Source organism: Podarcis gaigeae, assembly GCF_964106915.1.
Source record: "Podarcis gaigeae genome assembly, chromosome: 4".
NCBI classification, from domain to species: domain Eukaryota; kingdom Metazoa; phylum Chordata; class Lepidosauria; order Squamata; family Lacertidae; genus Podarcis; species Podarcis gaigeae.
This window is the reverse complement of record NC_139677.1, coordinates 14920822-16074254: the sequence shown is the minus strand read 5'-3', so window position 1 is coordinate 16074254 and position 1153433 is coordinate 14920822. Positions and strand designations below refer to the sequence as shown.

At 42.8% G+C, this 1153433-nt stretch overlaps 5 protein-coding genes and 1 pseudogene across 11 annotated transcripts; 3 read left to right on the top strand and 3 right to left on the bottom strand.

Moving 5' to 3' along the window:
* Positions 1 to 206748: 206748 nt before the first annotated feature.
* GPC6 (glypican 6) lies at positions 206749 to 974818 on the top strand. 2 transcript variants are annotated; one of them, XM_083735305.1, is made up of 10 exons: positions 206749 to 207875; positions 440414 to 440572; positions 634086 to 634477; positions 790082 to 790247; positions 917901 to 918031; positions 929619 to 929762; positions 939222 to 939251; positions 968942 to 969078; positions 973146 to 973321; positions 974180 to 974818. In XM_083735305.1, exons 1-10 carry the CDS (start codon positions 207713 to 207715, stop codon positions 974383 to 974385), a joined length of 1704 nt encoding a protein of 567 aa, XP_083591431.1. In that variant the 5' UTR covers positions 206749 to 207712; the 3' UTR covers positions 974386 to 974818. The 2 variants fall into 2 exon arrangements, with proteins under 2 accessions (XP_083591431.1, XP_083591432.1); XM_083735306.1 differs by lacking the exon at positions 939222 to 939251 and having other exon boundaries at positions 206935 to 207875.
* On the top strand, positions 349386 to 349781 carry LOC310842763 (large ribosomal subunit protein eL27 pseudogene; annotated as a pseudogene). The gene has a single exon. The product of its transcript is annotated as a large ribosomal subunit protein eL27 pseudogene (transcript).
* An 11691-nt stretch (positions 974819 to 986509) lies between the features above and the next one.
* On the bottom strand, positions 986510 to 1006394 carry DCT (dopachrome tautomerase). Its single transcript, XM_083735308.1, has 8 exons — positions 1005885 to 1006394; positions 999833 to 1000132; positions 998907 to 999007; positions 996741 to 996907; positions 994461 to 994640; positions 994244 to 994379; positions 990041 to 990242; positions 986510 to 987957 (listed from the first exon to the last, which is right to left on the bottom strand). Exons 1-8 carry the CDS (start codon positions 1006180 to 1006182, stop codon positions 987776 to 987778), a joined length of 1566 nt encoding a protein of 521 aa, XP_083591434.1. The 5' UTR covers positions 1006183 to 1006394; the 3' UTR covers positions 986510 to 987775.
* Positions 1006395 to 1019817: 13423 nt separating this feature from the next.
* Positions 1019818 to 1038333, bottom strand: TGDS (TDP-glucose 4,6-dehydratase). 4 transcript variants are annotated; one of them, XM_083735343.1, is made up of 12 exons: positions 1038164 to 1038331; positions 1036537 to 1036603; positions 1035433 to 1035501; positions 1035015 to 1035105; positions 1034243 to 1034385; positions 1032246 to 1032344; positions 1029802 to 1029861; positions 1029210 to 1029253; positions 1028397 to 1028562; positions 1026075 to 1026133; positions 1022502 to 1022599; positions 1019818 to 1020643 (listed from the first exon to the last, which is right to left on the bottom strand). In XM_083735343.1, exons 1-12 carry the CDS (start codon positions 1038250 to 1038252, stop codon positions 1020564 to 1020566), a joined length of 1065 nt encoding a protein of 354 aa, XP_083591469.1. In that variant the 5' UTR covers positions 1038253 to 1038331; the 3' UTR covers positions 1019818 to 1020563. The 4 variants fall into 4 exon arrangements, with proteins under 4 accessions (XP_083591469.1, XP_083591471.1, XP_083591472.1 ...); XM_083735345.1 differs by having other exon boundaries at positions 1036537 to 1037477; positions 1037666 to 1038315; XM_083735346.1 differs by lacking the exons at positions 1019818 to 1020643; positions 1022502 to 1022599 and adding an exon at positions 1023909 to 1024595 and having other exon boundaries at positions 1038164 to 1038333.
* A 1385-nt stretch (positions 1038334 to 1039718) lies between these two features.
* GPR180 (G protein-coupled receptor 180) lies at positions 1039719 to 1063753 on the top strand. 2 transcript variants are annotated; one of them, XR_014563393.1, is made up of 10 exons: positions 1039719 to 1040102; positions 1042313 to 1042471; positions 1046368 to 1046568; positions 1049232 to 1049412; positions 1052072 to 1052121; positions 1054487 to 1054644; positions 1057057 to 1057248; positions 1058174 to 1058251; positions 1058822 to 1059131; positions 1061948 to 1063753. XR_014563393.1 is itself a non-coding variant. In XM_083735322.1 (9 exons), exons 1-9 carry the CDS (start codon positions 1039964 to 1039966, stop codon positions 1058978 to 1058980), a joined length of 1317 nt encoding a protein of 438 aa, XP_083591448.1. In that variant the 5' UTR covers positions 1039719 to 1039963; the 3' UTR covers positions 1058981 to 1060078. The 2 variants fall into 2 exon arrangements, 1 of the variants encoding a protein (XP_083591448.1); XM_083735322.1 differs by lacking the exon at positions 1061948 to 1063753 and having other exon boundaries at positions 1058822 to 1060078.
* A 39388-nt stretch (positions 1063754 to 1103141) lies between these two features.
* SOX21 (SRY-box transcription factor 21) lies at positions 1103142 to 1107477 on the bottom strand. Its single transcript, XM_083735357.1, has one exon. It carries the CDS (start codon positions 1105663 to 1105665, stop codon positions 1104808 to 1104810), a length of 858 nt encoding a protein of 285 aa, XP_083591483.1. The 5' UTR covers positions 1105666 to 1107477; the 3' UTR covers positions 1103142 to 1104807.
* Positions 1107478 to 1153433: the final 45956 nt, after the last annotated feature.

The window sequence follows — 1153433 nt, the reverse complement described above, 5'->3', positions numbered from 1 at the left end:
CTTTGTCTCATGCCTGGAGACAATAAACACTTTGTTACTTTGAACTGTGCAGAAGAAGAATTTCCCCCTTAACTGAGGACTCTGGAATAAGCTGTTCTGCTGGGAGCAGGAAATCTCTGGAGACTCTTCTGGGGTTCCTGATACTCTGCAGATGCATCACACTATTGCAGATATTGAAGCAACTGGATGCATTGAAAACTGACCCCTTTTGGAAAAAAACATTGTCTAGACCCATAAGTATTGTTCCAAACTTTGCTTGCAGAACTTTCTTCAAAACAGAACAAAAACCATAGTGATACATAGAAAATAGTTGCATACAATATATTGTGCATGTCCAGCACAGGCTTAGCATCTCAGAAAAAAATTACTTTTTACAAACTGTGTAATCCAATCTGTGTGTCTTTCCCATTCCAGCCTGTAATAGCCCTAGGGCCATGCAGCTCTTGGACAGCTATTATCACATTCTTTGTTGTCTCTGTGGTGTCCAGAGAAAGACTAGCAGGCAACTCCCTTCAAGATGGTGATTTGGAACTGAATACCTTACTCATTTGATTGAAGGTTAAAAACACGTATTAGAGCAGAGAACATCACAGTTAAGTATCAACCAGGTAAAGTTCAGAGAGCTCTCAGCCATAGAAAATACCCAATGTTAACAATACAGTTAAACAAGTATACTTAACACACACTGGTTGAGGCGTGGTGAACTACCAACTGACTTCTACAAGTCAGCAACAAGCTGCAACCACTTAAATTCTAGACAAAGAAATACTAAGGCTCAATTACTCCCACAAGCAACACTCATTGATCTGAATGCCCTAAAACTTGATAATGTGTGGACTTTCTGGAGTTACTCAATAAATGTCCCCTACAGTCACTCAGGAGTTCCTCCATTTATTCTTGATACTTGATCTATTCCAAGGTTGTTACTTGGCACAGAAAAGTGATCTCAGGCACAAATTAGCTCCAGCCTCAGAGCTGAATCACAGGTAGCACACATATTTGCATGCATATGTTTGCAAGCACACCCCTTTTAGGAATAACCCCCAAAATAATCTGCTTTACAATATCTTATATCAACAGCCTTCGTGCAGTTATGGTAGTCCCATGCACATTACTAAATCACCTCTGCCTATGTGTATGAAAACTGTGGGATGCAATCCACTGGTGCAGTCAAATGCAACATTCCTTATTTTCCTAGAGTGGGCACATGCAGGGGGACATCCAGTCAGTGTAACTTCCTGTTTCACTGGCCTGGAGCTTCCTCCCCCTGCATTTGACCAGGGAGATGGGCATGGCCCTGGATGACTCCATAAAAGAGCCGAGTCATGCAGACATTTTCTCAGTTCATCTTGATACTGCTGCTTCCATCCTGCTCTCCTGCAGCCATTTTGTCTTAATGTAATTTTGCTGTCTGCTGGCTCTCAGCCAGCAGCACATGAATCCAGTCTCCATATGAGATGAACTCACACTTTGTTTATGTAACAAAGTATGTACTTGGTTTATGTAACCAAGTAAAGCTTGCCTTTCAGGGATCAAATTGTGAACTGAAATGTGAGTAAACTTTTTGTTACTTTACTCAGAAAGACTCTCGGGTCTTTCTTCTTTTAAGAGGGATTAAAGGCGACACCAGGAAATAATCTTAACCAAGAGATTCAAACAAATGTGCAAACTAACTTCCAGCTATATTGAGAAGAATTTGCTCTGCTGCATCGCTCATTAGCATGAGTGAAGGAAAGATAATACTTATTCAATATGTCCTGTCCTACGCTCCTTAACATTCCCACAAAAGCCTCCTCACCAGCATCAGATTCTGGTGCTTTCTCCATTTCACCTGTTGCTAGCAGTGCAACAGTTGCATTTGACAACTGAATACCAGGATGAAGTTGTATGTTCCCATGGAGATACTCCACTCTCCTCGCCTTCAAAATCCTGACTGAGCTACAAAGCTTCACATGTGCGTCATCTAGCAGGAGTATCTTCCATGATGAAAGTATAACTCTAATTTTGCATGCTGTTGCATCAGTTTTCTCAATATATGTAATGAGTTCACCTGTCAGTGGTTGTGTCCTGCTTTATGCAATTCCCTCCCAGAGAGGGTCACCTGGCACCTCACACTATGGTCTTTTAGGTGCCAGGCAAATACAGTGGTACCTCGGGTTACGGACACTTCAGGTTACAGACTCTGCTAACCCAGAAATAGTACCCTGGGTTAAGAACTTTGCTTCAGGATGAGAAAAGAAATGGTGCTCTGGCAGCGCGGTGGCAGCAGGAGGCCCCATTAGCTAAAGTGGTGCTTCGGGTTAAGAACAGTTTCAGGTTAGGAACGGACTTCCAAAACGAATTAAGTTCTTAACCCGAGGTACCACTGTATATGTTCTCATGTGCCTTTTAAATTTAATTATAATGATACTTCTCAGTGTTTATATATATCTAAATTATTCCCCTAGCTGGTTTTATGTTGATTTTAAGTTGTTGTGTTGGTTTTACCTGTCTTTTATTTATTTGTAATAGGTTTAAGGGGTTTATATCAAATATTGTACTGTAGTTTGCATTTTTAGTAGCCTGTAAACCACCCAGAGAACTCAGTTATATGGGTGGTAGATAAATGTAATAAATAAATAAAATAAAAATCCAATGTGTGAAGTGACAATGATGCCCATCATCTTTCTGAGCTGACTGCGATGGGACTGCAGTACAGATACACTTTGCATTTGAGCTTTTTCCATATGTATTTACAAAGGAGTATGAATTTGCCCTGGAAGTGGAAAACATTTCCATCCCGGCTTCGCCTTTGTACTGCTGTTCTCTTCACGGTCGTGTGAATGGCTTGAAGCAAATGTCCAAGGGCACCCGCCAGCTCTTAGCTAGTTCTGCGAGAAAGAAGATGTATTTCACTTAGTAGAGTGCATTCACCTAGAATTGCATGAGGAACAATACCTTTGACATTTTAGTGAAAGTTAACTGCCTGTAATAATAGATCAAGCCAGGTCATTTATAGCACATTGCATTATCCAATTGAGTCAAATAACTCACTCTACTGGAGATGAGTACCTCTAGGTGGGATGAGGTCTATTGCATGTGTAAGAGTGAGTGGGGGAGGGGGAGGACCCAAGTTGGGAGTTTGAAGAGAAATTGCTGGGCCTAATTAGTCAGTTGGGAACAGGGCTACATAATAGAGGCAGGATCTCATTTGAATTAGTTAACCAGCAAAATCTCTGGTGGGGGGAAAGAAAAAGCTGGAAGGTTGAAATTCTAATAGTAAAATAGACCCAGTGCTTTCTAGGCAGAACAATGAAGCGTGCTTGGTAGAGGGCACAAAGCCAGGAGAGAGTTCTGCATGAAGAGCAGGATGAAATTACCCCATTCAGACGCTCCCCATTCGGCTTTCAAGGCAGGGCAGTAGGTGGTCTGACAATGCTTTGATAATGGGACGCAAGTTTGTTGAAGTTTGGAATGGCTTCTCCAATACCTTTGTAGTTAGGAAGATCATTGTCTGATATGAGAGGAGGACTGGTTTCCATAAGAAGCCTGCTGGATCAAACCAAAGACTCATTTTGTGAAGCATCCTTCTCTCCCTCTCCCCCCAATTCTGGAATGGGAGTTGCTCCACTCTTATGCTGCAAAAGTCATGTGAGATCAGGCTCTCACAGCAGTAACCCATACTGCAGCTCCTTTGGATGAGAACCCCCACAGTGATTTAACATCACAAAATATGCAGCAAAGCAAAGGTGGGCTGTTAGACCTTTAAAACATGTCCTTCCAAGTTGCTTCCAAAGTTCCCCACTTCTCCTACCATAGAAAAATACTACACATTTGGAGAGGTGGGTCCATGTATGTTCCCCTGAAGGCATTTAGAATCCTTCTTCAGACTTTAAAATGGAACACAGGCAGATCTGAATGAGGAGATTTCACCCCTCCCATATCCAAGAATCTCCTGATGAGTCTGCTGATTCTCCAGAGAGAAAGGGGCGGTGTTCTGCTCTCTACTTATTCTGCCCCAGCACCACATCAAAGAGTCAGTCAGTCAGTGTGTTGGAGAGAGAGAGACTGAGTGTTAGAGATTGTGTGTATAGATAAGGTTGCTCCTAAGAGCAGCTGTAGACACTCAGTGAAGTGCAGCATTCATTTATGCTTAGACCTCATTAAGCTCTGTATATAGTTGTATAATAGTTGTAGATAGAATAAAAGAAGTTATTCTACAGAGCTGCTCTCCAAGTCGTTTATATACTCTGCTAGACTCTGCTATGCTCTGCTGTGCGGCGACTGTCTTCTTGTGGGAGTGAATCCGGTGCTCACAACTCTAAGCTGTGAGTCCACAGCACTTTGACCTGTTCCTGTGCAGAAGGTGGTCTCTGGAAGTGCTACCCAGCTCGCCTAGCCCAGTCGGGGCTGAAGTGTGTGAGTCCAGTTGGTGGCACTGGCTCAAGGGCGATGCTGACACTGAAGAGGAGGTGGCCTTATGGTGACACTGGGGCCATGTCCCTTCCCATTTTAAGTCCACACACGTGGACTCAAATACACGAAGAGGGTTTTCATCTGAATTGAAGCTACTTAGTTCATTTTATGTTCTTTTTTCACACCACCTCTTTTCAGGTTTGTCCTTTTCTATGACAACACTGAAGACAGCGCCTTTTCTGTTTCTCCAACTTCTCCTTGTATACTTCAAAGTTCCAGATGACCCCACCCAGTTCTTTCATGTACACAAGGGATAAAATCAAACCTTGAAGAAGACCACCTTGAAGGCTCCATGGAACCACAGCATTCCCCAAGCATCACCATCCAAGTAGAACTGGAACCACAGCAAAGCAGTGCCACCCAGAAGGATACCATGGTCAATGGTATTGAAAGCTGCTGAGAGGTCAAGGAGAATGAACAGGGACATATTTCCTCTGTCACTCTCCTGACACAGGTCATTATACAGGGTGACCAAAGCAGTTTCTGTGTAAAAACCAGGTCTATGTATCTCCTTATAATATGTAGGTTAATTCTGCAGCTGATCAGTTTGACACTAAATCACATGTTTTTCCAGATCCTTTGAATATATAATATGCTGAGCATGTATAATGCATGCGCTCAATCCACAGAGCAATACTCCTGGACAAACCCCACTGAAGTGGACAGGGCTACTGAGGGGATAATGCTGTTTGAATTCCTCATATCACTGTAAAGATTCTATGAATACTATTAATTAAACATCTTGAAAAATATAAACCATAACAGGATGTTCGGTAGTAAGTATTTCTAGTTTAATCATGAATTTATATGTTGCCAAAGGCAAGAAAAGGCAAAGAACAATATGTGTTCAATGAGAAAAGATGCTTCCCTCTAAGCAATTTCTCCTTTTACTGTCAACTGTTTGAAGCCAGAAATTTGGCTGGCTTATTTCAAATCAAATCGTGAAATTTAGCCCTGCCATCTTGCCGATTGAAAACTGTGAAGCAGAGTTGGTTCCAAATTAAAAAAAGAAATGGAGATGGCGTGATAACCAAGATTTTACTGGAGACATGCCAAGCAAACAATGGACTCATCAAAGAACTATTATGGTGTCTTTGGTCATTAAGCAGACTCCTCTGATGCACTAGTCTGCTTAATGACCGAAGACACCATAATAGTTCTTTGACGAGCCGATGCACTAGGGACGCGGGTGGCACTGTGGGTTAAACCACTGAGCCTCTTGGGCTTGCTGATCAGAAGGTGGGCGGTTTGAATCCCTGCGACAGGGTGAGCTCCCGTTGCTCGGTCCCTGCTCCTGCCAACCTAGCAGTTGGAAAGCATGAAGTGCAAATAGATAAATAGGTACCACTCCTGTGGGAAGATAAACAGCATTTCCGTGCTGTCAGGGGCTCAAGAGCAGAAGCACAGGGAAGGGAGGAGATGGAGAGCGAAGGGGAAGAATCCGAGGGGAGCGTAGGAGAAGATGACAGTGGCCCGAGAGATTCCATGAGCCTCTCCAGCGAATCGGAAGATTCACAGAACGGGGCGCTGGTGGCCAGGGCAAGGGGGTTCCCAAGGGGGACACTCCAGGAGCAAGGGGCCAGCGGGGACTCCCAGAGCAGCACTTGGAAATCAGGACCAGCTTCCCCACCAGAGCATAGTGGGGGGGGGAAGAGTCCCAGGTATCGGGGCCAGCGTATCCCCCACCAGGGAGAGAAGATGAGTCAGGGCTGACCACGCCTCCATCGGAGAGTCAGGCAAAGGAGGGGAGGTCAAGTCCAGCGAGTCTCCCGGAAGAGGGAAGCAGTGACAGAAGCAGTGTAACGGTCAGGAGGAAGGTCACTGGGTTGGCGCGAGAGACAAGTTCAAATGTACAGGAGCGCGGGACAGCAGAGAATGAGGATTGGGAACCAGGTCCTAAAGCCCGCCGGAGGCAGGGGGAGGAGTCAGGCGACTCAGCGTCAGAAGAGTCCAGAAAGGGGAATGCCCCAGCGGGCAGGAGGACCCAGAGGAGGAGAGAGCAGCGGAAGAGGTGGAGCAGGGCTAGGATCTTAAACTGGTGTCAGGGGAGAGGAGATTCAGACGGGACTCCAACGGTCTAGGGTTTAAGACGTAGAGCTGCGCGCTGTGGCTTTGAAATGGAAACAGAACTTCAATAAAGACTTTTGTACATAACGACGACCTGGCGTTGGTCCTCTGTGAGCTGGGACCTTGGGGCAGCTCTGACACGTGCGCTGCTCTGGTTCGTCAGGAGTGGCTTAGTCATACTGGCGACATGCCCTGGAAGCTGTACTCGGCCAGTAAAGTGAGATGTGCGCCGCAACCCCAGAGTCATCCGTGACTGGACCTAACGGTCAGAGGTCCCTTTACCTTTACTGATCCACTATGGTAGGCTCAATGACTTTGAGTGTGGTATGTGTAGCCCTGTTTCTTAGCACCATTATGATTTACAAACACACCAGTAACAAAAAGTTTCAAATATCCCACCTATTTCTTAGATATTATAAGAGGCAACAGGAAAATGTGCATCTTGGCAGTGTGGAAGAAGTGAACATAGTGATTTTGCCCACCCAATGGGGGAATAAACCAACCCACAGGCATTACAATATCCACATTCTAGATGTACTCTTTTTCCCCATTCAAGTTTCTTTCTCAGGCTCTGTCTGAGGCCATCATGCCCAGACTTGAGACTCGCAGCCTCTCATCAGACCCACTCTTATTCAGCAGCAACACATGCTGGCTGATTGCTGGTTGAGCTACTCATGAGCAAGCAGACTCTTCTTCCCCATGCTGCCACCATTAAGGGAAGTGCTCAACCCTGCAGGATGCGCTTGTTTCATAAATTGAAGGCCTACTTGATTGATTTCACACACGTTTCTGAGAGCATTGCTTATGTCTACAGAGCAAGTGCCATTGTTGGGTGTCTGATGGGACATGCACGTAAACTTGTCCCCTCTAAGGGAAATAATTTGCTATTCATAATAAAGGTAATCATTACAGGATGCCCAAATTACTATATATTTTTAAAAAGTAGTATAAAACACTGACAACTGGCCTCCACAGTCACTTATGGACACACTGTTAAAACCGTGTATATGGAAGACACTCATACTCTGCTATGAGTGATCACCAAAGAAGAAAAAAGAAGACTGGTGGAGATACTTATGAATTGCAGCACCATTACTAAACTAAAGCACCTCTTGGCTGGTCTTTCAAACTCATTGTTCAGGGGATTTCCAATCATGGTTAATCTCATGTAGCAACTGTCCTCCAAAAGAGAGCTGGTCTCCTCTCTTTATGTTTTGTATTTTGTGATGTGCTTCTTCAGCTTCTGACAATTCCACCATTGAATGGGGTGCTTTTTGAGAGGTCTATCTTTTTGAAAGACAGATGTTGGCTCAGCCCTTTTAGGGGCTTCTGTTATAACAAACACCACCCATGGCTGTCTTGTCTTTGATACATTCAATAGAAGATGCCACCTTATGAAGACGGGCTGTGCTGCTTCTGACTCCAGCATCTAACCCAGGAGAAAAAGACTGCTGTGTACTGGGACTTTATACTTAGGCTACCTCAGATTTATTGCACATATTAAAGTAGAAATACTGACCAATAAAAAATAGGCTGCACTTCAGTACACACATCTAGCAGGCAGTCTCTCCTCCACAGAGAAAATTCCAGATTAAAAGAGACCCAGGCAAAGGTATTTGGGAAAACAGTAAGACTTTATTTGAAGAAAATAAAAAAATTGGCCTAACTTTCCAGAATATTTCCTTGTAAACTTGGGGTGGCTTGTAAAGTTGAAACAGTACAGATATAGGCTTGGAGCTGATGATGGTCCTACTCAGAGTAGACCCACTGAAATTAATGAATGTAACTCAATTTAGGTCCATAAATTTTAATATATCTACGCTGAGCCTCAGGGCCAGCCCCAGACACTTTGGCACCTGAGGCAAATCAGACATTGGTGCACTTCTGGGAATTGTACTTTGTTAAGAGTACTTAACAACAGTCCTAGGAATTGTAATTTGCTAATGGTGCTTAAGAGAGCAATCTATCACCACACTGCCGCCCTTTTTAGTGAACCTCAAAAAATAGGGTTGAAGATAACACCCCCTTCTATAAACTGTTTCCAACTGCCTGACTCTAAATATCTTTTCACTGTGTTTTTGAAATTTTGTTTTGTTTTTCCCACCTGTGGGCATTATAGGAGTCTGTTTAAAGCATGTTGCATGTTCTTGGGTATGTGAAAGTTACATACATGAAATATTTAGGTTTATTATTTCCAGGGTACCCAGTGTGAGAGACTATGGTGTCCCAGAGAATTTATAACTCCTGGGTGGAGGACAGAGGTAGGCAAGTGGCTGATTGTGCCCTTTTCAAACATAACTCACCTGTTGTTGTTGTTGTTTAGTCGTTTAGTCGTGTCTGTCTCTTCGTGACCCCATGGACCAGAGCACGCCAGGCACTCCTGTCTTCCACTGCCTCCCACAGTTTGGTCAAACTCATGCTGGTAGCTTCGAGAACACTGTCCAACCATCTCATCCTCTGTCGTCCCCTTCTCCTTGTGCCCTCCATCTTTCCCAACATCAGAGTCTTTTCCAGGGAGTCTTCTCTTCTCATGAGGTGGCCAAAGTATTGGAGCCTCAGCTTCATGATCTGTCCTTCCAGTGGGCACTCAGGGCTGATTTCCTTAAGAATGGATAGGTTTGATCTTCTTGCAGTCCATGGGACTCTCAAGAGTCTCCTCCAGCACCATAATTCAAAAGCATCAATTTTTCGGCGATCAGCCTTCTTTATGGTCCAGCTCTCACTCCCGTACATCACTACTGGGAAAACCATAGCTTTAACTATACCGACCTTTGTTCGCAAGGTGATGTCTTGCCATGGCGAAGGGGCTTGAATAACTCAGAGAAGCTATGAGCTATGCCATACAGGGCCACTCAAGATGGACAGGTCATAGTGGAGAGTTTTGACCAAACGTGATCCACCTGGAGCAGGAACCAGCAAGCCACTCCAGTATCCCTGCCAAGAAAACTCCATGGACAAAGACAACTCACCTAGGAGTGTAAATTAAATGCAGTTTGCTTTTAGAGGTGAATCTGAATAATTGGCAGTTTCCAAAACGATAGAAGAAACAAAAGACAGCCATCCTTCAAAACTGAATTTTGCAGTGCAGTTCTCCAGCCAAGTAATGTGTCAAAAATGCATTTGCCCAGGCAGGTACATTATATGACCCATGAGAGTAGGAAAATAACAGGACTGCACGGAGAAGCGAAACCTGAAAAGAGGAAGTGGCTGCTTTCCTGCATTCTGCCTCAGGGTCTTACTGCCCACCCTCCTGTACAATGATGATGGGATAAAATCAGGCCAAATCTTTATTGACAGCAGCATGCAAGACAAGGGTTGGCATGGCATTGGTTCCCAGGATCATCTCATCATTCCACAAGCCCCATGTTGATGGAATGGATCCGCCCCAGATTTGGACCACCCCAAACTCATTCCATGGGAGTTGGCCAGTGTTGAACCTTGCTGTGATGCAAACTAAGTAAGCAAGCTCTCACTGGGAGACCAGGCTGCAAATTCCAACTAGGCAGATACCAAACCCAATATTAGGGGTGCCTATCAGTTTGCATTTCTGAGTGCAGAAAGTATTGATCTGATGTGTAGAGATCTTTCCTATTCTATTTAATTCAAGAGAGTTCTGGAAGCTTCTCTGTGTGAAAGAAACAAACAGAACGTTCCTGATGTTTTGGTTATACTTTCAGAGAAGCTGAGTACAGCTGGCTTAAACTGGTTGTCTTTATCTCTTTCTCCTCAAGGTCATGCTGACTATAAAAGTCAGCTCAGAAGGAGCCTGGGTTTCACTTTATCTATTTATCTCTCTTCCTTCTGGTGTGGTGTTCTGTACATAGTATGCTTAGTGTTAAGGTTTTAGACTTATTAGAAGTTATTGTAAGTTTACGTTAAGTCTGCTGCAACTGGATTTCTTATGGACAGTGCCAGTTCTGAATGTATGGGATTTGTGACCATTTTGCTCATTTGCCTTCAGCAGCAGTAAAGCTCTGCTGGATGGAATATACCGTATTTTCCCCTCTATAACAGATTTTTTCTCCTAAAAAGGAAGGGGAAATGTCTGTGCGTGTTATAGAGCAAATGTGTGGTCCCTGGAGCCGAAAAATCATGCAAAAATCAAATCGCGGCACTGCACGGAGAAGCGAAACCTGAAAAGAGGAAGTGGCTGCTTTCCTGCATTCTGCCTCAGGGTCTTACTGCCCACCCTCCTCTGTTTCGTTGCTGTGTTTGCTGAAACGGAACAAAGAGCAGGGAAAGCCCCTCCCCTCCAGGCAAGCAGAGGGGAATTCCTCTCTGTGCTGCTGGGGGAGAGGGAGAGAGAGAGGGGGAAGGGAGACAGAGAGGGGGGAGGGAGAGAGAGAGAGAGAGAGAGAGAGAGAGAGAGAGATGGCTGGCTTGGGTGGGGGAAAACTTTTGCCTTTCTTTCCTCCCTCCCGTTAAATCCCTCTCCTGCATTCTTAGCCAGCTGCTTCTCTGCACACCCCTCTCATGTCCCTTCTTTGTTTTTCCTTCGCTCCCCACTTAAAATGTGGTTACAAAGCATAGATCCACATGGATCCTCAGGATCTTTGCATTGGGTCACCCCAAATTCACCATCAGATCACATAGCATGTCCATGGCTAGAGCCTACCCCCCAAAATCACGCACCCACTGTTGCCTGGGGCTGCAATGGTGCAAAAATGTGGTTACAAAGCATGGATCCACAGGGATTCTCAGGATCTTTGCATTGGGTCACCCCAAATTCACCATCAGATCACATAGCATGTCCATGGCTACAGCCTGCACCAAAAAAATCACGCACCCACTGTTGCCTGGGGCTGCAATGGTGCAAAAATGTGGTTACAAAGCATGGATCCACAGGGATTCTCAGGATCTTTGCATTGGGTCACCCCAAATTCACCATCAGATCACATAGCATGTCCATGGCTACAGCCTGCACCAAAAAAATCACGCACCCACTGTTGCCTGGGGCTGCAATGGTGCAAAAATGTGGTTACAAAGCATGGATCCACAGGGATTCTCAGGATCTTTGCATTGGGTCACCCCAAATTCACCATCAGATCACATAGCATGTCCATGGCTACAGCCTGCACCAAAAAAATCACGCACCCACTGTTGCCTGGGGCTGCAATGGTGCAAAAATGTGGTTACAAAGCATGGATCCACAGGGATTCTCAGGATCTTTGCATTGGGTCACCCCAAATTCACCATCAGATCACATAGCATGTCCATGGCTACAGCCTGCACCAAAAAAATCACGCACCCACTGTTGCCTGGGGCTGCAATGGTGCAAAAATGTGGTTACAAAGCATGGATCCACAGGGATTCTCAGGATCTTTGCATTGGGTCACCCCAAATTCACCATCAGATCACATAGCATGTCCATGGCTACAGCCTGCACCAAAAAAATCATGCACCCACTGTTGCCTGGGGCTGCAATGGTGCAAAAATGTGGTTACAAAGCATGGATCCACAGGGATTCTCAGGATCTTTGCATTGGGTCACCCCAAATTCACCATCAGATCACATAGCATGCCCATGGCTACAGCCTGCACCAAAAAAATCACGCACCCACTGTTGCCTGGGGCTGCAATGGTGCAAAAATGTGGTTACAAAGCATGGATCCACAGGAATTCTCAGGATTTTTGCATTGGGTCACCCCAAATTCACCATCAGATCACATGTCTGTGGCCACAGCATGAAGCCCAAAAATGATACATCCACTGTTTCATTCAGAATGTTTTTTTCCCTTGTTTTCCTCCTCTAAAAACGATGTGCGTGTTATGGTCAGGTGCGTGTTATAGAGCGAAAAATACGGTAATTGCCTCTGGTCTATTTTTGGGGAATCCTGTAATGTATTTAAGTTTATACTCAGCTAGCTATACATTGGAATCTGCTCTGAATCAATATTAAGTAGAATTTCATGACAATGCCATGGTCAATCTTCCCCTCAGGCCCCTTGTATGGTCCCACCCTATACTATGTTGATTCTGTTCATTGCTATTTCCATCTTCAACAAACAATGTTTTTCTGCCTAACAAAGGAAGGCCATAATTTCACCAAAAAACCAATTAAACATCAATCACGCTGGGAGGGAAGCAAATGTTTTTTGGCCCTGTCAACCAGCCACCCAAAATTGCTCATTGAAGGCTCTAACCCAAGGGTGTGTGGGCAGGAAGATGCTCCAGGAGAAGCAGCCTTATATAGGTTTTTCTCTCCCTTTTGCAAGGGGCCTGTCTCACATAAAGGATACGGGGCAAAACCTTGCCCAGTATTTAGGTGCAATGTATGGGCCATAGCACCACTAGGCAAAAGTGTCTCAAGCTTATTGGGCAAAGAACAAGGCATACAGGGCAAAAAGTTTCCCAAAATGCCTGTTCTAGTGAAATGACATGCAAAAACGCATTGTGTTAGAGAAAATTGGAAAGAAAAATGTGCACCCAAGAAAAAATTTCCATTAAATGCTGATTCATTTTAATGAGCTTCTTAAAATTTAATTGTTATTGAATAATAATAATAATAATAATAACAATAATTTTATTATTTATACCCCGCCCATCTGGCTGGGCTTCCCCAGTTTGAAGTAAGTCAAACAAATCAATTAAAAAAAATAGAAGCACACAAACTTGCAAACTGTTGTGGAAATGTGGAGAACTCAATTGAAGACTGGAAAAATGAGAAATTGTGAGGAACCAAAACTGAAAGATTCTCTCATCCCTAGTAGAGGATAAGCATATTGAATAGTACTTCATGGCTGCAAATTTAGCCTGTCTGAAGCAGGGCATTTTCTCTATATGTGAAGGCTCCCCAGGCAATTCAGAACTCTGATTGTTCAGGATTCTAAATCACGCAGGGAACCTTGTTTCATCACTATATTGACAACTAGAAAACCCTACCCAAATAAACTAATGTATAATAAGCCAACCCTTAGCTAAGTATTAATCTTATCCATCAATGTCAAAGCAAAGAGGCAAGTGAGACTGAAGTCCTTTGTTTCCAAGTAAAGTGCCTAGTTTTGTTCATTATTCATATTTGTTTGCCTACAACAAAGACTCCTTGTGGCCAGATCTCTGTATAGTATCTTGAGGAAGTGTGTGGGAGTGCTTCACAAAAAAAACCCCAGCTTGAACAATCTGAAGAATAATAAGAGTGCTGTCCAATTTATGTGTATGGCAAGGGCAGGATGAGAAGACGGGCAAGGAATGTGAAATGTTCGAAATGTGGTTTGTTGCAAACATGGGGAGGAATCACACTCTTCCAATCATTCTGTCAGCACTTTCTAAAGTGGAGACTTAGAACCAGGGGAAGGGCCAAACGGGTTGTCAGGAGAGGGGCCCACCTCAATATCACCAGATTTCCCAAGGGCAATGTCACTGCTAACCAAAACTTCTCTTTTGGGGGGAGCAAACAAGCTCTCATCTCCTTGTCAACACAAAGAAGCCTTTCGCTCTTCTGATATTTGTCAGAGTTGAAAATCCCTGCTCACAACATTATGTCATGGAGAACTGTAGAAGAATACCCAATGCTCTTGAAGAGAAGTGTGGGTAATGTTTCTGGTAGTATATCCTAGACAGATACTATACTATGCTATTCTGAAATGTTTATTTGATTGTCCTTGAATCTTTCTGCCACACTTGCCATCCTCTCTTGCCACACCAGTATAAAAAGTAAAGGTAAAGGTACCCCTGCCCGTACGGGCCAGTCTTGCCAGACTCTGGGGTTGTGCGCCCATCTCACTCAAGAGGCCAGGGGCCAGCGCTGTCCGGAGACACTTCCGGGTCACGTGGCCAGCGTGACATCGCTGCTCTGGCGAGCCAGAGCCGCACACGGAAACGCCGTTTACCTTCCCGCTGGTAAGCGGTCCCTATTTATCTACTTGCACCCGGAGGTGCTTTCGAACTGCTAGGTTGGCAGGCGCTGGGACCGAGCAGCGGGAGCGCACCCCGCCGCAGGGATTCGAACCGCCGACCTTTCGATCGGCAAGTCCTAGGCGCTGAGGCTTTAACCCACAGCGCCACCTGCGTCCCTTCCACACCAGTGTACCACACCCTTTAAGAACCACTGGCCTAGTTGACAATTACCCTTGGTCCGGCTGATAATATCTCTGTTTCATTGTTTCTTGTGCCTTGCACATGGTGACAAACCTGTTGCTTTTCTCTGAGACCAAATTCATGCCCTGCATGAATTAGAGAGAGAAGTTTGGTTTTGCTTTGAGACTAATTTCTGCCACAACGTTTGTTTCAACCTCTTTCTATATGGTACTTCCAAAATAAACCATTTTTTTTTGAAGGGTGCTGTTGGGTTGGTTTCAATTTCTTTAACATTAACTACTGAAGAAATATTTAGCATCCAATGGGGACGCAGGTGGCGCTGTGGGTTAAAGCCTCAGCGCCTAGGACTTGCCGATCGAAAGGTCGGCGGTTCGAATCCCTGCGGCGGGGTGCGCTCCCGCTGCTCGGTCCCAGAGCCTGCCAACCTAGCAGTTCGAAAGCACCTCCGGGTGCAAGTAGATAAATAGGGACCGCTTACCAGCGGGAAGGTAAACGGCGTTTCCGTGTGCGGCTCTGGCTCGCCAGAGCAGCGATGTCACGCTGGCCACGTGACCCGGAAGTGTCTCCGGACAGCGCTGGTCCCTGGTCTCTTAAGTGAGATGGCGCACAACCCCAGAGTCTGTCAAGACTGGCCCGTATGGGCAGGGGTACCTTTACCTTTACCTTTATACACCAGGTGCTGAAGATAAAATGACTTTCAACACAGCACTGGATATTTTACTGTATTTAAGGGTGAATTGTTGTTTTTCAATGCCTTGCCCGCTAGCAAATTCACATTTGTGTTTGTGTGTTTTTTAAAAAGGTATGGTCTTTCATTGTGTGGCAAGATCCTTCCATGTATAGAGTTGAACACACAGCGGTTACTTTGTGCATGTTCTAATGAACGTTTGTATGTCATAGGATGATGCCACTTTCCTGATGCATGTTCATGTCAGCCCTTCTGAACATCTGAAAAGAGCTTGTGAGCCAAGAAGACGTATGATGGCACTTCCCTCCCTGTCTATCTGTAGTGTATCATAGCTAAAAGACGTGTGTACATTATTCGTCCTGTTCTGAAACTCCTCCAGCTTCCTAAACATTTCTTCCCCCACAAAAGTAGCTTCTGTGTTCCTACTCTATTCTCAGGGTGCCTCCGAATTTCTTTATAATTTTGGTGGTGCTGGGCTCAGCTGTTGTGGAGTGCATGTCTGTACTTTAGTTTCCATTAAATTTTTCTCCAGCATTTGCAAACTCCCAGGCTGCCTATTCTTCCTGATCTAATAAGAGCCCCTTAGGAAGAGTTGCTTCTAGAAATCATCTCCTGAGCTTTAATTGAAGCATGGGAAGCCAGGGAGTCAGACTACCGAACACCTGAGATCTGTGTGCTTGCTGATTTTGTTTTTCAGGGGATGTCTTAGTTTTTTTTTTTTAAAAAAAAAAATAACCATCATTCCACACTGATTTCTTTGAAAGGGCAAAGACTAAAAAATAACAATGAAGAGCTTTCAGATGCTTGGTGGGCAGCCTCCCTGCCTATCTGCACTTACAGGAAAGTCCATCGAAGGACATAATGAGATTTTCAGAAAGCAGGGGACCTGGGTACGCTGAGGTACTTAGATCTCCTGGGAGATGATATGTAGACTGAAAGAAAGGACACTCACAAAACCTTTTGGCCAATTTGGAAATAACCTAAGGACAACCCCCATAACCTATAGAAAAATTCACCTATATTTCACTTTGCCTTTCATAATTTTCAAATGTGATTTCTTTTCTCTTCAGTAGATGAGAAATGTTTGGGGTTTTTTAAGCAGAAGAAACTTTTAGCAAAACACTATTTACCAGTGCTCTCATTACCAGTCAAGTCATCCTAAAGAAATATGGAAACATACACATACTGTAATTTAATACTAGGTTATTCCCTATAATTTAATCATGGTGTTCCGTTGCGTCAGAGGTGGTTTAGTCCTGCTGGCCACATGACCCGGAAAGCTGTCTGTGGACAAACGCTGGCTCCCTCGGCCTGAAAGTGAGATAAGCGCCGCAACCTCATAGTCGCTTTTGACTGGACTTATCTGTCCAGGGGTCCTTTACATTTTCAATTTCATCTCAATGTTAAAGAAAGGCCTTTCTCCCCTCCCATTCCATATAACAAAACACAATTTGATCCTTGATTTTTCTTCTTCAGTGACAGATCTTTATGTACATAATGCTGGCATGTTCACCTTCCCTATTGGCTTCAGAGGCAGACGTATTTCAATGGCTCTGTGGGGTTGAGGCAAAGCCTCCCTCTCCCAAATGCTCACCATATCGTGCCTATGCTGCAACAATCCAAGACCCACTAACCAGAGAGTAGGCATCCCTGAATTCAACAGGTCTTACTTCTGAGTAGACATCAGACTACTTTGCTACATTTCTAATGCCTGCATGGGATACACTATATCAGCCCACGAATCCCAGCATGCAGCAGCAGACTGAATGAACACAGAGTTGTGTGGAAGAAAGTTTGTGCATGGTAGAAGTGTGGTGCTGAGCAGAGGAGCTCCATAAGGCATTACAAACTTAGAAAGCAGGGATTGAAACATTTGGAGAAACTCTGTATTATAGAAGCTGTTGCTTTAAGAAACAATGGGAGCGAGAACCCTAGAGAAAGCAAAACAGAAACTGTCTTGAGGGAGCAAAGAGTTAAAACCCAGTCTTATAAGGTATACAGGGGGGGCAGCTGTTGTTGGGTCCCCAGCTGCAACTCCCATCATCTCTAGCTAGCAGGACCAGTGGTCAGGGATGATGGGAGTTGTAGTCCAAAAACAGCGGGGGATGCAAGTTTGAGAAGCACTGGATCCTATGCATGTAAATTCAGAAGTAAGTTTCACTGGGTTCAATTGAGCTTGCATCCAAGTAATGTAACTTGAACGCAAGTTACATTAATTAGTGATAGATATTCACAGCTTTGAAATTAAATTACAACAATTTCCCATTAGCATGAAGTTAATCTGGTTCCAACAGTGAGCAGATCTGCGAACAGTGGCAATTTCCCAACCAATTGCTGTTTCAATCGGGATTCTTTTACTTCCTACACTGTTGGAAGTGTATTTTTCACTTTGCAGTTCATGCAATGGGATTAGACAATCCTATCTCGATCATAGTCTGATTTAAACTAAGTGAACATGGCACATGTACATCATTTCCAGAGTGCAGACCCTAACATCTCATGCCCTATTCCCCCCGCCCCAATTTCTTCTAATATTACTTTTTGTACTCATTATTTGGTTGGAGAACTGTATCACAAAATTCAGAAAAGGGCAAATTTCAAAGAATAGCTGTGTTTAGGCTTTATTTATTCAAAAAAAAGGTGTAGATTTGCGTTAAAATGTGAATTAAATCCAAATTTCAGCCTGTGGTCAGTGTAAAATCCCTGCATATTTTTAGCGGTTTGTGTGTGCAAATTCTGCTACAGATCATCGAGGTAATTTAAAATGCAAGTATTCTAACCAATTCTATTTTAGCTTGTGGTACATGACTAAGCATATTGCAAAACACTCAGGTGATACGAGTACTACTGGTAAGGTCAAGAAGTGCAATTCGACGTTAAGACTTGAGTAATGGCTGAGGTCTGAAAGAAGTCACATTTAAGCTTAAAATGTCTTGCACGTTTACCATCAACTTACAGCTCCGGCATTGTACAGTGGATGCAACAAGGTGGAAAATGGAATAACCAGGACCTCCTGCAGAGCTCAAATTTACAGGAAACATTGATGAAGCCCAGAGAGGTTTTAAACACAGGTTTGACCTATATGTGGAATCAATTGGAGCAGAAGTGAAATGAGACTCTTAGGTTTGCCCTGCTTGTTAGGAGTCTAGGATCAGGCTGGTCTTGATGTGTGGAGCAGTTACATGCCCTAGCGATAAATCAGTTATTGTAATGTGTGTCATGTTGCGCTTGGAGAAATAAAGAAAGAAACAGCTGTTTCTCGTGCAGGTATAAAACAACATACTAGTGCAGCTATCAAAGAATGCATTATGAAGTTGAGATTAATCAGTGCTGTCTTGACATTTCAACATATGTTAGGACCGCTAACAAAAACTGCAACAAGAAGAGGCCATACCTTCTAACATTTTTGGGATGGAAATAGGGACATCCTATTCCATCATCATCATTTTACCCCATCATTTTGCCCCACTCTGTAGCTTCCAAGAAATATAAAAACATACTAAAACATTAAACATTTAAAACCTTCCCTATACAGTGGTACCTTGGTTCTCAATTGGCTAAGTTGTTGAACAAATCGGCTCCCGAACGCCGCAAGCCTGGAAGTAAGTGTTCCAGTTTGTGAACGTTTTCAGAAGCCGAACATCTGACACGGCTTCCCATTGAGTGCAGGAATCTCCTGCTGCCAATTGGAAGCCGCACTTTGGTTTTTGAACAGTTTCAGGTGTCGAACGGACTCCCGGAATGGATTAAGTTTGAGAACCAAGGTACAGGGCTGCCTTCAGATGGCTCGGGGGTCAGATAACTTCATAACCTTCAAAATTTCTCCAATGAAAATAAGGACATCCTACCAAAACCTTCGACATTTTTCTGTTGAAAATGGGGATGTCATAAGGAAAAAGCAGGATATTCTGGGGTCAAATCAGACACTGGGATGGCTTCTCTAAATACAGGACTGTCCCTGGAAAATAGGGACAGATGGAGGTTCTAAGAGGCACTAAGTGAGAGAAACAATTTCAAAAGGACCTACGTCTTGTTTGCAGCAATGGTCACAGAGCACAATATGTTTAAACTTTTTTCAGTGTCAAGTAATCCAATGTCATCAAAACAGCTTCCTGTTTCTGTATGGTTTGGAGGTTGTGAAACTAAACAGTAGTTTTCAACACTGGCAGCACCTTTTTACGAAAGGCCTAGGAAGAACAACATATGATTTTCTTTTATATACTTTACTTCATGGACCTAACTATATTGTCATATGGCTTCATTCCACCTTAGTGCAGAAGCTGTTTGCCCCATGGTGTGGAGTGGCTGGGGCAATCCAGTCAGATGGGTGGGGTACAAATAATAAAGTTGTTGTTGTAGTTGTTGTTGTAGTTGTTGTTGTTGTTGTTGTTGTTGTTGTAATGCTAGCTTCCCAGCAATAGGGGTCACTGCTGCTTGCTGGGAAGGGTTAGATAGTGGGAGGTAGGTGCAGTGGGGGCACACTGGCGGAAGCATTGAATTTGCTCCCTTGTTATGCCAATTCCATCCCAAATTCCCCTACTCCCCCCCCCCCCGTAAGTGGCAGTGACCCCACCACTGAAAGCTAGCATTAGAGCTCTGCACCACCAGGAAGGCTGTTTCTGCCTTCGTGGTGTGGTTGCCTTTGGCTGCTACATCTTTGAATTAAGCAAGATTCAAAGCAAATTTGGTGGGTTATTCTTATAACAGACCTTAGATCACCTCACTAAGGTGATAAAGTCAAGGCAACTTCTTCTGTACCTGACCTGTTAATTCATCCCTTGTCCTTATCAGACACATACTTGCTTCATTCCCCTATTCCACCTTCAGTAGTCCAGGGAGGGGAACAATGTGAAGGTTCAGCAGAGCGTTATGGGAGGTAGAGGTAAAAGGTAAAGGACCCCTAGACTGTTAAGTCCAATGAAAGGCAACTATGGGGTGCGCTCATCTTGCTTTCAGGCCGAGGGAGTTGGCATTTGTCCACAGACAGCTTTCTGGGTCATGTGGCCAGCAGGACTAAACTGCTTCTGGTGCAACGGAACACTGTGATGGAAAGCAGAGAGCACGGAAATGCTGTTTACCTTCCGCAGTGGCACCTATTTATCTACTGGCACTGGCATATTTTTGAACTGCTAAGATGGCAGGAGCTGGGACAGAGCAATGGGAGCTCACCCCATCATGGGGATTCGAACCGCCGACCTTCTGATTGGCAAGACCAAGAGGCTCAGTGGTTTAGACCACAGCGCCACCCACATCCCAGATGGGAGAAGCCACTGTTGGCACAACTTCTGTCATTGCACATGCGCCAGCAGAGCAATCACATTATTCTCCAGGGCTGCTTGGGAGTTGTCAGTTGCCTGTCAAACTATGGCCAATGCTTAGATTTCTGGCAATGCTTTAGTCCAAGAGGTAGCTTTACCAACTAGGCTGAAAGCATGTACTGTATTCTACTCCCATTTTCTTCTGTTTGATATGTCGCTCCTTTATGAGTGTCTCCTGGGCAGCCAGAAGCCTATTTCAGTCTCAGGCAAGATAACAGAAATATCTCTACACGACTTGTTCTTCTTCCAGAGGTTTTTAATTTATTTTAAATGGGGCTGATTTTGACGTTGTTGGGATTAGTTATTGTTTTAGAACTGAGAGCATTTTAGTTTTCAGCTCCCATCTTTTATTATTAGTCTTTAGACAATCTAACTTTCTCACAAAAGAGGAAAATGATGCATTGTTTGTTTTACAATGATGCTAAGTTTGCCTTGCCCCAAACACTTCTATAGCCTGTGCCTCATCTCCTTGGCTTGGACCTCCCCATCACCCACCCTCCATTTTTATGTTACTGGAGGTGGTTTCAATGGAGAGGTTCAGTCTAGGCCAGGAGATCCACAGGCTTCAGTTGCTACCATACGTGGGTGGCCCATCTGAAGCATCTGGGAGATGTCTCAAGTCCAATAGCAATGATTTAAATTTTAGGGCTTGCCAGAACACATGCTTCAGAGCTTTTTAATAAACAACACCTATCGTTCAGGAGGGGGAGAAAGAGAGTAATCTGGAAAAGGTGCCCTCGGAAATGTCTTAGGCTAAATGAGTCTTTTATTTTTATCCTTTGGGAATGATTTAATACGACTCCGTTTTGCTCCCAGTGAGAAGCTCTGGTCTTGTTTTTCTCTGTGTCTGGAACAAATTGAAATAGCTTTGCTGAACCAATGGGTACAACGGAGCCTCTTGCCCAGCAACGATTGTTTCATGACAGGCTTTTCAGACCTTCTCATTCTTCTCCCTTTGGGATAGTTCTGTGGTTTCCATGCCATTAATGGCAGACTTGCAAAGCACAGTCTAGAGTCAGATGTTATTATTGTTGATCTGATAACATCTAATCAACTCTTTCCCACCACTGCTCACTTAAATCAACCATTTGACTGGGATCTTCTACTACAAGACAGAAACAGAGATCTGTGCTCTCACTCTGCAGTTCTGCCATGTTTTGGAACAGGAGCACCCAGTGTTTTGAGGTGGGTGTTAGCACAGCCACACTCTGACAACAACCAGTTGGTTCTATATGTTGCTGTTGTGGTGGTGTTAATTTATTAATTAATTAAATTTCTATAACATCCTTTAACCAAATTTCTAAAGGCAGTTTGCAGCATAAAAATACAAAATAAAAACACAAAATACATAATAAAAACAAGAGGAAAGCAAACCAATAAGCTCCCTCCCTCAAGCACATTTAAAAGGACACAGACTGCCTTTGACTTCAGGATTTTTCAGTCTCTTGTTGAGAACTGGCTGTTCCATAGGCAGCCTCCCAAGGTGTGTGGGGGTGTGTGTCAAAATACACAAACATAGAATTTTCTTGTTTTAAACTCTTAGTAACCATACTTTGCAACAAGGAGGTTTTGTAATAAATTCAGGGGCAAGCCAAAGCAACCAAACCAACAGACTTCAAAATCCCATTTCTCAGTTCTACTGAAAATTAATTGCACTGAAATGGGCTTAGCTGTTGCTGGATCTAGCCCTTAATGTTCAAAATCCACTCTGGAGGTGCTCCCATGCATACAAATTTTATCAGCTTCTGTAAAGAGGGGGAAATGGTATAGCTGTTTTTAGATATCTGATTACAGTGAATGGGGTGGTGGGGAGAAAGAGATACCTTTGTTTTTAACAGGTCTAATTTGTTCCCAATAATGAGTTGACCCAGAAACACAAGAGTGGCTTTGAAACAGATTGGAGTTACAGATACAAGCATAGCTGTCAACTGTCCCTTATTTGGTGGGAAACTCCCTTATCCCAGCGCCGTGTCCCGCTGCTGTCCCTTATTGATGATGTCCCTTAAATTTCCCAGGTTTCAAAGGAAGCAGCTCCTCTCTCTCCCTCCCTGCTGGCCAGGGAGGAGGGAGTGTCCAACTGTATTGCTTGGCTGCCCCGCCCACCCCCCTCCAGCCTTCTCTCACCAGCCTCGGCCCCCGGGAGCCCCTTCCCGTCGGGACTGGCGGGAGCTTCAGACCCTTCTGCCGCCATCCTCCTTGCAGCCGCCGAACTGAGCGTCTCTGCCTGGGGCCTCCCCTCTGCCCGCTGCCGCCGCTCCCGCTAGGCTGTGCTGCGGCTGTGCTGCTGAAGGACCCGAATGAGATGGGCAGCCTGGCGCAGCCTATGAATTGCTGAGGAGCTTTGAGAGGAGAGCGAGGGCAACCACAGAGAAAGCAGTTCAGAGAGAGGAGGAGGAGGCGCAGGCAGGTGTTCCAAGGGCTAATCATAGAGGGGGAAAGCGGATGAAGGACCGCAAGCGCTTCTCCCATAGATTTTTAGTGGTAGACTAGCATAGATGGTCTGATCTGCAGGTTTACTTTGGGCGCTATTTGCCCCCCCCTCTTCCTCCTGCCCACCTGATGGAACTGAGAGCTGCAGATGGAGCACGAGAGAAAAGATACAGAACTGCAGCAGCATCTTCGTAGCTTGGACTTCGTTTTGCACAAAAAGTGGTTGCTGCTTGTAGTTATTTAATTGCAGTGTTTCATCAGCTGGTGTCTTGAGCAGAAACCTCTGGAAACAAAGGGCTAAAAACTGGTGCTGCTCTCCAAAATTATCTGGTCCCTTTTAACTTCGCATTTCAACTGGTTGACTAAAATCCCTTATTTTGGCTGCTGATCCCTTATTTTCGAGGCTGCTGGTCCCTTATTTTCAAATCTGCAAGTTGGATCTTAAAATAGATCCAAAATTGAAGTTTAAATTGTGACTGGCTGTGCTGTAAATGGCACAGCCTAGAATAGTCTCACTCAAATACTGATGATGCTGTCCAGGGGACCATTCCACAATAAGCAGTTTGTCAGCTGAACTCGGAAAACTAAGCCTAATAATGCAAGTAAACAGGGCACTTAATGATGCAAGCCTTGGGAGCAAGGTACTCAGTTACTCAGTAGTCTTTTAAGGCCTGTGACTCTAATAAAGCTCCCATAGAAAAACCATATTTCCTCCCCAAAGAGCAATATCTTTTTTGGCCATGCCTTGGTGCAGAGAGGAATGTGCTTTGAAAAATGACACCTGAATACAAAGCAATGGAAATAGATTGAGATATGAAAGACATAGGGCCTGCGTTTTACTTGAGAGCTTTGGCTGTAGCACAGAAACCATTTTTTCCACTTATTCCAAAGTGGCTGGGTTTTCATTGCCTGTTCAGTTCTCTAGGTAAGAATCTGCCAGTGGTTTGTTTGCTTTCTTTTCTTTTCTTTTCTTTTCTTTTGACAAGGTCACTTATGCACAGTGCAATTTATTATTTATATAGCACCATCAGCATGCAAGGATCTTTAATGTCTTGTTAAAGGACAGTCCTGACAAGCTAAGATACATTTCTGAAGTGCAAAAAGAAATCAGCCATATTTCTAAAAATCAGCCCCTCTGCCTCTTTATGCAGGTAGCAACAAAAGACGAATTGAAATATATATATGGATGGAACTTAAATGATGAGAGGCCTTGGATGAAATGCACTGACCAACTCCCAGAAGGGTTTCTTCATATTGTCGATGCACGGAGAAATCTCGGCTTGGCAAGCAGTGAAGTGGAAGTGAGCAATTAGTTGCACAACCAAATTCCCTGTAATTCAGGGTTACAAAATTTAACCCTCACAGATATGCCCATATAGATTGGGCTTTCCCAACCAGGGCCGTCTTACCCATAGGCACTAGGGGTGCCGGGCTCTCAGGTGCACCAGGCCGAGAGGCCGGGGCCGAGATTTGGAGAACGGGGATTGGGAAGAGCCGACAGCAGCTGCCGAGCAGAGCAGAGCCCGTCGGAGCGCCGAAGCGCTTCTGCTGCAGGCAAGCGAGGTGCTGTGGCAGCCGGCTGGCTCCACCCTCCTGCGCGCCTGGGATTGGCGGGCTGTCAAGAGGCCCACCCAGAGCTCTGCTTGCCCCCCAGCCCCCCCAGCCTTGCTCTACTGCCTCCTCTGCCTCAGGCTCCTCTGTTGCGGCTAAGACGGGCAACCCTTAAAAAAGGTCAACAACTTTGGGCAACCTGGGGGGGAGCGCCGGGTGGGTCTTTGCCCTGTTCCCAACTTGATACATACCAGGTATTATACTACAGCTTCAGTCAGTCGCCGCTGCTGCCTTGGGCTCGACCATTGTTGTACTGGGCTGTGCCCCCCCCCCCCGGTGCCCTAACTATTTGCAATAGTAGGTGGTGGGAATTATAGCCTGAAATGTCTGGAAGACATGATGTAGATAGCTCCTGCAGCATACCACACAAACACAAGTAAACTGCCTTTTACTCCTAACTCCTCTTATCAATTTTATTTTTGTGTTATCTGAACCCCTCTTTTTCTTTGAACAAGCCCAATAAGTTATAGCTAGTTAACATGTTTTGTAAATCCCCCCCCCAAGATTTAAACAGGGCACCCTGAATTTACAGAAGCAGCTTATTCCATTTCCCTGACATTTCGCTGTTAATTTCTGCATTATCTGTGAACTGTCACATGATGCAAAGGCCACTTCTGGAAACATAACAGAATATAGGGCAAATTCAGTGCTCATTTGTGTGTGCTTTTTTTAAAATCCTGGAAGCAAATAACACAGAAATGAGAGGTAAAATTGTGCTATATTCCACCATAACTCCATGAGTGGCTTTTATGTTGTGTGAAAGCTCAAATTAACAACTTGGGGAAATGGAAAAAAATGGCATGTGAATGCAGCCTAAGTTAACTTAAGGCCTACATAAGATGAGTGGTTTGAGCATTTGAGGAGTTTTCATTGAAGACTGTAGTTAGATCTGCATTTTGCATTCTTTCCAAACGTACTTTCTTTCTTTTTCATTAACTTGAGTAGACAGGCTGGTATGAAATATACTGGTCATATGACATATTTTTGTAAAACAGATACGTGTGTGCAGAAAACACAATTGACTTGTCTGAAATTCATCACGTTTATTTACAGTCTGGAAATCTAATTTGGAGAATGGGTTTGAAAATTGTTTATACCTGGAGGGTGGAATCCTTCTGACAATAAAAGGATTACATGGCAAGAACTCCTTCTCCATTTCAAAACATCTAGAGAGCGGGGGAGAGAATCTCTTTGCTTCATTACCTATACATCACACTTTGCTTTCAAGCATTATAAATGTGACACCTTTTTTGTCCTTGAAAAGCAGCTGTATTGTTACGCCTTTGTCCCAGATGGTGTTAAATGACAAGAGGAGAGTCGCAGAAGCAATTTAAGAAAGTTGCTTAAATCTCGACAGGCACATATTGTGTTCTGTATTGAGAGCTGGGAAGCGATGGTTCCTTCAAGTCAGAATTGCACATGGCTTTTGAAGGTTTCCATGGGATTCAGCTCTTATAGTTGTGTATCCTTTACTTTCATGGTTTTCGCCTTGTTAAACATGGGGGTGGGACTGCCTTTCAGGATCTCTGTTGAATTACCAGTTCCCGTATGAGTACGCATGTGTCCAAAGGGAGGGCATATCCAATTCCCTCTCATCCATCCATATAGAAAATGTCAGGTCACCTTCTGGTTGTCCCCATGCTGTGGGAGGGATTCCAGAGCATACTGGTAATTTAGATTTGCATAGATTGAAGCACTCTGTCACCCCAGCACATCAAATCCACTTAAGAAATACAGTCTTTTTCAACTAGGAAAGTGAAGGGGAAATGCAGTCAAAAGTGTGGGAGGAACCAATTATTGATGCATACGCAAATCAGGATGGATATCCATTGTTGTGTAAGCTTCCCCCAAAATAAAAATCCTCAGTAAACAGATCATTTGGAGAAGCCTATAAACGCATGACAATTAAAACCACAGGTTTATGAAACAGCAGGCACTAACTCGGTCTTAAGCAATAGTGCCAAGTTCATCAGAAGAGTCTCTCAAGACAATAAGCATCTTGTTGTTCTCTTAACAAGATATTGATGCAAAGTGCTTGCTCCCTGCTGTGGAATTCTTCAAAGGGTGCAATGTACCACTTGATCAGAGACTTCTCCCTTGTGCTTAGGGATCTCTAACATCCAGTCCAGGGCTGCAGCTTGCAGTACTGCTAGTAACATCAAGAGTCTTCCACTCAGGCACTTGCTTCCCAGGAGCCTAGGGGTCACCTGGGACGGAGAGGTGGTAGAGACTGCAATGGGAATCCTTGCCCAGACAGTTTAGGCTGGGGAGAGACACATGGTCTTTGGAAAGGAAAGGGATGATGGTTCCCTCAAGATGGTTCATCTGGTTTTCCTTCTTTGGCATTACCATACGACAGCCCATGAGGCACCAGGGCAGACTTCTCCCTTTCTTCCTCCATACGCAGCCCAACCAGTGCTTTCCCACACATCTCCGTCTGGCTTTCCTTTTCCGGATCTCTCTTTCTTACCTCTTGGGCCAACCTTACCCTAGTATCTCCAGCTATCCTGTCTCTCCATCTTCTGTGTCATCAATACCCATCTGAACATCTGACACCATTTTAAGGATACAACAGTGACTTCTGGTGCTGTTCCACCCTCCTGGATTGGCTACAGCTGGTCTCCTTGCCACTAGGGCTGGGCGATACCTGGTTTTCAATATCACAATATATCACCAGCTAAACATCACAATATCTTGATATATCTGTGGTGGTGGACAGCCTTGCTGGGCCTCCCTGTGGCAGCAGAGGGTCCTGCCAAATCTCCCTGCAGATGTAGCCCTACAATGAGCTAACCTATATCAGGGGTGGTAGTCTATAGACACATGCAAGGATTGGTAGTTCAGAAACACATCTGTAGCTCTATTCTGGTGCTTGTGGCAAGAAGAAGAAGAAGAGTTTGGATTTGATATCCTGCCTTTAAGGAGTCTCAAAGTGGCTAACATTCTCCTTTCCCTTCCTCCCCCACAACAAACACTCTATGAGGTGAGTGGGGCTGAGAGACTTCAGAGAAGTGTGACTGGCCCAAGGTCACCCAGCAGCTGCATGTGGAGGAGCGGGGATGCGAACCCGGTTCCCCAGATTACAAGACTACTGCTCTTAACCACTACACCACACTGGCTCTCACCACACTTAGAATCTTGCGACTGTGAATCTTGTTTTGTCTCAATTCAGCTGCAAGTTATCAGGTGTTGTAGGACTCTGAATTCAAAACACATGATACATAAAGCACCACAGAGTAAAGGAATGCTAACACCCCAGTGTCTTGAATGGGATTTAAAAATGTACAACTGTGAACTGGATTATGACCAGCTTCTTTAAACAATAGCATGGAATTTGATACAATTGTAGATGAATATTGAGGGCAAGTAATTTTACTATAACATAGCTGAAAACCTTTCTAACCATGATCAATGATTATTTTAACAGTGTGCTCATGCTGCGATGACAATTAGGATTTTAGATAATGCTATCTTTTGATATCTGTGCTTAGAAAGGATTCCTGCTGGTCTAATGAGCAGCAAAATATGTAGTGCTGTGTTTGTGCTTAATTTTAGGCATGACCAAAACTCCCGTGGGGGATTTTAATCTGATCTTCTTCAAAACAATACCAACTCATTATGTTCCCATAACAAAATGAAAAAATGCACGTCGTTCCAAACTGGCAGGTCTACATGGTACATGGAGCTGAGTCTAGGAACAGGTCTGGAATAAACCTTGTTAGAATGGGACACATTAAGATTGGAATATGTGTTTTCTATGGCTGCAATCAGCACACAATTAGGCTGCTTAAATCCTGTTGATTTAAGCACTATTGTGGAAAACATGAATAGTGTTTATGTCTACTTGGGTACAAGATTTCATCATCTCTCTCCTCTCTCTCTCTCTCTCTCTCTCTCTCTGTGTGTGTGTGTGTGTGTGTACACGTCCATAAAAGATGAAACCTTGTACACAATTAGACTTAATATATATAAAACAAAACAGAATTTCTTGACATCTCTATAAGATTGCAATGGGCAAAATTGCAGATACGCATTTTGGAAATGTCAGTTGTAAAAACCACCCTTCAGAATTCCCTCCATCACATTGACCCATCACATTCTCACAACCACTTGCTGTTCTTTGATACATATTGAAAGTAGGTTGGCTCCTCTTTCATTCCAGTTTTGGTTTTTTTTACATTTGTGTTGGATTTATTTTAGACTATTTGCCTTGTGTGCTTTTGTCCAAGCACATACATTGAAAAAGTAACTTAAAACATTGAGTGAGCGAGTGAATAAATCTCTCCTCAGATGAAGGGTGAATTTATATAAATCATTTCTGAGAAAATATCACAGAAAACCTCTAATTTCCCCATGGTTAATTTGTTACGTTTGACCATTTCCGAGAACACTTTTTCCTGAAAATTGAAACATAGGTAGAAGTGAAGAGAGACTATTCTAACTTAAGAACAGTATCATGGCAACACTTTCATAGGAATGGGGAAGAAATTTGATTCATTTCACATTTAAAGGCAACCCTACCTGATTTGATATTTCCAAAACCAAGTGTGAACCAAAACCCAGCCAGTCTTCGAGATTCACACTTTCCCGAATTTTGCTGTACAGATCTCCAGCCAAGTTATGCAAATAAAAATGCATATACTAGGCTGAAGTGTGCACGAAATGGCATATATTAGTGAAAATAACAAAAAAGTATATCAGGGGGGAATTATTTGCAAAATGCATATATACATATTGCACAATACAAGTGTATATTAGGAAAAATGTTTTCCTGAATCAGCGTGTTTTTACATGAGTAGAATGTGTCCTTTTATTTAAAATGCATCTCTGGGTTATTTGTGGGGCATAGGAATTTGTTCTTTTTTTTTCTTTTCAAAATATAGTCTGGCCCACCACGGGGTCTGAGGGACAGTGGACCAGCCCCCTGCTGAAAAAGTTTGCTGACCCCTGGTTTAGAGCCATGTTCTGAGCTGGCATGACAAAAGAGAAGGAGGAGGAGGAGCCTAGTCACCTTCCAAAACAACTACTCTATTCCGAACTTAAAAATGGGAAGCATAATGCTGGTGGTCGACAAAAGAGTTTTAAGGATTCTCTCAAGGCAAATCTTTAAAAATGTAGTATAAACATTGACAACTGGGAAACACTGGCCTGCGGGCACTCCAATTGGACAACAGCCTTTACCCAAGGAGTCATGGGCTTTGAAGATGCTCAAACTCAGGACAAAAGGGAGAAACATACTAAAGCACGCTATGAGTGATTGCTAAAGAAGAAGACAGAGAATTTGCAGATGTGTTTAGAGACATGTTCTGAGCTAGCATGACAAAAGAGGAGGAAGAGGGAAGAGGAGACCACCTGTGTTGTTATTTCCTTGTCCTGATTACTAGAAGAACCATAGCTGAATGGTAGGGCATCTGCCTTGCATGCAAAATGTCCCAGATCTGGCATCTCAGCTAAGACTGGTAATTGCCTCCATTTGAAACCCTGGAGAGCCATTCCCCAGTAGATGGAATACTAAGCTAGATGTGGCAGTAGTCTGACTCCATATATGGCAACTCCCTGTGTTTTTATGAGTTTTAACCCATGCTTACAGCACTGAACGTTCTAGAGCTTAAATTCTAGGATAAGGTTTCTTGATTCAGCAATGTCTGCTGAGCTGAAATTGGACTAAGAAACAAATGCTACTTTGCACTTTGAAAGATGAAGAAAACCTTGCTCTCTGATCTGTATCAGCTGCTATCAATATTTCAAAAGCGGGTCACACATTTATTGAGGCTGTTGATTGTGTTTTTCCCACTTCTACAGGTATTTTTAATTAAAAAAGAGGTGTAAGTAAACAGATCACATTCAATTAATTCCCTCCTTGATGATCTGCTGAGAATTCTTTTAGCCTCTCTTCTTCATTATTATTTTAAAAGAAGTGTTTAATTGGGTTATCACATTAACAATAGTGCTGTTCTGCTACATTCCTGACCTTTCACTTCTGGTGAGGATACCTGTTGAGTAGTTTGGAACATATTGGAACCATTGGAATGTACTTGGAACCATTATGAAGGTAATTTGGCCAATACTCTCTATTTTGCCTTGTAATGCTGGTGGCTTCACTAAAGCCCACCAGCCAAAATGGTGAAACAGATACTGATGGTCTACATGAATTCTAAAATCTCATGCTTGAATATTTCCCACTGTAATTAATGGTAATTATAAATACTTCAGTTATTTTAAAAAAACTTTATTAGTAATACACTTGAACTGAAAATAATCAGTTGCTCAATAAGTGATTTTCCAACTCTGGAGTTTAAGAAAATCCAAACCATACCTCTGCTTCCTATCTGAGGACTGGATTCCTAAAGGCTAGTGGGTGAGAGAGCTTGTTTGCTTAAGAGAGGCTTAGTAAGACCCATGTGGATAAATTGATGACCATGCATACAATTAGCTAAAAGCATGAACTTCCATTGGATTTAATGTCCAATTAAACATACATGAATCATACTGAACATTTTATAATTGGATTTGCTTAGTGGTATTCAATGACTAAGGTAGGGTGGCCATATTTCAAAAAGTGAAAATCCAAACACAAATGCTGTTGAGGTTTTTTTTTTGGTCTGAAGTAGTTGGTCATATGGCAACCCTAACTAAAGAGTAGTAGAAGTCTCAAGAAATATAGACATAGAAGTAAAAGTGATAGACTTTAGCATTCTTAATTCTGTGTTGAAGCACGGATCTTAATCCCTCCCTGAGATGACTGGCCTTAGTATGGAAAAATGGAGCAACTATCTCAGGCAGCAGCCAACTGGCTATTAATCTGGAATCCCAAGCATGCCAGTCATGCTCCTTGATTGCTGAGGTTTGGTGGTAGTGGAGACAACGCCCACAATAGTAGGCTAACATGTTTCTGTAACCATGGAAGTTGCATTTAAATGCTCTCATTTGGAGCCCCCTGAATGCCCTAATACACACACACAACACCTGCAGCTCTTGTGGGTGGTGAAGTTCAATGCAACCTGGAACACTAGCAATCTTTGGCGTCGGTATAGATGTGATCATGTCTCCTTCGATGAAGGTGCCATGGTCCGATCAATACGCTCTGAAAGCCAGGATTGATTTTCCACCCCCACCCTGCTTAGGTGGCGAGCCAATTTGGGCTAGCCCGCAGGGGCTGATGGACCCTGATAGATTCCGTCAGGCCTTGCGGGACCTTGCTCCCCCTGGCGACTCATTGACTGAGCTTGTTGAGGGCTGGAATATCCAGCTCCTAGCAGCCATCGATGAGATCACACCTAGGCGCCCTCTGCGACCCCACAGAAACCGGGCTCCCTGGTTTACCGAGGAGCTTCGGAAAATGAAGCGGGACCTCAGACGGCTAGAACGAGTATGGCGGGGTGCCCGTGACAGAGCCTCAAGAACATCTTATAGGGTTTTATGAAAACCTACGAGATGGCAGTGAAGGCTGCTAAGAAGTCCTACTTCTCGGCCTCCATTGCTTCTGCTAGCTCTCGCCTGGCGCAATTATTTAGTATAATTAGGTCTTTAACATCCCTTGAAGGACAGCCAAATTTAAATAACAATTTGACACACAGCTGTGAGGCATTTGCGAGCTTTTTTGCGGAGAAGGTCCTGTTGCTCCGCCATGACCTCCCTGCCAATTTGGATACAATAAAGGAACTGGAGGCCCCTCGACTGTCCTCGGGTCCAGTATTGGACCACTTTGACCGGATATCCCCAGCCGATGTGGACAGACTCCTCCGAGCTGGAAAGCCCACCACCTGTCCTCTTGACCCGTGCCCGTCTTGGCTGATTAGAGTGTGTCCAGATGAGGTGCGGGCCCCCCTGGGTGATATCATCAATTTGTCCCTTGGCACCGGGATATTCCCAGGGGAACTGAAGGAGGCAGTGGTGCGTCTGCTCATAAAGAAAACATCATTAGATCCCTTAGATCTATCCAATTACCGCCCGGTTTTGAATCTTCCATTCCTGGTTAAGGTGATTGAGAGAGCGGTTGCTGAACAGCTTGGTAGGTTTCTGGATGAAACATCGGTTCACAATCCATTCCAGTCCAGCTTCCACGCTGGTCATGGGACCGAGACGGCTCTGGTCGCCCTAACAGATGATCTCCGCAGGCAGCTGGATCGAGGCAGGTCGGGGCTGCTGATTCTTCTAAACCTGTCAGCAGCCTTCAACATGGTCGATCACGAACTCCTGGACCACCGCCTTGCCGCCGTGGGGATCCAGGGCACAGTCCTTCAATGGCTGCACTCGTTTCTCTCTGGTCGGGGACAGAGGGTGGCGCTTGGGGGGGAATTGTCATCACACCACTCATTGATGTGTGGAGTGCCTCAGGGTGCGATTCTCTCCCCAATGCTTTTTAACATCTTTATGCGCCCCCTCGCCCAGCTTGTCCGGAGTTTTGGGCTGGGTTGCCATCAGTATGCTGATGACACCCAACTCTATCTGTTGATGGATGGCTATCCTGACTTGGCCCCAGACACACTGACCAGATGTTTGGAAGCTGTGGCTGGATGGTTACGTGGGAGCCGGTTGAAGCTAAATCCTTCAAAGACAGAGGTCCTGTGGACAGAACGATATGGGATGGGGGGGGCAACTCCCATCTCTTGCAGGGGCGCAATTACTGCCAGCATCGTCCGTTAATATTTTGGGTATAATCTTCGATACCTCCCTCTCTATGGAGGCGCAGATTGCAGCTATAACAAAGGTGGCATTTTTTCATCTCTGCCAAGCTAAGCAGTTGGCTCCTTATCTCTCTCGCCCTGACCTAGCCACTGTGATCCACGTGACGGTCACCTCCAGACTGGATTATTGTAACTCGCTCTATGTGGGGCTGCCCTTGAGACTGACCCAGAAACTCCAGTGCGTGCAGAATGCCGCGGCGAGACTCCTTATGGGGTCTTCGCTGCAAGATCATATTCATCCGGTACTATACCAGCTGCACTGGCTCCCGGTGGAGTACAGGATCAGGTTTAAGGTGCTGGTTTTATCTTTTAAAGCCCTATACGGCCTAGGACCCTCGTACCTACGGGACCGCCTCTCCTGGTATGCCCCACAGAGAAATTTACGGTCTGCAAATAAAAACATCCTGAAGATCCCAGGCCACAGAGAGGTTAGGCTGACCTCAACTAGAGCCAGGGCTTTTTCAGCTGTGGCTCCAATCTGGTGGAACGCTCTGTCTCAAGAGACTAGGGCCCTGCAGGACCTGACATCTTTCCACAGGGCCTGCAAGACAGAGCTGTTCCACCAGGCCTTTGGTCAGGGCGCAGCCTGACCCCCTCCTCTGGCAATCTGCACAGAATTTTGCTTAATGGTTGCCATCAATTTGATTTTAATTAATTTTATAATGAATGTTTTTAGAATGTTGGATTCTTTTGATTGTTGTTAGCCGCCCTGAGCCCAGCTTCGGCTGGGGATATAAATAAAATTTATTATTATTATTATTATTATTATTATTATTATTATTATTATTAACTACAGTAAATTGCTGGCCAATAAAATTGCTGGACTATGGTTAGGTTTAGGGGGTGTATTACTTTTATTCTTTTCTTTATATGCACATTCTTGTAATCCATAAAAAAAACATGTATCCTACATGTCGGGAAAGATAGGTAAGCAGGCTTTGAGTGTATAGGCTCCAAATCAATTACAGTTGTTTTAATTTCCATTCTTTGTTTTTCATCTGTCTTTTCCTTCCTGTAGCACTTCACAATAAGTAGCTCCACTGAATGAAGAACAAATGGAAAGCTTTGGAAAATAAAGTTATATTTTTAAATGAGACAATGAAACCCATGTGCATTGCAAAGTAATTGATTTTTCTTTAATTGCGATGCACCCCTCTGCCCAAATCTTGACAGCTTCTTTGGAACATTCATTTTTTTTAAAAAAAACACCACAATTCTTAAGGCTCTTAGGATTAGCTTTTTAATTTGTTCTTCATTAACAAAGTAAGCGGCTGTCACATTTTGACTAGTTAAATTTCTCAGTTTCATTCGCAGCACAGCGATGATGCATTGTGTGCGACAGTCATCTTGGGTGTTTCGTTTTATAATCTAGGATTTGAGACAAATGGTGGGGTTTGCAGTGCTTAATTTTTGCAAGTCTTTCTATCTGCTCATCCCTAGATTATATTCCAAATCCAAAGCCCTGTTATATTTCAGCACCTTATTCCTGTCACAAGAAGTAACAGAAGCCAGCAATGTGCTCCATGGATGAATGGAGTAAAGCCCCCATGGACTTTTCTGGAAGAAAATAAAGGGGGCACAATCTTGGACAAAGCTGAGAGGGACAAATCTTAGTGATCCCTGGAATGCAAACTTCTGTTTATTCATGGTACTGTTCATTTCCACAGAGAAGGGTAAAGAAACCCCTACACTTGGAGACAGTTTGGCATGGGTAGAAACTGTGTCGTCATTGACACTGCATAGCCAGTCTTCATCCCACAGGTATCCTGTAGAGATATACTGTATTACTGTGTGCACGGACCATCATTGACGTCATTGTCTATGGCGGCAGAATAAACTGCTAGCTCTGACCATCCACCTCCCCTATTGATTTCAAGACCTTGAAAGCTAAAGACTATCCAGGAAAGAACTGGACCATTAAAGGGTAAACCTAAAAAGGTAGAGGTAAAGGGAACTCTGACCATTAGGTCCAGTCGTGGCCAACTCTGGGATTGCGGCACTTATCTCGCTTTACTGGCCGAGGGAGCTGGCCTACAGCTTCTGGGTCATGTGGCCAGCATGACTAAGCTGCTTCTGGCAAACCAGAACAGTGCACGGAAATGCTGTTTACCTTCCCGCCGGAGCAGTACTTATTTATCTACTTGCACGTAACATGTTTGTAACTGCTAGGTTGGCAGGAGCAGGGACCGAGCAACGGGACCTCACCCCGTCGTGGGGATTCAAACCGCCGATCTCCTGATCGGCAAGTCCTAGGCTCCATGGTTTAACCCACAGCACCACCCATGTCCCAAATATCTAAAGAAAAGTCACCCAGAAACTGCTTTGGCTCCAAAGGCAGCAAGGAAAGATCATTTGCCCTGAAAGTCACATGCCTCTCCAAAGAGGACTACGAACCCTTCAAGGACCATTTTAAGCAATTCTAGTGATGGAATAGGACATAGCTTTCAAAGACTTTAGAAACGAAATCATGGAACTGAAAGATTTACCTACCAAATTTACTGAACTGTCCACTTCAACTAATGAACACCTGGAACTAGGAATACGCCATAAATCTGCTATTAAAATACTCACTAAATCTTACAACTTTGCATGGAGTCCTGAGAGGATCAGAGTAGACATGTAATTTAAAGCTGGAAGGTGTTCCTGCAGGCATTGAGAAAATAGAAAGCCTTTTTTGTTAACTGGCTGAACCAGCAATTTCCAATTGATAAGGTATTTCCAATATCAGCATGGATTAATGTAGCAGGTAGCTTAAAAATACCCTTGAACATATTATGAATAGTCAACATGGTTTAAGAACTGGTGTTCCACAGTGGATTTCGTGCTCTGTTGTTATGACATGCTGCACACGGAGTGTTTTGAGAGGAGGAAAAGTCTGATGAGTTAATTATCGCTAAAATGTATTAGATGAATATTTTTACACTTCAATATCATAGCTAGCATCTACAACTGGTTGATTGCAGAGATGTGAAGCTGCCAGCAGGTCTGCTCCTTAGGGAATCGTGCAAACATCAGACAGGGTTTTTGATCCACAGGCGGTGTCCTTGTAGCTTTTGACAACCCCCTTCAAATGAATACGTTGATAAAACAGATAAATGTCTCTGCTTCCAAAATCTTCTCCCACTGGGAAAAACAAATTCACACTCTGTTTCCTAAATATAGTAATTAGGGAGAAGGAGAGGTGGGGAGGCAAACTGAGCAATGCCTTCAGCAGGGACATGCGCCACAGAAGAAGGGATTAAAGTCTCAGAGAAAAGAATCTGGGGACTCCAGCAGTGAGAGTCAGGCCCATTACTCTGTGCCACCAAACTAGCCTGGCAGAGGAGAGAGGATTTGAATCTGCCCTCTCTTGTTCTTCAGTGTCTGCTTGGAAGAAGTATGCAAATACAGTGGTACCTCGGGTTACATACGCTTCAGGTTACAGACTCCGCTAACCGAGAAATAGTGCTTCAGGTTAAGAACTTTGCTTCAGGATGAGAACAGAAACCGTGCTCTGGCGGCGCAGCAGCAGGAGGAGGACCCATTAGCTAAAGTGGTGCTTCAGGTTAAGAACAGTTTCAGGTTAAGAACGGACCTCCGGAACGAATAAAGTAGAAAGAGAAAGTGAAACCCAGGCTCCTTCTGGCCTTACTTTTATAGTCAGCATGACTTTGACAGAAGAGATAAGAGAACCAGTTCAAGCCAGCTGGGCTCAGCTTCTCTGAAGGTATAACCCAAACATCATGAAGTTTCTTCCACACAGAGAAGCTTCCAGAAATTTCCAGAAACCTCTTGAATGAATTAGAATAGGCAAGATCTCTACACATCAGATCAATACTTTCTGTACTAAGAAATGCAAACTCACAATTTGTGGGCTTCAGGAGGATCAAGACCATGGGGAACAAGGGGAGATTTAGGGCTTCCCTCCCCAGCTGCGTTTGGGAAATCCTTCTCTCCACAAGCATGACAAATAAAATAGGGAAATTCTCACCTCAGGCCCACTGAGGTGCATAAAAAGGGGGAGAATTCCATAAGCTCTATTTTTGTTCAAATAGGAAATGAGTCAGTCAAAGAGCCCATTGTCTGTCTCCCCTAGTGTGGTTGTGAGCCAATATCAAAGGCACTTTGCCTCTGAGTACTACTTACAGGATCATGACTGATGGCTGTTGTGCTCATGTTCTGCTTATGGACTTCCCATAGACATCTGGTTGGCCACCATGAAAACCTTTAGTCTGATCTAACATGGCTTTTCTTAAGTTCTCATGACAGCGGGTGGAACCAGTGTAGCCCTAGCTAAATAGAAGGAAATATGGCTCATGTTAAATCTATGAGTTCCCGTTCAAGGTCCTGCTCTCTCTTTGAAACACAATCCCAGAGAATCAGGAAAAGTTCTGACGCTGTGGATGACTGAAGAAATGGGAAAGCAGTTAATCAGAAACATAAACTTCTAAAAGTTTAGCAAGAGGCATAATGTCCATAATTATGTATCCTGAGAGTAATTTACTAGGTATATATATTTTGCACACATGCATGCACACAGGCTATTCATCTTTGAAGGGTAAAGAAAGGAAAAGAATACAAAAGACAAATTGAAAAATCGATATGTCAGATCGGTAGACCCGAGCTTCTGTATAATATGTCTGTTCCAGTGCAGTAAAGCTTACCTTCTGAATCACATATGTATTGACCTAATTACATAAATATTGACTTGTCTTTATATGCAGCCCTTTTCAGTCTCCGTGTAACCACAATGTCAATATTTGTTGCATGTAATAACACTCAACTTCAACTTGTTAATTTTGATTGATAGTTGTACTCTTTGAATTCTAATACTGCGTGAAGACTAAAATGACAACCCTACTGTTGCAAGATACATCTCTGTCTCCTTGTAATTGGGATTTGCTGAATGAGGCATCTGATGAATCATGGAGAATTGTTATTTTGGATTATATGCTGGAAGCATTTCTTTTGTAGAAGACATGTTGTCTTTAATATCTAAAGTGGGAACTGGGAAGCATTCAAACTGGTGGAATAGACCATTACATGGTTTACATGTTGAAACAAGTACTTATTTTATTACAACAAATGGATTTGGTTCACAGGGTTTGTACATCAAAAGGAAAGGAATCCTTTTAGCATCGTAAGTGGGAAGGATCTTGTTCACCAGCATTTTGAATAGCAGACAGGGAATAAAGCACAGCTCAACATGCCAGTCAGCCCCTGATGAATTCATTTTGTCTGCCCCAGTCCAACACTTCCAAACTTGCTTGCAGATTGGAATGCAAATCTCAGTCAGATTACACATTTATCTGTATTTTGCAATGCAGTTTTGGTGCACAAAAAATAAACACAAAAATATACATTTTACATTTTAAAATGTGCATACTTTGAGGGGGAATGTATTAAAAGATGTGTCATTCTTGATGGAAAATATGTATTTGATTTAAAAAAAATGTGTGAAAAGAGCACAAGTAATATATTGATTTTTCGTATTTTCCAGAAAAAAGGCCCAAATGTTGTCACATTTTCTCTTAGGGGAGCTGTTCCATCTCCTTGATCATTTTGGCTGCTCATCTCTGAACCTTTTTCAATTCTACAACAATCAATTTGACATGATCACATCGCAGATTTGTATAATGGTGTTATGACATCAGCAATTTTACTTTCAATCCCTTCCCTAATAATCCCTAATATATAATCCATCCTTTTCACAACTGTTGCACACAGGGTTCAATTCAGACCTCATTAGCCTATATGAGGAGCAAGGATTTTTTTGGCTTCAATGTGCCTCACTTTACACTTGTTTACATTGAACCATATTTGCCATTCTAATATCTATTCTCCCAGTTTGGAGAAATCACTTTGGAGCTCCTATAAATTGCCTTTTTCTTTTAACCATCTTGAACACAGAATCATAGAATTGTAGATACCCAAAGTCTCATCTAGTCCATTGCCTCAACTAGTTCATGCAGGACAGATGGCCATCCAACATCTGCTTAAGCACCTCCAAGCAAGGAGAGTCCACCACTTCTCACAGGAGTCTATTCCACTGTCAAACAGTTCTTACTGACAGAAAGTTCTTCCTGATATTTAGTTGGAATCTCCTTTCTTGTAACATGAATCCATTGGTTTAGGTCCTATCCTCTGGAGAAGGCTTGCTCCCTCTTCCATGTGACAGCCCTTTAGATGTTTGAAGATGAGAATGATGGATACTCAGAACATTTGATTTCTGTGAAATCCAAAAGAAACTGACTTGATGAACACCTCGGAAGCAAATGTGAGGGTCAAAATGCAATTATCCATCAGGTTTTGTAGTCATTTAGTGATGCAGTTCTTATATGTATATAAAATACCAAAATGCAGCTAAAATACATTTTTAAGTGTGTTTGTGATACGATGCATTTATGTAAGTATTTTGTGCATTTTTAATAGAAGATATGGATATAAATGTGAAATGGAATAAAACAGCCTGGTAAATGTGAAATCGACTTAGACCAGAAGTAGACTGTTCTGTCCATCTCTAATAAGAACAATGGTGTTTCACATAAATCTACAACAATGATCCCTTTTTTATGTGTTAAAGACCACAGGACAGTTACCAGGTGGGAGTACACATGCTCTACATTCCCTAAAGCTGACAGTATCAGAAACTTTTCATTTTTATTCAGGAAGCCATCTTCACGGTGTTAAGAGACAAAAACTTGAAAATGTGATTCACAAAGGTATTCCTAAACCAGGAGACAATTTTAAACCATTACAATGATTTCTGAAAGGATGGCTTTGTGATCTCAATTTAGCAGCATCAGGCCTTCTGTCATTAAAACTGGGTGGAAGTATCTGAAAGGGGGAGGCTGGTTCTCACATTTGCCCCCCCCCAGCCACCGCCAGTCTGCCAGCAGAAATGGAACACCATTAAAGTGTCAGCAGGTATAGAAAAGTTTAAAAGAATATGAGGATCAGGCAGAGAAACTAGGACGGGCGTTTGAAAGCAGCCAGGCTCATTTGAAAGCAGCCAGATTACAGAATCATTGCTGGTCTGTTTGTGTGCAGGGCAAGGGCTCGCTAAGGCATTTGAAGACACTCAAATATTACTTCAGGTACCCAGAAATAGAACTTTGTGAGAATGGTGTATGCAGCTTGTCTTTTTATTTATTAAATTTATATTCCCTCACTGTGAGGCAGGATTTAGAAGGCGATTGGGCCTGATCCGGCTCTCAGGCCTTAGTTTGCCGATCCATGCCCTAAATGGCCTCGGCCCAGTATATCTGAAGGATCGTCTCCACCCCATTGTTCAGCCCGGACACTGAGGTCCAGCTCCAAGGGCCTTCTGGTGGTTCCCTCACTGCGAGAAGTGAGGTTACAGGGAACCAGGCAGAGGGCCTTCTTGGTAGTGGTGCCCACCCTGCGGAACACCCTCCCATCCGATGTCAAGGAAATAAACAACTATCTGACTTTTAGAAGGCATCTGAAGGCAGCCCTGCTTAGGGAAGTTTTCAATGTTTGCTGTTTTATCATGTTTTTAATATTCTGTTGGGAGCCACCCAGAGTGGCTGGGGGGGGCAGCCAGATGGGTGGGGTATAAGTGATAAATTATTATTATTATTATTATTATTATTATTATTATTATTATTATTATTATTATTAGACAGCCCACCTAACTCAGGAGTTGGTGGATTATCCATCAATCAACTGCCTCCTGTCTATGTTTGTCATTTACAGTGCGACATCAGCTCAGAACCCAAAGCACTAGAGCCAAAGATATTTTACTTCTTGAAGCAAAGGATGAGATGCCTCCCTCTCCCCAGTCCACCGAATCCTAGCAATCGGATCTCATCCTGCACCACACCCAAGGCAGTAGAGGAGTTTAGGAGACCAAGTGCATGCTTCTTTCTTGCACTGCTCTGTCATCTAACAGAGCAGAATGGCTCAAGAAGAACTGCTAGGGGCATCTGTGCCATTGCTCTCCATCATTTGCCACCTGAAGTGGTTGGCTCATTCTGCCTAATGGTAGGGCCAGTTCTGCAAAGCATTAGGAATTAAAACGTTTGCCAGATACTGTACATCACTATGAACGTGTCTACAGTGTAAAGATGAACCCATACAGTACCTTCAGGCACTATTGACATCCCTGCATGGTGTCCATCAAATTACGACGGATGTAGGTATTTTTCACCCACTCTAAGGATTCTAAAATTTGAATCAAATCCATTGGCAGGGTGGTGAAAGCAGCGAAACAAATGTACTCGCTTCTGCAACACCTGCTTAATTTGTGGAATTTGTTGCCAGAAGATGTGATTATCGCTCCTGGTTTAGGCGGATTTTTAAAAAGTAGACGTTTATAGAGGATTAGTCTCTTGCAGTTATTAGGCATGACAGAGCTTCTACATAAAGAGACATTATCCCTCTCAACAGTGACTGTTCTAGGAAAAGAGCATGGAAAGGCTGTTACCTAAATGCCCAGCTTGTGGAATACCTGAAGGCATCTGGCTGGTCACTGTGACATAAGAAGCGTCCCAGTGAGCCATCTCATTCAGCGTCCTATTCTAATAGTGGCCAACCAGATGCCATTGGGAAGGCCACATCAAGTTTTGAATGTAATCGCACACTTCCCATTGTGATTCCTAGCATCTAATATTCAGAGGCACACTGCCTCCAACAGGTGAAGGTAAAGCAAAGCCATTATGGCTAGAGATCACTATGGAAAGCAGGCTACTGGGTTAGACAGAATGCTTTCTTGATTCAGCAGGGATCATTTTATGTGCTTATGTCCCCTACAATGCATAAGTACCGCAACTCCCCATTCAATTCAGGAATGAATTTCCAATTATTCAGTCATTTAAAAAATGAACATTTCTTGGCTACAGTGATGTCCTTCTGGAAGTCATGAGTTCTTTTCATCCTAATCTTTTAATATCCTAAGATTTGTCGGATTTAAATTAAAGTTACTCAACATTTGTCAAAGAGATTGACTGTAATTGCTGAAGATATAATGAGCTGGACTAGGAAGGATGATAGATTTCAGTTTAAATGAGAAGAGGGTGATGAGAAATATTAGACACTTGCAGAGTTGTGGCAGTTCATAGAATAAAAGAAAAGGAGGGATGATAATACTGTAAGTCAAGGGTCAGATTTTGCCTGCCATGTTTATGGGGCCATTATTGAAGCTAGTACAGGATAGCTTGGTTAAATGAGACAGCCACCATTGTTCTGTTGTGATCATGGTGTCATGAAAAACTGAGCCAGCCGTTTCAAGGCCCTTACTCCAATTCATAAAATGAAGGCAAGCGTTAGTTTGATCTTACTTTAAGTTGTGGTACGGAACAGGTTAAATCCTTGCACAACAATGAGACAACAGCCTTGACTGTTGGGCCACGGGATCACGCTTGGCTGTTTGGGCCAACTGGGGCGAATGGCGTGATCCCGGGGACTTATAAAATGCGGCAGCACAACGGGGGTGGGGCACTTGCTTCACACTGCCGAACAACCACCCACCCTCCCTGTTTTAGGTCTGCTGCTTTGGCCTTGCTTTGGATTGGGTTGCCTGCTTTGGAGCAGATGCTGGGTAGGATTTTTTTCCATTTGACAGACTGGCTTTAGCCACTTGGTTTTTGCCTACCCTCTGAGCAATCGTCACAACTTTGTAAGGTTTGGTGGTTAGTCATTGGTTTATAGAAATGTGCGGGAGGGGAGGTGTGGCCATCACCTGCCCCTCCAGAAATAGGGTATTCCGGTAAAGGAATCTGAGGGTCCTGGATCTCGTCTGAAGCTTCAATCGATCTTCACCGATGTTGCTCCCTCGTTTGGTGTTTACCCTTTCAGACTGCCAGCCAGAGAGGCAGGAGTCAGTTATAGTCCCTGACCAATGCCTAGGCCAATACAGCTCAATTTGTTTTGTAATCAATAAAGTTGTGGCCTAAATTTTGCCCAAACACTTAAACTAAAATTATGTGTCCGTTTGAAGTTATAAATAATAATAATAATAATAATAATAATAATAATAATAATAATAATAATAATAATATTTATACCCCGCCCTCCCCAGTCAAGACCAGGCTCAGGGCGGCTAACAACAAAAAATAAAAACAAGTTGATTAAAATACAATTTAAAAAACAAGATTAAAATACAACATTGAAGCATTAGGATGCAGCCTTTTCACAGGAGGAGAAAGGAAAAAGAAAGAGGGGATGGGAATCAAAGTGATTCTAAGCCAAAGGCCAGGTGGAACAACTCTGTCTTACAGGCCCTGTGGAAAGAAATCAGATCCTGCAGGGCCCTGGTCTCAAGAGACAGAGTGTTCCACCAGACCGGAGCCAGAGTTGCAAAGGCCCTGGCTCTGGTTGAAGCTAATCTAATTGCCTTAGGGCCTAGGACCTCTAGGGTGTTGCTATTTATGGACCTCAAGGTCCTGCGTGGGGCAAACCAGGAGAGGCGGTCCCATAGCTACGAGGGTCCTAGGCCGTGAAGGGCTTTAAAGGTCAAACCAGCACCTTAAATCTGACCCTGTACTCCCCCATACATCTCTCCAAATCCTTTTGAGCACACATGGGAAACATTGGCCAAGCTATGACTCCCATCACTCCTGGCCATGGTCCTTGCTTGCTGGGACAGTTAAGAGATGTAGTTCAGGAAGATCTGGGGGCTGGCAAGGTTCCCTATATCTGCATTTAAGTTTACAGGCCAGTAGTTTAGGTTCTCTCTGTGCCTACGAACCTGAAAGACCGAATGCAACATCCAGCCCTTGCCACCACTGCAAAACACTCAATGAGTGTTTGTGAGGCTGGTTTACACCTGCATACACCCAATTTTCTTGCTTGCTTTTCCCTAGAAATTCCTTTCCCCTAGAATTACTATATTTTGTTTACTCCCTTTTATAGAGCAGGCAGACCACATTGCCAAATAGTTCGATTCTAGGGTTTCCCCCCCCCCCCCCCGTCCAGTGATTTTCTCAGAACTGGTTTGAGGCAATTATTCTTGTATTAAAATTGCAGCAGCACTCTGTCCAAAGTGGTTAGGCAATATGCTATTGAGGTCCTAAGAGGCTACTGTGCCTTTAATCAAAAGCTTCTTGTTTGCAGATTGTGCCATTATTTCTCTTCCTGTTCAATGCTGCATGGGATGTGTTTGTAGATGTGTGTAGGGGTGAACTCTGCTTAAGCAGCCAGCTTCGTTTTTCCATTGGAAGAGGAAGCTTTTTTTGTTTTAAAGAAACAACAACTAAAATATTGCTATTTCACTGTTTTTAAATTGAACATAAATAAATAATGGAAAGAAACCAGTCATCGAAAAGAACAAAAGATGACTAATTAAGGGACAATTAAGGGTCTATTCATCACCAATCACTCAGCTAAATTAAGCAGAAAGCAATAAAAGAGCTGAACCTGCAGGTAGGGAACTTTAATTTAGTGCTGGATAATATAGTGCTTTATTAACTGCTTTTCCATTTGAATTAGGCTTCTAGCTAATTGCGGGAAAAGTTCTAGCACTGTAGACATATTCACCTGGGGAAGCAGCCATACCATTTTGCAGGGGAAACGATGGGTGTGAACCCAAAAGACGGTAAGAGAAGATGAATTTCTCGGGAGCACTTGTACACTCAACCTCCTGCTTTAAAAAGCCCAAATCCTGCCTGACAAACAACTAGCTCGTGTGAGTCGTATGAACTAGCTGCCTTGATTCCTACATAAAACACCTCTTGTTTTTCTCATCATTAATCACATTTATTATCATTCATGTGTTAATATTTCAGAATCTTTTCCTTCGTATGAAAGTAATTCCTATTGATCTTGGCGGGATTTGCAGTCAACAAAGCAGTAATCTATTAGAGCGATTGTAGTTTGGTGGCCATTTCTGAAGGCATTTCTCACAAGCTCCTCACAAGACTTTTAATCACTCCTTCTCGGCCCCCATACCTTACAACTTGTAGCTGAGTGCTCTATACCACTCCAGACTCCAGTGATATAAACAGTGCTCATTGTGCCTTGCTTTGAAGACAAAAGCACAATTACATCTTGTCAAGGCTGTACAGAGAGACTACTGATGCCACAGAAAACTCTATAAAAGACTGTTGAAAACAGGCCCTCTACAAGGGATTGTTTATACATGAGACTATTACAGCCCTGTATAGCATATCAATCAGAAAATGAATATAGATGTCACATAGATTAGGCAGGGTCATTTCACACATTATAAAACAACAAACCTGGATTTGCTGCTGATTTCTCACTCCTGGCTCCTTGATCTCTACAATTCTATGATTCGTTTTAAGTGTCAATCTAGTTTGTGAATACAGATACTCTATGATCCTCTCAAAAGAATGATTAATCATAAAACTCTATAATCTCATGTAAATAGGGCACAACTCTACAATCTTGTGTACGCACATTACAAAATTACAAGTGCACAGAGTAAGGTAAGAGGGGGAAAAGAAGAAACAACAAAAAATAGCACCCATGTAGAAAAGAGAACAGAACAAAACGGTATCTTGTATATTACCAAAAGGGGGGATATTGTTATTGTAGTTAACCAGACCTTAAACGAATATTGTCATGTCTACAGTCATGTAGACATGTATTTAAAAACCCCACAATGGCCAATGTACCAAACCATTTAAAAGGAGTATTAAATGTAAAACAATACAAGATTTGCATTGTCCACTATATTTCCTGTTGAGTCCTTTTTTCTTGGTTTTTCCATCCCATACGGTATTGACGTTGTTTGACTTCAGCCAACAACCCTGCTATTCAACAGTTATAAAGTACTTTACATATTCTGTGCATGAAACCGTAGCAATCCAATTTACTGCTAATTCCCAGTGAATTGCTTATTGTTGTTTCAGATCTCGATTCAATTGTTGAAGCATCTTTTGGTGTGGCTTGGTTTTCTTTTCTTTTTATAAAAAAAAGTACAGCCAAGCAAGGCTCAGTGCACCTCTCACGTTACAGCAGCTGGTTGCTTACCCATTTTGTGCCTTCACATTTGGTGAAAATTTGTCAAAATCTGCTTTCGTTTTGCACCAAGAAACATGTGTGAATAGTCTGCCAATGATGTAGTTGTCTTCGGAATCTGCATTTATTTTAGTTTGCTTTCTTTACCTTTATATCCCACCTTTCTTCCATTGTGGAACAAAAGGCATGTGGTTCTCAGGGAGTCACCCATTTTAAACCCACAAAACACTTGCCCTCCCCCGGGCCCTGGGCAACCCACGCTTGACCTCTGGTTCACTCTAGTCTTTAGCTGAACTCAGGACCCCACGATTTGCAAACATATGTTTTTTGCCCCTCTCAGTGTTACCCCTATTTTTGGCACACCACCGTCCTCTGATTTATGTAAGGGGCAAGGCTTTAAAATCATTGCTTGCTGATGACCAACTTACATTTTTCATGTAGTGCATTCTTCTTTTTAGGGCTGACCAGGTCAAACATCTTAGTTGACATTAAATTCTAATGTATTGCCTTTTTCTTCTAGCTGGTTTCACTACATTTCAACATTTAATTCTATTCCTTACCCCATTGGTGGCTAAAATTATCTTGGTCTTAAGGCCACCTACACTCTTGGCCATATTATCACAGTCCTTCTCCTATATCTGTTTATTATAAGGCTTCTAAAGGTAGAGTTGTTGTAGCCATAAACACCATTCTTGTGGTGTGACTATTTTGCCACCCCAGCCAAAATTTATGGAATCTTGAGGGTAAGGCAGGGAAAAATGAATTGGTGGATGATTCCTATGGTTTTCCAGGTCAGGGGGTAGCTGTCCTTGCTCCCACCCCCCAGATTTAATACCCCAAGTCCCTGACATATTACTGTAGAAAGAAAACAAATTCAAGGAATCGTAAAACAGACCGATAATCTCTTCTTTGGGTCTCTAACCCCTATTTAATTGATGGACTTCATGTTTGAAGGCTCCCAGGTGAATCTCATTAATTCTGTTGGTTGATTGTAAATTGTTATCTCCTCTGACTTTACAGAGGTTAAGGCAAAATGTTATCAAATCTAATTCAGATCTGGCCTGGAACAGTTTCTCACTTTAAGTGATCACAGAATGCGCAGACAGATTAGTGGAAAGGGTGCTTGAGGCATGCGAAGGAAAGATGTATTATGTGAGTTTTAAGATACGACACACACACACATACACACCCATCTACAAGAACTGAGTGCTTCTGGGTAAAAAGAGTACTTGTTCACTGAATTTTTTAACTATGCAAAATAAAATTCTATAAGGAAAAGGAAATGTGGTCAAAGTCCAAAATACAGCTGTGATGCATTTTTGCATGGCAGAGGTGCAGAATATTTGTCAGCCCACATTCTCTTCTGGACCATTTTCCAGGGGCACATACCTGTGGTGAGTGGCATCAGAGGCAATAAATAATAATGGGTAAATCAACCAATGTGAATTTAACTTTTGCACAGTAGGCTAGCTTCTCTGCACACCCATAAATTCCTCTCTAACCACCATCCAGCAAACAAGAAGTATTATAGTTGAGGGCAGACAGGAGAGTGCAAAGCAGGATTGGTGAGGGTTGTTGTGGCTCAGGAGGGTGTCCATTGGGAAAAGAGACCCAAGGACCAAAAAGACTTGGAGAGACACATCTGGCTTCCAGGCCTGAGGTTCCCCATCTTCTGTCAGGTGGCAGTAAATAAGCAGATCAAATGAAAGGAGCTTCTTACCAGTTAGTTTCTTTAATAATCACAGCGAGATGCAAAGGAATGCATATCCCTCTAAAAATGGTTTGTTGCTCCCAGTAAAGGTTCACCCCCTCCGGCCCCATTAATCTATGTCACTCCTACGTCGGGTAATCTGAGCTTGTTGCCTCTGTGCTTTCTGTCCTATCACTCTCAAAGCCCATCTAGTCTTAGGTGAAGGTGGGGATCAGGAATACTCTCTAAAGACAGTGAATCTGCCAGCTGTCTCTCTCCTGGTGTTTCCTCTTCTAGCTGCTCCTCACCCAGTATTTCCCAGCTTCCCCCCTCTGGACTATGCCCCTCTGCAAACCATTGTTCTAAATCAATACTGTCCTCCTGCCCTTGGGAAGGTTCAGAAAAAGGGAGAGGCTCCCACCATTCATCCTCAGTCCAGTCCCTGACATCCTCCCTGTACTGTATCCATTGAGGAACCTGCCATCTTAGACACTAAAATCAAATCTATGCCTTGGATAAAAGAGAAGTCAATGGCTTGGACTTCCACAAGGGATGCTGTTGGTTTATATGGTGTGTTGGGAAATGCTTGTCTAAGCAGTTGTGTTGTGATGGCCTGGGATTCAGACTCAGAGGCTAAACCTGAGGAATCCCAGCCTGCACAGGATTCCCCGCCTCCAGAACCAGCTGAGCCGGGGCTGGGGCTTGAGCCTGAAGGGTCCTCTCCTGTGCTGGATCCTCAGGTGCAGGCATCAGCTGAGTCTGCTCTGGCTCCTGAGGTGAGGGAGGACCCATTGCCTGCAGGTGCTTCACTCTCAGTCAGGGGAAGCTGAGGTTGCCTTTGGGTCTGGTAACCCTCCAGCCTCTCCTGAGCTGCAGAGGCTCAGGGCAGAAAGGTGGAGGGAACTAAGTTCCTGCAGGAGGAGTGCTCATCTCCAGGCCAGGAGAGGCAAGTCACTTGTGGACCGGGGCCACCCCATGCCTTGGGGCAGATAAAAGCCAGCCAGCCCCAGTCCCAGGTTGCGGGAGCAACATTGTTGGTAGCCTGTTCCTGCCTGCACCCTGTCCTGCTCTTCTGTCAGAGTTGCTGACCTCACCCGACTCCCTGCCTTGGACCCCGCTACAGCTTTGATGGACAGCCTTCATACCGCACCCTCGACCTTGGACTGAACTCGGACCTTGTTGCACGGTTAAACCTCGGGACCAGCACATACCAGCACATGTGCCTTCAAGAGCTGGTAGAATGCCAATACTGATGGGACCTCTCATATTTCTGCAGGAAGAGCATTCCACATCATTCAGTGGTGCCACCAGTGAAAAAGGCCAACTCAACATGAGAGATGGAATTCCTAGTTGGAAGCACTTCAAGAGGAGCATGAATCTGAGGCAGTGTACATCTTTAAGGGCAGGCCTTTTAAATCTATCTGCTGCACCTGTAGAGGTTAATGAGACACATGTCTTCAAGTCTCACTAGAATGATCTGCTCATGAGAGCTGAGAGAAATGCAACTATTTGGGGGTGAGAGGATTTGCATGAGCAAATTTTGGGGTGTGTAACAGAGGTTTGGCACCTCTAACAGCAGCTTGCTGATACCTATCCCCATTAGTGCCCTCTACCCCTCACATCCCTGCTATCTTGACACAGTTCAGATACAGAGTCTGACTTCTATATGTGTGAATTAACGGTTCTGCTGCTACCAAGTAATATGTTAAGACACTTGAGCACACAGCTATGCTAAGGCAAAGCAAGTTTTTCTCCTCATCTTCCCTGCATTCAGAATGCATTCATTGCCTTATAGCAGTTCTGAAACTTTGGGGATTTATTGATTTTTCTCTCCAACTTAAAAGGTGCATAAACAGAACCAACTTAGTTAAGCTTGCAGGCAGTACTAATCTTTAAATACATGCCCATCTGTCATGATTCCTCCATATATCTTTTACTGTCTAGTGGTTTTGAACCCGGAGGGCAGTTTTAAAGCCCAGGTTTGATCATAACTGTCTCTTGTAATTATATGGATTTTGGAGAAGTCCAAGGAGAAATCTACCTTCATTATAAATTTATATATAATGCTAACCAGCCTTCCATACAAAGACAGATGTGGTATCTATAGATATTGGCATTGTATATGACTCCACCTGGCAATCTTCCCTATAATACACTGCTCCATTTCCATCCTAGTTAGGGATATTGCAGAAGTTTGCCCAAGCCTAGCTGGGCAATTGACTTTCAGGTTTCTTAAAAGGTTGCCTACATGGAAATGTGAGCTTTTAAGATGTCTTCTTGAATCCTCCCACATCTCAGATCAATATCCAGACTGGAGAAGGCTCTCCTCTTCACTTCCTCTCTCCATAGTCACCAAAGCAGCTACAGTGTCCCCCCTCCCCTTCCCATTCTGATATTTTCCAGTTCCCAATGTCTGCTAGGGATAGGGGAAGAAACTCAATTCTGTTCACATTGAAAGGCAACCCTGTGTAATCTGCACTCTCTGAAACAGTTTGGGAACTGAAAGACAGTCGTTCTTCGACATTCACGCTTCTTTGAATTTTGCAGTGCAGTTTTTCTGGCCATGTAATGTGTACCAAAAATGTGTATATTAGATAAAATAACATATAAGCATGCATCGTGTTAGAAAAAAAAATGCTTTGCAAATATGTTTGTATTGGGCAAAATTGCATGCAAAAATGGGTGCATCAGGAGAAATTCTTTCTGAAATGGTGAATTTTCATGGGGACATATTTTTTTTAAAAAAACAAGCTTTTCTGGAAATGTGGAAAACTGAACTTAAGACTGAAAAATGAGAAACTGAAATATATTTGTTAAAAAACCAGAAGCCTTTTTGTTAGGTATAAAAGGTGAAGAGATACTAAGAGAAGATAAAATACTTTTTATGTATGCAATGACGATAGTGAGAATGCTACTAGCCCAGAGATGGAAAGAAGAACTACCAACAAAAGAAGAATGGCGGACAAAACTGATGGAATATCCAGAAATGGCGAAACTGACGGGGAAGATCAGAAACCAAGAAGATCAAGTATTTTTTAAAGTTTGAAGTAAATTCGTGATTGATTTAAAAAACCACGTAATTTATTTTAAAAACAGTTAAAATCATTGGCAGGGTTGTAATGACATTTGTAATGCAGAATTGACTATGCTAACTGAAGATATGTAATAGATGGATAATAGTAAAAGATGCAGAAAACTTAATTTTTAATATAGAACCCATGGGGGGGGGGGAGGAAGGAGGTCCGAAGGTTCGAGAGAACCTTTTACTTTAATGTTTGAAATGTTTAGAGATAAAATGTATAAAAGTGTGTAAAACCATTAAAAATACTTTTAAAGGGGGGGGGGAGAAAATTGAGAAACTGAAATAAATCAAATTTGAGAGATTTGCAATCCCTAGCTAGCCATCATGCTTGGTTATCATAACACTACACCATAGATCAAAAAGTGAGAAGGCTGGTGGTGCCACCACATTCCCGCCATCCCTCTTGAAATTTAGGAAAAGGGAAGTAAGAAGAGTTCTTTGGGATTTGGGGGTGAAGGGGTGGCACAGGAAGAGACAGTGAGAGGGAGAGAAAGATGCATTTGATGGTCCACTTGGATTCACTCTATTTCCTGGGTTAATCTTTAAAGGTAAAGGTACCCTTGACGGGCAGGGCCAGTCGTGACCGACTCTAGGGTTGTGCGCTCATCTCACTCTAGAGGCCGGGGGCTGACGCTGTCCGAAGACACTTCCAGGTCACATGGCCAGCGTGACGAAGCTGCATCTGGAGAGCCAGCACCAACGCCGCACACGGAAACGCCATTTACCTTCCCGCTAGAAAGCGGTCCCTATTTATCTACTTGCACTTAGGGGTGCTTTCGAACTGCTAGGTGGGCAGGAGCTGGGACCGAACGACGGGAGCTCACCCCGCCGCAGGGATTCGAACCGCTGACCTTTCAATCAGCAAGTCCTAGGCTCTGTGGTTTAACCCACAGCGCTGTGGTTTAACTCCACAGGAGTTCTTTTTTTAAGTAAAGAACTCCTGGTGCCAGGAGAGTCTCATATGATTTACCATTCTCTAATAATAGAAGAATTCTTAGGTAGCGTCATAAAAATTAGTAATAATCCTACACGGATATAATCTCCCTGTAGAGGGGGAAGCATATTATTACAATTTTATTTTTAACATATGCTGTTGCCTATGATTATTTAATCCTGAGTGGCCTAGTTACATTTCCATTTATAATTTATATTTGCTTTTGAAAAAAAATATAAACATATAACAAAGTCAATTTCAAAAAAACATATAAAGAAATTGCTCTAAATCTCAGGACTTTCCCCCATGGGTCTTAATGACAATATTTACAACTGCATATCAGTCTGTTATCCAGATATTTTTATCCATCTAAATTGTCCATAGTTTCTGTCACGTACTTTACAAATGCGATTAAAATTCTGCTAAAGTTTTCAACTGCTTACAATGGTCTCATAAGCAAGTTATATCCCCCCCCCCCATTCTTTTCAAAGTTCTTGTCCTCTTGGTTTCTGAGCTTCCCAGTTAATTTTGCCATTTCAGTGCAGTCCATCAACTTGATTTGCCATTCTTCCCCGGTCGGGGCCTAGTTACATTTCCAAGACCTGGACATGGCTACACTTTGTTGCATACAGTGGTACCTCGGGTTACATACACTTCAGGTTACAGACTCCGCTAACCCAGAAATATTACCTCGGGTTAAGAACTTTGCTTCAGGATGAGAACAGAAATCGTGCTCCGGTGGCACGGTGGCAGCAGGAGGCCCCATTAGCTAAAGTGGTGCTTCAGGTTACGAACAGTTTCAGGTTAAGAACGGACCTCCAGAATGAATTAAGTACTTAACCCAAGGTACTACTGTGCTTATTTAGGAAGGATAATTTGCAAAGGAAAAGCAGTGTGCAGCAGCTTTCTCCTATCCTGGTACATGAACCATATTTGCTTGACAACTGCTCATCTAGAACAGTGGTGTAGTGTGGGTTGTCGGCACCCAGGGCAAGGCAAGTAATTTGCGCCCCCTAACCTGTGGATTTGCGCCCCCTAACCCGTGGATTTGTGCCCCCTAACCCTACCCCCAGTTGTTGCGCCCGGTGCGGCCGGGCCCCCCTGCACCCCCCATGCTACGCCACTGATCTAGAACCACAGTTGGGGTATGTGGAACTGTCTGAATGTAGGTGTACAAAGTGTGGTTAATCCTCCTCCTTCTGTCTATCACTTTAGCAGACAAGTGGCAACTCAATTTAGAAATATATGTTGCCCATGCAATGTATAATTGTTGCCTGTCTATCTAGGTCATCTACTCACAGCAAAATAAACATAGATGCTGCATTTAAATTCAGAAAGCACACTCTCCCTAAGCAGTTATTGTTTCCATGTAGGAAAGGGGGGTGGGATGGGGGAGAGAAGCAAGACTTGTAAATTGGTTCTCTAAGAGCTACATGGCTATTTTCCAAGCTGAAATTTGAGGGCAAAAAACATCTGATGCTGGGAGAAGCAACTCCCTAGAGATCAAGAGGCTCCAGCACTTTGTTGCCAGATTCTAGATTGCAGATGAAAATCCAAGGGGAAACTTGCAAATAGCTACTATGTCCTTCCTTCCCTCCTTTATCTGAAAACTTAAAACGTTTGGCCTAGTTTTCATTGAGGTGACAAATCTAGGGCTCTACCACTTCAAAATCCAGGTAGGGATCCACATGGCTGAATCCACCTTCCATACCCCAACTCCCTTCACACAGAAAACAAGCACTCTAGTCTAGCCTTTCTCCCGGATATGCTAGATTTATAAGAACTTGTGTTTTTCCTTCCGTGATGGGGAAGCATCCCATCATGTAAGGTACCAAGTGCAGTCTGAAGAGATACAGTTAAGACACAGACTAACCACCATACTGAGAAGTAAGCCTTAGATAGTGGTCATCTTGTTTAAACAACTTTTTAGTGTGCCTCTAAACATATGGGCGTGGGTGGCACTGTGAGTTAAACCACAGAGCCTAGGACTTGCCAATCAGAAGGTCAGTGGTTCGAATCCCCATGACGGGGTGAGCTCCCGTTGCTCGGTCCCTGCTCCTGCCAACCTAGCAGTTCAAAAGCATGTCAAAGTGCAAGTAGATAAATAAGTACCGCTCTGGTGGGAAGGTAAACGACATTTCTGTGTGCCACTCTGGTTTGCCAGAAGCGGCTTAGTCATGCTGGCCACATGACCTGGAAGCTGTACACCGGCTCCCTCGGCCAATAAAGCGAGATGAGCGCCGCAACCCCAGAGTCAGCCACGACTGGACCTAATGGTCAGGGGTCCCTTTACCTTTACCTTTTAAACATGTGGGCAATAGCAGACAACATGGTAGGGCACCTGATTTCTAGTCAGGTGTGTTGCTACTGCTTACAGGGAGGTGGAAAAGTGAGGTAGCAATATTATTACCACCTATTTTGGTACTCTGAATTCTGTGCATGTTCAGAAACACTTTTTGTCTTGCTTAACATATGCCACTTTTCCTTTTCCTTTCACTTACACATCTCTAATATATATATTGTACTACACATATACATATATTGTACTAATGTACTACACGCGGTTACATCCATCAAATGACCTACAGAACTCTGATTTCTGCTTTTGATGATTTGAGCAACTCAGACCTGTGCCATATGGCACAGGAGTGAAAAACTGGCCTAATGATATCAAGGGCAATGGTTTGCTCCAGGGATGATTAAACAGGATATGGAGGGTTAGATCTTTAAGCACCTTGTGCAAGCTTAGGGCAGATTAGCTCTGAATGAAAGCAGTGTGCTTTTTATTTTATTTTGTGGGTGTGTTTTTTTTTAAAAAAAATCTCCTGTTCAACGTTGTTGTGATACATGAGGGCGATGCTACACATTACATTTTCAAAAACATGGTTTACCACCAAGGGTGCAGGGGGCATATCCTGAATCTCTGGTGAGTGTACATATATAATATACATGTTTCAAAATACCTGGTTATAGGTGTACTCCGAAAAATGTACTAGACAAAGAAGCTTATACTTAAGGCCTGAGTCAAACACTGAGTCAAACATGAACATTTAATAGAAAGAGGAAACTCTCATTGCAATTTTCTCAGAGAAAAGAAGTGCATTGGCTACGTAAACTGCTTCCAATTTAAAGAAAAAAGGAAAGCAGTTTCTGGGAATAGCAGCCAGGAGTGGGAGTGCTTACCTCTGCTTCTTCCAAGCTCCCTCCTCCTCCAAAAAGAAAGAAGCTAATTCTGTAACAACTCTTGTTTTTATTGGTGTATTTTATATGGCTTTGCAATAATATTTAGCAAGGCTTTTGCTGACTGATCTGCTGATTAAAGCTTGCAGCTGTATTAAAACTGAATTGTTTCTGCCAACCCAAATTTGGCCCTGTTCCCTTCATGAAAGAGGACACACTATCAGCAATTCTCAGTCATTTAAGTCAGCAGGCAAGGTCATATTCTGTACACAAACATATTTACAGACATCCAGGGAACTCTTTCCTGCAAATGCTAGGCTCCAAGCCCCACTGAAATAAATGGGATTTAAGTATTTCATTTCATTCATTCTAGTGGGGCTGTAGTGTGTGCGTGATCTTTCCTGCTCATCTTTCAGGTTAAAGGTTTTATGTGTGTTGTAACGTGGGGTTTGTGATTTCAGCTCTTCTTGACATAATATGCTGGAGACAGTTCTCTAGTAACACTTCTTTATTAAAGCAAACAAGACTGAGACCTGAGGAGGGGAGAGCTACATTTATAGGGACAGGGAACTAGCTAGAAAGGATACATTTTGGAGGGAACAATATCAGGCAATCACAGTCCTGCCTTTTGGAGGAAACCAATAAGACAGAGGATCCAAATACAGCAGCTTAAATGAACCAATAGTAGCTGTACCCTCTGGAACCAAAAGGCAGTTACTTTACCCTAATGCAAATACAGACAATAATAATACAGATATAAAATCCTTTGACTCAATACACAACAATGTGTATGGGTGGTCTGGTGCAAAACAGCACAGGCTACTGCGTATTGGATAGTTGCGTGGCAAGACCCCCAAGCCCATCCCCCATTAGAATAAAGAAATTCACACAGACATGGATATTTTTTTAAAGGTTTTTGGGCAAAATTCTGGCCGCAACTATTGATTACAGGAATGAGAGCGGTATTGGCTTAGGCATTGGCAAAAGACTATATCTGACTCCTGTCCTCTTTGCAGGAAGTCTGAAAGGGTCAACCACCCAAAGGGAAACTGCTTCGGGGAAACCCGCCTGCATCTCCCCTGGTGTTCCCAGAGGACTGGCATGGCCCTAGCCCCTCAAGCAGACTTCGGACAAGATCCAGGCCCCGGATTCCTTTAACGGAATACCCTTGAAATGGAGGGGTAGGCGATGCTGACCTCCCCTCCCCCATTCAACAATAAGTCAATGCCTAACTGCCAATCTTACAAAGTTGTGACGATTGCTAAGAGGTAGGCAGAAACCAAGTGGCCCGTGCCAAATTCCTACCTGGTCCCTGTCCTAAGATGGGCAACCAACCGAAGTTCAAAGCAAGGCCAAAGGACACTTAAATTAAAGGGAGGGTGGGCGGGGGTTCGGCAGCGCAAAGCAGGAGCCTGGCACACGTCACACTGCTGCTTTTATACTTTCCCCCACAATCACCCTTCAAAATGATTGGGCAACAGCCCTGGGTGATTGTGGTGTCACCCTGAGGTAAGGGTGATAGCTCCACCCACACCAGGGTGGGGTGGAACCAGTTTGAGGTCCTTCCCCCAACTAGGACCATGTATTAAAATGATCCCATTTGCAAAGAAGAGGGAATTTCAGCATGTGTAAACCAGCACAGGGACTAGTGTATTTTTCATCCCTTTGTCAAGTGTGTGCTGACGGATCAAGAGTCTCATTCAACCCACCCCAACATTCCTCCATTCCAACCAATATGCCCTGTTATCCCCAACTGCTATTGGAACAACTGGTGGCAGAGGGGATGAGGTCCACAATATCTTACGGCTACTTGGATGCTCTCACAGGATTGCAAACCAACCATTTAACCTTATGATTGTCAGCTCCGAAATAAGTCTCATTGGGGGGCTGTAGAAAGAGTGGCTCATTGGTGAATGTCACAAACTGATTGGATGCAGAGGAACGGTGGGCGGAACTAAGCTGGGGAACCCGCAAGGAAAGAAGGCTTAAGAGCCGGGGGTATTGGTGGTGGGACAACGATGAGAGGGAGAAGAATGGGAGGAGGTGTTGGAAGCTGAATAGGTAATAGGGATTAGTGAGTGGGGGGAGTCAGAGAAGTTCAGAATCAGGGTCAGAAACTGAAGCAGGAAAGAAAAGACTGTTTATATATGCAATGATAGCTGCCCAGATGCTCTTAGCCCAAAGATGGAAGAAAGGCAAAGTTTCTACCAGAGAAGAATCAAGCTGCTGGACTATGCAATGACTGGGAAAATCAGAAATCAGGAAGACCAAAACTTGAATAAAGAACAGGGGAAATGTACAGCTTATCTTGGAGACCCCTGTAAACAGTTGAACTCTTTAGCAGGATTCTAGAAGAAGAAGAGTTTGGATTTAATATGCCGCTTTATCACTACCCGAAGGAGTCTCAAAGCGGCTAACATTCTCCTTTCCCTTCCTCCCCCACAACAAACACTCTGTGAGGTGAGTGGGGCTGAGAGACTTCAGAGAAGTGTGACTAGCCCAAGGTCACCCAGCAGCTACATGTGGAGGAGCGGAGACACGAACCTGGTTCACCAGATTATGAGACTACCGCTCTTAACCACTACACCACACTGGCTCTCTAATAACACTTGTAAGGTAACAAGTACTATGGACACAATGGAGAGTTAAAAATTGGAGTGACCTAAAATATGCAGCAAAAAAGGATTTGTAATGGAATCCATGGAGGGGTGGAGGAAAGTCTAAAGATTCAGGTGAATCTTTCTAGATTTGTTATTATTTTTGATGAATGCAAATTTTAATATGTAAAACCAAATAAAAAGAAACTAACTGAAACAGGAGGGAAAGGAGGCCAAGAGGCAAAGATGAGTCCAGTTGGTGAAGGGGCACAGATGTCTCTTCCTCCTACTGCAACAAGCTCCCCTCCCTACTGATCTCCCAGAACAAGAAGAGGCATGAAGTGAGTGGAGGAGCTTAGCTCCTTGCAGGCACAGTCCCAGATTGCTTTGGGAAAACCTTGGAGAGGAGGGGACTTAGGCAGCGGAGGAGGAGGCAGGGACCTTCAGTCTCAGCAACTGCTTCATGGGGACAAGACCTGCCAGAGGTGAGTAGCTGGGCTCACAGGAGCTCCTGTTTTTGCTAATAAAGAGTTAATGCCTGCAAGGTATGATTTATTGCTATCTTGCTCTTGTCAGTGGAGCACTTGCTTTGCCATTCAGAAGGTCCCAGCTCAGTCACCACCACCTCCAGGTCGGACTGGAAAATACATCTGCCTGGAACCCTGGAACCAGTGTCAGTGTAGAAGATAATATTGAGCTAGGTAGACCCATGACCTGACCCAGTATAAGGCAATTTTCTAAGCAGCCTTGCAGTTCTTGATTCACTTCTCATTTAAAAGTGAACTAGCCTAATTCACACTTTATGAGACAATACATGAACTGAAACACAGCCAAGCTTGTGAAATTCACATTTCTCAGAATTTTGCACTGCATTGCTCCAGCCAAGTGACACCAACAAAAAGGCATTTGCTAGGGTAAAGAGTGCACAAAAATACATTTATTTTTGAAAGTAATATTTTAAATGCATTATATTGGGAGGTGGCTTTGCAAAAACCTATATATTAAGCAAAATGGCATTCAAACGTGTGTATTATGAGAAATTCACCAATGACTTTTCATGAGCATTTTTCTTAAAAATTGCAAAGTAATGTTGACATCTAAACTTCAGATTGGAAAAATTAGAAACTGTCATTGACGGATTCACCCATCTCTGTTTAAAGGGCTACAGTCCCTATAGAAGGGTGTTCTGGGAGATAAGAAGCCAAATGTTGCTTGCAGCTAAGTTGATGGAGGGAACCTTGCTGTCTCACTCCCTTCCCTGCCCTCATTGGTCAGGTGGAATGAGAAGCCATGAGGCATCTTGATTACATTTTAACTCTGCTACATAGCCACTGATCCAACAAATGCCGTCTTCAGAAGTAACCAGGAAAACAACAACCGAGATGCCCATAAATTGCAGATGTAACAGCACTTACCAAATCAATATTTTGCATTTGTGTTGGATCATTACCACTTTTACTGACTTTATTTTGTCAGGGGGTGGGGAGAACATTTTATTTTCAATGAGTTGCATGATTAAATATAACATTTACTGTGGAACGAGGCACTAGGAAATCTGTCTGTTTTAAAAGGTTGTAAAAGAGGGGGTCAATAAACAGGGAACTCTGAAGGAAGAGGAAACATCCACCCAGTTAAATCCTTGGAGAATACTTCCGAGTACAATGCAAGACAATTCTCCCCTTCTGCTGCCGGCAGAGCTTATTAAAATGGCACCGAAATTGCACGATAAACCTAACACGTTAAATAGGCAGAGACAAACGTTTCCTTCAGTTTCCCTAAGGACCCAAATCTGCCTGTAGCTGTTCCTTCAATTGCAGCTCACAAGTGGCAGAATTCTATACCTCAGCCGTCGACAAACAGGTGCCTTCTAGATATTGTTGGGAAACGGCTCCAGCCAGCCTGTGTTTGAATTGTGGTTCGTGTTTGAGCTGTAGTCCAACAACATCTTGAGGGCACCAGGTTGGTGAAGGGAAAAATCAAGTCCCACTGAAATCAGTCAGGCTTACTCCGGGAAAGGGGATATGGGTTAGCCATCCAAATATCCCCGGTAAAAGCAAGTGGTGGTTTTGTATGCAAGGAATACCGTCTCCCAAAAGTGGAAGTGAAAAGGATGAGATCCCTTCATAAAGTGTGCATATTCATGCCTCAAGGAAACACTTCATTAGGAAAATCAAGACTGCATGTTGCAAGATGAAGCGCCCAGTCTTTCTGATGTCAAAGGTTGCTGCACACACAGCATTATTCCTATATCGAAATGGTTTCAAAAACTGCGGAAGCTCTGTCTGATTAGGATTTGCTTTCAGTTTGTTGGCTCCCAATGAGCCCGTTACATTGCCAGACACTGGTCCAAGAAGTCCATGACCTCTCTTTAGACAGATGACAAGGCAGAATGGAGCTGAGTGTCATCTGCATACAGAGAAAGGAGGATTTCTAAATAATGTGTTGGCATCTTCCGATAATTTGGACAATACAGCACTTCCAGAGTTACTATTTAAGTAATAGATTCACCCATCTTTTTAAGTACTAGCAGTTTTGGGAAATGGTTGTGAAGAAAGAGACACACTTCTTTTTTCAAGGATCCACTTAGTGTATGTTGTACCATCCATATTTCCTGTAAAATGCTCCGTAAGGTTAATGAAAAGCAAAGGAAGCACAAAGGCAGATTCAAATCGCTGCAACAGAAGCATGTTGCTGTTAGATGCTGTAAGGCTTTAATGGAGTTACTTAGTTTGAGCAGGGATAGGGAAACATCTTTGCTCAGCTTTCAATCCTTTGAACAATGTATATACACTGCTCTTTTCATCGACTTGAATAATGGCCCTTAAAACCTTGCTAAATCCCTTTGTTTGGGCTTCCTGCATGAAATATTTTGTTAAAGGAGAGGTGTATTAAACAACATGACAAACCTTACACATGGTTTCAAGCCCTTGTCTGCAGATCCCTATAAAGAAGAGGCTAAATGGGGATCACCAGATTGACTGAAAACATATTGGGATGTAATGGATTGCTTGAAAATATATCACAAAATGACACAAGAGAAATACTCTGCCAAAAGAAGCTTTTCTTCCCCCTTGGGTGGCATCAATTTATCTGTTGGGGCCAGTCAGCTCACTCTGTTTCATTCATCCACAGAACTGAATTACTTGGAAGAGCCAGGATGCCATATGGTATACCAGAGATCTTGCCTAATAAATCTAGCTAAGCAGACCTTTCCTTCAAGCTGTTGTGGGTGGTTTTTTGTGCGAGTTTTTTAATGCAGACTACTGGTTGTTTCAAACATCTGGGTCTAACAATGGGGGCAGTGCTCATCCTACAAATGTATTCCGGTCCTCTATTTTCTGCATCGTTGACTTTGAGTGTTTGAAATGATATTTTGCTACCGCCTCATAGCTATCTTTATGAGACATTGGAGAAATAAAATGGAAAATGGGATGTAAGCGTTGACAAACTAGGACTGTTTTGGAGGATTGCTTTTTGTCTTTAGTATTGCAATGAAGGAGAAAATATTTCGGTAATAAAACTAAGTGACAAATTAAGTTGGTTGTGTGTGTGTGTGTGTGTGTGTGTGTGTTTAAAAAAGAAAAAATGTCATTTCCACATATGCACTTTAGTAAATATTAACTGAGAAGAAGCTGTTACTATACATCTAGCTCCTAAGAATTCATGTCCACAGTCAGCAGGGATGAAATTATACTGGGGCACATTCTCCGGTAAATAATTCCACTTACTTCACTATATTCATTACTTAAGGTAACCAGATACAGAATCTCAAAATGCAAGATGATCTGTTTGCATGTAATGCACATGATCCACAAATGGTTTTAATCAAACTGCTTGAATGTGTTTGGACCAAGTGAAAGGAAAACTCTGCATGCTCTGTATTAATAGCATGTTGCTTGAGAACTGAAGATACTGAATATAGGTTGAGGAAGATTTATTCAATATATATTTAATATTGTGAGTGTCTGGAGGCAGTTGGAGGATGGATGGTGGCTAACAGATTGAGACTGAATCCTGACAAGACAGAAGTACTGTTTTTGGGGGACAGGAGGTGGGTGGGTGTGGAGGACTCCCTGGTCCTGAATGGGGTAACTGTGCCCCTTGAAGGACCAGGTGTGCAGCCTAGGGGTCATTTTGGATTTGCAGCTGTCCATGGAGGCGCAGGTCAATTCTGTGTCCAGGGCAGCTGTCTCCCAGCTCTACCTGGTACTCAGGCTGAGACCCTATCTGCCCGCGGACTGTCTTGCCAGAGTGGTGCATGCTCTAGTTATCTCTTGCTTGGACTACTGCAATGTGCTCTATGTGGGGCTACCTTTGAAGGTGACCCAGAAACTACAACTAATCCAGAATGTGGCAGCTAGACTGGTGACTGGGAGAGGCTGCCGAGACCAGTCTTGAAAGACCTGCACTGGCTCCCAGTACGTTTCCAAGCACAATTCAAAGTGTTGGTGCTGACCTTTAAATCCCTAAAAGGCCTCGGTCCAGTATATCTGAAGGAGCATCTCCACCCACAACGTTCTACCAGGACACTGAGGTCCAGCTCCAAGGGCCTTTTGACGGTTCCCTCACTGTGAGAAGCCAAGTTACAGGGAACCAGGCAGAGGGCCTTCTCAGTAGTGGCACCCGCCCTGTGGAACGCCCTCCCACCAGATGTCAAAGAGAACAACAATTACTAGACTTTTAGAGGGCATCTGAAGGCAGCCCTGTGTAGGGAAGCTTTTAATGTTTGATGGATTACTGTATTTTAATATTTTGTTGGAAGCCGCCCAGAGTGCCTGGGGAAGTGCAGCCAGATGGGCGGGGTATAAATAATAAATTATTATTAATTATTATTATCACCATCATCATCTCAGGCCATTCCCAAGTAACTTGGGACACTATATAGCTGCTCCTGTTTTATCCTCACAACAGTCCGATGGAGTAGCTTAGACTGAGAGAGTGCTGTTCCAAGGCTCAATTATGTTTCCCTCCTGATTTGCACTTTCTGGACTAGAGCACAGTTTGGAATGCAGTTATCCTCCAGTTTTTGACTTCTGCAATGTTTAAATATGAGTGAACTTCTGCGAACTTTGCCTTAAAAATGTACCAAAATGCACATAAAAACCCTGCTACAGGGTAAAAGATGCATGTGCTTTACAGAACAGAATCTGTACTCTTAAGCTGCCTTCAAAATATGTACCAAAAATGTGAATTCTGGGGTGGATGTACATTCACAGAACGATACTGAGCTGCATGACCCCCACCCCCCAGCCGGAACTCAATTCCGGCACCTCTCAAGTGGGCGCCATTGCCATGATAAGAAAACAAGGGAGGCATTCATGATGAGTGCCGGCACCTCTTTTTCTAGAAAAATAGCACTGCTGAACTGGAACGGAACAGATCAGACTTGCAAATGAACCGATACTCAACCTTGTTGATAATTGCATCCTACCCACCACCGACTTCCCCACCAAATGTCCTGAGCAACAGTTCCAAGGCCCATGTTCAACCAACAGTTTGGAGGACATTTCATGTCTTTGTGTATGTTTCAAGAGCTTGTAGCAGAGCGGTTCCTTTTAAGCAAAAAATAAAAAAAAATACATGTTTCTTTCTCTTGACCCAGTTATGTTCATTATTAATAATTGTTCATCTCCATGGTTCACTACTTTGTTACCACTGGGTATCCCTCCAGCTGTCTGAAGAGCTCCTTGAGATCCACAGGTTAAGAGCTGTTGTGTAGTGATTTTTATTAATGCTCTTAACCATATTTCCTCAGGTACTCTTCAGATGAATAACCACTGCCAAGTAGTTCTTCATCATCCCCCAGGAAATCTCTTCTTCTCCTAGTGAGTCAGAAGAACTAAATTAATTTTTTTAATAAAAAAATATGGGATTTGATGTAGTGCTGACTGTACACTGTATGCCAGGAAAAAAACAGCCTTGTGTCATGGCTGAGGTAAATTGTCAGGATCCACGACCACCATTGCTAAGTGATATATCCACACTGGGAAGTCCACCATGGCAATTAGGAACAGTGCAGTCATGTCTTCCTTTATTCCACCATCTCAGAAGCCTGTTGTCAAGCTGGTGAAGCTCTGTATTCAAGGCCCTTCCTTTGATCTCTGCTTTTAATTGTGAGCCACGCTATATCAAATGAAGGTCCATATCCCCCTTTTACTCCTGTGGGTTATCTCAAAACAGCTACAGCTTCCCCTCACTTTTGGACAAAATAGATGGAATTTGCAGACAACCCCCAGTAGGTTAAACCTGCAAATTTTCAGAAAAATAGGTCTGGGGGCTCTTTCTGGGGTAAGAGAAAGGGATTCACTGTCCTCCATATTCTGGGGCAGTTGTCTTTTTATACCTTAAAATAATTAAGAGGTGGCTAAGTGATTTGTATTTTGGCTTAAACATTAAAACACACACACACAGACAGACACACACACATACACACAGCTTCACAATGACCAGCTTAGTTTTACTGGTGTTTGTTTGCATTGGAAAAAATGTCCTCCAACAGGTGTTACAAAGTGAGGCTATCCTAATCTCTATTTTAACAAAAATAATTATAATAATTCAAAGGTCTTCAATGCTCCAGAGGTAGCATTTAGGTGGCTTGCTTTTTATAAAGCCCCTGGACCTAGACAAGTCGTCTTGTTTTCTCCTCATTTCTTGCACTAGGAATGCATCAGATCCCAATTAAGTTATTCTGAAGTTGCACCACTATAAGCCAGCTGCCAGTGCAGAGGAGCCACAATATTGTGCATCTTGAATTTAAGTATGTTGTTACAACATTTGCCATAGGTGGTGTACCTGCAGCTTGGATCAGGGGAGGTACATATGCATAATAATACTTTATTGAGGTCCAAAGACTTTCAAAACAATTTCAGAACTAGATGCAGTTAAAACAACCAGATAGACAGATGGAAGAAACCAAGGCAGTCATTTTGTTTTATCTAGGGCATAATGATCTTTGTTTCTTAGAACCTTGCCACGGCCAGTGTAATATCACTTGACCCGTCTTCCAAAAGATATTTAATATGGGAGGCTTTGGATTTTCCTGGCAAATTTGCCAGTAAGGGTTTGATCACTTGATCTCTTGCTTGCTCATATTGCCCACAATGCAGTAGGATATGCTTCATACAATCGACGTCCTGGGAACATAAACAAAGCCTATTCCGAGAGGGGATTCCTCTCAGTCTGCCATTTAGAACTTCCGAGAGAAATGCATTTAGTCTGGCTTTGGTAAATAAACACCGATAAGGTATGAGGATATCTGAAAGTCGAGGTACATATGCATATTAGGCAGATACCTTACTTTGCCTCATTGCAGCTCTGGGCTGAGAGGAGATGTTTGTTTTCCTCTCAGCCTAGCACTGTGATGGGGCTAAGGTGTGTGCCTATGTAGGCATATGGGTGTCCTGCATATGTGGTGAGTTTATATGTGATTTGTAGGTGTGGTGAGTGTGTGGGTTTTTTCCAATGGCCACTTTGGCATGCAGCCCACGAAGGCTTAGCCAACCTTGAATACAAGCTTAGCCATCCCTCTCCTATGCTTTTATAGATTTTGGTGAAATGATGGAGCTGGCTCCAATAGAGTCTAAGGTATCTGAATGTTCTTTCATTTGATAAATAAGGAGTGGCACATATTCAGTTTCAACTTAAAATTGTCAACAATGTAAGAGATGTGTAAGATATTTTGCATAAGATGCATTGATCAATGTTGGAATACAATGAGAAAAAAACAACCCTGCACATTTCTTAAATGAAACATCCCATAGAAATGAAGAAAAGGCACTTTGGCTTTTTTAGTTTAATTGCCAGTGTTAAAATGTCATTTTTACTCTATTGTTACGATGGACAGGGGATTAATTAAAAGACTGTTAGAAATAAGAAGTGTAATTAGAAGACCTACACTTTTCTTCTTCTTCTTTTTTTTAAAACCCTCAGCACTTAGTTATAGAAATAGTTGTGAACTAATCAAAATAGAAGACAGTTATAAGAGAAATAAAAATATTTGGGTGACCAACAAAGTCCCATAGTTTTAAAACAGCCGTCATGCAACTGAAACATACCTGGAGTGACAATGAGACAGAGCTTTGGGCAAGATAGCATTTTCATTCTCCCAAGGAGAGGAAATTAATATATCTCCTAGGTAAAGATATGTTGAGGTTGCAACTTTTGATTTTTGAAAGTGTTTTTTCCTTAACTTGAAACCCCTCAGGTTAAATCCCTAGAGAGGCTGAGGAAAATAATATCTGTGAATTCCTATATGAAATCACTGGTTCCATATGCCCTGGAGAAATTCACCAGTTGGAACTTAGACTGCGTGTGCACCATACATTTAGTGTGTGTGTGTGTGTGTGTGTGTGTGTGTGTGCATGCACACCACGAGCTCTAGGAATGCAGCTTACCTCTCACAATCCCCAGCACCCTTAATGGAATATACTTCTCAGGATTCTTGGAGGGGCAGTGTGCATTAAATGTATTGTGTGTATGCAGCCTTAGCGGTCCAGTAGAATTCACAGTTATCCAGATAATAATAATATAATAATAATAAATTTTATTTATATCCCGCCCTCCCCAGCCGAAGCTGGGCTCAGGGCGGCTAACAACAATCAAAATAATCCAACATTCTAAAAACATTCATTATAAAATTAATTAAAATCAAATTTTAATACTGAGACACTTATTAAATATATCAAGATTTCAATATATATTTTGAGAGAAAATGCACATGAAGGGAGGGAGGCAAGCAAAGCTTCTTCCAACCACACTCTTCCCTAGGAGTGAATGATGTGATGGGGTACTGACCTCCAACCAGTTGCATTATTGCTGCTTATTGAGAGGAAGAACAAAAGGGGAAGTTAGTAGTGAGGTTGACATGGTGCAAATTCACCAGTGAAGCCAGTCTGGTAGCCCAGTCAGTGCATTTACACTGAGTCAGCCTTGCTACTGTCTTCCAGTAAGAGCTGCCTTGGCCGATAAGAGCAGCAATACACTTGATAGGAGGAAAAGTGAATGGTGGTACCCCAGCCCAACCATCTGCTCCTGCTCTTCATTCTCTACACTCCCTGGCAAAAACTACCCTGTGAAAAGGAACGGGAGAGTGAGGGACTAGACAAGGAAAGCAGACCTCAGACCCTGTCACCACTTAACTGCCCCCTCTCCCACTAGGGCCAACTGATACCCACTGAGCTGTAAGAAGGCAACTGATGACTTATTACATTATTTACTTGCAGTTTTATTAAAGTATTATGATTTTACTTGAGCGTCATCTTGGAAGGGTTTTTATTCTCAAGGGCAGGACATAAACATGGCAGTACATAATGAAAAAGAATAAACAGATTTGTATTATGATTGTATAATATAATTACATTATGAGAGGAAAACACACACATAAGTATTATAGCATCTCTTTAAATATGTGGGTTTTCCCCAGAGGATTTCTGAAATTACAAACTACTGATTAATGCTGAAACAGAGCAGATTCAAATTATGAGCTACATGCAAAAGTGATAGGGACTGCAAATAAACAGAGCCAGCCATCCCTAGACTATCTGAAGTGACAAAGGGCAGAATTTGAGCGTCCCATTCTGCATGAGGGAATGGGCTTGACTGCAGTCTATTGATTGCATAGGCTTCTCTTTCTCTGCTCATATCAAATAACTAACACTCCAAAGGTAAAATGGAAAGCTTTGAACAAACACAACCCTCGGAACACTGCTGTTTCTCATTCTCTCCATCCACACAAGTGATCCCCTGAGTCTTAGCACAAGATTGAGTGGGAGTCCGAGAAATGAGCGTTGCAAAATGTTGGCCTTAATTAACTACAGTTTGAAGAGCAAATAAAAAAAATACCAATAAGGAAACAAATAGAAAATCTAGCAGCACTTTTAATTCAAAAGGCAGATTGGGTTGCCTCTTGGACTTCTGTTTTAAGCTCTATGCAACTCACGTTTAACTGCAGTGGCGTCTTGCTGAGACAGTTGCTTCCCTGAAAAGAAGTCCTAAAACTCCTCTTCCAATCTGTGCATGAGGGATGTCATTGTGGTGGAGCCAGTGAAATGATACCTTCCCATGCAAATGTTTCCTGGCCAGGAGATGAGGTAACATTTGCAAGTAAAGTGTTTCTCTGGTTTCTCTGCTTGTATGGTTCCTTCAGGTATACATTCCCAATGTGGCATGAGATTACACCACAGAGATGTTGCACCTGTATTGTGGCAGGCATGTGTGAATCAGGGACACGAGGGATCAACAACAGCTGTAGAAAATTTGCCAAATGCAAAGGCAGTTGCACAGGTTGATATGATATCCAATGCATTCTGAAGAAGAAGAAGAAGAAGAGGAGGAGGAGGAGGAGGAGGAGGAGGAGGAGGAGGAGGAGGAGTTTGGATTTGATATCCCACTTTATCACTCCCCTTCAGGAGTCTCAAAGCGGCTAATATTCTCCTTTCCCTTCCTCCCCCACAACAAACACTCTGTGAGGTGAGTGGGGCTGAGAGACTTCAGAGAAGTGTGACTAGCCCAAGGTCACCCGGCAGCTGCATGTGGAGGAGCGGGGAAGCGAACCCGGTTCACCAGATTACGAGTCTACCGCTCTTAACCACTACACCATGCTGGCTCTTGAACAACACAAATACCACCACTACCCTGAATAAAAATGGATTTGCAATCAAATTCACACCATTTTGGGCAGCTTTCCTTGTGCCGTGTATGGATCAGCCGAGGCAGAGTGGGAAGGAAATGTATTATTGCTTCCACTCATCTAGTTCTTTGTTACATCTCAAGCAGCATGAGATAGCACCACAGGCAATCAGATCCTATGCTTCTGTAAATCATCTCTTCCTACATTCATTGAAGGGAAAATTCCAGCTGTTGTGGATTCTCTTGCCACAAAAAAACAAAAAAACTTACGAAGTGGAAACCTATGCCTAGTAAAAGCAAAAATATCCATTTTTGTGCAATATTTAAAATAAAAGAGTCCATGAAAGGCAAGTACCTCTCAACACTCAAAAGAGTTTCTACTGAAGTATAATCCTGCACACACCTTTGTGGTCCCATTTATAGGTCACGAGGGTCATTTTGGCAGTTATTTTCAGGGCAGGAGAAATTGTAATTTTCAGAGACAGGAGGTGTCTTACTGGGGAAAGTAGCAGCAAAAATTTTTCTCCCTCCCTGTTTTAAAAGCAGATTTCTCACTATAGAAACAAAGGTACTTAGCATTATTCCAGGGGTAATGGGGAGCAGTGACCTTTACCACCCTGTAATGTCCCTGGACGCAGGTGGCGCTGTGGGTTAAAGCCTCAGCGCCTAGGACTTGCCGATCGAAAGGTCGGCGGTTCGAATCCCTGTGGCGGGGTGCGCTCCCGCTGCTCGGTCCCAGAGCCTGCCAACCTAGCAGTTCGAAAGCACCTCCGGGTGCAAGTAGATAAATAGGTACCGCTTTATAGCGGGAAGGTAAACGGCATTTCCGTGTGCGGCTCTGGCTCGCCAGAGCAGCGATGTCACGCTGGCCACGTGACCCGGAAGTGTCTCCGGACAGCGCTGGCCCCCGGCCTCTTAAGTGAGATGGGCGCACAACCCCAGAGTCTGTCAAGACTGGCCCGTACGGGCAGGGGTACCTTTACCTTTACCTTTAATGTCCCTGGAAAGGAGAGAAGTGGCTATTCAGTACAGCAGTAACCATAAGAGCCTCTTCTACATATTTCCGCTGAAGTTTTCGATTATGAAAAATATCTGATCTTATGGATGCAAAGCACTACAGTCATACCTTCGTTGTCAAACGCCTTGGTACTCGGACATTTGGCTCCCAAACGCCACAAACTCGGAAGTTAGTGTTCCGGTTTGCGAACGTTTTTCAGAAGCCAAACGTCCAACGCGGCTTCCGATTGTTTGGAGGAAGCTCCTGAAGCCAATGCCTTGGTTTTCGAACCATTTTGGGAGTCGAACTGATTAAGTTCAACAACCAAGGTACGACTGTAGTTCTAACTGGATTTGAAATACAGTGGTACCTCGCAAAACGAAATTAATTCGTTCTGTGAGTTTTTTCGTCTCGTGAATTTTTCGTCTTGCAACCCAATGCACCCTGGGTATTAACGGTTTTAAGAAAAAGGAAACAAACTTGCAAGACGTTTTCGTCTTGTGAAGCAAGCCCATAGGGAAATTCGTCTTGCGAAGCAACTCAAAAAATGAAAAACTATTTCGTCTTGCGAGTTTTTCGTCTTACGAGGCATTCGTTTTGCGAGGTACCACTGTATGTGCATCATAGAAGTGAAGGTTCATATTTACTAACTGGATACTCCCACTCCAGCTGGGTCAATGGTTTTGATATTTGGCTCAGTAAGCTCCTTCCACTAACTCTATAGAATATAACAAACTCAGTCATTTTTGTTTACTAAAAGGGGATGTTAACAATTGATGAATGGGCAAAAGGACTAATTCAAGCTAACATTTGAACATTCAGAGCTTCTAGCATGTAAGAATATAAGAAGACCTCTGCTGGATCAGACCAAAGACGTGTTCACACAGAGGTGAACCAGATGTCTATGGGACCCACAAGTAGGATCCGCCCCATTTGCGATTCGCAGCAATTGTGCCAAGTGGAAGAAGCCTATCATTATGATGCATTTTCAAGGCGACTTTTTACAAAAGCAAATCAATGTGCAAATGTGTAGAACCGAAGATTGCAAAAATGAGAAACTGAAATTGACAGGCTTCCCCATCTCTAAATAGGACTTCCGAGTTACACGTTCCCTTCTCTATCCTCCCGTTCCAGATTCAGAATGAGACCAAGAGAACCTGGGGTGACACCACAGGGTCTTAAACAGAGAGATAATATGCTATGAAATGGGAAGATAGCTCTAGGGATATATCAGGCTTTAATCCTAAACTTGCCAATATCAGCAAAAAAAATATGGTTGCACCAAATGGCATGCTATTGCAACACCTACAACCTTAAATTAGGAAAATTCATGAAATTATGGAATGGTCAGGTTTATGAAAATACCACCAAATATTTTTTTTAAGCTTTGAAAAATGCTGATTATCTTACTGAAATGAAGAAAACTATAAACAGAGACGTGTTTTTATAGCGTTCTACACAATTTGCTGTTTCTTCTTGGATTATAGGCACTCAACATTTATGCATGCGCTTATGTTTCATAATAAATCTCACCAAAAAGATTAAAGCACACAACAGAAAACTAACAAATAAAAACAGGATTGATTATCATTCTTTTACAGGTTGGTCCACAGGGCAAAGGCTTTCTCACTCTACATTTCTACTTATTTCAGAGTGTTGAAGAAGAAGAAAAGTATTTTCTTCTGATTCCTCAGATCTCGATTCTCTGATATATAATGCATGCTCTGCTTAAGTGTATTGGACTGTGCCTTAGCTGTAATGGGTGTTGGGAGGGTTGGGGATGTTTTTTTGGATTTTGGTGCTATGTAATGTATTGTGAGTTGCAAGTTGTATGACTCAAATCATAGATACCATATATTAGTCTGCCTTCCATTAACATATAACTCTGTAGCATCTCATATCATCAGCAATGTTGGATTAAGATTACTATTTTCCCCATTGGCTGGCGCTCTCTCTCTCTCTCTCTCTCTCTCTCTGTGTGTGTGTGTGTGTGTGTGTGTGTGTGTGTATTCTCACACAAATGCATTACATCAACCCCTCTCCCAGATCCTATGCTCCCCTTCTAAGCTGGTCCCATGAAAGTATATGAAAGCTGAGCTATGCTGTTGACTGTGTAATGCAGTGCTGGGAATGCATCCAAATTTGTGACTATTCTTTCATGATCAGCACTTCAGAACCGGATAGATAACAGATCAGATTTTCAAGGGAGAGGAACACAAAGCAGTGCTTCTCTATGATGCTTTGAATGCTCAGGGACAAGGAGTGGTACCAAAGAAGACATAACCTTTAGAAAGGATCCCAGATTGTTCTCTCTGTAAAAAAGTAATAATCTGTTTACTTGGCTCCATTTTGTTCTTCACAATTCTTCTTCGCAACAAGCAACAAGCGTTCAGATAGGGTTTTGTAGTAATAATGATTTCAGCTTATGTATGCAACTGAAAGTTTGCCGACGAAGATGCATTGTCGAGCGTCGTCTAGGTTTTATTTATTTCGAACCCTACAACAGTAGTTTAAGGGCTTCATATTACTAACCCACAGAGAGCGTTGCTGGGGTGTGTGTTTGAAAAATAAGGTTCACTGCTTTCCTCACTCAGAAATCTGTAGTGTATCTGGGAAAAAAAGCAGTCAGACAATTTGTCTTCGCAGGAGGAGTAGATTACAGAAGCAGTTTGGAAGGTGTGGGGAGGTGGGACTCTGAGACGAGCTGAATATGAACTGGGTTGGATATCAGAAATAGCGTTAGAAATAGCTTTCTGGTGCTGTTTGTGTTCCACCGTTCCAGAAACATACCGTGTGGGATGATGAGTGTCAGCTAATAAACATGACAGCTCCAAGAGGGAGTCATGAATTGATGGCACAAGCAGCTGTTAAGTATATCCCTGTACCGAGAAATCCCACAAGATCAGCTTGTGAGATTTATAAGCTGTGCAGAAGGTGCCAAGATGTTAAACATGAGGCATTTTTTTTTAACACTAGTCCAATCAGGTGGCTGGCTGAGGAGTCAATCCTTTCAATGATCCTTTCAAGACCACATATGATTATTCCTCAGTTTATTCTCTGGCAAAGTCACTAGCTCTGCACACTTGAGTGGCTCCAGACAGAACAAGATGTTATGGAAGATTCATGGCTGCCACTTGAACAGCAGGCCTGCCTCTCTACGCGGCCGCCTCTTTTCTTCTGTAACTTCCTGCACTATAAAGATGTGTGACAAGTGCTCTGACAAGGGCCTCTCTTGAAGACACACCAGGTCTCCTGACTGAACCTCCTGATCTTAATTGCTTTAACTGCTGCTTCAAGTTTTATGCCACTTTAATGTTCAGCGTACATTTTAATTATGGGTGTTTATTTTAAAGTTAAAAGGGACACAGGTGGCGCTGTGGGTTAAACCGCAGAGCCTAGGACTTGCCGATCAGAAGTTTGGCAGTTCGAATCCCCACAACGGGGTGAGCTCTTGTTGCTCGGTCCCTGCGGCTGCCAACCTAGCAGTTCAAAAGCACATCAATGTGCAAGTAGATAAATAGGTACCACTCCAGTGGGGAGGTAAATGGCGTTTCCGTGCACTGCTGTGGTTCACCAGAAGTGGCTTAGTCATGCTGGCCACATGACATGGAAGCTGTACGCCGGCTCCCTCGGCCAATAAAGCGAGATGAGCACCGCAACCCCAGGGTTGGCCACGACTGGACCTAATGGCCAGGGCTCCCTTTACCTTTACCTTATTTTAATGTTTGGATGGAATTGTTTTACTATGGATTTTATTCATGCATGCCCATACTTTTATAACTGGCTTTAGATGGGAGGCGGGTGGCGCTGTGGTCTAAACCACTGAGCCTCTTGAATTTGCTGATCAGAAGGTTGGTGGTTTGAATCCCCGCAACAGGCTGAGCTTCTGTTGCTCCATCCCAGCTCCTGCCAACCTAGCAGTTCAAAAGCACACCAGTGCAAGTAGATAAACAGGGACCACTGTGGCGGAAAGGTAAATGGTGTTTGCGTGCGCTCTGGTTTCTGTCAAGGTGTCACGTGTGCCAGAAGTGGTTTGGTCATGCTGGCCAAATGACCTGGAAAGCTGTCTGTGGACAAACGCCGGCTCCCTCAGCCTGAAAGCGAGATGAGTGCCACAACCCCAGAGTCGCCTGTGTCTGGACTTAACCATCCAGGGGTCCTTTACCTTTTACCTAACTGGCTTTATACTTGTAAACTGTTCTGAAGGCATTTGGGGGCAAGTAAGTGGTAAACACACACACACACACACAACATAAGCATATACACACGCCTGCATATGTATTTCAAGCAGCAGCCAATGACATCAAGAAGGCCAGAGAAACTGCTACACAACGATGTCACAATATTTATATTGAAATTTTTGAAAGTTTAGAGCACTTCATGTATCTTATCTAGGTGATTGTTACAACAGCCCTGTATGCTAAAGCAGGGACAGAGAAGCTGATATTGACCATATGTTGTTGGACTCCAATTCCTATCATCCCTGTCCATTGGTCATGCTGTCTGGCTCCTACAGAGTTGGAGTCCAACTCCACCATTTCCCCCACTTTACAGTCAGAACAATATTATCTTTGCCATGTTACAAATGGAAGGGCTGAGGCCAGGGATGTAATTTCTGCCCCAGAATGAGGGTTTTCACAACCAGCGCTGTTTCTGTTCTGATACAGTTCAACTTCCACTAAGACCCATATTATTCATCTCAGTGTGTACTATGGCCAAAATGTGTGTAATTAAGGGAAATATCTAAAGCAAATTGCAGACCCCAAAATGCCGCATAGTGAATACTGGCTGCATTCACTTGTGTGACTTATTGTGCCCTCCCTAAAAAAGGGCACGTGTTGCAGTGAGACCTGGAGACTGACCTCCTTGTTGAGGGTGGGTTTATTGGACAGCCACAACACCCGATTGGTAGGTCCTTCATTGCTGGGTTTAATCTGGCCAATAGGGTGCAGTCTAAACAGATCAAAGGACCTATATAAAACCAATACACATGTCCCAGAGCTTCCTTTTCCGGCTCATGCATCAGAACACCAATCCACCTCTCCCTACTTTTAGGGCATTTTTTGATTGATCTTACTATACCGTCATGTGTCATCTGTCATTGGGACAGGGGCACGGCAGGAATTTTCCCCAGTTGGCTGATTGGCTGTAAGCATTTGGGTTTCACCTGCCGCATAGCAATTCATCACAACTTGTAAGGCTGAGGATAGGCACTGGTTCATGTGATAGCGATAGGAGAACGGTCTCACCATCCCTATGTGAAGGGTATTCCGTTAAAGGAATCCAGGGACTCAACTTGGTTTGGTCAACCCCTGAAAGGGGGTTGTGCCCGTGCCTGAGTCCAGGGGAGCATCTGGGGAGTGAACAGAGTCTGTTCCCAGGCTTTTAACCTGCCTCAGGTTCACCCTTGGCTGACCTATGATAGAGCTCCCTGCAAGGGTGTAGGGAGCTAGTCAAACCAGAGCCTATGCAACCACTCACTTTTCTGTAATCAATAAAGTTGTAGCCTAAATTCTGCCAAAAACCCAACCTAAAATTTGAGTCAAATGTGTGTTTATACAGGGGGGAGGTCTCTGGATCTGAACACACAACTGTTCCTGGTCACTGATGAATTGTGGGCATTTCCACTCTCATTTCTGTTTCTGCAGAATACATCATGCCTTTGCTGAGACTGAGAGGACTGGAGCTTACCTAAAGGTTTCTAGTCAGTTGCTGGCTGAACTCCAGAATTAAACCAGGAATTTCCTATTACATTCTCTTAGCTACTGCAATGCTCTAAATATGGGATGAACATTAGATCTGTATGCGTAATAATATAGTTCTAAGCTACTGCTCCTTTTCTCCTTTTCTTTTTGTTTGCAATTCAATCGTGAATATATGCAACAATATCTTTTTAAAACTTGCTATATGAATGTTGTCATTCCCTAGAGAAATCCACACAAACTTAAAATGGTGCATCAATACTGGCACAATTCACAATTCATATTTGCATCCTGTTAAGGATGATCTAACTTTTCTAGAAGTTCTCCACACCAGAAATCTGTGCTAACCCACAGTGTTTGCTATAAGAAAGAGGAGTCACATGTCAATGTCAGCCTTCCCCCATCCATCCAAGTTCGACATGCTAAATAATGCCCTTTTTGTTAAGCTGAGTACACATGGACCTACATCAATAAGCTTCATAAACCTGACTCTGAAAAGCTTTCATTTAACCTTTCTGCTGTTCTTTTGGCAAAGAGGGCCATTTCAAGATTACAGCTCAGTATGAATCACAGAGGAGAAAATGCTTACTTGTTCTTTCAAGATGTAATTCCATTAGTAAAGTTCACAGAAAGAAAATAACTACCAGAGGACTGAGGGTACCTAGAAAGTTACTATTAGAGATGATTGAAAATACGTGGACCTCTGCTTCATTTCAGAAAATAAAGGCAAAGAATGTATTTTTCTGAAAAGGTTGATCTTTTGTTTTAGGGATGGCCAAACACTATATGTTCATGGACCACTTTATTTTCTAGACACTAGTTGTGGGACCAAATGGATGGTCAGACTCTATAATAAAATTGGCAACACAGAGCAGTGAGGGTATCATGGTGTCAGAGCACAAGGACTCAGATGAGATGATGGGGGTGGATTTAGGCAATCTTTCATAATATGGCACCCTGTGCAAGGCCAAAATTGGGCACTCCCAAATGGATCTTCTCAGTTGTGGAAATTCTTGATTTTGAATCCCCTCAGCTCAGTGCCCTGTGCAGAGAAACTCCCTGCACCACCCAAAATCCAGTGCTGGGTCATCATTTGGAGAGGAAAGGATGAGAAAGGAATGTGCTAATGAAGTGGAAGATCAAAAGTGATACTTGTCTTTCTCATAATGTAAATCGCATATCATTGCAGTGGAAATTAAATGAAATGCATATGGTTTTGGGATCCCGATTTCAGAGGATTGATAACCATATGTCAGGAGTGCTCTGATGGTGTTTCCTGCTTGGCAGGGGGTTGGACTCGATGGCCCTTGTGGTCTCTTCCAACTCTATGATTCTATGAAATGGAAGGAAGCCTTTTATTTACGGAAGGGGTTGTGATCCAGTGGATCCCACTGGTGCAAGAAGAGGGAGGCAAATTTCACTAATAAATAATAGTATATTATTTATACCCTGCCCATCTGGCTGGGTTTCCTCAGCCACTCTGGGCAGCTTCCAACCAAAGATTAAAAATGCAATAAAACACCAGTCATTAAAAATTTTCCTTCAGCCTTCAGATGTCTTCTAAACATCAGATAGTTGTTTATTTCTTTGACATCTGATGGGAGGACGTTCTACAGGGTGGGCACCACTACCAAGAAGGACCTCTTCCTGGGTCCCTGTAACTTCACTTCCCTCAATGATTGCCCCCTTTCCCCTGACTTTCCCACCCAGTGTTCTGGAAAGGCCCCTCAATCCTGTGACCATGTTAATATTGTAAATAGCTTTTCTTAAAAAAATAAAAGGTGAGGGGTGTGTGTGCAAAGCACCTCCAGGAGAAAGGGGAGATTGGCAAATGTCATATCTTTCCCTTCTGACAATGGGAGCTTATCATGAGCAGAATTCCAGTCACCAGATCCTCCCACTGGCAGAAGGAAACACAGGATCCACGCAAAAGTATTTATTTCCTTACAGTTGGACTGTAAGCAACGCATGGAATCTGTAAGCAACAGTTTTCACCACATCCTAACCCTAACCTGGTGGACCTCCTATGGCAGGTCCCCAATTAATTGCTCCTACCAATAAATAAATAAATAAATACAGTCGTATCTTGGTTGTCAAATGCCTTGGTACTCCTCCGTTTTGGCTCCTGATCACTGCAAACCTGGAAGTGAGTGTTCCGGTTTGCAAATGTTCTTTGGAACCCGAACATCCAGTGCAGCTTCTGTGGCTTCCAATTGGCTGCAGGAGCTTCCTTCAGCCAATCGGAAGCTGCACCTTGGTTTCCAAACGTTTTGGAAGTTGAAGAGACTTCTGGAACAGATTCCGTTCGACTTCCAAAGTACCACAGTAGTAATATAATATCCAGAGAGTCAGGACTGATATTCCTGTAAATACTCCTCTCAGTTCTCCAAGTGTTCCAGAAACACTCCCATAGAGAAGCACTCGGAATAATTGAAGTGTCCTTATGCTCCTAGAAAGATTTGAAAGAACACTTGGGGACAAGAAAAAGAAGCAGCTGTCACCACTACTGTCCTTGCCAAACTCTCTTTTTTGCCCCCAGAGACAACAATACTGCTGATGTGCCCACAAAAATCTCTCATTTTTGTCATGGCAGAATAACTGGCGGCATGGTGTTGCCCTATTGGCCAGCAATTTCCCACCCCTGTTTTAGTTCTACCTACTGCAAACAAAATAGGGATGTAGGTGGTGCTGTGGGTTAAACCACAGAGCCTAGGACTTGCCAATCAGAAGGTCGGCGGTTCGAATCCCCGCGATGGGGTGAGCTCCCATTGTTCAGTCCCTGTTCCTGCCAACCTAGCAGTTCGAAAGCACGTCCAAGTGCAAGTAGATAAATAGGCACCGCTCCGGCGGGAAGGTAAACGCCGTTTCCATGTGCTGCTCTGGTTCGCCAGCAGTGGCTTAGTCATGCTGGCCACATGACCCGGAAGCTGTATGCCAGCTCCCTCGGCCAATAAAGCGAGATGAGCGTCGCAACCCCAGAGTCGGTCACGACTGGACCTAATGGTCAGGGGTCCCTTTACCTTACTGCAAACAAAAACTGTGGAGTGAACTGAGTAGGTTCCTTACTAATTGTAGAGATTTCTTCAAAAACTTTAGACCAAACAGTTTATTAAACTAATGTCACCGAAACTCCTTAACCCACTAATTTCACTCAGTGATTAATTGAAGGCCAGTATCCTGTTTGATATTCAGCAAAACAACCCCAGATATATTATTCAGAAGAAGAATGGGAGCTTGAGAATGTTATGAAGTTGCTAGATCTTTTAATGTAGAGAGCAAAAAGAAAGCAAGAAATTATGATTTTGAGATCTACACAGATCTAAAAAGAAATAGAACTGTAGAGCGATTTTGTTTTGTTTTAAGGTGTGAGTAGGGAAAAGCAACGCCTGAAGCAACATTTTTTGGCCCACTCCTGATTCTATCATTGCTGGATCACTTCATTGCCTAAACTGCGCATAAAGAGGCTTGTATTGCTTTCTAAACAGGGGGTGCACATGTTACGCAGTAGCAACAAAGGCACTGCTTGAAGCAGGTCCCTTGGGTAATTTATTGTGCATAAAACACTGAAGTAAGCCAGAGTGAAAATTTATTTAGAAGAGAAATAATGAAAGGATGTGGCAAGATGCTTCAGCTCTGCATTGTGAAAATTAAATGGATATTGGTGTACAAGTCAAGACAAAGATGCTAACTATACAGCTTGAGGAAATATTCCTCTGGTTTCCATTTATAGAATCCCAAACAGTGGGCTGTATCCAATGCTGCATGTGCAGAATCCTGCTCATGCAATGGGACGTTCCCATCCTCTCCTCACAACATGCACCTTCAAAATCCATTCCTCCAAGCCAATGGTTCTGCTGTAGCCTTATTAGACTTTACCGACTGGCGGGGTCTGCGTTGCTCCCGGGAGGGAGGAAGAAAGTCAAATGACACCAAGGTTGATTCAGAGAGAAAGAGTTTATTCTGCCCTCCAGGAGGCACTTGCATGGTCAGTCCAGAATAGCAGAAGGCACTTGCGTGGTCAGTCCACAGCAAGTCCAAAGAAATGAGAGATTTCATGCAGTATATATATCCTCCAGGCACCCTCTCCCCCTTTCCCTAGGAATCCAGCCACGTCAGCTTATACATGTAAGTTGACCCCACAGATGTTACTGCTCCTTACTCTTAACCATAAGAAGGTTTTCCTCTTCCTGGACTCTTGACCATAAAAGGGTATTCCTGTTCCGGCACTCTTATCTTGGGGTAAGAAGGTCACCAACTCGCCTGGCGCTGTTCCCGGACTAGGTTTGTGTGTCAGAGTGTGGTCAGGATATGAGATAAGACCCAGACAAGGCATCCCTGCTCCACTGGAACAGTCAAGGCCATACATTGCCGTCACGGACTGATAAAGGAGAGCGCTTTGTTCATACAGCTGGGTTCCTGTTATGCATTTGCTCAACAGCTCAAGTTAATGCATTTGAGAAATGCTCCCTTGGAGAAGGAAAAATGCAGATTTTGGGTCAGTTTTAAACTGACTGCACAGAAACCCATTCCTTCACTGCAACCGTCTGGTTCATATTTTGATAGTGCTCAGGGGCAGCAGGGCAGAGGAAATTAACCATGATCATCATTTATTATTTATACCCAGCCCATTTGGCTGGTTTTCCCCAGCCACTCTGGGTGACTCCCAACAGAATATTATTATAAATAATAATAATAAAGCAATAAAACATCAAACATTAAAAACTTCCCTAAACAGAGCTGCCTTCAGGTGTCATCTAAAAGTCATATAGTTGCTTATTCCCTTGACATCTGACGGGAGGGCATTTCACAGGGTGGGTGCCACTACCGAGAAGGCCCTCTGCCTGGATCCCTGTAACTTCACTTCTCGCAGTGAGGGAACCCTCAGAGCTGGACCTCAGTGTCCGGGCAGGATGATGGGGGTACGTGCATCACCAAAAGCAGAAAATAGATAAAATCATCTGTCTTTTATTTCTTATATGCTTTTTTCTAACTTTTAGTATTTTTACTAATATTATATATTTTATATTTGTAAGTAGAATGTGAAGGGGGCCTTACTGTGTCATTACTTTCTTTCCCAGTGCTGCAGGGTAAACTACAATTGTTAGAAATACATTAAATCCGGTTGAAAAGCCTTATGGTGCTTGTCTTTGTTTAAACTCTTGTTTGTTATACGTAACAAGGATCCAGAATTTCAAGTTTTGTGGAAAAACAACAGAAGGGCCATAGGTATCCCTGCTCTAGGAGATAACATTTCTATTTTTTCCCTCTTAAAAACCATCATCTATTCTTTGTAGTTAGCTTGTATTTAGAAGCTGAGAAATAGCTGTGGGATGTACTGCAGAACGAAAATGTATAGATTAAGATCTGAAATAGCATATATATTTTTTTTACTTTTGGTACTGTTCTACTTTTTACATAATTTTATGTCACTTCCGTGGCTCAGGGTGCACAAAAAGTTCCTTAGAACAGAAAGGTCAAAAGCAGAGAACAATTGTTCTGCAGAGAGACCAAGAAATTCTTTTTTCTAAATGCTTCCTGTCTTGAAGAAAAGGAACAAGAAGAAAACTACACACACCCTAAAGCCACAATTTTAGAGGTGTTCACACACACACACACACCCCACACACCAAGAATCTAAAATAATAACACCTGTGAAGTTTGGACTTACTAGTTATTAGAAGACAATAAGAGCAAGAAATGTTTCAAGAGAAAACATATTCTGGCAGTGAAGGCTGTTTCAGTTTTTGAAACTACTGAAGAAACTAATGTCTGGATTTGAATACTAATTGATTTTAAATTTAAAAAACAGGTGTTGCTGGTTTTTTTACATTGGTTTGGACTAACTTAAATTCTGTAACCTTTAATTTTGTCTAATGTAATTTCAGTGAGACTAAACTGTATCTTTGCCTGGATCCAAGCGTTTGTATTTTTACTATAGGTTTTCTTGTTTTTTGGTTGGAGAGACATTCTAAACTGTCCTGATGGCACCATTAAAGTATTATTTCCCAAGCATTAACTTAACACTGTGAGTCAAATTCAGAATGAGATAAGAGGTTGTGTAAAGCCCTTGCAGAAACTGAAATTGCCTTATACATAATTATAGATCTTTTACTAATGTGCACTGGTATAATATAACGAGAAGTCTCACCCAGAGTATTTTACAGCAAAGAGTAATCTTGCTCATTTGCTGACTTGCACATTGTGCACTTTAAATAGTTTCTGATCATATATATTCTGATAATATTAAGTTAAGAAATCACAGTGAGAAACTGCATCTAGGTATCATTTAGCCTCACAGATTCCTGAGGAGGCAATAATACTTTCATGTTACAGCCTTTGGTGTAGAAGATTGTGCTATTGTTTCTTTCTAAACTAATGATTATGATAGACTAGAGCAGGCATAGGCAAACTCCGGCCCTCCAGATGTTTGGAGACTACAAATCCCATCATCCCTGGCCACTGGTCCTGTTAGCTAGGAATGATGGGAATTGTAGTTCCAAAACATCTGGAGGGCCAGAGTTTAACTATGCTTGGACTAGAGGGTTATCTGGTGTTAGGGGAGGGGTAGTACATCTGGTAGGGGACATTTTGTGTTTCTGGGGTGGTAAAGGTAAAAGGTAAAGGTAAAATGTAAAGGTCAAAGGCAACTATGGGGTTGCGGCGCTCATCTCGCTTTCAGGCCAAGGGAGCCGGTGGTTGTCTGCAGGCAGCTTTCTGGGTCATGTGGCCAGCATGACTAAATCGCTTCTGGTGCAATGGAACACCATGACGGAAACCAGAGCACACGGAAACGGTGTTTACATTCCCACCACAGAGGTACCTATTTATCTACTTGCACCGGCATGCTTTCGAACTGCTAGGTTGGCAGGAGCTGGGCAGACCAACGGGAGTTCACCCCATCACGGGGATTCGAACCACTGACCTTCTGGTTTAGACCACAACGCCTGGGGTGGTATGGCCACCTTGGGTCCCCACCCTCCACTCTGTTCTTATCTGTGGCTACAAGAAGCTGTCAGCATGTGACAGCAGCCACATACCAAGAAACAGTTTTGACTGGCCAGCTAAACCAGATAAGGGTAGTTGATGGGTCTCAAAACCTTGATGAGTTAGGGACTTCCCCTGCATGCAAAGACAGGCTCTGGTGGATTGAGCAGACAAGACCAATATTGGGTCCAGTGATCAAGAAGGTGGTTTCAGCCTGTGCTGTAGAGGGAAGTGAGGGGCAGATGAGGCTCATCAACCTGGGAAAGTAGTCCATCTAGGAGAAGGAAAACCTTGATGCTAAACACCCGCTGCCTTGTGGGATATCTCTGGGAAAAGAAAAGGCAATTGGTTCACCTACCTCTGCAATATCTACGGTGATTTGCAGCAATTCTCTTTTTTTCCATATAATTTTTATTAACAACCCAATCAAATCACATTAATTCCAAATTACAAAGCCAAATTTTCAAATTTTTGATGGGGGTACCCATACTTCGAGCTCAGAAAGGGATTCAAACATCTCTCTTGCTGCTGCTTTAATATTCACAGTTCTGTCCAAATAGTATTCACAGTTCTGCCCAATCTTCTCTCTATTGTTTTCTTCATCTTTTTGTTGTTATTGTATATTCCTTTCTTTGTGACCTCTGATAGTCTCCACAAGCGGGTTAAAAACAAACGTTGTTATATCCTGTGTGGATTTTCTGTTCCTCCAAGAGCCATATTCAAACAGACAGACGCCATTTCAACACTTCCGTACAAAGCATTCTTAAAGTCTGCCCATTAATCCTCGCAGGCCTGTCACTCTCTCCTCAAACTTCTTAGGGGGTTCTGCCAGGTCAAACTCACATTCCGATATAATAACAAAGCCGTGGTCTCCTCCCCCTCGGTCGTAAATCCACCAGGCCTGCTTCCTAACGAGTCTCTTTTTGTAACTGTGTCATTCCAAAGGCCTTTCATTCCATTCCAAATATTTCACAAGCCATGTCTTTGATTAGTAATTCATTTCCACACAGTTCTTAATCATTCTGCTTATATTCAGTAATTGCAACGATTCTTCCGGGGGGGGGGGGGTTGTTAGGTAATCACATAAGATAAAAAAAAAGTTTCCACCCACATTCCGTCCCGTTCCAACATACCGACCCTTTGATGTGTCTTCTTCTTGATATCTTTTCCTGTTAAATCCAGCCGTCTCTCCACTTCACAGAGGTCACTTCAATTAGCAGTCTTAACTCCCATTCTTCACTCAAAATATGTGCATTTGCTTCTCTCTCTAATTGTTTATTTTGAGTTGGTGCAACCAGGCCGCACGATCAGATAATGCATCTGGGAGAGCCGTCCCACGCGAGTGCTGTGCGCCTTGTGCCCTCACCCCCTTCTTTCGAACTCGGGGGTGATTTATGGCAACCACAGGTGAGGCAGTGTTCCCCATTCCCTTGGGGTAACAAGGGAGGCTGCATACTCCCATATCAGCCTCTTAATTACCTCGTGTGGGCCGGAGAGATGGTATTGTCGGCCATCTTCCAATGCGCCCCTAGCGGCCCCCGATTTGCAGCAATTCTCAAGGGTTTCAGATAGGGAAACTTTTCAGCCCTATGGAGACTGAGCCTGGATGCAAAGCACACGCTCTGCCGCTGAGTTATGGTCTTGCTCACCACAGAGCCACAGCCCTCCCATCAGCCTCGCATGGGCTAACAGATTTCTGTATTCGTGTGAAACATTTGCCATTGTTTAGTGCTTCAGCAACACTCACATTTAAATAAATCCACACAGATTCTGATGCATTTCAGCTGTTAAGAAAGTTCTGCAGATTAACAGGGATTTCCAGTTTGCTATCCTTTCCATTTTGCTGGATTTGCTTTCAAACCATTTTAATAAGAAGAAAAAAATAGCAGACATAGATAAAGGATCCTTTTAAATGAGCTAGTTAGAATTATCAATTCCTTTCAGCTTTCCTAAAGCCTTTTAAAGGCCTCTGCAAGCTATGGACATGAGGCAGGTGTAGTTTGTGGCAGAACCTGCTGTGCCTCCATCTTCCTATGTTCATGCATTATATATCCATTTTCAACGTGTGAGGACTTAAGATGAGCATCAGTTTGCTTTTTAAAAAATAAACCAGGAAGATTGCCAAGTGTTTAGAATATTTTGTACTCCCCCCATGACCCAGTATGATGAGCTATTTCGTTATCATACAAGTCAGGAATAATGTCTGTATATGCGTGACACTCAGGGACATGGGTGGCGCTGTGGGTTAAACCACAGAGCCTAGGACTTGCTGATCAGATGGTCGGTGGTTCGAATCCCCGCGACGGGGTGAGCTCCCGTTGCTCAGTCCCTGCTCCTGCCAACCTAGCAGTTTGAAAGCACATCAGAGTGAAAGAAGATAAATAGGTACCGCTCCGGCAGGAAGATAAATGGCATTTCCGTGCACTGCTCTGGTTTGCCTGAAGTGGCTTAGTCATGCTGGCCACATGACCCAGAAGCTGTACGCCGGCTCCCTTGACCAATAAAGCGAGATGAGCGCCGCAACTCCAGAGTCGGTCATGACTGGACCTAATGGTCAGGGGTCCCTTTACCTTTACCTTTATGTGTGGCACTCAACAGTCCAGACACAGATTCAGAGGTCAGAACTATATTTTGTCACACAGCTAGACTGTTTCATGGGCATAAGAGCTCCATGGTTCTGGACCACATGAACTTTGCAAGGTTAGCGCATTAGATACAAGACCCCAAAGAGAAATGCGACCTTAATCTCCCCATAGTATCTCCCCACACATTGATTTTATTTTCCTGTATAATTTGCCAATGTACGAGAAGCTGGTGTAAAGGAAGCTGGCATAAATTAAACTGGCTTAAAGTTATCTAGACCCAACCCCGATTCAACAACAGGACCTCTGCCTAAACCTACCTAAACTTTGCAGAAGGAAGATTAGCACTCTGGGGATTATTCCCAGTGTGTTAATTAATGGATTATTATTGAAAGATTAAATGGAAGAGCAGTGCTAAAGACACCTATACCTGCTATAATTCTGTATATAAAAAAAGCCTTACTGTCTGTGGTCTTAGGAAAGCAGAATAACACAGAGAAAATGCAAAATGGCAATGATCAGATGATGCCCCTTAAAGGGTGAGTGAATGAAACATGGTTATTCCACACTACGGTGGATAAAAATCAATGATTTTTTTTAAAGAAATAAATAAAATACGATATTCTAAAAAAATCAGATTTTTAAAATTTAAATTGGATTTTTTTAAATAAAATGCTTTTGGGGGGAAATCTTTCTAAAGATAGTTTTGTATTTAAATTACATTATAGTCAGGAAAGAAGGATTTGTTTTAAGTTTTTCATGTGTGCTAAAACTCAGTCTATGTTTCTGTTTTAAAAAAATTGCTTAACCACACCAATTAACAAACTATAATGTTATTGTTTTCGTTAAATAAATTGTTTACATTGTTATTACGGAAATGATTATTTTTCTCCTACCAATAAAGTACAGCAGAAAATATAAACAGCAAGGAGATGTGTCCACGTGTTTCTTATCGATAGAGAACTGCAGGGCATGGAGCCTTGGCATGCAACTACCAAAGGCCTGGGAAGACAGAACAGTGTTGCATGGTGCCTAAATGCTAGCAGTGTGGGTACTGGGGTGTTTCTCTGGGGAAAGCATTCCACAGATGTGACAAATACAGAGCCTTACTTAAGGCATGGGCAGACTCATGCAGGAAAAGGCGCTCATTCAGATATTTGGATGCTGCAGCTCAATAGCTGCCCTCGCTGTGGTTCTTTAGCATCAACTGTACCTTCAAATCAGCAGTAGCAACAGCAGCAGCTTCTGAATAATTCCACTTCCCCAGGCTTTTCTGTAACCTCCAGTTCTTCCTGCTCTCCTGAGCCACCCAACAGAATTTGAAAACATACTGAGGCTCCTGCAAAGAGAAATGTGCACATATCTGCAATGAAAGGTGAACTCAAAACCTAGCACCCACCAAAAATCTAAATAAATTCTGCGGAGCCCGAAGAATGAGGCAGAAAAGGTGAAGTTTATTTTGGAGAGGAAGGAAACTTTTGGAATGAAAAAAAAAAGGATAGATTTTGGTCCAGCACTAATTTCTGATGCGTGTGCTTTTTAGTATAGTAGGAATTACCAGCAAACTGCCTGGAAGAGATAGAAAGCCTACAGTTAAAGTTTATCTGAACTGAAATTCAGGGATGAGGAAGCCGTGCCCCTCCAGATGTGACAGATCACACACTATGTTATTTCATCTTGGTTTTGTTTCTAATGTGGCAGCCATGCCTGAGTGCATCAGCTCTGTAACTATGCAGTCCTTATTTGTGCTGCCCCAAATTCTCCTGCGATGTGCATTTTTATATGGACAACGCAATATATTATGCTTCTAAGAGAGAAGCTCTTTAAATATTTTTCCATTCAAGTTTTTTAATAATAATAATAATAATAATAATAATAATAATAAAACCCATTGCTCAAGGTAATGTTGTAACTTGCAGTCCGAACCGGTGATAAATACAAGCAACTGGGGGCGGGGATACTATACTATACAGTGGTACCTCAGGTTAAGAACTTAATTCGTTCCAGAGGTCCGTTCTTAACCTGAAACTGTTCTTAACCTGAAGCACCACTTTAGCTAATGGGGCCTCCTGCTGCCGCCGCGCCGCCGCTGCACGATTTCTGTTCTCATCCTGAAGCAAAGTTCTTAACCAGAGGTAATATTTCTGGGTTAGCAGAGTCTGTAACCTGAAGCATATGTAACCTGAAGCGTATGTAACCCGAGGTACCACTGTATACGTAATCTGTTCTGGAAGACCGTTCAAGTTCTGAAATGTTCAAAAACTGAAAACCCAATAACCAATAGCTAAGCCTCAGGATCTTGCACTCAGTGGAAGCCACATTTCATGTTCCACTTCCGAGGTGTGTTCGAAAACCAAAGCATTTACTTCTGGGTTTACAGCGTTCAAAAACCGGAATGTTCGTCAATGGAGACATTCGAAAACCGAGATACCACTATAATTATTTCTGCAAAAAGGGTCTCTCCTTGCCAAATAATATGGTTTTGTTTTGCAAAAGAGGATCTTAAATATTAGAGCCCTGAGATATGAACTGTCCTGTGATTGAATGAGTGTAGCCACACATGTACTGAAAAAGCAATGCAAGTTACTGGAGAAATCCTCCAAGACATTGTAATGAGGCTGATACCTGAATCAGTCTAGTTCCAGTATGTGTTATTTGTTCAAGCATTCAGCATCCATAAATCTACTCCACCCTGTTTCCTCATTAATCTGCTTTTAAAATAATCTACATGAAAAATTGCATTTATATATGCATATAATTTTAAATATATTTTCTCTCAAAATGCATATTTCTAGGTAATTTCTATCAAAAACTGAGCATTTTAGAAAGTATCTTGTTCATTTTTATTTTTGGAGCAAGGAACATCTGAAGTGCGTGGAAACCAATGGGCAACTAAGTTTCCACCCTCACCTTCCTTTGGGAGTTGTGGATCATGCCCACAACATCTGGTTGGCCATATCCCCAGACACTGAAATAAGAGATTTAGCACCATCAGTCATCTTTGTGTTCACTTTGCCTGCTCCTATTCTGTCCCCAGTTCTGTAGCATTGCAGTCCAATCAATGATCACTCAGCTCAGCTTCAAACAGATGACCTCAAAAGACCAGAGTGCAATTCAGTGATCTGAAGCTGTCGATAAAAAAATGCCAGTTTTGAGAAGAACAAATATTGCTCTGTGAGCAAGTGTTATCAGATTGTGACCCCATTGTGCAAATTCTTGGTCGGAGTCAGTGGGATGCATGCACCCCTTTCTTCAGAAATTATTACAGTCAATATTAATTAGAACCAGCCATTCATCTGATAGCGAGCTTACAGCAAGCGGACTACAGTTCAAAATTGTGCTGTACTTGCAGTCAAAGGAAAAACAGTTCTTTTCATGCCTTTATTTCCTGTCCAAATGCATTTGAAAAAAATAAATTATTAGAGAGTTGAAGCAAAGAGGTAAACAGAATATAGAACTGAGTTGTTTATTCCCCTAAGAAAAGCTCACCATTTTTGCTCTGCACCCCCCAAAACAGGGCTTTCCATTCTACAAAAAGCTTAATGTTGACCTGAACCCCCCAAAAGGGGTAGAGCCATTCCAATTTATAACTCCGTGAGATCACAGTCTCTTGGGATTTGGTCACCCCTGTTCTGGAGCATCATAATACCAATGAAATACTGTGTTAATAGTGCCCTACTTTCTGGCACCAACCATCCAAGGATGAGCAGAACAACCACAAAGTGATGACCCAACTCAGACAGCTGTTCCCAAAGGATATTGTGGTTTGTGGTCTCAACAGACACTGAAAGGCTGGAGAGAGCCAAGAGAATTGCATGCAGCCTGTCTCATACCACTCAACCGTCCCGATTTAAGTGGGACATCCCAGAATTACAGAAGCCATTCTGGCTTCTAATTGGATCCCGGAGTGTCCTGTATTTTGGTCCAGTGCTCTGACACAAGTCAGCTGGCTCATGCCTCAGCCCAGTATTCCTGAATGAGCATCTCCACCCCCATCGTTCAGCCCGGACACTGAGGTCCAACTCCGAGGGCCTTCTGGCGGTTCCCTCACTGTGAGAAGTGAGGTTAGAGGGAACCAGGCAGAGGACATTAATAGGCAAGATGTTAAATTGTTTTTATATGCAACATATGCGGCAAGAGTATTGTTAGCCCAGAAATGGAAACAAAAAGAAATTCCGACGAAAGAAGAATGGCAGACGAAATTAATGGACTATGCAGAATTGGACAAAATGACAGGAAGGATTCGAAACCTGCGGGACCAGAGATTTACAGAAGATTGGAAGAAGTATATGAATTATTTGAAGAGCAAATGTAATCAACAAATTACGCTAGTAGGACTACAAGAAGTTTTGTAAGGAGAAATATACGAAGTGTTACAAAGTAGAAAAAGATAGAGATATTGGTTATGAGTTTGAAATGTAATAGGGAAGATAAGAAATGCATACTGAGAGATTAGATTGGAAAATTTTCAGACAGGATTGATGGAAGTCAAAAATTTGAATAAGATGTAAAAGTATGTTTAATTACTCTTGAAAATGATATGTTAAAAAAATTAAAAATTATATATATAAAAATAGAGGGAACCAGGCAAAGGGCCCTGTGGAACGCCTTCCCATCAGATGTCAAGGAAATAAACAACTATATGACTTTTAGAAGACATCTGAAGGCAGCCCTGTTCAGGGAAGTTTTTAATGTCTGACCACAGCAAACTATGACAAGTTCTTAAAGAAATGGGAGTGCCTGATCACCTCATCTGTTTCCTGAGAAATCTCTATGTGGGACAAGAAGCTACAGTTAGAACTGGATATGGAACAACTAATTGGTTCAAAATTGGGAAAGGAGTATGACAAGGCTATATAATGTCTCCCTGCTTATTTAACTTATATGCAGAATTCATCATGTGAAAGGCTGGGCTGGATGAATCCCAAGCCGGAATTAAGATCGCCGGAAGAAATATCAACAACCTCAGATATGCAGATGACACAACCTTGATGGCAGAAAGTGAGGAGGAATTAAAGAACCTTTTAATGAGGGTGAAAGAGGAGAGCGCAAAATATGGTCTGAAGCTCAACATCAAAAAAACGAAGATCATGGCCACTGGTCCCATCACCTCCTGTCAAATAGAAGGGGAAGAAATGGAGGCAGTGAGAGATTTTACTTTCTTGGGCTCCATGATCACTACAGATGGTGACAGCAGCCACGAAATTAAAAGACGCCTGCTCCTTGGGAGAAAGGTGATGGTAAACCTAGACAGCATCTTAAAAAGCAGAGACATCACCTTGCCAACAAAGGTCTGTATAGTTAAAGCCATGGTTTTCCCAGTAGTGATGTATGGAAGTGAGAGCTGGACCATAAAGATGGCTGATCGCCGAAGAATTGATGCTTTGGAATTATGGTGCTGGAGGATGCTCTTGAGAGTCCCATGGACTGCAAGAAGATCAAACCTCTCCATTCTTAAGGAAATCAGCCATGAGTGCTCACTGGAAGGACAGATCCTGAAGCTGAGGCTCCAATACTTTGGCCACCTCATGAGAAGAGAAGACTCCCTGGAAAAGACCCTGATGTTAAAGGCAGACTTTAAGACCGATATTTTGAAGGTGCTTGCTGAAATTAAACAGAGTCAAACCAATGTAGAACATAAGTTAGAACAAGTAGATAATAGGATTGGGAGATTGGATAAAAAGATGGACGAGACAGTGAATGAACTAAAAGGCCAAATAAAAGAGATATTTAGGAGAACACAGCTCAATGAAGAAGGATTAAAAAAGACTAGATCGGAGTTAAAGGATATTAAAAGAGAAAAGGAAAAGATGAAAGCGGAAGTGATGGATTTAAATAAGGCACAGGAGGAGATGAAGGATATTATCGCAATGAATGAATTGAGGCAGAGGGAGGTGAACTTAAGATTGAGGGCGGTGCCAGAGACACAAAATGAAAATGTTAAGGAGAAATTAATAAAGGAGTTAGCGGAATGGATGGGGATGACAGTCGAGGAAATGGCCAAAAATGTGCAGAGTGCATTTAGAATGCGGGTCAGTTCAACAAGAGTAAAGAAATATACAGGCGATTGCCTGATAACATTTAAGGATAAAGAAATGAGGAATAAGATACTCTTAAGGAATAGGGAAAAGAGATTGAATATAGAGGGAAATTATATTATTATCTTTAAAGACGTCCCAATCAGACTACTTAAACGTAGAGATTCTTATAAATTGTTGGTGCAAGCACTGAAGAAAAATAAAATTGAATTTAGATGGGAATTCCCGGAAGGGTTATCCTTTATATATAGAGGCAAGAAGCATAAGCTATCAAACCAGGAGGAAACCGGGAAATTCTTGAGGAAATATAAAGAATTAAGGGTGGAGATGAACGGAAAGGGGGGAGCGGAAGGAGGAGCCTCAGGAGAATCTGAATCAAAAGAAGAGGAGGAAGGGGGAGGGAGTGGACCGGACGAAGAGACAGAAGGAGAGCTAGAAGAGGAAGATCCAGGAAATTTATAAAGATAAGGAAAATTTAAGGGAACAATAGAAACAATGGGGTTAAAAATCTGGAGTTGGAATATTAATGGGATGAACGACAAAAAAAAAGAGGAATAAAATTGAACAATATCTGAAAAAGAAAAATCTAGATATTATTTGTCTCCAAGAAACGCACGTAGCAAGAAGGCACAGGAAAATACTGATTAATAGGAGGTTAGGAAATGAATTTGAGTCTTTGGACAAAGAGAAGAAAAGAGGGGTGGTTTTTTATATCAAAAATAAGATTGAGGCTAAACCAATATTTAAAGACGAAGAGGGTAGAATAATAGGGGTCCGTATCAATTGGCAAGGAGAAAATTTGGTGGTAATTGGGGTATATGCCCCAAATGATAATAAGTCGGAATTTTTCAAAAAATTGGAAGAGAAAATATGTGAATTTGTCGATCAGAAAATTATTCTAATGGGTGATCTGAACGGGGTGGTCTCTCTAGAAGCTGATAGGTGTAGGGAAGGAGGAAGTAAGAATGGGAAGCTACCAAAATCCTTCTTCTCAATGGTAGATAACGGTAATTTGATAGATATTTGGCGTCTTAAACACCCACTGGATAAACAATTCACCTTCCACTCCGAACCAAACCAGTCGTTGTCACGTATTGATCAGATATGGATCTCAAGCGAATTATGCCCAAGAATTAAACTAATAGAAATAAGACCGAGTGTATTCTCAGATCACAATCCGATGGAGTTGGAATTAAAAAGCCTGGAGCCAAGAACTTTTAGATGGAGATTAAAGGATTATCTGCTGGAGGATCAAAAAATTGTTGAGATAGCGCAGGAAAAACTAAAGCAATATTTCATGGAAAACCGCGGTAAAGGAACAAAAGCTAACGTAGTATGGGAAGCAAGTAAGGCAGTAATAAGAGGTTATTTTATCCAGCAGAATGCAATCAAAAACAAGAAGAGAGAGAAAGGGAAAGATGAGATTTTGAAGCAGATAATGGCAAACGAACAGAAATTATCCCAAAAACCCAATTGCCAGAAAGCAAAAGAAAATATAAAAATTTTACAAGCTCAATTTGCCACAATAATAAACAGAGAGGTGGAATGGAATATAAAAAAATTAAGACAAAAAAACTTCGAGTTTGCAAATAAGTCAGGCAAGTGGTTAGCATGGCAAATTAAAAAGAGGAAGGAAAGGAGCACAATAAACAAAATAAAGGTGGGAGAGGAAGAGAAATCAGATCCTAAAGAAATTAGGGGAGAGTTTCTCAATTATTATAGAAGATTATATTCCCACAAAGAGAAAATTAGTTTAAGGAGAATAGAGAGATTTCTGAAGGATAAAGGGGCGAAAAAAATCTCAGTGGAGGAAAGACAACAGCTGAATACCCCAATAGGAAGTGATGAAATAGAAGACGTAATTAAAGAGTTAAAGAGGGGAAAAGCCCCAGGTCCTGATGGATTCACCGCAGGTTATTACAAAGAGATGAAATCCATTTTGGTGGGACCTCTGAAAGAAACTATGGATAACATTTTAAGGAAAGGAGAATTCCCAGAGACCTGGAAAGAGGCATACATTACGTTTATCCCCAAGCAAGACGCAGATTTAACTCAGGTCAAAAATTATAGACCGATCTCACTGCTAAATGTAGATTATAAAATATTCGCGGGGATCCTTGCAAAAAGACTGAAGAGGCTACTATCAGAGACTATTCATAGGGATCAAGCGGGATTCCTGCCAGGACGGCAGATGAGAGACAATACAAGAAATATAATTAACATGCTAGAGTATTTATCTGTCAAGATTAACAAACAGGCCATAATGATGTTTGTCGATGCCGAGAAGGCATTCGATAATGTTATTTGGGACTTTATGTTGAAAAATTTAGAACATATAGAAGTGGGGGAGGATTTCTTTAATGGAGTAAAAGCCATATATACAGATCAGAAAGCCAAGCTGATTATCAATAATATAGTGACAGAAGAGATAAAGATACGAAGAGGAACAAGACAGGGCTGCCCGCTCTCCCCGCTTCTGTTTATAATGACCTTAGAAGTACTACTAAACTCTATAAGGCAGAACCAAAAAATAAAAGGAGTGTTAGTTGGGCAGAATGCATATAAGATCAGAGCCTATGCGGATGATGTAGTTATAATGACAGAAGAACCAACAACTGGAGAGATATTAAAGGAGAGATATTAAAGGAATTAGATCAGTTTGGAGAGGTAGCAGGGTTCAAATTAAATAAGAGTAAAACAAAAATAATAGGTAAAAATTTGGATCAGAAACTAACAGAAACAATTCAACAGCAAACGCAAATAGAAGTGGTTAAAAAAGTGAAATATCTTGGCATTTGGATAACACCTAGGAATATAGATCTGTTTAAGAATAACTATGAATCGACGTGGAGGGAAATAAGAAAAGATTTGGAAATTTGGGGAGGGCTGAAACTGTCGTTTTGGGGAAGGATTAACACAATTAAGATGAATGTGCTGCCGAGGTTGATTTTCTTATTTCAAACTATCCCTATAATTAAAGGAAGCCGAATCTTTAAAGAGTGGCAACGAGTGTTGTCGAGATACATATGGCAGGGAAAGAAACCTAGGATTCAGTTTAAACTATTAACAGACATAAAAGAAAGGGGGGGCTTCGCCTTGCCGGATGTGAAATTATATTATGAGGCGGTTTGCCTATGTTGGGTCAAAGATTGGGTAAGGCTAGAGAACAGGGAATTATTAGACTTGGAGGGTTACGATAACAACTTCGGCTGGCACGCCTACTTATGGCGGGATAAATGGAAGATACACAAGGGATTTGGGAATCATATTTTCAGAGGACCTTTAGTTGAAATATGGGATAAATATAAAAATCTGTTGGAACCAAAAACCCCACATTGGCTTTCACCTCTAGAAGTCATGTGTGCGAGGACTATTAATATGAGAAGTAAATGGGCAACATATAACCAGTTAATAATTAAAGAAGATGGGAAATGGATTGTACGACCATACGACCAGGTTAAAGAACATGTCTATGACTGGTTACACCATCTCCAGGTGAACCAAATGTTCAGGAAGGATCTTAAAGAAAGAGGCTATGCAGAGAAGGAATCTAAGTTTCAGACGGAGATTATAAACAAAGAAGAAAAAATTGTTTCGAAAATGTATAGGATACTGTTGGATTGGAGTTTAGGGGATGAGGAGGTTAAGTGTGTAATGATTCGCTGGGCAAAGGATGTAGGACATAATATACTATTTGAAGATTGGGAAAAACTCTGGAAGGAAGGACTAAATTTCACGGCGTGTGTAACGGTAAAGGAAAACATAATGAAGATGTTTTACAGATGGTATTTAACACCTATGAAATTATCGAAAATGTATAAGGTGGATAACAAGTGCTGGAAATGTAGGGTTAGTGAGGGTTCCTTCTATCACATGTGGTGGGAGTGTGGAAAAGTTAAACAGTTCTGGGAAAAAATCTATATAGAACTGAAGAAGATTTTAAAATATACGTTTCCAAAGAAAGCAGAATTTTTCCTACTAGGTATATTGGGTTATGAGATAAGAAAAGAAGATCGTAGATTAGTATATTATGCAGTTACAGCAGCAAGAGTAATGCTGGCCCAGATGTGGAAAAAGCAGGAGACACCAACGGTGGAGGAATGGAGATTTAAGCTGTTGGATTATATGGAATTGGACAGACTTACAGGCAAAGTAAGATACATAAGAGACCAAAAGTTCACTGAGGATTGGGGAAAATATGTAGATTACTTGGAACTTATTAGTCAAGGGAAAATAACGCTAAAGGGATTTAGAGACGCACTGTGAAAGATTGTGAGTTATTGTTTAAAGAGAATAGGAGACTAAATAATATGTAAGGTTAATATACACTAAGAAACGTATATAAAAAGGTACAATGACAATATATACTAAGAAATGTGTAATTTAAAGTGTTACTTCGAATGATTTTCGGGAAAGCTAAAGGAAGTTTTGAAAATGAAGATTAAGAAATGTGACCAAAGTGAAAATTAAGTTTTTATATATTTCTCTTACTTTTATCTCTTTCTTTATCTTTATTTGTCTGTGTAATACTTTTACTTTTGTATGTTTATATGTGTGTGTGTGTACATATTCTTTACTTCCATGAAATAAAAATTTAATGAGGAGGAAAAGACCCTGATGTTGGGAAAGCTTGGGGGCACAAGGAGAAGGGGGCGACAGAGGACGAGATGGTTGGATACTGTTCCTGAAGCTACCAGCATGAGTTTGACCAAACTGTGGGAGGCAGTGGAAGACAGAAGTGCCTGGCGTGCTCTGGTCCATGGGGTCACGAAGAGTCTGACACGACTAAACAAAATGTCTGATGCTTTATCGTGTTTTTAATATTCTGTTGGGAGCTACCCAGAGTGGCTGGGCAAACCCAGCCAGACAGGCAGGGCAAAAATAATAATGATGATGATGCCAGATTGCCAGGCCAAAAGGCACTCGTTTTTTGGTCTCACGCTCTCGCGCCAATCAGCTGGCTCCCACAAGAGCTCGGGACCAAAAAGCAAAAATCCCAATTTTGATCAGTGGGAGAGTATGTTGTCTCTTTCCTGGCACAGGATGTCCAAGGAAGTCTAAGTACAAAAATTGGGGCTGCACCCTGATGGAAGGGATCCAGAACTAGTTCTACTCAAGAGTTCCTGGATCTGGTCAGCAACCACTTTATGAGCCGGCACCTTAGTCTTGTCACCTAGGACATCCCCCCCCCCCCCGCAATTCATTCAGAAATTACGGTTAAAAGCAGTAAACTTAGTTGCTGGAAACTTCAGGAGGGGAGAGTCCTCTTGCACCTAGAACCTGTTTTCAAGTGAAAACAAGATGCTGAATAGTTGGATCACTGGCCTGATCCATCATGTTTTTCTTATGTTATTAGTAGCATACGGTGGGTTGGGTTGGGGTGGTAGTGCTCACCTGACCTCCCAGCAAAGGGGCAAAGCAGTGCAAATGCCATATAAATGGTAGACCAGCTGGGTAAAGTGTGCCATGTTCCTGAAGATTGGAGATTTCCTGTGTCCACGATTTCAAAGAATGCTAGGAGTCAAGCTCAAATCATTAAGAGAAAGGTCAAAAAGGTTCAGCTTTGAAGAGAACTCTCGAACAGGGTCTCCCATTTATAGTTTAATGAGAAGTCTGTTAACCTCTGAAAAGCCAAGGGATAATTACAGCAGATGTGTAATGCTGAGGTTAACCTTGAAGCACTCTGCAGAGGGGAAATCAACATGTTAAGAGAATGTTTGGATTGCTAGCATAAATAACAGATTGGTGACTTGAGAAGCCCACAGGACAATTTACAATGGCTTTGTTATAAGGTAAATTTGAGGTCTCGGAATTGTTGGAATAGCCCCATGGTGGCTTATAAGTTTGAGAAATGTAAGTAAATTGTCTGGAATGATTACCAGTTTAAGCAAAGGAAGGCAGTTGGTTTGTGTTAAAGTGCTGATTAAAAAGGAAATATGGCCAGGCAGCAAATTTCTATGTCAATTAAGCCACTTTGGCTGTAGGCTTTGTAATTTTTTTTCAAGCCTTTATGATGTCCAGTCACATTTGCTTATCTAATGACTTTAAAGACATTTCAAGGATTTTTTTCCTTTAGTTTGCTCCTATGCCTATTTTTTTAAGCAGAGGAAAGAATTAACAAATTTGAAGGGGAAATGGTGTGTGATAGATCATTTGTTTAAACTTACACCAATCTTGATTACTTCTGAGTGAAATTGAAAGCTCAACATGTGTGTGTGAATCAGGGCCTATGGGCAGAAATACCTACACCAGTAACCCATGGACCCACATCTATTTTGTGTTGCGCATATTCCCTTATCCCCACCTCCTAGTCAGACCATACATTTAAAGCCCTGTGATATGACTTTAAACAATCATAAAAAGGACCCCTGACCATTAGGTCCAGTGTTGGCCGACTCTGGGGTTGCGGCGCTCATCTCGCTTTATTGGCCAAGGGAGCCGGAGTACAGCTTCTGGGTCATGTGGCCAGCATGACTAAGCCGCTTCTGGCGAACCAGAGCAGAGCACGGAAACACCGTTTACCTTCCCGCTGGAGCGGTACCTATTTATCTACTTGCACTTGACGTGCTTTTGAACTGCTAGGTTGGCAGGAGCTGGGACTGAGCAACGGGAGCTCACCCCGTAGCAGGGATTCGAACCGCCGACCTTCTGATTGGCAAGTCCTTGGCTCTGTGGTTTAATCCACAGTGCCACCCGCGTCCCTTTAAACAATCATCCTTCCCACAAAGTATCCTGGGAGCTGTAGTTTTTTGAGGGTGCTCAGTGTTGTTAGGACGCTGTAGTTCTCTTCCAGAACTACAATTCCCAGAGTGGCTTAGCAAGCATTCCCTCTTCACAGGAAACTCTGGGAATTTATCCTTCCATTTATCTTTTGGAAGACTCAACTGATGTCATTTCTCCACCACCAATAGCTCCCAAACATTCATATCAAGAGTGATATGAATTATCAAGGGAAATATTAAATCATAGAGTGGACTCATTGAAATTAATGGACTTTGGTGATTTCAATTGGTCTATTTTGAGTATGACAATGCCTCTGGGATGGATCTAGACTGACGATGCATTCCTGTCCATGTCTTTTCTTTTTTTTTAAAAAAATGGAGATTTTGCAGACCATTTTTTTCAGAAATATACAATAAATTCCTCAAAAAAGAGCAACGGTTAGAATAGTAATTGACATTTGCCCCTACTAGTACTTCCAACATTATTATCTGGCAGGGCTTAAGTGCCTAACTTGCAATAATTTAACTGCCAGTGCATTTTCAGACATAGAAAAGGTGATGGGGGAAATGTTACTGGCTACATTTCTACATGTTTGATAGCTGTTAAAGGCTTAGGAACATCATTGATATAAAGGTTTTCGGCCCTAGACAGTAGGCTTTATATCTCCACTTCAGCTGAAGGATAAAAAAGGAGAGTTGATTTGTAGGCTCACATTTCTGATTCAGAAGATCCAAAAGCCACAGAGGTCATTTGTGTGTGAGATGGGATTTCCTTTCAAAAAGGTTTGACTGTTGGTATTGATTAGGTGCTCTGACATTATAAGAGAGCCGTTCATTAACAAACTTGGAAAGGTCACAGATTGCCTTGGCTTCAACAATCTCAAATTCAGCAATAGTTAATTGTCTTCAATTAATTCAGAACAATGTTCTGGATCCCCCCCTGTTTTCATGTAAGTGTTCCTTGAGGTTGTGGGCAAGCTCTCTTAACTATCTGTGGTAAAATTGCATGGTGTCTTCACAAAGTATTTAAAAAATGAAAAATGAAAGAGTGTTTTCATATAATCCATCATGTGTGCAAGAAGTATTTGCTTTTTGCTCATATGTTTCAAGCAGATCACACACCTTCCCTCAAGAATGCATTTCTGTTGCAGGAATTTTACCTTTCTTTCTGAATAAAGAAAAACCTCTTTCGAGCTACATTTAGATTAATCATTTAAACCATTTTGAATCAAATAAAAGGTTTCCTCTGATTAACGAGATGGCATATTTTACTTTCGTAAAGAAATATTTTACTCAAGTACTTGCAGCTATTGCCATCTTCAAAGACACATCCCCGCCTGAATCAAGGAGACTTGCTTCTTTAAAGATGATGTATGCTCTGCCATTAGCTAAAACAAAGCATTTTATTTAACTGATGTGATCATATAATTTTCTTTCAATCAGTCAATAAATCAATTAAAATTTCTTTAATCAAGAGGTGGGCCGACAAAATTTGTATCCAGCAAAAACGTGATCCTACCTCCCTGTAGAAAACTTCCAGAGAGGAAGTCATGTCAGTCTTCTGCCAAAACAGTAAATATTCTTGGTGGCAGTTTAAAGACTAAGAGCTAAAGTGTTCATGGACTTAAGCCCATTTCAGCAGATGCATGCTGATATTCTGTATTAGCAAATAAAAACACATGCAAATGAAGACAGAGGAACAAATGAGCTGCGTGGACTGGGGCTCCATTGGCCAGCCATGCCCTGTCATCATACACCCCTTTGTACCCAATGTTACTTCTTTAAGCACAAACACCCGCGGAAGTAAAGTCTTGTTGTTGTTTAGTCATTTAGTCATGACCGACTCTTCGTGGCCCCATGGGCCAGAGCACGCCAGGCACTTCTGTCTGCCACTGTCTCCTGCAGTTTAGTCAAACTCATGCTGGTAGCTTCGAGAACACTGTCCAACCATCTCGTCCTCTGTCGTCCCCTTCTCCTTCTGCTCCCCATCTTTCCCAACATCAGGGTCTTTTCCAGGGAGTCTTCTCTTCTCATGAGGTGGCCAAAGTATTGGAGTCTCAGCTTCAGGATCTGTTCTTCCAGTGAGCACTCAGGGCTGATTTCCTTAAGAATGGATGCGTTTGATCTTCTTGCAGTCCATGGGACTCTCAAGAGTCTCCTCCAGCACCATAATTCAAAAGCATCAATTCTTCGGCGATCAGCCTTCTTTATGGTCCAGCTCTCACTTCCATACATCACTACGCACACCTAACTCTGTGTGCTTAATTTTCCATGGTATTGGGAGACTTGATTGCATAGGATTCCTGATTGTCTGGAATTCTACATAAGAATGTAAGAAAAACCCATTGGATCAAGCCAAAGTCTCCTCTAGTCTAGCATCATGTTCTCACAGTGGCCAAACAGATGTCCATGCGAAGACTGAAAACAGAACCTGAGCTCAACAGCGCACTCACTATCAGTGATCCCAGCATCAGCTGGTTTTCAGAGGCTTACTGTTTCTGACACTGGCAGTAGAATTACCATGTAGTATCGACTAATAGACTGTCATGGAATTCTACTCAATATTGATCCAGAGTAGATTCCATTGTATAGTTAGCAGAGTAACAATTTAAACATGTCGCATGATTCCCCAAAAATAGATCAGAGGCAATTGTATTTTATCCACAAAACAAGGGCATACGAAGGGGAGCGGAGGGGGCGGTGTGCCCCAGGTGCTACCCTGGGGGGGTGACAAGATGGCCTGCTGCCTCCCCCCAGCTGTAGAGTGGCCGAGGGCACGCATGCAGTCAGTATGGGCACTGCACGCATGGCATCCATATGGGCTGCCACTCAAACATTGATCGTACTGGATGCCACACATGCGCAGTCCGTACGGGCTGCTGCTCACGCGCAGCGTCCGTATAGGCTGCCACTTGCACAATGACCGTACTGGCTGCCACGTGTGTGCAGTCCGTATGGGTGTCGCACATGCGCCACCGGGTGGTTCACCCTGCCCCTTGGCATCCTGCCCCGGGTGCCAGAGAGGGTTCCTCTGTGACTGCCAGCAAAACTTTACTGCTACTGAAGGCAAATGAGCATACTAGTCACAAATCCATTCAGGATTGGCACTGTCCATAAGAAATCCAGTTGCAGCAGTCTTCAACTTACAATAACTTATAATAAGTCTAAACCTTAACACTAAGTATACTATGTACAGAAGATTTATAATGAAATGATTTTAGAATGTTGTATTATTTTATTGTTGTTAAAGGTAAAGGTAAAGGTAAAGGTACCCCTGCCCGTACGGGCCAGTCTTGACAGACTCTGGGGTTGTGCGCCCATCTCACTCAAGAGGCCAGGGGCCAGCGCTGTCCAGAGACACTTCCGGGTCACGTGGCCAGCGTGACAAAGCTGCATCTGGCGAGCCAGAGCTGCACACGGAAACGCCGTTTACCTTCCCGCTGGTAAGCGGTCCCTATTTATCTACTTGCACCCGGAGGTACTTTCGAACTGCTAGGTTGGCAGGCGCTGGGACCGAGCAGCGGGAGCGCACCCCGCCGCAGGGATTCGAACCGCCGACCTTTCAATCGGCAAGTCCTAGGCGCTGAGGCTTTAACCCACAGCGCCAGCCGCCCTTATTATTATTATCACCACACCAGATATTATTATGATCACCACACCAGAAGGAAATGAAATAGAAAGAAAAAGTGAAACCCATGCTCCTTCCAACCTTATTATTATACTCAGCATGACCTTGATAGAAAGAGATTACAAAACCAGTTTAAGCCAGCTGTACTCAGTTTCTCTGATAGAATAATCCAAACATCATGAACCTTCTGCTTGTTTCTTTCACACAGAGACGCTTCCAGAAGCTTCCAGAACTCTCTTGAATTAATCAGAATAGGAAAGAACACATCAGATCAATACTTTCTGTACTACGAAATACTGTACAAACTGACATAGACTTCTCTTCCATGAATTTGTTTAAACCCATGCAGAGTTGTATGTGCATCAGCATCGCCTCTGAAACTGTTCATGTTCCTAATGCAGAATGTGACCAAAGAGGAATGTAATATCAAGGCATTGTACTCCTCACATATCGATGAGCACAGGAGTAAGTTTGTCTGAAGAGAGCATTAGTCTGTGACATTTCTATATAAAATCTGTACCTGCAGAAGATAAGCCCAGTGATAACTCACAACTGTTGGAGATAAGCAGTGTCCAGTGCACAGCGGAATGATGAAAAGTACGTGCCAACATGCTCTATATTACTTTATTTACACTTCAAAGCTGGTAATTTACAGAAAAACATTTTCCCTCTGCCGGAGCAGAGAAAGGCATCCTCTCTCCTCTAAAGCACGGAGAGAATCACACTGAACTGCAAAGAACAGTGAAAAACAGGAAACCAGTGTACGTCACATCCAGTCTCCTTTCCCGTGAGAAAACCCAACAGCACTTGACTGCGGAATGTAAACATTGTCTTGTGACAAGCACTTCGCTGCTCAGTGAAGGAAGCAGAAACCAACATCCTCCCCCTTTCTGTGAACATCACTGGGCAGCGTGTTCGTACAATATTAGTACAAACCCAACTTCTGCACATAGGTACAGTGTTGATCCCTTGATACAATCTTGGACAATACATCAGCAGGAATTTCATTACCTGGCATATAGGACACCGTTACGAGTCCCTTTTGAATACGTTCCCTAGCATGTTGCAACTTCAATTGCAAGTGCTTCGTGCTTTGCTTACAACCTTCAGAATTCAGCAAAGCCAAACATGCTTTGTTGTCCTGGTAAACCTGGATTGGACATTTGACAGGAATTTTCATGTCTTTGCACAATTGTAACAACCATTCACAATCTTTAAGTGAATAAGACAGTGCATTCAGTTCAGCTTCACAAGTACTTAAGCTAACTGTTGTTTGCTTTTTGCATGACCAATCAAATAGACCCTGATTGTACTTATAGCAAACTCCAGACGTACTTTTCCTGTCTGTAGTGTCACTTCCAAAACTTGCATCTGCAAATATCTCAAGACCACCAGACTTCTGATTGTTAAATCTCAGCCTGTAATGCATAGTGCCTTTCAAATACCGCGCTATGCGTTTCAGAGCTTTCCAATCCTTAACAGTAGGATTGTTGACTTGTCTGCTTAGCAAATTACAGCTAACAGCAATGTCAGGTCTTGAACATCTGGCAATGAAGTTTAGCTTGCCTAGCACACTTCTGTACAGTGTAGTGTCAGAAAATGCTTCTTCAGTGTCATCTACCTGATAACCTGTTGTCATCGGTGTGTCCACAGGGTTAGCATCCATCAGGTTTAGTTTGCTTAACACATCAGCAATTTTACGTGACTGGTGTACTAGAATGTTACCATCTTGATCTCTCTCTATTTCCAGAGATAGGTAGTTGTTTACCTCACCAAGATCTTTCATGTCAAAGTGCTCTTTCAATTGAGCTAGGGCATTATTGTACATTGTGACATCCTTCCAAAAGAATAAAAGATCATCAACATAAAACAAACAATACAGTTTCTTTTGCCCCTCCTCTTTGACAAATACACATGGATCAGCTTTCCCTTGTTTAAAACCTAGAGAAAACAATACTTCAGTGAGTTTTGTGTGCCAACACCGTGCACTTTGTTTGAGACCATAAAGGGACTTCTTCAGAGCACAAACAAATCCCTGTTTTACCTGTACGCCATCAGGTGGAAGCATATAAAGTGATTCATCTAGAGATCCGTACAGAAAAGCTGTATTCACATCATGGTGACTAATGTGTAGATTCTCCTCTGCAGCTAGCTTGAGCATAAGCCTAATGCTCTCATACCTCACGGTGGGTGAGTAGGTCTCGTGATAGTCTTCACCTGGTACCTGTGCAAAACCTCTGGCTACCAATCTGGCTTTGTGTCTGACTATCTTGCCATTTTGATCTGTCTTCGCTTTGAAGACCCATTTGCTTCCAAGCAGTTTCATTCCTGGAACTACTGGAACAAGGTCCCATGTTTTGTTCCTTTCCAAGGAATCAAGCTCAGCCTTCATGGCATTTAACCATGGCTCAGCTTCCTTTGAATCCAAATCCTGGATTTCTTGGAAACTTGAAGGTTCAAACACCTTCTTGGAGCTTTTAACAGCTATTACTGCTATCTTAGCAAACTCATCAGCAAATCTCTTTGGAGGTCTGCCTTTTGTTGCTCTCTGTGACCTGCGAATTAGCCTTAAGTCTTCAATACTCTCCTCTTCCTTCTTAGGAGAAAAGTGACCTATTGTGAACAATGGTTCCTCCAATTCTTGATCAGAGCTTTCAGAGGGTCGCATAGAGGCTTTCGCACTCTTGAAATCCTCTGAATCACCCGATTCAGTTTCAGACTCAGAATCAGAACCTTCATCAGTGGGTGTGGGTTGTTGTGGTTGCTTTTGACTATCCTCAGTCTCATCACTGTCATCAGGATAACATTGGAAAATTCCCACATTCTCCCCCCACTTGGCATTGTACTCAACACTTCTTGTGAGCTTAATTGTCTTAGAGTCAGTCATCATTATTCTGTAAGACCCTTTCTGATAACCTAGAAAGATACCATGCAATCCACGCTTGTCTAACTTGGAGTTTTGTGGTGAGTGAACCCACATGTCAGAACCAAAAATTTTCATGTGTTTGATGTATGGCTTCTTGCCAAACATCTTCTCATAGGGGGTACAACCAATCGCTGAAGATAACCTGCGATTATAACTGTAAGTGAAACATGAGAGAGCTTCGGCCCAATAACTCTCTGGAAGATTGGCATCATGCAGCAAGGTTTTTAACCCTTGAAGCAATGTCTGATTTGCTCGTTCCGCAAGTCCATTCTGCCATGGCGAGCGAGGACTAGACAAATCGTGTTGAATTCCTTTCTCAGTCAGAAAAGCTTCAAACTGCTGAGAAGTGAATTCTCCCCCGCGATCACTGAAAAGAGTCTTTACCTTCTTACCATGCACATTTTCCAACCAAGCACAGAATTCCTTGAACCTAGGAAAAGCCTCTGATTTCTGCTTGAGATTGTACACATAAATATACCTGGAAAATGCATCAATGAGAACCATGAAGTACCTGTTTCCACCCAAAGAGGGCGCTAGTGGTCCAACCAAATCAGCATGAACAACCTGGTATGGTTCTGTAGCTTGCCTACTAGACACCTTACCTTTCGCAGCCATTTTTACCTTGTTTGCTGCGCATGCCTTGCACTTCATGTGGTACCTGCAGGGTTTAATAGTCATACCTTCAACCAAGGCAGGCATTTTAGATACTGCCTCAAAATGCAAATGACCAAATTTTCGATGAAAATCATGAATACATTCTGCATGCAAACTTTTGTTAGAACCTGCAATGCAACAAGTGTCATCCTGCACAACATCATCAAAATACAAAACATACAAACGATCAACATATTCAGCATGCAATACATAATCATTTTTCTTTGTGATGATGCACCTTTTGTTCTTAAAGGAAACATCAATTTTCCGCTCATTCAGCTGTCCAACGCTGAGCAGATTATGCTTGGCATCTGGCACATAAAGCACATCCTGTATCGATAAGTCCAAACTGTGAAGAACAACAGTTCCGTAGCCTTTACTGGGGATTGTGTGGTCATCCGCCTGGTGAATCGCACCTTCCTGCGGTGTAAAAGACACGAACAGTCGCTTATCGTTGCACATGTGGTGGGTCGCCGCTGAATCAACAACGAAGAAAGATCTAGACGTCTTCTGGACCTCTGCAACCTTTGGAGTGAAGCGTGAGACCATTGCCTTGTGCTGCGTTGTCCTGGACACCGGACCTTTGCCTTTGCCTCGGCCTTTTCCACGCGATGAGCTTTCGCTGCGCTGCTCTGTCTTGGCCCTGGGATATCTGCATTCCCTCTTCATATGGCCTAGACGTCCACACGTGTAGCATTTCACTGCCTTCAAAGCTTTGGCGCCATCTGGTGGTTCCACTGCACTATGGGATGACGTCTGTGAAGACTCCCCCTTGCCCATGCAGCTATCACCCTGGCGGTCTGCTTCATTCTGAATCATGGCAGTATCACAGGCTACTCTGAGTTGAGCATTTGGCTGATTGGCATCAAATTCCCCACTTGCCTCATCCAGCCTTCTGCAGCTAGCCATCATGACTTTGGCATTAGCCTTCTGCGTCATCTCTGCTGCTTTAAATCAGGCTGCTTCATACAAGCTGTGTCTGTGTACAGCTGCTTCAATCCAAAAGCAAATTCAAAAACAGCCTCTGCTTTGTGAACCTGTGCCTTTCTGCTTAACTGCTTTGCTTATCTGCAGCTGCTTCAAACCGCATTCCAAAGGCAAGTTCAAAAGTGAAAGTTCTCTCTGCTGTCTTAAATTCATGCTGCGACACTGCTGCAGCTGCTTTACTTTCGATTTCCCCCAGCATAGGAAAAATTTATCCTCCTAGCCTTTTGCCTGTGCCACGGCAAAACCGGCTATAAAAGTTCAAAGTCCAGCCATAAAGCCATTAATTAGAAGCTGGCAGGCTGCCCGGAGCAGTAGCACATACCTCATCAAATCATCTTGACGCGCAGAGATATCGTCCGATCCGGCCCTCTGCATTCCGATCCTTTGCCGGCACTCCAATTCTTTGCTCCTTTGTTCCTTTGCCAGGAGCCCGACTTCTGGAGTCCATTCTCAAAACACTGCATTTTTCTGGGCCCGGAACCAAATGTTGGAGATAAGCAGTGTCCAGTGCACAGCGGAATGATGAAAAGTACGTGCCAACATGCTCTATATTACTTTATTTACACTTCAAAGCTGGTAATTTACAGAAAAACATTTTCCCTCTGCCGGAGCAGAGAAAGGCATCCTCTCTCCTCTAAAGCACGGAGAGAATCACACTGAACTGCAAAGAACAGTGAAAAACAGGAAACCAGTGTACGTCACATCCAGTCTCCTTTCCCGTGAGAAAACCCAACAGCACTTGACTGCGGAATGTAAACATTGTCTTGTGACAAGCACTTCGCTGCTCAGTGAAGGAAGCAGAAACCAACAACAACATCCAATTACAGCCTGGATGGGTGACCAACTGAGAGCTATATGTAAGCCATTCTGAGATCCTAAGACATAAGAGTGGGAAATCAGTGACAATTTATATATGCATTGTTATTAAAGCGATGTGTGAACCAGCCATGAGAATGTTTTTTTAAAAAAATATATATATTTGTGGGTAGGCAGCTGAACAAAGCGTGACTAACAAAAGCAGCTAATATAATGTTCATTTCTCAAGTGGTGCTATTTCAGTGGAAAATTCTATGCTGTCATAGAGGTATTCTGAACAGCAGTGCTTATTACTATGTTTTATATAGCACCATAGGTTTATAGTCAGAAAATACATTTAAAAGGGCTAGGGCCATAGAGGGCGTATGCAGTGTAAAGGTAAAGGGACCCCTGACCATTAGGTCCAGTCGTGGCCGACTCTGGGGTTGCGGTGCTCATCTTGCTTTATTGGCCGAGGGAGCCAGCGTACAGCTTCTGGGTCATGTGGCCAGCATGACTAAGCCGCTTCTGGTGAACCAGAGCAGTGCACGGGTCATGTGGCCAGCATGACTAAGCCGCTTCTGGTGAACCAGAGCAGTGCATGCCGTTTACCTTCCCACCGGAGCATTACCTATTTATCTACTTGCACTTTGACGTACTTTCAAACTGCTAGGTTGGCAGGAGCTGGGACCGAGCAATGGGAGCTCACCCCGTCGCGGGGATTCGAACCACCGACCTTCTGATTGGCAAGTCCTAGGCTCTGTGGTTTAACCCACAGCACCACCCGTGTCCCTATGCAATGTAGATGAAGTATCAAATCAAATCAAAATGTTTATTCGGCTTTACGCCCATCATGAAACACAACACAACAAACAAATCAAATAAAACAGCGGACTCGTACAAACCACAAATAGTATAACACAAATCACAACTCACAAGGACAGATATTAGCCATTCATAAGAAAAGTTTAAGATTAAGATTAAAAAAATTTGGCACTACACTAAAATCAATATCTGATGTCATTATAGAAAATTCTTAAAACTATCAATAATCAGCTAACATTCCATTCCGTCTCTTGTACGAGAGGACGGCTGTTAGGAATTTAGCAACCTGTAGGGTAATATAAGGATCCACATCTTGAAGAACCCAGGCAAGATGTAGGTCTACTGGTTTGTCAGCCGTAGGCTGGATTATGGGGTTTAGTATACTAGCACGGGCTGAACTGTACAAAGGGCAGATAAACATAACATGATGTAGAGATTCAGCTGTTTTCATTTCACAAGCACACATTGAAGGGACTTGGCCCTTAGTGAATCTATGTCTCAGCACGTTTGTTGGAAAGACATTGAACCTAGCTCTAATGAAGGCATATCGGTGGGACGCGGCCATAAGCGATGTTAAGTAGGACGGAGCGCGGTAGATAGGGGTTATGCTGAATTTAAACGGCGAACAGGCTCCACCACCAGCTACGAAATTTTGGTATAGCTCCACATCATCCAGCCTTTGATTTATACACCTTTTTACCACATTTAGATCCAGTTTGAGCAATTCAGTGGGCGAGATCTCATAGGACAGCAATTTGGCATGGATTTTTCCTGACCACAAATTTGTGAAGTCATCTCGCCACATGCATTGAATGAGATAGTGGTTCAGGAGTTTATGCCATAGGGATATCCAATAAATCAAAACTCTCCTCCATATAACTAACTCCACTGAGGGGATCTTCATTTCTAAGCGAATAGCCGCATTACTTACGCATGTTGGTAATTTTAGAAGTCGGCGTAAGAATTGGCTTTGAAGTGACTCTAAAGGTGAGAGGTTTGCAAAGGCAGCCCATAAAGGAGCAGCATAAGCCATTGTGGCCATCACTTTGATCCTATACACTTTCAAGGCCGCAGGGATGAATAAGGCCCCCTCAGAGTAGAAAAAACGGAGGAAGGAATGTGATAGGGCTTTTGTCTTGTTTTGAAGATATTCAACGTGCGCTTTCCACCCTAAATTATATTGAAAATAAATTCCTAAATATTTAAATTTATGTACTTGTTCGATTTTCGTGCCCTCCAGTTTCCATGAATAAAGTTTTCGACTCCTTGAAAATATCAGTACTTTGGACTTGGTGTGGTTGATAGACAGATGATTAGAATGGCAATATGTCACAAAAATCTTTAGTGCCCTCCTTAAACCCACTCTGGAGTAAGAGAGTAGTACCGCATCATCTGCGTAGAGAAGTAAAGGACATCGGTAATCTGCTATACGAGGGGTGTGGATAAATTTTTGTGAGACGACTAATGGGTTCCTCATATCACTGATAAATAAGTTAAAAAGAAGAGGCACTAAAATACAACCCTGGCATACACCCTTGTTTACTGGCACTGGGTTAGTCACGTCTCCGGCAGGGGATAATCTCACCCTGGCCACGGACCCAGCATGAAGTTGGGAGATAAGCCACAGGAGCCTTCTATCTATTCCCCAACAGGCAAGTTTATCCCATAGTAATTTCCTCGGAAAACTATCAAACGCAGCTTTCAAATCTATGAAAGCTGCGCAAAGTTGGCCCCGTCAAGGTGTCGAGTATTTCCGGGCTAAGTGATAAAGAATAATTGCCTGGTCTGTTGTGGATCGGTTTAATCTAAATCCAGCTTGCTCATGTCCAATCAGGTCAGCCTCAACTGACCACTTCATCAACCTTGCCAGCAAAAAACAGGCATATATTTTCCCAATGGACGATAGCAGACTGATATTCCGATAATTCCCTGGGTCACCGGGAGGGCCTTTTTTGTAGATAGGAATTATAATGGCCTCCTTCCACTTCCTGGTATTAAGCCCGTGGCATTTATTGCATCGAACGTTTTAGCTAAAATCCCTGCCCACCATGCAGAATGAAGCTTTATAGCCTCAACAGGGACCAAATTTGGCCCAGGGGCCTTACCGGTTTTCAGCTCAGCTATCAATTCTAGGAATTCAGCAAGGTCGGTATTGGGCCAGACGGGAAGGGGATTAGAAGGTCTCCAATGAGTGGCCGGAGCTTCTGCCACTGAGAAATATTTTCTCAGGAACTACTCCCATGTAGGGGCCGGGATCACCGTTAAGGGATACTTCGTGTTTCTTCCCTTTATTAAGGACCAAAATTTCCGGGAGTTATGAGATTTTGAGGCAGAAATTATAGTCTGCCAACAATTTAAATGCCATTCCCGTTTGGCCGATTTCTGGGCCTGTTTGTATGCTTTTTTAGGGGCTGTAGCTGAAGTATTTATTCTACTGTTCAGACCTGGATTCAAAACCCTATTCATCCACCCATGGTCATGGCTGACCACAAGCCCATCACTAATTCTCAGCCTGACTTAATCTCACAGGACATATGTGAGGATAAAAGCAGAGGATCCCATGTAATTTACCTCAGTGTCAGCCCTAACATTAGACAAACAGAAGTGTAGGGAAAGCAATAGCCTCTGAAGCTAGCCTGCTGCCTTCCAGTGGAGAATGCTAGCTTGTTGCCAGCAAAGTAATACAGTCATATCTCGGGTTACAAACACTTCAAGATGCGTTTTTTTGGGTTACGGACTGCCGAAACCCGGAAGTACAGGAACGGGTGACTTCTGGGTTTTGATGGCCGTGCATGCACAGAAGTGCTAAGTCACGCTTTGAGCATGCAGAGCAGCACCAAATCACAACTCCCATGTGTGCAGATGCGCCCCTGCGGGTTGCAAACGTGCATCCCGCACGGATCACATTTGCAACCCGAGCGTCCACTGTATTCAGCTGCCAGACTCATCTTTATCTTGTGTTTCCTTCTTTGCAAACTGGGAACCAAAGCACTCTGCAGTGCAACATTTTTCTTACAGATCCAACTTGTGTCTTTATAGCATATTTGTGCTAGTCTATCATTCTACTGGTGATGGACTTTGCATGCTGTAAAGGTAAAGAGACCCCTGACCATTAGGTCCAGTCGCAAATGACTCCGGAGTTGCGGCGCTCATCTCGCTTTATTGGCCGAGGAAGCCGGCGTACAACTTCCGGGTCATGTGGCCAGCATGACTAAGCCGCTTCTGGTGAACCGGAGCAGCGCATGGAAACGCCGTTTACCTTCCCACCGGAGTGGTACCTATTTATCTACTTGCACTTTGACATGCTTTCGAACTGCTAGGTTGGCAGGAGCTGGGACTGAGCAACGGGAGCTCACCCCATTGTGGGGATTCAAACTGCCGACCTTCTGATTGGCAAGCCTAGGCTCTGTGGTTTAACCCACAGTGCCACCCACATCCCGATGCATGCTGTAGGGTAAGGTAAAGGACCCATGGATGGTCAAAGGCTGTCCATGGGGTGCAGTGCTCATCTTGCTTTCAAGCCAAGGGAGCTGGCGTTTGTCCACAGACAGCTTTCTGTGTCATGTGGCAAGCAGGATTAAACCACTACCGGCACATGTTGGAAATGTAAAGAAAATGAAGGTACATTCTTTCACCTTTGGTGGACGTGCCCAAGGATTAAGGCTTTCTGGGAAATGATATATAATGAAATGAAAAAGGTATTTAAATATACCTTCCTGAAGAAACCAGAGGCCTTTCTCCTGGGCATGGTCAGCCAATTGGTGCCAAAGAAGGATAGAACATTCTTTATGTATGCTACAACAGCAGCAAGAATACTCATCGCAAAGTATTGGAAGACACAAGATCTACCCACCTTGGAAGAATGGCAGATGAAGGTGATAGACTATATGGGACTGGCAGAAATGACTGGCAGAATCCGAGACCAGGGAAGAGAGACAGCGGAAGAAGATTGGAAGAAATTTAAGGACTATCTTGGGAAATATTGCAAAATTAATGAATGTTAGAATGGTGTTGGTTTAGAAATTAAGTGGTTTTCAGCTGTAATGATTAAGTAAAAAGAAAAGAAAGGTTGGAAACTAAATGAAAACTAAGAGTGAGGACTTGCTGAATTAATAATTAGAAATTGGAATACAAAAAGGGGAGGTACGAGGAGGTCTGGGAAGTAAGTTATAAGAAAATAAGGAAATGAAACTTTACTTGTTTTTAAACTGTTTTTTTAGTTTTGTATTTTTTATTTTTGATATTTTTTTCTTTGTTGTGTTTTATTTTTCTGTATACTTTTTGAAATGTTAATAAATATCTTTTTTTAAAAATAAATAAACCACTACCGGCACATGGAGGATTGTGACACTGGAGAGTGGCAGACAGCAGGGTAAGCTGGGCTTGTGGTGGCTGGGGAAGCAAGACGGATTGCAGGGGGCAGAGCGGGAATGTAAGAGGGGCAGTGGGGGCAAACAAGAGGGGTTTGCCGGTAGATGTTGGGTTGTTGAAGTGGTTGAATGAGCAAGGGTTGTGATGGTGTCTGGGTTGAGCAAGAGGGGTACCCTGCAGTGTAAAGGGAACTGGACTAGTGTCAATGGGGCAGGTTCAGCGAAAGGACTGTCAGGGTGCTGTGGGTGAGCTGCAGAGGTTTAGCAAAGAATAAGGGAAGGGGCTTAGGAAGAGGTGGCAGGGTATGGGTAGGAGAGTTTGGATTTGATATCTCGCTTTATCACTACCCGAAGGAGTCTCAAAGCAGCTAACATTCTCCTTTTCCCTTCCTCCCCCACAACAAACACTCTGTGAGGTGAGTGGGGCTGAGAGACTTCAGAGAAGTGTGACTAGCCCAAGATCACCCAGCAGCTGCATGTGGAGGAGCGGGGAAGCGAACCCGCTTCACCAGATTACAAGTCTACCGCTCTTAACCACTACACCACACTGACTCTCCAGGAGGGCTGTTGAGAAAAGCAGGTAGTGTTACGTTAGTGGTATTTTTGTTGATGGAAAAGTAAAGTGATTAAATTCTATAGCTACCATCTTGCACAAAGGCGTTCTAGATTTCACTGGAAACCGCCCAGCAAATTCAGCCTTATTTTATGATGTCATATCTGCCCTGCCTGTGTTTCAGTAAAGGAAGAAGGGCTTGTAAACCAGACAATCTATTTTAAATCCTCGAGCTTTGAGAAGCAGTATTTCAAAGGGCTGCCGGTAATAGCAATGATACACTGTCAGTAGGTAGGCTTTAAATTTATTTAAATAAAGTTCTCTCTCTCTGTAGGGGAAACTGAAAGAATGATTTTCAGTCACAAAGATCAAACAACCTGTTAGTGAACTGCAAATGACAAGTGCAGTAAATTGCATTGCAAGGTTGCATTTCAGTTGTATCGTCAGCTAGCAGTAGTGACAGGAAGTAATATGAAGATGCCAGCACATTTGTCTTAAGCAGATAAATATATAAATATATATTTAGAGACATTGGGGAGGGGGAAGTTTTCTCTAGCTGATGTTATTCAAAATAGAATAATTGAAAGAGTTTTGTACAGTAGAAATAAGATTGTGTCAGTTCTGCTCCGTTTGTACAACTTTGTAGAAAAACAACTGGAAAATACGTAACACTTCAGGAGAGGAGCTGTCTTTTTAAAAAGAAAAGGAATTGAAATCTTTTATTTTCAGGAATGCAAATAAAATAAGTATAGTTCTGGATGATGATGATGATGATGATGATGATTTCAAATATAATCCTTCTCCTGGGCCACAGTCCAAGGAGCAACCACCTAGAGTTTCCTGCTGCTCCTAATTTTTACAGAAAAATTACATTTGCTTTACAAAATTGTTCTTTGATGTGATTAGCAAAATCCTCAATGTTTCAAAAATCCACCTCATCTGAATTTCTTTGCAGATTTTAGATTTACAAATTACCCAGATTTACAAATTACCCAGTCTTGTTTCCAATCCATTTGTCATTTAAAAGGAAACACTGACACAAATTTTGTATAAAGCAATGTTTGTGTGCAGTTTGCCACAGTTTACAGTTTCTCTGCCTCTTCCCCACCCACAGTACATTTATGGCCACTGATAAATCACTGGCAGGAAACGGCGGGGGGGGGGGTCAACATTGGTTTTGTTTTTTGTTTTTTTAAATATATTTTTATTAAGGTTTTTAAACATAAATGCAAATATAATGAACAATGTAACATATATCATAACATAGTTTCTTAACATCTTTGGACTCCCTCACGTCTCCCGCTCCCACTTGCATCATTATCAATTCTTGCCTGCAATTTATCATCTTGTTTACATTCTTATGTCCCATTCATTTAGAATATAATCTAATAATTCTCCCAAAGGTTTATGATTTTTCCTCAATCTCACTTATCATCCTAATTGCATCTAATTTAGTGGTGGTCAATTATTTATGATCTAGCCTCCATCTTAACATTCAACCAAATTACAATACTTTTTTAAATAAATCTTAAATTTCTTCCAATCTTCTTCAACCTTCTCTTCTCCCAGGTCTCGGATTCTGCCGGTCATCTCGGCTAGTTCCATATAGTCTATCAGTTGCATCTGCCACTCTTCCAGTGTGGGTAGATCTTGAGTTTTCCAGTGCTTAGCGATGAGTATCCTTGCTGCCGTTGTTGCATACATAAAAAAAGTTCGGTCCTTCTTTAACACCTTCTAGCCGACAATACCCAAAAGGAAGGCCTCTGGTTTCTTAGTGAAGGTATACTTAAATACCTTTTTCAGCTCATTATATATCATTTCCCAGAAGGCCTTCACTCTAGGGCAGGTCCACCAGAGGTGAAAGAATGTTCCATCATTTTCTTTACATTTCCAACATTTGTTATCAGACAAATGGTATATTTTGGCAAGTTTAACTGGGGTCATGTACCATCTATACATCATTTTCATTACATTTTCCTTCAAAGCATTACATGCAGTGAAGTTCAGCCCGTTGGTCCACAACCTTTCCCAGTCCTCAAACATGATATTATGCCCAATGTCCTGTGCCCACTTTATCATAGCCGATTTAACCATTTCATCTTGTGTATTCCATTTTAACAGCAAGTTATACATTCTTGAAAGTACCTTAGTCTTAGGTTCTAACAGTTCTGTTTCCAATTTCGATTTCTCCACCTGGAACCCTAACTTTTTGTCATTTTTAAAAACTTCATTAATCTGAGCGTAGTGTAACCAGTCTCGCACTTTATCCTTCATTTTCTCCAAACTCTGCAATTTCCAATTGTCTCCATCTTTTTCTAATATTTCCCAATATTTTGGCCATTTGGCCTCCATATTGGGTCTTTTTCGGGCCTTAGCTTCCAGCGGTGAAAGCCACCTTGGAGTTTTATTTTCCAATAAGTCTTTATATTTTGTCCAGACATTAAACACTGCTTTTCTGACAATATGGTTCTTAAAGGCCTTATTGATCTTAACCTTGTCATACCATAAGTATGCATGCCAACCAAAAGCATTGTTAAAACCTTCCAGATCCAGAACGTCAGTGTCCTCGAGAAGTAGCCAATCTTTTAGCCAGCAGAAAGCTGCGGCCTCATAGTACAGCTTTAGGTCTGGCAGGGCAAAGCCCCCTCTTTCTTTCGCATCAGTTAATATCTTAAACTTAATTCTGGTGTCAACATTGGTTTTGTATGGTTTTTACCAATGTGTGTGCAGCAGCAAAACGCCACGCAGAAAGATTTCACCAAGATTTCTTATTCTTCAGAGTTTTATGCATGCATTCATGTGTGTTGGTAAACTAAAGAGGAGAAAGCTAAAGAAAGCTGGTGAAACTGCACATGCTCCAAGTTCAGAAATAATTTTAGAGCTTCTATTTAAATTATGGCATCTTCACATGTGTAGAATGAGCTCCACTCTGAGGCAGGTCTCTTGTCAACACTACTGACAAGCAAGCAAAGATGCACCTCTTTGTCCAGACCTTTGAGGAGTGGCAAGGTGAACAAGGTGTACTCAGTATCAAGAGAGAATTGTTTCCATTGATGCTGCCGGGTGGCTTTCACTATTTTCTATTTCAGGGTACTTATAGCTGGATTTTGTTTTAGCCTTTGCATTGTAGATCTGAGTTGAATGCTTATGCATTTCCTGCCCTGGCAAATTTGGGTGAAATGCAGACTACTCTTAATAACTTAATAACTAACCAACTAACTACTGGAGCACTGGAATGTAAAACAGAGCACATCAGAGACCAATAAAAGAAGGGATGAAATGGAGTAGTAGGGAAGGAAGGAAGGAAGGAAGGAAGGAAGGTTCTTGAGTTCTCAAGTATACATGCTCAACATCACTTAACAGATTAATTATGCCCTAACTGTTAAGAGATTCGGAGAGTACTCTCGTTCCTACACTTTCTATTTTTAAATAGATATTCTAGCTAAACCCAAAAGAAAACTACGCAAAACTAAAGTAGGCACACCTAGGGATAGACAGAGAAGGCAGAGGGCCTTTTTAGTAGTGGTGCCCTCCCTGTGGAATGCCCTCCCTTCAGATGTCAAAGAGATAAAGAATCGCACAACTTTTAGAATCCCGAAGCCCTGTATCGGAAGGTTTTTGAACGCTTTATGTTTTCCTTATGTTTTTAGATATGCTGTAAGCCACCCAGATGGACAGGTATTGTTGTTGTTGTTGTTGTTGTTGTTGTTGTTGTTGTTGTTGTTATTTTACAAATCTGTCCAATTTGGATCCTCTCCATTTCTCATTTTTTTCAATCTTAAATTTAGCTTGCCCTATTGATCTGCACCAGTTTGTTGAAAAACGAATCAAGTCCTTGTAAAAAAATTATAAGCATTTGGGTGTGCCTTTCTCCTAATAATGCTCATACAATTTTGCCTACTAAATACACTTTCTGAGCAATCTTCCCTAAAACAATGCATTGTCGTATGCTGTTTTCACAACTAGATACCTGCTTTTATGCACACTTTCCCCTAACATATACATGTCCGTGTCTGTGATTAAAGCAGTCTTTCCTTGATGGCAAGATGGCAGGCAGCACATCTTCTGAAACAAGAAAGTGAGGCTGAACAGCTGAATCTCACTCAGCCCATGATGGAAGAAAAAAATAGGATATCCCTACATATCAGAAGCAAGGCAGGACACAAATATATTGGGAAACAAAAAGGGCTGTTGAAACAAGGAGGAAAGAAGACCAAGCGTTGTTATATGAGGGCTGGACAAAAGGGGGGAGGTTTACAAGCTCCTACTCAATGACTCCCGGAACTCAGCTCTCACCTGCAGAAGCTGTCAGTATGCAACAGCAGCCATGCCCCAGGAACAGCTTTGACTGGCCAGGTAAACCAGGTGAAGGGAGCCAATGGGGTCTCAAACCTTCAATGAGTTAGGAGCTTGTGAAGACAGGCTCCTGCGGATTGAGCAGACTAGACCAATAGTGTGATCAGTGGTCGAGAAGGCAGTTTTGGTGTACTCTAGAGGAAAGTGAGGGGCTGATGAGGCTCGTCAGCTTGGGAAGGTAGCCCAAAGAAAAGTCCAATCCTACTTCCTCTACCTTGTAGGATGGATGTCTTTGGGAGAAGAAAGGGCTAAGAATTAAACCCTACACAAATCTGGAGTGGAATCCCTAAGACAGTTGGGTGGCGCCTTGTACACCTCCTTCTAGCAACTCCTGCAGCCGAGCTGATGCCAAACATATCGCTCTGCTTTCCTTTGGACCACACCAGCAAGGCCAGGGGTGTCGGAACCACAGGATGGAAATCCAGCTGAACAGGCCCCAGCTGGAGCGTCTCCCTTCTCAGCCTTGCAGCTGTGGAGATCCATCAGTCATCCTCCTCCGACATGTGTCTGCGACTCATGTTGCTGTGCGTGAGCACACGTTACTCAGCAGAGTAAACACACAACAGATCTAGGCTACATTTATTGTACATAAATCAGGACAAGGAAAACATGGCTTCTCTCCTTGTCGTTCTTCTTGGAGAGAGAGAGAGCACAAAAGCAATACAGAGAGGATGTTCCGCTCACGAGTCTCCAACAATCTGTGCTGGAATGTAAACAGACATGTGACATGTAACAATCCCACACATCTGCAGCAAAGGGTGGAATGGAATTCCCAACTGGGTGTGTGTGTGTGTGTGTGTGTGTGTGTGTGTGTGTTGTTATCTGGACAGCCCCGGACCTCCATACACACCACCTAGGCTTGTGCCCCAAAGAGGCTGTTCGACTTGACCCTGGGAGGTGCTCCATTGTTTCCTGAGGTAAACTGATGCCAACCAACCAACTCTATTACTTCTTTTCTGTCCCTTGAGGCCCTTATTTATTTTCTTCCTGGGGCTTTCTTCATGCAATACACAATGAATATTAAGAATGGAAAATGCATATATGGGGGAGGGGGGAATTAGGGGAACTTACACTGGGGCGCCAGTGGTTTTCCAATCAGGATTTAATCCACATTATACCCACTTAGGTAAAACTAAACAGTGGGATCAAGAGCTCCCTGATCATGAATTGAGAACATTTCTCCTTTGCTTCTAGCTCCACCACTGTAGCCTGAGCCATCCAGCAACTGTGTAAGGAGGGAAAGGGTGATTTGGCCAGGAGATTTGGCAGTCAGTAACTGGTATACAAAATTGCAATTTCACATATGCTCAGTGGCATTTGTAAAAATAGCAGGCTTAATCGAGGAAATGCCAGCAGGCTGGTTTAAATTACATCCTTTGCGTCTTAGGGCTCCGTTGTTCATTGCAGATGTGGTTGAAGAGTTCTTCCAAAAGCAGTAGCATGACCGAGTGAGCTTTACAACAGATTACTTGAGTCCATTTTGGAATATTTACTGCCACCTGAACTATTTGTTGTGAAATTATAAATGAGTCTCTTGCCCTTTGCTGTACTTCTTAGGACTGGGGAAAAGGCAGCCTAGCTTTCCCAGATCCCAACACTGCATCCAAACAAATTTCACCTATGCAATCTAAAAATCCTTCACATTTGATGTTCATGCATGGAAAACCTAGGGGTGCCGATCAGAAGGTCGGCGGTTCGAATCCCTGTGATGGCGTTTCCGTGCACTGCTCTGGTTCACCAGAAGCAGCTTAGACATGCTGGCCACATGTCCCAGAATCTGTCTGTGGACAAACGCCGGCCTATAGAGCGAGATGAGCGCCTCAACCCCAGTCATCTGCGACTGGACTTAACGGTCAGGGGTACCTTTACCTCTTTAAGACTTTTAAACACACTTGTAGTAGGGGGGATGGCCATGTAGGAAGGTGAATTTCTAATTCTATTTCAACTTCCTGCATAATCTTTGAATATTGTGTTGTTTTTATGATGTTAGCTGCTCTGAGCCCGGCCTCAGCCGGGGAGGGCGGGATACAAATATTATTATTATTATTATTATTATTATTATTATTATTATTATTATATCTGAAGTGCATTCAGCCCCCACCTAGGGTGGATCTGCTTGTCATTGGCTCGACCTGCAGTTGATATCCCTGCCTTCTAGCCTATCAATCCCAACGGGGCACCCATCACTACTGCCGCGAAGAAATATCTCATATCACCAAAAAGAATACGATGGGAACGTGTGAATAGCCTGCCTGTGGCATTTGCCCTCCTAGGTGGGTCATCAGGAAAGGGTTAAATGAGTGTGAAGTGATTGGCCTGTGGGAACCCAAGGGGAGGAGTTAGAGTTGGAGTTGGAGTTGTTGGGAAGTCAGTTGGGAGTTGGAGAAGGAAGAGGGAGGATAAGTCTGTGGGTTGGTCTAGTTTTGATGTGAGAGCGTGAGTGAAACTGTTAGGAGGAGTCAGATAGACAGTTGAGATAATCAGTTAGAAGTTATTAGGAAGGTATAGGCTGGTATAGAAACTAAGGATAAGAAACTTACAAGAAAAATTATCTGAAACCATAAACTTGTTCATGCTTATAAAATAAACTGATTATTTGTTTTAATGTCAACAACTGTCTGGACTCCGTGTATACCCAAGAGAAATGGGTTCGTGGCAGCGGGGAAGCAATCACAGTGGTGGCACAGGGATCAATAGACCGTCAAACGTCCGGGGACCCTGTGTGATCGCCACACTGCCCTATTAGGCCTAGTGGTGAGTGTCAATAACTTGTGGTGCTAAAACATTTGAATGGTAATTTGGGGGTGAGCTATTCTCTCATTGTTAGGAGTTTACTGACCACAGCCATTCAATTCATGCAGATTTGCAGCTTTCATTACAGACTCTATGACATTATTTTTCAGTACAGTGATTCTTTGATTTGCCTTGAATGTGACATGCAATCTTTTAGTAAAGGCTCCTGGTGGGTCTGCTCACACAGCAAGCTCTGGGCAGCCATACCGTGTTGTCACATTTTATTAGGAAGTGGCTATCTTGTCACCACTGTTGACTATGTGTGGACAAGCACACAGGAGGGTATTGGCAATGATATTAATTTAAAGGGCAAGAAAAGAACCATCTGGGAGTGTCCAAATGTCTGCTCTGACTTACTACACTACTGTGAGGTCACAACAAGCCCTCAGCTTCTAGCCGAGCACACAACCCAGCAAATCAGCTTTATCGGAAAGATGGTACTGCAGCCGCCATTGAGACTACTTGAATTAGCTATTAGCTAAAACAACAAAGATTTTTGTAGCTTAAGCATTAACATTGTTTGCTTTTTTTCCTCCGTAATAGAATAGCACAGAAACTCTGCAGTTTCTTCGAGGAAATTGATCTGTACCAAACTCATGAATCAAGCCTGCTTCATTCCCAGGAGTTCACAAGTTTTAACTTTTTACCAGAGCTTTTTTTTCTGGGGGTACACAGGGGTATGCATACCCCTAAACATGTTGTGACTCCAACAGGAGAAGAAATTTTTAAAAATTAAAATTTTAGTTTCTTCTTTAGCACATTGAATCATCAGTTCCATTACTACTGCTGATGGCAGCCTCATTTCCTGTCATGGTGTTTCCTGAGTCTCAGACGGAAGCGAGCATTTGATGTGTGAAGTAGGAATTGGAATCAAGCATGGTGATTGGTCATTTTCGTTGTTACCACCTCTGATGGTGACTTCCTTTTCTTTCCGGGTGTTTCCTGAGTATCAGATGGAAGCAAGCATTTAATGTGTGAAGCAGTGTGGAATGTGCATGTGTAGTGTTTTACTGATGAAAGTTTGGCTTCAATAAGAGGCAGTATTTCAATATGAGTAGGAAAATTACTATTTTTCACCAACACCAAGCAGAGGAATTGGGAAGATGCACACAACCTCATGCGAATGTGGAAGTTACAGTGAGCTGGCAGATGTGTAATATGAAGTAATGCATGCTCTCTGTACTTTTGTCCACTTACTGTATTTGTTTTTCCTGATTTGAACGATAAAATGCCAAAAAAATTGTCAAAATGAGAATATCCCCAAAACATTTTTTTAGAAAAAAGCACTGCTTTTTACTACTACTACTACTACTACTATTATTATTATTATTATACATGAAGACATGGTGCACCTCAAGCTCACAGTCAGGAAAAGAGGGCAGGTTTGCTACACCTCCAGTGACAGATGGAGCTCAGCCATAACAGCAAACCAGTCAGAGACCGCTGACTACCTGAAAAAAGCAAGAATATCCACTTAGGGTTACTGCTGCTGAGAAGTCTGTTCACTCTCCCTGGTGTGGCGAAATTGTGAGCCTGCGGTGGCTTCCCACAGGTCTGATGAGGGGACTCAGATCGCTGGGATCCTGCCTCAACGGGTGAGGGGGTTGGTCAGGGTGCCAACTTGAATAAAATATTGGTGGCCTCTGGTAAGCACCACCCTGCATAATCGATCACATGATTATATGAACACACACCATTTGAACGGTGATGCCCATCAACTTTGGGGGCCCCCCTCAAATATTTTATTGGTGGGCAAAGACCCCTTGGCCCCTAGGAGTTGGCTCCTATGGGGGTTGGAAAGCCCACCCCCGCAGCTATCAGGAGCTGCCTGCATGATTGGCCAATGGCAGGCAGGCTTGGATGCAGGGCTGGCCTTGGGGGTGGATTCCCTCAGGTCCACTCCCAGGGTATTTATGCAGCCTGTGAACCATCACCAGGTTTTCGTCATCATCTGAGAAAATTCCATCTACCAACATCGGCAATGTGTAGCATGGAATAATGCAGTTGCCTGTATCAGCTGAGTAATTTGCTTAAAGTTTAGTCTCCCCCGCCCCTTTTCATTGGCATTTAGGACCATCTTTTTCACCTTCCCCATACTTCCTAAAGTGGAGCATATAGTGAATTTTGCTGTTTGGGTCAATGGCATTATTTGGTCACATTTTGTAATTCATTTTGGTACTTTTTGTTTTGTTTTGTTTTTTGAGCTGAGAATCAATTCCTGTATTTCAGAGAAGTGCCAAATCTGAACGATAAGTATGTTCTGATCAGCACATTAGTGCAGGAGGTGCTGATCAAGTCAATTGACATTGGAATTCACACTAAAATGAATTCCTTAAGCAACCATACTACTCTAGGAGGGCAACAACTAAAAGGAATTTGTAAGTCACCAGTTTAGAAAAACAAGATGGACTCTGAAAGTGGAAAGTGGAAAGTAGAAAGGAAAGGATATTTTTGATGGCATACAACCAAGGAAACGGGGGCAATTGACAGGCCCCCCCAGCTGGCTCCAGCCCACCTGCCATTGTGCCGGGTGAACTCCAGTCCTTGGTGCAACATGAATCTGCAACCCCAGCTTCAGAAGCTAGGGCACGCTACTCAGCAGAGTAAACAGAAGTGGAAGGAGAGGCTGTGTGAGCATATTTACAAGCAGTTTATTCAGCGTACATCAGGACAAAAGGAAACATGTCTGATCTCCTTCGTGTCCAAAGCAAAACGGCAAAAGCCTTACACAAACAGAAGTTGCCAGCAAGCTGTGCTGGAGTGTAAACAGGCATGTGACACACAACAATCATGCCTGTTCCTTAAGGTGGAATGGAATATCCCAACAATTTTATCTGGGCTTTTGTCTGAACTTTTGCTTGGGTACCCTTCCCTGGTTGAAAATATATGCCCAAGCTCTTGTTAGTTCACAAAATGAAAGGTAGGTAGTGATACTGCTGAATTTTCCAACTAGGGTCATTTTGCCTGCTCTCCAAGGTGATGATCTTGGTCATACATTTAGCAGGTGGTAGACTGCATTTTGGATAGTAAGGTAAAGGTAAAAGGACCCCTGACCATTAGGTCCAGTCGTGACCGACTCTGGGGTTGCGGCACCCATCTCTCTTTATTGGTCAAGGGAGCCGGCGTACACCTTCCGGGTCATATGGCCAGCATGACTAAGCCGCTTCTGGCGAACCAGAGCAGCGCATGGAAACGCCATTAACCTTTCCACTACAGCGGTACCTATTTATCTATTTGCACTTTGACGTGCTTTCGAACTGCTAGGTGAGCAGGAGCAGGGACCAAACAACGGGAGCTCACCCCGTCGCGGGGAATCGAACCGCCAACCTTCTGATCGGCAAGTCCTAGGCTCTGTGGTTTAACCCATAGCGCCACCTGCGTTGCATTTTGGATAGTACCTTTATGCAAATAGTAAAACCAGAAGTTTTAACCTTAATATGCTCATTTCAACAAGCAGGGAGGTTTGGTTGTTGCTCCACAATGAGCAACACTCAGAAATAGTTGAGTGGTAACTAAAAATAGGAACATATCAGTTGTATTATTCTTGGCTTGTTATGCTAATATTTTGCATATTTGTCATGGTTACTCATGCACGATGCTTTTATATTGTTGAATAAGTAATACAACTGCAAAATTACAACTGTGTGGTCTTCTCTTTCAAATCTAGGCCTATGTTTTCTCTTTCAAAGTTGTCATTTTATAAAAATAGAAAGGGTTATTTGGAGGGAGGGGAGAAATTCACAGGACAGAAAGAAAAGTCCTCAATGTCCTGGAAGTTTAATTGTACCACAAGGAAGTCCAGCAAGTACCACCAGCTGCTGTGTAGCAGATGGCTATCATTAGTGAGTGATTTTTGACTGCCATCTTTCAGAAACACATTAAGACATGCTTCACAAATTCTATGCATGGCCAGATCATCCAAGTATTCTCTTTGTATTAGCCCTCTGAACTACTGGCCAGTTGGGAATGCTTAATTTGCGCTTCCAGCTTCTTTTGACAGCTAGGGATGAGAACGTAAACACAGAATGCCCCAGCTTTTTGTCGCTGTTGACTAGTGTTTAGATGGTCATGCTGATATCTCTCCACCATTGCATTATTACACCCATGATCCTTTATGATGGATTTTAGCCAAAGAGAGTGGGAAGCAGTGTATAGGGCAGACACAGCCAACTATAAACAAGCAAATGAAATACCATCTCCACGAAGAGAGACGGAGAAAAGTATTTGAGATTAGCTCCTAAACCACTACTGAAAACGTGTAATTAAAGCTGTAATTCTAAACATGCTTACTAAACATTATGCCTCATTGAATACAGTGCTGCTGCTTATACTGTGGATGGATGAGCAACCTTATGCCATTTATTTAAAATATTAAAGGCTACCTTTTAGGAACAAACTCTCTTGAGGAGTTCTCCAATGTAGTTTGTGGTATCCAGAGCAGCAGTAGCAGATTTCTGCTGGCATAGCAAAACTTCTGTTCACTTCCACTCCCCTCCCTGCACCACCAAAATATTGTCTGGAGAGTCCTCCTGCCAAACTGAGTTTGAAGGCGTGTGTGTTTAGGGTAATCATCCTCATATAACCAGCATGTTTATGTCTAGCTAATACATGAAGTGGTTAATGCCATAGAGTAAGTTGTCCTGCCAGTCTTTCCTATGTCACTTCCTCTCACCTTGGGAGAAAATGGGTAACTAGGCCTTTTTGTCTACATGTGAGTTTGGTGTGTGAGGAGCTGTGCGTGACTTGACCACTTATAAACACCATCTCCAACTCCTCGAAAGATTCCATCAATGGTTCTCCAAAAATTTTTACGCATCACTTGGGAAGACAGGTGAACTAATGGCAATGTACTGGAAGAAGCAAAGATCACCAGTGTCGAAGCAATGATTCTTCAACATCAACTTCGTTGGACTGGTCATGTTGTGCATATGCCCAACTATCGTCTTCCAAAGCAACTGCTCTATTCCAAACTTAAAAATGGGAAGTGTAATGCTGGCGGTCAACAAAAGAGGTTTAAAGACTGTCTCAAGGCAAATCTTTAAAAAGTAGTATAAACATTGACAACCAGGAAACACTGGCTTGTGAGCGCTCTAATTGGAGAACAGCCTTTACCAAAGGTGTCATGGGTTTTGAAGACACTTGAACTCAGGATAAAAGGGAGAAACATGCTATGAGGAAAGCATGCTTGGCAAACCCTCACCATGGTCAACTCCCACCTGGAAATCTATGTGCCCACTGTGGAAGGATGTGTGGATCCAGAATTGGCCTCCACAGTCACTTATGGACTCACTGTTAAAACCGTGTTTATGGAAGACAATCTAACTTAGTTACAAATGATTGCCAAAGAAGTGAAGAGCTGTGAGTTCTGGCACTTGTCAGGTGGGCGCCACTGCCATTATATGAGAACCAAGGAGACATTTGTGGTGAGTTCCAGCACCTCTTTTTCTAGAAAAATAGCTAGGTCTATCTATCCTACTGCTGTCCACCCTGACTAGCAGTGGATCACCCTTCCCAGTCCTACCTGGAGACATTGGGGACTGAACATGAAGCCTTCTGCAATCAAAGCAGGTGCTCTGATATATGGCCCTTTCCCCCAATTCAAGCTTGAAATCTACTTTTTATGCTAGAGAAACATGAAGAATCTTGTGGATGATGCACAACTCCAATAGCTATTACTGTTCTTTTAAAGATGTTACCTTTAATGATGTTACAGTTATTTTAATGCTATAACTGTTGCTTTAAGAGGTGCTTTATTTAAGAGGTGTTTATGGAATTGCTCCCATTCCAAGTCCTATACTGTTCTTTACAGTTATTTACTGAAAATACCTTCTGAAATTGTCACATGAATCTTGACAGAGCATTAGAAACTGAAAGAACATATTGCATCATTTCCAGAGCATTATTACTTTTTTATATAAATAGTGGAATGATGATATGTAGAAATTTAATGTGAAGTTTATTAACAAGTCTGCACACCATGGATTCTCAACTGATTTTTTTTTGTTACTTCGCGTATTTTGTGCTATTTAAGATGTGTAAGCCTAAATAGTTTAAATTAATTTCATTTAGGCTTTTTATATCAGTTTTTTATTAGCGTGGCAGTTTTGCTAATGTAGCATTAATTGTTAATGCATTTTAATGGAATTCTAATTGGTACATAAAAAAACATACTCCATGCTCAACAGAAGACTGAACTTGCTCAGTCAAGTATCAAAGATTGGCTTTTGAGTTACTTATAATTGCTTCCCCCCACTCTTTTTTCCCCTTTTTGGTCTGCAATCCCAAACATACTTACTAGGGACTAACCCCATGGGACATGCTTTCGTGAAGACATGTTTCGGATTGCAATGCACAAGTCTATCCAAGCTCATAAGTTAGATAAGACATAATTGACTTGAGACCCACCAAGCTACTAACAGCATCCTATCAGCCATGACTAGTATCCTACTAGGGGCTCTTCTTATTTTAGCTGCCAGGCTGGTACTTTAAAAGCAAGTGGATTGTCAAGTATCTAGCAAGGCATGATACACAGATGATGGGTCACTAGTTCAGCAACTGCAAATTAAATATTTGCTGGTTATCCCAGATCACACTTCCTTTCTCACCTAGTGATGGGGCAGGGGGAGTTTGACCCATGCAGATTGAGTTTCTCTTCTATATTTTTAGAACATTACGTCCATTGGTACCAAGAAGACCAGAAGGCACCAGGTGAGCCTTTTTGAATGGGTTATTCCATAGCTGGGGTGCCACCACCAAAAAGTCCCTTATTCTTGTGGCCACCTGCCTCAATTGACTTTGGCATGGAGACATGGAGTAGGGCATCTGAAGAGGATTTTAAGGTTCAATCACGTATATAGCAAGAACATGATATTTCCCGTATCTTGGCTCTGTGGACTACTGAATAGACACGCAAAGGATTGCTCAGTAAATTGAGCTACCAATTGTTCACCTGTACTCTAAATGCTGCTCATTTATGGAACTTGGCAACATGCTGGAAATTCCATCAGTTTAAGAAACCCACATTCCTAATATATTTTGGAATTTTGGAGATGTAGAATACTAGACTATCTCCTACACCATCAATTTTCTATAACATGATACACAAAAACAACCCCACAAAGCAACCTCCTGGAGAACAGGCTCCCTTCACCATCAACAGCATCACCCACCATTTACTTGCCCATTCACTTTTTACATCCACTTTTTTCAAAAATGGAGCTTTAAGTGGGGAGAGCCACTAAGGTGTTTTCTGCTCCAATAAGTTTCTATATTTCTCCCATACTGATTAAATTGATTTTCTCACCAAGTGGTTTAGGAAACCTTTATGTACTTTTGGCTTTTCATGCCATAGATATGCATGCCAACCAAATCTATTATCATGACCTTCTAGATAATAATAATAATAATAATAATAATAATAATAATAATAACAATTTTTTATTTATACCCCACCCTCCCCAGCCAAGGCCGGGCTCAGAGAGGCTTACAAGCAATAATAAAAACAAGATGAATGATTACATCTTAAAAACAAAAATAAAATACAACATTAAAATAATGGAACATTAAGATATTAAAATGTAGCCTCATCGCAGGAGGAGAAGGAAAAGAAAGGGGAAAAAAAGAGACATCTAAGATATCCATATTCTTTAAAGTAACCCACTCCTGAAGCCAGCAAAGACAGGATGCCTCATAATATAATCTTAAATCTGGCAGGGAAAAGCCACCTCTTTCTTTAGTATTTCTTTAGTATTTAGTATTTCTTTCTTTAGTACAGTTAACAATTTATATTTTATCCTTGGTTTCTTCTGCTGACAGATAAATTTAGAAATATCTTTCTGCCATTGCTTGAAGTGTCCTATTCCACTCATTAGATTACTGGAATTGATTGAAATAGAAATAACATTCTACAGTTCCCACAATCCAGTGCTTAGCCAAAACCAAGTAGCTGCCCAGTTGCCAATGCTGAGAAGGGGTGAAAGGGAGCTAGAGTTCTAGCAGGACCAAAGGCCAATGGTTGTGAGTGATGGTGGTAGGGGCTCAGGCAAGGTGCTGGTGACCATCTTCTACAAAATGACTTACAAGTAGTAAAAGCAAGCATCTATTATGTCAGGGGCAAAGAATCTCAGGTCTAGGGGCCAAATGTGGCTCCCTGGCCCTTTTATTTGTCCATCTCTTCCAAGTTTACATCCCTCACTGGTCCTCTGATTGCTTTACCATGTAAAATGCATATTTCAACTGGCAATGCCTCTTATTTGGATGGAGGATGGAGAGTATGGGGGTGTGAGTATGCGTCAAAACTATCCTCCCCTGCAAAGGAAAATTTGAGTTTTGTTGTCCCATACGTTTTTGCTCCTGGCCCCACCCACTATTAGCATGTGGACTCAGTCTGAAAATGGGCATTTGGAGTCTACCTTCAAGGGAGGCCAGGTCTCCAACACCTGCCACATTTTGTAGAAGCCTTTTGGCAGCCAAAGTTTCCCAAACTAGGTAGGAAACGTGGTGCTTGCTGAAGTTCTCCTCCTCTCTCACCTGAAATGGCTTTCAAGTTATCAAGCTTATCATGCTGTAGATAAAAGCACCGTGGTTTGTTCACGCAGAAAGCTAAGAGTTCTGACTTGTGAGGGAACATGAACCAGTGTAGGTTTCGACATCGCTTGCTATGTGGATTGGACTGGAAACAACTGAAGTCAAGTTCTTTCCCACCCCTTCCAGATAAGTGGATCATGGGAAGCACATCATTTCATCACTTCTCCCTCCCCCTTCTCCCCATGCCAGCATCTCTTTCCCAGAAACTAGGGCAATGCTGTTCTAGGAAGGAGCGAAGCAGCCTCCCACATGGCCCAGGGGCTCCTCACATCACCACACACTGCCAGGAGAAGGGTGCCCATATTGAACTATCCATATTGGAAACCCCTTAGGAAATCTGGGTTATAAAGCATAGTCTTGATAAAGTGAATGCCTGTTGTTTGGCTGCATCTAGCTGGAGGTCGGCTTGTGTCCTCTGGGTCTAGCTGAGTGGGACAATGTAATTTTTCATGCATTTAGAAATTATAATTTAATTAAGTCCTGAATGGTAGAGGGCTTCCAGAATGAATTAAATTGATTTTCTTCCCTCCCACGCTGGCAGAACAGTGGCAGCATTTCAACTCCTACAAGGTAGCATCTTTTGGCTCCACGGAATTGGCTTCTTCTCCAACTATTCCGACTCTGTGTTGCAGTCAAATGATGATATGATTTCCACCTTAACACTGTCACAGAGTTCACACCTCATCCAACAGTGAGTCTTAATTAAACCATTCAGTGATCTGTAGCGTGTGCCTTAAGCAAAGGTTCCACGGAACACTTAACATTTCACTAAGGCAGTTATTAACTAATGGTAAAATGAACACACAAAAACAATTGCAAGCTAATGAGTTCATGTTGAAGAGATCAGCAGACGGCAACAGCTGTTTAAGATCTAGAAAAGGTTGAAATAGCAATAGGATTAGGAAATTAGGGGCAAATGTGTAGTCACCAGGTTTACTAAAATTGCACTCTAGGCTTCCTCTTCTCTTGCTAGATCTCTACATTTTCTGTAACTCTTTCAAGAAAAGCTCTGTTTGTTGTCCCAGTCACCACAGAAGTTGTGTGATAATCTTCCCATGTGAAACTCCTCTGAAACCCCATTCAGGTGTTGGCCCTTAGTTATATTCTAAGCATATGGTCGAAAGTTGAACCCTGGCACAAGGGGAGAGGGGACCTCTGACGCCTGGGGCCAAGGGTGCCAACTTAAATAAAATATGGGGGGGTGTAAGCCCCACCCTGCATAATCGATCACATGATGTGGTGCACACAGATCATCTGAATGGCAATGCCCATCAAATGTGGGTGGCCCAGCCCCCTCAAATATTTTATTAGGGGGAAGGGACCTCGGCCCCTAGGACGCGGCTCCTATGTTTTGGGCTGAGTCCCAGCATGAACCAAGTGCCAGCTTTTCCGTATTCCAGCACAACCTCAATTAAATCATGTAATTTTATGTATGCCAAAGACAGGATCTTCCTTTGTGTGATAAAGGCATGGTGATATTCCTGCACAGAATTTTAAAAAACCAAAACAAACCCATAAGCAGTCTATCTGGCTATCTAAATAGGGTTGCCAGGACTGAGTGAACACATATCAAGTAAGACCATCACTTTTTCTACTCTTGTTAAGATCTGTATACGGTATATTTAGAATGCATTAAGTCTATCTTCCCAAGTGAAGCAAGTGCTTAGACAGGACACTGATGACTTCTTAATGGTCATTGTGAAGGCAAGCAGAAGGGAATAAAAAAAAAAGACCTGCCTTCCAAATATTTTCCAGTGTATTTGTACTTTAAGTGGCCAAGTTCAGTAACAATGTTGAGAGACATCACACTATTTTCACTTGATCCTTTCTGCTCGAGTGTCAATGCGCCAGACACTTCAGAACAATATGAGTTTTCCTCATTCCTATTGACATTGAATCAGCATTATGAGATAGGGATTCCTCTGCCTTTATGGACATTCCATTTAGCCTCCATGGGATTCCCAGTGACAACCAAAAATGTATGTCAATCCATGCTCGCAGCATAAAGGCTCAACTTACCAGCATTATTGTAATGCTGATAAAATGAGTCCTAATGACTCTGTGGGAACCAAATCTGATTAGGGAGATGAGCTATCAAGCAGAATAAAAAAAAAAAATCATTTTGTGTCTCTGCATTCTAATAAGGAAAAAAGAGAGAGCTTCTCTGGTGGTTTTAGATTGTGTTAACTAATGCAAAGAGCTAGTTGAGCAATTCTGTTTCCTCTGCTCCTGGAACCTCTTCTTTCTATCTTCTTTTCAGTATAATAAACACATTTTTGGATAACCTAATCTTTTCTTTTATATTGAAATAGATAGATATGAAAGCATTTCCAAACATCTCTGCTCTGTACTTGGCCCAGATTAGATAGCATTATTATTATCCAAACCAGTCAAAATTAAGCCTTTAAAAGAAGTTTTTTTCAGATATTGAGCCATCTTTTATTGGTTCTCTTTAGCAAAACAAGTAACAGCTGGTGGTGGTTCATTTCAAGACTTTTGACAGAAAAGTTGTACACTAATGTATTTCTAGATGACAGCATTTATGATAGAATTCAGCCTCAAAACCGGTTTTTGTCACATTCAGATTCCAACTTTGTGTCAAATGGTTGCTGAAATCTGCAGAAATTTTATGGCATATGGTAAAACTTGCATAGCACAGTACAGTACAGTATAATGGTTTGAGAACTGAAAATTATGTTGTCCGGAATATCTGTTCAATCAAAAAGTATTGTTTGCTTTCGGTGGCTGGGCTTTCTTAGAGGTCTTTAAAAGTAGCCTCACATACAGAGCAATGCAGAAGTCAAGCCAGCTGGTCCTCTCTGCATACATAACATGCTGGCTGCAAGGAAAAATAGGTATAGAAAAAGGAGAATTCCTGGATGCCAAGATGCAAGTTTGGGGCAATTACTCTCTGGCTTGGCTTTTGAAAAATATGGAGTCCACGGTACTTAGCCAATTTGGAACCACTGCTCTATGGTATTAACTTCTCCATGCATTAATTACATTTAAGCACATTAGTAATACAGTCAAAGCTTGGTTGTCAAACGTAATCCATTCCAGAAGCTCGTTCAGCATCTGAAATGTTCAACAACTGAGGTGTGGCTTCCAATTGGTTGCAAGAACTTCCTGCACTCAAGCAGAAGCCATGTCAGATGTTCGGCTTCCCCCAAAAAGTTCGAAAACCGGAACATTTACTTCCGGGTTTCTGGCATTTGGGAGCCAAAACGTTCAAAAACAGAGCCATTAGAAAAATGAGGTTTGACTGTATGAGGCTGGTTATCTCACATAACAGTGGCCAGCTTGTCTCTGTCCACAAGGGAAGATAAGTGGTGAATCAGTCTTAGCTGGTGCACAGAAGTTTCCAGATACAATGTGGTATCCAACAGCAACCTTAAACTTGAGCCTTTAGCAACAGAGGAGGAAACATCCAGGGTTTCATCCCTTCCTCTGTCTCTGCCTCTTTCTCTCCCTCTACCTTTCCATCAACAATCTGGCAACTGCAAAAGCAATCATTCATTATCCTCACAGAGTCTACTGCACCCAGTGTCATTCATACCAAGCAATGGTGGCAGGGAGGGGAGAGATAAGCAGAGCGGAAGGAGAGGCCTATCCCCTTTGCCTCTTTTCAGTCTTGCTGTCACCACTGCACCTGCTCTTGCTAGGTGAGAAGTGTGAGGAGTAAGGGAAGAGAGGGCGTGTTTGAGGCACCTGGTGCTAGGTGCCAATTCCATGGGGCCCTGGGTGCCTGAGCACCCACAAAATTCCCCGTGGGGCTGGGCACCCACAAATTTCAGTGTCAGGGCCATGCACACTCCTCCTCCTTCTTCTTCTTTGGTGATCACTTGTAGCCGAGTAAGATTGTCTTCCATGAACACGGTCTTAACAGTGACTCCGTAAGTGACTGTGGGGGCCAGTTCTGGATCCACACATCCTTCCACAGTGGGGACATATGTTTCCGGGTGGGAGTTGATCATGGTGAGGGTTTGCCAAGCATACCTTCCTCTTAGCACATTTCTTCCTTTCATACTGAGTTCGAGCATCTTCAAAGCCCATGACACTTTGGGTAAAGGCTCTTCTCCAATTGGAGCGCTTACAGGCCAGTGTTTCCCAGTTGTTGGTGTTTATACTACATTTTTTTAGGTTTGCCCTGAGAGAGTCTTTAAACCTCTTTTGTTGACCACCAGCACTACACTTTCCATTTTTTAAAGTTCAGAATAGAGCAGTTGCTTTGGAAGATGATAATCAGGCACGGTGTGACACCCATAGGCCCGGGCACCCATGGTTATGGGGCCAAGCTGGCACTCCTGATTTGGTGGTGGTGTGGATTGCTTTGGGGGATGGGAGTTGCATCCATGAATGGAAAAAATGACCCCTGATATATGTATGCATGTCAAAGGCAGAAATCAATTTTCTTTTCTTTTCTTTTTTAAAAAGGTAGTTAATACATTCATAACAATTGCCATCATTCATATGCTTCTTAAGTAATTCTTACAAAGGTTGCAATTTGCAAAATGACTGGTGTTCTTTTGTACTGCAATTTATATCTCAATGCATCCCAAACCAGACCTTTGTCATCCTGAAAATTCTGTTCATATTCTCCCCCCCCCCCCAAACTTGGGATCTCTTGCCTGCTCCCAGTTAAAATTTGAAATTGCACTCGCTAGTGTCAAGTTCACAGGAGCTGCTGCTTTGCTACCAAGGAGGTTACAGCATTAGCATCAGGAGCATCGAGGTGGCACTGTTCTTTGTGTTTTGCTTCTACATCCACCCTCAGCCCAAATCTCGTATGATTATTGAACTCTCCTGCTGCAGGTCCTTATGACTAATTCATAAAGCCCAAGTTATCAGGGAGCTGGAATGAGCAGGCTCTTTGGTCGTTCAATTTATCACTTCTTTCATGGGAAAAGACATCTGATTTTACTCCAACTTTCCTTTTTTTAAAATAGGAAGCCTACCAAGCATGAATCATTCCTCAGCCATCTAATCATTCCTGCCTTCTTGATCCATTGTGTAATTATAACATCATAGTTCCATTTGCGTTGGTCTCTCACATTTTAAACACTCAACTTCAGATACTTATAACTTCCATTAAAATCATCCCAGAGGTCTAATAATCCCTATCTCATTTGAAACTTAAATTTGATTCACTCTTCTGTTCTGATCTTAAGGCGGCATTAAGGTGAGGATGAAGGGGGTGTTTCCTATCTAAAAGCTGTTTTCCATTATACTTGTATAACATTTTCTTCATGCTTCATTCCAAAGACAAAGAGGGAATGTCCCCCATATTCCACCTTGGAGTAAAAATAAATGCTTGTTAATTATCTGATGAAATCTAGCCTGGGAGGAACTGGGATGTATACAAGGGAATGTCAAGTATTTCACAAGCTCCTGTGGCATCTAAAATATTTAGGTGAAATGTTCGGAAACCAAGGCACAGCTTCCGATTGGCTGCAGGAAGCTCCTGCAGCCAATTGGAAGCCGTGGAACCCACATTGGACATTTGGGTACTATTTAATGTGCTACAAGTCTGTTAGTTTTTGCTGTGGCAGACTAACACAACTACCTCTCTGAAATAATATTTACCGTATTTTTCACTCCATAAGACACACTTTTTTCCTCCTAAAAAGTAAGGGGAAATGTCTGTGCATCTTATGAAGCCAATGTGTGGTCCCTGGAGCCAAATTGCCCAGGGGAGAAAAGCAGATCATGGTTTGTTTGTTTTTTGTTTTTTTTAGAAAAAGGGAAGTGGGTGTTGAAACAAAGCCGCTGATTGGCAAGCGATCGGGACGGAGATAAGGCTGCTGATAAAAACAAGCAATGAGGAGAGAAATTAGAAAAGGAGGCGCAAAAAATTGCTCCAGCTAAGGAAAAGACACTAAGGCAAACAAGAGAGAGAAGGGAGGCTAGTGATAAAGGAGGCTGCCTGGGAGGGGGGAGGTAAAAGCCCATGGATCCTCAGGATTTTTGCATTGGGTCACCCCAAATTCACCATCAGATCACATAGCATGTCCATGGCTACAGCCTTCACCAAAAAAAACCCAAGCATTCACTGTTTCGTGGGGCCGCAATGGTGCAAAAACGTGGTTACACATGGATCCTCAGGATTTTTGCATTGGGCTACCCCAAACTCACTATCAAATCACATATCATGTCTGTGGCCACAGCATGAACCACAAAAATCATACATCCACTGTTTCTTTCAGAATTTCCCCCCCTTGTTTTCCTCCTCTAAAAACTAGGTGTGTCATTGTCAGGTGCGTCTTATGGAGTGAAAAATACGGTAACATTTGTGAATTGTACCGGTAATTATTATTCCACATCAGGAGTGGGTACCTGGATCTAGCCAACTATCTGAATCCTTGGTTCTCCCAACCCCAGTGGGTTGCTACAACATGTGGGTGGGGATGTCAATCACCTGGCATCACTACACTATCAGGTAACCTATTTTGCTTTTGTTGCATGATGGGCACTGACTTCCAGCCTGCTTCCTGCAGAGGTTGGCTGTGCTACTGAATTTCCCAGAGGAGACTTGATTAGCAGAGCTGATCCAGTGAGCTTGAAGCTGCCGCCTATCAGCTGATAGGTGATCAGGTGTTGTTGTACAAATATATTAGCTGATAGGTGGTGACATCAGGTCTGCTGAAGCCTGTCCCACCTTGGGCAAGTGTCAGATTCATTAACAAATTCCCCATTGGGGAACTCACTAGTGCACATGTGATCCCAGCAGACCTGTTCTCACTGCCCATCAGCTGAGGGATTTGATGCCTGGTCAAAACTATCTTCTTTTAAGAGAACTTTGCACCCTGAATGTTTCCCTGATACTCTGGAAAGAAGATAAAAGTCCTTTCAAGAGAAGAATGGCAAATTAAACTGTTGGAGTATGCCAAATTGGCAAAATTGACCAGGAAGCTCAGGAACCAAGAAGACCAAAACTACAGTATAATAAGGAATGGGGGGAAAATATAATTTATCTTGGAGACCACTGTAAACAGATAAAAACATTAGCAGGATTGCAATAACACTTGTAATGTAACGGGTACTATGGAGCTAATGGAATTATATAAAAAAGGGATTACTGAAAGAGATGCAGTAGAAAAGATTTAACAACATTACCCATGGACGGGAAGGTGGGATGTCCAGAGATGTGGAGGAATCTTTTAATTGTGGATGTGTGTTGTGGTATTACTATAATTTTATATTTGTAAAATCATATAACAATCATTTCAAAAATAACTGAATAAAAAAGAAGGGGAGGAATTAAAAAAAAGAATGTTTCCCTGATACTCTATGTTATTATTATTATTTTGAGATTTTACATATTGGGATTTTAAATGTTGGAGGTCTAATTAATACGTAAAATTCCAAATAGTGTATATTTTATCATTGTATTTTTTAAAAAAATAATATTTATTAAAAGTTTCCAATTACAACCAAATAAAAAACAAAACATCCAAATTTAAAATCTTGTTTTCCATAACATCTTTCCAGGACTTCCCCTCCCCTCCCCCTCTTGTATTCCAATTCTTACTTATAAATTCAGCAATTTCTTATCCCAAATTTTGAACTTATTGTCATTGACCCAATTTAAAAATATTTTCCCATCTCCTAAAATCGACCTGTTCCCTTCCACGCGTTCCCCCCTTTAACATACATTACAGATTAAAATATAATGAAATAAAATGTAGTTTAACACCCTTTGGATTCCAAATTTCCCTCCCCCTTTTCCCGGTTGCGTTCCCAAAATTTATCAACATCTGATGTCTTCCTGGAGCTCCCACAATTTATTTAAGCCATAGTCCTTTACCAGTCATCTTTAATTTCGAATGTCCAATCTTGGAAGGAGTCTGTCTCAAAAAGGCCCATTTTTTCCATCCAGATTTTTATACATTAGGAGTAAAAACTCCAATTTTATTTCTTTAAACCTTTCAGGTCTGGATGTCCCAAATGTTCCTTCTTTCAACTTTATCCAATTCTTGTTATTCTTGTTATTCTTGTTGTTCTTGTTGATCTCTCTCCTTTTCTTTCCCCCCCCCTGTTTTCCTGCACAATTGTTCTAATTCCAAAAGCTTCAAATTCAGCTGCAGAGGCTCTGTTATTCAGGAACGAAACATAATGCCAAGTCCCTTCCATTTTTCAATAGATAAGTCTATTGTCTTCTGTAGTATGTCAGCCTCTGTAGTCAAAATAGTGTTCCATTTCTGCAGTTTCCCAGGAGATAGAAAGTTCTATTCAAATTCCATGTCAACAACTTGTAATATCCCTCGGCTCCTCTAGGTGGGTTGCAATAACTCAGTTCCCTTCCAGATCACCCCAATCAGTCCAAATAGCTTGTTATTCCTTGTTTTAAACAATTTGTATCCAATTTATAACAAATGTAACCGGCAAAGTCCTTGTAACAAAGTTCTCATTTTGTTCTTCTGCTTTGACAGCTCTTTGACAGCTGTCAAAACCTCTCTTTGTCTTCTCCCGGCGCTCTCACAAAACGCTCCCAGGGTTCCGGGGGGGGGGGTACTTTTAAATCAATTCCACTTTTCTCCTCCAGCTCAGTCTTATAGTTTCTTATAGTCGCGAAATTAATATCTTTGTAAAAATAGGGTTGCACTCGATCTTAGATGTCAAATCCTTTGCTTTAACTCCTCTACAACAGGGGGGGGGGCTGACTTCCTTTTTGCGCCTCCCCCGCTCGCTCCGAATTTTTTAAAAATTTGTCCCCCTTTTTAGTCCAGGTTCCAATTACTCACGGGTTATTCTTTTAGGTCCAGATTTTCAATAGAAGAAGTCAGCGCTCTCCGTCGAATGGCATGCGGCTTCGCTCGGCAGGGGAAGCGGAGGACTCAAAGCACCACCCCCCCCCTGTCACCCGTTCCGTAGCCTTTAAAAAGGCTCCTTCGCGGGCCGGGGGGAGCGCAAAAGGTGCCAGCCGAGTCACCATGTCCATGGGTTTCAGCGCCCATGGTTTTTGAGGGTCCCCGCGTTGCCGGCGCGGTAGGACCCAGCCCCTGCCGAGCAGGCTCCCTCCGGAGCTCGGAGGGAGTCCGCCATTCGGCGATGGCGCCAACCCGGAAGTCCCCTATATTTTATCATTGTAAACCACATTAAAGTAGGAAATATATATATAGGCAACCACAAGCCTCTAAGAGTTGTAGGGATTTGGATACTGAGGAAAGGCACAATATAGATGTTAAACAGAAGAACCATGCAATTAAAACAATTCTCCCTTTCCTTTGTTGGGTACAGGAGAACAGAAGGATGAGTCAGAAGAGCCTGCTTAGCTAAACTGGAAGCGAGGAATTTCTGCCTACCCCAGAGCCAAGTCTTTTTCAGCTCCTCAACTCTTGAAGAAGATGACCTTGACTTATCTCCAGAAGATGCATAAAACATAAGCCTCTCCTTTTTGTAGCAGTTGTTGTTTGACTTTTTAAAAAGAGGAAACTGTCTTGTGCATGAAAAACATAACTCTCTTCTGATATACTTTGATATAAGTAGTGACCTAAAGCTCCACAATAGCTCTTCTTTTGAGAAGGGGGTGAGCTTGGCTGGGTTTTAAATATATGATTTTCTGTCTATAAAATGCCCTCATGTATAAGACACCCCCTATTTTGGGGGACTCCGATTTAAGAAAATGGGGGGGAGATAGCTCAGGGTTGTTGAGCTTTTTTGGGAGGGTGGAATTGCCGGAAATTGCTCACCTGCCGCTGATGATCACATGCGTCGCCGAAGACCTGCAGTCACCAATTGAGGCAGCCACAGAGGCAGCCAATCGCATTCAGTCCTTCACACAGCCACCAATCAGCAGCCCTACTGCTGCAGAAAATCTCCTGCTCACAGCTGCAATCAATTGCCCAACCTTCCTCTGCACTGTCCATGTATAAGATGAGGGTAAATTTTAAAGCTAATTTTCTAAGAAAAAGCCCTAGTCTTATACATGGAAAAATACAGAACTTGCTAGAGAGATCAGTATGAGAAGCAGGAAACAGCAAGGCAATCCATTCATTGCAGGTGTATTCAGGGCCTCTGATGTATTGATTCAGATAATCTAATCCCTGCAAAGCCCAATGTGCTCACATGCAGGTCATCTTTCCTGGTCATCTTCCAAGCAGGTCCAGGAAAGGATGATATGAATGACATAGAGAGCAGCTGCAGCATTTATTGTGCTGTACTCCACTTAAGTTGGATGGTTAATGTTATGTTATAATGGTTTTTAATCTAGCGCTGTCATGATATCCAAGAACCCCTTTTGAGAACTGCTGTGGTTGACGATGGTATACAAATATGGAATGCAAAGAGGGCTTAGTTTGCTAGCCATGATGGACCATTGAAGAGCTCCAGATTAACTCTTTTATGATTATATGTTTGATCTGAAACTGCTTAAAGCACTTTGTACATCAAGAAGGCACACCGCCATTGGCAATATTGACTTCATCTAGAGTGGTTTTAATATTGGCATATATACACACTTTCTCATTTGATTATCATGCTTTCAGCTGCAGTGGCATTAGAAGTCTACCTATCTAAATTCCTTCCATTCTCATTCAGTTTTATTTTTAGCTAGATATTTCAAGTCTCTGTCCCTTCCATTTTCCCAACTCATCATGTACTCTATTCATCTCTCTCTCTCTCTCTCTCTCTCTCTTATAACGTATTCTTCCTGTCCTAATTCCTCCTTGTCGTTCCCTTTGTTTCATAACACTTTCTTGTCCACATCTCATTATCTGTCCTATTCACTGCATATGATTTTTTAAAAATAGAGAGAGAACCACAATTTTGTGAAGTCAGCTCCTCAGCTAGGCAGGTCTGAGAGTTAAGAGAATCTTTCTTCCCATTCCGTATTTTAAATAGGCATCAGCAAATGTTGGTTGGAGACATAATTGATTCACGTGTTACTGCATAGAAGCCATGATCCAATTCCATGCTACTCTGGCTTTGAGGAACCATACGACAAGGGTCAGTGGCATGTTTCTTTGCTGTATCAGTGTCTTTTCTTGGCAGCTGGTTGTGGTGGGGCTGTCAGGGCAGGACTTTGGAGCAGAGGTCTGGGGGTTTTACACAGCAAAATTAGCAGAGCTGACTTATCAATTTTTAAAGTAAATAAAGTTCTGCACATTATCATTTCAAAAGCCCCATTAAGGCTGGAGTTTAAAATGAGCTAAGTACATCACTGGCTGGTTGATGTTTCTCCATATGCAAGTATGTTTTGTTCCTCCGTACATTCCTCTGGGAATGTAAGTTGCATTATCAAAGATACCAGATGGGCGGGGTATAAGTAGTAAAATATTATACCAGCCTGCTCTCTGAAGGTTCTCCAACCCAGATTGATGTCAGTGTGTGAATCCCATGGGGGTACTGCCCATTGATGGAAAGCTGATGAATAGTTTCACTCTGAAGATGTTTCAGCAAACTATAATTCATAATACTATGAATTACATGTAAAGGTAAAGGTAAAGGTACCCCTGCCCGTACGGGCCAGTCTTGACAGACTCTGGGGTTGTGCGCCCATCTCACTTAAGAGGCCAGGGGCCAGCGCTGTCCGGAGACACTTCCGGGTCACGTGGCCAGCGTGACATCGCTGCTCTGGCGAGCCAGAGCCGCACACGGAAACGCCGTTTACCTTCCCGCTGGTAAGCGGTCCCTATTTATCTACTTGCACCCGGAGGTGCTTTCGAACTGCTAGGTTGGCAGGCGCTGGGACCGAGCAGCGGGAGCGCACCCCGCCGCAGGGATTCGAACCGCCGACCTTTCGATCGGCAAGTCCTAGGCGCTGAGGCTTTAACCCACAGCGCCACCTGCGTCCCCATGAATTACATGTAATGAAATGAAATTATGAATGATCATTATACAGATGAGAATGGAAAATACTGACAGACTGAAACTATCCTGAAATCCAGTTCATAGTTGGTTGCAGTGCTTTTTTTCTGGGAGGATGAATCTTTGTACTTTTGTCCATTTACTGCATTTATTTCCCCCAATTTGAAATATAAAATAGTGATTTTCTTGAGTCAAAATGAGAGTACCCCTAAACATTTTTTTTAAGAAAAAAAAGCACTGGGTGGTTGCATGATTGAACTTAGTGGCATTTAAGCATCAGTGTACACCAGGTGCTCCTCACTGGATTGTGTCCATGCTCACAGTAGACCCATTGACTTTCATGGGCATAACTATCTGAAGTTCACTGATCTCAATAGGTCTACTCTGAGTATGACTTCACTGTGACCAAGTAGAACAAACATTGATAATAATTAATTAATCCATCAATTAATCTTCCAGATGGAGGCTATCCCTTTAAACACTTCATCAGCAAAATCATTCCTGTAAGGAATCCCCAAGGAATATTGTGTCTTCATTAGCAATCAAAATAATATTCTTTCCCCTCTGGGTACTGTTTTGCAAGCTGGTTCCATTCGAGATGTTCTATTTTGACGAGAGCTGATCAATTGATCAGAGTGGCAGTAGGTAAGGAAGTTGGCAGGTTAGAGGAGACTCGTTCTCTAATGAGAAAATGTTGATGTTTACTGATTAATGGAGATCAATTCACCCAATTTCTGCAGAATTAAATTTGCTCAGGTTCAATTCCCCCTCCACATATATACAGAAATCAATGGATTTACCACCAACCGACCAAGAGGCTGTGCTCGGTTCAAAGTGTCTTAAATGCTGCTAGCACAAATACAGGATAATTTTCAGGATTTTTTACATTGATCCAATGCTACCTCCTCTTTACATACACATATTCCACCCTGCCCACTCCCCACCTATGGAAACATTTCATATTTGTCTTTCAAAACAGGCAAATGTCCCTATTTTACATAGGACAACATATGTTTCCTAAAACTGGAAATTTTCTTTCATAATAAAGTTACATTAGAACTGGGAATTCATTTGCATTTAAAGCAGGGTGGATTCGATTAAAATCAAATTGATTTAAATCACGATTTAAATCAGGACCGTATTTTTCGCACCATAAGACGCACCCACATAGTGGCTGGATTCCTCTGGAGTAAATAGGGGGGACGTGTGTTCAGGTGCTGCTCTGCTCCGCTTTGGAGCATTAAAGAGACGCATCTTAGTGAGGCATCTAATCATAAGCCTGCATTTTTATCAGAGCTTATATATTTCGATCAGGGCCTGTATCTTAAAATGAGCTTAAAGATTTTCAAATGTTTCATGCCAGGCAGAAGACTAAAAAAACCTTGGCAAAATGTTTTCCCTCCTAAGACAAGGGGGCCCCCTGATTTATAGCAGAAAACAATTCTCAAAGTCGTAAAAAGGGAATTACAGGCTGAGAGCCAAGGTTACACTGACCCTACAAATTAAGGGTTGGTAAATAGTAAAATGAGCCATATCTTCTTCCTAAGTTTAAAAAGGCCAAGAGCAGTGAAAAAGGCAACTGGCTTGGCTGGAGAAGAAGAAGCTTCTTTCTATTTTATTTTGAGGCTGGAAACTGTTCCTTCCTTTTCACTTTGAGAAGGTTTAATTCTTTTAAAAGGCTACCTATGATAATGTATGAAATATATTAGCTTAAATGTAATTATGCAAAGGATTTAAGAAATGCTAGATTCTTATTTCATAGAGTCATATTGCAATAGGAGACCAGAGGGGCAAATGAGCCCAGCCTCCTGCCAGACAGGAGACGCCATCAAGCACTCCTGATATATAGTTGTCAGGCCTTTTTGTTTAGACACCTTCAAATGAAGGAGATCTTTCAATGTTGATGTGAACTAAAGATCCTTGAAGATAAAAATTTAAGATTAACCATCTGTTTTGGAAGGCAATAGGGCAAGGAGGGCAAGAGATGAGCTGGTAATTAAGATTCCTTGTTGAGACACATGTAAGATATATTACTACTTATTTGTCATTTATAGATATAAGAATATATAGCTGTTTGTGTCCCATAAAAGGACAGAAGGAAATGGGTGTATCTTTTGTGATTGGTTCTAGCAAACAGCCAATAGGAATTTCAACCAGGCTGATTGGACAGAGGCAGCCACAGGAGGAGCAAGGGGGCTGGATTAAGGAAATATAAGTGCTGGCCAGAATGGCAGGAGGCCAGGCCAGAGCTTGGTAACCATACCACTGTGCCTCTCATTTATTTGTCTGACAAATAAATAAATTATTATTTTAATTTCTCTATTGCTGCGTTGAATATTTCATTCCAGCTAAGCGTTAACCACAAGCAGGGTGCTACATTAGAGGCTGCCGAAAGTGCCCTGCAGGGGGCTCTGGCCACATTGGAGGGCAGCCTGCACCCTGCTCTTGCCCGTGGCAGGGAACCCTCAGCCCTGCCAGTGCTCACCCTGGCGCATCTGCCCTCCTTCTCCCTTCTCCTCTCCTACTCTCCAAGCGGCCGCTCTCCCCTGCGAAGGCAGCCGAGACACCAGCAGTCGGCTGGCTGAGAAGTGCGTATGGGAGGGAAGTCCGCCTGATTGACAGAGGCTGCTGCCACTGCCACTGCCACCGCCTTCACCACCACTTCTACTGCACAGCGCAGCCTGGCCTGGCCTGGCCTGGCCTGGCCTGGCCTGGCCTGGCCTGGCTCGGCTCCAGGGAGGCGGTGGTGGTGCAGCAGTGCTCTGACAGGAGGGCTCTTCCCCGGCGCCCCTGAACCCCAGCAGCCTCCCCTCTGGAGCCTTCCCTCCTCCGTGCTGCACGATCTGCTTTTTGCCCCTGCGCCCGGGCGATTCAGCTCCAGGGACCACACATTCGCTCCATAAAATGCATAGACATTTCCCCTTACTTTTTAGAAGGAAAAAGTGTGTCTTATGGAGCGGTGGTCAGTAACACTTGATTTAAATCATATATATTTTTACAGGAAGACTCATTCTTGCTGGTATAATCTCAATATTTACAACCAGGTGAAGATTTCACTTTTTAAATAATAAATTTTCAGAGCAGTTTTTACACTTATATCAAAAATTACTGATTTGGTCATGCTATTAGAAATAGATAATTATGAAATTATTGTGAGGTTTAATAAGTTAACTGCTTATATTTGGACAACTTTTCTGCTGTACTTTATTGGTAGGAGAAAAATAATCATTTCCTTAATAACAATGTAAACAATTTATTTAACTAAAGCAATAGCATTATAGCATATGTATCCATGTTTGTTAACTGATGTGGTTATTTTTTTTTTTTAAAAAAGAAACTTAGACTGAGTTTTAGCACACATGAAAAACTTAAACAAATCCTTATTTCCTGATGAATAGCCTTTGGACTATAATGTAACTTAAATAGAAAACTATCTTTAGAAAGATTTTTCCCCCAAAAGCATTTTATTTTAAAAATCCAATTTAAATAAAAAAATCCATTAAAAAAATCATTGATTTTCATCCACCCTGATTTAAAGGTAAATATGCTTAATTCACACATTTCAAAACCATACATGAACCGAAACAGCATTCAAACTTTGCGCCCCTCCAAATTTTGCAGTGCAGTTCTCAAGCAAAGCAATCTATACCAAAAAAAAAAAAAAAGAGTATATACCAGGGCAAATGGTGTGTGAAAGTGCATGTATTAGTTTTTAAAACATTAGTGGGAATTGCTTTGCACAAATATGTATATTAGGCATACATGCATGTGTACTTTAGGAAAATTTCACACCAAAATATTGGTTTGCATTAGGATATTTTCTTCAGCGACAACAACAAATCACAAACTGGTGTGGAAATGCGAAGAACTGAACTCAGGATTAGAAAATGAGGAATTGAGAGAAACGAAAATGGACAGATTCACCCATCCCTAAGTTGCACGAATGTTTATGGCACCAAAAGAAAATATTTATCTCTGTATTCTGAGAGGCACACAGGTTTTGAGCATCTAGAACAAATAAATCACAAAATACATGTCCCTTTCCAAACCGACAATGTTTCGCGTTACCTTGAAGAGCTGCCATGATTATTATAAAGAGTTACTGCAGATGAGATCTCTCCTAGGGAAGCTTGGTCTCTATGTAGTACCTCTCATTTTAAAATGTAGATCCCAATGAGAGGGCTATGTGGCTTTTCCATAGTGCTGCATGTTAATTAAAAAATTTATCTCTACAGAACTAGTCATGTCAGAATTTGCCTTTGGCAAAAGGAGGGAAACACTGGTCGTGTATTATGCATGGTAATTATTATTGCTCTAAGCAAGGAAAGGTCTGTCCTGTTTAAGAAACTTTTTATGTACGTATGCAAGGCTGTGGACGTAAGTAGTGTGAACTACAATAAACTTTGGCTACTTTGTCCCATTCAAGATAATGGATTTAATGTGTGGCTGCATAGCAGGTAGGTTTGCTTGTTTCTGAATTTATATGTCACCATTCCTCCTGAAGGTGTCCAGGGCAACTACATCATTATTATTATTTCCTTGCTTTTACTGTGTCTGTAAAGGGTTTTTTGTGTTACGTGTTTATTTGCTTGGTTGTAAGTCACTTTGAGTTGCCTTGGGCAAGAAAGCGTGACTAACACTCTTTATTAATAAATAATAATATTCATGTTGTTGTTATTAATACGGTGGTACCTCGGTTTCCAAACGTAATCTGTTCCAGAAGTCCGTTCGAGTTCTGAAACTTTTGAAAACCGAAAACTGAAAGTGAAAGCCTCAAAATGGAAGCCTCAATATGGAAAACTCAAAATGGAAGGTGCGTTTCCTGTTTGACTTCTGAGGTGCGTTTGAAAACCGAGACATTTACTTCCGGGTTTCCGGCATTTGAGTTCTGAAACGTGACTACGGAGGCGTTCAGAAACTAAGTTCAGAAACTACAAAGGCGTAATTAAAATATATTCTAAGAACAGCTAAAATATTCAAAAAACAGCTATGGTTAAAAAACATTGTACATTGCACCCCAACTAACAAATGTCTGGATAAACACACCTACCAAGCGTAAGTACAAACAAACACAATTTGTGATGTGGCTGTCTTTTAAGGTGTTGGCTTTAAGTTTCCTTATTTTGTGGAACAGGTGATATAGGCTGAACTCTGCTCTAACAGAAGCAGTTTTTTTAAATGGTTAAATTTCCTGATCCCCTTTTGCAGAACAAGATAGATAATGATTGCTATTCCAGAGTGAAACCAGTGGAAACTGCAAACAGTGTACAGTCATACCTTGGGTTGCGACCGTGATCTGTGCGGGAGGCATGTTCGCAACCCGCAGCACGGCATCTGCGCATGCACGTGACGCAATTCGGCGCTTCTGTGCATGTGTGTGACAACATTTTGTGCTTCTGTGCATGTGCGAGTGCCGAAATCTGGAAGTAACCTGTTCCAGTACTTCTGGGTTCAGCACGGTCCGCAACGCGAAAACGCACAATCCGCAGCGTTCGCAACCCGAGGTATGACTGTATTGGGTGTAAAGGCAAAGGCTTTCTAGTTTAAACACTGAGAAAATGGCATGTTTTCTACATGTATGGGAGTGTAGAACATTCTGTCGTACCCAAGCATATAGCTAGTTGCTGAATGGAACATATTTTCATATGTGGCAACTGGTTAACAAAAATCAAGGCAGGTGGCAATAGATATGCAATAACATGCCTATATTGCAACACAGACAGTGCCAGCTGTACTTCGTAGCAAGTCAAGTAGATTAATTTCCTTTCTGGCTCATAGTTACATGACACCTAGTGACCTAACAACGAATTGCTTTACAATGCTTTACAATGACTGTTCAGTAAACTGCATGGGAAACAACAGAACTATTTCATTGGAAGACATGTGTATGCCTACTGATGTTTGATTTTCACTGCAAAAGAATATCAAATGACTTATGGGAACAAATATCAATAGAACATGCATATAGCTAATATTAGGGGAATGTTGGAGAATGCCAATGAAAATAGAAATAGGAGGAGAAATTGCCAGTGTTTGCTTATTCATCCCTGTCTGGAAAGGAAATCAACCCAGGGAATATGATTAGCATCCACTGATGTTGCTACTTTCAGCCCACAAACAAGTAATTGATCATTTCCCCCATTTGTGTTGCTTTTCATTTTGCCATGGCAGATAGTGAGACGGATAGCAAAGGTCTGGGCAGAAGGAGAACTGCAGTGGAACTGAAACAGTGCTATATGGGATCAAAGAAAAGGATGCCTTCTTAAAGCACTGGCTGCTATGCATTCATCAGTCATGTTGATGCATACCAAGTCAGAACACTGGTCCTTCTTAGTTCAGTATTGGGTACACTGACTGGCAGGAGAGTTGTCCAGAGTTTCAGCAAGGAGTTTTGCCAGGTCTACCTGAAGGAAATGCCAGGGATTGAACCAGTGTGGTGTAGTGGTTAAGAGTGGTGGACTCGTAATCTGGTGAACCAGGTTCACTTCCCTGCTCCTCCACATGCAGCTGTTGAATGACCTTGGGCTAGAGTGTTTGTTGTGGGGGAGGAGGGAAAAGGAGAATGTTAGTCACTTTGAGACTCCTTAAAAGGTAAAGCTAAAGAGACCCCTGACCATTAGGTCCAGTTGTGACCGACTCTGGGGTTGAGGCGCTCATCTCGCTTTATTGGTCGAGGGAGCCGGCGTATAGCTTCCGGGTCATGTGGCCAGCATGACTAAGCCACTTCTGGCGAACCAGAGCAGTGCACGGAAACACCATTCACCTTCCCGCCGGAGGGGTACCTATTTATCTACTTGCACTTTGACATGCTTTAAAAACTGCTAGGTTAGCAGGAGCAGGGACCGAGCAATGGGAGCTCACCCCGTCGCGGGGATTCGAACCGCCAACCTTCTGATCGGCAAGCCCTAGGTTCTGTGGTTTAACCCACAGTGCCACATAAAGCAGGATATCAAATCCAAACTTTTCTTCTTCTGCTCTACTGCTGGAGGCTACAACGCATCCTCAGTTCCCACAGCCCCATCCACAGTCTCTCTGGCCTTACTGGGAGATGCTGGGATTTGAATCTGGAGCTTTCAATGTTGATACACTGAGTTACAGCCTTCCAGTTTGCACTGTGTTGTACACTAGGGTGATTTGAGTTCTCAGATTTAATGAAAACAAGAATGAAAATTCTGATCTTTACCAGAGCTTTCACAATCAATTAAGAAGGAGAAGACAACGGTGGCCATACACACAAACTCAATTTTTCAGTTATATCATAAAAGCAAATTAAAATACTTTGAGCTTGACCCCAGCAGCACTCAGTACTGTAGCTTTGATTGAAACATAGTTAGCAAAAGCTAAAAACCCATTCCTAAAATTCCAGCCATGTACTTAAAGGCAGCGGAGGCGGTTCACTCGAGTTGTCTTGTTTATCAAAATAATTGGTCTGCTGTTTCTCAAGTGCATTGTGGTGATCGAAGAACATCCGCAAGGTTTTTCATTACATAAGCAGTCGTGGCATTAGCAATATGGCATGACTGTAGGTAATGCAGATTGGAAAGCATTTGATGACAATTTAATGCTTGAAATGTAATGAATAATTCAGCCTGTGGATCCTGAGAATCATCTTTCTTGCCACATTATTAAAACTATATGGCAGAGATTATTGTTACAAGATCAAAGCAAAGCACTTGACGAAATAAAAACTGACATCATAGGCCAACACCTTTTATAAAAAACATTATTTTGCTATCTCTTTGAAGAATGCCTTTGACAAGATGGGAATACAATGTACCAAGTCTATTACCTAATTTAATCCTTCACCATTTCCCCTGAAGTGCTGCATATTGCATCACTGGTTTGTTTTTTATTTTTATTTATTTATTTTTTTTGGATTTCGTTAGTTTTATGAAATACAGAAAAAAGAATAAAGAGCATATTATAAAAGTAAAAAAAGAAAGTTACAAATTTTCTTATTCTTTTTTCCAAATCTACTGGACTTCCCCACGTCCTCCCAACCCTGCATTCTCTGTGATACATAACATCTGCAATTTGTTAACTTGTTTCAATACTTATTGTATCTTCCATTTTATCATGTTACCCAATTTCAAATATATTATGACCCAAATCATGTACGTTTTCATTTTAACACAATAAAGTTGTTTCATTATTCTATCTCTGACTTCTTGTACCTTAATTTCCATTTCTTTAATTTAACATTACTGAAGCTAGAATTTCCTGAAAGGTGCGTTTTTTAACATTCATACAATTTATAATGTTTTTCCAAATAGTCTTTAAATTTTTTCCAGTCCTCCTCGATTGTTTCTTCTCCCAAGTCTCGGATTCTGCCAGTCATTTCGGCCAGTTCCATGTAGTCCATCAACTGCGTGTGCCATTCCTCCAGTGTGGGTAAATCTTGTGTCTTCCAATGTTTTGCAATCAGGATCCTTGCTGCTGTAGTAGCGTACATAAAAAAGGTTCTGTCCTTCTTAAGCACTCTCTGGTCCACCATGCCCAGGAGGAAGGCCTCTGGTTTCTTGGGTAAGGTAAATCTAAGTACCTTTTTTAGTTCATTATGAATCATTTCCCAAAAGGCCTTCACTTTCGGGCAGGTCCACCAGAGGTGAAAGAATGTCCCTTCCGCCTCTTTACATTTCCAGCATTTATTATCAGACAGGTGATATATCTTAGCAAGCTTGACTGGGGTCATGTACCACCGGTATATCATTTTCATAATGTTTTCCTTCAAGGCACTACATGCCGTAAATTTCATTCCGGTGTTCCATAACCTTTCCCAGTCTTCAAACATAATGTTATGCCCCAAATCCTGCGCCCACTTTATCATGGCGGATTTGACTGTCTCATCCTGAGTATTCCATTTAAGCAGCAGGTTATACATTCTCGAAAGTAGTTTACTTTTTGGTTCTAACAGTTCTGTCTCTAGTTTCGATTTTTCCACCTGGAATCCCACCTTCTTGTCTACTTTAAAGACCTCTTGAATTTGTGCATAATGCAACCAATCTCGCACCTTGTTTTTTAGTTTTTCCAAGCTCTGCAACCTCCAATTGTCTCCAATCTTTTCAATAATTTCCTCATATTTAGGCCAATTGGCTTCCATATTAGGTCTCTTACGTGCCTTGGCCTCCACCGGTGAGAGCCACCTCGGAGTCTTACTCTCCAATAAGTCTTTATATTTTGTCCAGACCATTAAAATTGCTCTCCTGACAATGTGGTTTTTAAACAGTTTGTGCACTTTAACCTTGTCATACCACAAATATGCATGCCACCCAAAAGCATTGTCAAACCCTTCCAGATCTAGGACATCAGTGTTTTCCAGTAAAATCCAATCTTTCAACCAGCAGAAGGCTGCAGCTTCATAATATAACCTCAAGTCTGGCAGGGCAAATCCCCCTCTTTCTTTCGCGTCAGTTAGTATCTTAAACTTTATTCGGGGCTTTTTGCCCTGCCAAACAAACTTGGAAATATCCCTCTGCCACTTTCCAAAGCATTCCACCTTGTCCACGATCTGTAGGGTCTGAAACAAAAATAACATTTTTGGCAATACATTCATCTTTATAGCTGCTATTCGGCCCAACAAGGAAAGTTTCAATCTTGACCACGTTTCCAAATCTCTTTTGATTTCTGACCAACCTTTCTCGTAGTTGTCCTTAAACAGATTCAGATTTTTGGAGGTCAGATACACCCCTAGGTATTTTACTTTTTTAACCACATTTAATTCTGTTTCTTTCACGAACTCATCTGTTTCTGTAATTGTCAAATTTTTTGCTAGAACCTTAGTTTTTTGCTTGTTCAACTTAAATCCCGCCACCCGACCAAAGCCCGAGATTAATTCTAACACTCTTTTAGTACTAGAGACAGGCTCCTGCAATGTTAATACCAGGTCATCTGCAAATGCTTTCAATTTATATTGTTTCACTCCGACCTCAATTCCCTGTACCAACCGGTCCTTTCTAATCATGTTCAATAGCACCTCCAGAACTGAAATAAACAATAGGGGGGATAGGGGGCACCCCTGCCGTGTCCCTTTTTCAATTTTAAACTCCTCTGTCACCACATTGTTTACTATCAATTTCGCTTTTTGTTCTGAATATATTGCTTCTATTCCATTTTCAAACCCCCGCCCCACTCCCATCCCTTCCAAATTTTTCTTCATAAACATCCAGGAAATATTGTCAAAGGCTTTCTCCGCATCAACAAAGATTAACACCGCTCTAGTGTTAAGCTTTGTTTGTAAAAGCTCCAAAATATCAATAATGTTTCTTGTGTTGCCAAACAAATGCCTACCAGGGAGAAAGCCAGCCTGGTCCTTATGGATCACTTCATTAAGCACTTTTTTAAACCTACTTGCCAAAATGTCTGCAAAAATTTTGTAATCCACATTTAGGAGTGAGATGGGGCGGTAGTTCTTAAGCTGGGTCTTTTCAGTTTCTAGTTTGGGTATCAATGTGATGAAGGCTTCTTTCCACGTTTCCGGTGCCTTCCTCCTCTCCATAATCTGGTTACAAACCTCCAACAAAGGTTGTATCAAATAGTCCTTCAAAACCTTATAGTATTTGGAGGTAAGTCCATCGGGGCCTGGAGATTTGCCTAATTGGAGGTTCTGAATGGCGCTTTCAATTTCTTGCTGTGTAATATTACTAATCAGGGTTGTTCTGATTTCCTGAGGTATTTTCTGTAATCCGTTGGTTTTAAGAAATTGGTCCACCTCCGAATCTTTCTGTGGCCCTTGTGAATAAAGCTCTTTGAAGTATCTCTGGAAGCACTTTCTAATTTCCTCGGGTTTCTGTACCATTCTCCCTTCAATCTCTAGATTTGTAACTGTATTAAGTTTTTGTCTCTTTTTCAACTGCCATGCTAGCAGTTTCCCACACTTATTTGCTGATTCAAAAGATCTTTGTTTCATTTATTTAATTCTCCATTCCACCTCTTGATTTATCAATTTCAAATATTGTGCTTGGAAAAATTTCACTTCTCTCAGCACTTCCTTCGACTTGGGCCTGGATCTTAGTTTTTTTTCTCCATCTCTTATTTTTTCCAATATCTTCTCCTTCTTTTCATTCCAGAGTTCATTCTTGATCGTGTTTTGTTGTATTAGAAACCCTCTCATGACTGCTTTACTTGCGTCCCAGATTATTCTTTTTTCCACAGTGGTATTTAAATTTATCTCAAAATAGTCCTTTAAAGTTTTTTGGGCCTTCTTAACAATCTTCTCATCCCTTAGTAGGGTGTCATTCATTTTCCATCTGAAGGATCCGGTTGTATTTAGTCTGAGTTCCATTTTCAAAGCATTATGGTCGGAGCAGGTTTTTGGGCAGATTTCCACCTTTCTAGTCTTAGGTGCCAGCCCTCTAGTTATCCATATTTGGTCGATTCGTGTCCATGTCAGATGAGCTTCAGAAAAGAAAGTCCCTTCTTTTCCTAGGGGGTTCTTAACCCTCCATATGTCAATTAAGTCCACATTGTCAGTCATTTCAAAAAAAGTTTTAGGTAGTCTGCCATCTTTCGTTATGTTAGCACTTTGCGACTTATCCATATTTCCAGACACAACCCCATTCATATCACCCATCATGATGATGTTGTTGTAGTCTAGGTAGTCCAGCATAATCTCATGCAGCTTCCTGAAAAATTCCGATTTTCCTTCATTTGGGGCGTATATTCCTAATATCAGAAATTTTTCTCCTTGTGTCTGAATTTCAATCGCCAAAATTCTGCCATGTTCATCTTTAAATAAGAATTTCGGTGACAGGCTCTCCTTTGCATATATCACCACTCCTCTTTTCTTCACTTTGTCCGAAGAGATGAATTCTTGGCCTAGTCTTTTATTAATTAACACTTTTCTGTGGAGCCTTGTCACATGCGTTTCTTGCAGGCAAATAATGTCCAATTGTTCTTTTTTCAAAATATGAAATACTTTTCTTCTTTTCTCCGGAGAATTTCCGCCGTTTATATTCCAACTAAGAAGCTGCAGCGACATCCTGGTCTAATTGGTGGGTCTACAATGGGGTGTCTAGGTTTCCCTCCGATCCCGGAGGTGGTAATGTTGGTCCAGATCCAGGCGGTGTAGGCTTTGGAGATGGTCCCGGTGGTGGTGGAGGCCAAGAAGCTGCAGCTCCTTTCTGGAGGTCCTCCTCGTGGTCGTGTAGGAACTTCTGTTGGTCCTCCGGTGTTTTGATTCTTACTTTCCTTCCTTTGTAGGTAAATGATAGTCCTTGCGGAAACTCCCACCTATAAGGGATTGTGTTGTATCTCAACAATTTGGTCAAGTCTGTATAAGTGGTCCTAAGATCCAAAAGGTGTTTAGGTATATCTCTATAAATTTCAGCCTTTTTACCTTCTATCTCCAAAGATATTTTGAAATGTAGGCCTAGTATTTTGTCTCTTTCCTCTCTCGATCTCAAAATAACCAAACAGTCTCTGGACTTGTCCTTCTTTATCAATTTTCCCAGTCTAAAGGCAGTCACAATTTTAAAGTCCTTATCTTCCTCTATCCCCCAGAATTTGGAGAACAAAAGTGTTAAAAATCCCTGTAGATTTCCTTCCTCCAGTTCTGGGATAGCCCTTAATCTGAGATTATTTTCCTTCCTTTTCAATTCAACCAATGACAGGTAGGCTTGTTGTTCCCCTACCTGTCTTTTCAGAGGCCTTACTTCCCCCCTAATCTCATCAACCTTTTTGTTCGCCTGTTCTGCTTTTTGACTAGCTTCCACCGCAAGTTTATAATTTTCAGTCGTTGCCCCTTGCAATTTTTCAATTGCCTGAGTATGATGAGAAACTTGCTCGGATAATTTAGTAATAGAGGATGTAGCTTGGTCAATTTTTGATGATTGATTGTCCACTTTTTGATTTAAAATTCCAAGTTGTTCCAAGATTTGTTTCAGGACTATTTCAGATCCTCCAGTTGCCATATCTTCTGCAGCAGGCTCTACAGCAGGCTCTTCAATTTCCACCTCCTGTGCTGTCAGCACAGTTGGGACGGATGATCTTCGTTGATGAGATAGGGTTGTTTGAACAAGTTGCCCTGGTTTCTTTTCTTTTTCTTTAGCTTTAGCTGCTCTTGTTCTCCCTGTGCCACTCATTCCACACCTGCCTCTGTTCAAGGTCAAATTTTCTTTTGTTTCATAAGTTAGACAAAGTCCGGAATGTAAACAATTTAACCACAGAGAATCACAATAAAGTACAGTTCCCAGGCCTCTATGTCTCCACAATCCTCTAGGTGGGGGTATTTCAAAGTTTCAAGGAAGGAGAGAGCTCTTGTCCGCCATTGAAGTTCTTATATTCCCTATGTTAAGTCTTTAGTAGTTCCAGAGCACAAAAGGAAGTTTCCACAGGCTTTCTTTGTCTTGAAGAAAAGCCACAAGGTGTCAAGAAAGGTCCCAGCAACAATGTTTAAACGTTAGTATCTCAGTCTATGTATCAGTTAAGCTCCAATAACAGTATCAGCAGTTTGACAGTTCTCCTTTACACACTGACAGCCCGATAACTGGGTTGTCCCTTTTAACTCCACATAGCTCAAAATTAGGAAGAAGGTCCCAAAAATAAGATCCACAACTTTTACAAAGATTTCCTGCTTGTCTTTTCACTACAAAGTCTGTCAAGTACACCCTCGTTTTACTTTTACAGTCCCTTTTAAGCGCTTCAGCGCTCTTCTGCGCAATTGCTTTAATCTGGTTAGCAGGATCGGGAGATGGACTTCCTGTTACTCGCCTCCCGTTTTCAGCCGAATTTCAACCAAATTCCCAAGTTTTTCCGATGTTTAACTCCCCTTACTCACGGGTATGTAGCAGCCAATTTTGATGTTTTCAAGAAGAAAGGTCGGCGCTCATCAGCAGCAGCAGCGCGGCTTTGCGTCCACGAAAAGAGCGATGAACTCACAGCACCGCTCCCCCTTTCGCGTTCCGGAGCCCCTTACGGAGCTCCTTCTTCGTTTCTGGGGGGGCTTTGGGCGCCCGCCGAGTCCCACGGCCGCAGGCTCGCTCTGCCTGCGGTTTTTCTTAATGGGTCTCCGCTTTGCCGTAGCGGACGACCCTTTTTCGCGGAGCCCCTCTTCACTGAGTAAAGAGGACCGCCATTGCTGTTTTGCGCCGCCTCCGGAAGTCCCATCACTGGTTTGTTTTTTAGAGGCTCTTGAAACAGTGCCTGCCCTTTCTGGTGTTTTTTAAAAATAAATAAATGAATAAAATGACATCAACAAACTTGTATAATTTCAAAATTACAATATTTGCCTGTGCTTCTGGACAGCAAAGAAACCAAGAGGAAATCAGAAGAAAAGGAAATAGCATAAGATATGTACATAAAGTCATACCTCGGAAGTCGAACAGAATCCATTCTGGAAGTCCGTTCAACTTCCAAAACATTCAGACACCAAAGCGTGGCTTCTGATTGGCTGCAGGAAGCTCCTGCAGCCAATCAGAACCCACGGAACCCACATTGGACATTCGGGTTCCAAAAGAACGTTCAAAAACTGGAACACTCACTTCCTGGATTCAATCATTCAGGAGTCGATTTGTTCAAGAGCCAAGGCATTTGAGATCGAAGGTACGACTGTAATTTGCTTTGTCTTAAACTTTGTCTTAAACACAATTCTTAAACTGAACCAAATGGTTGTACATGATCCTATATCTTGGAGTTCCACCACATAACAACAACAACATTAATTTTCAAAAAAATGACTTCTTTCCCTGTTTCTGAAAAAATCAGCTAATAGGATCATGAACAAAATTTTATTTTATTTTATTTTATTTTATATGAGCTGAGGAGTCAGTAAAAAAGGAAACAATAACCACATAAGAACAACAACATTAATTTAAAAAAAAAAACGACTTCTTTCCCTGTTTCTGACAAAATCAGCTAATAGGATCATGAACAAAATTTTATTTTATTCTATATGAGCTGAGGAGTCAGTAAAAAAGGAAAGGTAAAGGACCCCTGGATTGTTAAGTCCAGTCAAAGGTGACTATGGGTTTGTGGTGCTCATCTTGCTTCAGGCCAAGGGAGCCAGCGTTTGTCCACAGACAGCTTTCTGGGTCATGTGGCCAGCATGACTAAATCGCTTCTGGTGCAATGAAACACCGTGAGGGAACCCAGAGTGCATGGAAATGTTGTTTACCTTCCCACCACAGTGGTACCTATTGATCTACTTGCACTGGCGTGCTTTCGAACTGCTGGGTTGGCAGGAGCTGGGACAGAGCAACGGGAGCTCACCCCATCATCAGTATAACCAGCTGCCTGCAGCAAAGACACATGATACATGACAGGCGTATGCATCAACCCAAAACGTAAATCCTATATTTGTAGCAATTGGAAGCATCTCCTTGAAACCCGCTCTTTGAGGCTCTGTGGTTCACCTTTAAATGCAAACGGAACTGAATTCATTCCCCAACCCTACCCAACAATGACCACATATTATGCGGTCGTCTGAAGAACCCCTGTGAATGAATGCTTGCAGAGCTTTTCCACAGCAGGGGAGATTCTGATTGATTGAAAGATCCACAACTGCATGCAAAAGGTCCCTTTTTGCAGCCAGAAGATATATAACCAGAGAGGTGCATGGCTGGCGCACAGGTGAGCGTATTTTGAGACCACTTGTCCACCTCACGCATTCTTTCAACATACAAGGGGTTTCAAGTGAAACACTATTATTCGTTTGTAAATCCGCAGGCAGGGACCTGCTAATTTCATCTATGTAAAGCATCGAGCTATTTTAAGCACATAATAATTATTGTCATCATCTTCATCAACAGATATCATCTCCGCCTTCAATCATTATGGTGTTCATTTCATGACATACAGCAGATATGCTAAAACTGCCTCTTTTATGTGAAGTGATTGTCAGCTATCAAATTCCAGAGTTTTAGTTTATCTTGCTGGTTTGTTGCTTTTTAAGCAAGCAATTCTGCAGTAGTCCTTTAGGATGAACACACAGGTTTGCAAATACAGAATGGAAATTCAATCACTGCATATAAATACATATACTTCATCATAAGTATATCTGCTTGTATGAATATTTCACATAACTGTCACTTAAAACTAGCTTTCAATCTGAGTAATATCATTAGCTCTTTTCTTTCGCATTTTCTCTCTCATTTTTCTTTCAATAAGCTCTAAATAATTACAATTCCAAAGGAAACACTGAGCATTTTGAAAATATTAAAAAATGGAAACCGTAGATGGTAGTAATGTCATCCTTTTTGAATAGATTTAATCCTAGTAATATGAAATGATGTGACGTTGTTATTGTGATACAAACTATAACTTGCCTTTGTTGACATGCCATGCTACCTTTTCCGGGTAGACTTGGAAATTTAGTCGAACGTAATCTGTTCTGGAAGGATGTTTGACTTCCAAAATGTTCGATTACCAAGACGAGGCTTCTGATTGGCTCTCGCAATCATAAGAGCCAATCGGAAGCCGCTTGCCTGCTATGTCAGACATTCGGCTTCCGAAAAACGTTCAAAAACCGGAACACTTACTTCTGGGTTTTTGACATTTGGGAGCCAAAACTTTCAGCAATGGAGACGATCAAAAACTGAGGTTTGACTGTATTGTGGGTATCTGTTTTAATCTTGAATATATTACACACCTGCTTTTCACTTCAGTCGATGGATATATCAGAGAAAAGGAGCATTGCGGAGCCCTATCACAACAACTATTTGCTCACAACACTATTTGTTCACTATTTGCTCAGTTAAATCTGGATCGGGACCTTAAGAGTTACCGTATGTTATGCTGTTGTCTTCCATTTCTTCAGCAAAATAGCAATAAAAAATCTATATACCATTATATCACAAATGTTATATTAAGGAAATACACCCATAATACTAGTGAAATAAACTCAGCAAACAAATACAGTGGTACCTCAGGTTAAGTACTTAATTCGTTCCGCAGGTCCATACTTAACCTGAAACTTTTCTTAACCTGAAGCACTACTTTAGCTAATGGGGCCACCAGCTGCTGTTCTCATCCTGAAGCAAAGGTCTTAACCTGAGGTAATATTTCTGGGTTAGCGGAGTCTGTAACCTGAAGTGTATGTAACCAGAGGTACCACTGTAAACAGACAAGCCCCACGTTTAATGAATACTGGAATCTCTTTATGCCTATGGTTTGACTCACCATGTGATCCATGATTAATCCTGTCAAATACATGGGCAGGAAACAATTCACCAAATTGCCCAGATAAATATTCAGCATAATCATTTCATTTCGTTCACTCTAATATGAAAATTCCATCGGCCTGACAGGGGAATCCATCATATCACTTTTCTGTGTTTGTAGCACAGAAAACTTTCAGGGCAGCCCAAATGCAAACAGTACCACATACATTCCTCCGTTGATATTTTGGCTTTGACCAAAGAAACAGGCTTTTATGTGTTTTTGCAGCTCGACGTAGGTGGCCAGAACATGTGTTTGCACTTCAGAGCCAATCTTCCTTGCCAGCATTTTTGAAATCCGCCCAAGGTTGTTAAAACAAAAAGAAAATATGCTTTCCTAAATTTGGAAGTAAGAGCAGAGGATCTTTATCACAACAGCCACATCTCGTATCTTAAGGAAACTCTACAAATTGCAACGGTGGTCTTCAGGTCATGTCAGGTTTCCCTCAAAACCATTTTGTCCCATCATTTATGATCTCATCTTGAAATGTCAAAGAAGTGTTGGGCGTTTCTAGGGCTCTCGTTGGACTAAGTGCTGCAGGGATGTATATAGATGCTAAGAGAGAATATATTCATTAGATATTCTCTTTCCTTCCTCACGTTTGTGACTTCAGCGGAGGGCATCCCTTTTCACCTTAAAATGGAAGCCTTTTAGTTTAAGTAATCCAGTTTGATTTAGGACAGGCTGGATTCTCCTGCTATCTCCAATTTAAAACAATAATCACACAGAAAGTCTCGTAAAAGGTAAAAAATTAAAAAAAACCCAACAACATTTACTCACCCAGCATTTCTTGTTAGAAGAAAAACAGGTAACAGCTGGTTTTGTTCAGTCAGATTTAACGTTATAATCCAGTTTAATCCAGTTAATCCAGTTACAGACATACTTTAGTCTATCTTAAAATGGTGTCTGAGCAATGGAGCTCAGTCATGCAGATGTTTCAGATTGCTGGAATGAGGTGAAAGAGGAAAGAGGAAGTACCTGGCCAGGTGAGGGGATTATATGTGACTACAGCATCCTCCTGTCAAGACACAGTGGGAGTGTCTCCCAGAGTTCTCTCTAGGGAATTTACAGGAAAACTCTGTGAGCTTCAGCTGTTGTCAGGTGCCTGTCTAGGAACCATGCATTGTTGGCTTGACTACTTTGTAAATATCCCACAAGTGCTACCTGGATGGTAGACCTTAGTGTGCTTTTCAGACTCCTCTGCAAGAAGCAGCTGCCATATGGCAGGTGTACAAGATTTTCCTCGGCATACAAATGAAAGTGGCAATGATCTAGGGTGGTTTCTTATATATCACCCCAACACACACAAAAAAAGAAGAAACATCACTGAAAAGACAGAAGAGGTCACAGAGCTGCCTAAAACTTGCACATGCCAATTTATATGTAGAGGTGACATTTAACAAATAATAATAATAATAATAATAATAATAATAATAATAATAATAATAATAATTGTTGCTATTTATGGACCTTAAGGTCCTCCGTGGGGCATACCAGGAGAGGCAGTTCTGTAGCTATGAGGGTCCTAGGCCATGAAGGGTTTTAAAGGTCAAAACCAGCACCTTAAATCTGACCCTGTACTCCACCGGGAGCCAGTGCAGCTGGAAAAGCACTGGGTGAATATGCTCCCATGGCAGAGACCCTGTGAGCATTCTGCACCTGCTGGAGTTTCTGGGACAGCTTCAAGGGCAGCCCCACGTAGAGCGAATTACAGTAGTCAAGTCTGGAGGTGACCGTTGCATGGATCACTGTGGCCAGGTCGGGGCGGGAAAGGTAAGGGACCAAATGCTTGATGCGGCAAAGGTGGAAAAATGTCGCTTTGGCTGTTGCTGTAACCTGCACTTCCATGGAAAGGAAGGCATCAAGGATTACACCCAAGCTCTTAACGGAAGGCAATGGCACTAATTGGGCCCCCTCAAGAGAAGGGAGTTGGTTCCTCATCCCCATGCCATCCCGACCCAGCCAGAAGACCTCTATCTTTGAAGGATTTAGTTTCAATTGGCTCCCACGAAACCATCCAGCCACAGCTTCCAAGCATCTGGTCAGTTTGTCCGGGACCAAGTTAGTGTGGCCACCCATCAGCAGATAGAGCTGAGTGTTGTCAGCATATTGGTGACAACCCAGCCCAAATTTAAATTAATATAATTTAAATCAAAATGCAGTGCATTATAGTTGGGGGGAAGACTGTCAACAAATTACCTGTGTGCTTGGTCATTCCTCTGTCTGAGTGCTTAACGCTGATGGATAGTTTCCCTTTTTAGGGTTCTTTATATTTAAACTGAACTGGGACCTTTCAAATAGATGACTCCTTCAAAAAGAAGGCTGTCATTTGTACAGCAGGATGAATAGACACCCTAAAACAAGATCATGAAGGGGGGAAAGTAATGAAAACAGGAACATAAAAACATTAAGTCTGTTTTGAGGCCTTGTTGGGTGCTTATCTTCACAGGAGTGCAATCTTGCCTGTTGTTTACACAGAAGCAAGTCTCACTGAGTTCATGAAGTGGGTCTTACTCTCAGGTAAGTGGACAAAGAATTACAGACATACAGTCGTACCTCGGAAGTCAAACAGAATCCGTTCCGGAAGTCTGTTTGACTTCCAAAACGTTCGGAAACCAAAGCACAGCTTCTGATTGGCTTCCGATTGCACAGGCATGCCGGAAACAATAGTGGAAGCTGTGCCAGACATTCAGTTTCCAAAAAAAGTTTGGAAACCGGAACACTCACTTCCGGTTTTCAATTGTTCGGGAGCCGAAACGTTCGACTCCCAAGGCATTTGCATTTGGGAGCCGAGGTATGACTGTATTGCTTTAAGATTGGCCATTTCTGTGAATGCTGCTTAAGCTATTTGTGGAACATTTTTTAGAGTTTAGCCTTGTTTCAATTCAGCAAAAGGCCATGCTGACTTAACATCTGTCACGACCAGCTTGTTAAAAACAAACAAACAGCTAAGGAGTGGGCTGTAGCCCTGATCCAAACATAGCAGTTTATGGGCGTGTGAGAAACGACGCAAACAGCAGAAGTTTTCAGTTGCAAAACCAATAATAGGCAAATTGTATGCACATACAAAGCCTCCTTTAGATTCCCGTCCCATGTTTACACATTTTAGGCCCCGTCTTAACAATGCAAGTTCTGTGCAAAGAGCTGACATGTGGATCTCATCCGTTTGCAATGTACCTGCAAATATTTTGGTTGCTGGAAGCCAAGTTCGGGCCCGGCAGGATGCATGCATGCTCTGGTACTTGGATTTTTCTTTGTTCTGATTAGAAAAAATTCTTGAAACGCAGACTTTGGGTGGAACGTGGTTATTTTTCCAGTTTCATTCGCTGGAAACCTGCTGTTAATGGACAGAGCCAGCAGCCAGCAGGCTCAAGGGTGGACTGCCTGGATCCTGTCCATTTCTCTGGCTGTTTTTTAAGCCTTTGTTTTTCTATTTGATGTCTGTTTTATAACAAATGGCTGGCTGTGTGAATCTAAAGGGTCTCATCTTCCATGATCTTTCCCAAAGGGACGCGGCAACAGCTGAAAGTGATTTGGCAGTATGTAAGAGCATTTCTGAGTAGTGTCCTTTGCTTTGAGGGATAGCTTCTCCTTGCCCAAGAGCCATTCTATGGAATCCCCACATTCAGAGTCACAGCAGACTCTAGGTTTGAGGGAGCATTGGGGGAAACATCCTCCAGTGTGTTACCTCCACTGTGTGTGGCTGTGGTGGTCATAGTCCAAACCATACAAAGTGGCTGGATCTAGCCACCATTTTAATTGCTCAGAGGGACACTAGGTTGGAATTATTGTGGGAAATTAAAAAAAAACTAGGAACCTGGGCTACTCAGGGATCTGGACCACAAAAAAATGTTAACCACAGGAAACCCAGGAAAAGCATCAACAGCAGATCCTGCCAAGCACCAGCTGAGGCCCAAGAGGCCAAATCCTGGTCCTGTTCGGAGTAATCACTAAACACAGCTTTAATAGGATTGTAGCATACAGGAAGTTGCATGTTTCCAAGTTCTCCTCTGTAAGAGACTCCTGAGAGTACAGATAAAAGATAGTCTTGCCTTCTCTTTGATGGCATAGTTTCTGATGTGCAGAGATTGCGTAAGTTTTTATTCATTCCCTCCTCTGTGTGAGTGAGACCTGGTCTGGCAACATCTGGAGCTGCAGTACACGAGCATTGAGATGTTCAGTGCCTGGGTGAAGAACCAGTTAGATTCCCAAGCTGCTCTGTACTCTATGTTGCTTTTCAAACCATAGTCTAGGAAAACCATGAATCTTCAATGAGATGATGAATAAAGGCAAATGGGTGTTCCTATGAAGATAAATGGCCAATCACTGCCAATCTTCTTCTGCAGTGTATAGTCTTGAGAGAGAGAGTTGGGTGCTTTCTGGGACAAACACTCAATTCACCTGGGAGTACAGGAAGCTGCCCTATTTTAGCTAAGACCATTTGTTGATCTCACTTAATATTGCCAGGGACAAAAATGGGAACAGGTGTGGTATTTGCTGCTGTTGCTGCTGCTGTTGCTCGCAGCCCACAAACGGAAAACGTAACAGATTTACTTCCCTGCTCCCATTTGCAGTGGGATAGAATAACATACTGGCAACACTATTTGTGTAACTGATTGTGTAAATTGCGTAATGTAATGATTATATGGGGTTGCTCGTGCGTAAGTTGCCGCCACTCCTGGCTAGGTAGCCTGGTTAAACCTTTCCTGGCTGGACAGCCCTTCACTTTGTGGCTGTTCAGTCGCTAGCAGAATCCGTCAGTGGGTGTTTCTTGAACCTCTTCCAGCAAAGAAGTTCTTTGATGCCAAGTCTACGCCTACTTTCCCTGTGCGGAAGTCTTCTGCGCAGGGTGGTTGTGGGTAGCGGAGGACCTGTGTTCTCCCCGCTGGTCTCCGGTGAAGAGTCCTGGAGCCCTCTCTCCGATTCCCCCATCCACCCCCCTTTATCCCTGATGTTACGCTGATTTCCTTCCCCAGCCGATGAGTTCCCTCTCTCCCTGCTTGGCCCTTCTCCGGCATCGCTTGGGAGCCTTGCCTCCACTTCTGGCTCCGATGTCAGTTCCCTGACACGTAAGTTATGTAATTTCACCACATCAGACAGCAAGGTGAATAATGTAGTTGTGGGCGGGAGATGAACCGCAGTGGTACAGAAACATTGTTGCAGGTGATAAAATGCAAGGTGGAATAGAAAATGATGCATCCCTGCCACAATAGCGGCTAGGATTTTAAAAGCCCCAAAATGGAAAGACGACAAGATACCAATGAAAGAAGAATGGCAAGTTAAACTTATGGAAAATGGTGAAACACTGGAAATCATATCATTTACAGAAACATTGTAAAGAAATGGACTCACTAGCACAGTTTGAGTAAACACTTACAACTAACAATAAAGGGTAAGAGATAACAATAAGGAAATTAATTAAATGTAAGATATAACTGGAAGGAAATTTGGTATAAAATGATAAAAATAGAAGAGCATTCAGCTATAAGATGGGAAAAAAGATAAAATTAAGCAGAAGTAGCAAATAGTTAAGGAACCAGAAGGGGAAGTTGAGGGAAGTCATGGGGTGGTTATTATTATTATTATTATTATTGTTGTTGTTGTTGTTGTTGTTGTTGTTATTATTTCTTTTATATGATTAATATGTTGAATATAAAATGTAAAACTTATTAAGAAAAGAAAAGAAAATGATGAATCCCTACTCTCCAGATCCTACTCTCTATTGTTTCATCATCTGCAAACTATTTCTTTAAACTGGATATGACAAAAACTGAACCAGTAACTTTCTACACTACGCTCTGATTCTTCAACATGATATGACAGAGAGGTGTCTTAGAACACAACCCACAATGCAGAGGCATCCCTCCATAGACAACTTAATGTAGAAGTGTTCCCTGCAGTGCCATGGAAACAAGGGATCTGAGAATAATTAGGAGGGTATCAAAATTACCTAATCAATCAAGTCACCATTTATTTACTGCTCTCTTTTGAGATTTCTGCCCTACAGGACTGCATTGATAAAGTCATCTACTGCCTGCTACCCTCTCAACTTTGGGCCTTTTAAACTTGAGGAACAGGAACGAGGAGCTGCAAGGACAGAGGGCAACAAAAGAGCCGTGAGTCTGATTCACCATAGGGAAGATGCCATCAAGTCTGCCTGTAATTGATGCTGCTCTGTTTTGAGCAAAGCGCTGCTCACTTATGGGATCACCCTTGCTTTGAATACTGCAATTGTCCCATCTTTCTTGTGCAAGCCTGCCCTGTCCTCTTCCAGTTCTGTGCCTCCCACAACAACCCGTCTTCATCCTGCCTCATCCCTCCTTCCCACTCATTTATCCAGAAGGGCTGGGAGACTATTTTCCAAAAGAATTGATTTAATGCCTTTTTATAAGTCTTCCTCCTAGGGGTCTCCATTTCAAACCCATTGGATTTCTCATCATTGGGCTGAGGGGGTGGGGATGGACACACACCCTTTTTCTTCAAAGTCTTCTATGGAAAAGAGTGTGTTTTCCCCATTCTTTTGTTGTTGTGATAATGCACGATGTTTTGTGATGTATTATGCATGCCATTTTGCCACTTTTATTAATTTATATCTGCTTCCCCCTAGAGCTGTGTGTGGATGCCTGTGCGCTGTTCTGTTTAAATTTTTAAGCAGAGCTCAAAACTGTCTGCTGAACAGAACACAGGATGCTCTGTTGCAGAGAGAGGAAGGATAAATATCCCACTAGGACCACTCCCAACTGAGAACAGGAAAAAGAAAAGAAGCAGAAGTTCTGGCTAGACTGAACCTCAGTGGGCTGATGCAGAGAAGATGGAATGTGAACATGAAGGAGTAAAGCAGGGGGGGGAGGGTTTGGGGTCCCCCCCCCCCCCACAAAAGCCAGTTTTAGCTGGTCTTATAATATTCTTGCAATCATGTCCAGGCATCACAATACACACATACGCTGCCTGTTATTTCTGGAAGAGATTTTAAAATATTTTAACATGTGCCAGAATCGATGTACTCTGCTGCTTCCACCTAAATAATAATAGATAACAGCAAAATTAATAATAATAGTAATATTTTAGAAATTGAAAAATAAAGTAATTTGATGATGATGATGATGATGAGATACTTTACCATAAGTAGAGAGGGGAGAATCTATCAATTTTTGTATTATTGAGAAATCCCAGACGAATAGCTGTAGGTGCAGCAGTGGCCAAAGAGATGTCATAATTTTGTGTAGTTTGGTCCTTAACTAAAATACTTCAACACAGCAGCTGTAGTATGTTCTTTCACACCATTAGCCCAAGATTCATGGATTATGAAGAACATTAACCTTATAACCTTCTTTACACACAGTATCTGTTTAACCTCACAACTACCAGCACTTTGGGGGCTGTGAATCACAAACCACTTAGCTTGGATTTGTTGGACCAGGTCAGTTGTAGTCACATTTTCTTTAATAGCTGAAATCACTTTGCACAGAATTGCCAGCTCGCTAAATGCTGCTCCATATGCATTTTGTCCATTCTTGCAGAACATCTGTCAGTAACGTCCTACAAGATCCTATTTCACAGACAGGGAGATAAGAGGATATGATCTGAGAGAGAAAAAATTCATGGCCAGGCGAAGATTTGAACCCACAACTTCTAATTCCAAGCTGAGGGCACATCCAGACATTCTTATGCTGTCCCACATGCCCAGTCAAAAGCTTTTGTCATGGGCTGAAATCAATATGGGGTAGTTGTAAAAATGTGGCACCTCTCCATATCCACCAGTTCAAAACAACCACTTAACCATGCAACTGGTTGTTTATAGTTAATGTTAAGGTTACCAGACATCCCCTTTTCCTGGGGACAGTCCCCGGATTTACAAATCAGTCCCCTGACAAAATCCTATCCTTCCTACTGAAGTTGAAAAGTGTCCCCGGATTCATTGGAAAAAATCTGCTACCTTAGTTTATGTTAAGTATAATGGTTTGATTGACACTGAAATGAGAATGCCTAAATGTGTATTGGTGAAAAGGTTTAACATGGGAATTTTCCATGAAGCTATATTGACAACAAGAAGAGCTCTCTCTGAGCTGTAACTAGTTAATGATTACCTGGTGATTTTTATTTTTTTTATTCATTGCTGAGAGTGAGCGTTTGATCATGTGATGAAGGTATTGAGTCGCAAATCTCCATTTTGAAAGGGAGTTGCCTTTAGTTCTTTGTTTCCCAAACTCCATGGAGTGAAAGCTCTTCTGAAGGGAGAGTAAATAACCTAAGGCAAATGGAGGCTGGAATGCAGGCTGTGGGGAAAGACAGAACTCTGCTTCGAGGTCTGTTTGGATTATTTCATATTTTCTAAGATGCTGAGCCTATACTGGACAGCCCAATACATTGTATGGATATGTTGGATGTATATTTTATGTTTTGTTTTGAAGAGTTCTGCCAGTAAAATTTTGAATAATATTTTTATGGGCCTGGACAATGCCTGGCTGCCAAAAGGAGTCAGTTCTTATGCTTCCAGTCACTTCAAACTGTACAATATTAATATCTGCAACAATCTAATATACATTATGTTGCAGTACTGCACATTGAATGAGTAGGACACAACTTAGCCCTCTGAAATAACCAGTTTGCAGAACATATGCTGACGATCAGTTAACTGGGCTGCTTTTCCTAATGTATCCATCAATTAAAAAACTCAATAACACATAAAATTTCCCCAAGGGCTCTTATCACAGACTCCAACTAATGGGGAACTTGCTGCTTTCTGGTTCTCCTCTCCTGAATAAATTCTCTATACCTTAGAGGATATATTAATAATGAATTAGTTCGCTTCTAGTCCTCCACAGTTCAGAAAAACTATCTTTTGAGTTATGCTCCTAACCATGTAAGTTCTAGTAGTTAATCAAACACAGCAATATGCTCCCCTGGGACACTGACCAACTCAGTCTGCTGGTTCCAGATTTGGATGCTGATCAGAATTCAGCTGCCAGTCAGATTGTGCACTTCTGCAAATGACGCACATGAGAATGCAGATTTGACAGGGGAAAGTGCTCTGAAACATGCATTTTAAGGAAAGAATCTGTCCAACATGTGTACAAAGTGTGTCTCTTAATGAAAGGTACGATTTCAATAAGTGTTTGCTGAGCATTAAAAAATCCACAAAAAGCAGGATGAAACAGACCTGTGACGAAGCACATGTAAAAATGACATGGAATGGATTAAGATTCATCTGACCATTCCTATTCTTAGCTCCGCTTCAGATTCTCTGATCCTTCATCTGAGGTTGCTTAACTCTCCAATTAGAGATGGGTGGCTCTCCACTGCCCTAAGAAATGTCACAAGCCTTTTACCTCTTTTGCTTCCCTTTGAAATTCTTCAAACATTTCACTCCAGATTGGTGGGAGGGGTATCTTGGTAAGGTTGTCATCTGCTTCTGTATCTTCAGTTTGGAGATCAGAGTCAGAACTCTCTAAAACTCGGTTTCATTGCCACTATAAGAGAACAAGGGAGGTGTGTTCAGGTGAATCCTGGCACCTCTTTTTCTTGAAAAACAGCACTACCACCAACTAGTAGTTGGGTGTGGGTTTGCTCCACCACGGTGTGGAAGCAGGTCTTGTTTGGCTTCCTTCAGTGTACAGGTGAAATCTACTCTCCATGTGACCTGTTGGAGCCATTAGTGTTGAGGCAGGGGAGACAGCCTATAACAGCTTCCTTCTGCAAGGTCACTTCCTTCTCTTCCTTGCAGTTGCATCCTGTCATCCCTCTTAGAAAAACACTGGGGCCTAATTTGAATAGTAGAATGTCTGGCATCTGGTGGGCAGGGCTTTTGTGTTGTGCTCCGGAATCGGCCCCTCCCTTCGGGTGTTCCGTTAGAGAAGCCAGCTGTCATTCTTGCTTCCCCCCTATGCTGTTGTTTCAGTTTCTCTCAGGCAGCATGCTATTGTGTGGACATTTTCTTTATTATTAAAGCTTTGTTTGATATGTAGGTGAGCCGCTTTGCCGACAGAAAAGAAACTCTGCTGAGAATAGTGGAATATCCTCAACTTGGGTGAGTGAGAGGATATTCCCAGTCTGACAGGATTTACTTTTTAATCACCACCATGTTAACTGCTTACAATTGCTTTGTTGGATTTTATAGGTATATAATTGTGTACATTGATATAAACTGATCTGGGAGGCAATTTGACCTTAAAAAAAGCAGTCTAAGCCTATTATTTAAACGGTATATGACAAATTGATTAGTTTTTTAATCAACCCCCACCCATCCTCCACAACAATCCCACCCTTGAGCAGGTGGGAAGTGGAGCTGAATCTTCTTCTTTTTTTGTGATCACTCGTAGCCAAGTAAGATTGTCTTCCATGAACATGGTCTTGACAGTGAGTCCATAAGTGACTATGGAGGCCAATCCTGGGTCCACATGTCCTTCCACAGTGGGGACATAGGTTTCCCGGTGGGAATTGATCACAGTGAGGGTTTGCCAAGCGTGCCTTCCTCTTAGCACATTTCTCCCTTTTGTCCTGGGTTCATGCTTCTTCAAAGTATATAATGCCTTTGGTTAAGGCTGTTTTCGCAGGCCCCAGTGTTCCCCAGCTGTCAATGTTTATGCTACCTTTTTTTATATATTTGCCTTGAGAGAGTCTTTAAACCTCTTTTGTTGGCCACCAGCATTACGCTTCCCATTTTTAAGTTCGGAATAGAGTAGTTGCTTTGGAAGATGATCATCAGGCATCCGCACAACATGACCAATCCAACAAAGTTGGTGTGGAAGAATCATTGCTTCGACACTGGTGAACTTTGCTTCTTGCAATACACTGGCATTAGTTCTCCTGTCTTCCCAAGTGATGTGTAAAATTTTTCGAAGACACCATTGGTGGAATCTTTCGAGGAGTTGGAGATGGGTTTTATAATAGGATTGGCGTGAGGCACAGTGATTTTAGGGTGCTCTTTTTTTTTTTGCCTGTTTCACTCTGTTCTGAATTTGATTGGCTTGTGATGGGATAGGGTTTCATCTGACTGTTTGCTTTATTGGCCATTGTCCACAAACAGGTGACCATTTTAGATACCAGTCAGCCTTCTGGCACACATTGGGTGAAGGACACACCACTAAGCACGGCTTGTAGTTGATTGGATTGGGGGGCAGGCTGCTTCTTGTGGGTCCTCATGAAGCCTGGCAGGCACCACCTGCTGAATGCTGAGCAGTGGGCGAGGGGGCCTATGGCTTCCCAATACCTATGGCTTGGGTGTTGGGAAGAATTTCTGCCTCCCAGCACATCTTATGCCTTCCTGCACTTCTGTTTTAGTTTGGCACAAGTCTTCCTTGTGATAGAAAATCACCTTTAATTGTATCCCTGTTTTGAGCCCTTATTCAAATTGGGGGGCAAATATCCCAATCTGAAATACTGCAGTCACGCTCAGTCAGTATTGACAATTCTGAGCTAGATGGACCAAGGACAGCTTCCTATCTTCCTATCCATGAAATCAAATGTGTAATAATTTTAGTCAAGGGGAGATTTTCCAAACAATTTATTCACATGCCACTTTGCTTCTTTTCATCTTTGTATATCATTACTTGCTTGCTATTCCAATTGGCGAGAGAATGTTTCTCAAATATCAGATTATTTGACTATCCACCGTTCCATACAATTGTTTTAATTGTGTGCCGCAACTCACCACTTTCTCTCTCTCTTTTTAATTGATCCATGATAATCAGTTAGGGTGTTATTGATTGATTGGTTGGTTGGTTGGTTGGTTGGTTGGTTGAAATTTGCTCTAGCCATTTTCACTCCAGGAATTAAAAACCATATGTGTGCATTATACCACTACTCTAAATAGTATAAGCTTTACATAGAAATTAATGAACTGAAAAGTCAGGATAAGTCTGAACTAATAAAACAGTGAACATGATGGTTTAAACAGAATCATCTGAGATACCACTGACTCACACGTAGGTCAAATGAATTATTTCAACCATTTGAGTTGAATGATCTCAGTTGTCTTTCTCATTCTTATTTTTGGGAGTCAAATTGAATCTCTTTTTAAAAAGTCCTGATTTTTCCATTGAATAAAGAGGGCATGTATAATCCAGCACTTCTTAAGTCGTGCTGATTTCAATGAGATTTAAGCAAATGTTCGATGTGAAATCAATGCAGCATGTTTAAAATTGGTTGTATCCTGTCTGCCTCTAGCACCCCCATCTCACCTAGGCTTTGGTCCCTTCTTTTAAGTGGGTCTCCAGACTATAGAATTATCGGTCACATTCTTATTGCAGTCTGACCTTGTAATTTTTTGAGCTGGATGGAAACAAATGAACTGTAAATTACCTGGAAAGACTCAGCCAAGATTTGATGGTTGCTAAGATACACGTGGTGCAAAGGTGAAACTGTAAAAGTCAGTTGTTTGAAAAGAAATGGCAAGCTTGATCACTTTTGGGAGGGGTGTGTGGAAATGGCCACTATAATAAATTCTCAAGACAGTTTCAGCCAGGAATTGCTTTCTAATGGGTATCAGAACAAAGTTTGCAAATGATCCCCTTGTCCTTATCACTCATGTGCTCATCCCTTCCTCTTGTCAACCCTACGACCTTGCCACAAGCCTGGAATGGTTTCTCATGAACATAGGGACGTCCTAAGGAAAAGTGGGACATTCAGGGATCAAATCAGAAACCAGGATGGCTTCTGTAAATCACAGACTGTCCGTGGAAAATAGGGACACTTTGGAGGGTTCTCACATCCTTAAACAATAATTGTCAAAAGGAAATACTGCTAAAATATTATTCAATTTTTCCACTATGCACCGGCTACAACTGATGACACAGTGGTATCACATCTACTGTGGGCAGAACTTCACAGCCACTTGACTCCATATGTTCTGTAGCTGTTAAGGAAGGTAGTATGAGCTTAATTCTTAAAAAAAAAAAACAAAAAACAAAAAACCAAGGGCTCACCTATATTGGTAATCAAAAAGTGTTTTATATGTGTTGTATATGCGTTATAAGGGACACGGGTGGCACTGTGGGTTAAACCACAGAACCAAGGACTTGCCGATCAGAAGGTTGGTGGTTCGAATCCCCGCAATGGGATGAGCTCCTGTAGCTCAGTCCCTGCTCCTGCCAACCTAGCAGTTGAAAAGTACATCAAAGTACAAGTAGATAAATAGGTACTCCAGCGGGAAGGTAAACGACGTTTCCGTGTGCTGCTCTGGTTCGCCAGAAGCGGCTTAGTCATTCTGGCCACATGACCCGGAAAAACAGTCTGCGGACAAATGCTAGCTCCCTCGGCCAATAAAGCGAGATGAGCGCCGCAACCCCAGAGTTGGCCACGACTGGACCTAATGGTCAGGGGTCCCTTTACCTTTACCTTTATATGCATTATAACACTGTGACACCAGATGGCACTGTGGAGTTCCGTTTTTGCCAACCCAATTTCTCATACAGTGTTATCTCGGGTTACAGATGCTTCAGGTTACAGACTCCGCTAACCCAGAAATAGTACCTCAGGTTAAGAACTTTGCTTCAGGGTGAGAACAGAAATCGTGCGGTGGTGGTGCGGCAGCAGCAGGAGGCCCCATTAGCTAAAGTGGTACCTCAGTTTAAGAACAGTTTCAGGTTAAGAACGGACCTCCAGAACAAATTAAGTTCTTAATCCGAGGTATCACTGTACAAAGTTTACAACATGTTTAACTAAAACACGTCATTGATGTGTCTAGCTCCAGTGCAAGTTATTTCCATTCCAATCTCCACAGTAAAAAAATTCCAGGTTTGCTGTTGGCATAAAGTATGCAAACTCTGCATATTTTTTTCTTAATTTGTACTGCTGTGTGTGCTGATTTGCTTGGCCACGGGATGGGCGAGGGCACTGAAGGCCTACTCCCACTCCCAAGGAAAATATTCTCAAGCCACTTCTCTAGTTTCTGTTATTTTACAGCCTTTGTATACATTTCAAGCAGCTGTAGGATCTGGGAACTTCCTCTGTTCTTCAAATGAAGGCTGAAATTCTCAGAAAGCTGAATTCTGCACTCACAGAACTTTCTTCTATGCCTCTGGAAATCATGGCTTGAAAATGCAGTGCTGGTTCCAGGTACACAGTTAAAAATTAGGAGGGAAGGATTCAGTCTTCTCTGTAGCCTTTTTGGTCATAATTCTGTTTTCTACATTAATCTATGCTTTAAAATAAAATTTAAATATGTTTTAATACGTTCTTCACAAAATATGTCTTTATAAACATATTTTCTCTTAAAGAACATATTCTGGTCTACTTTTGCAGCTGAGAAGTGCCTAGTTTCAAGCATCACATGAGTCCAATAGGAGCAGATCAGGTCAAGCCATATTGGGACACACAAACTTTAAATTTCTCGGGTATTCTGACTAACAGTGGAAATAGTTAATATGAAAAACAAAGGTTTGAGCACATGGTATCATACTATGGGGCTAGGGTGAAATGGGGGGCATTTCAGTGAATTTCAGGGGTCCATTGTTGTCCATTGGTGTGGACAAAACTTTAGACCACTTTGATGTTCCATCCTTTTTTGGTGATCACTTGTAGTGGAGTAAGATTGTCTTCCATGAACACGGTCTTAATAGTGAGTCCGTAAGTGACTGTGGAGGCTAGTTCTGGATCCACATGTCTTTCCACAGTGGGGACATAGGTTTCTGGGCAGGAGTTGATCAGAGAGAGGGTTTGCCAAATGTGCCTTCATCTTAGCCCTGTGGAATGTCCTCCCATCAGATGTCAAGGAAATAAACAACTATCTGGCTTTCAGAAGACATCCGAAGGCAGATCTGTTTAGGGAAGTTTTTAATGTGAAATGTTTTATTTTGTTTTTAGTCCTCTGTTGGGAGCCGCCCAGAGTGGCTGGGGAAACCCAGCTAGATGGGCAGGGTATAAATAATAAAATTATTGTTATTACTATTAACTCATTTCTCCCTTTTGACCTGAATTTGAGTATCTTCAAATTCCATGACACATTTGGTAAAGGCTGTTCTCCAACTGGAGTGCTCGCAGGCCAGTGTTTCCCAATTGTCGGTATTCATACTACTTTTTTTTTTAGATTTACCTTGAGGGCATCTTTAATCCTCTTTTGTTGACCACCAGCACTACACTTTCCATTTTTAAGTTCGGAATAGAGTAGTTGCTTTGGAAGACGATCATTAGGCATCCAAACAACATGACCAGTCCAACAAAGTTGATGTTGAAGAACCATTGCTTCAACACTGGTGATCTTTGCTTCTTCCAGTACTCCGGCATTAGTTTGCCTATATTCCCAAGTGATGTGTAAAAAAATTTGGAGACACATTGATAGAACCTTCTGAAGAGTTGGAGATGGTGTTTGTAAATGGTCTATATTTCAAAAGTGTACAGTAAAGTTGGTAGTACAATAGCTTTGTAAACAAGCATTTTGGTTTCCCATTTTTAAACGAACATTTGGCCTTTCAAAAATTGAAATTTCACCTCGCCCAACAAACAGGTATACTCTTCCAGGAGCTAGGACATAACTGTCAAGCGTCCCTTATTTGGCAGGACAGTCCCTTATCCTAGCGCCATGTTCCGCTGCTGTCCCTTATTGATGATGTCCCTTAAATTTCTCAGGTTTCAAAAGAAGCAGCTCCTCTCCCTCCCTCCCTGCCAGCCAGGGAGGAGGGAGGCTCCAACTGTGTTGCTTGGCTGCGTTGCTCACCCAATAAGAAGTCTAAGAACGACTGAGGGGTGGAGCTTGCATGCCTTGTGCTGATCAAATCGGCTGCATTGCCTGGGGACTCGCCTTTGTTCAGCGCTTCCCAGCGGAGAGGTGACAGTGGTTTTCCTTGAGGCTTCGTTTGGCTGCTGGCTGGGCTTTCTGCCTTTGGCTCAGAGGGGCTCAGAAGTTGAACATACCTGTGCCCGGAAAATCCCTTATTTTGGCTGCTAATCCCTTATTTTCGAGGCTGTTGGTCTTTTATTTTCAAATCTGTAAGTTGACAGCTATGAGCTAGGATTGTCTGCAGCTTCCTGTTCAATGAGCCCTCAGTGACAAATCTGGTAATGCATGAAATGCCAGAATCTGGTAATGCATGTCATGCCAGAATCATGCTGTTCACCCTGCAAACTGTCTTTCCTGTTGTTCATTGCAAAGTTTTGCCATTATTCTCATCGGCTATTCTGAGGGCACTTGCCTTCTTTGTGTAACATGAGTCACTGTTTTGTCAATACTGCATACAAATCACATTTTCCAGTTAGTGACCTCAGTCTTCTAGCGTACTATACCAGAAAGCCTAGAATAAATGAGGCAGAGGGGTAGCTGTATGCAAGAGTAGGTGTCCATATTTGTTTATGTAGATGGCATGTCTTAATTAGCTTATCTGTCTTTTGGCGGTATGTTCAGGAGTAGTCATTCGGCTGAACTTTACTTTGCAACCTGTTCTGTCCTATTTGTGTAAAATTTGCATAAACAATACAACTATAATTATCCATGTTTCCCACCAGAATTAGAGGAGAAAATTACTAATTAATCTTATTTACACGAGGATGAGGTTAATTAGCCAGGCATACTAATGCTTGCTATCCTGCTATATTGCAATGTGTCATTCCTATGATGACGGTGCAAAATATGATTTTTACAACACTTCGCTGAAGTGTCTGCAGCTATGTAGCTATAGCTAAATTTCCATCTGGATTTTCCTTAAAAGAGCAAAAACAAAACCCTTGGGCTGAGGTTGCTTCCAGGTTAGCTGCTTGTTGAGCATTCATCCTGATTCATTTGCAGAAAGTTTCTGTTGAGGTTATGTGATGTTAACTATTTTATATAGCACTCATTCCAATTTGTTTGCAGGGAGGTTAGATGAGGTCATAACAATATAAGAAGACCCTGCATCATTTATCCCTTAGTTCCATTCATTTCCCTATCACTTTCCCTACTGCAAAAGTTCGTTTTTTGGGAGGGGGGAGGAGCAGGTCGGTTGCACTAGAGTCCTGAACCCACTTTGTGCATCCTCAGTCTACTGGCATGCAACTGAATCCCACTTGCAAAACAGCACTTCCAGAGGGAAGTGCCCATAGTTCGATAATACATAGTAAATAGGTTATAATATCAGACACAGATGAAAACAGTGTGGAAAAGAATTTGATCTCTGTCCCAGACAGTGATTATGTTTTCCCCATAAGAGTGAATGCATGCCAACTTATCTAGAGAGGAAAATCAAAACACTGTGCTTAAGGACAAAACTGTGATGGTAAAAGTAAAGCTAAGGTAAAAGACCCCTGGATGGTGAAGTCCAATCAAAGGCGACTATGGGGTTGCAGCGCTCCTCTCGCTTTCAGGCCGAGGGAGATGGTGTTTGTTCACAGACAGCTTTCCAGCTCATGTGGCCAGCATGACTAAACCACTTCTGGTGCAACGGAACCAGAGCACATGGAAATGCCATTTACCTTCCTGCCACCTATTTATCTACTTGCATTGGTGTGCTTTCGAAGTGCTAGGTTGGCAGGACCTGGGAAAGAGTAACAGGAGCTGTGATGGAGGCAAAACCCAAGGACCAAGCCTTCCCTGACTTAAAGTGGGCAGTGTCTCTCTGTACAGAGCATCTGTCTGGTGAACAGTGGCAGAAGATCAGAGAATTGTGGGGCTCTTTTGGTACAACTGTGTCCCTGCCCAAGAGAATACCAGCCTAAACTTGCCAAAATGGTCTGGTGGCAGTATCAAGGCCAGTTACACTGACCCAGTTGTATTACTCAGAGTAGGTCCATTAAAATTAGTGTCTACAAGAAAATAAGGCCCATTAATTTTAATAGGTCTACTCTGAGTAAAAGTTAGTTGAAGACAACCTCTTTTATTGAGATATTACAGTGGTACCTCAGGTTACATACGCTTCAGGTTACAGACTCCGCTAACCCAGAAATACCTCAGGTTAAGAACTTTGCTTCAAGCTGAGAACAGAAATCATGCAGTGGCAGTGTAGTGGCAGTGGGAGGCCCCATTAGCTAAAGTGGTGCTTCAGGTTAAGAACAGTTTCATTAAGTTCTTAACCTGAGGTACCACTGTATACACATCATATTTTGTCAGTCACAGATATAGAGCTTCATGATCTAGACACATGAGTTGGCTACTCGGAGATACTTCAGGGTAATGAAGATATTTTTTAGAAGAATCTACCCTAAGTCACTAACTGATAAAGGATAATTTGAAATGCAGATATCTTCTGACAACTTTATACATCATCACAACCTGAGTACAGCTGTGGAGTTTGCTCTTTTTACGGAGTTTTCATGTTCTTCTCCATGCAGTTGTAGATAAACCCAAACTTTCTCTCTCTCCTCTCCCCCACCCTCCACCAAAAAAATAAAAAATCCTCTAGAAGCAATAGGAAAAGAAAATATGTGTTTGATTTAGAAGTCCTATTTGGGCCAAATGGACTCCAATAAATGGGGCACTAGTGTTTTAAGTATGTGCAAGCTCATGAGTCCTGTAGATTGAAAAAAGGAATTATGAACTTGAAAACTGTTTTTACGATTATGTCAAGCGTGTGTTTTGTGCGTATGCTGTCTGTGTTCTTAGCATTCGCAATCACGGCAGAGTGAGCTGAAGGGCTTCACAGAATGTGAAAGCTTGAGGTGTGAATTGCACCCAAAGGATTTATCCTTCTAGTATCGGCAATAACAATAGAGAACATTTGTGCTTAAGTGACACAAATGGGAAGAGTACACAAAAAGGAAGACTACACAAATAATTTACAACTTTAATGTAAAACTTGAACTGAAGTATCTCCTGGGATCACGAAGTGGAAATGGCATCATGAGTAAATATAACAAATTATTAGATGAGGCATTAATTTGTGCAGTTTCCTGTAAAATGTTGTTTCTCTTTCAGGTGGCCTATTGGTACATACGCTTACGACTCAATCCTGTGAAGCAGGCCAGTAGCAAATGAGTGGGTCAGGTTAAGCATCAGAACGACTGCACCAGTGTAGCATTGTAAATTGTGGTATTATGTATTAATCCCACTATTTCTTGAACAAAAGCATCAGGTCCAAATCTCTTGCATTCTTATCATTGAAATGAACAGGGATTTTTTCAGCCGGAACTCGTTGGAACTCAATTCTGGCATCTCTCAGGTGGGTGTCATTGCCATTACAGTGGTACCTCGGGTTACAGATGCTTCAGGTTACAGACTCCACTAACCCAGGAATAGTACCTCGGATTAAGAACTTTGCTTCAGGCTGAGAACAGAAATGGTGAGGTAGTGGCAGCGGGAGGCCCCATTAGCTAAAGTGGTACCTCAGGTTAAGAACAGTTTCAGGTTAAGAATGGACCTCCAAAACGAATTAAGTTCTTTACCAGAGGTACCACTGTATAAGAGAACAAGGGATATGTTCATGGTGAGTTCCGGCACCTCTTTTTCTAGAAAAATAGTGCTGGAAATGAATAAGAGAAGCAGAAGAGCCCGGTAATATGTTGTGTGGGTTCTAGGTAACACAAGGCAACATCAAGATCAAACAGGCTTCGCTGAGTGTTCCTTGGCAAATAGACGTTATCAATGTTATTAGCTGCAGACAACTATGTAATAGTGAGAAATTGGAAAACAAGATGGAGGAATCAATCTCCTTTATTGGCTTAGTGCTTTGTTTACATGAATCAGGACACAACACAGTTAATGAAACATAGTAGGAGATACTTTAGGATAAAACTGTCAAAAATGGCTCTTAGGACCCATGGTGACGTAATTTCATGGTGTCCTCAAAAATCTTGCCACATTCTCCACAAAGTCATTCCTACAATTATTCAGCAGATAAGACACCCTGGAAGAGTCAGTGCGATAAATCCCCTCCTTCAATAAGGGGCCCAAATACTTATCATATATATTTGCATAACATGGGCAATAAAATAAAATAAAAGTGTGTGATGGATTTGACCTGTTTTGGCAGTAGGTGGAACATGTCAAGAAGGGGAAATTGTAATACGGCACTATGCTGTAATGGAAAGATTGACAAAGTAAGGACAAACAATGAGAAAAACAAATATGGAAGCTGACTTCATAGGATAGTATTATGGATTCATTCTGTCAAGAACTACAGTGGTACCTCTGGTTGCGAACGGGATCCATTCTGGAGTCCCATTCACAATGTGAAAAGCCCGCAAGCTGAAGTGCCATATCTGCACATGTGTGTGGTTTGATTTGGTGCTACTGAGCATGCGCAAGTGGCGAAACCCGGAAGTAACCCTTTCCGGTACTTCTGGGTCGCTGTGGGATGCAGCCTGAAAAAACATAACATGAAGCGGACATAACATAAGGTATGACTGTGTTGAAATGGACAGTTCCTCAACACCTTTACAAGAACTTTGATGGAGAGACTCGATAGGTTGAAGCACTAACTGAATAGCTCAGTTGGTAGAGCAGGAGACTCTTAATGTCAGGGATGTGGTTCGAGACCCACGTTGGGCAAAATATTCCTGCATTGCAGGGGGTCTTGTGATCCCTTCCAACTCCATAATTCTGTTAATTTCATGGAGTGGTGCATTTCTTTTCATATTCTCACTACATAGCATGAAAATCTTAAAAAGCATCTTAAAAAGTAGAGACATCACCTTGCCAACAAAGGTCCGTATAGTAAAAGCAATGGTTTTCCCAGTAGTGATGTATGGAAGTGAAAGCTGGACTATAAAGAAGGCTGATCGCCAAAGAATTGATGCTTTTGAACTATGGTGCTGGAGGAGACTCTTGAGAGTCCCATGGACTGCAAGAAGATCAAACCTCTCCTTTCTTAAAGAAATCAGCCCTGAGTGCTCACTGGAAGGACAGATCCTGAAGCTGAGGCTCCAATACATGAGGCCACCTCATGAGAAGAGAAGACTCCCTGGAAAAGACCCTGATGTTGGGAAAGATGGAGGGCACAAGTAGAAGGGGACGCCAGAGGACGAGATGGTTGGACAGTGTTCTCGAAGCTACCAGCATGAGTTTGACCAAACTGCGGGAGGCAGTGGAAGACAGAAGTGCCTGGCGTGCTCTGGTCCATGGGGTCACGAAGAGTCGGACACGACTAAACGACTAAACAACAACAACAAACATGAAAATAAGAACAATGACAGAAATGGTAGCATAGTATACCACACAAACCAAACCAAATACGACTTCCTTGTCGTCCCCCCCCCCCGTGTTGTTGTTATATATGTGGGCAGGGGATGACACTTTTTAAAGGATATGCTTTAAAAACCTACCTGCCCTTTGAACTATCATCAAGGTACAGAGGCAGCTGTTGTAATATTCCCCTGCTCATTCCATTCATTCAGTGGGTAATTAGGATTCCTTCTCCCTCTTTTCACCTGCAACAGCAGCATGACAGGAAGAAATTCTACAGATGCAGCTTTTCCCAGCAAGGCAATTCCCCGGTGCTTTAGATGTTGAATGCTAACCAACCATTAAATACACACAGTCTCTGTTGGAAGATGGTGACCTAATGGGAGATTCAGAACAGGTGCGGGTTTAGGTGAAGGAAAATAAGCCCTGAAAGAAGCACTAATTAAATGTTCCCCCTCAAACTGCATCTGTTCCCCATCTGCATCACTCATGCAAGTGAATTGGCCAGAGCTATGTAGGACTAACCCCCTGGCGATTGGTGCTGATGTTGCTGCTGCATCAATGGTGTAAGGAAACAACAGCAACGAAACCTCTGGGCAATGTGGTTCTTAGCCATTTCTCTGCTGCTTTTTTGCCAACGAACAGCAGCATGCCCCATTCCTTCAGTTACCCCGAAATAATATCTTGAAAGGACAGGGGATGCCTGTGAAATATACTCAGAGTTTTGCAGTGATTTCATGCTCTTTATTGCAGCTTGTAAAACAGTGATTGAATTCCCTCCCCCCCAAAAAAACCTCAGGCCTTTATATTATTTACACAATGAGTCTAGTCTGATTGGCTGATTCTGTTTCCTTCCTGGAGCCTGATTGGTCTTCTCCTGCAGGCCAATCAGTTGTTGCATTCTAGGATCCTACCTGCCTATTGTTCTAGGATCCAAGCTTAGTACCTAAGAGCCTACATGATTAAATGGTTGTGATAAGAACCTCTGATCATGTAAAGCAAAGGTAGGAAACTTCCCCCCTCTCAGGGGTCACATCCTGATACTGGTGGAGTCTAAAGGAATAATGGGTGGGGCCACTGGCGGAGGAATGGGGGGCGGGGGAGCGCACTGCCCCCGGCACCATTGGGGAGGGGGGTACCATCACAACCACCCCCCTGGACATGTTTCACGATCCCAAGACGCACACCACACCCCTGTGGGCAGCGCCCCACACCCCATGGATGCACGCCACACCCCCAGGATGCACACCACGCCCCCCACGGGCAATGTGCCATGCCCCCAGGACATGCACCAGCCAAGCCCACGCCTGCTCTCTGCTCCTGGTGCCGAAACATGCATCTTCGCCACTGGGTGGGGCATAGTCTTTGTTATGTATTCAGTGGTCTGTCTTTGCCTGAGCTTGAGTCTGGACTCAGGATTCTGAGCTCCTGTGTTCCGATTCGATACATGATGTCCAATCACAGAACATTTCAGGATATGGGCCTCTGCCATTGGCCCTTGAACTCTGAGTCATGATTCACAGCTTGGAAGTTTAGACAGCCAATAATGTTAGGAGTGGGAGTGGCCCAGACCTCCAGAAAAGTATATAAGCAGTTGCTTTGCCCCTGTTTCCCAGTTATGTAGTTCAATAAAGGTTCTTGCTGTAATCACTGTGTCTTGCCTTGTGGGAACCCACCTACACTTCAGTTTTGTTCTTTCATTCTCTGTCACTCCCTCTCCCCGCTTCTCCATCTTTGCCACACACATGAAATTTGGCTGAGAGACACATGAAAATAGCCTGCACTGTGATCCAGCCAGTAGTTACTCTGCCAGCTGAAATGTAATGAGCTCATGTGGCAAAATTGATTTCCACCCCCTGACAATGCTCTGGAAAACAATGTGACTGACCCCAAAATACAGAAGTGGGCTATCTTGGATCTACACTTTTTATGTGGGGAAAACATTTATACATCTTTGCAGATTTGCAGGCTGACCTTTTACCAATCAAGCCTTTGAATAATAAATGCTATATTTTTTAAAGACGTTTTCATTAAGCAAGTAGGTCAGTGATAAACTCAACATTTCTGTGCTGTTGTGTGAATGCTAAATGAAATTCCATTTTAAGATATGCAATTTGCTGAAGGGGCTTAGAGGGAAATTATTAAATTAGACTACCGTGCAGTGTTTGCACTGTGTATTTTCCTGTCTTTCTATCCATTAGTGAAATTGACTTAAATGGTCAGCATGGTAAATGGTCTGAATGAGCTAGCTGATATTAAAATTCTGCTAATTAAACTAATTTCTAAATTCACCTACTTGCTTTTACCAAGGTCACTTCACCAAACAGCACAGCAAAAATATTAATATTCTATATCCCTTTTATTAAATCGGCTCAGAAGGATTAACAGAGAAACCAGATTGCTCTTCAACACTTAACTTTTTTATCCATTTGGTCCATTTTACTGAGTCTCTGGCTCACATTTTGCTCTATCAAAAATCCCATAGTTCCACAGATTTGGGTACTGGGCACACATTGGATGGGGGGAGTTGTCTTCTGCAACATCTGCAGAGCACCACATTGGTTGCCTGCTATAAAGTAGGAACTGATGAGCAAGAGCATTAAAAAGATAAACACAACCTGTGTGTGATGAAAACGCTAAATGAAGGGCCTCATTGCTTGACTTGATGTTTGATTAATATTTGTATTTGATTATGAATATCGCAGCCAGACTAGCTTCCTTTTTAGCTTTTGCTTGTTTTGCTGGTCTATTAGAATAGAATATGCTATCACCTTTTGAGATCCATTCTGTTAGCCCATTCTTAAACATTGGCCTGGGCCCAAAGAACCACATTACTAGTGTTGTGTGCACAAGGGAGATTTGGATTTGTGTTTCTCTGACAGATATCTCCCATGCTATATGGCAAATCTCTTTCGAAGCTGAGAAGAGGTCTGGGAAAGGTAATGGTGCTCCATTGATCCAAGATGGAAATCCGTATTGGATGCTTCCAGATTATCACTATTTTCAGATGGGATGAAATCACATATCGGGCAAGTTCAGGTTGTGCAATAACAGTTGATTGGGAGGTCTTGCCCAACAAACCCACTTCCCTCAAAATATCAGACTTTTCACAATAGAGGTAATGATGGAGAAATGCTGATAAGTGTGGGCTAACACTTGCTTTGAAACAGCAGCATCTAACCTCCCCACAAACAGCAACTATTCCACATTTAAAGTGTGGAATTGGCCCATTTACTTTTTTATTGTCTACTTTGACTGGAAGAAGCTTTCTGGGATTTCAGACAGGGGATGTGAACCCAAGGCCTTCTGTTTGCAAGCAAGTCCTTCAGCACTGGACTACAGCTCTTGACTAAAGCCAATAAAAATCTCAGACCTAAAACAATCCCATGCAGAACTGTGTTACTAACAGCTAGAATTTTGAAGTAGCTATTCTGCCTGGCATTAACTGGCATCTGAAATGTTGGTACCTTCTTGGGAGAGGTTTATGGTAGTTCAGGGGAATCTGAAATCACGCAGAGAGAAAGGCAGGAGTAGAAGTTGCTGGTGGAAAATGTTTCCATAGCCATGGTTCTTAAATGTGTGATAAAAGACAAATAGGGAAGATACCAGATCTTCCTTTGCAAAGCCTAGTTGTGGTCAAAAGAGATACAAGAGCGATTCCTTTGCTATTGTTTGTATTTAGTATGGATACTTGTGAGGAAGAAATTGAGAGAAAGGCAAGAGGGCCTAGAAAATGGGATTTAAAAATAAGAAACATTTTTCTTTTTAACCTTTCCTGCTGCCTGTGTGTTAGAAACAAGCTTCACAGCTTTGTGTTATACCTTCATTAATTTGTGGGTGCGTCTTCCACATTCTGTGCTGCTCTGCTTATAGCCCAATGTCAAGTGTACAAACACAATCTGGATTCCTTTTGGGCCAATTTAGGTTAATGGGAAATTAAATTATGCCAGTAGTTCCCAAACCTACCCTCCACCCCCGCCCCATGGACCACTATTTTCATCTGTTTTCAGGTGGACACACTATGGGGTAATGAAGAATCAATCTGCAATGAACTTTCATTTGTGGAATGAAATCAGTTTCTCAAGAAGCACTTTTCAGGGACAAAAAATATATATATGCAACAGACCCAGAGTCTGTGTGGACTATTTAGAAAAGACAAATACTCAATCTCCATTGATTCTAGAATAAAATGTTCTGTGAACACACTCAATGTTTGACTTGATGAACAAACCACCTGGATCAACCACTGCACCAGGAGACAGAAGAGATGTCTTCAAAAGCTCTGCTGCCTGTTCCAGAGATAATGAAAGAGTCATTTAGCCACCACTTAAGAAGGTCTGTAGCCTTGCAAACACATTTTGTGCCTATTTTCAAAAAATCACGTGCTCTTTTTTGAACAGCAATGGCTGCATATTGGCATGGCCTATGCAAGAGTGTTTAATTAGGCATGCTGTTTGCATGGGGCTTTCCTGTCCTTTGCAATTAAGCCAGAATAATTGACCCTCTGGTGTCTCAGATCAGAGAACTTAATCCACACACTTCTCTAAGCAGATGATGGAACTGATATTCAAATTATGTTCTGCAAACGTGGAGCAGAGTCGTGTTGTTTAAATTATCTACATAACAATAAAGGCTTCAACGTGCCTCTTGAGTAAACAGTTTGGCTGAACTAGTAAACCACGCTGTGGAAGTTCTAAATAAATAAATAACCCTTGCTGGTGTAATACATTCCACACTAAGAAAAGGTAGATTATGTTACCAATATAATTACTGCAACTCAAGCAAATTGGCTCATTTAGCATAATTTACAGTTCAATCTAAGACATGAACTTCAGATGTAAGTTTCACTGAGTTCTATGGGGCTTCCTCACCCTAATGAGTAGGATGCGGGTGGCGCTGTGGTCTAAACCACTGAGCTGCTTGGGCTTGCCGATCAGAAGGTCAGAGGTTCAAATCCCCATGACAGGGTGAGCTCTCGTTGCTCCGTCTCAGCTCCTGCCAACCTAACAGTTCAAAAGCACACCCGTGCAAGTAGATAAATAGGTGCCACTGCGGTGGGAAGGCAAACTTTGGTTTCTGTCACGGTGTCCCGTTGCGCCAGAAGCGGTTTAGTCATGCTGGCCACATGGCCCAGAAAGCTGTCTGTGGACAAATGCCGGCTCCCTTGGCCTGAAAGCAAGATAAGTGCCACAACCTCATAGTTGTCTTTGACTGGACATAACCATCCAGGGGTCCTTTACCTTTTTTTGACCTAATGAATAGGTAATGGGGCTGCAGATGTCAAGAAGCACCAGCCCAAGTTGGCTGAAGTTCATAGTCCCAATGAAAGCTTGAACTTTCAAGAATTTGATGGAATGCACAACATTCTAAGTCCCAATGACTGTAGAGAAAAGGAAGAGAGGGAACAGCAAGAGGGCATGATGCCTCTCCTTTTTCTCTTCCTACAGATGTGGATTAATTCTCACCAGGATTTTATCAGCCCATTTCTACTTCATCAGTGCTCCTTCGCGGCTATACAATTTTGCCATGAGATTGGATTAGCCCTGTGTGTTGGGTCCTTAAGCCCCACAAAGTTTCCCTCGTTTCCTCATCTGACCACTAAATAATTGCTACTGTATTTCAATCAAAAAAAAATAGAAGGAAAATGTTGAAAGCAAATAAGTACTTTAAAAAAAAAACAGCAACAACAACAGAATACATGCCAGCTGTTTAGCCTTTTAATGCAAACAGAAATTAATAACTCCAGACATGATGTAATTGAAAAGCAAATAGCAGACCAGAGACTCTTTCTACAATGGCAAAAGTCCACAGTCAACCTCACTAAAGCTGAAGACTGACATAACATTTTAAAAGTGGCTTCAAAATACCCTCACTGGGTTCTATAAAAAAGGTTTTCTTTCTCTCCCAAGGGAATTTCTGAAAGAAAGAAAGAAGAAACTTCTACAAGTTTCTACTGTTGTGATTTTGAACTGGGGGAAAGCAGGTGTTGAAAGTACCAATTGGCTAGCACCTTTGTGACATCAGGTGCATTTTAAATTGCCAGAGCTGTTAAAAAAAAAAGTAAAGTTGAAGAAGGTATGTGTAAACCTATAAGATTTGTCCAACATTTCAGTCTTTAAATATCTTTAGTGAAATTATTGGTGGCGTTATATATTATAAAGAAAAAAGTTCATGCATAGCAATAGCAATGAATTGCGTGGCGAGTTCCCGCCTCCCCCCAGTGGAAATAAAGACACAATACACTATTATTAAGGTTAACGGGCTAAAATTGGCCACATCTTTGGCTTAGGCATTGGTCCTAATCTAACCAACTATCCAGCTGAAGGCCGGGAAGGGTTAACACCAGCAGGGGGAGCCCTGCTGATGTACATCAACTAGGCACTCCCCTGGGGTCACCACTTGGGAGCGTGCCTTGGGCCCTGGCCTCCATAGGCTTCGGACAAGGCCACGCCCCCCGGAGTCCTTTAGCGGACTACCCTTAAATCACCGGGGGAGGGGATGGCACTCCTCCCCCCATTCATCTACATAACAATACCCTGACCAATGCCTAACCGCCAAACTGAGGAAGTTGTGACGATTTGCTACGAGGTAGACGAAAAAACCAAATGGCTGGTGCCAATTTGCCTAGCAGAAAAATTCCTACCAGGCCCCTTAACGGTGACCAATCAAAGTCCATAGCAAGATCAAAGAAAAACCTAGAGGGTGGGTGGGAAATTCCCCAGCTGATCAGCGGCAAAGAGGAAGCTTCTCTGCCGCGCTTGCCTTAAATGCGGCAAGCCACACACCCCAAGCCCGCCAATTGGCTGGCCAGGGAGATGACGCAGCAGAGGATTCCCCAGATCGCGAGGGGGTGGGAGCCCGCAACACCACCACCTCCCTAGGGTCGGAAGTGGCTTTGTAGTCTTTTGAATCTCAGAAGTACAGGTTGAGATGGATAACATCCCAGCAAACAGGAAACAACTTTGAGCAATGGGGAATACTGAGAAATTTGATGTCTGGGTGGCAAATTTGATACTGATGCTCAGCTACAAGCAGATCCATAGGGTAATACTGGAAACCTAACTCTTTGCTCAGCAAAGGAAGAGAAAGCTAATGAAATCATTAGCACTAAAGTAATTAGTTCATTAGTATAATTTAATAGGAACAAATGAACACTGCTTTTATAAGGGCAAATCGGATGACTTTAGTCCATTAAATTCATTGGAGCAAGAGTGCTCATTTATAGAGTGGTAACATCTTTTTTTTATGGCAACCCCCCAAAATGGATTTTCAATAGGCATCTGTGGATTTAGAATCCATTGTAAAGCCAGGGCTATGGTGCAATATCGAGAAACCAGTACCTGAAAGTAAGGTAAGCTGTTCAAGAGAACCTTCTGTTATGTTTGGTTACACAAGTTTTCACAAAGTTCAGATCAATATAATTTCCTGGGCAGGTTAATAGGTCTGGTCAGCAAGTTAACCTTTGTCAGAGGGAAGAAGCGGGAACTAGCCTCAGTCTGGTGTTTTCTCTAGACCCTAACATTTATTTACTATATTTTTTTTATTCCCTGCATTTCCCATGGGGATTTCACAAGGCAGTATAAGAACAAGAAGTTGTAATATGAAAGCGCATCATAAAACAACAAGTGATAACAATACAGCAAATCTGGGCCAACAGAATCAGCAAATAAAGACCAGGTGATTTTATTTCCACGTAGTCACAATCATTGACAGTTCTTACTAGCAGGTCTACTTCCTATGGGAAGTGATATTATGGCCTCGTACACCACTGCAAGTGTGAGATGTTCCAGCGGCAGTGCTTACCCAGATTTAGTTTCTTTTGGAGGGAGAGATCTCTGGAGACTTGTGATATTTGTGTAGTGTTTAGGTTGATTTTTGCCATTTGCATTTATGCAAGTGGAATATAAATGGAGACTAATAGCTTAGCGCTCATTCAAGAACCAAATCCATAACACCAGTTGGATCCATAGGGGGAGTCCAGACAAATAACATTTGAGAAATCTAATAAATTGGACATTTTTTTTAAAAAAAATCTTTATTTAAAATTCAAAAAGTACATAATTATATGTGCACTAAACATGGTGAGATATAACTAAAAGAGAGAAAAAGAGAAAAAGAAACAGAACCCGTGTATAAGGGAAAATAAAGGGAGGAGGGGGAAAATGCAAAACTGTATATTTTACATATTTGTTATTGTACTTCACCAGATCTTAACCTATTGCAGTATTTGTAAGAATGGATTCCAAATATCATTGAATTTGTCTATTGCAAGTCTGTGTTTATATGCAAGTTATTTATATGTTGCAAGTTTGTTTAAATCTTCAATCCAGTCATAGAAGGGAGCCACATTTTTATTTTTCCAATTCATTAGTATCAGTCTTTTTGCTGTGATAAGGGCACAGAGAGTCCACTCGTATTGTCCTTTTGTAAGGTTCCATGTGCTATATAATTCAAGAGGATATTTTGCTCTGTAAATGTTAGGTTGTTCCGTACAGTTCTGTTGATAGTTCCAGTTATAGTGGTAAAAGGTAAAGGTAAAGGTACCCCTGCCCGTACGGGCCAGTCTTGACAGACTCTGGGGTTGTGCGCCCATCTCACTCAAGAGGCCAGGGGCCAGCGCTGTCCGGAGACACTTCCGGGTCACGTGGCCAGCGTGACATCGCTGCTCTGGCGAGCCAGAGCCGCACACGGAAACGCCGTTTACCTTCCCGCTGGTAAGCGGTCCCTATTTATCTACTTGCACCCGGAGGTGCTTTCGAACTGCTAGGTTGGCAGGCGCTGGGACCGAGCAGCGGGAGCGCACCCCGTCGCAGGGATTCGAATCGCTGACCTTTCGATCGGCAAGTCCTAGGCGCTGAGGCTTTAACCCACAGCGCCACCTGCGTCCCAGTTATAGTGGTACCTCGGGTTAAATACTTAATTCGTTCCAGAGGTCCGTTCTTAACCTGAAACTGTTCTTAACCTGAAGCACCACTTTAGCTAATGGGGCCTCCTGCTGCTGCCACACCGCTGAAGGACAATTTCTGTTCTCATCCTGAAGCAAAGTTCTTAACTTGGGGTACTATTTCTGGGTTAGCGGAGTCTGTAACCTGAAGTGTCTGTAACCCGAGGTACCACCGTTCCTTCTGCCTAAAATCTTTCAGTCTATGACAATGAAAAAATTAGAAATTCTGCAACAAAGCAAATTAACAAGATTGAGCATCCACCTAGACTAGTGATGGCCAAACTTGGCCCTCTAGCTGTTTTGGGTCTACAGTTCCCATCATCCCTGACCACTGGTCCTGTTAGCTAGGGGTGGTGGGAATTGTAGTCCAAAAACAGCTGGGGGGCCAAGTTTGCCCATCACTGACCTAGACCATTTGACTGATAAAGGATATGGTCTGTGTAGCTGATATACCTTGATCATCATTAATACAATCATTGAATTGTAGAGTTGGAAGAGACCGCAAGAGACATCTAGTTCAGCCTTCTGTAGTGTAGGAATCTTTTGCCCAATATGGGGCTTCACAGCACTATTTATGCTAATACATTGGGATGCATGGCAATATGTATTACTGTTAGTACGTAACTAGAGTTACTGTGCTACCCATTGCTGGCAATGCCTGGAATGGACATTCTCCATGGACCTGGCATTGCGTGGACAGGCGGAGTCCCCAGATCCCGAGTGGTCCCCCCCGTCATGTGGAATAACGACTCTAGACAACGTGCTATGGGATTAAATTGGCCACAACTTTATTAAATTTCAAATGTGGGTAGACCTTGGCTCAGGCATTGGGCGTTCTCCCTCCCTAGTCCCCAGCCGGGGACCTAGGGAGCATCAGGGTTATCCAGTGTGTGGGGGGGGATGGGCCAGCTCTGGAGAACATATGTTCAAGCAGAGATAGCCGCCCCCATTACACCGCCGCAGGGGAGAGCAATGATGACCTTTCGGCGTACGGCCAAAGCCTCCCTTCAATAATCCCTTTAACGGGGAACCCTGGTATCGCCGCCGCAAAGAGGAAGATGGACTAAAGGATTCCGCCCAAGGCCTGATACCGCCAAAGTTGTGACGTTTTGCTACGGGAAAGGTGAAACCTGCCAATGCAGGGAAATTCCTTTCCGGCCCTTTAACAGCGACCTTATCGTAGCAGCGCCCGCATACCTGTGGAGACAGGTTAACCTGCAAAACCTATGAAGAAATATTAACCTGCAAAAGAAGACATTAACTGAGGGTGGGTAGGGTGGGAGAAGCTCTGGAGCCAAGTGAGGATTACCAATTAAGATCCACCCTCTATTGTGTGGGCAGGTAATCCCTCCCCTTACCTGGCCTGGTTTCCCCGGCAACGCTTCCCCCAGGTGGGATTGGACAACTCACTGGGGTAGGCGGGGACCTCCAGGTATCCCACCTGAGGGAAGGCAAAGCCTATGCTGATGGGGCCACTCCAGATCCAGGGCTGCACGCGTCCACGCAAAAGGCACCCCCCGTTTTAAGTGGGGAGCGGTCATTACATGCAACAATGGGGGTATGTAAAAGCCATCACAAAGCAATTCCAGCTTTTTCCACGGAAATTTCTGTGTGAAACTACATAGGGTAGACATGAATAGGATTTCTGGAAGTCTATAGGCGGAACAGAAGGCTGTACAAAATGGAATCTGGCCAGACAGGACAAGGGAGAATTGGGATTTTGTCTTTTTATTAAAAAAATTTCCAGTACTACCTGGGAGCCCACTAATCTTAAGAGCAAACAAGCGTTTTAACAAATGGGGAGAGGGAAACAAATGTGAAAGATTTCCTGGATGAGAAATAACATTTGTACAGTACTTGTATTACTTGTCTTGACTTACAAGGGAAATGGAATATGCAGCTCTTGAAGGCATGTGTTATTTCCAAAACAGTGCTTTATAGTAAACCAGCAACTGAGATTTGCTAACCTTGATTTTACATGTAAAATCCATTGGATTTTCCTGTGGGTTCAACTGGTGCAGAGTCCTGTGTGCTCTCCTGCCAGCAGAAGAGGCAGCAAAAAGATGTTACGAGGCATCTTTGCGGAAGCTGGTCAGTCTTACTTGCGAATCAATCCCTGCTATTGAGTTTGTGCAGAGCTGGCAGACAACTAAAATGGAAGCATAATTAATTTGGATTCCCTCTGGAACACTTACGCTTTTTCCATACAAATGGGGGGAGAAGAGGGAGGAATTGCACACTCTGGTCTTGGCTACCGTTGTGGAAAAGAGTCAAAAAGCTGGCATGGGCAGAGGAAGAGCCTGCAGTTGCCTTGGTAAGGCAGCCTTGAATCTTCCCTTGTTACCTTTATGCAAACATGGGCCCAAGATTCATCTTGAAGGTTCCATAATTTTCCAAGTTTCTATTGCAAAAACTGAAGTCAGCAATTCTAATAATTACGTTTTGCTCACAGGGTGAATAGGCTGACAAGGTATTAATTTCTGGATAAGCGTTCTTGAATCTCAGTTCCTTATATTGAAAATCTCTCTTGTGTGTGCGCGTGTTTTTAATCATTTTGTTCATATCTAGCATTTTCAATAAGGATAATATTTTAAACTGAAGCTACCAGCTCTGCAGATGTCCTGCTGAAAATGATGACATTTATCCAATAAAAATAGTGATGTCCTATTCAATAGTAGTAGTAGTAGTAGTAGTAGTAGTAGTAGTAGTAGTAGTAATACCCCACCCATCTGCCTGGGTTTCCCTAGCCACTCTGGGTGGCTTACACTCAGCATATCTAAAAACATAATAAAACATTAAACATTGAAAAACTTCCCCATACATGGCTGCCTTCATACATTTTCTATAGGTTGCATAGGTACTTATCTCCTTGGCTCATGGGTCACATAACTGTGTCATTTTTCTCTGCGTCCACATTCCCTCGCTCAAGTTTAAGATAATTTGTTGCTATCAGTAACAACGGTACTCACAGCCTGAACATCAGCAATAGAGGGAATTATGACAAATACTGCTGATTCTGGTCAGGGGTCCCTTTACCTCTGTCTGTCTGTCTGTCTGTCTGTCTGTCTGTCTTTCTTTCTGTCTGTCTGTCTATCTATCTATCTATCTATCTATCTATCTATCTATCTATCTATCTATCTCCTTTATTGGCATAAAAAAGTGCGTTGTATACATGGATCAGAACACAACACAGTTAACAAAACATAGTAGGAGATACTTTAGGATAAAACTGTCCAGACATTGTGAGGTACAAAGATGGCTCTTAGGATCTATGGTGATGTAATTTCATAGCGTCACTCAAAAACCTTGCCACATTCTCCACAATGTCACTACTACAATTGTACAATTGTTCAGCAGATGGGAATATGGATGGAGCTGAGCTTTGGGCAATGGCCATCCACCCTGTGAAAACAGGATACATGCTCATTTAAGAAAAGGTTGAATAAATACGGGACTAAGACACAACCCTGTTTTACCACTTGGTTGGCAATGATTGAGGGGGGGGGGGTTAGCCTGCCTGCCTGGGAGCATCTCACCTGGCAGCATGTGGAGGTGTGTAGTTTTCTGATGAGAAAGAGTAACCTTTCATCAATGTTCAATATGGACAGTTTGTTCCGGAGCAGCTCCCTCAGGATTGAGTCAAAGGCTCCTTTTAGGACCAGAAACACTGTATAAAGTATTTGATTAGGAGCGCTAGAGTATTTATTCACTAGGTGGGAAAGTATGACTCAATGTTCCAAGGTGGTTTCGCCCTGGCAAAAGCCCACCAGCTCAGGGTCTGGTAATGCAAATTAGGACATCCCAGAAGATGTTTAGCATATAGCTTCCCCACTATGGAGAGGAGGCTTATTGGTCTGTAGATGGATGGTAATGTGTGCTCCCCAATTTTGTACAGTGGTACCTCGGGTTAAGTACGTAATTCGTTCCGGAGGTCCGTTCTTAACCTGAAACTGTTCTTAACCTGAAGTACCACTTTAGCTAATGGGGCTTCCTGCTGCTGCGTCACCGGAGCACGATTTCTGTTCTCATCCTGAAGCAAAGTTCTTAACCTGAAGCATTATTTCTGGGTTAGCAGAGTCTGTAACCTGAAGCGTATGTAACCTGAGGTACCGTGTATGTTGGAACAATGATTGCGCTTGTTCATGCCTCTGGCATAGGTCCAGTCCTATCTATGTCAGTTTGCATTTCTGAGTGCAGAAAGTATTGATCTGATGTATAGAGATCTTTCCTATTCTAATTTATTCAAGAGGGTTCTGGAAGCTTCTCTGTGTGAAAGAAACAAGCGGAAGGTTCATGATGTTTGGGACATTCCTTCAGAAAAGCTGAGCACAGCTGGCTTAAACTGGTTCTCTTATCTTTTTCAATCAAGGACATGCTGACCTTAAAAGTAAGGCCAGAAGGAGCCTGGGTTTCACTTTCTCTTCTATCTTGTTTCCTTCTGGTGTGGTGTTCTGTAAATAGTGTGCTTAGTGTTAAAGTTTTAGACTTACTATAAGTTATTGTAAGTTTAAGTTAAGTCTGCTGTAACTGGATTTCATATGGACAGTGCCAGTTCTGAATGTATTGGATTTGTGAACATTATGCCCATTTGGCTTCAGTAGCAGTAAAGCTCTGCTGGATGAAATATTTATTTAAGTTTATTTTATTTGTTTGTTGAAGTTGTTACTCTGCTAACTATACATGGGAAACTACTCTGGATCAATATTGAGTAGAATTCCACGACAAAGCTTTCTTAGAAGATGTTTGACATAGAGCAGGGGTAGGCAACCTAAGGCCCGGGGGCCGGATGCGGCCCAATTGCCCAATTGCCTTTTCAATCCAGCCTGCAGATGGTTTGGGAATTAGCATGTTTTTACATGAGTAGAATGTGTCCTTTTATTTAAAATGCATCTCTGGGTTATTTGTGGGGCATAGGAATTCGTTCTTTCTTTCTTTTTCCAAAATATAGTCCGGCCCCACACATGGTCTGAGAGACAGTGGACCAGACCACAGCTGAAAAAGGTTGCTGACCCCTGGCATACAGATTCCCTGCTTTGGAGAGGGGCTTATTGGTCTGTAGTTGGATGATAATGTGTGCTCTCCCTTTTTATATATTGGAACGATGACTGCGCTTGTCCATGCCTCTGGCATAAGTCCAGTCATATCTACCCTTGTGAATAGGTTGGCCAGCAAGGGAACCCACCAGTCAGGGTCTACAGTGGTGCCCCGCAAGACGAACGCCTCGCAAGACGGAAAACCCGCTAGACGAAAGGGTTTTCCGTTTTGGAGGCACTTCGCAAAACAAATTTCCCTATTGGCTTGCTTCGCAAGACGAAAATATATTGCGAGTTCCTGCGGGTTTTTCCCCCTTTCCCCCCCTTTCCTAAGCCGCTAAGCCGCTTATCAGCTGATCCGCTGATAAGCCGCTTAACAGCTGATCGCTAAAAGCCGCTAAACTGCTAATAGCGCTAATCTGCTAAGCTGTCAATGGGCTTGCTTCGAGCCCAAGACGAAAAAACCGCTATATGAAGAGCCTCACGGAACGGATTAATTTCGTCTTGCGAGGCACCACTGTATTTTAAGAAGATTGGGACTTATGCCATCTGGGCCAGCGGCCCTTAATGAACTACAGTTCCCAGAATTCTTGAGGGGACTATTTCATTTTGTTTGGCACTATTAGAAAATCTGAGAGGAGGGCTAGGTGATTTCATTAATTCAAAATTGATTCTTAAAGTTAATAAACTTTAGTCCACTTCTTGGTGGTATACTTGAAGGCAGGCATCCCCAAACTTGGTCCTCCAGCTGTTTTAGGACTACAATTCCCTTCATCCCTGACCACTGGTCCTGTTAGCTAGGGATGATGGGAATTGTAGTCCCAAAAACAGCTGGAGGACCAAGTTTGGGAATGCCTGCTTTAGGGGTAAACACCCAATGGAATCATTTCTTTTTTCTTTTCTTTTTAAAAAGATGTTTATTGCAATTTTGAACAATAGAACAAACTTCACAATCAAAACCAAAAAGAAAAAAGAAAAAAAAATCACAATCAAATAAAAACAGAAAAGATGCGATACAAAACATAAAAAGTAGAAGAAAAAAGACCTAAAAAAACCATATAAATCCAGTTTCTTACTTATTATTTTCATATCCTTCTTTCCTGACTTCCTCACATCTCCCTTTTCTGTGTTCCCTTTTTACACAATCATATTCAGCAGTGCCTTACCCTTTTTCAGATCTTATTCTGTGTTATACCTTTCAACTATTATGTCTCCAATTTTTCCCCTTATAACATTTTGTTTAAGTTTGACATAATATTATTCTAGCTTTTTCATCCTTATTTCTCATAAAACATTTTTACATATTCCTTTCAGCTATGTCACTAATGCCATATTGTCTTTATATCCTGCATCATTTTAACATTCAAACATTTTGCAATGTTTTTGCAGGTAGTCTTTGGAATCATTTCTTTTTTCTTGTCCAATAAGTTGCAAATATCATTAGCATTTATTTTAACTTGATGAATGTCCTTCACTTAAGAACAATTTGTATTATTTTAAAATATTTAATGTAAGTCACTCAGAGCCTTAGGAATAAAGCCAGTTATAAAGAAAATTAAATGAATCAATTTTTTAAAATAAATAAATAAAAAAGGGGGGAAAATACAAGTTTCTTCCAAAAAAATAGAGTTGGGAAACTGCAAATATATTTAATTACCTTCTCCTTGTGCATAGCCATACTTGTTTTGAATAGGCAGCAGACTTGCAATTTGAATAGGAAACATGAAGGGAACCTAAGCTAAATGTTGATAAGAATACACAGGCGATGTACAGCATTGATTTGGATATGCATCACAATATCAGCTTATCTGCTTTTGCAGATGAGAATTCTAAGCCTGCAGTCTCTGTGCTCATGAAGATGGAAGTATCCAAAGAAAAAAAGGAGGGAGTTCAAGCAACAAAATATTGGGGAGATACTATAGCTCAGTGATACTGCATATATGTTTTATGTAAAAGAACCCAGGAACAATCAGCAGCAGCTGTAGCTAAAAATAAAACAAAAAACTGATAAAGCAGCAAATCATGAGAAAGACCCATATCTGTGACCCTGGAGAGCTGATGTGAGTCAGAGTAGGTATAATAACTGTACAATTACTCTGACCCATTCGAAAGCAGTGTTCTGTATTTCTAGACAAGATCCCAAACTATATACTAGTTATTCTGCCAAATGATCTGAACAAATGCAGACAAATACCATATTTTTCGCCCCATAGGACGCACCGGCCCATAGGACGCACCTAGTTTTTTTGGGGGGGGGAAATAAAGAAATATCTTTTCCCCCCAGGTGCAGGGCTGGGGTGGGGGAAGCCCGAGCTTCCCCCGATCCCAGCCCCCAGAACAGGCTGCTATCCGCAAGCCATGGGAGAGCTGCGCGCGCGAAGCCGGAAACCTGGGGCATGCTGAGCTTAGTGCGCCCTAGGCTTCGGGGTGCAGGCAGCTCTCCGCAAGCCGCGCAGCTCTCCCACGGCTTGCGGAGAGCTTCCTGAAGCCTGGAGAGCGAGAGGGGTTGGTGCGCCCCATAGGACGCACACACATTTCCCCTTCATTTTTGGAGGGGGAAAAGTGCGTCTTATAGGGTGAAAAATACGGTAGATTCGGCAGCTTTTGTGTGAGATACATTCAAAGTTGAATCTGAGGTGTGAAGAACTAATGGAGATTTGCTCTCCAGGCAAAAATATTATCTCTGATTATAAGTGTGTCTTGACAGTCACAATGCAACTCTTTCTCTCCCCTTGCTCTCCTGGCACCTTCCTTAACCTTAGTTTTTTCTCTTGCAGCGATACTCCCTCCTCCAAATCGCTGGGATTGGAAGAGGGCTGGTAAAATGAAACCATCTGATTATAAACTAGGCTTGTCAGTTGTGACAGAGCTCCCCCTCCTGATCCTCTTGTTTTAAGCCAGAGAGATAAGTTTTGTTTCAGCTAACCTGCTCCATCTCCCTGGCATTTATATAGTTAGCTTGGAGACATCGTTTCACTTTTAGTACAAATTTGTTATATCAAGAAATCTAGCTTTCCTTAGACAAGTTCACAAACTGCATGAGGCATCTATTGTTGAGTTAAAAGCCAAGAACCATCCAGAGCACAGCAACTATATAGCACTTTACAATGCCAGTTGCAGAAGAAGAAGAAGAAGAAGAAGAAGAAGAAGAAGAAGAAGAAGAAGAAGAAGAAGAAGAGTAGTGTGGATTTGATATCCCGCTTTATCACTCCCCTAAGGAGTCTCAAAGGGACATGGGTGGCGCTGTAGGTTAAACCACAGAGCCTAGGACTTGCCGATCAGAAGGTCGGTGGCTCGAATCCCCACGATGGGGTGAGCTCCCGTTGCCCATTTCCTGCTCCTGCCAACCTAGCAGTTCGAAAGCACGTCAAAGTGCAAGTAGATAAATAGGTACCACTCCAGCAGGAAGGTAAACGGCATTTCTGTGCGCTGCTCTGGTACGCCAGAAGCAGCTTAGTCATGCTGGCCACATGACCCGGAAGCTGTATGCCGGCTCCCTCGGCCAATAAAGAGAGATGAGCACCGCAACCCCAGAGTCAGCCATGACTGGACCTAATGGTCAGGGGTCCCTTTACCTCTAAGGAGTCTCAAAGTGGCTAACAATCTCCTTTCCCTTCCTCCCCCACAATAAACACTCTGTGAGGTGAGTGGGGCTGAGAGACTTCAGAGAAGTGTGACTAGCCCAAGGTCACCCAGCAGCTGAATGTGGAGGAGCAGGGAAGTGAACCGGGTTCACCAGATTACAAGTCCACTGCTCTTAGCCACCACACCACGCTGGCTGGTTGTAGGTCTGAGATTGCAGTGGCAGAACTTTCAGTTGGGAGCATGAATGATTGACACAAAACAGCATTTCCCAAACTTGGGCCTCCAGCTGTTTTTGGACCACTGGTCCTGCTAGCTAGGGATGATGGGAATTGTAGTCCAAAAAGCTGGAGACCCAAGTTGGGGAAACACTGACCTACTAACAAAATAAAAGGGGGATCTAACAAGATCCACTCATTGTCAGAATTAATGTTCCAATTTGGTCTCAGATTCCCCATACTTCTTTTGAACACTAAAGCCTGCATGATTCATTAGGTTTCCATTCATTGTGAAACTAAGATAGCAAATTATATCCTTTTGTAAATGGAATCATTACAGCACTAATTTACAAAATATATTTAGCCCTTTGATGATCTTTTGCAAAGGAGAAAAAGGAGCTCCATATACTTTTAAACACATTGCCAATCAGTTATCATTTAAAAACCGTATTACTTCTTGGAAAATATTTTTGTGTACATCTGATGTCCAAATTGGGATGTAGTCGCACACTATGGGTTTTCTAATTGTCAGAAAGATTAAAGCTTTAATGGAATGTGTGAACAAGACATAATGGTAAATTGCCTTAAATTGATTCACGTTTTAGTTCGACATTGTTCTAGCTCAAAAGCAATGCAAATCAGCTTGTCCATCATGGGTGGCTGGCATATTAAATGTTCTGTTGAGTAATGTTGCTATAACTTTTTTGGTGTTTCTGATGGTGGTATACATACAGAAATTACCAGTGTGGGACTACAAAGCCCTTGCAAACATTTTGAAGACCATTGAATTGTGGGCTTAACTTTCAAAGGGAGGTTAAAGGACTAAAATGGAATGACATAGCTTTTTGCTTTCTTTCAGGAGAGTTGGGAGTGACCCATAACTGCCCCATAACTGTGTGGTATGGCCAGTCAGGAGCACAGTTGGGAGGCTGGGACCAAGCAAACACAATGGCAGAAGTGCTATCATTGGGTCTATGAACCTTTTGCAGCACAACCCTAAACATGTTTACTCAGAAGTACATTACACTCTGTTCAGTAGGGTTTACTCCAAAGTTTACCTTCCCGCCGCAGGAGTTCCTATTTATCTACTTGCACTGGCGTGCTTTCGAACTGCTAGGTTGGCAGGAGCTGGGACAGAGCAACGGGAGCTCACCTCATCCTGAGGATTTGAACCAACGATCTACTGATCGGCAAGCTCAAGAAGCTCAGTGGTCTAGACCACAGTGCCACCCACGTCCCTTGCATTTCCATGCATTTCCAGGCACTCTGGTTTCTGTCACGGTGTCCCATAGCGCCAGAGGCAGTTTGGTGATACAGGCCACACGACCCAGAAAGCTGTCGGTGGACAAATGCTAAAATGTGCACAAGATTACAGGCTTAATTACAGCACCTCCCTGATGACTTCTGGCACCAACCCTGAATAGAACGAGAATCCTGAGAGGAGACATGGCATGGGGGTAGGCAGTAGGAAACCTCTTAAAATATTTGGAGGCAAAGGATAGGGAGGTGGAATACAAAGCAAATATTTAGAGCACTCCCAAGAATCTTGGGAACTGAATTTTGTTAAGGGTGCTGGGAATAGTAGCTATGTGAGGGGTAAATTACAGTTCTCATGATTCTTTAGGGTTGCTTTAAATCACAGAACTGTAGAGTTGGAGGGGACTCTGGGGGTCATCTAGTCCAACCCCCTGCAATACAGGAATATGCAGGGATCGAACTTACAATGTTGGCATTATTAGTACAGTGGTACCTCGGGTTAAGTACTTAATTTGTTCCGGAGGTCTGTTCTTAACCTGAAACTGTTCTTAACCTGAAGCACCACTTTAGCTAATGAGGCTTCCTGCTGCCGCTATGCCGCCAAAGCACGATTTCTGTTCTCATCCTGAAGCATAGTTCTTAACCTGAGGTACTATTTCTGGGTTAGCAGAGTCTGTAACCTGAAGCGTATGTAACCCGAGGTACCACTGTACCTTGCTCTAACCAACTGAGCTATCCAGGCTTTAAATGTATGGACAGCTGCGACTACATTTTCATACAAATCCCCATATAGTTGACATCCTGCTACTTTCTTCCATTATTCCTTCAATAATATTCATGGTTTACATTTCCTAAGTTCCTTAGAACTAGATTTCAACTCATTTTCTGTAGGCATATTAAGAATGATTGATGAATATTAAACACAGAAAGGTTATGTCAAATGCTATGTGGGCAGGATGAGCAATCAGGAACAGACACTTTTAGGAGAATGGAAAGAAAAATGTAGGTTACTTGCTCAGGACTACTGTGGTACCTCGGGTTACAGAAGCTTCAGGTTACAGACACTTCAGGTTACAAACTCCACTAACCCAGAAATAGTACCTTGGGTTAAGAACTTTGCTTCAAGATGAGAACAGAAATTGCATGGCGGCGGTGTGGCGGCAGCTGGAGGCCCCATTTGCTAAAGTGGTACCTCAGGTTAAGAACAGTTTCAGGTTAAGAAAGGACCTCCAGAACGAATTAAGTTCTTAACCCGAGGTACCACTGTATATATTATGAAGCTGGACAAAACCTTTAGTTCAATTCAGCTGCACTCTTCTTCTTCCTTAAATTATTTAGAATGCAGTGAAATGGCTAGATACAAATTCAATAAAACATGAAATACAGCACAAAGCAATACATAGTATAACAATAGCATAAAAACTCATCTGCATCTTAGTGCGAACATTTCCTAATGAACACATTTTTGCAAGCCATTTCCCCAAATATAAATGCATATTATGTGTTATTTGCTCCAGCAATATGCATTTGTAGGCACACTTACCTATAATATACACATTCTTGTACATATTACCTGGTTGGAGAACTGCATGACAAAATTCGGTGACGTGTGAATTTTGACTGAGAGCTGTGGTTTGTCTTGTGTGTTCTGGGAAATTCAAATTGGAAAGGTTCACATAGAAATACGAATCTCAACATCTTTCCCCGCATCTCTTGCTAGTGGGTGACACATCAGGGCAGGATCCTCCACACGTGTTTGACTCTGCCAGCTTCCAGTGCCAGACCCAACCTCCCTTGTCATACTTAACTCTGCTTAATGGCAAACATATTGTCTCAGCTGTTCCTTGCAAGCATGCATTACCATTTCCTTTGCCCATGCTGCTGCTATTGCTCAATCCACATCAGGGGAGCTTTTTAAAATGGACAAATAAAGAAACTCGCTATAAACTCACAGGGCAATTTGAAACTGTGCTTTGTGCAACTCTGCGTGATTGTTCCTGGTAATATATCTTAGAAAATGAGGACAGGAAGAACCTGTGATGGCTGCCACTTTTTTTCAGGCAGCAAAGGGATACAGAGAATGCGCAAATGCTCAGCTACATCTCGTCTGAGGCTTTGCGCTAACTGTTCTCGACTCCTTCTGAATGCATGAGGCAATTCTCTGAAGGGGATCAGGAAAAGATGCCAGAGCAGGTGCTCAGCACCTCCCTGACTGCTCTCCCCCCCTTTTGTTCCAAGTGTGGGTCTCTGCTTTGCCAGGAGGCAAAATGCCAACCCACCTCCTCCCCTACAATGCGGGTGGCTATTTGCCCAAAATCCCTTGCTTGGATTGTTTGCATTGGCAGGCCTTTTGCTCCCCAATAATCCTTCTTTCACGTGGGCCCTGGGTTTTGTTTCCAAAATGTTGACTCCCAGGATGACAGCGAGCATTTCCAGATGATTTGCTTTGCATGCAAAAGTTTCAAGGCTCCGGCTTCCTTCTCCTCCTTCCTTTGGGAAGAGTCATGGCTCAGTGCTGGAGCATCTGTCTTGCCTGCAGAAGGTGCCAGCCAGGCTCAATCTGTAATGAAGATGATGATAATTTTATTATTTATACTCCACCCATCTGGCTGGGTTGCCCCAGCCACTCTGGGTGGCTTCCAACACATATATAAACAGAATATAACAACAACCATTAAAAGCTTCCTGGTACAGGGCTGCCTTCAGATGTCTTCTAAAAGTTGTATAGTTCTTTATCTGCTTTACACCTGATAGGAGGATGTGCCACGGGGCACCACTACTGAGAAGGCTCTCTACCTGGTTCCCTGTAACATCACTTATTGCAGTGAGGGAACCGCCAGAAGGCCCTCGGCACTGGACCTCAGTGTCCAGGCTGAACGATGGGAGTGGAGACATTCCTTCAGGTATACTGGGCTGAGGCCATTTAGGGCCTCAAAGGTCAGCACCAACACTTTGAATTGTGCTCAGAAACATACTGGGAGCCAGTGAAGATCCTTGAGGACCAGTGTGATGTGGTCCCGGCGGCCACTCCTAGTCACCAGTCTAGCTGCCGCATTCTGGATTAGTTATACTTTCTGAGTCACCTTCAAAGATAGCCCCATGTAGAATGCATTGTACTAGTCCAAGCAGGAGAAAACCAGGGCATGTGCCATTCTGGTGAGACAATGTGCAGCAGGTAGGGTCTCAGCTGGCGTACCATACAGAACTGACTTTATCTCCATGGACAGTTGTGAGTCCAAAATGACTCCCAGGCTGCACACCTGCTCCTTCCGGGACACAGTAACCCCATTCCAGACCAGGAAGTCCCCCAAACCCACCTGTCCCCTAGAAAATGTCTCTGGGCAGAATTGAGAAAACCCCAGTTGAAACCCTATCAAGCCACTGCAGGTCAGTTTGGACAACACCAAAGTGGAAGGATCCATGGTCTCATTAGGTACAAGGTGCCTTTCTATGTTCCTATTTCAGTCACTGTGAGAAACTGCAGCAGCCTCATATAGAATCCTCAGCAAGTAATTTCTATTTCAGTCCAAGTACAGAGTTCTTTCTGTTTTCCAAAAAAAAAAGTGTCCCTCAAGAAGAAACCTAGCAAATGCTGTTCCCGATTGCTCATCCTACCCACACAGCTTTTGACATAACCTTTCTGTGTTTAATATGCGTCAGTCATTCTTCATAGATATGGCCACAGAAAATGCTTCAAGGCTCCAGATTTCTCACCCACCCCCTTCCTTTGGGGAAGAGCTGTAACACAGTAGCAGAGGGACTGCTTTGCATGCAGATGATCCCAGGTTCAATCCCTATAAGGTTGGAACAGACTCTGATCTGAAACCCTGCAGAGCTGCTGCCAGTCTGTGTAGACGAAAGTTTCTTCAGCTGTTTTTGGACTACAACTCCCATCACTCCTGACCACTGGTCCCTGTAGCTAGGGATGATGGGAGCTGCAGTCCCAAAACAACTGTCTATGCACCTTTTGTGTATGGAAGTGAGAGCTGGACCATAAAGAAGGCTGATCGCTGAAGAATTGATGCTTTTGAATTATGGTGCTGGAGGAGACTCTTGAGAGTCTCAAGAACTGCAAGAAGATCAAACCTCTCAATTCTTCAGGAAATCAGCCCTGAGTGCTCACTGGAAGGGCAGATCGTGAAGCTGAGGATCCAATACTTTGGCCAACTCATGAGAAGAGAAGACTCCCTGGAAAAGACGCTGATGTTGGGAAAGATGGAGGGCACAAGGAGAAGGGGATGAGAGGACGAGATGGTTGGATAGTGTTCTCGAAGCTACCAGCATGAGTTTGACCAAACTGCGGGAGGCAGTGGAAGACAGGAGTGCCTGGCGTGCTCTGGTCCATGGGGTCACGAAGAATCAGACATGACTAAACGACTAAACAACAACAACAACATGCACCTTTTTTGAGCTTCCTCCAAACAGGGGACAGCTTTTTATGAGCTCCCTCCTTTTTTCTTTTTTTAACTGTAGGCTCAACCTCTTTCCCATGGTCTCAGTAATGAACTTTTATGTGCACCAGACTGACTTTCTAATTACTCTGGTTGCCAGGGTATGAAATAGGTTTAGCAAACAGCCCAGTGTTGGCTCGGAGTACGGCCGTAAAGTTGCCATTTACTCCTAAGAATCAAAGTAACATGCTATGTTGCATCACGAAGGTTGCTGCAAGGAAGGCTAAGACTTCTCCAGTCATATAATAGTAGTCAGTCCTGGCCCAGTGGCCAATGAGGGAGGGGCTAAGTCTCTGTAAACAGACCAGCCTGAGCTGCATTGCCACCTGCTCCACAAGGCATTTGGAATGTGAAAGTTATGCTTCTCCACAACACTGTGAGTCATATTCACAGGGACATTGACAGCATCTTAAAGTAGGCAAAATGTCCCTTGGCTGATGTTCAGCAATACCTTTTCAGTAATTTCTTTTCTTTCTTTCTTTTTTGGGCAGAGGGAGGCTGACAAACTGGGTCTGCCCAATTTCACTTTTCTATACAAATATTAAAGCTGAACCCTGTCAGTGGGGTAGGAGAGCTGAAAATAATGTCAATTTATTTCATATCTGGCAACCAATGCTCCCATTTGGTTTCAGATAGTATGTGGGTAGATGAGTCTAAAAACTTGGACACAAATTTCCATGGCCCTCTAGAGGCTATGGTGGCACATTTACCAGAATACTCTATTCTGACCAAACTAAGCCTCCTAGAGCACAATTTACATAAGGTTTAGTCTAGGCAGAATTGAATATACATCTCCAGAGTTAATGCTTAATACCTTACTTCTGGTAAATGTGCCACCATAGACGCTAGACAGTTGTGAAAAATGGTGTCCCAGACTTTGTAGACTTGTCTACCCATGTACTATCTGAAACCCAAGGGGCTCATTGGTTGCCAGATGTGAAATATATTGACATTATTTTCATCTCTCCTTCCTCACTATATCCTCTTTTTCACCTGGTCATCCTACCCAGTGCCAGATTTACGTATAAGCTAAACAAGCTATAGCTTAGGTCCTCACTCTCTTGAAAAAACAAAAATTGAAAAAACAAAACCTGGATGTACATCTCCAATATAAAATAAAAAACAAATAAAAGAAAGCCTATATACAGCAACAGTGTTTTGTGTTGTGTAGGCTCCTATGACGTAAGTAATGGGCCCCGCCTGCTAGCCTGCTCACTACAATATCACTGGTTTGCTCATTTCTATATACAGTGGTACCCTGGTTCTCAAACTTAATCCGTTCTTAATTACCATATAGCATATATTCAACACAAAACAACAATGACAATTGTTGTTGACAAAGGACAGCTGGACATATAAAGGGCCCCATTACCTTCAGTAGCTTTGGGCCTCATCAAACTCTTCCTTTAAATTCCTGGGAGTTTACCTTAGTGAAGACCTCACTTGGAAAAACAATATAACTCAGGTGGTTAGGAAGGCCCAAAAGAGACTCCCATTTTCTCAGGGTCTTGCGAAAGAACAATGTTAAGCAACAACTGATTACCTCCTTCTACCGGTCCACAATAGAAAGTGTCCTCTCATATTGTATCACAGTGTGGTATGTTGGCTTGACAGAAAGTCTTTACAGAGGGTGGTGAACACAGCACATGATATCATGGGCTGTCTCCTGAGCCCGCCAGATGACATCGCAGGGGATCGTTGCCTTAGGAGAGCGAGAAAAATTCTCAGGGACGATTCACACCCTGGCCAGCACCTCTTTAATCTTCTACCCTCAGGCAGGAGATACAGAAGTATAATCAGTTGTAAAAAAGGTAAAGGTAAAGGTACCCCTGCCCGTACGGGCCAGTCTTGACAGACTCTGGGGTTGTGCGCCCATCTCACTTAAGAGGCCAGGGGCCAGCGCTGTCCGGAGACACTTCCGGGTCACGTGGCCAGCGTGACAAAGCTGCATCTGGCGAGCCAGAGCCGCACACGGAAACGCCGTTTACCTTCCCGCTGGTAAGCGGTCCCTATTTATCTACTTGCACCTGGAGGTGCTTTCGAACTGCTAGGTTGGCAGGCGCTGGGACCGAGCAGCGGGAGCGCACCCCGCCGCAGGGATTCGAACCGCCGACCTTTCGATCGGCAAGTCCTAGGCGCTGAGGCTTTAACCCACAGCGCCACCTGCGTCCCCTAATCAGTTGTACCAACAGGCTAAAAACAGTTTCTATCCATGGGCTGTTAGGCTGCTGCATGGAAAATAATACAGTGCAACTGACTGGGATGATACTGCATAAGGAAAATCTGACTGTGTGAGGTGTGAGGTCATCTCTCTCATTACATTATCCCTAATTGGCTGGGGCACAGAGGAGAAAACATGGTCCTTCCACACAAAAAGGGTACAACTGATAGGTTTTTAGGGGCACTTAGATAGGTTTATCTTCCCAAAAGCATTTTCACTAGTGATAATTTTGCTCAGCTCTAATAGAAAGTCAAAGGACAGCATGCCAACAGCTTCTGACTTTGCTGCATTTGTGGGAAAGTGCATGGCTACAATCTTGTAGATCAGGGGTGTCCAACTTCCAAGAGACTGTGATCTACTCCCACTATAAATAAACTGGCAGTGATCTACCCATTGGATTGGCCAGATTCAGGATCGACCAGGGACAGCACACGATCGACCGGTAGATTGCGATCGACCTGTTGGACAGCCATGTTGTAGATGATATCCACTTAAAAGTGAAGTAAGTTTTTTTGCACTTGCCATCACGTTTTCACAACTAATAGATGCAGCTGTTTGGTCCCACCAGAGGTATTTGACTGCACATCTTTTGCTTTCCCCTTATCTCTGACATTAGAATTGCAAAGTGGTGTGGCAAAGCCTTTAGTCATACTGACCAAAAATAGCCAGCTGCAACTTTGTCCTCATCACAATTACAAGATGACTTGAGTCACCTGGAGTTTCACATCAGGCAATTCACATAGGAGAAAACTCATCATGACCACCATGTCACAGAAGATGAGATATGGCACAGTTGCTGCATGGGGATTTAGCAATGAGTTCAATGAGGCTTAGCTTCAGGTACCTGTATATACCAGGGGACCCCAACTATTTTGGACCTTGGGGATACATTTGAGAATACAGAAAACTGCCGTCAGCATCAGAAAATACCCATTTCACAGAAGAAAAACTGGCTACGCTCAGATAACTGCCTTCTCAAAAACAAGCTAATATTGACACCACCCAAAACAAACAAAAGCAGCCTCCCCCCCAACCTCACCCCCCAAACAGACAACCCTCCCCAAAAAATTGCCACTAAGCCAAAATTAATCCACCTTTGGCAGGTCTTGGGAAACTTTTGCTCTCCAGTTCCTGTCCCTCTTGGCCATTTGTTGATGGGACTTGTAGTTCATAACAACTGAAGGATCAAAGGTTCCCCACACCTGGCTTAAACAAATAATATTGGAAGGCAAGGAGTTATTGCTGGGTGCCAGGGGGTGTCTGGGGGTCCTGTAGTGGGCAAGACACTGGGGACTCCAGGACTATAGGAGTGCCCTGTACAAAATAGGAGAACAGCACAACCTTATGCCTGTCTGCTCAAAAGTAAGTCCCATTCAAGGAAGAACTCGAACTCAGGGCACAGGACACAACTCAGTGTGGCAAGTGAGTCTGGCTCTCAGACTGGGCAAGCAACCTAGCGCTTTCCTGAGAATGCTGAACTGTGTTGGCACCTCTGGGAGCTGGTGATGGAGGTTTTCCTGCCTCCTCAGAGGCAGATGGGACAGGCAGAGTATCCCTCCCCCAGAGTCTGCCTCAGATAGCCCTGGAGATGGAGACAAAACTTGTGCCTTGCGCTGCAGGACTTGTGGGGAGATGGCATGAGGCGAGAGCAATATTTCCCCCAGGATCCCCTTGCTTGAGTGCTCCCAACACCAATAGAGATCTTCCCAACCCACTGGATCCATCCCCATGGTCTTCTGTTGGCCGCTCTTCCTGGCCCACCCGGGGCCCTTGTTATGCAAGGCCCTACAATTCCACATGCTCCTAGAAATGTAGCCTGAATTGGGGCATCTTTATTTCAAATCTTAAGCAGGTCTCTTTTACTCAGCTCTAATAGCAATTGTAGTGGGACACAGGTGGCCCTGTGGGTTAAACCACAGAGCCTAGGACTTGCCGATCAGAAGGTCGGCGGTTCTAATCCCCATGACGGGGTGAGCTCCCATTGCTCAGTCCCTGCTCCTGCCAACCTAGCAGTTCGAAAGCACGTCAAAGTGCAAATAGATAAATAGGTACCACTCTGGGGGAAAGGTAAACAGCGTTTCCGTGCACTGCTCTGGTTCGCCAGAAGCGGCTTAGTCATGCTGGCCACATGACCCAGAAGCTGTACACCGGCTCCCTTGGCCAATAAAGCGAGATGAGTGCTGCAACCCCAGAGTCGGCCACGACTGGACCTAATGGTCAGGGGTCCCTTTACCCTTAATAGCAACTGTAATAATAATGCTAATAATGGTGTTCAGTAATCTACCTTGCAGAATTGCTGTGATTATGGGAGGTCAGCCTAATATTTAATAGGCTACAAATAGAGGCAAAGGTATAAATCACAGCAACATGTAGTTCCAGGTGATTCAAGCAAGTGAGCCAAGCTACTTGTTCTGCAGGATATGAGAAGGAGAGGGTAATATACCCCAATCGTACAGCCCTCCTTCAGGTACTGTAGATGGATTTGGTAAAACAGTCATCCATAGCCTCACATCTGGCAGTCAGTTATAAGGTGTCAGGGGCAGACTTTGGTAGTAAGGCATCCTGTGCAGGAGAATTGCCTCCACTGCCCCAAATCTGGCACTGAAGGTGATCAAGTGACTGGGGTGGAGGGAATCCAGTTGTGCCTGCTCCTGTTCCTTTTTTTATGGAGCGGTATAACTCAGTGGTGGAGTAAATGCTTTGTATGCTGAAAGTCCAGGTTCAGTCCCTGGCATTTTCAGGTAGGGCTGGAATAGACCTCTGCAACACAATTCTGAGTTAGATGGAGCAAAGCTTTTGCTTAGTTTAAGACAGCTTCTCAGAAGCTTTTCACTGTATGATACCTGGCCAATGTCTGCACACCCAGGCATTGTTAAGGAGGGAGAATAAAGGACTGATGAAAAGCAAAGTTGGTCACCCTCTTTATCTCTGTCCCTGTTGTCACCACATTTCCTAGGGCACTGCAAGGAAGAAAAGCCTGAGCTGCTACAGACGTTGCTGCACTCCAGCCCTCCCCCCCACTAACCATTGGTCATGCTGGTCACTGGGAACAACACCAGCAGGACCACAGCCGCCGCCCCCAAATCCGTGTATCACTGGAGATAAGCAGGGTACGATTCCCCTGCTTAATGTCAACATGTCCCCTGCTGAGTGGGATGGGGGGACCCCACTTACAAGGGTACCCTTGTTATTAACTTGGGGAGGGGATGCTAAGGGACCCCCCATCCTTTCCGCGCATGAGCCCCCCCCCCCCGTTTCCTAATGAATAAAGTGGGGATGCTCTGGGCGATAATATGCGTTGTGGGGTTCCTCCCCTCTGGAGAGAGCGGGGCGTTCTTTTCATTTGGGAGCGGGCAGCGTTGGCCGGCGGCCGGGGGGGGGGGGGGGGACACGACTCGGAGTCCATCCCGGGTTTTCCTTCGCGCTCCTCCTCACCGGCAAGCCGCCGCTGCAATGTGGAGCACGTTCCTCGGCCGCTCGCCCGCCTGCCCCGCGTGCGCTCTTGTCAGCTCCCTGCTAGGCTGCCGCGGCCGCCTGTTCTGCCAGGAGGCGGTTGCTGCTGCTGCTGCTCTGGGCAGGCTGCGCGGCGCAGCGGCTCTCCTTTCCTGGATGTCCGCCTCTCAGCAGCACCAGCAGCGCAGCGCGCAACAGCCAAGCCAAGCTACCCTCTCCAGGCTCTCCTCCTCCCCGTGCGTAAAGCCAAGCCAGCGGCTGCTTCGCCATCTCCAGCCTCCGCGCCGCACCTCCGGGCTTTCCGCGCTCCCGGGCGCCGAGGATCAGCGCGCCCCACCACCAGCGGCGTTGAGCCGGGCCGGACTTTAACGGGACCCGCCGAGGAAGGAAGAAGGGAGGAGGAGAAGGAGGCGGAGAGACGAGAGAAGGGGCGGGCGGCTGCCGCCTTGCCTCGTCTGCCTCGGGTGCGCCCTCCTCCTTCGCCTTCCCAGCCGGCTTCGCAAAGTTTGGCCGCGACGGGAGGGGGGCTCCCGGTTGCTCTTTCCCCCGCGGGGGTGCGCTCTGTTGAGGCGCGCACGGCTGCGCAGGACTCGGGGCTCTGGTAGAAGGCTCTTCCGTGGGATTTATCTTTCCAAGTGGATTTGGCGAGGGGCTCTCTTTTTTGGGATTGAAGGGGGGAGGCGGGGGTGAAAGAAGAGGGGTGTCTCTTTTCTTTCTTTTTGGTCTGTTCTTACCCCCCCTTTTTGGGCATCATGGTTCCTTGGATCGGGGCGCTGCTCGGGGCGCTGCTGGGGCTGCTGCTGTCGCTGCGCGCCGGAGCGGCGGACGCGAAAGCGCGGAGCTGCGGCGAGGTGAGGGAGGCGTACAAAGCCAAAGGATTCAGCCTGCTCAACATCCCCTACCAGGAGATCGCAGGTAAGCACCTGGGCAAGGGGAAATCTCGGCACTCGCGTAGCCATGGGGCTGCCTTCGTTCCTCCCCCCCCTTCCCCAATCACCCCCGGTGAAACGCTCGCTTTGCCTAGATATCTCCCTCTCGCTCCCTCTCCCTTCTCCTTTCGCCTCCCAGGGAAAGAGAGCAGTGCCTTTTCCACTCTGCTGCTGCTTAGGCGATGAATTGCCTCATTGTGCAGTGAATAGAGAATCCGTTTTAGATTTCCAAAGAGACCAACAGGGGGAAGAACGAGTTGGGGAAGGGGGGCGCGCGCAGAGAAGAGACGGAGATATTTGGCAAGATGTTCACTTTTTTCGCCTGGGGGGAGATGTGACAAGAACAGAGGGAAGGCTGCCCTCCCCGCTCTTTTCAAGTTCTAAGTTGCCTTCAAGGAATTGCACAGTGGAACGCAAGTTTCTAGTCCCTTTTAGATGGTGTAAATGAGGCTGCCTGTTGCCTCTTTCATTAAAAGAGCGGGCCTTCGTGCTTGTGGCACAGCAGTCTGCCACAAACTACAGAAAGAGAAGGACCCCAACTTGTGTCTCGTATTTGTGTGTGCATGGAGGGGGTGTCCCCTTTTTTTTTGCACCTGGCCGGCTTTATTAAGGGGTCGTGACAGTTGTCCTTTGCCAGTAGGGTGTGCTCTGCCTCGCTCAAGAGTCTGCTTACCCCTCTCCAGTGGAGCACCTGTAAAAGCGTTGCTTCACCTGGGAAAAAAAAAGGGAAATAAAACAACTGTAGACTTCAAACTATCTGGGGGAAATGAAAAGATTAGGGGCGTGAGTTACCATGAAGATCTCCTGAAGGTCCACCTTCAAAGCCAACTAACGTTCTGAGTTGCTAAGGATGATTAGTTATCCCTTCCCTTTTAGCACAGTAATGGTATGTCAGGTTTTCTCTCAAGCCTATTTCTCTGCTCCTTGCTGTCCTCTTATCACTGCTGTATCTTCAGAACTCAGTGTGCAAAGAATGAATCGGTGATTAAGAAAAGAAAGGGGGAGGAAGGACCTGTGGTGGGTGTGAGCAAAGGACTGAAAGAAGAAGGAACAGCTGCTGCAGCCTACCTGACTGAAACTTGCTGCTTGTCAGTTTCCAACACTGAATTAAACCATCTGCAGTTTCCAGGACTGAATTAAGTCGTCCGCATAGAGGGTACCACAGACTCAAAGATGTCACGTTTCAATCTGATTGTTCCCTTCTTAGGCTTAAGTGATGCAATTAATATTGATAGTTGGCCATTTGCGGGGGTGCATTCATACATCTTCAGAGCAGCACAGCCAGCCGGTTCCTAAAACATGCCGATTAACCTCTGGGATTAAAGTGAATCTGGGGCCTGCGTGGTTGCCAACTAGGTTAGCTGTTTCGGTTTGAGGTGACCCTGGTAGAGTTGTCTGCCAGTGGGCCATTTTATTTCCCCATTGGCATTCTGTGCATGTATTTCTGGGGCCAAGTTAGATGGGATGTTACCTGCTTGATTGCAATTAACATGCAGGTTTTTAAAAAGAGGAATTAAATAGCAACTGTAGGGGGCCTGAACAGTGTTAGGACCACACACACACACACACACACACACACACGTGTGTGTAGCCTTCACTTCCAATGTAGGTAGCAGCATCTCAGAAGTGATGTATGATTTGGCAGGACCACAGAAGGGGACAAAGGGCTAAACTCCCCCTTCTATTTACTGTAGTCTTGGCATTAAGATACTCAGGACTGCCCCAAGCCATGGACATTTTATTATTTTTAATGAAATATGTCTCTCAATTACATCCATGTGATTAACGTTACATCTGGTTTGGCTCTAAAGCTCTGTTTTAACATTAGACGTCCATAACAAGATTTTACATTTGATACATTTATTGAAATGGGTGCATGGTTATGAATGGTGTTTGCCAGAAAAGTCACAAGTGCACACACCACTCATTTGCACTCCTTATTCATTTATTAGAAAATGGATAGTCTTGTTCTTAGATTAGGGGTGATTCACGTGGCTCGTTCCAGCCTATGGAAGCTGCACTTTTGCGAAGTTCCACATTGTCCACAGCCCCAACTTTGTGAGCGACTGCAACTGTGTGCTGCTCTGCACTTCAGGGCTCAGTATGTGGTACTGGTTTCGATGCCGTTGGCTCAGGCTATGGCAAAGGGACTAAAAAATTGGGTAAGGTTAAATGAAAACCATCGCTTCCAAGAGCCAAAAGAGATGGGGGAATATACCCTTAGAAAGTCATCTGGTTCCTGGAATCTACTGATGGTTGTTGCCAGGGAAAACCCATCCCTTGAAATGGGTTGTTTTGAGTGTGGCAATGGGTGCAATCTAAGTCCCTTTGCTGTGCCAGCATTTTTCCTTCCTCCCCCCTACCTAATGTTCTGGCCAGTGCAAACTGTGAGCCTGCTGCTTCATCATTCTCTACCACTGCTAGGGTGACTCCTAATTTATTCTTGTCTCTTGATTATTATTACATTGTGGTTGCTTCCTTATGCTGTTGGACTAGGATGTCCATCATTGCTGGTCATTGTAACGCAAGCTACTGGGTGTTCACGATTCCTGACCTACAGCCTTCCATGTATTTAGGATGGAGCATGTGGTTGAATACAGTGCTGGTCTTCTTAACAGGACATGAATCAGCTGTTGTCATATATAACTGAACAATCCACCCAAACTAAGGTTACCAGTTTTTTCCAATGAATCCGAGGACACTTATTGTTTGCTATCTACATGTGAATGCTGAGAAAGCTGTATATTTGGGGACTGTCCCCTGGAAACAGGGACATCTGGTAACCTTCATCCAAACCACATCTAGTCATCACTTAGAGCACCATGGAAGTAATCAGAGGGCAAATGCAACCACATCACTCTTGGACTTTGCATCTCTTTCTAATCTGTCTTATTTAAAGTGGAGGCAGATTTGTACCGCTTGTGGTCTGGGAACAGGCATAAACTAGAACAGTGTTTGTGTTGCATTGATGTTACTGATAGGACCATGGCATTTTTCTGTGGGTACTCAAGGCTACACAGTACCATCACCCCCCACCCCACCCCACAAAATGCTTCAAGTGTGACACTTACTGTAGCAACTTCATGATGAGTACTGGCACATTAACAAAAACTGGGTAGGACCATGAATTTGGAGTACTTGCTTGCCCCTCCCCCCCAATACCCCAACAACGCAAACCAGAATGCCCTTTGCTTTAGCCAAATTGGGATTCTGAAAGCTAGGCAGGAAAGTGAGCAATAGAAGTGAAGTGTTGTGCTTCAAGTAATTTTCAAAGGCCTCACTGTGCCGTTTCTAAACTTCCCCTCAAGTTGCTAATCAATTACACAAGAGCTCTCTTCTGACTGAGACCAAAAGCCTCTGGGTTCTTCAGTCAAGTTTTTCCTGGACTGACTGTTATTTCATTTTAGGTCAGTGATGGATGGCTTCTGCTTTACTCTGGCTCCTCTCTCTCTCTCTCTCTCTCTCTCTTATAAAAAAGACCAGATACCACATTTTGAATAGTTTGGGTTCCTCTTACCATTTGCTCACTGGAATGTTTTGATTTGCGCATCCTCCTTTCCATTTTTTTAGATAGCTCCCAAAGCAAAGCTTGAACGAGCTGCATTAATTAGTGTTCAAGTATTTGCAAAAGTAGCGGAAATAAGTGCTGGGGAACCTAATAATCAGCTTCTGGTTTAAATAACGACATCAATCACTGTTAAATCCAATATTAATCTTCAACTTTGTCTTAAGACTTCAACACCATCTCCTCCCCTTTGATGTGTACGGAATACGAAATTGCAACCAGATCCAGGTGGATGCTTTTTTTCTCTTTTTTGACTAAGAGTCTCTTGACTTTTCAGTGCTGTTGGATGCAAAAGGTATAAAAGGGTAAATGGCCCCTGGACAGTTAAGTCCAGTCACAGGAGACTGTGGGGTGTGGGCTCATCTCACTTCAGTAACAAGTTGATGCAATTTAATAGAGACGTTTGGCTTGGTTGTCAATATATTTGGGGGAGAGGTAGACTTTCCTTGGAGAGGGCTGCATTGTTATAAGGGAATGTAATTGGCAGTGTACTCTTTTGTGCGTAATGCTGAGTGCCTCAATTAAAGAAAAAGCTGGTTTGGGAAAGACATGCCGGCATTAAATGTTGTGATGTTTCTTTTGTCACTGTTATGAACAGACTGCCAACAACCTGAAGAGTTGGGTCTCTTGGTCTGTTTTTATTGTTTTATTGTTTTATTATTCGTATGCAAAATATACAAACAGTTCAGTAGTTCGGTTTTTCTTTTTTTCTAAAAGAAATCTACAGTTGTGCATCAGATTTCATAGTGTATTGATGAAGAGCTTGTCCATACTTTTGCTTATCCCCCACTCCTTGAAAAGCCCACTCTTTAGTGCTAATGTGGAGCAAACGGAGTGCTAAAGAGAGGTTTTCCCCGGTGGGAAAGCAGCGGAGCAACAGGACATGCGGATGAGCCTTCAGATTCAATATCAACAAATAGAGACAGTGTGTCGTAGTGGTTAGTCAACCTGGGAGGTCATTGTTCCAATTCTCACTTGGCACTCAGTCACTCTCAGCCTAACCTGTACCACAGGGTTGTTGTGAGGAATAAATACTCCAGCTTTTATCACATTCTTAATAATAATAATAATTTATTATTTGTACCCCGCCCATCTGGCTGGGCTTCCCCAGCCACTCTGGGCGGCTTCCAAAAAAATATTAAAATACTCTAATACATCAAACATTAAAAGCTTCCCTAAACAGGGCTGCCTTCAGATGTCTTCTAAAAGTCTGGTAGTTGTTGTTCTCTTTGACATCTGGTGGGTGGTACATTCTTACCTTTTTTAATAGAAAAAAGGCTGCATTGGACTTTTTTGGGTCTACTGTAAACATATTAGCTGATATGTTTGATAACAGGGTGTAAAAAGGAAATGTGAAGAATACTGTGTTGGTCAAAATAAGTACATTAAGTATCCTTGCATCAAAATTCTAGGGATATCGTCGATTGACAGTGCAAGGCTGAAATAAGGATATTTAGATTCAGTCTGTATGGCAGCCTCAGAGTACCAATACATCTGAACTGAAGCACCAGTTCAGATGCTTCATAAACATTTTTATTAAGTCACTTTTGTATCAAACTGAGTGTTTTGTTTAGAATGAAGACTTGCCTTCTTCTTAACTTTTTATATCCAGAAGCTCAAGTTACAGTATATATTTTTTTATGTTGGATTATAAAACAATGCAGTGTTACTACTAGAGTGGTGACGTCTCTGAGTTTGTAATGCTTTCTTCTTGTTCTCATGATCTTTTTCAGAAGCCACAGCAAACATGTGACTCCAAGCATAATACTCTGACGTTCTTATTATACTTGTGCTAAATTGCTAAGTGTAACAATTTTTATGTGCCAGCTAGCAAATTTTGAAACAGAACACATACATCTAAATCTGTTTGGGGATTTGCATACATGGAGAATGTGCAGTGTTGCAAATTCCTTTTTAGAGCGCTGGATGTAGAGGCAGAATTCCCATTATATGGAGGCCAGTGGCTGGTCTCGCACAAAACCCTGTGAAAAGAGCTTTCTTCTTCATCATCTTTTGGCCTGCGAGGCTGATGGATCAGAGATGGCTGAAAACTGCTTTTAAAAGGCTGCTGCTTGTGAGTAATGTTGGATGCAGTTCTTCAATGCATCAACAGCCCACAGAACAGAAATGAATCGAATAGTACCTATAATAATTGTATGGCATAAATTGGGACCTCTTTGAAGGCTGTGAAGCCCATATACAGTTCTGCAACCAGATCTTTTACATTGTTTTAAGCAAATCTTCTACAGGAATTACTGAGTGGCCTGAAAACTGGAGCTACTCGTGGGAGGGTGTGATTTCATATGACAGTAGAAGGGCAAGAATCTTGCAATTAGAAGGCAGTATGTTAGATCAAGATGGAAGGAGGAGACAGATAATATTCCCAGGATAAAACACAGTGCATACAGGTTTATCGGAGTCACTTAGACATTGCCTAAAAAGCGGGGGAAATGGGTACTTAAAAAGGTAAAGGTACCCCTGCCCGTATGGGCCAGTCGTGACCGTCTCTGTGGTTGCGCGCCCATCTCGCTTAAGAGGCCGGGGGCCAGCGCTGTCCAGAGACACTTCCGGGTCACATGGCCAGCGTGACGAAGCTGCTCTGGTGAGCCTGCACCAGCGCAGCACACAGAAAAGGCTGTTTACCTTCCCGTTATAAAGCGGTACCTATTTATCTACTTGCACTTTGACATTATTATTATTATTATTATTATTATTATTATTATTATTATTATTTATTTATACCCCGCCCATCTGGCTGGGCCTCCCCAGGCGGCTTCCATAAAAACCAAAAATACAGTAAAATATCACACGTTAAAAACTTCCCTGAACAGGGCTGCCTTAAGATGTCTTCTGAATGTCAAGTAGTTGTTTATCGCTTTGACATCTGCTGGAAGGGCGTTCCACAGGGTGGGCGCCACTACCGAGAAGGCCCTCTGCCTGGTTCCCTGTAGCTTTGCTTCTCGCAATGAGGGAACCGCCAGAAGGCCCTCGGCGCTGGACCTCAGCGTCCGGGCAGAATGATGGGGGTGGAAACGCTCCTTCAGGTATACTGGACCGAGGCCGTTTAGGGCTTTAAAGGTCAACACCAACACTTTGAATTGTGCTCGGAAACATACTGGGAGCCAATGTAGGTCTTTCAAGACCGGTGTTATATGGTCTCGGCGGCCGCTCCCAGTCACCAGTCTAGCTGCCGCATTCTGGATTAGTTGTAGTTTCCGAGTCACCTTCAAAGGTAGCCCCACGTAGAGTGCATTGCAGTAGTCCAAGCGGGAGATAACCAGAGCATGCACCACTCTGGCAAGACAGTCCGCAGGCAGATAGGGTCTCAGCCTACGTACCAGATGGAGCTGGTAAACAGCTGCCCTGGACACAGATTTGACCTGTGCCTCCATGGACAGCTGTGAGTCCAAAATGACTCCCAGGCCGTGCACCTGGTCCTTCAGGGGCACAGTTACCCCATTCAGGACCAGGGAATCCTCCACACCTGCCCGCCTCCTGTCCCCCAGAAACAGACATGCTTTCGAACTGCTAGGTGTGCAGGAGCTGGGACCGAAAGACGGGAGCTCACCCCGCCGCGGGGATTCGAACCACCGACCATGCAATTGGCAAGTCCTAGGCGCTGAGGTTTTACCCACAGCGCCACCCGAGTCCCTTAATGGGTACTTAATAGGACATATATTTGCATGTGTTACACTATAGGCTTATGAAATAATTGCTACAATGTAAATACAGTGCGTATTCCCTTAGTGGAGAAGACTGTGACCAGATGACATGTCTGCTTGCTTCTGTCCAAGTATTGTTGATGGGCAACTTCAAGACCCCATCTCTTCCTCCTTAGGGTTCTTTACCAGTAGTTAAAGGATCCCTGGATGGTTAAGTCCAGTCAAATTCGACTTGGGGGTGCGGTGCTAATCTCTGCTTTCAGGCTGAGGGAGCTGGTGTTTGTCTACAGACAGCTTTACAGGTCATGTGGCCAGCATGACTAAACCACTTCAGGTGCAACAGAACACCATGACAGAAGCCAGAGCACATGGAAATGGACTGGAGAGCCCTTGAAGTTGAGGACTATCCTCTATAAAGCAAGCTACCCTAAACCAGAGACCTTCATACAACATACATGTTCTCCCATGGAGATACTCTCCTTCCCACATATGGTGGCATCTCCAGGGCTGGAATGGTCCTTGCCTGAAGCCTGAATAGCTGGTGGCCATTAGCATAGACTCTGCTGAGCTATCTAGCTGAATGGTCTGAGTCATTTCAAGGCAGCATCCTATACTAAGTTTTGGTGGAACTTATTACTGGAATGTCAGAGGTTCCATTAAAACCATAGATGCCTATAAAGAAGATAATCCTTCAGATTATCATCAGCTTCAACTGTTACGGCAAATATGCTCGCCACTCTTTTTTTAATGCCTCCACTATAACGTCTGGAAAGGAAGTTGTGTAGGCAGGATACAAACAGCTCCAGCGGCAAAGTGTGGATTGCCAGTGGCCGGGGCCATGTGGAGGGTCGTAGTTGGAGGGAGAAAAATGGGCAGAGTATGTATGCATATTCAACTGCCTAAGGGCATCCACATCACCCAGGAGATCACAGCCACAGAGATAAGAAGAGTTGTTGTTGTCTGGAGAGGTCACTTCCTGGTTCACATGGAGAAGCCATTTTCCATTTCCTAACCATCCGGGGCAACCTTCCCTGTGGCCCCACACTCGCTATGCAACTGCACAGCTCTTTCCCACATTGAGAGCTTTGGCCTTACCAACATCTTTCTTTTGTGAATAAACTTAACTTCAAGCATTTTCTTTAAATACACAGTTGTACTCAGAAGCAGTTAAGTGGAATGTCAAGCATTTCAGTTCACCTTGGTCTTGTAGAATGAATTCCTCAAACCTGCATTAAATAGTAAAAAGAAGCAACTGACTAGTATTTATTTCAGTGCTCCACATTCTGACTGAAGGGCTCATTGTGACTTACAAATTCATCTGTCATTGTCTTGTCCTTACAATAAGAGAGTGAGAATGTGAGAAACAGAGGTTGCATATGCCCCATATATTTAAAACACATGCTCCCCCAAAGAATCATGGGATCTGCAGTTTACTCCCTCCAGAGCTACAGTTCCCAGGCCCCATAACATGCTACAGTTCCCTTGATTCTTTGGGGAAAGTAATGTGCTTTAAATGTATGCTGTGTATTCAGCCAGAGAATTGTCTATGGGCATCACTGAACTTCATCTTGTAATTACTATAAGTTCGTTTCCTGTAAAAAGGGGAAAAAAACCTTTTCATAGAAAACTTTAAATTTGTAAGTTGAAACTGAGTTCCTCAAAGAGAGAGTTTAAATGGAAACAGTACTTATGATGTTATAAAGTGAGTCCTATTTCAATTTTAAATGGGAACCTTACGGGTGGGATGCAGGTGGTGCTGTGGTCTAAACCACTGATCGCTTGCCGATCAGAAGGTCAGTGGTTCGAATCCCTGTGACAGAGTGAACTCCCGTTGCTTTGTCCCAGCACCTGCCAACCTAGCAGTTTGAAAGCATACCAGTACAAGTAGATAAATAGGTGCCGCTCTGGCGGGAAGGTAAATTGTGTTTTCATGCGCTCTGGTTTCCGTCACAGTGTTCTGTTGTGCCAGAAGTGGTTTAGTCTTGCTGGCCACATGACCTGGAAAGCTGTCTGTGGAGAAATGCCAGCTGCCTCGGCCTGAGAGCGAGATGAGTGCCGCAACCCCATAGTTGCCTTTGACTGGACTTAACCATCCAGGCGTCCTTTACCTTTCTTAGATTCATACACAAGCTAGTCACCCTTTCCTTAGCAGTGACAGCCCCAATCAGTGATGCTTTTTTCAGTGTATTGTATTGCAGCTATATATTTTTCCCCATCTAATGCAAAGGGAAGGTTTGTGAAAGCTGCAGGTATTCTGTGCATTAGCTAAGTGCTAATGTACTAAAACCATTTCTTCAGCTGCTTTGCTCCTTTTTTCTTCCCAGGGTACCTTGTAACGTTCCAGAGACTTGGTGATGTTCAAACACCACAGAGGTCAAGCAGTGTGTTAAAAGCTCGGGTCACTCTTTTTATCTGTCTGCAATAAAGAATATATTAATTTCATTTATATTACCACTTGGCTCTCATAAAAGGTCAGTTTCAGTTGAATGTCCAATTACTTGCAAATGGCAAGTCTTATAACAAGTGATCAACAATAAAAGCTTTTTCTGGGCAATTTGTTTTTAAAATTACTACCTGCTGTTCTCTTGAATGACTCCATGGACCCAGGAGGATCAGTAGTTGCTTGACTTGGGGTGGTGTGTGTGTGTGTAACACAGGGCAGAACACGATGCATGCTAATATTGCTTTCTGCTTAGCAAATGAAGGATTCATGTAATTACATTAAGGCTTTTGGTTGAAATGTTAAGCAGAATTGTGTTAAAGAATCAGAGTTCATATTTCCACAGCATAGTGAAATTACATTTTCATTCAAATATTAGACTTCGTGAGTTCCACCATTTTAATCATTAGGGGTGATCCTGTAAGACTCCCGGGGTCTTGGAACAAGGACCCAAAAGCTATAGGCTTCAATCCTTTGGATGTCTACTCATAAGGAAGTCCCAGTGGGAGCTGGGGGGATTGGGAAAGAGAGTTTTATAGAGGCCCCATGTATCATTGTAATGGATTGCTTTGAAGTTATTTCTGCAGCAGGTAGAGTCATTTTTAGTCCCCAAATTCCCCTTAGACCCGTCCCGTATGTTGCCTGACTTGTCATTTATTTTGCCTGACCAAAGGTGGCAACCCTTCTGTGGCTCTTTGAGCCAGTTGATATTTCTGAGCCCCTTTTAAAGGCAGCCCCACTGAGAACACATTACAGTAATCCAAATGGGATTAATTAATTAAGGTGTGTGTCACTGTGCCCAAATTGGACATCTCAAGGAACAATGAGCGCTATGTCACCAAGTAGCATCATTCTGAGAGGGGTGGGGGGATGTCAGCTTGGAGTTACCCAATTGGCAAAATGCCTCATTTTTTATTATTGTTATTGCTTGTTTATTAAATTTGTATCCCACCCTTCTCCCAAAAGAGCCCAGACAGGCAGCTTAGCCATTTTGGTTCTGGTGACCACTATTGTGTGTGGTAATTCTCAGCTAGATTTCTGCAGTTTCATATCTTAGAAAAACTTGGAGCAGAGTTTCTACTCACTTCATATAAATCGCTGTTCATCAGGTGGCCACGGTGGCTGTTACCTAGCTAAAAGAGCCGCTTCTAATGGAATCTGATGCCTGCATTCACTTGGTTCAGAGGAAAAACCTTTACTGTCTGTTTGACATTAAAATATCAAAGCATCTGGCTAGGTGAAGTATTTTAAGAAATGGACCAGTGAGCATGCAAAGAAGATAACGGTTATCATTTGTGCAACCACATCTCTTTCACAAGGCTGTTGCTATAAGGATGTCTGCCGCAAAGGATCAAACTATTGAACTTCAGAGAAGTGGGGAAGGAGGGACTGAGAAAATTTATCTTTCATTTTAAGCTTTGCAACCTAGTCTGTAACATGTGGGGCCAGCACATATGTCCCTTTCAAGTGCTTCTCGCAATGTTCCTTGGTAAATAATACCATTTTTAAAGCTAGAAATTGGTGAAAGAGTTGCCAGTGAGCTTCCTTGGCATAATTCCCTGATCTCTACATTACTGATGTATGTTAATGAAACACTGCAATCTGGATATGCTCAAAGGCAGTGGTTATCAAAGGGTGTGACAGGAGACGATGGCAAGTGTTGTGGGAAGATTCAAGGACAATCAAAGAAACATTTAAACTTTTCAGTATAGTGTAATATCAAAACAATTCTTTTTGGATAAGGTAAAAGGGTAAAAGACCCCTGGACCAGTTGTTGCTGGACTAAAAACCCAGTCAGCCCCAACGAGCATGGCCAGTGGTCCGGGATGATGGGAGTTGTAAAAAGTAAAGGATCCCTGGATGGTTAAGCTCAGTCAAAGGCGACTATGGGGTTGTGGCGCTCATCTCGCTTTCAGTCCGAGGGAACCAGAGTTTGTCCACAGACTGCTTTCCGAGTCGTGTAGCCAGCATGACTAAACCGCTTCTGGTGCAACAGAACACCGTGATGGAAACCAGAACGCCATTTACCTTCCTGCCACAGCGGTACCTATTTATCTACTTGCACTGGCATGCTTTCAAACTGCTAGGTTGGCAGGAGCTGGGACAGAGCTACGGGAGCTCACCCCGTCGCGGGGATTCAAACCACCGACCTTCTGATCGGCAAGCCCAAGAGGCTCAGTGGTTTAGACCACAGCACCACCCACGTCGCGACAGTTCTTTTTGGATACGCATCCAGAGGCAGTAGCTACACGCCTCTTCAAGAAAATTGGCTGTTCTTCTACACTTCTCCACGAAATATGACAAATTCTGACAAATATGAAAGATCAGAAAAGAGACAGGCTTCTTTTTGTGTTGATGTTCAGATGAGAGTTGATTTGTCTCAAGTTAGACATGATATACATGAGATTAGCTGGCAAAAGGAAGCTCACACCTCATTCAGTTTGTACTTGAAGTACATATCTAAGAGGTTTGTTCATAGTTATATTTTGGGAATGATTCGTGTTCTTATGTAGCTGCTTTGTTTTAATATTACTGATAAGTGTTAGAAAGCAGCCAGGCGTCAGGCACATTTTGCTCCTGGCGATCAGCCTCTTGTGGCCAAGTGAAGATGCCTGGGTGTCAGGCTGGTGTCTGACGTCTCCACCATCTGGAGGTGCATGCCTGGTGATCCTTGGATCTTGACTGTTTTCACACATCCTGTAGATTTCTGTCTGTTACCTTTTATCTGCACAGTCAAAACAAATTTCATGAACCAAAAAGTCGCATTGGAAAATATGACTTTAGAGTCTTTTGGCCCCCAAATGGCAGCTAGATATTTTGTTTTAGTGATTGTAACCCTGGTTTAAGGAGCCGTTTGGCACCTAGCCTATATATCTGAGTTTCTACCGCTGCTTTCTGGATGTCCCATGATCATATTATAAAATAGTTGTGTTCTGTGTTATAAACCAAGCACTGCTAGGAATTGTTTCTTTTTTGTTTTCCAACGTCTTTCTCATCACTAAGCAGCTCAGTGGCACAAGCAAATTTTTGTTCTGAAACTGTGGCTTGTTCAGATAACCTGTTGATGGAGCATTCCTCCTATTTACCTTGGACGCAGCTTACGCATAAGTTAGACCATGTCTAACATTCGTTCTGAATTGTTTGTATGTGACTGCACCCAAAAAAAGGTAAAGGTAAAGGACCCCTGACAGTTAAGTCCAGTCACGGACGACTCTGGGGTTGTGGCGCTCATCTCGCTTTACTGGCCGAGGGAGCCGGTGTTTGTCTGCAGACAGTTTTTCCAGGTCTTGTGGCCAGCATGACTAAGCTACTTCTGGCAAACCAGAGCAGCGCACGGAAATGCTGTTTACCTTTCTGCCAGAGCAGTACCTATTTATCTACTAGCACTCTGACATGTTTTTGAACTGCTAGGTTGGCAGGAGCAGGGTCCGAGCAACGGGCGCTCACCCTGTTGCGGGGATTCGAACTGCCAACCTTCTGATCGGCAAGCCCTAGACTCAGTGGTTTAGACCACAGCGCCACCATTGACTAATCATCATAGATGCAAGAAAAGGATGTGTGGAGGGGCCTGAGCTACAAGTGACTGCAGTTTTATAACTATTTGCAAAACAAATGCTACTGTCTCTGGCAGTGAACATAGCTAGTGTGGCTAGATAGCCTTATTCTCCATGAATTTGTCTAATTTTCTCTTAAAGCCATCCAAGTTAGTTGCCATCGCTGCCTCTTGCGGTTGCAAAATCCATAGTTTAACTATGTTCTCTGTGAATTTAATGCACCATATATCCTTCAGATTTGATACAGCATATATCCTCCAGATTGGTTACGCAAAGATGAAACGTAGGGGACACATAGAAGTAAATTCAGGTGCCGGCATAAGGCAGCACACAGATTCTCACAAGCATAACAGGAATCCCACTTTCTCCTGCACCATCCCCAAATCTACTCTGGAGGGTTGGTGAAAACTCCAGAACAGATTTTGGGAGTGTGAAGGTAGGAGGGAGGGGAAGAAGGTTCTGTTGACATGACCTTGGCCTTAGTGCGATGTTGAACACAACCCTAGGACCACAGCACTGAAATCAGCAAATTGTACCAAGGCCTGATGTTGTCATCCTAGAATTAAGGAGGAAATGGAGGCGTAGCTCAGTGGTAGAGCGAATCCAGAAGATCTTTTGATTTATTCTGTAATTAAATATCTCCAGTGGAAAGGATTGTGGAGTGCATAGGTGGAAATTCCATAGGGCTGAAGTGTCTTAAGCCACCCTCAAGTCTGGTTAGGTGGGGCTGAGCCCCACCCCCAATCTTGAGGGTCCAGGCCTTACAGCAGTGGGCCTTGCTGTGGCGATGGCAGACCTTTTCGGGGCTTGCAGCGGTGGCAATGGCAGCCCTTGCCGGGCCTTAGAGTACACAGCATGGCATGTGTGTTGCGTGCTTGATGCCATGCACATGTGACGCTCCCCCGATGTTGGGCAGAACTTCGTGCCTCTGTTGGAGTGTGGACACACTGAGGTCCTGGAGGGCAGCTGCCCATCAAGTAGGTGCTGAGTACAAGACAGCTTCATCAATTGATAAGGTGGACTGGTGACAGACACTAGAGAACTAGAATGTCCAGCACAGTGACAATGCATCTACAATTTTATGCGGCTCTCATAATGCACAGACACTCATGGGTCAAAGTTAGAATCTTTGTTGTCTCGGTCAGGATTAAAGTAAGCACTTATCCCAGTGGGCACGATCTGAGGTGCTTAATGTTCTACATTTGCTTCCTAAACCCTTTCTTTGTTGCTCTTTGTGGGGATTGGGGCGGGGGGGGGGGGGAGCCCAATAAACATTAAAAGCCCAATAAAAATTAATTAAAATAACATTCTTTCCAGTTATGCTTAATCTGACTGTGAAAGCAATGTCTTCCTACTGCTAAACTAGTGAATCATCAGGAACAGCATTCTCTAACTGTTATCTCCGTTCCTGCTGTGGTCATCTATGATCTTTATCCTGGAAGAGAGAGAGGGGTGTTTTTTTTAGGGGGGGGGGGTATTCCTCTTGTTCCTAAGGCATAGCAGACAATTGTCAGCAAGATCACCGGCGCAATAATGTACAATTTACTTTCACTAACACGACCTTTTACTTCGAGCAATATAAAACAATGCTTTATTGCCTTTAAGGATATTTGAATACTGCTATTTGGAAGAAAGGGCATTCTAGGCAATTACTGTAATCCTGAACACAAAAGAGGCAAATAAAACCAAGCATTTAGCTGATTCCAACCCCCCCACTTGGCATCGCTTCCTGCTGCTTACGCCGCGCATAGTTGTAATTCAGACTTTACAGAGCCAAGTCTCCTGCGAGGCTCCCCAGGAAAGTTATTAATAGTACCTGAACTGTTATTTGTTTCGCAAAGCCTTTGGGGAGCGTTCTTTGTAAAACGGCTTGTAGATCCTGCTAGTGCCCAGAAGGAGGCTCTACTGCGTCAGTTGGTCCTAAAGGCAAGAGAACCTGGAGCCGGTTTTTACCCCCATTATTGTGGAATTGATTTTCACGGCTCGTGACAGAAGCTGTTTGCGGTCCAGGCAATGCAAGTGGCTGGAGCTCCCATGCCAAACACAAACAGCAAATTGCTGCACCGTCTTTTCAAAGCCCTGCAAGGTCTGTTACCTGAAGATTCTAATAGCCTTTTAACAGGGTTTCCAATTGAGCTGCTGATGCAAAGGAGATAAGGATTGCTGGAGGATGGGAATGACTCTCCCGCCCTCCTTTCTACAAAAGAAAAGAAATGTCTTTGTCTACATTGTTAATACAGTGGGTACCTTGGTTCTCAAACTTAATCTATGATGCTGTCAGTAGCTTTCTCCCACGTTATGCATTTATGCAGTGAGTCAGAATTGGACTCAAGGTCCATATATGTTTCAGAGAGGAGAATGGCTCAGTCAACATTCCTGGTTCTCTAATTCAAGTACTCTGAGCCTGTTAAGTAATATAGGTAAAGGTAAAGGGACCCCTGACCATTAGGTCCAGTCGTGGCCGACTCTGGGGCTGTGGCGCTCATCTCACTTTATTGGCCAAGGGAGCTGGCATACAGCTTCCGGGTCATGTGGCCAGCATGACTAAGCCGCTTCTGGCGAACCAGAGCAGCGCACGGGAACGCTCTTTACCTTCCCACCAGAGCGGTACCTATTTATCTACTTGTACTTTGACGTGCTTTTGAACTGCTAGGTTGGCAGGAGCAGGGACCGAGCAACGGGAGCTCACCCCGTTGTGGGGATTCGAACCACCGACCTTCTGATTGGCAAGTCCTAGGCTCTGTGGTTTAACCCACAGCACCACCCGCGTCTGTTAAGTAATATAGACCATGAGCTAATTCAGCAATAGAGGATGATTTGATTCTTTTTTGTAGAAGAATTTTTGTTAGTTTTCAATTACATTCCAATAATAGCCTCATTATAATAATGCCAATTTGTGATACAATTATGAAAACCAATTGTTCAAATACCAAATTATATAATTTAATTAAAGTGTCCCCCCCCCCCCGTGCTAGATTTGATGGCTTTCTGATGTTCTTTATTTCTGCATTCCAAAATCAACCAACAGCTAAAGGAAGCATCCTAAGCATAGATACAGTGGTACCTCGGGTTACATACGCTTCAGGTTACAGACACTTCAGGTTACAGACTCCACTAACCCAGAAATAGTACCTCGGGCTACGAACTTTGCTTCGGGATGAGAACAGAAATTGTGCTGCGGCGGTGCGGTGGCAGCAGGAGGCCCCATTAGCTAAAGTGGTGCTTCAGGTTAAGAACAGACCTCCAGAATGAATTAAGTTCTTAACCCGAGGAACCACTGTATATGGATGGCTTGCTTGGGAGGAAAAAGTGGGTACAAGGCCTAGAGGGAAGGATGCTAGAATGGAAACCAGGCAGTTAGCGATGGAGATGAGGAATGCTTCACATGGGCAAATGACAGCAGCTGTGGAACATCTGAAGTTGCTTCATACTGAGTAAGACCATTGGTCTGTCTGGTTCAATTTTGCCTACACTGACTGGCAGCTGCTCTCTGTTTGGAGATGGCAGGGATTGAACTCGGAACCTACTGCATGTAAGTCAGATCCTCTAAAACTGAGCTGCGGCCATTTCCCAATGGAAGGAAAGCCAAGGCACGTGGAAGCAAAGGAGCTGAGCTCTAGAGAGAAAGGGGAGAGCAAGGCTTCAGGAGGGTCATAAGGAGCAGAAGAAGAGAGGCTCTCATACCATCCAATATTTCTCTGATGAAAATAGGGATGTCCTATTCAATAACTGCTACTACTACTACTACTACTATTACTACTATTTATACCCTCCCACCGGGGCAGCTTCCAACATATATAAAAACATAATAAAACATTAAACATTTAAAAACTTCCCTATACTTTCAGATGGCTCAGGGGTTGGATAACTCCATACCCTCCAACATTTCTCCGATAAAATAGGGATGTCCTAAAGGAAAAGCATGACATTCTAGGATCATATTAGAAACTGGGAAGGCTTCTGTGAGTCTGAGACTTTCCCTGGAAAACAGGGATGCTTCGAGGGTCTTTGCCCTCTGCTTTTAGTTTTTGGAGGGATAAAGAACGGACGTTAGATTTCACATTTTGATTTAAAAAACCTGCTAGAATGTTGAACCCCAGCTCTCTAGAGGGGTGTGCAAATTTTCTGGGTTTGTGCTCTCCATTTTAAGTCCCAGTGGTGCTGTATTCCCCACAGACGTGCCCTTCTTTCAGAGCTGAGGCTTATGTCGACAACATTTTTTGCTACTGCTTCTGTTTTTACAGCACAAAAGCGCCGTTAACTTTCAACAATTCACTACGAGTTCATCACGGTTAAACGTGTTGTGCTATAGAAAAAGATATACTATGAATCTCTGGGTTCTTAAATAAAAAACCCACCATATCTTTTTAAAAGGGTATCTGTTCTGCGTCCCACTGAGATTCCTCCCATAATTGATGGGTCCTTTGTGGTGGCATCTTTGGACCCAGTTAATTAGCAACATAGAGTTTGAGTTAGCTTTTTTACATCCGCTCCAGCTGGATGCATTAAATCATTGTCTAAAACACAGTCCACCTAGGGCAGAGAAACCATCCCTGCATTTTCAGGCCAAGCCACAAATTCTTTAATGCTTTGCAAGCTGAAATCTGGTGGCAGAAAAATGTTTTAAAAGAATGAATCCAGGCCATTGATCAATTGGGAGCCTTTTTTCCCACTGCGTGTGGCTTCAGGTTTCATTTCTGCCTCTCTGATTTGCGCGCAAATGGGCAGTCTGCTTTTTGTTCTCTTGGGAGTCCAGTGACATGGTGGGAACAGACATGACCGAAAACAGCAACACCACAAATTTCAAAAGATTTGAAGCAATGGTGAATAAATGAAGTGAAAGCTGGGCAACTGTCAGTACGTAGTCCATATTAATTTATGAGCCATGTTTCTGGTGTCATTGTCAAGCCACTCCTAGGAAAGGAAGCATGGGATCATATAGCACATTCCCAAAGCAAGCTAACTCCAGTTAGTGGGTGTGGATGTGATGGGGAATTGCATGAAAGTCTGTTGCCAGATGCCATCGAAATAACTTGGAAGTGCTGCAAACAGTTCCACCCAGCTGTAACAAATTTGTAGCATATTAGGAATGTAGGAAGCTGTCTTATATGGAGTCAGACCTTTGATCCATCTAACTCAATATTGTCTACACTGGCTGGCAGTGGCTCTCCAGAATTTTGTTTTTTTATTAAAAAATTTTTATTAAGTCTTCCACAATTATAACAAATACCACAACAGAACAACAAACAAGGAGAAAAACAAAAACAAAAAAGTAGTTAAGGAGAAAAACAATATGAAAAATATCATCCTACCCACCACCATAAAAAGTAGACAATAAAAACGAATTTAATCCTTTAAAAGCCCAACCTTATTTACATATTGGTTGACCTCCTCTAGTCCCCCCCTTCTGAATTTCCTTGTATCTGCATGTAACAGCTTTCCAATATCATTCTTAAACAAAAATATTTCCAATTGTTATCTAACTTATTCACTGTTCTGAATCCCATTTATTTAATTGAACCCTAGTTTAATCCTAGGCCTATTTGGTACTTTCAAGTGATTTCTAATTTTTTATATTACAATATTTATTCAAATAGTCCTTAAATTTCTTCCAATCTTCTTGGTATTTCTCTTCTTTGAGATTCTCTTCTTTGCAGATTCTTCCAGCCAGGTCAGCTAGCTCCGAAAAGTCCATCATTTTCATCTGCCAATCTTCCATTGTTGGTACTTCTTGTGTTTTCCAGTTCTTAGCTAATAGAATTCGAGCAGCTGTTGTGGCATACAAAAATAATTTAACAGCTTTCTTGGTCAATTCCAAACCTGGGCTCTCCAGGATTTTGAACAATAGGCATTCCTCGCCCTCCATGCCAATGCCAGGCATGCTGTATCCCTGAGCCCATGTGCTTCTTAACTCAGGCTTTCTTTTCCACTGGATACTTGTAAACTGCTGTATGGGCTCCACTGGAAAATTACGTCTATTCATTTCTTACCTTTATAGCCCATCTTGCCCCCAAGGAGCTCAGGGCAGTGGCATAGCATGGGTTGCCAGAGCCCGGGGCCACATGGAGAGGGAAACCTATGGAGTATTCATACACATTCCACTGCCTAAAAGCGTCCGCATCACCCGGGCGATTGCAGCTGCAGAGGTAAGAAAAGAAGAGTTGTCTGTTGTCCAGAGAGCATGGAGAATCCGTTTTCAGTGGAGCCCAATGATGGAAGCGCACAGCTGTGTAGAGGCAGCACTGGGTGTTGAAATTTTGTGACCCTAACAATTTTGCGCCAGGGATAACCACCCCCATGCCTCCCCACGCTACACCACAGGGTCAAGGTGGCATGCACTGTCTCTATCTCCTCCACCTCATTTTATTATCAGAGCAGCTCTGTGAGGTGGGCTGGACTGTGACACAGCGATGGGCCCAAGATCACCCAAGTGAGCTTCACAGCAGGGGACTTAATCTTCCAGGTCGTAGCCCAAAACTCAAACCACTATGCCATACTGACTCGCATCGAAATGATGATTCAGTCCAGGATTGAACCACTGAGCTTCCATGCATGAAGGAAACACCTCAGATCAATAGAATTGCATAAACAATATACAGTGGTACCTCGGGTTACAAACACTACGGGTTACAGATTCCGCTAACCCTGAAGTAGTACCTCTGGTTAAGAACTTTACCTCAGTATGAGAACAGAAATCGCACAGTGGCGGCAGCAGTGGGAGGCCCCATTAGCTAAGTAGTACCTCAGGTTTAAGAATGGTTTCAGGTTAAGAACGGACCTCCGGAACGAATTAAGTTCGTAACCAGAGGTACCACTGTACTAAAATGGTTCCCTTGAGAAGCCATTTTTAAGCAATGGGACTTAGTCTTTGTCACATTGATTTCAGTATGACTGAGGGAATGGTCATATGCAAAAGCTGCACCAGATCCAAGCCTTTTTCAGTGGCTGAGTTCTGTTCTGTTTATACCTGGCAGAGGGAAAGGAAAAACACTTATATATACATTTTAAGGCATATACATTTTCCCCAATGTAATGTGGTTTTGTGCACATTTTGTGTGCATGTGTGGAGAACCTTCAAGGTGAAGTCTGGGGGGGGGGTTGTTTGTTCTTATTTGTATGTTTTAGAATCATGGAATCATAAACATAGCGTTGAAAGGGACCCTGAGGATCATCTATTCCAACCCCTTGGAATCCAGGAATATGCAGCTGTCCCTTATGGGAATCAAACCTGCAACCTTGGCGTTATCAGCATCATGCTCTCTGCTCTAAATGCAGAAAGAGATTCTTTCTGACTGCATATGCCAGACCTACTTCTTTTTCCTTTTTTAAAAAAAGCTGTATAATCACAAATGTTTGTTTTGATATTGATTTTGTAATCCTGGTTTGCCTGTTCAGCCACTACTGCATCTATTGTGCAAGACAATATAAGTATTCTAATAAAGAGCCAAGAAACATGAAAATGGGGCTGAATCAATATAGTGGCTAAACCACAAGTCCTGTCATAGGGCAGGGAAACAAAAATAGCTGTGGACGGAGGCTTAGAAATGTGATACAGACTATAGGCAGCCAAAATGCATTTATCCAGGGTGTTTTAAACACTTTCAGCATGTACGAAGGAGCAGGTTAACATGCTCAAATTATCTCTCTTAGCAGGACTTCTCTTTTTGGAGTTCTTGTCCCAGCTAAAACAAAATGTCCCTATTTCCCCCCCCCCCTGTGAGAGATATGTTCAGGATGCCTTTCAAATGCATTGCTGGTGCCCTCACATTTACACGGTTCTCTGTTTGTGATGCTAGGTTCCTTCTTCCAAGTTTTTGGAAGTTAAATCTCCGAGTGAGGGGCATCTATGTCTTGTCCTTACTCTGTTTGAGTGTATGTCTGGATAAATGCGGACACGAAACCCAGAATACTAGCTCCCTTCTATTCCTTCCCATCAAAACCTATAGCAAACAAAGTGTTGCCAAATTTTTCTTGTTATTGTATAATAAATGCAACACAATCCATTGTAAAACTAAATATTCTATTTAAGCCTCAATTTTTTATTTTTTGAATTTTTTTATTTTTATTTTACAAGTATAGAGTTATATCAATACAAAATACATATCCATATTTGGAGATCTCTCTGAATCTCTAGACTTCCCATCTTCCTCTCTATGGGTCCTATTTTAAACCTTTTCAACTGCGTATTATTTCATCATCCAAATTTTATGTCTCCCCATTTTATCCATTATATCTTCTGCATTACAAGCATTATTGCAATCCTGCTAATGCTTTCATCTGCTCACAGTGGTCTCTCAAGTAAATTATAAATTTTCCCCATTCTTTATTGAAGTTTTGGTTTTCTTGGTCCCTGAGCTTTCCGGTCAGTTTTGCCATTTCAGCATAGTCCAACAGCTTAGTTTGTCATTTTTCTCTGGCAGGGACTTTGTCTTCTTTCCATCTCTGGGCTACTAGCATCCATGTGATTGTTGTTGCATACCTAAAAAGTCTTTTCTGCTCCTTTGGAATACCATCACCTACAATTCCTAATAAAAAAGCTTCTTTTTAAAATAAAAGTTATAAAAGTGGTTTTTTTTAAAGAAAAAGAACAACAACTGTTAATGCTTGCTGGGTTAACAGGAATGTAACAATTCACCTGCGAAATATTTGTAAGTTGTGGAGTTGAGCATCCTAAGAGTTTGTTGCTGTTCTTTTTGCTGCCACTTTTCTGTTCGCAACACAGGGGATCTTTGCTGCCACTTTAAGTTTGGCAGCTGAGCCATCAGTTTGTATCCTCTGCAATAGGAGTAGGAAACCTTTTCAGCCTAGCTGGTCAGATCATCACCTACCCCATGGAACACTTTGGCAGGACTGCTCACCTGTCAATCACCTGATGCCTTTATGACATCAGGCTGTAAGTTCAAAGGGGCTTGCTGTCAACACTGATTGGTTCACAGCGAACCACTTTCAAAGGGCACTGTCAGCACCAATCAGCTGGTTGATGGTGACAGCATGGCTTCACAAAGGCTCGCTATCGGTGCTGATCAATGTTGTCATGGAGCCACTCAAACTACACCCTCAAACATGCTCTGCAGACCAGAAAACATGTCTGCAAAGGGGGGAAATGTCCATATTCGGGCATGGCCTGAATTGAAACCATGCCTGTAAAGAGACAAAGTTGGGATTACTGACAGCACTAATAGTGAGTCCTACTTGCCAAGGAACAGTTGAAAGCATTTTAAGCTCCCCATTGTTTCTTTACAACACATATGAACCTAGCAAACTTGAAAGCACTGAGGCGGAGGGAAATGGGGGCAGTCAGCACCAATGAAATGAAATGAAATAATTAGTGGCTTTGGCAAACTTCTGCAAAGTAGATATCTTTGTGGGTGGGGGACAGAAAAAAGTAATTTTCTGAGGGGAATGCCTTCTGAGAAATTTGAACTCAGCTCTACTCTCTGTTATGAAACTCACTGCTTGAGCAGTCACAAACACTCCACTCAGCCCCATGTTATGTACTGAAGTTCTCACCCTGGGCCAGCAGGGGGATACTGTAGATAGTTTTCACTCAGGTCCACATATGCAAATAAGGGATTGAAAGTGATATTCAGTGATTGGATAGTTACAGAAAGTTGTTACAGTTGCGTTGTGGTGGATCTCTATATAAGCAGGCTGGTTGAACCCTTCAGTTCAGTTCTGTTCTGGCCTGTGAATAAACAAGAGCTGTTTGAAGAATCACTGTGTCGTCTGATATGTTCACCCACAACTTAACACCTCATGTTCCCCACAGGGTAATTGAGAAGTTAACCCAGCCAGAGGATGTTGCATGGGACCTGAGCTTTTAGGGAGAAAAGATGGTTTATAAATAAAGCAAATAAATATTTGTTCATTCAGAAGCTGGTTCTGTGCAGTTGAGAAACATTGAGTCATGTCATGAGTTGGATTGTCCTTACATACAGATAGCAATAAGAAGAGGGAAAAGGTTCAAAGCAGCCCTCTGATTTCAAACAACATGACGACAGAGTGATGGGGTGTGTAGGTTAGTCTTGCAGTGTGCCACAGTTTTGACCCTTTCTGCGGCTGCTCACAGCCCCACCATTGTTGGAGTCGCTCCTCACATCCTTCTTTCCCATAGATCAACACACAAATGGTGGTGAGGTTTCTCTGTTGCAGTGGAATAACACTTGGTACAGACAAGACAACTTGTAATATCCTTTGCACTTAGGTTGGAGGCTTCTCCAGTTATTACTGGGAATTAAGAAGCTGTCCACCTAAATTAAATAAACTCAAGAAACTTCTAATGGAAAATCCTTACGGAGGACCAGACATTGAGAATGAGGGAAGTTCGGCCAACTCAGAGTGCACAACAGAAGAGTTATTAGGTCCAAGAAAGTGAGGAAGAATAATGTATTAACTGGAGGTTCCAAAAACATGCCAAATTGAAGGATGTTGGCGGATTCTAGACTTTGATTATGAGATGAAACTCTTGGATCATGTGACACAATTGATATATACTGAGTTCTGGTCATTCAGCAAGGTTCCTTTAAGCCTCTGCCTTCAAGAACTCAGAAAGGAATACACTGATGAAGACAAGACTTACTATGAAATGAATGAAGAGAAGATATGCAGAGCAACAACACAAAAGCTCTTGCGGTCAAATTCAGTCTCTCAGAATGTCAAGAAGTATGGCAGCAGAGTGTCCCTTTCAGAATGGTGACTAAGGTAAAGGTAAAGGGCTCCTGGATGGATAAGTCTAGTCAAAGGCAACTATGGGGTTGTGGTGCTCATCTCACTTTCATGCCGAGGGAGCCGGTGTTTGTCCACAGACAGCTTTCTAGGTCATGTGGCCAGCAGGACTAAACTGCTTCTGGCACAATGGGACACTGTGACAGAAACCAGAGCTCACGGAAATGCTATTTACCTTTCTGCCGCAGCGGTACCTATTTATCTACTTGCACTGGCGTGCTTTTGAACTGCTAGGTTGGCAGGAGCTGGGATAGAGCAACAGGAGCTAACTCCGTCACGGAGATTCAAACAAGCGACCTCAGTGGTTTCGAACACAGCACCACCCAGCTAGGCTGGGCTAGCTCCTGTGGCCCTGCTTCATGCATCTAAAGCTTTAAGGGGAAGGTCTTGTGAACCATCTTAACGTAATTATCAGTGTAGGATACTTGATATCTCTTGGGTGACCTTGGTAATACTGGCTGGCTTCTTTCAAAGTAGCATGTGTGTGTGTCAGAGGGCAGGGACGCAGTCTTCCTTTACAAGTCGTAACGTAGTCAGAGAAGCAGAGCAGAGTGGACACATGGAATCTTCCACTAGTAGAGTCTGATTAGCCTGTGTATTTGAAGAGCTCCTGAGGTTTACAAAGGTCCTGATGGCCAACAACCACAAAGACAGCTTGATGAAGTAGCAAGCCTTAAGCTGCTGTTGAAAGCCATCAAGTTAATGATTCTGTTTCAGAGGAAATGGGTTCATTATTTTTTAATTGGGCTGCTGTTTGAGCATTTTCATGAACTGCTTATCAAAATGCATCAGGAGTTCCTTGGTACCAGAAACCAAATGCTTGTTTAAGTGCTTAATAACCTACAGAGGAGGAAAGGGAGCTGACATGTAATGCCTTTCGCAAGATGCTTGGTTTCTACAGTATATTGGCCGTATTTCCGTATGTTCCAAGAACGATTTGTATCAACATAAAATCAGCACCTTCTCAGCCTCGTGTCGATTATGTAAGTATGAACGGGCAAAATACCGACAACAAACAACAAAATAGTTTTAAAATGGAAATGTGGCCTGGGTTCAGGTGCTAATGAGGGCCAAAAATCCTGTTCCCAGGATGAAGGAATAGATTTCATGGCTCATTCATACCCCTCCACACTCATAACAGAAGATGCAATATGGGTCCAATATAAAGAAACCTGAGGGGTAGAAGCCCAATTATTCCTCTTAAATAAAACTTTAAAAATTGAATGATATGATTAGGCATTTATGCTCATCTGAGTGGAAATGTCTCCCTCCTATATCGCTATGAGCATGGTGGAGTGAGTGAGTCCTCTACTATATGAACTGGATAGCCACCACCTATTTCTCCACTTGCCTTCAATATTTCTCAGTCACACTTCGTCACATCCATCCTCAAACTCTGCATCTCAACATGCCTTCTGGGTATTTCCCACAATTCTGTGCACAGTCTCTTCCCCCCTCCTGCTTTAGCTAAAACTTTCCCTGAATATTCCAGCTATTTTTCTTCCTCCACTCTCCTTGAGACCTCCCATACAAATCCAGAAATGGCTGCTTCGTTATGAGCCTGCATAGATGTGGACTGTCTTGTTTTCTTCAATGTAGCAAATGAACAGTTCTGAGTTCTTAAGTGTGAAATTTTAGCATGAAATACAAGGGGCAGTGTTTACACCGGGCGTGATTTTCAAGGGAAGATTAATCTCAAAGGTTTAATCTATTGCAGTGTTGTCCATGGCAACAGCTAATTTGTGTTTGTGTGTTGTTGTTTTTGTGTGTGTGTGTGTGTTGTATCTGACAAAGACAGTAGCAGCAGAGCTCTCCCTTGAAACAAAAGTGCATGGAAATATAGCATCTTTCCCAGGACATTTTTATGTTTTTGGAGGGGAGGGGATGGACCAATATAAAGGGTCTATGAAGAGGAACACAGATGCAGCTGCTGTTACCGAAACCAGGTAAGCAGCCCTGAGGCCTTAAGATGAATTTTAAATGCTTCCTGAAATCACTGAAATGCCTAACCTCCACAACAAGAAAGTGAAATCCATTTTGTATGTAATCAGAACATTTTAAGTCCATCCTAAAAAAATACAAATCCTCTTTTTTTAAAAAAAAATCATTTTGAGAGATCTGATCACTTCAGGGGGGAAAAAAGGCAAAGCTGTATTGCATCTTCGTTCTGTTCTGTGTTCCAGATGCTGTAACACAAAATCAGTAGTCGTAATAGCAGACATTGCACTGGATAATTCTCTCACCACCTGAATGTGATAATTTTAAAAGAGCTTGAAAAATCCCAACACCCAAGGAGCCCCTGCTATTACCACTTCATGGTTTGCTCTTCTGATTTACAGATTTGAAGTCTTGTCAAAACAGTTGACACTCAAGTGCTCCTTGTCAAAACTTGGGTGCCAAATGAAATCTTTTGGTGCTAATAATTAAACAGCCTTTCCCAGCCATGGCCCATAGAGATGTTTTACGCATGGCTGTGCACTTGAGATGTTTCTTGTACATATCTTACAAATTTAAAACATGTTGTTGTTGTTGTTTTCATTGAATACCAAAACTGCCATTCAGTCAAGTAGAGGTTGCCACTATTTGTATTTGACTGTAACCCTACTTGGCCATTTCAATCATGTGAGGGGAAGAGGACAACCATGGCTGCCATCACAACCCCACTTCCAGCACCAATATGGAAATAACTACCTCTGTGTTCCTGCACGTGCTGCTCTCACGGCTATTCTTCTTTCCTGGAAGGAGTTAAACACATATTGGTGATCTAAACAGACATGCAGTGGGCAGTCTTCATGTGGGCCATTCTTTTGCACCTCTCTATCACCAGTGATGAGGGTGGCGCAGTGGTCTAAACCACTGAACCTAGGACTTGCCGATCAGAAGGTCAGCGGTTCGAATCCCCGCGACGGGGTGAGCTCCCCGGTCCCTGCTCCTGCCAACCTAGCAGTTCGAAAGCACGTCAGAGTGCAAGTAGATAAATAGGTACCGCTCCGGCAGGAAGGTAAACGGCATTTCCGTGCACTGCTCTGGTTCTCCAGAAGCGGCTTAGTCATGCTGGCCAAATGACCCGGAAGCTGTACGCCGGCTCCCTCAGCCAATAAAGCGAGATGAGCGTCGCAACCCCGGAGTCGGCCATGACTAGACCTAATGGTCAGGGGTCCCTTTACCTTATCACCAATGATTGAATCATCTAACCATCCTTGATTCAGAGAAATAACCCAACAACCCATGCCCAGCAGAGGCAAATTACATTCATTGAGAAGCTTTCTCTAAACTCATTCTTCAGTTTATTTATTTATTCACAGCTTGCTTACAGCTCTCTTGCAGCAGACGAGAGAGCCCCAGCAATATAGACGGGAATTACTGATCTAAGTGAGATACTTTTACTCCTGCCTATTTTCCCCTTTTTCTTCTCTAGCTGGAAATATGAGGGGTTCCATCTTATTAATAGAATAGGCTGCTATCCTGTGCTCACTCAGCTGGAAGAAAAAACAATTGAACTCAATGGGGAAATAAAGGATTGTGATATTAAGCAGAAATGCAAATTCATGCAGCACCTTTAAATTACTGAGAATTTGTATGTGCAATATCTACGAGGAGGGATCCCCTCCATGTTGGAAACTCTTTTATTTCCGAGGTTAGAAGCTAGTCTATTGAAAACAAGTTGTATGCAAATATATGCATTTTTCTTTTACTCCAGTGACAGCTTTGAAGGAAACTAGGAAGCGGAACAAAACAAAAAGTCAAAGGTGAAGGTGGCAAGTTAGAGAAATCTGTAAATTGTGAAGATAACAGTGTTTCCAACTGTGAGTTTTAACCTTGGCAGCACAGGAAACAGAATATCTGAAAGTGCAAGGAAAAAGTGTTTAGAGACACTAGCTCTAGCTTGCCACACAACTCTTTGTTGAAGAAACTGCTATTTGATTACTGGTGACTAGCTGAAGAAGTATGCTATTTAAAGGTTAGAATCAGTGCTGTTTTTCTGGAAAAAGAGGTGCCAGAGCTCACCATGAACTTCTCCCTTGTTCTCTTCGAATGGCAGTGGCGCCCAGCTGAGCTCCTGTGAGCTCCGGCTTAAAAAAACAACACCCTGGTTAGAATGCAGAATATAAATTGGCTCTATGCTCCTCAAGTAATGTGCTTCATATCAAATTCAGAAGTTTAAACACATGCCACAAGACCTCGGATGTCATCTGAAAATTTAATTTGACACACAAACATGCAAAATACCCTTCTCCCTATACTTGACAAAATAATGAATGAGTTAAAAGTTGGGCAACGCAATTCTGTAAAACAACAATGGAAATCCGACCTGGGTACATACCAAAATTTTAATAAATAAATTGCAAATTGCTGCAGAAATGTGAAGAGCTGAATTTAAGCTTGGGGCGAGGGGAAAAAGAGAAATGGAGGGAAGGAAATTGACAGATTTGTCCGTTCCTAGTCACCCTCCACAGCTTGGGGGAAAGAATTGTCACTACAAGGATGCCGTTTTGGGTGAAACCCTAATGTCAGATGTAACACATAGTTCTGTGAGGAACACTTTGGGAAATAAGTTTGTTCACAGCTTTGAAAAGCATTGAAGCGCTGCTTCTGACCTGAGTATCCTCAAACAATTAATCACACCATTTGGAGCTCATGTGAAGGTTTTCTGTTTTTAATTTTATTTATTGAATTTATATACCACCCTATACCCGAGGGTCTCAGGGCGGTTCACAGAATAAAATCAAGTTATAAAACCACAAAATACCTAATAAAAATAAAAACAGCAACCCAATAACCCCTCCAAAAAAACTCACATTTTAAAAGGGCGTAGGATGTAAATCAGGTCAACCAAAGGCCTAGTTAAAAAGGAATGTTTTTGCAGGTGCCTACAAGTGTATAATGAAGGCGCCAGGCAAACGTCCCTGAGGAGAAAGGCACTGTTTTCTGTTGTGTGTGTTTGGCTTTGTGCTAGATATCAGTTGGAGAAGGCTAGGAAGTTTGTGGCTCTCCAGATGTTTCCTGAGGCCCTGCCACCAGTGGCCAATGGTTGGAGATAATGGGAGTTGTAGTCCAACAACACTTGGAGGGTCACAGGTTATGCATAGCCATAGGTGACACCCACTTTGTGCATATTTATTCAGGGAAACTGTTCTGTGTGTCGTGGCAGACGGTCAAAGTTTCCTCTACCCGGATCCCTGTCATATTTATTCTGCTTCACCACTGCGTTGGTCCTTTTGCTTCTTGGCATCTTGGATGGACTGGCCAAGAAACTCCCCCTCATAATCCCATTAATTCTCTGTGTGTGAGGCAAGGTTTGGTTTCTGGTCACTTTGTTTGTACTTAAGACATGCTTCTGTAACGTCTTAAACAGATCTTTCATGCGCTTTGTTGAATCACATAATTAATCACTTCAGTCAAGCTCTTTTCACGGGAGCTGACAAATGGAAATTGTTCATAGGCTCAGAAGAAGAAAAAAAAAAAGGAGAAGACTGAGCAAGCGCCAATTTTTAACTGTCTCAGGATTCTTGGCGCAGCAGCGACCTGCTATGTAAGAGACATATTAATTACCTGAAGGAAGATAAGGGATCTTGCTGCATATAAAGATAGTCTTTCAGGAAAGGACAGCATAGGGCACTTTGAAATTATTTATTTATTTTGTACATTTCTATTTCACTCATCTGAAGGGGCTTCTAGAATAACTACAAAATCAAAAGGAATTTAAAATGATCGACTATTATCAACCAATATAAAAAAGCAGTACATAGAACTGGACAGCAGTCCAGATAATAGAACTTTTTAATATTAAAAGAGCATCTAAAACGTCTGATTTATTAAAAGACTTCACCTGGTGATAAAAGTAGCAGGGTCAATAAGAATCAAACCTAGCTGGAAATTCTTTAGATGCTGTGCAACAATGGAAAAGGTTATCAGGAAGGAGTATCAGGAAGAGTGGAATAAATTTAATGATTATCTAGTTAAATTAACTGAAAATAGCTTGCAGATACTTAATTGGCTTAGGATTTTATTTATGTTAAGTGATGAATTAATATGTTTAATTCCATAAGGTGAAGATTTAAGGATGTTAATGTTTAAGTTAAATTTCATAAGAATTGGAATTTGGAAAACTGTTAAAAGGACATGCAATGAAATTCAACCAAGGGGAAGCGAGGAAGTCACTTAACAAAGTTAATAAGTGTAATTTTCAATAAGGCTATGATTTATGTTTGTTTGTCTTGTGTGTTTGTTTGTTTATAATATTGTGAAAACTAATAAAAAAATTTGGGGGGGAAACCAATGGAAAAGGTTATATCTCAGGTTACCTTATGCCTTGCTTTCTAACAGCATGTATGAGAAAGAGCTTTTTTAATAATAATAATAATAATAATAATAATAATAATAATAATAATAATATTTTTTTGTTCCCTTTTCCATGTAAAAAGTTACATTTTTTACTCAACAATTAGATTCCAATGCAGTAAAACCAGTGACTTCTCACTCACCCAATACTGATGTTTATAACCCAAATTACATACAATTGCGTTTTAAGGTTCCATCTTATCTAATTTCATCCTCTCTAACGTGTTTCTTAATATATTCTGCTGTCTTCTTATACTTCAAACCACACTGTGGTCTTTGCATTTGGGAAATAACTTTTTATATAGACTAGAAAGGGGTTCCAGTCTTCTTTAAAAGATTCTCAATTTGTATCTTTTATCAGTGGCATCAGTTTTATCAATGGCATCTCTGCATATTCCAAGATTTTGATCAATCGTTCTTCGTTTGAGGGTGTCCTCTTCTCCTCCCATTTCTGTGCTCAGAGAATTCTTGCTGTAGTCACATACATAAATACTGTTTGGACATTTTGGGGGGATTTTGCTATCTAGTATCCCCAGCAGGAAAGATTCTGGCCTCTTAAAGAAAGTCACTTCAAAAATTTTCTTAATTTCATTATATATCCTATCCAAAAGGCATTTGCCTTGTGAAAAGGAGCTTCTGAAGAGGATTTGTGCAGAACCAACAGCCCTCGAGGAACACTCCAATTAAGCTGCAAAGGAAGGATGGGGAAACTGTGGAGGACCAATTGTTGATGGACTAAAAATCCAGTCATCCCCAACCAACACGGCCAATGGTCAGGGATGATGGGAGATGTAAAAGGTAAAGGTAAAGGACCCCTGGACAGTTAAAGTCAAAGGCGACTGTGGGGTTGTGGTGCTCATCTCGCTTTCAGGCCAAGGGACCCAGCATTTGTCCACATACAGCTTCCTGGGTCATGTGGCCAGCATGACTAAACAGCTTCTGGTGCAATGGGACACTGTGACAGAAACCAGAGCTTATGGAAACGCCGTTTATCTTCCCACCAGAGCGGTACCTATTTATCTACTTGCACTGGTGTGCTTTTGAACTACTAGGTTGGCAGGAGCTGAGACAGAGCAACGGGAGCTCACCCCATCATGTGGATTCGAACCGCCAACCTTTTGATCGGCAAGCCCAAGAGGATCAGTGGTTTAGGCCACAGCGCCAACCATGTCCCTTTGATGGGAGATGTAGTCCAACCACATCTACACACTTGATCTTAGCCAAAAGGCTAAGAAGCGATATCTGGACGCAAAGGGTGTTTTTTCATGGTAGTTAAAAAAACCACACAGGCAAATTTGTACTCTCTATAGACCCAGTGCCAACCAGTAACCTAGCCATGAGTTTCTGAATCATTTTCAAAGGCAACCCCACATAAAACACCTTAGACTGTCCCAATCAGAAGTTGCAATGTAATTCAGCCTGATTGGCCTGAAGCCAATATCGCTGCTCTCTCTTCCAGAAGATCAGGCTACCACTCTGTGTCTAGTCCACAACACAAAAGAAGGCCACTTGAATTAAGTGCTTAGTCACAAAGGCTACATAGAATTGTCTGCTAAGTGCTTATCATGCCCCACTGCTTATTATGATTTCCATGAAAGTGTATTTAAGAACCCTGCAGTTGGTTATTCAAGGAGTTAAACACATCTCTTACGGGTGTTTTAGGGGCCAGGCAGAAAATACTGCATTTTATATTTGCCTGTTGGTTTTTTTCTCAACATGTTTTGTAATAGGCTCTCTAGATGAGTTTGGATTCGGTTTGGCTCTTGCTTTTTAGCCTTCCGCTGATTATCTTCCTGAATTAATAATTGGGTTGCCTGGAAGAGATGCTGCAACAGGTGCTGAAGATGGAAAAAAACGCACACACACTGAAGGGACATGCATGGATTTCTGCTCAAAGTACATCTAAGAGGCTCCCTAAATAATGGATGAAGGCCCCATGTCTTCAGTCCGATAGCTAAGAGTGGATGTGTAAAGAATTTCTGGATCTGTACTTCTGGATGACCCCATGTACTTTGGGGGTACTTTAATTTGGCAATAGTAGTTCCTCAAGAGCAGCAGCTAACCATTCCACCAAGCAGCAGTCATCCGATTCCCCTTTGAGTGATGAAGCAGCAAAAAGGAAAGGAAACTAATACCCTGAGAGAGGAGAGCAGGGAGGCATCCTATAGGAGCAGAACAGAAGGCAGCTGATCTTTCATTTTGTTTGAGCATTGAGCAGAGGACTGTTCTGGGAGTGGGATGGAAAGTGAAATGAATAGATAAGCAGTGTGAGGTCTACAAGGGTCTGGACTCTGCACACAGCAGCAGATTGCAATTCTTGATATTCCTATAAAGCAGCCTTTCTTAGAGGTTTTAGACTACAACTCTGGTTATTGGCTATGCTGGCTGGGGCTCAGTTGTAGTTGTAGGTGTAATTGGGTTCATTGACACTGTATTACCAAAGGCTTCAACACGGAGATTTTCCATGGGTTTCTTCTTCTTCTCCTTCTCCTTTGGCGATCACTTGTAGCTGAGTAAGATTGTCTTCCATAAACACAGTTTTAACAATGAGTCCGTAAGTGACTGTGGAGGCCAAGTCTGAATCCACACATCCTTCCACAGTGGGGACATTGGTTAGGGAGTTGATCATGGTGTGGATTTGCCAAGCGCGCCTTCCTCTTAGCACAATTCTCCCTTGCGTCCTGAGTTCTAGTGTCTTCAAAGCCCATGACACCTTTGGTAAAGACTGTTCTCCAACTGGAGCACTCGTAGTCCAGTGTTTCCTAGTTGTCAGTGTTTATACTACATTTTTTTTTATTTGCCTTGAGACAGTCTTTAAACCTCTTTTGTTGACCACCATCATTATGCTTTCCATTTTTAAGTTGGGAATAGAGTAGTTGCTTTGGAAGACGATCATTAGGCATCCGTGAGGAGATTTCACCCCTCCCATTCCAAGAATCTGCTGATGTTCTCTGGTGGTTCTCCAGAGAGGAGGGGGGCGGTTTCTGCTCACTACTTATTCCGCTTCAGCCTCACATCAAAGAGAGAGACTGAGTGTTAGAGAGAGAGAGTGTGTTATCTCTGTATAGATAAGGTTGCTGCTAAGAGCAGCTGCAGACACTCAGTGCAGTTCAGCTTCTCCATTTAGCTCTGTATATAGTTTGCATGATAGCTGTAGATAGAATAAAAGTAGTTATTCTACAGAGCTGTTCTCCGAGTGGTTTATGCTCTGCTGTACTCTGCTGTGCAACGACTGTCTTCGGGAGTGAATCTGGTGCTCACAGCTCTGAGTTGTGAGTCCACAGCACTTTGACCTGTTCCTTTCCAGAAGGTGGTCTCTGGAAGTGCTGAAGTGGATGAGTCCAGTCGGTGGCACTGGCTCAAAGGGCGATGTTGACAATCCGTACAACATGACCAGTCCAACGAAGTTGATGTTGAAGAATCATTGCTTCAACACTGGTGATCTTTGCTTCTTCCAGTACACTGATATTAGTTAGCCTGTCTTCCTAAGTGGTGTGTAAATTTTTTTCAGAGACACCATTGATTGAATCTTTCAAGGAGTTGGAGATGTCATTTATAAGTGTTTCACAAGCATATAGTAAGGTTGGTAGTACAATAGCTTTGTAAACAAGCATTTTGATTTCCTGCGAATGTCCCTGTTCTCAAACACTCTGCACTTCAATCGGGAGAAAGCCACGCTCGCACAGCTCAGGTGATGCTGGATTTCGGCATCAGTGTTGGCCCTTGTGGAAAGATAACTGCCTAGGTAGGAGAAGTGATCAACATTTTCCAACGTTACACCATTGAGTTGGATTTGTGATGCTGCAGAGGGGTTATTTTGTACTTGTTGGTGCAGCATTTTGGTTTTTTGTATGTTGAGTGATAGGCCAAGCTTTTTGTAAACTTCTGCAAAGATATTTAGGATGGTTTGGAGGTCATCCTCTGAACGTGTGCACACTACGTTGTCATCAGCATACTGAAGGTCTATGACAGAAGTTATGGTAAGCTTACTCTTTGCTTTCAGCCTACTCAAATTGAAGAGCTTTCCAGCTGTTCGATATATGATTTCTACTCCATTGGGGAGTTTCCCTTCGACAAAGTGTAGGATCATGGCAATGAAAATAATGAATAGAGTTGGGGCAATAACACAACCCTGTGTAACACCTGATCCCACTGTGAATGGTTCACTTTGAGAGCCATTGTTATCTGCGATTGTTGCTGTCATATTATCATGAAGGAGCCGAATGATTTTTACAAATTTATCTTGGCAGCCAGTTTTCAGAAAGACAGTCCACAGGGCATTACGATTTACAGTGTCGAATAAACGCCATATACAGGGGTTGGTTTTGCTTCTCATTTTTCTTGAAGCTGTTGAGTGGTGAAAATCATGTCCACTGTCCCCCTAGAAGGCCAAAAACCATTTTGGGATTCAGGAAGGGTCACCTCAGATATTATTACGAGATGGTTTGCTAAGAACCTTGCAAGAATCCCCAGCTGTAACCAATCAGCCTAGAATGTCACTCCTAACCATTAAAGAAAACTTCTTTAAAGCTACAAGCACCTTTTTCTGTTTCTTTGAAGAATGACTTCCTAACAAATCCCACAACGTGTGGAGGTATGTGTCTGTAGAGGTGCAGCCTCTCCAGCATTTTGGTGAGGTTCCTGGATGTATTAGCGCCAATTTCCATGATGTTTGGTACCATCTATTGCCAAGTTTCAAAGTGAATTCCTTTCCTTTGGGTCAGAAGGATTTAAAGGGAGGTTTAGACCACAATTTATTCCAATGAGTAGGGTCTTTTTCATAGTCTGTTCTATCCCAGCCTTCCTCCCAAAACATGGAGCCCAGGACAACTGAACCTCTACTTACCTGAGCCAGTGCTTCACTCCAGTTGCTTTGCATATATATATTTTCATCCTTTTACCATCTAGTGTAGGAAATCTTCTCCAAGGTATGAACTCATGCCATTTGGAGCTTTCCTCGCATGTGTTCCCATCAGGCTGCTCCCTTCATTGGCTGGTAGCAGCCATTTCATCAGGCTACAGCAGAGATATGCTAGCGGTACTCATATTTTGTTCAGGTTCTTTGTCAAGGAAATTTGTAGGTCTGCAACTCCCATCAACCCTAGTGAACATGACCAATGGCTGGCTACAATGGGAGTTCTAGTTCAGCAACTTCTGGATGGCTGAATGTTCCCCACAGTTAGTCTACAGAGACTGGTGAATTCAGTATTAGCATAAGCCAGGGTTGCCAAACTTTTTTCAAAAAGGGCCAGATTTGATGAAGTGAACATACGTGAGGGCCGACCAAAGTTGAATTGGGTTTTTTTTACAATTTTTTTTCAAGGCTGTTGAGCTTTTTTCAGAATTGAAGTTGCTGAACTTTTTTTAGGATTTTACCCCAGGACATATACTGCCACAGGCGCCAGTTTAAATCGACTGGCGGGCTGGATTAGGCCCCTGAAATGGACTTTGGACATGCCTGTCATAAGCCCTTTAGTGCTCTTTTTGTCATGGTCACAAATGGCGTTTAGGCACATTTTTCCTCATGAAATTTGGGCCTTTACAGTGTGATTCTGAATGTCAAAAATGAATAGTGGGTGGAAGCCGAGGACTCCTTTTATTGTTGTTATTATTATTATTATTGTAGACAATTGTTCTTGTACCGGATTGCAAAAGAGAACAAAGACGTTTGGAGATGTCATTTTGCATCTTTAGAAAGCTCTTAATCAGAGCATGATTCTTCTTCCAAATACATATTCAAAGCACCATTTGGGAGACAAATGCTGTGATGAAGCTTGTTGTATCATTTATATGATATGACACTGCATTATGTTAAGATGTACTCCTAGGCCCTGACATGAAGGGTACGCCAAGGCAGAAGGGGACTTGACGCAAGACAGAAGAGCAGTCGATCTCCAGGCCACCTGTTCCGGCATCCTGATTAGCTCATTCAGTCGTCCTCTGGGCACAAACATTCCTTTTCCTTCTCTTAGTACTTAATCAGTCCGAGGGCTGCAAAACAGCATTGGTGAGAGCGGCAGCAGCTTTCAAGAACAAGCTCTGATTACAGATTTGGGGCGGGATGTATCCTCCCACAAAGGAGATTACAATGGCTAAATAATTTTGATCATATTGAACGGGGTTGGGTTTTGAGGTCCAAATCAAATGTCTCAAATGAACCTATTTAAGCCTCCCATCTGTGATGCATGACAAAGATGCTATACATCTTTATTTTGCTTTTCTTGTTTTAAATGTCACCACCTTCTGTAATGACGGTGAGTGCTGTGAGGATGGGCTAGAAATTAATTTATTAAATGGAGGAGATTCAGGCTTCAATCTTATGCACACTCCTCCAGGAACAAGCGCCATTGAGCACAGTGGGCCTAAATAAGCAAATATGCATACAAATTCAATGTACAGTGTTACCTCGGGTTAAGAACTTAATTCATTCTGGAGGTCCGTTCTTAACCTGAAACTGTTCTTAACCTGAAGCACCACTTTAGCTAATGGGGCCTCCTGCTGCTGCCGTGCTGCCGGAGCACGATTTTTGTTCTCATCCTGAAGCAAAGTTCTTAACCTGAGGTACTATTTCTTGGTTGGCAGAGTCTGTAACCTGAAGCGTGTGTAACCTGAAGCGTCTTTAACCCAAGGTACCACTGTATATAATTTAAGCTTCACCATGCCCATATGGCGGCCACTAGACTGGTGATTGGGAGTAGATGCCGGGACCATATAACACTGGGCCTTAAGGATCTTCACTGGCTCCCAGTGTGTTTCTGAGCACAATTCAAAGTTTTGGCACTGACCTTTAAAGCCCTAAATGGCCTCGTTCCTGTATACCTGAAAAAGCGTCTCCACCCCCATCATTCAGCCCAGACACTGAGGTCTTTTGGCAGTTCCCTCGCTGTGAGAAGCCAAGTTACAGGGAACTAGGCAGAGGGCCTTCTCGGTAGTGGCACCCACTCTGTGGAACGCCCTCCCACCAGATGTCAAGGAGATCTATCTGACTTTTAGAAGACATCTAAAGGCAGCCCTGTTTAGGGAACTTGTTAACGTTTGACATTTTATTATGTTTTTATATTTTGCTGAAAGCCGCCCAGATTAGCTGGGGAAACCCAGCCAGATGGGCGGGGTATAAAGGAATAAAAAATGTTGTTGTTATCTATAGTTTAGACTGTTGCATGCCTTCCATTTGTTCTAGGGTTATATTTTGTGCATGTTTTTCAGCATTTTAAAGCATAGTTCCTAAGGGCTTTTGATACATGATGTGTCACATTGCAGTAATGTATGTTTTAGGATACAGTCCAAAATAGACTCTGTGGGACTTGATTCCAAATAAAATATGCACCATTTGTAGCTGGTAAGAAAGCTTGCTTCCCTTGCATGTCATTTGTTTTGGTGTCTTCTTTTAAATAGCCAGTGCTAGAGGTTTCAGATAGCCTGTAAAACTAATCACAGTTAGGTAGGATGCAACAATTCAGCTTCCTTGCCACAAGCTGAAAACAGATGGTTTCTTTTAAAGACAGAGCTATCAATACATTTGTTTTCTCTTGGCCTTTATTTATGCCCCTGAGGAGCCATCTGGGACTTGAGGCGTATTAGGCATACCTAGGTAGCGTTTGCAATCTCATCAACTAAACCCCACAAACAAGGCCAGAAATTAATTTTCTTTCTCTGTGTTTCCCTTCCACCTTTGCCAGCTTAAAAAGCAACGCAGACCACCTCGCACCAGCTAATAATGGAAGCTTAGATATTTGGCATTTTCCCAACTCATGAGAGAACTGACATTTTGTAAAAGCTGTCCAAAACAACAATAATTTCACTTTGTTTGCTTTTGTTTAAAGAAAGTATATTATTATTTGTCATGTCTTACAAATGGCTGTCCCCGCCCCCTCAAAAAAAAGAACAATAATAACAACTATATTGCCACTCTACTTAGGGACTACCAGTTTCTGTGGAACAGATGGACTTTTTAAAATAAAAAGGGTTGTAATTTGTTTGCTGTATAACACCTGTGAGTTTTCTTAAATGCCAGAAATATCATACCAAGTAGGAAAAATATATATATTAGTGAATGATAAACATGTCACATTCAGGAGGATGGCTGGTTGTCAGCCTTTTGATAATTCAGTACTTGCTTGCATGCAGTTTTTATCACAGTGATAGGAAGCTGCATTACAAATCTGTATAATATAGTTGTCCTGGATTTCTACCTGAGTCTGGACCAAACTACACATTAAAGGTAAAGGTAAAGGGACCCCTGACCATTAGGTCCAGTCGTGACCGACTCTGGGGTTGTGGCGCTCATCTCGCTTTATTGGCCGAGGGAGCCGGCGTACAGCTTCCGGGTCATGTGGCCAGCATGACTAAGCTGCTTCTGGCGAACCAGAGCAGCGCACGGAAACGCTGTTTACCTTCCTGCCAGAGCGGTACCTATTTATCTACTTGCACTTTGACGTGCTTTCGAACTGCTAGGTGGACAGGAGAAACTACACATTACATATAGACATTTTAAGATTCTTTTAAATGCCCTTAGAAAGCAACAATGGGACAGGATGACTGAGAGCAGAGGTATGGAGGGGAGCTGGAAGGAAGGGTGCTTAACCCTTTCCTCCCCTGCCAATTTTCTGCCCCAAATCGCCACTAGCTGCTGCTGTGCACTGCTAGTCCCAAATTCATGGCTCCTCTCTCTCTTTCTTCCTCGGACAGAAGGGAAAAGCAAAAGCAAATGAGAATGGAACAGCGTATCTGAACTTTCGTTCCCATGACATCCAGCACTGTGGAATGTAAACGTGACAACTACCATCACACACCTGCAGCACGGAGGGATGAAATTCCCAACAGTTATCACAGTGGCATAGCATGGGTTGCCAGTGCCCGGCACAGGAAAGCCACTGCTACTGCTGGAGTAACCCCCACTAGAGCTAGTGAGGCTGCACTGTTCTGCCTGCTCACCCACACAGAGGAGAGTCCAGCCGGCCGATGTGTCCCTGGGCTGTGAATTCCCCTGTCACCTGCAGAGAGGCTGCTCTGCCACCTTCGCTGTGGCAGGGCGGGGATCCCTGTGGAAGCTGGTGCCTGTGTAGTGGTGCCTGGTTTTTGCTTTCCGGGCCATGGCCCTTATAGCCCCCCGCACTATGCCACTGTGTTATCATCTAGTGATGTATTGTCAGCTTGTGTTGGGGAAGGATACACATTAGCAGAGCTAGTGTGGGTTTTACAGTCTACCCAAAGCAAGATGCCATATTGGCACATTAATGCCACGTATTAGGTGTGGGAAGGGGTGTTGAGCATGTTGGGAGACAGCAAGCAAATTGCTGATGGTTTACGCGGTGGCCTGATTGCCTACAATAATGGAACAGAACAGCTCCCAAGGCTCTATGTTGGCCAGAGACATGATCCGGATTGATCTTCTGGATTATGGGATGATTCTGCGACTGCCCCTGCTGGAAGTGGTTCTCTTCAGATAGGTTGCATAGTGTCTGATCCATGGGACTTCTGGTCCTCCATGGTCAGGATCGAAAGAGATACTTGAAGCACACTAAGAGTTTGACGCTTGCCAGTATCTTATTTTTGTTAAACATCAGACCACTATACCATACCTCAAACCAGCTTTGAAAGTCTCCCCCATTTCAAAAGCAGTGTTTGATGCAACAACGATTGCTGTGGCCTTAGGAGAAGGGTCCTAGGCTCTGTCACTGGCATGTCCACTTAATGCCAGAAATATCTCTGCATGAAATGCTGGAGAGCTTCTGCCAGTCAGAGAAGGGAGCGCTGGGATATATGGACCAATGACTTGATTTGGTACAATGTAGCTTCATATTATTTCCTCCGCTGCAAATTTGTCAGGCTCAAAGTTTGATGCCTGATGGGAGCTTGAGTCCTGATCACAGACCCCTCCATGTGTTCCTATTTACAGAAGCCATCCCGGTTTTTTATTTGATCCCAGAATGTCCTGCTTTTCCTTAGGATGTCCCTATTTACATCAGAGAAATGCTGGCGGTTATGGAGTTATGTGACCCATGAGCCAAGGAGATAAGTAACTATAAAACCTTTAGAAGACATATGAAGGCAGCCCTATATCTAGGGAAGCTTTTTTTAATGTTTATTGTTTTATTATGTTTTTATATATGTTGGAGGCTGCCCAAAGTGGCTGGGGCAACCCAGTCAGGTGGGCAGGGTGTAAATAAAATAATAATAATAATAATAATAATAATAATAATAATAATAATAATAATAATTGTTTAGGACATCCCTATTTTCATTCGAGAAATGTTGGAGGGTATGTGATCAGTGTACAATACATGCTGTGCAACCAACTCCAACCATCTCTTTATTTCAGATATGAGGGAATAGCCACATTTGATAATGAATACTTCATTAGGCCTATTTAAATAAGGTAGCTTTCACCCTCCCATTTACATTAATTCACCTGAGATACATTTTGTAATGTCACACCAACCAACTGGTTTCCACATTTGTAATGTGGGGCAAAATGTGGCTATTAAGTCCCCATGACAATTAAATCCTTGACAGTTGATTCATACCACCAGCAGTTATTAGAAGGCTGCTTGAATAATGAAAGAAATCTTTAAAATGTATATGTTATAAATAATAGCCCCACAGCTATCCTATTCTCACTTCATAATTCTTCTTGAACTACATTAAGATTAGTGCATGAACGTAGTAGCTTTTTTGTCTGTGTGAATATTTAATAACTCTTCATTTGGATTAACAAGGAAAAACGCCTTACCAAATGTTCCTCTTTCATATAGCTGCTACAGTAATTTGATATTCTGTTTATACATGTGTAACAATGTTGGAGAAGCAGAACAGGCTCCTGCAACTCTTATATCTTGCATTTGAAAGTTTTTGCACATCGGCACACATTCCGGAAGCTCTAATAACACTTTGTCAAAGGCTTGCCATGTTGTTATTCGTTAATTGCAATCAACAGGCAATGTTACCCCTCCTTTTAAACCTCCTTTGAACACTGATAATGAGTGTTTATGTGCATGTATGTACAGAAATGGATATCACTCTTGGCTGTGCATTATGGCAATTGTAAGCAATGACCTTTGACGGAAAGCTATGATAAGCATCTACATTTAGTGGAGATTCTTGTTGACGACTGAGGGTATATAGCATGTTTTATACCTTGACACCCCTAAATCTTGGGTCCTTCCAGGATCATCATGAAGTTTGGAAATAACAGGATAGCTTTAGTGGCAAAGTGATTGGTACTGAGGTTGCACAGAAACATGACAATGTATGAGGACATAGAGAACAGTAATGAAGACAGAAACCATCTCTCCTTGCTCTTGCTTGTGGGAGTGGAATTAGGCCTACTCAAAAATTATAATGCTGTGAGGTAGGAAGTGTTTATCTAGCTCTTCTTTCCCTGTTTTAAACTGTTTCATCTGGGCTTCTGCAAGACTGCTTGAGAGGTTTAGATTCCCTGCTCCTGGGCTACAGTAAAGTGGTACCTTGGTTCTCAAATGCCTTGGTACTCGAACAACTTGGAACCCGAACACTGCAAACCCAGAAGTAAGTGTTCCAGTTTTTCGGAAGCTGAACATGCTCTGTTTTGAGTGTTATGCTTCCTATTTGAGTGTTACATGTATTTTTAGTCTCCTGTTGGAAGCTGCCCAGAGTGGCTGGGGAAGCCCAGCCAGATGGACAGGATATAAGTAATAAATTGTTGTTGTTGTTACTACTACACTGGGGTCTGTCTGTCTTTGCTATTTATTTTGCAATTTTGGCTTTGAAGCTTTTTCGTTTTGTTTTTGTCTCTGTGTGGAACCCAGTTCAGCTACTGATGGACTGATTATGTGACTGCTTTCATTTTATGGATCAATGCTCTTGTTAGTTAGTAAAATTCATATTAAATTGCTGTTTTAGGGGTTGTTTTTTAAAGTCTGGAACAGAGTAATCCATTTTGCATTACTTTCTATGGGAAAGTGTGCTTTGGTTTTGGAACGGACTTCCAGAATGGATTAAGTTTGAGAACCTCAGGTTATGAACTTAATTCGTTCTGGAGGTCTGTTCTTAACTTGAAACTGTTCTTAACCTGAGGTACCACTTTAGCTAATGGGGCCTCCCGCTGCCGCTGCGCGATTTCTGTTCTCATCCTGAAGCAAAGTTCTTAACCTGAGGTACTATTTCTGGGTTAGCAGAATCTGTAACCTGAAGCATCTGTAATCTGAAGTGTCTGTAATCCGAGGTACCACTGTATACAAAAGAGTGCTTGCTTGCTGTTCCTCCGCTTGCTGATCTGGGCCAGAAGGCTGAGAGAACCTCTGGAATCTGTTTCTTTATATCCCTGGCCTTGGATGTCCTTGGATATCCTCCTGTGCATAGGAGAGAAAAGTATTGTATTTTTTCTTTCCAACACCACACACAATAGTGAGAAAAATGGATCTGTGTTACAGTGGAATATAGGAAAGTACGAATGACCATTTCCACATTCATTGGTTGTGACCTACCAATGATTCCATTCCACAGCAATCCTACTTCTTCTGTCTGATAGAACGATATCTGTTTCAGCACATATGATGCAGAATTATACCTGGGTTCCTTTCTTTCTTTCTTTTGTCGCACGTGATGTCACCATTTAGACCTCTTCATGCATCTCCGTTTCCCATGTCGACACAGTATTTCAGCAGTGTTTTATTTATTCCTTATTTTCTAAGTTATTATTAGGGTGTTCATCTGCATCTTTCTCATATCTCTCCAAATACCACCCTTGCTGCCTCCTCCAACCCCCAGCCCTGTCTAAGTAACTTAGTGCCATTTAGACTATTTCTATCACTGGCTGTTGAAAGTGTTGTGGAAGCTTCAGCTAGTCTCTCCAGAGATGTTTGCGTGCGTTGTGGATTTCCATTCAAGTCATCCATCTACTCTCTTTATTTTGTCTGACTAGAGTTATCAGGACACCATTATTAATTAATTTTAGAGTATCATTTTACTTTGCATGAATGTCTGAGTGCTGCGTACTGTTGTGCTGCATTAGGCAAGATGCATCAGTGGCAGAAGGAGTCCATGTCACACGTTTACATAATTCTTTTTGGTCACCTGTCTCAAATTTTACAGTCGCCATCAGCTACTTGTATCATTTGCTGACTCATTATCTTCTCCATATCATCCCTGTATGTTCTCTTTTAATGTTAATGAAGCAGCTAATGGCCAATCACAGAGCCATCTTTCTGCAGGGCAATAGTTGCTCACCCATGAATGATGCTTGGGACAATAGTATTCAGATTTTATAAAAATAAAATGTCCAATGGCACAGACACCCAGCACAAATATGTCCAAAAAGCCATAATATATTGTGTAATATTTGTGGACTTTTTATTTTAACCCCCTCCCCCATAAACTCACATTGATTATGTTTGCTTCTTGGTGTTCTGTTTCTGATCACTGGCGAAACAGGTGGATGGAGAAGGTTACTGTACAGTGGTACCTTGGTTTAAGAACAGCCCTGTTTATGAACGATTCGGTTTACGAACTCTGCAAAACTGGAAGTAGTGTCCCAGTTTGCAAACTTTACCTCAGTCTAAGAACAGAATCTGAATGGTGAAAGGGCACCGGAGGCGGGAGGCCTCATTGGGGAAAGCACGCCTCGGTTTAAGAATGGTTTCGGTTTAAGAACAGACTTCTGGAACAGATTAAGTTCATAAACCAAGGTAGCACTGTATTTGCTGAATCCTCTGACATCATTCGCTAGGACCTGCATCTTGATGTAGTTGTGCTATAGAAAACCATTGTGTCAATAGAAAACCATTGAGTAAAATGCAGTGTCACTGAAAACCCACATTCAGCTCCAGACTCTATAAACTGAAGAGACATATTTTTAGTATGTATTTAGGACAGATCTTTAGTATTTAGGACACACCTTTGTGTGATTGTATGTACCATTTCAAATGGCTTTTAGCATTGTGTTTTAATTGTTGCAACCTGCCTGGGGATCTTAGAATGAAGGGAGCCTAACAAATTGTTGCTGTTGTTGTTCATACTGCCAAATGTTTGTCCTAGTCTTCTGGTGAGAAACAAAACCATCTGAAGCTTTTGTAAATTTTACTGAGACAGGGATACTTCATGCCACTTAATAATTGCCCTGTTTGCCCAAGGTTAAGAGGATTGGAATGTGTCTAACTGAACAGATCCTTAAATCCATGACGTGAATGGGTGATATTATTTTCCTATATGGTCTCTTTTGAATATTTTTTGGTTCATCTTTTTATTATCTCCCACCTTTTCTAAAGCACAGGACAAACCCTAATACAGTGAAGCAAATGTTAGGCAGAGACCCTTGAACAGAGACTAATGGTTTACAATCAAAAGCAGAGGAAGGCCAGAATAATGGTACCCGACAAGCTCTTAAAAGCCTTTGAAGTCAATGATACTTCAGAAACTATGAGTAGCCTGGAAACTATTGTAACATAGAAGTCTAAAGAGTAGAAGGATGCATTCCACTTCAGTTGAAAACACAGTCCCAGATCCTTCACTATGCATGGCTGGGAGATGGGGCATTCAGCAAAGATGGTTCAGCAAAGAAAGGTGATGAATTCTTTCTTATTCATCTTTTTTCTTTCTCAGTTTCTTCTTACCTAGCCCATAAGCCCACAGTAGGACGTTTGGTGATTTCCATGGTGAGAGGCAAAACCCATGCTGAAGACAGAGACAAACTTCAGAATGATGTGGCAGTAGTAGAACTACAAGATCCCTTTGCAAACTACAGAAGGATCTGTGCTTCCTATCCATCCAATGTCGCTTTTGCCTTGGGAAACAAAGGTTCCTGTGTGGGAACCTTCTCCCAGTCTGTATTCATGATGATGACATGAACCTGGAACCCCAAATTCAATACACTGGAAGAAATTCATTACTAGCAACATGACAAGTAAAGCTTGTATGAATGGTCTCAGGTGCCCCTTCTCTTCCATGATGCATACATTCATGTGATGCTAAAACAAATGCATTTCAGCATAAATCAGAGGCTTAGGGCCTGGCTACTGTCATAGCAAATGAGATTGCAAGGCCAGCAACAAAAATGGATTGTTCTTCTGTATGTGGCTTCCCCACATCTCCCCTCCCTCCCAAAAAAGTCCAGCAATTTGGCCTGAGAACGTGCTTGGATTAAGGGCTGTATGCAAATTATTAGAGTGTTTGGTGTGGGGGAGGAAGGGAAAGGAGAATGTTAGCCGCTTTGAGACTCCTTAAAGGGAGTGAAAGGCAGGATATCAAATCCAAACTCCTCCTCCTCCTCCTCCTCCTCCTTCTTCAAAATGCAGTTTGTATATAGCTCTACATCAGGCTTTTTGATTCACTGGGGAGGCTTGCTTTTTATTTTTTATTTTAAATATTGACACCTTGCCTCACTGTCATTCAGGGTAGTTTACAAACAGATTGATTTTCTTTTCTCTCTTTGGAGTCAGCCTACTGCTGATGTAGCATGCAGCAGTGGCAATTTAGCATCATCAGAATGGCATTTTAAAAGGAACTCCATAATATTTTGTTTGCCCTCCAAATGCTGCTTTTTAATAAAAGCAAGTGGTGATACAGATTACCTATTAATTTAGTGCAAAAAGTATCATGCCCTCCAAGTGTCCCTATTTTCCAGGGACAGTCCTGGATTTACAGAAGCAGTCCCGGTTTCTGATTTGATCCTGGAATATCCTACTTTTCCTTATGGCGTCTCTAATTTTATCAGAGAAATGTTGGAGGGTATGGAGTTTTGCAACCCCTGAGTTAAGGAGATAAGTAACTACATAACCTTTAGAAGACATCTGAAGGCAGCCTTGTATAGTGAAGTTTTAAATGTTTAAGGTTTTATTATTTACATGTTGGAAGCCGCCCAGAGTGGCTGGGGCAACCCATTCAGATGGGTGGAGTATAAATAATAAAATTATTAGTATTAGTATTATTATGGGATAGGATGTCCCTATTTTCATCAGATAAATGTTGGAGGGTATGGAATATATACTTCATATACCAACACATTTTCTGGTTGTAGTGTTCTGTGTTCTTACCACTTTTCGATTCAGCACAAGAGAAACATGAAAACAGTTACAGATTTCAACCGTTATGTCATATTTTACATGGTAGAGAAACAAACAACTAAACATACTGAAATTCAATAGCCTCCCTGTCTTTTATCACCACCTTCCTTCCTTGAACTGTGAACAATCTTGCACCTTATAGGCTAAGCAAATCTACTGTAATGTAAGCTTTCATCAGAAGTATGGAGTGGCTTTAAGTTAGTGGGTTTGTTTACAAACAGATGAAAAGAAAGTTATTGACTATGGGGTCAACTGGTTCAAACTATTCAAGAGATAGTAGGGGGCATATATAGAGTTGTCAGAATTCTGTCAAATGGGAAAATAGTACTGTAAATCGCATCCATTTGCTTGTCTTCCTGCCAACAGGAGCAGAAGTCAGGTGGACAAATATAGTAGTTCATATAACTGCACAGTACTCTTCACTGTGCAGAGTTATATGAACTAAAAATGTGCATTTTTCTCTCCTACTCCTGCAAATGTAGATATACAAATCTCTTTATGTTGTCATCTCTGGACCAGTAGTTTGCTAATGGAACAGTGGGGTTGATAGAATGATGTTGGGATGAAAGAAAGTCTAGCATCTTTTATTCTAGGAGCTGCCTATTTTTATTTTTTACTAAATTTCTATACCACCCTCCATCCAAGAATGGCAGGGCAGTTGACAGTACAAAAACACAAAAATACATAACATAAAAACAAAAACAAAAAACCATACCCCCTCCCACAGTTTAAAAGGCTATAGATTGTTTAATTAGCCAAAGGTCTAGGTAGAAGAGGGTTTTTCTTTTCGCCTGTAAAATAATTTCAATAAGTATTAAAGATCAAAGAGACTGTTTTTAAAAAATAAAAAGAACGGTAGCAGCAACAACAATAATTTTTAAAGCATGGCTACCATGAGTACCTTGGTATCATTGCAAGGTATAATCTTGGCTTCTCTCTGCATATGGCAAAGTTACCTTTCACTCAAGCCAGAATGTAAATAGAGTTTCTAATATTTAAAATGTACAGCTGCCAAGAATTATTCAGACTACCTCAACTTGGAGTGGTGAATGTTAATCAGCTGTCAGAGAGCATATACTGTATATAATCATTGTCTGACTTCATAGGGCTAAAACCCAAGTACCCCAGACCATTCAACTTGCTTCTTTGAGCCTGGGAGACCTGTTTTGAGACAGGGACGAAGATGGCAAAAGGCAGGAATGTATCTTCTGCTGAGGCAGAAGAAACACAAATGTGCTGTTTGAAGAAATAAGGCTATTTTCCCAGTTGGAAATTGTGCCGAATCTGCCAATGGCAGTAAGGCAAATCACTCAGAAGAGGCTGGGTGGGATGAAATTCTAGAAGGGATGGGGGAGAGGGGTCCAACTGATCCTGGCCCCAAGAAGACTGGACTCATAACTTTCTGAAGTTGGGGACTTATCTGGATGGGACCTGTTTTAGAGCCACTACACGTCTGAGGACTCCTTCCCCATAGTCCCTTCCCCTTAATTTACCAAGACAGTAGGTGTCCATCTGGCTTCCATTGGTGTCACAGAACATTTACCAGCACCCAGAGATGCCCAGAAATATATGCTATTTCCATTGTCCCCAATGTCCTCAGAGGCTGGTCACAAATGGTCACAAATCAAGGCCCTACCCAGTATTTTGTGCTAGTATGGGGAATGCTTGTGTTGGACACTCCTACAGAGCTTCAGGGATGCAGGTGGTGCTGTGATCTAAAGCACTGAGCCTCTTGAGCTTGCTGATCGGAAGGTTGGTGGTACGAATCCCTGCGACGGGGTGAGCTCCCGTTCTCTGCCCCAGCTCCTGCCAACCTAACAGTTCGAAAGCACACCAGTAGATAAGTAGATAAATAGGTACTGCTGTGGCAACCTCATAGTTGCCTTTGACTGGACTTAACTGTCCAGGGGTCCTTTACCTTTCTTTACCTTTACAGAGCTTCAGTCTGGAGCTGATTTGGAGCTTGCAGTTTTAACCAAATGCTTGGATAACGTTCTGCCAATCTGAGTTCCTTGAATGATTTCTCCTTCCCCTTAGTAAATGTGTACAGATTCAACTTTGCAATGCAAGAAATACACGCTCGCTAAGCCGGAATAGCTCCTTCCAGCTTCCAGACCTTGTTAACCTAACTTTTTATAGCTGATAGCCCATTCTTACAACTTTTATTAGTATTAGTTGAATAATACAGGTTTAGACAATCCAGGAATACAGCTAAATTAACTCTTGGTGAACGCAGTGGGAATCTTCTCTGCTTAATTGATTTCTGTGGGATTTACCACTTATTTTCTCAGGAGTACATGAATTTGCACATTTGATAGTTTAAATAATTCATCCTGGGCCACTTTTGATCAAACACCTGCTATATTCCAACTCGCTTCCATGTAGATATCTTTGTTTTTGTTTGTTTTGTTATTTCTTTGTTATCCTTAAGTCCAAAGACATACAGGATAAGAGGTGGGAGGGATCTGTTGACAAGCTATTAATGTTTCACTGAAAGTAAATGATCTGGTAAATGCCTGAAATGTAAACAATAATCTTTGGCAATCTTTCAAGTTTATCTTCATCAACTTTAATCTTCATCAACTTTGTCAAGTGTAGGGGGAAGAACCTCATTGTGTACCACTGCATACATTTACATACCATATATAAATGAAATCACCCCAGTCCATGAGATGTATCCCTTGGTCTTTGACAATGAGATATATTCTACATTTCCATTTTTGTATATATTGTATATTGTATTTTTTATATTTCTGTTTAACCCAATGAGATTGGATTTTGTTTAATAAGCAGAGGCTCCTGAGTGCATGTTCCCAAAGATTGTGGAAGTTGGTGGATGAATAAGGGTGATTGTGGATTGGTCATCTCCACCTAGCCATCATTTAATTGCTTTGATTACATGGAATCAATCCACGAATGGCTTCATAGTAGACTGATTTGGAATTGTCACCTTGCAACCTGAATACCTTTTGATGAAGTGGGAGACAAGGCAGCTGCATATTCTCCCCTTGGTCATGCCACAAACCTCTATCTCTTGCCTAAAGTTAGCACAGCTTGGGTCCTCATTCCTACAGCTGCTTGAGGAAGGGGTAGACAGCAGCACTGCAGAAGAAATTGGTGGGAGAAGCCATTATTCCCTTGTCTTCTCCTGCACTGGGAAATTTCAAGGCATGCAAACAATGTTTGAGTTTCAAGGTGGCACCCATAGACCAATCAGGGCCATCTAGGGGTGTGGGGCATCTGGGCGCCAGGCTCTAAAGGGCACCAGGCCGAGAGTCCAGGGCCTGAGAGTTGAGTCTGGAGTACACCCATCTGTTGGAGCACTGCTGCGGGCTCTTCTGTGGGCAGCTCTGTGCTGAGAGTTCAGGGGTGACTGAGCCAGTGAGATGGTGAAGCGGCCGGCTGGCTCCACCCTCCTGCGCCCCTAGGATTGGGCAACTTGAGGGAGGGGGGGTGCGCCGGGTGGATCTTTGCACCGTGCCGCTGCATATGCTTAAGACAGCCCTGAGACCAATTGTGCCCATAAGAATGTCCAGGCACATATACTGTATTTTTTGCTCTATAAGACACACTTTTTCCCTCCTAAAAAGTAAGGGGAAATGTGTGTGCGTCTAATGGAGTGAATGCAGGCTGCGCAGCTATCCCAGAAGCCAGAACAGTGAGAGGGATCGCTGCACACTGATCCCTCTTGCTCTTCTGGCTTCAGGGATAGCCACACAAAGCCTCTTGAGCGCAACGGGAGCACTCCTGCCTCTTCACTCAAGAGGTTTTGCGTTGCTTTCTTGTTTTCCTCCTCTAAAAACTAGGTGCATCTTATGGTCGGGTGTATCTTATAGACCGAAAAATACGGTATATGTTGACGCCAATTGGGCAAATGTTAAAATTGCTTCATTTGGGGTGCATATTTGATTCTCAACTTGGTTGATATTGTACATCAGTCATTCTCTGAAAGCAGTCAAAATTAATAAAGTAAAGAAGATAGTAATCAGAGATTGTATTGCACTGATTTACATAAATTAATTAACATCAGCACTGGCAGTGAAATTTATTGTATCGGTGCTGAAGAAAAGCAACAGGCTTACAAAGCTGAGAGATTCTCTCTTTGAATACCTATCAAGGTCATCAACTGCACAGCACTGTAGGAATCTTATTTAGCACAACTCATAGTTTCATCTGTAATATAGGGTAAGAAAATATATAGATGTATGTCTGTCCCTCGCTGCTTGGTCTGCTCTTGTTTCTACGCTGTTGTTGTTGCCATAGTAAGGTTCTCTTTTACAAGTAGAACTGTGTTAATAATTTACAGCCAATAATTTATTCAACAAATTGCTCCACTCTCTGTTTGTGAATTGTGTGCCAAATCAAGTCTACTATTTTCTCGGCTCTTTTTGTTATTCAGCAACATTTAACCAATAAATTTTATGACTGATCTTTGGTTGGTCCTATGTAGAGTTAGTTTGGCGTGGTGTTTTTCATATTTAAAAATTGAGAAGCCAGAGATAAGGGCTGCCCCTGACCTAATGGGATGATTTTGTGCTTCCTTAAATTGTGAGATAGACCTGATAGAAGGCATTATTCCTTAGGAATTCCCTATCCCATATCTCTGTACAGTGGTACCTCAGGTTACAAACACCTCGGGTTACAAACACTTCGGGTTGCAGACTCCACTAAGCCAGAAGTAGTACCTTGGGTTAAGAACATTACCTCAGGATGAGAACAGAAATTGCGTGGCGGCAGCAGCGGGAGGCCCCATTAACTAAAGTGGTATCAGGTTAAGAATGGTTTCAGGTTAAGAATGGACCTCCGGAACAAATTAAGTACGTTACCAGAGGTACCACTGTAGTCTCTAAATAGACCCCGCCCCAGTAAACCTGGCATTTTTCTATTTTAAAATACATACCCTTCAACATTTCTCTGATGAAAATAGGGACATCCCAAGGAAAAGTGGAACATTCCAAAATCATATCAGAAACTGGAATAGTTTCTGTAAATCTGAGACTGTCCCTGGAAAATAGGGGCACTTGGAGGGTCTGAAAACAAAATAACATTATGAAATATTTCCTGGAATGAACAAAGATGCTACTTCCAACCACAACATTTAGCGTTCTTGCTAATCCATTAATATGTTACATTCTTAAAGGAGTTATTGCCTATAATGTTCATAAGTAAACAAATATATCAACTGTTCCACTACAGCAACTGGAAAAGAGCCCATTGCATTAGAGAATGCCTTTAACAGAGTTTTGTAAAACCACAACAAGAAAAGAAGAAGGATGTAAATGGAGCTAACTTTAATTCAGACATGTGTTATATTTAATAAATGTAATAAAATGTACATGACCTTTCAAAAAATGTCTTAACTATGGCACCCAGAGAGCCTGAATGCACCTTTCACCATCCTGATCATTCAATAATCTCATCTCATTTCATTCCCTTCTTCTTTCTGATTAATCTCCACTTATTCAAGTCAACTATGGTTTCTTTACATGGTCTGTTCCAATGTAGCTTCCAGCCTCTGTGGTCTCACCAGCAGCCAACCAGTGCTGCTGAAGTTCTTTTGTCATCTCTTTTTTCCCCACTCCCTTTCCCCTCCCTTATGTAACAGCTTGGCATGATTTGGCAGATGGAAGATGTCCGCCAATGAATGGCACTTTCCAACAGGAATGTTGGTGAGGTGAAGTAACTTGCATGCCTGCTTTCCCTCCCTCTAGTGCTTGAAAGTCCGTGGGGGGTGAATCTATAACTTGGCAACTTAAGAAAGAATAATAAACTGCATGTACTTATGGAAATCAGGACAAAGTATTCAATATTGTATTCAATCTTGGCGTGTTTTGTTTGGCTTACTCTACTCTCCTTTGCTGTGTTTATATTGGCATAGCTTTGTGTTTCTGGTTGATTTCCACCACATGAGAAAAGAGGCATATAGTTTGCCTGTTTTTCGTTTGATTGCTGCAATTTCTTCCCAAGTCCGATGAACTGTGCTGTTTACATAATTCCTGTTTCATGTGTGCAGCCTGGAACGCATTACATAGTCATGTCTTTATAACGCCTCCTTAGCCCTTGAATCTCATTTGGCTCCTAATGCATTTACAAGAATTATTTCATACAGGACTAGCTGTTGCCGCAGTTCCAACTAGAGAGATGGATGTGTGCAAGCAGACTTACGCACAGGTTATTTCACTAGATGGATCAGGAACTGCTAGCATAAATCAGAGGTGCAATCAAAGGAACATGGAGTAAGAATAGAGTCTGCCAATAAGGTAGCTATGTGTCCTGCTTTACAGTCCTACGTTTCAAGCGGTGGCCAGTCCAAGTCTGGTATAAAAATGAAGGGCCAGAGGGCAGCAGTTGTCTTCAAATTGTCCATCAACGGGACAGCAGAACTGAACATGCACTTCCAGTCATCTGGTCAGTCTTCTCCACTATGATTGAAATTACAGTAATTAATTCCAAATCTATAAAGGTAAAGAGACCCCTGACCATTAGGTCCTGTCGTGACCGACTCTGGGGTTCTGGCGCTTATCTCGCTTTATTGGCTGAGGGAGCCGGTGTACAGCTTCCGGGTCATGTGGCCAGCATGACTAAGCTGCTTCAGGTGAATCAGAGCAGCGCACGGAAATGCCGTTTACCTTCCTGCTGGAGCGGTACCTATTTATCTACTTGCACTGGTGTGCTTTTGAAGTGCTAGGTTGGCAGGAGCAGGGACCGAGCAACAGGAGCTCACCCCATCACGGGGATTCAAACCGCTGACCTTCTGATCAGCAAGTCCTAGGCTCTGTGGTTTAACCCACAGGGCCACCCGCATCCTTTATTCCAAATTTATATATCCATATATTAATAAGCACATGCACATGCAAAGTTTATGGGAATCTCTGTCTTTCTATAATCCTCTTTTTTGTGCTGTGTTTAGTAGTCACCCTTGCTGTTGATGCAATATCAATATACAAATCAGGTGTGCCGGCTTGCCCCCGTGTTTTAGGGGGCCAGCACTGCACAGCCTGCCGCATGGCTTGCTAGTTTCACACACATGCCGTTTGACATGCTGACATGTTGCATGCGGCTTGTGTGCATGACGTGAGCATGTTGTGCAGCATGCACGAGTGACATCAGCACATCATGTGGTGTGTGTGCATGGCATGCACATGTCACCACAGAATACTGAGGGGGCCCAGCCCCTTCCTTGAAAATCTTGGGGGGTCCTTGGCCGCTTAGCCCCCCCCCCCGATCCAAAGGCTCATTGACATTCCTGCACAGATAATCCCCCAAGTATCTTTTTTTAAAAAAAAATGTGGCATATTGCCTGACAGGGGGGAAAAGGTAAAGGTAAAGGACCCCTGGGTGGCTAACTCCAGTCAAAGACGACTATGGGGTTGCAGTGCTTATTTTGCTTTCAGACCGAGGGAGCCGGGGTTTGTCCACAGACAGCTTTCTGGGTCATGTGGCCAGCATGACTAAACCGTTTCTGACACAACGGGACACCGTAACAGAAACCAGAGCTCACGGAAACACCATTTACCTTCCCACCGCAGTGGTACCTATTTATCCACTTGCACTGGCATGCTTTTGAACTGCTAGGTTGGCAGGAGCTGGGCAGGAGCCACAGGAGCTCATCCCGTCATGGGGATTCGAATCACTGACCTTCTGTTCAGCAAAGCCCAAGAGGCTCAGTGGTTTAGACCACAGTGCCACCTGTGTGCCTGATGTAGTCCTCATTAAATTGTGGTTCCCTCACCCTACCGAGAGCTTGGTGATGCTATGACCCATTCAATGAAGAGATTCATTCAGTGAACTGGAGCTTTTAGAGTTCCCCAATCTCTTCACAGTCAGATGGCCTATTGCCTTCTGATCTCTCGTTTCCATGCAATGCTTGGGGTGAACATTTCTAGGAAGCAATTACTTCTGAATATTCTCAGATCTTTAGAGTTCTTATTTAGTGCTGAATTCTTCGTTAGCTGTGTGGCGTTAAGATTTTATATCTATAATGCAATGATTTCCATTGGGATTATTTTCATCATCTCTTATTTGCTATGTGGGAGTGATAGCAGTAAGATTTTCATTCTTTACTAATTAACTTGATTGCTTTTGTTAAAGCCTCTGTTGTACTGTCTGTTTCACTAGTCCATTCTGTCATGAATTGTGCCATGGAAACAAATAGGTTGTCCATTGTCTCATCCTGTGGCGATTGCTCAGCAATTTTTAGTGCTAATTGATAGTGTTGGTGTGCATGACTGCAAGTCATATTCAAACATCTATTGATGCACAACTTATATTGTAATGCATATGCTTTCATATTGTTTGATGTTATAAGATAAAGATTTTTCACATCCAATTTCTAAGGTCTACTGTACTATATATAAAACCAAACAATACATAAAAGTAGATGTGAACAATAACTGTACCTGCCTAGGTCAGATCCCATTGGACCACTGTATCTGATTCCGGGCACCACAGTTTAAGAACAGCTGAATGTGTGCAGAGGAGGGTGACCAAGATGAGGTAAAAGGTAAAGGACCCCTGGACGTTTAAGTCCAGTCAAAGGCGACTATGGGGTTGTGGTGGTCATCTCACTTTCAGGCCGAGGGAGCCGGCGTTTGTCCACAGACAGCTTTCCGGGTCATGACTGTGTCAGGAGCTCGTCCTACTCTCAAGTAGGACCCTAGCAGAGACACATGCCCGACTGGCATGTTTTCACCCTCCTGGTCGATCATTCAGGGGCTTCAATAGCTTTCTTCAGCCCGAACATCACAGCGACCGATGCCAACAGACACCGGCACACTTAGGGATCCGCAGCGTCTTCGCAGCTTGCATAACACACCTCAGCAACTCAGCATTTTGGCTAATCTACTTTATTTACATATAAACACACACGGAGCACTACATCATGGCTCCCCCTCTCTCTGGCATCAGACGGCAAAAAGAGAAAGAACAAAGGACAATAGTCCCACTTCATGGAACACAGCAACACAAACATCCTGTCTCCGTCACTTCCCACTCTGTGGAGTCAAAACATATACCGTCATTTGATAGACAAAAATCCCATGACTGCAATCATGGAGCAGGAATTCTAACAGACTGAACCGCTTCTGGCTCAATGGAACACCGTGACAAAAGCCAGAGCACATAGAAATGCTGTTTACGTTCCCACCTCAGCGGTACCTGTTTATCTACTTGCACTGGCGTGGTTTCGAACTGCTAGGTTGGCAGAAGCTGGGAGAGAGGAAAGGGGGCTCACTCTGTCACAGGGATTTGAATCACTGATGTATGTTTAGGCTGGAGAAAAGGAAACTGATAAATGATGTGATGGTCATCTTCAGATGTCTAAAGGACTATCACATGGTCGATGGAGCTAGCTTGTTTTCTGCTGCTCCAAATGGTAGGATCCCAGACAATGGATTCAGATTGCAAGAAAGGAGATTCTGTTGGAACATCAGGAAGAAATTTCTGACAGCAAGAGCTGTCAGACCTCTTTGGGAGGTAGTGGACTCTGTCATGGATTCCTTACTTGCGATTCCTGCACTGCAGTGGTTTGGACTCGATGACCAGTTGGGTCCCTTCCAACTCTGCAATTCTATGAGTTTATAGTGCATTAAAAAAAAATTTTTTTTAAAGCTAGGATTCCAGAAACTATAAAAGTGACCTGTACATTTGTGGGAGAAACACATATGTAGTCAGGACTATATCTTTTTATACTGAAGAGACCATTTTAAATGGAACCTTAGCACTTTGGTTATGGAAACTGTGATATAAAATACAGCAGAACTTTCTTATCTTGGACTAGGCAAATTTGATCTTCCAGATAGTAATGAATATGGAAATGTTTAATGTCTTATGGATGTCCACTATCATTTATCTCTGCTACTTAAATCTGCTCTGGTATTCACAATTTTCTATAGGCTACTCAGATATGACAAATTCTGTTAATAAAGTACACCTATTAAAATGTTTTGGGCTATTTAACATGCATGTTGATAAGTTACTTAACCAGGTGAAATATAAAGTTGTTGAGTTTCTCCTCATCAGGTGTGGGGGCGGGGGCTATTCTTTTTTTTTTTTTTTTTTTTTTTTTTTGCTTCTTTAGGATGAATTGGCAAAGTAGCTCAGATCCATTTTCTGAGATTAAAATTGTGACATGAACATTAATTGATTAGTTTTAAAATATTTGTTGTGTCCAGTCTGTTTATCAATGAGAGGTGATGTGCATTATGTATGGAAGAGTACCAGCTCATTTGAATAGTTAGCTCCTAGATTATTAGTGTGTGTGTGTGATATATAATTTTCTAAATTACATTTCAAAATATTCATTTAAATAACCTTAAATTGATAACTTCCATTCTCTTTCTATGGCTCATTTTGCATACCATACATCCCTGCGTATTTTACATGACCTAAACCATTCACTAATCTAATGTTGCATCCATCAAAACTTATTTACACTGTTGAATTTATCTTAATGCTACCAGCATTTTTAAATTAACACAGTTTTCATCTATATATTCAGCAAACTTTTCCAGTCTTCTTTAAACTTATTAGCTCCTATATTAAACCAAAGTTACACATACCACTTCATAAGTGTGGTGGGTGTGAAGCCACAAATGGTGGGTATGTTTTTCATATTATGCATATGCATATTCTGAAATGAGCGCTGGACCATAAAGAAGGCTGATCACCAAATAATTGGTGCTTTTGAATTATGATGCTGGAGGAGACTCTTGAGAGTCCCATGGACTGCAAGAAGATCAAACCTATCCATTCTGAAGGAAATCAGCCCTGAGTGCTCACTGGAAGGACAGATTGTGAAGCTGAGGCTCCAGTACTTTGGCCACCTCATGAGAAGAGAAGACTCTCTGGAAAAGACCCTGATGTGGGAAAGACTGAGGGCACAAGGAGAAGGGGATGACAGAGGACAAGATGGTTGGACACTGTTTTCGAAGCTACCAGCTCGAGTTTGACCAAACTGCGGGAGGCAGTGGAAGACAGGAGTGCCTGGCGTGCTCTGGTCCATGGGGTCACGAAGAGTCGGACACGACGAAACAACAACAACATATTCTGATCTATTTTAATATTGTCTGATGTTAAAGGAATTACATGAAAGTGAAAAATTAAATTAATTTAGTCAATAAAAATGATTTCCTCTAGCCAGCAGCAGAGGCTGGTCCATTAGGACAAATGAGTTCCATTTGCCCTCAGCTGCCTTCTCCTGCTTTATGAGTCTCAATAGGCATCAACCACCACTGCTAGGCAGCGCTCCAGCATTTTGAAACTTATCCTTGCAGCCATGAAGTCTAAAATAGAAATACTAGTAATTATAAAAGTAAACACCCTCATACTGCACCCACATTTTTCGGATCTTAGGAAATACTGCAACTCTCACAATGATTTCCAAATTGTTCTTTGTTTTTTGAGAGAGGCTTGCACAAATTGTGACTCAACATGCCATTTATTTTGGTCCACCAGGTGTTTGACAAGCCAATCATTATTTAATAGTCTTGGTCTTCTATGAAATAAAGATTGGAAGGTCACCTGAAGACAGAGGAGAGCGTTCAGATGCTAACAAAATCTATTGCAGAAGTAAATATGTCACATTCTCATAATGGTGAGCAAAAAGAAAAGAAACACAGGACACAGAAACACTTGCTGCTTTTGTTTGTTACTGTGTTATGTATTTTTGTGTCTTTATATGGTAAACCTCCCTGTGACCCTCACATGAAGGATAGTATATAATAATAATAATAATAATAATAATAATAATAATAATAATAGGTTTCTGATTGAAAGTGATAGAAGGTCAGAATTGGATGAAAAAGTAGAGATACTGATGTCACCAGAATTAGCCATTTACTTGCTTCAGTGTAAAGAATTGTCCAACTCATAATGTTTGGCTTTACTGCAAATCAAGCCCTCTTTCCCTGGGTTGGAACGTTAAATGAGCATTCTTATATCTACAATCAGTGTTTGGAAGAGCAGGTGCAGAAAGCAAGTTGCCTTTGTGGGTACATCTCCATAAGTTCTTTACTGTAGACCAGTCTCAATAAAACTCTACCTGATTGCTCTGGGACTATTATTATTATTTTATGTATTTATTGAATTTATATACCACACTATACCCCGAGGTCTCAGGGTGGTTCACATAAAACAGATCACAGTATATAATATAAAAATAAAAGCAATAACCCAATAATACACCCCCCCCCCAAAGAGCCACATTTTAAAAGGGTATGGGATGTTGATCAGGTCACCCAAAGGCCTGGTTAAAAAGGAATGTTTTTGCCTGGTGCCTAAAGATGTATATAGAAGGCACCAGGCAAACTTCCCTGGGGAGAGCATTCCACAGATGGGGAGCCACTGCCGAGAAGGCCCGTTCTCATGTCACCACCCTCCGGACCTCTCAAGGAGGCTCACGAAGGAGGGCCTCAGAAAATGATCTCAGGGTCCAGGTAGGTTCATATGGAAAGAGGTGGTCCTTGAAGTCCTGGGGTCCTGAGCAGTTTAAGACTTTATAGGTCAAAACCAGCACTTTGAATTGGGCCGGAAACTAATCAGTAGCCAGTGTAGAAGAAGAAGAAGAAGAGTTTGGATTTGATATCCCGCCTTTCACTCCCCTTCAGGAGTCTCAAAGCGGCTAACAATCTCCTTTCCCTTCCTCCCCCACAACAAACACTCTGTGAGGTGAGTGGGGCTGAGAGACTTCAAAGAAGTGTGACTGGCCCAAGGTCACCCAGCAGCTGCATGTGGAGGAGCGGAGACACAAACCCGGTTCACCAGATTACGTGACTACCGCTCTTAACCACTACACCACACTGGCAGTGTAGTCAGACCAGGATCGGTGTAATATGTTCAGACGGTCTTGCTCTGGTGTGCCACCTGGCTGCTGAATTCTGCACTAGCTGAAGTTTCCGAACCGTCTTCAGAGGCAGCCCTATGTAAAAGACATTGCAGTAATCTAACCTTGAGGTTACCAGAGCATAGACAATAGTAGTTAGGCTATCCCTGTCCAGATAGGGGCGTAGCTGAGCCAGTAGCCGAAGGTGATGAAAGGCACTCTGGGCCACTCAGGCCACTGGAGCCCCGAGTGACAGCAAAGGATCCAGGAGTACTCCCTATGAACCTGCTCCTTCAGAGGAAACGTAACCCCATTAAGAACAGGCAACCTCCTACCCATCTGGTCTAGGGAACCCCCACTAACAGTGCTTCAGTCTTATATGGATTGAGCTTCAGTTTGTTGGCTCTCATCCAGTCCATTACCAAGGCAAGACACTGGTCCAGCACCTCCACTGCCTCACCTGTAGATGTAAAGGAGAAAGAGAGCTGAGTGTCACCAGCATAATGCTGACAATGTACTCCGAAACTCTGGATAACCCCACCCAGTGGTTTCATGTAGATGTTAAACAACATGGGGGATAGAATTGAGGCCTGCAGAACCCCACATTGAAGGTTCCATGGGGCTGAAAAGCAAACTACAAACCCAGCTGCTTTGGGCAGAATAATAATAATAATAAATTTTATTTATACCCGGCCCTCCCAGGCTAGAGCCGGGCTCAGTGTGGCTAACACCAGTAAAATTACAATAAAAACATAATGGTGGGGGGAACAATTTAAAATACAGGTTAAAATGCAATTTAAAATGCAGCCTTATTTTAAAAGTAGCTCATGGATCAAAACCGTCGGGGCCAGTACTGAAAAGGCCCTGGTCCTAGTTGAGACCAATCTAACCAGCTTGCGACTTGGGACCTCCAAAGTGTTATCATTTGTGGACCTTAAGGTCCTCCGCGGGGCATACCAGGAGAGGCGGTCCCGTAGGTACATGGATCCTAATGTGAACTGTTCATTGCCCCTGCAATTTCCCAACTGCTTTTTGTGTGGCAAGTGGCGAGGTTGAATTTGCAATGGCTGGTGCTGTGAAATTGTCGCAAGGCGGTAGTGCCAAATTTCAGTTCCCAGTGGGCACTGAGCAGTGCAACAATGTGCAGCACAGAACACACTTATTAGTTTGTTATATGGCTAACTTAACACCCACTAATTTCAATGGGTCTGAAACTGAATCTTCTTGATCCAATCCAACAGGGGTGCCAACTTGAAGAATATATCGGGGGGGGGGGGGCATGTAAGCCCTGTCCCACATAATCAATCACATGACACAGTGCACACACACCATTTGAGTGACAGTGTCCATCAACTTTGGAGAGTCCTGGCCCCCTCAAATATTTTATTTTGGGGAGTGGAGCCCTCTCAGCCCCTAGGAATTGGCTTCTATGCAACCCAATGTGTCAATGCTGTGAGGTGGGCAAGAAACTTTGGGGAAAAGATGAGTTTTTGTTCATGTTACGAATGGTCAAATCTAGTCCTAGTCTAATCCTAGTCTGATTCGGAATGAATGCAAGGGGAGGGTTGCCTAACAATAAATGGGTCAGACAGTAGAGAGCTCAGAAAAAGAAAGAAATTATGTTTCTCCTTGTCCCCACTTCTCTCTACATTTTTTGTTTTTAAGGAATAGAGCAAAGCCTCTGAACATTTCTGCTCAATTGACTTCCCTGAATGATTTGACGTATAAGACAAGCCATGCAGAAAGTCTGTTTGGTTTGTGGAAATGAATTTCATCTCTGTATCCAATCATCCTGCCAATAGGTTTTCCCTTTCAGTTTTGATGATTTCCAAATGGCAAATATTGATTTCTTTTTCATGTCGCCACCTTTTGTTTTTTTTTTCTTTCTTTGCTTATGTATCTTATCACTAATCGGGCTATCATTAATTTCAGAGACTGCGAAAATTGGTCTCCTCATTAAAGTAAGGTGAAGAGACTGGCTTAGAGGAAAAGAAAACCCATCAAAATTAGCCGTAAAGAACAAGAAAGCTCTGCCCAAATGGGAGTGACATATATCAGAAAGATGTGTCTTTGAACACACTTTTCAAATATGGATGCCTAATGGCATCAGTTTGAAACTTGCATTTGGAACTGGAATGTGCCCTGCATGCTTACTTCGGTGTTTATACTGTCATACCTTATTAATCCGTTCATTCCCATCAATCAAGGGGCCATGGAAACAAAATTATCCATATTTTAAATCACTAAAATCTGTACTTTGAATCCTTTCATTCATTTAATTGCACAGCCTCTTGTCATCATAGAAAAGTGATGTACATTTTTCTCATAGTTAAGTCTCCTTGCTGTACTTCTCTCCCAGACAGTAGCAGGTCAGAGTTTAAGGAAAGAACTTTTGCCCTGCATTCACATATTTAGACAGTTTAAAAAGGTAAAGGGACCCCTGACCATTAGGTCCAGTCGTGGCCGACTCTGGGGTTGCGGCGCTCATCTCGCTTTATTGGCCGAGGGAGCCGGCGTACAGCTTCCGGGTCATGTGTCCAGCATGACTGAGTCACTTTTAGCGAACCAGAGCAGTGCACGGAAATGCAGTTTACCTTCCCGCCGGGGTGGTACCTATTTATCTACTTGTACTTTGATATGCTTTTGAACTGCTAGGTTGGCAGGAGAAGGGACCGAGCAATGCGAGCTCACCCCGTCATGGCGATTCGAACCGCTGACCTTCTGATCAGCAAGTCCTAGGCTCTGTGGTTTAATCCACAGCGTTTAGTAGACCTCAAAACATACTCACGTTAAAAAAAGACGTGCTTGAAGGTCTTATATGTTTCAGACTATGTCAAATAATGGATTAAAACCAGAGCCTTGTGAAACCTCCATGAAATTAAGCTTAAATTAATTAACCTTAAATTCTATTCAAATTCTTACAGGTGTTTCCCCCTTTATAGGTCCTTTAAATTAGGGTGGTCCGACTTTTCATACCAAGTGGGCTGCAGGAGTACTTGGACATGGAACCTGCAAGCCACACACCGCGTTGTCGTGATGGGGAGGGGGAGCGAGGCCAACATTTGACACAAACCCCAGCCTTTGTGCTGCCTTCCCAAAGCTGGCTAAGCAAGGTGCTGGGCTTTGGGAAGGAGGCACGGGACTCTGGCAGGGTCCTGGAGCCCTCCCATCTCTTTCCAAAAGCTGGAACAGTGCTAACTAGGCTTTGAGTAGCAGAAAGGAGGGCTCTAGGGCCTTGGCGGAGCCCTTACGCCTCCTTCCCAAAGCCCAGCGCCTTGCTTACCTGGCTTGGGGAAAACAGTGTGAGGGTTGAGGGGAGGGTGTCTAATTTTGCCGAAGGCCACCAGAAAAGGCCTCAAGGGCTGCATGTGGCCCTTGGTCCATGTGTTGGACCACCCTGTTCTAAATTAATTTCTGATTTTAGCTTATGCAGGGAACCTGTGGCCCCTAATATGTTGTTAAAGGTAGCCCCATGTAGAGCGCATTGCAGTAGTCCAAGCAAGAGATAACTAGAGCATGCACCACTCTGGTGAGACAGTCTGCAGGCAGGTAGGGTCTCACCCATTTAAACTCAGCTACTCGAAGCCCCAGCGTACCTGTCATAAGCATGTAGGGTACAGTGGAAAAGGAAGTATTACTTGATATATGGTAGGTTATAGTTTTGTACATGCTTCTCAAGGTCATTTGTGGTGTCTATAACTCCCATCTTCCCTAATCGTTGGCTGTGTTGGCAGAGGTTATGGGAGTTGGGTCCCCAACAGTGTCTGAAAGGACACAGGTGTAGCCACCTGTGGTTTAGAGCAGCCACACTGTATGGCAACACTGTAACGCCACAAAACTGCCCCATGTTCTTTCAGGGGGGTTGAGTGAAGCTGCCCACAAGGAGAGTTAAGGCAGAAACCAAGGGCCCAAGGCTTTAAAAATGACAATTTTATCACGATAATGCACGGGGAAATCACTGGCAAATTATTTTAGCAAATTGTTTTGCTGCTGGTTTTGCTTCTAAAGAAAGAGGATTTCCATCAATTTCCAGTGCTGCCACCCATGCTATTCAGGAGGGTACCCAAACTATCCGATGGAGGTTTTTAGGAGGAGTATGCAGAAATGCATGGGGGGGGTGCCAGAAAGGGGAGAGGGAGGCTGTGTCCTTAGTGGGATTTTATTACCAGCAAGACTGGATTTGGTGAAAAGGCACTGAAGCTATCTGAGAATTAATAGCTCAAAACCAAAATAAGATATACCAGAGCTTTTACTCTGTTTTAAGGTCATGGGGTTGCTTTTGGATCAGAGCACAGCGCACATGGCTTGGACAGTGATCTACTGCAACACAGACATTTTACTGAGTCCTTTGTCAGTACTGCATCGCCAGTATTTGTTTCTGATGTATGGTGCATCAAATCACTGGAATATTTAAAGAACACAAGAGAGCATAGATTGGCTTCAAACTGCCATTAATCCCAGCACTTTTCTTTCCTTAATGAGATGATTTGTTTTTCTCCTTGGGTTAACTGAAATCATCTCGTATATCATTGTCCCAGCACCCAGCATCTAATTACTGGCTCCATACATTCTTTTAGGAAACAGAAATTCAACAATTTTTCATAGCGATGTGTCCACCATTAACAGATTTGTTACAGTTACCCTTCCTCTGGAGAAATCTGTGGGTCATCTGCTCATGATATTATGGCTTTATTTAGAATAGTAAACATTATAACTTATAAGCAAGCTTTAGCAGTGTTAGAATTCTTAATGCTCTTTATGTTCCTGTACTGGGAAGGAATGTAAGAAAGAAGACCACGTGGTTAGGCCTTTTCATGAAGAGAGAAAGAAAAATAGCTAAGATTTTTTCCTAGAGTTCATACCAACTATAATTAGTTTTCAGGCCTGTTTTTCACATATTTATGCAACAAGAAAATCAAATTTGCCTCTGAAACACCCAGGAGCCACAAACAATCCCATATCTCTGATACCACCATTTTTATACCAATCGGGCTGTCAACTTGAATAAAATATTGATAATACAAAGTGTAGAATTGAAAATGAGGCCTAGAAAACATAGTGGGATGATTGGAAGTCAAAGGAATATGTGATTTTTTTTCTTGTTTGTTTATTCTTTGGTGGTGTTACTGTTTTGTTTTGTGTTGTTTATTGTTTGTTTTTAAAAGTATTGTTTCAATAAAGTAATTTAAAAAAGAAACCTTGAATGAAGTATTGGCATGTCCGGGTAAGCCCCACACCACATAATCACATGACATGGCACACATAACCATTTGAATGCCAATGATCATTAACTTTGAGGGCGGGCCCCTCAAATATTTTATGGGTGGGCAATGGCCCCTTGGCCCCTAGGCATTGGCTCCTATGATACCAGTCAATCCAGGCATAACATAGCATGCAATGTAATAAAAAAATATTGGGAAGGCGTGTTTACAGGGATTGGATTCTGAGAATCATTTGCGATCTGGTTGTTAAGGAGAAGGTGGTCTTAGCTGCCATGAAATAGATCCTAGTATGAAATATCTGGGGGTTCTGAGAGCAGCAGCCACACAAAAAGTCATCAAGAGCAATCTCTGTGTTTGTGGAACTGATAGTCTTCTTTTGTGTTCCATCAAGAGCAACTTGTTTTTACACTGTAGCAAGGTCTAAGTGGCAGAACTTTTAAGACCATGCATGGCTTTTGCTATCAAAATGGCTACAAGAAACATGCTTGTGTTTTACATTTATTGCAGTAGTGTAGGACAGGGGAAGCCAACATGGTGCCCTCCTATGCTGCTGGACTCCAGTTCCCATCAGCCCCAGCAAGCATGGCCAATAGTCAGGAATGATGGGATTTGTGGTCTAGATACATCTGGAGAGGTGTATCGGAACCAAGCAACACTAGCATAGTCACCAATGCAGGACACACCTGAGAAATATTCCATCAGTGTCAAGTCTCCTTCATAGGGCCTAAGTAAATGTGGAGGTAAGTGTTGAGTAATATATTTAAAATTTAAAATTCTTGCCCTTGTGTGGACGTATTTGTTTCAGACCTATAAAATCCACCCATGAGCAAGTGCAAGAAGATATATCTTAGCACGCCTTGATTTCATGGTGTCACTGTCCACCTGTCCAAGGTCAGATGTTTAGATATGCTGTATCATATATAACAGCAAAACAATGTATTCTGGAAAGTATCTAGAAGACCTTGGTGGACTAAATTGATTTTTGAGCACTGTGGATATTTCCAGTATGGCTAGAGCATAGACGAACCTGCTTTGAGTCTAACTCTGACAGGTAACACTTAATAACTTTTTTATGTCGTTGCCCTTCAGCCAGTAAATCCAGTACAGGAGTTCTCAGAACTTGTCCTTGTTAAATCAAGGAGTGAAAGTTGTTTGAATTTCTACTGTGTGTTTGCTAAAAAAAATAAAAAATAAAAATATTTTTTTTAAACAAATAAAATATTCCTCTTTGGTTCCAAACAAGCAGACCAAAGGGAAGAAGTGAAATCCATTCAAAACTACTAGCCCAAATATTTAGAACTACACCTGTGTGTGTTTATAGAAAGCTTATGGCTGCAACCTCTATGCAAACCTGGATAGCCAGCTTTTCAACCAGTCTCTTCATTGGTGCCTTTTGCAGCAGCTTGGTCTACAGCAGTTGGGTCAATGAGGGCTTTTTCACCACAATGTTTAAGGTTTTGCTTGCTAATTCTTATGTGCCAAGTTACTGTTAGCTGCAGAGGCCAGCCAAGTGGTCTTTGGGTAGGCAGTGAAAATGTGCTTGTTCCAATGTGCCCTTTCATGCCAACTCACATGGCTGTCCTTCCCATTAGGCAGAATGAAACAGCCCCCCTCCGAAACACACACACACACAAAACCACACACACTTTGTTTTGGGTGTATGGAAAGGGCAGTGAATGGTTAATTATTTGTTTCATCACTGTTGCATCTTTACTCCTGTGCAGAAGGAGGTCTAGTGGGATTTTCTGCCTCAGCTGCCAAAATAACTTCCGAAACAGATCTTGGTACTAACATATGATGATATCCTTGTTTTAGATGGGAAAGGTAAAAGGTAAAGGGACCCCTGACCATTAGGTCCAGTCGTGACCGACTTTGAGGTTGCGGCGCTCATCTCGCTTTATTGGCTGAGGGAGCCGGCGTACAGCTTCTGGGTCATGTGGGCAGCATGACTAAGCCGCTTCTGGCGAACCAGAGCAGCGCATGGAAACGCCGTTTACCTTCCCGCCAGAGTGGTACCTATTTATCTACTTGCACTTTGACAGGCTTTCAAACTGCTAGGTTGGCAGGAGCAGGGACTGAGCAACGGGAGCTCACCCCGTTGCAGAGATTCGAACCGCCAACCTTCTGATTAGCAAGTCCTAGGCTTTGTGGTTTAACCCACAGTGCCATTGTTGGGAACAGCTTGCTATGATAGCAAATCAAATCCCTAATCTCCATAAACCTGAATCAATCATCAGCACTCTCACACAGCCTTATTTTAAGCCCAGGGACACAAAACAATGGGCATATATTCTCTCTCACTGTGTAGCTATTTTTCCCCAAAACCCACACACATGTCCTCGTGGAGCAATTATGCCTGCTAAGCATGACAGTGCCTAAGGTCTTATTACTAATAAACTGTTCAGCAAAAGGAAAATAAAATCTGTATTTGAAAATGCAGTAGTCCATGGGAACTTCTAGAGGGAAAAGGCGGTGTCTGATAGAAAAGAAATGTGCGGTGTTTTGAACATGTTTACTTTCATTTTCCTTCTGCAGTGCACTGCTGCTGCAGAATGTACATGGAATGATTTTAAAGGCAAATAAGCAAAATATATATATATGAAAGCAACCTTTATTTGGTTATTGCCTGTCTTCCTTTCCCATTTGAACCACAATCCTATATATTTCTACTAAATATTTGTGAAGCAGCAACCACCAGTTGCTTCAGATAACTTGTAAATTTTTGGCTAGGCTTACCCTGACCAGAAGGTTGGACTCCCTAAACCTTTAGGGAGGTTTACTTGCTTTTTATATGTGTTTTTTCTGGTTGCATTTTTGTTGTCAATAACTTTAAAGTTACGAAGAGGTTTAGAAATAAATGAAATAGAATAAAATAAATAAGTCCCATAGAGTTCAGTGGGGCTTAATATGAGATAACTGAATATAGGGTGGAGCAAGAATACAAGATGATGAGGATGATTTATTAAATGTACACCCCACCCTTCCTCCAAAGGAGCCCTAGGCAATAAACATTTTTATACTAAAACGTATGGAAGCCAATAGGCACCATTTTTTAATCTGTTCTTTCAAATGACAGAAGCAGATTTGTACGCACTTCCATTCTATGTTTTGTTTTAGCAAATATATTTATATCCATATGTATCTCTATCTCTATCTGTCTGTATCATCGGTAGGCAAACTAAGGCCCGGGGGCTAGATCCGGCCCAATCACCTTCTAAATCCGGCCAGCGGACTGTCCGGGAATCAGCATGTTTTTACATGAGTCGAATGTGTCCTTTTATTTAAAATGCACCTCTGGGTTATTTGTGGGGCCTGCCTGGTGTTTTTACATGAGTAGAATGTGTCCTTTTATTTACATGAGTAGAATGTGTCCTTTTATTTAAAATGCATCTCTGGGTTATTTGTGGGGCATAGGAATTCGTTCATTTTTTTCCTTTCAAAATAGAGTCTGGCCCCCCACAAGGTATGAGGGACAGTGGACTGGCCCCCTGCTGAAAATGTTTGCTGACCCCTGGTCTATGTCTATATATCTATATATCTATATATTTAGATGTATATCATCTATATATCTATATCTATATCATCTATATCTATATCATCTATATCTATATATATATATATCTAGCTACTAATAAAGGGCCCATCCATACTGGCGTGCTTTTTTCTGTTAGTGTGTGTGTGTGCGTGTGTGTGTGTCATATTCTGCAACATAGTGTTGACACACGCATTAAAGTTGGCTTTATATTTGATCATCCACTCTATTTGTTGTACGATTTCACCAGTGCTACATTGCATGGCGAGGCCGCGACCCCGAGCCCCACCCTATTTCTTAGATAATAACACACGGACACCAATATTACTGGGGCAGGAGGAGAAAAGGAGACTGAGCCCCTGGCCGTGCAGATGTTTAAATCAGGTAAGCCATGCCCCCCGGTCAACCAGATTGGTCGGCCGTGGGGCGTAAGGTGGCCGGGACTCCCAATGACATGGGTGGCATCGCCATGCCCCCGCTGTACATGGGGAGTGCTTGTGGTCAGCCTGCAACTCCACCCCCCTGGGAAGGTGAGCAGTTCTTTCACTATAGCATGATGAAAAAACCAACGCCCGCCACTTCCTAGATCATTTATTGTATGAAGAGCTACAGAACTTCAGCAGGAAGTTGCTGCACTGATTGGAAGCAGAGCAATATATCCACCCGGAAACTTGTGCAGGCACAACCAATAATGAAAGCAAGATTGCTTATAACCAGAGGCATAGGAAGGTCAGGTGGTACCCGATGCGGAAAATTTCTTGTCACCCCTCACCAGATTGATTTTTTTTTTTTTTTGCCTGCGAATATGGTTTTACATTATTAAATATTTTCTTACAAAGGAAATAACAACAACTTAACAGCTTTTATTTATATCCTGCCCTCCTTGGCCAAAGCCGGGCTCAGGGCGGTTAACATCAAATACATAACGTTGGTATAAAATCAAACAATAATTAAATTACCTCCTAAAAACATGTCAGAATCAAATTAAAGTCTAATTAGATGGCTTTCCTCAGGGTTAGGGTTGGGAACAGTAAGTGCTCCATTGAATTGAAATTTCAGCCTTCACGACAGGAAAATGGCCAAGTAAACAGCTATTTTTGTGAAGGATGGTCAAGATATTAACTGATATGCATGGAATTTCATATATAGTTATAAAATCCCTAGTGTAGTAAGATAAGACCTTTGAAGCAGGCATATATATATATATATATATATATATATGCAGGTTTTGGTGTCCTCGGGTGTCTTCCCGTGTAAAAGTTGGGGTGTCTAGGCGACGTTTCGACGAGGTCTCACTCGTCATCTTCAGGCTGGTGCTTTCGGCTTCTTGTTACTGGAACAGAGCGGGATCTCAATGTTTGAGTTCCTATAAATACTGTAGAGGGGGTGTGGTGTCTAGCCTCCAATATTCTGGGCAGAGAGGAAGTTCCCAGGCTAGTGTGCCTTTTCTTCTTTTGTTCCTTAATTACTTGAGAGATACCTTGAGTGATTTCTTGAGTGATATCCTGAGTACCACTTAGGTGGGTCATCTCAAGTAATTAAGGAACAAAAGAAGAAAAGGCACACTAGCCTGGGAACTTCCTCTCTGCCCAGAACATTGGAGGCTAGACACCACACCCCCTCTACAGTATTTATAGGAACTCAAACATTGAGATCCCGCTCTGTTCCAGTAACAAGAAGCCGAAAGCACCAGCCTGAAGATGACGAGTGAGACCTCGTCGAAACGTCGCCTAGACACCCCAACTTTTACACGGGAAGACACCCGAGGACACCAAAACCTGCATTCCTGTACCCGTGAAAATCTACGAAAGCATATATATATATATATATATACGAAAGCAAATATATATATATATATATATAAAATTATGAACCGCCCTAGTAGGCAGTAATTGTTCCTTGATAATTTGTCACACACCCCCATGATGGCACCCGGGGCCAGACCGCCCCCCCCCCCGCCCCCTTCCTATGCCCCTGCTTTTAACCACCCTTGAAACCATCATGAGCACAAATCAACATGAATGTACAATCAAAATGATGCCTGAATGGACTCAGAGTTGCTTCCCCAATATATGTTTTTCACCTCTTCCCCAAGTCTGTCAGGAAACTTCCTTTCCACACCATTTCTTGGTCAGAATGCTAATATTGATGAGCCTTGGGAATGTATCTGGGCCCGTCACATACACAGTAATATCTCTAGGGAATACTCACATCTTTCCTAATTGTTTTAAACTATTCTGAAGAGACCATGAAGTGAGATTTCTGACAGCAGTGGAACTGAGAAGGAAGAGTACCGTAATTTTTATCAGCAGTGTCTAGAGCCAAATATATATATATATAGCCGCTTAAAACACAGATGTTACTATTAGTAGGTACACAATAGGTCTTGAATGCATATCAGCTAGAAATGTCATGCGTAAATCATTCCTAAATACAATATTTTAAATATGGTATTTTATCATCCATCTTGCTGGGGCAACAGTAGAAATATTTTTATGGAAATGAAAAGCTTTCTTTCCTCTCATTAGGGCTTCGAGCGTCCTAGCAAAGGATTGCTGAGAGCACGGCTTCAATTAAAGAGATATTTTAGGACCACATTCCATTAACAGTTCATAATTTCTACCTACTGTTTTTAAATCTTATTTAGGGATAATTGTACCAGTGAATGCCTCATGCTATTGTTCCCTTGATGCTTTTAAAACGGAGTTTGGCAGATGTTTTCTTCAGAAAGTAAGGTATTTTACATTTTTCTTTCAAAAAGTGCCTGGTCAACTCATTTTTATATGTAAAAGAAACAAAAACAAGAAAGGAACAAACTTAGTATTGATCTACCATTTAGATGGCAGTACATGTTTGTATACACCCCCCCGGGGGGTCTTGGAACAATTTGAGTTGCGGGTTTGTGTCCACTGGCAGTGCCTGCCATGTAACCAAATGTGGCAGAAGGTCTGAGTGTCGGTTCATGTACAAACTATATGGACAGTTGAAGCCCTTTCAACTGTTTTGCATGCCGAAGATCCAAGGACAACTCTGCCACGAGGCAAGGTGAGCTAACTGCCTCGGGCGGCAGGATCCACAAAGGCATCAGATTCCAATGTATATCTGTATTCCCACCTGTTCCTGATGTATAAGGCATCTTCCTGTGTTCCTGTGAATAGGCAGGGTGTACAATCATCCAGGAAAAGTTTATGCACATAAAATTTATATGTACATAGGCTCTTTTCCGGGATGCGGGTGGCGCTGTGGGTTAAACCACAGAGCCTAGGACTTGCCGATCAGAAGGTCAGTGGTTCAAATCCCCGTGACAGGGTGAGCTCCCGTTGCTCAGTCCCTGCTCCTGCCAACCTAGCAGTTCAAAAGCACATCCAAGTGCAAGTAGATAAATAGGAACCGCTGCGCCAGGAAGATAAACGGCGTTTCCGTGCGCTGCTCTGGTTCACCAGAGGCTGCTTAGTCCTGCTGGCCACATGACCCGGAAGCTGTACGCCGGCTCCCTCGGCCAATAAAGCGAGATGAGCACCGCAACCCCAGAGTCAGTCACGAATGGACCTAATGGTCAGGAGTCCCTTTACCTTTACCTTTAGGCTCTTTTCTGGGCTTCCTCTGAATTCCTATATGGATTTAGACAAGGAGCTGCATGTGGGTGGGATCCCATTTCCCCCACCCTAATGTGAATCCTGATGAATGTCTGAACTAGTGCTTCTTTTCTGAAAAAAATGTTTAGGGGTACTCTCAATTTGACTCAAGAAAAGCACCATTTTATAGTTCAGATCGGGGGAAATAAATACAGTGTAAAAGTACAAAGAACATGCATTACACTGGGAAAGGAAGCTGCTATTGGAGGTGGTAACAACGAAACTGATCAATCACTATGCTAGATTCCAACTCCTACTTCACACATTAAACGCTCGCTTCCATCTGAGACTCAGGAAACACTGTGACAGGAAATGACACCGCCATCGGGGGGTAGCAATGGAACTGGCGATTCACCGTGCTAGAGAAGAAACTAAAAATGTTAAAGGCTTATGTGTACCCTGCATCCCCCCCAGAAAAAAAGCACTGGTCTGTACATTGCTAATATTCTTCTGACACAAGTCAGGAAGCTAACCTTTGAAGCCATCACCACTTGGTTAATCCGGATTTTTCAAGGAAGGTGTACATACAAATTCTAAGTGATCCTTGGTGGGGGTGTATGAGAAATGAATGTGATGAGAACTGCTCAAAAGGCAAATTGGTTTTTTGCCATCCTAGAACGCTCATGGGCCAACAATGGAATAACCTTTAGAGGGAATCTAAATGGTGACTTGCCTCTTATTTTCCCTACAAATGAAATTGTAAGCAAAGGTTCTTACCACACCTTGATAAAAACATTGGTAGGGATAAGGCTGGGGAGATAAATAGCCTCGGGGGCTTAATGCTCTGCCAGAATCTGACCTCTAGTTTTTTGCAAAAGAGGCTTCCATTTTCCTACCTTCCAACTCGGAAATTTATGTTTAATTAGAGCAGATTCTGTTTTTAATTGCTGACTTGTTCTGTTTGGCTGTGGTGTATTGTGTGTCACCTACAAACTACTTGCACAGGCAACTCATACATTTATTGTTATTAGTATATTGTATTGTATTATTATTATTATTATACGCTTTGGATATCTTGCTTAGTATGTGGAAACAGCATACAGAGGGAGAGCAAAAGATTTCGCTCGGCTGTAAAGTAATTTAAACTCGCAGTCCTTAGGCTATTTGTTCTCTTTTCCAATTACATTAGCTGCTTAAATCAACTTTGGCTACCTCCCTCTGATGAAGGCTCTGTGTGGATCTTGGCAGAGGATTTGTCCTCTCTGTGGGCATGTCTTCCAACACTTGTCAAGATAAATAACTAATCTCTCTCAAGCATCGGTAAGTCCTCCAGTGTATCTGTTGTGTGAAGGATTCATAAGTAGTTGTTTGAGTAGCGTTAAGGAAGCCTCTTGTTCCGATAGCAACTTAAGCAGTTTGACGGGTTGCCTTGAATTTTCTTTCCTCCCTTTCTCCCTCAGTTTGCTTTCCCTCCCCTTCCTTCCTTTTATCACTAGGATGACAAAATCCAGAGTAAATTCTCTACATCTTTGTATGGATTTTTTTTAAAGGGGAAAAAAAGAGCATTTGAGCCTATCAGTTGATTTTCTTTCTTTCTTTTTTTAAAGGAAAAAAAAATCTATATCTTGGCCTTACAGCTCTTTTATTCTGTATCCTTGGCCAGGTGGGAATTCAGTTTCAGAAGTAAAATTAGGCTGTCTTTGTGCTGAACTCATAATTGTGCACTAAACTAAACTATATATCATTCTTTTGAGAAAATGCCCTGAGGAATGTTTTAAACGAAGATGTTTCCATTGTGCGCTCTTTTGTTTTTGACTTTAAGGTTCGGATAAAAGTTGGTGAGGGGGAAATATTTTTTTCAAGTAATAGAAACGTGTAAGCAATGAATCTTTTATCATATTAGCCTCCAGCATGTAATGGCAGTTGCCTGAAGAAATCTTGGGAGTATTTCAATTGCTGTGTGGTTAAGTGGTTTGATTTACGCAAATTTCACTCAGAAAGATTTAGGGTTGCTTCATACATGACTAGATTCACATTGCTTCATGTCTTGCTGTTTGGTTATTCATCACTTGATGGTTTCTTGGTGAATGTATGAACCCACTCCTTTGAAAAATCATTCTGTTTGAGGTGAGAGGTTCTGTTTGTGCTTTTGATATGTGATGGCTCACGGTGGTATTCCTGAAGTTCAAAAACGACAGGCTTCAAGGACTATCCCACCCCCCAACCCCCATAGCTTGCATGCTTGATCCAACTGCATTTTGAGGAGCAGTGCCTTCTTTCCCTCCAATTCTTCTTCTTTAATTAAAATCCAGGTATTTTACAAGTGTGTGGTGATCTTGTGCCAATGTGGTCATTATTCATCAGATCAAGTGCCCATAGCTGTTAGCTTCTAGTAACAGTGCTTAGAAGGTGCTTACTGTTGAGACCTTACTGTAGAATAACACTGCCTTTCTTGTTGGAAATGACTTAAAATTTAATATGGATGCATTGAAAACACACATTGGATTCTGGGAAATCTGCTGGCTGGTGTATGTTGCCTATGTTTGGCCAAGACAGGCAGGGGTGGGTCCAAGCTGCTTTTCATTCTGGCTTCAGTACCATTATTGTGAGGCTTCTTTGGTAGTTTCCTGGAAGATTCTTGTGTGCTTCACAGTTTTTGGCCTTTCTTCTGTGTGGGGTAGGTGAAAGCTTCGTAGAGCACATGTGGATTCAGCATTTGGTGTAGAAAACAGGCTGTCTTCCTCCATTGCCCCTCTACAATTCGCCAGAATTATCTAAAGAATAAAGAATCATGGAATCATATGCACAAACAGTGGGCCAATTAGAAACTTTTTTTAAAAAAAAGCAATCAACAGTACTCAAAATCAGTATTTGGAATGTGTGAGCCAATTACAATTTGGGTCAGTGGTATTACTCAAATAATACATATTGCAAACATATTATTAACGCATGCATTCAACTCATCCCTTAACATTATAACTGTCCAAGTTATGGAGTTGCAAATATGAGAAATCCCATTCTTGGCTGTCAACCAACTCTGTGAACATTCTCAGTTGCAAAGGTGTCTGCATGAATGCTCTGTAGTCTTTGGGTCATTCACACATATGAAGCTCATCACTTGATAGTGCAGTCAAAATGCAATAATGGTGTATGTGTGACCAGGCCACTGAAGAGGATTTCTGGTTTTATGTGCATATTGGTTTGCTGTTCTTCCGAATGCCTTTGCCACCAAGAGATAATGTGTTGCCAGTCAGACTCCATGAAGAAATGAAGCGGTAAATTGCATTATGTTTTATATTATCTCTGTGTATCACTAAACAGTGCTGTGTCCAATTGAGGTGTTATGTACAACATTTTTTTAGTGCAAAAACCATCAGTTTTGATAAATTAGGGCTAGACAATATGGTGCTGCTTCTTAGTTTTCAGGCTGAAGTGAAGGATGAAAAGGGTTTGGCTCTATGTTCTTCTCAAAGTGTTGTGTTGTTGTTTCTTAAAGAACTGCCTATTGCGTCAAAAGCAGTGGGGCTGAAAACCAGAGTTTTCAGAGTCAGTACTCTAGGGAGAAAAAAATTGAGTTGCTGTGATTAGGTGGAGAAAATAGATACAACTAACCTTGAGCAAAAGCCCCCAAATTCCAGTTTCATGTTCTGTGTCACAACAATATGGGTCCCACCCCCCAGCCCACAACCGAGGGTGAAATTCTGACTCTATTGCAACCAATTTCAGTTTTGCAGGAGATGTCAGTGGAAGAAGGATTTCATCTCTTGAACAAGGATCACGAAGGTGAGGAAAGAAATCAAAGATAGTGCTGACATTTTTTAAATTAAAAAGGAGAAAACAGGGAGGCTGCGAGAGATCAAGCAACAAAGGTTTTCTTGACAATAGTGTGCTGGTCTGTGTGCTTAGTGAATCATGAAACTGAGCAGGTTTTCTCTGGTGCATATATTGATTATAGCAGTCACCCACACCATCCAGTTTGAATGGGAGGAGAAGTCGGTTGGGGAAGGCAACTGAGTGGCATATAGCACTCTTATATTTCTATCTCTCCCACTCCTCTGAACTTTCTGCCTCCCCCCCCCCCAAGTTATTAGCTACTAGTGCATTCATTCTCAAACTGAGTGCCGAGTCCCTGAGTGCACAATAATTATATTTGTTAAACAGTAAAGACACTTGAGAACTGAAAACATCCACCCACCCACCGAGGATGCTGTCGTCATCATCATCATCATCATCATCATCATCACCATTGTTTACTTGTATGCCGCTTTTCCATAGCTAAACCATTATCAAGGTGGCTTACAACTTGAAGATTTACTTAAGTACAAAAACATAGCAAAAGCAGCCATAAGCAATAAAAAACATTCAGTACATATACAGTAAAATTAAACAATCCCTATATAAGTCATGATAACAATAAAGAAACCAACAGTTAATACAAATACAGTGGTACCTTGTTTTTTGAACGTAATCCGTTCCGGAAGACCATTCGAGTTCTGAAACATTCAAAAACCAAAAACTCAGTACAGAAGCCTCAATATGAAAAACTCAGTAGTGAAGCCATGTGGCGTGTTCAACCTCTGAGGCGTGTTTGAAAACTGAAGCATTCACTTCCGGGTTTACAGCGTTCGAAAACCAAAATGTTCATTAACGGAGACATTTGAAAACTGAGGTACCACTGTAGCAGCAAAATTTAAGCATCTCCAAAATGAAAACTCTGCACCCAGCAAAATCCCCTAAACAATACCCCACCCCAAGAGTCTCTTGGAATCCTGAGCAGCACTCACAGCAAAGATGGTCTCTGGCTTCTTCATCAGCCTCACCTTTTGTAGTTGGAGTCAGTCAAGGGACCTGCCCTGGAGTCCAGGCCCTGCCCCCGGGTGCACAGCATATGCGCCGCTCCGGGTGCCAGAGCCGCTAGCTCCACCTCTGACTCCCTGGCCTCTAGGATTTACTCCAGTGATAATGAAAATCTGATTTGCTGCCACTTAATTTGTGTTGTAGGAAGTTACATAACCAACATCCATCTTATCAGTCTTTACAGAGTTAAAATGGCATTAAAACTCAACTAAAAAAACAACAACACAAAACGTAATTCAGATAGAAGTGGTGTTTTGTGTGGGGGTTAGTTCTTTATATTTCCTCTTGAAACCAACAGGATGCAACCGTGTTTCACTTTGGCAGGAATATGCACTCTGTTAGGTAAAGAGAATGCAAGCCATTAAAAATTTGCTTGCCTAAAACAGAATGTTGCGTGCACACACAGGTGTAGATCTTCTTTACTCTGTTATTTGAGGTTTCTGTGGCCTATGGGTACTTTATGCAAGGGCTTTGAACTTGGTTAAATATAAAAAGCCACTTCCCTCAATCAGAGTATGCTGTAAGCCTGGGGAACAGTCAGCAAACTTGGCTGCCGAATGTTTCTGGGCTGACTGTCAACTGAATTTCTCTAGGCCCCTGTAGAGGTGATCCTATTCGTGAAATTTGGGTAAGTAACCATACTGACTACAAATCAGATATATACATTCAGAGTACAAGTGGGAAATAAATGTTAAACTCTTCTGATTGCAAAAAGCAATTTACATTAGGAGGCAACTTGTTTTTCAGTTACAGGGTGAGTATTGCTCACTTCCCTGTGTCCACCTCCTTTTATAAGGGCTTGATGCTAGGCATGCAGATTGATTTGGAAATTGGCTGGTAATTTCAAAAGGAAAAGTGTTTCCTTTTCCTCCTAAAGCAGAGGAAGGCAGTCCAATTCTTCCATGTAGTTAAGAAGAGCCCGTTGGATCGTGACAATGACCCTTCTTGTCCAGTATCCTGTTCTCACAGTAGTCAACCAGATGCTTGTGGAAATGGCTATGACGTGGGTGGCGCTGTGGGTTAAATCACAGAGCCTAGGACTTGCCAATCAGAAGGTCAGCGGTTCGAATCCCCGTGACGGGGTGAGCTCCCGTTGCTCAGTCCCTGCTCCTGCCAACCTAGCAGTTCAAAAGCACATCAAAGTGCAAGTAGATAAATAGGTACCACTCCGGTGGGAAGGTAAATGGTGTTTCTGTGTGCTGCTCTGGTTCGCCAGAAGCAGCTTAGTCATGCTGACCACATGACCTGGAAGCTGTACGCCGGCTCCCTCGGCCAATAAAGCAAGATGAGCGCTGCAACCCCAGAGTTGGCCACGACTGGACCTAATGGTCAGGGTTCTAGGTGAAAGGCTGTAACATCCCCACGGTTGGTTAATTTCCTCTTTCCTCTCAGTTTCCCAGTGATACTTTTCTCACTCATGAACAAAGTGGCTTGGGATGAGAAGGCAGTGGTGTAGCATGGGAGAGGACACAGGGGCAGTAGCCCCGGTGCAAAATTGTTAGGGGCACAATATTTCAGCACCTCTCCAGACAATGGAACTACTCTTCTATTCTTATCTCTGCAGCTGCGATCTCCTGGGTGACATGGACACCTTTAGGGAATTGAATGCGCATGCGTACCCCACCCACTTCCCTCCCTCCCAGCCCCTTCAATGCAGCCCCAGGCTCTCCAATGGTTGTTCCAATGTTAAGAAATTATTTTCTGCTTGTGACTTCATATTCCTCTGACAGTTTCTGTCATCCATTAATGATAACCTATTCACATACCACTGGAAAAGTTCATTCTGATTTAAAAATAACTTTACTTCAAAGCCATTAAACAAGCATATGTTTTAAACTGGGACATTTAAATACAGTGTGCAGGTGTGACAAGAAAAGGTGCTCCACATAACTAACAAACAAACAAACAAACAAACAAACAAACAAACAAACAAACCCCAATGCCACCAGCGTAATCTAAATATTCTTCCTTAACTAGAATCTGAATTGAATTTTAAGCAAAAACAGCAACATCAACAAGAACAAACTGCAATGCTAACTTCTAAAATTTGCAAAATGGATTTTTTAAAAAATGGATATAGCTCTATCTCTTGGGAGAAAAGCAATGACAAACCTAGACAGCATCTCAAAAAACAGAGACATCACTTTGCCGACAAAGGTCTGTATAGTTAAAGCTATGGTTTTCCCAGTAGTAATGTATGGAAGTGAGAGCTGGGCCATAAAGAAGGCTGATTGCCGAAGCACTGATGCTTTTGAATTATGGTGCTGGAGGAGACTCTTGAGAGTCCCACGGACTGCAAGAAGATCAAACCTACCCATTCTGAAGGAAATCAGCCCTGAGTTCTCACTGGAAGGACAGATCATGAAGCTGAGGCTCCAATACTTTGGCCACCTCATGAGAAGAGAAGACTCCATGGAAAAGACCCTGATGCTGGGAAAGATTGAGGGCACAAGGAGAAGGGGACAACAGAGGACAAGATGGTTGGACAGTGTTCTCGAAGCTACCAACATGAATTTGACCAAACTGTGGGAGGCAGTGGAAGACAGGAGTGCCTCTGGTCCATGGGGTCACGAAGAGTTGGACATGACTAAACAACTAAACAGCAACTATCTGAGTGCCTCACATACCTTTGTAGGGCAGTCAGAGTGACTGGAGCCAATGACCTTTTTGATGAAGTGTAGTTTTGTTTGGTTTCCTGTTTGAACTCCAGTTTGTCTGTTCCTCACTTCCCTGCAACTATGTATATGGAGAAGTAATGTCAATGACTCTCGCTTGTACCTTTAACAATAGTACTGCTCTTAAAGGACATTTATTTTAAGTGTACTGTGCACAGTGCTTGCTATTGTTTCTGTTGTATTATTTTATTTCTCCTTCCTAGATGTTCCACAAACATCTCCATATGTTACATAGAAAACAATAAAGTTATACACACACACATATATCTGGCTTTTACAGTCAAAGTTCTAGGTATTTATCTGGAAGTCAAACAAGCAAACTTTCTTTCCTCTGGTTAGTTGGTAGATAACCCTATCATGTGGAAGAACTCTGTGTCAGCTTGAACTCTTTATTCTGGAAGTTCGAATGAGACAAGGATTATGAAGCATTTTTAGACTGAAAGTTTGCTGATGAAGAATTGAGCACAGAAACATTGAAAAAGATTTTTAAAAATAAACTCCTTGCTTGCTTGAACTTAGTTTCACCTTAGCTAAAATCCAGCTGTATTTGTTATTTTGTAGTAAAAGGATTTTCTTTCTTTTGTGTGAATGAACTGACCAATGCACTGAAGAAAGTATGTGCTTTGATGTTTGTAAAACACTAAAAGTTCTTTTCATCAGAAAAGTACAGACAATTCTCAGCTTAAAATGTTCTGACAATAACTCTTCTCACGCACATTTAGGTCAAAGCTGAGTATAGGCATAGATTCTAAAGAATATGTTTCACTGTTATATAGCATTATAGCAATCATTTTTTTTATAATAAAGAGGAAGGCACAGAGGTAAGAATGTATGTCCTACACCAACCCAATGATGTAGGATTCTTCCAAGACACTGAGGGCTAATACCTACCTTTATATTGTCATGTATTTGGGTCTAAGCTTACATAGAGAGGACCCTTGCATTTAGTAAGGGCCTCAAATTCCAGGGAAATTCCTATTCCCAGAGATCTTTGTAGAAAGGTACAAAGGAAGTGTTTCAGAGAACTCTGGAAGACATGATAAATAATGGGCACGTTCTAAATTGAGATGGGGTAAATTTACCCATATCTATCACAAACAGTGACAGTGACATAATTTCCCTTGCTTGCTTCCCAAGTAATATGGCACCCCCACAAACTCAGAGTCTCTCATAATACGCAGTGCTCAGGCAAGCCATAGAGAATTTGGAACAGGAACATTTCCACCTTTAAGAACATCCTCCTTATTGCAAAGGTTGTGATGCTATTTGATTACAGTCTTGTGGGGAGGCTTTTACTAGCTTGCAGACAAAGCCAGATTCTTTTGAAGTGAATCACTGTAGCTTCAAGGATTTCATGGTAGGTTTGTGGCTTATGTGTTGTTGTTGCATTAAGGTTTTTTTTATAAAAAGTATGTAGCGCAAACATTGTCTTTCTCTAGAAATCCAATTTAGAGGGCCTAGAAATAAGAGAGGGAGTCAGTGTCAGGAGTTCAGCCTACACTCAAGTAGGACCATGGCAGAGACACATGCCCAACTGGCATGTTCCCTCCCTTCTGGTCGATTGTTCGGGAGCTTCATAAGCTTTCTTCAGCCCAAACATCACAGCAACTGATGCCAACCAACACTGGCACACTTAGGGATCCTCAGAGTTTGTGCATCATGCATAACAGATCTCAGCAACTGAGCATTCTGGCTAATCTATTTACATATAAAGGAACACTGCAACATGGCTCCCTCTCTCTCTAGCATCAGGGGGGAGGGGAGGACAATAGTTCCACTTCACGGAACACAGTAACACAAACATCCTGTTTCCATCACTTCCCACTCTGTCGAGTCAAAACATATACCGTCATTTGATAGACAAAAATCCCATGACTGCAACCATGGAGCAGGAATTCTAACAGTCAGTGTGGTGTTGTGGCCAGATTGTTGGACTAGGACTTGGGAGACCACAGTTCAAATTGACTGTGAAGCTCACCAGGTGACCGTGGGCTGGTTTCAGTTTTCTCAGCTTAAGGTACCTTAAGGTACTTGAAGATAAAATGTACTGGAGGAGAACCGTGTGCACATCTGGAGCTCCATGAAGGAAAAGCTGGATATAAATATAATAATAAATAAATATGAGCAGAAGCTTTAAAATTTGGAGAGCAAACAACCTTTTTAAGATTTACAGAATTGGTAACTCAATATAGAATGCTTGAAAATTCACAAATCAGAAAGGATTTAAACCACACAACCTCCTCATCTCTGGTTCAAATATTTAGATTCTTGTGGGCAAATAAATCATTTAGTTACTGCCCAAGTGCTAACAATTGCAGAAAGCCTTCAGTCTTCAAATGGTGTTGCTTGCCTGGGGGCGTGGGTATAAATAGATGGGTGGGGTTACAACAACAACAACATGTTCTGTGTTTCTAGAACTTTTTCCCTCTAGTCCTGTTGTCTAACAGTTTGATAAGCTAAGCAGATAGAATTCTTGGTAACTATATTTTGGCTTGTGTTTCCTATTTAAATTTAGTAACTTAAAACACCAAGAGCCAGCTTTGAGTTCAACTTCTCCAGTGGCTGAATCAAACTCAGGCCACTAATCTCTTGAACACAGCCAGTGTTGGCCAAGACCTCCCAAGGTTAAACACGTCAAAAAGTTTGACAATTGTAATAATAATAAGGCTGTTTTCTGATGATGATTAGAAAGATTCCATTGAAGAGCAGATGCTGTCCATGGTACTGATCCTTGGATCTGCCTAGAAACACTGGAGTATATGGACTCAGTACATAGTATTAAGCTCCAGAGGTAGACTTGGAGGAATTGCCTTACTGCTGAGCCAGAATACAGACGTTAAAGGTTTCAGTGCTGTTTTGTTTTACTTAGTTCATAGATTTTGATGCTTGCCTACCCTGTTTCGCCAATAAAATTCTTTTTGTTTTAAAATTCACGGCATGTAATGCCTTGAAAGAAAATATTATGAAAATGATATATAGGTGGTACATGACTCCAGTCAAGCTCGCAAAAATATACCATTTGTCTGATAATAAATGTTGGAAATGTAAAGAAACTGAAGGAACGTTCTTTCACCTCTGGTGGACCTGCCCTGGAGTTAAGGCTTTCTGGGAAATGATATATAATGAGTTGAAAAAGGTATTTAAGTATACCTTTCCGAAGAAACCAGAGGCCTTTCTTTTAGGCATCATCGGCCAGAGGGTGTTAAAGAAGGACCGAACATTTTTTATGTATACAACAACAGCAGCAAGGATACATGTCGCCAAGCACTGGAAAACCCAAGATTTGCCCACACTGGAAGAATAGCAGATGCAACTGATAGACTATATGGAACTAGCAGAGATGACTGGCAGAATCCGAGACCTGGGAGAAGAGGCTGTGGAGGAGGACTGGAAGAAATTTAAGGACTATTTACAAAAATATTGTAAATTGTATGAGTGTTAAGAAGATGTAAGATTATAAATAATATGGCACCATTAAGTTAGTTGAAAGGAATATGAAAATAAGTGAAATTGTAAGAAAAGATAAATTTTGGATAAATATTATGTTAAAACTAAGCTTTTAAGGTTTGGGTAAAAATATCTAAAATTAGGGACACAATATTGGAAAACTATAAAATAAGAATTGAAACAAGGTGATAAATTGCTGGGTAAAGTTGGATAAACTTGGAACGCAGGAACGAGAGATGTGAGGAAGTCCAAAGAAGCAAAGAAAATATGGCTATTGTAAAGTTATATGTTATTTTGTCTGTTTTCTTTTCTATTGTATTAAGAAAATCTTTAATAAATATCTTATAAAAAAATAAAAATAAAATAAAATTCTTTTTGTTTTAGTTAAAAGAATTAAACTTGATAAATTTTGCAAGCTCATGTTTCTCACCAGAGATATTATGTTCAAGTGACAGTACTAGTGGGCTTGTACAAGAGTAGGCAATTGAAGTCAATTGTGAAATAAGAATAACAGATTTTTCCTCCCATGGTGTATCCTCCTAAGCAAATCTTACACATGACATAGAGTTTGCTGACATAGATGCTCAACATATGGGACGCAGGTGGCGCTGTGGGTTAAAGCTTCAGCACCTAGGACTTGCCGATTGAAAGGTCGGCGGTTCGAATCCCTGCGGCGGGGTGCGCTCCCGCTGCTCGGTCCCAGCGCCTGCCAACCTAGCAGTTCGAAAGCACCTCCGGGTGCAAGTAGATAAATAGGGACCGCTTACCAGCGGGAAGGTAAACGGCGTTTCCGTGTGCAGCTCTGGCTCGCCAGATGCAGCTTTGTCACGCTGGCCACGTGACCCGGAAGTGTCTCCGGACAGCGCTGGCCCCTGGCCTCTTAAGTGAGATGGGCGCACAACCCCAGAGTCTGTCAAGACTGGCCCGTACGGGCAGGGGTACCTTTACCTTTTACCTTTATGCTCAACATATATATATATTTATATTTTATTTAGAATCATTTAGAAACTGCTTCATCAAAGAATCCTTTACTGGTGTGCACAGAACAGCATAAAACAATGCAAAAATAAAACCATCAACATTTAGAAACAGTATATACCATGATATGGCCGTCCCCATTCCGCTACACGTATTGCAAGCCTCTTTAATAAGTGGTGAATGGTTTGTTTACTCCAAAATACATCTGTAACATGACACAATGCAACTGCGTGGTGTCATGGAAGTGATATTTTTACTCTTGACTTTTGACTGCTTGATGCACGATGGCTGCTAACTGCTGTTGCATTGAACAGGGAGGAGCCGAAAAGCTTGGAATCAGATATTTGAGGGTTGCAACTGGTTGACACAGCCTCTAGCAGCTCCAAGGGGGAAGCCTTAAGTCTGCGACCTTCTTAGTAATCCTGTCTCATTATCCCTGCACCACTGTATTATTTATAAATATATATTACAAAACAACCCCCCCCCCACAAGAAACCACAACTGTAAAATGCTTCTTCTGAAACTTTTCAAAGAAGGCAGAGTTTTAAATATAAAGGCATCCTTTTCTATGGTTTATAATTTCAGTGCTCCAGTCAATCCCATTTTAAAATTCCTTTGATTTGTAGTTTCCACCTTTATGAGCTAAGAAGTAAATTGAATTGTGCATACAGGAACAGTTTGAAATACATTCCTTGCCTATGGCAGCGGGGGGGGGGGCGATTCTTCAAAAAATTCAGCACATTGTTTCTGCCCCCCCCCCCAACTCCTTGAAAATAAAGGGAATTGCTTATCAAAGCTGAACATTCTTCTGCTGGTGGGCAATGCCCCTTTCCCCCAATTTGCTATAGAAATAATTCAAGGGAGCTGAATGGTGTTGCTGAACACCATCCAGATATTTAAAATCTGGGGATGAAATCCCAATCTCAGATAGGGCTCCTCCACACTTCTGTTTGTCCAGCATGAAAACCCACTATTTATCACTGAATCGGAACAAATGTAAATCTGTTTTTCTGTGAATTGATGTTTGTTCTGATTCAGTAAACTGTGGTTTCCTGGGGAAAGCAGAGGGAGAAAGGAAAAACCAAGGGACAAGCAGAGACCCTCTCGGACCCATGCTTTCTATGTATGGGGCAATCAGACGTGTGGACAAGCTGATAGAGTTTGGTGCATATGGACATGCAGCCACAGATATCCTTTCAGATAGTTTCTGCCTCCAATTACTTTTCTCAAACTTGCAATGGAAGCTGTGATGGACAACTCATAGCAGCAGTGTGCAGAGTTACTAAGTGCCACAGGAAATGTAGTTCCCACAGTACACTCTTCATGCTCTTGTTGCATATGCTCACAGCAGTACTTAGCACTTAATTAGGACCCCAGTATGGTGCCTGCCATAAAAAGGTAAAGGGCCCCTGGATGGATAAGTCCAGTCAAAGGCCAAGGGGGCCGGTGTTGGTCAATAGACAGCTTTCTGTGTCATGTGGCCAGCATAAATGAATGAATGAATGAAGGCCAGCATGACTAAACTGCTTCTGGCGCAACGGGACACCGTGATGGAAACCAGAGTGCACGAAAACGCCGTTTACCTTCCCGCCACAGCAGTACCTATTTATCTACTTGCACTGGCGTGCTTTCGAACTGCTAGGTTGGCAGGAGCTGGGACAGAGCAACGGAAACTCACCCCGCCATGGGGATTTGAACCGCCGACCTTCTGATTGGCAAGTCCAAGAGCCTCGGTGGTTTAGACCACAGCGCCACCCACATCCCATTGCCCCTCCCTGCCATGGGTGCCAGCTTGAATAAAATATGGGTGGGGGGGTTAAGCCCTGTCCCTGCATATTCAGTCTTATGATGCAGCATGCATGCACCATTTGAATAGCAATGCCCATCAACTTTGGAGGGCACAGCCCCCTCAAATATTTTATTGGGGGAAAGACAAAGTGACCTTGGCCCCTAGGAATTGCCTCCTATGCTAACTGCCATTACTGCATCCAGGTAACTGTTAGAAAGGAAAGAGAGCTATGGGAGAGTGCCCAAGAAGTTGCCCAAATAGACCCATTTTGTGCCGGGAATGGCTTTGATCCAAAATAGATCTGCGAAAAACCTGTAAAATCCAATTTCTGAAATCTGCCTCATCTTCCAAGAACACATTTTCCTCTTCTTTAATGTACACTAACCCACCAGACTTAGACCCATGCCTGTTGGGGAAGGATTTATGGCTTTTGAAAAATCAGAAGATAGGAATGACTGGTTAAAATAACGTACAATGTTGCGTACTCTGGCTGCCTTCTCCCTAGTATAAAGGATGCATAAAGTTTAATGAATTGAAGACGGCGTTTTAGCTTTTGATACTTGGTGTTTATTTTATTTCTTCCTTCGTCTTCATACCAAGTTCAAGCCCAACAGTTAGACAAGCGGATTGTATCCAAAGCTATCCTCATTCACTCAAGAAGTGCCACTTTTGTTATGTTTTGTAGAGTGTAGTGTTATTATCCAAAGAGCAATTTCATAGCACTTTTTTGTGATGGAAAAGCACATTCTTTTATTTTATTCCAGTAAATCCTGGGCCCAGTTTGCATTGAGCTCAAGGTTTTCGAACATAGCAGATTTATTTACTGTGCTCATACTCTGCCTTTCTGTTCAATGTGGCTTTCAAAAGCCGCCCCCCCAAAAAAAAAATCAACAACACAACAGTAGATAAAGAACCTCAAAATATTAAAAAGAACAGTAAATCAGCCACATTTTTTTTAAAAAAAACCCAAAACCAAACCTACATGCTCCTCACCCCCCGTATGAGACTCATTGATAGAAGCAAAAATTAAAACAGCTTCCTAGTCAGTGAAATGCTCCCTTTTCTGTATCTCAAGTCATGGATGCCTTAGCTGAGATCCCTGCATTGCAGAGAGTTGGACTAGATCACCCTTGGGATCCCTTCCAACTCTACGATTCCTTCTATGATTCCTTCATGTCAGGCAGGTTGAATTACCGCAGCTACTACTATGCCTTAAGATCCACTGTCCTGTAATATCACATACGGTGTGTACAGTTATTTATTGTTTGATATAATTTTTTGCTGTAAAATGTGTGAGATCATGATATTGTATTTATTTGCATTACTTAGTGCTTTAACTACTGATGAAGCCCAGGACGGCGAAACAAGGCCAATATTCCGGAAATCCTTGTCTAGACTCTGTGAAAGGATTTTGTGGAACTGTAACAACCTTTCATGTGGATCATTTGGACTTTATGAACAGACAGGTGGAATAGATACCATTACATGGATGGATCTTATGCATGAACGGACTAGAGAATGCTCTGATCCACTAGGTCTTCTGCTTTGTTCGTTTGTGGGTTACTTCTGCTGAAATTTACAATTTGACACAATGAATAGTATACCTTATTTATCTAAGAACCCAGCCAGTTACGTCTCGTGTGTTTATTGAGGTTGAATGGAGGAGCATAACTCGGTGCTCCTGCTATTTCTTTTCTTCATTTTCACATTTATTGGTATCTGTTACAAATCATATCTGTTGCAAATCACACCAGAGGCAAAATGTGATTGACTTGCCTATAGCAGTGGGAATTTTGGGGCTCTTCCAAATGAAGGAATAAGTGATGATCCTTAATGAGAGAGTGCTTTTAGAGGCCTTTGTCTGGCTTTTACTCTTCATAATCAATTGACTAACTGAACAAATTGTTTTGCTTTCCAAGAGCAGACGCAAAAGTAAATGTAACTGCCTAATGTAGTAGCCAATGCAGAATACTTCATGAAGTTGTCAAAAGCCACAGGAAGTGCAATTTCTAGTATGAGTGATCAGAAGTACCTCTTACAAATGCTTTGTGCTTGCAAGTCAAATGGAGTTCATGGCTGCACATTTCTATATATCCCACATTTATTTCTTTGGAGCGTTGATATATAATATAGATATCTAATATAGTTTATTGTTCCCAGTGTGTTGTAGAATATTCTTATGCAAATTGCTCGAGTATCATACTCTGAACTGTTTTATTTCCTTCTAGGCCTCATGCTATCCGTCTATAACAGTAACATATTTGTAAAAGATAAAATATCACTCTGACGTGTGATCTGACGTGTGCTACAGAAGCTGTGCTATCATGAAACACTCAGTTTCAGGTGGCCAATTTTGGGACGTCAGAAATCATATTAGACAGGCCTGGAAAAAAATAGATTTCCTTCTTGTAGATCTTGGCTTCTTTCGGATGTTGTTCCCATTGAACAGGAATGGGGAAACATCTGGCTTTGCTTGATCTCCTTCGATTTTTACCAACCCCTGAGATCCATCAAGTGGAACCAAGCAGGGTGGATTTGATTTAAATCACTAGTCAGTAAGACTTGATTTAAATCTTTTTTTGGGGGGGTGGGGAGAAAGACTCATTCTTGCTGGTATAATCTTAATATTTACAACCAGATGAAGGTTTCATTTTTGGAATCATAAATTTTCAGAGTAGTTTTTTACAGTTATATCAAAAATTACTGACTTGCACAATTATTACACAAAGATCACAAGACTTACAGAGTATTCTGCTCACAAGGTTGCACTTTCATTTTTGCTGCTTCACACTTAGCTACTTGTGCAGATCTATTTCACTCCAAACAATCTATTGATTGAATCTCTTGGAACTTAGCATTTAAGAGGTAAGGGGTTGATTCTGTGTACTGTATATAAATTTGCAAAGGAACAATGGGATTAAGGTTTTTTCCTCAACTCTGTATGTTTATTTTGTAACATTTTTCCTGTGAAGAAAAGACATGTTATCTCTGAAGACACAAATTCACACTTTTGAGAACTGCAAAATTATCTGTGATAATATCTTCTCGTTAGAAATACTGCCCCAGATAATCTTACAGAAACTTCTGGAAGAGCATGACATTGTGAATGGGTTAATAGAATTCATTTACAAAAATATATATTAAACATTGCATATAAAGCCTCATGCTACATAATTAAAAACAAATCCTTATTTCCTGATGAATAGCCTTTGTACTATAATGTAACTTAAATAGAAAACTATCTTTAGAAATATTTTTCCTCCAAAAGCATTTTATTTTTAAAATATCCAATCTCAATTAAAAAGAATCTGATTTAAATTTTTAAAATCTGATTATTATTTTTTAAAATAAATCATTTATTTTTATCCACCTTGGAACCAAGTGAAAAAGACACGTGATTAGAATGAAAAAATTCTGAGCCCAGAAATTTGTTTTGAGAAACAGAACTAACAGAAAAATCCACATGAAAAATCCACTCCTGGTCCCCCCTAAGCATTCATAGTTTCATCAATACAATTGGAGTGGGGAGTCATCTTACTGCTGCTATTCTTAAATAATTGGGAGTCAGAAACCCTTGCAAATATACAGCAAATCACCCAGTCATCTGCTGGGATATCAAAAAATTCCTTTTGTCCACCTCTGTCATAGTTTCTCTTTTTCCCTGGTCAAGCAGCATGTTATAAGTCTCTAGGATGACATTGCTTGGTTGTCTTTTTCCGAAGCAAAAAAAGTTACAAACCTTTCAGTGTGTCAGAATCAAGAAGGTGTTGCACAGCCTGATTATTTTGGTTTCTTGAAAAGGGTCAGCCAGAACTGTACAACATTCCAAATGACTGTACCATAGACATGAATTAGGGCATTATGATACTGGCAGTTTTATGTGAAATCCATTTCCTCATAACCTCTAGCATGAAATTTGAAGCATACGTATTGACATTTCCATTGAATTATTCACTGTGCATCATACACTGGTGTCATGTCTAATATGGGAATGAAGCATAACTCTTGGATTAAATGGGACAATATGGAGGCTGCTTTTATTCCTCTCAACACTTATCTCTCTAGATGCTTCCTTGCCTCAATTGTACATCTAAAAGGCTTTTGGTCCATACATGTGGAACATACGCTTATAAGCAGATTTGGGGGCGGGAGTCCCTTTTGGTGGTGTGCAGTTGTTGCAAATTCATATTATGGCAACTGTAAGGAGGGCTTTGTCAGTAGTGACACCTCATTTATGGAACCGTCCTTTGAAAGGAAGTGTCCACCAACCCTTATATGTTTTAGGCAACAGCTGAAGGCGTATCTTTTTGCACAGAAATATGACACTAGCAAATGGCTTAAGGGCTTTTTTAAAGTGACATCAGCCATGTGGAACACCTACACAAGAGAGGTCATGGGTGAGAGGATTTTCCATGACCATCATCAATTTGAATTGACACTCTATATAGGCTTCATTTTGTTTTAAAGGACTAGAAGTGGTAAATACATCACATCCCTAGCATGCTGTACATCTGGGTCAATAGAGAAGTAATATCTGTCTTTTGATCTATCTGGTCTTGGTATTTAAGAACCAGTTAGCATAAGGCAGTGAATGAGTTCCGAATATGTTCTGAATCCCTTGAGTCCCTGTATCTGCAGTTGATTCCATTCTTTCCAACATTTCTTTGATGAAAATAAGAACGTGTTGTTGTTGTTGTTATACCCCACCCATCTGATTGGGTTTTCCCAGCCACTTTGGGCAGGTTCCAACATATAGAAAAACAGAATAAAACATTAAACATTAAAAATTCATCCCTATACAGGACTGTCTTCAGATGTCTTCTCTGGGGTTCAACTCCATCCCCTAGAACAATCCTCTGATGAAAATAGGTACATGCTAATGAAAAATGTGGGACGTGGGTGGTGCTGTAGGTTAAACCACTTGCCGATCAGAAGGTTGGCGATTTAAATCCCCATGACGGGGTGAGCTCCCGTTGCTCGGTCCCTGCTCCTGCCAACCTAGCAGCTCGAAAACACGTCAAAGTGCAAGTAGATAAATAGGTACTGCTCTGACGGGAAGGTAAACGGTGTTTCCATGCGCTGCTCTGGTTCACCAGAAGTGGCTTAGTCATGCTGTACACCAGCTCCCTCGGCCAATAAAGCGAGATGAGCGCCGCAACCCCAGAGTCGTCCGCGACTGGACCTAATGGTCAGGGGTCCCTTTACCATTACCTTAATGAAAAATGGGACATTCAGGGATCAAATCAGAAACTGGGATGGCTTATGTAAATGCAGGACTGTCCCTGAAAAATAGTCTGTGATTATGACAGCTATTATAAATAGCCTTCTGACAATATTTCTGCCACTTACAAATTGGGGCCATTTGCGTGGCTTCTTCTAGTGGTAAACAGGAAGGTTACCCAATGTCCCTTCATTGTATTGCCCTTGTTCCTTTCCACTACAACCTCTCACATCTGATAAAGTGCTCCATAACGTCAAGAGAAAATATGGAGTGCCTCTAATGCAAAGGCAGAATAAATTCAGGGTGTCTCCATGTTACCACAGAACCACTCAGTGATTCTCGTGGAAATCTTTGGGCCTGCACACTTGCAGGGCTTTTTTTCCCGATCCTGGCTTGCGTATTTAACTGGTTCCTTGTTCTCTAGTCTTTTCTTTCTCTGTTAAAGTTACTTTGGGGACGTTGTTAAACATGTGTGTACGGTTTGTCTCTGCTAGTTTTGCCTGCTGTTCTGACAGGTACAAAAGCCTAAAAACAGGATGGAAATACATGTACCATTACAGCGCCTTTTACACCAGTGAAGTGCATGCACTTTGGTGAGGCAGATGGTTTTTCCCATAAGTTATTCATGATGGATTTGTTGCACATCAGCACTTGAAAGAATTAAGTATCTCAGTCAGATCCTGTTCAAATCACTCCCCCCTTGTTTTGAATGCAATCATCCAATGGGATACAATGGGATGCAGATTGAGGTTGAACCCCGACAAGACAGAAGTACTGTTTCTAGGTGACAGTAGGCACACAGGTGTGGGGGGGCTCCCTAGTCCTGAAAGGAGTAACTCTGCCTCTGAAGGACCAGGTGCACAGCCTGGGTGTCATTTTGGACTCACAGCTGTCAATGGAGGTGCAGGTCAGTTCTGTGTCCAGGGCAGCTGGTATACTGACTGAGACCCTACCTGCCACGCACTGTCTTGCCAGAATGATACATGCCCTGCTTATCTCTTGCTTGAACTAGTGCAACATGCTCTACATGGGGCTACCTTTGAAGGTGACTTGGAAACTACACCTAATAATCCAAAAGGTGGCAGCTAGGATGATGACTGGGAGTCGCCGCTGAAACCATATAATACTGGTCTGGAAAGAACTACATTGGCTTCTGGTATGTTTCTAAACACAACTGAAAGCATTGGTGCTGCTCTTTAAAGCCGTAAACAGCCTCAGCCCAGTATACCTGAAGGAGCGTCTCCACACCAATCATTCAGCCTGGACATGGAGGTCCAGCTCCGAGGGCCTTCTGGTGGTTCTTTCACTGCAAGAAGTGAACCTACAGGGAACCAGACAGAGGGCTTTCTCAGTAGTTACACCCACCCTGTGGAATGCCCGCCTGTCAGATGTCAAGGAGATAAGTAACTTTACAACCTTTAGAATACATCTGAAGGCAGCCCTGTATAGGAAGGTTTAATGTTTTACTATGTTTTTGAAAATGCTGGAAGGTGCCCAGAATATGCTGGCTTGGGCAACCCAGTTCAGTTTGATTTATTGTGCTTGGTGAGGAGCTGAACACACATAAAAATAATAATAACAGAAATACTGCTAATAATAGTGGTTGACATTTCTTCTCCCCAACCTTTACAGGATAAATCAGTTCCCATTCCCTCTTTGAGTTTCATTACACAAATATGTAAAGCCTTGGCAAGAAATTGGGGTGTTCTAAAGGATGTATACCTCTCCAAATCAGACAACAAAAAACAGGTCTTTTGCAAGAGACGTCCTTCCCTTCTGCGATTTTAACAATGGGTGGATGTAATTGTATCTAAGGTCATTATAAAAAGGGCATTATTATTCATAGTAGTAGTACAATTAATCTTCGATTAACTATATAGATAACCCTCTACCTATGCACTGTAATGTAGAGAATAGCTAGTATAATGGCTCGAGAGAGAGAAGGTACAAAGTAATAAACGTACATTGGTGCGGGAATAATAAATAAATATTATGTATCTAGTCTTTCAGTGTCCAAAAAGCTTCATTTACATCATCTTGGTAAACCTTACCAAGGTATACCAGTGCTGGTGTACCCATAATCGCCATGCTAGAACTCAGCCCCTAAATATACCTCTAGCCAATGTTGCTGCCTCATCAGTGATGTCAATTGAGGCTTGAGTAGGGTTGCTATACGTCTAGATTTTCCAATGATGAAATTAGCACCCGGGGGGAATTTAGGGAAATCGGCAAAATGTTCAGGGTTTTCTTTGGGCGATTATCCCCCCCAAAAACTCAACAACTTTCCCAAAAACCACTCAGCAACTCTTTGTGTACAGATTTTTACTTCTAGAAATATGGCAACCCTAGACTTGAGCAACTGCATACTATTCTAGAATGAGGCTGTTGTTTAGTGCAGTGTTTCCCAACCTTGGGTCTCCAGCTGTTTTTGGACTACAACTCCCATCATCCCTTGCTAGCAAGACCAATGGTCAGGGATGATGGGAATTGTAGTCCAACAGCAGCTGGAGACCCAAGGTTGGGAAACACTGGTTTAGTGCATCACTGTAAAGCCTACCAAGTGCCCCAAGGCCATTAAATCAGTGGATCTTTATAACACTTCCAAGAGTCAGTTCTGTATGAATGTGCATTACTTCTTGTCTTTCAGCTGAACATGTTGTATGCTCACATGTAGTGATCAGATGAAAAGTCCTGTTCACCAAGTTCTGTTTGCAAAGGTACAGATCAAGACTTGGGTGTGTTTAGGACCAGTTGGTAGGATAGCTTGTTTGCCATTTCCAATGGCTAGCCAAAATAGGATTGTGGATCTCTAGGTGCCAAGACGCTGCTAAATAATCAGGCAATGGGATGGAAGCTTAACTAAATAATTAATGGTACAATTACTCTGACAAAACCTCAGGCTAGAAACAAAAGCTATAAAATCCAGTATAGTGCTCTCTTTGCTTCTGCAAATGGCAACACTGAGGTCCGATGGTGATTTTGTCTGTAATAACATGAAAGGCCCAATTCTATAATGTATGTTGCTGTAGTAATAATGCAACACAGTTGTTATCTGCTTTTGAGCAAAAATGACATTTTCCTCTCAGCTGTTGACACACATTTTATTAAGAGTGACAGGTCTGAAATCCAATGCCAACCTTCCTAATTAGAGGCCTTGAAGATCTTAGCCTGGAGGTTCTTCAAGCAGGAAAAGTATTCACTAGCACAAACATATTTTTTCTCAAATGCAAGTGTGCTTTGGTTGTCTAAATCGCAGCTAGTTGTTACAGAGATGCACCCCTCTGGCTTTGGGCAAATGCTCAGAGTAGCATTTGTATTCAAGATGATAGGTACCCATCAGTGTAAATTCATGTCTCCCATGCAAGATGCATCTTCTGAACTTTTCAGAAAGAGCTAGAAAATTGGATGGTATTAGCAAGAGCCTTTCAGCTGAGAAATGTCAATAATGTAATTGTGTTGAGCCCAGTACATGGAATTGACTTGTTGCAAGTTGGGTGACTACAGAGGCAAGAATGAAATTTGTATCTGACGGTTACAAATAACTGAGTTTACAGAGGAGGGATTGTACACAGGACCTGGGGTCACGGGGGTGTGCAGAAAATCAATGCCGTGGTAATTTCATAAATAGACTACCAATTCCTGATTTCAGACTCTCTGAAAAAGTTGAATTCCTTTGTTTCCTTGCATAGCTGCCAACTCTGCCAATTTCCCATAATTCCTCTGAAGCTGGAGGACCCACTGAAGAACTAGATTTGGGTCACGTGTCCTCAGAGATAGGACTAAACTTAATTTGCCATATTGTACTGTGCTCGCACTTTCATGGTACCACACCGTGGAAGCCATTTTCTTTCTGCCATGCAAAAAGAATGGACACTTTTCCCAACCAAGGGCAAATGACATTCCTATTTAATGTCTTTAAGAGAGAGAAATTTGTGGATGACACCGAATTGTTCAGGGTGCCAAGATCCCAAGATACACAATGAAGAGCTCCAAAAGAGTCCCTCCAAATTGTGTGAATGAGCTGATAAAACTGCTTTGTACTGGGTGGAGAGCGATGCAGATCAGAGCAATCGTCCCACCACTGGTATTTTACATATATGCTTATCGTTGTCTGAACAGACTACTATGAGAGAAATTCAGCATGTATTCTAGTGACATACCCAAAATATTGACCAAAAGGAAAGATAGTGGTGTATTTCATGCCCTTCCAGCTAATGGGCTGGCAGCCTAGCTACCATTTGGCATCCTCCACAGTGCCCTGGGCCTAGCATCAAGATGGTGTGTGTGTGTGTGTGTGTGTGTGAGAGAGAGAGAGAGAGAGAGAGAGAGAGAGAGAGAGAGAGAGAATGAATAATGGCTACTGAGCTTGTTTTTAAGCATAGAGCATGATGACGAATTGTTGTTGCTCAGTGTACTTTTGAAAGTTCTCTCATATTAGCCCACTGAATTGAATGACAACTGCACCAAAGCCTTTCCCACTGGTCTGTGTGCCTTTTGACAATAGTGGATAAATGCATAAAATGTTTATCCTATTGCCCTTTATCTCTTTGTGTGAGGATTTTGCCAGTCTGCAGCGCTTAATGTCCCTCTCTGCGGGTCACTTCCTGCCATCCACATTACTCCACGAATATGAAAAATAATTACTCCATTTTAAAGTGATTATCATTTTTCTGCATTGTGTTTGCTAATCCATTTTCTTTAAATAGATTACGCTTTTAATTTTTTTTAAAAAAAAATGCATTCAAGGCACAGTTGTTTATCCTGTTATAAATTCTATCTTGTATTTTGGACAATGCCACTTTATTATACTTCCGATATTGCTGGAATCCATTTTTTATAAAGGCAAATGTTGCAAGCACTTGCACACCATTACAGAAATGTCAGAGATGAATAAATATATGTTTGGATTGCATTAATAACGATAACAATAATCATAATGAGCAACAATGGAATAAAATATGGTAGACCAAGGAAAGTACAAAGGAGAAGGATTGTTTCAAAAAATCCAGGCTTCATATTTGAAACGGGAGCAGTTCAGAAACATAGGATGGTGTTTGATACAAACCCTGACCTTCCTGCTTTGTGTCAGAGTCAATGTTAGATTTCAATATAGCTGTGGCATTTTTTAGAGTTTTTTATTTTGGAAGTTACAATCTCCAGAGACTTAGGTGTGCCAAAAAAAGGACCAAACATCATACAAAACACTGAGAAGGCAGTTGCTCCTGTGTGCCCTCATTAAATGACATCACAGTTTAGAAATAATAATTTCACCGTGGACAGCGCAACTTAAACCTCCCTTTTACTGGACTAAGGGGTGAGTCTCCTGCTAGCCAACAAACACGTGGGCAGGAAGCCCACTGACAGCAACTCCAGTAGTGTTGGCCAGTGAAAAGCCACAGAAGTCAGAGATAAGGTGGGGCTGAGCCAGCCCATGACTCACTGAATCCCATGCTGGTCTCAGAACCATTGCATAACAATTTGAACATTCTGTCCAAATCAAGCAGTTTGCTGCACCAGTGTGGAGGTGGCACAGCAATTCAATCTGAATCAAGCCTCATGGTCCTTCCTCCCCATCTCCCACTGCCTCCGCCCACTACCATTTTCCCACCAGTGGTGCAGATTTAGGACATAATTTCATGTCATATACTCATCTCTTTCCTCTAATTCAGGTTGTAACAAAACGGCTCCCAGATTACGTATTCCCAGTGCATTTTTCCAGGGAAAAGAGGTGCCAGATCTCATCATGAATGCCTTCTTTGTTCTCTTATAATGGCAGTGGCACCCACCTGAGAGGTGCCAGAACTGAGTTCCAGTGAGCCCTGACTGAAAAAAAAGCCCTGCATATTCCCCATATGCTCTTATTTTAAGAGTGAGGGAAAATATTCTTGTTTTACATATAGATTTCCTGTAGGCCACTGCAGGGGCATTCATAAAATTATTAGGTGACTGACACATTTCTAAAACATTATTAGCTGTTCTGTTCTCATGAATGAAAAAAACAACAACTATTTTCATGTTGATGAACGCTGAATGAAATCCAGTGAGGGCAACGCCGAAATCTGTGGTAGCACCTGTGCATTCAGTCTTTCAGAATAATTTAAGCTGGGAGTGGGAACGTTTAAAGCCATTCTTTCCACGTAATAGCCTCAGAGTAGCATGCAGCCTTTTATTCTGCCTTTAACGCAAAAGTCAACATTGTTATAGTTGCTCTAAAGAGAAGAGAAGATAGTTTCTCTGGTGTATTAATTATATTTCATAACCCTTTGAGTGATAGACGTTGGTGAGTAACCCTGAACTCAGCAGTTCTCTCAGAGTCTGTTTCCAGGGCCACTATTAAAAGCAGTAATATCACTCCTTTACAGTGTTGGCTTCTTCTGGGATTTTCTGGAAGCTAGCAACTGTGACTAAGTCAGAGTCAACAATCCACACCTGAGACAGTTGAGCCAAGAAAACGGGTGTTCAATTGACAGAAACACAGAAAACTCTAGGGATAGAGGTTGTCACATGTTAAGGTCTTTTAATGGAAAACTTCCTCATTATAGAGCATATTTTTAATATAATTTAATAGACATTGCCTACCAGAGCTGGCCACTCCCTCGGAATCTACAGAAAGACTCAGTGTCCTTTGTCTGTTATTTTTACATTTAATTAGGGAAACGTAACTGAGATCCATGGGAAGACAAACTTCACATTTGGTCCTCCATATTTTTTTTCTATTCTTGACATAAGTATGTCATGTATCCACTGAAGGAATCAGCTTCAGGAGATGATCTGGAGCTCCCTGAACCAAACATCACAGAGAAGCAGCAAACTTTGAGGGAGTTGGTGCAGATCAAGGGGGCCCAGGGTCCTTTGGGGTTGCAGCAGTCAACTCTTCCCTTCAATACATGAACTCGATCAGAGCCCTTGAGAACACAAGCACCTAAAGGTGCAGGCTCAGTTGTCCACCTGAGGAAGAAGGTTACTTCATGAATAAGGCACAATTCCCAAGAGTAAGCCATTCCACATAAACAGACCAATTCCTGATAGTAGACCAACTCTTGCATCTGTGTTCCGAGAAGGTTTAAGAAGTTTCCATTCAAAGCAAAGTGCTGGAACATTGTCTGTGTGCCAGTTCCCAGCCTGGTGTATCCCTCAACACTGTTCCCTCCTTATGTTTGGGTCTCAGTGTGCCTTAAGACTACATTCCTGGTAAGAGCATAAGAACAATGTCCTGGATCAGACCAATGACTGATCTAGGCTAGCATCCTGTTCTCCCAGGTCCCTATGTTGTTGTTGTTGTTTAGTTGTTTAGTCGTGTCTGACTCTTCGTGACCCCATGGACCAGAGCACGCCAGGCACTCCTGTCTTCCACTGCCTCCCGCAGTTTGGTCAGATTCATGTTTGTAGCTTCGATAACACTGTCCAACCATCTCGTCCTCTGTCATCCCCTTCTCCTTGTGGCCTCCATCTTTCCCAACATCAGGGTCTTTTCCAGGGAGTCTTCTCTTCTCATGAGGTGGCCAAAGTATTAGAGCCTCAGCTTCACAATCTGTCCTTCCAGTGAGCACTCAGGGCTGATTTCCTTAAGAATGGAGAGGTTTGATCTTCTTGCAATCCATGGGACTCTCAAGAGTCTCCTCCAGCACCAGAATTCAAAAGCATCAATTCTTTGGCAATCAGCCTTCTTTATGGTCCAGCTCTCCCTTCCATACATCACTACAGGTACCTATAGGAAGCCCTCAAGAAGCACAACAGCATTGTCCTTTTCTGGAGTTTCCAGGAACTGGAATTTGATGTGATTTTACTCAGTTTGGGGTGAGGGTTCCTAGCTGAACTGATTTCTATGCCTGCAAAGATATCAGCACCCAATATGGTGCGACGTAGCCCCATTTGGTGCAATGGTTCCAAAATGCACCAGTTTGGGTGCCTCTGAAGATGATGTTAAGCAATTTGGTGTGGTGGTGATAGATGCCATTTTGAATCCAGATGGCAGACTGCACTGAGGACAAATCTGAAGATACTGTCCCCCATTTGGCATGATGCCCAGTTTGGCGTGACAGTTCCAAAACAGCAATTTGGACTCCTGTTAAGATTTTTGTTTTTCCAGCAGTAAAATCAGTTGAGGCACAGTGAGATGTGGAACTAACTTTAGCACGTTATTTTGCTCTGTTAACATGAAAATATTATTACATTTGTATGTGCGAGTGAGCCTTTCTCCTTTGAAAATTACTATTGAAACAGGTAGAAGCAATATTAATTCAAAAGCTCCTGACTATTTTTGTCAATATTTATTTGGGTTTATTTGAAATTTATGCATGTACTCAATTTTCTACTCTGTCTAAATCCAAAGGCTGTCTTTAGCTGTTAAAAACATAAAACCTTATGCAAATATTAATACACAACTTTCATAATACATTATCTTTTGCTACTAAAAACTAACTGAATTTTTAAAGAGTTTTGCAGTAAAATATGTATCCAAATATTAAATACTAGAATGGTTTTTTTTAAAATAATTGTATTGCTTTAAAGTTATTGCTGTCAACTTTACCACAACCAATATTTATTTATTTAACAAAAATTCTATACGGCTTAATTGTAGCCTCTAAGTGGTTAATCAATTTTTAATTTTTATTATTAATGAATTAATTCCTTTTTCACCTCTAGCCATTACCGTAATCAAGGGTAAACACATTTTTAGATGGTTTTGCAGCCTGCCTGGTCCACATTATTATGTCTCCCCTCAAATCCTTCATTTGAGAAAAGCAAATTTGAGGTTCATCTACTTCCAAGGATCACTTGAGTTGACAAGATTTTTTAATTAATTGTTTCACAAACTTGTTGCCATGATGAAATGACCATGTATTTCCTCTGGAGGTTTCTTTTAATTAAAACACCAGGATAGTTGTTTCTTCTAAGACCCAAACTACACCTGATGTTAGAGGCATCTTTAGATCTAAATATGCAGGGTTGTTTTTTAAAAAAAAATCCAGATTACATCAGTGAATATAAAGGAGCGGTGGACGAACTAGGTCATCCACAGGGCAGGCACACATATGGAAGGCAAGGAATGCCATTAGCTTTTTATTAGCAGAAAACAACAGCACAGCAATGCCCCTGGTTCGTCTGAACTCAATGAAGGCGTCGCTGAAACTAAGCTCTAGGCATGTCCTTCCCCCTTTAGCCTCTCACTCCAGATTCCTCCCAGGCAGACAAAGGCTGCATTGAGGGGTTGGCTCCTACTTCGGGCCTGTTTAGCACATTGCTCAGCAATGTGCTTCTTCCTCTTCTTTGGCGATCACTCGTGGCCAAGTAAGGTTGTCTTCCATGAACATGGTTTTAACAGTGAGTCCATAAGTGACTGTTGGAGGCCAATTCTGGATCCACACGTCTTTACGCAGTAGGGACTTAGGTTTCCGGTCTGGAGTTGATCACGGTGAGGGTTACCAAACATGCTTTCTTCTTAGCATGTTTCTCCCTTTCATCCTGAGTTCAAGCGCCTTCAAAGCCCATGACACCTTTGGTAAAGGCTGTTCTCCAATTGGAGCACACACAAGCCAGTGTTTCCCAGTTGTTGGTGTTTATACTACATTTTTAAAGATTTGCCTTGAGAGAGTCTTTAAACCACTTTTGTTGACTGCCAGCATATACCATTTTTAAGTTCAGAATAGAGTAGTTGCTTTGGAAGATAATAATCAGGCATCCAAACACATGACCAGTCCAACGAAGTTGATGTTGAAGCATCATTGCTTCAACATTGGTGGTCCTTGCTTCTTTCAGTACACTGGCATTAGTTCTCCTGTCTTTCCAGGTGATGTGTAAAAATTGTCGGAGATACCATTGATGGGCTGAACCCTCCAACATATCATCGAGCCTCCAGTGAGAGGGGGAAGAGAGTCAACCCCATCTGTGTGGGGTTGGGACCATCTGTGTGCATGCTGTGACTCACAGCTTCTAATTCTGTCAGGGATGATGGGAGTTGTAACCTAAGTTGGAACAGTTGAGTAACATTTGTTAAGCGGAGCTGCTAGTACATTTGCTTGGATCAGGGTAGAGAGACAGAATGCTACAAACCATTCTATCCTTTTCTTCTATTGATTTTCTTCTTATTCTTCATTTGTCTAATAGACTTTCTCTAATATTGTAAAAGCAAGGCTCATTGTAGATTTCCTTGTAACCTTGTGCATTTCCCTGAAAAATATATGTTGGGTGGTTCTGCTATGTTTACCTGATGATCTGGAAATTTATTGCACCTGGCGTCACAGAAAGAGAGAAGCTTAATAGATTAAAAAACACACAGCACAAAGACAATAATTGGTTAAGTGCCAATTATACCTCCTATAGCCAGATTCACATAATGGAGACATACTAATCTCAGCACAGTCAAGATTTGTGTTAATTCCCCCCTTCTTCAAAATCTCCGAGGGTTTGAATATACTTTTCAAATATGGCTTAGTTGAATTCAGAGTTTCCTTTGGTGCCCTGAAGGCTTTCTTCACATCTAATTTGCTTTAACAGAAAAGCAGTATAGTAACTTGTAGTTTGCAAACCCTCTTTCTAAAAATCTAATGAACATTCTCAACTGACTTTGGTGCATATAACCAAGCTGTCATATATTCGGTTTGCTGTGGTAATGTAGTTTCACATTTAACATTCAGTTTGTTCAGTCTTGGCTGAATATCACTTTTTCCTTTCTTTTGGATGCCACTGTGGTAATTTTCATGAAAATAACTTCTGCAAAATAACGGTGCTCTCGTATGCACAGTTACTCAGAGTAAAGTCATACTATCAGTGGCATAGCAGGGAAGGCACAGGAGTCGTTGCCCTGGGTGCAAAATTGTGAAAGGTGAAAAATTTCAACACCCTGTGCTGCCTCAATACAGTTGCTCCATTGAAAATGACTTCTCCATGTGAAGCAGAAAATGACCTCCCCAGATAACAGAGTAACTTTTCTTTTCTTATCTCTGCAGCTGCAATCTCCAGGGTGAGATTAGGCAGATGTCATTAGGCAGTTGAATGTGCATGCATACTCCATTTCCCTCCCTCTTATTCCCCCCTCCATGTGGCCCCAGGCTCTGAAAACCCATGCTACACCACTGCTTACTATATTCAATGGGGCACACTTCCTAGTAGGAATGGAGGAGAAATTCAATACTTACTAGTACTAACACAGCCATCCTTGGGAATTCTCACCTCTCCAGAGTTTGCAATGCCAAGTAAAGTGCATGAGAAAGCATATACTGGAGTAAAGTGTATTAAAATGTATGCATTGTTGGAAAAAAACAAGTGTGCATTATGTTGGAAAAAAATGATGAGCAAAAATGTACGTTAGGGAAAACGGCATACAAAAAATGTGTATATTAGGAGAAATTCACACTAAAATGCTGAGGAATTTTCATGAGGATTTTTTAAAAAAATCTAAAACTGATGTGGAGTATTGAGTTTAAGATTGGAAAAAAATGAGAAACAGAGAGAAACTGAAATTGACAGATTCATCCATCCCTACTCCCTAGTAAGTAGGTTTTGGGTTGCAGCCTAAACGTGGAATGCTTCACATCTATGCTTAGCATGGCTGCCTGAAGAAACTTTTGAAATTCCATCATTATTTGAAGTCAGTAAGTATCTTTTCTCCCATGTAACCCTATATAACTACAAATCAGCCTAAAGAGCTTTCTGTTCTCCATATAACACAATATCCTTATGCTTTCAGCCTTGGCAATCTCTTGAGCCATTCAACAAACTAATCATGTTGTATCACTCTGGTGACATCTAAACTGAGATGTGTGCATGTGGGTTGTTGTTGTTGTTGTTGTTTTAAAAAAGGAAGGTGGCATTAACTGAGAGGGAATATTCCTGAAGGGCATACTACACGGTGACTTTTGCACAGGATGTGATTCTGCCGTGACCAGACAGATGGGTGGCTGTAAATGAGGTATCGTGCTATTCCCCTCCCGAGACATATGAAACTGTGTCCTTCCTTAGATGTTCTGTCATGGTAGTGCACACAATTAGCTACAGAATATTAGTTGCCCTGCTGGATGCAAGTCAACATTTCCCCATAAAATAGAGTAGCACGACAAACCTATCAGCCGCATTAGGCTATGTCGCCGCATACCTGCCCATCAGCTTACAGAGAGTTTGTTTTTGAGGTTGTGGAATCTTTGTAAAGGGTTTAAATAGGCAACTTTTTACCTGGCTCTACCCTGAGGTGAGGGACGCGGGTGGCACTGTGGGTTAAACCACAGAGCCTAGGGCTTGCCAATCAGAAGGTCAACGGTTCAAATCCCCACGACGGAGTGAGCTCCCATTGCTTGGTCCCTGCTCCTGCCAACCTAGCATTTCGAAGCACGAAGTGCAAGTAGATAAATAGGTACTGCTCTGGCGGGAAGGTAAATGGCGTTTTCATGTGCTGCTCTGGTTTGCCAGAAGCAGCTTAGTCATGCTGGCCACATGACTGGGAAGCTGTACGCTGGCTCCCTCGGCCAGTAAAGCGAGATGAGCGCCGCAACCCCAGAGTCGTCCGTGACTGGACTGGTCAGGGGTCCCTTTACCCTGAGGTGAGGAGGCCACTGGTCTCATTAGAGTAGGACTCGTGGTGTGGGCACCACTTTGTGGAATGAGCAGGAATGCATCCATTAGAAGCAGAACTGGCTAACCACATTTTGAAACAATGCACACCACCATCGAAACAGCCCCTTCTCCCCTACCTCTCTTAAGAGCATTAAGTCTCAACTGCTCCTTAACTGCACGTTTATGGCTTTTGTTGTTCTGACTCTGATCTGTTGGATTTTTAGTCTGTTTTATATGCTATAGTACATTGCCTTAGTCCCCTTCGTACACTGCTTGTGATTAAGGGAGCTGTGGAAGTCATAGCTCCGATTCAGCCCATGACAACTTGCAGCTCACAGTCCCTGCACAATCAGAAAAGCTTACACATAGTGGTGTAACAGGGGCAGTTGTCCCAGGTACAAAATTGTTACCAGCACAAAATTTCAACACCCGGTGCTGCCTCAATACAGCTGCGCTCTTCCATCACTGGGCTCCAATCTCTAAACAATGGAATGATTAGTTTTTTCTTATCTTTGCAGCTGCAATCTCCTGGGTGATGTGGATGCTGTTAGTCCATTGAATGCACGTGTGTACTCTGTTCATTTCCCTCCCACTCACCCACCCCTTGGTGTGGTCCAAGCAACCCACGCTATGCCACTGCTTACACATACAGACGTCTCTGTATGTAGGCCTCCCCTTTTCAGTGTCTACATTAATGTGTGGAGGGAAGGTGGTGAGACCAAGGAGAGCTGCATGTTGACAGGGGTACAATCCCACAGGCACTTGAGTCACTCAATGACCCTGCATGTCATTTGCTTGTGAAGTGGGTTTTTGACTATAGGATTCCAGTACAAAGCCAACTACCGTATTTTCCCCTCTATAACACACAGATTTTTTCTCCTAAAAAGTAAGGGGAAATGTCTGTGCGTGTTATAGAGCGAATGTGTGGTCCCTGGAGCCGTTTGTCCCAAGTGCATGGCAAAAATCAGGCAAAAATCATATTGCGCCGTCACGGAGGAGAGGAGGCTGCTGCTTTCCTGCATTCTGCCTCAGGGTCTTACTGCCCACCCTGTTCTGTTTCGGTTGCTGTTTGCTCAAACGGAACAAAGAGCAGTGAAATCCCCTACCCTCCAGGCAACCCCTCCCCTCCAGGCAAGTAGAGAGGAAAGCAGAGGTCCTTCCTTCTAATTCCTCTCCGTGCTCCCTCTCCGTGCTCCGCTGCTGCTGCTGCTGCTGCTGCTGCTGCGTCTGGGGACTCGGCAGGCAGCGGAAAACATGCAGATGAGAGAGAGAGAGAGAGAGAGAGAGAGAGAGGGGGGGGGGCTGGCTTGGGTGGGTGGGTGGACTTTTGCCTTCCTTCCCCCCCTTTAAACCCCTCTCCCGCATTCTTAGCCAGCTGCTTCTCCGCACACCCCTCTCGTGCTCGTTGTCCCTTCTATATTTTTCCTTCCCTCCCCACATAAAACGTGGTTACAAAGCACGGATCCACATGGATCCTCAGGATCTTTGCATTGGGTCACCCCAAATTCACCATCAGATCACATAGCAATGATCTGATGCAAAAACAGGGCTGCAATGGTGCAAAAATGTGGTTACAAAGCATGGATCCACATGGATCCTCAGGATCTTTGCATTGGGTCAGCCCTAATTCACCATCAGAGCACATAGCATGTCCATGGCTACAGCCTGCCCCCCAAAAATCACGCACCCACTGTTGCCTGGGGCTGCAATGGTGCAAAAACGTGGTTACAAAGCATGGATCCACAGGGATTCTCAGGATTTTTGCATTGGGTCACCCCAAATTCACCATCAGATCACATGTCTGTGGCCACAGCATGAAGCACAAAAATGATACATCCACTGTTTCATTCAGAATGTTTTTTCCCATGTTTTCCTCCTCTAAAAACGATGTGCGTGTTATGGTCAGGTGTGTGTTATAGAGCGAAAAATACGGTAATGCTGCATTGTCATTAGTAAAAGCACTACAGGGTTACCTCTGCCCATTTCCTAACCAATGTTGTGGCCAACCCTATCATTAGGCAAGGAGAGGCAGAAACAGAAAGATGTTGGGGACAGAAGCAGCAAGACCCCAGCTCTTCCTCCTGAATTCCCTTGCCATTTCCCTCTGATGGAAGACAAATCTGTTTGTCAAGCAATCAGGGGTGGTCTTCAGATTAGAAGTAAGATTTAAGTGCCTGTCCATTTGACTTCCGTGCTTGCAACGGGGGCATTCCAGTCTATTTCCTCTTCCATTTACATTAAATAAAAGACCTCATGAAAATTCACCTGCGAATTTCTCCGAATATACAAGTGTTTCTATGCATATTTACCTAATATACACTTTTGCAAAGCAATTTCTCCCAACACAGTGCATGCTTGTGTGCTATTTTCATGTGCACACTTTGGTATATGCATTTTTGTACACACTGCTTGGCTGGAAAACTGCACTGCAAAATTCAAGTGTGACTTTTGAAGGATGAATGTGTTTCAGAAAGTGCAACTTTTGATTGAGAACTGAATCAAAATCCCCCCTCCTCCCCTACCCCAGGCTAGCACTGCAGACTGCGATACTGTACTGACTCAGATGTGTCTAAACCTCATTCATATGAAATCAGGGAACTGCTTGTATCCTTGCTATACAATATTTATATCCACAATTACTTGTTTTCTCTTCTCAGTACCAATTTAAGTTAATCATCAGACGTGTTAGTGTTGCAGTTGCATCCGTATCTATCGCCTTTTTGTCAGTGTTGGCTCTCACACTCTATAATTTGTCGCAGTGTTTGCAAAGAAAAGAAAGCTCCCAGAATCTCTCTGGGGCACACTTACATGACACTTCCAGGCCAACTTGTGGTTTTCAGGCCCCAGCTGCCATTTTGTATGAAAGCAGGAGGAACTGTGAATTGCAATGCTGTGTACTTCTGCAGAGCAGAGTTCAGAGGCCAGTGGCAAGGCAGGTAGTGGTGTGTCTTCTTCCATTGTGACCCTATGCCTCTTAATCAGTAGTGCATTGGTGTGGAGGTATAGGAGCTCAAAATTATAGATCCCCTAGCCACCCCACTCCCCAATAAAAATCCAAAAATTCAGGAAACTGTACAGTGGTACCTCAGGTTAAGTACTTAATGCGTTCCGGAGGTCTGTACTTAACCTGAAACTGTTCTTAACCTGAAGCACCACTTTAGCTAATGGGGCCTCCTGCTGCTGCCGCGCCGTGGGAGCACAATTTCTTTTCTCATCCTGAAGCAAAGTTCTTAACCTGAAGCACTGTTTCTGGGTTAGCGGAGTCTGTAACCTGAAGCGTATGTAACCTGAAGCGTATGTAACCCGAGGTACCACTGTACTGGTCCTAGGCATCTCTCTCCGCCCGACACACACCAAAAATCATCAGGTAGCGTAATGTCCAGAATTAACTGATCATTGACAATCACAGAATAGGAAGCTAGTGAAATGTGGTGCAATATTTAATTATAGGATTTTGATTATGGAGACGTGGGTTCAAATCTCCAATCACGCTTGAAGATTTCCACTATGTGCCATTCACTCTCTGAGCCAAAATAATAACCATTTTCCAGTTACTATCTGAGCCTAAATAATCAGATAATCCCAATAATTGACCTCACTGCCCAGACCTCATTGGTTTTGGTTAAATTTGGCTCAATTATTCTGATGGGCAGATTGTATAGTTATTATATTTTAATAACCTGTGGAATATGAAAGCAGGCCAGAAGGGATATTTAAACCTTTCCTAAAGCAAAACAGAACCACAGATAGTGATGTGACAGAAGTTGGGGAACATAGGTAAATGTTCTTAAGGAACCAACTGCAGTCTTGATAGCATGGCAAGATTTGATCAACCCCCTTTTCTGATGCCACTGCTCTGATAAAATTGTAACAGAAGCACACACACTTTCCCCCTGTGTGGCTGCATTTCATTAAAAAAGGCAGTGCCGAGAGATGCAGTAAGAGATCTGCCCCTCTGCTTGCAGGGCCATTTCCTTTGGGGAGAAACACAGTTGTCAGTTCCCCATGATTCTGCTCACAAGCAGTGGCATTGGCAGAATCCTAGAGAAAAGCAGTTATCTTTCTTGTGCTCACACAAGATGCTTATTTATTTCCAGAACATTTTTACTCTGCTAATCAGCTGGGGGGGGGAATCAATATAGCCTGTAATCAATAAAGAAACATAAGCAATCCCTGTCCTCAGACGTACAGCCTAATAAAGCCATACAGCCTAAAAGGCTAGTGGGATGTAGTGGTTAGAGTGCTGTACCTGAGAGACAAAGTTCAAATCCCTGCTCAGCTGTGAAGCTCACTGGGTGACTTTTGGCCAATTACTCACCCTCAGCCTAGCCTACCTGGAGGAAAAGTGGGATAGAAATTAATAAACAAATAATAATAAACAAATACTAAAAGAAAAGAGAGGGAAGAGGGGGGAGCAAACATCAACAGTTGTTAAAGTTGCAGAGTTCTTTTTTTGCCAAATTATTTTTATTGGTTTTTCCAAATTTTTACCAAATTGTGACAAAATTAATACCATTTCCCCCTCTCAAAATGGTTTTCTGCACTCCTTACTTGATGTGCCCCAAGTTTCTTCTTGTTGTTGCATTATTTCGCTAGTTATTTCTAATAATTCACATTCCATTCCTTACAATCAACCTTATTATACAATAGTTTTTTGGGTTTGTTTTTTTAAAACTTGTTACCCTGAACCATCAGCTATCCACGTGCCAATTCCCGCACATAAAATATTTAACACTTACAATATCTACAAGAGTTCTTTTAATATGCCCAGTTGGGATCGAAGTAGTTGGATGAGAGCAAGGAGCAAGTCCCCCAGCAGAGCTGATGGAGATGCCTTACTTCCCACCTCTTCTGCAGTCTGATGGAACGGCTGCCACCAGTTGACAACTGAGGAAGAGCCAGAGGTAACAGGCCTCCAGGCAGATAGCACAGAGTGACCTGCTTTTCTTTCCCCTCTCTCCTTTGCAGCCTAATTTGTCTGTGTGAGCTAATGGAGAAAGGAGACAGGCAGGAGCAAACCACGCCACAAGACTGCGGGTGCCACAAAAAACTTGAAACAGCAAGGAAGACCCCTGCAGATACAGCGAGTGCTGTGCTGGCACACTAGCCATCACAAACCCAGATTCCCCTCTCTGTGGAATCTGTGGCAAACACACCTTTGTATATTATGCAGCAGCCCAGAGGCGAGAAAGCCAAAAGGTTGCTTTCTCACTTTGGGAGTGTCACTGAAATTCAACAGCAGGTGGCATTAGAAATTAAAAGAAGACATAAGACCACTGTTTGTGTATGCCACCACAGCGCAAGAATTCTTGTGGCGAGGAATTGGAAAAACAAAACAATACCGACAATTACAGATTGGCAGATACTCATTTTAGAATATTTACAACTAGCAAAACTGATGGGAAGAGTTAGAGAAGTATTGAACCAGAAAATATTTGGAGATTGGAGAATATTTAAGGATTATATAAGATCATATTGTACCAACCACACCATATTAGCAGAAGTTGAGTGATACTTGTAAACACAACAAATACCGTTTGTGGAGTAGATGGGAACAATATGAAACAATATGAAACTGTGTGAAAGAAACAACAGTATCAACAATACAATGAGAATGATTGGAAGACTCGTTTTGTCAGAAGTCTTTTTTATTTAAGTGTTTATTTAAGTATTAATTAGGAAGATTAAGTTTTTTAATGCACGTAAATCTGCTTTTTCTTCTTTCTTTTTTATGTTTTTCTTCTATTTTTTTTCTTAATTGTTTTTTCTTAAATTTTCTTTTTGTAGTATAAGATTGTAAATTCTTTGTAGATGCGTGTAATTTAAATTTTAAAAGATTATTTAAAAAAAGAGGAAAAAAGAAATTCAACAGAAGGTGCTGCAAAGGCCCTGCCTCCTATCTTCATTCCACATATGCTGGCAGAAAAAACTAATTTGAGAAAGCAGTCGCTTGTACTATACCACCATCACCCAGCCATCCAATGAGAAGCTGGAGCATGAGAGGAATCTTTGATGTAACTAGGTTCTCCTATGAATCATTGCTCTCTGTATTGGCAGCCACCAGCTCCTGCCTTTGCTATCTCTGATGATGGCACACTTGCCTGCATATTGATATGGCTTCAGGCACTCTAGAATCTGAGCACATCAGAGATATCACTGCATTTGGCCATCTAGGGGCATTGGGTTGCCTCAGCCTATGACAGAAGGGTGGAGGAGAAGCATGGCCATATTACAAGATCTGAGAGTACAATTGGGACTTTAACTCTAGCATTCTCTATAGCAAGGGAGGAAGCAACTGATCTTCAACCCCTTTCCAAGTTCGGCTCATTTATTAAACTAAAATCATGCTTCTTCTTTCTTCTCTCGTCATCACAAAAGGCGATCTGTTTTAGAAGGGAATATTTGTGTCCGTTGCTATTATTGCATGGAGGGTATTGCTGGCTTTCTGCTCGCCACAAAATAATTTTGGGGAAAACATCTCTCTCTCTTTAATACATGCATCTCAGAGCTGCAGTGATGACTGCCTATGGGCTGCTGTGGATAAGCATCCCAAAGAGCCCACAGGGTTGGAAGTATTGATGTATCCATGGCAAAACACAGCAACTAAATGTGTAAATTGTTGAGCAATTAAGCCAACTGCTGGCAACAGCCTGATGTGAAGCCATTCAAATACATGTTGCACCACTTGGAAAGCTTTGCATTTGAATGGTGCACACAGACGCGAGCGGCGCTGTGGTTTAAACCACTGAGCCTCTTGGGCTTGCCGATCGCAAGGTTGGCGAGTCAAATCCCAGTGACAGAGTGAGCTCCCGTTACTCCATCCCAGCTCCTGCCAACTTAGCAATTTGAAAGCACACCAGTGCAAATAGATAAAGACATACCACTGCGACGGGAAGGTAAATGGCATTTCCGTGCACTCTGGCTTCCATCACGGAGTTCTGTTGCACCAGAAGCAGTTTAGTCATGATGGCCACATGACCCGGAAAGCTGTCTGTGGACAAACGGCGGCTTCCTCGGCCGGAAAGAGAGATGAGCGCCGCAACCCCATATTCACTTTTGACTGGACTTAGCCATCCAGGGGTCCTTTTTTTTACAGTGCACGGGCAGTACATTCAACTTAGCAATGTGCAGCTGTGGTTTGAGGTTTGCACTGCAAAAATTCCATATCACATGTGATGGATAACATAACATATGATTGAGGAAGACAGAAAATCTATGTTCCCCACAACTGTTACTGGGTTCTTGAATTTTAAGAAATACTAGTAAATTTACTACTAAGTAAATACTGCTCTGGAATGGGCAGACTCCTTGGAATTGGGGTCTGGTAAGTGGCATTTCCATGCGCTCTGGTTTCTGTCACAGTGTCCCATTGCAGCAGTAGCGGTTTAGTCATGCAGACCATGTGACCCGGACAGCTGTCTGTGGACAAACGCTGGCTCTCTCAGCCTGAAATCAAGATGAGCACCGCAACCCCATAGTTGCCTTTGACTGGACTTAGATGTCCAGGGGTCCTTTACCTTTTACCTTCCACCTTACAAAAGACAACCTGTAGTCACTGATTTTCTCAAATTTCTGTCTTCACAATCTATAACAACTGGATATATTTTGTTTTCTCAGGCAAAATTCTCACTGTGATAGTAAACCTGTGCATTAAGTATGCTTCTAAAATAAAAGTACCACATGCATTAATGGTGCGTGTGTAAGGATTAATGTGACTCTGCTATTAAGGTACCTCCCACTGTAGTTAATGAAGTTAGTCTGAAGGTGGCAGGGTAGCAGTCAAAGTGGGAAAGTATCTGAAAAGCAAGACGACCAGTCAAACGTATTTCTTTAATAAGGCTATTTCTTGTTCAACTCCTGAACTGCTCATCATTAAACCGAGAACATTACAGTGTGCTTCTACTTTGGTGCCTTATATTTGCAATCTTTTTCTTTCTTTCTTTTAATGTACATTTTAACAGCATACAAACTGTCTCCTCTGTGCTTGGGAAGTGATTCACACCTCATCTTGTCAGTCAGTCAGAAACACTAATTGTTCCTTGTCCCTTGGTTGAAAAGGCTATGATGTCATCTCTGGTCCTGAAAACTAAAAATAGAAGGTTGCTAATGTGTGATGCAGTCAGGTTAATTATTCATCCATTCTTACTGGTGTGAGTTATCCTCGGACTCTTAATGTATGTAAATGGTTTCTTTATAAGCTTGTGTTCTCATCTGAATTGTGCATGTACTGGTATCTGAAAAAAAAATTTCAGCAGACTTTCTATTTTTCTGAGGGTTTTTTTTAAAAAAAGCAATCTAGCATGTCATTGTTAGGAAATGATCACAGTAAGTTCAATAGTAAAATGCTCCTGTCAGTGGAAAAGTTTGTTGCAAATACTAATAAAAAGTAGTAGATCAGGATTAGAAATACATAAGTTGCCAGGACAAATGGTGCTTTTGGTGAGGAATGTTTTCAATGTTCCTTGTCCAACATTATTTTTTGTTGCATATGTAGAGGTAAGGTAAAGGTAAAGGACCCCTGACAGTTAAGTCCAGTCATGAACGACTCTGGGGTTGCGGTGCTCATCTCACTTTACTGGCCGAGGGAGCCGACGTTTGTCCGCTGACAGTTTTTCCGGGTCATGTGGCCAGCATGACTAAGCCACTTCTGGTGAACCAGAGCAGAGCACGGAAACGCCGTTTACCTTCCTGCCAGAGCGGTACCTATTGATCTACTTGCATTTTGATGTGCTTTCACACTGCTAGGTTGGCAGGAGCAGGGACTGGACAATGGGAGCTCACCCCATCGTGGGGATTCAAACCGCCGACCTTCCAATCAGCAAGCCCTAGGCTCAGTGGTTTAGACCACAGCGCATTAATCTCCCCCGAAATTCAGTCTTGTCAGCAGCCCTCTTTGAAGTTTTCTGAATTTCAGGGAGGTGTATTCTTTTTCTTTTGGGGGTTAACAGAGAGAGCATTAAAAATGTGAACTCCTACTTTCACTCTGATCCATTCTGTCACCTTATCCAGCTTCATATGTCTGCCAGATGGTCAGAAATGCAGCTTTGAGTGGGCAAGCAATGCAAGTCTGCTGGCTGATCCTCGCTTAAGATTTAACATGTGAATATGGCATGCAGCCTTCTCATGGTGCGTCGGGCATTCTTGTAGCGTGACTTTGCAAAGGAAGACCATCTTTTAATTGCCTAGAGATGGCAGAAGAAGCATTGTGCTACACAGAACAGTGCTTGCCTGGGTAGAGGAGTGTATTAGTTGAAGAGCAGAGAATATATATATATATATATATATATATATATATATGCAGGTTTTGGTGTCCTCGGGTGTCTTCCCGTGTAAAAGTTGGGGTGTCTAGGCGACGTTTCGACGAGGTCTCACTCGTCATCACCCCTCTCACCGGTCATCGCAAACCTGTACATGGAACACTTTGAAACCAATGCTTTAGACAAGTCAGAACACAAACCCAAACTTTGGCTCAGATATGTTGACGACACCTTTGTAATTTGGCCACACGGGAAGGAAAAACTGGATAGCTTCCTCACACATCTCAACAACTTACACCCCAAAATACAATTCACTATGGAAATAGAAGCCAACAACCAACTTCCCTTCCTTGACGTCCTAATCTACAAAAAACCTGATGGCTCCCTAGGACACACTATCTACCAGAAAAAAACACACACCAACCGCTACTTACATGCACAATCACACCACCACCCTGCACAAATAAACTCCGTAGCCAAGACTCTCATCTCCAGAACCAAACGCCTGGCTGACAAAGACCACTTGACAACTGAGTTACAGAATCTCTCAAATGTGTTAATTGCCAATGGATACCAGCAAAACAGGATTACGAAGCTAATCCAAAAGGAAACACCCCCCAAAAACCAAGACACAGAAGAAAACAATGGCATGGCCCTCCTTCCTTATATCAAGGGCACTACAGATAAAATTAGCAAAATCCTCCATAAACACAATATCAAAACAGCCTTTTGCACCAACCAAAAAATAGCCAATATCCTCAGAAACCCCAAGGATAAAATCCAGTTGGAAAACCAAGGGATCTATGAAATACCCTGCAAAGTCTGCCCAGCCACGTACATTGGACAAACAAACAGACGAATAAATGCACGTATCGCAGAACACAAGAATGCCGTCAAAAAAGAAGAAAAAACTTCCTCTCTTTTCCAACACATGAAAGAAACAGGACACGAAATTAATTTTGCAGATTCCAAATTGCTCTTTAACACGGAACATCACCACAAGAGAATAATCATGGAAGCCATCGAGATAGAGAAACACCCTCACAACATGAACAAGCGTGACGACACATCCCGCTTGCCAGACATCTGGAAATTAGCCCTCCCCACAAAAACTGACACCAGATCCAGAGGCACACAGAACGCCAACACCAATCAACCACACCAGACCCAAACCCAGACCCTCTCCACAGATGAATTACTGACACCATCCAGTAGCCAATCCATGGTGGCACCTCCGGATGCTGCACCCCCCTGCAATCCCTACACAGATCTGGCTGACACAAGCCACAAAACCACAGCTCGCCCCTATACACGAAGCCAAGCCAAAGCACAACTAAGTGCAATACAGCCATCTTCTCAGGAAAACTCTTCACAAAGTTCAAGAGGTCAAGACACAAAGACTTTAGCAACTAATCCACACCTAATGACCCACCTAAGTGGTACTCAGGATATCACTCAAGAAATCACTCAAGGTATCTCTCAAGTAATTAAGGAACAAAAGAAGAAAAGGCACACTAGCCTGGGAACTTCCTCTCTGCCCAGAACATTGGAGGCTAGACACCACACCCCCTCTACAGTATTTATAGGAACTCAAACATTGAGATCCCGCTCTGTTCCAGTAACAAGAAGCCGAAAGCACCAGCCTGAAGATGACGAGTGAGACCTCGTCGAAACGTCGCCTAGACACCCCAACTTTTACACGGGAAGACACCCGAGGACACCAAAACCTGCATTCCTGTACCCGTGAAAATCTACGAAAGCAAATATATATATATATATATATGGAGCTTGGGGTAGGGTGGGGGAATCTCCAGCCTATAAACTGCAGCTACACCATGTTTCTGCCTTGTATGTTCCAGAGGGTGATTTAAGTGCCCTATCGATGTATTGGTGTGCTAATCGGTCATGGTTATTTGTTGCTGTGCTTTGGTATTCTGCTGCACAACGAAAGCCAACAGAAGGAAGAGATGTAAAAACTTACCTGCTTTCCTGTAAAGGTTCACCTCTTCATTTTTAGTTGGGTACTCTTATCATTTTATAATCCTTTAATTTGAGGGCAAGTTCAGTGAATAGCTGTGGAGGCCATTAAGGGCTTTCATGGAGAATTTATTCTCTTTTAAAGTGGAAGTGCTGCGCTAGGCACCAGGCAGCTTCAAAGTTTAGTCTGCCTTATTTTTATTTAGCCTGTCTTATTTTTATTTGTGTGTGTGTGTGTGTGTGTTTCGTATTATGCCTCCCTGGGCTGTTCTAACGCTGGCTGAGGATGCTGCCTTAGCTGCTGTTGTCAAGAATAAAATTTATGGCAGAAGCGTAGCCCAGGAGAGCAAATTCTGTCTAGTGTTAGTGGCTACACTAATAGCTCACAGTTAGGGTCACCAGGAACTTGCAGAAAACATGTTTAAAAATCCACAGAGGCCCATGGGGACTACAGATTCCAGAGGCATTTTTCTTTCTTTCACTCTGAGAGGAGGAGAAATTAGCTCCATGCTAAATTACTCTTCGCTCATTGTTTCCACACTGAGTATATCTGCCCCTTGGTATACTTGGAAGGTATATGGCTGTCATAGATTTGTCAACTTCCTATGTGAATATAGTGTAACACAGTTATCTATAGGCTCAAATAGTTTGTGTCCTGCTGTTCCCAAAAAAACTCAAACCCAAATCCCTCCCTCAGTACTATGAGGTAATTTATGCTGAGACAGGTAAGTCTTGTAAGTCTTAATTTTGGGGTGGTCAGTTCCCAGATTTACAATAATCATAAGAAGGTGAATATGTCCTATTTCTACACTTAGGTCCCATCTGCACTATACATCTAAAGCAGCATCGTACCATTTAAAACTGTCATGGCTGCCCTCAAAGAATCCTGGGAACTGGAATTATGGTTGTAATAGAGATTTAATAGAATTGGATTAATAGACAAGATGAAGGAGGAAAAGGACCCAGAAAGGGCAAGAAGGAAGTCCGGGAGATTCCACGGAATTCTCTTTGTATTTTGGTTGTTTGATCATTGTTTTTTAAATTTCAAAATTTGAAAAAAAACAAATAATTAACTGTAGTTAATTAACTGTATTAATTGGGAACTGTAGTTTAAGGTTGCTGAGTTTTCTTAGGAGACACCTATTGCCCTCACAGTGCTACAATTCCCAGAGTTTCCTGAAATGAGCAACTGTTCTTTGAACAACTCTGGGAACTGTTGCTCTGTGAGGGTATTGCTTTAAAAGTGTGTGTTGTGGTTTGGTGAAATGCCTTGTAATATTTTATATGGAGGCGATCATAACTGTACACTCCCTGCAGAGTCACTTCCATGTCAACACCCATGGGACTGTACTAGAAATAAGCTAAAAAAACCCTGGACGGTTAAGTCCAGTCAAAGGTGAATATGGGGTTGTGGTGCTCATCTCACTTTCAGGCCAAGGGAGCAGCGTTTGTCCACAGACATTTTTCCAGGTCATGTGGCCAGCATGACTAAACTGCTTCTGGTGCAATGGAACACCGTGACAGAAGCCAGAGCACCTGGAAATGCCGTTTACCTTCCCACCACAGCGGTGCCTATTTATCTACTTGCACTGGCATGCTTTCGAACTGCTAGGTTGGCAGGAGCTGGGACAGAGCAATGGGAGCTCACCCCATCGCAGGGATTTGAACCGCCAAATTTCTGATCAGCAAGCCCAAGAGGCTCAGTGGTTTAGACCAGTGGTTCTCAACCTCGGGTCCCCAGATGTTTTTGGTCTACAACTCCAATGATCCCTAGCTCACAGGACCAGTGGTCAGGGATGATGGGAGTTGTAGGCCCAAAACATCTGGGGACCCAAGGTTGAGAAAGGCTGGTTTAGACCACAGTGCCACTCCTACCCACTTGTATTATAAATAGGCATAAGTGTGGCGTTTGCCTTCCTATGTGTGTGACATCATACTGGGTTCATAGGGAAAAGGTTAACTAATTGTAAAATGACTAGCCAATGGGAACCCAAGGGGCAGAGTTAACTGGGTATAAGGTTTAAGCATAGAGGGTTTTTTTAGAGAGTTAGTGTTGTTGAGAAGACAGTCTGGAGTTAGAAGAGACAGAGAAGAAAAGTCTGTGGGTTGGGCTAGTCTGGTGGGAGAGAGTGAGAGGATTTGTTAAGAGGAGTCAGTCAAACAATTGAGATAATCAGTCAGAAGGTATTAGGAAGGTATAGGCCAGTAAAGAAACTAAAGTTAAGATACTGACAGGAATATTATCTGAGAAACCATAAACTTGTTTTTTGGTTCACTTTTAACAACTGACCGGACTCAGTGTTTTACCAGAGAGTAACTGGTTGGTGGCAGCGGGGAAGCAAGCACAATGGTGGCACAGGGTTCAATAGCCCGGTAAACGTCCGGGGACCCTGTGTGATCGTCACAAAGGAGCAGTGGGCAGGATCCTCCAGGAGGCTGATACAGGCAAGGGCCCACAGCCCAGCTCCCTAGCTGGCCAGATGGGGCTCTCTAGCTCTGGAAGCAGGTGTGTGATTCCTTTGCTTGAGTTGGCTGGGAACAGGTGAGGGTCACATGCCTCATCTAGCCCAGGTGCTGCAGTCAGCATGCAAAGAGTGAAAGAGCAGCAGAGCTAAGGTGCTCTCGACTGTCCATGTTGATGAACCTCACCTTCGATGCTGCAGGATCTCTGTGGGGCTATTGTTCGTTTGGAAACATCGATTGACCCTGGACCGGGGACTTGACATGCTGACTGGGCGCCAGGTAGGCCAGGGGTTCAGCACAAATGGCTTGTGCTTTTGTGCAGCTGAGCAAAGGATATTTGTTGATAGGTCCTCAATTTATAAGACAATATGTGAACTGACAAAGAATATCAATTAAATAACTGTGCCAATAATATGCTCCACCCCTTTAATTAGCAACTTTTATGTACACTGAAGGGATAACCACAGCATCCAAACTTGCCGTCTTTTGTGCCAGCTCTTCCATTCCACTTGAAGAATTACAGCACAAAGTGTGCCTTTAATTGGCCAGCTGAATCCAATCAATGTCCTTTTTTAAATAAACTGAGAGCACACTAACAGTTCTTCCCATTGCATTTATTAGAAACAATGAAGGGACACATTCTGTTTAATTGTTTCTCAGGGGAGTAGCTTAGTCCCTTGTTAAGCAAATAAAGGCTACTAAAGATTTGCTTTGACCATCGATTTCCCCCATTTGTTTGATAGTTTTTCCAACTTGTAAAAATAATCCCATGTGCATGAATTTGCAGAAATTGGTCACTTGTGTTAGAAAAATTTCTTTGGCCTAATAGGTTAAGTGGGAGACTCACACATAATAACCAAAATGATTAAACACACAAACTCATTTAAAAATAGTAGAAACAGCTTTCTAGAACAGCCATGGGAGCCAGACTTCAAGACAGACTCCATAAAATCAGTTGATACTATCTTCTGACTTCACATGGAACAGTTATGGCTAGTATTCAGGACTGGCCCAATATACTTTTTACTGCCTGAGGCAGAGCATCAAATACTGTTCCCCACATGTCAAGGTGTATATTATCCAAGACCAGTCAGTTAATTTTGAAACCTGAGGCAGGAGATATGGCAAGCACTTCTGGTCCCTTCCCTGGCAGTGAAATGGAAGGAAATAATAGTAATAATAATAATAATAATAATAATAATAATAATAATAGTAGTAGTAATAATAATAATAATAATAATAATAATAATAATAATAATAATACAAAATATTTTCTACCCTTTCATGAATTCAGGGCTATACATACACCATGCATTTAAAGCAAAATTAAAGCCCAAATCCACCCCCAAAAAGAATTCTTCTTAGAAGCTTGTTCCCTACTAGTTCATTCATTAGAGAAGTCCAAAGGCAAACAAACTGTTTGGGAAGTAGTGTACTGCAGGTAGGGGTAGGGAGAAATTTGATTCAGTTTGCATTTAAAGGCAAATGCAATTTTTGAAACAATACATCAAGTGAAATATAGTGATCCTCCAGAATTCACATTTCCAATTTTGCAGTGCCGGTCTCCAGTAAAGCAATGTTTACAAAAATGTGCATATTCATGAAAATTACATTGACATGCATCAATATCAGAGGAAATGGCTTTGCAAAAATGTGTGTATTAGACAAAATTGCACACTAGCATGTGCACTCTGATACATTTGCAGATAAGTTTTCATGAGAATTTAAAAACACATATTGATGTTAACATGTAGACAAATTAATTTAAGATTTGGATAAATGAGAAACAGAGAAACTGAAAATCACAGACTTGCTCATCCCTTTATGCAGGTAATTGACCTATTGGAAGCCCAGCTTGAGTTCAAACATGAAATTTTGCAAGGAACTGTAGCTAGTTCGCAATTCATTTTTGGGCCACTTGTTGCAATCATATCCCTTTTGCAAGTCTCTGAAAATGTAGGATAGGTGAGTCTCTGTCACTCCTGCCCAGCATAATGAGGGACTGTTTCCCTCTCCGAGTCTCAGAAATGCATGGAAAATTCAAGGAAGGACAGTGGTATTTCTTGCTGTGTTGTTTAGTAATCGGAGAGAAAGGGCTGCCAGACAGAGGTAGCCACTGGCCATGTGCTGATCACACATAACTTGTGTGCCCAGTGTTAATGCTGAAAAACAGAGAGCGAGAGCGGGGAGGTATCTGTCGACATGCAGAGGGCCAGGAGGTCAGCTGCCAAGCCCCAGCTGGGTCGTTCCCTTCCAGCCGTCCCGGTGCAAAGACCATTGCCTGTGCTCCGATGTAAATCAGTGACCTGGGCTTCAAAGCCAGGGCACACTATCAGCAGACTGAACTGTGCACATAGAATAGACGTGAGGCTTGTGGAAGCATACTACAACTTCAGATTTATTAAGCATAAATCAGGACAAAGAAACATGTCATCTCTCTGTCATGTTGTCTCAGAGAGAAGAGCAAAAAGCAAAAGCTATACACAACAGAAGTTCCAAGCATACTGTGCTGGAATGTAAACAGACATGTGACACACAACAATTCCACACGTCTGCTCCTTAAGGTGGAATGGAAATGCCAACAGTATCTGCCTGTCCCGAGAGAGAATGGAGTGCGCCTCCCGGGGTGAAGTCAAACTGGTGAAAAATCACAATGCCTGCTATGGCTGCAAACTCTAATTACTCATAATTGCTACCTCCCACATGGTTTCTTTCTGTGTTAGCAGCACTGAACTGACCTATGCAGGGTGCAAACCTGGACAATGTGTATGCCCAGACAACAAGGCCTCTCTCGGCCTCTCTGATATAATCCAAAGGAAAGCACAGGAATGCATTTGGCAACAGCTTGGTTGCAGGATTTGCTGAAAGGAGGTGTACAAGGCGCAATCCAACCGCCTTAGGGACTCCACTCCAGATTTAGGTAGGGTTTACTCCTTAGCCTTTTCTTCTCCCAAATCCATCCTGCAAGGCAGCGGATGTTGAGGAGCAGGGTTTTCCTTCTCCTAGATGGGCTTCCTTCCCAGGATGGCAAGCCCCACCTGCCCCTCATCTCCCTCCAGGGCATGTACCAAAACTGTCTTCTTGAGCATTGGACCCACAAATGGTTTCCTCCACTCAATCTTCCAGAGCCTGTCTGGAGTGTGGCTGTTGTCATAGGCTGACCACTTATAGGAGTCGCAAGTGAGATCTGGGTGTAGGGCAGGAACCAAACTATCCCAAAAGGAGCATGATGTACTACCCCACTCCCTGCAAAACCCCATAGTTATTGCTGTATATTTTAGTAAATCTTTCGTTGGAGCAAGGAAACAGAATTAAATTTTCTTCCCCAGTCTTGATCTTACAGAGAAGCAGATCATTCAATCCCTTTTCACTAGGGCATCTCTTCTGAAAATACTCTACAGAAGAGGAGCACGGTATTCACTGGGACTTTACCTGCATTTATACCTCCAGGAAAGGAAAATGCGAGGGAATTTGAACTGTGTTGCTCAAGATCATTAGTTTGAGGAGTGATTCCAAAATTAATTTTTTAAATTAACTGCCTGACTCCTTTTTTTTTTTTTTTTTGGCTGCTTCTCAGATGGCTAATCCATATGTGTCCTGAGGGCAGACGGGTGTCGACTTATGAATGCAAATTGTGACTCCGTGAAGCAGTCAAAGGGAAAGGCTCTCATTAGAAAAATACACTGTGCCTTACATACAGCCACAATTAGCACACTTTGAAGCAGACCAATGTTTTTATATCTGCCTTTAGGAATAATACACAAAGCTAAAGATTTCGTGGGGAGTGGGTTAAAACCATAGGATTTCAAATAATGGTGAATGGTGTATGATAGGTCCTTTTCACATGACATTGTCTTCCATTGTTCAGGTAGAAATTCACCATGAGTTGAGTGAGTGGTTAAGTACACTTTATTTCTGATGAGGCCTGTGAACCTCATACCCTCCAAGTGCCCCTATTTGCCAGGGACAGTCCTGGAATTACAAAAGCATGTCCCGATATCCCTCACCAGTGCTGCCACCACTGAGCTCTGGGAGGAAAATGAGCTAGCACTTGCCCTGAGAGACTGTGGTGGCAGCAGTGGTGTTTGCGAGTGAGCATTCTATGGCCTCTACATGGCCACTGCTGCCACCCAGGCTCCCTCCCCCTTGTGGGCAGGTGGCATAGCACAGCCCCATGAACACTCCATGCCCTGCACTGGTCTTCCTGGTGGCGTTGGTGGCAAGGGCTGAACTGACACAAAGGGGTTTGTTCATCTTCCATGGCCTACCATGGTGCTTCCCAGTGCCCCGGGCACCAGAAAAGGATGCAGCGCCACTGCAGCACACTTAACAAACCACAGCTGCCAAGATTCTTTGGGGGAAGCCATGACTGTTAGGGTAGGGGGAGAAATTGGGGTAGGGGGAGAAATTGAATGGATTGGATAACTAGACAGATTTACCTATAAGCATGCTAATGATCAGAGCAAATGAAATGAAATGATCTGCTGACAGTTGTGCCTGAAGAGTTTCCAGAAATGTTTGGACAGGTTATCTACCTGAGATGGTATAGAAAGATGATATCCTGTCACTGCATACCTTCCAATTATCTGAGTCTGGGATTGCCCAGCTCTAAGCTGACACAATAGCTCTGAAAACAAGGAGCGGTCAAGGATGCTTTAAAATCCAGTAGAACTGGAAAGAAATCATCTGAACAAAACAATGATGTGTGAATGATTTTTTTTTTCATTTAACAAATGATCATTTGTATCAAGAAATAAGCCAGCAGAAAGTTGGAAGCTGAGTAGAATATGCTGTTGGCAATCAACTTTAAGGTTCCCCACCGCACCTAACTTTCCTAATCATTTTTACTAGGTCAGAAAGTGTCTAGTTAAATATAATTTGCTGAGTGACAGTCAGGTCGTTTTCTGGGAGGAGTTTTTTGGGGTCAATATGGACATCAAGATTTGCTTCTCTATCTTTAAGGATAATAGATGGTGCTCTTTTCCATCTCATTTTGTATGAGGCAGTACACCCTCGAAGATCAAGGGATCTCCATTTAGCCGTCAAGACTGTGATTCAAAGCTGCCCACCTTGTATAAAGCTGACTAGCAGGCCTCCTTTTGAGAAGAATACAGAAATTCTCTTTCCATTTTTTCCGCTTGCTGGAGATGGAGCATTGCTTACCTATTCTGCGTTTAAACATAACTATCACTCAAGCGTGCTGTGACTCTTATAGGCCCCCTGCCTGTTGTTGTATGGCTCATAATGCATTGTGGCAAGCTTGCAAGCAAAGTGACTTTGGTGGTATGATTAATATGAACGTGTGACTATGAGGGAGAATGGCGAGGGATATATTTTTAAGCTGAAGACGTCCTGTAACTAAATTAAAAATAAAAAGTGTGCATTAGGTAGGGTAGAAAGAGTATTTGATGCCAAAAAATTACCAACAGAGGGATTTCAAAGAGAGATAAAATAACTAAATTAGAACTACCATAATTAGAACCTTTGTTATTATTTGAGTCTGCTTGTGTAAAACATTTTCTTAGAGACAGGGCATCATTGTGGGAATGTGCAGTTGTATGGCTGGAATATTTTTATTTATTTTTTGTTCTTTACCTTCCACCTTCTGTTTCATTTTCCAGTCCATGGAATCTCTGTAGTTCTTTTTATTTTATATTATATTACATTGTTATTTTGACAAAGTAATAATCATAAATAAATAAGAATAACAATTTGCACCCCACCACTGAGACCATTCCATTGTAACTATCCAGCCTCCCAAAATCTCAACACACCTCTTGTGATGGTTTGACCCCTTTCCATTTTAACAGTACAAATTCTACAAACACCCTCCATTATCTTCTCACAATCATTTCTCCTGCATATCCCCCATCTTACCTTAATGGCACATGTTAATTTATCATTAGTAGCTATATCCCACCAGAATCTCTGTAGTTCAGAAAACCGGTGAGATTCCCCTTTTGTCCTTCCTAACAACCAAGATGCATCTTTCTTCTGGTGGTTTCATCGGAGAAAAGCTTCTCCTACAAGTTATGTTCTGCCAATGCTACTACATAACAAATAACTGATGTCCAGGCATCAAAAATTCCTCTGCACCCAACCAATCCATGACACCAAGTACCTTAAGCCGCCCTTGGCGACCGGTGTGTTGGACAGTGTACCAGTTCAAAGCAAAACAGCGCTTCAAATGATCAGTTAAAAAGGATTGCTGGCTTCCTTCTGTCATTGTGGTTTGCAGATTGGGAACATGCACTTCCTCCCACACCAGTGGGATCCTAACCCTTTCCTAGCTTTAACCACAGTTTGGCATTGCATACTGCACAAATGAGAATCCCATTTCATGCTCTCTGTCTTAACAATGATTCAAAACCAAGGATTTAAGCAAATTTGGAAATCCTTTTTAAGGGCAGCACTCTTCAGTCCAGATGTTCACCTGCCTGGAAAATGGCGGGACTGGGCCAGTGGCTGGCAGTGGCTCTCCGATGAAAGTCATTCCCAACCCTGAAATTTGAGGTTCCTTTTTGAAACTGCCATGGACTGATTCAAGCCGGACTCCCTGGACTTGGTGCCATCCAGATGTTTTGGACTTCAGCTCCCTTGATTCCTAGGCCATTGGCTGGGCTTTCTGAAGCAGATGAATATTTAAAGCACCAAGAGGACACAGGATGGGGAAGACTGAACCAATTTGTACATACCCTCCAACATTTATCCAATGAAAATAGGGATGTCCTATTCAGTAACAACAACAACAACGGTTTTCTTATTTATAACCCGTCCATCTGACTGGGTTGCCCTAGCTACTCTGGGCAGCTTCCAACATATATAAAAACATAATAAAACATTAAAAGTTTTTTAAATTTCCCCTTCACATGTCTTCTAAAGGTTGTATAGTTACTTACCTCCTTGGCTCAGGGCTCATATAGCTCCATACACTCCAACATTTCTACAATGAAAATAGGGACGTCCTAAGAAAAAGCAGGACATTCCAGGATCAAATCAGAAACTGGGATGGCTTCTGTAAATCTGGAACTGTCCCTGGAAAATAGGGACACTTGGAGGGTCTATATGTGGCCTCTTACTAACTATAGTGGTTACAGATAGGTAGCCGTGTTGGTCTGCCATAGTCAAAACAAAAAAAATTCCTTCCACTAGCACCTTAAGGACCAACTAAGTTAGTTGGTCTTTAAGGTGCTAGTGGAAGGATTTTTTTTTGTTTTAACTATAGTGGTGTTACGGAATGTAAAGGCTGCTAAAATGTCTCAAACGTTGCACATACTGACTGCTGGAAAACAGTGGGAATCTTTTTAAAAAATAATAATCAGAAGCAGTTAAAATATAAATCCACACTTCATTGGTTCAATTTGATTAAAGATCCAAAGAGAGTGGAGGCGTCACTCACCATTTGTACTTGAGAAATGATCTTCCGTTCACTCAACATTCAATGGGAAACTTTTAAAGAAACTTAATGCACACTTATACTTTGAACTGCTCCGACATCTCTCATTTTCCACCAGCATTAAAGGCAAACAGTAGAGTACAGTAAGAAAGGGTGGCTGGTTCTTTGTGATTGTGGAACGTGCCTATTGTGCAGTTCATAAATTGAGTATTATTGGCAGAGGAGATGGTTATACATTACTGAGTTCAGCAGTCTGAAGACCTGGCTACAGAGCTGTCATTAAAATGAATGCTAAATGAGGTTCATTTGGATTAGCTCATATGCACAAGCCAGTGATTGATTTTCACAGTCTGGCTAACAGAACATTTTTCTAGACTTTGGTGCAATTACATTACTATTATGATTTTTTCAATTTTCCCTAGTATTATGTTTTAATAGAATCTTTGAGGCTACCTGCTACTGATAAGTCTTGATTTAATTGGATCTGAAAAATCTCAGCGCTAGAAAGTTCATTTTTTTTATTTTTCAGACACAAATTGCTTTCCCCCTCTCTCTTTCTCTCTTTCCTTTTTCCTGGCTCTTATACACAAAACGGGTATTTGCATATATCAGATTTAACCTTAGTGACACAATTCTTCTGTCGAAAATGCATCACTGGAATTTTTAAAGTGATACTTCTTTTAAGATAAGATTTAAAGACTGTAAGCTATACAAACCTCCCAAATGAAATGTGATGTATGATGTTGATGGGTGGTTAAAAATAAAATAAAATCAACCACAATGAAAAATACCATGAGCTGATAATCAATTCAGGGCATTTGTGTTAATTCATTACTGGCTAGGCTATATTACAAGGTTGGGACTCAAGGATGTGACCATCTTATATAATTTGCACCCCTTTACCTGGCTGGACACAGTGGGATTGCCTATCATAGGAAGGATTTCCTGTAGACCTTGTGAGATCCAACTTCCTTTGTGTGTGCCCTTCTAGCAATCTAGTAGTTGGCTTTGACTGCCTTATTTTAGACATCCCACACCTACAATGTGTAGGAGTGCTATGCAAATACCCTTTCAGCACAAGAAAACAACAGGTGTTGTAGAGGAACCAGCTTTTAACCCACATTAGTGGGTTGGTTCACCACAGTGTGGTGTAGTGGTTAAGAGCGGTTGACTCGTCATCTAGTGAACTGGGTTTGCTTCCCTGCTCCTCCACATGCAGCTGCTGGGTGACCTTGGGCTAGTCACACTTCTCTGAAGTCTCTCAGCCTCACTCAACTCACAGAGTGTTTGTTGTGGGAGAGGAAGAGAAAGGAGATTGTGAGCCGCTTTGAGACTCCTTAGGGTAGTGATAAAGCGGCATATCAAATCCAAAAATCCAATCCACAGCTGTTACCAAATCTGCGTGCGTGACTGGACATGTGGGAACCTGTATCCAAGACACATATCCACTCAGAATGTTCACTCAGGTTTGTTTAGTTGTTATAATCATTTAAAATACACCTCGGGTTATTTATTCCTTTTTTATAATTGTTTACAATCTGCCCTTCGCTGAAAGGGTGGAAAATCCATAAACATTCAAATCAAAAATCTGCAATGTAGAAACTAAGCAGAATACAGGAACGTCAATAAAACTCAACATAAAATTGCAGATAAGCACACACATGCTTGGGAACTTTACTGGAGATGATTTTGAGCTGCAGACAATTGCATTGGCTACAGATACCTTGCTTGCTTTGGGGGATTTTAGCAATGATCAATAAAAAGCAATGTCAAAGTGCTTGCTCTGGGGAGCTAGCAGTAATCACATTGGGGCTGCAACAGTAATATTTATTTATAGACGAGTAAAATGGTTTAGAAGCAAAAATAATGGCCATTGCACTTCGAAGGACCATTTTGCAGAGTTAAAAGGGCTAATAGTACTTTACATAGACCACCCATCCCACATTGCCAGCACATTGCCCATATTGCACAGAGGCAGCATTATTATTATTATTATTATTATTATTATTATTATTATTATTATTAAATTTTGTTTCCTACACCAAAGCCTCTAGGTACTGTACAATATACAAAATAGGAAATATAACTAAAAACCTATAAGCCATCCTTCCATTATTCATATGTAAAACATTTCCCCAAGAAAAATATCCCCAATATAAACAATGAAAGTTGTTATTGAGAGAAAGACGTTAACTCTAAAAACCTAAAAACATGCCACTGTTTAAACAGTTTAAAAGCCTGATAAAAGAGTCATTTGAATGGCACCAAAAATATTGCACAGAAGATACTAGACTTCCATGGGGAAAGTGTTCCCCAGGGTGGGGGCACCACCCAACAGGCCCTGTCTCACCATCACGTCATGCACTTCTGATAAAAGGAGCACCCTGAGAATAGCCTCTGTAGATGGCATTAAGATTTGGGTAGCCTGATATGGGTAGAGTCGTTCCTTCAGAAATTGAAGGTACCATAAGGCATGGTTTCATAGGTTAATACCAGCTCCTTGAATCTGGCTTGAAAGTGTACTGGCAGCTGGTACAAGTGAACAAGGACTGACATAATATGTTAAGAATGCCTGGTCCTGTTTAGTAACGTCACTGTCAAATTGTACATCAGCTGAAGTTTATGTACTATGCTCAGTGGCAGCCCCACATAAAACACATTGCGGTAGTCTGGATGGGAGATTACCAGCGTATAGAGATCATTAATGGTAGGTTATTGCCAACAAGATATGGCTGAAATTGGGTCAGGAGCCTAAGCTGATGAAATGTACTCTATGCCATGGAGGTGTCATGCCTAGCCCTGACTTGGTACCAGTCATGAAGTCCTTGGAGGACTATTCAGAAGGCAAGGAGTTAGAGGGGCAGGCAGAGCCCTCAGAATCTAATGCTGAGGATCCTCTTCCTGGGCCTTTCGGGTTGATATGTGGGAAAGGGTCCCTGGAACTCTCAAAGGAAGAGGTTGATCTGCCCCTGAGACCTTATTCTCCCTTATTTTACTAGGTAGCATGGGGAGAATAAATGCTCAGACATTTGGGTTTTGAAAATGTTAGTTTGACTAATAAAGCACACCTGGATTTGAATATACTATGTCATCCCTAAATAGAATAGGTGAAATAAAATGAAGTGTAAGTGAAATAATATGAATAAGATTTCTCTTCTTTGGCACCACCATTCCTTAGCTTATACTCTTATTCCTATATTTATGCTAAGCGGTGGGCTATGACAGCTGTCAAATTCACAAGAAAATGTGCAGTTCCACTAGGCTTTGAATGAAACCTTAATGAGATCTTATTTGCTCTTCTTAAAAACAATGGGAAATTTTATGTTGCATGTTTCATAAAGGAGCACAGAAATACAGTAAATAGAGACGTGGTGCTAAATGTAAAGACTGGTGAGGCGGTTTCTGTAGGGCTCCCTCTCTCCACAGCAGCTAAAAAAAATACATGTGAGAATAACACAATAAGTAAAATATATCTGCTTAGAGAAGTGCTTCAGGTGCTCTGGGCTTCTTGTATCGAAGTCAAAATTTGCTTACCTGGATCATCTTACATTTCTAAATGACTTGATTGGAACTTTGCAGGTGATTCTTGAGAGAGCCAGTGTGGCATATTGCTTAGAGTGTTGGACTAGGACCTGGGAGACTCAGGTTCAAATCCCCACTCAGCCATGAAGCTTATTGGGTGACCTAGATCAGTCCGTGTCTCTCAGCTTTGTCTACTACACAGGGCAGTTGTGAGGATGAAGTAAGGAGTGGGTCAACCATGTACATCGCCTTGAGCTCCTTGGAGAAAACATGGGATATGAATGTTGTAATAATATTATGGGGCCAGTCCCATCTTAATGTCAGGGAGCTGAAGCATGGGCTTCTTGGCTGTCCGATTGCAGACACTCTATCTCTTTGCCATAGTGGGGTGGCGGTGCTCAACATCTGAGTCACTGCTGCTTCCCTGGAAGGAGAGAACGATGAGTGAGTTGCCAGGGAGGTTGGCACTTTGCAAATGCTCAAGCAGGAACACAGGATTAGCTCCACTGATGGATTTGCACCACACTTCCCTGCCACCATTTATCTTTCCTGGTAAGCAGCAGCGACTCAGCTGTTGGGGTGTCACTGCCATAACACCATCCATTACTATGACTTCATCACACTAGCTCTGAGCTAGGAGATGGGATGGATGAAGTTGCACATGCAGGAGATTTATCACCTTACTTACTTAAAACCTTTAAACTGGATTGTGTTTTGACCAGAAACTTAGTAATCTTTGTTACTCAGTACTGGATGAGTTCCCATTTAGCACATCTCACAGGGCTGGAAATCATATTCTGGAGATATTTTAAATTGCAAGAAAGGTCAGCTGTTCAAAAAGTAATTAAAATGGGGGAATAAAGTTAACCTTCTCTTGGAAGAAAAGCTATATCAGTATACATATTTAAAGGAAGTCTCTTTTCCATAACTTGTTGACATGGCTCAATTTCAGGAAGTATAAATCAGTTAGATATGGAATCCATGGATATAAAGTTTGGATCACATGGACACAGCTGTTTCAAAAGGAGAACTCTTGAAAGAAAAATTATATTTCTGCCAATTGCTTTGTCTCATTGTCATGACCTTTGATTTTCTCATCAAATTCATGGCCAAAGGATTAAGGATATTGGACTGAGAAAACTACTGTGATGTTCCACTCAGAGTTAGCTTTGCGGTCCCTCCCTGGAATTACCATCTGTTACAGAGACCTCTCTTCACTATAGATTTTTGTGCCATAGGTTCAGACAATCTAGATTTATTGCTTCCTTTTTCTTCTGTGGGATATTTTACTGAGTTGATCAGCAGGTGTGTGCCCTGCTCTGAAGCGTTATGATATTATGAGGTCTGCTGTAATGTCTTTCCCTTATAAGATCCCAAAACACCAAAGTGCCAGTATAGTACATTATCCACCCAGGCACTAAAAGCCTGTCTAACCTCAAGCATACAGGCAGGCCACTCAACTGAATTCCACTATAATAACCATTAATTTGAGAACATGTAAATGGATATATGTGCAAATGCACATACTCCACTACTGCATTCCATGACTGAGGAGTTCATTAAGTCAAGTGCTGTGGCAGATTGTTGTTGTTTTTTTAATATAAAAAAAACCTCTCTCTTAATTCCTTGGCCAGTGATAGTAAAGCTAGAAATCACAGATGTATAACAAAGAGAGAAAAGATAAAATTGTATTATAGGAGCTAAGAGCTGGTAAAGATGCTGTCAAACAGCTCTTAACCTCAGAAACTTCTTCCTGATGTTGAGTTGGAATCTCCTTGCTTGTAACTTGAATCCATTGGTTCGGATCCTAGCCTCGGGAGCAGCAGAAAACAAGCTTGCTCCATCTTCCAAAAGTGTGACAGCCCTTTCGATATTTGAAGATGGCTATCATCTCTCCGCTCAGTTTCTTCCTTACCAGGCTAAACATACGCAACTCCTTCAACCATTCCTCATAAGGCTTGGTCTCTAGCCCCTTTGTCATAATGGTCACCCTCCAGGAGTCTTTGGGGTTTTGCAGGTCTTTTAGCTTTCTTTGTTCTGGGCAAGTATCTCTCTTCAGATTTGACACCATTTCTTAGGGTTTTATTTTAATGGGAATCGATGTCACTTCAGCTCTCACTGTGAACAGCTGCAAAGGAGTGCTGAGAGAAGCTGCGTTACTGATTAATAGTGAGGGGGACCGCTGTGCTGTAACCTTATTCATTCCAGGGAAGACGAAGCAAGGCACACCAGGGATTCTCAGCTCACACCAGGTGAAACAAAACTAAATTAACTATCCCAGGAATTAGATGGCTTCACAACCCGTGACAAGTAAATCTTCTAGATCAGCTAGAAGGGTGTCCTATTAGGCTTTGGTTGTGGTTGTAACTAATATTTACAGAACAGTAAAAATGAAACATTTCTGGTGTAATAATGTTTTGCCTTGCTTTCAAAGGAAACACATACTGTACTGGGTTAGGAACATGCATGCCAAACCAACAGCTATGTGGAACTTGGATGCATTATCTAACCTGGGTTTCCTTATGGCATATTTACTGTATAAACTTGTATCATCCGGGTGCCAATTTCATTGCTATAAGTCCCGACCCCCAAAATAAAATACTATGAATTATAATTGGGGAGAGTGCTGAAAATTCTTAGTCAGAGATCCCAACCCCTATCCCTCATACTCACTTACATTTCACAGGGTTTTGTACTTAACTCGTGCACATTCAGTTTTATGCTGTTGAAAGAAAGAAAGAAAGAAAGAAAGAAAGAAAGAAAGAAAGAAGAGGGGGAGGGGGGAACTTTGGCAATCCCACTCATCATTGCACTCAATGTTTTTTGACGATATATAATTTTGGCTTTATGCATTATCCCTAGAATATAACTCCTGCGTAAGTCTACTGTCCTGTTAAATCATGCAAAGTCTGAAATCTAGCTATGGATACATGAGTCTGTTCACAGGATCCCATCCCTGTTTCTTAAAAGAACTATGGGTTTGTTGTTGTTTTTTTGTTCCTTGCTACTGATTACCAACAATGTTGGTGTTTTGTCAGCTTCACAATTTTGTGATGTAAAATGCAGTCTGAAAAGTGCTATCGACTATATTCAGGCAGAGCAAACAGAGGAAGGTCTGCATAATTCTGCATTCAATTCACTTTTTCATTCTTACTGAAATGCTGCACAAAACCTCCTCTGTGGTGAGCCAGCATAAGGATGTGAAGAGTGCTAGAAGAGCACTTGCTCCCACTATCTTTAGCTCATCTTGCCAGCTACTGATGCAAGCAACAAATAGCCACAGGTCAACTCACAAAAAGATTCCTCTAGCAATACAATAAGGCTCATGCACGTCATAAGGCAATGCAGGGCTTTCTGCAAACACAAATATTTGTTTGCATTTGGATTCAGTCTAATGATTCCAGGGACGCTGCTTTGCATGTATTGCTTGAGCTATGCCTGCAAATAGGGGGAAATACTGTGGGTGCTACCTACCTGCCATAGTGACCCATGGGGCTTAGAGGAGGTTGGGTTCCACCTGCCAGTTCTAATTCCCAATCCAAATAAAAGGTCTGATCCGAAGGCACACAAGATCACCGCCTTGCTGAAACTGCACAGGTCTGGGTCTGGCAGTGCCTGTATTGGACAATAATAGGAACCACAGGTATCCCACTTTGCGGCTCATGATGAAAGAAAGCTAAAGTATAAAAGTACATAAAAGATGGTAGGGTTCTTCAACTTGTGCCACTTTCAATGGGTCCCAATCCGGGGGGGGGGGGATTCTGGGCAGCTGTCTCCAGCACACAGCTCCATCACTGCAAATGGCCAGAGTGGGATATTGCATCTACCAGCTCAACAGACGTCTAGTAACAAAAGGGAGCATTAGTTTCCATGTTGCTGCTGCTGTAGACTCTCACTTCTGAGTGAGCTAATCTGATGGTTCCCTGACTGCCAACCCACGTGACTCCAGACCACCAGCACTTGCTAAAGAAAGTGATTTCCGCAGGTGCTTGTGCCTCTTTTCCCAAGTTAGCAAAGGGAATCCTGTGTACATTCGGCGCTTTGTATCATAGACAATATCCATGACTCAACTGCTTCAACTCATCGGTAGAGTTCTGCATGCATAAATCCCAGTCTATTCAGTCAGTACTGGGATACTGTATTAGCATCAGCATTATTAAGAACTGAGCAATGGGGATTTTTGAGTATTCAGTTAGGGACACGCAAGAAAGCCCCAATGTCTTCCTCGACTCCCTTTCCTAACTTAAAAAACCCTTGGAGGAGGATATGGCAGTGATATGGCGCTACTACCGAAGCGCAAAGCACTATTTTCCCCTACTGCTCTTTTCCTACTAGTCTCAGGAACCCCAACAAGAGTGGATACTCTCCCACTGAAGGACTAGAGATCCTGAGACTAACAGTATGGTGAAAAAAGATGGCACTCTGTACACCTTTGGGAAGCCTTGCTGCCTCCCCCTTCTCAAGTAAAGTTGGGGGTTGTCTTGGGGAAGGGCCATGGCACACCTTCTGGACTCCTCCGAGTAAGACCTGACCTCCATGAGGTGTTCTCTCCAAGCCCCATCCCAGTTAGGCAATCCAAAAGGTTATATTAATTGATGGTATTAAAGCCTGCTGAGAAATGTATCAGTAGTGACAGGATCACATACACACTCTATTTCCTAATGTAGGTCATCAACTAAGGTGACTGAACTGTTTAGGTTCCATAATGTCCAGATTTTATCCTGGCTAACGGAGTCAACTAGCCTCATTCACCTTATTTGATAACCTACAGAAATGGTGCGTAGTTCAAAGCGCTATGGCCAGGTCTTGGAGATGACCTACATTTGACTCTTGTTTGGGGACAAAATATAATTATTTTGTTCTTTGAAGAAAAATGAGATATATATGTAAGAAAATTAAATGAGGCCAGTGAGCTGCTTTTGACTTGTCTGAGCAGAACCAGGTTTTGCAAGCCATGATTAAATCTGTTTGCGTGACTCTGAATATTTGTGTATAAGAAGAAGCAAGGAGGGGAAGGAGCAGTGAAATTCAGAACAAAAAGTACTTTGGGGCCTGGAGAGGAGAATATCTAAAGAAGAAAGGGTCTAATCTACAAAATGTTACCCTATGCCATTGGAGTGCTACTTGCTTTCAATGCAGCTTTTAGTTGTAACAATACTCTAAGGACCAAACTGTTTCGAAAGGGGAATGTCAGGAAATTACTAAGGAGGCTGTTTCACTAGGAAGCAGAAGGTGAGAGGAGATTAGGGAGACGGAAGACAAGATGGATAGATATCATTAGTACCAAACTGAGGGGGCTATAAAGTAGAAGCAGCTCTGGAGTCTCTAGAGCTTATACACCACATAGAGAACAGACTGTTGAAAGCTTGTGAAACATCCACAATATGAACTCTGCAAGGAATTAACTGATAATGACTATGAAGACAACATTAATATACTCCCTTCATAAAATGCGACTTGTTCTTGTTATCAGAAAGAGCCTAGGTAATGCTCTTGTGTTAATGGCTGCATTGATCGTCTCTGCCAAAGTGGCAAGTAATACCTTCTGGAAGAAGTAACTCTCTTGCTTGGCTCGGTTGTTCAATGGGAAATTAATATATATTAGAAAGTGTTAATGTGTAAGTAGCAGCAGATCCTTACAAGAATGTAATTGGAATTTATAATGATCCTGCTATTGGACCGAATTCAAGGTGATACTGTTCGTATATAAAGCTTGGGACATGTTGACTTGCCCACTCAATTGCTTCAATCTGCAGAACTCGCACATTTACAAATGCCATATAATGTTCATTCTGCACTTGCAATGAATCAATCTTTTCCATGCTCTGGATTCCCTGACTATGAATATCAGGCTGGTACTTTCATTGTGCTATTTTCAATGACTGCTCAAAACCTGGCTAGCCTACCCAGACATTTTATTCTGTGATGTTTGCTTGCTTTTACATTCTGTTGATGCTATCTACATTTTGCTAATTTTACTGTGCTTAAAGTTTCTTGATTTTTTTTCATGTTCATTTGGTGAATATTTCATGTAAAGTGCAATATGTAGTTTGGTGATTTATATACTGCTTTATTACAGTTGTCTCTAAGTGGTGACAGAGAGATGAACAAATACAATAGAGGTCAAATCAGTTAAAAACTAAATATAATATCAAAAATAGCTGAAATAAAAATGACTTCACTAGGCACCAGATCTTCAACAGGGAGGGGGTTAGTTTGATCTTAGCTGGAAGGGAGTTCTGTTAGCTATTTGTGAAAAAATAGACTCCTCGCACAAGACTTGAATGTAAATCTTTACTTATCAGATTGGCAACAGTTGAACAATGTATGTGTGTGTGTGTCTGTGTGTGTGTGTGTGTGTGTGTGTGTGTGTGAGAGAGAGAGAGAGAGAGAGAGAGAATCTATATATGAACACAATATGTTTCTCTCCCGAGAAAGGGTTTAGTCCTTTTTGTTTTCAAAACTCCTTCATAGCAGTGCATAAATTATAAATCCGTAGCTTGCCTGTCCTTACAAACTCCTCCAGACAGTATCTGCCTGAAGGTCCCCCACTCTCACGTTCTCAGTCAAAGAATCAACTAACAGAATAACCAGCCAACTGCCACCTTCTTTCCCCAGTACCATTTATTCTTTGTGAAATACATTTGCAATGCAGATGCAATACAAATACAAACAAGTTCCACAACAATTAGTTAAATAAAAAATAAATGCATCATTTATTTATTTATTTATTAAGCACACATGTAGAGTTACATCTGATGGGCAGTGCAATCTTAGCATAGGAAGTCCATGAAATTCATGGTGAGGTAATTTACCTCTGTTCTAGATGCCACTCAGGAGTGAGGCTACTGCTGGCTGAGCCAGCCTAAGTGAGGGAAAATAGCATTTGTCTTACACTACCCTTTTTGGCCCATGTAAGTTCTGCTGGTTTGCTAGGTCACAGTTGTGCAGAGGGAAGAAGAGGAGTCATCCACCCCGCTCTACCCCATCACTCCTCTGAAATGCCCCCTTTTCATGACTTTCCTTAGTCTCAGCTGAGGCAGCTTCAGTGAGGAAAGCTGAACTTGGGATGAGGGACTTAGGCAGATATCCAGCTGAGCTGGAATGAAGGACTTCAACTAGCTGAGCCCAGAGATCTTAACCAGAAATCCACCTGTACCAAACTCCCTTCATCCTGGCAGATCTTGGGTTTAGATCGCTCCTTAAGTCATATGCACAGAAAACAACAAACTAAAGTTAATGCAAGACTTTCAGTGGTTCTTGTGGGGGAAATTCCCCCTGGGGGGTTAGGTATGGAGGCTCACACCAAATTCTCAATTAGTCAGTCTTTATCCAGTAATGTATTGCCGCATAGTGTCCGAAAGAGCCTGCAGAACATTACGGCCCACACCATATAGGCAATATAGGGAATGCATACATTATCTTCGTTGTTACCGCTCTACCCAACCATCTTCTACCATCAGCAGCGGAGCAAGGGGATATAGTGGGAGCGGTCTGCCCCAGGTGTCACCACTGACGGGGGTGACAAAATGCCAGGTGGCACTCACCGCAGGGCCTGCAGCGCTCCTGAGCCACGTGTCTCTCCTGGGAGAGACGTGGTGGCTTTGGTGCATGCAGGCTCTGCTCTGCCCAAACGGTCTGCCCGCTGCCTCCCCCTCAGCTATAGGGCAACTGGGTGAGAGGAGGCAGGCAGATTCCTCAAAGGCCCCATGGAGCATCTTGACCTGGCTGGCCCCACCCCTGGGGCCCACCCCAGCTGCCCAATTGGCTTGCTCCACCACTCTCTATGCCAGCACCTCATCACTTCTCATGCAACCACAGTCCTTGCAAACACAACTAATTTTTTACTGTATGTATTTGCATTGCATGACCTTGGGCAATTTACTCTCTGTCAGACTATCCTTCTTGACAAGGTGATTCTGAGATGCCAGGCATGTCACCTAGAGGTAGGAGTGTATGAAGTTAGCAAGGCCTGTTCTGACCCACATTCGTCTTGGTCAACACTGTTTTCATTTTGCTGCAGTTTGGCTTCCACTCTAAACTATCCATCTCATGGTTTGCTGTAGCTGAATTTAACACAATCAAATCATCATGTTGTCATAGCATAATTCCACAGCATTCATTTCAATGCAAAGGAAAGTTCAGAATAATGTTATGTATCATTTGTAGACTGAGGAAGGGAAAAACAAATAGAGAATACCATTTGTATTACCTAATTTCCATTCCTGAGCACAAACGAATATGCAAATTTCTGCTTCTGTTTCTGCTTGGAATGGAATTTTCGGCATTCCTTCTTGAGCTCCTTAAAGGAAGGGAGGTTCTAAATGCAATGCATAAATATATAATGATGCTAAAAGCCTTTCCACTGAAAGAAAGCAAGGCAGAAATCCTACTGGGCAGACACAACAGCTCTTTTGATCCTAGACTTAATTTCTATTCTACCCTTCCAAATGATCTGAGTGGTTTACAACACTGAACATTGAACCTAATTAAACTCCACAATGAAAACTGATGATGACAGTGGCAAAAGATTGCACACATAGCCAGGCGGCCAAAACTACAAACAAGATTAGTGGTAATCAACTTAATTTGTGAATGGCTTGCAACAGTGTTTACTGTAAAATACTTCCAGAAAGGTAGCAGAGGTGGTCATATGTGCACTTCAATTTTATGGCGATCACAATGAATGCTCAGTCTATCTGATACTTTCCTTATTCCTCCATTACCTTTAATAGGGTCTCTTCCTTGACCTTAATGGATGGGTAAGTTCATAGGGGAAGAAGAACTTTTTAAGCTATGCAGGTTCCAGGCTGTTAAAGAGCTTTTATAAGCTAATAACAGTATCTGAAATGGGACCCTAAAGGACATTGGCAGTCAGTACAAATTGCCACAAAACTGGTTGAATATACACCTGCCTTCTAAGTTCTGCCGGGAGACAAACTGCAGCACTTCAGATCAACTACAGCTTCCAAACCACCTTCAAGAATAACCCAAGACAGAATGTGTAGCAGTGGTTGTCATTGCATGCCAAGGATCTGAAGAAATCTGCCTCTTTCAGATGACTTTTAAAAGGGATTAGATTATTTAATGGATTGTAAGGCCATCAAAGGCTGCTAGTCATGATGGCTGGATGTTGGTTCCAGCATGCCTTTGACTGTCTCATCTGTTTATGAGCTCTGGTCAGGCACTGGAGGGAATGTTGGACTTTATTGTCTTCTGGGTTGATTCAGAAGATCACTTATGTTCTCAAAATATTATGTAAGAGCCCAAATATGTAGACCCATTAGGAATTTCAGAGTATTTTCAGAGTTTGAGGCACAAGTTAAGCATTGCTGCATTTCTCCCCACATTTACTTGGGAGGAAACCTCATAGAATTTGATGGAATTTACTTCTGAGTAAACATTTGCTGTGTTTTAGTCCCATTACCCTCAACAGAAAAGCTGAGTGTTTGCTTCACTTCACTTCCCACCCATCCTCATGAAAATCATCATTTGGACTTCAGGGTTGAATTTTAGTTTTTCCTTTTCATCTCTCTAAGTGGTTTTAGGCTTAATTCTTCCCCACAATTCCTTAAACAGGAACCAAAAAAGTAAGAAACAAACCTTTTCTTGTTAATTTGCCACCTGGCAACAATGATCAACAAATAGAAGAAAATGCATGTTTGCTAAGACAAAATGAAGTAGCAAATTAAAAGTATTTGTCTCCCTTTTTCGCTCTTTAAATTTGTTATTAGCTAATCTTGAAGTACAAGGGAAATGGTAAACTCATTGTTCAAGCTCCAGGAGTAATAAAGAGGAGAAAAACAGGTTGATTCATGCATGGCCATCTCTTGCGGTGCTTATGAGGGTTTATTCACTCGTGGATATTGCTTGTCGAGCTCAATGTCGTTGATTTTCAGTGTAATATATTTTTGCCTTTTTCATCCATGCTATTTGATAACAAGGGTGTGCGATCTACAGAGGGAGATAAACAAAGTTGAAGGCTACTGTACTTATCACAAAAAAAATTAGCTGGTGGCACCACGGTCTAAATCAGAGCCTAGGACTTGCCGATCAGAAGGTCGGCGGTTCGAATCCCTGCGACGGGGTGAACTGCTGTTGCTCGGTCCCTGCTCCTGCCAATCTAGCATTTTGAAAGCACATCAAAGTGCAAGTAGATAAATAGGTACCACTCCAGCGGGAAGGTAAACAACATTTCCATGTGCTGCTCTGGTTCGCCAGAAGCGGCTTAGTCATGCTGGCCACATGACCCAGAAGCTGTACGCCGGCTCCCTCGGCCAATAAAGGGAGATGAGCGCCGCAACCCCAGAGTTGGTCACGACTGGACCTAATGGTCAGGGGTCCCTTTACCTTTACCTAGAAGTCTATGATTGTCACACAATACTTCTTTATTAGCAAGGCTAATATGAACACAGAGCAGCTCACAGTTCCCAGCAGTGCTTTTTTTTTCTTTTTAAAAAAATGTTTAGGGGTACTCCTATTAAATGCTCGCTTCTGTCTGAGACTCAGGAAACACCGTGCCACAAAACGAGGCTGCCATCAGAAGTAGCAACAGAACTGATGATTCACCGTGCTAGAGAAAAAACTAAAAAAGTTAGTTAGATTCACGAAATGTTTAGGGATATCCGTACCCCTGCATCCCCCCAGAAAAAGGCACAGTTTACCAGTAATGTTCTGGTTCTCTTGGGCTCCTCCTGATAAACTGTTTCTTGAGCACCCATCATAATTTTGCTTGTGCAAAGCTTATGTGGGAGTTATTCAAGGGGTTATACAATGCCTGCCCTTTACTGAGCATTCTTTCCAGTTCATTTGCATGGAGGTTACAGGACAGTGAACATTAATCATGATTTGCTTGCATGGATGTGGCACATCTTCCCAAATCAGTTATTTATCCCGCGCTTTTTAGCTCACTTCCTCCGTTCCTTTCCTAGATACAAAAACTCTGTTTTGCCGTTGCACCAGAGCAGATTAATCACTGTAATCGTGAAGCCTGCATTTCCAGTTTGCAACTGAATCCCTCCCGCAAAACGTTGACAGTCTGAAGGTCACCCTTGTTAAACTTTTTGTTGTGAGGAATGGGGAAAGTGGGGAGCAGGGACAATGTTTTGCATTTTAAAAAGCCAAAACACCACATAAGGCTGCCTTGGGTGGTTTCACCCCTATATTTCTTGGGAAAGGGACATGACTCAGTAGGAGAGTCTATGCCTTGTATGCAGAATGTCTCAGGGTCAATCTCCAGGCAGGTTTGGGAGAGAATTTCTGTCTGAAATCCTGGAAAGCTGTGGCCTGTCAAACTAGACAATACTGAATTAGATGGGCCAGTGGTGAAAAAGAAGAAGGAGGAGGAGGAGGAGAAGAAGGAGAAGGAGAAGAAGAGGAGGAGGAGGAAGAAGGGTTTGGATTTGATATCCCACTTTATCACTACCCTAAGGAGTCTCAACTGCGGGAGGCAGTGAAAAACAGGAGTGCCTGGCGTGCTCTGGTCCATGGAGTCACGAAGAGTCGGACATGACTAAACAACAACAAATGAATCTCAAAGTGGATAACATTCTCCTTTCCCTTCCTCCTCCACAACAAACACTCTGTGAGGTGAGTGAGGCTGAGAGACTTCAGAGAAGTGTGACTAGCCCAAGGTCACCCAGCAGCTGCAAGTAGAGGAGCGGGGAAGCGAACCTGGTTCACCAGATTACGAGTCCAGCGCTCTTAACCACTACACCACACTGGCTCTTATACTCTTAAGCAGTATAATGAATCTTCTTATGTTCCCTTATATCTCTTATGTTCTCATTGCCCCACTGCATGTTTAGTCAGAAAACTTGAGCTACTTGGAAATGCTGCTTGATTTTCTTCTGACTTTTTCACCTTTTGAGGCTTTGCGTGACTTGAGCTCCAAGAGTTTCTTTCTCCTCTCTATGGCCCACCTTTACTCTATCTCCTGTAGATCAATTTAGCCAATTATTTCAGTTGGATAAGCTCAGTTGGTTAGAGCATGGTGCCAATCATGCCAAGGTCACAGAATTGATCCCCATATGGGACAGCTGCATATTCCTGCATTACAGGGCTTTGGCCTTGATGATCCACAGAAGAAGAAGAAGAAGAAGAAGAAGAAGAAGAAGAAGAAGAAGAAGAAGAAGAAGAAGAAGAGTAGTTTGGATTTGGTATCCCGCTTTATCACTACCCTAAGGAGTCTCAAAGCGGCTAACATTCTCCTTTCCCTTCCTCCCCCACAACAAACACTCTGTGAGGTGAGTGGGGCTGAGAGACTTCAGAGAAGCGTGACTAGCCCAAGGTCACCCAGCAGCTGCATGTGGAGGAGCGGAGACACAAACCCGGTTCACCAGGTTACGAGACTACCGCTCTTAACCACCACACCACACTGGTTCCCTTCCAGCTCTACAATGATTCTAAGATCTTGTTCTCTCCTCTATTTTGCCTCAGTTTTAATAAGGATGGACAAATTTGTCAATTTCAATTTAACTTGGTTTCTTATTGTTCTCAAACTCAAGTTCAGCTGACCTCATCAGCTTGCAGATTTTGAAAATAACAAGTCCTTGTGAAAATCTGCAGCACGGGCACTGGAAGAACCATGGAGACCATGTTGAACTATGCTGACATGTCACATTGATAAACAGAAGCGCACCACAAATTTTTGCCACCAGAGGACGAACACCATTAGTCCCTCCAGCATGCTGCTCACATCCTGTCTGTGGCACATCAACATTGCTCCAGGCCACATCTTTCTCTTTGCTCCTCTTTTCCTATCAATCATGAGCACATTGGCACAAAGGCAAGCGAGATCCAAACTAGATGTGACATTAATTTTGCGAATCCTATTAACATGCTCAAGGCTTTGTTGTTGTTAAAATATTACACTTTCTTGGCCTAGACCTGATGCCGCTTGCCCCTGGTGGCTATTTACATAGTAATAATAAAAAACAAAGAACCACACACATTAATTTGATTTATGCAACAGACTTTGTGTCTACTTTTGCCCAAAGGCAGAAAGGTCTAAGGTGGTTGCATTGTGGCAAGGTGGTACTATATCGAGGGTCTTGAAAATATGCCTCAAAGTGCTACTGCTTACTGAACATGAAAGAAAAGCAAGTGAAACTGGTACTTACTTTCTGTATTTTCATCTCTATAATTCTATCTAATATTTCATGGGCCTTCAAAGGCTTGCCTTCAATGGTCCCATAATAACAGTAGCATCCTTTGGTCAAAGTCTGTTGATACCCTGGAGCCACAGGGGCTCTTGAACTGTAAGGACTGTGTCGTGTTCTATTTTTTCCCTCCAGCACGTTGGCTAAAATGGTACTCAAATGAACTGTTTCATTCATGTCAAGCTCAAGACTGATTTAAGCAGGAAGGAGCTCTTTCTCTTTTCATTGCCTTGAGTTCTCAAAGGCTTCAAGAGCACTAAGAGAGGACAGCATAGATAATACATCTCATAAGATAGGTCGTGGGCAATGAAGCTAGCTTTTTAAAAATTGGTTTGATTTTAGACTATGGCTGGAATCCTAACCCACTTGCCTGAAAGTAAACCCCATTAGACTCAGTAGGGCGTATTTCTCAATAGACATGGCTACAATCAGGTCTTTTTTATCCAGAACGCACCAGAATTCCGTTCCAGCACCTCCCAGGGAGACGCCATTGCCATTATAAGATAACAAGCGAGGTGTTCATGGTGAATTCCTGCACCTCTTTTTCTAGAAAAATAGCACTGCTTTAAAAATGCCGTGTAAATTGCATGTAGGCTGCAATCCCAGAGACATTTACTTTGGAGTAAGTCTCATCGAGCTCAGTGGGATTTATTTTTGAGTGGACATGTACAGGATTCTGAGCGAACTCTCTTTCCTCTTCCAATGTGGGTGCCATCGCCGCTGCCCTCCAAGATGGGCAAGTTTATGAAACCAAGGGAAATCGTCCTTGTTTTCGCTGGGCGTTACTCTGGACGCAAAGTTGTTATTGTTAAGAATATTGATGATGGCACCTCTGATCGCCCCTACAACCACGCTCTGGTGGCTGGCTTCGATTGCTACCCATGCAAATTGACAGCCAGCATGCCAAGAAGACGATTGCCAAACATTCCAAATCCTTTGTGAAGGTCTCCAATTACAACTACATGATGCCTAACAGGTACTCTGTTGATATTCCCCTTGATAAGACTGTTGTCAACAAGGGTGTCTTTAGACGTAAAGCCCGGTGAGAGGCCAAAGTGAAATTTGAGGAGAGATACAGCACAGGCAAGAACAAGTGGTTTTTACAGAAGTTCCGATTGCACCAATAAATATTTTTGAAAAGTGTCCCCCCTCTAAAAAAAGATTGCACTGTTCCCATTGAAATCATGACTAGCTTGGTTTCAATGGGACTCATATTCAACTAACTGAAATGGTATGGCCATGCAGCACATTGAATGCATTTATTATATTCCTTTGGTTTGTCAACTGCCAGAAAATTCTCTGGAGGGTTCAGTTAATCCCTCACATGGATAACTCTCTGGCAGGGCTGAGCAGGGCAGGGGGACAATAACTGGTCATCCACCTTTGAAGGATGCATTGCCTGGTTACTTCAGTCTTTCTTTTTGTATCTCTGCACGTAGTCATTTGCATGCAACTTGCTGTCAGCTGTAGTGTGTTTGTTTCGTGGGCTCCTAGTGCTTCCTGTGGTTCTGTCGGGTGGCTGTTAACATCTCCCATGGCCAGTGGTCCAGGAACATACAAAGACAAGGAAATGTTTCTTACAGTCTGCCTTTTATTCAATATTTACAGAAAGAGGCTTTGGAACCCAGCCTCTTGGATAATGGTGTTGTCCCAAGTGAATCTCCACCCCCATGTCTCCCATTTCCTCATTCGTCATCTCTATGGGTGCTGCTACGTGTCCTCTGCCTTTGAGCTCTTTGCTCTCCTACTTTCAAGGCTCGCCGGGTTCTGGGAGAGGTGGGGTCTGGAATGCTTTCTAAAGGAACTGTGTCCATCTGCTGTCACCCCCTTGGTGCTTCCTCTTCCTCCTCCTCCTCTCCCATTATTTCCCAGCTTTCCCCCTCATCTGCCTCTGAACTGTGACCTCCCTCAAACCCCTGTTGTAATTCTGAACTGTCTGCTTCTTCTCTGGAAGGGTCAGGCTGGGAAGGCGGTCTCCACCATTCCTCCTCTGCCCAGACCCTGACAGGTGTCTCACTTGATCTGGGCCATGCTACCATAGCTGCACCAATGTTTCCTTTACTGTGAAATATTGCAAAATGACTGTATATTCATATTCATGATAAATGTACACAGAATGTGGACCATGACCAGAGCCTGGGCTCTCATTGCAGCACTGAGTGGCTCTTTCCTCACATACTACACTGTTGCTGAAATGACTGAAAGTGAGAAAATGTCGGTAACATACTAACTGTAGAATCAGAGGCATTGAAATATCAGTCTCTGGGTGACAGCAGGAGGAGACTTGCCCTCATCCACTCCTGCCAGTGTGGTGTAGTGGTTAAGAGCGGTAGTCTTGTAATCTGGGGAACCGGGTTCGCGTCTCCGCTCCTCCACCTGCAGCTGCTGGGTGACCTTGGGCCAGTCACACTTCTTTGAAGTCTCTCAGCCTCACTCACCTCACAGAGTGTTTGTTGTGGGGGAGGAAGGGAAAGGAGAATGTTAGCCGTTTTGAGACTCCTTAAAGGGAGTGAAAGGCGGGATATCAAATCCAAACTCTTCTTCTTCTGCTGCTGCTGTAGGCATTTATTTGGTCACTATGGCTTTTTGTATGTTCTTATGAATGTAATGAATTCTGCAAGAGACCTAAGGGAAAGTTTTTCAGGCATTGCAAATTACAGCCATAGCTAAAAACATGAAGCTCATTCATAAATTTAGTGCTCATTAATAAAGCTGGTATTACTGTGATGTCAATTTAAAAAGAAATACAGCACGTTGACCAATTTCTAGCAGCAACCATATTTTTTAGTAAACAAATTCCTATTTTCTGTATTGTGACTTAACTGTCATATGTTTGCAGATTTGTTGCATTCATCTAAATGACTGGGAATTGCTTGCAAATAGTGCTAACCCCTATATATCCATTAATTTATTCATTGCTACTTGTGATTGCATTATGTTAGACAAAACAGAGTCATTTAGCACTCTGGAGAGTTAAACCATGCCTAAATTAAATGGTTTTCTACATTTTCCCCCATGCCAGAAACAGGATGAAATTAATGTCCTATAGTTGTCTAGGTGTTGAGTTTTTCCCCTACGATGAAAACAAGTAAGAGTCTTCTACTGCCCTTTAGGTAGCTGAAATGGGAGGTGTTAATTGCTTGCCCAGTGAAGAAAATGCTGAGATTTTAACTCTGCCTTAAATCTTAATTGTGACCTTTATTCTCCAGGCCAATATCTTTTATTTCAAAGAGAAGCAGACAAAAATAAGTGTGAGATTCCTTATACATCCTTTATCTCTGTTATAGCACTCAGCTATTGTAATGGTTATATGGGGTTGCTCGTGCGTAAGTTGCCGCCACTCCTGGCTAGGTGGCCTGGTTAAACCTTTCCTGGCTGGACAGCCCTTCACTTTGTGGTTGTTCAGTTGCTAGCAGAATCCGTCAGTGGGCGTTTCTTGAATTTCTTCCAGCAAAGAAATTCTTTGATGCCAAGTCTCCTCCTACTCTCCCTGCGTGGAAGTCTTCTGCGCAGGGTGGGTGTGGGTAGCGGAGGACCTGTGCTCTCCACGCTGGTCTCCGGCGAAGAGTCCTGGAGCCCTCTCTCCGATTCCCCCATCCGCCCCCCTTTATCCCTGGTGTTACGCTGATTTCCTTCCCCAGCTGCTGAGTCTCCTCTCTCCCTGCTGGGCCCTTCTCCGGCATCGCTTGGGAGCCCTGCCTCCACTCCTGGCTCCGATGTCAGTTCCCTGACAGCTTCTATTCTTTGTCATTTTTTCCTCAACATCTATTTTTGCCACACACCCTTTCATGATGTTGCATTTTCATTGATCTTGGTCTGCTCTAAATAGCAGACATAAAGTGCAGTGTCATTCAGCATAAGTAGACCTGAGTAGCAAACCCATTCATGCCCTTTTTTCACACCTTCCATTGACTGCCTAACACTAACACTAATCTAGACATGTCTGGAGGTGGTTCAGTATTTGCTAGTGTGAGTCTTTCCTTGGTGGACAACAGAAAATGTTAGCTGATACCTCAATCAAGATAGCAAACTTTTTATAAATGAATGGAAATGGTTTGTTGAATATTTACAAATAGCTTGTACACAGATAAGAACGTTGGCAGGATTATTGTAATAACCTGCAGTTTTATTAGAGTATATATTTAAAGTAGGTGAAGAAATGAGCAAATTAAGTTAATTTGCATATGCAGAAGAGATTAAAAATAAATTTAAGAAACCACAGAAAGAGGAGGAAGGAATGATTATAAAATTATTGAAATGTATAAAACTGAAAATCATAAATAAAATAACAGATAAATCCAAAAAAGAAAAGAGAAAATGTTAGTTTTTGGTCATTTATCAGTCTGGGACAGTAGCAAAAATCCTGGCAAGTGAATACACATCGGCTCTTCAAGCTGTAAATTGTGGCTTACAATTAAGATGTGAAGTTTACACATTTTTGTAGACCAATAACAAGGGAAGGATACTTTTGGGAAATTAGGCTCAGTGTCTGTTCATCATTGATAATGTGGTGTTCCTTACGTATCCAGGATGTGGCTTAATTTGCATTGATTTTTAAATTGGACATTTTGTGTGTGTGTGGTCAATTTCATGTTTCCTAGTTATACACTATTATGCACTAAGTTTCTGTTATGCGCTGTATATAGGATATATTCTGATATTTGCAACCTAGCTTGATTATTTGTGTGGAATCAACCTTCTTTTACTTATGAGACTGTAGCTGAAAGTAAACAAGAGAATGTTCTAAGCGACAAAGCCTGAAGAACGCGCAACAGATATAGGGTGTTGCAGTCACAGGGGAGGCACTTTATAGAGTATATCAAAGTGTCATTTGAATATTTCATTTGTATTTTTTATGGCAAGTCAACATTCAGCTTGTACCATATGGTTCAGCACAAAAACCTTTCTTTCTTTTGAAATCAGCTATTTTCTGACTTGACTGCCTCTGCTGTACCCTCTATAAAATCAAATTAGCTGCTAGATAAATAGCTCCATCTGATTAATTCAAGTTCCAGAATCACTAATGCCTAAGAATCTTGAGGATCACCTGTTCAAATGGCCTCTCGTTGTTAGGCTACAAACTATGCTAAGAAAGAGCATAGTTGCAGTCAGGGCTTTTTTTTTTCAACCGAAACTCAGTTCCGGCAACTCTCAGGTGGGTGCCATTGCCATTATAAGAGAACAAGTGAGGTGTTTATGGTGAATTCTGGCACCTTTTTTTCTAGAAAAATAGCACTGACTGCAGGGCACGTTTCCAAATGCACTGCTGATGATTCCTATTCTCTGAATGCTGCTTCGTTGTTTCCCACCAATCAAATGAGCCAGCGCTGTTCAAATTTTCTAGCTTAATGCAAGAAGGGCTTTCACTCTTGCTAGAAGCTCGGCCTTGCCCTCACCTGTTCTGGAAGGCTGCTATAGAAGAGTCCCGTATGCACGGAGACTTTGCGCCTGCCCATTTGGGGAAATAGGAAGCCCCGAACATAAATATTTTTAGATGTCCTTTTTATGTTGAGATTCGTAGAGACACCATTGATCCTTTGCTGAAGAGGCTCGCTGGTCTTTCAGACAAATCTAAACTAAATTCTCTCCTCTTAGGCAAAGATCACAAGACTGGTAGCCAGATTCTGCGCCCAGATTTGTAGGCACAGATCATCCTCTAGAATAAAATAGCTTACTAGGGAAATGCTGAAGTTGCCCTTTGGGGTGCCTCAGGGTCTATTTTTATCGTAGCCCAAATCTCAGTTGTACGGGTGTATGTATATATTTCAATTTTAACTCAAGAGCTATTGCTGCAATCTGCTCTGATTGTATATTTTATCTTTATGAATGCTGTTTTTATTATGTTATGCAAGCTGGTCTTTGACCATAATAAATTATCTAGCTAGCTAGCTTAAGAGAATCCCTGCATATCTGCCACGGAACCCTACAGACATCAGTTAATAAGTAGATGCCCTTTATTATTGGCAGTTCATAGATTTGTAGAGTTGAAAGGGAATCCTTTGCCCAACATGGGGCTGCAACCCACAACCCGGAGATTGAGTCTTGTGCTTTACCAACTGAGCTATATAAGTTTCTTGATTGTTGGGATACTGCCAGGGAGATAAAGCCCATCATGGCCCCCACATCGCCTCCGGACGATCCATCGGTCTCCCGTAGATACAGTATCAGAAATTAGCAACACGAGCTCCAGAAAATAGCTTGCCACATTCCAGAGCTGATGCACACTCTATCAGCAGAATTCACACAGTGAAAGATGCACGCAGGAGAGCATTATTTAGAAGTTTATTCAGCCTTGGTCAGAACAAAGAAAATACATGAGTGCCTGCTTGCGTGTTCAGGCACCGAGAGAGAGAAACGAAAGCAATAGAAAACATAAACTTCCTGTGAACAGGAAATTTGCAGACTCTGTGACTCACAAAGCCTGCTCCCTTTTAAGGTGGAATGGAAATATCCTAACACCATTTGGAAAAAATTGAGATACGTCAAATGACTAGAAACTCTCTTGAAAAGATACAGCAAAGAAATTTATTATTCCGGTGTGTATATATCTCACAGGGACGCGGGTGGCGCTGTGGGTAAAACCTCAGCGCCTAGGACTTGCCGATCACATGGTCAGCGGTTCGAATCCCCACGGCGGGGTGCGCTCCCATCGTTCGGTCCTAGCGCCTGCCAACCTAGCAGTTCGAAAGCACCTCCGGGTGCAAGTAGATAAATAGGGACCGCTTACCAGTGGGAAGGTAAACGGCGTTCCGTGTGCTGCGCTGGCTCACCAGATGCAGCTTCGTCACGCTGGCCACGTGACCCGGAAGTGTCTGCGGACAGCGCTGGCTCCTAGCCTATAGAGTGAGATGAGCGCACAACCCTAGAGTCTGTCAAGACTGGCCTGTACAGGCAGGGGTACCTTTACCTTTTTATATATCTCACAAGGCAACCAAGTGGTTTTAGTCCCTTTGTCTCTCTTCATTTTATTGCAAGGCATGAAACTCAAAATAGTTTCAGTAAGTAGTTTTTCTCACTCACGCAGAGAAAAATGGAGCGGTGGAAGATCTGGCTGCTGCAGTGGGGAAGAGACGACAAAACAATGACTTTTATAATTGAAAACTTTGAGGACTGTGAGTTCAGAACAGCCAGCAAAGCTTTGCCTGTTGTATTTGATCCCACTTTATTGACATGCTTTGGTATCTGTTTAGTATATAGAGACCATTACACAACTGATTGGAGACGCTGGGCTGTCAAATAATTTGATTTCACTGGAGCATGGTGTCTACAAATATCGGTTGGGGACGGGTTTATGGCCCCTCCCACGTCTTGGAGTCAGCAGTTGATGGTTTGTGCAAGTTGGCTTCAGGCTTGGAAATGTATTTCTGGTTGTGCTATGCCTTAACAGAAAGAAAGAGGTTTCCATTTTTCTGCAATAAAATGAAAGCAATAATCAATCTATACTATAAAATAAATAAGAGAGTATTGTAGATGATAACAATTAAAATTATTATTTTTTCTTACCTGCACTGATGATAGTCATTGTTTGGATGGGGGGCTTTTATCCATTTCCGCAGTCACACAATCAATCAATCAATCAATCAATCTGTAGCTGAACTGGGTTCCATGCAGTCACAAAAACAAATGAACTGAAAAAGCCTCAAAAAAAAAAAATGCAAAATAAATAGCAAAAATAAAAGTGCCAAACTCAATCCATTCCAGAAGTCTGTTTGACTTCCAAAATGTTCGAAAACCAAGGCACAGCTTCTGATTGGTGCAGGCGCCCCGGAAACAATGGCCGACAGCCACATCAGATGTTTGGCTTCCGAAAAATGTTTAAAAACCAGAACACTTACTTGCGGGTTTTCAATGTTTGAGAACCAAGGCGTTTGAAAACCAAGGTACCACTGTATCAGCAAATAATAATTAAACAGAAATTCACTCTTAACAATTACAGTAAATAATTTCTAAACTATAATCAATGAAAATAACAGCAGGTCACTGTGCATAAAATAACACAATACAAATTGAGAAGCAAAGACATATAACTTATAAAATTATTTTAAAATTATTTTTTTTTTAAAAAAATGATGCATTTCCCTGGTTTTCAGTTGAAGTACTTGGGTGGCTACCAAGCACATCAGACTGGTGCACACACTGATTTTATCCCCTTTATCTTAGAAAATAAACACTTGCGGTGCTATGACCTTGAAGACCAGGGTCTCAATCCTCACTTAGCCATTAATCTCACTGGGAGGACCTTGGGGTTAGTCACTGCCTCTCATCCTAACCTACCTTTACAGTGGTACACCTTGAGCTCATTGGAGGAAAAAGTGCTACATAAATATACTGAACAGATAAATAAATAACAGTGGGGAGGCTAACCTTTTTGGAGCCAAGGGACACAGTGACACATGGCCAATGCCTCTGAAGGTGCATTTCAAGATCTACAGGGCCAAAGTGGTGTAACAGTTCTAAGGTAATTTTGCAGTTGTGAATTAGGTCCCACAGTTTGAATCTAGATCATGCAGCATGGCCAAAAGGAGACATAATTTCTGTTCCTAAAGAGCAATTATGAAACATGCCATTGGGTGGGTGGGGAGAGAGAGAGAGAGAGAGAGAGAGAGAGAGAGAGAGAGAACAAAGCACAAGAAAATCATAAATGAAATATAATCTCTAAAAACATCAGGCACCTACACACATCAGACACTTGCAAGTGTCCCGATTTCACAGGGAAAGTCCTGGAATGACAGAAGCCATTCTGGTTTCTGATTTGATCCCAGACTGTTCCTCTTGCCCTTTTTGAAGGATGTCCATCTTTTCATCTGATAAATGTTGGAGAGGATGGAATAGGATGTCCCTCTTTTCATCAGTGAAAGGTTAGAGAGGATGGAATAGAATGTCCCTATTTATATTCAAGAAACATTGGAGGGGATGGAATAGGATGTCCCTATTTATACTCAAGAAAGGTTGGAGGGGATGGAATAGGATGTCCCTGTTTATACCCGATAAATTTTGGATGGGTTGGAATAGGATGTGTCCCTCGTTTCATTGGATAAATGTTGGAGGGGATTCATGCATGCATGTCCACACACCCAGTATGGTCCTGTGGCCTGAGGGTATATGATAAAGCTGTCTTGGTGAAGCTTAGCTGGTTCAACAGTGGTCAATCTGTGGAGAGAAAACTGTACACAGGGAGAAGCATACAAACAGCTTTTCAAATTTCTCCTGAAAGTTAAGAATAAAAGAGACAGATGCCTATCACCAGGGAAGGCATTCCACAAAGGGGAACCAGCCACCCAGAACACCTGTTACAGGATTATATAAAGGAAACAACAACAACATTTTATTAATTTATGAATTGCCTTACACATAAGTCTTGGGTCATTTTACAATCATGAAATAAAAACAACCGAAGATAGGCATGAAAGCAAATGAACACCCAAAGGCAAAATGCCTTCTGTTGTTTCCGGAAAGTACAAATAGTGGGTGTTCGTCATATAATAATCATTTTAGACAATTATAAGCCTCGGGCAAAAGATTTAAGGGGCCTGGATTAAAATGGCAGATAGATTTTGTGTGATGTTAGCATTTTACTGTTTCTTAGCTTCTGTCTCTCATCTGTAAAACTGGCTTAATCATAATCTCCTTCACAGGGCTGATTTGAAGGTGAGGGAGGGACTGTAAATCTCTTGTCGTACCAAGGCATAAAGCTTGCACCTTGTTATGCATTTGCAAGTCCCACTGAAACCAATGGACCGTAATGTATTGGATTGAAACCATAGCATTCTATAGACACAGTAAAAAGAAGATGGGTGGGCGAGATGCAATTATCCTTTTAAAATATAGGCAAAGCATAGGCGGCGGTAAAATCCACTTAATTTTACGACCAGGGGTGTTTAAGATTTAGTAAGAAGGTTACCTTTCTTTAAACTGGTCATTAGACAAATTTCCAAAGGTAAGCTGGCTCTGAGCATATTAGGAGCTCACTGAGACTATCGAGTATTTTAGCGTAACAGATCCGAGCAAATACTGTTTACCTTGCTTAAGATGGGCTCTTGCAGAATCCTAACTGGAGCCTCTTTCAGTGATGTCCTTTAGAAAGAAATCAGTGTGTCATCTGCCAGCTGTTTCTCTGTAAAATGCATTAAGAGTACACAGCTAATTAGGACTGACCTTTTCCAATATTCATCACACCGTCGCTTTACCGTGCTGAAACTTTGCTTTCAAGAAGATGCTGAGGAGCTTTGCATAAAGGGACCATGACTAGTTTTACATTTTTTTCTTTTGTTATGGTAGCTTCAAGAATCTTCCCCAGGTACAGATAAGGTGATTATTTTATGTTGTTGTTCTCATTTCTATTACACGGAATGATGCAGCAAGGTAATGAATGGAACAGCAAGAAGAAGCTTTGTTTGATTGTTTCACCATTCAGCTTCATTCAGCCTAATTCTTGCATAATTTTTTAAAATAAATCAACCAAATGAGGATGAGGATGCCTTCCAGATATTGATGGGTTCTGACTCACACCATCTCCACGTCAGCATGGTTCAATACTTAGGGGTGATGGGAATTGCAAGTCCAGAAAAATCTAGATGGCCGCAGGTTCCTATTCTTGAATTAAAATAAAAGAGGTTGCTTTTTCAACTTGTAACAAAGGACCAGTTTGGGAGTCATGGAAGCAGAGGGATATGTTAGATTTCTTTGTGATATAGCACAGAGGGACAGCTTATGCAAACAGATAAAGGACCTTCTCAGTGCTATTTTTCTAGAAAACGAGGCAGCAGAACTCATAATGAACACCTCCCCTTGTTCTCGTATAACGGCAATGGTGTCCACCTGAGAGGTGCCAGAACTGAGCTCTGGCGAGTTCCAGCTGAAAATAAAAGCCCTTGACCTTCTTAATTTGCCAGCCAATAGCATATGCTCTCAGGCCCTCTACTGATGTTTCTATGCTCAGCTGACTTGTTGACCCCAGCCCCTTCTCTTCTCTGAATTTCAACAAAGTTCATTAGCATGAGACCATAGTTGCATGTGGAAACTTGGAGAGAAAGGTACAGGACAGACTTGTTTCCTCCCAAATTTGGCACTGTTATGTTTGTAGGCTCCACAGATAATTGGGTGCATTAGGCCAAAGCAGCGACAACACTTTGCCGAAAAACGTCCGTATAGTTAAAGCTGTAGTTTTCCCAGTAGTGATGTATGGAAGTGAAAGCTGGACCATAAAGAAGGCTGATCGCCGAAGAATTGATGCTTTTGAATTATGGTGCTGGAGGAGACTCTTGAGAGTCCCATGGACTGCAAGAAGATCAAACCTCTCCATTCTGAAGGAAATCAGCCCTGAGTGCTCACTGGAAGGACAGATCCTGAAGCTGAGGCTCCAATACTTTGGCCACCTCATGAGAAGAGAAGACTCCCTGGAAAAGACCCTGATGTTGGGAAAGATGGATGGCACAAGGAGAAGTGGACGACAGAGGACGAGATGGTTGGACAGTGTTCTCGAAGCTACCAGCATGAGTTTGGCCAAACTGCGGGAGGCAATAGAAGACAGGAGTGCCTGGCATGCTGTGGTCCATGGGGTCACGAACAATCAGACATGACTAAATGACTAAACAACAACAACAACAGCCCAAAGTTCATGCAATTTCACTCTTGTAACTGAAAGCAAGTGAGAATCACTTGTCAAAGATTTACTTCTCCAGGGCGGGGAACCTGTGACTCTCCCGCTCTTGTTGGATTTCAACTCCCATTAACTCTTATCATTGGCCATGTTTTCTGGAGATGATTGACGTTGGACTTCAACAACATCTGAAGAACCACAGGGGCCTCCCACTTAGGGTTTACACATAGACACAGCTGCTTCCTTAGTAAATGCTATGTCTCTTTTTCATGCTAGACAGGTAATGTGCCAGCAATAATCCCATGTGTGCTTAATCATTCATAACCAGACATATCTGATTCTCTGCAGCTAAAAGCTTCCCTATTCATAATTAAGTGATAACAGCCAAAAGAAACTAGCAAAATCTGGAAATGGGCAGGATGAAGGCTTGAAGGAAGGTTTAAGTCTGTGTTATTACTGAGGTACAGTGGGTAAGACCAGCATGGCACGTTGCATCCTGAAAAGTAACATTAATAACAGTTGCTCTTTGGTGTGGTTTTCACACCAAACTAAATAAAAGTTTTGAATTATGTGAGAAATAAGAGAAATAATAAATAAATAAATAAATAAATAAATAAATAAATAAATAAATAAATAAATAAATAAATAAATCTTTAATGCAGCAGTTCTCAACCTGTGGGTGCCCAGATGTTGTTGGACTACAACTCCCATCATCCCTGAGCTCTGGCCTTGCTAGCTAGGGGTGATGGGAGTTGTAGTTCAACAACATCTGGGGACCCACAGGTGGAGAAAGGCTGCTTTAATGGATGGGGTCACACTACAACCTCCCCATTCACCCCCACTGCAAAATGAAATTTGAGAAATACACAAATTAAATCTGATCTGAAGTAGCCAGGGCCTCCAATATTTCTGATGAAAGAGCCGCCCAACCCCAAGTTCCACAGGAGCTGTGCATGCCATGGGGCATCCCGTACTCGCATCACAGTGGGACATGGATGACACTGTGGTCTAAACCACTGAGCCTCTTGAGCTTGCTGATCAGAAGGTCAGCGGTTCAAACCCGTGTGATGGGGTGAGCTCCCATTGCTCTGTCCCAGCTCCTGCTAACCTAGCAGTTCAAAAGCATAGCAGTGCAAGTAGATAAATAGGTACCGCTGCAGTGGAAAGGTAAACAGCATTTCTGTGCGCTCTGGCTTCCATCACGGTGTTCTGTTGTGCCAGAAGCTGTTTAGTCATGCTGGCCACATGACCCAGAAAGCTGTCTGAGGACAAATGCCAGCTCCCTTGGCCTGAAAGCGAGATGAGCGCCGCAACCCCATAGTCACCTTTGGTTAGACTCAACCATCCAGGAGTCCTTTACCTTTCCCTTACTCGGATCACACGCACAAACCACGGGGCATCTGCATGACACATCAGCACCCTCGGCAGCATGCACAGGGTGACTTCAGCACACCCCGGGGCTGCTCAATCATGGGCACGCCAGTGTGGTGTAGTGGTTAAGAGTGGTGGACTCGTAATCTGGTAAACCGGGTTCGATTCCCTGCTCCTCCACCTGCAGCTGCTGGGTGACCTTGGGCCAGTCACACTTCTCTGAAGTCTCTCAGCCTCACTCACCTCACAGAGTGTTTGTTGTGGGGGAGGAAGGGAAAGGAGAATGTTAGCCGCTTTGAGACTCCTTCGGGTAGTGATAAAGCGGGATATCAAATCCAAACTCTCTTGGTGTTTTCACCAGATGCATGCACAGCAAGGAAACTAACATGGGAAACCAGTAGAAATAAAGCCAACCTGCTGCTTTCAAAGGCTGTATGTACTCAGAAACAACATCTCCATGGTTCTTGACCATCCCTCAAAACAAAGCTCCAGCTGCAGATGTCTTTCCAACATTTTCTATAAGTATGATTAGGAATTTCTTTCCTCCACCCCTTTTATAAATCTCTTGTGGGCATCAGGCCATTAGAAGTGCATTGATGAATTCAGTTTCTCTTATTTTCCTTTTCTTTCCATTTGCAGTGGTTTGAAACTGTTCACTCTTAGTGACATTTGCTTTCAATTAAATTGCTTTACATTTGAACTAATAAAAAAAATATGTTACTGTCATCTGGGACCCCCACCCCACCCCACCCTGTCACTAGCAACATCAGTTTTTGCCAAAACAACACAAAGCTCTGGAATGAGTTAGGGTTTGGATTGGGTTGTCTTAATTCTGATGAGAGATGAATGAAACGATTGGAAGGCAAAGAATGCCTTATTGACAGCTGGTGCAGCTCAGCCAAATTCCATTTACATCAGTGGGAGAAAACGCCCCTAAGGAGCCTGAGTAGTTTGCTGAAGCAGGTCCAGTATCTGGTGTAATTTCCGTCATGATGTTAGATGGATTGCATTGGAAAGTACGTATGCAAGTGCTTGGCGGGCTGAGATCTTCTGACTTCTTCTTCTGCAGTATTTTTAAGCAGGGGTGGGAAACCTCAGGTCTCCATGTCTGGCTCTCAACACTCTCTCCAGGCTACACCTCTTACTGGTTAGAGATTTCTTTTCATCATTGGCTTATAGAAAAGTATGCATTACCAACTATATTCTTCGTAGACTGTTTTACTGGTATAATAATAATAATAATAATAATAATAATAATAATAATAATAATAAATTTTATTTATATCCCGCCCTCCCCAGCCAAAGCCAGGCTCAGGGTGGCTAACAACAATAAAACAGTACGACAGTACAACACAACACAACACTCTAAAATCATTCGTTATAAAATTAATTTAAATCAAACCAATGGTAACCATTGGGCCAGAGCTCCGCGAAAATTGCCGAAGGAGGGAGTCAGGCTGTGCCCTGGCCAAAGGCCTGGTGGAACAGCTCTGTCTTGCAGGCCCTGAGGAAAGATGTCAAGTCCCGCAGGGCCCTAGTCTCTCGTGACAGAGTGTTCCACCGGATCGGAGCCACAGCCGAAAAAGCCCTGGCTCTAGTTGAGGCCAGCCTAACCTCTCTGTGGCCTGGGACCTTCAAGATGTCTTTATTTGAAGACCGTTAAGTTTCTCTGTGGGACATACCAGGAGAGGCGGTCCTGTAGGTACGAGGGTCCTAGGCCGTATAGGGCTTTAAAGGTTAAAGCCAGCACCTTAAACCTGATCCTGTACTCCACCGGGAGCCAGTGCAGCTGGTATAGCACCGGGTGAATGTGATCTCGCAGCGAGGACCCCATAAGGAGTTCTGCACCCGCTGGAGTTTCTGGGTCAGTCTCAGGGGCAGCCCCACGTAGAGCGAGTTACAATAATCCAGTCTGGAGGTGACCGTCGCGTGGATCACAGTGGCTAGGTCAGGGCGAGAGAGGTAAGGAGCCAACTGCTTAGCTTGGCAGAGATGGAAAAATGCCGCCTTTGTTATACCTGCAATCTGCGCCTCCATGGAAAGGGAGGTGTCAAAGATTACACCCAAACTCTTAACGGACGGTTCTGGCACTAATTGCGCCCCCGCAAGAGATGGGAGTTCCCTCCCCAATCCCATATCGTCCCGTCCCAGCCAGTATGTGTGCATGTTTTTGTGAAGTGTCCTGAGAGTGCATTGAAAGCTGAGTGTCCCAAGCAGGGAGGGGGAATAATATGTGTGTGTGCTTAATATTTAACGCAGCTCCCTAAGCCAGACATCTTTTGAATCAAAACTTCCATCTTTCAAGTGCATATGATTCCCACTCACCCTTAAATAAAGTCATTAGCTGTTTGGAATAGAATCCAAAATCTGGACTGGAATCCAAAATACTGAGTAATAGATAAAGCATCTATCTGGGAAATGTATGAATAGCAGGAGCAAAAGTACTGAAAATTCATTCCATCTACAGCTCTTTTATTAGTTTCAGCATTTTACATGCAGTTAACATGGTTCTACATATGTGAGGAACAGACTGAAGGAACATCCCCCTTCTGAGATGTGGCTGTAGAAAGGGTGAACATTTTAACAGCCATCATTACTAAATATTATTTAAAAGCTGTCAGAGCCCTCATTTGCCTTTAGGAGTTGTGACATATGGTCAGAAATGGTTTGAAGATTTATAGTCTTCCCCGCTGGATGGGTTTCAAAACATTCTCTAACAAGATTCGTGTCCCCTTATCCTTGGCAAAAACCTTTCAGAAACTGTGGCGCATATAAGCAAGTAGACAAAGAATGATGAGGCTCAGGTGGTTTAAAAACAGACTTGAAGCAAGGTTGCCTACTCAAAGGAGTGAAACAAGACTGATTAAAGAAATTACAGCTGGGCCAAGATGATTTCTTTCTCTTCTTGCTGCCTGGAAATGTTTCACTATTAGCATCTACAAAAACCACAGAATGCATGTTGTGTTTAATGGGACTTACTCCCTAGTGGGTGTGCTTCAGCCTTGCATGCATTCCATTTGCATAGTGCATGCAGGAAAGTATGTAATGTGCATGCAAGCAAGCAAACAGAACTAGAACTGTCCCCCTTCTCCCACACCATACAGCCTGAATTCTGAACAGAGATATGTCAAAGTCTATTAGGATAAAACAAGACAGATTATTCTAATAGCTTTCCCAGTGCATTTCCATATCACTTTCCATATCATAAGAAGTCTTTTCTTTGGGGGGGGGGGTTTGTTGCTCAAGAGTGACAGAGCTATTTTAGTTGGACAAACTGAATTTGCTGGTATGTGATGGTTGCAATTTTCATATGGGATTCAATCTGGAAAGATTCTGGGAGTCTGTCCGTCCCCGTCTCCCCGACCTGCCAAATCCATATTGTTTTTTGCTTTAAATTGGCCATATTCGGTTACGGTTGTGGCTAGGTTGTGTCTGATGGAGAACCATTGTTTGAAAGTAATTATATTGCAGTATTTTGTGTAGTTTCCCCTTTAAGAATGCAACAAAATGCGAAGAATCACAGCAAAAGTAATAAACACGGCACGAATGTTTTGGAGATGTTGTTGTTGTTGTTATTCTTTTAATTTCTATACCACTTTATATTTTTAAGGGGGGAGGCTCTCAGAGCAGTTTACAACCTACATTAAAACAGCAAATAAAATAATACAGAATAAAACCTTACGGAAGAAAGTTGAATATAAAGAATACATTTAAATACAATTAACATTCATTCAAACATAATTAACAGGAAACTAAAATATTATCCTAAACATTTTTTAAAAAAACTCTACAAAGGAGGTCAACTGCAGAATGCATGTTTAGTGAGAAAAGTTAACAAAAAAATTATCTTAAACATTTCAAAAGAAAGCATTATTAAGTGAAGTCAAATATAAAAGGCGCATTTGAAACAGCATAACTGGCAAAAGAATAAAATATTCTCCTAAGTGTATTACAGTATTTTAATATTTCTTTGGAAGCCGCCCAGAGTGGCTGGGAAAGCCCAGCCAGATAGGTGGGGTATAAATAAATTATTATTATTATTATTATTATTATTATTATTATTATTATTATTATTAGCATAGAACATACCTGCTGCTGTAGCTATGGGCCAATTACACCTGGAAGCAAGTCCCATGGAACTTCTGTGTAAACATGTATAGGTTTGCACTATGAAAAGAACATGGAATGAATTTTTCTAGTAGGAATCCCCTTAGGTCCAAAGTAAGTACCCTAATAAATGGACACGGGTGGCGCTGTGGTCTAAACCCCTGAGCCTTTTGGGCTTGCCAATCGGAAGGTTGGCAGTTCGAATCCCCGCGACGGGGTGAGCTGTTGCTCAGTCCCAGCTCCTGCCAACCTAGTGGATCGAAAGCACGTCAAAGTGTAAGTAGATAAATAGGTACCACTCCTGCAGGAAGGTAAACAGTGTTTCCATGCGCTGCTCTGGTTCGCCAGAAGTGGCTTAGTCATGCTGGCCACATGACCCGGACGTTGTCTGCTGACAAACGCTGGCTCCCTCGTCCTAGAGAGTGAGATGAGTGCTGCAACCCCAGAGTTGTCAGCGACTGGACCTAACGGTCAGGGGTCCCTTTACCTTTACCTTTAAGTACCCTAATGGGACCCCCATTAGGGGGTTAACATCATACTGCCACATAGAAGGCAATGTGATGGGGAAAAGTACAAGGGCGAAATATGAATGTGTACATGGACTGAAAGAATGCCAACCATAATGATTCTCAACCATGGTCTGAATATGTGGCAAAAACATTCTTAAAAACCTAAATTTCTTTTTCTCTTGCTAGAGAGATTGCAAAAGTATTTGGTTAGTACCCTCTTTCACAGCTATGCCTGCAGGAATTAAATGTAAAACTGAGTAAAGACTACACACACACCCATGGTCGTACCTTAGAACTTGAATGCCTTGGCTCGCAAACAAATCAACTCCCGAACAATCGAAACCTGGAAGTGAGTGTTCCAGTTTTCGAACGATTTTTGGAACCCGAACATCTGTCATGGCTTCCGTGGCTTGCGATTGGCTGCAGGAGCTTCCTGCAGCCAAACAGAAGCCGCCCTTTGGTTTTTGAATGTTTTGGAAGTTGAACGGAGTTAAAGAATGGATTCCATTCAACTTGCAAGGTGTGACTGTATATATATAGTTATTATTCTACTATTTTTCATACCAAGATGTAATACAAATGTAATATGGATTAAGGCATAAATGTAAATTACTGCTTCACCCCTCAAACAGTAATTCAGGACTCAGATTACATTTTCTTTAAAGCACAATATAGTCAGAATATAGGACTAAATTTTGCATGAGTCAGGGTGCTTTTAGGCTTGAGCAAAATAAAATCTTCCAGTTTTAGCTGCCTTGGTTAAAATGTGTCCTCTTTTAGAATAAGAAAATAATGTAGAAGCATAATCCTCAATCATATGTTCAAAGGCAACTTCAAGTTATAAATCACACAGCTTGCAAGATGGAGCTGTAGCCACCTTATAATAAAATGCCCTTGACTGTCTTTTGGATAGCAGTAATTTGTTGCATGCCTGCAGTTTATGAAGTTTCTTACCTCTGTGGTAAGGAGGGAAGGTGATATGGAAGACTGCCCATAGGGCCTGGGCCTGCCAAAAGTATAGATGTTCTGCAAGGACACAGAATCACCAAACCCTTAGTTTGTGGCTGGTGGCTTCACCAACACAATGCTGATGCTACATTTTCATTTTTGGCAGGGATGCTAGTCTAAATCAGGTGATTTGCATATTTCTGGTTGCAAGGCAACTAAAACTCAAATCAATTCCACCCCCACCACACACATACCCAAAACAATTCTTAAAATTAGCCTCTGTAAATTTTGCTACTGAATATTCTCTTCATGTATAGATCTTATTTAATTGCAATAACAACAACAACAACAATAATAATAATAGCAGCAGCAGCAGATTTCTACTGAACTGCACTTTTTCAGTGTTTTGGCTCTAAAGCAATTATTCAAAGTGGCATAGAAATGGGCTGCCCATTATATTAACCAATATCCTTGTGGTGAGCTTTCAAACAGTAATCTGTTTGAACAGTTAGCATGCATGTGTAAGGAGGGAGGTGTATACAGGCAGTACTTTTTTTCTGGAGGCATGCAGGGGTACGCATGCCCTTTAACATTTTGTGAATCTTTGGACTTTTGTCCATTTACTGTATTTATTTTTCCCGCTTGGAACTATAAAATGGTGATTTTCTTGAGTCGAAATGAGAGTACCCCTAGACATTTTTTTTTTAGAAAAAAGCACTGTACACAGGCAACTCCCCTTTTACATGGGGGTTATATTATGAGGCACTGTGTGTTTAAGTGAAATTCCGTATATTGGGAACGCCATTGAAAAAGCCAGCAAACACACTCCAAACCTCCTTGCTCAAACTCCAGCTCCCCACAGCCCTAAAAGATCAGTGCAAGGGCTCCTGGGATTGCACTTGCAAAGGCCCATGGGATTGCTAGACGCTGGTTTTGTACCATTTTTTTTTTTTTTGCAATTTTGCACTCTTTTAGGGCTGTTTTTGCCCCTTTTGTCCCATTTCCGGGTTTGTGGCGATGCACACATGCGCAGTTGTGCATGCCTTAAACGCACGTAAATGGGGAGTTGCCTGTATACATGCACATACCCACACCTACATTTTGGACCTGAATAGGCTTAATTCTGAATATATATGCATGAGTGAACTGTTGGTATCCAAAGGCCAAAATTTTCACTTGGGAAAGACTGGTATACCAACTGCTTAAGAAAATGGCTGACAACCATTATTTCTGCATCGTGGGTGTGTGTGCGAGGGCAGGTTCACAGAGTTTTCCACATCCCAGCTGTTTTGTCTTCTTCTTCTTCTTCTTCTTCTTCTTCTTCTTCTTCTTCTTCTTCTTCTTATTTATTACTTGCACCCCACCCATCTGGCCAGGTCTCCCCAGCCACTCTGGGCGGCTCCCAACAAAATATTAAAAACACAATAAAACATCAACATTAAAAGCTTCCCTAAACAGGGCTGCCTTCAGATGTCTTCTAAAAGTCAGATAGTTGTTTATTTCCTTGACATCTGATGGGAGGGTGTTGTTTGTTTCCTTGACATCTGATGGGTGGGCACCAATACCAAGAAGGCCCTCTGCCTGTTTCCCTGTAACCTTGCATTGAGTGAACCGCCAGAAGGCCCTCAGAGCTGGACCTCAGTGTCTTAGTTTTCTGATGGGGATCTTTTACTTGCATTCAATTCTACTCTGCTGGCCCCATCGTTGGCTTTGCAGAAACTTAATACGCAGTCGTCCAGATTTGCAAGCTGTGTGCTGCAAAAATTTCCCAGGTGGGTGGAAAGCTCCCCTTGAAATCCCCATTCCGATGGGGACCCCCAAGCCTGTAGCCTGACATTCCAAAATCTGACTGCCTTTCGAATATGAAACATTTTTATTATTGCAGTCATCTCAATGGACAGCTCTGACCCAGGGCAGACAGAAGTCAAGGTTATGTGCATACTTTGGGTGGTGGGGGTGGTGAGGGAATGGGATGGTGGTATGTTTCTAAATATAACCAGATTGTTGCCCCCCTTTTACTATTGTAAAACATAGTTGCTAGGGTGGTATCCTCATATATTCTTGTCCATCTGCTCTAACTGCTTTAGTGTCAGGATTGTTCCTTGGGGATTTGAGAACTCTTGCCTCCAGCTTGCTGTTGATAAAGCACCTTACCTGCAGTAATGTCTCCAACCGTTGGTTATAAAAATTACCCATCTGTGGCTCCCTGTCACCAGATTTATAATTTATTACGGTTATTGTTACACATCAGCAAAACAGCTAATGTATATGTATCTGTGGTCTCAGATGGGATTCTGTAGCTATGCCAGGCCTTTGGGGAACTTTACCCTGAGCATCTGTATTTGGGCTAAATTAATATTTCATTTTCTCCAGGGCAAATGAAAGGGAGTACAAAAGGCACTAATCAAAAGAGATATTGAAATTCTAAAATTCAGGCGAACTATCCAGTGTACCTGTTATTGGCACTGCCGAAATCTTCTGAGTAATTATGTACATTTGTGTGTTGGTTTTATTTGTTAAATTTGTTTCCCATGTTTTGACTAATAAAATACAATAAAAGATCAGTAAACTATACAAAGAGGTAGATGAAATATCAGTAAAAGAATTAGGCTAGTATTTTTCACAATTCCAAAGCTGGCCACACACATGCACACAATTCAAAATTATGGGACAGGCAGGGAATAATATTCAACCATATGTCTGGAAATCTGTGGAGTCCTTTTGTTCACAGTTCTGTGTAACACCTTTAAAGGTAAAGGGAACCCTGACCATTAGGTCCAGTCTTGACTGACTCTGGGGTTGTGGCACTCATCTCGCTTTATTGGCCGAGGGAGCATGTGGCCAGCATGACTAAGCCACTTCTGGCAAACCAGAGCAGTGCACGGAAACACCGTTTACCTCCCCACCAGAGCGGTACCTATTTATCTGCTTGCACTTTGACGTGCTTTCAAACTGCTAGGTTGGCAGAAGCAGGGACCGAGCAACGGGAGCTCACCCCGACGCGGGGATTCAAACCACCGACCTTCTGATCGGCAAGTCCTAGGCTCTGTGGTTTAACCCACAGAGCCACCCGTGTCCCTCATGTAACACCTTTAAGGCTTCCTAATTCATAGAATCATACAACAGTGGAATTGGAAGGGACCACAAGAGTCATCTAGTCCAACCCTCTGTGATACAGGAATCTTTTACCCAATGTGGGACTCAAACTCACAACCTTGAGATTAAAAATCTCACGCACTCCCAACTCAGCTATGCCATGCATGCACTGCAGACTGCAATCCTGTACACACTTACCAGGGAGCAATCGCCATGAAATCTAGTGTGGCTTACTTGTGAGCAATGTAAGATTATTGCAACCTTCCTCAACCTCAACCCTCCAGATGTTTTGAGACTACAGTTTCCATCATCCCTGACCACTGGTCCTGCCAGCTAGGGATCATGGGAGTTGTAGGCCAAAAACATTTGGAGGGCCGAGGTTGAGGAAGCCTGGATTATTGTGACGTGAACCTGCACTAGAAATTGTGACAGCAATTCTGAACCAAGGGAAGACACCTGGGTGTTAGGTGTTTAGACAACTGCAATGTTTTCAAGCATCCGTTGAGTTTTTGTTTTGCAAATGAGAAGGATAGGGAGAGAATTAGAGCAAGTGGAAACCACACAAGGTTTCTCCCAGCAGAAATGCAACTGTGACAGCAGTGATGCTTTCCGAGCCAAAGTAAGACACTTTTCAGTTTTGTTTGGTGCTAAGTGTTTGTGCAGCTGCAATGCTCAAGTGCCCACGGTGCCTTTTCAAGGAAGGAGGATGGGGAGAAAACCAGTACAACTGGCCATGCCGCTGTGACCTCATTGGCCCCACCACCACAACTCCCTGTCATCCATGCTGCATCCTTTGACCATCAGCTGCCACTGGCCACAGGTTTCCTGTGGGAATGTTGTGGATACTAGGAGAGTATTGTGAGTCAGCAGCAGATCAACATTCCCCAATATATAGCAGGAAGCTAGTTGGTAGATTCTTTTGAATCTCTTTACTTAAGCAATCCAATCTGGCTTTGTCCAGATTGGGTTCTGTTCCTGGTAAGTCCCCCTTTCTCCTTCCTAAAAAGAATAAAGACACAAGAAGCTTCTTTTCAAAGTAAGAAGAAGTTTACTCACATTCAGTTCACAGTTGGATTCCTGAAGGCAGGCTTTAGCTTGTAGTTACAGATACAGTGTGGCTTACATCCCTGTAAGGATGGGCCCATGTGTTGCTGGCAGAGAGCCAACAGTGCAGTCCAAAAGAAGAAAAGGCAACAAAAGAGGAAGGTGGCTGCTTGACTGGACCTTTTCTGGGGTCTGCAAGGGTCACGCCCACCTACCTGGTCACATGCCGGGAGAGGATGCTCCAGACCAGGTGTAACAGGAAGTTCAACTGGCTAAATCAGCATCCCCCTGTCTGTGTCCACTCTAGGCAAACGAGGAATGTTGTATTTGACTGCTCCAATGGATTACATCCCACATTTCCCACCCCTGCAAGTAGTACAATGACAGCTTACCTGCTCTGACTCACTTCAACCCTGTCCTGCTTCCTGAAATATTGTTTGTGGGTCTTGCTACGGAGAGGTTTGATATAATTCCAAGGGAACAAGCCAGCAGTATGACAAGCCTGGGCAGCACTGAATTTTAAATCAATTTCTTTTTTCTTTTTAAAAGCATGAAGCACCAAATAATCCACTGATCTCACTAGCATCTGCAAGGTATGAGTAACCCCAACAGGATTTACTCTGTCAGTGTTCAGCAGACTGTTCAGGCAGGCAGATATTAATTCATTTTTAATGTTAGTAAAATACAGTCATTAAAAAGCAGCTAACACAAAATGCCAGAAATGCTTTTAACGTTGCACAAAGTGCACTCCTTTGCCGAAATTGCTTGTTACTTTTGGAGATCTGGAGATGCTGGAGTCTTTAAATATTTAAACTAGAAGTTGCTTTTTTCAAAATGCAGTGTTTCTGATCAGAAAAATTGTTTCAACAAGCAACGCTGTTGAATAATGCACGATGCTGCTAATAAGATAGTCTGGGAGAATCATTTGTTATGCTGCGAAAATGACTAGCCTTTTGAACGTGAAAGAGGCTTGCATTGATTGGAAATTCTGTAGCAAATATGTAAAAGTGCAGCCAGAGTGTGACAACTTTCAGATAAACATTGTGTCCCAACTCTTCTCCTTTGTTAGCAAATTTATTTTACGTGATCTCTATCACCAGACCATTCCTAGTACATCTGAATTCACAAGACCTTTGCACAGATCCAAACCTAAGTAGGACATGGATAAATGGGCATCTAGAGGACGTGATATAACTTGTGCTTTTGGATTAGTCTGCGAAACAGGTAAGCAACGTTTTGAAACCAAGATATGCAATGCCCGTTTAATAGCTAGGAAGAGATATTGCACTGTAAACTATAATAAGTCACACTTTGTTCTGTGTGACTGAATTACTTAATGAACATATTTAGGTTTGAATATCCTACATCCGTATAGTAAAAGCTATGGTTTTCCCAGTAGTGATGTATGGAAGTGAGAGCTGGACCATAAAGAAGACTGATCGCCAAAGAATTGATGCTTTTGAATTATGGTGCTGGAGGAGACTCTTGAGAGTCCCACGGACTGCAAGAAGATCAAACCTCTCAATTCTTAAGGAAATCAGCCCTGAGTGCTCACTGGAAGGACAGATCCTGAAGCTGAGGCTCCAATACTTTGGCCACCTCATGAGAAGAGAAAACTCCCTGGAAAAGACCCTGATGTTGAGGAAGATGGAGGGCACGAGAAGGGGACGACAGGACAAGATGGTTGGACAGTGTTATTGAAGCTACCAGCATGTGTTTGACCAAACTGTGGGAGGCAGTGGAAGACAGGAGGGACTGGCATGCTCTGGTCCATGGGATCACAAAGAGTCGGACACGACTAAACGAAGAAGACGAAGAAGAGTTTGGATTTGATATCCCACCTTTCACTCCCTTTAAGGAGTCTCAAAGCGGCCAACATTCTCCTTTCTCTTCCTCCCCCACAACAAACACTCTGTGAGGTGAGTGGGGCTGAGAGACTTCAGAGAAGTGTGACTAGCCCAAGGTCATCCAGCAGCTGCATGTGGAGGAGCGGAGACGCGAACCCGGTTCCCCAGATTACGAGACTACCGCTCTTATCCACTACACCACACTGGCTCTCAAGTCTAACGACTAAACGACAACAACAAATCCTACATCCCTCCATTTGTTTATGCACCGTGTAAATTGCGACAGCCTTGTTTAGAGGTCTCATGTGGAAGCGCTGACTCATCTGCTGTGTCATGTTTGGAATCATGTTGTGGTGCCAGCCAAGTTGCAAGCCCATCTCCCACAAGCCCTTACATAGGGGCTTTCAAAGCATCAGAAACAGACCTTGCCGTCAAAACATTTCAGGATTAGTTTGATTGGTGGTTTTTAACCGATGCTTTTTCTACATAGCTGTCTGGAGACAACATTGCAGCCATTATGCAGAGACCATTCCGTATAAGGTTGTCACTGTCAACCAGCTTTCAAAATCCAGTGAAATGGGGGGAAACAGTATTCTGCCACCCTGTGTGTGGTGTGGCACACTACATGCAAATGGTACAACATGTGCTGGCATGTAGCTGCCAGGTGAAGCCGTTTAGGGACATGTATATTATGGCCACGAATCAGTTACTAAGAAGACAAGTGGATATGACAGAAAAGTAGACATGGTCATTGGTGCATCTGACTCTTTCCTCACTCTTGCGATGTTTCGCAGGGCTGCAATTTATTGATGAATAATGGTTTTTAAAAAAATATTATCTACCCCCAGTGGCATGCCAAGCCTTCTGCAGATCAAATTCAGTGCAAAGTAATTCTGGGATGAATATTTTCCCACAGCCTAGCTTCGTCATCTATATCCTCCTGCTAAGTGGCAAGATGACTTTTTGACACAAGCTTTGAATTGTAGAGTTCAAATAGACCCTGGGAGACAACTAGCCCAACTCCTTGCTTATGCAGAAATCTCAGCTAAAGTATCCATGATAGATGCCATCCAAACTTTGGTTAAAAACCTCCATTAAAGAGAGTCCCCAACCTCCCAAGGGAGTCCATTCCATTGTCAAACAGTTCTTACCATTAGAAGTTCTTCCTGATGTTTAGTCGCAATCTCCTTTGTTGTAACTTTAATCCATTGGTTCGAGTCCTACCCTCCAGAGCAGGAGAAACCAAGCTTGCTCCATCTTCCTTGTGACAGCCCTTTAGATATTTGAAGATGGTTATCATATCTCATTTCAGTCTCCTCTTACCCAGGCTGAACACACTCCCCAAAAATGGATATAGCTACCCATTGTCTAGCTACATGTAATATGAGAATGAGGGCAAAAATAAACACCATCTTTAATATGATAACACCCTTATGAGATGATTGTATCTTTTGTGTGATAAGGATTTCAAATGTTGTGGGATCAATAAATAGCATTTTCTACATCATGTAAAACGTCGAGAGCTGTACAAAGGTGTAAATTACTTGTCACATCACAGAGCAGCGCATTCATAGCTGGTACATCAAGGGTGTGAAATCATCTCATGATCAATTTATTGACTTCTTATGCTCATCTTAAATATGAAGCAAGGATTTTTTATAAATCCAAAGTTCTTCTACAGCTCAAATTTAATATACAAACTCTCCACCCACCCACCCATGATCCTCTAAATCTCAGTGGCCTTTTCTGATCTGCAATGATGAGATCTCAGTATGCCAGAGAGGATGGTGAGGTCATTCATCATTTACAGAAGATCCATGTGATGAAAGTCAAGTTATATTGACTTGTCATGGTGAGAATTTTGCAGTAGTGCCCACTGCCATATAAACTACATTTTGCATATCTCTTTCAAACTTATTACTCTTCCTTTTAGACAATCATGGTGAGGTTCTGCAGCTGTGGAAAGATTTCAGTAAATGTGTCTTCAACCCTTTAGCTCCCAATGAAAGGCAATTAAGCACTTGTTTGGTGTTTTGTCTTCAAGGAACAAACCCCTTGAGTTCTTCAGGCAAATATAGAGTCCACTTTGTTGGAAAATAGAATTTAGGCTATACTCCAAACATACAGTCTGACACCAGACGTCGGGTCTCTTGGAACTATTAAGTATACTCTGATTCACCAGTGTTGCATTTGCCCCTTGAAATATTAATGTCTTCCATTTACTGTTGAAGTAAATCAGAAAAACAAAGAATGGAATAAGGCCTCATCGCATCATTACACGTGCGCAATATCCTTTGTACTTTCACATCAATGCTGATAGCAGTTCATCTCCTCCCCCCACCCTCCAATTCTCAGATGTCAGATTAATAAAATAAATGCTCAAAATACACAGGCTGGGTGCACATACATAGGTACATTAGTCATATTCTGAAATGGTAAGCCATCACAGGTGAGCCATCCTGAAGCCATTTTGACTCTCTTAAATGACCCAAAATATTTCTCTGCAGTAGGAGGAAGGAAATGGGAGAGAATACCTTCCCCAAATAGTTATTTCCACTCATAAATCTTGTAGATTCGCTGTGTGGAATGTAGGTGCTTACTCCTTCTTGCAAAACCAGTCTGGCAAGTATCTGTTAAACCATGGGTAGGCAAATTAAGGCCTGGGGGATTCGGCCCCATCGCTTTCTAAATCCGGCCCACAGATGGTCTGGGAATCACCGTGTTTTTACATGAATAGAATGTGTCCTTTTATTTAAAATTTATCTGTGGGTGATTTGTGGGGCCTGCCTGGTGTTTTTACGTGAGTAGAAAGTGTGCTTTTATTTAAAATGTATCTCTGGGTTATTTGTGGGGCATAGGAATTCGTTCTATTCCTATAGAGCAGCCCTATATCTCCTTTCACTCCAAGTAATCAGCTAAGGCAAACTAAGGCCTGGGGGCCGGATCCAGCCCAATCGCCTTCTAAATCTGGCCCATGGATGGTCCAGGAATCAGCGTGTTTTTATATTAGTAGAATGTGTCATTTTCTTTAAAATGCATTTCTGGGTTATTTGTGGGGCATAGGAATTCGTTCATTTTTTTCCCCTTTCCTTTCCTTTCTTTTTTTCTTTTCTTTCCCTCAAGGTCTGAGGGATAGTGGACCAGCCCCCTGATGAAAAAGTTTGCTGACCCCTGTGTTAAACTAAGCAGACCTGTCAATAGAACATCTTAGCAATAGGTGTAAGTTTATAAAAGGGATTCAGGAACCCAGATATTTACCATATCAAAGGGATATCCCAGGCTGGTCAGATGATGCAAACAGTGACCATTATCATAGGGTTGCCATATTTCAAAAAGTAAAATTCCTGACACCCCAGGAACAAACCCAGATTGTTGAGCTTTCTTGGGGAAACTACTCCAAAAATAATATTTTAAGCTTTTCTAGCTGTTTGCGCTGATTTTTCCATTGCATTGCCATACATCTAGGTTTTCCCTGACATTTTGCCAATTTGGCAAAAATCCCCCCCCCATGCCATTTTTACACCTGAAAACCAGGACAATACTTATTATCAGGTATCTTGTCAGTCAGGAGCTAAGCCTCAATCTTCTGTTGTAGACCGCCTCTTTCTGTGATGTATGTATGATGCTTTTGGCTGGTCTTTGATAAATGGTTGGCAAATTTCCCAAGACTTTCAAAGGTCTTGCACAACATAATAATAAAGATCTGCCCTGCTTTCACTGGATCCTTCCTCAACTCATTCATCTCTGACCATTAACAAATGTGGGGGTCTCAGAGTCCCTTAAAAGGGGAGTTAGGCCTTTAAAGGCCTTTTCTGGAAAACAAGTTAACCTGAAACCTTCTCACAGAGAAGAGAGAATTCCGATTGCTGTAAAACTCAACTTGCTTTATACCAGAGGTTGCTAGATGATTGATTGCCTAATGGATTCCAGTTTACTGTTGAGCTCCTTCCCAGGCATAGTACGTCTGTGACAAGTGTTTAGGTTGAAATTACTTCTCATCTTTCATTTATATAATTTTTCTGTAAAGGCGTTCATAAAATATGAAAAAGATACAGAGCTTGGGTATACAACTTAATCCAATCGTCAATATGTTTTTGCAGCTCCCCACTGAAAGATTTTAGCAGCCACTTCTCTATGTCTCTGTCTATTTATTTGTCTGCCGGCAAGGTAAACAAAGAAGACAGCAGATACCTTTTGGTGGCTCAGGGCCTGTTTTGAAACAGCTCTTTTGATGTCCGGTCCCTTTGGAAATGTGGGACGCAGGTGGCGCTGTGGGTTAAAGCCTCAGCGCCTAGGACTTGCCGATCGAAAGGTCGGCGGTTTGAATCCCTGCGGCGGGGTGCGCTCCCGCTGCTCGGTCCCAGCGCCTGCCAACCTAGCAGTTCGAAAGCACCTCTGGGTGCAAGTAGATAAATAGGGACCGCTTACCAGCGGGAAGGTAAACGGCGTTTCCGTGTGCGGCTCTGGCTCTGGCTCTGGCCAGAGATGTCACGCTGGCCACGTGACCCGGAAGTGTCTCCGGACAGCGCTGGCCCCTGGCCTCTTGAGTGAGATGGGCGCACAACCCCAGAGTCTGTCAAGACTGGCCCGTACGGGCAGGGGTACCTTTACCTTTACCTTTACCCTTTGGAAAGTAGATGCATGACTATAAAGTGATTTCATCATGGCTACTGTGTTTAATATAGTGATGGTTGACAATCCCTATCTCTTCAGTTTGATTTGTAATTGGACTTAGCAACCAAACAGAGAATAGCTTGGATTTTTCAGTCCAATTCTGAGTCTGAGTTGAAGCCTTTTCCACACCTGAGGACATTTAACAAACCCTGAAACCACCTTCTATGTCCCCCCAGCCCCCTTCACACTTACCTGACCAGGCAGCAGTGGTGGAATTAGCAAAAGCAGCAGCATAGGCATTTCTGATGGGCTTCTGATCAAATGCACCAGGTGCTAAAGAGTCTGGGAAACAAAGTTTTCCCCAGGGTACCTGAGATCCTTGGAAGATGCAAGGATGCTGGCAGCAAGAGTCCTGGGACTGGAACATGTAGTTTCTAGGATGCTTGAAACCTGTAAAGAGTTGTGGTTGCGTCTGTTCTTCTCTTTTCATTTTAATGTGTATTAAGAGTTTCTCAGCCTTATCTCTGATGGTTCCTGTCAGACACCTGGCCAGATAATCAGGACATATCTGCTTGACCATCCCACTGTAATTCTCTCTGTTCCTGGCAGAGCATTAGGTTTATGCAAATGTGATGAGTCAGCTTTCTCAGAAAAGGTGTGGTATCCACCTTCAAAAGAATATATAAATTTGCTTTAAAAAGAGAAAGTTCATTCAAGGATGTGTCACAGTTCAAACTCATCCCACTCACATCAGATCCTGGAGATAAGGGAAAAAATGGGAATGTTGTCATATGTATGAATATTTATCTTCACCAGGGAGCTACTGCATATGGTAATTTCTCAATCTGAGCCAAAACAAAACATAAAACTGCCTCAAATGTATATTATTTAAGTGACTACTAAGGATGAGGAAGTGCCCACTAAATAATGCTTGAGAATCTGTTCACACAATAATTCATGGCTAATCTCAATTCAGAGATAATTTGAAATTAGGGGGATTATTTAGTTGAGGCTTTATTGATTCATCACATCTGGAACTTGCAAGAAAACATGGCCCTGTGGGATGCCAATTAGCATTGATTGATTCCTGGATACTCCACATTCCTGGAACCATGGAATTATAGAACTTGATTATAGAATTATAGGATTATAGAGTTACAAGCGCCATGGAAACAGTCTGTGAGCAAGTACATTTGGCTTTGCGCAGGTGCAATATAATCACAACGACCAGTTTAACAGCACAATCCTAACGAGATCTACTTCAATATAAATTGAATTTAATTCAGTGGGCCTTAATCTCAGATAAGTGGGGTTAAGATTACAGCCTGTTAATAGCAATCCCAGCTGCAGTTTTCACACAGACTTCAAAGGCAGCCCCATTTCCTAGAGCAGATGGTGTTGTGGCAGTGGCAGCAGAAGACCTGTTCCACAGCTGAGTTAGCTATCTCCCCACCCCCAACATTCCCTCTCAGGATGGTCCTGCATCTCTGTATGTGGTGTGATATTATTAATGCACCATGGGTGAACCTGGGCCTCCTCCTAGGGCATCTTGTGTCTTGGTCAGCTGTGGTTTGAACCAACCATCAATAACAATAGCATTGGCTAAAAAAACCTTTCCCTATACAGGGCTGTCTTTAGATGGCTTGGGGGTCAGATAACTCCACACCCACCAACATTTATTGGATGAAAATAGGGACATCCTAAGGAAAAGTTGGACATTCCAGGATCAAATCAGATACTGGGACGGCTTCTGTAAATCCAGGAAAATAGGGACACTTGGAGGGTCTACCCCAGGCATTCCCCAACTCAGCCCTCCAGATGTTTTGGGACTACAACTCCCATCATCCCTAGCTAACAGGACCAGTGGTCAGGGATGATGGGAACTGTAGTCCCAAAACATCTGGGGTGCCGAGTTTGGGGATGCCTACCATACTTCAACATGGTCTCCATGGTTCTTCCATGACACAATCCAATACCATATGTCGGTAGTATTCCAATGCCTACTTCAATGGTATAAATGAAAACAATATTCAGTAGGGCAGGTGAAACCAGTATTAATTAAAGGGAAAAATGGCTGTGTGCTGTTCAGAGTTTTAAGATCAGCAGAGCAGGCAGAGAAATTTCCATGTGAACCTTTCAGCAATGATAATCCAAGTGTAACGGAAGAACAACAAAAATGTTGATTCAATCAGCTCTGGAGGAGAAACAAATGAGACCACAAATAATGGGGAAATCTGCAAATTTATCATTTACAGGCAAATAGATGTTCTCAATATAGGCATGATTAGAGGGGCACTTCAGCAACATTGATAAGTGAATGTCGGAGCATGCAGTTTTGAAACAATAATCTGATTACTTCAAACCTCTGAGCTATAGTATTCAAATTTCATAAAGAGATTGTTTTAAACATGACACTTGTAGCATTTGTAGCAGTGCTTCCTAGTAGCCAATTGTTTTGATTAGCATATATAATATAGGCAGCTTTTTGCTTTGTTTGTTGTATGTAAGAATGTGGTGCTCAGCCAGTTCTTTTGGATGTGAATGCTTGTGTGGCTAGGTTATGTGGCCAGGGGAAAACTATGCCTAGCACAGAAGTGGTGGTGTATTCCTGCTGCTCCCTGGGACTGGCCCTCCATTAGGCGCAGTGGGACAATTGCCTCTTGCAGCAGATTTTGGATCTCTTTCAAGGGCAATAAATTGCTAGTTATTATTGAAGTATCTTTACTCCCAAGAAAAGTTGCTTGTGGGATTTTCTGTCTCAGGTGTCAACATAGCTTTGGGTGCTATGCATCTTGAGTTTAGAGTGCTGTTTGCTGTTCCACCTTGGGCTGCAAATTGCCTCAGGCTGGTTCTGATCTTCCTAAATCACATATTCTGGAGAACAGCTTTATTAATGGATTATCAGCTGCAATGGAAGCTCTATATTTTCAGAGACATTATGCCTTTTGATTATGAAGTACTGGCAGTTAACAAAAACAGATGACCCGTTGAAAAGGCCCATTGAAAGATATGATATGCAGAAATGCATATAAAAATATAAAAATATAAAAATATGATATCTCAGATATGCAGATGACACAACATTTATGGCAGAAAATGAGGAGGAATTAAAGAACCTTTTAATGAGGGTGAAAGAGGGGAGCACAAAATATGGTCTGAAGCTCAACATCAAAAAAACGAATATCATGGCCACTGGTCCCATCACCTCCTGGCAAATGGAAGGGGAAGAAATGGAGGCAGTGAGAGATTTTACTTTCTTGCGCTCCATGATCACTTCAGATGGTGACAGCAGCCACGAAATTAAAAGACGCCTGCTTCTTGGGAGAAAAGCAAACCTAGCAACATCTTAAAAAGTAGAGACATCACCTTGCCAACAAAGGTCCGTATAGTTGAAGCTATGGTTTTCCCAGTAGTGATGTATGAAAGTGAGAGCTGGACCATAACGAAGGGTGATCGCCAAAGAATTGATGCTTTTGAATTCTGGTGCTGGAGGAGACTCTTGAGAGTCCCATGGACTGCAAGAAGATCCAACCGATCCATTCTTAAGGAAATCAGCCCTGAGTGCTCACTGGAAGGACAGATCCTGAAGCTGAGACTCCAATACTTTAGCCACCTCATGAGAAGAGAAGACTCCCTGGAAAAGACCCTGATGTTGGGAAAGATAGAGGGCACATGGAGAAGGGGACGACAGAGGATGAGACGGTTGGACAGTGTTCTCGAAGCTACAAACATGAGTCTGACCAAACTGCGGGAGGCAGTGGAAGACTGGAGTGCCTGGCGTGCTCTGGTCCATGGGGTCATGAAGAGTCGGACACGACTAAGCTACTAAACAACAACAAAACATTTCCAAAGGCATCCTCAACTTGAATCTTTATCCCACCAGTGCCTGAGTGAAGAAATCCATTTCCCATTTTCCAGGCTCTTCCAGAGTGGATGAAAATTGATGAAGCATGTGTCTCCTCTGCCTCTGATTTACCATAGTAATGCAGGTAGCAAAGCTGATGCTTTGAGGCAAGACCCATATATTGGTGGACGGCTTCATTCCACCAGATCCAACCCTACTGCTGGTTCACAATAATATTTCATGGGAAAGATGAATCATACTTGCCATGTGCCTAACACAGACAGTATGCTTCTTTCTAAGAAACTCCCTCGCCATCCCTTTTAAAAGCCTGCCTCCTTTTGCTTCTGAGATAAATTACTAATCTCAATATTTTCTGCAATTGAAGATGCCTTTGGCTTCCTCATTGAATTTCATCCAAAAGTAATCAAAATGCACTGGGATAACTTCCAGGCTTAAAACATACCAGCAATTTCTCTGTTCATGCCAGTGGCATTTTTCAGATGTTCCAAAGAGCAGATGTTGTTCCTGTATTTTGCTTAAAGACTTCTTTTCATTGAGCTTTGTTTCCTATTTAGCAACCCACAGTCATATGTTCTGTTCTTTTCTGGAAGTCTGTAATTGTCACTGTGCCCTGCGTTTTGTGAGAATTGTATTATCGATGAGGCCAGTGCACTGTTCATTATCCTGCTGTGATGGCAATGGACCTTTCAGCAAGCGATGTCATTTGGCCCTGAAAGAGGATCTTGGGCTTTTGCTGGAGGTGAATACTGATTGCAAGCTGGTTGCGCTTTGCGGTGCTTTGCGATTCTAAAACGCAGAAGATGAACAGGCTATAAGGAAATAAGAACAGATTTTGACTGTGAATCAGAATTCTGCTTTAACATGTCACGGGAATTGGGGAGGAATGGATGTAAGTGACGAGGCCATGATTGGCATGATTTCTATATGTGCACAGCCATGTTTCATCTCAGGGTGAAATGGTGGATTTAGAGATGCTCCATGAACCTTGCAGAAAACCAAAAATTACCTCCTGTCAAAGCAAAAATACAACAAATGTAAGAGTTGCCCTTTAATGGTAAATGCCCCCAATCTGCTGTGACGCTGCTTTTCTGTGACTCCAATAAGACCAAGAGGAAGCCACTTGGCTTTCTTATAGACAGAAAAAAACCTGTTCAGGATGAGGAATGAGATAAGCATGTTATGGAGAGTGAGAAGTGAGGAGACTGTTACCTGATGTCCTTAATCCTTTTTGACGTTATCATGCATCAAATGGCAGAAGGTTAAAATCCCACATATATTGCAAACTCCCTTAACTGGCTCGTGTGGGGAGCGGGCAGCTTGCATGTTCAAGGAGTGCATTAGAGAAGTTGTGGGCTGTCCCAGAGTCATGCCCTGCCTGTGTACTCATCATGCGTACACATGAAGGGACTCTATGTGCAGACTAAAACACCTGTGTAGGCCATGTGAATGAAATGGTACCTCGGGATGCGAACGGGATGCGAACGGGATCCGTTTCGGAGCCCCGTTCACATCCTGAATGGAATGCAAGATGCGATGGTGTATCTGCGTCTGCACGGGTCGCATTTCGGTGCTTGATGTCATTTTGACGGTCTGCGCATGTTCACGCGGCGAAACCTGGAAGTAACGCGCTCTGTTACTTCCAGGTCACCGCAGAGCGCAACCCGAATTTGCCTAACCCGAAGCGTATTCATCCCGAGGTATGACTGTACTGAAGATGATTAAAGTCTTACTTATTTGATTTAGGGATGCTCCCCACTCCCTCCAGCAGAAAAAAAACATATCCATGAAAAAAGTATCAGAAAGTGGAATCTCATTTTGTACTACAGTCCAATGAATAGGAATCCATATTCCCTGCCAATTTCTCACCCATCATAGACCATAGTCTCAGCTTATCTGGGCTACCAAAGCTAGTTTATAACAAGGAGAAGTCAGACTGAAAAGAATTGAGACGAGGAAGGCTGGTACAGCAACATGCCTTCTGGCTCTGATCTTAAGATATGGGCAAGACAACTCGGGTGTGGATGAACTTGAGACCAACCAACTTGAATGCAATCTGGTATGTGTTCTGGACTAGAATGGGCTCTCACCCATAAGAAGGTCTCAATGTCTGTCTTTCCCCCCGTGTGCAATCTAGCAGACCATAATACTATAGGTACCATAGCTAGTGGACTGAATTTCAATGGATAGAAAGTTGTGCTCATCTGATTTACAAGGCAAGGAGAAATAATTGACCCCCTCTAATCAGTCAGTTCTTTCTCAACCACGAAAAACCTGTTTGAGTGTTTGCAAAAGTTTCACAATTATCTGCAGATGGATGTCAGAGTCCTTCCTTGCCTGCAATCTGGTGACCCTTTAATTCACTCGAGGGCTCCCGGTGTCAATTTGTTAACTTTCACCCAAAGTGAGATATTTGACAGAAACCCTTAAGGCTGGTTTTATATTCATGCAAGTATATCCATAAAAACTAATCATTAAGCTTAAGAATTCTCAATAGAGTACCTACTTCCGCAATTAATTTCTTTATTGTGAAATGAAATGCTATCTTAAATTAATCTCTACCCGAATCTGGACATCCAAGCTTAATATAGCCTTGGCTTTTAAGGAATTTAGTATTCTCGGTTGCCTCGGAGATTAGCTGGCATTAATTTCTGCAATATCCCAGTGAAATCTTACAAAAGATATGTTTCTTTCAATCTGTTAGGTGCACAATAAATTATACAGCAATTATACATCCTACACATTTCCCCAACTCATATGGAATGGGTGGCCCATTTCTCCTGCTTCCATTTTCCTTTGATTTTGATTTTCCAAACTCTCTCTTAGAAACAATAGTTGAAGCTTTCTTTTTTACAGCCAAGTTCACCCCCCCCCCCTTTGCTGCCAGTAGGAAACAGCTTGTATTCTTTGCAGCAGGTACTTTTCTGAGACCCTTAACCTTCCCAAACAAAGGTAGAGATCAGTTTTAAAGAGTAAGTTAGCTTGGCTACCTCAAGGTAGAATAAACATTGATTCAGAATGCAAAAACTCAGCAGAATAATGTGTAACATGAGGAATGACCATCAACAGTCATTGCTTAGAAACAGCGATTCCGCTTTCCCCTGTTGCATGCATGGAAGTTGATGGAGTGGAGCTGAAAGCTCTTCTGGGATCAAGAGGAGACGGCATGGCCATCAGGAGTAAGATGAGACACTGTTGAATTAAAAAAAAGAAAGAGGAGCCATCTGCAAAATAAATTAGAGCTTTGGGCGACTGCAGGCATGGGGTTTGGTTAACGGCATGGCACATTGTGAACACAAAGGTTTGTCTCCTCTGTGGGAATGGTCAAACTGTTTGACAGGGAGTAAGCTCTTTTCCATCTCCTGTCATGGATTACCGTTATCTTGGAAGGATAGCAGCAAACGCAGGTGGAGGCCTCCAAGATGAAAAGCGAACAGGAGAGGAGAAAAGCAGCTTATGTGCACAGGGCCTCAGGTTTATTGATTCGGCTTACTTCCACTTTGTGCTTTGGGGCATGCGCACCACATGGACTGACAAACTGTGCTTGCATTGGAAAGCAGCATAGACCGCAAGAAGGCAGGCAGTGAGTCAGTAAAAAAAAAGTTAGACTTAAAGACTCTGTACTTTTTGAGACAATTTGTGCGATATTCAAAGAACCAGGTTCTCCCAGAGCTGGTAAGTGCTTCTCAAACGATGGTAGGTTCACATCAGTCTGCCTTGGAAGACAAGGGAGGACTGCGACTTTAGGGGTGAAGTCAAACTGTTGGAAGGTTGCAGCGCCTGCTGTGGCTGTAGAGACTGATACGGAAGAGACATGTTTTGTTGCAGTTGGGGCAGATGAAGGTATCTGGTTGTGCTGCTGCAGATGCACCATAGCGTTTCTCCTCTCTCTGATCATCCCAATGGTCATTTCTCCTCTGGCCACTGCCATGGGTACACAACTTGACTGTCCCTAGGCACTATGGTCATCTGCCAGGCATGGTCACACAGCGGGGTTGATGTTGCCAGTCTTCATGTCAAGTCTGCAGACATCTTGGTAATGTAGAGTTGGTCTGCCAGTGGGCCTGGTGCCTGAAGCCAGCTCCTTGTAGAGCATGGCCTTGGGGGTCCTGCCATCTTCCGTTCTATGCACATGACCAAGCCAGTGTAGACATTGCTGAGACAGGAATGCGAGCATGCTTGGAATGTGGACTTGGGAGAACACATCTTTGTTTGAAACTCTGTTGTGCCATGTGATGCCCAAAATCTTTCTGACATTTTTTTTTAAAAAGAATATTTATTAAAGTTTTAAAGGTTACAAAAAGAAAAAGTAAAAACACCATATTAAACAAAAACAAAACAGCACATCACAATAAGAAAAAAAAGAAAGAAAAAGAAGAAAACAAAAAAATAAAAAGAAGAAAACAAAAAAATAAAATCCATTAAAAAACACAGCGAACCTTCCCATAACTTATCTTTCATTTGCTTGTTTCCTTGACCTCCTCACACCTCCCTTTTTTTGTATTCTAGTTCAGTTAACTATTTCAGCAAATCCTTTCCATCTTTTCCAATTTTTGTCCTGTAATTTATCTTAATATAATGTAACTTTACTTTCCCTCCTTTCACCAATTAACAGTCTGTTTTTTCCTAAACCTTTATAACATTTCTGCTAAAACCACATAACTTCATTCCAACATCCTTCTAACATTCATTAATTTTACAATGTTTCTGTAGATAGTCTTTAAATTTCTTCCAATCTTCCTCCACCGACTCTTCTCCCTGGTCTCGGATTCTGCCAGTCATTTCCGCCAGTTCCATGTTAAAATCTTTTTGACATATCACATGCGGAAGACGTTGAGGTGTCACTCCTGCCCAGGACTCTCTTCCATAAAGTGGAGGGGTCAACGTGCAATCTTGATATTGAACGTTAGCATCACATTCTCCTATACCCTTTTGGAGAGACAAGACATTGCCATATATGCTTTCCCAGCTCAGCATCAATGGAGAGGCTCCAACTTGTGCTGGAGGAGGATGGAGGTGAGGCTAGTAAAAACTTTATGGAAGTTTTTACATTCATGATTCGGCAGCCCTCTCCCAATACTGAATTTTACTGAATGCTATGGTAGCCAAGAAAGGAAAGCGATGTGATGTTGGAAGAAGAATGGTACAGTCATACCTCATATTGCGTTAGGTTCATGTTACGTCTTTACAGCTTGCGAACGCAGCAAACTCGGAAGTGTATACTTCCGGGTTTTGCTGCACATGAACAGAAGCGTTCTGCGCACTTTGCACATGCACAGAAGTGCTCTATCGCACCGTGTGTATGCGCAGAAGCGGCGCGCTAGTTGTGGACTTTTTGGGGTGCAAATGGCACCCTGGAATGGATCGAGTCCGTAACTAGAGGTACCACTGTACTGCCTTTCTCTTCCCTTCCCAGCCAGAGGAAGAAATGGTGAATCTCTGGACCTTGTTGATTCTTGGTGCCAGTGGAAGGGAGGGATCTGCTGTTGTCGATTTCAAACTGCTTGAGTATTATGGGAAGGAGCTGAGCCTGAGAAAGAAGAGGGTTTAACCTTGAAGTTGCAGCTCCACCTCAACAAGGCTGGAATACAACAGCAGTGGGAGTAAGGAGATAGTCCCATATGCCACAGGAAAAAGGAAAACGTCAGAGAGATATATCAGGTCAAGAAACTAACAAATGACTTTGGATGTGGCGCACGCAAGATGAAAAGGAAAAAGCTGTGGCTCCTCACTTGAAGTCTTTTTTTGGAATGTAAATCATACAATAACAAGAATAGAAATCATTAAGAGTGGAGCTGTTAATTATGTGATAATTTTGAAAAATAGAATGTAATAGAAATAAGTAAGAATATGAAACCCAGTAATATTAGATCATAAAGATCCATCAAGAACGTTGTGTGGGAAGCCTCTTAACAAAATTGTATTAATTTGGAAGTGATTTGTGTAATTGGGTTTCTATTGGAAAATCAATAGAAATAGTTGGCAAAAAAAGTTATTTGAAGATGGTTATCATATCTCCTCTCAGTCTCCTCTTTTCCAGACTAAACATACGGTACCCAACTTCCTTCAACTGTTCCTCATAAGACTTGGATTTCATATCCTTTATCAGCTTTCTTTCCCTCCTTGACTCCTGATGAAGAATCTCAGCAGCAAAATGACCTCCCTAATGATGATGATAACAGTAATAATAATAATAGAATAGAAAGCTAAACTAAGAAAGGTTGGACCTATTTGTGGAACGACTATGAGCTGCTCTTAGCAAGGAACCATGTCCTTTAATTCTAATAGTATGTGTTTTGCCTGCCCTGCAGGAAGAAAAGTTAGAAAAGTTAGAAGCTGGTCCCAAACTTTTGTGAAAATGTCCGACCCTGTTTTGCAAGGCCTGGTGTCACTATTTCACACATGAATTTTAGAAACTAATGTCTACTTCTGCAAGGTTATTTTGTTGAAAGCGAAATGCCTGAAAATTCCCCAAAGGCAGAGAAGCTGGTGCTTGAAGGTGGTGAGGAGAGATGTTACATTCCATGACACTTTGTTTGAGTGAAAAATAGAATGAGCACACAAATCTCCTGTGGGCTATTAATTAGTGGAGACTGATTTCCATATTAATTGTTGATATACAAGGGGCACCTGCTGAGAGTAAAACACCTTCATCCTCCTGTCACAAAAGGCCAGAAGAGATGGAGTGCGCATGGGGCCAGCTTGTGTTTTATTGCAAATGTGTTAGAATAAGTGAAACCCTGTTGGGCTTATGAAAGCTGCTGATTCTGTGCACAAAGGGCAGGAGGAAGCCTTAGCTACTGAGAAAGAATTTGTAACAGAGCTTATGGGAGCAAATACAGGACCTCAAGTTGCCAACTGGAGGAGTCTCTTATTCACTATTCATGCCCACAGGAAGAAACAAAACAAAACAAATAGGGGCAGCAGCTGCTGTACCAGCTTCTGTTCCTCTTCCAGGTCTACTGCCCATGTTGAGGGATGCCAGTGGCACTGTGGTCTAAACCACTGAGCCTCTTGGGCTTGCTGATCAGAAGGTCAGCAGTTTGAATCCCCAAGATGGGGTGAGCTCCCATTGCTCTGTCCCAGCTCCTGCCAACCTAGAAGTTCGAAAGCACGCCAGTGCAAGTAGATAAATAGGTACCACTGTGGCAGGAAGGTAAACGGCACTTCCGTGCACTCTGGTTTCCATCATGGTATTCCATTGCACCAGAAGTGGTTTAGTTATGCTGACCAGATGACCCGGAAAGCTGTCTGTGGACAAACGCCAGCTCCCTCAGTCTGAAAGTGAGAAGAGCACCGCAACCCCATAGTCACCTTTGACTGGACTCAACCATCCAGGGGTCCTTTACATTATGATTTTTTTACTGCCCATGCTCAAATTCTACCTGTTGGATCAAGCAAGGTGAGGCAAGGTGAGGTGACCGCCTCAGTTGGCAAGATCTGCAGGGGCAACAGAAAAGAGATTCTGACTAGACATCAGGAAGCTTTTAATAACAGTAAAAGCTTTTAGATATTGGAACAGACTCCCACGAGAGGTGGTGGACTCTTTTTCCTTGGAGGTTTTTTAAGCAGAGGTTGGATAGCCATCTGTCATGTATGATTTTGTTGAGATTCCAGCATTGCAGGGGGCTGGACCTGAGGACCCCCTGGGATCCTTCCAACTCTGTAATTCTTTGTTTCTATGAAACCTTCTGGGGGCCACATACCAGTGTTCAGCAGGTCAGGAGGGGCACTTAATGTACAGCACAGTAGTCTATTTTATACAAACCCTTGAATTTGCCCCGTGTCTTCCATCTGGAGAAACAAGAAGTATCAGAATTCAAAAAGACATTCAAGACAAGCAAAAACTGGGTTGGAAAGGGTGTGGACTGGGACATCCCCCAGAGGCCTGGAGGGCAGATTTGGCCACTGAGTTTTCCCATCTGTGAGCTAAGATCCACCACCTAGTTCTGACTGAACTGAGGGCATTTGGCAGCATAAATGCACCAGGTCTAACACTCTATTTCACAGAACAGGATGCATGATTTTGGGCTGTACCAATGCATCCTCATCCTCATCATTATCTCAAGATGTTCATCCAGAGGTTGAAGGTGGAGTCACTGCCTACCTGTATCTACCTGAAATGTGCATCACCTCTCATATTCCATGCATCATTATGCAGTATCATACCATACGTACTTGCAAAATTCTGCAGGTTCTGTTAAAAGTATTGCACAATGGTGATTTTAATAGTGTCCCCTCCCCCCTTTGAAGAGCACAGCTAGCTTTGCTTTTTAGCATTTATTAAAGACTCCTAGTTAATCTGCTACATACAGTATCCTATATTTTTGTGGCACAAAATATAATAAAGGTCATATATCTTGCTCCACTTTCTGTTTTTTGAGCCAAAAATTGATAACCCACCTATGTGTGCCTTAGACAGTCCCTCTAACCCTGTCCTTGGCAATGCTATGGGATTAGTTTCTGGTTCTTAGCAATGTCATTTCACTGATTAATTTAGTTCACATTGAAGCAGAAATCTTTAGGTAGGAAACCCATTCAATGATGTAGATAAGAGTTCAGGTCTGTCATGAAAATCTATGCAAGATAATCTCCTTTTGTTTTTCAGGCAGTTTATTCATTTATAGAAATTGGTGAAAGATTAGATTCAACCAATACATTATATTACAGATTACATCATACACTCAGTTTGCGAAATATTTGAGGTTATCTAACTTCACATATATTTTTATGAGGGGAAGATTTCTTGATTACTAAAACTATCAGCGTCATGTGGACTTTTAACTATTTCAACACAGATTCTTGTGACTTCGTTGTATTTTTTATTTTTTAAGAGATTTGCTCAGAAACATAGCAATCATCATTTTCAGGTTTTATTCAGAAGCTGTGCCACAAAAACACTTTGTTAGAATTGATTGAATGGCAATCCCAGGACTTGGATGTAGGGGAAATACTTGACTTGTTAAATGCCAACCTCTAGATGTTTCAGAATAGACTGGGGAGTCCAATTCATATGAACCAGGCCAGCTCAGAAGCGTTGGCATTAGTAAGAGTAATTGTGGCTCACTCTTCCGGTGACTAATGGATATTCCGTTTTTTGCGACCCAAACTGTCTTTGACTTTAATTGGGGGTTTTACATTTTGCTCCTCCAAACTCAGATGTAATTGCATTCTGTTGACCTTTTCACTCGGCAGACTTGTTCTTGTTTCCTTGGGATAAATGGGAGTTGGTGCCATTAACCTGGGTGAGAACAGGTTGGAGTCCTATGAATTGGCAAAGGGCACACTTTAAATGAAAATTGGATCTCTTCATTCCGTAATAACATACTTAAAAAGGAGGTGGATTTTTCTCTTGTATCTTTTGGAGGAGCAGGGAATCATTTTAAAGCAACAGGGAATGCCTTAATTTCTTCTTAGTAAACAAACAAGTCAACCTACATGACAAGCGATCTCCCCCCACCCGATTAATTGCTACTAATTAATTTGTGTATGTTCCTACGTTCCATACAAGGATCACAATATACAATTTTAAGATGATTTTTGGGTGATTAACAAAAAAATGATCTAATCCTTCTATCTGAATTTTTGGGAGGACAGAAAGGTCCTGGCTGTGGATGGAGGAGAAATTAGTTGAGTTCATATTTTAAATGTGAACCTGCCTAATTCTCACTTCTTGAAGCAATATGAAAACGATATATAATTTCTCGAACCTTCCTGGTTATCTCCTGCTTGAGCTACTGCAATGCACTCTACGTCGGGCTACCTTTGAAGGTAACCTGGAATGTACAAGTAATCCAGAATGTGGCAGCTAGACTGGTGACTGGGAGTGGCCATTGAGACCATATAACACCAGTCCTGAAAGACCGACGTTAGCTCCCAGTATGTTTCCAAGCACAAGTCAAAGTGTTAGTGCTGACCTTTAAAGCCCTAAATCAGGGGTCAGTAAACTTTTTCAGCAGGGGGCCGGTCCACTGTCCCTCAGACCTTGTGGGGGGCTGGACTATATTTTTTGGGGGGAAATGAACGCCTTCCTAGGCCCCATAAATGACCCATTTTAAATAAATGCATTTTAAATAAAAGCACACATTCTACTCATCTAAAAACACACTGATTCCCGGACTGTCCGCAGGCCGGATTTAGAAGGCGATTGGGCCTAATCCAGCTCTCAGGCCTTAGTTTGCCTATCCATGCCCTAAATGGCCTCGGCCCAGTATATCTGAAGGAGCATCTCCACCCCATTGTTCAGCCCGGACACTGAGGTCCAGCGCCGAGGGCCTTCTGGCAGTTCCCTCACTGCGAGAAGTGAGGTTACAGGGAACCAGGCAGAGGGCCTTCTCAGTAGTGGCGCCCGCCCTGTGGAACACCCTCCCATCAGATGTCAAGGAAATAAACAAGTATCTGACTTTTAGAAGACATCTGAAGGCAGCCCTGTTTAGGGAAGTTTTTAATGTTTGATGTTTTATTGTGTTTTTAATATTTTGTTGGGAGCCGCCCAGAGTGGCTGGGGAGACCTGGCCAGATGGGTGGGGTATAAATGATAAATTATCATCATCATCATCATCATCATCATTACTTAGTGGAGTCGAAAGAAGGGGACTTGTTCAAGACTATGAGGACAGTTAGTGAGTTTGACTACTAAACATGAAACTGGATCTCTAGTCTTGGATAGTCTCTTGCTGTCTCCTGATGCCAGAGCTGTTTGGTTAATCCTGTTCTCTTTGGCCCAAATTGCTTCATTAGGTGATAGCAAAGAACCAGCATTCCCATTCCTGCATTGTAGGGGCTTGAACTAGATTGGGTCCCTTCCGACTCTACAATTTATAAGTCTATGGTGGAAAGCAGACACTACTACAAGAACCTACAAAGGGATTTCCCCCCTCTCCTCTTTGCTTTATGATAAAGCGTGTTCTCCTTCACGGAGAGCACATGTTGCGGTGGGGTCTGCTGAGCCACCCTTCTGTTACCAGGCAGGGTCTCTAAAGATGGCCTGGGGCAGTGATTGTTTCACTGGGTTGCTGGGGTAAAAGTTATGTTGCAATTTTGGTGGGAGGTTAAAAAGTTTAAATACTCTGCATGCAGCCTGGAGCTTTCTCTTTCTGCGTGCAACAGATCACCAGCCCACCCGCCCTTGAGTAAGGGGTTGTTGCATTGACCTTGCTATGCCTGTCATGGGGTCGTCTGCCGTTGGGGCAGGGGCCTGGTAGGAATTTTGTCCATCTGGCTGATTGGCTGGGCCATTTGGTTTTTGCCTACTGCGTAGCAAATCGTCACAACTTGTAAGGTTGCGGTTAGGCATTGGTTATAAATTGGTGGAGGAGGGGTTAGGATAGGCTGGCCCTGCCCCTCCATGGTTGCTGTGGAAAGGGAATTCCGTTAAAGGAATCCTGGGGCTTGCCATCTTTTCGTCCAATCCCTGGAATGGGACTAGGGCCGGCAAGCCTTCGGGGAGCATGTGGATGAGAATTGAGGGTCTGTGACTCAGCTCCATTTCTCCCTGACTTGCTTTCCCCCGCACTGTCTTTTGGTGGTGCCCGGAAGTCAGTTCTGTCCCCAGGCGGGGGGACAGATAGTCTTAACCAATGCCTAAACAACCACTCACGGTTTTGTATTTAAATAAAGTTGTGGCCAAAATTATGCCAAAAACCTTAAACAAAAATTAAGTGTGCGTTGTGAGTTATTTGGGGGGTGGCTTGGGGACCTCGACACACAAACCATGAAATAGTGTATGGGAGCTCAACGCTTATTTAAAACCATTAGTATATAACTTTTTCTTGTGAGTCAGATGTATTAACCCAATGGAGTTATGTTAGCACTGCTTCCCACTTCACTGACTAGAATACAACTCTAACCCCATTTTGCTTCTCTTTGTTAGCAAGATTCCTGCCTTTCCCCTCCCTTTGAGCAGTTCTTAACTCAGGGATCAGCCAGGTCAGGTCTCGAAATAAGGGATTATGTAGTAGAGGTATTAGTGAACTAGTAGGCTCAGCACTTCTTATTTAACTCCCAGAGAATGAGACCTGTCTTGGGAGCTAATGCTTCGTCACAGCCTTTGGGCAAGGAGCCAAAAGCAAATTCTATTTCAGAGGAGAAAGGAGGACCTGGTATAGGACTGGCTGGATAATCCTGGAGAGCTAGCATGGAATGTGTGGCCAATATAAAACAGCTAACATCAGGCTCTCCCCCCCCCCCCAATTCAGCATGAACAAGACTTCAAATTCCTGTCGGTTAGCAAGAAAATCAGAGTTGTGGAATCAGAGTTCTACTAAAGCTGAAAGTTTGGAGTGAATGTTTGGACTGAATGCTTCTTTACTGTAACATACCAGAGAATTTAAAGTAAGAGGTAAGGCTTGCAAGTTAGGAATCATCTGTGTTCTAGACTTGTAAAGGTAAAGGAGTCAGTCAAAGGCAACTATGGGGTTGCGGCATTCATCTTGCTTTCAGGCCAAGTATTCAGTATTTATCTACTTGCACTGGTGTGCTTTCAAACTGCTAGGTTGGCAGGAGCTGGGACAGAGCAACGGGAGCTCACCCCATCACAGGGATTCGAACTGCCAACCTTCTGATCAGCAAGCCCAAGAGGCTCAGTGGTTTAGACCACAGCTCCACCCCTGTCCCTTTACCTTACCTTTCTAGACTTGAAACAATTGTTAAAAGGCAAAATTATTTTGGGGACAGATTTGCAGATTTCTGCTGCTGCCAAGGAATTTTAAGAGAAGCAAGAGGATTTACGTAAGGCGAGTGAAATTTCTCAGGTGATTCCACACTTCTCTTGTTCATATTTCCGGCTTACACAGGCAGTGAGATGAGAGTGTAGATGTTGTGGCAGTTGAATAGCTTGTGTTACTTTCAGACTTAAAGGAGCACTGCTGTTTAGCAGCAAAGCACATGTTTTGAAACAGACGGGCGGGCTCACATTCAATCCTGACATTTTCAGGTAGGGCTAGAAAGATGATCCGATTTAAAATCTGGAGACCTGATGCCAGTCATTGTATAGTTTATCATACTGAGCTAGATGAATGAATGGTTTCACTTGGTATAACACAACTTATTATGCTATTTCCTATCCTTGCGCATGTATTTTAACATATTTCAGGGAGAAAGGTAGCGTAAGTAGGAGAATATTCTAGCCCAGACCTTTTCCTATTGTGCTTGGCAGCCAACAGCTAAAATTTTATTTTGTTTCATTTATTTGTTGAAGGTGTTGCACATGATTCCTTCCCTCACACATTTTTTTCTTTACAGTAACAACAATTTATTATTTATACCCCGCCAATCTGGCCGGGTTTCCCCAGCCACTCTGGGCGGCTCCCAAAACACGATAAAACATCAAACATTAAAAACTTCCCTAAACAGGTCTGCCTTCAGATGTTTTCTAAAAGTCAGATAGTTGTTTATTTCCTTGACATCTGATAGGAGGGTGTTTCACAGCACAGGTGCCACTACTGAGAAGTCCCTCTGCCTGGTTAGGCTGATAGGTTGTAACTGGCTCAAGGTGACAGATGTATATTTGTATATGATGTCTCTGTGTGTGGGAGACCAACAAGGAAGAAGCTTTGTGATATAAAATTGAACATGACTATTTTCATCTTCTCAGATGTTGGAGGGTATGAATCTGTGTTCTGCTATATCCTTTGGTAGGCCCAGCCTCAGCTGCGTGTCATCAACTATTGGATAATAAAATGATGGGAAATCAGGTGGCATGCATGCATATGTCATGTAAGGGTCAGTTGGAGAGATCCAGGTTCAAATTCCCCTTGGCCACAAACTCACTGAATGACCTTGGGCCTCTCACTGCCTCTAGGGCAGGCTTCCTCAACCTCAGCCCTCCAGATTTTTGGAGACTACAATTCCCAGCATCCCTGCCCACTGGTCCTGCTAGCTAGGGATCATGGGAGTTGTAGGCCAAAAACATCTGCAGGGCTGAGGTTGAGGAAGCCTGCTCTAAGGGCTTATCCACACTTCTGCTTAATCTGTATGAGGGATTTTCCCCTTGCTCTGCTTCTTTTTCAAGGAAAACCTGCTCTTTAGTGCTAAATTGGAACAAATGTCCATCTGGAGAAAACCCGATTTGCCACTTGCACCAACTGAGTGCTAAAGAACGGCTTTCCCCAAGGGGAGGGGGAAGCAGTGGGGCCAGAGGTAGTGTAGATAAGAGGAGAAGAAGATTAGTTCATTTCTAAGCACAATTCAAAGTGTTGGTGCTGACCTTTAAAGCCCTAAAAGGCCTCGGCCCGGTGTACCTGAAGGAGTGTCCCACCCCCATCGTCTAGCCCGGACACTGAGGTCCAGCTCCGAGGGCCTTCTGGCAGTTCCCTTAATGTGTGAAGTGAGGTTACAGGGAACCAGGCAGAGGGCCTTCTCGGTAGTGGCACCCGCCCTGTGGAACGCCCTCCCATCCGATGTCAAGGAAATAAACTATCTGACTTTTAGAAGACATCTGAAGGCAGCACTGTATCAAGAAGTTTTTAATGTTTGATGTCTTCCTGTGCTTTTATTTTTTGGAGGCTGCCCAGAGTGGCTGGCATAACCCAGTTTGATGAGCGGTCTATTATTATTGTTGTTGTTGTTGTTGTTGTTACTACTACTACTATTAGATCTCAGCCTAACCTACATCACAGGGTTGTTGTGAGGAATAAATGGAGGCACGGGCAGTGAACTGTGCACACTGCCTTGAAAGGTGGGATATAAATGAAATAAACAAAGAAGCTACATTATCATTATAAGGACGTGCCATTTTTTTTTCAAATATATTAAGACCACCAATTTATTTGACATTTTATATTGGAAGACTTCTCATCAGGTAAGAGAGGATTCTGAAATTCCACCACACGCCCCCCCCCCCCCCATATGGTGTGTGTAACTGGAATATTCCATACATTTTAGGGCTTCTTGTTGCTAGACAAATATTGACAAATTGCAGAGAATTCATACAATAGGAGCACTCGTGGAGCTTGAGAAAACTGACTTATGAGAGCAGATTAAAAGAGCAAAATATTTATCATGCTGCTAAGCAATAACTAATGGGAACATAAATCTAAGGTTGTTGAAGGGTATAAATGCCAAAGAGGGGGAAAGAATAATTTAAACATACAAGTGGTGTAATTGAGATCAGTGGAATGAAATTAAAGAAAGAAACACTGACATTGAACAACAGAGACATAAATACATTGGAGAATAGCTCCAAATTCTGGTGTCTTTAGGGTCATTGAAAAGCATTCAGCACAAACTGCTAGGGATTGGAATAATGAACACCACCCTTTTAACATCAGCTTTGTGGCTATACAGCAGGGAAGATTTTTTTATTGATGTCAGGGTAATTTTTATATCTGAGTTGGACTGTGCCATTTCATTGCATATGTAGAGAACATCCCTGAAGTCCCTTTGGCGATGGAACATTTAATTTAATTTCACTTTTAATTTATGTACTGGCTTCCTGTGTCACTACACACAAGGTGGTTTAGCAAGCTGAAGAAACAACAAAATAAGTAGCAAAGATCACACATGTAATAACAAACTGATCCAATACAACAGTAACGAAAATCACAGTAACTTTAAAATAAACATCTTATACAAAATAAAACAATTTTCAATAATCCATTAGAATATAATGTTGAACAGTAAAATTAAATATTGCCAAATAATAATTAATCAGTTTGCAATTTATCAGTTACAATAAAGAATTACTAATTTCTTCCATCCTCACTTGTACAGATAAAAACAAACAAACTGGCATTCTGGGGAGGGTTGCCATATCATAAATGTATAGACCAACTTTAATATAAGCAAACCGTGGGCTCCCCTTTCCCCATCATCTCTTTCACCAAATGAAATCCTCTCTCAGTCCAAACCTTTTAAATCCTTGTAGCTTAACAGCGGTACCTCGGTTTCCAAACGTCTCCATTGACGAACATTTCGGTTTTCTGATGCCGTAAACCCGGAAGTAAATGCTTCAGTTTTCGAATGCACCTTGGAAGTCAAACCAGAAACACAGCTTCCATATTGAGTTTTCTGTTTTGAGGCTTCTGTACTGAGTTTTCAGTTTTGGAACGTTTCTGATCTTGAACAGTTTTCCAAGGTACACTGTATATGTAATAGATATCTTTGTCATCTGAGGTATGGAAATAATGATACTCACCTAATTTATAGAGTTAATAGTTCCCTGTTATGTGAATACAGCATGTTGAGCTTTTGATCTGTCCTTTACATGGTGGAAACCTTTGCATGTATTCTCAAAAGTAAGATGCACTGGTAGGGATTATACAAACATGCCTTGACCCATTCTGACATACATTTGTACTTTCATCAGGTATTTCCCATTTCTCTGCAATTGGTTTATTTTGCACAAGCCTTCCTTTTCATCATCTGTTGATATGGATATATAAATATATTTTCTACCTCTGCAGACCATCATAGCCATGCACAACTCAGCCATCAACAGATACTTATAAAACAATTACCTTCCCCGTGTGTTCCCTTTCCAAGTAATGAATTTCCAGAAGGGCAGGCCTGTTGGTCTTTTGCAGCCAAACCAAGAGCAAGTCTTGTGACGCCTTAAAGGCAAAGCTAATGAAGTGGCTAATGGCCCATCGCAAAGCCCACCCATGGCTGCAGTCCTAATCATCTCTACTCAGCAGTCCCCCTGAATTCAACTGAGTTGACTTCCAGGTAAACGGGGTTAGGATTGTAGCTTTGCTGTCCTGATTTTACAGTTCATCACAAACTTAATCCTGCCTCATTTCCCTCACCCAGTATTCAGGGAAGGACAATTTAGCAACCTGTTGATATTTCGCTCTCTGTATTCCGGATGGTGTGGATTCCTGTGGCATATTAAAAGAGTCTGCAAGCATTCTACTGCTGCATACATAAGTCCTTTTTGTAATGCTAGGGTTGCCATATTTCAAAAAGTTTAATTCCTGACACCTGTGAAGATTTCCTTTGCATTAAATGTACCTTGCCTTTTACAGGCAAGGAAAGAGTCTATCTAGATCTAAAAGTATAGGCTCTGTGCACCACAGGAGCTATCCATGGTGGAAGAAAAGAGAGCTCATTGCCACAATCCAGTTCCCCTTCTACCCATTGATTTGTACAGTGGTACCTCAGGTTAAGTACTTAATTCGTTCTGGAGGTCCGTACTTAACCTGAAACTGTTCTTAACCTGAAGCACCACTTTAGCTAAGGGGGCCTCCTGCTGCTGCTGTGCTGCCAGAGCCCGATTTCTGTTCTCACCCTGAAGCAAAGTTCTTAACCTGAAGCACTATTTCTGGGTTAGCGGAGTCTGTAACCTGAAGCGTATGTAACCTGAAGCATATGTAACCTGAGGTACCACTGTATCCTGTTTGCAGCTGAGCAGACAGGTGCTTCTCTTAATGTGGCACATTACAAAGAGGTGTATGAGCCTGCATAAAATGAGCCCCACCAAAATAAATGCAGCCAACTTGCCACCTACATGGGCTCCCCAAAGATTTCACAGGCTTATTTTTGGTTGGTTTTGACAACCATCGTAGTAGAATACACAACAGGTGGTGGGTCGCTCTCTGGGTAGGCCTTGGGTAGAGCATTCACATTATTTTAATCCGGCACTGACCCTTTCAGCATGATGCATGAATAGGACTGACAAGATTAGCTTCCGAGTGCTGGGAAAACCACTAAGCATTCAGCTACAGGGCCTCACGCTAAAATGTTTTGACAGTGTGCAGGATCATATTAACCCAAGGCTGAATATTTTGTGTGTGCAGCCATTAACTGTTCCTGATTGTTTTGGGAAACAGTGACTGAGATGACAGGGAAAGGAAAGGAGAGAGAAGTCCAGGCTAAGGCCTGAAATTAATTGCATTGCTCCAGCTCTTCAGAGCATTACTGACTTCCTGTGTGCTGCAGGTACACATTAATTAGTCGGCTTAAGCTGCTGGCAACCCATGTCTGTGGTTTTGGTGGGATTTGAAGGTGATTTACGTCAGTGTTACTCTCTGAAAGATATTTGCACTAAATGGATAAATTAGGAGGAACTAAGGCTTATGTCTGTGTTTTGTGACGATGTGCTTAGCACGTCAAACGGCAGAAGACCTGCCTGCTAAATTCCTTGTTATTTATTTAAAAAGGAGATCATCTGCAGTTCTTATTGCTGGACCGTGAGGGTTTTGCAATGAAACACTCAGCGGATAGAAAACCCAAGCAGTACCTTGAATTCCAATATATTATCTGTCGTCTGACAGTCATCTTAGCATTAGGTCTGATAAGGAAGAGTGTTGCTTCTCCACGTACGAAATCTGAATAGAAATCTATGCACCGAAGTATTATTTTATAGTAAGAGCCCTGAAAAGCCAACACATCTCTCTCTCTATAGATATACATAAAAGAGTACTTTGCTGCATAGCATAGAGCGTCCCTGTTGTTTTCTGTTAACCTTTTGTGTATAACTTGTAAGGCATAGAGCAGTTGCTTTGCCTGTGTTCACGTTTACAATTAATATTTGAAAGATGGCTCCACATATTCCTTCAAGGCAGCTTCCAATATACATAAAAACATAATAAAACATCAAACATTAAAAAAACTTTCCTATACACGGCTGCCTTCAGATGGCTTGAGGGTTGGATAACTCCATACCTTTCCCAGTAGTGATGTACGGAAGTGAGAGCTGGACCATAAAGAAGGCTGATCACCGAAGAATTGATGCTTTTGAATTATGGTGCTGGAGGAGACTCTTGAGAGTCCCATGGACTGCAAGAAGATCAAACCTCTCCATTCTGAAGGAAATCAGCCCTGAGTGCTCACTGGAAGGACAGATCGTGAAGCTGAGACTCTAATACTTTAGCCACCTCATGAGAAGAGAAGACTCCCTGGAAAAGACCCTGATGTTGGGACGACAGAAGATGAGATGGTTGGACAGTGTTCTCGAAGCTACCAGCATGAGTTTGACTAAACTACGGGAGGCAGTGGAAGACAGAAGTGCCTGGCGTGCTCTGGTCCATGGGGTCATGAAGAGTCGGACATGACTAAATGACTAAACAACAACAACAACTCCATACCCTCCAACATTTCTCTAATGAAAAGAGGGACGTCCTAAGGAAAAGTAGGACATTCCAGGATCAAATCAGAAACCAGGAAGGCTTCTGTAAATGTGGGACTGTCCCTGGAAAATAGGGACACTTGGAAGGTCTAGGATCCTGTTACCCAAGCAGATGTGTCCTACCCCCATTAACTGGGGAGTTAATGCAGAAACTTTAAACAGCAGCAACTGAAGCACAGTGTCTTGTTCAGTCCTCCCTCCTGAGTCCTTTAAATCTTATGTTTCTTTTGGTGTGAATTTTCCTTGGCTGTTAGCCACCTCGTTAGGTAGAAAGGCAATATGTTATATAATGTATATATCCATGTTTCATATTTTATTATTTATATATTGATTTCACAGTCCCACCATATAAGCCTTCAAAGTAAATTTGAAACATGGCACAACCAGGTTGTTTATGGCCATCAGTTAGGGCTGGCATATTTTGAAGAGCAAAAAAGAGGCCACATTTGTCGACTTCTTCTTTTAATTATGGATCTCTGTGACAACTCTCATCATGAAAAAAAGGATGTATCCTGGAAAAAGAGGACATATGGCAATATCGGGATGTATATCCTCAGGTCTCGGGATGTATATCCTCAGCCACTGAATAAAGAAACAAATTCCCTCACCTGATACCTACACAAAAGTGCACACAATTTTGCTTAAAAATTGCATTGCACTTTCTCATAGTAAATTGTACCTTCTTTTACAGGTGGAGGGTGCCAAAAATAAGATGTCTGACAGACAGAATGTCCATGCATGACACTTTCCCCCATGGGTGGCACTCCCCCCCACAATTGTTTTTGCATACTAGAAAAAGTTCAGCCTGTTGAAATTTATGCTACTATTCAGTTGTTAAAAGTACAGGAACCTTGCTGTCTTCCCCAATGCCAACCCTAAACCACGCAAAGCACTCGGGTTTCATGAGCTGTAAATCATTTATATTACTGTAGGCCTGTCATCAATTTATTTTAGACCAGCAATACTACTCAATGCAAGATCAGGTGTGGCGTTTCAGATGGCTGAGACGGGGTGGAGAGACAAAATAGATTTAAGATTGCAGCAGCTAAGGTTCAGCTACCCATACTTGGATGAATTCAAGATTAAAAAGCAAGTAGTATATTCTAAGGGGATTTGTTGTGGTTATTTATTCATCCCCCACAATAACAACGGCACTGTTATAAGCACAAGTCAAAATATCCACCCTTCTCTCGCTCTGTCTTTGAGAAGAAACATTGAAGCTGTTGACAGGAATATACTAATTCATATGTTTGTACCAGTAGCAAAAATAGTTCCCTTATCCGCCCCCATGGGTGGGAACCCAGTAATATCTCTCTCTCTCTCTCTCTCTCTCTCTCTCTCTCTCACACACACACACACACACACACACACACACACAGACACAGTGTTGCTGCTATTACAACCCAACATTAGTGCTCCCTATATTTCTCCAAAAGCATATACAAAACCAGCAGACGAAGACACTGGACACCAAGCCTGGACTACCTTGCAGAGTTATCAAACGCTTTCTCTCAACCTCCTACCGAAACTAGACTAGACTATCAAAGGCTGACACAACCTACATTTTCGCAACCATAATATTCCACCTTGTAGTATGGATATACTAATTATGGGTTTTATTTTCATTTGTATGTTTTAAAATGCTGACATACTCAGAAGCACTTACACACCATCCATTCATTCCTCAATTTTTCAGTTATTTTTTCCGGGTAACAATGGGTTCTCTACCAGGGAAGACTTAAAAAAAATAAATTCAAAAGGACCCCAGAAGTACCTTCAAAACAAATCTCAAAAAACCAGATGGTCCCTTCTCCCTTCTCTGAATGAAGTGAAAACTAGAGGGACACAAGCTTCAGAATAAACACAGCTTCAGAATAAAGTTCTGGTTTGAGGTCCTGCCTAAAGTTCAGTGTCTGGGTTCCCTGCTTACTCTGTTCTCAGAGCAGGAATAACATTTCTATTCATGTCTTGGTGGCCCAGCTTGAACCTGGTGTCTACTCAGTCACTGACTGTCCTTAGTGATTGGGTAAAAGGCAAGCCCTTCCCTGAAACATCTGCTCCTGTCCAGAAATCAAATTTCAGTGGAGCAGATAACAATCTCCAGGTCTGGAGGTCAGAGCTGCCCCTCTCGCACAATTCTCCCCTCTTTTTTATCCTACTCTTCCTTCAAACAGCTCTTAAGCGGCTTCTGTTTTTGTTTGTTCTGGTTGGTCAGGTGCAAACTGAATTCCTGATAACTTCCCTTGATTTATCTATCCATCATCTCACCACTTTTATACAAACAACCAAAATATAAGAGTTTTGGCAAGGGCATCCATCTGGTTATTGAAATCCACCTGTGCTTATTAAAATGTGCTTTTCCGGTCGTTGTGCGAGGAACGGAACTGAACTTCCAGACTGGATTCATATTCTCTGTCAACCAATATTTGCCTCTGAAGCACCATTACAACTGCATGTAGCTGGTTCAAACAAGTGCCTCTTAATAAGTTCTGCCCACATTCTTGGCATCATTCATTTGAAATGCCATTGTCTTTCAGTGTATATCAGGAATATTTTTATTGCTCTTTGAAATCAGCTCAGTACCGAGGGCACTCTTTAAACTGCAAAAAAGCTGGTTTTTCCAAAGCAAATTAGCTGCTTTAAAATATAATTGTTTCTAGGTGCTTTTGAGTCACGCCTTTTCACAGTATGTTTCTGAAAAATATGCTTGGTGAAAGACATGCAGATGTTTGTCTCTGAAAGGCGAGCATCCCTTCAAATATTCATGAAATTCTTGCTATTGCATTTTAATTTGCTTTAGAAAATTGCCTACTTTGTTATTCATTTTTGGTTTGCATAGTAGTTACCCTGCCTCAGATTGGTTTCCATTTCTAAGGAGGATTTGCAGATGACACAGGAACACAGATTTTTGTGTTGGATCGTAAATTGAATTCCTTTCATTAAAAAAGTAATTTTCACTGTGTTACTAGCACAATTTTTATTTTGCTAATGTGCTAGATTTCTTTGATGGTTTTGTTGGGCTTTAGATGTTCAAGTGTAGTGAATATTCAAACACAAACTCCATATACTGAATGATTAGTCTATCTTGATTGATACTTTCTAGTGCAACCTGATGAATACTGTAAACTGAGCAAATTCAATAGGAATTTTAAAAGAGATCGAAAAAGTACGCCGTGCACCAAAGCACTAGCACTATCCAAATTTCACATAGTTTTCTATAAAGCAGTGCTTCTCAAACAGTGGGCTGAGATCCACCAGTGGCCACTGGGCGCCTTTTAGATGGTCGGGTCTCCTCATTTGCTCATTCTACCACCTAGGCATGCCATAGCCTTTTGTTTAGACCAGTGCCAGCAGCAGCAACTCCTTGTCTGCTGAGTAGAGCTGGCCAGAAGACAGAGAAGTTAAGGGCCGGGGGATGAAATAAAGGTCTCCACCTTCTGAAGGGAAGGAGCCAAAGGCAGTGATGAAGGAAATTGCAACATGAGGTGAAATGCTGTTGATGATGGTGATAAAAAATAAGTAAACAGGTAAAGAAAGGAAACCGCTAAGAAAAGCAACAACAACAACAACTTTATTACTTATACCCCACCCATCTGGCCGGGCCGCCCCAGCCACTCAGGGCAGCTCCCAACAGAATATTAAAAACATGATAAAACATCAAACATTAAAAACTGCCCTAAACAGGGCTGCCTTCAGATGGTTTTCTAAAAGTCAAATAGTTGTTTATTTCTTTGACATCTGGTGGGAGGTTGTTCCACAGGGCAGTGGCACTACCGAGAAGACCCTCTGCCTGGTTCCCTGTAACCTGACTTCTTGCAGTGAGGGAACCGCCAGAAGGCCCTCGGCGCTGGACCTCAGTGTCCGGGCTGAATGATGGGGTTGGAGATGATCCTTCAGATATACAGGGCCAAGGCAGTTTAGGGCTTTAAATGTCAGCACCAGCACTTTGAATTGTGCTCGGAAACGTACTGGAAGCCAATGTAGGTCTTTCAAGACCAGTGTTAAGTGGTCTTGGCATTCACTCCCAGTCACCAGTCTAGCTGCTGCATTATGGATTAGTTGTAGTTTCTGAGTCATCTTCAAAGTAGCCCCACGTAGAGCGCATTGCAGTAGTCCAAAGCTGTTATAGAGAAATCAGTGGATGTAAAAGCACCAGGGAGGGGGGGAATAAAGAAAATGGAGCATCAAGGAGAAATAAGGTACAAGAAATCATAGAGTTGGAAGGGACCATGAGGGTCATCTAGTCCAACCCCCTGCAATGCAAGAATCTTTTGTACAATGTGGGACTTGAACCCATGGCCCTGAGGTTAAGAGTTTCACGCTCTACCCAACTGAGCTACTCATTGGGGTGGGGAGTATGAAAGGAGAAGAAATTAGAGGAGATAGGTAAAAATCCTTTTGAGAACCATGTGCTGGTAGGAAACATCAAAAGAAAAAAAGATCTTTTGGACCAGCAATTTTCCCCAAACTGGCTGTTAGCATACCTCATGGCAAAGATTTTAGCCAGTCCCAAAGATGGAGTAGATACCAGGAGAAAAAGCCCACTGATTGAGCTAAACTGCCTCCATCTGCCACCATTTTCTAACCAGTGTGGTGTAGTGGTTAATCTGTACCAGTGTAATCTGGTGAACCGGGTTCGATTCCCCGCTTCTCCACATGCAGCTGCTGGGTGACCTTGGGCTAGTCACACTTCTCTGAAGTCTCTCAGCTTCACTCACCTCACAGAGTGTTTGTTGTGGGGGAGGAAGGGAAAGGAGATTGTTAGCCGCTTTGAGACTCCTTAGGATATTGATAAAGCGAGATATCAAATCCAAACTCTTCTTCTAACTGAGATTACCCTTGAACCCACATTTTGTCACTGGAGGGCCTCAGTCATTTTCAGCCAGCTCAAGTAGGCCCTGAGAGTAAAAGTCTCCAGGAAGCTGCTCCAGAGAATAGAGGGAAAACCTAGAACAGATTGAAGGAAGTTCTGTTATGCCAACCTTTGCACTAACAGAACAAGTTACTTAGCACTACATTGGATGCAACCCCTGGTTTCTGTGACTCCGTGCTATAGCAAAGTTCCCACAAAGCTCCAGGTCATATACATGCCCAAGAGAAAGGAAGGGGAAATGCTATAACATCCATACTCTGAAGTAGCTTACATATTTTAGGCCTCCCTGAAACCATTGAACAAAGCAGAGCTACACATTTTTGATACATGCAGTGGAAGCTACTTAACGTACTGTGAGCATCCTCAATATAATTCCTATATTCTAGTCCCAGATGTAGTGAAGTACTGAAATCCAATTGAAAGGTGACAAGTGCTTAGATCACTGAGGCAGGAGACTCTACTGGGGGGGAATGAATGGATTTGTATAGGGGACGAGAATGGAAGAGAAAGCATTTAGCACTTCTGAACATTATCAGCATCCCAGAATTGAAAGCCTTGTAGCTTCACAGAGTCGGGCTTAGTAACTAAGGCTAGATCTATATGCATCAAAAAAGTTTCAGGAAAACACGTTGTAAACCTCATAATGGGAAATCACATTGCTGAAAGACAGAACTCTACAGCCCCATCTGGTGTCACAGTGTTATAACACATTTAAAATGCTTTTTAAAGAAAAACTAATGAAGCTGATGGGATGTGGGTGGCGCTGTGGGTTAAACCACAGAGCCTAGCACTTGCTGATAAGAAGGTCGGCGGTTTGAATCCCCATGACGGAGTGAGCTCCCGTTGCTCGGTCCCTGCTCCTGCCCACCTAGCAGTTCGAAAGCACGTGCAAGTAGATAAATAGGTACTGCTCTGGCAGGAAGCTAAACTGCATTTTCGTGCACTGTTCTGGTTTCGCCAGAAGCGGCTTAGTCATGACCTGGAAAAACTATCTGTGGACAAACGCCGGCTCCCTTGGCCAGCAAAGCGAGATGAGCGGCACAACCCCAGAATCATCCACGACTAGACCTAATGGTCAGGGGTCCCTTGCTCGGTCCATGCTCCTGCCAACCTAGCAGTTCGAAAACACGAAGTGCAGGTAGATAAATAGGTACCGCTCCAGCGGGAAGGTAAACGGAGTTTCCGTGTGCTGCTCTGGTTCACCAGAAGTGGCTTAGTCATGCTGGCCACATGACCCAGAAGCTGTACACCGGCTCCCTTGGCCAATAAAGCGAGATGAGCGCCGCAACCCCAGAGTCGGCCACGACTGGGCCTAATGGTCAGGGGTCCCTTTACCTTTAATGTAGCTGATAGCCTAATAGCTTCTCAGAATGGCAAGTCTCCTTGCTGTCCTCCACATGTAGGAAAACAGATGCCAATGCCTTAAATAAAAGAGAAATGATAGAGAAACAAAAAAATCCTCATGGGGGATGTTTGTGCATGGATCTGTATGTGTGCACATTTGTGCAGCTGTACCTAGAAGAAGTTTGTTCATTTTGGAAGCTTATTGTTGGGAAGCACTGCAGAAAATGTCGGGTGTTGATTATTACATTGGTGCACCACCTGATACTGGTTGTTTTCCTGTCGTTATGAAAGCAAGATGGTGGAGCATCACACAGTGCCACTAACTAAGATTAAAGTTGGCATCATGAATTCTGGAGCACATCACCATACTAGTTGACAGCAGATGTGTAGTGGAATCACATCCACATGTATAAGAACTAGGGTTGCCATATGTCCAGAATTTCCTGGACATATCTGGAATACTGCAGTTGGAAGCTGTGTCCGGGCATAAATCGTGAAAATGTCTGGGGAAATCTGGATGGATGGTAACCCATGTCAGCAGTATCGTTTTGGGCTATTTCCCTTTTTAAAAAGCTCAAAAATTCATCCCCCCCTCAAAAAAGCTCAACTGTTCAGCTGTTTGAAATATGGCGACCCTACAAAAGCATAATAAAACATTAAACGTTAAAAAACTTCCCAATACAGGGCTTCCTTTAGATGTTTCCTTAAGGTTGACTAGTTGCTTATCCAGAGGTCGCATAACTCTACAACCTCTAACATTTCTCCAATGAGAATAGGGATGTCCTAAGGAAAAGTGGGAGATTCTGGGATCAAATCAGAAACCGGGATGGATTCTGTAAACAGGGACACACGAGGGGTCTGAGATTGCATCCTATGTTCCTAAAAAACGCTCTGCATATTCCATGCATACAGTTCCATATGTTTCACCAGAAGCGTGTACAAGTAGAGGATTTCACTATAGGGAACAAACAACATGAATTGGTTTTTAAGCAAGAAATCACCATTGACAGTACAACAAATAGAAACAACTCAGACAAAACACACAAATAGACAAAGCACACAAACAATGGCACCTTAATGCCCCAGAGATACATTCTTGTTCCAATCAACTGTGCCAGCTAATGCATTTGACGTGCGATATGGCATGCAGTCTTCACATCTCTGTGGAGCAATGTGCTTCTCTCGCTTACTTCCTACTTATTTTGAAGCTAAAAACATCCACATGGCCTCCTCTGTCCTACTGCTAAACAAGTGACAAGAATACAGTGCAGCTTATTATGGCATAGTGATGATTCTTGTACAGCTATTCATTCTCACATGCAGTGCTTTGAAGATTCACTGAGAAAAATCAGAAGTCATTCCATACAGTAAAGGTAATTAACTGTTAGATTAAAGTCTTGGTTTTATAATACCAGTGTAATATTGAGCATACAAAAGATCTTAGTTTTGGAGAAGATTTAGACAAGTCTTAGGAAGTTCAGAGTCCAAGGAAAATAATATCTTGGAAAATGAGATAAAATGGCTCAGAACTCATATTCAGCACAAAAAGTAACACAGATAGATAATCTTTTGAAAGGGAGTATTGATAAATTATTTGGAATTCCTTGCTTAAATCTGGAGATTGCGGCACACTTTTAATAATTCTCTGAATGTCTGGATTCAAAGTGGATGAACTTGGCCTAGTTCAGATGTGTGATCAGATCCTAGTTGTAACCGGCAAGCTTTAGATAGAGTGAAAAAATATAGCTCAACTCAACTTTTACAGAACTTTTACATTAGGCTTCTTCAGAGTTCTTCTGTGGGCCTTTTTTTTGGCCTGTATGTTTTGAGGATGGACTTGGATAGAAGAAAAATCTTTATTTGCATCACTCACCAGCAATAGCAGTAAAATAAAATAAAATGTACTGAAGATAGAAGTTAAAAACTTATATACAAAATACATTTTGGAGGTTTACATCAATAATCAAATTATAGATCTTTTCTAATTTCTCCTGCTAAAAACCTTGCAGTTTTTTGCTGTCACCTGATCATCTTGATCTGCTAAAAGAAAGGACACAGTTGCAATGGTTGAGTGACCCAGCATGGACAATAGTAGAGGGGTAATAATCTCACTCCTTAAATCTTGTGGACTTGGATATTTTAACAGTAAGAAAAACTCCGGGGCCTAATTTGAATAGTAGAATGTCTGGCATCTGGTGGGTGGGGCTTTGGGTTGTGCTTCGGAATCTGCCCCTCCCTTCAGGTGTTCAGTTAAGTTCAGTTAGAGAGGCCAACTGTCATTCTTGCTTCATGATTTTGTTTTAATTTCTCTCAGACAGCATGCTATTGTGTTACCATTTTCTTTATTACTGAAGCTGGGAACTGTGGTTTGTTAAATAATATAAATAAAAATTACTACTGTTATTCTGAGAGTTGTTATTCTCCTCACAGAGCTACAGTTCTCAGAATTTTCTGGGAAGCGGGATTGACTGTTAAATCACTCTAGGAATAGGAGAGGGGGGCTATTGGGTTGTTGTTTTTATTCTTATTATGTATTTTGTGATTTTATATCTTGATTTTATTCTGTGAACCACCCTGAGACCCCCGGGTATAGGGTGGTATATAAATTCCATACTACTACTAATAATAATAATAATAATGTGGTATATTACTGCTTTAAAGATATAGTGCATATGAGGCCTTAGCTCAGGGGTCAGCAAACTTTTTCAGCAGGGGGCTGGTCTACTGTCCCTAAGGCCTTGTGGGGGGCTGGACTATATTTTGAAAATAAAAAAAAAATGAACAAATTCCTATGCCCCACAAATAATCCAGAAATGCATTTTAAAGAAAAGGACACATTCTACTAATATAAAAACACCCTGATTCCTGGACCCTCCATGGCCCGGATTTAGAAGGCAATTGGTTTGGCTCCAGCCCCCGGGCCTTAGTTTGCCTACCCATGCCTTAGCTGATTCCTTGTAGGAGTGAAAGGAGATACAGGACTGCTCTTTTTCATGATATCCTTTCGCTTTCTACAATATCAAGTAGTTTAGTTGAATGTCTCTGAAATTTTAAATTATCACATTTAGGCTAAAGGTCCCCTGACCCTCCATGTACTTGAATGAATTTCATTAATGGAAGACCCATTTGCTGAGACTAGCAAAATTTGCTGAGCCCAAACAAAGCTCACTGAGGGACTGAACCCGATAAATGTAAAATGAGAAAATAATTTAGACTTCACATCTAAGGCTTTGGGTAAAATAATAATGCTTCAGAGTTCCTTTAGGATGTGCTGATTAATATCTTTGTTAATGAGTTAATTGGAGTCTTCTCAGACTTGAACGTGTTCTATTTAATAATGCTTGTACATTTTGTTTCTTAGATCCCGCAGGCTCACTATCTGGTTATGTTACGCACTTTGGATGTTGGATGTTGATTGTGTTTGTTCTATTTTTCTTTTTTGATGAAATTAATAGTGCAATGCTTCCTCAGAAGTAAATTCCATTAAGCCTCATTATGTTCAATAGGGCTTACTCTCAGGAAAGTGATTGAAGCCTTAGGGGACCCCTGACTGTTAGGTCCAGTCGCGGACAACTCTGAGGTTGCGGCGCTCATCTCATTCTAAAGGCTGAGGAGCTGGTGTTTGTCCACAGACAGCTTCCAGGTCATGTGGCCAGCATGACTAAGCTGCTTCTGGCAAACCAGAGCAGTGCACGGAAACACCGTTTACCTTCCCGCCAGAGCGGTACCTATTTATCTACTTACACTTGACGTGCTTTTGAACTGCTAGGTTGGCAGGAGCTAGGACTGAGCAACGGGAGCTCACCCCATCACAGGGATTCGAACTGCCGACCTTCTGATCAGCAAGTCCTAGGCTCTGTGGTTTAGACCACAGCGCCACCCATGTCCCGATTAAAGCCTTAGTAATGACTAAACTGATATTAAGCTGAAGAAAATCCTTACTTTGTTATATTTTCACAATTATCCTTGACATTTTAGATCCCTTAGTAATATACAACTCAATCGTGTCAATACAAATACAACAGTTACTGAATACAGAGCAGAGATGTATAAGATATATGAAATTCAATATTTGTCAATACTTATTTGACAGATTGAGTACTTTCATATGATATGTTCTGATGCTTTTGACAACAACAAATTAATTTATTATAGTATCTGTAAACAAATGCTGTTTGATCCATTTTAGATATCCCAGGAGCCAAGTTTAGGTTCTGTGACACCTAGAAGGTTCGAGTGGCAGTTTAGCTTAATGTCTCTGAAATTTTAAGCTAGATTTCAGGTAGATGGTCATCACTGAAATGGTGTACTTGACTATTTAGGTTGGTCATTAGTGGGTAGAGATGTAAAAAGGCATTTCCCCCCTTCTGTACTGTATTTGATATATGCCGCCTTCATGATCTTCCTCTGCAGTTTGTCTTCCTCCAAAAATGACGTTATTTGCCTTACTGTTCGATATGGCAAGATTATGTAATTTATGGAATTAATTGCATAAGTTACATTGTCATTACATTGTTCTGCCCCATTTGTTTCAGTGCAAAGGAAACACAATGTAAATGGAGGAGGGAAATGTAATCAATTACATATCATTTGCAGACAGAAAGCATCAACAGCAGCAAATACCAATAATATTCACTGGATTGATATTCGTTCAAAACACGGGTTGAATAAGCAACATCAGCAATGGACTTTTATTTTGATAGAAGCTAAACAGGCAATGCAACAAAATCACTAATGAAGAGGAAAGGTGGAAATTGTTAACAGTCCTTAGTATATATCATAGAGGAGCTTGTAGATATGTAGAATAGATATGTATGTGTGGGTACACACACACACACACATTTGAGTGCAATGTGATCAAAAGTTTGAAGGGCTTCTATAGAGGAGTTAAATGGAAGCCATAAGATATTTTTTTTTAACATTGCAATTGCTTCTCTTGCTAAGTTATTTTGTGGTTTCCAAAAGCTTATTCCAAAATACTTAGAAGGTTGCTTGGGAGACTTCCAATAATACGTGAAACATGACTTCATTGCTGAGTACAGTTCCTCAGAAAGATCTTTGTGCAGGAATTCAGGGTCACCAGGTTCAAAATGATGAGAAAGCTTTAAAAGTTGATCTGCTTGTAATCAGCAACTATATTCCAGAATACTTACATCATTGGGACCTTTGAAAGAAGGAACCCACCTGTCAATGCCCTTTTTATCAATCCCGCCAACCCAGCATCTTCCTTTCCCCATCTTTATATGACACAAACATTGCAATCACCTGCTAAAATAAAACTCCGTTCTTCTTGGTGTAATCAAATTGAAGTAAATTATATCTACAGATAAGGGTTTAGAATCGCTAGCATGGCTCAGAAATCATTCCCCAGTTCTTCAGAACATGTTTTCACTTTGCTACTTAGCTAATCTTTGTCTTGTTTCAACCACCTTGTGCGGTCGTAACTTGTGTTTAGGGTCTACACGCCCTATCCACTGAATCTGCCTTTCTGGTAAACACTTCTGACTCCATTGCTGTATGAAGCCAGAACTGTCTCAAGCTATTTATGACAAGAAGGTTTTGCTAGTGGATGAGCCTGTAAGTTGGAAAGAAAATAGATAAATAAAAACTCTCATGAAGGCATGTTGCCTTCCAATTCACTTTCAATGAAAGGGAAATAATTCTGTTCTCTTTATGCACGGGGAGTGATTTGAGTTGGTGATCCAATCGCATGCCGTGCAGAGACTCATACCAGAATCAGCTGCCCTTACTGGGTGTCCCCCAGGCTTTTCAGGTGTTAAAGTGAAATATTGCCTCCAACTTCAATTCAGGGGGAAAAAATAGATTTGTTCCATTCATACCAGGAACTGAAATATCACAGCTGGAAGATGCTCCATGAAACAGTGAATGTTCTTTCTTCCTCTGATTCTTGTGTGGTACCAGTAGCATATATATGAAAATCAAGATGAAAGTAACCTTACCAAAATTCTAGGATGCTTGCGGATTCTCTCTGGAATCAAATGATAAGACGTGAGAGTTGCCGCATGACTTTCAAAACTAGTTACCTTAGAAACATTGCAGGGTAAATAACAACCACAACGGTAATGATAATGAATAGAGAGTCAGTGTAATATTAGCCATTCTCAAACAAGAGAAATGCATAAAATGATACATTTCATATAGATTTTGCATGTAACGGCCCAGCAATACTATTAAATATGAAAAATTGTGCATATTGGGACAAATAGCTGTAATTATTATGTGCAAAACTGTAAGCACTGAATTAGCTATTAGCATTGAACAAAGACACCTGGGAGTCACTAAGAAAAATTGCCTGCAAGGGTCTGATAAATATACTGTAGACAAAGAAACTGAATAGGAAAAAATATTAGAAAAGGAAAAGGAAATATAATTCCTTGGTGAATCAAGTGGTTTATCCACACCTTGACTATCGTTTATATTTCTGAGGCTCTCATTTCATAGGAGGACATTCCATAATAGGGATGTGGGTGGCACTGTGGGTTAAAACCACAGAGCCTAGAGCTTGCCGATCAGAAAGTTGGCATTTCGAATCCCTGCGACGGGGTGAGCTCCCGTTGCTCGGTCCCTGTTCTTGCCAACTTAGCAGTTCAAAAGCATGTCAAAGTGCAAGTAGAGAAATAGGTACTGCTCTGGCAGGAAGGTAAACTGCTTTTTCATGCTGTGCTCTGGTTTCACCAGAAGTGGCTTAGTCATGACCCGGAAAAACTGTCTGTGGACAAACGCCGGCTCCCTCGGCCAGTAAAGTGAGATGAGCGCCACAACCCCAGAGTCATCCGTGACTGGACCTTATGGTCAGGGGTCCCTTTACCTTTACCTTTTTACATTCCATAATGTTCAAGGACCAGCATCAAAACATATCCCAATAATGCCACAAAATGGTCATTTTAAGACAAGTTCAGGGAAGATTTTCCATGCCATTTTGCATGCACAATTATCATTATGCCATTCGAAGAAGAGGGCATTGTTCTAGAGGGGCACATTGAGTTCATATGAAATGCTATCAAAGCCAAGCAAGCCTTGCCACACTAATTTGTGACTGCATCTTCTGTCACAATCCTTAGTGGTGTGAGATATTTCGGGGAAGCTGGTTTGACATACCCCTGGGCATTTTGGAATTTGGCCCAGAAAACTGATTTATTTTTACTTAAGAAGAGCTTGCTGACTCAGTCCTGTGGCCCATCTAGTCCAGCACACTGTTCTCACAATGGCCACAGAGATGGCTATGACAAGCCTGTGATCTAAAACCATTTTTCCAAATCAAGTATTAGAAAATAGCTGCGCCAACCCTAATACGAACCAAGTTGTGTTCTCTCACCCCAAACCTCACTCACCTACATGACTGTTCTCCTTTGGAATGTTTATCAGGAGCCCTTAAAACAGTACGTTTCCCTGGGAAACTGCTGTAGAAACAGATGGGGGGGGGGGAGGGATTTCTTCTCCGGCTTGGATTACAATCTGAACTACAAAAGAATTATCAAGGGAATTGTGCCAGAGTCAGAATATAAGCATGTGGCATGGTCATCATATTCAGTATAGGGTAATTATGATCTGGGTGGCCTATCGCAATCTGCCAATATACAGCTTTCAACTGAGGCACTCAGCATATATCCCAGAAGAAATGTAAGATCTCCCAGAACACAGTTTTTTAAAACTCTGCCTTAGAAATCTTATGCTCTTCATATCAAGGCCTCTTAATAATTTACTTCCATAAATTTTACTACATTTTTATTCTGCCTTTTCCATATTGTTCAGCATGGCATATACGTCTCTTCCCACAGTACTAGTATATAATATTGTATTGCTTGTACAAATGTTCTTAGCTACTTGGGCGCTTAATTTTATTGGGGGTAGGGTGAGAATAGGGATGGTCCATTCTGGTTTTTCTGTTGTTGTTGTTTTCAGTTTTATGTTCATTACACCACATTTTCATATGACTTAAAAAAAGTCATAATCATTTTAGTAATTTTCCCAATATACACTTTCCCCTAATATTTATGTTTCCTCAAATATAGTGCATTTTCATATGCTATTTTTACTTTAGGCACTTTTATACACATTTCTTAGCTGGAAAAGTGCATTGCAAAATTCAGAGAGGTGCAAAATTCAAAGGATGACTATGTTTGGGTTTGTGCATTGTTTTGGAAAGTAAAAATTGCCCATAAAAGCAAACGGAATTGACTTTTTTGTATATCCCAAGGTGAGAAACATAATTGACACGTGTCACTCAGTGAGATGAAAGAAGTGAAGCTGATATCATATCCTAGAATTGACATTATAAGCACACACACCATTTAAACCAAAATTGCCCATTATGAGAATGGGTCAATTCCTGCATAACTGTTAAGTATTCACCTACACGGAGCATTAAGTTTGATTAAAACTGTACTTTGGTCTTTGCTGCAGGACAAGGCTCTCCGTTAAGAAGAAGATACTCTTTCTAATTCCCCCCCATGATTGACTGAATAGTGCTGTTATTGATTACAGATTTATATCTAGAGTTTTATATCTCATTTCCATTAAAGCTTCTTTCCAGTGTGTTCAACATTATCATTATGATTCAGTGGTTACATTGCTTGAGCCAAATCTCATATATCCACTATTGTTTGAGAATGTATAAATGGATCATTGGAAAGCTATTGTTGGAAAGCTATTGTTAAATAATAAGGACTCGGAATCACTGGCTATATATGTGTATAATCTCTTGAATCAAATGATTTAAGCAGCTTTTCATTGGTGTGTTGTTTGCAAATAATATAATAATTTATCCTAAAAGAATCCAGTATTGAGCTATTTTGAAATTTATTGCCATCGCAGAAATAAATCTGTCTAATTGTGCCAATAAATGCATACGGCTATCCCATACAATACAATATAGATTGACAACCAGCTAAATTTAGTATAGTGGTCCTATTTAGTTATAAATTAACATATCTTAATAGTTCTGTCAGCTAATGAGAATACCTTTTCCCCCAGAAATTAACTGACATACAGATGGGAAAACCAGATTAAAGTCACAGATTTAAATTAAGGTTTTCTGCTCAGTGCTTTAAATCATTTAAGTTGCCCTAGATTCAACGGTGTAAAAAGAAGAAGGTAATATAGCTTTTTAGAATCATGTAGTAATCTACCTTGTAGTTCTTCACTGCTGATATGATAGCAGCATATTTAATCATGAAGGTATGGCACTGACTGATCACACTTTCAACGTTATGGACTTTGCACACTATATTATCTGTCAGTTTCATCTAAAAACGCTTCTGCCGATGATACAGTTTCTTGTAATGGAAATGCAGGCACTTTGCCTTTTCTGAAACTCCATTCACTGGTAAAACAACTGGCAAGGCTTCAGTTTGATTGCTCCAGACTTTGAATGTACCTTGTCAAACACAGCTTTGATACCATCTCGACTATAATCGCTGCATCAAATTAGCATGAAATTGCTGGTCCTTACCTCAGAATTGTCACCAGCAGTCATACCATTATAGTTTGACAGAAAGGATCTCCCTTAAATAGGTAGGGGACATGTCTTAACTGGGAAAAAAAAGGTTATTTCCAGTATCTTACTACAGAATTCACACAAGCCTGGTCCCCTGCAAGGTTATAGATTATTTTTTTAAAAAAATTAAAAAATTAAAAATGCAAAATAAACATAAAGCCTTAAAACCGACAGCAACATAAATATGACAAGTGACAAAAACCATCTACAACCCCAAAGTTAAACAAGGATCAGACTCTGCGAATTTATAAAATGGGCTACTGAAATAACATTTGTGCTTCGAGCCCCAAAACCCATCCCGAATGGAAATAAAGGCACAGTTTAGACAGAATTTAGTTTAAGTATTAATGGGCAAATTTTGGCCACAACTTTATTAAAATACACAAATGTGACTGGTATTGGCTTAGGCATTGGTATCAAACTATATCTGGCTCCTGGCCCACCCTGCAGGAAGTCTGGAAGGGTAAACAACCAGTAGGGGAATCTCTGTCAGTTTATATTGACTGGTGCTCACCCCTGGGGTTCCCAGGGGTCCTGGCATGGCCCTAGCCCCTCTCCGGGCTTCGGATGAGATCCAGACCCCTAGATTCCTTTAACGGAATACCCTATTCTTTGGAGGGGCAGGTGATGGCCACACCTCCCCTCCCCACATTCCCCTAAACCAATGCCTAACTGCCAAACCTTACAAAGTTGTGACGATTGCTAAGAGGTAGGCAAAAACCAAGTGGCCACGGCCAGTCTGCCACACTGAAAAAAATTCCTACCTGGCCCCCATTCCAAAATCAGGTGACCAACCGAAGTCCATAGCAAGGCCAAACATGACCTAATTAACGGGTGGGTGGGCGGGTGTTCGGCAGCGCGAAGCAAAAGGAGGTCCCTACGTCGAGCTGCCAAATAGATACCCCCAACCTTGCCACGCTGCTGATTGGCTAAAGGCCATTTGCATAACTGTGGCACCACAAGCCGGTTAGGGAAGAGTTCCAGGGCCGAGCACAACATGGACCCTCTTTTAGGAGGATCCAACTTGTGGAAGGCAAGTAATGAGGAATGGATGAATCTGTCAATTTTGTTTCTCTCTGTTTTTCATTTCCCCCCCAATCTTAAATTCACTTTTCCATGTTTCTACAGCAGTTTGTGATTTTAAAAAATAAATAATCCTCATGAAAATTAATCATTATTGTGCAAAGTTCTTCTAATTTGCATACACATATTTGCATGTAGTTTTGACTGATTTTTACAATCATTTTCCCCTACATTAATGCATTTCTGTGTGTAATTTTTACTTACATGCATTTTCATGAACATTTTCCTGCATATTATTTGGTTGGAGAACTGCATTGCAAAATTTGGAGAAGTGTTACTTTTGAAGGAAACCTATATTTTGGTTTGCATATTGCTTTGAGAAATGCAAATTAGGCAGTTTTGCAATAAAATGCAAACAAAACCACATTCCTCCCCCAACACTAGTAGTGGGTTAGTGATAGAGTACAAGCTTTGCATGTAGAAAGTCCCAAATTCAATCCCAAGCTTCTGCAGCTATGGCTAAGAAGACCTGGAGAGCATCTTCCAATTCATGTAGACAATACTGAGTTATATTCACCAATGGTCTGATTTAGTATAAGATGGCTTCCTGTATTCTTTCTTGTTTTCTTTGAAGAATTCTAAAGAATTTCACACTGTATCCTCAAACTGTTAATCCAACATATACTTCTTGGTGCCATTGTATGGTCTGAGGGTCAAATTAGATATCAGAGCAGCAATCATATTTATTTACATTTTTCTTTAGTCATCATCCCCAAATCTCCAGATGGGAACCATTCTTTGGTTGGAATCCATCTGTTTCAGATGACAATGGAAGAGTGCACCTTTGTGGGTAAGATCAAATGGTTGGAGAGTTAAAGGGCTTGTTGTGCCTGTATAGGCCAATATGGGAGAGTCATGTTTTGTTGTAGCTGAGGCAAATGAAGGCATCCATATTGCAGATATTAATATTGCACAGCTTGAAGCAATAGGATGTATAGAAACTTACTCCTCTTGGAATAAAAATTGTCCAGACCCATAAATTTGATTAAAAATCTTTACTCAAAACAAATAACAATACATCCAAAATAGTTGTATAATGTCATGTACATGTCAAACACACGTTTCATCTTCGTACAAAATTGAAATAACTCCAAACAGACCTAAAATCAGAGGTCTGTCTCTCTCCACACAACCTCCATTAGCCTTGAGCTGTTTTCTCTCCAGGAGAGACCTCATTAGCACAACCTTTGTTCTCTGTGGCTTCCAGAGAAAACCTCAAAGACCAACTCCCCAATATGGCAATTTGCAGTTGCATACCTCTCACATGTGATCTAAAGTTAAACACCATGTAAGAGCTAGCAAAGATCACTGACAGTTAATTATCAAGCCATCTAGGTCAGAGAGCTCACATTCAAACACACAGAGGGATTTTCCATTTCCATGCCAATTAAACCATTATACTTATATTTACAACGTATCCATTTGGCTGTGAACAATTTGTGAACAGACACAAAGCTTCACACAGATTGCTACACAACCGGGCGGCTGCTTGTGTATTGGGGCTTTTTTGCAAACAAATGTATGAAACATGTGGTTGTTGGAAATACATTTGACACCGGAACATGCCTAAAAGAGCAGGCTTACTCTCAGTTAAAGAAAGCATTGCCCAGCATGCTAGTAATGTTACGAATGGGGCTATGATATCAGGCCCTGTGAATTCATTAGGGCTTGCTCCAAAGTAAGCGGGGTAAGGATTGCAGCCTAAATGAGGCTCAGGGGGCCCTTGGTTTCCTATGAATAATGGGATAATTTGCAGAGCACTGGCATGCTAGGCAGATGGCAAAGAAGAGAGAAATTATGCTATAGTTCTGTGCAGTGTTCCTCTGTACCATGGCTACCATACAATAAGGTACCATACTATTCATCTTTGAACAGATATTAAGGGGGTGGTACACTTCATTGTGTACACCATTCAAACTCAGATATGTATATACTTTGCACTTTGATCACTCAATATTTACAGGGAACAAAGAAAGCTATTTGCATTTTTGTTGTAAGTGGACAACTTGGTTCACCCGCTGTATGGTTTCATGCTCTGTTATTCGCATTTTGCTATACCAGCCTTTGTTTACCTGGTGTTCTCCAGGTGCCTGCAGATGCACTGCTTCACTATAAGGATATATATCACCTGAAATGTCACATTCTAATGCCCTGCGTTTCTGTAGTGACAAGATAATTGTTTGCCGCTATGAATTACAATGATTGATAAAAACTGCAGTTTCTTGCAGTTAAGTTTCCTAATAGCCCCCCATGTTAGAGATGCCTAGCCAACCTTCTTTAGAAGTTAGCATTAAATGTTCTCAGTCTCATTCTGTAGAACTCTCTCCCAGCAAAGATTAAGAAGGCATCGTTGTTTTTGACTTCCTTTTTTTATGCCCACGGGCCTACAGCTAGTAATTTTAATGGTGGTTTTGTACTTCTTACAAATGGTGTTTTATATTTTATTGCACACGGATTTTTGTACACTGCCCTGATATTTTCTGAGATGGCAGTATACAAATACTTAAAATACGTGTTACTGTGTTCAACAAAAGAGAGTTTTATTTATTTATTTATTTATGGGGCAATCCCTTTTGACCAGAGGTCTGGAAGCTTACCGAACGATGGGCCGGTCCGCGCTCCGTCTGTCAGAAGATGGGCCGGAGCATGTGCACATGCGCACTCTTCTGGGTTGCAGGAGCGCCCATGCGCATGCACACACACTATTTCCAGCGCTCCTCTGACCCAGATGTGTGCCGGGAATAGCGTGTGTGCATGTGCACGAGCGCTTCTCCGTCCCACACATGTGTACACACACTATTTCTGGTGCACATCCAGGTCGGAGGAGTGCCCGTGCACATGCGCACATGAGCCATCAACCTGGAAGTCAGTCCTCGCACTGCACTGCACTGTGCGGTAAGAGCAGGCGGTGAGGGGTGGCAGGGGTGCCATGGGCTGGATAGACGAGCCCCGTGGGTTGCTACTGGCCTATGGGCCTTAGGTTGCCGACCCCTGATTTTTACCTCCACCATCACCAGCTGCTCTAATTATAAAATGAACTGATGCTGCTTCCCAGGTGGAAATTATAGAGCTGTGAGGATGGCATGCTTAGATGGGCTTCATTCACTGAAGCTGAGCAATGCTAGTATGATCCTTGAGGCTGGGGCCATGCAGTGTTCATTTGTCTCTCTACACTATATTTGTACTAGTCTGGGATTAAATGAGGGAGAGAACCATGTACCTTGAGCTCCTTGGAGAAAAGGTGGGGTATAGATGTAATCAATCAATCAATAGTGCTGGCAACAGACTCCTCATGTTCCAGGATGAAGGAAGCATCTGAGACAGGCAGGCAGCAGGATGGGTGAGCAGGGCTTGTAGCACCAGGGCAAACAAGTGTGATGGTGGAGTGGGTGAGCAGCAGGGCTGGCGGGAAAGCATATTGCAGATATTAATATTGTTAAGTTTGTAGCAACTGGAAGCATAAGAACTGACTCTTTTTGGAAGAAATCGTTGTCCAGGCCCATGAAAATATTATTCAAATTTTACTTGCAGAACTCTTCAAACAAAATAAATAAAGTGGTACATGCAGAACATCCATACAATGTCTTATGTTGTCCAGCACAGGCTCAGCATCTTAGAAATAATAAAAGATAACTCCCCAAACCCAAACGGCGTCTCTCCCCCATTCCAGTCTGCCTTAGCCTGTCTAAAGCTCTACAGGTCTTAAAGAGCCATTATTGCATGCTTTTGTTCTCTGTGGTGTTCAGAGAAAGACTAACAGCCACCACCCTTTAAAGATTATGAATTTGAAACTCAATAGCCTCATCACATTATCAAAGGTTACATTAAGTTTCATGGAACAGAAAATAATCAACAGGTAATGATGAACCCAGGACTCAGCTACATCGGCCCCCTCGGCCAGTAAAGTGAGATGAGTGCTACAACCCCAGAGTCATTCATGACTGGACTTAACTGTCACGGGTCCTTTATCTTTACCTTTACCAAACCTCGGTTGTCGAATGTGATCCATTCCGGAAGACCGTTCAATGTTTGATAACTGAGGTGCCGCTTCCGATTGGTTGCAAGAACTTCTTGCACTCAAGCAAAAGCTGTGTTGGACGTTCAGGTTCCAAAAAATGTTAGAAAACCAGAGCATTTACTTTCAGGTGTTCGGCGTTCAGGAGCCGAAACGTTTCCAAACGGAGCTGTTCAAGAACCGAGGTTTGACTGTATCTGGAAAGAGACACAATTCCAGTAGAGCATTTCCTTGGCACAATTTTTTATCAACCCACAATCTCAGTCAGGGATAATGTAAGTTCTGTATGCAGGCGCTTTCTTAGATTCCAATATGAAACTTTCCCCCCAATTTTCATGAAAATTGTAAGATAAGGTGTCAACAAATGGCATTTTCAAAAACACTCTTCCCACATGCAGTGAATCTCTAATGATGCAGAAAGTAGAATCCTGAGGCTTCAGTGCTGTGTACATTTACAGGGGAGCAAAGGTGGAACTATGGCTACAATGGCAAACACAGGGCAGCTGCCTCAGTGGCAAAAGAGTGGGGGAGTCACAATTGGCAGAAGAGGGCAGAAAGGAAAGGTTCCTTCCTCCACTTATCCACCATGGGTCTCCAACAAGTGCCCTGGTGTCAGTAATGAGCCAGCTCCCGGTGAAGGTTTGCAGCCAGCTCTCAGTGAAGATTTACAGCCAATGGAAAAAAGCAGCTGGGAACAGAGAGAGTTAACTTTCATGCAGGATGAACAGCAGCTAGTGCCAACTCCTCTGCACCTTGGAATGCTGGGTGATAAGGGAACGGCTGAGAACAGGCAGGAACCGAGTCAAAGCTCTCAGGAAGTTCAAAGAGGCATGAACAGAGATGGAAGTTTGTCAGAAAGGGAGGAGGGGGGATCTGATCCAATCCGTCCTCAGAGTCGGCTAAGGGGAGGGCTGTTAGACCAGAAAAAAAGCAACATACGTAAGATGCGAAAGTTTTCCATCTTCTGTAGAAACCGGAAGGAGTCTTCAGAAGGTTCATCTTGATTGATGATATCGGAGGCTATGTTAGAACCATCCAGAGCTATCTGTTTGTTTTGACAACAAAACATCCTTTTTTAATGAACTACGCTTGCTGTGTTATCAAGATGGGAACCTGGACTCCTGAGACCTGGCTTGCCCCCGCGATTGAGGGGGCCAAGGCTGCATGCTATGCACACATGCTGCCGGGCATGCTGACGTGTCGTGAGCATGACGTGTCGTGAGCATATTTGCAGAAATATGGATATTTTGCATGCTAAACTAGGATCTTTTTTTATTTATTTTGCGAAGCTTTTTAAAGTGCAGAAGTAAAAATAATACCAATGATCTTGAAGTATGTTTAAGAAATGTTTGGAAAGCCAAGTTGAACAGAAGAGTTTCTACTCACAGTGGTAGTAGATGTGCTATAACACCTTTCAGCCTTTAAGCAGAATTATTAGGACAGTTAGTATCACTTGCACTTAGATGTTCCTCATTATAAACCAATAAATCTGTCTTCTCTAAACAGAAAACACTATGGGGATCATTAGCTGATAATAAATGAATATAATCAGGTTGATGAATGGCTAATTTGTAATTAAAAATATAATAAAAATAAGCTAAGCCAGTGTTCATATTATTTAGTGGACAGGTATGAAGTTCTGTTTTGTTTTGAAATGCTTTGACCTTGACTATATAGTTGACTTGTTTCTGTATCATATACACATTGAAATAAATTGCATAACACATTATTTCTTTGATCTCCAAGAGTCAAGGCAAGGAAGCAACAGCGGTTCTCCCTATTCTAATATTCTTCAATATCTAGAAATGTCAGTTATGTTGAAGAGAACACCCTGTCCACAAATGTACATTCGTAAAAAGGCTTAATTTTTTATTATTTGTGATTTTCAGTTATATACATTTCGATAGTCTTACAGTCATTTTAGCATTTCAAAATTCGACTTCCTTCCTCCTCTTTCTGTGGTTCCTTAAATTTATATTTATCATTTCCTGCATATTCTAAATTCACTTAACTTATTCTTTTATTCATCTACTTTAATAATTTACTCTTATGAAGCTGAGGTTGTTTACAATTTATTTGTACATATTCAGCAAACCATTTCCATTCTTTTATAAAACGTTTGTTGTCTTGATTTCATATTTTTTTCAAGTAGGTTTTGCCATTTCTGCATAGTCCATGAGTTCTTGTATACAATCTTCTTTCATCAGGACTCCTCCTTCTTTCCATTTTTGGGCAAATAACATCCTTGCCGCTGTAGTTGCATACATTAATAAATTTCTATATTGTTTAGGTAGTTCTACCCCTGTAATTCCCAGAAGGGAAGCTTCTGTTGTTGTTTTTTACAAATGTTATTTTAAACATAATTTCCAATTCATTATATATCATTTCCCAGTAAGCTTTATAGAATCAGAGAATCATAACCTTACTATAAGATATGACATATGATAGAAAGCGCCTATCTACTTTCTCTTTGCGTTTCCAACACTTAATCGATTTTGATTTTTACATTTTTGCCAGCTTACTCAGTGTTAGATACAATCTATGTAATATTTTCATATTGTTTTCTCTTAAACCACAGCATGCTGTAAGTTTTCTATCGTATTCCACAATCGTTCCCATGCTTCCTTATGTATATTACAATGATACCTCGGGTTAAGAACTTAATTCATTCTGGAGGTCCGTTCTTAACCTGAAACTATTCTTAACTTGAGGTACCACTTTAGCTAATGGGGCCTCCCGCTGCCACCGCCACATGATTTCTGTTCTCATCCTGAAGCAAAGTTCTTAACCCGAGGTACTATTTCTGGGTTAGCGGAGTCTGTAACCTGAAGCGTCTGTAACCCGAAGCGTCTGTAACCCGAGGTACCCCTGTATAACCAATATCTATTGCCCAATGTATCACTGAAGTTTTTACTTGCTCATCCTTTGTTTCCCAGTCCAATAGTATCTTGTACATTGGGAAAAGCTTATGACAGAGATGAAAATACCTTGGGCTGAATAAAGAGAAGATCCCAGTTAAATATAAATAGATGAGGGAAAATAACAGTGTGGATATTACAAACTCCTCCTCTGATCTTAAACCCCATCACTAGGCTTCTTGCTTGAGACTTGCTTCACAGTAGAGAAATTGCTTGCATTTTGACCAAGTGCTACAGATCTGGAAAGGAAAGGTGCATTTAAAAAGATAGGTACAGAAGACATCCCAGTATTCTCCCAGTTTGTTCCACAGGATTTGTTGAGTTTGCTGCACACACAAAAATAAAGCACAGTGCATTCTGGCACATGACACAAAAAGTATTCAAAAGTAAGTCCTATTCAGTTCTGTGTGGCTTAGGTAAGTGGTTTAGGACTGCAGCGTTCAAATAAATGATGGGTTTATGAGGCAACACCAGATCATAAGTGTCAATTTGATTTAACCTTCAATTTTACATAGCATTCTTTGAACTTATGAAACTGTTTTATACTGAATTTACCTTTTATTTCCTCTGTCTGGCAGAGAACACTCCACCTACCCCACCAGAGTGGGAGATGTTGGATTTGAGCTCAGAGTCCCTGTGGCAGAACTTGAGGGCAATTTTCAGAATTAAAATACTTTCCATTAATAGGCAGCATATGGACAAATACTTTTTTTTAAGAAAGGAAGTTGTCTGTTCTTGAGAGATGAGGGGGTTAGCAATATTTAAAGAGATAACTAGAGAGAAGGCATAAAATTTCGATGTGGATTTCCTTTGAGGCTGATCTTTAACTGGAAAGGTCAAACCTTTGCCATTAAAGAAGTTGAAGGGCAAGAATCTATTACATTTGGTTATTGATCTTGAAGGCTCTGAACCTTGCCAAGAATAGGAGGCTGCCAAGAACATAAATCCATGGATAATAATGAAGATAACTGACAACTTTTAAAACCAGCTTCTGGCCAAAGCATACACTATGTAAACAGATCTTGAAATGCCAGTGTCCGTTTTATGAGCTCTGTCTTCTTTTTCTTAGTATCATTAATACAAACCTGGGAGGCTTACAATGAATAAAGGTGACTGTTAGCTGAACAGTATGAAGTAAAAATGCACATGTCTTAAGAAATCATCTTTAAAGATGAGCGCCAGTGGCTATTCGAGCTCCCTGTAATGCAGCTTTGATCCATTGCAGTATCGAATAATCTAATAGAAAGGTCAGATTTGGATTAATATACTGCTGAAAGAAAATGAGAAAGCATATAATTGCAGATGACTGCGTCACATGTGGCATTTTCAGAATAAACTGTGATATCTTTTAAAATGTGTGCCTATATATCGGTTGTAGTATTCCATAACTGATAGTTAAATAGGTGTTTGTGTGAGTCCATTCTGATCTTCCTGAACCATAAATTTTGGATTTGTGGCATAGAATATGAGGGGGTTCCCCATCCTTTTCTCATAATCTTTGAACATGGGCGAACAACCTATGGCTCTTGGGCTCATTTTAGGTGGGTGCTGAGCATGAGAAATGAAGGGAGACCTCCAAAAAGAGAGGTGAAAAAAGGGGTGTGTGGCAGAGACAAAGGGGGTGTCCTTCCTACTTGTGGCTCTGGCTCAATCCAGTTTTAACTCTGGATTTTTCCACTGCCAGAATGGGGTCCAAGGGAATATATCCCACAATATAGTAAAGGTTACCTCCTTTGGCATTGCATCATGGGCTCACCCAATGATATTTATTGGCTGTAACTTTAGGGATTCACTGGCCCAAATTGCCATGATGGCTACTGGCTCTGATGGTTTGAAAAGGTCACTTGACGGATCTGTGGTTGGTAGTTATTTAAGTTGTTGTTAGCAGTGATAACTATATTCAGGTGCAATATAAATTTGAATAACACAGAGAAACACAGGAAACCCCTAATGCTGCTGGACTCCTAACTCCCATCAACCTTAGCCAGCATGTCCAATAATCAGCAAGAATAATATCTGTGGCCCAACAATATCTGGTCTCAGGCTATTGCCTTCCTGCCTTGCTTGTGGGTTTCTTGGAGGTATTTGACTCTCCACTGTTGGAAACAGGAAATAACAACAACTACAACTACTACTACAACTACAACTACAACTACAACTACTTATACATACATACATACATACATACATACATACCCCACCTATCTGGCTGGGTTTTCCCAGCCCCTTTGGGTGACTTCCAACAGAATATTTATAATACTACAGTCGTACCTTGGTTTTTGAACAGAATGCGTTCCGGAAATCCGTTCCACTTCCAAAACATTCAGAAGCCAAGGTGTGGCTTTGGATTTGCTTCCGATTGCACAGGCATGCTGGAAACAATAGCGAAAGCTGCATTGGATGTCTGGCTTCCCAAAAAAAAGATCAGAAACCAGAACACTCACCTTCGGGTTTTGATTGTTCATGAGCTGAAACGCACGGATACCAAGGCGTTCAACAACCAGGGTATGACTGTAATAAAAAAAGCGATAAAACATCAATCATTAAAAACTTCCTTAAACAGGGCTGCCTTCAGATGTCTTCTAAAAGTCAGATAGTTGTTTATTTCCTTGACATCTGATGGGAGGGCGTTCCACTGGCCTGATTCAGTGAGACTCTCCTAAAGCTATCCTTATACTTTAAAATCCACTCTCAACAATATACATTGACACATGCATTCACAATAATGCTCACATCTGGTTAGGCCATTAAAATAAAAAAACCCAGCTGTCTACCTCTGTATGTTTGAAGAATATAATGACAAGACAGCAAGAGACGATGGTCTTCAGACAGATTAGGAAATAACATTCCAGGTATCGTTCTTTATTACACCCCATGCAGTGCTGGAGAGAATAGCTTTGCCATGACCTTCATTTCTGTGAGTTTGATGGTATTCCAAGGACAATTGGGTCAGGACTTCTTGTAAATTAATGTTCCCCATGGGACTTATAATGAAGAGACTGTTAACTAATTATCAGTCTGTTTTGGAAGGCATTCATTTTTTAATTGACCTCAAACCTCTAAGGGAACAAAAGGTGTCTGAAGAAAGATGATTTCTCTGTTGAGGACAAACAGATGAATTCATACAGGGAAAGGGGGGAACTATTGATTTCTTGGGGTGGGGAAAACAGTGAGGGAGTTGTGTGCTTTTCTTCTTGCAGGTTTAACTCAAAGAGTAGAGCTACTTGCATTGCATCCTCAGTGTATTAATCTACTCTTTTGGAAACCATATTTTGGGGGGATGTTCCTTCAGTTTTGTCCTGTCTGGAAGCATTGCAATAGAATGCATTCAGATCATTGCATGCATAAGTTGGGGTATAAGTAGAAAAGTTGAACTGCGCTATTTAAATGCCAGATGCAATTTCAGCAAGGCAATGTGCTGTGTTGTTATACCCTACAGAGAAGTTAATTGCTGTGCCAGAAGGAAGAGAGTCAAGACGGCTGTTCATTGGGAACAATCTTTGGTCCGGTGAATGGATATTTCAATTTTCTTCACTTGAATATTGGCTAGAATGCTAAATCAAACATTTCTGGTTTGCTAGCATTCAGCTAGACACAGACAGACAGACAGACAGACAGACAGACAGACAGACAGACAGTGTGAGATGTGGTTAAATCTGCAATGATGTTATGACCTGTGTCTTAGGATAAAGGTAAAGGGAGCCCTGACCATTAGGTCCAGTCGTGACCGACTCTGGGGTTGCAGCGCTCATCTCGCTTTATTGGCTAAGGGAGCCGGCGTACAGCTTCTGGGTCATGTGGCCAGCATGACTAAGTCGCTTCTGGCGAACCAGAGCAGCGCACATAAACGGCGTTTACCTTCCCACCGGAGCAGTGCCTATTTATCTACTTGCACTTTGCTGTGCTTTCGAACTGCTAAGTGGGCAGGAGCAAGGACCGAGCAACAGGAGCTCACCCCGTTGTGGGTATTCGAACCGCTGACCTTCTGATCGGCAGGTCCTAGGCTCTGTGGTTTAACCCACAGTGCCACCCGCATCCCAAGTGTCTTAGGATACATACACCGTATTGGCAGATTGCTTTTTGTGGTGAAGAGGGAGATCCCACTATGTTGCAAACAACACAAATACGTTTGTTTTGTACAGTGTTAGCATGTTAGCATTGTTTGGAATGACTTCTGCTCTGGTGGCAGGAAGAGATGGAGGTGCAGTAACGCGTGCGCTTTCCACGCCATGACAGAAGCGTGTTGGAAATGGTCGGGATCAGTTAGGGACTCGGGCAGGGGCTTCTTGAACTGTTGCCCTGCTCAACTGCCTTAAACAGTTGTGTTATTCTCTCAGGTCCCAATGTAGCTCTACCCACCCAAGCAGTCCATTGGTTGCCCCTGGTCAAGCCTGGCTACAAACATTATGTGTTGACTCATCTAGGTGCCCTCCAAGGCTGGCCCAACCATTCAACAGAATAAGGTGGATGCCTCAGGTGATGAATGCTATTAAATGGGGAATGGCAGCAAGGTGTGTGCTGTTTATCCTCTAAGCTAGTTTGTGCCCCTTGGGTGTAGTCTAAGTTTGAAAGATCTGTCTCATCACTATTGTTGAAGTAGGATTCAACTGCAGGTCCACAAAATCATAGAACATATGCTACTGAACATGAAATTGGGATGGAGGTGCCAGCATGTCATTGATGGGGGAGGGGACTACAAAGAGTCATCTGGTCAAAGTCTGGCTCAAAGCAAAGTACTGTGTGAATGCAAGTGCCTTGCCCCTCAACAGTTATCACTGGAACAATAAATTTAGACAAGCACCCAGGTTGTTTGATACACCATGGTGTATTTCTATTTAAATTACAGTAACTACTTTTGAATTTGCATTTATGCATATAGATGATCATGTACGCCTTTTATGCAGAGCTGTGTCCTCACCCCTTTTTTGTTATGCATTCCCCTTACTTTTGTGATGTGCAAGTGGTCATCATCGTTATTTGCCCCAGGCAGCCCTTCTGCCTTCCAAATTGTGTGGTTGCAGGAGTCGCAGGAATAGACATTCCTGAGCCTGACTAAAGGTAAAGGTAAAGGTACCCCTGCCCGTAAGGGCCAGTCTTGACAGACTCTGGGGTTGTGCGCCCATCTCACTTAAGAGGCCAGGGGCCAGCGCTGTCTGGAGACACTTCCGGCTCACGTGGCCAGCGTGACACGCTGCATTTGGTGAGCCAGCGCAGCACACAGAAACGCCGTTTACCTTCCCGCCAGTAAGCGGTCCCTATTTATCTACTTGCACCTGGGGGTGCTTTTGAACTGCTAGGTTGGCAGGCGCTGGGACCGAGCAACGGGAGCGCACCCCGCCGCGGGGATTCGAACCACCGACCTTTCGATCGGCAAGCCCTAGGCGCTGAGGCTTTAACCCACAGCGCCATCCGCGTCCCTTGAGCCTGACTACCTGATTATTAAAACCTTCCCAGAAATCTATGGGGAAAACTGAACTGGTACAATCTCAATAGCAAACAGCTACTCCTCCATCCAGTGGCTTGATGTAATGATGATATAGCAACTAATTACTGCCTGAAAGCAGTGGGTGGATTTACTGCGTCCTAGTGCTACACAATTGTAGTAAAACTGCTTGAATAGCTGTAAAACAGTGATGGTGTGAAGCATTCTGTGATGTAGTATTGCTCTTGAAAAATGCAGTAAGCCAAGGTGCCAAGTAGTTGTACTTACCAGCTTTCCAGTCACCACCTATCTGCACTCCCTCCCTCCCTCCCTCCCTTCCCTAGTCCTGCCTACATCTCCTGAAAGTTTTTCCCATTACACTTTCTTCTGCGCTTCTTTCCTATTGAGGCTCATGCTTCCAGCATCCTGCATTTCTGGTCTTCCACACCTGGTGCTGACATAATTACTCTTTAACTTTCTATGCTCACACATCAAATAAAGATGTTTGCTTCTCCTTAATGGAAGAATAGGATCACATGCTAACTTGTGACTAATGTGCCTTAGTCATCAAGACATGGCAAGATAAGTAAGAATAGCCAAAGGCATCTTTATTGATTGCACAGAAATGGGTTTGCATATTCAACATGTTCTCAGAGAGCAAAACACTAGAGAAACATAAGATTTCATACGAAAACAATGAATTGTAAGAATGCAGTTATTGACCTCATAACTTCCACATTAGGATTCTAGCCATGCTAATGTAAGTTATAACTGACCTCATATAGGTGCACCAAGAAGACAGTCTTGACTTCTAATATGATCACAATCTGCACCGGAACAGCTCTTCCTTGCTTTTGCTGATCTCACATTTGACAAAATGAGGCAGTGTTATGGAATTAAGAGTACTGAACTGAGTCCAGATGCGAGTTCAACTCCTATCTTGGTCATGCAGATAACTGGCTGCCCTCAGGACTACTGCAATCTCTCATCCCTGCCCGACCTATGGGTTTGCTATGATAAAAAGTTAACCTTTTATGTGTTGTGATTGCTTTGATAACTGGCAAATTGTCATTATGGGGGACTAAGGCAGCAGCTTGTTGTGGTAAGAATTGATTCCTACACCACTCTGTCCATTACCCATCTGAGGGACCACCTTTTAAAGAAAACACAGAACCAAGGAAATAAATTCAAGTCCAGCATCCAGGAGGCACAATTTGCCAGTTTGGAGAAGGAGACACTAGTTTGGGAAAGGACCCTTCAACTTCACATCCCTAAAGTTCTCCCTCATAATAAGGTCAGCAGTGACTCAGGAGTTTGAAAAAACAAAACAAAAACCCTCAGTCCTAGCCTTGAGAACAACCTGGATGATGCTTGCCCTTGCCCTATTCAGATATAAAGGAAACAGAGGTGTGAAACATTCACACTATTTGCAAACAGTATGAAAGTTTTAATTGGTGTAAGTTCTAGAAGCTTAGACAAAAGTCTGGTCGACAGAGTAGAGCTGCCTGTTTGCTCTGAGTTTTAACTAGTGACCCCAGGGATCCCAGCCGGAAAACACACATTCCACATCTAAATTTGGGTACAGCTGCCTCTTATCCAAACTTGACCCTATAACACTTCCCAAGCTTACAGACATTTTTGCGCCCTCTCTTTCAAAGATGGCCATGTAGGCTTGTTCGCATGCATATTTTATAGTGAGATAACCAGTGCTAAAAGGCACATAAATCACCCACAGTTCTGATGTGAAGATCTTTGCAAATGTGACTTTGGAGACTCGACATGAATGAGTGGGAAACTCTGGCAAGCAATGGGAACATCTGGCATCACAGACTCTGGGCTGGCATTTATTATAAGAAATTTATGGTATTAAATCTATAACTCCAGAAGAATTGTGACTGCAAGGAGGCGAGTGTCAGTTGTGACCTTTCTACTGAATAAACAGTTAGTGAAAGAAATGTAAACTAGATTCTCAGCAGTGTTCTGAAAATACTTAACAGGGTGCAAGCAAAATGCAATTTTGAAGTACAGCTATGGACCAAGATAGATGCAATGTTTAATCTGCATCCAACTTTTGTAAAGAAAGAATGAGGATGGATACAGTTCTAAACCCACTCATTGTGGAAGTTAGTAGTACAATGCTGGTGGAAGTCTTACTTCAGAGCCACATGCTGCCGTAGCTCAGTTGAACAATGGCTGTTTTGCAAACCCTGGCCTCTACAGCTGAAGGACCTTCAATGGAAGACCTCAGTTGTCCTGTGGCCCTGGAGAACTTTGCAGTTAGTGTGGTCAGTACTGGCCTAGAATGATTAATGACCTGGCTCAGTGTAAGTCAGCTTCTAATGCTACTATATTCATATAGGAAGCAACTGATGCTCCTGTATTTATTGACTAGCATTGATAGACCCTCTAGAAAACTTGCTGAAAACTATATAAAACTTCTGTCATTGCATCAACAAAATGCAAAACAACATTCTCAAACTAAGGTTTATTCCTCTTTGTGGTGCAGCAATAAAATGCTAGCAGATTTGCAACACTAAGCAGGGTATGGCATGGTTTCAAGTTGGCTTTGGGGCTGCAAGTCAAGATTCCTGCATTGCAGAGGGTTGGACCAGATGACCCTCTTGTGTCCCTTGCATCTCTACAATCCTATGAATATGAAACCAAACAGTTTCCTCGATTGTAAGAAAGAAGAAGAAAGATTGCTCACTCTTGCATAGTATAGAAAAGTTCAGAAATGGTCATATCATTCTTTTCATCGTTCTTACATGAATTTAACCTTAGGTAGTATACTATAAATTGTAGAGTTTATGACTGGCTTTCAACTGGGGTTAGGGCAGGCACTATCAAAACTGAGTATATCATAAAAAATATTATTCTTGTAATTGTAAAATTTATGTCGCAAATCATAAGAAATTCAGATACGTTTGTGTGATTAAGCTCTACTTTAACAAGGGTGCCATTATAATTAATGGCTGTGGTCTGAGCTTTAGTAAGATTTCAGCTGTGGGAGAAGTAAAAGCTTAATTTTACGTTTTGACTATTCTTCTAGCAAGTGACACACTTATTTTAAAACTCTGTGTCATGATGCCCTTTTTCTAAGTCCACATCATCAGGGCTTGTGCTGACATGAGCATCTCAGAGGGTTCTTTCTGAAACTTGACTTGGACTCCATTTTTAACTTACTTCAAAATTACATGTTTATGGTGTCTGGCACCAAGAGCTTTCTGGCCATCATATTGGATTTTCCACCAGATACTAGGTTACTCCAGAGCACTGTGAGGAAAAAAACGTGGCAGCCACAACAAAAACATGACATATTGGGTAATATCCTGCTACCCCCTGCCCAATACTCCAGTGTCACATTTCCTAAGGTCCTGGGAGGTGGGAGGGTCCACAAATAGCATGTTGCCATGACTAGGCCTGGTTGATGTAACAATACATTGCCCAGGATCAGTTTGAGGGCACGATTGCACCTTCACCCACCAGTATATCATGAATTAAACTACCACTGCTCCTGAGTCCCTCCACCACCAGCACTCAGCACACAAGCAAGCTACATCGGCCCCAACCCCTCTAGGTGCCAAGGTGAAATCACCATTGCTCCTGCCAAGGGAGTGAAGGCAGTTTCACTCCGGTGTGTTGCAAGGTTGGGTCTGATGCAGCTTGTTTCTCCCTCCACTTTTCAACATTGCAATGTATCTCTTTTTTAAAAAAAGGTTGTTATTTTCAAATTTATGCATTTCATTAGTTTTCCAATCAATTTTACATTTCAAAGTTTGACTTCCTTCCCCCTCTTTCTGCTGTTCCTTAAATTCATTTTCTAAAAATATCTTCTGCATATCCAAATTCATTTAATTTGCTCATTTAATTATCTACTTTAAATATATACTCTTATGAAACTGCAGGTTATTACAATAATCCTGCTAATGTTTTTTATCTGTTTACAAATTATCTGTAAATACTCAATAAACCATTTCTGTTCTTTTATAAAAAACGTTTGTTATCTTGAATTCTTATTTTTCTGGTGAGATTTGCCATTTCTGCATATTCCACAAGTTTTTGTATCCATTCTTCCTTTGCTGGGACTTCTACTTCTTTCCACTTTGGGGCAAGTAGCATTCTTGCTGCTGTAGTAGCATACATAAATAAATTTCTATACAACTTAAGCAGTTCTCTCCGTATAATTCCCCAAAGATGTATCATTATATTGCAGCGTATTCATGATGTTGAATAGCTGATACCACCCAGACCTAGTCATGACTTTGCTTAACCCTGGAACCATCCCAGAGTATCATGACATAACCCCAACAACAGACCTTAAACTTGTGACCTGAGGGATATCAGGCCGGGACTTGGCCTATGTGTTACCAGACAGCATTGGGAAAAGAAGAAAACTTCTGGGAAACTAGAGAGGCCTCTTTGTACTTCTTGTTGTTGTTGTTTAGTTGTTTAGTCGTGACTGCATGGACCAGGGCACGCCAGGCACTTCTGTCTTCCACTGCCTCCCACAGTTTGGTCAAACTCATGCTGGTAGCTTCACGAACATTATCCAACCATCTTGTCCTCTGTCGTCCCCTTCTCCTTGTGTCTTCCATCTTTCCCAACATCAGGGTCTTTTCCAGGGAGTCTTCTCTTCTCATGAGGTGGCCAAAGTATTGGAGCCTCAGCTTCACGATCTGTCCTTCCAGTGAGCACTCAGGGCTGATTTCCTTCAGAATGGAGAGGTTTGATCTTCTTGCAGTCCATGGGACTCCCAAGAGTATCATCCTCTTTGTACTACCACTAGACTAAAAGTCTCCACTAAAGTAACTATAAGGTCTGGGTTTATTCTGCTTTTACTTCGCTTTGCCCTGTTTCTCACAATTCTCTGGGTGGTTGCCTGACAGGTCCCCCCCCATGTAAATATAGGGCTGTTTCATTTCCTGGTAATCCCTAGAGACTGGGGAGAGTGGGAGACAGCTGTTGTTCAAACCCCACAATAATCTGGCTTTGAGTATAGAAGTGTGGTTCGTAAGCTGCCATGCTACGTTACATAAGTTCCCAAATTCAACTGTAAATGCTTTCCAATATGGAGCAAGTGCAGACAGGTGTGAGATTACAGCTGTAATAAAAACTGGAATTGAACACTAGTTGTTGAATTTGTAGCAGGTGATTGGCTTGATTTATATAATGTGGGCCACAGAGAAAGGAGAGAGATGTAAGTCAGCATCTTTAGTCTGAAGCACTGTGGTTCACTGAGTTGCAGTAGGTCATTGTGAACTGCTGAATTAATTCTTGTTTGTGTCTGGCATAATGCTGGCACAGCATAACTTAATACAGTCAAGCTACTCTATGGAGACACCCTTTGGGGCAAGGGAAAGCCAGCTAGCTGTATCTGATGCCCCTTATACTATATAATCTTTGCTGAAAGTGCCATAAGAATACAAAATAAATGGAATTTCTCAGGGTAAAAGAACAGCATGTTCGTTGTGAGTGGTTACAGCCTGTAAAATCGCCAAGGTTTGTAAATATCAAAATCAATACCTTGATGTCATTTTAGAACATTGTGTAACAAAACCAAGAACATGAGCTTGATTTGAGGGAAAAGGTGAAGGGATTCAAACTTAGCCTGTTTAGGGATCATGTTGCTCACGGAGCAGCCATTAATTTGTTATTGTTCCTATTGTTATTGGCATAAGGTTAATTTGCAAGATTACCGATAGCAATTCACTGAAGCATGGAAGCCTAACAACATTGAACATTTACAGACTAACTAGGCTCTAATGCCCTGTGCGGATGTTTGTAAACCAAATGCTTACCAGTCCGAAATCAGTTTGGCTTCATCCTCTCAGAAGGGGCACACAATTTCCATCGAGTTCTGCCAATAAATAATTTCAGCCTACTTTCTTGTTCATTCACCTCTTACCCAGAGAGTTGTGGTGGTGGTGAGGATGGCATTGCCTGACTGCTCATCTTCTCCCTGACTGGCAAGCAAGCAAGCAAGCAGGTCCACTCTCCCTCATCTCAGTTTTTTGATTCTGTCATATTTAGGATTGTCTGGTTTGTTGGTCCCACCTGTCAATCATGAACTGTTGCCCTATGAAAGCCCAGAATTTCAGAAGGAACGCATTTCAGTCTCGTGCTTGCCTTTCGCACCACTTGAGTTCCTTGCTAGAAACCCAGGTGCATAGTTCCCCTGCTGGGTTGCAATGTTCATGTTGAAAACATCCCAGATAAAAAAACCTAGTGTTAGAAGCAGGAAGTGAACTTCAAAGCAAAAACAGCTGGATTTTGTGTGCATGATCAAAAAGGGGCAGGTAGATGCATCTTGCTTGTCATTGGATTTTAAAATGAAACCATTCTGCTCTGGCCAAATTCTTAAGTAGACACTGGACTCTACAATCCACTCTAGACATGTGCAAATAGGTCTGGTGTGGTTGGGCATCTCTTCACGGGAACAAAAGGCACAAACTGAGTGAGGGGTTGATGAAAACACTGCCTGTACACTGCGCTGGAGGGCCACTAGGATGTGAGGTAGAGTCTAACACAGTCCAAGGACATTCCGGAGTCAAGCTAGATTCCTACTTCACAGGGATGAAGGTTGAAAAACTGCCAAACTGTCAGGGAGGATCCGGGACCAGGGAGATCAAAGATACCAAAATAACTGGAGTAAATTTATTGAATATTTAAAGAAGAATTGTAAAGAGGTCAAGACACTAGCAGGATTGACATAATACCTCCAATGTATGATAGTACTAATATGAGAATGATGTGCGTGATGGAAAGAGGATAAATATACCAGTTGTGGGGAGGGAGGGTGGTTGCGACTCGGCAGAGTCAAAGGGAATGTATGGTGCTATTACAATTTGTTGGAAAAGAATATGTAAGGAAAACAATAAAAATTCATTTGAAAAAAAAAGAAAGAAAATTAAGAAGCAGAGAATCCTGACTTGATTCTGGAAATGATTTCACCCCACTTGGAACCGAGGCTCTAGGCCTTGAGCTAGCTTGGGTTCCATTGGTGACAAGCTCTGGAAATGATTTCACCCCACTTGGAACCGAGGCTCTAGGCCTTGAGCTAGCTTGGGTTCCATTGGTGACAAGCATAGCATAAGTATAAAAAGAAAAGCAGATGGGCAAGTCAATGGTACAATGTTCATGGTATGAGTACTATACGAGCCTATAGAGATCTAAATATATATTCAGTCTTGGAAATGGGATCCTCTTATTGGAGGGTCCTGGTTGCGCACAGGTGCCTGGGACTTACCCCATAGGGGTAAAATGGGTGGAGGGAAGTGGAAAATGCCCTGGCCACAGCCCCTGGATCACGCCAGGCTGTTTTAGCCAATCCCCAGAGGGTGACGTGATCCAGGGGCTTTAAAAAGTGCCAGTATGACGGGAGGAGGGGCATTCGTGTTGCGCTGCCAAACACACCCACCCTCCCTAGAGTTAGGTAGTTTAGTCTGACCTTGCTTTGGTTTAGGTCACCTGTTTTTGGAACGGGCTGGGTAGGATTTTTTCCAATTGGCAAATTGGCTCTAGCCACTTGGTTTTTGCCTACCCCTTAGTAATCGTCACAACTTGTAAGGCTAGGTTGGATTGCGGGGAGGGGAGGTGCGGCCATCACCTTCCCCTCTAGGAACGGGTATTCCATTAAAGGAAGCTGGGGGTCCTGGATCTCGTCTGAAGCCCGCTTGAGGGGCTAGGGCCATGCCAGGACCACAGGAACCCTGGGGTGAGCTTCAGTTGGTCCGCATCAACGTTGCTCCCTCATTCGGTTTTCCCCTTTCGACTGCCACCCAGAAGGTGGAGTCAGTTATAGTCAAGAGTCAATGCCTAAGCCAATACCGCTCACGAAATTGTAATTCAATAAAGTTGTGGCCAAAATTCACCCAAAAACATAAAACTAAAATATGTGTCTGAGTGAAGTTAATTTGGGGGTGGGTCCTGGGAGCCTCGGGGCATAAAAGTTAGGCACTGAATAATATGTAAGCCCTTGTCTTGCCTCTGTGCATTAAAAGAGCATGTTGAGATTTTAATCAGCATGGTTTGCGCTGAAAGTGAAACATTTACATTGGCACATGTGTAGCTCTTCTCACAGTCAGGGCATTTATTCTATTTCTCAAGGGGACAGTGGATTTTTCTCCTTTTTGCAAGGCAGCCTAAATATTTCTGACAACCAGAGAACAGCACCAATTGGAAATTCACGGTTCATGTAGTAATAACCGAGTATTTTAATTTCATGAGCTAAATAATGGGCATCCACTTGTAGCCTCCATTGAAGAAACCAATACTGTCAAGAGCAGTGGCATAGTACACCAAGAGATAAATCTGTGGAACTGAATGAAAATCATTACTTCTCTATTGCTTTTCTTTTGTTCAGCATAAACATTAATTAAATACTTCATTGCATTTTTACTTATGATGATGTGTGTCTAACAGGAAATCTGCTTTTGTCTATGAGAACTTGTGACAGTCAGACGTTGCTATTAAAATGCAAAAGATGAAGCCAGAATGGAGCTTAAGCTCTAATATATAGGCACAAATATTAAAGTGTAATAAAACATAAAACATTTAAAACTTCTCTATATTGGGCTGCTAAAAGTTGAATAGTTATTTATCTCCTTGACATCTGATGGGAGGGCGTTCCACAGGGTGGACACCTCTACTGAGAAGATCCACAAGAGATGTACAATCCTACCTTGGAAGTCGAATGGAATCCATTCCGGAAAGCCGTTTGACTTCCAAAATGTTCGAAAACCAAATTGCAGCTTCTTATTGGCTGCAGGAAGTTCCTGCAGCCAATCAGAAGCCACAGAAGTCCTGTTGGATGTTCGGGTTCCAAAAGAACTTTCACAAACCGGAACAATCACTTCCAAGTTTGCGGCATTCAGGATCCAAGATGTCCGAGTTCCAGGACATTCGACAACCAATGTATGACTGTATTTCTCTTTGTCTGGCCAATATTGGAGGTGTGTTTACCAGAGGTGTTAGAGAGGGCTTTCTCAGTGGTATTTCCAAGATCCAGGGATTCACTTATTAGTTAGGGCCCTTTCCACTAGCTTTCTTTCAGCTGGCAAAGACCTTCCTTATTTAGATGTCCTGGAGTAGGAAATTTGTGGCTTTGTGACCTTTGACCTTATTTCATGCATCCTATTTCGTATGGAGGAGGAGGAGGAGATGGAGACTGAGATAGAGAAGGAGATTGGAAGGGGGGGATGCAGGGAGCCAAAATAGATGCAGCAATGGAAAAGGAATGGGGGTAAGCTAAATTAAGCAATCCATCCAAACGTTTGGCTAAGAGCAAATTTGGTCTTCCCTGTTAGCATGTTGAGTGGCCGAAAGAGAATGAAAAGCAGTGCCCCTCTGCTTTTGTTTTGGTCTCTACCCACTGAAGCCTTAGGCCCATTGAGTAGACTTCACACATTGCCTCTGAATGCTCCATGGAATATCACCCTAGTGAGAGAACGGGTCCCCATCCCTGAGAAGACTCAAACACTTGGTTTCACTAGTATGTTCTTTTCAGTTAAGCACTGAAGCCCCTTCAACTGTTACACTATGCAGTCCTTTTGGTTGCAGAAATGAATGGCTGGGCAGTGACTAATAATTCATTGCAAATGAATGGAAAGCAATTTGCTGGTAGTAACTTGTAATGGTTCTAGGGGTTGCTTGTGCGTACGTTGCCGCCACTTCTGGCTAGGTTGCCTGGTTGAACCCTTTCTGTCTGGACAGCCTCTTACCCGTGGCTGTCTCAATCGCTGGCAGAATCCGTCAGTGGGCGTTTCTTGAACTTCTTCCAGCAAAGAAGTTCTTTGATGCCAAGTCTCCTCCTACTCTCCCTGTGCGGAATTCTTCTGCGCAGGGAGGGTGTGGGCAGCGGAGGACCCGTGCTCTCCCCGCTGGTCTCCGGTGAGGAGTCCTGGAGCCTCCTCACCGATTCCCCCATCTGCTCCCCTTCTCCACTGGTGCTACGCTGATTTCCTTCCCCAGCAGATGGGCTGCCTCTCTCCCTACTGAGACCCTCTCTGGCATCCCTCCGGAGCCTTCCCTCCACCTCTGGCTCCGATGGCAGTTCCCTGACATAACCTGACAGTACATGCACATCTTGCTTACTGAACACAAGGCGTTCCCTGGAAATCATTCGCTAGGTGGGTGTTTACAGAATGAGTTGACAATTTCCATTCATTTCTATGAGAAAAATTTTAATGCATTTTCAACCACGCAAATTTGACCCCCAATTTTTAAAATTTTTTTTTAAGACAGGAAAACACACAAACAAATGCTCTCTGGTTTGTCCGATTTGCTTCCCTTCCCTCCGTTCCTCAACCAGCCAACAAAATGCAAGCAAGGAAGTAAAAAAAATTGCTCTGCTCAGATATATGAATATGTAATATGTATAGGTTTGGGTACTGATTCCTCTGGTATGGATATGTGAAATTTCACATAGTGAATGTTCATAAAGTGGGACCAGTGTGTGCATATGAACAGGGATGTAAATTTTGTCAGCCTTCATTCATACGTTGCATTCATTTATGTTTATTGCAGGGGAACATTTGAGAATCTGCCCTCAGGAATATACATGCTGCACATCAGAAATGGAAGACAAGTTAAGCCAGCAAAGCAAACTGGAATTTGAGAACTTGGTGGAGGAGACAAGTCATTTTGTGCGCACAACCTTTGTGTCCAGGCACAAGAAATTTGATGGTGAGTAGCATGTTATATTTTGCTTATTCATGGAGCCAATCTACACAGTCATCCATGAAACTGTGCATAATGTAGACAGCCTATTTCACTTCAAGTGGCAGATAAAAGATGCTCTCCTGTGGAAAATCATTTCCTGAACTTACAAAACAAACATGTCATAGATAAGGCTAGGCTATTATCTCCTTCTTTAGCATGCTAGTTTTATACGTACATGATGCTTTTAAAATAGGGCATCCAAACATTAATTTAGATTTGATTTGATCCAAACACCTGCAGTCTGAACGATACCATCCAGCAATAGATAACCATATGAGACTGTTGATCATGTGTGTCACATCATAAGAGGCTCAATCAATTAATCCATTGTACGGTCAGATACCTTAGTTGGAATCCTCTAGTTTATCATAGGATACCACTTCTTCAGAATGAATGTTAATTGTATTTTCCAGGCAATTAGATAGCAGATTCAGTTGTTGTCCTGCTAGGATAAGAGCGTCCTTTAAAGCTGGCATCCCTTATCTGTAATTATTCCTGTTAATCCCAATGATATGAAAGAGTGGGCTGCTGAGAGATGAAAAACTTGCACACTGTTTAAAACAGCACATGGATGAAATATTAGGTCTTGAAATGCCATTGCCCCTTTGCCTATTTGTTTGCCTGAATGGGCGCATTTACATTTTGCAAATATTCCATAGATGCTGCGGGGGCTTGGTTAAGCTCTTGCTGGAATATGCTGCCTAGGGTTCGCTCTGAAAACGATACTAATAAACATCCTTTATGAAGTGAAATGTTCCTCATGAGGACCATGATAGGACCACTATGGTGGATGCGGAACCCTGGCCAGAAAGTAGATAGACAGATAAACTTTATTCGCATTAGCCAACTGCCATAGCAACATAAAGCAAACAATATATACAGTTAAAAAGACGACAGTGGGTAAAAGGGGCAATCAAATGACCAAGATTATTGTTCAGATAGTGGCCCTTAATCTCATTGCACCCTCGGAAAAAAACCTAAACGACAAAACAGATCCCAAATGAGACATCCGGACCATCACAAACAAGACCCATCAATTTTAAAAATGAAAGATACATCCCGCCTTGATATTCAACCTGCTACAAGAGACAGCAAGGACTCCGTTTCTGCCAAAGAACACGCTTTAATAAACCATTTCTGGTCATTGCAGCCCTCAGCTCAAAACGAAATCTTGGATAGACTAGACATACTCAGAAGCCAGAAAGTAGAAAAACAAGTCATTGTTCTACACACCTTATTCTAAAGCTATTAAGCTTTGGGGGTTATAAAACTTACTTTCCCCAATAGCACACAACTTTTGCCATTAATATATAAAAATGAAAACGTTTGATTCCCAAGGGACTTCTATCTCTTCCCAGGATGCATGAAGGTTGCAGTGTTGCCACCCCGAGAGAAATATCCTTTGTCAATATGACCAGAGATGCTCTTTTGTAACCGAATCTACAAGCGCAGAGAAAGATCGAATTTTCACGCTTGCCTTATGACATGGTTGCCAAAGGGCAAATATTTGCCAATGTCTATGCCCAGTGCACTTGTAGTGAGGTGACTTTATACTTCCTTTGTTGTGTTCCAAATCACTCCAGAGAGATTGTCACGTCCTCCAGAGTCAAAGCAAAAGATGATTCAGCAGCTTTGCAGGGGTTGAAGCACATTTTCCCTTTCTTCTGTCAGAGGGGATGAGTTCATTGTGGATATTTTCATTCTCTCCATCAAAGCATATGCTGAAATTATGTAGGAGGAAGAAAATTGTGTTGATTCATGGAAGGATGAACAATGCTACTCTAATTATGCTGAAACTTTTAGTACTCATTTCATCACATAATTGGCGTGCAGTTTTGGAAGAGCTTTTTCATGGGATATGCAGCAAATTGCAATAGAAAGATGCAAAAGGTAGAAACCGATCACCTGAATGCAGTGCCTTTTTGGTGGAAGGAAACTCAAACAGTTAGGGAAATTTACCAGCAGAGATGTCACACAGATGGCTTTTGTGCTTAGCTTCTGAATAGCCCTTATTTATTGTCTAGTACATTTCAGAATCATAGTTATTATTGTGATTGTGCTGCGTTTTTTTTGGGGGGGGGGAACCATAGCAGAAAAGCACTCAGTGACAGCTCAATATATTTTGCTGCCTAAAATAGTGGTTGAAGGGTAGAAGATTCTGCTGTGTCTCTCCACCCCTTTCTCACTACTAGTAATACTTCTTCTCCAAGGTCAGGCTAACTAGTGGGGTAGGAGAGCTGAAAATAATGCCAATATCTTTCACATCTGGAAACCAATGCGCCCCTTGGGTTTCAGATAGTACATGGGTAGACAAGTCTAAAAAGCCTGGGACACAAATTTTCACGGCCCTCTAGCAGCTATGGCGGCTCATTTACTGGAATTAATGTATTTAGTGTTAACTATGGAAGTGTATACTTGATGCTGACCAAATTAAACCTCCTGGTGTATGTTTTGCTGTCGGAGGCTTAGTCTGGTTAAAATCAAGTGCAGTAGTACCTTGGATCCCAAACACCTTGCCAATCAAATGTTTTGGCTCCTGAACGCCACAACCGCAGGAGTGAGTGTTCCGGTTTGCAAACGTTTTTTGGAACCCGAATGTCTGACATGACTTCCGCAGCTTCCAATTGGCTGCAGAAGCTTCCTGCAGCCATTCGGAAGCTACGTCTTGGTTTCCAAACGTTTTGGAAGTCGAACGGACTTCTGGAACGGATTCCATTCAACTTCCGAGATACCACTGTATACACTTTCAGAATTAACACTAAATACATTACTTCTGATTAATAAGTATTCATAGCCGCTAGAGGGCCATGTAAAATTGTTTGTGGCGCTTTTAAGACTCGTCTACCCATGTACTATCTGAAACCCAAGGAGCGCATTGGTTGCCAGATGTGCCATTTTTTTCAGCTCTCCTACCCAACTAAGCAGGATTAGTAGTGGGCAAACCATGTCCCTTTGAAAGCTTTGAAATATCAGGAGAATATGCATTACCCTGCAATAGCCTTCTGGCTTCTTTGCGAAATCTGTTTCCCTGTTTATTATAGTGAGTAGAAAGCTGATGGAGGGCCGAAGGAGGTATCAGACCAAAGTACATCAGCTGCACCCTCTTCTGTGGCTCTGGAGCATTTAAATGAAGACATGTGGTCTCCAGGTTAACAGCTGCCCACCAACCATCTATGCCATATATAGCAACAGTGAGCCACAACTTTAGAACTATTATTTAGCCTCAGAATAATATCAAGCACTTCCAAATGTCCTGACATCAAGTGCCTCAAGTAAAGGAGCAGTGGAGCAAATCAGCTGATATTCTTTCATCCTTGAAAGTACGTATGGGACAAAGAAACATCACAATTTGCAGAGATTTGATTCACAGTTATAGCTCTGCTTGAATTTCAGGAAACGATGGGGGTCTGAACTGTTTGCCCACTGAGGAACAACCCCTTACAGGACTGGACAAACAGTTGTGTTTATTAGTACTCAGACAACACAAGGCATACCTCAAAGCAGCTTAAGATATATTATCCTCCCAGAGTTGTCGTAATACTATCATTTCATTATCACCAATTCCCCCTGCATGGTGGCTTTGCTGAGCAGCTGTTTTGCAGCCAAGCCAATATCTTTTTAAAGTATTGCTCTATCAGCAGCTGAAACCAACCCACCAGAAGGGGTAATGCCATGAATGTTAATGAGCAGGCGGTATCTGTTCACTGACATTTCTTAACTAATCCTCTGAATAACTATAGGCAAATTGCAATGAGATGTTGATTTTTATTTTTTTAAGGGGGGAAAACAGTTAAAGGAAAGCTAGTTACTGTCTTACTCTGCCATAGTAAGTGGGAAATAATTCCGCATTAAGTGGTTTCTACATCCAAGTGGCTAGCTTCTCAGTGTGATACAGATGAAGTAAATTATATTGCTGTACATGTGGCTCTGAAAATGTATGCGAACAACGTAAATGCAGAAAACCAGAGGGACTAGCTTCCCAAATGTTATGAAAATGTCTTTAATTAAATCAGTCTTCTTCAACCTGTTGCCTCCAGATGTTTGTGGACTGCAACTTCCAGTATCCCTGAGCTATAGTCTTAGAATATATAAGACAAGAACACAGTTTTTCCTCATTATCAATACAGTGGACCCTCCGGATACGAACTTAATTTGTTCTGGGGGTCCACTCGCACCCCAAAAATTACGTAAATAGAGGCGTGCTTCTGCACACGCACGCGGCATGATTGAGCACTTCTGTGCATGTGTGTGTGGCCGTAACCCGAAGATTCGTTAAGTAGAGGTACGGCTATATCACATATATGCATCTTCCACTGATGAATAGATGGGGAAACTGTTGCTTGCTAGCAAGACACACACAGTTTGCTACGGGTGGTGGGGTGTGTGGTCAGACGGTTTACCCAGTCCAAAAAATGGCTATAAATATAGTTCAAAACCTCATAATCTCTTCAATACTACCATACCCCGCCAAAAAACCTGTAATACAAATATTTTGCTTCGGTAGAAATTGATGTTGCAAGAGGACTTTTTTTTTTTTGAAAACTTTACTTGACTATCTGTGTGTAATAAGGTTTGTTTTGAATTGGAAGGTTTATGATGAGTTTTGACAAGTTTAAAAGTTTTCAGATGTGTGGGGGGGGAATGTTTTCACGGCTTATGCATGTGTTTTCTTTTAATTGAAAGGTTGATACTGGTTTTTAACCAGTGAAAAGTTGGCAGGGATGTGTGTGCAGATTGAAATAACATTTGATGAATTCTACATTCCTGGATAGAAATAAGTTTGAAAGTATCAAAAACTTCTCTGATATAGATAAATGCAGTAGAACTTTACAGCACTTTTAGTGTGTGTGTGACTATCCCTACTTTGTTCCAATTTCTTTTGCAAATTGAATAATTTCTTTCAAAATGTGTCAGTGTTGTCAATAATAAAAATAATACTTGCATACCCTCCAACATTCCTTCAATGGAAATAGGAACGTCCCATTCCATAATGATAATTTTACTATTTATACCCTACACATCTTCCTGGGTTAGCCCAGCCACTCTAAGCAGCGTCTAACACATATAAAAACATACTGTATTTTTCTGTGTATAAGACTAGGGTTTTTTTTAACCAAAAAAATAGGTTTAAAATTGGGACTCGTCTTATACACAGGTAGTGCTGAGGGGTTTTCTTAATTTGGAGTCCCCCAAAATAGGGGGCATCTTATACATGGAAAAACACAGTAATAAAACATTAAACATTAAAAACAACAACCCTTCCCTATACAGGATTGCCTTCAGACGGCTCGGGGGTCGGATAACTCCTTAGCCTCCAATATTTCTCCAATGAAAATAGGGGCATCCTAAGGAAAAGTGGGACATTCCAGGATCAAATCAGAAACGGGGATGGCTTCTCCAAATCAGCGAATAGGGACACTTGGAGGGTCTGCCCTTCCCTATCATGGTGCCTCCCTCGTCCCTTATGCTCAATATATTTATGTCTGTAGACCCTATGTGTTCCTGTTTCTGTCATCACAAAGAAAGCGAGGTTTCAAAAGGGCAACCCTTAACATCACAGTACTTGGGGAAAGAGGGGTTATGAATTGAGCCATATTTTCCTGGAAGAACTAGCTGAGTTCTTTTACACTTCGTAGGCCTCTCTGCATGCATAGGTGTGCAGATCTGCTTCAGAAAAATGTTGCATTTCACATAGGGTTGGGGGTTTTCTGTTTAAAAAAATATTATATTTTTATATTATCTTTGAGATTTGACACTTGCTCACAGCCCATGGATAGAGGTCAGTTATTTATTTATTTTCAGAAAGTATGTGCGCGTGTATCTTGCAGAAGTGTGAATTTCCATGGATATATATGGCGTATATAAAGGTGTCTTTTTATTGTTATGGTTGGTGCCCACCCGACATGCAAATGCTTCTAATGGTATCATCATAGTAGGTGCATCTAAGTCAGGTATATCAAGTTTCAGATAAAGCAAGGATTTATGGCAATTTACTGCCCCAATTTTACACAGACTCTGGTCTCAAAACTGCACAGACAGTCACATTAGTTTGAGAAGGAGAGGCAGTAAAAGCCCCATAAAACTTGTTTGATTTATAGTTCTTTGATCTTCTCTCACTGAAATATCCAAATGGCATAAACAAAATGTCTCTTTCCCATGGAAGATTCAACAATACGATAAAGGCACCAATCCATCGGAGTATTTGTAGAATCAAGGACTACATTTAGAAAGAAGTACCAAGGAACATCTTTTATCACAGTAAAACAGGCCTGCTTGCTATTTATATTCTTTTTGTGCAGACCTGGGCGCAGCTAGATTGGTAAAGAAAAAGTGATTTATATGCACTGTATATGTGATATAACATTGTGCCACCAGATGGTGCCGTGGAGCCCTATTTTTCTCTACCTGTTTTCCCTGTTTAAATTTACAACACATTTAACTGAAATGCTTCTTTGAAACGCAGGACTTTATCTCCTTCTGCAGGGTCTGTAAGACAGAGCTATTCCACCTGGCCTTCAATTTGAATTAGCCTGACCCTCTATTCCCTTTCCTCTTCTATGAAGTAACCCTTTCTCGGAACCCACATTGAAATTCTTCCCTGGTCTCCTTGCTGGCCCTAGTAGGACCAACTTGACCAGTTAGCCCTGGTGATCATTTGATGTCTACTGACTGGGTGTTTTTTTTCTTCCTCCCAAAATGACCCCTGAATTTTTGAATTTTATTGATAATGATGCTGCATTTTATGTTGTATTTTATGCTGTTTTTAAGTCACATTTTAATCAATGTTTTATATTTGTTGTTAGCCGCCCTGAGCCCAGTTTTTAAACCAGGAAGGGCAGGGTATAAATAAAACTTTATTATTATTATTATTATTATTATTATTATTATTATTATTAATATTTCCAGATCCAGCCCTGGATAACCTGTGACACCCAAATCAGAGTGCTTAATGATGTCCTTGTGAGTGGTAACACTGCATGCAAGTGACATTTGGGTTGGAGGTGCACTAAGAAAATCTAAATCTATATCTAATGGAAGGTTCTCTGAGCATAATCCAGTGTTTGCCCTCTGTAGTAAAGCTTGTCATATTGCCTTCCTTAAGAAGAGCCCTGCTAGCTCACATCAAAGAGGCCCATCTAGTCCAACAACCCGTTCTCACAGCGACCAACCAAATGCCTACAGAACATGGGTGGCACTGTGGTCTAAACCACTGAGTCTCTTGGGCTTGCCGATCAGAAGGTTGGTGGTTCAAATCCCTTGACGGAGTGAGCTCCCGTTGCTCTGTCCCAGCTCCTGCCAACCTAGCAGTTTGAAAGCACGTCAGTGCAAGTAGAGAAATAGGTACCACTGTGGTGGGAAGGTAAATGGCATTTCTTTGTGCTCTGGCTTCTGTCACGGTGTTCAGTTACGCCAGAAGCGGTTTAGTCATGCTGGCCACATGACCCAGAAAGCTGCCTATGGACAAATGCTGGCTCCCTCAGCCTGAAAGCGAGATGAACACCACAAAGGCATAGTTGCCTTTGATCGGACTTAACCTTCCAGGGGTCCTTTATCTTTACCTTTTACCTTATAGGACCTGAGCAGGATTGACCTGAGTGAAACAACTCTCCCTACTTGCAATTTGAAATACCAGTTATTCAGAGGAATAGTGCCTTCAACACTGGAGGCAGAACATATATACAATGGCTAATAGCCATTGACAGCCTTATCCTCCATGATTTTTGATTAATCTGATAATAACTTCCGCTGGGAAACATGACCATGCAGGACTAGCTTACAGCTCCATTCACAAATGCATATCCAGCATCCAATGGAACACAGTCACCTGCAGCTGCGAAGGAGTCATTGCAGATCAAATGCTACAGGTATACAAATTTAATTAATAATAATATTAAATCTCATCTCAGATACCTCACCAGAGGAAGATGCTCAGGAGGCCAAGCCTCTAACCTTGCTAAAAAACAATGGGCAAAGATTCAATTAACAAGCTTGCGGGCCAAGGTGCAGTACAGTGGTACCTCTAGATGCGAACGGAATCCGTTCCGGAGCCCAGTTCTCATGTAGAAGCAAGCGGAACTAGCGACGGCACGTCTGCGCACACACGTGTCACTTTTTGTCGCTTCTGCGCATTCGCGTGGCATCATTTTGAGCATCTGCGCATGCGCAAGCGGCAAAACCCGGAGGTAACACACTCCGTTACTTCCGGGTTGCCGTGGAGTGCTACTCGAACACGCTCATCTCGAAGCACATTCAACCCGGGGTATGACTGTATTCAAAAGAATGAGGGTCTGTGCCACAGAAGAATGAAGTGCAAAAGGTAGCTCCAAAAAAATTAACCTTATTTGTATCTTGGCAGACAGCCATTGCTTGACTGGCATCAGAAGTTTGTTCCTTTAACTACGTGTCAGCAGGAGGTATGGCCTTATAGGGTTTTCTTTCTCCTAAAGACAGATACAACTCTGTGTAGTGGACAATTTCTTATGTGTTCAGCACATGATTAACCATGGTATTCCCATGATTATCCTGACATAGCACTGGAAACTTCCATTCATGCTCCTGTTCACCAATAGACCAGATAGCCTTGCAACAATTAAAACAGGTTTCCTTCTCATTTTCTGTTGACAAAATGCACCAGGGCTGATGGTGTGTGTATTTATTTACAGCTGAGATACTGACCTGAACTCTGAATAGTATTTTACCATGAAAGGCCTAATCTGAGAAGAGATCTAGATTATTAAGACGCACTGGGCTGAACATCTAAAGCTCCCTAACCTTTCTAACTGGATTAACATATTTGTTCAGTGGGTAACATGGGAAGATGACTGCTCTGCTCTCTTGATCGGCTCTGTTCTGGCATTTTTCATAATTAGAGAGAATGGCAATCTCCCTCAATTAAAATTCCCATTTATGTCCGGTTGGAAAATATACTGTCACCTATCTTAATGGGGCAGAAAGGTCACAGTCTGTAGCATATGAGGGGGTGGCTGTGAATAACCAACTTCGACTTTTAGTAGGAAGCATTAATTAAACATGGAATAACAAGTTATCCAAAGGCATTTAAAGACAGATTTTTCAAGCAGGACACCCAGGTTATTTATAATTTGTAAATCCGGTAACTGCAGTCTGGAATAGCATATCCCAATACTTCTATTTTTGGTGAATGACTACTTCACCACAACAAGAGAGAACTTTTATTTCAGAGGCATTGTTCTGTGAATGTCTAAATAATTTCATTTAAATTTGTGTGTCGAAACCGCGAAATAATATTTGCTAGGTATTCCAGTACTAAAAAGAACTGAAGACACACATTGGTGTCCACCCCCAGCTGAGCCATATTTGTCAAGTGTGGAGCTTTATTTTGTAAAGTAAGCTTCTGGTTCTTGTGGAAGTTGAGAGATGAGGCACCACATGCAGAAATCTTTTGATTTATGAGAAACTAGCCTACTCCCGCCTCTTAGTGATTTTAGCCAATGACTAAAGGCATAAAATTGATTGACTTTTAGAAGAGCATATCTAGTTAATTAGGCACGGAAATGGCTGGCAGAATCCGAGACCAGGGAGAAGAGTCGGTGGAAGAAGATTGGAAGAAATTTAAAGTTTATTTACAGAAACATTGTAAAATTAAGGAATGTTAGAAGGATGCTGGAAGTAAGTTACGTTGTTTTAGCAGAAATGTTATAAAGGATTAAGTAAAAATAGACTGTTAATTGGTGAGAATGTAAAGTTACATTATATTAAGAGAAATTATTAGGATAAAAACAAAGATGGAAAGGATTTGCTGAAATAGCTAATTGAACTAGAACACAAAAAAAGGGAGGTGTGAGGAGGTCAAGGAAACAAGCAAATGAAAGATAAGTTATGGAAGGATTGATTTGTCTTTTTTAAAATTGTTTTTATTTTTCTGTTTTTTTTGTTCTTCTTTTTCTTCTTTTTTATAATCTTTCAAAACCTCAATAAATATTTTTTTAAAAAAAAAATCAGGCAAAGGGCTGACTAGCGTGAAACACCAATTGCCTAGACTCTAGAGAAGGAACTTCCTTCCTTTATTTTTAAGCCTTTTATTTTGGGGAACTGATTGTTGTCCCATATTCTGTTATTCAGAATGTTAGTGCAGCTGTGATGGGGAGTATCATAAAAGCACAAGTTAGCAGCAAAGACAGGTGTTTATGATATTCCTAATGGGTCTTATTTCATACCAAAAATATGATTCCCACTGCCCTCTGAGTTTGCAAATATTTAAAAACCATTAACTAATCACTCTGCTAATGCCACTGCAAAAAGCGCCCATCGTAGCTATTTTTTGGGAGGGGAAGTTAGAGTGGTGTATGGCAGTGCTGTTATTCTGGAGTTTGGGGTGGGTTAGGGTTAGAGTTAAGGTTAGGGTTAGGGTTTTTTTTTTTTTAGGAAAATGGAAAGATGCTGTGAATTTGACTACAATTAAGTAATTAAGCAATTAAGTAAGAGGTGGATGGGAAAATGGGATCCAGGGAAATAATGTAGGTTTCTGGGATGCTAGGTCTACCCATTGAGATATGATGGAGGGATAGACAAAAACTGCAAGTTTCTCACAGGCAAATAGGAACTTCGGAGGAAGAATTTCCATCAGGATCATAACGCGGAATGTGGGGAACAGGGTTGAAACTGCTCCTACACAACTGCTGTGAACTCAATTATTATCAGCCCCTGCAGCTGCTTTTCACACTTTAAGAGACTGAGCAGAATAAGTGCAAGGACACATTAAACATCATGTATAGGATGGCAGGGATCCTGTATATGGTGCATAGGCTGCCTTCGGCTTGCCAATCCTGGGCTGCAATTGCTTTGCCATTCAACCCCAGGCCAGTAATTTCAGGCAAGAGGAAATCCTTTCCTGCAAGAGCCTGCCTTCCAACATTTCACAGATGAAAATAGGCAAATGCTTGTAATGTTCTTATTCTAATAGCAAGGTTCACTGCTTGAGCTGCTGCTCCCATTATTATACATGGTTGAAGACTCGACTCCGACATATTTCATCAGTAATAGCCTCTTCTGCACTGTTTTAAGTTTGGCTTAATATATGTAAGGAAGACATGACTATCCTATTGTAAGTGGGCTTTATTAGCTGGTAAAATGGAATGTAAAAAGCTACATGGCACTTTGGTGCTCCTGTTTGTGGGTTCCACCTGTTGGAGACAGGATGCATCAATGTCTTCTATCAAAAATCTAACTAGCATTGTTGTTGTGGTTGTTGTTGTTGTTGTTGTTTAGTCGTGTCCAACTCTTTGTGACCCCATGGACCAGAGCACGCCAAGCACTCCTGTCCTCCACTGCCTCCCGCAGTTTGGTCAAACTCATGCTGGTAACCTCGAAAACACTGTCCAACCATCTCATCCTCTGTGCCTCCTTGTGCCCTCCATCTTTCCCAACATCAGGGTCTTTTCCAGGGAGTCTTCTCTTCTCATGAGGTGGCCAAAGTATTGGAGCCTCAGCTTCAGGATCTGTCCTTCCAGTGAGCACTCAGGGCTGATTTCCTTAAGAATGGATAGGTTTGATCTTCTTGCAGTCCATGGGACTCTCAAGAGTCTCCTCCAGCACCAAGAATAGCAGTAGCATTTATTTATTTATTCGCTTGGTTCTGCATCACACTGTTGACTCATGTTAAGCTTGTGGTTTAGTAAAGGCCCCCATATCCTTTCCACCTTATATTGGTGCAGCTGTTTTTTTTTTTTCCTGCCTGTGTAAAATCTTACATTTGCCCCTATTGAAATTCATTTTGTACGTTTTGGCCCAGTTCTCCAATCTGTTAAGGTCATCTCGACTCCTGATTCTGCCTTCTGTGGCATTAGCTACCCCTCCCAGTCATCAACACCCAGTTCTGGTTTTTCCAGAAAAAGGAATGCTGGAATTCACCATGAACATCTCCCTTGTTCTCTTATAATGGCAATGGTGCTCACCTGAAAGGTGAGTTTCCATGGGGGGGGGGGACCCATGTCAACATCAATGGTTTGCGCATGGATGGCAGTAGTTGGAGCAAGCAGACAGGTTCCCTGGTCACAGTCTTCCCCTCTATGGCAAAAGCATTAGTGCTTCCATCTCTGTTTATAGCAATTATTTCTAAATGTGCCTCTATGCATACAAATTAGCACATGCAATTTTTATGCTAATCTGTCTCCTCTTATTTAGTGATGGGGCCATTCTGTCTATCGCCCTAAGTGTAGGGAAATGGAAGCCTACAGAATGGCAAGTCAAACAACTGATGCCAATGAACCTGAAAAACTTGATTCCCAAAGGCACAAAAGTGTAGCGATTAACCAGGGATAGGGACAAGAAAATAGGCTCTGTGTGTGGTAAGCAGGAACTGTTTGAGCATATAAGAAATAACTTTGTATAAGCCACATATTTAACATTTTCCCCAAATTGAAAAGCATCTTTCATTCAATAAAAGCACACAGTTCAGATCACAATAAAAAGTCAATAAAAACAATAAAACCACCAAGCACTAATGTTATAAAAGGCAGAACTCTTACAGAAACACTGTGGAAGGGGGGAAAATGTAGCTTGGGCTAGTACCTAGAAACTAAAAATGAATCTGTGGATGTCTGATAATCCCTATACCACCTTCAACTGTATAGTAAGCTCTTGTGGCATTCAAAGTATGTTAAAAGATACCAGATAACTGGGCTAGTAAACCTCTTTGGTGCAGGTGGAAATTCATGATTAAATGTCCCTTCATTTAAAAAACAACAGCAAGACATGTAAAGCCAGCATGCTAGGGACCCTTTAAGTGATAAACAGTCAAGGACTTTTTGTATAGAGAACATTAAGTCACACGGATTCTAATGTACAGTGTGAACTGTGAAGTGAAAAAAAACAAGTTTACCATGTTGCAGTTGCTGGGGAAGTGAATGAGCCTGCTCATGGATACTGACATTATTATTTTTTGCCTCTGTTTGCTTTTTCCAAAAGCTTTTAAATAAATATTGGTCACTTCCAAACGACCAGTTTGATGAGTATTCATCCTGCTTTGTTGGTGGAGAGATTAGACAACATTGTGTTCTAGGAGTTAGCCCACACTTTCCACTGCATTTCCCACCAAATTCATCACAAATAGTCTAAGTCCTCAGCAACTTCAACCCCCCCAAAAAAGCTCAACAACTTCAATCCTGGTTAGGGGAAGTGGGCTAGTTTTGTGAGAGCTCCAGACTATCTTTCATTGTGCAACCTGAATTTGCTGGGATGCAAATGACTCCCACCTGAAAAATAGTGACAGTCTGGAAGCGTTCATCATCTTTCCAATGTGCAATATCTCCATTTCTCTGCATCCTTTCCCCCATTGTATTTCTGGTATCCCTGTCACCTCTCCTGATTTTCTTTTTTTTTCGGGGGGGGAGGGGGCTCCAATTTAGTTAATGTGATGTTTTAATCTTGCTTATGGATTATCTTAACATAAAGCATCTACCATTCATTTGGGCTATGCTTCTAACAAAGATCATGAAAGTGCTGATAGTCTGCCATAACCTATTTCCTCTCATTGCCATCCACAAATATTTTCAAACAAACATGTTCAATTACAACGAAACCACAGTAGATCTTTGAACTTTACATTTATCACCAATTAATGTAGGAATGTTGTCAGGGAGAGCTGGCACTGTTATCACATATCAGTATTTCAATTTTCAGACCCTTTTCAAATCTCCAGGAAAAAATGTACCATGATTTGTTGTGGTGATTGTTAAATTTAACTGGGTATCGCTGTTTATGCCTTTGGTTAGCCAATCCAAGCTGGCTCTTATTTTCTCTGTGTTAATATGTTGGTCTTGTTGGATTGTAGTTTTTGGCTGCTTTTATGGTGACCCTTTATCCTTCAGGAATCTTAAGTTTGTTTCTGTTAAAGCCTAGCGCAGATGTACGTAGTTCTCCCAATCTGCTAACAATTGTTGGGATATTGGCAGCTTATTACATGCTCCATCCCTCTATGTTTACATCCTTCCTTCCCTTTATGGGGTTTTCATTGGATCTATGCATAGACAGCACAAACATTGGTGCAAATACAGTGCTGGACGCGGGTGGCGCTATGGGTTAAACCACAGAGCCTAGGACTTGCCGATCAGAAGGTTGGAGGTTTGAATCCGCGACGGGGTGAGCTCCCGTTGCTCGGTCCCTGCTCCTGCCAGCCTAGCAGTTCGAAAGCATGTCAAAGTGCAAGTAGATAAATAGATACCGCTCCGGCGGGAAGGTAAACGGCGTTTCCGTGCGCTGCTCTGGTTCACCAGAAGCAGCTTAGTCATGCTGGCCACATGACCCGGAAGCTGTACGCCGACTCCCTCGGCCAGTAAAATGAGATGAGCGCCACAACCCCAGAGTCGGCCACGACTGGACCTAATCGTCAGGGGTCTCTTTACCTTTACTTTACCCATGGTTAGTTTTGAAAAGGGAAGGTGGGGGGAATTCACATTTTGTGGGATGATGAAGAAGAAGGTGAAAAGACCAACAACAAGCCTAGGTGTGGACCTTTCATAGTGCAAAATATTTACTTATGGAACAGAAAGGAGGACTTGCTTATAAAATTAGTTCTGTGTCTGTCATGGAAAATTGGTAATTCAATTGGGTTCAATTGTAGGCATGTCTGATAACTTGCGAATCTACAGCTAACTCCCTGTCTTCCTGAGTAAGAAAAACTGCGTGTTGGTTTGCCTTTATATTGACCCTGTCCAATATCCCAAAGTAGGTTCTGCCAAAGTGCCTGTTTCCCATCCCCTTCGATCCATTAGCTTCCTTGCATTATATACACATGGGGTCTCTTTTAATGCATTGAATTGTTTGCACAGTGTCACCCATATGTGAAGGCTAATGAGTTTGTCATGGTCCTTTGGAGTCCAGGGTGGAATCTACACACACATAAAAAAGAAACATTTTGAAAATGTTTTTTTTAAGTGTTTTTAAAAAACACATTGAATTTTCCATCTAGCATCACATTGTATATTGCACTTAAAACACATGCAAAACGTTTTATTTGCAGCTGTATAACTGAGTCCCAGGCTGTTTTGTCTGCCAGGATTTTGATTCCTGATTCAGCTGTTGATTCCTAAAATAGATTTTGGCAATATGTGAGAGATTACTGTCTATTACAGGCAATACTTCAGTATTAGAACCAGCATTTTCATTGTTTCTTTAATGGGTTGTGGGGTTCCAGAGTAAGGGGATGTGTAAGGATACTGTGAAGGCCTGGAGAAGCATCAAGGATCCAAATTGCAAATGAAATTGTTGTGGTAACAGTTCCTGGGTAGTGCTTAAAAGAAAAGTATACATTTTCATCATTTTTAAAATGCCCATATATGTTTGCTTTACACTTCTGGACCTGCAAGACCTGGTTAGTATTAAGCCCTTTGAGTAAAGTGCTTAGTTCTCTGACTCCTGTGCTATCTAAAATCTCCAGTCTCAGTCTTTGGTATACCAAGATTCAGTATGTCATCGCAGAGGTTTTCCCTGTGAAATATTTGTGGACAGAATACCAAAATAAATACTCCCATGTCCTTTACAAAGCTATTGCTGGCAGATAGCTTATTACTTGGAATGATTGATTTGTACTTTGCCCTTTTCCATTCAATGTGTAATCTGTTTGTTTTATGCCTCTGGAACATGGTCTGTTTATCACAGAATGGTAGAAGTGTCCATCTGCTAGCTTTTAAAACATATTTTAAACATCCTGCTGATGGGAGCCAGGCAGTTGTCCCTGTTTACAATTAATTCAGGGTGTCTGTGTAAAACGCTCCTAGACATAACACTGGGGGAAGGAAGGATACATCATTTCAGAAGGGAAAGTCACATATTCACAGAACATATTAATGAATGCCACATGTATTGATAAACAGTTGGTCAGTTTCAACAAAGTGGACTTTGTCCAATTCTTTTGTTGTTCGGGGTATTTTTACAGTATTTGCAATGATGTATAGGGTTCGATTCAGACTTCTATTAAACTACTCAGGGGATGCTTCCGCTGTTAGAGGGGGGGAAAGATTCCCCCCCCCCCCAGTATTCCACTGGATATCTTAGCACCATCGCCCACACTTTTCCAGTGGACTGGAGGATCCCTGTGTGGGAAGAAGCATTGGGGGCAGCAGAGAAATATTATTATTATTATTATTATTATTAATTATTATTTATACCCCATCCATCTGGCTGGGTTTCCCCAGCCACTCTGGGCGGCTTCCAACAAAACACTAAAGTACAGTAACCTATTAAACATTAAAAGCTTCCCTAAACAGGGCTGCCTTCATATGTCTTCTAAAAGTTTGGTAGTTATGTTTCTCTTTGACATCTGGTGGGAGGGTGTTCCACAGGGCGGGTGCCACTACCGAGAAGGCCTCTGCCTGGTTCCCTGTAACTTGGCTTCTTGCAATGAGGGAACCGCCACAAGGCCCTCGGTGCTGGACCTCAGTGTCCGGGCAGAACGATGGAGGTGGAGACGCTCCTTCAGGTATACTGGACCGAGGCTGTTTAGGGCTTTAAAGGTCAGCACCAACACTTTGAATTGTGCTCAGAAACGTACTAGGAGCCAGTGTAGGTCTTTCAAGACCAGTGTTATATGGTCTCGGCGGGCGCTCCCAGTCACCAGTCTAGCTGCCGCATTCTGGATTAGTTGTAGTTTCTGGGTCACCTTCAAAGGTAGCCCCACGTAGAGCGCATTGCAGAAGATATATGTTACCTCTCCTCTGACTTCAGTGCCACTCCACCAGATCAATATCCTTTCCAGGATGGAAGATTCTTTACATCCATAGAAAGTGAAGGCTGAATCCAACCTATGTACGGTTATAGTGGTACCTTGGTTCCTGAATGGCTTAGTTGATGAACAAATCGGCTCCCGGATGACACAAACCCGGAAGTAAGTGTTCCGGTTTGCGAACATTTTTTGGAGGCTGAACGTCCATTTTGGCTGCCTGCATTGTTTCTGGGGCCAATCAGCCATTCAGAAGCTGCGCCTTGGTAATCAAACGTTTTGAAATTTGAATGGACTTCCAGAATGTATTGAGTTCGAAAACCAAGGTACCACTGTATTTCTACTTTAAATGAGATGGCGGGTGTGATGGACGTACAACTCCCAAACCATAACAAACTTGGGGGTTTTTTTTGTTGGCCTAGTTTTATTAGGGGAACTGAAATCTGGATCCAAATAAGTGTGGTTGATAACTTATTGTGCCATATCCGCAATATGTAACATTTCAGTGATATGTTGCTTTAAGATGTAACGCAAAAACAGTGCACATTAAACTTGGCTGTTCATTGTACAGAACAGTTCCATTTTGTAAAGTTTTTCACAACAGCATTCTCTTAACTGTGTTAGGCCTCTACATTATCCAAACTGGAGTTCTCTTTATTGTGTTGATATATGCAAACCACACATACTATAAATATCGCAAGCAGTTCCAATCTATCCAGGTGGCTGAAATCCTGTGTGCAAAGTGGGACCTTCAGTAACTGGTTAGAGCCATACAGAGGTGCAAAGGTGCAGCAGTGAATTATAGCTAGATTCCCTTAGTAGAGCTGGTGCTCTGTCCCAGCTCCTGCCAACCTAGCAGTTCAAAAGCACACCAGTGCAAGTAGATAAATAGGTACCACTGCGGCGGGAAGGTAAACGGCGTTTCTGTGCGCTCTGGTTTCCAAGTGCCGCAACCCCTTAGTCGCCTTTGACTGGACTTAACCATCCAGGGGTCTTTTAAAAGGTAAAGGTAAAGGTACCCCTGCCCGTACGGGCCAGTCTTGACAGACTCTGGGGTTGTGCGCCCATCTCACTTAAGAGGCCTGGGGCCAGCGCTGTCCGGAGACACTTCCGGGTCACGTGGCCAGCGTGACATCGCTGCTCTGGCGAGCCAGAGCCGCACACGGAAACGCCGTTTACCTTCCCGCCAGTAAGCGGTCCCTATTTATCTACTTGCACCCGGAGCTGCTTTCGAACTGCTAGGTTGGCAGGCGCTGGGACCGAGCAGCGGGAGCGCACCCCGCCGCAGGGATTCGAACCGCCGACCTTTCGATCGGCAAGTCCTAGGCGCTGAGGCTTTAACCCACAGCGCCACCTGCGTCCTTAGGGGTCTTTTACCTTTACCTTTATGGAAGAATATGGCTTGCTTATAGGAACACAGCTTCTTCTTCAAAAAACAAAACAAAACAAAACAATAAACAAAGGACACCAGCACCCTTATATCCCAGAATATCACTGTGCTTATCAGGAGGGACACTGTCAGTTCTCCCCCATATTGCATTGTATTTTTACAGTGTTTCATTGTATTTTTATATTCTGTTGAAAGTCACCCATAGTGGCTGGGGCAACCCAGCAGTGGCGTAGCGTGGGGGGTGTAGGGGGGGCCGGCCGCACCGGGCGCAACATCTGGGGGTTAGGGTTAGGGGGCGCAAATCCACGGGTGAGGCGGGACAAATTACTTGCCTTGCCCCGGGTGCTGACAACCCATGCTACGCCACTGTAACCCAGTGAGAGGGTGGGGTACCAATCAATAAACCATTATTATTATTATTATTATTATTATTATTATTATTATTAATTTTGAAGGAATGGGTTTCCCAAACCCAAAACTGACTGTGAAAGCAGTTTGAAACTGCACCAAAATCCCTATTTTTCCTTAGCTAAAATCCATTAACTTGAGCTCTGAGACAATGTATAAACAAAAACCCGGCTGTGCTCAGAGCCCTCTCCTTTATCAGTTTGTGATAGCAGGGATGACGCTGACTTCACCAGCAGAACAGAGAAGACACGTCTGTGCCTTATCTTATGTGCTGACCACAAAAGACGCACAGACCGAAGTCGGGGGACAACGCCAGAAGCGTGTTCCCGGAGATGATGACCTCTTCCTCCAAGATAAGAGTAGGAAAAAGAAGATCCTTTTATGGTCAGAAGTACAGGAAGGAATACCCTTTTATGGTTAAGAATACCAGAGCAAGAACATATGTGATGTCAACCTGCGTACATAGGCTGATGTGGCTGGATTCCTAGGGAAGGAGGGAGAGGGTGCCTGGAGGATATATATACTGCATGTAATCTCTGATTTCTTTGGACTTGCTGTGGACTTGATCACGCAAGTGCCTTCTGCTATCCGGAGAGCAGAATAAACTCTTTCTTTGAACCAACCTCTGTGTCATTTGACTTCCTTCCTCCTGTCCCGGAGCAACGCAGACCCAATCGATGAACTCAAATAAGGCTACAATTTATTTATTTATTTTCAGGAGCCCAACTGACTTCAATTTGAGATCCCAGCTTAATACATTTGAGAACTTATGTATGCTCCCACTGAGCACTTACTATCCTTTTCTTACATTCATATCTTCATCCGTTGATCAGGCCGATTCACTTGATCATGTTTATGAAGTGATGATCAGGCAGATCAGCTTTGTGAAAAGAATATCAAAGGTCAACTGTCATGGACAGAGCTTCCTAATCATTCATATGCCAAAGCTGCCAATGGATGCAAGCTTATTAATTAGAAAGTTTATCATTTGACACACTTGATAAATAACACATTGACTGAGTGTTTGTTTGTATTGAGCGACTGCTTATGTTTCTGATTTTTAATATACCAGGGGAAAAGATCAATATTTGGAATATATTACGGAAACACAGCAATACACCTTGCAAATTTACTGTTTCCAAGCATTCATCAAATCTTGAATGCCTCTGTCAGATTGAACTCTCATGTGCAATAACAAAGTTATCTGCTTTGGGGCTGGCATTTGATCATCAGAAGTCAGAACACCACATACTTTCAAATTCACTGAATATTAAGAAATGAAAATGGAGAACTGTAATAAATCTTTATCCGGCAATGAATTTTTTTTCCTGGGACCTTAGTAACTCTTCTGGAAAAGTTTTAATTTGTTTACCCTGCATCAAAGTTGCAGCATGGCTCAGGGTATCTCTCCATCCTTTTCATGCATAACATTGAAAATTAATTGTCTGATTTAATGATCTAATAATCAAAAAGATTTAATGTGGATCTGAGACAGAATTATTCCCAGTCAACAAACTCTGTGTTTCCCAGATGCACAATTGGGGCAGGGTTAGGCTTCCATTTTAATCTTGGGATTCAAATTTCATTTACGATTAATCAGCAATGCAGGTAATCTGTTTCTGGAAAAAGTGTGATGGGGGGGAGAGATTATGGTTTCTTAGCATAGTGTTTCCTGAATGATTTGTAACAAACTGGCTATGACATTATGCTATTGTTTTGCTGTTTGTGTGATGGTTGATGGTCAGTTTTCCTCCATTTCCCCATTTTTCTTAAAATCCTGGGAAGCTTGAGTGATTTTGTTCATTTGTGGTTGTATTGTTATGGTTTCCCTCAGTAGGTTCCAGCGGATGCAAGTGACCCCAGGCAGACTTACACCTCAGTCCTAATCACATTTACTTGGACATAAGTTCTGCTGGATCTACTGGGACTTTTCTTGCAAGAAAATCTGATTACAGTCCAAGTCTTTTGACTTAGACCTCTTGAGGTGAAACAGTGACAGGAATTTAACTCACGACAGCTGCCTCCAGCACAAAGCAAACTTCAGAGAATTCTGTTAGAAACCACATGGCCCCTATGACAAAATCCCTGCCTCTCTTCTGTTTTTTTTTTTTTATATATATACATTATCTCAACACATGTAGGATTTAAAAACAGAAATAAAGTGCTTTTGAATTTTGAAAAGAAAAAAAAATATGGAAACAATGTTCTCTTTGGTTAGAGTAGTTCATAATTGGGAATCTAGTTCGGATTTGATTATAGTGGGCTTTGTCTTTCATGAGATGTTTTTGAACTAATGTTTTCTTTGCTGTTCTCATTTCAAAAGAGGCAATTTGCTGAGTTAAAAAGTCAGAATCTGCATTTAAATGGAATGCTTTCTACACCACCACTGGAAAATTTCATTTCTGTGTGGAAGGATTATGCAGTTCCACACACTTCCTAATTCTGAATCAAGTATAAAGTAGAACGGTTTGTATTTAAATGCAGATTTTTAAAAAAAATATGAATACCAACATCATTTGACAGCAATGTCTTGAGGTTGTTTGTATTTTGTTTTTGTTTTCTGTACTTAGATTACTTTTAAATATTTATTTTACTTCAAGTTTTGCTTGTGCAGTTTGTTTCTTTAGAGCAGGCTTATCAAACAGGTCTTCAGAGCTTCAATGTTAATATCTGCTTATAAATAACATTCATTGTCAAACTGGCTTTATTATGCTAAAAACAATACATTTGTTTTGTTGAAAGCACTTCTATTTCTTGCACAGAACCAGTCCCAAGAAAAGCATTGTTAGGGCCACACTGGCAGGATCAGAGTCAAAATTCAATGTCCTGAAAACTATTGGAAGCACCTCAGAGCACAGGCGCACAGAGCGAAAAAGGCCAAAGGGTTCTGAAAAGACAGTTCTCAATTTAAAGCACTATCCATTCCTTTTCTCTTCTCCGCCCCCCGCCAAAGTTGGCAGTTTTATTAGAGGATCCTAGGCCCCCATCTATCTCCTGAGAAATCTCTACGTGGGACAAGAAGGTACAGTTAGAAGTGGATATGTAACAACTGATTGGTTCAAAATTGGGAAAGGAGTACGACAAGGCTGTATATTGTCTCCCTGCATATTTAACTTATATGCAGAATTCATCATGCGAAAGGCTGGGCTGGATGAATCCCAAGCCAGAATTAAGATTGCCAGAAGAAATATCAACAACCTCAGATATGCAGATGACACAACCTTGATGGCAGAAAGTGAGGAGGAATTTAAAAACCTTTTAATGAGGGTGAAAGAGGAGAGCGCAAAGTACGGTCTGAAGCTCAACATCAAAAAGAACGAAGATAATGGCCACTGGGCCCATCACCTCCTGGCAAATAGAAGGGGAAGAAATGGAGGCAGTGAGAGATTTTACTTTCTTGGGCTCCATGATCACTGTAGATGGTGACAGCAGTCACAAAATTAAAAGATGCCTGCTTCTTGGGAGAAAAGCAATGACAAACCTAGACAGCATCTTAAAAAGCAGAGACATCACTTTGCCAACAAAGGTCCGTATAGTTAAAGCCATGGTTTTCCCAGTAGTGATGTATGGAAGTAAGAGCTGGACCATAAAGAAGGCTGATCGCCGAAGAATGGATGCTTTTGAATTATGGTGCTGGAGGAGACTCTCGAGAGTCCCATGGACTGCAAGAAGATCAAACCTCTTCATTCTGAAGGAAATCAGCCCTGAGTGCTCACTGGAAGGACAGATCCTGAAGCTGAGGCTCCAATACTTTGGCCACCTCATGAGAAGAGAAGACTCCCTGGAAAAGACCCTGATGTTGAGAAAGATGGAGGGCACAAGGAGAAGGGGACAACGGAGGACGAGATGGTTGGACAGTGTTATTGAAGCTACGAATATGAGTTTGACCAAACTGCGGGAGGCAGTGGAAGACAGGAGTGCCTGGCGTGCTCTGGTCCATGGGGTCACGAAGAGTCAGACATAACTAAACAACAACAAGGCCCCATTTGTTTGTTAGTTTATGTATTTATAATCTACACTTTCATTTAAAAAAATCAAGGCGGTGTACACCATATAAGAATAAAATCAATAAAAGGCACCTACAAAAACGCCATTAAAAATCAATAAATGCTGATCAGTTAAAAAGAGAAAAGGCAAACCAGCTGGACTTGGGGAGAATCACTACTTGCCACAGTGGTGACCTGGACCTTTAGTGACAAAGAGAGATCATGGAGTTCCCCCAGAATGTGTACCTCCTCCTTTTGGAAGTGTAACTCCTTTCCAAACAGGCAATGAACTTATCTCTTATTTAAATCAAATGTAAGTGCAGAGGTGACAAGTCTGGAAAGAAGAAAAAAAACTGGAAGGAAAATGCAGAACAAGGGGAAATGGAGGGGGAAACACAGGAAAAGTAAAAATCACTCCACCCCGGGCTTTCACATCTCTAGCACTGCTCCACACAACCAGTATAATGTTTAAAAACCACTTTATATGCCCCTGCCTCCATTTCCTTCCCTTCTTGCTCTGAGTGAGACATTTGTTCTTTTTTGGTGTTACTTTTTCGAAAGGGGTTGCACAAGTCAGCTGGTTTGACTAAAATGTTCTTTCTCCTGAAAGATTATTACCTCATGTCCATTTATGGTGCCAGCTGAATGAGGATTTAATTCCTATCTCTAAGTTAATGGTGTGTGTGTGTGTGTGTGTGTGATTAGAGGCAGTCTCAAAGGTCGTATCAATGACATACAGTCGTACCTTGGTTCTTGAATGCCTTGGGACTCGCACGTTTTGGCTCCTGAATGCCGCAAACCCAGAAGTAAGTGTTCCGGTTTGCGAACTTTTTTGGAAGCCAAACGTCCGACGTGACTTCCCCTTGACTGCAGGAAGTCAACATTAAGGAATGTTAGAAGGATGTTGGAATGAAGTTACGTGGTTTTAGCAGAAATGTTATAAAAGATTAAGTAAAAATAGATTGTTAATTGGCGAGAATGTAAAGTTACATTATATTAAGATAAATTATTAGGATAAAAACAAAAATGGAAAGGATTTGCTGAAATAGCTAATTGAACTAGAACACAAAAAGGGAGGTGTGAGGAGGTCAAGGAAACAAGCAAATGAAAGATAAGTTATGGAAGGAGTGATTTGGTGTTTTTTTTCTTAATTGTTTTTATTTCTCTGTGTTTTTGTTCTTTTTTCTTTTCTTTTTCTTTAATTTTGTAATCTTTCAAAACCTTAATAAATATTATTTTTTTTTTAAAAAAAGTTTTCCCCTCCATGAAAGAGACAGGAAGGCAACAGTTTCTCTTACAAGGGGAGGGAGAGGAGAGAGTGTCACAAAATGGGAGAACACCTTAGCACAGCACCAGTTTTCAACTTTGCCTCAATCACTTACAAGCCCTTTTGAGTTTCCTGAGCTCTATTGGACCACCAAACTCTTTTAAAACTGGACTACTGGGAACAAGTCCCTGATGAAACAATTGTCTTGCTTTTGGAAGGCGAGTTTACCTACTTATCTCCATCTACATAGGCAGTCCAGGGGTGTAGCATAATTAATAGCATAATTAATAGCATGAGAAACTGCTGCAAAATGAATATCCTTTTGCACAGTCGGCATTGCCTGGGAGCTAGTCGTCCAATCCCTGTCTCACAGGTTGCATTCAACAAAGAACCAACAGGGTCATACCTTTATTTTGCACAGTTACAGTTCATCTAGGACAGGGGTGTCAAACTCAAATTCATCGGGGGGCCGCATCAGCAGTTTGGTCACCCTCAAAGGGCCGGTTGTATCTGTAGGACTATGTGTCCACTCTTTATTATCATAAATTATTGTCACTGCATTCAATTATTACTGTTTTAAGCAGAATAATAACCAGACCCCCCTAATAAGCAGACCCCCCCACATACATCATATGTACTTACAGTACAGGAGAGAAGGGTTCAGGCAGCCGTTGGATCTGTCACATCACAGGATGGCATGCGCTCAATATAAAAACAAGTGGAGGTTTCCTGTGTAGAACGGCCGGCGCCGCTAGAGGGCAGACGTTCTCTGGCTTGTAGGCTGCCGTGTATGCGCTGAAGAAGCGGCTTTGTTGTGTAAAAAAAAAAGCGAGAATAAAAGATGAAGGCCGGCGGCCGGCGGTGGCTACACGGGCCACATGACGAGGTCTGGCGGGCCGGATTCGGCCCGCGGGCCTTGTGTTTGACACCCGTGATCTAGGATGACCACAAGCAACTGTCCAGGAGCCATGTTGAAACTAATCCAAGTAATCAATTTCAATTTTATCCAGAGCTATGCCACCACCCACTCTACCACCTTAGGCTATAACTGGCCCGTTAGATACAGGTCTATATAATTACCTAACACTCTAATCAATTCCATAATAAATGATGGTGAAGGAAGACTCTTTAAATGGACATGTGCCAAGTGCCTCTTAAAGGGCTGGTGTCCATTGCCCTTCATGCAAAGAGGCATTCACAACCACTATAAACACAATTAGCAGACTTCCTTGACAGGCCATTAACAACTAGGATGGGCAAGGATCTAAAAGCTGAGCCCTGAAATCTGAGAAAGGGAAAAGTGCTGATGGGGACAGATTATTCCGAAAGAAGCAGTTGGGAAGGAAGGTATGTGTGAGAAATCGATTCCATTTCTGTTTCTTTCTCTTAAAAGGGGTGTATTTGCTGTTTACACTTAGCTCATGTTCATGAGTTTACACTCATGACGGATTTCCAGGGAACAACTAACGAGCTTTTAATTAGAGACAGCATGAGAATGCCAGGGAAATTTCATTGTCTTGTTAGTTCTTCCAAAAGGCTACCTTTAGGTAAAATCACAGCAATTACTCTGTTTATCTATCATCTCTTCGAAATCAGCATCAGGGCAGTTAATGGTAGTGGCTATCATGAAATTTGAATACATAACCATGGCCCAAGCATACCTGTGACAGTTGCTTGTAGTCACAGCAGCTCCACATGTTCATTTCATACCACTTTGTGACTTCTTTCATCAGTTTCCTCCCGCATCAGCTACATATTTTAAGTGGCTGTTTAGTGTTATTCAGAAACTATGGAAATAATGCGTCCATTAACATTAATCTCGATGACATCACGCAGAGCTAGTTAGAACACTGGAAAGAGGATAAAGCACTTTTGGCCTTAAGGACTTCTAAAATGAGAATAATTTATTCTCAGTCATCTTCTGTGAAATAGAACCTTGCTGTTACTAATGTAAAAACCTGCTGCTAAATGTTTAGATTGCACATATTAGCTGGTTGGTGGTTGAATCCTTGCCATTGAGTTGCCAAACACTGGAATAATTAATTTCCCAAGGAAAATCAAATGATTGTGTATACCTTTCGGATTTGTGGGTGTGATTTGTAGGCAGCATGGAATATACTCACAGGTGCAATTAAACCTGCCATGGTACATCATAGCATAATTGATGGGAAACAGAGATATTTCCATTAATAAGCATTGAAACTTTATGTGCAAATTCTTTGCAGCTGACAAATGTTTACATCAGTATATTTTCCATATGAGTAGATTTGTCAGCCTGTCACAGCAAAAGCAAACCAATAATTTTGTGGCACTATAAGAATTTATGCATTTAGCAAGGCATGGGCAACCATGGACCAGAGTTATTAAGGTGCCAGAGGACTTTCGTATATCAGTATATGCTACCTAAACAAAACCATAACGTATTGAATTTTACCTACATATGATTCACAGCATTCCCAGGCCCAGCAGAAGGTACTTTATTGCCTGAGATGAGTGAAAAGATGTGATCCTCTCTCAATTCCATGTACAGGAGTGGTATTATTCTTTAAGAGAAGCACAAAGATTTGTAGCAGCTACTGCACCTGAGGCGAATCTTGAGAGTCCAGCACAGGCCATGTGGCAAACATGGTCCTGTCCTGCAACAGCAGTGATGTTCTACTGAGCTCAGGAGGAACTGCTGAGCACTGTCAGCCCTTTCCCGCACCAAACTTTTGCTGCCTGAAGCCGTTGCCTCACTCAGCTTAATGGTAGGGCCAGCCTTCCATATTTCCCTTCTCTTATCCCTTTTCTGTAAGCCAAACACACTTCTTCAAACAAAATGGTGTTATTACTCTGGAACGTGACAGGGCAGAGGAAAAATTCCCTTTTATAAATCTTTGAGATCAGGTTACTGAGAGGCATTTAGTATTTGTTTCTGTTCTGCTTTTTCATTTTTGCATGTTGAGTCCCACAATGCCACCCACCAAAAAATTCACACTTCACACATGATTTTTTGTTTAAGGTTTTTGGCATAATTTTGGCCACAACTTTATTCAAATACAAAAAATGTGAGTGGTTGCTTAGGCATTGGTTATGACTATCTGTCCTTGCCCCAGGGACAGAGCTGACTTCCGGATTCCAGCGGAAGCCAGCGTGGGAAACAAGTATTGGGTGAGAAAATGAAGCTGGGCAACAGTCCCTCACTTCTCACCCTCATGTTCCTGTGGGGCTTGCACGGCCCAAGTCCGACTCCGGGGACAAGGACGAAAAGAATGGCAAGCCCCTGGATTCCTTTAACGGAATTCCCTTTCCGCATCATTTGGAGGGATAGGCACTTACCCCTCCAAGCACCAATTTAACCAATGCCTAACCGCCAACCTTACAAGTTGTGACGATTTGCTACGCAGTAGGCAAAAACCAAATGGCACCAGCCAATCAGCCAGATGGCAAAATTCCTACCAGGCCCCCGCACCAAGGCGAACGACCCCATGACAGGCATAGCAAGGTCAAGCGATCATGAAAAACCACCCTATAAAAGGGAGGGAGGGCGGGTGATCCGGTGCAAAATGGCCAAGAGGACGTCCTACGTCTGGCCCCTGTATTTAAAGACTCTGACCCCTCCTCCAAATTTGCAACAATCAAAACTCCCCAGCAACCCAATGTTAACCACTTAAAGGCTTGGGTTCCTCACCAAATTTGCCTAGTCACTGCAGGGTGGCCTGTTTCCCCAACCGCAACACGTGCTCTCTGCTATGGAGAACACGCTTTCTGACTGGACCATTGAATAGTTGATATGTTCAGGTGATATGTTGAATAGCTGAAGTGTTGAGTAGTTGAATAGTTGACATGTAAAATGTTACAGTAGAAAATTTAATAATTCTAACTCATTGTCAATATAAATCCCGATCTTAGTGATGTTGTGGGAAATGTATATGCACTTGAGAAGAGCCAAAATGTCTCAGGCATGGCGTCATAACGGAGCAAATGGGATACTCCACAGGTCAAGGACCTTAAGGAGCAAGCAGTGATGAGAATCCCCTTGAGTAATGGTCTGGGTTAGTACCTGATGAGGAACCCCGGGAGCTCTCAGAGGAGAAGATGGAAAAGCCCCCGAGTCTTTGAGAGTGGAGCTGCCAAAAGTTTCAGGGACAAGTATGTATGAACCCTTTGGACTACTCATGAGTAAGGTGTATACTTAGGAGTAAAGGGTATAATTGAGAGTAACACATCCCTGATGTTCCTTTACTGCCAGCAGCTGTAGCTAGATGTGGTTCAGGAAGCCAATGTATATAGCACCTCGCTCTTAAGCCTTCTAGTTACTGTAAGCAACACAGGACTCTGGCTCCTAGTTCCTGATTCTAGTTGCTGTGTCCTGTATGTTGTCTGATCATCCTCTTAAATTGAACCTGGTTCTCTGTGCTTGACTTTGGTTTGTTTGGAGTATGCTGGATATGCAATCCCATCTTCAATAGTGAGTCTCTGTGGCGTGAACTTACTTGCTATGTAAATGAGGCTCTAGTGTCTCAGGGCACCCCTTGGACGGTGTGGTGGAGCAATAGAGTTTATCTGACTTTCCAGCAGCTGAGTTACTGCTACTGGAAGGAGGAATGGGAGATCCACATAGTGCAAATGCAATGGCTGAAGTGTTAGATTGGGGTGTGTATATGTTGGTGTGTTTGCACTGTGCTGACCTCCCCACTGCTTTGTCTCATCCCCTCTCCTACCTAGTAAGTAGTAGCAATGTTGCTGTTAGGAGGTCAGATGAGTGCAAAAACACACACCCTAACGCTCAGTTTCTAAGACCCATGGGATGATGCAGGCATAAAGAAAATGTTTTCTTAACCCATCTAACACTTAAAACTCTTCTTTGTTGCTACCATTAAGAATACTGTGTTACTCAATCACAACTAGGTAAAAACCCTGAATTTCTCCATTGTTTTTATAGGTAGCTTTCATTTCTACCTGGTGGGAAGGAAAAAGAAAAGGTCTGAAATGGAAGTCAGGCAGACTGTGTGAATCTTGGCAATTAAGTCTGTGGTTGCGGGCAGTTGACCTGTGGAATATTGAAGGTGTCAGTTGGGGCGGGGAGAAAATAGAAAGAAAGAGAATTGGCCTGCTTCAGTCCATAAAAGGTTATAGTACTTCGGAGGTGGGCATTAGGATCAGGAGACGTGCTCCATGAAGTTATATCTCTTTATGTGATACTCCTCTGCCAAGTACATTGCCATGTAAAGCCGGTATGACTTGCTTTTCTCACAGAAGGATTTGGGACAAATGTGAGATTTGTTTTCATCTTGTTGGGAACTTCTTTGGACTCGCATCAATTCAAGGGCTTTCCAAATAGTAGCTGTGAATTCAAAAGACAAGTATTTGCAGGAATAGTGGATGACATATGCTGTTATAGTTTTGCAGTAAAGTGATTTGCTCTAGTGGGTTTCAGAATCTGCTGGTTCAGACAGATGAGCAGATAAAGCAAGTGGACCATGAGAGGGTCAGTGAAAAATACCCAGAAGTGAGACAGTTTTGATTGGATTGCGAGACAGCATTGATAGGACTATAATCTCTCTGAAAAGCTGCTTAAAAATAAAACGACTGTTCATTTTAAACATGTTTGCATTGTCAGAGTCCATTTTTTGGTAGCCATATTTTTGCTGTTGTAACATTATTATCTGCTACATACAGTTAACTACTGGCAGATGTTTCATTAGTGCAAATAAAGAATAGCGTAATTAATCTTGAAGAATGTGACAAATAGTAGCCAGAACACAGCCCTTTTTCTGCTGAAGTGTGTGTGTTTTGTTTTGGAATGAATATTACCCTAACAGTGCAGGTTTTGAAGAGTGGAATATACATTAATTAAAAAAAAAACCCAAAATGAACAAATATAAATAATGTGTTATCCTATCTCTTGGCTGCCCTGATTCTTAACTGGTTTATGTTGGTTTTCATACAGAACCCACAAAGTTGTAGCTGAGGCACAACAATATAAACATGTGTTTTCTTTTGGTTTTTAAAATGGAATTTCTTTAGCATTACTGATGAGTGGCGTTCTCTTATCAGCCCACGCCAGGTCCATCTTGATTTGCAATGGACATAGTAAAACACATTGCAGTAGTCAAAATCACAAAGAAGATACCTTTTTCCTGAGACCATTCAGAAGTTTGGTCCTTGCGTGCTACTGATAGTGTCATTAGGAATACAACGGAGCCTGTAAGTCTCTCTTTGCTAACCCCTGGGAGCCTGTCTTTTCTTTAATTTTATACACACACACACAACTACCTAGTGGTAGCAGAACTGTATCATGAGGCTGTATTATGATCATATGACGGAGCAGATGCAAGGAACTGTGGGAAATGTAACTTGTCTTCCATAGCACCTGCTGTCCTTAGCAGAGAATAATATATCCTGGGTGCTGCTGAAGCATTATAGTTCCTCTGCTGTTACACCTTCGTGCTGAAGGGAAGCTTCAAGGAGAGTTGACTGGTTTGGAGGGGTTGGTTGCGGCTAAATCCATAATGGACTTTTGATGGAGGAGGCTTTGAGTTTGCTTTACTTAAGCCCACCCACAATGTTCTCAATATCATTTCTAGTACTGTACATAAGAACTTATAGACAACTAAAGAATTAACATTCAAGTATCATTTCTATTTAGAAATGAGAATCCACTGCCTACAGCTACTTGTGTCAAGTCCTACTTCTGTAGACATTTGTAAGATATGCAAGAATATTGGTGGTGAGGACTGGTTGGTTTGGTCCCATTCCCCACTCTCATGTTGTTCTATGCAGATGCTATAATTTCTGAATGGGGTCACTACCAAAAAGGTTGTTGTCTGGGCAATAGCTGTTCTAACTCTTCTAAATGAGCAAAGTAGCATCTGGACATGTCAATGAATGGGTTAGAAACAACAGTCACTGATCCAGTTGGTTATTCTTCACAACCAAAGTAAATGCATTGCAAGTAGTTCTGTAGTTCAAGCCACATTAGGGGGGAAAAGGGACACTCAGCAAAATCTTATACATCTCTGTTCTGAAATAAATAATGCTGAGTTATGTGAGGTTTACCCTCTGCTAAATGAATATGAGATTGCTTGGTCACAACTTTCAACTGGACCAGAGCCATAAGGTGTATAAAGTGTGTCAAACTTTGTAGAACATCATGTAAATGCTAGATTATTATTTTTAAAGGGGTAATATGCCTATTGGCATTTGAAGAAGCAGCATCATATATTCAACATTTTTAACCTTCTTAAACTCCCAGTTTTCTAAGAACTGATGAGCGCTGTTATGTGTATCTAGCACAAAGTGAAGGGTTCTGTTTAATTTCATTTTACTTACAAGCTGTTCCTCTGCGTTTAAACAAAGGGCACATTTCCATTAAACAGCATCATCTTGATCTATTGCATTACCAAATTATCAGCAAGAGCTGTGAATGTCACACATGTTAACAGAGACTGTGTAAGAATCCAGTATTGTATAATTTCACAGAGAACTAAAGGAGAAAGGGTGTCGTAATGTCCGGAGAAAGATTGGATCTTGGCTTCATAATAAGATTTGGGCCTTTCTATTATCACTAAGTTTGGTTTAGTATTTGAATGTGTATAGGTTTTATATTGACCCTTAAAGAAGGATTCCTCTTATGAGATCATGATAGAAAGAACCTGTTAATTGCACATTCTGCTCTTTTCTTTTCTTTTTCTTTTGACACTGTCTCAAACATTCTGAATTCAAACGCAGCATCCCAAGGATAAGTTGGACAAGTTGCACTTGTAAAATTCTTTCTGGAAATGGAAGTATAATAAAAAGACGGGTGGTGTGGATTATGCAGAGCATATAGATAGGATGAACTAAGCTAAGTGTAGCATGCAATACTTGAATTACATGTACTATAGAATAACGGACTGTCTTTCATATTATATTTAGAGACTGCAACCTACAAATCACTAAAGCTGGTGTCTTGTGCTTAGCAGCATAGGACCAATCTAGCTCAGTGATGTCTAGACCGGATCATAAGACTATAATCCTTTTACATGTGCACAGATCCAGTTGGATTTGAAAGTTTAAAAGGTCTGAGGTGTTCAGTGAGTCTTCTCAGTAAGGTTCCTGTTCTGGGAAGGACACATAAAGCTGATAGGGTTGCTTCAAAGTGAAGGCAGTTAAATAAAATCCAAGAAGCAAACACATGAGCCTAAGATAACGAACAGGTAAGAAATACTGTTTGGAGAGGGGAATCTGAAGCCAAGAAAGTTCAAATCAATAATTTTCCCATTTCAAAAGGCTCAACCCCTTTTCAAAGTGGTGCCAATATTGGGTGTGACTTCCCGTAGAATTCATTTCTCCCCATCCACACTACTAGTCAGCCTTCCTTGTCAGTTTTTCCTTCTAAGAAGGTGTGTATGTGAGAAACCCTTAGGAGGACAACAACAACAACAGCAGCAACAACAACAACAACAATAATAATAATAATAATAATAATAATAATAATAATAATATTTATACCCCGCCCATCTGGCTGGGTTTCCCCAGCCACTCTGGGCGGCTTCCAACTGAATATTAAAAACAATACAGCATCAAACATTAAAAACTTCCCTAAAGAGGGCTGCCTTCAGTCGTCTTTTAAAAGTAAAATAGTTGTTTATTGCCTTGACATCTGCTGGAAGGGCGTTCCACAGGGCGGGCGGCACTACCGAGAAGGCCTTCTGCCTGGTTCCCTGTAACCTTACTTCTCGCAATGAGGGAACCACCAGAAGGCCCTCGTCGCTGGATCTCAGTGTCCGGGCTGAACGATGGGGGTGGAGACGCTCCTTCAGGTATACTAGGCCGAGGCCATTTAGGGCTTTAAAGGTCAGCACCAATACTTTGAATTGTGCTCAGAAACGTACTGGGAGCCAATGCACAGTGGCGTAGCGTGGGTTGTCAGCCCCTGGGGCAAGGCAAGTAATTTGTGCCCCCTAACCCGTGGAGCCAGGTAGGGGCAGAGAGCTGCGAGTGCGAGCACGCCCCCCCCCCCAGATGTTGCGCCCGGTGCGGCCGGCCCCCCCTGCACCCCCACACTACACCACTGCCAATGCAGATCTCTCAGAACCGGTGTTATGTGGTCCCGGCGGCCACTCCCGGTCACCAGTCTAGCTGCCGCATTCTGGATTAATTGCAGTTTCCGGGTCACCTTCAAAAGTAGCCCCACATAAAGTGCATTGCAGTAGTCCAAGGGGGAGATAACTAGAGCATGCACCACTCTGGTGAGACAGTCCACGGGCAGGTAGGGTCTTAGCCTGCGTACCAGGTGGAGCTGGTGGACACCTGCCCTGGACACAGATTTGACCTGTGCCTCCATGGACAACTGTGAGTCCAAAATGACTCCCAGGCTGCGCACCTGGTCCTGCAGGGGCACAGTTACCCCATTCAGGACCAGGGGGCAACTGGAAATGAGAGAGCTTGCTAGAGGCAGGAGAGGCCTTCTTGACCTATCCGTGATGGGAAACAGAGCCGTCTTTCCCATAGGGCTTAGTGGCACGTTGCGCCAGGGCGCTGGCCTCTCAGGGGCACCCCAGCAAGTGGGGGAGCTGTGCGGCTTTGCCGGCGGCCTCCCCTTTCCCTGCATGCCTGCCAGCTGTGCCCCGTCAACCATATGGCTGGCAGGCATGCAGCTTCCTTCCCTTTTTTAAAAAGATTTTTATTAAATTTTTCAACAATTATATAAAGACAAAACAAATCAATAATAAAAAAGAGACAAAAATAAAAAACAAGTATAGTTTCAATCCATTTTTTTCTTATAACTTACTTTCCCGACTTCCTCATACCTCCCTTCTCTGTATTCCAATTTCTATTTTATTAGTTCAGCAAATCCTTTCCCTTAATCTTCATTTAATTTTTGGCCCTTCTTTTCTTATTACTTATCCATTCCGGCTGGAAACCACATAATTTCTAAACCAACGTCATTCTAACATTCATTAATTTTGCAATGTTTCTTGAGATAGTCCTTAAATTTCTTCCAATCTTCTTCCGCTGTCTCTCTTCCCTGGTCTCGGATTCTGCCAGTCATTTCTGCCAGTCCCATATAGTCTATCACCTTCATCTGCCATTCTTCCAAGGTGGGTAGATCTTGTGTCTTCCAATACTTTGCGATGAGTATTCTTGCTGCTGTTGTAGCATACATAAAGAATGTTCTATCCTTCTTTAGCACCAATTGGCCGACAATACCCAAGAGAAAGGCCTCTGATTTCTTCAGGAAGGTATATTTAAATACCTTTTTCAGTTCATTATATATCATTTCCCAGAACGCCTTAATCTTTGGGCACATCCACCAAAGGTGGAAGAAAGTACCTTCATTTTCTTTACATTCATGCAGCTTCCTTCCCAAGCCTCCGTGGGAGGAGAACGATCCCCACAGAGGCTTGGGGAAAGTTCAACAACTCTGGGAAATGGGGGGTGGGGGTGGCTGAGGGATCTTTGCACCACGGTGCCGGATATACTTAAGATGGCCCTGATGGGAAATAACACTTCTGAGGAGCATCATTTCTGTTTCTTATGTCTCTTAAGAAACCCTCCTATTGCCAGTTATCCCTCCACATTCTCAAAAATGTTTGTAGTGTCTGCCATCCTAAAGCAAGGGTGAGAATTTTGGAGAATTATCCAGACAGGCAACAGTGAAGTTGAATGCCAGTCGTCTGGCAGTACCTGGTGATCTCCCTCAGTGAAGTTATATGTGTTGAGAAAGCGTGTTCTCCTTCATGGAGAGCACGTGTTGCGGTGGGGTCTGCTGAGCTACCCCTCTGTTACCAGGCAGGGTCTCTAAAGATGGCCTGGGGCAGTGATTGGTTCACTGGGTTGCTGGGGTAAAAGTTATGTTGCAATTTTGGTGGGAGGGGTAAAATGTTTAAATACTCTGTACGCAGCCTGGAGCTTTCTCTTTGCTGCATGCAACGTATCACCCGCCCACCCGTACTTGAGTAAGGGGTTGTTGCATTGACCTTGCTATGCTTGTCATGGGGTCGTCTGCCATTGGGGCAGGGGCTTGGTAGGAATTTTGTCCATCTGGCTGATTGGCTGGGCCATTTGGTTTTTGCCTACTGCGTAGCAAATCGTCACAACTTGTAAGGTTGCGGTTAGGCATTGGTTATAAATTGGTGGAGGAGGGGTTAGGATAGGCTGGGCCCCTGCCCCTCCATGGTTGCTGCGGAAAGGGAATTCCGTTAAAGGAATCCTGGGGCTTGCCATCTTTTCGTCCAATCCCTGGAATGGGACTAGGGCCGGCAAGCCTTCGGGGAGCATGCGGGTGAGAATTGAGGGTCTGTGACTCAGCTCCATTTCTCCCCGACTTACTTTCCCCTGCACTGTCTTTCGGTGGTGCCCGGAAGTCAGTTCTGTCCCCAGGCAGGGGGACAGATAGTCTTAACCAATGCCTAAACAACCACTCACGGTTTTGTATTTAAATAAAATTGTGGCCAAAATTATGCCAAAAACCTTAAACAAAAATTAAGTGTGCGTTGTGAGTTATTTGGGGGGTGGCTTGGGGACCTCGACACGCAAAAAGCAGATCTGAGACAGTCTTCTGATGTCTGCTAACTTCTCAGCCAGAATTCTGTACTATTGTGAGACTTTTCCCTGTTGGAACTATGGGCTAGCATCTCCTAAGATCAGCAGGTTGGGGTGGTGTGATGTGAGGGGGCAATTTCCATGGCTGTTTAGGTGTCCCCCTTCTTTTGGTAACTTTTGAGGTCATGAAAATGTTTGGAGGACGTCACAGGCATTAGCGCTCTCTCCACCCATAATAGTTTATTGTGTCAGGTGGCAAATGGTGGTTGTTGGGTTTTTTGCCCTCCGCGAAGCAGCAACAAAGTGAAAACTGATTGGTTTCACCTTGCAAGGAAGACCTCTGTAATGGTAGAATTATATGTGTGATGGTCCTTTCTCATTAACACTGTAGGACATCAAAGCCAGCAGGTGCTGTCTAGATCCTACTTCATTCATGTGTTTTTGTGGACATGTGTGTGAGGTATCGTATACCTCCTAAAAGCAACCCTTGGTGAAAGAACATTTTTCTAAGTAATCGATAACACCACTACACAGTTGTTGAAACATCTCAGCCAACTGAATTGCTTGCTAGCAGTGATTGAGGAGGTGGCACAAGTTTATCCTAAACTTAGAACTTTACTAGGTAAATGAAGATGAGGAAATGTAATTATACCAGTTCCCCAAACTCACATTGTACTACATTTTTACCCTTGGGGTTCTGATTAGAAGAAATGAATACATAGAGCTTTTATAAGAATATAGAGCACAGCAAGGCAGTGAATTAGAATTTTGAAAGTAAAAGATGATATCAAATATTAAAAAAGAGTGAAAGGTTCCACTCTACAAAGATGTTGTAAAAGAAGTTAATTGCCATATAAATTTGTCTGATGGAGATGCTGCTAAGAGTAACCTCTAATTATAAATATAATTAAAGTGAAGCACCTTTTCTCATAAAGTGGCAAAAGATGAATCACTATGGCTGTTGAACAATTTCCATTCATTTTTTCCTGCCTTGTCAGTTTAGCAACAATAATATTTCACAAGAAGAGTGGCATAGAATGTGGTGAAACTTTATTAGGGAAAGGGCAACATGCAGGCAAGGAGACGGTTGTGAGGAAAGCTTAAATTCTTAAAGCCATTGAATTAACAGCAGCTGGATGACTTTCATAATTTATGCCTGGGCCCATGCATAGTTATTTGATGTGTTGGAGCTCTGTTTGAAGACCTATAAGCCTCATTCCATGCCCAATAACACAGGACACCTTTGCCCAGTAGCACTGTGGTCCAAAGGTAAAGGTAAAGGGACCCCTGACCATTAGGTCCAGTCGTGACTGACTTTGGGGTTGCGGCGCTCATCTCACTTTATTGGCCAAGGGAGCCAGCATACAGCTTCCGGGTCATGTGACCAGCTTGACTAAGCCACTTCTGGCGAACCAGAGCAGCGCACGGAAATGCCATTTACCTTCCCACTGGAGCGGTACCTATTTATCTACTTGCACTTTGACGTGCTTTCGAACTGCTAGGTTGGCAGGAGCAGGGACTGAGCAATGGGAGCTCACCCCGTTGCGGGGATTCGAACTGCCAACCTTCTGATCGGCAAGTCCTAGGCTCTGTGGTTTAACCCACAGCGCCACCCGCGTCCTACTGTGGTCCATAGATTGCAGCAAAAATGCTGAGCAAGGTTTTGCCCAGTATCTTCTCTGTGCAATGAGTCCTTGTTGCAGAAGAGAGGGGAAAGCCTACATAAGGCTGCTTTCACTGGAGCCCAGAGCCATTTTGCTTTGAGAGCTACCCACCCAACCACCCTTGGGTTAGAGTCTTCACTGAGCAATTTTAACTCGCTGGTTGACAGAGCTGGAAATTATTGTTTTTTCTCCTTTCCCTCCATGAACTTATGGCTTTCATTTCTTGGGTGGAAGAACATTGTTTGTATGAGGACAGAAATGCCATTGGGCAGGATCAACATAGTATAGAGGGTGCCCCATAAGGGGCCTGAGGGGAGGATTGACCATGAGAAACCTAAGCTTGGGTTCTGCCTGGTTGGAATCTGAGCCCTGGTTCCCCAATGAGACCTTGCTTGCTTGGCTTGTACCCCGGCAAGGTTCAATGCTGGCCGACTCCCATGGAACAGGTTTGGAGCAGTCCAAACCCAGGGGATCCATTCCATCAGCAAGGGCTTGTGGAATGATGAACTGATCCTGGGACCCCATGTTAACCCTTGCCCTGCCTGCTGCTGCCAATAAAGATTTGACCTTATTTTATCCCATCGCCGTTGCACAGTCTGGTTATTTTGCTGCTCTCATAGGTCACATAATGCACCTGCCTGGGCAAAGTGATAGTGGGGAGCAACAGATTGATACATGAAATCCAGGGCATGTGTGGCTTTCCCTGTTGTTTTATATGGGAGGAAAAAGCAACCATTTAACATGTTCTCTAATTTTTGTGTACACATTTCCTGATGGTTGCCGTCTGATGTGAGGAGGGGAAAGACCTGCTTATGCCCTGATAAATCCTCCTAGGGAAATCTGGTCATGTGAACACAAGCCTAGAAGAAAGGCTGCTATATAAAAGTCATGCCCAATCTCACTCAAAGATTAAAAATAAAAATTTGCCCCTCTTTCATTCAGGTCCCCACTAAAATTTTCAGCCTAGAGCTGAATAAAAAGCTTTGCAGCATCGAAGCAACATATTGCCATTGGGGACAAAAGGTAAACATTCATGTAATATGAAGGCTGAGCTTTTAAAATACACTAAATCAGGCATGGCCAAACTTAGCCCTCCACCTGTTTTGGGACTGCAATTCCCATCATCCCTGACCACTGGTCCTGTTAGCTAGGGATGGTGGGAGCTGTAGTCCCAAAACAGCTAGAGGGCAATAAAAGCATACATCTACTGTTTTGAAGCTGAAATATTAACTGCACGGTGCACATCAGTCCTCCTGTGCTTAACTAGGTATTTTGTGAAATAATAGGGGTAGGGTCTAAAGAGAAAAAGGAAAGAATTGTGTAAATTTATGGTTTGAGGAGATGAGGCTATGTTATTAAGAGAGAAAAAGGAAGAAACGAATTGCAGGTTGTAAGCGGGAACGCAGTAGAACAGTTTGGACTTTCTATTGAAGAGTTGCTTTTTTCTTAAATTACAGGTGAGACATGCCACAATTATCAAAAATTGGGTGACAGTAGGGGTCAAATCACGAAATGCAGGGGAAAAGAGATTTTATAAAAAGCAAAACAAAGTAGTACCTGAAATTTTCAAACTAAATAAATGAGTATGGGGGGGGGGGAATTATACTTGCCAAAATGAAGTGATATACAGAAGAAATAATTGTTTTCAAGAGAATTTTACTTCAGGTTCTCTTTAATAAGCGTCATCACAAAACTAAGTATCTATGTATATAAATGCACTAGAAATTTTCATTATGAATACAGTAATATGAACCTTTCCCAGATTTCCCAGGAATTCTTTGTTTCTTCTTTGTGAATCAATCCTGGCAGAATCAATCCAAACTGGATCACAGTGGAATTGAAAGTAGAGCAGAAATGAATATTGAGAAATATTCAATATTTGTAAAAAAATAAAATAATTTTTTTAAAAGTGCTGCTAAAATGTTCAGTTAAACAAAAAATCATTTGTTAATGTGGAATTTGGAATTGTTGGCATTTGATGGGAATTCAGTGTGATTTAGGATTGCTGTCCTTCATTACACGGGGTTGGACTATATTAATCTTGGGGCCCTTCAAACTCTACAATTTTTATTATATCTGTCCTTACTCCCTGCTAATTGGATGTGGAATTACAGTTTAACAGCACAATACTGCATGGCTACTCAGAGCTAAATTCCATTAAGTTCAGTGGAGTTTATCTGGACTGCACTGTTAGTATGGATGCAACCCATTGTTGTATCATATATTTAGTTATTAAATACTTTTGCAAGTCACCTATGAAATAGCTGTCAAATTTTAAATGTCCGAAGCAATTACCTTCAGATGTCAAAAATAGTATTAAATTGTTAGTGAACATTTGGAAAAATTCAAAAAGTATTTGGAAAATTGAACATTGAAAACTGCAGTGAAGGAAACCTGGGAGAACTTTCAGGGCAAGATTTTGCTTCAGCTGAAAGAAACAAAAGGCTATATGTTTTTACACATGTCTGTGAGGTCAGTGAAATTAACATGCCTGTCCACTGCCCTGATAAGATCAGGTCATCCCGGTTTTAGATGTCTTGATCTCAGCACGGCACCCCAAAACACGTGATCACAGTTTCCCAAAACGTGTGGAACCATGACCTTGCATGATATCACAGAGCCCAAAATGTATGTTTTGTCCCAAAACACACTTTGAGGCTCCATGATCTCGTGCCAGAGCATGGCCATTTTCCAGATTACAAGATAAAAACGTTGGAGGGTGTGAATTAAGATAGCATTGAGGCAGATCAGTGACATAATTTGTGACGTTTTTGACCAATTCGCCATGTCCATATGTAACCCCAATTGTAACAAAACTAAGTAGTGGTATCTAGGGATAGGTGACTCATTTGATTTCGATTTCTCTCTGTTCTTTGTTCTTCCAATGTACTCCATGTTTCCATATCAGTTTGTTTTTTTACAAAGAAAAGTCCTGAAAATTCACCAGCATTTCAGTGCTGATCCCCCCCCTTCAATAATGCAATTTTGTATGTCCCCCCATGAATATATGTGTTTTAATACACACTTGACCTTAGTTACAGTATATGTCTTTTTATTCAGATTACTTGGCTGAACTGCTTTGCAAAATCCAGAGATGTGCAAATTTTTAAGGATGGCTATGTTTTAGTCAGTTTGTTTTGGAATGTGCAAATTGGATAAGTTCAGTAAATTAATCAAATTTCTCCACCTTCCCTGATTGTGCCCCCATTTGTTCATGCACCCCTTGCCATTCTGATACCTCTCCTTTCTGTTCTTGGGTCATCCCATCATCAATACATACCCCTGAAGTCCTGGTACCCACTGGTCTCTCTCTGCTGCTGAAGCACTACGTACACTTGCATGCCTGCATACTGAATCATCACATTTCTGCCCCAACATTTTTTAAAGGAATAATTGGAAAGACCTAAGAGTGGGGGGGCAGGATGTGCATTCTAGAACAATATATACAGGAAAATAAAAATGTTGACATGCGTGAGAAGTTTCATTTAAAATGGGTTGTGGCGCTGCAGAGAGTTCTCTTGTATAAATCATTTAGAATAAATAAAATGAGTAATTTCTGTTCCAATAGAGTAATAAACCTATGGGGAAATCTCCTGCCTGGTACTGCAGAAGCAGTCTGTTATGCCTTTGTATGAACCAACTACCTTTCTGATCAAGGGTTTTTTTTATGTTGTTGTATGGAAAGATTTCCATGCTGCTAGGTAAAGGTAAAGGAACCCCTGACCATTAGGTCCAGTCGTGACTGACTCTGGGGTTGCGCCGCTCATCTCATTTTATTGGCCAAGGAAGCCGGCGTACAGATTCCGGGTCATGTGGCCAGCATGACTAAGCCACTTCTGGTGAACCAGAGCAGTGCACGGAAACACCGTTTACCTTCCCGCCGGAGCGGTGCCTATATATCTACTTGCACTTTGACGTGCTTTCGAACTGCTAGGTTGGCAGGAGCAGGGACCGAGCAAAGGGAGCTCACCCCGTCGTGGGGATTCGAACCACTGACCTTCTGATCAGCAAGTCCTAGGCTCTGTGGTTTATCAGAGCGCCACCCGTGTCCCCTTCCATGCTGCTACTAACACCTTATTTGCAGACATAAGTAAGTATTCCAAGCAGGGAAGCTCATTGCCTTTCTCTACTTCAGATTGCCTTCCGGCACCAGATTGGTCCCTCCAATCAAAATTACTTGCGCCCCAAGGTGAAAATCAAAGCACACAGTGTCTACTGCCACCTCCGCCATTTTCCCTCCCCCTTACATAGCAGTTAAAACACAGTTACAACTATAGGGAAACCTAGATCAAAATGAGGCCAGATGAAACTCTTTTGACAGAGATTTTAAAGTTGCCTGTGGGTTGGATTCACTTCCTGATATATTGAACGTTCAGCAATTCGTAATGTAAAAATAATCAACTCTGTGATGAATTTGTCTTTGAATGGACATTTGCACATCTGTTGTAAAATAACTTTTTAGTGTTTATTTTTCCAAGCGTACCAATTTGCATTTGGAAAAAAAAGTCTAAATAGCTAACACTTACCGGCTCAGAGTTCCAAGGCAAATCTTTATGCTCATTGCATTTTTTATATAATGACATTCATTGCATGGAAGATAACCATTCAGCTGTGTTTGCTGATGGTGCTCTCTGTCTCTTTCATATGTTTGCAATTATTTTAATTGTTTTAAGAGGAAGTCTCTCTCTCTCTCTCTCTCTCCCTCTCCCCTGTCCGTATATAAGTGTGTGTGTGTGTTGCTTGTTAGTAAAGATTTGTTTCCTGATCCTAAAAATATTTCTTTGATCCAAGCCCATATTCACAATGCTAGTATGATTTCCTTTTAAAATGGTGTGTTTTGATTATCCTGTTGGGAAGGGGGGAAAGTTAAAACAGAAAGCACTATTAAAGTTATTTTACACATGAACAAACACCGGCATGACATGATTGCAGATATCCATGTATATAAAACTTTTTGCAACAGTATTTTAAAGTAAGTTTGCAGATCTTGTTGTTTAGTCGTTTAGTCGTGTCCGATTCTTCGTGACCCCATAGACCAGAGCACGCCAGGCACTCCTGTCTTCCACTGCCTCCCGCAGTTTGGTTAAATTCATGCTGGTAGCTTCGAGAACACTGTCCAACCATCTCATCCTCTGTCGTCCCCTTCTCCTTGTGCCCTCCATCTTTCCCAACATCAGGGTCTTTTCCAGGGAGTCTTGAGCACTCAGGGCTGATTTCCTTAAGAATGGATAGGTTTGATCTTCTTGCAGTCCATGGGACTCTCAAGAGTCTCCTCCAGCACCATAATTCAAAAGCATCAATTCTTTGGCGATCAGCCTTCTTTATGGTCCAGCTCTCAGATCCTAGTAAGTAAATAGTTGCAACTAGTGTGAGTTGACTGGAGAAAACATCTCTATAATCTATAGTAATTCAACTACATACTCTGTAGAACAGCCTTTCCTAAATTGATGTCCTTTAGACAACCCCCATCTTCCCTGACCATTGGCTGTGCAGGCTAGGACTGTTGGGAGTTGTAGTCTAAAACATCTGGAAGGAAGACTTCATCTGAGGTATCTACTTATGAGCCCTATTGTACAGTTAGGAATTCCTGTTGAGTGTGATCAGCTTCTTCCTCTTTAATTATATGTATTGCCCCCCACTATGTGACATAGTTTAGTGAAATGAAAACATTGTTTTTTTAAAAAACAAACAAACTAGAAAATACAGTACACATTTTAAAACTGAGTTGACCATTTTTTATTTCACCATTGATATGGCAACCCCCCTTCATCATTTTGCCATGGTAACTCATCCCATTGTCCTCCAATCTGGTAGAAACAAGACTTCATGCAGTAATGATTATTACAGGTAGTGACTGAGAATGGATGTAAAGTTGGTCTTTCTGTTGGTTTTTTTTATTAAAAAAAAAAAAACCTTGTCCTCTCTGCCAGACTGCAGGGTATTTTGCCCCATGTGTTGGGTTTGGACTGGCGAAATTTGGTGTTCCTATTCAAGAACAGAACCCCAAGATCTTCCCTGCATGTGTGAAACCAGTTGTGTAGGTCTTTGGATTGTGGAAACAATATCAAATTCCATGTAGCTTGTTTTGCCTAGTTGTAGTTTTCAGTCAAACACACACACACACTTCATCATGATGACGACAACTCTAAGCACACTTAGAGGAGCAAATCCACAAAAAGAAAATGAAGTATTTAATGGAACAATTGACAGCAGAAGTATTGAAAGCTATGTATACCACAGCCTGACTTCTTCCAGTATCCACAGCAGATTCAAATGCTTGAGCAAAAAGCATATATGTCATGGGTGGGTGGATGATATATATAAACACATTTGATTGCATCTTTGTTGACCTCATTTTGATGGGACATTAACTTCCATTAGACAGCTGACTTGCATGTCACCTGAGATGTCAACCAGGAGTCCATAGCAGGGGCTTCATTGAGTGTACAAAAATGCAGCTGAGATTTGCCAGAAGATCAAGTCCAAGTGTTTGTTCTGGAGTGCATAGCAGAAATAGTTTTAGTGTAAATAAGTGGTGCAGGGAAGCATGAAATTGAGAGAGCTCGAAAGGCCTCTGGGAATGGGAGGGCGTTTTTGCTTCTGCTACATTTGATGCTCTTGTTCTGGTGATTTGTCTTTAAAATGGGGTGGAATGAGATAGGAAATCATGAAATGTCCCACACACGATCCTTTCAATGACTTAGCATATTATATATCTGGAGGGTATTCAGGGAAACTTAAGAATCATGGACATCATGCTATCTTGCCGCATGTGCCAGATAAAACCTCCAGTTTGCATAATGCTTTAAAATGTAAACACTAAATGGGTTGTCAATAGACAACCCCCCTTTTAACTATGGCTGGATCTACACTGACTATTTAACGTTATTTTACCCGATTAGAATGAGACTAGACACAGTGGTACCTTGGTAGTCGAATGCTTTGGCTCCCGACAAATCAGTTCCGAATGCCGCAAACCCAGAAGTGAGTGTTCCAGTTTGTGAACTTTTTTTGGAATCCAAATGTCAAACACATTTCCATGGCTTCCAATTGAGTGTAGGAAGCTCCTGCAGCCAATTGGATGCCACCCCTTGGTTTTTGAACCACTTTGAGAGTCAAACCGATTAAGTTCAACATCCAAGGTATGACTGTATTCTAAAATGTCACAGGGCATACTTGTTAATTATAACATTTTTTTACCATGGCTTTTTCATCAAATGTAATATGTGGCCACACCATTTCCCAAAACTATGTTTTTTCCCGTGCCGCGGGTTACTGGTTCCTCTGCTCTCTGGTGTCATGTTTTAATTCTTCCCCCTTACATGTCCTTTGTTATCTGCATGTCAGACTTTCAAATTTAATTTATGAGAAGTGTTTCCCTGATATAGCAGCATAAATTGATTAAAGACTAAGCGATTTAAAGGACAAGTAATAACATATTATGAACATAAAAAGCAGGATGTCATGTGTCCATCTACGTTATCAAAACCATTCCTTAACCCTTCCTTAACATTAAAACCCATGAGTATAGATCTACCCCATAGCTCTTATTATACTGACACACACAAACACACACACATGTTTAAAATAACTCAGTTCAGCTGTGTCTAAAATCATAGAATTGTATGGTTGGAAGGAACCCCCTTCAATGCCGGAATCATAGCTAAAGAATCCCAGATACATGACCATTCAATGAAGGAGAATGGTTTTAGTCATTGCCCTGCAGTTCTGAAAAAAAGAAAAAGAAATCTCCATCACATTCCCACTAGGACCGCAGTCTAAGTTTAGATTTAGGGGAGTCTAATGGATGAACCATGGAATGTATCTTTTCACAATTTCCTTTCTTTCAAGATCCTCAAGATGTCGACAGGTCTTGGACATCTGCCAAGTTACTTCCTGCTGCCTGCTAAACCCCTTAATATGAAGGGCTATCAAAAGGAACAAACAGAAATAAATTCAGGACTCTGTGGGTTTTGCTAAATGTTGACTCTTCTCCCACAGGGTTAACAACATGAACCTAAAATCTACCGTTGATAAAGGCTGTGGGATGTAACCCGTTCTGATTTGAGTCTAGTCTGCTCCCTTTTCTCTCACCTATCATTTATTATTCCATAATTCATCAGGCTTTTTGTTTCAGGACTAAAGGAGCTCAGCAATGTAATGCTACTTTCCCCCTATAACATTGTTGTCTCTTAATATGGCTGCCTTGGTCACATTCACATCATATATTTCAAGCACATGGCTTCCCCCAATAAATCTTGGCAACTGTATTTACCCTCTTAAAAGGTAAAGGTAAAGGACCCCTGACAGTTAAGTCCAGTTAACCACAGTTTGGGGTTGTGGCGCTCATCTCGCTTTACTGGCCAAGGGAGCCAACGTTTATCCGCAGACAGTTTTTCCGGGTCATGTGGCCAGCATGACTAAGCTGCTTCTGGCGAAACCAGAGCAGTGCACGGAAATGCTGTTTACCTTCCCACCAAGGCGGTAACTAGTTTTCGACTTGCACCGGCGTGCTATCAAACTGCTAGGTTGGCAGGAGCTGGGACAGAGCAATGGGACCTCACCCCGTTGCGGGGAGTCAAACTGCCGACCTTCTGATTGGCAAGCCCTAGATTCAGTGGTTTGGACCACAGTGCCACCCACATCCCTATTACAATTCTAAGGTAAAGGTAAAGGGACCCTACCATTAGGTCCAGTCGTGGCCGACTCATCGCTCATCGCACTTTATTGGCCAAGAAAGCCGTCGTACAGCTTCTGGGTCATGTGGCCAGCATGACTAAGCCACTTCTGGCGAACCAGAGCAACACACAGAAACGCCGTTTACCTTCCCGCCAGAGCGCTACCTATATATCTACTTGCACTTTGACATGCTTTCGAACTGCTAGGTTGGCAGGAGCAGGGACCGAGCAAAGGGAGCTCACCCCGTCGTGGGGATTCGAACCACTGACCTTCTGATCAGCAAGGGTTTAACCCGCAGTGCCACCCGTGTCCCGCTAATTCTACCCTCTTACAATTCTACAATTCCCAGCCCCCTTAACAAACTACAATTCCAAGGTTTCTTGTTAGAGTTAGTTAAATAAAGTGGTGAAAACAAAGTCCAGAGGGGAGTTATTACTTTACGACTGACTGTGTCCAGAGACAGCTGGCATTACATCTTTTCTTTTCTTTGGCATCTTTGACATTTTCAGCATAATATGAACCTGAGCATGTGTTGCTGTGGTTTGGAGATCCCACTTTCAAAACAGAACCAGCTGCAGTAAAATAAACAAGGATGTGGTTGTCAGGTGTGCTATAAAAACACAGCTCTTGTTGACGTCCAACACCTCTCAGCTGAAGTTGAATCAAACAGAAGTAAAGCTGGAGAATTTGATTCAAACAATTTAATTAAATTATACCTCATCTAATTGGGATGATCTAAGCAGGTTTGATTAAATTTATGCAGTCAGAAACGAAGGCAATTTTCATTGCTGTGAGTAATGGGATCTGGCAATTGTTGTGTGTTCTTTTCTGCTCCCCTCATCGCTGCCAGCCAAGCTTCCCACACATTGAGAGTATATATATTTCACTCCTGTGGAGAGGTGCCACTCCCCACTTCGGATGTCGAAGCAGAAGCAGGCAGACTTCTCTCTTTCTCTTTCTTTTTAACACAATATCTGAGGTTGCGATGGAGGATAATTTCATTCATTTAAGCCAAGTGACCTAATTTGCACTTCCTGAACCAGTACGGTGATCTGAAAGGGATTATCCTTCGCATTATGCAGTTATCTGAATTTTGTAATACAATTCTCAGATCAGTGTGCTGAAATGAATAGAAAATTCATGTTTTAGGCTGCAATTTGTTTTGAAATGCATACATTGAGATAAAACATGTATTTGAGATAAAATATGCATTTTCACACTAATAATAATAATAATAATTTATTATTTATACCTTGCCCATCTGGCTGGGTTTCCCCAACCACTCTGGGTGGCTTCCAACCGAATATTAAAAATAATACAGCATCAGACATTAAAAACTTCCCCAAACAGGGCCACCTTCAGTTGTCTTTTAAAAGTCAGATAGTTATTTATTTCCTTGACATCTGATGGAAGGACGTTCCACAGGGCAGGTACCACTACCAAGAAGCCCCTCTGCCTGGTTCCCTGTAACCTCACTTCTTGCAGCGAGGGAACTGACAGAAGGCCCTTGGCGCTGGACCTCAGTGTCCAGGCTGGATGATGGGGGTGGAGACGCTCCTTCAGGTATACAGGACCGAGGCTGTTTAAAAAAATCAACAATGCAGAAAAAGGACAGAACTAGCTTAATAACGAACACATACAGAATTGGCAAATATGAGTGGAAGCAGACTGCTTTGCCAATCCCTAATCTGAATCCTACCTCAATATATCCTACTAGTTTCTCTTTTTGGGGTGAGGGTGTGCTTTGCCCTTACCCCAAGTCCGGATATATCAAATACATTTGTTTCTTTTTTTCTGTGTGTCCAACTGCAAAAAATAAAGTGGGGGGTAGTTTGTCTAGGACCTAGGAGGCCACAACATATAACTGGTAGCTGTGTTTTTCTTGGTTGCTGAGACTTCAGATAGTCCTAAACTACATTTTTTTTCAGTATCAGACAGTTGATAATGTGTTTGAATGTTCTCTCACTTTGAAAAATGTCCTGTCTGTGGAATGGTAAGAGGTCAAGGGGGAGCCATCCCTTGTCTCTCAGATCCGTGGTAGAATCATGACAATACATTTCTGTATTCATCAAGAGTGAGAGTTCTCTGCCACTAAAAACAAATATTCGTGGGTATGAATGGGGAGAGGGGTCTTTCACCATGGATTAACATCCAACCATAGGACTATTATACCACCCAGGAAGTGTTATGCTACCATTTCTGATTATGTGCTTCAGTTATGGCTATCCTAGGTAGAACAGGGATGATACATTGGTACTTTGTACAGGCCAGTAGGACTTCCAAAATGTGGTTGGGGAACGATTCTATTCAGTCTTTTATGCCTCTGCCCTTTTTGTTGATGTTATAATACTGTGTAGCAGAAGCTCCAAACAGTAAATTTCAAGGCAAATTGTCATATTTATTAGATAGCAAGAACTTATTCATCTCCAGACTTGTGCTTTTACGCCCCCCAGTTGCATAATAACCATCCAAACATGAGCCATCATTTTGTATTATTTAATTGAAATGAATTTCAGGCTGTGTTCTGAAACCTCCTGTTCCCACTTCGAATAACAATTTTCAAACTGAACTATACCTGGGAGTTCCTGCTAAATTGGAGGTTCAGGGGACTAATAATCTGTCCCATTAGCCTTTGTGTATGCTACTGATTTATTCTACACTTCTGTATTTTCAGAAATGTAATGACAGTAAGGCTTTCCACTAGTAGTGAACCAAAACAGGGATGCATAGAATAAAAATGATATTTCTATTCACACACGAGGCCATGATCATGTTACTAGTATCACATACTAGTTGAACATGTTAACAGCTGGTGTTGTGCAGTGGTTATAGATGTGGAATTAGTTGTGGGGAAACCCATGCTCAGATTCTCTTTTCTTTAATTGATTTAAACTTGTATTTGTACTTGTTCTTTTCTTATAATTTCTAACTAAACAAAAATAGACCAAAGTAAAAAATCCGATAAACTAAATTATATGAAAACAGACTTCCCATCATTTCCTGATGTAAGTTACATTTATGACATTGAATTTACTTATACTTCTTACTTTACTCTTACTATAGTTTCTAGTACTTTCTTATAACATATCGTACCATTTTTCCTTGCTTAGAAGTATTTAATTTAAACAAGGGTCATTCAAACGCTGCAATAGATATTATGTTGTTGTTATATTTTTGTAGGTATTTCTTGAACATATCCCATTTTTGCACGAATGATTGTTTTGTATCTCCCCTTAATCTATCTGTCAATTGAGCCAGTTCTGCATAGTCTAATAACTTATTCTACCATTCCCTGCCGTGCTTAGATTCTCATATGGTCTTTTACCAAGTCATGATGTCTTGATTCCATCATAAGCATTGTTCTAACTAAGGTGGCAAACCTGTGTCTGGACTGTGTGGGCCTTCCCTTGATTAACTGCTCTGCAAACCGCCGTGAGGGTTTGTATATATTTATATACCGTATAGGGCGGTATATAAATTCAATAAATAAATCAATACCAGAAAGATTCCATAGATATAGATAGGTTAGTTCAAGCTTCTTCCAGCACCTACCCATCTTTCTCTGTAGGTTTTTTTAACTAGGCCACAGTGGTGTTGTGTGTCTTAGAAACCTGTTCTCCTAAGATAGTGGTTCTCAAGCTTCTTTTCCCTGGGCCACACTTTCAGAATAAAAAAAAATCTTGTGCCACACTGACTTTTTTTATTGATAAGAAATACATTAGAATTCAAAAAGAAACAACTCGTAGTAGTACTTGATTTATATACAGAGCACAAAAACTCCTGGGAGATCCAGAAACTATAAAACAATGCAGCTACCTAAGAACATGAATTATTCCCAAAATATAATTATAAACGAACCTCTTACATATGTAAATGAACCTCTTGCATGCAAACTTTAAGTATGTATACAAGTTCAATGGAGGTGTGAGCTTCCTATTGCCAGGAAAATTTGTTTATACAGTGGTATCTCAGGTTAAGAACTTAATTCGATCTGGAGGTGCATTTTTAACCTGAAAATGTTATTAACCTGAGGTACCACTTTAGCTAATGGGGCCTCCTGCTGCCGTTGTGCCACCGCCGCGTGATTTCCATTCTCTTCCTGAAGGAAAGTTCTTAACCCAAGGTACTATTTCTGGGTTAGCGGAGTCTGTAAGCTGAAGCATCTGTAACCCGAGGTACCACTGCATTAGGTCTAATTTGAGACAAACTCTCATCTCCTCATCAACACAACAAAGCCTTTCTCTTTTCTGATATTTCATATTTGTCAGAATTGTGTCGGCAGTGCTTCTAGGAAGTGCAATTTATGCAAGTATCTTGGTCTCTAATATTTCACTTTCTTCACTGAATTGCAAGTCAGGAAACTTTTTCTTCTTTCCTCTACTTTTATTACCTGTGACACTGTGAGCCTCCGGAGATTCTTCATCCACTGGGTAATTTCATCAGTGTTGGCATGGATGTTAGCTAGTGGCCTTGACTCTTCAAGTTAGTCATTGACAAAAGATTCAAACAGACAACAAAATAAGGTATTGGCTGGGATTTCTATGTCGTTGAAATGTCAAAACTGTACATTTCCGTATTATGATTTTGGGCTTTCTTTGCTTGCGTGCTTGCTTTATGCAAATAACAGGCAATTCCTTTTACAGGAATGTTTCTAGCTTGCCCAACATGATTACGTTTCTTTTCTTTCTTTCCTTTTCTTTCTTTCTTTCTTTCTTTCTTTCTTTCTTTCTTTCTTTCTTTCTTTAATAACATTTTATTGATTTTCCAAAAAATAACAAAAAAACAAAAAAATCCAACAAATTGACTTCCCCCTAATCCTTTCCTTGGTTCTACTATTTATCAAGATACTGTGTGTCCAGTGTTACATTTGTAACATATTTAAATCACCTATTATCCATTCATAATAAAATTACAAGTAATCTTAATGTATTAACCATGTGTACATTGCTTCTGTATATACAATAAACATCTTCCATTCTTCCTTAAATTCATTATCATCTCTTCCTCTTAATTTCACCGTCAATTTTGCCATTTCAGCATATTCCATTAGTTTAACTTCCAGTCTTCTTTAGGTTGGACACCTTCTTCTTTCCAATATGGTGCTAATAAAGTCCGTGTGGCCGTTGTTGCATACATAAACAAATTATTTTGTAATTTTGGCAGGCCCACTCCTATAATACCTAATAAGAAAGCTTCTGGGTTTTTGTTTTTTTTTTAACAAAGGTTATTCTAAACATCATCTTCATTTCATTATAAATCATTTCCCAATATTTCTTTATAATTTTACAGTCCCACCACATATGGAAAAAATGTCCCCTCTGTTACTTTACATTTCCAACACTTGCTTTCCTTAGTTTTATACATTTTTGCTAATTTAATTGGCCTTAGATACCATCTATACATCATTGTCATATCATTTTCTTTAATCATAACCCACAGCATGATTACGTTTCAGAGATTAGCTTTTTCCTGGTCCATGCAGGAATCCATGACTGAAAGCTCTGCATAGTGTTCTCGCTAGAAATTAGGTAGGCAGACAAAATATGCCTACCTCAGTTCAATGTTGAGCTACATCTAGATGAGTCCAGAGTTCTGGCCTATTGAAAAAGGTTCCCCTGCTGTTAGGATTCAGCCCTGTCTCCAGACCTAAAAAGTGAGTCTCCTCAGAGAAGGAGCAAGGGGGATGGAATACTCCAGCCTGATGCCACCTGGTGCAAATGACTCACTTTGCTTAACCACCAGCCTCTACCTGGGTTCTTGGTGCTTCCAGTGTATCTTGTAGAACTAACTCCTCCTTTCCTTTTCTGTAACTCATCAGTCATTTTTTCCCCTCTTCCTTTGTTGCTCTCTGGCCATATTGGTTCCTGCTTCCAGCCCACTTAGTATCAGGCTGAAAAAGACCATGAGAGCACAGCTATTAAGGTGGCCAATGTTTGCTTCTAGCGCAGGTGTGGCTAACCTGTGCCCTTTCAGATATTGTTGGACAAAAACTTCCTTCGGCTCCAGGCAGCATGGCCTATGGTAAAGAATGATGGGACTTGTATTTCAAGAGCATTTGGAGGGACACAGGTCAGCTGCTCTGATAACTGGGTTTTTCCCCCATCTTTCTGTTCAAGTAATCAATCAATCACCATTCCTTACTTGTCTGTGCTATAAGCCAATTGGCTTAGCCCTCTAAGGTCCTGGGCAGGTATGCCCATCTGTGCTCCCACTTCTGCATGGGGCTGCCATAGGGGGATGTTCTCAAATTTCAAATAAATAAATAAATAAATAAAATTGATGCCACTTCTTCCAAATAAGGAACTGTCACTAAATGATAAACTGTCTTTGCAAGGTAGGATGGTGATCTTCAAGAAAGTGGTATGCAACGATTCTGGGTCTGGAAATAATAGCAAAATATAAATGAAAGGAATAAGTATTGGCGTAAAGCACTTTGAATCTGCAAAGTGACTCAACAGTTCAGCCTCCTTGGGTTTGCAGCTCTTGTTTTTGCTCCTTACTTGTGACTACAAGAGCAAGAAGATGGTCGGAACTGTTAGGTTGCAATGCATGGGCATGGCCAATGGGTGGCAGGGGGCAGCTGCCCCCCGGATCAAGTAAAACAATATAAATACTTAACTAACTGACCAATCATGTCAGTTCTGCTCTCCTAATCCTGGCCTCGCCCATGCTGCAATGCATGACTGGTCCAACTGATGTCAATGAGTAAGAGATTTAACCATGTGATCCGTTCTCCCATTTTCATCATTGAGACTTAGCAGTGCTTAACTTTGGCTGGATCATATCCTTGCTCTTTGCTATTTTATATCAAAGGAGGTGGTGCGATAGATTTATCTCTTCCTTTTCCTTAAATGTAAAGCCACTGCCACTGCTGTTGCAGAAATAAATATATAAGCAAGCTTTCGATAGAAACAATGCCTGGGTTTAATCAATGAAGTAATACTTAACCACTGCACACCACATCTCTATCCTTTAGGCTTAGATATGACAGGGGGGCAGTTCTGGAATGCTCCTTTCAGTTTTAAAATCTGCAGCCACGGTGCAAAACAATGGCAGCTGCATCTGGTCTGTGAGATAAACTGGGCAAGGGAAGTGGTTTGCTTGAAATAATAAAAATCGTCATCATCGTTCAAAATTGCCTGTGTCAGATGCTTGGATTCATTGTACCTTCTAATATATTTTAAAGCAAGAGGAGCAGATAAATCACATCATGGGATTCAACAGCTTTTTTTTTGTTTTGTGTCTCCTCCCCCCCCCTTCTAGCACCTACTGTTTTGTGTAGAGATGCAAGAATGGAAACAGATGACACTGAAAATCTTCCCTGGCTAGAGCTTTCCATAAGCTATTCAGCAGTGATCTTATTCCAGGATGGGTTAATGGTGCTGGAGAATTAATTTGGGGAGCTCATATAGGCAAAGCACCCCATGCAAATTATGATGGGAAGAGTCAATGGCACAACAGCCACTGCAATCGGCCTGTGCCCACCACCACAGTTATCCCCTTCCCCTGTGCTAAGGTCAAAAAACTAAGCTTGAGAAGGGAGATGTGAATTTTGTCTTTTCAACTACTCTTCAAATTTTGCATTCAGACAAATTTTGTCAGTCAGACAAAACTTTTGTCTTACGAAGTTGAACATGAAGCATGTACTGTGGCTTGCCAGGTATTCTACAACCCTAACCCACCTCCCATTTTTTGATTTCTAGGAGCAGCAAAGCTCCTAGAGGATCATTGAGTTCTGTAGTTGTGGGATGAGGGGGGTTTGCAATCTCAGTGGAATAGACCATTTGGGGTGGGGCCATGACCAGAATAAGACCTTTAGAGGCCCTAAGCACTTAAAAGATTTTGGTGCCTCCATGTATATCTGATTCAAAATACAGTGGTACCTCAGGTTACAAACTTACCATAATTCATTCCGGAGGTCCGTTCTTAACCTGAAACCGTTCTTAATGCCCAGATGCCAAGAATCGCACTTGCACAGAAGCGATTTTCAGTGTCTGGACATGCGCAGACATGATTTCCAGTATCTGTGTGCGCACACACAATTTTCAGCACCGCTCGGCAAGTCCCTGCACCGCGTTGTGCCTGTTTAGTGCAGCATATGGGGGACTCGCTGAGTGGGCGGCTTGGTTCAGCGATGGCTTGTGGGCCGGTAAAACAGTCTTCGTTGGCTGCATCCAGCCCATGGGCCACACGTTGCCGACCCCTGGTATAAACCATAATAAACAGTAAAATATAGTCTTCTACAATTATTTTATAAAGTTCAGCATGACTGAATCCTGCTTTTTACATTTTTTGTTGCACTGAATTTATGACGTGCACATTGTGGGAGCCTTTTTTGTGGAACCTGGTTCAGCTGCACATTTGGGCGATGGTAAATCCGGCAATGGAAAATTTCTGTGGTGCCCCCCCTTCCCTTGATGCCCTATGCATGTGCTTATTTTGCTTAATGGTTAATCCAGCCCTTGGGTGGGGGACATAAAAAAACATGATGGAATGATGTGCAGTGTCTTCATCTGTTAATTTTTTACACATCTTTTGTGGGAAGGCACACATTTTCGAGTGTACTTTTTGCACACCAAAATTGTGGCCCAAATTCTGGAGAGTGATCCGACTGGATGCTGCACATCATTTCAGGAATGAATTCCTTCCACAGCAGATCTAGCAGAAGGAGAAGGGAAGACATCTCCCACCAGTTCTTCCTGCAACCCTTTAGCTAGTTTCCATGCTGTTCAGAAGGGTTCTCTGACCTTCTGGAGCTACTTTTCAGGGCGGGCGGGAAGGACCAATTGTTTCTGCCACAGCCATGTCAAAATGGGATGGGGAAGGAGATAGCCAAATAAAGTGGGGTTGAGGGAATACTAGAACTCCATGGGGAACTGTGGCAAGGGATTTGAAGCTTGTCATGATTAGCATGACTTTAGGAAGACAAGTGGGTCCATGAGGGTAATTGGACTTGGAAATCATTGAGCTAGCTCCCAAGAAATTACCGTATTTTTTGCTTTATAAGACTCATTCCCCCCCCCCCTAATAAGTAAGGGGAAATGTGTGTGTGTCTTATGGAGTGAATGCAGGCTGCGCAGCTATCCCAGAAGCCAGAACAGCAAGAGGGATTGCTGCTTTCACTGTGCAGCGATCCCTCTTGCTGTTCTGGCTTCTGAGATTCAGAATATTTTTTTTTCTTGTTTTCCTCCTCCAAAAACTAGGTGCGTCTTGTGGTCTGGTGCGTCTTATACAGCGAAAAATACGGTATATTAAAAAAGCTTGGTTAGTTGAGCCCAGTTACAGTGCAGCCCATCTTTTGTGCTCACCAGCATTTCACATTCTGAGTGTTTTGTGTTGACTGCAACCAGGTTGCCAAAAGGCAGTAGTTGCACAGCATGTTCCTGGCTTTGGGGATCTTCCTCCCCCAAAAAAGGTGACAGGCTATGGAACTCAGTCCTAAAACAAAGCTTTGCCTTGAATATCTGGTGTGGCCTCCATATTTTTTACATTGGCAACAGGGATGCGGTAGCTACTGCCAGTAGCTGTGACATCTTTGCCGTTGTTGGCTGGAAGCCCAGGGGATGAATGACAGCCACCGTGGAAGCTTGGAGTTACATATGCATGAGAGCCTCAGTCTCTGCCAAATCAAATACTCGGGATGTAACTTTATGTGTGTATTTTAGAGCTGAAATGGAAGATATTTGAAACGGGGACCGCCTTATTCAGCGGTTCTTCGGCTGATTTCCTGTCTTAACTAATTCATGTCAAACCTTGGCCTATTTATTGTGATGGTGGCACATCTTAGCAGGGGAAGGCAGGAGTACAGTGATGGAGGCAATTGACTGATGGGTGTCTTAGGAACTTCTGGGCTGTGTACCATTGTGTAATCGATTAGAGAGGTTGCTCATGGCAACTGGGAAAAAGAGATATTATCCTGAGGATAAGGAGCAATCTCATCCTAGCCACCTGGCACTGGTCAAAGCACTTGCGGGGTCCTTCAGTTAATTTCCGCAGAGATGAAATGGGGAATTGTTATTTCAGGAATTTGGAGCGAAAGCGGTTGAACTAAATGCTCCTTGCATTTTCCACCACTAGCCAAGAAATCTAAGTGGGCATAAACCAGTCAGTTCTTGTTTTCATGAATGATGTTTAAAATGATAACTACAGATGGAAGCTAGTCTTTCCTGACCTAAGAGAATCATGGATGGGGATAGGTCAGTGTCACACCTAGCCACAATTCTCACTCCCAACACCAAACTACAGTTCTTAAGATTCTTTGTGGGGAAGCTATGGCAGTTAAGTGGATATATAACTGATATAAATGTGTAATGCAGGTATCCCAGTTGAAGAGCAGTGTGCATGTTGCAGTTAGCTGCCAAAGAAGACCCAATTTCAAACTCCTGTTGAGCCATTAAGCTGCTGGATTAGGTCAATTTCCAGGGTGGTCAGGAAGATAAATGAAAGGAGAATTGTGAGACTGTTTTCTTTCATGGAAAAGTTATGCAGACATTGCAAATAAAAAGACGTTGTGTTCTAAAGAGCACTCAAGCAAGTGCTGTCAAGTATTAGTATCTGTCATGTTATCTTCTGGCAGTTTGCGCATTGAGAACATGCTTTGGGGTGCAGTTCTGAGTCTTCAAATGTAAATAGTGTGTCGTATATCTAGGAAAACTTAATAAATCCAGTTTCGTCTTGTCTAACCATGAACTCTCCGTGTTAATAATTTTGGGATTTAAGATCTTCCATTATAACTTGGATTTTTTTTTATTTATTTAAAAAATTGTCCATTTTTGAAGATGTTCAGATATTTCAGTGTAAAGTTTTGTGCAAGCATGCCCATAAAAGGAAAGATGCAATGCCAATTTTAGCCATTTCCCTCCTGCTCCTTCAACATATGCTGTTCTAATGAGAAGAAAGATACCATGAAGAAGGGCAAGAGGTATATCGAATTGTATTTTGGCGTTCATTCCTCAAACAATATGCTCTCCCATTTAATTTGCAAGGTTCCTTTAATCAAGAACCAGCAAGGGAAGGCAATGGATTGTAGCCTTGCACAGTCTAGCAAGTCAGGAAGAGAGGTCAAAGTAGGACCATCTTCAGAGCACTGCAGGAATCATAACTAATAATGATCCCTCCTGTAGAGCAGTTTCATTAGTTATTTTTGAATGGATTGGGCTCTAGATGCTGCTTAGAATAACTCCATGGAGTAAGTGCTCCATAGAAGTACTCAAATCTATGCTGTGTTGGCCGTGGGAAAACAACAAAAACAAACCTATGGTTATGTGAAACATACGCAATAAGCACACAAGACATAATCAGCTGTAAAGGTAAAACTCAAGATCTACCCACACTGGAAGAGTGGCAGATGCAGCTGATAGACTATATGCAACTGGCAGAGATGACTGGCAGAATCCGAGACCTGGGAGAAGAAAGGATTGAGGAAGATTGGAAGAAATTTAAGATTTATTTACAAAAATATTGTAATTTGGTTGAATGTTAAGAAGGATGCTTGATCATAAATAATTGGCCACCACTAAATTAGATTGGAATTTGATGATAAGTGAGATCAAGGAAAATACAAACCTTTTGGAGAATTGTTAGACTATACTTAAATGAGTGGATATAAGATTGTAAACAAGATGATAATTTGCTTGAAAAAACTTTTCAACAATGTAAGTGGGAGCAGGAGACGTGAGGAAGTCTAAACAAGTTATGAAATTCTGTTATGATATAAGCAATGTTGTTTATTATCTATGTATTCTTTTTACAAAAAATCTTAATAAATATTTATTTTAAAAAAATCAGCTGTAAAGGTAAAGGGACCCCTGACCATTAGGTCCAGTCATGACTGACTCTGGGGTTGCGGCGCTCATCTCGCTTTATTGGCCGGGGGAGCTGGCATACAGCTTCCGGGTCATGTGGCCAGCATGACTAAGCCGCTTCTGGAGAACCAGAGCAGTGCACAGAAACACCGTCTACCTTCCTGCCGAAGCGGTACCTATTTATTTACTTGCACTTTGACATGCTTTCGAAGTGCTAGGTTGGCAGGAGCAGGGACTGAGCAACGGGAGCTCACCCCGTCGTGCCGACCTTCTGATCTGCAAGTCCTAGGCTCTGTGGTTTACCCTACGGCGTTTCCGTGTGCAGCTCTGGCTCGCCAGATGCAGCTTTGTCACGCTGGCCACGTGACCCGGAAGTGTCTCCGGACAGCGCTGGCCCCTGGCCTCTTAAGTGAGATGGGCGCACAACCCCAGAGTCTGTCAAGACTGGCCCGTACGGGCAGGGGTACCTTTACCTTTACAGCCGGTTACATCTTGTGTGTTTATTGTGTTGGCCATGGGCTCTTGAGATGTCACACTTGCACAGTCAACCCACACAGATGCTCTGAAGATCAAGGACAAATGCCAGGAATGAGATGCAAATTCTTAGTGCTTTAGGCAAGCCTCTTGAAACCTACTGTGCACAGGGATATGTCAGTGAGTTTGAATTCTGTCCGCTGGGGAAGCACATTTCACTCATGCTATGATGTCTCCATCAGATCCCTGTTCTTTCCCAAGCACAATTCAAGACGCTGGTTATAGCTTCAGCCCTAGAAGCTGGAGCCCAATAGCCTCTTCCCCTGTGTCCTGTCTTCGAGATCCACCAAGCGCACTCTCTTAAAGATGCCATCAATACAGATGGGAAGGCTGGGAAGCCATTCTTGATGGCTATGTCCTCATTTATGGAGCTCCCTCCCATACCATATTATTCACCATGATGTAGGATGGAACACTTTCTAGAAGTGTTGTAAAGCTGTCCTGCTTTGTTATTGCCTTTGGGTTCAGGCTATATGGGTAAGTAAATTAGTTGGTTATGATACATTGGGCCAAAGACTTTGGTTGTGATATACAGTTAAAAGATTGGGAGAAATTGTGGAAAGAAGGAATAAAATTTACTGCATGCAGTGCCTTGAAAGAAAATGCTATGAAAATGATGTACAGGTGGTATATGACACCAGTGAAATTAGCTAAAATGTATAAAATAAGTAACAAATGTTGGAAATGTAAGGAAAAAGAAGGTACTTTTTATCATCTGTGGTGGAAATGTAAAAAGGTGAAAGGTTTCTGGGAAATGATTTATAATGAGATGAAAAAGATGTTGAAATATACATTTATATATAAAAAAGGCAGAAGCATTTTTACTTGGGATTGTAGGCATGGATATTAATAGGCAGGATAAAAAAACCTGTTTTTATATGCGACAATGGCAGCAAGAGTACTATTGGCACAGAAATGGAAGCAGGAAGAATTGCCGATGAAAGAGGAATGGCAGATGAAATAATGGACTATGCAGAACTGGATAAGATGACAGGAAGAATTTGAAACCAGCGGGACCAGAAATTCTTGAAAGATTGGAGTAAATATGTGAATTATTTGAAAAACAATTGTAATCAGCTGACTATGCTTGTAGGATTACAAGAAGTTTTGTAAGGAGAACTATATGAAATATTACAGAAAAAAATTAGGAGAATGGATTCTAAAGTATGGATTATTAAAAGTATTGGTTAAGAGAAGGAAATGCAAGACTAAGAGATGAAGGTCGAAAATCACTAGACGTGGTTGATGGAAGTCCTAGGCTTATAGCCAAAATGTGGCATAAGATAAGAGATGTTATGCTATGTTTTATTTGGAAAATATATGTAAAACCCATAGAAATATATTTAAGAAAAGAAAAGAAAGGGGAAGGAAATTGAAATGAATTGGATGGGAGTTAATTCTGTTTTGCTTCAAGGTAGGGTGTGTGTGTGTGTGTGTGTGTGTGTGTACAGTATGTATTTGTGTGTGTGCATTTTACTTGGCCCAAACCTTTGAAATGCAGCAAGGTATCGGTCACCCCCCCTCCCCACACACATGTAACAACAAATCACCTCCACAAACCAGCCTGTTAGTTCATGGAAATTCACTGAACTAGCTACACTTCTGTGTCCCATTTTCTTGGATTAATGTTGCAGAAGGAAAGAAGGAAACCTGCCCAGAATAGTTGGATGGCACCAAAGAGACATTGTGTCAAATAAAATGCATATTATTCAGAGGTCTAGAAAACAAGAGCAGCAGTGCCCAGATATAATGCGTAATTAGGGAGACAAAGATCAGGGCTTTAAAGTGTGAGCTTAGCTAAACAGATGTCCAAGTGGCATTAGCAAGTCAAAATGTCTCTAATTACACTTTGGCTGAAAAGAGGTTTGAAATACATGACTGCTCCTGCTTCTAGAATGAGCTCTAATCTTCAAATGGTTTGCTAGTGTTTCTCACTGGTCCTTATGCACTTAGTCTATTCCTCATTTTAATTTCAAATTTTACATTAATTGGTTTTCTGTGGGGGGGGGAGAGTGTTGAGTAGGAAAGGAGGCATGGTTTGAATACATTCATTGAAACATGCATTTAACAATTGTTTATTATAATGGTGCACATTTCTGTCTGTAAGTAATTGTCTGTTTTAGAAGCACAGGTCATTAAGTGCAAGCAGACATGATACCAATAATTTTTTAAATTGTCTATATTAGTCCTCTTTTAAACAAACTCACCCACGTGCTCCCTCGTGCATGCATAAAATAAAAACATGGCTTTCAGCACCCTCTCCAGCACTGCCAGAGTTGGTACACAGCTCACATGAGGAACATAGAAACTTGGGTGAATATTTACACATAGACAAGAAAGAGGAAATGCATAAAAAAAACCTCAAGGAAAAAAATTGACTAAATGTATGCAGATTTGTACAACATTTGCATGTGATGATAGATAGATAGATGATAGATAGATGATATAGATAGATAGATGATAGATAGATGCACACATTTAGAAATAAATAAATAGAAATACAATACATCACACTAGAGGAAGATGTATTTGAAAAGAGTGGGACTGTGACCAGGTGACTGTAACTAGGTGACCCTTGCAGAAGATAGTGACTTGTGTGTCTGCTGCCCAGGTTTTAAATGTGGATAAAGATCTTAGGGACGTGGGTGGTGCTGTGGGTTAAACCACAGAGCCTAGGACTTGCCGATCAGAAGGTTGGCGGTTCGAATCCCTGCGACGGGGTGAGCTCCCGTTGCTTGGTCCCTGCTCCTGCCAACCTAGCAGTTCGAAAGCACGTCAAAGTGCAAGTAGATAAATAGGTACCACTCTGGCAGGAAGGTAAACGGCCTTTCCGTGCGCTGCTCTGGTTCGCCAGAAGTGACTTAGTCATGCTGGCCACATGACCCGGAAGCTGTACACCAGCTCCCTCGGCCAATAAAGCGAGATGAGTGCTGCAACCCCAGAGTTGGTCACGACTAGACCTAATGGTCAGGGGTCCCTTTACCTTTACCTTTAAACTTCTTGTGGGCAGGCCTCTGCTCTTACAGTTCTTTATCTCTAAATGTGATTGGTGAACTTTTCAAAAAAGAGCAGAGGTGAGTAGCATGTGGCCTTCCAGATATTGTGGGACTGCCATGAGTTCTGGTCAGCATGGCCAGTGGTCATTGATGATGGAAGCTGTAGACCAGTAACATCTGCAGGTCCATAGGTTAGCCACTCCTAAAATAGAGGATGCATTGCACTGACAGATTAGTGGAAAACAGTCAGCACACATATGTTTGCATATAGCTGTGTCATTGTGTGTTTCATGAAAAAAGTAAAACACACACAAAAGAATTGATGCAATCACTTCAGTGAATGGGGGGTGGGAGTGTGGTTTTTTAAAACTGTTTTATCAGTACACATTTAGAGAAAGGAAAGATGAAAAAGAACTAGAAAGAACTGAAAGCTGCAACAGAACTGTTCATGCTCCAGTTCTGGAATTGATTTTAGAAATTCTCATACTTGAAACTTGAATTTTGGTGGAGTAAGAAACAGAGTGAGCCAGAAATAACTATCAAGGAAATCCTTTCATCCTTAGCCAGGGTACTAATGCAACATATAAACGTAAACTTGTGTTCTTAATGAGCAGAAGTGAAAATTATTTTGTCTCAAGGCCTATGCTTTTTTCCCTTTCCCTTTTACTATTTTAAGAAGTTTCTTATTGAAAAGTATAGGTCCCTGCAAAAGGAGGTCAGTTAAAACTTTTGGAATTAATCTGGCTGCCAAGAAAGCAAATGAGAAATATCCACTGAGATTGATCGGAGAAAGTGAGAGCAAAATGCCATGTCAGAAAGTAGACAAAGCATACTTCCTCCAGTTCAGAATGATTTTGCCCAGGAGAGTAATTTTGGTCTGTTAGATAAAATAATTTCTTGTAAAAGCTAATGACAACTTGGATGAGGCATTATAGAGTTGGAAGTTCATGCATGCTCACTTCCAGGGAGCTGCTTTTGAAATAAAAGTTGTCCAGTTCTGAAATAGGTGCAGTCTTAATTTGATAGATAAATTGGAGTATGTAAGTTGGTGAGGTAAAATCATTTGCTGGACTGCTGTTTGTAAGTGATATAAAATAAAATTATATTATGTTTCCCATTGACAAAATGAAAGCTCACTTCAATCAATCAATCTCCTTTATTGGCATAGAAAAAGTGCATCATATATATGGATCAGAACACAACACCATTAACTGTATTGCTTATTCAAAACAAAACAAAAAAATCCTTCCAGTAGCACCTTAAAGACAAAATCTAAACCATGCTGAAAGGAGAGCCATAGATAATCTCAGAAACAACCCAGACATTATAAAAATGGTCTTTAAGGTGCTACTGGAAGGAATTTTTGTTTTGTTTTGACTATGGCAGACCAACATGGCTACCTATCTGTAACTGTATTGCTTATTGTTTCTTAGTACAGTCTGTGAATACTGCCTACCATATCCATGATTTTCTCTTGCTTCTGCCTCCATATTTTTGGTGGGAACTGATGTGGAGAGCAGGCAAGGAAACTCATTTCCCGATGAGCAGAATTTATGGGGTGAGTTTTACTAAATTATATGACTTGGGATATGGGATGTCAGTCCCTGTTGTGTAATATCTAGATCAGCTCTCTCGTGGTGAGCTGATGTCATCAGGGTGAAATGATTCTTCTTTTGCTGAAGGCTTTACAATTGACTTTGGTTCTGCTATGTCTGCCAGGCATTGTTTTCAAAATATAATTTCCTATCCTTGTTCAAAGGAAGGCTATGATCAAATGCCAGTCATAATTTGAGAAGAATCCTATCTGGGCAGACTTGTGTCCTCTTACTGCGTTCCACTTGCCAACACTGCCTTGGCTAATTGGTTGTTTGATGGTTGTTTTATGAATTGTCTGGCTTTAATATCTTGACTGACAGCTCAGAATAGAAAATCAAGAATAATATACAAAACAGTATTCTCGCCAATGCTAAGTCCATTAAACTTGTTATCTTACAGGTGAATAATTAGCCCATGGAAGAATTATTATTATTATTATTATTATTATTATTATTATTATTATTAGAATTTATATACCACCCTATACCTGGAGGTCTATAATGCAACACCTTTTCCCATTCTGAGTATATAGAGAGAGGAGGTGGTTTAATGTTGTATCTGTCCGTATAGTAAAACTATAAGAATGTCATTGTACAGTCCCCACTGAATTATGTGTCACAATCCTGGGGTAGGCAGGTTGCACAGCAGCAGGGACCATGGCATGGGAATGAAAAAGGAGGAACACTGAGAAGGAAATTGTGGTCTTAAATAATGGCAGAGGTTTAAGTAAAGTACTATGGAATTTTATTTATTTATTTTTTTAAATTTATTAAGGATTTTCTTGTTTTACAGAAGTAAGTGTAATGCCTTGTATATTTTTTTTTCCATGTAACATTTTTACAAATCCGTTTCATTTGTTGAGGCATTGGGGGAGAAGAAAAAAAAATAAAAAAAAAATAAAATAAAAGGGGTGGAGGGAGGGGAGATGGATGGGGGTGGGGTCGGGTGGCGGTGTTTCTATTATGCTTAATGTATGTAGAGTTTGGTGTCAGCGTTGCTTGTGTTGTTCACTTGTGTTCCTTTGGTAGTGAGAGAGGTTGGGGTTGGCCCAGGGTGTGATTGTTTGTTTGTGATTGGCTGTGGTGATCTTTGTTTTCGTGTGTGAGTGAGGTGGGTGGGTGTTTTGGATTAGGTTAGCCATATTGATTTGTATGCTGTTATTGGATTATTGTCATTGTCCTGTTGGGCTGTGTATGTGATAAAAGGGAGCCATACCGGGGTGAAGGTGTCTTCTTCTGTTTGTCCCCGTGTCAGTTTCAGTTTATTAGTTATTTTTTTCTAGTAGGGCTGTTTCCCATGCTATTTGGTACCATTGGTCCATGCTTACTCCTGACAGGTCTCTCCAGTGTCTGGTTATGGTGTTTCTGGCTGCTGAAAGTAGGTGGGTTATGAGTTCTTTGTGGTGTAAATGGGCATTGTTGTCTTGGAAGATGTTTAGTAGGGCCAATATTTGAGGGTTCTACATCTTTATCTCCCTCACATGAATCAGCTGAGGAATGGAAGATGGGAGAAAATAAGTACAGTGTGAAGGGAGGGGCACTCAAAAAGGAAAAGGGGAGACAACCGCCAAACTTTGGGTAAAGCAGGGATGGAGTCATACTGAAAGGGGGGAAAGCAGCTATTTTAAACAACAGCAGAGGTTTAAGTAGAGTGAGCAAGGGTTACAGTTGGAGGAGACTGGCAGTTTAAAACAAGGTTTGATTACTGTGTGACGGTAATTTGGAAGGGATCTGTTGTATTAGCAGAGATGGATGGAGACCAGTGGCGTAGCGTGGGGGGTGCAGGGGGGCCGGCCGCACCGGGCGCAACATCTGGGGGTTAGGGAAATCCACGGGTTAGGGGGCGCAAATCCATGGGTTAGGGGGCGCAAATTACTTGCTTTGCCCCGGGTGCTGATAACCCACGCTACGCCACTGATGGAGACACTATTTCCCCCTTGGATTTTCTTCTTTTTATGAAAGTATTTTTGTGTTACCAAGCAAACAGATAAACAAGGAAAAGGACATAGAGCACCTCCACTTTAGATTCAGAGAGTCTTTTTCACATTTCATTTATGTTTGGTGTGAGACACTATTGCCATAGACATTGGGGGGAAAGAGGGAGGGTAAAAGAGGGTGGATAATTTCATTCTATTGCATAATGTTTGTGCAGGGTTTTTGTGTCAGCGTCACATAGGTAGGTGCTTTATTTTTATATCCTTTTTATTGACTTTGTGAGAGATTGGAGGGTCCAGAGTTTGTTTGGTTGTGTTCAGTTGGTTGCAGTTTGATTTGTTTGTATGTGTGAATGGTTAGGAGGTCCATTTTGATTTGTATGCTGTTGGGGGATACATCATTGCCTTTTTGAGCAGAAAGGTCTGATGAGGACTTTGTCAGGAGCTTGGCCTACACTTGAGTAGGACCCTGGCAGAGACACATTCCCGACCGGCATGTTCCCTCCCTCCTGATCGATTGTTCAGGAGCTTCAAAAGCTTTCTTCAGCCTGAACATCACAGCGACCGATGCCAACAGACATCGGCACATTTAGGGATCAGCAGAGTCTTTGCAGCTTGCGTAACAGAACTCGGCAACTCAGCATTTTGGCTAATCTACTTTATTTACATATAAACACACATGGAGCACGGCAACATGGCTCCCTCTCTCTCTAGCATCAGACAGCAAAGAGAAAAAGAACAAAGGATAATAGTCCCACTTCACGAAACACAGTAACACAAACATCCTGTCTCCGTCACTTCCCACTCTGTGGAGTCAAAACATACACCGTCATGTGATAGAGAAAAATCCCATGACTGCAATCATGGAGTAGGAATTCTAACAGACTTGCCCCCCCCCCCCCATGATGGACAGTTTGGCTTGTGGGGGCAGGGCAGTACATACAGGAACAGAGAGATTAGGGCAATTAGATACGGGCAGTTAGAAACGCATGTTGCAAATGTCCACAAATTTGAAGATATGCTTGTGAATTGTGAGAATCACCAAAATACAATTGTCAACACTCAGAACTGTAACTCTGACAAAAGGGTCATTATATTCTCAGTTTGGGAATTCTCACTTGTCAGCTTTCCGTTCCATAAGTTTGCAACAGGCACACTTTTTCTGACACCCATGCATGTATATTTATAAATCTGTTTTTATATTCAATCTACTCCTGTTATCTGAAATCTCTCTGCTGATCTCGGATGCTTCCGAGCCTCTCTCTCTGTGCAAGAAGAGGTGATGTTTCAGTATATCTTAATGCAAAAATTAAAGTCCCTATTATTATATATCAGGAAATAAAACCTTTCACATACACTTTTACATTTTAGAGCTATACTATAATGTCTAAGTAGAAAAATTATGACAAGTTTTATTTAAGAATACTTCCTGCTGAATTCTCATATACATTTGGGAGTTGGGCCAGGAAGCAATCATGAAACAAAATAAAGAGTAGATTAAGATTGGGTAAACGCTTCTGGCTTTGAATTTAATGGTGCATGTGGGTGTAAATATAGTATTTTTGTCTACACTTGCTTTATAGCAGGCTGAGTTACTTTTCAGATTTTTATTTCCTTTTTTTGCAGTGTTGAAATCTCAGGTGCTGGTTTTATTATCATTTGCCTAGAACATTTCTAGGTTTCGAAATGGTATCTTCTGTTGACTTTTATCAAGCAAGCCTTCCCCAACTTGGCAACCCCACCCCAATGTTTTGGATTACGGCTCCCACCCTCATCAGCCCCAGCCACCATGGCTAATGGTGAGGTGTGATGGGAATTGTAGTCCAAAATGTTTGTATTATTTTTTAAAAAATAATATTTATTACTTTTAAAGGTTATATGATGGGATAGTGAGCTGCTTGTGCGTAAAAGCTTGATCCCTCTGGGGTTTGGCTGGTCATCCAAACCGAGGCACTAACGGAGCCCCCAAAGCATGACTCCGTCAGTCGCTGGTAGAATCTGACAGTGGGCGTCTACGGAATTTACGCCAACATAAAAGCTGTTTGACGGACATGCGCCTTCGTGACTCTCTGCGTGACAGTTTCCGGCGAAGGGTGGGAGTTCCTAATGGGGGTTTTGTTACCTCTTCGCTATTCTCACTAGAAGTATCCCAGAGCCTCCCCTCCGCTGTGACTCCTGCACTCCCCCTGCTGGTTCCTTCCTCTGCTGCAGATTCTCTCCTATTCTCCTGGAGCCTGTCCACCACCTGTCCCTCCGATGGCAGTTCCCTGACATCCACCTCCCCCCCAGGGCCCCCTTCACCCCCTCCCGCCTCCTCTCCCACTGGCGGTGAGGGCGGAAAGCCCCTGAAGGAACTCTCCTCGTCATCCGAGGATTCAAACACTTCTAGCCACGGCGTACCGTCTCTCTCCCCGTCTTCCTCTTCTTCGTCGGAGTCGGCTTCCTCACCCACCCCTGACTCTGGGAACCCTTCAAACTCTCCTTCCTCATCGGTGGTCCCAAAGTGTTCCCTTCTAAATCGTGCTACGGGTTGCGGTTTTCTTGGGAAACGCTGATGAAATGTTTCTATTAAGACCTCGTCATTGACTACCTCTGCTGGTACCCAAGTGTTTTCCGACTCTACTTCCCCCTCCCATTCTACCAGATATTCCACCTGATTCCCCTTCCACCTGGAATCAATGATTCCTGCCACGTTCATGTCGCGCTCTCTCTCTTCTATCACGGGCGTTTGGGTGGCCTCTCTCTCACGCTCCCCCCACTCACGTCCCTCTCGGTACGGCGACAGTAATGACCTGTGAAATACTGGGTGTAATTTCATGTGACTGGGCAGCCTGAGTTTGAATGCTACTGGGTTGACCTGCTGTATGACCTCAAAGGGTCCCAATCTTTTGGGTCTCAATTTCTTACTCCCGCCCTTGAACGGTAGTCCTTGGGTGGATAACCACACCCGGTCTCCCACCCTTATAGTTTCACCTTCCCTCCTATTTCTGTCTGCTTGCTTCTTATATTCTTCCTTGGCTTTCTCTAAGTTAAGTTGAAGCTGACGGTGGATCGCTTCCATCTCTTCAAAAAAATATTCCGCCGCCGGCACGCTCCACCTCTCCCCTCCCTCTCCTGGGAATGCCCGGGGGTGACACCCATAATTTGCCAGAAAGGGACTCATCCCTGTGGACACGTTCTCCGCGTTGTTGTAGGCAAATTCTGCTAGAGGTAACTTATCCACCCAATCATTTTCTCTGTCTTTTACATAACACCTCAGGTATTGTTGTAAAATCCCGTTTGCCCTTTCCACTTGCCCATTTGTTTCTGGGTGCCGGGCAGTTGAGAAATTGAGTTCTACGTGCAGTAAGCTCATAAGTTTCCTCCAGAACCTGGAAGTAAATTGTTTCCCTCTGTCGCTCAAAACCCTCAAGGGGGCGCCATGCAACCTAAAAATATGTTCTACAAACAACTTGGCGGTTTCCTCCGCTGTGACCGCATGTGAACAAGCTATAAAATGACACATCTTGGTTAATAGATCTACCACCACCATGACAGCTGTTTTGCCTTTGGATTTTGGCAGGTCCGTCATAAAATCTATGGATACTGCCTCCCATGGCCTTTCTGGCGTGGGTAAGGGTTGTAATAGCCCCGCTGGCGCCACCCTCTCTCCTTTCGCTCGCTGGCACCTGTCGCAACCCCTGACATATTCCCGTACGTCCTCCCTCACCTTGGGCCACCAAAACTCCCTGGTAACCAACCACATGGTTTTGTGCTGTCCAAAATGTCCCGCTGTGGGGCTGTCATGCAACTGCTTGAGTACTCTGCCCCTCAGTTCCCCATCGGGTATGTACAGTGCCCCTTTGTAATACAATGCCCCGTTCTTTTCTTCAAACCCCCCTGTGTTCTCCTCTGTCCTCCTGAGCTCTCTGAGTTTCTCTTGGGCGTATTCATCGTTCTCAGTACCCTCTATCAGTTCCCTCTGCCCCACCAATGCCGCCCCACACACCCAGCGGTCTTCAGGGATTACATGCCTTGCCTCAGGCGCTCCCTCCCCCTCTAAGTACTCAGGTTTCCTGGAAAGAGCGTCCGCCCTCACGTTCTCGGAGCCGGGCACGTAACGAATCTCAAAGTGGAATTTGGAGAACTCCTGGGCCCATCGCACTTGTCTCTGGTTCAGCACTCGGGCTGTTCTCCAGTATTCCAGATTTTTGTGGTCAGTTCGGACTTGAACCTTGTGCTGCGCCCCAATCAGCAAGTGCCGCCATTTCCGGAATGCTTCATGAATGGCGAGCAGTTCTCGGTCGTATACTGTGTAGTTCCTCTCGGATTTGTTCAACTTCCGCGAGAAGAATGCACACGGTCTCCATTCAGACGTATCTTTTCCCGGCTGGAGAAGAACGGCCCCCACCGCTCGGTCTGACGCGTCAGTCTCTACTCTCATTGGTTGTTGTAGATCCACGTGCAAAAGTTGCTCTTCCGACGCAAACGCCTGCTTTAAACGTTCGAACGCCCGCTGCGCTTCTTCCGTCCAAACAAATTTCTTTTTGCTACTAAGACAATCCGTGATGGGCGCTGTTAAATGGGCAAAGTTTTTGATGAACTTCCTATAGAAGTTTCCGAAGCCCAGGAACCTTTGCACGTCCTTCTTGGTCTTTGGTGTTTTCCATTCCAGTACCGCTTGAACCTTGCTGGGATCCATGGCCAATCCCTTGTCAGACAACCGGTACCCCAGGAATTCCACCTCCCTGGTATGAAACTGACACTTCTCCAGTTTCACCCACAGCCGGTTTTCTCGCAGCTTGCTCAGTACCTCTCTTACATCTTGCACATGCTGCTCCTCATTCTCTGAGTACACCAGGACGTCATCTAAGAACGCTACACAGTTCTTGTAGAGCAGTGGCCCCAGGACGTGATTCATGAATGATTGAAAGCAGGCGGAGCCCGCTTGTAATCCGAAAGGCATAACCCGGTACTCAAAAGCCCCCAAGGGGGTGAACATAGTGGTCTTCCACTCATCCCCCTTTCTCACACGTATCAAGTTATATGCCCCCCTAAGGTCCAGCTTGGTAAAAATTTTCCCTTTTCTCACCCGTGTTAGAATGTCATCAATTCTAGGCATAGGGAAAGTCACTGGTTCTGACACTGCATTTAGGGCCCTGAAATCACATACAAGCCTGGGCCTGCCCGTGTTTTTTTTGTCCACAAAGAACACTGGGCTGCCCCCCACCGCTCGTGACTCTCTGATGAAACCTCGCTTGAGGTTCTTGTCAATGAACTCCCTTAACTCCTGCATCTCACTGTCTGACATTGCATACAGCTTGCCCACTGGCAATTGTGCTCCTGGGAGTAAGTTAATTTGACAGTCAAAGGGTCTGTGCGGGGGCAGTTTATCTGCTTCTTTTTCGCTGAATACGTCAATCAAGTCAGCGTATTGTGGTGGCACCCTCCCCTTGTCCATCACTTCCATCCCTGCTAGAGTGGCCCTGGCCCCTGCCTGAGCCTCTCCCTCCTTGCAGTGTTCTAGGCAATGTGCTGATCCAAAGGAAACCACTCTCTGATGCCAGCCTACTAGCGGATCGTGTAGTGCCAGCCAGCTCATTCCCAAGATAATAGGAGCTCCTCCCAAGGTGGCTACGTTAAACGCTATCAGTTCTGTGTGTCTTGCCACCCTCATTATCATTGGTACAGTTTGTTGGTTCACTTCTCCTCCCAACAGCTCCCTCCCATCAATCGTGGTAACCTGCAAAGGCTTACTTAATGGGATAGTCTGTATCTGGTGTTCAGCTGCAAACTCCTTACTCATGAAATTACATGAGCTACCTGAATCCAATAGCGCTTTTATCTTCAGTGGGTGTCCGTTTGCCAGTTCCAGCAACACCTCTATCACAAGCGCTGGTCTTGGAGGTTCCGGCGTGGGCACATTCACTACTCCCTGGCCTGGCTGCTGTGCCCTGATGTTGGCAACCAGGCGTTGGCTTTTACTTGCTCCGTGATTTCTTCTTCCTCCTTCCCCCCAACAGTTCCCGCCATCCCTTGCCATTCCTTCCTTTGCGGACAGACTCTGGCAAAGTGACCTGGCTGTTGGCAGAGATAGCATCTCTTGCCGCTCTTTCCCTCCTTCTTCCGCCCTTCACTGGTGTTTGAAACTGCGCGCGCGCGCGCTGTTCCAAGTTCCATCGGCTCTGCTGGCGGGAAAGGCTGCTCCGGAATCTCTGGAATGCGGAAGTCCTTCCAACGTTCCCCCTTTCCTTCCCGCTTTTCCATAGCTCTAGCCTCCTGGCGTGCTCCTATGGACAGCGCTGATTTAGTCAGCTGATCCATAGACTCCGCCCTAGGCGCCCGGGAAAGTTCATCTTTCACTGCCGGAGAGAGACCTTCTTCAAACAGCATTTGAATAGGTTCACTAGCAAGGTCCCACCCTAGTCTATGAATCAGCATGGTGAACTCAGTCCAGTACTCACGTACTGATCGGCTCCCCTGTTTACACGCCATTAACTGTCTGCGCACCACCCCCTGCTCGATCTCGCTGGAAAACATCAAGTCCATGGCGCGAAAAAACTTCATAGTGTCCTTTAAGATTTCATTATTGGCTGCCATCAGGGGCCGAACCCAGTCCTTCGCCCCTCCCTCTAGATGGCCAATCACGTACGCCACTCTAGAGTTCTCATCGGGGAAGTCATCAAACAGTAGATTGAGAGCATATTGCATCTCTGTCCTAAAGGCTTGATAGTTCCTGGGATCCCCCCCAAATTTCTGCACCAATCCAGGCACCCGTCTGGCAAGTGGGGTAGTTTTCCCTTTATCCGCATCTTGAGCCCTCCTCTCCTCGAGCCTCGCCGTTTGCAGCGCCAGCTGGACCTCCAACGCCCTGTACCTTTCTTCCAGGCTTGGACCTGCTCCAGCTCCTCCGGTTCCGGCTGGTTCGCTCATGATGCCCTCTGCTTGCACAAGCTGCTTTCAAAGACTGTCAGATTGCTATGATGGGATAGTGAGCTGCTTGTGCGTAAAAGCTTGATCCCTCTGGGGTTTGGCTGGTCATCCAAACCGAGGCACTAACGGAGCCCCCAAAGCATGACTCCGTCAGTCGCTGGTAGAATCTGACAGTGGGCGTCTACGGAATTTACGCCAACATAAAAGCTGTTTGACGGACATGCGCCTTCGTGACTCTCTGCGTGACAGTTTCCGGCGAAGGGTGGGAGTTCCTAATGGGGGTTTTGTTACCTCTTCGCTATTCTCACTAGAAGTATCCCAGAGCCTCCCCTCCGCTGTGACTCCTGCACTCCCCCTGCTGGTTCCTTCCTCTGCTGCAGATTCTCTCCTATTCTCCTGGAGCCTGTCCACCACCTGTCCCTCCGATGGCAGTTCCCTGACAGGTTACAAAAAAGGAGAAGAAAGAAAAAGAAAGACAAAAAAGAAAGAAAAGAAAAGCAAAGCAAAAACAATACAATATATAAACAATACAAAACCCAACCTAAACCCATTAAACTAAACACATAAATAAAGCAAAACAAAAACGATTTAAAAACTTCCCTCCTTTTCCATACTCTATCCTTCATTCCCTTGTTTGCTCGACCTCCTCACACCTCCCTTTTTGTATCCCACTTCTACTAATTGTTTCAGCAAATCCTTTCCATCTTTCTCTATTTTCTATCATATTATAAATAACATATTTTTAACCTTATTTCCCATTAAGACTAAATTACTTATATATACTTAACTTCTTATAGCATTTCTGCTAAATCCATAAAATACCATTCCACCATTTTTCTAACAGTCATTACTTTTACAATATTTCTAAATATAAACTTTAAATTTTCCAGTCTTCTTCCACCATCTCCTCTCCCTGGTTTTGCATTCTGCCAGTCCTTTCCGTCAGTTCCATATAGTCCATCAACCTGGAGATCTTATGTCCGAGGCTCTTAACTCTTTTCCAAGTCCCTTCTGCAGATCTTCTTCATATTCTTTAATGCTCAGGAGCAAATCTCGGGAAAACTCCAACCTAACAGTACTTTTATTCCTTCTGGACAGTTCAGCCAAATTTCCATGGTTAAAACTAAAGTCCATAAAGTGTTTCAGGACGTATTTCAGAATTCCTCCAAGTCTAAAGGCCCCCAAAACTTCAGGCTCCTCCAAACCCAAGCCTATGTCCCAAAAGTCAGTCAATCCCTGGATAGAGGGATCTTTCCAACTTTCCTTCTTCAGTCCAAGCCGGGATCCAATCCTCAAAACCTGACTTTTGCTAGATTCAATCATGGAAGACCCCAATTTATAATCCTCAATTTGCTTCTGTAAAACTAAGGATCCCGCTTGTATGTAGTCCAAAATGTTTGTAAGTCACAGCTTGGGGAAAGCTAAGCTAGGCTATTGCAGGACAATAACCTCTCAAAGGACCTGTTGATGGCATTTTACCATTGTACTGTTGAGAGTGTATTAACGTATGGTCTGTGTGTGTGGTTTGGAAGCTGCATAGTCAGAGAAAAAGCAATGCTGTCCAGGGTTGTAAAGACTGTGGAGAGAATAATTGGGTGCATTATTCCCATCTTAGATCAAATCTATCCTTCCAGGTGCCAGAAGAAAGCTGCAGAGATAGTGCAGGATAGTGTGCACCCTGGAAATTATCTCTTTCAGCTTCTGCCTTCTGGAAGAAGGTACAGGTTTATAAAGACGAGGACTAGCCGCCTGAGAAACAGTTTCTATCCAAATGTGATTTTGGTTTTAAACGCAGTGAAAGGTAGTCTTTATGTGGGTATATTGTATTCAATTATGGGGTATCAGAGTTTTTAGGGGGTTAACCAGACTGGGATAGCAGGCTTGTTGGTTTTTGAATGTCTGATGGAGATTTTTTCAATTTTGTAGTTCTGTATGGGACAATGACAATAAAGATTATCGTATTGTATCGATTCAAGTAGCCAATGTGATGCCCTGCAGCTGTTGTTCAATTATAATTCCCATTAGCCCTAGTGAACTTGCCCAATAGGAGAGAATGAAGTTTCATTCAACAGAACCAGCATGGTGCAGTTGTTAGAGTGTTCAACTGGGACCTAGGACTAATCACATCTCCACTCAGCCTTGAAACTCACTGAGGGACCTTGGGCCTACATCAAAGGGTTGTTGTGAGGAGAAAATTGGGAAATTTCTCAGATAAGAAAATGAAATTCAGTTACTGCAGACCATACTTGTAGGAAAAGTGGGATATAATGTGGTAATAATTTAAACAACAAACAAAACATATGGAGGGCACCACTGTGCCTACCCCTGTGCTATATGCTTTACGCAAATAGGAAGTAATACTGTCTCCCTTTTGTGGGAAATAAATAACATTATTTTTGTTGGAGGATGTGTGCATTAAAATTCACTAACAGTTAGATTGGTGTCCTCTCCTTATCACCCATGTACGGATGGCGTGCATGGATGAGCTACTCTATAGAGTTCTGTGAATGTAGATAGATTTGACCAAGGATAAACATAGGAAAAAATTATCCAACAGCTCAGCTAACTTAAACCCTGATTCAGAAGGACATAGTAATCTCCAAAATGTTGTGTCACTGTAGCTATATTTACACTACACAGAGCTGCTACAAACTTTATCTGAGCTGTTGTCAGAAAGTGATGAATGAGGTTCGTGGTTTGTAACCTCAATACTTATCCCTTGGGTGCCATTGTCTCCCCAAAAGCATTGGTTTAATGGGGCTGAGAACATGTACATTTCTGTGGGTTGTCTGCACAGCCACCGATTTTATATCTGCTTTGAAAATGGTTTCTCTTCCAGCCAGAAGGCAAATGGCGTAATAACAATAACAATAACTAACAACAACAACAACATATTATTTATACCCTGCCCATCTGGCTGGATTTCCCCAGCCACTCTAGGCGGCTCTCAATCAAATATTAAAAACACAATACAGCATTAAACATTTTCCCTAAACATGCTACTCACTGAACATGGAACACAAAGTTCCTAAAATAAGGGGAAAATTGATTGCCAGGGATTTCTGCTTGAACCAAAAGTAAGAAAGAATGTCCTGTGGACAAACATTCCTTGCCAAAGTGTCAGTGGTGGTACCTGAATGAGCAGATCAGGAATCTTTCTCCCAGTACTGATTTTTTTTTTTAGCTTGCCAGCTCTTGTAATGAGAACATGCTTTACATCTAAGTTCCTGTACTGGGGTAAAAGGCTCTGGAAGTTGGAGACGACATACCCAGTGGTTTTGTGATCTGTGTTCAGAGTACAGCCCCAAAACTAGTTTAGAGGTAAGATGAAATCTTGATTGAGGGGAGAATCTTGAGCTGGCCTGGAAGAAATGGGCAAACTTGGATATTTTCTTGAAATTTACAACCTGGGAGCAGGGGAAGGGTTTACAAGGCAAAGCCTCAGTTCATGTGGAAGAACAGCTGCCCCCCCATGCATCTTGCAGATGCATCCTTGTACTCTAGGGCTGCCTGCCGCTTCTGATTCCCAATAAGTGTTCCTGGGCAGTGGTATGGCAGGCCTGTCCCAAAGTAGGTCCTGCCAGAGTGCTGAGCTCCCATCAACTGCTTGAGGATGCTGGATGTTCTGATGGCTATAAATCATTTGTAATGTGTAGGAATTCCATGATTTGTGTCCAGAAGTTCCCATGTAGACAAATCGATGGGGAAAGGCTTTCCTGGTGGATAGAAACCAGCAGTTTAAACCAAATACCACACGATATCTAAAATGTCAAACTGTATCCTTCTGAAATATCAGCTTCAGGAAGAAACAAGCCTGCATGGCTTATTAGACAGGATTACATCTGTAATTGTTTTGCTATGCTCTGCATTTTTTTTTAAAAAAAGGAGGAGGGGGACTTGTGACTGTATGTTGAAGTCATTTGGATGAAAAGTGGAGCCCATGAAAGAGGCAGTTGATGGTGGCAGCAGTGGCTTATTGCTAGGAGTAATGGCAGTGTCATCGCCTCCAACATTTCTCTCATGAAAATAGGGATGTCCTACTGAAGTGAAGGACATGAGGCAGGAGTTGGTAATGCAGGTGAGCCGTACACAAGCAAGCTGCCAGCTAGCTCTGCCGAGGCTCTTTTTATTAGCACGATATGCAAAACCAGTCAGATACATTTTGGACTGTGCCCTTTACATCTTCCAATCACACAATCATGGGGTTGTACAAAGTTATTTTGGCACCTGTTTCTACTGCGTCATTTTCCCCTTGAACAATGTGTGACGAAGGAGACATAGGTCACAGATAGGGCACGGCAGACCACTAAGAAAGCAAAGGTTAGATAGAGGGCATGATGTTCAGACAGCTGTGGCTTTGTCTGCGGGTGGAAGTGTGCGCCACATGAAGGTCATTCCTTCATCCTACCATGCACTCCAACGTTTCTGCAATGAAAATAGGGACATCCTAAGGAAAAGTGGAACATTGGTTTTGCATGAGGGGTATTTTTTGCCCCCCTTTTTATGGAGACATCTATGCCCCTATCTGCCAGCTGAAGAGGTACAGTTCAGTCACAGGTTTTGCCCCTGTTACAATTAGGCCTAGTTTAGAGGGGGTTCACTTACTGTTTCTGAATGTGCATTAAAGAGGTAACCGTCTTATCAAGCTGATAGCAGGCAGGTAAAAGGCTTTTCCTCCCTCCCTCCCTCTCTTTTGCTCCCCTCCCCACCTTTTCCTTCTCCCCCTTTGCTCCTCTTTCTGGCACACTGATGTTTTAGGTCAGTGTATGTTGTCAAGATCTATCGCAGCCAGTGTTACTTAGAGTTATCTTGCTTCACTTCTTTGCCATCTAGGACATCAGAAAAACAAATACTTGTTAAAGCAGAAAGCTTCCGGCTGGCGCACATTTTTGGCCACACTTGGCTGACTGAATTATATCTGACTAGCGAACATGCTGAGGTTTAGCAAATCTATTCCTTCAGGATCCAAGAAGAATAAAAATTAATGTCCCTCTTGAAACAGAGTGGTGCAGATGGTTTGGTGTTATAGCAGTCTTTGAACACCAAATGCCAGACTGCTTTCATACGAAGGGATGACACTGTAAAAGCTTAAATACAATCTCATAATGGGGCATAAGCAATGGACATAGCACAGTTGTTTTGATCAGGACAACGCTGAATGTTTACTAAATGTTTTATACTTGTACATGTTGAAATTCTAAAGCATGTATAGTTTATACTTCTGTAACCCGATAAACAGTTGGAGAACCTTTTTGTTACCCACCACCTTAAGCCCAATGCTCAGGTATATTTTTATTCCTGATCCTTTAGCACTGTAGACTACCTCAAAAAAATGCAGATAAGACCTGCCTTGTATGTCAAATTGTGAACAAGTGGACGGTTTGCCCTGCATTTGGAGAGGGGCTCTGCTTTTTTGCAGGATTCCATATGTACGCACATCAAAAACATGCAGCTGCTTGTAACATTTATGTTATGCTTCTATTTAACAACAACAACAACAACAACAACAATAATTCATTATTTATTATTTATACCCCGCCCATCTGGCTGGGTTTCCCCAGCCATTCTGGGTGGCTTCAACAAAATGTTAAAATAAAATATTCTATTAAACATTAAAAGCTTCCCTAAACAGAGCTGCCTTCAGATGTCTTCTATAAGTCTGGTAGTTGTTTTTTTCTTTGACATCTGGTGGGAGGGCATTCCACAGGGCGGGTGCCACTACCAAGAAGGCCCTCTGCATGGTTCCCTGTAACCTGGCTTCTTACAACGAGGGAACCGCCAGAAGGCCCTCGGCACTGGACCTCAGTGTCCTGGCAGAACAATGGGGGTGGAGATGCTCCTTCAGGTCTACTGGACCGAGGCCATTTAGGGCTTTAAAGGTCAGCACCAACACTTTGAATTCTGCTCGGAAACGTACTGGGAGCCAAGGTAGGTCTTTCAGGACTGGTGTTATGTGGTGTTGGCTGCTGCTCCCAGTCACCAGTCTATCCGCCACATTCTGCATTAGTTGTAGTTTCCGGGTCACCTTCAAAGGTAGCCCCACATAGAGCGCATTTCAGTAGTCCAAGTGAGGGATAACTACAGCATGCATCACTCTGGCGAGACAGTCTGCGGGCAGATAGGGTCTCAGCCTGCATACCAGATGAAGCTGATAAACAGCTGCCCTGGATACAGAATTGACCTGCACCTCCATGGACATCTGTGACTCCAAAATGATTCCCAGGCTGCACACTTCAGGGGCACAGTTACCCCATTCAGGACCATGGAGTCCTTCATACCTGCCCGCCTCCTGTCCCCCCAAAACAGTACTTCTCTCTTGTCAGGATTCAACCTCAATGTTAGCTGCCATCCATCATCCAACTGCCTAGAGACACTCACACAGGACCTTCACTGCATTCACTGGTTCTGATTTGAAAGAGAGGTAGAACTGGGTATCATATTTAGCTGTGCATATACTGACATGTAACACTTATGAGGAACTGGTATCCTGAGCACCTGAGCATTGCAATAGGTTCTCATGCAAAGTATCACCCCCAACATTCTGCCCTCTTTCCCTGTTGCATATTGATGTGGTAGTTGTTTGGTCCAAATCAGGATTGAGATCTGGGCTTGTGAAGGACAGTTCTGACTTAATAACTCTGCAAACCATGGCATGACCAGCACTATACAGTTTATTAGCTGGCAGAATCCTACATGATATATTTACTATAAAGCAGTGTTTCTCAACTTTGGGTCTCCCCAGATGTTGTTGGACTACAACTCCCATCATCCCTGAGCTCTGGCCTTGCTAGCTAGGGATGATGGGAGTTGTAGTTCAACAACATTTGGCTGCTATAAAGTGAAGACAGACAAAAGTCCTTCAATTTTATTTTTCCTTTGAAAAATTTATGCTTGTCAAGTGGATGCAGTAGCTGAGATTCCTTGCATTGCAGGGGGCTGGATTAGATGATCCTTGGGGTCTCTTCCAACTCTACAATTCTATATTCTATGAAATATTAGCATGTCACATTTTTTCTAAACGTATACTTGTTATTATCCAAACAGTATGCAGTGTACCCATTGAATTGTGCCATCAGTAGAAATTGTAAAGCATTTACATTGCAAAAACTGCATAACTCTCTGAACAGACACTTATTGGAGTAAAATGAGACTAGCAGCCATTAAAATAAGCACAATAAGCTTACAGTTCATCTGAGACGGGAAAACAAACGGACTTGATTACCAAACAGCAGAAAAGCATTTTCACAGAAAGTTTTGAATCTTTCCTAGTAATATATCCACTTGTTATACTTTGTATCATTTTTGTTTTAGAAGAATAACAGCAGGTAGTTCATATTTTCATGCTATGCATTGGCATTGTGTAAGACTCTATTTCTATTTCATGGTTTGCCATAGCATAATTGGCTTCTTTATATGGACTAGCTCTCATTATACCTATTTTTCTCCTCATCTAATGACCGACCTAATGACTGAATAAGAAGTGTCATCTGTTTAAAATGTTTGTCAGTTGTTTCTGTTTCAGGAGCGAGAAATAGAATATACACAATATATAGACAAACAGAATATATACATAATCATCCTGGTGTTGTGGGCAGGTAGAGAAAATACTCACAAACCATGCACAGAAGTTGGGATTAGGTTAGTTTGGTGGTTGTTCAAACCTATAAATTATGTTTGTCCTTATTTATGAGTGATCTTAGATAACCCACACACTTACTGTGCATGACCTCGTCTTCTGAGTGACCTGTCTTGAATGATTCAGGAATATTTCATCTACCTAAAACCACAAAAGGCCTCTTTTCCAATATATTAATTATTGTGCCTTTTATTACATGTACATAAGCTGATTTAATGCACCTTAACTACAGTAGAAGACGTAATGATGGATAAATCCCATAGAGATCATTTGGAGGAAGCAATACATGACTGAATGTGATCTCTCTTGCTATTTGGCTTACTTTCCAGATGTTGTAGCACAAGGGTAGCTAAGTCCTTAAAAGAATAATTTTATTACCTAATATATTAAGATGCATCCCTTTTCTCCTCTTCAGGCCATGCTGATCTCTACATATGTACATCATAAATATTTTTGATTTAGTCATTTACATTTAGCTCCTTGGAAAAAAACACCAAAGGACCATTACATTAATATGCTAATTGGCAGTTTAAAGTGACTGGGAGTGATTAAAGTCTTAAAATATTTATTTCCCCTTGGCCTTCAGTCAATGTAAGAAAAGAGAAAATAACCCAAACTTCTATTGTTGTTTTTTGAACTGCAGATTTTCCTGAAAAACAGTCTTTAATGACTCACTTGATCTTTCAAAATTGTTGGTTGTTTTTGCTATTTCATTTATTCATTTCTTTTTTAAAAAAAATAAAACCATTGCTTACCACCGAATTATAATTGTTTATATGAGAGCCAGCGTGGTGCAGTGGTTAAGAGTGGTAGATTTGTAATCTGGTGAACCGGGTTCACGTCCCCGCTCCTCCACATGCAGCTGCTGGGTGACCTTGGGCTAGTCACACTTCTCTGAAGTCTCTCAGCCTCACTTACCTCACAGAGTGTTTGTTGGGACGCACGTGGTGCTGTGGGTTAAAGTCTCAGCGCCTAGGACTTGCCGATCGAAAGGTCGGCGGTTCGAATCCCTGCGGCGGGGTGCGCTCCCGCTGCTCGGTCCCAGCGCCTGCCAACCTAGCAGTTCGAAAGCACCGCCGGGTGCAAGTAGATAAATAGGGACCGCTTACCAGCGGGAAGGTAAACGGCGTTTCCGTGTGCGGCTCTGGCTTGCCAGAGCAGCGATGTCACGCTGGCCATGTGACCCGGAAGTGTCTCCGGACAGCGCTGGCCCCTGGCCTCTTAAGTGAGATGGGCGCACAACCCCAGAGTCTGTCAAGACTGGCCCGTACGGGCAGGGGTACCTTTACCTTTACCTATATGGCTCACTTGCTCTTATTTTGTTTTGATGCCTTTGAAATGAGCAAAATGCCTCCCACCATGATTAGTAGGTTGCAGGTGGAGGGGGGGTTACACACTACAATGACCCCTGTGGGATGCAGAGTTTGTTGCCTTAAATTTACACACACGGTGGAGTGAAAAAAGAGAGAAAATGAGTAAGAATGAAATAATAATGAAAAAATACTCTTACTTTCCATACATTAATATATAATATTCTTATTATCCTAATACACATATAATTGCCAATAACCTAATATGTTTGGTGTAAACTCATTCCAAATATCACTGTATTTATCCAAAGAAAGTCTGCATCTATAAGCTGTCCTTTCATACGTTGCCAATTTTCTCATGATGTCAAGCCATTGATTGAGGGGAATCATATCTCTATTCTTCCAATTCATCAGTATCCATCTCTTGGCCACCATCAGGGCTCATAGAATCCCATTTTTGCTGTCCTGTTGTCAGTTTCCATACAATGGGTATGTGGTTCAAGAGAATATTCACCTTGAAAAATCTTATTTTTTTCTGTGGTGTCTTATTTATATAGGAAGTCGTCTTAAAGGCTGTGAGGATGAGTACAAAACACTGTCCCCAAAGGCAGTGCTTTCCCATAGCAACAAAGAGAAATATGTATTTCCCAAATAGATATGGAGAACACAATTTATATGGGAGGTAAGCATGGTCCCTGCTTTGGTGACTCCGGCATTGAGAAATACATTCTCCTATTTACAGAGTCCCTCCCATTTGTCTGAATGCCTCCATCCTCTTCAGTTTCAGTCATGCTAGATAGAGACGGGCAGATATGTGCAATAGAAATAATAATAATAATAATAATAATAATAATAATAATTATTATTATTATTATTATTATTATTATTATTATTATTATTATTATTATTAATACCCTGCCCATATCACCCACCCCAGCCACTCTAGGCAGTTTCCAGCAAAATATTAAAATACAATAATTCATCAAATATTAAAAGCTTCCCTAAACAGGGCTGCCTTCAGATGTCTTCTAAAAGTCAGATAGTTGTTTATTTCTTTGATATCTGGTGGGAGGGTGTTCCACAGGGCAGGCGCCACTACTGAGAAGGGCCTCTGCCTGGTTTCCTGTAACCTCACTTCTCACAGTGAGGGAACTATCAGAAGGCCCTCAGTGCTAGACCTCTCTCTCTCGATCTCTCTCTCTCTCTCGATCTCTCTCCATATAATTTATAGATCACATAGAAAGTGATCTATAAATTATATGTGATCTATAAATCACTTCCAAAGTAATTTACATTACAATAAAAAACATAAAGTATTGCATGTAGAAAAACTATTTTAAAAGAACAATAACATACAAAACAATTAAAAAACAATATAAGGTACTGGACCATCTTATAGCTACAGTGGTACCTCGGGTTAAGAACTTAATTCGTTCCAGAGGTCCGTTCTTAACCCGAAACCGTTCTTAACCTGAGGTACCTCTTTAGCTAATAGGGCCTCCCGCTGCCACTGTGCCACTGCTGCGTGATTTCTGTTCTCATCCTGAAGCAAAGTTCTTAACCTGAGGTACTATTTCTGGGTTAGCGGAGTCTGTAACCTGAAGTGTCTGTAACCCAAGGTACCACTGTATCTTGGTCTTATGATGGATAGGGCTTTCTATACCACAATGAGCACCAGTAAAACAGCATCCAATATTTTCTAAGACATTAGAAAATGCTACTCAGTTGATTCTGCTATCACATTCCATTCCATGTTAAGTCCAAATATTACCTCCACATGATGATATCCTACAGGTCATTCTATTCTGGCTAACTTTGTCAGAAGCAAAGAATTCCTAATATTTTCACAGCTTATTTTAAATGTCATGCTTATGGCAGTGCTTGCATCACAATTTACAAAGGTTAAGTCCAACCACCAAATAATTTAAACACAGAGATAACCTCAGAGCAATTGTGTGTGGGTTGCTGGGTGACTGTTTATCTACACGATATACAACTGTAACTGTTATTTATGGGGAAACCTTCAGTAATCTGCAGTTTGGGAGCAAAAACCAAGATGTAACATTTAATAACTCCTGATAGTTTTTAAAAAAATAAAATTAAGACTGGGATGGGGGAGAGGCCCTCAGTATGAGTACATATTTTAGAAAAACTTTTATATTCTTTCTCATCCATGCAAAATTAACAACTCTCTGTGTGTGTTTCAGTCTCCAAGACTGGTAGTATTTCAGTATTTTTACTTAAGATGGGAAATGCATGAAGCAGATGTTTAGGAAAATGAAGAGATGATTATAATGTGCATTTGATTAATATATCCCAAAGTAGAGTTTAGGTCAGCTTTGAATGACCCATTTCTTCAGATTAAATGTATTTTGGTCTAAATAATAGCAAGCCTCTAATTTAATCAACTTTTGCCTTCAAATTGCCAGGACTCAAATGGAAATGTCATGGGCATTTAGGCTGATGAACCTTCACAGCTACTGCATCATTCCCATTAAGGACAGGAAATTAATGCATATTTGACCTTTGCTTAGTCAAGTTATGCTGCAGTGTAAAAAATATATATATACAAAAGCGTTGGGAAGATTTCATGACAGAGTTTGCTAATATGCAGTAATTCTTCATTTTGGCTCTCCTTCCTTGGCATATAAATATTTAGTGCTCAGGCCCAACTACTGCTCAAGTAAACCTACATACCCAAATATCTAAAAATTAGTAGTATGCACCACCACAAAATTACTGTTTTATGCTTTGGGTCTAAAGTGCTTTGGGGACTGCCTGATTTGGCTTTTGAAGAAATGAGGTTTATTTCCCTTCTCTCCCATTCAGCAATGGGATACAGTGGTACCTCAAGTTACATACGCTTCAGGTTACAGACAGAAATAGTGCTTCAGGTTAAGAACTTTGCTTCAGGATGAGAACAGAAATTGTGCTCCGGCGGTGCGGCAGCAGCAGGAGGTCCCATTAGCTAAAGTGGTGGTTCAGGTTAAGAACAGTTTCAGGTTAAATACGGACCTCCGGAACAGATTAAGTACTTAACCTGAGGTACCACTGTATTGGGGAGGGGGCGCTATTATACCCCCCCCACACACACTTTTGACAGAAGTGGAGAAAATTTGCAGGCATAGTAGACCTTCCACAGTGTATCACACAGCCTGTCCAATTACGGACAAATCGACCCAGGGTTTTGTGTGGGACAATGTTGAATTTTGCTTTTATCAGGGTACTTTGTTACAGATTCTGCTTTGCCTGACAGCAGACCTGTCTAAAGGACCCAACTTATGCTCAGAGACCATTCGAATCTAATGCATACCTCTAGTAGAAATGCTAGTCCTGCTGTGCCAGATCTTACATATGGTAGGGCATTGTCACAAGACTGAAGTCGATGATAAACAACATAGTGTAAAATTACTTTAACATTTGAATAAAGCCCTGTTGTAGCTGCATCAATTCATCCTTCTTTCTGTACCATTACACCTAAGTTCTGTGGGACTGAGATGGAACAGATTATGCCTTTATTGCTGCAGTTGTATCTCAACTTTCCTCCAAGGATTCGATGGTGGCATCTCTCTCCTCATCCTACCCTTACAACCACCCTGTGAGGTAGGGAGCAGCAGTGTAGTTGTGCTACTCACTTGACCTCCATCTACCTCAGCCCATTGCAGCCCATTGCTCTCCAAAGATGGAGAGGGGTATCCACGGTGAGATTAGAGCAGTGTAAACATGCCAAAGAAGGCAACCCAGCATTCCTGCCAGAGGGTTTGCACCATACTGGTCGTCTCCGCTATTATGCCCCTCTCCCTCCTGGTATGCTGCAGCAATTCAGCCAGATGACAGTCAAGTGAGCAGTGCATACCCACCACCAAGTAGTCTGCTTCTGGTAGTATGTTAATACTGAGAGAAAGTGACTGGCCTAGAGCCAGCCAGAGAACTTAATGGCTTTGTGTGTGGATTTGAACTCCAATACTCTTTATCCAGTACAGTGGTACCTCGGGTTACATACGCTTCAGGTTACATACTCTGCTAACCCAGAAATAGTACCGCAGGTTAAGAACTTTGCTTCAGGATGAGAACAGAAATTGCGCTCCGGCGGCGCGGCGGAAGCCGGAGGCCCCATTAGCTAAAGTGGTGCTTCAGGTTAAGAACAGTTTCAGGTTAAGTACAGACCTCCGGACCGAGTTAAGTATTTAACCTGAGGTACCACTGTACAGTCATACCTCAGGTTACAGACGCTTCAGGTTGTGTGTTTTCGGGTTGCGAACTGCACGAAACCCGGAAGTACCGGAATGGGTTACTTCCGGGTTTCGGCGCTCGCACATGCGCAGACATGCTAAATCACGCTATGCGCAGAAGCGTCAAATTGTATCTTGCGCAGGCGCGGTGGGTTGCGAACGTGCCTCCAGCACAGATCGCGTTTGCAACCCCGAGCATCCACTGTACTCTAATCACTACAACATACTAGATCAACAGAGGGCAACCTACTTGCACATCCCCCCCGGACTTGGGCAAGGTAGCCCAAGAGAGAACATACTCTATGGCAGCTCCTAGATTATAGAACTCTCTCCCCACCATGGTGTGTCTGACACCTGGGTGGTGCTATGGTCTAAACCACTGAGCCTCTTGGGCTTGCTGATCGGAAGGTAGGTGGTTCAAATCCCCATGATGGAGTGAGCTCCCATTGCTCTGTCCCAGCTTCTGCCAACCTAGGAATTTGAAAGCACGCCTAAGGTAAATGGTGATTCTGTGCACTCTGGCTTCCGTCACGGGGTCCTATTGCACCAGAAACAGTTTAGTCATGCTGGCCTCATGACCTGGAAAGCTGTCTGTGAACAAACGCCGGCTCCCTTGGCCTGAAAGCGAGATGAGCGCCGCAACCCCATAGTCGACTTAACCATACAGGGTTCCTTTGTTGTTCAGTCGTGTCCAACTCTTTGTGGCTCCATGAACCAGAGCACACCAGGCCCTCCTGTCTTCCACTGCCTCCCACAGTTTGGTCAAACTCATGCTGGTAGCTTCGAGAACACTGTCCAACCATCTCGTCCCCTGCCGTCCCCTTCTCCTTGTGCACTCCATCTTTCCCAACATCAGGGTCTTTTCCAGGGAGTCTTCTCTTCTCATGAGGTGGCCAAAGTATTGGAGCCTCAGTTTCACGATCTGTCCTTCCAGGGAGCACTCGGGGCTGATATCTTTACCTTTACCTTCATTATGTAGTTTCCATGTATGCTGAAGACTCTTTCCCAATGCTTTTTAGCTCAGCATTGTCTAAATGGACAGGCAGCAATTCACAAGGGTTTCAGGCAAGGTTCTCTCCCAGTCCTGTCTGGAGACATCAGGGATTGAACCCTAGGACCTTTTGCAACACAGATGCTCTGCCACTGAACAAAGGCCCTTTTTTCAGTACTTTCACTTCTTAGTACTGTAACATTCTTTTCTGACACAGGAAAAAATGGAGGAAAGGTGCAAGCAGGCTCAGGAACACAATAGGCCTCTAGATAACGCAGGAAAGTAAGCAAAGATGGAACACAGTTCTGTGAATGAAAGCAGCTGGATTCCATTTTGCTTGGCTTCCATACAGCACAGTGGGATTAATGAGTGGAAATTGACCCGGGAGAGATCCCATTAGCTGTGACTATTTCCTAAACATAACAGGGGCAGAATTATGGCCATCCATTTCTAACTCATAATGGCAGCTCTGCTTATTTTCACGGTGCACTCTTGTCCCAAAACAAGTTGTTTCAGATAAAAATAAATTGTAAAGGAAAACAGCTGTGTTTTGTTTCAAGAGACTTTGAATAACTATGCACAATGGAGCTGTGTGTATTTCTCCCTATGGCCACTTTTGAACTAACTTCTACTTAGGGCTTCAGCTTCAGCTAATATCTTTGTGCTAGGGCGAATATTTCAACAATACTCAGCTTTCTCTTTCCCACTTGCTACTACCTTTAAGAAGTGCTGTGCCAAAACTTTCTTCCATTTCTTTAACTGCTTTCCATCCATTAAAGAGACAGGAAATGATTTCAGAAATTAACAATGGGAAGATAATTCTCATTGGTAGAGTGCAGGATTCTTGTTGCACTTACCTTTCCAGGTGACCAAGAGGTGTTGTGAGTGTACTTTCTTTTATTGTACAGGTAATCTCTCTAGTGGGGCCTGCATTTTGCAGTCTTCAAGGTTGCCACTACCTTGATGTGCTTATCTGGGCTTTCATATAGCCATGAGAAACCAGAGAAAGAAGAAAGTTTATTCTTCTGCTGCTGCTTGTTGCTGTTGTTTAAGTGAGGTCTTCTTCTTGTTGTTGTTGTTTAGTCATTTAGTCGTGTCCGACTCTTTGTGACCCCATGGACCAGAGCACGCCAGGCACTCCTGTCTTCCACTGCCTCCCGCAGTTTGGGCAAACTCATGCTGGTAGCTTCGAGAACACTGTCCAACCATCTCATCCTCTGTCGTCTCCTCCTTGTGCCCTCCATCTTTCCCAACATCAGGGTCTTTTCCAGGGAGTCTTCTCTTCTCATGAGGTGGCCAAAGTATTGGAGCCTCAGCTTCAGGATCTGTCCTTCCAGTGAGCGCTCAGGGCTGATTTCCTGATAGGGATCCTTTACCTTTACCTTTTACCTTCAGTATGTAGTTTCCATGCATCCTGAACACACACCTCTTTCCCCATGCTTTTTGACAACTCAGACAAATATTTCTAGGACCCAACCTATTCCTGTGACTGTAATTTGTTTTTAACTGTTTTTGTGCCTTCACTATCTGTCCTTCCAGTGAGCACTCAGGGCTGATTTCCTTCAGAATGGATAGGTTTGATCTTCTTGCAGTCCATGGGACTCTCAAGAGTCTCCTCCAGCACCAGAATTCAAAAGCATCAATTCTTCGGCGATCAGCCTTCTTTATGGTCCAGCTTTCACTTCCATACATGACTACTGGGATGTATTACTTTAAAATAAATTGGTACAGGAAGGTTTTTTTGTTTTGTTTTTAAGGAAGAGCATCCCTTAGGAAGAAAAATCTTGACCAGAACAGTCTTAGGATTTTGGTAGACAACCTCCCTGTTTCCCCACACTTGAATTGTGCTCAGGAGGTAACTATAGAATTCCTAAGGAATTTTTTTAAGGTCAGGAAGTGTGGGCAACTGGAGACACTGCAGAAATGTCTAATGGAAAGAAAAAACACACATACCACTTTCAGTTGTACGCATTTGAAACAAAGTCACAAATTACAAACTCATGTACATTTCCTAAATGATGTAGTGCAGTTCTGATATTTATCATTAAACGGAGTCCATGAGCAAGAGGCACTCTGCCAGTAAAAGATGTAGCCATATGTTTTTGTTTTTGCATGACATTTTATCTGTGATAGATTGCCAAAGATGCCTGGACAGGAGAAAATATAAGGAAATGTATTAAGATATTGGGTAATGTAATGTGAATTGTTGAACAACAGAGGCTTGGACAAATTGATTCCTCTAGCCAGAAAATTAAAGTGTTTAGAGCCAGGAAATGAAAGGAGGGATTTCCTTGGCTTTCCTTCAAACTCTTAAATAACTCTGCTTTATTTTTTATTTTATTATTATTATTGTATAAAAAGGCAGTTTCAATCAGTTTGGCCTGTTATCAAAAAGTATAAACTACAGGAATAGTTTTTTGAACTTGGTGCCCCTGACACTTCAGAACTAATGTGATATTTTACATGAATGCTGTCTGGCAGTTCCTTTTTATGAATGAATTGTTCAAAAAGTGAGAAAAGACACCCAGCTGTAAAAGCAATGCAAAGGTTATTTTAAAGAGGAATAGTTTCTCAATTTTTTTTTTTTATCTTTAAATTTAATCTTCAGTGAAAGCTGTTGAACATTTCTTGCCTGACACTTCTTACTATTTCCTTCTTCTGAATGTGTAGATTGGGCTTCAGGCATCAGCCTTTCTGAGGGGTTTATAGCCATTCATGCAAACACACACACACGCACACACACACAAACACACACACACACACAAACACTGCTTCCAGTGATTTTAGCATGTTCAAAACAATAACATAATGGAGAAGGGGAGAAATAAGTACAAAGATTTTTCTCCTCCCTGAAGTTAGTGTATTTTCAAAGACTCCTCAACCATGCTTTTGGTATTCAAGCCTCATACGAGGTACTGGATAGAGAGATATTTTGCTCTTCTACAAGTTTAAAACTTCTCTGAAAGTTTGTTCCTCAGTTATTTTACTTCACTTATGGATATAAATCTGGAACTTCGGCCTGGCACCACCATGTGGTGTGATAGGGCAAATGCCAGGGTCCGTGCCACTAGCAAAGTCTTTGGGGAGCCCAGTGTGGAATGATCCCCCTTCCACCTCTTGTCCCCTTGGCAACTGCATGGTGGATATGGTGTTTTCATTGTTTTAGCTACAGGGCATCTTTAAGCCAGTTAGGGGTGTAGGAGTGCAAGGTAGGAGAGGGGCAGCCTCTTCCCAACACTGTTTATTATTATTATTATTATTATTATTATTATGACGCAAGTGACGTTGTGGTCTAAATCACTGAGCTTCTTGGGCTTGCTGATCGGAAGGTCAGTGGTTTGAATCCCCACGATGGGGTGAGCTCCCGTTGCTCTGTCCCAGCTCCTGCCAACCTAGCAGTTCAAAAGCACACCAGTGCAAGTAGATAAATAGGTACTGCCGTGGTAGGAAGGTAAACGGCATTTCCATGTGCTCTGGCACTCGTCACGGTCCTCCGTGCGCCAGTAGCGGTTTAGTCATGCTGGCCACATGACCTGGAAAGCTGTCTGTGGACAAACGCCAGCTCCCTTGGCCTGAAACAAGATGAGTGCCGCAACACCATAGTCACCTTTGACTGGACTTAACCGTCCAGAGGTCCTGTTGTTGTTGTTGTAAAGTGGTACCTCGGGTTAAGAACTTAATTCATTCTGGAGGTCCATTCTTAACCTGAAACTGTTCTTAATCTGAGGTACCACTTTAGCTAATGAGGCCTCCTGTTGCTGCCGCACCACAGGAACACAATTTCTGTTCTCATCCTGAAGCAAAGTTCTTAACCCGAGGTACTATTTCTGGGTTAGCAGAGTCTGTAACCCAAAGCGTCTGTAACCTGAAGCATCTGTAACCTGAAGTACCCCAGTATTTTACAGACATACATAATTTTATTTCTAGGTCACCTTTACATAGCCAAAATCACGGTCAATGTAGCTTACAAAATGATCCCCCCCCCCCATAATTACAATAAAAACTAGTCATAATAAATAAAACATCAAAAAGTGCACAATCAAATCAAACAATTCCCACATGAATTATAAGATCCAAAGCAAAGATACAGAAAAATTAACATCAATAACAGCAACACCCCCAGCAAAAAAAAAAAACCCAAACCCAAATAATGCCCTAGCCCAATAATTGCCTGTAACTAAATTAGAGATTTCAAAATGAACGGGTCATTTGCCAGATGCCAAAGCCCATGGGAAGATTGTGCCTCTTGGAATTTTCAAAATCTAAGACTTGGTGGTGGGATCAAAGTATGAGTAAACCATTTGTGTAGATTCGCACCAACATTTGTGGAAACTTAAGTATTCTGATTCCCATGTCTTAAAGGGGTTGCTAAAAAGAACTAAGGAGTTAGAAATCCGTTAGACAGACAAACTTGCACCGATTTCCACCAGCAGGGCTCAGGGTTTGATTCTGACCTTTAGGCTGAATCCTAAACTCATGTACCTAGGCATAAGCACCATTGTATTTGGTGGGTTTACTTCTAAGAAGCATTTGGGGAGCATCAGAATCTCTGAAGCACTAGGAGGCATTGGGGGGGTCCCGGCTTTGACTCAGACACACCCCACTTCGCCTCAGACAAGCCCAGAATTCTTACAAAGCTGAGACACACCCCTTGGGATTTGTACAAAGCCCCTACACATGCCTGGTAGGAATGTATTTCTTTTAAGATGCACTCGGATGTCCTTCAAAAAAAAGCAAGGCATCTAAATATTTTAGTTACTTTATCTGATGCTCCGAGCAGTATTTAACCTTGTTGCATTTAAGTGACTGGCCAGAATTCTTTCTTATCTGATCCCAGAAAATGACTGAGTGTCTCTGGAAATGCCATGATAAAGAAGAGAGAAAGAGTTTCAGCACTGAAAGAAAATGGCAATGTGCTCTCCTTCATGGGATCCTGTCACCTTTTGTTATCTTTATCAAAACTCTCATGAAAGCGATTCATTTTCCTCCACTTACTTATTTAAACACCCAGCGCAACTTCTGTGTCTCTTTGCTTGATAAAATGTTTTTTGAAAGATAATGTTTAATGACTCTGGTAGCTTACACTGCCCTCAGCTGACTTTCTTACTCCTTTTTGCCCCCTCTCCCATAAGATTTCCTGTGTTTGGAAATGCATTTGCATATTAAGAAGTATATCTGTTTCTTTATAGCATGGTCTTCCTCAGCTTTGCCAACATTCAGGCAGAGGGGAAGATAATAAGCACCTCTTTGAAAGTTCACCATCCCTCACTACAGTTCCTTCAAGGCCAGAGGACATTGCTTTGTTTCAGAAAATCGCTCCAGGGGCATCTCCAGTCACCCACATTGTGTGATCAAATGGCTGTAAAACAAAGCAATGGTTCTTTACGAGTACATGCCAACTGTTCAGAGTGGTGCACGATCAACAACAGAACTGGTGTCATGGGCCAGGAGTCAGCTACACTGGCTGAACAGCAGTCTGAAGGGGGAGAAGGCAGACTGACTGCAAGTGACCAGCCTTCAAGAACTCTGAGGAGAAGGTGCTAATGCGAACCAGTTGGCTTCAGCCTTCTTAAGCAGGATTTCTAGCTTGTTGTTCCTGGCCCAACCTTGCTGCTTCTTGCTCCTCTTGACCTTTGATCTTCAGTTTTCCTGCTCCCTGGGCCGTCTGACCACAGTAATCTGTTGTATGACCCTAAGACTGGACCTGAGTCTGGATACAGACTCTGCCTACAGGCAAGTGCACCCCTGAGACTGTGTTTGTTGGCTGGCCTCCCACTCCCCTGAGCTTGCTCATTGTTGCTCAGCAGAAGACTGTGACAATCAGCCTGGCCATCCTTCAGAACCCCTCAGAATATTTGCATCAGTGCCCTCTTCTGTGGATGAAATCTCTCTGGCCTGCTTTCTCAGAGTGATCTGTCCAAGGTCCTGATTGCTTCCCCCTTGACTAAGCCAGACCTTGCTATATGTATCTTGACCTGACCTTACCAGACTGCCTTACCTGCCTAGACGTAACATTTCTCGAAGTGACTCTGCCTTGCCAGTTTTGACCCGATCTTTGTAGTTGTGACTCGGTCTTGCCAATTGTTGCACTGTGCTTCCAGGTAGTTGCCGCTGTTCCAGTATGGTGATTTCAGAGACCGACACCTAGAGTTCTTACTCAAGGGGGCAAAGGATGTTACTCTGAAGCAACTAGCTAAACGGCCCATTCTGCCTTGAAAAATAAATACAGTAAGAGAAGTGACTTAAGGAAAGGGAGCATTCAGCCTTTCGCCTGCCATTCAACACCCACCCTGCAACTTTTCTGATATGGTGTTTGCCTCTCAAGCGTGGTCTTGGTCCTGCATGTTCAAAAGCAGCAAGAAGATTGGAGTTTCAGAAGACAGCAACTGGCAGAGGGAAGTTTGAGCACTCTCTTTTCTCACCCACTGCTAATTGCCACTTCTAGGTGGGGGTTTTGGGAAGCAAACCTGGCTAAACTTTTAGTTTGCCTGCAAATAAAATATGAGTTGTTCTTCATTTTAAGAGTGTGCGTCCCCTTAAAAAATGACTGGTAAAAAAAAAAAAAGGAAAAGGAGCATTATACTGCAACTGTTGGTTTCACTGTAGCAAAACTTTTCCATACCACTCAGTCATCTCTGCTTAGATGTCTAGGCTGCTAAAAGAGCTTGATCTTAAGCCAAGTTAATTAGGTAGCTGTTGTACAGGTTTAATTGATTTGCCAGGTGTACAGCCAAAACCTTACATCCCTGCCAACTTCTGGAAATCCATTAAAGTTTCAAACACTTCATGAAACATCCACCAGATAGCCAACTAAATTCTACTTAGAGTAGATCCATTGAAATTAATGAGCCTAAGCTAATCACGGGTCTGCTTTGAGTAGGACTAGCCTTGGCTGCAGCCCCATGCATTTTCTTCAGTATTAAGGGAAAACAAATCTTGTTAGGCGTTTGCATGGATGATTTAATTAAAGGGTAATTATACTTTCCTCAAACTATGAAGCTGTCTATAGCCAAGTTCTCACTGAAATGGTAACCCTGAGTTAAGTCTACGCCATTTCAAATATCAGATGTGGGCACTCATAATTCACCAAGCAAAAAACATTTCTTGTACAAAGAAAAGCTGGCACGTCAGGAAGAAGCCTAATTCCCACCCACCCCAATCCCTTACCTCTGGTTATTCCAATTTTTCTAACCTAGGATAGATTTGAATTATACAGGAATTCTCCATCATAGAAGACCCTGCCTACAGTCCAGGCACAGATATTACCAGCTCTGTGGCACCTAGGCCTTTGAGTCTACAAATTAAAGCAATGTTTCTTGGTCATTCAGGGTCAAAGAGGGAGTGTAGAGAAGTGTGATTGGAAAGCCTTCCCATTCCCACTGGGCCCCTGCCAAAACTTAGTGTTTACTACCTCAACTGTTGGAGTCAGTACACTTCTGACTACCAGTTACTGGAAGCTGCAGAAGGGGAAAGTGCTCTCATGCTCTGGTCCTACCTATGCGCTTCCCATCAGCGTTAAGTTGGCCACTGTGAGAATGGGATGCTGGACTAAATAGGCCATGTTCTTGTGGTGCCAATGAAAAAAGGTAAAGGTAAATAAGCCCTGGATGGTTAAGTTCAGTCAAAGGTGACTCTGGGGTTGCTTTTCAGGCCGAGGCAGCCAGCGTTTGTCTACAGACAGCTTTCTGGGTCATGTGGCTAGTATGACTAGACTGCTTCTGGCACAATGGAACACCATGACAGAAACCAGAGAGCACAGAAACGCCGCTTACCTTCCCACCACAGTGGTACCTATTTATTTACTTGCACTTGGCAGGAGCCGAGGGCAGAGCAATGGGAGCTCACTTCATCACAGGATTTTGAACTGCCAACCTTCTGATCAGCAAGCCCAATAGGCTGAGTGGTTTAGACCACAGCACCACCCTCACTCTCCAAAGTGAATTGCCACACTACCCCATACTTACTATTAATTTTTGAAATGTTGGAGTTAGCTGCATGCTAGTACTGTAATGTGGAGTTTGACCATAGCATACAGGGGTGTTTCCTCCCCTCTCCCTTTCAGTCGGTCAGTAAAAATGCAGGCAGTAGTAAAAAATACCACCTCCCTTGTTAGATGATTTTATTACCATCAGTCAGAAGCCCTGGATGGTGCCTAGAAGGCTGGGCACATTTGTGGGCCGTTGGTCAAGAGAAGCAGAGTGGGAAAATCCTTTGCACTGATCGGTGCATTCCTATAGTGGTCTGAGGAGGGTGGCAGGGCATGATCCCTATTTAAGGGATAAGCTGACTTCCCTTGAGCCTCTCCATTTACAGCTGCACCAGACAGAGGCCTCAAACTGTGCTTAGGACTACATCTCGGCCTGAACACTGTGGAGTGGGGAAGGGTAGGAGTGAGCCTAGAGCAGCCTTTCTCAACCTGTGGTTCCCCAGATGTTGTTGAACTACAACTCCCATCACCCCTAGCTAGCAAGGCTAGACCTCAGGGATGATGGGAGTTGTAGTCCAACAACATCTGGGGACCCACAGGTTGAGAACCGCTGGCCTAGAGACTCTGGGAGAGTTGGTTCTCCTTACTGCTCCCTTACTCACAAGAAGGCCAGTGGCGTGGCAGGACCCAACTTCTGTAGGAGGGTCCTTAACACCTAGGCCGACTGCAGATGACTTGGCAGTTGCTGTAGGCCTTGTTAGCTGAGCGAAACCTGGAGTGGATCCAGGAAAGGACGTTGACCGGCAGTTTCTTTGGTTTGATCTGAAATATGCTGAGAAGAGCTCAGCAGTTCTCTTGATCCTAGGGGAATAAATAGGCCAAGGCCCAGAAGTCAACAGGGAAGTTTGGCTTGCAGTTCAGGGCCGGTGAGGTCAAGTAATCGGCCATGAAAGTATGGTGGGAATGGGGTTGAAGTGTATAGCCTTAGTGGAGTCCATTTGATGGATGTCAGCAATGACATCTTTCTACTGATCTGCAGAGGGGGCTACAAGAGCTCCTCTTGGAGGTGAAGAAAGGGGACTAAATAGAGATGCAAGAAAAGAAATGGTTTGGTTTAGCCTGGTGACATCCTTTAGGCACATTTCAGGTGATGTCGATCCCGAGGCTCACTTCTCAACTCCGCAGTTCAGAGGGTGAGATAAGGGCCTCCTTTGAGGCCAAACTCCCTCATCTACCTGGGGTTTTGTAGTCATGGGGGGCAGTGACAAGATATGGCCTCCCTTCTCACCTGCAAAGTGTGGCCTGGGAATTGGGGCAGGCTAGGAAGCTATGCTCTAATTCCTTAGGCAAGGGTGGGTTGCCCAGTGGCTATAGTTATACAGTGAAGTTAGTTCCTGCCCCATAGTCATCCCTCTCTGCTGATTTTAGTATGAGATTTAAATAAAAGTGTCCCAGTTCAACCCTAGCTTATGTGCCTGCCTCTTTATGAAGAACACTGGGGACATTTCTGCTGATTTACCGATGTGCCGATGAAGCCATCCAGCCTCTGTGATGTGTCATTTTTCACTGCCTCCTTATCAACGTGGTTCAGCTGTGCCCAAACCAGGCCTCATAATTGCTTTAGTTGCTCATGGCAAAGTTACATCAATGTCAGGCGCTAAATGACTTTTGACTGTTTCTTGTCAGACGAGGCTCTGAAAAGAACAGGGTGGGCTTTTATATGGTGGCAGTGCATTCATTTCAACTTGAAAAGGTGTTACCGAAAGGAACAAAAAAGGAAAGAAAAACCTCCACAGTGGTGGATAAAATGTTTTGCTCTTGTGTGTTAATGGCAGAAAGGCAAGGGAATCTGTTCATCCAAATCTAGCTCAGTGTATGATATCCATGCTGTTTTTGCCTAAGAGTGCAAGAACATGAAATACCTGGCAGAACAGTTGGTGGGCTAAGTTTGGCTTAGTGGACCTATAGGCCTGATCTACATAGTGGCTTAAAAAAATGTAAATGTGATAGTTCTTTTCCCCACAATGCCATTTTCCCCAAGTCATGTCCACTGGCTGTCAGGGCTGGAGTCAGGAGTAGGTGAGCAACAAAACAATAAATCAACCAAGGCCAGTGAAGTTAATTCTTTATTCAATGAAACAAACCACAGCTGTGGCCTAGTGGTCGCAGCAACTCTTTCTGGGGGGCCATGCCACAATGAAGCAGTTGCGAGGACTGCAGGTCCCCATCTTCCCAGCGCCCATTGGGACTCCTCTTCTTCAGGGACTTTCCCACACAGTCTCAGCCTGTGTCTGCTCACAACCACTCTCTGCTCTTTGTGTTCTAGGAGATATAGGGAGAGGGGAGCTGATCGCAGGCAGGGGGGGAAACTCCCTGGCTCCTGCTTCTGCTCTGAACTGGGCTCTGCTGCAGCCTCTTCCTGTTCACTAAACGTGCCACCACTTCTTCTGACACCACCTTCTCCTGGTCTACTTCTTCTCCCTTTGACCGCTTATTGCCATCTCACCAATCCCCTGGCTCTGAGCTTTCCTCCCCTGGAGGTTCCCAAGGGGGTTCCCCGGCTGGTGCCTCCCAGCACTCCTCGGCATCAAACCAGCCCATGACAAACTGCCCCACAACACTTCCTGCCTCTCTGTCACATCCTTGTCACCTGATGACATGGCCCTGATGATCTTGCAAGGGTGATTTTATGCAGTGAGGACCCTGCTGCATGTGTTTAGCCTCTCCAAATGATTTAGAATCCTTATCTTCCAGGGTTTAGAATCTCACCGTCTGCCTACATGCTTACAGCTGTTGCCCTGGTTGGTAGGTTACCACTTCAGGGTAGGAGAGGGCAGTGGACCAGGTAATGGAGGCAGGGCAAGAAATCAGAACCCCACCGTTCCTCAACCCATTGTGACTGCATTTGTGTGAAGCAATAGCTCAGCTGGTATAGCAGGAGACCCTTAGTTCTAGGGTTGTGGATTTGAGCCCCACTTTGGGTAAAAAATATTCCTGCATTGCAAGAGGTTGGACTAGAAGACCATACCGGCGTTAATGAGTGACTCTCAACCCTTCGAATAAAGCTAACCAAAAACCAACAGGCTACAGTGGTGCCTCGCAAGACGAAAAGAATCCGTTCCGCGAGTCTCTTCGTCTTGCGGTTTTTTCGTCTTGCGAAGCAAGCCCATTAGCGGCTTAGCGGATTAGCGCTATTAGCGGCTTAGCGGATCAGCTGATAAGCGGCTTAGCGGATCAGCTGATAAGCGGCTTAGCGGATCAGCTGTTAAGCGGCTTAGTGGCTTAGCGGATTAGCTGTTAAGCGTCTTAGCGGCTTAGTGGATCAGCTGATAAGAGGCTTAGTGGCTTGGGGAAAAGGGGGGGAGGGAAAAAAACCTGAGGAACTCGCAAGACATTTTCGTCTTGCGAAGCAAGCCCATAGGAAATTCGTTTTGCGAAGCACCTCCAAAATGGAAAACCCTTTCGTCTAGCGGGTTTTCCGTCTTGCGAGGCATTCGTCTTGTGGGGCACCACTGTACTATTATAAGCTCTTATGCACCAACACTGGATGCCGATGAAGACACTGAAGAAAAATTTTACTCTCAGCTGGATACCGTCCTATCAGAGGCACCCAAGGAAGATAAAATTATCCTCCTGGGTGATTTTAATGCAAGAGTTGGGTGAGATTTCGATCTGTGGCCTGGGACTATTGGGAAAGAAGGAATTGGCAACAGCCACCAGAAGAGAATCTTACTTTTGACGATATGTGCAGCGCACAACCTTGTTGAACTAGATGGTCTTCATGATCCCTTCCATCTATATAATTCTGTGAAAGGACGGCTAATGTCTTCTCTGAATCCAGGCTGAGATTAAGGGATAATGACTTGTTTACGGTCCTGGAATGGGCTGGATATCGAGTTGGGATTTAACCCAAATTTTACTATAATGGATGTTTTTGTTTTAAATTGTGTGTTTGCGCTGGAACAGCACTCAGATTCAAATAAATGCAATCAATTTGTATATAATTTAAATGGGCAGCCTTTGTGCACAAGTTTGTAAAAGCATAGTGACTCTAACTACTCTTAAAGTAGTGTTTTCACCATCACTAGCCTCAACTTGAACTGCAGCTCTGATTTTAACAGCTTCTGGAAAAATACATTATGACCATCCTGTTTGTAATCAAAAGAGTGGATTAACTAATGTGGAGAAAGTTAGTGGAACTGCCTTGCCTACAGAGGCATCACTACCAGTACCATATTGTACATTTTACTAGACACACCAGTTGGAGGAAGGGAAGAGGTTTGTCTTTGTGGTAATTGGTGGTTTTTGGAATGAGGAAGCTTGTTCTTCCTGCTGAGCTAACAGCTGCTGGAACAGATTCAGGAGGATAGCATGGCCCTTCACGCTGCCCATCAATTTGCCAGAACACACTGGAGAAAATGTTTGCTTGCCCTTGTTAAAGGTTTATTGCAAATAGGAATATACAGAAGCTTGCCTTTATCATATGTTTCTCAGAAAGTTTAAAAAATATGAGATGAGCTGTTAAAATATGGATTGAAGGTTTGCTAAAATATACTGGCATCTCACAGATGTTTGGGGAATAGTTAAGATCAGTGAGAGTGGGCTATCTTTAAGGAATACATCAAAATTTATGTGGAAAAAGTAGAAGTTCTGACAGATATTGAGTGAATCCAGAAAATGATTAGAGTGAAAGGAGAGTAAAGTTAAGATAGAAGAAGAGATTAAAGAAATAATGAAATGTGTTTAAGCTAGTTGGAAAAATAAAGTAGCGTAACAAGAATGGATGGAAGTCATGTCACTTGGTGGGTGTCCATGTGGGGTAGGTGTGTAGGTATGTTGATATGTATAGAGTACAGTGCTACCTCGGGTTAAGAACTTAATTCGTTCTGGAGGTCCTTACTTAACCTGAAACTGTGCTTAAGGAAAGCAAACAATATCCTGCAGGATGTATCTCACCCGGGACACAGTCTGTTTGTACTACTGCCTTCTGGCAGGAGATACAGAAACATCAAGTCAAGACTGAAAAATAGTTTCTATCCAAGAGCTGTGGCCTTCTTAAATGCAGTAACTCGATAGTGTGACCTGGGAGTTTGATGGGTGTGGGTGTGGGTGTGGCTGGAATGTGGTTTGTTTGGTTGTTGTTGTTGTGTTGCTTTTGTTGTTTTTAAGGGATGGCATCCAATTTCGTTGCACTTGTGCAATGTTGCACTTGTGTAATGACAATAAAGAATCTATCTATCTATCTATCTATCTATCTATCTATCTATCTTAACCTGATGCACCACTTTAGCTAATGGGGCCTCCTGCTGCCGCCGCGCCGCCAGAGCACGATTTCTGTTCTCATCCTGAAGCAAAGTTCTTAACCTGAAGCACTATTTCTGGGTTAGTGGAGTCTGTAACCTGAAGCGTATGTAACCTGAAGTGTTTGTAACCCGAGGTACCACTGTAATGTAGGTATGTTTTATGTTATGAAAATAAGGTTGTGTGTTGTGTACGTGTATTCTGTAAATGTATATGTATGTGTTTTATATGTTAATAATAATAATAATAAAAAGATAAGTGATATTTTTGTCTAGAAAAAGAGGTGCTGGAACTCATCAATAATGCCTCGCTTGGCAATGGCACCCACCTGAGAAGTACTGGATGTGAGTTCCTGTGAGTTCCAGCTGGGGGGGAAAGCCCTAGTTAAGATGCAGTTTAGCAAACTGGCATTAAACTAAAGCTCTCTGTTTTGAATGCAAATGGCAAGGAAGAGAAGAGACTAGAGGAGTAATGAAGGGAGTGCATAACCTCTGTGCATGACCCCAACTATTAAGCTATGGTTTAGCAAGCTGCGAAATACGAACCCAAACTTGCAACAAGTCCTATGTGAATTACCTTTAAGCCTTTCCTTTAACCAGCGTTTTGACCATCATTGGGTCATCATGATGTTTGAAACCAAGTAAATTAATTTGTTTTGCAAAATCCAAGATAGCTAATGATAATCTAGAATGATCATTCATTCATCCATTTTTGAATTGCATCCTGGTTAGTTTGCACTGTATCCATTGGCTAAAATCATGGGTGTGTCTTAGATATTCTTATATTTGAGGAATAGACTATTATCCAATGATTAACTGCAAATCTCTGAAGAGAATAGGATTTGAGATCCTGGTCTCCTGTGGAATTGCTTACTATAATGTCTTCAACGCTGGTCCAGTTATGCAGGCAACAACTTTGCTTAGAGCTTAAATTTTTGGACAGTGCAAACAGGAATAAGTTAATTGATAGCACCATCACATTCAGCCAGCACTTTGCTTTTGCCCTAACTGCCCACCCCCACCCAAGTGTTGGCTTGCTCTTTATTAAGTTCCTTCTTGGGGGAATCACTCTGAGGATTCAGAGACGAGTACAAAGATGACAGTGAATTGAGGAAGCCTTTCATGTGAGCTTGAAAGATGCACGTATGCTTAGCACAAAAAAGTAAATTAAAGGTGAACTTGACAATTTGAACACTACCTTCAAAATGGTGAAGAAGTTGTTGCAAAAGATGGAAAGAATGCCTTCAGGCAACATAGCCCTCAAAAGGTCAAGAAAAGCATTTTATTATTATTATTAAAGTAACAATTAAAATTGACCTTCACCAACTTGGTGCCCTGCAAATGTTTTTGACTGCAACTGGTTCCTCCCAGCTGTACAATTCTGTGATTTGTAGCCAGCTTGGCCAATGATCAGAGATGGTGTGGGCTGTAGTCCAAAATGTCAGGAGAGCATCAGATTTGGGAACAGTCCTTAAAAAAATATCAACGGAGTTTTCATAAGCATGAGACCATTTTGAGACCCATTTGACAATGGAATAAACTCATGTTTTTTAGAGTTCTGGCCCATTACTGCTCAAGAAGTTCCTTTCTTGCAGTTTTCTGTTGGCTAACATTTTCTTAGGCCAAGATTCAAGTTTGCTACCATACTTCTTAAGTTTTAGTTGCCTGTCATGGAATGAACTTGTTCAGTCCAACAAGGAATGGATAGATCAGTCTATTTCCAGTCCGTATCACTTTGTAAGTACTGCATTCATTCATAACTGAGCTCCATTCTGTTTTGTTCTTAATCTACATTTTTTTAAAAAAAAAGTATTGTCAGGACTGCCGCTAGGTCCCAGCTCACAGAGGACCAACGCCCAGTGGATGTTATATACAAAAGTCTTTATTGAAGTTTAGTTTCCATTTCCAAGCTCTGGGCGCGCAGACCCACGTCTTGACGCTAGATCGGCTAAGTCCCCTCTGACTCACTGCTCCACCCACACCAGTTTAAGATTCTAGCCCGGCTCCACCTCCTACGCTGTTCTTTCCTTCGCTGGGTCCTTCTGCCCTCTGGGGTTTCCTCCTTCCTGGACTCCTCTGACGCTGAGCCTCCTGAGTCTTGCCCCTCCCTCCGGCAGGCTTTAGGACCTGGCTCCCTTCCCGGGCTCCCCGCTGTGCCGCGCTCCTGTACATTTGAACTTGGCGCGCGCGCCCAGCCGGTGACTTTCCTTCTGACCGTTTCCCCGCTTCCTGATGTGGGCGTTGCCAAACCTGACTCCTCTCCTCCCTCTGGTGGTGAGGACACTGGTCCCGACTCCTGGGACTCCCCCTCCCCACTGCGCTCTGGTGGAGAAGCTGGTCCTGATTTCCAACTGCTGCTCAGGGACTCCCCGCTGGCCCCTTCCTCCTGGGGCTTCCCCCCTGGAACCCCCCTCGCTCTGGCCACCGGCGCTCCCTTCTGTGAGTCCTCCGATTCGCTAGAGAGGCTTGTGGAATAACTCTGGCCACTGTCACTGCCTGCGCCCCCCTCGTACTCCTCCTCCTCACTCTCCATTTGCTCCCCCTCCTGTGTCTCTCCTTCTGAACCCCTGACAAGTATGAAAATTCATATTTGAATATTTATATGCATAATTTGAACATCTCACAATATATGCATTTCTAAACAGACTTTACTTCAAAATACTTCAAAATACAAAAAACATGTTTTATCCCCAAATAATTGATTTTTAAATGGACTTTTGTACAGTGTTATTTTTTGGAGGCCCAAAACTGCATTGCAAAATTGCAGAAACCATACCTTTAGGCTGGGAGTTGTAGACCACTGTACGTAACTGTGCCATATTTGTAAAGAACAAATTCCTGAAACATCCTTAATGCCAACCGTCTCTATAAAATCGCAATACCTGATTTGTCGCAATTTCTGCCTTTTGAAGATGACTGGTTAAAAATGGGTAGTATGAGTTTGACAATGTATACAGATTTCAAGGTTTAGTTGCCTCTCCAGGGTCCTTAGAAGTTAAATCGATTGAGCCGTTAGGTTATTGCATCATTAACGGACAGCTTACATTCATGTAAGTGTATACAGTTGTATAATAATAATAAATAATAATAAATTTTATTTATACCCTGCCCTCCCCAGCCAAAACCGGGCTCTGTGGACTGCAGAGTCCTAATTTTTGCACATGCTTTCTGAGGTCTGCTTTGAACTGTTGATAACATGTTTCAAACAGTCGTGGGGTTTTCCCTGTAATATAACTTCATAGCCTAGTTTTTAAAAGTGGTGGAAGATACCTGATTGCAGTAGAAAGGAATACAGCATACAATAGAATTAGCAGAACATTCAGAAAGGTCTGGTAAAATTAGGTAGGGTTGTGGCCAAGAGGTAGAGCTTAAATCCTGGCATCTCTAGGTAGGGCTGTTAAATAGACACTTCTTTGAAAACCTTGGGGAGCAGCTGCCTGCCAGTATAGATGTACCAGTGGACTGGTTCTGTGAAAAGGCTCCTATAGCTCAGTCAAGTAGCTCAGTCAGTAGAGGTTGAGACTCTTAATCGCAGGGTTATGGGTTTGAGGCCACATTGAGCAAAAAGGATTCCTGAATTGCAGGGAGTTGGACTAGATGACTCTCATGGTCCCTTCCAACTCTACAATTCTGTTATTCTATCACCTGTGCATTGAGCATCCATCTGATTTGCTTGCACAAAGCTTACATAGCGGTTAGACAATGTCCAGACTTTATTGAGCATTTGTTTACCAGGAATTTATACTAATGTTACCAGGTTTTTTTCAATGAATCCGGGGACACTTCACTGAAATGAGTTGGAATGTTAGGATTTTGTCAGGGGACTGATTTGTAAATCTGGGGACTGTCCCTGGGAAACGGGGACGTCTGGTAACCTTAGTTTATACGACATTAAGCATTCATTCTACTGTCATTTTTATTTGATTGTGGGGTGTTTACACATCTTCCACACTTTTGGCTGCATTTCTGTGTCCCTTTCCAAAGTATTTTTAAGTGAATTTGTTGCACTGGGACAACAGAGCCTTTTAATCCCCTCTAAAGGTACAGACCTAAAATTTGAGTACGCACTTGAATCCCTCCTGTGAAATACTGACAGTCTGAAGGCACCCAAAGTCAGCTTCTCGTGTTCTTAAAGAGGGGAATCAAGGTATTGGCCCTTGATATAAAAACAGGGATGTTGCGAGCATGTGCCTATTTTTGTGTAAGAAGCAGGGCCGGCCCACCAATAAGGTGAACTGAAGCAACTGCCTCGGGTGGCAGAATCCTGCGTGGCAGCACCACCAAGGGGAGCCCCCACATGCCTGCCACTGCCACTGGGGTTGTGTGGTGGAAGTGGTTTCTGGCAAAATCTCACAAAACATGTGAGAGCTCCACAATAACTTCACAAGATAAAAACTGTTGGAGGGTATGGAACGGATGCAGCAAAAATAATGTGTGTCTCCCCGGCTATGTCTGTTGTTCTCTTCTACGTGTTCAGATTTCCCCTTTGTCTTTCAGACTTAGGCTGCAGTCCTGTATAGCATTATGCGTGGCTGAATATTACTTTCAGTGGGGACTACCTGCATGTACCTGTCAGAAGGATTGCTGTCTTAATATTTGTCAGTATTTAATATGAACAGCAGCAACATGAATGAATTGCTTATTCATAGAGCAACCAGATGGGAACTTGCATTGCAGATTTATTTAATTCCTGTTTAGACTTTCACCTTAAATCCATAATGCAGGCCACAAAAGGAATTCAGGTTGGTGAAATAAATTTAATCTGCTCTGAGACTTGGAGAGACATGTTGACTCAATAGTTGTTATCAGTGAGTTCTCTCCTTTTTTGGGGGGGGGGTGTCATGTCACAACATAAACCTTAACAAAAAGCTTTGCAGAGAGGTTGGAAGGGCATTAACCTCTGCACTATCCAGTGCTATTAAAATGAATTGTCAAATACATCTTCGTAAGTTATATTAATGCATCCAATGAAATACTTGTGTGGACAGCATATAACTGGCTTCAGAATCACAACTCCCTTTTAGAAACTTGTAGGGTCATCGTTTCTGGGAGTTTGTGGTAACAACAGGGGTGGAACAGGGAGTTAAAGATGAATAATGCAAACTTCAAATGAATGTGCTTGAAGCATAATAGCAATAGCTGGATTTTTCTGCAGGTGTTATCCAGCAAGCTCTTTGTCAGTATCTACCGAATTCTTGTGCATTGTCATTCATGAGCATGTTCTTTATTTCATCTCATTTTAAAATACTGCCTGTTTTCTATCCAAGCTTAAATCTGGACAATGGTAAAGCAATGACTTCTGCTAACTCTAAAAGCTGATTCTCCTTTCAGTCCACATGCAGTCTTTATAGTTTCATCCATCTGAGTTCTGTATCACTGCATTTACTTTCACAATATGTGCCTGTAGCCAAGGCCACACTAAACATGATAGCGTGAGGACATAATAGGAATCCTTCAGGATCAGTGCAACAAAGCCTGTCTAGGGCAGGATTCTGTTCTCACAGTGGCCAACCAGATGCCTACAGGAAGCCAAGAGGTACCATTAAGAAAACTGCTAATTAGCAGTTATATGAATATTTTTTCTAAGCATCGACAGCAGAGGAGAGGCAAAGGCACTGTTCCAGCTAGGGAACCTGATATGAGAGCTTTCATCAGCACAGAAGAAGCTTTGGTCCCAGTGCAAATGGCAGGCATCTAGCCTCTGATCCACATAAGCACTACAATGGGGGCAAAGGGTTCAAGCACCAACCCGGCCCTGATCTGAACCATGGCCGCATGAATAGTCTTGCATTGAGTTTTGTGCTAAGTAGCTTGAAATTGCGAAGATGTGAGCTAGGCTATAAACATGTGAATTAGCTCTTAGTAACTAGGACCTTCAGAAACCAACTAGATTTGGGGTTTGTTGACTCTATATTTCCACTATACTTTTTATCTCATGGTCCTCGTCTATCCTACCCACTATGGATAAAAAGAATGAAGTGTTAGTTATTTTTTCTGAGTCGTACAGAGGGATGCAGTGGTTTCACTCTCGAATCCCTAGTGATGAAGTAGATTTCACACACAAGACATTGAAGATGACTCTTTACTTGCAGGATGGCAACTATGAACAGTAGTATTTATACATATCAGGTGCAATACATAGCATTTCTCTCCCTTGAGCCCAAAACTCTCTTGCTTCCAAAACTCCTTTGTCACAGTGCATAAATTATTAGTCCGTTGCCTGGCTGCCCTCACAAACTCCTTTGGACACAGCGTATGCTTGAAGTTTCCACACTAGGCAAAACAATGGCAAAACAACCAGACAACTCCCACCCCTCCTATCTATCTAAGACACATACACTCTCTCACACACACTTTTAAAGGTAGCTAGCCAGTGAACAAGACAGTGATTCAGCGTTTCTGTGACCTTAATTGGAGTCACAAGTTTTTGCAGCTGTTACATTACATTACATAGCTTTTCTTTTCCCCAGTACAATTTATTTGTTGTAAAATACATTTTCGAACAAACAATGTACAAATGCTAACACCGAGAATGTTGCATGTTGTGTGAGATTTCCCTGGCTCATTCACCGATTTCTATTTACTCTAGTAGAATACTAGAGCCAAGTATTGACTGAACAACCTCATAAAGTACTGCAGTATGATTTTATTTACCCCCCCCCCCAAAAAAAAAAACCCCAACATGATCGTGCTAAGAAATATTCCAGTAACTATGCTGATAGGTTTTATACAATCAGATGCCTCTTTTTCTGGTGCTCTTGTGAAATTTTCTCCCCATCTTAATCAAGCACGCCAGCTTTTTCCCCTTGGTGGAGTGGTAGATGTTTAATAGTGCCCTGGCAAGGGAAGGAAAATGCTTTCTGAAGCCCATAGGTGCAGCAGGTGTTTAACAAACAGGAAGGAGTGAAAATAATTGTGTGGTTGTAATAATTGCATGAACCACTCTACCACGTCCTGCGTATCAGCAGCACATCTGTTCGTTTACAATGCTAGTGGAAAATTAGCTGCATATTACAGTCACACACAATATATTTCTGGTTTTCAATTATGTTTTTATGATTGTGCCTTGGTTGTATAATCCACTGTATTTCCTTACATTTCATTTCACCACACAGACGTGCACATCTTTTAATAAGATGTAGGCTAGTGGAACAGGGAGGGGAATTGTAGCCTTTGGTGCCGTGTTGTGGAAGTTTTCTTCAGAGGGAAAACAGCAGATGATGGATGCTAGCTTTCCTGCATAACGGTTCTGTGAATGATAATCCACTGTCTTCCTTTCAAAGGAAATCTTAATATGAAGTTTGTTTAAGCGTATTATAACATATACAAAAATCACAGTAAAGGAATTTGCATAAATCCACATTCAATCCTCTTTCTTATAATTCTTTAATAAATCCTATGGTTATCTTTGCATTTGGTGAATATATACCGTGCATATGTGTGTGTGTGTGTGTATATATATATATATATATATATATATATATATATATACGTTGAAACTGCACACATTCTATATATTCGCTAGTTCTCAGAAGTCATCTTTCGTTCACTCCTGAATGTCTTAGAATGGATAATATATATGGCCCTGTGCTTAAATCTACATGATAATGAGAGTCAGGAATCCTGAGTTCTATTTTCAGTTCTTCTGCAAAAATGGTATTTATAGTCATAAGATGATTTTGAGGGAATATATTGACAGTTTCTGGTTGCATTACTTTTCAGACGACTGTAACCATGATACTTCTATGACTTTCCTTCTGCGGGTTTTGTTATGAACTAAGCTACAGCTCAGAAAATTATTTGGGTTTTCAATTTCCTAATACTGCTAGAAATAAAAGATAAACTTCACTGCAAAACGAGCATTGCTGTTGCAAAATATTTAAATAAATATATGCTGACTAAAACAAGCACATTGCTGCAATAAACTGCATTGCAGTGTAAGTTAAAATGTCAGTTTTTCCATTTGGCTGGGAAGTTTTTTTGGATTCAAGAGCACTTCCATTTTTTAAATAGTGGTGAGGGACTCTGCATTTTGGTTAAGCAAACATATGTACTTTGCCCTTTCTGCACTAATACAGTGATTAAGTAAAGGGACCCCTGACAATTAAGTCCAGTCGTGAACATCTCTGGGGTTGCAGCGCTCATCTCACTTTACTGGCCGAGGGAGCCGGCGTTTGTCCACAGACAGCTTCCCGGTCATGTGGCCAGCATGACTAAGCCGCTTCTGGCGAACCAGAGAGGCGCACGGAAATGCTGTTTATGGTACCTATTTATCTACTTGCACTTTGACGTGCTTTCAAACTGCTAGGTTGGCAGGAGCTGGGACAGAGCAACGGGAGCTCACCCTGTCATGGGGATTCGAACCTCCGACCTTCTGATCGGCAAGTCCTAGGCTCTGTGGTTTAACCCACAGCACCACACGCATCCCTATATAGCACATCCTTAGGAATGTTTATTTAGGACTAAGTAGTCTCATTGAACACGGTGGTCTGAGTAAGCATATACGCAATTGAGATGCATGTCGGTGCAGAATTCACAATTCCCCTTATTCCAGGCTGCTTTTTGTTTCCGTGGATAAGACTTGATGCAATGTGCTGGAGAGGAGTTTGAGTCAAGAAGTGGATGGGTTGTGAAAGGTAACAGATCATCATGCTGATCCTATGCTGTCAAAATTGTTATTGCTATGGATGAGGCGATATTGTGTGGTGAAATGTATTCAGGAGCATGAAGCTCTGGGATGTTGGGCTTAAGGTAAAACTAGTTTCTAATCATTTTTATAATGAGAACATAATCCATGACAACTTTTCATTCATAAACCCAGGCTTTTTCAAATACCCGAATGTGGTGAGTGCACTTCAACAGGACAAAATCTAATTACTTTTTTTTTTTTGCGGTGCAATTCTAAACATGTCTATTCAGAAGTAAGCCCCATTGAGTTCAATGGGAGTGACTCCTGGATAAGTGTGCATAGAATTGCAGTCTTACCCATGACTGCAAATGCTTCCTTCCATAAAATCATGACAAAAATGTGAGGCGTTTGGATTAATAGATTATAGAGTTGCCTTTAAAGAAAGAAAGAAAAATAAATTCATTAGTTATCTCAAAAAGGGTAACTCTTCAGCTTATAAGGTTATCTGCTATTCTGTACCATGTTATGAAGAGGTCAAGAGGTCAAGCCTCTCCAAAAGGTTGAAAGCTTAAATTGGTAAGATAACTGGGCAACCAATTTGTAGAATATGCATGCATATTACAATTCAAATAATTGTACTCCCTGCCCCTCTCTTATAATCATTTCAGCATGAGCTTAACGAAGCTTAGTTGAAATAGAGTTTAATTTTGACTCATGGGGTGAATCGAACTGCAGAACAATTGCAATCGGAGGCACCAACTTGCAAGTGCAGTTGGGATGGCAATGTGTTGTGTGTGTGATGTCAGGATGTTGGGAGGAGCCAAGGGCAGAGCTGAATGTGGCGACAATGAGGCTTCAGTGGTTGGTGGCTCCTCCTCCACCTCCTTGTGGTGCTGCCACTGGTGGGAGGCTGCTCCCATCCTGCTTCCCCTCCACGGCCATTGGATATGTGGACTCTAAAGTGCAGCAGTGACTGATGCAGTACTTCAGAGATGGACTACCAGTTTCTTCTGCTGAGCACTGCTATATGGGAAGGGGGTATATCAAACCCTCTCTTGGGAATGTACCATAGGGGCTTTTATTTCAGCACTGCAATGACAACTGCCCAGTGTTGAGAAATAATAATAATAGTAATAATAGTAATAAATTTATCATTTATACCCCACACATCTGGCTGGCTGAGTTTCCCCAGCCACTCTGGGTGGCTCCCAACAGAATTAAAAGGACAATAGAACATCAAACATTAAGAACTTCCCTAAACAGGGCTGCCTTCAGATGTCTTCTAAAAGTCTGGTAGTTGTTTATTTCCTTGACACCTGATGGGAGGGCGTTCCACAGGTTAGGCGCCACTACCGAGAAGGCCCTCTCTGCCTGGTACCTTGTAACCTCACTTCTCACAGTGAAGGAACTGCCAGAAGGCCCACGGAACTGGACCTGGGCTGAATGATGGGGGTGGAGACGCTCCTTCAGGTATACATTGTTCTCCTCAAATGCCTTTGCCAATACGTCACATGACTGTCCATCCACAGCATTCAGGAGTAGAAATCTCATTAGCTGCCTCTGCTCTAGAACTTCAGGACATTAAAGGTTGAGGAATGGAAGCTCCACTGGGCATTTGGTCTTGTGTTTCCTGAGCAATTCATGGATTTCACACACCACACTTTAAGCTATCAGAAGCAAGTTGACCGCTTTAATGATGGCCACAGTGTCTTACTGGTTGGCAGAGCCACATTCCGTTGTAGCTTTGTAGCTACAGAGGTTCTCAGCGGGAGCTTCTGCCTAGTAGAGGGGAGCTGAAAGGGAACACCAAAGGAGGACAAGGATAAGAGCAGGAAGTGCCAGCTAGCACCACAAGAGCTCCATGTAATTTCTGTCCCCGACACCAGAACTGAATGTGAGAGAATCCTTTGTAAGCTGCTTTGACAGTCTTCAGGGGCTATAAAAGTAGGAGATATATATTCCAACCAAAGCAATAAACTGCAGCCCAATGCTTAATGCACTTGCTATACTGTAGGAATTGTTCCTCCCTACAGTCTCCAGCTTAAATGTTTTCCTGAATCTAACATGCCAACCTAAACACATTTCTGCCAGCACGTCTGCCTGCAACACTGGCACAGAAACCTGCTTTCAGCTTGGAGCACTGGATCTGCCTCATTTTCTGTTATGGCAGTGATTTGACACTGGGCTGTGAGCGTCCTCTCGGATATCAAAAGCTTAGCCAAAAACACAGCACTTGGCCATGAATTTATATTCAATTAACAAAAAAGCTGTTGTGTCAAGGACTTTCCACATTCCCACAAGCTCGGAAATGACAGGAAATGACAGCTGCCAAAGGCCACGCCCTTAAGAGATGTGGCGGTTAGGCAATATGGATGTGGTACAGTATATCCTAAGTTGTGGACAAGTCATGCTTCACCACTGTCTTGGAGCCGAATTGCTGCCACTGAATACCTTCAAGCGGTATTGGTGGATTGCTGTCTGTGCCAGTGGGGTGGATCCAAATTCCAGATTTGTCTGGCCAATGGCATAGACAGATGGTGTCTATGTAACTGAAGCAAGAATGCAACGGAAGCGATCACAGTTTGATCTTGGCTTGTTCTTGATAACTATCATAATTCAGGCATCATGGGGAACTGTGGTTTGTTTAAAATGGGAAGGGGAAACTTTTGGTCTTATCACTGGCACCCAGAGAGTACAGAAGAATGTTCTAGTCTCAGGCCCACTGTGATTCATTAATGTAGCAGACAGCCATTGGTTTCCCCATAATGCCTAAATCAGAGGTCGGCAACCTAAGGCCCATGGGCCAGAAGCAGCCCACGGAGGCCCTTTAATTGGCCCACAAGCCGCTCCCCAACCAAGGGTGAGTCCTTGCGCACTGCGCTGTGCTAAACCAGTTAGGGGGTTGGACTCGATGGCCCTTGTGGTCTCTTCCAACTCTATGATTCTATGATTCCGCAGCTCCAGAAATTGCTTCTGTGCATGCTCAGATACCGAAAATCACTTCGCGTGATCACTCTCAGCAGGAGTGATCTGGCCCATGCCTTGCCGACCCCTGGCCTAAATGTATATGTATTTAGGATACATGAGATATCCTCAACTTTTCCACAAAGCCAGTCTTACTGAGGTTCAATTATATCCTGAAGTTGGAGTGACATTTTGTAACAGAAACAGGACTGCCACTCAAATGACATGTCTGGGCCAAATTCTCCCCTTCCTTTTCATGACATGTACACAACATTTGCATTCTGATGGCGACTATGGGGTTGTGGCACTCATCTCGCTTTCAGGCCAAGGGAGCCGGCATTTGTCCACAGACAGGTTTCCAGGTCATATGTCATGACTAAGCCACATCTGGTGCAACGGAACACCATGATGGAAACCAGAGTGCACAGAAACACCATTTACCTTCCCACTGGAATGGTACCTATTTATCTATTTGTACTTTTGGGCGTGCTTTCAAACTGCTAGGTTGGCAGGAGCTGGGACGGAGCAATGGGATCTCAGCCCGTCACGAGGATTCAAACCGCTGACCTTCTGCTTGGCAAGCCCAAAAGGCTCAGTGGTTTAGACCACAGCGCCACCCGCATCCCCATAATGATACCATTATGTTGCGTATTACCTGTACCTCAAGAGTGTCAGCTAATGTTTGGAATGGAAATGGGGAAATGGATATTGTGATGACATTCGTGTGCTGGACATGGTGCAGCACACATTATGGGGAGGGGGGAATTGTAGGCAGCCATTGTTCAGCTGTTAGCTTGTGTTCCACTCTAAGTAGTTCCACTCTAAATAAAACAAATTAGGTTCATTCAAACCTACAATCAACCTATATAGCCAGCTAGTTATACTAACAACCACTACCACTCTGTCGTCCTTTGTATACTGAGCTCAGTGTGGATGGGAGTTCTGCAGACCACCACCCTGACTGTACTACGTTCACATGTGTAGGAACCATGCTAAAAACCCAAGGCATGCTGAGACCAGTATGTTCCTGGGGGAAGTCATGCAGCTGTTTCCAGACCCACTGCTGGGGTGGAATTCAATACATAGACTCCACAAATTTGTGATGGCAATCTGTGCTAAGAGGGGTTGTGTGGCTTCACACCTTAGGCCAGGGTTTGGGAACCTGTGGCCTTCTAAATGGTGTTGGACTCCAACTCCCATCAGCCCCAGCTAGCATGGCCAAAGCTCAGAGATGATGGGAACTGTAGTCCAACAACATGTATTTTCCTGTTTCCTTGCCCCTTCCTTAGGTTAACCGCATATGATGTTGGATAAGAATAGGTTTGCAGACCAGAGTATTAGATATAAAGGAAAACATACTGTGCTATAAAACTGACATTCTGAAAAGAGGGTGGATTTTTCACAGACCTGCAGCTATTTAAATAGCAGCTTTTGGCACTTTCCTTGAAAGTCCTGGTGTCGTCACTGGTTAATAACAAAAACCAGCCTTGTTACCCTCTTATTATGAAGCTTTTGAAGGGTAGTGCAAATGGCTGTAACTCAATAGTAGCCGTGCAACCTCCCATCCATCACATTTTGTCTTTCATGAGAAATTGTTATTGCTGGAATATGTGTTCATTTGCCTAGGAGAAGTGGAGCACTAAGAGTCATTTTCTATTCAACAAGAGGTCTTTTATTTGGAGATTTTTTTTCCCAACGCAGCACTGAAAATGTAATTCAGCTCAACCTTAGCATGAGTTCAAGATATGAATTGAATTAGCAGCTAAAACAGTTTAAATAATGTATCCCTTTGAAATTTAAAGGAGAAAAAGATTTAAATGGCGAAAGCATGGTAAAAAGAAAAGCAAATGGGTTTCTTTCTGCTGTTTCTGCCTTTCAACTTGTACACTGCAGGGCTCTGCAGGTGAGGGAGGTAAAACACTATTTAAAATGACTTCTGGGCGATGTTACAATGTGCCTTGCCATGGAAATTGGAGCCACCGTATATCAGCTGTTTAGAGTTTTACTATCCCAAGAGTGCTTACCTGACCAGTAAATCTCTTGCTTAAGTATCACTGATTTGTGGAGATCATAAAATAGTTTTTAAATGATTAATATAGCAGGTATGCCATGCTCTTGGCAAAGGTGATGATATCACAGATCAAGCCTGGAAGGAAAGCTATTTTCTCACCCACCCACCTCTTAAAAAAGGCCACACTGCAAAGTTTTCTCTGCAATTGCTGCTGCTGTCACTTGCATGTGCAGGAAAAACACAAGAGCCTTTTGGGGGGGGGGGGGTGGCAACCAAATGAAGCTTGCTACTGCCTCTGTTAATGGTAAGTCCCACTCCATAAAACCCATTAGAGATTTTCTCCATCTCCAGGAATAAATAGGTGAAATGCCCCTGCCAACATCTCTGCTCATTAATAGAGTGCAGAATTTCAGGAGGCCATTTGTGTGCAGTTTTGCTTGCTTGAAGTTAATTTCTTTATGCTGGAATTCCCTTCAAGTTGTTGCTGTTTTTTCTTCATGTGTAATCTTGGCTTGAAACCTGTTCATACCTGCAAGGGAGAAAGCCCCATTGAACCTGACTTCTGAGTATTTTGGGCCAAGCCAATCCCCACCTCCAATTTTCTATCTTCATTTGAAAATAGTTGGCTATTTGGGGGGAAGCAGTGCATAAATTCCAGGGAGTTCTTTGGAGGTCTAGTAGTCTGGATGTGGGTGGCATTGTGGTCTAAACCACTGAGCCCCTGGGGCTTGTCGATTGGAAGGTCGGCGGTTCAAATCCTCACGACGGGGTGAGCTCCTCTTGCTCAGTCCCTGCTCCTGCCAACCTAGCAGTTTGAAAACATGCCAGTGCAAGTAGATAAATAGGTACCATTGCGGCGGAAAAGTAAACAGTGTTTCCATGTGCTCCTGTTTCCATCACGGTGTTCCATTGCACTAGAAGCAGTTTAGTCATGCTGGACACATGACCCGGAAAGCTGTTTGTGGACAAACGCTGGCTTCCTTGGCCTTAAAGCGAGATGAGCACCCCATAATCGCCTTTGACTAGACTTAACCATCCAAGGGTCCTTTACCTTCCTTTTTTTTCGTAGTCGGGTAAATGCCATTTTGATCTCCCCAGAACACCCTGCTCCAAGAGACACAGTTGCAAAACCAATATTACAGTAAACAGCAATATGGAGAAACTGCCATAAGTTTCTCCCCTTACACATGAAAAGCATTTGCCACTTCTCAAATGTCAAAGATGCAAATTTGGAGGAGGAATGCTCACTCTGAAATTCCTCTTCCTAATTCAGGATTAACTTTCACATTGTTGAAAGTTCAACCCAGTCTTAAGGTTGTATTGCAAGAGTTTCTTTATCTCCTTTATTGCCTGTCACCACTCTGAATTGGCAACAAACAAACAAATATCAAGGGATGGATGTGAGCGAATGCAGTTACATGTACAGTCGTACCTTGGAAGTCAAACGGAATCCGTTCCAGAAATCCGTTCGACTTCCAAAACATTCGAAAACCAAATTGCAGCTTCTGATTGGCTGCAGGAAGCTCCTGGAGCCAATCAGAAGCCACGCAAGATCCGTAGGATGTTCGGGCTCTAAAAGAATGTTCGCAAACTGGAACAACCACTTCTGGGTTTGCAGTGTTCGGGAGCCAAAACGTCTGAGTTCCAGGGCGTTCGGGATCCAAGGTACGACTGTAGTTCAGGTTTGTTACAGCTGGGAATGAAGATTAAGGGGTTAAACCAAGAGTTTCGTGGAAAAGATTGACTTTGAGGAAAGGTGAGAAGAAAAAGAGAAGGGGTGGATGTTCATGTGTCCTACTCTTTTCACCTAAGGTGAAATGTATTTCTATTTAAATTATATTTCTGAATTTACTTCTGTAAATTGGCGTATGCACATTTTGTGCAGATCTGCTTCTTCTTTTTAGATGATGCACTATCTCTTTTAAAATATGCATTTTGGTAAATTTATTGAACAGAAGACCCCTATGCAAAATGTTTGGATGTGCAAAACATCTGCATTTTGATCTGCACATTTGTCTAAGAGGTGCATATCATGTCAGTTAGAACATTTCAGTGGAAATTATAAATTCCTTGAGGATCCCTAGGGAAAATCTATTGGGAAATAACTTCTGTGATATTCTGTTTCTTCTTTTTTTATTAAAGTAAAAACACAGCAACACATACACACATTCCATGCTGTCTCGATGCAGAAGAACTGCCTTGTAGAAGATAATGAAATAAATCACTCAATAGAACTAATTACAATTAAAAGGCTGAACAGATGGTCTGTGCATGGCTGGGAAGTAGGAATATGGAAGGTAGCCCATGTGTTTGCTAAGATGGTTCTGCTGCAAGAAAACACACCTGTTTGTTTTTCTAATAACAGAAAAAGTTGAATGCTGTGTATATTACTACTTTGCAGTTAAATTACTCCATAATATCTCAGTCCCTGTTGTATTCTGACAGTTAATTAGCTGTTAGAATCTCTTTTTTCACCCCAGAAGTGTTCCTCCCCCTCCCTATGGACCCCATAATGTTAATCATGACATCAGTGTAGCAAGGTGATTTTTCCAACTTGCATATTGTTTGTGCACCATATGGCAAATGCAGCCCAACCAGAAGTGGATGGGAGAGCAACGTTGCAACTCAGCAGCAAAAAGAATGCCTTCTACAGATATAAAATACCTTGACAAGGTTCAAGCTCTCTTGATATTGTGCCATATCCTAGTTAGCAATTCATTTGTTGTTGTTGTTGTTGTTGTTTAGTCGTTTAGTCGTGTCCAACTCTTCGTGACCCCATGGACCAGAGCACACCAGGCACTCCTGTCTTCCACTGCCTCCCGCAGTTTGGTCATACTCATGTTTGTAGCTTCGAGGACACTGTCCAACCATCTCGTCCTCTGTCATCCCCTTCTCCTTGTGCCCTCCATCTTTCCCAAAATCAGGGTCTTTTCCAGGGAGTCTTCTCTTCTCATGAGGTGGCCAAAGTATTGGAGTCTCAGCTTCAGGATCTATCCTTCCAGTGAGCACTCAGGGCTGATTTCCGGAAGAATGGATACATTTGATCTTCTTGCAGTCCATGGGACTCTCAAGAGTCTCCTCCAGCACCATAATTCAAAAGCATCAATTCTTCGGCGATCAGCCTTCTTTAGGGTCCAGCTCTCACTTCCATACATCACTACTGGGAAAATCATGGCTTTAACTATATGGGCCTTTGTTCGCAAGATGATGTCTCTGCTTTTTAAGATACTGTCTAGGTTTGCCATCGCCTTTCTCCCAAGAAGCAGGCGTCTTTTAATTTCGTGACTGCTGTCACCATCTGCAGTGATCAAGGAGCCCAAAAAAGTAAAACCTCTCACTGCCTCCATTTCTTCCCCTTCTATTTGCCAGGAGGTGATGGGACCAGTGTCCATGATCTTCATTTTTTTGATGTTGAGCTTCAGACCATATTTTGTGCTCTCCTCTTTCACTCTCATTAAAAGGTTATTTAATTCCTCCTTACTTTCTGCCATCAAGGTTGTGTCATCTGCATATCTGAGGTTTTTGATATTTCTTCTGGCAATCTTAATTCCAGCAAGTCATACTTTCATATAAACATTCCCACACAGCTTGGGATTGTAAGCACATTCAGGGGCATGGGTTATGGTTTCTTTCTGTTACCTCAAGCTTTCTGAAGAAAGAAAAGCAAACTCTGCAAGTTTACCACCAGCCAAATGTGATATAAAAATACACCAAGTGATACAAATGCTGCAAGGTTGACTATGTCTCATAAAAGGAGGAGAAAACCAGGGGATGGACCAAAAGTTATAATTTGCTCCTGCAAGAGCTTAATTTTCATTTAACACACCTGAGATTTTGTCATTGATATTCTACTCAATATTGATGCAGAGTAGATTCCAATGTATATGTAGTTAGCAGAGTAAAAACTTGAACTTGTTGCAGGATTCCCAAAAAAATAGACCAGAGGCATTTTATCCGGCAGAGCTGAAGGCAAATGAGCATAATGGTCACAAATCCAATGCACTCAGGATTGGCACTGTCCATAAGAAATCCAGTTGCAGCAGACTTAACCTAAACTTGCAGTAACTTATAATAGGTCTAAAACCTTAACACTGCATACTGAACACCACACCAGAAGGAGAAGAGAAAGAAAGAAAGAAAGAAAGAAAGAAAGAGAGTGAAACCCAGGCTCCTTCTGGCCTTATTATTATAGTCAGCATGAACTTGACAGAAAGAGAAGAGAACCAGTTTAAACCAGCTGTACTCAGCTTCACTGAAGGAATAACCCAAACATTTTGAAACTTCTACTTGTTTCACACAGAGAAGCTTCCAGAACCCTCTTGAATTAATTAGAATAGGAAAGATCTCTACACATCAGATCAATACTTTCTGCACTAAGAAATCATGTGCTCCCTAAAAGAGTGCTGAGGTGAGACCTGGAGACTAACCTCCTGGTTGTGGGTGGGTCTATTGGATAGCCACAACACCCGATTGGTAGGTCCCTCATTGCTGGTATAATCTGGCCAATGAGGTACAGTCTAAAAGGATCAAGGGACCTATATAAAACCAACACACATGTCCCAGAGCTTCCTCTTTCAGCTCGTGCACTTCTCCCGAATTTTAGGGCATTTTGCGATTGACCTTGCCATGCCGTTGTGTGTCGTCTGTCATTGGGACAGCAGCACTGCAGGAGTTTTCCCTACTTGGCTGATTGGCTGTTGCCATTTGGGTTTCACCTGCCACGTAGCAATTCGTCACAACTTGTAAGGCTGCGGATAGGCACTGGTTCATGTGATAAGGATGGGAGAATGGTCTCGCCATCCCAATGTGAAAGGTATTCCTTTAAAGGAATCCAGGGACTCAACTTGGTTTGGTCAACTCCTGAAAGGGGGTTGTGCCCGTGCCTGAGTCCAGGGGAGCATCTGGGGAGTGAGCAAAATCTGTTCCCAGGCTTTTCACCTGCCTCAGGTGTTCACCCTTGGCTGACCTATGATAGAGTTCTGGGTCAGTACTACCTGCAAAGGTGTAGGGAGCTAGTCGAACCAGAGCCTATGCAACCACTCACTTTTCTGTAATCAGTAAAGTTGTGGCCTAAATTCTGCCAAAAACCAAAACTAAAATTTGAGTCAAATGTGTCTTTATTTAGGGGGGAGGTCTCTGGGTCTGAACACGCAAATGCAAACTGACAGATTTTACTCACTTCACCTCTGATTTTTTTTGGTCCATACTGTAGCTGAGGGGTAGCTAACCTTTGTACCTCTAGATGTTACTGGACTACAACTCCTGGACTACAACTCCCATCATTCCTCACAATGGGCCACAGATTGATAGAATTGTAGAATTTTAGAGTTGGGATGACAAAGGTCATATAGCCCAACCGTCTGCAATGCAGGAATCTGCTGGCTGGGGCTGATGGGAGTTTGATTCCTACATCCGGGTTGCCTGTAGGCTTTCTGCACCTGCTATGACTATTCCTTATAGTGCATCATTACCATTTAGAATAAGGAAATGTTACTTAATGTTACTTAATGTTATTTAAACTACTTTGCAGTAAATCTTCAGTTTATCTTCACAAATAAAATTTCCGTGTCTAGAAGCAGGTAAGGCATCTATGTATTGCAAAATGAACACTTTGAAGGAAGGGAAGGATGCAAATGGAATAAGGACTTAATCATTTATTGGGACATAATCTGGAATTAGTAGCCCCACAAATCCCTGAGATGAATCCTACAGTATGTTTTGGGTGGGGAAACACAACTGCTATAAAGACCATTTAAAGTGTGCATGTGTACCCAATCAAAGTGTGAAGTTAGCAGGCCACTGCTGGTTCATCATGGATGGTTGACCTCATCTGCTTTCGTCTTCATAGAGTTCACTTCTGTCTTCTGCTTCAACCTGGTTTCCTTCTGTGATTTGAACAGCCCAAGGAGAGGGGAAACTCCTAGTATATAAGATTTAAAAGAACCATTGCTTCTCAGAGTAAGCAACATCCTACGTGAATGGCATGGTGCTGAAAGGATCCTTTTTCCTCCTTTGTACATAATAGCATACTTCAGAAGCTGATAGGGATTTTTGTCTTCCTCTGAGAGGCCTTAATTTGATCCATATGCTCCTGCTGAATTGCTGCATTACCCTACTTTTGTTAGTTCCTGCTTTTTCTTCTTTGCTATCCATCCATGAAATGGCTTGCTCAGCTGCCAGGCAAGTTCATTAGAAGCCTCCCAGTATTTCACCACAACCAGGGCAGGCAGGCAAAGGAGCGCTCTAAGACTGGATTAATTTGAGCTAGGTGTGAGGCGGAAAGAGGAATTGTTTGTTCTTTCTAGCTGACAGCTCAGGATGCATCCCAGTAACACAAAAGCATTCAAGGAGGGTGTGGAGCAATGCCAGTGAAGGTGTGTAGAGAATAAAAACAGGTCTAGAAGCTCGCATTCAGCACCTGGGGCTAAGGGTCCTCACCCTGTATTGGTCCTTTTCAGTAATTCAGTTACATGCAATGCACCTGACCAGCATAATCAGAGGTTGATTTAGAGGAGCACAACCAGTTATGGTGCAGGGTCCAAGGCCACATCTTTCTGCCTCCTTCCCAAAGCTGTAGCTTCATGTCTTGCAGTGAGGGAATCACCAGAAGACCCTTGGAGCTGGACCTCAGTGTCCATCATTCAACCTGGACACGGTGTTCCACCTCCGAGGGCCTTCTGGTGGTTCCCTCACTGTGAGACGTGGCACTACAGGGAACCAGGCAGAGGGACTTCTTGGTAGTGGTATTTTTTGTAGAAAAAATGGACCACAAACACCTCCCTTGTTTTCTTATAATGCCAATGATGCCCACCTGAGAGGTGCCAGAACTGAATTCTGGCGAGTTCCGGCTGAAAAAAAGCCTTGGGTCTACATGTGTTTATTATTTGTTTTTATTAAATAAGTCATGTGTGGCTGTCTCTTGAAGGAAGAGGTGTTTCCATCACAGGTTGACCCTTCCTGTCATGCTCTCCATGTGGCAGTTTTTGTTAGGATATTCCGTTCCACCTTAAGGAACAGGCATGACTGTTGCCTGTTTACACTCCAGCACAGCTTGCTGGGAACTTCCGTTTGTGTATAGCTTTTGCTTTTAAGCTGCTTGCTTTGGTCATGAAGGAGAGAAGACATGTTTTCCTTTTGTCCTGATGTATGCTGAATAAACTGCTTGTAAATATGCTCAACACAGCCTCTCCCTGCCACTTCTGTTGCACAGCGTTATTTACTCTGCTGAGGCTTCTGAAGCTAGGGTTGCAGTTTCATGCTGATCCAAGGACTGGAGATCGCCCAGCACACCAGTCGGTGGGCTGGGGCCCGCTGGAGGCCTGCCAATTGCCCCTGATTCCTTGGCTGCATCCCAACAGTTTTCTCCTCCCAGGACAGCATGAGTCTTCAGCTGCCAACCAGAGATGAGTTTGAGCTGCAGTCTCAATTGCTGGAGAGGGCACGTTGACGTTGATGGCTTACCTTGAAGGAAGGGATGAAGCCAAAGGCACGGAAGAGTGAAAGGTGGGGCAGGGAGAACTGGTGGCGGAGCATATGCCCACACTTCCCAGGGCAGGCGTGCTCCCGAGGGGGGCAGAGGGCACTCCCAAGTGGGGCAGGGCATGGAGGGGGCCCTCCCAGGTGTGGTATAGCCACTCAGGTGTATGGAGCTACGTGTGTGCCCTGCAGCCGAGGGCGGAGCAACACACCCATGGGGGCAGAGGGAGCTGCCAATGGTGGACATTTGGCGCACCGCCCTCCCGCAACTCCCAAGCCTGCCCAAAGCTGTCGAAATGAAGGGGGAAGGAGGGAATGCCACCAGCAAAGCGGTGTAGCTCCCCCCCTTGCCCCAATGGCTCAGGGTAGGCCTCGGGAGTCACGGGCAGGCGACGCACCAAATGTCACCCCCCTCAGTGAAGATACCTGGGGCGGTCCACCCCCTACTGCAACCCCCTTCGTCCACCCCTGGGGAGAACCAACCTAAAGAGGAGCTTCTGTGTGTCTACACTGAATGAGTTTGGTGAGCTGAGGGAAAGCAGAAGGTAAGGCAACAGGTATGGGAGAGCTTCAGAGGTCTCACATGGCAATTTGAAAAAAGGACAACTCGGAAGTAAGTCCCATTCAGTTTAATGGAGCTTCCTCCCTGGTTGGTGGGTTTAGAGTAGGATTGCAGCCTCACTTTGAGGGGAAGGTGGGAAAGGCACAGCAGAGAGGTAGTGAAGAGAGAAAAAGAGGGAGAACCCTAAGACTATAAAATGGAACTTATGTGTATCGGTTCTGACAAATGAGCATTGACATCTTGAGGGAAGGTGATATGTGCTGTAACGTCAAACCTCTTTTACTTCCAATTCCTGTGTGTAGGACTCCCCCAGATGTACAAAACAGATTCTCCCCCAGCAGTCAATGTTCAAATTATATATAGTGCTGCTCTTTTGTGTTCATATTTGATCTTGAATCAACAGGGAGTGAAGTATTTTGCCCTATTCTCTCTCTCTCTCTCTCTCTCTCTCTCTCTCTCTCTCTCTCTCTCATTTTTTATGGAGAGACCTTAATAAAACCAGCAGTTGTGCATAATCCCTTTTATTAATCTTTAGTGCATTCAGCAAAGAAATAGGTGAAAAAAAAAGCAGAAAAAAAGAAAGAAGAAAAAGAATGAGCTGGAAATAATAGGTTTACAAGTAGGGATAACTGGAGACACACCTGACATTTAAAATAAATATGATCTGACAAATTAATCTTAAAGAAGCTTAATACAGGTGTGACAGGCATATAACTCTGTAGTGTTTTCTGCTGGGCCCTCTGTAACACTGTCATTGATTTCAACCCTGCCTATCTTCCCCTTCCATCGCAACACAATACCATGACTGTGTGGGCAAGTCTGATCATGTCCGCCGTTTCCAAACTGATGGGCGCCATTCATTGTATGTATTTATTATATTTTTATGCCACCTTTCCTTCATGGAATTGAGGATATTCCTTTGCTCATTTTATCATAACTTCCCAGTGAGGTATTAGAATGAATGGCCTGAGCTGTGCAGTTGAATGGGGATTTGGACCTGATGAGAAGTTAAGTAACGTTTGGCAAATTTCAATAAAATACCGTTTGCCCACCATGACTTTCATTTGTAGAATGCAAGTATAAATAGACAAATATTTGCTCTGCCAAATCTATCAAAATTTGCAAAGCAAAATTTTTGGAGCAAAGGTTAGTTCAGCCATAACAACAACCACAAAGATATATTTGTTTGGGGTTTTTTTTTCCTCTTTAACGTAAAGGGTTTTCTGGGTACCTAACAAGAGAGTGGGGAAAGTAAAAAGTTTCTGTTGATGGTCCTAATTGTGTAAGGATTGAGACCAATTTATTTATTTTTTTCCAAGAATATTTATTAAGGTTTTCAATAATAATACAATAAAGATCAAAAAGTAAGAAGACAAAGGGAAAAAAGAGAAAAAAATAACAAAAATACATAAACAAAAATAAAAAATAATTAAAAACACGTAAGATTTCCATGGCTTATTTTTCATTAACTTATTTCCCAGACCTCCTCATACCTCCCTTTTTTGTATTTCAATTCAAATTATTAGTTCAGCAAATCCTTATTAATAAATTTTAGCCTATTTCTAAACCCTTTTTTTCCCATATTCTCTTGAAGCATTACAGCTGGAAACCACTTAATTTCTATCCGACATCATTCTAACATTCATTAATTTTGCAGTATTTCTGTAGATAGTCTTTAAATTTCTTCCAATCTTCTTCCGCCGACTCTTCTCCCTGGTCTCGGATTCTGCCACTCATTTCTGCCAGTCCCATATAGTCCATCACCTTTGTCTGCCATTCTTCCAGAGTGGGTAGATTCTGTGTCTTCCAGTACTTTGCAATGAGTATTCTTGCTGCTTTTGTGGCGTACATAAAGAAAGTTCTATCCTTCTTTGGCACCAATTGGCCGATCATGCCCAGGAGAAAGGCCTCTGGTTTCTTCAGGAAGGTATATTTAAATACCTTTTTCATTTCATTATAAATCATTTCCCAGAAAGCCTTAATCCTTGGGCACGTCCACCAAAGGTGAAAGAATGTACCTTCATTTTCTTTGCATTTCCAACATTTATTATCGGGCAAATGGTAAATTTTTGCAAGCTTGACTGGGGTCATGTACCACCTGTAAATCATTTTCATAATATTCTCTCTTAAGGCATTACATGCCGTAAACTTAATACTTGTGGTCCATAACTGTTCCCAGTCAGCAAACATAATATTATGTCCAACATCTTGTGCCCATTTAAGAAACCAATTTAGACCAATTTGCTGCAAATTATGGATTTGGTTTTCTTTCAGCTCTTCTGTCTGTATAAATATGAAATTTCAGAATTCAAAGGCACCTGAAGGTCTACTAACCCTACACCCCTTTCTGGGTTGGAATTCCTTCCTGACAAAACATTCATAACCCAATAGCCCATATCATTCGTATTACAGTCCACTATAGCAGGAGATAACAAGATGATCTTCATGACTGATTTCAGTTATATCATTTCATAGAATTATAGAGTTGGACGGAACCACAAAGGTTATCTGGCAGTGATATCAGAAGCACACACAAATAAACAGGAAATATCCTAAGCATCTTGGAGCTGTATCAAGAGTAGATGTGTGGGCAAAATGGCAGCAGCTAGGAGGGAAGTATTATGTTCTGATGGAATCAAAGGGATAAACCACAGAACAAGATCAACACTCAGATACCAGAACTGAAATGTTGCATTAAAGATTGAAGACCATGCAGATCCTTTCTGTGATAAAAGTTGTCTGATTGTATTTCTGGACATCAAGTAGAAGGAAAGCAGTAGGAAAAAAATTATCTCTGCAATCTGAGTGAGTCTTGGGAATGAAACCAAACAGAGCTAGTAAATGATTAATACTGTGAAACAAGAACATGCTACTTAGACTAAAACAGAAGAGATTGAGCCATCAAAGGAAAATATTCATCAAAGCTTTAAAATGGCAGCCTTATATTATCCCAGATTTTGCAATGACTTATAGCATGGGTTATCTCACCCTCAATTACAGAAAATTGTTGGTTATTGCTAGAGCTGCAGCAAATATTCACATAAAGACATTTTATAGAGAAAAAGTAGGCTTTCGTGGGATATTTTTTTTAAAAGCCTAGTAAACCTCCCTGCCTTATTATTTTTCGTGTCCCTCCCTCTACACGTTTGCAGTTCTTGATTTGCACTACCATATTTTTTGCTCTACAAGACACACCTGACCACAAGACGCACCTAGTTTTTTTGGGAGGAAAACAAGAAAAAATATATTCTGAATCTCAAAAGCCAGAACAGCAAGAGGGATCACTGTGCAGTGAAAGCAGCAATTCCACTTGCTGTTCTGGCTTCTGGGATAGCTGCGCAGCCTGCATTCGCTCCATAAGACGCACACACATTTCCCCTTACATTTTAGGAGGGAAAAAGTGAGTCTTATGGAGCAAAAAATATGGTATTTTAAGCTTTTTCATATTCACTGCATGATTTCGGACAGTCAGGGATCTGATTAAGGCTTTTCAGAAGAGACTGCCTAACACATACAGTGGTACCTCGGGTTAAGTACTTAATTCGTTCCGGAGGTCCGTTCTTAACCTGAAACTGTTCTTAACCTGAAGCACCACTTTTGCTAATGGGGCCTCCTGCTGCTGCCGCGCCGCCAGAGCACGATTTCTGTTCTCATCCTGAAGCAAAGTTCTTAACCTGAAGCGCTATTTCTGGGTTAGCGGAGTCTGTAACCTGAAGCGTCTGTAACCTGAAGCAGTTGTAACCCAAGGTACCACTGTACAGTACAGGTTACAGACGCTTCAGGTTACAGATTCCACTAACCCAGAAATAGTGCCTCAGGTTAAGAACTTTGCTTCAGGATGAGAACAGAAATTGTGTTGCAGTGGTGCAGAGGCAGCAGGAGGCCCCATTAGCTAAAGTGGTACTTCAGGTTAAGAACAGTTTCAGGTTAAGAACGGACCTCCAGAACGAATTAAGTTCTTAACCCGAGGTACCACTGTACATCCATTGTATGGAGGGGTAAAGCCATCTAGATACCAACATGCATGCACTGAACAAAACGTCAGCAGGGGCAGCATGTACTGTACATGGATATGCCCACTTGTTGTTTAGTCATTTAGTCGTGTCCGACTCTTCGTGACCCCATGGACCAGAGCATGCCAGGCCCTCCTGTCTTCCACTGCCTCCCACAGTTTGGTCAAACTCATGCTGGTAGATTCGAGAACACTGTCCAGCCATCTCATCCTCTGTCGTCCTCTTCTCCTTGTGCCCTCAATCTTTCCCAACATCAGGGTCTTGTCCAGGGAGTCTTCTCTTCTCATGAACTCCATGGACAAAAAAAAAAAGGCATATAAAATCCCCACTTACATCCACTTAATGTATGGTTGGCAGGAGCTGGGAGGTATAAAGGGGGCAGTTATAAGCAGCCTCTGTGATCCCCGATTGTTCAAAATCATGTAGCAAATAAGTCCTAAAAATGGTGCAAAAGCAGCAACAAATCAGGACTACATGCAGCTCTCCCTTCCTGATATTCCATTCAGGGCATCAGCATCAGAGATAGGGCTAGGTGGAATGCTGATATAAGGCTGGAGTCAGGTGATGCTGGCTGAATCCTATATGTCTTGGGCATATGCATAGAGACAGCTCTTCTGCATAGTCCTAGAGTGTACATGACAGCTGCACAGTACATTGCCTATTAACATTTAACTTTCATGTTGTTGGTTGACTGCTGTCATATCTGCTTCCTGGAACAATTGTGCATATCATGTAAGAAAACCTCAACTCCTGGACTCCTACTGCATGTAGAAAATTTGTGCAATTGGGACAAACAGTTGTGTGGGTGTCCCAAATGCATCAAGCCTCTGTATTCAAACAGCAGCTTGCATGTTGAGTTCTCTGCATGGTTGCAGGACTGGATTTAGGTTTGATGAGGCCCTAAGCTACTCAAGGTAATGGAGCCCTTTATATGTCCAGCTGTCCTTTGTCAACAACAAATTGCCACTGTTTTTTGTATTGAATATAAGATATATGATAATTTATGGACCCAATACACAACACAAAACACTGTTGCTGAATGTAGGTTTTATTTTATTTGTTTTTTATCTTATATTTGGAAATCCATGGTTTTTTTTCCTTTAATTTTTTGAGGGGCCCCAGGAGAGTGGGGCCTTAAGCTATAGGTTGTTTAGCTTATACGTAAATCCAGCACTACATGGTTGTTCTAGAAAACAGAAATAGTCTTCCACCAGTCCTCAGTCCGCACTAGGAAGGGAACTCACTGGGATTTTTGCATTCATTGGTTTTTTGAAATTACCTGGTTCAAAATTGTTTCGTTAAGTCATTCAGGTCACAAAATGCTTTGTAACTCTACCTGAAATCATTTATTACAAAATTGATATGTGACTGCAACTGTCACACACACACACACACACACAATTGATTGCACAACTAAAGTTCTAATAATTTTAATCAGTATTGGCTGCCATCTCCACTAGTGATATTGTGCCCACTGGTCTTGTGGTGTTGTGTTGCATTTCCCTCAATAACCACACCTTTAATCTCCACCCCCCTGTCATTAAAGACTGGTTGTCTCAATCAACTAGAAAGGACTTATAAGTCTTTTCCGCTTTTGATAACTTAAATTTACTGGGCTTTTTGTTGTTGTTGTTCTTTTTAAATCATTTTATGTAAATTTTGTGGGTGCTGTTGTGGTGTTGTGGTGTTTGAATTGCTAAAGTAATGGTTTTAATTATTCTTTTGTCATGCTGATTGCCTTCCTTAGTCATTTTGTTCTGGATTTCCCATTTTTATATTACTCCCATGTCTCATTTTACTCACCAGCCTAGCCATCCAACCCTGTTCCCTGCTCCTTTTGCTTTTCCCTGAAATTTTCTCCTAAGACTTCTTGGTGTCATTTATATGAGGATCACTCATGTGAGTGATCCTTCCCTGCCACCACTGAGCTTTACTACCATCTCTCCCCCACCCCCCACAATACACATGTTAGACAGGATTTGTAAGATAACATAGAGGCAGGAAAGATGACAAAGGATGTGAATGGCTGCTATAAACAGAGTAAATGGTAGCACATTTCACGCAGGAGATACAGAGCTGATATAGAAATTGGTAGCAGATTTTGACACAGGGTAACAGCACATCTGACAGAGAAATTTGTTGCACAGTTTGAGTAATCGGACTCCGCTCATTAGTGTGTTTTAAATGTGTTATAACCACCTGTAATACCAGGTGGCACTGTAGAGTTCCATCTTTCCGCAATATGATATCCCATTAGGAGGTTCACAATGCGTTTTCCTGAAACGTTCTTCCAATGTGTCTAGATCCAGCCACCACATTCAGTAACTCACAGAAGCAGAAGTTATATTCCATTTCTTTGTTGTTTTGGTGAGGATACACCTAGCTTGCTCCACCCTCCACCGTCAAATATAATACTTCGCTGCTACTGTGCATGAACTTGTTTTAAGATCGATTATATATAACTAATGCATTCCTCATCAGACTTGATCTGTGGAACAACCACAGCATTATTTGAATGCCATCTCTTATGGGATGGAGGGAGAGAACATAGGACAGGGGTCAGCAAACTTTTTCATCAGGGGGCCAGTCCACTGTCTCTCAGACCTTGTGGGGGGCCGGACTATATATATATACATACAATATATATATATATATATATAGTCTCCAATGTTCTGGGCAGAGAGGAAGTTCCCAGGCTAGTGTGCCTTTTCTTCTTTTGTTCCTTAATTACTTGAGAGATACCTTGAGTGATTTCTTGAGTGATATCCTGAGTACCACTTAGGTGGGTCATTAGGTGTGGATTAGAAAAGGCACACTAGCCTGGGAACTTCCTCTCTGCCCAGAACATTGGAGGCTAGACACCACACCCCCTCTACAGTATTTATAGGAACTCAAACATTGAGATCCCGCTCTGTTCCAGTAACAAGAAGCCGAAAGCACCAGCCTGAAGATGACGAGTGAGACCTCGTCGAAACGTCGCCTAGACACCCCAACTTTTACACGGGAAGACACCCGAGGACACCAAAACCTGCATTCCTGTACCCGTGAAAATCTACGAAAGCATATATATATATATATATATATATATAAATATAAATGAATGAATTCCTATTCCCCACAAATAACCCAGAGATGCATTTTAAATAAAATCACACATTCTACTCATGTAAAAACACCAGGCAGGCCCCACAAATAAACCAGAGATGCATTTTAAATAAAAGAACACATTCTACTCAGGTAAAAACATGCTGATTCCCGGACCATCTGTGGGCTGGATTTAGAAGGTGATTGGGCCGGATCCGGCCCCCAGGCCTTAGTTTGCCTACCCATGACATAGGAGGTATAGTAAATTGTATTAATAAATACAAATTAAATGACAAATATTTGGGTCATCAATCACAAATGTGTACAAGCATTTGTGTAAAACAAAGATGGGGAACCTGTGCCCCTCCAGGAATTCATAGAATCATAGAGTTGGAAGGGAACCAAGGGCCACCTAGTCCAACCCCATGCTATGCAGGAATCTCAACTGAATCATCGGTGACAGATGGCCCTCCAACCTCTGCTTTTAAAAGCTTTGAGTGTGCACCTTTTTGCAGCTGGCTTATCAAAATACCTCTGCCCATCACCAAGCTCTTTATATTCTAAGAATAAACTCATCCCCCATTACAGACAATTCTGTAGGCTCCTGATTTCTCTTCTGGTGCCCCATATATCCTGAAAGAGCACCTGTCAGTTGGGGGAGCAGCTTCAACTGCTTGTTCAAACCTGCCGCCACCTCTCCTTGATCTGCAGGCTCTTTTCATTCCTCTCCCCCTTCTGTGACAGCCCCGTCAGTTGTGGGCCTAGACAACATGTCTCTCAGCAGCAGACAATTACTGGAGGTGGTGGTGAAGCATGACTGAGCCCATGGGCGCTGTAGCTGTCACAACAACTGCTGGGGTTTGTGAATTAATGATCAGGTGGATTCTGCTGCTTGTACAACATTAACTCAAAACTGGCATTTGGGTTGGACTAGGAAGTCAGACTGAGAAAGAACATGTTCGTCCCTCCAAAAAGGAGGGAAAAGGAAAACGCCACTACCTGGCACTGTCATGTTGTGAAATTACATGAAGGCTAACAAAGGGGCTTTTGCAGGAACACTTGAACTTGGTGCTCTCAAATGCCCATCATTACATTTTCAGCATTGCTGCTGCGTGGTTGGAACTCAGTAGCTTCTCAAAACCTGATCACTTGCTTATTTAACCATTCCTTCTCTCTTTATTCCTCATCTAATTATTACTCAATGTAAATAGCCCTCATGCATAGACAGGAGCTGTGGGGCCAGCACAATCAAAGTGGGCAATCATAGAATTGTAGGGATGCAATGTAGGAAAGGGGACGTGGGTGGCGCTGTGGGTTAAACCACAGAGCCTAGGGCTTGCCGATCAGAAGGTCGGTGGTTCGAATCCCCGCGAGGGGGTGAGCTCCCGTTGCTCAATCCCTGCTCCTGCCAACCTAGCAGTTTAAAAGCATGTCAAAGTGCAAGTAGATATATAGGTAGCGCTCTGGTGGGAAGGTAAACGGCGTTTCCGTGTGCTGCTCTGGTTTGCCAGAAGCGGCTTAGTCATGCTGGCCACATGACCCAGAAGCTGTACGCCGGCTCCCTTGGCCAATAAAGCAAGATGTGCACCGCAACCCCAGAGTTGGTCACGACTGGACCTAACGGTCAGGGGTCCCTTTACCTTTTAATGTAGGAATGGGAAATCAGTGAAATGGAAAGTTTGAAGGGGGAAATGGGGGAAATCAGGGGAAGCACCCCCTCTTCCAACCTGGCCATTGTGAGCCAGCACAACTGATGCATTAGATCTGTCCTGGCTGAAGGAGGCAGGGTTCCTCTGCACATGCACAGAGAATGCATGTGGATTTGCCTCAAGTGTTGCCATTTTTAACAAGCTTTTATCCCAAAGCAGTCCTTCAGTCCTCTCAGATGATACCGCATCCTAGGAGCTGGACAATAACCCAGCTTTTTTCCTTCACTTTGTAGTTTTTCATCTGGGCTAACTCTAAAACAGGTGCCAGTGTAGCAGCTGCCAGCCAGCGAAGAGTGAGAGATTTCCCTTCTATGTTACAATTACTTTACAGCCTCTGGTATCAAAATCCTGTTTGATGTGCCTTCTGTTCCCCTCTCATCTATCTGTACCACAGCTTTGCACACAATCCCTTCCCGCTGCTCCTCACAACGAAGACGATATTCCTGGCATTCAACAAAACATACCTTTGAGCTCTACAAAATTAATAAAATGGCATCAGTGTGGCTTGTGGTGGTATTGTTTTTGATTTGCATTATGAATCTATGAAGAATTCCTGATTTGCATTATGGATGCCCCATGTAATGCATAGCTGTTTTATCTTTCTGGGAATAAAAATGTGAAATGCTCCCCCCTTTTACACCCCCTGCCCGAAACCTGTTGGGATACATTGTTTTTGCCTTAATTCTGCCAGACCTCATTGAGCCACGAAGATATTTAAGGGGACGAATTACTACATAATATCTTACAGTTTTATGTGATGAAAGACGGTAAATTGTGTCAGCTACCTTGGAGGGCTGTTGCACTTAATGTTTGCAAAATGGCTCCAAGTTCTTAGATAAAAGGTAACTACAGAAGCACAGGGTGTTACCAGGTGGCATAGTAAGAAACAAAATCAAAGCTGCACAGAGGATGGAAGTTCAATATTTCTGATGCATAATAGCATTTTAAATGTGGAAATTTAGAATCCAGGCAGGCTGCTCAAGAGAACATCTGATAGCTTTAAATATCTTATTTTATTGCAGGTGGTCAAATTGATTACAGGTTAACATTTCAGAATGTAGAATGTATTTTGACAGACTGATGACTCCAGGAAAGAATAAGCCATATTCTGAATGTTCTGGGAATGTTCTCTCTTTTTCTGTTGCACGGCCTAGTTTCCCAGCCTCTTGACATCTTCCTTCTCTGTACATCCTCCAATGAGTTTACTTTGAACTTTGCTTTAGGATTTGGTGAGGCAGACCCATGTTTGTGTCTAGGATCACCAACTGACCTTTAGAAGGAAAAAAATGGGGTGGCTGGGATTGTTTGATTTGGGATCTATTGACAAGAAAACATAGGCCTGGCTGAGGTTGATGCACCTTAGATGACATGTTCCTGTCAGGCCTCACATACTGGTTATACCACAAGGCTCTATCTATGAAGTAGAGATGGAGGAGATATTTGTTCACTTCATGTTTTAATGTGAATTTCCCAAGCTGGAGCTTCCCAAACCAGTACCTGAGCTGAAACTCAGCTCTCCTTCAAAATGTTCACTTCTCTAAATTTTGCAATGAAGTTCTCCAACAAAGAATGCATACAAATATTCTCATATTCATTTTTTTAAAAGCACACACTGATTCATATATTAGTGAAAACAACATCTGAAAATGCACTCCATTTGGGGGGAAATGATTGCCAAGTTGCTTATGCTAGGCACAATTGCATATACAAATGTATATTTTTTGGAAATATTTGAGTAGAATTGAGTGTCAGTTGCCATCCATATATTGGAATGATGCAAAGCAAATTGATGATTGATAAAAATGAGAAACTGAAAGGAAAGGCAGGTTCATTCACACACTGTGCTACACCTGTTGACACAGAAGATCCTACCTCCAGGACTCTCTCAAATACAGTGGTGCCTCGCAAGACGAAATTAATCCGTTCCGTGATGCTCTTCGTATAGCGGTTTTTTCGTCTTGCGAAGCAAGCCCATTGACATCTTAGCGGATTAGCGCTATTAGCGGTTTAGCAGCTTTTAGCGATCAGCTGTTAAGTGGCTTATCAGCGGATCAGCTGATAAGCAGCTTAGCGGCTTAGGGAAAGGGGGGGAAACCGCAGGAACTCACAAGACATTTTCATCTTGCGAAGCAAGCCCATAGGGAAATTTGTTTTCGTCTAGTGGGTTTTCCGTCTTGCGAGGCGTTCGTCTTGTGGGGCACCACTGTACCAGCATTCTATTCTTATTCTTCTATGGTCTTAATAGTTACCAGCCAAATTTGGACCACACAGCATATGTCAGCCTTTGTGACAAAGGCAGGGCTGCAGATCATGGAGATTACAATGCAGTGCAAAACAAGGTGCTGAAGTGGTGTTATTGCTGTCGTTGGTGATAATGATACCATGTTTTTCCCCCTGATGAAGCCAAGCCAGTCACATGCTTAAAATGGAAGGTGGTGGAAGCATCTTTGGCAATCACTAGTAGCCAAGTAAGATTCTCTTCCATAAACAGTCTTAACAGTGAGTCTGTAAGTGACTGTGGAAGCCAATTCTGGATCCACACGTCCTTCCACAGTGTGGGACATTGGTTTCCAGGCGGGAGTTGATCACAGTGAGCGTTTGCCAAGCGTGCCTTCCTCGTAGCATGTTTCTCCATTTTGTCCTGACTTTGAGTGTCTTCAAAGCCCATGACACCTTTGGTAAAGGCTGTTCTCCAACTGAAGCACTCGCAGACCAGTGTTTCCCATTTGTCGGTGTTTATACTACATTTTTTTAGATTTGCCTTGAGAGAGTCTTTAAACCTCTTTTGTTGACCACCACGCTTTCCATTTTAAAGTTCAGAATAGAGTACAGTGGTACCTTGGGTTAAGTATTAAATTCGTTCCGGAGGTCCGTTCTTAACCTGAAACTGTTCTTAACCTGAAGCACCACTTTAGTTAATGGGGGCCTCCTGCTGCTGCCGCACCGCCGGAGCACAATTTCTGTTCTCAACCTGAAGCAAAGTTCTTAACCCGAGGTACTATTTCTGGGTTAGCGGAGTCTGTAACCTGAAGCGTATGTAACCCGAGGTACCACTGTAGTTGCTTTGGAAGATGATAATCAGTTGAAGAAGTTGATGTTGAAGAATCATTGCTTTGACACTGGTTATGTTTGCTTCTTCCAGTACACTGGCATTAGTTCTCCTGTCTTCCCAAGTAATGTGTAAACACTCACACACACAAACCAAATAACAAGCTTTTGCAATCAATGAAGATATGGAACTAAACTGTCAGGGACCCTTGGATTTGCACTGAGGCTGAGGGAGCTATTGGGCAACTCTTTGCATCTCCTTCCCAATGGCCAGGTAACCAGCTGTGCTCTTCCTGTGATCAGGGCCAACCCTACAATGAGGCAGAGTGAGGCAGTTGCCTCTGGCAGCAAATGCTGAGGTGTGGGGATGGGGCAAGAGTTGTGAATGGATTAGAAATGGTGGGTCCACTCCAAGCTCTCAGATCAGTGTCAAATGGTTTCCATCACCCATCTGCCACAGGCAGCTGTCTCTAGGAAGTGAGTGCTGTGCAAATGGAGAGATGCATATACAGCCTTTCTCTGTGCAATATTTCTCCTGTGTATTTCTCCTGGCAAGATATCGGCTTAATTGCTTAGGTGCTTGAGTTCAAATCCCCAGCTAGCTGAGCCTTAGGTATCAGTGCCCAGCAATTTGTTAGCATTAGCACAGCTGGAAAGTTCATAAAACATGTATTAGGGGAAAAAGGAAGGGCAAAGGGATATAGCAGTATTTATTTTGCATGCCACTGAAGCATGCGTTTTTAAATGTACTGTGGTACACGAGATTAAGGGCACAATTCAGGCAAAGTCAAGCCTTTCCATATCCCAGGGATTTCAGGATGAGAGAGCAAAGGCTAGGTCTTTCAATTTCAACATCTATTTCTCTCTCTCTCTCTCTTTGCAGTCTTAATTTCAGTTCTCCACATTTCAACATTCCTAATATAGACATGCTTTTGTATGCAGTTACTGCAAATATGGCATTTTCCCCAAAACAAATTTCTGTAATATAATGCATATTTACATATGCTCTTTTCACCAATACTTGCATATTTATGCACCCTTTATACAGATATCTTGGCTGGGGAACTGTGCTGCAGAATTTGATTTGTAAGGATGGCTGTTTCAGAAAGTGCAAATTTTGTAGGCTTTAAATGTGAATTGAAATGAATTTCTCCTCCACCCCAGCTAAGACCATACTTAACACTGATTTAAAAAAGAAGAAGTTTACATAGATATTTAGTGTAGTTTCTGCTATTCAGGAGTGAAAATAATGCATCTTGTGAACAAAATTATTCTGTTTATTAAAAGCCCCAATACTTTTATTAAACACCTCCTTCCCCCCTCCTGCCACTGATTTGGTTTTCCCTTGGTATTTGTCATAGTTATACACCCCAAACCAGGGATTCCTTTCTACATAACACAGTAGTAATGCTTACACTGAACTGCTGTTTTGTGTGCAGTGCTCTAAGATATCTTAACCACATATGGAAACACAAACTACTTATCCTTCCCTGTACCGAAGCAGCTGTGGGATTCTGTGGTGCTAGGGAAGCAGGACAAATTAGCACAACTTTCCCCCACGTGTACAAAGTTTTGTGCTTGAGGAAATGGGCACAATGCAGGGCAGATTGGCTTTGCACATGTTAATTTAAGGAATATTGTGAGCACGCACCAGTGTAAATGCATGCTTAGGACTTGGTAGTACAGTGGTTTCTTGGTTCCCAAACTTGATCCATTTCGGAAGTCTGTTCCAAAACCAAAGTGTTCTAAAACCAAGGTGTGCTTTCCCATAGAAAGTAATGGAAAATGGATTAATCCGTTCCAGACTTTTAAAAACAACCCCCGAAACAGCAATATAACATGAAGTTTCCTATCTAACGAGACCATTGATCCATAAAATGAAAGCAATAATCAATTTATAAAATAAATAAGACAGTATTGTAGATTATAAAAATTAATTATTATTTTTCTTATGTGCTCTGATGATAGTCATTGTTTAGATGGGGGACTTTTATTCATTTCTGCAGTCACACATTCAGTCAATCAGTAGCTGAACTGGGTTCCACACAGTCACAAAAATGAAGAACAAGTCACAGTCAAAAAAACGAAAAAGCCAACAAACCAAAACGAAAAAAATAGCAAAAAAAAAGCTCCAAATATCTTCTCTGTGTTGCATGGGTCTCAACAACCAACAGACTCAACAGGAAGCCTCTGATTAGCAGCGGGGTTTACAAATGGAACATACTCATCAGGAAGCGGAACATGTTCAACTTCCAAGGCAGACTTCATAAACCAGAAAACCTACTTCCGGGTTTTCAGCGTTCTATTTCCAAGTTGTTCATAAACTAAGCTGTTCTAAAACCCAAGGTTCCACTGTAGCTGAATGCAATGTCAAATGAAACTTGGGTAATCAAGCCCGGCACAATGTTAATCATATTTACGCAGAAGCCCAACTGAGTTCAATGGGACTTACTCCCAAATAAGTGTGCATAGGATTGCAGCCTTACTCAGATCTCTGATCTAATTTGATTGCCTTCTTAACTAATAAATATTTCAACCTTTCTAGAAAGTCATTTATTTTTTATTGGTTTTCCCTATGGTATGACAGATGCTCCATTTTAGTCTTTTTTTCACTCCCCACAGACTTGTTCACTGCAATTGCTCCCCCTATCTGCTGCAACCCAGACATCATTTTTCCTGTAATGAATGCATATTCCCCCTGTATTAGTCACTTGGGTATTCCTAGTCAAACAGGGATGCTGTCGTAATGATAAACACATTTACTTGGAAGTAAGTCTCATTGGTCACAGTGGGGCTTATGTCTAAGTAACCGTGCAGAAAATTGCAGTGTAAAAGGGATGGTGTCACAAAGCAATGGGGAAAACCAGATTTGGCTCTGTGAGTGCTAGGAATGAAGGAGAAATCTGTGTCATCACTGGTGGGAGGCATGTTTAATGTTCCCATACAGTTTTCCCCTCTGAGAGTGATGAAACATCATCAAGTCCCATCACTCCCACAGGGACTTGCTGTGTTTGCATTCAAAGCATGCAGCAGCAAGAAGTTCCACGTGCTTTAAAAAAATGAATGGAGACAGCCAGGGCCGTCTTGACCTTGGGGTGCAAGGGGTGCGGGGCACCAGGCATCGAATTCTGGGGGGCACCAGGTGCCCGCCGCTGAAGCCGCCTAAGCTCTTAACTACCTGTTATGAAATAATAAATAATTTTGATCAAGCTAGAAAAACAAAATACATACTATACCTAGGTATTACCGAAATGTATACCTACTGTTACTGGGATGCGGGTGGCGATGTGGGTTAAACCACAGAGCCTAGGACTTGCCATCAGAAGGTTGGCAGTTTGAATCCCCACGACGAGGTGAGCTCCTGTTGCTCGGTCCCTGCTCCTGCCAACCTAGCAGTTCCAAAGCATGTCAAAGAGCAAGTAGATAAATAGGTACCTCTCCAGCGGGAAGGTAAACAGCATTTCCATGCGTTGCTCTGGTTCACCAGAAGCAGTTTAGTCACGCTGGCCACATGACCCGGAAGCTGTACGCCGGCTCCCTCGGCCAATAAAGCAAGATGGACGCTGCAACCCCAGAGTCAGTCACGACTGGACCTAATGGTCAGGGGTCCCTTTACCTTTACCTTTTTATACCTTCTGTTTCACTAAAGGGCCTTCGACTTTGTGCACTTATTTACCAAAGACGGCGCTTGTCATTCACAATGACGCCGTGCACGCGAAATAAACTCTTACAAAATATTGTGTTACGTATTGTTTTGAGCTGCTATGCGGCAGCGGGGTCAGTGGCAGCTTTGACACGGCTAATTTTGTGCCGCCTGCATGCAAGCTGCACGGGATTAGTCGTGTCAAAAGTGCCGCAGACCCGAGTGAAACATTGCAGAATGTGTTTTTATTTCTGTTCAAATTCATTTAGAGAAATCGTTAAAAAAAAGCGTGGTGTCTGACATAAGCATAATAAAAGTTAATTTGGGGGCTAAACTAAATTTGGGGGCACTGGGCGGATCTTTGCACCCTGGGGGTGCATATGCTAAAGACGGCCCTGGAGACAGCACTGCAACCCTCAGACCACTGCTTAAGGACTCTTAAAAAAAAAAAAAGATGTTTCCGCAAAGATGGACTTTGTCCATCCCCAGTGAAAACATTTCAAAGTCTGTTCAGAGTGATGGCAATGCTCTCTCTGTCTTTAAAGTTTTTATTTATACTTTTCAAGTTTATACATTTCATTAGTTTTACAATCAATTTAACATTTCAAAGTCTGACTTCCTTCCACCTCTTTCTGCAGTTCCTTGAATTTATTTTTTTAAATATCTTCTGCATATCCAAATTCATTTAATTTGCTCATTTAATTATCTACTTTAAATATATACTCTTATGAAACTGCAGGTTATTACAATAATCCTCCCAACGTTCTTATCTGTTTACAGTTTATCTGTAAATATTCAACAAACCATTTCCATTCTTTTATAAAAACTTTGTTATCTTGATTTCTTATTCTTCCTGTAAGTTTCACCATTTCTGCATATTCCATGAGTTTTTGTATCCATTCTTCCTTTGCTGGGACTTCTGCTTCTTCCCACTTGGGGGCAAGTAACATTCTTGCTGTGATAGTAGCATACATAAATACATTTCTATATGATTTAGGTAGTCCTTTCCCTACAATTCCCAAAAGGCAATGCTATCTCAACAGCTAAACATTTTCAGGGAGCAATCCTATGCATAAGAAGTTGGTATAAACCAAGCAGGTGTCCTGTTAAACTGCATACCCCCCAAATGTCCTGATTTAACCAAGACATCGCAGATTGACAGAAGCCATACCAGCTTCTGATCCCAATCCTGGATCTCCCATTTTGGCTCTGGCTGTGGGTCACTCCTTGCCCTCTGTTATTCTGAGTGTAGGACTGGGCATCCAAAACTGCTTATCTCCTCCTCCTCCTCCTTCTTTTTGATGCTAAATTGTGCCTCCAATATTCAGCGATTTTCAGCATTTGTTTTGTCAACTCTGACGTTATGTTTCTCAAGTCATTTCCCTTCTGCTTTGCGTTCATAGTCTTTGGCCTGATTTGCCTTCCTCGGTGTGTTTTGGTCCTGATTCCTCTACAGCAAGCAGCTGTATAATTTTGTCAATAACATCACGATGTCATGTCTGATGAGGCGACATCTTGTGATTATCTTTTGTCTGGTGTGATGACATCTTGTGTTAGGATAAGGATCAAGAGAGGGAGAGAAAGAGGAAAATTGGTGTCCTTAAGCAGCAGCAAACACACAGACAGCAAGTTGAGTCTCTTATGTTCAAGATAATGGAAAATTCTGCCCAGTTTAAGTGGTATTGATAATACTTATATCAATAATAGTTGCTCTGATTGCGTTGGATACTTTGAACTAGTTTTATTGTACGTTGCCTAGAATATTCAGTATATGGTATTCATAAATTTAAAATAATGATAGTAATGTGTCATACAATGTGTGACAAAACGAATGCTGCCTTAAAATACCAGTAACTATTACTGATATATGTAAGAAAAATCTAACGATGTTCTACAGAAACGTGTGTGTGTGTGTGTGTGTGTGACAGTTTTCAAAGAAGTTCCGGCCCAGGTCTTTTTCTTGACACATATTTTTGCACTGTGCATGCTCAGGTCCTTAAATATGCCATAGTAAAGCAGTAGGTTCTCTAGAAGGTTGCTGTGAAAACAAATGCTAATTGCTGTGGTGGGTTGGAGGAGCTGCCTGGGTAAATTTGTGAAAAAATAACAAGCGGTGTCCTTGAATGTCCCATCACCTCCAGTCTACTGCAGAGATTGCAAATTGCACTGCTGCCAAGCACTGTCTTAGATGGGGAGTATTCCTGTTGTTACTAGAATATCCCCTTTTGCATCTAAGATGGAAAATCATCTTCTGTGCAGACATAGGCCGTATGGGACCAATCTAGGGGGCACCTTTGAGGCTCCCGCTGCCCCTTTCCTCATTTACAAGCAGATCAATTCTTTTAAATTGCTATTTATGCATTTTACAAAAATTATATACCACTTGATTGTAGTAAAAACCTCTAAGTGGTATATAAGGAATATTAAAATTATCAATAAAGGAACATTTAAAAATAATTAAGAGATTAATACGTGTTGGCATCTCTGTATAATTTCCACAGCTGTGACCCAGTTTCCTACTCAGGAAGTAAGATTCTGATTAGGATGCCACATCCGAGATCTGCATCAACCTTCCAAACAAGATCATTCGTGCAGGTTTCCTGCAAAGTCCCAGTTCACTGAAATGATGTAATATTTATACAAAAATACAATGTAAAAAGAGCCATGCTGGATCAGACCCCCTCCCTGCCCCCCCGGGCCATCTAATGCATCATTCTGTTTTCTCAGTGGCTAACCAGATGCCTGTTAGAAGCTGTATCTGTATCTCTATTCTTTGTATAGAAAATATTTTGTAGCAAGGTATCAGAGCAAATAACATCATTTCATTTTTGTTATCAAGTACCTGTTAATTTCAAATAAGCAAATATATATTTTTACAGTGGTGAAAGCTGAATGCCACTGAAACGAAAATTACTTTGAGATTAAAATTTCACCAGTTCATATCCCCCACTTTGGTAGAGTGTATCAGAATATACAAGAAGGAATTGCAAAGAAGGAATTCTCTGCTGGAAATGGTTTCTCAGATTCAAATGAATTGCTGAATATTATTCGAATAGTACTTGACCACAAAGTACTTCATACTTTCATGATAAAACTGTTTTGATTGAAATCAACATGAAATACATATGTTGTTGATAGTACTAAAATTGGAGGAGGTTGTCTGTAAGCTCATTATTTCTTTTCCTAAAAAGCAGATACCTCTGTTGGATAAATAAGCCCCAGCAGAAACAGCTGAAGGGAGCTGCAGATATAAGTTCCAGTATTAATATGGCACTCGGGGCATCATTCCTCTTAATATTTTCTGTGCTTGAATAATTCTGGGAGCGTAAAATAGGATCTACTGTATACTTCATTAAAAAAAAGTGCACTTGTGATTTCTGGAGCTTGACTGTATTTTTTTAAAAATATTTATTAAAAATTTTAAATACAAATGCAAAAATAATAAACAATATAACATGTATCATAACATAATTTCATAGCTTCTTTGGACTCCCTCACGTCTCCCGCTCCCACTTACATCATTGTAGATTTTTACCAGTAATTTATCATCTTGTTTGCATTCTTATGTCCCGCTCTTTTAAATATAATATAATAATTCTCCAAATGATTTATATTTTCCTCAATCTCACTTATCATCCTAATTCCATCTAATTTAGTGGTGCTCAATTATTTATGATCTAGCATCCTTCTTAACATTCAACCAAATTACAATATTTTTGTAAATAAATCTTAAATTTCTTCCAACTGGAGCTTGACTGTAGACCAGTTTGTTGAGAAGCAAGTTGCATGCATTGATGCAATTGCTCCAGTTGAGCACAGGAGATCAGCATGCAAAGCAGACTTCTATGACAGTGTAGACAGAGGAAAATCATATTTACATGGTGCTGCTTGTCTGAGCCTCAATGACTTGTCTGGATAGACTTCCCCTTGCAAGGAAAATAAATGTTACCAATTGTGAGCAGTGCTGGACAAGAAACTTTTGCAGCCTGATTACTCCCAAAATCAAATATATACAGGACTGTAGGCTGTGGTCATTAATACCACGTGTAGCCCAGATATGTTGCAGCAGCTCTTGAAGCCATGCACAAGGAATATGAGTGGTATCTAGAAGCTAACTAGAAGTGAAGTGGGACAGACCAGATCTAGAAGCAAAGCCTGGAAAGGCCACAGAAGGAGATCAGTTGGAAGTGGTGCGGCTATTCTGTAAGGTTTGTGCAGGAAATCAAGAATTCATCTTTCTACAATAATTGGCTGATTTCCAGTTTCAACTTTTTATCTTGTTTTCATTTTACAGTTTTGTGTATTATTCTTGCAAACCACTCTGGAATTTTCTGTTATGAATAGTAAAGGTAAAGGGACCCCTGACCATTAGGTCCAGTCGCAGACGACTCTGGGTTTTCGACGCTCATCTCACTTTATTGGCTGAGGGAGCCGGCGCACAGCTTCCGGGTCGTGTGGCGAGCATGACTAAGCCGCTTCTTGTGAACCAGAGCAGCACACGGAAATGCCGTTTACCTTCCCACCGGAGCGGTACCTATTTACCTATTTGCACTTTGACGTGCTTTCAAACTGCTTGGTTGGCAGTTTTACTATTATGAATTGTGGTATTTAAATATTTTTATAATATATAGTGACGGTCATGCACACACACACACAGCGAGAGAGAGAGAGAGAGAGAGAGAGAGAGAGAGAGAGAGAGAGAGATGAAGAGCAGAGGAAATTGGCAGATTCAGCTGTGGGTGAAGCTGAGAAGGGTGGAAGGTGATATGTGCTTCAGACTACAGAGGTTTTTCATCTGAGGAGCTACAGATCCCAGAGGCATCAGCTTGAGGGGGGAGACAAGCAGAAGTATCCAAGCTCACCTCACAACACCCGTTCCCAAATTAGCCTCACCATTACAGCCATAGGGCATTCCGATAGGGAGTTGGGTAGACCTGGTGTGGGAGCAGCACCCCTTCTTAGAGACCCTTAAAGGTAAAGGTAAAGGGACCATTAGGTCCAGTCGTGACCAACTCTGGGGCTGCGGCACTCATCTCACTCTATAGGCCGAGGGAACCAGTATTTGTCTGCAGACAGCTTCCTGGTTATGTGGCCAGCATGACTAAGCCGCTTCTGGCAAACCAGAGCAGTGCACAGAAACGCCGTTTACCTTCCCGCCGGAGCGGTACTTATTTATCTACTTGCACTTTGACGTGCTTTCAAACTGCTAAGTTGGCAGGAGCAGGGACCAAGCAACGGGAACTCACCCCGTTGCGGGGATTCGAACCGTCGACCTTCTGATCAGCAAGTCCTAGGCTCTGTGGTTTAACTCACAGCACCACCTGCATCCCATTTAGAGACCCTTGCCCCCCACAAATGCAGTACTCAGGTCTGAATGGAAACTCCAGATTCTGCCACGTTTAACCCATGATTTGCCAGGTTCTACTCCTGGTTCCAATCCTGACCCACAAGATTCCATTCTGGCTCTGCCTTACCAAGCAGTATTCCTCCAACCTCCACCCCTAGATCCTCTCTGGCATTCTTTGACTTTTGTCACCGGGGAATGTGGCATATGTGTCAAGTAAGAAGGCTCTCCTTATGAGGAGTAAGGTTCTGCAGTGGAAACTAAACTAGATGCAGGGCATGCCAGGTAGATTGGGCGCATTGTTGCCAGGATCTCAGTGTCATTGTTCAGTACCATTAGTTATAATACAGTGGTGCCCCGCAAGACGAACGCCTCGCAAGATGGAAAACCCACTAGACGAAAGGGTTTTCCGTTTTGGAGGCGCTTCTCAAAACAAATTTCCCTATGGGCTTGCTTCGCAAGATGAAATGTCTTGCGAGTTCCTGCGGGTTTTCCCCCCCTTTCCCCCCTTTCCCTAAGCCGCTAAGCCGCTTATCAGCTGATCCGCTAAAAGCCACTAAACCGCTAATAGCACTAATCCGCTAAACTGTCAATAGGCTTGCTTCACAAGACGAAAAAACCGCTATACGAAGAGCCTCACGGAACGGATTAATTTCGTCTTGCGAGGCACCACTGTAATTGAGGTGTATTTTAAATCAGGTTTTGACATTATTAAAAGTGTGTGTTTGAATGAAATGGCCCTTATGAGGTTGCTTTTTTCATTGGTATTCATCTGGTACGAGCATTTTCATACACATTGCTTAGCTGGAGAACCACATTACAAAATTCAGAATGGTGCAAAATTCAAAAGATGGGTGTGTTTTGGTTCCAAATGTACAAATTAGGTAGGTTCACCTTCAAGTGCAAACTTTATTGAACTCCCATCCCTAGTTGTGAATAGCATGTTACTATTCCAAATACCCATTGCAATATTAATTTGAATGCATCACCCTGCAGCCCAGAACCACTGGTTTTCTTTGTTTTGCATAAAAGGAATGAGTACATTATTATTATCACAAAAAGTCACACCCAAAACATAAACACGTTTCAGCAAATTTAAAATGTAACTTATTCTAGCAAAAAAAGGCAGGGCCCAACTCTCAAATATGAGAAATGAATATAAAATACTACAGTGGGGAAGACAGATCTAGCGTTATGGATGTGGTTTGAAGCCACAGGATATAGTAAGCTTAGCTAAGTGGATATGGAACTAGTCAGTGCTGGGTGGGAGCTGCATGAATACCATCTTTTCCATGAAAGAAAGCTGTGTTGGAGGGCCAGTCAACCCATGAAGCAAGGTGAGGCAACTGCCTCAGGTGGCAGAATACACAGGAGCAGGAGATCCTAACCTAGCTCTTTAGTCCCTCCTTGTTCCTGATGTAGATCTTCACTCATTCCTTCTTCACTAGTATAGAGCCAGGCACCATTTTGTGGTTTACCTGAAGTGTCAACATGTCTTGGGCTGTCCCTTCTGGGACATAATAACTATGTTAGAGGTTTCTATAAATTTGGGACACCTGTCATTTCAGCGGTGATACTGAACTGGAATACAGGATGCTCCAAGCTTTGGCTCCCCACACCACTCCTTGCACTGGCTAGTTCTCCTTGTCTTCCCCATCTCTTCCCTCCATTTATTCCCCCTTTCTGCCTAGATTCAGAAAGAAAGTGCCTTGGAAAGATCTCACCTTTTACTCTGTGGACACCCAGGTACATTGATTATGATTTCAGAAATAATAATTCACGTCCTGATCATGACACGCTTTCAAGAGCGCAAGAATTAATCGTTACAGGGACCAGAGAAATGTCAAACACTTACAAGGGAAATGAGGATGTGGGTCTTTTGTTTCCACTAGGAAAGGAAGATGTAGGTTGAGATGTAGCAAGAAATGAAGGTTGGAGTCCATTTGATGAGTAGGTAATGAAACGGCACATACTATTCTCTGATTGCCCTCAATTAGCCTATGCAAAGTGGGAATTAATTGCCAATATTGAGAAAAACCTCACCTTTGTCCCTCATTTCAGGATCTTGCTTATATTGAGTATTTCTCAAGCAGTATTAATCGAAGTCCTGAGAACTTGATCACAGCTTCCAGGCTTCCCCTGCCCCTCCTTTCTTGCCCAACCCATTTCCCCTCCTCCTTCGATAAAAAGACTGGTCCCCCAGCAGGAGTTTAATTAATAAGTGAGGGTAAGGACTAAAGTATAAACCAGTACTCTTTAAAAGAACTAAACCCCATCTCACATTTCCTTACTACTGTGTCATCTAGAATTGCTGAACTCAGACTGGTTAGTTTGGTCCATTTGCTTTCAACAAAAGATGGCTGTGTCCTTGAGAACATTTAATGTGTCACTATTAATCAAGTTGACTTGCAATGTAAAGTATGCAAAGTATACAAATAAGCCAAATAAATTCAGTCCTAGAACTGCATGCCATGTTTCTGTGCATCTTTCTTTAATGAATCAGAAAGTGTGATCACATCCTCATTACAGGCTATCAGATCATTATTACAGTCAAATGCCACCAATGGGAACTACAGCATATTAAATACAGGCAATGTATTTAATACATTGAGCAGTGTTTCCCAACCTTGGACCTCCAGCTGTTTTTGAACTACAACTCCCATCATCCCTGACTAGCAAGACCAGTGGCAAGGGATGATGGGAATTGTAGTCCAAAAATGGCTGGAGGCCCAAGGTTGGGAAACACTGCCTTAGAGAACCATTTCTGAGCATTCAAAGAATGTCAGTAGTCCTTAAACTAATCCTATAACGTCATACCCTTCAAAGTTTCCCCAATGAAAATAGGGACATCACTGTGGGCTAAACCACAGAGCCTAGGACTGCCGATCAGAAGGTCGGCAGTTCGAATCCCCGCAACGGGGTGAGCTCCCGTGGCTCGGTCCCTGCTCCTGCCAACCTAGCAGTTCAAAAGTGCAGAGTGCAAGTAGATAAATAGGTACCGCTCCGGCAGGAAGGTAAACGGTGTTTCTGTGCGCTGCTCTGCTTCGCCAGAAGCGGCTTAGTCATGCTGGCCACATGACCCGGAAGCTGTACGCCCGCTCCCTCAGCCAATAAAGCGAGATGAGCCCCGCAACCCCAGAGTCGGCCACGACTGGACCTAATGGTCAGGGGTCCCTTTACCTTTATTCAACAACAACAACAATAAAATTATTATTTATACCCTACTCATCTGATTGGGTTGCCCCAGCCACTCTGGGTGACTTTCAACATATATAAAAACATAATAAAACTATACAGGGCTGCCTTCAGTTGTCTTCGAAATGTTGTATTATCTCCTTGGCTTGTGGGTCACATACCTCCATGCCCTCCAACATTTCTCTGATAAAAAGAGGGACATCCTAAGGGAAAGCGGGACATTCCAGGATCAAATCAGAAACTGGGACTGCTTCTGTAAATCTGGGAATGTCCCTGGACAATAGGGACACTTGGAGGGCCTGTTAAATGTGTTACAATATTATTATCATAAGAACACGAGAACCATCTCCTGGATGGGATGGTCCAAGAGCATCCTGTTTTCACAGTGGCCATCCAGATGTCCATGGGAAGCTCATGAGCAGGACCTGAGAATGGCAGCACTCTCTGCATCTGCAGTCCCAAGCAACTGGGATACAGAGACATACTGCCAGGCGTGGGGGTTTCTCTCCTCCCCCAGTGGCATCAAAGAGCAAGGAAGAAGTAAGGAAGTTTGTATTTATGGTTTTATTCAGTCATTATGATGCAAGACAAAGACTCCAGTCCTTAGCCCCATAATGACGTTGCTCACTCTCCCCTTCTCTCTCCAGCAACAGCACTTGGCTCTATAGGGCCCCCCAGTAGTCAAATGTCGCTGAGCCCATTGTTCTTGCACTCTACTTGAGCGACGAGTTCTTGGGGATGGTGGCTCTTCTATGCTTATGAAGAATGGCTAAGGGAGCTGGGCATGTTTAGCCTGGAGAAGAGGAGGTTAAGGGGTGATATGATAGCCATGTTCAAATATATAAAAGGATGTCACATAGAGGAGGGAGAAAGGTTGTTTTCTGCTGCTCCAGAGAAGCGGACACGGAGCAATGGTTCCAAACTACAAGAAAGAAGATTCCACCTAAACATTAGGAAGAACTTCCTGACAGTAAGAGCTGTTCGACAGTGGAATTTGCTGCCAAGGAGTGTGGTGGAGTCTCCTTCTTTGGAGGTCTTTAAGCAGAGGCTTGACAACCATATGTCAGGAGTGCTATGATGGTGTTTCCTGCTTGGCAGGGGGTTGGACTCGATGGCCCTTGTGGTCTCATCCAACTCTATGATTCTATGATTCTATGATTCTATGCTTTCCAAGGACGTCTCTGCTGGCTGTGGTCCATCTCCCTCTCCTTCTCCTAACACCTCATAACTAAGCTGTTGTGAGTTCTGCTGTAATTCAATCCCGTCTCCCTCTTCTCTTGAAGCTACTGGAGAAGGGGGGGGCGATCCCCGCCATTCCTCCTCCTCCTCCAAGGGAAGCACAGGAGAAGGAGGGGGCGATCTCCAGCCCTCCTCCCCCTCCTCTTCAGTCCAGTCCCTGACACATAAACCCTCACATACAGTGGTCCCTCGGGTTACATACGCTTCAGGTTACAGACGCTTCAGTTTACAGACTCTGCTAACCCAGAAATAGTACCTCGGGTTAAGAACTTTGCTTCAGGATGAGAACAGAAATTGTGCTCTGGCGGCGTGGCGGCAGCAGGAGGCCCCATTATCTAAAGTGGTACTTCAGGTTAAGAACAGTTTCAGGTTAAGAACAGACCTCCAGGACGAATTAAGTTCTTAACCCAGTTACAGGTACCACTGTACTGTCATTTATAGCATTATCGTTCATGACTATGTCCTGCACGGAGAAGCACCTGAATCTTCCAAAATTCAGCTTCATTGGATATCTATTTCCCACGGCTACTTGTAGCATTGCTGCAAATTACATTAAAAAAAAAAAGTATTGGAATAGGAAAGGAATCAAGGGGTATGTAGAATATATATTCCCCTCCTCAAAAATCAATATATATGTGTGTTGGAGTTGGATGTGGAAAGTTTAGTCTGGCTGCAACCTCCATATGGGCTAAAAAATTAGGAGTGATTGAACTTCCGGTTCTTTTCTTGTTTGCTCAATAAATCAGGCTGGAGGCTAGAAGTTCAGTGTAAGAAATAGAAAGAATTCAAGTCTATACATTTTCTGCAGCTGAATATCTCCCAGTAGCATAATTGTACTCCACACAAGAAAAGTGTAGATCTATGTTCTTCCTCTGATTTACTTTATGTAATAAATACTGAAAGGCTATCAGAGAGCAGTGAATGGTTGGGAAAGAGAATCTGCTGGAACATTCACTGATCAAAGACCTCAGTTCACCAGTGCTGTTAGCAGAAATATGTCTGACTGAGGAAAATGGAGCAGGTTGTTATAGAAGAGCCAAGGTGCTCAGTGAGAAGGATCTACAGGTCTTTTTTCATCCTGGCAATGCGTAATGTTGCACGCCATCCCACCTTGAAAGGAATAAGCTGTTACTGTACAACCTCGGTTAACAATGTAACTGTAATGGCTTTGCTAACTCATACCCTCCAACATTTGTCCGAAGAAATTAGGGGTGTCCTAAGGGAAAGCAGGACATTCCAGGAACAAAATCAGAAATGGGGTCTGTCTCTGGGAAATTGGAAGGTCTTCTAACTTGCCTGTTATTTTGCTACGTGAAAGTTGTATTTTGCTCTTTGTGCATCTGGGGACAGATGTCTTGGGCGGGGAGTAGTCCCCTGGAGATCCATTGCTAGATAGAAGAGGCAATGCTGAGCTAGGCAAACAAATAATTTGACTTGGTATTGTAATAATAAAATTTAAGTTCTTATATATATAATAAATGTTCATAAATGTACCAAGCAAACCAAATGTCTGGAGCAGCACAGGAATACAGTCCTGAAACCATTTTGACTCCCAAGCTGACCAAACGTTTCTCTGCAAGGAGGGAGGAGGTGGGAGAAAAACCTTCCTTGCTACAGGAATTTAGTAATCACCATTTCAAAGGGTGACAGACTACCAGGAAAGGCAATCAGATAAGGCATTAACAGATCACCTGGCAGACAGGAAAAACTACATTCAAATTTCTGTTGTAGATCACCTTTTCTGTGATGTAGGTATGATGTTTGTGGGGGGTGGTCTTGGGTTACACCCCTTCTGTGATGTATGCATGATGTATGGAGGGGTGGTCTTGAGCTCCAGGGCAGGGAATTTAAAATGTCTATATAAGGCCTTGTGCGCCATTGTTCAAGGTCCTCCTCCTTTCCTGCATGTGAGGGGAGCACCCTGTTGCAACAGTTCAATAAAGATCAGGCTTACTAGCTGCTTTGCTTCTCAATATTATCTGGTTGGCCTCTGTTATTTTCTCTTACCAATAGGGAACCCATGTAAGGACTCTATACAGGCTCTTGTATACCCCATAAGGGGAAAAGGGCAGATTTTGTTTGCAACAGTATCCAATAAAACATTTAGAGCTGCTTAATTCTCTTTAGTGCCCGGGATTGTTCAGTGCTCCTTCTTTTATCAGCTTGGCTCCTTGGTGCCGGTTCCTTATTTTCTCAACTTGGATTTGTGTCTGAAGTAATGAAAACGAGCTTTTCAAATCCTCCTCCTAGCTGTGTTCTGTAGGTGACCTTTGTCTTAGAAAGAGCGGATTAAAAGTGTCATTTAGATAAGGGATACACTAGGAATTCAATCTGATCAGCTTTCGCTATGGAACGAGGCCTATCCAAGCCTGCTTCACAGATATGCAGATTGAAATTGCATACACAGATTGGAATTGGGTGAGGATAGAATAGGGGCCAGAACAATGTGTGCTGCCTTGAAGGTGTTGGAGAAAAGGTGGAATATAAATGAAGTTTAAAAGTTTAATAGCATTGGTTGGGATAGCTCAGCTGGCAGAGCATGAGACTCTCGGGGTACCTTACAATTCTATGATATATTGAAGCTAAACAACAACAGCTTATTCTGTCAGTTAAAAAAAAAGAAAAATTGTGATTGATTAATGGAATAGAGTAGAAGGAAATGATGAATTAAAATAGGAAAGGCACTTGTGACACGGTAGAATATGTTTGCTCATCCCAATTTCTGATGAAACCCACCAAAGAAACATAAGTAATTTCAGAGTCACCTTTACTGGACTGACAGAATTGCTAAAGTGAAAAATGAAATTCTAGCCTCAGGTAAATCCCAGGATGTTGTAGAAATTTTAGCAACTAGTCACTGTTTCCAAACTATATGTGAAGTATGGCATGGATTGATGACTTTTTTAGGGTTTATTTTCTCTCCCGCTCAAAAAGAAAAAGAAAAGAATGTCCTTGCTATGCATCTCCGTGTTCTTTCATGTTGCTCGTACACTGTATTCAGTGTTATTTCCTGTTGTTCAATTTCAATCTTGCTGACTGCAGCAATTTTAAAATTGCTATCTCCTCTGGTACAGAAAACACAGTAGTTTCCAGTGTCCCTCAGACATAATGTGCTTGTATAGTCCATTTGTCATTGACACAATAACAGTAATGACTCTATATTCTTTTTTGTGGTGAGACAAACAGTCTCTCTTTATATACAGATAATAGTTGCAGCTGAAGAGAAACATTTTGCTACTATTGTCTGCTGCGGTGCTCTGTAGTCATGCAATTTCTCCTGTCTCAGAATATCAATTTCGTAGCGTCAAGGCTTCAGGCCCAGTCCATCCGGAAGGGTTCTGCTGTGCAAGGGCCACCCAAGTGAATGAGAATTGTGCAAGAATGTGCAATAAGAAGATGTGCATGAAAACTGTGGATATTTTATTACGATAGATTTATTTATACCCTACCCTTTCCCCTGGCAGGGATTCAAGGTGGCTTAGAGATAAAAATTGGTGGCATCCATCTGTCTTGAGAGACAATGGAGTTCGCCTCCATGGGTGAAGTCAAACTGCTGTGTTAGCCGCACTGAAGTGACCTCCCTGAGCCACAAGCCTGGGGTATTTGTGTATGGATGTCAGGAGCCCAGTCCCCAGCTTGATAACACAGTAAAAGGTAAAGGTAAAGGTACCCCTGACCATTAGGTCCAGTCGCAGACGACTCTGGGGTTGCGGCACTCATTTCGCTTTATAGGCCAAGGGAGCCGGTGTTTGTCCGCAGACAGCTTCCGGGTCATGTGGCCAGCAGGACTAAGCCGCTTCTGCTGAACCAGAGCAGTGCACGGAAACACCGTTTACCTTCCCGCCGGAGCGGTACCTATTTATCTACTTGCACTTTTACGTGCTTTCAAACTGCTAGGTGGGCAGGAGCTGGGACAGAGCAATGGGACCTCACCCCATCGCGGGGATTCAAACTGCCGACCTTCCGATCGGCAAGCCCTAGGCTCTGTGGTTTAGACCACAGTGCCACCCGCGTCCTGCTAACTGTATAACACAGTGAGCGTAGTTAATTAAAAAGGATGATTTATTGTCAAACCAAACTGATTATTCTGGATGGCTTTAACACAGACCCCCACCATCATCAGTCAATATGACCCTTCTGAAGACTGCTTCTGGCATGACCAGAAGCAACTGAGCTTTCGCTTCCTACACCTTTTGTTTTGCTTCCAATCTTACAGCCCTCCCATTTGTCAAGATTTTGTACTGCGTGGGTCAGCTCCCTCCTCTTCTCCATTCTCTGAGAGGTTGTCTCTTAATTCTTTCCCGCCTGTTTGTGCTTCTGGCAAGCATTCTAGCTTGCTCCCCGCCATTCCCTTATCAGCCAGCATTCCAAGGGGTGGGGGAGTTGGTACTAGTCAATGCTCATCCTGCATGGCAGTTAACCCTTTCTGTTCTTGGCTGCTTTCTACAGTTGGCAGCAACCTTTCCCTGGGAGCTGGCTCACTCATGACAATGGAGGTCCTGGGCTGCCCAGACTACAAGACCTCTCTCTTGGCCTCGCCAAAGGAAAGCATAGCAATACATTTGGCACCAGCTTAGCTGTTGGAGTTTCTGGAAGGAGGTATACAAGGCGCCGTCCAATCATCTTAGGGACTTCTACTACAGATTTGTGTAGGGTTTACTCCTTAGCCCTTTCTTCTCCCAAAGATATCTCACAAGGCAGTGGAGGTTTAGGATCAGAGTTTTCTTTAAAAAAAAATATTTATTACTTTTACACCTTACAAAAAAGAGAAAAGAAAAGAAAAAAAGAAAAAGCAAAAGAAAGAAAAAACAAAACAGTACAATATATAAACAACACACAGCACAACATTAACACACTAAACAAAACGAGAGCAAAAACAATTCAAAAAACACACATCATACCATCTCAATACCCTCTCTTTCATTCCCTTGTTTCATCGACCTCCTCTCACCTCCCTTTTGGTATTCCATTTCTATTAATTATTTCAGCAAGTCCTTTCCATCTTTCTCTATTTTCTGTCATATAGTTATCTTAACATATTTTAACCTTATTTTCCATTAATACTATAATACTTATTTATGCTTAATTCCTTATAACATTTCTACTAAAGCCATATAATTTCATTCCAACATTTTTCTAACACTCATTAATTTTACATTATTTCCATAGATAAACTTTAAACTTTTCCCAATCTTCTTCCACCGTCTCTTCTCCCTGGTCTCGGATTCTGCCAGTCATTTCCGTCAATTCCATATAGTCCATCAACCTGAGTTTTCATTCCCCCTTAGATGGATTACCTTTCCAGGCTGGTGAGCAACATCTGCCCCTCGCTTCCCTCCGCAACACATGTGGAAAACATCTTCTTGACCCACTATTAGACTTCTCCCTTCAATCTTCTCATACAAGGCAAGTCCTAATGCACCGAGGGTTTGAAACCCATCTGCTACCCCCACCTGGTTTAGTAAAAACAGGTAAAAACATGGGGGGGGGGGAGGAATAGGGCAAAACATTGATAGAATACACACACATATTATTATTATTATTATTATTATTATTATTATTATTATTATTATCACACACACTTTAAAACCATGCAAATACAGTGGTACCTTGGTTCTTAGTTGTCAAACAAATCAGTTTGAAAACATTTTTCAGAAGCCAGCATGGCTTCCGCTTGAGTGCAGGAAGCTCCTGCTACCAAACGGAAGTCGCACTTTGGTTTTTGAAAGGTTTTGGGAGTCAAATCGACTTCCAGAATGGATTAAGTTTGAGAACCAAGACATCACTGTAATTACAATAGAAACAGCACAGCACCAGTAGAAATTTTAACTGACACACCATGGACAATTTTGTTTTTCACATGGATACAAGTTGCCCACCATTGAAATTCATTATCTGTCTAAATTTAACAACAGTAACAAACATTTGTACCATTGCCATGTTTGTATCAAAAACATGATTATATAATAAATGAAACTTCCATCCTAGCCAGCAATCTCACATATAGCAATATTTTCCAGATGGTCAGCATTCTTGCGGAATGCAGGTTATTTTAAGAAGAACTGGGTCTTCTTGACTTGAATTAGTGGGTGGCATGTTTATGTTTCCTACATGTGGTGAAAACACAGCATTACTTCCTTCCTAACTAGCTTCTGAAGTTTGTATCTCTTCGGGCTTTTGCATTCCTCTGAGCCATTTGGATGGTGGCCAGCGAAAATATTTTCCTTTCAGCAAATCAGCTCCTTGCTGTTTCACATCTCAAGAACATTCTGAAAGGTACTTTAAATTCTGAAGACATAAGCATATCACGCAACAGTAATTTCCTTGCTACCCACTTTGCAAAGTCAAAGTATTTACCTTTGGTTATCCAATTGTCATGGATGTGGAGAATAGCTCCAGCAGCCCACACACTGCCATCAGCACCAAAATAGGGAGATTGTACAGATTGTGTAACTATGATACAGTGACGCCGACAACAGCAACAAATATCTGCCACACTGAGAGTGGAGTGTTTAGGGAGACGTGTCTTCCATCCCTTCCTCAGCCAAGAAGTACATTGGAGCCATGGTCCAATCACTGCTGCTCAGTTTGATGTACCTCACAAGCCGATTGTTGTTGGGAATGATTTTTATCCAAATTTTGCCATATACAAGCTGCAAATACATTTCTGGAGTCACTCCATTTCAAGTCAAACTAAAAATAAACAATGAATAGGTTCAAATCCCCCAGTATGCTAGTGGAAGCCAGTATAAGTCCTACTGCTAGTAAAAGGTAAAAGGTAAAGGACACCTGGATGGTTAAGTCCAGTCAAAGGCGACTATGGGGTTGCAGTGCTCATCTCGCTTTCAGGCCGAGGGAGCCGGCGTTTGTCCACAGACAGCTTTCCGGGTCATGTGGCCAGCAGGACTAAACCGCATCTGGCCCTATGGGGCACAGTGACGGAAGCCAGAGTGCATGGAAATGCCATTTACCTTTCCACCACAGTGGTACCTATTTATCTACTTGCACTGGTGTGCTTTTGAACTGCTAGTTGGCAGGAGATGGGACAGAGCAACGGGAGCTCACTCCGTTGCGGGGATTTGAACTGCCAACCTTCTGATTGGCAAACCCAAGAGGCTCAGTGCCACTCACATCCCATCCTGCTGCTAGTGCAACAGTGGAGGAATTTATTGTTATTATTTTTATTTATTACATTTTTATACTGCCCTGTACCCACAGGTATCAGGGCAGTTACAACATAAGATCACAATACAAAAACACAAAATTCATAATAAAAACAAAAACAACCCAATAATCCCACTCCCTCCCCGACACATTTTAAAGGGACATTGGATGTCAATCAGCCAAAGGCCTGGTTAAAGAGGAACTGTTTTGTCTGTGCTTAAAGGTGTATAATGAAAGTGGCAGGCAAGCCTCCCTGGGAAGAGCATCCCACAGACGGGAAGCCACTGTAGAGAAGGCCTGTTCTTGTGTTGCCACCCTCCAGACTTTTTGAGGAGGCACATGAAAACGGCCTGGGTAGGTTCATAAGGAGAGAGACGGTCCTTGAGGTATTGCGTTCCTGAGCCATTTAAGTTTTTATGTCAGCACTTTGAATTGGGCCCAGAAACTAATTTGTAGCCAGTGCAGTTGGATCTGAATTGGTGTAATATGCTCCAGCTGTCTTGCCCCGGTGAGCAAATAGGAACTCACCTTAGGCAAACTACCAAAGCTTTCTTCATGGGTTTGGTCTGAGTGCAAAATAAGAGCTTCTGGGAGAAGTGATGGAATGTCAAAAGCAATTAATAGGAAAGAAAACCTAGTTCTGTTGTACTGAGGTAGGTTACACTTCTCAAACATCTGCTGATCAAACTTACCAAGATGTCTGCAACAGTTCTGAGGGGCAAATGGAGCTGGGGTGTCCTGTCGTGCTTTGCCACCTGAGGCAAAATGGAAAGGTGTTGTCCCTCACTACCTCCCCGTCCCCCAGCAAGCCTAACTTACCAGAACTGTAGCTGCGGCTTCTGGATTCTAGCAAGATCTCACAGAGCTCTCACCAGAACCCAGAAGTTGCCAGTGCTTCTTCTCACTTCTCCAGTGGTAGTAGGGGTGGTGGTGAGCAGAGAACCCATGGGGACGCAGGCCCTGGGATTGTGCCACCTGAGGCAGCTTCCTCAGTCTGCTTCATGGATGGGACAGCCCTGAATGGAGCTCAAGCAGAATGACTTATGAGGTAAAATTTGGGTTTCTGACATAATTCAGTGAGGTAGGGCCCTATATGTCGTCGTCTTCTTCTTCTTCTTCTTCTTCTTCTTCTTCTTCTTCTTCTTCTTCTTCTTCTTCTTCTTCTTCTTCTTCCCTGGGTTGCCCCAGCCACTCTGGGTGGCTTCCAACACATTTAAAACCATGATATAACATCAAACATTAAAAACTTCCCAATACAGGGCTGCCTTTAGATGTCTTCTAAAAGTTGTGTAGTTCTTTATCTCCTTGACATCTAATGGGAGGGCATTCCACAGGGAGGGTGCTACTGCTGAGAAGGCCCTCTGCCTGGTTCCTTGTAGCCTCACTTCTCACAGTGAGGGAACTGCCAGAAGGCCCTCGGAGCTGGACCTCAGTGTCCAGGATGAACAATGGAGGTGGAGATGCTCCTTTAGGTGTACAGGACCATTTTTGATCCATTTTTCCTTGTCCACATCTGAAACCAGAATGAAAGCTAACCAGGGAGAGAAAGTGGGGAAGGGATAGTTGCAGGGGGAAATTTGTGTGTCTCAGTGTTTCTCCTGCTTGCCTGCTGATTCACTTCTAAAAATCCCATCCACAGTCAGGCTGCCTTGGTGAACGTAGATTTGGGAATACACATTTGCCAGGTAACCAGTAATTCTTTGCCCGTGTAAACAAGAATAGATTATTTTAATGGTTGGAAACATTTGCTGTTGTCGACTGGAGGAGTAGGTAATTGAGTTTACACTGTACTACAGAGAGCGCTTCTGCTGAAGAGAAAAACCTTCTCTGAGCACTTATAATTCTTCATTGCTCTTGTTGGATTTAGAGTGACTGTTTCCACTTGAACCAAATACACAAAATCCAACTGGCACTTGAACCCCCAGTTGCTATCAACCTCTTTCAGGTGAAGAGGAATGATAAAAAAAGAGTGGCCTTTTGAAGAAGAAGAAGAAGAGAGAGAGAAAAACACAAATATCAGGCTAGAATTTCTTAACTTCTATTTTTAAATGCCATCTAATGTTGTGTGCATGTGAACCAAATATGCTGCTTTTTTGCTGAAGGCTATCTGCATTTGTTTATAGTTTAAAGTGTGCATAAGGTGTGAAAACATAGAATTAAAATGTGTTTCTCTCAAGTTGCTGACTAAAGCTCAGCATGAACACATCAGTTCTCACACAGATATGCCCTTGATTTCTTGTCCTGCATTTTTGCAGTAATGCTTTTCGATGTAGATCAAAATGCCTTTTGGAGCTAAACTTTCTTTACATTTTGACATTGAGGTATGTGGCGGGGTGTGTGGTGGGGGACTGAAAACCAGCCTTCTGTAAGGATAACCGTTTTCATGTACATCTCATGCTTTTGTTTATGTGTCTTTTTTATCTCAAGGTTTTATACAGGGAGATTTGAAAAACATTTTATCCAGAAACAAAACTGGAGGTAGGGGAAAGCATATGTGATATAGTCCCTTATCAACCAATATTTTGTTTTGAAAAATATAGGGACATGATTTCTGGTAAGCCACACCAAAGATCTATCTTGTTCAGTATTGCCTACACCTGCTTCTGCAACTTGGTGCCCTTCAGATGTTTGGACCACAACTCTTATCAGCAGAATCCAGCATGGCCAGTAGACCAGGAATGATAGGATTTGTAGTCCAAAACATCTGTGAAATGGGGGGTTGGTTTCATACATAGGCAGGAAGTTGTTGTGGTTGTGTAGTGGCTTTGGTAGGTATCTGGAATGAGATATCTGGAATGTGAAGGAGGTAAACGAAGCCATCTATTGTCAACAGAGAGGGGCTTCTAACAAGATGAAAAATTTCACACTTAAGTCGTTTGAGAGCTTGATCTATATCTTCCACTGTCAAGACAGATGCAAGGAATTCATTCAGTTCCTCTGCAATCTCTTTATTCTCATTGAGCACACCTTTGATTGTTTTGTCATCTGAGGATCTGCTTGTTTGTCTTAATGTTCTTAGCAATGTGCTCTTCAATTTTTATCTTAGTATCCCTTAACATCTTTCTCATACGTCTTTTGCCAAAGTTTGTGTTCTTATTTTGTTTTATTGCTTTTGGACAACTCTTCCATTTTTTTTTTTTTTACTGCAAACCTCATTGCCTTTAATATTAGTTTTGCCTTTAATATCTGTTGTAAACAAAAACTGCCCTTCTTCCCTTATGGGGTATCCAAGAGCCCATATAGAGTCCTTACGTGGGTTCCCTATTGGTAGGAGAAAATAACAGAGGCCAACCAGAGAATATTGAGAAGCAAAGCAGCTAGTAAGCCTGATCTTTATTGATCTGTTGCAACAGGGTGCTCCCCTCACACGCAGGAAAGGAGGAGGACCTCGAACAATGGCACACAAGGCCTTATATAGACATTTTAAATTCCCTGCCCTGGAGCTCAAGACCACCCCTCCATACATCATAGCTACATCACAGAAAAGGTGGTCTGCAACAGAAATCGAATGTTGTTGTTTTTCCTGTCTGTCGGGTTATCTGTTAATGCCTTATCTGATTGCTTTTCCTGGTAGTCTGTCACCCTTTGAAATGGTGATGACTAAATTCCTGTAGCAAGGAAGGTTTTTCTCCCACCTCCTCCCTCCTTGCAGAGAAACGTTTGGTCAGCTTGGGAGTCAAAATGGTTTCAGGTCGGTCTTTGTGTGCTGATCTATGTGCGTGCTTGGTTGGTACATTTATGAACATTTATTATATATATATAAGACCTTAAATTTTATTATTACATATCTGACTGCACTGGCTACCAACTAGTTCAGAGGTTTTCAACCTTTTTGGGTCCACGGCTCCCTTGTTGTTGTTGTTTAGTCGTTTAGCCGTGTCCGACTCTTCGTGACCCCATGGACCAGAGCACGCCAGGCAATCCTGTCTTCCACCGCCTCCCATAGTTTGGTAGCTTTGAGAACACTGGTAGCTTTGAGAACACTATCCAACCATATTGTCCTCTGTCGTCCCCTTCTCCTTGTGCCCTCCATCTTTCCCAGCATCAGGGTCTTTTCCAGGGAGTCTTCTCTTCTCATGAGGTGGCCAAAATATTGGAGCCTAAGCTTCAGGATCTGTCCTTCCAGTGAGCACTCAGGGCTGATTTCCTTCAGAATGGATCGGTTTGATCTTGCAGTCCATGGGACTCCCAAGAGTCTCCTCCAGACCAACTACATTCTTTCTGTGGCAACCCCTGTGGGGCTCAGAAGACCAGCTATGTCACCTGCAGAGCCAGCAGTCCTCACCCTTTTTCAAACACCCTCTCCCTTGTGGAGGGTTCCCTCGGCCTCCTTTCTTCTCCCCTCTCCTTGGGACTTCTCTGAGCAGCTGTTACTGCTGCCCCTGGTCTCTGAGCTGCCCCTCACCTCAAAGAGAGGTGCCTCCTCACACTGCCCCAGAGGTGCCTGGGAAGCACCTCTGGCCAGCCCCAGAGGCACCATTTGCCTGAGGAGCTTGTAGCCAAGGCTGCTGCAACAAACAGCTGTGCAAGCCTTTGGGAGGCAGAGATGCCAGAGGGCATCAGTGGAAGGAAAGACACTTACGTACTTACTTGACACGTACGTACCACGAAAACTCTTCCTATGTGAGTATGAAGGCATTATGCCATTTTATAACCTTCAATGATCTTAACATGCTGCCTAAAGAAACCAAATTATTGATCACCGTGACATCTTTCTCAGCATCATGACTCAGTTCCTCAGGGTGTAACATGGACCTGTTGCCAACAATACTTTAATAGTTATGTTGATATATAACAATCAATATTGACATTTCTGTGGTCAGATTCTGACCCTCAGTTGTTCCAGCCCAAACATTCAATGAAACTTGTCTCATCCATTCCATTTTTCATGAGACGATATCCCTGATGAATGCTCAAGCTCCTTCCATAAAAATATTCTGAAAGACTTCTTCTTAGAGTTCAACCTTCAGTCCTGTATAACAATTGACCCAAGACCTTGGAAGGTAAAAACAAAACAAACAAACAAAAACCCTTCAAAACTAGAGCCGTTAGTTGCCATTATTTACTGCAAATGGTGTTGAAGTAGACATAGTTCAAATAGCTTGTTAATTTAAGAGTGGTGAGATGAAATTTCTTTGGATCTTTTGTCTGAAAGACTCAATTGCTCTGTCACCTGTTCATCACGTAGCTATTTATTTTTCTGAGATGCATTTCAATATACCACAACTTTGGACTTAGAATGGTTCATAATGGATCTTCCATGCATAGGGATAAAAATTTAGTTATTGTTTGTAAACGCATCTTGTAGTAAGCAATCAACTTTTATTCAGTGTGGACCTATTTAAATTAATGGATGTAACATAAGGCTCATCCATACTTCCACCTGAGCTGCCACTTCTCCCTGGGGGTGGAAATCAAAGCCATAATCTGGCAAATGAAGAAATAGCAAAGACTACTTTGCAACAAAGGGACGCGGGTGGTGCTGTGGGTAAAACCTCAGTGCCTAGGGCTTGCTGATCGCATGGTCGACGGTTCGAATCCCTGCGGCGGGGTGAGCTCCCGTCTTTCGGTCCCAGCTCCTGCCCACCTAGCAGTTCAAAAGCACCCTTAAGTGCAAGTAGATAAATAGGGACCGCTTTATAGCGGGAAGGTAAACGGTGTTTCCGTGTGCTGCGCTGGTGCTGGCTCGCCAGAGCAGCTTCGTCACGCTGGCCCCGTGACCCAGAAGTGTCTCCGGACAGCGCTGGCCCCCGGCCTAGAGTCTGTCAAGACTGGCCCATACGGGCAGGGGTACCTTTACCTTTACCTTTTACTTTGCAACAATGTTGTACAGCAATCTGATTTCTCTACTTCACTCAGTTTTTTCTCTCACATTTGTATTCTCAAACTACCTGCACATAGTATCCTCAGCATTCTCCAGCTACGCAAGTAATCTCTCCCCCCCCCCCCCCGGAAGATAAAAGACGGCTCAAAGCAAGCATTCAGAGGGCTAATATAGATATATTACTTCCAGCACCTGTGTGGATTTGGCAGGAAGAAACTGCTTAGAAGAAGCTGATCCCACTTTGTAATACAGGAAAAGGGGCCCTTCTGAGAACAGAAAACTCTGCAAAAGCACTGTCAACTGTTCGAATACAGAGTTTTCATTTTAGATCCTTTTTATAGACATTACAAGGAGGGTCACAGTCTGAGTTCACATCTGTAGTTCTCCAATTGTGGCTTGAGTTTCCACCAGGTGGTGAGCTTCACTTGAGAACACTTGGAAGGCAATTATTTGCTTCCTCAAAAGAACTCTGGTGCAGAAATGAAGAGGAACTTGGCACTTACCAGCAATAAATAAATAAAAAGGGCTGAGTTTGGATGGGCGATTGGCTCGAGAGCAAAATAGTGGTCAAGCAGTGGGAAGACTGGTCCAAAGAGAAAAGCCATTGTTCTCAGAAAACTCATACTTCTTCCGACTGTGTTCTGGGTGACACACTCTCAAAGTTAATAAAAACAGGCTTTGATGCTATACTATACTGCAATGAAATATTTAAATGTTTCCTTGAATGTCCTTAAATCTTCTTGCCACACTTGCTATTCTCGCTTGCCACACCACTGTTGTGCACCACATCCTTTGACAACCACTACTTTATGCAGTCCACATTGCGGGACTGCATGCTCAGGGCTCCCTGACCACTCAATGTTCTGGCTCAGGCTGATCAGATGCATACAGTTGCAGAGGATTGAATTAAGGGGGCCAAATGTGGTCCTCCGGAACACACTATTCCAGGCATAGGCAAACTCAGCTCTCCAGATGTTTTGAGACTACAATTCCCACCATCCCTGACCATTGGTCATGTTAGCTAGGGATGATGGGAGTTGTAGTCCCAAAACATTTGGAGAGCCTATGCCTGCTCTATTCAGACATCAGGAATTTTCCAAGGCCATGTCCCCTCTCTTTAGCTCACACTCTTTCACTTCTCTGCTCTATTACTGCCTCAAGTGTCTTTGTGTGGCTGGAATGTGCTAATAATAATAATAATAATAATAATAATAATAATAATAATAATAATTTATTACTTATACCCCACCCACTCTGGGCGGCTGCCAACAGAATTTTAAAAACATGATAAAACATCAAACATTAAAAACTTCCCTAAACAGCCTTCAGATGTTTCCTAAAAAGTCAGATAGTTGTTTATTTCCCATTATTTCCTCTGATGGGAGGGTGTTCCACAGGGCGGGCACCACTACTGAGAAGGCCCTCTGCCTGCTTCCCTGTAAGCTCACTTCTCACAGTGAGGGAACTGCCAGAAGGCCCACAGAGCTGGACTTCAGTGTCCGGGCTGGATGATGGGGGTGGAGACGCTCCTTCAGGTATACTGGGCCAAGGTTGTCTAAGGTTTTAAAGGTCAGCACCAACACTTTGAATTTTGCTCGGAAACTTACTGGGAACCAATGTAGGTCTTTCAGGACAAGTGTTATATGGTCTCAGTCCCAGTCACCAGTCTAGCTGCCTTATTCTGGATTAGTTGTAGTTTCCAGGTCACCTTCAAAGGTAGCCCCACGTAGAGCCCATTGAAATAGTTCAAACAGTGTAAATGTCTCGTATGGATGGAGGAAGGAGAAGTGTGTGTGTGTGTGTGTGTGTGTGTGTGGAGAAACCTCTCGACTGCTATGTAGTACGGTGGTACCTCGGGTTACAGACGCTTCAGGTTACATACGCTTCAGGTTACGGACTCCGCTAACCCAGAAATAGTACCTAAGGTTAAGAATTTTGCTTCAGGGTGAGAACAGAAATCATGCTCTGGCAGCGCAGCGACAGTGGGAGGCCCCATTAGCTTCAGGTTAAGAACGGACCTCCAGAACGAATTAAGTTCTTAACCCGAGGTAACACTGGGAGCTCCTGATCCCCACTCAGCCATGCAGTGGCATAGGGTGAGCTCCCCGTGTCTGGGTGCCAGAGGGCTGTGCACACACCGGGATTGGAGCAAGCAGGATGAAGGAGCCCATTGTGGCACCCCAGCCCTCATCACCAACACTGATGGAGTGACTCCACCCCACCCAGGCTAAGCCATCTGCCCACACGCACAGGGTGGAACCTGGCCAGCTGACACAGCATTTTTATGGGCATGAACCAGGTGCCCCCACAAGCCCTGGTTCCTCCAATGCCCGGAGAGGAGTGCCGGTCCAGGCCATGCCGGTGGTACCAGCGTGTGGGTGCCTCAAAAAGCACTCCCTCAAAAATCCACTCTTTGGGGCCACAGCCCCGTTTGCATCCTCCACGTTATGCTGTTGCAGCCATGAAGAAGAAGAAGAAGAAGAAGAAGAAGAAGAAGAAGAAGAAGAAGAAGAAGAAGAAGAAGAGTAGTTTGGATTTGATATCCCACTTCATCACTACTCTAAGGAGTCTCAAAGTGGCTAACATTCTCCTCCTCCACAACAAACAGGTGAGGTGAGGCTGAGAGACTTCAGAGAAGTGTGACTAGCCCAAGGTCACCCAGCAGCTGCATGTGGAGGAACGGAGATGCGAACCTGGTTCACCAGATTACGAGTCTACCGCTCTTAACCACTACACCACACTGGCTCTCATGAAGCTCCCCTGATGACTGTCTCTCAACCTAACCTACCACCCAGGGGTCCTTGTAAGGATAAGATGGGAGAAGGTGAAGAACCATGTATGCCACCTTGAGCTACTTCTAGGAAAATTGGTATATAAATGTAATAACAAAGAAATTGAAGAATTGCTCTATTAAGGCAAGACATCTGCAGCTCCACCTGCTTTTACCTCTTGATCTGTACACCACCTGTGGCCAGGTGACTTTAGAAAGGTTTGTCACTCCTGAGTGACAAAGTGACAAAGAGAGCTGGAGCCTCATAAAATGGACTCTCCTCACAGAAGAATAAGAGAGGCAATAGCTGAGTGCGGTTTGACTCCAACCCCAGTTTTGGCAAACCCTGTCGGTTGAACTAATCAAGTCAAAACTTGAGGAATAACATTGTTGCAAGCTATTGGCGTTAAATAAACTTGAAGTATTGGTGATGGCAGTGCACATTTGCATGCAGAGAGAAGAGTGAAATTGCAGAGAGAATGCCCTTGGAATTGCATCACCTACTTTGTGGCCATCTGCAAATGATGGCAACTAGAATTATGGAAAGTGCAAGTCAAGTGGTTTCAGGTGTGCTGAAAATTGGCATCCCAAAGCTGTAAACGCAGCGACTCTTCATGCCCTGCAAAATGGCTGGTCATTTACATATAAATGGAAATAGTTAAAGGGAGGCTACAGTAGAGGAGGTTCCACAAAATAGTGTTATGCAAATTTATTTTGGCTTCCTCTTCGAACAGCTTTTCTAAAAAATAAATAAATAAAAATCCCCAAATAACATTGCACTCATTATTATGGGATCACTTTTTGTGATTTAACACATTGCAAGAGACCAGAAGCCTTCCTAGTTGTCAAATTTCAGAACGCAGGTGTTAAGAGAACACGGATGGTTTGACATGGCCCTTATTTAATATACTGCATGTTATTTCCTCTACAAAAGATTTCCCTGTCTTTTTAGCACTGCCTGTGCCTGACAGGGGTCATAGTCCATGAGAAAAGACACTTAAATAGGCATAGTTATTTTGTCAATTATGAATTCCTCGTTGCATGCTTGCACTGCGAAATAAAGTCATGGTTGTGTTTCCAGAAAGCAATATTCTGTGTGCACAGGACTCAGGCAGTGTATATGCTATACGGTGGTACCTCGGGTTACATACGCTTCAGGTTACATACGCTTCAGGTTACAGACTCCGCTAACCCAGAAATAGTACCTCGGGTTAAGAACTTTGCTCCAGGATGAGAACAGCTTTTGTGGAAAGAAACTCCAAAGGCACTTGTGTCTGCAGAATCTTTTCCAGCCACTTTAAATTGGCTTGCAATAACGCAGCTATTTGGAATTCTGGTGCTGGAGGAGACTCTTGAGAGTCCCATGGACTTCAAGAAGATCAAACCTACCTATTCTGAAGGAAAACAGCCCTGAATGCTCACTGGAAGGACAGATCCTGAAGCTGAGTCTCCAATACTTTGGCCACCTCATGAGAAGAGAAGACTCCCTGGAAAAGACCCTGATGTTGGGAAAGATTGAGGGCACAAGGAGAAGGGGATGACAGAGGACAAGATGGTTGGACAGTGTTCTTGAAGCTACTAACATGAGTTTGACCAAACTGTGGGAGGCAGTGGAAGACAAGAGTGCCTGGCATACTCTGGTTCATGGGGTTATGAAGAGTTGGACACGACTAAACTACTAAACAACAACGACACAGCCAAGTCTGTGTTTAGAGTTTGTTTTTTCTATAAAAGCAGAGCTCAAAAATAGGGAACAAGAGAGGAATAATTGTTAATTGTTCAAAGCACTCTCGTTATCCCTCTTCGGATGTTCAGGAAACTCAGTAAACTAAACATGGGTGAGCATGGGAACAAGTATGCTAGCTCCACCCTCTGTCCCCATGCAAGCTGGAGTGTGTGACAGCATGAAGCATAGGAGCTACTCAGTGGTGTAGCATGTGGGGGCACAGGGGTGCTGGTTCAGTACAGCTGTGTGCTTCCATCACTGGGCTCCATTGAAAACGGCTTCTCCATGCGAACCAAGAACTGACCTCTCCAGACAGTGGAACAATTTTTATTCTCTTATTTCTGTGGCTGCAGTCTCATGAGTGATGTTAACACCATTAGGTAGCTGAATGTGCATGCGCGTTCCATCCTTTTCCCTCCCTCTCAACCACCCCTCTGCATGGCCCGGGTGCTGGCAACCCACACGATGCCAATGAACCTGCTTCTACTCATGTAGACTCCCTGTGTGATGTAAAACCCTGGTTATTTCATTTTGGTACGTGGTATTGGGTGACACAGATGGATCAGCACTAAGGGGCCAATTCCAACTTTCTTTTATAAGCATAATATAGTTTCGGTTGTTCTTTGATAGCACAGATTGGCAAGCTATTCTTTTTGTTTGTTTGTTTTATTTGCTATGGATTGATTATTTTGAAGGGTATTCATGGGCAAGAACTTCCTTGCTTAAAGAGAAGGCTATAACTATTCCACTAATTGTAACATTTTGTTAATCACTGTTGAACAGGAAGGTGAGTGGGACCTGGAAGTAAGCATATATGGATAGCAATGAGAGAAACCGTTCCCTCATATTTCAGATGTGCTGAGCATGGCTTATTTGTAAAACAGCCCACATGGCTAGGGTGGAGCCAGAGAGATTAAGAAATCAGCAATGCAAGGGGAGGATCACAAAGAAGGAGATTTGGACAAATAAGACAATGATGCACTACCATTAGAAAGTTCGTGCGCAATAAATCTGAAGAGAGCAGTTAGTGAATTATGAGGTTTGCAAAACTACATTTTTTTGGTTCATTGCAATCACTTGTGCCCTGTGACCTAAGAAAGAAATTGCGTTTTCTGAATTACTTTATCTGTAAACAAAAGTGTGTGAAATATGGTTTGTAAAAATAAAGGAAGGCAAGTTCACAGTGCATACAAAAATGTATTGTATCAGCATGAACATCGAGCTGGAAAATTGGACTCCATCATATCCCATATTTCTTTTCTATCTCAGGCAATGTCTTTTTCAAATGCACTTTTCTTTTGTTTCTTTTTTAATGTCAGTGCAGATAACAATCAGCAAGAAATTTACTCCAGAAGACATACAGTATAATGGTCTAAGATTCACTTACTAGAAAACAAGAGGCATAGATAAAAAAAATTGTGCTCCAGGTTTATTTTAGTTATTTAAATTTATTCCACCCTCTGCCCTTTAGGCTCTGGGTGCATCACTACATTTAAAAAAGATTAATATAACAGATCTGTAGACAGGGGGAACATATAAAAGATATACTGCTACATAAAGCCTTCCTCATTTATTTATTTTGTGGGAAAAAGAAAGAATTACATTTCCTCCCTAGGAGAACATTTATCACCTTTTTATACATTACCAGGATACAAACATAAGCACTGCACAAGGAACTCATAATACTCTTTTAACCATACCAATTATTTTGTGCAAAGAGTGAACTTATGTCTCTCTACTTCACAGCAAACTCAGAAGCAAGTGGAAAGGATACAAGAGTTATTTGCTTATTTGCTCATACATAGGGAGGGGGAGAGTAATTCAGTTGAGTATCATTAAAGGTGAACTTACTTACCGTATTTTTCACCCCATAGGACACACTTTTTCCCCTCCAAAAATGAAGTGGAAATGTGTGTGCGTCCTATGGGGCGAATGCAGGCTTTCGCTGAAGCCTGGAGAGCGAGAGGTCTCGGTGCGCACAGACCCCTCTTGCTCTCCAGGCTTCGCACGGCTCTCCGCAAGGCGCAGGAGCCTGCGCCGGGCTCCCGCGGCTTGCGGAGAGTTGCCTGTTCTGGGGGCCCCAGCCCCACGCTTAGGGGGGGATCATTTCCCCCCTTTATTTCCCCCCCAAAAAACTAGGTGCACCTTATGGGACGGTGCGTCCTATAGGGCGAAAAATACGGTAATTCACATTTTCTGAAACAATACAAGAACCAAAACACAGACATCCTTCAAAATTTTCACCGCCGAATCCCAAATTTTGCAACGCAATTCTCCAGCCAATTAATGTGTAAAAATAAATGCATAGACTAGGGTAAAGTGTACATAAAGATGCACATATTAGCCAAAATAACTTTTTGAATTGTATTTATATTATGGGAAATTGAGAAACGATTTATGACTGGGGAAAAAGAGAAACTGAGATAAATGAATATTGGCAGATTCATTCCTACTCATGTACCACAGTTCCTTTCTGCTTATGTACACAGCCATGTGCAGGATTGGGCCTTGGTGGGCTCTGAGAGGAATGGTGTTCAAAAAAACTGCCTACACGCCCTTGCTGTGAGTGTATTTGATACGTGAATTCTCACCACCAATAGGTCTCATTTCACCAAGCTATTACAGGGCATAGAGTAACGGGAGATTTCTGTGGTATATAAAGCTATTTAGAACCTGGTACAATGGAGTACTATGTCTTTAATATTCACCATTGTAGAGCACATTATGATAATCGATTCTCAAGGTTATAAAAACTCATTGCGTAATGAAACATCAAAGATAGCAATAGTTTTAAGGTTTTCTTTCAACTGAAGTCTATAAAAGGTCACACTCTAAAATAAGTTTTTAAAAAATATGCCATGAAGACCAAATCTTCCATTTTGTTTTTTTAAAAAAGAACTGCAAACTAACACAGCTACAAACTTGAATCAGATAATGCAATACTGTTTAGAAATATTTTTTACTCACGTGAAAGGGAATGCTAAATTACTTTGCACAGTCCAGTTAACCTACAACTAGAAATTTGTGCACAGTGACCATTGTAAAGCTCATTTTGTTATTACATGTTCCTGGTCACTTGTCCAGACATACAAGAACGTATACATGTGCCACCAATGGGGTATTTCTTAAAAGCTTGCAGTCGGAATCATAGTGTGCCATGGGTAGATTGCACTATAAATTTATACCAGGGGAAAATTAACTACTGACCACAGACTACTGTGTGCAAAGAGCAAATATATATTTAATATAATTAGGAAACGCTTTATATCTATGAAAAGTGGGTACAAATATAGGCAAGGACTACATAGACAAGGGGAGAGTGGACCAGCAGTTTTCAGGTTAGTTGTATGGAAAATGAAGAGATTGAGGAAGGAACAGGCAAAGGTGGAAGAACTCAACTCAACCATGGAATAAAAGGGAGAGCTAAATTCAACAAGAGAAACTCAAGATGTAAATGATCCTGGATTTGGACTACACAAGGAGTAGGACATAAAGTCAGGAGGATAAGCCTGTCACCACCTCTTGCACTGCCCAACCTACCACCTTCGTGGTGACAGAGAAGCGCCATTGGCATCAGCATCAATTTCCAGTGAGGTCTTGTGTGCTCTGCACACCAGGGGCATAGGCAGTGTGGCAGGTGAGGCACTTGTGGAGGTTCAACTCAGATGCTTCACCCCCACCTAATGGGTGAACCAGCCTTGATGGCAAAAGTGAGGGCTACATGGATAGTTGGCTATTACAGAGAAGCATAGAAGGTCTTTCTTGGATGCAGAAGAGTTGAGAGATAGTTCTCATATGATACCCCTTTCATATACTCTCCATATTAAATATAGGGAATATATTGTAGATAAATTATGGTTCCTACTTAAAATAAGCATTTGGCAAGGGTGCAGCTTTGGTTTTACAGAATATATTTCCTATATTTAATCTATGAAAGGGGTATCCCTATGAAAGGGGTATCAGTGTTTCCGACTGATGGTAGGACCACATCTATACTTCTTGGGCAAGAGTATTGAGTGGAGATAGAAGAATCTCAGCCTCCAATTTTTCCATTCTGAAACTTGGTTCACTACATTGAAAATTAAAAGAAAAATCCTCACGAAAATTCAGCAGCAGCTAAGTGCGAATTTCTCCTAATAAGCACATTTTTTTTTTGTATGCAGCTGTGACTAATGTACACATTTGTGCCACCAGTTTTCCCTAGTATGCTTTTCTGTATGTTATTTTCACTAATATATTTGGTTTTATGCACATGCTCCCCTAGTATTTGCATTTCAAACATAGTTTGGTTGGAAAACTTCGTCAAAAAATTCAGGAAACTTCATCAAAAATTCAGATCAGTGCAGATTCTGAAGGATATCTGTGCTTCAGTTCATGTATTGTTTCAGGAAATGCAAATTTGGTAGATTCATCTTTAATTGTGAAGTGAATCAAACTTGTGGCCCACCCCTAGTCTTCAGAGTCCACCCACCACTCAGTTAGGTGAAAGGCCCCCACATCCCTTTTCAATGGGCTAAACCCATAAGAACTCACCGAAAAGCTTGCAACCTCTTATCAACGTGTCCATTTTAAGGAAGACACAAATGCCTTTAGCTTAGCCAGCCCAGCCTGTAGCTACTTTTATGCTGAGTTTCTATTGGCCCAAGAGACTGTAGATATATTTCACCATAAATGAAATAGAGCAAAGAGCAGGATGTGACCAGATTACAAGACGATCAATGCAACACGAAAGCTTTTACAAAGATCATTTAAAGAAGCTTAGCAAAATGCACCTCCCTATTAAACTCATTAGGTGTATCTCCAGAGACGACTTAGCAGAGCTGTAGTAGGGAAATAAACATTTAGAGCAAGAAAGGAAGAAAGCCTGATCAGAGGTTAAGAACTCCATAAAAATGTAATAATCAACCAACTATAAATATTTTAAGTGCCTTTGATAATGATGGATTAAGAAAAATGGCCCAGGCTATTAAAAAAAATGGAACAGTCAGAATTTTGGAGTGCACTTCTACCCACATACAGCTTTGAACCAGGCACATTTTAAAATGTTAATGCGGTTTTTTCAAATGTAGGGCATTGAGAGGAGTTGAACCCTACAACAGATGTAAAATGGGATGGGGGATTAAGTCTCCAACCTAGTTTTGCGCACAGCAAAGACTTTCAAAATAGAAGTGAATAAGAAAAGATTTCAAAGTTTCACAGTTGGCTAATAGTTTTCTCAGGGACGCGGGTGGCGCTGTGGGTAAAACCTCAGTGCCTAGGACTTGCTAATCGTATGGTCAGCAGTTCGAATCCCCGTGACGGGGTGAGCTCCCGTTGCTCGGTCCCTGCTCCTGCCAACCTAGCAGTTTGAAAACACCCTTAAGTGCAAGTAGATAAATAGGTACCGCTTTCTAGCGGGAAGGTAAACGGCGTTTCCGTGTGCTGCGCTGGTGCTGGCTCGCCAGAGCAGCTTCGTCACGCTGGCCACGTGACCCGGAAGGGTCTTCGGACGGCGCCGGCTCACGGCCTCTAGAGCGAGATGAGCACGCAACCCCAGAGTCGGACACGACTGGCCCGTACGGGCAGGGGTACCTTTACCTCTTAATAGTTTTCTCAGTGTTAGGTTCTGCCTCCCCATACAGTGGTGGATGTTGCGGGTGACGCTGTGTCTAAACCACTGAGCCTCTTGGTCTTGCCAATCAGAAGGTTGGCGGTTCGAATCCCTGCAACGGGATGAGCTCCCGTTGCTCAGTGCCAGCTCCTGCCTACCCAGCAGTTCGAAAGCACGCCAGTGCAAGTATATAGATAGGTACCTCTGCGGGGGGGGGAGGTAAATGATGTTTCCAGGCACTCTGGCTTCTGTCACGGTGTCCCGTTGCACCAGAAGCAGTTTAGTCATGCTGGCCACATAACCTGGAAAGCTGTCTGTGGACAAACGCTGGCTCCCTTGGCCTGACAGTGAGAAGAGCACCACAACCCCATAGTCACCTTTGACTGGACTTAACCATCCAGGGATGGGACGTGGGTGGTGCTGTGGGTTAAACCACAGAGCCTAGGACTTGCCGATCAGAAGGTCAGTGGTTCGAATCCCCGCGACGGTGTGAGCTCCCGTTGCTTGGTCCCTGCTCCTGCCAACCTAGCAGTTTGAAAGCAAGTCAAAGTGAAGTAGATAAATAGATACCACTCCGGCGGGAAGGTAAACGACGTTTCCGTGCGCTGCTTTGGTTCGCCAGAAGCGGCTTAGTTATGCTGGCCACATGACCCGGAAGCTGTACGCCGGCTCCCTTGGCTAATAAAGCGAGATGAGCACCGCAATCCCAGAGTCGGCCACGACTGGACGTAATGGTCAGGGGTCCTTTACCTCTTAACTTTTACAGTGCTGGAATCACGAAATGTTGGACTCAGGACTTAATGGCCTGATCTGTGGCTCTTTAGATTGAAAAATGCATTGCTTTGTTCAAAACATAGCAAGCCGGAATCCCATGGGTGGAATCTCCTGCTGGAACCCAGCTCCTGCCACTGGAGAAATGGTATCAGATTCCAGCAAAATGTCACTAGAAGGCACCAAATGACCTTGGTAAGCGATGCTTTGACGGTACGCAGTCTTAATGGTGTATTCTGCAAACAACATGATTTGTTTACTGGCTTGGGTCTGCAATCCTACAGTCAGTTGGAAGGCTGGCTGAGGAGCCTTAGGAAATGGTGTTAGTTGGCACTCTGCTGGTGCAGAGAAAAGTCATCAGGTAGGAAGACATTGGTGCTGCTGGAAGAAATCTCCATTGCCACAGATGTTCTGATAATGGGGTCCCTCCAGTGATGGGTGCAAAGAGGGACATTGCAGGGGCATGTCAAGGGTAGTTATGTATGCACAGAATCCAAAGCATTCTTCCATTATACCCACAAAATTGACTTGGAACTTCAGCAGCTCTGGTGCTTCTATAGTCATCAATGGGAGTTAATGGGAAAGAGAATTACCCCAAACTCTTGCACCAGCTCTAGTTGCAGTGTAATAATAATAATAATAATAATAATAATAATAATAATAATTTATACCCTGCCCATCTGGCTGGGTTTCCCCAGCCACTCTGGGTGGCCCCCAACAGAATATTAAAAACACGATAAAACATCAAACATTAAAAACTTCCCTAAACAGGGCTACCTTCAGATGTCTTCTAAAAGTCAGGTACTTTATTTCCTTGACATCTGATGGGAGGACATTCCATAGGGCAGGTGCCACTACCCAGAAGACCCTCTGCCTGGTTCCCTGTAACATCCGCTTCTCGCACTGAGGGAACCGCCAGAAGGCCCTCGGAGCTGGACCTGAACTGTTTTAGACAGTCTACTTCTGTGCCTGAAAGTGCCCTAGAATCCATTTGTTTTCATTGCTTGGTTTGATCCTATGGAGTTATTCTGGCGATCAGGGCACTTGCTCCCCTCCCCCTCCCCACACCTGGGATAGGATTCCTGTGTGAATTGGTTATCCTATATATCAGGCATGTCCAACAGGTCAGTCGTGATCTACCAGTTGATTGCTGGGCATCCCTTCCCCCAAAAAAAGATCAACAACTTTGGCTAGATCACTGCAATTTTTTTATATATAATGGGAGTGGATCAAAGTCTCTTGAAAGCTGGACATGCCTGCTATATATTTTATTTTATTTATTTATTTAAATCACCTTGTAAAATGTGTTGGGATAAATGAATAATTATAAATCTCTCTCTATCTCTCTCTCTCTCTCTCTCTCTCTCTGTGTGTGTGTGTGTGTGTGTGTTGCATAATCCTGGGTTTCACAACTGACTTTTTATCTCAGGGCTTTATGAAACACTCCACTTGTAAATTTCTATCATGCATTATTTTACTTAAAATACAATAAGAAAATCAATTGAACTTTCCCCAAGGTTTGTCCAATTGCCCAGGGCCAATGAGAAATGGACGTAGTAGAAATATTCTACTAACAAAAAGGCACTGCCAAAATGATAAAATATTAATTCCATTACTTTGTATGCAGATATGAATGTAGCAGAAGCAAATAGCCCAATTTTAATTGCTTCGTAGATGAATACAGTTATGATGTTACTCATTCTGTTGGTAGTCTATGTATAAAATAGAATCCACATACCACAATCATGGATTTCATTTAAAAGTAAAACTTACCAATGTGAGATATATTAAAGCAATAAACGGGTAAGAGATTAAACTTTCATAAACAGTAAGAGCTCATTGTTTTGTAAATGAGTGTATAATAAACATCTTGGTAATGCAAAGAAGCCCATTAAAGTGACTGGGAGTCTCATGCTTTTGGAAAACTTTTGATTTATATTTTTAATCATTTGGTAGTGCATTGTGTAGCAATTAAAGAATGGAAATGGGCTCCAGCATTCCCTCTCTCAATTGTCAACTTTTTTTATTATTAAATGAGCAAATGTACAGATGCGGAGCAGTATCAACAAAGCTCCCTGCTCAGACGTACTTTAGTCCTAAATGAATTAAGTCACAAGATTAGTGACAATTGAGCACCTTAAATAATTAAATGCTGGTGGATACTTTTTCTGCAACTGGAGTATGATTCAGCTTTTAAAATGTTATTATGTTTGCAGGATTGTTTTTACATCTATCTATTTATCATCTATATCTATCGATCTCTATCTCTATCTATCTATCATCTGTCTATCTATCATCTATCTATCTATCATCTATCTATATCTATCTATCTATCTATCTATCTATCTATCTATCTATCTATCTATCTATCTATCTATCATCTATCTATCTATCTATCTATCTATCTATCTATCATCTATCTATCTATCATCTATCTATCTATCTATCTATCTATCTATCTATCTATCATCTATCTATCTATCTATCTATATCTATCTATCATCTATCTATCTATCTATCTATCATCTATCTATCATCTATCTATCTATCTATCTATCTATCAGCTGGGAATAGATTTTAGAAGCTTAGAAAAAAGCAGGTGTTTTGTTTCGTATTCCAAATCCGTGATTCTTAAAAACCGATTCACACAGCTACTATGCCCTTGTTTGGCAATGTTATTGGACCACCCACAGGCATGGCAATTGGGCTCTCTGACTGGTCCAGCATGTTATTGTTTCGATGTGTTTTGTGATGTTTTGGAATTACCATATTTTTTGCTCTATAGGACGCACTTTTCCCCTTCTAAAAAGTAAGGGAAAATGTGTGTGCGTCTTATGGAGCGAATGCAGGCTGTGCAGCTAAGCCCAAAGCCAGAACAGGGAGATGGAGCGCTGTGCAGCGCTCCGTCTCGCTGTTCTAGCTTGGGGATGGCGGCGCAAAGCCTCTGCAGGCAGGGGGGTGAAGGCACCCCGCTGCCCTGCGGAGGCTTCACAGGCTGTCCCAGAAGCCAGATCCCTCTTGCTGTTCTGGCTTCTGGGGTTCAGAATTTTTTTCTTCTTGTTTCCTCCCCCCCAAACTAGGTGCATCTTATCATCTGGTGCGTACCATAGAGCGAAAAATACGGTATTGTTATGTTATTATGTTGATTAGGTTATTTATTTTATTAAATTGATGCTGTACATTTATTTATTGAATGAATTCATATTCAATGTGACGTTATTGTTTTGCTCTTGTTATGAAATAGTTTGTTATGGTGTTTATTTGAAATGCATTTATTTGAAAGTGGCAAACGAATAAATCGAGCGAGCAATGGTGCAGCATGACACAAGCTCTCGTTTTACATGCCTGCATTCTGGTGAATTTTGTAAACGTTGTAGTTGACTCAAAAAGATAACTTGTGGTCATGACAAGCAATTCAACAGGCTGTTCCCTTTGGGCTTTATCTGTTATAACCAGGGGAAAGGTAATTGATCGAGGAAAGAGCTTACCGTACTTTTCCATGTATAACACGCCCCCGTGTATAACACCCCCCCCCCTATTTTGGGGGACTCAAAATTAAGAAAATGGGGGAAGGAAATTGCCCAGAGTTGATGAGCTTTTTGGGGAAAGGATTCCCATAGTTGTTGAGCTTTTTAGGGAAAAGATTCCCATAGTTGTTGAGCTTTTTTTGGGGGGTGGCCCAAAAACCACCTATCCTCTGTCCCCTCACCGACATAAGAAGCAAATCGGCCGCCCACTTGCCTCAGCGATCGCCCAGTTGCCTCAACACCAGCCCTTGCCGCAGCCACCAATAACAATCTCCAACTCGGGGCAGCAACCAATCCCACGTCCCCACAATGCACTATCCATGTATAAGACAACCCTCAATTTTTAACACTATTTTTAAAGAAAAAAACCTAGTCTTATACACAGAAAAGTACGGTATACTGTATTTTTTGCTCTATAAGGCTCACTTTTTCCCTCCTAAAAAGTAAGGGGAAATGTGTGTGCGTCTTATGGAGCAAATGCAGGCTGCGCAGCTATCCCAGAAGCCAGAACAGCAAGAGGGATTGCTGCTTTCACTGTGCAGCGATCCCTCTTGCTGTTCTGGCTTCTGAGATTCAGAATATTTTTTTTCTTGTTTTCCTCCTCCAAAAACTAGGTGCGACTTGTGGTCTGGTGCGTCTTATAGAGCGAAAAATACGGTATATTTTGACCATTGCACTTGGCCTTCAAGAGAAGTATAGTGTCTCCTTGACCTGTCTTTGCTTGGTTTTTGTTTAGTTCTAGCTAGCTCTAAGCTGAAATGGGTGAATTTCAAACCTTTTCACTCCCTGCAAAACATGTCCCTCCATTTGGTGATTTTTGCGAACTCTTTGTGGAATAATTCTGAAATGTTCAGTAATATGAATAATTAATATACCAATAATTAATATTATTTCAGAAGTTTCTTTTCTCTTTAAACCTTTCTTTTTCCTTTTCTTTGTTTTTTATGATTGTTCATTTCTGATACTGCATTATTAATGTTTGCGTGAAAGAAGTTACCTACAGAGAGGTTATGGTCAAAAGGGAGGGACCTTTTTGGCAAGAGTGGGTTTTTCTCATTGTGTGAGACTGAGGGAAAGTATATACTTCTCAGGTGAAAGCTGGGGAGATTTGCTTCTTTGTATATGGATTGAGGATTAAGGTATAATTAGAATAGAGGGATATATGTTTGCGTGTGTTTTATTATTTGTATTGTCTTCTCATCTCTTTTCTTCATTCCTTTGCCTTCCTGACTTTTCTTTTGTTCTCTCTCTCTCTGATTTCATTTGTTCTAGATATAATCTTATTGTATTGTGAAAACTTTAATAAAAATTTATGGGGGGAAAGAAAGAAATGTTCAGTAATGGATGGGTATTCAGGAAGAGAGAACCTATTAGCATTGCTGAAGCCAGTTAATGACAGTCCAAATTGCCCAGTTGACTAGTTGAGAGAGGAGTCTAAGTTCAGTCCATGTTGTTTTTGCAAATATGTAAAAAGTATATTCTGTACCATATCCCTGGGTGGGATAACACATCACTTGCAGGGGAATTTGTGGCCCGTTGCATATAGCAGCATGGCTTAGCCATGGCTGTTACCTCTTTTTAAAAAGGGAGGGGGAATTAAAGATAGCCTTCTGAAAAGCTTGTAAAATCCACTGGAATCCAGGTTCTGAAGGAGGACCATATTGCAATATACACATTCAGGAGACTTCTCTTCAGAATTTGGGCCCACTAAATCCCTTGAGTTCTCTACTGGTTGAAGCAGATATATGGATGAGGATGCACATCCAGGTGCATAGATGAATGCAGATTCAGTGGAAACTAATGTACCACGAACCATTGTACTCTATATCCAGATGTGCATTCAAATGGGGACATCAGCCTTTTGCACTGAGTGCCTCAAATGGGGCATGCATCTGGGTCCATTTCCCTACCTACTTATGCATGAGTACATGGGGCTAGAGCTGGATTGAGATGACCATTTTGCCCAGTAGTTTTATCCTTGATTCTCATACTTTTACATGCTTTAATCATGCCAATAGAAAAATACCACCTTTAGTGACTTGTTCGTTTTTATTTCCTTTGATGCTCTGGTGGGGCTTGTAATGCCAGCGATAACGGCCAAATATTTCTTTTGTGCTCTCTAACTGCTAACTGATTAATTGTTGCTATGCTCCTCACTAGAAACTATATTGTAATTATACCACAACAGGCTACATTAAAGTAGCATTAAGGTTGTGACTCAATCCCCACAAAAGCAAAGGAACTTGGAGTTTTACTATGAAGTGCCTGATGTTATGTTTATAGAGTCAATAATTCTCCCTGGAAGGGGTAAAAACTGATAAGATTGACTGCAGGGTTCAAATTTCATTATTCATTGCTAACATTAAGATCTAAATTTCTAATATGATTGCTGGGTTACAACTATGAGCCTGATTGTGGTGGCTGAATGTGAATCAAATTGGGCATGTGGAGTATCTAGATTACTTTATTATGGTACCAGTGACCATATAGGACTGTCAGTTTTGCATTTTGTGGTACAGAAAGTATTGGTTTGAAGTGTAGAGATCTTTCCTATTCTATTCATTCAAGAAGGTTCTGGAAGCTTCTCTGTGTGGGGCAAGCTGGAAGTTTCTAGCTAACAAGCAAGCTTCTAATTCTGCCTAGAAACTGGCAAGAGGTTCCTGATGTTTGGGTTATTTCTTCAGAGAAGCTGAACAGCTGGATCAAACTGGTTGTGTTATCTCTTTCACTCAAGGTCATGCTGACTATATTATAGGCCATAAAGAGCCTCAGTTTAGCTTTCTGTCTCTCTTTCCTTCTGGTGTGGTGTTCCGTATATAGTATGCTGAGTGTTAAGGTTTTAGTCTTACTGTAAGTTTAAGTCTGCTGCAACTGGATTTCTTAAGGACTGTACCGATCCTGAAGATATTGGATTTGTGACCAATATGCTCATTTGCCTTCAGTAGTAAAAACTCTGCTGGATGAAACTGATTGCCTCTGATCTATTTTTGGGGGAATCCTGCAATGTGTTTAAGTTTTTACTCTGCTAACTATATGTTGGGATCTGCTCTGGATCAATATGAAGCAGAATTCATGCCGCTTATGGTACCAGTGGCAAATTAGGTCATGGCTTCCACCACTGAGCAGCTACTGAATGAGAAAAGCACCTCCTGTTCCTTCAGTGCATGTTGGTGGCAGAAAGGGGACGGCTGGCCAGGAAGGGGGAAGAACTATATCACAATGATTGAATGCATAATTTGCATAGAGAAGGTATTGGGTGCAGTCCCTAGCATCGTCAATAAAATGATCAGAGAGCAGTTATCTTGAAAGGCCTTTGCCTGTGACCCTAGAGAACTGCTACTGGTCAGAATGAACAATTTTTGCCTATCCATTTGAACCGTCTGAACTAAGACAGCTTCCTGTGTCCGTAAGTAGAAGTGCTGTTGTATTCTGTTATTGTCAGGCTTCGGGGAATCAGGTTTCTCCCTCGGTGGCAGTAATTAAGCAAATCACACAAAAGGAGTGTTCTTACCAGATAAGTTCTTTAATAATCACAGCGAGAAACGAAGGAAGGAATAGCAGGCTAAAAAAAATGGCGTTGCTCCCAGTAAAGGTTTACCCCCTCCGCCCCATAAATGTATGTCACTCCTATGTCGGGTAACCTGAGTTTGTTGCCATTGCGCTTTCTGTTCAATCACTTTCCAAGCCCATCTAGTTTTAGGGGGAAGGGGGGTGGCTTCAAGAATGCTGTCCAAGGACACCGAATCAGTCAGCTGTCTCTCTCCTAGTGTTTCCTCTTCTAGCTGCTCCTCACCCAGTATTTCCCAGCTTTCCGCCTCTGGACTATGCCCTTCTGCAAATCACTGTTCTAAATCAATACTGTCCTCCTGCCCTTGGGAAGGCTTGGAAAGGGGGAGGGGCCGCCACCATTCCTCCTCAGTCTGGTCCCTGACAGTTATGCACTTTTGCAGGGTTCCTCAGACATCTGTGCAAATGTTAAGGATGACACCATCCATTCTCCTTGGTATCTGAAGACTCCTGCCCAGCAGAGCAGCTTCTCTCCATCATTTGCTGGTTTTCTTGATGCAGTGAGAATCCTTTACATTCACATACTGCCAGCAGAGTGAAACAGTACCACCAACATAGTTTGGCTGAATGTGTGTTTGTAAAATCGCATCAGTACACTAAATATATATAAAGAACAATTAGCACTTGTGGCTTTCAAACACCCTTCATAGTGAAGGAAAGTACCAGTTTCGGAATAGTCTGAAACATGTGCTATATATTTCAGTGGAAGGAAGATAAGAATGAAGATTTCTACCTGAACTTTTTAAGGTTCGGGTGATTGAATGCCAAGTGGGACAATCAATATGGAAAACCCCCCAAAAGCCACATAGTAAAATATGCATGTAGCTGGTTTTATATTTCAGGAAATAAAGTTGTGTACCAGCTGGCTCAGTGTTTTATAGAAATTCAAATTCCCTCCCAGAGGTAATAACTTTAGATTTCACAAATAAATTGGCTTAATAATGCTTCACGAACACCCAAGTTTCTAAAATTCCACTGTCCAGCCAAGCACATATGTCAAGCGCTGTAGCAGATGTTTACCCTTGAGCGATATACTTTATCCGTGTGAAGATTTTTCAACAGAAATTCTCCCAAGCCCTAATTGTTAATGTGATGTCCCCTCTTATTCCATGGAGCTTGAAAAATATATGTAGAATTTTATCAGCAGTATCGAAAGTATGCTTCTCAAGTTGTCATAGCTGTACAAATGAATTCACATCTTGTAACACCTCATAAATATGCCACCATTGTGTGCCAGAAACAATGATTTCATGTTTTCTGGATATATTTTTTCTCCACACAACTGTCTAGGAGGGTGGATTTTGATGCTTGCTTAGCAGTTTTGAAAAAGGGCCAATCCATTTGAGATTGCTGATGCTCCAAGGTGCAACTAATTCCCACTTCTTTCTGGGGGAAGGGGAAGAAATCTGTTAATTCTCTAACTATTGACAAAATAATATAACTTCAGGCAGAATGGAGAAACTGCAACCCTTCTTAAATGATTTAGATAGTGAAAAGTTATGTTAAGGAACAAGCATCTTGAACATTCTTCCTCCAAAGTGAGGGTTATGAGCCTCTGGTTCTCCAGATGTTAGACTCTGACTTCCATCTTTCTTGAACTTTGGATATGCAGGGTAGCACTGATGGAGACTTGGACCACAAAGGGTGGTGGATTGTATCTCCCATCTGCCACCCATGGGCCAGCCAGCTTGCCTTATCCTGCCAAATCTATGGCAGAGCAGTCAGCGCTCCACCCACCCACTGAGGCTGTTATTGCTGCTGACTAGGAGTGGCCACCAAGACCATATAACACTGGTCCTGAAAGACCTGCACTGGCTCCCAGTACGTTTCCGAGCACAATTCAAAGTGTTGGTGCTGACCTTCAAAGCCCTAAATGGCCTTGGCCCAGTATACCTGAAGGAGCATCTCCACACCCATCATTCAGGCTGGACACTGAGGTCCAGCTCCGAGGGCCTTCTGGCAGTTCCCTCACTGCGAGAAGTGAGGTTACAGGGAAGCAGGCAGAGGGCCTTCTCAGTAGTGGCACCCACCCTGTGAAATGCCCTCCCATCAAATGTCAAAGAAATAAACAACTACCTGACTTTTAGAAGACATCTGAAGGCAGCCCTGTTTAGGGAAGTTTTTAATGTTTGATGTTTTATCGTGTTTTTAATATTCTGTTGGGAGCCGTCCAGAGTGGCTGGGGAAGCCTAGCAGATGGGTGGGGTATAAATAATAAATTATTATTATTAAATTATTGTTGTTGTTGTTTTTGCCCACCCACTCACGGTGAAGTTCTGCTCCCACTGCTGCAGGAATGCAGCAGTCAGTGTCTCGAAAGGGTTCTACATACGTGGAAAAGGTTGTGAGGTTCTTCCTCAGAACGATGTATCATGAGGTGGCCATAGAATGTGCCTGTACTTTTGTTGGTTTCGTGTGATGATGGCAACCAAGGTTTAAACAGGATTTGTCACCATTGTGACAGAGTGGCAGTGCTGGAATGTTAGAAGGATGTTGGAATGAAGTAATGTGGTTTTAGCAGAAATGATATAAAAGATTAGGTAAAAATTGATTTTTTAACTGCTGAAAGACGAGAATGTAAAATTATAGTACATTAAGATAAACTATTAGGATAAAAACCAAGCTGGAAAGGATTTGCTGAAACATTTAATTGAACTAGAATACAAAAAAAGGAGGTGTGAGGAGGTCAGGGAAATAAGTAAATGAACGACAAGACATGGAAAGATGGAAATGTTTTTAATTGTTCTTATTTTTCTGTATTTTGTATTCTCTGTTTCTTTTCTTTTTTCTTCTTTCTTTTCTTTTCCCCCCTCATTTTTGTAACTTTTTTGAAACTTTAATAAATATTATTTAAAAAAAAAGACAGAGTGGCAGTGGCTCAGGCACTCGCTGTGGCCGTCTCACCACAATGCCTCACTCTGAGGAAAGACCTACTGCTCAGAGTGTGGCTCTGAGGGCCAATCTTCAAGCAGTGGTGGGAGGAGTGGGAGCAACCTCAAGGAAGTGACAGGCAGGAGGAAGGAGGAAAGGGCAGTGTGGGCACAGAGTAGGTTACATGTGTTGGTGGGGTGCATGGAGAAGGAGGGGAAAGTGGCAGGTGGTGGTGACTACAACCCAGCACAGGTGGTAAACTGTTCTGCAGCTCTCCCATGTAGGCAGCGGTTTCCATTCTGACTTGCATTCATCACAAACAGTGCTATTTTCATTCTGCTGCAGTTCGGTTTCTGCCAACTGCTGTGCTGTTTGTCTCAGTGTCTGTTATTTAGCATGCTGCATAACTATTTACCTTGCTTGCATAACTATCATTCATTTCAGTGTAAATATACCCCCTCCAATCACTTGTATATTTTTAAAAAGCAGCTCGACAGATTTCCATTCCTGACCACAGATGAGCATGCTCATTCCAGAATTCCAGCAATTTATAACCTCCTTTTCCATTTTCACTGGAATTTCCGGACATCCCTCAGCCCATGTACTATTTATTATATTGTTTTATTATTTTAAATTAATAAGAGGTGATAGCCTAAATAAAAGGATATACATATTTTTATAGTTAGGTGGATAATTAGACTAGGGAGGCACAGAAGATTTTAATGCACATGTATAGATAGTACCTAGTATATTCTAGAAATCAAGGAAACAGTTTAATTTTTGCTCATGTGAATTTTTCATGTGTTCATTCATAAGCCCCTTTCATTTTTCCCCACATTAATTTGTGATTTAACCCAACACACATGCATACTCATGTTTAAATACATATGTTTATCTACTTTAAATGCTGCCCCCCCGAATGTATGTATTTCCAAAACTATCTTATCTTAAAATACATTTTCCAGGAACATATTTTGGCTTGTTCTCTGAGCTAGAAAGTGTATCTCACATTTCAGCTAAGTGTGAAATCCAAATAATAATCCGTTCCAATCCATGAAGTGTGAATCCAGGAGTGTGAATTAATTGGTTGCTTAAGAATACAAACCAAATGAAATTTTCCTCACTCTCTATTTATTTTATTTATTTTATGAGACAAGAATACTAAATAGGAATCTAAATGCCTAATAGCAATCATGTGTGGCCATTGGTGGCTATTGGGGAATTCCTAGGACCACCACATATTGGCACCACCTGGACTTATACCTGAATGGTTCATTGTTGTGCTGAAATTAGCACTGTCCTGAAACATTATGCTCTTCTCTCATCACACCGACCCCTCTCGCTCTCCAGGCTTCAGGAAGCTATCAGCAAGCCTGGGGAGCCCGCAGGAGTTCCCGCAGGGCTCCCCATGCTGCGGATAGCAGCCTGCCGCCCGGAGCGAGAGGCGCCCTTAAGCAGAGCGCCCCTCGCGCCGGGCAGACATCGGCTAGCCCCACAAGCTCGGGGGACAGCTGGGAGGCGCAGCGCCGCTGTTCCTCCAATCTGCTTTGGGGGGGGGGATAAAGGGGGGAATTCCTTTATTTCTCCCAAAAAAAACTAGGTGCGTCCTATGGGACGAAAAATACGGTAAATTTACTCCAGTCTTTTTGGAGTACTTGATAATGCTGGTTTCGTCAGATTTTTCCCGTCAGCTTCGCCAGTTCCGCAAAGTCCATCATTTTCACCTGCCACTCTTCTTTCATTGGTACTTCTTCTTGTTTCCATTTTGGGGCTAAAAGAGTTTTTTCTCCGCCAAAATCTTGTGTATACTTCAAAATACTTTGGTGCCCAAGTTAAACTCAATGGTGGGAGATTGGCAAAAGATAATTGACACGTTCATATGAAAAGAGAGAAAATATCGTAAGTAGAATGGGGTGGGGCTAGGTATACCAAGGACTCAGCTATACAGCGGCAAATATAGCATTTTAAATGTGTTTTGAGTGCATTATACAAATGTGAGGAACGCGGGTGGCACTGTGGTTTAAACCACAGAGCCTAGGGGTTGCTGATCAGAAGGTTGGCAGTTCGAATCCCCGCGACAGGGTGAGCTCCCATTGCCCGGTCCCTGCTCCTGCCAACCTAGCAGTTCAAAAGCATGTCAAAGTGCAAGTAGATAAATAGGTACCACTCCGGCTGGAAGGTAGATGGCGTTTCCGTGGTTTGCCAGAAGCGGCTTAGTCATGCTGGCCACATGACCCGGAAGCTGTATGCCAGCTCCCTCGGCCAATAAAGCAAGATGAGCGCCGCAACCCCAAAGTTGTCCGTGACTGGACCTAACGGTCAGGGGTCCCTTTACCTTTACCTTTATACAAATGTGACACTAGACGGTGATGTTGAGTTTATGACAAATTCAATATATTTTTCAGAACTTTTTTTTAAAGTATTTACACAGCGTTTTTCATATGTGTCTAGATTCCACCCAGATACCTGGAGTTATCATGAAGCAGCTGGGTTAGAATGGTTAGCACAAGCAACTGATACAGGAGAAAAAATTTAGACCATTGATAGAACATTCGTTCAGTCAAGGGAAACATTTAAAAATGGTAATGGTTATAGAAAAAGGATAAGAGCATTGGAGCCAACTCCTAGGGACGGAGCTCCCTTCAGCCCTCCCATAAAATATTTGAAAGTGGCAAGGACCCCCAAAGTTGATGGGCATGACCATTATAATTTACAGTTGTAAATTTTATATAATAAATATTTGTCTTAAAATCTGGCTGAGCCAAGGTTAGGGACTTAATGCCAGCAGAAACAGGAATCAGCTGGCTAATCCAAAGTTCTGCTTTATCCTAAATTGCTCATGCCAGTGGATGTTTCAATGGGATTGGCCCCTAGATTAGAAACATATCAAGAGTGGGAGTTGTTAGGAAATTATGAGAAGGTGAGCAAATGATTCCATCTGTTTATTTACTATTACACATAAGGACACATTTAAATGATATGACACAATAATAAGTGTGAAGGAAAGACAGATTTTGAGATATTGTTAGAAAATACAAGATGGGAAACTTTTTCTAAGATTTGTCAAATATTGTTAAAGAAATATCACTAAAAATGGATGCAATTACATTGAGGTGTAATAGACATGCAGAAGGAAATGCCTATAGGTATATTTAGGAAAAGATCCAGTTTTCCAGTTGAAACCAACTATAAGTGCATTAAAATGGCAGTTCAATGCTGCTGGTTGAACTCTCTGGAAGAACAAAATGAGTAGCAGAACAAGGGATGTTAAATGCTGGATTCATCATGAGGAAAGGGTTTTTTCCTCTGATATGTGATGGAGGTACAATAATGCAAAAACCTGTTGGCAAATGGTTATATCCAACATTAAAGAAATACTTCCAGTGGAAATAAGTTCAACTCCTTATTATGCCTTGCAAGAATGACTCTGAAAAAAAAATATCTAAGAGTTGGTATCAGAAGCAGATTCGTAAAATTTTCACAACTCCAAATGTCATGACACACTTTTCAACTCAAGAAATGTCTAAAAATGCACGTTAAAGTGCATATTTTGAGAGGAAACGGAGCTGGAAGTGCACATTGTAAGAGAAAAATATTTATGCAAATGAGATAAAACATCTTACAATGTAGTTTAAACACACATTTAAATGGGGGGAAATTAAAGTTGTAAATTAATGTGTAAATGGGATGAAACAGACTTACGAGTCAGAGGTACTGAAAAATAGACTGGTGTTTCCATCTCTAGTTCTTTCACAATTTAAAACAGAGCATTGCTCAGAGTGCAGGTTTTGAAAGACACACAAACGCATGCACACACGCAAAGTCACCAAAAAGAGGCGGTGGGGGGAACTTTACGTTGGCAAATGATCTGTCAAGTGACCCATGAAGAAAATCAAGATTGAGTTGCCCTTTGAAATAAACCTATTTGAATTTTATTATCTTCAGAGCACCTTGTGTCTCTAATCTTGTGAAAGGTTAGTATTCCATCCATCAGTGGAAGATTAGAGCGCTCCTTGACGCCTGTGCTTGATGATAACTGAATGCAGCACTTGGGGCCAGAGGAAAGAGATTCATTACCATCAGCCATTCCCAGGAAGATTGGGTAAACAGACATTTGGGGAGAAGCAGGTTCTCTAGACAGGCCACCTATATCCTTGGGTCAAGATGGCGAAAATCAGAGGAGCAGGTTGTCACCGAAGATTTTAAGCCTTTTAACAACAAGCCCAACTAAGGCACAGACATCTTATTCCCGGTAGCATTCTGCCATCCTCACCTCCTACTCAGAATTGCTGATTACTAGTCCTAAAATATTTCTGTCTCTCTGCTTGGAGTAGTAATGCTTTTTTCAGGACTGCTATAAAGAAGCAGGTGAATGGAATATGCACACACACACACACACACACACACACACACACACACACACAGTATGTATATATTTATATCCAAGCTTAAAAGAAGCATAGATTCAGTACAGCAGCTTTGACAATTAGGGCAGTTAAGATAAAACGATCAGATCATGTATGCCAAAGGCAAGCTTTATGATATTAAAAATCTAACTTCATCTAACTGGAAAAATCTAACTTCATGTATTAATTTGCAGTGTGCTTTCCCTTTGTTTTAGATAATAGCTATATTTTGTGTGTGCAACAGCCTCTCTTGAAAGCCTGGCTGCTGTTAAATGCAGTCCCTGGAATTGTGGTTCCTTCATGGACCTCTTGCTTTTGAGCTTTAATTTGTGATCAGGATGAAATCAGCAGTTCAAGTAATGACCTGGCGTCTAACTTTCAAAAACGGTGTGTGGTTTTTGCATCCCGGCCGTATCAGCGTTAAGTAACAGCATCCCTGAGCATCACCTTGAAAAAGCAGGAGGTAATCCAAGGGATTAAACATGCCAGCAGTTTGGTCCATTTGTTCCAGTAAACTACTCCTGGGAGATATGCCAAATCCCTGGCCTTCTGCTGCTCCATGTATTCATTTGAGACATCACAGACGCACAGAACTTTGAAAGAAGGGGGAGAAACTGTGAATGAATAGGGGAGTTCGTCGGGCAGTCAAAGACTCCCAGGATGGGGTTTACACAGTACTTATGGAAGCCTTCTTCCCATGTTATGCTGCCATGAAGTTCAAGTGCTCCTATCTGTTCCTGAAAACTTCTTAAAATGGACTATGTAGGGACTTAAATGGACTAATGCTACAGCTTTTCCTGTGTGTGTGTGCAGTCAAGCTGTGGAAGGGGGAGTTATCTAAATTGCCTTTTGATTAGATGCTGGAGATGTTCTTAGACAATTTCTAAGTTGAAATGAAGATTCAGCAACCTTATAAAATAATGCACAACATATATTAAAAAAATTACACCGCCTATTTTCATCGAACCACCTTTGATGTCCAAGGCAGGTAGCAGCACTTGGCATTGATGGGGCAGCTGCTGTGGCCCATAGAATTTTTTCTAAGTGTTTTTTTTTTTTTTTGCCATTTTGAATGCTTCTTCTCATAAAAGGTTGTCTGTAAACAAATCAAAACAGCTTAGCCCATGAAGGAGGAATTTATTTCCTGCACAGATTCTCTGTCCTTCTCTCCCACTTCCAATACACAGAATAACACAAAGGAACACTCAGAAATGTGACTTTTCACCTGACGTGGGGCACTGCATTCTGCCACATCAGCTGTTCTGTTTCCTCAGCCTGTTGCTTACGTAACCCAGGCCTGAGGTAATATAATATCATATAATATTAGGCCCGACGTTATCACCATAGTTAACTGTGGGCAGGAAAAATAAATCTACCAATTAAAACATAGCTTATATTGAAAGTTGAAATGTAAATATGAATAAAGCACTATTTGGCTATTCAGGGGGTTAACTTGTGCCTAATGAAATTATGCTTATGTCAGTGAAAGTGACAACTGTATTTTCAATGCTAGGTTGACTGAACAGTGTAATTTCATAATGAACCCTAATATTACATTGCTTAATGGGAACTCACACTTAATTACATGCTTGGTAAATACAGCAGCACTTAACATCTAGGGCTATGTAGGGGACAATAAAATTATAACATACTGGAGATGGTTTTTACTAATATAGAGGCAAATGTGTAATTAGTTGGCACCTAGCATTTTATAGGCTGTGAGGGAAGCTGGGTTGTACGCACATTCCCATTGCTGTAATGAGTAGAGGCATGACTTTTCAAAATCATTTCAGGTTCCATTCCCTTCAGGGGCTTGCATTACCATATTTTTCGCCCTATAGGACGCACTTTTTCTCCTCCAAAAATGAAGGGAAAATGTGTGTGCGTCCTATGGGGCGAATGCAGGCTTTCGCTGAAGCCTGGAGAGTGAGAGGGGTCGGTGCGCACCGACCCCTCTCGCTCTCCAGGCTTCAGGAAGCTATCCGCTAGCCGTGGGAGACCCAGCTCTCCCATGGCTAGCGGAGACCTTGCCGGCACCCAGAAGCTTGGGGGGCGCTGAGCTCAGCACACACCAAGCTTCAGGCTTAGCGCAGCGCACCGGGGGGGGGGATAAAAAATTTTTTCTTTATTTCCCCCCTAAAAAACTAGGTGCGTCCTATGGGCCAGTGCGTCCTATGGGGCGAAAAATACGGTATTTAATTTGCTGATTGCATTGTGTTTAAATGTTGATGTGTTTGTGTGTGTAAGTGGTAAGCAGCTTCCAGCACACTAGGCACCATCCAATGTTGCACAAACTACCCACACAATGGGAATGACAGTGCTACCTTGGTTTTCAAATGTCTCCATTGACAAATATTTTGGTTTTCAAATGCTGTAAACCCAGAAGTAAATGCTTCAGTTTTCGAACTCACCTCAAAGGTCAAGCATACAATGTGGCTTCCGTTTTGAGTTTTCCGTATTGAGGCTTCCATACTGAGGTTTCGGTTTTTGAACATTTCGGAACTCAAATGGTCTTCTGGAATGGATTATGTTTGAAAACTGAGGTACCACTGTAATCTCCCCCCCCCACAGCCCCCCAAATCTGTTCCAAAGGATTCCCCAACCCTCTGGAGCAGCTTTTAGGGTGTGCAGAGAGCTGCAGAGGAGAGGAGAGACGAGGACGACAAAGTCTTAGCGAAAGTTTCAGTAGCTAAAGTCCATTCTACTCTCACAGACAAATAGCATTTCCAACTTCCAAGCTAGCATCTCAGCCTTCAGACATGAGGTAAAGTATTTATTTAATTGAATTATTACATTCATAATACACCCATCTCCTAAGAAACTCAAGGCAGCCTGCATAGTTCTTATTTCCTCATTTTATTTTCCCAAGAAGCCAATTAGGCTGATAGGTAGTGACAGGCTCAAGGGATCTGAACCTGGGATCCTGCCCTAGTCCAACAGCACTAACCACTATACCACATTATCTCTCAGTTATGTCCACTGATTGCATATGGATTCTTTTTGTATGCTACATAATATGAAGGTAGCAAACCTCTGGATTTGTTGCAATGGCTTTGTCATGCATCATATAATGTGCATTAGTTTGGTTTAAAAACAACAACAACAACAACAACAACAACAACAACAACAACAACAACAACAACAATAAAGTCAATTTGTGACATGGGAGACCAGGAGAAAACTGGAAGATTTAGACCAGCCTCTTGAAATAAAAAGCCACTCTTTATCCAGAAGACAAGGTTGGCCACAAATCCCATTGTTGGCCACAAATCCCATTGTATAAATTGCATCTCATGTGAGCCAGATATTTAAGAACGCCCGTGTGTGCGCAATTTGTGTAGTTCTAAATAACTCTTTGGTGAAAGGGAATGATCATAGAGAAGAGTTAAATATTCATGACTCCATTCATATGACGATAATTCTAAGCACTCATAAGTATCAGGCCTGCTTCCTGCCACAGGTAGAATTATACTGAAAGGCAAAACACCCCACAGAATATGTACAAATAGAGTAACTTAACACTGACCATTTAATTTTCCAGGAGTTCCAGAGGGTAATACAGGGAGGTGTGATATTGTAATATTTTGCCAAACGCACTTAAATCCAATGCTAAAACATGTTTCATCTGCTGGGGTTGTCATTCTTCCTTCTCTCTCTCTCTCTCTCTCTCTCTCTCTCTCTCTCTCTGTGTGTGTGTGTGTTAGTAGCCAGTGTGGTGTAGTGGTTAAGAGTGGTGGACTCGTAATCTGGGGAACCGGGTTTGCATCTCCGCTCCTCCACATGCAGCTGCTGGGTGACCTTGGGCTAGTCACACTTCTCTGAAGTCTCTCAGCCTCACTCACCTCACAGAGTGTTTGTTGTGGGGGAGGAAGGGAAAGGAGGATGTTAACTGCTTTGAGACTCCTTGGGGTAGTGATAAAGCGGGATATCAAATCCAAACTCCTCCTCCTCCTGCTCCCCCTCCTCCTCCTCCTCCTCTTCTTCTTCAGTTGTGGCATCTGCCCATATATGTTGTGATTTTTCTCTTCATCAGATCATCTTTATAGATTTGTCTTTCCATATGCATTTTATTTTTGTCCCTAAATATGGCTGCAATGTGTGCTTTATGCTTGTCTGTTACCTCATGGTACTGATAAGAGATAGAGGAGAAGAAAGAAGTGTCTCCAATAATGACTGAGTTGGCTCAGCCACAATATCAAAACACTAATATCTGACCTCTGCTAAAAAATAAAGAAAAGAAGAAGAGATAGTTGATAAAAAGAAAAATGGGTATAATTTTTAAACAATGGCAGCCCAGGGATGCATGTTTGAGGCAGGCTTTTCTAAGTATTATACAGTACTTTCTTTTTGACCCTATTTACAGCACCATTCTATATCTGTCTACTCAGTAGTAAGTCCTGTTGACTCCCATGAGACTTACTCCCGTGGTCAGTGTATCCGTGGTGTATTTGGTGCAAATTAGAGTATGCATTATACCACTGACCTTGCATTCACTGTATGGCTGATGTTTTCACACTGACCTTGTGGGAACAAATGCACTATTTGCAGAGGTGGTTGTTCAAGGGACAGACCATAAAACAGGGACATTTCCCATCAAATGAAAGAAAATATATTGAGGAAAGAAAAGCTCTTTTCAAGATCCACTATGTGCTACATGTGCAATCTGTCTTGTCAGCAAAAAATTCCTAACAGTTTTGAAAGCATTGACCAAATCTGTTCCTAATATATGACCAGTTAGAATGCAGGCTGCTGATTGTTTCCATTAGACGGGAATTAAAATAACTCGTATATTCCGTAAAGAAAGTTGTACTTATTTCACATAAACTGGGGCCTTCTTGTAACACCACCATTTTCTATAAAAGAGCAATTAATATACAAGATACACAGTATTCTAATAGCTTTAGCTAGATATTTGTGATTGATTTCTCTTGCCAGAAAATAAATGTATTTGGAGCAAAAGGATAAATTTCCTTTGTTTCGTGCTTTTTCCTGCTCATAACTTACACTTTTACTCCCTTGCATTGCTTTGCTTCCTTCATCATCTTCATCTTCAAATTCTTGTGGCTTATATGTTTAGTACATATTTAAATATTTAATAGATTTCATAAATTTGAACTTCTAATCTGTTAGCTAATTTCTCTTGTCGAGTGACATGTGTTTCATCTGTGGGATAAGAAAACAAGACTGCAAAGCTGCTACTATGAACTCACCCCTTCTCATTAACACCAATACATATGTTCGTAATATATGACATTGTATCTGCCAGTCTAGGATTAGGCTTGGATCTCATATGAAAAGCCATAAAGAGAGAGACAGCTTCTATTATAACATTTTATTATTGCTAAGCCATTAACTGTTAACGTTAACATTGTTTAATTAACACAGTGGTGGTTTTGTAATGGTGCAGAAAGTTTATAATAAATGAAGTGAAAAAGTTTCTAGTGTAGCTTCAATAAAGCCACGTGTTAACAGGGATTTTCCTCTATTAGCGATGTGAGACTTATTCAGCTCACTGTATAAATGATATACAATGTCCTGGATGTAGTTTGCGCTTCTGAAAGTAACAAGATACGCCAGTGTGGATTATAGGTGATTGGGAGCACAAACGTTTTGCAAAAAGGAAAACATGACTTGCCGAACTGTTCGTGATTCTGTCCAAAAGGCATTTTAACACGCCCTGCTGGGAAATGGCATTAAACTGATGTGCTTGCTGTGAGCCGTTCTGACATCTGCTTTCTTCACTTGGCTGCAAAGGAGGAGTAAAAACGCAAAGATGTGGTCACAATTGGCAGAGTATTCCGAGATCAAATATCGCTTTAAATGGTTTAGGGTGGAGCTATAGCTATATTACGAAATACATGTTTCCAAAACTGTATGACTTCAGACAAAGAGAGTGTATATCGCTGGCAAGTGGAAGAGAAGAACCTTGCAGTTGAACTGTTCTTCTTTTGGCCATCTCCACTTATTTGTGGTTTCATATTATTATTATTATTATTATTATTATTATTATTATTATTAATACCGCACCCATCTGCTGGGTTTCCCCAGCCACTCTGGGTGGCTTCCAACAAAATATTAAAAATACAATAAAATATCAAACATAAAAGACTTCCCTAAAGCCTTCAGATGTCTTCTAAAAGTCAGGTAGTTGTTTAGTTCCTTGACATCTGATGGGAGGGCGTTCCACAGGGTGGGTGTCACTACCGAGAAGGCCATCTGCCTGGTTCCCTGTAACTTCGCTTCTTGCAGGGAGGGAACTGCCAGAAGGCCCTCAGTGCTGGACCTCAGTGTCCAGGCAGAACGATGGGGGTGGAGATGCTCCTTCAGGTATACTGGGCCTTTGAGGCCATTGAGGGCTTTAAAGCTCAGCACCAACACTTTGAATTGTGCTAGGAAACGTACTGGGAGCCAATGTAGGTCTTTCAGGACCGGTGTTATATGGCCACTCCCAGTCACCAGACTAGCTGCCACATTCTGTATTAGTTGTAGTTTCCAGGTCACCTTCAAAGGTAGCCCCACATACAGTAAGGTTACCAGATTTTTTCAATGAATCCAGGGACACTTTTCAACTTCAATGGATTTTGTATGGGGACTGATTTGTAAATCTGGGGATTGTCCTCGGGAAACGGGGGCATCTGGTAGCCTTAACATAGAGCGCATTGCAGTAGTCCAAGGGAGAGATAACCAGAGCATGCACCACTCTGGCGAGACAGTCTGTGGGCAGGTAGGGTCTCAGTCTGCGCACCAGATGGAGCTGGTAGACAGCTGCCCTGGACACAGAATTGACCTGTGGTTCTATGGACAGCTGTGAGTCCAAGATGTCTCCCAGGCTGCAGGCCTGGTCCTTCAGGTGCACAGTTACCCCATTCAGAACCAGGGACTCCTCCACACCTGCCTGCTTTCTGCCCCCCCCCCCCCCAGTACTTCTGAGCTTCACTGAAGAATCAGTTAAAATTGGGTCATGGTGGGAATCAGCTACTGCAGATAGATCAAGCACCTCCTACCATCCACTGACAAGTGCACATTAGTCAAAAACACTGTGCTTGGAAATACAGGTTTCCTTCAGAAGTCCTGTTTCATCCTCAGCAAAGCTTGAGATTACTTGCTGCAACCTCTTCCATTAGGGAAGAGCGCTAAGGATTTTGGTTGGGGGAGAATCATGAGTCAACCATGGGAAGGGAACTATAGTCAATAACAAGTGATTGGTACCTTTCACCAGACCAGTGGCATTGCAAAGAGGTCTGACTTTATTTGGGACTGTAGTGTGGGGGCAGTGGTTTGAAGCCCCTCCTCTTGCCACAGTACTGATCTATCTCCTCCTTCCACTGCCCACTTATCAAAAAGACATATAATATGTCCATGGAGCCACAAACTATTAAGAATCAAATAAATGTTCCATGAACAGGAATGGTAGGAGTGCTAAGTCACTGAAATGAAGGCAGGATGTCTTTCCACAGTGAATACGTGAGATGATGATGGGTGCTCCAAACATAGCAATAGGGTGCTACAAGCACAGCAGCAGACAGAACAGTTCTTCCAGGATAATGAACTGTTTCCATGATAATTCTTCACCAGCAAATTAATTGTCCCCAAAGGTACATCAAATGGCCATGGATCAGCAATCACATAAAAGTGTACTAAGCTTACAGTGTTCTGTTTGCAACACAGGATTTTCTTTGGTGTACACTTATAAAAAAGAACAGTTATGCACATCTGGCATCTAGTTTCCCCCTTATGCTGAACCCAACTATGACAGCCTCATCTGATTTTCTTCTCATTCTGAGCATGACCATGTGCTAAATTCGGCTCTGCTGTGATTGCATTCCTCTAAGCCACTCCCTCATCTCCCTCTACTCCCACAAGCAAGCCTCTAAAACAACACTTTATTTTAGACTTGTTGACTTAGGCACACCATTTGCTAAATAGCATTCTTCCCCTTATTTCATACTCAAAAGCAGAAACACTGCCAATTCAGTTTCTAAGTGACAAGAGCTGCATTGCTTAAACAATCCTTTAAATATAAATGGAACAGCTTTTGTAGCAGTTTTCCTTAAAAGCATATTTAACATTTAGGGCTATGGATTTAAAAAAAATGATATATTCTGCATCCTCATGAGGAATCTAATGTTCTCTTAATATTATTTCAAAGGAACTCTTCTCAATTTCAAATCTTCAGAGCAAAGCTGCATAATATTGACCAACCCACATGCACAGGCAACAAGATTCTTGGCACAAGATTCTTTCTTGACCAGTTAATTAAGGATGGAGATAGGCAGGTTTTTTTTAGTTGCAGGCTGCATGCCCAGAATAGATGTGTCCAAGGAAGTGGGGTGCCCAGAGTTTGTGCAACTACCCCACTTTTTCATACACATTACACAAACACACAACTACAAAGAGAGGCACTGAGTCCACAGCTGTCAAGGAGCTGTCAGGCAAGCGCAGGTCCTCTGCAGGGCAGGAAAGAAAGTGAGGCAAGAAATGCAATTAACTTTTCTTCGCAGAAAGTTACAACACAGCAGTGTTGAGACATTGCTGAATCTTACCACTGGCCCCACCTACCCCTCTAGCCTCTCACTCTGTATCCCTACCAAGCAGACTGTGACAAGTGGGTGGGTTCCTCCTCTGAGCCTGCCTGACCCATTGCTCAGGATGTGCAGGACCCTCCTTGAATGGGGTGGCAGAGGAGGAGGAGAACCAGCAGGACTAGGACTGTCCAGCTGATAGGTAGCAGGGACCATCTCTGACTGCTCTCCGCTGAGTCTGCACTGACATTGAGATCAGCCTCCAGCCCTCTCCTGGAAGGGCCTCCTTCTTCTGACCACCCTACCCTTGATTGCTCAAGCCTCCTGCTTCAAGCACCTCCCAGCTCATCCCTTCCCCAGACTGCTCTCCAGTGTCCCACCACCATGATCCGAGGTCTAAATTGTCTTCTGCGTCATCCTTGGTGGGCTCTAGGCCAGGCGGCACCCATCGTTCTTCCTCAGCCAGCCAGGCTCTGACAACAGCTGACTGGTGCAGATCAGTGGAAGAGTACAGCTGAGTGCTGCAATGGGACAGAAGATTGTGCTCTTTCTGCTCTACAGTGTATTGGTCAAGGAGTGAAGAAATTACAATATGAATATCTTACCTACACAGTAGTTGTCTGGGCAGGGAGGCTGAAACGTGTCCCTTCAGCTCAGTGCTATGATGTTACCCCAGTGCTCTACAACACATTTAGAAGGTGCCTGGTGAACTTGGGGTCTGGTTCCGGCAACCCCCTGCTTTAAAAGTTTTTAAAAATGTGACCATAGCTGTCAACCTTCCCCCTTTTTTTGCGGGAAATTCCCTTATTCCAGTGCTATTTCCTGCTGCTTCCCACTGCTGTCCCGGATTGTTAGATATCCCGTAGACTGTCCCCAGGACAGGTGAGGCTGCTGATCCCTTATTTTCAAGGCTGCTAATCCCTTATTTTCAAATCTGAAAGTTGACAGCTATGAATGTGACACACTGTCGTAATCCTGATTATCACTAATATTTTTTCTTTCCTTCATACTATTTTTTTTTCCTTACGCTTATGCTTCTATTTTGTATAGAATTTTTCCGAGAACTCCTGGAGAATGCCGAAAGATCTTTAAATGATATGTTTGTACGGACATACGGCATGCTGTACATGCAGAACTCGGAAGTGTTCCAGGACCTCTTCATAGAACTGAAACGGTATTATACAGGAGGCAACGTGAACTTGGAGGAAATGTTGAATGACTTCTGGGCTCGGCTATTAGAGCGAATGTTCCAGCTCATAAACCCCCACTATCATTTCTCTGAGGACTACCTAGAGTGTGTAAGCAAATACACAGACCAGCTTAAGCCTTTTGGAGACGTACCCAGGAAACTGAAGGTTCAAGTGACAAGAGCTTTCATCGCTGCAAGGACCTTTGTTCAGGGGCTGACCGTAGGCAGAGAAGTTGCTAACAGAGTATCCAAGGTAATCCAAATTATTTCTTTTCATTGCTGGTTCTTTCCTTTCAATGCTTCACTAGAGCCTTCATCTCCTATTCCACGCTGTCCTTTATGGTGCGCAACTTTCAATCTATGCCACAATTATAGCTGAAAGGCAAGTTTGTTGACGTGTAACTGTGGGATGTTTTCTTCCTTCGACTAAGTCAAGATGATAGCTATACTGTTGAGATATCCATTTAGAAAGGAACATATGTCAGTATTTACGTAGCACAAATCCCTTTATAGGGATGCCAGCCTGCTTGACCCACATTTCCCCCTCCTCCTGAGTCTCAATCTCTGAGACCTGATTCCAGCATACAGAAGAAGTAACATGATGAGGAGCTCTGGAGTACAGCTAATGGATTTCATGTTGGATGCTGCAGGTGGAAAACTAGTCTGTAACGAATGTCTGAGGGTGTATGAGGTGGACAGATCTGTCAGTGTTGGTTTTTCTCTCATTTTATTTAAGTTCAGTCAAACTCTTTTCTGCATCAATTTGCCTTTTTTAAAGAAAGTAACCTCCCCCATTCATACACGCATTTCCAAGCACATTTCTTCAAGCGTTTCCCTCCAGCACAATACATTTCTGTATGTTATTTTCACCAATATCTACATTTTTCTGTGCTCTTTTCCCAATGCACACATTCTGCACATGTGTTTTGGCTGGAGAACTGCATCACAAAATGTAGAGAAGTGTAAATTTATAAGGACAGCTTCATTTGGTTCCGGGATTGATTTACAGAGTGCAAATTAGGTAGGTGCGAATGGAACAAATTTCTTCCACATCACCAGAAGTTGTAGGATCTAAGGGCAGACTAGGTATCAAATGAGATATTTTTGTCATTAGGATCTCCCAAGTTTGTTGTTTTTTCTCAGATGAGAGCAAGCCTCTCTTCTCATTTGTTTTAAACCTCTTTCCAGTATATAAATCAAAGCCATATGCTTGTCATCTAAAGAAGAAACTAAACATGTAAATGCATGACATCAGTATCCCAAAAGAAGGATGGTTTGATCAAAGGTTATGTCCCAAGCAGAGCAGTGGAACCTGAGGACTGATGATGGACAAAACCATGATTGTCATTTGTATATATGTTGATCTTTGCAAAGCCATTAGTTCTGACTCATGACTTGGGATGGTGCTGATAAGAGGTTCTGACTAAACATCAGGAAGAATTTTGTGATGGTAAGATCTATTTGACAGGGAATGGACTCCCTCGGGAGGTTGTGAACTTTCCTTCATTGGAGGTTTTTAAGCAGAGGTTGGATGGCCATCTGTCATGGAGGCTTTAGTTGAGATTCCTGCATCTCAGGGGGTTGGAATAGATAGCCCTTGTGGTCCCTTCCAACAATTAGCTCTGATGGTTAGAGCATGGTGCTGATAATGCCAAGGTTGATGGTTTGATCACAGTATGGGACAGCTGCATATTCCTACATTGGACTAGATGATTCTCAGGGTCCCTTCCAACTCTACAATTCTGTGAAATAATTTAAATGTATATTATCCCTTCAGAGCACTGAAGACCCAAGCCGAACTGTTTGTCCTTACTCTTGTGAATCGTTGCATTGGTGTTCCCCCATGCTTTCTTTTCCAAGGCTTCCCCCACATTCTAGTCTAAAATGAGAGTGTGAAAGCGGCAATCTGATTAAATAATTTACATTCATATCACAGAATGTAGTTGAGTAGGTAAAGAGTAGACGGCTCAAATTCAGAATATAAAAATAAGTCATCTGTCACATTCCCCCGCCCACTCCGTATTGCAGATCTTTGTAATCTACCGGGAGGTGTTCTGGTGCAAAAAGGAATGATGTGGATGACTTAGAGTCTTCATGATTAATGAAATATTCAGCAAAGAATTTGCTCGCCTTCTCTGTAACTGTGTGCATGCTTTTCGTCAGTGTCTCTCCTCTTGTACTTCAAGAACTTGCAGCAGCCCACAGCTTTGACATATCTTTAATATAGATAACTGAGTGCTTGCAGTTGTTTCAGGAATTGCTCTATATTGGCGATGAAGTTAATTTCCACGGTGTTGTCAAACTTCAAGAGACTGGTCTTCATTTAGATGAAATTATAAGGAGGACAAAGAAGTGTCACTTTTCACTCGATCACCAATTTTGAAGCAATATCACAACCCGTGGGTGCCAATAGGACATAGCTCCTACTTTGAGGGCTTGGATCAGGGAGGTATGGATTTGAATTCCAGATCACATGTAAAAGACCTTGGTCAAGATACTAACACTCCACATGGTTGCTGTTCTGATATCTGGGCTGATCAAGTGTATCATGCTCTGAATACTTTAAAGCAAAGGTATAAAACAAACATGACCCCCCCCCCAAAAAAAAACCCTCACCCCAATGCTGTTACTTGAAATGACTTTCTCCCAGGTTAGCAAAATCTCTGCTACATTTTTCTGATACAGGTTGCCAGGATATATCTGAGCCCTGATTTAGCTGGGATGAGTGGGTTACGCCAGGGGAGATCAACTAAGCCAGGAATCCTCCAGCTGAGCTGGAGATCTCCTGCATCGCAAGTTGTTCATCCAGCTGGATCTTTCCATAGGATTATGTCCTTAGATCTGTCTAAGAAAAACAATAAACCACACCCAGAATTTGATGTGGGAAGGGTACATTGCATATTTTTATTGCAATATGCCATTGTTTTCCCTGACCTACTATTGACTTCTTTGTTATAACTTCCTCTTTGGGATAGTTACATGGGAGGTGCCAGCCAGATCACATAACAAGCGAGATGTCATTATGTAGATCCATAGCCAACCAGCTATGTGTCAGCACTGATGGCGAACAAAATAGCTTTGCTCTTACTTTCAATGCTGAAAACGTTTGATCACTTTCAACAGGACACTCCAAAATTGCTACTGTTTGGGCAGTTCTCGGCCTTGTTGAATAGATTCTTGAGAACTGTTAACAGAAAATGAACATCTAGGTCAGTCTTCTGAAATCTGGTATCTTTCAGATGTGCTATGTTGACTGGCACTGAAGGGACTTGTGGTTCGAAATTTTGGGTAGCACTAGGTTGGGGGACCCCTTCATGGATCACTGCCTTGCCGTGGCGAAGGGGCTTGAAGAACTCAGAGAAGCTATGAACTATGCCGAGCAGGGCACCCAAGATGAACAGGTCATAGTGGAGAGTTTTGACCAAACGTGATCCACCTGGAGGAGGAACCGGCAAGCCACTCCAGTATCCCTGCCAAGAAAACTCCATGGACAAAGACAACAGGCATATAAAAGATATGACGCTGGAAGATGAGCCCCTCAGGTCGGAAGGCGTCCAACATGCTACTGGGGAAGAGCGGAGGGCAAGTACAAGTAGATCCAGAGCTGATGAAGCGGCTGGGCCAAAGCCGAAAGGACGCTCAGTTGCGGATATGCCTGGAAGCGAAAGGAAAGTCCAATGCTGTAAAGAAAAATATTGCATAGGAACCTGGAATGTAAGAACCATGAACCTGGGTAAGTTGGAGGTGGTCAAAAATGAGATGGCAAGAATAAATATTGACATCCTGGGCATCAGTGAACTAAAATGGACGGGAATGGGTGAATTCAGTTCGGATGACCATCATATCTACTACTGTGGGCAAGAAACCCATAAAAGAAATGGAGTGGCCCTCATAGTCAACAAAAGAGTGGCGAAAGCTGTACTGGGATGCAATCTCAAAAATGATAGAATGATCTCGATACGAATCCAAGGCAGACCTTTTAACATCACAGTAATCCAAGTTTATGCACCAACTACTTGTGCTGAAGAAACTGAAATTGACCAATTCTATGAAGACTTACAAGACCTTATAGAAGTGACACCAAAGAAGGATGTTCTTCTCATTATAGGGGATTGGAATGCTAAAGTAGGGAGTCAAGAGATAAAAGGAACAACTGGCAAGTTTGGCCTTGGAGATCAAAACGAAGCAGGGCAAAGGCTAATAGAGTTCTGTCAAGAGAACAAGCTGGTCATCACAAACACGCTTTTCCAACAACACAAGAGACGACTCTACACATGGACATCACCAGATGGGCAGCATCGAAATCAGATTGATTATATTCTCTGCAGCCAAAGATGGAGAAGCTCTATACAGTCAGCAAAAACAAGACCTGGAGCTGACTGTGGCTCAGATCATCAGCTTCTTATAGCAAAATTCAAGCTTAAACTGAAGAAAGTAGGAAAAACCACTGGGCCGGTAAGATACAATCTAAGTCAAATCCCTTATGAATACACAGTGGAAGTGAGGAACAGGTTTAGGGATTTAGATTTGGTGGACAGAATGCCTGAAGAACTATGGATGGAGGCTCGTAACATTATACAGGAGGCAGCAACGAAAACCATCCCAATGAAAAGGAAATGCAAGAAAGCAAAGTGGCTGTCCAATGAGGCCTTACAAATAGCGGGGGAGAGAAGGCAAGCAAAATGCGAGGGAGATGGTGAAAGATACAGGAAATTGAATGCAGATTTCCAAAGAATAGCAAGGAGAGACAAGAAGACCTTCTTAAACGAGCAATGCAAAGAAATAGAGGAAAGCAATAGAATGGGAAGAACCAGAGATCTGTTCAAGAAAATTGGAGATATGAAAGGAACATTTCGTACAAAGATTTCCACAATAAAGGACAAAAGTGGAAAGGACCTAACAGAAGCAGAAGACATCAAGAAGAGGTGGCAAGAATACACAGAGGAATTATACCAGAAAGAAATGGATGTCTCGTATACCCCAGGTAGTGTGGTTGCTGACCTTGAGCCAGACATCCTGGAAAGTGAAGTCAAATGGGCCTTAGAAAGCACTGCAAATAACAAGGCCAGTGGAAGTGATGGCATTCCAGCTGAACTATTTAAAATTTTAAAAGATGATGCTGTTAAGGTGCTACACTCAATATGCCAGCAAGTTTGGAAAACTCAGCAGTGGCCAGAGGATTGGAGAAGATCAGTCTACATCCCAATCCCAAAGAAGGGCAGTGCCAAAGAATGCTCCAACTACCGCACAATTGCACTCATTTCACACGCTAGCAAGGTTATGCTTCAAATTCTACAAGGAAGGCTCAAGCAGTATGTGGACCGAGAACTCCCAGAAGTGCAAGCTGGATTTAGAAGAGGCAGAGGAACCAGAGACCAAATTGCAAACATGCGCTGGATTATGGAGAAAGCTAGAGAGTTCCAGAAAGACATCTACTTCTGCTTCATTGACTATGCAAAAGCTTTTGACTGTGTCGACCACGGCAAACTATGGCAAGTTCTTAAAGAAATGGGAGTGCCAGATCACCTCATCTGTCTCCTGAGAAATCTCTATGTGGGACAAGAAGCTACAGTTAGAACTGGATATGGGTACGACAAGGCTGTATTTTGTCTCCCTGCTTATTTAACTTATATGCAGAATTCATCATGCGAAAGGCTGGGCTGGATGAATCCCTAGCCGGAATTAAGATTGCCGGAAGAAATATCAACAACCTCAGATATGCAGATGACACAACCTTGATGGCAGAAAGTGAGGAGGAATTAAAGAACCTTTTAATGAGGGTGAAAGAGGAGAGCGCAAAATATGGTCTGAAGCTCAACATCAAAAAAACGAAGATCATGGCCACTGGTCCCATCACCTCCTGGCAAATAGAAGGGGAAGAAATGGAGGTAGTGAGAGATTTTACTTTCTTGGGCTCAATGATCACTGCAGATGGTGACAGCAGCCACGAAATTAAAAGACGCCTGCTTCTTGGGAGAAGGGCAATGACAGGCCTAGACAGCATCTTGAGAAGTAGAGACATCACCTTGCCAACAAAGGTTCGTATAGTTAAAGCTATGGTTTTCCCAGTAATGATGTATGGAAGTGAGAGCTGGACCATCAAGAAGGCTGATCGCCGAAGAATTGATGCTTTTGAATTATGGTGCTGGAGGAGACTCTTAAGAGTCCCATGGACTGCAAGAAGATCAAACCTCTCCATACTGAAGGAAATCAACCCTGAGTGCTCACTGGAAGGACAGATTGTGAAGCTGAGGCTCCAGTACTTTGGCCACCTCATGAGAAGAGAAGACTCCCTGGAGAAGACCCTGATGTTGGGAAAGATGGAGGGCACAAGGAGAAGGGGACGGCAGAGGACGAGATGGTTGGATAGTGTTTTCGAGGTTACCAGCATGAGTTTGAGCAAACTGCGGGAGGCAGTGGAGGACAGAGGTGCCTGGCGTTCTCTGGTCCATGGGGTCACGAAGAGTCGGACACGACTAAACGACTAAACAACAACAACAACAAAGGTTGGGGAAAAACCCCTCCACTTTCATAGTGGGCACCTGGGCCCTTGCAGTGATCTGGCTCGGGGCAAGGGATTGATGTCTCCTTGAGCCAACCTCAGCCGCATCACACCTGCCCGGCCAATTATGGGATTTATAGGGGAGATGCCTTCATTCACTCTATGAAAATCCATTTTTACAAGCAGTCTGTGGATGTCAGACACTGTGCCCCTTCTATGAGGAATTATACCCTCCCTCAAAGCAATATTTTAAAGATAATATATTAACAGTTGACCATGCTACAATTAGAAGTGTTTCTGCTACCACCACAACTGACTGGTATATGGATTGGCAAGTCAACATTTGCAGAATCTTCATGTTCAATATATGAATTCAGGCAAAAGGAGACAGAGAAAATAAAAACTCCCTTCTAGTGCTGCAAAAATAGCATGCCTTTTCCAATATCTCCATGTTGGAAAAGTATAGCATATGAGACAACTCTAAGCTGCATCCAACATACATCGGAGCCCCTCAAATTCTCTCATAAAAGATAATTATTATGGTCATGCAAATATCTGGAGCATTTGACCCTGTAGCTAATATCTTGTTATTCCTGCAAAGGAACTTAACAATTAAATTAGCATCTAATCTTTTTAATGGTTATTTGAAAACTTTTCTGAACACCTGGTGTCAATTATGCCCCTGCCTTATTTTTGAGACTGACTAAATCAGTTTTGATCACTGGCTTTCATTAAATTATACAGATAGCTGGTTTCTTGCCACAAACACAGTGCTTTCTGGGAAGAGCGGAGCGAATGCAGTAATAGAATTAGAAGGTATAGGCAAGGTTTAGCAGTGAAAAATGTGCCCTGCTAATTGCCAGTGATCACTTCGAGTTGCAGCCTGCCAGCCTGCTGCTTTTTAAAGACACCAAATCAATATTCTCACAAACTCAGTTTTCATGGTTTATAAATAAGCATTCACCCTCTTTTCTGTGAGGGGGAGAGAAAGCTAAAAATAAAGGTCAATATCAAGTGTCACACTGATTCGGAATATAATTACTCGGAAGGGGGGAACAAATATGACATGCTGATAAAGCAGGTAATTAGGAGCCAAAACAAATAGTATATTAATGCTGGAAAATGCAATTTGAAGACATTGATAGAGTGTTATGTGAACCGGGTGGAAAAGGAGTTATTGCACAGAAGAGGCAAAATGCTGCTTCTGTTAGGCCCAAGCTTATGAAAGAATACCAAGTGAAGATTGCCTCTTTTCCCAGGAGGTGAGGGTGTAGGTTGGAGCCATTTATCATGCGCAGAATTTGTTGATTCGCTTAAGCATAGATGGGTGCAGATGCACACATGTGTAATGCTGTACCATATGTATCATTTAAAGCAGAGGTGAGGATCCTGCAGCCCTTCAGATTTTGTGGGATTGTAGCTCCCATTATCCCTGACTGTTGGACATGCTGGCTAGGGTACATGGAACTTGGAGACCAAGAACTTAGGGAGGGCAAATGTTAGCCCACCCCTGTTCTAAGGAGTAGGAGGTCAGGCAAAGTGAAATCTGAAGCCTGTGACCAGACTCAGTTTCTTCAAGTGGGATGTGAAGTATAGGTGGGTTCCCACAAGGCAAGACACAGCAATAACAGCAAGAACCTTTACTGAACTACATAACTGAGAAACAGAATCAAAGCTACTGCTTATATACATTCCTGAAAGCCTGGACCACCCCAACTCCCACCCTGATTGGCTATCTAAACTTTCAAGCTGCGAATCATGACTCAGAGTTCAAGGGCCTATGGCAGAGGCCCAAATCCTGAAATGTTCTGTGATTGGACATCATGTATCGAATCAGAACACGGGAGCTCAGAATCCTTAGTCCAGACTCAAGCTCAGGCAAACACAGACCACTGAATACATAACACCAGATGCTAAACAGGAGGAAGGGGCTTCTAACCACCTTAAAAGGGGACTTTATTTCTCAGAAGGAACACTCCTTTTAATGGCTATGTGAAGCTATCAAATTTCGCTTTTATTGACCTTTTGCCTAACACACCACCTAAAATTAATTTCCACCTTTTCCCCTGTAAGGCCTGCCTTGTTTCTTTTGATTCCTATTTTCCTCCAGTTAAGAACTTTGTGAGTCCCACCTAATGAGGCAGACAGACCTAGTAACAGCCAGTTTGTTCTTGTGTTTTAAGAGATAGAGGAATCAGCCACTGTTGTGCAGGCTGATTCCAATACCAGCACAGCACCTCAAGAGCCTCATTTGAATGTTTGCTACCCACTCCACATCAAGACTTTGATCAGATGTAGATGCCATGCTTCCAACATCAGCCAGTTTTATTCTCTGTCTCTGCCTCAGCTGTTCCATTTATGTCTAACCCGATGAAGAGTTCTGGACAGCTCAGAAGCTTGTGCACTGTTTCTATGACATTTTGCAGCTCGATAAATAATTTGGAATGTTTCTTGTACACTGTTGTAGGAATTCAGTCTCTGTCCTGGGCTAGGTCTTGTATCATCTCATACAAGGCAGTATCAGTTACAGATAGGTAGCCGTGTTGGTCTGCCATAGTCAAAACAAAACAAAAATTCCTTCCAGTAGCACCTTAAAGACCAACTAAGTCAGTTCTTGGTATGAGCTTTCGTGTGCATCTGAAGAAGTGTGCATCTGTGTATCTGAAGAAGTGTGCATGCACACGAAAGCTCATACCAAGAACTGACTTAGTTGGTCTTTAAGGTGCTACTGGAAGGATTTTTTTTTTGTTAAGGCAGTATCAATTCAGTCACTTTCTTTAATGGGTATCTTCCATACAGGGGCGGAGGAAGGGGTGTGTGGTGGGGGCTGGCCGCCCTGGGTGTCACCACTGAGGGGGTGACAAAATGCCAGGCAGCACTCACTGTCGGAGCCTCCGTAATGACTACTCCTCCCGCAGTGATTAACGACCCAAGCCTTTGAATGAGACTTCAGGCACGCTCTCCATGGTGCAGAATACTCAGACAGCAGCAGAAGGAGCCAGAAATATGTGCTACATTGCTACTTTATTTCTAACTACGCAAGACAGAAAAGAATATGCGTCTGCTCTCTGTGAGAGACAGAAAACAACAGGACACAGAAACAGGAAACCAGTAACTTCAACATCCGTCTCCCGTGAGACTTCCAACTGTCTGGAATGTCAACAGAGTCTTGTGACTCCAAGAACTGCACACTAGCATAACAGAAACCTAACATTCACCAGAGGGCCTGCAGTGTGCCTGAGCCACGCATCTCTCCTGGGAGTGACGTGATGGCTTGGGCGCCCGCAGGCTCCACGCTGCCCTAAACAGTCCACCTGCCGCCTCCCCCTCAGCTGTAGGGTGGCTAAGTGGGATGAGGCAGGCAGACTCTTCAGAGGCCCCATGGAGCGTCCAGCCCCAGCTTGCCCCACCGCGTGGCTGGCTGGCCCCACCCCTGGGTGCAGGCCACATGCGCCGCCCCAGGCACCTGATCAGCTTGCTCCGCCGCTGCTTCCATATTTCTTAACTTCTTTTCTCCTGACATGTTAGGACAATTCACATGCAGCACAGAAGAGTGGCAACCTTCTCCAGCTATTGCTGTGCAAAATACTATCTCACCATGTCTTCCGTCCCCCTCCACACACCGTTCCTTAACAAAGAATGGTTTGATGGGCTTTTCCTTGCACAGACCATTTCGCATCCTTTCTAGGGTTCTGTTTAGCATTTGGACCACCTCGTATTTGTAATATGCATTTTCACAGTCACTGTAAGGGAAAGGTTAAGCAGATTGCTGCTCGGAAGAAACTTCAGGGTTTTCTGCCAGTATTGCTGAGAGGTAAGTGTCAGAGGCCAGACTTCCAAAGGATTTCCAAAAAGCTAACTTGTATCGCCACAAGGGCTTACAGAATGACAGAAACAAAAGCCAAGGGGGTGGGGTGGGGGGAGGTTTGCAATGAATTCTCTGGTGAGGAAATTTGATAAACGTGCCACCAATGAGCTGGAGCTCATCTGATCCCCACCATTGACTCTTCTGCTGACACTGCCAGAATTGAACATCGCGTAGTTCTTCTGTGATTAATCTTACAGCAGCTTTAGAATTTTTGCTGTTTTAGCATGCCGAAGTAAGGAGGGGTAACGTGGAGAAATGCAGAGGAATCAAGCGGAGGATGGAAAGAGAGATAAAGAAGCCGGAAGGTTAAACAGCACTCTGAGATGTAAATCATTCTGCGACATGCTGACTTTTTAGAACTACTGGAGTCACTGATTATCTGTAAGATGTTTTAACAGACTGCCAACAGGAACGGTGTTTTCAAACCGTGGTTTGATAAGGCCTACTTATTTCATTTCTTATGCAGATCTGAAGTAAAAAGACCAATGGATTCCGCCCATCAAGTCTGCATGCAGTGTATTATTCAAAAAGATATCTGATTTGGGGGAAATGAATGATATTTGAACTGGTTGTCTTTTGAAGCAGTTCCTTTAAGGAGATTCATCATTGCCTAATTCAGAGGTACCAAGGATTTTTTAAAAAATGCCTGGGAGTACACTTGGAAATCTAACAGGCTGTCATGGCCACACACAAAAATACCTATTTCACATAATAAAAACCAGTTATGCTCAGAAACCCTATCCCTCAAAACAAAAACAAACAAACCCCACAACCAAACAAGAACCTGACCCCCCAGAGTAAACCTCCATTAAAAAAATATCAAATCCTTGTAATGGCCAAAGGGCCTTGGTGGATGCCAAGGGGAAAATACCCACAAGACCAGTTTCCCTCTGCAAGGAAAGACCTTTCTCTCCCTAGAGAATTAAGTCTGCTCTTTTGGCTCTGTGATGCTCTCTCAAAGACCATATGATTGTATGATCCATTTCTGTGAGCTCCTTGTGAAATCTTATCAGTAACAAATGCAAAAGAAGTTCCCATGAACTCTTTGTGATGCTATTTCTGACATCAGAGTTATAAATCACTTGGGTCCAACCTGTTTAACAGCATAGTCCTAACCATGTTTATTCAGAAGTATAAATTTAATGGCACATACTCCCTAGAAAGTGGGTTGAGACACACAAGCCCAAGAGACCTCCAACTTAAATTTCTCAGAAACCTCCTCAGATTGATCAGTTAGCAATGCCCCTCCTGCCCTGCTCCTCTGCTTACTGAGAGTTTTTCCAAACTTCCAATGAAAACTTTTTTGGGAAGCAGTTTGATTTCTCAAAGTATGGTCTTTCTTTTACTTAATGGGCTAAAACCCATAATTTGAAGCATTGGAGTAGTGTGGGTTGCCAGCACCCCACATGGAGGGAAACAGACAGAGTATGCATGAGTATTAAACTGCCTAACACCCAAAAGATGGCAACCACAGAGGAAAAAAAAAAAGAGTCATTCCGTTGTTTGGAGAGGTCACTTCCTGGTTCACATGGAGAAGTTGCTTTCAGCAGAGCCCAGTGACGGAAGTCTGTAGCTGTATTGAAGCAGCACTGGGTGTTGAATTTTTTTGTCCCTAACAATTTTGCACCCGGGGCAACTGCCCCTGTGCCCCCCCCATGCTACCAAACAGATTTGAAGATGATTTTAATAGTAAGCTGTTTACACATCTAACACATACATGATTTGACTGGAATGCCTCCATTTACTGGAATGTGCATTCTAGTGTAAAACAGAAGAAGAGAAGAAGAGTTTGGATTTGATATCCCGCTTTATCACTACCCGAAGGAGTCTCAAAGCGGCTAACATTCTCCTTTCCCTTCCTCCCCCATAACAAACACTCTGTGAGGTGAGTGAGGCTGAGAGACTTCAAAGAAGTGTGAATGGCCCAAGGTCACCCAGCAGCTGCATGTGGAGGAGCGGGGAAGCGAACCCAGTTCACCAGATTACGAGTCTACCGCTCTTAACCACTACACCACACTAGCGTTTTCATAACCCAAACAGCTTTGGGTTTTTCATAACCCTTACTCTGGATTGAATTACATTACTTCTCCAGCCATTTTCACAAGGAATAGCCTTTTGCCTTTCCTGCATCTATAATTCAGATGTAAAACCTATATTGACTAGAATACCTACTTATTTGATAAATGATTCCTTTTCTCTTCTATTTGATTTTAGCTGGACATTTATAGAACTACTCAATAGTCTAGTTACGCTGAATCTAGATGAGGAAGGCCAGAAAAGTGCCCATTTATAAATAGATGAGATAATATATTCTCCACATCTCTCTTCAAAATGTCATTTGTAGTAAGGTGCTGGTATATGGTTAAGAATTACATATGTCAGTGGCTTTTAAATGGTTTTCCAGGAAAATTGTTTCCTGAAAACTTAACAGGAGTTCTCCAAGAATATCCGTCACGGTAGTCAACCTGCCTGAAAGAACTTCCTTTGCAGCATGCAATATTAGAAGACTTTGAGTGCAAACTGAGTTTGGTCAGCCATGGCACAAGATTTGCCCAAGACCTGCACAAACAAAGAATGTTTCTTAAGATGAATTCCAGAGCACTCTGTAGCATCCTGTGGTTTGGAATCAATATGGAAATTAAGACGATTGAACTCCATTGTTCTAACCACACAAGGCTGTGTGATTAGCCACTTCTCTGCTTTGGAGTCAAGTCGACTTGCACATCGTTTGATGTGCATTTCAAATGGGCACTTAAGAGTTTGGGGAAGGAAGAGACAGCTAGAAGCATTGAGGAGATGTAGGATTGTACTTCTCGATATTTGGAGAAGTGGAAGGTACATAACAGCAAACTGTCCAAGTGTCCCTATTTTCCAGGGGCATTCCTGGATTTACAGAAGTTACCCCGCTTTCTGATTTGATCCCGGAATGTCTGTATTTTCATTAGGATGCCCCCATTTTCATCAGAGAAATGTTGGAGGGTATGGAATTATGTGACTATACAACCTTTAGAAGACATCTGAAGGCAGGCCAGTCTTAGGGAAGTTTTTTTTTTAAAAAAAAAAAGTTTAATGTTTTATTATGTTTTAATATATGTTGGAAGCTGCTCAGAGTACTTGGGGCAACCCAGTCAGATGGATGTGGTATTGATAATGATCATGATAATGATAATTGTTGCTCTGATTTGTAGCCTCTTTGGATGATTTTGCCTCTCTAGGATGTGTCAAACTCTGGAAATGCCCATTGATTGCCCGGATGGAGTTATGCAATCCCCAAGCTAGGGAGATAAGTAACTACACAACCTTTAGAAGGCAACTGTATAGGGAAGATTTACATGCTTAATGTTTTTATATATGTTAGAGGGAAACCCAGTCAGATGGGTAGGGTTATAAATAATAAAATTATTATTATGGAATAAAGGTAAAGGGACACCTGACCATTAGGTCCAGTCGTGGCTGACTCTGGGGTTGCGGCACTCATCTTGCTTTATTGGCCGAGGAAGCATACAGCTTCCGGGTCATGTGGCCAGCATGACTAAGCCACTTCTGGTGAACCAGGGCAGCGCACGGAAATGCCGTTTACCTTCCCGCTGGAGCAGTACCTATTTATCTACTTGCACTTTGACGTGCTTTCGAACTGCTTGGTTGGCAGGAGCAGTTGCGGGGATTCGAACCGCCAACCTTCTGATCGGCAAGTCCTAGGCTCTGTGGTTTAACCCACAGTGCCACCCGCATCCCTTATTATGGAAAAGGACGTCCCTATTTTCATTGGAGGAATGTATATAACAGTGCAATAAGGAGCTCGTTTAAACATTTGACTGAGGTACGTGAAAGAAAAATCAAGGCACGCTGTCATCTTGTCATACCTTCTAGAGATCTTAAAATAACCTTCAAGGAAGAAAACTTCCCTCTGCATCAAGTGGCGGGGAATGGACGCTATGAGGAGGTGTTTAGAAAGCTGCCGCTATCCCATCCGTCATGCGTGACATGTACTTCGCTAGGAGAGATAAGCACTTACAGGTCTTTCATCATCTCTCCTTCCACCTTCACTCCTCTATCTCTCTCCCCCCACCACTCTTTTCTCATTCCTTTTTCAGAGTATGAGACAGAGAAGCTCAACCACAGGGTTAGCTGCTGTCAGAAACCTCCCTAGAAAACCTTCCTGCCTCAAGCTCTTTGGGGAGTCCTCGGGCTATTTCCTAGCCCAGTGTAATAAACTGCTAAAATCTCTGAACTCCCAGATTGAATGCATTATTACTGTGGTATACAATTCATTCCATCGAAGCTTTCAACCTGCTAATGCTAAAAGGGAATAGGCTGGCTGGAAGATACAACTCCCTCTCTTTTACACAGCAGCAGCGAGTGGAAAGTAGCAGCCAGCCAGCCCCTCGCTTTTTTGAGCTGCATGCTCAATGAATGCAGCAAAGTTGTCAAAATATTTATTAGCACTAATGCAATATTTACAGGGAGCTGGATTCCACCCCCACCGTCTTCCCTTTCATATTTCTGGTTGAGGGTAAAAAGAAAAGAACTCGGTGGAAAAGACTGATGTGTCTAGAAGAATAATTTGGAGATATTTTACATACAGGAGGAAGATGACGATGACAATGACGATGATGATAAAGATAGGAGGGTTTTTTTTGGAGGCCTTGATTGATTCCAGGTCTTCTCCATGGGTCCTATTGTCAACCTTTTCAACTGCATATTACTTCATAATCCATATTTTGTATCTCTCCATATTGTCCATGATATTTGCTACATTGCAAGTGTTATTAAGGTAAAGGTAAAGGGACCCCTGACCATTTGGTCCAGTCGTGACCGACTCTGGGGTTGCGGTGCTCATCTCACTTTATTGGCCGAGGGAGCCAGTGTACAGCTTCTGGGTCATGTGGCCAGCATGACTAAGCCGCTTCTGGTGAACCGGAGCAGCGCATAGAAATGCCGTTTACCTTCCCGCCGGAGCAGTACCTATTTATCTACTTGCACTTTGACATGCTTTCAAACTGCTAAGTGGGCAGGAGCTGGGACCGAGCAATGGGAGCTCACCCCGTCCAGGGATTCGAACCGCTGACCTTCTGATCAGCAAGTCCTAGCCTCTGTGGTTTAACCCACAGTGCCACCTGCTTCCCATTGCAAGTGTTATTAGATTCCTGCTAATGTTTTCATCATCTTACAGTGGTCTCCTAGATAAATTATAAACTTTCCCCATTGTTTAGTGAGGTTTTGGTCTTCTTGGTTCCTGAGCCTTGACCATTTTAAACATATTTGCAATCTGCAAAGAGGACATATAAATGCATATGCCCATACTTTTTCTCCACTGTTCAAAGAGGCTATGCATTGGTTATTGCTGACGTGTAGTGAGATGGTCGGCAAGCCTGACGCAGTATATGCCCGTAGGAACACGCTTATAGGTGTGATTCAAGCATTTATGCATACAAGTGTATGTGTGATTCACACAATTTCCACTTTCCTGAATAACACATTAAACGGTGCCTGCAGATGTAGGCAAACCACAGTGGTGACAAATGCATACTTTGATTTCTTCAAAACTAGATACAGTGGTACCTCGGGTTACAAACTTAATTCGTTCCGGAGGTCCGTTTTTAACCCGAAACCATTCTTAACCTGTGGCGCGCTTTTGCTAATGGGGCCTGTTGCTGCTGCCCCACCACCAGCACGCGATTTCCGTTCTCATCCTGGGGCAAAGTTTGCAACCCAGAGCAACTACTTCCGGGTTAGCAGAGTTTGTAACCCAAAGCCTTTTGAACCCAAAGCGATTGTAACCCAAGGTACCACTGTATGTGCAGTTTTTTTTGCCGCTGAATGTAGGTAAGGGCTTCCATGTCTGCATATAGGCCTATTGTTCTGTCACAGTTGGTGGTCAGTAAATCCCATCCCGGTGAGATGGGACTCCTGGATTGCTTGTATCCTGCACTCCTGCTAGCATCTCCTCTATTAGGACTACTAACACTGGCAGGGGAGGCACTTCTTCTTCTTCTTCTTCTTCTTCTTCTTCCTCTCCCGCCCATCTGCTGGGTTTCCCCAGCCACTCTGGACAGCTCCCAACCAAATATTAATAATAATAATAATAAAGTGAGAAAGCATCAAACATTAAAAACTTCCCTAAACAGGGCTGGCTTCAGATGTCTTCTAAAATTCAGATAGTTGCTTATTTCCTTGACATGTGACAGGAGGGTGTTCCACAGGGCGGGCGCCACTACCGAGAAGGCCCTCTGCCTGGTTCCCTATAACCTCACTACTCACAGTGAGGGAACTGCCTGAAGACCCTCGGAGCTGGACCTCATGTGATCAAACCTATGACTTTGATGGACAGTATCCATACATTACCAGTGTGCTTTGGATCCAGCCATAGAGGAGCAGCTTTAGACTGGCTACCAAGCGGCAAAGATGATTTATGGACCTGGGTAAGAGACTAGGAAGGGATGAAACAGTGAGCGCCCACTTACACAACTGAAATGAGTCAAAGGTATACAAAACCCTCAGCCAGCTTGGTGAGTTGTCATTCCATCCCAGAAACACTTCACACTCTACATGGCAGTCACATTTGCTGCGGTTACACAATGTATTGCACACTAAATACTTAACATGTACGTGTAAGATTGAGAAACATGTGCATTACTACTTTGGTACTACACTGAACAGATATAATCCCTGATTGGCTTACTCTCTTCAGTATGAGTTCTACAATGGTGGAACAGTAAAGGTAAAGGACCCCTGGATGGTTAAGTTCAGTCAAAGGCAACTGTGGGGTCAGCGCTCATATCACTTTTCAAGCCAAGGGAGCCAGTGTTTGTCCACAGACAGCTTTCCATGTCATGTGGCCAGCAGGACTAAACTGCTTCTGATGCAACAAGACACTGTGATGGAAGCCAGAGTGCATGGAAACACCATTTACATTCCCTCCACAGCAGTACCTATTTATCTACTAGCACTGGTGTGCTTTCGAACTGCTAGGGTGGCAGGAGCTGGGACCGAGCAGCGGGAGCTCACCCCATGGCGGGGATTTGAACCGCCGACCTTCTGATTGGCAAGCCCAAGAGGTTCAGTGGTTTAGACCACAGCACCACCCATGTCTCATGGTGGGCAGGGAATAAAGAAATTGTATCCCACATTGTTAAACATTGAAGCCTGCCCTTTATATGTGTTTTATTACTGGGACAGGTGTGTGTGTAACTAACCCATATAGCCAAAGCAATACCAATTCCTGCATTAAGCAGCTGTCAAAAGCTCTAATCTTGGTGGCAATCCATGGTGTGTTCATTGGTTTCGGGCAGATTAGAGTCACAACAGTTTGCACACAGGTGTGTTCATATAGAATGAAAAAGAAAGAAAAGCTATGAAACGATATTGACAGGCACTATTTGCTTTTATTTGAAAAATTGTATTATTTATCTGAAAAGCTGTTTATTCCTGTGTGTGCCAGTGTGCAGTGTCAGTCAGCAATTGAACAATAGCGTTATTGTGGCAATGCAAAGCTTGTGTTAAAAGGAGATGTTGTCAGAGGAGAAGGCAGAGCTCAGTACCGTAAACTGATCTTGGAGGAATGTTTCGAACATTGTTCTTCTGTCATTCCATCTGCAGAGGCTCAGTTGTACAAGGACGATCCCTTAGGCAGTATCAATACAGTATTGAGGTTTACGAGCCAAGATGCACATCACAAAGAATTTTAATAAAGCTTGACAGATATATTGCATTAATAGTGCTGATGTTAGGAAGGTAGGACCTGCAGAGTCAGGTGTGTGTATGCTCAGCAGTGGTTAAAATCTGACAAGAAAAAAGCACCAGTTTATAGAGCAGATGTTATTGGTTCAGGGGAAATCCAATTGTAAATGCTATCCTTTTTGTGATTGGTCAGAAGAACCACATGTTGTGATACAGCATTACATATAAGGGAGGGGATTGGGGCTGACTCAGTAATGGACAACTGGGGCTGGGGCAAAGACTGGATAGCTCAGTTGGTTAGAGTGAGCAAGAGGATAGTGCTGCTAACGCTGAGGTTGCAGGTTCGATCCCTGTATGGGACACCTGTATATTCCTGTATTGCAAGGAGTTGGACTGGATGATTCCCAGGGTCCCTTCCAACTCTACAATTCTATGATTCTGTGAACCAAGAGCTTTCCAATTCACTACAACATCACTCTAGATTATGCTAAATCAGAAATGTGAGCATTGCAGCCTATCAGTGGCGTAGCGTGGGGGGGTGCAGGGGGTGCTGGCCGCACCGGGCACAACATCTGGGGGTTAGGGTTAGGGGGTGCAAATCCACGGGTTAGGGGGCGCAAATCCACAGGTTAGGGGGTGCAAATCCACGGGTTAGGGGGTGCAAATCCACAGGTTAGGGGGCGCAAATCCACGGGTTAGGGGGCGCAAATCCACGGGTTAGGGGGCGCAAATTACTTGCCTTGCCCCGGGTGCTGACGACCCACGCTACGCCACTGCAGCCTATGCTGGCTTTCGAATTCATCAAATGTTACTAATGTTCATTTATTCCTCCCATGTCCCAGAATGGAAAACAATGCAGTGGAAATAATAATAATAATAATAATAATAATAATAATAATAATAATTATTATTATTATTATACCCCGCCCTCCCTGGCCAGAGCCGGGCTCAGGGCAGCTAGCACCAGTAAAATTACAATAAAAACATAATTGGGGGGGGGGGGTGAACCAATTTAAAATACAGGTTAAAATACAGTTTAAAATGCAGCCTCATTTTAAAAGTAGCCCATAGCTCAAAACCATAAGGGGAGGTAAACATAAGGGTCAGACTGAGTCCAAACCAAAGGCCAGGCGGAACAGCTCTGTCTTGCAGGCCCTGCAGAAAGATGTCAAGTCCCGCAGGGCCCTAGTCTCTTGTGACAGAGTGTTCCACCAAGTCGGGGCCAGTACTGAAAAGGCCCTGGCCCTAGTTGAGACCAATCTAACCACCTTGCGACTTGGGACCTCCAAAATGTTGTCATTTGTGGACTGTGAGGTCCTCTGCGGGGCATACCAGGAGAGGCGGTCCCGTAGGTACGTGGGTCCTAGGCTGCATAGGGCTAGGTATTTGCTGTTGTTGTTTTTGGTTCACAAACAATAAGTACTTGATGATGCCCCAAGTTGCGCTGTGTTTCCTTTGCAATGAAATCAATGGATTTTGCATTGAAATGAATGGTGCAGAATAACCCGGTGATAACTTAATTATTTGCGGAATGAATTACAATGAATTTGGTCACAGTGGTGACAGAGGCAAAAAACGTAGTCTCTTGTCAGAAGCCAAATTGCAGTGGCACAGCAACAATGCTGCGTGAAAAGAACACAAGTTGGTACAAAAATCAATGCCTTCTTACATCCGTAGTCTGGGATGAAGCATGGATCTGCTGTAAAAAAAGTCTCTTCCTTCCTTATTACTCATTGCCCTCCGCCATTCTTTAAATAGTCCCGCCCCAACTTCCATGGTTATCTGCTGTACCCCTTCCATCCACTCCTCAGAAAATCTCAGTTATGAGATACCTTCCAAATCCGTTTAGAACTACTATGTCAACAATGCATATTTGTTGTTGTGTGCTAAGTCCTTTCCTCCTCAGAGACATGATAGTGATGAGTTTGTGGTGCTAATTCCAACCATCTTTAAAATGCAAATGCTGCTTTGATATTCAAACAACCCTGCTTCTTCACTTTCTAGCATTTGGTATTACCATTTTTTAACCAAGACTTATGAAGCTTTGTCCTTAATAAGGGCAAGTTACCAGAGCATTTTACTTGCCTCTTACAGACACTGAGCTTGGCTCCATTCCCCTAAGTACCGAAATCCAATGAAATACATAATAAAAATAGAAATAGACTGCAGTCTTTGGCTTTTATTAAGAAATATTTCCAAATGGAACCATTTTGTCAGATCTTTCTTAAAGGAAAAAAAATAGTTCACAACATAATAGAAAGCTATTAAAGTGGAATATTAGCCGCACATGTCTTTGGAACCTATAAAATGCTTACCAAATAATCCATAACCAGTCAGCTATAAGTACAATATTTAAAATATTAGTGTCAGGGGGAACATCCACAAAGGAGTCAGTAAAAGGCAAGGATGGGGGATAAGAAAACTGAGAAAACTGATTGGTACAGATCTTTTTATATTATTATATAAGAAGCAGGTTATTTTTAAGTGCAATCTAGCAGGCGTGACTCAGGCTTCATTTATTTCAGTGGAGCTTGTATGGAAGCATACTGGCATCCTCTGCAACAGTTTGCACCTGGGTAGAAATAAACATAGGATTACAATGGAAGATAGGAAAACTGAGATGCTGCCGTGTGGGGAGAATGGCAAGTATCTTAGCTCTAAGATAGAGTTCTCACTAAGGTGTTTAACATTTGTGACCTGTACCACTGCCGAGGGATTCACATAGATACCGTATTTTTTGCTCTATACGACTCACTTTTTTCCCTCCCAAAAAGTAAGGGGAAATGTGTGTGCATCTTATGGAGTGAATACAGGCTGTGCAGCTATCCCAGAAGCCAGAACAGCAAGAGGGATTGCTGCTTTCACTGTGCAGCGATCCCTCTTGCTGTTCTGGCTTCTGAGATTCAGAATATTATTTTTTCTTGTTTTCCTCCTCCAAAAACTAGGTGCATCTTGTGATCTGGTGCATCTTATAGAGTGAAAAATGAGGTAAATGCTCCCCCCCCCTCTCTCTCTCTCTCTCTCACACACACACACACACAGAGAGAGAGAGAGAGAGAGAGAGAGAGAGAGAGAGAGAGAGAATGATATCATGGAAAGGGGTAGGATAGAATTTGCTCTGACATGTTGAGATAATAATAATAATAATAATAATAATAATAATAATAATAATAATTTATTTATAAGACACCCATCTGACCTCAGTTGCCCAAGCATTCTCATTGCCCAAGCCATTCTGACTGGCTTCCAACAATTTATAAAACCACAGTAAAACATCAAACTTTAAAAACTACCTTGTACAGAGCTGCCTTCAGATGTCTTCTAAAAGTCGGATAGTTGTCTATTTCCTTGACATCTGATGGGAGGCCGTTCCACAGGGTGAGCGTGACTGCTGAGAAGGCCCTCTGTCTGGTTCTCTGTAACTTCACTTCTCACCATGAGGGAACCGCCAGAAGGCCCTCAGAGCTGGACCTCAATGTCTGGGCTGAATGATGGGAGTGGAGGCAGTCCTTCAGGTATACTAAGCTGAGGCCGTTGAGGGCTTTAAAGGTCAGCACCCGTACTTTGAATTGTGCTCGGAAACATACTGAGAGCCAATGTAGATATTTTAGGACCGGTGTTACCTGGTGGCTCCTCCTCTGCCAGCCACATTCTGGATTAGTTGTAGTTTATGAATCACCTTCAAAGGTAGCCCCACATAGAGTGCATTGCAGTAGTCCTAGCAGGATGTAACCAGAGCATGTACCATTCCGGTGAGACATTGTGCAGGCAGTGTACCAAATGGAGCTGGTGGACAGCTGCCCTGGACACAGAATTGACCTGTGCCTCCATGGACAACTGTGAGTCCAAAATGACGCCCAGGCTGTGTACCTGGGGCACAGTTGCCCCATTCAGGACCACACCTGCCCACCCCATCTCCCAGAAACAGTACTTTCCCTGTTTTGTCGGGAGTCAACCTGAATCCATTGACTACCAACTTGTTCAGACATTCCTCTCTCAGTTTTAGCTGAGATTAAATGAGACTTTCATCTGCATATGCAGCCCTTTCATTCAAACTGTGATTAAATCAGGAAGTCTCTAATGAACGATTGTTTTTGGTTTCATCCAAATTGAGGAAGATTGAGTCATGATGCACAGAACAAGCCAGGATCGTAAACCATGCTTGAAGCTGGCTTAAGTTCCTGACTTGCTCTGAATGCGGTAACCCTGATTTCTTGGTTCAGATTAAGCAGAAAACTCTAATTGATTGGAGACTCCATTGTGTTATCGTAGCTCATGTGAACAGAGAAGTGGCATGAACAAGTAAAATGCTGGTTCATATCTTGGCATGTTAAGCTGAGATATAATGGCCAAAGTGGGTCATAATTTTACATGTGGGGGGATTTTCACATTTGGTGAGTTATAAAAGAGCATGATTACCACCTCATATCTTCTGAAGTGGTACAGCCTCCTCAGTAAGAATTTGACCAAAGTTTGCAGGAAGACATAAATAGTACATGCACGACTTCAGTATCTCAGCCAGGTGCTACAAGTTACTGATAACTAAGAAAGAGCCCAGTGTTTTGTTGTGAGTTGCAAATCCCAATATTTATTTCTGCTTGTATGAAATTGCTCTTTGAAGGAAAATTCCGCAGCTGTTGTCTATCATGGGAATAAAAGGACCTGATGATTATACATATATTTTGCCAACATTTAAAATTATTGGCTTAAGGGATTTCCCAAGCCGAGAGTCTACATCCCAATGAAACCAATTGCTTTATGATTGCTGTCAAAGGTATAGTGACATTTGGAGAGGCTTCTGGCATGAAGGAAGCATGCAAATTTGGGATCGGTTGTTTGAGCTGGCGGTCACAGCTCCGTGGGACAAAAATAAATCAGCAATTCTCAGTTCACCATCTCTCTGTACTGTGTGCTTAGTGGATCAGAAATGGACATTGGCAGGTAGGAGCCAGAGGATAGCCAAAAGCAGCTCACATCAATATTCATATGTCAGGAGTCGCAGCTACAGGATGTGAAAACAGGCTGTATTTCTGGAACAAATAAAGTGGAACCATTTAGCTTCCTTTTCAGCAGGAAATGATTTAAAGCAAATATACCTCATTTAAAAACTGGACAGTGGTGAGGTGGGGTAAGGGGCTATGTGACACCTTGCCAGGGATTTGAACAAAAAATAATTGACTATTACTGTCAGCTACTGAGAGGTGTGTAGTGGGGTCCCCCCCCCCCCCCGCAAGCATATTTTTAAAAGTTCTGGTCTTATTAGCAAGGTAAATTTGCCTTTGACTTGTTAATCATATATATATCTTTAGGAAGGCCTCACAGCCGATATGGTACTTTTCATTTGTTTTTCATAAACCCATGATGGATTGCTGGCTGTCCCACTTTGATATAGAACCCAAAATGAAACTGGCGAAGGAGTTACAGCCTCAGTAAATAGCACCAGCCGCTGTCGGAGTCTGTCCTGGCATTCTAATAAGTCTCATCTCCAAGCATGTGGTTTTCTTAATGAGAGAGCTGACTTTGGGACTCTTTCATGAATTATATTGTGGTCAAGTTAGAAAGTAGAATATGATTTCTTAGTCTTTCCTGCCCCTTTCATTACGCACACAAACACACACACATACACACACACACACACAGAGAGAGAGAGAGAGAGAGAGAGAGAGCGCGCGCTAGTGTTCTATTCCATCCCTGGAAGCTGTAACTGCAAAATACAAGACACAAAATTGACTAAATAATGGATCAGAAGTACTGTTTCACTGTTTGGTGCTCTGTCTCTAAGATGTGGGCTAATAACAGACAATAGACTGCTGAAGATGTTAATGACAGAACCATTGTTTCTGGTCCTTTCAAAAGCTGGAAAACCTTGTTTCACTAGAAAGGAAAAAGTGTGGACATATTGGCAACAACGGGTTGAATGAATTTTCATTTAAGTCTCTTCTAACATTTTTTTTTATATTTTGAGTCAGAAACTAGTTTGAATGTTCTTGAACATTTTGCCCCATGGATGAATATTCTGTATATTTCAAGAGCTGTTCAGCAGCAGTGTTCCTCCTAACTGCTGCATCGGCCACCTTGGAATAACCATATGAGCAGTCCCATCTTACTGGATATCACACAGAGGAAAATATGATACTCAAATGCCCCATATTTGGCTACATTGTTTACTTTACCATTCAACAAGATGTATAAACTGCTTGATAAACCTTAAAGGATGATGTCACTAGGCTCAAGTGAGAACTGTTAAGAAGAAACAGAGACATGACAAAAGTTGGGAAATGTAAATGGACAAACAAGTACTGGCATGGGAATTTGTCAAAAAGAGAGGTCATTTTTGACACTGGTAAAAACGACAAAAAACTGTGAGCACTTGCAACTCAGCTGCACTTTCATCTCTCTCAGAAGCTGTTGCCAGTTTCTAGCCTCATGGCTGTTCTTACATGATAAAGCTACTGGATAGAGTTGCCACAGCTGTGGCAGCATGTTGAACTGACATTTTTGGTGAATGCTTCAGCATGACTCTTCCTTGAATGGTCCCAACGTATTTCCATTGCAATGCTATACCTGTCTACTCAGAACTAAGAACCACAGATGAGGAGGAGTGTTGTTGTTAATTTATTAATCACTTTCTATACAATTGTTTCAAGGTGGTTGTACAACAAAAGCAGAAAAAACGAATTTACATTTAAAACAAAACTAAAAACCATACAAAATAGGCATCCAGTTGGGAACTCAATGGTGCTTACTCGCATGTAAGTGAGTGTAGGATTCAGCCTTAGACTCCATCAGATAGCATACTTGTGAGATTAGGCCTTTTTTCACTCAGTCTCTTCATATTTATTTACACTGAACTTGTCAAATCTGGAGACATCCCTTTCACAGCCTGCAAATCTGCTCATGGTCCACTCTGGAAAATTTCAAAAAAGGTATCTGTCCCAAAACAGACCTTCAAGGAACCCCACTGTGGGCCCTTGTTTGATCCCGAAAGATCAACTTCAAAGGCCACCAACATGGTGTCCTCCAGATGATCTTGAACTACAACTTTCATCAGGGCCGTCTTACCCATAGGCAGTAGGGGTGCAAGGCACCCGGGCACCAGGCTCTCAGGGGCACCAGGCCGAGAGTCTGAGGCCTGAGAGTTGAGTCCAGGGAAGAGCCCGCCCATCGGTCAGAGCACCATGGCAGGCTCCTCTGCTGCGGGTGGCTCTACGCTGCAAGTTTGGGGACGATCGAGTCAGCGAGACGCTGAGGTGGTCAGCCATCTCCACCCTCCTGCATGCCTGGGACTGGGCAACTGAGGGTGGGGGGGCGACAGGCGAATCTTTGCACCCTGGCGCCGCATATGCTTAAGATAGCCCTGACTTTGATCATCCCTGATCATTGGGCATATTGGCAGGGGCAACACCATGTCTGCTTTCCTGATCTAGTTGGTCATTAACCCAGTTCAAGTAGCATGCTAAAGTAGGTATCTTCAACCTTTTCAGACACAAGGCCCACTTTTAACCCCAGCATGCATTTGGTGACCAATTCCTAAATTGTTTGCATGATGATAGTGCTCCCGTTGTGATCCACCTTCGAGCAGGTCATAAACCACTAGTGTGTCCACCAGTTGAATACCAATATGCTAAACAGTCATTTAGCATGACCAGAACAAGCCACAGAGAACCTCAGGTTTATGCCTAAGCTCCTTCCACTCTGGTATGCTCATGATCTTCCTTCTAGTTTGTATTCACTGCAGCTTGCCTGTAGCTGAATCCCAAAAATGCTGGCTAATCCCAAATACGGTGTTCTGGTAATTGGCTAACTTCAAATCATGCATCATTATATCGGCTAGTTCAAGCAAACCACAGGTAAGCTTACCTATCCTTTAGTTTTCAGATGATTTGCTAAACTGTGGTTAGTGGAAATTGAAAGCAAATCCTTCCTGCTAAGCTATGATTTAGTATTGTGAAGTCCAAATGGGGCTCTTAAGTGCTCATCTACACTTCGGTTTCTCCCATTGCATTCTGGGACATGCAGAAAACCTCTCGGACCTCTGCTTTCTATGTGTGGGACAAGCAAAGTGTGGACAAACTCTCAGTTTCCAGCTTACCCCCAGGACAGCAGGGAACTGTTACAAACAAAACCTATTCTCACCCTTTGTCTAGTGTGTTCTTAAATGTCTCAATCCATTGGGCTTGCATCGCTTCCTTGAGAGACTATTCCACAGCATAATAGATCTCAGTGCAATGTAATTTTGTGTCAGAATATATCTTTAGAGGTAGAGATGTATTAGCAGGTTAAAAGATTTATTTCTCCTTTGTTTCCACAACACAGAGGGAAAGGCCATTCCTTCTTCCTCCTCTGCATCTGTCACGGGAATTTCGGTTCATATTTCTCACTGGGGAACAATAATAATCACACAGCCCCTAAACAAAAAAGTGAAACATTTCACAGTAAGGCTGACCTTTGAAGCCGTTTAACTAAAATAGAGGTTGAATCGGAATTACATTGCAATGCGTATTCCTAGATACTTCAGTGATTCACCGTAACTCATTCATTAAGCCAATATTCCCACTTCCCCCCCTTTACCATATAACTCAGAGCACTCTGCTATGCATTCTCTCTCTTGTGTTAACTTATAATGGCAATTTAATGAATACTATTTAGTTGCTTGCACGCATTACTTAAATTCACAGCTGTGCAAGGGAAGGTAGCTGAAAATCTGTAGATGAAAACGCATCAGGTAAATAACATGTTATTGCAAAGAAGCAGGGTAGCTCATTTACTCTGAAGAACAAAAACGTACAGGTTTTATTTTAAGGTAGCTTCTTCTGAAGGGAAGCTAAACATTCCAGTAGCGCTGCAGGTTCACATTATGTGCCAGACGTCAGCAGCCTTATGAGGCCAGTTGGAAATGTTTGGGGCCTTTGTGTCACTTGATCTCTGATGAATTGATAAATGCAGTAGCACTCTCTTACCATCTGCAGTGGGGGCGCTGGAGAGCAATAATGAGCAAGACCAATACTTTCTCCCTCATGCACTAGACTATGTTAGGTATGAGGCCATTTGTAGCTTATAGCGTCCCAAAGTCTTTCAGATACACACTTCCTGTCATACTCCCCTCCTACCTTACAAATTAAGTTTGGGAGAGGATGGGGGACAGGACATAGTAGCAGGGAAGGATGGAGGAAAGACCTGAAATAAACCAGGTCTTTCTGATATTCCAGATAATAACCTGGAAAAGCTTGGAAAGGACTGGCACACTTGGGACATGAACAGAAGGAGTTCAAATAGTAGTAAAGGTAAAGGGTAAAGGGATCCCTGACCATTAGGTCCAGTCGTGACCAACTCTGGGGTTGCGGCGCTCATCTTGCTTTATTGGCCGAGGGAGCCGGCGTACAGCTTCCGGGTCATGTGGCCAGCATGACTAAGTCGCTTCTGGCGAACCAGAGCAGTGCATGGAAACGCCGTTTACCTTCCCGCCAGAGCGGTCCCTATTTATCTACTTGCACTTTGATGTGCTATCAAACTGCTAGGTTGGCAGGAGCAGGGATCGAGCAATGGGAGCTCACCCTGTCGCGGAGATTCGAACTGCTGACTTTCCAATCAGCAAGTCCTAGGCTCCATGGTTTAACCCACAGTGCCACCCACGTCCCTTCAAATAGTAGTTGTAGTAATAATAGAAAATCTGTGGCACACACCAGCCAAAAATAAGCACATTAAACACCAGCTACTGCAGAATAGTTTTAAACACTGAGTGAAACACTGAATTTATCCCCTTAAAATCAAGAATATAAAAAGCGACTGATTTTAAGAGCACATCTTGTGGCAACTTTTTATTCATCAAAACAAATGTGGTGCTGCCAGACACACAAGGCAGCTACTCTTAAAGCAAAGGGTTTCTAAAATTATTAATTTTTGCGTTTGGCTTGCATGCACAGTACATAAGTTCACATACGTTTCTAGCTGTAGACACTTAGGGTGTAGAGCGGATGTGATGAATACTCACATAGCGTCTGGAGTGACACAAGGTGTGGAGGCAGAGAGACTAACATCCACTGCCTTCTTAAATGTCACCCCTGGAAGACTACGTTGTGAGATGTGCATTGAAGACCAATATTATTCTGTTGATATCTACCCACGGCTTTTGTAAGCATTAACTCACCTATTGAAATAGGACTAACTGAGGTGCTGAACATGAGATCTATTTGTAGTATTAAAGTTGCAGTCTTATGCACACCTACATGGAAATAGCTCCTATCACATTCAACGGGATTTATGAATATATAGGCTGCATTTGGACATAGGGTTTATTGTGTTAGTTTTACTGGTTATAATGTCAGCACTTCTGTCCCAATGTCTGTACCCTTTATGTTACAGTGGTACCTCTAGTTACGAATTTAATTCATTCCGGAGGTCCGTTCTTAACCTGAAACTGTTCTTAACCTGAGTCGTGCTTTTGCTAATGGGGCCTCTTGCTGCCGCTGCGCCGCCGGCACACGATTTCCGTTCTCATCCTGGTGCAAAGTTCTCAACTCGAGGTAACTCTTCCAGGTTAGCGGAGTTTGTAAGCTGAAGCGTTTGTAACCTGAGGCATTTGTAACTCAAGGTACCACTGTACTGTGTATTTTTATCAATATATTGTTGTGCTAAATTTTACATGGCAAGGAAGAACTGTATGCCAGAATACCAACCCAAATATTGTTACGTGAAATCATAGTGTGGTTTTCTGAGGTGATGGGGTTAGCAACATATTTTCTTCCTTTCCTGAAATGACACAGAAATTAGCTCTAAGCTTTCACTAGATCTCACTAGATTTTCAAAAGTTTTTTAATGCCATGTGAAACATAGCATAAAAATAAGAAATTAACAGGTAAGGAAACATTAGGAAAACTGGATAAAGTGCTTAATGCCCAGTGATCAACAAATGGAACTTAGTTAGTGTCAGGGAACTGACATTGGAGCCAGAGGTGGAGGCAAGGCTCCCAAGCGATACCGGAGAAGGGCCAAGCAGGGAGAGAGGGAGCTCATCGGCTGGGGAAGGAAATCAGCGTAACACCAGGGATAAAGGGGGGCAGATGGGGGAATCGGCGAGAGGGCTCCAGGACTCCTCGCCGGAGACCAGCGGGGAGAGCACGGGTCCTCCACTACGCACACCCACCCTGCGCAGAAGACTTCCGCCCAGGGAAAGTAGGCATAGACTTGGCGTCAAAGAACTTCTTTGCTGGAAGAAGTTCAAGAAGCGCCCACTGACGGATTCTGCTAGCGACTGAACAGCCACGAAGTGAAGGGCTGTCTAGCCAGAAAAGGTTTAACCAGGCTACCTAGCCAGGAGTGGCGGCAACTTACGCACGAGCAACCCCATATAACCATTACAGTTAGTTTTGCCGCAGCCAGATTATTCTTGACTTGCTTGGTGTGCTGGTAACACAAAGGTGGCTCTTTGATTGGAACACCCATGTCATAGCACACTCTTCCTGCTGAAATATAAAAGACCTCACCACCACTGGCATTCCACCCGACACACCCATTAGGCAGTGGTGTATGGTCAATGGACTAGAGGGACTAGGCCAGTCCCCTAAATGTTCCAGGTAAATTAGTGTATTAAAGTATGAAAAACCTGGTGCCTCCCTCCCAAAGCCTGGGAAACTTCTGCCTGGCTTAGGGAGGGAGGCATGGTGCTCACAGCTGACGTCGCTACCCCCGCCAATCACTCTTGCAAGCTGGTGCCTATGGCCTTAACTCTTCCTCTACAAAAATTCCACCATGAACCATTGTATTTAGACAATTATTGCCCAGATCTCCTAACCTCAACCTCTTGTTTTCATTGCTTTAATGAAGTTGTTTTCATGCACATTCAAATTGCGGGAGATTTATTTTAATAGTTTAATGGAATTGTTTTGTTGTGTGCTCATATGTTTTGTATACTTTTCAACCACTAAGAAGCTATCTTGGCAATTAAGGGGTATATAAATCAAACAACAATGATATGTATTTTGTTACTGAACTACCAAGCCGCACTTCCCTAAAAGTATGACAAGGTGGTAATAAAGGATAACAAGGCAGATCATGAGAATGACTAGTCTTCATATAACACATTTTTAACTTTCTTGTTGAAAAACATTTAATGCCAGTTAGGAAGTTATAATGTGTTCATACTGCCTAATTTGCTGAATGACTTGGTGTTCTGGGTTCCATTAATTATGTTTGTGTTAGTCTTTTGAAGGGATGAATAGTTTTGCAATTTGCAGCTTTTTCATTTGAGCCTTAGGGAGTTGCACTTTTTGGGTCTCATATGCTTGGACACCTGTGCTCTTAATAAGCTTCTCAGGTACCTACGGCAATTCCATTTGCCTTTGGCAGGATGTGGTTGGGGGCACCATGCCAATGTTTTCCCTATTGTTCACATATTACATGTTGGCCCATCAGGTGCTTGGCATTAATGTGACATTGTGCATGTAAACAGCAGCCGTCCTGCAGAAGATAAAGTACTGGCTGTGCCTCATCACCTAAGCCCATCTTTGAGTGACAGCTGCGTCCTGGAAAATTGGCATAATGCTTTGTTAAGAGGCATGTTGCCATTGATGAGAGATTAGGCAGAAAAATGATTGCAAATGCGGTCTTTCAGGACTGTGGAAACTGGCAAAAGCATTGTAATAATAATGATGTCCTTTTTGTGATTTGAGTCTAGAGGCCAGTGCAAGACAAAAGTGTATAAATGGGTGTTTTCCAAATGTCTGAAAGCTGTGGCCATTTTTTAACCCATATTTTATTTTTACAACACAAATGGTTTACTCGGATAGTGTGAAATTACCGTATTTTTTGCTCTATAAGATTCACTTTTTCCCTCCTAAAAAGTAAGGGGAAATGTGTGTGTGTCTTATGGAGTGAATGCAGGCTGCGCAGCTATCCCAGAAGCCAGATCAGCAAGAGGGATCACTGCTTTTGCTGCACAGCGATCCCTCTTGTTGTTCTGGCTTCTGAAATTCAGAATATTTTTTCCCTTGTTTTCCTCCTCCAAAAACTAGGTGTGTCTTATGGTCTGGTGCGTCTTATAGAACAAAAAATATGGTAAGAGTTTGCCAACTCAGAAATGCCCACCCCTCTTTTTCTACCTGTTGAAAGAAAGACAAGACAAGTACAGTGGTACCTCGGGTTAAGAACTTAATTTGTTCTGGAGGTCCGTTCTTAACCTGAAACTGTTCTTAACCTAAAGCACCACTTTAGCTAATGGGGCCTCCTGCCGCCGCCATGTCGCCGCCATGTGATTTCTGTTCTCATCCTGAAGCAAAGTTCTTAACCCAAGGTACTATTTCTGGGTTAGCAGAGTCTGTAACCTGAAGCGTACCACTGTATCCTCATTTGAGGACTTTTAATTCCTCTCTATCTGTGTAACAGGAGTCTTTGACCCTATCACACCTGACACAGAGACATGGCAGAGTCATCATACACGTAGAGACTGATTGGAAAGAAGCAAATTGTCAGGACTAGGCGACAAACCAGAGGTGAACGAGCCAGAAACCCAAAACCATGGGACAAGCCAATAATAAGAACAAAGTGGACAATATGTACTGCCAATGATTGAAATGATGTAAAATGATGCCATGGGCTTGATTCTTTGTTGTTTTCTTTGCTGTGACTGTATTGTATAATAAAAAAAAAAATAAAATGAAATGAAATGAACAAAGTGAAAACCAGACCAGGAATCAGGTGTAAGGAACAATCTAGAAATGAGGACCAAAAATAGCCACCAAGGAAACTGTAGCACAGTTCAGGAAGATTGCCTTTCAAGGGCAAGGGGTAAAGCCCTTTATAACCCTTCCTGTCCAGAGAAATCCAATGTCCAGCCTGCTGGGCAGACTCATTCTAGGGCAGGCCTGAAGATACTTTGTGTAGAAGGCTACCTATATTTCAGTGGTTCACCACCTAATTGGAAAGAATTGGAAAGCATGCAGAGATGCTGTGGTAATGGACCTGTGTGTGTGTGTGTGTGTGTGTGTGTGTGTGTGTGATAGAAGCCTTCAGGTTTTTGGTAGTTATTTCTAGCAGGTCTCTTCTGTCTCACTAGCTGGTCTCTTGTGTCAAACACACAGTTTGAGAACTGCTGGTATAAATGTGCATGTGCTTCTTAAAATATTTTAATATATACTACATGTGCATGCAGTTTTAGGAGGTAAGGTCGTTTGGGATTGGAGGGGAAAGGTATGCAATGAAAGGTATGTAGGACAGGGGGGAAATGTTTATTTCACCCCATAGATTATTTTATTTTTTAAAAGGTGAATTTTATCAACTTGAATTTGAAAGATCTAAGCAAACTTTCAGCAGAAGGTTATATTTTGTTTGGGTGCTGCTTTCTTTCGAAATGTATCTCTGTACAAATTGATGACAGAGTTTCTTTCTGGTGAAATAATGGGGGAACATTTGTTCAGCTGTACTAAGAAAAAGAAAACTGCCCAGCAGAGACACTCCAAAACTTTGAAGGTTCGGTGTATTTGAATTTCCAGTGAGGGATTGCTAGAGAATGAGGAGATACAGTTGTACAGATTTCAGCAGACCTCCAAGGGTGAGGAGCAAGTGGCCCAGTTTTCCATTTAATACTAAATTGGGGGCTACCTTACAGGTTAAAGCAGTTGTGCCGGTATTGGAGAGAGGAATCTGAGCCATGACTTTACATGTTTCAGTGGCTATTCCTGTTATTAGTCCTTTTTGCCTGGTCCCTCTGAGAAAAATTGATATTTCTCCAGCCCTGTTCATATCACACATGTCAGAACTGAGAGTGCCCCTGCAACTTGCTTTCTTGGTTAAGCAACAAGGCCTGCTCTTTCCTTCTAACCTTAATCTCTGCTCTCCCCGCTCTGCATCTGTGATGGCTTTATCCATTTGTGATACTGCTGTGGGTTATGTCACTCCAGGTGTCAGCAACATCAGCCTAGTTGCTAGCAGTATCAGTAGCTGCTAGCAGGGTCATGATGGCAGCACTAATCTCCCACCATAAGCCTCCTCCGGAACAGTATATTGACAAGAGGCTGCATCCCAGTGCAGGGATGAAAAGGAGGTTTGTCACTAAAGGGAAATCCTAGATAACCCAAATAATGAATGAAGGGAATATGTTTTGAGTAACAGTCTTCATAATACAGAGCTATCTCCCCAAGCCTCCATGTGTTAATTTCCACCTGGCTCCCCACAAATATCCCAGGTCAAATAGGCATGAGTGGGTCTGCTTTTTATGGGTATATCAGACCATGCAGTACGCCAAATTCTCCCTATTTATGAAACCATTAATTCCCCCTCCAAATATATGTTTTGGGTTTGTTTGTTTGTTTGTTTGTTTGCTGCTTTGTAGGGTTGGGGAGCTGACAAGATTCAGAACACAGTCTGACATTCCTTTTGCACATATTAATATCGCACAGTTTGAAGCAACTGGAAGTATAAGAACTGACTCCTTTTGGAATAAATCATTGTCCAGGCCCATAAAAAATATTGTTCACATTTTTGCTTGCAGAACTCTTTAAAACAAAACATAATTATCAAAGATGCATTCAAATAATCCAGACAATGTCTCATGCTGTCCAGCACAGGCTCAGCTTCTTAGAAATAAAAGATAACTCCATACAGACATATAAGCAAAGATTTAACAGCATCCATTTTCCTTGAGCTGTTTTCCTTGAGAGCTTCATTTACATCCTTCTGTTCTTTGTCTTGTTCAGAGAAAGACTGAAAATACCACACTTTTCAAGATGGCGAGTTTGCAACTCAATACCTTAGTCACCTGATCTAAGGTTACAACACTCACATGTTGGCTGGCAAAAAACAACAGTTAGTTAATTATCAACTCAGCAAGAGCTCAGAGTGCTCTTCTTGACTTCAATTGAATCACCCTGTGTTAAACGTTTTCACTAATACACATTTAGCCATTTTCCATTTCAAACTTTCATTAATGCACATTTTCCATTTATGTGTCAATTAAATACTTAACAATTCCCAGTCATTTTAACTTTTACATTTGCTTTCACTCAGCTTGTCAGGTCTGTGGTTTGTGGTTTGCTTCCCAAGTTCCACACACATCGGCTGATTTGTTGCTGGTGTTTAATCTCCTAGGAAAACTTTATTCTATAGCTTTATGGAATTTACATAGGGCATTGTGTCAGTCAGTTGGGTGTAATGAATGGCAGGAAATTCCACTCATAACATTTTTATTTGAATTCTTCATATGCTTGCCATCCAAGCAAATGTTTCTGGTCTTTGAAATGCATGGTACCAATTGCCAGTACGGTGCTGGGGCAGCTGACCAGAGGCAAAGGGCAGCATTGCGAATTGTTCCATTAGTGGCATCCAAATCATGGACAGAAATTGGGCTGCCAGCAACCGGTCATGATATGGATGTCAGTAATGAAACAGCCTTCAGGTCCAAAATGGGACAATAAAATGGTTTGTTGGAGAACAAAAGACCAAAATTAGGTGGGTGAACAAATTGATACAAGAACAAGGAAATTGATAGGGCTGCAATAATTGTGTCCCAAATAAGACTTTGCTCGGCATATGGGGCTGTCTTTAAAAAAATGTTCAGAAGCATCTACTGGCTCAGAATAAAGCATTCAGGTTGTTAAATAGAGCCTGTTGTGCTGATCTTGAAAAACTTTGTTCTTTGCTCCCTGCAATAGACAATGGAGTCATTGCAGTGAGAGATTAGGTTTAATCACATCCCCAGAACTTTCCCTGGGCATAATTATTATATTTCTTTCACCCATACAAACCTATCCAAGCCTCCTTGAGATTGCCTTCAGAGGCTCTGCTTTCTATCCCACCATTAGTGAAGCTAAAGTTGTGGGTACCAGAATAGGACCTTTTCAGTGGGGGCCCTTCGCCTTTAGAATTCCCTTCCTAGGGATATCAGCCCTACACACACACACACACACACACACACACACACACACCCCACTTCACTGGAGGAAAGTACATATTAATCTTAGGGACATTACCACAGTGGGTGCAAAATCTCATTATCAATAAGGACTCCTTAGTGGAGGAAGGGTGTGTGTGAATTCTGCATCACAGGGATAGAGTAATAGGATTGAAGAGTTAGAAGGGACCTCAGAGGTCATTGGTCCAACTCCTTGCAGTGCAGAAAACCTGTTCATAGCCAACCCTGGAAGGGCTTGAAGCCCCAACCATCTGGTTAACAGCACTGAGCCAGGAGAAATGGGATGCTCATAACAGAGGGTCCTGGTTGCGCTCAGGACCCAAGAGCTCGTCTGATAGGGTTAAAATGGGGGAGGTAGGAGCAAGAAGTCCTGGCCATTCCCCTGGGATCACACCAGGCGATTTTAGTCAATAGCCAGTGGGTGGCGTGATCCCAGGGGCTTTAAAAACAGCAGTGTGATGCAAGGAGGGGCACTTGCTTCACACTGTTGAACTCCCGCCCACCTCTCTAGTTTAGTTAGAGTCACTTGGCCTTGCTTTGGTTTGGTTCGCCTGTTTTGGAACAAGGGCTGGGTAGGGATTTTTCCATTTGGCAGATTGGCTTTAGCCATTTGGTTTTCACCTACCCCTTAGCAAATCGTCACAACTTGTAAGGTGGCTTAGGCATTGGCCCAGTTGGATTGTGGGGAGAGGAGGTGCGGCCATCACCTGCCCCTCCAGGAAATGGGTATTCCGTTAAAGGAATCTGGGGGTCCTGGATCTCGTCCAAAGTCCACTTGAGGGGCTAGGGCCATGCCAGGACCACAGGAACCCTGGGGTGAGCTTAGGTTGGTCCTCATCGACCTAGCTCCCTCGTTTGGTTTACCCCATTTGACGATCCCCCTGAGAGGTGGAGCCAGTTATAGTGGGGAGTCAATGCCTAAGCCAATACTGCTCACATGATTGTATTTCTATAAAGTTGTGGCCAAAAATTTTGCCCAAAAACTTAAACTCATATAAGTGTCCATGTGTATTTATTTTGGGGGTGGGTCTTGGGGCCTCGAGGCGCAACTAAATGGCCTGCAGATGTTGGACTACAACCTCCATCATCCCTGGTCATTGCCTATGCTAGCTGGGGTTGATGGGAATTTGAATCTAGCAACGTATGGAAGGCTACTGGTACACCATGTAAGGAACATATTCCAGGGGGAGATGCAATATAAAATGCTTGCACATAATTCCTGTCTATTACAATGATGGCCATTTTGCTAGTCTTCATAAGAACAGTGAGTAGATATCTTTGTGGAAATAAATAAATTGGTGATTGTCTCAATTTTTGTGCCCTAAATTGAATTCGGAAGGCAATTACCTTCCTGCTCATGCCTTTTCCAAACTACAAAGGCCAATTGAATACAAAATAATCAGAGGAGACAGCTTCCTATCCACCACAAAAGCACTTGAAAATGATCCAAGTGAAGCTGCATCTGAAAATTAGTTGCTCATTTGCTGACAGCTTAAGATCACAAAAACACAGTTGACTGTTTTTGAATGCATCTCTTGTAGTCAGTATGCTAATCCCATTTGTATCCAATGCTTATGCAAATTTGGTCTTTATGTATTTTTTTTTTCCTCCGGCAAATTGGACTTGTATGCAATAGGTCTGAATGCGTAAGATCTAATATAAATACACACAAGGGCAAAGCAATTAATTCAAAATGAGTTTGCTAGCCTCAGATAGGTGTCAGATACTGTAACAATTGTAGGCTTCCTCTTGAAGGTTAGGATTTGCAGCTCTGATTAAACTTTAATACGGTGAATAAGCTTTGTAAAATCAGATGCTTGTGCAAACCTATGTCAGCAGTGTGTTCAAAGCTATAAATTGCCAGGGATCCTTGTGATATGCAAGCCCTCCCAGGTACACACGTCCATCACAATGGTGGGCATTTTATGGGGGAAATCAGCATAATTTATAGTAAATTAATAATAATCAACAGACTTCTCGTGACTGTAAAGTCCCCTTCCCTAATTGTGGTTATTTATTTATTTAGTAATAAAAAAAGAAGCCTACTTTTAGAGTGTCTACCCTGCCAGGGCTGTTTAGAACACAGTAATACCGTATAGTATTTAAATGGAAAATTTTTAAAACAAAAAAATGGCAAGCAATGTCATAACCAGGAAACTTCAGCAAGTTCAAAATGCAGCAGCCAGATTAATGACTGGGCTTCCGTTTAGGTCCAAGCACAATTCAAGGTGCTCACATGACTGTTCAAATCCCTACATAACTTAGATCCCAAACATTTGAAATACCACCTCCATTCCCTACAGACCCTCCCAGGTGTTAAGATCAGTGGGGCAGGGGGAGTTCTTGGTAGTTCAACCTCCCTCAAAAAATTAAAGGGGGTGGCTTGGAAGAAGGTTCTCTGTGGAATGCCTTTCCCATGTAAATTCATCCAGTACATTCATTATACAGCTTTCATAGCATGCTGAAGATCCACCTTGGCCTTTTACAGCTGAGATATATGCTTTAGAACCAAGACCTTTCTTCTGATTTGAAATGTTTTAAACTGATTTTCATATTGTATTTTCAAATTGTTGTAAGCTGCCCTGGGGCTTATTGTGAAGGGTAAGAAGAAATTGCAATACTATAAACAACAACAACACATGATATATATGTATATGTATAAATAATAATAATAATAATAATAATAATAATAATAATAATAATAATTGCAGAAGTGGATAAAATTTGCAGACACACTAACCCCCATCTAAAGTGTGTAACATGTGCTGAATGGAACCAGACGTTTTTGTGTTAAACACCTCTAAAGTGTTACTCCTTTCCCCAAAAAGAACCATTGCTATGTTTGTGAAATGACTGATTGCTGATAGCTCAGTCAATAGAGCACAAGACTCTTAATCTCAGGGTTGTGGTTCCTGCATTTCAGGGGATTGGACTACATAACCCCCATAGTCCCTTCTAACTCTGCAGTTCTACGAATCTATGCTTCTGTGAATTTTTCCTTCTGCTGAATGAGTGACAAGCCGACAAGCTGAATGTCTGTCACTGCATTCTGTTTTCTCCATATGGATGAGACCATGCTTCACTGAAACTGAAAAGCATCCATCAAGAGCAATCCCTCCTATCTCAAACTCCCTCCCACTGATATTAAATGAGGATAAACCTATGAATAAGGAAATTATCTCAGCATACAGTCTTCCAGCGATAGCTGCATTAGTCAGCTGCAGCAAAACCAGCAAAATATCTTATAGCAACAAACAAGTTGACTGTGGTATAAGAGTTGCCACTTTGCACTCAGTAGCAGCTGCAACCTCTTCTTCTTTGCTTGTTCCCTTCTTGGTCCTGTCACCCACCCTTCCTGTGGAGTGATCAGGGCTTTCTACAGGGCTGCCACACAACTGATGAAGGGAAAAGACAGAGAACCAGGACTTGAGAGACAATGGGGTGGCCAAGGAAGGAGGATTGGCTCCACAGAATGGTTAAAAGTTATGAAAACTGTGCCCAAGTGCAATCAGCCATGTGGGTGCAGCAATGAGGCTGAAAGACAATGACTTGCTCAAGGCTCCTCAGTTAGCTCTTGGTTCAGCTGGGATCTTCTGACTAGTGCTTAACCACTATGCAACGCGGTCTCACTGTGCATAGTAGCTACGATTTTAATAGCAAGTCAGTGCATAACTTGAAGCTTGTCTTCAGTCAACACAGCCTTGAAACTCATACAGCCTCTTTCTGTGGCTGCTGTTCTGCCTAGTTCTCAATCTTCTATTATTACTGCTTTGCTTATTGCCTTGTTGTGTTTACCCACTGGATTTTTGATTTATGCTGTAAAATAAAAATAAAATTAAATATTTCTATCCCTCCCACCTGGCTGGGTTGCCCTGGCCACTCTAATTTGCTTAGTTTCCTATCAGATTTTTTGAAAATTATTGATAATTACCTTCTCCAATTTTCGGAAACAGTTCTGAGTTCTTTTCTAAGGAAAGTGAGAAATGCATTTTAAAACAAACAAATAACAAAATAAATAAAGTGATGATTATGACAGAAATTCTCCCAGGCCTGGGCAGATTTACTCATCATAGCCACACCCATCCCCATACATGTAAGGTCACAGAGTATTAAAATAAGAGGGCATGGTTTCTACATTGTCTTGAGCTGTTCCATATCTTATTTTAGAAAGCAATGACTGCAGCCATTATGTGTGCACAGTCAGCTTCATTAGGGAAGGCTATAGCTCAAGGTCCGAGCTTCAATCCTGGATACATCCAGATATGGCTGGGAATTTCCCGTGCCTGAATTCCTGGAGAACCATTGCCAGTCAGTATAGATAGCATTGAATTAGACCAAGTGTCCCTATTTTTTAGGGACAGTCCCAGATTTATAGAAGCCATCCCAGTTTCTGAATTGATCTTGGAATGTCCAACTTTTCCTTAAAGGTAAAGGGACCCCTGACCATTAGGTCCAGTCGTGGCCAACTCTGGGGTTGCGGCCCTCATCTCACTTTATTGGCCGAGGGAGCCGGCGTACAGCTTCCGGGTCATGTGGCCAGCATGACTAAGCCGCTTCTGGTGAACCAGAGCAGCGCATGGAAACGCCGTTTACCTTCCTGCCGGAGCGGTACCTATTTATCTACTTGCACTTTGATGTGCTTTCGAACTGCTAGGTTGGCAGTAGTAGGGACTGAGCAATGGGAGCTCACCCCGTCGCAGGGATTCGAACCGCCAACCTTCTGATTGGCAAGTCCTAGGCTCTGTGGTTTAACCCACAGTGCCACCCACGTCCCTTCCACTTTTCCACTTTTGTATATATGTTGGAACCCACTCAGAGTGGCTGGGGCAACCCAGTCAGATGAAATAATAATAATAATAATAATAATAATAATAATAATAATAATAATAATAATAATAATAGAAGAGGACACCTGTACTTTCATCGGAGAAATGTTGGAGTGTATGTGTTTGTACCATTTCTGCAATGAATGTGGATCAGAAGAGACAGGTGGAGAGGGGCCTGTTGCCATCTGGTCCTATAACTAAAAGAAAAAAGTGATTTTGTTTAACCTCGAGATGCTATTTCTCCTGTTGAAGAAGTGTGAGCCATAACCCCTTGCCCTATTTATCATTTTCTCCCTTGACAAGAGGGGAAAGGCAAGTACGGTTAAATTCCCTGTGATTCTTCTTTTGTACAAAATGGCTCTATCTACTGTAGGTGGCAGTTAGCCTTGTTTGGCACACTTTATCTTGATTAAAGTCTTGGGAAGGAATCATGTATCCTGGGGTGCTATTGTGTATCTATACCCTCGGTCACCATTACACTATTGAGTGGGCTGTGCCTGTGGTTAGAACAAGATTTTGTTTCATCTTTTCAAGGTCAATGAAACTGCCAGGCTCTTAGGCAAAGGCTTTGTCCACTGAACACACACAGTTCAGTTTTCCACTAATAATAATAAAAAAAGAAAGCTGCCGTGGTTGGGACTATCTCCTTTGTGTGGTTGGGAAAGCAACCAACTTAAATCCCTGTTTGGCCAATCTTGCCTTGCTAATGAAGCAAACAGAACATATACAACATGGCACAGTTTCAGTAAAGATGGCACTTAATCTATAAGATGAAAAATATGCCATGGTTATGATGACACAGCCCAAACAAACATTAGTCAATAAATGTGAATGTGTTAGTGGAAATCATTACATGGAGAATGATTGCTTAAATGCAGAAGGGTAAAAGTCAGTAATTATTAACTGGGAATCATTTGCCAACTTGCCAAGATACAAACTTGTGAATATTTATTATCCTGGGGGAGGGGGGGAATCAATATCTTCTAAACAGAAGCTCATGCATTTTAGACTTTACTGAAGTTTACGTAACTGTACTCTACCAATTCTGATGGTGATTAAAACTGCACTTTCTACCCCCTTTCTACTAGAGTTGAAGCTCTGGGGCCAGGTACAGGCTGGAGGATGCTGGTGTCAAGAATGAGCCAGCTCCAAGCGAAGGTTTGCAGCCAACTGCAGAAAGCAGCCAAGAACAGAAAGGCTTTGATGTTAGTCAGGCAGGAGAGAGTCGGCAGCTGCAGACTTCGGCTCTTCCTGAACTTGACAGGCAGCTTATAAGGAAGTAGCTGAAAGCAGGCTAGAACACAGCCAAAGCTCGCCGGAAGCACAAATGGGCGCAAACAAACTCAGAGACAGCCTCTCAGAACGGGAAGAGGTTGGAGCTGATCCACTAAGTCCGAAGAGTTGGCGAATGGGAGGGCTGCTAGATAGGAAGCAAAACAAGAGACGTAAGGGTTGTAAGTTCAATATCTTCTGTTGACACCGGAAGGTGTCTTCAGAAGGGTCATCTTGAGATTTGATGTCATAGGCTTTGTTAGAGCCATCCAGAGCTGTTTGTTTTTGCAATAAATCCTCCTTTTTTATTATCTACGCTTACTGTGTTATCAAGCTGTGAACCTGGACTCCTGACAGCTGCTATGCAAAGAGGCTGAAGAGACGAAACAAAGCTCTGCGCACCTCTATGCTCTTTGGGGCTTCCTCCTCCCTCACTGAAGTCCTCTTTGAACTCTGTGGAGGGTCTCCTTGTGAGCATTCTTGCACCATTTCCTGGTTTGACTCTGTATATTTATTTACTGACACTGTGCATATGCACGGCTGCACACAAGTGGATCATGTGTGAATGGGGGGAATGCCTATATATATTTTTAGGACCGATCTTATTTCTGTGAATCCAAATTGTTTTTAATATAGTGCTTTAGCGTTGTAAGCCATCTTGGAACCTTGGAGTGAGCGGTGGGATCCGGGCCAGATTTAGGCTTAATGAGGCCCTAAGCTACTGAAGGGGCCCTTTATATGTCCAGCTGTCCTTTGTCAACAACAAATTGTCGCTGTTTTTTGTGTTGAATATATGCTATATCGTAATTTATGGATCTATGCTATATCGTAATTTATGGTATCTAAAGCCACTTGCACATAGCAAAATATGTATTTTATCAAAGTAATTGTTGAACTGAAATACAATTAAGAAGAAGTATATTAATAGTGAAATAATTATTAAGCTCTAACTTAAAACGTTTTTGTCTTCATAACAAACTTAATATTGCAAACACATTGGCATTTGGCAATAACAAAAGTTTCATTTTATTTGTTTTTTTGTCTTATATTTTGGAAATGTACATCCAGGTTTTTTTCCCTTTAAATTTTTGGGGGGCACCCAATAGAGTGGGGCTCTAAGCTATAGCTTATTTAGCTTATACAGTGGTACCTCGGGTTACATGTGCTTCAGGTTACATACGCTTCAGGTTACAGACTCTGCTAACCTAGAAATAGTGCTTCAGGTTAAGAACTTTGCTCCAGGATGAGAACAGAAATCGTGCTCCGGCAGCGCGGCAGCAACAGGAGGCCCCATTAGCTTCAGGTTAAGAACAGTTTCAGGTTAAGTACGGACCTCCGGAATGAATTAAGTACTTAACCCGAGGTACCACTGTACATAAATCCAGCACTGGGTGGGATGATGCTGATGGTAATAATAATAATAATAATAATAATAATAATAATAATAATAATAGACACAGGAATCAAGGAAGATGGAAACATAGGACTGCTTGGACCACACATTCTCAGCCACATTTCAGCTTGTTTTCAGGGTCAGGTATATTGCAGCCTGGAAACTGAATTATGGATGCAGTGAAATATGCTGGAAACCAGTCGTGCTAAAGCATAGGCAATGCTGTCACATGGCTCCAAAGCAAGGCCACATATCACATTGCTTTGAGGAGGAGGGGAAACTTGACATCTCTCAAAATTCTATTATTGTTCAACAATTTCAAAGCTGTGAGTGAACTGTGGGCAACACTATTTATATTCGACCAACTGATGCATTAGATGCACTTTTGTCTCATTGGTATTCACCAGCTTTTCTTACAGATTTATGCCCCCTCTTGTCCCTATTTAAAGGGGCGGAACAGATATTTATGTTTTTAGCCATGGCGGTTCCCCTGGAAGCCGCGATTCCTGAATCGCCTCCATATACTACATGTGACCTTTTATTTACAAGTGAAATAAATCAAAAGCTTGGGAGCTTTGCTTTAGGAAGGTCTGTTACAAATGGGGAAGTTCCTACTTACAGCTGTGGCTGAAGCGATTGAAAAATGTAACACTGGAGAGCTTATTCCAAGGCAGCTGAAGGAATTTATAATCCTCCTTTCTCAGAGCAGTGTGTGCGATATTTGGCCTTCTCCTCAGAGCCATAGTAACAGGTTTGCTACTTTGCTTTTTGCACAACCATCTCGAATGTGCATTTCCTTGGCCTCTCTCTCAGATAGCAATATTTCTTGGCAACGTGGAGAGAGGGAAGAAGAAAAAAGAGAGAAAAAAGAGGCAAAAGGCAGACTGACCCAGACCTGATGAAAATGCATGAACTTCAGTGCCACAGACTGGGTGAGATGCAGCAGGCAAGGGAGGTTGTCTATGAAACAAAGCGTGTTCTCCTTCATGGAGAGCACATGTTGCGGTGGGGGCTAGAGAGACACACTGTTGCTGGGCGGGAAAAGAGTTTGGCCACCATTATCATTGAGCTTCCTGTTGCTGGGGAGATTTATATGTTGCCATTTCATGATTGACAGCCATATTCTTTAAATACCCTGCGCGCAGAGTTGAGCTTCCTCTTTTCACTGTGTGCATCAGATTACCCTCCCTCCCTCAATATTTTTAGGTTGATCGCTTGACCTTGATATGCCTGTCATGGGGTCGTCTGCTTTTGGCGCAGGGGCCCGATAGAAATTTTGTCCATTTGGCTGATTGGCTGGTGCGATTTGGTTTTTGCCTACTGCGTAGCAAATCGTCGCAACTTGTAAGGTTGCAGTTAGGCATTGTTTTAGGAATTGGTTGGTGGAGGGGTATAGATTGGCTGTGCCTGCTTTTCCAAAATGCTGCTGCTGCAAGGGTTTTCATAGAATCATAGAATCATGGAGTTGGAAGAGACCACAAGGGCCATCGAGTCCAACCCCCTGCCAAGCAGGAAACACCATCAGAGCACTCCTGACATATGGTTGTCAAGCCTCTGCTTAAAGACCTCCAAAGAAGGAGACTCCACCACACTCCTTGGCAGCAAATTCCACTGTCGAACAGCTCTTACTGTCAGGAAGTTCTTCCTAATGTTTAGGTGGAATCTTTCTTTTCTGTTAAAGGAACCCAAGGGCTCGCCATGCTTTTGTCCGAACCCCTGTCAAGGGGCTAGGGCCATGCAAGAGCCCCTGGGAGCATTTGGGGAGAGGTGAGGCATGGTACCCACTTCCATCTCTCTCCCCAAAATGTTTTCCCTTTCTGACTTTGTGGGCATGCGAATGTCAGTCTGTCCCTGTGCGGGGTCAGATAGTCGCAACCAATGCCTAAGCAACCACTCACATTGCTTGTCATTTTAATAAAGTTGCAGCCAAAATTATGCCAAAAACCTTAAACTAAAATCATGTGTCACTTGTGTTTTATTGAGGGGTGTCTTGGGGACCTCAACGCACGATAGTGTATGTTTAATAAGCCTATGTCCTGTTTTAAAACTATTTTCTTAGCTCAGGAGATGGCAAACTTTTTACCTTAAGATGGGTGAGCAACCCATCAGACTAACTCTTCAATAAGGGGACCAGTTTCTCAATTCAAAGTGTTGGTGCTGACCTTTAAAGCCCTAAATGGCCTCAGCCCAGTATACCTGAAGGAGCATCTCCACCCATCATTCAGCCCGGGCACTGAGGTCCAGCTCCGAGGGTCTTCTGTGAGAAGTGAGGTTACAGGGAACCAGGCAGAGGCCTTCTCAGTGGTGGTGCCCGCCCTGTGGAATGCCCTCCCATCAGATGTCAAGGAAATAAACAAGTATCTGACTTTTAGAAGACATCTGAAGGCAGCCCTGTTTAGGGAAGTTTTTAATGTTTGATGTTTTATCATGTTTTTAATATTCTATTGGAAGCTGCCCAGAGTGGTTGGGGAAACCCAGCCAGATGGGTGGGGTATAAATAAATATTATTATTATTATTATTATTATTATTATTATTATTATTATTATTTAGAAAGTTGGGAAATGGCTTGGCTAATGCACAAGGCAATCTGAGTTTGAAAGCCCACCCAATTGCACTTCCCCTTTCCTGCTACAATCTCATCAATTGCTGAAGTCCATCCCTGTTAAACTTTTGCAAATGACGGCTTCATATGGCCCCGGGAAGCCTCCACCAGCATTGATCCTGTCATTTGAGGCCACGGATAATGGAGGCTTCTATTTACTGCAAAGGGTCACGGGGCCTGCAAGGCTCCACAATCTCTGGCTGTAAATGACAGCTTTGCACTGCCTGGAAAAGAGCTTCTTCTGGATGTGCAAATCTGTGATTTGTAGCTGGGAATAGTCAGGCGCAATCGCTCCCATTGCCATTTCATACAATGCACTCAGCACTATGTACACACAATATATAATATTTATTACAAAAACCAACTTGTTCACCTTGCCTTTAGAGTTATTCCTTCTAAAATGAAGGGTGCATTTTGCCTATCCTTTAAAAAACCCTTTTCACCATCTAATCTATAACAAAAGCCCTTCCCATACAAACCATAGTGGGTATCAAACTTATTTATCAAGCCATAACCTTTGCAGGATTCCCCCCCCCCACTAGTTTAAAACTTTATTCATCTATTACAAAAGAAACCTGGACATGGGAAAGCTTTAAGAAAGGAATAAATCATTCCTGACCATTATTTTAACAATGTTTCTATTAACAGAACCATAAGTCATACAAAGGCTGGGGAAGTATTTGACAACAAATAAATGCTGGTGAACTATTTGACAATGGGCAAATGTGCTTTTGGACCCCGCAGGGGGAAAGCTGCCATAGAGAGGGTGGAATTGGAGAAGAGGTACGGCAAAAAGGGGTAAAAAGGACGCGCTCTATCCTTCTCCTGGTGCTTTCCACCTTTCCAAACCAACTTCCGTGTCGAGGTCCCCAGGGCCACCCCAATAACTCACACATTGCACAGAAATTTTGTTTAAGGTTTTTGACATAATTTTGGCCACAACTTTATTAAAATACAAAAATGTGAGTGGTTGCTTAGGCATTGGTTGCGACTATCTGCCCCCCCCCATGGGGGACAGACTGACATTCCGCATGCCTGCGCAAGTCAGAAAAGGGGAATACACTTGGGGGTAGCGACAGAGCAGGGAAGCTGCCCTCAGCCCTCCCCAAATGCAACCAGGGGCTCTTGCATGGCCCGAGCCCCTTGACAGGGTGGACAAAAGCAATAGTGAGCCCCTGTATTCCTTTAACGGAATCCCTTGCAGCAGCAGCAGCATTAGAGGGGCAGGCACAGCCAATCCATGCCCCTCAACCAACCAAACCATAAACCAATGCCTAACCACAGCCTTACAAGTTGTGACGATTTGCTACACAGTAGGCAAAAACCAAATGGCCCCAGCCAATCAGCCAGATGGACAGAATTCCTACCAGGCCCCTGCCCCAAGAGCAGACGATCCCATGACAGGCATAGCAAGGTCAAAGCGAACAACCCTAATTCTAGGGAGGGGGGACGGGCAATCCGATGCATGGGCAAAAAGAGGAAGCTCTACGCCTCGTGCAGGGAGTTTTAGTATTTCTGGCAACAAATGGCAACATTAACTTCTTCCCAACAACAAGGGAAGCCCAATCACATCAGTGGCCAACAATCAATTAGCCCGCCCCACAACTTTGGAGTGTCCTGTCAGCCCCCACCGCAACACGTGCTCTCCATGAAGGAGAACAAGCTTTTTCATTTTTTTTTAAAAAAGTCACATGGACTCAAATGCTATTTTTTATTTCATTATTTGACTTGGAATTAAATAACACATGTAGATTCTCTGCATGCCTGCTTCATGCCCACACAAACCAACATGCCCAGCAGCACTGCTTCAAAACTCCCTACTTGCGCACAGACGCGTATATGCCAGAATTAAATAAATTGGTTTAAATTCCAAAAAGGGGGGAAATGACCCCCCAAATGCAGGAAAATGCCTAGCAATCCCAGAAGCCTTTGCAACTGCAATCCTCTGAGCCTTTGTGGAGAGTTGGAGTGTGAGAAAGGAGGCTTGTAAGGTTCTTTAAGGGTTTTTTAGAGGGTTTCCACAGGTTCAGAGTGTGTCCATAGGCTTTTTAGATGGGGATCCCCATGATATACAATTTCACATATACCCGCAATCAGTGCTATTTTTCTAGAAAAAGAGGTGTCGGAACCCACCATGAACACATCCCTTCTTCTCAGTATACCTGAAGGAGCATCTCCACCCCCATCGTTCTGCCCAGACACTGAAGTGCAGCACTGAGGGCCTTCTGGCAGTTCCCTCATTGTGAGAAGCAATGGCAGGGAACCAGGCAGAGGGCCTTCTCGGTAGTGGCTCCCACCCCATGGAATGCCCTCCCATCAGATGTCAAAGAGATAAACTACTACCTAACATTTAGAAGACATCTGAAGGCAGCCCTGTTTAGGGAAGTTTTTATTGTGTGGCATTTTAATGTATTTTTCATCTTTGTTGGAAGCCCCCCAGGGTGGCTGGGGAAACCCAGCCAGATGGGCAGGGTACAAATAATAAATTTGAGTTCTGGCTGAAAAAAAGTTCTGCCCACAGCAGACCTTCTAAATATTCCTGTTTTCCAGGGATGTCCCTGATTTAGAGAAGTCACCCCAGTTTCTGATTTGATCCTGCTTTCTGATTTGATTTGAAAGCTGAAACGTATAAAGTCCTTAAAAAAAAAAAAAAAAATATTTCAGAACAAATCGTTGTCTTTCAAGTTGGCCCTTGACTTGGAAATCATAGTATGGGTCCTATCGAATTTGCTAGGATGCATTGCTATGTAATTGGTGGAGGGAAAAGGACCAGGGGAGTGTTGGGACACCAAAGGATCCAACTTGGGCCCTAGTTTATGGGTCATGACATCACACACTCCCCCCCCCACTCCCGGTCTTGGAACCTGACTTATGGTAGCAACAGAAGTCAGGTTCTGAGACCTCGTGAGACCTTGAAAAGTTTGTCTGAGGCCTTGTGAGGCCCTGTAGATGGTTTTTGACCTCCCATGAGGTCTTAGACATCAGGTTCTGAGGTCTCAGAAGGTTTCAGAAAGCATCTCTGAGGCCGTGCAAGACCTCGGAAATTGCAAGGGGGCCCTGTGGGGTGACGTTAACATATGAGAGTGCTGGAGGTGAAATAGTTAAACAGGTTACCCAATCAGAACCCAGGGGGTGGAGTCAGAGGGACTTTAAAACCAGCTCTGGGAGGGGTGAAGGGAGGAGTTCGTTGGGAGTTGGGTGGTTGGTTGGAGTGGGAGTGAATTGGGATAGAGTCTGTGGGTAGGTTGAGTTAGTGTAATGAAATAAGCTGAGTCAGGATCAGTTAGGAGCTAGGAAGACAAGTACCATATTTTTTGCTCTATAAGACTCACTTTTTCCCTCCTAAAAAGTAAGGGGAAATGTGTGTGCGTCTTATGGAGCGAGTGTAGGCTGCGCAGCTATCCCAGAAGCCAGAACAGCAAGAGGGATCGCTGCTTTCACTGCACAGCGATCGCTCTTGCTGTTCTGGCTTCTGGGATTCAGAATACTTTTTTTCTTGTTTTCCTCCTCCAAAAACTGGGTGCGTCTTATGGTCTGGTGCATTTTATAGAGCAAAAAATACGGTAAATATCTGAGAGGTGGTTTAGTGAGTGAGAGCACGTAGCGGAAGTTATAGGTCTGGATAGGCACCCCATGATTGTAATGGACCGATACCGTTTATGAAACCACATGCTTGTTAAACTGCAATAAATAAACAGAAGTTTATGTTCCAATTTAACCCTGACTGGACTCAGTATTGTACCAGGTAGGGCCTGGGTGGTGGCAAGGAGAAATAAAGTGGTGGCACAGGGATCAATAGACGGACCCTGTGTGATCGCCACATGTGGTGAGGGTGCCGAGCACCCACAACAAAAGCTTTGTAGGTGCACAGGCACCTAGAGCCCCCCATATGTGGCGCCCCTGCAGGGCACTTTTTCTTTCCCCACTTGTCAATTCTCCACTGCAAATCGCACCCCCCCTTGTTTCTCCACCAGATCCCCTCCTCTGCCCCACAGTTGCTCTTCCCCTGCAGGATTCCAGAAGCATCTTTGACTTGCTGACAAGCAAGTAATGAATAATGGTGAAAGCTCATTTCCGAATCCCATGACAGCTCCCTGATCTTTTTGTCTCGTCGGTTTCAGCCAACATAAAGAAGAAACACAGGTCATTTTTTGTTCTGTTACCAGGCAGGCTTCTGGTGGAATTTAACCTTCTCAGTGTGTGTTGGCTTGCTTAGTTGGCACAAAGAAGTAAATAAATGAGAATTGATACAGCGATATGATGGCAATCTCTCCCCCTCTCTCTTTCTCTTTCTTTGTTATGACTGATGGGGTAACTTAGCAAGTAGAACACCTATTATTCAAACCCCAGCTATCCATAACTCCTGGTAGTATCTTGTGTAGCCCATTGTAAATCTAAGTCAATTGTACCAATCTCCTTTTGTCAGCGCTACTCCCAGAGCACTGGCCAGAGGGAAAGATTGTGTCTGCTCCACTAATATAATACTAGTGTTATTCTCGTTGAAATGATCTTTCCTGTATCAAGCTTTGACCCAAAACTGAGATCAAATCAGGCGAGTTCACCGAATGTGTCTCTCATTTATGCAGCTAAGTCTCGCAGTTTATCGGGGAAAGTGGTAAAACTGGCAAGTGTGCTTGTCTTGTTGCGCAGTCAGTTTGCTGCCTTCATAACATGCAAAAAAAGGAGGAAACAGATTGTAAGTAATTATTTCTTTGTTATGTAAGGGGTGCAAAACCTTCACTTTCCTCCGCTGGCTTTTTGAAGCCTAAAATCTGAGGGAATACTTGTTATGCTGACTTCCTAGCAGTTGGCTGCCTGCAGCCATAACAAAAAACAGCTGAAGTGAAACATGTTGTCAAGCAACAAGTGGGGTGGGAATTTAAAAAGAACACCTGTGCCTTGTTATTACAAATCATATCCACACTGGACTTCTAATAGACCCAATAATACAAATTTAGCTACACGTAATGCAACAAATGAAAACACCTGTATGTGCCATGCGGCGATAGATATTGAAAGGTAGCCGGATGTCTCGCTTTGGTCCCTCACTCTGTCGGTGGTTTCGAAACAGCAGGGTTTTTCTTTCCCTGCCTTTTAAAGTCTCCTGAATCCTTAACCATTTTAATACTTAATGAAAGGCACTATTTACTGGACCTCCATCACTTCTGCCAGCACATTTGTATCATACCAGCTTTCCCATCTCCCTCTCAGCAGTGCAGACAGAACGAAAACAGATGAGCGTCACCATGCCATCTGCTGCTGTAAATATCCCATTTGCCTCCACTGGTCTACTTAGAGGTAAGCCCCTTTGAGTTCAGTGGGTCTTACTTCTAGGTAAGTGTGTATAGGACTGCAGCTGAAATCTGCCAGACATTTCCCTTCTTTAGCCTATAGGCAGTGTTTGAAAGCCAATCTGATATATCTGTTCAGTTCTGCGCTGCTGTATACCTAGATGTGAAAAAAATATATACTTTGGTATTCTAGAAAGCAATCAATTTATGCCCTGAAGCATTGAAATCTGGTGACTTCTTGAACCTTTTTTGACCTGAGGCACATAGCATTCAACATGGTTGCCGTTCGGGTAGTTATTTAATCCTTCAATAGTTTATAGCAGATGCTCTGAAAAGTTTCTCTATGCTTGAGCTTGGTTATTTTTTCTTTAGATACTTTCCAAGGATGAGGTATACTAGAGACAACCTTTTCATTAAGGACTCTTTTTTGTAATGCAGAAACTGAAGTGGAATAATCCCGCCACTTATACATGGCAGTGGCTTTTATTTGTTTGGTTGTAATAAAATGGAAAGGTGTACTTTGCAGACTCCTGTCTAGCTACTCAGTATGAAATCCAGTAAACAAGGACACACACGTGTGCACACACCAACAGAATAAAAATATTTTTAATGTATTATTCACCCACCTCTAGGGATTCACCGCTATTCTCTATTACTGTGCTTCCTAAATAAATTATTTAATGTTCTACAAATAGAGCAACCCATTCAGGTTGCAATTCAGATTATACATGGGGAACACGAACTGTCCCCCAGAACCCCTAGAATCATATCCTTTCCTGAACAGACAGCACATTACCATAATATTTATTTATTTTCTTCTTTTGTGTGTCTCGGGGGGGGGGAGCATACCATCCCACATTTGGTTATTGACATTGTAAGAAGATAAAAAATATGTATGGGCAGTGCTGCCTTTGCCTGCTAAACTATATATGTATGAGGTAGTTAAAAGTACGGTAAATCTGAAACAGTGCGCCCATCATATGGACAGACAGACCTTTTCTGAAAACTGGATTCATTTGGATGAAGTACAGTAGTACCTTGGTTCTCAAACTTAATACGTTCCATAAGTCTGTTCCAAAACCAAAGCATTCCAAAACCAAGGCGCGCCTTCCCATAGAAAGTAATGCAAAATGGATTAATCCGTTCCAGACTTTTAAAAACAACCCCTAAAACAGCAATTTAACATGAATTTTACTATCTAACGAGACCATTGATAAAATGAAAGCAATAAACAATGTACTGCAGTCACACAATCAATCAGTAGCTGAACTGGGTCCCACACAGTCACAAAAACAAAACAAAAAAAGAACCACATAAACAAAAAGGCAAAATAAATAGTAAAAACAGACAGACCTCAGCGTAACACTCAAAACGGAAGTGTGGCACTCAAAACAGAGCACGTTCAGCTTCCAAAACAAGTTCACAAACCAGAACACTTACTTCTGGGTTTGCAGTGTTTGGGTTCCAAGTTCCATGTTGTTTGAGTACCAAGGCATTTGAGAACCCAGGTACCACTCTACTCACATAGATAATTTTGTTCATGGTTTCCTTAGCCTGAAAACCTGCAACCTCAAGAAAGGACTAATAGCACATGTTCCACATTTATCTACATTTCCCTGCTCTGGATAGTTTTGGGGAAAGTTTGTCTCGTGGATAAATAGTGGGTCTCCAGGCAATGTGATCTATTCCCAGAGGCCTAATCAAATTATTTATTACATGTATACCTCACCTGTCCTCTGAGGTGCTTAAGGTAGTACATATTAATCTCAACAGCCCCACATGTTCTGTGACAGGGAATGGCCCAAAGGGTTTCTCTTTCTCTAAAAGCTGGTTTTGCGCCCTAGTGTTTTACCCCGCACCGCCATGTCTGCCTTGGACTGCTGAAACTATTATTTCACTGCTGGGTTTTGGTTTTTTTGTAGATATTGGAATTGTTGTAGTGCTGCTATTCTTACCATCATGCTGCCAGTTACTGCATGATTGCTTTCTATGTTATACTGATCATAAAAGCACTGCTTAAATCCATATTTTGGCTTTTCTTCTCTTTCTTCATCTAGCACAGAGTCCTTCCCCTTACACATTAAATCTCCCCAATGCCTCACCCACCCTAGCTGTTGTTGTTTTTTATCCTTCTTCCTATATCCTGGACCACCTGTCGATCCTCCAGTTCTATCAGCCTGAGCCACCTAAAGTTATCACCTTCTCTCAAATGAATTCCCTCATGCTCTTTTGCCACCCTTTGTACCAGAACACACTCCTAACTTGCCCCCCGTCAGGAGAAAGGAACCTGTGGACCTCCAAATGTTGTTGGATTCCAGCTTCCATCAGTTTTAGCCATCCTGGGCACTGTCAGTGCTGAGGAATGGTGAGAGTTGTGGTTCAACAGCGTTTGGAGCTGACCTGCATGAAGTTCTCTTCAAGTCCCTCTCCCAAACCCACCTCAGAGCCATTGCTGTAGTGATTTCCTAGTAAAGGTAAAGGGACTCCTGACCATTAGGTCCAGTCGTGACCGACTCTGAGGTTGCGGTGCTCATCTCGCTTTATTGGCCGAGGGAGCCGGCGTACAGCTTCCGGGTCATGTGGCCAGCATGACTAAGCCGCTTCTGGTGAACCAACGCAGCGCACAGAAACGCCATTAACCTTCCCGTCGGAGTGGTACCTATTTATCTACTTGCACTTTGACGTGCTTTCGAACTGCTAGATTGGCAGGAGCAGGGACCGAGCAACGGGAGCTCACTCCGTCGCGGGGATTCGAACCGCTGACCTTCTGATCAGCAAGTCCTAGGCTCTGTGGTTTAACCCACAGTGCCACCCGCATCCCTAGTAATTTCCTACCTCATGCCTAATGAAATAAGCCTGAAGTATGAGTTGTGTTTGATCACATCAATTCCTTATTACCAATGCTATCTTTCCAGAAAAAGAGGTGTTGAGAACTCACCATGAACACATTTCTCATTCTCTTGAAATGGCAGTGGTGCCCATCTCAGTCCTGGCAAGTTCCGGCTGGGGGGAAAAGCTCTACTTATTACCCATTCCTCCCCTCCTCTTCCTATTCTGACTCACCCACTATCAAACCTTGGACTGTAAGCTCTCAGGGCAAGACCCCCTCGTTTTTTTATTTGCATTGCCCTGTAAACTGTGTTGTGCAACAGTGATGCTATATAAACAAATAATTGCCATTTTTATTTTGGCACTACAGCCCTTAAGCAACTGCATCAAGTAGGAAGGCGATCTAGAAATTTTAGAAATAAATATCGAAACAATAACCAGAGGCTGCAGTGAAGCATGAATGTGACTTTGCTGGGACACACTTTGCTGCCAACACGGCAAGAACACTGCATTCGGTGTGCCTGCCATTCTCTCTCGGGTCCCAGATGTCACCATCAAATTGAGTATTTTAGTAAATGGAGGGAATGGAAAAGATAAGCTACTATTAACTTAATGGAACAAATGCCCTGTAATGCAAAATGGAATACCGTATATAGCCAAGAAATATTGTTGTTGCCCCGACGCCAGACTCCAACTAAAAATGGCACCTGAGAGCGGTTCTTTTACAGCCACACAGCAATCAAATCAGAATTCATACTTTGTCCTAAAAAAGTCCCTCTCCTTTTCCTGTCACTTTGCCATGCCCTGTGTGAAGAAAACCACCAGTGTCTAAATTTTCCGTAGAGCAAGCAATTTGTCAGTTTCGAAAGATGACACTAATTCCCAGAGCACATTTTTACACTTTGAGCAATAGTTTCTGCACCTTCTTCTTTATCACACATACGCTGCATACTAATGAATTCAGAGCTGAGGCTTCTGTGATTCTCAACTCCTTCGTATTTAGAAAACTTTGGACCTAGACAGCTTAGGCAAAGAAATGTCAGGTGGTGAAATGGTTTCAAAGCCAAAAAGAAAGAAAGAGAGAGAGAGAGAGAGAGAGAGAGAGAGAGAGAGAGAGAGAGAGAAAGCAAGCATCCTGTTTTTTTAATTCCAATGTTTTAACTATGGAGGGTCTTGAGCTAGACTTCCAGGGTCTTGCATAGCAGAATGAGCACAGGGACTTCCACATATCAAAGGCTGGAGTATCATATTCTGAAGTAAGTGAAGTAATGCATCTCAAGTGGAATTTGGAGCATAAGACCATTAAGTCCAGAGCCTAAACTGTCCAACTACCTATTGTAGGGTTTGAGATGGTTGATACTGATGAAGGTGCTCTTTTGGGCACATGGGTCCCATGCCACTTAGGGCATTACACACTAGGGTTGCCATATTTCATAAAGTCAAAACTAGGACACCCTGAAATTCCGCCTTTCAGATCCCGGTAATTTTACTACCAACCTTAATGTATGCTTGTGAAACATGGACCACTTATAAACGCCTTCTCAAACTCCTTGAAAGATTCCCTCAATGGTGTCTCCGAAAAATTTTACACATCACTTGAGAAGACAGGCGAACTAATGCCAGTGTACTGGAAGAAAGAAAGATCACCAGTGTCAAAGCAATGATGCTTCAACATCAATTTTGTTGGACTGGTCATGTTGTGCAGATGCCCGAGTGTCGTCTTCCAAAGCAACTACGCTATTCCGAACTTAAAAATGGAAAGCGTAATGCTGGTGGTCAACAAAAGAGGCTCAAAGACTCTCTCTCAAGGCAAATCTAAAAAAAAAATGTAGTATAAATACTGACAACTGGGAAACACTGGTCTGTGAGCGCTCCAATTGGAGAACAGCCTTTACCAAAGGTGTCATGGGCTTTGAAGACGCTCAAACTCAGGATGAAAAGAAGACACATGCTAAGAGGAAGGCACACTTGGAAAACCCTCACTGCGACCAACTTCTGCCTAGAAACCTATGGCCCAACTGTGGAAGGATGTGTGGATCCAGAATTGGCCTCCACGGTCACCTACAGACTCACTGTTAAGACTGTGTTCATGGAAGACAATCTTACTTGGCTACGAGTGATCACAAAAAAAGAAGAAATTAGGACATATGGCAGCCCTATTATATTCAAGAAGCACCTTGAATTGCTGTGCTGTCAGGCCTTTGGTTGAATTTTATACTTACATTATAAGTAAGGGATATACATATGCTAGGAGCCTTCACAGAAAGCTATATATCACAGAAAGCAAAAGAATAAATAACAGACCCACACTTACTAGCATTTTGTTTGCACATGGAAATACGAAACTGATTTGAGGTTCAGCTGTATCTGAACATTCCATTAGTATAGTTGTATTTTTTTAACCAAATTATCCCTCTAAGACCAGCAGTTAAGTGATTTGTAAATAACTCTCCTCGGGGGTGAGAGGTACTATCGCCTATGTTACTATGGAGATCGCAGCAGAAAGTAGGTGTAAAATAACAGCTTGCATTCATGATCTGAGGGAGTAGATGTGAAAATCTTTGAAGGGTTTATTCAATCACAGTAGTTAAAAGAAGGGAGCAATGGGGAATAAATGCAATACTGTTTATTCAATGACTCCTCTGAAGTGTGGTGATTTGGTAATAAGTTTGGGATACAAGAGAGAATGGACATCTGCAATTCTGTGATTATTAGTCATCACTAATCTGCAGGGAGTTCTTATCACTTCAGAACACTGGGCTTATAAACAAGTACAGAGAAACATCTACCAATATAAATAAAGTTTCTAAAACATGCATTAGAGCTACTATAGAGTTTTTGGATGTCTGGAATTTTAGGAATTTATTCTGAAGCAATAGAAACACCCCACCTAATCCAGAGATGATTGCTTTTACTCAGCACCAGGTAATACCTGTGTTTATCCAAAGTGGACTAGTAAAGGTAAAGGACCCCTGGACAGTTAAGTCCAGTCAAAGGCGACTATGGGGTGTGGTGCTCATCTTGCTTTCAGGCCGAGGGAGCCGGCGTTTGTCCACAGATAGCTTTCATGGTCATGTGGCCAGCATGACTGAACCGCTTCTGGTGCAACGGAACACCGTGACGAAAACCAGAGCGCATGGAAACACCGTTTACCTTCCCCCCACCCACAGTGGTACCTGTTTATCTATTTGCAGTGGTTTGCTTTTGAACTGCTAGGTTGGCAGGAGCTGGGACAGAGCAATGGGAGCTCACCCCGTTGCACGGATTCAAACAGTCGACCTTACAGTCGGCAAGTCCAAGCTGCTCAGTGGTTTAGACCACAGCGCCACCCACATCCTAAAGAGGGCTGGATGCTTCTGTAGCATGTTGGTGACACCCTTCTAATGGGGTGGGTTTGTTGTTTGTGTGATAGCCGTGCGATTCTGTCACTACATCTGTACCAACTATATCAGTAGTTGAAGATTTAGCAGCTGTCTGGAGTAGCAAAGGTACTCCATGCTACTGCGAGTAACATGAGCAGGGTCAAATTCCTCAGGTTTCAAATTTGTCATCAGAAGCTCTGTATGGACATACTCCTGTTCTCACACCTCATTCAATAACATCACTGGCTAGAGAAGTCTGTAGTGAGGAGAGGGAGTTGCACGTTGAGGTCTCCGAGCCACCCCAATAACTCACACCACACATATCAATTTTTGTTTAAGGTTTTTGGTATGAATTTGGCCACAACTTTATTTAAATACACACATGTGAGTGGTTCCTTAGGCATTGGTTACAACTATCTGTCCTTGCCCCAGGGACAGAACTGACTTCTGGATTCCAGCGGAAACCAGTCAGGAAAACAATATTGGGGAGAAATGAAGCTGGGCATCAGTCCCTCACTTCTCACCCTCATGCCCCCGGGGGCTTGCACGGTCCAAGTCCGATGCCAGGGACTAGGATGAAAGGATGGCAAGCTCCTGGATTCCTTTAATGGAATTCCCTATGCAGCATCACCATTGGAGGGGTAGGCACTTACCCCTCCACCAACCAATTTGAACCAATGCCTAACCGCCAACCTTACAAGTTGTGATGATTTGCTACGCAGTAGGCAAAAACCAAATGGCAACAGCCAATCAGCCAAATGGACAAAATTCCTACCAGGCCTCAAAGCAGATGACCTCATGACAGGTATAGCAAGGTCAGAGGACAATGAATCCCCCCTTTTCAGGGAGGGTGGGCGGGTGATCTGGTGCACACAGCCCAAGAGAAAGCCCCAGGCTGCGAGCCCTGTATTTAAGCCCTCTGACCCCTCCCACCAGTTTGCAACATAGCAAACTCCCCAGCAACACCCTTTTGCCCAATCACAGCTCCTGGCCAATTATTAGCCAAACAATAGTGGGGTGGTCTTTAGGCCCCCACCGCAACACATGCTCTCTGTTATGGAGAACATGCTTTCTCTTGTGGGCAGGACTTTTCATTTTATTGGTCAGCTTTGTGAGAGAATCCAAAACTCTGAGTACCAGCTACTGGAGACAAGCAGCACCGAGTATCATCCATTGTCCTTTATGATGGGGCCATTTTGTGAGTGTCCTGAGCATCTTTATGGCCAGAGCAGGAAGTAGGAAGCCCAGCTGGAATGTCTCTTGGTTTGATCCATATTATTGAAGCTCCTACTGAAGCTCTGCCTCTCCTCAGAGTTATTGTTCTTCATGGTTGTTGTTGTCTGTAAAAAAGAAAAACTACTGACTAAAAGGACATTGAGGGTTGTGCCAGAAAGCAAATATTTCCCAGAAAAAGGCTACTAAGAGATATAAAACACATATCATCCAGGTAGAAGCATTCCCATAATCATTTAAATCAGTCGGCTGCAATAAAGGTAAATCAGCTAACTTTTTAATAGTCATCTTGCTGGTTTCTTGGCAACTCCAGGAAACGGAGGGTTTCATATGAGCGAAGGTGAAAGGGGAATGGGGTTGAGAGACAGCTAGCATGGAGAGGTGCAAGTGGGAGAGACTGAAATATGTCATTGCACTGCTATGTAAAAGGCAAAGCGTAATGGCTTAATCAAAAATTAGGTAATGGGTTTTTCAGGTGACATTTTGGCTACTCAAGTTGCCTCTGGGGTGCAGAGAAAGGGCAAAGTTGATTGGAAGAAGATGGAAGTGAGAAGGAAAGATAAAAGTGCAGTATGGGCTAGGGGGCTTGTCTGGTGACTGTAAGATACAAATGCAAAATTAAAAGAGACCCACTTCCATTCCTGAATTCATATGGTTAAGATTTACTGTGCACTCACTTGGAAATTTTCCAAGTCAAATATATTTCTCAGGTTGTTGTGAAAGTAGATAGTGCAAAACATTTTGAAAACTATTAATACCCTATAGTGATTAAAAACTATTAATACCCTATAGTGTCACCCGGCCTAACACATCTAATTTTCTTCAGAATTGCAGGATTCTTTCTAAAGTGCATTTCATTTATACATCTAGTGTTTAGAGCTGATAGCAACTGGTTTTGCCAGATGCATGGCTTGTAATCATAGCAGACACCCCTATTTTCATCAGAGAAATGTTGGAGGGTATGACCATTCCATTGTCCTCAAATGTGATGCCAAATAGTGCACTTCAGAGAAGATTTTAAAAAGTGTGTGTGTGTGTGTGTAATACTTTTAAGGATTGTATTGGCAAAGAAAACTAAGCCAGGGCATTTTTCATATGTACCCATACTGATGTGCTTCGATCAGCAGGTCACAATACAACACGGGGTAGAATCCTACTCAGTCCTCCGGTCAAAAGCAAGTCATAGAGTACTCTTACTCTAAAACTATCTTCCCAGTATGTGTTTCAGAAGGCTTAGCTGGAGTCAGGAAGGAATGCAACAGAGCAAAGACACTCATTTTGTTAAATAGTGGGTAGACATAGCAGACGACATAGTGATTTCTCCAAAGCAGCTCTTTATTTGTAAGCTGGAACAGAACTGAACAGCAAACAGCTCAGCCGGCCTGCTTTTATAGGCAGCCAGCTGTCAAAGTTGTAGCAACAACAACCCAGGGTTTCCTGCCTAAAGTAACTGACGTGGACCTGAGTGAAAACTATATACATGATACTCCTGGTGGCCAGGGTGAGAACTTCAATACATAACACATTTCCTGCTCCCTGCTGGGAGTTTTAGCAATAATAATAATAATAATAATAATAATAATAATAATAACAATAGTCCAATACCAAATTGAAAAATGCGAGAAATGGGTTGAAGACTTTTTATTTTATTCTTTGGTCAGAAGAAGAAGAAAAAAACTACCACCACAACCACCACCCACTTATGGATGCTTAAAATAAAATATCTTTAAAGATTTAGACCCATTCTAACTTACAGAGAACTTGATTCTTGAGTTTGAGTTGTGAATTCATTGGCCATTACTACTCACAAGGTGACAAGTTTATGATTTCCCACCCAATCAAAACCTGCATTGTCTTGTTGCTATTGTTTAGTCGATTAGTCGTGTCCCACTCTTTGTGACCTCATGGACCAGAGCACGCCAGGCACTCCTGTCTTGGTTAGTGCATAAAACCTTTAGAGTAGACATTTGCCCTATTTATGTATTCTTGCTACCATGTCCTGGACTAATTGTAGTTTCTCCTCCCCATCTCCTTTTTTTTAAAAAAAGTCCCAAGTCTCACCGTGGGCAGTTCAGGAAAGACATCTGCTGTCTTGTACAGCTGTTGTCAATGAGGCTAAAACAAAGAGAGCAGGTGTGGCTGTTGCTTCTCTGGGATTTTGTAGGTGAAAAGATGGGCCACTGCAGTCACAGTGTGTTAAAGATGAGAGCCATCATTGCCCACAGTTGGAGGGGAAATACCAGACCAGATGTCCCATTGTTTCCTCCCAGTATAACAATTCATGTGAAGGGAACAGCATTTTTATATGCAAGGAGGAACAAGGGATCTGCCGGTAACAAGCAATTAGCAGATCAAAGGGTAATTAACTAAGTTCTGAAATAAAGTTGTGAAGGTGACAGAGGCAGCTAGGTTGGGAATTGTAACAAGGAAGAAATAGATCAAGGAAGGATTCACTAAACCATTTAGCAGTGCTCAAAATATTAAAGCATATGTCCATTAATAATAATAATAATAATAACAACAACAACAATACTGTTAATTACACACACACACACGTGCCATCTCCACAGACAGGTGACCTAAATAACAGACATGTAAAGAACTGAAAAGGGCTATGGGAAACATAGGACGAAGATATATAGGGCAAGAAATGGAGACTTGTGGTTTCTCTGAATGAGCCAGGAAGCACAGGCCCAGTAATGGAGGACCCAAGTTTAGGTGAACAAATCATAATTAGCCGTGGGCTTGTGTGTTTTTCTTCCCTCTCCTGCTTTTTTGCATATGCGAGGAAGAAACTGCAAGTTTTTGCTCTAAACAAACCACAGTTTCCTGTAATATTCAAAGAACTATAGCTTATTTAAATTATCCTTCCCTCCTGATGTTTTGGACTATTATTAATTAATTAATTTTGTATTCCATCCTTCGTTTAAAGATCCCAGGGCAGTTCACAACAGAAAAAATGCAAAATGAGAATACAAAATACATAATAAAACAATCACAAACCAATATCCCCACCCCTACCACAAACACATTTTAAAAGCCATAGAATGTTAATCATCCGAATGACTGGCTGAAGAGAAACGTTTTCACCTGGCACCTAAAGATATGTAATGAAGGCACAAGTCAGGTCTCCCTGGGGAGAGCATTCCACATTGGGGGAGCCACCACAGAAAAGGCCCTCTTGTGGAGGAAGCACACAAAGAAAGGCTTCAGGTGATGATTGCAAGGTTCCGTGGGGAGAGGTGGTCCTTGAGGTATTATGGTCCTAAGCTGTTTAGAGCTTTATAGGTCCAGAATCTAGAATTGGGTCCAGAATCTATTTGGCAGCCAATAGAGCTGTGTGATAACGTTCTCCAAAACTCCCGATGACCCCACCCAGTGGTTTAATGTAGACCACAGCTCCTGTTCTTCCTGTCTATTGGCTGGTTTAAACCATGGTTAGTGATGATAAGTGAGGGTCAAACTATGGTTTCATATATTGACTTGTTCGCAAGCCACAGTTTAAATGAACTACAGTTCCTCAAGTGTGGTGTCATGGGAAACTGTGGTTAGTTTAAAATAAACCAGAAGCTTCTAAATTAGCCGATGGTTCCCGTGCTTGACTGGGCACTCACCAGGCTTGAAAGGAGTGTGGTGCAATGCGGGAACAGCATGCCTGTCCCCAATGTTTTGCTCAAGTTGGCAAAACTGCTCGGAAACCATGCTGCTGTACTAGAGGAAAGCAAACCAAGCTCTGCCAGTTTGCTTGTTGGGTATATATAGTCAATTGTATCACAGACAGATGGAAGAAGCCCTCAGGTGTTCCACCAGTAAACCAGCTCTGCTACTGCTGGAGCTTTTCCGTCAATCTTTGTGTAGCAAGAGAATGAAAAGTCATAAAGCAATAGTTAGGGCACTTAGAGCTGAGCATATAAGGACTTAGTGCAGTGCATAAGTTTTCCACATGACACAAATACATCACTTTCATTGGTCAGGAAGCCATTCTATGAGAGCCAGCATGGTGTAGTGGTTAAGAGTGGTAGTCTTGTAATCTGGGGAACCGGGTTCACATCTCCGCTCCTCCACCTGCAGCTGCTGGGTGACCTTGGGCTAGTCACACTTCTTTGAAGTCTCTCAACCCCACTCACCTCACAGAGTGTTTGTTGTGGGGGAGGAAGGGAAAGGAGAATGTTAGCCGCTTTGAGACTCCCTAGGGTAGTGATAAAGCGGGATATCAAATCCAAACTCTTCTTCTTCTATATTATTATTATTATTATTATTATTATTATTATTATTATTATTATTTTGTTTCCCCAGCCACTCTGGGTGGCTTCCCAAAAATAAAAACACAGTAAGACTTCAAACATTAAAAGCCTCTTGATACAGGGCTGCCTTCAGATGTCTTCTAAAAGTCGGATAGTTTTTTATTTCCTTGACATTTGATGGGAGGACATTCCACAGGGCGGCGCCACTACCAAGAAGGCCCTCTGCTGGTTTCCTGTAACCTCACTTCTCGCAATGAGGGAACTGCCAGAAGGCCCTCGGAACTGAACCTCAGTTATCTGGGCTGAACAAAGGGGGGTAGAGACGTTTCTTCAGGTATAAATCTATGCACTAGTTTTGTGCTGGGCACACTTCACACTGTGATTTTTTCTTTGGAATGATAGTTGTTTAGTTGCGACTATTAGATCAGTTGCTTGGCCCAGAAGGGCAAATCTTATGTTTTGTTTTGTTTTGTTTTTAAGTGTAGTTTGAAGTTCAAGTTTGTTTATAAAGCTAATATGGTTATAGGCAGTGATCCCACACCAAATCATTTCCTGAAGAAATGACTACAGTTTCAGAACACACACATCTTAATTAGAGCAAATTGCCCCTGATAGAATAAACACTCTGATGAAGATTGGAGTGGGGAGGGGGAATTTAATTCACAGTGCCATGAAGAGGGCACGGCTATTCAAAAACACTCTTTAAATCATAGCAGCCACGCTTTTGAAGTGGTAAGCTAGTAGGACTGGGGAGGAAATAAGCCCGATTAGCATTTTGCAAGTAATTGTGAGCACAGAAGATACATGAACAACAAAAGCCAAGACTTATCCTCTGCAATGGAAGTTGACACTTGTGCAAGAAAAAAAGAAGTAAATTGAATCCATTAAAATGACATTAAATAAATTAGGATATTTGTTTGCTCGTACGTTGCTTATCACTTTCGTTTTTAGGAAATATGGCTGGAGCACTCAAGAACTTAATTGGTGTGGAGGGGTAACAATGATTTTGACAGCCTATGACATGTTTATGTGTGTTATTCTGCCGCTGTTCTTAATTCACAACATGACGGTCTACACCGCATTTCACTTTGATATGGCAATATCTGTAATACAAAAAGAGAGGAATGCATTAGGTCTATCTCAGACAATTTGAATCCATCTCCTAAGGGGCTTTTGTGTGCTAGATTAAGCTGCATTCTTATGCAGTGACTATGGAAGGCTTGTGGGTCTGGTTTCTTTGTGTTCTGGAAAAATGAAGAGCGTCACTGGTGGGACCACAAACTGCTTCACAGCGTATAGCCCTTGTTCTGTTGCTACGTCCATATTGGCCAGGAAGGAATCTGCAACAATAATGGAACACATTTTCCTAGTCTTGAAATAACTGCTCTAGAAACTGGACTGCTTCTGGGCACAATTCAGTGTGCTGGCCCTAGTGTTTGAAGACCCCCCCCAACCCCCTCCAAAATAAATCACTCAGGACACAGAATATTTGTTTAAGATTTTTGGTGTTAATTTGGCCACAACTTCATTGATTACAGCATGTGAGTGGTTGCTTAGGCACTGGTTCGGACTACCTGAACCTGCACTGGCAGGAACAGGACCGACAACTGGAACCTCCAGAGGTCAGTGAGGGCAGTGGCGTAGCGTGGGGGTGCAGGGGGGGCCGGCCGCACCGGGCGCAACATCTGGGGGGGTGCACTCACACTCGCAGCTCTCTGCCCCTACCTGGCTCACTCACTCTCTCACTGCAGAGCTGGCTGTGCGAATCTGATCCGAGCCGCCGGGTCGCCGCCCACTGTGGAGGGGGTGGGTGCCAGGCGTGCGGTGCGGAGAGAGAGCGAGGGACTATCTGGGGGAGGGACAGTGCAGCGGCCGCCCAGCGCAGCGCTGAGCGCGGGAGAGAACCACACCAGACCAGACCAGGCAGCAGCAAGAAGAAGCTGGCAGTGGCGGCAGGTTAGGGGTTAGGGGAGCGCAAATTACTTGCCTTGCCCCGGGTGCTGACAACCCACGCTACACCACTGAGTGAGGGAAAACATACTGGGGGAGCACAGAGGCGGATTTCCGCCTCTTAGTTCACCCCCAGATGCTCCCAGGAACTCTGGCCTGGCCCTACCACTGAGAGGGGATTGGACAGAGCAAATCGAGCCCCGGGATTCCTTTAACGGAATTCCCTAGCAGCAGCAACAAAAATGAGAGGCATGCACAGCCAATCCATAATCCCCTGCGCCAAAGAATGAACCAATGCCTAACCACCAACCTTACAAAGTTGCGACGATTTGCTACACGGTAGGCAAAAACCAAATGGCACCAGCCAATCAGCCAAGTGGCAAAATTCCTACCGGGCCCCTGCTCCAAAAACAGACGACCCCTAGACAGGCATAGCAAGGTCAAAAACACAAGCTTAAATTATAGAGAGGGAGGGAGGGAGACCCGCTGCACGATGTGAAAGAGAAAGGGCTTCGCCTTGTGCAGCCCCTTAAACAGCCTTTTAGTTGCCAATCAAACTCCAACCAACAGAAAATTTCCCCCGGTAACAACAAAGAGGCAACCAATGAGGTGCGGAGGTCTCCAAATGGGGCCACCCCAGCAACAAGAAGGCAGTTGGGTGATCTCACTGCAATACGTGGCTCTTCGTGATTTGGATGACACGATTAACTTTTAAAGCTCTCTATGTTTTAGGACCAGTAAGTTCTTTCCACCTGTAATAGGAAATTGAGCACTGTGGGATAGGGCCTTTCCTGTGGTATCACCTTGTTTTGGAATGTCCATCCCTATATTTTATTTTTATTATTATTTTATTTTTAGGTTTGCAGTTGTGATCTGTTGAAACACTGGTCCTCAGATTATTTTAATCTCAGGCTGTTCTGTTCTATTTATTAACCAGTAGGCAGGCCTCTTATTCTTGACTTCATGCAGATATTTCCTGCTTCCTTAAGGGCAGGAGAAGTGGCTTTGCAGATAAGATCTGCCCTACAAGTGATGTAATAGTGGCAGACCCTCGTCTTAAGGTGAAAGGGGTGGAATTTCAAGTGTAACAGGATTGCCAAGGGTGAGGCTGGACTCTCCCTCAGCCCATCTCCCCTTAGCCTCCTTTCTCGCAGCAGGGATCACTTCCTGCATCAGAGCATTAATGGGTAAAAAGAGGAGGGACTGCGGAGCCGGAAATAGAGATCACAGGGCCCCAAGTGTTCGGGGTCAAGTCACTAATTCCTTGTTCTTCAAGCGAAGGGGTCTGGCAGCAGTCATAACAGTCCAGATTTCTCCATGCTATTATTTCCCCTGTGAAAGAAATGTAAATAATTTGTGACAAGTTTCACTGGGGCTTAGTGGCGGTAAAAACTTGTTCCACCTCTTAGGGATATGGTACCTAATGTTTCCTAGTCTCCATGCAGGCATCAGTATCAAGGTATTGGGATTCTAGCCTAGCAGGGCAGTTCTATATATGCATATTTAGATATAAATCTTATTAGTTCAGTGTACCCTTCCCTAGGTAAGTGAGTGTAGGATTGCAGCCTCAGACTTTCAGAGTATACTTACCTTAGCTGGAAATAAATTACACAGATACCCAAGGTTTAGGACTAGGGTTTTAGCACTAGGATTGGGCTGTTAAGGGGGGAAAAATCCAAAAAATTCAAGTGTTGAATTATTTGGATGTTTTTCCTTAAAGTGTTGGAGGTTTGCCAGGGCCATATGGCATTTTCCCTCTCTAGTGGACTTGCATCATACACAAATGTGTCATTGCCTTATATCTAAGGGGTTTATGCTGTGGTGTTTGCTTTGCAGATTTTTACGTCTCTTTTAGCCAGTGAACTTCTCCAGAAATTAGCTTCCTAATCATAGTATGGCTCAGGTGCGCAATGTGCTGATTCAGTTCATAATTCTTGATGTTCTGCAGAGAAAAAATTGTTTAAGCAAATCCTCTTGATGTTAAAAACAGGCGTTCTACAAGCCAGATGTTCAGATCATTGGCTTGGAACACCTAAAGGTCTCCAAAAGTTCTCAGCAGTTGAGTATTAGTATTCTCTTTTATACCAAATGAGGGCCATGTGGTTTGCAAAAACCTCCAACTCATTTAGTTTCAGGTTATTAATTATTCAAGTTCCATCCATTTCTTTTATCTCTATAGTCTGAAAATGCTTCAGTGTGTCAGCAAAGGCAATCACATTAGTTACAAGACTGTAGATATAAAACAGAGCTCAGCACTATGGTTCAGATAAGCAGTTGGAAGTGGCTGTATTCCTGTTTTCTAACAGAGTTGTAATTAAAGATGGGTAGATCATTCTGTTTCCAATCTATGTCAGTTCTGTATGTATCCATTCATGAGTCAGTTCTGTCCCTTTTCTGCATTAATCTGCTGTTTTTAAATTTAAAAATCTGTATAAAAACCTCAATGTATGCATTTTATCCTCAAGTTATGCATCTTGATCAGTTTTTAAAGATGAATTGGAGAACCGCAAAATCAAAATGATAATTATGTTCTGATCCATGCATTAGTCTGGAAGGCATGGATTATGTCAGCTTGCTTTAAAATCCACAGAAATTTAGTTCCTTAAGCATCCCTCCCTATTCTCTTCTGTGAGGTTCTTAGCATTAAGAAAATGTGGGGAGATATTACCTGAAATGTGTATTACTTGCAACAAGTCTTGTTGCCAATGTAACACTATAATGTGCCATTTACGTCACATGAATGTGTTGTCCTGTGTGTCATTTAAGCCTCTTTTTAGGACTCTCATAATTCCTTCCCAATTAGGCCTCTTTTGTAGGGGACCCGACAGGGTTTTACAAAAAGGGACTGGTGCCTGCCCTTGAGAAGCTTACCATTAGAAATACCAGCCAAATAAGGGGCGGGTGGGCATACACTATTACTTTCAGGGGGGAAAGGCATGTTAATATATTTCGTAACTTGGTAGCTGTTCAGTTTAATTACCACTAACTTCGACCACTTCAAGAAAGTGTAGAACTGATAATTCTCTGTAGCCCCCTATCACCTTCTTAAAGTATCTACCAGCTTCTCCACAGATGCATCAGGAAGCCTATTGTGGTTGACTCTCCCTAGGTAGGCTGAATAGGTGGGTTCATGTAGAGCAGGGATAGGGATCTGCCTCACAGGCCAAATTTGACAGATGGGCAGGGCATTTTGCTCTCATCAGAGTGAGAGCACACTTAAAAGGAAAGCGGAGGAATTTCCACCATCCCTTTTAAGACCAATCTATCGGCATTCTTAAAGATGAAGGTGGAAACTCCTATAGGCTTTTGCAAATGTTTATTAGTGCATGCGTAAAAGGGAAGGGATAAAGGGAGAAGTATTTGGGAGCACCCCCCTTCCTGTTTCACAGCACAGTCAGGCTTATAAAGGAAGGGAAGAGATTTCTCTCTCTTCCTTTTTAGCACAAAGTTTGGATACATTCAATAGCTCTCTGCAGGGAGGGGAGCGGCATGGCTTATCACTCTCCCAAGCCCAGCACTTAGTGGGACCACCCCCTCTCCTGATGGCAGGACAGTGATCCTGCTTAGTGTTGAGTCTGGGCACACCACAGAGCCCAAACTCAGCAAGATTGCTCTCCTTTGGATGACATGAAGCTGGAGTGATCCTGCTTTGCATGGGGTTCCTTGCCTCCTGTGGCGCCTCAAAGGCTCCTCATTGTCAGAGGCATAGCAAAGACAGGTGGTACCCGGTGTGGAATTTTTTTTGTCAAACCTCCCCCCCACACACACACACTTTGCAATTTTTAGGAATGTTGTCCAGAGTTGTTGAGCTTTTTTTTAGGGTACCCCAAAGTTGTTTACCTTTTTACCTTTTTTTAGGGAAGGTTGGCCACGAAACAGATATGTCCGCAGATCGCGCAAGTCCGACCAACAATCACATGAAACCGCCTGCCGGGGGCATGTGAACGGTGCTGGGGGGTGCCAGGCTGATTGGTGGCAGTACCGGCATGATCAGCGGGCAGATTTTCATGACCATGATCGCGTCGATTGCAAAAATCCACCCGATGGGGGTGCAAGTGCCTCCACACCGATCCGCCCGGGGGGATTATTGTCGCACACACCCCAGGCATGGCACCCAGGTGGACCGCACCCGCCTTGTGACGCCCTTGCTCGTTGTTACATGCTTTGGGAGCTCCACAAAGCAGCTTTAGGCTCCATCCTTTCAGTGAAGCCCTGCCCTCATCTGTATGACATCAAGTGCAGTAGCAGAGCATGTGCCCATGCTGCCCAGGGCGGGCACGCTCTTGAGGGGGACAGGGTGTGGAGGGTGCCGTCCCAGGTGTCGGATAGCTGCTTGGGGGCATGGAACGGTGCACGTGCCCTGCTGCCGGAGTCAGAGCAAGCTGCCCACAGGGGTGGAGCAAGCCACTGATGGCAGACATTTGGCGTGCCACCTGCCCGTGACTGCCAAATGTCACCCCTCTCTGTGAAGACACCCAGGGTGATCCACCCCCACCACACCCCCTTCCTCCCCCCCCCCCCGGGTGCAGGGTAGGTGAGTGTGGCTTTCCCAGAACAGTCCTATGGACCACATGGAGGAGGCTGGCAGGCCAAGATTTCTGCATGGGGCAGTTTCCCCACCCCTGATCTAGAGATGTAAAAATTCACCTCAGGAGTTTTTTCCCTTTCTTTCCCAGTCCTTCATCAAAACTCTGAAACAAAAGACATATGTACACAACATACATAAACACACACACACACACACACACACATTTTGTTAAGAGAAATCAAGGCAGAAGATTGCAGCAGTTGGCTCCAAGAGGAATGATAAAATCTTAACAAAGCTAAAAAGTTTCTCCCCCAATTTATCATGTTACTTTTTAAATAAATAAAAATTAAAGAGTGGGGTGGGTAACAAAATGGAAATACCTGCAGAATAATGTAGATCAATGCAAACATGCATCAGAAACTCCATTAAGAGACAAGTGTATTTCTATAAGCTGTAATTTTGACAAACGACTCTAAACTGGAATTGTATTTCACTGTCCAAGCATATATGCACTCAAGCTGTCAAATCCTCTTGTACAAATCTGTCTAACTATATCTCATATGTTTTAATCACAGCACACACGGCAAAATGCTACATCGTCAGATCCAAATAAGCCAATCATGCCTCTTTAATTAACTGCAATGATTTTAATTGAACGGGAATAGCAAGAAAGCGACACGATAACCAGAATGAATCAAGATTCCATAGCCCTTTAAATAAATTGCTTGTTTCAGTTCACTGCTGAGTCAAATTCTCTGTGCAGCTGCTGCTCTCGGTAGTTTTGCATGTGGCTCACCACCCCATCAATCCACAAATACATTGTCCTGCGTAAGGACATAAAGTGAAGGAGAAATGGCTTAGATGAAGTGCAAGGTAATAAGATGCATGCCTTCAATTCAGTTATCTGGAGAATTCAGTTCAGAAATACTCCGCTGACAGGGCAAGATGTTCAAATGTTGCCAAAGCATGTACAGAAAAAGAGATCTGTTACAGAGGGTGGTGAATAGGTGAAAATATCACTCATTCCTGTTCTGAGCACTGATTTATTACTGCCCATTTCAGATCCAGTAGCAGGTGAAAGTGCCGCATGAAGCTATAGTGTGTGTTTCACTGTCTCCCCTCTCAAGATCAGGCAAGGTTTCTCCTACAAACTATTTGATGGGAAACAATCTATTGAAGTTTAGGAATTTGAGGGAAAGCCTTCCAAATCACATTTGGATAGCAGAGCAGAGCTATAACTGTTCACCATTACATTAGTATAAGGTAGCTCATGCAACAGATTTTTCACTTCTGTTTCTCCTGAAGCCCTCTCTACCTTCTGAAAAGCATTTTCAGAAGGTTGTGGGGGGCTGTGATCTGGGGTATAGTGGGGCGGAACACATGTCCTGCTATGGAACCCCCATGTAAGTGGGGATTCCCTTGTACAGTTCAGGGAGCTGTAGTGAGATTGGAGAGGAAGGAAAGATTATATTCCACTTCCACAACTTTAGCTGTAACCATGGGGAGATTCAGATACCACTATTCCATTCTGATAAAATCTATTGGACTTAGTAATAGTAGATCAAACCAAGAACTAGCCTTGTACTTGGCACATGCTCTGTTCCCTCTTCTCCTCTCTTCATGTGCTTTGCTTGGATGCTGATATCGTGCCTTGTTAAACCACAGTTTCCTGTGATGTCTGAACCAGGATACCATGGTTTGAGTCCTGCTTACAGATCAGGTTATTAATCCAGGACCTGAGCTGTGTCGAGCTTTGAAGATAAGCACCAGATCTTTGAATTGTTCTAGGAAATTAAAGCCTGTGGAGGGCTATAAGTGCATTTGCAAAATGGCGAGGCTCACTTAGCAGCCTAGCAGCTTGCATTGACGGCAAGAGGTTTCAAAGGCAGCATTGCCACAATCTAATCTGGAGGTTATCGTGGATAACTGAGGATAACTGATGACCACTGTTCCTGATGTGGAAAAACCCCATGGTAGGAGTTACTTGGCCTTGAATGAAAGAGTGGACAACCAGGAAAGCTACAGAACTCAGGCCACTGATGAGATGGTTTGCAGAATGAAAGACAAGTCATTCACAAAATAAGCCTCAGCCACCTCGGGGGTCTTGCACTAACACCTGGGAGAATGGGGTGGAATCCTTCCATCATACTGGGATCTGAGCACTGGACTAAGCAGTAGATCACCTAGCACCATCTTCTGGCATTTTCAGCTATGCATGCAAAGCTTCACCACATTTCATCTCTCAATGGGAATTTGTCAAAATACCACTTCATTCTTTAACCCTTACAGTATAACTCTTGCGGTAAATTTCACTTGAGTTCACTCACTAGCCAAATCTTCTTAGCCAGCAATTTATGTTCATGTTTCCCTTACACCCAATTTACAAATTCCTCACTCTGCTTTTGTATACCAACTCATTAACCTAGTGATTTTTGTAGATAGAATGCTTGATTTCTCCTGCAATCAACAGCCTTTAAGGCTAAATGGCATAAGTAAGAAGAGCTGAGCAGAACAATGAAGGAAATCAGCAGCTGTCCCCTCAAATGCCCAATAATTAATATTTTTCAAAGAAATATTAGCTAATCTTCTATGATTTCCTGAACTTTCTAGTTATTATCATCATCCAACTTTAAATTCTTTTCCTACCAAATGTCTTTATTAAAATGAATGCAAAAGCACAGCTGTGTCTTTCAGTAGCCTTTAAAATTAATCAAGATAAGGGGGGACAATATGCTCATCTATATCTAGTGGTGGTGGGTATTTTGGGTTCACTTTCTGGAAATGGTATCAGTGTCTTAAGGTGATTTATTTTATGTTGCCTAGCAGGTAGTTGCACAGATGAGCATATTGTTTGGGAGTGCTATATATTTTTCCTGTCTCTGAAACTCCCTGTTTCTGAAACGATAGTTATGCATGATAACATTTTGTTGAGATGTTTCAGGAGTTATCCCACTGTGATTAAAAATCATTATTCCATTAACTCTCGTGCCAAAAAAGAATTAATGACTTCATGAATCATAATTAAGGCTCCCAGGTTTTTGGCTTGGAGAAAGCTAAACATTTCATGGGTCTGCTTCTTATCTGGCTTCATGCATCATTTTTCATCTAGTATTCATTTTAACGTGGATATCTGCACCTCTCTGTTTCATTTCTCTGCTGTTCCCACCATTGCAATCACTGAGTGCCAGTGCAGAACAGAAAATACAGAAAAGTAAACTAATTTCCACTACTTGTAAGTGTATTTTTATTTAGCTAACATTTGTTGTTTGATTTCTCTTTCTATTTCTTCATTTAAACTGAAACACGTGAAGATTCACTTGTAAATTGCGAACCTCAAGTGCTGTTTATGCGACCTTTTTTTTGTTCATAAATTAGTGGTGATATTTTTTCTACTGAACTTAGAAACTTGCTCAAAGGAACCTTTTAAAACCTTGTGCCCAATCATGGAATGGGTTCTGCATTCAGATGTAATGTCTTAGTGTACAATCAGTGCCGGATTTACATATAAGCTAAACAAGCTATAGCTTAGGGCCCCACTCTCTTGGTGGGGGGGGGGGCTGGGGGCAAAAAAAAAACAAAGAAAAAAAACCCTGGATGTACATTTCCAAAATATAAGATTAAAAAACAAATAAAATAAAGCCTACATACAGCAACAGTGTTTTGTACATATTTTGTTATGTGCAAATGGCTTTAGATACCTATTAGGTCCATAAATTACCATACAGCATATATTCAACACAAAAAACAGCGACAATTTGGACATATAAAGGGCCCCATTACCTTCAGTAGCTTAGGGCCTCATCAAACCTAAATCCGACCCTGTGTGCAATCCTAAATACATGTACTAGAAAGTCCCTGTAAGTTCAGAGGCACTTACTTCTTAGGACACTTAGGATTGTGTTGTCAGGAATCTGTCCATTGTTAATGCATTACTGTTATTGATTTCGTCAATGATAAATAAAGTAAATTCCTCATCTATTGGTCTGTTGGCTGATGGGGAAAGTATTATTGATGGGCAGTTAGAAATCAACTGTAGCAAGAAACTGTCTGTCAGTAGTGAACAACATTACCATGATTCCCTGGGGGTGTTGTGGAGGGGGTGATCAGACCCAGAGAAGGAGTGGGAGGAGCTCAAAGAATGGGCACTGAAAGACCTAATTTTCTAGTCAACTGCAGTGCATTGATGTCTGATCCTGGGATGGACCCAGAAGCTTGGAGGATGGAGACCCAAACCAAGTGTGTTATCAGAGCAGCCTTCCATCCTTCTCACTCCAAACATACCTAGTCCTTTGCTTCCTGTCAATGAGCTGCCATCATCACCTCCCCCTGTCACCCAGGAGCTTACAGTATTTCTTCTGGGGAGGTGGCTAACAGTAACACTGATGATGAACCAGCAATGTCCTCTTCTCTGTTACCTAGGACACAGAGATATCAGCATCGGCATGAACAAATCTCTCAATGTCAAGCCACTCAAGGGAATGCCCAGTTGCTTGCCAAGTCTTGAGACTCTACTCACTTGCCATACTAAACCCATGCTTGCACCACTCCTCAAAAGGAAGATGAAGTGGGCAAGTTGCTTGTTGGATCAATACCCTTGCTTATCCTAAGTCACCCATTTTACCATTCATGCACCTGCTCATTCCTGTAACCTGTAACTTTCCTTATGTTCCTCTTTATCCTGCACTTTGACACTTGAGCTGTACAATAGGATCCCCCCTATCATTGTGATTGTGACTTGTTTTCAGCTGGTTTTGATGCTGAATTTTGAATTGCTGTGACGTATTGTTGTGCCAAGGAAACCTTGTTGAATCAGTAGGCAATGTGGCAGGCGAAATTCCCCAATATTTATAAAAGCTGCTGGGTGAGGCCTGACATTGTTCTGAAAAATTTGGAGACCTGTATACAGGGTGCTTTCACTCCTCTTCACCATTTCATGTTACCTGCATCTGACAGGCTTGGCTTGGTCATGTCTTGAGATCATCAGAGTATGCTTCCATTATTTCAAAATGCATTAAAGTGAGTAGTCAGTTTATTATCTCCCCTGAAACTAAGAATGTTAAGCTTATGAAACTTAAAAGTTATTATTTATAGGTAAAAAAAAATTATGATATACATCCTAGAAATCTACAAGATTTCTCAGAGTAATGTCACCAGTATTAACTAAAAGTTCCTTGACTTTTCGTCAGTTCCTCAGATGAATTTGTTTTGAATTTTGCTTTGTACCACTAGCACAGCAACTTTAGAATTCTTGTTAGTCCTATAGCAGCTCTTTTAGGATCCATCATGATTTCTCTTTTTGCTTGTGAAAACCTCTACATTGTCTTCAATTTTCCTAGTCCTTTGGCAACTCTATACAAGGCATTTTAATTTCTATGGCCTTATGCACAAGAGTGCGGCCACATGGCGTACTCTTTCACTGAGGTTTAAGGCTGCCAGGGGATGTGGAAGCAGTCAGACACAGCCTCTTTGGGGCAGGAAAAAGCATTTAACCAGCAAATGCGGATATGGACAAGGCAATTCACATCACAGTAAAAGCAGACCAGGTGAAGGCAAAGACAGGAGTCAGCACCATGGACAGATCTCAGTAGTTGAGCTATGGAGAGATGTTATATCAGCAGGGAGCTCAAACCAGCTGAAGCCTAATGTAGACAGACAGAACCTGTACTGTGGTTGGCGGCACCTGCCTAGAGAAGCTGACTGTAGCTTCTGTGAGGTTGGGGAATTAAAGATGCTGTTGTCCAAGGGTGATGGTGGGGCCACATTCTGTGATTGATAGGAAGGGCATGTGAGAAGATACTGAATGTTATCTCCTTGCTGGCACAATCCTGTACTTCATCCTTAAAGTTTTCTTGGCATACTGATAGACTCTATTGTCAGGGTTCACACACAAATATTTGCAGGAGGGGAAAATTTTAAGCTGGTAACCTGTATAGAAAACTGGACCCAATATTATTGAAGCCACAAACAGCAAAGAAAGGAACAGAGGTCTTACAAAAGTATTATCTTCACCCCCTGTCTCTTTCCACATACACACGATAAAATTCCAATTCATATGGGAATAATATTTTCTAAATGTCACCAAATAATAAAATAGAGTAGTTTGACATGGGAAGATGTCCTCTTTAGAAAGTAGAACATTTTATATGTTTCATCCTAGCTCTTTTCAGCAAAATATGATTTCTTGCCCAAAGGCAAGGGAAGATTAACCAACTCTGTTTGGCTGCTCAGCCAATAATTCAGCTGGAAAGGAATCTAAAGAGCAAATTGTAAGCTTCACAAATGCAATCAGTTTATCAAGGTCAGATAAGGACTAGAACATGAATGGATGGGATTCAGGAGAAAAATGGAATAGATACCGATACAGTATGATTAGGATGAAAATGAGGCCACCTGCTGAATCACAGGGCTGAAATACAAGACAGTCTGCCAACTGCATTGTCACAGACTGGAAATCCCTGCTGCTGAGAAGAAATTAGTTTTACAGGCAACACAATTATCTCTATTTTCTTTTATTAAATGGAAAATGGAGTTGCACACCAGAATGGAATGGAATGGCTGTAGATAACAGATAATTCCCCAGAGAATATTACCATATAAGTAGTAGTAGTAAGTAAAAGTAATAAGTTGATCAAAATGGCTTCTAGTGGAATTGTAGGTGATGCTATGGTGTGATGGCATGATTCAAGGTAAAGTAAAGGTAAAGGTACCCCTGCCCGTACGGGCCAGTCTTGACAGACTCTGGGGTTGTGCGCCCATCTCACTTAAGAGGCCAGGGGCCAGCGCTGTCCGGAGACACTTCCGGGTCACGTGGCCAGCGTGACAAAGCTGCATCTGGCGAGCCAGAGCCGCACACGGAAACGCCGTTTACCTTCCCGCTGGTAAGCGGTCCCTATTTATCTACTTGCACCCGGAGGTGCTTTCGAACTGCTAGGTTGGCAGGCGCTGGGACCGAGCAGCGGGAGCGCACCCCGCCGCAGGGATTCGAACCGCCGACCTTTCGATCGGCAAGTCCTAGGCGCTGAGGCTTTAACCCACAGCGCCACCTGCGTCCCCGGCATGATTCAAGCATGATTCAATAATCAGTAGTGATTTCTTACTTTGCATTGACTAATTTGCACGAGAGGAGAAATTTTCCATGTGCGTGCTTGCACAATAGCATCAACACATACAAAACATCACAGAAGCACACCTTTTTTGCTTCAAATGTAAACCCAGTGATTACATATGAGAATGGAGCATAACTGAGCACATGCTTTTCATGCAACAAACAGTTCCTGGCACCTCCATTGAAAAGAATATCAGGGCTAGGAAAGACCTTGTGATCCTGTAGAGCAACAGTGAGTCAGAGCAGTAAGCACTGGAGTAGACTGGCCAATGGTCTGGTTCAATGTAAAGCACTTTCATATGTTCAGGCCATCTCATATGTTTCATGTGTTCAGCATATTAGAATGTGTCTCTCTGTAGACACAAACTATAAAATTCAGGCACAAATTGGGTTGTACATGCGTACCAACCAGTGGAAGCACTGGTTCCCCCACTCCCAGCAAATCCCCTCTCCGTTATGAAACATGGGTCCAGAATAGATATTGCCTGGGCAAATATGTATTCCCAAAGCTGCATTTGCCCATGTATTTCAGAATGGGTGCATCTGAAAAGGAGAACAAGCCGGCAGGGAAATGAGTGATTTATTTCCTCCACCTCTGCAAATGCCCCCAAGGTCATTTCTCTCCATACTCTGCATTCTAGGAATCTAAATTCAGTGATCAAAGACAGTATTAATATGTAAAATTGAGAAATTGTGGCAGCTGCATTGTTTGCAGAAGCATTGGGAATCAATGATTATCGGGTCCTTAAATGAGGTGGTATCTAATGTCAGTAATATCAGCCATACGTCATGATTCACCTGAAGGATGAACAATGCTTCCATTTCTTATGGTAAACCAGACATTTACAGAGATAAGGCTGGAGAATCAAGGCTTAACTAAAGGTGACATTAATCACATGATTAGTAACTGATTATATAACTCATGCCATGTGTATGTGTGCCTTGGAAACAGAATGTGCAAGGGAAGGGAGGTAGAAGTCTCCCCCCTCGCCTGTAGTATTGATACCACTATCCAATTCAACAATTAGTAATAGTTTTTAAGAATCTACAATGTGATTGTTAGACCCTGGTGGATGGTGCCCATTGGGACTGGTGGGGCAAAAAGGCTGGGAGGCCACTGACAGACAGAGCCAACTAATTCTAGTTTTGCCTCCATCCCTTTCCTTGATGAGTTATACAAAGGCACCAAGAAGAGGAAGCTATAAGTAAAAAGGCAGTGGGGACTGAGGGTTGTGGGGCAGTGCCCCATTTTCCATAATGGACCAGCCTCCACTGCCTGCATCCTTGTTACAACAGACCACATTGCAAAAGACAAATGAGCTATACAAATAACATTACTGTAGTGCTAACATTTAATTCCTCCTCTTAGCTGCACTTTAGCTCCTACTTCGAAATCAAACCCAGTTCATGATCTACCTTCTCGAGCTATCAATGCAAGACCTTAGCATGAGCTTGCTAGCTCTCAAAACCCCATAAAGGGCTAAGGAAAAATGGCATATTTAATAGCTGCACTTCACTTTGACCCTTTTAACTCAATTGGACCTTGATTTATTAAAGAGTTACATTTAAATCAGATTTTAGGATACACTTTTGGCATCAAAGATAATGGAGTGTAACCATTATCTCATAAGTCATTATTTAGAGAAAACGGTAACTGACTTCAAATCATAATTTAAATAAAATGAGCCTTTGGTAAACATCACCTCACACAGTTAAAAGGGATGTGCGTCCGTAATGGCGTAAACTATGAGGGATCTATTAAATGCCAAGTCTCTGTGGATTGGTTCTCATATTGCTTTTTGAAGGACAAGGTCAATGGCACAGAGAAAATTCAAGGCAAAGAAAACCAGCCAGTAGCAGAGATTGAGGTAAAACTATCTATGCAGGGGATAAGAGGCCATGTCTTTCTGGGTGTACAGTTTATTAGCAACTTGGGATTTCAGAAATTCTGTGCATTAAAAAAACAAAAACCACACACACACATTTCCTCCAGCCTATGAAAACATTCAAGACAGCAAACAACACACACAAAATGTGGCAGATCCATCTCTTGGTCTCAGAATGCCCTGGGCTTAACTAAGTGTTCCACCTTACTAAAACTTTAAATAGTGAGAGTTAGTACAAAAACTACAGTGGTCAGAAACCTGTTTTAAAGGCAATGCCCATAAAAAAAGCTAAAATAATGAATTGGGCCAACTTCTTTTGACATGGTTTCCATTTCAACGCCACAGCAGAAAAGGTCCTGTCTCTTTTGGGCCCAGACAGTGAGAAGATGCAGAGGAAGGCTTCAGTAGAAAGGGTTCTCAAAGGTCAGGTTGAGTCATATGGGTGAAAGTAATTGCTAAGGTTTTTAAGATACCCCTGGCAAGTTTATGGCTTTAAAGGTCAAAGCTCGTACTTTGTATTGAAGCTGGAAACAAATTGGCAGCTTGCGTAGATGACAAAGCGTCAGAGTTTTATGTACCAAGCTGCCTGCTCCAATTAGTATCTTGAGAGCTGTATTCTGGACAAGTCATGCCCCCCAATTGTCTTCAAGGACTGCCCCACAAAAGGTGCATTGACAGGAATCTCACCTGAAAGGTGTGAATGACCAAAGCAAGTCTGACTCCTCAAGGAAAGGCACAGGGACACACTAGCTGAATGTATGATTTTGTAGGACAGCACTTCTACAGAGTGCTGCACCGACAATTCCTTCATTTTTTGTTGGTGTACAGGCAAGCATTTCTGAACTGCAAATAGAACTACTTCTTTCTATATGCGACAGGGCCATTGTACTAATCCCATACTGGTAATCCCCGTAATTGTCACTGTGTAACTTTTGTCCAAACTGTGCAAGAGAAGTGAGTGGTGAAATTGACTTCATTCCACAAGGAAAGGAAAGGAAGGGAAGGTTATTTAATGGTGCACTGCTTTAAAAGGAGTTGGTACAGTAAGTATCATTATAAACTTTCATGAATATTATTTCATGCAATTATTTTTTTTTTTTAAATGCAGGCAAAAGCCTTATTAAGAATTACTGCAGGCATAAGGGCCAGGGGGAATGTGCTAGTTGTCCAGGGTACTGTCTATAGTTGTCCACAACGTGTGTTGTGATGTGTGTGTGTGTGTTGCAAGGAGCTACAACTGATGTTTCCTGGGTAATTTCTGCAGTACTTACAGCTACCCAAAAACCCACTTTGGTCAGAGACCAAGGCAAGGTGGGAGTGGCAGGGGATGAAACCGTGCACCAAGAGCGATCTCAATGCAACCTTCTGTTCTCTGTAAAATTGTGAAAGCCAGTGAGTTGCAGCAGATCCCCTTGCCCATATATCTCCATATATCTCTTGCCCACTTCCTGCCTGCCTGCCTATACTGCATAGCTGTTTCCTAGATCGTGTGGGATTTTGTCCTGGTACAGGGGAATTCCTGCTTACTCGGGGATTCTGCTCCTGGCTGCTTCAGCAGGATGCATGTAAGTCCCTTCGAGTCCCTTCCACCCATGCCCTGCTCTTTCCACCCCACCCCATTTTGGCACTGTAGACTGCATATGTCAGCAGTCACACTCATGCTGATTGTGAGTATTTCATTCAGCAATGCCTCTATTCATGTCTTCACCACCTATTGTTTCCTCAAGTCTCTGGTTTCCAGGCTACTGACTACCTTTCATCAGTTCATTTCGCCTCTCTCTCTTGACCAACCTCCCTAGTATTCGTCTATGTCTCCCTCCACACACACCTCAACATGCACACCTATAGTATGCAGCCATTCCAGACCTTACATGTTCAGCTCTCTTGCCTCAGCTTCCCATCAATTCTGTCTTTCCCCTCAACTAAGCATCAATCTACATCCATATTTGCGTGGACAGGCGGAGTCCCCCCAACCCCAGGTGACCCCCGAGCAGAATAATGACTCAAGACAACGTGCTATGGGATTAAAATTGGCCACAACTTTATTAAATTTCAGATGTAGGGAGACCTTGGCTTAGGCATTGGGCGTTTATCCTTCCCAGTCCCCAGCCGGGGATCTGGGAGACATCAGGGTTATCCAGAATGTGCGGGGATTGGGCTGGCTCTGGAGAACATTTGTTCAAGCAGAGAGCCTGCCCCCCTTTTTGCAACCATCGCAGGGGAGAGCAATGGCAACCTCTTGGCGTATGGCCAATGCCTCCCCTCAAGACTCCTTTAACGGGGAACCCTGGGATCACCGCCACAAGGGAGGGGGCATGGGTCACTGTTTCACCCCCCCACACACACACATTTAGGAAGATAGACTAAAGGATTCCGCCGAAGGCCTGAAACCGCCAAAGTTGTGACGTTTTGCTACCGGGAAGGCCAAACCTGCCAATGCAGGAAAATTCCTTTCTGGCCCTTCAACAGTGACCATGACATAGCAGTGCCTGTGTACCTGTGGAGAAGAGGTTAACTTGCAAAAGAAGGTTTAACTGAGGGAGGGCAGGGTGGGAGAAGCTCTGGAGCCAACTGACACTTTGCAGGTAAGATTCACCTTCTGTTGTCTTGGCAGGGTGGTCCCTCCGCCTACCTGGCCGATCCCCTGACAACGCCTCCGCAGGTGGGACTGGGCTATTGGCTGAGGTAGGCAGAGACCTCCAGGTATCCAGCCTGGGGAGGGCGAAGTCCGCCTGTAGTACTGGGAGCCGCACTGGGATCCGGGGGGCTGTGCGCGACCACGCAAAGGGTGGAGTGGTCATTCCTTCAGATGGCCCTTTTTTGGCCCATTAACTGCTCTGCACACTTCCTTCCTTCACCCTCCCTGCCTGTTGGTCATATATTCCAGGCCTTCTTCCAAGTCCTTGGCCTGTTCTGGAAGCAAACCTAACCAGATGAAAAGTTTTCCTTTCCATCAGATAATCTCAACCGAAAACAGCTTTGTCCTCTGAGCAATTGAGCACCGGTTAAACCAAGAAGTGTGATATGCTTTATCACCACACACGCAATGTGGTGTAGAAATCTGTACTACAAACCTATTGCAGTAGCTTGTTGTTGTTGTTTAGTCGTTTAGTCGACTCTTCATGACCCTGTGGACCAGAGCATGCCAGGCACTCCTGTCTTTCACTGCCTCCCGCAGTTTGGCCAAACTCATGCTAGTAGCTTCAAAAACATTGTCCAACCATCTCGTCCTCTGTCGTCCCCTTCTCCTTGTGCCCTCCATCTTTCCCAACATCAGGGTCTTTTCCAGGGAGTCTTCTCTTCTCGTAAAAGCAGTAGCTTAGAAAGAGGAAATGCGTCAGCAAATGACATAGATAAAATTTGCATTTATTAATTTAGATGCAAACTTGGAAATACTTTTTAAAGCATTGAATGTAGAAAAAGGTGGTCCAAGTGCCTATGGCAACTGCTGTTTCTCTATGAAGGAAGGGCATATTATGACATGCCATCGCTTCCTGAGAGCATTTAAAAATGCCTTTTGCAGCTACAGTAGAGTTATTAGCTGTTCCAAGCAGCTGTCGAATGTTTAAAAAGGAAGGGAAAAGTAGCCCTTATACCACCTCCTATTTCTTCAATAGTATTTGTAATGGTTATATGGGGTTGCTCATGCGTAAGTTGCCGCCACTCCTGGCTAGGTAGCCTGGTTAAACCTTTCCTGGCTGGACAGCCCTTCACTTCGTGGCTGTTCAGTCGCTAGCAGAATCTGTCAGTGGGTGTTTCTTGAACTTCTTCTAGCAAAGAAGTTCTTTGACGCCAAGTCTACGCCTACCTTCCCTGCGCGGAAGTCTTCTGTGCAGGGTGGGTGTGGGTAGCGGAGGACCTGTGCTCTCCCCGCTGGTCTCCAGCGAAGAGTCCTGGAGCCCTCTCTCCGATTCCCCCATCCGCCCCCCTTTTTCCCTGGTGTTACGCTGATTTCCTTCCCCAGCTGATGAGTCCCCTCTCTCCCTGCTTGGCCCTTCTCCGGCATCGCTTGGGAGCCCTGCCTCCACTTCTGGCTCCGATGTCAGTTCCCTGACAGTATTGTTATCGCCTGTGCATGTATCAGCTCATGGATTATGCAGACTAATCTTCATATCTGCATTTCAGTCCACACATAGATCTGGCAGGGCCCCCCAATATAGGTATGCTTCCTTCTAAATGCAAATACAGTTCCTCCCACACCCCTTCCAGGAACTCTGGGGAATATGGCAACTTCAGAGTTTATTCTGAAATAAAACATATTTTTTTTTATAATTTTGTGGGGGGGGGGAATTGGAAAATAATTATTTTTACTTGAGATCATTCATCCTGAATTGAGCTGGCTGTCAGTCACTAAGTAGGACATCTTTTCAAGGCCTCACATTTTCTTCCTAATGCAGAGTCTGATTCAGACAGAGATGAAGGCAAGAAAGACATGGCAGGTTCTGAGGCAAAGCTGAGGAGCAGCTGGTGATTCCATGCCCGGTGGACGGCTGTTGCTACATGATAATCAGATGTCAGATGTCTGCTGTGCTTCCCAAATTGTTACAGTCTGCATATTCTGTCAGAAGACATTTTTTTTTAAAAAAAAGTGATATAGATCTTAAGGGCCTATGAAACTTCCAAACACTAAGTCAGTTACTCCATGGTAACTAGAGCAAGGATAAAGTGGCAGCTAAGAAGTATCAAGGAAGGATGTTTTTAAAAACAAAAACAAAAAGTGAAATATATTTTTTAATACAGTTGTACCTCAGAAGTCGAACACTTTGCGAGTTGAATGTTTTGGCACCCGAACACCACAAACCCGGAAGTGAATGTTCCGGTTTGCAAACGTTCTTTAGAACCTGAACGTCCAATGTGAGTTCCGCGGCTTCCGATTGGCTGCAGGAGCTTCCTGCAGCCAATCAGAAGCCATGCCTTGGTTTCCAAATGTTTTGGAAGTCAAACAGACTTCCGGAATGGATTCCATTCAACTTCCGAGGCACGACTGTAGAATTTTAAAACACCCAAAGGAATTGCAATATGAGCCATGGTATAAAATAAATAGTCTAGTTTGTTCTCTTGTACCCATTTGCTGAATATTTACAGACTGTGGAACAGAGAGAAAGGCCATGGAATTTGTTCTCAAAATTTGAGTGGCTTAGATGGGAGGAGACAATTCTTAAGGTTCCCAAGCACTTAAGACATTGAATGTTGGAAATGGAACGTTGGCTTGATTCTCAAAACAAAGTCATGGCTATTATATAAGAATGGAATGATAGGTAAAGGTAAAGGGACCCCTGACCATTAGGTCCAGTCATGGGATTAGGTCCAGTCTGGGGTTGTGGCGCTCATCTCGCTTTATTGGCCGAGGGAGCCGGCGTACAGCTTCCGGGTCATGTGGCCAGCATGACTAAGCCGCTTCTGGCAAACCAAAGCAGTGCACGGAAACGCCGTTTACCTTCCCACCAGAACGGTACCTATTTATCTACTTGCACTTTGATGTCCTTTCGAACTGCTAGGTTAGCAGGAGCAGGGACCGAGCAATGGGAACTCACCCCGTTGCGGGGATTCAAACTGCCGACCTTCTGATCGGCAAGTCCTAGGCTCTGTGGTTTAACCCACAGCGCCACCCACGTCCCTAATGGAATGATACCTATATAATAATGGAATGATCAACTTTTTATTGTATTCCTCCAAAACCGATAAGGAACTGGTGGCCCCCCAGATGCCGTTAGGCTACAACCCCATCGTTTCTGATTATTGGTGAAGTCCAGCAACATATGGAGAATCACAGGGAATTGGCCCCCCGACTACCCTGTGTACTACAATGTACCAGTTGCCACCATTGGCAGCCTAATGGCCCATCAAAGGGTCCCACCCAATCCATCATTTTGGAACACTTGAATGAAGCAAAACGGCACTTTCATTTATTTCCTTTTTGCAGCCTGCATTTTTAAAAACAGACAATTTGCGTGTTGCTATGCATTTTCAATAAGCTCTCAGTCAAGAAAATTGCCCTTTTAAATTACCATTCTCAAATAACAGAATCCAGCAACTATGCTCTTGAATTCTAAACTTAAGTGGGAAGGGGGGGGAGGGGGAGAGAAAGCATAAAGCCAGCAGTCCTGAGAGATGAGAAATCTGTTTCTTGAGATGCAAACTGCTTGGATGTAAAAAGCAGCCAGTCCTGTGGTTTGTTTTAGGGAAGGGGGGGGGGTGTTCATAACTTATGTATGATTTTGCAAAGTGCATCCGTCTTTTCTCCAGGGTAACAACACTGATTAAATTAGAATGGCCAGTACAAGGTAATTTTTAAAAAATACCGAAACAGCTGAATGTACGCAGTACATTAGACTAATTTAGACAAGGTGAACTCAAGCTAATGGAGTCTGAAGTTTTGTTAGCCTCTCAGACTTTTCCCTTTTTGCTGGAAAAGCTAATGTAAGTTCATAAACCAATTCCTCACTGTAACATTACCCGTGTTTGTTTATTTTGCCTGCACATTTCTTTGAAGGTTGTGCAATCAGATTCCTACATAAAGAGAAAAATGAACCACATATATCTTTGCTTTAGAAGGATCTTTTCCCACTTGCGCCCTTTCTTAAGCCTCTTCTGGGAGATCACGCCAATATATGCATTGCACACCTTCCAAACCAAAGAGAAAAAAGAAAGAAAGAGAGCTGACATCTTTTGCACTGCCTAGTCATTTAACGAGGAAACACAGGAGATTCAGTACATGAAGTTTATTTAGGGTGCTCTCTGCTGAACACCAGGGACGCAGGTGGCGCTGTGGGTAAAAGCCTCAGCGCCTAGGGCTTGCCGATCGAAAGGTCGGCGGTTCGAATCCCTGCGGCGGGGTGCGCTCCCGTCGTTCGGTCCCAGCGCCTGCCAACCTAGCAGTTCGAAAGCACCCCTGGGTGCAAGTAGATAAATAGGGACCGCTTACCAGCGGGAAGGTAAACGGCGTTTCCGTGTGCGGCTCTGGCTCGCCAGAGCAGCGATGTCACGCTGGCCACGTGACCCGGAAGTGTCTCCGGACAGCGCTGGCCCCCGGCCTCTTGAGTGAGATGGGCGCACCAACCCCAGAGTCTGGCAAGACTGGCCCGTACGGGCAGGGGTACCTTTACCTTTACCTTTACTGCTGAACACCGGTCCCCTATACAACCCCATTTAATTTGAATGGGATTTGGTGGGAGCAAATGCCTGGTGGTATTGCAGTCCTGCAACCAGAAACACTGGTATTTTTGAATCAGAATGCTTCAGAGTGTGCGTAGCTTTGTTTTTAGATGCTTGATGAATAATAAACAAAGATTCTGATGAGGCGGTTCATGTTTAATGTTGCAGGCAGTTTTTCACTAATGGGAAGTATCTGCTCACATGAGCAGTACAAAACAGAAGTCAGTAGCAAACAGAACACATTGACTTCTGTGTTCCATGCAGTACATTTTGAGGCCTTACAGGACACAGGACCTGACGTGGCTGAGGTCCATGTTGGCTCGTGCTACATGACTCGCAAGTAGACAGCATCCCCATGAGTGGAAAGGGTAACCTGGAGTTCTACATGAACTCTTAATAAGTCTGGTTTTAAGCATTTTGTTGCTGTTTAGTCGTTTAGTTGTGTCCGACTCTTCGTGACCACATGGACCAGAGCATGCCAGGCACTCCTGTCTTCCACTGCCTCCCGCAGTGGTTTTAAGCATAGCCTTATATCATGGACTGGTTAGAAGCAGAGGTAAGGTATGTGGTTAGATGCAGATGATACGGGTGATGCTATGGTCTAAACCACTGAGCCTCTTGGGCCTGCCGATCAGAAGGTCAGTGGTTCGAACCCATGCAATGGGGTGAGCTCCCATTGCTCTGCCCCAGCTCCTGCCAACCTAGCAGTTTGGAAGCACGCCAGTGCAAATAGATAAATAGGTGGCAGGAAGGTAAATGGCATTTCTGTGCACTCTGGTTTCTGTCACGGTGTTCCGTTGTGCCAGAAACAGTTTAGTCCTGCTGGCCACATGACCCAGAAAACTGTCTGTGGACAAACACCGGCTCCCTTGGCTTGAAAGCAAGATGAGTACTCCAACTCCATAGTTGCCTTTGACTGGACTTAACTTCCAGGGGGCCTTTACCTTTACCTAGAGGCTGTGGTGATCACACAGGGTCCCCGGACATTTCACCATCTATTGATCCCTGTGCCACCACTTTATTTCTCACTGTCACCACCCAGGCCCTACCTAGTACAGTACTGAGTCCAGTCAGGGTTAAATTGGAACATAAACTTCTGTTTATTTATTGCAGTTTAACAAGCGTGTGGTTTCATAAACAGTATCGGTCCATTACAATCATGGGGTGCCTATTCAGACCTATAACTTCTGCTACCTGCTCTCACTCACTAAACCACCTCTCAGATATTTACTTGTCTTCCTAGTTCCTAACTTTCCTGATTCAGCTTATTTTGCTACACTAACTCAACCTCCACACAGACTCTATCCCAATTCACTCCCACTCCAACCAACCACCCAACTCCCAACAAACTCCTACTTCCGCCCCTCCCAGAGCTGGTTTTATAGTCCCTCTGACTCCACCCCCTGGGTTCTGATTGGGTAACTTGTTTAACTATTTCACCTCTAGCCCTCTCATATGTTAACATCACAGAGGCAGAGGAGGCACCAGCTGAGGAACCCCCAGGGGACTGGTGGTGGGATGACAATGAGTGGTCAGAGGGAGAAGAGGGGGCAGACTAGGAGGAGGAGGTGTCGGGAGCTGAAGAGGGTTTGGTGAGCAGGAAGAAGCTGTGGCAGAAGGCAGCCAAGAATCGGAGGCAGGAGAGGAGTGGGGCCAGGAGACATGAGTCAGGCTGCTGAAGAATGCAGGGAATCTCTCTCTCTCCTGCAGTGACCAGCTTCCCTCTCTCCTGGTCTCCCAGAACATGCAGAAAAATGAACAGGGTGGAGCCAAGTGAGACAAGACAATTGAGTCTTAGGCTGCTGGGGAAGGAATAGGGAGAGGAGCCTTAGAGAGTGGGGATCTTCAGTCCTCACATCTACCTCACTGGGAAGAGTTGCTGTGATCACTAGGCCTACACTGTTTTAGTTTCTTTGAATAACGAGTTAATTTCACTGATACCAGTGCTTTTTATTGCTACACCTTGACTCCGGCTCCTAACACCTTATTAAGTAGCATAAATCTAATATTTATATGAGGCATATGGTAGCGGTTCGATGGTATCTAGTGTTAAAATGATATAAGGCCTTATAAACTACCACACTGGCAATGCCCAAGACTGCTTACATAACTAACTTTAATGGCACAGCAACTCAACTTCTGTTCTTTTATTAGTGGTGGGATGTAGTCCAGCCAACAAGCTTTTATATAGTCCATTTATATACTGCTTTTCATATAAGGGGACGCGGGTGGCACTGTGGGTTAAACCACAGAGCCTAGGACTTGCCGATCAGAAGGTCGGCAGTTCAAATCCCCTCAACGGGGTGAGCTCCCGTGGTTCAGTCCCAGCTCCTGCCAACCTAGCAGTTCGAAAGCACGTCAAAGTGCAAGTAGATAAATAGGTACCGCTCTGGCGGGAAGGTAAACGGCGTTTTCGTGCACTGCTCTGGTTCGCCAGAAGTGGCTTAGTCATGCTGGCTACATGACCCGGAAGCTGTACGCTGGCTCCCTTGGCCAATAAAGCGAGATGAGCGCCGCAACCCCAGAGTCGGCCACGACTGGACCTAATGGTCAGGGGTCCCTTTACCTTTACCTTTACCTTTTCATATACAGTAAGGTTATGGGTGGTATAAAAGGTTCTACCTTCTCCCCATTTTGTTCTGGAGGTTCGCCATCCCTGGTTTAAATGTTATCAAGCTAGTTCTTCCGCCATGTATAATGAAAACATGGATGGGAGATTGTGAAATGGACTGTCATCATCAAAGAACTTTCCCTTCCTTTTCAGGGACATAGAAGCTCTGGGAGTGCAAACGATTCTTTACACTACTGTGGCTTGATGGAGTTCAGTCAATCTAATGCAAATAAATCATTCCTTAAACTAAAACCTCATGAATTATTTCATCTTATTTCAGTAATCCTCTCGTCACTTGTTCCGTTTATGCTCTAATCTGATTTATGTTCTTCTTCTTTTTAGTGTTTTTGTGGAAGCAAAAACTAGGAAGATGACAGTGTATCATAACTCTCCTACTTCTTTAGTTTAAAAATATTTTATTCTTTCTGCATAAAATGTAAATTAAATGTAAACTAAATAATCCATATATAGGTCAGAAAGATTTGTCATCTGTATTATCTCAAATAATTTTTAAAAGTTGTGTAGCGGTTTTGAAGGACATAAATTTTATGCATTGTAAAATCCTAGGGTCAAGCTTATCTTGAGTCTTCTAGAGAAACTACTGATAATGACATGATTCCTCTATTCTGAGCAAGCACTTGCCTGCTAACATCTCTATAAAAGTTGTCTTTACTGCTTTTTCAAGGCAGTTTCTCCATCTTCTACAGGTTATTATAACACAGGATAAAGCTGTATGTACAGTTACTTTGGGAGGAAGCCACAGTGAAGTCATGAAGACAATAGTTATTCAGATGAGTGTTGCTATTCAGTCAAATTCTGACTTGATAGTAAATAAATCCACTGATTTTCGTCCTTCATTACATTGTTTACTTTTGTTGTGTTCATTTACAATTTGCCTATCCCATCTTTTGAACCATTTGGCCACAGCTAACAAAACAACATTTAAAACAATATAACAAAGTGAGCAATTGTTGTTACTCCATCTAACAGCAAACTCAGTCAGTAAAATGGAGCCAAAATAGGGCCAATGAGAAACACGGGGAAAATATATACATACTCCAAAGTTTACAAAAGTACAACCCGCCCCCTCAAAAAAAAAAAAAAAAAAAAACCCAGACCAATGAATATTGACAGTGGATACAAAATAGAAAAGGAGGGGTAGCATGAAGTGTCCTGAAAGAGAGTGTTGCAAATTCAACTTTTCCTCTCCGACAGGAAAATCATGTAACTCGGTTTGGAAGCAAAATGGCCTGACAACTACAACACTGTTATTTTTTCAGGTCCCAGTTGTCTCAATAAAATTAAAAGCTTCAGCAAATAAGCGAGCCAGATTCATAACTCCCTGGTTTGACTTGGCATGTTTTGAAACTGACCAGAGCTTGTTTTAAGCCATGATCTCTGGTTTGCATGTAGCAAGGAGCCAGGAATTGTGAGAATGAAACTACTCCCGGCAATGTCCTCCTTTTGGCCATGTTAGAGGAAGAAACAAGAGGGTGAGTACACAAGCAAAAGATTTCACACGAATCCTTTTCTGCTTGTGTACATAAGTGCTAACCACGGTTTAGCATTATGTGCAAACACAGCCTTTAGCTCCATCCCTAAACATACTTGAATAAAGTCCTGCCAGACTCCAAGTTAAAGTACTATAAGTCTTTTTCCCCCCTCTGTGGCTGCAGAAGCGGAGCATCCATCACTAAGCTGATAAACCTATTGGGATCACACTTGGAAAGATGTTTTTAGGGCAACGGTCCAGGTTCATTATGTAAAAAATAATATTTTTTCATGTAGTCAGTTTTTGGAAAAACCTCAAATTTAATTATTACCAACATCTTGGCAATATCCATGAAGCTATAAAAACACTGACTTAAGTACATTTGCTTTGCTTTATTTGTAGTCTGCCTCAGGCTTATGTTTGGGTACATTAAAATGTATGTAAAAATGCAAGTTAACTTCCTCTCTACAGTAGAGTTCAGTTGACACAACCAAATCTGACTCCCATCTATCTAGACATGGGGATATACCAGTAGCTTTGGCACTTGCTGATCTCTACCTCTTCAATGGACAAAAAAAGAAGGTCCATCAGTTGTGTGAAGAGGACCATATAAATCACTGTCAATATGCAAATCTCCCATCACTAAACGGGGGCAAGAATCTGTCGTAACTATTAAAAAAGCTTAGTTTTATGGGAATGTGTACATCATTACAAGAAATTACTTCATTCATAAAAGTAGGTAGGAACAAAAGAAGATCCCCTTACCAGAGGCCCACCTGGTCCAGCATGATGTTCCAACAGAGCCCAACCAGATGTAAAGCCTCCAAGCAGGACATGAATGCACACTTCTGAACCCAGCAACGGGTTTTCAGAGACATTTCACCTCTGATACAAGAGGTAGTGCATAGCCATCATGCTAGTGCCCATAATGATAGCCTTATGATACCTGAAGGAGCTTCTCCACTCCCATCCTTCAGCTTGGACATTGAGATCCAGCTCGAAGGGCCTTCTGGCAGTTCCCTCGCTGCAAGAAGTGAAGCTACAGGGAACCAGGCAGAGGGCCTTCTCAGTAGTCACACCCACCCTATGGAACGCACTCCCATCAAATATCAAGAAGATAAGTGACTATACAACCTTTAGAAGACATCAGAATGTGTAATGTGTTTATATATGTTGGAAGCTGTCCAGAATGGCTGGGGCAACCCAGTCAGATGGGTGAGGAAGAAGAAGGAGGAGGAGGAGGAGGAAGAGGAGGCGGCGGCAGCGATGGTTTTCCATGAATTGGTCAAGCCCATTTGAAGGCTCCATTAATGGTGGACATTAATACATCTTGTGGTAGTAAATTTGCCAGTTTTGTATGGTGCTTTCCTGGCTTGTGATCATTTAGGATGCCTTTTTTCTGAGCTCTCTTCAGCTCTACAGTGGAACCTTGGGTTCCGAACATGATCCATGAGGGAGGCATGTTCGCAACCTGCAGCGCTGCATCTGCGCACACGCGTGACATGATTCAGGACTTCTGCGCATGCGCAAACACCGAAACCCGGAAGTAACCCATTTTGGTACTTCCAGGTTTTGGCACGTCCGTAACCCGAACATGTGCAACCCGCAGCGATCGCAAACCGAGGTATGACTGTACAATATCCCTTTTTGCGCAGGCCAACTAGAACTGCTCACAGGATGGCCAGTGGTCAGGAATGATGGAAGTTGCTGTTCATGCCAGAAATTGTGTTTTTTGTTGTACCAGCTCCAAGATGGTGCAACAGAGAGATGCAGCTCAGGTCTATTGTAAGTAGATGGACTGGCTTAGGATCCAGCAGATCATTTGTCAGCCCAGCTCTTTCCCTTTCCCACCCCCAAAAATACCCTGGGGTTTTTTGGGGGTTGAGAGGGTTGTTCTGGCAACCAACAGTGAGGAATCTGCAAGCAGTAGTTTGTCCCATTCCATGCTTTTTGCAGGCACCTTGTGGTGACAAAGACACACACACAATTGATCCATCTATGAATGGACACTTTTGGTGCAATCCAACCCCCTCTAGCTTGGCAGAGCAGGGGTTCAGCTTGTTCTATTGCTCTTGTTGCCCATTTCATTAAAAAAAAAAATGCATATTATGTCCAAGAGACTTAAAAATGAGCTCTGTTGATGTATGATTCATGGATTTCTTGTTTTGTTTTGATTTTCACCACCTTGTTCCAGTGACTAACATTAATTTATCAGCATGCCAACGGGGCTGCACTTACAATCTGCGGATGATGAATTTAAAAAATGAACATCCCTTTCTGCAGAAAATATTTCATCTTCTTTTGCTCTGTCAAGGCTTACCAATTTATCATGGACATTTCAAGCCACTTTGGCGAGGAGTTGGAGCCTGCTGAGATTACCGTTCTCATTAAATGTCTCTTTTCTATTTATATCTTATATAAAAATAAAATAAAACTGAGCCCAGTATAGCTCGTGAGCATCGCAATCTCTCCGTCATTGTGTCTCTTATTATTATTTCCGCTTTAACCATACGTTGTAGCAGCACATGTAAATCCAAACCCAGATCTCTACTGCTTAGCCAAAAGCCGTTACCAGTCATGCAACAATCCAATCAAAAATGCAGTACCACTCAGATATGATTAAAACAAACAAATGGCATGATCCACTGAAATATCCAACCTATATCCAATCTTTTCCAATGACAAAAACTGTACTGATTACAAAATGTCTAACACGCAATTTAATTCGACACTTAGCACAACAGTCCATTACTATCTAATATTCTTCATTCACCTTCAATATTCTTAACATAAATTCAATATAAAACAAAAGCAGAAACCCTACTGAAAGCCACATCAAGCAACTATTTCTGCTAACATTATAAAGCAGGGACTTGTGACTCTCCAGGTGTCCATAGACTCATAGAATTGTAGAGCTGAAAGGGTCATCTACTTTCCTTTCCTTTCTCCTCCTGCGATGAGGCTACATTTTAATCTTTTAATGTTTCAATATTTTAATGTTGTATTTTAATTTTGTTTTTAAATTGTATTCATTCAATTTGTTTTTATTATTGCTTGTTAGCCGCCCTGAGCCTGGCCTTGGCTGGGGAGGACGGGGTATAAATAAAAATTATTATTATTAATATTAATATTAATATTAATATTACTCCAGACCCCTGAAATGCAATTGGACTCCAACTCTCATCAGCCCCAGACTGCATAGCCAGTGGTTAGCAATGATGGGAGATGGAGTCCAGAAACGATTAAAGGACCACAAGTTAGCCACCATAAGGAACACATCACACAACAACAGGTAAAAATGTCCCTCTTGCTTAAGAACAATGCTTAGAGAGGAGCTTGATGTAGCACTATGGCAATTTTTACAGCAGTACAAGGTTTTCAGCTTGCAAGAGGAAATGACCTCCCTTTCCTCTCACGTGCTGCTCTGGGGGTTTCCCCCCACCGAGTCAATTGTGAGAGGGGTGTGTGCATGAGGGGAGGTGGAAGGAAATCCCTGTTGCACTAGCAGAAGTTGCCGGGCACAGTCATTTCTTGAATCCTGCTGCTGGTATTATTATTATTAGGTTTTATAAACAAGAACAATGTTATACAAAGTTACAATGCTATACTATGTTATACAAAGTATCCCAAGTTTTTTCATGCCATTTATATATCACAAAAATAGCATAATAAATTGGGAAAATTATCTACAACATATGTATCATTATTAGTGGTCAATGTATAAGTTCTTGGTTTATGAATTGGTTTAGACCATGGGTAGGCAAATTAAGGCCTGGGGGCCGGATCCAGCCCAATCGCCTTCTAAATCTGGCCTGCAGACGGTCCAGGAATCAGCATGTTTTTACATGAGTAGAATGCGTCCTTTTATTTAAAATGCATCTCTGGGTTATTTGTGGGGCCTGCCTGGTGTTTTTACATGAGTATAATGTGTGCTTTTATTTAAAATGCATCTCTGGGTTATTTGCGGGGCATAGGAATTTGTTCATTTTCCCTCCCCCCCCCCAAAAAAAAATATAGTCCGGCCCCCCACAAGGTCTGAGGGACAGTGGACCGGCCCCCTGCTGAAAAAGTTTGCTGACCCCTGAACAATTAGGAAGAAGAAAGTGGGAGGCAGAAAAGGGAAAAAGGGGAGAGGGGGAGGGGGAATGGTGAGTGGAGTGGGGTCTAATGGTTATGCTTGTATTCTTCTACTTAGTGTGTGAGAGGGGTTGTGTCAGTGTTACTTTTAGGGGTTCTCTTGCTATTCACTTGTTGTATTTCCTTGGTAGTGAGAGAGGTTGGGTATGGCCTAGGGTGTGGTTGGTTGTCTTTGGTTGGCTGTTGCGAGAATCGTTTTTGTGTGTGAGCGGGGTGCGGGGGTGCATTTTTGAATCAGGTTAGCAAGATTGATTCGTATGCTGTCAAGGGATTCTTGTTGTTGTCTTGTTGGGCTGTGTATGTGATAAAGGGGAACCAAATGGCATTTGGAGTGTTCTGCTTCATTCTTTCGGCAGGCAAATCAATAATGCTAATATGTTTGCTTATTTTAGAGATTTCAGCTATGTTTCCAAGGTGAATTGTAATGACAGAATACAAGCATGATAAAATCACAACAATAAGATACAAAATGACACAATCAAGACAATGGAACCAGCAGCTAACAGCAGCAATGAGCCACACTGGAAGCATTGGATAGCATAGGGATCACTGGCATCAAAGATATCAGGTGCCCCCTCCTTGGCACGATGGCAGAATCTCAGATGAGGATGTATGAGAGAGCAAGAACCACCCTTATTTCTGCCTTGCCAGCAGGAGCCTGGCAAGACATTGAACGAAAAAGATTGAGCACCTTCATCCCTCCCATGACACACACACATTTAGGATTGCAGATTAGAAAATACAAGTAAATGGATAAGGCTGAGAAAACGGGCTTGCCTCAGGCTGCCTCAAGGAGTTTGTAGCATGGGCAGGGACTGAGTTCACAGCTCAGTCTCTTTACTACCATGATCTGCTACCATAATACAAAAATGATCAGGGGTCTAGAAGCCAAACCTTATGAGGAACGGTTGTTGAAGCTGGATATGTTTAGCCTGGAATGAGGAGACTGAGAGGAGATATGATAGCTATCTTCAAACACCTTGAGGGCTGTTTTCTCCTGCCCCAGAGGCTAGGACCCCAACCAATGCATTCAAGTTATAAGAAAGGAGATTCCGACTAAACATCAGGAAGAACTTTCTGACAGTAAGAGCTGTTGGACATTGGAACAGTCTCCTTTGGTTGTGGACTTCCTTGGAGATTTTTAAGCAGAAGTTGGGTGGCCATCTCTCATGGATGCTTTAGCTGAGATTTCTGCATCACAGTTGATTGGACTAGATGCCCATTGGGGTCCCTTACAACTCTACAATTCTACAATTCTCTGAAAGAATAGTAAGACATTGTGGATTCTATGAAAGAGGTTTTCATTCTTCATATGGTTCACACAAGTTTATCAATTTAAGAAGAGGGAGTACTTGTTTTCTCTCCCCCCCCCCACTTTGCACTCCCTCCCGCCTTGCCAATAATCAGCCATTGAGTGAAAAAGATTCATTTCAAACACACAGCTGTTCTCTGCTCCTAACTTTAGTCCATTTCAGCCCCCCAGATGTTTGGTAGGTGCATTATTCCAACATAAATTCTATTAAGAAAAGGGTGTTTTTGCATGTTTCCCCATCAAAGAGTGTGAGAATCACTTAACAATAGTGCCTCAAAGTTTTCAATTTGCATTTTCATTGCACCTGGGAAAGCGGCTGTATAAAGAGTACATTGACTTTCACAGACAAAAATAAACCCAAAGAGTTTTAATGCTTTGGCAAGGAGCCAACGTTTCATCATTTTGTTCCCTGAGACTCTTATGGGCTATAACTCAAATTTAATGATCTGATTCATTGAAATGATAAAATCCTAGCATTTGGGTATGTTTCTCTTTTTGCAAATGGAAAAAAAAGTATTTGCCTCTGCTAAACCAGCCTCAGCTGCCAGTCAGGCTCTGACAGATTGCAATCACTACAAAAAGTATCTGAGTCACCAGCAGATCATGAACGTACATGGAGGTCCACATTTGAATTTCTAGAAAGCCAAAAGTCTGACCTTCAGAAGAAAAGCAGAGTTCAAACATTCCGGTTGGTAAAAGTGGATCATATCATTACCACAATATTGATGCAATTGAGGGTAGATTTTTGAGGGGTGTTTATTTATATTTTGCAGGCAATGAACACCCTGAAAGGTGGTATTGTGTCAAGTTGGTTCAAGCTGGTTATCTGTCTTATTCTCAGAACACTGCTTGGAACGTTCATTTTTAAAAGAAACTGCTTCAAGCGCATCATGTCCCCAAAGGATGTTGTTCCAGTTCAGATGTGTCCTTTTACAAAACAAACTAGTTTCAGTCCACCCAAATTAATGGATTAGTTCATAAAAAGTTCAACCTCGTCATTTATTTATTTTTACAGCTTTAGCCTTTAAAGAACACGACAGTGTTTAATTTGGCAACTCACCAGCTTACAGTGCCATCCTAACCATGTCTACTGAGGATCATGTTCTGTAGAATAGCGCTTACTTCCGAGTAGGTGTGGCCAGGATTGCAGCCTTGGCAATGAAGCAAGAGCAGTTAACAACCTCCTCTTCCCAACTTTTCAACAGGCTCTATTTGGAGAATTAACAGAAGAGTGGGTTGGACAATGAGTGAAGGCCTTAATTGGTGGATAGGCATTGGGTAAGCCTAGTCTTGGTTGGAGGCAGGGTTGTAGCCTCCGCCTGCCCTCCCATGGGTAAGGATATCCTGTTAAAAGGATCCAGGAGGAGTGGCTCCTGTCTGATGCCCAGAGAGGAGCTAGGGCCATACCACTCCTCCAACGGGGATCACTTGGGGGATGCCCCAGTTTGATGTAGGACATGGAGTATCCTCTCCACTGGCTTCACCCTTAGTAACCCTCCCAGTGGATGGGTAGGTGTGACATGCGCAGTTGCATACCACAATGCCTATGGCCAAACCTTCACATCAGTAACCAATGAAGTTGCAGCCTTATTTGATCCCAAACCAATATGCTGTGTGTTGTCTAGTTATTTGCACCTTAGGGAACAGGGCAGTGACAGGGCCTCAATACACATTGGGTGACTTATAACACACACACACACACACACACACACACACTACACACACACTCCAAAAAGCCTCACAGTCAAAGCCACTTGCAGAAGACGAAGATGGGTGTGACATTGGGCTGGAGCCACCAAGCATGTGATTGGTGGGCAGGCGGGTGGGGAACAGGAAATAATTCTAATTAACCAGCTACTATTGCCATCCATCAAACAGTCCAGCAAGTGTGCACATACACACACAAAGAACACTTACTCAACCACCACCACTAAGGAGAAGCTCCGTTCAGCACTTAGTGGGAGCATGGCCAAACCTGCCATCCAATTATGTTTAGGTGGTTCAGCACCCCCACCCAGTTCTCACACCATTTTATCAAATGCTCTGGTCCTCCTTTCTTAGAACATTGCTTAACCTCTTTACCCCCCTCCCCACACACACGCATGATGCATGCTATACCTTATGGGCAGTCCCCAACCAACAGGGATAATGCAGAAACTATAGGAATGACTACAGGGCTTAATTAAAGCCCCATCGATTGCATGGGCTAGATTAACTTCTGTTCTCAGTGGGAGCAGAATGTAGTGACTTCTCTCTGTATCGAGACATTTCTCAGTGTAGTAACGTGTTTGTTTCTTTATGACATTCTTATCCCAGTCTGCTTCAAGCATGACCAAAGAGTGGCTTTTCAAGCTTGCAAAAACCCCGTGATATAGTTTGATATCATAAGAGAGCAGCTTATTTTAAGATTTAAAAGGGGGCTTTTGTAATAATAAAAAGGTTGTGCCCCCACTGGTTCCCCCAAATAATGTCATACTATAAAGGTAAAGGGACCCCTGACCGTTAGGTCCAGTCGTGGCCGACTCTGGGGTTGCGGCGCTCATCTCGCTTTACTGGCTGAAGGAGCCAGCATACAGCTTCCGGCCAGCATGACTAAGCTGCTTCTGGTGAACCAGAGCAGCACACGGAAATGCCGTTTACCTTCCCACCGGAGTGGTACCTATTTATCTACTTGCACTTTGACGTCCTTTCAAACTGCTAGGTTGGCAGGAGCAGGGACCAAGCAATGGGAGCTCACCCCGTTGTGGGGATTTGAACCGCCAACCTTCTGATCGGCAAGTCCTAGGCTCTGTGGTTTAACCCACAGCGCCACCCGCGTCCCTATGTCATACTATAGCACTCACCTAATGTACATGCATCTTAGCAAGTTTCTACCTGTGTCCTTTAAACTGAAGACTCAGGCAGACATAGGTAGATTTCATTTGCAATTGCCCCCGTGGTTTGAGGGGTATGTATGTTCCTGGAGAAAACAACTAATGATCTCTTAGAATGTTTTCCAGATGTTAGAAGTTAGAAGATGTCCCTGTTTGCTAGCCTTTTATGCAAAATCAATGGGAATTTTCCATCTTTTTTTTTCCACCTGTATTCTTACATGGGAAAAGTGTTTCAGTTGAATCAGCCCATATATCATGTTCTCCCTTCTAATTTCCATCAGCATTTTTACATCGCTGTGTTCTTTGAAAGAGAGTAGCCTTAGGCTTTGGAAGATGCTGATAGATTCCTATAGGGAGAATTAGTCATTTCAAGGTAGAATGCATGACAGACCCAGTTCCTGTTTTAAATTCAAAGTCAACTTCATCTTTATTGTACAAATATTGACTTCATTCTGAGGAATTCTAATCAGCAGGTTCCACACAAAGGAAAAGTGTAGATTATACACATATCTCAAAAGTTCTAAATACGCTCAACAAATTGCTTAACCATCTAAATGGATCTGGGGCAATAGCTTTCTGGAAATGGCTGCCTGGAGTAACTCTTCTATAAGAAAATCAATGTTTATCATTATTATTATTTTCTTAAGTGATGATGTCACTTATGACTTCTTTATGGTGTTGCGAATATTTCGATATTGATAGGAGGCTGATATTAAAATTCTGTGTAAAAGTATTTCGTTTACAAGCAAACACCAATTAAAATTCCTTGGTGAAGGTGGAATTCATTGTAGCACTTTGGCAAACATTCTATCAGCACAAGAAGAAATTAATCATTTTATTCGTATAGTGCCTTTCTAAAGTTATAATCATGCTCAAGGCAGCTTACAACATTTAAAATTTACCTAACTACAAACGTAATGAAAGAAGTCATAAACAACAAATAAATTTCAAAAGTGAATGGTTTCCACATAAATAAGAAGATCCAAAATAAATTAAGTTAAATAACAGCAGCAAATCCCCCCTCTTTTAAAAAAAACCTCCTTAAACTCCCCAGCCCAATATTCTGTTCAGCAGTCTCAGCTTTTGCAGCTGGAGTCAGTCAAGGCCCTGTCTTCCCAGGCTAGGTGGGAAAAGGCCTGCAAGGCAGGGAGCAGGTCCTCTAGGACTCACAAGCAAGATGGTCCTTGTGCAATGGAACATTTCCTCCCTCTCCTTCCCTATCATGCCCCTTACATCTCTTTCCCCCCAACCCTCTGGAGCAGATGTGCCTGGGAGGGGGAGAAGAGGAATGCCCCCGTTGTACTTACTGCTTGCATAATTATTTAGTTGACTATCCTTTTGAATGTTGATTTACTGTAGAAGAGGATTTAGAAATATATACTACAGTCCTATACACACTTACCTGAGAGTGTGTCCCATTGAATTCAATGGAACTTATTTCCAAGCAGATATACATAGGGCTGCACTGAAAGATCGGCATGGGATGCCACCATAAGTTATCCACCATCGTATATCAATATACCATGCTCCGTTGCAATGCTTACATCATATGAAGAATCTACATGTCTGGTCCAGCAAGAGCACATGATGGGAGCATAGAAACTTGCCAATCTGCAGCATGGTGACAATCTGCAGCATAAGTTCTCTTGTACATTACTGTGGGAGGAATGGAGAACTCACCATAGACATAATTTTTGTTAGCATAAGTGTTTCAAACAAGTATCTGTGTTTGAACTCCCCTGTACTTAGCTTCCCATATTCATGTAGTGAGAAGGGACATAAAAGCAGTGTATCTAATTTATGTCTTTATTTATCTATTTAATAAGTAGGAACATAAAATGTACACAAGTGATACCTTTTAATTTTGTTCTGTGTTACGAATCTATGAAAACCCTTCAATATAATATGAAGAATGTGTGCCGTTTTCAAAGTACCATTAAAGTATAGCTTCTTCTTAGTCATTGTGATCACTGCTGCCTAAAATTCATGCATTCACATGATGCAGGTGTCAAACATAAATTCTCAAAGTCTGGATTAAAATATCCTGTGGAAGTGGAAGAGGTTGAAAGGGGAAAGAGAAAAGGAACTATGTGCTTGCTACGATCTGGAGAGAGATAATTTTCTTTTGAAATAAAAATGATTCCCAGCATAATTGCTACAGAGCAGACCTTCCGAATTGCTGTGTAAAGTGAAGGGCCAAATAAAACGAATCTCATTTTTTAAACCTTTTATAATATTGCAGTTTAAGCCAGTATTTTTAACACTTAATGCCTATGTTGGTATCACTCAGCATTTCCTACATACGGCCTTTTTCCTTGTGTTTACCATATGCGAGAATTGTATACCAGCCTACCTGTTAAGAAGCAGCTACAGATATTCCAAAGCAAGCACGTTCCCACACCCAGATTGTTACAGACTTCCACGCCAGATGTTAAACACATTTACATCTCACCCTGTTAGAGAGATGCAGCAACTCCCAGTTCAGGGAGCTCAGCTACCAAGGAGAAAGTTGTGAGATTTGCTGTGTGGAACAGAGTAAAAGCAGGAAATCTGAGCATCTATTTCAAGGGTGGCGCTGTGGGTTAAACCACAGAGCCTACGTCTTGCCGATCAGAAGGTCGGCGGTTTGAATCCCTGCAAGGGGGTGAGCTCCCATTGCTCAGTCCCTGCTCCTGCTAACCTAGCAGTTCAAAAGCACACCAGTGCAAGTAGATAAATAGGTACCGCTCCGGCGGGAAGGTAAACGGTGTTTCCGTGCGCTGCTCTGGTTCGCCAGAAGTGGCTTAGTCATGCTGGCCACATGACCCGGAAGCTGTATGCCGGCTCCCTCGGCCAATAAAGTGAGATGAGCGCCGCAACCCCAGAGTTGGCCATGACTGGACCTAATGGTCAGGGGCCCCTTTACCTTTACAACCAGAAGTGGAGCAAGCCAATTGGGCATCTGGGGCAGCACATGTGCCCTACACTCAAGAGGTGGTGGGAGGACCATTTGGGGCTGCAGGCCCCGTGGTGAGTGCCGCCCGGCATTTTGGCACCCCTTCAGTGGTGAGACCCATGGGGCCTGCCCCCACTGCACCCCCCTTCCTCCACACTGTCGCCAACCTTTTTGGGCGCACAGGCCCATTTGCCAGCCAGGGAAACTGGTTTGAGCTCCACTTGAGTGATGCTGCTCTCCCTTCTCTCGTTGAAATCAAAATTGTGCCACAGTTAGGTTTTAACAAGGCTGCCTGTTGACTAAAGAAGGCCTTTTTCAAGCCTAATTTCAGTCAAGGAGTGTGTGTGTGTGGAACCCTGTGAGTGCCAAGAAAGATGTCTGTGCGCCCATGAGCATCTTGTTGGAAACCCATGATCTATTAGAATCCATAGATGGGATATCTGTTGCAGAGCATCCATATGCAACTTCCAACGTGGTACCAAAATTATTATACAATCCTGCAAGGATCCATGCAGAATAGTCTCTTGGGCACAGATCCTCTGTTGCATTAGGCACCAAGCTTACTGTGTGCACCTTTGTACCTCATTAGACCTCGCTGTGTTAAGACTAATAATAATAATATTTTTTATTTATTTATACCCTGCCCTTCCTGGTTCAGAAAAACGGGGTCAGGGCGGTTAACAACAATTTTAAAACACTTATTTCATGCAACAAAAACCAGCATAAAATACAGTATAAAACTTGAATAACAATAAATTCAGAATTCAAAAATCAATTTAGGGGGGAAATCCATCCAATAAACATTAGATGATCACCAGGGCTAGCTGGCTAAGTTAGTCCTATTTGGGCCAGCGTGGAGACCAGGGGAGAATTAGCTGTGGGATCCCAGAGCGGGTAATCTTCATAAAAAGGGGAGGGGGAGGGAAGGAAGTCAGGGAAATAAAAGATCAGGCTAAGTTCAAATTGAAAGCCAGGTGGAATAGCTCTGTCGTACAGGCCCTGCAGGGCCCTGGTCTCATGGGACAGAGCATTCCACCAGGTCGGAGCCATCACTGAGAAGGCCCTGGCCCTGGTGGAGGATAATCTGACTTCCTTAGGACTACATGTGCACTATCAAACAGATGATTGGTGGTGTCAGATTTTTCCATTGCTTGCTTGTTTCACAAGTCTCCAATTTCCCTTTCGCTAGCTAATGGTGACGGGTAATGTCAATGACCATAACCATATGCACGCGCATATTCGGCATGTGCATATACTCATGGACCGATACGCATGTTGTGACATGCAAGATTTGTGTGATCGGGACCAAAGAGTTTTATGGCACCTTAAAATAATCTCTTACTATTGCATGAGCTTTCATAAACAATACTTCTTTATTTTATTATATACAAAAGACCAATATATCTGAAAGGTTGTGTAAATAAAGTTCCATCAAATCCCTGTCAATGAACAAATACAATTCAAATGTACAATTCAACCTTTTAGCATTGTTCCTGTAATACGGATAATTATCAAAGCATATAATGCAAAACCAAGGCTTTCAAGAAAATCCTGCTTCAGAGGACTAAAAGGTTACAATCAATAAGCACAACCTTTTTATGACCTTCTAATGTTAGTGAAGCAAGACAGGCCCAATATATTATTTGCAGTTAATGAAATGAGCAGATTTGTTTTCTTTTAGGTGCTTACATACATGTGTGATAGAGAGAAGACGCATAGTATACAATATTGAAGAGCCATAAGGTTATCAGGTCTTTAAATTGATTGATTGATTGATTGATTGATTGATTGATTGAAAATGGCACACATAGTATTTTGGATCTGTTTCATGCTTGTAAAAAAAAAAAGCAGTGTTCTTTGCTGTCATTTTATAAACCCATTCTGAATATAGAACTGCACGCTTAAATTATTCAGCTTCAAGAACTCCTGGGCTGCAGGGACAATATTTGATGATGTGTAAATTCAGCGGAAGTAACAACCTGTCCTGTTGTGGATTTTTACTCCTCCTGTCCTCGGTCGGTTTCAGGGGCATTGCTACTGACAGCAGAGACTCAACATAGCTTAAAAATGGTAGGAGACGCTTGTAAATTATTGCCAAAAGGATAGTCACCTAATATACTCCCTTTAAATGGGCTGGTAGTGCACTTCTCAACATTGCAAAATAAATAAATGCTTTGGGGAGCCAGCTTTAAAATGAAATTCACCCATGCACGCTTTCGGGGATAAATCAGCCTAATGTCAATAGAGTGCACATTCAGCAAAGAAATATTAGCCTTGTATAGACAAGGAATGCAAGCTCTAACATTGAGTGTCAGCTAAAACTACACAGTAGCCCCCTGCAAGACAAAAAGAGAGGAAACTCGGTATATTTAGTTACCCAAATAAAGTGCTTGTTTGACAAACCAAAGGAGTAATTTGTGTGATAACTAAGGTTTCTTATTACTAAGCTAGGATAATTATAGTTATTTTATGAAATTTTAATTAAGTTTTCTGACTGCTGAGATATTGGTTTGCAACACTGAGCTGCTCAGGAGGCATTTCAATGAAGGGAAAAAAGCAAAAGGAAAATGGCTTATTTATTTATCTCAGTGCATTGAAGTCCTAAAATCATAAGCAAGTCAACTGGGAGTAGGAGGCTGTTCAAGAGACACAGTTACTGTGTTCTCTCTTGGGAGAACACAGTCACCAGATTGATTGGGTAGCATCTCGAGAGAGATTTGCACATGCATGCACATCATTAAATGTCTCATGACTTAGTATTTACCAATTTAAGATCCACGTCTGAATATGCATATCCTCCGGCGAAAAGTGCCCTGAAATATTTGCTCATGTCCCAGCACCTAATGATGCAAACAGGCTTTTTTGATGACTCCAAGCCACTGGAACATGTGTCAAACCTTGCCTGCTCGGAAGGGAACTAAGAGAACTGCAGAGTTTATGAAGACTGAATGTTGCAGGATAAACAGGGAGGAGTCATAACTGAGAGTTTGCCAGAAGCGCTGCTTTCCCCCAACGGCAGCTCCACAAGCTCGGGGGACAGCGGGGAGGCAGAGCGCCGCCCCCCCCCCCGCTGTTCCCCGACCTGGTTGGGAGGCTGGCGGTGGGGGAAAGCAGTGCTTCTCCCCACCGCCAGCCCCACAAGCTCGGGGGACAGCGGGGAGGCGGAGCGCCGCCTTCCCACTGTTCCCCATCCTGGTTTGGAGGCTGGCGGTGAGGGAAAGAGCTCCCGCTGGGCTCCGGAGGCTTCGGGTGAATGCACCTTGAACGCACAGAATGCACCTTGTTTTAGAGGGGGAGAACAAGAAAAAAAAAATTCCTGTTCTCCCCCTCCTATGGTCCAGTGCGTCCTATGGTCCGGTGCATCCAATAGAGCAAAAAATACGGTATTTTTTGGGGGGGGGGGTCCCTGAAAAAAATGAGGTGGGAGAAAATGGGAGGGAAATGGGTGCCCCCACCCTGCCCTTCACACCTCAAGTCTTGTTTCTCAGTGGAAGCTGGCTAATGAAGGGCCACTGCCCCACCAACCTTGGTCTCACCCCCCCCCCTTAGCTAAGCCCACCTGCCTTCCTTCAGACCAGGGGGTGGCACTGCCAGTCAGTTCGCTCCTGCTTAGTCTCACTGTCACCATAATAGAACTCAGCGGAAGCAAAACTGGATTTACCGTATCTTTCGCTCTATAAGACGCACCAGACCATAAGACGCACCTAGTTTTTGGAGGAGGAAAACAAGAAAAAAAAATATTCTGAATTTCAGTAGCCAGAACAACAAGAGGGATCACTGCGCAGCGAAAGCAGCGATCCCTCTTGCTGTTCTGGCTTCTGGGATAGCTGGGCAGCCTGCATTCACTCCATAAGACGCACACACATTTCCCTTAGGAGGGAGGGGAAAAGTGAGTCTTATAGAGCAAAAAATACAGTAATTGGCTCTGCTTGTCATTTGTTCTGGCTCAAGCTACCTTTGAGTAACCTGCCTTCTGCCTTATGAAGCTCAGTGGGTACCAGCCCCCCTTGTTGTTTCTGTACTAAAAACATTGTGGATCTGGGGCAAGGGGCAGAGTCTTAAAAATGGGTTAAAAGCCTTATTCAAAAAAAGAAAGAAAAAGAGCATGTGGACGGGTGCATCAGAAAATGCAAGAAGTCTGCTTTAACTAGATAGAAGCAGATTGACACTGAACTGATGTGACAAGTTCCCCATGTTTAGCCATTGCATATGTTTTCTGTCTCAATGATTTATTTCCTCTTGTAAATTACACAGGACAGTGACTTCTTTCCAAAACACACACACAAACCCGGTCACCAGATTTCTGCACTATTTCATTTCATGATTGCATTGGCTCTTCGAAAATAACCTCAGTTCCCACCTGCAAGTCGCTGTTTTTGAAATAGGGGTTCCTCTGTGAAAGCTAAGTGTACATCTTTATTACTGGATGGGCTTTTCTATATACTGACAAAGAACAAAGTGTTGAATCATCTCTTGTCTCTGAATGGGTCCGTTGGGACTGAAACAAGAAAAATGAGGCACAGGTAGAGAGAGGCATATCTAGAGACAGAATTTGTGCACAATTTTCCCCCTTCTCATTTCCGTCTTGCTTTCTTATCTCAGCTGCTTATGTTAAAATTATGAACACTTCCCACATATAGGCATTGTAATGCATATAATATTGCATGCATATCACATGCATATACCTCCACCTTCATTGTCCATCTTGGAAACTGAGGTTCAGCTCTGAGGGCCTTCTGAGACTTCCCTCACTGTGAGACGTGAAGCTACAGGGAACCAAGCAAAGGGCCTTCTCGGTAGTGGCGCCCGCCCTGTGGAATGCCCTCCCATCAGATGTCAAACAGATAAATAACTACAGTGGTGCCCCACAAGACGAACGCCTTGCAAGACGGAAAACCCGCTAGACGAAAGGGTTTTCCATTTTGGAGGCGCTTCGCAAAACGAATTTCCCTATGGTCTTGCTTCGCAAGACGAAAATGTCTTGCGAGTTCCTGCGGGTTTTTCCCCATTTTTTCTAAGCAGCTAAGCCGCTTATCAGCTGATCCGCTAAGCTGATAAGCCGCTAAAAGCCGCTAAACCTCTAATAGCGCTAATCCGCTAAGCTGTCAATGGGCTTGCTTCGCAAGACGAAAAAACCGCTATACGAAGAGCCTCACGGAACGGATTAATTTCGTCTTGCGAGGCACCACTGTATTTGACTTGTAGAAGATATCTGAAGGGAAGTTTTTAATGGTTGGTGTTTTATTGTGTGCTTTAAAAAAAAATATGTTGTGAGCAGCCCAGAGTGTCTGGGGCAACTCCTCAGAGATCCTTTTAATGGGATACCCTTAACCAAGGAGGAGCAGGTGGAGGCCTCCCCTCCAGCCAAGACGTAAGGCTTACTCAATGCCTAGGTTTCAGTTCCCAGGAATCTCCAGGTACAGCTGGATCAGATTTCTGTCCAAAACCCTCAAGAGCCACTGGTGGTCAATGAAAAGAGTGCTGAGCTGGCAGGCTCAGTCAGGGGTGAAGGAAGGTGTTGTGACACCTGGGGTGGGCGTCACTACATAGGGCGCATGTGCCATGCGTAGGGCGCATGTGCCATACGTAGTGACGCCGCACATGCTATGTACATAGTGGTTTGCCTCCACCGTATAGACGGTGCCAGGATCCTCTTCTCGCAGCTGCACCCGCGAACAGAGGATGCTCCGTTCACGGCTATAGCGGTGACAGAGGGATCCCGGCACAGACCCTGGAGTGCCACCGGCAGCAAACAGCGCTGTTGGGATACTGCCGGGAAGACGGGGGCATCAGGCGGTCTCCCTTGGAACAGCATCAATTAGCGACACGAGCCTCAGATACGTTTAGAGACCCGTGCACGCTCCTTCAGCAGAGTGCGTAAATCTTCTCACAGCAGAAGAGGCGGACAGAGAATGTGTAAGCATATTTACAGCATTTTATTCAGCATAGTTCAGGAACAGAGGGAATATGTCTGCTTCCCTTCGTCTCCAGCATAACAGCAGAAACACAAAAGCTATATACAAACGGAAGTTCCCAGCAAGTGCTGGAAGTAAACAGGCATATGACACAACAGTCATGCCTGTTCCCTTTTAAGGTGGAATGGAACTATATCCTAACAAGCTCATGTGTGGCATCGCTGTGTACAGCGCATGCGTGCGATGCTGCACATGCGCTGTACTTAGCGGTTTGCCACCGGTGCCGGGATCCTCTGCTCGTGGCTGCAGCCACAAATGGAGGATCTTCCACATGCGGCTGCAGCAGCGCAATGGCTGCTCACGCCTCCGCGAGCCCCCGCGGGGTGATTTCTTGTCACCCCTGCAGACGTGGAACCCGGGGCGAACCCCCCGTTGCGACGCCACTGGGCTCAGTGGCCTCATGTGGTCTAAGGAAGGATCCTATGTTTGCTTGCTTTTATTTGCAGCGCTAGAAATAAATACTGGGGGAAAAGAATCTTTGGAGGTTGATTTAGTAAAGTTTTGAAAAGCACGCAACTTTCTTAATGAATGATGAAGCCTTACTTTCAGCAGGTGGTACCTCATTAAATTTTAGCTAACAAAATTATATCCAAAGGAAGTCATAAAGCGTCAGTAAGGATGCTGAGATACTTCCTCGTAAATGGCGAGTTTGTAGGAAGATGGCAAATAAAAATGTTATAGCAAGAAATGCTGCACTGGTCATATAACCTGATGTTGTATGCATTGGCCTATAGCCCAACATTATTCATTCAGAGTCACTTTTTATATAAAAAAATCGTTACATAACACAGTTAATTTTGCTTTCAAAATAGTTGAACCATTTTGGCAGCCACTTTGTGCACAGGACAGGGGAAGGGGCTGCAAATTGGGTTGTTGTTTTTTTAAAATTTACTTTTGTCCTTCTGCATTTGAATTCAATGAATTACACTGCTATTAGGATCCCAGCAATAATATCTGACAAACCAAAAGCTATTGTCACATCATGATACTGCTTGGTGATTTGGAAGACTGCGAAAGTGAAGAATTGTGGAAATGTCCTAGAAGAGAGCTAGATACCTTTTGAGCACACCCACCCACATATACACAAGCCTAGATGTTAAATGATCATTATGGCAGCAGAAGCCAAGGTGGCTATGCAAAAATTAAGGTCGCTTCTTCAGCCTTTCCCAATACTTCTTAACAATTTTGCAATCTCACCACAAATGAAAAAAATGAGGAAAGGGGTTTCTCAATGGTGGCACCTCAACTTTGAGACACGCTCGCTAAAGGGTAAGTTTGGCACCAACTTTACAGTCTTTTCAGTGACAGGGTTTGATGCTTTTATTTAACCAGGTATAATAATAATAATAATAATAATAATAATAATAATAATAATAATAATTTATTTATACCCCGCCCTCCCCAGCTAAGGCCGGGCTCAGATTTTAATTTAATTTTAATTTTAATTTATATAATCCCTCGGTCTGCCTTGCCATTTTTTTATCTGCTATCATTTATGGTGGTGGTTGCTAGTAAATGTTTTATTGTATCATATTAGTTATCAAATAATTTATTGCCTACATTGTTCTATATGTTGAAATAAATGTGTTGTAGCCAATGAAGAGGAGTAGATGCATGGAAGCTCAGAGCACACTGATGTCACGCCACGCTTGCATTTTCATTTACCAGATTTTACAGGGTGGAAGGAAAGGAACGGAATTGAGGCCACTGTTTTTGGTGGTAGGCATGAGATTCTCATCACAACTGTGTGATTATTCACTGTTTTCCATCTAGTATGGGTTTTTGTTTAGGTTCAGTGTAAGCCCAGAGCCTGTAAACCCTCTATCATTCATTGGGAAGTTCATTCCTCCAGGAGAAAGTCCAGGACTCTTCAGGGCAACCACACCTATCCAGTGGTACCTCGGGTTACAAACGCTTCAGGTTACGTGTTTTCAGGTTGAAGACCATGGGAAACCCAGAAGTACTGGAAAGGGTTACTTCCGGGTTTTGCCGCTCGTGCATGTGCAGAAGCGCTAAATTGCGCTTTGCGCATGCGCAGAAGCGCCAAATCGCATCACAGGCATGCGCAGACGCAGCGCTGCAGGTTACGAACGCTCTGGTTGCGGACATGCCTCCGTCATGGATTACGTCTGCAACCCAAGGTTCCACTGTATGTTGCAGAACCCCTCACAATTTTTCTTTTTCTATACCTGGTGTTAAGTAAATTACCCACATGCCTTGTAATTACCGTATTTTTTGCTCTATAAGACTCACTTTTTCCCTCCCAAAAAGTAAGGGGAAATGTGTGTGTGTGTTATGGAGTGAATACAGGCTGCGCAGCTATCCCAGAAGCCAGAACAGCAAGAGGGATTGCTGTGCAGCGATCCCTCTTGCTGTTCTGGCTTCTGAGATTCAGAATATTATTTTTTCTTGTTTTCCTCCTCCAAAAACTAGGTGCATCTTATGGTCTGGTGCATCTTATAGAGCGAAAAATACAGTAGTTCCCTCTTTACTGTGTTGGTTCTGGGTCTGGCATGCTACATCATCCTATTATCTTTAGCCTTCAAGGTTCGTTGATGTCAGTCACACGGCAAGCCTCCCTGTACACACTTCCACTGGTGTCTCCTCACAACTACTAATTCTGTTAGCTCATTATGTGAAACCATAGTATGAAAACAACACACCTTTCTTCTTGCCACGCCCTGGAGTGATTTTCAGTGACCCTCTGTGGCTTGGACCCAAGAACTGCATCCTTCACTTGGACACAATTCTGAAGTACAGCAGAGCCATGAACATCATAATGCATCATGTCACGACTGGTGGAAGCCACTTAGGAGGTCTTCACCAAACAGGTCCAGAGTGTGGTGAATGTGTCTTTACACAATGGACTGGTGCCTGCTGCCCACCCGTGAGGAAGCCCACCCTGGACACTATAAGAACTAGTGCCCAGTTCCATAAGATGGTTGAGAGGGTGGGAGCCAAACAATTGCAGGTGTTCCTGAAGGGCACTAATATTTGGGTGTGGTTTGGGGACTGAATCACCATGATGACTGGTATTGAGAGAGTGACTGGGTGAGTGTGACTCTGCTTCTCAATCTCTCAGCAACTTTGGGTAACATTTACTATGGTATCCTCCTCAGTAGCTCTGTGAGATGGGTACTGGGGAGTGCATTGTTTTACAGTGGTTCCACTCCTACTTACAGGGTCATGTGCATTGGGAATTTGTGTTTTGGCTCCATGATATTTGTGATACAGTGGTACCTCGGGTTAAGAACTTAATTTGTTCTGGAGGTCTGTTCTTAACCTGAAACTGTTCTTAACCTGAGGTACCACTTTAGCTAATGGGGCCTCCCGCTACCACCGCGCCACCGCTGCACGTTTTCTGTTCTCATCCTGAAGCAAAGTTCTTAACCCGAGGTACTATTTCTGGGTTAGCGGATTCTGTAACCTGAAGCGTCTGTAACCTGAAGCGTCTGTATCCCGAGGTACCACTGTATAGTGCACCACAGGGTGCAGTCTTGTCTTCACTGATTTTTAACATCTATATGAAGCCACTTTGCACAGTTAGGAATTTGAAGTCAAATGAAACCAATTAAGCTTACGTTTCAGGGCCCAGAAGGGTCCCAGAAGTGACTTTAGTCCACCTTGCTTCCAAATTTTGCTTTAAAAATGTATCATGCATTTCCCTAATTTTCATCCCCCTATAACTCAAAAACTAGGGATAGGGGGTTTTTTTGTTCACACCAGTGACTTTGACATGTGAGATAATCCAGAGCAGCAATTTTCATCAAAATCTGAGATGTAGTAGCTATTAAAAATTAAATAAATGTGGAGTTCTGTCATGGAACAACCCCATTGAAGATAATAAGAGTTGTTACCCTGACCTTGTTGCTGGTTGCAAAGCTGCCCCCATATCAGTTCCAGCTGCAGGGTCCCCAAAATGTAGGTCCACCCCTGGCCCGAATGACTAAGGATTGTTTCAGTTTGGTTGTGTACTTCTTTATGTTTAATTTATTGTCCATGGCTACCTTTGTAATTATGTGTGTTCCTTTTCGTGTTGTAAGCTGCCCTGAGCATGGTTTTTAACTATGGAAAGGTGGCATACAGATAAAACGATGTATACAGATTCTGATCTTTCCCAGACAGAAAGAAGCATAGCAGTAAACCTTTTCCTTGTGAGAGCGGTCTTGCAAAATCTTACTGAAAATAGAGCAAATTGTAACCTTTCAGATGGTTACTTAGCTTTTCACATGCTTGTCATATAATGAAAATGTCACACCATCTATCATCCCTTCGTTCTTACCTTGGGTAGAGGACATGCTTAGTAAACCCATAATGTGTAAAAGAAAAAAGGCAGGGGAGCTACCAGTCCTTAGCAGAATTACTTTGATAGGCACCAAATGGAGGTGTTGATTTTAGTTTTGCCGAGAAATGCAGTCAGAACACGTAGTGCTGGGCAGCAGAAGGTCAGATCACATGTGGCTATCTGTAGCATTTCAATTTCCTTCGTTCTGTTTCAATTTAAATCGCCTGCTTAATTTGAGCCTCCTCATTATTTCAGGTTTGATTGGGCTCTCTGTCGATGCTTGTGGGGTGTTTTACTGATAATAAGGACATATTTCAGGTAAATTTAGGGTAAGATGCAATACAGTAAATCATTAGTTACGCCATTATGGCCAAAACCCAAATTAACTAGATCTTGGAGAGAGCATTATTTTTTAACAATAACAGTTTCCCCAGACCTTTCCCCAAAGTAAGATTTATTGCCAAGGTAGTAGGACAGCCACTTTATGGGACTAGAATTTCAACAGCAAATGAAGCGCAGTCAGGAAACATCTACCATAATGAACAAAATATACACGTTTCCCTGTAAGAAGACTTTTATGTGTCATGCCTGCGTCTCTGGGTCATTGCAGCAGAAGGGGTCAAGTTGCATGTCCTGTATTTATAGGTTTTCTCTTGTGGGGCAAATATAATTGGGGTGGGGTGGGCAGTTTAGATCTGGAAAGTGGCACTCAGAGATAGGCTTAGCTCCTTTACCCATTGCTGTGGCCTTGATGTGACTCAATACTGTGGACATGATCTGATGAAAGGTTAAAAACCTCAGAAGATCTGATCATCCATATCTCCCATCATGTTAGCCATTTTGCCCTAGCCTTGCCAGCTACTGCTGCCACCACGTACCCAGTGCTATTTTTCTAGAAAAAGAGGTGCCTGAACTCACCTTGTTCTCTTGTAATGGTAATGGCCTCCACCTGCAAAAAAAGTCCTGCATGCACCACTGACATGCTGCCGCCCTGATAAACATGTATTTGATATTCACCAGAAAGTGTTCTCCATGCATACAAAGATGTGCATGGATCATTCCTACACACCAGGTGAGGATTCTAGCCAATCAGGATCCCTTCTCTCAAGTAGGAGTTTTCTATGCATACATCTGTACGTGTGGAGACACTTTTTCCAAAATGAACATCAAATAGACATCCAGCAAGGGAACATGGCAGTGGTCAATGGGAATGGCAGTAGGCAGGACTAGCCTAAACACCTCTGCGATCCCCTCTGTAGGTTCACATTAAAAGAGGCGGTCCGAGAGCCAGTGTGGTGTAGTGGTTAAGAGTGGTAGTCTCGTAATCTGGGGAACCGGGTTCGCGTCTCCGCTCCTCTACATGCAGCTGCTGGGTGACCTTGGGCCAGTCACACTTCTTTGAAGTCTCTCAGCCCCACTCACCTCACAGAGTGTTTGTTGTGGGGGAGGAAGGGAAAGGAGATTGTTAGCTGCTTTGAGACTCCTGAAGGGGAGTGAAAGGTGGGATATCAAATCCAAACTCTTCTTCTCTTCTTCTTGAGGTATTGAGCTCCTGAGCCGTCTTCCATTGCCTCTTTCTATTTTAGCCTGATCTGATGACTTGGAACTCCACAGTGGCATCCACAAAATGAAGTATAAAGATCCCTCTGCTAGAAACATGGCGCAATATGTGCCATTGCACTGGTTTAATGGGAACAGAAAACCACCTTGTACTGAATAAAATCACTGATCTGTCTTGGTATGAACTATGCTAAGTGGCAGTGGCTGGTATCAGGCTTGAATCTTTCCCAGCTCTACCTGGGCAATTACCAGAAATTGAACCTTGGAATTTTTGCATGCAACTCATGAGTTATGCCACTGAGCTACAGCCAGTCCCCACCATCTGAGCACCCGTGGTCAACTTTTAATTTCATTCATGCTACTTGCATTTCTGTCTATGGCAAGTCAAGGAGAGTTTCTTTTGAGTACACATGTATCTTATACAGGTTATTTATAATGAATGGCTAGGAGTCACACAATATATATATGGACAAATTTATGCACAAGGATGCATCCTTCTAATCTGCATTAGTTAATTGAAATAATCACCACACCCTCAGGTTTGTTGTTGTTGCTTTTCTTACTATGATGTCGACTTGTATCTTGCCCTTCCTCTTGAATGATCTCAGTGTGGCAACATAGGTTAAAAACCCTCCTTCAGCCATAAACAAACATCAAAAGGCAAAATGACACCCACCAGTTTGCCATCGTGATTGTGAAAATGACAGGATATTTAAAGGGTTCAACAGTAGCTAATGCATGCTAAGTGATCTTGAGAATGCTCCCTTAGATAAGTAAGAAAGCTATTTAAAAATGATTACAGTGACAGAGGAAGCCTGGTCTACATGTCATACAGTACAGAAAAGTGGAGGGGTTTTTTTTGTTAAAATTATCCATTTCATTGTGAAGGAACACCATAGTAAATAAGTTATTGATTATTATTTTCAAGCAGCTATTATTCCCCTCTTGCTTTCTGCTGATGAATGAACTCATTTATCCCTGCAGAAAGCACTTACATTTCAGTTTACTATAGAAAAAAGGGCAAAAGCATAGGGAAGCAATCTAAACATTAGTCACACAGACAAAACAGCTGCCTAGATAGGCATTACTGTTAATTCATGAGGTCCCTTCTGATTTATGTAGAATACATTTGTGTGTGTGTGTGTGTGTGTGTGTGTGTGTGTATCCTGACAGCTAATACCGCCTATGATTTGAAATCATTTTCAATGACAGCATTTGAAAAGACTCAACATATGATATTCACAGTTCATTAGAATTTGTCTTACAAAATCCAGATAGTGTAACTGAAAGAATTATCTATGGCCAATCTTGATGCCTGCATTTCTGTGGCACTTGGCGTTGTTATTTATTTACTATATTTGTCAATCAGCGGTTTGCAAGATTGTAGAAAACACACTGCAAATCAATCCTCTAAAAAGTGAATTCATTCTGTTCTTAATGTGTAACGCAGAGTTAGACAGCAACCAAAGGCATAGCCTGCGCTAAATAGAATTATAGAATAATAGCTATAGACCACACACACACACACACACACACTGAATTGAGGAAACATATACTGAAACACACATCCAATCTTAATTATTATTTTTTAGTCTACGATGTTTTGGGTCATTAAAACCAATGTGTGCTCCAAACAATCAACAACAGGATAAAGCAGAGCAAGGGGATGTCTGGGTTTGTTCTACCATAAGGCAAGGAGGAGTTTTAAGGGAAAATGAAGCCAAAATGATACCACCAAGCTATCGGTAACCACACCCAATGCCGAAAGGAGGCAAAACTATCTCACAGTCCGAAGCCAGTTAAAAATATGGCTGTTACCAAGTGCCTGGAGCCAAGCACTAGGGAGATAAGAGTAGAAGTGGGACACTCTATTACTATTTCCGTCTCACAGGTCAGGATCTGACAGATGTGTAGCCTGATAGCTGTTGCTTTCATCTCCCAAATACACATCCTTAGAGAGAGGGGATGCTAGTGGAGACGGAAAGCTGGTTGGACTGCAGAGGTAGAAAAAAGCATTGTGGTCTATGAGGATTGTATTCCAATGAGATTGAAAATTTGTGTCAAGGAAGAGCCCAGAAGCTGGTTGCAGTGCCTGTTTGTCAAAGAAGCCCACCCAAATGAGGAGATGTACTTGGAAGACCACCTCATCTAATAATTAGATTCTGGCTCTGAGCATCTGTGATGTCTCTGAACTTTCCTGCTAGCTTGTGCTTTTCAACCTGCTCTTTATAATCCCATGGCTAGAAAAAATATATATCCTTATGCAGTCATGAATATATTTGATACCATATGATGATGTCATGTTTGGATGAGTAGGAGATATAAAAAGTATGGCCAATGCTATCCCTATTGGCTCAAGCATCTGTGCTAGCATAGCCTAGGTCACCAAAGGCAAGCCTGAATGATCCGACCTGGGAGAGCAGGGTTCGAATGCCCACTTAGCCATGACACTCACTGGGCCAGTCACCCTCTCGTAGCCTAATCTACCTCACAGAGCTGTTGGGTAGATGGAATGCGGAAGAGAACCCTACCTTGAGATTCTTGGAAGATAAAGGTGGTATATAAATGTAAGAAATATGAATAAATAAATAAACAGGCTGCTATTACTATAAGGTGACCAAAACAGGCATTATGGCTCAGCTGTAGTTTTAACCTTTACTCCCAATGAAACTCTGGATGGCAGATTAGATTATTTTTAATAATAATAAAAAAAACAGGAATGTCATTTATTGAACAGTACCTTGGCTCCTAGGGACGCGGGTGGCACTGTGGGTTAAACCACAGAGCGTAGGACTTGCCGAACAGAAGGTTGGCGGTTTGAATCCCCGCAACGGGGTGAGCTCCCGTTGCTCGTTCCCTGCTCCTGCCAACCTAGCAGTTCAAAAGCACGTCAAAGTGCAAGTAGATATATAGGCAGCGCTCCGGCAGGAAGGTAAACGGTGTTTCCGTGTGCTGCTCTGGTTCATCAGAAGCGGCTTAGTCATGCTGGCCACATGACCCGGAAGCTGTACGCCGGCTCCCTCGGCCAATAAAGCAAGATGAGCACCGCAACCTCTACTGTAAGGCAAGGAGGAGTTTTAAGGAAACCCCTTTACCTTTACGTTGGCTCCTGAGCAATAACTTCTAAGTTCTCATGCACATACATTTTCAGCAGTATAGTTACCAGGGATAGGTGTTTCCACTGCTAAATGAGCACTCTAGAAGTTGAGAGTACTGTGGTACCTTGGTTCCTGAACAGCTTGGCTCCCAAACAAATTGGCTCCTTTACGCAGCAAACCTGGAAGTGAGTGTTCTGGACTGCAAACGTTTTTCAGAAGCCGGCGCGGCTTCTGCGGCTTCCGATTGAGTGCCGGAAGCTCCTGCAGTCAATCAGAAGCTGTTCAAGTTTGAGAACCAAGATACCACTGTAATGAAGAATAGGAAGGCGAAAGAAGGAGTAAAGCCTAAACAGCAGATGTGTCGTTTTGTTGCAGTTGCTTGCACAGTCACCCCTTGCCCCATAGCATCTTGACCCAAAGGTGCTGATTTCTGCTAAGCTCTAATACTCTAACAGGGGGTCAGGCTTCATTCTTTCACACTGTTTGTGATCTTGACCAGAGATCCATGGATGATCAGGGAGCTGTTAGTCCTGTAACACCAGTGACTGGTATGTAATGATCTTAGGGGGCTCTTCCGCATTGAGGTCACACTTGCTGGGCCCTAGTTGGATGCTGTTCCTTGTAGTTGCAGTGAGATCAGGCTTCTCAGGCTTTGATGTCTGTCTTTGGCCGGTTTCTCATAGCAAGCTTTGTGATGAAGCTAACATTGCCTGCAGCTTCTTTCCTGGTAGAGGAACTTTCATTTCTAAGCTAGACGATCATTCCTCACTTACACCAAAGACATTAAAGAATGGTGTGTATTTGTGGACAATGTTGCAGAAACGTGGGCATCCAGATGTCTATAGGAAGTCACAAGGAGGGCATGCAGGCAAATGCCCTTTTCTGCTCATATGGTCTGATGACTGGCATGCTGCCTCTGGTCTTGGAGTGAATATGCACACAACATGGGTAGGAACCACTGATAGGCCTAGGCCCCATCAATTAGGAGTGTCTTTGGCCACCAGCAGAAGGCAACATAACCCCTCGTGCCCTAGCCCTTAGCAAAATGCCTCCCCACCCTCCCACATACAATCCCCAGAAAGGAACCACATATGCACACTGCAGAACTTACAGCAAAACAACATTTTCCAGTGAAACGCATAATTGTCAACCGCTAGTCTCATTGCTTAATATTTTCGTGTAGATGTCACATCAAGAAAGAGATCCAACAATAGCATACAAGCATGTAATGTAAATAGTTTTGAACTGATGGGTTTCACGGCCACATGGTATTCTGGTTTCATCCCCTCCCTTAAACAGATGGTATCTTTGCTGTGTTGTTATGACACTTTGTGTTTGCTGCCGGCTGATGACTCACTAGAGTAAAGTCCCAGGATGCTCAATACTAGAAAATAAGAGTGTTTGGTGTTCTTTGCTACATCTAATTTTCCAACAGAATTTCGACAGATGTGACAATTTCACTGAAATCTTGTCAAAATAACATCAACACATTGACAAATTAAATCTGGCTCATTTTCATCCCCTCGGTACTGCAGTGCTTCATCTGCCATAACTGGGGATTTTATATCAGTGTCATCCTTGACAACTTGATCATTTCGGATGGCAGATTATCAATTTGTTTCCCCTTCCTGATGGTTTGCTTTGCGGTCTCTATGCTACTCTCCCTCGTATCTTTTTCAAATAATTATAACCCAAGAAAGAATGCTTGGAACTGATCCCACATTGTTCAGGGATGAAAGAAAAGCATAACTCCCATAGCTCTCTGGGAGAGGTCAAACAACTAGCTTTAGCAACCAGCTGAGTGAGTTCTATATCTGTTCTGCTGGCTGTCTAAGGTTGCAATCCAGTACACACTTTCCCATTGAACAAAGTGGAACTTAATGCTGAGAAAACACACATAGGATTGTGCTAAGTCTGTACTTCTAGGAATGCTTATTTGAGACTGAAGTGCCATTGAATTCAACTCATAACTGCGCTGTGTATCAGGTTCTAGAGTGAAACATGTAACAATTCATCATGTTACCGTTGTATTAGACAATAAGAGTTACTTATACAACCACACTTAGTTTGATTTCAGCATCAAATCAAATATGGTAAATAATCATAAACTCAGTCCCATGTGGCATATATTGCTTTAAAGGTAAAGGTAAAGGTACCCCTGCCCGTACGGGCCAGTCTTGACAGACTCTAGGGTTGTGTGCTCATCTCACTCTAGAGGCCGGGAGCCAGCGCTGTCCGGAGACGCTTCCGGGTCACGTGGCCAGCGTGACAAGCTGCATCTGGCGAGCCAGCGCAGCACACGGAACGCCGTTTACCTTCCCGCTGGTAAGCGGTCCCTATTTATCTACTTGCACCCGAAGGTGCTTTCGAACTGCTATGTTGGCAGGTGCTGGGACCGAGCGATGGGAGCGCACCCCGCCGCGGGGATTCGAAGTGCCGACCTTTCGATCGTCAAGTCCTAGGCACTGAGGCTTTAACCCACAGCGCCACCTGCATCCCATATATATTGCTTTGCTTATATTCTAAAACAAGGATGGTTCTATGGGGTGTTAGGGGATGGGTAGCAAGTGTGGTGGGGGACATGTCATGATTCTTCTGGGATATTTTGTCCACCTTTGGTCACACTTCTGGCTCCTAGAAGCTTTCAGCTTCTAACAGAGACCACACCCTGGGAAATGGCATCGAGTAGCCGGCTCAATCAGGTGAGGGTAGCCGATGGGTCTCAAATGCTTAGTGAGTTAGGGACTTCTCCTGCATATAAGAACACGCTCCATTGAATTGAGCAGATGAGACCAATAGTGGGTCCAGCATTCAAGAAGGTGATTACTGAACATTCTGTAGAGGGAAATGAGGGGCAGATGGGGCCCAACAACCTGAGAAGTTGGCCCATCTAGGAGAAGGAAAACTCTGATCCAAATTCTCCATTGCCTTGTGGCTATACTTATTCATGAGAAAGGTTTCAGGAGTAAACCCCAAAGAGAGTTGCATTTTCAGCTGAATTTGGGGAAACCACTTAAAGCATCCATTGTGTTGAGCTATTTCAAGGGCGTTTGTTTGATTTGCTCATTGCAAACAGCTGAAAGTCTGTACATTATGATAATAAACCTGATTTGCAATGGGGGCTGAATAATTTTGATTGCAACTCTACGTTGGGGTTATAACTTTTTTACAACCACATGTTCCTATAGCTTAGTTAGATGAAGTTTTTCCCTAAAAACAAAGGAATGAGCTGTCATTTCCAAGTCTTTTGAAAAAAGTTCACCCCGAAATCATTGTGTAATATGTATAACATGTATTATAATACAGGAAAAATAGAGCTTGGAAATTTTCTACTACTAGTGTAATATTATTGATTACTAATGTATTACTAGTATAATATTTTGTATATTGTATATCACTTCCTATTGTTTAGAATAAACTGAGGTTGCAGTTTGTCTTTATTTCTGCTGCAAGCACCATAAGGTTCCCACATAACTTTGATTCCATGTTCTGCGCACTGATTATTTTTCGGTATCTGCAGTATGGATGGCTCCTGCTTCCAGTGATTCTCCAATGCATTTATAACTTCTTTTACAGCTGTAAAATTTCTAAACAATTCCATAAAGTTTTTAAAAGTGATAATACTTAATGAATAGTAACATTACATATATGGTGATTCCAACTTTTCATTTCGTGGTGACCTGTTTTCATAACAGAGAAGAAATACTCCCTTTTTCAGTGTTTCTAAGCAGTAGTTCATCCTTTTATGATACAGGAATTTCATTTTATTTTTAATAATAATTTTTATTAGTTTTCCATTGCAATCCAACAATAGCCTATTTATAATACAACTATTAATACTAATCGCTCAAATACCAAATTATATAATTTTGATAAAGTGGCCCCCCGCGTGCTAGAATTGATGGCTTGATTATTTGCTTTATTTCTGCATTCCAAAATCTTATTAATTTCCATTACATTCCAGTCATAATAATAATCCCTTATATAACAACTGCAATATGAATAACTTCTATTCGTGTTGACACATTAAATGATTTATAAAACTACAAGTGAGGAACTCAAACTATATCCTTGTTCTTTCATTGTGTGGATTTATTTATTTTTAAGTCAAAAAGTTATAACCCTTATAGACATGTTTTCAAGCTGTAAGCAACCTCATCAGTACCATTCACTGCACACTTACTGCATAGATAAACACCAGACTTAGAATGGCTTCAGCAGTTATTCCATCTTGCATGAGAGCTGTAACAGGGTGAGGTATCTCTCACAGGCAACTCTTAGAACTATCACCCTGCAACACTTCCCAGAAAACTGTAGTAGAATACATGGGAATTAAACTGGTATGTGGTTTTTCAAACAGCTTGAGAGGCAATAGCCCCAGTCTAGCAAAAGAGCTGCTTCTGCACAGTTTTCATTGTTGGACCAGTAGCTGCGCACCCAGGGCATTTGCACACAAATGACTTACATCTGCTTGGCCTCATTCAGCTCTGAATACCAAATGTGCCTTGGCAAGAATTCACCTCCCTCCACTCTCTCTGCCACATAAACAACCACCACACTTAAACATAAATAGTGCAAGACAGGCTCAAGGGTGGTTTATGACCCTTGATGCTTGGAAAGACCCACATTACAATGCACTGATTCAAGAGGATGGTTATGAAATCTACCTCAACCAGATTGTGCCTTGGATTTTGCAGTTCCATATTTTCCAGCACGGTTTCCAGATTAGAACTTGGCAAGGCTAATTCTAGAGGAGTATTTTTTTAAAAAAAATTGCCTGGCGGCAAACTAAACTGCTAAAGGTTTGAAAGAATTTTTTTTCCCTGTTTTAAAGAAAATGTTACAGATGTGCAATGGTGAAATGATTTATTATTCATAATAATGATCTATATCCCACCTTGGAAGATACAAATCCATCTAAGATAACTTACAAGTAAAATTGAAACACAGTAATAAAATATTGGCACATAACAAGTCAGCAGAATCTTTCCCACAATGCAGTTGGTGTACGCTGGCTCAGAGGGAAGGGGACAGTTCAAAAGGAGCCAGCATCTGGTGTTCTATATCCCTGCCTCCTTTGCCTCTTCCTCCCCACAGGGATTTGTTGAAAAATGGTCCCAGGGCAATGGGATAGTTCAGCAGGAACAGATACCTTATACAGTGGTGCCCCACAAGACGAATGCCTCGCAAGACGAAAAGCTCGCTAGACGAAAGGGTTTTCCGTCTTTTGATGTGCTTCGCAAGACGAATTTCCCTATGGGCTTGCTTCGCAAGATGAAAACGTCTTGCGAGTCTTGCGAGTTTTTTCCCTTCCCCCCCCTTTTTCTAAGCCGCTAAGCCACTAATAGCCGCTAAGCCGCTAAGAGCCACTAAGCCGCTAAGCCGCTAATAGCCGCTAATAGCGCTAAGCCGCTAATAGCCGCTAATAGCGCTAAGCCGCTAAGCCGCTAATAGGGGTGCTTCGCAAGACAAAAAAACCGCAAGACGAAGAGACTCGCGGAACGAATTAATTTCGTCTTGCGAGGCACCACTGTACAGTGGTACATCAGGTTACAGACACTTCAGGTTACAGACGCTTCAGGTTACAGATTCCACTAACCCAGAAACTAACCTCAGGTTAAGAACTTTGCTACAGGATGAGAACAGTGTGGTTGTGGCGCGGCAACAGTAGGAGGCCCCATTAGCTAAAGTGGTACCTCAGGTTAAGAACAGTTTCAGGTTAAGAATGGACCTCCAGAACAAATTAAGTTCTTAACCCGAGGTACCACTGTATGTGTTTGCTTCTTTGTTTTGAGAGGTAACCCAGCACTGTTTTTCTAGAAACAGAGGTGCCAGAATTCACCATGAACACCTCTCTCGTTCTCTTAGAATGACAATGACACCCACCTGAGAGGTGCCAGAAGTGTGTTGGGAAAGCCCTGGTTATACCCTGGTTATATTGAGCCAGCTTACAATATAGTTAAAATAAAATTGATGATACATTACCTGTTAGGGTGAATATATAAGCTTTCCCCCTGGTTCTCCAGTGTACCAGCCACCATTCAACTGAATGTTGTGTCCTAGAGCTGGCTGTTGAAGCGGACAGATGGTTCTCCCTTTCAAGCCAGAGCTGCCTCACTTGGCTACTGCTGAGGCCTCTCTCAGCCTCTGGGTCTGGTGGCAGATGCAGAAGGCACTAAGGGAGGAGAGATGTTGCAAGCCTCCTGCCAATTCTCAGATATTCCAACTTCTGCTGGGTTGCTGAATCTCTCAACCACAGCAAGGCCTCATTGGAAATAATCCTGGCCTAGAAATGGCTTCCAAAACAGCCAGATGTCACAGGTCAGGGCTTCCTCACTGTGTTGCTGCTGCTCATGATTGTAGCTTCAGGTTCTGGTGTTTGCCTCCCTCCTTCCTCGTGATAAAGTGGTGCAATGGTGCAAATGAAACTGATAAAGGTATTGAAATAGGCTGCAGTTCAACCACTGAGCATCTTCTTGGCGTAAGGTTTTCTGCAGTTCAATTTTTCTTGCTTCTCTCCAGAATAAGAGCTATAGCTCTATCCGTTCTCTAACTGATTTCAATGGAGACATTGTGTATCTATCTATTGTTGTTGTTTAGTTGTTTAGTCATGTCCAACTCTTTGTGACCCCATGGACCAGAGCACGCCAGGCACTCCTGTCTTCCACTGCCTCCCACAGTTTGGTCAAACTCATGCTGGCAGTTTCGAGAACACTGTCCAACCATCTCATCCTCTGTCATCCCCTTCTCCTTGTGCCCTCAATCTTTCCCATCATCAGGGTCTTTTCCACGGAGTCTTCTCTTCTCATGAGGTGGCCAAAGTATTGGAGCCTCAGCTTCACGATCTGTCCTTCCAGTGAGCACTCAGGGCTGATTTGGATAGGTTTGATCTTCTTCTACCTATTCTGCTTTTAAAGAAATTGTATGTGTGCAGAATTCTACCGCCTATATTCTAAAATACACATTTCCAGCCGGAATTAATCTGTTTGGAACCAAGAAGATGTGGAATCCCAGAACAATTATAGAATGGAACTTTTCCATCCTGCTTCTCCATAGCGATATCAAACCTGGCCTCCACCTGTGCTACAATTTTGAGGGGGTGGGGTGCAGTTCTATCTGTGTTGCAATGCAGGCTGAAAAGTACATCTGTCCACCATTTTAGGGAGCAATCCTATGTAAAAGAAGCTGGTGTAAAGCAAGCTGATGTTAAGCCAGCGTAACATTGCACTGGATCCAAATGCTGTTTACCAGTGGGGCGGCTGCTGCTACTCTGCCTTAGCCTTAGAGGGAAAGCAAGCTTCTACACTCAATTGCCAAGTAACATGACTGAACTGAATGGGGTTCAAGATCCAGCCTTTGTAACCCCTATCTGGTCCTTCTTCCTCCACATCCCTGGAATGCTCCTTGCTGGGGACTTACACCAGTCTTGGCTCAGCCAACCAAACCCATCAGTTTCCCCTCTAAATCTGTTCAATTGTTACATGTAAATATATTTGAGAGCCAAAGGTACTGAAACAAAGAGATTGTGACTTCTCCAACCCGTGTGTTCATAGGTGGTATCACATGTGCATAATAAATGTGATGGCTGAGAGTAGCCTTCAACTCCAAAGTGATTGCCGTTGTTCAAAATGATATTTCAGTGAACTGTGGCTCACGGTCAAGGAGTGAGTGAATCTTTAACCAAGCTGACAATGAAATGTATAATACTTTATATCAACCAATAATGCCCTGATTTAAGAAAGAAAGCCACATGCAAAACAAAAGAGGCAGGCATATATTCTTTTTGTGTTTCAAGATAATTTTAAGCAGCAGATGGGACTTTATTTTAGCTATAAAGCTGATATTGTAAACCAGGATGCTGCAAAACTTCCCCGGGGGTTTCAAACCCTGTTTCAAGTCTTTCAAAACAAAGCACGACATTTGGACTGGTGAAATGTCATCATACCACCCATCTCTCTTGCCTGCCCCCCAAGTATAAACTGAAAAAGGGGTCTCAGCAGAGCTCATCCAGCCTGCTGTGATTTTCCAGTCAGGAACCTTTGTGTAATCTTTATTCTCCTTATTTCAGTCTCCACTATACCTCATCCTTTGATTGTAATGTTTATAGAATAATACATTTATGTAGCAGCCATTTTTTATCATATTATGAAAGGGAATTAGATATTTGAATGAGAACTAGAGTCGTCCAATACCAATACAACCACAGAGGATTAAATGGAAGATGTTACAGGTATTTTAATGTATTATGTAGTGGAAAGCATTGGGTACAATGGAATGAAAAACTGACTTCCCATATTTGAGAAATCATCTTCTGCAGATACCCTCCTGATAAAAATACCACCCTCTTCTGCTCTGATGACCTCATGTGTGAATTTCTTTATTATTGGGATAGCTCCTGGGAGTCCTCACATGCAATAATATTTTTTTATATTCACAGAGATTGCTTTTTAACATAAAACGTTTGTTAAAGTTCTGAACAGCAATAGTAATTCAGATTCTGCAAAAATAATGCCTCAAAGGGGGCATTTATCTCAGGCATGTTTTATTTCAAAGTGCAAAAAGTCTCATCAAAATGCATTGGGAACCATATCAATTTGTAGAGCATGTTTGTTCGTTTGTTTTGGTGGGTTTTTTAAGGATGGGCAAATCCCAGAAATCAGCAGTGCCTTGGGATCATGGATCAGGGCAGTTCCTGAGCAAGCAATGGGAAACCCTTCAACCCAATCAGCTTATAGCTTTTGAAAGGGATTTTAGGCTTTCTCTATTAACTACCCCAGCCTGTATTTTCTTGACATTTTTCAGATAATGGCAATGAGGGGGGAGGACACCTCTCTCTCTCTGAAACCTCGGAGTATTAAATGTGCATTAGACTATCACTCTGCACTTGACTGCCAACTTGCCCGGTGCTGGCCTTCCTGCCCTCTTTGACTTCCACCTGCCTGCCTGCCATCTGCTTATCTGCTCCAGGTACTTGCCAGCTCTCGGACCTGAAAGCGTGTCACCTCCATTGTGGCTCAAACTACTGCTGGGCCTTCGTGACATAATTAATACAAAACTACTGCCAGCCGTGTGCACAGTTTAACAGTGCATGGGACTCGACAGTGGCATCTGGGCATGAACGAAGGCCTGAAAAAGTCAATCACACATCAGCACTGTGTTTCTTTGACCGCATCAACAGCAAGCAACATTCCAGGTCACATCATGCATCCGGTGAAGTGGGCTTTAGCTCTTGAGTGCCCACAAAACAATATGTTTTGTGCAGCATGAGGAAGGCATATGGAGATTCACATCTGGAGGGAAGTAGCCCAATGGCAGTGCAGTGGTACCTTGGGTTGCATACGCTTCAGGTTACATACGATTCAGGTTACAGACTCCGCTAACCCAGAAATAGTGCTTCAGGTTGAGTACTTTGCTTCAGGATGAGAACAGAAATTGTGCTCCGGCGGCATGGCAGCAGCCAGAGGCCCCATTAGCTAAAGTGGTGCTTCAGGTTAAGAACAGTTTCAGGTTAAGTACAGACCTCTGGAACGAATGACGTACTTAACCCGAGGTACCACTGTAGTCATTTACACTGTGGGTGAGCCTGCAGAGAACTCACAGCATCTTCGGACCATAGGACAGTAAATGCAGTTTCCTCTTACAGCATTGCTTGAGTATACAAGCAAACACTTGGCAGTGCTGGGTCTCTTTGTGCATCCCCAGATTTAAGTGTGGAAAACATTCTGGCTTCTGCAATTCACTGTGGAGTTTGGGCAGGCAGAGCAGAACTTCATTTGCTATTGACTAAAATGGTAGGGAAACCAGGTAGTTGCATACATTCCTATCTAAACCATACTGTGTTTTTCCATGTATAAGATGCCCCCATGTATAATACCCTTATTTTTTTGAACCCAAAATTAAGAAAACAAAACCCTAAGATTAGGGCCCTTCAGGATTTAATGTCCTTCCGTTGGGCCTGTAAGACAGAGCTATTCTGCTTGACCTTTAATTTGAATTCAGCCTGATCTTTTATTTCCCTTCTCTTCCCTCCCCCTCCCCTTTTATGAAGATTACCCGCTCTGAGACCCCACAGCTAATTCCCCCCGGCCTCCTTGCTGGCCCAAGTAGGACCAATTCAGCCAGCTAGCCCTGGGGATTATCTAATCCTTATTAGATGAATTTCCCCCAAATTGATTTCTGAACTTTGAAATTTATTGTTATTCATGCTTTTATATTGTATTTTATGCTGCTTTTACAATTAAGTATTTTAAATTTGTTGTTAGCCGCCCTGAGCCCAGTTTTTGAACCGGGAAGGATGGGGTATAAATAAAAAAATATTTATTTATTATTAAAATAGAAGTGAAAATCTGGATGGTCTGCGGCAGCAAGTTTATCTTTTTTGGGGGAGGGGCAATCGCCTTCAAGTTTTGAACTGTCCATTGACTCTGCCTGTGATTTTATCAACCTCAGAAATATTCATTTGGATGGAGGTATGGTCTTTAGCACCAATTATCCAGTTGCTAGCAGAGCATTTACAAGGAAGGTAGAGATCCACAAATTCCCCAGCGTCGTTCTGCATTGTGTTTTTCTAGGGTTTTGCCACAAGTGACGTGCAACAGGAAATTCTCCTCACACACTGCGAGCCCAGGCCGGAAAAGGGACATGGGTGGTGCTGTGGGTTAAACTACAGATCCTAGGACTTGCTGATCAGAAGGTCATTGGTTTGAATCCCCACAACGGGGTGAGCTCCCATTGCTCAGTCCCTGCTCCTGCCAACCTAGCAGTTTGAAAGCACACCAGTGCAAGTAGATAAAAAGGTACCACTCTGGCGGGAAGGTAAACGGCGTTTCCATGTGCTGCTCTGGTTCGCCAGAAGCGGCTTAGTCATGCTGGCCACATGACCCAGAAGCTGTACGCCGGCTCCCTCAGCCAATAAAGCGAGATGAGCGCCGCAACCCCAGAGTCGGCCATGACTAGACCTAATGGTCAGTGCTTCCTTTACCTTTAATCACCTTCAAAGTTTCCAGCATGAGGAGCATGCAGTGCACCGTGGTGCAGAAGCAAAGGCAGCGGTTGAGGCACCGCAAGTTCCTCCTCAGTGGCAGCTGCTGCTGTGGGGAAGCAAGCGGAACGAGGTTCCCAAGGAGGATACCAAGGAGGAGCTGGGGGAAGGCAGTGCCCACTCTGCGCCGGGCCATGCCATCAAGGAAACTGAGCTGAGGAAGGTGGTGAGTGCACTGGGGGCAGGGCGGGAGTTAGAGAGGGGAAGAGGGGGGGGAGGAAAGAAGGGCAGGGAGAGGTAGCTGAGGCAGCTGAGGCAGCGGCAGTGGCAGCTACTTTTCCTCCGGTGGTCAAGCCAACGGGGTTTCAGTAGGCAAGCCAGTCGTCAGCATGCAGCCCGGAGGGGGAGGAAAAAGCGGGACTATTTTTTTTTAGCAAAGAACCTCGTCTTATGCACGTAAAAATGTGGTATTTTCATGGTTTAACCTAACCAAGTAGTGAGTCACTATGCGGGCTCTACAGAGCTGTAGCCGTTGATTTGCGATGGTCCCTGTTTTTCCATTGACAGAACACTTAAATTTCCCTTTCAATAAAACATGCTAAACTGTTTTTTCCGTAATCCTGTATAGCAGATATTGATGCCTTTATCAACATATCATTACACAAAATTGTGATGGTATCAACAATTTCTTCTTCAGCATCTCGATTCTTTGCTGTCTGTGGGGGAAACAAGCACTAAGTTCACTGCTAAGAAAGTAAGCAGAACTATTATTCTGTTATAAACATGATGTAATGTAGTTCCATTTGTGAGTAACATGGCCATTCCTAGTAGTTGATATAAAACAACAACAACAACAATTTGATTATTTATTTTATACCCCACCCAAATGGCTGGGTTTCCCTAGCCACTCTGGGCGGCTTACATTACATAAAAAATTGTAAAACATTAGACATTAAAAATTTCCCGATGCAGGGTTGCCTCCAGCTGTCTTCTAAAAGTCAGGTAGTTGTTTATTTCGTAAAAATGTGGTATTTTCAAGCCATTTCCTTAACCCTTCCATCTCTAAACAGCAATAAGCCTATAAGATATTTTGTTTTCAGGTTGCACTAAAGGCTGCTTTTAATGTTTGCCATCAAACACTCCATCTATATATGCTGTCACAGCAATATATTTATGCAGTGACAGTTGACCCTGTTATGTTGTATTTGCTCCTGCTAAGAGGAAAAAAAGACATCCAGGTGCGAAAGGCCATTGAACTAGATGACTCTGACACCTATCACACTTGATCTATGGCACTGATGTTTTCATTAGGTATTAACTGAACAACCTGCACCATATGGTTCCTGTAGTATTCAAATGCTTGAAGGTAAAAATTATTTTGTCTGCCCGGATGGTGAATGTCCACTTTAACTTTCACAGCCTCTTTGAGTGCTAATTAGTTCACACTTTGATGCCAGCTAGCAGAGATGTTACTTTTTTATTATAATCCCTTTAATATAATTCTACTCTGAGCTTTTTGGCCTCAGAAGCAGCTCACGTTCTGTGAAGCATACCACAGGATGTAAGTCTTTTCATCCTGATCCAGCTTGATGCATATTACAATCAGGAGCAGGATTTTCATCCAAATGCACATCCAGTTGAAAGTAAGGCAGTATGAACAGACAATAACAACATCAGAACATAATCCAATTTACATCCGTGGTACCTAGGGCACAATCCAGTTTACATAGTTCCTCACAGTGTTCGAAACTCCCATTGTTCTAAGTGCATGTTGTGACAGGGAATTTCATTAGCGCAATCAGTTTCTGAGCTCTGGGCGCAGTCCTGCACCTAAGATTTTGGATTAAAACTGCAGAGTGGAAGGAAAGGAGGACCTTTTTCTGCCAGTGTGGTGTAGTGGTTAAGAGCGGTAGACTTGTAATCTGGTGAACCGGGTTTGATTCCCCCCTCCTCCACATGCAGCTTCTGGGTAACCTTGGGCTAGTCACACTTCTCTGAAGTCTCTCAGCCCCACTCACCTCACAGAGTGTTTGTTGTGGGGGAGACACAGGGAAAGGAGAATGTTAGCTGCTTTGAGACTCCTTCGGGTAGTGATAAAGCGGGATATCAAATCCAAACTCTTCTTCTTCCCCACTGCCAGCTACTCTCTGAAGTCTAAAGAAGAGACCCCCTTAAGAATATTAGGGGGGTGAGCAGGGGAAGGACTAGACCATGTGAAAAATGAACGTAATATTTTAGCTGTAGTTCATTCATTTTCAGCTTGGGATTCTTGTTATAAAAAAGTGTGCCTGGACATTCTGTTATTGCACCCATAACCTAGGTTTAAGGTGCCATTTAGCTCCTAGCTTCCATCTCTTAGTTTTTAATACTGGTTCCTCATCTAGTAAGTGATGCCTATGTGGAAATCTGTTTCTGCATTTAGATCTCTTTATCTGATTAGGAGCTCTTTCACTTATGCATAATGTAACCTTGGTCCTGAATAGGAGACCGACTTGCCAAAATGCTTGTTGATGACATCTACTGGCATGTCATGTACTTTGGGAATGTGTATCTGAAGGTGTGTCTCCATCCATATTGCCATCCCACTACAATATGCACAACTGGAACCATCTCAGGCATGTTTCTTTATAATCTATTACACATTTATGTTGGGTGTTAAGTTGTGTGTTAGTTGTGGCTACTGTTCATTAAACACTTTTCAAAGATTTGTGCAGCACTGTGCAAACCAGATAAAAGCAAGCAAGGGTTTTACCTCCAAGCGTACAATCTAAATGTGGGCGAGAAATCTACCTAGCTTGTTTTTCCTGCTCTGGAAGGTAGGACTCAATCAAGTCACAAGAAAGGAGAATTCAGCGAAGAACTTTCTGAGAGTAAGCGCTGTTCAACAGTGGAACCGTCTCCCTCGGTAGGCTGTGGACTCTCCTTCCTTGGAGTCTTTAAGCAGCGGTTGGATGGCCATCTGTCATGGATGCTTTAGCTGAGATTCCATTTAATCTGGCTGTTGTGGCAGCTTATTTTCTGAGGTAAAAGCCAATAAAAAGCTCAACAACTTCAATCCAATAAAATGCTCAATAACTTTGGGGTAAAATCGTAAAAATAAAATAAAATAACTCAACAACTTTGGCCCTTTGGTTGCCCCTCACGCATGTTCACTTCATCAAATCTGGCCCTCTTTGAGAAAAGTTTGGACACCCCTGGACTAGAAGAACCTTGGGGTCACTTCCAACTCTACAATTCTATGACAGAACAGTAGGACATTGGTCGATGGAGGGGCTCTAGGTTTTTTTATAGACTACCATACGGGAAATTGTGGGAAGATTATTAACTCCCTACCATAACTTCTGGTATCAACCATTTGTTGTGGCAGGGAGGTATCTCTGTTCCTCATTAGGAGGGGAGAAGTGTAGCACAGGATCGTGCTGTGCGGATACCATTCTCTCTTCGGTGCAGATGGCACCTGTGCACAGTTCAAACAAGGATTGTGTCAGGTTGCCATCTGGCTCTGCCACTCTGGCAAGATTGTCATGCGGTGACACCATCTGCCTTTCCTTTCGGGGATGCAAAGTGAATTTACAGAGGAAACTGGCACTGCACCTATTGAGCAGATACGAGAGTACGCAGTGTTCCTAATGAGCAGACCCTTACATAGAGTTGGCATATTATGGACAAACCGTTCAGCTTTTTGGGGGGGAAACATTTTGGACTTTTCTTGAATTTTAAGAGCATTTTCTAAAACAGTATCGCCCTACCCACCATACATCCGGGTTTTGCCGGACATCTTGCCGATTCAGCATAAATACGCCCGGACGACATTTCGCAGCCTGATGCCCAGACATGTCCAGGGAAACCCTGGCATATGGCAGCCCTACAAGTAGGACTCCTGCACTAAATTGCATTTCTCCCCACCCACAAAAAATAAGTATAATACAGTGGTAGTTGTTGTTGTTTACTCGTTTAGTCATGTCCGACTCTTCATGACCCCATGGACCAGAGCACGCCAGGCACTCCTGTCTTCCACTGTCTCCCGCAGTTTGGTCAGACTCATGTTTGTAGCTTCGAGAACACTATCCAACCATCTCGTCCTCTGTCGTCCCCTTCTCCTTGCGCCCTCCATCTTTCTCAACATCAGGGTCTTTTCCAGGGAGCCTTCTCTTCTCATGAGGTGGCCAAAGTATTGGAGCCTCAGCTTCACGATCTGTCCTTCCAGTGAGCACTTAGGGGTGATTTCCTTAAGAATGGAGAGGTTTGATCTTCTTACAGTCCATGGGACTCTCAAGAGTCTCCTCCAGCACCACAATGATCCATGAAGGGGATAATACAGTGGTACTTCGGGTTAAGAACTTAATTCGTTCTGGAGATCTGTTCTTAACCTGAAACTGTTCTTAACCGGAGGTACCACTTTAGCTAATGGGGCCTCCCACTGCCATCGCTCCACCACCACACGATTTCTGTTCTCATCCTGAAGCAAAGTTCTTAATCCGAGGTACTATTTCTGGGTTAGCAGAGTCTGTAACCTGAAGCATCTGTAACCCAAGGTACCACTGTAGTTGATAATGTACCAGATGTGCTACAATGTTATCAGTTCAGCAATGTCAAAATGGGCCCGCCAGATATAGGTCTTTATGAAGCTAAGTCAAGAGAAGAGGGGAGGATGTGGAGGGAACGGAAAGGGTTTTATCCCGGGGAAATCATCTGAAGGAAGTCTAATAATAATGAAGCCCAGAGTGTAGAAATGAGAATTGCCATATTCCTTTCATGGTAGCTCTCTTATAGCTCTAGTATCTATATAGACAGAAGGCAGGTCAGTGGGTGTAGCCTTTCCTGGCACCAGCTACCAAAATTCCTGCTTTTGTACAACCATGACAACTACAAGTACACCACCCATTTCTGTCTGCTCAGGCTCAAACTTAGCGAACCTGAAAAATCCAGGAGTGATCCTTCTTTCTCTTTCCTGCCCACATTCATATCACTAGATATGCTTTGTGAGAAGTTAAGCAGGACCAGTTATTGAGTAACATGTGGCAGCTTGGTCTGACGTTAGTTCTGGCATCTCAGTGTGAGATCCACCCAGCAGGATTTTTGCACCAGTTACCAAAATCTACATCAAATGCAGGATTATGTGAAAACATCAGCAGTTTCCCAGCCCCCGTTGATAATATATGTGCTAATAAATTTCACAGGCAAAGGCAACATAATGCAGATTTCTCCCCTGAAGAGAGGAGGTTGGCAATCTGTTATAAACATGATGTAATGTAGGGACGTGGGTGGCGCTGTGATTTAAACCACAGAGCCTAGGACTTGCCAATCAGAAGGTCGGCGGTTCGAATCCCCGCGACAGGGTGAGCTCCCGTTGCCTGGTCCTTGCTCCTGCCAACCTAGCAGTTCAAAAGCACGTCAAAGTGCAAGTAGATAAATAGGTACCGCTCCAGCGGGATGGTAAACGGCATTTCCGTGCGCTTAAAGTGGCTTAGTCATGCTGGCCACATGACCCGGAAGCTGTACGCCGGCTCCCTCGGCCAATAAAGTGAGATGAGCGCCGCAACCCCAGAGTCGGTCACAACTGGACCTAATGGTCAGGGGTCCCTTTACCTTTAATGTAGTTCCATTTGTGAGTAACATGGCCATTCCTAGCAGTTGATATAAAACAACAACAACAACAAAACAACAACAACAACAACATTTTTTTTATTTATACCCCACCCATCTTGCTGGGTTTCCCCAGCCACTCTGAGCGGCTTACATAAAAAATTGTGAAACATTAGACGTTAAAAAATTCCCATTACAGGGTTGCATTCAGATGTCTTCTAAAAGTCAGATAGTTGTTTATTTCCTTGACATCTGATGGGAGGGCGTTCCACAGGGCAGGTGCCATTACCGAGAAGGCCCTCTGCCTGGTCCCCTGTAACCTCATTTCTCGCAGTGAGGGACCTATCTCTTACAGTTCATCCATTTTCCTGTTTCTGAGGAAATTGTCAATTTGCCATAGCCTCCAAGGAGAGCCTTACAAAACTCCCTTCCATATGGAAAATATCCACCTCACCTCACCTGGGGCTTGGGGTGTGGTGGCATTTGCCGCACAGTGTAGCCGCAGCTGGTCCGAGGAGGACGCCATCTTCCTGCACAGATGGGGGAGGGGATGGTCACCTGGTGCCACCCACCTCAGTCATCCCAGGCCTTCTAGGTGTGTTTGGGCATCACTGGCAAGGCCAATCATGGCAAAGGTCCTAGGCGCTGCCCCCAGCCTGCCCCTGGAGTATTTAAGGGAGCAGCCAGGTACAGGCCAGCTTGTTTGCTGTCGCAAATCAACGGCCACAGCTCTGTAGAGCCAGCATGGCAACTCACTACTTGGTTAGGTTAAACCATGAGAAAAGCCCCTCTGGGTGTTATTACAGCTTCTGTGTGGAAAACTACCTCCTAGATGCAACTTTTGGTTGCCTCTGTATGGGGTCTATAAAATACAAAGAAATCCTGATGTTTCACATGTCAGTGTTTCTTTTCAAACACTTTTCATTTATTTTTTAACAAAACCTGCTTAAGAAGTCCCTCAGATGTTCACTGAACATCTGTACCAATTTCCAGTTATTGATTGCAGCCCCTTCCATTTTTTAAAATTCATTTTCACACATCAGTCGGATTTTCTAAGGACATCAAAATGATGGTCATTCTGACTGAAGTTTTGTTTTCCTTTCCTCATCCCATGTGTTTTTGAGAGAGAGGTAGAGGAGGGAGCATCTAGTTTAGCTAACATTATTTTACAGCAGGGGCAAGATAAAACTATTTTCTGTACACCAACACTCTTGTCAGGCTACTGAGCTAGCATGCAGTTTGACCTACCTGATGCTTTTGAAATACATAGAGTTGTAAACTCAATAATGTCTTTAAGAACATTGAAATGGGAGGAAATTACTTTATGCACAAAGTACAATTCTTATTAGGGACGCGGGTGGCACTGTGGGTTAAACCACAGAGCCTAGGACTTGCCAATCAGAAGGTCACCAGCTCGAATCCCCGTGACGGGGTGAGCTCCCATTGCTCGGTCCCTGCTCCTGCCAACCTAGCAGTTCGAAAGCATATCAAAGTGCAAGTACAGTGGTACCTTGGGTTACAGGCGCTTCAGTTTACAGACGCTTCAGGTTACAGACTCCGCTAACCCAGTAATAGTACCTCTGGTTAAGAACTTTGCTTCAGGATGAGAACAGAAATCGTGCTCCGGCAGCACGGCAGCAGCAGGAGGCCTCATTAGCTAAAGTGGTGCTTCAGGTTAAGAAGAGTTTCAGGTTAAGAACGGACCTCTGGAACGAGTTAAGTACTTAACCCGAGGTACCACTGTAGATAAATAGTTACTGCTCCGGCGGGAAGGTAAGCGGCGTTTCCATGTGCTGCTCTGATTCGCTAGAAGCAACTTAGTCATGCTGGCCACATGACCCGGAAGCTGTATGCTGGCTCCCTCGGCCAATAAAGCGAGATGAGCGCCGCAACCCCAGAGTCGGTCACGACTGGACCTAATGGTCAGGGGTCCCTTTACCTTTACCTTTTTTCAATTCTTATGGAGACCGTGCATGCAGACCTTATGACAAATTTTCTTAAATAGTGTGGGATGATCAAAAAAGCCGAGATTAATGTGTTACACACATCTCACACACACAAAAACCACCTGCATCTGGTGAAGGAAAAGCATGCAGCCTTTTGTCATGGGCCAGGAGTTGGCTTCACCTGCTGAGCAGCAGCCTGAAGGAGCAGAACGCATTGTGACTCCACCTGTGCCACTCTAAGTAATAATAATAAAAAAGTAAAAAAAAATCACTGCCCATACCTGAAGTAGTTTTATTAGTTCCAAACTAAGAGATACTTAGAATACACCCACTGAAACAAATTGGATTTACAGGAATAATCCTATGGTAAGATCTGCCAAGATGAACAGCTTTAGGATGCAGCGGATCTCCAGCTCAACCATCATTAAGTCCCAAACCCTAAATTCTAAGGGAAAAGGTAATTAAGTTCAGTGGTACCTCGGGTTACAGACACTTCAGGTTACATGCACTTCAGGTTACAGACTCCACTAACCCAGAAATAGTACCTTGAGTTAAGAACTTTACTTCAGGATGAGAACAGAAATCGTGTGGCGGCAGTGGGAGGCCCCATTAGCTAAAGTGGTACCTCAGGTTAAGAACAGTTTCAGGTTAAGAACGAATTAAGTTCTTAACCCGAGGTACCACTGTACCGATGAATAACATTTGTTCTTTAATTTTAAACTGAAATCAGTACAGATACAAACATATTTGTGGTGGATGAAGCTTTGAGAAGCAGCTATGAAAACTCACATCATGTTTCTATTAAAACACTGCAATCATAATTTGTTTTATTGACTCAATCATTTTTCTTTCTTTCTTTCTTTGTACTGGAAACCATGCTGGTAATTGCAACATTCGCTGTCGGTGTTTGTTTACTAGAGTTCTGATGGCTGAGCTGAGGCATACTTTTTTCTGAATTAACACTGGAGGCAAACTTCACTCTCCTACCCTAAAATGTATTTGTGTGGGATGCATGAACAAGAATTACATGCCAGACTTGAACAGAACTGTGATGTTGGGAGAAAGGAAAAGGCTCAGCTGCCATGTACTTTTGTGATGTCACAGGTAGTACTTAGTCTATAGCAACAACTAGGGATGCAACATCACAATCTCCTCAGGCCTCACAACTGTGAGTTCCCCTTAGATGTGCTTTGTGTGCTTCTTCAGTTTTAGACCAATTTTCATCTGTACCAAGGAGGTGTAAACTATAAAACTGTTGGTGGTCAGAGGCAGGAGGCGACTCTTATTTTTGTACAACCACAGACCCTCCAATTGTCCCTATTTTCTAGGGACGTCCCTGATTTAGAGAAACTGTCCCAGTTTCTAATTTGATCCTGGAATGTCCCACTTTTCTTTAGTATGTCCCTATTTTCATTGGAGATATGTTGGGGGGTATGGAGTTATCTGACCCCCAAGCTATCTGAAGGCAATACTGTATAGATAACTTTCTTTTTAAATGTTTAATGTTTATTATGTTTTCTTTAGTATGTCCCTATTTTCATTGGAGATATGTTGGGGGGTATGGAGTTATCCGACCCCCAAGCTATCTGAAGGCAATACATTCTTTTAAAATGTTTAATGTTTATTATGTTTTTATACATGTTGGAAGCAATGTGTGGGGTATAAATAGTAAAATTATCATTATGGAATGGGACGTCCCTATTTTCATCGGAGAAATGTTGGAAGGTATGTGATTGGCTCAGGACCGCAATACCTCAAGGACTGCCTCTCTCTATGTGAACTGACCTGGACCCTGAAATCATCATCTGAGGCTCCTCTTTGTGTGTCTCTTCCACAAGAGATCCAGAGGGTAGAAACATGAAAATGGGCCTTTTCTGCAGTTGCTCCCCATTTATGGGATGCCCTCCCCAGGGAGGTTTGCTTGGCACCTTCATTATACATCTTTAGTTGCCAGGCCTTTGGCTGATTGACACCTGATGCCCTTTTATAAAATGTGTGTGGAAGTGGGGGATTATTGGGCTGTCTTTGTTTTTATTATCTATTTTGTGTTTTTTTTCTATTGTAATTTTATGTTGTCACTCACCCTGAGATCTATGGGTAAAGAGTGTTATACAAATTTGTTTGTTTGTTTGTTTGTTTGTTATTTAATTATTCCTGGTGTCCAAAAGCCAGAGGTTTCTGCACCCCATCACCCATCTTTCAACCCACTTAAGTAAGAAGCATTATCAAAGTTCGAGAGAGCATTCAAACTAGGCAAAAGCAGTATAGCCGGTAATGGGAATTACTCAGAAAGTGTCTGGTTGGCCGCCCTTAACCCATTTATTTTGATGGCTCTACTTTGAGTGTGAAGCATTTGGATATCACTCCCAATTATTAAGAACACCAAGACAGAAAGACACTAAAAAAACCTAAACAGAAGAGATGGCTAATGTTATGTGTTTGTCTGAGCTTGAGTCTGGACTAAAGATTCTGAGTCCCTGTGTTCTAATTTGATACATGATATCCAATCACAGATTTGGGCCTCTGCCATTGGCCCTTAAACTCCGAGTCATGATTTGCAGCTTGGAAGTCTAGACATCCAATCATCTTGGGAGTGGGAGTGGCCCAGGCCTTCAGAAATGTATATAAACAGTTGCTTCACCCATGTTGTCTACTTCTGTTAGTTCAATAAAGGTTCTTGCTGTTACCACTGTGTCTTGCCTCGTGGGAACCCACCTACACTTCAGTTAATATATATTTTTCAAAACAAACCTTAAAAGCCTGAGGGGCTTTTCTGGGCCCTAGTGCTACATAAGCCCCATCTATGCCCTGCAAATGAGGAGAGAAGGTGGCCATTTTATTTTGCTGCTGTTGCCTAGCAACCCCTCTCTTCTACAAGCAGCATCAAAATGGCTTGGGTTGGCAGGGAAGAACAAAAGCATTGCAGGCGCAATTGCAGAAGGGAGTGTGTTCAGAATAAGAATGACGACAGGCATTTGGAAATGATCCAAACGATTACCAAAACATCAGTCTACACTTGAATTGCCATTTTCCCACCGGTGAACAGGTTCCCCATGTCCTACGAAATTAGCTGTGTACTATATGTGCCTCGGCTATGCTGGAGAACCTTGGTCTGAACATCCCAAAATAGATGAAGTGAGCTATGGAAAATGATGTCCACTCAATTGGGTAGAACCAGGGTCCCAGAACAGCTTTGCCACCAATAAAATTATTCAGATTTCCTATTAACCACGGATTATCCCCTTGAAATTCCTGGCAGACCCTAAAGATTTCATCCAAAATCTGTTCTGAAAATTGGAAAGGTAGTTTATTACACGCACACACAAATGTATGCAGGAATTTGCTTATTCGTGATTTTCTTATTTGCTACATTTTTAGTCACTTCTTAACCTAGTCCTCCAGGTGACTGATTTCTAGACAGACACTTACTAAACAAATAAATATGGAGGTATATTATGTTATGCCTTCAGACTACTTGATTTGTGCAACATGCACGGAAGTTTTTTCTGGTCCTTTTAGTGCTATGTAGGCCCTGGGTCTTCAGGCCCTCTTCACAGATTTTGTACCTCCCCCTTTTCTTTTTGCTGGTTTTGCATTTCTTAATTTTCATAATGCACACACTCCTTTCTCTTATTACCTACAATGCCTTTTGTGCTTCAACCCCCCAGCCCCAGCCCCAGCCATTTTGCTGCAGCAAGTAGAATAGAGCATGGTTGCTAGGCAACTGCAGCGAAAAATAAAATGGCCGTCTCATAACAGCATGGCTATGGCACACTGGGGAAACTCAGCAGCTGCTTGGGGCCTGCTGCAGCCCCGGCATTTGAAGCAAATGTTCTTTTTGACTCATAACCACCTGGCCAGGACAGCAGCTATTGAATAAGTCATACAGTTTGGTCCTGTGGTTGTTTACTTGGAAGCAAGCACCACTGATGGGACGTATTCCTATTAAATTTAGTTTAAAGGTTGTGCTCAGGCCCTGTCCACACTTTTGTTTGTCGCACACTTTCTTAGAATTTGCAGTGGATCAGTCCACTGCTCCAAAAGCTTTTCATTTATATAAAGCACTTGTCCAAAAGCTTTTCGTTTATGTCTCAATGCAGAAATGTAGGAGACTTGCTCTTTACCGCTGTATCGGAACGAACGAAAAATCCATTAAAACCCAAATGGAAAATGGTTCCCCTTCCAAACTGGGGAAGGGGGAATAAAATGGAAAAACACAGAGTTTCCTTTGTGACACATTATATGGATGTTCTTCTTTCAATTCCACCTCTTTTGTCTTTGCCTATGAATAAAATCTGCCAGTTGTCTACACAGCCTGTTGCTATGCTCTTCCAGTTCACTGCCCCATTCTAATTTTACATATGTTCCCTCCTTTTGCACTCAGACAAGGCACTATGTATATGTGAGCCAAAGCAGTTTCTCTTTCCAGCTCCAATCAGTGTTAGAAACTGAGATATGGAAGCTAGGAGCAAAATGGCACCTTAAACCTAGGTTATGGGCACAACAACGGAAATGTCTAGGTGCAATTTTTATAACAAGAATACAAAGCTGTATATGAATAAACTGCAGCTAAAATATTATGTTCATTTTCCACATGGTCTAGTCCTTCCCCTGCCCCCTCCCCTAATATTCTCAAGGGGGTGTCTTCTCTAGTCTTCAGAGAGTAGCTGGAAGTAGGGAGGCAAAAAAAGGTCCTCCTTTCCTTCCACTCTGCAGTTTTAATCTGAAATCTTAGGCGCAGGACTGCGGCCAGAGCTCAAACTGCTTGCACAAATGAAATTCCCTGTTGTGAAATGCACCTAGAACAATGGGAGTTTCGAACACCAATGTGTGTCGGATGTGCGACTATAACACAAAAACTGGGAATACAATGGACCACAAGAACGTGTGTCCGAGCTAAGCCAAGATAGGGGGAAATATGTCAGTGCATCTCCGGCTGAGCTGAGGGTGAGGGAGTTACATGGGGCTGCCCTTGAGAATGACCCAGAAACTCCAGCGGGTGCAGAATGCCGCAGCGAGACTCCTTACGGGGTCTTCGCTGCAAGATCACATTCATCCGGTGCTATACCAGCTGCACTGGCTCCCGGTGGAGTACAGGATCAGGTTTAAGGTGCTGGTTTTAACCTTCAAAGCCCTATACGGTCTAGGACCCTCGTACCTACGGGACCGCCTCTCCTGGTATGTCCCACAGAGGAACCTATGGTTTTCAAATAAAAACAACTTGAAGGTCCCAGGCCACAGAGAGGTTAGGCTGGCCTCAACTAGAGCCAGGGCTTTTTCGGCTGCTGCTCCAACCTGGTGGAACGCTCTGTCACAAGAGACAAGGGCCCTGCAGGACTTGACATCTTTCCGCAGGGCCTGCAAGACAGAGCTGTTCCACCAGGCCTTTGGTCAGGGCGCAGCTTGACTCCCTCCTTTGGCAATCTTTACATGGTTGCCATCAATTTTGATTTTAATTAATTTTTATAATGTTTTTATAATGTTGCACTGTTTTAGTGTTGTTAGCCGCCCTGAGCCCGGCTTCGGCTGGGGAGGGCGGGATATAAATAAAATTTATTATTATTATTATTATTTATTATTAACATGACATAGCCTGGCTGCTCTGGGAAGCTTCTGAGCCAGCCAGAGATCTGCTGTATCTTAACCCGCTTATTCCAGCAGATCTTGCTACAGGATTGCTCTCTAAAAGATTGATTTCTTAAAAGCGAGGAACAAGCCTTAGGTGCCAGTTCCACAGATCAAAGTGGTCAAGTGGGCATGGGTGGGGTAAAGCAATCCCTTAAAGAAAAAAGAAAAAAATAAGGTGAAAAATGTGTCTAGGCATCTTACCGCATCTTATATCATATATCACAAATATGTATATATTACTGAATCTCATCCAATGCACATTCCTCAAGCCTACATTCCTCAAGTTTTTAATGTGTGACATTTTGATGTTATTTTTAATCTTTGTTGGAAGCTGCCCAGAGTGGCTGGGGAAACCCAGCCAGATGGGTGGGGTACAAATAAAATAATAATAATAATAATAATAATAATAATAATAATAATAATAATAATAATAATTACATATGCTGATAAATTGAGAATGTAAGGGAGAGGCGCTTGAAAGGAAGAACTAGTGGACAGGAGAGGGTACTTCACCCCTCCACTCCCCACCCCCCAACTGATTCTCCTCTGAAATTGGAGTTTTCCTCTCAGCTGCATTGGTGTTTATATTCAACTCCAGATCCTGGCTTGGAGGAAAACAGTTGTTGAGAACCTGGGACACATTTGTCCAATCAGAAGAAAGTGGCTATAAATGCCCATTTTTCTGCCCGCAAATTCTCCTCTGCAAATTGCCCCCTCTACTACCAAATTCATGTGATGACTAAAAGATGGGTTTGGAAACCTCCAGGTTCCCTGCAGGTGTGCTCTTAACCTGACTTTCAAATAGCACATCTAAAAGCACACCCAACCACAGAAGAGACCCCTAACTAACATGAAGTGTTTTTATCATGTACAAAAGTACTTCTTGCTGTGTCAGCTGATTGCTTGTTCCTCACAGTTCTTAACATGCCCTCATAGAAAAAGTATCTGCAATCTGCATATAACTGCTGCTGACAACAAGTCCTCTCTGTTCAAGGCAGAAATACTCATATTATATGCACTGATTACACCTGGCAGGTGAGCATCTTCAAATTCTAGTCCTCTTAACTTCAGCCTATTAATTTACCTCTAAAAAACTGCATTGTCATTTTGATTTCACTGACTTCCAAAACACATTCCCTTTCTTGGCTTGCCCAGTACAAGGTGGGCCATGATGAATTAGTGGAGAACATAGGTTTTGCATGCCAAAAGTCTCAGGTTCATTCCCTGACATTTATTCACATGAGCCAAAATTTCTCACAGGACTTCCCCCCCCCCAAAAAAAATATTCTTTTGGAAATGTGTCCCTTTCTTTTCACCTGTGAGTTATTTTTCTCCTGATATTCTCCATCATTATTTTCTGGTGGATGCCATATCCCTCTAGTATAACCAGAAATGATACCAGGGGTTCATTCAGGCTTCCTATTGTACTGCATTTCTCAGCACAAGTCTGGGATTTAAATCTCCATGCCTGAATGGTTTTTGTCATTGTTACTGTTTGTCCTGGCACTTTCCCTGGGAAAACTCATGTTTTACCACTGAATCGGAGCAAGCACCCTCCCTGGTCCTGCTCCCACTATGGCCCCAAACTGGCCCTGTTGGGGACCTTACATCTGCCCCAGTTCCTCCAGCTGAGTCCCAGCTGGGACAAGCAAGCTAGGCTGGCATGTCTCCAACTGAGCAAAGTTTGGAGGCTTAACTCCAACTGAGCAAAGAATCAGCAGACTGTGCTAGAGATCCATTGCATGCTAAGCTGCTCATCTTGGCAGATCTTGCCATAAGATGATGATGATGATGATGATGATGATGATGATGATGATGATTACTGCTGTTGTAATTATACAAGATTTTTTTTGGGGGGGAAGCATCACATTAGTTTTTTTAACTTCTTAGTTATAGCAGAAACTATTTTCTTTGCTTTACACCTTTTGGTATCATATGGTTCACTGTATCCTTGATATACTCCCCCCCCCCCATTATGAAACAAAAAAATTGCCAGTCACTGAGTTCCTGCTGTTCCTGCTAAATTTTCTTTTTGGCCTGACCTTTACACAGCCCATTATGTAAGTTAGCACACTTTTTGCATGGAGGACGAGCGAGACAGAAGGTCAGTTCTTTCTCCTTCCCCTTACCTGGACTGTACATCTTCTCCCAATTTGCTGGCACTGGACACCTCCCACCATGAAATGTCCAGCTACAAATGTGACTGCCATGCCTAACAAAGAAAACTAGTTACATATGTAGTGTAAGGCAACCTTGTATATTTATAGTTTGCACTTTTAATTCCTCGTGTAATAGAAAAAGATTCATTTTTATTGCATGGATTGGATTTCAAATCTACTTTTGTCACTGCAGCAGTCTGAACACAGCAAGCTGTAAATTATGTATTGCTAGCATTGAACACATTACCTGATGAGAGAGAGAGAGAAAGAGAGAGAGAAACAACATTACAAATCTCTCTTGTTTTTAGATACGCAGATCAAGACATCTGCCCTGAGGAGGATACAGTTTAATACTGCTTGAAGTTTCTGTTAGCGTAGAAGAAAATGCATAGTCCTAAATAAAAGGAGACAAGTTTGTAAATGGAAGCTATTAAAGGCTGAAATGCTAAACAAAGGTGAAGGGCAACAAACTGGGACTGCAGGTGTTTGAAGAAGTTCGTGTCTAGCACACCAAGTGAGTCCATTTGTTCATAAGCATGGCCCCATATAAATCTGCCAATTTGTCTACATGCTCAAAAATGGCTTGCACTCTAGTGGGCAATGATATAAGTATCCTGAAAATAGCCTCAGAGGTTCACACAAGTAGTTTTCCCACCACATTGAAAAGAAGGGGTAGGTTCATGTGACTGAAATTGGACCCAAGCACAAGTGTTTCATTTTATTTCAAGGAAGAATCCACACTCTCAAAACTGGGGGTGAACTTTGCCACTCTGCCACTGCCTGGTATGCAAATTAGAAGATGGCGAAAAGTGCAGTGGAACCTTGGTTGGCGAATGTAATCCATTCCGGAAGACTTCCGAAACATTTGACAACCAAAGCGCAATTGCCGGTCGGCAAAATCCATTGAAAAAATGGAGAAACGCACCTCGGAAGCCGTTCGACTTCCGAGGCACGTTCAAAAACAGAAGCATTCACTTCAAGGTTGTCGGTGTTTGACTTCCAAAGCGTTTGACTTCCAAAGTGTTCAGCAACCGAGGTTCCACTGTATCTGATATTCATGTAGTGACTCTCAAAAGGTTGCGCCAGGATGAAGATGCTTTGAGGACTGTCAGAACACCTTCCCGGAAGGTGCGCTGGCGATCTCTACGAGGGACGCTCAGGGCAAAGCATTTTCACCCAAGCATCCCTTTCAATGGTAAGATGGCTGGCGGTGGGTGTGGCTCATCAAAATAATTACGTTGTTTTCTTTCAGCTTGCAGTTAGAGTTCGCAAATAAATCTAGCGATTCCTCATCTTCATCGTGCACACGTTTCTTTCTCCCCCTGCTCCCATCATTCTTCCATTCCCCTTTCCTAGATGCTGAAATATAATGAGCTCCCTCGGCCTTCAGGACATACACCATACCAAATTCCTACATTAAAGTTCATAACATTAGCTAAGTTTTAACAGTGAAATACATGTTATGTCTGGCTGTTTGCATCTGACTCAGGCTGCCTTGCACTTGCACATCTTTCATCCTGAAAGATTCTTTAACTTTTCAGCAGCTTTCAGAAGTGACCTTTAGCGCATGGGGTCCTATTTGCATCAGCAAGGTATTCAGGTGGGGTGGTGAAAATACATCAAGCTGAAAAACCATTGCTTGAGTGAACAAAAGGTCTTGGCCTCTCCACAGACAGGCAGATGCAAAGATGCTACATGATATAATTTGACAATAAATCCTTGGTATGATAGTTAGTATATTAATATGTAAGCAAGAATTTGGGTTTTGTGATCAGCTGTGATAGGGTGTGATGAGTTGTTTGCAATGCAGATGAGAAAGGGATATTTGCTGTGTCTTTGAGGACTTTTTGTGTCAAAATTTAGATTGTCACTTTGGAGCACTTTGGGTTTGAATGACAGGGGCTGTTTCAGCCCTCGAAAGAGAGATGGAGATAGCACCATATTGTAATTCCAAGGAGAAACTGGGAAGCAGGTTCTTAATATAGGGTATCACAAACCATTCAAACTAAATTCTGCTTTATAACATGCTTAAAACTGCTTTTGGTGTAATGTGTTAGAATTTCCATGGCATATGGAGACTGGTTTTCAATTATATATCTCAAAACAAGAGACTCTGATTCAACTCTTGCCCACTTCAGAAGCTGAAGCACGTGATGGTAAAGAACATATGGCCCGGTTAAAGGTAAAGGTAAAGGTACCCCTGACCATTAGGTCCAGTCATGACTGACTCTGGGGTTGTGCGCTCATCTCACTCTATAGGCCGAGGGAGCCGGCGTTTGTCCGCAGATAGCTTCCGGGTCATGTGGCCAGCATGACTAAGCCACTTCTGGCGAACCAGAGCAGCACACGGAAACGCCATTTACCTTCCCGCCGGAGCGGTACCTATTTATCTACTTGCACTTTGATGTGCTTTCGAACTGCTAGGTGGGCAGGAGCAGGGACCGAGCAACGGGAGCTCACCCCGTCACAGGGATTCAAACCGCCGACCTTCTGATCGGCAAGTCCTAGGCTCTGTGGTTTAACCCACAGCGCCACCCGCGTCCTAATGGCCCGGTTAGGAGGTTAGAAATTCTATACAGTTGTACCTTGGTTGTCGAACGCCTTTGTACTTGTACATTTTGGCTCCTGAATGCCGCAAACCCGGAAGTAAGTGTTCCGGTTTGCTAATGTTTTTCTGAAGCCAAATGTCTGACACGGCTTCCAGTTGAGTGCAGGAATCTCCTGCAGCGAATCAGAAGCCATGGCTTAGTTTTTGAACCGTTCGGGGAGTCGAACGGACTCCCAGAATGGATTAAGTTAGAAAACCAAGGTACCACTGTAGTGAGAACCTACACTTTTCCCACGGAATGTGCACAGGTAATTGGAAACCTTGATTGTTCATGGCTCTTGATCCATGTGGAGGATCTGGTGCATGTTCAGCTAAACATATGTTGGTTCCCCCTTCAGACCTTCCTTCAGACCTTCCTCCCCAGGGGTGATGCTGAGAGGGAAAGAAATGTTGGAGCATGTGTTGGAGCACTTCTTCCTCTTTTCTGAATAATTCCTATTGGGGCTTAGGTGAATTATCATTCTACAATGTAGTTTGCAAACAGAAACTGTAATTCTGATCTTATTAAAATATTGATCATTATACCCTTTTATTTTATTTTTCTGGTTGTTTTTTAAATGTATTTCATTTATTCTGAGAAAGGAAAGGAAATTTATTCTTTCATAGGAAAGAGAGGGAGGGAGATCCAGGAGTGGTTGGGTGAGTGGGGATCCTTTCCAAAACATAAGGTTATATTGGAAAAAAGCCATCCTGTTAGCTCAATAACTTCTTCCTGTGCAATGGGACTTCCTCTTCTCTTCTCATGCGGGAGTGGGGGGGAGAGGGAGATGAAGTCCTGTAGTACAAGTGAAAGTCATTGCACTAACAGAATGACTTTTTTGGCTACAACCCATAAACTAATACTTTTAAAATGCTAGTGTTTCTTCATGTCTCACTCAAGTATTTTTGTAAACAAAATGCAGCTGAAAAATGAGGATCTCCTCCATCACTGAAATATTTGAAGATAATTATTAAAGTAACAAAGTATATTATATACTTTTCCAGGCGTTAGTTACATCCATATAATACATTGTCCTAGCTCTATGAATTCTATTAAGTATGATAAAATAATAACTAAATTATACTGAGTTTGATAAATAGCCATTCTTGTCTTAATGAGATCATCACATTGAGTTATGCACTTAAAGGACTTTCCTTTGTAGAAGAGAGTGCAATTAATGAGTTATATTTTTAGTTCCTTGACAAACGGTTGTCATAAAAAAGGCATAAAATGTACTAAAAGATTATCTGTGTACATGTGCAATCTTTTCTGAAAACAGTTATTTCTTTAACTGAATAAGATATTGGCTCATATCCCACATAGTATTATAGAACAAAAATGAGTGGGTTTTAATAGATGCAGTGAAATTAATTATACAGCATACAGAAAGGGCTGGTAGATTTAAGGTGCTCTTAGGACCACTTCACAATGCTAAGTTTCTTGATATAAAGTGTATGCAGGAATACTGTCATGTAGATTACAGCTCTGCCCATGGCAGCCAGCAGTTATCCCATGGTTGGTTGAATGGGGCTTGTAGTCTGTTGACTCCATAGCAGGGGTGGGGACATTTTGTGACTGGCGGGCCAGATTTTAATCTCCCCAACCCTGGTGGCCAAATCTGGCAGGTGGGTGGAGTCCACAGCTGGCGATGCTGCACTTTGAAGCCCTGGTTTTGAGAACGTCAAAGTGCAGCATCTTTACAAAGGTCTTTCAGCCACAGACAGCTATTTGAACCTCGGGTTTATAGAGTCTGTGGATTTAGACAATCTCTAAAAAGCAGGGACAGGAATTTTATCTCCCCATTTTAGCACTTAGATTGAGAAATAAAGCACTACGTTCTTTAGAGTCCCTCTCTAAAGATCAGGTAGAGCTTCATCTTGCAATGTGATCTATAGGAGCTGGCAAGTCAATTCCTGAAACTCGCTGAGGTGGATCTGATTTGCAGGCTGCTGGCTAGTCACTCTTGCTGCAGAGCTCACATGCCATGGAGATAAGTATGCCCATTACATTCTGTAACCACTGAACAAACTCATTCCTCCTTGTGTTTCTCAGTTCTTCTCCTCAAGTAAGGTTTTCCCTGCAAAAAAAAAGTTACTTTGTACTTCTGCAAATTGTGAGGCTCTCCCAGACCTGCTGATATCTCCTTCTGGTTGATGGATGCTACCATTTTGGCTACAAAAGATCCACACTTGTGTTCGTTGTCAGCATATACAATTCCACAGGCCAGGCTGCATCAACAGAAGTACAGTGTCCCGGTCAAGGGAAGTAATAGCCCCACTCTATTTTGTCTTGGTCAGACCATACCTGGGCACCACAATTTAAGAAGGACAAGCTGGAACGTGTGCAGAGGAAGGCAACCAAGATGATCAAGGGTCTGGAAACCAAACCTTATGAGGAACTGTTGAGGGAGTTGGGTATATTTAGCCTGGCAAAGAGAAGGCTGAGAGGAGATATGATAGCCATCTTTAAATATCTATAGGGCTGTCACATGGTGGATGCAGCACGCTTGTTTTCTACTCTGGAGTTTAGGACCAGAGCAAATGGATTCAAGTTACAAGATTCTGACTAAACATCAGGAAGACCTTTCTGAGAGTAAGAGCTGTTTTTTTCTGTGGAACAGACTCCTAGGAGAGGTGCTGGACTCCCTTCCTTGGAAGTTTTTAGGCAGAGGTTGGGTGGCTATCCGTCATGTATGATCTAGTTAAGATTCCTGCAGTCTAGGTGGTTTGACTGGATGAGCCTCAGGGTCCCCTCCAATTTCACAATTCTGTTCTTCTATGAGACTGAACCATTTGCAGGAAACAAATACAAGTTTTGGGAAGTAAAATCTATTCCAGGCTTCTATTTTGAAGCTAAGGTTATGATCAAGGTTAGGTTGAGGTGTCAAGAAAGTGTGACTGTGACAAGATTTAGTGACAATGTGAGGACAAATTAATGCAAGATCAGTGGCCCAGCTATTGATTCTTATCATGGGATCCTGCTGAAATGAAGTAATGATTTAATTAGCCTTTTATGTATACTATTCTGGCTCCCAGAATAGACTGCTCTCAGCTTTGATGTCTACAGTTCCTTTTCTACTCTCATAAGTGAGCAGAGAGACTCTGGAGGGTTGATTAAATAATGATGCATGAGCATGTGCACGAACACAGAGACACATACACAAATCCTATTTGTTAAACTATTCCTGCTGTTGTTTTCTCATAAAAGGCAGCAAAGCCATGTCTTTCACTTCCCCATTCGAGCCTTTAGTGTTTCAAAACTGTCATATGGGGATTACTCACCTGCAGTAGCAATGGACTATTTGAAGCCTGAGTGTTTGTGTAGATTTCTGAGTATTACAAATAGTTATGGCCCGCTCACTTATTGCTTTTAAGGGAGAGGTTTCAACCCAGTGAGAGTCTTCCGCATATTGCACTTTCACCTTCCATTCACCAGAAAAAAGTTGCAAGTGAACTATGCTTTATCACGTGCAGTTTAATTATAATGAATTGTTCGACTCATGCTCCCGCTTGCTAGTATCTGTTGACAAATGACCCCCTGCGATGACTGGTGAAATTAAATCACTCATATGGCAAGTTAAAAATAATCAGTCCTCAGGGAAACCTTTATTTTATCTAACTTACTAAAGGCATTAATTGAATGCTGGGCACCAGTGTTGGTTTTGCTTTCTGTGTATGATTATGGTTCACAGAGAGTCCTGACTTAATAGAAAGATGCAATACTGGTGGTGGTGGTGGTGGAGTGTGTGTGTGTGTATGTGACAGAATACTTTGCCAAATATTTTATTTATTTTATTTTAAAAATTTGTAGCTTCATCTTGCCCAAGGCAGCAACTAACCAACCAACCAGAGAAAAAGACATACATTTAAGGCATCCTGCTCATTTCTAAAAGGCCACAGATAGTTAAAGACCAAAGGTCTGGTTAGAGAGGAAAGATTTTGCCTAGCACTTAAAGATATACAGTGGTACCTCTGTTTTCAAACGTCTCCATTGACAAACATTTCAGTTTTCGAACGCCGTAAACCTGGAAGTAGATGCTTTGGTTTTTGAACGCACCTCAGAAGTTGAACATGCCTCGCGGATTCCACTGAGTGCAAGATCCTGAGGCCTAGCTGTCGGCTGTTGAGTTTTCTGTTTTGAACGTTTCAGAACTCAAACGGTCTTCCAAAATGGATTACGTTCAAAAACCGAGGTACCACTGTATAAAGATGGCACCCGGTGAACCTCCCTGGAGAGAGGACTCCACAAATGGGCTGTTCTTGTGTTGCCACTCTCCAGACCGCTTGTGGAGGGGGCACACAAAGAAGGGCCTCAGATGGTGATTGCAGAGTCTGGGGTGGTTCATATGGGAGAGTCGATCCTTGAGGTAGTGTAGCTTCATAGATCGAAACCAGCACTTTGAATCGAGCCTGGAAACTGTAATGGCACTGTTGACAAGGAATATCCAGAGTGAGGAATTAACTCTTTTTGTGAAAAATACAATTGCAAGTTAGAAAAGGCATGTACATCAGTCCTGTGTCTCTCGGCTGCACTTAGGTGTGCACTGAATGAGGCAGTTGCAGCAACAGAGAGGGCCTGCCCCTGACTCCACACCAGCCTGATCTCTCTTTCCTCCCTCCCACAACTGTTTTCCACTCTCCAATCCTGCAGATTCTCCTTCCTCTGAGTCTTATCTCCTGGCTGTTACAGGCTCCCCCAGGCATACAAGACTTTAGCTATGGGAGAAGCAAGAACCTCTTTGGAGTGTTAGTGCTGTTAGCCTCTCCATCGTAGGCTCAGGTTGTATATATGTGGAAATAAACCTTATATCATAGAGACACTTCAGTCTCTGTTGTGCCTCATTGTCAGAAGAAAACATAGAGCCTGGGTAAAGCATGCCTGAAACTCCCTGGAATCTCGCAGAGCTCAGAGACTGGGGATGGCATGTAACAGTATTTTAGTATTTGTGATTTAGCACCAGAAATGTATGCCAAATAGGAATAGCTTGTTTCTAAGTTGAGAAGCTTTTGCCTACGTAGAATAAACACCTTCCTTAAAGAAAGAAGCACCTTATTTAATAACATCTTTTAAATAACACCTGGTTTATTTTTATCCATATAAATAGGGCAGGTTTTATGGTTGAGGCTATCCAGGCTATATGAAATCCAGTAAAAGAGAAAATTTAAAAGTGCCTTGTATTAAATGGCTCATTCATAAGAATTTAGGGTATTCATAGTACGCATGCAGCCACCCTCAGTCACGATTACATTTGAGTGAGCTGGGTGGCGGGAACTAATGCAAAAACCTATTATTCTCAAGACACATCTTAGAGCCAGGAGATTCTTAAACAAAGCGCTGGGACTATTGAAAGAAAAACAGTGGTGGTGGTGAACATTATGGTGGTAGATACCAGTACACCAAAGTAGAAAAAGTCAGGCCACACATTGAATGAAATGTGGTGAATTATATTGCCCCTTTGTTTACTTGAATCAGACTTGGATTGGGGAAGCCAATTTGCTGGTGGCAGTAGATGCAATTGCCTATGGTTGCAGAATGCAATCTGTTCACTAATTAATTATTAGATATATTTGGTATGTTCCATTCATTTCTCAGAGCTGATTCACAAGCGCGTGTAGATCAGCGGATCCCTTGTCATTTCATTATTCAATGTCCAGCGTGTGTGAACTGTCTACATTGAAAAGCACTTTCCTGACCTAAGGCTAACACCCTATGTGGCTCCCCAAGCAATTTTTCTGCCCTCCCCCCAAAGCTACAACTGATTTTGGCAACAATGAATGGCGCAGGAAGGGGAAATTAAGTCTATGTGTTGTTCAGGTGGGCAGACTGACTTCTAGCCACAGCTCAACCTGGCATGTAGTCGCCAGAGAGTCAAAAAATGTTGTGAGCATTGCCTTCAGGCCAAAAACTTTAGCCACCTCTGACTTGAGGGAATCGGAAAGGTCCATCTTTGGTATGTGATCTGTCAGGGCTCATTCACAATCACAATTCATGACTTGATATGACAATCAACAAGCACGCAGCATGAGCATCTCCTTCGTTAACCCGCCGGTAAAGACAGGCAGATTGATACACAGAAAGTATTGCCGTACGAGGTGGGGAAGGGGTCCTAAAATACAAAGAAAATACTGTATTTTTCGCTCTATAAGATGCACCAGACCACAAGACGCACCTAGTTTTTGGAGGAGGAAAACAAGGGAAAAAAATTCTGAATCTCAGAAGCCAGAACAGCAAGAGGGATCGCTGTGCAGTGAAAGCAGCAATCCCTCTTGCTGTTCTGGCTTCTGTGATAGCTGCGCAGCCTGCATTCGCTCCATAAGACGCACACACATTTCCCCTTACTTTTTAGGAGGGAAAAAGTGAGTCTTATAGAGCAAAAAATACAGTACTTTCATATGTTCCTGAGTCCAGATTGCCAAAAACAAAACAAAATGCAGTTGAAGTGTGCTTGCTTAGCATTATTAAGACTCATCCCAGAGCAAGGCTATTTCAGACTACAGTCATTGTCCCATAGGTTACTTGAGCATATGCTAAATATTTGATCAGCAACAGCATGTGTAAAGAAGAGAGGGTGCTCATGAGAGCCTCTCACCAACACCACTTCTTCTTGGGTGTAAAAATATAATTTGTTGGCTTATATTGCATAATTAATAGCTTGGGCACTGGCTCTACCCAGTGCTTCTGTGACCCTTTCTGTCTTATTCACGCATCACCTAGCATTGGTCTTATTGGTAATGGGGGGAAATGTTTCTTTACTAGAGTTACTTCATATTTACAAAGATGGCTTCCACTTCTATGCCTACATGGTGGGAGTGATTTTTGTGTCCGCTTCATACAGGAAGGAAGAAGAGAGATTGAGAGAGCAAGAGGGACGGTGCTTAGAGGTTTAGTGGGAAACCACAAAGTATGTTTCCCCCTGACTATCTTCTGGTCTCAATCCTGCCCTCTACTGACTGGAGGCCATAAGCTTGTTCTCTGTTCCAAAGGAAGTCACATTGAGTTCAAAAGGGCTTCCTCCGTAGTTAAGTGGATATAAGACTTCAGCTGTCACTGATTTCAGCTTTCAGTGGATGATGACCACTATGTTGGGTACGATATTATGCAGTAAATAATGGCATTTGTAACCATAATGAGAAGTTCTTTTTTATAGTATATATCCTCAGATGGTGCTTATACCATTGCAGGCAAATGAGAACTGTTGTTGGCACCTTTTCCTCCCTTTTAATTCAAGCAGACAGATATATAACTATCCTTGAAAAAACATTCACATATTGTTACAAATGTTCAGTGTGTTGCCATTTATGTTCATATTCAGAGCAACCCTTCTTGTAGGTCTCTTACAGTGATGATGCGTGGTTCTTGACCATCTACATCAAAAGAAATACAAACCAAATGCTACCCCCCATATGCTATAGGTTAGAGAATATGGTACCTGTGTGATGCCATAAATGCATATAACATCATATACTGCAAAGTTAATTGTGACAGAACACAAGGTCTTTACTTGCCAGTCTGGCAATCCTTCCCTGTTTCCTTCCCTGATGGAAGTAGAAAGAGTGTTGGCATTTCTACTGGACATTAGGACAATTTGCTATTGCACTCTAAGAATACTGTTCTAGGGTTTAAACCTACCCATCTGAGAAGCTCTTGCCTCATTACATTCAAGTTTAAAGCCTGAGTTACATGAAGATTGTTGGAAAGAGGGATATGATGTTCACTAAAGTGAAAACCTCTGGTACCACTGAATTATCTGATGATGAGTGTTTTTGGTTATCCAGACTGACATTGATGGTCTAAGAATTATGCCCCCCAAGTTTTAAATCCCCCAAAAGCTGTAGCGTGTGGTCTTTGCAGAAAATTGGGTAAGCAGTGCCAACATTACTTGTCTGAGTTTACTACACTTTTAAACATTACCTTGCTTAAGTCTCCGCATTTGACTTTCCTACAGAAGAAGTCCCCCTGCTTTCCTGTACTATAGTCGCTTGTCAACAATTGGTTGCCTTAGTTCTTAAATGATTGTGTTGCCCATTTGCTCTCTGCTTTAGGAATCCACCATTCTCCATCCCTCTTAGTTTTCTTAACATTATCTTATCTAGATGTAATGGTTATAGGGGTTGCTCGTGCGTAAGTTGCCGCCACTCTTGGCTAGGATGCCTAGTTAAACCTTTTCTGTCTGGACAGCCCTTCACTTCGTGGCTGTTTCAGTCGCTAGCAGAATCCGTCAGAGGGTGTTTCTTGAACTTCTTCTAGCAAAGAAGTTCTTTGACGCCAAGTCTCCTCCTACTTTCCCTGTGTGGAAGTCTTCTGCGCAGGGTGGGTGTGGGTAGCAGAGGACCCGTGCTCTCCCTGCTGGTCTCAGGCAAGGAGTCCTAGAGCCCCCTCGCCGATTCCCCCATCTGCCCCCCTTTATCCCTGGTGTTACGCTGATTTCCTTCCCCAGCCAATGAGCTCCCTCTCTCCCTGCTGGGCCCTTCTCCAGCATCGCTTGGGAGCCTTGCCTCCACCTCTGGTTCCGATGTCAGTTCCCTGACACTAGAGTTTTGATCATCTTGCCATAACATTGGTGAGGATAGTGCTTCCTAAGCATGACCACTCAGAAGCAACTCCGGTTGAATTCAAGGGGACATTAGCTTGTTTGTGTTCATCGTAAACATACCTGCACTGGTGATGTCAGTAATAGTAGTTGTTGTTTTTTTCCATTCTCCTAGGCTGGAGAAAGAAAGGATACTTAAGCAGCAACTACAGATAGCTGAAACATGGCTACATATAAGAGTTACATCACACATACCATCTTTAAATGTGTACCCCTTTTGGAGGGGAGGGCGTACACCTAAAATTTAAAAATATGAATGCAACTTAGTCAGTATTTGGAAGCATGTACATGTGCTCATTTTGACTGAACTCTAGCCAGCAAGCCCAGTGTTGTAACATTGAGTGAATGTATACTGTGAAAGGAGTTAGTCGAGTCACTGACTGATACACCAAATGTCATTCACACCACAATGGGCTCATTTGGGTGGAGCAGGACACAAGCAAGGTCATTGTTCAATTACACCAGTGCAACTAGAGGAGACCAGGACTAATAAAGCAAGCGAGCTGGAAATTGTGAAGGGAGAAGCTTTCTTGTATACTGCAAAATTGAAACTCTCAGTTACATGTTGGGAGACGAGAACAGCATCTCCCCTTTGAAAGTCGGGGATTAGCCTTGCAAGATGAAAGAGGAACGTTTCTCTAGATCAGACCCTGCTCCGCAGCATAGAAAATGGCAAGTCTGATAAGTCGTGGTGCAGCTTGTTAAACGAAAGCAGCAATAACAAACTGAACGTGGGAGAGATAAGCGATCATCAATGTGAAAATGAAAATGTTGTGTCAAGCAGAGAGCAAATTCAGTTTTAAAAGAAAAAGAAGATAGGGACTTCTTTTTTTCAGAACATCATTATTTGTTAAATGGCATGTGCTTTCCCTAATATTTGCAGAACAGTCAGCGGGAAGCGACTGCATTCTGCTAAGATAATGAGTCAAAGAAACACAGGGAGCATATGGAGCGGAAGGGATGATTGGGTAACCCAGTAAACACAAACCAAAATAGGTTCAATATTGTCGGAAAGGGACTGTGGCTGAGCTTTCTTTATGGTTCCCCAAAACAGAAATGTAGATGATAACATTTAATGTGCTAATTCTCTCTGTGTGTGAGAGAGAGAGAGACATGAGAGACATTTATGAAATTATGCATGGCATGGAGACAGTGAATAGAGGGGTGGAAATTCTCCATTTCAGAACAGATAAAAGAAAGTAATCCTTCATGCAGTGTGTGGTTATACTTTGGGGCTTGTTCCTGATGGCCACCAACTTGGATGGCTTTTCCAGGAAACTAGACAAATTCACAGAGGACAAGGCTATCAGCAGCTACTAGCCACAATGCTTGGCACCTCCAAAGTCAGAGGCAATATGCCTCTGAATACTAGCTGATGGGAATTGCAGGTGGGCAAAGTGTTCTTGCATGCCTTTCAGCTTGCAGGCCCACACAGGATATTTGGTTGACCACAGAGGATGCTAGACTAGATGGGTCATTGGCCTGATCCAGCGGGTTTGCTTAACATTCTCATTTTCCTATGGTCCCCCCCCCCTCTTAAAAGCCAACACAGGGCTGGTTCACAGCACTCCTTTAGCCATGTTTTATCCAAGGGCCAGGTAGGGGGACAGGGGACTTTTAATTTAGCCAAAAGAGCTGAGCTGCTCACTTGAAAGCTAACAGCACATGCTTAACTCAGCACATAGTCGCTTCTGTCACTGTGTTGAGCCCTGAATAATTTAATAAGACCTTGGAAATGGAGACTGCTGTTTCCATTCAGAGCTTTTTAACCAAAGGGTTGAAGCAGGGACCTGTAGCCACAGTTGCTGCCTGAAATTCAGGAGGAAGACCTTTCCCATTGTAGTGAGGTGACACAAACTCTTCATTTCTTGACCAGCAGGGGTTCCAGCTCCTGGGGACTGAGCACTGTCCCCTCCCCCATATTTTAGTAGTTGGGGTTGAGGGTCCCAATATCCCCAAAGCACAGAGGCAAAGTGCAGAGCCGAGCATGGCATAGCTTCAGTGGCCAGCTCCTTCTTCCGCCATGGAGGAGAAGGAGAGTCAAAGCAGCCTCCCACCGGGTGTTGTTGTAATTATGTATTGATTTACACTTTATTGTGAGCCACTTTGGGCATATTTATATGAAAAGGGCAAAGTGCAAGTTGGAATAACAATAACAACAACAAATAGGGTGTTGACAGGGTACTACCACTTTTATTGCTAAAGGCTACAGCAAGCAGAAACTCAGTTAGAACAGCTTTTCCTGGCAGGGAGATGCAATGAGGGACTAAAGTACATCTGTTGATATTTGCCTTCTATGTGGGCTTATAAATTTTGGGTGATAATTTTTGAGTTGCCCTTTTTTTAAAAAAAGAAAAGTCACAGAACCACTTCCCACTGAGGAGGAGGAAACCTTGTTACAGGGTGGCAAAACCAGCTAAGGTTGATCACCAAAGATGGGGAAATTGTCCACAAGATTTCCCAAGGAATTCATTCCTTGTATAAACTGTCATGATCTGCTACTGCGAGCTGAATGTGAGGATCAGAATGTTGTTATCCATCTGCATACGAACTGACCCAGAGCCTGCACTTGTCATCTGAGACCTTTCTATATGTTCCCCATCCCAGAAAGCTTTGTAGGGTGGCAACAAGAGAAAGGGCTTTTTCTGATTGTGGAATGCTCTCCCCAGAGAGACTCGCCTGGCGCCATCACTACATGTCTTTAGTGCCAGGCAAAAATGCCTATGGCTATAAAACAATATTTGGCCTGTAAAAGTCTGGGGAAGAGGACTGTTATTATATTTTATTAGGCTATCTGTCAGTAGGCTTTTAATTATGTTTTTATTATTGATGTTCTATAATGTGTTTTTAATATTGTATACTGCCCAGGGATCTTTTAATAAAGGACAGTATATAAATTGAAATTCATCATCATCATTATCATTATCACCATATATTGTTATGCCTCTTGAATGATCTGACATAGTTCTCAACTAAAAGAAGAAAATCAAAATGTGTGTGTGTGTGTTTTCAGAGAAGATATTTTTTAAAATGTTTTTTAAATGCAAATTTTGGGATGAGGTATTTAAAAAAAATCATAGCTTAATGTGAAATGGTGTGGAGTGAATACATAAAAAAGAGGCTGTTCTATCCATCGCTAACTGTCCATTCCTGCCAGCCTGCTGCTTCTTTATTCAAGCAAATCTTTTGAAAAACTCCCTGTCTAAATATCACAGGTGTCAACTGGTGTGTGTGTGTGTGTGTGTGTGTGTGTGTGTGTCCTTTGAATCATTGATATCTATACTAGCTTAAATAATTGGAAGATAAGTAATGGTTCCACCAAAAGTTATTATTAAGTGCTAAACAATTGTCATGCAGTGCCAGTTGTGGTTTTGTTGCCCGAGGGCTGCATTTTTTCACCTATCAGGTCTCTGAATAGACACAGGAAATTGACTTCCTTTGTTTTCTTTTTCCTGCCCTTAAACTCTGCAGGTCAGCCCTACCCCGGGATGCATCCGAGCCCTAATGAAGATGCTGTATTGCCCTTACTGCCGGGGACTTCCCACTGTGAAACCTTGCAACAACTTTTGCCTCAACGTAATGAAGGGCTGCCTTGCAAACCAAGCTGATTTGGATACCGAATGGAATCTCTTCGTAGGTAAGAACAGTTGGAGGGGAATGGAGGGGAGGAGGCGGCGGGAGGAAGCCATTAATCTATATAACTCCACGAGAAGTTCAGAAAAGTTCAGCATTTGCTAAATTGAAAACGGGACATAGTGACTGCATGCCTTCGTTTGGTTGTCACTCACACTCTCCCATCAAAGTTTCTGCAGTTTATAGGGGATGATCATTGTTCCGCCTTGGAGCTGTTTTCATTAAATCTCTCTCAGTGTCACACTGTCATGTGATGTTGAAATTCCTAAGCTAAATCCGTAGGGGGGTGTGTGTGTGAGAGAGAGAGAGAGAGAGAGAAGCATACTGCAAATGTTTGGGTTGGGTTTGTGGTAACAAGCCTAGCAGGAGAGAGAAATTGTGTGAGAGAGTATGCTTTGTGTTAAAGCTATCCTGCTTCAAGCTGATCTGCAAATATGAAGGCAACACAATTCTTGGTTCGTTTTTTCCCTGAGTCAAGTATGATTGGGGGAGTGAAATGCTCTGAGAACCATCGATGTGACAGGCAAAACTATCAGCCCCGATAACTCGAGTTAAAAATATGCCAAATTCTCTCCTTCCATGCTCAGAATAATAATAAGGCATCATGCTGATACATAAATAAGAAAACGGGAAACTTCATTTCAGATAGGTGGCCATTCTGCTGTAAGTCAATTTAGGTAGCTCTGTGCCTTCCCGGAAGATTTTTGTTTTGCCTACCATCCAGAAATCATTGGTGGGAAGAGGAGATGCCCAGCTTCTAAACAACAAAATGTAACCATAATAAAGATGAGGAAAAGGGAACAAAAAGAAGTTGATCTGAAAGTCGTCTTTGCCTGACTGAGTGCCACTACAGGGTGTTAAGTTTTGGGTTTCTTAAAATAAAATATAAAAAGCACCGTATTAGTGAAACAAAGCAAATATCTGATGTCTTCCCGTTCCAAAAAAAGCCCATTGGGTGTCGAGTGATTTTCTTCCCCTTGTCACACAAAAAAAGCAATTAATTTTCTTGAAGTGCCTATTTCATCTTTCTGCCTCCTTTTGAAATAATTCCCTTTCACTGAATACCTTGGAAGAAAACAAAAGCACAATGAGCAACGAGGCAGAACTCTGCTGTGAAGGAAAGGCAAAAATGTAGAAGAGCTCTTCACATCTTAATTCCGGCAGAAAACACACCCAAGTGGACTTGTATTGTTATGTTGGGTTTGTAGACTGTGTAGAAACTACAGGGGGCTAGATGAAAAAAGGAACAGAGAGAAGGCACATTGAGGAACATATATAGAATATACTTTTAAAAGGTACTTGAGGGAGAAATGACCGTGATGAGTCGAGATGTGTTTACATTCTTAGTTATCCCAAGATACACCCTTCCTGGACACACATCATTATGTAAAGTGAATTGCATGAGATTCAATAACCAGAGGGAAATCGACACACTTCTCTTTCATCCAATGACAAATTATTTCATTGATAATAAGCAGGGTCAATATGAAGTTTTCACCACACTAGACAAAAGACTATAAAAGTGTCCAGCCCACTCAGTTACAATCACATGGAGGGGAAGAACAGGGTTGTGACCATAGACACATTGTTGTCATGGCCCCATCACCAACCACATCTTTGGGGGCACAACTATAGAACTATAGAATGAAAAGGTGTTGTATGTGTAAAGGCTGCACACTCCCCCATAATGTGGAACCTAATCTAGTACTAAAGAGAGTCAGCAAATGAGTGTGTATGCATGCATTCATGCCATTATTGCATGTGGTTTTGTAATTTATTAAAAAAAAACCCCGAATGACTGGAGCTGATGGTTGGATGAATAAATGAGTTTGTACACTATAGGTAGGGTGTGGTGCTTCTACCGTATATTTTTTCTTTTTAAAAAATGAATGTAATAATACTTTCTAGTACTAATATATAACACACAATATAATATCGCTAGATACTGTAAAATACTATAATAATGTATAATGCATAACTTTGTTATTTACTGCTATTGTTAAACATCCTTCTCCACATACAACCTCCTAAAATAATGTCTTCCTTATCATTTCATTTTAGCAGTGCAAATAGTTTCATGATAAACCTTTGTTTCCTATGTTGCAAATGTGGTATGGGGTGGGGGATTTTTTTCAAGCTGTTCCTTTTTCCGCCTTCTTTCCCCCAACCATTCCATTTAAAACTCTTGAAGTGTGTGCTACATTTTTACACAACCATTTTACTAATGCTGGAACTGTCAGGCTTGAGGTTTATGCAAGAGTCTTGTTTGCCAGGTGTGTACATTTTGGGATTAGCCATGATGAGCAGTGAGTTCCCAGGTACACACCCAATGAAATAGATCACAGATATAAATTTAATTAATTAATTGGCAGTATATTTGGGAGGGGTTTTCGTACAACGGTGCCTGCTTCTGTAGAGCAAATGGAATGAATGAAACAGATTTGCTGGTTGAACAAAGTGTATCTGAATTTTAATGCTGGGGTACCAAGGAACCAAATGCAACTCCACTCCCTTATGGGCATTCCCAATTATTCCTTAAGGCACTGTGTAAGCCAGGGGTTGTTAACCTGGTCCCTACTGCCCGCTAATGGGCGTTTCAGGATTCTAGGTGGGCAGTAGGTGGTTCTACGGCACATGCTGAATCCTTCTTCCATTGAGCACTGGTGGGTGGTAAGGAAATTTTTACCATCAAGAAAGATGCATTAGTGGGCGGTAAGTATAAAAAGGTTGACCACCCCAGTGTAAACTGATGGTATAATAAAAATAATATTTTGTCCGATGCAAAATATCTCATTGAGTATTAACAAAGATAACTTTGTAGTAAGGCAACGTGGTGTGTTTTTTCCTATTGGGAAAAGGAATTCTGTATAATCATACATTCGGCAGGTTTTCAAAAGAGAAAAAAAAAATCATAGCTCACCTTGAGGATTGAACTGCAAGCAGGCTACTTCTGTCAGACAGCTGTCAAGCCTCTTCTAATAACAAACACCATATGCAATTCCCTTCGTACAAAACACTACATAACTTTTACTAGCCAAATTAAAATGAAAAAGCAGAAATATGCAGCACCACTGAGCTATGAAAGATTGGATAGGCTGCATGAGCGATTTTACCTCTGGAGCTTGTGTCGAGAACCATGCATGAAGAAAATAATATATAACATTGTGCATTAGTAGTCTTTGCTTAGGTAAATGTGACTGAATGTTTTATCCCCCCCCCTTTCATTCTACTTTTTCTTTGTTAGTACCAAAACCTAAGTTGCAAATAAGTGGGGGAGGGAGCTATCCAGCATTTTTTCAGATAGCTTTACTTCCAATTATTGGAAAAGCTGCTGCCACACAGCCTTGCAAGCTTTCCCACTTCTCCTTTCGTATAGATTTTCTGACCTCATATGGCAGCAGGTGGACGATTTATGGTGCCCTCCCGATGTTGTAGGACTACAACTTCCATCAGCCCTGACCACTGATGATCAGGAGGTTTGGGCTGATGGGACTTTCATCAACAGAAATATCATGTCCAAGTCAAGTGAAGTAATAGCCCTGCGCTATGCTGCCTTGGTCAGATACCACACCTGAAATACTGTGTCCAGTTCTGGGCACCACAATTGAAGAAGGATATTGACAAACTGGAACGTGTGCAGAGGAGGGCAACCAAGATGATCAAGGGTCTGGAAGCCAAGCCTTGTGAGGAATGGTTGAAGAAGCTGGGTGATGTTTAACCTGATAAAGAGGAGACGCTGAGGAGATATGATTGCCATCTTCAAATATCTAAAGGGCTGTCATGCGAAAGATGGAACAAGCTTGTTTTCGCCTGCTCTGGAGGATAGGACCCAAACCAATGGATTCAAGTTACAAGGTGATGGACTCTCCTTCCCGGGCTGTTTTTAAGCAGAGGTTGGATGGCCATTTGTATGATCTAATTGAGATTCCTGGACCAGATGACAATTCTACAATTCTACCTGCAAGGCACCATATTGAAAACCCCATCATATGATCTACCAAGCCAGGAATACGTGAAGTTCTGTATAAGGTGATTGTGAAAAATTGACCTGTTATCGAAATCATTTGCTAAGCCTATGGATTTCAGTGGGTTTACTCTAAGTATGACTTAACTGGATACAAGCAGATGTGTATATAAACCTTCTGGATAATTTGTATCTGCCTTAGGCCACTCTTAACTGCCATGACTGCCAACCATTGTTTGAAGGCTACAAAGAATCCCAAGAATTGTAGTTTGAGAATGTTTGACATTACTGCTGCAATTTTATCCTGCTCAGAATGCATTTTCAGCTTCAGCAACACTAGCCTCCCTTCCTTCAAATTTAGCATATCACTTTGTCACCAAAACAACCCCAGGGACTTAAAAGCAAGAAATCCTATCCTTCCAGGCTCAATGCTTAGAGAGCTTGATTCAAAATGACCTTTCTTAGCTTGAGAATGGATGCCTCATCTCAGAATAAGCCTTGCTAATATGCTTTTCACAAGTTCTCCCTCTCTTATCTCCAATATGTTGATTGGTCCACATCACAAGAAGTGGGTGGTCAGCCATTTGCTGAAGGTCTTTCACTCCCAACATGTTTCCTGAGAGATTCAGAATCACTCTGAGCTGCTTTTGAAGAATCTGATGGTATGGGAGGTTCCTGCTTCTATATCTCCTGAAGGACAGGAGGAGTTTATTTCTCCTTCTTTGCCCTTTAGTGGTAGACTTTAAAACCTGCAACTCAAGCAAATATGTACCTTACCACTGGAATAAAGAGTGTTTTAGCAACAATGTGTTTTCATTTATACTTGAATTCTGGAACTGAAGTGAGAGGAGTCCTATTCACACAAACCTTCATTGGAGGAAACCATTTTTTCCTTGTTCTTCCTTCTCTCTGTAGCTTCCTGTGCCTCGTTGAAAAGCTACTTCTGATGGGGAGGGGAGCTCGGGAAGAGATCATGCTGGGGAAGGGGGAAATTGATGAAAATCATCCTTCCCATTTCTTCTGATAAGAATGTTAGCCAGATTCCCTTCTGTGAATGTCTGGATCCAACTCCATGTGGTCTAAGTTCCTAATAATACCATTGCATCTATTACATTAAATTGCCTCTGAATTCCAGCTTTCTTATATGCTCTGCTGTGCTACATTCTACTAACAGGCAGATATTTTGGTTTTATAAGAAACACTAAGGCTGAGTACATACCATGCAGTTAAAATGCATTCAGAGCATATGCACCCCAATGAATCTTGGGAGCTGTACCTTAATCCTCACAGAGCTACAATTCCCAGCACCTCTAGCATACTAGAGACCTTGTGTCCCTCACAGGGAAAGGTACTGACATTCTTTGTTAGAAACTTCCAGCCACCTCACCTGTTCCTCTACAATTGCCACAGTTCTCTGGTGAGAGATAATAACTATTAAACCAGTTTAACAGCACAATTCTGTGTATGGCTACTGAGAAGTAAGCCTCATTGAGTTCAATGGAGCTTACTTCCAGGTTAGTGTTTATAAGTTGACAACCTAACTCTGCAGTGTGCTGAGTGTTTGTGAAAGAAAGAGCAACAATAAACACAGACATGGCCTCCAAGAAACAATTATAAAATCATTTCCTCTAAAAGAATTTCAGGGCACGAGAGATGTATTTCAAAGCATGTCAGTCATTTTGGCTCTGAAGGGCTCTCCCAAGATGATTTCAAATGTCACATTTGCCATGTTGCATTGTCAGTCACAGTGAGGTAAATCTGGGGCCTTTTCAGATGATTTTTATTGAACAAGAAATGTGCACTTGTTACTCAAGTTTTGTACATGATCCAGTCCCCCCCCCCCCGTGCCCAAATCTCCTAGTTTCTACAGAGAAATTTCCTGAAATGAAGAACCCAAAACAATCCATTTTACATTTATTCTGAATGTGCTGGTGGGTTCTTCGTAGCTCCATGTCAGACTTCAGGAGGAAGCTAATTGGATAATTTCTGGTCCCTGCCACTTTTGTATGAGATCACCACGCTTGGTCTCTGCCCAAAATCTGACTCTGCACTTATAGCCTCCTCCTCGGTCAACTCTGTGTCCCCCGCAGAGAGCAGATGAGGCCCATTGGAACCCACTGGAACCCCCCCCCCCAAATCATTCAACTCTTCCAGCTCCTCCCACCCTTCCTCCTGATCCAACCATCCCCTCCAGTTGGACTATAACTCACATCAGCCCCTGGGGGGATGTTGAACATTCTACTCCATCTCTACAATCTGGAGGCAACTTCAGAAGGGAGAGGAGAAACATTTCTTCTTTTCCGCCATCAGATTTTTGTTGGTGGCAGCCACATTATCTCATCCCAAGAGTAGTGAGCAGAATTTGCACCACCACAAAGAGAGGTAGGCTATGCCAGTAATGTCAGGTAATAACTGAACTATATTTTGTTTTCTCATTGCCATGTCAGGAAGCATCTGAGATCTTACCCCACTTCAAGATGTCACCTACGTCTCCTATATAGATATGGTTAATTCACAGAGGTGCCAATATTTGGTTCTGATAATAAGTCCATTGTGTAACTGTCAATAGAAAATTTGCTTTCAATAGCATAAGTGTTCATATGTAGCGGGAGGCTGTAGCTACATTTTGATTCATTGGTTAATTATTTTTTGTTACAATTATTTTTCTCATTTGTTTTATCCTTCCTTGAAGCAGTCTTGTAGGAAAGGGGGAGGGGTATCAACAGCTCAGTGGGAAAAGATGTGAATGCTCTAGCTCATCAGTCTCATCCCCAAGAGTTTCAAGTAATTTATTTTAAAATGGATGATTATGTTTTGGAAACACTTCTTTTTTCATTTGCTTACAAATCAAAATGCTGACATTTTGCAATTATGAATTATCCCTAAATTGCCTTGCATTTCAAGGATAGTGCTTGAAGCAACATCTACAAACTAAAGTGGCTTAGCGTTTACTTTTTCTTTGTTTTTTAGTTTGCTACTTTGCTGAGTATTAATGGCTGAAAATGGGTATTGGTATCCTGGCCTTGCCTATGACAAGGAGGAAGTTTCAGTGACAGTGAGAAGATTGTATATGTGATATATACAATACATAAATATTTGCAGACCCTTTGAGGATAAAATGGATGTTGTTCACCTATTGGGGAGGCTACTGTTGTGGATTTCCTGCACTAATATATGTTCACTAATATATGCATTTTTATGCACACTTTATCCTGGTAAGTGCATTTGTGCACATTACTTGGCTGGAGAACTGCATTGCAAAATTCGGAGAAGTGCAAACTTCATAGGGCAGCTGAGTTTTGGTTCTTGTATTGTTTCAGAAACTGTGAATTAGGTAACTGAATCAAACTTCTCTTCTATCCCTACTCCCAGTAAAAATTGCAGCCTGAAGCACTCAAATGTCAGCCTTTGGGCCAGTTCAGGTTCCCAAGGTGTCTTCAAGGGCAGCCCCATGTAGAATGCATTGCAGTAATCCAATCTGAGCTTGGAGCACCGTGCCCTAGTCATCTCTGCCCAACAGGGGCTGCAGCTGGTGAACCAACTGGAGCTGAAAATTGGTACTCCTGGACCCTGAGGCCACTTGGGCCTCAAGTGTCAATATTGAATCTAGGTGTACCCCCAGGCTAGAAGCTTGCTCCTTCTAGGGAAGTGCAATCCTGCCCAAAACAGTCTGTCTTCATACCTCCTGAACTCAGGAACTTGGAACTCTAAATATCTGTCTTTTCAGGATTCACTTTGTTTGTTGGCCCACACCCAGCCCATCAATACATTCAAACATCTGTCTAGCACCTTAACTGCATCTCCAGATTCAGATGGAGCAGACCTGGTGCATAGATTCTCGCCGAGCTTCGCTTACTGTGATTTTGAATAGTCCTTCAACATTCTGGAAAGATTTGACTGGCTTGATGTGTGTGCAGGCAAAACAGCCATATTGGGAGTAAGCTCCCCACGAGGCATGTTTGGCCCAAGCCATTTACTTGGAAATGTCAGCTGGCCAAATTTTAACCTACTCTACAGTAATATGGAAGGGGAGATATTTTCCACCCTGGTAATGAAAGGCTGGATTTTGTTTAACATTCTCGCTTCTTTGGAGACAAGGGATATTGTGCCATTTGGAGCCAAGAGAATTGCCCAGGGTTGGAGTCTGTAAAACCATTTTCTGTTTAAATGTGCAGCTATATGTAATGGAACCACAACCCATCATTAGAGAATGCTGAAAGCAATATACCAGCCCTAATACCCCCAGAACTGAGGAAACAGACCCCTTTGGAGCAAATGTTCTGCCATGTCCTCTAAAATGACTAGTAAAATAAGTCAGTGCATGCATTCTTTCAATCTAATAAGAACATTACGGCTGCAGTCCTGTCTTATGCTTATTCAGCTGGGAGTGAGCCCAATTGAACTCAACAGTACTTATTTCTGAGTAGACATGCATAGGAATGTGCTGGAAAGGCAGGAAGAAAAGGAGGTAGATATTCTTGGACGTTTTGGAGGCAGTTGGATTCTTGCTTCAGAAGCAGATGCTATAGAAGATGAATGTATCATTTATACTACTGCAAGGTGATTTACTTCATCATGCATATGTAAAACAACACTTTGGGGTCCAGTTATAATAGCTGGAGCAAAACAACCGTTTTTGCCCAATGGAAACTATATATGTAAGGAGCTTTTAGAACTATTTTTTAAAAACTCCATTGGGAGTAGATAGCTTTCCAGCCCATTAGCATTTAATTCAGGTAGTGTAATATTTTACTTGGAGGTGAAAACGCCATGTGTGTGATTTTGCTATGTAAACAAATGCACTGGCTGCAATTCTGATACCTTTCAGGTGACCTGAAATTTTCACTAGTTTCTAAACAGTTTGCAAATACCTTTATTCGTAACATACAGTCTTTTGATGAAGTACCATTACCACTTTTTCCACCCAGCTATTTTCCAAGGGATATTGCCAAGTAGTCCATTCATTTTCCTGGTGATGTTTCAGTTTCAATGCTGAAGCTTCCAAGAGCCTTTTTAAGTAAGAGCAGTTTATTGAAATTATACTACGTTTTGCATTATACCGAATTTGCACAGTATCAGAGGTGGTTTGACAATCACAGCTTACTGCGTGTAATCCACATCCCAAATATTATGTTTTCCTGCTTGATGATTACTTTTTTTAAAATCACGAGTTTGGCTGTTAAAAAACACACTCAGAGCTATCCGAATTACCTGTGGAGCCATCTGTGCATGCAATCCTATCACCAATGGCAGAATTCCCATTGGTTTTATCGGAACAGGTAGCCTTAAATAATCTTAGTGTGCTGTATGCATAGTACTACTGTGACTTGGGGAAAACTAAATTATGAATTTCTTTGTACCCATGAGCCTCTGTTGGCTGACTCCTGGTGTTTCACCGTACAGCCAGTGTGGTATAGTGGTTAAGAGTGATAGACTCGTAATCTGGGGAACTGGGTTCGCGTCTCCGCTTCTCCACATGCAGCTGCTGGGTGACCTTGGGCCAGTCACACTTCTTTGAAGTTTCTCAGCCCCAGTCATCTCACAGAGTGTTTGTTGTGGGGGAAGAGGGGAAAGGAGATTGTTAGCCGCTTTGAGACTCCTTCGGGTAGTGATAAAGCGGGATATCAAATCCAAACTCTTCTTCTTCTATGCACAAATGTCTTCGATAAATGTTCCCCACCCTATTTGTGATCAGAGAAACTGAGATGGCTATTTCTATAAAGCATTGCCAAAAAAGAGGGAACGAGAAACTCATTTGCAGGTGCTGTATGGGCAGGTGTTGTGTAGGACAGTTTCTTCCACTTGCATTTGTCACAGTGAGTCTCTTGAACACAGAGAAAGAGAAGGAGAGGACAGTGTCTGAGTGCAATTTTAGTTTTGAGTGCAACTCACAGTTAGCAAGCATAATCATTATCCTTCTGTTTGGTGTGATGGGGTGGCGGCACTCACCTGACTTGTGGTTGGTTGCATTACTGCTGCTTACTGAGAGATAGAGGGGAGGTTGGTGTGGTGTAAACACACCAACAGGAGCACCAGATTGGCTCTGTTGGTGTGTTTGTACTGCACCAACCTCACCGCTGCTTCCTGCTCTATCTCCCAGAAAACAGCAGCAATGAAACCCACCAGAGATCAAGTGAGTGCCGCTTGTTAAGTATAGTCATTTAATCCACTGAAATTGCAAATGCTGGTATGCATTACTATGCATTTAAATCTGAGTAGTTGAGAACTGAATTCTAGAGCGTTCTCTAGTAGTTCTCATGTGATTGGCTCACGGTCACATGGGAGGTTTCCATTTTATGTGAAGCAAGATGACTGTATTTTAGAATCCACTGTGAACACTTGCTAAGTTGAATAGAGTGTTGGAATGCTTCTTCTTTGCTTGAAAGAAAGACAGCAAAGCTGAGGGAGAAGGGGAAAGTGGAAATCCCTTATAGGAGCTGCAAGGCATGGCCTAACTGAGATACAGAAGGCTGAATGCTGAGCTCTGGAAAGAGAGGAAAATACAGTTGTTTGGAAGTTAGAAGAAGAGACTGTAGGGCCATGAGAAGCAAGTGATTGTAAATATTTTAATTCATCTATAAGTTTCTGCAAGCAAAGTTTTTGAATGTTCATGTCTGGACATTGGTTTAATTTCCAAAGAAGAGTGCCAGTCATAAATACGATTTGAGCTTCTTTGCTGCGTTTTCGCAACTCTTACTTCAACACCGCTGTCCCAGCACTTCGTTGGTTAATGTTGCTGTGCTTGTAGCTACAACACTAGCTTCCCAGTAGGAGGGGCAGTGTTACTCATCATGAGGGAGAAACAGCAGGGAGGTCAGGGCGGTGCAGATGCATGGCATGAGTGCCAGATTGGCGCCACCAGGGCATTTGCACCGCACTGACTTTCCCACCATCTCATCTCTCTGCCTCTCAATAACCAACAGCGATCCGTCTTCTGGAAAGCTAACATAGCAGCTCTGCCCCACCTGTTGAGTCACTTCTGGAGGTAACAGTGATGCAGAATTTTTGGAGGGGGGGAAGTGGTCTATTTGGGGGGGGGTCAGAATTGCTCTTAGGAAAAAGTCTTCTGAGATATTTTGGCTCAGCTCTAGTAAAGCCTTTTTCTTCAAGCAGAGATTTGTTTTATCAGACAGATGATTGTTTTGTTCAAAATATCCATTTTATCTGCTGCACCTCTCTGTTTTTTATGGTAATGTGTATTTGGCATATGATTGCATTTCATTCTTTATTTTAATTCTTGTTAGCTATCCCATCCTTCTAGTGCTTAGGTACCACTTAGATTGGCTATCTTTGTATGTATGAATGCATACAGACATAAATAAATGGATAAATTGGCCTTGCGGAAATAGCATGATGGAAAATCTACCTGCAAATTACTATTTTTCCCTCTATTAATGAAGGATTTGCTATGACTGGCATTTTGTTTTAACTGGATTATATTTGTAGTTGGACGTGGAAAAACTAGTCATCTTTAAAAGATGAAAGGGATTTTGATTTTGATCTTTGTACGATTAAATACAAGAAGCCAATTCACACCAATTAGCCCAGCTTTCATTTACAATCCAGAAACTATATTCCATGCAGGATGATGGAGGGGGGGGGGGTGAGAGAATCATACTTACCCTTCTAGTTTCTTACACTGCTAGTTTCAGTCAGGAGGGGGAAGGAAATGGTTTTCTAATGTAGCTTTATGAAGGTCAAAGGCACTCTGGATCAAATGTTCTGTGAATTCTAATTGACGCAGCTTTGCAGAAATCATTCTGCCAGCAACCCATATATTTGCTGTTGCATTGCTCCCATTTGAGGATAAATCAGAGAACAAGGCACTGAGCAAACCTCATCATGCTTATGAATGGTTTGGGAAGACTTGATTCCAGCTTGCCTTCAGTGGAAAGATTTATTTAATATCCTGATGGCAATCTAAATACATAAGCTGCATCAGAACCTTCTAAATTCTTAAAACTGTTAGGAACAAATAATATATTCATTACTGTGCTGACAATTTACAGTGAGCCTAGCGTGATAACAGTGTTTTGAAAATGCACTGCAGGTTCTTCAAGGGAATACCGGTACTTATACATCACTTCGGTGGCCCCTCTGTGCATAGTTTAATTCCCAGAACTGTCTTGGAGAGTATTCTCCAATGTTGTATAAGAATTACTGCCAATGGTAAATTCACCTGGCTAAGTGTTTATTATTTATAACCATGTCAAAGGCTCTAGCCCTATACACACTTATCTGGGAGTAGGTCCCATTGAGCTCAACATGCCTTACTTCTGAGTTGACATGTGTAACACTGGAGAGATTTCTAGTCTCTGTACAAAAGTAAAAACACGTATTCAACCCCTGATGCCCACGGGAAGGAAAGCCATTTCAACAGCAGAAAGGGTAAATGAACTTGTGACCAGGGTAAGGGTAGACCCCTTCTGGGCCACTTCTACACTTTCAAAATAATTTTTCCAAACACAAAGCAAAACCCTATCATCAGAGCTCAAATACCTGGGTTTGCACATAAGATGGCATCTGATTTGAATAATGGGTAATATGAATAAATAACCATAAATAAATAAATACTTAACACTACCTTTGCTTACAGTAATAAAAAAACGTATTTGGTCTTATTTGCATACCTTTGCATACCTTTTCAAGTTGAGAGTAGAGTTGCCCTGAGTTTTGAAAACGTTGAAGTCCCCTTATAAGAAAGCCTTCTTGTAGGAAATGAATTTATGGTGATCTTTTAGATTTGAATCCACTGTGTGGACAGACATTATTGTATCCATATTAATACTCTATATATTCAAGTTCCTTTTAATTCAGTGGGGCTTACTTTTGGCTAAACATTCTTAGGGTCAGGGTTAATGGCTTCTGCCAAGACCCTCTATGCATACTCAAGGGAGAAATATGCACACAGTGGAAGGTGTTTTCACCATATCTACAGCAGCTTCTCACATGATAGGGCAGACCAGTCCATCTAAAACTGCCAAAGTAGTAGACTAGTAGGAAACTTAAATATAAATCCAGATGTGTGTGCTGTTTTGCTTTCCCTTGCAGTTTTATCCATTAGGGATTGATAGAAAGTAGATTCAGATCTACTGGTAGAACCCAGGGTGATTTTCAGGAGATTGGTAAGGTTGTCTGCTTCCCAATCGTTCCACTAGGTTCAGATGCGCCTTGAGCCAAATCAGACAGACTGCAAAGCACTTTGGATCCAGGTGAACTGTTTTCCAAATTGCTAAATTGAAGCTCAAACTGAGTCTCGCGGACGGTGCATACCGATAATAGCAACAACAAAATGACTTTTTGTTCCTTCTAAATTGGGCTGCTGAGAAGAGGAAAGCTAACCTGTGTGGAATGGTTTGTGAACTCAATTCTGCTCTAGTATTGAAAACAAATTCTTAGGCCCAGAATGTGCTTAGAGTCCAAACTGTTCTATAGTCCTCCTGTATTTTAGACTTGGCTCAAGTTGGTAGATCTTGGGGTGCTAGTGGTGGGGGAGAGATTCCACAAGCATGAAGTCTGCCCATCCCTGTACTACAAAGCATAGTAGGATTGTAGATCAAATGTGGAGAACGGTTTGTGGTAGGCGCAGTAACTTGGTTCATAAAGTGATTAAGACAGCATTGTTCATCATCTTCCTGTGTAGCATTGCTCATTTGCCAGCCCTGTTGGGTGTGGGAGGAAAGGACATTGTAAGTGAAAGAGGGCTTTGTTGCATTCTTCTTCTTTGGTGGTCATTCACAGAGCAAGATTGTCTTCCATGAATACAGTCTTAACAGTGGGTGACTGTGGAGGCCAATTCTGGATCCACGTGTCCTTCAACAGTGGGGACATAGGTTTCTGGGCAGGAGTTGATCACAGTGAGGGTTTGCCAAGCATGCCTTCCACTTAGCATGTTTCTCCCTTTCGTCCTGAGTTTGAGTGTCTTCAAAGCCCACGACACCTTTGGTAAAGGCTGTTCTCCAACTGGAGCGCTCACAGGCCAGTGTTTCCCAGTTGTTGGTGTTTATACTACATTTTTTTTAGATTTGCCTTGAGAGAGTCTTTAAATCTCTTTTGTTGACCACCAACATTACACTTTTATTAATAAAAAGCTGGAGCTAGTGAAAAAAATTGGTGCTTTTGAGTGTTGAAAGTGCTTCACATGTGCTATCTAGTTGTAACCTCAGCCTTCCCCAAATATTTTGGGTTACCACTTTCCTCAGCCCCAGCCACCATTGCCAGTGGTCGGGCATGATACAAGTTGTAGTCTAGCAATATCTTGGAGGACACCAGGTTGGGAGAGGCTTCTGTAAGCTAGGTCAGTATCAGTAGCCTCCATTTTGCAGGTAGAGGGGAGGACTGAGGTTGAGAGGGTGTTCCAGCTCATGGCTGAGGCAAGATTCAAACCAGGGACTTCCTCCTTCATAGCTCAGTCTCTTGGCCATTCTACTACACCAGCATTTCAGGCAACATGGAGCTGTTAAATGCAGCAAACCTACATCTCCTTGTTTCTCCCCAGACATATCTACTGACACAAAAAAGTGTGCACTGGTATCAGGGACCAAGTATTTCCTAGCCTACACGGAACTTTATTGGCTAGTCCTGCTAGAGGACAGGGACACATGTAGCACGGCATTATGTTGCCAGTTTTGGATCACTGGAATGAGACAGGGCTGTTGTTTTGGGTACAGCACCACATCTGCCCTGTCGTCTCTTGTAGAGCGCAAGAGCTTAACTAGGGCGCTCTACAAGGCTGAAGCAGCATAATAGTTGCACTGAGCCCAAGGAACCAACTAAACCCCAAGAATTTATGGGTCTCCAAGTCAGCACACGTTACTGGGGAACCATCATATAAAAGAAGCATCAATAACAACGGCTTTAAAACACTTTGCTATGTTTCTTTTCCTCGCTATCAGTTTAGCGATGTATTTTGCATGGCGTGTGTGGAATATACGGCGGCATGGTGCGCTATAAAAGTCATTTTGCTACTTCTTTGAGATGACCTGCATAACTCACAGGTAGCAAAGCGTCAATAAAACCTTTATATCAATACAAACTATTACATAGTATACAGTATTGCTGGATAGGTATACTGACTTGTGCTATAAAGAACCAAAGTGTGCCCTGGCACGACAACATTTCTTTTTTCTTTTTTAAGATGACCATCCATTTACCTTAACAATGGGAACATAAAAGAAAGTTTCCAGAACACAATTTGGAATCTGTGATGTGGCACTATGAATCAGACCATAATAAATCTCATGGCAAACAGGTGCAGAGGGGATTGATAGCTGATGAAAGTATTTGATTTGCTCCACATTTCCTTTCAACCTTTCCACCCCACAAAGTGCCATTTCTATTTCATATTGCAGGCAGCAAATATACCCAGATAATTGCCCAGTGAAATAAAAATAAGGATTTCTGATTTCATAAATTCGTCTTTCTAATAAAAAGAAAAAATATCTCAGAAGAAGAATACCCAAGCTACTTAAACCCCCTGAAGAAATTTTACTGCCCCTTTCACTAGTTTTACTAATTTTTAATCCAGGGGAAAAAATTCACCTGCAACCTCACTTTTAAGGAAGTCTGTACTGTATTTTACTGCCAATCTACCTTTTGAAAGGACCTTTCAGAAAGTTTCCTTCCACAGCCAAGTTGATGGAATGAAACAATCTGAACACATGTACTACAATATGCACACAGCCCTTATTGCTAATAATTAATGTCAATTTTATTATAGAACCTAACAATTCATAAAGAAGCTAGGATCTTGAGAACATAACTGTTCCCCAAGACTATAGAAGTAGGCAGTCCTGACTTTGCAGGATGGCTATTTTTGTAAAACTCTGTGTCCCAGAACCGGCAAACATTTCTGACTTCTTCCCTGAAATAAGGCATGCATTCCATTCCAAATGCTTCTTGTGAATGTGGAGGTTTTGATGGGCAGACAAGAAGTTCCTATTAACTTAATGAACAGGGGCTTGTTCCATACATATGTCCAAATGTTCACACCCCAGTGAGTTAGATGGAAAATCTATATGTGCAAGAATTGTACGTAGCTCCAGATCAGATATATAGATGTCAGGAGATGCTGTGTAATCAGTTTGGTATTCCCAAAAGCCTTCTTCGTTTATTCCCCCACCCCTCCTTGTTTCAGCACGATTTATGACTACAGCTCCCTAAAAGACAGAAAGGAAAGTGAGTGGGTGATCATTATACACTTGTGTAAGCACAACAGCTGTGTGTAGTGTCATATACAGAGTTCAAAAACACATGACATTTAATTTCTGTATTATATAAATACCATTTACAGGAACTAAAAGCAGTTCTCAAGGACCTCTGATCAGCCAAATGCCAATTTCCTCCTGACCAAGCATTTATAGATGGCAGAATGGAATTTAACTTAAATTTGGGCTCAGATTCATCTTTTGATACTTAAATTTGTGGATGCCTTGGAGAAAGTGTGTTGGAGAATATAGCTAAAGGATACTGGCTGAATGCTTTATGTTATAAATTATTTTGAAGGTCAGTGTCCCTAATGTAGGTGGCATGGGACCATAGATGCAATGTGCTTCAAAGCAGTTACTATTCCTTAAAGCAATAATGTCCAGACCTTTCTAGTGACCTTGCCAGGAGTACCTTTGTTATGCAATAGCATTTAGCCGAAGTGCCATTTACTGCAGCTACAGATGCCAACAGGAGGCTTTCAAGAATTGTGATGAAGATCCCCAAGAAACATAAGGTTGGCTTGAAAAGTCATGATATTTCAAGAGAACTGCACAGTGAATTCTTTCAAATTTCCTTTTCATTATGGGTCTGCAAGGGACTTGTTATCGTGCCTTAATATTCCTTTTCTTCCTCCTCCTGAGATGATGGGGACCAGTTTCCATTTTCAATTTCAGGCTAAGGTCAGGTGTAACTATAGGAAAATTGAATATGACCAGAGATTCTTCACACTGTTTTTGAGAACTTGCAAGACTCACAGCTGCATTAGACCTATCTTGGTATTTCCATAAGGGCAACCCTGCCATATGCATGTCCATTTTTATCACGACAATATTTACAGAACAGAGCTGAAAGAGAATATCTCTTTAGTGCAAAAGCTAAGAGCTGATAACCTCCCATTTCAAATCTCAGCTAAGCCATAAACTTCCAAGGTGACATTATGCAAACTGCTACGTATTAGCTTCAGCATCCAATTCATCTGTAACATGGACATAATAATGTAGAACTGCTTGATAAGGTTGTGAAGATTACCAAAAGAATGTACATGAAGTGATGCTTTGAATTCTCATGAAAACTGATATACAAACACTGCTGTCCTAAGGGTTGTAGTCAACTAGGTCCTACTCAGAGTAGTGAAACACTGGCCTGCAAGCACTCCAATTGGAGAACAGCCTTTACTAAAGGTGTCATGGGTTTAGAAGACGCTCAAACTCAGAACGAAAGGGAAAAACGCACTAAGAGGAAGGCACACTTGGCAAATCCACACCATGATCAACTCCTGCCCATAAACCTATGTCCCCACTGTGGAAGGATGTGTGGATCCAGAATTGGCCTCTACAGTCACTTACAGAGTCACGTTTAAAACCGTGTTTATGGAATCTTACTCAGCTACGAGTGATCGCCAAAAAAGAAGACTCAGAGTAGTCCCACCGAGACTGATGAACCTAAATTAACCATGTCCATTAACTTCATCAAATGTCACCCAACTGAACTCTTGGAGCTTACTTCCATCCCTTAATTAGGATTGGGCTGAGCACAGGCTATCATTAGGCAGATTGAGACAATTGTCTCAAGTGATCAGGGTGCAGCACAACCCCACCACACTGACCACTGCTGCCTGTGATTGGGGCATCTGCCATTTCTATTCATGGTGAATGAGAAAAAACATTGCAGCTGCTGCACAACCACAGAGTGCTTTCCTGGAGTCCCTTCACTTAGATCCACGGTCCCCTTGACTGGCTAGTTAGAGGGAGAACTTACTGTGAGCCCTCTTGAGTATAACATTGTGGCGATCACACAGGGTCCCCGGACGTTTGACGGTCTATTGACCCTGTGCCACCACTGTAATTGCTTTCTTCGCTGCCACCAACCCGTTTCTCTTGGGTACAAACGGAGTCCAGACAGTTGTTAACATTAACAAATAATCAAGTTTACAGTGGTGCCTCGCAAGACGAAATTAATTCGTTCCGCAAGTTTTTTCTTCTTGCGAGTTTTTCGTCTTGCGAAGCACGGTTTCCCATAGGAATGCATTGAAAATCAATCAATGCATTCCTATGGAGACCGTCCGGGGACAGAGGGGAAGCGCCGCGCGCCTTCCCCTCTGTCCCCGGACCTGTTTTAAAGCAAGGGAAGGGGCAGCGGGGAGAATCGCTTCTCCCCGTTGCCGCCCCTTGATTCAAAAGGGGTCCGGGGAGAGAGGGGAATGCGCTCGCGCCTTCCCCTCTGTCCCCGGAGATTGCGGGGCTGGCAACGGGGAGAAGCAATCTTCTCCCCGCCACCCCTTGCTTCAAAAGAGGTCCGGGGACAGCGGGGAAGACGCGCTGCGCTTCCCCACTATCCCCGGAGCTTGCGGGACAAGCTTTGTTTTGCGAAGCAAGCCCATAGGGAAATGTGTCTTCCGAAGCGGCTAAGAAAATGAAAAACTCCTTCGTCTAGCGAGTTTTTCATCTTCCGAGGCGTTCGTCTTGCGGGGTACCACTGTATTTTATAAGCATGAACAAGTTTATGGTTTCAGTTAATTTTTCTTGGCAGTTTCTTAATCTTAGTTTCTTTACTGACCTATACGTTCCTAACAACTTCAAACTGATTATCCCAACTATCTATCTGACTCCACCTAACGGTTCCTCTCACTTTCTCACATCAAAACTCGACCAACCCACAGACTTATCCTCCCTCTTCCTTCTCCAACTCCCAACTGACTTCCAAACAACTCCAACTCTAACTCTAACTCCTCCCCTTGGGTTCCCACTGGCCAATCACTTCACACCCATTTAACCCTTTCCTTATGACCCAGCATGATGTCACCTAGGAGGGCAAACACCACAACCATCTACCCCATCTGTCCAACGAATGGTTCATCCCGGCACTGATAGAGAGCTGTGAACTGTTGCAATCTCTGAATCGGTTTTTGCTGTGGAGGGGGTAGAGTTTTTTTGAGATTTGTCATAATATCTCAAAACAAAACAACGAAAGGAAGAGTAGGAATGAAATAGTGAGGAGAGTGCCAGTGCAGACTCCTTTGGGTCTGGTAACACAGCAAAACTTGTTTGAGCTGTACGATGTGCTATGCAATTGTTGTGGACTATGCTGCTGAATAAATATGTTACTGATGTCCATTTGGACACAGGTAGCGCTGTGGTCTAAACCACTGAGTTTCTTGGGCTTACCCATTGGAAGGTTGGTGGTTCAGATCCCCACGATGGGGTGAGCTCCCGTTGCTCTATCCCAGCTCCTGCCAACCTAGCAGTTCAAAAGCACACCAGTGCAAGTAGATAAATAGGTACCGCTGTGGCGGGAAGGTAAACGCTGTTTCCATGCTCTCTGGTTTCCGTCACGGTGTTCCGTTGTGACAGAAGCAGTTTAGTCATGTTGGCCACATGACCTGGAAAGCTGTCTGTGGACAAACACCATCTCCCTCGACCTGAAAGCAAAATGAGTGCCACACCCAATAGTCACCTTTGACTGGCCAGAGGTCCTTTACCTTTACCTTTTGCCAACTTTACTCATAACAACTTTACCAGAGCACTGTTTCCAGTTATTGTAGGTAACACTATACCAAATCTCTCTTCACCTGCACCGTCCACTCTTCATGTCAGTGATCAAAGAACGCTAAACACTAAACTGGATTGTACATATACACCACTAAGCCACCATAATCAGTTTCAGAGTTATTATCCTTTTCTTTAATTCTGCCTACAGGTGCAATAGAGTGAAAATATGTATGCATTGAAGCGTATTTATAATACTACTCAGGCTGGCAGGTGGGTTGTTAACTAAACATAATTGTTTTCAAAGTATTCTACTAGATTAGCATGGATTAACACGTTCATTTTCAAAGCCAGGGCAGGAGAACATTGTTAACTGTTTTTGCACACAATTCCTTGTGCTTCGCTCCCTCAACGCATACACCCACTAATACAAAGTAAATACTCCACAAAAGAAAGAGCATTTTGTTTTATTATTCACTTTCACCTAGAAGGAACAAATCTGTAATCAAGAGAAACAGATGCTGTCCATATTGATAAAGACAACATGAAACTGCCAGATTTTACAGCCCAAGCGTGAACAAAATTGGATGATTGGAATTTAACAAAATAATGGCAACTCAACAGCAGCAAAGCACACAGGTTTTATGCATTTCTTTGTTTAGCATTTATAATTTTAGTGCGCCCACATCAACAAGGCGCTGGTCCCATGTCTTGGAGGTCTATTAGATTTACAGTTTCCTAGCAAACACCATGTTTCAAAGAGTGGATTCAGTCGACCATTTTGTTTTCCATAATGAAGCATGATTTTTACAAGTTATATCATATAACAACCTACATTCACTTCAAAGAAAAATTGAGTCACAAATTATGGTTCTATTGCTTCCAGATCTTGAGAGTTTGTGATCTGACAATTCTGGCAAACATTCCGAAATCTATCTTACTTTTGAATCTCCGTATGAATTAGGCTTGCAATGTATCCAGAACCCTTTGTTTCATTGCTATGGTTTTCATTCATTCATTTTATTTGTACAGTGGTACCTCGGGTTACTTACGCTTCAGGTTACACACTCCGCTAACCCAGAAATAGTGCTTCAGGTTAAGAACTTTGCTTCAGGATAAGAACAGAAACTGGGCTCCGGCGGCATGGCAGCAGCAGGAGGCCCCATTAGCTAAAGTGGTGCTTCAGGTTAAGAACAGTTTCAGGTTAAGTACAGACCTCCAGAACGAATTAAGTACTTAACCCGAGGTACCACTGTATACCACTCTTCCACACAGAAAAAGATCATGCTCAAAGTCACTTACAACAAAGAAATGAGGATGCATTTCAAACAAACACCACCCAAACAATGGCATGATAACCCAGCAAAACAAATATATAATAACATACAAAATAAAGCACATTTCAATGCTATAAACAAGATATATAACAATATTTTACTTAAACAACGTGCAGCATCCAATGGCAAAAATAACAAGGGGGCTTCATGGTTTCACCTTAGTCCTAGAAACACCCCCTCATGAAGTTTCTCAAAGTCCCTTTCAAGTGATGTTTCCCCATCCACTAAATTTATTTCTTCCTTGCATAAGATCACCACGTCTCATTATTTGTTAACTAATCCTTGAAGAACTGAACCCTCCCTGGTTTGGCTGCCTCCATTATTGCGAGCTGATTCTCGTGACATGAAAGCAAAATGGTTACCATGTTCTTGTGGTTCCATCCAGGATACTCCAGTGATGTGGGAATGGCAGAATTGTGTGGGACAAAAATCAGCAGCATCAGAGGCCCTGCTTGGGATGGCTTTAGTGTTTGTGTGCATGTGCATGCACAGTGACACATTTGCCATGTAATGGTTTCTACATTACCGTAACAGTCATGAGGTCAGTCCCACTGAAATTAGTGCGACAAGCTAGTTATAACTCATTTAAGTCCCATTGATTTTAGTAAGATTAAATCTGGGGGAGCTGGGCACCCTTTAGATTAGGGTTTTCCAAACTTCAGTCTCTAGCTATTTTTTAACTACAGCTCCCATCATCCCTGACCACTGCTCTTGCTAGCTAGGGATGATGGGAGTTGTAGTCCAAAAACAGTTGAATTAAAGGATTATAAGTGAAACTTGAAGAATATTGACTATGCACTTTTAGGTACCACGGAAGGAGCTCTCTCTCTGTGTGTGTGTTTGTGTAATAAATGAATTGTCCAGATCTTCCACTTTCACTTTTTAACCCCTACATCAAATGATGTTTAGAAATCTTAGGTAATAATAGTGGAAAAAATTACTCTTCCAGAATGTCAGGATCAGATGGGGCAAGAATCTAAATAATGGAACAAAAGAATACATAGAAGGGATAGCAAAAATGTTTGGTAGCCAAAGCTTTGTTGGCCAAAAGAATAGTGGGATTTTAGAGAGACTGTCAGTTTCCACAATGGCCACCTGTACTAATGTAGAACCTCATTTGCACAACTTTAAAACTCCTAGGCAAGAAAGGCAGTATGTCTGAGCCGGCCAAAAGAGAGAGAGAGAGTGTGTTGCTTTTCAATAAACCCATTCATAGGCATATTTGCTTTCCCTTATTTAACCACAGGCAAAGATTAGAAAAGTCAGGTAGTTAATGATTTTGCCTGTGTCCATGGAGTTGCTGATCCATGACCTCGTTTTCATTAGGCTATCATTTAAATTTCATCCTTATATTTTGAAGCTGTCGTGAGCAATTAAACTACACAAAGCCCAGATTAGAATCAGAAGAAAAGCATTGCTTTGTGGTCTCCCTTGCGGATGGCTGGAGGGCAGCCAAGATACTTAAGGGCCATGTCCCTTTCTAATCTTCTTTCTATCCATTTATGTCTGGATTAAAAACCAAATGTATAAAGGAAGGAAAACACACACACATTCTGTATATATGCACTTGGCAGAGAGACAGGCCAAACTGTGGGCTAAAATGCTGCACTGTCTGTTCAAATATATTCAACACCATTAAAGAAACCAGAAAATGAATGGCTTAAGACTAGGGCTATTTGAAATCTCCATAGCAGGGAAATTCAAAACTCCACAATTCCTGCACTCACTGGCTAAAACTCTATCCCACGCCATGCTGCTGCACAGACACGCTGGCTTCTGCTCAACATTGTGGGTGCCCGGCGCATGTGTGTGATGTCACATGGAGGGAAGAGGCCTGATGGAACTCGGTGCTGCAGCAGGAGAGCCCAATGGAGACTGTTGCAGTTGCGGCAGGCCCTGTTGGGCCTTTCAGAGGGTACAACGTACCCCATCAGGCCTCCTGCCGCCACATGAGCAGCAGAATATTGAAAATTGAGGTGTTTGATTGGCCCAAAAATGGAAGCAAGAAGAATTACCGACGATGGAAGAATGGAGGATGAAATTAATGGACTATGCGAAACTTGACAAACTAACGGGAAGGATCCGAAACCGGCGGGACCAGAAGTTTACCAAGGACTGGAGTAAATTTACGGATTATTTGAAAAGTATTTGTGACGACCAGACGACGTTTGTAGGTTTGCAAGAAGTTCTGTGAGGAATAATATTAGAAATATTGCAAAAATGGAGAAGGAGACGTGATATGTTAAGAATGTAAAGGCAATATTAAGTTAGGAAATGTGTAAGAAGTGATTAAGATGGAGGATTGTCAGAGGTGCTGATGGAAGTTCAATAAGAATGTATTTGTGATAAATTGTGTGGTATGTTTTATAATTTTGTATGTTAAAAACTAATAAAAATATTTTTTTAAAAAAGAAAATTGAGGTGTTTGGCCCTCATGGCCCCACAGTGGTGGCGCCTTTGCTGCTGCATTGGCTTCAACCAGATTGTCTTTCACCAGTTCATCATTTTTAATTTGTATACTGTCTTTCTATCTTACAATACTCGGCGGTTTACAAGCTGAGGAAACAAAAAATGTACATCTTATAACAATCTAATGCAACACAAAAGTGTGATAATAAAACATAACTTTAAAATAGGCAACCTACGTCAAAAAGTAGCATTCAACAATCATTAGAATAGTATTAAATAATAATAATAACATATAAAAGTTAAACAGAAATCCACTCAACAGTTACAATAAATAATTTCTAAACCATAATCAATAAAACAATGGCAAGCCATAGTACATAAAATAAAAAGGTAAAGGTAAAGGGACCCCTGACCCTGGGGTTGCGGTGCTCATCTCACTTTATTGGCCGAGGGAGCCAGCGTACAGCTTCCAGGTCATGTGGCCAGCATGACCAAGCCGCTTCTGGTGAACCAGAGCAGCACACAGAAACGCTGTTTACCTTCCCGCTGGAGCGGTACCTATTTATCTACTTGCACTTTGACGTTGAGAAGCAGAGACTAGAGGGTGGGGCAAGGCAGGTGGAAAGAGGCCTTGCCTGATGGAGTCTCTCCCCTCACAGTTCTTTGTTGATAAGGATGCTAATAACACACAAAACTGAATGCAAGATCTCTGTGGCTGAGGTAACTGTCTGCTCCTTTGTACACACCTTGGGCAGCAAAAAAAGCTGTTTGCGCTAACCTGATTATTGCACCACTCACCCCTCTCTTCCCTTAACTGGAGAGTGAATATTTGGCTTCCCAGCCTTCCAATGAATTGCTGCTCCAAACAGACAACTCCAGACCACCTAGGGCATACATGGGTCCAATTTTACAAAGGGCAGCTCTCTGTTTTGAAGAGCTGCCAGAGGGTAGCACTTTATTTTCTACCCCTGGTGTAAAGATCAAGGACCTTAGAAAAGGAGAATATGGCAATGAAACTGCACACCAACAGTTAGCACCATAGCTGTCAACTTTTCCCTTTTTTAAGGGAAATTCCCTTATTCCGAATAGGATTCCTCGCGAGAAAAGGGAAAAGTTGACAGCTATGGTTAGCACTGAGACACCAGACTGAGCAGGCACACAGGTCATCAGGTCACAGTCTTTTCCACTGTGGTGAGATGTACTGGAATTGTAGTAATTATTTCTGATTTGCCTCTACACATCATATACGTTTTGGGTATTTGTGATGTATTTCCACTTTGGGGGCAATACGCAGGGAGGGGCTGTTGATTCTGTCATTTTCAATCTCCCCCCATTTCTCATTTTTTCTAGATTTTGACATGTAAGGTTCAGTTGAAAAGCTATCAGTGTTGTAGTGCACATTTATACTGATAGGCTTATTTTTGCATCTAATTTTACCTAATAGACACATTTTTACAAAAAAGTTTTTTGTTATATAATGAATTTTTGTATGTTAGTTTTCATGAAGATACACATTTTTGTGCACATATTAGCTCAGTATCTGCGTCTTTGCTTTGCACTGCAAAATTCAGAGAAGTGTAATTTCCGAAGGGCAGCGGTTTCTCAGTTTGCAGATTGTTTCAGAAAGTGCAAATTTTCATGCCTTAAATGTGAACTGAATTGAACTGAATTCCTTCTGCACCACGAGTAAAAATGCCAGAGGGAGTCAACAGCTGACAACAAGGATGATTAGAATGTCTGGTGTTTCCCTGGAGAGGGGCAGAAACAGTGAGGGAGCTCCCAAAATGAGGAAAGAACAGAAAAAGGCAGAAAAAGGCTTAAGGTGGAAAAAGGAAGAGAGAAAGGGGAAGGATGTCAACAGCCTAGGAAAGCATGGTTAAAATTCATTGCTCCACCCACTTCTGCTGATAGCCATGCCCACCACTGGCATTTGAGCTATAAGGACCATGTCATCTGCTTTAAGACAGGAAAAGAGTGACAGACCTGTCTATGCTCACCCTTCCTCCAGAGATAAGTTACAGGAGGATGAATTATTTTCAAGGAATGAACAGGCAAACCAGGCAAAACAGGTGTAAGCATGAAATTAGTAGGCATAAACAAGACATAATTACAGCCTAGACTTTGTTGTGAATCCATATTTCAATGACACTGCTGATGTGCGAAGAAATGATTAAGCAGCATTTAAAGCATATACTAAACTTTTTCTTCTCTCCTGGAGGGACGCACAGCCAATCCACCCATGTTTCTGGGTTGGTAGGGGAACCGAGAGGAAAGCGGGCAGGGAAATCAAAATTCATGCACCAGTTTCTTAAACAGTTGTTCCTATTATTGGTTCAGGAATACATGAATGAATTCCTTGATGTGAAGATCCAAGTTTGGAGCAAGTACTGTTTGGTGAAAGAATCCCAGCAGAGATTTAAAATCACAAAATATGCAGCAAAGTAAAGCATAGAAATATAGGCTGTAAGACCTTTAAAATATGCCGTTACAAGTTCGTTCCAAGGTTCCCCTCTTTCCCTTAGATTGGAAAAGACCACATATTTTGTAAGTTAAAAATTGGTTTGCTTACAAACTCTTTAAAGGTCAGATTCATGTGTTTTTCCATACATCAGTCAGAAAAGTTGCACATGCAGTAAAACCTAGCTTAGTTGCCCATCTTTCCCCCCCCCACCTCTTTCCCCCTTTTCTTCCTAATGTCTCAGCAAATGAAACTGATTTGTAAAAATGTTACATGGGGGGGGGGGGGAAATGAGAGACATTGCACACTTTTGTAAATCAACAAAATCTTTAATTAGAAAAAACCACAAAGTGGTAACCTAGATTATTGGTATAGCCACTCAAGAATGGCTTGTGAGAGCCATGCTGTCTGAGTTGGAGCAACCAGCTCAGAACGTCTTCACACACTGAACTTCTCAGGTAAACTGGAGAGGGAGCAAAGGCTTTGCCAGCCTACAGCTCTTTCCTGCCATTTTTATGGGGGAATCATGGGGAAACAGAAGCATGCATGTGTGGAAAGGGTGGGGGAGTAGTAATGTTTGCTGTTGTGTGGGTTAAAGCCTCAGCGCCTAGGACTTGCCGATCGAAAGGTCGGCGGTTCGAATCCCTGCGGCGGGGTGCGCTCCCGCTGCTCGGTCCCAGCGCCTGCCAACCTAGCAGTTCGAAAGCACCTCCGGGTGCAAGTAGATAAATAGGGACCGCTTCCCAGTGGGAAGGTAAACAGCGTTTCCGTGTGCGGCTCTGGCTCTGGCTCCGGCCAGAGCAGCGATGTCACGCTGGCCACGTGACCCGGAAGTGTCTCCGGACAGCGCTGGCCCCTGGCCTCTTGAGTGAGATGGGCGCCCAACCCCAGAGTCTGTCAAGACTGGCCCGTACGGGCAGGGGTACCTTTACCTTTTACCTTAGCAGCACACCAGTTGGTGTGAATGAAAGTTCAGGGCTGCATGCCAGTGTATTGATCAAAAAATCACAATTGCTTAACACGACAAGTATTACAGTGTGAAAGGAATGTTGGGCGGGGGACAGAAGTGCTAACATGGAATTCGGAAAGCTAACGCAATATTCCCCACATCTGAATGCACCCTTATTTTCTTAATTTACGCTAGAGAAGTGCCCAGCATGAGAATTTAATCTACTCAAACCCTTAGCTTGACTGAAATCTGAAGCCAGGTCTTCCAAACCCACAACCATACATCCCTTAATGGACCTTTCTGCAGTTAAAACTTTCCACAAATATGAAGACGTAATCACTGCTGTGAACACTTCTTTTTGATTGCCTTTTCTCCCTTAATGTCAGCTAGAATTAGTATCTGCTAAATATCAAGTTCTTCCTAAGCGCTTGGGGCAGAACAAAGTATCAGTGTAATTTTATAGTAGAAAACATATGCAGTTGTTTTTAATGTGTTGCATGGTGTCTCCATAAAACTGGGCTGACATTTCCATCAGTGTGGTCTACCTTACATGTCACCTTCACAGAGAAATTGAGAGTGGTTGCAGTCCAGCAGAAGGGAACCATCTAGATGCCACCTTCAAAGATCTGGGGCAGCTTTTACTTCCCAGCAAGGCACCCATTAGGATTTAGACTGCCAGCTCTGGTTTCCCAGAGTATTTCTCTGAAAATAAGGTTGTTTGTTAACAACCTTAGTTTGGTTGGCAAGTGTTTGAGAGTGGGGAGCACTGACAGTGAGCTATAAAAGATGAAGAATGATAACGCAGCCATGACTACACACAGCTAAAATGAGCAGCTGCACCCAAAAGGAGTTAGAGCAATAGAGCACTTAGCAGAGCCTGAATATGGATACAGTGGTACCTCAGGTTAAGAACTTAATTCGTTCCGGAGGTCTGTTCTTAACCTGAAACTGTTCTTAACCTGAAGCACCACTTTAGCTAATGGGGCCTCCCACTGCCGCCACACAGTTTCTGTTCTCATCCTAAAGCAAATTTCTTAACTCAAGGTACTATTTCTAGGTTAGTGAAGTCTGTAACCTGAAGCGTCTGTAACCTGAAGCATCTGTAACGCAAGGTACCACTGTACCATAAAACTGGTTTCATATCAGAGCAGTAACCCTCTTGTGCACCCACTCTAGGGACATGGGTGGCGCTGTGGTCTAAACCAGTGATGCTCTTGGCCTTGCCAATCAGAAGGTTGGCGGTTTAAATCCCCGCAACGGGGTGAGCTCTGTCCCAGCTCCTGCCAACCTAGCAGTTCAAAAGCATCCCAGTGTAAGTAGATATATACGTACCGCTGTGGCAGGAGGGTAAACGGCGTTTCCGTGCACTCTGGTTTCCGTCATGGTGTCCCGTTGCACCAGATGCGGTTTAGTCATGCTGGCCACATGAATTATAAAGCTGTCTGCAAACAAACGCCAGCCCCCTCGGCCTGAAAGCCAGATGAGCGCTGCAATCCCATGGTCGCCTTTGACTAGACTTAAACGTCCAGGGGTCCCTTTGTGTTGTTGTTGTTTAGTCGTTTAGTCGTGTCCGACTCTTCGTGACCCCATGGACCAGAGCACGCCAGGCACTCCTGTCTTCCATTGCCTCCCGCAGTTTGGTCAGACTCATGTTTGTAGCTTCGAGAACACTGTCCAACCATCTTGTCCTCTGTCGTCCCCTTCTCCTTGTGCCCTCCATCTTTCCCAGCATCAGGGTCTTTTCCAGGGAGTCTTCTCTTCTCATGAGTTGGCCAGAGTATTGGAGCCTCAGCTTCACAATCTGTCCTTCCAGTGAGCACTCAGGGCTGATTTCCTTCAGAATGGATAGGTTTGATCTTCTTGCAGTCCATGGGACTCTCAAGAGTCTCCTCCAGCACCATAGCTCAAAAGCATAAATTCTTCGGCGATCAGCCTTCTTTATGGTCCAGCTCTCACTTCCATACATCACCACTGGGAAAACCATGGCTTACGGACCTTTGTTGGCAAGGTGATGTCTCTGCTTTTTAAGAGGCTGTCTAGGTTTGCCATCGCCTTTCTCCCAAGGAGCAGGCGTCTTTTAATTTTGTGACTGCTGTCACCGTCCTTTACCTTTTCCTTTACCTTTCTATGGCTACTGGAAGGTACGGCCTGAATACCAGCAGACAACCCAGCAGCCAACTACATGAGGGTTTTCCCACACCTTTCAGATTGCTTCCTCTGTGTTGTAATGACCATAGCAGAACTGCCCTGCCTCTACTTGCTGGAGTGAGTGATGGCCCAGTCTCTTGACAGGACTGCAGGCTGAATAAAGCACTTCATGTCTACCACTCCCTTCCCCTTCGATTCCTCTTCCATTAAATCAACTACATACGCAGTTGTGCATGATATTACAGAGGCCATAGGGTCCAAAGAGGACATTCATCTTGGTACCATCAGGTGGTGGCACTGGAAACCCAATCTTATGGGTCATTGCTGTTTCCCTGCTCAATGCAAGCAGAGGGACAAGTACCAATTTAACCTGACACTTTGAGTGTGTAAGCTTGGTCTCTGCATGCATGAAGACTGTAGTGAAATTTATATCACAGTTGAGAAGAGGATTGATTATTCCAGAGTGCTAAAGGCATCAATAATTCATAGATGTACTTTTGGATGATTTAGATCAAGATAAAGTCGTTATGATCCATGAAATACACTATTAGTATATTGCCACCACGATTTATGAGTTCTGATATGTCTTATGTACAGATGATATGCAGGGTTCATATGATTTCCTTTCCAGAGTGACGGCATTTTTACTTTTGCTGGCATTTTTTTTTCTTTTATGGAAAAAACGCAATCTTTTAAAGACTTTAAAGTAATTTGGACCGAGAAAAGAACATTTATCTCTCCACCTACTCCACCCACTGAATGTACAAATTCCGGTTGCGTTTCACAAATGTGTTCTGACTCATGCACATATTTCAAAGCTCATAGAAAACGTAGGAACATAGAAAACGGCATGATATTGAATAAAACCATTGGCCCACCTACCTCAGTAGAACCTGAAAGTGACCGAAAAACGGGCAAAACAGGGCAGGGCATGTTGGCAGATTAGCTGAACTGCAGCTAGGAAGCCAAATCATGTGCAATACCGACTCTTTCCTTGAAATTAAACACTTGTTAAAATACACAAAAAGCTACAGCTAAACAAAAATATATGGAAATTATTTACATTCACATGCATATCCAAGCAAGGGCTTAGTCCTTCTTAGGTGAAGATTACAGCTTCTTCCTTAAATATTCAAACAAACTGTGTCTTTCTCTCTTTCCAGCTCTTGCACTCAACCTTCTCTACCTTACCCAGCTTGGTCATGCAGTTCCTTATGAGACGTTTCCACTTTCTCCTTCCAGCACACTTCTCCTTCCTGCTTATTTGGGAGGACATCAAAAATAGAGACGTTAATAAGATACCTCCCATGTGACCAGAGTTAACAAATCACATGAGAGTTACCGGGGAGCATTCCAGAATTAAATGCACAGTAATGCATTTAAGCATTCCCAGATTCAGTAAATTAAATCACTATACTTAATAGGGCAGAGGCAAAACGGGGTGTTTGCAGGCTTTTTCAATGGTGTTTCAAATATATGCGGTTTCACTGGTGCGCACAGTGCCTTGGAACATAGTAAAGGTAAAGGGACCCCTGACCATTAGGTCCAATCGTGGCCGACTCTGGGGTTGCGGTGCTCATCTCGCTTTATTGGCTGAGGGAGCCGGCGTACAGCTTCTGGGTCTTGTGGCCAGCATGACTAAGCCACTTCTGGCGAACCAGAGCAGCACACGGAAATGCCGTTTACCTTCCCGCCGGAGCCGTACCTATTTATCTACTTGCACTTTGACGTGCTCCTGTTGGCAGGAGCAGGGACCGAGCAATGGGAGTTCACCCTGTCGTGGGGATTCGAACCGCTGACCTTCTGATCGGCAAGTCCTAGGCTCTGTGGTTTAACCCACAGCCCCACCTGCATCCCAGCCTTGGAACATAGCCCCCACTTTAATAGGGGGTTGCCTGTATTTTCAACACTGACTGGCAGCTCTCAACAGTTTTGAACTGTGGTCTTTCCCAGCCCTGTGTAGATACCATCGCTTGAACCTGCATGCAAACAGATGCTCTACTGCTGAGCCTATGACCTTTTTCTTAAGTGTGCAAACTTCTCATGTGAGCGTTAAATGTGTGAAAATCACAACAGCATTTATTTATTTGTGTGTGTAATGTAGTGTACCTGCTGGGCATGTTGATATGAAAGGGTGCAGACAGGCCACTCCTTGTAATTCAAGTACCCCATGAAGTGAGACCAAAGCTTTTCTTGGTTTTGCTGACAGGCGGGGGAAAGGGAGAGAAAACCCTCTGCTGCCTCATGAACTAACAGTAAGCCCCACTGGTTTTTCATTTCTGCCTCAGGGGAGAGCAGCAGAACTCACTGCTGACTCTTTGATTTGATTTCACCCGTTTGCTGCTGATGCTTCCTGGATAAAAGAGGCAAGGTGGGGGTACGGACAAGATTTTGTTTTGCTTTTTTTAAAAAAGTGATAAATTGTCATAGAAGTGTCAACATTGTTAATGCACTCTATAATTCACATTCATCACCGCAACAATCCAGACAGCCTCTTGAGATAATGTTTAACAAATATTTCAGACACTGGATACTTCCAACCAACCGTCGTCTGATTTTCATAGCACATAATTTTATAAAAGACTGCACATTGTTGTAGAGAAATTAACTTTAGGATCAAGGAGCTTGGAATTGTTTAGCATATTTATTCCTCGTGTGCTTACATTTGCTGAAATAATTGAATCTGTATGAATTATAAGCCATTGCAGGGCTGTCTCCAGCCATCTATATTGATTATTACCCTAAAGTAGCTCTACCTCATTAAAAACAACATGCCTTGCTGCAATACAAGTAACTAGTATACCCTTGCTAAAATTATCACAAGCACAGCACATTCCAATCATGGAAAATGGCTTCTACATTGGACTGATGCTGGCAATGTCCACAAAGGAGAAAATAGCAAAGACTGCTGCATATATCACCCACCCTTTGGACAATATACATTGATACTGGTAGAACAGGTCTTACCAGTGCTATTTTTCTAGAAAAAGAGGTGTCGGAACTCACTATGAACACCTCCCTCTTAGAATGGCAATGGTGCTTACCTCAGAGGTGCCGGACTTGAGCTCTGACAAATTCCGGCTGAAAAAAGCCCTGGGTATTACAGACATTCTCAACATGAAGCTGTGTTTTGTTTTGAAATGGTAATACAGTCATACTTTGGAAGCCAAACGCCTTGGCATTTGTACGTTTTGGCTCCTGAATGCCACAAACCTGGAAGTGAGTGTTCTGGTTTGCAAACGTACTTTGAAACCCGAACATGCAGCGCGACTTCTGTGGCTTCTGATTCTCTGCAGGAGCTTCCTGCAGCCAATCGGAAGCAGCGCCTTGGTTTCTGGATGTTTTGGAAGTCGAATGGACTTCTGGAACGGATTCCGTTTGACTTCCAAGGTACGACTGTATGAGCTTCTAAAATTATTTATAATGGATTTGGACATCCAGATTATCCCAGATCTCATAGAAACGATCTCTTGGAATATGGATGTCACATTCAGGTGGAGGGTATCCGAAGGGCATTTTTCAGTTACTAGAAGTCAGCTTGTATCCCTTGCAGTGCATTTAATAATATGGCCTCAGTTATGGTTCCCCATACTGTGATGAAGAAAACTCTGTTTAAAAATCAGACTTACTTCATTGAATTACTGGCTATAGGACACTGCACATTTTACAGAAACATGCCTGAATGGGTTCAGGAATCACCACTGGGACCAAAACTTCAGTTGACACATCCGCATCATCTCAGTGGTGGTTCTTGCTATGACTAAACTCATCTTCAGGTGTGCGTGTATGATGTGGTGATGTTGCACAGCCCTGGGCCCCCTCAATTGTGGGGCCAAGGCGGCACACCTAATGCATAATGTATAGATCTTTCAATGGCTATTAAGTATAACAGTTCAACACAGAACCTCTGGGTTGACGATCTTCATGCCTATGTTTGCCATTTGCAAAGGACAGGAATATCTACCATGCCCTTTTTCTGAGCTTCCCAGGACCATCTGGTCGGGTTTTGGTCGGATTCAGCAAAATTCTTATGAGGTCCCGTGCAACTCTATCATTTTACAAGTTAAACAAAATGCTTTTTTCCAGAGATGCGAGACAGAACAAGACTAAACAGTAATCCTCGATGGACAATTTCTGCAGTTTTACCAGTGTTTATCTTTCAAATTGATTCTGAAATCCTCTCCAAAGGACTCTAAAATAGTCTTGAGAATGGTTAAGATTAGTAATTAGGCTTTATCCTGGATCTTAATACTAGACTTGGGAAATACTTGCAAAATAATTGTCACATACCTTAGTTTGCTGTTAGATTAGGATCCTAAAGGGCCTCATTAGAGGTCCTTAGCTGGGCAGATTGCCCTTTCATAGATGCCCACGGAACTCTTTGTTTGTGAAATGGCTGCACAATTGGACCCAGCCTATCCTGTAATGTGCGCTCTTGCACAGAGTTACAGTTCAGCCTTCTTTTAACTGTTCATTTCCAAAATATTTCTGGCTCACTGCTGTAGTTCCGTTCCGTCCTCTCTGAGAAATAAAAAGCTATATTGCTGTGTTGTGAAATGACTGGGATCATTTGGGACTCCTAAAGACGTTGCTTTGGGAACTCCTCAATTGTAGTCTATCATTTCGAAACCAGGTTAGTAATAGATTCTGCATTGAGCTGGCCCCATCAGACCTTCCTTGATTAGAAAAACACACACACAACTCCCTCCCTCTGTGCCAGTGGGGTCTGGAACGCTTCAAGCAAGGACTGTAAAGTTTGCCTACTTAGAAATGGTTCCCAGATTCTGACTTTAGCATTTTAATTCTCATGATTCTTTTAGTAGTAGTAGTAGTAGTAGTAGTAGTAGTTGTAAAGGTAAAGGGACCCTTGACCATTAGGTCCACTCATAACCGACTCTGGGGTTGCACGCTCATCTCGCTCTGTAGGCCGAGGGAGACAGCTTCCGGATCATGTGGCCAGCATGACTAAGCCGCTTCTGGCAAACCAGAGCAGCACATGGAAATGCCGTTTACCTTCCCGCCGGAGCGGTACCTATTTACCTACTTGCACTTTGACGTGCTTTCAAACTGCGAGGTTGGCAGGAGCAGGGACCGAGCAATGGGAGCTCACCCCGTCGTGGGGATTCGAACCGCTGACCTTCTGATCGGCAAGTCCTAGGCGCTGTGGTTTAACCCACAGCGCCACCCGCATCCCTAGTAGTAGTAGTATTCATTAAATTTGTATACCACCCTACATCCACAGATCTCAAGGCAGCATGGCTTTGGTGGCCAGCAGCTCTTGTTGCTGCTGCCGCCGCCACTGGTCTATGGTGGCTTCTCCTGTCTTTCTTTTGTGTGACAGAGAGAGGATGGGGGCCACTGGTTGCTGGGACTATGCTGCCACCACATTCTCATTGCGATGTCACATATGTAACATCAGGACATCGCATCAGGCCTGCAATCAGTATACCTGAAGGAGCGTCTCCACCCCCATCGTTCAGCCCGGACACTGAGGTCCAATTCTGAGGATCTTCTGGTGGTTCCCTCACTGCAAGAAGTGAAGTTACAGGGAACCAGGCATAGGGACTTCTCGGTAGTGATGCCCACCCTGTAGAACGCCCTCCCACCAGATGTCAAGGAAATAAACAACTACATGACATTTAGAAAACATCTGAAGGCAGCCCTGTTTAGGGAAGTTCTTAAAGTTTGATGTTTTATCGTATTTTTAATATTCTGTTGGGAGCTGCCTAGAGTGGCTTGGGAAACCCAGCCAGATGGGTGGGGTATAAGTCATAAATTATTGTTATTGTTACTATTATTAGAAATTGGTGCCTCTGTCTTCAGCTGAGCTGAAATTGGGAAATGAGCCTGGCTAAGGCAGGAATAGGCTGTCTAAACTGGAGATCCACTGTATCCTAAATTGCTCATCCCAGAGGATCTTGCCATTGCACCTTAGACTAGGACCCATATTTTAAACTGTATGAAAAATAGTTTAAAATGCTTTGCAATTGGGTCTGCATAATAACAAATATGCAAATGCTGCTATTAATAGAAGCAACATAGACACTGTGATGCTTATTTTTTCCTCGATCAAGAGCAAATCTAGAAATTGCCACTTCAGAGAGCATCCTCACCTTGCCAGGTTATATTCTATACAAAAGCAGATTATATGTACACTGGCACAACTGCATGTAATCATTATAAACAAGCTCCTTCCAAAAGGCAAGGCTAAACTTGGGAAGAAAGAAGCAAATGAAACACAATTTTAATGACAAACCTACAACAAAACAATCAATCGTGCAAAAGGCATTACAGACAGTGAGTATAGCAGTAATTTCCAATGACTCTAGGACCTTGGACAATCTAATAAAATTTCACCAAAGAGGTCTGGATGAACAAGTGTCTTAACCTGATATTTGAAGCCCAATAATGTGGTGGTCCAATAAGCCAAATAATGTGGTAGACAGAATCTTAAAAAGTAGAGATATCAGCTTGCCAACAAAGGTCCGTATAGTAAAAGCTATGGTTTTCCCAGTAGTGATGTATGGAAGTGAGAGCTGGACCATAAAGAAGGCTGATCGCCGAAGAATTGATGCTTTTGAATTATGGTGCTGGAGGAGACCCTTGAGAGTCCCATGGACTGCATAAAGATCAAACGTATCCATTCTTAAGGAAATCAGCCCCGAGTGCTCACTGGAAGGACAAATCCTGAAGCTGAGGCTCCAATACTTTGGCCACCTCATGAGAAGAGAAGACTCCCTGGAAAAGACCCTGATGTTGGGAAAGATGGAGGGCACAAGGAGAAGGGGACGACAGAGGACGAGATGGTTGGATAGTGTTCTCAAAGCTATCAGCATGAGTTTGACCAAACTGCGGGAGGCAGTGGAAGACAGAAGTGCCTGGCGTGCTCTGGTCCATGGGGTCACGAAGGGTCGGACACGACTAAATGACTAAACAACAACAACAAATGTGGTGGTCATCTGCTTCTCTGGGAAGAGGGAATTCCACAGTCAATGAGTCACTACAAAAGTGTTGTTTGTTGCCCCACACCTATAGGCGAAGGGCCACCCTGCTGATATCAGGACCGTGGTTGGACCATTATAAGTCCCTGGAGCTCAGCCGCCCCAGGCAGATGCCTTTACTGCCAGGCTGGGAACATCTCTAGATGTTGTTAGACTCCAGCTCCCATCAGCTCCAGTCAGGGATGATTGAAGTTGTAGTCCCACAATTTCTGGAGGGACACAGGGTCCCCAGTGCAGCCTGCTGGATTCAGGTGGCCTTGTGAAATGGCAAAACCCGTGACCAGAGGCAAGAGCTGGACACAAAGGGATAAGCATACACCGCAGGAAATGATCCCTATATCCATCAAACACCTGTGTTTGCCATCTCTTGAGTTCATTAAAACAGGACCAAATTGAGCAGCAGGTGCAGGGCAGTTTTTGCCTGTGGGGTTTGTCTGGGATTTCTTCAGCTGTCCAAACCTACTCATTTTAGACCTTTGCTTCCGTTTTTTTTTAATGAAATTTTATTAGATTTTATCATAATAACACAACACAAAATATAAAAAATAAGAAAAAAACAGAAAAACAGAAAAAGAGAAAACAAGTATAATTTCAAACCCTTACTTTCTTGTACCTTACTTTCCCGACTTCCCCATACCTCCCTTCTCTGTATTCCAAATTCAATTTTGTTTCTTCAACAAATCCTGACCCTTAATTTTAACTTAATTTTTAAACTTTCTTTTCATTTTACTTGTCCATTATCACTGAAAACCATGTAATTTCTAAACCAACATCATTCTATCATTCATTAATTTTACAATGTTTCTTGAGATAATCCTTAAATTTCTTCCAATCTTCTTCCGCTGTCTCTCTCCCTTGGTCTCGGATTCTGCCGGTCATTTCTGCCAGTCCCATATATTCTGTCACCTTCATCTGCCATTCTTCCACGGTGGGTAGATCCTGTGTCTTCCAATACTTTGCGATGAGTATTCTTGCTGCTGTTGTGGCGTACATGAAAAATGTTCTATCCTTCTTTAATACCAATTGGTCGACTATGCCCAGGAGAAAGGCCTCTGGTTTCTTAGGGAAAGTGTACTTAAATACCTTTTTCAGTTCATTATAGATCATTTCCCAGAAAGCCTTAATCCTTGGGCACGTCCACCAAAGGTGAAAGAAAGTTCCTTCAGTTTCTTTACATTTCCAACATTTATTATCAGGCAAATGATAAATTTTTGCAAGCTTGACTGGTGTCATGTACCACCTATAAATCATTTTCATAATAGTCTCTCTTAAGGCATTACATGCCGTAAATTTCATACCGGTGGTCTAGACCTTTGCTTCCATATGCCTTGCACTTTTTATAAATCTCTCCCTTTAGCCTACCATCTGTTCCGAACTCCTGTTCCCTACCTTGTCTTCCTGCCTGCCGTATGCATATATGTTTATGTATTCCTGGACCTGATTCCATCTTTCTTCTCATTTGGGCCACCCAGTTACTGCTAACATCCTAGCTAGAAGCTAATGCAGGAGTTTTTCCACCTGCGCTCTGTAAACCACACACCTGTTGCCCAAGAAAAACTGCAACATTTCTTATTTCTGAATATTTGGAAATTGCACTGCTGTGTGTGATACCTTAAGGGCAGAATAATCTTTCCTTGAAAATATTTAAATTGTTCCACCCATTTCATTTGCCTTTCTAAGCACAATGTCCCGAGCAGATGCTGGCATAGCTTTCAGAGGATTTTCACCCCCCTCTCTTTTATAGTATAAGATTGGTTTTGAATATCTAAAGGTTTTTCTCCATGGCGACGCCTTGTTTCCCCCTCCCAGCTCCTCGAGCCACTGTGAAAAATAAGCCGTTTGCCTAACGTGTTCTGGTCTAGTCCCTTCAAGCTACCCTGCAGCCATACCACTTAAGACTGTGATATCATCTGATCTTTTAAAATGAGCAGGTTTGGGTATAATCAGTACCAAGGCGGGAGCAGGAGAGTGAGGTGAGGGAAAGAGAGTCTGGCTGCTGCAGGAAACAATAGCAGCAAAATGTAATATATCATACACTCCCCTTGAAGCTAGGATTTAGCTACTGTCAGGCATTGAATGGAAGGGAGAAGCCGTCCTCATTGAATTACCCATAAGACGACAGTCATTTTAGAGCGCTTCTGACAAGTGCAAGAATGATCATTCAGGTGGGTTATTCTAATTCCTGTTTAAGTATTCAGTTGGACTTACTCCTGAGGTATCAAGCACACTTTGGTATAGTACTGTTTGTTTCTTACTACGCGACAACACTCTCACACAAACAACCGCATACACTTTGATTTTAATAATATCCTATTTTCCTATTTATATTTTCTGTTTTCCAAAATGGAACTCAAGATGGCCTCCATACAGGCATAAGATTGATGGTCCTTCAGACCATGGCTGGATCTACACTGACTTTTTAAACGTTCTTAGAACGATATTAGATAAATTGTTCTAAAATATCACAGGGCATACTGATAAATTTAAAATGTCCCTTACCTTGTTTCCTCCATAACAGTGCAATTTTCCTTACTGCCGGTTCTGGGTTGCTCTACAGCGCCCTCTCATGTCACATTTTAATAATGCATTATTAACGTTACAAGCAAAACATAATGTGCCTATTACATTATGTAAATCATTCATTAATCCTTCCTTAACATTATAAACCATGAGTGTAGATCCATCCCATCTTTTGAGACATAATACATGTCATAATTATTTCAGTACCAAACTGTTGCTGTTGTTGTTGTTTGACAGTATCAAGGGATACTTGAGGAATATCAGTATGAACTTGGGATATCCACTGAGACCATAATATTGCTTTTGGGGGCTGATTTTACACTTCAGAAAACTACTTACTTTGGCCCTAAGTGCTTCAACAGATATCTGATTTGCTGTATTGATATGAATCCAATCCTGATTCAGAAAAGAAGAAAAAACAAAATTCCCATTCATTATTATGGGGAAACCAATGTTTTCCTTTTGGGCAGAAGTTAATGATATTTCTGGACATTATAGCCCCTCCAGGGTGGTTAAAGTGAGCCATATAATAGGCAAACAACTCCAGGGTATGCTGGATTCTGTGCCATTTCTGAACCATCTATAACTTGGCAGAATGGGATGAAATCTGTAGGCATGGTAGTGCTTTCTGAGGTGATGAATCCTGCCAAATATCAAGGATATAGCTGCAGTGGTTGTCCTGAAAGGGCTGCCTTTCCTGTTTTAAGGGTGCTTATGGAAGGATTCACTAAGGCAAAATCCACTGGGATGAGCATTTTAGGATGCAATAGATCTGTGGCACAGCCAGCTGATTCCTGGCTCAGCCAGTGTTACGTCTCCAGCTCAGATGAAGATATGCTGCTGTAACATTCATACATCTGAGCCAAGGCTGATGCCAGTCCCCAAAAAGGAGCGTTCACGGGTGGGGGTGGAGCAGAACCGGAACCGGTGGGATTTAGGCCCAATCCTAAGCCTGTTCAGCCTCTTCACACGGACTGGCAGGCTTCTTTTGCCTCTGCCAGGCTTAGGCAGAGAAGAAGCAACCGCTCCACTGCTGTGCAGATTTAGGATCTGATGTAATGCTATGCTTGCTTAAACTACAGCGGCTAGCTTTATGCCAGCTTCTTGTGCATGGGGTCGCTCCCTTAATCTCCAGAAGTGTTTTGAGGGTTATGAAAATAGCAGTCATAAGAGAGGTGCCCACAGGTAAGAAACCTAGCAAAGCTTAGACAAATAATTTCAGGGGGGGGGTTGTGTGCAAGGTACATTTAAATTTGAATTTGTGGGGAGAATGCAATTGGCCACACACACACACATCATATTCTCTCCATTGTTTGTTTGTATATGTTCTTGCTGGAGAGGCATTGAGGATATTTTCACAGATTTTCAAGTTATGAGTATTCAGTGATTTCAACAAACTATATAGCACAATTATGTTCCCAGAATATAACTATTTAGGAGTAACTTACCATATGTTTACAATTATCTGTGGCTATATTTATGATCCGTGATAGACATACACATTTTCTGGATTGCAGCTCTTTAAAGATTTTCTGTTTCATTTTCACGGCGTTGGTGTATATTTTGGTTCTAGCAATTTATAGGAAGGTTTTAAAAATCCAAATAAATACTAGAAAGTTTAATTCAAGTAGCAGTAAGCTGTAATCTTCCTAGCCATAAAAAACAGAGGGCTGGTAACTAGCAACAACAAATTTAATAAACGCTTAACTGTGTTAATGAAATGCTGTGTACAAAGTAGTAGAGAGTGCTGAGACTCCTTTTTGATATCATTTTTATTTGAACCAATTAGCATTTAAAGTTTTCAAGTTACACAGGACTATTCCACAGGGTGTGTGGAAGAGGTAGATGTTGCTAAGTCAATGTGTTTCTTCACTATACCAAGTTAGCCAGTCTTCGTCCACACACTTTAGTTGATTATTTAAAAATATGATACAGTCAAACCTTGGTTCTCAAATGTCTCTGTTGATGAACAATTCGGAACCCGAATGCCAACAACCTGGAAGTGAATGCTTCCATTTTCAAACGCGCCTCAGATGTCAAATAGCTTCTGAGTCACGTTTCTCCATTTTTTTAATGGATTTTGCCAACTACCCTTTGATCTTCAGCTTTTGAACATTTCGGAAGTCGAATGGTCTTCCGGAATGGATTACATTCGAAAACTGAGGTTCCACTGTATAACATTGCTACCTGCAAGAATACTTATACTTATTGATAAGTTTTTTCACTAAATAGCAAATAGCAGTTGGGGTGACTTTGCCCAGCTTAGGCTGGTACTCAAGCGAGACCCATTCCTGAGAAGTTTAGACCTGGCCAGGTTTGTACATGCCTTGGTTATATCCAGGTTGGGTTACTGAAATATTCTATACCTGCAGCTCCTTTAGAAAAGTCTTTGGAAACTTCCAGTGATTTAGAAGGTGGCAACAACTGCACTTGTTGCCTGTGTTTCCTGGCACAATTCAACATGGACACATTCACACCATATGATTTTAGAATGTTGTATTATTTTATTGTTAGCTGCCCTGAGCCCGGCTTTGGCTGGGCTGGGGAGGGCGGGATATAAATAAAATTTATTATTATTATTATTATTATTATTATTATTACTATTATTAATGTTGAAAGCATGTTTGGTTTCTTCCAAAGAATTTTTTAACTGAAGTTTGTGAAAGGTGCTCAGTCACCAGGAGACCCTATTCCCCTCTCAAAGCTACAATTCCCATTGTTTTCTTTGAAGAGGGATTGTTTGCGAAACCAATCTGGGAAGTGTAGCTCTGGGAGAGGAATAGGGGCACCAAACCTGCAAAATGACTTCACCCTTCTGCTTCTAAAAACCTGACCAGAAAAGGTGAGCTTTTACTTGGCATCAAAATGACTATAAAGCAGGAGCATCTTTCCACTGTCTTTCCCAGCACTGAAAAGGTTCTACCATGAGCCCCTGTTCTATGCACTTCATTTAAGATAGGACCCACCAGGAGAATATTACCTTTAGCACTATGGAGCACAGTCAGGGAAGGTTTCTAGAAGGTGAAAAGGAAAGGAAAGAAGTGCTACAAGGTTCCTGTTCCAGGCTGGCTGTACCCATGAACAGTAACACTTCTATTAGGGGTCTGGAATACACATCAACATTTGTTGCAGGTCCCCATGTTTAATTAGAGAAAAATGATTACTAACATAAGGATTGGAAATTTCTTATGGACTTTTTGCATGAAAGAGAAAATGAATTTGTTATATCTGTACAGTGGTAACGTAACTTTCAGGTTGTGAACACGGCAAACCCAGAAGTGTATACTTCCGGGTTTCACATGTGCAGAAGCTCCCTTCATGCATGCACAGAAGCGCTCTAGCGTGCCACACGCTGCGCAGGAGCAGCACCTCAACTTGAAAACTTTTCGGAGTATGTATGGACCCCCAGAATGAATTAAGTTTTTATCTAGAGGGTCCACTGTATTTGAAGATTGAAAACATACTGGTTTGTAGAAGATAGAATGGTTGGATCTTAAAAAATGAATATCATATGTAGTTACAGAGAGCCAGAATTCCTTTTATTTTACTCTTTCTTTTGTTTTCTTTCTTTTCTTTTTCTCTTGCTTTCCCCTTCTTTAGATTTCTCCTTTTCTTGTATTTTCTTCCTTCTGACTTTGCTCTTTTCTTAGATCAAGTAGCTGTTTTATCTCAGTATATTATAAAAAGATACTTTTAATGGGTATGTATTTCTATATATCAAAGAATAAAAAAAAATTAAAAACACAGTTGCTACAGGTCCCCACTTGTAACCTACTGTTTGGTGTTTATAATAATGCCAACTCCATGAAAGTCAAAAGGTTTATGTAAATGAATGGAACCGTATCAAGACCATTATTTCTTGAGTGGAAGGAAGAAGAATACCAAAACAGAACCCTTTATAGAAATGTTCAGTATAAGGTTATAATTTTCTTGCCTTTTCCCAAAGAAAGGATATGGAGTATAATCTTCCTTAGACTATGTCACACAGTGAGACCAGTTTTCTTTGGAGCGGGTAGCAGCCCCAGAGAATTGTTGCAATCCCAAACATACTGCATATTCCATGTGCTGCAGCCCGAGACCTCACTCGTAAACGCAGCGAGCTCAATCCACTGAGCTCCCATTGACCTGAAGTTAAATCCAAGGCACAAGCCAAGTTTATCAAGCAAGAAGACTTTATAACAAGATATGTTTCTGTGAACAGCATATATAAAGTGCAGCAGAAGTTACAGTGAGGTTATGTGGGAATAAATCCCAAACACAACCCTTTGTCTAGCCCATAGAAAATAGTTCCCTTGATGGAAGGCTAGCCTATCTTACTATGTGAATCTTTCAGCACTGGCTATCTTTTCTTGACAGTCGGGGGCCTATTCTCCCCAGTCAATAGAATGATATGATAACGGCGGGTTCTTTCTTAGCATTTTTATAATGAGAAAGTCGCTCTGAAAATTGAATCCAGGCATCGGATGTGGCTTTGCATTTACATCTTCAAGTCAAACAATGTGATCCTTCTCCCCCGCAACCCTCTTTTCTTTTCTTTTCTCATTTCATTTCTCGCTGACATGTGCTGATATGCATCAGTGTCACATGGAGCAGGAGTGGCAAAACAAAAAGTTGGCAGGGTTTCAGTTTGGGAGGGGCGGGGGCATCTAAACAAATAGCACTATCTCCAACACATGGACGTTGGACAGGTCAGACAATGTGGAATGTGGTGGTCAACCAGTCGTTCCATGCCCCACCCATACTAAGAGAGCCCCAAACTGGCCCAATGGGTTAAGAAGAATGTGCTGCAACAGTACAGTGGTACCTCAGGTTAAGTACTTAATTCGTTCCGGAGGTCCGTTCTTAACCAGAAACTGTTCTTAACCTGAAGCACCACTTTAGCTAATGGGGCCTCCTGCTGCCACACAATTTCTGTTCTCATCCTAAAGCAAAGCTTTTAACCCGAGGTACTATTTCTGGGTTAGCAGAGTCTGTAACCTGAAGCGTCTGTAACCTGAAGTGTATGTAACCCAAGGTACCACTGTATATAGATATAGCATGATGTTCCATATTTTGTATACCTGGGTTGCAGGATAAATTCAATTGAGTTCACATTTAAATGTGAATCCACCCAATTGGAGTTGCCTGAAACAATACACAATCTGAAACATAGTCATTCTTTGAAAGTAACCCCCAATTAAATGGTGATTTAATTTTATAAGCATAGTCCATATTCTACTTCCTTTTTTATCACATCAAAGAGTATGGTCTCTAGAACGATGATATCTCCATCCTCCTGGATACGAAACCAAGATGGCAAATTCCTATTTAGACGTTTAAACATTTAGAACTGAACCATACTGGACCATATATTGAAAAATATATACACATGTAAGACTTATTATTGTTAGGAATATAGGGAAGCTGTCTTAGATGGAGTAAAATCACCATCCAGTATTGTCTACACTGGCTAGAAGTGGCTCTCCAGAGTTTCTTTTTTATATATATACGATATTTATTAGAGTTTTCAATATTAATACAAAAAGAAAAATCAAAAAGAAAAAAATAACAAAAATACAAAATTAAGAATAATTAAAAAACATACAAAATTTCCACAACTTATTTTCCATTGACTTGTTTCCCAGACCTCCTCATACCTCCCTTTTTTGTATTCCAATTCAAATTGTTAGTTCAGCAAATCCTTATCAATAAGTTTTAACCTGCTTCTGAACCTTTTTTTCCCTATTCTCTTAAAACATCACAGCTAGAAACCACTTAATTTCTATCCGACATCATTCTAACATTCATTAATTTTACAGTGTTTCTGTAGATAGTCTTTAAATTTCTTCCAATCTTCTTCCGCCAGCTCTTCTCCCTGGTCTCGGATTCTGCCAGTCATTTCTGCCAATCCCATATAGTCCATCACCTTCGTCTGCCATTCTTCCAGAGTGGGTAGATTCTGTGTCTTCCAGTACTTTGCGATGAGTATTCTTGCTGCTGTTGTTGCCTACATAAAGAAAGTTCTATCCTTCTTTGACACCAATTGGCTGACCATGCCCAGGAGAAAGGCCTCTGGTTTCTTCAGGAAGGTATATTTAAATACCTTTTTCATTTCATTATATATCATTTCGCAGAAAACCTTGATCCTTGGGCACGTCCACCAAAGGTGAAAGAATGTACCTTCATTTTCTTTACATTTCCAACATTTATTATCGGGCAAATAGAAGTGGCTCTCCAGAGTTTCAAGGTGGGTGAGGCATTATTCCAGACCTCTCTAGAGATACCAGGGATTGAATCAGGAACCTTATATCTATATGCATTGTACTCTGCCATGTGAGTAGTTGGACATACAAAATCTGTATTTGAAACACAATTGTGTTATGCATGGATTTGACCACCAATACTCATGCAAGTTTGATGTATCATCTCGTAAAAAGGCAAAGAGTAGATGTTATTTCTGAAGACTAGATGTCGGTATATTTAGAGCATCTTGATCAAAGTCAAAATGGGAAGTTCGAAGTTTTGTCAAATGGGGGTGCAATTTCAATATAGCTGCAGTATATGTTCCTACAGCTCTAGGGGGGAGAAAAAAGAGACAGGCCATTCCTTTTATAGACAGATTTTCTTGTCGCCCTTATATAGAGCTTACTTTTTCCTGCAGAGACCTTTGTAACCCGCAAGTTAATTGCTCCATCTTTGCTAGTGAATGAAATAAAAAGCCAACCTCAGCCCATAGAAGGAGTAATTGCTCTTATCGTTTTTGCTAACACTGTTGAAATTCTTTTCGGCATCAAGCAGAAAATGTCTCTCCTGAGTCTCTATTTTAACTTTATTGTGTGATATTGGGCATCCTCGGAAAACCCAAACACCTAGTTTTGGCACTATATAACTGTTCACAATGAGGTTAAAAGCTCTCAAGGAGTTAGCTGCATTGCACCCTCAAATACCTCAAGGGCCATGTTAACAGATGTGTTGATGAGCGCCCTAGTCTCCCATAATATTTAATAGTGCTCCATCAAACATCAGATATTATACAGTGATGTTAGAAGCCCTCTATTGCCCTGGGGCATCATATCCTTATAATTTGTCCTTGGGCTTATCTGAAGCTTTAGTACTTTCCGCTCTTAATTCTTCAATTTACTTGCCTTGTATCTCTTTTAGTAAGCTTTGCACGAATAGAGGAAATTTTTGGTTAAAAAAAATAATTCATATATACACACACAACTGCATCTTGATTCTCTGAACACCTCAAACTGTTCCCAGTATATTCCATTCACAAATATAAGATTTTTATTAAATTTTTCAAAAGTTATATAAAGACAAAACAAAACAATGTTAAGAAAAACAAACAGAAACTAAAAAGAACAAGTATAATTTCAATCCCTTTTTTTCTTATAACTTACTTTCCCGACTTCCTCATACCTCCCCTCTCTGTATTCCAGTTTCTATTTTATTAATTCAGCAAATCCTTTCCCTTAATTTTCGTTCCAGCTGGAAACCACATAATTTCTAAACCAACGTCATTCTAACATTCATTAATTTTGCAATGTTTCTTGAGATAGTCCATTCACAAATAGACTGGCATCGTTCTTTAGCATGAAACAAAGTTGGAAGGGGGAAGGAAAGATGTTGCCCATTGTGCTTTTACTAATAAACTCTCTGCTCCTAAAAACATTCTACAACCTCCTCCTACAAGAAAAGTTGCCCCCCAAATGTTGCCACCTGCAGGTTTGGAAGGGGATTATTTGCCTAGCCATAGCTGAGAGAGACTACTTGGTTCTGCTAGATCCTGCACGCACACACCCCACCCCAGGGGAAAAACATATGCACAGTATAGCTAAGGTAAGGTTGGAGAGACAAAGTGACTTCACTATGCCTGTGCACACATGCATCTTGTTATTTATTTTTGATTGCATTTCTATCCCATCTTTTCTCCAAGGAGCTCAAGGTGGTTTACATAGTTCTCCCTCTGCCTATTTTATCCTCAAAACAACCTTATGAGGTAGACGAGGCTGAGAGAAGGAGACAAGTCCATGGTCACCCAATAATAATAATTCCATTATTTGTACCCTGCCCATCTGACTGGGTTGCCCCAGCCACACCGGGAGGCTTCCAGCATATACAGAAACATAATCAAACATCAAACATTAAAAACTTCCCAATACAGATGTCTTCTAAAAGTTGTGTAGTTCTTTATCTCCTTGACATCTGAAGGGAGGACGTTCCACAGGGTGGGTGCCACTATCAAAGAAGGCCCTCTGCCTGGTTCTCTGTAACTTTGCTTCTCGTAGTGAGGGAACTAGCAGAAGACCCTCAGAGGAGGACCTCATTGTCTGGGCTGAATGATGGAGGGTGGAGACACTCCTTCAGCTATACTGGACCAAGGCCGTTTAGGGCTTTAAAGGTCAGCACCAACACTTTGAATTGTGCTCAGAAACGTACTGGGAGCCAGTGAATATCATTTAGGACTGGTGTTATATAGTCCCAATGTCCATTCCCAGTCATCAGTCTAGCTGCCGCATTCTGTATTTGTTGTAGTTTCCGAGTCACCTTCAAAGGTAGTCCCATGTAGAGACTACAGTGGTTCAAGTATTCCGTTATCTGCCGATCCATTCATCTGCAGGTGTTCCATAACAAGTGCAACTGACTTTGTTGCAATATGTATCTTTAAAACTGGGGTGGAGATGGAACCGGAGTCACTTCAGCTGTGGATGAACTACAGATGCCACCACACCTGACCATTGGTCATACTGGCTAGGGCTGGTGGGAAAGCAGGAGTCCAAAAGCACCTGGAGGGTTGTTTTTCAGAAAACTGTTGGTATTTTTAATCACTTTTAATACACATGCTTCAGACATGAATTCAGGACAGGTTATCTCCCATTCTGGGACCTTAGGGTGAATAATATTTCGGGAGAAATGAATGTAGCTTAAATTAGGAAGAGATGAACCTTCAGTAATATGTAATTACTTGTGAGAACTGGGATTCAGACTGTGATCTTGGATATGAGAACAGGGGTGTTAACAAGCACACAAGAGGGTCCCTATTTTCATTTGTGAAACAGGAGTGAAGACAAAGTAGGAGCATGCAGCCTAGAGGATGACTTTCTTTGAAGTGATACCAGCGAATGACAAATTCCTTCTCTTAACCCTGGCTGCAAATGTGTTAAGAACACCTCTCTTCTAAAGTTTAAAAGAAAGTTGTTAAAATTTTAATCTGGGCACTGATCATAAAAAAGAAACATTTCCTGAAGGAAAATCTGTATGCATTAGCATTAAAAATGTATAGGGATGGGAGGAATGCTGCATCCTTTGTTTAATGGAGCTGTCAAGCTGCTTTACGAATGCAGCGAGAAGAGACCTAGGCAATCATATTTGCTAAAAGGAAGAAGCCACTATTCTGGCTCCTATCGGCTGCCAGCAGGAAAGGGCTAGTCAGTATGAGAAGCCCTGAAGGCAACATTTCATAACACCACAAGTATTATGTGCCATTATGTTTACAAAGAAAGTGTGTGGCTTTCTTTGGCCTATATATACATTTCTGCCGATGCAATCTTTTCCACGCGGGCATTGATCAAGATGAGACGTCAGCACGGATCACAACACTTAGATGTTTCATCTTCCTATTGTTCCACTGCCTTTGTGGCAGCTGCAACTGACACAAACACACACAAAACACACACACATTTAAATTTCCATTTTACTGTCAAAACACACAGAAGCTTGGGGCAACCCGATTCTTTCATAAGCAACATTTTTGAATATTTCTGCCATGAAAAAGCAACATTAATTCCAGTCTTAACTGCCACCTCTTTATTCGACTCAGGTACACAAAAAGCATATTGTGAGAAGTGACTACGTCCCATCAGCTCCCCAAACTGTATTTTTCTAGAAATGATCTGAACTGCAACCATGGTGTACCTCTGTGTTGCGCTGTGTTGGAGACTCAGTGAGCATAATTTATGTATTGCAGCATGAACTAGACATATATCCAATTTAATTTCAGAACTGGTGCCCCAAAAATTGTTGCTGGATTTCCAAATTATATGCATGGAATCAGACCTTTGTATGGCAATGGTGTTTATTGACCTGATAAGAAAGCAGGCTGCATTTTGCCTGTGTGAGATTTATAATTCACAACTGGCTATCAGGCTGTCAACATATATTATCATGAATTGGGGCTATTTGTATATTAAATTATCTTCACTAGAAACAGAAAAATGTAAGAAACACCTCATTTAGAAAGGTGGCTTACAGATGAGAGGGAGCAGGAGAAACACGTTTCCCTTACATTAGAGAACAAAACAGAAAACACCAATTCAGTTAATAAAGCCAATAAACTGTAAAATGGTATGGTACAAATAGGGGGTGACTGCAATCTGCACTAAATATTGCTGCAAATTTAGGCTTTATTGCATAATGCAAATAGCTCTGAAAATTGTTTAGTAAAGATGTGAGTGTTCCTTGGTTTCTATATCCAGAGCTCAACTGAAGTGTAGCTCAGGAATGGTAAGAAGTTACATTTAATCTGCTACACATTTCTATATTTCTCAATAATGTATAACTATTGTATTTTAATATTCTGTTGGAAGCCGCCCAGAGTGGCTGGGGAAACCCAGCCAGATGGGGGGGAATAAATAATAAATTGTTATTGTTATTATTTCCACACAGTCCAAAGTCATTTTCTATGGATTATGTCAATAGTTTTCAAACTGTGTCCCAGAGAACACTCTGGTTCCTTGAAAACTGATTGAGTTCTTAAAAAAAATAAAAAATCATTGGACATGCTTCATTGAGAGACAACTTCCCCACATTGTTTTCCTCTCCAATGGGAAGTCATATGAGTTTGGGGTAAGTGTACTCTCAGTCCATGTGGCTGAACAATGAGGTCTTAAGAGTATAGTCCAAGACTTGTCAAGCATCCCACATGAATTTAGCATATGTCACAGAAAACCACCCAGAATCCTCTGCTGTGTTCAGAGGTCTAGTAGCAAAACTTCAAGGGGTTCTTTGCAGAAGGCAGAAGTGAAAATGGTACCCTGAGAGTTGTGGGCAGAATGGAGTGTACCTCACCTGGTTTAGCTGGCCAGTCATTTCATGGGGTGTGGCCTCTGTTGTATGTTGACATGTTCCTCACCAGGGTACTATCCCTTCCCTAACACCCCATACACCCCACACTGAGAGTATATAGCTTGAAAAAACTATACGGTTGTGTGATTTTCATATAATCTAGTGATACACTGAGCATGAATAGGAACTAGAGGCGGCTCAAAACAGGTGCTACCATGTATTAAAGTGAAATAGAAAATCACTGCTATTTTGCCAGAAAAAGAGGTGCCGGAACTCACCATGAACGCCTCTCTTCTTCTCTTAGAATGGCAATGGCACCCACCTGAGAGGTGCTGGAGCAGTTCCGGTGAGCTCTGGCTGAAGCAAAGCCCTGCCCAAGGTATATATTTATGGCAATGATAATACCCCAAAGTCTGACCTGACTGGGGGAATATCCACAGTATAGTGAGTGAAATACGGCAGCTCCTGAAGCCAAATAACAGCTGGGTGTATAAATAATAGTAACTACCCTATTCTGTGTAATAGCACTTTTGACAGGCAGTAGTTTAGTGATAGAATATATACTTTCCCTGCCAAATCTCTTGTTTCTCCAGGTAAGGCTGTGAATATCCCTTTCATTGCAGTAGGCAGTTCTGAGTGAGATGGACCAGTGATCCTATGTTCCTGCACACACTTGCTACATCCCTAAAATATCACACAGGTTGTTCCTGGATAGTAACTCTTGCTTTTTATGGAACTCCAAAACCATGCAATAACAGATTTGACCAACAGCTGATCCAGCCTGCCTGGAGACCTTCTACTCACAGTCGCAACTGAAGATTCAAGCTCCACATTGCACAAAAGATTCCTGCATTGCAGGGGTTGGACTCAATGGGCCTTGTGGTCCCTTCCAACTCTACATTTCTATGATTCTGTGATCCAGTAAGATCAGTGTTTCTCAGCATGTGGTAGATCCATTCACATTGTTGTTTAGTTGTTTAGTCGTGTCCGACTCTTCGAGACCCCATGGACCAGAGCACGCCAGGCACTCCTGTCTTCCACTGCCTCCCGCAGTTTGGTCAGACTCATGTTTGTAGCTTCGAGAACACTGTCCAACCATCTCGTCCTCTGTCGTCCCCTTCTCCTTGTGCCCTCCATCTTTCCCAACATCAGGGTCTTTTCCAGGGAGTCTTCTCTTCTCATGAGGTGGCCAAAGTATTGGAGCCTCAGCTTCAGGATCTGTCCTTCCAGCGAGCACTCAGGGCTGATTTCCTTAAGAATGGAGAGGTTTGATCTTCTTGCTGTCCATGGGACTCTCAAGAGTCTTCTCCAGCACCATAATTCAAAAGCATCAATTCTTCGGTGATCAGCCTTCTTTATGGTCCAGCTCTTACTTCCATACATCACTACTGGGAAAACCATGGCTTTAACTATACAGACCTTTGTTGGCAAGGTGATGTCTCTGCTTTTTAAGATGTTGTCTAGGTTTGCCATCGCCTTTCTCCCAAGGAGCAGGCGTCTTTTAATTTCGTGACTGCTGTCACCATCTGCAGTGATCATGGAGCCCAAGAAAGTAAAATCTCTCACTGCCTCCATCACCTCCAGGAGGTGATAGGCACAGTGGCAATGATCTTTGTTTTTTTTATGTTGAGCTTCAGACCATATTTTGCGCTCTTCTCTTTCGCCCATTCACATTAGCAAACTATAAAAACAAAACAAAAAACCAACCCACCGATTCTCCTTCCCTTCTGATTCTAAATCTTTCTCAAACTTCTGAAGTTCAAAATTCACCTCTGGATGCATAATTTCACAATTCTGCAACGTTGCGATCAGAGCCAGGTGACTCTTTTGGAATGAAAGTTACAAATTTATGTTTTAGGTCCTGGAAGAACCAAATCATTAGAGATTCAGATCTGATTGCATGCATTTACAAGCCACTTCAAAGCAGGACCCTATGTGACCATTATTGTATTATTTAATATTACTTTTAATATATTAGTGGAGCTGCGGTGATTTTAACTAATAAATTTTATTGTCTAATGTTTCAATTTGTATATTAAGGAGTTCCTATAGCTTTTTGCGAGGGATGAGGGTGGCGCTGTGGGTTAAACCACAGAGCCTAGGACTTGCCGATCAGAAGGTTGGCAGTTCGAATCCCTGCAATGGGGTGAGCTCCCGTTCCTCGGTCCCTGCTCCTGCCAACCTAAAAGCGCATCAAAGTGCAAGTAGATAAATAGGTTTCCATGCGCTGCTCTGGTTTGCCAGTGCTCTGGTTTCAGTACGCTGCTCTGGTTAGTCATGCTGGCCACATGATCTGGAAGCTGTACGCTGGCTCCCTTGGCCAATAAAGCGAGATGAGCGCCGCAACCTCAGAGTCGGCTACGACTGGACCTAATGGTCCCTTTACCCTTTTATAGCTTTGTGCAGATTAGGTCATGTTTTGACAATGTAAATGTTTTAAATTTTTGTATCAAACTAGTATATATTTTATTTAATAACATTGTATACATTGCAGCAGCCTTTGGCTATAAGCAATAAACCTGACTGTCTGACCATTGTGTGTTATTTAAAAATTAGTTCTTTTATGTTGGGACCAAAAATGGATACGAGTTTCTTGTAAAGATGTAAAAGGTTTCAGTTTGCCATCAAAGCTCAAGTGAAGCTTCATATTTTACAGAAGAAAGAGTCCTGAATTTCAATCCTGGATAACTTTTTGTAATGTTCAAAGAGCATCTGTAATGTTTGAAAACCTGAAGTAAACAAACTACCCAGAGCTGTAATTGGCCAAGATGTCTCAGAACACCAATGTTTACAGACATTTAAATAGTTTTAAAAGTCACAAAATGAGACATGCGCCCTGGTCAAGGTGATATGTACACATCAAGGTGATATCAGAACCATATCTATCTGATGTTACCCATGAGCCAAACTTGCTCATATTGGCTTGAATGTCTCCATAGCAGCTTTACTGTACACCCCAATGCACACTACATCCATAGTAGTCATGCATGCGGGCTAGCATGTACATATTGTGATCCATGCTGACGTCTCAATGCCTCCTCAGAGAAAAGAGGAGAGTGTATCTTTGAAGGTTGTAGACCTAGGACCTAGGTGGCATTTGTTTGTGTGGTGTATTTTAAATATCTAAAATTATGAGTTCATTTCAGTAAATCAGAGCCACTTTTGATATTGTTTCTTGCTGCTTCCTTATACAGTGGTACCTCAGTTTTCAAATGTCTCCGTTGACAAACATTTCGGTTTTCCAACGCCATAAACCCAGAAGTAAATGCTTTGGTTTCCAAACATGTCTTGGAAGTCGAACATGCCACACGGCTTCCCTGTTCAGTTTTCTGTATTGAATTTTCTGTATTGAGTTTTTCGGTTTTCAAAAGTTTTAGAATTTGAACGGTCTTCCAGAACAGATTACATTCAAAAACTGAGGTACCACTGTACACCCAAACATCTGAAAGAGCAGTCATACATAAATACAATGTGTAGTCCAAGACTTGTGTGGTGGTCCCATCATACAGATATGTGTTTTTCTTATTATGGAAATATACTTGTCTTTGTGGGGAGACTTAATGTAAAAAGCAGTACCTAGTACAAGGGTGAGGAATCTGTGGCCCTCAGGATGTTGTTGAACTCCAAGTCCCATCAGTCTCAGCCAGCATGGCCCATGGTCAGGAATGATGGGAACTGTAGTCTAAGAGCATTCAGACCACCACAGGTTTCCCACTCGTGCTTTGGTATGAGTGGACTGCAACTGTGAAATTGCGTAAAATTGGTAGTCTTCACATTATAGATTAAAATTTTGAAATCTGAAATTATGAATGACCTAAATTAAATTGTTTTGCCTTTTCACTTACAAAGGACACAGTCAAAATCAATGAAGGATATTAATGTTTTCCTTATGTCAATGCCTATGTGTGAAAATCTTTGCACATTTAATGTAAAAATGTTCTCTTGACTTTCGCACCTTCCTGAAACAACCTTAGAGTGAACCGCACAGTAAAAATGATAAAATTGAGATTTCTTTCAGTTGTTATGCCTACAAATGCAGACACCTTGTGCTTTCATGCTTCTACATTTTCTTCAGAGGAGCGGTCTTCTCTACATAGCAAGAAATATATTTTATGGAAATCATTCGTGACAATGAAGCGCTGGCTGATATTTACCAAGGAATAGTTATTTCTTTAGAAGCATAACCTCCATAACCATGGGTGGAGTTCTGGTGGTAATTGCAGAAATCAAACAATGGCAAAATGGTAGTCTTCTTATATTAGTGATTCTCAAACTTTTTGGCATGGTATTCCAGAAGTCCAACTTGCTTGATTCAGTGACCCATCAATTTAATTGTCACATTAATTTTGGACGTTAGACCAGGTTGCAGTTGAGTGATTCCCAAGTGATAAATCAATTTAAATCCACAGTGAAGTCTTGCCCAGTCATGAAGCTTTCTGATCTTTGGTTACAAGTGTCAACACCATATTATAATATGCCAATGAACTAGATTCAAAAACAACAATGACCCACAAGTGGAAGGAAAATTGCCACTAGCATTATTCCACCAGTTTGCACAATTTCATATAGGAGAGTTTTGACAGTGGCATAAGAGTTAGGTCCTAAAGCAGTTTTCAACTTCGGCTTCTGGAACAGGTTGTACAAGTTCCCATGCAAGCAGATCAACACTGGTTTTTACTTTTGTTTTTCTCATGTAATGCTGTCGATAAGATGTTTAAAACCAGCACTTCCATGAGCAGAAAACACTTTCCACATGTGGAACCTGGTCATTTCAAAAAGCACCGCAACTAGCATGGAAATTGCAGCACTTGTGTACACAGAGCCAATGTGGAATACTGATCCTAAAACACAAGTGTGGCCCATAGTGCACTCTGTATATTTTCAGTGTGGTTGAAAGGGAAAGGGCCAATACATGAGCCATGGTAGTCATACCAATTGATTGATTGATTGATTGATTGATTGATCCTACTTTGTCCTATGGACTCCAGTAGACATTCAGAAAATGTGTCAATGTCAGTCTCTGTCTTCAAAAGACTTACAGTCTAAATATCAAGTTTGAATGGTTTGATGGAAATGAGGAAGATCATACTAAAACTAATAATTTATTTCTAGTCATTAATAGTTTCTTACCACAGTACATCTCACCCCCCCAAAAAAAACGCACTATGTTTTAGTTCAGTTCACCACCCTCCCCCTATTCAACTAATTCAGGACTAAGAGGAACAATTAAAACAAAATTAAAAACCTTTTAGAACTATTTCCGTTCCTGATGTTCACATCCATGCACTGATGATCTCTGAATTAGAGTTCTGTGATTCATCACCATCAAGCACTGGCAGAGTAAAAAAAGAGCTGTAGGCCAGGCTGCTCCAAGACTTATAGTGCAATCAATCCATATTATTAAGCTGTTATGTATCAAAGTGCAATAAAGGGCTTTAGGTAAAACAAACCATGAAGTAATAAAACAAATGTTGGCAAATTATTTTCTTTAAAAAAACATTTCAAAAAACAAATGTAAAACTTAACTGACTGTGAAATGAACATACAAAGTCAGTGTAGCTTGCTCAATATAATCCTAATTTATTTCTAATTTTTCTTGGTCTCCCATCACAAGGTAATAAGCTTTTGAATGTTATCCCTGTCTCGTTGAGGAATGTGTCTGAACATCCTGCACCAAAAGGCTCTCAAACATGCAGCCCCCATAAACCTTTGTCTATGAAGGGATGCTTGAGAGGGATGCATTCTCCTTCCATGGCTGGTTCATTAAGGAGGCACACTAAGACAAGACACTCAGGCTGTGCGTTTCTGGATAACTTGTACAGCTTCCGGGTCGTGTGGCCAGCATGACTAAGCCGCTTCTGGTGAACCAGAGCAGCGCACGGAAACGCCGTTTAGCTTCCCGCTGCAGCGGTACCTATTTATCTACTTGCACTTTGATGTGCTTTTGAACTGCTAGGTTGGCAGGAGGAGGGACCGAGAAATGGGAGCTCACCTCATCACGGGGATTTGAACCACCAGCCTTCTGATCAGCAAGTCCTAGGCTCTGTGGTTTAACCCACAGCGCCACCTGCATCCCTAACAGAATATAAAAAACACAATAAAAGATCAAAACTTCCCTAAACAGGGCTGCCTTCAGATGTCTTCTAAAAGTCAGATAGTTGTTTATTTATTTAACATCTGATGGGAGGGCATTCCACAGGGCGGGCGCCACCACCGAGAAGGCCCTCTGCCTTGTTTCCTGTAACCTCACTTTTCGCAGTAAGGGAACCACCAGAAGGCCCTCGGAGTTGGACCTCAGTGTCCAGGCTGAACAATCTCTTTCCCTTCACCCAGCCACCCATTTTCTGGATCACCTGCCTCCTCCCCTCCCTCTTCCAATCCAAATTGAGGGTGCATACTTCTTCTATGTGGCGGCAGCACAGCAACAGGAAGGAAGAGGATGGCGATACGCATTGGCAAGCGCCTCTTCCCTTCTTTGCTACTTGCTCACTTGTTCCCTGTTTCACCTGCTTTTCTGCACTCTTGTCTTCCTGTAACACATAGTTATCAGAATCCACACCTGCCCAGCCCAACATCAGAACATGGGACAGTGAGGGATGTGCATTTGTGCAAAGCAGATTGCAACAGCAATGCAACTTTTCCGAAAGCAAGTCTCATTGAATTCAGTGGGGTCTACTCTGTTCTTTTGAATGCTGGTTGATGTAGATTCAGAGAAGCATTGTGATGACGACGATAACTATTATTATATTTTAATCCTACCTTTCTTCTAAGGACCTCGGGGTGGCCTATGAAGTTCTCCCGCCCTCATTTTATCCTCAAAACAACCTTGTGAGGTAGATTAGGCTGAGAGAAAGTGGTGAGCCCAATGTTACGCTGCAAAGTTTATTGAGGATTTGAACGCTGGATTCCTAAATCACATTCAGTACCCAGGCTACCACACGTGAAATTGCCATTTGCGTGGTTCCTTTAAGTTCAACATATCAAAATATATTTGAAATGAAATCAGTCGCTACTGTTTCCTCTGATGCTAGAAACGCCTTAGAATTGTTCACACAGGCTGAGGAAAAACATGAGCGTAACCTTACATATTTTGAAAGACAAGGGGATGAGAAATCTATGCAGGGATACATGCCAGAATAATTTTACAAACTTTAAAAGCACACACGAAGGAGGCAAATTGCTGCACACATTTCTGAACATAACAGAATGTTAACAAAATACTTAGAATTAAAAACTAGACCTTCAGAGGAAGTGACAATACAGTGGTACCTCGGTTTACAAACTTAATCCATTCCGGAAGTCCGTTCTTAAACCAAAACCATTCTTAAACTGAGGCGCACTTTCCCTAATGAGGCCTCCCGCCACCGGTGCCCTTCTACTGTTCGGATTCCGTTCTTAGACCGAGATAAAGTTCTCAAACCAAGACACTATTTCTGGTTTTGCAGATTTTGTAAAACCAAATCATTCTTAAACCAGACTGTTCTTAAACTGAGGTACCACTGTAACAGCATTACTGAATCTCCCACCCCTGCTATCATGGACTTGTTCTCTCTGTTGAGTCACAAACCAGTACTAAGTGTGCATAAAACTGCAGTCTATGGGAAGTAAGATTGTATACCAGTCAGCTATCCCAGAATTACAGAAGCCATTCCGGCTTCTGATTGGCTCCTGGAATGTCCTTTTTTTTTGTTCTCGCAAGAGAATAGCCATCCATTCTTAAGGAAATCAGCCCTGAGTGGTCACTGGAAGGACAGATCATGAAGCTGAGGCTCCAATACTTTGGCCACCTCATGAGAAGAGAAGACTCCCTGGAAAAGACCCTGATGTTGGGAAAGATGGAGGGCACAAGGAGAAGGGGTCAACAGAGGACGAGATGGTTGGACAGTGTTCTCGAAGCCACAAACATGAGTCTGACCAAACTGTGGGAGGCAGTGGAAGATAGGAGTGCCTGGCATGCTCTGGTCCATGGGGTCACGAAGAGTCGGACACGACTAAACAACAACAAAGAGAATAGCCCTGAAAACACATGTCCCAATTTCCTTCTGTGGCATGTTGGAGGGTCTAATATTCTAGGCACATTAATTACTTTCAGGAGAGCACTTTAAGTCTTTTCCATTTCGGGTTTACTAATAGACAGGCTTTCCCAGTTGCATAAATAGGTCTTTGCCATAAGTGTCTATTTCAAGCTTCCTCAAACTCAGCCCTCCAGATGTTTTGAGACTACAATTCCCATCATCCCTGGCCACTGGTCCTGCTAGCTAGGGATCATGGGAGTTGTAGGCCAAAAACATCTGGAGGGCCGAGTTTGAGGAAGCCTGGTCTATTTTGTATGTGATTAAATCCCACCTAAAAAATAGTGACAATCTGGAAATACCCTGGATCTTGAGTTTGGGGATGATTTGGCCAGGACTGGGATTCAGCCATGCTTGACTGCCAGTCTGCCTCTGAGAATAGCTAGCCTGTTGAAATCTGGTTTCAGGGCCCATGTCCTAAATTGTTCTTCGTGTTAAAGAAGCTATTTGTGAAACAAGAAATAAATGCTAAGAACACATTATCAGCAGCTTCCCAAGCTGTTACAAGATAGCAGCTGCATTTCTAGAACCTTAGATGAAATAGAACGGCAATGTATTGCAGGATTAGAATACTTTTAAAAAACAATACAGCTGTTCACCTTTAACCACCCATCCATATAACTCTGTGTTGCACTTTGTGCTGGAAATGGATCTAAATTAAAAGCAGCCACGCATCACTGACTTTATCATTTTTATCGCCGCTGCCTCGAGTAAAATATGGATGAGAGTTGAGTAATACCAATGGAACAGTATGAAGAAAGCTAATGATAACCTCTCTGGTTGAGATGGTCATCATTTTATTCGCACTATTACCCCCCAAGCAATATTATGTATTGAGGTAATCAGACCTCACCCCCGGTGATTACGCAAATACATATTTTATAGAGTTCATCTACCACCTGAGTTGTGGGTCTTGAAGGCGGCAGTGTACAAATTTCATCTTCTGGGTGGCTCTCAGGTATTTGGAACAGATACAAGCAATTTATGCAGGCGTGACAGGCCGCCTGCTGTGTTGGTTTCCCTGAGAATTGTGGCACTGATTAATGGAATCGCACATAGTTATATACATTTCCGCACTGATCTTTGTGATTTTACACTTGATAATGAGGCTGTATTACTCTAAAATGCATTAAGGCCCTAAAGATAGCAAAAAGGAAAAAACAGAAATCTTTTGAGCAATGCAATTTAAGTAATCTTAGGCGGCAAGAGAAAAAAAGAACAAAATAATGGTCTTTTAAGGCACAGTGTCCTGTCAGCTTTTTACAGCATTCTCCATAGTATTTTATCCCACTTGGTGGGAAGGAAATCCCACAAGACAAAGAATCAGTACAGATATAGAACAATTACTTCACAGTGCTCATTCTGCAAAACTAAAACTGGATCACCAGGAGATGTCAGCAAACCGAAGGGGCAGTTGGTACATTAGATCAGGAGCAGGCAACCCAAGGCCCGGGGGCCAGATACGGCCCATTCGCCTTCTCAATCTGACCCATGGACGGTCCAGGAATCAGCGTGTTTTTTCATGAGTAGAATGTGTGTTTTTATTTAAAATGCATCTCTGGGTTATTTGTGGGGCATAGGAATTCGTTCATCCCCCCCCCCCCAAATATATATATATAGTCCGGCCCACCACATGGTCTGAGGGACGGTGGACCAGCCCACGGCTGAAAAAGGTTGCTGACCCCTGCATTAGATTCTAGATGCATATATCAGTATGTGTCTGTAATTATACAACATATTTGTCAGTGCACACTGCCACATTCCTACTCCATGTGTTGGTTGCATGAAAGGAGCTCTTGTCAACATGCCTTTAGTTAGACCTGGCCTTGCCTTGAAAATGTTATGGCTTGCCTTAGCACAGGGGTAAGAAACCTCCGGTGTAAGGGCCAAATGTGAACCTCCAGGTCTCTCTCTGTGGGACTCTCCTCTCTCCCCAAGCCACAAGCCTCACTGGCCCCATTATGTGCCACCATTAGGATATTTTTGGCTTGGCTGGAATATGTCTTTGAACTGTGATAATGGCTTTTGCTTGCCTGCACAGAGGATAAAAGGGGTGTGGGTGTGCGCTAGCCTACAAAAATAAAAATCACATTCATTGTTCTTCTGCCTCTGGTCCAACACCACTGGCAGGTGATGCACACACCTGAAGGTTGCTAGAAGAGAATGAAGGCCATCAGGGTGTCAGGGACTGGGCAGAGGAGGAATGGTGGAGACTGCCTTCCCAGCCTGACCATTCCAGAGAAGAAGAAGACAGTTCAGAATTGCAACAGGGGTTTGAGGGAGATCCCAGCTCAGAGGCAGATGAGGGGGAAAGCTGGGAAATAATGGGAGAGGAGGAGGAGGAAGAGGAAGCATCAGGAGGGGTGACAGCTGACATACACAGTTTCTTTAGAAAACATTAGAGACCCACCCCTAGAACACGGCTGGCCTTGAAAGTAGGAGAGCAAAGAGCTCAAAGGCAGAGGGCACTTTTCAGCACCCCTAGAGATGACAAATGAGGAAATGGGAGAGACAGAAGGGGTGGAGATTCACTCGGGACAATGCCATTACAGTGGTACCTTGGGTTACAGATGCTTCAGATTACAGACGCTTCAGGTTACAGACTCCACTAGCCCAGAAATAGTACCTTGGGTTAAGAATTTTGCTTCAGGATGAGAACAGAAATCGTGTGGCGGTGGCACGGCAGCAGCAGGAGGCTCCACTCGCTAAAGTGGTACCTCAGGTTAAGAACAGTTTCAGGTTAAGAATGGACCTCCAGAACAAATTAAGTTCTTAACCCGAGGTGCCACTGTACTCCGAGAGGCCACATTCCCAAGCCTCTCTCTGTGAATATTGAATAAAAGCAGATAGTGAGGACTTTTCCTTGTCTTGTCTGTTCCTGGCAACCCTGGCACAGGTTGATAAAGCTTCCCCACCTCTGTTTTAGAGCATGTTCAATATATCTGTCATTATGCGTAGCAGAGACGCAATGATCATGGGGCAGGAGCCTCTCGGGAATATTTGTCTAGCCTTTCTTGCTGTTGGCATCTTTCTGTATTGAGAGACAATGGACTGCAACTCCCAGGGAGAAGTCAAACCTCTGTGTTAGCAGTACTGAAGTGACCTTCCTAGGGCAATTTGCCTGGGTAGCTCTTGTCTAGATGGCAAGATCCCCCCTCTCTGGCTTGCTGATGTGGTTCAAAGGAACACAGAGCAATATGATTGGTACCAGCTTGGCTGCAGTAGTTGCCAGAAGGAAGCATACAAGACGCCATCCTACCATCTTAGGGACTGTGGAGGTAATGCTCTGCTTTGCGAAGGCAAACCTCACACCAGACATGCAACAGTATGTCAAGGAGTGTTGCACCTGCTGTCCCTGACCTTTTGCCTTCTTGCCTAGAAAACAGAGTTTTTCCCCTGACCTTTTGTCGTTTCACAATTTGTTCCAGTTACAGATAGGTAGCCGTGTTGGTCTGCCATAGTCAAAACAAAATATCTGAAGAAGTGTGCATGCACACGAAAGCTCATACCAAGAACTAACTTAGTTGGTCTTTAAGGTGCTACTGGAAGGATTTTTTTTATTTTGTTTTCACAATTTGTTTGTTAGACGTATCGCTTGGCTGGAGCATGACTGGGGACGCAGACGTAATCAAGTATCGGGGAAAAACATTTTAGGAAAACACCTGCTGACACATGTATTTGCTAAGGCTGGAAATGTGCTTAGATGGAAATACGTTAAGTTCAGGGTGGTGTCACTGCTGTTTCCAATTGTTGACTTCTGCTAATAAAAGGAGCCTCAGCAGAGCTAGCCGGCAGCTTGCTTGGAGCATGCTTGCCAGCGTGCTTCTGCACAGTTCACCTGCATTCAACCTCCCGTCGTCGCCGTTATTCCTACAAGGGACTCCACTCTGAATATGCGTAGGGTTTACCCCTTAGCCTTTTCTTCTCCTGAAGATATCTCACAAGGCAGTCGAGTTTTAGCATCCTTCTCCTAGATGGGCTACCTTCCCAGGTGGACGAGCCCCATCTGGCCCTCACTTCACTCTGCAGCATGTGCAGAAACTGTCGTCTTGACCATTGGACCCACTATTGGTCTCATCCACTCAATCTCCCAGAGCTTGTCTTCACACGCAGGGCAGGTGCCCAACTCACTGAAGGTTTGAGGCCCATTAGCCACCCTCACCTGGTTTAGCTGGCCAATCGAAGCCATTTTCTGGGTGTGGCTATGGTCGCATGCCACAGGTGAGAACTGAGTGCAGGGTGGAGATCAAAGGTGGACAGACTACCCCAGAAGCAGCACAGTGTCCCCCCCACCAGAGGTACTACCCCTCCCCTAGTACCCCATACACGCCTAGCCTTTGTTAAGCTTCCCAAGAACCTCAGCATTGGCAACTTGGTATCAGCACTGTTTGACAATCACGGAGGTGTTTTTATCCCCATTTTATAGAGAGAAACTCAATCAGAAAGCATGTGGCTCACTGAAGACCTCCGAACCATGACTGCAACTTGGATTTAAAGTGTAGTAAGACCTACCCTGAGAGGGAAGAAGGCTGAGGATTAAGCCTCAGTGCCTGGCAATGAGTTAGAAGTTTAAGCAAAGTTTTATCCTTTACTTTATGTAAGACACCTGAATGTGACTCTCCATGGAGGTTACACTCTTTTGCAATGTTTTGAATTTGGAATGTGAACGTTATTTCAGTTCTCACCAGCATTTTGAATCAGAGGCTTTTTCTTCCCCCTCTAAAAGTATCGTAAGAGTGTTTTGCTGCCGAGGACTTTATTTGACAGGTTACTAAATGAAAAGCACGGGAGAGACTTAAGAGGGAAGAAAAGGTGCCAATCAAACCAGTTGTTTCTCCTTTATTTTGCAGCAGTGGGAGAAAAAAACATGCAACCAAGGAGACGGCTGTAGCTCCTGGCACCTTATTTCAATGCCAGTATTTTGATATATGGCTTTATTAAACATAGTAATAAGATAATGCATTTAACAACGGAGGCATGACATACTGCCTAAATGCATGTTATAGGTGTTAGAAGACCAGCTGTGTAGCAGCTTGAACGTCTTACTAGGATCCTAGTACCGAGGAATCATTTAGCAGTTCCAGAAAATATTCCAGCCATAACTGAAAAGCCACAATGGTGTTTATATATATAGAATCTAAGCTCCATGTGCTGGGCGAACCTTATTCAAATATTGTTCATACCACTTTTTGATCTTGCAGGGTGATTTATTGTCTTCACTATGGGTTTACTCACACCATACGCTTGTGTGAAGCAAACCTATGCCTATGTTCTGGTAACCTGAAGGTTAGATTACAGCAATGTGTTATACGTAGGGCTGCCTCTGAAGACTGTTCTGAATTCAGCTACCGGGTTGCTCACCGGAGCAAAACAGTTTGAGCATATTACACCAATCCTGGTCTGACTGCACTGGCTAGCAATTAGTTTCCGGGCCCAATTCAAAGTGCTGGTTTTGACCTATAAAGCCTTAAATGGCTCAGGACCACAATACCTCAAGGACTGCCTCTTTCCATATGAGTATAGGATAGGATAGTTCCTGTTTTTTAAAGATTTTTTGGCATGCTACCATTGTCATTATTCATCAGGTGTTCTGGAAGAGAGTCCAAAACGAAAGCTAAACCAGTTTTCCTTCTACCACTGAAAATCCAACTTTTGTGGAAGATCCGGAATAGGTCCTCTCTCTTTCATGTAGGAAAAACATCGTCCCGCTTTTCGTATAGCGAGAGCAGGGTTTGATGTAGGTGATTTGGGAAAAGTCTGTTTTGTGCCACTTCCCTCTGACTGGTTTGAGCTGTCAGCTTGCAAGCTCGGTTCAGCAGAGAGATCTAGCAGATAGAGACGGTGGCACTGAGTCAAAGTACTGCCCGTGACAGCAATCATTAGCTGCAGACAAAATTCCGTTGCAATAATTTGGTTTGGCATAGCTCAGGCAGACACACAGTTCCTCTTCTAAACTCCCATAAGATTATAATTTTGGCATTTGTTGTTTAGTCGTTTAGTCGTGTCCAACTCTTTGTGACCCCATTTTGGCATAGTAGACATTAAATACATTGGGAGGGGGACACCTGTGAAAGGGATATCCCCATGTGCTCTTAATCCCAACATTTACTAGCTGGAGAAGCACAAGGGGACTACAGCCCTGGGATTTTTCTCAATTTGGACCGAACCTGCTATTAGCATGGAAAGGAAAACACACTCTTTAATAACAGCCCATTTAAATTAATGAACGTAGCTGAATTAGGGCTTATAATTTCCATGGGTCTACTCTGAGTAAGCCTTAACTGAATGCCACCCGCAGTGAGCTATGTGGTGAACTCCAGTCTTGGAGCAGAGATCTTTGGCTCAAATGGCTTTTCAGGTCATTGGTAATGTAGAGATCTGTAACAGGGGAGGTCTTGCTCCCCACCCGCCCCTTCTCTTCTCAGGAGACCTCAGGTTCTAGGTCAAGGTAGGACTGAACTCTGGCAGCTTCCACTGAGAGAAATACTCATGGAAAGCATTTCAGAGAAAGGATTCCTTTGCATTCCGTAGAACTGCTCGTATCTCAACTTTCCTTATCCTAGCAACTCTGTACCTCTCATCTGCTACCGACGTGTATGAAGGGAAGGATTCTCATGGCTTTTTTGATCTAGTCTTTTAACTGCCCGCGAGAGATTACATATGCAAGCGAAGCACCAGGTCTCTTTCCAAAGGCATTTACTTGCGACAGGTTTACAGAGCGGCTCAGGATGATGACTTGAGCAAGGTGAAAGCAGCCTGCTGAGTTGCTAGAGATAGCTTCCCAATATGCCAAGGCTCCCTGTGGCTAGTGCCAAATGCAAGTCCCCAAAACAAGCTTCTAAATGACATTGATACTGGAGGGTGTGCAAGAAAAGCCTTTAAAGCTCTCTTTTGGAATATCAGCAGGAAGTACTGAGAGGACAGCTGAACGGAAGACTGTGGCTGGTGGCATCTGGGAAAATGTACCTTTAATGCTTTTTAATTCTATTCACTTGGGCTGGGTCCCCCACCGCTGCTGCCTCCACCTCCCTATGTATTTACAGAGAGATCATAAAACTTGTGGCATCTATGCCACCTTTGCTTCTAAAAACTCTAGAAAGGTGGGGCTTTAAACTCCTGATAGTTTCTGGGAAATTGGATTTTTGTGGGTAAATTGTAAGAAATCTCTAGTGAACGTCATATTATTGAATTTAACAGGGCTGCAGCTGATGCTGATGCGGGGGGTGAGAAATGGGGGGGGGTGGAGGCTCCCTCTTGAACTGTACTGTCTTTTTTCCCTTCCCTAACCTTTCAGCTTAAATTGGCACTTTGAAAGTTCAGAAACGGTATATAAAGCAGGTCTGATTTTCCTTGCGCAAATCTCTTTGGTGTTATAATGAAGTAGATTTATTTGGGTAAAGTGTATTTACCCCCATGGGAATTAGCATGATTTGTTGGATGAAAAAGGTATGAAAGGCTGGGGTTAAATGAGTATTAAAAGCTGAGCCTTTGCTCAGCCTTGTTATATCCTCTTCTGTTTGGATTTGGTGCTGTCTAAAATGTAAAAGGAGAAATCTGATGGTTACTCATGGCCTACGTGGATGGTCCCTGGTATGTGGTAGGGTGAGATGGTTTCCTCAGGTGGTGGGTGGCAGAGTGAGCATGTGGTGGACCTCTCCAGCTCTTCCTCCTGAGCTGGTGCCCAGCAGAGGCAATGTTTGATAGTTGTTGGTCTGGGCAGGCTGACTGTCTTCACTAGTTACCTCCTCCCCATCACTAGGAAAGGTAAGCCAGCAGAGAGAGAGCCACCACAGGCCACACACTCCAGCAGACATTTGGGATGATGATGTTCAGCTCACGTGATGATCACAAGGTTGCATTGCAGCACCTGTTTGAGTTGGCAGTGAGCAGATGTCAGAAGACCTTTCTTCATCTGGTACGCAGGCTAAGACCCTACCTGCCCGCAGACTGTCTAGCCAGAATGGTGCATGCTCTAGTTATCTCCCACTTGGACTACTGCAATGCGCTCTACATGGGGCTACCTTTGAAGGTGACCCGGAAACTACAACTATTCCAAAATGTGGCAGCTAGACTGGTGACCGGGGGCGGCTGCCGATACCACATAACACCAGTCTTGAAAGACCTACATTGGCTCCCAGTACGTTTCTGAGCACAATTCAAAGTGTTGGTGTTGACCTTTAAAGCCCTAAACAGCCTCGGCCTAGTATACCTGAAGGAGCGTCTCCACCCCCATCATTCTGCCCAGTGTCTGGACACTGAGGTCCAGTGCCGAGGGCCTTCTGGCGGTTCCCTCACTGTGAGAAGCAAAGCAAAGGGAACCAGACAGAGGGCCTTCTCAGTAGTGGTACCCGCCCTGTGGATGGGCATCAGATGTCAAAGAGATAAACAACTACCTGACATTTAGAAGACATCTGAAGGGAAGTTTTTAATGTGTGATATTTTAATGTATTTTTAATCTTTGTTGGAGGCCACCCAGAGTGGCTGGGTGAACCCAGCTAGAGGGGCAGGGTACAATAATAAATTATTATTATTATTATTATTATTATTATTATTATTCATGTGGGAGGTCTGCAGGGTGGCAACACGAGAATGGGCCTTTTCTGTGGTGGCTCCCATGCCCTCCAACATCCCAGTGATAAAAATTGGAATGTCTTTTTCCCCCTGTCATACATACACACACAGCCTTGGTCATGACAACCAAGTGGAAACTCAACCATTGAGGCAGCCTACCCACCACCACAACCAGGAACTGAGCCTGAATAAGAGCATTGGTTGCCCACACCCCTCAATCCCAATGCACACAATTGGGAGCTGGATTCTGGAACCCCACCAACCCACCCTAACCTGGTACTCGAGCCTCATGGAGCCATTACGGGAATGTGAACTCAGCATCCAGCGAGACAGGCAGTGGCGAGTGGGCCTCACCGAGGACCCCTTGGGGTGGCCCCAAGAGCAGCAGCAGCAGCAGTCTGTTTGCAGAGACTCCAGTCACCACCATCATCAGGATCCTTGCCACTGCCTTGGAGAAGGTGAGGAAGAAGCAGCCTCGCTCAGCCATGCTTGGGCAGGAGGGCACACAAGCAGCTCCAGCCCTCTACTAAGATGGGGTCATGCGCATTTCTGCCACTTTTTTTTTTTTAGAGCATCCCAGTTGACTCGCCGGCACCCAAAAACAATTGTCTTTGGGTTCTGTGCTCTTGCACAAGATCAACTCAGGATCCAGGATGGCGCCTGTAATTCCCAGACGCTCCAGTCAAATTGGGACAGTTTGGAGATATAGGCTCCCTGTTTATGGAATGCCATCCCCAGGGATGGTGTCTTCATTATATACCTTCAGGTACCAGGTGAAAACATTCCTCTTCCCTTAAACAATCTATGGCTTTTTAAAACTGGGGCAGGGGTGTTATTGTTTTGTTTGCTATATGCTGTGTATCTTTGTGTTTTTATGCTGTAAACCACCCTGTGATCCTTGGTTGAAGGGTTGTTGTTGTTTACTCGTGTCTGACTCTTCATGAGCCCATGGACCAGAGCATGCCAGGCACTCCTGTCTTCTGAATAAATTCTGTATATGAATTCATTAAGTAAATAATGAATAAGAGCTCTGTGTGCTTTGTGGCTGGACCTACAACCCCTAAGCTTTGCTTGCTGGAAAATGCTGCCCCTTCAGCTGTGGCCAAATAAGACTCAACCTTCATTAGACTCTGCTTTGGGATGCAGAATGGGGATCACCGTCTTGGTCCTCCAGCATCAGAGATGCAGGCAATGCAGGGAGTGGGAGGGGGTGTATTCCTTTTTGTCCCTATTGATGAAGCACAGTAGCATCCATGATCTTACTGTGCTGTGCACACTGCCTTGAAGAAAAGGCGTTTGGGGGTGGAGGTGGGAAGGGAGCAGAGCGAGAGCAGCAGGATCTCAAGTAAGAGACGCAGTAGGACAAGGAAGCGTAAGAGAGAAGAATGAGCGATGTGAGCAGGAGATAAAGGGAAGAGCCAGTTCACACAAAGGGACTGTTGACAGGCTGTCTGTTTGACGAGGAACTCGCAATGACAAAGAGGCCAGACCTAAAGTAAATAAATAAATAAAGGCCTTTAAAAATGCCACACATTAAAGCACTTAGCTGTAGTCTGGAGGTTTAACTGGGGGAAAAAATCAGGGCAATCCAATGTGCTATCATGCGCCTAGGTCCCCATTTAGAGCGCACTGCATTGAGGTTGAAGTGTGAAGGCATGTGTGAAGCCTAAGGGTTTTCTCAGACAGAGGCACTGTCAGCCTCCACAGTCTGAGGCTGAGATCTAGCCCAGGGAGCTAGGACTGTTTGGTGGACTGTAGGTATGCAGGCATCAAAGTGTTTATTCAGCCTTCCGATAGGGTTTAAAACTGTTAAATTGTGGGCGAACATATCAGACGACACAGCGATTCTTCCAAAGCAGCTCTTTATTTGTAAGCTGGAACTGAACTGAACTGAGGAGCTCAGTCAGCCTGCTTATAAGAGCTCCACAAGAATGCAACAGTAACCATGTTCTGCAACTAGCCAATCACTGAACGTCACTTTCGATCCTTCATTTGCATACAAACTATCCAATCACTGAACGTCACTTTCGATCCTTCATTTGCATAACTATCTACAGTATCCCCCTGCTGGCCCAGGGTGAGAACTTCAGTACATAACAAAAACATTTGTACTCTGCGGCTGGAAGGAAGGCTTTTGGACTGGCCAATCCCGGTAAAGAAAAAAGCATGGATTGCTGCAGGAAGGCACATATGAATGCATTTCCTTTATTTATTCTGTATTGCTAAAGAAATCAACAAGGCGCCTAGCAACAGATATTATATGACAAATTACTTTTTAATTACAAGGTTAATTTTTTTAAAGGCCAAATATTGAGAAAATATTGTGATACGTCAAAATGGAGCTGAGGGGAAAATGCTATAAAATAGGAAAATGCCCTTTAGAAAAGCATTTTGCTAAAGACCCTCGTGGGCACAAGAATATCTGTCCAAGAGAGATGAGTTCTTGTACTCCTTTCTGAAATAATGTCAGGCAAACAAACATTTAAAATAAGAACAAACAACATTAAAGACCAACACCCCGGAAAATCTCTCATTGAAAAGTTAAGTTTTCACTATTCATCAAATGGCAAGCAGAGAGGGAACTAGGTAGGGCACTCTTTGAGGGCACTCTGCAATCTTGATGCCAACAGAAAATGCTCTTCCCCCATGCCCACTCACGATGCTTTTGATAGCTGAGAGGAAAAAAGCAGGTAGTGCTTGGACAGATTCGTATTGTTCTCAAGGGACGTGAGGACCAAAAATAACACTTCAAACTGAGCCCAGAAACAAACTGGGAGCCTATGAAGATGGCGCAATATGAGACTGATGTGCTCCAACCTGCAAAACCCAGTTAACCCCTTAGCTGCTACATTTTGAACCAACTGAATTTGCTTTCTACAAAGCAGCACATTCTACATATACCTTAGGGGATCACACGTGTATGTAGCTCACATGAAAAGTCTATATTTGATTACTGTGCACTTGAATCCTGTTCAGCATGTGCATGGAGGCAATGAGATCGCATTTGAAGCCTCAAAGCATTCCTATTAACCTCTGCACCAAGACAGTATGTATATTACACCCAAACCACATGCAGATTGTAGCTGATTACACTGAAATACACTGAAATATATTTCATTCTAGGTGATATGCTTTAACTTATGTTTAAAAGGTAAAGGGACCCCTGACCATTAGGTCTAGTGGTGGCCGACTCTGGGGTTGCGGCACTCATCTCACTTTATTGGCCGAGGGACCAGGCGTACAGCTTCCCGGTCATGTGGCCAGCATGACTAAGCCGCTTATGGTGAACCAGAGCAGCGCATGGAAACGCCGTTTACCTTCCTGCTGGAGCGGTACCTATTTATCTACTTGCACTTCGCCATGCTTTCAAACTGCTAGTTTGGCAGGAGCAGGGACCGAGTAACGGGAGCTCACCCCGTTGCGGGGATTCGAACCGCCGACCTTCTGATCGGCAAGTCCTAGGCTCTGTGGTTTAACCCACAGTGCCACCCACGTCCCTAACTTATGTTTATGGTGATATAAATTCTGTCACTTCTGTGTTGGCCCATCCATACATGCAAATCAAGTGATGAACATAAATGTGTGAACCAGCCATGAATGAATGGAGGTGTCCAGGGAGCAAAAACTCTGAGAAAGGACTCCCTGATTGGGGGAAGTGGGGTACAGGGAGAGATAACCCCTGTTCTTCCCATCATCAGCATGCAAGAGGGGCAGCTGGGAAATTTTCTGTCTGCTATTATTATCTCCATTATTGACCTTGAGGAGCAACACGGGTAGAAGAAGAAGAAGAGTTTGGATTTGATATCCCACTTTATCACTACCCGAAGGAGTCTCAAAGCAGCTAACATTCTCCTTTCCCTTCCTCCCCCACAACAAATGCTCTGCGAGGTGAGTGGGCCTGAGAGACTTCAGAGAAGTGTGCCTAGCCCAAGGTCACCCAGCAGCTGCATGTGGAAGAGCGGAGACGCGAACCCTGTTCCCCAGATTACGAATCTACCGTTCTTAACCACTAGACCACACTGGCTCTCCACTACCAAGGAGTTCAGCTGTAGTACATGCTTCTTAGTGCCCCAGATGCCTCACATGACATCACAAGACCTCTGGAAACATACACAGCTTTGTTGAATATAAGGGTAGCAAAAATGCAGCAAAGAAGCTCAAATCATATATATGACTGACACCCTTCCTTAGAAATTTAACCAATGTCCAGACTTGAACATTCAAAAACTTTACTTGCAGAAACCTATAGCGATAGACAGATTAAAACATCATATTTACAGTCACATGCTTATCCAAACATGGGCTTACAGTCTCTTCTTCTAACTTCCAGACAACTGTATTTTGCTCTCTTCCCAGACCTCAGTACTCAGCCCCTTGTACCTTAGTTAGACCATGCCTTCCAACTCCTAAGAGAGATTTCTACTTTTATCTTCTCCTACAGCTTTTCTCTCTTTCTTTCAAGCAAAGAAGCAGCACCCCAACTCTCTATTCAACTTAGCAGTGTTCACAGTGGATTCTAAAACACGGCCATCTTGCTTCACATAAAATGGAGTCTTTTCTTCACTACATACCTTCCTTGTGACCAACATTAGCCAATCACATGAGAACTACTAGAGAACTCTCTAGAATTCAGTTACCAACCAATGAAATTTAAAGACATAGTAATGCATACAAGTGTTTACAATGTCAGTGAATTAAATTACTATACTTAACAAACTTGTGGTGCCTACTTTAATAGCCTGAATAGTTTGGCTTCTTCCATGCATTGAATATAAACCGAGGCTTATGTGCATATATTTGTGCACAAGGTCTCAAGTGGGGCCCACCTATATCCTCCATCCATTCCTTTCCATGTAGCAGACGAATTCTGTAAGTGAGCCTTGCCTCACTGGCATGCAAATATGCATACCTGTGATGTCTTGCCTCCTGAGTGAACGAACAACCTTAGAAGATTAGCATTCTTCCTGAATGCTCTGGAGTCCATTACATATATAGCTGACATTGTTACCTGACTGAATTCTTCCCTCTTACCTGCTGAGTTCTTGTGCTTTTCTTTCGAACAGCAGAAACAGTAAACAGGTTGTCTCCATATGCATCCATGTACAGGACTACTATTATTGATAAGTAGGCTCCCATGGAAGGTCAGTGCATTTAAGGATTTTTGGTTGCCAAAAACTGCTCCTATAGAACGTAAGGAATGCTTAGAGTCTAATCTTCCTGACTCGCTTAATATCAAAAGAAGTTAATGGAATTTCACCCTGTTAAAATTGGAGTGCAAGAGTTCATGCAGGCATATTTAAACATGCCTATTCATTTAAACCCTATAAACCGCAGAGCTACTGCTCTGCATTAATTACACATCTTGTGCTTTGCTCCAGCTCATTCAGTGAGAATATAATGTGGCTCATCAGCAATTCTTTTTTATCTTTGGTTAGAAACAGTTAGGAACTAAATTAAAATAGTTGAAACAAATCAAAGGGAAAAAGACGGGAGGTAATTTAGGCCTTCTGACTGTCCTCCTTCACCATCGCTCCTAAGAAGGTTACACGTTGTTTAAATGTTTACAACATATTGCGATGAACAATGGAGGGTGACATCTGTGTTTCCAGTTATGATTTGACCGCTTGTGTCCTTGCCTTTTCTCTGTCTCTTTTGCTAATGATTTGTGCCAAAAAGAAAAAGAAAAAGGAATCCATCGGGAGCTTGAGAGAAAGTGAGTTCAGCGCCTACAGTCAGCAAGTGAAGTTTGGAGTGGAGCAGAATGAAAGTGGAAAGGCATTTGGGAGCCACTCCCATTTGACTGGAGGAAATGGGGAGCCTTGCTTGAGAATCACAGCTATTATACGGAGTCAATTCCCTCTTGAAAGGAGCAGGTGTTCAAATAATGTAATACAAAATATTTCCTTCTCTCCGCCCTGCCACCCTTTGGGCATTCAGCAAGTCTTATTCACTCATTCTGCATGAAGCCCCTATTGAATGCTGAAAAAATAAAAATCTTTCCATTTAGCTTGAGATTTGGCAGAAGTGGGTCTTATTAATTTAAAACAAGGTCACCAACCCAGCACCTGTGGGCGCCAGAACATTCATGAGTTTGCATTAAAACCAAAAAGTAAGTCTCTACCCCTTCTCCAAAGAATGTCATGGGGCAAAATGTGAAATGAGGGGGAGTGGTGTGGCTATTTTGTATAGTTTTCATGGAGACCTATCAGAGACCACGAGCATCAGTGTACAGTGGTACCTTGGTTTAAACCATAATCCGTTCCACAGGTTGTGATCCAAGGCGCGCTTTCACCAATGGGGCCTACCCCAAAACATGGGTTGTAATCCCCAAAAATGGGTTGTAATCCAAAAAAAAGGGGGGGCACACACTTCCGGGTTTGAAGTGGTTGTAATCCAAAACCGTTGTAATCCAAAGCGGTTGCAAACCAAGGTACCACTGTATATGCAAGGGGGTCAGTATTGTGTAATCTCCACAATCAGGACATAGCTGACTTCTCGTGGAGAGAATAAGGTTGTCGGGGGCTGTCTAATTTTGTGTTGTGCCATGCCCCCCATACCAGGACACTGTAATTGTTTTACATATTTAATATGTTAGCCCAAGAAAGTGGCTTCACTTAGAAAATGAAGGATACTCTGGTGGTCAGAGAAAATTATGGCAAAAGAAGATGCAGTAAACCAAATAGCTCTGCTTTCAAGGTGGCGTTTTGGATTCATCACATCATTTAAGTCTCTTTATATTTAAAAAAAATCATATAAAAATAATATAAAGAATGAAAGTCACTATTAAAAATGGTATTGCAAAGATTTTACAGTACCTAATCTAAAATCAGTAATGCATAATTCAGGTATTGTAAAATCCTTGTAACACCATTTTAATAGTTAATTTTATTTTTATAACTTTATACACTTAGCGCTATAAAATTCTGAGCCAACACCTAATCGTCATACCAGTATGTTGTAATAACCCTATAACTATTGAATTCATTCCCACAAGATATAGTGATAGCCACCAACTTCTATAGTTTTAAAAGAGGATTAGACAAATTTTCAACGGAGTTGCCTTCTGAGTCTTTGTGTCCCAAACTCCACGGAGGGTAAACTCCACGAAGGGAGGGTAAACTGCCTAAGACCAATGGAAGCTCGAATGCAGGCTGCGAAGAGAGAGACCTTTGTGTCTAGGTTTGTTTGGATTATTTCATATTTTCTAAGATGATGAGCCTGTGCTGGACAGCACAAAACATTGTATGGATATTTTGGTTCTGTCGTTGATGCTTTTGTTTTGAAGAGTTCTGCCAGTAAAAGTTTGAATAATATTTTTATGGGCCTGGACAATTATTCATTTCCAAATGGACTCAGTTATTATGCTTCCAGTCACTTCAAACTGCACAATATTAATATCTGCAACTTATAGGTGACTTCAGATGATCACCCTTGGGTTGACAGAACATGAGCTCATCGTGCCTTCTGTGCAGAAGCTTTAGGTAAACTCAGCCAATCAATATTTGAAGGCTCCCTGTATTAAAACAGCATTGTCTCTGGTTTCTAAAATCCAGCAAAACATTATTCATTAATGTTCTTTCAAGAAGATTAACAGGGCAAGTCTATGCATGCCTTCTCCGAACTTAAAAAAAAATATGGAAAGCGTAATGCTGATGGTCAACAAAAGAGCTTTGAAGATGCTCAAACTCAGGACGAAAGGGAGAAACCTGCTAAGAAGAAGGCACATTTGGCAAAACCTCACCGTGATCAACTCCTGCCCAGAAACCTATGTCCCCACTGTGGAAGGACATGTGGATCCAGAATTGGTCACTTACGGACTCACTGTTAAAATCATGTTTATGGAAGACAAGCTTACTCGACTATGAGTGATCGCCAAAGAAGAAGCCTTCTCAGAAGTGAGCCCCACTAAGTTCAATGATAAATACTCTCATGGAAGTATGCATAGAATTTCAGCATAAGTAATGATGTCAGTACTGGCTCTCAAAAACAGTGCTACTTTCAGCTACGCAAAATAGGAAACAGGTTCTATACTGGCAGGCTTGACCACAAAGTGTGTGGAGATGAGGGAGGCAGTTAGTTTATCTTTGGAGAAGGTTCCATAAATAGTTGAGTGGCAACGAAGTGGCAAACCCAACATTAGCACTTTGGAGCTTGTAAAAATGGAAACGCAGAGTCAGCTTCATGCAGGGTGTGTTTCTGAAAGTCTCTTCTTCCACTTCTATGGTCACTGCTAGGAACAGTGGTACTCAAATGTGCATATCTGGATAAGAGCAAAAATGTAATCCCATAGGATGTTGAAGCACATCCATGCCAGAAGTTAAGAGCATCTTTCAATCAACAATAAAAATGAGATTGAGCAGAAAACTGATTTTATGATGGGGGATATATTGTGGCCTTAGCGGAGTTGTAGACATTGCGGATGTAAATATGTTCATCGCGATTACAAGAAATAATGAAAATATTGTGATTTCATGGCAGGCACCCACGGTTTTCTCACAAGTGTTACTCCTTGACAGCAAGGAACTGGTAGTCATTTTGTTAAAGTCAAAGGTGAAAATTGTAGCATTTCTGTTTTCCAATGGAAACTATTGGAAACTGAAAAAAATGAAACAATATACATGCAAGTTTCTAGTATCTGCGTGCTTTTTATCCAAAAATTCACTTATCCTCACTTGAAGAATTATGCCCAAACCTCCATAGATTCACTTATTTGAACAGGCAACTTCCTTACTTTCTTGAGTTTGGGGGTACGTACGACTGTACAAACTGCAATATTGAACTTTGTAAATCTGCAGTCTTGGCGTAGGAAGTTTTGGATCTCAATGTATATTTGTGGATATGTGGAAAAGAAGTCTGGCTTTAATTCTCTACTGGCCTTGAAGCTGCTATCTGCGATGCCTTGTAGCACTTTTCCTATTTCCATCCGAGCATTTTTTCCTAATGGCAGGCCATATATCTGGTGCAGCAGCCCCACATACTGTCAGTCTACACCTGAAGGAATCAGTACATGCCAGTCAACTTTCATTTCCCTTAAAGCAGCCTAATAACTCCAGCATACAGGTAAGCAGAAACAAGTAAAGAAATCCAGATTTTAGAAATTCAAAAAAGGGCTGAGGCTGGGGAAGGAAATGGGAAAGGCTGCTGAATTTAAATCAGAAACAAATGCTTGGTTTGCCTAAACCTCCCGAGAATCAGCAGAGCCACTAAGAAGTAATATATCTGGCATTTCATACTGGCCTATTTATTCAGCACAACAGGGAGGCAAATACATTGCTTAAACTTGAAAGCACCCAGGTGTGACAGCTTTAGCACTGTGAAGAACTCCTGTAAAAAAAAAAAAAATCCACAGCAAAATAAATATAATCATGCCTTCTCTCCTTGTGGCAAGCGACTTCAGGATGCTACCCTGAAGCAGTGTGTTACTGCAGGAAGGGGAGGGAAGAAACTGCCACAGAAGCCAGGGCTGCAAAGAAGGGGAAGTTCCTTCCAACCATCTTCAAGTCATTGAGAGATTATTATAGTTCAGTGATACAAAGCATGTTTTGATGAAGGTGCATTTTGCTAACACCTTCTTCCAAAGACTTGGGGTAAAATCCAAGGGGGCACCTTTAACTGAAAGATCTATACAGATGTAGACCTGCAACACAGTGCGCTGGGCCCAGGGGTAACCTGAGCAACACAGTCCAGGTCTGGTCCCCAATCCAAGGATTCCACAAGGAGTCAGTCCAACAGGGCCAAGGCAGGCCACGAGGCAGGAAACCAGGCAAGGTCAGGCATAGGGCCTCAGGTAGGTACTAGCAAACAGCAATGTTGCTCCCACAACCTGGGGCGGGGTCCGACAGCCTTTTATATTTGTCGGTGTAGCGGCTGGTCCTGATCCCCCAGTGACTCACCTCCCTGTCTCGCCCGAAGGTGAGCTTTCCTCCTTGCGAGTACTCAGGTCTCTCCTTCTCTCAGACATTAGTCTTTGCAGCTTGGGACGTTGGTGGGTTACTAAACCCAGGGGCCGCCTCAGCCTCCCCTGACCCAACCGGTAGTGGAGCAGCTGTAAGTGATGGCCCAGCTGAAGGCAACGAGGTTATCCCCGCATCTGGAGCCAGGGCAGGCTCAGGCCCCTAACTTGGCCCAGCTGGTGTTTGTTGCAGGGGAACCTGTGCAGACTGGGGCTCTTCAGAATCAGGCCCCAGACTTGGTTCAGATGCGTCTGAGGCAAAGGATCCGGTGCGGACTGAGACTCCTCTGGTTCCGAACCCGAGTCCCAGGCCATCACACATAGTCATTTGAGGATATTGTTGCCTTGTAGATAGAGGTCACCATCCCTAATTTCATTCACTTACCATTTATAGATTGTTCTGGAAAGTTTTCTTTCTATGTGAAAAAAACAGGCAGAAGGTTCTTGTTTGGGTTATTTCTTCTGGGAAGCTGAGTACAGCTGGTTTAAACTGGTTCTGTTATCTTTCTGTCAAGGTCATGCTGACTAAAATAGTGAGGCCAGAAGGAGCTTGGGTTTCACTCACTTTCTCTTTCTATCTCTTTGTCCTGGTGTTCTGTTCTGTACATAGTATACTTAGTGTTAAGGTTTAGTATTGTTATAAGTTCATAAGTGTTTATAAGTGCTGCAACTGGATTTTTTATGGACTGTGCCAGTCCTGAATGTACAGTGGTACCTTGGGTTACAGATGCTCTGCTAACCCAGAAATAGCACCTCGGGTTAAGAACTTTGCTTCAGGATGAGAACAGAAGTTGTGTGGCGGCGCGGTGGCAGCAGGAGGCCCCATTGGCTAAAGTGGTACCTCAGGTTAAGAACAGTTTCAGGTTAATGACAGACCTCCGGAACGAATTAAGTTCTTAACCAGAGGTACCACTGTATTGGATTTGTGACCATTGTGCTCATTTGCCTTCAGTAGCAGTAAAGCTCTGCTGGATGAAATATAATCACCTGTAGTCTATTTTTTGGGAACTCTGCATTGTGTTTAAGATTTTTTTCCTCCCCCAGAAAAGCGCGACAATATCTGATTGAAGCCATTGTTTTGGAGCACTCTCAGCAACCTCTGACTTGCCTGAAACAAAAATGGGCAAAGGATTAGTTTAGCTACATTTCATAATGCACATAGCAATTGGGTCCAAGAGTCCACACAGAGCTGTGTCAGATGTCACTCAATGTGCCTCCCTTGAACTGTGTAGTTGGTGATTTGCAGTATTGTTTTGCTATAAAATACTATTTGCTTCATATTCTGAAACTAGTTCCTCCCCCATTTCATTGTCTCCTCCTGATGACTCTGATAGTGACAGCATTCAGACATAATTAACTTAGAAATGTGCATTATTGAGTTAATAGTTTGCAATGGCTCCAAAGGAGCTATTACAGAGAATCTCATATTGTAAATACATAATTATGGACTTGTTAAAGCCGACGTTTACTCAGTGGCCCATGCAGGCTCCTTAAAGTCTACCCTGTAAGCAAATCTATATTTAATGTAACATTGATCAGCAATTGAAAGGCATTAGGATGCTAATAATGAAATGTATCATAAACAATTGTATGCAATGAACTTTCCGTGTGGTTTATACAAGTGCTTTGAGGGAAACTCTCAAGCTAATAAAGCTGTCATTCTCTGTGTGTTTGCTTTCCTTTAGAAATGACTCCTCTGATTAATTTCCTTTAATTGGCAATAAAAGATATTGTACTCCAAGCTGAAAATACAATGTAGCCAAGAATGGATCTTTAAAAGCAGACTTATTGAGACAAGGTGAAGACAGGTCATGACCAAGGAAGTGCTGTTAATCCTTACATCATTGTGGTTATTTTTTCCCCCCGTTTTGTCCGCCAAGGTCAGGAAAGCTAAGCCCTTTCTGTACCTTTTGTGTTACTTGTCTTATTTTAGGTCATTTTTAAAGGACTGGGAGGGACATTGTCTGCCCTTTCTTCTCCCGCTTGGACCAGATTCAGCGCAATCCATTGTTGTTTGTTTCAACAGTTAGAGTTGAGTTTATACCCTGAGCTTTCAAAAGGATTCAGGAATGGGGACTGCTTGTTTGACACAAAATGGCTACTTGCAAGGGTTAGAGCTTATTTCCTTCCTACCTGCATCCACCAAAAGCCAAGTTTAAGAAAATGATACAGTGGTGCCCCACAAGACGAACGCCTCGCAAGACGGAAAACCCGCTAGACGAAAGGGTTTTCCGTTTTGGAGGCACTTTGCAAAATGAATTTCCCTATGGGGTTGCTTCGCAAGACGAAAAAATCTTGCGTCCCCCCGCAGGTTTTTTTTTTCTTTTTTCGCCCTTTTCCTAAGCCGCTAAGCCGCTTATCAGCTGTTCCGCTGATAAGCTGCTTAACAGCTGATCACTGAAAGCCGCTAGATCGCTGTAGCGCGAATCCACTAAGCTGTCAATGGGCTTGCTTCGCAAGACGGAAAAACCGCTAGACAAAGAGAATCGCGGAACGGATTCTTTTCGTCTAGCGAGGCACCACTGTATTCATTGGCCACTTCTAGAAACTACCTAGATGTGGCTTTTGTTGAATATCCAGGGGAGAAACTGCATGGGTCCAAGGGCATGTTGTATATGTCAAAGGGCACTTGCACTAGGCAAGCCCTGCCCCCAAATTCTGTCAATTCCCTCTTTAGGTTCCCCTAGCAATACTTCAGGCAGTATCAGGGAGAGAATGCAGGTCCCGTTGATTCTGAGGAGCTCAGCATGACAGAGGCAGGCATATCACAACAGGTTGTGTGTGTGTGTAAGTGTAATTGGTAATTTGTAGTCATGCGCGTGGCGCTGTGGGTTAAACCACAGAGCCTAGGGCTTGCCGATCAGAAGGTCGGCGGTTTGAATCCCCATGGCGGGGTGAGCTCCCGTTGCTTGGTCCCTGCTCCTGCCAGCCTAGCAGTTCGAAGGCACACCAAAAAGTGCAAGTAGATAAATAGGTACCGCTCCAGCGGGAAGGTAAACGGCATTTCCATGCACTGCTCTGGTTCGCCAGAAGTGGCTTCGTGATGCTGGCCACATGACCCGGAAGCTGTACGCCAGCTCCCTCGGCCAATAAAGCGAGATGAGCGCCGCAACCCCAGAGTCGCCAGCAACTGGACCTAATGGTCAGGGGTCCCTTTACCTTTACCTAGTATCATTTTGGTACAATACCTTTTGCTTCATAATCTTCATATTCTCTTTCATTGGCTCCTCCTACCTAATGACTCTGATAATGACAGCATTAATTAACTTAGAAATGTGCATTGATAGAGTGAGAGAGTTTTGTGTTCTTTCTTCTTCTATTTGCAATAATGTGATAAAGATTTTTTTGTTTTTAAAAGCACTTTTGTGAGGAGGTAGACAGGAGCATGCTATTCACTAGAACATGGCAACGAGAAGACCAGACTCCTCGCTTTATTGGAAGCAGGACATAGATAGTACACCTACAAAACTTGTAGGTTTCTGAAGCATCCTTTCCAATAGAGCATCTCTCCAAATATGAAGCAAGTTACCTGTTTTGTGTTCTAGGAGTTACAGCTTTATTACCCAAGGTGCTGTAGTTAGTTTTGGCCAATTGGTTCTCAATAGATCTTGCAAGCACCACAATTTACTAACCCATGCTGTTTGCATTAACTGTGTTAAAGAGGATGTTCATTTTGTTGTGTGTCTGCGCCTCTAATTGTTCTATTCTCTGCATTAACATTAATTAGTAAATGCATATTTCAGGCTCTCACATGTGGGACAGATTCAGTCAGGGTTGGGTGGGTAGAGAATTTAATTAATCTTTCAGCAAATTGGAATTTCATTAGGTGTCCGTGCTTCCCCCTCCCCCTCTCTTTTTTTAAATAGATTTTTTCCCCTACTCTGTGCGAGTTGTATTAAAATGTGTTATTTTATTTGAATGAGGGTTGCTTTTTCCGGGTCAGTTTCATTTATTCCTTTACAAGTCAGCACAAAACAAGGCTTTATTTAAACTCAAGCCAAGAAAATGCTGCATCAAGATGCAGACCAAATGAATGCAGGCACTAATATCACACCAGTTAGAAAACTAAAAGGACATCATACATTTCTGGTTTTTTTCAAACAAAATCCTTTTAAAAATAGAATTAAAAGTGAGGCTTTGTCCCCCAGCTAATTTGGTCCTTTCCTGAGCCCCTTTCCCCCTGTCCCAGACTACCCTGATGGGAATTCTAAGTTACAGTAAAGCTGCCAATAGTTGGATGTATAAAGGCCTGATATTTATGGCTTAAGAACAAAGGGTATCAGTGTGTGAGAATTCAATTCAGCAAGGCTAATCTCAAACGCAATTAATGTTCACATTCTTTATGTGTCCCTATGGTGGTGTGTTTGCCCAAGGAATTTATTGGAAGTGATACATTTAATTAAAGTCCTTGAAACACTTGGGCAATGATATATTATTTGGTCTATAAGGCGCCGCTTATGGAAAGTGGATGGTGAGACAAAATGATTGCATTTAACATACTCCTCTGCCTTCAAAACCATGGAAGCATTTCAGATATGAATGGGATGGAGAAGGAAGGCCTACCTAGGAAAGCCTCTATAGGAGCTCCGTGATGGTGTGTTTCCCGTGTCCAGTTTTGTTTTGTTTTAATCTGTACTGATCCATCGCTCCTTGAATTTCTCCAGCATTCACATATATGCATATATGCTTATTCACACTGCCCACATGAAATACCAGTATACAGATACTACTTAAATATACCATCCACATGGTCTGTATATTGTTATACAAGCACAATAGTTGCTAACAAGGCCTAATATACCGTATTTTTTGCTCTATAAGACTCACTTTCCCCCTCCTAAAAAGTAAGGGGAAATACGTGTGCGTCTTATGGAGCGAATGCAGGCTGCGCAGCTATCCCAGAAGCCAGACCAGCAAGAGGGATTGCTGCGCAGCGATCCCTCTTGCTGGTCTGGCTTCTGAGATTCAGAATATTATTTTTCTTGTTTTCCTCCTCCAAAAACTAGGTGCGTCTTATGGTCTGGTGCGTCATAGAGCGAGAAATACGGTATATGGACTAATACTTCAATGGCACTGCTTCTCTCTCCTCTGAACCACTTTTTATTGATAGTATACAAACCCATCACATTAAGTCCTATGTTTCGTGTGCTGCCAAACTGGCCCAATGGCTGTGTTCCCAGAGCCAATAGCTACAAAGGTTTAAGACTGCAGCTTGCATTTCCCCATTTCTTTTTTCCCTTTCTCGGGTTTAACATATTCTGGGAATAAACTGGCAAAGCAACTCTTATGTTCTGTGCATTAATTTAATTCAGTTGTCTCACTGCAGTGACTGGCTGGTAAGCCCCTACTTCACAAATACCCATGTATTGCATGCACTTCATAACTGTTACATGCCCTCATCTAAAACAAGCAAAAACTAATTTAAATTGGAATTAGCTTGCTCTCTGCTAGGACCTTTTATCTTTGTTTAAGAGGTAACATCCAGATATGGTGGGTGTTCATGATATCCTTTCCCCCATCTCTTACAACCTTGTCTTTCTAGATTCTAAGCATAAAGGCAAGATTGGTTCACTTTTAATTTGCTGTACAGCACCTAGTTAATAATTGTTGTAATGTATGGAGGGCCATTCAAATAGTGGGCCAACTGCAAATTATTCCCTTCCGGAAGGCAGTATCAATTTCTTTGTAGAAGCCTAGAGAATACTTAAACTGTGGCTGAAGGATGGTCTTGTGACCCCAGGCTATCCTATTTCATGGTCACAATATCTGGGTTTTTCATTCTTTATAATCCAGCCTGGATTATCCAATATAGATAGTAAGAACACAAGGCATTTTCCAACTTTTCTAAAGTCTCCCAATACTTGATTTTTAAGAAGAAGAAAAATAAAGAAGAGTGACAAAAGAGACAATAACAAATGAGGATTTATGTGCTAGTTGCAACCCAGCATGGATCCATACATCTTTCTCCGTGTAGGTGTGCCAGCACTTCATCAATCCAAAAAGCTGCTCTGACAGGAGGGTTATAAGGTATCCTGCAGCCCCATTAGTTATACTGTCGGCTCATCATGCAGGAATATCGAATACAGGATGTGAAGACAATATTTTTGAGATCCCAATAGGCAAACTGAAATGCTTCGATACCGTGTTGTTCCTGTGCTATCCCATTTTTGCTTCTGCAAAATAACATTGCATGAAAACATTGCAAAATAACATTGCAATTAAAACATTGCAGTTTAAAATGATGCAAACACATACACACAACACACAGTCAGCTTTATTAAGAGACACCCCCTCAGACCTTCTTTTTATTGCGTGTGCATGATTACTTGTGCTCACACATGTTCCCACTTTCAATTGCTTACTGTTTGTGCCCACAAAGGATTTGGAGACGCCCAGTCAGTGAATATCCCATTACTTCCTGTTGAAATCCCAAAATGTTTGATGCCACAAATGTTCTGGTTTATTTTTGTTCCACTTTCGTTGCACTAAACAGCCCCTCCAGACAGCAAAAATGCGGAAGTATTACTAAGGCATAATAAAGCCGCCACTAATACACTATTATTGTATCAGTATCAAGAGCATGTTGCAGGAATGTTGGCACTTGTCTGTCTCGGGGGAAAATGGAGTGTACGGGGTGAAGTCAAACCACTACGTTAACAGCACGGGATGCAAGCAATCAATACACCTGCAATAAAAACTTGAGAGGACCTAATAAAAGAAAGACCCTAATTCCTGAGAATCCAAATATTCATTACATTAAAAAAAAAAATCTTGCTTGTTTGATTGCCAATGACTAGCATGGGTAAAAGGTAAAGGTAAAGGTATCCCTGACCATCAGGTCCAGTCGTGACCGACTCTGGGGTTGCGGCGCTCATCTCACTTTATTGGCCAAGGGAGCCGGCGTACAGCTTCCGGGTCATGTGGCCAGCATGATTAAGCCACTTCTAGCGAACCAGCACAGCACACGGAAACGCCGTTTACCTTCCCGCCCGAGAGCGGTCCCTATTTATCTACTTGCACTTTGAGGTGCTTTCGAACTGCTAGGTGGGCAGGAGCTGGGACCGAGCCACGGGAGCTCACCCCATCGCAGGGATTCGAACCGCCGACCTTCCGATCAGCAAGTCCTAGGCTCTGTGATTTAACCCACAGCGCCACCTGCGTCCCTAGCATGGGTAGTCATGTGTTTTAAATAGGTAAAAATAAACTTCTTTCTGTTAGCACTGTCCTTCATGTACCCAGCTAGGCAAGTGAAAGAAGTAGCTGGGAGGGGGGGGAGGAGGATTGGTTAGAGTTGTGTTTTACCATCTCTTACCACATATCACTTTCTCTCTCCTGCCCCCAAGACTAAGGCTGCAATCTGAAAACTAGTTTATACCAGGCAGTATATCCTACTTAAGACAACAAGACTGGTAGTTGCAGCAGCAGAGGAGTATCCAGAACTTTGCACGCCACCCTTTATGCCATGGATGGATTATGTAAGTGGGCTCTACTGTCAGGGACTGGACTGAGGAGGAATGGTGGGAGTCCCCCCTCCCCCCGCTTTCTGAACCTCTCAAAGGGCAGGAAGACAGTATTGATTTAGAACAGTGGTTTGCAGAAGGGCATAGTCCAGAGGGGGAAAGCTGGGAAATACTGGGTGAGGAGCAGGTAAAAGAGGAAACACTAGGAGAGAGACAGCTGACTGATTCAGTGTCCTTGGACAGCATTCCTGAAGCCACCCCCCTTCCCCCTAAAACTAGATTGGCTTGGAAAGTGATTGAACAGAAAGCGCAATGGCAACAAACTCAGGTTACCCGACATAGGAGTGACATACATTTATGGGGACGGAGGGGGTAAACCTTTACTGGGTGCAACGCCATTTTTCAAGTCAAGTACTTTATTACGGTCCTAGACCAGCATAAGCAAAACATCTAAATAAATAGCATAACAGTATGAATCTAAGCGAATAATTATTAAATAAATAGGAGCGAGAACCCAACGTAGATTTAAACATATACATAAAATACCTAATTAAGCATAGATAATGGGTGAGTAAAAATTTATAAGAAAAAATAAAAGATTGGTTAACACAGCTATATGGGGTGGGCTTCAGAAGTACAGATCTAACAATAAGGGCCTTCAGTTTAGCATTGAATTGTAGTATAGACCATTCTTCGTCAAATATCTATCATGCCTGTGCAAAATCTGGCGACAACTGGGCTCTTGTCCTGTAGTAGTAAGGAGATGTTGTGTTGTTCTGAATTTATATAAGATGGGTTGGATAAATGTCTATATAATACTATGCCGTTTTGAATGTCTATATAATACTATGCCATTTTTTAGCTTGCTGTGCCTTCCTTTGTCTCTTGCTGTGATTATTAAAGGACTTATCTGGTAACAACAACAACCTGACACCTACTAGTAGAGGCTGGTGCAGTCTAGCAGAGCCACTCTCCTGACATAGGTATCGTTGCTGCTTACCTGGAAGAGGATGAGGGAGGACGGCAGGAATCTCGGAGCTGTTGGGTGTACACTACACTCCCCTAGCCAGTGTGGTGTAATGGTTAGGGGTGGTAGACTCGTAATCTGGTGAACCGGGTTCGCGTCTCCGCTCCTCCACATGCAGCTGCTGGGTGACCTTGGGCTAGTCACACTTCTTTGAAGTTTCTCAGCCTCACTCACCTCATAGAGTATTTGTTGTGGGGGAGGAAGGGAAAGGAGAATGTTAGCCGCTTTGAGACTCCTTCGGGTAGTGATAAAGTGGGATATCAAATCCAAACTACTACTCTTCTTCTTCTTCTTCTTCTTCTTCTTCTTCTTCTTCTTCATACAGACATTAGGAGGACAGCTTCACTACTACTGGCTGAGTGGAAAGGACCTAACTCCGTCCAGCTCCAATTCAAGCGATTCACCCAAGCATTTCTGTACCCCATTTATTTTGAATTTTGCTTACCAGGGGTCGAGTGATGAGGGATTTGCGTAATCAAATGAAGAAGGTGAATTGATTTGAAACAGGATTCAATTGGAGAATTAACTAGGGTAAAGTAATTGGAGAGAAACATTTGGGTGCTCTGGAATGGGGTGAAAAATAAGAGGAGGAGTTATTTGGGTAATTTCCTCCTGTAAAAAGTGGTAATTATTTCTAAATTTGCATATCTACACATAAATTAGCATATGCAAATTTGTGTTCGCTTTTGTCCCCTTTTTGGGCGACGTATAAGTGACCACCTGAAGAACTTTTATACCACTGCATGAAGTAAAGAAACCTAGATGTATTATCAGATACATCAAATACAGTGTCTTTACAGTATTTTATGAGGGGAAAATATATTCTTCTGTATCAGATGCTTAGGTTCTTATGCAAGCTAGTTTCATAGCAATACCATAATGTAATCATTTCTGCTTCTCTTTCTGTGTGAACTGTGTGCTGGTATCTGTGTTGCCTCCATTAATAGGAATAGGATGCATTTGTATAAATCATATTGTGCACACAATGTAAAGAAAAAGAAAAGAGACTCTGTAGTCTAGTACTGCATGGAACAATACACAATGTTATCATCAAGCGATGAAGAGAAGCTATCAAATATTAACTACAGATTGATTTAGCTTACTCAGATTTTTCCCCCTCTCAATATTGCACATGAATGATTTATTTTGCAGAGGAGGAGATGCTATCTTAAATTATGGAGGAAAGTGAGTGCTAAAGGAAGGCTTTAGGGCAGGGGTGGGATTGCATGGTACTCCTAAAAGCATGGGTTCAGACTTGGTCTGTTGCGTAACAAACATTTGTAGAGACCCCTAAAGCACCAGATATCTCCCACAGAAGTTTTAGAAATGTTTACAGTCTTGTTCTCAAAGAACAAGATTAAGCTGTTCCTCTTCAGTCTTAAATGTCTGCTTTCTAAAAGACGTGCCCCCAAGGAATACCTTGGCTCCAGGTGGAAACTCAGATCTTAGGGTTTTTAATGCAGAGAACTCTGGCATTAAAATACTGGGTGTGGCATGTGAAATGTGTTCCCAGCGACGGAATCACAAGCCCATCATGATGGGGAAACCTGGGGAAACCCTAGAAAACCCTCTGAAACACAAACAAGGAAAAAAAGATTTGTCTGATCTCCACCTTCCAACCCACCATGGTTTCTAGCAAAATTGCTGCCAAGGACCAGCAAAACGTGAAAAGTAATGTTTGCTTAAGGCTACTTATTTCATTACAGTACTACATTCACGTCTGGCTCTTTGGAGATCTGAATCTCCAGTTTGTAAAGCAAGGTTTGGGTACCAATTCCTCATGTTTGGATAAGTGAATTAACAAATAATGAGCATTCGGATAGCTGGACCTGTGTGTGGGAGGGAGCCCACGTTGCAGGAAATCCCAGAGGACTTCCTGCAAACTAAGCCAATGAACTTGCCATCTCAAGTCCCTTGTCTTTCTCAGAACATCCTTGGAATTGAGTTCCACTTCTGTTGAACTCAGTGGGCCTTGCTTCTGTGTGAACATACATAGAACTGTGATATCAATGTAATTTATGTGGAAAGAGCTTCGATACCGTCATAAATTATGGAACAAAGGTGTTTTTAAATACAGACTTCATTTATGGAAGGCTGTCTCATGAAAAAAGATCAATATTTTTAGTCAGATACTGAACAATTTTGGACCCTCTGCTCCCCCCCCCAAAATATATATATATATTAATTCAGATATTGTGGGGTGTGGTAGTAAAATGTGTGCAGCAGACAGTTTAAAGGTTTCCTGCATATTCTACTCTTCTGCTTCATATACTATTCAAGACTGCAGACTGCAGACTGAAGGAGCTTCACATACATCCTAGTAATTTGTTGCTGAAAATAAGTGGGGCTTCATAAGTTGTTTGCTTATTTTATTACAGGCATGTAAAATATACACACGGTAATAAAAGAAACTGTAAAAGCTCCTTTGGGAACAGAGCAATATTTTTTTTTATAATGCCACCGGGGAAATGTGTTTCGGTAGTGGGTGGGAAGGAAAAGATTGTGAAGATATATGACTGCCGTCAGAACACTGTTTCAATGAAAGGCTACACGGTATAATGCATAGATCTAACCATATTTTATTCATCATTATATATTTTTTATTATTCATATTGTTAGCTTCCCTTAAATCTTTCTTTTTTCATCCAACGCTACTTGGCCTAAAGGAGAAAAGAAAGGTCAATGAACTAGATGTATTTTAAATCAAGTGGAAACCAGAGAGTGAAAACAAGAATATTAACCAGAATTTTGAGTTGTGAACTGTGCAAACTAGCCCATGATCTTGAAAACACCATTGTACCTAAAAACAAGCTAACAAGCTATTTGTTTATTAGTTTCACAGTTGTCAGCCTTGTATTAGATGGATTGCGGTCTAATTATTTTCTTCAGCATTTGCTTTGCCAGTTTGGGCACATACCCAGAGGCTAGTCATTTCACCCACCAGGATTCCAAGTATATAGAATATGTACAGAGTAGGGAGTCGGACTTCCCCACCAATGTCCCTATGTATCCATTGGCCTCACCTTCCACTGTCCTCAGAGCTACTTCTTCTTCCTTTCTTCTTTTTTTTATTTTGACAAAGTAAAAATCATAAGTGGGATGCGGGTGGTGCTGTGGGTTAAACCACAGAGCCTAGGACTTGCCAATCAGAAGGTCAGCAGTTCAAATCCCTGTAATGGGGTGAGCTCCCATTGCTCGGTCCCTGCTCCTGCCAACCTAGCAGTTCAAAAGCACGTCAAAGTGCAAGTAGATACCTTCCAGCGGGAAGGTAAACGGCATTTCCGTACGCTGCTCTGGTTAGCCAGAAGCGGCTTAGTCATGCTGGCCACATGACCCGGAAGCTGTCTGCAGACAAACACCAGCTCCCTCGGCCTATAGAGCGAGATGAGCGCCGCAACCCCAGAGTCAGTCATGACTGGACCTAATGGTCAGGGGTCCCTTTACCTTTACTAATAATCATAAATAAATAAGAATAAAAATGTGCACCCCACCACCAGGACCATTCCATTGTAACTATGCAACCTCCCAAAATTTCAACACCTCTTGCGATGGTTTGACCCCTTTCTGTTTTAACAGTACAAATTCTACAAATACTTTCCATATCTCCTCCAAATCATTTCTCCTGCATATTCCCCGTCTTGCCTTAATAGCACATGTTAATTTAGCATTTATAGCTATTCCCCACACCACTTTATACCATTCTTCCATTTTATATCCACCTTGCCCCTTCCACTTCCTGGCTATAATAACTCGTGCAGCTGTCAATCAATCAATAGACTTTATTTGCATAGCCGAGAGGCCATAGCATCAAAGGACAAATAAATAAATTTGTCAATAAATTTGTGAGCAAGTCCTTCATAGCTTGTGAACCTTCTACCTCACTGTAAATTGATAACAATGCTACTTCTGGACTTTCAGTCAGTTTTTATCCCAGTGATTTCTTTACCCCACCACCACCACCTGTGAACATAAGTCCCGGTTTCCTGGCATCCCCTCCAACAAAACACCAAATATTCCTTGTTTATTTGATTTAATCTTACTGGTGTTAAATGCCACCTCCAAACTAACTTATAATAATTTTCTTTTATCCTTGTAGACAACATTTTCAAAATGTGTTTCTCCCATATTTCCTCTACTTTGAAGCAGAGCTTCTGAAAATATAGCCTACATGCACACAGCTCTGTACATGTCAGGCTTTCTCCAGACTGAAACCTTGTGCATTCTGGGTTCCCAGTCAGGTAAAGGTTACATACAGCTTTATGCATATAGCAGACCCTCTAAGTGTCCCTATTTTCCAAGGACAGTCCCTGATTTACAGAATCCATCCCGGTTTCTGATTTGATCCCCAAATGTCCTGCTTTTCCTTAGGGACATCCCTATTTTCATCGGAGAAATGTTGGAGGGTGTGGTGTAGGCTCTTTTTCTCTGGCGTTCGGCTGAATTGGGAGAGGTCACACAAATGTATATCTGATCACTGATCACACAAATGTATATTTCCATGTCCACTTTCCACTCCACACCACTCATTGTATCAAATACACCACAAAGTTGAGGATTTCCTTAACCCCCTTTCTGCATTGTGGCCAAAGGGGAGGGGGAAACCCCACACATCATTGTGAAATCACATGTTAGAGAAAGGGGGTGAGAGAATTTGATGGAGGATGCCATTTTTGGCAGTATGTTTGTGTCTCCTGCATATAAGTGGTATTCAAGGTAATTAATGAATTAGATTAACAATGGCAGCATCTAACTCTGTCCTCAGAAAAGGAGAAGATGATCTGAGACTAGGGCAGTTCCCCTGCAGTGGAAGGGAGAAAGGGACAGAAGGTTGGCATGGTGCAAACACGCCACATCAGAGACATTCTGGTGCTTCTGCTGATCTGTTTGCACTGTGTCAACCACCTCACTCTTTTCCTTCTCCATGCTGGTAAACAGCAGCAGCACCTCAGATGCTACTGAGTGCCACCATCCTACCATGCCCATCTGCTACTGGAGCAAAGAGCAAATAAACTTCCTCCATCTCAAAATGTGGAGATTCAAGGATATGTTGTTGTCAGCATGTTTGTGGTGAACAAAGGGAACTGTTTAGGAGTGCAGTGTGGTGACTGGTTTACCTACCTTGTTGACATCAAGTGGCAGAAGATCTCCAAGGTTTTGGGCAGGACTTTCATGGACCTACCTCAAGGTGCCAGGGACTGAACCAGGGCCCTTTTGCATGCAAAGCATATTCTCTGACACTGAACCACGGCCCTTCCCTGTCTCCCTGCCCTTCTTTATGCAACTCATAATTAATTTACACAGGTCATTGCCACAGGCAAGGTGATGGCCAGTAACTCAGAGCTGATCAACTTGTTCAGCAATAGGATTTGCTGCAGAACGAAGTGCTCATTTGGACTGTACATTTTCAGGATGCAGGTGGGGAGTCGCATGCTTCAATGTTCTCCCACATAACAAGAGATGAATGCCTGATTCAACTTCATATGTCCCTTCTTGGAAAAATGTTCTTCTCTGCAGTACTGTTCAAGTATTTTATGTTCCTGGAATGTGTTTTTCCAGCATGGAAGTGGCAGAAGCTCTATAGGGTTTCAGACTGGAGTCTTTCCTGTCTGGAATGGAAGTGTCTGTATTTGGAACATTAACTATTAATCTTTTTTATACACGCACACAGAGTTGGTTTTATTCATATTTTGGACTGTTTCAACTTGATTTAAACTTGATTTTTATTAAGAATTTTAATGTATATCTCATATTCTTTCTAAAACACCCAGAGGTTTTATTTACAATAAAGCAGTATACAAACTTTGTTAAATTAAAGTTAAATCCAAAGAAAAGCAAAATGAAATCCAAAACAAAGCATTCGATTCACATTCTATGTTGGTTTCACTTTTAAAAAATTGACTTTTTTTTTCAAAGCACCCTTTGTTGCACATTTTGAGTACTATCTTAACAACAACAACAAAAAGTACAAATTATCCCACAAATACATGTAATACTTAGCAATTTTACGCTCTAGTGTTTCATTTGCCGTACTAAGGTATTACAACTGTCTTCAATATTTCCTTATCTTTTTGTCCATACAATTGGGGAATTAGCACAGGCTGTTATTTATAATTAGGTACAGTATCACAATTTCTTTCTTTTTTAAAAAAAAAATGTATATTTAATTTTCTTGGGTTTATAATGAACTTTTCTACAATAAGTGAGAAAGATACCCCAGCTTAAACCACTTTTAGGCAATTAAAATGTAACACCCCAACACATTATTTATCTTAGTGCTTTGCTTATCTTCTCAGTATTAGAAAATGCTTACTGTTACACCTTGCTAAATATTTGCAGTCAAAAGGTTTCTTTATTTTAAAAAGCTCATGGTAATTAAACTGCAACACTCGCATTATGATAATGCACGCTCTTGTGTTTTCCCAACCAATGTTTGCTGAATTAGTAGAAGTCAAAAGGATAAGTTCGTATCTATAGAAACAATGACAATAAACCAGGCATAGGCAAATTTGGCCCTCCAGATGTTTTGAGACTACAATTCCCATCATCCCTGACCACTGGTCCTGTTAGCTAGGGATGATGCGAGTTGTAGTCCCAAAACATCTGGAAAGCCGGGTTTGCCTATGCTGGCACTAAACCAACCACTGGAAGGGGTCTGGTGGTGATACATGAAAACAACACTGATCCTGTTTGGTCCCTTGGCTGCATGGGCTAAGGTATCATTGAGCCAATGGGCTCCCAATACTCCAAAAACAATTTGCATAAAGGTGATGACATACTTTTGGCCAGTATTCTATCAGGCATGAGTGGCCCCATTTCTATTTCATATTTAAAAATCAAAGTCATGTAATCAGATGACTATGGTTATACTTTGGTCGTGAAAAGCTCCTTGAGATCCTTCATGTTTTGAACCAGTTTGGCATGCTTAATAGCTTGGATGCCCATAAGTGGCCAGATGGAAAGGTAACAACTTAGCTTTGGTCAGGTTAGAATGCTGACATGGAGGCATGTTGAAGTTATGTTCTGCCCGGACACTGAGGTCCAGCACCGAGGGCCTTCTTGCGGTTCTCTCACCACGAGAAGCCAAGTTACAGGGAACCAGGCAGAGGGCCTTCTCGGTAGTGGCACCCACCCTGTGGAACGCCCTCCCACCAGATGTCAGACAGAAAAATAACTACCAAACTTTTAGAAGACATCTGAAGGCAGCCCTGTTTAGGGAAGCTTTTAATGTTTAATAGGTTGTTGTATTTTAGTGTTCTATTGGAAGCCGCCCAGAGTGGCTGGGGAAACCCAGCCAGATGGGCGGGGTATAAATAATATGTTGTTGTTGTTGTTGTTGTTGTTGTTGTTGTTGTTGTTGTTATTTAACACTACATAACATGGTGTATAATTGTAATTGTATTTTGTCAGTGACTGGCTAGAGGAGAAGGAATGGTGGGAGCCTACAGCCGGGGAAACCACACACACACACCCTGCCAGGGAAGCATCAGAGTGGGAAGGCTCTGAGCCAGGAGAATGCTGGTGGGGTGCAGGATGGGGTGTGAGTGGCACTGTGGTTTAAACCACTGAGCCTCTGGAGCTTGCCGATCAGAAGGTTGACAGTTCGAATCCCCGCTACGGGGTGAGCTCCCATTGCTCTGTCCCAGCTCCTGCCAACCTAGCAGTTTGAAAGCACACCAGTGCAAGTAGATAAATAGGTACCACTGGGACGGGAAGGTAAATGGCATTTCCATGTGCTCTGGTTTCTGTCACGGTGTCCTGTTGCACCAGAAGTGGTTTATTCATGCTGGTCACATGACCCAGAAAGCTGTCTGTTGACAAAGTCCGGCTCCCTCGGCCTGAAAGCGAGATGAGCACCACAACCCCAGCCTTTGACTGGACTTAACCATCCAGGGGTCCTTTACCTTTTTTTTTCTTTACCTGCAGGAGACAGGTCAGAGGAAGAATGGGGCAGATGGGTTAGAGGCTGGGCAAGCAATAGGTTTAAGTGAGAGTGAGGCAGCTGAGAAGGAGGAGGAGGAGGAGGCTGAGGCTGTGACAGATCCCCAGTCACCTGCCAGTTCCACTGTCTTCTTCTCTGTCCCCAAGAATGAGGTGTTCCATGTAGCAGAACAAAAGGCACAGAGAGCCCCTCCTTGGAGCAGTTTGTGCCTGTTGGATAGGGAGCTGGCTGGGGAAGAGCCTTAGGATGAAGTAGGAGTCTCAGATCCTCAGTTCTGGCAATTGCTCCCTCAGGCTAGTCCTGCCTGTGGAGTTCTCTGTTGGGTTTTGTCTCTCTGAATAAAGAATCAACCTTACTTCTCATCTCTGAGTTCCTGTGCTGAACCAGCCCTGACATATTTTAAGTTACTGTGAAAAATGTATGAACCACGATAAAGGCTTGTATTTCTCCATTGCAAAGGTAGGCTGCTTTTATGCTGGAGTCATGGGTCTTTGGTTAGAAGTTCAGAATGTTTACTTACATAAATGAAATAGACCACACCATTCAGAGACACAAGTTGCTTTGCAAGTAGACACCCTGGGTGTTGCCCAAGATGCAAACAAGCTGGAAACATCACAACATTTCAAGAAGGCAATAAACATTTAGATAATTGAGATGCAAGAGTTCAGAGCCCACAAATTGTCTGGCAATTGCATGGCAATAACTAGGAAGGAAAATGAGAGGTCCAGAAGTCTAAACTGATATGAATCATCTAACTTACAAAAAGCTGGGTTTAAAACGTATGTGTGTGAAAATACCCATTAAATAATGTTGTTTTAGACAGTTTATTGGGTGTTATCTCAGGGTAGACTCTAGGTCTACAGAAAGTTCCTAATTTCATTATCAAAAGTGTGCAGAAGCTCTAGGAACTTTTCTGGAGTTCATTTCTAGAGTCTGCTATGAACTCCAGTTATACTTTTGTTCTTTTTTTAGGTCCTCCTCCCACAAGAAAATGCCCTAAAAATGGTTGTGATTAGCTATGAATATACTTAAAATGCAATTATATCATATGTATATCATCTTATGTCTAGCCTTCCATATATTTCCTCTTAGATGAAAAGTTTAATAATAATAATAAATCTCAGCAGATAGATGAAACATTGCATTTTACTCCACAATTTAGTATGTTCTTTTGGGACAATGGTGACTTAGCTCACCCTCCTTTAATCAGATAAGTTCATTATTTGGCTTTGACCAAACTCAATTTTCTCACATTTTTATCTGTGATATGGGATAAGCAAAGTGCTCCCAGAGGACCAAAAAGACAATTAGCAATTAGTAATTGCCTTGTGCATTTGTATCACCTGAATATTTAGAGGCAATTCCTGCAAGACTTGCATATAGTGGCCTCAAGGAATTGCTTTTGCCATGGCAATATGCTACAGAGCAGAATATGTATGATTGCCAACGAACAGATTTTTTTTTCGTGGCCTAGTTAGGTTTCTCTTACCTTCTGGCCCAGTTGCAAAGTTTTTGGTTTTTTTCTTTCTTTTGGCATTTTTATTCCACCATTCCATGACAATGCACACACAAGGCAATGTAGCACCGAATTAAATGTACAGTGGTACCTCTGGTTACGTACTTAATTCGTTCCGGAGGTCCGTTCTTAACCTGAAACTGTTCTTAACCTAAAGCACCACTTTAGCTAATGGGGCCTCCCGCTGCTGCCGCACCACCGCTGTGTGACTTCTGTTCTCATCCTAAAGCAAAGTTCTTAACCCATGGTACTATTTCTGGGTTAGCGGAGTCTGTAACCTGAAGCGAATGTAACCTGAAGCATATGTAACCCGAGGTACCATTGTACAATCAAATAACTTTGTTTGTGAAGCTGGAATTTGTAAGGGAGAGTCGATTTTTGCACAGCCAATTATGAATCAAACACTTCTGCCTATGAATCAAAGTTATGGAACTCTCTTCCCAAACACCTAGATGGGGAAAGCTCTCCCTTTTGTCCTCCTCAAAACCAACCTGGCCTCTTAATTTTCTTTCCCAATTGCAAATAAGCTTTAGGAAGCAATCCAAACCCAAGAACCACTAGGAGCTGAGCACAGATTGGAAAAGACTTTTTTCTGGCTGAGCCGAGTCCCTCATCCTGGTCCAGCCACATAAGTCCTCCATCCTGGCTCAATTACAACTGCGCCAAAGGGGAATGAGCTGAGAGCAACATACATCCCCAAAAGGGGTGTGGCAGAGGAAGGGCGGGGCAGAGCGGGGTGATCTAACTCCTTGCCGTGGTAGACCTTGGGGTCTCAAATTTCAGCAGCATCCCCCACCTCTCGCACTCAGTTCTAAAGCATAGCTATGGCATTCTCCGTGGTGCTTGCAGGGCTCTACACCCAGTGTGATTGAACCAGTCGTGCTTCCCTAAATTCGCCTCTGCCTCCTGCTTCAAACTTCATTCAGGTTGGTTACAAGTGTCATAAAAAGGTAGCATACCATCCAACATTCCTCAAATGAAAATGAGGGACATTTCTCACTCCCCGCCAACTGATGGACTTACATCAACATATCTTTGGTGAAGCCAGAATGAAGATCTGCCTATTACAAACTTCACCCATCACAGTGAACTATGCCCTGCTTGAACAGTGATTTGGGGCTACTAGCGCTTTTATTATTTATTTACTTGCTAACATTGATATGCTGCTTGATGGTAAAAACCAAACCAAACCTCAAAGTGGTTTACAAAAGGATAAAATCTAAAAAAAAAAAAATCACAACCATACATTAAAACATACAAAAGTTAAAATCCTAAAACAGATAAAAATTGCCTCGGATTTCTAAGCATCTGGGTATGCTTAGAATGTTTTTACCAAACACCAAAAAGAGTACAGTGAAGAGGTCCTCTTGATTTCAATAGCCAGGGATTTCCAAAGTTGTCAGTGCTACCACACTTTCCAGGGAGAATTATATCTGGTCTCCTGTTTCCTTAAATCCTCACACAAACACCCCACTCACAAGTTATAAGTAAAGATAAGAAAAGTGAGGGAACTATAATAAACTAGGAGTGTCAGAAATTCTATGAAGCAAAAATGCCTTTGCACTTTTGAAAGGTTCACCTCGATTCAAAATGGCATCCATACACAGATGGAAAATCTCCTTGATCTCAGGTACCATCCTGCTAAATTTGGTTAGGATCTCTTGAGAGATGTGAAAATGCAGAGCGAACTAACAACTTTCCAGAATACAACTTTCCAGATGCATTCATTCTGGTCTTGTTTCAAAGAATGTGCTAAAACCAAAAATGTTAAGTTGCTTTATAGTGCCTTGCTTGGAAGCTGAAGGGTAAGTATATTGTATTGGGTCTATTTGCAAGGCTTTACATCTCAGCTGTCTAGAATGTGAGACACTGAAATGTTTATATGAAGGTCCTGAGAAGGTCTTGCTCGTTTTTCACCTAGGAGCAGCCGAACTCCTTTGGAGCGGCACCTCCAAATGACAGGAGCTGAGCTGTGTTGGAAATATGCTTGCTTTCAGCTGTGCTGCAGATTGTTAGATAAAAGTAAAGCAATCTCGTGAAAAACACAGAGCTATTTTCATTAAAAGAATTTAGGAGGAGACAAACATGTCTGTGAAAGTGACCTTACCAGGCTGAAAACTGCATGACTCTCAACCACAGAGTCTTTTCAGACAGGGAACCGGCAGCATCTCTGAACTTCTCGTGCCTTCCGTTATTATTTTTTTACGTGTGTAAGTGGCGTTATTTTTGTTTTACATTGACCAGATCCCAATTTTAATCAAAAATGGCCATTTTAGTCTTTTGTTGCCCATCTAAAACAGATGTAACCAGAGCTTCTTCTTTTTCAACCGGAACTTGCTGGAACTGAGTTCCAGCACCTCTCAGGTGAGCGCCATTGTCATTCTAAGAGAACAAGGGAGGTGTTCATGGTGAGTTCTGGCACCTCTTTTTCTAGAAAAATAGCACTGTGTGTAACTCTGGCTGAAGCACAGACTTGATCCTTTTGCCTGACCACTGTTAACCAGCACAACTTTCTGGGCAAAAGCAGGCAAGCAGAAGAATGTCCTTTCCATCATTAGCTAGAGAAGGTTATGGTGACCTTTAAAGCAGAAGGTGTCTTCATCTTTGAAAGTTAAGTGATGCAAATGACCCGGAATAATCCTCATGTCCCAAGAGATAGTTTGAGAGAGTTTCAAGACAGACATGTCTGAGGAAGTGGGAGGGGCTGATAGTTCTGCAAATAGCAAGATCTGTGAAAGTTCTGAGGACCAAGGCAACAGTCTGTAAAGCTAAGAAGGAAAGGTTTGGAGCTGGAGTTTTCTGGACTGAGAGCAATTTGCATGCTGGTGGTTGGGTTTTTTTAATAGCCAATATATGCTGACATATCTGACATAATAAAATGGAAAATGTTAATAGACTGCTTCTTAATATTTCCCCATTCCAGCAGGTTTACTCCTGAGGTTTCTACATTTCTTATCATTCCTAAGAAGGTGCTTTCAGTATTCAGTTTCGAAATTGTCTAAGGGACTGAGTACCAAAAATACGTGCAGCATGCCTTTGCAAACATTGCTCAAAGTGACCTTCAGACAGGCAAGCACACACACACACACGTAAAGTCCTCATCAAAAAATGATTTCCATACCTTGGCTCAAATGCCTGTGAGCTTTTCGGTGGCGAATGAAATAGATTTCTAAATTATTTGGACTCCCAAAAGCAGAGCTCACATTGCAGGCCTCTTGCTATCTATCTTATCCACTCAGGTGTCCAGGAAGAAATTTTTTACTTTCAGGTTAGGGGCTGGCTTCATGAGACATCTGCTCATGACTAGAGAGGAAAGGAAATGTACATTTCTTCTCTCTCTCTCTTTCTCTCTCCCCTTGTGTGTGTGTTTCTCTGAACAGCAGGGCAAGCAGGGCTTAATTTGTTGCAGTACAGGTGCCTAGTTTCTAACAAGTCCCGAAGCCAGGAGTAGGGATAAGTGAATCTATCTGTCTCCGTTCCTCTCCATATCTCATTTTCCCAGTCTTAAATTCAGTTTACCCCACTTCTGCATGCATTTTTTAAAAAGTGCCTATAAAATTTGTGTGCATTTTCATGCCCATAAATCCCAATATGCACATTTTGTAAACAATTTTGCCTGCTGTCTGGATTTATAGAGGCCATTAGTAACCTTTCAGCAATACACATTGAGCCGTTTTCTATTTTAAACCTTCATTAATACACATGCATTTTCCATTTTTGTGTGAATTAAATCAATTATACTTAACATGCCCCAGCCACTTTCTTTTGCCTTGCCAGGCTCTCGGAGTGGAGATGAGCCTGGCTGCAGGGGTGAAATAGGAAAAGACTGGTACCCTCCTCTCGCTTGCCATTTCAGCACTGGAAATTCCCATCCCACTCCATGGCTTTACTGGTCTTGGATACCCACCTCCATTGGAAAGCATAGCTCTGATACCATCATATGTAGTTCTGCCTTCATGAAGCCTGCCTTAGCAAGCCTGACCATATTTTCATTAACACCTTGAAAATGGGCATGCTCTTTTTCTTCAGAGACAACTGTGTATTCTGATAGAAGACCTTAGCCTTAGAATGGTGTTCAGTTTCTGTAAGACTATTAGTGGTAGACACCAATACATTTGCATTAAGGACAGGCTTTGCATTTTGCAGAGCTGAGCCATGGCATTGAAGTCAACCCTGGTAACTCCCGAGGGAAGAAATACACCCTTCTGAGACTGCCTGGGTTGCTTTACTTGTAAGTAAAGAGAAGATTCTTCTGGCATCCTGCTGGGAACCCTGAGACCTGGCTCACACAGGAGGTCTGTAAAGAGCCTTCATATGAGAAAAAGCTTCCACATGCCTGTAATAGCTATTGGATCTGACAGGAGCTATAGTCAATCTGAAAGCCCCATCTGATTCTCTAGGCCACCACCACTGCCATTGCATGTTTGGCCACCCTCTAGCAAGATTGCTATGGTGCTGATTTTCTTCATTGCATATGGTTGTCAGTGTGTTACTGACTTAGGGTAACCTCCAAAATCCTGCAACAGCTGCTGCAGATAGACAGCAGCTGCAATATATTAGTCTCAGTTCACATTCCTTCATTCCTGGTTCCTGTTTTGATCCCCAGTTTAAAGCATTCTGTCCCTTTTTAGTTTCTCTGCCTAATTGTGGTGCCAGCATTCTCTTAACAACTGTAGAAGAGTTGTCTTTTGTAGAGAATTGTCTGCTGGGGTGCATGTTAAATAGCTCTCAATGGTTTGGACACCATTTTCCATGGACTTAATCTCTCCTAGTGTAGGATTTGTCATCCATCTGGCTGCCGGAGAATCCCTAGTATGGAGGTCTTTATATTTTAAGCTGCCAGCATGAAGGACATCTGTCCTTCATTTTGACATGATACAAAACAGAAGCACAAACCTGGAAGCCCATTCCGACATGTCTTTTTAAATATCTGGACTAAGCGAAATAATTTTCCTTGCTTCTGATTCAGCCACCTGCTGAATTGTTTACCAGATGCTGCATAGCACATTTTGTTTGTTGAGAGTTAAAGAAATACATCACAAGTGAAATTGGTGTAATGGATGGAATTAAGTCTGTGAATTCTGGAAAATATTCTTAATTGCCTGCGTCTTGAACAAAGAAATAATTGTAAACGAGTTATTAATGAACAAAAATGCGTATTAGCCAGTCATCACCATCATTGTCAAGTTTATTTATATAATGCTTTTCCACATAGTACTCAAAATGGACCATAAGAACATTTAAACAAATCAATGTATGTTTAGAATCTGGCTGCGAGGCCTAGTTGACACACCACTCCCAGAGTGTTGCCACTACACACAGTGGATGCAGTCATACCTTGGATCTCAAACGCCTTGGCTCCCGAACAAATCGGCTCCTGAACAATCACAACCTGGAAGTGAGTGTTCCGGTTTTCAAACAATTTTTGGAAGCCAAACATCCGGTGGTGCTTCCGCAGCTTCTGATTGGCTGCGGGAGCTTCCTGCAGCCAATCAGAAGCCACACTTTGGTTTTTGAACGTTTTGGAATGAATGGACTTCTGGAACAGATTCCGTTTGACTTCCAAGGTACGACTGTATAAGCAAGCATAAGCTGTGTATACTGGGGGCTCAGTTCTCGAACCCCACCTATATCCCCTTGCCAAACCCCCACCCCCAGTTGCCAAACCCCCACTCCCCACTTTACCCCAAACCCCCACAGCTCCTTCCACCCCACTGCTCAGCCTCTGGGCAAAGGGCCTCTCCATTCCTCTGCTAAACCTCACTGCAGAAACACTTAACAAACCAGAACAGGCACTTGGTCCCTTCCCCACTCCCGTTTAAGCAGTTTGTCTGACTTTGTCTGGCATTCCTCATATTGTCTGGCTGGCTCCTATTGACAGCCACACAGCATCAGAGCACAATGACATTTTACATCCTTATGTATATAGGAAGAAATGTGAACATTTTTACACTTCACCAATGGAAAATCAACCTACAGAAGCAGCTATAAAAAGTGAGAGAAGTTGCATACCACATGTTTGCGTTTGGATGTACTTTCAGAAGTGCCAATTCTAGACAATTGTTCTGTGCATAGCTGTCAACGTTTCCCTTTTTTAAAGGGAAATTCCCTTATTCTGAATAGGATTCCTCACAAGAAAAGGGAAAAGTTGACAGCTATGGTTCTGTGTGTGATGAAATAGCATATGACCTTTGACTTGCTCCCAACAGAAGGAGTGTGTTTTGCTTCTTTGCAAAACCTGCAAATTATGCCTCTGCTTTACTCCATCCCAGACACTGAGGTCCAGCGCCAAGGGCCTTCTGGTGGTTCCCTCGCTGTGAGAAGCCAAGTTACAGGGAACCAGGCAGAGGGCCTTCTCAGTAATGGCGCCCGTCCTATGGAATGCCCTCCCACCAGATGGTGAAGTGTGGTGGAGTCTCCTTCTTTGGAGGTCTTTAAGCAGAGGCTTGACAACCATATGTCAGGAGTGCTCTGATGGTGTTTCCTGCTTGGCAGGGGGTTGGACTCGATGGCCCTTGTGGTCTCTTCCAACTCTATGATTCTATGATTCAGATGTCAAAGAGAAAAATAACTACCAAACTTTTAGAAGACATCTAAAGGCAGCCCTGTTTAGGGAAGCTTTTAATGTTTAATAGGTTATTGTATTTTAGTGTTTTGTTGAAAGCTGTCCAGAGTGGCTGGGGGGACCCAGCCAGATGGGCGGAGTATAAATAAATTATTATTATTATTATTATTATTATTATTATTATTATTATTTGGTGTGGGGGGTGTACACACAAAAGGAACCGAAAATGTTTACTCTAAAACATCCCCTCCAACATGAGTGCGTTCTGCCACAGCCACACAGGTCTTCTCCCTGCTACCTGTTAAGAAATATTGCAGCCTTAATCACCTGCTGCATAACTCTAGAAACAAGAAATTGGTATCACATCCCATCAGATTTGGATGCATCACAATGTTATTGAAAGCAGAAAAATCTTATGGGCAAAGACTCATGTTGAACAGCTTTATTTGTCCTGCTGGTATCATCAGCGAGCCAAATCTGATCAGGATAGCCATGTAGCAACAGATGATCAGGGCTGGGAAAACCCACCTTCCACCGTGAATATGCATTTATTTTTTTTATCCCTCCGCACAAAAATTCAAACTAAGAGAAAATCCAGCAGAGCACTTGGTCCTCAACAATAGTACATATATGTAGCTGGTAGTGCTGTAGTGCTTTAGTGCTATGCTGACTTATTATGGACAGGTCATCCTAGTGGCCAGGGATACAGTGGTGCCCCGCAAGACGGAAAACTCGCTAGACGAAAGAGTTTTCCGTTTTGGAGGTGCTACGCAAAACGAATTTCCTATGGGCTTGCTTCGCAAGATGAAAATGTCTTGCGAGTTCCTGCGGGTTTTTTTTCCTCACCCCCCCCCCCTTTTTCTAAGCCGCTTATCCGCTAAGCCGATAAGCTGCTAAAAGCCACTAAAAGCCGCTAATAGCGCTAATTCCGCTAATCCGTCAATGGGCTTGCTTCACAATACGAAAAAACCGCTAGACGAAGAGGCTCGCAGAACGGATTCTTTTCGTCTTGCGAGGCACCACTGTAGTTGCCATTTTATACCACTAATAATCTTGGGGTTATTTTTCTGATTATAAGGCTTTGAGCAAATATTGTAAATCTAGGCAAATATCATTTCTCAGCAGAAGCAGGTCACACCATCATGTGTTTATGATGATCATAGCCATCTCTTTCAAAGAAGACAGCTTTTTAAAAAAATGCCACGTTTCAAAATACTTTAGCTAAATTATCTCACATGAGCTCATGCAACAGAGGAAAAAACAAAGTTGTTTCAGGGGGTCTTTGCCTGAGACTAATCAGTTCCTGTGATTCATTTCTTGTGTCAGTTGTGGATAAGGTTGTCCTTTTCTCCTCATATTGTCTGAAGTTTCCACCTCTTCACCAAGAGGAAACCAAGAAGCTCTTGTTACATCATGTCTGTCATTTTATCAGTGCAAGCTTCTCTCCTAGAGATACACAGGCAAATAAAATTACCGTACTTGTGGAACTGGAGCAATCCCACAAGGCCATATAACTTTCTGTACCCCCCTCCCTCCCTTTTTGCAAGGCATTGATCAGCATGCATCATTATCTCTTCCTGTTTGATGGAGGAAAAATAAATCATTTATTTTTTCGGCTAGATTGATTTATGCGCGTCTTCCATTTTAAAGGTAATTAATTTCATATGAAGTCATTCACTGTGTGTAGCATGCAGAAGCTTGAAATATTGATGCCACGTTGCACTGTTATGATGGAAGCTCTGTCATTTATCATTTGAGGACACGCAAAGTTTGCAAACATAAACAAAAGGTTTGGAGGGATAAAATGCACTAATGCTCTTTAATGAGCTCTCTTTCCCACTTTCATTGTTCTCCCAGATCATATTAGCTAGTCGTTTGGGGAAAGGGTTTTTTGTTGTTGTTGTTGTTGTTTTTCACTTTCTTTGGGAGTGAGAGAGTTTTCTCATTTGTTTGAGTTGCCTGAATGTCTTTGCTCTATAGGGTCCTTCTGTAGCACACCTGTCTATTTTTTTCTCTGGGCTGACTTAACACATTTAAGAGTTCTGGTGCTCTTAAAAACCAACAAGAAAGGCAGCTTTGACAGAATAGAACTGGGAGTGGAAAAGCATCAAGGAGGATAGATAACTCTCACCCCAACTTTCTTCCCCAGCAGTTCTTTTTTGTGATTCGAAATGAATTTTAAGGTATTGACGTTAGGGTGGGGAAAGGGTAGGGCACACAGGCCCTTATTCTCTGTTCCAAATTCTCTTCCCATAGCTGTTTATTATTATTATTTTGTTGAGGGAGGGGAGGCATTGAATTGCCATTATTCTATGGCAAGATCTGCCAGAATAAGTAGTTTCGGATGAAGCAGAACTCTGGCTCAGCCAGCTAATTTCAGTCTCAGTGCTATCAAGTCGCCAGGCTCAGCTCATCCAAAGATATGCTGGTGTAATTTGCTCAGCCAGCAAAGGCAAGTCCCCCTAAAGAAGCATTCTTGGAGCATCTTTTCATGCATAGGATTGCTCCCCAGGTTACTTGAAATTACTTGAAATTATTTCCCACTGAAATCAATGGGAAATAGTCGTAACTTAAGTTTCATTAATTTTGATGAGAACTAAGTTCACCTAGGAGGAACGTGGGTGGCGCTGTGGGTAAAACCTCAGTGCCTAGGGCTTGCCGATCAGAAGGTCGGCGGTTCGAATCCCCGTGGCGGGGTGAGCTCCCGTCTTTGGGTCCCAGCTCCTGCCCACCTAGCAGTTCGAAAGCACCCCTAAGTGCAAGTAGATAAATAGGTACCGCTTTATAGCGGGAAGGTAAACGGGGTTTCCGTGTGCTGCTCTGGTGCCGGTTCACCAGAGCAGCTTCGACACGCTGGCCACGTGACCCGGAGGTGTCTCCAGACAGCGCTGGCCCCCGGCCTCTTAAGTGAGATGGGCGCACAACCCTAGAGTCGGACACGACTGGCCCATACGGGCAGGGGTACCTTTACCTTTACCTTTTTAAGTTCAGCTAACTTAAGCTTTATCCGACCCACTGAGTTTTTCATGCATTAGTGAATTTGTGCCAATTGCGTATTAAAAAAGAAAAAGAATATATTATACAAAAAATTGATGGCAAGTTGCTAATGCTCCCATATTTGTGTATTTTTGTTGTTGTTGTTTAGTCGTTTAGTCGTGTCCGACTCTTCGTGACCCCATGGACCAGAGCACGCCAGGCACTCCTGTCTTCCACTGCCTCCCACAGTTTGGTCAAACTCATGTTGGTAGCTTCGAGAACACTGTCCAACCATCTCGTCCTCTCTCGTCCCCTTCTACTTGTGCCCTCAGTCTTTCCCAACATCATGGTCTTTCCCAGGGAGTCTTCTCTTCTCATGAGGTGGCCAAAGTATTGGAGCCTCAGCTTCACAATCTGTCCTTCCAGTGAGCACTCAGGGCTGATTTCCTTAAGAATGGATAGGTTTGATCTTCTTGCAGTCCATGGGACTCTCAAGAGTCTCCTCCAGCACCATAATGCAAAAGCATCAATGGTCCAGCTCTCACTTCCATAAACCATAGCTTTAACTATACGGACCTTTGTCGGCAAGGTGATGTCTCTGCTTTTGAAGATGCTGTCTAGGTTTGTCATTGTTTTTCTCCCAAGAAGCAGGCGTCTTTTAATTTCGTGACTGCTGTCACCATCTGCAGTGATCATGGAGCCCAAGAAAGTAAAATCTCTCACTGCCTCCATTTCTTCCCCTTTTATTTGCCAGGAGGTGATGGGACCAGTGGCTATGATCTTAGTTTTTTTTATGTTACACCTACTTCATCATCCTTTGCTAACCTTCTCATGTGTTGCACAGATTTGCAACTAGGTTACAATAAACATGGATCAGATTGGATCTACCGTATTGGCCTGAATATAAGTCGCACCCAAATATAAGCTGCACCTTTAAAATTGGAGGTATGCTCCATTCCTCACTGCTCCTGGCTGCATACCTGGGGGCGCGGGGGGGGGGGAGCTGTGCTGTGTTGCCAGCGGCCTTTTCCCTTCCTCACTCTCCCCCTTTCCAGACTTGGGGAGAGGATGGGGCGGGCACTGATTCTCCACACTCCTGGCGCTGTTTGCCCTGTGCTCCTGGCTGCATACCGTAAGGTCACGAATATAAGCCTCACTTTAACTTTTCATGGTTAGAATTTGGGGGGAAAGTGAGGCTTAGATTCAGGCCAATACGGCAACTGTGAATATATCAAATCAAATCTTTATTGTTTGGGTCAGTGTTCAGCATTAAGGAAACAAGAAACGTATTATCCAAATGTGTATAATAGGGTAAAAAAAAATGTTAAACTAAAATAAATAAAAATAGCATAGAGTGAAATGAAACGAGCATTGGCATTCTAAAATATGTAACAATGGCATGAAATCCAAAGAGGAAGATTTCAAAATGTCGGGTGTCTGTGGCTGGCTGGTTTTGCTTGCTGGTACACAGAACTTGATCTCACCAAGGGTGATAAGATGCTGCTGTTTTTTTCTGAGAGGAGCAGAAAATTTAAAAAAAGAAAAGAAATTTCATCCAGGCAAATTTAAAAAAGAAAAGAAAACACCTTAGGCATGTTTCACACAGTATTTCATGTAATAGTCTGTCGGCATTCCACTTACGAGTCCTAATTGGGCTATTTGACTCCTCCTTCAAGTCTTTCTTTTTCTAAATATTTTTTAGACTTCTGCAAATCTTGGTGTTTGCCCTCTGAAACCTCCCTTGTGCGTGGTGCTGTTTTGACAACATATGCAATGGCACTCGCAACCTCAGCATCAGAAATGGATAATGCAATTCTTAGTATTTGCCAGAAGGAATGAGAAAGTCTCCTGCTTTCCCCTGTGGTTCTCATTATACTTTTCTAAAGCTTCCTGTGCTCTTTAAGTGTTGCTGAAACCATCCACAAGTTTGCACCATGCTGCACTTCTGTTACTGATCAAGTTCTGTTTTCATCCCAATAATGTCATTAGCGCAGTAAAGACAAGTGTGAAGAAATTTCCCTTTGAGGTGCTTCCCCCACCCCTTTTAACTTCCCCAAGAAGGGATGTCAAAATAACAGATAAATCATATCGGCTGTATCGATCTGCGGCTGTCCTGGTGTGCAATGCCATTTGGGAATACAAATGTGCTTTTCAGAGTTACAGTTTAAGTAGTTGAGCACTTAGCTGGATGTTAACCAAAAGAAAGGGGGGGGGGGACTTTTCACTTTGTTTTTTTCATTTTTTTCTAAACCTCATGTTTATTTGTGGTATTGAGCTCTGTGGAGAATAAATGCAGCTAGCAGATTCTGGACTGCTGTGAGCAATGTGCAGTAGGTTTCCATATTAATCAAAAAGCTAGAGGCAGAAAAAAATCAATATTACCTGTGCCCCTGAGTTTGATACCTGCTTAGCAGCAGTGCCATTGGAATTTATTACATACTAGTAAAGCTGGCAGCAGCCGCATTGGCTCTTCAGGACAGCAAAGTAGTTGCTGGCACGGTGACTACTAAATAGTCTGTATAATTTTTGCTAGCATTTTTTAGAAAATAAATAAATGCCCTGTCCCAAAGGTTAGCATAGACCTGCCCACCCCCACCCCCACCCCCACCCTGAATAACAACAGATCCCGGTAATACATAAAATGTGGCTTTTTGCAAGAAATAGTTTCTGGTTGGCATTGGCTCAGCAGTGCAGAGATATAGGCAGTGACGAAGATCTGTAGAGTAAAGCTCTCAGCCAGAGAACTTGGGGAACGTATTATTATTTCTGCTGTTCGATACCAGATGTCACCGTTACAAAAAGGAATTTTGCTACATACTCCATGGATTAGGAGGATCTAGCTAAGCTGGTATTAAGGCATGAACAATATGGGCTAGGCTCGGCAGCCCCTCCACTAGCTCAGATCTCATTTTCCGATTTTCTCCAAACACATTGACATTTCTCCAGAGGTGTTGACTTTAGGGCTCAGCTGAATGCTCTCCAGGGAACATTTTTTTGGCATAAAAAGGGAGGTGGGAGCTGAACGGTTTTCTGAAAGCACCCCCATGTCCTATTTTACTCGTCTGTGCAGCCCTCTCTTGTGGAACACAACACACACACACAGAGAGAGAGAGAGAGAGAGAGAGAGAGAGAGAGAGAGAGAGAGAGAACGGTTACTGGGAAACATGGTTCTTTGGGTGGAGAGGGGGTATCGTGAAAATGCCCCTTCCCTTTTTTGGATTAGCCCTGTTTCCATCCTGTATATTTTATTATTTTGTCTCTCTTTCCTCCACTGCATGGAAAGTGAATTGCAGTAAACACTAAGGCAAGGTGTGTGATACATTGCTATTAATCACATTTCTGTAGTATTGCTTTCCCTACACCAACTCCTAGGGGCAGAGGGATCTTCGGCCCCCTCAATATTAGCTGGCAGGGGGCCTGGCCCCTCAATGTCACAGGGGTAGAGGAGGCCAAGCGTGGCATGGTTCAATGACTGCCTACTCCTCAGCTCAGGAGGGGAAGCTGTGCTGCAGTGGGCTCCCCACTCGGCATGCTTCGCCCTGCCCAAGCTTGGGTACAAGTCTTGAAAAAGCATTCTGGGGGAGTTGTGGACATGGGATGGAGCCAGGAGAGACTTGCACCTATTCCAAACTTCATTCAACTCAGGTATGTGGCCTAGCAACTCCTAGTGATCCATGCGATGGTCACCTCCAGGCTTGACTACTGTAATTCGCTCTACGCGGGGCTGCCCTTGAAGCTGTCCCAGAAACTTCAGCGGGTGCAGAATGCTGCAGCGAGGCTCCTCACAGGGTCTCTGCCATGGGAGCATATTCACCCAGTGCTTTTCCAGCTGCACTGGCTCCCGGTGGAGTACAGGGTCAGACTTAAGGTGCTGGTTTTCACCTTTAAAGCCCTTCACAGCCTAGGACCCTTGTACTTACGGGACCGCCTCTCCCGGTATGCCCCACGGAGAGCCTCAAGGTCCATAAATAGCAACACCCTAGAGGTCCCGGGTTCTAAGAAAGTCAGATTAGCCTCAGCCTGAGCCAGGGCCTTTTCAACACTGGCTCTGGCCTGGTGGAATGCTCTGTCTCCTGAGACCAGGTCCCTGCAGGATCTGATTTCTTTCCGCAGGGCCTGTAAGACAGAGTTGTTCCGCCTGGCCTTTGGCTTAGAATCAATTTGACTCCCTCCCCCTCTTTCTCTTTTTTCCTTTCTCCTCCTGTGATGAGGCTGCATTTTAATGTTGTATTTTAATCTTGTTTTTTAAGTTGTATTTCAATCAACTTGTTTTTATTATTGGTTGTTAGCCGCCCTGAGCCCGGTCTTGGCTGGGGAGGGCAGGGTATAAATAATTTATTATTATTATTATTATTATTATTATTATTATTATTATTAGGCTTGTTTTCCCTCTGTTGGGTTCTGGCTGGTTCAGCCAACAGCAGCTCTGTTGCTGAAAGGAGTTTGAAGTAAGGTTAAGGTACACCAGCATAATTCACCCTGTTATAACATACACTGGCTTCCTTCAGTTTGGATCGTCCAGTAAATTTGCTGCTCCTGCAGGACTGTGCGCACTGTCTTCTTAATGGCGAAGCCCCCTGAGGAATGCGTTGCTGCTAGCTCTTCTAGCACTAGTTAGAATGCTTTTAGCACTCATTTAGAACCAGTGCTTTTAGCATGCATTTCAAATGGAACAGGTTGTCCTCTCGAGGGCTAGACCATTTCTGATTCTAATTATAGAGACAAACTCCACAAAGTCGCATTATCATAAAGAGAAGTTTATCGCACTGTAACTGTTCCGTACGTGAAAGGGGGCCATTCGAGCGCACAAATAGGCAATCCATCCTTATGAATGGTTCTTCAGAGTGTATACAATGGTGTCTACTTCCCCTAGGCCATTTGGTAACTTCCATAGTGTATGCCTCTCTTTGGTTGTTGTTGTTGTTTAGTCGTTTAGTCGTGTCCGACTCTTCGTGACCCCATGGACCAGAGCACACCAGGCACTCCTGTCTTCCACTGCCTCCCGCAGTTTGGTCAGACTCATGCTGGTAGCTTCGAGAACACTATCCAACCATCTCTTCCTCTGTCGTCCACTTCTCCTTGTGCCCTCCATCTTTCCCAACATCAGGGTCTTTTCCAGGGAGTCTTCTCTTCTCATGAGGTGGCCAAAGTATTGGAGCCTCAGCTTCACGATCTGTCCTTCCAGTGAGCACTGAGGGCTGATTTCCTTAAGAATGGATACGTTTGATCTTCTTGCAGTCCATGGGACTCTCAAGAGTCTCCTCCAGCACCAGCATGCTCAGAAAGAAAGGAAAAAGTGTGTGTGTGTGTGTGTGTGTGTGTGTGTGTTAATCCTTCAAGACAATCCTGTTATGCTGAATAAGATCAAAAGTTTAATCATGGCCAGACATGACCTTGATAGGCTGATTAAAGTGGCACATAGCCATGCAGCAGGCTGGCTGCTTCGACTGGCGAGCAATCCTGCCTCCAACATCTTTCAAGTGAGCAATCTCTTCTCTCATTGCTTCTTCAGCCTCAGCCCTCATTTGCTCGTTTCTCAGCTATTTAATATGGACCATTGGAGGAGCAGAAGGAGATTTGTAAGGAGGAGAGCTTGAGACCTCCCCTCTCTTGAAACCTCCCCCCTACACACATACACAGGCAACACAGGCAAGCCAAAGCTGCAGGAGTTAATTCCCTACTCTGTCGCTACTAAAAGGCTTCTCCATCCCTGTCCTTAAGGATAGGAGTAGGTGGAAGAGACATTAAGTGGCAATGGATACAACTGGTGAGCTGTCAGTAGGCAACTGGACAAAGAGGTCTGGCAAATCCAAACTCACAGCCATTTGAGTATGGCATTCCTCTTGGAATATCCCCTTATGTTATTCAGGAGATGCAAATTTAGACTTAACCCAATTAAGATTATTTTTTTCCTGGTGCTGATTAATATATGGATATGAGCATGAACTAATACTACTTGTATTAGTTGTGGACAAAATTTGGGGGATTAGGTATGGTTGCACTTACACGGTTCAAAATATAGATCAGGGCAGGGAGATTCTACTGCATGGCAGTTGCTGTGGCAGCGATACCATAGGTTTTTGAAGTAAGAATAGCAAAATAGCAGCTAAGAAGCCCAAACTGTATATTTGACTGACAGTCTTCTTTGGAAGTTAAACCAATGTCCAGACCTGAACATTCAAAAACTTTATTTTCAGAAACTTATAGGTAAAGGTAAAGGGACCCCTGACCATTAGGTCCAGTCGTGACTGGGATTGCGGCGCCAAGTGAGCCGGCGTACAGCTTCCGGGTCATGTGGCCAGCATGAATAAGCCGCTTCTGACGAACCAGAGCAGCACACGGAAACGCTGTTTAGCTTCCCGCCAGAGTGGTGCCTATTTATCTACTTGCACTTTGACATGCTTTTGAACTGCTAGGTTAGCAGGAGCAGGGACCGAGCAACAGGAGCTCACCCTGTTGTGGGGATTCGAACCGCCGACCTTCTGATCAGCAAATCCTAGGCTCTGTGGTTTAACCCACAGCGCCACCTGCCGCCTGCATCAGAAACTTATAGTGATAGAGAAATTAAAACATTGTATTTACAGCCACATGCTTCTCCATGCATAGGCCTATAGTCTCTTCTTCAAACCGTATTTTCCTCTCTTTCCAGAGCTCAGCACTCAGCCTTCTGTATCTCAGTTAGGCCATGCCCTTCAGCTTTTACGAGAGATTTCCACTTTTACCCTCTCCTGCAGCATTGCTCTCTTTCAAGCAAAGAACAAGCAGTCGAACACTCCATTCAACTTAGCAGTGTTCACAGTGGATTCTAAAACACAGCCATCTTGCTTCACATAAAATGGAGTCTCTCCTTCACTAAATACCTCCCATGTGACCAACGTTAGCCAATCACATGAGAACTACCAGAGAAAACAGAGTTAGTCTTAGCATTCTTGACACCCACCTGAGGAGAGAGAGATTTCCTGGTTTCAGTGCTACATATGTATATCACATAGCTATTTTAGTTAATGAATGGAATGTATTGTTATGGTTATTCAATATCCTACAGCAAGCTATGTGCAAAGCATACAAGAAGGGGTATATTCCAGTTTTTTTCAAAGCACAACATAACAACCTTGTTTTTGTTCCACACAAGCTGAAAACTGTTTCTGAGTTCAGCTGAAGCTCAGTGAAAAGACTTGAGAAGCAGTGGAAATGAAAAGTAGACTTTGATTTATGAAAAAGGATTTGAAAAGATAAATATGTATACTTTTGGGAAATATTAACTTAGTAAGTGTATGGCAAGTATCTGCAAAAAAGAACATAAACATATATTTTTTAAAAAAATTGCAATTGTATATGATCCATATAAATGAGGTTATCTGGTCAAAAAGGAGCAAAGAAATTGCAAGCTAAAGAATAGAACTTAAAATTCTGACTCTGTGGTGCATTGGATACTGAAGTGGAATGATGACAGCCTTAGCACCTGAGCCATTTTAAAATTGGACTGGAAGCAGCCCTGCAGAATATATACAGCAGCTAATAATTTTCCAGTGGCGAGGGAATGAACTAGCTGGCTGAAAACGTCTCTTTTTCAGCTCTGATTTCTGTGATTGGAAGAAGATGAAATGAACAGTAAATTCAGAGGATTTTTTTTTCCCCAAGGGAAGGGTAAATTAGACTTGAAATTTCATGTGGTGATTTGCTGTTTGAGCATATCTCATCAAAGAAGGGGCCAGACCCAGTAAGTTTCTATGAATTATGCTAACTCTACAAGCTGCAAATGACACAGCAAATAAATATTCATATAAATAAGCAGCAATAACATACCCTGCAAGTGTTCCGGAATTCCAGGGGCAGCCCCGGAATTACAAAGGCCATCCTGGCTTCTGATTTGATCCGGGAATGTCCCTATTTCTTCTGCCAGTGCTGCTGCCCTGAACTCAGGGATGAAAGTTGCAGTGGCTGTGGCTCTGAGGGAACATCTCGTTGCCTCTCCATGGCTGCTGCTGCCAGCCTCCCCACTTGATAAACATACGAAATGTAACCGGCTGTGTTCTTAAATAAATCAGGTATACTATTCATTGTATTAAATTATAAATTTCAACAGAAGTCACTCATAAAGTTCAACAAACGAACAAAGCAGAAGACCCAGTGGATCAGATCATTCTGTAGTCAGTTCATGGTGTCTATTCCATCTGTCCGTTCGTAAAGTCCAAAAAATCCATATGAAAGGTTGTTACTGTTTCACAAAATCCTATTGCAGAGTCTAAGACAAGGATTTCCAGAATATTGGCCTTGTTTCGCCGTCCTGGGCTTCATCAGTACTTAAAGCTCTAAGTAATGCAAATAAATACAATATCATGATCTCACACGTTTTACAGCAAAAATAATATAAAACCATAAACAACTGTACATACCATATGTGATATTACAGTACAGTGGATATTATGGCATAGCAGTAGCTGCAGTAAGCAGCAACTGTTACAAAGTAGGGTTATATGGACAAGCACAATATTGACTGGGCAGCTAGTAGTGGCTGCTGGAGAGTGGGTCAGGAAGACTTCTGTCACCAAGGCCCAGCCCAGCATAATGTGCCAGCTCTCGGGGGCAGGCAGAGGGAAGGGCTGCCCTGGATGGAAAGTAAAAGGGGAGCTGCATGGAGTGCAAGGAGTCTTGATTTTTGTTATTTAAAAAACGCTTTGTGTGTCCACAAAGGGTTTTCTTCAGAATGCTGGAGGGCATGTGTACTGTGTTCCATTGGTGTAGTGCTGTTGGGTGACCAAAAAAGGGGGGGTGTTAAGGAGGGTTTGTCATGAGGGGAGTGAGAAAGGTCCCTATCTTCATATGAGGAATGCAATAAAATTTTAAACACAGGGTTGTAGCATGTCGGCAACTGGGGAGCAGGAATGATGGAGACCGCCTCACCAGCCTGACTCTTCCAGAGAAGAAGGAGACAGTTCAGAACTGCAACTGGGGTTTGAGGGAGATCACAGCTCAGAGGAAGATGAGGGGGAAATCTAGGAGATAACGGGAGAGGAGGAAGAAGAAGCACAAGAGGGGGGACAACTGAGGGACTCAGTGTCTTTAGAAAGCCTTCTAGACCCCACCCCCCTTTCCCAGAACCTGGCGAGCCTTGAAAGCAGGAGAGCAAAGAGCTCAAAGGCAGAGGGCACTTTTCAGCACCTGTCGTGATGACTAATGAGAAAGTGGGAGAGATGGAGGGGGTGGAGATTCACTCGCAGCAACACCATTATTCCGAGAGGCCCCATTCCCAAGCCTCTCTCTGTGAATATTGAATAAAAACAGATGGTAAGGACTTGTCTTGACCCTTCCCAGCAACCTGCCATGGGGGCTGGACCCTCTGATGCCTGACATAGCAAACACCAGAGAGGCACCCACAGGATTAAGGAATGAAACAATCTGCTGCCATTTCAGCGCAAGGGATGCAATCTCCATAAGGCGTCTCCCCCAACAAACAGGGGGGAGATCCTTTCCAGATCCGTGCAACCGCATCCAGATTGACTCCTCCCTTTGGGAGAAGCCGCCACAAAGCCCCATTACTCTGCCAGATGGGAGGCTGATCTCCTCCCTGAGCCCAGTAGCAAAGCTGGGTGGCAAAACTCCTCTCCTAATCCTAACCCCTAAAGGCCCAGGTCCAATACCAATATGTCACACTGGCCTTTCAATCTTTTTCCACCGGAAGCAACAGAAGGCAAACTCACTATGTCAAATCCAGGGCTGGTATAGTTTTTGTCCTCATTTTGGGGTGGGGTGGAAGACTGAAAAGACTATTAATATTTTGGATCCCACAGCCAGACCTGCTCCCCCGACACTGACCCTATTCAGCCCTAAGGTAAAGGTAAAGGGACCCCTGACGGTTAGGTCCAGTTGCGGATGGCTCTGGGGTTGTGGTGCTCATCTCGCTTTATTGGCCAAGGGAGCCGGCGTACAGCTTCCGGGTCATGTGGCCAGCAGGACTAAGCCACTTCTGGCGAACCAGAGCAGCGCACAGAAACGCCGTTTACCTTCCCGCTGGAGAGGTACCTATTTATCTACTTGCACTTTGATGTGCTTTCGAACTGCTAGGTTGGCAGGAGCTGGGATCGAGCAATGGGAGCTCACCCTGTGGCAGGGATTCGAACAGCCGACCTTCTGATTGGCAAGCCCTAGGCTCTGTGGTTTAACCCACAGTGCCACCCGTGTGCCTACTGAGGTCCTATTTAGCCCTTGAAGACGGGTGGAGATTTCTACAGCTTCTGGAACACCCTCCCAGAGACAATGGGATTACAGATTAATAATAGGATTCAAAGATTAATAATCATTTGACAGTTGCTGTTATTGCTGCTGCTTCTGCTATTAGAATGAATGCTCAGCATACAGCCAACATCATGATCTTCCCACACATTATGTGCAAACAAATTGGGATGGAGGCTCAATTAGCATGCCATCGATATTTTATGCTATCACAACTGGATACTCCCAATGAGTAATTACAACTCATTACTATAATTCTGAGTGTGTGAGCATAATTCCTTTATGTGTATTTTGCACAGACCACTCACAAAAAGATACTCCATTTCCTTCTGTATCTTCCATCAGGGTGTGTGAAACTGAAGGTGCAATTCTATTTTCAATTTCATTTTCCCAGCCCTGAAGATAAACTTCAACAGGAAATCTATATACCTGTTTAAATTTTGGCTGGTTTAATCTGCACAGGCGTTTCTTCAATATTGTTAGTTGCGTGTTTCAGTTAAAGGCCCCAGATGTTTCTATGTAAATATATTTAAGTCTCTGTCACAATGCATCATGGATCTTGTAGTCATAAGGCTACATAAATCATTGTTATTTTTACACCTGCATCTTCATTTTCACTTCTATAAATGACTGCAGCTGAGAAGAAAGGAATTTAAACCACTCTCTGATAGTAGGAATGGGGGAATTTGATTCAGTTCACATATATGAGTATAAATCTAATTAATTTGTGCTTTCCCAAACATCGTATGAACCTAAACACAACCATCCTTCAAAATTTGCACTTCTCCAAATTTTGCAATGCAGTTCTCCAGCTGCAAAATGTCTACAAAAATGCACTGTATTAGAGTAAATGTGTATAAAAATGCATATATTGGTGAATAATAACGTACAGAAAATGAACCATATAAGAGAAAATTATTTGCATTTTTTTTTACAAAATTGCATATAAATATGTGCATATTATGTTGTTGCTCCTATAAACCTTTAGTAGGGTGGTTAGGTCTTAGTCCTTATTAATAAGTTGGAGGATAAACATTTTATATAAAATTTTACTGTCAATGCTTTGAATTCTTTTTGGATTTAAATTGCATTCCATTGCATTTTATTCTGAGACTTTCTGTGTGGAAAAAGAGAGGGATGAATTAAATAAATAAATAAATGAGAAATTTGCCCTAAGATGCTTTTGAACATTGTGAGAACCTTTCATAAAATGCAAACTGATTACTAAAGCTAGAGTTATGGTTGGAAAAGGAAGAAACTGGGGGAAATGGAGATTGACAGATTTGCCCATCCCTAACTGCTAGTTGGACATTAAAGGTGAAATACTGCAAGAATGCAAATATAATGAGAATACACAGAGCCCATGTACCTGACTCATAGGTAGATTAATCGAAAGCACAGCCAATCACAGAGTGGCTGCAAGGTTTTCAGATCAGAGAAGAGCCTGCTAGATGAAACTAAAGGACTTTGTAAATTGTTTTTGGCAAAGTGCAAAGCCAGTGCAAGTTGCAACACAGATCCTTGCAATTCATTTAGAAAGGGCCTAAGCCATTCTGAGCTGCACTTTATTTTGCATTACAAACCTCTGCTCTTGGCAGACTTAATTGTGAATGACTGTGTAGGGAAGTTGAACCAAACTGCTCACAACTAAGATAAAGTTGGGAGATCAGAGCTGAAAGTGCAGGGAAAGAGATGAGCAGTCCCTGATCTTATGTCTAAATGGGGAAGTTTCAAGATTTACTCCAAAGTATTATTTGGTGAATTGTTTTGCCAGGTCTCCATCACAGGTTGCATATAGTGTAAGGCAGCCATGGGGAGTCTTTGGCCCTTCCATTGTCAACTGCAACTCCTATCGACTCTGGTTATTGGCCATGTTTGCTGGGGCTGATGGGTGATGTAGTTCAGCCACATCTGGAGACCCAAAGGTTCCCAACACGTGGTTCAAGGACTAGAAAACAAGAACAAGAGCAAATATCAAAAGTGTTGGCAGAGTAGCTAAACCCCCCATTTACGCACTTTCAGTATGTGCGTGACAGCGTATAGAAACATTGTGCTGAACCCGGAAGTGACCCCAAAATTCACAAAAATGGGCAGAAAGGGGCAGGGCATGCTGAGAGTAGCCAAATGGCATCTAGGAAGCCAAATCATGTGCAATACAGTGGTACCTCAGGTTACAGACGCTTCAGGTTACAGACGCTTCAGGTTACAGACTCCGCTATCCCAGAAATAATACCTCAGGTTAAGAACTTTGCTTCAGGATGAGAACAGAAATTGTGCTCCGGTGGTGCAGCGGCAGTGGGAGGCACCATTAGCTAAAGTGGTACCTCAGGTTAACAACAGTTTCAGGTTAAGGACAGACCTCCAGAACGAATTAAGTTCTTAACCTGAGGTACCACTAAACTGACTCATTTCTTGAAATTAAACACATTAAAATATTCAAAAAACTTTTACTTTCAGAATGTATAGCTAAACAAGAATATATGCAAAGTATTTACATTCACATGCTTATCCAAGCAAGGGCTTAGTTCTTCTTAGGTGAAGATTACAGCTTCTTCCTTAAACATCCAAACAAACTGTGTCTTTCTTTCCAGTACTTGCACTCAGCCTTCTGTAAGTTACCCAGTTTGGCCATGCAGTTCCTTCTGAGAGGTTTCCACTTTCTCCCTCCAGCAGACTTCCCTTACCTGCTTCTTTGGGAGAACATCAACTTCTGTACTTCTTTCCGTCACATACATTCACACAGAAACATTAGCACGCCTCTCCTCTATTGAGTTTAGTGAGAGTTGTCTAACCCTTTCTCTTCTTCAGTGTTCATGGAGATGCAGCCATTACAGTCAAGTCACTCACATGCAAAACAAAACAGAGAATGTAATAGGATACCTCCCATGTGATTGGTTAACCAATCACACGAGATTTACTTGGGAACATTCCAGAATTAAACACAAAGTAATGCATTGGTGGGGCGTGGGTGGCGTGGTGGGACGTGGGTGGCGCTGTGGGTTAAACCACAGAGCCTAGGACTTGCCAATCAGAAGGTCAGCGGTTCGAATCCCTGCAATGGGGTGAGTTCCTGTTGCTCGGTCCCAGCTCCTGCCCACCTAGCAGTTCGAAAGCACGTCAAAGTGCAAGTAGATAAATAGGTACCACTCCAGCGGGAAGATAAATGGCGTTTCCGTGCACTGCTCTGGTTCACCAGAAGCGGCTTTGTCATGCTGGCCACATGACCCGGAAGCTGTCTGCGGACAAACGCCGTTTACCTTCCCACCAGAGCAGTACCTATTTATCTACTTGCACTTTGACATGCTTTTGAACTGCTAGGTTGGCAGGAGCAGGGACCGAGCAACGGGAGCTCACCCCACCGTGGGGATTCGAACCACCGACCTTCTGATTGGCAAGCCCTAGGCTCTGTGGTTTAACCCACAGCACCACCCGTGGTATGTAGGTGTGAGGGACTGGACAGAGAAGGAATGCTGGAGACCACCTCCCCATCCGAACCCTTCCAGGGAGGAGTAAGAGGAAGACAGGATAGATTTACAACAGGGGTTTGAGGGAGGAAGCAGCTCAGAGGCAGATGAGGGGCAAAGCTGGGAAATCATGGGAGAGCCAGAACAACACCTGGCTGACACATTGTCATTAGAAAGTATTCCAGACTCTCCATCTCCCAGAACCCGGCGAGCCTTAAAAGTAGGAGAGCAAAGAGCTCAAAGACAGAGGGCAGGTTAAGAGGGAGGGGGAGGGAAACTAAGCCAAGGAACTTGAAATCTTTATCCACACGTACAGAGCCTATTTTGCATATCATCGTCTACACCAGCCTAGTGCCCTCCAGTTGTTGTTGGATTACAACTGTCATCCATCATGGCTTGCATGGCCAATGGTAATGGGCAATGGGACTTGTAATCCAACAACATTCGGATTGCACTACAGTGGTACCTCGGGTTACAAACGCTTCGGGTTACAAACATTTCGGGTTACAAACTCCACTAACCTGGAAGTAGTACCTAGGGTTGAGAACTTTGCCCCAGGATGAGAACGGAAATTGCACGCCATCGGCACGGCGGCAGCAGGAGGCCCCATTAGCAAAAGCGCGCCTCAGGTTAAGAACGGTTTTGGGTTAAGAACAGACCTCCGGAATGAATTAAGCTCATAACTAGAGATACCACTGTATACTAATAGAGAACACAATTTTCTAAACCATGGATACTTACTAAAACAAAAGAGCAGTCCCAGTCCCCCGCCCCCCTTTCTCTCTCTTTCTAAAATAGAAGCTCTAAGGAGGGGGGAGAAAGCAGTCCAATTCCATTCTCTGTGTCCACTGAATGCTGACTAATTGTTGAGGGAGTAAAATATGGAAAGCTGTTCAAGGGGAGGAGAAACGGAATAGACTTTCCTGACAGAGAGCTTAGTTGACTGGAACCAGGAACCGAAGCGCTCAACCCTGCAAGTCCCATTCATTTCAAGTCCCACTTGTTTAAGTGAATGGAAAACCTGATACTTGCATGAATGTTTTATATGCCCATTTAAATATTTGCATTTGTACACATACTGGAACGGCTGGACCAAGGCTATAATCCGCTCCCACACCTCAAGGTAAGTGTTGATAGGCAGGTGAACTGTCAAGTACGCTTTCAGATGAACCTCTGGGAAAGGTGGGGGAGAAAAACAATAAAGGGAAAAGCTGAACAATACAAAAGAGTTTATTTGCTACCTCTCTCAAACTACAATGAAGAAAGATTTTCCATCAATCCCGTTATGCTTGTCTCTCGCCCTCTGCGTAGAACAGTTCAAGAAATCATTCTCCTACCACATAGGACATAAAGAGTGAAAAATATTGGCAGGCTTTTGTCATCTTGTACTAGCTGATAGCAAGGAAATGAGTTTCTGTGGATGAGCAGTGGGCTTTCTGCAGTGGATTGGACATTGGCACAGCACATTTCTTTACATGTTTGAGAAAATGACATTCTGCTTGTAGGAATAAATATGTTTTTTAAAAAAAGCCAAACAAAATCCACTCAATGCTTAATACATTACAACATTAGCAATTCTATACAATTTAATTCAGCCCACTCTGACAAGGTCTCGGTGTGCTGAAAGCACAGAAAATAGACTGGCAGATCAAATATTTTCAAGTACAGAAAGTATGCTTGAGAAAGTGGTTTCCTCTCTCTTCCCACATCTCTTAAAACTGAAAGCATCATCTATCTATCTATCCATCCATCCATCCATCCATCCAGAAAAAAACAAACATAGGGTTTTGATTATGCGATTTGATCCAATCCTACTGTCAGGCGGCAGTGGAACCAACCCCCACAGCAGGTTGCCGGGAACGGACAAGACAAAGAAAAGTCCTTACCATCTGTTTTTATTCAATATTCACAGAGAGAGGCTTGGGAATGGGGCCTCTCGGAATAATGGTGTTGCTGCGAGTGAATCTCCACCCCCTCCGTCTCTCCCACTTTCTCATGAGTCATCACTGCAGGTGCTGAAAAGTGCCCTCTGTCTTTGAGCTCTTTACTCTCCTACTTTCAAGGCTCGCCAGGTTCTGGGAGAGGAAGGGTCTGGAATGCTTCCTAAAGACACTGAGTCCATCAGCTGTCCCCACTCTGGTGCTGCTGCTGCTGCTTCCTCCTCCTCCTCCTCCTCCTCCTCTTCCTCCTCTCCCATTATTTCCCAGCTTTCCCCCTCATCTGCCTCTGAGCTGTGACCTCCATTAAACCCTGTTGTAATTCTGAACTGTCTCCATCTTCTCTGGAAGGGTCAGGCTGGGGAGGTGGTCCTCACCATTCCTCTGCCCAGCAGCCCTATATAGGAAAGTTTTTTAAATGTTTAATGTTTTATTATGTGTTGATATATGTTGGAAGCCACCCAGAGTGGCGGGGCAACCCTGTCAGATGGGTGGGGTATAAATAGGAATTGTAGTCCAAAAACAGCTGGAGGCCAAAGGTTGGGAAACACTGGTATAGATGGCCATAGCAGTGATTGAGCTGTTTGAGTTACTGGGGAAATTTTGATGTTGCCAATTTGTGGGATGGACCAAGGGTTTTATACACTGAGCACGCAACTTTGAGCATTCTCTGCGTGCACCGGATCACCCACCCTTCCTAATTTAGGGCTTTTGCATTTGACCTTGCTATGCCTGTCATGGGGTCGTCTGCTTTGGGGCAGGGGCCTGGTAGGAATTTTTCCATTTGGTTTGTTGCCTACTGCGTAGCAAATCGTCACAACTTGTAAGGATGCAGTTAGGCATTGGTTAATTTTTTGGTTAGTGGAGGGGATGTGGTTGGCTGTGCCTGCCCTTCCAATGCTGCTGCTGCAAGGGAATTCATTTAAAGGAATCCAGGGGCTCGCCATGCTTTCGTCCGAATCCCTGGCATGGGGCTTGGGCCGCACAAGCCCCTGGGAGCATGCGGGGAGAGGTGAGGGTCTGGTGCCCGACTCCATTTTCTCCCCAGTATTGTTTTCCCTTACTGGCTTTCGCTGGAATCCAGAAGTCAGTTCTGTCCCTGGGCGGGGACAGATAGTCATAACCAATGCCTAAGCAACCACTCACATTTATGTATTTTAATAAAGTTGTGGCTAAAATTATACCAGAAACATTAAACAAAAATTCTGTGTGAATTGTGATTTATTTGGGGAGTGGCTTATGGGACCTCGACATGCAAACAGTGTTCCTGCCAGGTCATTTGCACAGCACCCTCCTCCCCACCAACTTGGTCCTCCCATTTCCCCCCACCCCGGTAAACAGCAGCCAGTCCGTGGCCTGGAGGTCGATTTAGTGCTGTTCCTTCTCCCCACCGTCTGCTTCTGCACCCTTTTCTGAGCTCATGTCAACAGTGCACCACAGTGGCTTTGCAGAAGGTCATGACACTAGGCCATGATTCCTGCAAGGATCGAGAGATGTGTGTAAAGCACAGATGTAGCACAATTTGGTATTTAAAAAGAAAAGGGGGGAACTCGAAACGAACGAGGATGAAGTGAGTGGTAACCTGACTGCAGGCATTCAAGGCTTAGTACATTGTTTTTTGTTCTTTGGCGTTTGGGTTGTTAGGCTGCTCTGGCAACACTTGCTTCGTGAAGGAAAGATCACTCACCCTGACCCTTCAGGTCTGAAATCATGCGGCATTCACATGCCTGAAAGGCAGCCATGCCACAGCCATTTGCTCTAAATAATAGCTTTGATTTGAAATATAAACTGAGCTCCTTAAAAAAAAAAAAAACAACAGACATCTTGGCATGGCTCCTAATGGGGAATCTCGTTTGCGGAGGGGAAAAACTCTACTCAACTGTGCACTTCATTAAGTGTAAAAGGGCAGGTTTCTCTTCTTGAAGTCCATTTGTATATTTAAAGAAAAGCACACATTGGAAGTTCTTAACGCTTTCATTTTAACGTAGTTATTTTGATTGTTGGGTTCAGTTAAAACCAGCATCTGAAGTTTATTTGCTGTAGCCTTTAATTTTCATTTGAATGTTGTTATGTTTTCGGTGCGATATAAGTCTACCATTGCTTGAACTGTAATTAATAAAATTCGTTGCCTACTCATTGTTGCCTACTCAGCCCTTGGGTCTCTCCCAGGTCATGCCCCACTGTGACCCTCTTCTGCATCCTTCTTGAATGCTTTTACCTGACCAGAATGTGTCCTGTGAGGATGCTTTTTGAATGCCTGGATGGAGAAAAGTGTCTGTACAGAGTGTAGGAACCTCTGGCTTTCGTGGGGCTGGAATGTAGCCTACTATACAAAGTCACATCCATTGCTCCACCCACCTTTCTCTTTGGCCCTGCCCACCAGAAGGCTGTGGTCCCAGAAGGTCGCTCATAAGGATAATGTGTCCTCAGGCACATAAAAAAAAAGGCTCCCAATCCCCACTAATAGGGATGCAGCCTAATGTGTCATTCATTTCAGGCCCCATCTGCTCTGTAATTTTAAAGCAGTATTGTACCATTTTTAAAAGTCATGGTCTCCTGCAAAGAATCCTGGGAAGTGAAATTTGTTAAGGGTGCTGACAGTTGTTAGGAGATCCCTATTCCCCCCACAGAGCCACGATTCTCAGAGGGGTATAATATAGAGTTACCAGACGTACCCAATTCCCGGGGACAGTCCCTGGATTTGCAAATCTGTCTCTGGACAAATTATGTCCCCATAATGTCCCCAGATTTGCAAATCTGTCCCCAGGAAACGTGGCAGCGGCAGCCTCAGCAGCCCAGAGCCAGCCTGGTAGCACAGTTGGCTCTGGCTGGCTTCAGGAGCTGCTCGCTGCCGTGGTGCCCACCATTTTTCCTTGCCGGAAGTCCCCATATGATGTGTTGCACTGTGGTTCTGAGAGACGGAGGGTCTGGAGTACTTTCTAATTACAATGTGTCAGCTGGGTGTTGCTCCAGCTCTCCCATGATTTCCAAGCTTTTCTCTTCATCTGCCTCTGAGCTACCACCTCCCTCAAACCCTGTTGTCAATCTATCCTATCTTCCTCTTCCTCCTCCCTGGAAGGGTCAGGATGGGGAGGTGGTCTCCAAAATTCCTCCTCTGCCCAGCCCCTGACATGGGCGACATCTGGGGTGGTGGTCTCCACCATTCTTCCTCATCTACCCAATCCCTGACACTGGGTCATGAGAAACTCCACACAAGTACTTTGACATTATGTGAGAAACGGTGTGGTGTAATAGTTGAGTACAATCCAGGTTCACCTCTCTGCTGAGCCATGAAGCTCCCCATTTCATCTTGGGCCACTCATACCCTTTGAGCATGTCCTATCTTGAGGGTTGCCGTAAGGATAAAATAGCTCCATGGAGGAAGGGCGGGGAATAAATTGAATAGAATAAAATACAAATGAATAAATTGGCCCTGAATATTTCTGTTTCCAGTCCACAAATAAGAAAGGTTTCCTCTCTTCCGCTTCATACTAGTTCAAAACTGTATGAATCCCAAGTGATGTATATCACTTGAGAGATGAGAAATAATGTGCTAGATGCAAAAGCTCTCATTTCCACAGTCTTTTCTTTTCCCAAATCCAATAGACTAGAAGTTGGCTTAGGTCCCAGCATACTCATAGATGCCCAATAATTCAGCATTAGTTTTATACTTTCCCATTAAAACTTCTCTAATCCGTTGCATGTATAATAAGTCAGTGTTGTGAAACTTCATCCATTTTCTTTCAAGAGGAGGAGTGCCATTGCATGATTTACCAGTCAGCACTGGGCAGAGGAGGGGAGGGAAAATAGAAAAAATGGGTTGATTTCTTTTTTGTATAAAGGTGATATAAATGCACTGTTTCTATCTACACATTGGCTAGGTACAGCTGAACTGCTTTATGTTTTGGGGCACCCCCTCTCATCATCAACAAATGAATCCCACAAAAAAACCCCATACCCAATAAAACAATAAAAGGGGGTGGAAGACCTCAAGCTCATTGTGACCTCTGGCCTGGACCACAACCTAATTCTTCTTCTTCTTTGGCGATCCCTCGTAGCTGAGTAAGATTGTCTCCCATGAACACAATCTTAACCGTGAGTCCGTAAGTGACTGTGGAGGCCAATTCTGGATCCACACGTCCTTCCACAGTGGGGGCATAGGTTTCCGGGCGGGAGTTGATCATGGTGAGGGTTTGCCACATGTGCCTTCTTCTTAGTACATTTCCCCCTTTCGTCCTGAGTTCAAGCAGCTTCAAACCTAATAACATACCCGTCTCTCCAGTCAGCCAAGTTGAATCAACCAGCAGTGTTATTGGCATCCGTCTGTCTTAAGAAACAATGGAGTGGGCTTTTGGGGTGATGTCAAGCTGCTGCATTAGCAGCACCAAAGTGAATTCCCCTGGTGAAAGCCAGGGCAGTGTGTATGGGGGTCCTGGGCTGCTCATACAACAAGACCCCACTCTCGGCCTTGCTGGTGTGGTCCAAAAGAAAGCAGAGCAATATGTTTAGCACCAGCTAGGCTGCAGGAGTTGCCAGAAGGAGGTGTACAAGGCACCGTCCAACCCTCTTAGGAACTCCATTCTGGGTTTCCTTCTCCTGAAAATGTCCTGCAAGGCAGCGGAGGTTTAGAATCAGTTTTCCTTTTCCAAGATGGGCTACCTTCTCAGATTGATGAGTCACATCTGCCCCTCACATGCAGAAACCTTTTTGACTGTTGGACCTACTCTTGGTCTTCTCTGGTCAATCTTCTGGAGCCTGTCTACACCTGCAGGGAAAGTCCCTAACTCATCATGAGTTTGAGACCCATTGGTTTAGCTGACCAATCGAAGCTGTTCCTGGGGTGTGGCTGTTGTCACCCATCCTTTCATGCCTTTCTCTGCCCCCACCTCTGAAAGAAACCGCTCAAAGCTGCTCTGTGAATGGTGCGTAGCAAGTTCACCACCATGCTCTGATGGAAATGACAATATTTTGAGTCAAACCATGAGGTCTTTTGCAGCATTTCTGTAAATTCTTGTTTGCTTGCAGAGCAGATATTGCAGTCTGTCTAGTGCAGAGCTTAAAGGGAATTCTACAGTGGGGAGTGGAGGGGAGGATATTCTTTTTAAACAATTGAGAAAGGAAACGCTGTCTGATCATGGGCTGAGGTTAGAAGGCATGGGAGCACATACTTCTCAGGGATGGATTAGCTGGTAGCGTCTAACTTGGTCAAAGGTGCACTGTAAACACAGTAGAATATGCATCACTATGCTCTTATGATTGTACATTATGTAATTCTCTGAGCACGGCGCCATGTAATTAGACAAATGAGTTTGTGTAACCCCAGCAGAACCATAAAATATATCTTGCAGCCGACAGCTGCATTTTGTACAAAGCACAGAGCATAAAACATGACTTGTACCTGTACGTCATGGCAGGAATCCAATATTTATCCCCTGTTTGTATTGCAAGGAAATGGGGTCCTTGGGGTCAGAATGAACAGCTGCTTTAATTATAAGATCCCAGTATATCACATAAAAGTTTTCTTCGTCTTGTGCAAAGCTCCAGAATATACCCCAAGGGTTCATTTCGATCAGCTTCCATTCTTATGATTGATATGTCTATGTACGAATCGTCTAGCAAATTATCTGTTTCGGGTGTCAAGATAAAAGGCCCGTTTTCAACTCTGCTGCATGAGGCAATAGGATGTGGCATCTATTATTAATGCAGTTTTTAAACTCTCTGCTGCCTTTTTTTTTCTCTTAGAGAAGTATGACAAGAGACGGCTTTTGTGAAGAAAGTTTTCAACCTGCTTCTTGTTACTTCAAGCTGAAGCTTTGATATATATATCAATAGGCTTTCCTTACTGGCATGGGCTCCAGTTTTGCCCAGCAATCCCTTCTGTGCCTCTCCTGGTCCACCCTGTTACGTGTCAAGCCACTACCACCCTGTGCCGCACAGACTGTATGCTATATGTTCGAGAGAAACACAGCATGGGTCAAACATATTTGCACACATAATAATAATAATTTTATTATTTATACCCTGGTCATCTGGACGGGTTGCCCCCGCCACTCTGGGTGGCTTCCAACACATATAAAAACATAACAAACAAACAAAATTTAAAACTTCCTGATGTCTTCTAAAAGTCAGATAGTTGTTTATTTCCTTGACATCTGAAGGGAGGGTGCCACTACCGAGAAGGCCCTCTGCCTGGTTCCCTGTAGCTTCACTTCTCGTAGTGAAGAAGACCCTCAGAGCTGGACCTCAGTGTCTGGGCTGAACGATGGGGGGTGGAGACACTCCTCCAGGTATCCTGGGCCAAGGCCATTTAGAGCTTTAAAGGGCAGCACCAACCCTTTAAATTGTGCTCAGAAATGTACAGAGAGCCAGAATAGATCCTTTAGAATCCTTTAAGTCATCATTCCCTGCCCCAGAGGGATGTACCAGTCACCCCTCACAAATACATGCCAAGAAACCACAAACAACAGGCTGACACACATGGAGCCATGTGGATATGCATTTATGGAGTAGACTGTGTCACCACCTAACAGTGATGCTTAGAGTTCCGTTAAGCAACAATATTGAGTTTTTCAGAACACCTCTCTGTCTTGTGGGCCACACCATCTTCAAAGCATTTACGCACACCTGGCTCATATATTCACAGATCCTCAACTATAATGACCATGCATTTCATCTGGGCTTTCAATTGCTTGGGAAGAGGGATTCTGCTCCCTATTGCTTCTAGTGCTGCCTTCTCAATCATTTCCAAGATGGCTGACAGAGGAAGGTGGGGTGGCTGCATTCTTTTCTGTGGCTGGCAAATAAGCAAAATCTGCATGACACCGATGAAGAAACAGCAGGTCTCTCCGCTTTCTCATCCCTACCTGAAGTTGACAGGGGTTGAAACTGGAACCTTCTTCATGCCAAACATCTGTTCTGTCATGGCGCTATGGCTCTTCCCTAACAGCTGGGGTCATTGTGCCAGGCTAGCGTTGGACATGGACTTGAGAGGCCAAAGAGCAAAACCCTGTTCAGCCATGAAGATCCCTGGGTGGCTTTGAACCAGACACTCTGTTTTAGCCAACTTCCCAGGGTTGTCATGAAGATAAAATGCAATGATACATGTTCCACACTGAGCTCCTTGGAGAGTGGGAAGATGTCAGGGATTGGCTGGGTGATCAGGAGTGGTGGGAGGGTTCAGCTGGAGAACCTTACTAGGGAAACCCCAGAAGAAGAAGGCTCAGAGCCAAGGAAGTGGTGGTGGGACACTGAACAAGGTCAGAGGATGAAGGGGGGCAGAATGGTTGGATGCTAAACAAGCAACAGCTGAGAGAGAGAGAGAGAGAGAGAGAGAGAGAGAGAGAGAGAGAGGAAGAAGAGGCAGAAAGCACTCAAGATGCAGGGCAGGCAGGAGGAGGTGGGAGCTGAGGCTGCAGCAGACTCTCAGGAGTCTGCCGGTCCTCCTCTATTCAGCTCCTCTCCTCCCTTGTCTCCAAGGGCATGAAAGGCTTTGCGTGTAGCAGAGCCCTTCCCGATGGAGTTGCCGATGGCTGGGAAAACAGCTGGATGGGGAGGAGACTTGGGGGGGGGGATGTAGGAGGCACAGATTGTCCATTCTGCCAACTGCTTTACCGGGGCCAGTCTTGCCTGTAGGTTTCTCTGTTTGTATTGTGTTTTCTTGAAAAAAGAATTAGCTTCATTGCTCATCACTGAGTCTCCGTGCTGACCTGCAGCTGAACCAGCCCTGGCGGATGTAAATGTAAAATAAAGGACTGCTACCCAAGCCAGTTCTGTTGAATTGGTACATGTAGTTGAAAACACACTTGTGTGATGATGATGATGATGGTGGTGATAATATTTATTTATTTATTTATTTATTTATTTATTTATACCTCGCCCATCTGGCTGGGTTTCCCCAGCCACTCTGGGGGCTTCCAACAGAACACTAAAATACAATACAATGTCTTGTATTAACATAAGCATAACAAAGCTTTCTAGGTACACCTTTTATAATATATGTGAGTGAGTGAATGAATGAGTGTATGAGAGGGAGAGAGAGAAAGAGAGAGAGAGAGAGAGAGAGAGAGAGAGAGAGAGAGACTGGCAGACAACTCTACTTTTTGGTACACCTGTTGGCTGAGTTTGCAGTACTCCTGTGTGTGTGTGTGTGTGTGTGTGTGTGTGTGTGTGTCCCTCCCTCCCTCTCCTCCTCTTTCTTTCTCCTGCTGGTGTCCAATTCAGGTGCTCTCGACTTTTTCTCCAGCTGAGTACTGACATATTTTATGTGCTTATATAGGAAAGACACACCTGGTTTCCATTGTCTCTCTGCGAGACAATGGCAAGTTTCTGAAGTTGAATCATCTTTCAGGACGCTTTGTGTTCCATCATGTGAGGCTCCATAGTTACTTATTACTGACGGCTGGCTGCTTTGTCTTTCAACAGATGCTATGCTTTTGGTAGCAGACAGATTAGAGGGACCATTCAACATTGAATCTGTTATGGATCCTATTGATGTCAAGATTTCCGAAGCCATCATGAACATGCAAGAAAACAGTGTACACGTGACAGCAAAGGTATCAAACACATGGTTGCTACTAAATGCCTCAGCGAGATAGCAAACCCTACCGTTGCTTCTTTAGAAATTTGGTTGTTTCTTTCCTTAAATATCCAGATGACCAACCACAAAACCAGGAAAAAAAACCACTGGCAGGAAAAAAAAAGAGGGGAGAACCTCCAGATGCTTGCCATATGATTTATTCTATGAAATGAGGTAGTAAAGTATAGAGTAAAACAAGGCTATTACATTAGTTGCTTTGCTATCCCATTTCTTATGTATGTTATTGGTATATTTATAGTGTGTTCCTCCTACTCCCCAAGGAAGAATTTGTTCTGAAATGTGTCAGGCTTGGAGTAAGTGTTATTTTAAGCATCTAGAGCATTTTTCTCTATTTTTCCTGAAAGGTCTGGCCTGAAATCTGCTTTCTGAGCTTCTGAAGTCCTATGCAGGGGCTGGAATGAAGGCATGAAGAGGCTTGAACTCTCAGTAGGTCTTCAGCAGGCAATCAAGGGATCTCAAGCAGGGATCCTGCCTGTGCAATAAATCAAAGGAGGGAATGGCATGAAAAGACCATCCACACCAACAGAGGAAATTTCATTACAGTGGTACCTTGGTTCTCAAACTTAATCCATTCCAGAAGTCCGTTCCAAAACCAAAGTTTTCCAAAACCAAGGCTCGCCTTCCCATAGAAAGTAAGGCAAAATGGATTAATCCATTCCAGACTTTTCAAAGCAACCCCTAAAACAGCAATTTAACGTGAATTTTACTATCTAACGAGACCACTGATCCATAAAGTGAAAGCAATAAACAATGTACTGCAGTCACACAATCAATCAGTCAGTAGCTAAACTGGGTTCCACACTGTCACAAAAACAAAAAGCTGCAAAAACGCAAAAGAAATAGCAAAAACAGACAGACCTCAGCGTAAGTCTCAAAAGAGAAGTGTGGCACTCAAATCAGAAGCATAACACTCAAAACGGAGCACATTCTGCTTCCAAGAAAGGTTAGCAAACCGGAACACTTACTTCTGGGTTTGCAGTGTTTGGGTTCCAAGTTGTTTGAGTACCAAGAGGTTTGAGAACCAAGGTACCACTGTACACCAATAGCCAAGAGTGGGTCAGGTTGTACTTCCAGATTCCCACAAAAGCTTCTGGACCATGCCTGTTCACTGGGCTAGAAAATACAGAGGTTACAGTCTTGTTACATGTTGCTAGCTGTGGATTGCTCTTTCTTGTCCCTCACTTGACCTTTGCCTTGTTCCCCCCATAATATAACAAGGAAATGTTGCAACAAGTCCCCAACTTTATTAAAACAGCCTTCAAAAACCAATTACCATATTTGTAACACTCCATCCGGACAGTTGAAGGGCATGCCCGTGGGAGTTAGCCCATCTTACCATTGGTACTTTTCTCCCAATATAATTTTAATTATATTTCTTTTCTTTTTTTTACAAATTGGCTTCAAATTAAAAACTTGATTCAGTTTGCATTTACACTGATTCACACTTTGCAAAGCATTACATGAACCAAAATGCACCCGTTCTTCAAAATTTGCACTTTTCTGAATTTTGCAATTCAGTTCGGCCAACTAATGCATACAAAAATGCAGGTAGCAATGTAAAGTGTGCATAGAAACGCATGCATTCATGAAAATAACATACAAAAATGAATTGCATTGGACAAACTGTGTATTAGGCAACTTTGCATGTGTCTTAGGAGAGATTTGCACTAAAATGATTTTTAAAAATGGAGGGTGTTCCCACATTTCACCCCACCGGTTTCTTAATATTTTGTAGGTTGGGAGAACCCGCTTTTATTTACCAGCGCTGATTCACTTTCTAATGGCTGGCACTATTTTTCTGTCCTATACTGCTTACCAAGGTTTTTAACTATATCCCAGTAGCTTGGTAATTTAGATGTGATTTTGTGATGCAAAATCAGCCAGACACACTTTTTAGAAGTAAATAAAAATAACAATATAGTCTTTATTTATTTGTAAACTATAAAGCTATAAGGACTTGATGACCATCAGGGTCCCTTACAACTTTACATTTCTGCAGCTCTACTAGGGTTTTCTTTAAAAGTCAAATAAGAATCTCTCTATTTAATAAATTGTTCCAGCTAAAGAGCAGCTACTAATACTATAGTTACATGGTACCAGAATCAATACAGCCAACCTGTACTGCTTTGGAAACACACCTTATAAACATATTTCATATTTTGCAAGGGAGGTGAGCTGAAGGGAGGGGGGACAACAGCATGAAGAGCAGGCTTAGAACTACATTTAACTGTATTTACAAAACTTGCAGTCTCTCTTCTCCCTAGTTTTCTTATAAGTTCTTTAAGGCTTAGTTATAGATGATGTAATAAGGTTACTGTAGCTTTAAGTGACGGTTGCATAGGCTTACATGATGGTTGATAAAACCTAGTTCCTAACCATGTTGTGAATCTTCGTACTTTTGTCCATTTACTGTATTTATTTTTCCCAATTTGAACTATAAAATGGAGATTTTCTTGAGTCAAAATGAGAGCACCCCTAAACATTTTTTAAAGAAAAAAGCACTGCCCATATTTACCCATATTCCTTCTTTCCTAGTCAATCTCACCACAAGGTCCTGTAGACTTGTTTTCTTTGAGCCAGGCTTGCATGAAGTTCTCACTGTGGTCAGTTCCAGAAGCTCCTTGTTGAATTCTCCTCACTGCTTGGCATCCTTATATGGCCTCACTGCCAATTTTCATTTTCAGGGCAGGCTGTAGCTTCAACTTTCTTCAGCCTATGTTGTGTCTTGCCCACCTTCCACCTACTTCTGCCCCAGACTTCTCTCTCAGCTTCTTAATCTCAGCCACTCTCAGTCTCACCCTCTGTCTTGTTCAGCTACTTTGGTCACTCAACAGTATGAATTATGTCTCAGCCAGCCTATCCTTCAACCAGATTTGGATAACATTGATTTCTCCCCACTCATCAGACCACCTCAACTGTCCAATGAGTGACCAGGCATTTGAGCCCAAATGACCAATCAAAGGTTTATCAAAAAGGACCGATTTTCCCCAGACCAGCCTGAGGTACTTACATGGCAGCCAACTGTCAGCTGTCAACAGATATTTAATATTTTAATCTAGCCCTTACAGGGCCTCCCACCATGTACAGTGGTACCTCGGGTTAAGTACTTAATTCGTTCCAGAGGTCCGTTCTTAACCTGAAATTGTTCTTAACCTGAAGCACCACTTTAGCTAATGGGGCCTCCTGCTGCCGCCGTGCCACTGGAGCACGATTTCTGTTCTCATCCTGAAGCAAAGTTCTTAATCTGAAGCACTATTTCTGGGTTAGCGGAGTCTGTAACCTGAAGCGTATGTAACCTGAAGCGTATGTAACCTGAGGTACCACTGTACACACCCTTTTTCTAACTAAACCCAACTGTTTGCTTAAACAAATTTTAAAAGGTATTTTCTCCAAAAGGCCTTTTAAAAAGATGTGGGGAACTGAACTTATGTTTGGGGGGAAATAAGAAATTGAGAGAAACCAAAACTGACAGATTCACCTATCCCTAAAGATGGAGGAGGGTTTGTTGAAACAGTTGGTGGTTTCCTTAAGAGGTGATAGCATGTGTTCCCCTCCTGGGCTTTTCTTCAGCAGCATTCACCCGAAGGTGCACAGATCTCCCCCAATCCCCAACACCAAATATCAGGATGTGTCCATTCCGCTCTTCTGTCTACTTAGAAGAGCCCTAGGGCTGCAGACAATGCAGCTTTGTTTTATCAATGCAGAAATTTCCAGGTTTCAGGTTTCCACGTTGGCAAAACCTTGACTTCCGGAGGCGGCGCAAAACGGCAATGGCGGTCCTCTTTACTCAGTGAAGAGGGGCTCCGCGAAAAAGGGTCGTCCGCTGCGGCAAAGCGGAGACCCATTAAGAAAAACCACAGGCAGAGCGAGCCTGTGGCTGTGGGACTCGGCAGGCGCCAAAAGCCCCCCCAGAAACGAAGAAGGAACCTCGTAAGGGGCTCCGGAACGTGAAAGGGGGAGTGGCGCTGTGAGTTCATCGCTCTTTTCGTGGAAGCAAAGCCGTGCTGCTGCTGCTGATGAGCGCTGACCTTTCTTCTTGAAAACATCGAAATTGGCTGCAACATACCCGTGAGTAAGGGGAACTAAATATTGGACTAAAATTCTGGAATTTGGCTGAAAACGGGAGGCGAGTAACAGGAAGTCCGTCTCCCGATCTTGCTAACTAGATCAAGGCAACGGCTCAGAAGAGCGCTGATCGTAAAAGCAAAACGAGGGCGCATTGATAGACTTTGTAGTGAAAAGACAAGCGGGAAATCTTTGTAAAATTTGTGGACTTTATTCTTGGAACTTTCTTCCTAATTTCGAGCTATGCGGAGTTAAAAGGGACAACCCAGTTGTCGGACTGTCAGTGCGCAAAAGAGAACTGTCAAACTGCTGATACTGTTATTGGAGTTTAAACTGTTACATAGACTGAGATATTAACGTTTAAACATTGTTGCTGGGACCCTTCTTGACACCTTGTGGCCTCTTTTCAAGAAATAGAAAGCCCGGGGAACCTTCCTTTTGTGCTCTGGAACTACTAAGACTTAATATAGGGAATATAAGAACTTCAATGGCGGAAAAGAGTTCTCTCCTTCCTTGAAACTTTGAAATACTCCCCCCTAGAGGATTGTGGAGACATAGAGGCCTGGGAACTGTACTTTATTGTGACTTTCTGTGGTTAAATTGTTTACACTCTGGACTTGTCTGACTCATGGAAAAGATAATTTGACCTTGAACAGAGGCAGGTGTGGAATGAGTGGCTCAGGGAGAACAAGAGCAGCCAAAGCTAAAGAAAAAGAAAAGAAACCGGTGCAACTTGTTCAAACAACCCTATCTCATCAACGTAGATCATCTGTCCCAACTGTGCTGACAGCACAGGAGGTGGAAGTTGAAGAGCCTGCTGCAGAAGATATGGCAACTGGAGGATCTGAAACAGTCCTGAAACAAATTTTGGAACAACTGGCAATTTTAAATCAAAAAGTGGACAATCAATCATCAAAAATTGATCAAGCTACATCCTCTATTAGTAAATTATCTGATCAGGTTTCCCAGCATACTCAGGCAATTGAGAAACTGCAAGGAGCCACGGCTGAAAACTATAAATTAGCTGTGGAAGCCAGTCAAAAAGCAGAACAGGCGAACAAAAAGGTTGATGAGATTAAGGGGGAAGTAAGGCCTCTGAAAAGACAGGTAGGGGAACAACAAGCCTACCTGTCATTGGTTGAACTGAAAAGTAAGGAAAATAATCTCAGGTTAAGGGCCATACCAGAACTGGAGGAAGGAAATTTAGAGGGATTCTTGACACTTTTGTTCTCCAAATTCTGGGGGATTGAGGAAGACAAGGATTTCAAAATTGTGACAGCTTTTAGACTGGGAAAATCGATAAAGAAAGATAAGTCCAGAGACTGTTTGGTTGTTTTGAGATCAAGAGAGGAAAGAGACAAGATACTAGGCCTACATTTTAAAAAATCTTTGGAGATAGAAGGTAAAAAGGCTGAAATTTACAGAGACATACCCAAACATCTTTTGGATCTTAGGACCACTTACACAGATCTGACCAAACTGCTGAGATATAACGCAATCCCTTATAGGTGGGAGTTCCCGCAAGGACTATCATTTACTTACAAAGGAAGGAAAGTAAGAATTAAAACACCCGAGGACCAACAGAAGTTCCTACACGACCACGAGGAGGACCTCCAGAAAGGAGCCACAGCTTCTTGGCCACCACCACCACCGGGACCATCTCCAAAACCTACACCGCCTGGATCTGGACCAGCACTACCACCTCCGGGATCGGAGGGAAACCTAGACACCCCATTGTAGGACCCACCAATTAGACCAGGATGTCTTTGCAGCTTCTCAGTTGGAATATAAATGGCGGAAATTCTCCGGAAAAAAGAAGAAAAGTATTTCATATTTTGAAAAAAGAACAATTGGACATTATTTGCCTGCAAGAAACACATGTGACAAGGCTCCACAGAAAAGTGCTAACTAATAAAAGATTAGGCCAAGAATTTATTTCTTCGGATAAAGTTAAGAAAAGAGGAGTGGTGATATATGCAAAGGAGAGCCTGTCACCGAAATTTCTATTTAAAGATGAACATGGCAGAATTTTGGCGATTGAAATCCAGACACAAGGAGAAAAATTTTTGATATTAGGAATATATGCTCCAAATGAAGGAAAATCGGAATTTTTCAGGAAGCTGCATGAGATTATGCTGGACTACTTAGATTATAACAACATCATTATGTTGGGTGACATGAATGGGGTTGTGTCTGTAAATATGGATAAGTCGCAAAGCGCTAACATAACGAAAGACGGCAGACTACCTAAAACTTTTTTTGAAATGACTGACAATGTGGACTTAATTGACATATGGAGGGTTAAGAACCCCCTAGGAAAAGAAGGAACTTTCTTTTCTGAAGCTCATCTGACATGGACACGTATTGACCAAATATGGATAACTAGAGGACTGGCACCCAAGACTAGAAAGGTGGAAATCTGCCCAAAAACCTGCTCCGACCATAACGCTTTGAAAATGGAACTGAGACTAAATACAACCGGATCCTTTAGATGGAAAATGAATGACACCTTACTAAGGGACGAGAAGATTGTTAAGAAGGCCCAAAAAACCTTAAAGGACTATTTTGAGATAAATTTAAATACCACTGTGGAAAAAAGAACAATCTGGGACACAAGTAAAGCAGTCATGAGAGGGTTTCTAATACAACAAAATACGATCAAGAAAAAGCTCTGGAATGAAAAGAAGGAGAAGATATTGGAAAAAATAAGAGATGGAGAGAAAAAATTAAGATCCAGGCCTAAGTCGAAGGAAGTGCTGAGAGAAGTGAAATTTTTCCAAGCACAATATTCGAAATTGATAAATCAAGAGGTGGAATGGAAAATTAAACAAATGAAACAAAGATCTTTTGAATCAGCAAATAAGTGTGGGAAACTGCTAGCATGGCAGTTGAAAAAGAGACAAAAACTCAATACAGTTACAAATCTAGAGATTGAAGGGAGAATGGTTCAGAAACCCGAGGAAATTAGAAAGTGCTTCCAGAGATATTTCAAAGAACTTTATTCACAAGGGCCGCAGAAAGATTCGGAGGTGGACCAATTTCTTAAAACTAACGGATTACAGAAAATACCTCAGGAAATGAGAACAACCCTGAATAGTAATATCACACAGCAAGAAATTGAAAGTGCCATTCAGAACCTCCAATTAGGCAAATCTCCAGGCCCTGATGGACTTACCTCCAAATATTATAAGGTTCTGAAGGACTACTTGATACAACCTTTGTTGGAGGTTTGTAACCAGATTATGGAGGGGAGGAAGGCACCGGAAACGTGGAAAGAAGCTTTCATCACATTGATACCTAAACTAGAAACTGAAAAGACCCAGCTTAAGAACTACCGCCCCATCTCACTCCTAAATGTGGATTACAAAATTTTTGCGGACATTTTGGCAAGTAGGTTTAAAAAAGTGCTTAATGAAGTGATCCATAAGGACCAGGCCGGCTTTCTCCCTGGTAGGCATTTGTTTGATAACACAAGAAACATTATCAACATTCTGGAACTTCTACAAACAAATCTTAACACTAGAGCGGTGTTAATCTTTATTGATGCGGAGAAAGCCTTCGATAATATCTCTTGGATGTTTATGAAGAGAAACTTGGAAGGGATGGGAGTGGGGCGGGGGTTTGAAAATGGAATAGAAGCAATATATTCAGAACAAAAAGCCAAATTGATAGTAAACAATGTGGTGACAGAGGAGTTTAAAACTGAAAAAGGGACACGGCAGGGGTGCCCTCTATCCCCCCTATTGTTTATTTCAGTTCTGGAGGTACTATTGAACATGATTAGAAAGGACCGGTTGGTACAGGGAATTGAGGTCGGAGTGAAACAATATAAATTGAAAGCATTTGCAGATGACCTGGTATTAACACTACAGGAGCCAGTCTCTAGTACTAAAAGAGTGTTAGAATTAATTTCTGACTTTGGTCGGGTGGCGGGATTTAAGCTGAACAAGCAAAAAGCTAAGGTTTTAGCAAACAATTTGACAACTACAGAAACAGATGAGTTCCTGAAAGAAACAGAACTAAATGTGGTTAAAAAAGTAAAATACCTAGGGGTGTATCTGACCTCCAAAAACTTGAATTTGTTTAAGGATAATTACGAGAAATGTTGGTCAGAAATCAAAAGAGATTTGGAAACATGGTCAAGATTGAAACTTTCCTTGTTGGGCCGAATAGCAGCTATAAAGATGAATGTACTGCCGAAAATGTTATTTTTGTTTCAGGCCCTACAGATCGTGGACAAGGTGGAATGTCTTGGAAAGTGGCAGAAGGATATTTCTAAGTTTGTTTGGCAGGGCAAAAAGCCCCGAATAAAGTTTAAAATATTAACTGATGCGAAAGAAAGAGGGGGATTTGCCCTGCCAGACTTGAGGTTATATTATGAATCTGCAGCCTTCTGCTGGTTGAAAGACTGGATTTTACTGGAAAACACTGATGTCCTAGATCTGGAAGGGTTTGACAATGCTTTTGGGTGGCATGCGTATTTGTGGTATGACAAGGTTAAAGTGCACAAATTGTTTAAAAACCACATTGTCAGAAGAGCAATTTTGATGGTCTGGACAAAATATAAAGACTTATTGGAGAGTAAGACTCCGAGGTGGCTCTCACCGGTGGAGGCCAAGGCACGTAAGAGACTGAACATGGAGGCCAATTGGCCTAAATATGGGGAAATAATTGAAAAAATTGGAGACAATTGGAGGTTGCAGAGCTTGGAAAAGCTAAAAAACAAGGTGCGAGATTGGTTGCACTATGCACAAATTCAAGAGGTTTTTAAAGTGAACAAGAAGGTTGGATTCCAGGTGGAAAAATCGAAACTAGAGACAGAACTGTTAGAGCCAAAAAATAAACTACTCTCGAGAATGTATAACTTGCTGCTTAAATGGAATACTCAGGATGAGACAGTCAAATCCGCCATGATAAAGTGGGCGCAGGATTTGGGGCATAACATTATGTTTGAAGACTGGGAAAGGTTATGGAACACCGGAATGAAATTTACGGCATGTAGTGCCTTGAAGGAAAACATTATGAAAATGATATATCGGTGGTACATGACCCCAGTCAAGCTTGCTAAGATATATCACCTGTCTGATAATAAATGTTGGAAATGTAAAGAGGCGGAAGGGACATTCTTTCACCTCTGGTGGACCTGCCCGAAAGTGAAGGCCTTTTGGGAGATGATTCATAATGAACTAAAAAAGGTACTTAGATTTACCTTACCTAAGAAACCGGAGGCCTTCCTCCTGGGCATGGTGGACCAGAGAGTGCTTAAGAAGGATAGAACTTTTTTTTATGTACGCTACTACAGCAGCAAGGATCCTGATTGCAAAGCATTGGAAGACACAAGATCTACCCACACTGGAGGAATGGCACACGCAGTTGATGGACTATATGGAACTGGCCGAAATGACTGGCAGAATCCGAGACTTGGGAGAAGAAACAATTGAGGAGGACTGGAAAAAATTTAAGGACTATTTGAAAAAACATTATAAGCTGTATGAATGTTAAAAAATGCACTTTTTAGGAAATTCTAGCTTCAGTAATGTTAAACTAAAGAAATGGAAATTAAGGCACAAGAAGTCAGAGATAGAATAATGAAACAACTTTATTGTGTTTAAATGAAAATGTACACGATTTGGGTTATAACACATTTGAAATTGGGTAACATGATAAAATGAAGGATACAACAAGTATTGAAACAAGTTAACAAATTGCTGATGTTTTGTATTACAGAGAATGCAGGGTTGGGAGGATGTGGGGAAGTCCAGTAGACTTGGAAAAAAGAACACGAAAATTTGTAACTTTTCTACTTTATTCTTATAATCTGTTCTCTATTCTTTTTTCTGTATTTCATAAACTCAATAAAAAATATTATAAAAAAAAACACGTTGGCAAAACCTTTTTTGACAAGCTTGTTGCTAGCTAGAACTCAGACAGAGGTCATTCACGTCAGCCTGAATCAAAGGCCCTTAACATCTAATATGACATATGAATATGACAAATGGTTATTTATCTAGATCTGCATACCTCCAGCCTGACCTGAATGGGGCTTATCCAGGTCCAATCTAGATTTCCTATATACTGACTACCTTTCAAAATATAACATGTGGAAAGTGATTAAACGAAGCATCCGCTGCGCTCTATTTAAAAACCATTCAGGAGCATGACATTACATTCTTCAGCCTCCAAATACGCTATTTTATTCTGGCAGAACTCTGTCTTTATTCTGACACATCACTAAGTAGAATCAATGAGATCAATTTCCTCCTTTTCATTTTTAACCCCATTGCCTCCCCCACTTATTACACGAGCCATATTGAGGCTGCTGTCACACAATCACCTTTGCAATATGTCCACTCCTTCTGCATTGTTTTCACCTTCAGTTTATGTAGATTGTGTTGCTCATAATTCTTTGGTGCACTCTTGAATGCGAGAGACTGGTCCTTACAGCTTCTTATCCAAAGACAAGCCTGCTCCCCTTGATCTAGCAGTGGCTTACTGCACAACTGTATAGCTTTTCTCCGTTTGGTGGGTCTCAGAAAACACACCAGGAAGCCTTGATGCAAATCCCTCTTTACCAAACACAAATAAGGCTTAAACAGATGGGAGCTGGAGCGGTAGTGGCTAAGTTTTAAAAATAATTCCATTTAGTTCCAAAAACAAGTTACACTCCTTTAAGAAAATAACACCTGAAACAGAACACTTGCCAGTGCAGTCCATTCACACATTTGGCTGCCAGTTACGTGTAGAAAAATCAAGTGAATGGCCTAAACAAGTCAGTGAATGTCCTGAGCAATTTGAGCCATAATTTCATGGGTTTTGATTTTTACCTCAAATGTTATCCTTTCATTGAGGTTGCTTTTTGTTCATTGAAAAAAATAGGTAGCCAATGAGTAAAAGCAATGTTTTCAAGTCTGTTTGATAATTATGTTGGAATGTACTTAGACATTCTAAGACTTAAAATTTAAGACTTAAATGTACACACTTGAAGAAACTACCCAGTCTTTGGGCAGTTCCACAAAAGAAAGAAAGAACCCAGAGAAGGTCTTGAAAGGGATAACTATATGATCCTTGAGATGGTCTATGCTCTGGTAATTTTTGTTCATGCTTTTGAGTAGCAGGTTGGGCAAAAAATAGTAAAAAAACAAAGGTATTGATTAGTCTCACTGAAAGCCAAAACAGAGCCATTCAAGTATTTTGAACTCAGACCTTCATATTGCATGTGTGAGGTATCTGTTTTGATACAGGTGACACAGCTTGAAATCCAGTTCATGTAACTTGGTGCTTAGACAATAAAATTCACAAGTATAACACATCGAGTCAGTAACAAAAAAATCTGCTTATTCAATTGCTGGTGACGCTGTTGATCGATCACTTTCACCAGGTTATCAAATTTATCCATGTGAAATTGAGACCCAGGAAAAAGATGCTGCTAGATTCAATTCTGTGTGAACCTTTGGAGTAATTTAGCATGGTTCTTGCAGGTCTTTCAAGGATGTGGACAGCCTAAACCAGCTCCAGCTTTAAGATCCTCCCGCTCTGTTCCGGATACCTTTAATACCCGCTTTCGACCCTATAATCCTGAGGAAAGACCAACAACAGCTGCTGGTACAAGTTTGGACAGGCTGGTAAGTAATAACTGTGGTAAAGTGATCTCAATTGTTATGAAAAGCAAAGGGATTTTATTTTGAAAGTTGACCTTCTCCACACTCTTAGATGCTCATACCTGTTGCATGACACCACCAAATAAAAATGTCTAACAGTACAATGAACAGCTATTTCACTCTGAAAAGAAAGAATGGCAAAATAATTGAATTATTTGGGCAGTGAAAAACTAACAATACTGGAAGTAACAATGATCTTTCCTGCAGACCACTAGAACAACGTAAGTATATGTCATGTGTGAACCTTCAAAGCATTTCCCTTGGGAAAGCTTTTCTCTCCTTTTCCTTCAGAATGACTTATTCTTGCGTGAGGTGCCACACAATGGTAGGAAAAGTCTGTGTTAGTTGGGGAAGTTTTGTAGGCCAGAGACTTAAATATTGCTTATTCTTGAGGTAAGTGGTTCAGTGAATCTACCTAAAATGTTAGAAAAACAACCTACCTCAGATATTCATTTAAATCTTAAATGAAGGACATAAAAAGCTAGCTTTTCAATGTGTGGACCTATAAAACAATTCTGACCTGTGTGTCTTCATGCATTATAGCAGTTTTCTAATTTTACAAATTGCAAATCATTAAAAAATATAGGGAGGAAAGAATTTTGGTCAGCTGAAACTTAACAGATAATTAATCTTTTCTCATTCGCCTCTTAATCTTGGTTATGTATGTGGCTTCACCATATGGCTATACATTGCCAAAGCAGCTGGCTAGTAACAACAAAACCTTGCTCATATGATGTGAACAGTTATCACCCAACAAAACAAATGTTTTCTTAAAAACTAGGGATGTTGCAGAATTATGCTGAAGAATTACCTGCTTGCTTACTCAACACTCTTCCTAGAACCGGATGAATTTACTGAGCTCTAGCCTTACAGAATGTGAGAATGGCCTTTTGAAGCTCACAAGTGCACTATAGCCATTTGACATCCTTCCCCATGTTGTCCTTTGCACTTCTGACTATGGGGGTGGAAAGGAGAAGCACATGGGGGTATGGGTGCTCAGCCTTACTTCCAGTGAGACATGTAGTGAGAGAAGAACCATCCTTCCAACACCAGTGCCATTGTTGCTTACCTGGATGGCAATGGACGGGCCAAGATGGCAGCAAGGTCAGGACCACTGGCTTAGTAGCAGTGGTACCCCCAGCATATGAGCTTCTCCTGCAATGAGATGTAAATCCCCATTCACATTCCAGTACAACATGTCACATATAAATAGTAGCACTGGATTGACTTTGCCCCTCCTGTCGTCTCCCTGCACGTGCTTCGTGGCATAGGAGCCACCTCCTAGTGGTTGAGGTCCCTTCAGCCGCCCCCTAATAAAATATTTGAGGAGACTGGAGGGCCTCAAAGTTGACATGCATTGACATTCAAATGAGGGGATGCCGCATCTAGTGATCGATTATGCAGGGCGGGGCTTACGTAGGTCTCCACAATATTTTATTCAAGTTGGCACTCCTGATTGGTGGTGTGTGCTGATTCTGAATGTGGTGTTATCAAAGACGAGGGGAGTTCCCCATTGTCACTGCCCCAGAAATATCAAACCAGAAACCTTTGGGGAATGTCATGAAACATTTTTGGATAGGTAGAAAGACCCACTTTTGCCCCAGATTTCTAAGAGTAGGATACTACAAAGTCAAGACCAAATCTGAAGCTTGCCACCTTTCATGACACCTTTCATGGCATTCCTAATAAAAACACAGTCACATTTCGGATACTTACAGGTAATTATATAAGATATGCATGTGTAGTTTCCATTACATTTAGAAAGCTCCCTGCTGCTTACATGGACTTCTCAGGAGTTCCCAGTTGTCTATCATCCAGATAAGGAGCTCTCAGCTGTCTTACATCTAGGCCCAGATAGGTCCATGCCTGCTTAGTTTCAAAAATGCTTATAGCATAAGGTGCTCTCAGCTCCTTCACTGTCAGTTCTGATTATGTAACTGAGTAGGGATGCTACATATCTCTATTCCCTGCATTGTTTTCAGTGAAATGTGCCTCTTTGTACCCACATTCTGACCCAACTCTTTGAGAACAGATTGCTGGATGTAATAGGAACAACTACTATAAATGACAATCACTTTTTTTAATTCACTTTTTATGCTATCCTTTTCTGATACTTAACAGAATTAAACCACTCTGTTCTGTCCAACAGAATGACAGGTGTTGACACCCAAGACACAATATTAAGATACTAAAAATATTGCCTGCTATTTGGGTCCACTTCATCCACATTCATCCCATTTCAGAGCAGCAGGAAGAAGATAGACTGGGATCTCCTGACTGTAAACCAGCAAGAGTTTCTGACTCCCAATACAATTGCCCCCCAAAATCCCCAGAACATTCTCTCCTCCTTTCCCCCTCTGAAATTAAGACAGCTTGTGAGGAAATCAGAGTAGATTTGCATGTGAGCTAAATTTTTGGTATTGAAAACAAATCTGTGGACTGACCAAGTATTTACCTTGTCCTACAATTCTATGTCAGCTTTCCTGTTTTGTGCATGGGTCCAGTTAGTAGACCTCATACTTCTTTTGGGGCAGAGAGTAGATCTGCCAAGCCTACAATTTGACTCCATCCTTCCCTTTTTTTGGGTCCCTCTTGGGTTTTCCCTGCAATAGGCTGCTGCTACTCAACCAACCACATCTTCCCTGGGCCCTGTTAAACTTTTACTACCCTATTAAAATATTGCTGGGCTCCATTGACCTAGCTTGCCTCCCTGCGATATCACCTTTCAAGCCTCTCTTCATGTGCTACAGAAATGCAATACATCATAGGAACTATTTTCCATAGAATTCTGCAATGAGAAAAGTCCTCGTGTCTCCAAATGAAGAATCACGAGTGGTCACCTAGTGGAAAGATCGCTCCAGGCATCCAGTGTTAAAGGATTGTGATTCTCCCTTGTATGGAAGAGAGTCCTTCTCACTGCCTAGCTATTTTTTCTGAAGCATGTTGCCTGTGGTAGGTACTGTCAGAAAGGGATGCGGGTGGCACTGTGGTCTAAACCACTGAGCCTCTTGGGCTTGCAGATTGGAAGGTTGGCAGTTTGAATCCCCGCAATGGGGTGAGCTCCCATTGCTCTCTCCCAGCTCCTGCCAACCTAGCAGTTCGAAAACACATGAGTGCAATTAGGTACTGCTGCGGCAGGAAGGTAAACGCCATTTCCGTGCGCTCTGACTTCTGTCACGGTGTTCCGTTGCATCAGAAGTGTTCTAGTTCCCAGACATTTCACCATCTATTGATCCCTGTGCCACCACTTTATTTCTCACTGCCACCACCCAGGCCCTACCTGGTACAATACTGAGTCCAGTCAGGGTTAAATTAGAACATAAACTTTTGTTTATATATTGCAGTTTAACAAGCATGTGGTTTCATAAACAGTATCGGTCAATTACAGTCATGGGGTGCCTATCCAGACCTATAACTTCCGCTATCTGCACTCACTCACTAAACCACCTCTCAGATATTTACTTGTCTTCCTAGCCCCTAACTGTTCCTGACTCAGCTTATTTCACTACACTAACTCAACCTACCCACAAACTCTATCCCAATTCACTCCCACTCCAACCAACCACCCAACTCCCAACAAACTCCTCCCAGAGCTGGTTTTATAGTCCCTCTGACTCCACCCCCCCCGAGTCCTGATTGGGTAACCTGTTTAACTATTTCACCTCCAGCACTCTCATATGTTAACGTCACAGCCACATGACCCGGAAAGCTGTCTGTGGACAAACACCAGCTCCCTTGGCCTGAAAGCGAGATGAGCGCCGCAACCCCATAGTCACCTTTGACTAGACTTAACCATCCAGGGGTCCTTTACATTTTTTTTCTGTCAGAAAGCTGAGAGATGGGGATCCAAGAGACTCTGTCTAGGGAATCTATGCCTATTTACTTGGAAGAAATACCCCCAGATAGTTCATTCCAGCCCTGCACAGGAAAGCAGCAGGAAAAAAGACTATTATAGCACTAGCAGAAGCCAGCAGATCAGGGATGCTCAAACTGTGACCTTCCTTATGGTCACTCCAGCTCCTGTCAGCCTCAGCCATCATGACGAATAGTCAGGGATTATGGGAAAGGCAGGCCAACAACCTCTGGAGAACAACAGTTTCCTCCTCCCAGATTTACTGGCTGCTGCTACTAGCAAACTAATCTCCACAATACAAACTCCAAATGGCAAATCTATGCTGCAGATTTAAAACATTCCCACAAATTTGCCATGCATCTCACTAGTCATAATATATTACTCTTAAGATGAAATGGCGAGAATAGCTTTTCAACGGAGAAATCCGTTTCTGTCCATGAGAAAATTGAACGCGCCCAAAACTGAAACAAGTAATCCTGAGCCTGTCAAATTAAAGTGCAATCACTTCAACTCCCAATTAACTTTACAATACACTCATTTTTACAGCTCCTCTCATAATTAAATAAGCACTTATTGTTGTTAAGTGTCCATATGCATAATGCATCTTCGCTCGCTAAACTTTAATTAAGGAATTCATGTTTCAAACGAGTTGGGACACAAAACTTATTTCACAACTACATTAAACATATGAATCAGTGTTCTTGTTATCAACGCCTTCAACCATCGGGTACTTTTCTTTTGTCCCCTCAGACCAAAAAAAAAAGTTTTTTGACACTCCCTTCTTCTCAAAAATGACTCTTTACGTGCAAAATATAAAAGTGATGCTGTTATGTGTGCTACATAAAAGCAGCTCTTGACTTTCATTGTGAAAGTCTGCATATTTTACCCTCTATCTTTTTTTACTGTTTTCTAACTCTGCAGCCTATTCAAAGAGTTTCAGCAGACAAAGCTGCAATAACATTTTATTACAAATTTACAAATATGAAAGGGATTCGTAACACTTACATGTTTTAGCTATCGGTATACATTTACACTTAAAAAAAAATATCAGAAGAAGCATGTTGCTGGGGTTATCAGTTGTCACGCAAAATCATTTTGAGAATTAAAAATATAAAATCACAGAGGTGGAGAAGTCTTGAGGCCATCAAGTACAACCCCCTGCTTAATGCAGAAAATTCAGTGCCAGAGCATCTGGTCTCTTCTGAGAGAGGAAGAGTGGGTTATGAATTTAATAAAATCAATCATTCAATCAATCCCCAAGATATGGCTGTATAGCCTCTGGTCGAGATCTCTAGATTATTTTTTGCTGCTGCTACTACTACAGCTACTACTACTATTATTATTATACCGCCTTTCATTTCAAAAAGAAATACCAGGGTGGTTCACAAACAAATAAAACCAATAGTAAAATGACAATAATAAAACTAATTAAAAACACAGCTGCTGTAGTTAAAATACATAGTAAAATGGCTACATTAAAGCATCCACAATTAACATATGTAGGATAAACAAGCCAATCAGGGGAATGCTTTCAAGAAATGTTTTCAAGAGCCGGCGGAATGCCAATGCTGATGGGGCTTCCGGTTTTTCATCAGGGTAGGGATTCCACAGCACTGCTGCTATCAGTGAAAAAGGCCCATCAATCTATCTATTACCTATCTGTCTACACCTGCACACACATATTCAAATTTGAATGTGTGAAAACAACAAACCTCTTGATCTTTTACAAGACTTGCAATATAATGGACTTGCAATATAATGTCCATGATTAACAAATCTTTCAGACTTCTAAGCTTAGAAGCACATAGGTGGCCACTGTTCAGTCAGTTGAGAAAACCCTTCTCCCTCCCTCTAATTGGGGACATGGAATTTTCAATTTGAAGTGGATAAATTAAATTAGGGCTACAAATTTTTTATTCTTATTGTGGATTAGGAGCATTCTTAGAGTGGGGGCAATGGCAAAATAATGATAATGGTGGTTATGAATATAATACTGTTGAATACATCTGAAATCCTGGGCTTTCAAACCCATATATATATATCTTCCGGAATGTGTCTTTGCTGGTGAAATAATGAACATCTGGCAGCTCTAATACAGAAGTCTAATCTTTCCAATCAACTTGGCAGAAAATGGGTAGAAGAATAAGCTCCCAGGTCCATAGGGTCTGACTTTTCAATTTGATAAATCTAGAAAAATTGTGCTTATCCACACTTAGCCAATACGGATACAGGTGTGCATCTGAATGTGCAGTTCTAATCATACCGTAGTGCTAATTTCACCCCATGGAAATGACTTCAGGTGCCTATGGATGCTTCCACATCAGTACTTAATACATTAAGAATAGGGAACCCATGGCAAAATGATGTTGTACTACAACTCCTATAAACCCTAATGGGACTCAGTCACCCCAATGGATGGGGCTGGGCTGGTAGGAATCTGCGTCCGAAAACATCTGGAGAGCCACCAATTCCCCAACTCATTGGGGCAGCATTGGGGCCATTAAGTTGGATCCACACATAGACTTAGAGGAGACTCACTGATTGTAGTGTTAATTAGTCCCATTGACTTTAATGGTTCTACTCATTAAATAAAACTTCCTGGAGTCTTAATCAAGGGCAGAAAATGCAACTAGCACAGTACAGTAGTATTTATTTTACACAGCAAATTTCTTCTATTCATCCCCTGCCCCCTTTCATTTACAACCATAAATAAGCTGTAAAATGATTTGCCATGTCCCCACCAGAGACATTTTCTTTAAAAAAGAAAAGAAAACCCTTTAAAGATGGGTTTATTCTTCATACTACAATAGGAATAGGTATTTTTAAATGTGAAAAACACTATTGTATAGACCAAGTGCAATATCTTCTTTGTGTATTTTACCAGGCAGGAGTCAGCTTAACCACTGTAAATTCATAAGACAGGCTGACAAAATGGGGGATAAGTGACGGCTTGAAGCTGTGCTACTTACCAGCAGCTTGACTCCAGGATCATTTTAGAACAACTCATGTCTGTCTTTCCTAAGGATTTGCAGGAGCTATATTGGGCGGCTGGTCCTAGGTGTCTGAAAGGCAAGCAAATCTCAGCATAAATAAGGCAATCTGCTCTATGCATTCCCATTAACTTGCAGCGACAAATTTAGCTTTGTGTGACTCTGCCAGATTCTTTTCTGCATTTCTGCAGAAACAGCAGGCAAATAACCAAGCTCCCCGCTTAGCCATATGCTACAGCTAATGGTTATTTCTTCCCCCCACCCTCCCTGGGTAGCTTATGAATGGGAAAGCCATGTGTCGCTATTCATCTTTATTTATTTATTTTAGTTATATATTTATAGGACTTGTAAACTGAGCCTTCATCCCCAAATGGATTTCGGAGCAGTGCAGTAGACATTTAAAATCTATAATAATAATAATAATAATAATAATAATAATACAAAGCCAATGTTAAACATCAATATCATAAAAGTGAGAGGAATAAAACCAGTCAACCAGCTGAAAATATAATAATTTAAAGTTAGGCAAATAGAAAGGTGCCAAAAGGAACAAATTGTCGGCACCAGAATTGCCATTCTCAAGTGGGCATTCCAAAGCTGGGATGCTACCACAGAGAAAGCGCTCTTTTCTGCATATGTATAGCACACTTCTCCAATAGCTGGAACATGGGAAAGTGCCTCCTCTGGCTATCTTAATGCATGGCCAGCTTGATATGGGAGGAGGTGCTCCTTCAGATATTTGGGGCCCAAGCTCTTTAAGGCCCAAACCAGCACCTTGACATTGAACAGGAAGCAAGTATGGTTCCCTCAGAACAGATGTGGTTTGGCTCCATCAAGAGAAACCATCTCATTCTGTACAAGTTGAAGATTTCAAACCGCAGCCCCACATATCACACGTTATAATAATTCAACCTGGAGATTACCAGAGAATGGTTTACTGTAGCCAAGCTATCCTTATCCAGGAAAGGTCACCACTGACCAATGAAGCAAAGCTGGTTAAAGGTGCTGTGAGCCACTTGGGGTTTCAGTGACAATGCTGGATCAAGCTACTTATCTGCTCCTTTGCAGGAGTGCAACCTCACCCAGAAAAGTTAACACAGCAACTTTCCAGACCAGGAAACTATCGACCCACAGTGCTTGTCTCCTCAAGATTCAGCTTCAAGTTACTGGCCCTCATCAAGTCCAGATAGTAATTCAGTACCACCATAGCCTTACCCGACTTTGATGACAAAGTGAAATAGGGTTAGGTGTCATCTAGATACGAATGACATCTCCCTCCAACTTTGTAAGGCACCTCACTCAGCAATTTCATTTCAGGTTTCATTTAGCTGTCGGGACCAAAGGAGCAATCTTCTGGAATCCACAAAGAATGTCCTCTGTGCTTTCGAGACTTCAAGAATCAAGAAGCTCAAATATCAAAGTCCCAGTAGTGCCCACTTCCAAAACCTTCACAAATCACAGTGAATAGACCAAACCCCGAATCTCCCAGATTAATATTTAGACATTCATTCAGTTGGTCCCAGGGCGCAGCATAATCCAAAAAGCTGAACCTAATCAAGTCTCGATCTGGTCCATAAATGAATGGGAGACCACTTGAGAATTCTAAGTCTGCCACCTTGCCCTTCATTGTGAAAGAAAGATGGGGTATAAATGTCACACTAATGATTGTGATTTCATCTTTGAGTAGCAGCACAGGACAATCTGAACTGGTTCCAACTGGTGAGAAAGAAAGAGACAGACAGAGCGTTACCTGAAGCAGAACAAAACAACAAAACAATTGATTGCAACTAAGCCAGAATAGGACCAAAATAAACACAAGGGCTTTGGAAGAAAACTGCCTTTGAGGCCTCCCTGATAATATACGGCCAAATTGTTTTATATTGATTTATCATAACACACTCCAATACCAGGCAGCATGGAGTGGTTAAAATGAAGTGAGAGACACCCCTGCCATCATCAAAACATCAGTCTTTGTCAGAATGTCACCTTTTAAAGAGAAGAGAGAGTGCAAAATGGTCACCTGTGTTTATGGTGCACAAAAGTTCAGAAACCCTGATGTATCTTCAATGCAGTCTGAGTTTCTAAAAGTGCATGCATCTCCTTATACATTAATTTGCTGCCCCAATTTTATTTCCATTAAGGTCTTAAGCAGGAAGTGTCTGATATTATTATTGTGGAAATATGCCCCTTTCTGTTTAGCAGAAGAGACTTTGATAACTTTGGTAGGAACTGGGGATGGGTGAGTGATGGGACACAGAGATTAATGGCAGGAGAGAAAAATTATGAATTCTGTTATTACATTCCTGAGAGTTTGTATTCTGAAGTTTTTAGCATTAGCCCTATAGAAAAGTTAAAACATGCACTCAATTAAAAATAGAACAAAATAAAAGCTAAATGTGAGACAGAGGTGGTTTGGGGCTAATTGGATATGTGTATATTGTCAACCATAATTAAATAAGTCCCATTCACAGTGGTTTGCTAATACTGATACACTATCTTCTTTGCAGCTGTCTTCTGTCTATAACCTAACACTTTGTCTTGAATTATTTTCTTTTCTTTTCTCTTTCTTTTGCTTCCCAGAGGACTATCTGGAGGACAATGCAACATGGTGTAAGCTCTGGTATTCTTATTCTTGACTTTCATATCCATTCGCCTGTTTCTGATTTTGCTGTGCAAACTCCATCTAGTATCATCTGTGTCACGTTCCCTTGGCTTTCCTGCAAAATGAGTTCATTTCCAGTTTTCAGAAATCTCAGTGTTTGGAACACGTGATTCGGGTTCTTTTCATCACCCCTCATTTCCCAGAGTGGTTTTCATCTAAGTCAATGTTTCCCAAACTTCTAATGACTGAAATAATGTGTTGTTGTTTTTTTTCTGCCTTAAAATTCAAATGACACACCAGTCATACAGCTGTACAGATTTCCTTTTAGACTGCGTTATTACTCTTCTTGAGCACCCACCTAAATGCAATGCCATCCAAACAATTGTGTTAATGGCTTTAAAAAAAATAAATTGTGGACAAGGAGCCTCTGAATCTGATCGGGACTCTGGTGTGGGGAATAGGGGGGACTTCAACCCTTTGGCCACCGCAGTGGTTGCAAATCTCCCTGTATGGAATTTCCCTTTTCCAAAGCCATTTGTGTAATTGCTCATCTCGTTTGGCCCTCAGGTGTCTCCATCCTCTGCATGAATCTACATTTGCTTCAATCCATTCTAACTGTTGCAGACTCTACTCTTTAAATGATCTGGAAAGGCCTTCATGAAGTAAAACTTAGTTTCAGCAAGGCCCCAGAGTAAAATTTCATATTTTAGGATAGTGGGTAGATAGTTCAATTGGAGAAATACAAGATTCAGTAAACTTCAAAGGTACATGCCCTCCCACAAGCTACATTTAATTTATTGTAAAAAGGGAGGGAGATAATAGAAATATATCTTATGTTATTTTTAATGCATCCTAAAAAAGCCTATAGCAATGGAATCAACACGGTACTTATTTCACAATGGGATTTGTACCTTTGACTTGCATACCTAGTGCACAAGCTCATTTAATTTATTGTTTGTAGCAATTGTTTCTCTGTTCGTATAACCAGTGTTTATTTCTGAGCTGGACGGGGGCGGAATAGGTCATGGTAAGAATGAAGTCTGAAATACAGGCAATTTCTTACTTTCCATAAGGACTCAATCAGCGAATGCCAGAGCAAGATATTCATACATTTATTTATGTGTCATGTACTTCTGAAAAGTGATTTCACAGCTCCTGTGCTACCTTTTCCTGACTACTGCTTTTCCTGTTTTACCAAGGGTTGTGGAATAGAATCTATCCATCTCATAGTCTGGGCACCACCCAGAAAAACATAGTATATTCTCTGGTTAGGCTTATGCAGTCAAGCAACTTTCATAACAGGAAAGTCCAAGGGGGAACTACGGCGGTGCTTAATTTCAAAAACTGGTTTAGTTGATGTCAGACTCCAGAACTTCTTACAGTTGCTTGGTGGGTCAGGGAACAGCTATGACGAGGAATTCCTTAATGTCATCCACTTAAGCTGGCCATTTCTCTAACTGTTGCATCAGAAGCCAGGAGGAAGTGCATTGTGTTTGAAGGAGGGATGAATTTGAGTCAGCTGCCTGGGGCACACCAGCACACTTGTCTCAATAGAATACATTTAATCAGTCTGCAGTCACCATAATCCTCCAGCCTGATTTCATTTACAGTTAGCTGGTGTATTGCAATGTAGCAAAAAAAAAAAAAAAAAAAAAGGAGGATTTTTCTCTAGCATCGCCGCTTAAACCTGCAGACATACAGTATGTCTGAGTCAGGAAGTATATTAATACTCTAAATATACAATTTGTCTCTCAAGCATTCACAGAATATAAAGTAGAATAAATTCATATTTAATGAATGCAAATGACGTCGAGTATCTTTAACACCACGGGACGGATACAGCCTTTTCCGCAATTCTTCTTCATGGGTATATGTAGATGTGAATACGGAATACTTAGATGTGACAACAGAATATGTTAAAGGGGCAAGACCTTGCATGGTCTCAGTCACACCTCCAAGTCAGAAAATAACAGGTTGAAAACAAGCCAATGATGTAAACGTGCCAATATTTTCACACTGCTGGGTTGCTAAGCTGCTGCAGGTGCCATTTCCTCATGCATAAAATGGAACATATCGTGGATGAGATCACAACAGAGGATCTGATCTCAGTCAAAGCATACAGTTTCCATTTAGCAACCTCCGCCTGTCTGTCTGTTCTCTCTGTAAGAGACAGTGATGGAGTTGAACGCCTTTAGAAATGTTCTTCATAAAAGGAAGCACCTGTGGTCATCCTTAATCAGGGGTGTAGCACATCTTCTTGAATGTGAAGAGTGATCCCTAATCTTAATCATGTTCTTCCCTGCAACAAAGTCTCTCACTGTGCTATTCCAGAGAAAAAGTGATGTTGATAGAACACGGTTTGCCCATTCAAATGAGCTGTGGGCAAATGTGGGGTTTCAATCCTGGCCTCCCAAACAGAAGCCAGGGCACCGGCCTCTCAGAGGTACCCCAGCAAGTGGGGGAGCTGTGCAGCTTTGCCAGCGGCCTCCCCTTTCCCTCCTGCACTCCCACCAGCTGCACCCCATCAACTATATGGCTGGCGGGTGTGCAGCTTGCCTCCCAAGCCTCTGCAGAAGGAGAGCGATTCCCCGCAGAGGCTTGGGAAAAGGTTGACAACTCTGGGAAATGGGGTGTGGGGCGCCGGAGGGATCTTTGCACCACAGTGCCAGATATGCTTAAGACGGCCCTGACTGGGAGGTAGGAAGTGGTGAGCCACCTACAGTTCTCCTCACCTCACACTCTCTGCCACAGCTGCCACTCTCTTGTCAGAAATCACACTGCAGCATTATGCGCTAACTGCAGTTTCTGGACCAAGGCCAAAGGAATGTTATTGGAATTCTACTCAATATTGATCCAGAGTAGATTCCAATGTATCGTTAGCAGAGTAAAAACTTAAACACATTGCAGGATTCCCAAACAGTAGACCAGATGCAATTAATATTTCATCCAGCAGAGTTTTACTACTACTGAAGGCAAAATGAGCGTAATGATCACAAATCCAATACATTCAGGATTGGCACTGTCCATAAGAAATCCAGCTGCAGCAGACTTAACTTAAACTTGCAATAACTTATAATACGTCTAAAACTTAGCACTAAGCATACAGAACACCACACCAGAAGGAAAAGAGATAGAAAGAGAAAGAGAGTGAAACCCAGGCTCCTCCTAGCCTGTTATAGTCAGCATGACCTTGACAGAAAGAGATAAGAGAACCATTTAAACCAGCTGTACTCAGCTTCTCTGAAGGAATAACCCAAACACCATGAACCATCTGCTTGTTTCTTTCGCACAGAGAAACTTCCAGAAGCTTCCAGAACCCTCTTGAATTAATTAGAATAGGAACGATCTCTACACATCAGATCAATACTTTCTGTACAAAGAAATGCAAACTGACAAGGAAGCGCCACGGAGAGTTCATTACAGTAAACCAGTCTTAAAATCTCCAGTACCTGGACCACTGTGGTCTACAAATGGCCTCAGCAGGTTAAAAACAACAACAACAACACCTGGTTTGAAGCATGAGGGCAAAGGATTCAGAAACCCATTTCCCTTTGTGCCTGATACCTATCTCAAATTGTAGATTTGGTGGCACCAGGTCCAGTGTCTGAAATAAACAACAATCACAGAGGTTCGTGTGATGCCCAGTTCCTCCATAAGAGAACGTCTCACAGATGAAGGCTGAACTTTACCCTTATTTCCCAAGATTCTGAAAACTGCAGACAGCAGTGTTAAAAGTCGAGCTGAATCCTGCAAGAGAAAGTTTACCCGTTTGATATCAATGGAGAAGGATGTCCCAGCAATATTAGATTAGATGCTGGATGGTTTTTTTCTCCCACTCATAGCTTATTACTAGATTCAGTTGACAAGGAGTTAGATAACAATGGCTTTCGAAATCTTGCAGAGACATGCATGCACGCACACCTTTTTAAACTGCAATATTGTTCCAAAAAGCAGCCAACTACGTTCACATTATGCTAATTCTGATGCTTTGCTGCTGTTTAGCATATGAAGGTGCTGAACTACTTCACCACAACGCTACTTAAATTCTGATGTTTCATAAGAACCGCTGTCCAAAAGAAACTGGTCGTTCAGCTGGCGATTTTTAGCAATATTCTACTGTAAAAACAGCCATGAATCTCTGGAGCTAGGTTTCCTCGCAGCCGCCTTCTTTGGTTAAAGAAAAAAATTGCTGATCGTAAAATAACTCCTCTCTAAATCTCTTCCGTAGAGGAACCTGCTACTCCCGGTTTAGTTCTCTTCGGTTCTGGTAGGTTTTCAGTTCAGTAATAGTAATTATAAAGAATGAATACATGAAACAACTGAATAGACTGCCCAACAGTGAGGAAACTTGAGCCTTTGAAAACAAAAGCTATGGTGACAATTGACCTTTTCTGTAAAATGGTAACAAGGGAAAAGGCTCTCCCCTAAGGTATTCAGTAAATTTTCGAGCATACAGTACCCCATCTGCATTCTGAAGTCCTCCCCAGGGAGGACTGTACCACCTCTTTTTCTCAATGTCTGAACTGGCTTCACAATTCTTATTGTTGGTTTAGTATGGGCATAGCAAATGTTTCAGAATTCTGCTTTTATTTAACCTCATTCTAGATCAGCAAAATTGGAGGCAGTGACTTCCCTCCGACAGAGGGAAAGCAGGGAATGACACTGGCGACTCACACTCAGTGGGGAATGTAAATCTCATTTGACAACGCTGATGTAGTGTGTGTCGAAATCATCCCAGGAAGAAGTCACTTGAGAACCGGGGTGAATATGATAAGTGAAATTAAATCTCTTTGCTGCAGTCTGAATTTATCGCAGACAAAGAAGGCCAGAGCTGCAAATGGAAAAACCCCGGTTCATCTATCCTCTCGATACTAGTTCTCCCAAACCATTTTCAGCTTTTTGGTTTTAACAGATGCACTGCTTGAGTAGTCATAACAGAAATGCGCTGTGGAAGGTTTTGCCTTTGACAGACACAGTCATAACAGGACGTTGGTTTACAGCAAATGAAAAGTGATTTCCCAAGCCAAACATATAGCCCCTAATACATTTCTCTTTGGCTCGTAATGGACATTTGACACTTTATGGACTTCTAGGGATGTTACTAGTGCTTAGAGAAAAAAGTCAGATACTAAAACTAAAGGGATTTATTTACTTTTGCCGCGAGACTTGTTCTCTCCGTGAACTTTCAGGCAAGCCCCAAATGGTGAACAATGGTACTGAACTCATGAAGATGGCCAGAGAGAGTGAAGTGGAATCTGCACACACATTAAAAAAAAATGTTGTGAAAATGCTTTTTTTAAAAAACGTTTTGAAAAAATGTATTGAATTTGCCATAGCTCGCCATCGCCCTCTACTGTCACACTTGTACTGCCACACTTTACAACACGTTACAAAAAGGTTTTATTTGCAGCTGTGTAGCTGAGTCCAGAGAGGGATGCGGGTGGCGCTGTGGGTTAAACCACAGAGCCTAGGACTTGCCGATCAGAAGGTCGGTGGTTCGAATCCCTGCGATGGGGTGAGCTCCTGTTACTCGGTCCCTGCTCCTGCCAACCTAGCAGTTCGAAAGCACGTCAAAGTGCAAGTAGATAAATGGTACCGCTGCGGTGGGAAGGTAAACGGTGTTTCCGTGCGCTGCTCTGTTTCGCCAGAAGCGGCTTAATCATGCTGGCCACATGACCCAGAAGCTGTACGCCGGCTCCCTTGGCCAATAAAGTGAGATGAGTGCCACAACGCCAGAGTCAGCCATGACTGGACCTAATGGTCGGGGGGGCCCTTTACCCTTTTCTTTAGCTGAGTCCAGAGTCCTTCCCCAGCCATTTGAAGATGTCTAGCACTGAATAGAGATGCTATTGCATTGTTCACACCACACCTTTCTCTCCACACTTGCAGAGCTGGCTCTGGGTTTTTGTGTAGGTCTTTTCCCCTCACGTCCTCACATCACATCGGCTTGCACCCACTGTGCCTGGGTGGAATGAAACCTACTCCTAGCCTATCCTCTCTCCTTCCCAGAGCCAAAACCACCATCTAACACAAGGAAGAAGAGCACTGTTAGTGGCAGAAAGGGGTGAACAAGTGGCAGGAGGAGGAGGAGCTGGTATAGCCACTCAGCCATCTGTCTGTCCTCTCTAATCTTAGTCCTCACCTGGGCTTAGCAAAGCAGTGTTCTCTGTCAATCATTCATTCAGTCATTCAAAGACATTGCACCCCATCACTCGGCCTGAAAAGCTTACAGAGTGGCTGAGTTAATGAAAATAGCACAGACTTTGCCCTCAAGCTTACAGTTTAACAAGACGACTCACAAAAGGAAGAAACAGGAAGGGAAGGGGCAATGAGCAAACTGAGGGTTTGCGGATGGCACAAAGTTCTTATAATGATCAGCTAAGCAGGCCTTGGTGGTCCCTGAGAACTATCCCCTGGACCAAACCTCCTAGACGCAGATGTAGCCAGGAGATGTTTACTTGAGAGGATGAGACCTTGGCCTTCTGGGGCCTAACTGGAATAAGCCAGTTTATTGTCATTCTGATTGTGGCAGTGACATCATAGGAGACCATTACCTCCAGATCAGATGGTCCTGCCATGGTTGCTTACAAGGCAATTGATTCGGTGAACCAGTTGATTTTGAAATGGCCCAGCCCTGGTGATGTAGGCAGTGACTGTCTGCTGCTTCCAGCTGCCTAGAAAAATGCAGTGGTACCACTAGTTACAAACTTAATTCGTTCCGGAGGTCCGTTCTTAACCTGAAACTGTTCTTAACCTGAGGTACCACTTTAGCTAATGGGGCCTCCCACTGCTGCCGTGCTGCCGCTGCGCGATTTCTGTTCTCATCCTGAAGCAAAGTTCTTAACCCGAGGTACTACTTCCAGGTTAGCGGAGTCCGTAACCTGAGGTGTTTGTAACCTGAGGTGTTTGTAACCAGAGGTACCACTGTAACTGTATTTTCCATTGTGGCATCTGCTTCAGTACTGCTAGCAGAAAGTAATAATAATAATAATAATAATAATAATAATAATAATAATATATTATTTATACCCCACCCATCTGGCTGGGCCTCCCCAGCCACTCTGGGCGGCTTCCATAGAAACCAAAAATACAGTAAAATATCACACGTTAAAAACTTCCCTGAACAGGGCTGCCTTCAGATGTCTTCTGAATGTCAGGTAGTTGTTTATCGCTTTGACATCTGATGGGAGGGAGTTCCACAGGGCAGGCGCCACTACAGAGAAGGCCCTCTGCCTGGTTCCCTGTAACATGGCCTCTCACAGTGAGGGAACCGCCAGAAGGCCCTCGGAGCTGGACCTCAGTGTCCGAGCAGAACGATGGGGCAGGAGACGTTCCTTCAGATATACTGAAAGTAGTGAAAAGGTGTGGCTTCTCATTGTCCTTCTTCTTAAACCCACATGTATGTTTTACAGGAGGTGATAGCAGGATCTCATTACTGGGAGAGATATTTTATACATGCTCAGATATCCATAGACTTTTTGCATTGGTTCCCTGAACCCTGATTCTCTGTTTGCAGCCATCATTGAGAACTAGACCCATTTTGATGTATACTGAGAGAAAGCCAACCTGGTTCAGAGTCATTTTCCCCACTTGTGATGTCTTTCATATGATTCTGAGAATGAAGAAGCATGATTTGTCATTGTACAGAAATCTATATGCATGTGGTTATGTCCCAGCTTGGAGCTTATGGCACTGATCGCAAAAAGGGGAGCCTTGGGGTCAGCCAGATGTTTAACTAACTCTGGCGTTAACTGAAGTACTGGGAACCGTGATTTTTGCACACCACACATGAATGCTCCTGGGCTGAATCTGGTGCACAGATACTCCTGTACAAGCCCTATTTGAATCAGTAGATTTGACTGTGCAAAACTGATGACAAGACTGCATTCCTAAGTGCCTTTGGTCGAAAACTGCAGAAAGTCAAATGCAAAGTTTCTCACTTGAGTAAGAGCTAGCAGCCTTTGTTTGAAAACTGCAAAAAGCCAAATGCAAAGGCTCTCACTTGAGTGAAAGCTGGCGGCTCTCTATAAATAAAACATTAAAGATGGATAGGTAATATTTCCTGTATGCAGATTGCTGTTTTATGTCAGTGTATTTGGCAACAGTCTATGTGAAAGCCACCCGTTTAAGATAGATGATGTCTGACTTAAGCCTTAAATATCCATGATATTAAAATCTGGTTAGTATATCCTGTGCAACAATTTATGCAAAGTCACTTGCTTAAGGAATAAGGATGTGGTGTTTTAATTGAGTCAAGTGACAAGGCAAAAGGGTGGTCCTTGTCTTGTGCAGATTTGTATGACGGTGATCTGGAACTGACATCCATCCCCTTAAACCCACCTCTGTTTTCTGTTTCAGTCTGTAGCAGACACTATCTGTATGTCAAGGGGATAGAAAACAGCCAGAGCTACACTCCCCTTTCAAATTCCCTTGATTAAAATGGGACAGTTAAGGATGTGCATCTCACCCACTGATTTCAGCTTTGGCTTGATTGTCTGTAGCCATGGTGGACAGAAACTTTGCTTTTGAAAGTTTTTTTAATAAACCCCCCCCCCAGATATTTAACATTTTCTGAAAGAGTCAGCACATTTTATGCTAGTAAATTGCATTTCACCTAGGGCAGTTGTGGCACTGAAATTTCTAGGCCCTGGGATTCCACTGGCATATATAAAATTGGCAGGAAAGCAAGCATATAAAGGATAATGAAGAAAATGCATTTATTGCTGTCATTTAAATGTCATTCTGCTTTAGACAATATATTTATAGCAATGAGGCATTCTGATGTTTCATATTGTAAGCGTTGCTCCTTTTATGACTTCCATGTCATGTTTGCTTAGTAAAACCAATTTTTCTGCTCCGCTCAGTTTTATAGGGTCAGCCTAGTCTGAGAAAATCAAATCTCCCTGCCTCTCTTTCATACATCATCATTTGGAATCACCAACAATTCCCGTTCAGGAACCCGCACTTGTTTTCAGCTACAATATTCTGTTTATTGCAGGGTTGTGGTTTGTGAAGGAGGAAGGAGTTTGGGCTAATTCTCCCACCCCTCGTTGGCTGGATGGGTAGGGAACAGGCAAGGTAAAAGGCTCGTGCCTGCATAACGACAAGTTTATTTCGTTGAATTCACATTCCGTAAGGAAGTAAATCCTCGTATTGGGCTTGGAGCAGGAAAACAGGTCTGTTCTGAGCAAGAGCAGAAGGAGCAGGAAATAGTAGAGCGGCATGACCGGGCAGCTGTGACACCCAAACACTTCTGTAGCATAGCACCCCCATCACCAGCCTGCTCCCCAACCTGCCTTCAAAACAGACAACCCTAAACTAGGGTTACCAGATGTCCCCGGTTCCCAGGGACAGTCCCCGGATTTGCAAATCTGTCCCTGTACAAATTCTGTCCCTGGAATGTCCCCAGATTTGCAAATCTCATAGAATCATAGAGTTGGAAGAGACCACAAGGGCCATCGAGTCCAACCCCCTGCCAAGCAGGAAACACCATCAGAACACTCCTGACATATGGTTGTCAAGCCTCTGCTTAAAGACCTCCAAAGAAGGAGACTCCACCACACTCCTTGGCAGCAAATTCCACTGTCGAACAGCTCTTACTGTCAGGAAGTTCTTCCTAATGTTTAGGTGGAATCTTCTTTCTTGTAGTTTGGATCCATTGCTCCGTGTCCGCTTCTCTGGAGCAGCAGAAAACAACCTTTCTCCCTCCTCTATGTGACATCCTTTTATATATTTGAACATGGCTATCATATCACCCCTTAACCTCCTCTTCTCCAGGCTAAACATGCCCAGCTCCCTTAGCCGTTCCTCATAAGGCATCGTTTCCAGGCCTTTGACCATTTTGGTTGCCCTCCTCTGGACACGTTCCAGTTTGTCAGTGTCCTTCTTGAACTGTGGTGCCCAGAACTGGACACAGTACTCCAGGTGAGGTCTGACCAGAGCAGAATACAGTGGCACTATTACTTCCCTTGATCTATACTCCTATTGATGCAGCCCAGAATTGCATTGGCATTTTTAGCTGCCGCGTCACACTGTTGGCTCATGTCAAGTTTGTGGTCAACCAAGACTCCTAGATCCTTTTCACATGTAGTGCTCTCAAGGCAGGTGTCACCCATCTTGTATTTGTGCCTCTCATTATTTTTTTTGCCCAAGTGCAATACTTTACATTTCTCCCTGTTAAAATTCATCTTGTTTGTTTTGGTCCAGTTCTCTAATCTGTCAAGGTCATTTTGAAGTGTCATCCTGTCATCTGGGGTGGGAAATCTGTCCCCGGGAAATGTGGCAGCGGCAGCCTCAGCAGCCCAGAGCCAGGCTGGTAGCGCAGTTGGCTCTGGCTGGCTTCAGGAGCTGCTCACTGCTCGCTGCTGTGAAGCCCGCCATTTTTCCTTGCCGGAAGTCCCCATATGATCATATGGGGACTTCCGGCGAGGAAAAATGGTGGGCACCACGGCAGCGAGCAGCTCCTGAAGCCAGCCAGAGCCAACTGCGCTACCAGCCTGGCTCTGGGCTGCTGACTGCCGCTGCCACCACCACTGCCGAAGGGGAATCGGGGACGTCCAGTGGTACAGATCTCCTGCCCCCTTCCCCCTTTGTTTTGACTGATCGCTGGAGGCTCAGGAGTTGTGGGCAGGTGGCCGTTGCCCAGTTTTTAAAAAACTCTGCAAATTTATGTTTCACAGGGTGCGAAAGAAGGGCTTTGCACCTTTACATAATATGCATGTGTGCTTGGGCCCAGGGTCTTTTGCCTCACCATCCCCACTACTAACTCCCTGTTGCTACTCAGCTTCAAAAAAAAAAAAGTGTCCACGTATTCATTGAAAAAACTGGTAACCATACCCTAAACCCATTGCTGAGTTGCCTTTGTGTCTTTTTACACCAAGTGAATTTCACATGTATGCCACCAAGATAACTATGGTGCTAGGCCACAACTAGAGATAGGGGAGGCATTCAGTTCAGTTCACATTGGAATGTGAACTTGTCTAATGTGCCCTTCCCAAAACAATAAGTGAAGTGAAGCCCTAGCATCCTTCAAAATTCATATGATCTTTTATGTCTGTATTTTAAACCAATGATTATTTTAAAAAAAAAATCATGCTTTTCTGAATTTTGCAATGTAGTTTTCCAAACAAATTTGCATTGAAATGCCGTTACATTTTCAGACCTTCTCAGTGTCCCTGTTTTCCAGGGATAGTCCCAGATTTACAGAAGCTGCCCCAGTTTCTGGTTTGATCCCAGAATGTCCCACTTTTCCTTAGGACACCCCTATTTTCATTGGAGAAATATTGAAGGGTATGGAGTTATGTGACCCCCAAGCCAAGGGGATAAGTAACTATGTAACCTTCAGAAGACAACTGAAAGCAGCCCTGTATAGAGAAGTCTTATTATGTTTTTGTACATGTTGGAAGCTGCCCAGAGTGCCTGGGGCAACCCAGTCAGATGGGCTGGGTATAAATAATAAAATAATTTTTAGTAGTGGTAGTATTGAATAGGACAGCATCATACAACATGTCAATCAGGATCTACTTGTAGATCATGTGATTGTTTATCATCAATCTCTGTCAATCTCTCTCTCTGAAGGAGGAAACGCAAATAGGCGTGAGGTGGGCGGAGGCATACACAGATGGAGAGACTGAATGAGAGAGAGAAGCCCTGTGTGCGGGCTCCTTGAGAGAAGGGACTGGTTTGGAGAGAGAGAGAGAGAGAGAGAGAGAGAGAGAGAGAGAGATGGTGCTGGACATTCCAGGATCCAAGGATCCAGCTCTTGAGGAGAGGACTGCCTTGCCGCCGCCGCCCATTGTAAACCAACAAGCTCTCTCACTGAGCGCAGTGAGACTTACTCTCGAGTAAACACGCACGAGGGAGTTGGGGACCCTTTGTGGCTGCTGCCAACCCGCCCACACAGGGAGGTGTGTGTGTGCAGCCCTGGGCACTGGCTCCTCAGAGAGAGAAAGGGCTCATTTAGGTTTACTCGAAAGGAAGGGGTGGATCCAGGGGAAAGGGCTTCTACAGGTTTCATCCAGTTCTTAAGGTGGTGCTTGAAGGCTGTTAACTCCGCAGTTGAGTTTACCCAATTTCTGTTTCGAACTATGGGGGAAACCGCTGTGGATATCATGTACCCCTGACTCATTTGAAAAACACGAAGAGTCCAGGGGCACTTTAAAGACTTAACACATTTATTATGGCATGAGCTTTGGTAAAGAACAATCTGTGCATCATGTTCTGATTAAGTAGGAACCTGTCCTCAATGTTATTTTCTTACATTACAAGTATTCGAAGTATGTATTTTTTTAAAAAAATATCGATTTATGATGAACTTTTCAGGTTTTATGGAAGCGACTGTCATTTGTTATTATTTTTATCATAAGCTCAGCCAAACATAATATGTTTCAGTTGAAGAATGACAATAGGAGAGTGTGGGAGATCACTGCCAGTTTTTTATATGCAATGGTAGATCTCAGGCTACTTTATAGCTGTCAACTTTTCCCTATTCTTGCGAGGAATCTTATTCAGAATAAGGGAATTTCCCTTAAAAAAGGGAAACATTGACAGCTATGGGCTACTTGTGGTTGGACATACCTGGAATAGGACCATAGCTGTCAACTTTTCCCTTTTCTTGTGAGGAATCCTATTCGGAATAAGGGAATTTCCCTTTAAAAAAGGGAAAATGTTGACAGCTAGGAATAGAACATTGGAGAAAAGTTGGAGGGAATGCATTTTCATGAGGACTGGTCTAGAAATCTAGAGCACTGAATTTAAGACTGGAAAAAGGAGAAACTGAAGTTGAGAGAATCACCCATCCCAATCTCCAATTTAGCAGGCAACTGTAGGCCCCTATAGTGAGTTTCCAAGTGAGGCAAAATCCCAATGAGCTCAAAATTGCCTCATGGGGGCACTGCAGTTGTTGATCCTTAGTGTACATGTTTCAAAATAATTTGCGTGAGAAAAGGTTAGACATCATTTAAACTTGGTTTTAGAACCACGATGCTGCCCTTTAGAAAAATTCTTGGCTTCTTCCCAGCATGAAGTTTTCACCAAAGAGGATAGTTGTTCCATAATAATTACCTGTGTGCGGGGGTGGAGAGTGTAGGATCTGGAAAATATAAAAATGGGAACATCACCTACACCTTTTCTCACAAATTTAATCAAAAATAATGAAGCAGAGCAACAGGATTACTGCTAAATATTAAATTTATTTTACTGTTGGTTTCCTGTCCCTCAGATCAGTATTCCCCAAAAGTAAGAAATGAGGCTGGTTCATTATTTTTAGCAGCTGCAGTCAATTTGTAACCTCAGGTAAATCGCTATCTCATGCAGTGTAAGAAATCAATCTACCTTTTCATTGAACCAAGCTTCTTTCTCTTCATAAGCCTGCTCTGAACTAGCCTCACAGACAAAAAAGCAGGAGCTCTGAGACCTCAGCTGTCTTGATAATGCCACAGGCTGGCATCTATGCAGCTCAGATAGCTGAGACTGGATTCTCACTTAAAAATTTACCAAGCCACCAGAGCCTCTGCAGAAATGAAATAATCAGAAACGGTATACGGCTGAAGAGCAAAGTAAGAAAACAAAATAACCAAAAACACACTGAAAACTAGCCACAGTTAAGACTCCTTCAGGTTTTCAGCCTGCATACACCAAAGCTAAAACCTAAACTCCAACATTTCTCCTATGAAAATAGGGATGTCCTATTCCATCATCATCATCATCATCATCATCAGTGTTATTATTTATACCCCACCCATCTGACTTGGTTGCCCCAGCTACTCAGGGCAGCTTCCAAGCATTTTAAAACATTAAACATTTTTTAAGAACGTCCCTTTCCAGGGCTGGCTTCAGATGTCTTCTGAAGGTTGCATAGTTGCTTATCAACTTGGCTTGGGGGTTGCATAACTCCATACCCTCCAACATTTCTCCGATGGAAAAAAAAACATATTAAGGAAAAAGGGGACAGAAACCGGGACATCTTCTATAAATCCGGGACTGTCGCTTGAAAATAGGGACACTTGGAGGGTTTGTGAATTTGCCAGTACGGCTGCATTACCACTGCAGTTTATTCCATTTCCCCCAACGTTTCCCAAACTGTTAATTTCCACATTACATTTGAGATTCCACATAAGCCGCTTCCAGAAAAATAATGAAATGTAGTGCATGCTTAGCATTCATTTCCATGTTATATGATTCCCGGGGGGGGGGGTCATTTCCAGCCTCCACGGGAAATTGTGGGAGTAAAACAACAAAATTTGGGGCATACTGCTCTTTTCATGAAGGAATTATGGAGGACAGAAGAAGCGCACATGCGCGAAAAGGGTGGGGAGCAGTGGCGTTGTTCAAGGTGTTTATTGTGTCACACCACACCCAGTACCGGATTTATGTATCAGCTAAACAAGCTTTGGCTTAGGGCCCCACTCTCTTGGAGGCCCCCCAAAAAATTAAAGGAAAAAAACCTGAATGTACATTTCCAAAATATAAGATAAAAAACAAATATAATAAAACCTACATGCAGCAAATGGCTTTAGAAACCTATTAGGTGCATAAATTACCATATAGCATATATTCAACACAAAAAAGAGCAACAATTTGTTGTTGACAAAGGACAGCTGGACATATAAAGGGCCCCATTACCTTCAGCAGCTTAGGGCCTCGTCGAACTTAAATCCGGCCCTGACCACACCCACTAGGTATGAATTAAATTTAGTGCAAAATGCCAGTATATCAGTCAAAATGCCACAGTTCCAGAACACAATAGCTACTGCAATGTGAAAGGAACATTCCCCAATATTCTGAATTCACTCAATATAACTGAAGTCCACCTCACAGAAGCAATAATCTGGAAGCTCCCTAAATGTGCACTGCACTGTAATCTGATAGCCATGTTTTTGGTACCCAAATCACAGCCATGTTCGCGGCCACTGGCTCTTATCCTCTTCCCTTACACAACTGTTTTAGAGAACTTAGTGAGGAATCGTTCATTATTATGTAAAAAACATTCAAGCTATTCTGGAGGTTTGTGGGGAAAATAAGGAATTGAGACATGAGAATATAAATTCTTTGTGGCACATTTGGACTTACGGAAGGTGTTTTTTATGAATCCTCTGATAGGAACTGAGTATTTTTATGAAGACCTTTATAAAGAATTACACCAGCTGCAGGCCGGTTGTTTATATAGGTTGGAGGCTTTATTTTTATCTGCAATTTAAGTTTACCCCCCTTTTTATGGTAATTTGAATTCTATACTCCAGTTGATGCAATGACCATGTTACTAGCTTCATAAAATATGAAAATGAAAATATCTGGCAAGCTCTTTCATCCATTTCTATAGAGTGTCCAACGATGTTTGTATAATACTTCCTATATTGTTTTATGGCCTGATTCACTGAGTATAGACATGTATTGGCATGAGGTTGGGGAGGGCAGAGGCTTTTGCCCTCATACTAAGACAAGCTCAGCCATAGCTGTCAACTTTTCCATTTTTTTAAGGGAAATTCCCTTATTCCGAATAGGATTCCTCACAAGAAAAGGGAAAAGTTGAAAGCTATGAGCTCAGCAGCAGAAGCCACTGTGGTGGGGTAGTCAAAAGTAAACAAACTTTCACAGATAAGTTAAAAAAGATAAGGGGACCCCTGACCATTAGGTCCAGCTGTGGCCGACTCTGGGGTTGTGGCACTCATCTCACTTTATTGGCTGAGGGAGCCAGCGTACAGCTTCCGGGTCATGTGGCCAGCATGACTAAGCCGCTTCTGGCGAACCATAGCAGCGCACGGAAACGCCGTTTACCTTCCCGCCGGAGCGGTACCTATTTATCTACTTGCACTTTGACGTGCTTTCGAACTGCTAGGTTGGCAGGAGCAGGGACTGAGCAGTGGGAGCTCACCCAGTTGTGGGGATTTGAACCGCCGACCTTCTGATCGTCAAGCCCTAGGCTCTGTGGTTTAACTCACAGCGCCACCCACATCCCTCATAAGTTATGATAACAGATAAGTTAGCATTCTATTAAATAAGGATCATGAAATAGGGAGGAGAGATATTCAAGTCCAGTGAACCTGCAAGAGATTTGACCATTTCCCGAAACGTGAAAGCATTTCTCCAACAAACATCCAATACCAAAAAAGAGAGAGAGAAAGTCTTTGCAGGGGGTGAAGCAACTTCTCTTATATGCAACTTAAAGCAGTAGGAAAGATATAGAAAATATGGCAACACTCAGGTCTTCCTTATCTCCTGTTATATACCCTTGGTCCTAAAGATTGCCCATATTTCACGCAATAATTCTGAAACCAAACACAGTCTTCCTCACAAACTCTTGCCTGGTTCTCCTAGAGGCAATAAATATATTACTACTCAGTATAAACATTGCAGAGGTCTGCTGGTTTGGACTGCAATCTATCCATCCCTGCAAGTTTTTGATATATAGAATATAGAAATACTTTATTGTCACTGTACAACTTGTTTACAGTGAGATTAAATGAGCCCCCCCCCCAATCTCTCAGTCGTTGTTACACTCTGTGTGCTGTCATACGACCACCAACCCCGAACGTCAGCTGCAATGTTGCTGTCTTCCATTCAGCAGCCTCACGGCCCACGATTATAAACTGTTCTTTAACCTATTATCATGCTTCTATATCTCCTGCCTGAGGGCAGGAGATTAAAAAGGTGCTGGCCAGGGTGTGAGTCATCCCTGAGAACGTTCCTCGCTCTTCTGAGGCAACGGTCTCCTGCAATGACATCTAGCAGACTCAGGGGACAGCCCATGATATCGTGTGCCGTCCTCACCACCCTCTGTAGGGACTTTCTGTCCATGGTTGTCAAACCAGCGTACCACACTATAATCCACTTTAGAGAACACTTTCTATCGTGGACCGATAGAAGGAAATCATCAGTTGTTGTCTAACGTTGTTCTTTCACAAGACCTTAAGAAAATGAAGTCTCTGTTGGGCCTTCCTAACCACCTGGGCTGTATTGACCTTCCAAGTAAGGTCTTCACTAAGATGGACTCCCAGGAATTTAAAGGAAGAAACTTTCTCCACACTGCCCCCCCCCCGATATACAACGGGGCTGCCTCCCCTCTCTTCCTCCAATGCTACCATGCTAGGTTAGCAATTTTTAAAAACAAAAAAAAATGTGAATGAAGACTTCATGTTTATGCAGCAACTATCCAGAAGAAGGAAGGTCACCCTAGATTTCCACTCTAAAAAGAAAATAAGGGTGACAGCATCCGCTTTTGAACAAGAATCTTATGAGTCTTTGAGATCATCTGCTATTGTTAGGGATGGTGGGATGGATTTGTTTCGTTCTTATTTTCATGTCATCTAATTCACATTTCCCAAACAAATAAGTGACCTGAAACAGATAATCCTTTGAAATTTGCAATTCTCTGAACTTTGCAGCACTGTTCTCCAACCGAAAAAACGGGATGGGGAGAGAGAATGCATACAAAACAAAGTGTAATTTAGGAGGCTACCTACACACACACACACAAAAAAAATCAATATATTAATGGAAAGAGCATAGATAAATACATTAAGTTCAGGAAAATTGCTTCAAGAATTGCATACTATGTAAAATATGCAGTCACAAATTGTTGTGAAAAAGAGGCAAACAGATATTAAGATTTGCAAAAAAAAGAAACTGAAATCGACAAGTTTATTCAGCCCTAGCTATCATAGGGAACAGTAAGGGTCCCATAGCAAAATTGTGGGAATCACCAACAGAAACAAGTAGAGAAACTAAGTCTTTAACCCTGTCTTTTTGTGCTTTTGTTTGCTCTGTAACATTGAAGAGCAGGGGTAGGCAACCTAAGGCCCGGGGACCGGATGCGGCCCAATCGCCTTCTCAATCCGGCCCGTGGACGGTCCAGGAATCAGTGTGTTTTTACATGAGTAGAATGTGTCCTTTTATTTAAAATGCACCTCTGGGTTATTTGTGGGGCCTGCCTGGTGTTTTTACATGAGTAGAATGTATGCTTTTATTTAAAATGCATCTCTGGGTTGTATGTGGGGCATAGGAATTCGTTCATTGTTATTTTTTTTCAAAATATAGTCTGCCCCCCCCACACACACACAAGGTCTGAGGGACAGTGGACTGACCCACAGCTGGAAAAGGTTGCTGACCCCAGCTGAAGAGTCACTGAGCAAAACAAAAAAAGCCATGGATCTCCCATGTTGTTGTTGTTGTTTAATATGTATTTATTCTCAATGTTAAGGAATTCAAGAATGATAACAAAAAGAGAGCTATTTCCAAGTGCAAATAATACATCATCTATAGCATTTGATCCTCAGTGACCATGATTATCAACACTTAAAAGGGGCTGTGTAAGCGCAAGTCCCTTACCTTTAAAGTGATGATGGTTATTTGATATGTGTTGATAACAATCCTATAATAATTATGAGGAAAGCAATTACAACAAATGCCCTTGAAGGGCGCTGCTTTTGTGCAATTTAATCCTACAGGTTCGATAACAGACCTTTAAGCCTCGCTGATAACCTCCCTCTCTTCTTTCTCTCACTCGGTCAGTGTCACTGATTCAAATGCAGCCTGTGAGACAAAGTATTTTTCTTCTTTGAAACTCAAAGTTTTGTCCTTTGCCCAGTTTGCCCAGAATGGAGGGGGGGAACCTGTTATGTTGGGCAAGCATTTTGAAGTAGTAGCTCTGACGCTGAGAACACTAGATCTGAAATATCTTTAAAAGCTACTTACAGGCTGTGGATAGCTTAAGGGCTCTTACATTCTTACGTTGTGTTTTTCACATGTGACTTTTTGCAAATGTAAAACTTGCACAGGACCGAATGCCATTGCAATTACAGCTGCCTCTCATCAGCTTTCCATCCCTATTTATTTATTTATTTATTTATTTATTTATTTATTTATTTATGTTATTATTATTATTATTTACCCCGCCCATCTGGCTGGGTTTCCCCAGCCACTCTGGGCAGCTCCCAATCAAATATTAAAAACACAATGCAGCATTAAACATTAAAAACTTCCCTAAACAGGGCTGCCTTCAGATGTCTTTTAAAAGTAGGATACTGTATTTTTCGCTCTATAGGATGCACCCAACCATAAGATGCACCTAGCTTTAGACGGGGAGAACAAGAAAAAAAATTCTCTCCCTGTCTGTGCAGCACCCCTTCAGTGAAGCGGCGCTGCGCAAAGAGGGAAAGCTGTGCAGCGCCTCTCCAGAAAAGCGAAGCCAGGAGAGCAAGAGGGATAAGTGTGCACCAACCCCTCTCACTCTCCAGGCTTCAGCGAAAGTAATGCGAAGCCTCCAGAGCGCAGCGGCCAATATGATGAGGCAATGGCACTCACCTGACATCCTGACACCTGAGTTGCTTCTGTGTATTGGAAGGAAAAGAGCAATGAGAAAGTGAGGGCAATACATTACTCTGAATGCACATATATTGTTACAAAAGTCATGTGCCACCCCCACTCTCTGCAAGATTCCTGCGTGTTCCAGGCACTCACCCAGGGTCTGTGTTCCTTTGGAGAATTGAGAAATGGCAGAGGCGGATGTAGCTTTGAGAAATATGGTTTATTCACCTATTTACACCTTCAGTATGCGTGGAGGGAGTCCAGATCTTACAGTGTGGTCATTTCAAGCGGGACTTGTACCCCACAGCTATGCAGCTATGGAGTGCAAGGCATCTCTTCCAGCTTGCCTTCACCCAGCCTACCCAAGATGGAGCCCAGTCTTTCTTCCTCTTTCTTCTTCCCAGTACACCCTTCTCTTTTCCTGTCCCCTCCCACCCAGTTACATGTACATGAGGGTCTCCATACACGCAGGCTTTGCTTACCATATTTTTAAAAAGTGAAGTCATGTACAGTGGGTTGTATTCAAAGTAGCACGAAGGAGAATGTTCCATTGGCACAAGGATTTCTCCTTGCAGAATGAAATGTTCTCCCCCTCTTTGAGTCCTATGTTCCCCCTAAAGCTGTTCAGGGGGTTCCCCAAACCCTCTGCAGCAGATCTGGGGGCAGTATGGGATTCACTCAAGGGGAGGAGAGGGCATGTCCTGTTGTGCAAGTAGAACGGTTTTGCAGTTATTTTTGTTGAATACCTTTAATTTACATCTAAAAAGCTCCCTTCCTGTAAGCCCACTATTACTCAAAATTCCTTAACTGCACCAATGCTGGATGCATGGCTACTGGTTTCAGAAGCAGCCCTGTATGTCTTCTTGATGACGGATCATGTTCTAGTTCTGCTTTGTATTGCAAATCACACACACACACACACATCAAAAGAGCAGAGAATTGATGTCAGAAGGTTCACTGGGCCCTAACAATCATTTCATACAAAAATTCTTGTTGAGCGTTTACATTCTGTCTATATTTTGCTTTGCTTCCTCGTCACACATCAGATCCAGTTAAGAGCCTTGCTGTGTCTATACTGTGGGGTGCCTAAAGACTAAAAATTACAGTTCTATATTCATGAAGACCTACAGTAAATCAATTGCCCTAAAGACTCTTCCCCAAATTCCCTCATTTGCTTGAAAGACCTGTCTTTGCTGAGCAGGTTTTCCCCCTTTATTTTCAATTTTCCCGTCTATAATGCCATTGACTTTGATGGACAAATGAAATATGAGAGGCTGTGACAGATTTGACAGGACATGTCTTAAGCCTGAATAAATTACAGCTACACGAGAACTAAACTGCACTTTCACTGAGAAAAATCTGAGATAAGAATTATAGCAAATCAAAGATGTTGATCACTTTGATGTCTACATCAGGTAACTGAATCCACCTTTTCTCTTGGTGAACTCCCAGTTCTCTGCCCATTTTCTTCACATTTTAGACTGTTTAAACACAACAAGGCAGAAATTAAAAGTCTTCACTTTTGACTCCTTTGCAGTCTAATTCTATGCATCTCCCCAGAACTAATCCCCATTAAGTTAAATGGGGTTTACTCCCAGGTAAAGGGACTCAGGTGGCGCTGTGGGTTAAACCACAGAGCCTAGGACTTGCCAATCAGAAGGTCAGCGGTTAGAATCCCCACAACAGGGTGAACTCCTGTTGCTCCGTCCCAGCTGCTGCCCACCTAGCAGTTTGAAAGCACATCAAAGTGCAAGTAGATAAATAGGTACCGCTCTGGCGGGAAGCTAAACGGCGTTTCCGTGCGCTGCTCTGGTTTGCCAGAAGCAGCTTAGTCATGCTGGCCACATGACCCGGAAGCTGTATGCCAGCTCCCTCGGCCAATAAAGCGAGATGAGCTTCGCAACCCCAGAGTCGGCCACGACTGGACCTAATGGTCAGGGGTCCCTTTACCTTACTCCCAGGTAAGTGTGCATTGGATTTACTCGCAGAATGTTGCCCTCTTCTCCCATTGACTATATTCCTCTTTCTGCTGCCTGCTTAAATTTCCATTATTGGGAAATACAAAATGCCAGTCTCCTTTTGTTAATTCACATCAAAGAATATGCACAAATTGGAATCACTTGTTTGTATTTCTTTGGCGGAAATCAGCAAAAGGAAGATGTTGTACATTTTTAGGTGCTTGCTGCAAGTCACCTTGAGCTGGAACATAATAACCAAACTCAGCGGGAAATGCAACAAAATGTTACAGCTCAGTGTTCAGGAATCCAGCAAGCCTCCAACATACAGTGGTACCTCGGGTTACATACGCTTCAGGTTATATACGCTTCAGGTTACATACGCTTCAGGTTACAGACTCCGCTAACCCAGAAATAGTGCTTCAGGTTAAGAACTTTGCTTCAGGATAAGAACAGAAATCTTGCTCCTGCGGTGCGGCGGCAGCGGGAGGCCCCATTAGCTAAAGTGGTACTTCAGGTTAAGAACAGTTTCAGGTTAAGAACGGACCTCCGGAACGAATTAAGTGCTTAACCCGAGGTACCACTGTACTTCTCCATAATCCGTTCCATTCTTTCCCATCAGTTTTCCATCTAACCCCCCAAAACACACATGCAATACTTCATCAGCACCCCATGCCCATTGCATTCAGCTTGCTCAGTTCTCATTAAGCTGATTTCCCCCCTAAGGTTCTTATATATATATAAAAACTTTGCAGTTCATCCCATTATTCAGATAGCTCATCCTTTTGCATGATTGGTGCTATTTTGGCTACATAAAGCTTCACCACTGCAGAATGAGCTTACTGTTTATTATCTTATATACAGACAATCTCAGAGATTCATTTGTTTAATTGGAGGACTTGCTCCCATTCTTGCATTGCTGGGGGGCAGCGAGGAGAGTTCACTAGCAGGTCATGTAACCGTATATCCACCAGGGTCTCGTCGTTCCTTCAGCAAAGCCTTTTCCTGTTCTACCCATTATATTTGGAATGTATTTTGTGCATGACTCATCCTTAAAAGCCTAGCGAAACTTCCTTTGCATTGGTTACCTTGGAAAACCTGGTCCTTGTTTTAATTTGACCGCTGTGTGAAATCTGATACTTGAAGGAAGGGCGTGTGCGGTGTTCATTGAATTCGCCCTTCTCCTCAGACCCTTCAGAAATGCTCCTGAGGGCAGGATTCTCTAAGGAAAGTTTGGTCCTAATGCCTCATGGCTCAAGAACCGTCAGTGCAATCCTTCAAGGCTTCTGTGTGTGTATTTAAATCCTTCCTGCCTTTAGGAAAGAGAGATTAAAAGCTGTTGAGTAAAATAGTGTAAACTGGCACTGGAGTATATTTCTAAGGGAAAATGTGACCAAAGTTGTTGTTGTTGGTGCTGCTGCTGCTGCTGTTTATTCCTTACCTTCCCCTTCACCATAAAGTCCCAGGGCAGGCTACTGACAAAGTAAAAATGCAATTTTAAAAATCAGTTAAAGCAATTAACAATCACAAGAATAGGGTATCAGGATAAAGAGGTGTGCCTTCAGCATAGGCTGAAAAGTGTTCCAACTATTTGATTTTGTTATTGTATTATTGTATTTCTATTCCACTTAATATATTAAAAAAATATTTCTAAGCAGTATACAAAAAACTGAAGCAACAACTGACAACTTAAAGTATTGCAAAAAGTGCAGTTACATATAGAAATGTTGCATTAATTCAGGCAGAGTGCCTTCTTGGTAGTGGAACGCCCTCCCATCAGATGTCAAGGAAATAAACAACTATCTGATTTTTAGAAGACATCTGAAGGCAGCCCTGTTTAGGGAAGTTTTTAATGTTTGATGTTTTATCGCTTATTGTTATTATTATTCTGTTGGGAGAGTACCTGGGGAAACCCAGCCAGATGGGCAGGGTATAAATAAATTGTTACTGTTGTTGTTGTTAAGTTACTAATATATAAATCCTTCTGAAACTCCCTACCACTCAGCCTCTGGATTCTCACACAGGGTCTGACAATGTGGAAAATAACACAATTATTTACATGTTGAACTCAGTTCTGTCAAGTTCCAACTGGGGAAAAAAGCACTGACTATTATTATTTCAATTTTTAAGTAGGAAGAAACTGAAGTTCAGCTACCAAAAGGTTCTCTAGCTGTTTCTTTAAATATTAGAAACCAGCCCACATCAAGCCAACATTTTGGTGAGATTGCCTGACTGGAATTTACTACATTCATATTGCAGCCCTATGCGGATCTAATCAGAATTAAGCCCAACTGAGTTCAATGGGACTTACTCCCAGGTCAGCTTCAAGTCCACTGAAAAATCCTCCTGGAAAAAGATTATTTCGCTACCAACAGCTGGTGGAGTAGAACCAGCCTGTTGCTTTAAGCTCTATAGCTCAAATTTGCACACACAGAGAACTCTATCCCATCATTAAATGTTCCTTTGGTTAAGCATAGAAACTTTGGGGTCAGTGTTGCACTATGTAAAATGGGATGGGATAAGGAAAGAAAAAGAATGAATGAGTGATCAGGGGAGCTAAGTTCACAGAAGATAACGAGAATGAAGGCTGAAGACAAGCGGACATTTTCACACAGGATGTCTGCCCTGAAAATAAACACCTATGCCTCTGTCTACTAAGGGAGTATCACCGCATCCTGTGTTTACTTAGGGCTTTTCCAGATGTTGTGTGTTCGCCCCTGGGAATGTGCCGCTGTGACTGAGCCAGCCAGGAAATGCTCATGTTGCAGAATGTTTGCGCACTGGCACTCAAACTGCTGCTTCCAGCAGTTCCAGTTCCAGTAACTGTGTCTGTTTGTGGCTCTTGCCATGGGAAAGGGGGTTGTTTGAGTGGCGTGATGGGAACCTCTTTGTTGGGGTTCATGTTGCTCAGTGCCTGCCCACACCGTTTTCAGAGTCCACTGGTGATATGAATTTGCCCTCTCTCTTTCCCCTTCGTATTTCCAGAGACTGCGTGCTATTGCTCTCCAGTGTTCGAACATGAAATACTTCTTTTAAGGCAATTTCCCTTCCTATCTAGCATATCCTTCTGCAGCAAGGCCATCCCTGCTATTTTCTTTTCTGTGGTGATTGTAACTTCAATAGAAAAAACTGTCTCACCCCTTATAATCCTGCTTTTTGCAGGAAACGGTCTCCTGTGGAATAGGGCCTTTGGGGTGGCAGCACCTAGCTTTTACAATTCCCTCCTATTACACATCAGACAGACACCTTCTCAAAAGCCTTCTCAAAAACCAATTGAAGGCCATCCTTTACCAGAAAGCCTTTTTTTATTTTCTTATCAAAGTCTGTATCTGTATTGGACTTGAAATTGTTTGGGAATGTGTTTTATTGTTGATTTCTCTTTTACATTTATTACTACATTGTATCTTCATTCATAGAATCATAGAATCATAGAGTTGGAAGAGACCACAAGGGCCATCGAGTCCAACCCCCTGCCAAGCAGGAAACACCATCAGAGCACTCCTGACATATGGTTGTCAAGCCTCTGCTTAAAGACCTCCAAAGAAGGAGACTCCACCACACTCCTTGGCAGCAAATTCCACTGTCGAACAGCTTTTATTGTCAGGAAGTTCTTCCTAATGTTTAGGTGGAATCTTCTTTCTTGTAGTTTGGATCCATTGCTCCGTGTCCGCTTCTCTGGAGCAGCAGAAAACAACCTTTCTCCCTCCTCTATGTGACATCCTTTTATATATTTGAACATGGCTATCATATCACCCCTTAACCTCCTCTTCTCCAGGCTAAACATGCCCAGCTCCCTTAGCCGTTCCTCATAAGGCATCGTTTCCAGGCCTTTGACCATTTTGGTTGCCCTCCTCTGGACACGTTCTAGTTTGTCAGTGTCCTTCTTGAACTGTGGTGCCCAGAACTGGACACAGTACTCCAGGTGAGGTCTGACCAGAGCAGAATACAGTGGCACTATTACTTCCCTTGATCTAGATGCTATACTCCTATTGATGCAGCCCAGAATTCCTTCCACTGAGCTCTGCGTACCAACCTAGATTCACAGGTAGCTAAAGCTTTTGGGGCAGAGCCCAGAGGCACTGGGTATAATGAAGATGGTGACCACAGTTGCTTGGCCTGGAACTTCTCCATTTACCTCCCGGCTCTTTAAAAAAGAAAAGTGATGTTCAGAAAGGGAGGTACCATCAGGAAGGCCCACTATGGCTGGTCTCCCTTCATTTTGTCCCACCATGCCCTGTGCTGATACCGGGCCTGTCTAAAATTGTCAGAGATGGTACTGTGGGTTTGTGACGATATCATCAGCCTCTGGTCCATTGGAGTCATCAGTGTCTCCTCCAGACCTTGACCAGCAGCCTGACTGGAACACCATTCAGGTTGACCTCTGAGGGCATGAGAGCACAGCATTGAAAGAAAGTGGTATTCCATTGCATGTCTCAAGTTTCTGGATATGCACAGAAATTGCTTTGGCTTTGTCACCATTCAAATGTGTATATCCACATCAATCAAATTCCATCCTCCAGTTTACTGATTTACCGATGCATGTTTCACCATTTAAGTAACCACCCACACAACCTTCAAAAATGTCGAAAGGGTGGGCCATTTCTTTTCTGCAAGCAAATGAGTTTTCTTAAACAGTGGGAAAGATGCAGGGACCCGACATTCTGTCACTATTATCTGCTTGCCTGAGATCCTGCTTTGCTTGTACTTTCTCAGAGAGATGAAAGTTTCTTCCTCAAATTTCAGCATTTAGCTATGGATGTGTCACAGAAACACCCCCCTCCCTGCACTTTAAGTGTGGTTGCAGTGCTGTTGCTACACTCATCTGCAGTAAAACGCATCTCCATCAGAACGCTTTGGATTTCCTTGACTCAGATTTATGACTTAGCTTTTTAACACTGTTCCCAAGTTGTCTAGGAAAAGGAAAATCTTTAACAGACTTTTTCAGATTTCCACTTCAGGGAATTAACTCCCCACCATTTTGAGTTACTTCTGAATCCTACATTGTACAGTAGGGTGTGAAGGACGTATTAAAGTGGGTGCAGTTCTGCTGTGACATATAAAACCTGTTCGTGTTGTTGTTTTTCATCATTTTGAATGCTAAATTATGCTTCGTACTTTCAGCTGCCTTGGTTGTCTTTCTCCATTTTAAGGAGTCTTATTTCACAGTCATCTGGAGAAGGTGACTAAACAGAGAGGGAGAGATGATGACATTTGAAAGTGTATAAACAAACCTGCTTTAAGAAGATCTCATCTTAACATGAGATTGACTGTTAGAAATTGCAACGAACCAGAGATCCAATGTAGTTTAGTGCTTCCAGTGTTGGACTAGGACCTGGGAGACCAGAGTTCAAATCCCTGCCTAGCCATGAAACTCACTGGGTGACCTTGGACCAGCCACAGTCTCACTGCCTAACCTATCTCAAAGGCTTGTTGTGCGGATAAAATGGGGAAGAAGAGAAATATGCATGCTGCCATGAATGTCTCAGTGGGATATAAATGTGACAGACAAACAAATAAAACTGTCTTGGTGTTAGCCTGTCCACTGTGGGTCATTTCCAAGAACGCAGCAATTTTGTAGCTCATATGGCTCTTAGTTGAATATTTAAAGCCATCAGCTCTTAGTTCCACCTCCTAAAGGTGAGACGATGTGAAAGCAAGCACACATTTAAAGTCCCATATGAGCAAAAGCAGCAAGGTTGGTGATGGAATCAGGAAATGCCTAAGGGATCCCTGTGGCTTCTCTCCTCCCCAACTGCCCCACCTGAAAGCTGGAAAGCTGTTTTTTCCCCCTAAAACAAACATGGTATGAGGACTCAGTACCTGTATTTGTATTGAACATGAAGCAAATACTACTTTCAGAAGAGACACATGATCCCTCACCATAGGTGTTTTGCAGTGCCCCTGTTTTCCAAGGACGTCCCTGATTTGGAGAAGGTGTCCCAGTTTCTGATTTGATCCCGGAATGTCTCACTTTCCCTTAGGTAAAGGAAAAGGGACCCCTGACTATTAGGTGCAGTCATGACCAACTCTGGGGTTGCAGCTCTCATCCCGCTTTATTGGCTGAGGGAGCCGGCGTACAACTTCTGGGTCATGTGGCCAGCATGACTAAGCTGCTTCTGGCAAACCAGAGCAGCGCACAGTTTACCTTCCCACCGGAGTGGTACCTATTTATCTACTGGCACTTTGACGTGCTTTCGAACTGCTGGGTTGGCAGGAGCTGGGACCGAGCAACGGGAGCTCACCCCGTCACAGGGATTTGAACCGCCGACCTTCTGATCAGCAAGTCCTAGGCTCTGTGGTTTAACCCAAGCGCCACCCGCACCCCCTCACTTTCCCTTAGGATGTCCCTATTTTCAGTGGAGAAATGTTGGAGGGTACGGAGTTATCCAACCCCCAAGCTGTCTGAAGGCAATCCTGTACAGGGAAGGTTTTTTTAATGTTTAATATTTAATTATGTTTTTATATATGTTGGAAGTTGCTCAGGGTGGCTGGGGCAACCCAGTAAAATGTGTGGGGTGTAAATAGTAAATTTATCATTATGGAATGGGATGTCCCTATTTTCATCGAAGAAATGTTGGAGGGTGTGCAAGACCACAAGATTTGCCTTGCTGTTGTTTTTTGTTGGAAAAGCAGAATACAAATATTAAATTGAATCAATTTGGAGAGGCTTGTTCATTCATCCCATATTTTGCATGTTATCCTGGCCAGGTTACAAGCACTCTTGTGGCATCACAAACTCCCTCAGCTCAAGGTCCAGGGATGTGAGGAGAAGAGTGTCTGAAGCAAACCTTTAATTTGTCTTTAGAGACCACTGTCACGTGTGAAGCCGGAAAATCATGTTTGAGTTTGATGCATACTTTTTATGCAAGTGGTGCTCATGTAGGACACAATGCGGAAGAGAAATGAAATGGGCGTGGGCTGTCGGACCACCTCTGGCATTTATTTCCTTGTCTAAATTCATGAAGCCATTTGCAAATATCAAACACACACTTCCTCCCTTTAAATTTCCTTCTGTGTTTCTGAAACATCAGAGAGGAAGGAGATATCTCTTTACAAGAAAGGTCTCCAACTTTATTTTCAAATTATAAAAGGGCCCGTTCAGTTCTAGATGGTACACTGCTATGCTTTACAAAAAATAAGGTAAGGCCATTTCTGTTTAAAGAAATAAAATTTGTCCAAAACTCCATATTTTTTAAAAAAAATTAAAGGCCTTTATTGTACCAGACACACCCATGATGCAATTTTGAGAACTCTATAAAGATATCAATAGACATCGCATTGTGCAGCCTCCTGCTGAGAAGCAAGGCAGTAATGCTTTGTAAGGAACTAAGGCTTTGGTTAACCTTGGCTCTGGCAGACCTCATTAAAATAGCAGCCTGTCAGTTTCAAGTTTTAAAATATCAGGCCTGTCAGTTTTCTATTCGGTAGAACAATCTACAATTTTATTTGGGGTGTAATGTTTTGTGTGCAGCCAAGGAAACGCTTAATTCTGCAGAATATTGGCCAATACTGCCATCTAGAGTACTTTATGGTTCTGGGTGTATGAAACAAGGAGATGAGCCGACTGTTCTTTAAGACAGCAGCAAAGACAACTCCTCAGACTCAGCACAATGAAATGGAAGGCTGGCAGGTTTGCTTACGTATTATAAAAATCAATTAAATAGCCTAGGTCTTCTTACTGAAGCTCAAATGCTGTTTTTCTGACATGCGGCAAGTCATTTCTTCCATCTCAGTTGTCTGGCTTTCTACCAGAAAGGTGTGCTTTCTGCATGAAATACTGAGCAAGAATTCCTAGGATTTTAGAACATATTCTGGTTGGTGGGCCTCCCCATTGCTCCATGTGAACTGAGCAAGACCTTGAAAACCACACAAACTTGAAGGTGCATATTTCAGTAGCAGAGGGTAAGCCTCAAAGGAAATTGCCCACCATTGCTGATCATCTAACTGAGCTACTCCTGATAAGCTTCTAGGTGTTCTTGTTAGGTCTTCTTCTTACTTCAGTTTATCCTGCAAATACTAACCTGCTTTGACAATTTGAATTACAAGTGCTTTTCTCCCACACTCTCTTTTGGATGGATAATCACAAAGTCACATGCATAGGGAAGGCACGAGGGCAATTGAAATGTTATGTAGAAATGGCCTTAAGGTAAATTGAGATCATAATCCTTTACCTGCCTGCTCAGAAATAAATCTGGTTGAGTTTAGTGAAGGTAAGTAGGCATAGGATTGCAGTCCCGTGTGGTTTGCACCTTGTTTCAGTCTATATAGAAATTATCTTGAGTTCCTTAATAGTCTCCACTATCAAGAATAATATATGCCATTTTGTAATTCTTGAAAAGAAAAAATATGCACATGTGTACACACACACGCACACAATCTGAGTCTATTCGTCTTTTCTTATCTCTTTTTAACCAAATGCCCTTCTTTTGTCTTTTGATCAGGTAATTGACATTAAAGAAAAACTGAAGCTTTCCAAAAAGTTCTGGTCAACTTTACCATACAGTATCTGCAAAGAAGAAAGAGTGACAGCAGGCTTGTCCAATGAGGAGGACTGCTGGAATGGGCACACCAAAGCTAAGTAAGGGGGGGAGACCAAAAATATATATTATTATTTGCATCTGAAACTTCCATGGAACCATGCATTGTTCACTTTGTGAGACATTGTTTTGAAATACCATGTTGAAGGTACACACACAGAAACATACCCTCCAACATTTCTCAAATGGAAATAGGGACAACCTATTCCACCTCAGGGAGCTTCTCCTATGTTTGATCTTCTGCACACATAGATGTCAAATGCACATCTACACCTGTCATCTTGAGCCAATTACAACCTCTCAGCTGATCCTGTAAGCTGACTTGAGTCCCTGTCAGGGGAAAAGGCAGGATATAATAATACTAATACCAACAACAACAACAATAATAATAATAAACAACTTTTATTTATACCCCGCCCTTCCCGGTTCAGAAAACCGGGCTCAGGGCAACTAAGAACAAATTTAAAACACTTAATTGTAATACAACATAGAAGAAGCATAAAATACAGTATAAAAGCATGAATAACAATAAAATTCAAAGATCAATTTGGGGAAAATCCATCCAATAAGCATTAGATAGTCACCAGGGCTAGCTGGCTGAATTAGTCCTACTTGGACCAGCAAGGAGGCCAGGGGAGAATTAGCTGTGGGGTCTCAGAACGGGTAATCTTCATAAAAGGGGAGGGGGAGGGAAGGAAGGGGAATAAAAGATCATACTCACATACCAGAGAGTAAATCCAATTGAACTCAGTGGAACGTAGTTCTGAGTAAAAATGCTTAGGATTGCAGTGTAAGGCTGCACAGTTTGTACCCAGTTACCCGGGAGTAAGCTCCATTGAATACAGTAGGACGTACTTATGAGTAGACAATGTAAGGCTCAATTTGCAACAAAGGAATAAAGAAGTTTTCAGAACTATATCTGGAAACCAGAGGCTAGGCACACTCAGTACGCTTGCCAAGCTACAAATCCCAGGATTCATTCTTAAACAGGCATGACAAACTGATATCAAACTAATTTCCATTTATAGTGGACATGTCTTAAAATGGGCCTCTTATATCACTGAGCAGGGGAAACCTAACTTAAGTTTTAGGGCAAAGGAAGCTATGTGACTGTGAAGAAGTCATCATGTCAAGTTTACTTGTGATTATTAAAATCACTCCTTTCTCTACAACTGCCACTATTAATTAAGAAGAGGCCAGGCAGAGTTAATTCTAGGCCATCAATTAGCAAATAACACAGAGAAGGATTGATCTTTCTAGCCCTTTATTTGAAAGGCAGCCAGGAATGCCTCATTATCAGAGATGTAATTTTATCAGGCCATATACGACCAGGGAGCTGGGAGTGTGAAACAGCTCTTATAATGTGAATGGAACCCTAATGAACAAGTGAAAATGCAGTCATAGCTTTTTCTGAGCTTTTTGGTCTTTTCAGAAATACAGAGCAGGATGGCCTCTGTCACTATCGGTGCTCAGAAAAAGAAATGAGCAGAAACAACATTCCTAAAAAGACATCCATGTAAAAAAAAATAAAAGGGAGAGAGACACACAACACGTTCTCACAGATTGATGCAACTTTACAAAACATGTTTCATCAAAATTAAATTATAAGTCTTTGAAAAAAGTGAGACCCTATTTCTGTATAATTGGGTCAATTATGTGTGGATTTTGTGAAACCTATCCAATTAAAAAGAAAGCGGGTACATGTTAATTTATCATTAATAGCTATATCCCACACCTCTTTATACCATTCTTCCATTTTATATTCTGCTTGCCCCTTCCACTTCCTAGCTATCATCATTTGTGCAGCTGTCGATAAATTTGTGAGCAAGTCCTTCATAGCCTGTGAAACTTCCACCCCATCGTAAATTAATAATAATGCTACCTCTGGACTTTCGGTCAGCTTTAAATTAACATGTGCCATTAAGGCAAGGCGGGGAATATGTAGAAGAAATGATTTCAAGGAGATATGGAAGGTGTTTGTAGAATTTGATCAATACATAGACAGAAGGTATCCGACCTATCCATCAGTTCAGTGGAGATGAGATTTAATGCAGACTTTCAGTATATACTGTATTTTTCGCTCTATAAGACGCACCAGACCACAAGACGCACTTAGTTTTGGGAGGAGGAAAACAAGAAAAAAATATATTCTGAATCTCAGAAGCCAGAACAGCAAGAGGGATCACTGCTCAGTGAAAGCAGCAATCCGTCTTGCTGTTCTGGCTTCTGTGATAGCTGCGCAGCCTGCATTCGCTCCATATGACGCACACACATTTCCCCTTACTTTTTAGAAGGGAAAAAGTGAGTCTTATAGAGCAAAAAATACGGTAGGTCATAATCTTCTTCTTTCTTTGGTGATCACTCATAGCTCAGTCAGATTGTCTTCCATAAACACGGTCTTAACAGTGAGTCCTTAAGTGACAGCTAAGGGAGCTGGGCATGTTTAGCCTGGAGAAGAGGAGGTTAAGGGGTGATATGATAGCCATGTTCAAATATATAAAAGGATGTCACATAGAGGAGGGAGAAAGGTTGTTTTCTGCTGCTCCAGAGAAGCGGACACAGAGCAATGGATCCAAACTACAAGAAAGAAGATTCCACCTAAACATTAGGAAGAACTTCCTGACAATAAAAGCTGTTCGACAGTGGAATTTGCTGCCAAGGAGTGTGGTGGAGTCTCCTTCTTTGGAGGTCTTTAAGCAGAGGCTTGACAACCATATGTCAGGAGTGCTCTGATGGTGTTTCCTGCTTGGCAGGGGGTTGGACTCGATGGCCCTTGTGGTCTCTTCCAACTCTATGATTCTATGATTCTACAACATGACCAGTCCAACATGACCAGTCGTTCGCAATCCTGTATGCCTCCGCTGGCAGTGAGGAGCCCCACAAGTGCATCAGCCACCACTGTGCGAAGCCAACAGGCAGCCTGTGCTGTGGTAGGAGGCATAAGTCCTTGAAACAGGGCATTTGGGGCTGCTACACTCTTGCCAGACCCAACTTCGTGCCCACTCTATGGGACTGAGCCCCGCCCCCAGTCTTGAGGGACTGGGCCCCACCAGGCCTCCCCAAGATGGCGGAGGGCCTCACACACACAACCAGCCCCTCCCCCCCTAGTTACACGGAACTTGGTGCCTCTGCCAGTTTGGATTTCTCTGCCCATTAGTTTCATTTAATTCCCTTTGAAATCATCAAGAGTTGAGTCATGGCTAACTGTGTTCAGTGGTGTTTACTTCCTAGTCTGTGGCTGTGTGAGTTTAGAGCACATTCCCTGCTCAAAGAATACTAGGAATTGTAGTTTGTTCAGGGTGTTCGGGGAATTGTAGTTCTGCGAGGGGTGGACTACAATTCTTAGGATTCTTTTGGGGAGGTGCTTTAAATGTATAATGTGTGCAGTATTTAGGATTGTAGCCTTAGTTTAAATCCGATCCATAGCTTTTAGTTCATAATATTGACAGTGAAGGGAATAAAAATGAGATTATTATTCTTTATCTAAAAGCACTTCCTCTGGGGCACAGATGCAGATGGTTTGTGCCAGTTTCCTTGTGCTTCTCACATAACATTTTCTACACTTGCAGGCATTCATTTCTGTCACGGCATGTTAATAATATTAACAGAGTTTACATTAAACCCTGTCAAAATAACATACAGTTCCTTCTTTAATGCAGACACATATTTTTTGAAAATCCTTTTCTTTCCCATCTCCCTACCTAAACCCCCCCACCTGCATTAGCCACAATACATTTCTTAATTGCTACTAAGCAAAGTGCTTTCCTAAATGTTTAAACCAGCACAGTATATCATCATCATCATATAATACATGTAAAGCCTTCCTGACTGGGACTCACTGCTTATTCACTTTCAAAATGTGGGTTTACTGATGAACAAAAGTGACCATTCTGAAAAAAAAGTTGCCTCTTCCTTCATACTTTAAAAAAGAAAAACTTTTAAAAGACTTACTGGATTGAGTGAGTGGTCACGGAGGCATGTTTGCAGTAAATGCTGCATGTACAATGGAATGACAAATTGAACTTTCAGGCTTTTTGTGTCAGGGACTAGTGAAATTTTCTTGGTCATGGCATATCATTCTGATGCAGTTCTTCATTCTGATGCACAGATACCTCCCAGAGATCATGAATGATGGGCTCACCAACCAGATCAACAATCCTGAGGTTGACGTCGACATCACCAGGCCCGACACCTACATAAGGCAGCAGATCATGGCCCTGAGAGTCATGACGAACAAACTCAAGAACGCGTACAATGGGAACGATGTGAATTTTCAGGATACAAGTAAGATCCCGCGCCATTCAGCTTCTCTTAATTGGGTCCCTTACAACAGCAGTGCTTAATGGTGTAGAAAAGTATTCTTCAAGGTTGTTCTTAGTCGAAACCACTGGCTGAGATGCTGCAATGTCCACTGTGATCCCTTTATTCATTATTTTTGGATGAAAACTTACTTGGGACCAGGAAACTGCCTTGACCTATCTCAGTGCTGTTTACATGCTAGCTCTCTGAGGTCTCATGGGGAAAGGTCTGACCTCTCTGGCTCCCAGAGATCCACTTGTGGTCTTCCAAGATATTGTTGGCCCATAACTTCCATCCTCCGTGACAGTTGGCCTTAATAATAATAATAATTTTATTATTTGTGTCCCTATTTGAACCCATAAACCAAAATCTGCTTGTTCATGTGTTTCATTTATCCACTAGGGGACCTTGGTCATGGGGCCTTGGCATGCAATTATTTATCTCCTTGACATATGATGGGAGGGCGTTCCACAGGGCGGGCGCTACTACCAAAAAGGCCCTCTGTCTGGTTCCCTGTAACCTCACTTCTCGCAGTGAGGGAACTACCAGAAGGTCCTCGGAGCTGGACCTCAGTGTCTGGGCTGATCAATGGGGGTCGAGGCATTCCTTTGGGATAAACAATTATATGACTATTCGTAGACATCTGAAGGCAGCCCTGTTTCAGGAAGATTTTAGTGTTTGATGTTTTGGTGTGTTCCTTTATATTTTGTTGGAAGCTGCCCAGAGTGGCTGGGGTCCCCTAGTCAGATGCATGGGGTATAAGAAATAAATGGTGGTGATGATGATGAAGACGATGACGATGATGATGACATTCTCCCTCTTCCCTTCCCTCCCCTCCCGCAGGTGAAGAGACCAGTGGCTCAGGAAGCGGAAGTGGTTGCACAGATGACATTTGTCCCACGGAGTTTGAATTCATCACCACAGACGCACCCCTCGTTGATTCAGACCGCAGGGAAGTGGACTCTTCTTCAGCCAGTCAGCCCAGTTGGTCAGCACTCACGTGGTTTGTTATCTGCCTGGCTCTCCTACTGCAAAAACAGTGCAGATAATCCTGGCTCTGGTCTGCGATGACTGCCTTTTAGCTTTCGGAAAATAAAAACAAAAACAGCCAACTTTCTCTTTTTCTTATGCTCTTGGGCAACGGACCATGCCACAAATACTTACAGTTTTCTACTAGAAGAGAGCGGCACTGCAACCTGCTCCCCTTTGTGCATTTCCAAAGAGCACCAGGTGCTAGAGTGACCTTTCCCTGTTTCCTTCAGATAGCTGTGATGAAGACGCTGTCCGCTCCTCGGCAAGATCTCTTTTTCTCAAGTTTTTATTACAGGAGACTTTTCAGAGCTTCATTTGCTTTTATGCTGCAGGAAGAAAAAAGGGGGGGAGGCGGGAAAAGGGTTAAGGGTACAAAGTGTGGGTTTTCCATTACAAAAAAAAAAAGAGAGAAGAGAAACAAAATAAAGAATGTCCTGTCCCCCCCCCACACACACACACACACACAAAATCAAGCTAAGTCCAAGGCCCCCCAAAATAGCAAACATATACATAAAAAAAACAAGGAGTGCTTCTGTATCTCACTTCAGATCACCGAAATGATCTTTACTATTGAGGGAGTATCTTTTATATTTTGTATTATTTGTACTCCATTGGCCATAAATAGAAGACTTGCCAAGAGGTCCAAAATAAAAGCAGGAACAAGTCTACTAATCAAGGAGCATCATTCGTCTCAGAATATTCACGTTGTTTAGCATACTTCTGATTTGAATTCTAACACTCTTTGTCCTAGCTGGTTTTACCCTTTAGCCATGGTATGTAATTGAAAAAGGCGGCCACTAAGGTTGCCCATCACCATCTGGTTTGTAGCAAAGTCTTAACAGCGCTTGAAAAGTTTTAACTCGAGGGTTTTGACATAAAAACTAATCTCTTGCGATAGAATCCCTCCTTTTTCTTTAGCTGCAGGTTTGGCATCAAGTAGAAATTCCTGCAACTGAATTCATTACCTTAACCAAATGGCAGTTTTCAAAGGAACTGATAACAGTAATTGGATCAATATGTTAGTTTTGCATAGAAACGGCATCCTTCGTATCTATTAGTTTCTGTATCAGAAGGGAACTCTGTTGCTAAAACGTCGACACAAGTATATATATATATATATAGTACTGACATGGAAAATTTCTTTCACTTTTTTAGTCTTAGTATGATCATCTATTTTTATATATATGAATATTATATATATATATATAAATCACAGATTTTAACTTCTTAATTACAAGCTCAGGGTTGACACATCTTTGTATGGGGGGGGAAATGTTTTGTCAACCGGCTTTTATTTTTGTTGTTCTGCTTAGGAAGAGTCGTCTTTTCATAACTGGCAAGTGCAAGAAAGGGAACTTTTCTGCATTTTCATTGGTCCATTTCTTTACAGAGTTGCAAAGGGGTGTCTCTCACTCCCTCTTCTGTGTCTGTGCATTTGCACGTGCAACGCGGACATGGAAATGCAGTGTGACTTTGTGGTGGCAATTTGTACTCCTGTGTGCTTCCTTCAAAAGTCAGTTTGACTGCCTCCATGGTGATAGCACCCCCAGAATGTGTCTGAGTAGCAGGATCTGATGTAAAAGAAAGTGTTCGAGCCTAGGGCTGTGATCCTGCTCACATGCGCATAAATATTATGCTCCTTTGCTACACTGCCATCAGCGATCCTATTGATAATGTCTGAAAAGCCTCTGTGTGTGGTATCACACCTGTGTACCAGGAATGGGGAGGCTAAGATGGAGCTTTAGCATGTTGCAAGGTGAGCTGTCAAAGGCCCTGGGTGCAAATGGAAGCGGCAGGGACTAGGATATCAGCATAAATTCTACCCCTCTTGCCATGCTAGGCATAGTGCAAAGGTAGCATGGTAAGGGAGGGGGGATATTTATGCAGAAGTCCTAGCCCTGCCCCATGCTCAGAGGAGCCTGGATCACAACCTAATGATAAACATGAGTGAGCAGACCCAAACCGGATCCTTGCTACCTTCCATGTCTTCACAGGAATCCAAGTGAGTTCAAAAGGGCTTACTCCCGTGTAAATAGGTATAGGGTTACAGCCTCATTGAAAAGGGAGTCGTTACAAATAGACGGCCCAGTTTGGATTGCTATTCTAGCAGAGAGAGCACAGAGTGGAACACTTTCAAGGAAGCTGCTCACATTGCTGTTAAGGCTTTGACCATATGAATTGTACATGTTTCAAAATAATCATCTCCTCATCTCATTATAATTAGCTATCGATTTAGTAATGAAAGTAGTAGGCGCACAGCACAAATGTATAAAGTATACTTAAGCACTTTTACACTCCCCTTTCCCCCTAAAATGAGCATATATGCAGCTAACGATTAAATGCTATGTCCCGTAGGTAAACAAAAGGCAGAGGTTTTGATTCTCAAAAAGAGGTCGATTCTGGGTTTATTATTATTATTATTATTTAAAATGTTATACCCCCCAACCCTGTCAACCCTCATTCGCAGTTACATGGTGGTAGTAGTGGTTGCGAATAGTTGAGAATATGGATATAATGGACTGCCTTGTATGCGATTAGGCCAATGGTCGATTTGCTATCTGCTCCGACGGGCAGGCTGCAGCTCTGTCTCAGGCAAAGGCTACTTGCAGACCATTTCTTAAGGGATTTTTAACTGAGCATGTGAGTGGTTGAACTTAGGGCCTTATATACACCTATCCTGTCCCACTGAGCAATGGCCCTTCCCTTCACCTGCCTAAGGTGTTAAGAAAAAAGATGCAGTAAACACCATAAGCTGATTCCTCACAAGTAACTTCATCTACCTATGAATGCTCTCTTTGTCACAGAGAGAGCCAGCAGTTAATCACCCTACAATTAATTGTATCCCATTTATTTTTAAGTTTCTTGATTTATGTTTACCATCTTATCTTGTAGCTCACCCTTATTATCCTTAGAGATGCGGGTGGCGCTGTGGTCCATACCACTGAGCCTCTTGGGCTTGCCGATCAGAAGGTTGGTGGTTCAAATCCCTGTGATGGAGTGAGCTCCCGTTGCTCTGTCCCAGCTCCTGCCAACCTAGCAGTTCAAAAGCACGCCAGTGCACATAGATAAATTGGTACCCCTGTGGCAGGAAGGCAAACAACGTTTCTGCGCGCTCTGGGTTCTGTTGCACCAGAAACGGTTGAGTCATGCTGGCCACATGACCCGGAAAGCTGTCTGTGGACAAACACCAGCTCCCTTGGCCTGAAAACAAGATGAGCGCCGCAACCCCATAGTCGCCTTTGACTGGACTTAACCATCCAAGGGTCCTTTACCTTTACCATTTTTATTATCCTTGGACACTTCAGTACACTTATCCAGCATGTTCCAGCATGCCAGGATTCTTCTTGGGCCTTTGCCAATGTAATGAGGTGTTAATAAAACAGAGTCCAGTTTCACTTTCATCTAATTATGCCATAGGTAAATATAATATAACCCCATATCCTCGTTCCGATGGGACGCGGGTGGCGCTGTGGGTTAAACCACAGAGCCTCGGACTTGCTGATCAGAAGGTCAGCGGTTCAAATCCCCGTGACGGGGTGAGCTCCCATTGCTCAATCCCTGCTCCTGCCAACCTAGCAGTTCGAAAGCACGTCAAAGTGCAAGTAGATAAATAGGTACCACTCCAGCGGGAAGGTAAACGGCGTTTCCGTGTGCTGCTCTGGTTCACCAGAAGCGGCTTAGTCATGCTGGCCACATGACCCAGAAGCTGTACGCTGGCTCCCTCGGCCAATAAAGCGAGATGAGCGACCCCAGAGTCGGTCACGACTGGACCTAATGGTCAGGGGTCCCTTAACTTTATCCTTGTTCAGTTCTCTGCTACTCCCCATTACAACTTATTGGCACAGTTGAGACAAGTGGCAAGAGAAATGGTAGAACCCTGTTTTTTAAAAAACAAAAAACATAGTCCACTCTGTCATATGATTTGCCTTCTTCTAAAATGGTTTCCGCTTCACAGACATTTCTTAGGAAAGTGTTGTGGGGCTGCCCTCCACTCCGTTGCCCCTTACTGCAGACTCAATCCGCTTCTGGGCAATCGGACAGTCTTGCCTTGATACTAGAACTGTATGGCAACTTCTGCTGTGTGGACCAATCTCGTTCCACTGATGTCTGTAGGAAGGAACAAAGATAGCTGATGTGGTTACTTTTTCCCTACCAGCTGATACACGAAGGTGCCACTTCACTGGCCTGTCACAGATGCTTCCTATCTACAAACATTAACAGAGCCATGTGAGATCCAGTCGCATTGAAATGGCGCTCACACAGCACTGCATTAGCATACGACTTGGTCTGAGTATTCATAGAGATGGTAGTAACCCAGTTGCATATTCGGCATCGCAAGAGAACAAATGGTGATGAAATGAGGAGCATGCAGCCATAATGAGTTTCTCAAGAGAGGGCAATTTTTATCCGGATTCAGGATGGCATCCATTCACGAAGATGCCATGTGCTATGCAATAGTAATGGTCCTACTTCCCCATCCTGAGATTGGCATTGGCTGAGGAGGCCAGGTAACATGGAAATAGTTAACATTGCCTCCATCCATCATGTTTTGGTCACAGTTCATTGATTAGCATGTGAGTTAAATCAGGGATGAATTTGTCCGGTCATAGTTCTCTGTTTATTTCTCCACAGTAGATATGGTGATCGCTTTGTGCGAGATGTGCACATAATTCTCCAATATTCCCTAAAGCTTGAATTGTCTCTCTTTTTTTTCACACCTCAGATTGTCTTGGAATGTGAAGGAGCTATTAAATCTACAGAGCGTGTTGGATTTTGGAGTTAGGAAATAAAAATTTAAAAACCTGGTGCTTCTAAATGCAAGTTTCTATATCATTTGAAGTGCCTCTCTTTACACTTTCTTTGCTTATAATAACTATTTGTCTACAGGAAATGTGGAATTATTTCAGTGCCATAATTCAAATGCTTCTCTTCTGTTTATGGCGAGATACGGCGAACAAAGCTTAAGTTGTTTTCACAACGAGGTCGCGTTAATAATCATGCAACAGCTGGGGCAGCGTATTTGAAATCCCTTAGAATATCATAGTTTTTTTCTATTAATGCAGCATCATAATTAAATTGGATGTGGAAATTACATGGTTATGGTTGCAGATAATTGTATGGTAGTTGTCCTAACCATACCGACTAGAAACAGAACGCTTCCCAAGGATTTTGCTAAATTTTGTTTGGGAGGAAAACCCTATTCATTAGTTCCACTTGCAATGCAAATATCATTTCCCCCTCCTTTTTCCCCTTAGGTGTTGTTTCTGCTCCAGTTCCACAAACTAGGTGGCCCATCTATGAGGCTTTAGTGCCGCCGCCACCTTGGTAAATACCAAGATAGCTTTGGATGAGGAACTGCAGATATATAATGTGAAATTGTGGAGGGAGGAAGCAGCAGACCCTGCACTATGGCCCTCCCTGCTTCCCCAGGTCTCAGAGTATTTAACATTGTAAGGTCCAACTCGGTGCTTTTCCCATAACCTTCTCAGGATGCTAGTTCCTAATGTTCTCACTTTGATGGAGCACATGGAGGATTTAAGAGAGTAAGATCCCTGTTGGATCAAACCAAAAGCCTATCTTAGCCCAGCATTCTCTTTCTGACTGTGGCCAATCAGGTGCCGATGGGAAGATGACAAGAATGACACATGAAGCTCCCATGAAGCTCCCTGGAGCTGCATATTCAATGGTGAAGGTAAATAAATGGGACCAGATCAGTGGCTGGAAGAGAGAGCCCTGGTTGCTTTGACTTTTGCACACACAAAAAGGGCTGCCGGACATAATGATAATAATCATAAATGAACGATAAAGTGCTTAAAATGGCGGGTGGGTTATGTGATTCTAAGGGACGCGGGTAGCGCTGTGGGTTAAACCACAGAGCCTAGGGCTTGCCGATCAGAAGGTCGGCGGTTCGAATCCCCGTGACGGGGTGAGCTCCCGTTGCTCGGTCCCTGCTCCTGCCAATCTAGCAGTTCAAAAGCACGAAGTGCAAGTAGATAAATAGGTACCGCTCCGGCGGGAAGCTAAACGCCATTTCCGTGCACTGCTCTGGTTTCCCCAGAAGCGGCTTAGTCATGCTGGCCACATGACCCGGAAGCTGTATGCCAGCTCCCTCAGCCAATAAAGCGAGATGAGCGCTGCAACCCCAGAGTCGTCTGCGACCAGTGGCCCCTTTACCTTTACCTATGGGATTCTACAATTAATCATTGTAAAAACCAACCCCCTAAGGGGAATATTTTTCATGCCATTTCCAAATGAGAGTTTATTACTGTGACAGTGTAGATGCTAGGCATTCACTGCACATGGTTTCTCCCAAAGAATCCTGGGAATTGTAGTTTGTTGAGTGCTAAGAATTATGCAAAGACAGGAGTGCCTGGCGTGCTCTGGTCCATGGGGTCATAAAGAGTTGGACAGAACTAAATGACTAAACAACAATGAGAAGAATTATGCATCTGCTAGTGGTAAGCTACAGCTCTCAGCATTTTGGGGGGGAAGCAATATGCTTTAGATGTATGGTGTAAGCCATGCTTTTTTCTTAAAAAAATTAAAATGTTTAGGGGTGCTGTCATTTTGACTCAGGAAAAGAAACATTTTATAGTTCAAATCAGGGGAAATAAATACAGTAAATGGACAAAAGTAGAAAGATTCACAAAATGTTTAGGGGTATGCATACCCCTGCATACCCTCAGAAAAAAATCACTGGGTTTAAGTCCCATTCATCCCAACAGCAGCCAAATCCACCTGATTTGTTTATCAGGAAAGCCAAGGAGCCGAAGTGCGGTGTGTTGTGAGTGATTCATCCATCGTTCTCAGAATACTTCTTTTCAGCTGATTTTAAATGACAGTGGTCAGCTTCTGAATACTGCGGCAGCCGCCACAGAACCAGCTGCATATTTTCAGCCTGCTCCTGACCCTTTCTAGATTCCACGAGCTCCAGCTACAGGAAGATCTGCACAATTGCAGGAAGACCTGTTTCTCGAGGCAGTGGTTTCCTTTTTCCAGTGATCGGCCGAATGGGAGTGTGACGAGAACACTGACCTCAGGAGCAGCGAGAAATGTCACCGCATTTGACAGGAAATGTTCCTGTGACTTGGAAATGGTACTGTGGAGCTGCCATTTCTCCTGCGTTTCATGTGGCACTATGATATCTGATGATTTTCCAGGTTTTTGTAGCACTTCAAGGTCTCTGAAACAAGCTACCAGAAGCAAGAGCAACACTGGTGTAATGGACATAAATTCACTTTGTTTTGTTTGTTTTTAAAGTTCATTTGCCTTAGGAGTGAAGTTGACTAAGCCAGAAACTGCCCGTGAACTACCTTAAACAATTCCAGCATTCCTTTTACTTATATGGGCAGGGGAGGCTGGTGCAATTGGAAAAGCGGAGAGAATAATGAACCTCCATATTCCATTTGTATTGTTGTAAAGCTAGCAAAGAGAAATCAGGAATAGTATCCCAGTAGCAGAGAGGGGAAAGATTATTTTGTTACACCACAGAAATAATCACCTGTACTGTACACAAATTTAACTGACAGCATAAAGGCTGTATTTGGCCCTGGAACAAATAGTGGCTGGTGGTGAAAATTCACAGGGTTCGGGTGAATAACAGCCGTATGCTCTTTTTAAACAATGTTTTCACATTCCATACTCTGCTCTCCTCGTGAGCATTGCACCATTGAAGAAAATAAAGTTTGGAAAGTTTCCTGCTGGAAAAAGGGTGGAAATGCAATTTTTTCAGAGCACATGGAAAGGAAATTCTGGCAAGCACCCCATATATTTTGAAAGGAATCCATGCCTCTGACATTTGCAAAACCAGGTTCTCTATAGTTGAAGGGTAAGATAGCACAGATCCGATCAGAGTTTGGTGTCTAGAGCATCTGGAAGTGCTTCGGTTTTACTTCTTTAGATGCAGAGGATTAAATGTGAGTCTATTTTGTCCATGCATTCAGCGCTCAGTGCCTGTATTCAGATAACAAACAAGGACCAGTCAGCAAAGCAAGGCTCCAAATAGAACAGCTTTTCCATTCTGCTTAGATACGCTTGTTCATTATAGCGATCTCATTACCATTTGCAATTATGGTCCTTTTGTTAGAAGAGCAATGGCATAGACAAAGAGCTAAAATAACCATGGGGACAACATATTTTACAAGAGGAAAAGCAAAAGTCACGAGTCAGTTTGATGCATTTAGTACAGCAGCAAGAAATCTCAGAAAGACTTCCAAGGGATGCTTCTGAAATGGTGTGCAGTCTTCCTAGCCGCACAAAATAGCCTCTTGTTGCAGTTGCTGCCTGAGAAGGGAGTAGACGTTTCGTGGTGACTTTTGATCACAAGCAAGGCAGTGGACAGACTTGGCTGCCTCTTCTTCTTAACCTGCCACAGGCTTGTGAGGAGCAGTTTGCCTGGTTGCTTGCCACAAGTAAAAAATCATCTACAGGCAACTAGGCATTGGAAGAGAATTGGCCTCAACTACCACAGAGCCTAGGACTTGCTGATTAAAAGATCAGCAGTTTGAATCCCCACGAGGGGGTGAGCTCCCGTTTCTCGGTCCCTGCTCCTGCCAACCTAGTAGTTCGAAAGCACATCAAAGTGCAAGTAGATAAATAGGTACCGCTCTGGGGGGAAGGTAAACGACGTTTTCCGTGTGCTGCTCTTGTTCACCAGAAGCGGCTTAGTCATGCTGGCCACATGACCTGGAAGCTGTACGCTGGCTCCCTCGGCCAATAAAGCGAGATGAGCGCCACAACCCCAGAGTCGTCCACGACTGGACCAAATGGTCAGGGGTCCCTTTACCTTTACCACCCTGCAGACCATCTTGGTGTTTCACTAACACAGATATATGAAGACATATGCAGATATATACATATATCTTGTAATTTGTGTTGTGTTGCGTTGTTTGTTTCACTTTTTGTTGTTTATATTGGCCTTAAGCCAGATAATTTTTAAATATCTCTGATATATTATAATGCTCTTTTTTGTTCTTTTTTAAAAAATTGATCTATTTTAACAAAGTATGAATCATAAATAAATAAGAATAAAAATGTGCACCCCACCACCGAGACCACTCCATTCTAACTATACAGTCTCCCAAAATTTCAAGACCTTTTGCGATGGTTTGACCCCTTTCTGTTTTAACAGTACAAATTCTACAAACACCCTCCATATCTCCTCAAAATCATTTCTCCTGCATATTCCCCACCTTGCGTTAATGGCACATGTTAATTTATCATTAATAGCTATATCCCACCCCTCTTTATGCCATTCTTCCGTTTTATATTCTGCTTGCCCCTTCCACTCCCTAGCTATAATAATTCATGCAACTTGTTTGTTTGTTTGTTTGTTTGTTTGTTTGTTTGTTTGTTTGCAAAACTGTCTTAGCAGCTGCCAGGGTTCAGGGCTCAAGACCTTCCTGACAAATGTCCAGCAGGGAGTGTGAAGTTGTTCAGGAAGTCAGGTTTTTTTTTTAAGGATCTATCTAATAAGCAAGAGGTCTTTGTCTTAAGCCTTTGTCTTATCAGTACATGGTTCACGCTATGGAATGTTCTACTACAAGGCATTGTGATGGCCACCAGTGAAGATGACTTTAAAGGGGCTTTAGAGGATAGTTCATGGAGGATAAAACTATCAGTGGCTTCCAGCCACCTCCATCGAGGTGGGTATCAGAAATGAAGAGAGTGCTGTTGTGCTTAGGATCAACATTTGGGGTTTCCCACAGGCATCTGATTGGCCACTGTGAAAAGATGATGCTGAACTAGATGGGCCATTGATCCGAACCAGCAGGGCTTTTCACATGACGTCTTCCCTAAACGGTGCCTGTCTGCATCCTATATCCTTCCATATCAGGCCAGAAGAGCAACTAAGCCCTTAAGACAGTGGCAAGTCATGTAGGGATCAATGGGGATTCCTTTCAACAACATGTTTTTAGAGAGGCACTATACCTCAGATAACCTTAAGTATCGGGGGGGGGGGATAGAAGATGCTAATGAAGTCACAATTAGGTTTCAATTAAATTAACAACAAGCTCTCTTAGAATTCATAATCTAATTTGTTAATCAGCCTGCAGCAGCAGCAGCATCTCTTGGTGGGGAGTACAGGGAGGTTAAACCAAGTGTAGCAAATCACTGAATGTATTAAATTAAATCCGAACTATTGAAGGGTACAGAGTGTGCTGCCACATTCACACACAAGAAGGGTTCTAAAGAGCTTACGCCATATATAGACTACCCCCTCGCCAAAGAGTTGCAGCCATATATTATGACAAGGCCACACTCACGCTTTCCGAGCGGCATTCTGGGGTCCTTACTGACATAATGGCACTCTGCTTCAGCCAGGGAATACTGTGGATGAATATTGGCTGTTCTGTACATGGAAGCAAAATGGTTCCCTTTTCCATGTGCATGGTGCCTGACAGCCTAAATGCAAGGGAGGCTCTGGGATGATGCCATGACGCAGAGGTTTATCGTGCGACTGGCTTTTGTGGCAGGATTGTTTTCAATACCACCCTTTTGTAGCTTAGAGTAAAAAAGGTAAAGGACCGCTGGACAGTTAAGTCCCATCAAAGGTGACTATGAGGTTGCGGCGCTCATCTCGCTTTCAGGCCGAGGGAGCCGGCATTTGCCCACAGACAGCTTTCTGGGTCATGTGGCCAGCCTGACTAAACCGCTTTTGGCACAACGGAACACCATGATGGAAACTAGAGTGCATGGAAACGCCTTTTCCCTTCCCGCTGCAGCTGTACCTATTTATCTACTTGCACTGGTGTGCTTTCGAACTGCTAGGATGGCAGGAGCTGGGAGAGAGCTTAGAGGGCACCTCTGTTGGAAGAGGCCCTCCAACATGGAGCCCTTGATCTGGCTTGAGACCATGTTTCAGGTCAGGATGCCACAGCTGCTTTTTCTTCAACACAAAAGTGGTCAGTCTAACCATGCTTTTCCCCCAAAGCTTCGGTCCTCGGTCTTGATTCTGATCAAGCAGAAGAGGGTTTCCCTGTAGTTCTCAAGCAAGCCACAAGAGGGCAACCCACACTTTCATGCAGAACAGGTTTCCATCCCTTCTAAAACAAAGTTTTCTCCTCCTTCTTGCATTATTTGAAGGTTACATTTTATTTAATGAAGCAAGCAAAACACAGAAGGGAAAGTAAGACTCACAGCTCCATGATTTGTAGGACGAACAGCCACATTTCACTGGGATCCAAAGTGCTACTGTAATGTGCTTTAGCCAATTTCAGCACATTTTTTTTAAAAAATGAATTCATGTATGCAGTTAAACAAAACAAACTAAGTAAAATCCAGCAATCACTAGCTGCACTTTGAAACTAGGTTCTTCTGGGTCCGGCATTCCCTGGAACTGCCCTGAATCAGGCCTATACATTTGTTTCCAAAAAGGGCACCCACTATTTGTGGTGCAGTATTTAGAGTATCTGACTAGCACAAGGGAGACTTAGGTTCAAATCTCTATTCAGCCATTTAGCTCACTGGGGGACCTTGGGCCAGTCATCGGTTCTCAGCCTCACCTACCTCCAAGGGTTGTTGTGCAGATCAAATGGGTGGAGAGGCAATGCCATGCATAATTCTTGAGGTCCTTAGAGGAAAACTGAGATAAAAACAAATAATAATCACTTTTGGAAGCAGGACAGAGGGAGAGGCCCACTGAATCCACTTTCTCTCACGGCCTCGGTCCAGTATATCTGAAGGAGCGTCTCCTCCCCCATCGTTCTGCCCGGACACTGAGGTCCAGCTCCGAGGGCCTTCTGGCGGTTCCCTCACTGCGAGAGGCCAAGTTACAGGGAACCAGGCAGAGGGCCTTCTCGGTAGTGGCACCCGCCCTGTGGAACGCCCTCCCACCAGATGTCAAAGCGATAAACAACTACCTGACATTCAGAAGACATCTGAAGGCAGCCCTGTTCAGGGAAGTTTTTTAATATGTGACATTTTAGTGTACTTTTCATCTTTGTTGGAAGCCGCCCAGAGTGGCTGGGGAAACCCAGCCAGATGGGCGGGGTACAGATAATAAATTATTATTATTATTATTATTATTATTATTATTATTATTATTATTATGCTATCCAACAGGCAATTGGCACTATTAGATACTGGTGAATACCTTTTCACCAGTGAGCAGACATACAAGTAAGAATCAAAGTATGTTACTGCACACAAAGAGATGAGGAATTTAATGTATACAGAACACTTCAGTGAAACATGCGAAGCACAGTGTAATAAGCACTCAGAGCCGACTAAAAATATAGGAAGGTAGCAAATGACAAGAGTTTTCCCCTGGCAAGTGTTCTTTAAGCACCGCCAGGGCATGCTCTATACAGCACTTAGCACGCTGTGCTAAATAAATGTTAGAACAGCATTCACAGTTAAGTAGTTAGGAAATCAAAGTGGCGTTACCCATATGATGGATATGTGGATATCAGCATTGCCTGTCTATAACAAGGCATACAGTGGTACCTTGGTTCTCAAACTTGATCCATTCCGGAAGTCCGTTCCAAAACCAATGTGTTCCAAAACCAAGGCATGCTTTCCCATAGAAAGTTAGGCAAAATGGATTAATCCATTCCAGATTTTAAAAAAACAACCCCTAAAACAGCAATTTAACATGAATTTTACTATCTAACAAGACCATTGATCCATAAAATGAAAGCAATAAACAATGTACTGCATTGTTTGCAGTCAATGTACTGCAATTGTTTGCAGACAATCAATCAATCAGTAGCTGAACTGGGTTCCACACAGACACAAAAACAAAACAATAAAGCCGCAAAAACAAAAACGCAAAATCAATAGCAAAAACAGACAGGCCTCAGTGTAACACTCAAAATGGAAGTGTGGCACTCAAAAAGGAAGCATAACACTCAAAACGGAGCATATTCGGCTTCCGAAAAAAGTTTGTAAACCAGAACACTTACTTCTGGGTTTGCAGTGTTTGGGTTCCAAGTTGTTTGAGTACCAAGGCGTTTGAGAACCAAGGTACCACTGTATTTTGAATGTTTGCAACACATCAGTTCTTCTCCTCTATATTTGTGCACCTAGCCACCTATAACACCTAAGAGAAATCTCTCAAGGTAACTCTGGGCTAAGAGCGGACAAATCAATTTCACAGAGATTCGGCAACCTGGGGAGGATTTCTTCCTGCACATGTGAGCACCCCACTTTAAATCCTGCGAGAGCCGATGAGTTGCAGTCCGTGGACAGGAATCAAGATCTGCACCTGTCCTTGTGAAGGGTGTTGACGTGCGAGATGACAACCTCAAATCAGAAAGGAATGGAGGCTTAGTTGAGCTGGTTGTGAAAGTATAAGTTGTCCGGGCGTTGTTCTCTGTCAAGATGCTAAAGCAACACATGGTATGTGTTGACCAACTGACTTCTCAAGGGCAGTCGATTGCAAAATACTTCCCACCCAGCCAGCCCTTAGGCTTCATCGCTGTATTTCTTCACATTAAACCTTGCGTTCATTAGCGGCTCAAAGCCTTTCCGGTGTCTCCGGTGCTGGAAGAGGACAAGCAGAAGGACCAGAACAAGTAAAGCAATCAGAGCTCCTCCAATCGTAGATCCAACCATGAGAGCCCAAGCGCGGGCCTCTTCAGCCGATTCTGTGAAGGCAGAAGAGCAAAGCCAATTGTTAAGTTGTGGGTGAACATATCAGACAACACAGCGATTCTTCAAACAGCTCTCGTTTCTTCACAGGCCAGAACAGAACTGAACTGAAGGGTTCAGCCAGCCTGCTTATATAGAGCTCCACTAGAATGCAACAGTAACCATTTTCTGTAACTATCCAATCACTGAACGTCACTTTCAATCCCTTATTTGCATATGTGGACTTGAGTGAAAACTATCTACAGTATCCCCCTGCTGGCCCAGGGTGAGAACTTCAGTACATAACACCAATTATTGTCTACAAAAGACAAACAGGTCAAATCCGTAATGATACACTGGGCGGGAAACTTTGGGTATAACATACAGCTCACAGCTTAGGAGAAGTTATGGAATTGGGATTTAAAGTTCACAGCATGTTATATGTCATGCCTGTGAGACATGCGCTGGGCCTCCTCAATACTGAGGGGTCCCAACCCCTTTAATAATAATAACAATAATAGTAGTAGCAGCAGTAATAAATTTTTATTTATACCCCACCCTCCCCAGCCAGAGCTGGGCTCAGGGCGGCTAACACCAATAAAATTACAATAAAACATAATAGGGGGGAAGAAACTAAAAAACAAACAAACACCAGGTTATTAAAATATGGGTTAAAATACAATTTAAAATGCAATTTAAGATGTCTTGTGACAGAGCGTTCCACCAAGTTGGGCCACTACTGAAAAGGCCCTGGCCCTAGCTGAGACCAATCTAACCACCTTGTGGCTTGGGACCTCCAAAGTGTTGTTATTTGTGGACCTTAAGGTCCTCCGTGGGGCATACCAGGAGAGGCGGTCCCGTAGGTACGAGGGTCCTAGGCCACAACAAAGACTGAAAGGGCCGGAGATACGTCAGCCCTCAAAGTTGGCTGCCAAGGGTTGGGTGGTGCTGAGAGTGACACTGAGTGTCTGAAGGGTCTTCTAGTAGCCCCCTCATTGTGAGATGTGAGGTTACAGGGAATCAGGCAGAGGGCCTTTTGGGTAACTGCGCCCGCCTTGTGGAACACCCTCCCCCAACAGATGTCAAACAGATAAATAGCTATGTGATTTGGGGGACTTGAAGTTCACGGCATGTTATATTATATGAAAATGATGTACCGCTGGTATTTAACTCCTAGTAAATTAGCAAAAATGTATAAAACGTGCTCAAATGTATGCTGGAAATGTAAGGGAAAAGAAGGCACCTTTTATCATATGTGGTGAAATTGTAAGGTAGTAAAAGGATTTTGGGAAATGATATATAATGAGTTGGGGGGGAATGTTTAAAATAACCTTTGTTTAAAAGCCCGAAGTCTTCCTTTTAGGAATTCAAGGTGTGGAAATCCCAAAGGAGCAGAAAATACTATTTGCGTATGCGACCATGGCTGGCCCAGAGATGGAAAGAAGATAAAGTCCCTACCCGAGAAGAATGGCAGATAGAGTTAATGGACTATGTTGAAATAGCTAAAATGACAGGAAGAGTCAGAAATCAAGAAGACCAAAATTTTAATAAGGAATGGGGAAATTTATAAGCTACCTTAAAGACCATTGTAAGCAGTTAAAATCGTTAGTAGGATTGGAATATCACTTGTAGTTTAAGGTTAAATTCCAGACATAGTGGAAGAGGTAAAGGATTTGGATTAAAGATGAGGGAGGAAAGGATTAATAATAGGACCAAAATAGGGGAGGATGGAAGTCCAGGAGATTCCTTGGAATCTTGCTTTTATGATTTATGCCTAATATAACTCTAATTTTTTTAATTTGAAACACCAAATAAATAATTTTTGTAAAAAGAACAAAGAACAAAGCCACAGCCACACTCTAACCATTACACTAAATCCCTGGACAACTGCCATAATTGACAATGCTTCCATTGCTTTTAATAGCCATGCTATTAAACCGGTGGGGATTGTGAGCCAAAACAACCAGGGGCACCAGTTTGGCAAAGGCTACCACACTGTGCCCTTAGCCCAGAGTGGTACCACACTGCGACAACTGGTACATGCTGCAGTGCTGAGCTCTTGCAAGCTAAACTATATAACTCACAAAACTATCTAGTTACCAGGCAAGTCAATGGCATAGCTGTAGCCAAGCTGTTCTGCAGGTAGAAACAGTTCATCGTTGGCCACCGGAGGGAAGAAAGGCACCATGTTGAACTTCCGGTTGTGGCCAATAGGAGCCAGTTCTTCGGGCCACGCACTGCCAGACGGGCGAAATCGTTTCATCCATTCATCAAAAATAGCATCCGTAAAGGAATGGAGGACCTGGGAAGCCAATTCACACATGATTTTAAGCTCACAGGGATATGCCCAAGCCAATATGATGAAAACAAATAATTTGCCCATGTTCATTTTATTCCCTGTGCTGTTTATGAAAATACTGAGTGGGGTCATCTGGAGTTTTGGAGCACAGTGGTGCCTCGGTTTAAGAACAGCCCTGTTTATGAACTATTCGGTTTACGAACTCCGCAAAACCGGAAGTAATGTCCTGCTTTGCGAAATTTACCTAAGTCTAAGAACAAAAGCCGAACGGTGAAAGGGCACCGGCGGCAGGAGGCCTCATTGGGGAACACGCCTCAGTTTAAGAGCAGTTTCAGTTTGAGAACAGACTTCCGGAATAGATTAAGTTCGTAAACCGAGGTACCACTGTACATTGACAATACGCTGATGATACACAACTCTGTTTCTCTTTTACATCTGCAGGTGAGGCAGCGGATGTGCTGGACTGATGTCATGACTCAGTAACAGACCGGATGAGAGCCAACAAACTGAAGCTCAATGCAGATAAGACCGATGCACTGTTAGTGGGTGGTTCCCTAGACCAGATGGGTGGGAGGTTGCCTGCTCTTGATGGGAGTCGGAGTCTATCAACACTTGAAGGCCCACACATTTCCTAGTCCTATCATAATGCAATCAGCAGTGCTGGCTGTTACTTCCTGGCATGCTTTGAAGTGACACCAAGACTCAATATTTAAAATAATCCAAATTTCAGATAAATGAAGCCACGACCTGTAGGTAAGGGGAGCAAATGAGCCTCAAACCCTCGGTGAGTTAAGGATGCAAAGTGAGGCTGCAGTGGATTGAGCAGATGAGACTAAGAGTGGGTCCAATGGTCAAAAATATGGTTTCTGCATGTGTTGTAGAAGGAAGTAAGGGGCAGATGGGGCTCTTCAACCCCAAAAAGTAGCCCATCTTGTTATCTCACAGGATACCTTTGGGAAAAGGGACGCGGGTGGCGCTGTGGGTTAAACCACAGAGCCTAGGACTTGCTGATCAGAAGGTCGGCGGTTCGAATCCCCACGACAGGGTGAGCTCCCGTTGTTCGGTCCCTGCTCCTGCCAACCTAGAAGTTCGAAAGCACGTCAAAGTGCAAGTAGATAAATAGGTACCACTCCAGCAGGAAGGTAAACGGTGTTTCCATGCACTGCTCTGGTTCGCCAGAAGCGGCTTAGTCATGCTGGCCACATGACCCGGAAGCTGTACACCAGCTCCCTTGGCCTATAAAGTGAGATGAGCACCGCAACCCTCCAGTTGGCCACAACTGGACCTAATGATCAGGGGTCCCTTTACCTTTGGGAAAAGAAAAGGTTAAGGAATAAACTCTACACAAATCTGGAGTGGAATCCCTAAGATGGTTGGATGGCACCTTGTACACGTCTTTCCAGCAACTCCCTGCAGCCAAGCTAGTGTCAAACATATTGCTCTGCTTTCCTTTGGATCACATCAGGGAGGTGATAACAAGCAGTATGTTACATCAGCTGTGAAGGTGGATGAAGGCTGCAGCAGATAAGTATCTACTGGTCATCGTGACTATCATGCCATTGGAACAGAGCCTTACTGCGAAGACTGTGCGGTGGTCAGCGTGCACTGATCTACACACATAAAACAAATTCATGCACAGGCATCTTCCAAAAACCCATCCCAAAACCAAACCCCAAAAGTCCCATGGTAACGGGGGCAGGATCGTGAAATCTGGAAGCCCCTAGTCATGAACTGGCACATGGACGGTGGATACAGATTTAGTCGTTCTGACTCAAGGAGGAACGAGGCAGTTGAGCAGTTCAGCAGCTGTATCCATGACTGAGCGGCCCTTTTTAGGATCCACTCTTCTCACCCCAAAAAGGGGGAGGAGCTAGAAAAGGTGCCCTGAACATAGTCTGCCTCCCTTTTCCCCTGACTGGATTATCAATGTCCCCACTGTGGAAGGACGTGTGGATCCAGAATTGGCCTCCACAGTCACCTACGGACTCATTGTTAAAACCGTGTTTATGGGAGACAATCTTACTCTGCTATATGAGTGATCGCCAAAGAAAGGAAGAAGAAGAAAGAATCAGGGAGATCTTGTCTAGTCAGCCCAGGACCTCCATACATAATGCCCAAGTTGCACACTTCGGTGCAGCTAGCACAGTGATTTGGAGGTGCACTTGATATGGAAGCCAACAACAATATTTAAGAACTGCAAGGTTGGATTTAATAATATATCAATATTACTACATCTAGATTCTCTAATGGGCTGATCCTGGGATGCGGGTTTCTCATTTTCTCTCCGTTTTTATCAGTTTTATTTATTACATTTAGATCCCTGTGGAGTTCAGGACACTTCACATGGGGTTCTGTGAGATCTATAAAGGCATCACCTCTACTGAGACCAGCATCGTGTGCCTTCAGGTCCTTCTCTGGGCCACAGAGAATGAAAATCCACCTCCTTCTTTGGGTATCAACCATTCTTTAAAAACCTCCCATGAAGGAACGCAGCTGTGGCTTCTTTCCTTAGGCATCGTTACAGAATTGTACTGCAGTCAATCAGAGTTCTTACATTTCCTACAAGTTTTTTTTCCATGTACGTAGTTCTTCTATTTGCATTACTAAAGCTGCAGGGTTCAAGCTTTAATTTAGCCACCAGATGGGGCTCACATACTCCATTATGCCCCCAGAACACCGATGGAAGATCTTATGAATTAACAGAGGCACTTTCATGCATACGAAATATTCCTTCTTCCCTGCTTCCCCCCCCCCCGACTGCCCACATAGGGGTTCTATAAGGTGCAGGAATAGGACACTCACAAAAGGGTTGTAAACACTTTATCAAAACAAAACTAGTAATGACTCAGGTTTTGATTTGTCTTAATACTAATAATAATAATTTTATTTATACCCCACCCATCTGGCTGGGTTTCCCCAGCCACTCTAGGCTGAGGAATATTCCCCAACAAAATATTAAAAACACGATAAAACATCAAACATGAAGAACTTCCCTAAACAGGGCTGCCTTCAGATGTCTTCTAAAAGTCAGATAGTTGTTTATTTCCTTGACATCTGATGGGAGGGCATTCCACATCCTGTGTCTAAATGATCTGATCAGAGAGTTGTTTTTACCTCCACAGTTCATTCCATTATTTTGAAATGCAGGCAGGATTTCGAAAGAGGACTAAAGTCTGTTTACACGACGTCAGATCACCAATTCACCAACCTGAGTACTTTTGACATATGTTGGTTAAATCTGAAGTAGCAACACTTTAACCCAGTGGTTCTTAACTGGTGGTTCACTCCAGGGGATCTGTGTAACCCACCCATCACAGGTCCGGGACATCCTGTTTGGGGGGGCCATGCTATCATGTGAGAGCACAGCACCTAAAAACGTGCGCGATCGTGGCTGGGCACATGTCTTGCTGAAGATTGCAGCTCCAAAAATGGCGCATGTCTGGCTCTAGCGAAAATTGAAAACGTCAATATTGGGTGGCTAGCATCAACAGGTACAGATAACAATCAAGAGAAGACATGGTTTCTGTTCTCATTCGTAGAAGTGGTCCTCCTGGGAAATGTTCTCCAATAGGTAAAAGTAAAGGACCCCTGAACAGTTAGGTCCAGTCAAAGGCAACTATGGGGTTGCGGCACTCATCTCACTTCAGGCCAACGGAACCTGAGTTTGTCCACAGACAGATTTCCAGGTCATGTGGCCAGCATGACTAAACCGCTTCTGGCACAATGGAGCACCATGACGGAAACCAGAGCACACGGAAATGCCATTTACCTTGCCACAGCGGTACCTATTTATCTACTTGCACTGGCGTGCTTTCGAACTGCTAGGTTGGCAGGAGCTGGGACAGATAAACAGGAGCTCATCCCATTGTGGGGATTCGAACTGGCAACCTTCCAATCGGCAAGCCCAAGAGGCTCAGTGGTTTAGACCACAGTGGCACCCATGTCCCAATAGGCATATTTGGTTACAAGGACTTCAAGGGACCTAAAATGAGATAAGGACATACCACAAAGACAGGATCGTTCACTGCAGAATGAGGGAAAGCACTCGTTCCATTCAAGACCGAGTGGACCAAGTTATGGAGGCTCACGGCTGATGGGCCCAGGGTTCCGTTGGGTTCATCGAAACCTTCCAAAGTATTCCTGTGTCAAGCAACGCAGAGCATTACCATCTCACAAGCTCCATTGTTCAGCAAAGCAAACGATGCAAACCAAAGAACTAACCTGAAGCTAAAACTAGAATTCCGAAAGAAAGGCGGCTTGTCAAAGTCTTGCAGAGAGAGGCAATTCTGGACATCTTCCATGGTTGGTAGCCGGTCCCCTGCTTTGCTGAATGGGTTCCTCTGCAGAAGTCCTTCGTTGGTCCCGTTACAAAGTGTAACCAGGCGGTTATAGTCATCCAAACTTGGGTTTACAAATAGAGAGACATGAAGCAGTCAGACTTGATTTTGGGCTGAGCTTTCTTGTTATTGATTTTATGCAGGGAGGAAGACAGGCCGAAAGCTTTAATTGGTTTTAACAGGAAGATTAATTAGCTGGTGCTTAGTTAATCATCCAGTTGGGGAAAATGTTGATCACCCATACATGAAGTGTTTGAGCACCAGGGAGCATAGGAGCAGGGACGTCTTACCCATAGAGGCTAGTGGCGCGGGGCGCCAAGTTCTGGAGGGCGTCAGGGAAGAGGCGGAAGCTGGACGCAGCTCCTCCCGGAATCAGCTCGCCACCCTCGCCCACCTTCCCCATGCCGCACCAAAGCAGTGCCGCGTCCGGAGCCTCCGTCTGCCATGGCCACCACAGCACGAAGCGTCCAGCTGAGCCGGGAGGTGTCGCGTCCAGCCTCCGCCTCTTCCCCACCGGAGGAGCCGCCCTCCAGCCACTGACCGCCTCCTCCAGCCCTGCCGGCAGTGCAGTCCTCCCTTAAAAACTCTGGGAAATGGGAGGAGGGGCACCAGAGGGAGCTTTGCACCATGGCGCCAGAAATAATAATAATAATAATAATAATAATAATAATAATAATAATAATAATAAAAAATTTTATTTATACCCCACCCTTCCCGGCCAGAGCCGGGCTCAGGGCGGCTAACACCAGTAAAATTACAGTAAAAACATAAGGCGGGGGGAGACCAATTTAAAATACAGGTTAAAATGGAATTTAAAATGCAGCCTCATTTTAAAAGTAGCCCATAGCTCAAAACCATAAGGGGAGGGAAACATAAGGGTCAGACTGAGTCCAAACCAAAGGCCAGATGGAACAGCTCTCTCTTGCAGGCCCTGCAGAAAGATGTCAAGTCCCGCAGGTCCCTAGTCTCTTGTGACAGAGCCAGTGTGGTGTAGTAATCTGGGGGACCGGGTTTGTGTCTCCGCTCCTCCACATGCAGCTGCTGGGTGATCTTGGGCCAGTCACACTTCTTTGGAGTCTCTCAGCCCCACTCACCTCACAGAGTGTTTGTTGTGGGGGAGGAAGGGAAAGGAGATTGTTAGCCACTTTGAGACTCCTTCGGGTAGTGATAAAGCGGGATATCAAATCCAAACTCTTCCACCAAGTCGGGGCCAGTACTGAAAAGGCCCTGGCCCTAGTTGTGGCCAATCTAAACACCTTGCGACTTGGGACCTCCAAAATGTTAAGGTCCTCCATGGGGGAGAGGTGGTCCCGTAGGTATGTGGGTCCTAGGCCTAATGCTTAAGACGGCCTTGCATAGGAGGTACAAGTGTTGGATCTTTGTGTTGGAAATACAAACATATCCCCCCCACACACACACACAGTTGAGATAATGCTCAGGCAGATTCAGGGCTGGGGAAGTTAGAGGTCCCAACAGAGGAATCCCTCTTGGAGCCATGTGCAAAGAAGGTGAAATAAATCATGCTCAACAAATTAAAAATAGACTTTTCTTCAAATAGTTGGCTGTATTCAGGCACCTGTGCATAAGCCGCTCCCCCCCCCCTTCCTCTCCAAGTTTGCTGAGAGCTTTTGCTTCCATTTTTGACTAACTAAGGTTTGTTGTTATGTCTGAACCCAAACAAACTGTGGGTAGTCTTACCTACACTTTAGGAAAACAAGTCAACTTCAAACTGTGGCTTGTGGTCCTGGTTCGTTTTGCTAAACCGTAGTGAAGATTAACCACAGTTGTGGCTTTGGGCATAAGAGCAAACCAGAGTTTACTGCAGCTGTGCTGCAGAAGGAAGATGGAAAACATGAGCCTGAGGCTCTGTATGTAACACCAAACCAAAGTTTAGCATTACATCTGAACCAAGTCTTGGCGGCAGCTATTACTTATTAAACCGAAAATTTTCTTACACTTCCTCCAGAGATTTTAAAATGTCACCTTCATTGAGGTTTTGATGCAGCAATTCTTTAAATGCAATGAATGAATTTATTCATCAATGAAAAGGCAGGTAATTCTTGAATTTATTGACAGCTCAAAAAAAATAATCAAAGAAGGAGTCAAAAACCTGGATGCATAGGTATCCCCAATACCTCAGTTCTAAACAAAAATGTGTTGTTACCTGTTGCATACTATCTGCCACTGTGAAAACCTTGAATTCCGACTTATTAGGTTTGGGTCGTCAGGACTTGGTGCTCCCAAAAGCTGATCAGTACACACATCACATTCATTTCTGCCTGTAGCAAAATTCCAATAAGGCAATGCAAAGGAATCGTTCCCAATCATCCGCTAAACATGAGAGTGGGGAAATGGAGGGGGTGGAAATGAAACCACTTTGGATTAGGTCTTTGCAAAAAACATTTGTTAAAATTATTTCCGCAACTCAACAAACCCCATATAACCTCTTTGCAACACTTGCCCAAAACGTCTCTTTCCTTTTTCAAATCCAGGACATCCCAATCCCTACAAAAACATGGATATCTCTTCAGGTAGGTGAGCTATATTTGCCTGAAATCAGAGCACAAAGCTTCTCCACACACACACAGAGAGAGAGAGACATCTGCCTTGTGTTGCATATAAAACAAATCTATGATTCTATCTGAAGAGACGCTGAGGATCATAGAGTCCAAGCCTTTACAATGCAGGAATATTCAGCTGTCCCATATAGGGATTGAACCTGCGACCTTGGTGTTATCAGCACCATGCTCTTACCAACTGAGCTATCCAATGGATTGCCTTTGTATCAAAATGAAAAGAGAAGAACAACGTAATGATAGCAGACAACAGACAGCAAGACAAACATAGTTTTAGCAGAAGATGAACAGCAGTGGAATGGAAACAGTGTTGCATGCGAGAATACAGGGGGGAAGAAAAGGAACGCTCAGTCCTCGGATGGTGGGCGCCCTTTGTGGGGCCACGTGCAGCACCCCCGAGCCTTGTGGGACTTACCAGCTTGCCATGCTGGCCCGCCTGCCTGATGCCACAGCCGTTGGGTGTTCCTGCCAAACCTTGGTTCAAATAATCCAATCAGTGGCATTGGTGGAGGCAGGGCCAGCCGAGGGGTCTACTCATGCTGTTTATTAGGGGGCAGAGCTGACAGCAAAGCATGCAGCGGTCTCTCAGGGGTCGGGGGGTCACCGCCTGGGCATGCGAAAACAATCATTCTTACATGCCTAATTAGAGTGGGATGGCCTTGGATTATTGTCTGTGTAGTTTAACCCCACCTCAGCTGATCCCTCTACCAGCCAATGCAGCTGTGGTCTAAACCACTGAGCGCCTCTTGGGCTTGCCGATCAGAAGGTCGACAGTTTGAATCCCCAGCTGGGTGAGCTCCTCCTTTACCAGCTCCTGCCAACCTAGCAGTTCGAAAGCATACCAGTGCAAGTAGATAAATAGGTGCCACTGCAGCGGGAAAGTAAACAGTGTTTCTATGCGCTCTGGTTTCCATCACAGTGTCCTTTTGGGCCCAAGTGGTTTAGTCATCCTGGCCAGATGACCCAGAAATCTGTCTGTGGACAAATGCTGGTTCCCTCCGTCTGAAAGCGAGATGAGCACTGCATCCCCATAGTCACTTTTGACTGGACCTAACCATCCAGGGGTCCTTTACCTTTACCTTTACCTTTACCAATGCAGCAGATAGGGAAGCTCCAAATCCTTTGTCACATCATTCTCTTTCCTCAGGACCATCTTTACACATTTCCCATTTTGTGGTAGAATGCTAAACCTTAAGGAGGCTCATTATGCTGAGAATTCCTCCCTCTCAGGAATGGTGGGGGGCGGGTGAGAGGGAGGGAGGGCTTAGAAGCGTCTCTATTTACATCTTTCAAACATACACCAGTCGGTGTTTCCACTCATAGGCGCCGACTCCATGGGGCCTGAGGGGGCCCGAGCCCCCTCAAAAATTCGTTTGGGGGGGCTCCGCCCCCCCAATAATTTAAGAAAATTATTAGTTATATTATGCTTTGTAAAATCACAAAATTATGTTGGTATTTTTTATTTTCCTTGTTTGACGATAGTTACCTTTTAAAATACATTCAGTAATGAGTTAAAACAAAGCCACTCTCGATCTAGAGAGGGGGTGGGGTTGCGGGCTCCCCTAGCTCATTAATATTCACCGCCCACGGCGGCAGCCAATCGGCTGCCGCAAAGGGCGGACCCTCACAGGTTCACTTAAGGTCGGGGCAGCCCGGGGCTCGCCCCTTTCGTTCCCCCAGCAGCAGCGGTTTGGAGGTCTTGGCCCCCCCCCCCCCAATATTTTTTATAAGTCGGCGCCCCTGTTTCCACTAACCTGCAGATCTCTTTCCAGCAGCAGCAAGTGATACCTGTGCCAAGTCACAAAGGCGGGTCCTTGGTGGGAGAAGTCTATTGCTGTGAAGGGACGGCCTGGTCCTGTGGTTAAAATGGAATTAAACTTAGAAAGGGGACATTTTCTCTATCACGTTGGAGAGAAATCCATTTTAAAAAACATTGCTACAATGCCTTGACAGACGAGGGAAAGGTGTGCCTTTTGCTGTCCTGGCTTATAAATTATGGCACATTCTTGTTTCTAAAATTCTAGATATCTACCCATTAAGCTGGCTGCCATATGCCCAGGATTCAGATTAGGCCAGGTAGGCTCAGATGAAATTTTATCTGCCAGCACAATTCTTTCTTCTTATCCTATGGTGAAAACCCTGTATGCTTTGCATGGAAAGTCAGAATGGAAAACTATTTCCATTTTTGGCTATCAGAACAGTGATCGTATGTTTCAGACAAAGGAATGTAATACTAGAACATTTCCACATCTGTTTCTGATTTATTGGGGTTTATTGAATGGCTTTCTTGTGTGTTTTTAAAGAAACATGCGCGTGCGCCCCCCACAAAAAAACCCAAACAGTGTAAAATAAATGTAATACAAATTCAAACCTCAATACTGTACAAACCATACTGCCTTTCTACTAACTAGACTATTCCAAAAATTACAGGAATCCTAATAAGCTTCAAGGAGCATTCCGAAGCTTCTAAGTAGGGAGAATGGGGGGGAATCCCCTTCCCCAGAAGAGGGGAAGTTCTCAGACAAATCACATCCACTGTGTTGAAAATGTTCCATTTCATATGTGTTTTTCCAAAGTGGCTTTTTTAAAAAAAACAACAACAACACCACTCTGTTGACATTCCCTTTAGTGTGTGTTTCACCTTTTCCTATCTTATCCCTTGCTAATGGAAATCACCAACCTAAAAGGGTGTCTCTGACTGAGTAATAATGAAGCCACACATAGTAATTGTAAATGCTGCAATTTGCAACTTGCGGGTCATTTCCACTGGGACCAAGCAGACTCAGCCAATGCTGCGTAGCGATCACATAGTCGGGGTGAACGGTGGTCTTTGCACGGTTGAGGGCATCCAAGAATTGCTCTCGCTCTTCCTCCGTCAAAGCGTGGATATTCTTCCGGACAACCAGAGGCTTCTTCTCGTCACAGTTGAGCCCTGACCAACCAAATTTGCAGTCCCCACAATTGTAGCCGGCAAAGTTCCCTGTATTAAAAAGACAGCATCAGTCATACATCAGCATACAGAAGCAGATGTTGCCCAAACCTCTGTGATGAGGAGGAGTTAAAGGTTGAATACAGTGGTACCTCAGGTTAAGTACTTAATTCGTTCTGGAGGTCCCTTCTTAAGCTGAAACTGTTCTTAACCTGAAGCACCACTTTAGCTAATGGGACCTCCTGCTGCCACTGCACCACTGCTGCACGATTTCTGTTCTCATCCTGAAGCAAAGTTCTTAACCCAAGATAATATTTCTGGGGTAGCGGAGTCTGTAACCTGAAGCGTATGTAACCTGAAGCATATGTAACCTGAGGTACCACTGTAAATGCTAAACATTCAAAGCTGTCAGGGACCGTGCTGAGGAGGAATGCTGGGAGCCTCCCCCTGCTCCTGCTCCAGATCCTGAATCTTCCCAGGAGCAGGAGGACCGTATAGATTTGGAACAGTGGTTTGCAGAGGGACATAGCTCAGAAGGCAGAAGCTGGAAAATACTGGATGGGGAACAGCTAGGAGAAGAAACACTGGGAGAGAGGGGGTTAACAGATTCACAGTCTCTGGACAGCATCCACCACCACCCACCCCCTTATCCAAAGTCACGGAGAGCTCAGAAAGTGGCAGAACAGAAAGCACAGAGGGTACAAGCTCAGATTACAAGACGTAGGAGTGACATCGATTAATAGGGACGGAAAGGGGTGGATTCCTTAACTGGGAGCACCGCCATTTCTAGGAGAGGTGTTCTTTGTTCTCTCACTGTGATTATTAAAGTTTCTAACTGGTAAGAAGACTCCTTTTCCTTTGTTCTGCTTATCTACTGCGATGGGAGGGGAAGCCAATTCCCTGAAGCCTGACAAAAGCGCACACATGCACACACATGCATATCAAGAATCCTGAGAACTATAATCTGCTAAAGAGGCTGGGAATTGTAACTCAGAGAGGGGTAAAGTCCATTTTCCACGATTCTTTGTGATTCTTTAAATGTATGTTGTGTATGCAGCCAAAATGACTACTCCATGCTCTCCAACATCTCAGAAGGGCTGTTTCCATAAATCCACCTTCATGTGTACGCTAAAGGCATTGTCAACAAATGAGACCATGACTGCTACCTTGGCCAGATTTGACAGCCATCCTCCCTGAAGTCTGCAGAGTTGGTGTGACATTTGGAAAAAAGCAGCCTAAACCTGATGAACAAGCTCACCACGCAGTAGGTAACACGGAGCCAGCTATGAGAACAGATTTAAAATATATATTTATTTTTAAGCAGTAGTATTCCCCTTCCCTGGTTCTGAGATCTGGAGAGATCACTGCCCCCTGGGATTTAGCTTCAGCAGAAATAGAAACCCCAGAAACAAGAGTACAGGCTGTGTAGACATGGCCAGGGTCATTCTTGGCCTCAATTCAGATCAAAGCTGGTTTGGGGGGAAAGACCCCAAAATGCAGAACTTGATAAGAAATGACAGTATAGATACTGATTGGGACTAATGCCCTGTGAACACCACTTCCCAAAATGGTACAGGGAGCACATGGGATGCAGAGAAAAGGGGAATTTGTGGACAGGATTGCTGACTTGTCTCAACATATGAGGAAAATCTATCACATTCATAAAAGATGAAGTATGGAAGAAGCCGTCTAAGAGCCATAATGGCTGGTAATTGCTTGCAATTACATTCATGACCTCTGCCCTAAATCAGTTGACGCATTCAAACAATAATCCCTTACAAGCAGTATTAGCGGCAGAAAACTGGGATAGGTCAGACTTTCATATTCAATTATTTCTGATTTATAATACCCTAGCTACAAGGAGAAGCAGTATCCACAGAACAAAGTATGGCTCTAATAACACTAGCTCAGTAAGGCTACAGATCCACTGCCCCGTTGGTAGGTCATTTACAGAGGCAGTTTTATAGAAGTGCAAACACTGTGGTTGCATTGCAGGGGGCACCAAAATGATGCTGCAAAACAGAGTGTGAGAGGTAGGGGTGCTCAATTTTAGCATTGGGCAAGGCACCACTGAAATTTGAGAGTTTGCCACTGTCATTAACTGCAAGCACTGAGCCTCTTGGGCTTGCCAATCAGAAGGTCGGCAGTTCGAATCCATGTGATGGGGTGAGCTCCCATTGCTCTGTCCCAGCTCCTGCCAACCTAGCAGTTCGAAAGCACACCTGTGCAAGTAGATAAATAGGTACCGCTGCGGTGGGAAGGTAAACAGTGTTTCCATGCACTCTGGTTTCCGTCACAGTGTCCCATAGCGCCAGAAGGGTTTAGTCATGCTGGCCACATGACTCGGACAAACACCGGCTCCCTCGGCCTGAAAGCGAGATGAGTGCTGCACTCCATAATCATCTTTAACTGGACTTAACCTTTCAGAGGTCCTTTACCTTTTACCCTCCAACATTTCTCCAATGAAAATAGGGACATCCTATTCCATACTCTCCAACATTTCTCTGATGAAACTAGGGATGTCCTAAGGAAAAGCGGGACATTCTGGGATCAAATCAGAAACCGGGATGGATTCTGTAAATGCGGAACTGTCCCTGGAAAATAGGGACACTTGGAGGGTTTGCATATATAGCATGTACAACTTTGGTCTCTCAGGAAATCCAGCTAGGTTGGCAAACTGTGTTGATTGACCCACCTAACTCAAGAGAGACCATCAGTCGTGTACTGGCAACTTGCTTCATAATCTCCCAGCCTCAGACCAGAAGCAAGCAAGCAAAGATTTAACAAGGTCCTAGTGGGCCACCACGGGACGCGGGTGGCACTGTGGGTTAAACCACAGAGCCTAGGACTTGCCGATCACAAGGTCGGCAGTTCGAATCCCCATGATGGGGTGAGCTCCCATTGCTCAGTCCCTGCTCCTGCCAACCTAGCAGTTCAAAAGCACTTAAAAGTGCAAGTAGATAAATAGGTGCCCCTTCGGCGGGAAGGTAAATGGCGTTTCCGTGTGCTGCTCTGGTTTGCCAGAAGCAGCTTAGTTATGCTGGCCACATGATCCGGAAGCTGTATGCCGGCTCCCTCGGCCAATAAAGTGAGATGAGCGCCGCAACCCCAGAGTCATCCGCGACTGGACCTAATGGTCAGGGGTCCCTTTACCCTTTACCTTTAGTGGGCCACCACATGGCTGCTGGGGCACAAGTTGTGCAGACCCGATCTAAATTTGGGCATGAGTGCATGGAGACGAACCAGTTCCGACAAGCAGGAATTATTTTCCCTGCTCTGGCTTGAAAACAACTGCATTCAGAAGGAGCGTCATGCCTGATGATAGTTTTAAAGTGCCTAAGCTCTGCAGGGACACTTCTAAATAACTCTTCTGATAACTTCAATGACATGCTGCAATTGTTTCAGATGGTTCAGGCAAGCGAATGTCATCACTAACTCTTTAACTGCATCTGAGAAGGATACAGTCAAGATTAACACACACACCCCACAATGGAGAAAATGAAGATGGAGAGAACATGTGTTGTTTGATGAGGTGCAAATGCCCTGTTTTCAGAACCGAAACCTTTGTGGTCTGAAGTATCTAGTTGCCACCTGGCTCCTGTTTGAAGCTTACCTGCAGACAATGCCAGCTCCAGATTTTGGGAGCTCGTGAACAAAATACCCTGAGAGCTCCAGGTTCAGACCAAAGGTCTATCTAGTCCAAATAAAAGTGGGGAGGATCATTTCCCCTGCCTTAAGATCCTTGAAGTAAAAATGGGATGTAAATATAATGAATAAATTAACATAGCATTATCTCTGTGTTTTAACCTGGCAATCAAATTGACACTGAGGGACTTGATAGGTACAACCGCAGAAACTGTTACTGGCTCTTTTCCTTCTTTTTCCTTTTCTCGCCTCTGGGCAAATTGGCTACCCTAATGCATCTGATGCGGAACACACAAATGCTTTCAAATGAAACCTTATCTGTCAGCTCAAAACTTTCCTTCAAGCTGCCTCATGCGCTGTTCTTACATGAGGTCTCATAACTGCACTTTGTGTTCTGGTGGCTGAAACATTTGGCAAAGACGGAACAGTGCTGCCTTTAGCATAACAGAGAGATGTTATCAGCAAAGCAGCCACCAGAAGGTTAAACTAATGCATTAGAAAAACAAACAAATGTACCAGAGAACACACTTTGGGAGATCTTGGAGATTTCCAAAAGGATCTCTTGTTTGTCTAATTGCTGCTACTAAACTGGTAATTAGCTCCAGATCTTCCTCCAAATTAACGCATTTCAAAAACCCAAGAGCAGGAAGGGAAGAAAATGTCGTATTCATTTTAATACTGTTTTGTTATTGTTTGGTGACTGTGAGCATCTATTTATCAGTCTGTTGACTACTAAAACATTCCCAAATGATAGGAGATAGCTGGAATAGAAATCTCTCCCCCAGCTTCTGCAATGTGATATCCAGTGCTTGGAAAAGATGACGACTCTCTAGGTGAGAGGCAGAGTAAATAAAGTTGGATCCAGATGTCAGTCTGAATTTAGAGAGCATTAGAGAGAGTTTGGGAGCTGTAAAATTGTCTGGAGGTATAAAAGCTGAATTGAGCTTTCAGAAACGCTGTATGGGATTTGCTTTCTGTTGTAGGATTTTCTGTTTGCTTCCAATATACTCTGCTCATATACTTACAATTTCAACATATATTGCAAAGGCACCATAAATCTCTAGTGGTCTCTCCCCCAAAGGAAGTTAAATTTGTAGCTCTTCCCTTGTAAATTTTCACCATTCAGGAAAATGAGGACCATATAACAGTACATTGCCCTTAGTGTCTTTCTTGTCAGGCAATTAGTAAGTTCCATGAATCAAAAGACCTCTTTTTAATGTGGGGAAAAGCCTAAAAGTGGCAAAAGTGGCAAAACTCTCCTCTCCTGCCTTTCATCATGATGTACGTCCAATTCGGGTCTGAACACATTACAAAGCTGTGCACCTGTAGCCATTTTCTTCCTACTTCTGTATAGCTGTTTTTGGAACGTTAATAGGGAAAAGTAACATCGGAAGCTGTTGATACGTATCACAAGTACTGGGGATGAAAATAAGAAATATAAAACGTAGCTTTGTGTTTATTTTGCACATGCAAAATAGATGGAACCTGGCAGAATCATGGGGACTTTCTAGTACAGTGGTACCTCAGGTTAAGTACTTAATTCGTTCCGGAGATCCATTCTTAACCTGAAACTGTTCTTAACCTGAAGCACCACTTTAGCTAATGGGGCCTCCTGCTGCCACTGCGCCGCCGGAGCACAATTTCTGTTCTCATCCTGAAGCAAAGTTCTTAACCTGAAGCACTATTTCTGGGTTAGCGGAGTCTGTAACCTGAAGCGTATGTAACCTGAAGTGTATGTAACCCGAGGTACCACTGTATATTTCTGAATCTCCCTGGCTTTCTCCAGAGAGTAAGGAACCTCCCTCCCAGGATACCTGAAGGAGCGTCTCCACACCCATCATTCAGCCCTCATACACTGAGGTCCAGCTCCCAGGGCCTTCTGGCAGTTCCCTCACTGTGAGAAGTGAGGTTACAGGGAAGCAGGCAAAGGGCCTTCTCAGTAGTGGCACCGCCCTGTGGAACGCCCTCCCATCAGATGTCAAGGAAATAAACAACTATCTGACTTTTAGAAGACATCTGAAGACAACCCTATTTAGGGAAGCTTTTATGTCTTGTCATGTTTTTAATATTCTGTTGGGAGCCGCCCAGAGTGGGCAGGGTATAATTATTATTATTATTATTATTATTATTATTATTATTATTATTATTATTTTCTCACCTGTACACTGACAACTTCTGTTGAAGAATTTCAGCGGCCATCGTTCTCGGTCGTCCACATTGCGGAGAGTGTAGGGCCCGCTCCAAGGTCTGGTGTCCACTTGCACCTCCTTACAGATGCCCCTGCCTTGCTGCGAGCCACACACGTTGTTAGGATTAGGCCCCAAAGGAGGGCAGCATTGCTTGGACTGCAGCATCTCCACAGTCATGCACGCTCGTGGGAATTGCGCCGTGGTCTCCGGAAGCCAAAAGGGGCTCAGGCATCCTAAGAGAACGCAGCAAAGCAGCAGGAAGGCCATCAGTATCAGACTCCAGGACTTCTCGACTCGCTTTGTTCAACCTGCAAAGTCAGCATGGGATTCAGGGCAGGCGGTCTTATTCTCAGCCTCTGGGCTGAACAAGCAAGCCAGGTTTTATGTGACCAAATGAGGTCTCCAACCCACAACCCGTCACAGCCTACCGGGTTAGACTTTGGGGCGTTTGCTTAATCCTAGAGCCTAATTTTATTGAATGCGGTAGAAACGAGGACAGTTTGGTCCTTTGTTGCTTGCCAAGAGGCCACGGCTGGGGGGTTTCTGTGTAGGGGCAGCAAACCCTAATTAGAAGGATTAGCTTTCTACCAACCCTCGTGCTTAGCACATGACATGAAGGGCAAAAAGAGGCCTTTTGAGAGGTGGGGGATATGTGAAAGACTTTGGCTCTGGGTCTCCTTGTCTTCTCTCTCGCTTGTTCTCTTTTGTATTCTGCAACACCGCTAGCATCAGAGTTCATGCACTGTGCATGGAGACACCGGTTTCTTTGTGGCATAGATAGCTAGAATAAATATAATGTTATGCAGAGAGAGAGAATTTAAAACAGTAACCTACTATAAAAGCCTTAAATAAATACTCAGCGCTGAAAGCCCCAGCCTATCTGCTGCACCTATCTCTGGTTTGATAATATTGTGAGTTTCTTTGTCTTGTCTTTGTTCTTTCGGACTTGCCTTGTATTTTCAGATTGGTTTTAATTGTTCATAGCTGCAAAAAGTAGCATGCAGGCACCAGGTGGCTGAGGTGTAGAACTTCTCTAGAGATAAATAAAATAAGTACTCTATAAATAAATTGGAAGCAGATAATCGTTTATGAGAAAACCAAGAGCAGTTGGAGGGAAGTTTTCGCTTCTCACACACATCTTTTGTACCATTGTTACCTCTGAGAAGACAGGATTTGCAGGTCTTTTAAACAGTATCAAAAATCTGCTAAATATTGTTACTGGAGGAAAAAGCAATATGAGTTTGCAAGCCACTAATAGTGACATTCCTCTTCCAAACCATTTTCTTCTCTCTCTCTCTCTCTCTCTCTCTCTCTCTCTCTCTCTCTCCCTCCCTCCCTCCCTCCCTCCCTCTTTTAAGTATATTTCTGGCCTGAAGAATGTCAAGAAAGGAAGGAGGGAGAAAGGAAAGGAAACAGAAGCCAACAATTGCTATAGTCCTTGCTAAGCAACAGAAGGGGATGCCAGACTGCTGTGAAGTGAGTCACATGCTTTGTATGCATAAAGACTTACATGAAGGTTCAGATAAACTGATTGGAAGCAGGACTGACTTGGGATAAGACAGCTTTCCATGTGCAACTGTTTCTGGAGAGGCTGGTCCATAACTCTGCACATGCATAAGATCTCAGGTCCTGTTCCAGGACTGGAACAAGTGTTTTTGGAACTTTCTGGGCACAGGGCAAGCAGAAGTGTGAATGAGTCCTTGCTGTGGGCTTTCTTCCCTTCTACTTTCACAGGGGTACACCCTCAAATGTCGATGTTCTCCCTCCAAGCACACCCACCCCATAAGATTGCCTGCCCCAATTCCTGCCCACAAGGCTTGTTTGGTTTTGTTTTCTTGTGCCATCTTGCATCTGCCAATCTCCCTAAACTGAGGATTCATTTCCTAAAGTAATGAAACAGCATTACAAACGCAATTAATTCACCAGAAATTCGCCTTGAGCAAGCCCATCTCAAGAAACGGTAGGCAAGATGTCTGCCAACTTACCCAGGCCAGACTTTTAAGATGATATCAAACATGTACATACTCATTCAGGTGACATCTTCCCCTGAAGGTTCAAAGCTTTCTATTTCATTATATGCTTGCAATAATCCCGTGAGGTCATTTGGGCTGTGAGGTTATCGCAACCTAAGCAACCTCATGGGATTATTGCACTTAGTACCTCTTTGCCTGAATTTTCTTGGGTTTTTTATCATTAGAAGACAGAGCATGAGTGCAGTCCAAGAAATAAACACTAGCAAACACTTTTATCATTAGAAGACAGAGCATGAGTGCAATCCAAGAAATAAACACTAGCAAACACTAGACTTCTGCAGTGTGGTGTAGTGGTTAAGAGCGGTAGTCTCGTAATCTGGGGAACTGGGTTCGCGTCTCCTCTCCTCCACATGCAGCTGCTGGATGACCTTGGGCCAGTCACACTTCTCTGAAGTCTCTCAGCCCCACTCACCTCACAGAGTGTTTGTTGTGGGGGAGGAAGGGAAAGGAGAATGTTAGCCGCTTTGAGACTCCTTAAAGGGAGTGAAAGGCAGGATATCAAATCCAAACTCTTCTTCTTCTTCTTCTGTATCACAGAGGAGGTGGCTGGGACTCTGGCAGAAATCCTTGGGATGAGAATTGGAGAATTAACAAGCAAGCTCCTATTTTCATCTGAGAAATATCGGAAATTAAGTTGGAATTTAAATGACTCAAGCTCTTCCAACCTACTGCTATCACTGTCAAGTTTAATGTTATTGCACCCCATTAGCTAGTGTGTGACAATTATTTAACTAATACACATTCTGATTTTACCAGGTATCTATATTTGAATGGAAGTAGGCTTAGATATTTGGACACACAGTCGCTTCCCAACCTCACACAGTTGCTCATCATCATCACTCCAGCTGAAATCTGAATTATGTCTCCAGCTGTAGGCTCAAGCACTGAGAACCAGCACTTCTTAAAGCTGGGGCTGCTTCAGGCACTGAAGCTATGCATCCCATAGAAAATTACTAGATGGTGCTCTGGACACACCCCTTGGCTAATCTGGACACACCCCTTGGCTAATCTGTGGTTCCTGAGACAACGCAATTCCTCTCCTCAAAGTACATAGCAAACATGTTAACAGGGTTCCTTTGTATTAAGGTAAAGGGTAAAGCCCTGACCATTAGGTCCAGTTATGACCAACTCTGGGGTTGCGGTGCTCATCTCGCTTTATTGGCCGAGGGAGCCGGGTCATGTGGCCAGCATGACTAAGCTGCTTCTGGCGAACCAGAACAGTGCACGGAAACGCCGTTTACCTTCCCGACGGACCGGTACCTATTTATCTACTTGCACTGGTGTGCTTTCGAACTGCTAGGTTGGCAGGAGCAGGGACCGAGCAAAGGGAGCTCACCCTGTCGCAGAGATTCGAACCACCGACCTTCTGATCGGCAAGTCCTAGGCTCTGTGGTTTAACCCACAGCGCCACCCGCATCCTGTTCCTTCGTATTACACCACGAGAAAAGCTGTAAGAGGCCTCAGACCAGTAACAAACGCATCACTGAATGGCAGCCCATTGACACCATGGCAGTGAAGTATCACTTCTTTGCCACCACTTTGTAGCCTGGATAACATGTTCACCCTTGCGTTAGTCAAGATGTACATCAGGGTTTATCAACACCAAAGTTCTAGCTATCTCCCTGCCCTGTTTCATTGCCCATACATCCCCAGAAAATCAAAGTATTGGATGGGCTCTGTATTGGAGGATGGGATGCTTAGGAACAATCATGTCAACCTCCTGAGTCATCTCCACAACCCACAGAATGACCAGGACATTGACAGAATAGTCAACCATTCTAGCCAGAAACTTCTCAAGAACTCTCAAGAATCACTCCAATTCCTACTTGGAATCCTCATCTCCTGTTCCTCTGACATCAAGTATGTGGTGGCTGGATTCCAAGGGATGGTGCAGAAATGACGTTTCTCCTCAAATGTATGGCTTCCTGGCAGGCCCACCACCTGGCAGGCCCAGCACTGAGAAAGCGCCCTAACCCTACCCACATCTGCCAGGCTGTCATCAGGACCATCTTCTTGCGCTTTGTGGCCCTGCCATGTTCACCACCACCAAAGCTGCGTTTGTGGCACTGTTGCCGCTTGCTGCCATCACTTCACACAAACCTCACTTTTAAACAGGAGACAAACTCATGCTTGCTGTCTTTGTCCATGGAATTTTATTGGCAGGGATACTGGAGTGGCTTGCCGGTTCCTGCTCCAGGTGGATCACATTTGGTCAAACTCTTCACTATGACTTTTTGAATTATGGTGTTGGAGGAGACTCTTGAGAGTCCCATGGACTGCAAGAAGATCAAACCGATCCATTCTTAAGGAAATCAGCCCTGAGTACTCACTGGAAAGACAGATCCTGAAGCTGAGGCTCCAATACTTTGGCCACCTCATGAGAAGAGAAGACTCCCTGGAAAAGACCCTGATGTTGGGAAAGATGGAGGGCACAAGGAGAAGGAGCGACAGAGGATGAGATGGTTGGATAGTGTCCTCGAAGCTACCAGCATGAGTTTGACCAAACTGCGGGAGGCAGTGGAAGACAGGAGTGCCTGGCGTGCTCTGGTCCATGGGGTCACGAAGAGTCGGACACGACTAAATGACTAAACAACAACAAACTCATGCATTGCCCCAAAACTCAAAACTTGACCAAACATTGGGTTAGGCATTGAGTTTCAAGCAGGGGCCCATCTTGCTGTCAGCACCATGTTGAAGTTCCAGCGAAGCCCGGCACCGGCTCTCCTACTTGATTTTTCATCTTCAAAAAGTTCTTTTCAAAGCAAGATCTGAGAAAACAGTTCAGCACCAAAGGGCATACTAGCCTATGAACAAGACAAGGCAGCAGCACAAACATTCAATGAATGAGTCTTCTGTGTGTGGAACGCTTTGTCTCTGGTGTTTTGGTTTGTGTCGATGTGATGGTACTTTAATGACTGGCTTGTCCTTCTGGGAAACAGGAAATGTGAGCCATCGGAAGGACTGTTTATTCACCGGACATGGGAAGCCATATCACCAAATCACGCAAATCACGCAATTGTTTGCCCCGGGTATGTGTCCGTACGTGAGCAAGCATTGAAGTGAATCACATGCTCCCTGAGAATGGTTTATTTGCCGTGCAGAAACCCAGGTCTCGAAGTTGGCAGAAGGAAACACAACAGCACTGCTGTGCAGAAGTCATTCAAATTCATTGACATATTTCTGCATGTGGAACAATGGAAGCATTGATTGCCTGAAATAAGTAGTAGTAATAGTAGTAGTAGTTAAACAAAGCAAGCTTCTTTCTTTAAGCCTTAAGGCCTTCCTGAACAATATAGCCGTAAATTTATTTTATCATAGATTTTGACCTAGAAGCAACATGAAGTTAATTAGGGTAAATGTACCCAAATGATCTGTGGGCTAGGCTGGCCCTATCGCAAGCCATGCAGATCAGGAGCAGAAGGAACACCTTCTAGACATGTGTTTATTGCGGCATCACTGCTCCTCAGGCAGGCAAGCTTTTCCCAGTGTTCGGTCCCTGCTCCTGCTCACCTAGCAGTTCAAAAGCACGTCAAAGTGCAAGTAGACAAATAGGTACCACTCCAGTGGGAAGGTAAGTGGCGTTTCCGTGCACTGCTCTGGTTCGCCAGAAGAGGCTTAGTCATGCTGGCCACATGACCCGGAAGCTGTACGCCGGCTCCCTTGGCCAGTAAAGCGAGATGAGCGCCGCAACCCCAGAGTCATCCGCAACTGGACCTAATGGTCAGGGGTACCTTTACCTTTTTAAGGCATAGGTAGAGGACACAAGTGGCTCTGTGGTCTAAACCACTGAGCTTAGGGCTTGCCGATCGGAAGCTCAGTGGTTCGAATCCCCGCGACAGGGTGAGCTCCTGTTGCTCCTGTTGCCCAGACGTAGCAGTTTGAAAGCATGGCAATGTGCAAGTAGATAAATAGGTACCACTCCAGCGGGAAGGTAAACGGCGTTTCCGTGCACTGCTCTGGTTTCACCAGAAGCAGCTTAGCCATGACCTGGAAAAACTGTCTGTGGACAAATGTCAGCTCCCTCGGCCGGTAAAGCAAGATGAGCGCCGCAACCCCAGAGTCGTTCACGACTGGACTTAGCTGTCAGGGGTCCTTTACCTTTTTAAGGCATGGGTAGGCAAACTAAGGCCCGGCCCAATCGCCTTCTAAATCAGGCCCCCGGACAGTCCGAAAATCAGTGTGTTTTTACATGAGTAGAAATGTGTCCTATTATTTAAAATGCATCTTTGGGTTATTTGTGGGGCATAGGGAATTGGTTCTCTTTTTTTCCATTCAAAATATAGTCTGGCCCCCCACACGGTCTGAGGGACAGTGGACCGGCCCCCTGCTGAAAAAGTTTGCTGACCCTTTGCTAAGGTCTCAAATATAGAATAAATGTTGATAATTGCATAAGGTAAACACATATACATAAGTATATAAACTACATGTCTAAAATAGTACAGGAAAGCAATCCAAAAGCCATCTTGGCGCTCCTAAAGACCCTCAATATTTTCTCTGCCTCCTTAATCTGCCTTGCCTGAGAACATGCAGACAGAGAGCAATCAGGGAAGTTGCTGAAGGAATTCCTCTCCTATATCTATGAAGGTAAAGGGACCCCTTACCATTAGGTCCAGTCGCAGACAATTCTGGGGTTGCGGTGCTCATCTTGTTCTATAGGCCGAGGGAGCCGGCGTTTGTCCGAAGACAGCCTCCGGGTCATGTGGCCAGCATGACTAAGCCACCTCTGGCGAACCAGAGCAGTGCACGGAAACCCCGTTTATCTTCCCGCCGGAGTGGTACCTATTTATCTACTTGCACTGGTGTGCTTTCGAACTGCTAGGTGGACAGGAGGAAGGACCGAGCAACAGGAGCTCACCGCGTCGCGGGGATTCAAAGTGTCAACCTTCTGATCGGCAAGCCTTAGGCTCTGTGGTTTAGACCACAGCGCCACCCGCGTCCCACATATCTATGAAACTTCTTTGTAATAATTGCAATTGTTTGCCCAGATGCTCTGCACTGAGGGATGTCCAAGGGGCATCCTGATTGTCTTATCCAATGCTAATGTTTTGCATAAACTGTGTCTGGAACTATGTAAAACTTGCTAAATCCTCAGGAATATCACACCTTGGCCTGCCTGAGCTACAGTAACCCAACCTCAGGTGTGATGTAATTTCTGACTGTTTGTAGAGGGGATGCACACCAAAATGAAAACCCTTAAAAGAGATGAAGGCAGCCCTGTTTAGGGAAGTTTTTAATGTTTGATGTTTTGTCGTGTTTTTAATATTCTGTTGGGAGCCGCCCAGAGTGGCTGGGGAAACCCAGCCAGATGGGTGGGGTATAAATAATATTAATATTATTATTATTGTGTTTCTTCTGGGTCTCTCTGGCCTCCTTGCTAGGAAGGGAGGGAATTTGGTTGCTACAGAAAAATAAAGATGTGCTTTGACAGATCAGGAGTTGGGCAGCAAAAGCCAACCACCCTTTTTTTTCTATATCAACTGCATAAAAATTGCCAACCCACCCTCCCCCCAAATTGAATCCAGTTTTACATTTTCTAGAGAAAATCCAGCAAGTTGTTTTTTTTTGGGGGGGGGGGCTTGTTTTAATTTTGTCAACCCATTTGTGATATCTGAACGACCTGTTTGCAACATTAAGCCTCTGTCTGGAGTTAAACCCTCTTAATTCTGGTTTCTCAGACAGCAAACAGAGCTCTGGCAGCCTTTGCTTTTTCAGAGCAAAAAAAGAAAAAGCTCAGCTTCCGTCTGTAGTGCAGCTATCGAGCTTCAGCGATTAACCTCTCCCGAAAAGCAGATTTCAACGTGCAGGAAGTAGTTCAAGGAGGGGAGAGGAAAAAAAATCTCCCTTTCTAAGGAAACACCGCCTGCCGAAACCCGGGATCGAACCAGGGACCTTTAGATCTTCAGTCTAACGCTCTCCCAACTGAGCTATTTCGGCAGCTGCTCTGCCGCTTTCGAGGAAGGACTGACAAAAGGACTCTCCCGCTTGATTAATTCCGTGCTTTTTATTTGAAAATACATATATATTGCTTCGCTCGGCGCTGGTGTTGTTTTGTGCAGCTTCTCGACGATGGTTGAATCAGTTGCAGGTTCCATTTCATGGCAGTGGCTGTGAGCAGCGCCTCTGCTTAAAGGGGGGAAAAAACTATTTAAATAATAATAATCACCACCTGGAAAGGTGCCCTCCCCCGACAAGGCTGGCGATTTCTTTAGGACTTATTTTTACACACGTTCTGAAAAACCTGCCAGCCTGTGATTTCCTCCTTTTCATATATATAAATTTAATTTTTTTATATTTATATTTAAGTTTATAGATAGATATAGATATAAATTTACATTTTAGTATCGGCATGGGCTTTGCAGAGAGCACCACGTGAGCTAAAAGTTTTCCTGGGAGTTTTATTTTTTATATTTTTATATATTTTTAATTATATTATATGTGTGTGTGTGTGTGTGTATAAACTGCCAGGAAAACTTTTAGCTCACGTGGTGCTCTCTGCAATGCCCATGCCGATACTGAAATATATATATTTATATATAAAAATAAACTTAAATATAAATATAAAAATTTGGTTTTTTATATATGGAAAGGAGGAAATCGCAGGCTGGCACGTCTGCAATCCGACGTTGCAAACTGGGGGCGAGTTGGGCAGCCTCTGTCGCCTTTTCTCCAGCGATAACAGCGCTATTAAAGATGCCCACGTGGCAACTCTGCCAATGTTTGCTTTTCAAGTTAAGGCCCATTGACTTCAACGGGAGTTATTTCCAAGTTATGGCAGCGAAGGCAGCTGCGGGCAAGTTTTGCTACGTGGGGTTTTAAAGGCACCATGCAAGGTTTTGCATTATTATTATTATTATTATTATTATTATTATTATTATTATTATTATTATTATTATTAACATGCTACTGAAACTGCATTTCTATATATTAGCCCCTGAATGGTTTACCATTGTATTAAACATACAATCAGAAAAAAATATATAGTATAAATTAGCTGCACACATGCAAATAGAAGATAAAACAGGCAACAGCTGAGAATGCTGGCCACTTTAAGATAATCTGCAGATTCTCAACAGTGTATATAAGTTTTGATGGATGTAATAATGGAATACTGAATGGTATTGTTTCTGTAAAATATGCTGGTAAAGTAAAATGATCCATGGAAGGAGAAGAAGGGAAGTCACTGATATTTTAAGGATATAAAAATGAGTAAATTGTAAAACAGAAAATTTAATAAAAATTATATATAAAAAAGAAGATAAAACAAACAGAAATGCCCCCAGCAGCATAAATCAACACGAAACAGGATAAAATCCCAAAGGGTTGAGGAATATAAAAAGTACTAAAAATATGCAAATGTTGTACAAAGGCCTGTAAGAATAAAAAGTGTTTTAGCTGGTGGTAGGTTACGATGCAAGTATCTTTGAGGGCATTGCAGTGGGTTGCTATTTTTTTTTAATGATATTTATTAAAGTTTCAAAAAAAGTTACAAAGATAAAAAAGAAAAAAGAAAAGAAACAAAAAATATAAAATACAGAAAAATAAAAACAGTTAAAAACAAGTCAATCTTTCCATGTCTTGTCTTTCATTTACTTGTTTCCCTGACTTCCTCACACCTCCCTTTTTTGTATTCTAGTTCAATTAGTTATTTCAGCAAATCCTTTCCATTTTTACTTTTATCTTAATAATTTATCTTACTATATTGTAACTTTACATTCTCACCTGTTAACAATCCATTTTTACATACCCCTGTAACATTACTGCTAAAACCACATAACTTCATTCCAGCATCCTTCTAACATTCCTTAATTTTACAGTGTTTCTGTACAGTGGGTTGCTATTAACTCCAAAGGTCCCCTCTGTAGTAACCCACTCACTTCACTTCACTGGGTGAGGGAACATGAGGACATCACAAGCTCTTGGGGGCCAAGCTTGAGCGGTATTTGTGGGAGAAGGCAGTCCTTTGAGATAATTTGGCGCAAAATTATTTGGGGCTTTGAAGGTTAACGTCAGCACTTTGAATTGGACACAGAAACGGACCGGAAGTCATCGCAGACGACAAAAATGTGTGCTGGCGTCCTGTGAACCAGCTGACGGTCCTGGGTTGCTTTCAAAGGATGGCACATTGCACTCATCAAAACACATTGACTGGGAGAGGTCATTTAAAGGAGGCAAGTATTGCTTTCAAGTAGTAGCCATCAAAGTTTTCTGCGTTGTTGTTTTTTAAATGACCATAATTAATGAATTATTCCATACAACTAACATAGTGAGGAAACATGCCTTCGAGGGATTCAGCTGATTTAGTCTTCAATGGTTTAGCATTAAAAAAAAGTGGGACAAACAAGTTCACCGCATGTACTTTGTTAAAGGAAAATATAATGAAAATGATGTATAGATGGTATTTGACTCCTGTAAAATTAGCAAGGATATATCATAATTGTGGCAATATATGTTGGAAATGTAAAGAAAAGGAAGGAACCTTTTATCATATGTGGTGGACCTGTCCCAAGGTGAAAGACTTCTGGGAAAAGATTTATAATGAATTGAACAAAATGTTGAAATATACATTTATAAAGAAACCAGAGGCCTTTCTTCTTGGAATAACAGGTTTGGATTGCCCAAGCAAGATGTTAAATTATTTTTGTGTGCCACAACTGCTGCTTGTATTTTGTTAGCTAAAAAGTGGAAAACCCAAGAATTACCAACAATAGAAGAATGGCAGATGAAGATGATGGAATTTTCGGAGCTAGCCGACCTAACCAGAAGAGTCCGCGACCAGAAGGAGGAGGAGTATCAGGAAGAGTGGAATAAATTTAATGATTATTTAGTTAAATTTGTTAAGTTAAATTAACTGAAAATAGCTTGCAGATACTTAATGGGCTTAGGATTTTATTTATTTTAAGTGATGAATTAATATGTTTAATTCCATAAGGATGTTAATGTTTAAGTTAAATTTCATAAAAATTGGGATTTGGAAAACCGTTAAAAGGACATGCAATGAAATTCAACCAAGGGGATGCGAGGAAGTCACTTAACAAAGTTAATAACTGTAATTTTCAATAAGGTTATGATTTATGTTTGTTTGTCTTGTGTGTGTGTGTGTTTGTTTGTTTATAATATTGTGAAAACTAATAAAAATTTTGAAAGAAAAAAGTGGGACAAAGGAAAACTATTTTTGCATCTTTCATTTCAGGAGCTAAACAGAGATAGGGGTTTATAAGCCTTTAGCTCGATTCCTGTGTTATAATAATATTGAATGTGTAGCCTATGCCATTTCAATTATAGTCTGTCCTTTTTTGCATATATATATTTTTACACAATATGGACATGCATGCATTCCTCTTTGGGAAACATTTTCCATTGCGATTTCACTAGATTTTCAAGGCTATGTCGAGCTTGGGCAAGCCATTTACTCAGGTAAGCATTCCACAAGGAATGCTTGTTTAAATTCTCTTGCGTGGCAATTCCCTCCCCATCGCCAAGATGAAGTAAATAAAGACACCGGACACCAAATTTAGGTTAATGGGCGTAAATGGCCACAACTTTATTGATTACAGGAAAGAGCGGTATTGGCTTTAGGCATTGGCCCTATCAGACTATCCGGTCTAACCGGGAAGGGTTAAGCACCAAGCGGGGGAGCCCCCGAGATGCACATCCCTGGGCGCCCCCCAGGGGGTTACCGCTCGGGAGCGCACTTTAGGCCCTAGCCTCCGTAGGTTTCGGACGAGGCGACGCCCCCCGGAGTCCTTTAACGAACTACCCTTCAAGTTTTGGGGGAGGTGATGGCGTTCCTCCCCCGCGTCCTCATTTTCATAACAATACCCCTGCCAATGCCTAACCGCCAAAACCAGGAGTTGTGACGTTTTGCTACGAAGTAGGCGAAAAAACCAAGTGGCTAAAAAATACAGCCAATTGAGCCAAATGGAAAAACTCCTACCAGGAGCCCATAGCAAAGTCCAAATGTAAGCCTAAAGGGCGGGTGGGTGGGAAACCGCTGCTGCTGGGGAACGAAAGGGGCGAGCCGGGGCTGCCCCGACCTTAGGTGAACCTGGGAGGGCCCGCCCCTTGCGGCAGCCGATTGGCTGCCGCTGTGGGCGGTGAATATTGATGAGCTGGGGGGAATCCCTGCTTCTCGCAGGGCTGGCATCAGCCCCGCGAGATTGTTGATGGGGTCGAGAGCCCGCAACCCCACCCCCTCTCTAGATCGGGAGTGGCTTTATCACATGCGGTATTTGCATGCTGGTAAATTCTGAGCCCTACAGAGCTGCTGCTGGCATGCCAACACGGCAGGCATATGGGCCAGCACAAGCGAGAAGACCATTTAAATGACATGACAGGCATAGTTTGGTGGTACAGCGCATGCCTTGCATGCAAAAGGTCTCTACTTCTATCCCTGGGTGTCCCCAGGCAGGGCTGGGAAAGACTTCGGCCTGAAACCTTGAACAGCCATTTCTTAAGTCAGTGTCAACAATAGATGAATCAATGCTCCAAGTTGGCCTAAGGCAAGCTCCCTCTGTCATATAGGCAAATGCTTCACCAGTGGCCAGCCTGACATGAAATTTGGCCTCAGAATACCTTGATCATCGTTTCCTCATACTGAAAGCTTTGGGAAGAGAGCAATGGTAAATTCACACGACCCTTTTGGCACAACAGAATGTGGTTATGGTGTTTTAGACTTGGATTCAATGTTCGAGAGGTTTGGCAGAGCGCCTTTATATGACTGCAGTTTGTGATGAAGAATACTTATCACTGGTTCAGTACAGTGGTACCTCAGGTTAAGTACTTAATTCGTTCCGGAGTTCCGTACTTAACCTGAAACTGTTCTTAACCTGAAGCACCACTTTAGCTATTGGGGCCTCCCGCTGCCACTGCGCCACCAGAGCACGATTTCTGTTCTCATTCTGAAGCAAAGTTCTTAACCTGAAGCACTATTTCTGCGTTAGCAGTCTGTAACCTGAAGCGTATGTAACCTGAAGCGTATGTAACCTGAGGTACCACTGTATCTCTATCAACATAAAGCAATGTACAAGCTAATTGGGTTTGATATTTTCAGTGCCTTTAGATACAATGTGCAAGTGGCATCAACAATACAGTGGACGCTTGGGTTGCAAACGTGATCCGTGTGGGAGGCATGTTTGCAACCCGCAGCGTTCTCAACCCGCAGCGCCGCATCTGCGCACGCACGGCTCACAATTCGGCACTTCTGCGCATGCGCAAAGAGCGATTTAGTGATTCTGCACATGCACGAGTGCCGAAACCCGGAAGTAACCCGTTCCGGTACTTCCGGGTTCGGTGAAGGGCAACCCGAAAATGGGATCTACATTGTCTCCCATTATGTTTCCGAGGACAATTTAAAGTGTTGGTGCTGACCTCAAAAGCCCTAAATGGTTTTGGCCCTGTATACCTGAAGAAGTGTCTCCATCCTCATCATTTAGCCCAGACACTGAGGTCCAGCTCCGAGGGCCTTCTGGTGGTTCCCTCACTGCATGGTTACAGGGAACCCAGGCAGAGGGTCGCCTTGGCAACGGTGACTTCCCCATGGAATGCCCTCCCGTCAGACATCAAGAACATAAACAACTATCTGAAGGCAGCCCTGTGTAGGGATGTTTTTAATGTTTGCTGTTTTATTGTGTTTGGTGTTCTAATTTTCTGGAAGCTGCCCAGAGTGGTTGGGGCAACCCAGGCAGATGGGCAGCATATAAAAAATAAATTATTGTTGTTATTATCATTATTATTAAGAATAGTAGTAAAGCATGGGAGTTACCTGCCAGATTGCTCAGTGGCAAAACAGATGCCAGCTGTTGCATTTTTCTACCTTTTGAATACACAGCTCCAGGTCTAGCTCAGAAAATGCACCACTGGGTATGTGTCCTACATTTAACGTAGTCTTACATTTTAATATTGTTCACATAATTTCACATGTTCCTAGAGTTAAAATACTTCTAGGCAACAAGAAAGACAAATTAAATTCAGAAGCACTGTTATTCTTCAAAATAAATTTGAAAGAAGCTATTAGAAATGATAAATATTTGGCATGAGGGCACTCTCAGGTTTTTATACTGTATTCTTGAGTTCAGGGAAGGCTTTGGTTGTCTACAAAGCTTAATTTCTGTAGAGCAATGAGAGACAGATTTCCTTACCAGATCATTGAGGATACATGATATGACAGTATTTTAAAACAAGCACGTGATCAAGCATAGACTTCTGGGACAGGAAGATACAACTACAAAAAGCAGAAAATACTCCTGAACCAAAATCTGCTGCCTAGGTTGTAAAAAACTATAAGCCTGTCAATACAAGACATTAATAAATAATTAAAATGCAAAACAGCTGTACGTATTAAAAAGTGCATTATTTAATAAAAATCGCTCCAATCCAATTATTATTTTTATAGAAAAATATTAAAGCTTCAATATTGCACTGGAATGCTGATTAAAAGGCGTTAGCCCTTACAGCCCATACTGTAAAATTGTCTTTCTTGATATTATTGATAGTTGACATTTCATGAATACAATCCCATTTTGCTGCTTGAGTACAGTTTTTCATTAATGTGATGATCTTGAGGTAGAACGTTTTCCTTCATTATTATTTTTCTTCACAACTTTGCCGCAGACTAAATCATACCGATTCTTCAGGAAAAGGCTCCAAAGCTTTCTCCGCGTTCTTCCAGTTGTGGAAGTTTTCTTGATACCATTCAACTAGGACAAGAAAAGGAAGATTTCAAAGCATGAATATGTAATAAGCAATCTTACAGTGATATTCCATGCAGGCTCAAACACACACAAAATCATTAAGTGCATTAATGTTCTTCAGTTTGAAGAAGGTTTCCATCTCTTGATTTTTTTGGTAGCTGTCAAGGAACTGCCATCGGAGCCAGAGGCGGAGGGAAGGCTCCAGAGGGATGCCGGAGAGGGTCCCAGTAGGGAAAGAGGCAGCCCATCTGCTGGGGAAGGAAATCAGCGTAACACCAGTGGAGAAGGGGGGCAGATGGGGGAATCAGAGAGGAGGCTCCAGGACTCCTCGCCGCAGACCAGCGGGGAGAGCACGGGTCCTCCGCTGCCCACACCCTCTCTGCACAGAAGACTTCCGCGCAGGGAGAGTAGGAGGAGACTTGGCGTCAAAGAACTTCTTTGCTGGAAGAAGTTCAAGAAACGCCCACTGACGGATTCTGCCAGCGATTGAGGCAGCCACGGGTGAGAGGCTGTCCAGACAGAAAGGGTTCAATCAGGTAACCTAGCCAGTAGTGGCGACAACTTACGCACGAGCAACCCCTAGAACCATTACAGCAGCACATTTCAAGGATTCAGGAACCAAAAGGCACAAATAAAAAGCTTTGGTTTATGGTGGTTTAAATGTCGTTAACAGCAGAGTAACAATGCCAGACATTTAGGATTAAGCAGGGCATTTGATCGCCCCAAAAGGAAGTCAATTTCATCTCACAGCATATATAGACTTGTTTCTCTGGTTGGAACCAGAGAAAGGTATGCAGAACTCTACTCTCACAACAAGCCATCCTATCTTCCTCTACAGACCCTTGTGTCTCTTGAGAAGGCACTCCCACTCCTCAAGGTCCACAGGGTTTTAGCACAAGTTGGTGAAACTCAGGCAATACTTGCAAGAGCAGAGTTGGCTTTTGCTCACACACAGAAGGCCCTGAATTCCAGGTTAGCTTGGGAACAAATATTTGTCTTATGGAAGTTTAAGTCGAGGTCTGCAGTCCTTTTCCAAGTTTCCAGAGCAGCCTAGGAACTTAATGGGGCACTTAAGCTAATAGTGGAAACCAGTGCTTTTTTTCTGGGGATACGCATACCCCTAAATATTTTGTAAATCTAAGTTTGGCCTCATTGAGGGGCAGTATTTAAATATGGGTAGGAAAATGAGAGTACCCCTAAACATTTCTTTAGGGGGGAAAAGCACTGGTGCAAACTACAGAAGTGAAATTCCTTCAACGGCAACCAAGCACATACCACGTCCAAACGTAAATGATGTATGTGAAAAGGGCTTATGTGGTCTAGTCTAACAGTTGCCTTGAATTAGATAATTTTTATTCTCATATTTCTTACTGCTTCCCCCACCCCAACATACAGAGCCTACTTTCAAGCTCACAGAAGCAACATTTATTTCCTCTCTTACCATTACAGCCATACCTTGGAAGTCGAATGGAATCCATCCCGGAAGTCCGTTCGACTTCCAAAACGTTTGGAAACCAAAGCATGGCTTCTGATTGGCTGCAGGAAACTCCTGCAGCCAATTTGAAGCCGCAGAAGCCCCGCCGGACATTCGGCTTCCAAGCGAACGTTCAAAAACCAGAACACTCACTTCCGGGTTTCGATCGTTCGGGAGCCAAGGAGTTTGGGATCCAAGGTACGACTGTATATACAAACAAAAATACAATGGGAGGTTCAAAGCCTTTACTTTAAAAATTCTAGCTTTAGCTAATTCAGTAAACAGCTTACTCTCCAAAGTAATCTATAAAAAAAACCAGGTTTTTTTTAAAACAGTGCTTCCCTATTTTCCTTCCACTCTCATTCCAGATTTAGTATCAATACAACATACTGGTTTTCTTTATTCCTTCATTCCAAGGCACTTTAGGTCTCCAGCCCAAGCTGTGCATTTTTCCAGAATTCATTGGATATCCCAAGTCATTCGTAGGCCTTTAAATAAATGGGAAGAGTGTTATTCCAATGGAAAACTCAAAGTTTCATACAGCATGTGTATTAATTACCTTCAAAGGACATTTAGAAGTTCAGCACTTTATTCCTTTGGATTAATCTTTAGGCTGCCCTTCCTTCTCCTGTTAAACACGCATGATTTACACAGAATAGTCTATATTCACAAATAATACGCACTTGCAAGGCACCCAAATAATTTCCAATCTGTGACTCAATTACTGCAATCACAGACCTGAGTGTGAGTAATCATAGCAAAGATCAGTCATGTGGGGCAGAAAAATATACTACCACTAACCTCAAACATGGGAAATTTATTTGGAATATTATGGATGAATACCAATGAATCTGAGCAGTTGTAATTGCATTTTCAGATGACTGTCCCTGGCAGGTGCATAGATATATTCATATACATTCTGATTATGAATACCTTTATTTTAGTTTTAATTTATATAACCCATCACAATTCCAGTCACTAAATGGGGCGTGTGTAAATTAAAACCATGTGGAACACATAACACAAACATGTCAAATCAGATCCCAGTCAATTTATATTTAAAAAAAACAACAAATTAGAAAGGAGTATTATGAACATCCTTAAGCCTTAACACCAACAGCATTTTTCAGGAAATGTATCAAAACGTTGAAATGGGGTTTTGAAAGCCCTTGCATATTCAAAACTCCATTTCAAAGTTTACTACGTTTCTGTCCCACTCTTTGTCCAAGGAGCTCTCATCGTATCCTAACAACTCTAGAAGGTTGCTTAGACTGAAAGAGTCATAAGCTTCATTGTTGGGAAATGATTCAACCTCAAGTAAAAGGTAAAGGACCCTGCACAGTTAAGTCCAGTCAAATGCAACTATGGGGTTGTGGCGCTCATCTCGCTTCAGGCCGAGGGAGCCAGCGTTTGTCCACAGACAGCTTTCCGGGTCATGTGGCCAGCATGACTAAACTGCTTCTGGTACAACGGAACCAGAGCACACGGAAACGCCGTTTACCTTCCCATCACAGTGGTACCTATTTATCTACTTGCACTGAACTGCTAGATTGGCAGGAGCTGGGACAGACCAAAGGAAGCTCATCCCGTCGTAGGGATTTGAACCGCCAACCTTCCAAACGGCAAGCCCAAGAGGTTCAGTGGTTTAGACCACAGCGCCACCCGCATCCCTTCAACCTCAAGTATTCTTGATTCAAGACTCATATTGTATCTATTACACCACACTGAGGACTTCTAATTTCTCATAAAAGAAAACCACTCTTTCTACAACCCTAAATGTATTAAGCGAGACCATATGCAGATGAAACATTTTATTGGTACATGTAAAGAAAATGAGATAGATAAGAACAAGTCACATTTAGGACTATTTCAGTAGCTCCACTAGCAATAAACAACATTCATCAAACTTAGAGCAAACCTACTGAAATCAGTTAACTTAGGTTCATTGATTCAATCATTCTGCGTGAATTCAGATGTGGGGATTACTGTGTTAGTTTTTCTTATTATATATAACATTTCTTTCCCGATTTCAAAAGTTCCTTTCACACTGAAGTACTTGTTTCATTCTGGAGTGGCGGCTTTTTGATTGATATATCACCATGTTACACTAAATTGATTGATATACCACGTTACACTAAACTGATATACCACCATGTTACACTAAATTTTAAATGGCAGGAGAGGAGTGCATGCTGGGATACCACCCCAAAATTTGTCACATGAAATTAAAACGCCAGATTCCTGTGGTTTTCCAAGCTAAAAGAGTTGGATACAGAATTTATCTGTAAAGCAATTAATGCTAAGTTCAGCCAGATTTCCATTGTGTGAAAGATCAAATGCAATGCAGAAAATAACAGGAAATGCCAGGAAGACCAAAAAATTGCCGTGTGACCGCAGACCCAATTGAATATCTCTTGTGATGTTTTTGGTTTTTCAAGAAGAAGCTTCATTATATGAAATCTTTAACTGAATTGCTTCAAGGAACTATAAAACAGAAATAAAATATCCCAGTAAAAATACTGGGTAGTTTGCCTCATTACTTTTATATCCAAATCCAAGCATAGGGTCTTTGTTTAACTGTAGCAATAAACTATAAGCTACTTTCAAATAGTTATAGCTACTTTCAAATAGTTAAAAGTCTCAAGCAAGTCACTTGATGGTTGGTAAAACATAAAAGCAGTGTCTACGCCAATATGAAATGCAGTGACTTGGCTTGCATGCAAAGCTACACCAAAGGTTTGTTCTGGCTTCACTGCTCATGGTAGTGTGTATTGGTCTAAACCACTGAGCCTCTTGGGCTTGCTGGTCAGAAGGTCGGTGGTTCAAATCCCCGCGACAGGATGAGCTCCCATTGCTCTGTCCCAGCTCCTGCCAACCTAGCAGTTCAAAAGCACACCAGTACTAGTACACCCTTGTGCACATTAATTGAAACAAAAAATGTTGTTTAGTGTACAAAACTCACATATACGTACAATATATTTAAGCAGCATTTGAACATGGTTTGGCATGGAGTCTACTAGTTTCGAACAGTCACTGCTGATTTTTGGATCCCTGAACCACACCTGAATCAGCGCCTGAGTTTCTCCATAGTCATACAGTCTACAGCACGGAGGCGACTTTTGCATATAGCCCACAAATTCTCAATGGGATTTATGTCTGGGGAATTCCCTGGCCAATCAAGTACTGCTCTGTCATGAATTTCTTCACCACATTTGATGTGTGACAGAGGGCAAGGTCCTGCTGCAATATCCCAGTACTGTCAGGATACCTCTTTTCCAGCTCTGGAATAACTCTCTTTGGTAGAACCTCAATATATTGCGGCAAGCGCATCATTCCTTCTATTGGCTGCAGGTTTCCGACACCACAATGATCAAGTGACTTTTCGTGTTTGTTTTGAGTACAGGATTACAAGGAAGACAGAAAACATGCTTTGTTTCAATTAATTTGCACAAGGGTGTAGATAAATAGGTACCACTGTGGCGGGAAGGCGTTTCCATGCGCTCTGGCTTCTGTCACAGTGTCCCACTGTGCAAGAAGCGGTTTAGTCATGCTGGCCACATGACCCAGAAAGCTGTCTGTGAACACGCTGGCTCCCTCGGCCTGAAAGTGAGATGAGCGTCACAACCCCATAGTCGCCTTTGACTGGACTTAACCGTCCAGGGGTCCTTTACCTTTTTACCTTGGGCACCCAGGACCAAACTCACCTTCCTATCCTGGAGCAGGAAAGGGTTGTACAGCAAAGCTCCATGCTTGCCTCTCCATGCCACAGCCCAACCTACAAAGGGTGGGGGGTGGAGGGAAGAGGAGCTCAAAATTTGGCTTCGCTGTAACATAAGGAAAACATTCTGTACCACTAAAGAAGAGGACACATAATATTACCCAAATTAAGATGGCATCTGAAATCCTGTGGGATATTTTACAGGACAGGACAAAATATTTGAAACGAAATAATAAATATCTTACCTGTCTTTAACATAATCCATCCAATATTCTGTCTCTGCTTCAGAACTGGTATTTTTAATCTGTAAATCAGGAGGGAGGGGGGAGATCTATGTCAGCAGTGAGAGACTTAACATTTAACAAAATGTTTTTAATTTCTATTGTGTTGTAAGCACAACTACTTCTAATGAACAGATTTCCACAAACATTTCCATCCTCTGTTTTGTTTAAAATGTAGGCGATTCGCAAGTGCTGCTAGCTGTATCTATAAAACTACTAAGGAAAACAAGAGACGTAAGTTGTGAGAAACACTCAAGTGGCCGTAAATAAATACTACATTTAAGATGCTAAGTGCTAGCTAGTAGGCCGAAATCAAAGGTGTTTATCTTTTGGTGTATGTGACTAACATGGTTACTACATATATTCTGAGCCATGCAATATTGACCGTAATATAAGAGCGTGAAGCCATGCAGATTAGTGATAAGGATTTGCCCTAGTAGTTTGCATGGAACTACCTTGCATCACTTAAAGAGAAGAAAAAGAACTGCTGTGTTCTTATATAATTGGTGATACTTGAAAGTGTCAGGAAGGGAGACTCTAATGGAATTAATGGGTACATCCATAAACACAACATTTCAGTGAGGAGTCCACCATAGGAAGTCTGCTGTAACTGGGCAAGCCACATTCTTCCCTGGTTTGAACTTGGGGGATTGAGGGCTGTCACACGAAAGGCGGAACAAGCTTGTTCTCTCCTACTCTAGAGGGTAACACCTGAACCAATGGATTCAAGTTACAGGGAAATTCTGGCTAAGAGTTCTTCGACAATGGAACTGCTCCTCATGGAAAGGGGTCTTCCCGGAACGTTTTTAAGCAGAAGTTGAATGACCACCTGCATTTAGTTGAGATTCCTTTGTGGCTTAGGGCCCTCTTATTTACGGGACCGCCTCTCCTGGCATGCCCCACAGAGGACCTTAAGGTCCATGAATAATCATAGTTTAGAGGTCCCGGGCCCTAAGGAAGTCAGATTATCCTCCACTAGGGCCAGGGCCTTCTCAGTGATGGCTCCGACCTGGTGGAATGCTCTGTCCCAGGAGACCAGGGCCCTGCAGGGCCTGTAAGACAGAGCTATTCCACCTGGCTTTCAATTTGAACTTAGCCTGATCTTTTATTCCCCTTCCTTCCCTCCCCCTCCCCTTTTTATGAAGATTACCCGCTCTGGGATCCCACAGCTAATTCTCCCCTGGTCTCCTTGTTGGACCAAATAGGACTAATTTAACCAGCTAGCCCTGGTGATCATCTAATGTTTATTGGATGGATTTCCCCCCTAAATTGATTTTTGAATTCTGAATTTATTGTTCTTCACATTTTATTCTGTATTTTATGCTGTTTTTTGTTGCATCAATTAAGTCTTTTAAATTTGTTGTTAGCCGCCCTGAGCCCGGTTTTCTGAACCGGGAAGGGCGGGGTATAAATAAAAATTTATTACTATTATTATTATTGCAGGGAGCTGGACTAGATTACCCTCAGGATCACTTCCAACTGTACAATTCTATGATTCTACCCTATCAACCTTCCTCTATGAAAGCCTAACTGATTTCTCTAGCATCAGTAATGAAGCCACTTTTCTTGTCATTGAAGTTTTCCAAGTGTTGTGGGAGGGGATTATTGGCTTGTTTTTGTTTTTATTATGTATTTTGTGTTCTCATTTTGTATTTTATGTTGTGAAACACTATGGGATCTTTGGATGAAGGGAGGCATACAAATTTAATAACAGCAATAATAATAATAGTTACAGTGGTACCTCAGGTTAAGTACTTAATTCGTTCCGGAGGTCCGTACTTAACCTGAAACTGTTCTTAACCTGAAGCACCACTTTAGCTAATGGGGCCTCCTGCTGCCGCCGCGCTGCCGGAGCACAATTTCTGTTCTCATCCTGAAGCAAAGTTCTTAACCTGAAGCACTATTTTTGGGTTAGCGGAGTCTTTAACCTGAAGCGTATGTAACCTGAAGCATATGTAACCTGAGGTACCACTGTATAGGCAAAAAGAGGTTAAGTCAAATGTTTAAACATATAAGAATGCGAGTGCTAGAAAATAAACAAAAAAACCAAAAGCAGAGAGCCTAAATATGATGGAAATGAATTTGTCAACACAGGATCAAAGGCAGAGTAAACAGACTCCACTGGTTAGTAAAATAAAACTTTGCACATGCTCCCCCATTTCCAAATGTATCTGCACACACACATCTTACAGAGTCATTTACTGAAATGTATCAATAGAGTTCATTTGTCCTAGTCAGTATTTATTGCTACTAAGCCACCAATTTCCAACACTGTTTGTTACTCACTAGATGGATTAATTCCTTTGCAAGTTGTGCAATCGACATCTCAAAGCTGGTCCCAATGTTGTAGATTTCCCCTGGCTGCCCCTTCTTCATAACAGTAAGAAATGCTTCGGCTACGTCACTGGCATAAAGAAAATTTCTTCTCTGAAGTCCTGAGCCATGAATACAGCTACAAGCAAGTAAGACAGTGCATACATTTAGCATTGCTTTCAAACGCTATTCTAACATTCCAGCCAGGTTTGCAAAATTATAAACTGCTTACAAAGGGCAAAGTATGCGATAACAAAACACAACCTCCATTCATGCTAATTCTTCACAATGGCAATAAATCTGGTGGCACCCACAGCAAGTTACAAAGAATTACTGAAAAGTGGCTGTTGCACTGCACCCTGCGTCAGACTTTGCACTACAGAGTGTGTCCTAGCAGTGTTAAAACATATAACAGGTGTAAATCCATGTCAATGAGAAACTACAAGACCAAGAAAACAAATCTTCTTTACCCCAGCATTATACATTTTCTTCAGCAAGGTTTTAAATTAGCGAAAAGCATGAAACAGTGACTCTGCTATGTCCATCTATGACCTCTTGTGGTGGGACAGAGTATTAAGAAACCATATACCTATTGTTGTTGATTAAAAGCAGTTGTGCATGCAGGTTTTGTCCCAGGGCAGTGCGGTCTCAAAACGTGACCCATTTTACTGTCGGGACTGATTTTAGCATGGGGTGTTCAATTTCAAGAGTGCATGTGACTGACTTAGCTTGCCATACACTTATACCAGAAGGGGCAGGGGGACCGAATATGACTGTGATACATACCATTTTCTGTTCTGCTGCAAGCGAGAAATGAACTTTGGAATAACCTAAGAAACATTAAAAATAGGCAGCAAATGTTAATCCAGGCTACTTAAAGAGAATGATAAACCTTTCAGCTTTTTTGAAATATTTGTGTGAGAACATATTTAATTCTAGCAACGGACAGTAATAGAAACCACCAATCACTTGTAGCAGTGCCTTCTTTTTTCTTTTTTTAAAGGGAAGGGGCTGAAACGACACCCTGCTCCATCTCCTAAACAGCCAATTAAAAGCCAAAATGTTTTCAATTATGGGTTCTGCACACACAATTTTGGCTGCTGGAACGGAGAGGTGAACTGGATGGGTAGCACTTAGGTGCATGCATGGTTCCTCACCCGGCTGGGATTTACTATTTGCATGGAAGCCTATTTTCACATGCTAGAATCCCTAGCTAGATGAATGGCCAACTCTTAATATTTGACGGCATGCACATTAGTAAGCTGTAATTCTACAGAACAGAGACCACGTAATAAATGCTTGGCAAAGTACTGTGACTTGTTAACTGAGGGCTCACAAAGGGTCTGTTTGATAAAAGAAATGCCTTCATCTCACTTACTTTTTCTGGAAACTGATGGGGTCCATAAACATTGCTGCTCCGCGTGATAACCACTGGAAACTTTAAAGGATATACTATGAGTGTGCCAGCACAAATTCAAGGAGAACAGCCATAAAAAAAGCTTGCGGTGGCTTAGATCCTAACTCAGGTTCTGCTGGTGGGGGGCATCTCCCTTTCCTCCCACCACCCAGCTGATTTCCCCCTGTGAAACCTGCTCTAGGGTGTTGGTATATCCTCCCAAGCAGCATAAGAAGCATGTGAGGGGAGAGACTTCATCAGGCAAGGCCTTTTTCCTTCTGCCTTGCCCCACCCGCCAGTCTCTGCTTCTCAGTTTGTATTGTATTATTTTATGCACTGTGATTTGCCGATGTTTTATTGCTTATAGTTTAGAAATTATTTATTGTAATTGTTAAGAGTGGATTTCTGTTTAATTTTTTATATGCTAATATTTAATATTATGCTATACTATTCTAATGGATTGTTGTACATTACTTTATTTGATATATGTTGCTTAAAGTTATGTTTTATTATCACATTTTTGAATTGGATTGTTATAAGGTGTACATTCTTTGTTTCTTCAGCTTGTAAACCGCCTTGGGTATTGTAAAATAGAAAGACTGTACAGTGGTACCTCGGGTTACATACGCTTCAGGTTACATACGCTTCAGTTTACAGATTCCGCTAACGCAGAAATAGTACCTTGGGTTAAGAACTTTGCTTCAGGATGAGAACAGAAACCGTGCTCTGGCGGCACGGCGGCAGCAGGAGGCCCCATTAGCTAAAGTGGTGCTTCAGGTTAAGAACAGTTTCAGGTTAAGAACGGACCTCCGGAACGAATTAAGTACTTAACTCAAGGTAGCATTGTATACAAATTAAAAGTGAAGCGAAATGAAAAAATCATGTCCTAGCCTCACAGCTCCCTCTGCAAATGAAACAAGCCCACCTGTTTGCAGGGGACTAGTAAAGATACAAGGGACGCAGGTGGCGCTGTGGGTTAAAGCCTCAGCGCCTAGGACTTGCCGATCGAAAGGTTGGCGGTTCGAATCCCTGCGGCGGGGTGCGCTCCCGCTGCTCGGTCCCAGCGCCTGCCAACCTAGCAGTTCGAAAGCACCTCCGGGTGCAAGTAGATAAATAGGGACCGCTTACCAGCGGGAAGGTAAACGGCGTTTCCGTGTGCGGCTCTGGCTCGCCAGAGCAGCGATGTCACGCTGGCCACGTGACCCGGAAGTGTCTCCGGACAGCGCTGGCCCCTGGCCTCTTAAGTGAGATGGGCGCACAACCCCAGAGTCTGTCAAGACTGGCCCGTACGGGCAGGGGTACCTTTACCTTTACCTTTAGTAAAGATACAAACCAATGCCTTCTTCCACAAACAGAAGAAACAGTAAGTGGTGCACTTTTCACAGCTCTGAAGAATATCAGCTACGATCAAAATAATACACTTTTGGGATAGGACCTTGGGCCCAATTAAATGTTATACAATGTCAAGCCTGGTCTTATCACCACGTACACAAACTAAAAAAACCTTGCTCCTTGACAAGCATACTTCAGGTTAAGTACTTAATTCGTTCCAGAGGTCCGTACTTAACCTGAAACTGTTCCTAATCTGAAGCACCACTTTAGCTAATGGGGTCTCCTGCTACCGCTACGCCGCATGATTTCTGTTCTCATCCTGAAGCAAAGTTCTTAACCTGAAGCACTATTTCTGGGTTAGCAGAGTCTGTAACCTGAAGCGTCTGTAACCTGAAGCGTATGTAACCCGAGTTACCACTGTATATCGTGCCACGTGGCCACCAGGCCCAGCAAGAGTAATTAGTGGTGTTCTATTTTAAAGTATTCCTTGCTTCCAATATGGAGAAGCAGAAAGGGGACTCTGGGACATGCTTCACTTCTCTTAAAGGCTGGGCTTTGGAGTCAAAGGCTAAACAGATATTCTCGAAAGAGGGAAAAGCCAGACGTTATCAGGAAATTGATACTTGTGGTGCAGCATTTCACAGAAAACCACAAACAAGCATAGCAAGTTTAGCAGGTTACATATCAAGTTTTTAAATGTTCATTTTTTGTTGTAAGTAAGCCCACATCAAAAATATAACTACCATATTTTATACTGGAAATCTACTATGTATTTTAAAACTCACTAGTACCAGCATAGCAGGGGTAGCCAATATTGTGTCCTCCAGCTCCCATCAGCCCTAGCCAGCATGGCCAATGGATGTGAGTTGTAGTCCCATTGTATCTGGAGGACACAACATTGGCTAGCCCATTGAACATAATGAAATTGACTTCTGACTAAACGTATATAGTTTGCGGTGGTAACTTCTTTAACCTCAGTGTGGGTTGTTGTGCATTTCTTCTGTGTCCAAAACATCTTTGGGCATATGGACCATGTTCAGAAATCCAAATAATTAATAATAGTACCTAAAATATCAAGTTTCATTTCTGCTTACCTGGTATCTTTCCCAATATGACTGGACAATGCATTCAGCTGCCGCCTTAGAAGCTGCATAAGGATTTGACGGTTCTTTAGATGAGGATTCATCAAATTCCTAGAACAATTTTTTTACATGCCAGACATTCAAAGTCTTAAAAAGAATTTATATTGATTTACAAGCCAGCTTAAAATGACTCTTGTTAATGGTCCGATTCTCACATAATGCTAAACTATGGCTTATTTAACAAACCTCAAATTAACCATGAGCTGTCTGATAAAGCAGCAAAGAACAGCTTGTTCCTCCACTGTTTGGGATTTTTTTTAACACTAGCCTTGTGTCTTTGTAGCTTAGTGAGCATCTGGGGTTAAGCAACCAAACAAACTATGGTTAAGGAAGGGTACTAGACTCACACATTAAGAGCAAGTCATAGGTAAATCAAAGCAGGGTTCATAAGCCAGCAACAAATCACAACTTTATGTTCTGGTTTCTTGGCAATAAATAAACCACAGTTATGTCATTTGCCAGTGTTTTCAGGAAACAGTAATTCGTGGCTTAAATAGTCTACAAACTAGACTAGTGATTGAGGATAAACTCGAAACTAGAAACATTAAGTTACTAATGTAGCAATAATTCATAGAAACGTTGTTAAGTTTGGCTACAAACTAGACTAGTGATTGAGGATAAACTGGAAACTGGAAACATTAAGTTACTAATGTAGCAATAATTCATAGAAACGTTGTTAAGTTTGGCTAATGGTTGCACAATACTAAATTCTACATTTATATACCAACAGTAATGTTTAAGATAGTTGTGGAATTGCATGCAAATTGTTACTTTACACACCTTTCCTTTTTTGGTTTGAGTTAACACAAATAAGCAGTGCAAGCTTGCCAAAAACATGTAGTAAATTAAAAAAACACCTCCACCACTTTGGAATAAACACAAAATGCTATATACGGAGTGAAAAACTTTAAGAGGTTTTTCTCATTGCTGATAAATTAAAAAATTAAAAAATAGTCTAGTAGCACCTTAGAGACCAACTAAGTTTGTTCTAGGTATGAGCTTTCGTGTGCATGTACACTTCTTCAGATACTCTTCATGCACATGAAAGCTACTAAACTAAATTTTTTTATTTTTTTTAAAAAATAATTTTAAAAATTTTATTTATTTATTTATTTTGACTGCATCAGACCAACAAGGCTACTTACCTGAATCTTTCTCATTGCTAGATATCTAACATTATACCCAAATAATACTTCCACTCTCTAATTAGCAGTAGTGCTAAGAAAAATCTACCCCCAGCTAAGCACATAAGGATAAAATACTAACCCACTTCCCTAGAAGTAAGCCCTGCTGAATTCAATAGGGCTTACTTCTGAGTAGATGTTGGTTAGGATTGTGCTGCAAGATACCCCCAGAGGGCCTGATCCTTTTCCTAGCAGATGCAGCTGAAATCATGGGGAAAGGGAGAGTGATCCTGTCTACCTATATAGTATAAGGAAACCACCCTGCCCAAAGTGTTCTCCTAAATTCAACTCTGACTACCTTTACCAGTAATTAATATTTTACTCTTGCTCCATGACAAGTGAGGTTTTATGTTCCATCCTCTTACTGGAAAAAAAGCATTTACTTGCACAGCAATCCTAAAATACCAAAGTACTAACAAAAACTCCTGCATCCTTTAAAGACAGCAGAATCAACAACGCTTTAGGTCAAATTTGTACCAGCACATTCCTTCTGTGTAAGATTATCATTATCTTTTGGTTATTTCCAAGTGGCCGAACATTGGTGTAAATGTAAAACAATATGCTTACTAAGTTGGAAACAAGAGAGGCTCAGTTCCTAATGTTTGTCTATTTTTATTGGTTGGTCATGGGAAGTAAAGTGGTACTAGTTAAACAAAGCTAACAGTCTCCACTTACTAGTCATTGCAAGATCAAGGCCTGTTTAATTCACCCAAGAGACAAACATGAAGGTAAGAGATGTAAGAAACTCATTTAATTCAAGCTCACCTTGTTGTAGCTTCCCCCATAAACTTCATCAGTACTGACATATATGAACTTCTCCACATTAGCCTCATAAGCCGCACCAACCAGAATGCAAGTTCCATAAACGTTGACATAGTTGAATTCAAGCTTATGCCGAAAAGAAAGATCTAAGTTTTGAGACAAAATAATAAAGAGAAATGTACGTCAAACTTGGTACCAAAAAAAGCCATGATCTCTGGGGGACCTTCAGGCCTACAACATGAACTCAAGTAAAAGAAAAAATGTTGTCTCCATATGCAGTAGAACAAAACTACTCTTAAGAGAGCAGTCCTACACACAAGAAGCTGGTATAAAGCAAGCCAGTGTAAATTAAGCCATGATAAATTTCCATCAGACCCAAACTCCACTCAGCAGCAGAGCTACTGCAGGCTGATCCCTATGGGGCCTAATAACAAAAATAAAAAAATTATTATTTATACCCCACCCATCTGGCTGGGTTTCCCCAGCCACTCTGAGCAGCTCCTATTAAAAACATTAATCAGGTCCATGGGCCAGATGTGCTGTGCCACTTCCAGCAGCAGCATAGTTAACACCATAGTTTAAGCAATGATGAATCAAGGGACACAATGGCAAAACAGTAAAACGTAGAAATTTACGCACATTGTCACTAGGAGTACAGCAGGATAGGTGTCCAGCTATGTTAGCAGTGCCAGCATAAGCAGTATCCTCTGCCCCTCGCACAAAAACTGGAAGCTACTACTACTAGTAGATTATTGTAGTGACAGGCAATGCTCACCTACATGTGTTTGAGCTGCAAAATGTAGCACTATATCAAATTTCTCAGCCTCAAATAATGCTTTTACAAAATTGGGTTCACAGATATCTCCCTATAAAAGATGAAAAGTATAAAATTAGTATTCAACATCAGCTTTGGTTATGTATGCCCAAAACTCTTCAACTACACCAAATTTTACACCTGTTGCAGAAAGTTTAATATTTTCACTTCACAAAGCTCTGCGGAGGGATGCTCCAGTCAGTTCTAACTTCAGTGAACACAGTGAAATATTCAGTAACAAAGAAAAGAAAAAGCTACCAGTTCCATGTCAGTTAACAAGACTTACGCTCAGGTAAGTCTGCACAGGTATGCATCCTTTATATTGTAGGTGGTTTTTAAAATAAAAATGAATTACCCCCCCCAAAAAAATCTAGTTTACCTGGATAAACTTGTAGTTCTGTCTCTCAGAAACTCTCTCAAGATTTTTTAAGCTTGCACAATAGTCCAGCTTAACAGCAAAAAAAGAAAATAACAGAGAAGTTTTATTTCTAGAGTCAAACCTCTGCTCCTCCATTTTTTTCTCACTCTCTTCCAAACCACCTTCTCTGTATCTTGGGACTCATACAAATCAACCCTTTTAATTAAACTCAGGTGTGTCTTGGTATGAAATAAATGAAAATAATCACATCCACATTTCAATTACAAAAATAATGTCAAGAAAATGAATTCTTAAGAGAGAGAAAAAGTATAATGAAAGCAAATATTTGTTTAATGACAACTCCTTGGTCTGCAGAGTTAATATCTGAAGGAGATATAGAGACTGTATTTTCATTATAAACCCTTCCAAGGAAGAGTTTAATTTTTTATTTACATGGATAAATGTGCAAGACACACAGAACTGGTCAATGAGAAGACCAAAAGCCAGGATTACAAAAAGAAACAGTGTGGAAGTCAGTAGCAGAAAGCCGTGAAGGTTAAGGTTTTTTTTCCTTCATTAATGACAATGCACTGAACTTCATCGTTTAGAATCTGTTACCGGGTAAAATATGTATCATATGAAGAAACCTTAAGTGGTATCTGTAATCTATACTCTGAGTGATCCTTCAATTTATATAAGAACAAGGAAGTATATTGAGGAAGTTTGAATGACTATTTTTATTATATTATAGCAACAAAGCAACTGCTGAACAGGGTTTGAATCTAGTGTAACCTTAGGCCACCTTAATTGACACTAGCTCACTTTACATCAGCTTCTTCTGCATGGGATTTCTCCCTTAGAGCATGGCTATTTGGATTAAAGTGGCACAGCTGCAAACATTCAAATCTCATTTACTGTTGTTTATCTCCAGAGCTAAGTAAATAGAGTATTTTGTAAGACACTGGCCTTCCAGATCAAAATTCACCATGGCAGCACATGCTTATTTGTTCCATGGTAATGGCTTACTTTAAAATCAAGACGTGAAATCTTGCATGCAGTCACTGATTGCCTGTCAAGTATATGTTGGCTTGCTAGTTTATGTTTATTTCAGCAAAAGCGTCTTACCTTATCAAGATTAATAATCATATAGTTTGGATGCTTCTCTACGAGGGAAACCACTACATGAGATGCACTGCAGGTTTTGAAGAAAAAACAAAAAATCAACATATTTCAAATTCAAACTGCATTGATTTCAGATACATTTCCAAAACACATACACACATGTACCAGTCCCATGCTGCTCCCTTGTTTCTGCTGCTATGGTCAGATTGCTTTTTCTGTCACTAAGACTGGCACACCGCAAAAGAGTCTTGTGGCAATGTCTCACGAACCGTCTCTCAGGAAATAAGCCTGAACAGAGAAGCAAATCTCAGTGGAAAATATATTCACTTGTGGAGCTCTTAGAATATTTGTTTCTAAACTTTTTTCAGAATAATCCAAAATATTGTTTTCTTTAAGAAGCAACTGTGGTTTTCTTTAAGAAACAAAAACATAAAAAGCTTCTGGCAAATAAGCAACTTACCTACCCACCTTCAAATAGTTTGAACTTCCCACCCCTTTATTAGGGGCATTAAGAAATAAGTGACACCCTTTCCAGTCACACATATTAGGATTTCTTTATTTTTACAGTCATGGAAAACATGACATGGGCCTCATGAATGAATGTCAATGCAGAAGAAGCAGAAGACACCTTTCTCTCTTTTCAAACCCGTATTTTCTGAAAGGAAAGCTTAAAGCCTTTAATCCCTTGCCCCAAATTCACCCCAACCCAACCCTGTAAGCGGACACAAGCCAAATCACGAATGGTAGGTAAAGAATGACCCTGCAGCTCACCAGGTAGAGGAATTATACTAAAACCTATTGCTTTCCTCTCTTTTTCTTAAGTAGCAAACACAAGCAAGTTTTTGTTTTTGTTTTGTAAAGAACTTCAATGGAGAAGGATAAGACACCTTTCTTTCCTAGCCCATATTTTCTGAGAAGGAAAGCTTAGTAGGTAAAGAACTACCCTGCAGCTCACCAGGTAGAGGAATTATACCAAAACCTATTGCTTTCCTCTCTTTTTCTTAAGTAGCTAACACTAGCATGTTTTGGTTTTCTTGGTAAAGAACTTCAATGGAGAAGAAAAATAAGACACCTTTTTCTCTTTCCAAGCCCATATTTTCAGAGAAGGAAAGCTTAGTAGATAAAGAACTACCCTGCAGCTAACCAAGTAGAGGAGTTATACTAAAACCTATTGCTTTCCTCTCTTTTTCTTAAGTAGCAAACACAAGCAAGTTTGTTTTTGCGTTGTAAAGAACTTCAATGAAGAAGAAACATAAGAAACCTTTCTCTCTTTCCAGGCCCATATTTTCTGAGAAGGAAATCTTAATAGGTAAAGAACTACCCTGCAGCTCACCAGGTAGAGGAGTTATACTAAAATCTATTTTTTGCAAGCTTTTTTTTTTTTAAAGGAAGTGATACTCCGGTAATTTAAGCAATCTAAATTTCGCAAGGCTGCTTGAAAGGCACGCTGGCAGAGAAAGCAGGCCAAAAGTTTTTGGTTTTTTAAACACACACACAACCCTAGGCACCTTTACTCAGGAGTAAGCCCACCCCATCATATTCAATGCGCTTTTTGCTCCTTTCGCGAGGGCTTTTAGGGAGCCTGAAAGCCCCCCCCCAAAAAAAAACCGCAACCCAGGCGAGAATTTACATGAAGCCCGCGCCGCCGGTCACCAAAATCCTCTTGGCGAAGCCCGGGGGGAGCAGGGGAGCCTCGGACCCGGACAACCCCCCAGACATTCTTCCCACAGCTGGAGAGCCTTTCCTTCCTCCCTCTCTCGCCTCCTCCCCGTCGACGCGTCACTTCCGCCACGGCTGTATACGTCACTTCCGCCTGCTACTGTCACCTACAGCGACCTTTGCACGTGCGCCTTTCTCTGCGTTCGGCGAACGTAGCGCAAGGGTGGGGGGTGTCCTGGGCATGCGCACTCGGGCGCTCCTCTCTTTCCAAAGACTGGGCGTGATAAAATAAAGTTGTTCCCCCCCAAAATATATATATATTCATTTTTTTTCTGTTATGTGGCAGCGATGTGCTTTTTCCTTCTGTTGTCGACCGCCTTGAGCGCGGTTGGCACTGTGCAAAGGCGGCATGCGTTCCTCTTCAACCAGACTTTTGAATATCCTACACCCTTTTAAATGTTATCCGTGGGAAAGGGGGGGTTAGGTTTTTTTTTGTTTTGCTTTAATTATTTACCTGCGTTTTACCCTGTATTTATTCCGTGAACCGCCCTTGGATCTCCCATTTAATCAGTGACTCCAGGTGGCTGGGATCGCACGTTCAATATATTATCAAGTTGGCTGACTGGACATTATTACACAACCACGAAGGAAATATATGAAAAGGTCAACTCTGGAAAATTATTTACTCTAATGTGGAGTGTATGTTGCAGTGAGGTCTCCTGGCACCCTTCGCAAATCTTTTTAATTCTGAAACAAAGCAGGTTAGGCAAATAGGCTACAGTAGTGGGGTTGGTTTGACTCCCTATACTGTACAATTTTTTTTTTTTTTAAAGGGGAGGCATGCACAGAGAGAAATAGTTCATATCTTGGTTTAATGAAAAATATGAGTGGGCAATGTGAGTGCTTGTCATATGGACAAACGGTTGCGTCTCTGTGGAGATGGCAGTATTGAGTCAGTGGCTCGTGTGCTTCTGGCTTGCACTCTGTAAAGATTTGAGGAGTGAAGTTATTACCCATCTATTATTGTCGCTCGACCATTGCTTTCTTTTAGAAGATAAAGATGATCAAGTGACAGCAAAAACTGAAAGGCTTTTAGCGGGGGCAATTAGAATAAGATCTATTATCTGATTATTGATGTAAACCTGCAAAATACATTTTGTATAGTTTTTATCTCTTCAGTACAAGTTATTTTATTGCTATTGCTTAGTGGATGATGCAAATAAAAAATACTTCTGATTCTGACTATAAAGTAGAATACGAATATTGATTATATATTTGGTGCTTTTATCTTTTGATTTTGTTCTGTGAACCGCTCTGAGACCTCGGGGTATATAAATTCAATAAATAATCATCATAATGACAATAATCATCCTGTATAAGACGTGTCCCGTGGCCATGACGTCACGAGCCCCTTCTGACGCCGCGTTCCCTCACCTTCTGCCCTTCTTTGGAACTTTCTCCGCCCCCCTACCCACCCAGCAACCAATCAACAGGCTCGTCAAACACGGACGGGTCACGCGGTTGGAGAGCTCGTTCCCTAGCAACCGCCGCCGCGCGCAGAAGTGGGGGGAATTCAAACGGGCGGCAGGCCGGAAGTATTCCCGTCTCTATCGGCTGGCCCCGCCCACCCCGCCGATCCGAAGAACGCTATTGGTTAGCTGCGCGGTCAATCCCGCTCCCGCCCGCCCGCCCACCCGTGAGGTTGTAGACGTGGTACGGGGAAGAGAAAGCGGTGACTGAGGCGGCCGCTCCCGCCGGCGAGGGAACGACCATGGGGCTTTCGTGGCTCGCCTGTGCCGCCCTGTGCTGGGGCGCGTGGCTCCCGCCGGCGCAGGCCAAGACGGTCCGGGGCGGCTTCTCCAGCGCGGCCGCCGGAGCTGGCCAGGCGGCGGCGCACTTCCAGTTCCACGGTAAGCGGGGCGCGGCCCGGCCTGGAGGAGGATCCCGCCCAGCGCCTTTGCGCAGCGCGATCCTATGCGCGCCGAGCTCGGGATGGAGCGCAGCAGGGCCTTCGGTTGGGAGAAGGAGGGATGCGAGGGATCTCGTGCCCGGGCCTTTTCTGCTGTTTGCGAGCGTTTCCACGCGTTATGCGCCTTTGCGCAGCGCGATCCTATGCGCGCCGAGCTCGGGATGGAGCGCAGCAGGGCCTTCGGTTGGGAGAAGGAGGGATGCGAGGGATCCGGTGCTAGGGCCTTTTCTGCTGTTTGCGCGCGTTTCCACGCGTTATGCGCCCTTTTGACAAGGGTTTGCCCCGACTCCAGGGGGCTCTGAGACTCGCCCCACCCTGAAGCCTACTGCCCTTTACCTCCCCCTGTAGCTACGGCTCTGTCTGGACCTCAGCTGATCTTGCAGCCATATATATATTCACCTATATAGGTAAGGTAAAGGATCTCTGGGTGGTTAAGTCCAGTCAGAGGTGAGTATGCGGTGCGGCACTCATCTCGCCAATATGAATAAACCGCTTCTGGTGCAACAGGATACCATGATGGAAACCAGAGCGCATGGAAATGCCATTTACCTTCCCCGCCACAGCGGTACCTATTTATCTACTTGCACTGGTGTGCTTTTGAACTGCTACGTTGGCAGGAGCTGGGACAAAGCAATATGAGCTCACTCCATCACAGGGATTCGAACCTCCAGCCTTCTGATCAGCAAGCCCAAGAGGCTCAGTGGTTAGACCATTTAGTCCCGCATATATAAGTGACTGTAAAGGTAAAGGGAAGTGGGTGGCGCTGTAGTCTAAACCACTGAGCCTCTTGGGCTTGCCGATCAGAAGGCTGGAGGTTCAGATCCCCGCCATGGGGTGAGCTCCCGTTGCTCTGTCCCAGCTTCTGCCAACCTAGCAGTTCGAAAGCACACCAGTGCAAGTAGATAAATAGGTACCGCAGTGGCGGGAAGGTAAATGGCATTTCCGTGTGCTCTGGTTTCTGTCACGGTGTTCTATTGCGCCAGAATCGGTTTAGTCATGCTGGCCACATGACCCAGAAAGTTGTCTGTGGACAAACGTCAGCTCCCTTGGCCTAAAAGCGAGATGAGCGCCACTACCCCATAGTTGCCTTTGACTGGGTTTAACTGTCCATGAGTCCTTTACCTTTTTATATAAGGTAGGCAATTAAATTTTTGCATGCCCCACTTTTAACAAACAGCATTCGCTGTCAAAGAGGGAGGACGGTGCTGTTGCAGCAGGAGGTTTTTTCCTGTTGTCACTGCTTCTTGTTTTCCCCTTTGGAGGGTCATAGAATCGCAGGGTTGGAAGGGATCACGAGGGTCTCCTAGCCCAACCCCCTGCAATACAGGAATCTATTTGCTCAACGTGGAGCTCAAATTCACAACCCTGAGATAAAGTGCTTCATGCTCTTCTACTGACTGAGCTATCTATCCTACAGGCAGCTGTCAGATGACAAGCATTGCCTTGCTAGTCGCATCTCCTTTCTGCTGGTTTGGAGTTATGAGATTTCCCCAGTAATCGTAGGCCCAAGGTAAGCCCTGAATAAAGGGTGCTATAGGGGCAGAGGGCAGAGACTTAGGTTGGATCCTAAGCCTGAACACTATTGCTTTCTCTCTGCCAGACCTAGGCAGGCTCAGCCAGCTGCAGCCCCACTGCTGAACGGAGTCTGGATCTGGTGTAATTTTACCCTAGTTTAAGTTATACCAGCTTGCTTTATGACAGTGTCTTGTGTATAGGGTTGCTTCCATAGAGATCCAGTGTGTACATGGGTGTCACTCATCCTAGGTCTTAGCTGTCTGATTTGAGCCAACTGAAATCACTTTGCTGTATTCTGCAGCAGGGACAATCCAAAACATTTTTTATACCCACGTCAGAATGTCCAAAGTGCCCTTCCCCAAATAAATCTAGGTTCTACAACCCTATTTTAAGATAAATATATAGCAGCCCAATGTAGAGCATTTTCACAGTTTGGATTTTTTTTGTGCCTTGATGTAAGCTGGAAAAATAATTGCAGGCATCTAATACAACTATTTGTTGACCTAAATATTGGTAGGAAAATGAACACTTGGCAGCAGTTTGCATTAAGAGGCGATTCTGCCATCTAGATAATACTTCTCCTTTATTTCCGTCTTTATCTGTGTAATAGACTTTGACTTCTTTTTAAATATCAAGGTGATTGTGCTCTTCTGTATGTCAGAATCAACAATGTAGCAACAGCAGTTGGAAAAGAAGCCAAACTTCACCTCTTTCAAGCTCAGGAATGGCTAAAGCTGCAAGAAAGCCACCAGGATTACAGCTGTAAAGAGAGATTGTCCAAAGCTCAGCTGATAAGTGAGTTCGAAAGGGCGGTGGGTGTCATAAATATACTGAGTCAGTTCATAGCTTATTATATGCATCAGTTGAACAATAGGTTTAGGATGAAGAAAAACCAAGAGAAGACTTATGGTGTTTATAAATTTGCTCATGTAAACAAAAGGCATGGAATTGTAAGCCAAGGTAAGGTAAAGGTAAAAGTACCCCTGCCCGTACGGGCCAGTCTTGACAGACTCTGGGGTTGTGCGCCCATCTCACTCAAGAGGCCAGGGGCCAGCGCTGTCCGGAGACACTTCCGGGTCACGTGGCCAGCGTGACATCGCTGCTCTGGCCGGAGCCAGAGCCAGAGCCGCACACGGAAACGCCGTTTACCTTCCCGCTGGTAAGCGGTCCCTATTTATCTACTTGCACCCGGAGGTGCTTTCGAACTGCTAGGTTGGCAGGCACTGGGACCGAGCAGCGGGAGCGCACCCCGCCGCAGGGATTCGAACCGCCGACCTTTCGATCGGCAAGTCCTAGGTGCTGAGGCTTTAACCCACAGCGCCACCTGCGTCCCGTAAGCCAAGGTACCTAGACTTAACTTCCATGCCATGCAAGCAGTATATCTTGTGCCTGATTGCAACTTAGCCTTCATACATGCACTTTCCTGTGGTTTTTCAGCCACAATTTTCATATTGGGGGAATATACATGCAGTAGCAATGCACAGCACATTCACACAGTAATGTGTGCAGCAGTGTGTCTCATGCAAGCACATGCAGCAGTAGGCTGAACTGTGTCATGAGCAAGCATGTGCAATAGCACATCACATAAAAATATGCACAGCAATGCATCATGTCCAAGAAGCAGCTCAGCACATGCAAAATGCACGCAACAGCATGTCGGCTGCTCATTCCTCAATCCAGAAAGCAGCCTGCTCACTCTGTGACCACCATTTTTAATCTGGGAAGTATCAAAACTGTCATGATAATCCATCGGGGAAAAGTTTTGTAATTATTGAAAAAAATGACTTGCCTCCTAAGATAAGTTCCCAGCCCATTATTCCACCAAAACCCCTCTCCAGGAAATCAGGAGCCTTCCTAAACAATTTTGGTTGGGGTTTAGAGGGCAATTAGGAGGAGGAAACTTTTCTACTATGAACTTGTTAGAATCCAAGCTGATATTAATTCTCCTCTCGGAGATCTCCAAACTCTTACAGGTATAGACTATCCAGGGCACATCCAACAGGTTGATTGTGATCTACCGGTAGATCACTGGACATCTGTGGTAGATCACTGATAGATCACTGGCTCCCCCCAAAGAAGCTCAACAAGTTTGGCTCCCCTAAAAAAGCTCAACAACTTCTTTGACCTGAACCCCCCAAAAGGAGGTAGATCACTGCCAGTCTTTAACTCTGTGAGTAGATCGTAGTCTCTTGGGAGTTGGCCACCCCTGGACTATGCTCACATTCAAGAGTAGGAAACTATGGCCGTCCAGATAAAGCTGTCATCCCTGACCTTTGACCATTCTGGCTGGGTGAGGCTGATGGGAGCTGGTTCAGTAGCTACAGGTTTCCCATCCCTGCTTTTATGCCAAGAGCTTTAGGGCAGCAATGGGGAAGGTGCGTTCCTCCAGACGTTTTGGCCTCTATTTCCCATCAGCCACAGCTAGCATGACCAACTGTCAGCGACGGTGAGAGCTGCAGTCCAAGAACATCTGGAGGACCCCAAGTTCCTCATTGCTGGCATAATGTCTGAGTTTTTAAGATACATCGATAAGTCTGCAATCCTATACAGTGGTGCCTCGCAAGACGAAATTAATTCGTTCCACAAGTTTTTTCTTCTTGCGAGTTTTTCGTCTTGCGAAGCACGGATTCCCATAGGAATGCATTGAGAATCAATTAATGCGTTCCTAGGGAGACCGCCTTCAGACCAGGTCCGGGGACAGTCTGTCCCCGGACCTCTTCTGAAGGCTGGCGGGGGGGGGGAGGACTTTTCTCCCAACCGCCAGCCTTCAGAACAGCCTTCTAAAGGCTGGCGGTGGGAAGAAAAGCCCTTCTCCCGCCGCCAGCCTTCAGAAGAGTTCCTGCAGGGCTGCCTAGGCTGCGGATAGCAGCCTGCTGCCAGGCGCGAGGGGCGCTCTGCTTCAGGGGCGCGGGGCAGACATTCGCAGCTTGGGGAGCCCTGCAGGACTTCCCCGCAGGGCTCTCCAAGCTGCGGATAGGGGCAGCAGGCTGCTATCTGCAGCCTGGAGAGCCCTGCGGGGAACTCTTCTGAAGGCTGGCGGGGGAGAAGGGCTTTTCTTCCCACTGCCAGCCTTCAGAACAGCCTTCTGAATGTTGGCGGTGGGGAGGAAAAACCCTCCTCCCACCGCAAGCACCGGGAAGAGAGGAGAAGCTGTGAGCCTTCTCCTCTGTTCCCGGACCTCCCACCGCAAGCCTTCAGGACAGGTCCGGGAACAGAGGGGAAGGCGCGCAGCTTCTCCTCTCTTCCCGGGGCTTGCGGTGGGAGGAGGGTTTTTCCTCCCCACCGCCAACATTCAGAACAGCATTCTGAATGTTGGCGGTGGGGAGGAAAGCCCTCCTCCCGCCGCAAGCCTTCAGGACAGGTCCGGGAACAGAGGGGAAGGCGCGCAGCTTCTCCTCAGTTCCCGGGGCTTGCGGTGGGAGGAGGGTTCCCCGCTGTCCCTGGAGATTTCCTTATGGGCTTTCGTCTTGCAAAGCAAGCCCATAGGGAAATTCGTCTTGTGAAGCCGCTAAAAAATCGGAAAACCCTTTCGTCTTGCGGGTTTTTCGTTTAGCGAGGCATTCGTCTTGCGGGGCACCACTGTATACACATACCTGGGAGCAAGTTCCTCTAAACTCAGGGGCAATTACTTCAGAGTAGATACGCATAGAATTGCACTGCACAAAGTGTCTATTTTCTAAATATTTGCTTCTCATCTCTCTTAAACATTTTATCTCTTCAAAATACTTGCAGACTGCTCTGCTCTCTTTACAGCTGGTTTAAAACAAATTTCATCACTTAATTGTGGTTTGTCTTTGAATATCTTGACTGTTAATATTTAGTTCATAAGTAAGCTAGCATAGAATAAGTGTGCAGTGTTGTTTAGTTTCTGGGAAAATTAAGTCATTTGTATCATCCTATCTCCCCATACGCTACTTTGGTCCAATTACAGACTCATTGAAAATGAAGTCAGCAGTTCAGAATCTAAAGCTTAATATAACATTTGTGGAGCACAAATATTTAATGTACAAAATATTGAAGTTCCTCTTACAGTTATTATCAAAGAAGTGCTAATCATGATCATTCTTAATTTTATTGATCAAAATAAAGATGTGCAAATTACATCTCAGGACAGTATAATTATATAACTGAATTGAACAGATACTAAAAACATTATTGTAGTATCATGTGTGTATTTATATGAACAAGTCTAGTTATAATTGAATTCCCCCCCCCCTTTTTTTTTTCCTTTAGCCCAGCCTGTTCAGATTTTACCCATGGACAAGTAGAGAATTGAGAATGTGGTTTGGGGCTGAAGGCATGCCACTGAATTAACATTTGAACTAGACCAAATATTATGATCACAATCTAAGCAGAGCTTAGCACTTTTATATCCCATTGATTGCAGTGAGTTAGTTATGCACATGCTTAACTGCCTCCTACTGAAATTAAAAGATAACTGAAACTGCTTAACATGTGTATGCATTGAACCATATGGTTTTTAAGGGGTACAGGCACACTAAAACATGTAACACAAATGCATCATATGGACCTGTTTTTTAAAAAGCACCTTGATGCATGTGCATCTGGGAAAAACGGCTTGTGCATTCCTTAGCCATAGCTAACCTGAAAAGTTTCTTGTTTTCTAGCCTTGTTTTATGTCCTGTAAGCCAAAGCCTTCTGAGTTTATTCAAGTCTGGTTCCTTTTGCAGTGCACCTGAACAGCACAGAACAAAATTTGACTGTGTCCCAGATTCCGTATCCTGACACATGGTATGTGTTTTATGTTGACAAGTTTACCTGTGTGGTGAATTATGAGGACTCTGAATCCGAGGAAGTTCAATTTGAAATGGTGTTACTAAATCCAGATGCGGAAGGGAATCCTTTAGATCACTTTAGTGCAGGGGAATCAGGTAAGATGTTTCTTCTGGACTTTGGAGGAAATTGGTTGGGGAAGTGACAGGCAAAAATAACCTATTAAATTGTATACATATATTAGATGTTGCTATCCAGTTATCTAAAGGATGAGGGAAACATACTTGCTTGGAAAAAGTATAGGATTAGTCATATAACGATGACTTTGAAGTGTCTGATAACTTTAATTTGCCCTAATAGATTAGTGTTCACCCACTTTTTTTTTACCTTTTTTCCACAATCCAGGACAATTACCCAAAGTATCTACTTAGTTCCATTTTTGGTGCATTCTAATTGTGATGTCTCAGAAGATACAGTAACATATTAATAGAATCAACCACTTCAATTTTATTATTGCATAATTAACATTAGTTGCTAATATATGTATGGCACTTTAGTTCTGACTGCAAACACAGCTTTAAAGAAAATTCTTTGGGGTTCATTGAATGGGCTAAGAATTTGCAATGTAACAGAGATAAATGACTACTTCTTACACAGCAAAAAAAAAAAAATCCAGACAAGTACAAAAGGAAAATAAAATATTGAGAAATTCAGGGACCAGGTTTTAATTCATCTTCATGTTACACACCATAGAACATGAACATCATTCATTCAAAACTGAAAATAAGTGCATTGTGGACTGGCTATGCCTTTTAAATGTTGCAGCAATGACATCTAGTGGTAAGATGAATGTTTCACACATCTGTTGCACGGCCTCTCAAATGTTGGCATAGTAAAATCTTGGTGAGTCAGTTGTGTCCGCAAGTCTAAAGCAAAAGTGGAAGCTTCTTTGTTCCGTATGAAAAAGTGGTGTTTGCAGTATGTCCAGCATTATATTTGAACAGAAATGTATGTCTGCCAACAGACACCTGAGAACCTCCTCTTCTAACACTGTGATCGCTATGAATATTTGCTGCAAACATCTCTTTTTGGCATTGTGAGGAAAAATAGAGATATGAGTGCATGGGAAGCACTTTTTTATAGTGCAAACCTCCACATGTTTACGCAGAAGTAAATCCCATTAATTCGGTGACGCTTTCAAGCTAGGGTTCAGAGAATCATACTCTTGGGAAGCAATAATATTTTGTGTGTGAAGCGTGGCTTTGATGCCCATTCACAATGGTTGTGGCATTAGCCTGGGAGTGACAGACATGCATATACTACTATCCTGGCGTTTACTATACTTCTGTGTGTGCTGTGCTTGAAACATTTCAGTCACTCAGTGTTTGTCAACTGCTTTAGCAAAAGACATTAAAACAGCAACAAAGAAGTCTTCGTATAAACAGATTTGTTGAGTTGAGAGCACTGTTCACAAATGCTATATCCTCAAGGCAAACGTATAATGTTTGTATTGCAAAGTCAGCTCTATTCCATGACTGCAAAGAGAAGCTACATTTACCCAAAGGCTAGATTCTTGTCACTAAGCACAGTAAGTTTCAGACACTTCTGACAAGACGCGTGTGTTTGCATATATACTTAGTAATTTCAACAGAGACGGTTGCCGGCTTAGTAAAAATAAAGTAGGCTGCAAATTATTTGTTTTTATTAGACAGAAACAAGAAAATCCAATATCTGTCCCCAAGGTTTGTAAGCAATATTCATTGTACCAGCATCACACTGGAAATATTGGTGTTATAGTTAACAGTTATTTTAAAATCTATTACGTTATTTTGGTGAAGGAACAAAATATTCTTTGGTCACATCTTAATTGGTTCTTTGAAATAAATTGGTTGCAATGCTCTTGAAAGGTAGCACACAACAACATAGGTTAGGGCATATCAGCATAATTGTATTGTATTATCTTTTTAGATGCAGCCTGTTCTGGAACATGAAAGACAGGTAACAAATATAATTATTGATAAGACTCCAGCATTTCCAGTGTTGTTATGCTGGTATTGTGAGTATATATACGAGCACAGTACTTACAATCTGCTGGGGCAGTAGTTGTACAGTGGTGCCTCGCAAGACGAAAAGAATCCGTTCCGTGAGTCTCTTCATCTAGCGGTTTTTTCGTCTTGCAGAGCAAGCCCATTGACAGCTTAGCGGATTAGCGCGATTAGCGGCTTTTGGCGGCTTAGCGGATAAGCGGCTTAGCGGCTTAGAAAAAGGGGGGGAAAGGGGGAAAAACCCGCAGGAACTCGCAAGACATTTTCGTCTTGCGAAGCAATCCCATGGGAAATTCGTTTTGCGAAGCACCTCCAAAACGGAAAACCCTTTCGTCTAGCGGGTTTTCCGTCTTGCGAGGCATTCGTCTTGCGGGGCACCACTGTAGTTTCTTGCTTCTATTTATTAATAGAATTTTTTTTCCAGCCTTTTTTAAAAAACTGAGCTAGCAATTGTCTTTGTTGAAATTACTCAGTATATAGGCCTATATTAATAATAACCCTGCTTTGGCTGTACCTTAGGGAGACCACTTCTTTCCCCTGTTCAATAGGCTCATCTTTGCGCACCAGAGATGAGTCGTTTTCTGTAGTACCCTTACTGGGTGAAACCCTTTTGAGTTTCCCTTTGAGACTTCTGTTCTTAATTTAAATTTTATCTGGTCAGGTTGCTACTGTGTTTTGTCACTATTTTAGCTCTGGTCCTTTTTTGTTTTTTTAAGGGTTGGACATTAAATATCTAAGTAAAGAAATGTTATGTAAGGTACTTCTTCTCTTTGCAGGCCTCCATGAGTTCTTCTTCCTGCTTGTTCTGGCATACTTCGTCGCTGCTTGCATATACGCTCAGACATTGTGGCAGACGATTAAAAAAGCAGGGCCTATGCACACTGTGTTAAAAGTTCTGTCGACTGTTCTGCTCTTGCAAGCCGCTTCCGCTTTTGCTAACTACCTACATTTTTCAAGGTAAATTTAAACCCTCCGCCTTTGGGCATACGAAGCTGGCATACCAAGTAACATCATTGGTCTTCCACGTCTAGTGCTGTCTGTGTCAGAGATGGGGGACTTGTGCCTCTCCAGATGTTGTTTGACAGTGATTACCCCTGATCATTGGTGATTCTGCCTGGAGCAAATGCAGGGTGGAGTCCAACATCTGGAGGGCTACAGGTCTCCCATCCCTGGGCTTGCTTTGGTGGTGACCTTCTCAGGTTTCAAGAAGGAATTTACATTGTCAAATTGGCCCAAATTTCTTTTATTTCGAGAATTTCTGCTTCAATGGCAGCTCTTGAGGCAGTTTGCTGTGGGTCTCGATTACACCGTGTATCTGTGCTTGATCTTGGAGCTCCAGTCGCCCCCTCCGAAGCTTTGGGAGCTCCTATAGAGCGTCCTTTAACACTGCTGGACCCTTCAGAATTCAAACTTTTCCTTTCAACTTTTTTGAGAAGGTGCTTTGCCCGTTCTCCCTTCCCATTTCCTCACAGCAATCAGGCCGCTCAGTGTAAGTGGCCTCCATTATCCTCCATTGCCTGCAGTTGACCCAGAAGTCATTGCTACCCAGGTTCCTTTGTTCCCTTCAGATTGAATCTGAAATGTTCTTTCTGCAAATCACCACACAAGGGTGGGAGAGCAAAATACAGGGTGCTGGTCTGCCCCAGCACAGGGGAACAGCAGGTTTTGAACTCGCAGGCACACTGATACAATTACCTGAATAACTGTGCAAAGGTAGGCAACATGTATCTTAGGGCAGCTCCCTGCTTTGCACAATAAATGTTTTTGCTACATATATTGCAATACAGTGGTACCTCGAGTTAAGAACTTAATTCGTTCTGGAGGTCTGTTTTTAACCTGAAACTGTTCTTAACCTGAAGCACCACTTTAGCTAATGGGGCCTCCTCCTGCCGCCGCACCGCCAGAGCACGATTTCTGTTCTCATCCTGAAGCTAAGTTCTTAACCCGAGGTACTATTTCTGGGTTAGCGGAGTCTGTAACCTGAAACGTCTGTACCCCAAGGTACCACGGTATTACACTGCTGTTTCCTAGAGCAGCATAAAAGACATACAAACATGTAAATGTATGTTGGAACCCTGAATCGCCAGAGTCTCCATATGCATTCACAGGTGTGAATGTTTCCCACACTTTACGTAATACATATTTGCTGCAGGAAACACTGGTGTGTAGGAAACACATCTATCTCCTAATATTTACACCATCCCCAATAGATGATCATCCACTGTTCTCTGTACAAAAGAGTGAGATAGGAAATAACCATTTAGCAGAGCTCATTTAGGTTTTGTAGTAGGGAATACAATTCAGTGCTGAAAACAGGTGAAGAAACAAACTGTTGTCACTTTCTACTATAAAGCCTAAATATGCTGTTCTAAAGGTGTTCTTCCACCTTAATTTTATTTTCTTGTAATTAAACATGTATGCTTCAGCTTCCTTTCAACTCAGATGTATTGATCAATTGTCATTATTGTTGGTTCCTCTAGATTTGTTGCATTTAAACTTAACTGAGGCCTACCACTCTGGAGGGGATGCGGGTGGCACTGTGGGTTAAACCACAGAGCCTAGGGCTCTGATCAGAAGGTCAGCGGTTCGAATCCCTGCGACGGGGTGAGCTCCTGTTGCTCGGTCCCAGCGCCTGCCAACCTAGCAGTTCGAAAGCACGTCAAAGTGCAAGTAGGTAAATAGGTACAGCTCTGGCGGGAAGGTAAACGGCGTTTCCATGCACTGCTCTGGTTCGGCAGAAGCAGCTTAGTCATGCTGGCCACGTGACCCGGAAGCTGTACGCCGACTCCCTCGGCCAGTAAAGCAAGATGAGCGCCGCAACCCCAGAGCCGGCCACAACTGGACCTAATGGTCAGGGGTCCCTTTACCTTCTTACCACTCCGGAACAGAATAGTATTGACATTTTGTTTCAGTATTTCCCCTTTATGTAAAAAGAGTTATATAAATTCAATCAAGTGCATTTTCTCACTCTCTCTATATATGTATTGCTCTTTTGCCCTCCAATTAAAAAACACTTTAAAAAGTAAATAAATAAAAGCTTTTAAGTTTTTGAAAGTCCTCTTCTGCTGCACTTCCACAAAAAGCAATCGCCAGCTTTTCAGTGTTCTGCAGGCAACGTTTTGGACAGCTCCACTTGTTGCAAAACTTGTGGACCTAAAGAAAAATAGGAAATACAGTGCAGAGAAAGGCCATTATGTGCAGCAGCTAATCCAACTCAGGATGATGGGAGGTATTGGCATTGCATTTTGGGAGGCAGGAGACCTCCAAATCAATCCAATTTTCATGCCACTGCGCACCGCTAGTGTAGCCTCTTCTTTTAAGAAGTCAAATCTGCTTCACAGAAATTCATATGAGAAAATTCTGGAGCTTCTGTGCGGAATGCAAAATAATTATATGCTAGTAGATTTGCCCATTTCCTTTATCATTTACAAGCTGGAGGCAAACCCAGCTGATTTTCATGTTATGTATTCTTAAAGCTTTTACAAAGTTATTTTCATTTTTTTTTTAATATCCAAAAATAATATTAGTGGTGGTTGTGTTTTGCAATCAGTTTATGCTTTTATGATGCGTATTTCTTTAGTATAGGCTAATTTATCAAGCTGGTTTTCCTTTTTAGTTACTCTAAAAATGGAGTAGGAGCACCTTTTATGGGAAGCCTTGCAGAGTGTAAGTACATCCTGCTTTCTTTGAGCTGCTCACAAATGAGGACGTTGGTTTTAGGGAAGCACGTTATCTGGATGTTAATATATCTTGTATAACATGAAATGCTGAGTCTGTTGGGAAGTCAGAGTGGTTTAAAATATTAGATAAAAATTTTAAGCCACACCTAGAAAACTGTCTTTGCACAGAGTTGCAATTCCCGGCTGCTTCTGAAGGAGTCCCTGCAGCAAATGGGGCTCTTTACCCTTCTTTATTAAAAATAGTTACGCTTTTTAGAACAGTGTTAGAGTCCACTCAAGCATTCTGCTCAAAACTAAGCCCCATGAAATCAGTAAAACTTCATTCATATAAGTCAATATAGGATTGCAGCTTAACTACAAGTTAAATCGCTTCAGCTAAACAAATTTCATTTCCCCCCCTTAGGGTGTTCCAGGCAGACAGTTTCTTGTGCAAATATGCCTGTAAAGACGTGGCACAGGTTAGACCCCACTCTGTGATTTGCCACTGCTCCTTTCCTCACTTCCAGTTTCTTTCTCTTGCTTCCTCACAAAAGAGGTGTGCATTTTCCCCAGACGTTGTAGACTCAAGTCTCCATACGCCTTCGCTGAATTTCTTGCAGCAAAAGCTAAACCTGACAGCTTTACTATTTTAAGATATGCCAACACGACTCCACCCTTAGATGTGCTGATTTTAATTTAATTTTATTTATTTATTTTTTTGTAGCATATTGCGTAAAATCTGTTGGGTACAATTTTTACAATACTGTGCTGTTTCCTGGGGCTCTTGTACTTCCAGGAGGACTGTGCAGTGTTAATTAGAGCAGCCAATGCTTTTGTTGTGGCGAAACTTACTTAATTGCAAACCAGTGTATCTCCTGCCAGTGTCAGGGGAAAAACACATTTCTATCCCTAGTTATTGCAATTGTTGACCTTCAGTGTACAAAAGGTGACTGTGTTGCTGTTGTGTGGCAAATACAGTGATACCTTGGTTCTCAAACTTAATCCGTTCTGAAAATCTGTTCCAAAACCAAAGCGTTCCAAAACCAATGGATAAGGCACACTTATCCATAGAAAGTAATGCAAAACGGATAAGTCCATTCCAGACTTTTAAAAGCAACCCCTAAAACAGCAATTTATCATGAATTTTACTATCTAACAAGACCATTGATCCATAAAATTAATGCAATAATCAATGTACTGTACCATTAAATAAGACAGCATTGTAGATGATTTAAAAAAAATGTTTTTAAAAAAATTCATACCTGCACTGATGATAGTCATTGTTTGGATGGGGGGGCTTTTATCCATTTTCTCAGTCGCACAACCAATCAGTCAGTAGCTGAACCGGGTTCCACACAGTCACAAAAACAAATGAAGCAAAAAAGCCTCAAAAACAAAAACGCAAAATAAATGGCAGAAACAAAAGCACCCAATCTAATCTGTTCCGAAAGTGCATTTGACTTCTGAAATGTTCAAAAACCAAGGCACAGCTTCTGATTGGTGCAGGTTCTCCAGAAACAATAGCCGACAACCCCATTGGATGTTCGGCTTCTGAAAAACGTTCGAAAACCGGAACACTTACTTCTGGGTTTTCAGCATTTGGGAACCTAAGGCGTTTGAGAACCAAGGTACCACTGTACTACATGCATCCGGTGATGTAGACTTTTTTTTTTTAAAAGATGCTTTTCTGGACACATACAGAACAGCTCTAGATAGATGACGTGTACAGACTCTCAAGAGGGAGGGGGAAAACATTAGCATGAAATCATGGTCCTCCTTCATTTTGTCCCCTCTCATTTCAGAAATATTTTTATGGCATTTTCCTTCTTCCTTGTGTGTTCCATATATCTGATTCTCGTTTAAGCATTCCAAAAATACGTTTAAAAGCCATGCAAGGCTGTCCCTGCAAACTGTCCATGCTGTGGTTGCAGTGACAACCACATTAAAGCTCTGGACCAGCCTCTTCCCTAACATCATGGCCGGTTGTTGGGGGTGATGAAGATGTTGGGTCCCGAGGTTGGGGAAGTCTGGTCCAGATTATGAAAATTGCATTCCTCCACTAGAGGACATTGTGTACAGCAGAGGCTCTAAATATTGAGGAAAAAGCTGATGTATACAGGAAGCTTTGTATTGGAACACCAATGGACAAAATTTAAATGAATTTGTATACTGCAAGAGTGCTGGTCAGTATGCATGCTATTTATCTAGGCTAGATTATCCTGCTAGTTATATTGAAGTGTTTACAACAATGTTAATTGACCTCTTATGTATGTTTTGCAGAAGTAAAGCCCTACAACAGGCCATTTTATACAGAGGTTTTTCTTGGTGGTGTAATTCAGACAATTCAATCATATTAATGTTCTTCCCCTTAGTGTGCGACATAATCTCTCAGGTGCAGATGCTCTATCTGCTGCTCAGTTTGTGCATGGGATGGACAATAGGGAGAATGAAGAAATCTCAGAGTAAACCTCTCCAGTGGGATTCCACTCCAACATCCACAGCCATTGCAATAGCTGTCGTGGTAACACAGGTCTGTTTTCGTGCTGGGTGTTTGATTTACTGTGGAAGTGCTTTGGGGGTAATTAAGAAACATTAATAAGCATATGATGTGATAATGATCCTGCATGAAGAGAAGAGGCTGTCTATACTGATGTTCCTTTGGGAATGTTGTGAAAGGGTCTCCAACCCTAAAGACTGCAAATGCTGCTGTCGATGGTAGTGATACAGATGATTGAAAAACTCTTCAGAAGAGCTCTTGCAGGCTGACAGAGGATTTAATGTAATACCTAGCTCCTGAAAAAGTAGCAGCCCCGAGTACCTGGTTGTACATTTTCTAAATCCTCACTGATGGCTAAGTATTTCCAGGGTCACTCAAAGTCTCTCCTTTAGCTACACTGATATACTGCATCAGCCCAAAGTGTGAAATGGGAAGTCCCTCGTTCAAATCTGCTCTTAATCAGGAACTTTCTTTGCTGTTTTAAGCCAGGGGAAGCCAGCCTGCCCCACTCACCTACCCAAATGTTGTTGGACTAAAATCCTTATCAGCTCCTGACCACATGGCAAATGGTCAGAGATGGTGGAATTTGTAGCCCAGTGTCTAGAGGGCATCATGTTTGCCGCCGCTGCCACAGGCCAACTGTTTTTCTCTTCATACCAGCATTGGCTTACTAGTTGCCAAAGTACAGTGGATACAAATTAAATTTGTTCCAGGGATCCGTCCGCAACCCGAAAAATCCGTAGGCAGAGGCGCCGCTTCTGCACGTGGCAAAACCCAGAAGTATACACTTACGGGTTTGCCACGTTCATAACCTGAAAGTTATGTATACGTAACTAGAGGGTTCACTGTAACTGATCTGCCACCGTCCCCCAGCAGCTCTACCAAATTCAAATAAAAAATATAAAATATATACTTCTTGGACTATTGTCTAGAGCAGTGGTGAACAAACTCTTTTCTGTCAAGGGCTTCATACCCTTAGGGTAATCTGTGGGAGACCGCATATTGGCACCAAAGGTGGATGGCACTGCTTCTCTTTTATTTCTCTTTTTACCACTCCGTTCTCTCCCTTTAACTCCCTAGTAAAAGGTAAAGGTACCCCTGCCCGTACGGGCCAGTCTTGACAGACTCTAGGGTTGTGCGCCCATTTCACTTAAGAGGCCGGGGGCCAGCGCTGTCTGGAGACACTTCCGGGTCACGTGGCCAGCGTGGCAAAGCTGCATCTGGCGAGCCAGCACAGCACACGGAAACGGCGTTTACCTTCCCACCAGTAGGCGGTCCCTATTTATCTACTTGCACCCGGGGGTGCTTTCAAACTGCTAGGTTGGCAGGCGCTGGGACCGAGCAACGGGAGCGCACCCCGCCGCGGGGATTCGAACTGCTGACCTTTCGATCGGCAAGCCCTAGGCGCTGAGGCTTTTACCCACAGCGCCACCTGCGTCCCGTTGCTAGGGGAAACTCCCTAGTTTCCCCTTATTACCTGTATGAACTCAGGGTGCCACGGGATTAGGCCTTGATTTATCCACCCTGGTCTAGAGAACGAAAGAGACATGTCTCCAAGCATTCATTCATTCATTGGCCCTCTGTGCTTCATATATCGATGGGCATTCAGCAGAAAAAGCAGTTCTCACCTCTCAGCCATATGCCTTTGAGAACCCCATTACAACATGTGGCCCTGAGCTGCTACCTGTATTATATGCACACCAGCCATGATAAGTGTTGTCTGCCATTTAATTTTTCTGTGATCTCTCTCTCTCTCTCTCTCTCTCTCTCTCTCTCTCTCTCTCTCACACACACACACACACACACACACACGTGTACCGTATTTTCCATCTTATAGACGCCCCCATGTATAAGATGGCCCCTATTTTGATATTATTTTTTAGGGAAAAAGCCTAGTCTTATACAGGGGAAAATATGGAATATTGAAAGATTATATTACTTTTTTAAACAAACAAGCTAAATGGGCACAGGTGAAAGGTTTCCTTCTCCAACATACTTCTAATTATTTCTAAACCAATGCTTGTTTATTTCTTCTCCTAAGGCTGAAAAGCCCATTCACAGAGTTCTCTTGGCAAGTGCCCATCACACCTCATAGTAGCCTGCATGGTGTTGTCAACAGATGGAATCTGCCACTGAATTGGGACCCTGTAATTGAGGCAAAATTATCCACATCAGCCCTAAACAGAGTGCTTGAACTTTTGTCCACCCCTGACCACCTCACATCCTAAAAAGATTGTATTAAAAAAAAAAAATTGCTGACTAGAATCTCAGTTTTATTGAAGAGGCCTTCAGCGAATTGTACTCTTTTTGTTCCTCCTTCCCCTCTCTCCACTGCCCAGACTAACAATGTGGGGCCATCATATTTTGTTTTTATACTGTACAAAGTTATATGAAGAAAGATCCACCTGACACTATCTTCTAATTGTGTTCCTTGTTCTTTTGCAGGGCATTTTGCTAATTTGGGAACAGTTTGAGGATACAAATCATCACAGCTACCACTCACACCAAAGTTTAGCAGGCGGGCTTCTCATTGGCTTGAGAATTTGCCTAGCTCTGTCGCTCGGCTGCGGACTTTACCAGATCATCCGAACTGAGAGAAGCACACTGAAAAGAGAATTCTATATCACTTTCACCAAGGTATGTGCATCATATAGAAACTCAAGGTATTCTTCCAGAGCGCTATTGAATGCAGTGACTAGTTTGGAGGAAAATAAAACAGTGCAATCTCATATGTACTTACAAATGTTTCTTGTGCTTAATGGAGCTTATTTACAAGTTATTGTATACAGGATTGTAGTCTGAGGCTACAATCCTATGCACTTACTTGGAAGTAAACCCCATGGAACACAGTGAGACTTCACTTCTGAGTACATACATACATAGGGTTTGGTTAAGCAAGGTATGATGTTACACATCAAGACTCTGATAATGTTCTATGGCTTGATGCAGAAGAGCACTTGGTAAGTTACAGAATGTATTTTAACGTGTGAAATGAAAATCAAAATATGTAACTAGAGATCCATTAATGGACAGAGTGACTTTTAGTACTGACATGATGATGCTGATGCTGATAACTTTCCTAAACAGGGCTGCCTTTAAGTGTCTTCTAAAAGTCAGATACAGTGGTACCTCAGGTTAAGTACATAATTCGTTCCGGAGGTCCATTCTTAACCTGAAACTGTTCTTAACCTGAAGCACCACTTTAGCTAATGGGGCTTCCTGCACCACCAGAACCTGATTTCTGTTCTCATCCTGAAGCAAAGTTCTTAACCTGAAGCACTATTTCTGGGGTAGCAGAGTCTGTAACCTGAAGCGTATGTAACCTGAAGCGTTTGTAACCTGAGGTACCACTGTAGTTCTTTATGTCCTTGACATCTGATGGAAGGGCGTTCCACAGGGTGGGCACCACTACTAATAAGGCCCTCTGCCTGGTTCCCTGTAACCTCACTTCTCGCAGTGAGGGAACCGCCAGAAGGCCCTCGGAGAAGAACCTCAGTGATGAGGCTGAATGATGGAGATGGAGATGCTCTTTAGCTGATAGTGGTCTTCCTTCTTCTTTCAGGGCTGTCTTCTGTGGTTTTTGTGTCACCCAAGTCTTGTATCCATATCTCTAATGTTAAGAGATTACCAGCGAGAGAAGGTAGGTAGATACAGCATAATAAAACTTGAGTCAGTTACCGAATGAAGGCTTAATTGTATGCAAGACTTTGGATTGTTAAACTTTGATAAGTAACGGGAATTTATGAATCTATTTCCCCCCCTGTAGGCCCCTTCAATCATTCCACATGAAGGTGCAACATGTATAGAGGGGGGTTGTGGGATCCCCTTCCCTTCCCCCAGAACATCAAGTTCCCCTGGCCCCACCCGTCAGGCATTAGTGTGGATGCTTGAGGCAGGGAAATCTGTGCATGTAGACTTCCTCATATCTTAATTGTGTAAGTTCCAGGAAAGCCTGCAAAACGTGAATGGCGGGGCCAGAGGGAACTGCACAGTCCCTTCCTACCTGTGTTGCCCCTTCATGTGCGTAATGTATGCAGGCAGCTTTAGAGATCCCATGAAAAACTACATAAAATTGTGTTTTAAGAGATCTGGCGATTCTCAAGGTGAACTTCTAAACTTGAATTCCTGGGTAGGTCCAGTAAATTTCAGTGAATATTCTGTTCTTCCTACAAAGCTCTCTTCTTTGTTCTCTTTTCCTTTCATATTTTAGGTCATTACCGTAGGCGTCATCCTCTGCCAGTTGTTCTCCATGGTGCTCCTGTACCGACTCTTTGTTTCCCATAGTCTGTACTGGGAAGTGTCCTCCCTCTCTTCAGTAACACTGCCACTTACTGTAGCATCTGGACATAAAAGTCGGCATCATTTCTGAGATGCATCTGGGAGATCCGTTGACAAATGTGCAATAAAGACTTGGAAATGTGCAGCTATTTTCAGCAGTGAATCCACCACAGAGGATCTTTGGGAGAAACGAAACAATCAAAATACAGAATTACACTGCTGCAGGAGCTGAACGAGTGCAGGTATGAGGCAGATTTTCTCAAAAATTGTGACAAAGCACCTTGGATGAAGTCAAAGAAAATTCTTAACCTCGGTGTTTTCATTTAAAAACTGCCTCATCTTATGTTGGAACTAGGTCCAAATTGTCATAACTACAAGCATAAATGGATCACATAGACCACTTTTGGAATTAAAATAATATATTGGTTTAAAGTTGCTTTGAAACCGTGCAAATTGTGCAGAAGTTTAAAAGGACTTGAAAATTGTAATAGGTCCAGGAAACCAGTGTAAAATGTTTACAGCAAACTGTAGCACTTGTTATTTGTGTTTTTGAAAACGAAAAGAAAAAACAGTTCCTTGCCTTGAGATTTGGATGCAGTTCAGATTTCAGCTTGATTACCAATTGCTTTTTACACACCATGTTTGTGACAAATGTTACAAGAGCATAAGGGTGATGGACTAACTTGAGTTTTGTTTTTTAAAAAACAAAAACTTGGCATTGTTAAGGTTATAAAAACAGCAGGCTAGCATCTCCTAAACTTGGGGGTGTGTGTATGTGATGCAGCACTAGAATTTTAATCCTGATATAATTCATTACTCTTACATTGAGGATTCAATCATAATTAAGCCATATTCACAGATTAAATTAACAGAAGCATTTCAAATAAATGTTAGTTTCAGTCATCAACTACCCATGAATTCCTGCCCAAGGATACTTAATCAGGATTAAATTTTCTATGAATAATTGAAAAACAAAATACTCACTGGATTTGTTATAATCCATGTTGGCAGTGGGTTCTAAGTAGTTGCCATCTCCCACCCATTGTAGTAGAAGCACACTTTGAAATGATTCCTAGCATTCAGACTGCCATTGTAAATATATACTCTTGTTGAAGTGCCTATTTATTGCTCAAGATTGAAATAATTTGAATGAGTTTTGCTATATAAAATAAACATTCCTGTTAAGTAATTTCTGTGCTGTTGTGTGCTATTAAATCATGCTTGTAAACTGGTGTCTCGGAGGAAATGTGAAGCTAGTTTTATAATAGGCTTCAGGTTTTTTTCTGACTTCCAGACACAAGGCTATGTTTGTACCATCATCAGAAGCCAGCCATGAAAGCTGATTGATTCATGCTTATTTACTCTTCCTACTTGCTCCAAGGCAATACTCGCACTGCGTTGAGCCAACTGCCAGAAGAAAGGAGGAGAATGCCGTACAAAACTAATGCTTCCCACTTATCCCCTTCCCCACTCTCTTTCCCCCTTCACACCAGGATTAGCAGCAGTGGGGAATACAACTATGGCAGACTTATCCTCAAAGAACTTGGTCAGGAGCGTACAGGGAGAGCGTCAGGGGAGCCTGAGGCAGCAATCCTGATACAGTACAAGCTTGAACATAATTTTAGGAATGCAGCCTTTAAAATCAGACAGTCTAGTCTTCAAAAGCACTGCTTCAGCACAAGCCTTACTAAAGGTAATAGAGCTTCCAGTTACAAACCGCTTTGAGAATCAGTCTCGGGATTTCATTTAAGTTTATAGGTGCAACATTTTTGCCTCTGACTAAGGCAAATGGCAACATGACAAAGTTGTTCATTAAACAGATTCACTAGTTACTCTTTGTAATTCAGGACAAGAATGGCAGGTTGAGGCTGGAAAGACTGAAATCGTAGACTTTCATGCCATCAGCAGAACGACTGCAACGTTAATTTTTGCATTTCTCTGGTTTCTGCTTTCAGTAGTCCAAGTGCCGGCAAATTAGAGATTGGATTATTTTAACAGCAGGCGGTTGCTACTCGTAAAGTGGAGTCCAGGAGTTGAAGTTAGGGGAGAATGTAATGATTGGGCTTCTGATGAATGGTCTACCATCGGCATGTTATCAGCATCCATCTGTCTCAAACGTCAGTGGACTGCGCCTCTGGGTGCGAAGCCAAACCACTGGAGAATCACAGCACCTGCTGTGGCTGCAAAGACTCATAACTACTGCATCCTACTTTGTTTTTGCTGCATGGGTAGCACCAAAGCCACTGTCAGGGCAGACAGCAAGACCCCGCTCTCAGGCTCGCTGATGCGCTCAAAAGGAAAGCTGAGCAATATGTTTGGCACCAGCTTGGCTGCAGGAGTTGCCGGAAAGAGGCGTACAGGATGCCATTCAATCGTCTTAGGGACTCCACTCCAGATTTGTGTAGGGCTTACACCTCAGCCTTTTCTTCCCCCTTTCTCACAAATGAGTATATCTGCAAGGGAGTGGAAGTTTACGATTCTCCTTCTCCTCGATGGGCTGCCTTCCTAGGTTGCCTCACTTCCCTCTACAGCATGTGCAGTAACTGTCTCCACCATTGGACTTGCTATTCGTCTTATCCACTCCATCCGCTTCACATGCAGTCTGCTTCACATGCAGAAGAAGTCCCTAATGCACCAAGGGTTTGAGACCTATTTGGCTACCCTTGCCTGGTTTAGCCGACCAGGTGAAGCCGTTTCCTGGGCTGTGGCCACTGTTGAATGCTGACAGCTTCCAGACGCCACAGGTAAGAGCCCCACTACCCCAGAAGGAGCACCACATGTCCCCCACCAGAGGTACTATCCCCCCAACACCCCATACATTCCATACAGCAGCATATAGTACCATTGTTAATTGTCCACATACCCATTTCTATTGATAAACGGTTGCCGTGAGCTGCATTGTTTTCTCCTCCCGCCCTTATTTTTCAGAAGCTGCTGAGTTAAACAAAAGAACGTTGAGAGCTTCCTTCTCAGTATGGGCAGACAGCACTGCCCTTCATGACTGAGATGATGATGAGGGATTATGGGAAGAGGAATAAAAGACCAGAGTTTGGTACAGAAAGGGGTGTTCATCTGTGAAAGATTCTGCTTGAACTTCTCCAGACTGGATCCTACAGCTGTACTGCCATTTAAGGAAAATTTGTTTCCATACTGGCCAGTCATTAACTCTAATCTTTGGCTGTGGCGCTCTTCCTCTACTAGCTATCTAGTTTTACCCTGTAGAAATTAGCTTCTTGGCAGTATGGCCCTTAAAAACAGTGCTATGGCCTTTGGTCTTTAAAAATGGGTGTGCTCTGAAGTTCTCTGTTGTTTCACACATTGATTCAGCAGCCCATCTGTGGCGTTTGCCTCCTAGGTGGGTCATAAGGAAAGGGTTAAAATGAGTGTGATGGGATTGGCCAGTGGAAACTGATAGGAGGAGTTAGGGTTAGAGGGGGAGTTGTGTGAAAGTCAGTTGAGAGTTGGGGGTTGGAGAAGGAGGAGGGAGGAATAGTCTGTGGGTTGGTCGAGTTGTGAGTGAGAGTGAGAGGAATTGTTAGGTGGAGTCAGATAGATAGTTGGAATAATCAGTTTGAAGTTGTTAGGAAGGCATAGGACAGTTAAGGAACTAAGATTAAGAAACTGCCAAGAAAAATTAACTGAAACCGTAAGCTTGTTCATGCCTAAAAATAAACTTGATTATTTGTTAACGTTAACAACTGACTGGACTCCGTGTGTACCCGAGAGGAGAAACGGGTTGGTGGCAGCGAAGAAAGCAATCACAGTGGTGGCACAGGGTCAATAGACCGTCAAACGTCCGGGGGCCCTGTGTGATCGCCACACCATCCATCATTAGAATTCCTGCAATGGTGCAAGAGGACAGCCTAGAGAACCAGCACAATCGTGCTTTGTGGCCCTTTGAGCAGCACCCAGTGGGTGTATTTGGAGCTGTGGAAACCTGTGCAAACATAGCCAACATAGTTAATAATTAGAAAAGGTTCAGGATACAGAAAGGGTGCTCTCTCAGAAGCTAGTCGATCAACACATTGTTGGATTCCAGTTCATCACATTTTTTGGTTTAAGAGTAAAAAAAATAATCTTGCTGTATTGTACATTAGTGGAGAGGGCATTCTTTGGGTGTGTGGCTTTTTTAAAGGTCTTATAAATAGAATGGGAATAGGGGAAAAAATTAAGCAATCTATTGTTCTGCTAATATGCACAATATTTCAAGTGATGCTAATGTAACAGAAACTCTGATTTTCTAAGTGAACAGGCCCTAATGGCAATAAAAGTAATCTCAGAACTGCAGGCAGCTTCTCTGACCCTTGTCTCATATTTTGTTAGATTCTATTATTAGGTTACACCTGCCCTTCAACTGAGAATGTAAGACACCATTTAGCGGCTAAGGCACCAGGGCACCATTTAGTTCTCTTTGCAGTTCTCCAAAAGGTATGGTCTTGAAAGATGATGGCCATTATCAATACCCATTTTGAATCGCTGATGCCCTGACTGACCTTCTCCATGCTCTGATTCACTCTCAGCCACGCATACATCCTATCGTCTGCCTTGATTTTTATGCTTTCCCTATTCATGCAATCACAGGCCCAGAAGGGGCCAGAATCCTAGCTTTAAAAAAAAAAATTGGAAAAAGTTTCTAGCGCTTAAGGCAGTAAATGTGTGGGTGATGCTGGATAAAATGTTCTAATCTGAAGCAAGATTCAGAACTGGGTGGGGCAGGGGTGTGCTTGCTTATGGAGTCTGCACAGTTGTTCGCTCTCCCAGTGATTGTAAAAAGAAGAATAACACTGTACGGCAATAAATGCATGCCGGTTTCCTTGTTTTACTTAATTTGTACAAAATAATAATAAAGCACAGACTGATTTTATTTCATTTTATTTAATAAATATACATATCACCTTTCAAAACTAAAAATCTTTGCAAGGTCCTTTACAACTCTTATCAAAACTATACCAAACCCAGCAATTGCCCGGGATAATACAACGCAGCATAATAGAACTATTAAACCCAGACCACAAGTACCAGAACTGCAACTGGGCCACAATTTGTTTCTGACATACCAGCTTTCATGACAGAAAATTTAGTTCGTTAGCTACATGAAGAGGACATGAAGTACATATACAGTGGTATCTCGGGTTACAAACTTAATTAGTTCCGGAGGTCTGTTCTTAACCTGAAACCATTCTTAACCTGAGGTACCACTTTAGCTAATGGGGCCTCCCGCTGCTGCCACGCAATTTCTGTTCTCATCCTGGGGCAAAGTTCTTAAATCGAGGTACTACTTCCAGGTTAGTGGAGTTTGTAAACTGAAGTCTTTGTAACCTGAGGTGTTTGTAACCTGAGGTACCACTGTAGAAGAAGGTTTCTGTTTCCCTTTAATATATGACTTCTCAAGGTGCATTGTTCCTGCAGCAAGTACCCGTACCACTCTCATCTGCATAGGGTAAATTAGTACACATAATCTAGTTTATAATTTAATTGATAACTCTTGCTAAAATGTCTGGTTCCCACTGTTCAGATTGACTGTTCCTGCTACTCACTGCTGGACGCCCCTTTCCAAATAGCGTAGTACTTGTCCAGAATCTGTTTCAAATTCTCTCTCTTCCCGTATCCTGCACTATCCAATTTACAGTGTTAGGACTCTAGGCACAAAATTGAAAGGCTGCAAAATTGCCACTTTATCTGGCCAGCTGCATTTGCTAAGCCTCCTAGCAAAATCTCCCGCCTTAAAAAGTGTCTAGTTGTTCGAAATTAAAATAAATGCTATGTAAGTTAATAGCGTTTAAACAAGTTTAAATATATTACTGGTACGCAGCCGATTCTGCAGCAGTTGTCCCTGTCAGCCCAACTGCCAAGTATTCCCCTGTCCACCTGAAAGCAGAGAGAAGTGGAGACCTCCAAGTGGCATTTTTCAGTATTTTATTATGACTCTCTTTTATCAAATGGCTTATCTTTATAAAATACTGGAAAACCCGAGCCTTCTTCAGAGGCACATGGGCTCCACCAGAGTTCTATTATCAAGGCAGCATCACCTGTCTGCAATCTGCATCGCTGTTCTCATGCATGATGCTGCATTCAATGCCAAAGCCTATATTTCACACTCACATGGTAGATATTAAGCTCCTGGAGGCAGCTGTTGATGCATTGCACGAGTAGCCTTATTTCAGTGGTGAATTCTGTGGTCAAGTTCCATGCTAGCTATTTTTTACAAGAAAAGCTGTGAATAAAATCAGGCAACTCCAAATGCTTTCGTGGTGACACACTGCCCATTTTGGACATACTGTTTGGTGGCGATGGTATCTGGGCATTTTATTTTATTTTTCCCCCAAAATTTTATTAGTTTTCACAATATTATCAACAAACAAACATACACACAAAACAAACAAACATAAATCATAGCCTTATTGAAAATTACAGTTATTAACTCTGTTAAGTGACTTCCTCACTTCCCCTTGGTTGAATTTCATTGCATGTCCTTTTAACGGTTTTCCAAATCCCAATTTTTATGAAATTTAACTTAAACATTAGCATCCTTAAATCTTCACCTTATGGAATTAAACATATTAATTCATCACTTAACATAAATAAAATCCTAAGCAAGCCCATTAAGTATCTGCAAGCTGTTTTCAGTTAGTTTAACTTAGCAAATTTAACTAAATAATCATTAAATTTATTCCACTCTTCCTGATATCTGATACCTGGGCATTTTAAGAGTGCTTATCCAGAGAGAGCGGGGAGATCCTGCTTAGCCCTCTGTAACTTCTAGGAAGCTACTCATTTGGAAAGTATTAGTTGGTTCATGCCTATCCCCACTTCTTGCTTATCTTTCCTCATTAAGGCTTGCATAGAAACGACAGTGAGTTGATTTAATCATCGAATCCCTTTGGAATGTCAGGCCTGAACTGCATAACACTCGCCATACTGTTCTGCCCACCCATTAGTAGCAGTGGCGAAGCCTTCAGTAGGCCCAGGCTTAAGAGAGTGGGGAAACGGAGTCATCCTCAGTCTGGAAATAATTTGCGTCTAACAGTTACACGTAATGAGCAATCAAGAAACACCTGGGCAAATAAGAAGGTCCAAGATATCCCCCATCCTATTCTTGGTTCTCTAGATGGTTGTCACCTCTACACACCAGAATGTCACTGTTGCCTTCTCCTTGTGAAAACCCTTTAAAAAAAAATTATCTGGAGCAAGAAAGGCAAGAGAAGCCATATATCAGGCATGTCCAACTCCCAAGAGACACTGATCTCCTCCCAGTATATATATTAAAAAACTGGCTGTAATCTACCCTTTGTCATTGGAGGGAGGAGGAGCGTGGGTGGGGTGGGTGGATTGCCCAGAGTTTTTGAACTTTTGAGGGGAGGACTGCACAGAGTTTTTTAGCCTTTTCCCCATAGCTTTTTGTACACGATAAGGATCCCGCGATCTACCAGGAACAGCCGGATCGCGATCTACCGGTTGGACATCCCTGCCATACATCATTTAAAAATATTGCAATAGACTGCATATGTGATTTCTGGAAGTGTGTGTGTGGTGTGTGTGTGTTTCTGGATGGATGAATTGTTGGACAGACAGATACATAATCCATACATTGATAGTTGTATTCAGTCCATGAACTAGGCTGATTTAAAGCACTAGGCTAACCAGCCTGAATTGTACAGGGTACTAAGGAATACAAACAAAATGGTGGCAAGGTTCATTTAAGCAGCCTACTTAAATTGTGTTTTCCCACTTCAGGATAAAGTGCTGAAGAGTGTGTTTAGGCTGGTTAATGAGTATTTCACGGTACACTAAGAAAACTCACCAGGGAAAACTCTGCAAACAGGCAGTCTCAGGAGGCCATCTATTGGCTTGTTTGATGTGGTAGGTAGAGCTGAAAGGGCAATCAGGACAGTAAGTCATTTAACAAACATTTCTTGGGCATGTGATTCACTTTAAGACAATTGAGTTATGAATTTCAATCCATACGCTGAAAACATACATTGCAGTCAAAGGTGTTTCAATATTTACAAAAGGCCTCTATTCAGTTCCCTCAACACGAACCTTTGCTTCAGGCTGAAACTTGCAAAACAACGCTCATGCATACTAGAGGGAATGTTATTATTTTTTTTGGGGGGGAATGTTTTCTCTAAATTGTGAATACCTTAAATTGTGCTGTAAAAGAAATAAAGCAGCTTGGAAGCATACCAGTTTCATTTGCATTTTGGCACTGTTAAAAATTAAAATAGATTAGATTAAAAAAAGGAAAATTGGCAAGTGATTAGTCAATTACATGATTTTACTGCTTTGGGTATTTTGAAACTTTAAAAAAAATTGAAAAGATATATTTTACTTTGAAAAGTGCCTGCTGTACACACAGTGCAACCACTTTTCAGAGACACAGGAGGTTTTCTGCTGAACATACACTGAAGGTGCTACTCAAAGCTCAAATATGTATTTGAGTGATAGGCAGCAATTGCTGCACAAGAGTAGTGGAGGTCAGTGGGTGACTTCTAAATAAACATATTCAGATAAAATGGCAGTAAGATAAGCGTATGAGAGAGGCTGGATTTAATCTAAAATGCAAGGGAATTGAGAGCAGCTATGAAAAGTCTTGCGTGGGTTATTTCTACCCATGGGTAGAAAACAGGAAATGCTGCAACTTTGGGGCTAATGAGTTTCCCATGGAATTCTAGGTACATCCAGATGCAAATAAACTTTATCTGCCTTTGGTCTGTGTGTATTCACCAGGGCTGGTGCATCTTGCTTCACCGCCTGAGGCAAAATGGGAAGGTGCCACTGTCCCCACCAAAATCTCACTTATTGGGGCTGTGCAGCTGCGGCAGCAACTTCCAGGTTCTGGCAAGATCTTGCAAGAGTCCTGCCAGATCTTGCCACAACCCCCAGAAGCTGCCTTGATTTCCCCCAGTTGTGGCAGCAGAAGGCAGGCAGGATGTCCACAGCGGCAGCAGAAAAGCAAGGAGAAGCAACGGTGGCTTCCAGCAAGATCTCACAAGAGCTCCGTGAAATTTTGCAAGAAGCCACTGCTGCTGCTTCTTGCCTCTCCATTGCTAGCGGGGGCAGGCAGAGCACTGACGGTGGCACCTTCTGAGAGCTGCACCTCATAGGAGGCCCATAAGGAGTAAATGCCCTGATTTCAGATTGCGGCTGCTCCAAGAGGTTGTGGGCACTAGGAACCCAAACAGCTCTAGACTCTATGCCATCACTCCAGTGACCACAGGAACAAAGGTAAGGAAGGCCCTGTACAGGAATAGGCACTGAAGATACAGTGCCCATTCAGCAACCCAAGACTTCCCTTCCCTCATCCCTACTTAGGAGGAGGAAGCAAGCACTAGTACATGTTTTGGATTTGGGCCTACTTAGAAGATCATGGCCACTGGTCCCATCACCTCCTGGCAAATAGAAGGAGAAGAAATGGAGGCAGTGAGAAATTTTACTTTCTTGGGCTCCATGATCACTGCAGATGGTGACAGCAGCCACGAAATTAAAAGACGCCTGCTTCTTGGGAGAAAAGCAATGACAAACCTAGACAGCATCTTCAAAAGCAGAGACATCACCTTGCCGACAAAGGTCCGTATAGCTAAAGCTATGGTTTTCCCAGTAGTGATGTATTGAAGTGAGAGCTGGACCATAAAGAAGGCTGATTGCCGAAGAATGGATGCTTTTGAATTATGGTGCTGGAGGAGACTCTTGAGAGTCCCATGGACTGCAAGAAGATCCGACCTCTCCATTCTAAGGAAATCAGCTCTGAGTGCTCACTGGAAGGACAGATCCTGAAGCTGAGGCTCCAATACTTTGGCCACCTCATGAGAAGAGAAGACTCCCTGGAAAAGACCCTGATGTTGGGAAAGATTGAGGGCACAAGGAGAAGGGGACGACAGAGGATGAGATGGTTGGACAGTGTTCTTGAAGCTACCAGCATGAGTTTGACCAAACTGCGGGAGGCAGTGGAAGACAGGAGTGCCTGGCATGCTCTGGTCCATGGGATCACGAAGAGTCAGACACGACTAAATGACTAAACAACAACAACAGCTTCAGGAAGAGGTGCTGCTGCTGCCAAGTCTGCTATAAAATACCGGCCTGCTAGCTGTCGGTACAAAGCAATGAAGAAGATTGCCACATAGCCTACCTAACTCAGCTTTAGATTCTGCTGGACAGCTCCCCTGCAGGTCCGAGCTCAGTTCCTGATCTGGTTGCCATATGCAATATTGTCAGAAGTGAACAGCAAGGCAAATAGAATTGAGCTGAACTCTATCATCTCTACAGAACTACAGTTTTCCTTCCTGCAAAGGAAAACAGTGCTTGACACCATCCATATAGTGTGTTGCAATCGGAATCAAAGATAGAAATGGGAAACATTTGCTAGAAAAGTGGACCTTAGACTGTGTGTTTAGGAAAACAATGAACGGAAGTAACAACAATCTTGAAAGTTCTTATATCAATCACATATGAATGTGTCATTCACTGGAACAAGAAAGCTGCTGCTCTGATATCCAAAAATTAGATGTGTGTATGTGAAAATGCTAGTAATGGCAACCTGGGACTCAGCTATACAGCTGCAAATAGAACAGTTTAAATGTGTTGTAACACTAGATGGTGACAGTGAGCTATACCAAATTCAATGTATTTTTCAAAACTTTTTAAAAAGCATTTTCACAGCATTTTTACTATGTGTGTAGATTCCACTCAGCTAAAAGAACCACATTGTGCTTCTTTGTAAAAAAAAAGTCACATGATGTCTCATTAACATACACAAAATGCATGTTTACTTTTTATACCATGAAGTGTACTTACTTTGGACATACTTTCACAATGAAAGAAAGGTGGGATATAAATGTAAGACAAGAAAATTATCACCATTATCATTATTCAAATTTATATCCTACACTTCCTGCCAAAGGAGCCCAGAGGAAAACAATTAAAACATCTAAAAACAATCTCAGTACAGATGTGGACTGGGAAAGAGCTCCACTTAAAAGTCCTATTGAAAGAAGGACTTCAGTAGGCACCCAAAAGACAATGGTAATGGTGCCTGTCTAATATTCCAAAGGGTCTAGAATTCCAAAGGGTTGGTGCCATGATCCTAAATGCCTGATTCTTATATTGTGGAATGGTCCATAATTATTTGCCACTGGAACAAAAGGCTATCATGAATATCAATTGCTTGTGTCAGTGAAAAGGCATTTTCACCTACATATCTAAGGACCAATTTTAACATTACACGGAGGTGATTTTTGCATTCACCAAACTCTCTTAGCATTCTTCCTAGCAGCAAACTGTGTGAACCTCACCCACAGCAATATCTCTAACATGCATTAGAGAGCAAAGGTCTTAGGCTTCTGTCTCATATGTTACATTAGTCACATGAATGTGGTTGTTGGGAGATGTTCCACAAGTGCAAAGGTTGTCCCCGTGTAACTCCTGCATGAGTCCTAATATACAAAAAGTTTATTGCAGCGCCTACTGTATGTGCATTACCCTAGAGTAATTTCTTTCTTTGGGGTCTGAAAACCAGGAAATTCTGCAGATCACGCCTGCCTTCTGCTCTTGCTTAAACCACCACAAATACCATTTAAAACTACCTTCGTATTTTTGTAAATCGGAAAGAGCCACATTTTCCAAACATGACTCTGAAGCATTTGAGGCTTAGGTGTAGATAGCTCACAAAGTTGCTTTTTTAAGTGCATGTAAAAGCAGAGAAAATGGACAATAGATAAAATAAAGCATGCAATTTTCTATAATAACTGCAAACAGGTGACAGGATGCAGGATGCAATCTTATAGCAAAAGGAGCAACCCACCTTTAACCTTTGAAATCGCAGGTGTGTGGAAAATGTTAAGGTTAAGATAGCATTGGAATGGGAAGGCCACACAAACTTTAATTGTTTCAGATAAACTGCTACTACAGGGATGCAGTTTGGCACTTATATGGTACAAACTTATATGAATACATTTATAATATTTCAGCTACGTATGCCAGACAACAGCTATAGACAGTAACAATCAAAAGATATTGTTTATATATTTCCTTGCTTTTGTGAGCTGACATGTTAGAGTCTTTCTGCACATTAGATGGAGGTAGCAGTAACTAATATTATTATTTGCTGTTTAAATAGGGAACACATTCAATAATATGAACTCCACCTGGAGTCTGAAGTGGCATGCTCCAGTAATCTACCACCACAGCTTAACAACTCTTTCTGCATAATATATAAAATGGTTCTTCTACTGCATTTTCACAAATGATGACAGCACATGTTTCACACACTTTGTGCTGAAATACATAACCTGATATTTGATTGCAGTGTAAGAAAGCTAACTTGAAAATCAAATGTGGGTTTTAGCCAATAAAGCTTTTATATTCGTTTTACAGATCTATAGTATTTAGTCCTACTATACTCATTAACCAGGAGTTAGTCGCATTGAACTCTGAATCTTAGTTATAGGATTGGTTAGCTGGAGAACAGGCAGTGGTCATAGTCAGCCCTGTTTTAGGAAATGGTTAACAGCTGAGAGATTTACACAATTTAATTGTCCAAAGGATGCTTCCTTTTAATTTATTGCCCCATTTGATAAAGTATGCTGACAAATTAGTTTATACCAATGTGTTTGATCTGAGATGTGCAGGGTAAAAACATTTGTTAAAATACATTTTTATATCTCTTCACAGGCATATGCATGTACAGTTTATATACAACATAAGCTGTGCTTATTTCACAGCATGAATGATCTCTCTCTCTCTCTCTCTCTCTCTCTCTCTCACACACACACACACACACACACCCACACACCCACACACACACCCTTCCTATACGATCTCCATCTTTTAACCATGCTATCACTTGCAAGTAAGAATTTGTTTATGTGCATTTTTTTGTGTGTGTGTACTTACAGTAGCACTAGAAATACCGCTAGGGGGATTGTTAAACCATTTTGTGTGGGGGAGAAAATTAAATTGAATTTCTGGAAGTAACTGTTAAGTTTGTGGGTGTTTCCCCCCCTCCCCTCTTCCCAGCGGTCATTAGCCAACTCCAAGCAAGCGCATCTTAAGAGCTCTCAATCGCAGCTTTTGTAAGCAAACAGCAAACTCTCTCTCACTCTCTCCAGTACAATCTGTCTCTGGCCAAAGTCCTTTCGTCTTTTTAATTGCATTAACGTAACCTTTGAAGTACCTGCTTTTCCTCCAGTACCTGTTCCCCAGAGCTAGCTGAGCTAGCAAGCACCAGAATAGAGGAAACCAGAAGCATCTTCCTGGTTTTAGTTTGGAGACTGACAGCACCTTGGCTCAGCCTTGCTTTTGCATCTCCCATCGCTTTGATTTCTGTAAGCAAAGGCCGGAGAGAAGAGTTAGACTCTCACTGTTAGAAGGTGGGGATGGGATTTATTACAAGGAGGGTGAATACGTCATAATGTCATTATTTTCTATTTCACCAGGTGAAAGGATGCCAGATCTGGAAGGCACTGTTCACCTAAACGGAGGCGATTAAAGGAGCATCAATTTCAAAATAAAAGGGACAATCCTCCCCATCCCTTTTTAAAAAGGATGCTTCTGTTTCAAGAATCTTTTAAATCTGAAGAGCTCTCTTTCCCAAGGCTGGGGCCTATGCAACAACAATAGTTTAGTGGGAATAAGAGAAATCCACAGTGGTTTGATCTACTTTTATAAATCCGGAATATTCCCTTTGAATTCGAGAGATACTGTAGCGGTTATTTTCAGGGTCCAAACAAATAAGACAGAAAGGCCCCAAGTGGCATTAGGAAAATAGGTGGGGAGAGGCAAAAGCGGGGGGGGGGGAGAGAAACTTCAAGTGAATCTTTGGGGGGAAACCCCAAGGCATTAGGAAAAAATATGTGTTTTCCTGCCAAAGAAGGTTGTCAAATTCTTTTCTTTCTTTTGTTGTTGTTTTTTAAATAGAAAGGCACACTAAAAGGAAAATTCTTCACAGAATCTTAAAGAACTTCTTGACACAACAGCTGCAAAATCTATTTTCTAAACAAAGATTTATACATATTTATATGAGCTTAATCCCGATTTTTTTTTTAATAAATCATTCTCAGAACTGCAGAGGTAAACTATATGTAAATACCTCAAGTAATAGGCTTGTAGTGCAAATCACATCATTTTATCTTCAATTTTGCATTCGTTTTTCTGGCTTAAAGGTGCATCAGAGATATGCATTTTAGCATATTCAGAACACGGGGCGTGAAATTAAATGTTTGACAGAGTGAGAAAAATATACAGACTTTGGAGATGCCTTAAAAATAGTAATTTATGCAGATCTAGAGAAGTGAAATCATTTGCAATGAAGTGACCCTCTCTCCAGGAATTTTTTGCTCACTGTTCTTCTCTAATCTCCTGCTGTATCTTCATTTTTCATTGAACTAGCCAGTTTGCTGCGAAGCAGTCTTGTAGATAAGGGAAGTGGTAAAAGAAGAAGAAAGAAGACGCTCACTGGGTCCGTTTCCATTGCACTTTTACCCAAGGCAATGGGCAGAATTTAACGGATTCCTTCCAACATATGTTTTTGCCAGATAAGTAAACAGTGTGTGTCGGAAATGAAAAAGCATTTGCAATTTAATGACATTACAGCTCTCAGCTTAGGCTGGCGTGCTGCGAGGCGAAAAGCAGAAAGAGAGAGGAGAGTAGAAAGAGAAAAAGAACAAAGTTCATCTTCCCTTTTGTGCATTTTTATCAAGGAAAATATTACTTCTTTTCCCCCCCTCTTGTTCTCTTTTCTTTTTCTCTCTGCCTTTTTTCCCTTTTTTTTTTGTCTCACTCATTTCCATTTGCTTCTCCCTACCCCCCCCCCAATAACTTCACCGTCCCCTGTTCATTTTTACCTCATGCTGCCCCACACCCATCGCCCCCTAACCCCCACCCACCCACTTCAAATTGTGGGGACTTCGCTCATCTGTTGGGGGCACTTGCTTTTCTTTTCAAAAAATAATAAAATAAACGAAAAACTGAGGGAAAGCTCCTTATCCAACGATGCCTAAATACATCTATCTGTCGTATCCCCTTCCCTTGGTCGTCTTGTGGGTGCCTCAGAGGCCCCACCAGCCCTCCAGAAGCAGCAATGGAGGAAGAAGAAAAGCCCCATTTGTGTCCCCCCCTTCCCCCCCCAGCTCTGTCTGCTGCTGAGGAGGGAGAAGAAGGCGCGTGCATGGAACAAAATGGCGGGAAAGAAAGAGAGAGAGCCCCCTCAGGCCTTTGGGAAACTTGAGCTTGCTTGGCTCTTGTGGCCCTGGCTGAGGGCAAGGGGGGAAAGGCAGGGTAAACACCTCCCCTGGCAAAAGAGAGGAAACGTCCTGATTTTCCTGATCAGGAAGACAAAACTTTGATAAGGAATTGGGAAAAATTATAATTTATCTGAAAAAAACCATTGCAAACAGCTAAAATGGTTAGTAGGGTTGGAATAACACTTGTAGTTTAATGGGTCTCCTTCATGGATCTCTGCCATGGCAAAGGGGCTTGAATAACTCAGAGAAGCTATGAGCCATGCTGTACAGGGCCACCCAAGATGGACAGGTCATAGTGGAGAGTTTGACCAAATGTGATCCACCTGGAGCAGGAACTGGCAAGCCACTCCAGTATCCCTGCCAAGAAAACTCCATGGACAAAGGCAACAGGCAAATAAAAGTTATGACGCTGGAAGATGAGTTGGAAGGCATCCAACATGCTACTGAGGAAGAGCGGAGGACAAGTACAAGTAGATTCCAGAGCTGATGAAGCAGCTGGGCCAAAGCCGAAAGGACGCTCAGTTGCGGATATGCCTGAAAGTGAAAGGAAAGTCCAATGCTGTAAAGAAAAATATTGCATAGGAACCTGGAATGGAAGACGAGATGGTTGGACAGTGTTCTCAAAGCTACCAGCATGAGTTTACCCAAACTGCGGGAGGCAATGGAAGACAGGAGCGCCTGGCGTGCTCTGGTCCAGGGGGTCACGAAGAGTCGGACACGACTAAACAACTAAACAACTAAACAACAACCATAACAACAACAGTTTAATGGTGAATTTTGGATATAATGGAGATGTAAAGTCACCCTGAGACCCTCGGTATAGGGCAGTATATAAATTGCAAGAAGAAGAAGAAGAAGAAGAAGAAGAAGAAGAAGAAGAAGAAGAAGAAGAAGCAGCAGCAGCTTTGGGTTATTATAAAAGATGCAGGTGGAAATGACTAATAATGAGACCCACAAAGGGGAGGAGGGAAGACCAGGAGATTCTTTGGAATCTTGTTTTCATGTTGCATGTTGGACGTCTGATTGTAAAAACTTTCAACTGAAAAACCAAATAAATAAATTTTCCAAAGGGAAAAAAAGAGAGGGAACTTCATAGCAGGGGAGTTTTGGCGGGAAAACTCTTTTCTCCAGAGTAGGCGAGGTGGCTTTTCATGGGAAGATGGCCCCTCGCTTCACAAGGGAACGCCACCATATTGACTCCAGAGGGAGAAAAAGAGAACCCTGTCTCGATCAGTGTTGGGAAAAGGGTGTCTTGTGAGTGTGTGAGAGAGAAACTTGAAGAAGTGGCCATTTACTATGTGTGGCTTAAGCCTGTTTGCATTTGAGAGGAAGGGCCAAGGGATGCCTCACAAAACTGTAGGGTTGAAAGGGACCCCAAGGGTTTCCCAAATTTGGGTCTCCAGCGGTTTCTGGACTACAGTTCCCACCATCCCCAGCCACTGATCCTGCTAGCTAGGGATGATGGGAGTCATAGTCCGGCAATAGCTGGAGACCTGAGATTGGAAAACCCTGACTATTTTATTTTATATTTAATTTAATTTAATTTAATTTATATACTGCTCTATATCTGGAGGTCTCAGGGCGGTTCACAAAACAAAATCAAAATATAAAACCACAAGCTATATATAATCAAAATAAAAACAGCAACCCAATAACACATGCACACACACTCCAAAAAGAACCACATTTTAAAAGGGCATAGTCCATGTAGTCCAATGCCTTGCAATGCAGGAACCTTTCGCCCAAGGTGGGGCTCAAACCCACAGCCCTGAGGTTAAAAGGGTCTTGCGCTCTGCCAACTGGGCGTTGTCTGGGTACGGGGAGAGATGGGAGAGCATGGGGGCATTGGCGTGAGGCGTGATGGGGTGCGAGGGTGCTTCAGTGTAACATGGGGCGCTTATTTGAGGAAACGGAAGAAGTGGGTGGGCCACGTATTAGGCCTTGTGGGGATGCGTTTGTATCTACGGACAGAGTGAGCGGTATTTCTAGGCAAATCTCCCCGAGAAGGGTTCGAATCCCCACTTGGCAGCGCAGCTCGCTGGGTGATGTTGGGCCCTGCATTTGCTCCTCCCCCTAAGCCTACCTCACAGGGTTGTTGTACAAGCAGAAGTATGTGTGCCACCTTGAGCTCCTTGGTGGGCAAGGAGTGTAAAAAATGAAATAAAATGGTAAATAAGTGTGAGGTGGGTGCTGATGGAGGTTGTTCTGGGATGATAAAGTGTGCTCCAATCCAAATGCGGGGAAAGTCTAGAAATGTGCATCTCAAGGGAGCTGTGGTCATATTTTGTGAGGGTGGATTCAAAGTGTGAACGCCATGCTTGGAGAAAAATGAAAGAAGATGAGAGCATGTGAATAGGGAAATTGCCATTTACTATGTCATTTGTATCCCACCCTTCCTACCAAAGCAGCCTAGGCCATGAACCAAGAGCATTCATGTTTGGTGCGAACAGAGTGTGTTGTTCACATTTGTGTTTGGGGTGAAGGGGCATTGATGTGTCTGGAGGAAGCAATAGCGCTTTCGTAGGGTGCATATGCAAGTTCATCTTGACCACATGCATATTTGTACTGCCAAGGAAACAAATATTTGTAACTGTGCAATCCCAGGATTGTGTGGATGTGAGTTATCTTGAGAAGAATATGAAGGATAGGGTATTTTTTATTACTATGAAGATTTACACGAGCACATTCTTGCAAGGTCTGACTATGTTTATGTCTGTATTTCCTGAAAGATGAAAGAGTAAGATTAATTATGGTATATATTAGATGCAACAGCAATTTATTAATTTACGTGTACTTACGGGTTAGTAGAGCTACCTGAATGGGTACGATCGATCTATCTGTCTATCTGTCTATCTATCATCTATCTATCTACACACACTCCCTCTCTCTTGTGCGAGTTAATATTCCTGAACTGGATTTTTGTTTGTGTAGCTATTTGCATGAGTAAACTTTTTTACGTAGACTAAATGTGTACATACGGGAGAATTTCCTTCATATTTGTGCCTTTGCGTTTCTGAAGTTATTTGGATATTCATGTTTTTATTTGGCACATATATGCATGCTGTGGTTGCACGGGCATATTTTCAAACCTTCCAGGACAAGAGAACATGGTGTCTTTCAAATACCATGATTCTATGCAGACCAAGACGTTTCTATAACCTTGCTTAACCTGTATAATTCCCCATACTCTCTGCTTTCAACTATTATGAGTAAAGCCTGGTCTGTATATTATTTTGATCACACCGTAACAGCCTCCGTAGAGTATTTTATCCAGTCTACTACCATAGCAGGGAGTACCATCTCCAGCTTAATTCTTCCCACTACTTAATTCTTCTACACTGCTCAAGTACCACAAGACTGGGCCAGATTGGGGTGGACACTTCCCATGCCTTAAGGAAGAACCTTGTGAATAGTGGCACTGCACTTCACAATGGCAGCAGAAGCAAGACATTATATAGATTATATTTGATGAGCCATTGCATGATGATGATGATGATGGCACAGCTGTAGATGCAAAGCAAGGCAATTGCTTGTTGCAAAAACATGCTGCCAGTGAAGCAATGATAGTAAAGACGTTTCTCTCCCCCCCCCCAAAAGTGTGATAATTAAATTCACATTAAGAGGGTTGTTTATTTTGGTGACAAAATCACACAGAGGTTACAGTATTAGGTGTGGACAGCACACACTACCAATTGTGTATAATGGAATAAATCATGAAATAAGCAGAGCAAGTTAAACTGAGAAAGAGGGAGATAGGCTGTTTGAAATTTGAAGTGTGATGCCAGATATTTTTAACCCTAATCATCTTTCGGTGCCAGTATACAAAAGTCTTCCTTCAGCCTAAGGTCAGCCTGGAGGTTGAGTATAATTGAAAGTCCCTCAAGTCAGTTAGAAGCCCTATCTTATAGACACAGAGTCAAAAAGATGCTTAAAGAAAATGTTCTTGTCTAAATACTTGTGCATGTTTTACCATTAAATTACATATTCCACATCTTCTAGATCCAGTACCTGGAAAGTAGAAAAGGAAATCAGTTTGGACATAAGGAGGTAAAGTCGCTGGAGGTGGCAATTTAATCAACCGAGGATATATTTCAATGTTGTTGTTTTTTTCTTGCCTCCTAAGCATTAGCACTTTAAATTCATTATGTCTGTTTGACAGATATATGCAGCCTTAAGGATCTAAAAATGAAATCCAAGTAGTGTAGCCTGCTAGAGGACATATATTAAAGTTAAGAGATTAAAACCATTGCAAACAGAATGGAACAGCTCATTCCTTATAAGCATGAGTATTTTGCAGATGTTAAATACAGCCTGCTCTAATTGGTTTTTTTAAAGAAAGCGCTGCTCAAGAGCCAAAGTTTCCTAACTTCTGATATTGATGAAGTGGATATTAGAAAGACAATATTAGCTGTCATGCAGTCTCAAGAAGAAATCGCATTACACAAAAGTCTTTCTTCTATCCATAATTTAATAAGGAGGGTGTAGCTGCTTCTTGCTACCTGCTTTAAAGACTGGGGAGTCATTCCTGAATTCTCTGCATGACCAATAGCAAAAAAGGAAGAAAAGAAAAAAGCCAAATGAAAAAGTGGGTCTCTGTCTAACTGGGACAATTAAAGACTTCTGTGCCATTACAGCCATTTAGCAATGTTAATGATCTGTAATATTAATATATCATCCTCGAAAATGAGGAAGTGTCGTCCTAATTAAAATGTATTAAAGCAACCATTAGGAAGTCATCTAAAGCAGTTGTTAAAGATACCAGGGAGGATAAGGATGCTCATTACATCCCAAATCTCTCTTCCCCTTACAATTTCAGCATGGGAAGTTTTGGTTTCAGGCAACCTGCTCTTTACTTCAGCTTCAGACATGTAAAAATGGAGCTTCCTAGCAAAGAAGTGGCATATATTTCATGGGCTTTATCAGCCGCTTTTATCAGTAGCTGTAGTTTAACACTTCCTGTACAGAAAAGCTGCATTAGGTAACAGTTTAGCATATCTCTTTAAATTCCTCAGGGTGGGGGAAAGAGGGAGAGAAAAGGTACAATCTAGTGAAATGCACATGTGTCCAGACAGACTCTCAGAAGATTAGGGTCATCTTTTCAAATCACATTTCAAACCACATTGAAATGTACCTTTTGATATATTTCTTAAACCAGCGATACTGTAATGTTTAAACATAAATCCAACTTGCCTATCATCTGATGGCTGATAATCTCTTAATTCTCCACACTGCCAGTTTGAATTCCCTGTTAAAGATGCACAGCCCAGATGAAATGGTGTCAGGCCCAGAAGAGATAACAACATGGGAGAATGTGGTATCAGGCACTGAATGAAGTAGTAAAAGTGACCTAAAAACCATATTAGATGGTGTCTCGTGTTTAATACTTAAGGCTGGCTCCTGCCCAGATCTTACAATTAAAAATAGCCAGCTTCACTGTGTTTCTCTAACTGGGTGATTGTTGGAGGGAAAGCTCCTCAAAGTGAAATTACCATTGGCAGGAATGTGGCTGAACTATATAACTGTATTATCTGAAACCCTTCACATTGTAGTTCATAGCTATTAAAATTAATAGCTTCATCCCCACACTTATTTTTTTGTAAAGTATTTGCAGGAGATTTCCTCCACAAAACCTCAATCATCTGACCCTTTTTTGTGCAGAACATTTTGGGGTGAGTGTGTGATTATTTCTCTGCCTGTGTGTATACCCCAAGTTGACTCTCATCATTCTGGCCTTTTGTGAATAGCTCTCCCATTTATACTGTTATTTTATTTGTGAATTATTTGATGGCGGGAGGGATGATACTTCATGGCAATCTTAATGGAAAGTATGTGTTTCTTAGTAATATTTGCACTATATAAATATAAAAATCCCTGTGGATTCATCTTAATTTCAGGGCTAGCACCATTGTACTGCTTACTCAAGGCCTATTCACACCAATAGTGCTTGTATTACTGTCACAAGGTTTGGGAATTAAAACAGAGCAATAATGTATGTTTGCCTGTGGCTGCAATACTAAATACACCAATTAGGAAATAAGCCCTATTGAACACAGTATTTCTGAGCAAACATACATAGGAGCACACTCCATAGCTCACAATTTGTACATACTATTTTAAATTAAGTTTGAAATCTAATGTCAGCTGATTTAGCACAAAGCCTCTTATAGGCACTCAGCTCAGTTAATAATGTTACTACAAAATGGCACCATGTTCCATAATTGTGAACAGCACTGTATATTTTTGGGGAAATAAATTTATTCCTTTCTCTATCCTTCAGCCTAACTTTTTTCTGTCAGCAAATGGTGAATAGGCCCCATCCCTCCTGAAAAGCATTGTCTGTCTTCTTTCTTTATTATAAATACAGTTGCTTGATTGTGACATGGTAACTATGTTGAGTGGTACCTAAGAGTGCAAGCTACAAAGTCCCAGATTCAAATTTCACTTCAGCCATAAACTCAGTATGATGTCATAAACAAGCCACTTGCACCCTCATCTTGAAATATGTATATAATATGAACCTACCTAGCAGGGATGTGGTACAAAAATAGCAGCTGTGTGAGAGACTCCCTCTGTTTTCTGGCAGGTGCTGCAAGACTAAACTGGTTGAGGTGTCTGATATAGTCTGCAAGCTGCCCTTTGGTCACTGCCTATCACTTTAGAGGATAAAAATGTTTAAATAGGCTCAGAAAAATTGCCCTCCTCGGTGAAAAAATTAAACAGACTGCAACAAAATGTAATTAAGATGCAAATATAATACAAAATAAGGTGCCAGTTTACAATATAAACCAGATATAATATAAACCAATATAAACCAGTTTACAATATAAACCAAGCAACACTTTCAAGAAATATGCAGAGATTCAACAAACTGAACTAGAGTCAACTGTGACGCTGCCCTTTACGATTACTTTAAACATTTCAGAGACTCCAGTTGCAACCCTGTTCACACTATCTGGAGGTTAGCTGCACTGATTATGGTAGAACTTAATTGCAGGTAAATACAGTGTTGTGCTGTTAGATTGCAATCCCAACCATGGTTTTCTGGGATTAAGCCAAGTGCCACTGACACATTAGGTCTTTACTTTTGAGTAAAGATGTATAGGATTGCACTGTTAAAAAAGAAATAGAAGCTATTATAGCCACTAGTGGCTAAGCATCCTCAATTTTATGGCAGCTTGAAAAGGATTAAGAGGAGAATGTATGAGGATAATAGTAGATCATTGTCATTACCACAAACAAAAACATCCTAGAGGTTAAGAGCAATTTAGCAATGAAATAAAACACCTCGGAAGACTGATACAAAATTTCAGGAAAATGTTTGCCAGACATCTGCTGTAGATGCTTTGAGCATTGGATTACATGTTTAAGAAAAGGCAGTTAACCCAGTTGGCCCATAGGGAGCATCCTTGATTCTCAACACCACATCTGTTAAATTTCAGCTCAGGGCTACAGTCCTTGATATTCTGTGAATAAACTTGTCATATCAGTGAAACAAATGTTATCCTTCTATTGGCTTCTTTTACATGCAGGTCTTCTATATTGCTTAGTGCTAGATGGCAGTTTGTATGTTTGCTTTTGGGGCCTTGCTACGACAACCTGGCAAAACAGCAGTTATGCAGGTAAACTGATTCCCCATCACTTGCATGCCAGGAATAGTCTTGCCTCCTGAATTTTCATAGGAGTGTTGACAATCCTACTTTATTTAAAATTAATGCATCCCTTTTCCATAGCCCGGGGACGCAGGTGGCACTGTGGGTTAAACCACAGAGCCTAGGACTTGCCAATCAGAAGGTTGGCAGTTCGAATCCCCGCCATGGGGTGAGCTCCCGTTGCTCGGTCCCTGCTCCTGCCAACCTAGCAGTTCGAAAGCACGTCAAAGTGCAAATGGATAAATAGGTACCGCTCTGGCGGGAAGGTAAACGGCGTTTCCGTGCGCTGCTCTGGTTCACCAGAAGTGACTTAGTCATGCTGGCCACATGACCTGGAAGCTGTACGCGGGCTCCCTCGGCCAATAAAACGAGATGAGCGCCACAACCCCAGAGTCGGTCACGACTGGACCTAATGGTCAGGGGTCCCTTTACCCTTTACCTTTCCTTTTTTTTTTTTAATAAATTTTTATTAGGGGTTTTTACAAAATAAAGTACAGAAATAAACAACCTTTCTTTTATCTCAACAAAGTTTCATAACTTCTTTGGACTTCCTCACATCTCCCGCTGCCATTTTCATCATCATAAATTTTTCCCAGCAATTTATCATCTAATTTGCAAATTTTATAACCACTCATTTAAGTATAATCCTCTGTAAATTAGTTTCTCTTAATCTCACTTTACATCCCATTTCGATCCGATTTTGTGGTGGCCAATTATTTATGATCAAACATCCTACTTAACTTTCCGCCAAATCACAATATTTTTGTAAATAAATCTTAAATTTCCTCCAATCTTCTTCAACCCTCTCTTCTCCCAGGTCTCGAATTCTGCCAGTCATCTCGGCCAGTTGCATATAGTCCATCAGCTGCATCTGCCATTCTTCCAGAGTGGGTAGATCTTGAGTTTTCCACTTCTTGGCGATAAGTATCCTTGCTGCTGCTGTTGCGTACAAAAAGAATGTTCGGTCCTTCTTTGGCACCATCTGGCCGACAATGCCCAGGAGGAAGGCCTCTGGTTTCTTAAGGAAGGTATACTTAAATACCTTTTTCAGCTCATTATATATCATTTCCCAGAAGACCTTCACCCTGGGACAAGTCCACCAGAGGTGAAAGAATGTTCCTTCATTTTCCTTACATTTCCAGCATTTGTTGTCTGGCACATGGCATATTTTGGCTAGTTTAACTGGGGTCATGTACCACCTATAAATCATTTTCATTACATTTTCCTTCAGAGCATTACATGCCGTGAAGTTCATCCCCGTGGTCCACAACCTTTCCCAATCCTCAAACATAATATTATGCCCAATATCCTGTGCCCACTTTATCATGGCCGACTTAACCATTTCATCTTGTGTATTCCATTTCAACAGCAAGTTATACATTCTTGAAAGTACTTTAGTCTTAGGTTCTAACAATTCTGTTTCCAACTTCGATTTCTCCACCTGGAATCCTAACTTTTTATCCTTTTTAAAAATTTCTTGAATCTGAGCGTAATGTAACCAGTCTCGCACTTTATCTTTCATTTTTTCCAAACTCTGCAATTTCCAATTGTTACCCTCTTTCTCTATTATTTCCCAATATTTCGGCCATTTGGCCTCCATATTGGGTCTTTTTCGGGCCTTAGCCTCCAGAGGTGATAGCCATCTTGGAGTTTTATTTTCCAATAGGTCTTTGTATTTTGTCCAGACATTAAACACTGCTTTCCTGACAATATGGTTCTTAAAGGCCTTATTGATCTTAACTTTGTCATACCATAAGTATGCATGCCAGCCAAATGCATTGTTAAAACCTTCTAAATCTAACACATCAGTGTCCTCTAGAAGTAGCCAGTCTTTTAGCCAGCAGAAAGCTGCGGCTTCGTAGTACAACCTTAAGTCTGGCAGGGCAAAGCCCCCTCTTTCTTTCGCATCAGTTAATATCTTAAACTTAATTCTGGGCTTTTTGCCCTGCCAGACAAATTTAGAAATATCTCTCTGCCACTTCCTGAAGCACTCCGTCTTATCCACAATTTGCAATGTTTGAAATAAAAACAACATCTTAGGCAATACATTCATCTTAATAGCAGCAATTCGGCCTAACAAAGAAAGCTTCAATTTTGACCAACTGTCCAAGTCTCTCTTAATTTCAGACCAACATTTTTCATAATTATCCTTAAATAGACTCAGATTTTTTGCTGTTATGTTTACCCCTAGGTACTTTACTTTTTTAACCACAGTTAGTTCTGTTTCTCTCTGAAACCGTTCTGACTCTGCATCTGTCAAGTTTTTTCCCAACACCTTAGTTTTCTGTTTGTTTAGTTTAAAGCCCGCTACCCGACCAAAGTCCTGAATCAATTGTAACACTCTTTTTGTACTAGATTCTGGCTCTTGCAATGTCAAAACAAGGTCATCTGCAAAAGCTTTAAGTTTATATTGTTTCACTCCGATCTGAATCCCTTGCACCAACCGGTCCCCTCTAATCAAGTTCAAGAGCACCTCCAGGACAGAAATAAACAGCAAGGGGGAAATCGGGCAGCCTTGTCGTGTCCCTTTTTCAATCTTAAACTCTTCTGTAACCACATTGTTAACTATCAGTTTTGCCTTTTGTTCTGAGTAAATCGCGTCAATCCCATTTTCAAAACCCCCCCCCACTCCCATTTCTTTTAAATTCCCCTTCATAAATTTCCAAGAAATATTATCAAAGGCCTTCTCCGCGTCTATAAAAATTAGAACTGCTTTAGTGTTAATATTTGTTTGCAAGAGTTCCAAAATGTCAATAATGTTCCTTGTATTAGCAAATAAATGTCTTCCTGGGAGAAAGCCTGCCTGGTCTTTATGAATTATCTCATTTAAAACTCTTTTGAATCTTCCTGCCAAAACGTCAGCAAATATTTTGTAATCCACATTTAAAAGGGAAATGGGGCGGTAGTTCTTAAGTTGTGTCTTTTCAGTTTCTGATTTTGGTATCAATGTGATGAAAGCTTCCTTCCACGATTCAGGCGCCTTTTTTCCCTCCATAATTTCATTGCTGACCTCCAGCAGTGGTTGAATCAAATAGTCACTTAATGTCTTATAGTACTTGGAGGTCAAGCCATCTGGCCCTGGAGACTTGCCCAACTTCATATTCTGAATGGCCTGTTCTATCTCTAGTCGTGTTATTTTACTATTCAGGAGTGATCTATTTTCTTGTGATAGTTTTTTAAGTCCATTTTTCTCCAAAAATTTTGCAATCTCTTCCTCCTTTTGTGGCCCTTGAGTGTATAATTTCTTGAAATATTTCTGGAAACATTTTCTAATTTCCACCGGGTTCTGAATATTCCTTCCTTCTATTTCCAAATTTGTTACTATGTTCAGCTTTTGTCTCTTCTTCAACTGCCAAGCCAGCAGTTTCCCACATTTATTAGCCGATTCAAATGTTTTTTGTTTCATTGATTTAATCTTCCATTCTATTTCCTGATTTATCAGTTTGGAATATTGTGCCTGATGAAGTTTAATTTCTCTCAAAATCGGCTGTGACTTCGGGTTTACTCTTAGTTTCTTCTCTAACTCTTTAATTTTCCCCAAAATCTTGTCCTTTTTCTCATTTTGTAGTCTTTTCTTTATGGCGTTCTGTTGTATCAAGAACCCTCTCATCACAGCTTTGCTTGCGTCCCAGATTGTTCTTTTTTCCACAGCAGTGTTCAAATTTATCTCAAAATAGTCCTTTATTGTTTTTTGGGCCTTCTTGATAATCTCCTGATCTCTAAACAAGTTGTCATTCATCTTCCATCTAAAGGAGCCGGTTGGTAATAATGTCATGTCCATTTTCAACGCGTTATGATCGGAGCAGGTCTTTGGGCAGATTTCCACTTTCTTCACCTTAGGAGCCAGACCTCTAGAAATCCATATTTGGTCAATTCTTGTCCAAGTCAGTTGGGCTTCAGAGAAAAATGTTCCTTCTTTCCCTAAGGGGTTCTTTGTCCTCCATATATCAATCCAGTCCATGTTGTCTGTCATTTCAAAAAAGGTCTTTGGTAGTCTGCCTTCTTTAGTAACCTTTTGGCTTTGTGACCTATCCATGTTTGTAGAAACGATCCCATTCATATCTCCCATCATAATGATGTTATCATAGTCCAGATAATCCAGCATAATCTCATGCAACTTCTTGTAGAATTCTGATTTCCCTTCATTTGGAGCGTAGATTCCTAATATCAAAATTTTCTCTCCTTGGTGCTGTATTTCAATTGCCAAAATTCTTCCATGTTCATCTTTAAATAGAAATTTTGGTGAGAGGCTCTCCTTTGCATATATCACCACTCCTCTCTTCTTAACTAAATCCGAAGATATAAATTCTTGGCCTATCCTTTTATTTACCAATATTTTTCTGTGGAGCCTAGTCACATGTGTTTCTTGTAAACAAGTAATGTCTAGTTGCTCCTTTTTTAATAAGTGAAAGATTTTCTTCCTTTTTTCCGGGCTGTTGCAGCCATTTATATTCCAACTTAAAAGTTGCAGAGACATCCTGGATAGATCTGTTTAGTTTCCTTGGGATGGTATTTTGTTCTGTGAGTCTTCAGGGTTCTGAGGTACAGGCACCTGTGGTGGTTCAGACCCTGAGGGTAGTTCAAGTCCTTTATGAAGGTCCTCACCGTAGGCAGTCAAAAACTTATCCCTATCTTCCAAAGTTCTAATTTTGATCTTCTTCCCTCTAAAGGTAAAAGATAGTCCTTGGGGAAAGTCCCACCTAAAGATGATTGAGTTGCTTCTCAGCAGTTTTACTAAGTCCAAATATTCAGATCTAAGATCCAACAGCTGTTTAGGAATGTCCTTAAAAATCTCAATTCTTTTGTCCGAAATGTTCAAAGAGCTTCCGTAGTGCAGGCCCAAAATCTTGTCCCTTTCCTCCTTTGATCTCAACGTAATCAAACAGTCTCTGGGCCTTTCTCTCTTTGTAAGTCTTCCAAGTCTGAAGGCTGACACAATTTTAAAATCTTCCTCCTCTAAACCCCAGAACTTGGAGAATTCTTTGGTCAGAAACTCAGCTAGATTACCTTCTTCCACTTCTGGTATCGATCTTATCCTTAAATTAATCTCCCTGTTCCGAAGTTCCAACATAGAGAGATAGGTCTGATGTTCTCCGACCTGCTTACTGAGCGGCCTTACTTCTTTTTCCAACTCTCCCACTCTTTGGCTGGTCTCTTCGGCCAGTTTCTGATTTTCACCTGCAGCCTCCTTCAGTTGTCCGATTGCTTGTGCATTCTGTGCAACTTGCCCAGATAATTTGTTTAAAGTTTCTGTATTAAGGTCAATTTTCGCAGTTTGTTGGTCAACTTTCCTCTCCAAAGACTCCAATTTCTCAAGAATTCTCTCTAATACAGAACCAGATCCTCCTGAGGCCATCTCTTCTAGTTGTAAATCCTCAGTTTCTTCCTCCCCTGCCTGTGACAGGGAGGTAACTTTTTCCTCCGAGGGCAAAGTGGGCACAGATGATCTGCGTGCTTGTGAGGCTGCAGTTACGGTTGTCAGAGTTGTTTGTCTGGTTCTTAATCCCTTTCTTTTTGCGCCACTCATTCCAAAAATATCTAGCAGTCAAGGTCAAGCTGAGTTATTCCCATGGGAAAGCTACGGCCCAGATGGTAGCAATCAAACAGAGGGCCGGGAAATAGAAAGTAAAACAATGTTTTTGTTGTAAGTCCTCAATCCTCTAGGGGGAGCATAAAATGTCCTAGGAAGAAGAGTCCATTCCACATACAAAATCTAAACCAATCCTTAGGGATCTTCACAAAAGTAGTTTTAGCAGAGTTGGTTTTAGGTTTGCCACAATATTTCAAGTTGTGCTTACTGGAGTTCCAAAATGCAAGAACGTAACCATTCTGAACTCCCTCAGACTGTCTCCAAGTTTAAATAGAATGTATCCAAATTTGCAGTCTGACAGTTCTACTGCTCAGGCAGTTCTGACACCTGGGCTTCTTAAACAGAATTGTAATCCACAAAGAAAGGAATATATAAGTCCTAATAAAAGTCCAAAAATCAATTGCTTACAGTCTTTAAAAGGAAAAGTAATTTCTGCGGGTGCTCAATCTGAGCTGTCAAAAGTTCTCTCTATGCCTCCACTCCTCCTGCTCTTTGCTTTAAAAATCAATGGCTGCGGAGGACGGACTTCCTTTTCCTCGTCTCTCCGCTTTCAGCTTATTTTCAATATTTTAGTCCCGAAATTTAGTAAAGTCCTCAATTACTCACGGGTTGTTACGTTTTGGAATCTTGTGTTGAAGGAAGAAAGGTCGGCGCTCACCGGCAACGGCAACGCGGCTTCGCTCCGCTGAATGCGCATAGACCCACAGCGCCGCTACCCCCTCTGCGATCCGGAGCCCCTTACGGGGTTCCCTCAACGTTTCGGGGGTAGCTCCTGGCGCCCGCCGGGTCCCGAGACCGCAGGCTTCCGCTGCCTGCGGTTTTCCAGAATGGGTCTCCGCTTCGCCGTAGCGGACGACCCTTTTCCAGCGTAGCTTCCCTCTCCCGGTTAGGAAAGGGCAGCCATTACCGTTCGCGCCGCCTCCGGAAGCCTACCCTTTACCTTTCCATAGGCAATCGTGCCTCTGCTTTTATTACCAGAAAACCAAAGTTTTAACAATAGTCATTATATATTGAAGCACTGAGAACATGGTCTGTATTTGGCCCCACTTATATTAAGAGGATTACCAGTGCACTTATTTTCATAACAAGCTTTTGCCTCTGCAATTACAAAGGCTTTAAACTTTTCTGCTTCCTCTGCTACCTCCACCTCAGTTCTGAAATTATACATATGTTGTCCTAGAGAAGTCACAGCAAAGTAGGTACATAATGTGGTCAAGCAACAACTGTCCAGTCAACAACTGTCTGAAGAGTCAGTGCTCAAGTGTGGCATCTGCTTCTTGTATGTGGTGGTCAAAGAAACCAGTTGAGAGATTTCTGTGAGTCTTGTAACCTGAACATAACCAGATATAGATTCAGGAACTAGAATTCCCCACATTAGAGTGGAATTGCCAATTGAAATTCCTCTCTCCAGTCTGCTAATGAAGTGATCTGTTTGCAATCTTCAGACCCTGTGTTTGAATCCCATCTTGCTTGCCTTCGGTGCGTGGTTCCATACTGAAATCTAGCTGCCGAAAATTCATGCCGAAAATTGCTTGGACCAATATCCTGCTACCAGAACCTAAATACATTTATGTAGATTCATTGCAAAACTGAATGTGTTATTTGATGAGGAGTAAGGGGATATAGACCTCTTGAGATATCTAGTGTTGGTTAGAGACTTGTATTGTCCAAATTGTATCGGATGCTGATAGCTTATTGTTATTTCTGGTTAATATTATGGGTACTATTACAATATATTTTGTGATGAGCTCAAGAGTAGGTGCAATTTTGGTGTGACCAAATGCAAGAAGACACACATTGCTTCAAAGTAATCCAGGAAATGTGAATATAATATTTTATCTTTGCATTTTAAAGGGATCTTTAAAAAAGGGGAATTTTTGAAAATGAATAGAGAGTAAAGGAAGAAAAATTGACTCCACTCCTGTGTGGATTTTAAAATTCCCCCTTTTCTCTTTTCAAAATACTCAAATATAGGGATAAGTTTTATTTCAAAACTCTCAAGTTTACATGAATTCTTCAGGACAAAATAAAATTGTAAAGAAGTCAGTAAAATAAATTGATCCAGGTACTGCACGCAGTTTTTTAATTACATGTTGCCTTGAAAAGCAGAAATACAGGAGATATCACTAGATATGAGGCATCTTGGAGATTGTACTCTGTGATGCTTCATCATTGGAAAAGAATATGTATGCACTTAGCTTTACAACATGCCCTCAATATTTCCTTGTTTCCAGCTATTTCTTTTATGGGACTCTTGGTCTAGAAATCCACATTTAGGAACAACCTGCAGTATGTTTCTCTTGAATACACCAATTTATATTGACAAAGCTAACTGTGAGGACTTAAATATTTGGCAAAGGGTACAGCACTTCTGCAGATCGAGGTTCCAAAGTTTGGAACTGCTTGGTTCAAAATACAAACTGGTCCCACTCTGAATTAAGTGTGATTTCCTTGAGAAGTTCTTATCTGGCTTGGAACAGTTAAAGAAGATTCTGACCATGCTTAGTCATGTTTCGGCAGATTTGCCGCTCAAAACTAGGTGCCTTGTAAGTACATGCACAGAAGTTAATTAACATTAAACCCTTATTCTTGCTGATTGTTGTGAAACACACAGCCTGACCAAGCATCCTGTTGTTTTCTGTGGAACATATTTGAGTCAATTCTCAAAAACTGTTTCTTGAAGGGGTTTTTTTAAAAAAATAATTTTTTTTTAATTTTTAATTTTTTGTTATCACTGCCCCACCCAAACCCCACTTCAGAGTTAAAACCTTGCTACCAGATGTTTTTGTTTTGAGAGTGGAGTGTTGAATTTATCAGTGTCTATCTGCCATAACTGTAGGAAGTGTGTCTGAAGAAGTGTGCATGCACACGAAAGCTCATACCAATAACAAACTTAGTTGGTCTCTAAGGTGCTACTGGAAGGAATTTTTTATTTTGTTTCGACTACGGCAGACCAACACGGCTACCTACCTGTAAGAATTAATGTCTCGCCCCCTAAATTCCCAAGCAACATTCTTCTCCCCACCTTTTTCCTTTTTCACAATTTTTTTTGCACATGCATGGTTGATTTCTGGAATACATGCAGATTCTTAGAGTGTTCCAGAGAGCAATCGTGCGTGTGTAAAAAAATTAAAATGACCCGATTAAAAGCCCTTACAGAATATTGTGTTTGTATCTGTCTGCCTAGAGATATACATAACATTCTCCAGGTACACTTGTAAGTGCCGATCCAATTCCAGGTCAGGCTGTGGGAAGTCCACCTCTTCCTTTCTCTTGTTTTCACCCTTCCTAAGCTGGGGGTGGTTTGGGGTTTTTTGCTACAAAGGCATACATTTGGGCTTGTGAATTCTCAAACACAGGGTTGCTCAGCCCATGTATTTAGATAATGCCCATCATAATATTTATCCCTGTACAGGTCACAATGTGATTTAAAACAAAGCAATGGAATGTGCAAACAACCATTGAGAAATATTTGTTAAAAATAACACTAACAGCATAATACACAAACTAAAACAGCAAAACAAAAAACCCAATTCCATTGTTTTGAAGTACAAATGCCTGAAAGAATAAAAATGTTGTACCCTGTTGCATAAAAGGTAATAAAATGAGCACCAGGGTAGCTTCTTACAAGGGAGTTGGACAACCAGGTTGCCACAGATATTGTAGCTGGCGGGACTCAGACAAGGGTCTAATTGGCTTGAGGCTGTGAAAATCCCTACAAACTTTGGACACCCAAGTCTATATCCTTGGCATAATTTATTATTTCAGATATTTTGATCATAATAAAATAGCAATTAAAACATTGTATATTAAAAATGGCCAATTAAAGACAGCATAAGAAATAACCCAGCACAGATAAGGACAAAAGTAATTGAAAAGCTTGAGAAGATAAAATAGTCTTTTCCTGATGCCTAAATGATAACAGGTAAACCTTCCTGAGGACCATGTTCTAGGAGTAAGTTCCAACCAAGCGGTTTATCACTGTCTCAGTGTGTGGAAATGTATTGTAGCATTCGTAAGACCAGTTGCCACATCCAAAAAAATGTCATATTCTTGTGGTTTCATTACCACCATCACTATTTTTTTAAAAAGCCTAGTCCACCAACACTACTATAAAAAAAATTGACAAAGGCATCTGACAAAGTTTGTATGCATCCAAATGGATAACCGGAGTTCCTAATCTTTGAATTTACGTGTTGACTTTCTGCCCTTAAAAGGGACGTGATGACTGGTCATAGTTCAACTCTCATCCACTAGACTTGGGGAAAGTATGGAAGAAGAAACTAGTTATGCACCTTGGGCATGGGCGTCCCAGTTCTCTGCATGTTACTCAGAAGTAAGTCATAGTGTGTACAATGCTCCCAAGGTAGACATTCGTGTGATTGTATGAAGTCGTTTTCCCTGAACATTCATTTTTATTTTTATTTTTTTCTGAGAAGTAGGTTAGAAACCATAAAATAAATATGATTTTTTCAGTCCTCCGAGGAGCACTTAAACCTTAAGTCTTAACGTATAGACCAGTCATTCTAATCAGTTATGGTGAATATGAGGGGTATTTCTGGAATAAATGAGCTCAGCAGGGGATTAAGAGAAGAGTCCCACAAATATGCACTGGAAAAGTTCAGGAAATACCAATCTTTTGCAATTCTTTAGCTACTCTGAACAAAATGGTAATTAAAGCTGTTTTAAGCTGTAGCTAATTTGTAGTGAGTTATGTGCAAAAAAACCAACACAGTCCACATTGCAGGGTGGTTTGTTAATGTTCTCTATATTTTTTATTCTCCTGCCAACTTAGCAGTTTGAAAGTACACAGTGCGAGTAGATAAATAGGTACCACTGCAGCGGGAAGGTAAACGGTGTTTCTGTGCACTCTGGTTTCCGTCATGGTGTTCCATTGCCCCAGAAGTGGTTTAGTCATGCTGGCCACACAACACGGAAAAACTGCCTGTGGAAGCAGACAAACGCCGGCTCCCTCGGCCTGTAAAGCGAGATGAGCGCCGCAACCCCAGAGTCGTTCACGACTGGACTTAACTGTCAGGGGTCCCTTTACCTATATTTCTTTTTAATTGTATTAGTTGTCAAGACCAAACCAGACAATGGAGTTTAACATTTGTTCTAGACAAATTAATATAGAATCTAAAAATCTGATCTTGCATATACCTGGTTCAGTGAGAAAACTGCCACAGTTTTCATGGGTTTACTTTGTTAGAAGCATGAAGGAATACTGGATTATGTAACCTGACAGTTATTTGGCTCTCCCCCCGTCTTCTTTTCTTCCCCTCCCAAAGTTTCCCTTGCATTCCCCTTGCTTAGTAATTGATCGTAATTTCTCACATTTCATTACTGGCAGCCGAAGGAAATTTCAATTCAAGAGAGCATGTAGGAACATTTCCAAGGGAAAAGCTTGATCAAAAATCACTGGCACTCCTGAAAATTCCTTTAAAAGCTCGCGCTTCTGTCTATGGCCGCCTCTTCCCTCCAATCTTCTACTGACCCTGCGTTGTTGTTGTTGTTGTTTAAAGATATAGAGAGCTGGGCTTTCCTGGTTGTTTCTGATGTTGCGAATGTGCAAAACTGATAGGAGGGTTCAAATGCTGCTTCTGCTGTTGTTTCCCTTTTTCCAAAAGCTGTTTGGTCCTACAGAACAAACAGGATGGCCTGTCGTCCAATCAGCAGCCAGATGCCAGCTCTGTCCCTTTTATCTTGTTATCGCTGGAGTCCAAAGCTCTCCCCAGCAGGTGGAAACCTCCACTGAAGGGGGTGGGAAAGAGTCGAGCCCAGTATAAAGCTTACGTTACCTATTATGCATTTGATAAACATGAGAGAAAATAGCAATGAGGGGGCTTGCTTTCAGGGACGCTATACAGTCCTGGTACCAACCAAAAGCAGGCGGGAACTGGGAAAGATGGACAAATTTTCCCACTTCATTTCCTCTTCTTCTCACTCCTTCTCAGTTGTCTTCTCTGGCTCACAGGTGATTGCTTCCCGGGGTGAATGTACATGGGCAGGAACTTACAGGAAGGGACAAAACATTTCAGTCACATTTATCATGCAGCCAGCTAGCATAACAAGAGACTTCTTGGAAGAAGGTCAGAATATGCAGGCCACAATCCAATACAGAATAACATACACTTAGAATCCTTTGATTTCAATAGGCTTAAGGGCACCCAACTCTATGCTGTGTTGAGGCTATAATCTCCTTTCAGTTGTTTACTGCATTTGGAGAGGAGGATGGAATTGTTGGTTAGTATATAGAGAATCCAAGAAGAAGAAGAAGAAGAGGAGGAGGAGGAGGAGGAGGAGGAGGAGGAGGAGATATCCCGCCTTTCACTCCCTTTAAGGAGTCTCAAAGCGGCTAACATTCTCCTTTCCCTTCCTCCCCCACAACAAACACTGTGAGGTAAGTGGGGCTGAGAGACTTCAGAGAAGTGTGACTGGCCCAAGGTCACCCAGCAGCTGCATGTGGAGGAGCGGAGACGCGAACCCGGTTCCCCAGATTACAAGACTACCGCTCTCAACCACTACACCACACCAGAAAGGTCCTCCAACCTTTCTAACACACAAAGCTGTCTTGCGCCACTGGTCCAATGTGCTGCCTGCTCTGAGTAGCACCTGCTGACCAGGACCTCCAGGCAGAGGTCTTTACCCAGTGATGCTACCCAAGACCCTTTTAAACTGGCGGTATCATGAATGGAGCTCCCCATTTGGACCTCCTGCAACCAAGCCGTGCAGCATACCGCAGAGGTGAGCAGACTTGCCAGATCGGCTTGGTGTTTTGCTAGAACCCCAAGATCTTCTACCAAACAGAGTCACATCTAAAATCAGAGTTATAGAATAGTGTGCCTCTGAGCAGATGGACATTCTTTTCAGTACCAGAACTGAATGGAGCTCACAGTCCTTTCAAACACATCCCACTCCTCATTACCTTTTTCATTTCAGTAGTGGAATGTAGATAGAAAAAGTCGTGGTGTGATTGGCATTGTAAAATAGTTGAGAATCAGAACAGAAGCACTTGCTGATGTGCTGCAAATTACCCAGAGATCTACCAGAGATTTTCGTTTCATAATTCCTTCTATCAGCAGATTCTAACCTACCACTAAGCCATCACTCCTGCAGAGTCAGATGCACTGTGATAAAAAGGTAAAGGTGATAGTTTGCTTCTAATGCTGTGTGTTTCAGGATTGGGTTAGGGGTAGTAAGTCTTGGGTTAGGGGTAGACAGTCTTGATAAGGGGTAGTAAATGTGGATAGATAAAAGGGATGGCATGCTTTATTCCCACCCACCCACCCTCATTAAACCTGATGGGTCTTAAGATAACCTCAACATACAAGACCTGGATATGAAGATTCCACCACAGTCCAGGGAGACCAAGAAGCAGAACTTGGGATGGAGCTATGCAGAGCTGGGAATGGGCTTGATTTTTGCAAACAGGCTCCCATTAAATTCCATGGAACAGCATAAATGAACTGGAAAATGGGGCACAGTGTTGGAAAAAAAGGAAACCATGACTTTCTGATCACACACTGAAAAACACTCACTCTTGCATTATCATTATTTGATTATTATCATCTTTATTTCCAAGGCACCATACACATTACAGTGGTACCTCGGGTTAAGTACTTAATTCGTTCCGGAGGTCCATACTTAACCTGAAACTGTTCTTAACCTGAAGCACCACTTTAGCTAATGGGGCCTCCTGCTGCTGCCGCGCTGCTGGAGCACGATTTCTGTTCTCATCCTGAAGCAAACCTCTTAACCCGAGGTACTATTTCTGGGTTAGCGGAGTCTGTAACCTGAAGCGTATGTAACCCGAGGTACCACTGGATACCTTTAAAGCACATCCCAAACACATTCCCCCACCCCACCCCTCCAAAAACTCTGGGCACTACAGTTTGTCAAGGGCTGCTGAGAATTGTAGCACCCATAATTTTTGAGGGGGAAATGTGCTTTGAATGTGCTCTAATTGTATAGTGTGTGTGCATCTGAAGTTTGGTCTCCTCTGGAGGATTACTGTAATGATTTTTCTACTATATAGACATCATAACGATGTACTATAATTGTTTTGAGATGTTTCTCCCTTCATGATAAGTATTAAAAGGAGAGAAAGAGATGGCAATGCAATATGTGGAAACCTGATGATACTGAACTCCTACATGGAGATATTGCAATAAGTCTATGATTATGGCACGGAGGCTATAGCAGGTAGGAAACCTGTGTGCAACCGAGAGGCCAGAACCCATTGCAGCTTCCCAACATTTGCAGAAGCAATTAGCATCCATTTTATGGGAAACAATATGCATGCAGTTTACAGGGCTCCTTGATACATACCTGCCAGTCACTTAGCATCCTGATAACTTGCAGGTGTGAATGGGCCATTACAGATAGAGAGATGGAACTTTAATGTAGTTTCCCATTGCCTATAAAACAAGACTTAAACACCAGTGTTTTTGATGCAGTCAGCATCAAGGAGTGCCTCATACACGACCGGCAGCTAAACATGTGACCTGGCTCCTTTGGAAAGTCGGCTTTTGCATTTGAGGTGCTATCTGTGCCATTATATCTGTGGTGGCCCAATTACACACTGACAGGCTGTAAATTTCACATTCATCAAATTACGAATAACGTGGGTGTGACCACAGTAATCAACTGCAGAGTAATCAAGCAATATGCATGCATGTGTGAACCAGGACGTAATCTATGATCTACACATGTAAGTCTCTCTTATGCCCATACAGGGAGGGAAAATCCATGAAGGAATTTAGGAATCGCTAAGAGGACAGAGATCTCCTCTTGCTCCTTTGATCACACCTTTTCAAAAGGCCAGCATCATTCCTATCACTTTCCTGACACGGCAATATATTTTTTTTAAAAAAAATCCCGTATGTTATACCATCCATAGCAATATGCACAGCATGACCCTTTGTGTATTTACACCAGAGCAAGTTCCACTGAGTTCTACAGGACTTGTTCTCCATTCAGTGTGGCCAGGATCCCAATCACAGCCCGCCACTCCTCGCCTCTCTCCTCTGGAGTGCTTCAAGTGATTTCCATCTCTCTCTCCCACTTCTTCTCTTTGCTGAATTCCAAGTCTTGAGCTGTAAATAGCTAATTACTTTTTTTTGCTTGTAGCTGATGGGGGGGGGGGGGAGAGAGAGAGAGAGAGAGAGAGAGAGAGAGAGGGGAGAAAGGGGACTTGCAATCTCTTTCCGGGAGAAGCGTTTAAAGCTGCCTTCTGTAATTTCCCATAAGAAATCTGGTTATACTGGTTGATCTCAATAGGAGAATTCTTTGCCTAGAGGCGCTGGATGAGTAATGCGCCATGTGTCTCTTACTCCTCTGCTAATATGATAATAAGCACATTCAGAAAAAGCAACGAGGTGTTTACAATGACTGCTTCATTCCTTTCACTCACCTAAGAAGTCTCAGGACTGGCGAGGTGAGCTGGGGGGTGCGGCTGGAAGGAAAGCAAATCGAGATCAGGAAGCACACTTTTTATTTCTGAAACCAGCGAAAGCCAACTTGCATCCTCCGGGCTTCCGAGGGGGGGGGGCGGGCGGAAAGAAATTATGTACATTGCTGTGCCCACAGCTAACTCAGGCTGTTGTTAGGGATTCTTCAAAGGCTCCATGACAACCCAGGGCTCTCCTCTTTTCCAAATGGAAAGAAGGAAAGAGCCAGGCGCAAGGAGGAAACTCCGAGGAGCGAAGCGACTGTGTTTGTACGTGGCACCCTCGACGTCAGTTTTCTCAAACAAGTGTCACTTTCGGTGTGCGCGCGCGTGATAGAGGATAACCTTGTATTCAGAGGCAACCGGCAAATTCCCTGAGTCTGTAGATGCGAAAGTTTCAATGAATGGGGGGGGGGGGTGTTCTTTCAAAGGACGAAATGAGAAGAAAAATAAAAAAGGAATCCCTATGGAATCACACGTGTGTACGTCTATGATATGACATTATACTTCACGAAGGTTTAAAGCATACCGCTGGGGGGGAGGGGGTATTTAAGTGCAGAAAACGTACTCTGACCTGTGATCGTCTTTCACCGAATTAACTTATTCGGGGTGGGCTGGGGAATGGATGCCTGTTGCAATCCGATTCCACTTCGGTTTATTGGGATTCAGTGCGACTGAATCGGACTAGGTTTCTACTTGACTTTCCTCCCCTCGCCCACCCTTTTTAGAGGCCACAAAGAGGGGTCTCCCCCCCCCCAGAGAAACGCGGCTTATACTTGGAGGAGGCTTCCTCACGTCCAGGTTCAAGGCAGGAGCGGCCCTCGCCTGCAACAGCGGTGCAAAATCGAAACAGACTCTCGCCCGTTGAAAACGGGTCGTTCCCGCTCGCTGCAGGCAACGCGCGCATCACGCACCTGTTCGCTTGAGAAAAGGTGCGCTCTTAGATGCTGGAAACTAGGCGGGTTTTCAAAACGTCAGAAAGCGGCTGCGAACAGCAGGCTCTCGAGGAGACACGTCGAGAAACATTTAGCTAAACTTCAGCTTTACTGGGGCTGTAAAGAAGGAAGGTTCCTCCTTCCTGAGGAACCAGATACTATTTGTTTCTTGTTTAAAAGCACTTTTTTATTTTTAACAAGAAACAAATAGTATCTGGTTCCTCAGGAGGGAGCAGAACTGGGAGGTATCACAGCATCCGAGGGAGCGAAAAGGCCCTGAGACCCAGTTCCCGACCCTCTTCCAGCAAACACGCACCAACTCGAGAAAGCACGCCCTCCACTCGCATCATCCTGACGCGGGTCAGCCATATATTGCTCAGACCACAAAAAGAGCCAGGGGAGGAACGATGCCCGAAGGACGTTTTCTCGTCATTTCTATGGACCACAGAAGGCAGCGGAAAGGTTTTTCCGCTCCTATATGTGTGCCTACAGTTTCTAGCCGAGAGCAAGATAGATCACAGGCTGCAGTGTTTTGTTCCTCAGCACCCCACAAAAAGACTGCAAAAACTCTCTGCAAACTTTTCGGGGTTCTGTCCTAATTCTCCTTAGCTACATCTCCCGAAAAGTTTCTCACCACTTCACATTCCCAAGCGGGGGCTTGCCATCCTTCCCACAAGACCATCCTTCCCACAAACGCGACACTTCGAAAAAACGAAATAAATAACTAGAGAACCAGAGAGCTAATAAGATGTGATTTGCGCGCAGGCAGCAGGCGCAACCTCCAGGGTTCGCTCGCTGAATTTCAGGACCGGGCGGGATTTGAGGTCAGTTCGCGGGAACTTAACCTGTCTGGGAAAGATTAGTGATGGGTGCGTGGAGATCCGCTCCTTCGTCAAAGAGTTAGGCCTCGGGAAATGGCTACGATCAATCCAGTTACTTGATTCCCGTCCCAAGACTATGTAAAGAAGCGCGGATATTGCTGCGATACCTTATAAATCCTAAATTGCAAGGGTCTCTCTCCCTCTACCTCTCTCTCTCACACGCAAAGCTGGAAAAAAATCCCCATTCAATTAAAAATAAAGTGCGTGTGATATATAAATAAATATGCATAGATGTGCGTACATATTTCCAGCTAGGGTGTATGTTTGTATTATGCTCCGCATATGGCTATCTATATTCAGTAATTCGGCTTGCTGTAAGCATCTGCCAGTGCAGTGTGTGAGCGTGCAAGGATATGCGTATGCATGCCTAGATGCGCATCTCTCAAACATATACGCGCGCACATGTATATGTACTTATATGCGTGTGCATGTCTATATGCATAACCGCGTATACGCACGCACGCCCATCTTCTCCCCCAATTTGCATAGCTTCATTTTTACCTTTTCTCATTCAGTCTTGCAAGAAGCATATTCTATTCAGTGCCCTCGAAACACACACACACGCAAAAAAAAAAAAAATCTATTCAAAGGGCATTTAGTTTCTTTCTTTCTTCGCCGGTAACCCTATTCATCAATTGTTCAGTCTTGTCGATGGCATTCTAATGCTAATCTAGCGTGTTAAATATCTTTTTGTTCCCCTTTCACCGTTTTGTCATTCAGTTTATCCAGTTTTGGTCACCCATTTTATTTATTTATGCGCCTGTTCCCATTCAGGGGCTCATGTATTTTTTATTATGTTGTTTCTCTGTCATGCAGTGTCAACTTAGTCTATTCAAAGGGGGCTACTTGAAGGGCCGGAGGGACAAAGCGTGTACACAATTGCACCGCTATTCAGTCTGGCCAGCTGGATCGGCTAAAAAAAGAGAGAGAGAGAGAGAAGAAAAAAAGCCCGAGAAGAAGAAAAAGAAAGAAAAGAAGAGGAGGAGGAGGAGAAGAAGAAGCCTTGTGAAAAGAACTGCTTTACAATGGGCACAGAAGAAATGCACAATGCTAACAGTTTTCCAAATACCACTGATTGGTTTCTTCACAAAGAGGAGAAAGCCGCCGCTTTCTCTTAGCTCCACTTCAACAAACAACACCCTCACAGAACCTCCCAACCCCTGGTTTTGTTCTGGCACAAAAAAAACCCTCGACAGTCTAAACGCTCCCACTGCAGAACAAAAAAAAAGAGGAGAAAGGGAAGGGGGGGGAGAAAGAGAGCGTTTCTCGATTTGGTCCCTTCTCTCCCTGCCCCCATTTCCCTTGTGTGTGTGAGAGAGGGGGGTGGGGGAATAAGAGGGGGGAAAGAGGAAAAGGAGCTTGCGGAGGAGAGGGAAATTGTCCGCGAATTAATAATATCAGTCTTTGAAAAGGGAAGTGGTGACCTTTGAGGGATACCAGGAGGGAGGAGAGAAAGGGAAGGGCCGGGTGGGGGTGGATAGGGGCGAGGGGGAGATTAGGAAAGTTTCTAAAGCAGTGAGTGGCCCGGGGGGGGGGGCGACTGGTGCTCGGGGGGACGGGCGGTGTCGTCCTCATTCCGGGCAAAAGTGCTGCGCGCCGTCCCGGGTCCCCCTCCAAGAGGCCGTTGCCTCCTCCGTCCCATCTGGGGGGGCTCCAGATCTCCAGGTCTGAAGTGGTGTCTTCCCCGACGGTCGCGCCAGCCGCCGCTCCGCCTCTAACCCCTGTCGTCGAAGGGACCCTGGTGGAATCTTGAGCTCTCCGGTGTTCTCTGGTGGAATGTTGGCGCTCTTGTCGTTCTCTGGTGGAATCTTCGCCTCCTCTGCATTCTTTCCAGGAATCTTCGGCCTCCGTCGGAAGTGACCTGCACGGGAGAAATCTGGGTTCCCTTCCACGGCGCGGGGCGGGAGGTACGGGAGTAAGGAAAGGGACGGGGCCATTAGGAAACAAGTTGCCCGTTTTTAAAAACACATACACACCGCCATTCCATACTTTCATCGGTCTCTGTTTACCCCAGACTGCAATTAAGAGATGGTTGCTTCAAGTACTTATTCAAATACTTGGAGACCGTGGACAACGTCGTTGCAAATTAATTACTAGGCGGTGGTGGCTGGGATCACCCCCGCCCTTGGGTGAAGAACAGGACCAGAGCTTGATGTCTGCGCCAGCCCTGGGCCAGTTCGCTTCCTCTTTTGAAAGGTTTTGCACGTTTGAACTTTGCAAGGGGAAATTCTGATCTTGCAAAAGCCACCGATCCTTGGGCAAAAAACGGTTGACTGCCAGGGTCCCTGTCCCGAGCGGAATGCGAAGAAATTAAAACTAAAGCCATTTGCTTAGCAGTAAGGCTGCCTTACTAATTGTTGGCGGGACTCATTTCCACGCACAATCCCGCTTATTGGGGAAAACAAGCGATTCACCCTTCTGTTTATTCCTTTCTAAGACGCTTCAGGCGGCAGAGTTGGTCGAAAGTTTACCACGGTTGCATACACAAGATCACAAACGTGCATTATTGTGGAGGATGGAGGATCCTTTAGGGCTTCGGTCAGTCCTGCCAATCGATTTAAATCTCAGTAAAAGTGGACAAGATTGATTAATCTTGGGGCAGGTTGATTAATCTGAAGCAATTTCTGCCCCCTCGTTCTGCGTTCTTGTCCAAGGCGGACGAGAAACGCCATTTCCACGTGCACTGCAAAGGGGTTTCTGGGGGTGGAGAGGAGGGGGAGCCACCCTTTATAAGCTCTCCGTTGGTGAACACCCCCTCGACGGGGCTTAGGAGTTAACAAATAAGGCCTACGGCGCCTAAGAAGAAGCCAGCGGTGCCTCCCGGGTCCTCGAGTCCAAGGAGAGTCCACAGAACAGAGAGGGGGTCAGGGAAGATTTAGGGATGGGATTTCTAGAGAGCAGCAGGAAGTTCCATGTGAAGCAATGATGGGCTGCCACAAAAGGAGGGGGTGGAGGATGGCGAGCCCTGAAAGGGATTTAATTAACCGTGTCAGGGCTAATTACCCCTGGACAGTCCGAGTTAGTTTTGCATAATCGCTCCTAACCATATGAATTCACTTAGGATATTGGGGTGGGGGTGGGGGGACAGCTGGAGTGGCGACAAAGGACGATCGCTTTAATGAGCAGTGCCAGGTCAGGAAAGACATCCTTGCTCGGACGTGTTTCCCACCTTCCACGCAGAATCCCACCGACCCACACCCCGCAAAATGCACACACACACACGCACATTTCATTTCGAAAAACTAAAGGCTCCAGTCCTCTGCATACTCGGTTGAGATCGTCCCACTGAAGCTCTTTCCGAGTCAAAGACGCGCTTGGGAAGCAATCGCACGTGTGCACGCCGGTGCCCATTTGCTTGGGAGCAAGAGACCGGCTTGCTTTTTCCGCGGGACTTGCCTCCAAGCAACCGTGCCAAGAATGGCGCTGGAGATTTCGTCCAGCGAGGAGGGGGTGTCGCACAAGGAAACTCAATTTCGTCCAGCGAGGAGGGGAGTTGCAAGAAGAAATCCCTTCCTAAGCAAACGTTGGGCCCAGCCTTGGAACAGGGAACTAACTCCTCCGAGCTAATAAAATAGATTTGGAAGCTGAAATTGATTGAAGGGGGCTTTATTTCTAGCTGATTCCCCTTCCGTTGGGTGAAGTGGTAGCCCCCTCCCTTTTAGGCTTGCTCAATGAGCCTTTCTCCATCCTCCTTTCTCTCCTCAACAAATTAAGAAACCGGCTCAATGGAAACCGAGTGCCACCCCAGCCCTGAGGATGGATTCTCGAAAGTAACCGGAGCGAGAAACACTTCCAAGTTGCCAAGAATTGCAGCTAGGCACACCGATCTGATATGTGCTTACCTGGATGAAATTTTAAAGGTTTTTTTTTAAGGGGTGCAGCGTTAAAGTAAGTGCCCGCTGATTTTTAACAGGGCGGCATGCAACGCTGGCCACTGAAATCAATAGTCCTTAAAAGAGTTTATTTAACCGGGTGGCTCCCCATTCGCTTTTTTTTTTAATTATTTGCTTCAGACTGAAAACAAACAGGCCCGGACGGCATGTCCTGAGCGCCAGGTGACGACCTCAAGGTGTGCAATATAAGAAATATCCCACTTTTAGCAAATTGCACAGATTTGAAGCAGAGAAACCCTTTGTAGTGGGAAGACAGAGAAGGCAAACAACTTTCTACTCTGAAAACACTACACGGAAACCGGTTCAGGGTTCCCTGTGTGTCTTATCCAACCAACAAATGAATGGTGTTTCTTTTTCTTCATCCACCCATCCCCCACATAATAGAGCTACTTGGATTTTTTTTTAAAAGGGGGGGACCCTACTTTCCTATTCACGATTTCAAATGTGATAAATCAGGGTTTAGTTCTACCTTACAATGGTCTGATTTAGATTTCCTAGTCAATCTATTCAAAAGCGAAACAAAGAAAGTCTTTGGAGGATACCTTACACTTCACCTGGCCTAGGCAGGTAAGGGCAATTGAGATTAAAATCTTGTAAGTAACTCAACAAGAAATAGAGTATTTTCTCTTTCCCCTGCTTCAGGCTTTTATTTAAACTCATTGTTCCAAAATGAACAGAGTGGTAAGTCGGATTCTAAATGTACAGATATAGCTTAGACGTCTAATTTTAAATTAGAACACACCAGCAAACTCATTTATACACGTCAAATGTTAAAACCAATACTTAAAAACTTACCCCCCCTCCAAAAACCTTATATTACAGAAAGCGAAAAACAAAAGGAAAGGAAACTAAATACAGGTTAGCCAACTTGATTCACAAACATTAATCCAAATATACACATTACAAAAGTAAACGAAAATGGTCATGATGGAAGAGATTGCTCAGAATGACTTTCCCCGCCCGCCAAAATCATTTCCTGCAACTGAATCCTGTATGCTTTTATTTAAAAGAAGAATAAGAATAATATTTTCTCCCCTTCCCCCACCTCCCCAGTCGGGCCAAATCGCATGGAAGCACTCCAGGTTTTGCCGTATGAAGGTGTCCAAAAGGGAGCGGATTCCAAACGTCTTCGCTCGAAACACAGCAGTTTTGGATACGCCAACATCACAGAAAGTATAGAATTATCTCTCAGACAAGAAGTCTGAATTTTTTTTTTTTAGTTTGAACTCCGAAACCCCCCAAAAAGGGGTTTCGCGGTCTGTTGGCGCTGTCTATTTATGGCACTCGAGCTCCTGCACAGTTTTGCTTGGAAACAAGCCCCATTGATTGCAACGAGACCCATTACCAAGATACTGTATGCTTAGGATCGCAGCCAATATATATATCTATATCTCATTTTTTTTTTAAAAAAAAAAAAGTGACTCAGATAATACAGCGAAGCACTCTTACACCTAAAGCTCCCACGAGCATGTAGACATTTACAGGTCCCTTCTCCAGAATTACAAAAGTTGTCATGGGGAACTTTGCTGTATACATTAAAAGGGGAAAGGGCGAAGGGAGGGGAGCTAGGAGGAAATCAACAGCGGGAGTGCATACTGATTCTCCTTTTAGTGACCCGATCTCCTCCTCATAAAGCGAGGTATCAAACTCTGCTTATTTCGCGGGGTGGTTAGCTGTGCGCGCCTCGTCCACTTGGTTCAGCGTGGAGTCAAGGCTGATGGCTTTGGGTCCGTTTTTCTGGACCTACTGTGGACAGGGCAGGATTTAGCGGGGGTGTGGAGAGAGAGAGAGAGAGAGAGAGAGAAGGATTTGCGGGGAGGAGAGGTTAAGGAGAGAGAAAAGAAAAGGAAATGGCAATCCCAAGAGACGTCGAGGAGAAAAGGCAGCCGGCTACCCGAAGCGTCTCCACCGGGAGACGCGCGACCTCTCTCCTCTCTCTCTCCCCCCCCCCCATCACCCTCCAACAAATCCGTCGAGGAAACCCAAGGAGAGGAGCAGCGCGAGCAGATTCTGGAGTGGGGAAGGGAAGGCAACAGGTTGAAGACATGGACGGGCGGCGAGGGAGGCGACAAGACGGATGGAGAGGAGAAATGTTCTCGTCCGGACACCCCAGTCGGCGGCCCCGTAGAGCAGATGGCTGGAGGGCACCGCGGCGGCGGCGGCAACAGCAGCAGCATCAGGCTGGGAAGAAGAGGGTCCCGTCGGCTAGAGTCCGGCGTCGGAGTCCAGCCCCCAGGCGCCCCACAGGCTTCCTCTGTACAGGGGTCCAACGTGGGGGGCAGGATGTCATAGCGCCGCCGCATAGGCCGCGGGGTAGGGGTCCAGCTGGGGCTTGCCCATGCCGGGCAGGAGGATGTAGGCCAGCGGGGGCTGGAGCCCCGGGCTGGGCCATGCGCTGCAGTTGCAGGGGATCATGTAGCCCGGGTTACCCGGGGACGGGTGCGAGTGAGTGTGGCCGCCGCTGGCCGCCGCCGCGGCAGCCGCCGCCGCCGCCGCGTGGAAAGCGCCGCCAGCCGTCGGGTAAGCCAGCGATGAGGCGTAGGGCAGCCCCGACGCCGCGCCTCCTCCGCCCGAACCTCCAGACGCCGACGAGGAGATTTCCGCTGCCATCTTGGAGCCCAGGTCGAGCAGAGAGTAAGGGCTGCCGGCAGCGGCCGCTGCAGCAGCCGCCGCAGCCGCGGCCGCCGTCGGGGGAAAGAAGACGCGCGCGGCCGCCGCTGCGGCGGCTGCGGCCGCCTTCTCCGGGTTGGCCAGCAGGGCTTCGTGGCCGTGGAGGGCGCCCGCCTTGAGGGCCGGGTGGTGGTGGCCGAGATGGTGCGCGTGATGCTCGGCGGCGTCGGGCAAGCCGTAGGGCACGACGGGGAAAGCGAACTTGTCCTTCTTGAGCAGCGTCTTGGGCTTTCTCCGCGGCCGGTACTTGTAATCGGGGTGCTCCTTCATGTGCATGGCCCGCAGGCGCTTGGCCTCGTCGATGAAGGGCCGCTTCTCCGCCTCGCTCAGCAGCTTCCATTCGGCGCCCAGGCGCTTGGAAATCTCCGAGTTGTGCATCTTGGGGTTCTCCTGAGCCATCTTGCGCCGCTGCGCCCGCGACCACACCATGAAGGCGTTCATGGGCCGCTTGACGTGGTCCACCGGCTTGGCCATGCCCGCGGCGGCAGCGGCAGCGGCCGCGCCCAGCCCGTCGCTGCGAGCCACCCGCAGGAAATCAATGGTGGCTCCCGCGCTCCGGACGCCCAAATTCGGGGGTGCCTGACCCCTCTCTCCGAACCCCGAAACGTGCTCCGGCAAAACCCCGCCGCAGTCTTCCTGCCACGGCCTATAACTGGCGGTGGTTAGGCGCGCCGTCGGTTCTCCTCCTGCTCCTCGGGTCCCGTTCCCCGACGCCCCCCGCCCTCCAATGGCCCGCTCCTTAGCTGGAGTAGGTGCAAAGCGCTCCTTGCAACACCCAAGTCCGACTGGCGTTTACTCTTGGCGGGAATCGGAGCATTTGACAGCCGACTGGAGGACAGCAAAGGAGCCCCGGACTTTCGTCACCGGCAGCATGACTGGCCGCCGAGAAAAGTTTAAACTCGACGGTAAGAGCAGGCCAAAAAACTTAGTTACGAGTGTTATTCTTTGAAGTCCAATGCACCAATCTAAAATCGATCTGGATTGCCAGAGAGAGGGGGGTGGCAGCTGTCCGCTTCCCGCAGAGACCCTCAGCCTGGCTGTCCGGTGCCCGCCCGTCTCTCTCCGTCAACTTTCCTATGTGGACGGGGAGCGAGGCGCTTCCTCTCCGGCCGTCATCCTCGCTCGCCGGTCTCTTCCTGGAACAGGTTGACGACCTTCCCCTCGAGATCCCGGGCTGGATTTTCCCCTCGGGGCTGCTCAGCCGCTAGCACCCCTCCTGCGCTCGCCACGACTAGCTCCTCGCAGCCGTCTAGAGCGCAGTAGGAAGACGACGGGCGGCGTCAACGCGGCCGGCCAGCGATCGCGCTTCTTGCGGCGGCCAAGCGCTCTCCGGAGCGGCTCCTTTCTCCCGATCTTGATGCAAACTTGCTGCAAGTTCCCGTCGGCTCCACCTCTGCCCGCTCGCTCCTGCGCCTGCCCCGCTCCGCTGAAGTTTAGAGGGAGCCTGGGGGGGGGGGGCCGGAAGGCGGCTGGGGGAGGAGGGAGGAGGGGGAAAACAAAACAAAACAAAAGCTGAAAACGCGGCCGGTGTGGACGACGGACGATCCAGGCGCAAAGCCTTTAGATTGGAAGCGCCTTCTCCGTATCTGTATTTATATCCGTATCTCGCCCTAGCGCTGGGTGCCAGCTGCCTCCGAGACGCAGGCTCTGCTCCCTGTGCGCTGGCGAATGCATTAGGCTCGCCTATATGGTGCATGGGCAGCGTGTGTATCTGGGGGCAGGAGGCGGGGGAGGAGGAGGAGGAGGAGGAGGGGGCGGGGTGTCAGGCGAGTGAATGGGCGGCCCCCCTCGGCTCCTCCCCTCCTCCCTCCCCCGCGTCCCATTGATTAAAGAGCGCGCGTTTCCGTCTCCCATTCACGCTGCCGCAGGCCTTCGAGGGGCGGGGACTGGGCCAGGGGGGTGTTTCCCTCTCTCCCTTCCCTCTCCGCCCGCCCCCCCCCCCCCCGAAAAGCGGGGCGCGTGCGCACTCAGAGTCATCTCTCCGGGACCTTTCCTTTTGGAAACCCTGCGCCCTCCTCTTCCGAAAACGCCGGCCATCCGGCTTCGCCTGTCGAAGAAGCAGAGGAGAGGGGGCGGACGGGGCCGCCACGGCTCCCTCTTTCTCGACGGGGGGGGGGGGGGCTCCCCTCCGCTTCAATCGCACCCCGGCCGCGGTCGCTCACGAGGATCCCCAAACTGAACGCGCGCTTCGTTGGCTCCCGCTCCTCTTCCTCTCCGAGGAGCGACTTGCCCGTCGAAGGAGAGAGAGAGAGAGAGAGTTGGTCCGCGCAGATCTCTCTCTCTCTCTCTCTCTCTCTCTCTCTCTCTCTCGGAAAAAAAGTACTCTCTGGACAGTTTCCTGGCGAAGTTTTCTCGGAAACGCTCTTCCACTTGGAGGCGGCGCTTCGTTCCGAGGTGCACACCTGGGCGCACCGGGGAAAAAATGACCCAGGACAGATCCTGAAGGCAGGGGAAGGGATAACGAGCGCATCGAAACGCACCCCGTTCCTTTTGGCAATTCAGACTTAGCTGGCGGGGAGACGGGCTCCTGAGTTAAGGAGGAGGGCCCGAAATCCTTAGGGAGCTAACGGCGGAGGAGAAGGAGACCCCGGTCCCCCCAATATTTGTCTCCTGGACGGCGGGAGGTGGGGAGGGAACCTATTCAACCGGCCCCCTGCTTCCCTGCTACCAGATCACCTGCTAGGTCGGCTGCCGTCGCGTTGACTTGCCCGTCCGTCTGTCAAGGGAAAACCCGCTCGCCTGGTTTGAACGTAGGCGGCGCGCGGGCTTGGTTGTGACTTACCTTCGCGGTGTTTGGAAGCAAGCGGCCCGGCAGGGACCATTAACTCTTTCCCCGGCGAAGGCGAGGCTGATCGACGGGACGGGAGTGGGGGAAGAGCTTATTTTGCCTCAATCCGTGAACTCTGATCAATACCACAAGGCGGGTGATGGTGGGGGAGGGAAGTAGCGGGGGTGGGAGGCGGGGGAGAGGGCCGGAGGTAAGGAGCCGGGGGGAGCACCGAGCCCACTTCGCCCCCCCCCCCGGGGCTCGCTCAGGCAGGACGTGCGGCATGGGGATAGCCAGGATTTTTGTTGGGGGGGGGACAGGCCTTTTTTTAAGGGGAGGCAGAACCTCAGTTTGCTACGCATTTTTATTGATTATTATTGATTGGGGGGCAGCTGCCCCTCCCTTCCCCCTCTTGGCTACGCCCATGGAGAGGACGGGGACGTTCAACAAGCGCATTTCTTCCGTTGCAGTTTGCCACGCCTCGCACTTTCCCTTTCGCTCTCTTAAACGATTTATTCCGAAATTCGGTCACTTCAGAGCATCAACTTCGGTAGGGAGTTCCTCCTGCGACTGCTCCTCCAATCTCCTCTCGGATGTCTTTGGAAACGTTATCACTGCGTGTGGAATGATGCTCTGCAGAGGATGCGACCCTAAGCAGCGCTACTTTGATTTTTGATTTTTTTTTTTTTTGTGGAGAGGCGCAATTCATTTTAAATCAAAGGGATTTTTTTTATATAAAAAAAATTACTTCCATGAAAGGATGCCTCGGATCAAAGAGTGCAGAAGTGGGTGGGGCGTAAGGCTTCCCCCATCCCACGTCAGATAGCTCTGAAATCAGATCGCTTTTGCCGGGAGCCTTCCCACAAGACCCGCCACTTACTCCTTAAATTTGTCCCGCTACCTGCTTCGACCCTGCCATCCGTCTAGCAGCTAACCCACAAACCTTTTGCTTCTGAACTCATCCACCTTTCCTTTAAGTGACCCTCCCCGTCCCCAAATAGGCAGGTGAAGAATTGCTGCAGCCACCTGTCAACCCGATCCACATTTAAAATACATCTAAAACACACATCTCTCTCCTCATCCCTCCGCCCCAAGAATCTTGGAAAATGTGGTTCTTATGGGTGCTGAGCACTATAGCTTTGTGGGAGTTAAACGAGAGTTCCCAGAGAGGGACAAGGCGCTTTGAATGTACTGCGTGGGCGCAGTGTCTGGATTTAAACCGATTAAAGTCTCCTTGGTGCTAGCACGACTTAAATCGGTTTCACTCCGGACTGAAATTCAGAGTGTTTCGTCCAGCCGGTGTCGTTCAGCGACACCAAAGTCGGCTTGAATTCAAGCGCTGAAACTTAACTGGGACTTCGGTTGGGCATCGCGGTATTATTCCCTTCTTCAAGTTCTTTTCTTCCAGAGATCAGTCGGGAGCCGTCGAACTTCATTCAGTCTGCATTTTCAGGTATAGCGGGGCCGGTGGCTCATTCCACGACGCCCCCTGTTTAAATGCATGCCGCCAACTTTAGACGGAAGGAGAGAGAGAAGTAACAGGTGCCTGGCTAAAAGTGAAGCTACACCAACAACGCCAGTCAGGCCAGAGTGGCGCTTTTGCATGTTCACACCCATATAATCTTGCATGTTCACACCGATATAATCAAAACTGGGATTAGAGGGGAATCTGGAAAAGGAGGCCGAGGGTAAGGGAGGGAGAAAAACGCAGGCAGACGATGTCTTCATCTATCCCCAGTTATTCTCCACTCTGGCTTCTTCAGGTTCTTGGGTTCAACTGGAGAAGTCAAGGGCTAATATCTGGGACCTTATTTCTGAGATTTGAAAAAAGCAATCAGCACTTTTCTGGTGGACCTTCTTCATGTTCCTCTTCCAGCAGAGGTCCGGAGGGTGGAGGAGACTTTTCTGTGGCTCCCCATTTGTGGAATGCTATCCCCAGCGAGGGTCTTTTGACGCCTTCATTATACATCTTTAGGCACCAGGCAAAAGCGTTCCTCTTTAAACTGTATTTGTGGGAGGTGGGGTTATTGGTTCGTTTCTGTGTTACTATGTATTCTGCATTCTCATTTTGTATTTTTTTCTGTTGTGAACCGCCTCAGGCTTTTCCGATGAAGGGCGGTGTACAAATGTAATATATAATAATAATAATAAATAATTATTTGAAGTCCCAGTCACTCACACACTGACCGGGGAACATGTCCCGCTGAACACAGTGGGCTTTGTTCTGAGAATGGAAACCGATATCAAAGGGACTTAAAAGTGGCTCAATGACTCGTGCCTTATTTCCACAATCTGCTTCGGTTTTTGCAAGAAAGTCCCCTTGTACTCAGCGGGGGCTGAATTTCGAGGAAGCATATCGGTAAGGTTGGGGGAGTAAAACCCATTCGAACTAACTTCTGAACAGACATGCATCAGATTGCAAGGTCTTACGAGGCCTCCACAAAAAATAATGAAAAATCCATCTCTTTGCCAATTGCGTCATATTGTGGCATCTGAACCATTCAGGATGGCTAGGAAATTCTCTTTGAGAAATTTACTTACCAGGCAGGAAAGCGGCTGGCATGGGATTCCCCCCTCCTCGTATCTTTTCTGGGAACTTCTTGTAACTCGTTTTGTTACAATAAACAGAATGGGAGCAGCTCCCCCCCCCCCTTTAACAGCCTCTTTTCCCCTCCTCCCATGCATCTAATTTGTCTATCTGTCTCCCTTCCCGGAACGGGTAGACAGGCCAGCCATATATACCCAGAAGACTAAGGGTCGACTAATTCCCTCGCCCCAAGAGAGCCAGATCTGGAAAATACCAGCATATGGCAGAATGCTACACCCTTCAAGAGTCAAAGAGAACCAACGATTAACACTCCCTTCCCGTGGCCACGGCATGAATGGACGTGTCAGATTGATTAATGCGGACACCAAAGGAGCGACTCCGCTTGTGTGTCATTCGCTTCAGTTGGGTTTAGAAGAGTTAAACCGGGAAGCAAAAAAAAAGAAAAAAAAGAGGATATGTGGAGGCTGGGGGGGGGGGGAGCGAGAAGAGAAAGGGGTGCGACTTGCCACCCTTTCTAAAACCCCACAATCCTGAAATACCCTCCTCCATTTGTACTTTGGACCTTCAAACTGTGGGCATGGATTTAAGAAAAGGGGGCGGATTTTAGAAAGATTACATTTTATCACACAGATTAGAATTTCGGATAGGCAAATGTGTTTGCTGCTGTTGTTTTAAAGTCAAATGCCTTAAACAAATCCTACACATGTTTAATATACGGTATATTTGAGTCCTCCTGCTTTCAGTGGGGCTCATCATGGTGCATTTAGGACGGCAGCCAAAGTTGTTGTTGTTGTGGTGGTGGTGGTGGTGTGTTTTTAACATGCACAAAATTCCTTTTGGCATAATTGAACACAACACCGTTACAACTACTACAACACTTACCACGCTTTGAAGAATAAATATTAAGCACCCCGCAAATTCTGGGGAAGAATCACAAACACAGACTGACATGCCCAGATTTACTCTCAGTCATTGACAATGCCTTTTATGCCATTTATTGCATCATACGGTGGTACCTTGGGTTACATACGCTTCAGGTTACAGACTCTACTAACCCAGAAATAGTGCTTCAGGTTAAGAACTTTGCTTCAGGATGAGAACAGAAATTGTGCTCCAGCAGTGCAGTGGCAGCAGAAGGCCCCATTAGCTAAAGTGGTGCTTCAGGTTAAGAACAGTTTCAGGTTAAGAACGGACCTCCGGAACCAATTAAGTACTTAACCCGAAGTACCACTGTACTCTGCTTTTCTTCCAAGGACCTCAAAAGCACCAATATTTTTCTCTTCTATTGAGCCTCACAACAACCCTGTGAAGTAGACCGAGAGTTGGTGATTGGCCCAATATCAACTGGTGAGTTCAATGGGAAAGTGAGGACCTAATTCCAGGCCTACTTCTATGCTCCTTTCCATCATCTGCTTGGAATCTGACTAGTCCAGTTAAGCAATGTATAAGTTTCCTCTTTTTATGCATTGAAAAAGCCAATAATGTAAGAGATATTATTATCATCACCATTGTTATTTCTTGAAATATGCTTTGCAGAGAGAGACATGAGATGGTTGATTGTTCTTGTAAGTGAAATGCTATTCTAATTACTCTTCTATATTCAACTTAAAGCTATGAAAAACTGCTTCAGATGCAGAAGACTTTATCCTAATCCTTTCATAAAGAATGGCTATGTAATTCAGTAGGCGGGGGTGGGGAGTCCTCTGTATATACTCAGAGGCAGCCTTTATTATTATTATTATTATTATTATTATTATTATTATTCACATTTTCAATATCACCAATGCAAGTTCCTGAGTCATTAACCATGGAAGTCATTGATCACTGAGATCCTCTACAGCTCAAAACAATTTAATCCTTTCAGGCTGCTACTGAATGATTCTCTCCAAACTTTTTGATATTTCAGGAAAGTTGGGGGATCATATAGCACACTTCTCTATATGTTTACTTAGAAGTAAGTCCCATAGTTTTCCAGTCAAGTAAATATAGGACTGCATATTAAATGGTGAAATGATTGAGAATGCAGAGGACTAAGCCAATGAATTTATCCACTCCCTGTAAAAAAAGTGGGGGTTTTTTTAACCTGTACATGGTTCCAATTAACATGAAAGACTTGATGGTACATTCACTTACTTCTTATGACACTGACTTCTTTCTTCACTTCTTCCTTTCCTTTTTTGGCTTCTCCAAACTTGAAATTTATATTGAAATTATATAGAGGGAGGAACCCTACATCAGTGGCTCCCAAATATTTTATCCCACAGACCACTTGAAAATGGTTGAGGGTCTTGGCATTATTGTTGTAGTAACTGTAATGTGCTTTGCTAAACGCTGTGTGATTTTAGAGGCGGCGCGAACGGCAATGGCTGCCCTCTTCTAATAGCGGAGAGGGAGCTCCGTTGAGAACAGGTCGTCCGCTACGGCGAAGCGGAGACCCACATCGGAAATCCACAGGCAGCAAAAGCCTGTGGTCTCGGGACCCGGCGGGCGCCAGGAGCATCCCCCGAAACGTGGAAGGAACCCCGTAAGGGGCTCCGGAACGGGGAGGGGGTAGCGGCGCTGTGGGTCGTTTCGCAGTCAACGGAGTGATTTTAAACTGTATTATTATTGCATTTTATTTCTCATATTGTATTTTATTGTATTACAATTTGCATTCCTTACATTTCAAATTGTAATGCAACAGAGTACAGTATAAGAAATAAAAGAAGCAATAAAATACAATTAAAAATCTATATGGCTATTTAATGCAGACATGTGATGGACTTCTGGTGGTCCACAGATTTCAATCTGGGAAGCCCTGCTCTACATATTGCAGAGATTATAGAGATTTACTCTGTAATGTGTACTTGACATAAAATGTGCACATAATGTGAAATACAGGTAGCTTGCAACTTACCCTCATTTAAGTTGTGTGCATTCAGCTTTACACGCTTGGCAATTTCTTTAAATTAAAAGGGGGGTGGAAAGGGGGCAGGCATCCAGGAAAAAAGACTTTGCCAACCCCCTCACCATTTTACCCAATGTGTTTTGATTATATGCAATTTGACTTTAAGCGTGATCCCTGGAATGTAAGTTGATAGTTTGGCTGTATACAACGAATCTAAAATTTGCAATATACATATATTTTGCCTAAACATTATAATTGCTTAAATTCAGCTTCCTCTTTCCTTGAGAGCCAGTGTGGTGTAGTGGTTAAGAGCGGTAGACTCGTAATCTGGTGAACCAGATTCGCATCTCCGCTCCTCCACATGCAGCTGCTGGGTGACCTTGGGCTAGGCACACTTCTCTGAAGTCTCTCAGCCCCACTCACCTCACAGAGTGTATGTTGTGGGGGAGGAAGGAAAAGGAGAATGTTAGCTTCTTTGAGACTCCTTCGGGTAGTGATAAAGCGGGATATCAAATCCAAACTACTCTTCTTCTTCTTCTTCTTCTTCTTCTTCTTCTTCTTCTTCTTCTTCTTCTTCCACCTCACATCAGGTTGAAAGCAAGGGGCCTCTCTCTGTTGCCCAGAATTAAGTTAGAGGATACTCAAACACATCAGGAACATTCTCTCATTGCCTGATCTCCAAGTTCATCAGCTGGGGGAGACATGCCTCACCCCAAACTGAACACTTCTTGCATTTGATGAAGGTGGGACTCTAATCCATAAAGTTTTATGTCGCAAGAAATATGTTAGTGTCTTAGGACTAGGACTCTCTGCTCTTTTCACCTCAAACAAAATTGACCTGCAGTAGAGAAAAGGCCGTGTTCAGGGACACCATTTGGAGAGCGAAGGGGAAAGCTTTGCCCGTTCTCCTGACCCCCATCTATGTCAAATGGCTATTCCTCAGGAGGAGCACCTCTACCTCTGGCTAGCTATTGCATCTGGCCTGACTCTTATTTGAAACAATTAAATGCAGAACCTCAAAGGCACAAACCCCTGCTCCCAGTAATGGCTCTGTGATACAATATATTGCCATGGTTCTCAAACTGTGAGGCAGGCCCCCATGGAGGAATTTGTTAGAGAAAATCATCACCGTTAAACTGAAGCAAAACCAATATAAATCCCTAGTGTACACAATAAGCTCTTTTAAAAGTTTAAATCAGGGATAGGGAACATGTGACTCTCCTGGTGTTTTGGTCTCCAATGCCCATCAATCCCAGACAACAGGCCAATAGTCACTGGTGATGGGAATTGCAGTCTAGAAACATCTAGGAGGTCACAAGCTTCTCTCCCCAATACAAGCTTCAAAAAGGAAGCGAGTCCAAGAAGTTTAAGAAACAGAGTGGTATTGGCAACTTGGTGGCATCTATTGGCATATGTCTTGGGAGGAGTGCACCTTTGGGGGTGAAGTCAAATTGTTGGAGAGTTACAGCACCTGCTGTGGCTGTAGAGACAGATATGGGAGAGACATGTTTTGTTGCAGCCCGACTAGATGAAGGTGTTTCTTATCTAGTGCTCCTCCCAGTGGTCCACTGCTGTGGATGCACGACCCGACTGTCTCCTTGCACCGCACAACAATTAACTCTTAAAATGCATTGGGCGGTTTGGGGGTTTATGTTTACTTTGTAATTCAGACCCCATCATTTCCCAAAGTAGGCCGAGAATCTTATCCTCCTAATGGAATCTCTGCCCCTTCCATCTCCCCTCCCGATATCAGTAATGGTATCCCTTCCTCGCTGGTTTCCCTTTTCCTTGAATGCAGTGACAAAGCTGTCGCTGCTATCAAAGGGCTGACAGTTTTGCTATCAAGGAAAAATGCTCCCGAGACATCTGCCCCTTTTCATACTTCCCACCACCAAGACACCACAATTATACTAATCTTGTTTCTCTTGCCTTTGCGAGATTTCCCACTGACTTCAGCAGAAGCGGAATCCTGTTGTCATCCATCACGCTCTTACTTTAGACCCTTGAAAATTATTAATTAGGAGTGGATGGTTGAAATGCATTCAGTTGCTTTGATGCTTGGTTAACATGGCCTTTATTATGTGTTAATTCTTGCGGTGATGCAATGGTATCGATATAATTACGGGGAATAATGAGAAAGTCATCTTGTGCAAGGGAGTCAATTTGCATCTGAAGCACATGATGCAACCTAAATCCAGGCCCTTCATTTTGCTTGGGGTTGTTTTTTTTTTATCGTCTCTTAATGAATAAGATCCATTACCATGTCAAAGATTGATTTTCTTTTCTTTTTAATAAACTCTCTCTGGAAATTGCAACAGTTGATTTCAGCCTCATCCAACCTGGTGCCCTCAGGGGAATTTGGACTACAATTCCCATGCCAGCTAAGGCTGAGGGGAATTTTAGTCCACCATATCAGGGAAACGCAATGCTGGCAATGGTTGCCTTATTTGAATAAATCATTTCACAAAACTGAGGCGCAGAAGGGAGAGTTTTTGAAACGGCAATGAGAAGCAGTTTCAGTTGGCTCAGGGACTCAAAACATTTCCCCACAAACAGCATGGCTACTCTACTTCTGAGCTTTGAGAAAGGGTGGTATTTAATTGATGCCCCCCCCCCCCCGTGTGCGTATGTGTCTCTGACATACTTGGGCCTAGTTTTAAAAGTCTGGTTGCATTATTTTTTTATTACCGTCAACAACACTCCTGAGCAAGCAAAAAGCCGCAATCCCATCTAATTTTGGCAATTTGAATGTAATAATAAATTGGCAAGCATGAGAGATTAAAAAAAAAAAAGGATTAGGAGAGAATAGTGGTTTTCTTGATAGCGATCTGCACCTAATCATTCTCACTAACTGAAAAGATGACTCACACGCTCAATAGACTTATCACTGCGCTATTTGAAGAGGCACTTTGTGTATTTGCTGCTTTGTTTGTGCACGAAAGCCTTTCCATACCCTCCCTTCAAAGTTGACATTTTTCTTTGTGCAGGTCTCCGCCACCAATTCCACATCACTTTCAGTTGTCAAAAGTTGCCAGGCCCTTAAACACACTTGCAAGACTACATTCCTCATTTGTATAGTTTTCTTTCTTTAGCTCCCACCATCACACACACACACACACACACACACAGAGAGAGAGAGAGAGAGAGAGAGAGAGAAGGAGAACACACTAAGGTTTATAAGTGCTTCAGTTGCCCTAGAGCTGATTTAGCAGAATCCAAGAACTGGTATGGAACTTATTCAGTGGAGAACTCAAGTAACACCCATGACAGCCTTCCTTCTCAAGATGTTGTTGGACTCCAACTCCATCAGGCCATGCCAGTACATACCCTCCAATATTTCTCCAATGAAAATAGGGACATCCTATTCCATTATTATTATTATTATTATTATTATTATTATTATTATTATTATGCCCCACCCATGTGACTGGGTTACTCCAGCCACTCTAGATGGCTTCCAACATATATAAAAACATAACAAAACATTAAACATTTTAAAACTTTCCTATACAGGGCTGCCTTCAGATGTCTTCTAAAGGTTGCATAGTTACTTATCTCCTTGGCTTGGTGGTTGCATAACTCCATACCCTCCAACATTTCTCCAATGAAAATAGGGACATCCTATCATACCCTCCAACATTCCTTAGGGATGCCCTAAGGAAAAGCAGGACATTCTGGAATCAATTCAGAAACCGGGATGGCTTCTGTAAAATTGTGACGGTCCCTGGAAAATAGGAATACTTGGAGGGTCTGCCAGTATGGTCACTCGCCAGGAATGATGGGTGTTGTAGTCTTGCTTGTGGGCTTCCCATAGGACACTCTCAGAAGTGGAGGCCAGACAGGATGGGGCTTGGGCCTGATTCAGCAGGGGCTTCTTATGCAGCCCAGCAACATCTGAAAGACTCTGCTACACCAAAGTCTGCTTCAGATGTGTATGTTCCTCACAGACCCTCCAGGTGTCCCTATTTTCCAGGGACAGTCGTGGCTTTACAGAAGCACTCCCAGTTTCTCATTTGATACCAGAATGTCCCGCTTTTCCTTAGGACATGCACACTCACCCAACTGTGGTGCTGGGGGCTTCTTCAGTACTCCGTTGTTTTCCCAGCTACCCACCCCTCTGTCCTAAGCCGTACACTCATACTTTGGAAGTTGAACGGAATCCGTTCCAGAAGTCCGTTTGACTTCCAAAACGTTCGGGGAAACCAAAGCGTGGCTTCCGATTGGCTGCAGGAAGGTCCTGCAGCCAATCGGAAGCCCCGTCAGACATTCGGCTTCCAAAAATAGTTCACAAACCAAAACACTCACTTCTGGGTTTGCGGCGTTTGGGAGCCAAAACGTTCGAGAACTAAGCTGTTCGAAAACCAAGGTATGACTGTATTTCCCTCTCTACCCCATCTTGCAGGAATGACTTTCCACCAGTCGTTCTCAGGGGTGCAATCACATGACAAGGCGTACCTACACAATTTTTCCAGGAGCTGCACAAATTAGTCTACAATGACAACACAGGCCCTGACCATAGGCCAAGCATTTAATGGACATGCTTTTCTTAAAAAAGCAAAAGAGCGTAGAGTGGAAAGAAGAAAAACAAAGTAATTCCAATATCTCCCAACCCCGCCCCCCGCTGCTGAGAAAATTACTCTAAATGCTATAATGACCAGGTGGACTGAATATTGAGGGTGGGGGTACACTGCAAGGGGTGTTGGAGCCAAACTGTATAGCATGCATGCATTTTAGTTAGACATTTATGTTGCAATCCTAAACCTCAACAATAATTAATTCTGAGCAGATATGTATAGGATTGTGCTTTGACCCACCTGGGTCAAGATCCCTTAAGAGTGGAATATCGCCAATGGTCTTCCCTCCCTGTTTGTCCTTCATTATCAAGCCCTGAACATCCAAGATGCTGCGTTACTCATAAGGAGACCAGGGGCATGTCTGTAAGCAGCTGCATTAGGATAGATAGACCTGAAATGTTTGTTTGCTTTCGGGCACCACTCTGTCTTACCTACCTCTCTGGGTTGTTGTGAGGATAAACTCAGGGAAGAGGAGATGTCACCTTCATCTTCTTGGAAGAAAGGTAGTATAGAATTGTAATAAACAATAAGCACAATGCTTTCACCCTTTAATAGCTTTTGCTTGCATTGGCTTCTTTTTTTAAAAAAGAAGAGCGACAGAACATTCACATTATATTTTTGAGTTCCAAGAGTTGGTTTATTTTGGCTCTTAGCACACAGAGTTTTACGACAAAACAATAAATTAAAAACAGCCAGATTTCCTCTAGGCGTTTAAGCTGATTTATTTTTAATTTGGGGGAGGGAGAAAAGTTGTAACATTTGCAGAATATTAAATTGCCCCTGAAAAAGGAGGAGGAGGGGGGGGGGGAGTGGAAGCGGCGGCTTTAATGTGCTTGTATGCAATTCCTTATGTAAGTGTTTAGAGTTGTCTACACCTGAACACAAATGTCGCTCTTAAAAATCATAGGAGGTAATCTAGCCAAATGAGAAAAACAATCATTATGGAAAGCATGTACGCAGGACTGAACATGATGGAGAATCTGGAATAGAGCTCTAAAAATTTCAAAGTGCAGCAAATCTCTGCCTCACATTCTCCCTCACCACCCCTGAACTACGACCACCTTCTATCATCTTGGCATGATGTAACATAGATGTGAGCAACTGTGCAAAATGAATCCTTCCTCAACATCATAAATGTAGCCTCAATTTTATTTCAACAGTGGTGGAATATCCTGAACTTTCAAATGTTGTGCATCCTTGGTGTTGTCCTGTGAATGCACCTTCTAAAAGGGACCTTGGCAGAATGGTTGATTGTGATGTGATGCAAAAGGGAAGGTGCAATTGCGAGATGTTTTACACGTGTTTGGTGGACCAGCTAGTTCTCCTCTTGGGCATTATTTGGTCTGCAGACCCTACTGCAATTTCCTCTTTGTCCTCTCCAACAAGAGGGACAACAGTGGCATGGCTAGGATCATGACAATTCATTTCCATAAAATTCATTTATGACCAAAGAACATACTAAGTTTTGCTGGATGAGCTCAATGAACAGGTTGCTGCATAGGGCTGGGCTTCCTTGGAAGCTCATTGTGGAGTGTGCAGTGAGATGACCAGAAATGATGAACAAGCTTCTCCAGCTTGTCTACTTCTGCTGATCTTCACTGCAACGTGCAAAAATATGCTCAATTCACAGGGGCAAGTAAGTTCACAGGGGTCAGCATCAATTCCCCATGGGCCTGGTGGGTGAAAATGGAGTGTGTGTCCTTACAAAAAACCTAGTGTTATCTGCAATGCATGAGGATTCCACAGCACAAGCTCGGGAGTTTCTGAAGGCGCATCTCCACCCCCATTGTTCAGCCTGGACACTGAGGTCCAGCTTTGAGGGCCTTCTGGCAGTTCCCTCACTGTGAGAAGTGAGGTTACAGGGAACCACACAGAGGGCCTTCTTGGTAGTGGCACCCACACTGTGGAACACCCTCCCACCAGATATCAAAGAAATAAACAACTACCTGACCTTTAGAAGACATCTGAAGGCAGCCCTGTTTAGGGAAGTTTTTAATGTTTCATGTTTGTGTTTTTAATTACAGTTAGGTAGCCGTGTTGGTCTGCTGTAGTTGAAACAAAATAATTTTTTTTTGTTCCAACTACATAGTACCAGTAGCACCTTAGAGACCGACTAAGTTTGTTATTGGTATGAGCTTTTGTGTGCAAACCTGAAGAAGTGTACATGCACACAAAAGCTCATACCAATAGCAAACTTAGTGGGTCTCTTAGGTGCTACTGGAACATGTTTTTAATATTCTGTTGGGAGCTGCCCAGAGTGGCTGGGGAAACCCAGCCAGATGGATGGGGTATAAATAATAACTACTTCTTCTTCTTCTTCTTCTTCTTCTTCTTCTTCTTCTTGACAGGAGAGAAGAACATGGGAAGCTGACTCACACCAAGTCACAGCATTGGTCCAACCAGCTCAGTATTGTTGGTGCTCGCTGGCAGCCACTTTTTTCAGAGACGGAACATTCCCAGGTCTACCTGGGGATGTTGGAGATTCAACTTGGGGTCTTCTGCATGCATAGCTCTACCACTGAGCGATGATGACCTTTCCCTAGGTAGAAAGCATGAATCCACCAATTAAACTGTCTGAGATATATTTCATATTTTTCCATGTTTATATATGCTCAACATCAAAAAAACAAAGATCATGGCCACTGGTCCCATCACCTCCTGGCAAATAGAATGGGAAAAATTGGAGGCACTGAGAGATTTTACATTCTTGGGCTCCATGATCACTGCAGATGGTGACAGCAGCCATGAAATTAAAAGATGCCTGCTTCTTGGGAGAAAAGCAATGACAAACCTAGATAGCATCTTCAAAAGCAGAGACATCACCTTGTCAACAAAGGTCCGTATAGTTAAAGCTATGGTTTTCCCAGTAGTGATGTATGGAAGTGAGAGCTGGACCATAAAGAAGGCTGATCGCCAAAGAATGGATGCTTTTGAATTATGGTGCTGGAGGAGACTCTTGAGAGTCCCATGGACTGCAAGAAGATCAAACCTCTCCATTCTGAAGGAAATCAGCCCTGAGTGCTCCCTGGAAGGACAGATCGTGAAGCTGAGGCTCCAATACTTTGGCCACCTCATGAGAAGAAAAGACTCCCTGGAAAAGACCCTGATGTTGGGAAAGATGGAGGGCACAAGGAGAAGGGGACAACAGAGGACAAGATGGTTGGACAGCGTTCCCAAAGCTACCAGCATGAGTTTGACCAAACTGTGGGAGGCAGTGGAAGGCAGGAGTGCCTGGCGTGCTCTGGTTCATGGGGTCATGAAGAGTCGGATACGACTAAATGACTAAACAACAACAACAACAACAACAACAACACATATACACACATGTATAATGACTGGTGCATCTGGGCACCAGCGACATTCATCACAGTATTGCTGATTAAATTTTATCCTCCCTTATAGTCTGTTGATCTGATATCAAGAGAGCTGTGCGGAATAAAGGCCAGGGCAGCCTTTCCCTGAACTGCAGCTCCATAATTGCGGTCTGTCTCCCTCCCCCACCCCTTGTATGGGCTACATTCAAAAAGAGAGAGAGAGAGAGATAAAAAGAGCTGGGTGTGCATGTGTAAGAAAAGATGGTGGGATTGACAGGAGAGCGGAAGGGGGTGTGGGACCTGCTCTTTTGTCATGCGTTTAATCCAAAATTAGTATTTACTAATATTTCCTGTTTCTGACACAGTCATTAGCTTTCTTTATTTCTTTCCTCTAAAATGCTCAACAATAATTCAAGGTTTTAGACCCAGCCAAGGTTATACAGCCCCATCTATGGATTGTAGTGCTTATTCATAAGCCAGTTTAGCTCTGCACTTGTGTTGCAAAAGGATTGAATTATAGCTTTGGTAGTAGATTAGGTTTCTTTGTATTATTCTATTTATATATCTGGTTGCTCCATTATGCATTTTCTTCATACTATCTTATAAACTGATTGGGGCATATCTCCTCAGCTATTGTGTGCCTAAGTGCCCACCACAGTATGGATTTGAAAGCAAAATTAAATACCTACTATCGGCGGCTTAGAAAATCATTGGTTCTCAATTGCTCCATTGTAATTCTGCCTACAATTCTGCCTACCTACATTCAGCTTATAAAGAAAATGCAATTAAAGACATGGATTGCTGAGAAATGGGAATTACTTTTCATCTAAGTAATGAGTAAACTTTTGCTATTTAGCTGTTTCTGAGCCCGTAGACCATTTTTGAGCTTTGCCGAGGAAAGCTTCGGATGACATTTTTGTGTACTTTAATACAATGCAGTTTATGCAAGTATGTCCCTGGTTCGTTCAGTATCTTGGATGCTTTTGCATTTTGTTCTGAAGTTATATGCTTAATCTTCATTTTGCTATGTGCCTTGAAACATAGTAGCAACCTTCTCTCTCTCTCTCTCTCTCTCTCTCTCTCTCTCTCTCTCTCTCTCACCCCACACTTATCTCAAAGTCCAAACGCTAAGGCAGAAATCAGGAATTTAGCACCTTCCTATGGAAGAAAAGTTGTTCAGTTTATTTATACTCCAAATCTAGTTCACAGCTTCAAGATGCCACTGGCCCCTGGGCAGATAGTAGAATCATAGAATTGTATAGTTGGAAGGGACCCAAGGATCATCTAGTCCAACCCCTGCAATGCAGGAACATGCAGCTGCTCCACAGGGGACTCGAACCCACAACCTTGGCATCATCAGCACCACACTCTAACCTACTGAGCTATCCACACAGTTAATACATTTATTTTTATCTTCTATACGTATAGGCTGTCCTATAACAACAGGTTTCAGGGCATCTTTAAAGAACCTTTAAAAGAAGGGAAAGAAATGGAGGCAGTGAGAGATTTTACTTTCTAGGGCTCCTTGATCACTACAGATGGTGACAGCAGCCACGAAATTAAAAGATGCCTGCTTCTTGGGAGAAAAGCAATGACAAACCTAGAAAGCATCTTCAAAAGCAGACATCACCTTGCCAACAAAGGTCCGTATAGCTAAAGCTATGGTTTTCCCAGTAGTGATGTATGGAAGTGAGAGCTGGATCATAAAGAAGGCTGATCGCCGAAGAATGGATGCTTTTGAATTATGGTGCTGGAGGAGACTCTTGAGAGTCCCATGGACTGAAAGAAGATCCGACCTCTCCATTCTTAGGGAAATCAGCCCTGAGTGCTCACTGGAAGGACAGATCCTGAAGCTAAGACTCCAATACTTTGGCCACCTCATGAGAAGAGAAGACTCTCTGGAAAAGACCCTGATGTTGGGAAAGATGGAGGGCACAAGGAGAAGGGAGCGACAGAGGACGAGATGGTTGGACAGTGTTCTCGAAGCTACCAGCATGAGTTTGATCAAACTGCGGGAGGCAGTGGAAGACAGGAGTGCCTGGCGTGCTCTGGTCCAGGAGGTCACAAAGAAAACAACTAAATGACTAAGCAACAACAACAAGAAGAAGAAGACAATAGAACAACCGGGGTCTGGATAAGAATGTTTCGACCTGCAGACCTCTTGTCTCAGATAGACCATCTCATTTCCCACCCCGTCAAATGCATTCTATTACTATTGAGCATCCTCTGTGTTCATTGGGCTGTGTTCATCTCCCTAAAGCCTCCCCCGCCGTGTGTGTGTGTGTGTGTGTGTGTGTGTGTGTGTGTGTATATATATATATATATATATATATATATATATATATATATATACTTTCCTGCAAACTTTTGCACTTGCCCAAGGTTGCCAATGCCTACGTTTTATATGCAGGTGGTGCTGTTTTGTCTACATATAAGCAATGGAACTCCCAGTGGCGGAGCTTCATGTTCCGGCACTGGGGGGGGGGGAGAGAGCAGGTGGGGGCGGGGCTACCGCACGTCCCGGGGGTGTGTGTTGCGCCACCTGCAGGGGCATGCCACCCAGCGCGCGTGGGGGGGGTAGCTGCGATGGCGCCCCACCGGGATCACGCTGCTAGGGGCGGTGCGTTCTCCCTGCACGCCTCTTCCTCCACTAGTGGGACACTCCCATTCTAAATGTCAGAAAATGATTTCCAAAGTTAAATTAAAAAATAAGCCCCATGAAGAGCAGTGGTAAAACATAACAACTCACACTTATTTAAAAGCTATTTTACAAGTTTTAAAAGGAGGGGGGCACCAGAAAAAACATTTTTTTAAAAAAAATTATTGATACAGCAAGGGGGGAAAAGAGAAAACACAGATACAGAATTACACACAGGAATAATAATAAACACAAAATTTCCTTAACAAACAATAACACTATAGACCCGACCTCCCATCTATTCCTTATTTCAATTTCATATTACTTATTGCCAATGCACACTTTTATCATCATTTAACTTTTTCTTAATATATCTTAACTCTTATGTCTAACTTGCAGCTGTTACTGAAGTTCCTTGAATGCTGCAACAGAGTTTAAACTACTATATTTATATTTCAAATATTCTTTGAAAACCTCCCATTTTGAGACAAATTCCTGTTTTGATTTATTCTTTATTTTTTTCTGATAGACCGTCTAATTCAGCATATTCTGTTAGTATTTGGATCCATTCATGTATAGTGGGAATTTAAATACTCTTCCATTTTGCTGCGATAAGAACTCTTGCCGCCGCCGTGTCGTATAAAAAGATACCCTTCATTTTTTGTGGAATATCCAAATCTGTAACTCCCCAGAGTTACAGAAAAAACATTCAAGCATGTGTCAGGAAAAGGTGTTCCACAACCAGGGTGCCACCAGTAAAGGAGGTCCTTTCAGCCATAGCAACCCATCAAATTTCACTTGGCCATGCACTGATCTCCCTCTGTATTTTAAGGTACATCTCACCATATTACAAGGGGGTGGGTGGGCATGGTAACTGGTACCAGACGTGTTTCTTACATTTTGCATATTTAGATGTACCTAGTGGTTTTTTGGGGGGGGGGAAAGGTGGGGGAACTCACCACAAAGTTAGTTAGTTAGTTAGTTAGTTAGTTAGTTAGTTAGTTAGTTAGTTAGTTGTGGGCCCAGTTTCAGTGCCGCTGCCCCCTCCACCCCCGCCCTGACAGTGTCTAAATGTAAGATGTGATTAATAAACTCAAACAGACAATGATCTGGGTTAGAAATGACCACAACTTTATTGATTACAGATATAGGTAGATTTTTGGCTCAGGCACTGGGTGTATATCCACTCCAGCCCCCTGGACAAAAAACTTATCTATTAATTTTTTATTAATTATTAATTAATTTTTATTAATTATAAAATTAATTATTGATAATTATTTATTATTTAAGAAAGGAAAGGGAACACAGTTCCCCTTAGTTCCTGCTACAAATCAACCAACCAACCCTGGATGTACCCTAATAAGTACTGTGCAAAAGAGCCCTTAGATTTTTGAAAGTAAGACATGCCCATAAGAGAGTCAAAATCTGACCAAAATATGGACAGGCCCTTCCTTGGTAATCTTACAGTGGTACCTCGGGTTACAGACGCTTCAGGTTACAGACTCCGCTAACCCAGAAATAGTACCTCAGGTTAAGAACTTTGCTTCAGGATGAGAACAGAAATCGTGTGGTGGCGTGGCGGCAGCAGCAGGAGGCCCCATTAGCTAAAGTGGTGCTTCGGGTTAAGAACAGTTTCAAGTTAAGAACGGACCTCCAGAAGGAATTAAGTTCTTAACCCAAGGTACCACTGTATCCCAAGTGTTACCTTGTTACTATGAAGCCCACTCCAGCGGGAAGGTAAACAGTGTTTCCGTGCACTGCTCTGGTTCGCCATGCTGGTCATGCTGGCCACATGACCCGGAAGCTGTACGCCGGCTCCCTCAGCCAATAAAGCGAGATGAGCGCCGCAACCCCAGAGTTGCCCGCAACTGGACCTAATGGTCAGAGGTCCCTTTACCTTTAAGTTCCAGTGCACTCAGTAGGGTTTACAGCATCATGTGCATAGTTTGCTCTGCAGGTTTGCTCAGGAGTAAGTCACCTTGGGTTCTATGGATCTTACTTCTTTGTAACTGTGTTTAAGGTGCTGCCTTACAGTGCAATTGGGGTTCAGGTCAGCTTTTTTTAGGAAGGGGAAAGGCCCATTTTTGTGGGGAGGGAGCTTCTTTAGGGGGAGACAGTGATGGTTATGTACTGAGTTGAATAGGATCCAAAATGCAGCAGTCTGATTGGTCCTAGAACAATAGGATTCAGAATGCAGCAGTCTGATTGGTCATAGAACAATGCAGCAGTCTGATTGGTCCGTAGGAGCCACCCAATCCAGCTCCAGGTGGAAGTGAATCCACAACCTGATTGGCCTACAGGAGAATCTCAGAATTAGCCAATCACGTGCAGCCTATTGTGTAAATAATGTGTATAAAGCAGATATTGTGGGAGAACTTCCATTCCTCCTCACCACCATGAGCTGAATAAAGAGCATGAAATCCACTCTCAACTCTGAGTATATTTCAGTGATCTACCACAGACATCCAGTGATCTACCAGTAGATCACGATCTACCTGTTGGACGAGCCTGCTATACACTGGATAGGACTGCAGCCTAAATCTTGTAACGTCCTGTTGTTCCAGCACTGTCCAAAAGGTTTTTTTTTTTTCCTGCAGAGGGGAGTATTTGCAAAGGACAGCAGAGGTGGCTCAAAGTTCATTTCACTTAAAGTAATTGTGAGGGGAAACTCAAGTTTCTAAAGAAAAGGCCACGTTAATGTACTTTAATACCTTTTCCCTTTGTTCAGGACACACCTGATATTGTACTCTCACAAAACTTCTGATTTATTTTCTAGACTCTGTTTCATGGCACCAGTGGTCTGGCATGGCGCTGTTGCCATGAACTCAATATTGATGTCCCATTGCTCTCCCTTCCCATCCTGTCCTCCAGATTAGGCTCCTGTTTCCCACTGTGTTTGAACAACCACAAGTGCGCTCCGATCATAACCCCTGGGACCATGCTGTATAAATTATTGGTTGGTTTGCTTTTATAAAGAAATATCCTGCAGACGGAAAATGGGTGGCATTTGTTTGCTTAAGTTCAGTTGAGGCCATAAAGGGGGCCCGGCCCTCCACATTTCAGACCCCACTAATCCTCAGGAACGTCTCAGGATAGCTGACAGGTGCCACACACTCAGTGACAATTCCAATAAACAATACCTATGGAGCAGGTTAGCATGCCAAAGGCGCAGGCTCCTTTGTTGTTTTAAAAGAAGCCCAGCGACAACAGATGCTAGTTGGTCCTGGGTTGATAACGGCTCCCATTCTCTATTGTACTGTAGAGGGAAATTGCATTGCTTTTTTTTTTTGCACTTTGACCTTGAACGCATCCAAGAACAGGCCCTCGGTCCTTGGGGAACCTTGGGATCTCTTTGCAGCTGTTCTGCTGCCATCTGAAATGGTGCCTCATATTAATTCAATATATATATGTATGTGTGCACAAGCATGTTTTCCAAAGTATCTCAGAAGCGTAGAGTGTTTAATACCCAGATTAAATTTTGGTTGAGTTGAATCGTTCCCCCACCTTCCCACCCTGCTGCTCCTCCCTCTATCTTTCCTCGTCTCCTGTCTTGTCAAAGGTGCCTGTCAAAGATCTCCCGGTCAATTTTGTCTGTTGTTGCTTTGGAAGGATCCGATGTATGAGCGCTCAGTGTTCTGTGAACAGCAGGCCTGCCCTGGTCTATTTTCTGGGCAAACCCTTTATGGGTCCAAGAGACAATTAACTTATCTATTTCCTGCTAGTCCTAAAGCTTTATGGGCCACGCAGATGTAAATTTCTCTCCGCCTCAAAACCAATGTATAATTTTTTTGTAGGGCTGAAAAGTGGAGAGTCACTGTGATTAGAAGATACATTTCAATTAATTCTCCCCTTCAACACTTTATCTCCCTGGCATCAGAACCTTTTATAGTGTTAAAATTAACAATTATTCAGCTGATGGCTGGCTGAACCCACAAGGGGATCTGGAGAGGGCTTCAGATAACACAACATGTATAAATCATTCAAGAGGACAATTCATGAAAGAAAAGTTATCTGTGTTTTGGATGACATTGGAAGAACTAAATAGGGAGGCAATGTGAAGAAGGGGCATTGGACTCCATTGTCCACCTCCCAGTCTCCATTCATTCTTTATTATGACTGTGTTGTGAAATACACATTTTCAAAATTAATTAACCATTAAGGTAGTGATGAATGTCTCTGCTCCTGCGAAGAAAAGAAGAAGAAGAAGAAGAAGAAGAAACAACAAGAAGATGCCAGCTTCGGTGGTGAAAGATGATTTCACAGGCACAGCACTCTTAAAGAAAGCTGTTGCCAGATAAGGTGGCAACTGTACTTTGAAGAGGAACAATGCGAGGTGACAGACAAGCCCATGTTTACCAAACTGAATAGAGGACTTGCAGGTTTCCACTTGACGGATCAGTTACATAAATAGCAAATCAAGTCCAGGGTGATGTTTCACCAGCCCATATCAGTAACAAAGTGGCAACTACAGCAGATTATCATAGCAGCGTGCCATGAAATTTTACTCCAGGCTCTGCGATCCTGGAAGAACATTGTCTTATGATTTGCTTTCGTGAAAGGGGAAGGGGGAGATGAAACCACCCGTCTCAAAAGACATTTTGAAGTTGTCCTCTATTGAAACACTGATAAACTGCTTTCATCAGTATATATTATTGCCACCCTCAATGTCTTGACATTTGGATTTGACAAGATAGTGGTGAGAAACCTCTTGGGTAAAGTTCCAGCAGTTTCTCTCCCCTCATTCCTTTTTCTTATACAGTATATAGATAGCTTTAAAAATATATATTCTGGGGTTGGAGAGAATACACAAATTAATGACTATTAGTCCACATAGTTACACGGAAGCAAGCATTCAGACGGCTGATTTGTGGTGTCATGAAACAATCACATGACCTTATGAAGGCAGCCTTGTTTAGGGAAGCTTTCAATTTTTGATGTTTTGTTTTGTCCCTTTATATTTGTTGGAATCCATCCAGAATGGCTGGGACAATCCAGTCAGACGGGCGTTGTTGTTGTCGTTTAGTTCATTTTGTTATCATCAGGTTGGGCAGTGCTTTCATTTTAGGTGAAGACCGAGGCAAAGTAGCTGTTGAGTAGTTCTGCCTTCTCTCTGTCTCCCAATAGCATCTCTCCATCTTTCTCCATACCAAGCACCTACTCCTTGCTTGTGTGTTGCCTCCTGCTTCGAACATTACTGAAGAAACCCAATCCTAGCCTGATGCTCCATGTTTCTGTTCCTGTGTTGATTTGGATTTGCTGTTCCACTTCAGGCAGCAAAATACTTTGTGGCTGCCCTGCATGGCATCCCATCATTTTGGAATAGCATGTTCTGGAGATGAATAAGAAATGGTTGTCATCGTCATACAGATGGATTGTGTATCTCCAGAGGGATCTGACTGACCACTGTTACAAGCAGAACTCAGGACTAGATGGACAGTTGGTGCTGACCTTTAAAGTCCTCAACAACCTTGGCCTAGTATACCTGAAGGAGCATCGCCAGCCCCATCGTTCTGCCCGGACATTGAGGTCCAGCTCTGAGAGCCTTCTGGCGGTTCCCTCACTACAAGAAATGAGGCTACAAGGAACTAGGCAGAGGGCCTTCTCGGTAGTGGCGCCTGCCCTGTGGAACACCCTCCCATCGGATGTCAAGGAAAGAACTAACCATCTGACTTTTAGAAGGCATCTGAAGGCAGCCCTGTTTAGGGAAGTCTTTAATGTTTGATCTTTTATTGTGTTTTTAATATTCTGTTGGGGCCCGCCAATATTATGTTGTTATTATTATTATTACTCCCGCAAGGTCATTCTTACCATCCTGCCCCCACCCACCAACCCAACTTGCCACAAAAATGCAGCTTCAAAGTGTATTCAAAGATTATCAATCATTCTCAGAAAGAGGGCCGATGAAAAGGATCTAAGTGTGAGGCACTGCTGCAAGCGCCCAACATATTCCTTTTCCTGTCATGGCTTCCCTCAAAAGATCTTGGGTAGTGATGTTGGTGAGGAGTTGAGAATTCTCTGCCAGATATCATTAGTGCCTCTTGCCTGACGACATGACTGTACAAACCCGTGTGATTAATACCCCAACTCATCATGGCAGACACTGCCTTTCCATATGCAGTTATGGGAAAATTGCTTATTTCGCCCTCGCAGTTTCCTCATCTTTTTTATCTGGATGTCATAAGCACTTCATTATTTGATGTCTGTAAAGCACTTTGAAAGTGCAGAGTCCTGTGTACTGCTATTAGAGATAATTATAGCTTGTAGATGTTTATGATGTGTGGGCTTCGTCTTTTTCTCTTTCTCTTTTGGATGAGACGCTAATAGCAAGAACACCTGTCTGTTCTGCATGGATATTAAAAAAGATTTACTGCACTTTTCACAAGAAGATGGGTTATGGATTTGTGTCTCCGGACAGCTCCTCTTCTCCTCCGTATGCAAGTGGGACCCACCATAAAATGTTGCAATGCACTCTCACCTCCTAATACAAGGGCTCCTTTTACAGACTCCAGCCAGACGTCCCCTCCAATTAGTGCATTGCAGCCATCCCCACTTGCTTTCTCCTTTTCTTTTCCAGGTAGCACTCAGGGGAATGGCCAGTGTTCAGAGGTAAAGAATCTGTTTAGCACCCACAAGGTCCAAGTTTCAATCCCTGGCATTTCCAGGTTGGGGCTGGGGGAAGATCCCCACCTGATATTCCTAGAAAGTCACTCTGAATCAGCAAAAGACAGTTTCCTGTGTTCCTGTGTTCTGTTGCTGTTGGGCTGGTTTTTGGTGGCGGTGGTGGTAGGTAAAAGGTAAAAAAAGTAAAGGACCCCTGGATGGTTAGGTCCAGTCAAAGCCGACTATGGGGTTGCGGCGCTCATCTCGCTTTCAGGTTGAGGGAGCCGGCGTTTGTCCACAGACAGATTCCAGGTCATGTGGCCAGCATGACTAAGCCGCTTCTGGCGACCCAAAGCAGTGCACGGAAACGCCGTTTACCTTCCCGCTGCAGTGGTACCTATTTATCTACTTGCACTGGCATGCTTTCGAACTGCTAGGGTGGCAGGAGCTGGGACAGAGCAATGGGAGCTCACCCTGTTATGAGGATTCGAACTGCTGCATGATCAGCAAGTCCAAGAGGCTCAGTGGTTTAGACCACAGTGCCACCTGCACCCCTTATGGTCGCACCCACCTTCTTAATTTCTTTTTCATTTCATTTCATTTCTAATTTGTATACCGCCTTTCTATATTACTACACACAAGGCGGTTTACAAGTTGAAGAAACAACAAAATAGACAGCAAAGATCACACACCCAGTAACAATCTGATCCTATAAAAAAGTTGTACTAAAAGCATAACTTTAAAAGAATCAACTTATATCAAAGAAAGCAACATTCAACCATTCATTAGAATAATAAAATTAAATATTGGCAAATAATAATTAAACAGTTTACACTTAGCAATTACAATAAGGAATTACTAAACTGTAATCAATAAAAATAATGGCAAGTCACAACGCATAAAATACCATGAAATACGCTAAACCACGTAAAAGGATCAAATTGAGAAACAAGGACACACAACGTATAAATATGTTAAAAAATAATATCCCTGAGCTCCTCTTCTTTCTTCCCAGCTGCACCTGCTGTTTCTCAAAGTCATGGTCTTTGCAAGGCTCCTAGGCTGGAGGGAGTAGTCAAGGCAGGTGGAAAAACCATTGCCTGATGGCCGGCACAAAGTCTCTCTCTCCTCACAGTTCTTCCTCTGGAACAGCTCTCTTAAATGTACTTCTGCAACCCTTGGGCTTCCCTCCTGCTGATATCTCCTTCTTGTTTTGGGGCGATCCCATTCAGGGTCCATTTCTGTCAGCAGCCATCACACGTGTTCGCTATTAGATGGCATAATATTCATTACTCAGCTGCCACCTTGCTTCTAGAACGGAGATGTATTTTAGCACTGGCTGAACTGATTTCCATTTTTCCTTTTCTTTGGAAATCGTTTTTATTTGATTTTACACATGTAAATTTATAACAATCCAAATGCATATGCATATACAGAGATTCCCCCCATTCCCACCATGGGTCCTAATGTCAACATTTACAACTGCATATTATTCCATAATCTATGTTTTATATTGATCCAAATTTTCCATAGTATTTGTTACATCACAAGTGAGATTAAAATCCTGCTAGTGTTTTCATCTGCTTGCATTGGTCTCTTAAACAAATTGTAAATTTTCCCCATTCTTTTTTTAAAGTTTTTGTCCTCTTGGTTCCTGTGTTTTCCAGTCAGCTTTGCCATTTCGGCTTAATCCATCAGCTTAGCTTGCCTTTCCTCTCTGGTAGAGACTCTTTCTTCTTTCCTGCTGAACCGATTTCCAAACCTTTGAAGGAATCCACTTCTTACACAGTTCTTCTTCATTTTCTTTCACACACCCTTAATCAAACACCTGTTAATAGATCAAAAACCTCACAGGTTTTATTAATCATTCAAATTGTGAGTTATTTTATTACGTTGCTTAATACTTCAATGCAAATTATTTGATATTGCACCTTCAAAATGCCAGTTCATCTAATGCATGTGAAGCTGAATGAACAAAATGACCTGCAATGGTTACAATGGCCGGGAATCAACATGGTTTCCCAATTGTCACGCACAATGAGAAGTGTGGAAAAGAGCTACCAGCAACAGCTTCCACAAGTTAAACCACATTCATCTAGGCCACAATTTGCTACACCACACGAGATAATAAGAACAATCATAATTAGCATTTTTATATAGTGCTTTAAATTGTTCAGCGCATGTTGGACATACTTTATGAGTGTAAGGTGAGTCAGTATTATTGCAGATGAGAGAAAGGAGGGGAAAACCTGTCTACAGTCACTATGGAGCCTATCATACATTAGATTTGCAATAGGGGAACCACTGCGGCATGACTTCATGCTTAGAAAACTCTTATACCAGATTATACTATTTTTCTGTTTAGCCCAGTACTGTAAGAGCAGATCTGCATAGTCTCAGGAAGGTCTGTCATTTCACTTGCTACTTTTAACTGGATCCCTTAAACGAAACATTGGATCTAAGGTCAGGGACTGGCAAAGTGGTGGTGGTGTGGCAACGGACCAGAGATTTATGGGGTGGGGGGGACACTAGGGGCGCATTGGAAGATGGCCGACAATAACATCTCTCCGACCCACACGAGGTAATTAAGAGGCTGTGATGGGAGTATGCAGCCTCCCTACCCCCCCAAGTGAGTGCCCTTGCCTGCTGTGCCCTATACCACCCCCGAAATTGAGGGGGTGGGGGCACTAGGCAGAAAGACCTTGTGTGGACTTCGGCTGTCCTGGACGCTGTCTCTGATTCTCGCCTCTAGCTGCAGCAACTTCAAAAGAAACAATTAGGAGGAAGCAAATGCACATATTTCAAGGAAGAATGAGGAGTAAACACTGCTAATTGAAGAGATCTCTGAGAAAGAAGACGGGTCGGATAAACAGGGATATATCATGAGAAGACACACCAAGGCTCGGTATGTCGGCAACGGGACTGGATGGGGGGAGCTTTCCTTTCTTTTCGCTATGTGATTAACCAAGAATCCCCCCCAAGTCAGAAATGCCGCTTAAATGACCTAAGCTGATGATTTAAGACTGTGTGGAGATAATCTCTAACCAAAAACATGTTTTAAGGAGATCGTGGAAAGTATAAGAGCTTTGGGATGACGCAGTAAAAAACAGCGTCGCCATTTTGGCAAGTTCTGTCGAAAGACTTATGTCTGGAAGGAGGAATGGATCTGTTTTCATATTGCGGGCGAGCCTCCTCAGAGGACTAAAGAAGGCAACAGATTTGCGAAGATTAATGATGGAAAGAGTGCTTTTATTTATGGAAGTGATGATATATGGAAACCATCTCGATATGGTGATTGGATGAACGAAAAAATTCACACAGGATTACAACTGGTGTTTACCTGCTTAAGGAGATTATCAGAAGAGATCACAAAGAAAAAAGAAAAATATATGAATAAGATGAGATGTGGGAACAGCAAGATAGGACTGGATAGAATTATGAACATTATTTGGACAGATTTGTGGATATTAACGCAGCAGCAAGAAGATGATTGGAATCCCCTTCGGAACTTGAAATATGGGTACCCCCACAAAAAAATTAAAATTCAGCTTTGTAATTCAGAATTTATGTGATGTGATTTGATTTGATTTGATTTGATTGGTCGGTTAATAAAAATTATTTTTTAAAAGAGATTTATGGGGTGGGATGCCACCTGCTAAGCAGCAGCCAGGGGAGGACAGGGAGGGCAGCAGCTGCAGCTGCCCCTACCAGAAATATAATGTTACCATCGGCCCCTGGCAAGTTAATGGTAGAAGTGAATTTCAAACCTGAGACTCCATGACTTGCAGCTCAATCCCCATGGTGAATTAATGGACGATACAAGATTTGAAACGGGGACTTATGAACTGGGTGGTCCTTCCTCCCTACAATGGGCTGTTCCCAACATTCCAAGTGACCTCGGAGCAGTGGCGTAGTGTGGGTTGCCAGAGCCCGGGGCTGTGCAGAGGGGGTGGGTGGAAGGGAGGGAAATGGGTGGAGTACACATGTGCATTCAACTGCCCAACAGCATCCATGTCATCAGAAGATTGCAGCTGCAGAGATAAGAAAAGAAGAGTTGTTACAAGGTCTGGAGAGGTCACTTCTTGATTCACATGGGAACCATTTTCAACAGAGCCCAGCGATGGAAGAGCACAGCTGTATTGAGGCAGCACCGGGCATTGAAATTTTGTGCCCCTAACAATTTTACAGCCGGGGCAACTGCCCCTGTGCCCCCCATGTTATGCTACTGCCTCAGAGCCCTGTAAGCCTCTGTAAGACTGCTTGACACAAAATGGCTTCAAATGTTCTTCCTTTAACATCCTTTGACAGGTTTTCAGTTACTTGTTTCCAACTGTTTTTTTATTGATAATTTTAATATTCCCTGTAAATGGCTCAGAGGTTTTAATGCAATCAATAAATTGTGCTGAATAAAATAAACAAAAAAAAGATCCACTCAATTCTGTGCAGAATTGCCAGGCACACACACAACCCACCCACGCCAAAAAAAAGTCCTTTTATTGCAATGGTGCTTTGATATTTAAGCATGCGTGAAAGAAGGGACCGTGGCAGTGAAACCTAGGAAGCGAGCCAGGCCCATCAATCCATTTAACCCAGTATTGACTACACGGACTGACAGCAGTTCAACCAGGATTTCAGATAGTTTTCCTCAGCCTCACCTGAAGATGCTGGAAAGGAGATGTTCTACCACAGAGCTACAGCCCTTTCGCTTTGGCCTGATAAATATGTCCCAAACATTAGGACAAGTAGAATCCACAGTACATGACTGTCAGAGACTGGGCAGAGGGGGAGGAATGGTGGATACCACCTCCCCAGCCTGAACCTGCCAGAGAAGAGGGAGACAGTATAGATTAAGAACAGTGGTTTGCAGAAGGTCACAGCTCAGAGGCTGCAGAGGGGCGAAGCTGGGAAATATTGGGAGAGGAGCAGGAAGAAGAAGAAGCACCAGGGGAGAAACAGCTGACAGTCTCAGTGACTTTAGAAAGCATTCCTGACCCTCCTTCTCCCAGAACCTGGCAGGAATTGAAAGTAGGAAAACAGAAAGCACAGATCAGTCAACATAGGGATGACATATAATAGGAGAGACAGGGTGGGTGGGACTTTTCTCAGAGCAATGCCATTACAGAAACAGAGACACCTTTTCTAAGACTCTCTCTGTGAAAATAATAATAATAATAATAGTAATAATAATAATAATAATAATAATAATAATAATAATAATAATTTATTATTTAGACCCCACCCATCTGGCTTGGCTTGCCCAGCCACTCTGGGCAGCTTCCAACAAAATATTAAAATACAGTAATGCATCAAACATTAAAAGCTTCCCTAAACAGGGCTGCCTTCAGATGTCTTCTAAAAGTCTGGTAGTAGTTGTTCTCTTTGACATCTGGTGGGAGGGCGTTCCACAGGGTGGGTGCCACTACCAAGAAGGCCCTCTGCCTGGTTCCCTGTCACTTGGCTTCTCACAGTGAGTGAACTGCCAGTAGGCCCTCAATGCTGGACCTCAGTGTCCAGGCAGAACGATGGAGGTGGAGATGCTCCTTCAGGTATACTGGACCGAGGCTGTTTAGGGCTTTAAAGGTCAGCACCAACACTTTGAATTGTGCTTGGAAACGTATGGGAGCCAATGTAGGTCTTTCAAGACCGGTGTTATATATTGAATAAAAGACTTGGTAAGATCTTTTCTAATTTATCTGTTTCATGACTGTCCACCGTGGGAGGGATCGGATTCCCTGGAGCCTGACAATGACTGTGAAAGTGTTATTCAGCAGCAGCCATGCTGACTTTTCACAAGCTCACAATATAGTGCAATGGGAATCGGTGGTGGCTGGTCCTCTTTGGGAATGGTGTGGCAGGAGGTTGGGGAGTCCATCAGTAGGTGGAGCCAGAGACAGCGACAGGCAGAGCAATCTCATTCTAGTTTTGCTTTCCATTTTCCTGCTTGCTAAGTTGCGCAAGCGCCACGCTGAGGCAGAGGAAGAAGAAAGCAGCCAGAGCCTCACCCTGGACTGGACGCCAGTAAGAAAACAGTCAGGTGGAAGATGGCTGAGGCTGGTGGGGCAGTGCCGCCTTTTACCCCTAACCTAATGGGGCAGCTGCCACTGATGAGAAGCTATTTAAAAAACATGGCTGCCATAAAAGAACAAACAAAAGAATGGATTAGTAATCGGGCTCCAGGCCACTAAACAGTTCTCAAGACTGAAGAAACTCTGACTTCTGTATGTACAAACAGTACGTTCTGGCTTTCGAAACCAAGGACAGTGAGTTCATATCTGGAACTTCATAACTCAATGACTTCAACAAGCAATTATTTGTATGTGTGCATGAGCCATCGCAAGTGAAATGGTTTGTTTCCTGACTATGGCAGTGTGAACCTAAGCTCACTTCTCCTGCAGCTACCAGAATGATAAATATATCCAGGTCTGGGGTGATTTGTAGCATTTGTTTTCTACATCTCATGGAAATGAAGGTCTGAGAAGGAATCTGCATAGCCATGGCTCAAGACACTGGATTGCTCTAGGTCAGTGTTTCCCAAACTTGGGCCTCCAGTTGTTTTTGGACTACAACTCCCATCATCCCTAGCTAGCAAGACCAGCAGTCAGGGATGATGGGAATTGTAGTCCAAAAACAGGTGGAGACCCACGTTTGGGAAGCACTGCTCTAGGCAGTTGATCCAAATGGTGCTGGGGATAATAATAATAATAATTATTATTATTATTATTATTATTTATTTATTTATTTATTTATTTATTTATTTATACCCTGCCCATCTGGCTGAGTTTCCCCAGCCACTCTGGGCGGCTTCCAATCAAGTGTTAAAAACAATACAGCATTAAATATTAAAAACTTCCCTAAACAGGGCTGCCTTCAGATGTCTTTTAAAGAGAAGATAGCTGCTTATTTCCTTCACATCTGATGGGAGGGCGTTCCACAGGGCGGGCGCCACTACCAAGAAGGCCCTCTGCCTGGTTCCCTGTAACCTCACTTCTCGCAATGAGGGAACCACCAGAAGGCCCTCGGCGCTGGATCTCAGTGTCCGGGCTGAACGCTGGGGGTGGAGACACTCCTTCAGGTATACAGAATATAGAATAATAAGCCAGATAACTGGCAAATGGATGACTATAATGGTCCCCCAAAACTGCTGCCTGAAGCAGGCCACATTGCCTTGTGTAATGGCAAACTTCTCATCAGAACCACACCATATGTTGAGAGTTTCCTTGTATCCCCTGCTGCACGTAGACCCACTGTCTGAAACAGGTGGCAACGCAGATGGAGAACTCCTCCTCTAGGGAAGCTTACCTCACCCTTTTACTGGCTTGTGGATACTAAGCCCAAGAGGCCCTGATTATCTAGAGATGCTGGTAAGCTGCAGGCAGGGGTGAACTTTAGTCATCTTTGGTAATATGGTGCCCTGACCGAGGCCAAAACTTGGCACTCCCAAATGGATCTTCTCAGTTATGGATCTTTCTGAATTTTGTGCCCCCTTGGCTCAGCACCGCCCAAAATCCAGTGCTGTCAGAGGCACTGAAGGACACTTGAAGTTATTGAACTGCCCCTGCTGTGTGAATATAAGAATATGGTAGTCACTGGGCGTTATTTGTCAAATACTTCAAGGTCCAGGGAGGGTCTCTGAAGGAAAAGGTAGACCACTGCTTATTTCAAGGCAGGCAGCATCCCCCTCTACCACAACTAGGCACCAACCATCCCTGGACCTGCCCAGCTAATCCACTTCAGTGAGAACGTATTCACCATGATGGGGTCAACAGACATGTCGTCAGCCAGACCCCTTGAAGTATATTGTCCATGTCTTCAGGTAACTATAACCAAAACGGACCCCACAGAACCAGACCAGAATGGTGCTCTAGGACATAGTCATGACTTTGACTCAACCATGGCATCAAGGTCCAAGCAACTCATCCCTCAAACTATGCTGTAGATTTTACATGGTGGATTTTTCAAAGGGCTCTGGGGCTCCCAACTGGGTGGCACACTGAGGATGCAGTGATGGCAGAGAAATAGGGTAGATCTACACACAGGGGAAGAAACCCGCAATAAATAAGCATTAAATTTAATTGTTTTAACAAAAGAAAAAAACCTCTATGTAAAATCGCATAGAAAAGTTCTCTGCTCTACAGCGCCATCTGGTGTTGCATGTTTATAACACATTTTAAATGCTGTTTTTTGACTAATGTAGCTGAGTCCTCTCTTTGCCTCTGTCATTGCCACATGGGATGGTATATGCAGAATTCTTTTTCTAGAAAAAGAGATGCTGGAACTCACCATGAACGCCTCCCTTGTTCTCATATAATGGCAATGACACCCATTGGAGAGGTGCCAGACCTGACTTCTGGTGAGTCCCGGTTGTAAAAGAGCTCTGGGTATATTATTTTCTATACACCAGTGTTCTAAATGGGAAAACACTTCTAAGAGGACCATCTGCACTGAATACTTAATCTTTCAAGGGAAAAAACCTTAGGGCTACAATCCTATACATACTTTCCTGGGAGTAAGCCTTGCTGAACTGTAGGACTTACATCTGAGCAGGTGCGCATAAGATTATATTGTATTTCACACACACACACACAAATGTAGTTTCATGTTGCATGTCGTTCTTTGATGCCTTGAGATGACGTCTATGGAAATCACCAGTACATAAAGTGCTGGACTTTACATTATTCCACTCCTGTATTGAGGAGGATAATTTTAAGTAATGTCAGCACAATGAAAGGATTACCTACCTCTGTAGTTATTTCTACAGCAAAGGACCCTGTAATTTAAAATAATTTCATTTGGCAATTAATATGTGACCTCACTTAAGGCCTTTGCATCACACAGTATACAAGATGGTTGGCAATCCTTTAATAAACAACATACATCATCTTAATAATCATTTGTTGTACATAATTTAAAAAGGGATTTTGATAACTTGTGCAATGCAGCTAAAGTAATACCCAGGATTAACTTTTTGCAAGAGCCTTAACCCTCCCTAAAAGATGAGTAACTAGCTTAGAGTAACTCCTTTCTTTGCCTTCTCTTCTATTGTCATAATCTTCTTACAGTTAAAAAGTTTTCTTTAATGCTCAGCCTAGATCAGCGGTATTCACTCTCAGACCATAGACCACACACTGCACACAGCTGGCCTAGATTTTTTTGTATTTGAGATTACACTTTCATCACACACTCTCTTGCAGAGGTTTAAATAAAATATACACAACCCAACCTAAACTTGCATAGTTAAACACATACACTCCTATGTGCTCTTTTTAACAGGGGCAATTCTGTTTTTGTGGTACCCATCCTTAATAACTCACTGCTCCTCCCTTGCCTCTTAGGATACTTGGTAAAAATTTAGAGTTCAAATAAAGTTGCCATTCTTAAAACAATTTCCCTCTGGCCTTGTCAGCAGATAAATCTATGAAGAGAGGTAGATACCTGTGAAAAGAGTCTCAAGATTGTAATAAATTATAAGATGAACAAGAATCAGCAGTGTGATGTGGATGCAACCCCCCCCCCCGAAGAATATGGGTTTCCTAACAATTCTCAGCACCCTTAACAAACTACAGTTCCCAGGATGCTTTGCAGGAATCCATGACTGCCCCCACCCGTTTAGAGCTGCTGCTTCCTGTATATACCATACATTTCAAAGGCAAAATATTTCACCACTGCTTTTTGTGTAACTATATCTATGCAGTATATATGCAGTATCACAGAGACACTCCTGCCTGTTTATTATTATTTCCCATTTGCACCTTCTTCCCCTCTCAGATGCAAAAATCCAAAGAGAGAAGGAAAAGAAAACAAATAAGCAACTAGCTAAATAAATAATAGCTTTATAAGTAACAAGTGGAGAACAAAATTCAAATTAGATTAATGGGAATGAGTTATAACCATATAGTGCTATGGTGCTATGTTTTTAACCTTTCCATCTAACCTTTTCCAAACAAAGACCATTTCCCGATAAATTTCTCTTGCCAATAATGGGAAACAAGTCCAGTGATGAAGTGTTGGGGGGCATTGGGTATATTTAGGCAGCAAAAGAGAAGACTGAGATTTTGCTTGAACGTTTTGAGAAAACTGTTGATGATACAGAGTAGTTTCACAATGGAACCAATTACCTACAGGGAATGTGTGGTCGTTCCTTACATTTAATAATAATAATAATAAATTTTATTTATATCCCGCCCTCCCCAGCCAAAGCGGGGGTCAGGGCAGCTAACAACAATAAAACAGTACAAAAGTACAACACAAACATCACTTTAAAAGCATTCATTATAAAATTAATTCAAATCAAGCCACTGGCAACCATTGGGCCAGAGCTCCGCGAAGATTGCCGAGGGAGGGAGTCCCTTGCCCTGGCCAAAGGCCTGGTGGAACAGCTCTGTCTTGCAGGCCCTGCGGAAAGATGTCAAGTCCCGCAGGGCCCTAGTCTCTTCTGACAGAATGTTCCACCAGATCGGAGCCACAGTCAAAAAAACCCTGGCTCTAGTTGAGGCCAGCCTAACCTCTCTGTGGCCTGGGACCTTCAAGATGTTTTTATTTGAAGACCGTAAGTTTCTCTGTGGGACATACCAGGAGAGGCGGTCCCGTAGGTACGAGGATCCTAGGCCGTATAGGGCTTTAAAGGTTAAAACCAGCACCTTAAACCTGATCCTGTACTCCACTGGGAGCCAGTGCAACTGGTATAGCACCGGGTGAATGTGATCTCGCAGCGAAGACCCCGTAAGGAGTCTCGCTGCAGCATTCTGCACCCGCTGGAGTTTCTGGGTCAGTCTCAAGGGCAGCCCCACATAGAGCGAGTTACAATAATCCAGTCTGGAGGTGACCGTCGCGTGGATCACAGTGGCTAGGTCAGGGTGAGAGAAGTAAGGAGCCAACTGCTTAGCTTGGCGGAGATGGAAAAATGCCGCCTTTGTTATAGCTGCAATCTGCGCCTCCATGGAAAGGGAGGTGTCGAAGATTACACCCAAACTCTTAACGGACAATGCTGGAACTAATTGCACCCAAGCAAGAGATGGGAGTTGCCCCCCCCCCAATCCCATATCGTCCCGTCCCAGCCACAGGACCTCTGTCTTCGAAGGATTTAGCTTCAACCGGCTCCCACGTAACCATCCAGCCACAGCTTCCAAACATCTGGTCAGTGTGTCTGGGGCCAAATCAGGATGGCCATCCATCAACAGATAGAGTTGGGTGTCATCAGCATACTGATGGCAACCCAGCCCAAAACTCCGGACAAGCTGGGCGAGGGGGCGCATAAAGATGTTGAAAAGCATCGAGGAGAGTAGTGGCGCGATGACAATTCCCCCCCCCAAGCGCCACCCTCTGTCCCCCACCAGAGAGAAACGAGTGCAGCTATTGAAGGACTGTGCCCTGGATCCCCACGTCGGCAAGGCGGTGGTCCAGGAGTTCGTGATCAACCATGTCGAAAGCTGCTGACAGATCTAGAAAAATCAGCAGCCCCAACCCGCTTGGATCCAGCTGTCTACGAAGATCATCTATTAGGGCAACCAGAGCCGTCTCGGTCCCATGACCAGCGCGGAAGCCGGACTGGAATGGATCTAGAGCCGATGTTTCATCCAGAAACCCACTAAGCTGTTCAGCAACTGCTCTCTCAATCACCTTACCCAGGAACGGAAGATTCGAAACCGGGCAGTAATTGGATAGATCTAAAGGATCTAATAATGTTTTCTTTAAGAGTGGGCGCACCACTGTCTCCTTCAGTTCCCCTGGGAATGTCCCCATCCCAAGGGACAAATTGATGATATCCCCCAGGAGGGCCCGCACCTTGTCTGGACACGCTCTAATCAGCCAAGACGGGCACGGGTCGAGAGGACAGGTGGTGGGCTTTCCAGCTCGGAGGAGTCTGTCCACATCGGCTGGGGATATCCAGTCGAAGTGGTCCAATACTGGACCCGAGGACAGTCGAGAGGCCTCCAGTTCCTTTATTGTATCCAAATTGGCAGGGAGGTCATGGTGGAGCAACAAGACCTTCTCCGCAAAAAAGCTCACAAATGCCTCACAGCTGTGTGTCAAATTGTTATTTAAATTTGGCTGTCCCTCAAGGGACGTTAAAGACCTGATTATACTAAATAATTGTGCCGGGCGAGAGCTAGCGGATGCAATGGAGGCCGAGAAGTAAGACTTCTTAGCAGCCTTCACCACCATCTCGTAGGTTTTCATAAAAGCCCTATAAGATGTTCTTGAGGCTCCGTCACGGGCACCCCGCCATACTCGCTCTAGCCGTCTGAGGTCCCGCTTCATTTTCCGGAGCTCCTCGGTAAACCATGTAGCCTGGTGTCTGCGGGGTCGCAGAGGGTGCTTAGGTGCAATCTCATCGATGGATATTCCAGCCCTCAACAAGCTTAGTCAATGAGTCGCCAGGGGGAGCAAGGTCCCACAAGGCTTGGCGGAATCTATCAGGGTCCATCAGCCTCTGCGGGCGAGCCCAAATCGGCTTGCCACCTAAGCAGGGTGGGGGTGGAAAGTCAATCCTGGCTTTCAGAGCGTAGTGATCAGACCATGGCACCTTCATCGAAGGAGACATGATCACATCTATACCTACGCCAAAGATCAGATCCAGCGTGTGGCCTGCTTGATGTGTGGGGCCCGAAACAAACTGGGAGAGCCCTAGTGTCGCCATGGAAGACACCAGGTCCAGAGCCTGTGAGGAGGGAGTGGCATCAGCATGGATGTTGAAGTCCCCCAATACTAATAGGTTAGGGAACTCCAAGGCCCAGCCAGCCACCACCTCCAGCAGGCCTGGCAGAATTATAACGGCGCTGTCGTCTAAACCACTGAGCCTTTGACTGCACTTAACTATCCAGGGGTCCTTTACCTTTACCTTTTAAGCGGATAGTAAAAGCCAAGCTAGTGTTCTGTGGAGAAATAGCTGGACAGTAAGCTTGCAACTTACACATGTTTAATTTGTCCTCATTCAGCTTTACACACTTGGCAAAAAGAGGGGGGGAGAAAAAGAATGGGGGCAGGTGTCCAAGAGAAAAGGCCTTGGCAATCCCACGCAGCACTGAACCTTGTGTGTTTTGATGCTATGCGATTTTGGCTTTAGGTGCAATCCCCAGAACGTAACCCCCTTCCAGGGATTGCTAGATACAATAATGTAAAAGCCAACATCACGCATTCTTGTATGCAGGTTCGTAAATCTTAGATACAGGTACCCAGCTGTGGAACTTACTGGGCCAACCTATCCCTTTCACTAGATGGTACTTTCTCCTACCCCTGGTTTTTGTAGCTAGAATTTTTTCAGTTTCGTATTCCTTGTCTTGCTGGACGTTAACATTCTGTAATTCTTCAGAACAAAAAGTTACAATAACAATATCCCCAGTATCATCATTTAACTACTTGATCCACTATAAACAACCATGTGGTGAAATTTTGTTCACAACGAATCTCATTTTGCTATTAAAATACTTCACATGGTCCCCATCACTGAACAGTGTTGGTTATATATCATCACTGGGAAATGATATATATTGAATTGAAAAGGGTGTTTAAAATAACATTAGTTAAAAAAAAAAACACCCAGAAGCTTTTCTTTTGGGAATTAGAGGGACAGAACTACCTAAACTGTATAGAAACTTATTTATGTATGCTACTACAGTGGCAAGAATGTTACTTGCCCAAGAATGGAAAGAAGAAGAAGTTCCAGCAAAGGAAGAATGGATACAAAAACTTTTGGAATATACAGAAATGGCAAATCTTACCAGAAGAATAAGAAATCATGATAACAAGTCCTGAAAAGCAATCCTATATAAATTTGCTCAGAATTAAATGCCTTTGAATTCAATATGTCTTACTCCCGGAAAAGTGGGTTTGGGATTGCCACCTAAATAAGCACAAAGGGAAGGAGAAGTATGACTTTAATATAGGTTAGGCTGAATCTGAATGATCTCATATATCTGAATGTTGAAACTATTATAACTTAATGTTTGTGAGGATAAGGCACTTCTTTATATGCATGACAAGTTGGCTTTGAAATGGATTTGCCCTTTGTATATCATCCAAGTATGCTCTGTTTTCTTGTTCTTTAAGTACCATTCAGAAAAGCCTGAATAGAACGTACCACTTTGTCTATAAAGTCAGGATGACACTCTCATATAATGACACTCTCATTCAGGCATTTCTTCCATTGGTGAATGAAAAAGTAACTCTTTTCAGTCTTGAGTTTGATCTACCTTTGCTCTCAGTTTTAGTCTGAAAGAGAAGCATGACGGGGAAACAGAGAAGCTGTTAAGAATGAAAATGGAGCGACTGGAACATTCTGAAAAAGGCACTGTCTGAAAACAATCCATATATCTATATAATCTATATCTATATCATCTATATCTATATCTATTTGTGCAGTAGCACCTTAGAGACCAAATAAGTTTATTCTTGGTATGCACACGAAAGCTCATACCAAGAACAAACTTAGTTGGTCTCTAAGGTGCTACTGGACAATACACACACACACACACACACACACACACACACAGTGGTACCTCGGGTTAAGAACTTAATTAGTTCTGGCTGGCTGTTCTTAACCTGAAACCGTTCTTAACCTGAAGCACCACTTTAGCTAATGGGGCCTCCTGCTGCCGCCGCGCCGCTGCTGCACGATTTCTGTTCTCATCCTGAAGCAAAGTTCTTAACCAGAGGTACTATTTCTGGGTTAGCGGGGTCTGTAACCTGAAGAGTCTGTAACCCAAGGTACCACTGTATATATACTGCGTCAGACCAACACAGCTTCCTACCTGAATCTAGAACAATTCAAATGTTATTCTACTCCTGGGGAAAGCAATGCCATAATAAACTGATATGGATGCACCTGGAGATATTTAAAGAATCATAGAATTGTGGTGTTGGAAGAGACCCCAAGGGTCATCTAGTCCAAACCCCTGCAATGCAGGAATCTCAACTAAAGCTTCCATGACAGGTGGTCATCTAACCCCTCCAAAGAAGGAGAGTCTTCGATAGAAACAGGCAAATTGCAAGAAACAGTGGTTTGTTTTATAATCCACACACTCAAGAGCCAAGGAAGAAGCCAAAAGCATAAAACCAAGAGTACTCATATTTTATGGATGCAAATATTTTAAAGAGAAGAAGAAAATGCTTCATTTATACAATGGTACCTCGGGTTAAGTACTTAATTCATTCCAGAGGTCTGTTCTTAACTTGAAAGCGTTCTTAATCTGAAACACCACTTTAGCTAATGGGGTCTCCTGCTGCCGCCGCACAACGATTTCTGTTCTCATCCTGAAGCAAAGTTCTTAACCCGAGGTACTATTTCTGGGTTAGCAGAGTCTGTAACCTTAAGTGTCTGTAACCCGAGGTAAGGTAAAGGTAAAGGTACCCCTGCCCATACGGGCCAGTCTTGATAGACTCTGGGGTTGTGCACCCATCTCACTCAAGAGGCCAGGGGCCAGCGCTGTCCGGAGACACTTCCGGGTCACGTGGCCAGCGTGACATCGCTGCTCTGGAGAGCCAGAGCCGCACACGGAAACGCCGTTTACCTTCCCGCTGGTAAGCGGTCCCTATTTATCTACTTGCACCTGGAGGTGCTTTCGAACTGCTAGGTTGGCAGGCGCTGGGACCGAGCAGCGGGAGCGCACCCCGCCGCAGGGATTCGAACTGCCGACCTTTCGATTGGCAAGTCCTAGGCGCTGAGGCTTTAACCCACAGCGCCACCTGCGTCCCGTAACCCGAGGTACCACTGTATTTAAGGAAGCAGGAGCAGAACAAGAACGGAACAATATGACCTTGTTTACCATGAGAAAAGAACCAGTATCAAAGACATGGACTAAATGTGGCTTCCTCCCTCCCTCTCCAATGGACTAAAGAAAACAGGAAGCAAAGTCAATGGGGAGTGAGGATGGGTGGGGAAATGGGGTACATTATATGCAAGTTGTCAGATTAACCCAACTCAAGGGTGTGCGCTGTGTAAAATGGAGAGCATTCGTAAAAACAAACAGGAGAACAGCCTTTTTTTATATAAAATTTTTATTAAGATTTTTACATTACAAAATAGAAAAAGAAAAAAGAAAAAGTACAAAATAAAAGTTGTTAAAAACAATCAATCTTTTCATCACATTATTTTTCATTTACTTGTTTCTCAGACCTCCTCGGACCTCCCTTTTTTGTATTCCAATTCAATTTATTAGCTCAGCAGTTTCTTTCCCTCTTTATTCTACCAAGATCTTTAATCTTAAATTATTATAACCTTGAATTTTTACTTATAAAAAACCATTTTTTTCATATTCTTTTATACCATTACAGCTAGAAACCACTTAATTTCAATCCAACATCATTCTAAGATTCATTAATTTTACAATGTCTCTGTAGATAGTCTTTAAATTTCTTCCAGTCTTCTTCCAGGAGAACAGCCTTTAACTACCTACCCCTGTTGCTCAACGAAAGCAACAAACTGGTAATACGTCTGGGCATGATATGGATCAGTATTTCTCTTGTTCTTATTGTTTAAGCATTTTGGCAGTTCATTTTGCAACCACGAGCAGTGCTAATAAGATGGGGTGAAGGCAGGTTGTAGTCTCAGGCATCTCTGTTCTGATGCAAGATGGGGCAGCTGGAGAGACAGCAATATTCCTTTGGCATTTGACACTGCTTTCTGTTCTTTCTTTTAAAGAACAGAATTGCTATGCATTTGAAATGTTGGCACTGTGCTTACATTAAGGATAGGTTTTTCCATGTCTCATTCTCACTGTTAGATGCCATCTTGGGGCCTGCTGGGTAGAAAGGCACAACAAATGGGTAAGTGTTGTTGTTGTTGTTGTTTAGTCGTTTAGTCGTGTCTGACTCTTCATGACCCCATGGACCAGAGCACGCCAGACACTCCTGTCTTCCACTGCCTCCCGCAGTTTGGTCAAACTCATGCTGGTAGCTTCGAGAACACTGTCCAACCATCTCATCCTCTGTCGTCCCCTTCTCCTTGTGCCCTCCATCTTCCCCAACATCAGGGTCTTTTCCAAGGAGTCTTCTCTTCTCATGAGGTGGCCAAAGTATCAGCTTCAGGATCTGTCCTTCCAGTGAGCACTCAGGGCTGATTTCCTTAAGAATGGATTGGTTTGATCTTCTTGCAGTCCAAGAGTTTTGACCAAATGTGATCCACCTGGAACAGAAACTGGCAAGCCACTCCGGTATCCCTGCCAAGAAAACTCCATGGACAAAGACAACAAGCATGGGTAAGTGTAAAAAGCAATAATTCCCTATTGCTCTGGAAAGATTCTCAGATCAGTGCAAGCATTTTAGAATGGAAATAGTTCATAGTGTATGCTATCTCCTGACCCACAAACCTTTTTACCCCCTTACCTGTTTCACTTTCTTTCTTTGGTCTCCTCTTAAGACAGTATTACACGCCACCCCGATCTCCAAGCCGTACAAGATTTCAGAGGTACCAAGTGTGCTTGCCAAGGTCTGTGCTTCCTTTTGGACCGTGTGGCACAGCAGAGACTGTGGTGTCCTTATGATATGTGGTTTATTCACTCATCCATGCAACCTGAGTCTAGATGGAGAGAGCGCAGAACCTTTACATCTCAAGAGAGTTCTGTTCCTGGTGCTGTGGCAGTCTCGGATTCCAAGAGACCCCAAACATTGTGTCTGACAGCCTGCCCCCAGATTTAGAAATAAGTGCAATTTCACTTTGTGTCTCTTTCATTCTACAGGGGAGGACAAGAAAAAAGACCATTTGAAAACCATATGAAAGCACAAAGTTCTTTGACCTCCGCCTTCCTTTCCTGGCTGTTGTAAGGATTCTCAAGCTTCACGGGGGGAAATTCAGATATCTTCAAAGAACCAAGCCCAGTACTTTCGGCAGGTGATTTGATTGCAGCCCATTATCATATGTCAGTCCAGGAGCGCCTCTTGATTAAACACCAATATTCCGATTAAGGCGGAACCAATACAGAGAGCCAGTGTGGTGTAGTGGTTAAGAGCGGTAGTCTCGTAATCTGGGGAACCGGGTTCGCGTCTCCGCTCCTCCACATGCAGCTGCTGGGTGACCTTGGGCCAGTCACACTTCTCTGAAGTCTCTCAGCCCCACTCACCTCACAGAGTGTTTGTTGTGGGGGAGGAAGGGAAAGGAGAATGTTAGCCGCTTTGAGACTCCTTAAAGGGAGTGAAAGGCGGGATATCAAATCCAAACTCTTCTTCAATCACAAATCATGCTGGAGACGGAGGATTCTCCATGGCAGGGACATACTCCCAGGTTGCACCTGTTCTGCCTTTCAAGTTGGCAGACACGGACTTCAGAGGCACAGCGGGATGCAGCGAGCTCCCCAGACCCCCCTGGGGAACATTGCCAGGATTTTTGCCTCATAAATCCTGGTTTTCCCCTGCCTGAACCTCCCCGCTGCCTGCGGAGGGCAGTGGGGAGCTACCGCCATTGATTCGTGACGTAGCCAGAAAACGCATTTTCACTCTGTGTGTGTGTGTGTGTGTGTGTGTGTATAACATAATTTCCAATCAACTCCATGGTCTATCTATTTTATATGTACATTAAAAATAACTCTATTTTTTTTAAATAAATATTTATTGGCATTTTCAAAAACCACACTAAAACAAGAATAGACAAAAATATATATACAAAAATCCAAAACTTAAAAAACAATTAAAAACACATAAAATTTCAGTTACTTATTTTCATTTAGCTTATTTCTCAGACCTCCTCACACCTCCCCTTCTTGTATTCCAATTTAAATTGTTAACTCAGCAAGTCCTTATTACTTATTTCTCAACTTTGACTTAATAATTTATCTTAACATATTGTTATTTTACTTTTACTTTTTCTTCCATTTCCTCAATTTATTTTTGCAAACCTTATTTTCATTTAATTTAAACCATTTTAAAAACCAGTTTTAGCTTTATCCAAACTTAAACATCAATACTTATACATCATTAAAGGTAAAAGTAAAGGTACCCCTGCCCGTACGGGCCAGTCTTGACAGACTCTGGGGTTGTGCGCCCATCTCACTTAAGAGGCCAGGGGCCAGCGCTGTCCGGAGACACTTCCAGGTCACGTGGCCAGCGTGACAAAGCTGCATCTGGTGAGCCAGAGCCGCACACGGAAACGCCGTTTACCTTCCCGCTGGTAAGCGGTCCCTATTTATCTACTTGCACCCGGAGGTGCTTTCGAACTGCTAGGTTGGCAGGCGCTGGGACCGAGCAGCGGGAGCGCACCCCGCCGCAGGGATTCGAACCGCCGACCTTTCGATCGGCAAGTCCTAGGCGCTGAGGCTTTAACCCACAGTGCCACCTGCGTCCCAAATTCTCCCTGCGACTCCGCCGGGACTCGAACCCGGAACCTTTGAATCCCTTCAACCCTCTAGAAGTCCAATGCGCTATACATCATTACTCATTCTTAAACATTTTTCCTAAAGTCGACCAAAATTTCCCTTCCACGACTTTCCCAATTTCCATACCAATAGCAACACAAAATAAAAACAGAACAAGTTATAATTGTATACCCTTTGGATTTACAGACTCCACTCACCCCTTTCCCGGTTTCAGTCCCCCAAGTGTCCATCAGTCTCAATATACTGTTTAGCCTGGAGATCTCTCATCCGAGGCTCTTAAATCTCTTTCAATTCCTCTCTGCCGGTCTTTTTGATAGTCCTTAATGTAAAATCCCAAATCTCGGAGAGGCTCCGGCCCAACAGGATCCATGTTTCTTCCAGCCAGACCTCCATACTTGAAAGTAAAGCCTATTGGGAAACATTAAAAATAACTCTAATATATGAATCACTTCAGAAATGATACATTTATTCAAAATAGAAAATGAAAGTAAAATATTCTCAGAAATTTTTAAGATTAAAAAAAAATCTGTAGAAAACTTTGCCCCTCAAAGGTTAGTACTGTACCCCTCTGAGGTCTGTGCCCGGGGCAGCTGCCCAGTTGGCCTGATGATAGCACCAGCCCTGGTTACATATTACTAAGGCACTCCCCTGACTTCTGTTTTCATTTACTTTTCATTATTCTGTCCTATATAGCTCTAAGGTGGATCAGAGATGGTGGTTTATTGCTCTTGGTTAAAGATTCACCGTGCATAATTCCTGCACAGGATGTTATCAACATTTCCAAACAAACCTTACGGGTTGCAGGGTACGAAAAGGAGACGACGGCGAGCTGGATGCTCTTTTTGTTTTCATGCACGTGCATGAAGATGCATCACCGAAAGGACCTATAATAGTCCAAGCACCTGCTCAGTGCAGGGAATTCCACTGAGAGCATCCCCAACATTTGTCCAGCCTCCACTTGAGGTCTTCCACTGAGGGAGATGCCACCAGCTTCTTCTTCTTCTTTGGCAATCACTCATAGTCAAGTAAGATTGTCTTCCATTAACACAGTTTTAACAGTGAGTCCATAAGTGACTGTGGAGGCCAATTCTGAATCCACACATTCTTCCATAGTGAGGACATAGGTTTCCGGGTGGGGGTTGGTCATGGTGAGGGTTTGCCAAGCGTGCCTTCCTCTTAGCGCGTTTCTCCCTGTGTTATTGTTATAAAAGTAAAGGGACCCCTGAGAGTTAAGTCCAGTCACAAACGATTCTGGGGTTGCAGCGCTCATCTCATTTTACAGGCTGAGGGAGCCGGCGTTTGTCCACTCCACAGACAGTTTTTCTGGGTCATGTGGCCAGCATGACTAAGCCGCTTCTGCCGAAGCCAGAGCAGCGCACGGAAATGCCGTTTACCTTCCTGCCAGAGCGGTACCTATTAATCTTTTTGGCGTGCTTTTGAACTGCTAGGTTGGCAGGAACTGAGACTGAGCAATGGGAGCTCACTCCGTCACAGGGATTGGAACCACTGACCTTTTGATCGGCAAGCCCAAGGCTCAGTGGTTTAGACCACAGCACCACCCACTTCCCTAGACCATTGGATCTACCAGGAGCATGAGAAGTGGGGCATGTTGAGATATAATCCCCACCCAGTTGCAACAATATAAAAGCTGATGCACCATTTAAATTTGCTAATGTAGAAAAACCAGTCTTATCAACTGGCACATGGCCATTTTTATTTACACATATGTTAGAAACACACAGAGACATTAGAAACAAGGGGGTGGGGCTTAAACATTTGATAGGCGGTAGTACACTAAAACTATTCGAAGTAATGGGGGAAGTGCCAACCTATAGCTCTTTCCTTCCAGGTCCAGATTGCTAGAAAACATGGAGAAGGATCTCAGGGAATGAGATCCCACCATGCCTCACTTGCAGTGCCTGAAAGGATAGTCTGAGGGTGAAAAAGCTATCTTACACTGAGAGGAGGCTTTATGTGGACCAAAACTGTTGCTGCACTATTGTAAGTGTCCAATAATAACTCAGGATCTCTAGGGCTCAGGAGGCCTATGTCAGACCAATCCACAAGCATATCACCATAAAAAGAAAAAGGACGCAGATTTGCATATGTTGATTTATATTTCCAGCAGCAAGTCGTAATGACGACAGTTTAAATAGAAATACAGTACATCCCACCAAGCAAGCAAAAAGCAACATCATGGTTCATGGACACATTCTAGCCAGGTTAAAGCCATATTAAAGGGTGGCTTGGTCGGTTGGAGGAGGTGAGGCCTGGGGGAGCCCTAAGACCCAAAGGGTTGCCATATAAGAAGAGTTTAGATTTGATATCCCACTTTATCACTACCCGAAGGAGTCTCAAAGCGGCTAACAATCTCCTTTCCCTTCTTCCCCCACAAGAAACACTCTGTGAGGTGAGTGAGGCTGAGAGACTTCAGAGAAGTGTGACTAGCCCAAGGTTACCCAGCAGCTGCATGTGGAGGAGCGGGGAATCGAACACAGTTCACCAGATTACAAGTCCACCACTCTTAACCACTATACCATATTGGCTCTCTTTTGTCCTCTTTTCCCAGGAAATCTCCTCTTTTTCATGATGAGAGTCGTCACAGAGATCCATAGTTGAAAGCAGAAGTCGGCAAGTGTGTCCTCTTTTTCGCTCTTCAGAATATGGCAACCCTACAGAGATTGGGTCCTCAGACCTCAAGTTCCCCAGTCCAGTTCTAGACTGCTCACTGGGGATCAAATTCATTCTTCTTCATTTGTGGTGCTCTGGTCTCACGTGAAAGCACTGCTCTGCTTTTAAAGCACAGCATCATTATATAATAGTGCGTCGAAGCACAATTGATGGAAAGAGACAAGGCGAGCCTATCATTTACATTTCAAAGGCAACCAAAGACAATGCAAAGACTTCTGAAGCAATTGCTTGAACTTGTTTATCTGAAAGATACATGGGAGAAGAAAGTATTTGGATCAAGGAACTTCATTATGCCAAACTAGGTGCGGCAAATGAACTCCCCTTTTGCGTAACTTGTAGACACTATCAGACAACGTTATAATTAAAAGACATTGATATGGCAATGCATGCACCAGAGAGGTATAATGGACAGCATTATTCCCAAGGCAGCCAGGAGATCCCTCAACAACAAGGGTGGCAAGACATTGTTCTTTGCCTTTTGTTCTTTGATCCGTCTGTGTTTGCCAGATGTGAAGAAGAATGGATGTTGGGAGAGGAAAGTCCAGGAAGAGGAAGTGCTTTTGTAGGTCATGTCCTCACATCCACTCTCTCTTTAGAAGACCATGGTTTAAAAGACAAGGTTATGAAAGATAATCTTACCTGTGTGGTGGACCTGTAAAAGGGTAAAAGTGTATTGGGAAATAATCCATAATGAATTTTTAAAAAAATTAAAAGTACTTTAAAAAGAAAGAAAGAAAGAAAAACCAGAGCCCTTTTTGTTGGGGGTAATTCAGATGGAAATTCCCAGGTGTCAAAAAGGGTTATTTCTGTATACCACTACTGCGGCCCATGTTTTGTTAGACCCAAAATGGAAAACGAGCAAGGTCCCAACTAAAGAAGAATGGCCACTTAAGCTGACATAATATGCGCAGATTGCCGATTT

What these genes read in the sequence shown, in the direction of transcription:
- GPC6 (XM_083735305.1), top strand. Translation starts at nt 207,713, where the DNA reads ATGGTTCCTTGGATCGGGGCGCTGCTCGGGGCGCTGCTGGGGCTGCTG. An exon ending in GTACAAGTTTGGACAGGCTG is followed by an intron (nt 929,763 to 939,221) that starts GTAAGTAATAAC and finishes TTTGCTTCCCAG; the next exon opens with AGGACTATCTGGAGGACAAT. An exon ending in AATGGGCACACCAAAGCTAA is followed by an intron (nt 969,079 to 973,145) that starts GTAAGGGGGGGA and finishes TCTGATGCACAG; the next exon opens with ATACCTCCCAGAGATCATGA.
- DCT (XM_083735308.1), bottom strand. Translation starts at nt 1,006,182, where the DNA reads ATGGCCTTCCTGCTGCTTTGCTGCGTTCTCTTAGGATGCCTGAGCCCC. An exon ending in TGGCAGATAGTATGCAACAG is followed by an intron (nt 994,641 to 996,740) that starts GTAACAACACAT and finishes TGTAAACCCAAG; the next exon opens with TTTGGATGACTATAACCGCC. An exon ending in AATTCTAGTTTTAGCTTCAG is followed by an intron (nt 994,380 to 994,460) that starts GTTAGTTCTTTG and finishes TGCTTGACACAG; the next exon opens with GAATACTTTGGAAGGTTTCG.
- TGDS (XM_083735343.1), bottom strand. Translation starts at nt 1,038,252, where the DNA reads ATGTCTGGGGGGTTGTCCGGGTCCGAGGCTCCCCTGCTCCCCCCGGGC. An exon ending in ACCGGCGGCGCGGGCTTCAT is followed by an intron (nt 1,036,604 to 1,038,163) that starts GTAAATTCTCGC and finishes CAAAACCTGCAG; the next exon opens with TGCATCTCATGTAGTGGTTT. An exon ending in TGATTATTAATCTTGATAAG is followed by an intron (nt 1,035,502 to 1,036,536) that starts GTAAGACGCTTT and finishes TTTGCTGTTAAG; the next exon opens with CTGGACTATTGTGCAAGCTT.
- GPR180 (XM_083735322.1), top strand. Translation starts at nt 1,039,964, where the DNA reads ATGGGGCTTTCGTGGCTCGCCTGTGCCGCCCTGTGCTGGGGCGCGTGG. An exon ending in GGCGCACTTCCAGTTCCACG is followed by an intron (nt 1,040,103 to 1,042,312) that starts GTAAGCGGGGCG and finishes TTAAATATCAAG; the next exon opens with GTGATTGTGCTCTTCTGTAT. An exon ending in TATGGGAAGCCTTGCAGAGT is followed by an intron (nt 1,052,122 to 1,054,486) that starts GTAAGTACATCC and finishes TCTTCCCCTTAG; the next exon opens with TGTGCGACATAATCTCTCAG.
- SOX21 (XM_083735357.1), bottom strand. Translation starts at nt 1,105,665, where the DNA reads ATGGCCAAGCCGGTGGACCACGTCAAGCGGCCCATGAACGCCTTCATG.